General features: G+C 44.9%; 1 protein-coding gene across 1 annotated transcript; it reads right to left on the bottom strand.

Moving 5' to 3' along the window:
• Positions 1-248,428: 248,428 nt before the first annotated feature.
• Positions 248,429-973,614, bottom strand: GUCY1B1 (guanylate cyclase 1 soluble subunit beta 1). The gene is made up of 14 exons (XM_069631323.1): positions 973,483-973,614; positions 972,861-972,934; positions 880,194-880,294; positions 872,972-873,090; positions 852,528-852,725; positions 692,553-692,783; positions 635,185-635,301; positions 620,256-620,389; positions 609,704-609,901; positions 566,666-566,903; positions 398,938-399,078; positions 367,122-367,276; positions 313,802-313,928; positions 248,429-250,222 (listed from the first exon to the last, which is right to left on the bottom strand). The coding sequence occupies exons 1-14, from the start codon at positions 973,483-973,485 to the stop codon at positions 250,199-250,201; spliced, it is 1,860 nt and encodes a 619-aa protein (XP_069487424.1). The 5' UTR covers positions 973,486-973,614; the 3' UTR covers positions 248,429-250,198.
• Between the last annotated feature and the right edge of the window lie 142,622 nt (positions 973,615-1,116,236).

Genomic DNA, 1,116,236 nt, shown 5'->3' with positions numbered 1-1,116,236 from the left:
CTTCAGTCCAGAGAACAACACCCATGTTTCCAATAGACATGCGTGACTCCAAAGCATTAGGCGAAAAGTCTAGAGTTGTAGGTATGTTTTAGTAGGTTTAATAGGCTCCACGCTGTCATAAAGAAGAACCTCCCCAAAATATCAAGCTCAGGTGAAGCAGGACAGTATTGGACAAAATTTAGCAATGCCGAAAGCTTCAGGGCTGTTTGTAGTTCCACGTGCAGGGCCGCGTCGGAGAGAGCAGTACATAGCAGGTGTGCAAATCCAGTTGCGGAACGTGAACCAGAGCCAAAGGCAAATGATTCAGAAATTAAGGAAATCACAGAGATTGGACACCCATGCTTGGCTTGTAAACACTGAAAGATACATACTCAAATTACCCTCAAAATCAGGTGTCAGAACCTATGTTCCTTGAATGACCATGACACTCCTCCCTAATCTTAACATAGCATGCGCTGGTGTTATAACCCCGGACTGTGAATCCAGGGGCAAGATCTGAGGCGGATTTAGCATTTGGATGACAGACAAAACGTGACCAGGTCCTGCCGTCTCCTGGTCGGACACCTTCCCATCTCATGACAGCAGCCACAACACACACGCCCTCCTCCCTCCTCGCTGACAGTCAGGCACATTGGAATAACAAAGAGCTTCTTTAGTGCTCACTCTCAGGGCCCGGCTAAACAATTGTCAGGTCTCGTGGGGGCTCATTTCAATATGATTCCCCCCCCCCTTGCCTACAGTTAGGAAGGGTGGACACACAGTCTGTGGCACCCTTGCGCTGCGTCATTAAAAATGGATACAAAGGAATGCCATTGGATCTCACGGGGTAGGCAGTGAGAGTCCAGCTGAAACACTAAACTGCCACTGAAAATTAGTAACTGTTCTGTCAGCAAGGTGCTAACGCAGATGAAACCAGAGTAAAAGGCAGAGAGGTGTAAACACTGCTGGATGCTATCAAAGGCAACCTGTAACCTGCTGCCAAGCACACATTTAAAGTCTTCGGTTAAGTCAATGGTCTTCAAACTAGGGGGCCCAAAGGATGCCCGGAGGGAGGGGTGGGGGGGGGGGGGTGGCAGACTCTTTAAAAGATTAAGATGGATTTTTTTAAATATAAAAAATGATTCAGGTGGCTGCTTTTAATAGAATAAATGAACAGTAGAAATTCTGCTTATATTTTTAAAGAGCCAGCCCCACCTTCCCTGCCATGCTTTGGGCCCTCCTGGGGGTACGAACAAGGGGTCAAGTCAAGGGTACACGCGGGTGGATGCAGTCCACCCACTTTTTTTCCAAGGGTGCACTCAGTCCCCCACAGTTAAAATGAGAAACATTGAAAGTCTTCTTTGAATGTATGAATGAAAGCAATCTCAGGGGTGGGAGTCGCCAGGTTTGCAGGCTGGACCCTTCACCACTGCGCTATATAACCTGATGAAAAATAACAAACAACTAAGGTGAAATGTCCCATTTCGGTACTGCATGTTCCAGGGAAAACATTAGTATTGGTGATTGGAGTTTAAAACATTCACACCTTTTAACACCTTTTAACGTTTAAAAAACACTACTAGAAGAAAATCTCCTCTCTTGGTTTTGTGTGTGTGTTGATTTTATGAAAGGCAAATGCCATTCGTCCTGTGCAAATAGTGTGGTTATGCAAAGCCAATTTAATGAAATGTGCATATTTCACCTTAATATGCTAATTTCTGGCGACTACACACCCCACTATTTTTGTTGATGAGTCCCCCCACTTTTATTTTTAGGACTTGACCCCTGGGACCAACACCTAGATAGGGGGGGGGGGCGGTCAGAAACAATTACTTTACTGGGGGGGAGGCTTGGCATGAAAAAGTTTGAATTCCACTGAGTTAAGGTGAGAGCAGCCAGGAAAGGGCAGCCTGTAACATGCACACAAAGCAAAGTGCACATGTCATGCCTTGAAAGAAATATGTTGCTGTGTGGTAAGACAGATAAAATGGGCGTGGGCCCCCCTCCCTTATGCTCTTGAACACATACACAGCACAAGAAATTCACAACCCTGTGCGACTGTTAGGCATAAAAGGCACTGATATGTTCTCATTTGTTTGCCAGCTCTGTCCAGCAAAAGATATGCAGAACCCTAATGCATTGACATGATCAGTAGCAACATCGCAGTAAATAACATTACAAGCAGTGACATCAGTCTTGAATACTCTAGGATACCTTTGGTAAAGACATTAAAATACGTTTTCACGTGTAAGCCAAGACAATAATATGCTGTGCAATATATACATTTTCCTTATGGAGTGAAAATGTCTCTTTCGTTTGCACGAAAATAAAAAAGACCAATTGAGAAACACTGCACTGAGAACACTCAGAGCTGTCTTTGTAAATCTTAACTGTCGTGCCCCTGCCACACACAAGTGTGCGCAGAGGCTGACAGGCAGGAGGGATGGGCAGGGTAAGACGGTTATGAGGTGTTTCTGTGCCTGTGTGCAAGCTGTGTGTTTTTAATGGAGAGGGGGCTGGAGAGAAAGTGTCTGTCTGCATGTGTTTTTTTTATATTTGTGAGTTTGTTTGCTGGGGGGTCGGGGAAGAGTGTTTTATTGGTGGGAGTCAGGCGGCGGGTGAGCGAATGTATGTGTGTATTTGTGTCCTTGTTGGTGGTTTGGGTGTTGAAACCCCCTAAAATAGTGATTACTCTGTGTTTTAAAGGCTGCACAGAATCGGCCGAAAAAAGTCAGTATTTATATTATGCAGCCTTCAAAATGAGAAATAATCACATGGAACCAAATATTCACTATTATAAATATACAACTCAATAGTTTATTAAATAATGTTTTTTTTTTCCACAGCAACAGTGACTTATTAACTATTGTCCCATCTCCTGTCCCCATTCATTCTCTGTGCCCATTCACATTGTAACATTTTAACCTCACCTGGATCCGTTCAATCACTTTATCTCCTGTCTTCACCCACTTTCAATCTCTCCCTCACGCTTCTGCCCTCCTTGATTATCCCCTCTTCTATCCCATCAGTGTTAATGTTACCTGCCTCTTCTCTACTCGTTCCCCTGACTATCCTGCCCTTATCCCCCCTCCATTTCCATTCATGGCCCTGGCAGGACCCTGTGGATCTGCTGGAGATATGGAGGTGGTGGGTTGGAGTTAGGGGGTTTTTCAAGTGCCACAAGCAGCACCCACACAAAATGTAATCCCTGGTATGTTTTGAGATTGAAAGGTGAACTCCTTCAAGTTCGTTATGTTCAATGACATTTCAAGTGTGTGGGTTAATAACACTAGTGATATGCACAACATGGTTCTGCATGCTGTAGGAATTATCCTTTGATATCACCTCCTGTAATGTCCGCTCCCATTGCCCATTGCCTTGCACCCTATCATTTCCAACATTAGCTTCAGGCTTGATCTTTCAATATTACCCCACATTTTGATTCAGATGATCTTGTTTTTGAATAGTTTTTCTCGGAGAGACCATTATTTGGTTGTGTTTTGTTGCCTTTGTATCATATAAAGACTGTCTTCCAAATGAAACATTCTTTCAACTTTATTCAGTTTCAATGGAGGGTAGATGTTCTTTAAAATCCCACAGGTCCCTGGTTGGTACCATAACAGTCATACCATGGAACAATGGTGTATGTAAGTGGGTATGGTTAAATTTTGATAGATGGACCGGAGTTCTATGATGAGTTCTCCTCTATCCTCATGCGTGAAGTATCCTACACTTCGCCTAAACTCTAAATACAGAGTGTTCAGAAATCATGGTCTTTCCTCTTGTTCTGTGGAAGGATAAAACTGTAGTCCTGCATAGGGTTATAGATTCTAGTCCATTTTCTGCACAGAAACAGTATAACAAAGAGCCGACCGGTTTCAATGGTATCTGGGCATTTACACCCCTTTCATCAGGGCTAGTACAGCTAGTAGAGAGTGGTCTGCTGTTTTTTAATTTTCATTGCAGCATAGTATGGCTGTTTATTACAAGAACCTGCCTGTTGGGGATTCAAAGCAAGGAGGGGGTGGGAGGGACAAAAGAAGAAGCTCCAGTTAGGAACAATATTGCACAGTTAGATAAATCAATGTTTAACTATTTTTTAACCTATTTTTTAACTGTCAGGGCAGTGTCAACTCTTACCCTCAAAGTGGTATTCCCCCTTTCCAAGGCGGTCCTTCTCTCAGACTGAGTGCCTTCAGTCTTCCTGCCATGGCTGTAAATGTGCAGCCGCATGCGGCGTAACCTAAACAAAAAACATATATGGTTCTTTAGTCTAGGTCACTAAATACATGGCAACATATGTGTCACAAATTCTATAACAATTACAATTCACGTTCGATACAGAACATGTACTAGCTAGGTGGTTCAAAACACATACAAGCAGGTTAGTAATGTAATGAGTAATGAGTGTGTCCCTATACACATGCACAATAACCCTCTGGTATGTAGAAGTCGATAAATTCACCGCTCATCAATGTTAGGAGAATCTACGTTATAAGTAAAGGTCTTACGCAGGGATCGCGCAAGCCAACGAGTATGAAACTGACCTTAGGGATATGTCTCCATCCTATTGTAGTCCGTTTCAACATAGTTCCGTGTTGGCAAAGTTTCGGTAGGTTCTGAAGAGCGATACGCGGGAAATAATTTAAAAAGGCCTATGCGTTGAATCATGTGACTGGTACCAACCAGGGACCTGTGGGATTTTAAAGAACATCTGCCCTCCATAGAAACCGAATAAAGTTGAAAGAATGTTTCATTTGGAAGGCAGTCTTTATATGATACAAAGGCAACAAAACGCACCCAAATAATGGTCTCTCCAAGAAAAATTCTTCAAAAACAAGATCATCTGAATCATAATGTGGGAGTACTATGATTAAGGGAAGATTCGGGTGTTAGACTACCCTTCAGGTCCAACACGTGGACATCTTTCTTCAATATTACCACCACTGACAGCAAATCCTGGCGAAGGGGCCCAGCTATCTCTAGCCAGAGTCAGACCCCCCAACACAGAAAACCCAGTGGTGGCACTTGAACTGCTCTGTGGTACGCTTCCTCGTCCACAAAAACATGGAAAGGGTGCTTTATTGAAGTGTAAACACAGACGTCGGCCTCCTTGAAAACCTAACAAAAGCTTTTTTTGTGTGTGCATACTGCAGGTTGCCACTAACCAGAGCTTCGAAGTACTGTGATGGCTTCACAGGACCCAGGCATGTCTTATGTAGTATTATTTGGCAGGGGCAGACACAAGTGTGAAATGGAGAGTGCTAATGTTCCCTTTCCCTGACACGTCTCCAGCTCACTGGGAAAGGGCAATTAACATACCAAAGCCACTTATTGGGGTATTCTCCAAAGTAAATATCTGCATCACATAAGCCTGAAAAAGTGTAATGCATGCACACCTGCACATTTTATTCAGAAGATGCATGTGTGAATCAATTCTGCATCAAGGTTTTGTCATGGTTTACGAACTCCTTGATTTCAGGAATAAGGGGTGTTTCAAATTAATGTTGGAAACAAGGAAATGGGGTGTTTCATCAAAATGTGGATGAGCATAGGCACGACCTTCAACTGAGAGTGCCACCACCTGGACAGAAAACTGTAAAAAAAAACACAAGAATCATTTGTCCCCAAAGTTCATCATTGTGCAACCATGCCCACTTTAAGCTCTGCCTCAAAGACCCGCCCACCAGGGGCCCTGTGTCATTTTTTACCACTGGGCCCTTTGCCTTAAATCTGTTACTGGGCAAGAGCCAATTCAGCTTGGTTTATTACACACAGCACCTGAGACTGACAACAAGACATACGCATAGTGGGGAGGAGGCGCAACCAGTAAGCAAGGAGCAATCACAAGAAATGCACATGATGGGGAAGTGGGCCTACACATCAGATCCTTCATTACTTTAGTTGCACTGACCAAACTGATATAAAATGTATTAGAAATCTCCTAGCTCGGGGGGGGGGGGGTTGTGTGTGTGTGTGTGTGTGTGTGTGTGTGTGTGTGTATTTGCCTGTTACGAGGATATCTAAGAGGCAGTGTAGTGATAGTGACATTGGAAAAGGTGAAGAATTATCAGCAAGTCCTACCCTGTTTCAGCAAAGTCCAGAACATCAACTACAGAGTGTAAGAAACAGAACAAGGTGGTTGTGCCAAATAGCACACATCACAAGAAGGGCTAGATTAGAGGGAGAGGCTGCTTAGAACCTGCATGCAGTGGCCGTCAGAGGCCCAACCATAATGGGAGCAGCGGCATCGGGAATGGCACTGAGGGTCTCCCTGATGAGTACATGGATGATTGTGGGCAGCGAGCATACAGGTGCTCCTTAACACCTACATATGGAAGTTTGCACAGTGAATAGATTCATGCTGCTGATTACCTCCTCTGGTTGGAGATTTGGGCTGGTGAGTCATGCACCATTCTCTGTTCAGCAGATCCCTGTGAAGGGCAGCAGCTTGTGCCCACCTGCCAGATCTGTGGGAGCATCTGAAGACCAGTGAGGCAGATGCAGATTCACGGTCTGTCTGATGTTTTGCAGATTGGTTGTTAAGTATTTTCAATCAGGCAATACACCCTGGTCTCAGCCTAGTATGCCGCACACATTATTATTATTATGTCTATGGGTTCAATATTCTGAGTGATATACCACTCATATCACACCCCTTCTCAAAATACCCCCAGGTCACAATGGACCAGGAATCAGGCTGGTTGGTAAAGGTAATATTTATTTATTTATTTAAAACTCAAATCAAACATACATTTGAATAGGGAGCAGCAATCACCAATGTGGTGACAATAACAGATAAGAGGGTATGCAAGGCAGTTAAATTCACTCTTTAGCACACCGAAGGAAAACACCAGAGAAACAGAACACTTTTGGTTTGTTTAGAAAGATAGCACTTATGTTAGGATTTTTCCCTGCAACATTCCTCAACTCACAAATAAGCAATTCTAAACAGATGTAAGGAAGAACCAGGTATTCAGGAATAAAGCACAGTAAACAGAATTTAAATACCACCTTCCCTCCCCAAACAAGAGAGAAAAATGGGTTTGCAATCTTACACTTTTAAAATGACATTCGAAAATGGCTTAGCAAAACAATGAAAAATTTGTAAAACTCCTTAATTCAGCATAGATTCCTTTGGGAGCAACATTGGAAAGATGCTAACAATCATGAACTATAGTTTGATCAAAATTAAACACTTTGAATCTTCAGGGAAGTTGGAAAATAATTTAAATTGAAAATCACAAGTGTAAAACTTTACCGAAATGCGGATTCCCGCATAAAAATGACCAAACGTTTTTTAAGAAAAATGGGTGAAAAACACTACTTTTGAGTTAGGTTGGGATGTGGCTATAGGTCTTAGGCATACTCCAGAGTTGAAATGTGGTCTCTAGTTATTAAATTGAGTGAGTTATGCAATGTTGAATGAGAGGCGTTTTTGGAAAATAAAGTTGCGAAAAAGAAAACAGAAATCATTTTTTACCAGGATGGTTTTATTCTATACTAGGGCATTCAGGCTAGGTTACCAGATTGAAACACAGTAAGCTCCAGAGTTGATCTGCAGAACCAACACCAGCACCTCTGTGTCCACCCTGGCAGACTCAGTCCGTTTACCCGAGGGAGGATTTAAGGCTTTGGGATTTCACAAGACAAAATTGTTTAAAAAAGTTACCACTAGCGCAATGAATCAAAGGCAAGGTTTCAAGAATGGTTCTGACAATATTACAAGTTCTTATGGTAAGGATAGGATGGTTTAGAGATTGGGATAGAACAAAACAAGGCAAGGTATGCTATGATTTTCTATGCTTCCCATTAATACTTACAGTCCACTTTAATTTAGGATTTTGGACCGTCAAGGGCTCTGGTCATCACACGGATCTGGTCTAACCAAGGACAACTGGGCAACTCGAGCGGAACAGGATCAGGTGGGCGGTTCTGGTCACTGGACTGGCACCTCAGGGTACTGCACTGGACTGCCTAGTTAGTTTGCAGCAGGCATGCATTTAGTAGTAGCAAGCCAAACTGGATCAAAAATGCTTCCCTTAGGTTTTGAGATTTGTTTAGAATTTGAGGCCTAGCTGAAAAAGGAGTCAGCAATGCTTAGGCCTTGGCTTTGTAATGAAATCAGGAATCGGGAACAAGGATGGAGAATTCAGGAACAGGGAGCCGCACAGAAAATCAGGATGAAGTCAGGAATAGGTGTGTCTGGGTGTTGTGAGGTTCCCTAATTTATCATGTCAAATGACATCACTAAATTATATGGCATGCACAGTCTTACTGTCCACACCCCTAAGGCTAGGATTGGGCAAAAGCACACTCTGTGCCTTGCTTTTCGCTGATTGGATCATAGAAAATGATGTCATGTTTTATGGTGTTACTTTTACACTGTCTGGAAACCTCCCATAGCTAATGGGACCAAAATCTAACTTTCCCACAAATACATATTCATGTAGTTATGATCTCTAAGAAAATCAGATGCACATGTTACATATTTTGTGGGTCACATTTCAATCCAAATCCCAAGTCTGGGAGACCTGGCTTTGCCTTTCTGCTACATTTTGGCAATTTTAACCATGAAAGATTTGGCATAACATTTCCCAATTTTATACATAGATGCACGTTTACCCCTGGAATATGTGTACAAAATGTTATATTTGCTGCATTAATACTTTTCACACAATTAGTTATTCTTCACAACTTCTGTTCCTTATGTAGTAAGAAGCTCTACCAAGTTTTCAAATGAATAGCATAAAATTAGATTTAGAATTCTCAACTTTTCACATGTTTCCTCATTCTTGTGGCAAAGTTAAATATCTTTAAAGTTCAGTTACAAATAGGTTTTTTAAACACCAAGGGCCTCATTACGACCCAGGCGGTAAGTTACCGCCTGGGCCGTGACTTTACCACCATGGCGTAAACTACGTTTACGCCATGGTGGTTGGCGGACTTACCGCCCCATTCCGACCTAGGCGGGGCGGTAAGTCCCCAATCCCCATTTACCCTTCCCCATTCCCATTTTTTCCCCATAGGGCATAATGGGAGTGGGGAAGGCGTTAATTACGCCACCGTAAATTACGGTGGCGTAATTAACTCCATGGTCCCTTAGCGCCATGGATTTTAACACCTGCTAAAAGCAGGTGTTAAAAGCACCATGGCGCTAGGGGACCTCGTAATCAGGCGGTAAGGGTCGGCGCTGTTAACGCTGCCGTAAACCCCTTACCGCCTGAGTTGTAATGAGGCCCCAAATGTCATTGTCAGTTTTATGTTTCCCAAGGGTAAGCAAATGTCAATCCTTTGAAGTAGAATGAGGGGCCTCTTCCTTGAGAGTGAAGCTTCCTGCCCCTCCCACTGGAAGGTTATGGGCCTCATTACACGGACGGCGGTAAGGGTTAACGGTCACCGTTAATGGCAACAGTGACCGTTAACCCTTACCGCCGTACTACGAGGTCCCTTAGCGGGTTGCTGCTTTAACGCCTGCTTTTTGCAGGCGTTAAAAACCAACCCACTAAGGGACCTCGGAGCTAATTACGGCACCGCAAAATTGCGGTGCCGTAATTAGCGCCTTCCCCATTCCCATAGAGCCCTATGGGGCAGAAATGGGAATGGGGAAGGGCAATGGCGGAAGGGGGATTTACCGCCCCACCGACCTTGGAATGGGGCGGTAAATCCCCTTACCGCCAAGGCGATGCCGGTAATTTACTGGCATGGTCCAGGGTGCTAATAGCACCCTGGATCACCGCCTTCCGTGTAATGAGGCCCTAAGTGTCTTAACCTGCTATTGTCTTGGCCTGGGGCAAAGACGAACATCTAATGTGACTTGAAAGGCCCCATTGTCCTGGGGATTCAAAGCCTCCAAGCCAGCAATTAGCCTTTCCTGTGCCAGCAGTTTGAAGTGTCACCCTTTCTCAGGGTCAGCACTGACAGAGCAGGTTTTTTTTTTCTTCTTTTAAATATAGTTTACCAAATCAGACCGGGTACTTAGCTTTGATTTTCACCTTTTAAATCTTTACTTTGCACAGATAGAATTAAAACAGTTTATAAGTGTATCTTTACCATTAACAAATCCTTCTAAAATTCTAAGTAATCAAGCCTTGACACAATAATGTACTTTTTAAATAGGCGATTTTCCCCCTTCAGTCAGGAAAAAGCCCATTTTACCATTTCCTTTAAATTCGGTTTTCCTCTGCAGCAAATATACACTTTGGGCAGCTCCAGTCCTTTCCTTGAGTGCTGTAGTTGTTTGCAGTATGAATACATGTATCAAACATTTGTTTAGAGACTCTCTCTGCAAAGCTGATTCTTGAAACACAGTCCCTGGTTTGCTTTTCAAAGGATACTGTTGCCAGGAGCTGTCATTCAGTGAGGCCCGTTTCCTCTGAGCCACAGGGAATAATCCTGGGCATTGCAGAGCCTTTTTGATCATAGTGGTTTATGGGAAACTAATGGATTTAGTGCCAAACAGCACTTTGAGGGTTGTGTAGAGGAGGTCCCAAATACAGCCCTCACTCAAACCGTCCATTTTGAAGTACCGGAAACGTTCATAGCAAAATATGTGATGTATGATGAGCAAATAAACCAGCCGAGAGCCACAGTGGGGCTCTGCCCAGTGCACATCAGAACAACAATGCCTATTGAAGTACCAGCACCAAGGAAACCTTGGACAGTAAGGTACCCATTGAGAAAACCATATCGACAGAATGACGATTGGCAGAATGTGATGCCTGTAGAAGCCACGAAAGTCCTAAAAAAGGACAAATGGTGACGTCACAGGAACTCAAACTGACTTGCAGATAAAGAAAACGACGATCTGTGATGACGAAAAGAGACAAAACACCATGGATAAGCGACATCCTGAATTGAAGTTAAAAAGAAGATGTCAAATATAAGATGCTTATGCCATGAAAGCGATGAATATATGCAACCAGTTTACACATGTACATATGCTTGGAACTGTAAGAAAGCTTAGAAAATCATGCTGCTTGCTATTCTTAGTAGGAAATTAGATGCGGCAAGTGCCACATATACATAATTTACCTCAAAGGAGCACTTTATACAAGTATATTTCCACTTTGCACAAGAAGCAGAATCAACCAAAAGGTCACCAAAAGGGCAAAAATGAAGAGTTTCATATGTAGCAAAATCAAGGATAGAGCAGCAGAAACGAAACTCAGCAGAGGCTACTCATGCCTGGAGAACCAAGGTCGTATCTGTCAAGATGGACGAACAGTGGCTATAACTCCTTGAAGCAAAGACCAGAATGTAATGCCTTGAAGGGACTAGATAAGAAGCTGAAGGCAGGTGGTGGGTGAAACAAAAATAAGAAAAGGCAAATTCACGGTGTCTGAACCATGTGACTAGCCGAGCTAGCAGAAGAAAGCCTTTCACACGTAAGCATGGAGCCTTATCGTACCCATCTTCCTTAAACTTTCTCAGACCAAGAGGCGGCCTCAAGACCAACTACAAGGCAGTAATTGACACGCAGCCACTAAGGTGATGAATGGCTGTCACATAAATTGGACGAAAGCAGGGGTACAGGTTTACTACCTGCACCTGGCCTCATTATTCTGCATACTAAAGTGAAGTGGAAATGTATGGGTGAGGTGATGCCTACCCAATCACAATGGAGCAAGTAATCTACGGTCCTATAGTTAGTAGAACAAATGGGACGTCATACTTTTAGTGACGTCCACAGTAGATAATTCGAAGGTAGGGCTTAGATGCCCCACCTGACAGTGTTTACCCAATCCCCTTACTCCGTTACCATATACAGATATAGTACCTATAGTAAAGTTACCTTTCCCGAACCAATAGAATAGCATGCTAACTTTTAAGCGTTACACCTCAATGATGACGAGATATTCGTATAAATGCTATGATTTTTATAAAGTTCATTGGACTTGTGAAGCGAGAAGGAAGATCACGCATTTGCTGATGTTTATGAGACTCCCCGTTTTTTGTAGTTGTCATTAAATGGACTCCCTTTGCCAAACCGTCAAGTTGCCGTTATTGATTTGATGTTGGAGTATTTAATCTGCACCCCCATGCATCTCACAGGTGCTGCTATCTTGTCTTAAAGTGCTTCTGGACAAACACTGACTCTATGGGCTGGTTGGGGGTCTCGGAGCACACTTGGTAGCAGAGATCAGATGGTTATCGATTATCAAATAACTAAGACACCCATTGACCGTTGACATAAAGTAACTCTAGGTCTTCGGCATTATCACGCTGAGTAGACCATGAAGCTCCCTGTAGACAGTGGTAGAGTAAAAAATAAAATCTGCAGTACGAGGTCTGAAGGGACCTGTGTTTCCCCACATAACCCTTCCCACTCCTACGGGCAGCTAAGCGGGTGAACAGCGGGAGAAGGTGGTGACGAAAGCGGTGATCCAGAGGATCCAGAGAGGAAACATGCAAACGGTGAGTGAAAAAGACTAGATACTTTGGCAAAAAGTATATACCTTAGAACAAGTAAGGGAAAGGTAACAGAGGGAGAAGGGAAAACAAAATATAGTCAGAAGCAGAGTAGGATGTATATATATATCTATACATATATATAGAAGGAAATAATGACTTAAAGGGTGAATAAAAGTAACAAAGAGAATACCGGGGAGGACACCCGAGAAGAGAGAGGATACCGGGGGAAGGACACCCGAGAAGAGAGAGGATACCGGGGGAAGGACACCCAAGAAGAGAGGATTTGCCTAAATTCCTATGCTTTAATATAGCGACTAGAAGAAACTTGCATCCAGAGTCCCAATTAAAGGGCAACAAATAGGTCACCACAGTGTTTAAAGACGCCTTGTGAAAGGGATGGGTTTAAAATCCATGCCTGCTTAAAATATTAGAGGCAGAGGTCTATGTAACCAGCTGGAGTTTGTCTAGTTTGTTAACGTCTGTCTTATGTGTTGTTTGTTGTGATGTCATGGGACGGAAAGTTTTCTTCAAGGGACTAGCATAAAAAACTGCACGATTGGGTATTTGACATGTTGTAGAAGGTAACCTGGTGATTATTGAGTAAAATAGAAGAGATAACATTTTGAAGAAAAATAAAACGGGATTGGAGTTTGTGACGAATGGTGTTTGCTCATATTGTTGGAACTGTCTAAATAGCGAAAGACCTAACAAGTGTTTTATAAAGAGAAAGTGAACAGATTCAAGCATGGAAGACATGACTCCAATAGTACATCTGTGCAAACAGTTGCCAAAACATGCAAAAAAAAAGTACAGCGCAGAATGGGTTAACAGAACCGCCCACAAAATGTTTATGCCTTGGCCCCAGGGTGGATCCTTATCTAAACCAGTCTTGCAACACATGACAACATATTTGCATGCCACATACAAGGGCACAAGGTTAGATTAACGCCTAGCTAGTCTAGAGTTGTGGAAAATGTATCAACAGGATAAGGAAGAGGATCCACCGGTATATTGGATACTTAATACATGCACAGAGGGGGGTAAGACGCCCTCAGCACCACCCACCCCGTCTGAAATGAGAACAGATGACAGTAAGGGTGAAAGGTTATACCCGCTAAGAGAACTTAAAGCAGCCACAGGGTATAGTAACCCAGCATATGAGCCACCTACGCAAAGTGGCGACGAAAAATCTAGACAAAGATAGCGATAGAGATATCACCTCCAAAGTCCTAAGGGACAAGGAGAGACGCGAGAGGGAAAACCAGACACAAGCAAGTATAACCCTCGACACAGAGAAGGAAGGTAAAATATGGAAAGGGAATGAGGAGAGAACTGATGAGATAGCACACACACAGAACGAATGGACAGGAGGTCAGATGTTATTGAAACTCGATGGTAAAGGCATTGATGACTCGAAACAAAAGGGGAAGCTATATGATGTACAGAGAAGGGAGAACGAGAAAGAAAAGGGATTGAGAGATGAAAAAGTAAGGAACAAAGATTAACAGAGATGAGAACAGTTATATCGTGAAGAGCAAGAATGACAACCCGATAGTAAACAGAGAGTGGCCGATGAGAAAGACAAACAGCAAAGGATAGAGGAAGAACAAAGGATAGGAGAGAAAAGAATAAAGAGATGAAGGGGTGAAGACATCCGAAAGGTAAGTGAACGTAGAGATGCAAAGAAAGAGGAAGAAGATAGGGTCAGAGAAGAAGTGAGGAAGCGCAAGGAATTTGATGATGATGTAGAACATAAGCAAATACAGAGAGCACGCGATCTTGAATATCTAGAAAGGGAGGTCAAAAAGCCTGAGCCACTAATAGACTGGGAAGATGTAGAAGAATTATTTCATAGTACAATTCAGTACCAGGCACGTCTAGGGCAGCTATCACGGATGACTGTGACACCAGAAGCATCAGAGAGACGATCGATAGAATATATGATGAAATGGGGCTAGAACAAGTACCCCAAGGGGAGGGGGAAGACGAGTGCCTGGAGAGCACTCAGCTTTACCACACTGAGGACGTCTCCCGAAGTAGTGGGAATAGGGAACTGTCTCTAGATAGATTGGAAATAAGTAGGAATAAAGATGATGCCAGAAGTTGCACGAGTTGGGCGCAGATAATGTCTGATGCTGAAAGAGTGGAGCAAGAAGAAAAGGAGAGAGAAAGAAGGTGTCGAAAATGAGTCCCAGGAGGGAAGGGGATAAGTTGGTCAGACTCCAGGGAGTCTGCATCAAGGGCATCAGAAACAGCCACACAGTCAGACTGAAGTGAAGAAGTATTTTACGGTCAGAGGGGGGTGTCGCCACCACCCTATATGAGCCGACTAAGGTCATTGCCCGGTAGGCGGCGATGCAGAAATGTTACTCCTACAGTAGACAGGAGAACAATGAGAGAAGAGAGAGAGGGCTATGTGTCTCAGTTTCCATTGCTCGAGAAAGGTGGAGCAAGACCACAGTTTATTCCATGGCCACACATGGATTGGGAAAACCTGAAAAATAAGCTTCCAATGCTTACATCGGGAGCTGGAAAATGGATACACGAGCTAGAAAGAATGACAGGAGGAAACACGCTAGCTATAGGTGATATCAAAGGTCTTTTAATCGGCATACTTGGTGATAGGCTGATGAGGTGTGGACACGGGCAGGTTACCCTGGTGTAACCACAGTCATTACCGCGCATGACGGAGTTCCATCTAACAATCGCAGAGCCGCGGTATGGGAAGCTTTACGATTATTGTATCGGATTCTTCTGACATGGGAGCTATCATGACATGTAAAATGAAGTAGTCGGAAGACCCGTTGATTTACATCCAGAATTGCCAAGACGTGTGGGTACTCGAGATGCGGGAATCTTGGGGGAAATCTATACCCGTGTTCTACCATATATTATGGCAAGGATTACCAGAACCGGTATAGAAACAGCTCAAGAAACTGGTAGGAATCGAGGCCAAGCCATGGTCGGAAATACAGTTGACCATTGCACACTATTGCAGGAAGCTGCAAGAAAATAATCGCAAAGAAGAAGCTGCACGAAAGGGTGAAGAGGCAAAATTAATACAGAAAAAATTGTCAAAGTACGCCCTTGAAGGAGCAATGAGAACTAGCGCAGATGGATCGAGCACTCAACAAGTTAATAATCCACAGCAGAATAATCAGGGCAATACTGGGTTTTACCCCAGGGCAAGAGGATTTAGAGGAAGAGAGTGGCAGAGTAAGCAGGGAGGTTTTCAGAGTAATCAAGGAGGCTTTCTTAACATGCAAAATGTCAACCAGGATATGTCAAATGGGCAAATGATCAGACCACCGCCAATATGTTGGCTGTGTGGGATGACAGGGCATCTAGCGCGCACATGCAGAAATCAAGGCATGATGCATAACGGCCAAGGAACAGGAACAGACATGGTAAATCCACCTGTGTTTTCACAGCATGGAGGAAATGGAGTTGCACAGAATCACACGGTGCAACAACAAACGCTAGGAGCACAGCAAGGCTCGCAACCCCAGAATTCGATGAGCTTGCCGCAAGGACAGTCTCAACAGTCACTGATGCAACTGTCACAGACAGTAAGTACAGGACAAACCATGAACCCTGGAATGAGGAATAACACTGGTGATGGGGGAAGTCCATTCACACAGGGTGGGACAAAATTGTATATGGACTAGGACAGCTCACTGGGAACCCTGATGTGTTAATCCTATCAGTGACACCAGACCCTCACCAGGAACCAAGAGTGGATGTTGTAATAGAGGATAAGGATTATAAGGATAAGGATTATACCTTCCTAGTTGACACGGGAGAAACACGTTCATGTATACGTGAAGGAAATGTTTCTTGTCGGACGATGCTATAAATACTCAGAGATTCACAGGAGCTACTAGTCATGGTCCTTTTGTAAACACACTCCCAGTCTCTGTAGGAGAATGTGATATGAATGTACCGCTATTATATTTGCAACAAACCCCAGTAAACATGTTGGGTCGAGAGCTAATGACTAAATTAAACACGACAATCTCTTTCACTGAGGAGGGCATAGTATGTTCGACTCCAGGAATGCACTATTTGAACGTATGTAAAATGAGTAGAGCATACGCAGGACACACAGCTATGAGGGCTGCACCATTAGAGCCTGAAATATTTGCGTATGGAATACGTGTGCTAATGGCAGGGCTGCCTGGCCTTGCTGAAAAAACCATGAGGACCCCAGATGAATTTCACTTCAGGCCAAAAATACCTATGCACAAATTAAAGGGAGAAGTATTTCCCTTAGTGATACACACAGCCGTGATACGAGGGAAAATAGCTCTGATCGATGGTTGTGATGACGAAGGCCCACAATGGTGCACAGTAATCGCCATTGAAGAAGGGTACAGATTGACCGACGCCACTGATGATGACCTGTTTGACGAGCAAACAGATGAGGGAGAAACAGCAGTTGAAGTGAACCTCACCTTTTGGGTGAGAATGATCAAGAGAGAAGTGCCTCAGAGAATGATGTTAGCACAGAACCGTCCTGAATATTTAGAGAACGACATGGCCCAGGTGCCTGCCTCAGTGTGGACCACAGGCCCTTATGACGTAGGATTATTGAAAGGAGTCGGAGAGGTGAAAAATAAACTGAAGCCAGGAGCAATTCTACCAAGGCACGGCAATACCCCATGTCCAGGGAGGCCGATGAAGGAATTTTTAAGACAATTTCTGCCATGATGGATCAAGGCATCTTAGTGACGTCAGAGTCGTCATGCAATACTGCAGTTTACCCTGTCAAGACATCAAAGGGAGGGTCTTTGAGGCTACTAAAAGGTCTAAGGCCGATAAATGATTTTGTTGAAGCCGAGTTCAGTCTAGACCTGAACCCGGCTACGATCCTACGTAATATACCTGTTGAGATGAAATATTTAACGGTGAATGATTTGAAAAATGCATTTTTCTCAATTCCACTGCACAAAGACTCACAAGATCTGACATCATTAACGTTCAGACAAATGCGTCTGAAAAGCATGAGGTTACCCCAGGGGTACTGTTAGTCTCTTTGTATCTTTAACAGAGTCCTGCAGATGGACCTAAGCAATATTACATTGTAAAGTGTTGTCTTACAATATATGATGACATCTTAATTTGTAGTATGACAGAGTAGAAATGCAGACATGATTCTGTATAGTTACTAACTATACTGGCCGAGAAAGGATATAAGGTTGACAAAGAGTTACAATATTGTCAACAAGAATTGCAATATATAGGTCAGCTAATATCTCACGAGGGGAAAAGAGTTACCCTAGAAAGAGCTGAAGCCATACTGAACACAGTCAAGCTGCACATGGTAAAGCATATGCAGAGTTTCGTAGGCTTTTGCAATTATGTTAGGATATGGGTCTTTGACTACAGCTCATACACCAAGCCTTTGCTTCAGGCCCTAAAGAAGGCACAAGTGACGAAAGAAAAAATTGAATGGTCTGAAATCATGGAGGAGGAATTTGCTGAACTCAAAAAAGCCATTTGCACTGCACCAGTTGTAGGTATTCCCAATTATGCAGAGGAATTCTACCTGTTCTCACACATGAATGGCAGCGTTATGACAGCAGTACTCACACAGAGAACCGCATTGGGGTACAAGCCCCTAGCATATTATAGTGGAATTTTGGACCCAGTAACGAGGGGCCATTTCCCGTGCAAACAAAGTTTAGCTGCCGCAGCGTTCACCATCGATAAGGCTACTACCATTGTAATGGGATGCTCAATGACATTCTACGTAGAGCACTCACTATCTGCTATTCTAGAGAAACCGAAGGGCACACTGACATCTCAGAGAGCTTCTGCCTATGAAGTGATCATATCAAATCCATCGATTAAAATAGTCCGATGCAAAATAGTGAAACCAGCTATGTTCATAGCCGAGCCAGTCACTGAAGGAGAGCCAATACATGACTATGAAAATTATGAAGAATTCTATGATGAGATTCCCAAAGTGAAAGAAAATACATTGGCAGCAGGAAAAAATGTCTTCATTAACAGTTCTTCGAGAATCGATCAAAATGATGTGCAAAGATATACAGGCGTCGCTGTGATGAAGCACACAGCAAATGGAGAATTTCGAGTACTTCGTAATGCACGAATACCAGATCATTATTCAGCACAGGCTGCAGAATTATTAGCATTGATACTCATGATTGAGAATCACGCAGACCAGGAAGTAACGGTGTACAATGACTCTGCATATGTAACATCAACAGTGCATGCAGGCTTAGCGTGCTGGAAAAGGAGGGGCTTCCTCCGAACGGACAGCACGCCAGTGCAGCACGCAGCCTTATTGGACAGGTTGATTCAGGGACTAAAGCTCCCAGTGGGCATTGCCATTGTGAAATGTGCCGCCCACATAAAGGGGACAGATTTTTTCTCACGAGGAAATCAAGCAGCAGACACGGAAGCCAAAGGTATGGCATCCAAGAATGAGACGATCATGAATGTGGAAGTCACTGACACTAATGAAAAAATTATAGTTGCACGGAGTGCACTGGAGATCTACACTGATATGGGATGGACACAGTTAATGGAACTCCAAGGGGAGGCACCACAGGAGGAGAAGAACTTATGGAAATGGCGAGAGTGTTCTTTAAACGCCTCTGAAAGCTCTTGGGGACAAGACAGCACTGGTAAACCAGTAATGCCTATAGCCCTGTTAAAATGAGTGCTGGAGCAGTTACACTATCCAGCACACATGACAAAAGAGAATCCAGCGGCAACGCTTGCTGAAGACTGGTTCATACCGAACTTAGCGGAGCATGTTGCATTTTTTATGTGAACTGTATAATTTGCCAACAGTTCACAGCTGGGCACACACTAAAAGTAATTAGAGGAGTTATCTCAAGGCCAACTGGACCTTTTCAGCACTTGCATGTCGATTACGTTGATATGATTCAAGCATGTAACGGGTACAGGTATTTGTGGTGGTAATTGTTGTGGTGTGTCCATTCTCTAGATGGATAGAAGCAGGTCCATGCACACACCCAGACTCTATCTGTGCGGCCAAATTTCTAGTGAGAGAGGTATTCCCCAGGTGGGGGGTATGTGAAGTAATGAGATCAGATAATGGGACTCCCTTTGTAAAGAAAGTTTTTGAAAATATTAGCTTGTTGCTTGGTATAAAGCATAAATTCTCGTCGGCGTATCATCCGCAAGGTAGCGGTTTCTGTGAGAAGCGCAACGGCTTATTAAAGGAAAGGATAGCAAAGTTGAAGCTTACTCTAAGAAAGGGATGGTCACACTGCCTTCCCTTGGCACTGCATGCACTCAGGAACCAGCCCGGTTCTGACCACCATTTTACGCCATACAAAATAGCCACAGGAAGAAGAATGCGCACTCCCCTGACACCCCGAGACAGAGCTAGATGTGATGCCCAGTCGACAGGAGAAATTTTAGGGTCTGAAATGCAAGAGTACTTGAATTGCATGACATCTTGCCTTACTGTAATTTCAGGCAAGCTGCATCGACGACGAAAAGGGTGCAGGGCAGCACGGAACACCGACGGAGATTCTACTGTCGACACAGCTCAAGGATTACATGTACCATCTATCTTCCCTGGAGATACCATCCTGGTAAAGAAACACATGAGAAAAAAGTGGGATGAGCCAAGGTTTAACGGTCCCTTTACGTGGAAGATGTCACTCTCTCTGCAGTGAAGTTACAAGGAAGAAGAGCTTGGATCTTTTTGGGTGACTTCAAGCCATACATCGGAGAAGACTCCCTGCCTGCACCCAGTGCGAAGAGACTACAGACAACGGGGAAGAACCACAGCACGTGCAGACAAGATCCATGGCGAGGAAGAAGGACGCCTGAGCAGCAGCAAAGCAAGGACAAAGAACTTTTGTTCAATAGTTGTGGCTACATTTTGGACATTCCTCTGAGCAAAAAAAAAGGGGATAAGGACATAAAAACGGACACTCTGTGCATCCTTGTTGCAGGCTTAAGAAGGAAAGTGCATGTGGAAGCCACAAAATAGTCTGTTAACTTTGAACTTTGGACTGAGGCAAACTGAAGCCTTGATTAGAAAAGGATATGTCAGATTTTGATCGAGGACACATAAATTGGAAGAAAATACAGTATCCAGAATCCTTCCACACAGAGACTTTGTTCTGACTCACTCATGGTGTCCCACAGTAGTGACATCACTAAGGACATTTTAAGATATTTTGAGCTAGTGCGTAGGTCATACACGTCAGTGGTGGAGAGGCTCACCAGCATCACTGACTTTCTTCAAGATCCTGAAAAGAAAAAGACTATAAGGAGGCTGCTTACTGTAATTGCCGAACAGTTCCTCCTACTTCTGGAATACAGCGAGGCAAAACCAAATGTCCCAAGCGGAAGAAGAAGCAAACAAACTCATTAACAAGATATTTTTTCGTCTAATTGAAGAGCACCCAACCGTTGTCGGGAGGCACACTGATGTATTAACATTTCTTCAAGATCCGGCAAACACAGAACGATTGAGCATAACTTTAAATGGAATCATAATACAGGTCACTCTCCACACCAACCTAGATCGTAGAAACCACTCATAGTGGGTACCGAACCGTTCCAAACTTCAGCAAGGGCAGGACAAATGTCCCTGTCACCAGAAGATAGCAGATTGGCAAAAAACATCTTCTTTTGCCTTATTGAGGACTTTCCAGAGCTTGTGGGGAGACCTGGCGATGTTGATGTCCTCACGTTCATCAGAGATCAGGCAAAGTATACTCAGCTAAGCATGCTCCTGCATGGTATTGTAGCACAAATTAAACCCTCCAATCTCCATCAGGAGACCGTGAAGCTTTCCGCCGAGGGACAGATCGACAGAGGAACACCAGAAGGTTAATTTTATTTTTTATTTTGACAAGGACACAACATGTCTTCGGGAAGAGGCGTAGACTGGGAACTAATATATTTTGAACATGCACAGAAAAGAGACTTACTGAATCATTGTTTGATTTTGACACTTCCCATAGCTCGACAAGAAAACTGTGTCCGGAAATATTAGACAATCCAGTATTCAGGCAAAGAGGGGCAATTTTGTAGTACCTACAGCCCACAAGCAGAATCCAGAGATAATATTGCTTAGAAGTATTTCTCCACAGATGATCAAGATTGGGAGTCATATCAGAAATCTCATCCTCCACTAGGTGGAGAGACCTCTATCCCTCTGGAAGTAAATGCTGCGGATGGACTTACAAGGGAATAATATATCTATGTATTGTACTTATCATTATTATACTGTCGCTGACAATCAGAACTGTATTTTTTATTGGTGTGCAAAGTGTTCCAACTCCAGTACATCCACCTGATGTTGCATACATGAAACCTACGAAGGCACCCAGACCTTACATAGTCATTCCAGTTCCTAGAAGATCTGATAATGGAATGAGTGAACTTGAGATGGCTGTGATTAGCAATGACACACACAGATACTTGTGGTAACAAACCAATCGAAAAGCTGGAGACAGGGTAGGCAGAGTCAATGACAACCACACGCATGCAAACATTGAATTCACACATGGCAGGCGGTATCCGGTAATAAAATTGTGGCAAAAAATGTCACCGGTAAAAAAAATTGCGGCAAAAATGATGTGGTTTGACCAGGTAAAGGTGTACCCCATTATACCATTTAAGGGTAACAGGGGTTGCGGGGGTGTCCCCTGCTCCCTTAAATGGTATAATGGGTCTGGGGGTCGCGGGGGTGTCCCCCGCATCATTTACATGATTCTGTCAGCAAACACACAGCATTTTTGCTGCAATATTTTGTATTCATGTCCATTTTTGCCACAATTCTAAGACATGGATCCCGCCAGGCATAGTGTCAATATCTGCAGAATCAGAATCCGAAGCACAGGAAAAGAAGAGACTGCCTACCATGAGAAGTTCCACTACAAGTGATGTGAAAAGTCAATAGGATGAAACTGAACTCCTGAAGAGACAAGAGGAGCCGGAGAATAAACCACCAGAGACAACATTGCAAGCACATATGTTCCAGTGAAGGGGACAAGTACAAGCTCTACAATGCAGCCATATACTGGACCAATGCCAGCGTGGATATGGGCTTTTCTAACCAGAAAGAAAAAGATATACGAGGACAAGGAAAGAGCTGCCAGACATTTGTCTACTCAAATGGCACAGATGAGAAGACCCGCACCATGGACCAGGATACCTGAAAATCCTCCAGAAAGAAGGAGCCACACAGATGCATTCAGGGATGGAGTTATTGCACACTACATGAAAACCCTAAGGATCAAGAGTAGCATACACAGCAATGACAGTGAACTAATCGAGTACTTGGACAGCACAGCACATTTGGGAAACAACACCTGTTACCAGCACATTAAAGAAGTGGGAAGACGGAGTTCAGAAGGAGAAGGTTTTGTTTGTGCACTCCTACCCTGTAGCATGGGGAAATCCAAGATCTGCGTAGCTGTAGAAGTTGATGTCCAGTCAGCACACTGTCACTCGCATGTAGCAATGTGTAAGGCCAGAGGTCAATTCATGGGAAGTGATACCTCATTGAAATGGGCAACTGATCCTGGTGAAGATGATTATGTCCAGGACATAAAGACAAGAAAAAGAGCTCATACTAAGGACCATGTGATCAGGTACGAGAAACCTGGAGTGAAAGGAGCTGAAAACAGATGGGAAGTGAACAAGAAGCTAAATGTCCAAGGGAAAACTCAAGAAGAGGCTTGTGGATGGAAGAACACAGGCCAAATGCAAGTCTGGGGAACAGTACTTTCACCCAATGGATGGGAAAAAGGGGTAGTGATTTGCAGAGCATGGATGGGCTCTGGGGCCTGCAAGGACACAATTGAAAATTCACAAAAGATATACAAGCCATTATGGCCAAAGCTTGCAAAACTATCAACAAGGGTAAAAGACAGAGGAGGACCCTTACAGATAGTGTCACTGGAAAGCTCAAAACTATGCTTCAGGAATAATGGCACAAGAAAGATGGGAGAGAATCAAAACGGTGGATGAATTTTTGACGCTCCAGGAATGACGCATGGAACTGCACTAATTATGGACCATTACTGGGCATGCAGATCCAAGGCTTACATCAGACTGCCGAAAAACTGGAGAGGCATATGCACCATAGTGAATATCCACGTTCCAGCTTTAGTGATCCCAAAGAGCAGCTTGAATATTGACAGTTTCCCGAAAGCAGATGCCCACCTGAGAAAGAAGAGATCTGTGGACCTGATAACTCAAATGAAGAGAGAGAATTACTTTTCCGCCAAATCAGAAGAAGCCTTTCATGCAATCCCATATGAAAACAGACTGTTCAGCCTTACCTCATCAGTGTTTGCAACAATTTTCATGCCAAAATTCCAAGTGGGAGCAAATACTAAATGGTTGCAGATAACCAGATGGGAGTTACTGCAGACTATCAACACAACCATAAAAGGATTCAACGCCATAAAGAAAGAGTTACGGGCAGTTCGATTGATGACTCTCCAGAACAGATATGTCCTTGACATGATCACAGCTATGGATGAACGAGTTTGTGCAAAAATTGGAGAATAATGTTGCACATTTATACCTTCTCACAACGAGGAAAATGGAACTCTAACAGAGCCATAGGTATGCTGACGAAGCTACAGAATCAGATGATCCATCAAACGGACGAAGTTGACAATGACAGTTGGTTGGGATCACTGTTTTCATGGGTTCTGCAATGGATGGCAGATGCATTCAAGTTCCTAGGATCCCTTTTATTGATGATATTACTAGGAGTCTGTGTCATTAAAATAATAATCTCTCAATGCCAAAGAACTGAGAAAAAACCTATAGGGATGAAGATCATGATTGATGTCAAGCCAGGTTGGAAACCCAAGGACCTGACTGACGAAGAAATAAGAGACTTTGTGAAGGCCATCAAAGTTCCGATATCCCAAGAAGCACAGAAATGATGTGGGAAGATGGGTTTATTGCAGCCCGAATAGACAGTGTAAAGTAATGACATGGAAGAAGGATGAACAGAGGAAAACAGCAGGAATCCTAAAAGGAGTCATAAAGATATGGACCCTGAAGTTAAATTTCTTCAGACCATCATGTATAGACCCTGAAGATGAAGAAAGATTAGACTCAGACAATGAAGCAAAAGAGAAACAGAAAGAAATGGAGAAAAAAGGGAAAGTGGTCGATGAATCGCCCAGAGTGGGGAGTGTAGAGGAGGTCCCAAATACAGCCCGCACTCCAGCCATCCATTTTGAAGTACCAGGAATGTTCACACCGAAATATGTGACGTTTGATGAGCAAATAAACCAGCAGAGAGCCTCAGTGGGGCTCTGCCCAGTGCCCATCAGAAGAACAATGCCAACAGAAGTACCAGTACCAAGGAAACCTTGGACAGAAAGGTACCCATTGAGAAAACCATATCGACAAGTGAGACAGAATGACAATTGTTAGAACATGATGCCCGAAGAAGCCATGAAAGTCCTAAAAAAGGAGGAATGGTAACGTCACAAGAACTCAAACTGACTTGCAGATAAAGAAAACAACGATCTGTGAATGACGAAAAGAGACAAAACATCATGAATAAGCGACATCCTGATTTGAAGTTAAAAAGACAATGTCAAATATAAGAAGCTTATGCCATGAAAGTGACGAAGATATGCAACCAGTTTACACGTGTACATATGCTTGGAACCGCAAAAAAGCTAAGAAAATTGTGCGGCTTGCTATGCTTAGTAGGAAATTAGATGCAGCAAGTGCCACATATACATAATCTACCTCAAAGGAGCACTTTATATAAGTATATTTCCACTTTTCACAAGAAGAAGAATCAACCAAAAGGTCACCAAAAGGCCACACGCAAAGAGTTTCATATATAGCGAAACCAAGGATAGAGTGGCAGAAACAAAACTCAGCAGAGGCTACTCATGCCTGGAGAACCAAGGTCGTATCTGTCAAGATGGACGAACAGTGGCTTCAACTCATTGACGCAAAGACCAGAATATACTGCTTTGAAGGGAAGAGATAAGAAGCGAAAGGCAGGTGGTGGGTGAAACAAAAATAAGAAGAGGCAAATTCAAGGTGTCTGAACCACGTGACTAGCCGAGCAAGCAGAAGAAAGCCTTTCACACCTACGCATGGAGCCGTATCGTACCCATCCTCCTTAAACTTTCTCAGACCAAGAGATGGACTCAAGACCAACTACAAGGCAGTACTACAAGGCAGTAATTGACACAGAGCCACTAAGGTGATGAATGGCTTTCACATACATTGGAGGAAAGCTGGGGTACAGGCTTACTCCATGCACCTGGCCTCATTATTCTGCATGCTGCTAAAGTGAAGTGGAAAAGTACGGGTGAGGTGATGCCCACCCAATCACGATGGATCAAGTAATCTAGGGTCCTATATTTAGTAGAACCAATGGGACGTCGTACATTTTAGTGACGTCCACACTAGATAATTCAAAGGTAGGGCTTAGATGCCCCATCTGACAGTGTTTACCCAATCCCTTTACTCCATTAACATATACAGATATAGTACCTATAGTAAAGTTACCTTTGCCGAACCAATAGAATTGCATGCCAACTTTTAAGCGTTACAGTTTTCAGTACAAATGCTATGATTTAAGTTTGTTGGAGTTGTAAAGCGAGAATGAAGATCACACATCCGCTGATGTGCATGAGATTCCCCATTTTTTGTACTTGTCATTAAACGGACTCCCTTTGCCAAACCGTTGCGTTGTCATTATTGATTTATTGTTGGAGTATTTAATCTGCACCCCCATCCATCTCACGGGTGCTGCTATCTCGTCTTAAAGTGCTTCTGGGCAAACCCCGAATCTATGGGCGGGTTGGGCGTCTCGGAGCACAGTTGAAAAGATGACATTTAAAAGAGGCATTTTGTTTTTTTTTTATCACAATGATGCAGCCTCTTTCATTTTGCTCCATGTAAAATGTTGCAGAGCACACTGGCACGTTTCCGCCACCCCACCTGAAATCTGTGTTAGTAGGGTGTGCATCAATTTTCTGGTTGTGACACAAACGCAGTTTTATAGATCTTGGCGCGCACAGGAGTCAGCGCAGCCATTTTGGGCTGTTTCTTTCACCATTGCAGTAAAGTGATGTAGTGAGGCACATCTGAGTGGGACAAAATATCCCACAGAATCCTCCCCCCCGACTTCATCTTGACTTCCAGTCGTGCGGGAGTCGGGCAAGTGGTTTTTTATTTTCTTTTTGTGAAAAAGCAGGTTCAGTCAGGTGTAAGTCCTTCACCCATCAGCGAATGATGCGACACGCTCTCCTCGCTGCCTCTGTTTAGGATGTGGAACGATACCCCCATCCTTCTCTCAGGTTTTCTTTTCCGGTGTGGAGCTACACTCTGGATCTCCTTGGGTTTCTCCTTCCGGGTCTGCGAGGTTGTCCTCCTTGGTTGTTAAGTATAATCAGTGCAAATCTATAAGATAGAACACAAACCGGTTATGACAATTTTCCCCTCTACTGTCCTCCAATCGGGATTTCAGCAGTGGGATATACGCATGCATTTAGTAAACATTGACATATTTTTATGCTTCAGGAGTATCCCCCACAGGGTTTTCTATGGACTCCTCTTTTTGCCTCAAAGTGTTCCTGGGGTGTCAACTCTTTAGCTGATTGATGTGGACTCACTTTTTCTCTGTCAATTCACCTTTGGGGATGCAGATTCTGTAGGCGAGGCCTGAGATGGTGACCTCTCCTCCATTTCTGGAAAAGTGAGGCTTACCTAGGGCGAGTACATACCATCGCTGGCATGAAGAAGATCAACCAGAGATGCCAAAGCCTACCACAGAGCCAACATACACAGTACAGATTACTGGAGGCAGTGCCTGTGATAAAAACAAAAGAAGGACTATTTACCTCATCAGGCCAGTCCTGGAGGAGTGCAGAACAAAATGCTGGTTCCGTGTTGAGAGACCCATGGAGAAGAGGATGAGATGCTCTAGAGGAATCACAAGTGTCTCCACTAGGACTGTGGAGCAGGACCTTATTCAGTGTTGGAGAAGGGGAAAACCTGACCAACAAAACTGAAGAAAGAAGAATCCGTGCAGTCGAGGACTACTGCTGCACAGCCGCTGAGAGCACAATGCTTGCCTCAGAAGCAACAGCCAGCTCCCGCTCTACTCTCAGGACAGACCGGAGACTGCAACAACATTTCCAAGAGGTAGGGAAAGTGTTGGACCAGCTGGTGGAACACAGAGGGGGCCAAAGAAAGGAAAGACACACATACCAATACCCCCAGAGACAGAAGGGGATAACAAGATAACTATAAAAGCTGGAAAGAAAGTTAAGACATATTCTATATGGAACAGTACCTGGCAGGAGGGTACACCCAGTCCGTTCAGTTGGTCACTAAGTGAAATAGGGACAGTGGTCCCACAGAAGCAACACACCAGGGTATGCGACCCATGTGAAGTCGGGGAAGCCCTGCCAGAACAGTGTAACAGGGTCTGGGACCCACATAAATTCAGACGAGCCAGATGAAGCACAGATATACGGGGCTGAGAACCAAAACAAGTCGGGGAGGTCCTGAGATAATCTAAAGGGGTCTAGGATCCACACAGAAGATAAACAAATTGCGGAGTGAGTCAGGGAAATCCCAAAACTGTCCAGAGGGTGTCTCGGCACCATATAAGAAAGACAGAGAGGTGCACGAAGCCAAACCAAGGGGTCGAGGATCCAGTGCATGGAAAATAGATATTTTCTGGAACTATACAATCTACAGTCAAGTCTGGCAGGATAGTGAACCAGACTTGTGGCAACAGTTGTGAACTGGAGTTGGAACAGGGAAGAGACTCCCCCCTGATACTTGGAAACCATGTTTTATGTTTTTGCAAATCTACAACCAAGCCTTGCAGAATAGTGAACCATATTTGATGCTGCATTTGTAAGTTGGAGAGAGCAGGGGAAGGGTCTCCCCTGTGACATTTGAGAGATGTGTTTTGTATAAGTTTGGAAGAATAGTTAAAGAGCAATTAGCAGATTATTTAAAGCTAAATTCAATAATCCCTCCTTGTGTTTCCGCCTCAAAAACTGAACAATAGAATCCCTATCCAGGGTGAGAGAAGCCTCCTTCCGGATCAAGAAGATACCCAGTTTTCCTTAGTCTAGAATGTAAAGAACGGAAATAAGTCTGGACACAGAATGATGGACACTTTATTGAACAGGACATCCTGACAGAGTATTTAGTAATTTTGTTGAGGTAGGGCAAACCCTCATAGAAACAGGGCAAAATAGCTTTTCCTTTTCTTTTACTTTTACAAATAAAAGTCTTTGCCAACAAAAATGCCACCACTGTGTCAGACTCGTACTACTGCACCCTTACAAATGCAGCAAAAGAAATGCTTTTCAACACATGTTTTGCTGTGCATTAATGAATCTAAAAACTCCCTTAAGTATAACACAACCAAACTTGGCAAAAATAAGTAGTGAGGATTCTAGGTGCGATAGAGTGTGACAGAACTAAGTGTGATAAATATAAGTGCAACAAAACTATGTTTACCCTAAATACAGTGTTGCACTATAAAAGGACACATGACAGTCATAAATGTGTGGCAGCCATGTCATTACAAGGGGCCTGATATCCTGCTTAAAGAGTTTTCTTTACTTGCGTGTGTGTTTGGGGAGCTGGATTTGCATCTTTACACACACCCCTTCAGTTAGTATATTAACTGATAACCCCTCTTCTTTCCTTCTATCCCAGTCTTCTTTCAGAACCCAAGACATACAAACCCTGTACGAGCTTTCTCCACTTGCTACGTACTCCTTATGCATACAGGTTATAAAAAAACATTCCACTATCCCATAACAATCTACCCAGTGTTCAGTATAGTTTTCAGGAGGTGGACTGAAGAGTGTTCCTGGAGGACCTATCGTGTTATGTACTTCAAACGTAAGGTGTGCAATGTCGCCCTTCCAGGTATCTGTCTGTTTGTGGATATTTCTAGTTAAGAGGCACGGCGAAATCATTGTATGTCTTTGAGTGTACTGACATCATACATGTTGTTTTACCTCCAGCCCCTTTAAAATACCCCGGAGCAAATTGGCATACAAAGAGAACAACGAGCACCCATATTAGGACGGGCACCAATACCTTCATGACATTGCTTAACCATGTGGGCACCCAGGAATAAATGGTAGAATACTAGTATTCTTCGACAACCCAGCTTCATTCTTTTTCCATATTAGTGTGGAGGGTGTACAGTGCATGTAATGCTTCAGTGAGGCTGACATTCTTGGCATCATTTGAAGGCATGAAGTTGCAGAAAATGCTTCCGATCTTGGCACACAAAGCTCCCTCCATGGCTGTTAACTAGTCCAACACATACCTATTCTGCACGTGGTCAATCTAACTGCCCTGTGCCTATCCGTTACAGAATTTAGACCCCTCTCTGTACCATTTTGCATTGGCTGCAGTTTGGATACCTGGTGCAAGAAGAAATGATAGTAATGTCACAGTCTTGGAAAACAAACGAAATGCATTTCATTGATCAGATCTGCAGAGTCTTGAGAAAAACAGATATTGCAGCAACGTCTTTGTAATTTCAAGGAACATTTATCCGTCTTGCGAGACAGAGCTGTCTCACAAATGTGCCCAGTATTTCCAAACATTGAGAAAAGGTAAGAGTTTGGAACTACGAGTGCAGGTGAGTGTAGATTGACTAGGGCACAGGTGCCGGCCCAACCTGGTGGTAGCTGGGTGTTTTAGTCAAGATTGCATGCAGTACCCTGTTGGAGACTGCACCAGACTTGTCCGCCTGGCAATAGTTAACCCACCTTTTGGTATAAGCATGTACTACACAAGTTGGTTGAGTGAGCAGCCAGGCTTATCTCAAGAGGGCTCAATGTGAGCTGTAGGGTTGCAACATAACGTTTCACAGTGACAAGTATCCAAATAAACGCTTAAACTCAAGGTCTCTTGATTAAACCATTATTTATTAATTTAACCGTCAGTTGAATAAGCCTTCTTTAGAAAGGAGCAAATATGTAACACTTAAAATATACTCTCTCGATTTCAATAAATCAGTAGATCCCCATTTGGGATTTGGGTCCTCCAAGAACAGCCAATCACCTTGTGTGCATTCCTGTAACCAAGGGGATTAAGTGCAGGGAGTTTCGGGCACCTCCCTCACTTCCAGCCCTGCCAGACACGCTGGAGCCAGAGGCGGGCTTCACCAGTGAATCCCGCAAAAGACTAAATGAACAAAGGGACCAAACCTGGTTTGACGCAGAGTAAATCTCAAGAAGGACCTTTCCAACGAGAAATGAATAAAGAAGAAAACCGGCCCATTTTGACATAATGGGCAACCCTGGGTGCTTTACTGCAGCTGCAATTGCAAATAGCGGTAGAAACACTCAATGGTAGTAAAAAGTAAACCAGTGCCACCAGCCATTAATTGTAGAAAGGGTAACATAAATATGTTAAATGAGAAACTAGACAAAGGGGATACTAAGTAACCCCTCCAGCACCCTATGGTAAGATAGTGTGTGCCGGGTCTAGAAAGTTACAAATGTAAGTAAAGTCAATTTCACTTCACTATTCTTGTGCCCTAGTGGGTTGTGGGGTCAGCACTTTACCTGCTTTCTTAAGACTGTGCAAATACTTTCCCAGTCTTGATTCTCTGACATATTTCATTTGAGGAAGGTTCTCTTTTTATGCCTTTCTCATTATGCTTAACCCATTTGTATTTTTCCTCGCCTGCTTACTGTGTTGTTTTTTACTTCTCCTTTGGCTATTTTATTTACCCTTGCTGATTGTTTTTGTGTTACTTGTCAAATTGTTTGTATTTATGATGTTTGTATTGTATGCACCCTCATGCCTTCGGGTCTATTGGTGCATGATATAAGTGAAATAAAGTAAAGGAATTAGTAGTCTAACCAAGAGAAGGTATTTAAACCTTTGGGACATCTGGAAAAATTCCCTATGCCACTGCACTGAAGGTGCTGTGTGCCACAATGTAAAAAGATGATGCCTATGGAGTTTGTCAGACTCCAAAACGAAAAGAAACACAGAGTTCAAATCAAATTAAAATACATGAGAGAGTGGGAAAAAGGTCTCACTCTATTCAGGATAAAAATTAAAAGTCCTAAAGTCCAGCAAAAGAGCTGGGTGTCTCTAAGGTAGAAGGGAACTAGCACATTTCTGAGAATTTTCTCTAACACTTGGTATACGCCCCAGTGCGGCAGGCCTAGTAGTGTTCATCAAAGCTGCCGTACCCCCTCAGAGGCTCTGGAGCTCCAACGTTCTTGTGCATCCTTTGTTGGAACCCACGATTGTTCTGCCCTTTGATCTGAAACATAAAGAAGGTCGTATAAGTGCTTCTATGATGACGGGTAGCTTTTTATAATCAGTCCAGGTCAGTGTCTGCACCTTACTTTCCCAAATGCTGAGACATGTTCTATGACCATCTCATCAGCAAAACCCACCAAACTGTCTGCCCTGCACCCTATAGACCCTTCCAACCACTCCTCCTGATAAAAATCTGCTCCTTCTATATCTAAACGTGGTCTTGTTCTGCACCAAGGAAATTGATGTCCTGCACCATTTTTGCAAGAATGTGTGTGCTGTGTGGTAAATGATAGCTCCCCTCTCCTGGCTCCCTGTGTTAATGTAACACAAGATGTTTAGTTTCCTCCTTTTCTGATATTTCCTTTTTCTTGATACAGTTATCTTCATAAACAATATCATTGTTGCCATCATCTACCCAGGTCACATGGCCCTTGTATCTCAGGAACAACCCCCTAACTTTGCACAAAACCAAATGAAACAAACGGTGTGCAGTCTGTACCTGCACTTCCTGTGGCATGAATATTTTGGGTGTGCCAGTCGCATGCGGTTTAAACGAGCAGACATAGCACGTGCGATTTGCCCTCTCTCTTCCCACTCTCACATGTGGTTATATCACATATTATCAGTGTCTTACGAAGTACAGCCTTGGTGCTGCTCAAGAACACATCTGAATTCAATACATCCCTCCTAGTTCTGGTCTCAGACAACTAATATTCGCAACATTGGTGCTAGGTTTGGCCAAACCCCATTCAAAGTTAAACGAACAAGAAAGGAAGAACAAAGAAATGTAATACATATAACTTTATTCCTTCTGATCTTTTCTGTTGTGGGATGGAAAAAAGACAGTCTGGTCTTTGAAAAAGAGAAACAGATATTAGTAAAGTCATCCTAAATTGGATGATACTTCCTTTAGGTCTCCCCATTTTATTCTCCTGGAAGGGGGTGGTTTTTTGTCTCTCTTGACATCGGACAGGTGGTACCATGGTCGAGAGCCAGCAACCTTGACAGCAGTTGGAGTGGCATAAGCCACTGTGAAAAGGGGACAGGAATCGTTGGGCATTCCACCTATGGGTGAAATTCTCTACAAACACTTGATCCCCCAGATATAGTTGGGGCTGCTTCAGCAGTGGTTCATCTACTTCTGGTGTCTGCTCTTCTGCGGCTAGCCGACTTAGACAGGGTATACCTCTTTGGATATGAACTTGAGAGAATTGCTAAACTCGCTAATGTACCCCTGAAATTCTTCTCCCAATATGTGAGCAGAATTACGAGCATCAGAAATAGCATGGGGAGGAGTATGCATCCTCCTATCCTTCACAATCTCATGCTGAGTTTGATGGAGATCGCAATCAGGCTGGTTGCACAAAGCGAAGAGTGCTAAGGGCAAGCAATGCAGCTAGATCTTGCAAAGTGCTTCAGGCAATTTTGCAAGGCGTTCTATTAGTAAACTGTTGAGGCCTTCCACAATACTGTTGATTTGGGAGTAGTAAGCTGAAAGAAATGTGTGTCTTATACTAATAAGGACGTCATTTCTTTAAAGAGGTCATCGAAAACATGTGGCCCATTATCAACCTCTACACCTCACCCCTCAGAAGGAAGGGGCAATACCTCTATGAGTCTGAACAGTAAATCTGCATGCCCTCCACCTTGATAATCCTGAGTTCACGGTTGAAGTGAAATATGTAGAATCTGAAGAAATGGTGGCGGAGCATCCTTTGGAAATTTCTATTGCTGTTAGTAATGCCACAAGTTATGCAGCCTTTGCAGAATAGTCTAGGTTAATCTCGCTTTTTGATATGACCTTAATCTCCCCCTCCTCATAGTATACCTCTGCCATTCCTGTTTGTCTCTTCCAGAATTCTGATCAATTGTTGATGTTCCATCAGGGACATTTTATCCCCCCAATGGGGTCTTTATTCACATGGCTGAGATCAGTGAGTATGTCCTGATATGTGGCGCAATCATGTACATAGTCACCTTCCAGCACTGGCTATGCAAGAAAGGTTGTTGGGTTAACAGTGTGACACCTCACCATATTAATTGAGTGATTCGACAATGTTTATTTATTTATTTATTTGAATTTGTATATCGCACTTACAGCCCAGAGGCATCGAGGTGCTGTTACATGAAATTTGTAGGAAATTTTGATTAAGTGGTTACAGATGACCAAGGTGGTCTCTTAGGTACAGGTACATTAATAGTAAGTGACTTCATTGATGACAGGTGAGGTCAGCAGTTATATACATCAGTACGTTTTGCATAGCAGTCATTATTACATCAATTATAATAGACAATATACAATTAAACAAAAAGCTTGGTTTTGATTGCTCTGCAGAATGCTTGGTGGGACTCGATCATTCTTAGGTGAGTGGGAAGGGCATTCCAGTGGGAGGCGGCCATCATGGGAAAACTAGAGCCCCCGTTGCAGACTTTCCGTGTCTTGGGAGTGACAATCATGTTAGAGTAACCCTTTCTCGAAGGTCTTGTGGAAGTATGACCTCATATTCTGAAACCTGTTGGGTGGTAAGATTGGACTCTGATTTTTCCAGAATAGAAAACTCTGCATGCTCCACATAGAGTGCCACTGGACAGCCCATGGTAATGGTGAAACATTTCTGAATAGCAAACCCCGCTGCCGCAAGTGCTTGCTTGCAGGGAAAATGTCCCTGCATCACTGGGCCTAAGGTACCACTGTAATAGGCCAAAGGTTTGTGCCCCTGTGAGGATTTCAGTCAGAGGACAGCTGTCATCGCCTGACCATTGGAATGTGAGAACTGTTTATTGTAGTCTGGGGTTGCTAAAACAGGTACATTACTGCATGCAATTTGTAACTACTTGAATGAGGCGAGCATTTCATCTGTCTAGATGGTAGGGCGCTTCACCTTTGTTCTTCGTTCAACCACTGTAGGAGGGGCCTGGTCAATGCAGAATATTCAAAGTTCCAAGACTGCAGTAATTGCACAGACCCAAAAACTGTTGCATCTTTTTTACTGTGTCTGGCTGAGGCGTGTTTTGCACAGCTCCTGCCCTTTCTGGAGCCAATCTCCTCCCCTCTGATGAAATGATGTGCCCTAGATACAATATTGCAGATTCTCCTTGTCAATCTTGTACCCTTTGTGCGCCAATAATGTCAAGGGCATCACTGAATCATCTCTACACTGTTCTTCTGTGGTGCTACAAACCAGGAGGTTATCCACATGTTAAATTACTGTGCTCGGTGTTTGCAAATTACCTCAGTTCATCTGCAATAGACTATTAAAGATGCTGAGGGATTTGCAATACCCTTGTGTAAACAAAGTGTGTTGAAATCTATGGGAATCTGCGTGTAGTGGAATGGAAAAGAACACATTTTTTTAAGGTCAATAAGTGTGACGTAAATCTTTCCTGTGGTTAAGCTACATATAGTGGTGCCCGGATTTGGTACCACCAAAAATGCTGCTTCTACATTGTTGTTTAGGGGGCAGATGTCCTGCACCATCCTCCAATGCCCCTCCTTTGCATTTTTCACTGGGTACACAGTTGTGTTGTGTGGGTACTATGATGGTTTAATGATACCCTGTCACTTCAATGCTACAATGCTGTCTTAAATTCCATCATCTGCTTCCCGTGACATGGGGTGCTGTCTGACATGGGGCAGTATTAACCCTGGTTTAAGTTTCATGCCGACGGCCCCTATTCCTTTCGAGAGACCCACATCATGGAGGCCACTGGACCATATCTCTTGGGGAACTTTGTTTAAATCCTCTTGAACGTGTGCTGATAGTGTTGTTTTGAAAAGTACTTTTTGGGGAAACTCTTTGTGCTCTATCACTACCTGACATAGTATACAAATCTGAAACATAATTTCCCCTACGTCATCATCATCTGCAAAAAGCTGTTGGCCAGTCAACTCTGTGAAGCATTATACAGGGTCAATGCATGAAACAGTGTGCCATTCAATGCCATCTTGTATGTTCCCTGCAAGGTCACTTTGGCTGTCCCTGTACTGGCAGCTTGACAGTGTATTGTAATAGAAGTGCCTTGTGCTATTTTCTTGTACAATGGTGGTTGGAATAGAAATGCTGTGCACAGTCGGAAATTGTAATCATTAATTCTGGGATTCCACCCTTACAATGTTTGTATCCAAAAAAGGAATAACTGTGGGTGTAGCGGGAAACCTCGTAAGGTGTTATGGATGCAGAATTCTTGTGTAAGCACAGCTACTCATGAAGAATATACTCGAGGGGTGGATCACACTATGCCCTTTTCGGAAAAAATGAAATGTCAAGTTCAATTTGCTCATAAGGTATCAGCATATATATTAATTGGTGTGTCTCACAGGTACAACAAAGGTGCTACATTGTCTTGTGTCCCTGTGGTAAGGGGTGAGTCTTCAGTGAAAGGAGCCATTACAACATCCCCATAAAATCCCTGAATGTCCATTATTTTCTCCAACAAAGGAAATAGCCCCTCAATAATACAAGACTGGATAGCTCCTATATCAACCAAAAATTAAAATGACCTGTCACATATCTGTACTGCAACCTATGTCTCATCCTCCGGGTTTGTAGTTACCAATAGTGCTGGGCATGTCAGAGCCCTCTGTGAGCTGTGCTTTTGGGGGCTTGGGATGTGTAATGGTGGACTGGTCTATACCTTTGGTAAATCAAGATGACCCTTTACTCCGGAACTTTGGGAATTTCCAACATGAGATGGAGAAATTGTTTGCCCATCATACTCAAGGACAAACTCTGGACAATGTCACTCAGACAAGGGAGTCAAGATCTATTAACCTATATTGCAAACTTTAATCGTCTCATTGCTCAGACCAACTGGCCAGATTAGAAGAGGACTGCACTCTTTTACAGAGGGTTACGTGGAGAACTTAAGGATGTGTTGTCGCAAATGGTGAATCCCCCTGAGAGGCGTGCAGACTTAATAGACCTGACGGTTCAACTCGATCATAGGTTGCAGAATCGGAAAAAGGATCAAGCTAGATCAGAGGGAGGGTCCGTTTACGTACAACCTCGTGAGAATCAGACTAAACCACTTAAAAAGTCTGGGCCAATGCAAATTGGTGGATTATGAAGTCCCCTTACCAAAGCAGAAAGGGAAAAATGAAGACAACAGCAGCTTTGCTTATATTGTGGAAAAGCAGGTCACTTCCTCCGTGACTGCATGGTAAAACCACCCAAGAAAACAGTTGGGGCAACAGACAAAACTGATGAAGAAGAAGAACAGAACTCAGGAAACGCCAATGCCCGGCAAGTGTAGGGGTCCGCTTGTCGAACAAGAAAAAGGAATCCGTACAGACCTCACATCTAGTGCTTTCAGTGCTTTTGGTGAATCACAAGCAACCATCAAAAATACATGCCTTGGAGGCATATATTGATTGTGGAGTTGTGGTTAACTACATTGACCAAGATTTGGCTCTCTGATTAGGCCTTCCTCTCCGACAGAAGCAGAAATTAGAAAATGTCACTGCTGTGGATGGTTCTCAGCTATCATCCGGCCCGATGATACAATACACTGAGAAAGTCAAGCTTCTGTGCAGGACGGGCATCAAGAGGACATTACTTTTGATCTCATTGGTGCTCCTCAGTTCCAGATGATATTGGGAATGCCCTGGCTGAAGACCCACAATCCTAGGATCGACTGGTGAAAATTAGTTCTGACATTTCCTCATGATTGTGCCGACACATGTTACAAAAAAGATGACACCAATCTAAAACCGAAGAAAGGAATCGTGTTGGTCCTCATCAGCTCCTTACCGCTTGAATAACAAGATTACCAGAATGTCTTCAAAAAAGAGCAAGCCAATGTTCTTCCCCCGCACAGACCCTACGATTGTCAAATAGATCTTGTACCCGGATCCCAGATCCCTTGCAGCCGAATTTACGCTCTGACAGAACAGGAAAGTCAGCATCTTAGAATTTACCTGGATCAGTACCTGGCGAACGGTTTCATTCACCCATCCAAGTCACCTGCCTTCTCGCCCTTATTCTTCATGCCTAAAAAGGAAGGGGACTTAAGAACTTGCATCGACTATAGAGGCATCAATCAGATCACAGTAAAAAATCGATATCCTTTACCACTTATACCAGAGCTTCTGGACCAAGTGAAACATGCTCAAATCTACACAAAACTGGATTTAAGAGGAGCATACCATCTTGTAAGAGTAAAAGAGGGAGACGAGTGGAAAACGCCCTTCTGCACGAAGTACGGCCTCTTTGAATACCGGGTCATGCCCTTCCGGCTATTCAATACCCCCGTAGCGTTCCAATTCCAATTCTGAATGATATACTCCGTGAACTACTGGACGTTTGCACGCTTGTTTACATTGATGACATTCTTATCTACTCAAATTCCATGGAAGAACATGTAGGCTATGTCCGGGCAGTCTTAGAGAAGCTTCGACAACACCAATTGTATGCCAAGTTGGAAAAATGTTTTTTCCATGTAACTGAGGTTGAGTTTCTCAGTTTCATGCTCACACCACAAGGCGTACATATGGATACACGAAAGGTGGATGCAATCCTCCAATGGCCATCACCAACATCCAAGAAAGGAGTGCAAAGAGTGCTCGGATTCGTCAACTTTTACCATCAGTTTATACCTGGGTTTTCACAAATTGTACATACAATTACCTCCTTGTTGAAAAAAAATCAAAAGTTCCATTGGTCGACAGAAGCTAAAGAAGCCTTCCAGAAGTTGAAACTAGCATTCACTACAGCACCAGTCCTTCGACACCCACGACCAGAACTACTTTACTTAATTGAGACAGATGCTTAAAGAATAGCCATGTGAGCAGTATTTTCGCAACGAGACCCTGAAACAGGACAACTACAACCCGTTGCATTCTGGTCCCGCAAATTTTCAGCCCCCGAGTTGAACTACGCAATCACAGATAAGGAATTACTGGCGATTAAAGCAGCATTCAAGGCCTGGAGGCATTGGGCCTCATTACGAGAATGGAGGTAATGAAAAAAGGAAGACGGAATGGTAATACCGGCATCGTTAATGGGTCTGGGGCATTACGACCCGACAACCTGCCAATACCGGCACCGCCCGTACCGTGCCCCCTCATACCGGCATGGGCGCGGACAAGCGTCCCTTCGGGAAGTAAATACCAGCATGCTGGTAATAGGAGGACATCACAACCCACGCGGGCATGCAAATACCAGCATCCCGAAGGCGGTAATCAGGGCCTGCACAATGGCGGCCATACAGGCATCACGGACCACCTGTACACAGCGATCAGCAATAAAGCCAACTGCCACAGGTGCACGCAATCACCACAGGGAACTCAATGGAGCCTGGCCCAATATAAAAGGAGTACACCCACACACCACACCCATTCCTAGACCAAAATTATACCACTATCTGTTGCAATCATGGTGCTGGAGGACATGCCTATACTTCTACAACTACAGCAGCAACAGCAACTACAACAACTACAGCAGCAGCAACAGGCAGCATGGAGGAGACACAGGAGGACAAGGAGGGCGAGACAGGCCCAGCAATTACCACCAGTGCAGCCAGTAGTACCTCGTAGGCAGCCACCAATCCCTCGCATCAGACCCAGTCCATTCAATCTAACCCATGACCAGATCCATACCCTGTACCGGTTGGACCGGGACACCATCACCACCATAGTGGACATGATAGGCAATGACATTGCCAGCCTCATAGAAATATGCACTGCCATCCCCCCACTACTAAAGGTGGTGTCTGTGCTCCACTTCCTGGCCACAGGCACCTACCAGCACACAGTGGGGCAGCTGCATGGCATTTTGCAACCACTATTTTCACGCATGCTGAACCAAGTGCTGAATGCCCTCCTGAAGCATGCTAGCACCCACATATCCCTACCACAGACTGCCCAGGAGATAGCTGACACCAAAGTAGGCTTCCATGCACTGGCAGGCATGCCCAATTGTGTTGGTGCCCTGGACTGCACCCATGTGGAATTGGTAGTCCCCCATGCCATAGAGGCGGTGTACCGCAATCGCAAGCAATACCACTCCATCAATGTGCAGATGGGATGTGACAACAGCAAGATCATCACACATTGCTGCGCCCGATTTCCCGGATCAACAGATGATGCCATGGTGCTGCGCGTCTCCATGCTACCCCGTCACATGGAGCAACATGCTGGACCACGTGCCTGGCTGCTTGGTGAGTTGGCTAACTGGCCCATGGCAGTGCTTTGGGGTAGTGATGTGTTGGGATGCATACTCCACCTGGGTGGGAAAGGGTGGATGCATACTCCACCTGGGTGGGAAAATGGGGGGATGCGTACTCCACCTGGGTGGGAAAGGGGGGATGCATACTCCACCTGGGTGGGAAGGGGGGATGCATACTCCACCTGGGTGGGAAAGGCGGGGATGCATACTCCACCTGGGTGGGAAAGGGGGGAATGCATAATCTACCTGGGTGGGAAAGAGGGGGATGCATACTCCACCTGGGTGAGAATTGACAGTGAGTGGAGAATGCACGCAAAGGTAAATACTCCAGACCTGAACCTCCCAACCCCAACATGACACATCACTGGCACACATTTGACCAATTACGCATATCAATGACAACATGTAAGACGCACAACCTGGCCACCATGGGTATGTCAAACAATGCATGACTGAACAGGATTGCAACTGTGCCCTTGTGGCTAGTGTGACCATGCACAGTGCAGTATACACAGCAGAAATGGGAGGCAAAACATAGTCCTACAACCACAGTACATCCGCATCAGCATGAATGATTTCACCCTGCATCATCTGTACAACGCCATTCAGACTAGCACACCATATTGCAGTATACAATGCATCTAAACAATATTCATGCATACCTATAGGGACATGTGCAGGTCGACAGTAAATAGCTGCGGCCATGACTGTGTGTCCTGAAGGTGGCAGCTCAGAGTGACTCACCTAGACCTATCTGTATTCACTTGCAGGTGTTGGAGGATATCCCTTGAAACGGTGGCTACTTACCCCTGTGTGGAACCCGCAGAACAGCCATGAGGAGGAGTACAATCGGGTACATACCCGTACCCGTCTAGTGATTGAGCAGACCTTTGGCCTGTTGAAGGTGCGGTTCTGCTGCCTATGCAGGTCTGGTGGAGCACTCCTCTATGCGCCTGAGAAGGTGGCAAAGATCACCATGGCCTGTGTCATGCTGCACAACATGTGCGTCCGCAGAAATGTACCACTGCCACCTGACATTGACATGCATGCCCCGGGTGAGGATAATTAGGATGAAGATGGAGGGGAAGCTGAACCCCTGCCAATACGTGATGCACAGGATGGTCGTGCAGTACGCCAATCACTGACAAATACTTCTGACCCACAGGGACGTTGATAGATATGTGTCAGTGACACATTGTACACTGTGTCTATGTGGACATGCACACAGGGAATGTGTGGAGTTGGGCACTGTACATCGTCATTAATTAAATGGATACACACAAAATGAGCAATGTCCAGCCATTGAATGTTTTTTAACACAATGGGTGTATTGATAACAAGTGGAGAAAGTGCAAACCCCGAGCCCCCCGGTGAACTCCCTAAACTCCCCAGTTAACTCCCAAAACCCCCCAGTGAACTCCCAAAACCCCCAGTGAACTCCCAAAACCCGACAGTAAACTCCCAAAACCCTGCAGTGAACTCCCAAAACCCCCCAGTAAACTCCCAAAACCCCCCGGTAAACTCCCCCTAATTCACCCGTTCAACACCAACACCATCTGAGCCACTCCCATAGTTCCCCTACACTATTTCCTGGACTTCTTGCTGTCCAGGGGCAGCGTTTCAGAGTGCCTCGCACTACGTCTTGTTAGACGCACAGGGCTGGAGGGTGCTGAGGAAGCAGGTGTGGTGGATGGGATCAAAGCCGTGGGGTTTTCCACAGCTGGTGCAGGTTGTGCCTGCTGCATGTGCAGCAGGATGGAAGTGAGGACCTGTGTGATGGCCCCAAGACTGTCTCTCATCAACAATGCTGAGGCATTGACAGTGGCAGTGTTCGCCTCTATGGTGGCTGTGGTTGCTGCTATGGCCTGGGTTATCCCACGCCTCGTGTCCTGCCCATCGGCCACATATTGCCTGAGCAGGTCCAACATGGACTCATGTCTGGCCTCCACCCTCGCTAGCTGTGCCTCGAGGTTGCTGGTGGGAGGAGCAGTGGTCAAGGGTGCTGTGACCGGGCCTGCAATGGCAGTGCTGTCCTCGTGGAGGCTGCTAAGGTCAGAGTCATGCAGCAGGGGATCCGCACTGCTGCAGGTGGGTGAGGGCTGAATGTGGGGTGGGGGAGTGGGCACTGGGTTTGGGGAGTGTGTACATGGCACATGGGTCAGTACATCCCGGTCCACATCCTCCTCCACTGGGGTAGCAGTGTTGCTCAGTGGGTCAACAGCCTCACCTTCCACTGATGTAGGCAGCTCAGTGTCCACGGTGTCAGGCGCCATGGGTGTTGGTGTGGGCTGCGAGGCTGCCCTGGAGGTAGTGTTGTCAGTGGCCGTTGTCTTTGGCCAGAACGTGGATGCCCTTGCGGTTGGATCCTCGCTGGCATCTTCTCCATCAGTGCCTGGAGGTAGGAGAGATGCAGGGCATCAGTGATGGTGTTACATGCTAGATGCATAATATGGTGCTGTGGAGTATTACATTTATCATGCATTCATGTTTTACAGGTGTGTCACACAGGTTAGTATGAAGGGGGCATTTTGGCGTTTGATGCATGGCATGTCGCATGCCGTTGTGTTGGGGTTTGTGTGATGTATTACATGGGCACGGTCCATGTGTGTTGACTGTGTGTTGGTAATGGGATTGGCACTCAGTGTGCATTTCAGTGTGGCAGGGTTTGGCCCTCCATCTGCACAAATATATGTTCATGTGTGTGGTGAGACATGCATTGCCTTGTCTAGGTTCTCTTCCACATCACTTGTGCTCCATCATGGTTTCCCCTACAGGGATCTGCAGGGTCACTCACCTCCATCTGCAGATGTTGCGACACCCGTCTCCGTCTCCCCAAATCCCTCGATGGACTCCATCTGAATGAATGTGCTTGCAGTCTCCTCCCAGCTTGTCAGTTTGGCAGGTGAGTGGGGACCCCCGTCTGTGGCCATGGCCTCCCTCCTATTGCTGGTCAAGATATTCCGAACCCTGAGGTGGAGGTCACCCACCTCTTTTTGCAGTCTTTCATTGTCCGTGGGGTGGTGCCGACTGCCGACACCTTGAGGGCTACCTCCTCCCAGATTTCTTTTTTGCGCTGCTGCACCTCCCTCTTCAAGTTCTGCAGGTTGATTTCGTCTGCATGTGCTGCAAGCGTGTCTACCAGCATATTAAGTTCTGTGTCTGAGGAATACTTTTTGCGCAGGCGGGAGGTTGTTTTACGGGTAGCCTTCGACATGGTGAAGGGATTGCCACTGGTCTCTCCTGAATGCAACTGGTGGTTTGGGAGGATGGCAATGGATTGTGTTTTTAAAGATGGCCGCCGCAGCATTTCCCATTCCGACGATGTTACTTCCGGGTCCGGTATTACTAGCCCGGTATTAGCATGTTGTTATTACTGGGTCGGTATTAAGGGTTTCCTCCTAGGTGGAGGCGGGATCGGTGGGTCCCGTGATGGTGCTATTGGGGGGTTGGAGGGCCATTAGCGGCATGCCGGCATGGCCATTACCAGAATGGGGGTTCGCGCATGCTCGCGCACTTGTAATCACCCGCTATTAGTGGCGTCATACGAGCACAGACCCGCTAGTACATCTATGCCGGTAATGACCCCGTTTTTACCGCGCTCCTCATAATGAGGCCCATTACCTTCTTGGGGTGAGACATACGGTCACTGTCCTCACGGACCACTGTAACTTGCAATACTTGAAAACCGCCAAAGCACAATCCTCGCGTCAACTTCGTTGGGCTCTCTTTTTCACAGAACAGGATTTTATTATAATTTATAAACCTGGAATACGCAGTGGGAAAGCAGACGCTCTATCACGCATGAGTGAAGAAAAAGAGGCTTTTACTGCATTCGACCCCGTGGCCATGATTCAAACCACAATAGCTGCCACCACGTGTGTGGATGACCAAAGAGCCAGTTTGCAAACGCGATGGATCAATCAACACAAAAGGAATGGCTCTTAAACGTGACCAGTACACCATCAAAGACAATCTACCGTATTTCCAAGGATGATTATATGTCCAAGACCAAGAATTGCAAAAACAAATCATCACAAATTACCACGATTCATTAGTGCAAGGACACCCAGGAATAGCCAAAACTCAGGCTAAGGTAAAACAAAACTACTGATGGCCAACCTGGCAAAAAGACAAAAGACATTGCCCAATTTATTGAAACCTGCGGTGTCTGTACACAACACAAGTCTCAGAAACAGAACCCTGCTGGCTTACTACATCCCCTAACAGTACCGACAGCACCTTGGCATACCCTGTCGATGGACTTCATTACAGATCTTCCACCCTGCAATGGATACAACACCATATTAGTCGTTGTGGATTTATTCTCCAAAATGGCCCATTTCATCCATCTGAAGGGACTCCCAACTGCGTCAACTCTCGCTTCTGTGTTCCTAGTGCAAATTGTTCGATTACATGGATTTCCATCAATATTAGTATCTGATCCCGGAACACAATTTGTTTCTGCCTTTTGGAGGAAGTGTTGTACGATTGCCAAAATCGATCTCCGGTTGTCCACAAGCCATCACCCTCAAACTGATGGCCAAACTGAACGAACCAACCAAACTTTAGAGCAATATCTCAGGTGTATGTTGCAACAGTCCAATGATTCTTGGAAAAATATACTCTAGATAGCTGAGTATGCATACAACAACTCAGTTCACACAAGCACAGGGCAAACTCCATTCTACACTGTATTTGATCCACCCGATACCCTGGAAATGCCAGCCATAAAGAACTTGCATAAAACCATCATTCAGGTTCTTAAGGAGGTGACAGAGCATCTGACCAAGGCTAAGGAAAGCCAAAAACGTTTTGCTGATCGACATCTGAAGGAACCTCCCGCCTACCAGATTGGAGAAAAGGTATGGTTAGCATCCAAATATATTCCCCTGAAGGGACCAAGAGCTTTCCGTCAAGGATACCTGGGCCCCTATTCTGTAAAGTCCATAATCAATCTCTCGCCATGAAATTGGAGTTACCATCTCACATGAAAATTCATCCCCTATTTCATGTCTCTCTCCTCAAACCAATGAAGTCCAATACATGGCTTAGTTCTCCGCCAGAGCCCGAAGTAATAGATGGTGAACCAGAATATTAAGTCAAATCCATCCTAGACTCCAAGGTGGTTTGATCAAAATTGTATTACCTAATTGACTGGAAAGGTTAAGGACCTCAAGACAGAACTTGGGAACACAGTGAACACGTCCATGCTCTGCGTTTAATCAGACAGTTCCATCACAATGATCCTACCAAACCAGGACCGGGAGGAGAACTACCCTTGAGAGGGGCGTTGAGGGGCAGTGCTGTCATGGTCATGAAGTCAGGGGAACAGGCATGCAGGGGTCGCATGCACAGGAGACCTGGGTGGACACTGTTCTGGCGCCTTTGGCACCAGACTCATGAACAAAAGTAAACAAGAACATCCATTTAACACCAAAAAGCTTTTATTATGGACATAGTACTGAATTAACCTTGAACATTCCATCCATTAAGCAGGATGCATTAACCTTGAACATTCCATCCATTAAGCAGCCCCAAGTGTATTTTTGTGTGTGGCTGCTAATGGATTGCCTTCGCACGTGCTCACTCTCTAGGAGTGGCAGGGTGTGGCTGGTAATCCGACCGTAATGGTCGTGCCCACGATCTCAGCTATATAAATTGCCCCGATCCTCAAGACAGATGCTTCGCGTTATTCTGCAGCGTAACGCTCACCATCGCCTGAGGTCAGACTTACCTTTGAACAGCACAGGATCTCCCCAAAATACTCTACTGCCTTCAGAAAAACCATAGGTTGAAGCATGTGTCATTGACAACAGGCTATCAGCCAATCCAGCACAAAAGTACTGAAGAGTACCAATCCCCACAAAAATGTATACTCAAACCTTGGACCATAGGAGCTCTGTGCAGGTGGTTACTCATATACAGGCTGCTGGAATTAGTCAGTCCACAACATAATTAGCACCAACGTAGAATCACAACCTAGTGCAGAGATCCACATTATTTTATCTAGGAAATCAATTCCTGTGCACACTAGTGCTTATTTTGTTCCTTCCAGGAACAATATCCACATTCATCTGCGGTCAGCGATTTGGCCTCCTCAGTGTATTTGGCTCAAAACAGTGTTGTTTCTTCTATCAGTGCGGGGCATAGGGCTATCAAACGTTTGACTGTTTCCAAGTTTCCCTGGATTTTACAGAACCTACATGTTCCATAGTTTATTCCTTGTTCCCCCCTCAGATGGAGATATTCATCTGTTGGGTAAATATTAAGTCTTATCCGAAGACATTTATCCTGATGATATTTACTTGAACATTTTTGAGTGTACTGGGGGATTGTGTTTCACAAACAAATGTAGTGAAACATGTTCAATAGAGATTTATGTTTCCTTCTTCCCTCGAGAGTGTTAATCCAATCAGATCTTTTCAGTTTCTTCTTCACACTCTCCGGAATTTTGATCAAGACATCCATTGACGAATCTAAGTGGTCAAGATATTTGATACATTTTTCCTTCCAGTTATTTAGGGTTATTGAGCCTTTCCCTTGCCTTGTAGGATTTAATATTCTGTAGCCCATTACGGGTTCATCTAATGAGATTTCCCATTGTAGTGCTAATGATTTCCATATCACAATTGAATGTAATGACTGTTGTCCATGCTCTGCTTTGACAGCTAACATTGGAAGGCATTTTGGTAGCGTTAACGTCGTTTTTCTAAAATCTGCCTTCCAATACCTGCCAGATTCTCTGAGACAAATTCAAAACAGCCTCACCTCCAATAGTGAGGATGGGTACTACCATTTGCACGTAAAATTATTGCGACAGAATTGTTGAGAATGTTCCGTAGCACATGAAGTATAGCGCCCTGAGAGGCCAGCATTTTTGCTTTAGCAGATAAATCCATGTGTCACACTTTTTCTGCTACTGACGTATTAAAGATCATACCCAGATATCATATCGAGTCAACTACTTCCCAGCTGCTCACTACCAATTCTCCACTTGAAGGATTTTGCGTTTTCCCGTTTCCATCCTATTGCCATAATCTTTGATTTACTACTGTTTATGACCATGTCATTCGCTTGCATATAGTTTTGCAACTTATCAAGCAGGTGCCGGAGGGCAATCTGAGTTTGGTCCATTAAGACCAAATCGTCGGCATGAGCAACGACTGAGATTTCTTTGTTATTCAGTTTAGGAGGAAATGCAAGCTATAGTTTGCAAAGTGTTGCGGCTAATGGGCAGCCTTACTTGAATCCCCTTTTAACGTCAATATTAGCAGACAGAGTTCCCTCATTGTCCAGCCTTACACATGTTGTCATTTCATTTTTGTGTAGTGCTTTGATGGGGCCTAAGAGCTTTTCTGGGCATTTCCATATACATAGTTTTCTCCACAATTTCTGCAGATTTACCTCATCAAAAGCAGGTTTAAAGTCAATAAAGGCTATATAAAGTTTGCCTTTCGCTCTTATTGTGTCTAGCTTTAACAATGACAGAATGAACAAATGTAAGTTTGTACCCGTGCCTTTTATGTACCCTGGGTCTGTTATTTTTGCACACTCTGCCCATTGTGTAAATCTGACCTGTAACATTGATGCGAACATTTTCCCAGTCACGTCTAGCAGGGCTATTGGCCTGTAATTCGCTGGATCATCTCTTTTTGAAGAATGGTACTATAATGCTCATTGTCCAGGAGGCAGGTAGGATTCCACCTTTCTCAATGTTCTTAAATACAATCGCTATACATTTTGCCCATGCCTCAGGATCAATTTTTAACATTAGGTTAGTAATGCCATCAGGCCCCATGGCAGATGAGTTCTTTAGTTTTCTTATTAAAACTTCAATGTGACCGTCATCTACTTCTAGGTCCTATTGCTGTGTGAGTAAAGCACCTTGGACTGATATTTCGACCACCTTACTGGCGAAGACCTTTGAATTATGTTCTATCCATTTTGCTTCAGAAACACCACAGCTTAAACAACACTGCTGATTTAAGGTGATATTATTTATAGTGGTCCACATGTCTCTTGAGATGGAATTGGCCATAGCTTTGAACATGACTTTGACTTGTTCCTGGTCGCTTAGCTTCCTGAAACTAATCAACCAATTTTTATACTGTTGTTTACTAGATTTTAAGAGTTGCTTTAATGCTGAATAATTAGTGAGGCTAATCGTTTTTTTGAGCTTTGTTAACACCCGTCTAAGACACTTTCTTTGTTCCACCATTACTTTGCTCTATAAATATCTTGGTTTTAGTAGGGGGAGCTTCATCTCAGTCTTCACCACTCTACACGTATTCAGCAGAGGGTCGTAAGATGTATCTGTTGGTCCATTGTTAATCAAATCTGAATAATTGTTTGTGATTGTGAGTATGTATTTTTTCTTTACCTTCAAATGATTTCTGCAATGATTAAGTTCGAGTAGTTGTGGATTAGCTGCCGTTTTTTCCACATGATTTACATACCACATCAATTTCAACAGATTGTGATCAGTGGATTGCTGAGATTTCACATCCAGCCGCTTTGTTTTATATAGGTGTTTCCTAGAGATCCAAATACAGGTGAACCCCGAGACCTGGGGTCCTTGAAGACGAGGTAGCAATACTAAGAGATGGATGGGGATGCAGAACTGCTCATACATCAATAATCAAACCGACTCAGGAAGTTGGCAAAACGTAGTGCTGTTTGATTTGCAATGATCTAAAACAGTACAACGGAGATCAACGGACGTTGCTCAAGAAATCTCAACACATTTTATAAAAAAGCATTCTTATATAGTAGAAATGCGTCATCATTGATGTCACACTAAATGGAAAACTACAAAAACCTACTTGGGGATGTGATAGGCTTACAGGGAACACCTAGGTATGAGTTCCATACTGACAGGGGTTGTGATTGGGTCTCTAACATCAGGTGGACAGCTAAGCCTTCCTCTAGTGCAAGTCATCTTCATCGTCACAAAATACACAATGATTCATTGGTTACACAAACTATAGGGCTCTCTGATACGTGTCCCTCTATAATTGGTTGGCACACTTGTGCCCTTCTGGAATATTGCACTTGCTAGCAGCACGCAAGCTGGTTACCCTAGGTTCTGGGAGGCTTGGCCTGGTCTTGCCTCTCCATCCAATTAGCCCAACATCTATCATCACTCCTGTGGTCTGCCATTCAATTAAGGCTATGAACTGGGCCTTGCAGATGCTCTCTGTGCATGAGAATAAAAGGGAGTGTGGCATGGTCTTATCTTCTGGTTTCGGTGTAGCTGGACCCAAAGTCTATTTTCATCTGACCATGCGACTGGAGACCACATTTATTTTCGAGCTCTTCATTGCATATAATACTATTAAATGATGAACTCTTGACTCCTCCAGTGTTTTTAAATCCCTCCTCAAGCAGAAGTTTGTTTCTTTCTCAAGTTTATGTAGCTTCTTCGCAGACAATCAGGCCGACGGCAGCCTTGACTCTTGGTGCTGGACCAGCCAGCCTTTCCTGAATTCTCCTTCACCATCAGCTATTTTCCAACTGTGCCACACTCAAGCCCTTTTGATTCAGGGGTTTGAAGTCTTGCTAAAGTGCATTGTGGAACATCCAGATTGTATACATTCCCATTTATATACATTGTTGCAACGCTGCAATCTATTCACTATGTAGCCATCCTCAGGATTACTTTGGCTATTTGCATTACAGCATCTGTACATGTGTAAAATGATTTTGCATTTTCTTCAGCGATACTTTGCACAAGCATCTTCATTTCAATCCTGAAATGTTGCTTAACTTTGACACATCATCTTCAGATCTTATAGAATGTCTATGTTCTTTCATTGTTTGTGTATTTTCCGGGTGCGTCAGTTCTGCTTTGCATGACGTCACCAGTCCTCTTTCTTATCCATTTTCACACTTCCCAGGGACTCTGTCCAGAAGACCATAATTTCTTCATGAATGAATATAGGGTTTTCTCAATGGATACTTGTTTTAAGAATTCTTTGCGGTTATCCCACAGGCTCATTTCCGCTGAATTTCTAGCGAGAGGCATCTCGGACCATTCGCCCATCCTCATAACTATGAAAAATGCCCGTCACCACTCAGATAGCACCTGGCGCCTGAATACATATCACCTGCGGCTTCCGGAAATTGCCAAAGAACTAGAGAAAAAGACAACAGAATACTTTGACATAAATGAAGGCTCAGTGGAATGCCCGATCTCGATATGGGAGGCATATAAATCCGTCCTTCAAGGAAAACCCATCTCTGCGGTTTCGGCCTACCGCAAACGACACACCCAAAAGGTCGTGGATGCTGAAAAACGAGTATCGAAGTGCGAAAGAACGACTCCTTACGCTTGGTACCCAAGACACGAAAGAGGCCCTGATAACAGCACAAGAAGCCCTCAGTAATGTAGCCAAGGACAATGCACAGACAGCCCACTGGTTAGTGCGAAGTGAAATCTATGAGAGAGGAGACAAGGCAAACAAAACCCTGGCCTGGTTAGAGAGACGCCAGCAAAGCGAAGGGTACGTGCGAGCCATCAGATTGCCCGACAGGGATCTGCTAACCACAGACTCTGACATAGTAGAAACATTCACCGCCTACTACGAAAAACTCTACACCCCAACCTTTTGGAATCCCACACCTGCTCCTTCTGAATTTCTCGACCGGATCGAGGTTCCGAGACTCTCAGCACAACAAGCAGATCTCCTAGACACTGATCCCACCGAAAACGAAATCCAAGAGGCACTCGCACAACTCCAACCCGGGAAGACCCCAGACCCCAACGGTTTCCCAGCAGAGACCTGGAAATGCCTCGGCAGCACACTAATGGGACACATGCACCGTATGTTCCTCCGAAGCAAAGAGCAGGGCACACTTCCTCAGGACCTTAGAAGAGCGTGCATAGTGGTCATACATAAAGCCAGGAAGCCTCCAGAAGAATGTGCCTCCTACCGCCCCATCTCACTGATCAACGGAGAGGCCAAAGTCCTGGCCCATGCGCTAGCAAACAGACTACTCACCCTGATCAATGTGGATTCATGCCCAACAAATCCACCCACATGAATCCAACTTGCCCTCAATAGGGCCTCGGAAATACTGTGTCCACTGGCTCTCCTGGCGGTCGACTTGGAAAAAGCATTTGACTCTGTGGAGTGGGAGGCCCTGTGGGAAATCATGGCCCGGATGAAATTTGGTCAAAACTTAATCTCCTGGGTAAGACTCCTATACACATCCCAGAGGCAAGAGTGAGGGTGAACGACAAGTCCTCTAAACTATTTCCACTGGGCCGTGGAACCAGACAGGGATGCTCCCTCTCCCCCCTACTATTCTGACTCGCTATCGAGCCACTAGCAATTGAACTCAGAGCAAACAAAAGCTGGTCTGGATTTATCTGGCCTGGGGGAGGAGAAGACCGGCTCTCGCTATATGCAGACCACCTCCTTATATATCTCAGTAATCCTGTCACCTCATGTCCGATTGTGTCCCACACCCTCAAAGAATACCAAAATGTTGCTGGCCTAAAGGTGAACAAGCTCAAAACCATCTACTTCCTGATCCAGGGCGACGATGCTGTGATCTCCGAGACTTTACCCTACCACGTCTGTATCCAAGAGTTCACATACCTTGGCATATGTGGGGAGCACCACACACCGTGGGCAATAATAAGCAGCGCTCAGATACCTGAGGGTAAGTAGCGCTATATAAATGCCAAATTATTATTATTATATGCATTGGCCCGACCCTAGACAGATTCCTCCAACTTAATCTATGAACCGTACTGGATAGACTCATCAAAGATATCCCCCACTGGCAATCACTTCCCCTGACGTTAATGGGCAGGGCAGCTCTGTTTAAAATGATGACACTCCCACGACTTCTATACATTCTACAAAATGCTCCACTCCCCATTCCACATGATTGTTTTGCACTCATAGACAGGAACCTACGTACGCTGCTCTGGGGAGGATAACAACCTAGAATTTGTCTCACTACACTACAACGCTCCGTATGGGAGGGAGGCATTGGCCTACCATGCATATACACATACTAGCAACACAAATAGGGGTGGTGAATGAGTGGATGCATGCCAAGCCCACACTACCACACATCCACATTGAAATAGAGGCCATGCACCCTGTGCCATCCCTGCAAGTCCTATATGCCACTACCAACCAAGTCTTGCAAATATCAAGAATGTCACTCCACACCCATCATGCCTGGAGGGAAGCACACAAACACATTGGCTGGGGGGCAAAACCAACACTAGCCCAACCCAGAAATACGGAGAATGGGCAGTTTCGAGAACTTGGGGAAAAGAGGGATAACCACACTTGCACATGTGATACAGGAAGTACGCCTGCTAGGGTTTAATGCTCTGCATGATAAATTTGGTCTGACACCTATGGATCGTTTCTGACACGCACAGCTGGCTCACGCCATACACACCCAGTTCCCAGACATAACCATTATACCCTCTCACTCCCCCCTAGAGACCAACATCTTCCCGCAATTTATCTCCTCCAAAGTCACCTCCATGCTCTACCAGGCCCTCAACTCTTTCTGAGCTAAAGAACTCACTAAGCTGAAAGAAAGATGGGAAAGGGACTTGGGCAGCCTGGAACAGGAAGATTGGGTGGATGCACTGTTGTTCCCCTGGGAGATAGGTATTGAAGCCAAACTTAGACTTATACAGCTTAGAAAACTCCACCACTCTTATTACTCCCGCACTGCCCAGGCCAGATGGGGATGGACCGGAGATGAGACATGTCTCTGATGCAAACGGGAGACGGGCACATTCTTCCATATGATCTGGGACTGTCAGGTGCTGCAAATCTTCTGGGATGAATGCATCAACACAATCTCCACTATAATAGCTGTGCCAATTCTGAAAGAACCCAAAATGGCACTCTTGGCAATCTGGGGGGAGGTTGACCTTACTAAGCATGAAAAATTGTTCCTAGCAGTGGCACTGGGTGCAGGGAAATGACTAATCACCACAACCTGGGGCTCGGCAGATCCAATAACTTTAAACTGCTGGATCAACGAACTGAGCAGGTGCGCATCTCTGGAGCACCATATCTACAATGCAAGGGGATGCCCCCGAAAATTTGAAAAGATGTGGGGGAAATAGCCGGACGCGTACTGAGAGACATTCCCACACCCCCTCCTAACCCCCTCCCTCCCCCCCTTCTCCACCCCTCCCCTTACCCACAGACATAAAAGTACCCAGTACCACCATCTATTGTCCACATTTCGGATGTATCTATTATACCCCCATGATCTTGTCACCATTTATTGCCAATACGGTCGTGATTCTCTGATAAATGCCTATGTTTGTGATGTTTTGTTGTTAAAACCTAATAAACAGTGTTATAAAAAAAAAAGAATTCTTTGTGATACAGACATCCTCACTGGTACTGCACGTGTTGCAATTTATGGCTATCACTATATAGGCAACATGGGGCAGAGCTTCTGTTAGGGGTATTTGGCTCCTCCTCTACACTCTCTATGACTCCCTTAGGCATCCTGCTGATTTCTCACGTGCTCATCAACACTCCATGTCTTAAGACTGCATTGTCCATTGGGAAAGCAGTAAATCCATCTTCCCACATACTTCTTGTAGTTCTTCGGATACAGGAACGTTTTTCTCTCAGGTGCATGAATACTGGCCTTTACGTAGTCCCTGATTTCTTCATCTGTCAGCTCTTTAGGTTTGAATCCTGAATGGACATCAATCACAATCTTCTTTCCTACTGCTTTCTTAGCAGTCTTCCTGCATTGTGTGATTATTATCCTGACCACACAGAACCTGAACATGATCATCACCAACAGGGCTCCAAGGAACTTGAAAATGTTTGCTATCCATTGTGGAACCCATGAGAAGATCGATGAAAACCAGCTGTCATCTGCAATATCTTCCGCTTCGTCTTCCATCTTGACATGTAGATTTGTCAGCATCGTTATGTCCTCTGTCAAGGTGCCATTCTCGTCATCGTGAGAAGGTATGAACATGCAACATGATTTTCTGATTTTGGCACAAACACCTCCTTTCATAGCTGTAATCATATCCAGGATATATCAGTTCTGAAGAGTCATCAGGCTTAGCTCCTCCTTGATAGCATTGAATCCCTTTATGGTGGTTTTGATCGTCTGCAGAAGCTCCCACCTTGTTATTTGTAACCATTTGGTATTTGCCGTTGTCTGGATCCCAGGCATAAAGATAACAGTATAAACTGAAGCAGTCTGAAAACAATCTGTGTTCATATGGAATAGCATCAAAGGCCACTATGGACTTGGCTGAGAAACAAGGTTCTCTCTTCATTCGATCAAGGTGCTCAGCAGATCTCTTCTTCCTCAGGTGATCAACTGCTTTAGGAAACTCGCCAAAGTTCAGGACACTCTTGGGAATCATCAATGATGGAACATGAACAATCACTATACAACATAGTCATCCCCAGTCTCTGGGCAGCTTCAGGCATGCTCTGGATCCGCAGGCCCAATAGTGATCCATTATCACTACTGTGCCATCTTTCATCCTGGCACATCGAAGATTCGTCCGCACTGTTGATTTTCTCCAACTTTTCTCGTGCCATTATTTCTGATGCATAGCTCTGCACTAGCCAAAGGCACTATCTGCAACGGGCCTCCTTTGTCTTTGTCTTTGTCTTCGACATTTGTCAGAAGCTTTGCAAGCCTCGGCCAGAGATGTTTGAATCCATTTTCCACTTGTTCAATAACTGGCTTGTGATGACCAGTTACTGCCACAGCTCTGCATATGACTATGCCTTCTTCCCATCCATCTGGAGAAAGTACTTTTCCCCAGATTCACATCTAGCCTCTTAACTTGCAACTTCAAACTACTTCATCCATCTTTCCATGGCAGTTGAGTTTCCTGTTTATTTCCCATCAGATTCCAGCTCCCTTCATGCCAGGTTGTTCATATCTTATCACATGATTTCTGGTGTGTGCTGTTTCTCTTGTCTTCAAATCTTGAAAATAATCATCTTCATCTGAGGCCGACCATTCTATCACCCATAACAAGGATGCTGTTTTGACGATGGATCTGACCTCTTGTATAACAGAGTGCAAGGTGAGTTAGGTAATGAGCTGTTTGGGCATCTATTTCAATAGCTATAAATATCTTACACTTACCAAAAGCATAAGGCAGGTGTGCACATACATAGCAATCCTCCTTAGAAGTTACTTGTTATTCCCCAAATGTGCTCTACGGCCTAAATATGCATTTAATTCATAATCATCCTCTCTTGCACTTCTCTTAGGTCTCTTCTTTGGCAAATGATTCCTTACATAATGATCATGGAGTAAATCAAACACAGACCTCCCTTCAAAGGGATGACTGGGGACACGTATCACTGGCATAGGTACCTCCATAGGTGCTGTAGGAGTAGGTACAATCACATAAGGCATTGGCCTTCTTACAGTGTCTAGTTCTGCAAAGGTGACAGGAGTGGGAAGGATTAACAGAACTCCTTCCCTTCTGGAACCATTAAAGTAAACAGTGTGGATCAATAGAAATAGAAACACGTTAATGGGTGCTAAACAGGCTTAGATTATGCACCAATACATTAGGCTCCACCATCAATGTCTCTCCACACGTTGTTGACTCTACTCACTTTCTGGAACTGCAATGTGCTCAGTAGACCCCATTTTTCCCTGTAATTACTTTTAAGGAAGGAAAAACACTTTATTCAGGCAAATTTATCAGGTGTTGAGGAAGCTGCCTGATTTGCTCGATAATCTCCACAAGTAACTGTCTGATTGCTGGACGATTTGTAGGATCCCGCTTGAACACATAAGTGTTAGTGTTGTGCCAAACAAGATAAGGGTGAACTTGAAGCAAATATAAAAAGATCATGACAAGTAGCTTGTGGGCATCACCATTAGACAGGACCATGTGTGCATTCAAGGAGATGCTCAGGTAATTGTCTGATTTTTTCTATAATTCCTGACAAATGTCTAATCACCAGGCCATTTTTAGGATCCTGGACAAAAGTAAACACCTGAGTGCTACTTCTAACAAGAGCAGGGTAAGCTCTGAGTATAAATACAAAGACAGCAAGAAGTAGACTGTGTACATCAACATCTGTCAGCATCATGGGCACCTCCAAAGAGAAACACAGTGAGAAACGAGTCGGGGAACTGCTCCCTCTTCCAGTCGTCAAAAAGGAAGTCTAAATCGGGCATTTTCCGTTTTAGTCTGGCATTCCAAAGTCCAATGTCAACAACCTCCTGTGGCTAAAGAACAGTAACTTTCTCACTCCCTGCTATAATATCTATAAGGAGTGTTCCAAAGGAGCCACAGTCCAAATGTACACTGTCGTCTATCTACTGGATAGTCTTTGCGTCCTTTTTCCTCATCATCGATCGAGTCTGCACATGCTGAACTTCTTCTTGAATTGCTTCCAAATGTGTTGGTGGTGCAACAGTCTATCGTAGATTTTCACATCACCTAGATGTATCCAAACTTGTCTCCCTTGGACTTTAGCTGCTGAGGGGGTAATGTCTTCCACAACAAAAGGGCCACTAAATCTGGGTTTGTGCCACTTTCTTGTGAAGTTTCTTATTAGAACCTTATCTCCAGCAAATAATTTAGGAACACATAACTTCTCAAGTCCTGTTGCTGTATTGTCATCATCTGTGTCCTGAGACCGACACCCCTTCCGCTTGAGTTGATCTGAAATGGCAGAGATAATAGCGGTCATACATATTAATTACTCACGTAACTCATTTCATAACAATTCTGCAGTTGTCTGGGCATCACTCCTAGTCCTCGATGGAGGAGTCTGAGGCATTCTTATTCACCTCCCTGTAACTAGTTGATGGGGTGTGATGTGGTGGTCAGAGCCGGGCTGATTTCTCAATGCATATAATGCAATGGACAGACAATACAGCCACTTCTTCTTTAGTGTCAATTTCAAATTTCCTATTCTCTCTTTGAGCATACCGTTGAGTCTCTCACATATTCCGTTCACTTGCGGGTGATAAGCAGAAGAAAACTTGTGTTTTATGCTATGCAATAAGCTAATCTGTTTGAATACCTCATTTACAAAATGGGGTCGATTATCAGATCTCAACACCTCACATACTCCCCATCTAGGAAATACTTCTTGAACTAACAACTTCACAGTGCAAGTGGCATCAGTATGTGTGCATGAACTGGCTTCAATCCATCTCAAGAACGAGCACACTACCACTATCATATACCTATATCTGTTACAGACCTGCAGCATATAAACACAGTCAATATGTAAATGTTGAAAAGGACCATTTGGTCAAGGAATTACTCTTCTGACTGTTTGCAGTGTGTGCCCAGCAGTCAACCTTTGACATGTGATGCAATTTACTACATAAAACGCGACATGTTCTAACAGGTTTGGTACATTTTGACCGCCTTCCTGGCGAAGACCTCTTGAGTTGGAATTGGCCATAGCTTTTAACATGACTTTACCTTGTTCCTGGTCGTGTAGTTTCCTGAAACTAATAAACCAATTTTTATACTGCTGTTTCTTAGATTTTAAGAGTCACTTTACTGCTGAATCATTAGTGAGGTTAATAGTTTTTTTGAGCTTTGTTAATTCCCACCTAAGACACTTTCTTGTTCCACCACTACTTTGCTGTATAAATATCTTGGTTTTATTAGGGGGAGCTTCATCTCAGTCTTCACCACTCTATACGTCATCAGCAGAGGATCGTAAAATGTATCTGTTGATTCATTGTTAATCAAATCTGAATAATTGTTTGTGTGAGTATGTCTTTTTTCTTTACCTTCAAATGATTTCTGCCACAATTTAGTTCCAGTAGTTGTGGATTAGCTGCCGGTTTTTCCACATAATTCACATACCACATCCAGCCGCTTTGTTTTATATAGGTGATTCCTAGAGATCCAAATACAGTTCAACCACGAGACCTGGGGTCCTTTAAGACCAGGTAGCAATACTAAGAGATGGATGGGGATGCAAAACTTACTCATACATCAATAATCAAACCGACTCAGGAAGTTAGCAAAACTTAGTGCTGTTTTTTATTTGCAATTATCTAAAACATGTAGTACAATGGACAGCAGCGGAGGTCGTACAAGCAATCGCAACACATTTCATAAAAAAGCATTCTTATATAGTAAAAATGTGTCATCATTGACGTCCCACTATGTGGAAAACTACAAAACCTATTTGGGGATGTGATAGGCTTACAGGGAACATCTAGGTATAAGTTCCATACTAACAGGGTTTGTGATTGGGTCTCTAACATCAGGTGGACAACTAAGCCCTCCTCTAGTGCAAGTCATCTTCATCGTCACAAAATACACCACAATGTATTGGTTACACAAACTATAGGGCTTTCTGATACAAGGCCCTCTCCAATTGGTTGGCCCACTTGTAGCTCTCTGGAATATTCCATTTGCTAGCAGCACACAAGCTGGTTACCCCAGGTGCTGGTAGGGTCGGCCTGGTCATGCCTCATTTCCCAATTAGCCCAGAATCTGTCATCACTCCTGCAGTCTGCCAATTAATCAAGGCTTTGAACTTGGCCTTGCCTAATCTCTCTGTGCCTGAGAATAAAAGGGAGTGTGGCATGGTCTTATTTTCTGGTTTCAGTGTAGTTTCACCCAGAGTCTATTTCCATCTGACCATATGACTGGAGACCACATTTTTTAGCTCTTTGTTGCATATACGACTATTTAATGATGAACTCTTGACTCCTCCAGTGTTTTTTCATCCCACCTCAAACAGAATTTTGTTTATTTCTCATGTTCATTTAGCTTCTAGGCAGTCAATCAGGCTCCTGGTGGCATCGACTCTTGGTGCTGGGCCAGCCAGCCTTTCCTGAATTCTCCTTCACCATCAGCTATTTTTCAACTGCGCCACACTCAAGCCCTTTCCATTCACGGGTTTCAAGTCTTGCTAAAGTGCATTGTGGAACATCCAGATTTCATACATTTCTATGTATATAAATTGGTGCATCACCGCAATCTATTCACTACATAGACAGCCTCAGGATTACTTTGTCTGCTTGCATTACAGCATCTACACAAGTGTAAAATGACTGCATTTTCGTCAGGATTACTTTGCACAAGCATCTTCATTTCGATCCCAAAATGTTGCTCAACTTTGACACCTCTTCTTCAGATGTTGTGGAATGTCTATGTTCTTTCGTCATTTGTGTCTTTTCCGGGTGCATCAGTTTTGCTTCGCATGATGTCTCCAGTCTTCTTTCTCATCCATTTTCACACTTCTTCCGGGACTCTGTCCAAAAGACCATCATTTCTTTGTGAATGCATATAGGGTTTCTTCAATGGATACCTTGTTTCAAGAATTCTTTGCGGTACAGGCATCCTCACTGGTACTGCATGTGTCAGAATTACTGGCTCCCAACATATAGGCAACATGGGGCAGAGCTTTTGGTAGGGGTATTCGGCTCCTCCTCTACACAGTCAATCGTTGAATCTTGAAGTCCATTTGACCAGGTCTTTTTCTCTTCATGGATTTGTCCATTGAGCATACGTATATTGCGGGCCTCTGTCATTTGTGCCCATTTCGATTGGTCCTTGTCGAAATCTCCAATCTCTTCAGTGATTGGCTTGCCATTTTTATCCAAGCACCTAATGTTCAGGTCCCCGCAAATAACAATAAGCGGACTATGATACATCTGATGTGCATTATCAATTATTCTGGTACTGCACTCAGGAAATTGATCATCTGGATTTTTAACGGAATCCAATAAACGTTTATAATAAAAATGTGCCTTGGATTGATGACATCATGCACATGATTGTGTAATGTAGTCCACTGTATGTATGAATTTGGATTCCCATTGTTAATCACCTTTAGTTTGCTGTCTTTTTTTATTAATGTCAGAAGCCCAGAATAAAGTCTTCAATTTTTTCCTTTTTCAGCCAGATTTAACAAGGTATTATAGCCTTCGCAGAGTGGCATTGATCGCAGCCATGTCTCTTGCAAGCAAATTATCTGGGCGCCTTCCAGTTGGATGTTTACTTGATGTGTCGATATCACACAGATTCAAAACAACCTCACTCTGCCTCTCATGGTTGTTATTGTCTCTATGGCACCCGATATTATGAATCTTATGCCGGTATTTAATGATTAAATATCCCACATTTTTCATACTTTCCTATGAAGTTTGCACGTAGTTCATATTGTTTGAATTCCTCCGCAATCGACAGGTCGTTATAGTTTAGATTCCGCCCTCTTGTGTTTTTCAATAACTGGGATGGACATTTCAATCGCCAACCGGATTTTAAAACAGTCATCTCTCTGGAGCTTCTTCTACTGCTGTAATTGTTCGAAGACGCCATTAGTTTCCCAATGCAGTTTTTCACTCAGGTCATTCCGCCTTTGACCTGCCACATCAGTCCTAAACTCAATTGGACTGTCTTTGTTCTTTACTGCATTTATTGAAATAATGTCATCATCCTCTTCGTCTTCCAAGCAAACATTTTGCTCCTCAGAACCCAAACCGGCATGAAAAGGGCCCGTGTTGTCATTTTCCACCATGCCATATTGCATGATCGTCTGACCACACGTTAAGGACGGGACCCGCTGAGGGACCTCGCAGTAGGGCGGTAAGGGATTACCGGCACCGGTGCCCTTACCGGTGCCGGTAATCCCTTACCGCCATCCGTGTAATGAGGCCCACTGTCTCCAACAAACTGGACATCCTTGCTCCTGTCATAAGGATCCGCATAAAGTCTGCCCCCAAATGCAACTCTTGATATGACTCAGAGTTGGCCATTTTGAAACGCAAGTACAAAGCTGCAGAGCGGAAGTGTTTAGCATCTAGCTCACCCTCTGACAAAATGGCCTGATGCTACTTCTAAGGCAATACTGCCTCTCCATCTGCTCCAAGAAGAGGGCTCATGTCCAAGCCTGTATCTGTGGAGCCACCGACAACATGGTTGAGCTATTTAAAATCTGCAAGGCATTTGCCAATCCTACTGCCATCTCCTCTTATCCACCCCTCTCCCAGGCCCTCTGCACTGGCCCCCCACTACTCCAAACTTTGGACATACTGTCCTCTCTGTCTTCTGCTCCCTGACTCCACCGCCTGGGACCCTCTCTCACCTCCCTTGGCCCCCCATACTCTCCTCTTTCTCCTCCATTTCACCAGATGAAATCTCTGTAGTCGTCCGCTCTATGAAAGTCTCCTCTAAACAGGTGCCCCCTGCTCCTCCAGAACCATGAAGGACAACAATGTCTCTGTAGCTCTAGCCTTGGCTGACCTCTGCAATGACTCATTTTCCACAGGCTCCTTCCACCAACGCCTCAAGCACTCTCTTCTGCACTCTCTCCTAATAAAGCTGTCTGCTGACCCTTCCTGCCCGGCAAACTATCGCCCTATCAACATCACCCCTTTTGGATTTTGGCCCCTAGGGGTCTCTTACGTCTATGGAAACTAGAAGAGTCACCACACACGATAGATATGCTAGACACGAGGTTGTATTCCCAAAGCTAGGGTTTATTGCAAAGCAAAAGTCTCAGTTGGACAACTCAGTCTCACACCCCGCAACGTGTATCTCTAGACCTCGAGGGATGCAAGAGAGTGAATTACGTACATCAGTTACATATATACAAAATGCATATCAAACAATCAGCTACGACATGTTTAACACCCCCCTTTATTGGGTTTCTTTGAACTTGGTTTGATGATGGACACTTTCGACAACTATGACACCTTCAAATATCTATTCTAGTAACAATTTGCAATTTGTGAGTGTGGATGCATCTTTCAGTTGTTGAATGGAACACAGCGCTTCTGTTCTTGGAAGCGAACTACATACGGGGGAAGAGTTGCATTCCAGACCTTGCTATCTATGAGGTGCTATTCATGTCCTGGGAGCCGACACGCTCTAACAGGGCTCAGCAAAGGGGGGCCGTAAGAAGAGCATAATTCAAGCCTTTAGCTGCTTTATTCTAACATATTCTGCCATATAACGAGACTGGCTGGCAGCTGCGAAATTATTAAATGCCCTGCAGTTCTGCTTCAAGGCTGCATTCGGGAGGGAGCCGGGCATTCTTCCTGACACTGCCTACGTTGTGTTTCAACAAACTTTTTTTATCCTCGCGGCCCTGCTTCTTGTCCTTTCACGTGCAGACAACAATGTTTTACAGTCGAGCAGTGTAAGCAGAAAATGTACTGCGAAGCAATAAGAACAGAAAGCAATGAGCAATGGTTAGGAAACAAAATGGCGATTCTTGTTACATCAAAATGGCTGTTAATTGGCAAACTCGGAAACCTATATTCTGTCATATCGTGCATGAGACGGTTGGCTCACGGCCATCAAAATACGTTTGCAGTCACATATGAGAGGTATCCATTTTTCTAGACTGACAAACCCTCCTTTGGCCGTATGCCAAACGTCTCATCCATTTTTTGTATCCTCCTCTAATGACGATAAGTCTGAAGCCATCAATTCTTTTACTGTTTTCATCTCATTTGTGTCTTGGTCAGCCCGACCATGAGTTTGTTTTCTTTTTGTCATCACATGCATACACCCCTTTGTACATCCCTCAGTTACCTCAGCGCAAACTATTGGTAGGCAGTGTATGCAACAACAGCACGTTATGAATATTCCAAACACCACTAATAATATCGAAATCAACTTCCTTCCCCAAGAACGCAGTATTCCCCAAAACCAAGACTCTATTCCCCAGCTTCCTTCTCCAGTAGGGAGTTCCGAACTGAGGACATGCATTTTCTTTATTGCTTCCAAGATTGTAGGGGAATAGTCATCTACAAATACACAAGACGCTGATCCCACTATTTTGCAAATTCCCCCTCGATCAACCAGGATCACATCAAGAGCCATTCTATTTTGCAGCATCATTAACCTGATTCCTCTTTCTTCCAACGTCATGTTAAATAGTATATCTGTCGTTGTGTTTATGGTATGTTTTAGTATTCTGGACAGCTGCCTTATATTATAGGAGTTCACTATCTGCCCCAAGAATGGAATAAATGATTTTGCTACGTCAGTTGCTATCAAAACACCTTTGCTACTCCTTTTGCCTCTAGATCTGGATAGTCTGGCCATGTCTGCTGTTTCTAAGAGGAACACTCCTGGGAACAGTAGACCTAGGTAACATGTACCTCCCCAGTTTCTGGGCAACCAAGGATATGCTTTCTCTCCGCATTTAAAATAAACTGGATCTCCCACATATACTGGTTCTATTTCCCATTTCAATACCACTGTATTCATGCACCCAGTAAATGTTCCGACTGAAAAGGAGTCTTTCTTTTTTAGACAAAAAGGGACAGTTCTTGGGTTATAATTCACCGGGTAAGAAGGGGGAATTGCATCTTTGTGCCCGTCTGTTCTTACACAAAACGTCATCATAGATGTTTTATCTGGTGGGGACAATCTATCTCGTCTATTTTGTCGTGTTATCTTTCGCATACCTTTCCTCGTAGGCTCTGGGGCCAGTACTTGTGCTTTATGGAATATGGAACAACCCACAGGCTTCATTATTATTTCCTCAAGCTCATTCATGTTGGTTCTGTCTAATTGACCCGTACTGCTCTCATTCCATCTCCCATAGAACATTGCACTTAAAGATGCACTACATGCAGAACTTAATGGTAATGGCTGTACATACCAACCTATTCCTTTCCCAGCATGCTGCGGTAAATGGGCACATACCCAGCAATTTGTTTTCTTCAGAATTGCATGTGTCATGTTCATAATTAATAACAACGTGTTGTTACCAAACCCTTCCCTGTGTCTTTCTTCCATTGGGGACAGGGTATAAGTAATCACCTGAACCGAGCTTTCAGTAGTGGATATATTAACTATTGGTAAAAACATTCCCAATGGGTGTATCGATTCCACATACCATAATACTAGGGCTGTCGTTATTGGTACCACCACACTCATAAAGCACATAATTATTGTCAGGGCCAGCGTACAATTCTTTTTACCATGCGTTTTTCTTAAGCTTACAGTCTTTATAATTGACTCATTCTCAGCAGTGGTGCAGGAGGAGGCTGGAACCGGTCCTGACATGTTTCTCATCGTCCTTCTTCTTCCTTATTACAGTTCGTCGTGGATATCTCTCTTCGTTGCGCTTGCTCTGATGTCAATAAGTTCAACAGAATTTTCACAGTTCAGTTGTGCCAGTCCTTTATAGCCTGGATTTGCTTATTTATTTTTAGGCACGATCACTTGTCCTTTCTCATACTGCTCAGAGGACTTTTGATCAGTTATCTTATTGCCTTAGTACCATGTGCGCCCAGCTTGTCCGCTCTGGTTCCAGACACATATACTTTTTATGATCGCACTGAGGAGCCGCAAGTCTTGAAATGTCCGACTTGCACAATTCTCACGCTTCTCTCCTCTACACCTCTAGTTCCTTCTCCGTCCATGAGCAGAAGCAGAGGTTGATATAAAAGCCAAAGAACTGTGGATCACTTTGTCTTTCGAGGCCGCAAATTGTATCGCCTCACTCCTGGTATTGTGTGATCCGTGAACAGTGCCGGTGCACTTCCAGATTCAGGCTCAAAGTCAGCCTGTGGCATTACTGCAGGTGCTGGTGTGCGCCACGCCAGTGATGCAGATTCGGTCTTTGGCTTGCTGGCAAGTGCTGGTGGGCGCCAAAGGGGTACATGTTTAGTTTCTGCTGGTATTTGCAAGGCAGATTTCGTGTCGCCCAACAGTGATGTCGATTCTGCTGGGCAACGTTGGGGCACTCTTTGCCCTTTCCCCTTTTTATCAATCGTCTCAGGGTTTGTTTCGAGTTTTACTTCTCGCTTGGGCAGATTTGGTGGCGGCTTACTGGCAACAGTGTCTTCCGGTTCTGGGACCGCTGTCCCTTTCCGGTCATCTGGGTCAGGCAAGTCTTTTTGTGAAGTTGGAATCTTTTTGGCATGGGTGGCATGGATCCACGACTTCCGTCCATCCACCCGTATCGCTATCTGCGTTGCCAAGAGTACTTGATAGGGGCCACGCGACCTGGGTGCTAACGATGACTTTCTTTCAAAATTTTTAAGCAGCACCCAGTCTCCTGGCTCCAGCGCGTGCCCCGGACCGGTGTATCTCACTGGTAATGCCTCCTGCACCTGCTGATGAATCAAACGCAATTTCTGCATTAAAAGGCCACAATAAGTACTAAGCACAGGATGTTCTACCTCTCTAAGTCGTTTTGGCTGAGGTGCGCACCAAACATTTGCCGGCCTCCCCATTACGATTTCGTATGGGGAGAGCCCCGTTTTAGCCTGTACAGACGTACGCATGCATAACAGCACTATTGGTAATGCATCCACCCAACTCAACTTGCTTCCTGCACTTATTTTGCTGATTTTTGACTTGAGAATCCCTTGTGCCTCTCCACAAGACCGGCCAAACTTGGATGCCTTGAACCATGGAATCTCTTATCAATCTGAAGACCCGCACATATCTGTAACACCACTGCACCCACAAAATGCGGGCCATTATATGACCATAAGACAAGGGGCAAGCCAAAACGGGAAAAATATTCTTTAAGCATTACTTTTGCCGTGCTCATTGCTGTGCAGTCTTTTAAGGGATATGCCTCCACCCACTTACTGAATGCACAGATCACCACTAAGACATAATTCAAATTTTGGCATCTCTCCATCTCTATGAAATCAAAATGGATCGCCTCAAAAGGCATAGAGGGCGGGCCAAAACTGCCTATTGGAGTCACTGTTCCCTTTCCTACATTGTGTTGTAAACACGTGATACAGTTCTGCGCCAACCTCTCTGCATTCTTCTTTATGTTTACATTCTGCCATACTGTAGATAGGTGCTGTATTATCTTTTTCGCACAGATGTGGGTAGGGCTGTGGGCCATTGTGACCATTGCAGTCACATATGAATTTGGCAACATCCAATTTCTAGTTCCCTTGTCCACCCAACAACCCTCCAGATCTAACTCAGCAGAGCCCTCTGCCCACCCTTGTATTTCCAAGTCCGTAGCTTCGGCCTGCATTTCTGTAACAGTGGCAACTCTATTTTCTATCATACAGGGTACTTCCTCAGTCTGAACCGTCATCATTTTGGTATTTAAATCAGTGGCAGTTTGTTTCGCAATTCTGTCTGCAAACGCGTTTCCCTCTCCTACTTTGCATGGTACCTTTTTGTGTGCATCGCATTTCACTATTGCTAGGCGCTTTGGAAGCGTGAGTGCAGACAGCAATCATACAATCAAAGGGCCATGTTGAATTCTGGCACCATGTTATGTCAAAAACCCCCTCTCAGCCCAGAGTCGACCAAAGTTATGAACCACCCCAAAAGCATACTGACTATCAGTATATATATTCACATTCAAATTTTCAGAAATCTCGCAGGCTCTGGTTAATGCTATTATCTCTGCGGCTTGTGCCGAGTTGTAGGGGATTCTTTTGCTTTCTACAACGCTCTCTAGGATAGCGATAGCATACGCGGCAGTTGTCGTGCCGTCAGGTAATTTAAAACATGAGCCGTCACAAAATAACTCTCCACCTGGCTCTTTCTGTGGGGTATCACTTAAATCAACTCTCCCCTTTGTTTCTTCCTCAGTGACCATTAAGCAATCATGGGAGGGTGATACATTCTCCCCAATTTCTTTTATGGGTAGTGGCATTAATTCTGCAGGATTCAAAGCGCTACACCTCATAATTTGGATATGGGGCGCAAACAAGATAATCTCATATCTTGTCAATCTAGCAGAGGTGAGGTATTGCGTCTGTGTTCTATTTAATAGAACGTCTATGGCATGTGGCACCATCAGAATTAAAGTATGCCCCAATACCATCCCTTCCGTTTGTTTCACTGATGCAGCAGCCGCCGCAACACATCGCAAACATCATGGCAGTGCGCGCGCTACAGGGTCCAGCGCAGAAGAAAAATAGCCGCATGGCCTATTTCTTCCACCTTGTTCCTGTGTCAAAACCGCCAATGCACATCCTTCACTTTCACACACAAACAGTCTAAAAACCTTCTCATAATTCGGCGTACCCAAAACTGGAGCCGAACATAATGCAGTTTTCAATTGATCAAATGCTTTCTGACATTCTTCATCCCACTGTAAAGGCATAACCGCATCCTTTCTAGTCAAATTCACCATCGGTTTCACAATTAACGCAAAATTACCAATCCATTTTCGGCAATATGAAGCCATGCCTATTGTGGCTCTGACTCCTGTCTGTGTCTTTGGAATAGGCATACAAGAAATACTTTCTATGCGTTCTGGCGTTAGCCTTCTCCCTTCTTTTTCGAAAGTAGGTAGCCCAAATAGGCCACCTCCTTTCGATTATATTGAAATTTCTTCAAACTAGCTTTATGGCCATGTGCCGCTAGGTGTGACAGTAGTAATACAGTGCTTTCTTTACAAATCTCCGCTGTGTCAGCAGCTAATAATATATTGTCTATGTATTGCAAGAGTACGCAACCCACTGGTAAGTCTAGCATGTCTAGCTGCTCTTTCAATGCTCTACTGTAGATACTCGGACTTTCCGTGTAACCTTGCAGAATCCGCATGAATGTAAATGATCATCCTCCTAATGTGAAATCGAACAAATATCTGCTGTCCTTGTCCACTGGAATGCTGAAGAACGCATTTTTTAGATCAACTATACTAAAATATTGTGCTGAAACAGATATCATTGTCAATATTGCAGTGACATCTGGCACTAAAGGAAATTGTGGATCTACTACTTTGTTTAACGCGCTCAAATCAATTATAAAACGGTATGGTACTTAAATGCCTCCTTGTTTATAAACTGAAAGAATCGGGCTGTTGCATGTACTGCCTGTAATTTCTTCAATCACCCCTAATTTCACCAAATCTGTAACAATACTCTTCAATCCTTTCTCACCTTCAGCCGAAATTCTGTATTGGGGAATTCGCGGTAGGGTAACACCTTCTTTCAAAATGATCTTTACTGGCTCTATTTTCAAGCATCCTACATCGTTGTCCTGCATTGTCCATATACAGGTTGGCACTTTACTTAGTTCTCCTGGTAAAGTTTCAGACATGAATTCTGACACAGGGGGATCTTGTGGCCAAATCGTTAGGAACACCCCGTCGGGCGTGCAATGTATAACGGAACCTAATTTTTTCAACACATTTTATCCCAACAGGTTCTCCCCACAATTTTCTGTTAAAAGGAAAGGACAATGTTCAGAGAATGGTCCTATAGTAACTGGGACTGGTTGGGACACTGGGTTTATGACTGGTGTACCTACGAACCCTACGGAAACATTCTTTTGCCCTGACAGTGGTATATCCGGAACCAAGTGGTGGTCTATTGAACACTTTTGCGTGCCTGTATCTACAAGAAAGCGGTGCTCCTCATTCCCGACTCTCATTTCTACGTAGGGTCCTCTCTAATTCACAGGAATAGACACTGGTTCCGACCCCTGTCCGGGCTGTCCTATTGGGGAAATAACACATCATCTGATGTGTAATCATTACTGTTACTGTAATACGTGTTTGGCTGTGTATCGAAAACGTTCCCACTCTTCCCTCTATTTCCCCCACTCTGGTTTCCATACTGTTGGTTTTGCTGTCCCTGACTCTGGTTAGGGGCACTTTGGTTTTGGGCTTGGTTTTGATTACCTCCATTATTGTGGTGCTGCTGCATACTATTCCTATTTGGTCCATTCGCTCCTTGGTGTCCTCTATGCTGTCTCCTCTGACCAGACCCATTTCTATTCTGCAGATGCGGACATTGCGCTCGCCAGTGTCCTTCCTCCTTACAATACGCACACTGATTTGGTCCCACTGTTCCCCCATGCATATTCGAATTACTCCTTCCTTGTGCGTTCCCTCTCCCTCTATTGTGTCCTACTAATTGCTACAGTAGTACCTGTGTTTTCAATAGGCATGCTTTCAAGTCTGCCCCCATCTGTTTTAACAACGATAATTCATCCACCATTTCCTTCTGCCTCGGTGATGGTAACTGCTGCCGTTCATTATGTGACCCCTGCATTCCCTTTCGATGTCTCCCGATCCTTACCCCTGTACCCAGGTGTAGTAAACATTTCGGCATAATCATTATCTAATTCATCTTTAAGTTCAAAAAGTCCATATACATGTTCTCTCACTTCTTCATCCCTCTACCTACAGCGTGCTAATGCATTCAAATCTAACAATCGCCGTGACTGGTAATTTCCCAATTAACTGTTACCATTTCTCCAACAAATATTCACCCATATATTTCAACACTACCTGTCTTTCGTTGCTTCTTCGGAATTCATACATCGAAGCCAATGCTGCCATCCCATCATTCCCGTCTATATATATCTCTGCCTGTTGCTGCAATTCCACCTTCCTTTCTTTGCTGATAGCACTGCGAGTTACCCTTGTGCATCCCCGTTGTTCAGTCCCGCCTCTCGCCCCGTGCTTTCAACTTCAACCCCGGGACGAATGGACAATACCGAGTCTGTGTCTAAGGCGGGAGGTGCGGATGGGACAATGGGAACAGGGAGTGTCTGTTGTGGGCCTGGTTGGCTAATAGGAAGTGTTAAGTGCACGGTCTGTGGCTGTGGGAGGGCTTGAGCTACCGGAGGGAGAGTTTGGGCTACAGGCAGGGTTTGGGCACTAGTTACTGACGTGTCTGGCCTCACTTCTGATCTTGGGCCTTGTTTTGTATGGGTCAAAATGTTTTCTATCAATTCATCTGCTATGTGTAATTCTCGTTGTGGGTATGTTTTTTCTATATTCAACTGGTCACACCTACCTGACCTCCTTAGACTCTCAGTCCTCTCCTCCTCTTCTTTCTCTTCCGCTACTTCACCTTTCGATTTATGCCTGCGCGCATGCTTCGCTCTACTTTTAAATCGGAGCATTGCTTCCCTTCTCCAGTCCTTAACGATATCAAATGCTGCAGAACGCGCTTTCTTTCTTATCAACACCCTTTCCAAGTTATCTATTCTCGCTATCTCAAAACTACCATTAATCGACCACTGATGGTCTTGTTGCTTTCTGGTTTGCCTATGCCAAGTCTCGCAGAATATTATCACACCCACTCCATAGTTCACATACATCTCATACGCCGGCGTTCCCCCAGGTGGTGCAATTTGGCTATCTTCCAAAGATTGTCTACCAGAGCGGAAAATCCCCGCTAGGGTGGACAATACCCAAGGCATGTTTCAACCTTCCCCCTGGTTAATCAACCTTACCTAGGGCGTTTGGTTTTGCAAAGTCAACTCTCAACTAATATAAGGATTACTTTGAATCGGGGAATGACTCACCTGATAAATCAATTTGTCCTTTCGGACACAAGTCGTCTGTATACTGATGCACCCAATGAAGTTGTGTCTGCGTTTCTTGGCTTCCGCCTCGTTTTGCGACCCTCGCCTCCTTGTTCTCTAGCCAGGCATGTCGATCAGGGATCAGATGTGTGCAGATCTGCAAAGGAGTCTCTCATCACTTCTACAGGGCGCCCCGAACACCTCTTGATCCCAGCTCGATCGTCCCGTCCTCGCCGTTCTCCGCCTTACTCAATTACAACGTATGCGATGGAACAATTGGGGGAGGGTCCCTATTCGGGCGCCATCTTGAAAGGGGCCCCTAGGGGTCCCTTACGTCTATAGAAACAAGGCGAGTCACCACACACGATAGATACACCAGACACAAGGTTGTATTCCCAAAGCTAGGGTTTATTGCAAAGCAAAAGTCTAAGTTGGCCAACTCGGTCTCACGCCCCGTGACGTGTATCTCTAGACCTCGAGGGACGCAAGAGAGTGAATTACGTACATCAGTTACATATATACAAAATGCATATCAAACAATCAGCTACGACATGTTTAACACCCCCCTTTATTGGGTTTCTTTGAACTTGGTATGATGATGGACACTTTCAACAACTATGACACCTTCAAATATCTATTCTAGTAACAATTTGCAATTTGTGAGTGCGGAGGTATCTTTCAGTTGTTGAACGGAACACAGCGCTTCTGTTCTTGGAAGCGAGCTTCATACGGGGGAAGAGTTGCATTCCAGACCTTGATATCTATGAGGTGCTATTCGTGTCCTGGGAGCCGACACGCTCTAACAGGGCTCAGCAAAGGGGGGCCGTAAGAAGAGCATAATTCAAGCCTTTAGCTGCTTTATTCTAACATATTCTACCATATAATGAGACTGGCTCGCAGCTGCGAAATGATTAAATGCCCTGAAGCTCTGCTTCAAGGCTACATTCGGGAGGAGCCGGGCATTCTTCCTGGCGCTGCCTACGTTGTGTTTCAACAAACTTTTGTTATCCTCGCAGCCCTGTGGCCTTGTCCTTTCACGTGCAGACCACAATGTTTTACAGTCGAGCAGTGTAATCAGAAAATGTACTGCGAAGCAATAAGAACAGAAAGCAATGAGCAATGGTTAGGAAACAAAATGGCGATTCTTGTTACATCCAAATGGCCGTTAATTGGCAAACTCGAAAACCTATATTCTGTCATATCGTGCATGAGACGGTTGGCTCACGGCCATCAAAATACGTTTGCGGTCACATATGAGAGGTATCCATTTTTCTAGACTGACACTTTCTTGGGCAAACTCATGGAGAAACTGTTCATCCCCCAATTGACCCTCTACAGCGAAATGGCCGACTGCCTTCACAATCACAATCCAGTTTTAGAGCTTCCAGAGGTATGGAAACTGTTCCCTTGGACACCCGTCAAGACCTACGCTTTGAAACATTTGTGTATAGGCGTGTTATAAATGCCATATCATATCATATCATATCATACTCTCCTTGATTTCAACTCCTCCTCTATTCTGCCTCTACCAGCTCTGCAAGTCTCATTCTCTGTCATTTTGAACGATGAAGCTTGTGTCCTCGATCTCTCTTCTGCCTTTGACAATGTCAACCACTCCATCCTCATAAACCATCTCCATGATACCCTAGGCATCACAGACAGGGCACTGGCATGCCTTACCTTCTTCCTTTCAAGCAGACCCTACCACTGCAAATGGGTCCTTTTCTGTCCTCCACCACACTCTACCTGTGGCATCCCCAAGGGCACAATTCTATCGCCATGGCTCTTCAACATCTACCTGGCCCGTTTTACCTACTTGATCTCCACTTTCTCACCTCATTTCCAGTGTTATGCAGATGACACACAGCTCTCCTTCAAGCTGCCATCCTCTTCCTCTCCCTCCCTCATATCTGACTGCCTGATTGCTATTCAGCCGTGGTGGTCTGCCAATGATTTCTGCCTTAATGCCAGTAAGACAAAGATTCTACTCATTGGGACACCTGCTCCTTGTTTCCCACCGTCTCCATGACTGACTGCTTGGATCCCATCCCCTCACCCACCTGTGAGGCAAAAAACCTTGTGATCATTGTTGACCCCCTCCCTATGTTTCTCTCCACACATCAGAGACCTCACCAAGAAGCCCAACTTTCAGCTACACCTTCTCAGGGGCATTCTACCTTTCCCCACCTTACCCCAGAAGATCAATGACTCCAGAGCCCTGGTTCTCTCTAGTGTTGACTACTGCAACATCCTCTTACTCAATCTGCCTCATTCCTCCCTTTGCCCCCTCTAACTATTCCAGAATAGGACTGCAAGTCTTATCTTTGGCCTCAAGCCCAGTGACTGCATCTTTCCTGCCCTAAAATCTCTCCACTGGTTCCAGGTGACAGCAAGGATCAAATTCAAGACCCTCTGTATCATCCACATGTCATCTGGGGCCTGTGATCTCTTTACATCCAGCTTTCCCTCCCTAAATACCTCCCAACCAGAGTTTGTATGTCCTATGGCTCCAACGCTCTGCAGGTCAAACATTTCTCCAAGCAGAGAGTGGGAGGTAGATCCCTTTCTGCAGCTAACTCCTCCCTTTGGATTGCCCTTCGTTACCCCTTTTGACTTGAGCCGGATCTTTTAAAGTTTTGGAAATGTCTCTAGACTTTCCTTTTTTCCTCTTCCTTCCCTCTCCCCCTCTCTTGCTAACTCTCCCTCTGCCAAAACGACCCCTACCAGTCCCCCCTGTATCACTTGCCATCACTTTCCCTTGGGCTACCTTTCCCAGAATAGCCCAACATGGTCCACCCTGCCCACTGCACTCAACCTCCTTTTCTCCCTTTTCCCCCTGCACTTGCCTTATTGGCCCCCCAGCACTTCCCTACCCCCTTCCCTGGGGACATCCCACTCCTGCATGTCTCCCTCTGCCCACTCCCCCTTGACCTTACCACCCTCTCAAGCACTTGCACAAGGCCACTATAACCATGTTTTGCTTTTTGTTGTTATTCCCTTATCCCTCCCCCCCCTCCATCTTGTCTTGTGGCGCCTGGAAACACTTGTGTATAGGTGAAATACAAATGTCCAATAAATGAATAAATTCCAGTTTATTTTTGTCCTTATCTTGTTTCACTCTGCAATGGTGCACAATGTGTGTTTGGATCTCGGCCCTTCCTATTGTCTCAATGCCCAACACCTTCACCAATTCTGCCTGTACAGCTTCAGGAAGACCTCTCAACAATATGTGAAAAAATATACAGGGATGTTCCTATCCTATGGTTGTCACGTCTCTAACCGCCACATCTATTGTATCTGCTCCACGTACTGTGCAGGGTCCTCGACTGGTATCATAGTGTGAGCTAAAATGGACTGCATGTCTGATGTGTCTGGGTGCAAGTGCCTTAATACTTTCGGTACCTTTACTTGACAATTATTGAATTTTGCACCACCATTGCTATTGCTGCTCAGTGTTACCCCGTCATATCCTGCTTCTCTCCACAATATATCCACCTATTCTCATAATAAAGAGTCGAACAACCTCTCCATGACCCCCACAGCTTGGGTAGTCCTGACTGTCTCTTTCTCGAGGGTAAACCCCTGCTGTGAGGGACGGCAAGTTGTTCATTAAGTTTTCCTTATCCATATTTGGCCACAGTACATACTTAGGCCCCCCCCCAATTTTTCTGTAATAGGGGAAGCTGTGTCCCCTGCATCTGGGGCTGTGATATCTCCTCTTCCATCTTGCTGCTTGCTGCAGCTATTCTGTTGGGCCGTGTCCTAAGACCACAGCCTCCAAACCTTGTCTTGCCAGAAACCTCTGTCTCTCTTCTGTTACGTTGCACATATGCCATTATCATCTTCTACCTGTTTGTCACCACACACTGAGCTACTACACATGGAGTGACTATCCTCTTCTTCTAGGGTAGGCATGTCTGTGATTGGTTTAAATATGATCTGTCGTCCACTCATCTGGCACTACCGCTGCACATCACCCCTCCTCTTTTGCCCACACTACTTGTACGAGCTCCTCCTCTGCTTCTTTCAACACATCATCTGTCATTGTGTGTTTTCTCACAATGTGCAAAAATATTGGGTTTCTAACTGTATTTGTTATTGTACTCGTGACAGTGTCTGTAGGTGTTTTTCTAATAGCCCCTGCTGGTGTCTTTGTTGACCGACTTTGATCCTCAACTACAGTTGTGTAATGGGGGTTGTTATACCCTGCGGAGGGCTGTAAAAGGAACAGCCTTTAGAGGGAAGGACCAATAAGCAGGCGGGCAGAAGGCACCACAACTTTCGGATTACTGTTTGCATTGTCATCATGGGTATCGTCTTCTTCTGCAAAAATCTTACATAACTCCAATATTTATTGTCATTACGGCAGCTTCTTCCCTTCATGTGTGGACAATAAGTGTGTATATACATGTGCTCTAAAATCCCCTTTTCATGTGGTGTTGTGTACACACCATGTGTGGTACATCAAAATTGTATCCCTATAATGTGGATGTGCTTTACATAAATGGTCTAAGGGGGTCTCCATAATGCTTTAAGCCCCATCCCTCCCTACTAAATATCTGCTGACACTGGTCCAGCAGCATCATACATTCCCAAACCTATACGTCCCAACAATAACCCAGTTTTCAAAAAATCCAATGTGTGTCAACAATAATACAATTGCAAACAAATCCAATGCGTCCCACCAATTAATCAATGTATTTTAAAAAATCCAATTGTGAACTGGTTCTCTCTCTCTTTTTCAATGGCGCTTGCAGTCAGATAGCACAGAGAGTAGAGCGCTCGCTTTGACATCCGTGAAGAGCCTGCCAACGCAGGTTCAAATCCTGGCAGGGCCAAACTCGGCCTTTCATCCTTCTGAGACTGAAAAATGAACACCACACACCGCGGGCAATAATAAGCAGCGCCCAGATGCCTGAGGGCGCGTAGCGCTACATAAATGCAAATTATTATTATCATTAGTGCACTCATCCATCAATCTCTACTCTTCTCACCTACACATCCCTCATCCCAACCAATCTATTTTCATCTCACACCAAAACCTCTAAATACACCACAACAAATCTGAACTATAAACAAAAGGTTACACCTAATACAGCAATGACTTACATCCTTCCTCATACTCCTTCACTCAAGGCGAGGGAATCTATTCCTCCTCATGCCCCCCCATCTGGGACTGAGGGATATCTCCTTAATACATAATTCTATACTGATATGATGTCATCTTTCTCAGAGCATAGGAGGTCCCCTTCAATATCACATTAACACTGCATGCAATACTTCACAGCGCAATATTTCCTCACAGTGGAGAAGTTCCCTTCCAACTTGATCTTCTAACCCATAACAAATCAAAACCTCAAAAACATCTAAAAACGAAACTCTCATACAAACATACACTCACAATACTGCACTTTCATGCAAGAGTGCACTCACATGCTATGGGAACTCAGAGTCCCCTTGATACTGATTCTACTTTCTCAACTACCTGCACCACCTGGATACACACACCTGCCCAATGGATCAAGCAGAAGTTTGGGAAACGTACAAGCATCCTCAATTTGTGCATGCAAGAACTGATCTCTGCAGGACAGCACCATGCTCCCTTGGGGTCTGTTGCAGAGCACCCAGCTGCTTGGGGGTATTGGAGTTCTTGCTGTGGGCTTCCAAAAGTAAAGGTGTACCTCCTGTGAGAGACCTGAAGGTGTCTCACCCGCTAGTCCCTGGGGATCTGTCATCCAGGTGGCCAGGACATGGCCATCGGTTTTCTATCCAGGGCCTGGGGGTGCACTTAGCACCAAGGTTGTAATGAGGCCCTTTGAAAGACAAAGAGATGTGGGCACGGAAGGCCCTGGTGCTAATGTTTGAACTGCACCCTCATGCCAGAGAAGCCACAGACTGTACTAAGCTTGAGTGAGTCATCTTGTCCCATGCCGAACAAGTGGGGAAGGGAGGCCAATGGCATGAATATCCTGACATATCATTTCATAAACACTTTTCTATTGCATAACATTGTTTCCAATACTATTTGTATTTAGAAGTAAGGATTGGCAATAGGTTTATTAGTATAAGCCCTTTTATTTTGACAAGACACCACTAGGACTACGTTATTATTATTTGATGGTCGCATACTGCTCCCATCTTTTGATTTAGGATTACAGAGGCGTTAGTCAAACCTTTTTTGAAGTTCAATAAACTCCCTTGAACTATGGTCGCTTGTGTCTGTCTTACTGTTGAGACCATGCCTTCATTACACTCCCCAAAGTAATCCAAGAAAAATAAAAAAAACTATTATAAATGGAGTGCACACCATGCAAGAAAGAAAACAGGTTTTATTTGAATGTGGCTGGGAGACAGACAGCTGTGTGGAACTGAACTGAAACCATCTTGACATGGCCATTCCAAGCTACAATTTGTATAGCTGCAAACCACAAAATTAGCATAATCTAAAAATGCAAAATGAATTCTAGTTCTAACATTTTGATTGGCTACTCGTCATCAAGCCCCTAAAGAACACTATACATTGCCCAATGTGATAGGGAGTTTCCCTTCTAGTGACCATTAAAAAAAATCCCTCAATCATGACCTCATTTCTTGCAGTGAGCACACAATTATGCTTTTCCATTGATTGCGGGTCGCCATGTTGTAATTGATAAAAAAAGATCTCCCCTAATTGAACAATAGCATTGGAGACAGTTCAGGCTGTAACTTCCCAGTGAGACAGACTAATCATAAAATGAGTGCAAATCAGCACAGTAACGTGGAACAGCACAATGATTGGGTTCCTTGGCTGTCCACACCCTGCACCTGCAGCCTCTGCAACTCCCATCTCAATGCACATTGCCAACTTTGGACATAACCGACTAGTTATCTTCTCATAATGAATAGCTATATTAAAAGAAACATGGCTGAGGCTCCGTGTGTAGAACTTAATGTCTTCCATTTATTCGAATTATTAGGAGCTGTGAGCTATTGTGTATTCATTCACTTATCATCTGGAATGGCAGCTGCTGACTCAAGCCAGGTTTCGGCCCCAGAGCACTTACTCCCTTGTATCAATTAATTGGCCTACTCTTGCATCCTGACCTTGGCTGCTTGGAGCACTTCGACCAGCAACAGAAATATTATTCCATTAAACGATGCTAATTGAAAACTGAGGCCAATAATATACCTAATGAAGCTCAATCTACATCAGCAAAAAATAAATGCAAATTAGACAGCTCTATCTAATAATATATATGTGATTAATGAAATAAGATGCAACAGAAGAAATGCTTTGCTACACGTGTGTTTTGCTGTGCAGTAATGAATCTAAAAACTGCCCCAAAGTATAACGCAACCAAACGCAGCAAAAAATAATTCATGAGGATCCTATGTGCGATAGAGTAAGACAGAATTAAGTGTGATAAAACGAAGTGTGTGAAAACTATGTTTACCCTAAATACAGCGGTGCACTGAAAAATGACACGTGACAGTCAAAAACACGGAGCACCCACGTCATTGCCAGAGGCCTGATAACTGGGTAAAAGAGTGTTCTTAAATTATATATGCACACATGTTTAGGGTGCTGGATTTGCACCTTTACACTCCAGTCTTATCACTCACTATTTTGGTGTCATGGTCCGGGCGTTAATCATTATAATGAACACAATATGCACACATGTTTAGGCTGCTGGATTTGCACCTTTACACTCCAGTCTTACCACTCACTATTTTGGTGTCATGGTCCGGGCGTTAATCATTATAATGAACACAATTTTACTAAGCATCTGATGATTTTGCGGTACTGTATGAAATGGGACGGAACACGGCAGGAGAGTAACATTCAAAAACTCCCAACACAACAACTGATGTTTTGTTTATGCTGTGTGCAATGCAGGGCTTTACAGATGACTCCTCGGTCCTTTTTTGGCAGGAAGTGTATCCCTGCCACAAGTGGGATTGTGGAGTGCATTGCTGTACATAAGAACGTGATGGAATACCAATTCTCCATAAACCAGTTGTTGTCCTGATGAATTGTTAAAAGAAGATGTACAAAAATGAAATATATGTCGGTAGGTTTGTTATATATATAATGATTGAAAGAACATATGTTATTCATTTATCTTTGATATATTTTAATGAATTCATGTATGTATGTTTTAAATAGATGCATTAAAAAAATGTAATTGCAATGTTTAGAGAATAGTTAATATAACATGATTTTTGTGGTGCTTTTTGAAAAATAAATGTACAACCGTTTACTGTGGTAAACATATTTATGGAGCTGGGATGTTGCACATGTCAACCGGTGTTTCTCTGTATGTAATGTTTGATAATGTGTAATCTCCATTCCTCTAAATTCTACTCTTTCTCGTCCCATTACTTACAACCCCACCTGCCCCCCCCAGCCATGATTTATCACGTACCGGTAATATTACACTTAATGCCAGTAAGACTGAGATTCTACTCATCGGCACACCCACTCCCTCCTTCCCTGCAGCTCTCTGGCCGGCCTCTCTTGGCCCTCCTCCCATTCCCACTTGCAAGGCTAAAAACCTTGGGGTCATCTTCGACTCTGCACTCTCCTTCTCCCCTCACATCTCTGACATCTCTAAGAAGTCACACTACCAGCTGCACCTCCTTAGAGGTATTCTTCCTTTCCTCTCCTTCCCCCAGAAGCTCACTGTCTCCAGAGCCCTGGTCCCCTCCAAGCTGGACTACTGTAACAGCCTCTATCTAAATTTTCCTGCCTTCAATCTCCGCTTCTGCAACTTATCCAGAACAGGACTGCGAGACTTGTCCTTGGCCTCAAGCCCAGGGATAGCATCTCTCCAGGACTGAAATCTCTGCACTGACTCCCAGTGGCTGCGAGGATTAATTCAAAACCCTCTGCATTGTACACAAGGCCTTCTGGGGCCGCAATAACTTCAACTCTCTCTTCCTAATTATCTTCCTGCACGAGCTCTTCGCTCATCTTCCTCCAACTCCCTCAGGATCAGTCGCTTCTCCAAGCAACGAGTTGGTGGCAGATCACTCTCTTCGGCAGGAGTCTCTCTCTGGAACATCCTTCCTGCCTCCCTGAAACTCGAGGAGAACCATCTCCGGTTCCAGAAACACCTCAAAACCTTCCTCTTTGCTTCTGCTTTCTCTCCTCCCCTCCCTTGCTGAATTCCCAATTGAAATTGCACTGGTTACCTGGCCACCCTTTTCTGATCTCTGGCCCAGGCCCCGTCAACTGCCCACCTGCACTGCCTCCCTGGCAACCCTTGCACTTGGGGACTGTTTTTTCTCTATCCCTTCAGTCCCCCTTCCAGCACTTATGTCTGCACTTCCTTGCGCTTGCCACCAGCTGGCTGTTTTATGTGTTTTATTTATCTTATTTATTCCACTTCCCATGTACTGCACTTTCCCCTCTCCTTTCCCCTGCACACTTTTCCTTTCCCCCCTTCCCATGCACTTGCGCAATCTGAATGACACCTGGCCTAGTAGGATCGTTGTCTGTCCTCCCTTTGACCCCCCTTGCCTCGTCGCACCTTGAAACACGTGTGTATAGGCGCGTTATAAATGCCATATCATATCATATCATACCGGATATGTGTAAATTGGAGAATCTCTCTAAGAAACAAATGAAAGAGAGAAATGATGTACCCAAGATACATGGTGTGCCCAGAGGTATGCCCACATCCATCAAAGATGTAAGTAATGGTGAGGAGCAAAGCAGGACTTGCAGTTTTGGAGAATGCCTTATAGAACCTAAACATTACAGCAGGTAACCAGCCATATGGAAATCAGTCCTTGTCCTACCACCAATCGGAGACTCAAAAAGAAGCAATATAAAGTGATGAGGGAAAGTTTAGAATAAATCATAAGCACTGGTATTGATCTGTTAAGCTTCCATTTCATTAAGCTGTATCCTGTTTGAACTATTGCAGACTGCGACTAGCCAAATTTTCCTATTACCAAGCGGAGAGTCCTGTCTGAACTCTGGGTCAGCTTCCAGCTGCAAAAAATAAAAGCAACACCAGAAATATTCTGCCCATTGTTGGCATTATCTCTGAGGTACAACTAGATCACATAGAGTGAGCAAGGGAACCAGCTCTGTGTATACACCCTCCGACTTCGGGGGCTCACAATCGCAACCAAATAGTAATGAATGGGGTACTTTGATTAAACCATAATTACTGCCATTGCTCTTGGCAGCTTCAATTTCATTGTTTGTTCTATTTTGTTTGCACCACTCAATAAGGGGCCATCTGTACACACATCAGCCTGAACTAGCAGCCATGCCGAAGAGGGCATGGAAATGACAATGCATTTTAATTTACATGTATACCCAGTACAAGGAAGGAGGGAGTGCATGGATGTTGGGGATTGAGGGAGGTTTCAAGGCACAGGTATTGGGGATTGAGAGAGGTGGGAGGGCATGGATTTCTGCACACTATAAAATCAATCACATTGAAACTCGAACGAATGCAAGGGCAGTGATTTGTGAGTGATTATGAACATTTAATATGTGCCTATGTACAAATGTGTGACGTTAGAACAAATACATGTGTTTAAAATAAATGGTCAATTAGTTCTTGACTCCCAGGATGGCCATCCCTGGCTTCGTCATGCTCACTGGGTGGTGGCACATGATCACCAGCATGTGTCATTGTCCTCTGGGGGAGTCATGTTGACATCCGGGGCAGCGGGGAATTTGCCTGATGCACATGTTGTGCAGCATAGCATAGACTAATAATATTTTCCCTTTCTTCTCAGGCCTATAAAGAAGGATGCCTCTCATCAGATGGGGACACCAGAAACATCCTGATGTATGCCTCATTGTAGGTCCCCTCCTGTGGTGCGTGTGGATTGCTTGTGGGATGTTTCAACCCACTGGTGCAGGCCCTGCAACATTACTCTGCATTGCTGGCAGCAGAAACCTCAGAAATGGCCACTGGAAAGCATGCTGCTCGCTAAAAAATCACCAAAAATTGCACACTAAATATCTGGAAAATAGGCCGCCATCCACTTTTGCCTATCTCAGTGAGCACAGGAGACCACTGCCAAAACCTACCATTGGGATACCCACAAAGTAGCTGTTACGCTCACCTGATTCCCGTAGAGGCGCCGGTCTTGACTGGGCGTATACCGTATCTTCAAAGGTGATGTGTAACACACGGCTGGCTCTTTGGGCTGGACCTCTGTGCACTGTATGTCTGGCTCGAAGGGTAAGATGTCTGCAGATAGAAAATATGGCATTAAGGAACTGGGTTATTGAATGTCTCTCTCTTCTTCCCTTTCTCTTCTCCTGTAGAACCCCAAAGGTTAACGCTCTCACCTTAGGTAAGTGAACGCCGTGCTCTCCATCTGCCTCGGGGCAGGGTGCTGTAACCAGATTCTTCACTGGATAAGGGGAGCAGGCCTCTTGACTTCAGAGGACTGCTGTCCGTCGTTTACTGCACGAACGGTAAGTTTCGAGTAATTATAATGTCTTTAAAGTCTTTAGTAATGATGTCTCTTGTTTTGCAGGGTTCCGGCGATGGCGGATGACGGGCTGAAGTGAGTTGAAAATGGAGCCCGTGTGATGAATAGAAGCGCCTGGAAGCACGTAAGTAAGCGCTTGTTGCCTGCTTCACGATGCGCTCTAACTGTCTTTTTATTTTGCAGGTACAAGTTCGGAGCGGCTGCAGGGTGCCGGAATACCCACTGGGTTAGATGTGGAAAGGAGTAATGGCACGTGAGTATTAAAGTTCCCCAATGTCTTTAAACGCACCTTGTTCTGTCTTTCAGATACGGGATGCAGCGCCGAAGGCCTCCGGAGCGTGCGAAGAGTTGGTAAGCTTTTGTCTTTCAGATGCCGGAATGCAGCGCGAGGCGTTGGTGACAGCCGATGGACCAGGTAAGTGAAGAGCTGTCACTGAAGACCGTAATGCTAACCTGTTCTTTCTTGTCTTTATAGGTGTTGCTGAAGACTGGATTCAGGATGGTAAGCCTTTTCCCTTAGGCCCAGGATCAGATGCAGAAGACACGATGAGCGTTCTGCTGCAGAGGATGCAGAATAACGCAAAGCAAGATTCATCCATCGGGTGTGGTTTAAATAGCCTCCTGTAGTGCTTAGGTGTCTCCTTCCACAGCCACGCCTAGGTAAGAAAAGAGTTCCTGCTTTCCAGAAGAGTTCCAGTGTTCTGAATCTAGGGAGTGGCTCCTGCCCCACCCAACAGGAAAAGTAGTTCCAAACAGAAGAGGATCAGAGGCTCAACTGGCAGGCAAGTAAGCAGCATGGTCTGCTGCAGGTAAGTCCACCCAAGCATTATGAGCCCGGCGCTTCCAGCGCTGGGACTGGGCATATTTATGAGCCTGGTGCCACTGGCGCCAGGACTGGGTCCAAAAGGTCCCAATTGGGACTGGTTGGCCCTCGGAACCTGGGTTATGGATCTGCTTCCAAGGGAGTTGGGAAAACCCTGACCTTTTGGAAGCAGAGATCATGACAGTAGCCTGAAACCACTTGAACAAGCAATGCTGATTGCCAAAAGAAACACAGAGCTGTTTGGAAATCCGTTTGTCTTGGTTGTCAAATTTGCAACAATTATGGCTCACAAACCACCTAAAAGATCCAACCTCCTTGTTGGGTGTTCCACGTCATTCTACTGAAAGAATCCACATAAATACAATGTCATCAAGAATCATATGTTATCAGAAAAAAATCCACTTTTAAAGATACTTGATGGAAAGAAATCTGTCAAAAATTGGTGCAGTACCGTTACTCACCTCCGACAGACGCTGGCGATCTCTAAATCTGACAGGAGAAACTTGTGTTTAAAGTTAAATGTGTCAGGGAAGGGATTTCATCAAATGCCATCCAGAGTGCCACACATTGATTTCATGTGGAAAAAGACTGGAATTAAAGATATGTTTGCTTATTTTAAATTTATAAATGTAATGTTTTCACAAGGAACTATGTTACAATTGACCACAAGGTAACATGATTTAGCTAAAACTTCCAAAAGGCTTTCTTTCCCTGAGAACCTCCCACCTTGTCCATTCCCACCAAAAGGAGAGGATTTCACATTGGTATGTTAATCAGAAGGGGAGGAGATTTCCTCTGCTGCCCTGAGCAAGAAACAATGGGTTCCTTGAACTGAATAGAAAATGCTAATTTGGGTGTGACTGACAACAGCTGCTCTGGCAGGAAGGCAAGCCATGTGACCCTCTGACTCAGCCCAGCTTTGGAGGCAGGCCCGACTGGAAATGTGGATTGAAGTTGAAGTAAATGTATGTTTTAGAAAAATGCTTATAGTAAATTGTACTGAACTGACAAAAATATGAAACTTGTAGGTTGTTAAAATGAAAAACATCACTCACAGTTTAAGACTAATCTGGAATCTGTGCGATGTTCTGAGACTGAACGCTGGAAACTATTCATATTGTAGCCATTGTGTTTATGTTAGGAACATGAAAAATTACAGGAATATGCCCAGATGGAATGTGTATATATGTATAAAAATTGGTGAAGAACTAACATTGAGAAACCTACCAAAAGTGCGAAAAAGTTGTCATTTATGAACTAAAGCTCGCAGGAAGATGAAAGTTGGACAGCATTGTACCTTGAGCAATCTGTCATGTAATTATGTATTATTAACAAGTTGTATATCTTGGAAATATGTTTTTTGGGGAAAATAAATTTCCTAAGTAAAAGCAAAGGGGAGGGATTTCCTTTGGACGATAAACACAGTGTCACTCTGACACATATGACACAATGCACCTGTCTCAAATCAAGAGAGGGGAAATTCTCTGACCTATCAGATCCTTAGAGGGTTGGGCATAGATAATCAGCCTCCCCACCCACTTTGGAAATGGATAAATAGGGACTGCTGAGGACAGACAAAACACACACACTTTCCACTCATCAACTGATTTCTTGGCGAAGCACCCTGCAGGAAGATCCAGGCTCCAGACTTTAGAACCAGACCCAGAATCCAGACTCTAGAACTTTGAAGCAGAAAGGCCCAACCCAAAAGCTGAACTGTTCTCGGCTGGCCTTCAGAATCTTAAGCAACCTGATTTTAACCCCTAAAGTTCCAAGGGGCACCACAAAATCCAACAACCTGGCTGATCTGTTTTGCTGTTCTAGCTAAGAACCTTGTGCTAGAACAAAGATCCAGACCCATAGAGCAGAGCTGTACCCAGAACCAACCCGTCAGATCCAGTCCAAGAGGCCGCGCAGACCAGAGTGCCTTTCTGAGAGCAGAGTCCGGTGCCCTGATCCTGTCCGGTGGCGAGTAAAGTCCAAACCTTTGACCAGATCTTTGACGGGCCCATTCCATTCCAAAGTTGTAAGTATTGAGTGTAGAGCTGTCTATAAACAACCTCTTAGTATTAAGTAACCCAATCCAAGCATTCTAACCTATCCATAACTGCATTATTGAATCTCTTTTGTCTATCCTAAATTCTTCTCCTCCACATAATCCTTGATAATTGTAGTGATAATCATTTTAGCGCTAATATATATTTTCTGGAGAAAGGCAATCGTCTCGTACAGACAGAAAACAATCCGGAGGTGTCTCTGGATAGTTGGCTGGGCTGTCATGTAGTTTGCGGCTCCATAGATTCTTTAATGTTAAGAAATCTTTGTTCTAAATCTTCAACAGCGCATCTTTCATTTTGAAATCTTGACTTTTTGAGAAAAATCGACCTTTATTAAAACCTCTGTAACTGTTGAACCGTACGTCCTAGGAACGAGATTTATGTCATTTTGAAGCTAACATCTACTCATCATAGTTTTTCCGTAATCGCATTTCCCGCATGCGGAAAAGTTGCCGTGATTACGCATTTGGTTTCATTTCACCCCCTGTAAAAAACAGCTATTTCTTGCTTTCAACTTCTGAATTTCGTTTTCCATCTGCTAATCATTCTACAATCATTGCTAGTGTTGACCTGAACCAATCCAAAGCGACTCTCACTAGTCCTGAATCCATTTAGTGAATTAAAATCATTTTTAGCATTTTTCCCATTCAATTCAACCACATTTAAAAGCAATTGACCTGTTTTAAAATCATTACTGTTTCATCTAAGCTTGCTGGGGGGGAATCGGGATTGAAACTGCAATTGTTGATTGTTATTCTTAAAACCTGTGTGCCCGCATTCCATCTCTTCACATTGCTTATTGGGGGAGTGAGTATTAGCAACAGGGAAAAAAGTGATTATATTGTCTTTGGTTGAATTCATATCAAGTTTATTTCTGTGTTGCATTCTTTCATATCACTGCATTTCATTCAACCCATACAAAGTATTCTCTGCTACATTAATCCTTCTATTCCTACTCCTAATTGATTGAAGAGATTGTTGATATTGTAATATTACCCATTGCTGTTCATTGTTCATATTCACAAGTGTGATATTCAGATATTATTCATATTCATAAAAGTGTAATCTATATATTCTTCAAATAAATCTTTTAATTTGCAAAACAAACCTATTTCTTGGTTCAGTGAGACCGGGGGAATTCAAAGAGAGGGGCGTTCTATAAGGGTACATCATCCAGAATTAAACAAACTTTTGACATGAAAATATATAAATAAGGGTTTCCATTAGGCATCCCATACCAGGCATTGGGCCGCATTGCAACCCAGGCGTTAAGGGTTTAACGGCGCCATCGGCGCCGTTAACCCTTAACACCTGATTACCATTTTAACGCCTGCTTTTAGCAGGCGTTAAAATGCAAGGCGCTAACCCGCCTTGGTGCTAATTACGGAACCGTAATTTACGGTGCTGTAATTAGCGCCTTCCCCACTCCCATTATGCCCTACGGGGCAAAAATGGGAATGGGGAAGGGTAAATGGGGAATGGGGATTTACCGCCCCACTCACCTTGTAAAGTAGGGAACTTACCGCCTGGGTCGTAATGAGGCCCATTGACTTATTTGGAGTGCTGGATTGAAATCATTTAAAGATTGGGGGCTCGTGGGCGGGATTTCTGGATTAGATCTACCACTTGTGCAGCTTAATACAGTGTGCTAACTGACAGGATACATAAATCCTGTTGGGCTACTATGCTGCGTTACGCTGTAAAACCACCCCTCAAAAGGGAACGCTCTAAGGAAACGGTCTGTTTTGCAAAATAAAATAAAAAACTTCTGTAAGTCAGGAAGGAAATCAATATCTCCAAAATGGCGACATTGGTAGACATCAAGATAGCTAGAGAACACCTTTTACATAAGTTATTTGTGAGAGGTGAGTGGACTGAGCAGGACCAGAATGTGTTGTTGCAGGCAATCACACAACAGATCACTGCAACAGGGTTAGATAACTGGAGAGATCAGGGTCCCTTACATGTGTCCCTCAGTCAACTATATATGGCCCCTAAGGCCAAGGATGAGAAAAATAAGATTGCCAAGACAGTGGCATATCTATATATTTATGGGAGCCATACAGGACAATATGCTGAAGGCCAAGATCTGGCAAGCAGGTAACTGATGGCATTAGAAAAGGCCCAATCTGATCTGGACTCTTCTGAGCAGAGGCTGCAGAGGAGCCAGGAGACAGAAAATGAAAGCAGGCAGTATATAGTTAAAATTAAAGAGGATATGGGTATCCTGCAACAGGAAAAGGCACACCAGGATACCAGAATTCTGGCCTTGCAGCTAGGACAGTGGGGGGGTACCCATCAAATCCTAGGAGCAAGGAGGAATCAGAAGACTCCTCTGAGCGCCCCAGGACACAGGAGATTAGGCCCCCACATTCTGCCAGCCATTCCCAGGCTCGCAGAATCCGGGAGAACCTAGAAGACCAGACGGGCACCTCTGGGAGCAGTGCCTCTGAGTCAGAGGATGATTGGACCAGGGTGACCCGAACCAAGAAGTCCAATAAGGCAAAAAGGGCCTTGCTTAAGGACCCCTTGGACAGATCAAGGCAATAAGGAGCGTCATCACCCCTTATCATAAGAACGCTAAGTATTCTGTTTGGGAACACTTAGAGCTCTTTGAGCAGATGATGGAAACTTTCCATTTGAAAGATAGCAGTAGCTGCATTCAGTATGTAAAATGGACATTCTCACCAGAATACTCCAGTTTCTTTGCGAGGCTGGAGGACCAAAATTATTCAAGATGGTCCATCTATAGGGCGGCCATCTTGAAGCATTTTTCTGTTCACAGAAATCCCCAAGAGGATCGCAAGGCAGCCTACAACTTGCAATGTGGGGAGGATCAGACCCCACAAGAATTTGTGCAGGAACTAAAGCGTGCCTTTGCGCAGACTACCAGAAGGGTGCGCACGGACAGCAGAGGATTTGTTAATACTTGTTTCCACGCTCTACCAAAGTACATCATGACCCAGCCAGTGAGAGATTTTCATGAGAAAAGATCACTAGACTGGGTCATTGAACAGGCCACCCGGATCTATGAGGTGCAAAAGCCCATAGACAACAAGAATACTCAAGAAAGCCCCAAAACAACCAACCCCCCTGCTGCTGCTAAGATGGCAGAGGTAAAGGTTGCCCCCATTTTGGTGTTGGAGATGGGGGGCCTAAAAACTTGCCTTCACAACAGAATAATCCCAAGCCTAGAAGGCCCTCGGGCCATTCACAGACAGGGAGCCAAGGAGGTAGTCCCACAAATGGGATCCCTCACTCCCCTAACCCCATCCTGGGTTATGTGCGGACTCCTCCAGCCCAAGGGGGGGGGATCCAACCAAGCAGCACCTAACCCAGGGAGCTTCCCTCCTCACTTTCCCCAGGAGGGCAGAAATTCCCCAAATCCCGGGCAGATTTTTTTTCCACAGGTACCCAAAAAACTTTCGACCCCAAAATAACCCATCCTTCTTTCCCCAATTTCCTGAGCCCAGACAACCTAATCTGGGAGAGGGGAGGCCAAGGGTGGAGGGGTACCCAAATCTTCCCAACCCGGGGTACTACCAGAGAAGGAAGAGCTACCATTCCCGGGATCAGCCCAGGGGAGAAATGAGAATCCTGTATCAGCCTGAGCAGGTGTCACAGCTAGAGAGCCAGGTCCAAAACATGTCACAGGATCTGGGTCGCATGCTGAGGGCTCAACAGAACCCTCGGATGGGCATGCCAGCCAGAATGCTTCCAACTCTGGACCTGGTGCTCCAGAACAATGACGGGGGCAGCACCCCAACAACCCACCGGTTCCCAGGGAGGCGAAACAAGGGGAGGGGGGGTGTAAAGCCTTGGAGGAAGCTTCCTTCCCCACTTGTGAAAAGCCCCTGGAAACCCAGGAACTGGAACCAAAATCTCCTGTCCCTGAAAGTCTGCCACCTAAGGAGCAGAGGAGGGGTAGGAGAAACAAAGGACCCAAACAGACCCATTTTGTGGAGGAGGTACTGATCTTCCAATTTGAAGGAGAGGGATCCTCAGAGGATCCTGGGAAAAGGATCTTCTCCTTCAGAGATGGGGGAACTCCTCCCAAGGAAAAATGGGTCCCAAAGGATTCAAATCCAGACTGGGTAGATGTGGGGACTGAGCTAGCACCGCCCATCATCCCATCCCAGAACCAACAACATGAAAATCCCCTGGTTCAAGCCCATCCTGGTGACTGCCTCCAAAAAGGGGGGGGACGGCCCAGAACCGGAACCAGGGGAACTCAAAACATGTCCCATCTCTAGTTGCCACCTTTTTCTTGCAGATTCCCAAGACTCCCCACAGAATTCTGCACAAATCTCTTCTCTCTCAATGTCCGAAACTAAAAAACTCACCCACCAGTTGTCCAAAAATGTACATTATCTGTGCCCCCTTGCGGAGTAGGAGGGAAGATACTATGCGCCGGTACAAATACAGGGGCAGGGTAAAATGTTGGCACTGGTGGACACTGGATCCCAAGCTACCCTTCTATCCAAAAAGGTCTTTGATAAATTGAATTGAAGAAGGGGGGAGAATTATCAAATTCCTCTCACCTTTCTTCCTGGACAACTTCAGAACTTTGACGGGAAGGAAATTCCCGTCGAGGGCACTGCGGATTTGGACATTAAAATTGGGTGACACAAGGTGAAGCACCCGGTCATAGTTGTGACTCCAGAGGGCACCCTTTGTTTACTAGGGAATGACCTGAGAAGGTTGTCATCCCTAATAGACTGTGTAAACAAGGTCCTCTGGACCCAGACTAGCCGACCAATTAAATTGAAACAGAGCATCAACCATGTTAGTTTAAACGGCACATGCCACTTGGTTGAACAAAAATCTGACCAAGTAGAATTTCACTTTCAGAATAACCAAATTCCAGATGTGACAGTAGGACAACAGACTGGTGATGGGGACTCCTCTCTATTTCTGAAAATCAACCTTCCTTCCAGTCTAAGGTGGCATTCCACACTGGAAGGAAACACTCTGAAATTCTTTACCAATCCACAATCAGACATTCCCACTCCTATAGTCCAGAAAGATGAGAAATCAGCTCAGAGCTTGGCTGATATTCAGCAAATTTGAGAGAAGCTGTTCATCCCTGTTCAGTTAAATGAAAGGAAGGACTCTGTTCTCGCCCGAGTGTGTTTGAACAATGATAAGAGCTTCATCAGCGAAGCCATGTTCCGCCAACTCCCAAAAGATCCAGCCATTCCCACAATTAGACAGATAGACAAATGGGAAACGGATTTGGAAACACCCAACTCCAAACATGTCCTGGCAAGCAGGTGTATGCTCAAAATCTCCATAGGCAACAAGAGCATAGTTCATAATTGTTGGGTCGTGCGAGACGTCACTGCGCCTTTTACTTAGGCAGTGACATTCTTAATCGCTTTGCCATTAGTTTGGACCTAATAAACTTCAATGCTTGGTCCCGATTACCGGATAATCCCATGGGCTTTGATGACCGAGAGAAAGCATTTAGGTCAGCTCAATTGCTACCTTATGCAGTTGAAATTCAGATTGGAGAGGATGTCAGCATCCCAGAAAGGACCCGACAATTCTCCCTGGAAGTGAAAGTTAAAAGAGGACAGAAATTGAAAAACCCTGATGCTTATATTCATCTGAATGCTTCTCACCAACAGCAAGAGTTGGGGGTAAATCCAACACCATTAGTCAACATTGAACATGACACCATTCCAATAGAGGTGGATAACAGCGACTTAAAGAGTATCACTCTAGCCGCAGGCACCATTATTGGAATGGCGGTTGATGACCGACATTTTTCCATTGATTTAGGACATGAACTGTTAGGACCAATCCCCAAGAACTGTTTTGACAGTGACAGTGATGATAACACAACACCAGACAGGATCTTCACCCAGCATGGAGGGAACTTCCTGGTGTACACTTCCTGCCCTTATGGTAAGGAAGATGTGACTTGTGACTTCAGGAGGAATGAGGTGATTTTCCAGGTCCATGAGGGCTGCCGTTCCCACCTGAAGCCACCAGTCGAAATCAGCACTTTGACCAGGGACTTCTCCACCCAGCTGGAGGAGGCCTCTGAGATAACAAAACCAGAAGTCTTTCCAGGTTTCAGGCAGATGGTTTAAGAGAGCGTCAACCTAGCTGATGCCTGTGAGACTTTGGAGCAGAAGCAAAAGTTGAAACAAGTTTTCTTGGATTTTCAAGATCTCTTTGCGGTGGACTCATATGACTGTGGTCGCACCGACATCCACACAACAACAATTCCCACAGACCCTGGCATGACTCCAGGGTTTGTGAAGCAATATCGCTTGCCTCTCGCATCAATGGAGTCCCTTCCTGAAATAATGAAGAACCTTGAGTCCCGTAGATAATCCGTCCAGTCCACAGCATCTTCAATAATCCGGTGCTGGGGATATTGAAGCCAAACGGCCAGTGGAGACTCTGTGCCGACCTTAGGGAACTCAACAAATGGGTCCATACTTCCCGATGGCCTTTTCCCTACATTGACCAAGGGCTGGCCCAGATCCAGGGGTCACAGGTATTCACTGCAATAGACCTGACCAATGGATACTGGACTGTACCTGTCAGTAGGGAGGACCAATACAAGCTGGCTTTTACCTTTGGGGTCCAGCAGTACACATGGACCCGGACTCCCTTCGGATACATCAACTCCGGCAATGAGTTCAAAATTTTCCTACATAAGGCCATGCCCGATCTGGGTGAAAGGGGTAACCTGGCTTATGTAGATGATGTCCTCATCAAAAGCTCAAATGTGGATGAACACATAGCGGAGATCCGTTATGTTCTGACACAGTTGAGGGCTGCCGGAGCAAAACTTTCCTTTCAAAAAGCACAGTGGTGTAGAACCCGTGTAAATTTCATGGGGCATGAGATTACTCCTCAGGGTCTCTGTCCCCAGGAAAAGAAAGTGGAAGCACTCCAGAAATTGAAAGACCCCACAACTCTGCGGGAACTAAGGAGCCTCCATGGACTGACTAATTATAGTAGGAAGTTCATTGAGGGCTACGCAGAGATCACCAGACCCCTGATTCATCTTTTGAAGGGGGGGATAAAGTGGGAGTGGGGTCCAGAACAAGCCGAGACAGTAAGACAACTCAAAATAAGCCTCTTACAAGCGCCGTACCTAGCTTACCCTGTTAGAAATAAGGAGTTCTTGGAGACAGGGTTCTCTAATACATGTTTGACTGCAGTATTATACCAAAAGCATGACAAGGTCAATAAAGTAATCTCCTATGCGGGCAAAACTTTATCCTCTGTGGAGGAAAAATTCAACGATTTTCAGAAGGCACTCCTGGCAACAGTGTGGGCATTGAAGAATTACCACCCGTTTATCCAGGGGGAACACATCATAGTGGAGAATCCACACCAGCCTCTGCAATATCTCCAAAGTGACAGAATCCAGGCCGGAAATGTGAGTAATTCCCGAATTACTTCCTGGATTCTGTCAATGCAAGGCTTTCCTGTGGAGGCCAGGTATGGCCAAAACAAGAAGAGTCCCCTAGCGCAAGGTCTTGCTGACTTGCATGATTGTGCCAGAGAAAACTGTCTCGAGGACGAGAGTCTAAAAATCAAGGACAACTTGGAGGCATACGTCAATTCCCCACACAAAGTCTTTGAAGAAGACAAGTGTGAGGGAATGCCCACTGTCTATGTGGATGGATGCTCTTACCATGTTGACAACAACGGGGAAAAATAACTTGTGGCCAGCGTAGGGAATGCATGGGTGAATGAGTACCCAGAACCCTCCACTGGGTACAAGATTGGTCCCCGAAGTAGTCAAGTGGCAGAGTTGTCAAGCCAAGCCATCCTCACTACTGTCCAACATCAAATCCACAAACTGGTCATAATCACTGATTCGGATTATGTACGGAACGGGTTTGTGGAGCACCTGGTTAATTGGAAAACCAGAGGCATGCTATGTGCTAATATAAAAAAAAAGATACTCCCTTCGGATACATCAACTCCGGCAATGAGTTCAAAATTTTCCTACATAAGGCCATGCCCGATCTGGGTGAAAGGGGTAACCTGGCTTATGTAGATGATGTCCTCATCAAAAGCTCAAATGTGGATGAACACATAGCGGAGATCCGTTATGTTCTGACACAGTTGAGGGCTGCCGGAGCAAAACTTTCCTTTCAAAAAGCACAGTGGTATAGAACCCGTGTAAATTTCATGGGGCATGAGATTACTCCTCAGGGTCTCTGTCCCCAGGAAAAGAAAGTGGAAGCACTCCAGAAATTGAAAGACCCCACAACTCTGCGGGAACTAAGGAGCCTCCATGGACTGACTAATTATAGTAGGAAGTTCATTGAGGGCTACGCAGAGATCACCAGACCCCTGATTCATCTTTTGAAGGGGGGGATCAAGTGGGAGTGGGGTCCAGAACAAGCGGAGACAGTAAGACAACTCAAAATAAGCCTCTTACAAGCGCCGTACCTAGCTTACCCTGTTAGAAATAAGGAGTTCTTGGAGACAGGGTTCTCTAATACATGTTTGACTGCAGTATTATACCAAAAGCATGACAAGGTCAATAAAGTAATCTCCTGTGCGGGCAAAACTTTATCCTCTGTGGAGGAAAAATTCAACGATTTTCAGAAGGCACTCCTGGCAACAGTGTGGGCATTGAAGAATTACCACCCGTTTATCCAGGGGGAACACATCATAGTGGAGAATCCACACCAGCCTCTGCAATATCTCCAAAGTGACAGAATCCAGGCCGGAAATGTGAGTAATTCCCGAATTACTTCCTGGATTCTGTGAATGCAAGGCTTTCCTGTGGAGGCCAGGTATGGCCAAAACAAGAAGAGTCCCCTCGCGCAAGGTCTTGCTGACTTGCATGATTGTGCCAGAGAAAACTGTCTCGAGGACGAGAGTCTAAAAATCAAGGACAACTTGGAGGCATACGTCAATTCCCCACACAAAGTCTTTGAAGAAGACAAGTGTGAGGGAATGCCCACTGTCTATGTGGATGGATGCTCTTACCATGTTGACAACAACGGGGAAAAATAACTTGTGGCCAGCGTAGGGAATGCATGGGTGAATGAGTACCCAGAACCCTCCACTGGGTACAAGATTGGTCCCCGAAGTAGTCAAGTGGCAGAGTTGTCAAGCCAAGCCATCCTCACTACTGTCCAACATCAACTCCACAAACTGGTCATAATCACTGATTCGGATTATGTACGGAACGGGTTTGTGGAGCACCTGGTTAATTGGAAAACCAGAGGCATGCTATGTGCTAATAACAAACACTTGAAACATAGAAGTTAATTCAAAATATTGATGATCTGGTCACCTCGAATGAGATGACCATCTACTGGAAAAAGATCAAGGGTCATTCCAAAGAAAAGGGACCAGACAAAACTGGAAATGACTTAGCTGATCAGCTGGCCAAAACCGGGGCCATCCAAGGGGATCGAATTGAGATCAAGTCCCTGTTGGGGGAAATCCAGGTCACTGCTATCACTAGGTCCCAGACAAATGCTCACAATGATCTCTCAATTGCACAATGGAGTAAGGAGACCCCAGATGCTGATTTGATTACGGCTCAGAAAGGGGATCCAATAATTGGAACGATTTATCAGCACATTGAGGACCCTGAGAACTTTACCCTGACGGATACCGATTACATTGGGAAAGAGGACCTCAGAGTGTTGATGAAATGTCCCAAAAATGTCTGCATCCAAGACGGTTTGTTGGTGAGGAAATCCCTAGCTGGCCATGATCAGTGGGTGGTTCCTACCTCATTCCGAAACCTGATGTTAAGTCATGCCTATGATGCGGCCACAGCCGGTCATGGGGGTTTCATACAACACTTGAAATCTTAAGAGAGGTTGTATACTGGCCACACATGGGGCAGGACCTCGACCTCTAGTTGCCACCTTTTTCTTGCAGATTCCCAAGACTCCCCACAGAATTCTGCACAAATCTCTTCTCTCTCAATGTCCGAAACTAAAAAACTCACCCACCAGTTGTCCAAAAATGTACATTATCTGTGCCCCCTTGCGGAGTAGGAGGGAAGATACTATGCGCCGGTACAAATACAGGGGCAGGGTAAAATGTTGGCACTGGTGGACACTGGATCCCAAGCTACCCTTCTATCCAAAAAGGTCTTTGATAAATTGAATTGAAGAAGGGGGGAGAATTATCAAATTCCTCTCACCTTTCTTCCTGGACAACTTCAGAACTTTGACAGGAAGGAAATTCCCGTCGAGGGCACTGCGGATTTGGACATTAAAATTGGGTGACACAAGGTGAAGCACCCGGTCATAGTTGTGACTCCAGAGGGCACCCTTTGTTTACTAGGGAATGACCTGAGAAGGTTGTCACCCCTAATAGACTGTGTAAACAAGGTCCTCTGGACCCAGACTAGCCGACCAATTAAATTGAAACAGAGCATCAACCATGTTAGTTTAAACGGCACATGCCACTTGGTTGAACAAAAATCTGACCAAGTAGAATTTCACTTTCAGAATAACCAAATTCCAGATGTGACAGTAGGATAACAGACTGGTGATGGGGACTCCTCTCTATTTCTGAAAATCAACCTTCCTTCCAGTCTAAGGTGGCATGCCACACTGGAAGGAAACACTCTGAATTCTTTACCAATCCACAATCAGACATTCCCACTCCTATAGTCCAGAAAGATGAGAAATCAGCTCAGAGCTTGGCTGATATTCAGCAAATTTGAGAGAAGTTGTTCATCCCTGTTCAGTTAAATGAAAGGAAGGACTCTGTTCTCGCCCGAGTGTGTTTGAACAATGGTAAGAGCTTCATCAGCGAAGCCATGTTCCGCCAACTCCCAAAAGATCCAGCCATTCCCACAATTAGACAGATAGACAAATGGGAAACGGATTTGGAAACACCCAACTCCAAACATGTCCTGGCAAGCAGGTGTATGCTCAAAATCTCCATAGGCAACAAGAGCATAGTTCATAATTGTTGGGTCGTGCGAGACGTCACTGCGCCTTTTACTTAGGCAGTGACATTCTTAATCGCTTTGCCATTAGTTTGGACCTAATAAACTTCAATGCTTGGTCCCGATTACCGGATAATCCCATGGGCTTTGATGACCGAGAGAAAGCATTTAGGTCAGCTCAATTGCTACCTTATGCAGTTGAAATTCAGATTGGAGAGGATGTCAGCACCCCAGAAAGGACCTGACAATTCTCCCTGAAAGTGAAAGTTAAAAGAGGACAGAAATTGAAAAACCCTGATGCTTATATTCATCTGAATGCTTCTCACCAACAGCAAGGGTTGGGGATAAATCCAACACCATTAGTCAACATTGAACATGACACCATTCCAATAGAGGTGGATAACAGCGACTTAAAGAGTATCACTCTAGCCGCAGGCACCATTATTGGAATGGCGGTTGATGACCGACATTTTTCCATTGATTTAGGCAATGAACTGTTAGGACCAATCCCCAAGAACTGTTTTGACAGTGACAGTGATGACAACACAACACCAGACAGGATCTTCACCCGGCATGGAGGGAACTTCCTGGTGTACACTTCCTGCCCTTATGGTAAGGAAGATGTGACTTGTGATTTCAGGAGGAATGAGGTGATTTTCCAGGTCCATGAGGGCTGCCGTTCCCACCTGAAGCCACCAGTCCAAATCAGCACTTTGACCAGGGACTTCTCCACCCAGCTGGAGGAGGCCTCTGAGATAACAAAACCAGAAGTCTTTCCAGGCTTCAGGCAGATGGTTGAAGAGAGCGTCAACCTAGCTGATGCCTGTGAGACTTTGGAGCAGAAGCAAAAGTTGAAACAAGTTTTCTTGGATTTTCAAGATCTCTTTGCGGTGGACTCATATGACTGTGGTCGCACCGACATCCACACAACAACAATTCCCACAGACCCTGGCATGACTCCAGTGTTTGTGAAGCAATATCGCTTGCCTCTCGCATCAATGGAGTCCCTTCCTGAAATAATGAAGAACCTTGAGTCCCGTAGATAATCCGTCCAGTCCACAGCATCTTCAATAATCCGGTGCTGGGGATATTGAAGCCAAACGGCCAGTGGAGACTCTGTGCCGACCTTAGGGAACTCAACAAATGGGTCCATACTTCCCGATGGCCTTTTCCCTACATTGACCAAGGGCTGGCCCAGATCCAGGGGTCACAGGTATTCACTGCAATAGACCTGACCAATGGATACTGGACTGTACCTGTCAGTAGGGAGGACCAATACAAGCTGGCTTTTACCTTTGGGGTCCAGCAGTACACATGGACCCGGACTCCCTTCGGATACATCAACTCCGGCAATGAGTTCAGAATTTTCCTACATAAGGCCATGCCCGATCTGGGTGAAAGGGGTAACCTGGCTTATGTAGATGATGTACTCATCAAAAGCTCAAATGTGGATGAACACATAGCGGAGATCCGTTATGTTCTGACACAGTTGAGGGCTGCCGGAGCAAAACTTTCCTTTCAAAAAGCACAGTGGTGTAGAACCCGTGTAAATTTCATGGGGCATGAGATTACTCCTCAGGGTCTCTGTCCCCAGGAAAAGAAAGTGGAAGCACTCCAGAAATTGAAAGACCCCACAACTCTGCGGGAACTAAGGAGCCTCCATGGACTGACTAATTATAGTAGGAAGTTCATTGAGGGCTACGCAGAGATCACCAGACCCCTGATTCATCTTTTGAAGGGGGGATCAAGTGGGAGTGGGGTCCAGAACAAGCCGAGACAGTAAGACAACTCAAAATAAGCCTCTTACAAGCGCCGTACCTAGCTTACCCTGTTAGAAATAAGGAGTTCTTGGAGACAGGGTTCTCTAATACATGTTTGACTGCAGTATTATACCAAAAGCATGACAAGGTCAATAAAGTAATCTCCTATGCGGGCAAAACTTTATCCTCTGTGGAGGAAAAATTCAACGATTTTCAGAAGGCACTCCTGGCAACAGTGTGTGCATTGAAGAATTACCACCCGTTTATCCAGGGGGAACACATCATAGTGGAGAATCCACACCAGCCTCTGCAATATCTCCAAAGTGACAGAATCCAGGCCGGAAATGTGAGTAATTCCCAAATTACTTCCTGGATTCTGTCAATGCAAGGCTTTCCTGTGGAGGCCAGGTATGGCCAAAACAAGAAGAGTCCCCTCGCGCAAGGTCTGGCTGACTTGCATGATTGTGCCAGAGAAAACTGTCTCGAGGACGAGAGTCTAAAAATCAAGGACAACTTGGAGGCATACGTCAATTCCCCACACAAAGTCTTTGAAGAAGACAAGTGTGAGGGAATGCCCACTGTCTATGTGGATGGATGCTCTTACCATGTTGACAACAACGGGGAAAAATAATTTGTGGCCAGCGTAGGGAATGCATTGGTGAATGAGTCCCCAGAACCCTCCGCTGGGTACAAGATTGGTCCCCGAAGTAGTCAAGTGGCAGAGTTGACAGGCCAAGCCATCCTCACTACTGTCCAACATCAACTCCACAAACTGGTCATAATCACTGATTGTCACGGCTCGCTCCCTTCGCTCCCGTTCCCGCCACTTGGGGGCATGTTTTGGGGTTTATTCCCTACTGGACATTTCCTCCGAACCTTATGCTGCAGTGTCCTGATGACTTGGGAGCGCTAAAACCTTATTTCCCAAATTACTTCCCTTCCGGATCCATTCCAGGTTTTTGGCAGCCAGCATGCTACTGCTACTTTAATCAAATGACTATGCTTCCCAGAATGCCTGGCTCACTGCTTCACCTCCTCCGTTGCAGGACAAGGCTGGGTGGAGGATAGGCAACGCCAGTGGCTGCAGGTGCAGCAGGCGGCACGCCTGAGGGGTGTGCTCGTTAAGCAGCTTTAAAAGCCTCAGTTTGCTTCAGTCCAGCGCTGGTCATTGTTGCTGTGTTCCTGTTGTGACTGGTCCCTTGTTCCTTGTTCCTAGCTTTTGTGCCTAGTACCTGTTCATTGTTCCTAGCGTTTGTGCCTAGTACCTAGTTCCTGTTCCATTCCCAGCATTTGTGCCGAGTTCCTAGTTCCTGTTCCTTGTTCCTAGCTTTTGTGCCTAGTGCCCAGTTCCTGTTTCTTGTTCCTCTGCCCTGGATTTCAGATTCTTGTGCTTAATTGATTTCTGCTCACTGGATTTCCCTTTCTGTCTTCCTCTGTCTGCAGGCAGTCTGTCTCTGTGCTTTACCCTTTGATGCTGCCCAATTCGCCTGTGTTTTCTGTTTCTTTGTTGCTGTCCTTTGCTACTGAAAAACCTGATGCTTTAGTCTTTCCCTGTATAGATTTAGCTTCCTGCCTCAAGGTTTCCTTTTGTGATATCATTTTCCCTGCTCCTGATCCTTACCTTCTATTGGGATCCATTCCATGTTTTCCATCTCACTTCTGCATTCATTTCCCATGGATTATTAGGTGTGGGTGTTATTGTAACTAGTCCCAGTGTAAATGCCCCTTTTGTTTCCTCACTATTTTATATCACTATTTCTACTCGCCCCTTGACTAGGGTCTTATGTATTTAGTTTCCTCCACCCATTGCTGTTATAGCCTTCAGGGTTCCTGTTTGATCAACTGGGTTCATGAGTTTACTGACATTCAAGTGGTCTTTCCGGTCCTCGTGAGTACAGTTTCTAAGTTCCTTATTCTGTATCATCCAGAGTGTCAGCTCACAGATCCTGTCCTTGCTTGCCCTCTACGTGGGTTTAGCGCTGTCAGTATCTGTAATAGCATAGTGGGTAAGGAGTTTGCCGACTTTCCTTTCAGTCATAAGGAGGTTCTAAGTGCTTACCCCACATTCCTTTTCATATATAGGTATTATTGTTTCTCCTGGGTTTTAGTATACACAAGTCTTGGGTTTTGTATGCACATATTTAGATTCAAAGTTGTACACTGTGAGATTCCGTGCACATTGCCTTCTTCCTTTCTTAACACTGATTCGGATTATGTACGGAACGGGTTCGTGGAGCACCTGGTTAATTGGAAAACCAGAGGCTTGCTATGTGCTAATAACAAACACTTGAAACATGGGAAGTTAATTCAAAATATTGATGATCTGGTCACCTCGAATGAGATGACCATCTACTGGAAAAAGATCAAAGGTCATTCCAAAGAAGAGGGACCAGACATAACTGGAAATGACTTAGCTGATCAGCTGGCCAAAACCGGGGCCATCCAAGGGGATCAAATTGAGATCAAGTCCCTGTTGGGGGAAATCCAGGTCACTGCTATCACTAGGTCCCAGACAAATGCTCACAATGATCTCTCAATTGCACAATGGAGTAAGGAGACCCCAGATGCTGATTTGATTACGGCTCAGAAAGGGGATCCAATAATTGGAACGATTTATCAGCACATTGAGGACCCTGAGAACTTTCCCCTGACGGATACCGATTACATTGGGAAAGAGGACCTCAGAGTGTTGATGAAATGTCCCAAAAATGTCTGCATCCAAGACGGTTTGTTGGTGAGGAAATCCCTAGCTGGCCATGATCAGTGGGTGGTTCCTACCTCATTCTGAAACCTGATGTTAAGTCATGCCCATGATGCGGCCACAGCCGGTCATGGGGGTTTCATACAACACTTGAAATCTTAAGAGAGGTTGTATACTGGCCACACATGGGGCAGGACCTCGACCAATACTTGAAGGGGTGTCTTGTGTGTGCACAATTTCAGCCAATTTCAATCCCTCACACACACCGTGCGCCTCTCGAAAAGAGGGGGATGTGACTGCCATGGTCAGATTTACAAATCGATTTTATCGGGCCCGTGATTCGCTCCTCTAGGGGGAACAAGTACATATTGACCTTGACATGCTTGTTTACTAAATGGGTGGAATGTCTCCCGGTCCCAAACTGCAAGGCAGAAACAGCAGCTGCCCTGATGATCAATCACATCTTTTCGCGTTTTGGACTACCCCAAAGGATCGAGTCAGAGAGAGGTAGCCACTTCACCAGCGAAGTAATGACAAAGATTTGGAAGATACTTGGGGTCAAAGGGAAGCTACATATTGCTTACCGGCTAGCCTCTTGTGGTGCAGTAGGGAGATATAATAAAACAATTGTGAGCATATTAAAAAAGTTTGTGGCAGATTCTGGGCCAAGTTGGGATATTCGATTACCTCTGGTCCTAATGGCCATCAGATCTTCCCCTTCATCTGCAACCAAAATGTCACAGTTTGAGCTGATGACTGGACGCGGGATGGTAGAAAGGAATACAACGTAGGAGACCGGGTTTACTTATACAATTTCCAAAGGAACCAGGCCAAACAGCGAAAGTTTCTGCCTACCTGGACGGGTCCTTTTGAAATTGTAGACAAGATCTCACCAGTCGCCTACAAAATCTGCATCCCCAAAGGCAGTTTGGCAGAGGGGGAAGATAAGTGGGTCCATATTAATCAGCTAAAGTGTTGCCATCCTAGGAGGAGTCTTCTGGAACCCCAGAGGGGAGCCACTCCAGATCCATAAAATTCCACATATAGCCTATAAAATACAATAATAAAAATGGCTCCTGATTTATAAAATGTATATGTCCGCCCCACTACATTAATAGTGGTGGGGAAATGTCTACAAATATGTTTTTGTTTTGTCATCCTAGGAGAGAGAGAGATAAACCATGGAGACTAACCAAGGAGGATTACCCGGGGACTGGGAGGAAAGATCCGAGGGGCCCGGAGTATTGCTCAATACTCACATCAGGACTGGCGAGGAGAACCGAGTGATCCACCCCTGATGGAGGAAAAGATGCTGAACTTTGCCATTGATGGAATCAGAAGAGATGAAACTGACATCCCAGTCTTGCGAATTCCATTGATGGTCGATCAATGCCAATCGCAAGAGGGGGGACTTGTGGGATGTTTCAACCCACTGGTCCAGGCCCTGCAACATTACTGTGCATTGCTGGCAGCAGAAACCTCAGAAATGGCCACTGGAAAGCATGCTGCTCGCCAAAAAATCTCCCAAAATTGCGCAGTAAAAATCAGAAAAATAGGCCGCCATCAACTTTTGCCTATCTCAGTGAGCACCGGAGACCACTGCCAAAATCCACCATTGGGCTACTCACAAAGTAGTCTGAAACCACTTGAAAAAGCAATGCTGATTGCCAAAAGAAACACAGAGCCGTTTTGAAATCTGTTTGTTTTGGTTGTGAAATTTGCAACAATTATGGCTCACAAACCACATAAAAGATCCAACCTCCTTGTTGGGTGTTCCACGTTATTCTACTGCAGGAATCCACATAAATACAATGTCAGCAAGAATCATATGTTATCAAAACACAATCCACTTTTAAAGATACTTGATGGAAATAAATCTGTCAAAAATGGGTGCAGTACTGTTACTCGCCTCCGACAGACGCTGGCGATCTCTAAATCTGACAGGAGAAACTTGTGTTTTCAAAGTTAAATTTGTCAAAGAAGGGATTTCATCAAATGCCATCCAGAGTGCCACACATTGATTTCATGTGGAAAAGACTGGAATTAAAGATATGTTTGCTTATTTTAAATTTATAAATGTAATGTTTTCACAAGGAACTATGTTACAATTGACCATAAGGTAACCTAATTTAGCTAAAAATTCCAAAAGGCTTTTTTTCCCTGAGAACCTCTCACCTTGTCCATTCCCACCAAAAGGAGAGGATTTCGCGTTGGCATGTTAATCAGAAGGGCAGGAGATTTCCTCTGCTGCCCTGAGCAAGAAACAATGGGTTCTTTGAACTGAATAGAAAATGCTAATTCGGGTGTGACTGACAACAGCTGCTCTGGCAGGAAGGCAAGCCATGTGACCCTCTGACACAGCCCAGCTTTGGAGGCGGACCAGACTGGAAATGTGGATTGAAGTTGAAGTAAATGTATGTTTTAGAAAAATGCTTATAGTAAATTGTACTGAACTGACAAAAATATGAAACTTATAGGTTGTTAAAACGAAAAATTTGCTCACAGTTTAAGATTAATCTGGAATCTGTGCGATGTTCTGAGACTGAACCCTGGAAATTATTCATATTGTAGCCATTGCGTTTATGTTAGGAACATGAAACATTACAGGAATATGCCCAGATGGAATGTGTATGCATGTATAAAAATTGGTGCAGAACTATCATTGAGAAACCCACCAAAAGTGCAAAAAAGTTGTCATTTATGAACTAAAGCTCACAGGAAGATGAGAGTTGGACAGCAATGTACCTTGAACAATCTGTCATGTAATTATGTATTATTAACAAGTTGTGCATCATGGAAATATGTTTTGGGGGGAAAATATATTTCCTAAGTAAAAGCAAAGGGGAGGGATTTCCTTTGGACCATAAACACAGTGTCACTCTGACACATATGACACACTGCTCCTGTCTCAAATCAGGAGAGGGGAAATTCTCTGACCTATCAGATCCTTAGAGGGCTGGGCATAGATAATCAGCCTCCCCACCCACTTTGGAAATGGATAAATAGGGACTGCTGAGGACAGTCAAAACACACACACTTTCCACCCATCAACTGATTTCTTGGTGAAGCACCCTGCAGGAAGATCCAAGCTCAAGACTTTAGAACCAGACACAGAATCCAGACTCTAGAACTTTGAAGCAGAAAGGCCCAACCCAAAAGCTGAACTCTTCTCAGCTTGCCTTCAGAATCTTAAGCAACCTGATTTTAACCCCTAAAGTTCCAAGGGGCACCACAAAATCCAACAGCCTGGCTGAGCTGTTTTGCTGTTCTAGCTAAGAATCTCATGCTAGAACCAAGATCCAGACCCATAAAACAGAGCTGTACCCAGAATCAACCCATCAGATCCAGTCCAAGAGGCCGCGCAAACCAGAGTGCCTTGCTGAGAGCAGAGTCCGGTGCCCTGATCCTGTCCGGTGGCGAGTGAAGTCCAAACCTTTGACCAGATCTTTGACGGGCCCATTCCATTCCAAAGCCATACTTGTAAGTATTAAGTGTAGAACTGTCCATAACCAACCTCTTAGTATTAAGTAACCCAAACCAACCATTCTAACCTATCCATAACTGCATTATTGAATCTCTTTTTTCTATTCTAAATTCTTCTCCTCCACATAATCCTTGATCATTGTAGTGATAATCATCTTGGTGCTAATATATATTTTCTGGAGAAAGGCAATTGTCTCGTACAGACAGAAACAATCCAGAGGCGCCTCTGGATAGGTGGCTGGGCTGTCGTGTAGTTTGCGGTTCCATAGACCCTTTAGTGTTAAGAAATCTTTGTTCCAAATCTTCAACAGCGCATCTTTCATTTTGAAATCTTGACTTTTTGAGAAAAATCAACCTTTATTAAAACCTCTGTAACTTTTGAACCGTTCGTCCTAGGAACGAGATTTAAGTGTCACTTTGAAGCTAACATCCTCAGCTTTGAACCGCACTCCTACCCCTCATAGTTTTTCCGTAATCGCATTTCCCGCACGTGGAAAAGTTGCTGCGATTTCGCTTTTGGTTTCATTACACCCCATGTAAAAAACAGCTATTTCTTGCTTTCAACTTCTGAATTTCGTTTTCCATCTGCTAATCATTCTACAATCATTGCTAGTGTTGACCTGAACCAATCCAACGCGACTCTCACTAGTCCTGAATCCATTTAGTGAATTAAAATCATTTCTAGCATTTTTCCCATTCAATTCAACCACATTTAATAGCAACTGACCTGTTTTAAGATCAGTGCTGTTTCCTCAAAGCTTGCTGGGGGGGATTGGAATTAAAACTGTAATTGTTGATTGTTATTCTTAATACCTATGTGCCCTCATTCCATCACTTCATATTGCATATTGGGGGGAGTGAGAAGTAACAACAGGGGAAAAAAGTGATTATACTGTCTTTGGTTGAATTCATATCAAGTTTATTTCTGTGTTGCATTCTTTCATATCACTGCATTTCATTCAACCCATACAAAGTATTCTCTGCTACATTAATCCTTCTATTCCTACTCCTAATTGATTAAAGAGATTGTTGATATTGTAATATTACCCATTGCTGATCATTGTTCATATTCATAAGTGTGATATTCAGATATTATTCATATTCATAAAAGTGTAATCTATATATTGTTCAATTCTTCAAATAAATCTTTTCATTTGCAAAACAAACCTATTTCTTGGTTCGGTGAGACTGGGGGAATTCAAAGAGAGGGGCGTTATATAAGGGTACATCATCCAGAATTAAACACACTTTTGGCAAAAAAATATATTAATAGGGTTTCCATTAGGCATCCCATACTAGGCATTGACTTAGTTGGAGTGCTGGATTGAAATCACTTACATTGCACACAGGTCTCATATACCAGGGCAGCTCTGGCTATCCAGAGTCACCTGCTTGGGCAAGGGGCACAAGTGTCAGCAACAGAAACAGGAGGATGTGTGGCATTTGTTCATGGCATGTTGATCAACAATCTCTATACGAGGTTAGGGCATATTGGTGAACAGCAACTTTGTATATCCCTACATTAATCCCTGTGTCATGTACTACAACTGAACATTGCCAATGTTGCTTTGGTATTCACCCTTTAACACATCACTCAACCACCAGAAGTAACAGTCATATACTTTAGCTGGTTTACCAATGTACATATTGACAGTGGTAGTCCTATGCTCAGCTTTTGTGCATGTGCCTGGAGGTCCATATGGTTCTTATTGTCATTTTGTTTGTGTTAGCCTATCTGCTCTTGGGGAATTGCATTCATGGTTTGCAACTTACATGCCAGTCACTGTCTGTCAGAGTTGTGTTATCATTGTGCAATGGTTAACTGTGTTGTTAACTATGTAGGGCTGGTTTCCCTATGCATTGCAGTACATGCACTTCACTCTTTGTGGATGACTTACCTGCTATTGCGTATGATTTTCTGTCATTCTGCAACATTGTCCTGCAGGGTGGTGGCTCTTGTGTTGGGTGAGAGGGTAGGTCCTGCATGCACATGACTCTGACAGGGCATGCATTGATTTGTCAATGTATTCCCCCCTCAATCTGGACCCATTGCACTTAATGCACATGTATTTAATGTGTGATGGTGCTTGCACTTACCCAGTGTCCATGTACTTTGCTCTCTGTGGTTCTCCATGTCGGCAGGCAGGACCATGGCATTATGGGTGGAACCAGGAAAGTGGGTGCAGCAGTGTGTGCTGGTGAGATCTGCATCACAGGTCACCTGTACAGTTAAGGCATGGTACAGCCTCCAGTTTCGGTAGATCACTTCTGCTGCCTGTGGGGCCTGCAAGGCACCATGCGTGCAGTACAGGTATGCAATAATTTTGGAGAGGTGGGCTTCAGAGTAAAACTGTGCCTTTGTGGCAGTTATCTGTGCTGGGATGGTGGGCAGGGAAATGTGCTGTGATGCATGCCTCCGGAGTGCATGCAGCACCTGGCCAAGCACGATTGAAAAGGTGGGCTGTGATGCATGCCATGCAGCATGCCCACAATGTTCTGGTAGTTGCCTGTATGAAGTAAGTGCAGCACTGACACAAGCATCAGCAGTGGTGATGCAGTGGTTCGGATATTGATGCTGCTCTGGATGTCATCCTGGATCAGGGAGACTAGCTCAGCAATAGTCTCCCTGTTGAGCCGGTAAAGTTTTATGACCTGGAAATCTGTTAATGCCCAAGGTGATGGACTGACCCGGGGAATGGCTGCATCCTTGCATGGTGTCTCCTCCGCCTTTCTGCTGCATGTGGTCTGTGGTATTGTTGTTGCCTATGCACTTCAATGTACAGCAAATACATGTGCAGTCAATAAACAATAATTTGTCGGTTTGGTCATTCTCACAACATGTAAAATAAAATATCATGTCACCCCCTCTTTTACGAGGTATAGCATTCATTATATTGACTCTCTGCTGTACACACGTGCATAACTGGAATATTTACACTTTTGTTTATTATGTTTAACATGTAAGGCAAACTGTAAATGGAGATACTATATATTGGGGAGAGCGTCCTGTTTCTGATTGCTATCACTTTTAGCTAAATGTCAACAATGCCACTTCACCCAGTTGTATGCTATATGTTAAGTATGGCCCTGTAGAGATTACCTAATTTAAATTACATAAAGATGGTTAACAATCATAATGGTTACCTATACGATCCAGTATATATTTCACACAATAATATAGTAGTACATATTGACAAGGACCTTTCCAGTTTCTCATTCAGATTTGTCTCTTGATTATTACCTGACTACACACTTTATTTTATGTGTAAGATTTATCGTCCTTTATAAGTGGCTTCTTTCACATAAGGATGGGATGTCTAACATTCATGACGATGCTCCCCTATGGTCCAGTGAACACTTCAAACATCTCATGAGGTAATACATATTTACAAGGTCAATTGAAATCCTCATTCAGACTTTGTTCGTGACAGCTGCTGCTGAATATAAGTCTTTGTTCTATTTATTCTAAATCGATTTTGTGGCTCCTTCATAATTATTGGCCTTTCCATTTAATTCTCACAATGTCAATCTTCCACCTAATGATCGGCCATAGGTGCATTGGAATTAATTCCTTGTTTGAATGCAACGTATGTGTTCTCTTATCATGATCTTTACTGATCCAACAGTCATGCCTACCTATTATTTACAACCGGGCAACTGTGTCAACATTCTGGATTCTGCAGTATGTGTCGGCTTCCACCATGGATATATACCAATATCTATCTATGTGGTAGGGCTTATGAATTTATGAATTTGTATGCTACACATGAGCCACTGGTAATGCCCCTGCACCTGGGGAAGAACCCACATCTCTAATATGGTACATTGCTTTTGTTCTACTTATGTCCTTGTGTTTGAGAGAACAAGGGACTTTCTGATATTGCTACTTGCTTGATGGAATGGGCCCTTATCTAAACATTTTTGTAGTATTGCTTTTTTGAATAATAATGATAAATAAGAATAGATGTTGACCATATCACACTTTGAGGGAATTGTAGAAGTGTTTTGGATGTGCAGGGCGTTGCTGTTCACTAATGCATTCATGGTAGGGTGATTCTGTGTAGGATGCAACATGTCTCTTGCCTGGATGGAAGAGGAATGTGTACTTTGTCAGCTTGATAGAACATCATATATCACACACAGTTTCTTTGAATGAGATAGCTGACACAAACACTTGGATTTCTTTTAAATTCATTGGCAAACCTTAGGGCACCAGAAAAGGTTTTTGAGGCATGCTTGGATACAATTGCTTGCAAGGTTTTACTGAACATTCAGGCAGTGACATTAGTGGCAGGATGATTCTGTTTGTGGTGCAACTCACTACCTGTATGGAAAGAGGAGGAATTTGTAACCAGGAAAGGCTGGATTGAGAAAACACTCAGACATGACTTATTTGAGTGCAGTAGCTTGCACCAACATATGCATTCTATTAAACCTGTTAGCTCATTTTCCGAGAAGGAGAAAATTAGTGTTTGGGGCATGCTAGTAAAGTGATGTTTGCAGGAACCTGCTGCTCATGCAGACCCTGGCATTAATATCATTGTGATTAAATGTGTGATGCAGCATGCCACATGCATGGACAGAGGAGGAATTTGCATTGCGGCAGCTTGTTCGAACACATGCACACACATGTCGTGGTTGAGTGCTAAAGGTGACACAAGCTTTGGCATTTCTTTTGATTGCATTGGCACATTTAGAGGGAAAGGGAAAAGTGTTTGGGTCATGTTGTGAAAATATTGTTTGCATGCTCTTGCTGATCACTCAAGCAGGGACTTCAGTGGCACTTGATTGGATTGAGGAGGAATTTGTGCTGATGAGGCTTGATTGCATACACACTAACGCATGACTTGGTTGAGCGTAATAACTGGCGAGAGCATTTAAAATCTTTAAAAATGTATTAGGCCCTTTGAGGAAGCAAATACGTGTTTGTGGCATGATGGGAGAATGATTGGTTGTAGGGTTCGCCTAATCACTCAGTCTGCAGAGTTAGTGACAGTGTGAATAGGTGTGTGATTTAAAACATCATCTTCCAGGATGGAGGAATTTGCACTGAGCAGGCTTGATTGAATGCATGCTCACACATGATTTGGTTGAGTGCAAAATGTGACACAAGCCCTAGAATTCCTTTCAAATGTATTAGCACACTATGAAGGAAGTGGAAAATGTGTTGGGCATGCTGAGAAAAATATATATTTGCAGTGTCTTGATGATCACACCGGCATTATGATTGGATGCAGGACCATTGTGTGTGTCTGATGCAGCCCACCACCAGCTTTGATGGAGGAGGGCATTCTCCTGTGATGGATTGATTTAACACACGCTCACTCACAAATTGGTTCAGCCCAGTAGATGACACAAGGGTTTACTTTGTTTTAACTTATTAGAAAACATGGCTAAAAGGGAAAAGTTTGTGTGGCCTGTTTGGAGAAAGTTGTTTGCAGGGTTTTGCTGATTACTCAGGTAGTGGCATTAGGGGCATGGTGATTGAATGTGTGATGAAACACATCACCTGCCAGGACAGTAGCAGAATGTGTGTTAGGCTGGCTTGGCTGAACACACACTCACACATGACTTGGCAGTGCACAATAGCTGATGCAAGCACTTTCAACAGTATCAACACACTTTGAGAGAAAGGGGAAAGTGTTTGGGTGTTGGGGCATGCTAGGAACATTTTCTGTATAGTCTTGCTGATCACTCAAGCAGTGACATTTGTGCCAGTATGAGTGGGTGTGTGAATCAGCACATCAAGTTCCTGGAAAGTTGAGACGTTTCTGCTAGGTCGGATTAATTTAATATGCAGTAACACATGGCTTGGTTTAGCACAAAAGCTGAAACGAATATTTGACTGTCTTTTACATTTTGTAAAGTAATTTGGTATGGAAAGGTGTCTGTGTCATGCTTGGAAAATATTTTTTTGCAGGGTTCACTCAGAATTGGCATTAATGCAACATGATTGTTTCTGTGTGTAATGGAACACATCATCGTCCTGGATGGAGGAGGAATTTGCGCTTAGGCAACTTGATGGAAAACATTCTTAAATACAATTGTAAGGCAAGGGGGAATGTGCTTGGGGAATGCTGGGATTAAAGTGTTTGCAAGATATTGCTGATCACTCAAGCAGTGGCATTAGTGACACCATGATTCTGTGGGTGACCCAACACACCATCTGCCTGGACAGAGGAGGAATTTTCACTGGGGCGGCTTTATGAAACACATACATTTACTTGTGTGCAGTAGCTTACACAAGCACTTACATTTCTTTTATTTTAATTAGAACATTTTAAGGGAGGGAAAGGTGTTTTGGGAATGCTGGGAAAAACTGTTTGCAGGGTCATAGCATTAGGGACAAGGTGATTGATGTGCAATGCAAACCATCACCTGCCTGGACTGAGGATTATTAGCATTTGGTCAGATTCATCGAAGGTGAAATAACATGTGACTTGGTGTAGCACAATTGCTGATACAAGCACTTGAATTGTCAATACATCTATTAGCACATGAGGAATTTGAGCTGGTGAAGCTTGACTGAACAGATACATTATTAGAACATTTTGAGGGTATGGGAAAAGTATTTTGGCTGCGCTAAATTTATTTGCCAGGTCTTTCTTATAACTCCGCCACTGGCATAAGTGGCAAGGTCTTCTGTGTGTGATGCAAGATATTGCTTCGCTGGACAGAGGCAGAATTTGGTTTGCAAAGGTGTGACTGAACAAACGTTTGAACATGACTTGGTTGACGGCAAAAATGACCAGTGCACTTCGGGTCCTTACACATTTGTTAGCACACTTTCAGGTAAATGCAAGTGTTTGGTGCATGCCGAGATGATACATATTTGCGGGGTATTGCTAATCACCCAGTCACTGGTTTTAGTGGCAGTGTGATTTGGGAGGGTGCGATGCAGCACTCCATCTGCATGGATGGAGGGAGAATTTGTGTTGGAGGATCTTGATTGAACATGACTTGATTGAGCACAAGAAATTACAAAGAACTGGGAAATACAAATATATTTTGCAGGAAGCTGGGAACAGCTCCCACATGGAGTCAGGGTGCTCAAACGAAGTCCAGGGGCCAATAGACCTGCCATGGTCACACCAGCAGCAGTGTGAAGAGCAGCAAGGCAGCACACTTGAGGTCTCAGGGCCTGTCCAGGAAACAGACCTGCTGCAGCTTGGAGAACAGGCCCGGTCATAACACAGACTGGCAGAGTCTCTGTAGAATGTCTCTGTGTAAAATGACACACCCATTGTAGAGGAGGTCCAAAGTACAACCCACACTCCAACCGTCCATTTTGAAGTACCAGGAACGTTCACGCGAAAGTATGTGACATATGATGAGCAAATAAACCAGCAGAGAGCCGCAGTGGGGCTCTGTCCAGTACCTATCAGAAGAAAAGCACCAATTGAAGTACAGACACCAAAGAAAACATGGATATTAAGGTACCCATTGAGAAAACCATATCAACAAATGAAACGAAATGAAGATTGTCTGAGTACAGTCCCTGAAGAAGCCAAAAAGGTCTTAATGGAAGACGAATGGTGACCTCACAAGAACCCGGACTGACTCACATATAGAAGATATGACGACCTGAGAATGACTTAAAGAGATGAAACACCATGGACAAGGGACATCATGAACCTAAGATGACAAGGCGATGTCGAATGTAAGAAGCTTATGCTATGAGCATGACAAAGATATTTGACTAGTTTACGCATGTACATATGCTTGGAACCGCAAGAAAGCTAAGAAAATCGTGCGGCTTGCTATGCTTAGTAGTAAGATAGATTGCAGGAAGCTCCACCTATACATATCTACCTCAAAAGAAGAACATTATATAAGTATACTTCCACTATGCACAAGAAGTAGAATCAACCAAAGGTTACTAGAGGGCACACGAGGAGAGCTCATATTTAACAAATCACGAATAAAAGGCAGAAACGAAACTCAGCAGAGGTAAATCGTGCCAAAAAGGTCAAGGTCGTATCAGCTAAAATAGACGAACAGTAGCTACAATTAATGAAGCAAGGAACAGAATATCCTGCTCAGAAAGGTCAGGATAAGAAACCGAAGGCAGAAGGTGGGCAAAACTAAAATCAAAGACACAAATTACATGGAGAAGAAGGTGCCTGAATCACGTGAGAAGAAGTGAGACTTTCACACAGACGCATGGCAGTGGGCCAGGCAAAGATATCAGAACTTTTCCAGACCGGAGATGCAGTCTCGAGGCCAACCACAGTGAAATAATTGACACATGGCCACTAAAGTGATGATTGATTTTGACAATAATTGGAGGAAGGCCGGGGGAGCTGGTGGTCACCCTGCACCTGGCCGACCATTCTGCATGCTGCTAGGCAAAGGGGAAAAGAATGAGTGGGATTGGTGCCAGCCCAATCATAATGGACCAAGTAATCTAGGGTCTTATAGTTAGTAGAACCAATGTGATGTTGTCGTTTTAGTGATGTATACAGTAGCCATTTTGAAGGAAGGGCTTAGATGCCCCACCTGACAGTGTTTACCCAATCTCCTTCTTCCGTTAGCATATACAGATATAGTACCTATATTAAAGTTACCTTCCTAGAACCAATAGAATTGTATGCCAATTTTAAGTGTTAAACGTCAGTGATGACGACTTTTTAGTATAAATGTTGTGAAGCGAGAGGGAAGATCACGCATCTGCTGATATTCATGAAACTCCCCATTTTTTGTACTGTCATTAAATGGTCTCCCTTTGCCAAACCGTTGAGTTGACATTATTGATTGATTGAGTATTAATCTGCATCCCCATCCATCTCACGGGTGCTGCTATTCCATCTTAAAGTGCTATTGGCTAAACCCCAGCTCTATGGGCCGGTTGGGGGTCCTGGTGCACACTTGGTAGCAGAGATAGGATGGTTTTTCGATTATCGATTAGATAAGACACCCATTGACCTTCGACATAAAATAACTCTAGGTCCTCTGCAATATCACAAGTCCTTTGCCATCCGGCTAAGTAGACCGTTAAGCTCCCTGTAGATAGTGGTTAGAATAAAGAGCCAAACCTGCAGGTAAAGGTCTGAAGGGACCTGTGTTTCCCCCACAAAACCCCTTCCCACTTCTACAAGCAGCTGAGCGGGTGAATGGCAGGAGGTGCGGTGACGAAGGCGGTGATCCTGAGCATCCAGAGAGGAAACAAGCGAACGGTGAGTGAAAAAGACTAAATGCTTTGGAAAAAGTGCATGCCATAGAACAAGTAAGGGAAGGTAACAGAGGGAGGCAGGAAAACAAAAATACAGTTAGAAGTAGAGTAGAATGTGTATATATATATATATATAAGGGGAAGGAAATAGTGACTAAAAGGGTGACTAAGTAGTAGAAAAGAATACTGGGGAGGGCACCCAAGAAGAGGAGGATACCAGGAGGATACCTGAGAAGAGAGAAGATACCGGGGGGACACCCTAGAAGAGAGGATACGGCCAAATTCCTACGCTTAATATAGCAGTTAGAAGAAGCCTGCATCCATAGTCCTGAATAAAATAGGAATAAATAGAAAACCACAGCGGTTAAAGACGCTTGTGAAAGGGATGGGCATACACCCCATGTCCCGGTAAAATTTAGGGGCAGAGATCTGTGTAGCCAACTGGAGCTTGTCTAGTGTGTTAATGTTTGTCTTATGTGTTGTTTGTTGTGACATCATAGGATGACATTTTTCCTTCGAGGAACTAGCATAAAAATTACGCAATTGAGTAACTGAGATATTGTAAAATACGAATTGATGTTTGTTGATTGAAAAAGGAGGTATACATTTTTGTGAAACAACGAGATTGGAGCTTGTGACGATTGGTGCTCACTCATATTGTTGAAGTTGTTTAAAAAATGAAAGACATAACAAGTGTTATATATAGAGTAAGTAAACAGGTTCAAACATGGAAGACATGACTCCATTAGTACATATGTGCAAACAGTTGCCAAAACATGCACCTACAATGAAAAAGTACAGTGCAGATGTTTATGTCATGGCCCCAGGGTGGATCGCTATCTAAAACGGTCCTACAGCACATGACGACATATTTTTACGGCACATACACAGGCAAAAAGTTAGACAAATGCCTAGCTAGTTTAGAGCTTTGTAAAATATACCAAGAGGATAAGGAGGAGGCGCCGCCGTTAGATTGGATACTTAACGTATGCACAGAGGGTGGTGAGACGCTTTCTGCGCCACCTGCCCCATCTGAAACAAAAAATGAAGTCGGTAAGGACGAAGGGTTATACCCGCTAAGAGAACTTAAAACAGCTATAGGGTATAGCAACCCGGCATATGAGTCACCTTCGCAAAGTAGTGACAAAAACCCAGACAAAGACAGAGATAGAGATATGACCTCCAAAGTCCTAAGGAACAAGGAGAGATGCGAGAACGAGAGAAAAGACCAGACACAAGCAAGTACATCTCTCGATACAGAGAGAGAGGGCAAACGATGGAAGGAAATGAGGATAGGACTTATGAGCTAGCATTCACACAGAACGAATGGATGGGAGGTCAGATCTTATTGCAACTTGATGGTAAAGGCATTGATGACACAAAGCAAAAAGAGAAACTAGACAATTTACAGAGAAAGGAGAAGGAAAAGGAAAAAGGATTGAGAGACGAAAGAATGAGGAAAATAGATAGGCAGAAACAAGACCAGTTATATCACGAAGAGCAAGAAAGACTACGCGATCATAAGCAAAGAGCAGCTAATGATCAGGACAGACAGGAGCAGCGGAGAATAGAAGAAGAGCAAAGGATACGAGAGAAAAGAATAAAGAGGCAAAAGGATGAGGAAATTCAAAGAGCAAACGAACGTAGAGATGCAAAGAAAGAGGAAGAAGATAAAGTCAGAGAGGAAGCGAGGAAGTGCACAGAATTCGATGATGACGTAGAACATAAGCGAAGACAGAGAGCATGCGACCATGAATATCTGGAAAGGGAGGTTAAACACCTGATCCAGTAGTAGATTGGGAAGACATCAAATAATTATTTCCTGAGTACGATTCAGTACCAGGCACATCTAGGGCAGATATCGAGGATGACTTCGACACCAGAAGCATCGAAGAGACGTTCAATAGAATATATGATGAAATGGGGCTAGAACAAGTACCTCAAGGGGAGGGGGAGGATGAGCGCCTAGAGAGCACTCAGCTTTACGATGCTGAGGATGTCTCCCAAAGTAGTAGAAATAGAGAGCTGTCCCTAGATTGGTTGGAAATCAGTAAGAACAAAGAGGATGCGAGAAGTTGAATGAGTTGGGCACAGACAATGTCAGACAACGAAAGAGAGGAACATGAGGAAAAGGAGGAAGAGAGGAGACGGGAAAAATGATTCTCAGGAGGGAAAGGGATAAGATGGCAAGATCCTAGTGGGTCTGCACTGAGGGCATCAGAGTCAGCCACACAGTCAGACCGACGCAAGGAAGTATCTTATGGTCAGAGGGGGGTGTCTCCACCACCCTATGTGAGTCGACTAAGGACATTGCCAGGTAGGTGGCGATGCGGGAATATTACTCCTGCAATAGACAGAAAAACAATGAGAGAAGAGAGAGAGGGCTATGCGCCCCAATTCCCGTTGCTCGAGAAAGCATTGATTGAGAAAACCTGAAAAATAAGCTTCCAATGCTGACATCAGGGGCCTGAAAATGGATACATGAGTTAGAAAAAATGACAGGAGGGACCACGTTAGCTATAGGGGACATGAAGGGTCTTTTAATCACCATACTTGATGATAGAGCTGACGATGTGGGGACACGGGCAGGTTACCCTGGTGTGACCATAGTTAATACTGCACATGATGGAGCTCCATTTAATAATTGCAGAGCCGTGGTATGGAAAGCATTACAGTTGCTATATCCAGATACTTCTGAAATGGGAGCTCTAATGACACGTAAGATGAAGGAGTCAGAGGACCCTTTGCGTTACATTCAGAATTTCCAAGACACGTGGGTACTTGAGACTCGTGAATCCTGGGGGAAATCTATACCTGTATTTTACAATAAGTTATGCCAAGGGCTGCCAGATCAGGTACAGAAACAGCTCAATAAATTGGTAGGAATTGAGGTTTTCAGAGTAATCAGGTAGGCTTTCAAAACATGCAAAATGGCAATCAAGATATGTCAAATGGGCAAATAATCAAACCACCGTCAATATGTTGGTTTGTGGGATAACAGGGCATCTAGCACGTGTACATGCAGAAGTCAAGGCATGGTGAAAAACGACCAAGGAACAAGAGCAGGTATGGTGAATCCACCTGTGTTTTTACAACAGGGAGGAAATGGAGTTGCACAGAATCTCAAGGTATAACAGCAAATGCCAGGAAAGCAACAAAGCTTGCAACCTCAGAAGTTGATGAGTTTTCCACAAGGACAATCTAAACAGTCACTGATGCAAAGTAGTGACAAAAACCCAGACAAAGACAGAGATAGAGATATGACCTCCAAAGTCCTAAGGAACAAGGAGAGATGCGAGAACGAGAGAAAAGACCAGACACAAGCAAGTACATCTCTCGATACAGAGAGAGAGGGCAAACGATGGAAGGAAATGAGGATAGGACTGATGAGCTAGCATTCACACAGAACAAATGGATGGGAGGTCAGATCTTATTGCAACTTGATGGTAAAGGCATTGATGACACAAAGCAAAAAGAGAAACTAGACAATTTACAGAGAAAGGAGAAGGAAAAGGAAAAAGGATTGAGAGACGAAAGAATGAGGAAAATAGATAGGCAGAAACAAGACCAGTTATATCACGAAGAGCAAGAAAGACTACGCGATCATAAGCAAAGAGCAGCTAAAGATCAGGACAGACAGGAGCAGCGGATAATAGAAGAAGAGCAAAGGATACGAGAGAAAAGAATAAAGAGGCAAAAAGATGAGGAAATTCAAAGAGCAAACGAACGTAGAGATGCAAAGAAAGAGGAAGAAGATAAAGTCAGAGAGGAAGCGAGGAAGCGCACAGAATTCGATGATGACGTAGAACATAAGCAAAGACAGAGAGCATGCGACCTTGAATATCTGGAAAGGGAGGTTAAACACCTGATCCAGTAGTAGATTGGGAAGACATCAAATAATTATTTCCTGAGTACGATTCAGTACCAGGCACATCTAGGGCAGATATCGAGGATGACTTCGACACCAGAAGCATCGAAGAGACGTTCAATAGAATATATGATGAAATGGGGCTAGAACAAGTACCTCAAGGGGAGGGGGAGGATGAGCGCCTAGAGAGCACTCAGCTTTACGATGCTGAGGATGTCTCCCGAAGTAGTAGAAATAGAGAGCTGTCCCTAGATTGGTTGGAAATCAGTAAGAACAAAGAGGATGCGAGAAGTTGAATGAGTTGGGCACAGACAATGTCAGACAACGAAAGAGAGGAACATGAGGAAAAGGAGGAAGAGAGGAGACGGGAAAAATGATTCTCAGGAGGGAAAGGGATAAAATGGCAAGATCCTAGTGGGTCTGCACTGAGGGCATCAGAGTCAGCCACACAGTCAGACCGACGCAAGGAAGTATCTTATGGTCAGAGGGGGGTGCCTCCACCACCCTATGTGAGTCGACTAAGGACATTGCCAGGTAGGTGGCGATGCGGGAATATTACTCCTGCAATAGACAGAAAAACAATGAGAGAAGAGAGAGAGGGCTATGCGCCCCAATTCCCGTTGCTCGAGAAAGCATTGATTGAGAAAAAACCTGAAAAATAAGCTTCCAATGCTGACATCAGGGGCCTGAAAATGGATACATGAGTTAGAAAAAATGACAGGAGGGAACACGTTAGCTATAGGGGACATGAAGGGTCTTTTAATCACCATACTTGATGATAGAGCTGACGATGTGGGGACACGGGCAGGTTACCCTGGTGTGACCATAGTTAATACTGCACATGATGGAGCTCCATTTAATAATTGCAGAGCCGTGGTATGGAAAGCATTACAATTGCTATATCCAGATACTTCTGAAATGGGAGCTCTAATGACACGTAAGATGAAGGAGTCAGAGGACCCTTTGCATTACATTCAGAATTTCCAAGACACGTGGGTACTTGAGACTCGTGAATCCTGGGGGAAATCTATACCTGTATTTTACAATAAGTTATGCCAAGGGCTGCCAGATCAGGTACAGAAACAGCTCAATAAATTGGTAGGAATTGAGGTTTTCAGAGTAATCAGGTAGGCTTTGAAAACATGCAAAATGGCAATCAAGATATGTCAAATGGGCAAATAATCAAACCACCGTCAATATGTTGGTTTGTGGGATAACAGGGCATCTAGCACGTGTACATGCAGAAGTCAAGGCATGCTGAAAAACGACCAAGGAACAAGAGCAGGTATGGTGAATCCACCTGTGTTTTTACAACAGGGAGGAAATGGAGTTGCACAGAATCTCAAGGTATAACAGCAAAAGCCAGGAAAGCAACAAAGCTTGCAACCTCAGAATTTGATGAGTTGTCCACAAGGATAATCTAAACAGTCACTGATGCAACTGTCACATACAGTAAGTATAGGATGGGCTGTGAACTCTGGAAAGAGAGGTAACACTGGTGATGGTGGAAGTCCATTCTCGCAAAATGGGACAAAGTTGTATATGGACTAGGACAGCTCACTGGGAACCCTGATGTGTTCTATCCTATCAGTGACACCATACCCTCACCAGGAAGCAAGGGTGGATGTTGTTATAGGGGATAAAGAATATTCCTTCTTAGTTGAAACAGGAGCAACACGATAGTGTATACGTGAAGGCAAGTTTTCCTTGTCCGGCAATGCTATAAATACTCAGGGCTTCACAGGAGCTACAAGTCGTTTTCCTTTTACAGACGCACTTCCAGTCTCTATAGGAGAATGTGATATTAATGTACCACTATTATATTCAAGACAAACCCCAGTAAATATCTTGGGACGAGATCTAATGGCAAAGTTAAACATGACAATCGCTTTCACAGAGAAAGGCATAGTATTTTCAACCCCTACCGAATGCACTATTTGAACATATGCGAGATGATTAGAGCATAAGCAGGACACACAGCTATGAGTGCTATCCCATTAGAACCAGAAATATTTGCGTATGGAATATGTTTGCTAATGGCAGGGCTGCCAGGCCTTGCAGACAAAATCATGAGGACCCCAGATGAATTTCTCTTTTATTTCCCTTGGTGATATACACAGCCACAATATTAGGGAAAATGGCTTTGATCGATGGTTGTGATGATGAAGGCCGACAATGGTGCACAGTAATCGCCATTAAAGAAGGATACAGATTGACTGACGTCACTGATGAGGATCTGTTTGACGAGCAAGCAGATGGGGAAGAAACAACAGTTGAGGTAAAGCTCACTTTCTGGGTGAAAATGATCGAAAGGGAAGTGACCCAGAGAATGATGTTGGCACAGAACCGTCCTGAATATTTCGAGGACGACATGGCCCAGGGGCCTGTCTCAGTATGGACCACAGGCCCTTCTGACGTAGGCTTATTGAAAGGAGTCGGAGAAGTAAAAATTAAACTGAAACCGGGAGCAATTTTACCAAAAGCACGACAGTATCCCTAGTCTAGGGAGGCAGATGAATGAATTTTCAAGACAATTTCAGCTATGATGGAACAGGGCATCTAAGTGATTTTAGAGTCATCATGCAACACTGCGGTTTATCTGATAAACAAATCAAAGGGAGGGTTTTGGAGACTAATTCAAGATTTACACCTGATAAATGATATTGTAAAGGCTGAGTTCTTTTTAGTCCCTGGCCCGGCTACAATCCTATATAATATACCTGTTGAGGCAAAATATTTCATGGTAATTGAATTGAAAAATGCATTTTCCTCAATCCCATTGCATCGAGACTCACAAGATCTGACGTCATTTACGTTCAGACAGATGCGGCTGAAAATCACGAGGCTACCCTAGGGGTACTGTGAGTCCTGCAGGTGGACCTAAGCAATATTGCATGAGAGAGTGTTGTCTTGCAATATGTGGATGACATCTTAATTTGCAGCACAACAGAGGAAAGATGCGGACACGATTCTATTCAGCTATTGACTATATTGGCTGAAAAAGGATATAAAGTTGACAAAGAAAAGTTACAATATTGACAGCAAGAAGTGCTGTACATAGGCCAGCTGATCTCACATGAGGGGAAAAGGGTTACCCCAGAAAGGGCTGAAGCCATACTGAAAACAGCCAAGCCACACACGATAAAACAGATGCAGAGCTTTTTAGGTCTTTGCAATTATGTCAGGGCATGGCTCTTTGACTAAAGCTCACATACAAAACCCTTTCTGCAGGCCCTAAAGAAGGCACAGTTGACAAAATTAAAAAATGGAATGGTCTGAGACCATGGTAGAAGGGTTTAGTGAACTCAAGAGAGCCATTTGCACAGCACCAGTTTTAGGGATTCCCAATTATGCAGAGGAATTCTACTTGTTCTCACACACGAATGGCAGCGTTATGACGGCAGTGCTCACACAGGGAACCACATTGGGGTACAAGCCCCTGACATATTACAGTGGGAATTTGGACCCAGTTATGAGAGGCCATTTCCCTTGCGAACAAAGTTTAGCTGCTGCAGCATTCACCATAGAGAAGGCCACAACCATTGTGATGGAATGCTCCATGACGTTTCCTATTCTAGAGAAACCAAAGGGCACATTGACATCGCAGAGAGCTTCTGCCTATGAAGTGATCATATCGAATTCATCGATTAAGGTAGTCGGATGCAAGATAGTGAACCCAGCTATGTTCATAGCAGGGCCAGTCAATGAAGGAGAACCGATCCATGACTGTGCAAATTATGAAGAATTCTATGATGAAATTCCAAGAGCGAAAGAAAATTCATTGGCAGAAGGAGAAATTGTCTTCTTTGACAGTTCCTCGCAAATCGATCAAAACGATGGGCAAAGATATGCAGGCGCTGCTGTGATGAAGCACACAGCAAATGGAGAATTTCCAGTACTCATTAGTTCACGATTACCATCTCACTATTCCGCACAAGCTGCAGAATTATTGCCATTGATACTCACGATTGAGAATCACGCAGACCAGAAGTAACGGTGTACAGTAACTCCGCCTATGTGATATCAACAGTACACGCATACTTAGTGCGCTGGAAAAGGAGGGGCTACTTTTGAGGGGATGGCACGCCAGTGCAGCACGCAACCCTATTGCATAGGCTCATTAAGGCACTACAGCTCCCAGTGGGCATAGCGGTCGTGAAATGCACCGCCCACACAAAAGGGACAGATTTTATCTCACGAGGGAATCAAGCAGAAGATGCAGATGCAGAAGCCAAGCATATGCATCCAAGGGCAAGACCATCATGGTTGTGGAAATCACTGATGTGAACGAAAAAATTAATGTTGCACGAAGTGAACCTTAAAGCTAGAATAACATAGTGCAAACCCAGTTAATGGAACTACAAGGAGAGGCACCACAGGAGAAGAATCTCTGGAAGCGGCGAGGGTGTTCTTTAAACCCCTCCGAAGGCTTGTGGCGACAAGACAGCACTGGTAAACCAGTAATGCCTATAGCCCTGTTAAAATTAGCATTGGAACAGTTGCACTATCCAGCGCACATGACAAAAGAGAATCTCGCTGCAAAGCTCGCTGAAGAATGGTTTATACCGAACTTAGCAGAGCACATTGCATTTTTTTATGGTGAACTTTATAATCTGTCAGCAGTTCACGGCTGGGTACACACTAAAGGTAATTAGAGGAGTCATCCCAAGGCCAAATGGACCTTTTCAGCCCTTGCATGTCGATTACGTCGATATGATTCAAGTATGTAACGGGTTCAGGTATCTAATTGTTGTGGTGTGTCCATTCTATAGATGGATAAAAGCAGGTCCATGTACACACACAGACTCTACCTGTGTGACAAAATTTCTAGTGAGAGAGGTATTTCCCAGGTGGGGAGTATGTGAAGTCATGAGATCAGATAATGGGGCTCACTTTGTCAATGAAGTTTTTGAACAGATTGGCTTGTTGCTTGGTATAAAGCACACGTTCTCATTGGCGTATCACCTGCAAGGTAATGAAATATGTGAGCAGCTCAACGGCTTGTTAAATGAAAGGATACTCAAGTTGAAACTTACTCTAAGAAAGGGATGGTTACACTGCCTTCCTTTGGCACTGTATGCACTCAGAAACCAGCCTGGTTCTGACAATCTCCTTACGCTGCACGAAATAGCAATGGGGAGAAGAATGCACACTCCCCTGACACCCTGAGACAGAGCTAGATGTGATGCCCAGCCGACAAGAGAAATCTTAGGGTCTGAAATGCAAAATTACTTGAATTGCATGACATCTTGTCTTACTGTAATTTCAGGCCAGCTGCAACGACGACGAAAAGGGTGCAGGGCAGCACAGAACACAGAAGGAGATACTACTGCAGACACAGCTCAGAGTCTAAGTGTTTCATCAATCTTCACGGGAGACACCGTCCTGTTGAAGAATCACACGAGAAAGAAGTGGGACGAGCCAAGGTTTAACGGTCCCTTTACAGTGGAAGACGTCACTCTCACTGCAGTAAAGCTACAAGGAAGAAGAGCTTTGATCTTTTTGGGTGACATCAAGCCATACATCGGAGAAGGCACCCTGCCTGCACACCAACACACAGAGACTGCAGACGACGGGGAAGAACCACAGCACATACAGACGAGATCCATGACAAGGAAGAAGGATGCATGACCAGCAGCAAAGCAAAGACAAGAAACTTTTGTGCAAAGTTGTGGCTTCCTTTTGGACATTCCTCCAAGCAAAAGAGAGGATAAGGACAAAAAAGGGACACTCTGTGAATCCTAGTTGCAGGGTGAAGAAGAAAAGTGCAGGTATAAGCAACAACATAGTCTGTTGTCTTTGAACTTTGGACTGAGGCACACTGAAGCCTTGACAAGAAAAGAATATGCCAAATTTTAATTGAGGACACATAAAATGGAAGAAAATACAGTATCCAGATTCTTTCAACACAGAGACTTTGTTCAAAATCACTTATGGTGTCACACAGTAGTGACATCACTAAGGACGTGTTAATATATTTTGAGCTAATACTGAGATCATACCCGTCATTGGTGGGGAGACTCACCAGCATCACTGAATTTCTTCAAGATCATGAAAACGAAAAGACAATAAGGAGGCTTCTCACTGTGATTGCTGAGCAGTTCCTCCTGCTTCTGGAATACAGCGAGGAAAAACCAAATGACCCAAGCAGAGGAAGAAGTGAATCGGCTTATCAATGTACTGTTCTTTCGCCTAATTGAAGACTGTCCAGATCTTGTCAGGAGAACCACAGACGTTTTGACATTTCTTCGAGATCCAGCAAACACAGAACTTTTAAGTATAGTCCTGAACGGAATTATCATGCAAGTTGCTCTCCACACACACTGAAATTGCAGAAACTGCTCACAGTGAGTGAAGGCTAAACAGGTCCAACCTTCAGCAAGGGCAGGATAAATGTCCCTGTCACCAGAAGATAGCAGATTGGCAAGTAATGTCTTTTTTCGCCTAATCAAGGATTTCCCAGAACTTGTGGGGAGACCTGCCGGTGTTGACGTCCTCACATTCATCAGAGACCCAGCTAATTTTACACAGATGAGCATGCTGTTGCATGGTATAGTGATGCAAGTTGAACTTTCTAACCATCAACATAACTATCTGAGGAGTTTTTAAACTTTCCACCAAGGGACAGATCGAGAGGACTGCACTTTCGTTATACTGACAGGAACAGCATGTCTTCTGGAGCGAAGCAAATAAAAGGCACTGATTGGGAACTCGTGTACTTTGAACATCCACAGTAAAGAGACGTGTTGAAGTATTACTCGATTTTGACATTTCCTCATAAGTACAAAAAAAACTGTATCCAGAGACAATAGACAATCCATTGTTCAGGCAAAGAGGGACAATTGTTTTAGTACCTGCAACTCACAAGCAGAACCAGCAGAATCCAGAAATAATATTGTCAAAGATTGTATTAAAAGTTAGTATTTTCAACAGATGATCGAGATGGGGATTCAAAGCAGCAACCTTGTCCTCCCTCAGGAGGAGAGAAGCTCCTATTTCTCCAGAACCAAATGCTGTAGATTAAGCTATTTTTTTATTTTTAAATGTTTTTATTGGCATTTGTAATCATACACATAGCAGTAGAGCACGGAGTGTGCTTTATATTATCGATCATGTGTCGTGTTTGCCGAGAGGACAACAGATAACAACAAACTAACAAAAATAACAATAATAACAACTTTGACTGTCCACTCCCATGGAATCGTAACGTGGTCTTTATTCTGCGTGTTTGGCTCGGGACCGGGGCCACCCCTCTTTGTGGCCGTTTCGGGACACAGCGCTTGGAACTTACTCGGGCTCATTGATCTGATCGTAACGATTTACCTGGGATTTGTGTCCTGTTGGGCTGCTCAGGGGGGTTTGAAGTCTGTCGAGAAGATCATGTCTCTCATGAGGGCTTTCCAGGACTCTAGTGTTGTGCTCACATCGTCCCCGCCTCTATTGTTTCCCTCCTCCCAGGCCCTGGTTTCGGCCGTGGTCCATCTTTCCATTTCCCTGATCCAGGGTCCATATCTGGGGCCTGCGGGCGATTTCCAGGCCATCGCTATTGTTCTTTTCACAAGAATGGATGCCATGTCCATAAGCTTCACTAGATGCTTGATTTTACCAACTCTCGGGTGGGTGCCCAGGAGACACTCCTTAGCTGTCCATTCATACCTTTCCAGTCCAGCTCTCCTGCAGGTTTGCTCGGCAGCAAGCCAGAGCTTCTGGGATCTGGGGCTAGCCCAGAACATGTGGATCAAGTCAGCTTGTTCGGAGGAGCACCATGGGCATGTCGAATGGATTTTGTTGTTGAAGGTGGCTATCCTGTGCGGGGTCATGTAGGTCCTATAAAGGACGTTCAGCTGGATCATCCTGAACCTGGCGTTCCGTGACACCTCCTTCGGGTATAGCAGGGCTCTTGCCCATTCTTCCTCCGTGATTTCTGTCCCAATGTCGGTCTCCCACCTCACTTTCAGGCGCGCTCCTCTGGGGTTAACTCGGTCGTTTATCTGGGCGTACAGCCTCGATGTCGGCTTCCAGCCGTCGCTCAAATTATACATCTCCTGTACAAGGGGGTGGGTCTCTGGTTCCTCAGGCCATGTGTTCCATTTGGTCTTGGCTACGTGTCTCACCCTCTGGTAAAATAGGAATTGTCCCGAAGAGAGCCCGTCCTTTAGTTGCAGCGAATCAAAGTCCCTAAAGGCTCCTTCGTCGAACATGTCTCCCCATGTGTAGAGGCCACAAGTCTCCCAGTTCCTCATTACTGGGAGGTCGATGGGGGTCCTGCATATATCTGTCAGCATGGGGATTTCAGGCATGTACGGGTGATGGAGGCCTAGCAGTGTTCTGACCCTGTTCCAGACCCGCCTCCCCAGGATTACTATCATGGGTGGGTCAGGGGGGCCCACCTGCGAGCCCCATATTATCTCCTTAGGGTGCTTAGGCCCGGTCAGTTGGCGAAGGAGGCCAGTCTCAGCAGAGGGTTCACCCGAGAGCCACTTTGTGACATGTGTTAGTTGTGATGCGAGATAGTATCTCTGGAAGACGGGTAGTTGGATGCCGCCCTCGGTGTGGGGGAGCGTGAGGATGTTCAGGGCGAGCCTATGTCTGGACTGACCCCAAAGAAAGTCCCTGACCAGAGATTCCAGTTTCCTGAAGAAGGGAGGGGGGATATAGTGTGTGATGTTGGTGAAGTAGTAGAGGAGTCTTGGGAGTATAATCATTTTGGAGATTGCAGCTCTACCCATCATTGAGAGGGGGAGCTTTGACCAGAATTTAATGGACCTTCGAACTCTGCACATTGCTGCTTCGGTGTTGCGCTCGTGGGTGGCGGCTGGCGTGTGCATGATGGTTAGACCTAGGTAGCAGAAGGCCTCCGGCTGCCACTGGATCCCTATTTCGGGTAGTTCCTCTATGTCTCGTCCTCTAAGTCCCGCAAGGGGGAAGGAGCATGATTTCTGTCTACTAAATTTTATCCCTGAGTATTTGGCAAAATTATCGAGGACATCCAATGCCGTGGGTGCGGTTTCTCGGGGGTTCCTGAGGTATAGAAGGACATTGTCGGCATATAGGGAGATGATGTTGTATGTTCCACCAATGCTGATGCCAGAGTCGAACAATTGCTTCCTGAAATAAATTGCCACTGGTTCCAGGTCCAGGATGTACAACATCGGCGATAGTGGGCACCCTTGCCTGGTTCCTCTTTGGATGGGCCATGCTCCTGATACCACACCACCAGTCTTCACCCGGGCCACCGGGTTGTTGTAGAGCACCTCGACCCACCGGATGAAGTGTTCCCCTAGGCCAAACTCTCTCAGGGTCAAGATCAGCCACTCCCAAAATATCGAATCGAAAGCTTTTACGACGTAAAGTGAGAGTACCGCTAGGTCCTCCTTGCTCTCCTCTGTTTGTGCCATAACATGTTGGAGCCTCCTCAGATTGGCGGTAGTGTTGCGTCCTGGGACGAAGCTGTTCTGGTCTTCATGTATCAGGGACCCTATCACCCTCGAGAGCCTCTTGGCTAATATAGTCGTAAGGATTTTGCCATCGTAATTCAGCATAGCCAAGGGGCGATACGAGTCGCACTCATCGGGTGGTTTGCCTGGTTTGAGCATTGGTATTATGAGAGTCTCTCTCATGCTGCTCGGCAAGGTTCCAGTCTCATATGCCTCCAAATAGACTTCATGTAATATCGGGGTTAGGATCTCCTCGTAAGCCTTATAGAATTCTGGGGTGAGGCCGTCCGTCCCGGGTGTCTTGCTAGTGGAGAGGGACCTGATCGCTTCCGATATGTCTTCTAGTGTGATGGCCTCCTCCAGCCCAGCTCGGTGTTCTTGACTCAGTTTGGGTAGTCCGATCTCGTCCAGGGTGTCTCTAATGTCTTCTTCAGGGATTCGATCATTGTGGGTGTAGAGCCTGGCGTAAAAGCTTGAGAAGACTTCATTTATTGCTTGTTGTGTCCTTTGTGTTGTGCCTCCCTCGTCTTTGATCTCTTTAAGGGCCTGCCTCGGATTCTCCCTCTTACATAACCAAGCAAGTATCCTGCCTGGCTTGTCCGCTTCTTTGTGTGCCCTCAGGGTCCGTGTGGAGAAGTCGAACTTGGACAGCCTCTCCCAGGCTATCCTGCATTCCTCCCTGATGTCCTTCAGTTTGGCCTCCCTGGCAGCGGTTGGAGGCGAAGCATCTTCCAGTTGCCTGATCTCATCCTCCTTGTCCTCCAGCTCCTTCCTCAGTTGCCTCCTGATCCCACCGGCTTCAGCTATTATCTCGCCCCTCGTTACCACCTTCATGGCTTCCCAGAATGTGCTCCACTTTTGGACCGATCCCTTGTTGATCTCTACGTACTCATCCAGTTTCTCTCTTAGGGTTTCCTTGAATGCAGGGTCCGTTAAGGTTTCGGTTGGCATACGCCACATCGGGATAGGGGGCCGCGGGCCTCTTAGGTGGAGCTGTATCAGGAGAGGAGAATGATCAGAAATCGATCTTCCCAGGTAGTTTGCCGACTCAACCAGCAGTATCAATGCGTTGTCAACGAAAATATGGTCTATCCTGGTATGTAAACCGTGGGGGGCTGAGTAGAATGAGTAAGCCCTGTCGATGGGATGCAAGTCTCGCCAGCCGTCAACTAGGTGCAAGTCTGCAACCACATTGCGGAGGGCACGGGAGGCAGGGCCATTGGGGATGGTTGGCGTTAAAAAGAGCTGTCTGTGTCTTCGTTCATCACGCAGTTGAAGTCTCCCCCCCACAAGAAGGCGTCCTCCCTGTGGTGTGCAATTTTGGCGCATATCTGCTTGAGGTGGGAGGGTATGCCATGTTGTGGGAAGTATGAGTTGACTATGCATAGTCGGGGATTTTCCAGCATGCCCCAGACTATCACGTACCTGCCTTCTTCGTCCGTCTCCATCCCCATCTGGTGAAAGGGTGTGTCAGGGCTCACCCACATGTATATGCCGCGTGCGTACTTCGAGTAAGAGGAGCCACTGCCCTGGCCACCCCAATAGTCCGCCAGTTTATTCGCGGTGTCGGATGTGAGGTGCGTTTCCTGCAGGAGGGCAAACGATACCTTCTTCCTTTTCAAGTAGGAGTGTATTCAATTTCTCCGCAGGTAGGATCCCATCCCTCTGACGTTCCATGTGATTATTCTGAAGCGTTCTGCCATTGCTTGACTTTGATCATGGATATGGGAGGCTCCCCGCCCATTTCCTGGGTTGGGCATCCACTGCTAGGTGTCATGCTTCGATTTGCTTGCATGGGGTGGTGGGCTCCAGATTCCGGCCTTTGATCCTCCATGGATTGGAGGACAGTCTTCATGAAGAGTACAGTCATAACAAAAACTGAACGAAAATAACCATAACTGATGCACCCAGCTACTGCCAAGGGGGGGGCAGTGCTCGGGGGCTCTCGTGCTGTCTGTCCCCATCCGGGTTTCTGGCACGAGTAGGTTCGTGCCGGCAGCTAGCCAGCACTGGTCTTCCGTGGGTGCGTGCTGTGTGCTCATGAGCGGGAGGCCGGGTGGGCCCCGTAGTCACTTGATGTTCTCAATGTAGTTTCCTTGGTGGTGATGTACTCTCTTGTGATGGTGTACAGTGCTGGTTCAAGGGTGGTGGTGTTCAGGTGTCGGTCCGTCACCCCTTGTGCATTCGGTTCAGTTCTCATGGGTGGGTTCAGGAGGGACATCCGCCAGGTTATTGTGTTCCAGCCACATGGTGGCTGCGGCTGGGGTTTCCAAAAATATCGCTCGCCCCTTGTGGATCACTTTTAGTCTGGAGGGATACAGCAGCATGTATTTTGGATTTAGTTTTCTCAATCTAGCTTTGATTGGGACAAAAGAGTTCCTTGCTCTCTGCACTGACTGCATGTAATCAGGGTAGATGGTGACTTTTGAATTGTCCCGCTCTATCTCTCCACCCTCTCTTGAGAACTTTAGGATCACTTTGCGGTCCCGGAAATTGAGGACCTTCGCTATGATGGGGCGATGAGAGGAACCCGGAGGGGGTTTCTTCTGGAGCGATCTGTGAGCCCTTTCTATGGCGAAGCCCTGGGAGAGTTTTTCCACCCCAATTTCCTGCTGTATTAGGGATTCGATGTAGGCCGTCGGTCCGTGGTCTCGGCTCCCTCAGGAATACCCAGTATCCTAATATTGTTGCGCCTAGCGCGGCCCTCTGCCTCCTCTGATCTTGCCTCCAAGTAGCTCACCTTTCTCCGAAGGTCCGCTACCTCTGCCTTGAGGTCTTGTGTGTCCTCGGCGATGTCCTTCTGGGTGGTTTCTATGTTGGTGACAAGTTCCGTCAGATTGCGGGCATCTTGTCTTATGAGTTGGATGTCAGCCTTCAACTCACCAATTTTCGTGTCAATAAATGTTCTTAGGGCAGCAATCGCCTCGAGTACCTGGTTGTCCTTGTCGCATTCCCCTGGGCTGGTCTGTGCAGCTGTGCTTTTAGGCGTGGACTGGGCGCTCAGGTGGGGTTTTGGGGTGACAAAAGGATCCATAGTGGCATTCTTGGCCTTGCCCCTTGAGTTAGACTTTGCAGGATCTCTGGTCCCCTTTGTTTGTTGTAAGTGTCTGGTCGGCCTCATTCAGGGTGTGTGGTCGTAGGGCTCTCCCCAGCCCGCTCTCCGTTTGGCCCACGGGGGCACCGTATTGGGGGGGACGCCTCAGCAGATTAATTCGCCTATCGGGTCGACCCTGCTTTGTTTGTTCGGAGGCGAGGGCTGACTCACGGGGGGCGGATAAGCCCTAGTTATGTTCGTCGAGATGAAGCGTCGGGCTGAGCTGGGGGCGTCTTCGGTGTCTCCGGTGCTGGTTCCGGAGCTCGGCCCCCTGCGAGTTGTTGCGGTGGGCCTCGAGTGCCAGAGGACCCGATATCACAGTCCAGGGGGGCCCCCACAGCCTCCCCCCGCTTTGATTCGGAGGGGTGCTGCCGAGGGCGGCGGGTCCCAGCGAGCGGACCCCGGTTTCGGCGGGAGCAGCTCTGAGTGCCGTCCGCCGTGAGCGCTCGGGGCGCAAGGTAGAGAGTCTTGCCGGGAGGGTCCTGGGCCTCCCAGTGATGTTCTGCTGGGCAGCGCTACACGGTTCGGCTGGTCCCGCTGCTTTGTTGGTTTCCCTCGATCAGCAGTGAGCGTGGATGCCTGGCTGGTCCTGGGGAGTGAAGTTTCGCTGGCCCTCCTGCAGGGTTCAGGCTCTCCCGGGCATCGAAGCCGCCATTTTGTGTGCGCCGCTCGGAGAGGGGGGAGCTGGGCCAAAGTGCCGTATCGGGGCTCCTGAGCTCCGATTTTCATCAAGAGCAGCTGCGGAGCATGGGTCCTCGCCTCAGCTTCGGTTGGGTTGTCGGATGGGCAGCACAGCGGGCTTGAAACACCGAATTCAGGATCAGACTACGGGGCTTGGCCATAGCTCGAAAGCTCCGCGTCCTCACTCCATGAGCACCAAGCCACGCCCTCAGATTAACCTATAGGGGTATTATGTACTTATGTATTGCATTCATCATTGTTTTACTGTCACTGGTGATTAGAACTGCATTTTTTATTGATGCACAAAGTGTTCAAATTCCAGTGAACTCACCTAATGGTGCACGCATGAAACCTACAAAGACACACAGACCTTACATAGTTATTCCAGTCCCTAGGAGGTCTGATAGCAGAATGAGTGAACTTAAGATGGATGTGATTAGCAATGACACACACACATTTATGGTGACAAGCAAATTGAAAAGCCGTAAACAGGGTCGGTAGAGTATGAATGAAATAAGGTTACTGACAACCACACGCTTGCAAATGATGAATGTGCACACACCAGGTCCCGTGTCAAGAACCACAGGCCAAAGGTGAAAGGAAGGTTGATTACCAACAATGAGAAGCTCTACGATCAGCGAAGTTAAGAGCCGCATGAAAGAAGCTGATCTCTTGAAGAGACAAAAGGAGTTGGAGAGGAAACCAACAGAAACAACATTGATGAACACCCCGGATACAGCACTGATGGAGACAAAGGCAAGGCCAGAAAAAATCTCACAGGCACAGAAAATAGCAGAATCAACATGGTCGTTCATAACCAGATCCAAGAAAATACAAGAGGACAAAGAAAGAATTGCCAGACTTTTCAACTGGCACAGATGAAGATACCTGCACCATGGATCAGGATACCTGAGAATCCTCCAGCAAGAAGAAGCCATACGGATGCATTCAAGCAAGTAGTTATAGCAAACTACATGAAAACTTAAAAATTAAGAGAAGCATACAAGGAGATGACAGTGAACTGAACGATTACTTGGACAGCACAGCACATTTGGGAAACAACATATGGTACCAGCATAAAATTCTGCTCCAGGATTAATGGCACAAGGAAAATGGGAGAGAATCAGAACTGTGGACGCGTTTTTGATGCTCCAGGAATGATACATGGATCATTATTGGGCATGTGGATCCAAAGCATATATCAGACTGCCGAGAAACTGGGGAGGTATATGCATAATAGTGAATGTCCACATTCCGGCTTTGGGGACTCCAAAAAGTGACCTGAATATTGACAGTTTCCGAAAGCGGATGCTCATCTGAGAAAGAAGAGATCTGTGGAACTGATGAATCGAATTAAGAGAGAGAATACCTTTTCTGCCAAATCTAGAGATGCTTTTGATGCTATCCCTTATGAGCATAGGTTGTTCAGCCAGACCTTATCAGTGTTCACGACAATCTTCATGCCAAGAATTCAGGTAGGACCAAATACTAAATGGTTGCAGATAACCAGATGGGAGTTACTGCACACCATCAACACAACCATAATAGGATTCAATGCAATAAAAGAAGAGTTAAGGTGATCCGACTAATGACTCTCCAGAACAGATTTGTCCTTGACATGATCAAAGCTATGGATGGAGAATCATGTTGCACATTTATACCTTCTCATGATGAAGAAAATGGAACTCTAACACAAGCAATAGGTATGCTGACAAATTACAGAATCAAATGATTGATGAAACTGATGAAGTGGGCGACGACAGCTGGTTTGGATCTCTATTTTCATGGGTTCCACAATGTATGGTTGACGCATTCAAATTCCTAGGAGCCCTGTCAGTGATGATATTGCTCGGATTTTGTGTTATCAAGATAATAATCTCTCAGTGTCAGAAAACTGTGAAAGAAGCTATAGGGATGAAGGTCATGATTGATGTCGAACCAGGATGGAAGCCCAAAGACCTGACTGATGAAGACATAAGAGACTATGTGAAGGCCAGCATTTATGCACCAGAAGGAACAAAGTTTCAATATCCCAGGAAGCATAGAAATTATATGGGAAGATGGATCTAGGATCTATTGCAGCCCAAATGGACAATGTCAACTAATGACGTGGAACAAAGATGAACACGTAAGAAGAGAAGGAAGTTTAAGAGGAGTTATGAAGATATGGAACCCAAAGAGACATTTCTTCAGACCGTCATGCATAGACCCAGAAGGCGAAAAAGAAATGTACGCAGGCAATGAAGTGAAAGTGTATGCAGAGGATCCAAAGAAGAGGGATACAAAGAAAAAAATGAAAGTGGTCGATGAATCGGCCAGAGGGGGGAGTGTAGAGGAGGTCCCAAGTACAGCCCGCACTCCAACCGTCCAATTTGAAGTACCAGGAACTTTCACACCAAAGTATGTGATGCATGATGAGCAAATAAACCAGCCGAGAGCTGCAGTGGGGCTCTGTGCAGTACCTATCAGAAGAACAGCACCTATTGAAGTACCAACACCAAAGAAAACCTGTACAGTAAGGTACCCATTGAGAAAACCATATCAACAAATGAAACGAAATGAAGATTGTCTGAGTACAGTCCCTGAAGAAGCCAAAAAGGTCTTAATGGAAGATGAATGGTGATGTCACAAGAACCTGGGCTGACTCACATATAGAAGATATGATGACCTGAGAATGACTTAAAGAGATGAAACACCATGGCCAATGGACATCATTAACCTAAAATGAAAGGACAATGTCAAATGTAAGAAGCTTATGCTATGAGCAGGACGAAGATAATCAACTAGTTTACGCATGTACATATGCTTGGAACCGCAAGAAAGCTAAGAAATTCATGGGGCTTGCTATGCTTAGTAGTAAGCTAGATTGTGGCAAGCGCCACCTATACATATCTACCTCAAAAGAAGCATGTTATATAAGTATACTACCACTATGCACAAGAAGCAGAATGAACCAAAGGTTAATAGAGGCCACACGAGGAGAGCTCATATTTAACAAGTCAAGAATAAAAGGCAGAAATGAAACTCAGCAGAGGCAAATCGTACCAAAAAAGCGAAGGTAGTATCAGCTAAAATAGACGAACAGTAGCTACAATTAATGAAGCAAGGAATAGAATATCCTGCTCAGAAAGATCAAGATAAGAAACCGAAGGCAGGTGGTGGGCAAAACGAAAATCAAAGACACAAACTACATGGAGAAGAAGGCGATTTCACAGTGTCTGAATCACGTGACCAGCCGAGCGAGAAGAAGTGAGACTTTCACACCTACGCATGGCAGTGGGCAAGGCGAAGATATCAGAACTTTTCCAGACAGGAGATGCAGTCCCGAGGCCAACCACAGTGAAATAATTGACACATGGCCACTAAAGTGATGATTGATTGTAACAATAATTGGGGGAAGGCCAGGGGAGCTGATGGGCACCCTGCAACTGGCCGACCATTCTGTATGCTGCTAGGCAAAGGGGAAACGTATGAGTGGGGTTGGTGCCAACCCAATCATAACAGATTTTGTAATCTAGAGTCCTATAGTTAGTAGAACCAATGGGACATTGTACTTTTACTGACATGTACAGTAGCTATTTTGAAGGAAGGGTTTAGATAGCCCCACCTGACAGTGTTGACCCAATCGCCTTATTCCGTTACCATATACAGATATTCTACCTATATTAAAGTTACCTTCCTAGAACCAATAAAATTGTATGCCAACTTTTAAGTGTTAAACGTCAGTGATGACGGGTTTTTAGTATAAAGTTGTGTTTCTTATGAAGTTCATTGGAGTTATGAAGTGAGAGGGAAGATCATGCATCCGCTGATATTCATGAAACTCCCCGTTTTTGTTACTTGTCATTAAACGGACTCCCTTTGCCAAACCGTTGAGTTGACATTATTGATTTGATGCTTGAGTATTCATCTGCATCCCCATCCATCTCACTGGTGCTGCTATTCCATCTTAAAATGCTATTGGGCAAACCCCAACTCTATGGGCCGGTTGGGGGTCCTATTGCACACTATGACCAGGGGCTTTGGCTAAAGCCAGTCAGATAGCACAGTCCAAGTGGAAGGGTGCTGAGGGGCCACCGGAACAATATGAAAGGGGTAGCTATATGAGATCTACACATAATAACTTGTAAAGAAAGAGCAAAACTGAATATCCCACATTGCAACAACACTCCTAATTCTAAAATGATAAGCAATTCATGAAATCACTCAATGTTTTCTGGGCATGCGAAGTTAAATAAATAAATGCAGGTTCCAGAAAGTGTTCAACTGAAATCTTGCACTTAGTCACAGGTGGGCTCTCTCTTCCAGATGGTGGATGGAGCAACCTGAAACCTTCCTCCATTCTAGGAATAGGAAGAGTAGAAGCAACAATATAAAAACATCTGTTTTACAGGATCTGGCAGTGTGTGGTTTGCCTTCATTCCAACGCAGTCCTATAGTGCATATTTGCTCAGTTGATTCTGTTTAAGGAGTTTACCTGTACCTGTTTATATTCATGTTAGAAAGAGCAAATGTGTGACAGCCCAAAAAATCTGCTACCACAGAGTCTAGGTGCCCACAGACCACTTCCCCTTGTGACCAGTTACCAGCCTTAGTACAAGCCTCTATTTGGGGCGATGTTACACCAGCAGTTGGATTTCTTTTAAATTAAGTAGTGCTCTCTGAGGGAAGTGGAAATGTGCTTAGGGTATGCTGGGAATCGTTTTTTTGCAATGTCTTGGTGATCACCCAGACAGTATCATTAGTGGCAGGGTGATTGGCTGCATGTTGCAGCACACCACAACCCTTGATGAAGGTGGAAACGATGCTTATGTCGCTTGATTAAATGCCTGCTCTCACACAAATTGATACACCAGTGTGTTGTATTATTTGGCAGTGTGTTGTATTATTTGGCTGTGAATGTTTTGAATAATTATTCCTGCGTGCAGAAGTTAAGCCTGACTGCTCTGCTACTTCTACCATATGTGAGTTTGGTCTTTCCTTTCTGGTGACTCACTGTTATACCATTAAGTTACATAGTAACACAGCTCTCACAAGAGAGTTGTGCATTCAACCTCCCTAATAATCCCCTTTATGGAGGGAGGCTGAATGTGCGATGCAGTATTTTTGGGGAATTCATGCTCTCACATGATATGATTGAGCCCAAATGGTGACAGAAGCACTTGAATTACTTTTAAATGCATACAAGTAATTTGAGGGAAGATGAACATTGTTTCTGGAATGCAGGTAAAAAAATGTTGATCACCAAGGAAATACCATAATAGGCAGTGCGTTTAGGTGAGTGACGCGGCACATCACCAGCCTCGATGGAGAAGGAAAGTGCGCACTGGCAGCTTAGTTGAACACACCTCCAGACATGGCTTGCTTTATCTCATCAGCTGACATGAGAAGATACATTTATTGTCATTTATTAGCACATTTTCAAGAAAGGAACAATGAGATTGGGGCTTGCAGGGAAAACATTTTTTTGCAGGATCCTGGCAGTGGCATTAGGGGTAAAGTGATTGGGAGTGTAATGTTACTCACAACTGGCCTAGATGGAAGAGGAATATGTGCAGCAGCTTGATGGAATGGTCACTAACAGGCGACCAGTTGTGCACAATTGCTGTCAATGGGAATGGGAAAAGTGATTGGGGATTGTAATGACACGATGACTCTGGGTGAGGCCATGCACCACCTGTCTGGTTTGAAAAGAAATTTGGGCCGGGCTAGCTTGATTGAACACACACTCACTCACTCGCAACTTGGTTGAGCTCAAAAGTAAACACAATGGACCTCATTACGACATTTGCAGAATGGGTTAACGGGCTCCGCTTATGGAGGCGGACCCGTTAAACCCATTCCGCAAAATTACGAGGTCCCTTCGCGGGACCCGGTAAGGACGCCTGGTAAAACCAGGCATCCTTACCGGGTTCAGCGAGGGGAGCAGGGAGCTAACAACGGGCCGGTCGGAATCGGCCCGTTGTTAGCTCCCGCTCCCATTCCCATTGAGCCCTATGGGGGCTCAAATGGGAATGGGGCAGGTCCGGGCCCGGGTTCCCAGTAGGTGGAATTACTGGGCCCTCCGAACTCGGAATGGCCCGGTAATTCCCCATTCAGGGAACCCAGACCCGGACCCGATTTTGGAGGCAGCCATGGCGCTAATAGGTCAAAAATAAATCGACCAAACTGAATCGACCAAAATATAAACTATAAAAAAGAGGTCAATGTAAAAATATTGATCTGCATATTGCAGAGGCAATATACACGCAGGAGTAGAAGGGCTGAAGTGACTCTTTGGTATTTCCTGAAGTGCAGGGTCTTGAATTCCTTCCTGAACTGCAGGAGCTCTTTATGCCCCTATGGGGCAAAAATGGGAATGGGGAAGGGCAATGGGGGAAGGGGGAATTACTGCCCCGCCAACCTTGGAATAGGGCGGTAATTCCCCTTCCCTCCAAGGCGGTGCCGGTATTTTACCGGCATGGACCAAGGTGCTAATAGCACCTTGGTCCACCGCCTACTGTGTAATGAGGCCCTCAGTGTTTAACCTGTTGCCTGGATGGTGCCAGAGTTTGTAGTGGTGTCGCTTGAGTGAACAGACATCAGTTGGTTGAGTGCAAGAGGTGACATGAACTCTTGAATTTCTTTTAAATTAATTAGCACACTTTCGTGAAAGAGGAAAAGTGTTTGGGGCCTGATGGGAACAATTATTTGTACATTTTAAAACAATTATTTTGGATTTGTTGGTACTTATTTTGACTGCAGGAGCAAGTTTATGGGTAAATATATGATAAATAGATAGAGGGCCTCATTACGAGGCAGGCGCTCACGGAATGAAAGGGGCCGGTATGGGACTGGCCCCCTTCATTCCATCAGGGCCATTTACAAGGTTCCCATCGAGGGACACGATTCGATTGCCTGGTAAAACCAGGCGTCCTTTCCGGGTCCTGCGAGGGGACGAAGGAGGTAACAACGGGACACTCATAATGTGCCCGTTGTTACCTCCATCCCCATTCCCATTGAGCCCTATGGGGGCTCAATGGGAATGGGGAATGGTTCCTGCAAGGAGGACTTACCGGGTCCTCCTATGTCAGAATGACCCGGTAAGTCCCCATAGCAGGAACCCGGTAATGGAGCCCGGTTTGGAGGCAGCCATGGAGATAATAGCTCCATGGCTGCCTCCAAACTCATAATGATGCCCACTGGCTGAAAAGTGTAATATGAGATATACAATCAGGCAGATTAACAGAACTCAGCTCTTGCCCAAAGAAAGAGTAATATTAATTAAAAGAGTCAAACAGTAATATCATAATTTGTTAAAGTATCACAAAGGCGCTATAGAAAATGCCCACAGTCAATTTACGAAAAGCATACTATGTACAACAATGTCCAGAAATTCTGGAAAGAATTCAATACTTATAAAGGTTATGGGAAAAGTGGTACAAATGTGTCATTAGTAAGTGCCCTTTATCTTGATTTCCCAGCAATCTCTGTAGATACATTAGAGGGATTTACACATCTCGTCTCAAGAATCTGCAGGCTCTTGGTCCGGACAGACTGTCCAATGCGGTATTAAAAAGAAAACAGAAGCTGTGGGCCAAGTGGCGCTGCTGCTTGTTTAGCAAGATATATAGTACCGGCATGATCCTTAAATCTTGGAAGAAATCTATTCTAATGCCTGTGTTTCAAAAAGGTGCTTGGAAGTAATCCTAGAAATGATGGACTATTGGCATTAACACATACCAAGTAAAATCTTTGCTAACTTGATATTGAAGGAACTACAGGAATGGGCCAATACAGAAGGTATTTTTGAATTGTTACCAGACTGGTATTTGGAAGGGGGAATCCACTTCACATCATATCCTTATCTTACATATGTATGGGCCCATTGTTAAAATGCTCCCCATTCCCATTGAGCCCTATGGGGGCTCGAATGGGAATGGGGAGGTACCGGGTCTGGGTTCCTTGAATGAGGAATTACCGGGTCCTCCAAGGTTGGAATGGCCCGGTAATTCCTCATTCAAGGAACCCGGACCCAGTACCCAGTAAGGGGGTAGCCATGCCTCTAATAGCGGCATGGTTACCCACTACCTCGTAATGACCCACAATGTCATTGTTTTTGGCCATACTGCAATGGGAATGGCATGTTGTCTGGTAGCATTACAAAAATACTCCAATTTGAATAATCTGAAAGTGAATACCCCAAACACTAAAATAATGTGCTTTGGTAAAACGGGGTCCAAAAAATCAGTATGGCACCTAGTTAAAGGAGAAAATGAAAACAACAGTGTTGGATGATTCACTTGGGGCTACCATAAAGAACAACGCATTAAGGGGTCCGCTTGGCTACATAGAAAAGCAGCAAAAGCTGTGGCATTGATTCTGGTGGCAAAAACATTTCATACCACTTCTGTTGGATATAGTCTCAAACAGATCATCCGGACATATATACAAAGTGTGTTTCGCACAATATTATGTGTCCTTGAAGCCAGCTTGGTGGAACACAGGGTTTGGCTGAACAAGATTGAGGTCAAGATATGAAGAGACATACTGGATCTTCCTCAATGGGTTACTGCCCAAGCTCTGAGCCTATAACTGTGGATTCTTTCATTGTGAACAACATTAGCAAATCAGAGGATTTTCCTTCCTACAATGGACGCGCATGGCGTCCCGTTGTAGGAAGGAAAAATATTTACCATCATGGCTGCCATGGAAAGGGAAGACGGGCTCCATATGGATACCCTCTTCCCATTCCATAGCGCCCATGGGAAAATGAGAGAAAGGTGTGGCTGAGGCAGCGAGGGTCCTTTGCTGGAATTTAGGACCTTTTTGGTTTTTAACCTCCTTAGTGAGTGGGTCTCTATGCCACTCAGTCATGCCTTTTCCTCTAACTAAGATTGTGTGTTCCATATTTTTTAATGGAGTCTGGTAAACTCCATAGGCATCTGCTTTGTATATAGTGACACACAGCACCCTTTGTGCAGTGCCACTGATGGGTCCCTTGTTTAAATACATTTTCTTGTCTGAGCTACAGTACCCAAAGCAGTACGACAACTTTTGTCTTACTTAACTTTTTCCTTTGTGGGTCCAGCACACACCACCTTATGTGGAGTGCTGGCGGTTTCATAGTAACACCTTATCCCACTTCTCATGTAACTTTCTATTACCTAAACAACTTGAATGGCTGATGGCAGTGGTTTCTTTCTACTACCTTTTGTGCCACGTATCTGCAGGCTGATTTCTCAGCTGCAATACAGCATCCACGGACCCTTTCTTCTTTTCTCACCATTTCTCATGTGTTTATTCCTTCTGGGCTTTATTCTCTTGTTTAGATCAGGTTTGAGTCCATTGTGTGTTGTGCCTTTGCCAGGATTCATCCCAAAAGCCCACCCAGGCTTCAGTATGTCTGGGAAGGCTTTTACTGACCCAAGATGGGTGCATATGTTGATAAACATTGCAGGAGCTGCCACACCTGCCAGACCCCTGGCTAAAGTGGTTCCAGTTCCTTTTGAGAGGGTGGAGATTGACATTGTTGGTCTCCTAGACCCTACAACCACCTCAGGAAACCGATCTATATTGGTTGCAGTAGACTATGCTACCAGGTAGCCTAAGGCAATATCCATGAGTACTATTACTGCCCAAGCAGTAGCTAAGGCCCTCCTTGGTATTTTTACCAGAGTAGGTTTTCCTAAGGGAATAATCTGTGACAGGGGGTCACATTCTATGTCCCACTACATGCAGGCCATGTGGAAAAACTGTGGAGTAACTTATACATTCTCAACAGCCTACCACCCCCAAACAAATGGATTGGTGGAGAAGTTTAATCAGACAATGAAGAGCATGATGGGTGCCTTGGAGGAACAACTAAGAAGTGGGACCTTCTACTGCCATGTCTTATTTTTGCTTATAGAGAGGTGCCTCAAGCTTCGAGTGGGTTTCATCCCCTTTGAGATCCTTTATGGCCATCCTATCAGAGGCACCCTGGCCCTGATCAAAGAGGTGTTGGAGAGTCCTCCTTCCCAAAAGCCAGTCTGTGTCAATGACTTTGTGCTAGGCCTCAGAAAGAGGATGGTGCAGATGATGGCTGAAGATTCAGGAAACTTGAAGGCTGGTCAAGCCCTGATCAAGCAATGGTATCACCAGAAAGCTAACATGGTGGAGTTTACTCCAGACCAGCTAGTTCTTGTGATGGTTCCTACAAGGCATGGGGCCTTACAGGACACATGGATTGGACCCTTCAAAGATGTATGCAAACTTGGAGAGGTTCATTATTTAGTGTACTTGGTGAAACCCAAGAAGGCCCCTAGGGTCTTTCACAGTAATCGTTTGAAGGCCTATGTCTCTAGACCAGAACTGGGAGCTTTGCTTCTAGCCTCTAATCAAGAGGAGAAGAAGAGTGAGCCTCTCCCTGAACTCCTCAGGTGACACCCTTCAGATGCAACAATTGAAGGAGTTAAACTCTCTTCAGATCTGACACTGGAGCAACAGGGGGAGTGCACATCTTTGTTGACTCATTTTGACTCCCTGTTTTCTCTGACACCAGGCTTCACCCCTTTGGACCAACATGATATTCTCACTAGTGACAGTCTTCCTGTCAAAAGCTGAGGATACAGAATGTCAGATCAAGTAAGATCTCATAAAAAGGAAGAGGTCAACAAGATGCTTGAACTTGGGGTTATTGAGCCATCTACCAGTCCATGGGCTAGTCCAGTTGTACTAGTGCCAAAAGCAGGAACCAACAGGTTGAGCTTCTGTGTGGATTATAGGGCTCTAAATGCAGTCACAAAGACTGACCACCTCATGTGGAGTGCTGGGGGGTTACATAGTAACTCCTTATTCCACTTGTCATGTAACCTTCTGTTACACTAACTAACTTGAATGGCTGGTGGCCGTTTTTCTTTTTACTTCCTTTTGTGCCATGCTTCTGCCGACTGATTATTCAGCTGCAGTACAGTACCCATGGGAGACCATTTTAACAAAAGGGCCCCTGTCTTCCTTTATTGCCATTTCTCATTTGTTTGTTCCTTCTGGACGTTTAGTCTGTTGTTTAGATCAGGTTTGAGTCTATTATGTGTTTTGCCTTTGGTGGGCTTCAGCCCTGAAGCACGCCCAGTCTCCAGTGTGTTTTGAAAGGCAGGAAGTGAGGAAGGAGCCTGAAAACTTCACTTGCCTTTGATTGTAGGCATGCCTGTCTGAAACCAGTTCCAACTGGGTGGATAGCTGTCCTAGAGGACGACCCCCCTGTGTGATTGACAGCTTAGTGCTGTGAATGAATGGGATTTCGCATAAAAGGTGTGGTTTTTGGGACAACAGACAAAGCCAACCACTGGAACATCACATCTGAATAAGAACATGCAGAGAGATGCCAGCAGCATCTGCCAAGACCGCGAAAGCACCGGTGAAGCCTTGCAGCTGTTTTCCCATCAACAGGGAAGCTCTGCCAAGGATGACTTCCTCCCTTAGGCTGGTGCAACCAACTAGCCTAAATACCTGCTTCATTCTGGGCCAAGCCCTGTGTCGCTGTGACTTTGCTGGAATGCAAATTCCCAATACCCGGGTTACCTGAACCACTGACAGGTGCATCTTCCCGATAAAAATGTGACTAAAACTTTGTGGGCATCTTCAAGGACCTTCAAAAGTAGGAATTCTTTGTCCAGAGTACCCTCACCTATGCCCTGGAGTGTGGAACAAAGGAAATTCCAACCAGCACTGTTCATTCTTCTCTAATGTTGAGATAAAAAGCACCAAAACCACAAAGAGTCGCTGAAATGAGAGAGTGTTGCTGCACAAGCCGGGGAGACATCCTTACTTTCGTCACCATGACCAATGTCCAGGAACAAGGGTCTGCATCACTGCATCAATTCTGAAGTACTGTGGGGCTTTGGGTTTAACCACCTTTAGCCAGATCTAGTGCTACTTAGCTTGAGGAGTGCTCCTTACTATCTTTTTGAATTACTGCAATTGACCTGTGCAGGCCTAACAGGTTGTGCACCTCAGGTAAGCTCACTTGAACTCCTGGATTTTTCTTCAATTAACTACTGGCTTTTCAACTAACCTTTTCAAAGAAGAGTGCCTCAGTACTAGAACTGTCCTATTGACTTTGGCTGTCCTGACTCCCTACAGGCAACCCTTCTGAACCCTACTGGCTTTGGCAGTACTTGTTCCCTTACACATGTTATTGTTTTACACTATTATTGCTGGGATAAAAGACTGCCTACAGCCCTCTTGGAGAAAAGACTATTGTTACATTGCTGCCGTGTTCTATTCTACTCTAACACTTTTTTCTTCCAAACTCAATATTGTATGGTCAAACATAAGTGCTACTACTGACCTTAACTGATGCTACTCTGTGTGCTGGAAATGTTTTAGTACAAAAACAATGTACTTATCTGCGTTATTGCTACTTGAATAACTTGACTCTGAAATGCTGCTTGATGTTGCTGCATAACCTAGTGTGATTCATTTGCATTGTGTGTATAAATAAATAATTTAAATATACATTTTAAAGTGTGTAAGTTGTCTACTTGTCTCTGCTGATTTCACTGTACTGCTCTATAGCTCACAGTACCCCTTCTAAAAGAAGCCTGGCTGCTCAGCCACTCTACCGACTTGTGTAGTAAAGGCCTATGTTAAAAGTTGGGTCACTAATACCAAGCAGATAAGTCTTGTAAAGTTCCACACCATTTGGACTCTAGAATATCTTACCTAACACCTCACAGGGAGAGACTCTCCTCATGGGGATAAGGACACTTGTTCCGTAATGAAACTCCATAAACCTTTTGCTGTTACACCCATGAAGTTCCTAAAGTCTGCCGAGAGTAAGACTGATGGCATTACTGTGTATCACTATAACACTTCCTCCCTTATCACTTTGAAACTTAACACCACTGAAATGATGAAGAACAAGAAGGATTACATATACTTTTCTTAATGTACCGAGAAGAGGTGGCACCAAGAAGACATGAAGATCAGCTCAACCACTAACCAAAGTACTCAGGACAGTTGGCCCCAAGGAGACATGAAGATCAGCCCAGCAGCTAACCAAGGTACTGATAGCAGGTGGCCTCAAGGAGGCATGAAGATTTTCTCAGCCACTAACCAGAGTACTGAGAATAGTTGGCTCCAGAGAGGAATGAATAGCACTCTTACAACAGTAAAGAAGGACTCTAACTTTGCACTGAAGAGGACTCAGCTACCAACAATCAAAGTGAGAAGGGACTTACAGAAGGAGAGAGCACCAGCTGTGAAGCCAGCAGAGCCCTTGAAGTTAAAATCAGGAGTCCTGTTGGTGATACAGAAAAGCTGGTCCTCAGAAGAGAGGACGTAGAAAGGGGAAAGCCCAGGAGAGTCCTGTGAGCTGGCAGGCAGCCGACTCACTCCAGAGCTGGGGAAGCCACAGCGGTGGCATGACCTGTGCAAGGTGGACCGTTCGGTTCAACATCAATGCTGAGACCATAAGCCCCAAGACTACGCAGAATTGCAAAGGTGATAGAGAAGGAAGCTATGAATGAAGAGGAAGTCACACGCGACCCTGGGAGGAACCAGAGACGCATTCCCTGTTCAAATCAGGTAACAGGAATTGTGGGAAACCCAGGTGTGGTCCAGGCAGACCAAATTGCATCAGGAGTAATCTCCCTTGTCACAGTACTGAGAATCAGAAAGTCAAGAACCAAGAGTGCTTCAGGAGTAATGTCTTTCTTCACAGTGGTGATAATCAGAGGGTCAAGAATAAAGAGTGCATCAGGAGTGATTTCCCTCGTCACAGTATTGACCAGAAAGCCAAGAATCAAAAGTGTATCAAGAGTATTTGCCCTTGTCACAGTAAATGAGAATCAGAGAGTAAAGATCCAAGTGTGCATTGCAAGTGATATCCCTCATCACAGTGATAACACCAAGAGAAGCCAAAGAGAGGAAATACACAGCAGTAATCTCCCTTGTCACAGTGATAACATTAGGATAAGCCAAAGAGAGGAAATGCTCAGGAACAATCTCCCTCATCACAATGGTCACACTGAGTGACGCCAAAGAGAGGAAACACTCAGGAGTAATCTCCCTCGTCATAGTAGTAATATTAAGAGAAGCTAAAGAGAGGAAACATCGGGAGTAATCTACCTCATCGCAGTGGTGACACAAGGGGAATCAACAGAGAAGAAGCACTCAGGAGTAGGTTCCCTTATCACAGCAATAATTGGCAAAAATGCCAAAGTCAAGCGTGCAACAAGAGTGATCTTTCTCATCACAGTGGTCACAGTGAAATTAAAAAATGTCAAAAGTGCCTCGGGAATCCTCTCCCTCGTCACAGTGATTACATTTACAGCAGGGCAGAAAAGAACAGACAACCAGATTTGTTTAGAGAGAACTTTCAGTGTCGGAAACGGCCAAGAAGGACCATTTGTGGAACTAGTCTGTAAAACTCAGTTGGAGGAACTAAAGAGACTTTTGAGGACTATTGGTTGGGTCAGGAGAACGGAGTCATTCTCCTGCCCCAGAATCCTTTGTGGAACCAGAAACTGAAGTAAAAGACTGTGAAAAACGGAATCAGTCTGCCAGGAGAAGGGAGCCATTCTCCTGGTACTTTGTTTTTCCATTAAGTACTAAACAACTTGGTAATTTAGTGGTAGAGTTAGCCTAGGTTTTGAGCAGAGGACATACAATTTTCTTTAAACCATCAGCCTGACAACAAGAACCCAAGTTGTATTTACTTTACCCAGGGATAACGCTCCAGAGATAGGGTGAGATTGGTTATTTTATTTACTTATTAATAAAGACGTGTTTATAAAATGACTCCTCACTCCAACTCGACACAGGGCCTGTGAAAGGGGCATTACTATTGTGTTATCTTTATCTAACTATGTGCGGACATTGGGTATCCATTTTATATTACTTGCCTTTCTTGGTGCACATTATGTTTGAGTTTCGGTTGCTGTGGGATGAGGGTACACCATTCATAGGGAGATATTACCTTCCAGCAGAGTGCTTGATAATACTTTTCACATGTTGCTGCCAGATGTGAATGGATGGGGGTGGGCAGGAGAGGAAGGGAAGTTCATCTTGAACACTTCTTCTGAATACATTGCTGGATTTGGGATTCATCAAGAAGTGTAATGTGCTGTAGACTGTTTCTGTTTGAGGCACACTGCATATAGCGTATTACCCAAATTTATCGTTTACAAACGATTGTATGGTAAATCTGGCCAAATTCGGCCAGTGCCATTCGATAGTTTGTAAACGATCAGTTTGGGTAACCACTACTATCATTCAACGCATCTGCCAGCGCAAATTTATGGTGCTTATTTCCTGCTCGCCAAAATCAGAATATATAAAAACACAGTGGATGACTCAAAACCAAAATAATAAACAAACACTAAAAATGGCACAGGTGAAAAGATAATGATTTACTGAATACATTAATAGTGCAGTGGTGCCGATCGAATCCTGGGACCCAGCTGATTGAGGAGTCACCAAGTTGATAAAGCATTTGCAGAGTTGATGATGCTTACACCAGGTTTTAAACATGTTCCCCCATCTATTGGGTTACAACAGGTACATCTTCAACAATGCAGTTAGTATTGTCATGCTGGGTAGTGGGTGACTGAACATTGAAATGCTTCGAAGGACTCCAATGTCACACACCTGTGGCCAAGCCAGTGGATGAAGTTGCAGGTGGTGCTACCCTATCCAATGGCAATTATAACCCTGATATTGAAATGGCAAGCAGAATCTCGAGAGGCTGTGTATGGATATCGTACATGCACTGTTGACAAAACAGTGTCCAAATGTGTGGTTGATATTGTATTGTATTTGGTTATTTATATAGTGCTCTTTCCCCACTTCTATGACCTCAATGTGATTTTTCCTCGGTTGAACGCCCTTGGTGACCATAGTCGGTGTGGTTGGAAATTCTAGGGAGTTTAGCTTAGGAGATGAATGTGTGCGTGTTTGCCGTTCTAAAAGTTAGGTGGCTGGCAAGGCTCGACTAAGCAGCCCAAGAGAGGTCAGACACATGGGTGGGTGCTGTTGAGGGTTAGAGATAGATTGCTTTTGGGAGAGTCTATGTGAGGCCAGCTATATCGGTATCCTTTTGGGCAGTGCTCCCTCTATGCTAGTGGCAGAGGTGTTGAGGTACGTCAGTTGTTTCAGTCTGGACGGCTATGTGCGCACTAGACCGGGTGTGCTTGGCCATAGACATATTCTATTGTCCATGGATGGTTGGCCGTGCCTACGGCCTGTGTCCACGCTAGTGTTGTGAAGATATATGTACCGTAGGCTGCGAGATTGCTGGGCTGGGGCAATATATGTCCAGGTCTAGGATTGAGAGTCCTATACCCATGGGCCTAGATTTCATACTGTAGCACGTATCCGAATATATGAAACAGAGATGGAGGCTACACCTAGATTTGAGAATCCTGTATAGTGGGAGAGAGGCCTATGTTTCACAGTGCAGTTGGTTTAGGTATATGGTAAACAAAGACGGAGGCTAAGCCTAGATCTGAGAATCCTGTACAGTGGGAGAGAGGCCTAGATAGAAAAATGCAGTAGGTTAAATCTTACAGTAAACAAAGGAGGATGCTACACCTATATTTGGGAATCCAGTATAGTGTGCAATAAGTCTAGATCTCAAAGTGGAGTATGTCTCATCATATAATAAACAAGGGAGGAGGCTACACCTAGATTCGAGAATCCTGCATGGCGGGCAGGGAGCACCTAGGCTTCACAGTGCCGTAGGTTTCAGCCTATAGTACAGTATGTTTCCGTAGTGTAACATAAATTGAGGACTCTTGTGCCTAGATATGGGAATACCTTAGCAGTGGGTGATTGCTAGTGTTTAAAGCATCCCTGAGTGAGCGATGCAGGTTAAGAGTAGCACTGAAATTACTTGGGGATGGGCGTGTGCTAGCCTTGGTTACTTATTTCATTGTTAGTCATCTCTCATGTGGGGCAGCGGGCGGGAGCACAGTGAGAATATTGTGAGTGCTGCGAATGAGCCACAGCAAAAGCTGCTGGCTTACATGGAGTGCTTGTCCGGTGGTAGTGTTGTTGTGGGTGGGTTGATGGTGGATCAGGTGTGCCACAACGAAAGCTGCTGGCTTACCTGGAGTACCAGTCGGCTGCAAGTGTTGTTGCACAATTGATGGTGGTGTGTAAGGTGAAACCGCTGTGAGAGCTGCCGGCCCCTGAGTTGTGATTGATGTGGGGGCATTTATTAGTGGTGTATTCATGGGGAGCAGTGGATTAAGAAAGTATGGGAAAGAGCCAGGTTTTCTGTGTTGCTAATGTGTAATGGAACGGAATTCCAGATGATTGGCGTTTGGACGGAGAGGGAGGAACCGCCAAGACTAATGGAGCTGTGGGGTGGGATCACTAGGCAAAATTAAGTGCAAGACCTGAGGTTCCAGGAAGGTTGGTAGGGGACAATTCTGTCTCAGAGGAATTCAGAGCTGGTGTTGTGGACTGCGCAATGGGTGATACACATGGCTTTGAAGGTGATGCGTCGAGCAATAGGGAGCCAATGGAGGACTCTCAGGGTAGGGCTAATGTGTTCTCTGGTGGGCAGGTTGATGAACAGGCGTGCAGTGCTGCATTTTTGATTCTTTGGAGTTTCCTTAGTTGTGATGCTGGGGATCCAAGGTAGAGGCAGTTTGCGTAGTCTAGGCGGGAAATGATGAATTGATGGCCAAGGAACAGTGGGGATAGGTGAGGTGAGGGAAAATCTGCCTGAGGATATGTAGTTGGAAGAAACAGGTTTTGGATAAGTTGCTGGTGTGTTGGGTAAAGGATAAATCTAAGTCAAATTTACATCCAAGTTTTTTAACCATGTTAGAGGGTGCAGGTGCTTGTCCTAGTGATTTAGGGCATGGGATTGGTTGGGGGATGAGTGATGTTTTCCTGCAGACTAGTATTTCAGTTTTCCCAGGGTTGAGGATGAAGTGGTTGGTCGTCATCCAGTGATCAATGTCCGAGAGGCACGATGATAGGTCCGGACTGGCAGAGTCTTCGGAGTAAGGGATTTTGAGGATAATCAGGGTATCGTCCGCATAGTTGTAGCAGGTAAGGTTGTACGAGCAGATGATTGCGAGCATGTGTTGTATGTAGAAATTGAACAATAGCGTTGACATCGACGCTCCTTGGGGGACACCTTTACAAACTGGACGTGATATAGATGTGAACTGGTCAAGATGCATGATTTGCAACTGGTTAGAGATAAAGGAAGAGATCCACGAAAGGGCTGTGCTTATGATTACTAGTGTTTGTAGTCTGACTAACAGAATCGAGTGATCAATGGTATCAAAGGCTACAGAAAGATCTAACAGTATGAGAACCGCACATCGGCTGTTCTTTTTAGGTCGTCGAAGATGCAGACTAGGGAGGATTCTGTTCCCCTTAGTGGTCTGAAACCTGATTGTGCTGGGTCTAGGAGGTTGTTGGCTTGGTGAAGAAGTCTGAGTGACTTCATAACCTTGTGCATGTTGCCATCTCAACATAACATTTTCAGTTAGTCAAATGGAAGTTATCAAAAATCTGATTTTTTTGTGACAAGCTCAAGCTAAAGACTCAACAACATGAATCAGTTCTCGCTGCCATTGAACAAGCAGTTTCAGCTAGCACAATGCCAATATGACTACCTTTCCAAGGTGGATCCTGTGCCCACTGGTGCACTGTCAACAACAGTGGTCTGACTATTTACTTTCCCTGGCAGACTGCTTGGGCTAATGTCTGGCCGCAGTGGCATGAGTTGAGCAGGAAGCCTGATCCCCCACTAGAAATCTAGCCTTTACCTTAGGGGCAGCGTGGCATGGTGGTGCATGCTGCTGGGCTAGGAGTTGGCAGGGGGAGAAATGATGTGCACTCTGCCTTGCTGTGTTTAGCAATTTTGCTGTTTGACTTTCAGTCAGAGGAAATAAATACACATAAACTGCTCAACAATGTCAATGTGCATGACACAGCACAGTTTTTGCAACAGGGCAGCTGGCCCAATTAGTTACTGAAGGAGCATTGGGTTTATTCACTTCTGAGCCTTTCATTGTTATGCAGTTACGTGTTCTTTGTCTCATTTTCATTACTTTTACTTCACTATTCAGTTCAATTCCATCTTTAAATTGATAAGCTCCACCCTTCCTTCTAAAATCTAGCATGCGCGCCCCCTTTTCCCCTTTCCATGTGTGTGTAGCCTCGTTCTCCTCTCCAATCCTGTGCACCCGGCTCCAGTGCTGTGTACTTCCCCACTACTCCCCATGTCTGCACTCTCCATCCTCGGGCCCATTCTTCTCCTTCTACTTCTCCATTGATGAGTTTCATAATTTTTTCTGGATTCCATGCCAGATCTAAATGGCGTCCTCTTTTCGACTCTCTCTCAAGTGCTGAAACCGTCCATCTATTTCATACACCATGTTACCCATTTGTGTGTTCCATCCTTATATGTCTGCCTATCCATCCTGTCCTTCCATCCATCCTTTTCTATTCACAAGCTCCCTCATTCCTCTTCTAGCCAATCCCTCTCAATGGCACATTCCTTCCATCTCAAATAATTTGAGTCCTTGTTGACAAAGAGTTACTAGTGGGTGGGCAAAAGGCAATACTTCATGGATCCTCTCCGACCGCCAGCTGGCTGCCTTATAAAAAAGGCCTTATTACATCTGTTTTTACAAAACATAAATACAACATGTCATGATATTGCACAGGTGTTCTGCCGTGGCTCTGAGCCTGCTGCCTTGTGTGTTTGACACATAAATTGTGTTCTTAGCATTTCATCTTGTACTGTCATCTGTGGTCCATCGCCTATGGGACCGCTTGTGTAGCAGTTTTAAAGGATAGTTCCGGGACTTTTTTTTTATTGTCCCTACGGTTCGGCCATGTGTTTTTAAGCATAAATCGGTAGATCGTAGAAAACTTTCCTATGGACCTTACCCGACTTTTCGTCCATTAACGCACTCGAAATCATCCGCCATTTTGTGATAATCCTATCATTTCCCCCCATCGACCTGGCTCACCTGCTTTTGCGGCACTAAATCAAATCCCCCGCCCCTGAAACAGACTTTATCAAAACATTCATATTCCCCACCTCTCTCCATGACGTGACTGTGCTGCGTAGGCAAACGCGCCCTGGCGTCTTCTACGCGACTCCACACAGAACCCGGAAACCAACACAGATCAGCTCACAACACAGCGCGCCTCAATTCGGAATATGAAACTGTACTTTTAAATCAAACCGCAAGATTGTAAATTTGGTAAAGTACATTTATTGGACATCAAATGTTTAGAGAATATTCAGCGATTTGCATTTTTCTTTGCTCTCGATCCAAAATAGTTCGTCTTGAGGCAGGCGATGTTCGTGTGCAGTACACAGGGTGTTGGTTTACGATAAAATAAGCTCTTCGGTCACACTGATAATCGCATGGCTGTTCCAACAACGAGGCACTATGCCACCACAACGGTCTGTATGTTGCATCTAGCCGTTAGTACCGCGTAAGGGCATACTTGTACTTGGCGATCGTCCCATAAAATGGTCAGGGTGGTAACGTTGTTCACGCGGAGAAGCAACTGGCGGTTGTAGAAGCCATCCGCCGGTGTCTGGTACTCGTGACACATATAATAATGAAGGATGTACCTGTTTTAAAAACATAAAAAATGAAATTAGTCTCACCATCAGATCTTTATTAAAATTATTCATTTTATATATTAGGTCGGGAAATTATTTCATAGCTAGGACAGTGCAACTGGGTATTATACGTCAAGGGGGGGCTGTAGGATACTGAGACAGTCCCCCAGTGCAGGGGTTGACAGGGAGGCAGTGCAGGTGGAGAGTGGAAGGGCCCAGGACCGAGGTCGCAGGCAGTGGACAAGTTGTAGCAGGGGAGAGGGAGAGAGAAAGCAGAAGCAAAGAGGAAGGTTTTGAGGTGCTTCCGTAAAAGGAGATGGTTCTCCTCAAGATAGTGCGCGGTACAAAACAATATGCCACATAGAACGAACAAGTACAACTTAACCCGTCTTTAAAGCTACTGTATAGTAATTAAATTGCGGTATAAACTCATCTAAAGAGTTGCTTACATTATATTTGCATTTTCCATTGTGTCTGTGCGTAGGGCAGCCCCGAAATAACACTCCTTCTATGCCGACGTTATTTCTTCTAATGAACGAACATTAAATGGCTTTCGTTTCTGAAATTATATTAATTATCGTTTACGTTATTGCACCACACCCCCAAAAAGAAGTCTTTCGGGATGGTCCCGGCCTGTCAAGGTCAAATAACAATAGAACCTTATACTGAGTCGTGGGCCATTCCGGCACCCAGCAAAAAATCAAAGCAGCTGACCTTCACTTTGAACGAGCACACATCCCTAGTTAGCAACATTCAGTGTAAGGCCATCTCACAGGACTTGAAATTTACACTCCATCTTTGCATTTTGTCTGCGTGCATTTGCAGCCCCAGAGAACCATAAATACGGAGACATTCTATATTTTTTGAAAAATGATTTATATTACTGTTTGGTTTAATTTAATGCGCAAATGAACAAGGTTGGATAGACACATTGCATGTACACTGAGCAATCACTTTTATTTACACATTACATAGATACACATATTCAATGAACCTGCAACATGAGGAAACTCGAGAGAACAGACAATCAAATTACAATCATTTAAACCGTGATGTGTATTTCTCAATGAGCTCTGCTTTAGGTGGACATGGAACAGAGGCAATGTTGGGTGGCAATGCAGTTGTCCCCTGCACAGGTTCGTTCACAACTCCATGTATGTGCCTATCTAGGACATCAACAATAAGTCTCTCAATGAACTCATATTGCATATCCTGAAACACTGGTTTGATCACCCATTGTTTACTTCTTTTAGTGAAGGCCTTATTGTAGCGAAGCGTCCCTAAAGTTCCGGTCGTCCTACTTTGTTGACGGCCAACATTATGGTTATGTGCCAAGACCGCTAGAAGAGTCCGATTTATCATGCCCTCCATGCCAAAATGCAATCGTTTTGGCCTGTACTTTAGGCACATATTGTGGAACACCTCCAAATCTCCTGTGTGGCAGAATTCCGTGAGTCCCCTCAAATCTCTTGTTATAGTTTTATCAAATACAATCTTTCCAATGGCTTTGTGAGTGGGTGATGAAGGAATCAACCACTTCTTCTTCCGTGCCTCCTCTGTGGACAAATGGCCATGTTCACAATTGTGGAAATGTTGGTTTGTGGTCCAGCGGTGAACGTTGCTACAGTGTAGCATTACTGGCCACCATTTTTCCAGTAGAATTTCCAACGACCCTCCACATGTTTTTGAGCTCCACCAAAGATGGTTGCTGATTGACTTGGACCACTGTGAAATACCTTGCATATCTTTTTTTTTACCTGCAGCCGACATTTTTTTATTGATTGTTTTTGCAAGTTGCCAAACGTCAAATTGGTGATTTATATTTTTGTGTTCTTCTCTCATTGTCTTGGCAATTGAAACGTGTCTGTCCGTGGCTATCAGGTCGATCACCATTCCCCGCGATTGTAGTTCTTGCAATGAAGCTACAAAGCCAACTTTCTCCATGGCCACTGAGGATGTACTTTGTGACACCTGCATGACCACCGAACTCACAATTTTCTTAATTTCCATGTCCTGAAAGTGGTAGGTGCAGTACTTGGTTGAAAATCCTGGGCTGTCGCACTGTCCATCACCGGCTAGCCTGAACCGTTTGCCTGCGAATGTACTATCAATAGACATTTTTTCCATTCTCCAAGCTTCGCTAATGGCTGGAAATAGATAATCGATTTGGTATTTGTAGAACTGAGTTTTCGCAATGAAATGGATTCCCACAAACTGAAAGAAAGACTCTAACTTTTTAAAACTTGAACCACTAAAAAGTGCAGCCGCTGCACAAAGTAGATTGCCTGCTGGCAGTTGCCCCAGCATGGGTTGTGCAGACCATGAGAAAGGATGATATTTTGTACAGGTGGCATGTATTTTAAGGTTAGTGCCTCGAATAGCACGAGTCACATTAATCAATGGCTCCCCACATACTTCCCCACCAACCGAATGCCCACATTTCATCCTAATAATAATATCAATCAAACAACTATCGAATACAATGAATTTGGCCTCTTTCCTTATACTGTCACTCTGCATCCCAGCTGGTTCGGCCTGTAACGTTGAGGACATGTCACTCACATGAAAGGTAGAATCTCTGATATCGTCTTCCGCTATGTTCAGTGATATTGATGGTGTTTCATTGTCGTCCACTTCATTCTCTTCCATTGCAACATCTGTTCCTTCTCCGGCGATGGGTGAATAAAACAATTTCTTCAACTTTCTCGCGGTCTTAGTTTTTGCGGGTGTGGATTCTGTGAATTGATCTTCGACTGCATCCGAACTACCAGGAGGACATTCACTATCAATGTCTGGTGGTGGTATAGCTCCGTTGTCAATCACTTCATATTCTTCCCATTGGCACGATGCATCTCCAGTCTCAAGTCCCTGCCAAAAGGTTTGACAAGCAACATCTCTCGTTCGCTTCACTGTCTGTGTAGATCTAGTTCGTACACCCACTCGCAACTAGAGGACAGATTGGAAAAGGGATGTTCAGTTTAAACACAACTTACAGTATTGAACTATTAACAGTGAAAAACAACATAATATAGTGACCAGGACACTAACCTTCTTTTGCTTTCTTTTCTTTGAAACTTTCTTGCCTCGAACTTCAACATCAGGACGCTGTTGCTCCGACTCATGTGTGCATGTCTCCACTTCTTCTTGCACTGCAACGACTATATTTTCATGATAAGCACATCCATCACGCACTGACGCTCCATCGACTCCCTGAAACATAGAACTTTCATTAGTATGTATAATAATATTGAAAACACAAAATGTGCTTGGGGACCAATACCCACGTACATCTCAATAGCAAAACATGAATGAACGCATTGTGTAGAACATTCAAACGACAATTATTCACGCATTGTTGATCTAGTTAGATGGAACTGTCAAGATCCATACCTCGGGCTCCGCATAGACTTCCATTGATGATATTATTGAAGATGACGCTTCAGCAACTCCCTGAAACACAGTAATTGCATTAGTATGGTTTTCTATTTTGTTAAAAAGAACATAAACTTTGTGCAGGCGTCAACGGCTCATCTAAATAGACCTGCACAAATGATCAGTTGTCTAAAATAAGTAATGGATATCTAAATATGATTCGATTTGCTCGATCGTTGGAAGTGTCACCACCCAGAGATCTGCATCAACTACTAGGGGTGATGTTCTTGTAGAAGAAGCTCCGTCATCTCCCTGAAACATAGTACTTGCGTTAATAAAGAAGGAACTATAGCGGATGTAATCACGTCATATGATTTCGCTTGATCGAACTGTCAGTATCCATACCTCGAAATGCATAAGAACATCAAGGCACGATGTAACTTCGGTGCACACTTCTGCAAGCTGTTGCGCCGACCCGTAACTGCATGCTCCCCCTTCTTCTTGGACTAATGCTCCATCGACTCCCTGAAACATAGGACTTTCATTAGTAATGAACACAATATTGAAAAAAGAAGACACATAGGAGGGCGACAACAGAAGGACATATCAATGGCTAAAAACGAAAGAAACATTGTGTGTAACAATCACGCTACAAGAATGCAAGATCTGATGATCTCCATCGATGGAACTGTCCGGAAACGTACCTCGAGCATCTGAGTGACATCAACGGTTGTCGTCAATGCGTTGGACTCCTCAGCATCTCCCTGAAAGACAGTACTTGCATTATTTTGGATAACAATAATTATAACTGAAAACAAAGACTAGAGGACGAGTACAAGGGTGTACCATTAGGTAAAATAATTACACGATAAATTAAAACTATTGATTTACATGCCTAAAACAAGTCAGTGGCAGAATAGCTAAGTAAGATTACCCGATAGGCGCTTGAAGTGGCTGATGACTGCAATAACGACACGGATGGAGAATCTTCCGCCTTCATATTGAGTGGATACATAAATGGGGAAATTATTGTTAGCTTATGCTACACACTACCGCAAGGCCGAGAGCTAAATCCGTAAACTTGACTCACCAGTGGAGGGATGTGGACGAATAGAGTGGGAATAGCGGTTGAGAGCAATTTTCGCTTCGCTCGCGGTGTGTTCTTCTTTATTAGCAATGATGTGGAGTACATGTCTGAGCTAAAGTGCCTGCTGCAGATGCGGTATCGATCACCCCTCTTGTCAGCAAAGACTTCTAGGACTCTACTTTCAAGCTCAGACGGTGGATATCCGCAATATCGGACCCATTCTCTTATCTGATCTATTGTCTTAGGGAAAACATGCATTATAGTACCTTCAGATTTGTTATGGGTCTTCGAAGGGCAACCGCCAATGGAACAGGCAGGCATTGTGGAAAGTTCTGAAAAGTAAAGATCAACAATTCTCTATGAATACCAATGTGTTAAAAAATTAAATGACACATAAAAGGTTCAATGCAAGGTCCGTTTTGGTTGTTGGAACTATACACGTTATTCACATGCGGATAAGTATTTGAATAACTTTAAAAAAATAGAAAAATAATTTGACTAAACTCAGAACATGTGACTAGTTCCTTGCATGTACTGTCTTGAACGAAAAGAAAACATGGATGCAATTTGATGACTATTAGCAAATAGATATAATTTGAAAAAAATTGGACGCAAAATTATTATGGTACATGGCCTTACCTTGACGAACAAACAGTTAGATGCAGGGATCAGAGTAGTTTCTTGTCGTAGAACAGGGAGCAGTTCACAGGTTGCAAACTGACGAGTTTGCTCGAAGTGGTCAGGGAAGTTCACAGAGAGGAAGAGCAGATAACCAGCACCTTCACGGGTTGACTAGCAAAGCGCAAAGAAGTTCTCATTAGAAATATGAAGTGGGTTATAAAGAATTCGAAACAGGGGTGTGTTTGTGAATGAATGACGTGAATATGTCGTGGCATTATGCGGTTTGCAGGGGGGCGTCCAGCATGAGGGGGATGCTTGGCAGGAGACACGGGGTCTGGAGGTAGACATGGGAACAACAACCCATGCTCTATAGACCACTTTGAAGTGTACATGGTCTTTGGCACCTCTTGGCCTTTATCGCTCCCTGACAGCTCCACTTGCCAGCGCAAGTACCCCGGTGCGAACTGCCTTTGATAGGGCGGGGGGATGGATTGGGGCGGTGGTCGTGCAGACAAGACACAGGAAGACTCGTGAATGGAGACACACTTATGTGGATTGCAGGGGGGCGTCCAGCATGAGGGGGGATGCTTGGCAGGAGACACGGGGTCTGGAGGTAGACATGGGAACAACAACCCATGCTCTATAGACCACTTTGAAGTGTACATGGTCTTTGGCACCTCTTGGCCTTTATCGCTCCCTGACAGCTCCACTTGCCAGCGCAAGTACCCCGGTGCGAACTGCCTTTGATAGGGCGGGGGGGTGGATTGGGGCGGTGGTCGTGCAGACAAGACACAGGAAGACTCGTGAATGGAGACACACTTATGTGGATTGCAGGGGGGCGTTCAGCGTGAGGGGGGATGCTTGGCAGGAGACACGGGGTCTGGAGGTAGACATGGGAACAACAACCCATGCTCTATAGACCACTTTGAAGTGTACATGGTCTTTGGCACCTCTTGGCCTTTATCGCTCCCTGACAGCTCCACTTGCCAGCGCAAGTACCCCGGTGCGAACTGCCTTTGATAGGGCGGGGGGGTGGATTGGGGCGGTGGTCGTGCAGACAAGACACAGGAAGACTTGTGAATGGAGACACACTTATGTGGATTGCAGGGGGGCGTCCAGCGTGAGGGGGGATGCTTGGCAGGAGACACGGGGTCTGGAGGTAGACATGGGAACAACAACCCATGCTCTATAGACCACTTTGAAGTGTACATGGTCTTTGGCACCTCTTGGCCTTTATCGCTCCCTGACAGCTCCACTTGCCAGCGCAAGTACCCCGGTGCGACAACCTCCCAGGAGAATATATGGGTGCAGTTCACCCTGGAGACCCTGGATGCCTAGGCAGTTAGTCAGCAGCAGGCTGGCCTGTGGTGGCTAGGCGGCACGGGCCAGAGGGGGTCATCTCTGTACCCGGTGCCCAAAAGGATGATTTATTATGATCAACCATATTGATTATTTACCTATAACCATGTTTTGTATCAATAAAATCCAACGGCCTTTTATTGCCAACGCTTGAACAAAGTGGTGTGGTAACAACCATTGTTAAAATATATGTTGGGTTTTATTTTAGATCTTAATTTCAATTGAACACAAATAATAAACATTACACATTGTAAAGTTCCGGTTGCAGCACATCCAGGGAAAATCTGCGGTATTGTCCACTGTCGCTGGGGAAATGTTGTCTAATGGCAAGTACCGCACAGGCAGGTATTACTCTCCGAACGCGGTGTCCGAGCCTCCCGTGAAGCCACCAAGTGAAGCAACGATAGGCCACCAGCCTGTACCACCTGTGAAAAAGAAAGATGCAAACTGTATTAAAATGACAAAACTTTCTTATCAATGTCGATTCAGGTAAAAAATGTCATTCTGCTTTGAAAAAAATTCTATCTAGAAAATGCACAATATGGAACCAAGTGGCATCACTGACATCACAACCAGAGTATACTTACTCGTTACTCGGATTACGTGGACGAACAGTGCCGCGAAGTTCGTGCATAAGCACCATCATCATCCTCAACACGGTCCGTGAGAGGCAGGCTTCCCTGAACTCTGGCAACTCGGTGATGCATTGCGGACTTGGCTCGCCTTCCGAAATGTAGGCCAAGCACCCGGAATTTTCACGGCAGCAGCAGTTCTCCTCCTCAGTTGGCATTAGCTCGCACCGATTGCACGTGCACCAGGTGGAGACGCCGTCCATGCGACATGGTCCAGGCTCTTCATCCGTTGACTGGTCCTCCCAACTGCCGTCCGAATCCCCATCGTTTTCGCGTGCTTGCCTTTCCAGTAGTTCCTCCTCGGTGTACTCGGGCTCGTACATATACGGCATTATTGTAGCCATTGTGTGGTAAAGAAAGTAAAATAATTTACAGAGATGGTACAGGTGTTCACAAGGCCTAGAAGCGGCGAAGGTAGCTGACCAGAGCACAGAAACGAGTCACAGAATACTCAAAGTAACACAGAGAGAGTAATGGAATCGAAAATCTGCTGCTGTGTGTTGTGAAACGGTGTGTTTATACTTATTGAGGAAAGAGGCGTCCTGCCATTTCCATGGCGACACTTCATTAGCTGAGGCGCAGCGATTGTTGACACGAGACGTGCTTTGGCGTTGGGAAATGGGCGGTACGAGTCTGCTGATGACAGGCTCAGGGGCGGGGGATTTGATTTAGTGCCACAGAAGCAGGTCAGCCAGGGCGATGCGGCAAGTGATAGGATTATCACAAAATGGCGGCTGATTTCGAGTGCGTTAATGGACGAAAAGTCGGGTAAGGTCCATAGGAAAGTTTTCTACGATCTACCGATTTATGCTTAAAAACACATGGCCGAACCGTAGGGACAATAAAAAAAAAGTCCCGGAACTATCCTTTAACTTTCTTAGGGCAATATGTGGTCCACAAGCAATGACAGAAGTTGAAATGCCTATTGATTAGCATGGGTGCCTTGGTCATTACTGAGATAGCTCAGTGTGTTAAGCACGTGTTGCTGTTAAGATAGATTTCTAAACTCTGACCAGGTGGGCAGATGTTTAGGAGGCCACCCTAGTTTAGTGGAACAGGGGAACCTTCTGGACAAGCCAGACCAATTAAGGTATCTTGGCGATGGTTAAGACTAAGTCTCAGGAGGGGTGATCGTGAGCACATGAGCACATGAGCCACAGATTACTCTTTGACAGGTGTTTATCAAAATTACATATGCATTTATTATAGGCCTTATAATTAAACACAAATAACCACAGTAATAAGAAACAATTACCACACTTGCGTTTCACTTTGCTACATGTATGCAATTGCTTTTAGCCTAATGCACGATGGTGGAAAACACATTCACAACCTGTAAGAGAAGGGGGTTAACACAATTATTGCATTGGGTGATCTTTAGAATCCAAACTCTAACCTAAGAAGTCCAACCCTACGAAGACTTGCATCATGGTGCACTCTCCTAGATTACAACCCAGAGGAGCTGGGACTATGAAATTTGATGGGAGAGGGCCGAGGAACACAAGCGAGCGATTTCCCAATTCTCAAGTGTCAACTCAGATCGGCGGCGCTCCTATGCTATACCCCGCGGTAGAGCTGGCCAGTTCACTGGAAGGCCAAGCAACACTTTTAAGAAGGCTATTTTTGTGGGTAATCATTAGGTGCCGTGAGTAGTTGTTTACACACTCCAAAGGATCAAAGCACCCTTGTGGTCCTTCTAAGATCGATGACAAAAGCAGGGGTCCAACCGAACAGCAGCAGGTTCAGGGTGCCAAACCTTCCAGAGCATCTCTGGTGGTTTAACGGGTCTGCTTCAGCTTTTCAGGATACTTGGCTCCTTCTGTAGTTCATAATGAAATCCAATAGATCATCCTGGAATGGATGCAGAGCCCCTTCTCTTATCCAATATTCATTTCACGCTCAAATCTAGGATAACCAATGGAAGTTCTGCTCTCTTGCAAGAACGCCAAGTGTGGGCCAATCATGGTTCATGGTGGTCTCAGTCATTCAGGCACACCAGACAGCCTGACACCAGTAGTGTGGATTGGGACCAGACAGTCACAATCCTCTTCCTGAGCACTAGCACACGTAACATGCAGGAGCCTGCGAAAGTCATGGTTTTTGAAGGAAGCTGCATGGCCAAATAAGGAAGTCCAGGTTCAGTTCGACCTGCCTGAAACCTAAGGACAAGATGGGCAAAGGACAGAACATAAGACTTTGTGGCACAATCATTTTCGGCACTGGCCACCGTCAGGGTCCAAACGCGGTAAACGCGGTATGGTACAATAAATATAAGAAAAAATACCAGTAAAGTAAACTGCTGCCACCAGTTCATCCTAAGCACACTTGTATAATCACCAAAAAGTGCATTGAGAGTGTAAAGGACCATAAAAATGAAACAACCCCTCTGCACTGTACAGTAAGGTACGTGGCGCACAGATAAAAAGTTACCAAGAAATGGCAACATAGTCAAAGACTAAGGGAAACATAGTTTCCCAGTACTGACAGTCTGACAGATGTGTCAGTTTCCCCATAGCAAAAGAGCAAAAGACCAGGGGAGTACAGCTGAAGGCTGGGCTCCCCTGGTAAAAGTCAGGTTAGGTCAGTCAAACAAAAGAAACATGTTTGGGAGATCCATAATATGTAGGGAAAATTGCACTTAGAGAAATCTTTCCTAACAGTTGCAGAGATCTATGTTCACAACGTAGGTCACAGCACCACATTCCAGCTGACTCACCCTTTCCTCTATCTGAGGTTGTTAAACTTCAGTATATAAATGTTGATCATAGTAGCTGCTACTTTGTTAAAAAACAATGTACCTGCACCCGACAGTGCTAGTTCTAAAAGCTAACATTGCAACACAATGGTGCTTGTATAGAGCTTGCTATCTCCAAAGGAGAGGTTGTAAAGCTTGTACAGCGTATAAACAGCATATTTCCAACCCTACAATGAAAAGCATAAGAGTGATTCATTTCAGGAGGTAAAGTAGCACACTTGAGTGGTATATACTGCCATTGCCTGCACACAGTGATCCTGGACAGATAATCCCACATTTTTGTGTAGTACTCTGCTGTCTTCCATGATAAGTGTTGCAATTTCACATTCTGGTGATATTCGTGAGTCCATTGCATGCTCTTTCTTTTTATTTAGGCCATTGTGGTGTATGTGGCCTTAGGCACGTAAGTGGAGATGAATTGTAACAAGCCTATCAAGGATATTTTCAGGTTTACCTATTGACACAAAACAGTGTTTCTGTTGAGTCTATGTACATATTTAGAAGTATTACATTCTATAAAATTCTCAAGTATTGTCCCGTTGGTTCATCATGTGATTTGTGTATTTTCCAAGTCATCTTCACAAAAGAGTGTGTTATTTACGTTCTTGGAAGTCAAATATTCTTCGATCTTTGTGCCTTGCTGTGACAAGAACTGGGAAATAATACCATTAAGTGGCAACATTGCAGGCTTGTCACACATGCCAGCTACACCAATAAACAAAGTGTTTGCATTTAGGAAATGTTATTCATTTCACAGGGCCTCATCTGTCAAAATTGTGAGACCGCTCATATTTCAAAATGTCAGTTCCTACGAGTGATTTAGATCATCCTCTTCCTTGGGTTCAGAGAGAGCCTCGTTCACAGTTGTCTTTAGTTTGGTTTCAAACATAATAAGTGAGACTGTTTTAATTTGCCCACTCATATGCTTTCTTGGCTCACTGATGGCAACACCACTTGAAAACCATATCCCTCTTTCAATTTCAGTCAATTTCTGGATACAAGCTCGTTCCTGGTAGCTTCTAATATAACCCTTTATGCAGGTTATGCCTTGTGAACTGTCCTCGCTGTTTCCAATCTGTCTTATGTGTACTTGCTTAAGTACGTGAGTATTCTGTGAGGCTGAGCTTTGTTTCTATGCTGGCCCATGGGCCATGAGTACCTATGTGCATGCTTTGCATTCGTCTGCTGATCTGTGACCTGCATTTACACCTTAGCCTATATATCTCACGTGGGGCTGCTTTGGCTAAAACGTTTTCTGCGCCTATGCATGGAACATGGATTGGTATGGATAGTGTTCCTTCCGATATGCCACTTGTTTGTTATTCATGGATGTAGTGGGACAAGGAAATTCAGGGAAGTTTCCACACTTGTTCTGATCACTGGCAAGGCAGCATATCCAGCCCTGGGTTGTGAATGTGACAAAGGGAGGAGGTGAGGTTGTGAACAGAGATTCTTGGAATTCTTTTCTTGAAACTTCTTTCGTTTCGAAAGCAGGAATCGAGGGGAAAATAAGTCTGTGCTCGACCCAATTAACCTCACATTGGGCCCACATTGAGGTACATGTTATATCAAAGGTTCTTATACTGTACACTGTTGCCACCTGCATGGTTTCTTGGTGCTCTGGCAGATCTGTAAAGCAAGGGGTGAGGGGGTTTGATAAGTTAGTGGGACCAAGCGGGAGAAAAGAGCAAGAGAGCTGTGATGTGCTTTTTGGCAGCTTCCGTTCGGTTTACACCGTTCGCTGAGCGTAGGTCTGTTTTTCGGTTGGTAGCTGCCATGTGCTATCGGGCGAGGCTATGTGTGGTTTGTTTCATTGTTGTGGTGTAGTGACGTGCATGTGGTTTGTTGTGCTGTAGAGGCATGTTAGTGTTTAGTTTGGAGTTTGAAAGTTGTATGCAGAAGGATGAGTTTTCGTTTTTAGGATTGGTAGGTGGCAGTGTCCTATCCTACCCCCCTCTGTTTGATTGACTGTGGCACATATTCCTTCCTCTGCCGTACATCCTATTGTGCTACAATTGCCACTCCTATGTTGTGTAGGAGTGTGGGTCCTCAATAGGACTGTTCAGTTGCAGCATCCTGTCTAGCCCCATGTTCCAGTCCTACATGACATAAGAATATAGCAAACAAGGGGGCAGATTACCTACAGTGCACCTGAAACTGGACAATTCACCACATACATTTTTGCACCCCTAAACCAAAATGTTATAAGAGCATTTGCAACGATCGACTCGTTGAAAACAGGCATGCGCACTGATTGACCAGTGAAAAGAAAACATTGTCATCAGTTGATCTGTGCAAACGTCAGCGCCAAGTTGCCAGGCAGAGATGCAACATTGCCCGACAGCACAGCAATTCATGTGACATTGTCCAAGGTCGTCGAACAGCATTGAGAAGAAAATCCACAAGTAGTTTTGACCAAAAATTGTCTTAAAGGTGTAGAGAACCAGCACAGCTTCGACACAGCAGAAACCTTTGCAGCCAAGAACATTCTAGACGCTTGAATTCCTTGATGTCATAAGAATTGGTTGGTTGAAATTAGTGAATGCGACAACATAAACATTGTACATGACAAGCTATGTACACGGCTTGTTTCAATTAACTCTAATTGATGCCATTTTGTATGTTTTAATTCCTTGAGAAACTAATGAGGACTCCCCACAAAGAACATTGTTTGGAGAGAGGGGCGAGAGTACAAACAATAGACACGCTGAGTCCCACGATGTATATTGGAACAAGTGATAACAAGTGACCAAAGGAAGATAGATAGTCATTTGTCCGTTGAAATGGTACATCTATTCAATATACGAATGTTCGTATCGTTTTGCCGGTAGATGTCGCTGTAGACCAAGCACGCCAGTCCTCAAAATGAAAGCCAGCAAAAGCACATTTAGCAGGCGTTTGGTTACCTCTTTCATGTGCCTCAAAATAGCCCTTTTCCAGGCAACAAGACACTGAACTTTAAAAGAAGAGGACGATCAGAAAATGAAGATGAACAGACTACTTTGAGAACATTATTTTTGTGATTTAGATCAAGGATGCAAGTACTTGAAATGAGCACCCTTTGGAGAACATTCAGATGGGTTCAGCTAATTAGGGACGAGGATTCGAAGCGAAGCATCTTCACTGTTGTCTCTCTGGGAGAAGGAGCATTATAGCCCTTGGACGCTGAAAGGTAGCTCAGTCTGCCTGCCACGGTGTCTCCTCCTCACTGAAAACTAATTTAGTATTTGTATTTGTATTTATTTGCAGAACAGGGATGCCACTTTTTGAACAGAAATGATATACAATAACACCTTTACAGATGTGGACGATACAGGAGCATTCCCACAAAGGGTGCATGTACAATAGCTTAAAGATGAGAACAAGTATTGAGCCACTTGTATGATTGTGTAAAAATATATGGACATATACCAGGACAAAACACACAAAAAACAGAAACAAATTGAATATAAGAAAACAGGTGATTTAAAAAGGTAACATTGCACTAAGGGGACAAGTGCTTCAAACTAAAGAGGAGTACTGATTAAATATACACAATTACATAATTAGGTTTCGGTTGAGGCCGTGGTGGGGTCAGGTAGGGAGGACGGGGTAGAGGAACCTCCCGCTTTAGCAAGTAAGAGAAGTTGAAGCCAAGCTTTGGAGAGATTCACTTTTGTGCTGTCTTTGATTGTTATGGGCAGTGGGTTCCAGTGCAGTGGGCCGAGCAGGGGGAAAGAGCAGAAGCAAGAGGAGGTACAGGGAGGGTATGGGACGGTGAGGTTGAGTGCAGAGGAGGATCAGATGGAAAGAAATAGTGAGTAAACTGAGAAGATTCCCCTGCTCTCCTCGGCACCTCCTTTGCCACTCAACTTCTATCGCTTGCTCTCCGCCCCATGCTTGCCTTGGCCCTCAGCACCATCCAGCACGCTGTTATGTTGGCACATCAAATCCCTGTGACTCTACTCAGAAGCATTCTGGTTTTGGAGGGATTGGTGGGGCATGCTACAATATTGCGGGCGCTGCAAACCATAGGACCCATAGGCCTCGGTCATTGCTTTGCTCTGGACCATTAAGTCCAGCACTAGGGCTTAGGACGCTGGAGTGTTGGTAGATCCCTTGCAGGTGAAGCACTGATAGAGGTGAATAATAGCTGGTATAAGCTTGGCCCAGCATGCCCATGTTTCTCTTATTTCTGCTAGTTTTAAATAGAACATGGAACCCTAATTGTTATAAAATGTTCTAATAGCAGTAATACCGTCCATACTTGAGCCATTACTAGTTAGTATGTACCCGGGCCATTTTTAAACTCTCTTGGTAAATAGGGACAGAGCCATTACCATCTGGGAATGTAACCTCATTGCTTAATACATTTATTCTATATTCATGTTTCCAAAGGAAAGAAGCGAAGGATTCTATAATATAATTGTAAACACCTTGGAAAATGTGTATTCCGAGAGAAGAGCTTCTTGCTGGCCTATGTGTGTTTGAATCATTTTAAAGGGACATACGTTTTGACAAGCAGTGCATACGGAAAACATGGCCTTGTAGAGAGAGACATGAATACCACTTTCCCATTGTATGCATCTTCTCTGAATTAAAGGATAGGTGTCAGAGACAGTTTACTTTCTAGGGTCCACTTTTCAATTGACAGTGGTGTTGCACATTCTGTTTGCATCCCTCAGAGTGATAGCGCTAGGAGGCTCTTTCCTATGCCGTTGGACACAGCCTGGGTAGGGAGCTCTGGGATGAATCTGCTTCTATACTCAGGATCAGATTACTAGGATTGTATAACCTACTTCCAATCACTGCACTACATGTTCCTCCCATCGCCCATTATTGACCTTTCAATCTCTTCCCCCATCAAACGGCCAAGTAGGTCTGTTGTTGGTAGGATCGAGATGATACCTTGCTCCTCTCTCCTCTTTCCATTTGTGTTCTAGCATTCACCTGCGCATGGCAATGTGTGGTTCTGGCACTTCTGTCTGTTGGATTGGCATCTCCATGTAACGCTCCTGGTTTGCAAGGAGGGGCATTTAAATACTGCATTTACCGAAGAAGCCTCCACACTGCAAAGGCCCGCTTGAACTCATCTCAAGTCCAGAACACGACAATTCCCCTCCTGCACAATCAATGTACCAGAAACTTAGAACACATGTTTCTGCATAACGAGTGGGTGTGATTCCTTCTTTCCATGATCAGCGTTCATTTCTCTGTCCAAGAGATGGGAAACTAATACCCAAGACTCCAACGCCGAGTCCTTCTACCACTTATGTTCATGCGCCATGACTGAGCCTGACCATTATCCACCTCCAGGTATGCACTACGCTATCCGTCCAGAACATTTCTATCTCTAAAATCTCACTTATCTGGGAATTAATGTGCAGTACTACAGATACACACTACATTCTCCTATCATACGACCTCACAAGCAGAATGATGAGGGTCCACATTCAAGCCACCGATGATGCTGCTCAAGCATGGTAACCAGAACATACTTCACATTAGACCGAGGATGTCTCATAGAACTAAGGCCCCAAAACTCTAAAATAGATTTGGTCATCTGGCATGCACTGGAAGGTACTCAAAAACTACAATTGAGAATAGAGGGTTTTACGACCAATAAGAGCAATCCCTCTGTTTTTACATATAATGGACCCGATACATGGAAATATTGCAGGGAAAATAGGGGATTTGCAAGCAAATCCCCGTTTGTCGATTCAAGGAACCGACTGCACAGGACTTTCATTGGACTTGCGTGGAGTTCACACAGGCTCGGCACAACTCTGCGAGTTGACGAGCGCCTTGCGCGAGACTCCATGCAGAGTGTGGTCTGGGCTTACGCATCGGCAAAAATAGGGGGCGGAACATGCAGAATGATCAAGAACACACGAAAATGTGGGCATGTTGAGGGACAGTATACGGCGACGCAATCGCATGCCCACAGCTGTGCAAATATGATAGTATTCATGGATTTCTACTCAGAATGTTGGGTCACGAAAAAGTACATGCAAATCCGGGAACTCAAACACCACATGATAGCAGGCGTAAACGTCAACGCGCATAGGAACAAATGCCTATAAAGCACGCAACACACACCAAACTAACGTCAACAGCCACAATGAATCCAGCAGTGGTCGGAGCTATCGTGGATGGACACCACAGGAGGAGGGGGAAGCCCAGGGCCTGGATCTTCACAAAACGCACTATGCTTTTTGGGATGCTGGGTGATCAGATCTATGGTAGGCATACCCCCCCCGCCCCCATATAAGCCTAGACCATGTCAGGGATTGGGAAGATGGCCTAATATTACCCACCATTTGCTCCCAAGCCCTTACCCCGCTTGAAAAAGTGCTGACCGCACTCCATTTCATTGCCACTGGGCCCTTCCAGCGGACCAGTGCAGCAGTAGGCAGGATATTACAGACCACCCAATCACACTGTCTGCACAAGGTGCTGTCCTGCATAACAGCATGTGCATGTGTGGCAGGCACATATATATATGCCCCGAGCAGCAGCAGAAATGTAGACAGTCATGCAGGATTTCTATTCAGTGGTACAATTTCCCCATGTACTAGGTTCAATAGACTGCACACATGTAGCGCTACAGCCACCCCGATTGGCAGAGCACATCTACAGGAACAGAAAGGACTGGCATTCCATCAATGTGCAGGGAGTGTGTGATGCAAAGGGAATCATCATGGAAGTCTATGCTAATTTCCTGGGCAATGTTATGCAGATTTGCATGCAGTACCCTCTGGGACCACCCCATACAATTAGGACTACAGGTGTAAGCAAAACCAACCTTTGGTATAACTCTGTACTACACAATTTGTGGTAGCAAGCTGAGCAGCCAGGCTTATCTCAAGAGGGAATGTGAGTAGTAAATGAAGTTACACAGAGGTCTTACAATCCCAGTGGTTCAAGTAGACACTTACACTCACGGTTTCTTGGTAAAAACACTTATTAATTTATTACACAATCATTTAGAAAACATTCACTAGAAGGAGGAAACTTAAAATGTATACACAAATATACTTCAACACAAAACCAATACGTTTCTGAGTAAATTAGGCTACCCTTAAATAGGAGCAAAATGGCATTTGAGGCACTTTAAATAGGAGTACAAAGGCACAAGTTAATAGAATAGATCACAAATACTTTCTTAGGCAGTGCAAATAGTTTTAGTTCACCAGAGGACTCGATTCAGTTGAATAGGCATAGGCCAAAGGCAATGGGCTAGTGTTTTGGATAGGAAAGAGCAGTTCTTGTAGTAAACGGTAAAGTCTTTGCCAATGTTCTCAGAAGTAGTTTGTACGAAAAAGAATTATATGTTGGGTCTCAAGCTGATTAGGCCTGCAAGTTGGGAAAGTTCCACAAACTTTCACCGTGAGGTCTAAGTTCTCTCAATCAGGTTGGCACAGTACCTTAATATGAAGAAAAAGTTGCAGCTGAAGACGTTGGTTCCTGGCAGTTCGTGCAGATCTCACTGTTCCTGAGCCTCAGTTGTGGGGACGAGAGGGAGGACGTCGGGGGACTCCTGCACTGCACGGGATCGTCGAAAAACGCTGACAAAATGGAGTTCCTTCAGTTCCAGTAGTTGTAATTCAAGCACCCAAGCTGGTGTCCCTCTCCCTGGTTAATCCTAACCAATTTCGAGAATGGTTTCCAGGTGGCTTACGAGCTGATTGGTCCCGACAACTTAAAGGAAGAAGTCATCCTTGAAGGGGCTTCTCTGTCGAGATGAACTTGTCAATTCGGACCTGCAGCAGGGCTTCACCGGGCAAACCAACCTTCCAAGAGTTGCAGGCTATCCATTCAATGATGAATCATGGCCTATCCATGCCTACACCAACACCCTGAGAATGTGCCACTGGGAGTACAAAATTGGTTGTGTCCAATAGACATAAAACAACATGCACAAGCAGAGGCCCCAGAAAAGACTTGTAAGTGGGAGTATACCACTACCACTTTTTGAAGTATGTAGTGAAATCATTCTGGAAGCTCAACAACTGTACAACTGGCAAAAATATATGAACAAGTACAAATATGATGCCACAAAAAAATGCATAAACTAAACAACAACCAAATCTTAGCACCTAGCCATTCACAGACACCAAAATCAACAATTCCGTACATTCCTAGAAGCAAACCAAAATCAAATGTGAGTGCCTTCAACACATCCATGCACCCAAACATACATCAACATGTCCCCCCCTGAGTGACATACTACAAATGCATACGCAAGCCACCCATCACCAGTGACACCTTACTCACCCACACCACCTACACTGCCCGCCCCCCGAGTTGCATGCAGTGAATTACCATGTTACACTTTCCCATCATCATGCTGATGGTACCTTCCCAACACATGTATCTGACCACAATCAGCATGACACTGAGAGAACCCCCAAAAGGAGAACACTAAGAGGATGGAAACCCAGGAGCGCCTTTGTGGTATTGTCAATGCCATAATATGCCATCCCCTCATCAACGTGGCAGTGTGACAATGCAGTAAACACTAGCAAGGGACCCGTGGATGCCAAGCCCAAGAAGAAGTGATCCAAAACTCTCACCAAATGTACAGAAGACAGGATCTTGCATAAGGCATCACTTCACAGAGACAGCTGTCAGTCTGCAAGGCAGAGCTTCGATGCAACTGGCATGAAACACACAAGCAGACATAATAAAGCAATGAAAAACAGAGGACAAGGGCAAACACACACAAAAGGGAGAATGCAACAGGAAAGTGTAAGGAAAGGCAGACTTCACCAGTAATGGATTGAATTGGTTGAAATGTGCATTCAACTGAAGTTAGCATTAAAATGCACCCAGCACCTGTCAACATGGCTCATAATAAGTGACGGTGCACACTGCATGGTACATGGTCATCATGTCAATCAACAGAGAATGGACAGTCATGTGTGCCTTGTGTCGGTGGAGTACATTGCATCCCAACAATGTGTAGCAATGCTGGTATGTGTGTGGATTTGTCTTGGGACTGCACCGCCAGGAGGGGAAAAAGTACCAAGATTGCATTGTCTGTGTGGGTAGCAATTACTATCCAAAAATCTCTGTATGGGAAGCCATGTGACAGCCTAGACACTTGTGTAAAGTGCAAGGAAACACTCATCACCACCACCTTAAAGACATGTCACAACACACAAACAGCCGGGGCAGCCACCCTCATGACAACTCACCAACTAAGTCCCTACAGTTATAGCCACCCGCAACTAGGATTCCGCAACCAATGTCACCATGATAATCTGGAAAAAAACAGCATGCATACACAAACCAGCCTAACAAAACCATGTGTCACATGCACCCACAAAGCTGGACCCGTTCACCCCAAAACAAGTTAAATAAATGCGACCCCACACCGTGCCAGACTCCATGCCCCAAAACACAACACAAGTCACACCCTGAGTCCCCTTCCTGAGTTTTCTTCACTTACCTGCACATGCTATCCACCTGGCTTGCATCCACTGCATCCCACCTGTAAATACATTTCCAAATCACAAAGACATGCATTGCAACAACTTCAAGATACTGGCCATCCATGACAGCTCATGTACACAAAAGTAGGCATGCTCCACTCAGTGCACAACGATCACAGTGTTCAAGAAGGAGACAGGACACAGAGTGACGGTTGACAAACAGTAGAGTGGAGTAGAGTGGGAGAGAGTGAGAGAGAGAGACACAGGAAAAAACATTGCAAGAAAAAGACTGTCTGGAGCGGGGATGACGGACATGTCTGACATCAGTGTGTGAGGGCATAGACAATCCACCCTAGTGAAGAAGATGGAGATATGAACACCTTTTTAGGGAGCATCCTGGTCGGAGAACACCAAAGGAACGTAGATGGACAAGAGCCACATGTAGTGGTCCATGAATACAAAAGTGGGTGATGGTGAAGGGACAACTGGTAAAGAATGGGCACATGTGAAAGGTCAATCACCAGCTCTACATCAGAAAAAAACACTGGCAACACCCGTCATGGCATGCAAATCACAAAAAGCCCCATGTACACTACACCCCTGCAAAGAAGGCACTCCAATCATATATCCAGACCCTACACCAATCAACATACACCCAGGTACTACAACACTGCAAATGGACCTACGGACAACATGCAGCTCTTCCCTCACCCCCCAACACACCACAAACCCTGATTGAGACTGTCCCAGGAAGTGTGCATGGATTCCAGGGTGCACTTGCTACTCACTTAGGGAGAATAGATGAAGACAAGCAGTGGGGAGGGGGCGATCATACACATGCATCGGTCCCCTATGTAGGCACGCAATGTTCAATCACTGACAGTGGCAGATAACATGAAGAAGGAATCAAAACCAAAGAACATGGAACACAAACTGGTGCAGATAACCAACACAATCAAACACTGTAACATAAGTCTCAGCAGTGCGCAACACAGAAGCAGTCAGTCACGGGAATACATGCACCTATTTGTCCAATCCAACATGCATCAAGTGTGACAAACATGTCCTATGGAGTCAATGAACACAAAAGGCCAGAATGATTATCCATAGTCTACGTCATGAAGCGCTGTAGCAGAGGATGGTGATACATAAGGATCAATGTGTGTGGCACATGTTGAACTGTAGCAAAACAAAAGAGGTGATGGGTGGAAGGTTTAGAATGAATCTTAACCTCTGGCATCGCTCTGGGCAACCCTCCAGACCATCGTTCTTCACCTGCCAAGCCATAACAAAAGGGGAAAGACCATATGCAAATCAGGCTTGGTCCCACCCCCAAAGGGGTATTCCAGCCGGAACTGCTAGGTCACATCCCTTCTGCACGAGACCACAAGCATCCCCAGACATGTTTCAGCCTTATTGGGCGTCATCAGTGAGGAGTAGCTTGGGTCTCTAGGCCCAGCAGGCACGGGACCCACGTCTGGGCATACCCGTCCCACTCGGGGTGACAATAGCAAAACAAAAAAGGTGATGGCTGGAAGGTTTAGAATGAATCTTAACCTCTGGCCCAGACGTGGGTCCCTTGCTCGCAGCGCTATAGGGAACCAAGCTGCACCTCACTGAGGAAGCCCAACAAGGCCAAAACATGTCTGGGGTTGCTTGTGTTTCCGTGCAGAGGGGACCTGGCCTGGCAGTTCGGGCCGGGCTGCTACCATTGGTGGCAGTACCAGACTAATTTGTATATGGCTGGACCCCTTTTGCAATGGCGCAGACGGGCTAAAAAACGGTGGTGTGGAAGGTTGCCCAGAGCAACCCCAGTGGTACAGATTCATTCAAAACCTTCCACCCATCACTTTTGTGGTCACAGTTTGTCTCACTATGTGAGAGAGGGTATGCCCAGACGTGGGTCCCTTGCTCGCTGTGCCATAGGGAACCAAGCTGCACCTCACTAAGGAGACCCAACAAGGCCGAAACATGTCTGTGGTTGCTTGTGTTTCGGTGCAGAGGGGGCCTGGCAGTTCGGGCTGGGCTGCTACCATTGGTGGCAGTACTAGACTGATTTGCATATGGCTGGACCCCTTTTGCAATGGCGCAGACGGGCTAAAAAACGGTGGTGTGGAAGGTTGCCCAGAGCAACACCAGTGGTACAGATTCATTCAAAACCTTCCACCCATCACTTTTGTGGTCACATGTTGAACAGTGGCATGTCTGCCCAGGTCATGTAAGTGTAGAAGGGAGTGGATTGTGAAGTGGCACATGTCAAAGAGAAGTGTGCACAGGGAGTACCCCCGCAGGGCACGGTAGGAAACATGTGGACAAGGGGAGTGGAAGGGTGTCAGTAAGGATAAATCATCACGGTTGGTTATGCAGATGCACAGTGAATGCATGCCATCAATCGTTATGTACTTCCAGACTGAATGAAACACTGCCAATGGGTATAGTGTGTATAGTGCTATCCATTTACTTCCAATTATGGTGTCACTGATCTAAGTGAATCCACACAAACAATGCACACGCATAGAAGTGTAACTGCACATACACACACATGCATGTGTACAGACACTCATCTGCCCAGACATTCCCCAAGACACAAGGTTAACCCACCAGTATGTCAAGATGTTTACTGCATGCAAATACCATGGTGACCAATAACACTGACACAAAATGCGAGACAGTACACATGCTTACCTGCTGACTGAGCTGGCATGATGTGATTCCCTCATTGCCTCCACCAGGAACTGTGCCTCCAAATGCGTGATAGGAGGGCCAGGGCCTGGCAGAGGGCATGGGGACTAGGGATGTGAAAGTATGCAGGGTGGACCTCCCATGGAGTGCAGTCACTGCATGATTCTGTAGCACTGCAAAAACATGGGACAATGCATTACAACAGCTGTATTTCACCGTATTTCACAATCATGCATACAGCACACATGCGTTAAGATTCTTAAACCAATGTTACCTGCACATGCCCTCCTGTTGCCCACGATGCAACCATGGCAGTTCACATCACTGTGCATGGCTGCTTATCCAGAACTGCCTTCATCATGCCCCTGAGAGTGCAACTGCACATCTCAAAGGAGCTAAAATGAAAAATCAAATTAAATCCACCTTGGAAATGGCAAAACAAAAACACATGCCAACATCCGGGCCAGGGGAAAAGAAAAAACAACAAAAAACTGTCCATTCTGAATCAAGGTGAACAAAAAAAATATAAACTCTGGCCATGGACAACACATACAAAAAATGCCCATCATGGATGGGGGGGAGTCCACCCTGAAGGGGAAAAGGGGTAGGGTGCATGTGTGTGTACCAACATTTGACAAAAAGGAAAAAAAAAACACTCCATGGGATCATGGACCTAATGGCAATGGTGGACCAGGAGGCTGGTATGTGTTGGGACCCCCATCCAGCGGTTGATCTGCAGGAGAACGTGGTGTGGAGCCACACCACTCACTGCCAATGCCCTGTCTTCACTGGCCGCGCCCACCCATGAAACGGTAGAATCCACCAGCACTGTGAGGTTGGTGAGGTCTCCATGAATTTCCTCACGGATGGCTGATGAGTCTGTATCCGCGCTCACCTGTGATACATTGAGTTGGTCAGAGAGTGTCGCCTAAAGGCATCCATTTCCTTATGGATAAGTGTCCTAGTGGCTGAGAGTTCTTCATTTATAGCAGTCCTCATGGTGAACATCTTCCGCCTCAGGGCTTCACTGTGTGCCTGAAGATCAGCCTGTCAGCCCTTAATTTTGGCCTCCATGCGCAGTCTGTGGGAGTGGCGGGGTCATAGACTTATCCATTCCCTTAGATATCTTGTTCAACGCATTCCCATGTTGGAGAGCAGCACGCAACATCCGGTGCTCCCATTCTGTCACCCCAGCCTGCACACATCCCCCATGGTGGCCAGGTGCAAGGGACCATACCTGTTGCTGTGGTGCCCCTTTCGTTGGCTGCAAATCTACAAGCCTCCCTTGGACATCAGCCCCAAGAACTGAAGCCAAATCATGCGATGGTAGCCTTGCAGCCGTAACCACCGCAGATGGGGGGGATAACCACTGACTGGCCTTGGGAAGCAAGCTGCCCTGCCGTAAACTCACAGGCCCCATCTTATCCGCCCACTGGCCATTCACCTTTGCCCTCTTTGAGGTATGCACATCAGGTTCAGCATTAAAGCCAGTTGAGTCTGAAGAGTCTGAAGAGTCTTCAGCATGACTCAGGATGGTCTGGAGCACTACTGGGTTCTCACGGCCTACCACACCTTGTCCCCCACTGGTGGTCTGACACACCATTAATTGTTCCTCCTCCACCTCCTTCTCCTCCACATCTGGTGCATCCTCACCTGCACATGTACAGAGAAAGACATATTGATCCATCTTCAAAGAGATAACAATGCACATATGTTTCAAGGTGCACTCTAACAACAAATGGCAGGTCACACACCCATCAGACAGTCTACATTCACATGCTTTGTTCAGTAAACTACAGATGCATGGCATTTTCTGAGATGTGCCCCCCCCACCCATCATGTCCATGCCAGCAGACGACACATTGACATTCACAGTGGGGTAAACCACAATGAGGGGTATGCAACTGTCGTTTTGCCATACAGACCAGGGGAAATGTAATGCACATGTGACATTGGAATGTTGAATGACATCACATGGCAACAGCCAGCCATCCATATTCACAGGCAACACCACGGTCAACACATGACACACCAATCAGGTTGGGACAGGGAACTGGAGACACTGAGGACCTGCACGAAGGTGGGGAAAGGGTAAAAGCCCATGGGTAGGTACAGCTGCAAGTGGGCCTTCAAGTCAAGGTCTGTGAAGTGCAGAGAGACAGAGATCAGATTGCATGATGTCAACATGGTCCATGGACCCACAAGATGGGGAGGGGAGTGGCCCCATGGAGTGGGGCCAGAGTGTGATAGGGTAAGAGGGAGCAGGCGTCACAATGAGTAGACTCTATGTGTCACTGTAATTGAGGCATTGATGATGCGGTCTGTCGGTGCTTATGTAACTTCACTCTGGCAACTGAACAAGGTGCATTGACAGACAGCTCAGATCTGCATTGTGACAAGGCAACCCATAGGAGCAGGTGACAAATGGAACATGCAACTCTGTATGACATGCCGTGAAAGTTAAACGTTGTTTGCATGCACCTGACAAGTTGTCCAGAGTGACACGCAATAAGAATGTAGCACTCAAGAGTACATGTAGGTGTTTGATGGTGCCCATGTACAGGGGGAGTACCCTGTGAGGGATGTGTACTGTCACACAGACATGTCCCACTAATATCCACCACACGGGCCTTCCCACTATGATGGCCATTTAACATGAATCAGTACTTCACATGACATGCTTTACCCAGGTCTGTCATACAAATGCAGCAAGTTGTGCCAAAACAGAAATGATGTGGGTGATGTATGACTGGCAAAACACAGGATGCACAATGATGGCCATTCACCTGATGTGTCCTCATAAATCTCAAGCCTCCCACGCCTTGCACCTGCTCAAGGAGGATGAATTGGCTCATAACCTCCTCATGCAGTGTCAGCTTCCCCTCCTCTGCTGTACCGCCTCCAGTTGCCATTGCAGAGGCCAGGTTGACACTCATCTTGTGCTTGGTGTGACGGGTGAAATCATTCCAGTGCTTCACAACCTGCTCCGCTGTGTACATCTCCACCCCTAAGGCGTTAATCTGATCCATGACATGGTGCCAATGAACTATACGTTGTGCATGTGTGTGTGCTCCCCGAATACAGGCACATCTCATGATGGTGATCGGTCACGTTGTCAATGAGGATCTGGAGCTCCTCATCAGTGAAGTTCTTCTTCCTCTGTGGGCCAGTGTCCTGTGCCGTGTGTTGGAGTTGAACCTCTTCCTGTTGTGCAGGGCATCCCGTCCTGCCACGAGGGGCACAGGGTGTTGGTGCTGGCCCTGTCTGGCTGGAACCACGTTGGCATCCAGGGGCCGGACCACCTGTGGACTGGGGCCTGCCATGTCCTCCTGGGCTGGGGCATATGTTTCCACACCATGTCCCTGACCCCCTGGTGATGGGGCAGATGTTTCATCACCACGTCCCCGACTGCCCCTTCTCCCTCTTGGGGCCATTCCTCCACTCATATCACAGCTGTAAGGGATGAATGAAAGGCACAACAAGTTATTGTCCTGGGCAAAATAGGTAAGGAAACAGTCTATGTGATGTGCAACATAGATGTGTGCTGCAGCAAGGCTCAAATGTACCCCAAAATGCCCAAAAATACAGTACGCGATATGTAGTGGCACCCGGAAACCCAGAAATTGAATATGCGATACCCAGAAAGCTTACAGCAAATTAAAAAGTGGTAGCCCACACTCAGTGGCACCCTCAAACACAGAAATTGCATATGCGATACTGGTAAGCTTCAGTTAAGTAAAAATAAGTGGTACGCAATACACAGAAGCACCCAGAGACACAAAAATTGCATATGCAATACACCCTATGCCTCAAAAATTTCACAAAAAAAATGTGAGTATGTGCAGAGGCAATCCCCCCAAAGGAAAATGTGTATGCGGTACCTGAAGAAAAGGATTTTTTAGCACTACAAAATGCATACACGAAGGATCGTTACCTTCACGTGCACAACTAGTGACGCGCTACTAATATCACCCAATCATTGAGTAGGTGCACAGCGTCAACACACGCAGGATGTAATTTGCGTGTTAAGGGCCTTTACTCTGCTATCGGCTGCTGCGGATGCAAGACGCACACCACTGTTCCTCCTGCATTCCTGCTGCTACATTTGCCTCCTCTGGCCTCCTCTGGTCTCCTCTGGCCCTGCTTTGCCTCAGTCACTCCTATATTGCTGCTCCTTGCTTGCTCTAAATGTGAGTGACAGGTGGATGCTTGCTGGTTGCATCGAGACTGATGGCATATAGTGTAGCGTAGCTTAATACGAGAGAAAGGTTACCCATGCGTTTAAACTAAACCGCCACTTGTTCTATTACTTACACATTCAAACATGCTCTTTGCTCACATAGCAATCTTATTCATAGGTGTGATGTTATGTTATGTTATATCTGCTATTGATTTAGCTTGTTAAATGAGAATAAGAACCCTGAGAAGATAGGGGGTCATATTAAATGCATTAACATGATAACTCCTGGTATCTCTTTGAGTTTAAGAACTTTACAATTCCTGACTTTATATGTTTAATCATGTTGATGAACACATGTACCTAGGCATACCTGTATTTTAGCGCTGAAACACGGCCTAGGGTGAGTTTTGACATGAGTGACTGATGTCCAGGGGTCTGTTTTCACAGCCTCAAATGAGGTGTAAATAAGAAGCTTGTGGTCATGCCTAATCATAGGCAATCAAGACAGAAACTTCCCTTCCCCCCTTAAGCACTCCCTTGTGCACCCCCTTCTTAAGAAGCCCTCTGCTGATCCTTCCTCTCCGATAAACTATCGCCCAATCTCCATCACTCCTTTCTTGGGCAAACTCCTGGAAAAGCTGGCCATCTCCCAGCTTAATCTACATACTGAATCTGTTGGTTGTCTCCAAGACCATCAGTCTGGCTTCAGAGCAGCCAGAAGCATGGAAACTGTTCTCCTAAACACCCGTGAAGACTTGCTCTCCAATCTTGACTCTAACCTTCCTTCTGTTCTCATTCTCCTTGATCTATCCTCTGCTTTCAACACGGTCAACCACACCATCCTTTCTCACTGATCGACCATCCCATGTCCAACTTCGGTCTTTTCGTTCTTCTATTTCTCTTTCTGCTTGTGGTGTTCCCCAGAGGTCTAACCTTTCTACCTGGCTTTTCAACCACTGTCTGGCACCTCTTGCCCACCACATCTCTCCCTTCTGCTCTAACTTTCAGTGTTATGCGGAAGACACCCTTTGCATCGTCCACATGGCTTTCTGGGTCCCGGGACTGCACTACCTCCAACTTTCTCTTCCTAAGCATCTTCCTTAATGATCCCTTTGCTCATCCACCTCAAACTCTCTGAGGGTCAGAAGCTTCTCCAGACACAGAGTGGGGTGTAGATCTCTTTCCTCTGCTGGGGCCTCCCTCTGGAACAGCCTCCCTACCTCTCTCAAACTTGAGCAGGACCACCTCTGGTTCTGGAATCAACTCAAGACCTCCGCACACTGTTCTCCTGGCCACCCACTGAACTCCGGTCCAGGCTCCTGCATGTCCAGTTGCCCTTGCACTGCCTCTGGGCCTCCCTTGCACTTATGTTCTGTATCTGAAACCTTACAGTCCACTGATTCTCTGCACTTATGAGCCACTTACCAGCAGCACTTGTGAGATACCTGCACTCCCCCCTGGCACTACTCCCACTCCCTCCGCCATGCACTTGTGCAATCTCAATGACACAAGCCCTCGTAAAATCATTGTTTTGTCCTCCCTCTGTCCTCCCTTCGTGTCCTGTCACGCCTATAAACACTTGTGTACAGGCGCGTTATAAATGACTTATGATATCAAATCATATCATAACCTCTTAGGTGCACCGCATGAATTGAATTATCTCACAGTCATATTACACAACTTCATTGAAAGGTGCACAAAAAAGTTGGTAGACTAAGGATGATGCAGGCTGTGAGAGGTTAAATATTTAAATTATCTGTTAAATTAAGTATGTATGTTTTAATGACCTATAATTGGTCTGGCAAGGATTGCGAGTCGGCTTTTCAAATCTCACTCACCTGAATGCATTCTATATTTCCTTTTAATATTTCCAAACAGAGCCATCTTAACCCTTTCTGGGGCCTGGCACACAGCCAGCCTTGGGGGCCCCCTGAAACCCATGTCCTACTCCCACCCCCTTAAAATCCATGTCGCCCGACACCCATGCCCCCACCCAATATGAAACAGATACTCCTCTAAGCTTTAAATGGATTATCTAGTTGTTAATGAAATATAAACATTATACTTCTCTGTGATCTGTTTCCCCAAGAGGATGCTATATTAAGGACATTTCACTTTGTTTTTGTTTCAAATAATATATTAATTTTGAAAGAAAATACATGAAAAGGATTTCAAGCAAGCATTTATTGAACAAAATGAAAACGGCAGGCTGCGCATCTTAGACACTGGACCAGATTTCACCCGACAGGGCTTGTACGGCAGAAAGTCTCTTGAGCCTGGCCTGTTGGTCTGGCGGTCACTGTAGACATGGCTGGTATACAATCACACAATCGTGGACACTGGTCCCACCCCTCCACCCCCTGAAGCCTTCAGCGCCAATAGGCCACACAGCACACCACATAACGTAACGTCAGCAGTGCCCTGGAAAGAAGAGGAGGACTCTGGCAGCTTCGCAGGCTGAAGTTTATAGCACGCAAAACTCAATAAAATCATGTTGAGGTCAGACTAATAGGCTTGCCTCCTAGCTTCTAAGGTCATTTCGGAGCAGGCTTAGAAAGAGTATGCAGCAGACCCTTCCTCGCCTGCTATACCTGCTGCAGACTCTGCCCATGGGCTTGCTAAAAAGGTCTGTCTTTTGTGGTTCAAGTGCTCTGTATTTTGTATGCATGTGGCACCTAACAAAACACAACACAAGTAATGAAGTATGTAAATACATCCAAAGTGTGCCATCACTTTTTCATGGCTTATGAAAGTTGCTTGTATGGTTTTTTTCAACGTTTTTAGGATGTTACTTTTCTCTTGTAGCAAAACAGATATACCCCCCCCCCCCAGTGTAGGCAACAGCTCCAGGGAAGCTAAAATGAACACCCAGCAACTGAAGTGCTGCCTTTACCAAACCTGCATCTTACACTTAGACGCCATTAAAATACTGCTCAAATGAATCGTTCAAACTGATTGGAACAGAAATGGAACATGCAGAATCCCTGCTGTCACCAAATTTGCATTCACCTTCAACACACCACAGCATTTAAACATGCTTCCTCCTTGTGCGTGTTCACCTGACACACTGTAATGTTCACTATGTCTGCCGGAGGAAGAGACGTGTGTGCTCTTGAAAACGAGCAAACAAAAACATGACTTACGCGATAAAGCTTTCATCATTACAAGATAATTAAAGTGATCTTTCCTTCTTTAAGCAGTTTGTAATTTTTCGTCCGGCTAACATACTTGCCAGTGGTATTTTCTGTGAAATGGAAAGTCAGGTGGTGTGGAAGTTACTATCGGCGTTAAGAATTACTGTCATGTTTCCGCTGTGCTAATTCAGCTGAGCTGAAAATACCACTGTGGCATTTGCGACCAGATATTGGCGGGAAAAGGGCCTTTAGCATTTGGAGGCTTATGTTTTTCTGTGTAATGGAAAGTCTAGTGGTTTTTCAGTTACCACTGCTAGTAAACAGTAAACCGGGGTAACCACAGTAGGATTTAAATGCCCCTTTGGTAATTGAGGGAAGTTATACCCAGTGACTAGTCACTATAGCCACAGGGCTGACTCCACCACACTTTTCATAGATTTATATATGCAAATCGTTTTTACCATGCCGCCACATTACGGGTTCTGCTCGCGGGTGCCGCTCTGCATGCCTGGTCAGACCATGCGTGCAGAGCGGCACCCGCGAGCAGAACTGGATGGTAGTAGCGGTACAATTATGGACGGTACCGCTGCTACCATCCTCCCCATTCTCATTGAGCCCTAATGGGAGCTCAAATGGGAATGGGACGTACCGGCTCTGGGTCCCGCGCAAAGGGAATTACCGGGCCTGCCAAGGTATAAACGGCATGGCTACCTCCAACCCCGTAAGGAGGCCCAATATGTCTTTCTGGAATTCTATACAATAATTGCTAGACTCATTAAAGGTTTATTTTAGGCACTCTTCAGGGGGTGAGTCACTGAATTAGTCTGTTCTTAAACACCTCAACTCAGCCTTTCATCCTTCTGAGGTCGATAAATGAGTAGCAGCACAGGGTGGGTGATATTGCATGTATATTTATTCTATATAAAGAGCTTAAGCGTACGTGCTATATAATAACACATCATTTGGCAATGGACGCCGGCTTGCATTCACAGTAATTTAGTAAAATGGCCTCTACACACTGATCCTAATGATACATCTGGCGATCCATTCTTGTATGAAAAGTATATCACATTATAGTGATATAATAAACATATTTTTCGTAGTGTACCTAGGAACAATTCTATGTGATGACACTTCCTGTTTTGTCAAAGGGTGAAAGGTCGCATGTCATCGCTTCCCGCAATATCACTGTGGGGTGGGTTTAAATTACATCACTTCCTGTAATGTCATCAGATGTCAAGGGTCGTGTGATGTCACTTCCGCTACCGCAGGCATTTTGGTGAAAGGACGTCCCTGACTGGCACTAGATGACCACGTGTTGTTGAAATCTGTAAAACCCAGCCCGGTGGGAGTGGGGGCGCGCTAGAGCAGTAGAGCAGTAGAATCAAACTCACTTGCTCAATTACGTTTTTACTTGAACTTTAATTTAAAGTCACCTCACCGGAGGAGCCGTGCGGTACTTGCCTCCTGCTGCAGCCTGGCCAGACCTTCAGGCACGTGTTGGTCTCTCTCACCTCACTCTCCACCAGCCCAACACCACTTACCCAGCCAACAAATTAACATGCGGGAGGCCTGGATGGGACATGCCCCGTTTGCCCCCCACAGAGACGTCCCTGTTTACAACCGCAATTTGTAAATATTCTTGCACACTGGGTGTGTACCTGGAGGTCACTTGCCGCTAGATAGCTCAATGGTGTTATCTCCCTGACACAGAGACCCATCTTGTACCTTCTGCTCAGTGGTATTGCTCAGAAGAGTATCGCTCATACAGAGCTTGGCTTCCTTCCTGTAGGAATGTGTGTTTCTGCAGTTTTCAAACACAGTGAGATAGAAAGAATGCCCCCCTTGGACTTTACAGGTTACAATGTTGCAGGACACGCAACGCATTTTCAGCAAGAAAATACAGAGGGTTGGTGCTCCTGCTGCATAGATATGTGTATGACTGCAACTCCCAACTTCACTTATATATCCCAATAGTTCTAAAAACCTGCAGCCCAGATTTGTGGTTTACCAGAGGTCGCAGGTTCAGTTTACAGCAATACGTGCACCAACTGAAACCATCCGTGTGTAATCTGCTGGTTACAGGGATGCATCCCGCTACGGTTAACTTAAATTGTTAGCCCTTTCAGAGTTCCCTCTCCACCAACTTCTCAACTTTATCGAATTATTATCTTGGCCAAATTGCAACGCCTCTTTTCCCTTCTACGCCACGTTTGGATGAACTCTGAGCAACAGAATGAAGACTGTAAGTAGGAATGTTTAAAAACTTGAAGTTGGGCCTTAACACTTGGGTGGGCATATCAGGACTCAGGAAATAAACCCGCCACCAGACATGGTTTACAATGTAAGTTGTAGGTCATTGAACAAGGAAGGATGTACTGGTTTCTGTTCAGTCTGTACAATTTCGTCAAATTTTGTAACCCTAGTCAGATAAGTTTATCTCTCTATTCTTCTGTTACCTTATCTGTTTAAGTGGGAAGTGATCGGAAACTGTAAAACTGCTCTTACTCAATAAAGCACAATAAAGGATATGTTAATTAATTGTCCCTTTAAAGAAAAAACAGTCTCCAACTGACAAGGAAATGGCTTTGACTGAGCCTTTTTAAATGTTTCAGACTCCAACAGCAGGAGTCATCGAGATTTGAAATTTCGCCGTTATCTCTCAACCACCGCATCCCAGAATGATACCCCTTGTATTTTCCTGGCCTATGGATAATGTATTTCTATTTTCCTATCGCTGATTGGCCTGTGGAGAAAACGGCTGACCCTGTCCACTCTGTCCGTAGCGTGGCACCTGCACCTGAAGCGACAGATATGGCGTGTGTTCTGAATCCACTAGGGGCGGCAGGCAGTAAATGCTGCGTTGCAGAGCTGCCTGGTAAGTAGATTCCCCTTTGCAGCCATGAAGTTATGGGGGGGGGGGCTGTTCATGGACATCGCACCAGCCCTTTGAGGTGCTATGGGACACCAGCACCACAGAGGCCCCGTGCCTTGAGGGATTGCCGGGGACACACCCGGTCTTGGAGGGCAGGGCAAGCCGTACCCGCACATGCAGACACTGGCTGCCTTGCTAACAGGGGGGCTCCTTGGCAACCTGGCCTGCAGGCCCTGCTTACATAGGGTGTGCCTGCAGGCCTTAATGATACACAGACTCAGGTAATTTCATTTCGGAGTCTTCAGCCATTCCCCCGCACGTACCTGCAGGGCTCCCTTTTATTAGCTTGGGCCATGACAGAGTCATGTCCCATCTTAAAAGGGCAATGCACGTGGGAGGGACACATCCCCTTAAAGGGTTAACACACATGGGAGGGTTACTACACATAACTCCTCCTTTTTCATATCAAACAAACAACAGTTGCTACCACATAAATGATTCCCTCTCCCCCGTTACAGAACAACATTACTTGGGTTCCTTCTGAGTCATTGGGACCAACCCCAAAATCGGATGTGCCACTGCCACTTAAATAGCTACTCAGATAGTTACAGACATAATACATACTAGCCTATACTCAACATGCTCAGAGGTTGAGTCGTGGTTGGCGGGCTGCCGGTGGAATGTAGGCAGTTCTACCACTGTTTATAAAACCCTTTATTAACCTGGGGTTCGGAACTGCAACCACTGAAACAACGCCATGGTTGGCTGCTGGCATGATATGCACACCTACTAAATGCGGGATCACAGCTTCACATCACTGTCCTTTACTGAGACCACTTTAAGCATCTAACTACTATGCAGGTTCACAGCATCAAAACGCATGTCCTCTTTGAGCAATCGCAGGAATGCAGGAGACCAGTTCACTTTCCATCAGTATCCGTTCAGGAGTCACTTCTCCGGGTCTGGGTCAATTGATGGTATAGTTCAAGTCCGGCAAAGCCGCACCTTGCGGTTACCAGGGCCCACATCGGCATGGTCCTCTGATGTTGTGTGTAGGGCAGTGAGACACGGATCGCAAGGTGTCCAGGCTGCTCCACGTGATGTTGACAGGGTACAGGGTGACTGGACCTCACTCACCGCCCTTTTCGGCGAGGTTCACTCAGTCAGGCGTGCTGCTCTCTCCCTATGGCACCCAAGGGCGCACAAGCACTCCTGCAGAGTTGCAACTCTTATTTTGCTCCATGTACCGCTTCCTCGTGGTGGGTGTCAGGGCCACATGTGTTTGTTGGTCAGACACCAGTTGTTGGCTGAACTCAGGGGTCCGGCAGGTATCTCCCCCAAGCCCACGTTGGCCTGGTCCTTCAATGGCATGGCATGCCGGGTGACATTAGTGGCAGGCAGTCAGGATGTCATTAGTGGCAGGCAGTCAGGGCCACCAGCTCCCTGATCTTTAGACGGTACAGTGGGGGATGTTAGTGGCATAGTGTTGAGGCCGTTTGTAGGGCAGGCAGGGTGACTTCCGTGGCAGGGTGTCCTGTTTTTGAATGGCACAGTGCAGGGAGATGATTGCTTTTATTCTTGTGGGGCCATGCCTTTCGACTGCTGGTGCAGTGCACAGGTTCTTATCTGGCTGGCAGTGCAGACATTTCCTGGTGTTGCAGGCACATAGTGGGATTCAGCCTCTCATATCACCGGGCAGCGCAGAGTGCCTCTTACCCAGTGCTCGAGGGTCCTCACCTCGTAAAGTCCTGTGCATGCACCATCCTATGCTTGATAACACTGGTGAGATGTGCAGTTCACAGAGCGCAGGATGCCTCGATGCTCATAGCTTGGAACCCTGAGGAGCATAAGGGTGGTAGTAGCACGTTGGAGGCAGCGTGGCCATTGTTGGTGCTGCTGCAAAATTCTGCTCTGTTGATGCATGGCTGTTGGTCGGTGCGCAGAGTACCTCTCATTCAGCTTCCCCTGCATGGAGACATGGAGCACTTTATTATTCGCCCTGGAGGGCTGTCGTTAGAGTGATAGTAGTTGGTCCTTCCCCTTTGCAAACCTTCTGGGAGTACAGGGTGAGCTGTTCCCCACAGCAGGGCTCTTCAGATCCCATGTTGGAGCTTTCCATATTCCACTGCTCCAGACCAGAGCACACTTCCTTCATTTCATCGCCGGGCCCGGTATTTTCATGAGGCTCCTCCGGTGGCGTGGCCCCAGTCAGCAACATGCTGCTGCTGCAGGGACTTTGGCAGCTTGATGTCAGCGTGGATGCCACCTTCCTTCTTCTTTATTATGCTTTGACCGGTTCACCTCTATTTCAACACGGCAGGCTCGGGCTCATGGTGTGGGCTCTGGCGGCACCACAACACAGAACAGTGTTACTGCATGCAGGGGACCCACCTCTTATCCTTCGCTCCTGACCGGAGCATTTAATTTCCTTCACCACTGGGCCTGGGCTAACAGTGGGGGCCTGGCGGTTCTTCCCTCTGCTGTTGGCGGCTGCCGCATGGGCTACAGGCCCGACCTGGAATGTTGCATAGGTGCTTCCTTTTGCTGGTGGCGGATGCCGCAGGGGGGGGCTGCAGGTTGGATCATCCTCTGCAGCATGGCAGGGGCTCCCTCTTCTCTTGCCTCGCGCCTGCGGGTGGGGCAGCACCACTCTCTCTCCTGGCGGGAGGTTCTTTTGTTGCCGCGACTGCGGCTGCACTATTTTTGCTCCCCCCTATGGAGGCGGATGCCGGAGGGGGGGTTTGCTGTCTGACTCCCTCCTCCACAGCACGGCAGGGGCTGCCACCTCTCGCAGCATAGTTCTCTCCCTAGGCTGGAGACGTTACATTTCCTGCGGCTGCGGCCTCTTCATTTCCTCCTGGCTCCTCCTTCTCCTCGCGGCAGTGAATACTGCTTCCCCGTGGCGACCGACTACTCTGCGAGGTGGGCATCTTCACGCACCTCATCGCCAGGTGGTCTGGCCTTACACCGCAACTCGGGCATTGAAGCACAGCCCAAGCCCATGGCTTGCGGTGGGGGCGTGGCGCTCCCCTCCTCTTTTTCCTTTCCCCTCTGGCGGCATATGCCGCAGGGGCTTCAAGGCTCACAGGATCTGCAGGCCAATCCTTCCCTGGCTGCGGCTCTCTGAGAAGAGGGTGCTCGTGCGTCAGCATGGTCCTGTCATCCAGCATTAAATGCCGCTCTTCCTCTCTCTCCCTCCTCTCCTCTCTCCAATACAAATGAGGGGCAGCAGGGAATGTACGTTGCGGGCTCTTCATCTTCTCTCATGTTTCCTTTTTTTGTTGTTGAAAGTTCGATTTCCACATTGCCATTGTTATGTGGGGGGCTGGTCAAGGACATCGTACCAGCCTCCTGAGGTGCTATGGGACACCAGCATACATTTAATTTCTGTATCTTCTGGGATAAAGGGCTGAGATAGGAAATGCACAATTCTACTGTTCAATCACTGTGGAATGGAAATGTTCTGTGTCCATTTTGATCTGGAACGGCTTGATATGGGAGGCTTTTCTTTTGAGAACTTTACCTTGTAATATGGTTCGGCCAGGACAGGCTTTTATCATGGGCACAGGGTGCCTTACAGCAGGGGCAGCTCCAGAGAAACTCCCTGTGCTTATTCAGTGTGATGTGAGCAAGTGGTAAGTGCTCACTCGTGCAGATCCTATCCAATTCCCTTCAGTTTCGAATATTTTGGGTTTATAATCTGGGAGAATCTAGGAGAATGCTAAACAAATCATTAAGGCTGCCTCAAACCCTGGGAGACGGGAGCTTCTGGTGGTGCCATGTGTAAATGGCTGATTTTAATATGGTGCTCAATCAAGCAATTGCCCAGCAGAGTCATTCACATTCTGGTTGCCCCTCTGCAAATGCATGCAACCCTTTCATAAAGCCACCTTGTTGGGACAACCGTACACTTGTGAATGTCATTGGTAACTTAGTGGAATTAAGTCCGTTATAGCTCTTACTCCTCTTCCGGCAATGCTTAGGGATATCACTCCAGCATGAGTGAAAAGCTGACACAGCATTATGGTGATGGGGACAACATTCAGCAGAAAACAAAAGGGGTTGTGCGGGCACCGCTATGTTATTCAGTTTCTTTAATTGTTCAAAAAATTCCTTGTAGGTTGATGGCGAACCTCAGAGACCCACCATACAATACACTGGTAAACAAAAGCAAAGAAAAAGTGTGTTTGATGAAAATGTTCATCAGACCTGGGGTCGCCAATTATTATAGCAAATACTACTGGTGAATGTTATTCCTTCATTCCATCTTAATGAGCAAAAGCAAGAACTCCTTGTGATCAATAATTGTATAGTTTTTTTTACTTAGAGTAAATTTTTGTGAAGAAGTAGAAGACAAGCAAAGCCAATGCATTTCCAAGAGCAATGCATTTCAGACCTTTCCTGTGGTCCTTCTTCAGGACGAATTCGCCCGCAGTAGGATAGTGTCTGATATCTGTACTCTATCTCTTCCTTGTTATACTTGCAGAGATTATGGCGGCATCTGGCCATAGGTTCCTGCTATGTTATCTGGTCAGTGTGACCCGTGGCGGTCCTTTCAGGGTAAATGTGTTGCCGCGGAAGAAAGCCGAGCTTCAAGGACAACATTCAGCAGATCCACCAATGATGACTAACTCTCCGCCACACCAGTGGAAAAGCCCACATAGAGAACGATCAATCATGCTTATGAGTAATTATTGTGGTGTAATGAGAAGAGCTATAGTGCTGTATGCATCACATTGTGCTGACATTACTTTCTTTCCTCTGCTTCCCTATGAGCCATTAATGGTCAACTACTTTTTAAAAAATGATGAGAGGACAATTTGGTAAATCAAGGCAATTGTATTGCATCAATATGGGATTATGATAACCACAGGAGTGGTTTACTGCCACGTTGTACATGAGGATGGAAAACATCAAGCTAAGGTATCCCGTTAATGTAGAGTACATTATGGATGGAGGACGGTCTATAGTTCAGGGCAAAGAGTGAATGTGTAGTCTCTGCCAGATGTGCACCTACAAGGAGTTTGTTTATCTAATCAGTGCATTGTGGGAAGTGCATTATCTAGCAGATATGTGCCTGCAATGAGTTACATAATATTAAAGCAGTGCATGCTGGGTAAGTATTCTCTGCCAGAACTAAACGTACAGTGAGTTTTTGGCAAAGTGAAGGTTCCTATTAATGTACACTAAAGTATGCACATACGGGCCATATCTGGTTTAGGGGGCAGAAAGAGGGTCTGCTCTATGACAGAAAAGCACCTAAAGTGAGAATTCTGCTCTTAACACAGTAAATGCTGCTACATGTAATATCTGCCAGAAAGGCACCTAAGTGAGGTTTATTCTAGTAACACAGTGCATGCTGGGATGTGTAGTCGCTACCAGAAACACACTTACAATGAGTTGTGTGCGAGCAGGGTTTCCTGTCAGTGTAGAGAACAGTATGCACGGGTTGGCCATCTTTGCTTCAGGGGACAGAGCGTAGTCTACGCCAAAAATGCACCTACAGTGATCTTTGTGCTCTTAAGGATGTGTAGGCTCTGTCAAATATATGCATGAGTCAGTTGTGTGCTATAAGCGCATTACATGCTGGGACATGTAGTTTCTGCCAGATATGCATTTTCAGTGGGATTTATTAAAGGCAAGAGTTTCTGTTAATGCGAAGTACAGTGTGCATTGGTGGGGCACTTAGTGCCACTTAGTGAAACTCTGTGTTCAGTGCACAGAGTGAGTGTAGTCTCTGGTTGATACGCTCCTACTTTGAGATGTGTGTGTGTGTGTCTGGCGGAGTGTGCAGGAGTGTTGTTAGTGTTGAGGACTCTGAACTTGCCTGAACTCCCTGCAAGCCAAGTTTGCTGTCCATAGACTTCTTTGTGTGGAGGAAATCGTTTTCCAAGCCTTAAAAACCCTGCCACCGTCGCAGAGCGACGCAGAGTGTGCAGGAGTGTTGTTTTTGTTGCTTGGGGTGCGTGGGGTGCGCCTCGCAGCTTCACCTAAGCGACATGGCAAGCTGTTTCAGGGAAAAAAAGGCGCGCATGCCCAGCTGCACAATTGATTTGCATGGATCTGCCAGCGGCATCGTGATGGGCCTCGGTACTGACCTGGCTTTGCCGACCCCGCTGGAGAAGGGGGAGGTGCCCACCTTCTCACTCAGCGTCAACAACGTTTCTTGGCCGCGGGTGCCGGAGGGATGTTGGGACTCTGTGCGGCCCCATTGGTAGTAGCGCAGAGTCCTGAAAAAGGACCTGTGCCTCTGGCTCCTCTTTAACTTTTGACATTTTTCTTGACTTTACTGCTAGCAGTCCTGTGTTCCCAGTAGCCGAGAAACAACAGGACTTGCTAGAGGGCAGTCCTATGCATGACAGCTGTATTTCTCCTTGCATGGCCGCTGCTGAAGAGCTCATCGTGTGACGATTATGTTGCCCAGCTGCCGGAATAAATGAGAACGTTTTCATATCTGCTTCAAAAGAGACTCAAGATCAAAAAATAGTTCAACCATTACAGACTTTAGCGTTAAGAGCAACACAATGCTCAAATGAGCTACATAATATGAGCTTGTGTGACACAGACTTAGTGGACCGAACACGATATGATTACATATGCAATAGCTCTGTTCCAGCACAAAGAAAAATGCCCGCTGAGGTTGGAAAAAAGGTCAGAGAAGATCGATTTCAAGACAAAGCGTTATTTTACACAGATGATCTTTCTAGCCCTCATACAACTAAGCAACATGTTGATGTAGAATCAGCTGTAAGATTCAGCGCTAAATGGACCATCCCCAATATGCCATCGGACGGCTCTACCAGTAGTACTTCAAGCTTAAATAGACGTAGCTCAATTGCAGCAGTAGATAAAATCTTGAAAGATCTTATTGCAATAAATGCCATAATTGGAAACCAGCAAAGTGTTGAGACTGTTGGCGAAGCCTCAAATGGTGAGAAACCACAAGAAGCTTTATCCTATGCTCATACCACTAGTGGAAAGGATGTTCAACAATTGTCTACTGAGGTGCACTTCAGTGAAAGAAATCAGAAGTTGGCATCCAAACCACTGGCAAAAAGGAAAAGATTGGTGTCGACTACAGACGACTATGTAACGGACTCACAAAAAAGACATGCGGACAAAACTCCAACAGAGCCTCCGAATGCTAATATAGAGGACTCTTACTCAGCTTCTTCAGCTGAAAGCTCCATTTTTGAAGATTCGTCCGCCAAGTACAGAAACACCAGGAAGACTAATTTAGCCACCCAATCGCAACTGAAGTGCAAACGCCCCAACCGAACTTAAAACTTGGCGCAAAATCTTTCTGACATGCTTACCAAAGATCTGAATCCACTGATAATGGCTGCTCTGACCATAGCCATGTCCCCATTCACTAAACTATATGAACAACTGAAGGAGAATATTAAAGATCACACAACATTAATAGCCCTGCTTAACAAAAAAATGGTAATCGTGGAGCAGGAATTCGCTATGAGTAAACAAGCGCGGACAATTGAAAATTCGAGATTGGAAGCAAATGTGAGAGACATGTTAGAACACACCAAAAATAGTGCGATAGACAAGCGTTTGTTTGCCGAAGTAGCCCGGGAAGCAATAGCCTTTTTGAAAATGCAAAAACAGGACCTTGTCATACCTGAGAAGCCGGATACTGTCCCTGTTGTTAGTTACACTGCCTCTTGTGAGCTGGCAGCTGACAAAAACAATACTAACCAAAAGGAAGACGTTCCCCCACGAATCAAAAATGGCATCATAGATAGGAGTAAAATCAATGAGCTGATTGATGTTGAACCATCTACAGATGTAATAACTGAAAGCCAATTACGGAAACAAAGACATAAAACGAAAAACACATGTACAGATGAAAACATGTCTGAAAAAGCTGATCATATTACCTGTGGTGAATGAGAAAATAAGCCGACACAAGCCGCAATAGTGGGAGACCAAGCGTTACTTGTGAGACATGAGAAGCTGGATCAACAAACAACGGAATTTGTATCCAAAAAGATCTGCAGAACCTACATGTACATAAGGGAAAATATACCCTCCACCTCCTCGAATGCAGACGGACTGGTGGGTAATCCAGAGGCCCACCCAAATTAAGTTCTGGTGACAATGATGAGATAGCCGAGCAAAGCTGCTTGTATGAAGATGGCACTCCCATGGAAGCAGGACTGTTTCCAATCTTTAATCCCAAAAAAGCTGAGATGGACAAAAAAGCTCTGTCTGTATCAATCCTGGAGAAGAAACCGAAACATTTGAAAAAGGGAAAAATGCCACAAAGATCGAACGTTCGATGCTTTTTGAGGAACATCAACCTGTGGGAAAGAACAACATTCCGGCGGATGATTGCACACCTTCTGACCTCTTAGATGTATCCACGTACGAAATGAGCGAAGGTGAACAAACTGAAAAGAGTGAGACACACGACTCTGAATTGAATGTAGGACACGGGTCGTTAAATCTTCCAATAAACATAGATTCCAGCCCTTCTGCTGTGGTTGAGCTAGATACAAGAAGCCGAAGATGCGTTATTGTGGAATCCAGAAAGCGCAATGTCTCGTCAATTGAGCCTGCTGTCAAGAGCTCAACCAAGTTCCTCACCTTAGTTGCAAGAAGAGCCTTAATTGAAGCCTCCAATTCTTCAGAAGTGCAAAAGATGGAGTCGTCTGAGAAACAAAGCATTGACCCAAACAAACATGAGAAAGATTGTCAACAAACAACTAAATGTTCACCGTTATCCCGAAAGATAACCTTGATCTATCTAAAGCCAAGCGATGGGAACCCCGGATCCATCAAAAGGCCAGTGCATTAGCCAGTAAAGGCGCTATCTTTCAGTTCTTAAACGCATAAACAGCCGGAAAATTTCCGCTACGGCTGGAGCGAATTGAAAAAGAGAAAGATGGCTTGATCCTAAATAGAAAAATACTCTCATGCTCTTCCATCATATACCACAATTGTGGACGGTTGCCTCTGAAGATATTCAAACAGTTGAATTTGAGGATGAAAAGACAAATGACTGTGTAATACTTCACATAGAATCGAAACATTTTTCGAGACTCTTTAATGAATACCTGCACGCTCCTAAATACAAAGGGGTTCGATATTACTGAAATCAGCGAAAGAAAGTGGCAGGAGCAAACCAAGAGAAGTGATAGCTCCCCTGCGTATAGACCAGTTCAAAGCAAAGATGCTGTTAATTCAGTAAATGAAAACATGTGGACAATGAAGCCAGAAGCACTAAACGGCAGTAACAATAACAGAAGATGGGACTCGGAAAAGGATTTGATCAGAATCACGGTTGCCATGTCGGATCCGCAAAACCGGAATATCCACTATGACTCCAATGATGAGCAAAACTGGACCTGGGTGGCCAAGACCATCAATCGTATGAACATGAGTTGTATTTTCTCATCGAATATGAGAGGATATACGCACCTTTTTGGTGATAAATCTACAGAATTAGGGTTTCATAGATATTCTATGCCTCCAAGAGACGTGGCTCTTGAAGAACCCAATCGCAGATGGATTTGAGACTGCTTTTAATCCGGCAATAAAGGGATTGAAAGGAAGGCCTATGACTGGTCTCTTAACACTTGTCAAAGTCAAAAGTGGTGCACGGATTCTCTTCGATAAAAACATATCGCCCTACACACAAGTAGTTAAGATCCAACTACCGATGCAATTGAGAAACACAGGCAAAATATTGGTGCTGATAAATATATATTGGCAACATGAGGCCACGCGGCAAGACAACTTCATTGATCAGATCTCCGAAATAATAAGTGACATCTATGATAATGATAAAGAAGTGAACATACTGATTTGTGTAGATTTCAATGTAAATTGTTTACAAAAAAATTCTATAAATGCCCAAGAAAACCAGACGGGAAACGAAGCACCAGCAGCAGACGCTTGGCTCCTAGAAATGAAAGTGTGGAATATAAAGATGCTGAATGGAGACACCCCTGGAGACATCCTTGCACACTTTACTTGGCAGTGAAACAACAAAGGTCAATCATTGACTACATGTTCGCAACTGAAAAAGTGAGAAGCGAGGTTGAATCGCTACAAGTTATTGAGATGGAGCAAAGTGACCACTGTATGTTAAAGATCTAGCTGAAGTTACATCAGCGAAAAAGAAGAGAGGTCATCAATCACGAGCATTTGGCTGTTGCACCAGGTCGCAATCGCTTACGGCTCGACATCTCCAACATAAGATCCCTTCTAAAATCGCGTAAGAACAAGCAAGATGTGGAGACAACTGAATATACAGTGCTTCTAGAAGCTTATCGCGAGACATATGTGATGAAGTTAAGTCTGACTTTAACAAAACACATGCGTGGGATAATGAAATAGCAAGTAAGAAAAAAGAGCTAAACAAAGCAATAACAACATGCAAAAAAAATTGTGCAAGATGATCGCGCAAAAATGATAAAACAAGTAAAACAAACTTATAAAAATTGGCTAATAAGTCACAGATCAGTAATGATGCAACGTGATGCTGAACTGATGATGGAAACTCTAGCTAAAAGAAATACAAGTGGATTCTGGAACTATCTGAATGATGTAGCTGTGCCCCAAGGTGCGCCCATAACCAATATGGTGTCTGAGAAAGCATGGGTTGACTACTATACGGAAATATTTTTCATCAAAATACAAATGTCACTAAGCAACCTGACACAGACATTGAGTGGTCAATTGGAATTGAAAAGGAGGACATTCTAAGAAACATCTTGAGACTTAGCATGTCAAGAGCCCCTGGACCAGATGGCCTGACGAATCACCTGTTAAAACAACAACCAGAACTTTGGGCTGACTTTTGCTATGTCCTGTTCGCATCCATTCTGCGAAAGAGAAGAATTCCAACTTCTTGGCGGAGTGCAATCGTTGTCCCAATTTTTAAATAAGGCAATTGAACTCAGCCAAAGAACTATCGACGGATTGCACTCCTTGACGTGGTGGGCAAAATCTTTGCCACCCAGCTTCAATGCCAATTATTAAAGTGGATTCAAGAAGCTGCGAGATTCGACCCACGTCAGGCCAGATTCGTCAAAGGAGTTGGATGTGGTTTAAATGTAACAATCATAAACTTTCTAAAGATGGAAGCGATTCGACAAAATAAGAAAATGTACATAGCTTTTGTCAATTTGTCCAATGCTTTCGACACTATTGATCGAGACCTGCTCTGGGAAAAATTGAGGAAATGGAAATGCCCTGAAAATCTATTACAACCTATTAAAGAACTTCACACAGGTACGGAAATTAAGATCAGACTGGATATTGTCGGAAGTCTCAGCAAACCAATATTGACTAATCATGGTGTAAAACAGGGTTGCCCACTTGCAGCTACCCTGTTCTGCTTCTTTCTTTCAGACATCGGAGAGACACTTGGAGTGATCAATTCCCATCCACCAAAAATCAATGATGAGGCAGTAAATTGGCTGTTGTACACTGATGATATTGCCTTACCGGACCTTACGCCGATTGGCTTGACAAGGAAGTTAGCATCCCTTGAGAGCTACATCACAAAAAAACAAACTAAGAATGAATCCTGCAAAGTCGGAAGTGCTAACTCTTTAAGATCTTACCCAAGCCAAAAAACGAACTAAAAACCGTGAACCGAAATGGAGATTGAATAATGCAGGTTTTAATTGTGTAAAAAAGGTGCAGTATTTAGGGATGTGGATCAACAGCAACATAAATGATGCGCCTTGGGTTCCAAATACAAAGCAACAATGTAAACAACTAGCTTTCCAGGATGCTATCATAAATAACAAATTTGGAAAGTTCTCTTTGCAACTGGTCCTAGCCCACTACAATCAGAAGGCGGTGCCAAAATTAATCTATGGTGCAGGATGTGCCGTAGGAGCACCTGCAAACCTGTGGTCACAACTAGAAAACCAGTATTGGAGGCGCGTTCTACAGTTACAAAAGGGAATACCATCTGCCTGTTTGCGGCATGAATTAAATCTGATATCTATGAACGCGAGAGTTCTCTAGAACATGCTGTCTGTCTACAGAAAGACCATCATGGACAAAGGAACACCTCAGTTTGAAATACTATCTGATCTAAAAAACAGAAAACCAGAGGCATTACTGGTTAAGTGGGTGACTGCCTGGGAAATTCATCTTAAAGAGTTACTTACAGATCTTGAGACATTGAAGAGTAACCCGAATCATGTGAAAAAAACTATGGGAATGAGATTGGTGTTCGACGGTAGATGATGGAAACCGTTATAACCTAATGGGAGATGTAGCAAAAGAGGGAAAACAACTGAAAAACCTCCCTCAATATTTGGTGAAAGCCCCAAATGCGAACTACCGAAAGACTTTTATGAAATTTAGACTTAATCTATTTGATACAAGAGTAAGTAAAACACTGAGGTTCAGAAAAACGCCAGCGATGTTGACCTGCCGTTTTTTGTGGAAACCACCCAGAGACTCTAAAGCACCTCACGTTACATTGTGTAGGCTTGAAATCCTTGAGAACTCTGCATTTGAATCAAGTAGTAAAGCTATACCCTACGTTATGTGGAGAAGAGTTGTGGCTGAAATTTGCTAACCCGACAGAAAAAAAAGTCTATGATCTGATAAACTTCTTGGAAAACCTGGAAGTAATGTTAACAGCATGAAACCAGTTGGATGTTGCCGAAAATGTGAAATAGGATGTATCTTGGTAACAGAAAAAACAAATAATAAACCTCAAGGAAGGTTAATTACGCAGAGAGAATCAGTGGAAATAAAATAAAATCTGGGATAATGGGGGCATGGGATAACCCCAAGGGGTTGTGATTTTCTGATTTCTTGTTGATCTGTTTTCCTTGTTGCGTCCTTTTAATGGCCTTCACTCCATTTTCAAAAAGTTTGTATAAACTAAATGAAATAAATAAAAATAAAATAAAAAAAGATATGCACCCTCAGTGACATTTGTGGTATTAACATAGTGCATGATGGACATGTAATCTCTCCCGGATATGCAGTTCAGTGAGTTTTTTGCAAGGTGACTTGTTATTTTGAAAAACGTATTCAAGGGTGCGCCGTATCTTTCATGGGATACAGGGACAGTGTAGGCTCTGCTAGAAATGCACCTACAGTGAGTTTTGTGTGCAGTGCATGTGGAAAATGTAGTCTCTAGCAGATATGGACCCACATTAGTTTGTGCTGTTAACACAATGCATGCTGGGACGGGGAGTCCATACCAGATATGCGCCCACAGTGAGTTTTGTGCAAGATGAGGGTTCCTATTAATGTAGAGTACAGTATGCATGGGTAGTCCCCCATTGTTCAGCAGTCATTGTAGCTACCCTAGCTTAGTCCTATTTGTTGTCAACTGTTTGTCTGTTTCTTTCTTTTAGGTGTCACTCTCTGCAGCCGTATGCCTCCGCCCCTGTTTGGTTTGTGCAGTACAAATGTAATAAAGTAAAATAAAGTAGTCTGTTTCTGGTCCAGGGCACATGGGGAGTGTAGTCAATGCCATATAGGTGCCTGCAGTGTTTTGTGATCTTAATGCAGTAGATCCTGGGAAATGTAGTCTCTGCCACATATGCCCCTGAATACATGTTGTGCGTTAACGCAGGGCATACTGCGACATGTAGTCTATGCCAGGTATGTCCGCACAGTGAGTTTTGTGCGAGGAAACATAATGTTCAAGTAGAGTACAGTATCCATGGGTGTACTGTGTTCAGGGCGCATATATAGCGTAGTCAAGATAAGATAGGCACCTAAGATCACCTGTGATCTTAATGCAGTGCATGCTGTGACATATAGTCTCTTCCAGACGTCCGCCCACAGTGAGTTTTTTGCTCTTGACAAGTGCCTGCTAGGACATATAGGGCCTTGTTACGAGTTTGGAGGCAGCCATGCCCTTAGTAAGGGCATGGCTGCCTCAAAACTCTAGTCCGGGTTCCCTGAATGGGGAAATACCGGGCCATTCCGAGCTTGGAGGGCCCGGTATTTTCCCATTCAGGGAACCCGGACCATATCCATTCCCATGTGAGCCCCCATAGGCCTCAATGGGAATGGGGACCATGCTAACAACGGGACCGTTAATGAAGGGCCCGTTGTTAGCATGCTGGGCCGCTCGCGGGACCCGCTAAGGACATCTGGTAAAACCAGACGTCCAGAGCGGGTACCGTGAGCCGACCTCGTAATAGGGCGGTAAGGGGTTAACGGCTCCGGCGCCTTTAACGGCGGTTAACCCCTTTCCGCCGACCTCGTAATGAGGCCGATAGTCTCTGCCAGATATGCACCCACAGTGAGTTTTGTGATATTCAGACATTGCTTGTTGGGACATGTAGTATCTGGCTGGTATGCACCTATGTGAGTTTTGTCAGGCACAGGAGAGTTATCCTGTTACCACAGAGTACAGTATGAATGGGTTGTTCAGTGCACAGAGAGAGAGAGAGTGGGGTCCCTTCCAGATTTCACAGTGCATGCTTGGACATGCATTATCTGCCAGATATGCACCGACAGTGAGTTCAGTGTTATTAATGCTGTGCATGTTGGGACATGTAGTCTCCAAAGGCGATGCTCCCACAGTGAGTTGTTTTCTCTTTCTCCCATGTTTACCCAGTAGTTATGGTCAATTCTGTACTGCTGTATTTCATGGAGAATTTGCCCGATGATCCATTGGATGGGGCTGTGGGGCTTTCAGGAGCAGATCTGACACAGGGATGAAGACCAGTGGCCCATAGGAGGCATGGCCGTGGCTGGCCTTGATATGAGGTTCGGTCTGGAACAACTACAGTGTACTCTGGTGGGAAAGTGTGAGCTGCGGTTTGTGGAGAAGAGGAGTAAAGAGAGGATCTCAAAGGTGCGATGAGAGTTACAGTCAACAACCTCCCTAAGATACATCTCGACTACATGAAAATACGGTTTGCTTAAAGGGCCACCCTGTGCGCTACACCATCAAATCTAGACAGTACTTTATTATGTGTGCTTGACATCTATAAATTCTGAACATCCTCCTGAACTCCCCCAGCTCTGAAGCCAGCCACTGCATGTGTCGTGGCTAGGCATGTGACAACACTGGGGGAGGGGGTGCGTCCTGCCCTTAGATTCTCATTGTTTGTGTTTCAATAGAACAAACAATATTGTGTTATGTCATATTTTCCGTACACCCACCTTAATAAAAAAAATGTGTACCATGCACATATTTGCAAGCAAAAACACAATTATTCGTTCAAACTAGACTAAGCCAGCCTTTATTAATTAGCTGTTATTTTGTTTTGTTTTTCTTTTTTTCTTATTTGTTATTGATGAAATTACTGCATTTCATTATTATATTTTTAGAGACAGGGATCTTGGCGGCAAGGCCCATAACTTGACAGTGTGTCGTAGTGTTTGTGTTACACCATCACCTCCCTTGACTTGTCAATATATAATTTATACACAATCTAATCAGAATCACATTTGTAGCAATCTATACACATATAGTTGCAATGCCGGACACAAAAAGGGCGGGCATGTGGTCTGCCGAGGCACCAACTGCTGGGGTTTGGTCCATTCTCAAGTTCTGAAAGAAACCAAAGATGAGGAGAACGCAATCCTAATGCACAGTACAAGAGGACATTTCATAGAAACTGTATACTGTAAAAGGCCATGCTGTAGATGTTATGGCCAATGTTGAGTTAAAAACTATACAGTTACAACTAAGTCCCCCATTCATAAAATGACTAACCCTTCAACCATTACCAATGGTGTTAATGTCATTAACCTCTCTTGATACAGTATGTTTTCCTCTACTGTCCATTACTCTATATCCGAGCACGCTTTTTCCGCACTATCCTTTCAGCGTACATTAGACTCATCATACAGTAACACAAATCAACATTTTCATGATTGCTTTTCATCATTACATGTACATCACCATAAATTCTCACAATTCGCACTTTACTATAGTAATCACCCACACGTCAGGGGGCATACCAGGCCAGTAATGGCCCACCAGCCTGAGCCTAGGCATACACGAGCAAAGTGAGGGCCTCAGAGAGGGATCAGGGCCATTACCTGCCCGGTATGCCGCCCCAGAAAGGTGGTGATAGCTATTCAAAGCCAGGGTCCCCATCCGGGGTTCAAATTAATTGTTTCTTCTTCAAGGGAGCTGGGTTCAATGCATACTGCATAAGCTCAATCTCATGGGAAAAAACAAGATGGCCACCACCATAAAAATAGAAAAAGGGGCAAGTCCCATTTTTATTTCTTTGATTGTGGTCCAACAGGAAGGAGCGGTAGCGCCGGGAGACCCAACAGGTAAGTCGCGTGGTTGGCTGGGAGTTGATGTGAGAGGTAGGAGGAGGGTTGGGTGGGTGGAGATTGGCAAGGGGCCTTGAGGGGGTGCTGTGGCAGCAAACAACATATCAGCATCCACCAAAGAGCCTCTGGTGGCTGGTAAAACACGGGCTTCACACTGGAAGTTCTTACTCACATTTCTATCCACCTGATTGGCTGAGGGCCGTTGCAAGTGCAACTTCTACCTCCCTTCAAGATCCTCCAGCATCACATACAGTATCCATTGCTCAATTTCACCACGCTTTCTTGTCTCATACAAACTGCTTTGAAGTACACAATAGCACTGTACTAAACCCTCACTAAAATCCATGAGATGCTCATCTGAAACACCATGCTGCAGAGCATTTCCATTCAGCATTTGGGTGCATTGCCTGATGCTGCCTGGATGGGAACTTGAGGGATTTAGTAGAAAGATGTCTCGGGAGCATTACTCAGGGGCAACGTGCTTGCCTTGGAAGCTAGACGACAAGAAGCACCACAGGTTTGATCCCCGGGTCCGCGCTTAGAAACCTCTGGGTATTAAGCGCTTTATAAATAACCTATCATAGCATATCAAAGATAAGATACATTGGGCCTCATTACGACCCAGGCGGTAAGGGGGTAACAGTGCCGTAAAAGTTATTGGCGCTGTTAAACCCTTACCGCCTAATTACGAGGTCCCTTTGCGGGTCCCGACCTTAATGGCTGGTTTTACCAGCCGTTAAGGAAGGAACCCGCAAAGGGACTTTCGAGGTAATTATGGTATCGCAATTTGTGGTACCGTAATTACTGCCTTCCCCATTCCCATTGAGACCTATGGGGGCAAAAATGGGAATGGGAAGGGCCAATGGTGAATGGGGAATTACCACCCCGCCAACCTTGGAATGGGGCGGTAATTCCGCCATTCACCATGGCGGAGTTGGTAAAATACCGGCGTGGCAACCATGGCACTAATAGCGCCATGGTTAACGCCAGGGTCGTAATGAGGCCTATTGGGACACCTTATACAAGAAAATACCGTTATTTGTGCAACCATTAGCAACTACCAGTTTAAGCATCCTTCAGAATGTCTGTGATGGGAAGGTTTCCAAAGTACAACTGCACCAGAGCCAACATGCCATCTGTACCTTCAAAGCCCCACTTTGGGGTCGAGTCCAAGACCTCTGTCTCTGATGGTGCCACAGACAAGTCCAGCAAGTGAATGGCTGTTTTTGCAAAGAGAAATGAAAAGCATATTTTATGTTTACCCTGGCATTACAGAGAGAGAGAGAGAGAGAGAGAGAGAGAGAAAGAGAGAGAGAGAGAGAGATCATGTACAGGACAGCCCATTTCAGCAAATGTACCATATTCTATGCAGAGACCTTGTATGTGTTGTTGAACTTGGTTGGCCTCAATGATTCTGATGCCTGTGGTTTCAGAGCTGTGTGTTTGGTGAATGGGGCAACTGAGTTGTGGGTTATCTACCCACATTTCCTTTGGGTCTTACGAATGAACATATTATAGAAACTGCTAGTGTCTTGAAAACAACAGGGAAAGCTTAAAAAAAAAGCTAGAGGGCACAGTTACAACCGTGTTCGTCCTTTTAACCGTTAACAAGGAAACGTCTGGTAGCGCAACAACAACGTTTTTTTAGAAAGGCAGGTATTCAAAGTGCATCTTAAGTATGCAAACAATTGGATCAATTAGAGTGCTCACACTCAAACACAAAAAGGGAAAAGGGGCCACCCGGCTCGGCCTACCTAGCCCTAAGGAAGAAAACCCTGACCCTAGCGAGGGTGCCTGTCCCTGGGTAGCGCGTGGTGTATCGCCTATCTAACAGATATAGAGGAGAGTACTGTCCCTCAGCCTTCTATACTGGTGGCAGTGTCTGTAGGCAGACACGGTTGTCCAAAGGTGAAACAATCTAAAAAATGGTGTTCTCCAGGCGGTGTAGCAGTGTGCAACAAAGTTGTGGATTAGATCTTGTGGCTGCTAGATCTTGAACATGGGTACAACCTGCGAATCAGGTCAACTGTTTACATTCCATCCAAAGTGTACGACTTTAATAGTGCCCGTAGGTCACCGTGGTGGGGGTGCAAAACAGTCCAGCTGGAGAAACCACTGGTGGGTGAAGCAGTAAAACCCAGCCACAGGGCTGGAGGACTAATAATTGGCTCTTATAAAAAATATTTAGCTCACTCGGTGGTGAAGAGTGTGCTACAGTGGAGGATTTTCAGAAAATAAAGTCTCTTTGTTGGTGTAGGAGAGATCAAAGGCGGGTCATGAGAGCCCTCATGACCGAAAGGGGTCGACCGGTTTCAATGGCGTAGGAAATTCGAGCCATCTTCATCAGGACCGTGATTTGGAATGCAAACTAGGTTGCCAAGGTTCAGAAGGGAGCTGAACCAGTAGAGAATTGCTGTTGTCTCCTGTGGAGACAGAAGGGAGGGGAGGGAAAAATGGAAAGAACAATCAAGGAGGGGGAAAAAGCAATCAGTAATAGCTAGCAACAGTAAATGATTGCAGGCATTAGGGTGGTCATGCATTGGGGTGAGCATGTGGGAGCAAAAAATTAGATTGAGTCAATAATTGCAGGAGAGGTGAGGGTGCCTGAGCACCTGTGAGGGATCTCACCGCCACAGGGTTGGGGATAGAGGAAGTGGGGAAATGCAAGGGAACGTCTCGTGGGGTGACTGCTGGGCATCACCGGAGGGTGGAGGGTGATGTGCACACAGGTGGTGGAAAAGTATGCAAACAGGGCAAACTTGGTGAACCCCTGTGAGGTGGAGGGTGTGCAACCAGGGCAAATTCGGTGAAACCCTGTCTGGTGGAAGATTGGGTTGCAGGGAACAAAAGCTCTGGTGCAAGTAGGGTGCCAGGGGGGAGAGAGAGAGAGCCAAAATCCATACCTCTGTGCAGGCGTCCTAAATGGGAGTGTGGGAGGCGGTCAGTGATCCGAGGTTGCTCAAGGCACCGAGTTCAAGTTGGAAAAACAGCAGCTAGGTGCACAGGTCAGTCGTACCTGTGGGAAAGGGCAAACCACAATAAGATGGTGAGATGGGCAGCAGGCTGCATAACAAGGGCTAAATTCTATCAGGCACACGGTGCCAGGGCGTCGGCCGTACCTGTGAAGGGGTGCTGCTTGCCTCCGTCTTGTCCGAGTGCTGTATCGGGGTATACAGCTCCAGACTGGTGATTGTGATGGAGAAAAAGCCCCATCGCCTATAAAGAAGGCGGAAAAAGCGTGCTCGCGCTGGCGTCAGAATGACGCGACTCGCTCCTTGAAAACGCCTTGCGCGTTACAAAAAAAGGAAAAGGGGGCCCGAGCGCCTCTCGACACAGCAGGAGAGCGCGCTCGGGCTGGCTCATTGGACCGCCTCATGCTTCGGAGAAAAAGGAGCCCGAGCGCCTCTCAATACAACAGGAGAGCACGCTCGGGCAGGCAGAGGTCATGCACTGGAGCATGGTCTCCGTCGGTGTTGCAAAGGACAGAGTCCCTTGTGGGCGAGACTGAGTGATGGGAGTAGGAGGGGGTGGGGGGAAAGGGAGGGCCCACAAATGGCACAGTAGCAAGTGATTGGGTATGAAAGAAGAGTAGAAGAGAATGAAATGGAGGAAACAGATCAAATATGTAAAAATGGGAAAAAAATGAAGGAATCAATGGAGAAGCTCGAACAAGGGGGTGAACAAGGGGGTGAAAAAAGACCAAGTACATAGCGGGGCACACGTGGTGCTGAAAAAATATGGATTCAGGACAGCACTGCTAGTTCGTGCCACTGGATTTGTTCATTCAAGCCTTCAGAATAGGTGTTGAGTCTGTAAATCCACATGTGTTCTTTCCTGAATACCAAATTGTGGTAATTGCCGCCTCTACGGGACGGTGTGACTTTCTCAAGGATGGTCCACTTGAACTGATCAGCAGTGTGTCCTTTAGATAAAAAATGGGACACCAAGGGTGCAGTGAGTTTATTCGTTCTTATGCAAGATCTGTGTTCGGTCATGCGGACTCAAACAGGCCTTATGGTCATCCCAATGTACCTCAAGTTGCAGGGGCAAGTTATCATATATATAACGCCCTTGGTGTTACAATTGGTAAAGGTGTTCTGTATCCATGGTGTTTTCCATCCAATCTCTATCTGTGTAGTTCTGGAGGTCTGGGCGCACATGGAGCAGTTGCCACAGGGCGCATGCCCCTTGATAGGTGGAATATTCCAAAGGGTCCCCTGGGTGGGCTCATCCCTGGGTATGCTTGGTATCGGAGTCTTGACGACCTTATCTCTCACGTTGCAACGTCTTTTAAGGGCAAAACGTGGGACGGAGATGTTGGAGGCGCCTGTGTTGAGGATAGGCCAAAGTCTTTTCAGTTCCCGTTTGATTTTGTTGAGAAGAGGGGAAAAACTAAACACAGCTGTGAAGGTGTAAGACTCTCTGGGTTTGTTATGCTGTTGTAGAGTGGTGGAACGTGTGATGTTCCTGGCTCTTTTACAGGTGTCCTTAATAATCCTCCTCGGGTAACCTCTCTCGGCGAGTTGCATTTGGAGTTGTTTGGATTGTCTGGTATAGTCTGGAGTCTGTGTGCACAGCCTTCTATAGCGCAGAAACTGCCCAAAGGGGAGATTATCTCTGAGTGCCTTAGGATGGTAGCATGAGTAGCACAGCAAAGAATTTCTGTCTGTGGTTTTCTTGTAAACGATCGAGGAGAGGTTCCCGCTGGATGCTGAGATGGCAAGGTCGAGGAAATGGGTGTTAAATCTGTGTATCTCCATGGTGAACTTGAGATGGGGATTGAGGGAAAAGCCAGGTGTGGAAAAACTCTACATCATATTCTAAGGCTCTGAATATCACAAAAATGTCATCAATGTATCGCCGCCATATAGTTAATTGGGCGAGATATGGGTTGGTCTCGGGATAGATGTGTTGGCGTTCAAACGAATCCACATACAGATTAGCGAGACTAGGGGCGAAAGTCGCCCCCATTGGAGTTCCTGAGATCTGTTGGTAAAAGGTGTCTTCAAAGAGAAAATAGTTCTTAGTCAATGCTATTTCTGCTAAGGATAGGATGAAGCTGGGTGGAACTCCATGCAGGTCCATAACTGAATGTAGCATTTCGCTAAGCATTTGCAGTGTCTCTTGCTGCGGTATCCGGGTGTAAAGGGACTCTATGTCTATAGTGACTAGCCATTCTGTTTCTGGGTTGTATGTGATCGTGTCTAAAAGAGTCAACATATTGGTAGAATCTTTGACATAGCTGGTCATTTTTGGAACTTGGTCTTTGATAAAGAAATCCACATATTGTGAGAGGGGTTCCAATATAGAGCTAATCCCGGAAACAATGGGGCGCCCTGGTGGAGGTATGAGTCCTTTATGGATTTTGGGAAGAGCATATATGGCCGGGATCCAAGGGTGAGGGGGGACAGAAAAGCAGCTTCACGTGCGCTGATATGTCCCTCAGCTTCAACCTCATAGACGATGGGTGCTATCAGAGCCTGCAAGGATGGAGTAGGGTCTCTGGGTAGAATACAATAGCTATTGGGGTCATTGAGCAGGGTGTTGACCATTGTAATGTACTTGGTGGTATCCATAATGACAATGGCACCTCCCTTGTCAGCTGGTTTAATCATGATATCTGGATTGTTTGCTAAATCTGTCAGAGCGAGTAGTTGAGGTTTAGTACAGTTGTTGTGGATGAATGGAATATTGGATTCGAATTCAGAGATCTTTTTAAGCAAAGCTTGTTAGAAAGTAACTGATTCAGCGGTGTTTGCGCAGTGGGGTGGGAAGTACTGTGATGGAGTACGTAGGCCTGTCACATCTTTATCTTCATAAGTGTGGTTAGCAAAATACTGCTTCAATCGTATCTTGCGCATCAACTGAGTAACTTCGACCCGGGTTTTGAACGGGTCGTAGCGAGCTGTAGGTATGAAGGATAATCCTTTTTGTAGAATCTCTTGTTCAGGTCTGGTGAGAGTATGGGTTGATTGGTTCACGATTAGTGAGGGAGGAGCGATGGTATTGTGCCTTGTCCCCGACTGCGTGTCACCACTGTAGATCGTGGATGGTTCTGCCAACGTGCGCGGTTCTGGTCTCTCCTGCGCTGTCCTAAAAAAGGAACCGCAGGGGGGGTGCCCTGGTTGGAGCTGATGAACTGTACTCTCTTGTTCTGCCATTTGTTGTTGTTAGAGCTATTGCTCGAGTTGCTACTAGAACTGTTCCAGGATCTATTAGAGTTAGATCTTTGAAGATATTGGAACCGGAGTTGTGCAGCGTCACGTCTGGCTTGTTTTGCTTCCTCAGTGAAATACTTCTCTGCTACATAGGGGTAGATTTTCACATGATTGAAGGCTGCGAGGTCTTTCTTCAATTTAATAATCTTTCTATTCAAGGGATTGTCTTTAAACTCTTTCAGTGTGGTTTCTAGGAGAGTGAGTTTAGCTGAATAGGTGTCTAAAGCGATTTTCGTTTTGAGTGCCTCGCTTTTGTCATTCAATTCTTTCAGTAGTTGACCTGTGACTGTTTTGGCAGTGTTAATGATGAGTATAAGCCAATCTCTGGTGCATTTTTTGCCTATAAAAGACCAATCTTTCCTAAATTTGAGATTGTCTAAGAAAATGCACGGTTCAATACGAATGATGAAGCCGTTGGGTGCGGCATGCGCCCTCAGGTACTCAGTCATAAGCGCGCCGTGTAATTCGGTGCGAATGATCTTCTTTTTTAGGATCTCAATGTCATTCCATTCATCATTGTTAGTGATGTTCTGGGGTGTGAGATCTAGTCCGAGGAGAGATGGATTAGCTAGGATGCCGTCAACTAATTCCTCAGCAAAGGCTAGATAGTGGCCATCGGCCATTTGTCAAGGGAAGGGGAAGTGGGGAAGGGAAAGGCAGTGAAGGATGGCGGAAGCAAACACACACTAGAATTCTGTGTACAGGTAGCAGGAGGGAGGAGGAACCTTCCTCTTGCGTAGTTTGAGTCAATCTATCCCAGCAACTGAGAGCAGTTGCACGAAGCAAGTCTTGAAAAAAACAGGGAAAGCTTAAAAAAAAAAGCTAGAGGGCATGGTTACAACCGTGTTCGTCCTTTTAACCGTTAACAAGGAAACGTCTGGTAGCACAACAACAACGTTTTTTTAGGAAGGCAGGTATTCAAAGTGCATCTTAAGTATGCAAACAATTGGATCAATTAGAGTGCTCACACTCAAACAGAAAAAGGGAAAAGGGGCCACCCGGCTCGGCCTACCTAGCCCTAAAGAAGAACACCCTGACCCTAGCGGGGGTGCCTGTCCCTGGGTAGCGCGTGGTGTATCGCCTATCTAACATATATAGAGGAGAGTACTGTCCCTCAGCCTTCTATACTAGTGGCAGTGTCTGTAGGCAGACACGGTTGTCCAAATGTGAAAAAATCTAAAAAATGGGGTTCTCCAGTAGGTGTAGCAGTGTGCAACAAAGTTGTGGATTAGATCTTGTGGCTGCTAGATCTTGAACATGGGTACAACCTGCGAATCAGGTCAACTGTTTACATTCCATCCAAAGTGTACAACTTTAATAGTGCCCGTAGGTCACCGTGGTGGGGGTGCAAAACAGTCCAGCTGGAGAAACCACTGCAACCAAACTTTTCAGAAAGTAACTAAACTGTTGCTCAGATTCTACTGGAAGCCATCATTTGAGCAAAAGTATAAACTAAAACACCAAATACAATTATCAGACAGTACCTTAAGAACCAGGTTATATGGGCTCATGCACTGCCATTATTTCAAGTCTGGGGCTTGAGAGGCTCAAGAGGTGGCCTGGTATTTCACAAAGTCAAAGTGCAATGCTTTGAGTATCTTTTGCTCCTCCATCCCCAGTTTTGCTTTGGTTGCAGGCAACTGCTGCATTTTTAGAAATTAATCATAACTTTCACTCAGAGATTCAGGGGGTGAGCCTAGCAGTACGAGTATGTCCTAATGTAAGCGTAGGAAAGCACCTTTTTGTACATTTTGAAAAACATGGCTGTAAACACGCCTGAGTGGGAAACATTAATCACAGTGGGTTATGTTCGTTCTCAGTAGAAAAGCTCCCAAATGTTTGTAAATGTTAAAAAACCTGGAGTTTAACCCTAAATCACGAACGTTAATCGAGACATGTACCCCTGGCTTCTTATTTATTTTATTCATTTATTGGACATTTGTATGGCACCTATACGCAAGTATTTCCAGGCGCCACAAGACAAGATGGGGGGAATGAACAATCAAAAACAAAAAGCGGTTATATTGGCATTGTGACAATCCTATCATGTAAGTGCTTGAGAAGGTGGTAAGTGCAGGCGGTGTGGGGGGCAGCGGCAGAAGTGCAGGAGTGGAGTTCCCCCCGGGAAGGGGGCAGTGAAGTGCTGGGGGGGCAAGAAGGCGAGTTCAAGGGGAAAATGTAGAAAGGGAGGCCAGAGTGTGTGTGTGCTGGCCAGAGTGGGAGTAAGGTGGGCTAGTACGGGAAAGGGAGCTCAAGGGCAAGTATTGGCAAAGGATGCAGGGGGGACTGGTGGGGGTTGATCTGGCCCCTGTATGACTCTGAAGGGACCAGTCCCCAGTCGTAGTGGCAGAGGGACAGTTAGCACGGGGAGGGGGAGAGGGAAGGAAGAGGAAAAAAGGAAAGTCTTGAGATTTTTAAGAACTTTATAAGATCTGGCTCAAGTCGGAGGGGGGAAAGAAAGCCATTCCAGAGGAAGGATCCAGCTGCAGAGAGGGATCTACCTCCCACTCTCTACTTGGAGAAACATTTGACCTGCAGAGAATTGGAGCTAGAGGACCGAAGACCTCTGGTCGGGATGTATTTAGGGAGGGAAACCTGGGTGTAAAAAGGTCTCAGGCCCCAGATAGCCTTGTGGATGATGTAGAGGGTAATAAATGTGAACCTTGTGGTCACCGGGAGCCAGTGGAGAGATTTAGCTTATTCTTAGCTTGGATAGGCTCAGCTTCACCTCAATGATTATGCCCAACAAGACTAAAACACATGTCTGGGATTGCTAATGGTACTCTATTTAAAAAGAGAACTGCCTAGCATTTTTGTGTTGGAATGGCTTTATGGGTGGAATCAGACTGATTTGCAAATGAATATTTCTCCTCTATAATTGGTGTCCAGTGCCCTTATGCATCCTTGTGGCCCCTGACTTCCCACACCCAATTTCCCCAACTCCTGTCTACCGTCAGCACATGCCTTGGCACACCCTCCGCCCTTGAGGTTCACACTTACACCTAACATGGCTTCAGGCCGTGTGTCACTCAACAATCCAAGAATGTCATGTGTGCCTCACCTATGAGGTCGGGCTCCCCAGCACTTACCTCCTATGCCCTCTTCCTGGCTGCACTTGTACGTTCTGACTACTCACAAGGCATTATAGGTTTGTTCTTTTTTTTCCCTCCACTGCATTAAATATTGTGTTTTGTAATGTGTTTCACTCCCTTCACCCTGTGGGTGCTTTCATACAGTATTTTACTTGCTGTATGAAAGCAGTAGTCATTCTAAGCAATGGTGTTCTGTAAGAATGTATTACTCGCCTTATTGACGATATCAGTAATCAATTTCTGGCATATTGCATGCTTCATTGATTGTTCTTAAAATTGACCATATTGCAATAAATTGCCTGCCCTCTCCTCTCATGGCCCCAATTAGCATTATTTGTAAAAGTATCCCCTGTTATTTGTGCCCTGATAATGAAATGGGACTAAATCATGGTTCAATATTTCGCTCACGTTGGGGGACGCGTTTACAGTGATACATTGGAAAACAACAAGCTTCTGTGATCCAAAACAGTGTATGCTGTAATCAGTAGCAAGGGGAGTTCCACCTGACCTTGTACGACCAATCAAAACCTTTTTCCACAGTTTCGATATTGTACATGGCTCGAACCTGGCATGCTCCTCTCTAAAACCTTTCTAGGTAAAAGCACTTTTAATATTTAAATCTCACTTGACATCCCACTTGTTGCACAAAGCCAGACAGTGACGGGCTGTGTTCACTGTGGATGAACATACTATATGCATTGCACTTTGACACTGTGAGATACCAGCCCACATCTTGATCCTCTCAAGCCCCAGACTTGAAATAATGGTGGTTCATTAGAAGACCAGACTGGATGCCAAAAATTAACTATGTTTCATAAACTACCGCAGAACCTTGCCACTAAAAGTGATAACCCGTGTTTAACACAAAACTTGGACTGAGGTGTCCACATTATGTAATTGCACAATACCCTGTGATCACACTTGCCATTGACTTTGCTGAACTCTCGATGGCAGGCTATTGTGATGCCTGGGTTTGGGAGGTTTGTCTCCATTATTACAGCCGAGTGGGTTGATGTGCAGCTGGAGTACTGATTAATGCCTCACATTAGTTAGTTTTAGTTTATTTATACAGCTCGCCGAACCCTGAGGTAACTGGGCGCCAGAGACTTAAAGCGAGGTCAACAAGTTACATGCATTTGCATACTATACATGCATTTACATACTATACAGGAACAGGACAATAACGATAAGTGTAAGTTATGTTATGTTATGTTATTTTGCATTTATATAGCGCCTTATATACCATTGGTATGGTCTGAAGATGCTGGTAGGTTGAACGCCCTTGGGAACCGAAGTTCAGATCAGTAGAGGGAGTAGGGAGAGTCAAAGGTGCGTGTGAGCACCAGGTGTGTGTGCAGCTCGAGCGTATAATAGCTGCTTCTTAGCGGTAGGTGTGGTGGTTGCGAGGTCAGGAATATGTGTTCGTTCTGGCAGGATTTATCCAGACCGGATGTGGCTGCGTTAGGCCTGAGGAGTACACTGGCTGGGGGTGTGAAACCAGCAGTGTTTACATAGAGTGATGTGGAGTATGTGGCGGTTATTGGTATGAGAACAGTTATACCGAATGGTGTCATAGTATCTCTGTGTTCTAGTTGAGTAGTGGTGTAAAGGAGAGAGTAAGCATATGGTGGGTTATGTGGTCATTCGAACGTTTTCAGCATTCCAAACTATCCTATGTACTTCACAACATCCGTTCCATGCACCCTATCCATTCCATGCACCCATTCTGTTCCCTAGTGACTTCAGAAGGGAAAAAGAAGCTGCTCTACCAACTTGTAAAGACCTACTCAATATTTGGGAAACTAACAAAAGAACGTTTTTCCCCCAAAAAAAAGCCTCACCTTCAAGTGCCCAGGATTGAGAAACAAAATCAGGATCTGGGTAGGGACACAGTTTGGCACTATACGGCCAGAAAATTCTGAGGAACAGTCCCAGCAGTCACTCAGAAGAGCCCTCAAAATTCTTCTAGCCATAAACCTACGACTGACTATCGAGAAGATAAATGCCAGAGCTCGCAGAGGAGGGGCACCCAAGGCCCTATTCAAGGGATGAGCTCTAAGCCTGCACCCTGCAAGAAATGTTTGGCATACAGTCAGGCAGGGCTCAGACAAGATTTTGGAGAATTGCTTAGGCCCTAGAGTAGCAACTAGGAATGTATCTCTCCACTCTGATGAACAATCATGGCGGTGGAGCCCGAAGACCAACACCAAAAGCCACGAGAGAGGCTGACTAGCCCGGTTAAGAATAGCAGGGCTTCGTTTCGCACTAGCAGTGAAATTAATCACCAATACAGAGCGGCCTTCTCCTCCACGCAAACACGGGGAACATACGGAACAAGTTACTTACCTGTAACTGTTGTTCTCCAGCATGGGTCCGGCATGGACTCACATGCCCATGAACACTCCCTGCCACCAGGCCGGGAATCCGCGGCAAAGAAAAAATCAGCACCAGTTTCTCTTCCGATCTGTCCCCCCCAGCAGCAACCAATCACTGGTCTCTGGGCCACACTGCCCCCAGCCAACGACCGCCCCCTCCCCAAGCCCCACCTCCGGCAGCCATCCCCAGACTTGGTAGCACGCAAAGTGGCAGTAGGACCAAGTGAAGAGCCGCAGAGGGGTAGGAGGGAGGGTTCGCATGTGAATCCATGCCAAACCCATGCTGGAGAACAACAGTAACATGTAAGTAACTTGTTCCTTCTCCAGCATGGGTTCTGTTCTGGCATGGATTCACATGGTCATGAATATAAGAATACATAGCAGTACACACATGCACAACCAGCGGGAGGTGGCAGAGGCTCAACATTAAGCATTACATCAAAAACTCAACATTAAGCAATTCTTACCTCCTCACCAGGCTCACCTTAGGCGAACAGGTTGCGCAGCACTGCTTGGCCGACCCTGGACTCCTCCCTGGAATCCCGGTCGACGCAGTAGAATCTTGTGAAGGTGTGCGTCGACCTCCACGTAGCAGCCCTGCAGATGTCCAGCAGGGGCACACCAGACAAGAACGCCGTGGTAGCAGCAATAGCTCTGGTCGAATGGGCTCTTGGACGGCCAGGCAACGGTCGGTTTGCCAATCGATGACAGTGCATGATGCAGCCGGAGAGCCATCTGGAAATGGAAGCCTTCGAGAGAGCCTTCCCTTGGTTCACAGGTCCAAAGTTCACAAACAGCTGTGATGTCTTCCGAAAACTCTTTGTGCGGTCCATGTAGAACTTCAGTGCTCTAGCCACATCCAGCGAGTGCAAAGTCCTCTCGGCCGGTGACAAAAGCGACGGGAAGAAAACAGGTAACACCAAGGGCTTGTTGAGGTGGAAGTCCGATGGCACCTTGGGCATAAAAGAGGGGTCCGTCCTCAGCACCACCCTTGTGTCGTGAAAAGTCAAGTATGGAGGCTTGCAGCATAGGGCCTGGATCTCTCCCACTCGTCGTGCGGCGGTGATGGCCACAAGAAATGCAGTCTTCCACAGCAGGAACTTCAACAGTGCCGAATGCAGGGGCTTTAATGGCGCCCCCATGAGCCTGGTCAGCACCACGTTGAGCTCCCACGCCGGGGCAGGGGCCTTCACCGGCGGGAACGATCGGAACAGTCCCTTCATAAATTCCTTCACCAGGCGATGGGACCACAAGGACGCCCGTCCCGTGGTTCTGGTGTATCAGGAGATCACAGCCAGATGTATCTTGATGGAGGCGTGAGCCAGTCCAGCCTTGGCCAGCGACAGTAGGTACGGCAGCACTTGAGGGGCCGTAATCCGTAGAGGGTTAATCTTCTGTGCATGGCACCAGACAGAGAACCTCTTCCACTTATGTCCGTAGCACTTGAGAGTTGAGGACGGCCTGGCCTTTACAAGGACCTCTCTGCAGTCAGCCGGGATATCGTACCCTCCAAACTCTAGTGCTGCAGGAGCCAGGCCTGCAAGTTCAGCGACTCCGGGTCGTGATGAAGCATGGCGCCTCCTTCTCTGGAGAGAAGATCCGCGTCCGTCGGCAGCTTGACTGGTGGGGACGCTGACAAGTACAGAAGGTCCGGGAACCAGATCTGCCTCGGCCACGCCGGTGCGTCGAGGATCATCCTGAACCGGGACCTCTTGAGCTGGTTGACGAGTCGGAGCAGCAACGGCAACGGAGGGGTTACAGGTTACATGATGGTCGTAGAATTTATACCAGGTGAGGTACAGTACAGGTGAGAACCAGTGATTAGTCAAGCAATTGAGCAATTCTTGTTAGCAAGCCAGGACTTAGTTTTGCCTCTGAAGGTCCAGAACGATGGTTCCATTATGAGGTTGAAGGGTGTGGCGTTCCATTGTTTGGCTGCTAGGACCGGTCAGCTAGAACCAGCTTTTTTTAGGGTGAATTTGGGAATGGTGAGGCAGTGCGAGTACATTGTTCTGGTTGGTATGACTGATAGACGTGTGTTGAAGTTATCTGCCAAGTACTTAGGAGCGTCATTCGACAGGCACTTATGGATGATGACAAGCGATCTGAGGGCGATTCTGTCTCGAACTGGGAGCCAATGGGCATCATGTCTAAAGCTAGGAATGTGGGAATACCGCGGGATGCTCAGTGCAGCTCTGAGGTAATTATTCTGCAGCACCTGGAGTTTGTTCAGGTTGCGCTCCGAGGTGCCTAGGAAGAGGGTGTTGCAATAGTCAATTTTAGAGAGCACTAGCACCCATGCTAAGGTGAAGCAGCTTTTGGGTGAGAGGAATGACTTACAGGCATTGTGAACTTTTTTGTGTAGGCTGTGGATAATGCTGTGGCGTTTACTTGTTTTTTGAGGGAGAGAGTAGAATCAAGATAAACCCCTAAAATGTTGTTTTCTTTGGCCACTTTGATCAAGTTTCCATCAATGTTGATGGAAGCATATCGAGGGTCAAGTTTGTTTAGTCGTGGTTGGGATCCGACGAGAAGAAGCTCAGTTTTCTCGTCATTGAGGCATAAACCGTGTTCAGCCATCCACACCTAGATCTCCAGGTAAAGGTTGTTAATAAGTTTGGAGTCCTTTTCGTAACATCCTGATAGCGTGATGAGAATCTGGGTGTCGTCAGCATAGTTTGTGTATGTGACACTCAGGTTGTCAAGTCGGTCGAACAGGAGCTTTGTGAAGATATTGTATAAGGTTGGCGATATGCACAAACCTTGAGGGACACCAGAGTAAATGGGGATAGGGAGGGCTGATGCTGATGGAGAGAAGACCCTAGTGGTGCGGTTAGAGAGGAAGGATTGTACCCAAGTGGTCGCCTCGCTAGAGAAGGCAGTTGCTGTTCGGCGAGGATCCGGTGGTCGACGAGGTCAAAGGCCGCAGAGAGGTCAAGCAGCAGGAGTATGGCTAGTTTGCCGTTGTCCTTCACCTCGTCCATCTGGATTCTGAGGTCCAGAAGGGCTGTTTCCGTTCTGTGCCTTGTCCTAATGCCCGATTGTCTGAGGCCCAGAAGGTTGTTATCTTCCAAATGTTTCTGGATTTGTAGATAGGCCACTCTGTCTAAGATCTTTAGGATGTAGGAGACAGTGGTGATGGGCCTATAGTTGGTGGGGTTGTTGGGGTATAGGTTATTTATTGTTAGAAAAGGCATGACCCAAGCCTCCTTGAGGCTGTTGGGTACTGAGCTCATTTCGAAGGAGGAATTGATTAAGGCTGTTATGAAGAGGGCCAATTTGTTGGCACCTTCTTGAATGATGGTGGCTGGGCAAAGATCCCCTTGGCACCTGGACGGCTTGAGGCCTTTAATGATGTGTTCTACTTCTTTGGCTGAGACTGGAGTGAAGGAGAAGAAGGGGGCCGGTGAGGGTCTTGTGGGTAGGAGGTGGACGAGAGTTGGCATTTTTAGCCAGACAGTTCATTTTTTTCTCAATTATAGATTGGAGCAGGGCAATTTTGTCAGCGAGAGCTTCTGGGATTTTTTCACAACAATTTGCATCTTTCACACAAGATTCCACAGGGGTAGAAGGTGACTCAAGTTCCCTCAGGATATTGAAAAGCTATTTTGTTCTAGATTTGGCATTGGAGATTCTATTGTCATGGATGAATTGGGCGTGTTTATCCAGGTGGATTCCGTCGCTCATTTGGCATCCGGAAGGATTTTCAATTCAGGTGTGAACCATTTGTTGAGGTGGGCTACCGGTTTAGCTTTGGTGAGTTTAATGGGAGTGATGTCGTCTACTGCTGCTTCAAGTGTTTTGTCACAGAGGTCGACTAGTTTATCAGCATCTAAGTTTGTGAAGTTTACAGGGACAAGGATATTGTGGATTAGTGGGCGAAGGATTTGCAGCGTTATGTTGCGGTTATTCCTGGTGAAGGTTTGCGGGACGGTGGCCAGAGTAGTGTTGGTATGCGCATTTCCTTGGATGGAGAAGGAGATGACGTGGTGGTCGAACCAGGCAGTTGGTACATTTTTAAGGATGGTGGTGGCGCAATTATAGTCAGCCAACCAATCCAAGGTTCTGCCTCTGTTGTGCATTGGGGCTGTGACCCTGTGTTTGAAACCAAGTTGGGAGATTGTATTTTCCAGTGATAGGGCATTTGCGTCATTGGGATCACCGAGGCCTAGGTTGAAGTCCCCTAGCAGGATGATTTGAGAGCCTTAATTTTGGTGTTGTTAGTTAGGAGGTCAGAAATATCTTGCTCGAATGAAGAGATGTGGCCTGGCGGCCTATAGATAAGGTGCATGAGAATTGTTTGTGATGCTGAAAGAGGGATCTTACCTGTCAGGAGTTCAGAGGACTGGATGCTGGCTGATGGGGTAAGTCTGAGGCCTAGGGATGTTTTAGCAATAAAGGCTACTCCACCTCTTTTGCTTGATTCCCTATCATTCCTTATTATTGAGTAGCCATGTGGGATAGCAAGGGAGAGAGCCGGGCCTGCTGCCTGGTGCAGCCAGGTTTCAGTGATAGCCAAGAAGTGTAGGTCGTTGGAAGAGATAAGGTCTGCAATGTCGAGCGCGTGGGCGACCAGAGACTGAGCGTTGATGAGAGCGCCTCTAATAATGGGGCTTTCAGCTATGCTGAGAGGTGCTTTTAAGGTTTTTTCTGTATTGGTGTTTAGACTAGCTGGAGGCCGGTTAGGGGATGAATGGTGAAGGCCTTTTCTGTTGAGTGTCGTACAAAGAAGGAGCCGGGAGCACAGTCTCAGGTTTCTGTCCTTCACTGGGCATGGGTTCCATGGTGTGGGTGGTGAGTCAAATCAGTGATTCCATTCCATAGAGCTAAGCGGAAGGTTAGGCGCGCAAGCCCGTTTAATGTCCTCATGAACCAAAGTAACAGTGTGGGTGTGAGATGGTTGTGGTAGCAGTGGTGGTTGTAGTCTGGGAAGGAAGTAGGATGGTGTGCTAGAGTTTAGTAGTGATAGGATAGTTGCCATAGTTAGAGTGGTTCTGCAGAAGGCTGCCATGAATGCACAGTAAGGTGCAATAGGTGTCTTGGGAGGTGTCGGAGTACTCAGATACAGTGCAGTCTAGTTCACTCCGGAGCACGGTGGCTAGATGGCTTTAGTGCAATGGGCTAGTGGACTGCAGTACAGAATGCTAGTTCACTTGGATTTAATGGGCTGGTCCATCGGGGGCTAGTTCACTTCAGTATAGTTACTCCAATGCACTAGGCAAATTCGCTAGGGGCAGGGTAGGCTAATTAATTAAAGGCGCAGTAGGCTAGTTCAGTACAGTTCACTTTAATGCAGTGGGCAAATTCGCTAAGGCACAGTAGGCTAGTTCAGTTCAGTACAGTTCACTTCAATGCAAGGAGCTATTTTACTAGGAGGCACAGTGGGCTAGTTCAGTTCAGTACAGTTCACTTCAATGCAATGGGCAAATTCGCTAAGACACAGTAGGCTAGTTCAGTTCAGTACAATTCACTTCAATGCAGTGGGCAAATTCGCTAAGGCACAGTAGGCTAATTCACTTCAGTAGGGACAGCCCCTAAAAGTCTAATGCTAGGCTGGTGCCAAGGGTAATTAGGTTTGAGACCAAGGCAGGCATGTTACTGTTAGGTTCAATAAACTGAGAGTAGCACTTAGTAGTGAGGGTCATAATGGATTGGTCATTATAGTGGCCATAAACCAGATCCTAGGCAGTATGCATAATCAGTCCAAGGTAGACAGAGCCGATGTTCAGTGTGGCAATCCTAGACAGAGGCATAAGCGGCGGTAATCAGAAACTTTGAGCTAAGGTACGGTCATTAGTTAAATGCAGTGCCCTAAGCAGTAAACAAGGCACGCAAAGGCCCACAAAATTAATATTCCGTGGACAGTCATAAACACTGTGCAAGAGGCAATCAGGACATATATAAGGCAGTGATCGGTGGCGGACAGGTAGGAAAATACAGTAAATACAGTATACAAGCGGCAGTTGTAAACAGTGTGCTAAGGTAGTCATAGATCATAAGTAGGTATGCGTTGATCCAGGCAATGTAGTGGGCGCTCAGGACAAACGCAGGTAATAAACAAAAGGACAGTCATAGACACTGTGCAAAGGCAATCAGAGGTCGTATGTGATATCTTTGGCAATGTTCAGAGGTGGTCAAGGCAATCAGGCAGAGAAGGGAGTATGCCAGGGGCAGACAGCAGAGAACACATACGTTAGTCAATGGGTGCAGTAAACGTCATATGTAGTCTGCTCATGGGGGGTTGAGACTTAGCATAAATTAGCCATGGTATTAGGTGGGTGAGGGCCCGCCAGAAAGAATAGATGCAAAGTCTTAACAGCAATAAGAGGTAAGCAGGGAAATGTTTTGTGCAGGGTTTCCGGTCCAACGGCATGTTAGGCAAGGACAGGCAAAGACAGGAGTCGGCCTTGTTGTTCGGGCCTTATTGTGGAGGGCCGGCTGATGCCATCCATGGGTGGCCTATGGGAAATGTAGGCACACAGGCCCAATCAGAGCGCACTGCTCTTTCTTTTGGAGGTTGCTTGGCAACCAGATCAACATACACGAGGAGCGGCCATCTTAGAGCCCCGGTTCTCGTGCAGTTTAAACAAGCAGGCAGATATAATCTGGGGCAAGGGTCTCAAAAAGGAACTTGAAATCAGCTTAGGTTGCAGCAATATGGCAAGGCAATATGTGTGTCAAGACCCAGGAGCGGGGTAAACGTTGCGTCGAGGCAGCAACTTCATTACTATTTATGGCAGCGGCCCATCGATCAGCAGGGCATGCTTCTCCAGAAGTTGCCACGAGGTTAGGTGTCGTCAGAGGTGGTGTGGGCTCCTGCCCTTCCACGATAGGGGATGCAGGCAAAGACAGGAGTTGGCCTTGTTGTTTCGGGCCTTATTGTGGAGGGCCGGCTGGCGCAATCTGGCGGCGGCCTATGGAAATGTAGGCACACGGGCCCAATCAGAGCACACTGCTCTTTCTTTTGAAGGTTGCTTGGCAACCAGATCAACATACACGAGGAGCGGCCATTTTAGAGCCATCGAATTTGCTCTTGTGCAGTTTAAACGAGCAGGCAGATATAATCTGGGGCAACGGTCTCAAAAAGGAACTTGAAATCAATTTAGGTTGCAGCAATATGGGTGTCAAGACCCAGGAGCGGGGTAAGCGTTGCATCAAAGCGGCGGCTTCATTACCGTTTATGGCAGCGGCCCATCGATCAGCAGGACATGCTTCTCCAGAAGTTGCAGTGAGGTTAGGTGTCGTCGGAGATGGTGTGGGCTCCTGCCCTTCCACGACGGAGGATGCAGGCAAAGACATTAAATTGTCTGTGGCTGTTAGGCTCACTGGTGGGTGCAGTGCTAGGAGTCCTCCTGTGCTATTCCGAGGTAGAGAAGTGTCAGTGAGGGTGTTTGGGGATTACTGTAATGTCTTCAAATGCCATCATAACCCTCATTCCATAGCCATAGAATGCTAAAACTCTTGCATGATTTCTCCCAACCATACTGTAGGTATTTGGTGGCCATGTGCAGAGGTTGTACGATTCCTGAGCGTTTTCTTTTCCGGGATGTGACAATGCTTCCGCTACAAACACGGGCCACCAGCATATTTTGAACAGCTAATGGTGGACACCCACCATGTCCAGAGGCTGTTCTCGCAGAAATAACACAGACTGCTATCAGAACCCTCTGAGCATCATCACTCGCTCCACAGCACCTGTTGCAGGACACAGTGTAATTAAGTGGGTAGTGAACAGTGGCTACTGTAGTACTGACCTAGATTCTGCAACGTGCGTGTACTCAAAATCCTTACGAAATGCCTGAACAATCTCTTGGAGTCGATTGCCCTCCTGATATGTTTAATTGATGCTCTGCCCATTTTATTATTCATATATTTGTATAAGTATTTGCAATGTGAAAACTCACCCATGAAGCCTGGCTCAAGCTTTACCAAACTACAAAACATTTTAAAAAATCAGTGCTCAAGCTTTACAAAAACCACAAAAAGAAAAAAAAAAGTCACAGCCGTAACAAATGAAGCGTTCTCTTATTACCCACCAACTGCGCCCCCCCCCACCCTCTACATTTCAGCTTGGACACCTTGGCAAGAGTGAAATGTTTCGGGGAGATTAAGGGTGATTCCAGAAAAATTGGGGTTGGGTGTTGGCAGGCTGAATGTTTGTGGTGGTGGGGTTGCTTGCTCATATCCATGCCCTATACAGTGAAACAGTTTGCAAGCATCATATTGCTCTTTGGTACATAAGCAGCAATTGTGTTCTTAGTGTGGGTAGAGACGCAAGCGCCAAATACAGCATAGAGTATATCCCTTCTTTTATAGGACCATGACCGCACAAGCCAAACCCTGTCTTCAACACAGAAGTGAGCATATTGACTACATCTACAGACTATACATACTGTACTGTAGCGTATCCCGATCATATTATTGCTCTGTAAATTATCTAGAAAAGAACTGAAATTTAAAATTCAAGAAATATTACAATGGTGGGTATGGTATGATATGTTAGTTATAACATGCTTAATACACAAAGGTTTCTAAGAGAGGACCGGGGATCGAACCTGTGTTGCTCCATGTAGTCTTGTTTCCAAAGCGAGCACGTTGCCCCTGAGCTATCCTCCCGATGGTGGCATGGCATTGAGTACTGAGAACAGTTGATCTGGGTCACTCAATTTATGAAATGCTTCCTGATTTGATTGGTTAGCGGCACACTTGAACCCTTTCTCCCAAATCTACTGCAGGGTGCCAGGGAGCTTTAACTCAAAGCTGACATCCCCACTGCCATGCAGAGAACTAGGTGTTTAAACGCCTATGCACTTGATAGGACGCCTACGCCACATTCGCCTCCTACTCATACCACCCTTGTGTGCAACTCTTGAAGGCAAGGCTGCTTGGGCACCATTCAATGGCGACGAGCCATCCAGAGGTGCAATGAGAAATAGCATCTAGAAAGTTGGTGTGCAGCCAGCGTCACCGATCAAATGGGGCAAACGGATTGTCATACGAATACGACCTCATAAACACCTCATCACCCTAATAAAACGCAGCTAGCTGAGCACATTCCAGCATAGTTGCTCACATAAGCGTCTTTCAGGCCTAGCGCAGCCAAAGCCCAGTCTGGATGTACACCCACCGGACCGCACACATCCAACTGACTTTTCCAGCACCACACCTAAACCCTAGCACGCAACTACCATCCGACAATCACACCAGCTGTACACTTATCTGGTGCACCCACGCGCCCTACAACACTATTTCTCTCTACTGACCAGAACTACGGTTCCCGAGGGCGCTCAACCTAACAGCGCTTTGAGGTCATACCAATGATATTAGAGCGCTATATAAATGCCAAATAACATAACATAACATAAGAGGTGCCCGATTCTGCTTGTTCAGCACATAAATACAGTGGGATTTTAATAACTCAATGACACCAACTGTAGTGAGTGCATTGCCAGTGTTCACCAAACAAACTGCAGTGCAACGTTCACTGCGCCATTCTTGGCACAGTCCTGCAAAACTATACATAAAACACATTATTACATCACACAAATGCTTTGCACTATAAAAAGCGAAATCTTCTGGCATTCCAAAGCTTGATTTTATGTGGTCCATGTCTGGCAATCCAGCTGTCTGGCAAGGACTGTGAGCGAGATAAAAAAAAATGCACGGCACGTGAGCATCTGGCTGATCTTTGGAAGTTTAAGCCGCGTAATCTTAGTAGACATTAGCTTATTGTGACTGCTCGTATTCTTATGTAAATGCGCTCTGTATCATATAAATTACTCTTTTTCATATGAAATGTGGATAAAAGAAAACTTGACCTTTTGGGGCAACTGTAAAAGGGAAATGCAACAGCTATAAAGAATAGAGTAGAAATCTCATGCTGGCACTGAAAATAAATGAAAAACCGTCCACTAACCAAGATATTATGATAACTTCCCCCTTCACCATTCTTATTTTAATTGAGTGGACTAATGTCGGAACATTTTAAGTGCTATGAATAATGGCTGCCGTCCTTACTCCTGCTGCTTCAGTTCGCTGGGATTTACTGAGCAGCGACTTTAAAAAAAACTGTTTTAGTGTCTTTGAAATGCCTAGTCTTGATATGTAAGACTCGTTTGGAACGGAGCACCAATGTAAGAATAGGATGGGCATGAACACTACCTTATATGAACCCAAAACTCATGGTAGAAGGGAACATCACCTAGGATTTAATTGTTCAAGAGCAAACGAAGTGTAGCCTAAAACACACAGGTGCTCATTCATGTTCAGTGAGCCTTAGGGCCTGATTTATGGCAAAGGGCGGATAGATTCTGCAAAGTCCCCACGCTGATAACAACTTTACGAATTCCTGCGCAGATATGATTCTGCACGCGCTCCGCATTTCATGGCGTGAGGTCCCCCGTAACCCATAACTGCACCCTGACAATATGTGTTGCTTTTCTCGTAAGTAAAGTCGGCCCCCGATAAATCTGCAAGCACACCCCTGTAAATGATGGCTGCACCCCGCTAAACTGCATAAGCGTAACCCTAACTGCGATCACCAGACCAACTGCACGCCTAAATTCACGATCGGACCTTACCTTTGTGAACTGGGTTTGCATCTACATAGTTTAGTTTGCATGTACCATTTTGCCAAGGGTAACTAAAGAGTGTTTATGTTTTATATGTTTGTAACGCGCCGAAGCTCGCAAGCATCAGGGCTCGACAGAGACACAAGGACTGAGAATTCACAGGACAGTACAAGAAGAAAAGTGAAGTAGGCTCAAACGTGAGCGCAGGGTTTGCGAGTGTGTCAATTTATTTAAAGAGCTGGTTTTCAGCTGCTTCCTAAATGTTTGGCTGTTTCTTTCGAGCCTAAGGTTACGAGGTAGTTCATTCCAAAGGGAAATGGCTTTGGTGGGAAACGCTCTACCTAGGCCTGTGCTTTTACTTTGGAGTGGCCTGACTCCAGTAGTCCCTGCTGTTCAGATCTTAGGCTTCGGCTTGGCTCGTACCAGTTAAATTCCTTCTTCAGATATGCCGGGGCTGCTCCGTTTAGGCAGTGGTGAACCAGTGACAGGGATTTAAAGGTGATACGCTCCTTTATTGCTAGCCAGTGAAGGTCATTTCTGTCCTTTGTTATATGGTCACGTTTGGACTTTCCTGCAATGGATCGAACTGCGTTATTTTGAATTATTTGGCATTGCTTTATGCAATTACTGCTGGCACCCAAGAGCAGGGCATTTCCGTAGTCTAGTCGCGACAGAACGTTAGCTCTGGCTATTGTGGTGCTGTTTTTGGTATTTAAGAATGGCCTGTTGCGGCATGGAAGCCTCTGGTAGTATTGGCAATTCCGTTTTAGGTATGAAGTTTGTGCCTCTGCTGCTAGTGAGGATTGCAAGTAAATACCAAGGGGCTGATTCATGGAATTTGTGCGGCGAAAAACGGGGATTTGTGCGCCATTCTGCCCGCAAATCCCCATTTGTTAAACAGGCATTTGGGGGCAGAATGCCGCACAAATCCCCGTTTTTCGCCGCACAAATTCCATGAATCAGCCCCCAAGTGTTTTCACTTCATTTTATACTATGATGGTGGAGTCCTTTATGAGAAAGGAGGAGTAGGCTGGGTCTAGGTTTTTTAGAACTTTGGTTGTACCAAATGTCATGAGTTCTGTTTTGGAGCTATTTAGACACATCCAATGTGATGTCATCCAATTTTCGATAGTATTATAGATGGCTGATAATCTGTTGTTGTCTGGAGTATGGTCCCCACACAATTCCAAGATTAGCTGCGTCTCATCTTGGTGAAATAAATCCCAAGCCGTGAGAGACAGCGAATGTATAGATCCAAAACAAACAACGTGGGGGCAGTGGTGAAAAAGAAACACTGTAATGTTGCTTTCCCTGTAAAGCATGATGGGATGGGGTAGTGTCATTCATGTTAGGGGAACTAGGTAAGAGGCAGAGGTGGATGTATGTGTATTTCCACTGAGTTTGTGCCAGCTGTTGCCAACTTTGTTAAAGCTAGAGAGAGTTCGGAGTCACAGTCAGACACATGCGAGCCAAGTGTATGTCGATAGCGAACCAGGCTGGTGGTTACATTTCCAGATGTTATCTCTAAAAGGCTACTCATGTTGAGGCCCAGCCAGCCAAAGGTCAGTCGGATCACTTTGAGAGATCGGTAATGGCACAGTCAGGCACCTACCAGGGCTGTGCCTCTAGAAGACCAATAGAAAGGGAGCACATGTGTATGTCAGTTGTGTGTTAGGACTAAGGCTTGTGTCAGATATCGTCTTGAGATCGTGTTTCTCTACACTCGGGGATGAAGGGGTCTAGGCAGTTTGTTGATTTGGGGCTTTTAAAGGTCTGATAGGCTGGAATGGATTGAATTTAGCAACACAACATTGCTCTTCGGGGAGGGGCGGTGCAGTGGCAGTCAGATGCCATTGAAGATATACAGTACACAATGTTGTGAGATGCCTTTGTAAAACTCTCTATACATTTGCAATCCTGTGTGATATCTTGATTATAGCTGAAATATAGATATGTGGATAGGTTGTACATCTTTTGTGTTTTCATTGCATTGTTCCATTTTGTTTGCTATATGTATAGTGTTTGCTTTTTACTATAATTGCATTGAGGTTGGCCAGTTGTCAGAAAACAAGGAGAGGCATTTAAGGTGCACCCCTCGTAGTCTTTCAACGCATTGCAGGGTGGGTTGTAGTTCTTGAGCAATCTTTCATAGTGCTTGCAAAGCTGGATTGTATGTAATGACGAGTCTTGCCCTTTTTGCTTCTGAATTCGAGGCAGTTGCTTAGAATCCTCCAACCACCAGAATAGCATTTAGGGCCCTTAGAAAACATGGGTGTGTATCTATATCCTAATACAGTAAGCTTATTTTTTGTTTTGGGGTGTATATTATAGGATGACAGTCACTGGCCTATAGTTAAGCTTATTTTTTGTTTTGGGGTGTATATTATAGGATGACAGTCACTGGCCTATAGTTAAGGTGAGTCAGAAGGTAGCCAACATTTTGAAGTTACTTAGGGATTCATAGGACCCCAGCCCCCAAGTTGTATCCTACATCCCATTCATTTCCCCATGGAGAAACAAGGTCCATTTTTGATGGGGAGGTGAGGAGGCCATCTGGGGTGTGGGGGAGTGTTCCTTCCCCTGACATCCAGGGCGGGAAATTCCTTTGTGTGATTTTTGTCTTTGGCGGGAGTCCCCTGGACTCCCCAGCCAGGCTCCAGTCTGTCTGTGAGAGCAGGAAGTGAGGGAGGAGTCCAGAAACTCCCCAGCCCTTTGTCTTACGCCTTGCTTGAATGGGGACAAATCCCAGTGGGGGGCTGGCTGTCCTGATTGGACAACATGACCGCCCCTTCTTGTAAAATGCGGGGAGAGAATGCAGAGGTTGTGTTGTAATTCCTGATAAATACTGCGAACCTGGAAGCTGAAGACATGTCAACCACTGGAACTTAAATCAAAGAGGAATATGAAGGAAAAACAGCTGAGACGATTTCCAGTGATCAGAGAGTCTGCTGTGTACCCGGATCCTGCTATAGCCCTTCCTTCCAATCAACCTGGTGACTCCGAAAACGACAACCCAACCCAAAGCTTGGTCATACCCACATTGCGAGTTCTGCAGCGGGTCCCACTCTGTATGCCTGGCCAGACCAGAGGTGCAAAGCGGCACCAGCTAGCAGGACAGGATGCTAACAACGGACCTGTCATTAACGTGTCCGTTGTTAGCATCCTCCCCATTCCCATTGAGCCGAATAGGAATTACCGAGCCAGCAAAGGTCAGAATGGACCAGTAATTCCCATTTTGCGGGACCCGGACCCGAGTTTGGGGGTAGCCATGCCACTAAAAACGGCATGGCTACCTCCAAACTCGTAATGAGGCCCATTGTTCTTAACATTTCAGTGTATAGGTTGTAGAGAAGGTTTGACCCTAAGCCAGGATCACCCTTGATAGTTAGGGTGACAGATGGTCCAGACCTGCAGCTCGAGACAGCTTGGTTCTACAGATGATTCCTCATATGGTTTCAATGTCTAAAGAATTATATTCAGAATACCAGAGTGGCACAAACAGGTGTATCTACACCACGTCATCTGGTAGCTTAGCATATATCTTTTGGTATTATGACACCCACTCACTCTCTTGTATTACACACAGATCAGCTTGGGGGTCCGTCTTAAACACAGAGTTCATTAGGTTGCACAATTGGGACGAGTTTGAAATTGCAAGATAAGAGTTTTCTGGCTATCATTTATGCATAATTGGATCTTTCATCTTTTGGTTAAATTCTTGTACTGTTGACAAATCCTCTTCTTCATTATGGAGAAGATTGAGGAATCAGGATTTGTTTTTCACATATTCAGTATCTAAAAATGTGGGGCTCTACCCTTCATATCATGACTATCACAGAGATATAAAGCATTTAGTAGCAAAAGGTGGCAGAACTGCAGCATTTGAGGCTACACTTGCAATTTGATGGCAGCACTTAGGCATGTGAAACTGTACTTTACATAATGATGGCTATACCTGGCATGTGAGTTTATAAAATTATAATATGGCATTACCTGCTCATAGGATGCTGCACTTGGCACATTGTGGCAGCACCTTAGCATTTAAAGCTGCACCTTGTATATAATATCTATTTCTGGCATATGATGGTAGTAACTAGTAATGTGAGGATGTAGTGAAGTATGAGGACAGAGCTAGAGACCCTTACAATAAGTTGCAGAGAATATGAAGGTATCACTCTGATTTAAACACATGATATGTATCCAAAATAACTTCTGTATGCTATAAAATGCATTCATAATTGTATTAATCATTATGCTTATTGTACATTTTTCAAACATCTCCAATGCCACTTCATACAATGTCAGATCATGTGATGTGATGCCACATCCTGTAATAATGTCAGGGCCAAAGGTAATCTGGTGTGAATTCTGTGATGCACTGGGCCATGATGTCACTTCCTCTACAGCTGGCATTTGAGTGAAGTGATGTCAGTGGAGAAGAAATGCCTTTCTTGGCTCGTGATACTGTAGACAAAACAAGATCACATGAAGCGGATTGTCAACTGATACACCATCACATGTACTTGCCATGCCTTCAATGCTACTTTTATTTCTTCTGCAAATCAAGGATGATGTCTGTAATTATTTGAATCTATATTTTGTGGAGTCTTCTAATATTATTTGCCCCTATCCATTCTAGGTAGGATTCTCTGTCCAGGGTTGTTTTCAGAGGTAGAAATGCACTTGCTTACTATAGAGACCACAGGTTCTTACAATCAGTGGTCTTTCGTCTACAGCAGTCCTGATATGTCTCCTGGAATCAGACTCGAGCTATCTTCTAAAGCATTATCATAACCCAGGTTACTTGGGCTCTGTTTGACAATAATTAGCCTGGGGTCTTGAGAGGACATCTCTTTATTTGTATGATAATGGAGTTGCCAGATTGGCTCATAAAGATGCCCATAGCTTGATTGGAGCTAGTGCCATTATTTTGCCAACTCAGAGCCATACCAAGCTAATGTCCTAACTTCTTGCTCATTGGTTATCCATAATCATACTCTACCATGCATTTTTTCATTACACAAAATGCCTCGGGTACATACACATTTATATATAAGTACACACACACACACACACCAACACATATATTTTATAGGGTTGGTGATAGTCATCCTGTAGTTATGGTTAAGTTGCACTACCCATAGAAATTGCACATTTTGGACAGCTTATAACTTCAGTGTCGTTTGACGAATCTGCAGAAAATGTTCCCATAAATATATATAGAACGACTGTTGTGTGTGGTTTTGTAAGGGTGGTAAAGCTATTGGGGGGTTCCCAAAATGCAGAACATCCTGATTGACTCGAATTGGAAAAGATTTCTGTTGCACCTAAATCCTGAACCAGTGGACAGATTTGACTAAACATTGTTGGAGTTGAAGGTAGAGGAGCGAAGAGCTCGAGAGGTGAGGTATTTGCGGAGGGATAGCTGAAGGTATTTTGACCCAGGCCCCAGAAAGCCTTGTGGACAATGCAGAGGGTTTTCCCTCTGCATTGAATAATCCAAATAAACAAGAAAAATAAAAGGAATACAACATACCTGCTAAAAATATGTTGTGTGTATATATAATATTTTTAATAAGTAACTTCTCATAAAAATACATAAAGTTTGTAATAATAATTATGAGAAACAAGTAGTTTTAAAAAATAAAAATAATGATCACAAAACCGGAGTGGCTTTGCTACTATTGTGGACTCAGAGAGAAGAGCTGTGAAAGAGTAAAGAAAAAAACAAATATAAAATAAAAATAGCTTATCTGACTGGGGATATCAGCATCAAAATGTGGTAACCGTTAGAACACAATGATGTCATTGCGCCCCGAAACATAAAAGATGTGAAAACAGTAGGAAGAACAAAAGAAAGAAAATGTCAGAAGGTGGGGGCAATAAGACGAAAGTTAGAAAATGAGAATTGTACGTGAAATAAAAGAGAAAAAAAAAAAGAATTTGGAATAAAAACAGAACATCAACTAGTTTACAATACTAAAGATTGAAATGCAACTAGCAACCCAGGGACCCACAGTAAATCATAAGCTATCTCTGTTCCTCATCATTTAAAAAATTGAACATAATATAAAACAATATTTCACACTCTCTATATGTAGTTTACAAAACCAATAGCAAAAGGTCCAAGCATGATTGTTATAGATAGAGTTTGAGAAATAGGTATTGGTGCACGTAAACATTGAAGCACCATTGAATAATTCAAAATAATAACTGAATAGACATTCATGAACATTTACAGTACTCCTTCATATACATTGTACACTTATACTTCAGTACACACATTAACTGTGCATCGACCATCCTCTTCCCAGTCCCATATTACAGTTGCCACACTCTTCCTCATTACCCTGCATTAGTCTTCCTTATCATAGTATCACATTATACCAGCCTCACTTGTCCTTGTCCCATTTCCTGTGTACTTCGCCTCCCTCTTCATCGTCTCAGTACCCAATTACCCTACATCACTCTTCCTCATCCCAGTATCTCATTTTCCCTGCCTTCCTCTTCCTCCTCCCAGAACCTCAAGCTCATTAACACCTCACTATTCTTTGTCTTAGTCACCTAATACCTTGACTCACTTTTCCTCATACCAGTACCCCACTACAGTACCCTACTCACCTCACTCTTCCTAGTCATAGTACACCAATATTCCGAATTCACTCTTCCTCATCCCAGTTCACCATTTCCCAAATGTACTCTTCCATGTCCAAGACCCCTATTACCACACCCCCACTCTACCTCATCCCAGTTCCCCATTTACCTGAATGTACTCTTCCTTGTCCCAGTACCCCATTATCACTACTGTCCTCTTCTTCATCCCATTACAACATTAATAATTCATGTGTTACTGACCACCTCGATTTTCCTCATCTCAGTCCCCTATTTCCCAAATTCACTCTTCCTCATTGAGACCAACATTACTTTGACCACACTCTTCCTTGTCCCTGTCTTGTCCTCATCACCCCACCTAACTCTTCCTTGGCCCAGTTCCCCATTTTCCCCACCCCTCTCTTCCTCATCCCCATCTACCAATATTGTAAAATGTCTAGATAAAATTGCTTGGAGCCCTAATTTCAGTCGTGGCACTAGCTATAAAGTTATAAAATGGATATTTAAAAAGAATATGTGCAAGTGGGACTGGACTAATAATGATGACCATCTGTATAGTTTGAGTACACGCGTGGACATGGTGTGTGTCTTAAGGCGCAAAGATATATTAAGTGTTGTCTGAGCCAAAGTCTGAGAATGTTTTTGTTTAAACTAAGGACCAACCAGATACCTACATTGATGAAGTTAGGTCCTCGCTTTAATACTCCTCATAAAGAACGTACATGCTGTGTATCTAAGAGTGAGAGTATAATGGAATCCACAAGACATCTGTTTACGGAGTGTCTAAGACTGACACCTACTATTGCAGAGATTCTTGGGTGTTTTGTTAATAGCATTGAGTACATACAAACAGATAATTTTTGGTCCTACTGCCTGAATTCAGAAAGCCTAAAGTTACACTTTGCTTTATACCGACTGTGGAAAATGATTTCGGAAATATGGTTAAGTGTTCCTCTCTGTGTAACTTGGGGGGCTGAGGCTGCAGTATGTGGAGGGTGGGGGGGACACAAGTATGCAACATGTTTTTACCATGGTGATTTTATGTATGTAAACAGCAATTATTTTTCAATTTTTCACTTTTACAGTTCTATTAATTATTTTTTATATTACGATTAATGGAATTGTATAACAAATTATATGAATTCTTGATGCAAGTATATGGATGAATTTTAATGTGTAGTGCCGCCAATATAAGTTTAATTGAAGTGGAGATGATGTACTATCAGGTTGGTTTAGGGTGAGTTTGAAACGTAAAAGAAGATATTAGATGTTGAAATTAGATGTTGAAGTGAAATTTGCAATTATAATTGTTCTATTTTAACAATTTTATCAATTGAATTTTGTATGCAAGAGTTTCTGTGATGAAGTTGTCAATTGATTATGGGATTGTAGCGTATGTATTTCATTTTAATTGATTGATCATTGAAATTTGTAAAAGTTTTATTACTGAATACAAATAACAATATCCCACCTCACTCTTCCTTGTCCCAGTCCCTGGTACCCTAAATTTGTTCTTCATCATCCTATTTCCCAATTTCCCCACCCCTCTTTTACGCTTCTCAGTCTCCCATTACCGCGACTCACTCTTTCTCAACCTATTCCCCTATTTCCCCAATTTACTCTTCATCAACCCAGTCCCAGATTACCACAAACTCACTCTTCCTCATCCCAGTCCCTCATTAACATACACAACTCTTCCGCATAGTTTAAAACGGAGGGCACCATATTGTCAGCAACTTAGCAACAAGCTTCCTGGCAACAAATCGTCCGGCACACACGTGGACAACCCAAGTGAAACTATTGAAGCGGGCTGTAGCCTTTAGGCTTTCGACCACGTTCAGACCAATGGAACATTACTTGATTTTCACAAAAAAATCTCTTTCTTAGGATTTTAAGCATTGATTAGCTTAATATCACACAGTTTGACTCAGCCACACCCCACCCCACTTCTAATCACTCACCCACTCAACCCCACACATACAACCTCCACCTAGTGAGTCACCACCATTTTCCTTCTTGCTATCACTAACCAGGCCCACACATGCCCCCGAGGCAACTCTATTAAGTGAGACATCCATGGGCACTACGCCAATTCTACTTGCCATTTACTCAGTAGGCCCACACACAGGTGTGGACCCAGGCACACAGGACGAGTAGCATGACACTGCCACTCATTGGCAACTTACATTGGAAGCCACTGCAACGCTATATTTCCAATCATGATCTTTTGTTTTCCTTAGATGCACCTAAGCAGGTGATATAACTTATCCAGGGCTACCTGCTCTCCCAGAATCACTACGCAAGAGACACCACAATCCTAGGTGAGCTCGACTTCTTACCCTTATGTCCACCCTATTGAGCCATGCAATCTGACAATATGCACCAAACAACTCATCTAACATTGTTCTCCTTCACCTTCCTTCCCTTGTGCATTCATTTCTCGCCTTATATTTTCTCTCCTCATTATTTTCGCTTGTGATCTAATGTTTACATTTACTGAATATATAATCATTGTCACTTGACAGCAACATTGTGATTCCTTGTCCATATAATTGCCTTACATTATTGCCGGGCATTTTGAACATACTGTATTTAATTATAACGGCCTCACTTTCTGCACTCAATCACCTATCACTTTGCACCTTTCACAATGATGTTTTGATATGATGCTTAATATCTGAACAAAACACTGATTAATGGTTGTAGCCTTGTTAAAGACCTTCAGATGGTTGAAACACGTGTTGGCACCTATGGTGATGAAATAAAAATCCACAATTGTTTCAAAATAAACGTGTGGACTATACCCTTTTTATATTGAACAGTGAACAAAACAAGCACTCATAAGCATGTGTACAAGCACCATTTGTGTAGGAGCCGAACAAAAACCTACACTCTTCCTTGTCCTCATTACCCCATCAAACTCTTCCTTGTCCCAGTTAACGATTTTCCCCACCCCTCTCTTCCTCATCCCCATCTCCCAATATCCCACCTCACCCTTCCTAGTCCCAGTCCCTGGTACCCTACATTCCTCTTCCCACTTCCCGATTTCCCCACTCCTCTTTTCCTCTGCCCAGTCTACCATTCCCCCAACTCACTCTTCCTCATCCTAGTCCCCTATTTCCCAATTTACTCTTCATCAACCCAGTCTCAAATGACCTCGACCTCACTCTTCCTCATCCCAATCACTCATTGCCACATAACTCTTCCTTGCCCCTCATTACCTCACCTCACTCTTCTTCATCCCAGTCTCTCACTACTCCCACCTCACTCTTCCTCATTTCAGTAGCCCATTACCCACACCTCATTCTTCCTTGACACAATCCCTATTTCCCAAAAGTACTTGTCCCAGTCCACCATGTCCCTGATTTATGGTTCCTCATCCCAGTCCTGATTAGCCCACCTCACTCTTCCAATTTCTATCCCCATTACACATAACTCACCTGTCCTTGTGCCATTCCCCCATTACCCCAATGTACTGTTCCCTATCCCAGTCCCCCATTACCTCACCTTAATCGCCCTCATCCCAGTTCCCTTTTACCACACCTCCTCTTCCTCATCCCAGTCTCCTATTACCCAACCTCACTCTTCCTCATCACAGTGTCCCATTTCTCCCATTTTACTCTTCCTCAACCCAGTTCTCCATTACTCCCACCTCACTTTTCCTTGTCCCATTCTCCCATTAGCCCAACTTCCCATTTACTTGTTCCATTCCCCTATTACCCTCACCTCACTCTTCCTCATCGCAGCCCCCATGTGCCCACCTCCTTCTTCCTTGTCTCACACCCATTTCCCTACCCCTTGTATCCTCATCCCAGTCCTCCATTTTGTTTCAAATTACATTCAATGTGCTTTTCCATTTCATGTTGAAACTGTTTTCGTACTTACTGTTTGTGTTTCCTCACAACAATATTTTCTCTGTTGCTAGCTATTCCCCATATGATTATGTTCAAATGTACATTTATATTTTTCACAATCACTGTTTAATTGTTGAAATAATAGCAAGTTGCTCAATTTTATTTAGCTTTTGTATACTTTTTGATTTATCGGCGCTACATTAAGCCGGTATGTATATTTCAGGAATCTCAGACAATTTTCTCTTGCACTAAAAAAATGTAAAAACAATTTGTTGTACACTCTATTTACTTTTCCTTTTCTTTTTTTTCGATTTTTGGCATCATTGAGACCCTGAATACTCACAGGGCTTATGTTACAATATATATATATATATATATATATATATATATATATATATATATATATATATACAGGTACCATAGATCTGTAAAAATATGTGATTACATCACCACTTAAGGCAACATCTAAATAGCATAAGTTGTACTTACAAAGTTAACTAATTTCATACACGTGAACACCTTTTTGTGTACTCTAGCTTGCTCCATTTTTGTTCCCGCGGTTTTGGAGTTCCTCTTTGTCTTCCTGTCTGTAGTTGACCTTGTAGTCTTCTCTCTGTTCTGGGACATTCGAGGGAGTGTAAGCACATCACTATCTTCAACCAGAGCTTAATGAATAGCCCATGTTTTTCGACTTTTGAATCACTTGTGAGGAGACTGCAAATTTGTCAGTTTCAATCTCGTATTTACTGCTGTTTGATGTACTTATACTGCGTGTTCTTGCTCCTCTGACCCTCTAGTGACTTGCTCACTCCATCTTGTATGAGCCTCATCCATTGTCAATTGTCCAATACTTGGCTCTTGCAAATGTTTTCATTTTCTTTAATCTAAGAGAAATATGTATTACACACATGGCTTATCCATCTGCCTCCTTTTGCAGTTATTCCTTAAAATAACACCCTTGATCCCAGGCCAACATAGACTCCTGTTTATTTTGCACATGAAACTGTTTCTTCAACGTCTCCTGATCTGTTTCTGATATATGTGGGTTGAATCTTTACACAAACCGACGTCCATGTTCCTATTACGGCCGTCCTTGCCACGTTATATTTTCCTCCATAGCAAGCTTCTATATGTCTCATCTACCTTGTGTTACGGTGTATTTACACCTATTAGTCAGAAAGTTACTTTATCTTCTTTGTATATGATTACTTTCTCATTACGTACATGTTACTCTTGTCACTTCAGTTATATCATAACTTTCTTAGGTATTTTCATATAATTTCAGTATATTCTCGTATATCTTCTTTATGACATCACTCTGGTCTTGTCTGATTTCACTCAACACTACATGATGTCCACTGGTGCGTGCTGACATCCTTTCACTCTTTCAATACAAGGGTACATTCAATATGGTTGTCTGAGTGCATATAGTCTCTCATACACTCAATGTGGTATAGGGCCAACACATGGGGTCCAACATATAGCTCCTCTCCTGCTGTTCCACTATGTGGCGGTGAGGGGGCAGATGCTAGGGAAAACGCTTCCACCTGCTCCTCTAGACTAGTATGGGGCATGGCAATTACAATCTAGGTTCCGGTCCTGCAGTAATGTAATGCTGATTCTGGAAATTGTTGCACTTCTGGTAAAATGTAGTTTAGATGTTAGACCCCCAAAAGTGCACACATCCATTTCAAGTGTGATCCGACCCACTAGCCCAAACTGAATAAGTCTGAATCAAATAGAACCAAACACCTTCAAGCTACTGATTGGTAAAAGACAGCCCAGCATGGCTTATATGTTTTCTTTTAGATGGCAGAGCTTAGTCATTATTTACAAGGTCCTTTTGACAGAACCTAAGGAACACAGTCCTGGTTGGCAGTGTTACAGCATTGTTGCACCCTGGTGAATGTATCTATTTATTTATTGGATATTTATAATTCGCCTATACAGCAAATGGTGTTTGAAGGCACAATAAGACGAAGGGGGGCAGGGGAACAGGGATGAAGAATAACTAAAAGTTCCTACTAGGCCTTGTGAGCATTCGGATCATGCAAGTGCAGTAACAAAAAGTACAAGGGAGTGCGGGAGCTAGAGGGAAGTGCCGGTCAGAGCGGAGCGTGCTAATGGTATTTATTTATTTATTTTATTTAGCATACATAGAAGCGCCCAACACCCTGAGATATCACAGCGTGCCTCTATTATATTTTGTTCCATAAAGGGCAATTGACAAGTGAAAGGGTGCATTCTTTGGTAGAGCTGCACCCCATGGTACGGGGGCTACATCAAATATGCAGGTATAAATAGGTAAAATGAAACATTAGGATGGGTGCACAAATTGGGAAAGCCTCACCTCATGGAACGGGGGCTATATCAATATGCAGGTACAAATAGGTAAAATGCAACAATAGGATGGGTGCACAAAGTGGGAAAGCCCTGCCTCATGGTGCTGGGAGCTACATGAAATATGCAGGTACAGTAGGTAGAACAGTGCAGGCTGAGAATTGTCAATCTGGTGATTAAAGGAAGGTTAAAATACAAAATACAGTGCTGGGCTGAGAATGTTATTCCAGTGGTTAAAGGTAGGTAAAGAACAGGGTAGGCAACACGAGGAGGCAAGGTGAGATTAAGACAGGTACATTTGCAGACAAAGCATAGCACTAGGATGCAGCGTAGAAGGAGAATGCCACATACATTTCAGATTAGGAACATATAAAGTCTAGTGGTGATAGATGCTGCCAGTTCCGGGAGAGCCGTTCCCATGGGATGGGAGCCAGATCAATGGAGTTGGTCACCGAAGGTAAGGTCCAGGCTAATAGACAGTAGCGGATGCAATGGAGTAAGGAAAGAGGCAGTATTTGGCAGGGATCAAATGCAGATTGCGACAGCCATTGGCAGGAGAGGAATGAATTTCAGAGGCAATAGAGGAGCAAGGGAGTAGCGTGGTTGATGCAAGATATTATGGACCATGGGCAATGACAGAAAATTGCACAGGGAGGCATACAGCATCGTCGTCAGCAGGGGCAGGACAGTTCAATCCAGCAAGAGGTAGGATGGCTACCGAGGAAGAGGGTAATGAAGACATGATGCAAAGGGTCATCCCAAGGAGAGAGTAGGGTCTGCAGAGGACAGCTTGTCCAGCACGGACAGATGCACACAGGAGGTTCGAGGCTGCCTTTGACCATGCCTTAACCACAAACCGGATTCACCTGCCAACTTGTAGAAGGCAGGACAAAACATGGAGGCATCCAATCGGGTAGTGTGGTGGCCGGCACATCCAGCAAATGAAGCTGAGCACCGGCTGGCTGTAGTCTTATAACTACCATAACATAGAACATTGAAGCAATTTCTTTACTAGACAAAAGTGCAAACCCATTAATGTATCGATTATGATTTGACCATGCAGTAAGAAATGTAATATGCTTAACATCTTCACAATAAAAGAGATTACCACTGTATAGTGATCAAAGATGTGTTTTCATGTGTCAGTTTGTTGCTTGTATATTAAAATATTTGATTTGCAGTACTGCTCTTCATTGTTTGCAGGTTGGGCAAATGTCTGATGTGTATCAAATGAACAAGCGACGCAGAACAACATGTATATTTTCCTTGTAAGTGCAAGTCTCTGTAGTATAAAACAAATGAATGAGAAAGGACATATTTTGAAGTTGATTGAGAACGAGCATCCCGTGGAAACCACTGCTCTAATGTTGCTGATAACTACCTCAGTGTGTACAGATTTTATTTATATTTATTTATTTAAGAGTTTGGACGGAGGGGTACAGGCTCAGTTTAGATGGTGATACATGAGAGCTTGCCATAGAGCAGGGGTCTCCAACATGTGGCTCTCCATTTGTTTTGGATAACGACTTCCAGGAACCCTACTATTGACTATAGTGGTTAAAGCTCATGGGCATCATAGTCCAAAAATGTGGGGAGTTAAAGATTTTGAACCACTTCCAAAGAGTGTGATGAGGTGTGGGCAAATAGGTGATCGAAGTCCATCCAGAAGTAGGGTCTGTGAGCCTGTCTGATGTTCCTAAATTACTGTGCCCTTCAGTTTAATTTCGCAGTGAAGTGTCACTTTAAAAGATTCAGCTCTCTGAACCATCCTAAAACTGGACAGTTGCCCTAGGAGTTCCTAAATGGAAGTGTGAAACTAGATGCATCACAGTACAACAAATGTTCAGAATATCTCAAATATTCTCCAATGTCTGGTTTCATTTCAGAAATCTAAATGACTGCTGGGACCTTGAAAGGACTGATACTGTTTTGCTCCATATCGGTTCAAAATGTGCGTTTGACCTCTTGCTCTCTGAAGTGGCCTTATTATCTTTGGGTTACGACCCATACAGAGGTCCTTAACAACAGCCAACATGGTCACAACATGGAGTTGGGGTATCACAAGCTCTTTGGTGAAAGTGCAAAAGTTGGTGTTGAATCATGCAGGAGGTCATATTGTGATGTTAAGCCCAGAGACAGGTCACTGCATGTCTCTGATTGGTCTAGGGCACCAGCCATTTTGGGTCCTGATTTGGTGCAAACGATCATAAAATCCACATTGCCTTGTGGAACACAAGTTGACATACCCATCTTTTCAGGGCTGGGAAGGAACAGCGTCACTTAAAGATATTTTATATAATTACCCTGCAGAAGGTATGGTTAAAGGAGGCATCCCTTATGGATGGCTACTTGACATGTATACAACCAGTTAGACATGGGACAAGGGCTAGGCCTTATGGGGGTCTTGTTACAGCCATCAAGAAGGCTATTGGGGAGGATTGTCATATATACACTCCTCTCACCCAGAAATCTTGGCAGTGGTTCTGTTAAGAATCTCTGAAAACTTTTTCAGAGGAGAGGATCCTTCTTATTATTAATATATACCGGAATCCACATACTTGTGAAATTAATGATTTGGTTGAACACATTACTGAGTTGCTCGATGAATGGTTCAGTAGGGCAAATCCTGTTGAAGTAATTATTATGGGATATTTTAACAATGACTACCATAAGTTACTGGGTGCCTACTCTTATTGTAGCAATGGACAAGATTCAATCTCCAATATTTTTGTTATTAGATGGGTGGATCTCATGAATGTGTGGGAGCTGTGATGTTTGAACGTTGAAGTTGCAGATGATAATACACTGGGTTATACCTGGAAAAGAGGTAATGCAACCGCTACGATAGATGTCATGTTTGTTTACCAGTCACTGTTGGATAGTTGCCAAGGGTTTAATATCATTAAGCTGATCACCGTGATCACCTCCTTTTAGAAGACATCTTTTAGGGGAAAAGGGATATCAACGGAAAAGTCTTGACTACAAAAGTACTGGAGTTCAATGCAGGTAATTGTATTAGTTAGAGGTCTAAGATTGTAGAAAGGTTTAATTCCCAATTAGTAAGTCTTTGTGTAAGTCTCGATAAGCAAGAAAAATTGGATTAAATTTCTCTTCCCTCCTATTCCACCTTCTTCAGAAATACTATTGCCAAGTGTGCGGAAAAACACCAAACTTGAGGCTTTATAGGTCAAGATAAGGAAATGCATACATTTGATAATAAAGTTCAGGAGAAAAAAAGGAGCTAAGAGGTAAACTTCGAGCTCCTAAATAAAACTTGACCTAGAAAATTGGCAAAGAGCAAAGGCACTAAAGCAGGCCTAGAAAACCGGTTAAACGGCACAGAGTAAAGTTCTGCCGATCTGATGGGAAATTAATGCTAAACGTGTTAATAACAATTAATACTAAAGACTTCTAGTCGTTGAAGAATGAGGAGCAGATGTTTCAGGAAAGTAAACAACTAAATCCTATACCTGCCTGAGCGCACTTGGTGTGAACTGTGTGATTTCCAGGTGGATGCAGATGATATTGAATATTTTATTAGAAGGGCTAATCCCTTTAGGACTCCTGATTCAGATGTGTTGTCGAACTAGGTTCTCCGAGGGCTTCCATGGTGGTCGGCCAAATCTCAAAAAATAAATCTCGAAAAAAAAAAGTCGAATTACTCTTTTTTAAATTATATATTTATTTTGGGGTCCGGGATTTAAAAAAATAATTTTAAAAAAGGGGGTCAGGGGGAAGCCCCCCATTTCAAATAAAAAACAGCATTAAAAAAAAATTCGACTTTTTTTTTTCGACCACTATAAACCGGCTTCCATAGTCCTGGAGAACGTCCGCTTTGATTCCTATATTCAAGAAGGGGGATAGGGCACAGCATACAAACTAACACCCTATTGCCCTCTTGGATGTTGGACGTAAGATTTGTTTCTGCAGTTCTCTTGGGGATCTTAATATATGAACTGAGCTCTCAGACAGATGGGAAGTAAATCAATCCAGTTTTTGGAAGGGTCTAGGAACCCAAATTAACACCTTCCTTCTGTTTCTTTTCTTTTATTTATTGGACATTTGTATGGTGCATATACACAAGTGTTTCCAGGCACCACAAGACAAACTTGGGAGGCGGGGCCATGGGAACCACAAAGGTAGAACAGAAAAAAGGGTTAAATTGGCCTTGTGACAATCCTACTGTGCAAGTGCATGACAAGCTGGTAAGTGCAGGAGGGAGGGGTAGGGGGAGAAGTGCAGGAGTGGGGAGCCCCAAGAGTGGGGTGGACAAGTGCTCTTTTACTTCAAATCAGAAAAGCTGGGAAAGGGATCTTTACATAGAGTATAGAAACCTTTACTCAGCTTTTGAAAAATTAAGTAGAGCAATCCTTTGGAGAAAGATGAAGGACTGGAATGCTCATGATAGCATTTTAAAAATCCTGATTTCAATTCACACAAACATGAATGTAAAGGTATGACTAGATATGAGTTGACCTATGTACAAGGCAATAGGTACTAAACATGGCCTTCAACAAGGTCCTGTCCTTGCCAAAGCACTCTTTAACATATAACTGTCAGACCTAGGGGATTTTATGAGAAAGGCAAGGGCTTTTCCCCCTCGCATCGGCACATTTCCTCTCCAATACATGGCATGTGCTGACTTCATAGTCATTTTGTCTGGATGCTCTGGCCGAATATATTCAGAAACAAGAACAAGAGGGATAAGACCAAGTTTAAATGGAAGTTAAATGGGCAGAATATGGAGATTGTGGAGCAATATACCTATCTTTGGTATACAATTTATAATTGTCCACAGTTGGGTACACACTTTGGTAAACTTAACAAGAAATGTGGGGTATTCATTGCCCAAATGAAAAATGATTAATAATAGATATGGCTGCTTTTCCTTTTTGCAAGCATCATACCTGTTCTACTCTACGATGTAGAGCTACTGTTTACCATTAAATAGTCAGAATGGCAAAAATTGGAGGGTTTTTTTTCGGCATAGAGGGCTTGGTCATCCAAAACGCATGGCAGCAGGGATTTTAAGGTACAAACTAGGCCTGCTCTCGCTGTCCTGCATGATGAAATAGAGAGATCACATTGCAAAGGCTAGACAAGGATTGCACTGGCGTCCTGTTGCGTCTAGGATTCAGTTCAGGCTGCTTACTATTACCCATAAATGCATTAGGGGAGAAGGTCCAAGGTACCTAACTGAAACACTCCAAAGAAGAAACAATATTAGAAAACCGAGGTCGAATACCTTAAACCAGTTACAAATCCCAAAATGTAACCTCACCGAGGTTGAAAATGGTGCATTTTTCATGGCAGCTCCCAGGGCTTGGAAATATTCAAGAAAGGAATCAAGACCTTATTGTTTAAATGATGAATATGTTATTGCTGCTGCTCTGGATATCCCAGGATGACCCCTGTCGGTTATTTGTGCATCTCTGGGTTTTATGGTGCGCTGTATATATATAATAAAGTAAAGTCAAAGAACATTATCATTTTTCAGGAAAGTTCTTGACCCTCCCAAAAATCCCTATTCATTGTTTTGAATTGATTATGGAAAAGAAAACCTGTACTCACCTTACTAATTGGGTAAATTAATGTGAAGGTCCCTTGACAAAAATAGATCGTAAAAGTGAGACCCTTGTATTCAAACCCCTTAAAGTGAAAAAACCCTGTGGGACTATGATTAATGTGCAACTAGGGATGCCATACATAAGTATATCCTTTTCATGTACCAGGTGCACCAGGAGAAATGTTTTAACTCAATTGAGGCATATCTCAAGAAATGTCCATGTCCCAATTGGGGGTCTGACTTTCTTAGACTTAGATTCAATCTGCTCCCGATATTGGAAGTTGTGGGTGCTAGGTCCAATATAATAAGATAAGATCGAAAGTGTAGACTTTGTGTGGAGCGGGACAAAATGTCCCAAAATCCTATGTTATAGAAATAAAAATGTTAAGGGATTTCTTCAGGACACAACAATGTATGCAAAGTCACACTTTTGGCATAGGATATTGTGTGGAAATCAAGTCTCCTTATCACTAGCCACTCTGAGATGTATCAACGAAATACTAAATCTTATTGAGGGGAAAATGTTAAAGTAATGTATTCTTATGAATGAATGTGTATCTTTTAATACTCCTAAATGGTTGAATACTTTGTATGATGATATTTTGTATGATGATGTTTTATAATGGATTGTGTGAGTTTTTTAAAACCAAATACACAATTACATAAATAAATAAATACATGAAATCTAAATGTGCCATCATGTTTAGTCTTGCATTGAAGGATAAACATCACCAAGCTTTAATGGGCATTTGGCAAGCTGTGTTTCCTTTACAGTCATTCACGCAGGCCTGCAAGCTCGATATTTGAGTTTATTCCCAGTGCTGGGTAAAACTTAGCTTTCCTTCCACAAAATGATAGTTTGAGGTCAGACAGAGATTACTTTTATGTTTACCAGATGGAGGGAAACATGCTTGAAAGAGAATTCTCATCAGCATGCTTTTGACAGAAATGCACGAGAAGCTGTCCTTCACAAGCAAAATGCGCATGAAATGTACAGGGGTGATTCATAAAAAAACAGTTCCTTTGACAGGGTGTGGGATATAGAATGACGTATACACATAATACTGCATCACTTACCAATTCATCTTTGTGACATGCTGTGGCCATTTTGGAGTTCAGATGTTCGGTAATTTAGGTATATATGAAGTTCGGATATTACCCGTATCTGAAAAATGTCTGTGTGAATCTCTGAACATGTCACAATACGTTATTCATAATCTGTGTGTGTGTGTGTGTGTGTGTTCATTTTAAATTAATTTCCCGTACAAATTGCAAGTTGACATTAAAAAGCAAGTTGTCCTGTAACATTGAGAAAGAGCATAGTATTTCTATGTGTTTGAGTGTTTTGTAGCACAGACATATGCCCAAAGGCATTTTAGCACTTTAGACAGTAATAAATGGTCCAGCAAGAGATCAAAAGAATCTCTGTGCTGTCAAGTTAGAAATATCAGTCTTAAGATAGCCAGTAATAGAAGGCCCAGAGAGAGAGATCGAAAGAATCACTGTCTTAACATTCCTTCTGAAGTTCAATTATTTATTTACCCATCACAGCATAGCAGGGAAGCTTTTCTACAACTTCAGGGCCTATACTGGGAAATGTTTACCCCTTATATTTGCTTTCCTAACGGTGGGGATGATCAGAGAGCAGGTCGACTGAGAACAAAGTTTTCTTGTATGATTGCCACTGCATTAAATCTTGCTACACTCTGAAGTCAGACATTATATTGAACACGGGTGCCCTCTAAAGTTTGATATCTGCTCTAAATCTTGCTTCGCTGTGAAGTGAGAAATTTTCTTGGACCCAGGCGCACACTGAAGTTTGATAGCCACACTCTGAAATGAGACATTGTGATTGCCATCGCTTTAAATCTTTCTGAACCCTTAAGTCAGACATGGTGTGGAACCCAGGTGCCCTATAAAATGTGATATCTGCTTAAAGTCTTGCTGCACTCTGTAGTTAGAAATTGTTCAAACCCACGTGTGCACTGAAGTCTGATATCTGCTTTAAATCTTGCTGCACTCTGAAATTATGTTGAACTCAGGTACCCATTGAAGTTTGATATCTGCTCTAAAACGTGCTGCACTCTGAAATTACTATTTTGAAGAAAAACAATTAGTGTCAAGGATGTATTTGTTTTTTCAGAAACACAAATTAAGAAAGTCAAAGAAAACGATCACCAAACATCAATACATTGCAGAGGTGTTCACAATACTTCATGTTGCCACCTATGCCTAAAAGAACCTTGAACTGAATGTTCTCATAGTGAGGATATACAAATGACTTCACAAAATAAACAATTAGAAGAGAAGAAAAGGAAACACACCGCACCACCTAACTCATATGTAGCAATCGCATCACATTTACTCCAAAAGTAATCAACACACTAGGAAGAAACTACAAAATAAAAAATGACATATACCAGATACATACAGATTTGACCCAGTGTGGGTACAGAGATTACAAAGAAAATTTACTTAGGAACAACAAGCCCAAACCTGTACACAATTTCCAAGCTAAATGAAAGGGTCTTGCTGGTGAGTTATAAAAATGGTAATATCTTACAATAGCATACATTGTACATAATACAGACTAATGACTGTGAAAAACATGCAAATGTTAACTCGAGTTATTGAATTATTCTCATTTATTTGAAATCAACCTATGGGGAAAACCAGAAACATGGATCTTAGTTGCCGCCCCTGTCTGTTTTACAAACACAGTGATATTTAAACACAGCCACAAACGTGGTATACCCAACCCTGTGTCTACCAGTGACATTTAAGAGAGATACAATGTGCTCGCTGTGGGACCCGGTGGACATGCCGGGATGTGAGCATTTCAATGTGAAACCCATTATGTGGGAGGGAAAAGGAGGGAGGGGGAGGCCATGGTGTCGATGAGCAAGGATGGAACGAATAACGCAGAAGTGACAACAAACACGCTGGAAGATAGCTGAGTAGCAAGAGCAGGTTAGTTCTGTCGGGGCGGGGAAAAAGGCAGAGGAAACAACAGTCTTCTGTCGATGTCCAAACCGCTTTTGTGAGGTTTCTATGAGCCAGGGGAAAGAAGTGAGGAAAAAGAAGGAAAAAAGGGAAAAGACCTACATCAGATGTCGGAACATGGCAACAAAACCCCTGCATGGTGCCGTTGCCATGCAAACCCAACCAGGTCACCCGGGTGGGAAAACCCACTTTGAGTGCTAGCAAGACCACAAAGAGCAGCTCCTACCTGGGGATATGGATTCCTGGTGCGCACTTGAAGCCGGTCAAGTCGATTAGAGCTGTGAGACACAAGTGGCATAGTCTGTGGCTTGTGTACTGATGAGCTTAGGCAGGACTGGCTGTGGGCGCGGATCACACATCCTGTGTAATGCATTGACTGCATTGCCAACAGCAAGGAGGGGAACCAGCCCAAGTTTAACTGGGTGCACAAGCTGTGCTTATTCTGAATGGACAGTAGTGCAAATGACTGAATGGTTAAGTCATGCCTTGAAAAAGAGATACAAATAATAATTATGAGGTGGGAATGGAATCAAAATTTAAAACGAAATTGAACGATGTATTGAAATAAAATTCCAATTAAAGTAGACAATTTGAAACTATGAATGAGGTGAAAGTTGAATGAAAGGAATAGAATTGAATGAAAAAAATATGTTAAATTGAATTCAGGAATTAAAGAACCCTAGTCATAGCAAATAGAAATTGAACAACCCTAGTCATGGGCAATTGGAAATCAGCATGCCATGGCCCCGGCTGGTTTAGTTAAGTAAAGCTGACCACTGAACTTCGTCATTAAGGCCATGTGTATGCCTACGGAGACACAAAATTCATTGTTGCTCTAACTTAAAGAGCCGAGCTTGTAATAAAAAATCGCTCCTGTCATGATTCAATTTGTCAATGACCCACCATCTGACCCATTCGTGCGAATGATGCATACCCGAATAATGTGCAACTAAAGGAGCTGTTGCCAAGTTGTTACGTAGCCTTGATCTGTGTTCTGTAATGCATGTGCTAACCGTTTTACATGTCATTCCAACATAGAGAAGGTCACACAGACATTTAAGGATGTAGATGGCATTTTTGGATTAGCAATTTGTGAACTGCCTAAGGTTTCAAATGAAGTCATGGTATGAAAAAGTGGTCGTTTTGATGGAAAACTGGAAAACCACACACAAGCCACAAGGGAAATGACCCCGTTTTGTGTGTCCAAGCAGCCTGCAAACTGTTCTGTACAAGGTTGATGACAGGTGTTACCATACAGGAGTGCGCCAGCGTGTCCCATATATTATTGCCTGTTTTCAGGCAAACAACGGGGGACCAGTGGTACCGGTGGTGTTGACCAAGTTCCAGTGTTTGCGAATCAATTTTTAAGTGGTGGTGTATATTTAGAAAAAGTCATGACTCACACAATGCGGTCCGAGTCTTTGTGCCTGACTTTGGGTACCAAGACGGAATCTCTGTCTGTGTATTTAGCTGGTTTGGCTGATCTCTTTATCAGTTTTCTGGGATACCCTCTTGTTGCCAATTTCTCACCCAATGAGCTCAGAATACTGCACTGACGAACGATTGCGTCGGATGCGTAAAAATTGGCCATATGGTAAATTGTCCCGTAATGATCGCAGATGTTGGCTGGAGATTAATAGCAAAGTGTTGCGATCAGTCTCTTTTTGATATAGAGAGGTGTACATACTACCCCTTTGGTGACAGACTAAAAGGTCTAAAAATGGCAATGATTGTCTGTCACAATGGCTTTCGAAAGATACATTTGAGTTGCGTTGGTTAAGCCATATCAAGAATTCATGTAATCTGTCTTTTGTGTCCTTCCTTATGAAATCAATATCAATATCATCAATGTAACTCCACCATTTCAGGATGTGTGCATCGTTTGGGTTGTTATGAAAAATAAATTGATCTTTGAAATCAATCATATATAGGTTGGCCAGGGTCGGAGCAAAAGCCGCTCCTATGGCGGTACCATATTTCTGAAGGTAAATTTGATTGGAAAATTCAAGGAAATTATGGCATAATGCAATTTGCAGTAATTCCATGAGGAAATACATAGGAATGACATGTGGAGTAGGGTGACCATCTAGCTTGCGTTTAACAATGTTGCATGCCTCATTTTTGGGATGTTGGTATACAGCGCTGCTATATCGAGTGTGACAAAGTAATTGGTAGTGACATTTAGCCTCATTACGAGGCTGGCGGCCGTTCATTCCGGGCCGCCACATTATGAGTATGCTCACAGGTGGTGGTATGCATGTCTGGGCCAGACCAGACGTGCATACTGCCACCTTCGAGCAGACCAGGATGCTAACAACGGACCAGTCATTAACGGGTCCGTTGTTAGCATCCTCCCCATTCCCATTGAGCCCTATTATTATCAAGACTTCTACCTCAGGTAGCCCCATTAACTGGTGTTGAAGGTTGAAGGTGTTGAAGGTTTAGAGTCTCCCCACCAGTGGACCTCTTCGACGAGGGTTATCGTCTGACATGTGGCTGACACTGTCCTAAAAAATTTTGGGGATAGCCACTGGTCATCAGGTGACCACCCTGGTTACTCCAACATTGGCCCTTTCACCAGTGGTAATCGCTTACATTTTTTAGGACAGGGTCAGCCACGTGGCTGACTCCTGGCCTATACTACATAGCCTGCTTTCCATGTCTGTCGTGTTTTCTCCTTCAGTCATCATTGGGAGATTCTGAATAGTTTTTTTTCCAACCATGTAAGGCAACAGCAGTTTGTCACTCATTTTGGGCACATTGGTCTTTAATATGGAGTGTATGTTTATAGGCCTCGTTTGTTGGGGCTCCGGTAAAATGTGCTTTTTTATCTGCGTGACCGGATCACGCTAGCATCTCAAATATGGCTTTTTTTTTGTTTAGCGCCTGTGTACGGAAGCAGTACATTCTATAGAGTTCCATTTTTGGAAGCTATGTGGAGGACGTCTCTCACAAACAGATAATCCTTTGAGGTAAAGAGTGTGTTATGCCCGACATGTTAGTGGCCCTTGGTGCCACGAGTTTCATTTATAAATATGTGTGTGGTGTCGTGGTATCTTGGCAACATATGTTTTTCAGGCATCTGTTTTAAAAATACAAATATTTGATCCATGCCTGTGCCTGTTTTAACTGACAGAGTTATTTTGTTTGTTGGCTCTAGTATGGTGAAAAATTCTTCAAAGATTGGGCACGAGAGGTGAATGTTTTTATATTAAGGGCTGTTCATATGGTGTTATTTGGTCCACGGTAGTGCCTAAAAGGGTGATAAGGAATTGCTCCTTACTTCGCTCTTAGAGGGGTGAGTTTTGGGTCCTTCCCCATACCTTGGGATACCTAAGAGGATGGATTGTGTAGCCTCGAAGCACAACTGAAGTGTGCTGGGGGCGTCCCCCCTTGCTAGGTATGTGTACTATGGAATTATGGCTTCATTCAACTGTAGCACTAAATATGTGTTGTGGAAAGAAAAGTAAGGGGTAGGGTTTTGTCTAAAAGAAAACATCCTCTATTTTTGTGATCCGTCTGTTATGTGTTTTGTGTATTGTGCAGTGGCCAAAGGAGGCCATTTTACTTCAAATAAGCCCTATGACGTAGGACTGCAAAATTAATTTTCCATTGTACGGGCGCTACCATGCGTAGAGAGCAGGTACCATATATTTAAATGTTTTGTGGCTTGACACGCTTTTATCAGATGAAACCGTAATTGTTTGTTGCTGGTATATTTTGATGAATTCATATCTTAACATAATTGTGGTGACTATTTTTCTTCCTATTTTGTTCCCCTTTTGTTTGGAGTTCAGTGTTAAAAACCCAGCTTTTTGTCTCTAACATTGTAGAGAACATCACACCCATGATACAAGAATCAAAAGTTCTACAAAGGATCTTCAGTGGATAGCCCCTGATGAATGTCCTATCAAATTGGTGTTTGGGACAGAAACATGCTCGGCTGATTATTTGTACACAAATTGGACCATTAATAATTTCTTTTTTTGTCCTGTTGTATTAAATAAATGGTTTTATTTGTGTATGAGGTTTATTTTTATTTTTTGGGATTTTTGTATCAATTTTTTCTTTGTGGGTTTTTATATATAACTGTTTTAAATGCATATAATGTTTGATTCTAATATGAATTTGTAATAAAATTGATATTGTGTTTTTATGTACATGCTATTGGATCAATTTTTTCAGGACTAAGATTTGGGAATGAATAGAAGATAGTCACATTGAGTATTTTGTTTGATATGATATGATATGATATGGTATTTGTAACGCGCCTATACACAAGTGTTTCAAGGCGCGACGAGGCAGGGAGGGAGGGAAACAAGGGGAAGACAGACAAACGATCCTACTAGGCCAGGTGTCATTCAGATCGCGCAAGTGCAGAGGTAAGGGGAAAAGGAGAAAGTGCAGGGGGAGGAGGCGGGGGGGAAGTGCAGTACAAGGTAAGTAGCGTAATAAAATAATAAATAATAAATAAAAAGGGCCAGCTGGTGGCAAGTGCAGAACAAGTGCTGAGAAGTGCTGGGAAGGGGGGCTGTAGGGATACAGTGACAGTCCCACAGTGCAGGGGGAGCTAGGGAGGTAGTGAAAGTGGAGAGTGGCTGGGCCCTGGACCGAGGTCGCTGAGAGTGGCCCAGATGCAGGTTTAGTGCAGAATTCAGTGGGGAGTTAAGCAGGTTTAGCAGGGGAGAGGGAGAGAGAAGGCAGAAGCGAAGAGGAAGGTTTTGAGGTACTTCCGGAACCGGAGATGGTTCTCCTCAAGTTTCAGGGAGGCAGGAAGGCTGTTCCAGAGGGAGGCCCCTGCTGCGGAGAGAGATCTACCCCCAGCTCGTTGCTTCGAGAAGCGGCTGACCATGAGGGAGTTGGAGACGGATGAGCGAAGGGCTCGTGAAGGAAGATATTTAGGAAGAGAGAGTTGAAGGTATTTAGGCCCCAGGCCCCAGAAGGCCTTGTGGACAATGCAGAGGGTTTTGAACTTAATCCTCGCAGCCACTGGGAGCCAGTGAAGAGATTTCAGTCCTGGAGAGATACGGTCCCTGGGCTTGAGGCCAAGGACAAGTCTCGCAGTTCTGTTCTGGATAAGTTGCAGAGGGCGGAGAGTGGAGGCAGGCAGATTAAGATAGAGGCTGTTACAGTAGTCCAGCCTTGAGAGAACCAGGGCTCGGGAGACAGTGAGCTTCTGGGGGAAGGAGAGGAAGGGAAGAATACCTCTGAGGAGGTGCAGCTGGTAGTGTGACTTCTTAGAGACGTCAGATATATGAGGAGAGAAGGAGAGTGTGGAGTCGAAGATGACCCCGAGGTTTTTAGCCTTGCAGGTAGGGGCGGGAAGGGGGCCAAGGGAGGCCGGCCAGAGAGCTGCAGGGAAGGAGGGAGTGGGTGTGCCGATGAGTAGAATCTCAGTCTTAAATGTTTCTTTACCTTTCTCTTCTTTCTGCATATATGTAATGAATGGCAACACTTGTTTCAGATTCCACTTTTTTCATTCAATAGTTAGACACTATCTTTTTTTATATGTAACAATTTTCAAGTGAATAGTGCATGAACAGACTACTTAACATGCTCTAACATTCATCATGCCTCTGCCGGACCAACCCATTCATTGTTAAAGTTTGCTCAGTTTTGCATCCTGCCAGATATAACTGCTTGTAGTGTCCAAATGATAATCTTTAAAATGTGCACTTATTCCACCAAAATGCTTGTATGTCACCAAAAAAGATGTTTCCCCAAATAATAAATCACAGAATGGAGATTGATGTTATCAAAATGTTTGCAAAATGAAAAACCCTGAAAAAGCCTTCTCAAATTCTGAAAAAGTACCCTTGGTGTTCTATGAATATTTTTCCTCAGGCAAGTGAGAAATACAAACAAAAGGCTCAACGACTGACCATTCACAAATCCCTCACACACCAACACTGGAAGGCTTGGCAAATAAAGAAGATGAATAGGTCACAAACAGAGGTACGGCATCTGGAAGGTCCAAGAAGTAAAAGCAACATCAAGGCAGTTGGTGGATAGAGGTTGGTTGAAGGGTGGGCAGGGGATGTGGGCCTTCACATTTCAGATGGTTGATTAACTTTGAACTACACATAAAAAAGGGAAGCAACATAAAATATAAACAAAACCCATAGTAATCAAAAGAGTATTTTCCAAAAATTATTTTCATGTTGAAAAGCAGGCATTATGGGATTCGTAATGTTAAGCATAGGACTGCAACGACATGAGTATTATTCAGTGAATATCTTTGGAAAGAAACACTTTTACGAAACAAAGTTAAAAAACAAAACATGTACATCTAGTCAAAGTAATGAAGACTTTTGTACATGCTCGCTTTATTTTGTAATATAAATATTTAACATCCAAGTGGAAAGTGGAGAAAATAATTTATTGTATTTTCTTTGTACACAATGATATATACATATAAATGTGACATTAATAGAGCGTATATATAAAATCAGAAATAGTTTTTACAAATGGCACGACATAGAGTAGAGGTTCCTAAAGAATGGATTTGAAGACATGATGATAAACAGGTCTGCATTATGTGGTCATCTTAAAAATCAAGAACATATGTGTGTCCTTCACAACAAAAGCAAAGGGTTACAAAAGAAAATCAGGACATAAGACATTGAATTGTTTACCATGTCTATATCTACAGTATGTTTCATCTTAAGGTGTCAAACATGAAATTGCCTTGCCTTTGATAAATTGGAAGTGGCGTGGGACCATTTTCAAAAGGTCTTTTTTTATTTTCATGTATAAAAAAGGGATGCATGGTTCGTCTAAAGCAGGCTCGTCCAAATGCAGGCCTCGAGGGCCGGAAATCTGATGGGTGTTTAACATACCCCCCATTATTATTCATGACAAAAAATGTGTATACATTTAGAATCATTGTATGCACATTTATTTCATGAATATAAATATCCAACATGTTTCCAGCCTTCGAGGCATGGAGTTGTACAACACTGGTTTAAAACCAAAAATACAACTCTAGCAAAAGAATACACATGTCCTTATGGTTTACAGACAGGTTTTTATATTACAAAGACATCAATGGAGGATGAAATCCACAACATGTGAACACATGTTTGCCGAGTGTGTTGGACACTGAAATAGTGACCACCAAACGTTTGCCAATAAAATGGTTCACATTTTGTGACAATGAAAAGCCAAACGATACTGAAAGCTTCATAACTATGACATCCCATGGAATGCAGTAGTAACTAATCAGCTCATTTTACGTAAAGTTTGCACTTCACTGTGTACACGAACATAACAATCTATGCTACAGAGTTCAGCACCCTAATGACGTCACAAGCTGAGGCCATAGACTGCCACCACAACTCTAGTGCTAGCTAAAGATGGAGATGGGGATGAGGACAGTGCAGCGATCATACAATTAGAGATTAGTAATATGGCTGCAACTGGACAATGCCGGCTGCCTCCCCTGTCAGTGTCGTGGGAACAGTGCCGATAGACATGAGCATGAAGTATAAGATTCTGATGCTATTTTTATATTTAAGCTTCTAACAAAATACAATGCAATTGATTTGAATGTATCCTTTTGACATGTTTGACTTTCCATAATGTCCATAAAGGAAGCTGTTGTGACTACACAACCCCAGCTATTTTGGCACATTGTTTTACTATGATGGATTTGAGCCGTCAGAGACAGTTGACACATACCATGACCACACTTACATAAACAGAGTAGAACTACACCATCAACAAACCGTCAAGTAAAAATACCTCTGAAGATGGCACTGTGAGTATACAGTTCTTCAAGTTTCAGATGTGGAGTAGGAAACACCATGGATCATTGGGAACATATTGCACATGTGTTGCCCTGAGGCACAAGGTTTACCTGCTAGCAATACGGAATGCATGGGAATATGATACACTATCTTCACAAAGATGAGACCGGCAGTCACAGCAGAAATACAACATGTTCAAAAGCACAGGCAGGAAACAGAAGCAAGTGAGCGAGTCTGTAATCCCCAGACGATGTGTGTGTTGCTAGTGGAAATATGGTCAAAGCAGAACACCCACGCGAAGCTCATCCCTCCGATAATGACCACTTCGGGGAAAGCATGCCACTGGACGGCGATTCTTCCCATTCCCCGGATCTCAGACAGCTTAGAACGACTCTTGCTTTTTCTCCTGGAATTAATGGAAAACAAAAGGTTGAAAAGAAAACGTGTACAGTCATGGCACGCACGTTGCATTTGAAATATAAAGCGACTTCTTACATCACTTCTTTTGATAGCAAATATTTACGAGGTATAGACGTTCACATTTGTTTTCACCATTCCTCGTGTTTCCCTCAAGCAGCAACCCTAAAAACACACTTCTGTAGAAAGTGTTTGACATCAGTGTGACACGCCCTTCCCCTTTCTGTCTTTCCCAGCCAGATTAAATGCTGCACCCGGCCTGATTTCCTTTGGGGTTCGTGAACAGCCACTGTCTGACTCTGCACTCTGTTGAACGTCAGATGCTCCAGTGTGTCCATATTGCAGCATCATCTAGCCATCTTTTCCATCTAGCTCACAAGGAGCCAATCTCACGCGCATGTGTGGGGCTCCGGCTGCGTGTGCCCCATTTAAGTGGATACAAGCAGTACACGGTCCTAGGTTATTTCCTAACTGCCCCCACTCACTCCACCCTGGCAACTACACCCTGCTGGCTCACAATGTGAGGAGAAGGACAGGGTGCAGAGCGTTTGCCGTCCTCTGAACCTAACGGTAAACACCCACTCAAGGTACGTCTATTAAGGAACTCTAGATCTCTTTCTTCCACATCTTACACCCCTGTCTTGGTACCCCTCCCATCTCACTCTCCAATCATCGTAATCCTGCACTAAGCGGAAATTGTCATGCAGCACCTTCCAAACATGGACATCAATAATTGCTTCCCTTTTTTTTGCTTTACATCAATTATCTACAGCGATTCTAGCACAGTCTTAGAAAATGTACTTTAAAAGTGCCAACGAAAATGGGCAACATGCAGAAGTATACAATAGGAAGCCTTTGAGTATAATTGTTTAAAGAATATTTTGATGTGCCTATCTAAGGTAGGTAACATTCTTTAGTCGGAGTTCTTCATTGACATATTAAACTTAAAGATGATATGGTATACATGCAGTTTATAATATATGCAATTTACAGATGCCATATTTAAAATATCGTTAATATTTTGTTAAAGGAATGTAATCGTCGCACCATAAAACAATACAGCTCCAAAAGTTTAAATGTTATTTATTTATTTAGTTGTTTGGATTTATAAGGGCTCTAAAGTACTGTGCAGACTTAAATAAATGGTCAGAAAACGGTAGGAATTATTACAAGCTGATCACACATGGAGTATCAATTTAATTCAGGAAGAGGTAAGACGAAATGCTTTCAGAAGATGCTTTAAGGGAGAAATGGAAAGAAAAAAGCATAAGGGGGGAATGGACAGAAAAAGGGAGATTATTACAGTATTTAGGAGCAAAATACCAAAAAGTAGATTGCACGTAAGGAAGACGGGGAACACTCAGGTAAAAAAAGGAAGATGAAAGTAGTGTATGAATAGTTACATATACAGAGACAAGAGAACATAATTCCGGGGGCAAGTCCAATGATACACTTGATGTAAAGGCAGAGAAAACAAAACTGAAGACTGAAATGACAATGTGAGAATTGGATGTATGCCGACAAAGCAAGTGAAGAACAACAGTATTTGTCGTTTTCATCTGCATAATATTCGACCTGTGCATTCATTTCTTTTCATGCTCTCAAACTTTTAATCACCTCCCTCATCTTTTCTCATCTTGATTACTGCTCAACTCTCTGGTTGGTCTCCCTGCTTCTCATTTTATCCCCCCACTTCGGTCGGTTTATAACTCAGCTATTCACCTTATGTTCTCTTTACCATTTTGCTCTTCCATTACTTCTGCTCTTTGAACCTTTTCATTTCTCTCATTTGACTCATGCCTTCTTTTACAATTCCTTGGTATCGTTTATAAATGTATCCATGGCCTCACTTCATCGTATCTCTTTTCCCTTATTACTTTATACACTCCCTCTCGCACTCTTCACTCTCAATTATTACACCACTTTCAGTTCCAACACTTTCCTGTGCCTCATCTCCCTTTCGCACATTCTCCTTACGAGCTCCAAATCACTGGAACACTCTTCCTCTATCTGTTCGCTCCAATACTTCTCTACATAATTTTCTTACACAGCTGAAAATGTATTTATTGTCTGCCCTCTTAAATAACTGACAGTCTGTTTTTCGATCACTGATTGATGATTTATCTCAAATCATTACCTATTTAATTGCAATTTGACAAAACACTATTTACATTTCAATATATATCAAATATAGCAGGCACCTCAACAAGAAGAGAAGATAATAATAAGAATAATAGTGTTAGCAGCCACAAAGGTAGCAAATGCACACATTCTATGACTATTGAAGAACTGGTACATAAATAACTGCTCTAGAGCAGAAATGTGATGACAGAGAGAAACAGAATATTTGTATCACAACTACGTTACCAGCAGAATTACTATAGCGAGAGAAAGAGACAGAGATAGAGAATCAAGACAAAAATAAATAACTCTGGCACTGCATCCTAAAGCAGGCATATTCATTCAAAATCATGCACTGCTCATGACCAGTGTCAGATTAAACCCTGTTGAAGCCCCTAGGCAGTCGAAATCTTTTGGCTCCCCCTCACAAATGATCTCCTAATACGTTTTTATTTTTCTGCACCTCTTTATTTTGATGCATTGTCATGAGGCCCCTAAAAGCAGTGGGGACCATAGGCCAGTGCCTACTTGGCCTAATGGATAATATGGCACTGCTCATAACAATCCAAATTGTGCTTAAATCTAGCTGTTACTGGCAATGGAAACTAACCATACAATCCCTTTAAACCTTGAATTTTCCAAGCATCTGTGGGACTTATTTCTTATATATTTTAACATTCTGGCTGTGACAGGATGTCATCTAATGAGGGTTTTAACGCCATGGCGTCTTTGAATTCAATTAATAAACTCTGTGCTCAGAGAGACAAAGCTTCACCTCACTGATGAGGCCTAACAAGGCTGAAACACGTGTATGGGGTTGCTTTTGGTACTCTTGTTCAGAGAGGAATTGCCATAGCATTTCAGTGCTGGACTGGCCATGTGGGCAAGACAAAGACTGATATGCAAATGGATATTTCCCATATGTGAAAGGTACAGTGAGCAAAAAGCATGTGCTGCAAACTCTCATCTCAGGACAGGTTATGATGCCTTGTTCTTTCTGGAGAGGAGCGCCTGCTACCTTTTTGAAATATTTGCAAGGAACTTGGTGTTGGTCACCCTGAGTTACCTGGGGGCGACCAGACGTGGACTCCCTGCTCACTGTGCTCAGAGAGGCAAAGCTTCACCTCACTGATGAGGCCCAACAAGGCTGAAACACGTGTATGGGGTTGCTTTTGGTACTCTTGTTCAGAGAGGAATTGCCGTAGCATTTCGGTGCTAGACTGCCCATGTGGGCGGGACAAAGACTGATATGCAAATGGATATTTCCCATCTGTGAAAGGTACAGTGAGCAAAAAGTGTGTGCTGCAAACTCTCATCTCAGAACAGGTTATCATGCCATGTTCTTTCTGGAGAGGAGCGCCTGCTACCTTTTTTGAAATAAACACAATTATGTGGATAATTCTGTTTCTGAAAGGGAGGTCTGCTAACCAGACCCCCTTTCATAAAAGCTTCATGCCAAAAGCATAACCCATGCATCTATATTTGCTACACCAGCCTTCTGAAACTTGCAGCTAATCTCTGAGAATTAGTCAACATGGTTATGGTGTGAACTGCTAAGAACACACAATTGTTAAACCACCATAGTTCAATATCATGAACGTTTCAACTCTGTGAGCCCAGGTCAGCGATGCCACTGCAATGATGCTGTCTTCTTTTGATTCCTCCCAGAGACAGGGTCACACCTCTCCTCAGGGCACAGGATGTATTACAAGGAGATCTCTTGGGAACCCTGTTTCAAAGGAGCACTCACATAAAAAGGTCAGACTCAAACCAGGATGTTACACACCAAAGGGCATGTGAAGTTGGCAGGCTTGTAGAGGGGGATGAGTTAGAGTAATCAGAGAGGGAAGGTGGACCTGAGAAGGGGTTCTACCATGTTGGTTTTCGGTTAAAGTTCTCTTCTTTCCTTTCCCATCCATTTCCTGCAGAACAAGGCACACTGTGTATGATGTAATAGGACAGGGTTCACTTGTTCCAGCAACAGGAACTGTACGCCAGCACAGGCTTGTTTGGAGACAATTTCCTGTGGAATTCTGTCTTTATTAGGAGGGGAACTCCCACTGCTTCCTTGATTCAATTTTGGACAAAAGAAAAACAGCACACTTGTGGACCTTTGCTGGGAATACAGTCCATTCCAAACTCCTATGATATAGAGGTGAAGGCAGAAGGCATCCAAAGCAGAGGAGAGCTCTCTCCCATAAACATTGTCAGGGAACATTGGGAGTGAACTGCGGTGGACCAAGGCCTGTGACTCTGCCAGCTGCACTGGAACCAGACTCCCACTGGGGGTGAAGGATACCCTGTAGGTGCCAGCCATATTTCTTGGACTAGAGTGCATAGCAAGAAGGGACTCTTCTTGAACTAGATCCCCTGGATTGAGTTTCAGATCAACCTGTGTTGTCCAAAGCAGCCTGTAATCGTGTGTTGTTGCTTCAGGCCACCTTCAAGATGCCTAGAATGTGCTTGTCATCTTAGAATCTAAACAAGATCCTTGCTACTGCATTTGGCACTCTTTTGCATCGTTGAACCGCTGCATCCATCTTCAAACCGGTGCAATGCTATCTCACACCAGTAGTGGTCATCACTGGCTCGACTGGAATCCTGGCTCACTGCTCTAGAGGCACCTCACTCACTGCATCATCGACCATCGCTTTGATCCATCAAGACACCATCTAGACCTGACTGTGCCACCAACTCGAACCACTGGAAGTCATTGTGTCACACTTCAGCTTGACCAAGTGGAACAATCATTTTGACCCAACATCGTCTCAACCTGACCAACCCAAATGTGTGTAACCCATCAAACCACATTGTCTCAAATGCGGATTCAAAACACATAGAGCCCTGTCTCTATGCAGACATGCCACTGAATCAGCGTGGCTCCTATCATCACCTGGTTCGACCACTGAAAAGCACCAAGAAGTCTGACTCAACACTTTAAAATATCCCTAGACAAAAATGAGGCACTGGTAAGAGGCCCTTTACCAATGCACCTCTTTCTGAGGCATAAGCCCTCATTCCGAGTTCAGAGGTAAGTACTGTCCCTTACCGGCATGGCGCAAATAGCGTGTCTGAGCTGGCAGCAGCCCACTAAAAGCGTACTATTCCGAGTTCGAAGGCACAAGCTTTGCGCCATGCCAGTAAGGGACCTAGCGCCATGCCGCAAAAGGGCCTGAAAAAACCCCCTACCGGCATGAATCACACCATAGACAACACTTCCGCCATAGTCCAATGCGGCATTAGCGATGACTGTAAATAGTGGTCACCGCTATTTACAGTCACCGTTAAATTGCGGAACCGGAAATAGCGTCATCGCACCGGAACGGGAAGGAGCGCGGCGGCCATCTTTAAAAACACAATCCATTGCCATCCTCACCACACAGGAGCCATGGCACACTGGTGATTGACTGGAAAGTTCCTACGAGCACCCAGGAATGCCTAAAGCACCAAAAAAGGGATCTGCCGGCCTCTGAAAGGAGCGGTTCAGCCAAGATGAGCTTCAAATGCTCGTGGACACCCTACACGAGCATGCTGGGACTGTGTTTAGCAGCAACATGATGAGGGAGGCTGTGCTGCGAAACAAAGAAATCTGGGCACTGGTATGCCAGAAGGTGAGCGCAGTGGGCAACGCCCCCCACACCGTCAAGGATTGCCGCAAAAGGTGTGATGACCTGTGGCTGAGGGTGCGAAACATCCTTTCTGCTAACCGTGCTCAGGCCTTGTAGACCGGAGGTGGACCAGGTTCTCCAATCAAGCTGACACCTTGGGAGGAGACATGAGCGAGCATGATAGGGGCCGAATCCATAAAAGGGGTCGGAGAAATGGAGTGTGGTGCCACGTCATCTACTTATGGAGGTGAGTGTCCAAAGTAAAAACTGAAAAGCCAAATGTGATGAAAGTCACTGCTAACGTCTGGCCAAAGAGTGACACCATGGTCGGCCACACACACACCCCCTGTAAATTATGCCGAAGCAAGTGAGACCCAAGCCAGTGCCTGGTGCAAGGCCGTAACGTACATGACACATACCACTCAAAGCTGCAAATTCCATGAGGCACACAGGGTCCTTGATGTAAACAGTGTGCATGTTAGACAGCACAGTACCTGCCCAACATGAGTGACACCGACAGATGCCTGCATTAACCACCCATTTATGGAATGACCTGCCGTTCCCTACACAAATGCCGATTACCCACAATTGTGTGGATGTGCAATTGTACCAATGTATGTATGTTGGCTATCCAAACATCACTCATGCCGTTCCTCTTTCACCCCCACAGTCAGTGAGCATGACAGTGAGGACCAGGACAGCAACTGTCCCTCCACTTCCAGATGCCAAGGCAGGGGCCGGCATGTCCCAGTGAGGAAGCCACCACTGGTACAAATACCACCAGCACCAGCAAGGCCCGTGGCGGGTGCACCAACCCCACTTCTCCCTGCACTGCCTGCAGACACCTGCCCAACGCCACGGTCGGAGGAGTCCAGTGTGGCTGGGGAGGTGGCAACCACGGCCCCCCTCGAAGTTGAGGACAGGCCCAAAGACATCTGGGGCACTATTGAGGACGAACCTGTGGAAGTAGTCAACACCCCTGCAGATTTCTCTACCCCCCAGGTATCCTTCAGTGACTCTGGTGATAACACACCAGAGCAGTCTGGGCAAGAACAGACTCAGGGACATGGCAGTCCTGTATACAGTCCCGTGGAAGAGGCGCCCGCAGGACATGGCAGCCCGATCCCCAACAGGGCCACTGGTTCAGCCGCAGCAGCACAACGGGGTGACCAGCTCTCTGCCTTGATATTGAAATTTGCGCAGGACAATCGGCAGGCCAGGGAGGAGTGGCGTGCGGACTTGAGGGCACTGGGCCAGACCATAACCGAAAACACTAACTGCCTCTGCGAGGTGCTCGGCCGCATAGCGGATGCTTTGGAGGCTGCTCCTACCCGCCAACAGCCTCAGCATGAGGACACATCATCCACGAGCAACTCCACTCAGACCAGCCCGCTCTGTCAGTCGCTCCGTACGCAGCGCCGACAGCACATGTCTACCCCTGGCTCTGGGAGCGCAGAGTAACTGTACTGGCAGCCTCATCTGGGCTACCTGGACCCTATGGGACTAGTGTGGGGTTGTTATGGTGGGAGGGAGAGGGGGTGAGGGTGTGTGGGGGAGTTGTGGGGGGAGGGGGAATGGGGTGAGGGTGTGTGGGGGAGTTGTGGGGGGAGGTGGGTGAGGGTGGTGGAGGGTTTGTTAGTCACGTTCATATTTTCACTTTGAATACACTGGTTGTGTTACAAAAAAATAACCAGTGTGGACATTCATCATTGCGCATGTGTCATTTATTCTAGCACAGTGCATAGTGTACATGTATCCCCACACCCAGTGCCCTACGTCCTAACATTATGCCACCCTCTGCTGACTTGTGTGTCAGAAATATTGTGTGATCACTGACTGCCACACAGCACGTCCCTCCTGTGCATCGGCACCGTGATGAGGTCCTGCCACTTCTTCCTCCTCCCCTTCCTCATCATCAGGTGGTAGCAGTTCCATGTCAGGGGGCAGGGGCACGTTCCGGCGGATGAACATATTGTGCAGCATTAAACATGCATGGTGATCTTGGCCACCTTCTCATGGCTGTAGAGGAGTGCCCCACCCGACCAACTGAGGCAGCGAAATCATGCCTTCAACAGGCCAAAGGTCTGCTCAATTACCACACGTGTAGGGGTATGGGAACGATTGTAGTCCTCCTCATGCCTGTTCTGTGGGTTTCGGACAGGGGTCAGGAGCCACGGCTTCAAGGGATAGCCACCATCACCTGCATGAGAGGGGAATGAAGGTAAATGTTCGCACATTCATGTTGGACAACTGTACTAGTCTCACATGGGTGCAGGTAATTTGTGCCCACAATCACATGTCCCGGATGCATTGAGCTCATTTCAGGTCCCGCTATGTGTCTTGTGCAATGGACCTATGGTGTGGGTTGCATCTTCAAGATGGTTCATGGTGCGCACTGACATCTTGTTGCACGTGCATCGTATAGGCATACAGCAGTGTTGGAGTAAATTCACTGATGAGTGGTGCATGTGTTGTGGGATGTGGGCTGGTTACCTGTTAGTCATTTAGTGATAGGTGTCGGCCTTACTTCATCACTATGGTATTTGGTTGTCATGTACCGTTTCAGTTGCTTTGGGCCACAGTGTTTGGTGATGTGCACATCGTGCACTGACCTCAACATTCCGACCCAAGTGGAGTATGCACCCCCCCATTCCCACCCAGGTGGAATATGCATCCCCCCCATTCCTACCCGGGTGGAGTATTCAGCCACCCACCTCACAACCCTGATGCACTGCCATGGACCAGTCAGGCAACTCACCAAGCAGCCAGGCACGTCGTCCAGCATTTCGCTCCATGTAGCGTGGTAGCGTTGAGTTCCGCAGGACCAAAGAGTCATGAGTTGATCCGGGATATCTGGCACAGCAATGTGTGAGGATCTTGCTGGCGTTGCATACCATCTGCACATTGATGGAGTGGTATTGCTTGCGTTTGCGATACACCACCTCCATGCCATGCGGGACCACCAACTCCACGTGAGTGCAGTCGAGGGCACCTACACAATTTGGCATGCCTGCCAGTGCATGGAAGGCAACTTTTGTATGGAATATCTCCAGGGGAGTCCGTGGTAGGGATATGTAGTCCCTTGTGTTCTTGAGGAGGTCATCCAGCACTTGGTTCAGTATCCGGGAAAATAAGTATTGTGATAGGCCATGCATGTGCCCCACTGTGTGATAGTAGGTGCCTGTGGCAAGGAAGTGGAGCACAGACACCACCTTCAGTAGAGGGGGGATGGCAGTGCGTATTTCTATGAGGCTGACAATGTCGTTGTGTATCAGGTCCACTATGGTGGTGATGGTTTCCCGGTCAAGCCGGTACAGGGTGTGAATCTGCTCAGGGGTTAGGTTGAATGGACTGGCTCTGATACAAGTGATTGGGGGCTGCCGGGGTGGTAAGGGTGGCTGCACTGGTGGGGCATGCTGGGCCTGTCTCACCCTCCTTCTCCTCCTGGGTCTCCTCTTTGGTGGCGGCTGTTGTTGTTGTTGTGGCATTGCAAGCAGGGCCTCCAGCTCCAGTAATGCTACTACTATTGGTATCATCTTGGTGTGGGAGGGGGTGTGTTGTGTGGGTGTGCTCCTTTTGTACTGGCCCTGACTCCATTGCCTCCACCTGTGTTGATTTTGTACACCTGTGGCACTTGGAAACACTGCTCCGGGTTCTTTACGTCTGGTCGGTGATGCCGGTATTTACACCATGCCGGTATGCACTTTTTTGGCCTTCAGGAGGCCGTTATTTGCATGTCCGCCTCACTTGTGATCATCTCCGGTTTACAGCATGCCGCTAATGCTAACATGGTGTGTCGCGTGCACACGCCCAGACCACTATTGACGGCATTGTACTTTACGATGCCATTAATAGCGGTCTGGTTGGTCAGAATAGCCCGTAACGGTAAGCGATGCCGGTAATGCTTTACCGGCATCGTTTTTCCCTTACCTCCAAATTCGGAATGAGGGCCATAGTCATTTTTAAACCCCCGTGTTCAGCATATTCTTCAAGAACATATCCTTTGAACCTTGGCATTTCTGCAGTTTCTTGCCTGAACACCCCTGCACACATACCCAGAGTGCCATACTACTCAACCGTCTGTATTCTCTGTATTCTTTCTAGAGGGGTAGGTTTTTGTTAAGTGATTTTACTCAGTTGATTGCATATTTAATTGTTCAAGTGAAGTATCTATATTATTATAAAACCTTGATTGGACATTAATTATTTTATTTTGGAGTCTTTGTAATATTGCTGTTTGGGTTGCTGCTGTTATCATCTCATATACCTCCTGAAAGTTTAACCTACCCTCGGCCAACATTACCACAAAAGACCAGGAGGTTTACCTGTCAGGCTGTGTCTTTATGATTGGGATAACTGTTGGTTTAGTAGTGGTGTGGGGCAAGGTGGCCAGTTTAGCCTCTACTCATCCATGTGCTCCTCCAAAGCAGTAGTAATTTTGTCACATTGGCAGGGCCATGAGGTTGGCTGAGATATTTGTTTATCTTGTTTATCTTTTGACAGTGCCCATTAGATGTAGGTTTTTTCCATGACCTGCTCCCCCTCCCCCAAAAGTCACCCCAAGTGGAAAAAAGGCCATGTCTGATAGCAATGGCTGGTGCCAAATTTGTCAAAGGTCATATTAAGCGTGACCTATGGTGCCAATGGCCGGGGTCTGAGACCATACCTAGTGGCGAGATTTCATGAGACATGGTCTTCAGCCATGGCTTGAGCATCTCTGAGATTTCCACATTGGCCACTGGTGATGGCCTATAGGCACTACAAACATTTTTCAGGAATATTGGCATGCCCTCTGCCCAGACCACCTAATGTAGCCACAGTTTATGGACCCTAAAGCCACCCAAGGTAGCCACTGGCCATTGCAGTGGCATGTTTACAAGAGGTTCAACATTCCATTATTTTTATTATTATTATTATTATTATTATTGTATTTATTGAGCACAGACCTAGCGCTGGGAAGCAACAGAGTGCTTTACAAGTCATAGGGGGAAGTATGGAGTGAAGGAAGCAGATTACAAGGGATTACTGCAAGGGGGAGCTGGTGGCAATGGGTGAAGTGGAAGCGTAGCAAGTTGGCAGCAAGGGGTCTACAAGATACCAGGGCAGGAAAGAGGGGCAAGCAGATCAACCAGTCTCATGTTATGTGGTGTGTGCAGGTTATGTGGACCTTGGTGTTAGGGAGGAGACATTGCTTAAAGATGAGAGTCTTGGGCTCCTTAATGAGCTGTGGAAGTGAGGGAGTCTGGTGTTGACTGGGAGAAGGCCCCAGAGTCTCGGGGCATAGATAGAAAATGCCAGTCTTCTGGTTCTTTCCTTCCTGCACCAGTGGACACTAGACCCCCTAATACACTCGTAGCGTACATGCCCTGGGCACCCCCAATTCACATGATGTGGCCACTGGTTATAGCATATGATTTGGGCAAAGTATGTCTGGAGCATGGCTTTTTTCCATGCTATGGTATTCCTCAAGTGACCTATATTGGCAATTCCTCATGACCAAAGAGATACCCAAGATGGCCCCTGGGACCAAGTTGTGGCTAATTCTGTGGCCATTTCCCTGGTCTCATCCAGCATCCCGAATTGACCACTGAGCCTGTTCTCAGGCCTTCCTGTGGCGACACTGAAGGTCTTTGCACCACAAACTGTATCTGGCAGACTCAAGCCATGTCTGAGACCTGGATAAAGCCGAAATACCCAGATGGGCCACAAGATCAAAAATGCATTTTCTTGTTGGTGGCTGTTCTCTCCCCTGGCTAGCTAGTGACCAAGATATTCTGTTCGTGACCCATGGACCACCGAACATCAAAGGCATTTGGTTGGGGAATATTGAACCCTCTGTAGCCACCCCTCCCTACAGTAAGTGTGATCCTATGAAGGTAGCAAGAGGCCCCTTATAGTTGGTGCAGCTCCACCTTGCTAAATGTCCACAGGCCCCAATGGCAAACCTTTAGAAAATGTTAGCGCACTAAAGAACAACTAGATTGACTGTCTTCCATCTAGCCAATCTGGAAGCCCCTTCCTGTGTGTGTAGACCTGTGCCAGGTCCACGGATGCATACACACAAATCAAAATCATTAAAATTGATATGTGGCTCCTCTGACTATTTTTTGCAGCCCTACATATTACTTACAAGATTAATAATAATCTGGTGGCCAATTTTGCAAACCCTTTTCAATTTAATAAATAGCACAGGAACAGTCCCGAAGAGTTGGCTATGTCTCGAAATAGTGGCATCTACAAAAAAAAGGTTATAGGGACTCTCTTGAGAACTATCGCCCAATTTCCCTGATTGACTGTATGGTGAAAATCTATGGTAAAATATTACGATTGGAGTAGTGACAGAAGAAAATAAATTGATAACCGATCTTCAGGTGGTGTTCTGGAAGAACAAAGGGACACTAGAACCATGTTTCAAGTGCATTATTGCACAAATATTGCATACAAAAAAGATGCTTTTATATCTGTTTTATATTTATTTTAAAACACCTTTTGATACGGTTGTGATTGCAAAACTGTGGACTTAGTTATTAAACATTCCTGATTAGTTATGGGCAATTATATAGTTCATATACAAATAACATGGCACGAGAATGGTATAGACAAAGGAGGGAATGTACTGACTATTTTAATGCTTTCAATGGGGTAGGGCAAGGGTGTGTGCTGCCCCATTTGTATTTCTTTCACATGTTAATTTGATAGCAGATGCTTTCCAAGAGTTAGATGTTGATGCAACAAGGATGGGTGACAAGACGATAGGCATCCTGCTATATGGTGCTTATATAAAGGATTCTGGCACAAAGAAGTAACTTGAGGCATTGGCGAGATAATGTAAGGAGTAGGTCATTGCAAGTAAACATAAAAAACAGTCTCTTTGATATGCCATAGAAGTAAGAAATGTAAGGTTCTGCTTTGAGCACACATGTCGATCAATTTACAGTTTGATTACTTAGGCCTGAGGCATTCAGCTAATGGTACATGGTGTAACCAAGCAAAGGGAAGTGGCTGTGTGCTAAAGCAATAGGGTAGTGCATTTATGAGGTATGTTGGGGAGAGAATAGTCATAAAAGCACTTGAAGTATTTAAGGCCCAAACTCAGTCAGCAGTGACCATGGTGAAAGTGGCTTTCTGGTAAATCTGTTAGTCTGCCCAAGAACACCCCCACTATTCCATTGTATTTACAGGTGGGTCTACAACCAATCCAGTATACAGCCTGACTGAGAATGATTCTATCAATATGAATGAAAATAAGTGTATTGATATGAATTGTTCACTTTCTATTTGTGTGCCCCTTTTATTGTAATGTGTTGCCCTCTCCCTCCATGGTGCTTTCCATCTCCCCTATTTACTCCAACTGCTACTGTAGCACCTATCCTACCCCTTTTGAAGTCTGGAAGGAAAAAGTTCAAGAAAGATCTCCTGGTCTCCAACCCAGGTCTGCTGCTCACTGACACCCACATCAACGCTTCTTCCAGACAGACTGTCACAGATATCTTCTTTGTCTCTCCCTCTCCAGACCTATGGATTCTCCACATGGTCTCTGTCCTCTCCCCTTTCACTTTGTTGCCTATCAATGGTGGTACCAGATGGGAAGTACTCTTGGCATGCTTCACATCCTCTAGGTGCAACATTAATGCCTATCAGAATGGCACCGGCATGGCCCAGGGCTCTCAGCCCAACCTCCTCTTTCATGATAGGCATCTTCTTTCACTCATCAACTTCCTCCCTTCTACTGCCACTCCTCCTTCTGCCAACCATCTCGCCCCTTCTCCACCACCATCGGGTGTACCACACCCCTGTACTCCTTCTGGGAAGACCTTCAAAGGTGGCAACCAGCTTCACCTAGCTATCCTCAACTCTCGCTCTGCTGTTAAACACTCCTCTGATATCTGTCACCTTCTTGAAGGCTTTGACTCTGATGTTCTCGCTCTCACTGAGACATGGTTCACTGCCAGCTCTGTCACTGCTTTTGACACATTCCTCCCTGAGGGCTATAAGATCCTCTCTAAGCCCAGGCCTAACTGGTCTGGTGGCGGAGTGGCCTTGATCTTCCCAGAAAGGGTCCATGCTATTATCATTCCCGCTCAGACCAACTCTTCCCTCAAATGTCCCATCTGCAGGCTTGGTGTCCCTCCAACCCTCTTGTTGATTCTTGGCACCATCTACAGGACCCCATGTCAGGTCTCCCTCTTTCCCTCCGAGTGGTATGACCACACCCCCTCTCTTCTTGCTTCCACCTCCAGAGACTTCATTATTCACTTTGACTCTCCTGACTTGGCCAGTGGACTATTCTGCAGCCTCTGTGTCTTTTTTTCCCTCACCATTCATCCCTCCGTTCCAGCACACTCAGACGGACATACCTTGGATGCTCTCATCTCAGCAGACATTTCCAACCATCTCACTACATTTCTCTCCTGGTCTGACCATGCTCTCCTATCCTCTCACCTGGATCTCTTAGGTCCCCTGGCTAAGCCCCTGTCTGCACTGCCAGTCTCCTTCTTCATCATTCGACCGATGAAGCAAGTGTCAGTTGCTGCTTTTTCTGCCACTTTCATTCCCCCTCCTACTCCTGCTAGGACAATCACACTCACTCTACTTGCTAATCTTCACCTCTCTATCATCAACACCCTTGACATCCTTGCCCCTGTCATGAGGATCCACTTGAAGCATGCCCCCAAGCACAACTCCTGGTATGACTCCGACCTAGCCTCTCTGAAACACAAGTGCAGAGTTGCTCAGCGAAAGTGGCAGGCATCAGGCACATCCTCTGACACACTGCCTGCCACCTGCTCCAAAGCCAATACAGACTTGCCATTCTCCATATCCAAGCCTGCATCTCTGGGGCCGATAACAATATGGGCGAACAGTTTAAAATCTGCAAGGAACTCTCCAATCCTACTGCAGTCTCCATTTCTCCCCTGCAATCCTTGACCGATTTCTGAAGTCACTCCTTTGCCACTGGTTCTATCCCGCTACTACTCAAGCACTCCCTTGTGCACCTTGCCTCAAAAAGCCCTTTGCAGACCACTCCTGCTCGGCTAACTACCACCCTATCTCCATTAACCCCTTTTTGAGCAAACTCCTGGTGAAGCTGGTCATCTCCTAACAGATCCAACACACTGAATATGTTGGCTGTCTTTGGGACCACCAGTCTGGCTTCAGAGCAGCCAGAGGCACAGAACCTTTCTACTGAACACCTGTGAAGAATTGCTCTAAAAATCTCAATTCCAACTATCCATCCATTCTCATCCTTTTGGATCTCTCCTCTGCCTTTGACACAGACAATCATGCCACCCTGACAAATTGGCTCTGTGACACTGTGACACTGTGTGCATCACAGGCCTGGCTCTTGACTGGTTGACCTCTCCTTGTTCAACTTGGCCTTTTTCTCGCCTCTATCACACTCTCCACCTGCAGCGTTCCTCAAGGCTCTATCCTCTCGCTGTGGCTCTTCAACATCTACCTTAACCCTCTGGCCCACCTGATCTCCTCCTTATCTCCCCACTCCCTCTCTCATCCCTGACTGTCTGCCTGCTATTCATGTATGGTGTCCTGCCAATTATCTCTGCCTTAATGCCAGTAAGATTGAGATTCTTCTATTTTTGCGTACCTAGCTCCCTCTTTCCCTACTAACAGCTGTCCACCCTCTATGGGTTCCCTCTCCTCACCCTCTTGTAAGGCAAAAACATTGGTGTCATCTTTGACTCCTCTCCTTCCTTCTCCCTTTACATTGAGGACCTTGTCAAGAAGGCCCGCTATCAGCTGCCCCTCCTCAGAGGCATTCTCCCTTTCCTCATCTTCCCCCAGAAACGTAATGTCTCCAGAGCTTGGGTCCTCGCTAGGCTGGACTATGCAACAGCCTCTTCCTCAATCTTCCTTTACCCTCCCTTCGCCCCCTTCAGGTAATCCAGAATAGGACCGCAAGACTTATCCTTGGCCAACTTATCCTTGGCCTCAAGCCGAGGGACCGCATCTCTCCAGCCCTAAAGTCTCCCCACTGGCTCCTGATTGCTGCTAAGATTAAGTTGAATACCCTATGAATCATCCACAAGCCTCTCTGGGTATTGGGACCCCACTACATCCAACTCTCCCTCCCTCAATACCTCCCTGCTAGAGCCCTTCGGAGTTCTAGCTTCAACTCTCTGCTAATCAGATACTTTGCTAAGCAGAGAGTGGGCGATACATCTCACTCCTCCGCAGGAACCTCTCTCTGGAATGGTCTCCCTGTCCCACTCAGGCTTGAGCCGGATCTCCTTAAATTACGGAAGCTCCTCAAGACCCTCCATTTATCTTCCTCCTTCCGTTTCCCCTCCCACGCTGACACCCCTGTCTGCCGCAGTGACTGGCTGTCTGGTCTCCTCTGAGTTCTATCGGGTAGCAGGCCCCCCCTGCCCAGTCCACCCGCCCTCCTTGTACTAAGCATGTGGACCATCACCCCTGCACTCCCTTCCATTTGCCCTCCTGTCCTCCCCCTAGCACTCACCTAGCCCCTGTGGCCTTCTCCCTGCCTAATCCAGCCCACCCCTTTCCCTTACACTCTCTCTTTTTTACCCTGCACTTCACTTCCCACCCTAGCACTTTGCATTTCACGCAAACTGTCACTCCCCCACCATCCGCTCTCCCTCGCATTGCTTGTTACTGTACTTGCCCAATCTGAATGTCACACGATCTAGTAAGACCAGTATTGTTATCTTTCTCCCTTGTCCCCCCTTTTTGTCTTTTGGCACCTTGAAACACTGATTGTTGAATAGATGCCTTACAAATATCCAATAACTAAAAATAAATAAATAATATATATATAGAATAATGCCAGTGTGACATTTAGAAAAGCAGTCATTACAATCTGAGCTGTCACCAAGTCTCTTCATAACCTCGACACAGCCAACAAGTCAATGGTTAACAAGCAATCAGGGTGGTTTTTATAAATGCACAAAATGCAAGGCTTGCAAACATGGGGTATCCCTTAAATACTATGCACATCCACAAACCCAGAGGAAAGTGATTATTACTAAACACATCACCTGTGCAACAACTTATGTGATCTATGTAATCACATGTGCTTGTAACCTCTGGTATATAGGCAGTACGAAGTTAAAAGTGAAACTTCAAATATTACAAAACCTTCGAGCCATCAGAAATAAAGACCCTACTTACCCCCTTGCAAAGCATTTGGAAGAAATGCATAATTGAGACATCTCTTCCTTTAAGTACTTTGGCATAGATAAAATTCTACCACACCCGAGAGGGGGCAATTGAGAACTAAAACTGAGACAAATTGAATGCAAATATATCATTGACTATCAGACAAAAAACCCGGGTGGTCACAATAAGGACGAGGAACTCTACACTTTTGTGGGAAATTAGATCTCTCTCTTTTTTTTTGGGATATAACTGTGTAATATAATATTGATGCTGTGTTTGAAAATATGAGATTATGATACTGTTGCTTAGCTTTTGATACTTTTTAATGCACTTTGTACAAATAACTCTTGTTACATCTTTTTAATATGTAGGGAGCTTTTTAATATGTTTGCACTTTGTTAATCTGTTCCAGGCTTTTTTAACACTTGAAAAATATGATTATTCCCTTCTTGCCTTCCCTGTGATTAACATTTTATATATTTGGAAATTGAGAATATTTTGGATAATCAAATGGTTTGGTATATTGTGAGCACTATGCACATTATTCTGGCAATTGGCTTTTTAATAACATCAATAAGTTATCAATACTGTTGGATAATTGCTGCTATAATGTGCTATGCACTTTACTCAAAGTGCTGGGCACTTTAGCAACATGGGAAATGCAATATGCGCATGATGCACTATGCACTTTACTCAAAGGATAATTGCTGCTTATAATGCACTATGCACTTTACTCAAAATACTAGACACTTTAGCAATATGGGAAGTGCAATATGCGCATGACACACTATGCACTATTCAAAACATTAGAGACTTTGGCAATATGGGAAATGTAATACATGCATGACGTAGGTATAATTGAATGTAGATTACGTTGGGTATTTCCATTTGGCAAAGAGTAGTAACTTATACATGTATAAAAAGTAAAAAGGAAGTTAAATTCCCCCAAAAAAACCAAAAAAGTATACTAGAAAATACACTAGCACCGAGGTGCAATTGTTATGTTTTTATGAATGGCAAGCACCATGCACTTTATAAAAATATCTAGTATTTTTGGGAACATGAATGAACCATTAATGTCAATGATGGGTTGCTGTTGCATTATGAGCACTATTCACTTTATGCAAAGCACCAGACACCTTGATTTTGTCAACATTTCTCATTGTACTTGACTATTCCAAGATGGCACTCAGACAAACAGGAATTATGAACAAGGATTTTGTTTAATGGAAAGCAAAGAAGGACTTTTCTATTTGTAAAGTGTTTAAAAAGAGAAGCCTGTTGTTTATGTCCACAATCTGACGAAGCCCGTAAGGGTGAAATGCGTTGTTGTTTTGTTTTCTCCTGAGATGCTTGTCCACTGCATCTGCTAAAATAAAGGACGTCTGATGGAGATCCTTTTGTTCGCATCCGAGTGATCTTTATTATTGAGGAGAGTGCTGCCAGGAAAGCTGCAATTCGCTTTCATTTTTTCTTTTGTTTGGAGATATTACATGGCCAGGGTAGTGGCCATGTAGTTATGGTTAAGTTGCTGTTTCCATAGGAAGAGCACTTTTTGGGTGGCTTATAACTTCGCTCTCCCTGGACGGATCCTCACCAAACTTTGCAAAAAAAAAGTATTTGGGTCACTCTGAATTCGTTTGCAAAGTTTGGTGAGGATTCGTCCAGGGGGGGCAAAGTTATAGGGGGGGTCCCAAAACTTTTTTTTTTCCCATAGACTGAATGGGAAAGAAATTTTGCTCGTGCCTACAGCCCAAACCGCTGGACGGATTTCCACCAAATTTGGACCAGGAGCAGCGGCTTGGTCCCGAAAGCGTGCTTTTGCAAATTTGGTAAAATCCGGCCAGTAGTTTTTTTTAAAATGACCAAAAAGTAGGTAAAAAAAATTAGTGATATCTGTGTTCGGTTCGCGGACACACTTCCCTGTTCGCTCCGCGGACAGTGTCCTGATTGGCCAATCGTCTTGCGTGATGTTCGCGGACATGCAACGTGTTCACTGATTGGACGGCGTGGAGCGTGAAGCGCGTCAGATTTTTCGGTAGCGCCCGCCATCTTCAATTCGCGGACGTCCGCTGACAGCGCGGTGAAACTTTGTTCGAAATGTGTATTTTGTAGAGTGTGCTGGTGTGTAGGAGTGTTTGGGGAGGTGGGAGTCTATGAGATAGGATAAAAGTTGTGTTTATTATGTGTTAGACGTTCTTTTTGTGTTCGATTTGTTTGCGGACATCACAGGTGTTCTGAAATGTTCTAAATAAACTGACTAGGGGGTGTTCTAAGGACTCAATATGTGTCCGTTTTGTTCGCAAGCAAAGTGAAACTGTTCTAAGAACACTCGAAGTGTCCGGGGAGTGTTCGTAGGGGGTGTCCTGAGGACGCTGTCCGTATTGTTCTCTGTCAAGTTGAATGTGTTCTAAGAACACCCGCGGTGTCCTGAAATGTTAGCAAATAAACAAAATGGGGGTGTTCTGAAGACGTTTTTGAGAACACTCCCGGTGTCCTGAAATGTTCGTAGGGGGTGTCCTGAGGAAGCTGTCCGTATTGTTCTCTGTCAAGTTGAATGTGTTCTAAGAACACCCGCGGTGTCCTGAAATGTTCGCAAATAAACAAAATGGGGGTGTTCTCAAGATGCTTCTAAGAACACTCGCAGTGTCCGGGGAGTGTTCGTAGGGGGTGTCCTGAGGACGCTGTCATTATTGTTCTCTGTCAAGTTGAATGTGTCCTAAGAACACTCGCGGTGTCCTGAAATGTTCGCAAATAAACAAAATGGGGGTGTTCTGAAGACGCTTCTAAGAACACTCGCGGTGTCCGGGGAGTGTACGTAGGGGGTGTCCTGAGGACGCTGTCCGTATTGTTCTCTGTCAAGTTGAATGTGTCCTAAGAACACTCACGGTGTCCTGAAATGTTCGCAAATAAACAAGATGGTGGTGTTCAGAAGACGCTTCTAAGAACACTCCCGGTGTCCTGGAATGTTCGTAGGGGGTGTCCTGAGGACGCTGTCCGTATTGTTCTCTGTCAAGTTGAATGTGTTCTAAGAACACCCGTGGTGTCCTGAAATGTTCGCAAATAAACAAAATGGGGGTGTTCTGAAGATGCTTCTAAGAACACTCGCGGTGTCCGGGGAGTGTTCGTAGGGGGTGTCCTGAGGACGCTGTCCGTATTGTTCTCTGTCAAGTTGAATGTGTCCCAAGAACACTCGCGGTGTCCTGAAATGTTCGCAAATAAACAAGATGGTGGTGTTCTGAAGACGCTTCTAAGAACACTCGCGGTGTCTGGGGAGTGTTCGTAGGGGGTGTCCTGAGGGCGCTGTCCGTATTGTTCTCTGTCAAGTTGAATGTGTCCTAAGAACACTTGCAGTGTCCTGAAATGTTCGCAAATAAACAAGATGGTGGTGTTCTGAAGAAGCTTCTAAGAACACTCCCGGTGTCCTGGAATGTTCGTAGGGGGTGTCCTGAGGACGCTGTCCGTATTGTTCTCTGTCAAGTTGAATGTGTCCTAAGAACACTCGCGGTGTCCTGAAATGTTCGCAAATAAACAAGATGGTGGTGTTCTGAAGACGCTTCTAAGAACACTCGCGGTGTCCGGGGAGTGTTCGTAGGGGGTGTCCTGAGGACGCTGTCCGTATTGTTCTCTGTCAAGTTGAATGTGTTCTAAGAACACCCGCGGTGTCCTGAAATGTTCGCAAATAAACAAAATGGGGGTGTTCTGAAGACGTTTTTGAGAACACTCCCGGTGTCCTGGAATGTTCGTAGGGGGTGTCCTTAGGACGCTGTCTGTATTGTTCGTTGTTAAGTTGAAAGTGTTCTAAGAACTATTGCGTTGTTCTGAAATGTCCGTAGGGGGTGTCCTGAAAACGGTGTCCGTATTGTTCGCTGGCAAGTTCAAAGTGTTCTAAGAACTCTCACATTGTTCGCGGACATTAAAAGTTTCCCATAGATCATAGTTGAAATGTTTGACTCTATGGATGTGATATGCTGCGGTGGTTGTTGCCAGGGCATAGAGTCTTGGGTGCATGGCCATTTGCAAACACCATTTGGCCATGCACCCAAGACTCTATGCCCTGGCAACAACCACCGCAGCATATCACATTCATATTTGCTTATAACTTTGGGTGAAAAACAAATGTATAAGGAACAAAGGTATTAGATACTATGGATGTGATATGCTGCTATGGTTGTCCTTATTATTGTATACTTACTGTTTGGTCTAGTAATGGGAGTCCATGTTTTTCTTCTTCATTTCTGTGATAAAAGAAAATAGCATGTTAGTATTTTGTAATGACTTATTACATTGTATAAGCAATAAACTTTTATTTTTTTTCGACCCTCATATTTAGTAGAGTACAAATCAGAGTACTGTGCAATTTGCTCAGTTTCTGTATTTGTTGCTAAAATCATTGGGTCTGTGGGAGAAAAAAAAATCCATGTTGGATTAAAAAAAAAACCTTTTTCTGTTATGCTACAGTTTATTTGTTTGTTTGTTTTCAGTGTTCACTTGTTGTTTCTGGCTAATGCTTTATACTTTGCTTTGTTGTATTTTTTTTGGAGCAGTAACAGATTCTTCATTTGTTTTGATATTATAAAATTTTGGAGCAGTTAGATACCAATTGGCGTATTCTAACTGTCTATTTTTTTAATATATTTTAGTGGTTTTGATTTATCTATTTGGATATTGTTAAATTTTGGGACAGTTAGATACCAATTGGCGTATTCTAACTGTGTATTTTTTGGCCTAATTTAGTGGTATTCATTTATCTGATTAGTTGTAGAATCTTTGAGCTGTTAGATAGCTTTTGGAGTATTCTAACAGTTTATATTATTTTAACACAAATTTATAATTTTGGGACAGTTAGATACCAATTGGCGTATTCTAACTGTGTATTTTTTGGTCTAATTTAGTGGTATTCATTTATCTAATTAGTTGTTGTAGAATCTTTGAGCAGTTAGATAGCTTTTGGAGTATTCTAACAGTTTATATTTTTTAACACAAATTTACTTAAAGGTTTACATACAGTTTATTTATCAAATTTTGGTTTAAAGAACATCAAATAAGCATTTGTAAGATTTGATGGTAATCTCTGCTTTAGAGTAATGGTACTATCATTACATTCAAACCATCCACATTTCTTTTTTATATATGCAGTGTAGTGCCCTGAATTGGTTGTGGCTCCTGCGTGGTGAAGGTTTTCTTACCAAGTGATATTTGACCATGTGTGAATCCAGTCAGCTTGCAGTTGTTTTTGGTACCATCTGCATTGTAACATAGAAGCATTAGTATTACGTATTTACTATGTGTTTGTATTACTAACGTGGAGCGATTATCTGAATTGCAGGTAGAGCATAATCTACCATGGTTTGCATTTTGTACAAGTTGCTGAAATGGAATGGATTTACAATTTGGTATTGATATATATATGAAGCGTTCATTGGGGATTTCTTCTTGTGTCACATTGTTGCAGAGAGTGCATGTATGTTTCCACATGTATGAAATCTGAAAGATTTCATTTATAGGTATGTTTTTGTTTTCCAGTACTTGTAGTAAGTACATTAGAAATTCTTGTGGATCTTCCTGTGAGTTTATAGTGAATTTCACCATTCCAGCACAGTAGTCCAATTGTCGTCTTATTCCAAAAACACTATACGTGTTGTCAGGATTGTTTGCTGCATTTCTGTGAAGTACTAACATTTGCAAACACAATGGGTCTGTACTGTGTAAGTAAATGTTGTCAACAATTGGTGGTAATTGAAATAGAATATTCATTGCTACATTTGCATAGCAACTTACACCAACTATATTTGAGAATTTAAATGGTCCAGGTAGTTCTGTATCTAACTGCTTTTTTTGGAGTTTGTCTTCCTTCTTTAAAAAAGTACCTGGTTTACTTTCTCTAATTGATTCTTTTTTGTTTGTGGTACTTGATGAAGTATTAGTTTCTTTTACTCTCTTTGGAGGATTTGCAGTGACGTCCTGTTGCATTTCTGTTTGATTTAGTTTTCTTTTACAACGTTTTAGTTTTTGTGGAACAGAATATGTGTTTAGATGGGGAGTGTATAGTGAGCGAAGTCTATTATATTCTAAAATGCAAGGAATATCAGCGTTTACTTTACTTGCATCAAAGTTGATTAGAAATAGACCGTCAAGTGTACGTAAGCGTGATAGTGCTACGCAGCTCATGCCTTCTTTAAAGACTGTGTTACCAATATCTATCATTGCTTTGTCTGGGATAAGACCTTGTGATTTATGAATCGTGACTGTGTATGCAAGAGTTAGAGAAAATTGTTCTCTGCGTACATACATATCTTTGAAGAGAAGGAATCTAGCTGTTGAACGTCCTATCCGTTTTACTTCTGAAAGTTTGTCAAAGAGTATATTGACAAACTGAATTTTGTTGTCACGTGGGTATGTTTGAAAGCCAACAACTGTACCCATTCCTCCATTAACTAGTGCTTGGTCCACGTCAAGGTTACGTTTAAGCATTACTCTGAAATTTAAGGATAATTTTTAACATCTTTTCTAAGCCTGCTGTGTTTGAGATTGATTTTTCTAAATTATTTAGTCTTGTTGTGGCTTGGTCACACATGGGTAGTGTCATACCATGTACATCTAGTTTGTCTGTGGCGCTAATTTCCATTATTGGTTGCATTTCTTTACTTAACACTATTTCATTGAATTTGAGACAGCTTCCAAGAGTTGGCATTAAGGCCATACAATTGACATTTTTGTGGGCTAATTGTTCCATAACATCTGTAGCACATGCATTATTGCCATAAAGTGCATTAATGTGCCGGGTTTTCAATGTTGCTTCTGCTTCTTTAGAAAATATACCAACTCTCAAACTTTTTAAAATATTGGCATAAGTTAGATCTGCAGATTGGCGCATGTTTTCTGTTAATTCTCTGTATTGGAAATGTTGCCAAAGGCTGACATTTCCAATGCTGCCAACAGTTTTACGGCAGAGTTTGTGCCCTAATGTTTTAAAAATAGGTTCACCTTTTACTGGTGTTAATTGAAGCAAATCTCCAAAAACAATAATGTGTTTTCCTGCAAAGAGCTCTTCATAATCTGTTTTGAGTACTTCTTGTAATCTGAGGTGAATCAAAGCTAACATCAGGTTGGAGACCATGCTCACTTCATCTATTAGTAGCATTTTCATTTGTTTCAATACTCTGCGTAATTCCATTGCAGCTTCTGCAGAAAGTTTGTAATAGTCTAATTTGTTCTGGTGTTCTACTGGTAATAGTAGTAATCGGTGTAATGTAACACCACCTATGTTGTAGGCAGCTAAACCTGTGGGGGCAGTGACAACAGCTGACAGTTTGTTGTTTGTCAATTGTTGAAGGAACTTACTAAAGATTTTGATTAGGAATGTTTTGCCAGAACCAGCTTCTCCACTGACGTACAGTAGTATAGGTTTATAATTATGTCAGGAACATTCTTTATTTTCATGTTTTACACCATGTGCAATTTGTTTTGTTACTTCTTGAAAAATGCTACTTTGCTCATTGTTTAGTTTTGATTGTAGTATAGTTAAGTCTTCTTTATCTTCATACTGACACATGGTGTTTTCTACTTCTTTCATGGCTAATTCTGCCTCATTTATTATTAGTGGTTCTCCCAGTGGTTCTTGGCTTCCTGTTACAGAAGGTTGACTACTGTCAGGAGTATCCTTATCTAGTTGGGCTTTGAGTTCTTCTTCATGTTGCTGTTCATTGTGCAACATTGTTTTGTACTGTGTAAAGTTTACATCAGTTATAGTGCTTTCATTTGCTTTGAAAGCATCCTCATATGAGTCATAGTTATCTAGTAATTGTTCTTCTTTTCTCCATGGTTTGAAGAGTTGTAGCAGGGACATGTAATATGCTTCTTTATGTTGAGGAGTCTTCAATGACAATTTGATATGATTAATTACATTTGGTTTAGTGAGTTTAACTAAGCTGCCTTCACAGTCTGTCACTCTATATTTACCTTTTTTTTCATCAGGTTTCATATTATTTTTGTATGTGTAGTTTTGGGCTATTTGGTATAGACACATGTTTTCCAAAGTATTACTTCTGTTTGGGTAGTATGTGTCCAATAAATTGTTTTTTAAAATGTCTTGGCTGCTGGGATCATGTTTGGCTAGTGTTTCTATATCTTCATATGATTTTAGAACTCTTTTTCTAGATTTTGCTGGACCAAGACTTAGCCATACTATATTTTCAGATTTACCATACAATGAAGTACCAGTTAAACGATCAGCTGCTTCATAAGATCCACATTCTCTATGGGTGAGCATTTTTATGCCCAAGCTGTATAATTTCTGAGATACTGTTTTATCTGATGACAGGTCATTCCAGAGGTCTTGGAGCTCTGCCTTTTCTGCTTTAGTTAAGTATGCTGTGACATATCGTGCAACTGCAGTAGAATTGTCTGCAATGTACTGCACATCTATGTTTGCATTCCATAAGTGGGCAATGATTGCATTATAATCATTGATATATTTTTCTTCTTCTTTTCTTTTTGTGTAATATGTATTTTTAGGTGACTTACCTTTAACACTATGTCTAACTGAAGACATGAGGTTGTTTACTTGACCTGTATTTGTAACTGGTCTAGGGAAACCAAATCAGCATTTGGTGTAGTATTTGCCTTTGTTTTTGTATTTGCGACGACAATATTTTCCACATTTGTGTCTTTGAAATTGTAAAATTTGTGCACGAAGATCACTATTTGTGGCTTCTGATGGAATTTCACAAGTGACATATTTTTCAATAAACTGTAAAACAGTGGCATCACTGTCTTGACCAAATTTAGGAGCATCTTTAATCCATAAAAGCATGTGGATATGTGGTGCTCCTCTGGTTTGGTATTCTTTTCTCCAAAAGAAGTGTTGCACTTCTCCAAGGGGAGGAACAGTTTTATTACAAATAAAAGGTAGCATAGCAATGAAGCGATGGTGAAAATATCTTGAAACATTAACAGGATCCAAAGAACAAAGTTCTCCAGGTGTTAGAATATCTATGTTTGTTTTGTTTTTATTTGATATGCGTAGGAAATCATGTAAATCTTCCCATGCATATTCTGCACAACTTAATGTAACAAACCAAGTGGGTGGGCCAAGGTTTCTGATCATACAACGTACATCTCCATGACGTCGAAACCAGTACTCTTTAGTACCACGCATATTTGCTAATAGATTTGTAATATTTGATTGTAAAACCTCATCCTTTTGTTGCACTTTCTCTAATAATTGTGTAGCTGTCATATTTTGAAAGTGTGATCCTGATTTTAATATGTGTGCAACTCCGTAACATAAAGTTGCTAGTTCACTTTCAAAGAGTAGGTGGAATATGTATTTCACATTTTGTCTAAATCTGGGATCTTCAGAATACATCCGTAATGAGCGGTATTCTGAAGCTGATATTTGAATAGGTCTATCATCATACCTTCCTCCTTTGCCAGTAGGAAAGAGTAGAGGAAAAGCACGTGCTTTCATACTTTTTTCCCATATACTGATTGGCGATCCTTTTGTTTGACGCATTTGGTAAGTTTCCAGTACATCTTGTACGGTGTCATTACAGTGCAAAGGATGAATTGTATAATGGTCTAAAGTATTTGATATTGTAGCAGGATCTAGTAGCTCAAATTGACCAGCTTCTTGTGTTTCTTGAATTATTTCAGTTGTATCTTTCAAGTTTTCTTCAATATTAATTTCTTGGTAATATTCATTATTCTCTTTAAGATATTGGAAGGCTTGTCTAACTTTATATAAATCTACCAGCTGTTGCCATATTTTTTTGTCTTTTGTAGGTACTCCATTTTGCTAATATAATTAAATATTGCTGCATTGGACGTTGCACTCCTAGAGTATGCACATTTTCTTTTAGATTTAATGGTAAATAAACTACTTTTCCACAAATGCCTTTTACCAATTCAGAGGGAGGTAATTTTGCTGTTTTTGGTTGAAGGCGTATTATTGCTTGAAATGGGTGTACTGTTTGAATTATGATGCTCTCATATAAATTAAGTTGTTGTAGAGGTTTTGGTACTGGGTATAATTCCAAATTATTTGTGATAGAACGTGAAGGAGTTTGGTTGTTGTCATGTTTTGTTGTGCAATAACTGCAAAGTATTAAGGGCTCAGTTATTTCATATTTGTTTTCTGCTACAAGGTAGAGAGCTAATTCATACCATTTAGAATCTTCATTGTCTTCTATTTTGTATGATAGGTCCACAGTTTTTGTGTTACTTTTATAAAAAATTCTATGGCAACATACACATACATGGTTTGGTACTTCAGCTGATGTACTTTTAAATTTTAGTATTTCTTTTTTGTATGTGTTTAGCAAAAGGTTGCCATGTGTAGATTTGTTGCTTAATTGGTTTAAAGCTATTTCATTCTGTAAATGGCTTTCACTTCCAAAATATTTTTTCTGGATATAGTGAATTTCTTCAAGTAGGTCTTTTGCTGTACCATGTAGAAGGATTTTATTTAACTTTGCTAGTGCTAAAGCAGGACTTTTAGCATAGTACAGTTTATAGGCTAGATTTCTTATAGTTGAATGATGTGTTGATATCCTTTTGATATCATGGAAAGTGGTTTTACAAGTAGGTCCTGTAATGCAGGCCAATGAATGTCCTTGTAGTCCTGTGTACTTGCGCACTGGACAGGTATCTATATTTTGCAGTAATTTAATTTTGATTTTGTCTTTGCTTTTTACATATTTATTGAGGAATTGGCGTAAAGATTTGAAACATTGTTTGGGAATGTTACACATTGACGTGCATGGCCATTTGTACACTAGACGTTCTAATTCAGTTGAATGGAGGGGTAATTCTAAGTTTTCAGGGCATATTTTTGTAAGAAGTACTTCTTGTTCCATTATGGTATTATTCACTTTTTCATAACCTCGACCACTGCTATGTATGGCAATTGTATTAGTTTGCTTTTGTTTGTACGCTTCTTCATTAAAATATGGTTCTGTGCTTGTAGTGTGATGCCATTCACCTCCGCTGATACTTAAGAAGTTCTTTCTGTTGATATTTCGTTTATTGAGAAGTCTTTTTTGTAATTTAGTTATTAGTTTTGTTAGTGGTTTCATTTTGTTTAACAGTAAAATAAATACATTTCTTTTGAGAAAAATTGCACTGTCCATCAATGCTTCTAAGATTAATTTCCTACGATAGGTTTTAAGCTTTGAACCTGATTTCGCTCCTGTTTTTATAGGATTTTGAAGGACTTTTGAACAGTATATTTTGGCTAAAATACTTTTCTTGGTATGCTTACTTTGCACTATATTAAAATTTGAAGAAGTAGTTTTATCTGTACTGATAGCTGATTTTCTGTTAATTGTTTTTTGGTTTGTTTTACATTTTGATAGAGGAAGCGAAGTTGTTGTACTTGAAACTTCTTGTGTTTCACTAAATGATTGTATTAGCTGTTTTGTTTCAACTTTTTTTACAAATTCTGCTAGAGATGGCTGCTTATGTTGGACGCCTTTATTTTCATTTGCTCTACTTTTGCGTTGCTTTCTACGGACTTGACTTTTGGTAGGTTCTTTAGGGTCTGTTGAAAAAAATAAAGAAGATATGGGTTGGGGTGTTCTGGAATGTATGTGTGCTGTGTGCATGAGTGTTTGAGTAAGATGATAAAGATGTATGTAATGGTGTGCGATTGTTCATTGGGAACTAAAACTAGTAGGGATAGGTATTCTTGAATTTATGTGTTACTAAACTGGGGTTCAGATGACAAAAAAAAAGTAAGCTAGTGGTGTGGAAAAGTACAAATAGTAAATCTAATGTATACAATTAAAACAGTTGTTTGTTCTATAATATGAAAATTGTAGTGGTTCAGTTGGGTAATTTGTGTGTCCAAAAATAGAAATTTGTGGGCCATTCTGGCTGTAAATCGCTGTTTAAGACATGGACATTTTTGGACAAAATGGTACAAAATCTCTATTTTTAGAAACCGAAATAGCTCGTATTAATGTTATAGTATATTTGATTAACAATACAAATATTATGGTGATATTTTACTTACTTTTTTTAAAAATAACAGGTAACTTCTTAGTTTTTCTTTCTTCTTCGAATTCGGCTGCTTCTTTTCAGGAAACTGGTCTTCACTGCAATTGTAAAAGCTTCAAATTAGTAACTTTGTTTGTATATAGCACTGTTTTTAATTTAGATATTGATTTTTTTAATTGAAATCCTCAGTGCCTTCTGTAAAACCATTAAACTAATTTATTTACATAAGATACATTGCATCAGTTCAGTACATATGATATGTTCTTAATGAACAAATTGTATTGAATGACTAACTGTAGCAAAAAAAAAATATCTTTACTATGTCTTGTGAAATTTATAATATATTAGTGAATACCACTATTTCTGTAAGTAAACTGTTCTAGGTAATAGCGCCTCAATGTCATGTCTAATTTAAAGTAATTAAGTAAATAAATAAATAAAAACAAAAAATATGAAATTGTATAAGTATTTTTATAAAGGTTTAAACATAGATTGTGTTTGCATGCAATTTTGTTTGAATATATGTAGTCTATATATTTCATTTAAAAAATGTTAGTTTAACATGATTTGAGTGTGTGTGTATAAAGAAAGTAAAAAGTATAAAGGTTTATAAGTGATAGTTGATTTTAGGAAATTGAAAAAAGTACAGTAAATTCATTTTACAGATTTTACAAGGTAAAAGTCTGTTTGAAAATGTGTTCATCTACTATACAGAAAATATGCATACCTGAAGTTTGTGTTAATGCATATGGATATGCATGGAGCTGCAAGTAGAAATCTTGAAGACTTGTACAGTATTTCTGGTAGATGCTGCTTGCCAATGATATGACACTTGTACTCAGAGAGATTCAGAATACATTTGCAGTGCTGATCTATGATGATGCAGTTAGATGTAGAGGTCTTGAATGTGATTGGTGCATGGTCATGTGATTTTTGAGGTACATCCAATGAGGGAATGGCAGAGAGAGTGTAGTGGAAATGGTAGAAGGGCTGTTCATGTTACGATATGTTCGCGGACATGGCGGTTGTTCGCGGACATCGGGAGTTACATTCGGGGATTTTTGGGTTCAGAAGTCATGCAAATGAGAATAAGCACTGAAAGGGATTGGTCAGGAAAGTTTGGTGGGTGTGTTGTGCCAGGAGAGATTTTCTCAGATACTCTTTTTGCTTAGAGAACAAAAGATAGCTATGGCTGTGTGTTTCAGAAAACAGATTGTTTGGATTTTAGGAGATTCGTGGATACATTGTTTGAAGGTGCATGCAGAAAGCTGTGGAGGAGCTGTAGATCTTGGATTCCCACATTTGGAAGTACACTGGCATGGAGTACGTGGAATGAAGTGGTTGGACTTGCTACCTCTCTGTGCTACTTTGGAGACAGAGTAACATCCAGACATAATTATAATTCATTAATTCATTGTGGAGGGAACAGTTTAGGACATGTGACTGGAATTTTTTTGCAATTTGCTATGGAAGAAGGACTTAGGAAGGTTATGGACATGTTTCCTAATTCTCAAGTGATATTTTCATGGATTGCGCAGAGACAAATGTGGCTTCGTTCTTCATTTGGTCCACAAATGGAAAAAGCAAGGCGCAATGTTAATAAGGCTGTTTGTGGCTTTCTAAGAGATTTTGGCATGTCTTCTTTTCACAATGAAAATATTATGTTTTGTAGTACATACATTTTTCGCAGAGATGGAGTCCATCTTACTTATGCTGGCAATCGAATTTTTCTGAGAAATGTACAAAATGCATTGCGACCTTTTTTGGAATTACAACAACGATTTTGAAGTAGATGTTAAGCATTTACAATTTTTGACTTACAAACACCACCCAACGGCTCTTTTCAGAGCCACCACTTCTTTCCAGAGAAAATTACAATGTTTGTGATGGAGTAGCAACCCAATTTTTTTAATGTCCGCGAACTGTCCGCGGACTTCTAAAAAATACTTAAAGAGCCCTGCTTCATTTATTTTCACTTCTATTTTTTAACTGGGAAAGGCGGCTCTGAAAAGAGCCTTATTTTATTTTTTATTTTTGTAATTTTGTATTTTATTTGGTTTTTCAGACACGACACAGTAGGAGATGAGGGTAAAGGGGGGACACCAACCACAGGGATAAGAAAGGGCGAGCTGAGAGAGGAAGATGTAGAGTGGGTTTTATTTGGGTAGTGAGCAGGTCTTCTCGTGCTCTGAGACAATAATCTCAAAAGCACTCCGAAGTCGCTCCCCCCTGCAGAGTACTGTGTCACAGTACATACATACAACTGTGACCCTCGAAAGGTAAGGGTCATCAGCATTCTGTATGGCCAGTGAGGCAGCTTGAGAAAGACGCTGTCCCACAGAGGTGGTCCTTGTGGTGACAGGATCAGAAACAGAGGATGAAGTAGAGGAAATCAACCTGCTACGTTCTTCGCAAGGTACAACCCTGCGAATAGCCCCAGAGTGAAATGACCTCAGGTGTCGCTTCATAGTAGTGGTTCCATAGCTGTAATTACCGTGCTTCCCACGACTGAGTATCATTTTGCACTCATTGCAGGTAACACGGTTCGCACAAGCCTTAGGACCATTCCCATGAATGGTAAATAACCGCCACACCCAAGACTCACGCCTAGTGCGGGTAGTAGGGATTTCCTCTACCTCATTCTCATCATCCTCTTCTTCCTCCTCCGCATCCTCACTCCTGTTCCCCTCTTCAGGCCCTTGGGGAGGTGGTGGTGGTGAAGGGGGTGGGGGTGGTGCTGAAGCAGGTGCAGCACCAAGTGGCAGTTCAGCAGCCAAGGATGCCATGTCGATGATGGTGTAGTCTGCAGGTGGCAGCAAAAATCACTGTGTTCTGAAGAATAACCAGAAACACAAAGGGAATAAGCTCTTGGGCGTGGTCTTTTATAGGGGTGCTTGTGCGCGGTCCGTGGACATGCACACTGTCCACGGACAGATCGAACACAAAAAAAGGATCGGAAAGTTTCAAAAGGTATATAGAAACTCAAGATTGCTATGTGGGACTTGTGCCATGGTGAGATTTTATTGAAAAATATTATGGATTAACTGAAAATGTACTTTTAAATTGTTCGGGGACACGAACAGTGTCCGCATTTCAGGACACACGATGAGCGTGGGCGCCGTCATATGATCCGTTTGCGAACTAGTCCGCGAAGGAAGCGCCTGTCCGCAGGACACCAAGTGCACGGAGATTGGTTAGCGCATGCGCATTAATGTCCTACGGACACTGTTCGGGTTCTGAAGTAATTAAAAGTGCGTCACACGTGAAATGAACATTTCAGGACACCGCGTGTGTTCTTAGAACAGTTTAAACTTGGTAGCGAACAGTAAGGACAGATATAGTGTTCTTCAGGACACGTGTAATTTAGTTTATGTACGAACATTTCAGGACACCAATTGTGTTCGTAGAACAGTTTCAATTGGGTAGCGAACACTACGAACAGGTATAGTGTTCTTCAGGACATCTCCATTTTCGTTTACGTAAGAACATTTCAGGACACCAATAGCGTTCTTAGAACAGTTTGAACTTGCTAGCGAACAGTACTGGACAGGTATAGTGTTCTTTAGGACACTTTAATTTTTGTTTGTTTACGAACAATTCAGGACACCGCGTGTGTTCTTAGTACAGTTTCATGTTGCTAGCGAACACTACGAACAGTTGTACTGTTGTTCAGGACACATCATTTTCGTTTATTTACGAACATTTCAGGACACCAATTGTGTTCTTAGGACAGTTTTAAGTTGATAGCGAACATTACGGACAGATATAGTGTTCTTTAGAACACTTTACTTTTTGTTTCTTTACGAACATTTCAGGACACCACGTGTGTTCTTAGAACAGTTTCAACTTGCTAGCGAACAGTACGAACAGGTGTGGTGTTCTTCAGGACACCTCCATTTTCGTTTATGTACGAACATTTCAGAACACTCGCACTGTCCGCGGAAACTTTTATTGTTTTTTTTTTTAAAAAACGGAAACTATTCACAATACAATATAAAAATTAAACTTTATTTAACATATATTAATAATTTATGACAGAGAAGGTGAGGCAGAAACAGAAACAAAAACAGGAGAATTTGGGGTTTCAACATGATTGGTATTAGGTGAAGAAGGGATGGAAATCTCATCAAAACGTTTTGGATTATGGAGAGGGTTTGTGGATAATTGACTGGGATATGGTGAGGAGGGACAAGTACATGTGGGGCAATGGTACGAGGTTTTTGGTTTGAAACGATTTTCTACAAAAGTTTTTAAATTATTAAAATTAGCCAACAATACATTCATTTTTTCTTCTATATTGTGAAGACTGTTATCCATAACAGGGTTTTCTGAAGTTTTGTTCTATTCTGGTATGCTCTGTACAAAAAAATAATATATATGTTAAATGTATATAAAAAAAATAATAAATAAATGGTTTATATTATAAAGTGTTTACCATTAGTTTCACTATCTTGTGACATTTCTTCATGTGGGAAATTGTCCTCTAGCCATTCCAGAGTACTAGACATTTCTGTGAGAAAAAAAAAAAGATAATATATTTTTTAATCTAATACAGAAAGTTTATAAATATATGAGTAAAATGAAGTACACTTACTATTTCTGGTAAGATAAGTCCTATGTATTCAGTGGGTCTGGTCTTGTTCTCAGTTCTGTTGTGTCTGTGAGGTAATTATGTTGGAAGCCAATTTATCTTCTTGTGGTATATTCCATTTCAGAACATATTGTATTTAAATGAATGGTTAGTGTGTTACATATATGGGTTACATTTCTTATGTATTACTATATATAATGTGTTTGTGTGCTGCTTTTTGAATTTGTTAAATGTTCCTATATTATGATATAACAATCAAACATACCCCATAGCCCCCCACCCCCGCAGTTTTTAGGTAGTGGTACTGTTCTCCGAACATGTCCACGAACATTAAATAAGTTCACGGACATCAAGTTCATAAGAAGAAATCTAGTCAGTTCCATATGACATGTATATAAAGTCAAAGTCATTATTGTTAAGTTGTGCTACTAAAAAACTATGAAATTCAGTAAAAAAAACTTTGTTAAAGGGACGTTATGGTTAAGTTGCGCTACTAAAAACCTATGAAATTCAGTGTCATCAATGACATTTGTGATGTCATCTTTGATGTCCTGGGTGTTAGTCTTAGCAGTGCACGGTGGTGGCGCGAGTTATGGTTGCTTAGCTTACCATAACTGGCGAATTTCAAGTTTTTCGGTTTTACTTGGAACCATAACGTCCCTTTAACAAAGTTTTTTCACTGAATTTCATAGGTTTTTGGTAGCGCAACTTAACCATAACGTCCCTTTAACAAAGTTTTTTTCACTGAATATATATATATATTACATGGCCACGGTAGTGGCCATGTAGTTATGGTTAAGATGGTGTTTCCATAGGAAGAGCACTTTTTGGGTGGCTTATAACTTTGCTCCCCCTGGACAAATCCTCACCAAACTGTGCAAAAAAGTATATGGCCCACTCTGAATTGTTTTTGCAAAGTTTGGTGAGGATTCGTCCGGGGGGGAAAAGTTATAGGGGGGGTCCCAAAACTTTTGTTTTTTCCCATAGACATAATGGGAAAAAACTTTGCTCACGCCTACAGCCCAAACCGCTGGGCGGATTTACACCAAATTTGCGGCAGGAGCGGCGGCTTGGTCCCGAAAGCGTGCTTTGGTTTATTTGGCGTCAATCCGTCCAGTAGTTTTTAAGAAAATGACAAAAATGTAAGTGAAAAAAATTTGTGATATCTGTGTTCGCTTCGCGGACACACTTCCCTGTTCGCTCCGACATCTGACGTGCTCTCTCATTGGATGCGGTGAAAGCGTGCAGAGCGTCTGGCTTCAGAGACGCCCGCCATCTTTGTTCCTCGCATGAGAGGCTTTGTCAGCAGGAGCGGAATCTGCCGCCTGCACATTAAGTCCGCCCGTGTCTGTCTCCTGTTCCTCCCACCCCCGCTCATGCCCTGTGTGTCCTTCTTGTCCCCCCATCCCCACTCATGCTCTGTGTCTCCCCTGTTCTTCCAGCCCCCCGCTCACGCAATCGGCACACGGTGGCCAGCGGAGGGCCGAGGAGCGGGATCTGCCGCCTGCACACGAATGCTGTGTGTCTCTCTCCCTACCCCCCACCCCCCGCTCATGCCTTGTGTGTCTCGCACCCTCCGCCCCACCCCCCGCTCATGCCCCGTGTGTCTCTCTCCCTCCCCCATCCCCGCTCATGCCCCGTGTGTCTCTCCCCCTCCCGCCCACCCCCCGCTCATGCCCCGTGTGTCTCTCCCCCGCCCACCCACACCCCACTCATGCCCCGTGTGTCTCTGTCCCCCCCACCCCTGCTCATGCCCCGTGTGTCTCTCCCTCACCCACCCACCCCCCCGCTCATACCCTGTTTGGCTCTCCCCCTCCCGCCCACTCCCCGCTCATGCCCCGTGTGTCTCTCCCCCTCCCGCCCACCCCCCGCTCATGCCTCGTGTGTCTCTCCCCCTCCCGCCCACCCCCGCTCATGCCCCGTGTGTCTCTCTCCCTCCCGCTCATGCCTCGTGTCTATCCCCCCCTCCCACCCACCCTCCACTCATTCTCCATGTGTCTATCCCTCCCACCACCCACCCCCCCGCTCATGCCCCGTGTGTCTAGCCCTCCCGCCGCCCACCCCCCGCTCATGCCCCGTGCCTCTATCCCTCCCCCGCTCATGCCCCGTGTCTCTATCCCTCCCGCCGCCCACCCCCCGCTCATGCCTCATGTCTCTATCTCTCCCGCCGCCCACCCTCCGCTCATGCCCCGTGTCTCTATCCCTCCCACTGCCCACCCCCTGCTCATGCCTAGTGTCTCTATCCCTCCCGCCGCCCACGCCCCGCTCATACCGGGTGTCTCTATCCCTCCCGCCGCCCACCTCCGCTCATACCCCGTGTGTCTATCCCTCCCGCCGCCCACCCCCCGCTCATGCCCCGTGTGTCTATCCCTCCTGCCGCCCACCCCCCGCTCATGCCCCGTGTGTCTATCCCTCCCGCCGCTCATGCCCCATGTGTCTATCCCTCACGCCGCCCACCCCCGCATCTCTATATCTACCACCGCCCACCCCCTGCTCATGCCCCGTGTGTCTATCCCTCCCGCTGCCCACCCCCCGCTCATGCCCCATGTGTCTCTCACCCTCCCGCCCACCCCCCGCGTTTCTTTCTCCCTCCCACTCATGCCCTGTGTCTCTATCCCTCCCGCCGCCCACCCCCTGCTCATGCCCTGTGTGTCTCTTCCCTCTCCCCCACCTCCCTGACCCCCCGCTCATGCCCAGTGTGTCTATCCCTTATGCCGCCTACCCCCCGCTCATGCCCCGTGTGTCTAAACCCCCCACCCCCGCTCATGCCCCTTGTGTCTCCCCCTCCCCCCACCCCTCTACCCACCGCTCATACCCCATGTGTCTATTCCTCCCGCACACCCCCGCTCATGCCCCGTGTGTCTATCCCTCCCGCCGTCCACCCCCAGCTCATGCCCCGTGTGCCTATCCCTCCCACTGCCCACCCCCGCTCATTCCGTGTCTCTATCCCTCCCCCCGCTCATGCCCCGTGTCTCTATCCCTCCTGCCGCCCACCCCCCGCTCATGCCCCGTGTGTCTCTACCCCCCCACCCCCGCTCATGCCCCTTGTGTCTCCCCCTCCCCCCCACCCCTCTACCCACCGCTCATACCCCATGTGTCTATTCCTCCCGCACACCCCCCGCTCATGCCCCGTGTGTCTATCCCCCCCGCCGTCCTCCCCCAGCTCATGCCCCTTGTGCCTATCCCTCCCGCCGCCCACCCCCGCTCATTCCCTGTGTCTCTATCCCTCCCGCTGCTCATGCCCCGTGTCTCTATCCCTCCCGCCGCCCACCCCCCGCTCATGCCCCATGTGTCTATCCCTCTCGCCGCCCACCCCCGCTCATGCCCCGTGTGTCTGCCGCTCCCACCGCCAACCCCCCGCTCATTCCCCGTGTGTCTATCCCTCACGCCGTTCACCCCCCGCTCATGCCCCATGTGTCTATCCCTCCCGCCCACCCCCCGCTCATGCCCCGTGTGTCTATCCCTCGCGCCGCTCAGCCCCCGCTCATGCCCCGTGTGTCTATCCCTCCCGCCGCCCACCCCTGCTCATGCCCTGTGTCTCTATCCCTCCCCCCGCTCATGCCCTGTGTCTATATCCCTCCCGCCGCCCACCCCCCGCTCATGCCCCATGTCTCTATCCCTCCCGCCGCCCACCCACCGCTCATGCCCCATGTGTCTCTCCCCTCCCCCAACCCCTGCTCATGCCCCGTGTGTCTATCCCTCCTGCCAACCACCCCCGCTCATGCCCCGTGTGTCTATCCCTCCCGCCCACCCACTGCTCATGCCCCGTGTGTCTATCCCTCCCGCCCACCCCCCGCTCATGCCCCGTGTGTCTATCCCTCCCGCCCACCCCCCGCTCATGCCCCGTGTGTCTATCCCTCCTGCCCACCCCCCGCTCATGCCCCATGTGTCTATCCCTCCCACCGCCCACCCCCGCTCATGCCCCGTGTCTCTATCCCTCCCGCCCACCCCTGCTCATGTCCCGTGTGTCTATCCCTCCCACCCACCCCCCGCTCATGCCCCGTGTCTCTATCCCTCCCGCCGCCCACCCCCCGCTCATGCCTGTGTCTCTATCCCTCCCGCCACCCACCCCCCGCTTATGCCCTGTGTCCCTATCCCTCCAGCCACCCACCCCCTGCTCATTCCCTGTGTCTCTATCCCACCCGCTGCCCACCCCCTGCTCATGCCCCGTGTCTCTATCCCTCCCACGTCTCTATCCCTCCCGCCGCCCACCACCCGCTCATGCCCCGTGTGTCTATCCCTCCCGCCGGCCACCCCCCGCTCATGCCCCGTGTGTCTATCTCTCCTGCCGCCCACCCCCCCGCTCATGCCCCGTGTCTATACCTCCCGCTGCCCACCCCCTGCTCATGCCCCGTGTGTCTATCCCTCCCACCGCCCACCCCACCGCTCATGCCCCGTGTGTCTGTCCCTCCTGCCGCCCACCCCCCGCTCATGCCCCGTGTCTCTATCCCTCCCCCCGCTCATGCCCTGTGTCTCTATCCCTCCCGCCGCCCACCCCCTGCTTATTCCCGTGTCTCTATCCCTCCCGCCGCCCACCCCCCGCTCATGCCCCGTGTGTCTATCCCTCCTGCCGCCCACCCCCCGCTCATGCCCCGTGTCTCTATCCCTTCCCCCGTTCATGCCCCGTTAGTCTATCCCTCCTGCCACTCACCCCCCGCTCATGCCCCGTGTCTCTATCCTTCCCGCCGCCCACCCCCCGCTCATGCCCTGTGTCTCTATCCCTCCCGCCGCCCACCCCCCCTCATTCCTGTGTCTCTATCCCTCCCGCCGACCCACCCCCCGCTCATGCCCGTGTCTCTATCCCTCCCGCAGCCCACCACCCGCTCATGCCCCGTGCCTCTATCCCTCCCGCCGTCCACCCTCCGCTCATGCCCCGTGTGTCTATCCCTCCAGCTGCCCACCCCCCGCTCATGCCCCGTGTCTCTATTCCTCCCACCCACCCCCTTCTCATGCCCCGTGTGTCTACCCCTCCCGCCAACCCCCCGCGTCTCTATCCCTCCCACCCCCCCGCTCAAGCCCTGTGTCTCTATCCCTCCCGCTGCCCACCCCGCTCATTCCCCGTGTCTCTATCCCTCCCGCTGCCCACCCCCTGCTCATGCCCCGTGTCTCTATCCCTCCCGCCGCCCACCCCCCGCTCATGCCCCGTGTCTCTATCCCTCCCGCCACCCACCCCCCACTCATGCCCCGTGTCTCTATCCCTACCGCCGCCCACCCCCCGCTCATGCCCTGTGTCTATACCTCCCGCCGCCCACCCCCCTGCTCATGCCCCGTGTGTCTATCCCTCCCACTGCCCACCACCCACTCATGCCCTGTGTGTCTATCCCTCCCGCCGGCCACCCCCCGCTCATGCCCCGTGTGTCTATCCCTCCCGCCGACCACCCCCCGCTCATGCCCCGTGTGTCTATCCCTCCCGCCGCCCACCCCCCGCTTATGCCCCGTGTGTCTATCCCTCCCGCCGCCCACCCCCCGCCGCTCATGCCCCGTGTGTCTATCCCTCCCGCCGGCCACCCCCCGCTCATGCCCCGTGTGTCTATCCCTCCCGCCGCCCACCCCCCGCTCATGCCCCGTGTCTCTATCCCCCCCGCTCATGCCCCGTGTCCCTATCCCTCCCGCTGCCCAACCCCCGTGTCTCTATCCCTCCCGCCGCCCACCCCCCGCTCATGCCCCGTGTCTCTATCCCTCCCGACGCCCACCCCCCGCTCATGCCCCGTGTCTCTATCCCTCCCGTTGCCCCCCCGCTCATGCCCCGTGTCTCTATCCCTCCCCGCCGCCCACCCCCCGCTCATGCCCCATGTCTCTATTCCTCCTGCCGCCCACCCCCGCATCTCTATCCCTAACGCCGCCCACTCCCCGCTCATGCCCCGTGTCTCTATCCCTCCCGCCAGCCACGCCTCGCTCATGCCCCGTGTCTCTATCCCTCCCGCCGCCCACCCCCGCTCATGCCCCGTGTCTCTATCCCTCCCGCCGCCCACCCCCCGCTCATGCCCCGTGTCTGTCTCCTGTTTCCCCCCACCCGCTCATGACCCATGTCTGTCTCCTGTCTCCCCCCACCAGCTCATGCCCTGTGTCTGTTTCCTGGTTCGGGGACGGGATGTTTTGACGCGCCGCACACCAGTGCACATCGCCTGCTGTTTAGGGAAACGTTCAGTGCCTTGCATTGAAAATGCGAGTTTCAACTTCACCCACCACTATTTTAAAATGAAACTGTTCTAGAGCGGTTTCATTTTAAAATAGTGTGGGATGAAGTTGAAACTCGCACTTTCAGTGAACTGCACTGAACGTTTCCCTAAACAGCAGGCGATGTGCACTGGGGTGCGGCTCACAGAGCAGAATTGATCTGCCGGGCCCACAAGGGTGGGGGCTGTGTTGCTCAGAGCAAACTGCTCCGAGCAGCACAGCCCCGACCTTCGCGGGCCCGGCTGTGTACTCTGCGTAGCTGTGGTGCCTGCATGAAGAACTCGCAGGACATTTATGTGCGGCCAGATCGGCGCGGGCTGCCGCGCCGAACCGGCTCCTGTGCTGAACCAGCCGCGCCAAATCGTCCCGCGCCGCACCGGCCGCCCCGAAATGTCCTGCTCCGTGCCCCATGTCTCTCTCCTGTTGCCCCCCCACCCCCTGCTCATGCCCCGTGTCTGTCTCCTGTACCCCCACCCCCCGCTCATGCCCCGTCTCTGTCTCCTATTCCCCCTCACCCCCCCTGCTCATACCCTGTGTCTGTCTCCTGTACCCCCCACCCCCCACTCATGCCCCGTGTCTCTCTCCTGTTGCCCCACCCCCCGCTCATGCCCAGTATCTGTCTCCTTTCTCCCGACCCTCCGCTCTGCCCCGTGTCTGTCTCCTGTTTCCCCCACCCCCCGCTCATGCCCCGTGTCTGTGTCCTGTTCTCCCCACCCCTGCTCATGCCCCGTGTCTCTCTCCTGTTGCCCCACCCCCTGGTCATGCCCCGTGTCTGTCTCCTGTACCCCCCCACCCCCTGCTCATGCCCCGTGTCTTCCTCCTGTTCCCTCCCACCCCCTGCTCATGCCCCGTGTCTTCCTCTTGTCACCCGCTCCTATGATGCCCCTTGTTGACCTCTTGCCCCCCCCACCCCCCGCTCATGCCCCGTGTCTCCCTTCTTCCCCCCACCCCACGCTCATGCCCTGTCTCCCCCCCACTCCTCGCTCATGCCACGTGTCCCTCTTCTCCCCCCCTCGCCACCCCCCGCTCATGCCCCGTGTCTGCACTGTTGGAACAGGGCAGACACAGGGCATGAGCGGGGCTGGGGCCCAACCTTGCCCTACCCCCGCTCATGCCCCGTGTCTCTCCTGTTCACCCCCGCTCATGCTCCGTGTCTGTCTCTCTCCTTTTCCCGCCGCTCATGGCCCGTGTCTCCCCTGTTCACCCCCACCCCCCGCTCATGCCCCGTGTCTCCCTTCTTTCCCGCTCATGCCCCGAGTCTCCCTTCTTTCCACCCCCTGCTCATGCCCCATGTCTCCCTCGTGTTACCCCCCACTCATGCCCCGTGTCTCTCTCCTGGTCTTCCCGACCCCCTGCCGATGCCCTGTTGTGTTCTCTTTATACACCCTGCCTTCCCTTTCCCTGGTGTCCATCTTGGTAAAAGATTTTCCTTCCTACACCGGAATGCCTGCTGCGGTGTCCTGGTTTGGGAAGAAAAATCTTTTTTTTACCACCCCGGGTTCCCACTTTGAGAACCTAGGATGCTAGTGGTCTTCCTCCATTGAAAAGGACGTTATGGTTACGTTGCACTAATAAAAAACTATGAAATTCAGTAAAAAAAAATGTGTTAAAGTGACTTTATGGTTAAGTTGCACTAATAAAAACCTTTGAAATTCAGTAAAAAACTGTGTTAAAGGGACGTTATGGTTAAGTTGCTCTACTAAAAACCTATGAAATTCAGTAAAAAAAACTTTGTTAAAGGGACGTTGTGGTTAAGTTGCGCTACTAAAAACCTATGAAATTCAGTAAAAAACGCTGTTAAAGGGACGTTATGGTTAAGTTGCGCTACTAAAAACCTATGAAATTCAGTGAAAAAACTTTGTTAAAGGGACTTTATGGTTCAAAGTAAAACCGAAAACCCCTGAAATTCGCCAGTTATGGTAAGATAAGCAACCATAACCACCGTGCTCTGCTAACACTAACACCCAGGACATCAAAGATGACATCACAAATGCCATTGATGACATCACTGATGACATCACATGTGCATTTACTTTTCATGAAAACTCTGTACAAGGGATTCTTATAATGCTGACCAAAAACTGTCAAGGATCATTGGGGATAAATATCATGAGCTAATTAGTGCAGTAAGCAATGCATTGATATAAATAGCATTCAATTATGAAGTTCTATCCAGTATAATAAGCTACTCATGCAGAAACATAGGCAGTGTGTGCAGCATACATGATGAAGGTGCAATATTTATAATCTTGCCATGTTGAATAGTGAAATGATAACTGCTTTCTTATTGGAGTTTTGCGTACTGTGAAACATGTAATAAGCAGATAATAAAACCCACTTAATACATAATTATTACAGACAAAACACAAAGAGACAACAACACATACAAATATTAGTATATACAGGGACAGTGAAGTAAACAAAAAAGCAGAAGTAGTAGCAGAAAGAGTTCATAACCTAACTGATTGTCTTTATGCAGAGAAATTATTCCTCTGTTTCAAAGCTGCTACTTACCATATGTATGTGTATCACATGATGTGACTGCACCCTAAGGAAAGGAGAGTGAGTACAATGTATACAAATATGAGCATATAGAGGGAAGGTAGAGTAATAAAAATAAAACTATGAGAAAGTGCTAATAATCCTAATGATTATCTTCATGCACAGAAAGGATTGCTCTCTTTCAAGCCTGTGTCTTCCGCTATGTATATGTTTCATATGATGTGACTTGACCCTAAGTCTACAAATATAGTACCTTTTCAATGTTTACTTCCTGACTGTTACTGAAGAAAACTATGTGGCCTAGATATGTCAGTAAACGGAAAAAAGGGAGAGCCAGACATGTGATCTCATCAGTGATGTCATCAATGACATTTGTGATGTCATCTTTGATGTCCTGGGTGTTAGTGTTAGGAGTGCACGGTGGCGCGAGTTATGGTTGCTTATCTTACCATAACTGCCGAATTTCAGGGGGTTTTATTTTCAACCATAACGTCCCTTTAACAAAGTTTTTTCACTGAATTTCATAGGTTTTTAGTAGCGCAACTTAACCATAATGCCCCTTTAACAAAGTTTTTTTACTGAATATATTATATATATATATATATATATATATATATATATATATATATATATATATATATATATATATATATGTGTGTGTGTGTGTGTGTGTGTGTGTGTGTGTAGGTGTCTGCTCGTTTTGTGTCAATCTGCAACATTGTATTTGAGGGCCAACCGCCCCAATTAATTTGCTATCATCCAGGTAACTTAAAAACACATTGAAAACAAATTAGCAATATATATTCTAAAACACTTTTGTGAAGATTTGTTGGGTGTCTTGTCAGAGCCAAGGGCATGACTTTGTCCATAAGTCATTGGTAAATGGACCCACAAGGTGGCCAAAGTTGACTTTCCCATGCCCAATGTCGAATCCGAGTTGCTGGGAGGGGGTTGAAGATCATGTCCCAGGCAAAATGGTCACTGGACATGGCACACAGCAATTGTCAGTGTACCACAATTCCACAGTGGGTGGCAAACTGTCCTCTGGGATTTGCCACATGTCATTCCCACTTGCCTCTTCGCATGGCTTGTTGGGTCAATGCCATAGTCAAAAGCCATGCCCACTAACCATTGTGACAGGATGGGACCATGAGCTACTTATAGTTGATTAGGGGGGCTGAAGCATGGTCAAAAGGCATTCTTGTGGGACCACATAGTGTGGCTAAAGGTCAGGCACTGACTAAAATGTCAACTGGTAATGTTAGTTGACCATTGCAGTTGTATTTGGAGGTAGAAGGGCATACCCTGGGCCTTGCCCCAGTCAAGTAGCCCACTTAGCATGGCATGGCCTGTGGCCATGAAGATTGAGCACATCAGGAGAGGCAGGATTGAATGGGGCAAAGATGATGGAAAGAGCGATGCTCAGTAGGCTCATTTGGTGGCTACACTGTGTTGGGGGCATGGTTGTAGGCTATGCCCTTGCCAAATTTGCCACTAGTCACGGCTTCAGGCAATGAGATTTGATGATAAATCCTCCCCAAATCAGTAGGGACAACATATTTTTCTTTTACATACGGCATGCATCTTAACCTCTTAAGTGCCAAGGATGAGTATGCTTGTCCTTTTTCCATAGACTTCAATAATAGCCTGGCATTTCAAGTTGACTTCTTTCAGTACTTCTAGCAATTGTCATTTATCTCATAGCTGTTCATACCCTCTAGCACTGTACACAACAAAATCATCATGCAAATCAACTCTGCATTCATCTATCCCAAGAAATAATTTATGGACTAAACAAGTGATGCTTGTGGGGTAGATCAGTTATGCAGTCACTTACCAACAATCTCATGATGCATATCAGTTTTACGTTTCGGACTGGATTTTGTGCTTTCTGCTGCTATGCACCACCTAAGCCTCTGACAGATGTATTTCAACCATTTGATCTGTTTGTTTCTCTATATTAAATGTATGAGGTCTAGGAGGACTGATCTGCATGCTGAACTCCATCCTGCCTTTCACAGATGCTATGGATAAAACGTCGGCAACACTGTAATGTGAACACTGATATGGAGGGGGATAGAAGTCTTTTCACAGAGTGATTGCTACTGAGAACATAGTTGCTTGGATGGAGACAGCTATTCACTCCTTTGAGCAGGACAGGTGAATGTGAAACTACCCTTACAGTAAAAACTAAAGGGACGAGCACAAGAGGACCCATTAGGGGTTTGGTGAACCAGTAAAAAAGTGGTGCTAAATACAATAGCAGTCACATTTACTGCACCACCAAATTCAATGTTTGAAGGTAACGTGGAGGACTCGCCTGCAGCAAAAAGCTGGCGGTAAATCCACCATTTCACCTCTGATAAGTGGCAGACTTACCCTACAGTTTTAATGTTTGTGGTAAATTGACCAAAAATCCACTTGGATTCCCTCCAAAAATTGGGATTTATAGCACCATACCACCACTCGTAATCCAGTGGTGATGCCACAAGACTGAGTGGCAGTGACAGTAAAGGAGCTTGGTGGAAGATCAGCAGATTTAATGCTGATATACCACCAAACTCGTCTCTACAGCAAATAAGGACATTTCCAGCGTCTGGAATCCTGAAAGTCCAATGAAAATATAGCTTGCAGTTTGGCATTCCCTCTGTGGATGTAACAAGCACACTTGTCAGATTTGCCATTCTCTTTTGGGGGTCCAGGAAGATCATCAAATGGGAGCATGTTCTTCAACTCAGTCATACACCACTCAGTAAGTAGACTGGAATGCATCCTACTGAAGTGATCACAATCGAAAAGACAAAAAGATCAGATCTTTGAAAGTCGTAGGAATTTGAACTAATGGTAGCCAGTGCTGCAAGGACCATTGTCATCAGTCCAACACAACTGTTACCTTCAAAGGCCACTACGATTCTGGTATGCCAGATTCATGGTGGAGATAAGAAAGAGGGAGAAGAACAAGTTACTTCTTACCTTGTAACGTTCTTTCGATGGGATGTTCCTCCGACGTATTCCTTATCTTTGATAGATCATCTCCCAGCTTGCTGGCCTCAGAAATGTTTTTTCAGTAGAGGGCGCTGCGCGTCGACGTCCCTCGAGCCGATGTCCCTCGACGGCCTCCGTATAGGCGCTGATGTCATCACGCGTATAAATAGACTCGCGCAGCGTCCGTTGCTCAGTTCCGTTTTGACGTTAACAGTTGTTTTACATGAATTGGTTATTGACCTTGAAGGAGCGTAAGCTGCAACCACACGGGAAGTATTACTGCGGGAATGGATGGGAGGGGCGATAAGGAATACGTCGGAGGAACATCTCATCGAAAGAATGTTACAAGGTAAGAAGTAACTTGTTCTTCGAAGGGATTGTGTCCTCCGACGTATTCCTTATCTTTGATAGACTCCCATAGCAGTGGTGAGAAATTGGAGGTGGGAGTAAAACACCATGTTTCCTTTTAGGAATGAACCGAATGTAATACGGCTTTGCCAAACCTAGTCTCTTGACTAAAGGAGGAATCCAGGTTGTAAAATCTTGTGAGGTATGTGCGGACGACCATGTGGCAGCCGCACATATGTCTCGAACCGGAGCCCCTCTTTGGAGGGCCGAGGAGGCTGCGATACCCCTGGTTGAATGAGCCCTAAGATTTTGAGGAGGCTCTTTCCCAGGTAGTTTGTAACATTCCAGGATGGCCAAAATAATCCATCTGGAAATGGTTTGTTTTGTTATCTGTAGGCCTAATTTGTGCCCTGAGTAACCTACGAACAGTTGGTCTGCTTGCCTAATCCTAGCAAGTCTGCTGAAGTAAAAGCTTAAAGCCCGCTTTGGGTCCAGCCTATGTAGCCTTTCTTCCTCTTTCCCCGGATGGGGAGGCGGATAGAATGAAGGTAAGGTAATTTTCTGAGTGATGTGGAATTCAGAAACCACCTTTGGGAGGAAATTAGGCTTCACCTGTAGGACAACTTTGTCTTTATGAACAATCGTATGAGGGGGTTTACAAGATAGAGCTTGTAATTCGCTCACCCTTCTAGCAGATGTTAAAACCACTAATAAGACAGCTTTAAGGGTAAGAAATCTTAGCGAACAAGAGTGGAGTGGTTCGAAAGGAGTACCCATCAGGAAATTTAAGACTCAATTTAAGTCCCATAAAGGTACCTGGAAAGGTCTTGGAGGGTAGACATTAGTTAATCCCTTTAGAAATTGTATTACTAAGGGTAATTTGAAATACGAAGGCTCCTCTGCAGTGCGCTTGAAGATCGATAGCGCTGTGAGGTAGCCCTTGATAGTGCCAACTTGTAGGCCTGAATTTGCCAAGTAGAGTAGAAAGGATAACACTGTTGGTGTACCACATGAAAAGGGGTCGATATTCTCTTCTCTACACTAGCTGCAAAATTTGTTCCAACGGCAGCGGTATAAAGACTTTGTTGCTGGCCTTCTGGCTGAAAGCAACACTTCCATGACGTCATCAGGGAGGTCCCAATCCCTGTATCTCAACCTTTCAGAAGCCAGGCGTGAAGGTTGAGGGTTCTGATGTCTGGATGGAGAACCTGACCTCCCTTCTGTGAGGGAAGATTCTCCTTGAGTGGAAGACGAATTGGAGGGCAGATGGATACGTTCTCCTGGCCCAGTCTGGGGCAATTAGGATCATGGTTCTCCGGAATCTTCTCAACCTCCTGATCATTTGAGGAATGACAGGGACTTGTGGAAATGCGTACAGGAGTGGAAACTCCCAGTCCACTACGAACGCGTCCCCTAGAGCTCCTCTCGGGGGAAATTCCCTTGAACAAAACAGATTGCACTTTCTGTTGGTACTGGTGGCAAACAGATCCACTTGAGGGGTTCCCCAAAGGGCAAAGATCTCTTGAAGGACTTCCTGAGCTAGTTCCCACTCGTGGGAGACTGTGCACTGCCTGCTCAGAGCGTCCGCCGTCAAGTTCTTCTCTCTGGCTAGGTGAACTGCCGATAGAGAGATTCCTTCTTGAATTGCCCAAAACCAGAGCTACCTTTCCTCTCTGCACAGTGGCAGTGATCCTACGCCTCCTCTTTTGTTGAGGTAGTGCATGGCCACTGTGTTGTCCGTCATTATCAGGACATTTTCCCCCTGTACAGATGGCAGAAAAGCTTTCAGCGCTAGTCTGATTGCTCTCAGCTCTAACAGGTTGATATGTAGTCTGGACTCCGATGGAGACCAACGACCGCTGATGGTCAAGTCATTGGTATGGGCTCCCCACCCCGTGAGTGAGGCATATGTGACTACTGTTATCTCCGGCCATGGTTGCCAAAACAGTTCCCCCTTCAAGATGTTTTTCTGGCAGGCCGCCCAATGAAGGTCTCGAGCCACCTTGTCCGGAATCTGAAGGAGGTCTGTCATTCTCCCTGAGAATTGCGACCACTGAGTTCTCAGTGCCCACTGAAGAGATCTCATTCTTAGGCGAGCCTCTGGCACAAGGAAGATGCAGGATGCCATGAGGTCTAGCAACCTCAAAAAGTCGAAGGCTGGGAGACGTTGGGCATTTTGAAACTTGGTGACCATCTGCAGAATATCTTGAGCCCTCACCTCTGGTGGCGAGGCTTTTCCCAGGGAAGTGTCCAGGACCGCTCCAATTAACTGGTGTCTCTGTGATGGTATCATCTGTGACTTCTTTAAATTGAGGGAGAAGCCCAGTTTGTGAAGGAAGTGGCAAACATAATCTAGCTGGATCTGAGCTTGTTCCAAAGATACAGCTCTGATCAGCCAATCGTCCAGGTAGGGGTAGACATGGATCCCTTCCCTCCTTAGACTTGCAGCCACTACCGACATTAGCTTGGTGAAGACCCTCGGGGCGGAGGTCAGCCCAAATGGCAGAACTCGAAATTGATAATGAGAGCCGCCAATTGCGAACCTCAGGTATTTCCTGTGTTTGAGATGGATTGGCACATGGAAATAAGCATCCTGGAGGTCCAGAGATAACAGCCAGTCCTGGAGCTAGAGGGCCTGAAGGATCTGAGAGAGAGTTACCATCTTGAACTTGTCCTTCCTGAGGAACTTGTTCAATTCTCCTAAATCCAAGATAGGTCTCAGTCCTCCGTCTTTCTTTGGTATGAGAAAGTAGGGGGAGTACCAGCCCTTGTTCCTCTCCGCTACAGGTACCAGTTCTATGGCACCTTTCTCTAGCAGGTCTACAATTTCCTGCAAGAGGAGCGGATCTGGAACTTTCAGAGAGCTGTTCCCCGGTAGATGACTCTGAGGGATGCGTAGAAAAGGCAGGCAGTAACCTTGGGCAACTGTCTCCAACGCCCAAGCATCTGACGTAATAGCCTGCCATTCCGTCAGATGTTGAGTTAACCTGCCCCCTACTGGTGTTTTGTGAAGAGAGTCCTCAGAGCGGTTTGGAGGCGGCTGATGCAGATGCCGAGGGTAAAGAGGCACTTGCTGCTGCTGCAGCTTTTGTATTTTTACCCTGTCCACCTCGGGTGAATTCTTTCTGACCCCTTTGAACGGGCTGTCCTCTGCCTTTTCCGTATGCAGAATAAGAGCGAAAGGACTTACCTCTCCAAGAGGTTCCTGAGGGGCGATATGGTGTCTGACGGATTGCAGCTCATAGGAATTTTGCTGCTGCCTTTGATGTTTTTAGTTTTTCTAAACTGTCATCCGCCTTCTTAACCAAACAAAGAAGAGCCGTCAAAGGGCATATTCAAGAGTCTGCTTTGCACATCTGGAGCAAAACCAGACTTTCGCAACCAAGCAAATCTCCAGGTTGTTGTACTTACCGCCATGGCCCTGCTGATGCTGTCAGCAGAATCGATGCCAGTTTGAAGGGGTTCGCACATAGCGTCTTTACCATCCTTGATGATGTTTAGGAACGCTTCCCTTTCTTCTCCCTCTAGAAGGCAGTCAGCCGCTGATGAAGCACACTCCCAACGTGAGTGGCTGAACCTTGCGAGCGTACAAGTAGCATTGATGGATTTCAACGCCATGCTACATGCGGAAAATACTTTTTTGGCCATAGAGTCATATCTCTTATCATCCCTATCCTGTGGAACAGTAGGATAAGCTGATTTACTACCTGCTGAAGTAGCTGCCTGAACAACCAGACTCTCCGGAGTTGGGTGTTTGGATAAATATTCAGGGTCAGCAGAAGACATCCTATATTTAGCTGATAATTTTTTGTTAACTGCCGGGAATACCTCAGGTGTTTCCCAGTTTGCCAATATTCTCCTTTGTAATGCTGCATGAAATGGCACCACAGGATCCTCCTGTGGACCTTTGACCAAGATGTCTGTGAGGTCGTCTTGCTGAAAAGCAGGTGAGGGTGTGGACCACGTCGGCATCGAAGACGGTGTCGACTCGACTGACCTGTGCGTCGAAGAACCCTTCGATAACGGCGTCGACGCCGCCGATCTATGTGTCGAAGGGATCTTCGACGACGGCGTCGAAGATGCAACTTTGCCTTTACTCGAGGGTTTGTGACGCTCTCGAGTGGCTTCTTTCGCCGGGTACTCCAACTCGCGGATTTTTGATTTTTCGGGTCTTTCACCCAGGGTATCACCCTCAGCAGTCTTCGAGGGGGTCGAGGCCGCTTTCTCAAAGACACTTAGCATCTTTTTCCTGAATTCCTCCCACTCAGCCTGAGAGCTATGTTTTGTGGGGCAGGAGACCCTTTTTGGGGAAACGGAAGAGGACGAAGACAAGGAAGGGGATCTTCGACGTCTCTTTTTTGAATGCTTAGATCTCGAAGAGTGATGGGAACTGCTTCGAGACCTAGAACGAGAATGTCTTTTGTGATGGCGGGGAGACGAATGTCTCGACTCCACCGAGGAAACTTTCGAAGAAGTTTTAACTGCCTACCTCTCTCGAGCTTCCCCTTACGCTCCTTCAAGGCTTTCGCCGTCATGGACATGCAGTCCTTGCACTCCGAACAATGGTGCTCGATTCCCAGGCACCATAAACAGATCCTGTGAGGATCCGTCAACGACATTTTCTTTCCACAGTCTCGACATTTTTTGAAGCCGGAACATGGAGTCGTCGGTTCGGGTGAGGAAGCCATCGAGTACAAGTCGGTATTCACGAGGAATAATTATATATTTGACTGAAGAACTGAGCAACGATATTCCGAGGCCCCACGAAACACGGAAAAACCGAACTGAGAAACAGAGGCTGCGCAAGTCTATTTATACGCGTGGTGATGTCGGTGCCAATACGGAGGCCGTCGAGGGACATCGGCTCGAGGGACGTTGACGCGCAGCGCCCTCTACTGAAAAAATGTTTCCGAGGCCTGCAAGCTGGGAGATGATCTAGCAAAGATAAGGAATACGTCGGAGGACACAATCCCTTCGAAATATACTTTCTTTTCTCAATACATTTACTTGTTTTTTCTCCATGAAGTACATGTTTATCTCAGTTTGTCACTTGTGATCACAAGTCTGTTTTCAGATTCCCCTGGATAATATCATATTAGAGCTGTGCTCCCCAAATCATAGAACAGTGATTGGCAAAATGCAAATGTGCTAGAGCAGATGGCTGCATCTTTAATAGCAGCAGGTTGAGTGTCTGGCAATCCAACATTGCTGAAAATACTGTGGCAATAAGCCCCGAGCCAGCGGGCTATTACCACTTAAGGTAATGCCAACAGGGCCCATAGTTATATGCCCGAGCATAGCGAGGGCCTTAATGAAGGCCCAGGGGCATTACCATTAGGCAGAAATGGCTAGGCCGCGAGGGGCTTATTGCCATAGCATTCCGGGGTTTACTTACCTTTGCTCCTCCACCTCCAACTCTCTCAGTGTCAGTCGCTTCTCCAAGCAACGAGTTGGAGGTAGATCTCTTTCTTCAGCTGCAGCCTCCCTTTGTAACAGCTCCCTGCCTCTCTGAAACTTGAGGAGAACCACCTTCGGTCCAGGAAACACCTTAAAACCTTCCTCTTTGATACTGCCTTCTCTCTTCCTCTCCCCTGCTGATCTATGTCTTTCTCTGCACTGGGCACCTGGCTACCCACAGATATCGGGCCCAGATTCCTGCCCACTCAGCTGCATACCCGTACTGTCCCCTGGCAACCTTTGCACTTAGGTCCCCCTGCAGCCCCCTTACCTGCACTTATTGACACAAATTGTCTGCGCTTAATTCTTGCACTTGCCACCTGTTGGCCGCACTACCTGTTGTTCTTTTGATCCCGTGTTCAGCACTTTCCACTCCTCTCCTGCCCCTTGCACTCTCTCCCTTCCCTCTCCCCTGCACGTGCGTGTTCTTAGTGTCACTGAGCCTAGTAATTTATCATTGTTTTGTCCTCCCTTGTACACCTGCCTTGCCTAGTCACGTCCTGAAACACTAGTGTATGGGCGCGATATGAATAAAATATCATATCATAAAGCCCCGGGATACTAATGGTGTTTTCTTTTTTTTAATCAGCATTTGTTTGTGCCGTTTGAAAAGGCAGCTGCTGCAGTACTCGTTAGTTCTACAGAGACTAGAACACGCGTACTGCTTCATTACTACGGATCAACAGGGTGCCATTTTGGGCCAAGTTGATCCGTAGTAATGAATTGAGAGATAATGTAGTGAGACGGTATGCGGTTTCTTTGCAAGAAATGGTGGCGGATGACGGCTAGTGAGAAAGGTAGGCGACCCGGCGCGAGATGCATGCTGATGCGTGAAAGGGATTACACTGTGGTAAGGCTCGCAATTGAGCCAATCCACATTCAGTGTTTCCCGTAGCATCGGTGCGCCGGGTACTAATTAAGATAATGTGAGCTTCCAGAGGTCAATTGGCATGAAGCAATAATAACTTGGACAATAAAGATGTGCCTCCATTACTAACAAATAGGGAAGTGGCCACTTCAACAGATCTTTACGATGGCCCCTCAAATGACAAAGGTTGCCAATGATGGAAGTGAACTGATTGTAAGACCTAAGGAATTTGCCCCATCTACAACTGTCCTTAATATGAAAACCTGCAATAACTGGTTCTTGAATATTTTTGGTTCTAAAATCAACCCCCCCATTGTAAGACAGCAAGTCAGTCAATTCACCAACTAAGGAATTAACAGAGAATTATTTCAGGGAACATATTGGTCTTAACTAACATAGAGTGAGGAAGAAGGGAGAGAAGGAGGAACGCTCTGGCTCCTCCGTGTATACAGTTGAAAGCCACATGTATTGGAAACTCCTGAGGTATTGATATGGGGCAATCAACTAGGGATGGAAAATAGACTGATTGATATTGATTCCTCCCCAAACATTCACCTATGTAAGGATTATCTATATATGAGGAGTTAGGAAACCAAACTGGAATAGTATGAGGTGAAAGTATCAGATTAGGATTCAAAGACTGGAAATACCAACAAAGGACTGGAAGAATAGGTTCAAGCGAAATATTTGAAAAAACAACACTCATAATTGGGATGCCCCAAATGAAAAAAGGTCATTTTGGGATAGCAACGTCCACTCTCTGGCCCATTGGTACTTCTGGTGTTAGCTATATGCTATTTTTAAAGCAATCACAATATGCATTTATGGTGTTACCACTTTTATGAAGAATTATTTATTTTTTATCCATTTCTTTACAGCTTGAACAGGCAGTTGGCATGGTCATTTTTCATACAAAGGGCACAGCACTGTACTTAAAGTGGCCTTTCATGGTTACAAGTGCATACATTTCCTTTAACTTTTTTGTATTAATATTTTACCCATGTTTGGTGTAAAGGTAACATGTGTTGGTGACACCCAGCCTATCAGCCACTTCCTAACATTTACATCTTGGATGATTATCTGCCATGAGGGCCTAAGTCTTCCAACAGTTCAAAGTCTTGGTACTGTTATATGTGTATTCTGAACCCGTATTGCTGGTCTACTTGAAAGGCTGGAGTGGTGGTCAGTAATTTGCAGAATATCTGTTTCACCTGATATTTTTAAAGGGGTGTATCTTTTCCTGGCCTCCAGTACTCCTTTGAATCACCCACTAACAGTGGTAGAAGTGTACCAAAAATATTAGTGGCACTGTCACCCTAGTTGGGGGAGGGGGATAGTCATGAGGGGAGCAACATGCAACACATTTCTCAAGGGTTGCTGCCATGCTTTTTGACAGCCAATTGAGTTGAAACTGATTTCCGTTTAGCTGTAACTGCTACTCGGTGGTAAAGGGGAGAAGTGTGCATTACCTTCACAAAGAACAGTTCCAGAATAGTGATACTAGTTGCAAAAAGTAATGGAACTATTAAACGTAAAAAATAAAAGTAGTGGAACTTCGCTCCTGACCGTTCGTACTCACTTCGACCACTGCCCACTAACCAAGTCTGGGTAGTGCTCTATGTTCTCACTTTTCTCTTGTGCTTTTAGAAAGTGCAATGCTAATTCTGTTTTTCATAATGGACTTTAAGTTAATTAATGAAAACATATAAAGAAATGATTTTGTGTCTGTATGCCAAACTTTATTTTGCTAACAGCTTTGTAGGGGCACCTGTTCTCCAGGTCTTGGCGTTTGCAGGTGGGATTATCTAGTCTTCTGAACCTAGTGTGCAGACAGTGATTTGGGCCTTCAGGCAATACCAGTGTTACCTGTGGCCAACTAACTTTACATTAGCATTTTCCACGTATCAAGCAAAGATTTGTATATGACTCAATACAGACTCTAGGAGATTGTGAGTTGTGATATTGGATTTTCTTTCCAACTCTTCTTCACCAGAAACTTAAATGCTCACAGGTTAGTCAAATATTACCTCAAAGGGCCAAAACAATACCAGCTACTTGTATTCTTACATGAGATTCATACAGATTCCTCCTCCTTCTAAGCGCAGAGGTTTTTATCCCATATTTTGGTACTTGATTTGTCAACATTAGATGGATAAAAGGTTAAGTCATCTCTGTTGCAAGATCCAAACTTGCAAAGCATATGTGGATAATTCCTTCTATGTAAAAAGTGGACAGTGCAAGAGCACATCATACCTCTATCACATGGACCTATGAATACCTGTAATCATTTGTTTAAGAGTATTATCAAAGTATTCTCCATGCGTGTAGATCAGAGTGTGCAGGACATGGCTTTGAGGAGGCCAGAGCCTGCAAACCCACATTTTGGTACCCAAATATTGCAGGCTCATTGACGCTAGAACAAATCCTAAAGCACAAGTTAAAGGAACTTTGGGGCAATCCAGAAGAAAAATGGTATTCATAACACTGCAATGAGGGGACTCATCTTCCTCTTAATCTAAATTATCTGTGTCCATTTCTTTCTCCCAGTACTAGGAACCCACCCTGTAAGAACACTCCTGACTAGGGGGCCTTCTCACAAAGCTCCCACTTTATAAAGTAGTTTGTCATTTCCCACAATAAATTCTACTTTCAGTTAAGAAGAAAACAACTACTTTTCTTTAGGCTGTAACGGCCTCCAACTCTAACAGCATAGAATAGCTTTTCATTATTCAGTAGATCCCTCTGATTACTACAAACACCCCTTGATGTCCTGCTCTTTAGAAAGCAACTTGGCTTCAAATAAGACAAGGCACTGTAAAGTCTTCAATGTGTCACCTATAGAAGACAAATCCATGAAAACTAAAACAACTTCTGCCCCTGGCACTTCCCTGGACGTTGTAGCACTGAACACACAACACTGCTAGGTATGTGGAGGGCAGGCTTAGCATTTGGGCTGGTAAACGTGGGTTCCCAAACGTGTGACCTGCTTGCTTACATTTTCAGCATAGTTCTGTAGACCTGTATGCATAATACTGCAGGTCTTCATGTTCATGGTCCATCTTCATTCATACTCCAGGCTTTGGAGTGCACATATTACATGGCTGTTTCTAGAATCAGATCTCCCGTGAACAATGAGAAATATTCCTTTAGGCCTCTCACCAGCTTCTTCTCTCTGTTACTCAGTACACCTTTGCAAGCACTCAGGAGCCTCTTCAGTGTCCCTAGCTTGCAAGTTTCTCCAGGCAAGTGTTCCTCTGAGGTTTTCACAAGCTTCTTCGCTTTCTCAAGTAAACCTCCATCAGAGAATTCAGCTGCACATTGCCCTGCCCCTTTCTCCTGCATACCATCCTTGCTCTTCCAACAGCACACCCACATACCAGTTTGAATATGCTCCACCCTTGCTTTTACATCAGAACACACCACCGTTTCACTTGCCCTACACACTCACTTTTCTTTCACCTGCACACCGTCCTGACACTTGTATTTCAGGTGCACTACACCGTGCCCCATCACTAATGCACCATCCTGTATCCGTTTGCTATTAATTCGTCCTGATCCTGCAGACAGTATAATCGGCGCTTCACAGATATGAACGTGTGAACTGTTTTGACGTGTGTGATCTCTCATAATTGACTTCTACTTTCACCCCTTTCTCTCATTTTTGGAGCTGATAATAATATCACTTTTTTGCAACTGCATTCTAAGACATACCTCCTCTTCTAAGGAACATCTCTGACAGTTATTAGCTTGTGATTACACAAATGAACCTGAAAAAGAACCATTAGCGCCCAACCCCCTCACTTCACTACCACTATATCCCCCAGTGTCCACTACTTCTTTTACCGTACGACATAAAATTACTCGAGTATTTAAAAATTCCTTCAGTGATTTTATGAGTGTTCCCTTCGCTCTGGTCTATTATTGGTACTGGGATTTGGAAAATCCTACACATTCCGGATTCTTTCATTTGGCTTGCTTCCTTTTTGTTTGGCTGCCTTGTATTTGCTAATGACTGTTTTCTTGAATCTGACTCTTGTCACAGTGTATTGCATCCATACTATAATAATAATATTTATTGTGATTTAGTTTACATTGAAACTTTACACAAACACATCCATTCATCCATACTTTGGTGGCAAAGTGCTAGGCCTGTGCAATGCACATAAGACTGAGAGACTGGAGTGGTGGGATGGACGCGTATGTGTTAGTTATGTAAGGAAGCTGGATGAGGAGTCAGACGCCACCCCACACAAGCCTGGTAATAAGTGTACAGTATAGGAAGGTTGGCACACACCAACCAGTTCTCTGATGATGGGCACTAGTTTGATTTGAGCTGTTCTTTGTGGTTTTATGCCTGTGGTGTCAAGTAGATGAACGAACCTCACCTGATATGGTGATCAAACACTGACCACTAGGATGGATTCACTTTTATTTAGATGTAAGTGCCCCACATGCTTTTTAAACATCAGCAGACAGCATCTCCTCCACACGTTACAGATAAAAAAACATCCCTTGAGCAGGGTTGGTTCAAATGGTACTGTACAAAGGACCGAATGCCAAAAGTTCGACTCCTAAAAGTATGACCCCCCAATTTTCCGCATATATATATGTGGGGGGGGGGTTAAAATGTATAAAAAATGTATAGGGGTAAGGTGGGGGGCTCCCACCACATATATATTTGCAGAATTTTTTTTTTTTAAATCAAACTTTTGGGAGTTGAACCTTTGGGTTCGGTAAAATCACGCAGATCCGGTTCGAATATCTGTGTAAAATGGTGAAGCACCTGCCGTGAAAGAGAGGTCTGCCAAAGAGAGTTTTAGCTCCCTGCTAGATGTCTTGAAGATCTACATTATAGGGACCTGGCGTCAATCAGCTGCATTGTGATGTGAGTGGAACTGTGAAAGATAGGCACAGATGTGTTGAATGATGCTTTTAAGAGCATGTTTTGTTTCCATACTGCATGGTGCATTCATTTTGTTTAAAATTGTTATCATGCATTGCACTGCTGCTAAATCATCTAATAACCAGGCCACGGATACATAATATTCAGGTAAAGCATTGCTTGTCATCTTGGAAGGTAGCAACTTTATATCCAGCAGCCCACAAATCAGGTAAGCCTTCAGTAGGAGACTCGTGTCCCGGGATGCAAGGAACTGAGACAACAGAGTGCACACCCCCTGGAGGCAACAAGGGGGAACGCAGCAAAAGTCAGATGACCCTTAGATGCAGAATGACCACACAGTGGAGCAGAAAGTCTGAGCAAAAGCAACACACAGTCTACATTCTGCTGCCTGGAAGGCAACAGCTAAACCTGTCTGTTTTCTCAGTGCAGTCACCGAAGATTCATCTCCTTTCCTCCCACTATTAACCTACTTATTTTCACAATTACTCACACATATGCACATTCACCAATCCATTCTCCACTTCCACTGTCATGTCAATCATCTACCTGGACCTGTTATTCATATACCAATTCACTCGGTCACTCTAATCCCTTACTTCACTTCATTAGTTGTTTCTCAATACTTCTGTCTGCAGTTCCTTACTCCTGTTGATGCATTTACTGTCTTCCATACTTCTCCCATCCTGACTCCATTCTTCCATCCTCTTCTTCATTTGTTTTTGACGTCCTCACAATTTTACACCCCCCCTTGTCATCCTGACACCTCCCTCCATGAATCTTTAAGGCCAACCATATTGCATACATTCTGCAAGGCAAATTCGATTGTTGACTTCATCCTCTATTTCCTTCATATATGTATATTATGAGCTTCACCAAACTAAAAATAATTCTGAAACTAGAATGTTTTAAAGTAAATAAAAGGGTCCTCATTTACAGCTCTGGACACAAAGGTTATTAGACTAGATGGGATATTGTGCATGACAATAAAGGTCACAATAAAGGGCTCACCAACATATGTGAATGACACTTATTCTACGGTCCCAACCAGACATTCAAACATGAGTTTAGTCTGAGGATCCATTGCATACATAGCCTCCTCACTCGTCACAATAATGCAGAACTAGTGGTACCAGATGCAGTAGCTGTTTATGATGATGTGACCTCTCAATCACTCATAGAAACGCAATTGAGGTGGAACCCCATTGTATTTCACATAAATGCAAATAACTCTCTGTCACCACTGGCTGGGCTGTATTTCATACAAAAAGAGCAACATGGACCAATAGAGTGAAAGATGACAGGATTCTGATTCAGTTTACAAAATCTTCTCACAAAGTACTGTTTATTTACATAGCACAAGTAATTAATGCTTGCTAATAAATGCTTTATATAGTAAAAAAGAAACTTAACCAATATACAATTTCTCCTATCATACGTCATTCATACTTCACTCATGCATACTATCTTCATACCAACATATATTCACACAGGGATCTTCATTATCCCTAAACAATATAATTACATTTTTTAGTTCAAGTTCAGCACTCTTACATAGTTTCAGATGTGCCCCTAGAATCGTGGATGCATCTATCGATGGCACCACCAGTGCAAATGATGTGAATGTGTATAATACTTTACAGCAATCTCCAACAAGCAGGAGTTTTTCTGAGTTCTCCATGTTTACTACAGCATCATAAAATACGCTTTTGGGATAAATGTTACCAGTGTGCAAAGGCAGTATATGGCTACACCTCAGACAAATTGAAATAGAGGGATCGACTCCACCATCAAGCCGCCACCCGCTGAATACACAGTGGAGATTTAGAGGCTCATCCATCCTATCAAGAGGCAACAGACATTGGCTAGTTGCACTCTGTCCTGAGGAAGGTAGTTTAGAATATTGGGGCAAGGTGGTCTCTGCCCACAGTGGACTACAACCGAAACATGTGTGGACAAGACAAAAAACTCACTGTAACGATCACAGAGGGGCACATCTGAAACTATGTAAGAGTGCTGAACTTGAACAAAAAAATTGAATTATATTGTTTAGGGATAATGAAGATCCCTGCGTGAATATATGTTGGTATGAAGATAGTATGCATGAGTTAAGTATGAATGATGTATGATAGGAGAAATTGTATATTGGTTGAGCAAAATGGGACCACTTGCAGCTTAGGGACATTTAAAGAGATAATACCAGGGTAACAGCTGCCAACAAAAGCAATATAAATTAGTATTAAACAAATAATATTATGAATGCGTATAACTGCCACCGCGTCACCAAGCTTGTAAAACCCCTGACTGTCCTCTAAATAGAGTACTTGGGAACACATATTCGGGTGTCCCCATGAAGGTCAGACCAATAGCAAATATAACAAACATTGCCAAACCAGAAATGTTTTGTCAAATGGAAATCCTTTTGCTGTGCGTGCTGCCTCCCACCCAGGTAAACATATTGGGTAGTTGGCCTGTGAGCCCACACTTACATACTTGCACAAAAACACCTGCCACAGTACAATATTCTCTCACACAGAACATTGACATCACTGGCATCAGTGTGGCAAGCTTCTCTCACTCGCACAGAACAGGTAGCAGCAGCGAACAGGAAGATACATTGTGATGTCAAGGGTTTTGACCCATGTTGAATCCTTAGACTGGGTGGATGTGGGGATGAGCTGTCGCCGCCCATTATTCTATCCCAGAACAAACTAAATCAATAGAGTGGGTGGATGTGGGGATGAGCTATCGCCGCCCACATTCACGCCAGAATCCAGGAGAACTGCACAGTTGGCACAAGACCACTCCAAAGATACAACCTTCTTGTGGGGGGTTACACATCACCACTTTACTGTAAGGATGCCATCAAAACAATGTTAAACAAGGGTCCTATACTATCAAGTAAAATACCACTCTATTGAAATGCAGTAATTCAAGACAGATCCCAAAAATGGATGCAATAACGGTACTCACCACTATCAGAAAGCCGGCATTTTAAAACCACCAGATTTTTGTGTAAAACTGAACAGAGGAACCCAAACCAGGCCAAGGAAAGACTTGCTAAGAGGTGGATACAATGTAAAACTATATTCTGAAATGACTTGAAGGAAGTAATTATTTAATGTATATGTAAAAATTGTAAGTTTGATTTAAACTGGGAACTAAAGTGACATTTAGCTGAATTCTGCCTGACAACTACCCCCGACAGGAGAAATCTGCTCAGCCACTCTTCCCTTGCCTAGCTGCATCCTGCTTCCCCACCAAAAGGTGTTGACACCTCTCTGATTAGATTAGGGGAGGGGCACCTGCAGGAGGTTGCACAAAGCCTTGTCCTGGACTCAGGCAAATGTTATATTTGGGGGCCGTAAAGTGGCTTCCGCTTGAGAGAAGTGGGAGGAGAAGTGCCTCTGGGAGCCACCCGAGCTGGAGGCGGGGGCAGACAGAAGGTTCCCCCATGTGCTTTGGAACCTAAACCACTCCCATCTGGGCCAGAGCATAATTTTAAAAAGATAGATAACTCATAGTGCGGACTTGTCAGAATTATATAAGTAATATCATTATTCTTGTGATTTTTCTGTGCACGTTTTAAGAGGTGTTAGGACCCTGTGGTGTATGCTGGGGGGTTGCTAGTGGAAAATAGGGTCTTACTCCAAATGCCTGCATGTTAAAAATCTGACACTTCATCAATTAATGTCCATACTCCTTGCGCACATGTGTGTAATTTTTGGTAAATGTCCGATATTGGTAAACCAGTCAAAAAGCGCAAAATGTTGTAATTTTTAAATGCAAGCCCCCAGGAAGATCAGAGGCGGACACGCATGGACCATAAGGAATATATAATGTGTACATGTAATGTCAACCACTTGTGTATCTGGGAAATATTTATTAGAATCAAATATAGATTTGTGGGCAAATTGACCAGGGGAGGATCCTCTGACCCAGAACGTAATTGAACTTTCATTTTAAAGCTGGAATTGTAGGCTTTCCAACGGGCCTAGAACCGACTTTCTACTCTTTATAGTGCCTCCGTAATCGCGAGACACGCACTCGCGAAATTTACCGCGATTTGCGATTTGGCCCGATTTCTTCATCTGTAGAAATCAGCAGCTTTTTGCTTCTCTTTGCTAAAATTTGTTTGCAATCTGCTAATTATTCATAGATTATTGTCAAAGTGAGCCTGAACTAATATAAAGTAGCCATCACCTACCCTGAACCTCTATAGGGAATTAAAAGCAATTGTAGCACCTTTTCACTTCCTTGCAAACCACATTAAAGTAATTTGCCTGTGTTTAAAACTCATACCTGTTTTCTCTAAGCTTGCTGGGGGAACTGGAACTGTGTATTGCATTATAGAGTGTGATTTGTTGGGATTCTTGAAGACTGTGTGCTCTTCTTCCATTTCTTGTATTGCATAGGGGGGGAGTGAATTGTCAAAAGAAAAAGTGATCATATTACCTTTTGCTAAAATCATAAGTTATTTCTGTACTGCATTTTATTCCGCCTTGCATTTCCTTGAAACCATCAAGCATTTTCAGCTACCTCATCCTCTATACTACTCCTAAGTAACCAAATCAGTGTACCCCTGTAACATTATCCATTGTTGATCACGGTCATATTCTGAAGTGTGATATCAGTTATCAATTTATTTATAAAGTGTGATAGATATATATTGTTGAATTGTCCAAATAAACCTTTTAAATTTGCAAAACAAACCTACTTCTTGGCTCAGTGGGGCCAGGGGGATTCTAAGAGGGGGGTGTTATACAAGGGTTGTCATCCAGAGTACTGAACTGGACATAAAAATACATCAATAAGGGTTTTCCTCAGCATCCCAGACTAGGCATTGACTTAGCTGTAGTGTTGATTGAATATCGCTTAACAGTGTGGGTATACAGACCAGGCACAGCACAACACAGGCTGTGACGGAAGTCATGGAAGAGTGCACAGTGTTCTCAGACGTAGACTAGTTACACTCTAAATTGGTGTACAACAGACAGCTGCAGTGCAAACTTACTTGAAACATCCTAAAAGGGACAGCATTGAAAGCCTTAGTTTCATGCCACTCACAGGCTCCCCCCTGCTTCGAGGAAACACAGCTTTGACTTGCCACCTGGCATCATCCATACTTTGATAGCACTGTGTAGTCCAGTGCATAGCACCACATGTGTAGCAGGGGTCCCTTTGATGCCTAAGTAGGGTATGCATAGCCGTAGCACACGGTCACCCTGCCTGATTCAGTAGATGTAACCGATCCTTGCCAAAACTAGTGCCAGACGCACCCTACTTCCTGTTGTGACCTGAAGAGTGACTGCCTCTCATTGGATTGTTGCTGCTACTAGGAAGGTGTTCTGTAAGAAGGAAGTGGCAGGGCAGAAGAGGCAGGTCCTAGAGAGTGCAATCCACCTTTTGAGTGGCTGGTGCTGTGACATGTCCAGCAGGAGGCACTTCAGAGTTCGAACACCATCCTCACGCTATAAACTCTTCTACACCAATTTTTGCTCAATTAGTAGGGACTAATGAGCTAAACCGATATGACAGGAATAGGTAGATGGTTGAAGGAATCTCAACAATTGTGGACTATGCCCCTTATTTACAAAGTTTTTTACAATGATGCAATCCCTTTGAAAAACGCTTTGTAAATCAGGCCCTGTGCAGTGGTCGAAGAGGGCGGGAGAGGTTGGGAGCGGTGCTCGCCTACTTTAAAAAAAATGGTTGTACTGTTCCTATACTTTAAAAAGAAAGCTTTCCGGAATGGTTTACTTTTAAAATAAAAGAATAGGATTAAGATTAAACTTGCACTTCATTCCCTTAAACAGCAGGTGTGTTTGTTTGTGGGTTTGGATTGCACGTCAGAGGGGGCATGGCGATGGCGTTTGTGGGGAGCGGGGGCAGGCCAGCCGGAAACAGATTTCCACTAATTCTTTTTGTACACTTAGACCACTGGTCCTGTGTATCATATTTTAAGTTTAATGATTATATTCAAAGAAAATGATATGGACCGCAGTGTGTTCTTAATGATGGTGAAACACAAACAGGTCTATGGTAAGTAGTGTGGGGTTTTATCGCCGTTTCATCATGGAGGTGGAATAACAGGGTGGAGCTATCATCTCTTAGTTCAACAAACTCTTTGCTCTCCTTAAAAACTCATGAAGTGCCTTTTTAAGATTGAAAACAGAGAATCTGTGCTTTTGTACTTTAGTCAAAGCCTTGCGAAATTACACACTGATAACGTGTCTTAAAAAGCGACTTACTTTGCAATTAATATAAGTGATGATGCCCTTATTCACATAACAATATGCATTGGACTGAGCAGTGCTTTCAGTAAATCAGCTTAAATCACTTTCACAATGAGGCTCTCCATACACACTCTTCTTGTGTATATGTAAGCTGAAATGGATGTGGAGCAAAAGCCCCTAACTTAGGTTTCCAGGGGAATCAAGATGGCTGCCAGAATAATGACAATGTGATTAAGGGGCAAATGCAAGTGGCAGCCTGCCAGGGGAGGTGAACTACTAACTTGCATTAGAGACCCAGTCACATCTGATGCCTTTAGAGGTATATCACAATGACTCATAAAACTGAACAGCTTTACAAAGTCATTGATAAATATTTAAAGACTCGAAACTCCGCCGTGAACTGTTCTAGGACACGAACATAATTTTTTTTAACTGTATCAACACTGGAGACACACCATCAGCGACTCTAATCTGATGTCTGGGCTGCAGACACATTAATGTAGCAATGTTTTACACAACGGCTCATTTCTCTCGGGGAACGTTTATTTTTTAAAAGGAAAAAGCTTCCCGTGATTTAGATTGCACTTGTATTCGCGCGCTGCTGCAACGTGGGAATCGCTGCTCCATTAGTCATACCTCAGTTTCCGCACTCTTCCTGGACAGAAACCAAACCTGCATGGGCTCCGTTTTCCCCTTCATGCTCACCGGTCCTCTGTGTTCCAGATGAAACTGAGGATCCGCATTTTCCGGAGTCATGAGACACCTGTGATAGAAAATGAAAAAACAGATATCAAATTTTCTCTTCAACTCTTGGCTAGCATGGTACAAGGAAACTGAACTTAACTCTTTGAAAAATACATACACGGTACCATCAGAAGATGCTTGTGCAGTGTGTTTGTGTAGTTGATGCAGAGGTATTTGGGTTTACATTTCTATTTTTAACAACACAAATTAAATGTCTATAAAAAAAATATCATTGGTGCAACTGCTTGCCCATTTACCGTTGTATGTACAATCTTTCACGTTTATGTATTTTGTAGCCCTTCTCTGTAGCACTTCTCTATGAGTAATTTACACTTGTGTGAAATTATAACTATCTATCTATGATATGACATTTATAACGTGCCTATACACACGTGTTTCAAGGCGCGACGCGGCAAGGGAGGGGGAAACAGAGGGAAGACAGAGACAACGATCCTACTAGGCCAGCGTGCAATTGCAGGGGAAGGGGGAATAGGAAAAGTGCAAGAGTAAGTGCAAGCATCCGGTGTCAAGTGCTGGTGGGGGACTGTAGGGATAAAGAGAACAGTCCCCAAGTGCGGTGGGGGCGGGGGGGTTGCCCGGGAGGAAGTGCATGTGTGTAACTGGCTCGGGACGGAACCTGGGCCAGTGATCCGAGGGAGGCCACCTAACCAGTACAGTTTCAGCCAGGAATTCAGCAGGGGAGAGGAGGAGAGAAAGCAGAAGCAAAGAGGAAGGTTTTGAGGTGCTTCTGGAACAGAAGATGGTTCTCCTCAAGGTTCTATCTATCTAATTCTTCTATTGCGCCACTCGCCCATAGGCCTCAGGGAACTAACATTAGCAAACAATATTATGAGAGGGCAGAAATAGATAACTTCTAGTAGGAAGGTTAAGCATGCAATGATTAACAATGATTAACACGTTATCTGCCCATTGTGGTATTCTCAAGGTAAAATATCGAGACATAGCCAAACATCATGCCTCAACTCCATCTCGGCAGTTGGCGAGTGAAGGGGAAAACAAACTAGAGAAGATAGATAGCCCAGGAATCGACAATAGTCATTGCAGTTAAGGATCTCTATCGATAACGTCCAGGGTCAGCTCGTCCAAAATGTGTGACAAGTCTTAGATCAACCCATATTGGACGGGCCACCAAGCCAGCACAGTAAACACACTAAGGCTGGTTTGAACTGCCATTGGGGAAATGCATTTCCCTTTGTTAGTTCGTACCCCAATGCACATGTCCAAGGGATCATGCAAGGTGCAGGGTGTTTTGCCTCCCAAGCCTTGAATGGCCCATAGGCGATGCAGGCTGTGGTGCTACAGCTCCAAATGTGAGAGAGGGGCTCTTGCACCTGCCTACACATTTAAATCTGCTTGGGCATATACCATGTGGCGAGCCAGCTCGTTTACAAATTTGCAGAAACCAGGAAGCTCTCTCTGCTTCCTGGTTCCTGTTCCTGTTGCAAGGGAGCCGGATTGCCATCATGGGATCCTGTCCTGATGGCGGGGCAGCAGAATCTGGACCACTGCTGCAGGTAAGAAGAAACTGTGTAGGAGAATGTGTCTGTCGCTACGTGAGTAGGAATGAGTGTATGTTTGGGTGTACACATGAATGACAGAGTGTATGTTGTGTGGGTGCACATATGAATGAGAGGGTTATGTCATGGGTGCATTGGTGAAAGAGTTGTGCATGCTGTTAATGTGTATGGGTACGCAAGTGAATGTGTATGTGAGTGTGAGTGAAGGTCTATAAATGCTGAATGAATGTGTTGAAAAATGCATCCCCCCCCACAGGGACCTAAATCAGAGGGCCGCTCACAGCATAGTAATCAGTGAGCAGGCATCTGATAGTGGGCTCCCTACCCCGCACACCCAAATCAGAGGCCCGCTCAGCGTAAGCAAGCCTCTGATTTGGGGATGCCGTGGAAGGGGGTTCATTTTTTACTGGGCATCAATTTTAAGGTAACATGATGTCATGTTTGCTTTAACCATGAGGCACAGTAAAAAAAAAAGATGCCATGCCAGAAAGCATAACCAGAATGGCTGTAGTAATGCAGTCCAGTCTAGCCATGTAACAACACTTATCATGTGTAAAGAGCACAGTTTTCAGTTTCCCGGCGGAATGTACTGGACTCCTTCAAAGGTCTGAGCTCTAAAGAATGGGAGTTCCAGATTTTAGCCGCCATGACGGGAAAGGATCTACCCAGTCTCCTTAATGGCTCATGAGGGGAGACAAGTAGGATGGAAGAAGCGTGCCATGTAGTGATTTGTGAACAAATGAGGGCGCTTTGAATTCCAAACAGGATGCAACAGGAAGCAAGCGGAGGTCTCTATGGCTGTCAGAAATGTAGTCTCTCATGGTTTTCCCCTTTATAATGCGGAAAGCATTATTCTGGACCACTTGTAGAGCCTAGATATTTTTCTCATGGGCCCCGACTAGCAAAGCATTTCCGTAATCAAGTCTGGATAAAATAATTGCCCGAGCCACAGATGAACAGTTATATTCAGACAAGAATGGGCGAATGTTATGCAGAAGCCCAACGTAGTAAGATCCGTTTTTCACGGTCTAATTTAAGTATGCATCCGCACTAAGCAGGGAGTCCAAATAGAAGCCTAGGGTCTTAATACTCTTTGAGAATTGGATGGGACAGCCATTGATATGAAAGGACTGGTATTTAGGGTCAAGCTTGGATCTGGAATGCATGTTGCCAAATATCAAAAGCTCAGTTTTGTCTCTATTAAGACACATCCAGTTGGTGTTCATCCAGGCTTTGATGAGGTCATAGATGGATTGGAGAGAGGCTGCATCATGATGGTAGTTGTAGAGAATGTAAAGTGTCTCGCGGCGGTCGCGCGTGCTCTCGTGTTTACGTTTCGACTGAGAGTCGCGTGACCGCAGCGGGAGACGGCAGTTAGAAGAAACGGAAAGGGGCTTGAAGTGAGAAGGGCGACCGGCGAGCTCCGTTAAATAATAAACCTACTTACCTGTTCCTCAGTGTGGTCTCCCTTCTTCAAGTGGCGACGAGGGGGCACACGGAGCTTGCCGCGGAGCCTAGCGACGGCTCCCTGAATGCGGAACGCGTCGCTCGCAGTAAGGAGAGCAGGTCCGGAGACGGGAAGAGGCCTGTGGAGAGGTGGGGGCCTGAAGAGGGACTGTCTCCGCGGCGCCTCGGAGCGTGGCGCGGCAGGGGGACGCTCTCCCCACTTTCACTCGAGCTGCCATACAAGGAAAGGCTGGTTCCCCTGGTGGGTGCCACCCACTCCCCCTCTCATTGGATAAGAAGGTGAGGAGCAGGGAGAGGGGGGAGGCTGGGGGCACAGCCAGGGAGGAGGTACAGCCGAGAAGAACTCAGAGCCAACAAGAGCCACATTATGAAGAAAGTGTGTCTAGTTCATTGAAGCTGTGCAACTGTGCGCCCCTTGTGGACATTTATGTCATTGCAGTTTTTGCAGGAAGAATGCCTCCCAGAGGACAGTAAAGTAACTGCATAGACTTCACACAATACTGTGTGTCAAAGGAATACTGAAATACAGTGAACTTGTGCTCTTCATACATAAGAGTCGCCTAAAAGGGCAAGTACATGAGACTGGCAAATAGTAGGAGATAAGTATAACAAAAGTGAATAGGATTGGAGATAACGGCACAGTAACGCAAGGGGTGATATTGGTGAATAAGCCACTATTTACAAGAAAATGGCTGCGGCTAGTATGTGTAACGCTCACCTGATTCCCGCAGAGGCGCCGGTCTTGACTGGGTGAATGCCGTATCTTCAAAGGTGATGTGTAACACACGGTTGGCTCTTTGGGCTGGACCTCTGTGCACTGTATGTCTGACTCGAAGAGTAAGATGTCTTAGGTAAGTGAACGCCGAGCTCTCCATCTGCCTCAGGGCAGGGTGCCGTAACTAGTTTCTTCAACGGATAAGGGTGCAGGCCTCTTGACCTCAGAGGACTGCTGTCTGTCGTTAACTGCACGAACGGTAAATTCTGGGCACTTCAAATGTCTTAAAAGTCTTTTGTAATTATATCTCTTGTTTTGCAGGGTTCCGGCGATGGCGGATGGCGGGCTGATGAGAGTTGAGGATCGAACCCGCGTGAGGAATTGAAGCGCCTGGAAGCACGTAAGTAAGCGCCTGTAGCCTGCTTCACGATGCGCACTAACTGTCCCTTTTATCTTGCAGGTACAAGTTCGGAGCTTTAGAGAAGCTGAAGGGTGCTTGAATACCCACTGGATTCGGCGTGGGAAGGAGTAATGGCACGTGAGTAATAAAGTTGCCCAATGTCTTTAAACGCACCTTCTTTTGTCTTTCAGATGCGGGATGCAGCGCCGAAGGCCTCCGGAGCGTGCGAAGAGCTGGTAAGCTTTTGTCTTTCAGATGCCGGAATGCAGTGCGAAGATCTCCGGAGCATGCGAAGAGTAGGTAAGCCTTTGTCTTTCAGATGCCGGAATGCAGCGCGAGGCGTTGGTGACAGCCGATGGACCAGGTAAGAGATGCGCTGCCACTGAAGACCGTAGTGCTAACCTGTTCTTTCTTTGTCTTTACAGGTGCTGCTGAAGACTGGATTCCAGGATGGTAAGCCTTTGTTCCCTTAGGCCCAGGATCAGAAGCAGAAGACACGATGAGCGTTCTGCTGCAGAGAATGCAGAATAACGCAAAGCAAGATTCATCCATCGGGTGTGGTTTAAATAGCCTCCTGTAGTGCTTAGGTGTCTCCTTCCACAGCCTCGCCTAGGTGAGAAAAGAGTTCCTGCTTTCCAGAAGAGTTCCAGTGTTCTGAACCTAGGGAGTGGCTCCTGCCCCACCCAACAGGAAAAGTAGTCCCAAACAGAAGAGGATCAGAGGCTCAACTGGCAGGTAAGTAAGCAGCATGGTCTGCTGCAGGTAAGTCCACCCAAGCATTATGAGCCCGGCGCTTCCAGCGCTGGGACTGGGCATCTTTATGAGCCTGGTGCCACTGGCGCCAGGACAGGGTCCAAAAGGTCCCAATTGGGACTGGCTGGCACTCGGAACCGGGGTTATGGGTCTGCTTCCAAGGGAGTCGGGCAAGTCCTGATCTTTTGGAAGCAGAGATCATGACAGCACCCCCCCCTCAAGGCCCCTCCCAAACCGGGCTTCTCCGGGGGTTTGGGCTTGTTAGGAAATGTTCGATGAAATCTTTTGATTAGACGAGGCGCGTGGACATATTCTGCAGGTTCCCAGGATCTTTCTTGGGGACCGTAGCCTTTCCAGTCAATCAGGTAAAATAGTTTAGATTTGGAGATCTTGGAATCCAGGATGCTTTTGACTTCAAACTCGAGTTCTCCATCAACTAGAATAGGTTTTGGAGATTTAGTTAGTCGGGTTTGAGGTTGCACGGGTTTTAATAGAGAGACGTGGAAGACCGGATGTATCTTCATGTGAGGGGGCAAGTCCATCTTGACCGCTACTGGATTTACTATGGTAGTGATGGAATAGGGACCAAGGTATCTTGGGTTGAATGTGCGTGGTCCTTTTAGAGGTAGATATTTGGTGGATAACCAGACTTGATCTCCTACTTGATATTGGGGGGCTTCCCTTCTTGTATTGTTCTTTAGCCCTTTGAAGGTGAGAAACGGCTTCCTTAAAGGCTTGGGTGATTGTAGAATGCAGGTGGTCTACTGCTGGTGTTCCAAGATCTTGGAGTGGATCCAACTCCGAGGTTCGAGGGTGACTACCGTATAAAAGAAACGGGGTCTTCCTAGTTCCCGAGTGGACAGAGTTATTGTAGGCATATTCGGCTATCCAAAGGATATCTTTTCAAGGTTTTTCAGTTTGTTGGAGCATGCAGCGCAAATACTGTTCCAGAGTTTGATTGGTCCTCTCGGTTTGTCCGTCGGTTTGAGGGTGGTGGCTGGTCGAAAGTCTCACATCAATTTGAGCCGATCAACAGCAACTTCGCCAAAAATGAGAAATAAATTGACTACCTCGATCCGAAATTAGAACTGAAGGAAAACCGTGCAGTCGGACGATGTTTTCGAGAAATTCTCGGGCCAGAGTAGCTGCTATTGGTAAACCTCTGAGTGGAATGAAATGCGCCATCTTGGAGAATAGGTCCACGATTACTAGGATCGTATTGTATCCGGAGCATGGAGGTAGATCGGTGATGAAGTCCATAGAAAGCGTATGCCAAGGGCGAGGTGGGATGTCAATAGGGCGTAAGAGGCCGGCTGGTTTTTCCTTTTGACTCTTGTTTTCGGCGCATACTCCACAGGACATTATAAAGTCTCTGATATCTTTTTTCCAAGACGGCCACCAGAAGTAGCGCTTGATCTTTTCCGAGGTCTTGGTCATACCGGGATGTCCTTCCATTAAAGAATCGTGATAACAAGAGATTACCTTTTTCTGTAAATCTGTGCTGGGCAGGTATAACCGTTCTTGGAAATATAATAGGTTGTCCTTTACCGTAAAGTCCTTTCCCTGCAGATGCCAATTCTGTATGTCTGCTGGAGTTACCAGTAGCCTGGCTTTATCCTTAACTTCCTCTATGGATTGTGTGGCGATTACACCTAGAATTCTTTGTTCGGGAATGATAGGTGCAGGTTTAGGATTGATCAAATGTTCTTCCACCCCGTTCCGAGAAAGGGCATCAGCTTTACCGTTTTTTGTACCAGGCCGATAGGTAATTATGAAGTCAAACTCGGCAAAGAATAGTGCCCAACGGAGTTGCCTAGAGGATTGAGCTTTTGCGGTTTTCAAATATTGCAGGTTTCGGTGATCTGTAATCACAGTAACGGTGTGTCAGGCCCCCAGCAGATAATGCCGCCAAGCCTTAAAGGCGGACTTGATAGCTAGAAGTTCCTTATCAGTAATAGTGTAATTGATTTCAGGAGGCGAGAATTTGCGGGACCAAAATGCCACGGGATGCAACTGATTGGTTACTGGGTCCTTTTGTGATAGAACTGCCCCCATGGCAAGGCTCGAAGCATCAGTTTCAACGATGTAGGGGAGTTCTGGGCGAGGATGTTTTAAGATCGGTGCAGAGATAAATCTAGTCTTCAAATTCTGGAAAGCTTGTTCCGCCTCGGTAGACCATTCAAAACGTTTGTTTTTCTTTAACAAGGCGGTGATGGGCTGGACTATTCGAGAGAATTCGGGGATAAACCTGTGGTAAAAGTTAGCGAAGCCTAACATGCTTTGAACACCTTTTACGGAGGATGGCGATGGCCATTTGAGAATTGCATCGACCTTCTTTGAATCCATACGCACTCCGCTAGGTGATAATATGAATCCCAAGAATTCAACTTCAGTCACGTTGAAAACACATTTTTCCAACTTAGCGAAAAGTTTGTGTTGACGCAATCTCTCGAGGACCATTTTCACGTGTTTCCGATGTTCAGTTTCCGATGAAGAATAAACGAGGATGTCGTCAATGTAAACAACAACACACACATCTATGAGTTCTCTGAGGACATCGTTCATAAAATATTGAAAGGCGGCCGGGGCATTGCAAAGTCCGAAGGGCATGACCTGATATTCAAATAGCCCATACTTGGTGCGGAAGGCCGTCTTCCATTCATCGCCCTCTTTTACTCGTACCAAGTGGTAGGCTCCTCTAAGATCTAGCTTTGTATATATGCATGCTTTTCTGACTTGGTCCAGGAGTTCAGGGATCAAAGGTAACGGATATCTATTCTTAACGGTGATCTGGTTCAGGGCGCGATAATCTATACAAGTTCTAAGGTCCCCTTCCTTTTTTGGAACGAAGAACAAAGCTGAGGAAGCAGGGGACTTGGAAGGACGAATAAACCCATTCGCTAGGTATTGATCCAGGTATTGTCGGAGGTGAAGATTCTCAGGCTCGGTGAGGGCATAATTTCTACTACAAGGAGGAGTAGATCCAGGTATCAGGTCTATCTGGCTGTCATAAGACCTATGAGGAGGTAGAGAGTTAGCCTGATCCTTCCGGAAAACATCTTGGAATTATAGGTATTCAGGAGGTAACTGGGGAGCCTCCGGGGAAATTGCTGCCAGTGCAACACCAGGTCGAGGGTGACAAGTAGAGACACATTCTGGAAACTGAACCGTTCTTGCTCGCCAATCGATCTGAGGATTGTGCTTCTCTAACCAAGGAATTCCTAGAATAATCTGGAACTGAGGGGCCTTGATCACATCGAACACTATCTTCTCATGGTGTCCATCTTGACTTACTAGCGTCACTTCTTGGGTGGTATGCGTTACTGGTCCGGAGGCTATCTCCGTACCATCCACCGTAGTAATGACGTCCTTTACAGCCTTTGGACAAAGAGTCAGATTCATCCTCAAAACCATTTCATGATCCACATAATTGCCGATGGCACCGCTGTCGACGTAAGCTTCAATCGCATGTAATCGATCCGGATGTTCAGGGCTAATGAGGACCATAGGTATCACGAAATGCGAGGTCACGGAACTGGTTTTAACGCTCGGCGAGAGGAACTCTATTCTTGTCGGGCGAGGTCGTTTCCCTGCTCAGAGTTTGTAACCCTGGTAACTGCAGCTCCTACTGCCTTCTTGGCTGGTTTCACCGGACAGTCTCGAAGAAAGTGCCCCGAGTTTCCGCAATAGAGGCATAATTGCAGCTGTTTTCTCCTTTCCCGCTCCTTTTGTGTTAGTGGTCCTTTCAGGCCCCCTATTTGCATGGGTTCCCCGGAGTCTACTCCTTTGGTAGGAGTTGGTGGTTTGGAAAATACTCGAGCATCAAACTTGGAACGATCGGCCTTCCTGTTCTGCAGTCTGTGGTCAATTTGAACGACTAAGTCAATATAGTCCGAACAGTCTTGCGGGGGATTCACTACTTGGGCTAACACATCTTTGAGCTCTCCACTTAGACCTCTATAAAACAGCGTAATCCTTTTGTCCTCAGGCCATCGAGTTTCCACTATCAGTCTGTTGAAAGACGCAATATAAGCTAAGAGGTCTTGATTACCCTGTCGCAATGAAAGGAGCTCATTGTCCAAGGCCTGCCCCTGTGAATGTCTTGCAAACAGTTTTTCCATACTGAGCTGAAAAGCTTGAAAATCATGGAGAACCGGATCATCTTGATTAACTAGAGGGATCGACCAGTCTGCCGCATTGCCACTAAGGTACGAAAGCACGAAAGCTACCTTAGCTTGATCAGTTGGAAAGGCTGCTGGCCGGCATAAAAAGTGCAACCGGCACTGATTAATAAATACTGCAAACCTCTTTGGGTCACCAGAAAATCGTTCGGGCGGAGCCAGAGGTACATTCCCAGGTAGGTTGATCTGCACTGGGTTCGTAGAGGATGTTGAAGGAATATTTGCCCCTGATGCGGGTAACGGAGTTTGTCTGGCTTGTGACTGTAGCAATTGTCTAGCGAGATCGTCTGTTCGCTCCTTGGAAATAATCAGTTCCCTTCTTAGAGCATTCGTTTCCTGACGGGCTGCATGCACTTCTGCTCTTAGTTCCCCAAGTAACTGGGCTAGCTGGTCGGTATCCGAGGTTTCCATAGCGCCTGGGTGGGAGTTTTGCGGTAGGCTTTGCGTTCTGTAACGCTCACCTGATTCCCGCAGAGGCGCCGGTCTTGACTGGGTGAATGCCGCATCTTCAATGGTGATGTGTAACACACGGTTGGCTCTTTGGGCTGGACCTCTGTGCACTGTATGTCTGACTCGAAGAGTAAGATGTCTTAGGTAAGTGAACGCCGAGCTCTCCATCTGCCTCGGGGCAGGGTGCCGTAACCAGTTTCTTCACTGGATAAGGGTGCAGGCCTCTTGACCTCAGAGGACTGCTGTCCGTCGTTAACTGCACGAACGGTAAGTTCTGGGCACTTCAAATGTCTTAAAAGTCTTTTGTAATGATATCTCTTGTTTTGCAGGGTTCCGGCGATGGCGGATGGCGGGCTGATGAGAGTTGAGGATCGAACCCGCGTGAGGAATTGAAGCGCCTGGAAGCACGTAAGTAAGCGCCTGTAGCCTGCTTCACGATGCGCACTAACTGTCCCTTTTATCTTGCAGGTACAAGTTCGGAGCTTTAGAGAAGCTGAAGGGTGCTGGAATACCCACTGGATTCGGCGTGGGAAGGAGTAATGGCACGTGAGTAATAAAGTTGCCCAATGTCTTTAAACACACCTTCTTTTGTCTTTCAGATGCGGGATGCAGCGCCGAAGGCCTCCGGAGCGTGCGAAGAGCTGGTAAGCTTTTGTCTTTCAGATGCCGGAATGCAGTGCGAAGATCTCCGGAGCATGCGAAGAGTAGGTAAGCCTTTGTCTTTCAGATGCCGGAATGCAGCGTGAGGCGTTGGTGACAGCCGATGGACCAGGTAAGAGATGCGCTGCCACTGAAGACCGTAGTGCTAACCTGTTCTTTCTTTGTCTTTACAGGTGCTGCTGAAGACTGGATTCCAGGATGGTAAGCCTTTGTTCCCTTAGGCCCAGGATCAGAAGCAGAAGACACGATGAGCGTTCTGCTGCAGAGAATGCAGAATAACGCAAAGCAAGATTCATCCATCGGGTGTGGTTTAAATAGCTTCCTGTAGTGCTTAGGTGTCTCCTTCCACAGCCTCGCCTAGGTGAGAAAAGAGTTCCTGCTTTCCAGAAGAGTTCCAGTGTTCTGAACCTAGGGAGTGGCTCCTGCCCCACCCAACAGGAAAAGTAGTCCCAAACAGAAGAGGATCAGGGGCTCAACTGGCAGGTAAGTAAGCAGCATGGTCTGCTGCAGGTAAGTCCACCCAAGCATTATGAGCCCGGCGCTTCCAGCGCTGGGACTGGGCATCTTTATGAGCCTGGTGCCACTGGCGCCAGGACAGGGTCCAAAAGGTCCCAATTGGGACTGGCTGGCACTCGGAACCGGGGTTATGGGTCTGCTTCCAAGGGAGTTGGGCAAGTCCTGATCTTTTGGAAGCAGAGATCATGACAGTATGTCACCTCCGCCACCGTTCCTGTCAGAACCTGGTGCTCCACCTATAAGGTGGGATAGGTGGAAGAAGCTGTTTGACACGTACCTGATTGCAATTGGAGGGGATAAGTTTGCAGCAGCGAGAAAAGAGGCGATCCTGCTGCACAATCTGGGAACCGAAGGCAGAAGTGTTTATGATGGATTACCAGATCCTCCACAACAAGGCCAGGGAGAGGTGGACCAGTATTCCATGGCAGAAAAGAAGTTGGAAGTTCATTTCGAAGCCAAGAAAAATATAACATTTGAGAGACACAAGTTCTTCCAAAGAGTACAAGATCCGCAAGAGCCGGTGGAGAACTTCATTGCAGCATTGAGGTCTCTTAGTCATACGTGTGAATTTGGGCTGCTCACTGACTCTCTTATAAGGGACCAATTAGTTCGTTGCACAAATAACATAAAGATACAAGAGAGGTTACTATCTAAAGATGCATCGCTGGAGTCGGCCATAGACATGGCAAGGAGTATGGAACAGACCCATAAATATATGACCACTATGAAGGGAGACAAGTCGGAAGGAGAAGTGGCTGCTGTGAAGGGATTTCGCAAGGCTGGCTTCAATAAGGAAATCAAGTGCTACAAGTGCGGTAGTAACCGTCATATTTCCACAAGTATGTTTTGCCCAGCCAGAAATATCTCGTGTTTAAAATGCAAAAAGAAAGGGCATTTCACGAGAGTTTGTCGTGAATCAGGGACGGTGCAGAGCATTGAAGCAGGTGGAAGAATGTCGGAACAAAGTGAAGATTTAGAAATGGGAAAGAGCAACCAAACAAAGCATGTATTGGAAGTAACAGAGGTCTCAAGCAAGGGAGGTGCACCTACAAATGTATTCATGGTCGATGGAAGGGTGGTGACAATGAAGGTGGACAGTTGCTCACCATGGACATTGATGTCCAAGGCGACATTCCTGAGTTGCATGCAAGGAGACGTGACAAAATTGAAGAAGCACAATATAGAGCCATATGCATATGGAAATGTTAGAATTGGAATTATAGGGATGTTCCAGGCTTCCATCAAGTATAAAGGGAGGAGCTGTGAAGCAGAGATATACGTTACCCAAGAAGGTTCTTCACTTCTGGGATGGGAAGAACAGTGGAAATTGGGAATTAGAATACAGGCGAACGCGGAGAGACCAGTTGATGTAGCTGAACTGAAGGATAAATGGGAAAAGGAGTATCCCATGGTGTTTCAGGAGGAACTAGGGATGTTGAAGGGTTTTGAACATGAAATTAAATTAAAGGCAGGGGCCAGTCCGAAAGTGCACAGGGTGAGACCAGTACCTCATGGATTGAATGAGAAACTCAAAGATGAAGTGGAGTCGTTACTCCAAAGGGGAATAATAGAGAAGAGTGAAAGCTCGGAATGGCTATCGCCGGTAGTAGTAGCAGCTAAGGCCAATGGAGACATTAGGTTATGTGTGGATCTGAGAGATCTGAACAGAAACATATTAGTGGATAGGTATCCCCTACCAATAATAGGTGACCAGCTATCAGTACTGAACAATGCCAAAGTGTTTTCGGTTATTGATCTCTCACAAGCCTATCATCAGATTCCGTTGAAGGAGGATTGTCAACACCTAACAGCATATCACGGTGTTTGGTTCATTTAAATACTTCAGGATGCCATTTGGGCTTGCGTCCGCGGCAGCCGTATTCCAAAGAGTCATAGAGACGGTGTTGAGTGGAGTAAAAAACATTATTGTGTTCCAGGACGATGTGTTGATATATGCTAGTTCTACTGAAGAACATGATGAAGTGTTGAGACAAGTGTTAAGCAGATTGAGTGAGGCAGGGTTGACGGTGAAGAGGAGCAAGTGTAAGATTGTGGTACATAGTGTGGAATATCTGGGACATGAGATAGATGAGCAAGGGGGGAGGCCTAAAAAGAACTTGGTGGAAGCAGTGAGATGCGCACCCGTACCCAAAGATAAAGAGCAGGTGAAATCATTCCTCGGTTTGGCCGAATATTATCATAGGTTTGTAAAGGATTTTGCCAAAGTATCAGTGCCCCTCAGAATGTTACTCAAAAAAGGAGTGAGGTTTGAATGGTCTACGGAATGTGATGTGGCTTTTGAGTGCATTAAGCAAGCAGTGGGTGAAGCGCCATCCATAGGTAGGTTTGACCCTAAGGACAAAACGGTTTTGGTAGTAGTTGCGAGCATGTTGGGACTGGGCGCGACGTTAGTGCAGTACAACAAGGACAATACTGAGAGAGTAATAGCATTTGCGTCTAGGACGCTGAGAGGGGCAGAGAGCAAATATTCAGTCATTGAAAGAGAAACGTTGGCCATGTTTTGGGCAGTAAATCATTTTAAGTTCTTCTTGTGGGGAAGAGGATTTGTGGTCAGGTCGGACCACAAACCCATGGTTCAGATGTTTGAGAGTGGCAGGTGGGCCATGGGTTCTCCAAGAATAAGCAGGTGGGGTCTGGGACTCCAAAACTTTAACTTTGAAGTGAGCTATTTACCAGGGAAGCGGAATGTTGTGGCAGACTGCCTTTCCAGACTGCCTCTTAAGGGTGAACCTATGGAGGACAGAGAGACAGAGGAGGAGTTAGTGGTAGCAGAGGTAAAAAGTGCGGTCAGTAAGGAGGAATGGGCGAAAGAAGAGAATTCTGATAATGACCTCAAGTTAGTCAAAAGTTGGACAGTGATGGGGTGGCCAGAAAGGAAAAATTTGGATTGTAAGTTCAATACTTGGTGGGAAGTAAAAAATGAGTTAAACCTATGTGAGGATAGGTTAAGGAGGAGGAGGTGCATTGTTCCTCCTCATTCCCTTAGGTCGGTACTAGTTGAGCTGGCTCATCAGGGGCATCCTGGAGAAGCGGCTATGAAGAGGAAATTGAGGCAGAATTATTGGTGGCCGGGAATTGACAGGTGTGCGGAAAGGTGTGTCAAGGATTGTATAATTTGCCAAACAAGTGACAAATGCAGAGTGGTGAGAGAGGCTCCGATGATTCCAAATGTGGTACCGGACCAGCCGTGGAGCAAGTTAGCAGTGGACATAATGGGTCCGGTGGCGGGTCTGGGAGATGGTTTAAAGTTTGTGTTTGTCGTAGTAGATTTTCATTCCAAATGTTTTGAGTGGGAAGCTGTAAAGGAGGTCACGGCAAGGGAGCTGATTGGATTCTTGGAAAAGGTTTTTCTTAAGGAGGGGGTGCCGGTTGAAATTGTGTCGGATAATGGGGTGCAATTTGTGTCTGGGGCAATGAAGAAGTTTCTTGCAGGATACAGTATAAAACACACAAGGACTGCTCTGTATAATCCTAAAGCCAATGGACTTGTTGAAAGAGTTAACAGGTACATAAAGGGGGGCCTGCAGTTGGACATGAAGTCGAGGCAACCATGGAGGGAAGTATTAAGGATGCTGACATGGAATTATGTCACTACGCCACATTCTGTGACGGGAGTATCTCCATTTGTTTCGATGAAGGGAAGGGAGCCTGGGACAAGGCTTTGTCCAGGATGGCTAGGAATGGCCAAAGTGGTTAATGTTGACCGGACTCAGATTATGAAACATATTGCATTGAGTCAGGAAAGAAATAAGGAACTGTTTGATGACAGGATGAGGGTGAAAGAACGTGAATGGAAGGTTGGAGAAAAAGTGTATGTCAAAAATCCCAGACTAGTGAACAAGTGTGTGGAAAGTAGATTTCTGGGTCCTAAGAAGATATGTGCAGTAAAAGGTAATGTGGTAGTTCTGGAAGGTGGTGAAGTTTGGTCGAAAGGAAGGTTGGCGAAGGCGGGTGATGAGGAAAGGAGTGAAGGTGAGAAGCAGTTGAGGAAGGTGGAGGAGGATAATACGAGATTGAATGAGAAGGTGAAAGGAGGGGTGCCGGATGAGAACATGGGAAAGACAGGTGGGAAGGTCAGAGAAGATGACATTCAGAGGTCAAAGGTCAAAGAGGATTCTTCACATAGGGCTAGGTCTAAGCCGGTGTGGATGAGGGATTATGAGACTTGACACTGAGGTGCTCACGTCATGTTTAAGGAATATATGATGTAAATGGACACTGAGGGTACTCAGGTCATGCGCAAGCTGTGCATTACTGTTGACTTTCTATTATATTCTGGTTCAGACAAAGTTTCTGATTATTTTTTTAATTGTTGTTAAGTTTTACATTACAGTTATAAGCATTATTGAAAGTATATTTGCCCTGTTTGAGGGGGAAGATGTGTAGAGAATGTAAAGTGTCTCGCGGCGGTCGCGCGTGCTCTCGTGTTTACGTTTCGAATGAGAGTCGTGTGACCGCAGCGGGAGACGGCAGTTAGAAGAAACAGAAAGGGGCTTGAAGTGAGAAGGGCGACCGGCGAGCTCCGTTAAATAATAAACCTACTTACCTGTTCCTCAGTGTGGTCTCCCTTCTTCAGTAGTCTCCTGATAGCTCAATAACCAGTTGGGTGTCATCGGCATAGTAAGAACACGTTATTGTCATGCTACATCACATCATGCCCAGTCCATTGAAACACAGATGTTACAGAGGTCTGTCGAGCAGACTGATGATGAAATATAAAATAGAGAAGTCATTTGCGAAAGACCTATGAAACCTTGACAAAAATTATAGATCTGGTTTCTGTTTAGGCATTGCATTTGCCGAATATTGATCATTAGCCAACCTTTCCCATTGAATACCTGCTATGCTGCCATCCATTGCATTAGTACTCACATGCAAGGCAAGATTGCAAAGCAAAACAAAGCTGGAGGTGGGTGGTAGGAGGGATGTGAGGGGAACACACGAGCGATCGGTAAAGCCTGAAATCCGTTACTTCATTGTGTTCCCATAGTGCTAATGGGGAAAGTAAAACTGCAAGTACTAGAAAGAAAAGAAGAATGCAATGACGAACAACAAATACCTGACATGAGAATACACATGAGCTCCACGTCTCCTCCATGTTAGTGATAGAATTCTACTTTGGTGTTATTGCAGGAGTCTGCAACCTGCAACTCTCCAGAAGCTTTGGACTACAACTTGCAATATCCCTCACCTTGTGCTGTTCTTTTTAGGGCGGATGGAAGATGTAGTTCAAAACATTTGGCGAGACAAAGGTTGCAGACTTATGGCTCAGAGGCAGGGGTTTTCAATCCGAGGCTCTTCAGATGTTGTACTACAGCTCCATGAGCCCTCAGTACTGAATATGCTGTATAGAGCTGAAGGGAGTTGCAGTCCAAAGTATCCAGAGAGACAAAGCATGCAGACCACTGGCAGGCCTACAACAAGCATTTTAGCCAATGGTTTGATCCAGTAACAGTTACGCATTTAGACGTCTCTGATGGTAAACTCCCGGTAGCTGTGCAAATGAACACCATATTAGCATCAGATATTTGCGATATATTTTATGTCTGTTTAAGCTGTTTTTAAATAGTGCTTGATATCAGAAAAGAGTGCATGGACTTCATCCACTAGGCACATCACACTATTTTGCACATTCTGCTTGGTTATCGTGGCACAGGCAAGCACACACACTCATAGAACTACAAACCCCAGCCACACCATTACTGTCCGGATAGAAAGTGTCGCTAGGGCATGCACTCCAGGCATAACAGGCAAACATCAGTGTATACATTCCGATGCTACTGTTGTTAAGCTCCTGGATGCTAAGGTCAGATATTGGCAATCACTTTCATCTGTTTTAACTGACTTTAAAAAGTCCTTGCAATCTAGAAATAGTTTGTGGTCTTCCGGCCACTAGGCATGTTATACACGTTTGCACATTTTGCTTGGTTATCATGTCAATAGTAAGCACACCTTTGTAGAAACACAACCCTGAACGTCACCAGTGGCGCGACGGAGTAAAGCGTCCCTAGGGCGCCCATAGGTATTGTGGGCTAATCTCAGTGTGAAGCGCTGACGCAAAGCCTGTTTTCACCTGTCTTCGCGAGGTATTTATTTATTTAAATTTTTGTAATTTTGTAATTTTGTAATTTTTGTAACGCGCCAACATGCCCGTGGGCCTCAGGGCGCACAAAGAAAAAGAAAAAGACAAAGACAAACAAGCATAAGAGGCAGATGGAGAAGCGAGTCAGGAGATTGTTCCAGGTTAAATAAGTGAGTCTTTACGGCACGTTTGAACGCTGTATAGCTCTGGATCTGCCGTATACCAGCTGGAATATACCTGGAATAGCTGGATCTGCCGTATACCCATGACTGGGGCATGACACACGGATGGCTGGTGTACATTGATTAGGCGCCTCTTTTAACTCTAGGCAACACATAAGGCGCATAAAGCAATGTATTGTTTGTTGCTGTTTCTTTTAAATGGAAAGGCAGTTGGCACAACTCCTGAGTACAGTTAATCATCAATACATATTTAGAGATGGCCAAAGTAGGGATGAATCTTGAGACACCACTGAAACAGCACTGAAGTGTGTCTACTTCAGCTCTAGAGAGTGCATTTGTGGAAAGGGAAGTTGATAGAGATCGGAATGAAATAATGATCAGCGCAAGCATTACAATTCCTATTGTTATGGCACATATGTCAGGAGGTCATGTGGAACCATGGGAGAAATGATTTGTATTTATCCAATTGTTGCTATGACTCAAGGGTCCAAATAGACGATGAATGTTGTTAGGCCAGTTGCAATTTTAAAAACTAGCCCACGCTCTTGGTGATGACAACTTTTCAGTGATTTCCTTGACAGGAAAGGCTTGGGTGAAAAGTACAATACATCATTCCTTCCTCCCTTTACAGACTTAAAATTCAAGAATGCCCACAATGGCAGCAAATAGCTTGTTGGTCACAACTCTCAAATCTTCTTTAATTTCAGAACATTCAAGCCACAGAGGCTTCAGAGATTTCTTAGCACAGAACCAAAGGAGAGATAGATGTGGACAGTCTTCTTCTGGATCCCCAAAGAAGAGGCACATGCCCTCAAATGGCTTTCTCACTCCGAGTCGTGGTTGAGCCAGAAATGTCAAGTCCCAAACTGGCGGGTCCGCAGGAACTTCTGTAACCCCACAGGCTCTATGATGTCTATATTATATTCGCTGCACAGGGAACACTTCACCGATTCCCGGTTGCCACAGAGATACATGTGGTGGGTGGATGGAAATAACCTCAACCTTAAACTCCTTTTCCCCTCCAACCACATCGTAGACATTGATCTCAGACTATTTGCTGCCAGTTTGGGGAGCAGTGACAAATGTTTGGGAGGTGCACGACAGGAATCGCTCTTTCACACCAATTATTTAGCGTTAAAGGCAATCTTTCTGGGGTGTAAGGCCTTTTTGTTTGTGTGCCTTAATGTTGTGTGCTTTGAACTACACAGACAAAAAGAAGGTCATATTTTACATGGACAAGTGGAGAGGAATAAAGTCTGAAATCCTCTGCCCTGTGGCTATCGATATTTGGAACCAGTGCTGGTCCACGGTCTCTGATCATTTCCCCTTCTATCAGGAGATGAAAATGTGCAATCAGATTTCATGAGCAGACAATCTCATGCTTTGCATGAATTGGACTTTCACAGGGTGGTGTTTGAAGCCTGCGAGGCACACCTTGGATTTAATCGCAAATTAATATAACAAAGTGTCCCATATGTGTCATGGCAGGAAGCGGGTTTGAACTTGTAGGATGATACCTTCTCACCTGGCATTGGCCAGAAACCTCACACTCTCGCCTTTACTAAGGTCTTGCACAAGCCTAAGCCATTGATAGGTGAAGCTTAAAGGACGACTCCCTGCCCTCTCCAGTGCTGTTAGTCTCTATTCTCACAGCAGAACGGTCTGGTGCTACACAATTATCAACTTACCCTTGATCCCTCAGGATAAAGTCTGGTCATTTTGAGTTAGCTGAGAGAGATTTGGAAATTAATAAAACTGTAAGAAAGAAATCCACCAGATTACAGTTTAGAAATGTCAGTTAGAAAGCCATGTTTTCAGACCATGAGGTAGCCCTCTATACTGGCCTTGGAACTGTATTTATACCATATAAGGTTAATTCAAAGCCTGCCTGTGCATGGCTCTTTTTGTAAGTGCTGCGGACAATCTAGCACTTTATACCAGAAAGCAACTTCAGTTCTGCTGCCCAAGCCTTGGTTCTCTCCCACTTGCATGGTGGCAATGCCCTTCCAGAAGGCCATCCAGGAAATACCCTGGCACCCCTGAGATGTGTCTTACATGCTGCAGCATCACTCATAAAAGGACTCCACATATTCAACCATATCACCCTGAACATCATTTAACTGCACTGGCTCCTGCTTCAAGCACGTATCATCTTCAAATCCTGTTTCATCATCTACAAGTCTGCCACTGTGCTGTCCCTTAGCTACCTCACTGAGAAACTCAAACCAGAAGACAGGCCTTCTCTGTGTATGGCACCAGAATCTGGAACCGCCTCTGAATCAACACCAAACCCGACCTTCACTTCAATATTTCTGGAAGGAGCTCAAGACCCTTCTCTACAATTAATGGCTCCTCCCTAATACCTAGGTCAACACACCCTCCACTCTCCACCTAATCTGAGACTGGGATCTGCACCCATATATTTACTCCCCTGTTTGCTTGTCGATCCATTGCTGTCAAATTGCCTGTTCTTCCCCTCCCCCATTGTTAGTACCCCACACCTTCGTCAGTCTGTTTCTCTCACTGTGTCCTTCCCCTTACAACTTGTTGGCAAGTTTCCTGCGAAAGGTCAAGCCCTTCTTCCCCCCAGACAGCTTTAGATCCACCATTCAAACACTGGTCCTACCCCACCTGGATAGGGGCAATGCATTCCTCGAAGGCCTCAAATAATCCTCACTTGTGCCCCTGAGAATTGTCCTACACGTGGCTGCACGCTTCATAAAGGGTCTACGCAGATACAACCACATCACACCAGCCCTGCGTCCACTGCACACACAAATCACCTTTAAGTCTTGCTGCATCATCTATAAGGCAGTCGCCCTCATGTCACACAGCTACCTCACGGAGAAACTTAGCATCTCCAGCGGACAGCGCACCACCAGAATCCAGGGCACGTGCAGACTTGAAATATGCCACTTCAAAAAGGAAAGGACCAGAAAACAAGCTGTCTCTACCTGTGCCCCAAGACTATTAAACCTCCTCCTCGTTGGCATCAGATTCGCCCCTGCTCGCCCCTCTCATCCCCGGTACCTGGTACAGCTGTATTCCTCCTCAGTGCCCCTTTGTATACAACCTCCGTTGTATATCTGTTCTGCTGTTACCTTAGAAAAGCTCTCTTTTATGCATTAGTAATGTTGTACACCTCTGTAAAAGGCTCTCTTATGTATCCGTAATGGTGTATACCTCTGTAAAGCACTCTGTTGCTTCTCAAAGCTAGGTCCATGCTAAAAAAAATACAATAATAATAATAATAATAATAATAATAATAATAATAAAGCACTACATTGCTTTCAGAAGCTGTCTGAGCTTAACGATAATAATAATAATACAAATGTTTTTAAATTACATTTTTAATTGATTTTGTGTTTTCAGTACGCATGGTACAAGTACACAGTTTACTATATCCAGGCAGATAAAAACATACAATAGAAAAAAACGATTTAAAATAAAACATACAAACGTGAAGAAAAAGGAAATAAACCTCAAACATTAAAAAGTCTTCTTAAAATCTACACATCACTAGTTAAATCATAACAGCTCTTCGGCCAAAGGTCCTGTCTCCTTGGTTAAAACATTAGATTTTGCCATACATCAAGATCCCCCTGGATCATCATCCCATTAATTTCGGAAAACATTTTCATCAACATTTTAACTAAAGCTATAATAATAGAAAGTTGAGAACACGTCATTAGCCTCTGTCATATGTGATTCGTGAAAACCGCAGAGGTTGAATGGCTAAAAGGCTCAAATGTCTGTATCCTCTGTTATAATAGCAATGGACATTAAAAGACTAGATGCGGTAGAGTGTCTGTATATTCACCGCCTAATCTTCATAGTTGTAATTCCTTTGGAATACCTTGCTTGGGACCAATAACCTCAAAAGTAGGTAGACAATTAAGTCTAAACTTCAGGTACCAGTCACAAAATTTTGCAGATGGAAATGTTACCAAATATGTTCTTTAATCCTTCAGACGGAGATGCAAGAATTACTTTCTTTTAAACAGCTTCAGCCTTCCCAGATCCTGAATATCTGCAAATCTATCCCATCAGTTTACCTTTTCTCTCATAGCTGCATCAGATTCAAGACCAGGTAGATCAAGCACAGAACTAAATGATTCACAACTCTGCTCATATTTGATTAAATATGGATTGGAGTTCTTTGCTAGAAGAACATTCACATGGAATGCAAGACAAGACTTTTCAACTCGCAAAAGTTTATTGAAAAATGAGAGACCCCTTTTAATGTACTGTGACCGCCACAGGACCATAGATCGGGAGGCCGAGAACTTGTTTCAGAATCTATCCTTCTATTGCATCCAAAAATTTCCTATTTTTAAAGTTCATCAACTCACATCAATAGAGCACTATAGCTGAAACCTTCAGTTTAAAAAAACTCAATTAGGGACACAGTGAGAATGCACAGTTTGTTTTTAACAGACTTCAGAAGGGAGAGACAAGACTCAGTCTTCTCTTCCATCTTCATTTTCATTGTCTTTCTAGATGTTTCTTGCTAGATTCTACAAAACCTAATTCATAAAGTGACTCTACGTTCTATATTAATTCATTATTCAGTTTTCAGGTATAACTTATATGTTTCCTGCCTGTATTATAAATCATAATGTAAGATTTGGCAGTAATAATCTGCAACTGATTGGAATTCATGTAAGCCTCATCCCCGGGCCAAAGACGCTGCAATACCACAGGAGTATAGTCCATCAGGATAAGATTGTCAGCATATGCAATATATCCTAAAGTCAAGTCGGGCCACTTGTGAGATTAACCGGCCAAGGCCTTGCTTTACTCCCACAAGTCGGCCAAATACAGATTAAATAAAGTGGGGGCAAGGAAACACCTTTGGTGAACTTCTTTCCTTAGATGGATATCCACAGATAATTAATAATAATAATAATAATAATAATAATAATAATAATAATAATAATAATAATATTTTAATAATAACCCAGTAGGTCCTATGCAAGTTCAACCAATATCAGACAGGGAATGCCTGGCTCCCTTTTGTGTCACTATCTAAACAATGTATCTCTAAGTGCCCCTCCAACAAAAGCCATGCAACAGAGAATAAACAAAGTACTTGTGGGAGCTTTTATTAATGCACAATCTGTCGTGAAAAACATTTCTAGAGTCATGATCTAAAATTGGCTCATGGATCATTCAGTATCGCACTTAAACATCAATGCCCAAAGGATTTATTCTCTTTTACCCAGAATTATATTGGGAATGTGGGTTACGGGGTTGCTATCATATCTACCCTATAATATAAAATCATAAGTGACGATTTTGTGTAACATGTTTATGTAACGATTTTTGTAACACTTTAAATTGGGCTCATCGTATGTCCTACAGACATGGGTCTGGTGTCATTCCGTTCCACATTTAGCTCTCTTTATTGGTATACTGTCCAACTTTTCAATTCTCCAAAGGAGGGGTGCGAATGTAGCAAGCCTTTGGTGGAGTATCCCTACAAATGACCAAGCTGCTGAGTTCAACACGCAGCAGTTGCCAGGTGGGGTGAACCAACTGAGCCTATATGGTGGTAGGGTGCTTAAATATACATAAGCGAAATTAAAAAACAATTTCAAACTCTCCTGATTCTGAAGTCCTTCATAAAATAAACCATTCTTGAAGACCTTAACTTCTTGTTGGAAACTTCCACTGATAATGCCATGGTATGGCCAGATGTGGGTCCAATGCCTGCTGGGCATAGACTACCAAGCTACATCTCACTGGTGATGTCCAATGAGGCTGAAAAATGTCTGGAGTTGCGTGTGGTTTTGTGCAGAAGGAATGTGACCAAGCAGTTTGGGCTGGGCTTTCCCTTTTGGAGTGGGACCAAGCCTGATTTGCATACTGATTTACATTGGTGACCTCTAACTGGCTCAAACTCAACGCCAGCAATATGGAGGTTTTAGTTGTAGGCACGGGCTCCCCTTATCTGTACTGGACCAATGACTTCTGGCCATCCTCCTTGGGCCCATTTCCTACACCTGTTGCATCAATAAGAAACCTGAGTATAAAAATTTGCCGCCTCCTTGACTATGGTGGATGTTAGGAATGATTTCATATTGTAGGTAATTTTCCTTCCATGTGGCAACCCCCAAACTTTTTGCTGTTGTTTTACACCCTGATCTAGACTTTTCCAGAAAAGCGCAGCCTTCCGCTGCACTCCTCTGGGCTTTCGCTCCATTCTTACGGGGAAACTGACATGCCCTTAAGACAGTCAGTACCGGGAAACGTTGTTTTCCGTAGTTATTTTCTCATGTTGCAGCTTTCGCGCAACATGGCACAAGAGTGCACCGTAAATTACATTACCGCGCTCTAGGGTCTCTGGTCATTCTACAGGCCCTAGAAACTCTCGATGGATTTATAACGAACTGTGCAAGTATGTCACGGACGGGAGTGGTGGCAGCAATCATTTCTTTGTGTTTTGAACTCCCTTTTGCCCTGTTAACCGCGCTTCTCGCGTTTGGCCAAAATGGGTGGCCTGGCTTCCAAATGGCCATGCCACAAGGTTCTTTGTCCTGTCCGCTGACCGTCTTGCCCCTTCACCTTCCCCAGGTCGAGCCGACCTGGGACCATCCTTATCTGGGCACGTACTTTCCCGCGAAACACAGAACCTTTTGCGTGCTTCTGCATGCCTTGTGTGTGCCTCCAGAATGTGGGCTGGGATGTCTGGTCCCAATACACATCCTGGGTGCTAGAGAGTCTTGTGTGTCTTGAATGCCTGGGACCACCGTGGCCTGTGATAGGTCCACGTATGGTGTGAGTGTTTTGTGAGCAGATCTCCCATTGGGCCCTCTCCGTTTTGCCGCGAAGGGAACCCTGGATAAGAGGAGGCTGGAAACACCACTACCAGGTCGATCTCCTGAGTTCTCACGAACGACGGATAAAGGAGCCAAGAATCCTACAACTAAGAGGCTGAACCGAGGAATCGCTGGTGACCCGCTGAAGGACTGCCCCTCTGCACTGCTGTCGCCCTGTGAGACCATTCTGCCTCTGATCGAACGAGAAGGCCTGTACTGGTACTTCGACCCTTTGGAATAGTGGCAACAACTATTCTCGGCATCTTCATCATCTCCTGCACGTAAGCCTTCAGAAGCGTCCCTGGGCCATCCAGTGGACTGACCAGCCTACCCAGGAGCCTTGCTCTGTCACCGCCATCAGGTTGCTGTTGTATTCCGAGTCCTTGGCACTCTCACACGATTCGTACACTTGGCATTCCCAGGTCTGAAGTGAGAAGTGTGTATTAGGCTGAAATACACAAGACCACTGTGTTGCCCTGCTGTGGTAACAATCTGTGCGGGTTCACTGCGTTTGGGACATTCTCAACTCTAACTTCTTCTGCCACGGAATCTACACGACGCCGAGACGTCCCCTGCTCATATCTGAACCTGCCAGCACTGAAACTGATGCGGAGAAGCCTGGGTCTGCCTGCATCGGGGACCGGTGAGTAGCAACGCTAGGAACCGGTCACCCTCCTGCAGTAGCCTGTAGCTTTTCCTTGCTGTGTTAAACAGCACGCCTTTTTCGCACTCGCGCTCTGCTTCTGCCCACAAGTGGAGGCCACGCTTGAGTAGCGGAGATCTGTTCGTCTTCATTTGTTCACCGCTCTGAAGTGCCTGATTTCCTTGAAGAGACTCCCCTTGGCCCGTTGGCACCAGCGTGTGCAGGTCCTTTTGAGCACAAGGCTCCACTCTTCGTAGGGCTCGGACTTCCTTCTAGTTAGGTGTCCTCTGAAGGCAAACTGGGTCTAACGATTACTTGCACTGCCTGTTTTCCTCCCCATCTAGGTGGTCTGCATATTTCGTGCTTCTAACTCTTTAGACCCTTCGGTAATTGTATATATATATTGTATTTGATTGTGATGTGTTGGTTTACTTGAGTTTTACCTTGATTCTTTACTATGATCAATGTTACAGAGGCCTTGTAATAAATGTGTCTATATTTTTAATATAACACCTGCCAGGAATAATTTGTAAGCGTCCTTGCTTTGTGTGCTCATTGCGGGCTTTCAGTCACCCTCACCCCTCTTGAGACCTAGTCTTGACCGCCACCATCGCTACCCTGATTGGTCTGGCTTGTCCAGAGGTTACCCTGCTCCAAGAAACTAGGCTGGCCTTCTGAACCTCTGCCCCTCCAGGACAGAGTTCAGAAATCCATCTTAACAAATTGGTGTACAGCGGTGGGATACGACTGAAGGTATCCAGTGTTGCGCACTAGCGAAGGCATTTCAAGTTATTCCTACCAGGACACGTAGTGAATTGTCATAGTATAACTTTTAAAAGGCCATAGTCCTATCTAACAGTATGGAAACAAATACCTTGTTAACTTTAAATGCTTCTAAATCAGAAACATTGAAAAAGATGTGTGCTGAGAGAGGTGTCTCCTCTCAAGGCACCAAATTGGATATGATCCAAAGAATCGTGGCGTGGCAAGAAGCTCAGCTTGCCGCTATAGCTTCCGAGGACTGTGCAGAAGGAGGTGGGGCTGCTCTCACTGGTAGAACTGACAGTTCTGCCGCTGCACTGGTCCACCGCGACCATGAGGACAGGGAGGATGAAATGTCCAATGTTTCCTCTGCCAGTGTCGATGGGGAAGCCATGCTTGAATTCAAGAAACAAGAGCTGCTGTTTAGGCAGAAGGAGCTTGAGTTCAATATGGCCAAACTCCAGGAAGAGCTTGAGTTCAATAGGGTCAAGCTAAAAATCGAACAGGCAGAAAAACAGAAAGACAGGGATCACCAGTTGGAACTGGCCAAGCTTCAAGTTGCCAATGGATCCAAGGGTCCTGGACATGGGTCTGGGGCCTCCTCTCATCCAAGGTTTCCAAAAGATCTGCTCAGTGTGTATGAGGAAATGAATGACATTATGGACTGGCTGAATACGTTTGAGTATGCATGTGAAGTTCAACAAGTTGACAATGCTGATAAAATTGCCTGGTTACTCAGCAGACTGCCCCATTCTGGCTGCAGTGCCATTATGGATATGTCGACGGCTGAGCGAGCAGAGTTTGCAATGTTGAAGCAAACTCTCATTTCAAAGTCTGGAAAGAGTCCCGCCCAATATTTAAAACGATTCCGAGAGTATAAGAAAAAAGAAGGTGGTACGGTATTTTATGTAACCAAATCCTTAAAAAACTTGACTGGCTGGGTCGAAGGTTATAAGGTTTCTACCTTTGAAGGTATGATAAGTCTTGTCATGCTGGAACATATTTTTGCATCTTCTTCCCCTGAGCTTAAGCAGCATTTGGCGGATTCTAAGGAGATAGATCCAAAGAAACTTGCCATTGCAGCAGATTTATGGGTGTCACATCGACTGTCCCATAAGGACAAAACTCATCCTGGTAAGCAGGAGGAAGGGAAAAAGTCCAAAGATAAGGAGGGTGGAGAATCTGATAAAAGGGCCACAAAAAGAAAAATAAGGGTAAGACACAAGAGAACTCACAGGGTAGTGGAGGTCAGCCTTCGAAACAGAACTCTGGTTATAATAAGCTTCCCTATGTAAACAGATCCAATGGATCTTGTTTTGCTTGTGGAGCAACTGACCACGTGAAGGGGGATCCCCGGTGAAAGGTTAAACCTATGGGGGTCCACTCTGCTAATCTGGCCCTCTCCTCCTACGAGGAAGAAGAGATTACAGGAGCATCCTTCTCCTCAGACTCCTTCCCCAGTGGGATAGAAGCTGAGGTGGTTTTAGTTTCCCTGGGTTCCTGGGAGCCTAAAGTCGCAGAGGCTTATGCTAGGATTCCAGATAACACCAAGCACTACTTTAAAGACAGTGTGCTGATCAATGGAGTCGGTACTCCAGCTCTTAGGGATAGTGGGTGCAGTCAAACTGTAGTGGATTCTACCTTGGTAGACTCAGAGGAAGTTGCAAGAGCTACTCTGATGCCCACTAAGTTGGCTGACGGCTCACCTTGCATGTTTCCAGTAATACCTGTAAATCTTACTCTCAATGGTACAGCAGTCAGGATTCCAGTGAGCATTCAGAGGAACGTCCCAGGAAAGGTCTTGTTGGGCAACGATCTCAGAGCTTTAGGGCTCGTAGGAGACACTGCTGACAGACCCTGCACACGGTCTCAAACACAGACAGCATTGGCCAAGACCAATGCACTGCCCCAGCCAAAGGGGAAACCCAAGGCTAAAGGAGTAAAGAAACCAAAGCGAGGGAAAGAAAATATTCCCCCGAACTCACCGACCACTGTGGTGGAGGAAGTTGGTCAATCGCCCGGACCTGACGAGGAGGCAGCGATACCTGAAGTATTTGACCCCAATGACCATCCTGAACTAAAAGACTTGTTAGTAGAAGGTGGTCCTGACAGGGAAGAATTCAGTAAAGGCCAATGTGAGTGCCCATCTCTGGAAGGCCTAAGGAGACAGGCCTGCTCCCAGCTTGAGGGTGAACCTCCTGGGAAGCATCGGATTTATTGGGAAGGTGGACTCCTGTACAGTGAGCCCACAGAGTCTACAGAAGGAGACCATAGGAGGTTGGTGGTTCCCCTTGCTGTAAGACCCTTCCTCCTGCAGCTGGCGCATGAAGTGCCCCTTGCTGGTCACCTTGGTATTAAAAGGACCAAGCAAAGGTTATCCATGCACTTCTACTGGCCCAAGATGGGGGTGCAAGTAGAAAGTCACTGCAGGAGTTGTGCCTCCTGCCAGGTATCTGGTAAGAGTGGCTCAACAATCCAAGCTCCATTGGTACCACTCCCAGTTGTGGGAATACCATTTGAAAGGGTAGGGATCGACATTGTTGGTCCCCTTGACCCGCAAACATCCTCAGGCAATAGGTTTATCCTGGTGCTGGTCGACCATGCTACCAGATATCCTGAGGCCATCCCATTGAAAACTGTAACTACCAAGTCAGTTGCAAAAGCGTTACCTGGCATGTTTACTAGGGTTGGCTTCCCTAAAGAAGTTGTGTCTGACAGAGGCAGCAACTTTATGTCAAAGTATATGCAGGCTATGTGGAAGGAATGTGGGGTCACCAACAAGTTCTCTTCCGCATACCACCCCAGACCAATGGTCTGGTGGAACGGTTCAACAGAACGTTAAAGAGTATGATTGGGGCTCTGGAAGAACCTCAAAGAAGAAAATGGGATCTTCTTTTACCATTCTTACTGTTTGCCTACCGAGAGGTACCACAGGAGAGTGTTGGTTTCAGCCCCTTCGAACCTCTGTTTGGTCACCCTGTGCGGGGACCCTTAGCCATAGTCAAGGAGGGATTGGAGATGCCCACTCCCCCTATTACTACCAACGTAGTCGACTATGTGTTAGGGCTCAGAAAACGGATGGCACTTCTGATGGGTCTGGCTAGTGACATGTTGAAGGCAGGACAAGCGCTGATGAAACATTGGTACGACCAGAAAGCTTCCCTCATCAACTTTACACCTGGTCAGCAAGTCCTGGACATGAATCCCATAAGGCCTAGAGCTTTACAGGACAAATGGTCAGGCCCTTACACAGTGGTGGAGCCTCTGGGTGAGGTCAACTATTTAGTGGACCTTGGAAGGCATGCACAGGATCCAAAAGTGTTCCACGTAAATAGGCTGAAGGCTTTCGTCCCAAGAGTCGAAATCGCAGCACTGCTACTGGCTTCAGATGTTGAGGAAGAGGAGTCTGAACCCCTCCCAAACCTGTACCAAAGCGGTCCTTCAGATAGCTCCTTTGAGGGTGTCCGAGTGGCCCCTCACCTGACTTCTGATCAGCAGGCTGAGGTGAAAAGTTTGCTTAGGCACAGTCCCTGGTTTGACACCTTGGTGCAAACATAACATAGACACAGGAGACAGCGTTCCTACCAAAAGTAGAGGATACAGGATCTCAGACAAAGTACGGTCTTACATTAAGACAGAGGTCAACAAAATGTTAGATCTTGGGGTGATTGAACTCTCTAGTAGTCCTTGGTCCAGCCCTGTGGTTTTGGTTCCAAAAGAAGGCACTTCTGAATTGAGGTTCTGCATGGATTACAGGGCTCTGAATGCTGTCACCAAGACAGATGCACACCCCTTGCCTCGAACAGATGAGCTGGTGGATACCTTGGGTGCCTCCAAGTACCTCAGCACGTTTGACCTCACTGCGGGCTATTGGCCAATAGCCTTAGCAGAACATGCCAAGGAGAAGACAGCGTTTTCCACTCCAGACGGTCTTTACCAATTCAGGGTAATGCCGTTTGGGTTGAAGAATGCACCTGCCACTATCCAGAGGGTGGTGAATCATGCGTTGAATGGGTTGGATGAATTCTGTTTTGCATATCTGGATGATATCGCAGTTTTCAGCGCCACCTGGTAAGACCATGTGAAACACCTCGGGATTGTGCTACAGGCTCTTCAGAAAGCACATTTGACCATAAAGGCTAGTAAATGCCAGATTGGACAAGGCTCAGTGGTTTACCTTGGACATGAAGTAGGTGGAGGAAGGATACAGCCTCTTCCCAGTAAAGTACAAGCAGTACAAGACTGGCCTACCCCCACTACACAGACCCAAGTAAGAGCCTTCTTAGGACTCACGGGGTATTACCGCAACTTCATGGTAGACTATGGCACCATAGCTGCCCCTCTGACTGCCCTCACCACTCCGAAGGAACCCAAGAAGGTAACTTGGACCGACAAGTGTGAGAAGGCCTTCAACGGCTTAAAAGATTCCTTGTGCCAGGCCCGTGTCCTTAGGGCCCCTGATTATCAAAGACCTTTTATTGTGCAGACAGACTCCTCTGACACTGGGATAGGAGCTGTACTATCGCAAGTAGATGCGAAGGGTAAGGAACACCCTATTGGTTTCATTAGTTGCCAGCTTAAGGACAGAGAGCTCAGATGGTCCACAGTACAGAAAGAATGCTTCTCTGTTGTGTGGGCCCTACGGAAGCTGAGGCCCTACCTCTATGGGACCCACTTCACTGTGCAAACTGACCATAAGCCCTTAAAGTGGCTAATGAACATGAAGGGAGAGAATCCAAAGTTGCTTAGGTGGTCCATAAGTCTACAAGGCTTTGACTTCACTATTGAGCATAGGCCAGCTGTCCAAAATAGCAATGCTGATGGGATGTCCAGAATGTTTAACCAACCTGAACCAGAAACTCATCCAGGGGTGGATTAGCTCCCCCTGTCCTTAGTCTGGGAGGGGCGAGTGTTAGGAAAGATTTCATATTGTAGGTAATTTTCCTTCCATGTGGCAACCCCCAAACTTTTTGCTGTTGTTTTACACCCTGATCTAGACTTTGCCAGAGAAGCGCAGCCTTCCGCCGCACTCCTCTGGGCTTTCGCTCCATTCTTACAGGGAAACTGACATGCCCGTAAGACAGTCAGTACCGGGAAACGTTGTTTTCCGTAGTTCTTTTCTCCCGTTGCAGCTTTCGCGTAACATGGCACAAGAGTGCACCGTAACTTACATTACTGCGCTCTTGGGTCTCTAGTCATTCTACAGGCCCTAGAAACTCTCGATGGATTTATAACGAACTGTCCAAGTATGTCACGGACGGGACTGGTGGCAGCGATCGTTTCTTTGTGTTTTGAACTCCCTTTTGCCCTGTTAACCGCGCTTCTCGCGTTTAGCCAAAATGGGTGGCCTGGCTTCCAAAATGGCCATGCCACAAGGTTCTTTGTCCTGTCCGCTGACCGTCTTGCCCCTTCACCTTCCCCAGGTCGAGCCGACCCGGGGCCATCCTTATTTGGGCATGTACTTTCCCGTGAAACACAGATGCTTTCGCGGGCTTCTGCATGCCTTGTGTGTGCCTCCAGGATGGGTGGGCTGGGATGTCTGGTCCCAATACACATCCTGGTTGCCAGAGAGTCTAATGTGTCTTGAATGCCTGGGACCACCGTGGTCCGTGATAGGTCCACGTATGGTGTGAGTGTTTTGTGAGCAGATCTCCCATTCGGTCCTCTCCGTTTTGGCGCGAAGGGAACCCTGGATAAGAGGAGGCTGGAAACACCACTACCAGGTCGATCTCCTGAGTTCTCACGAACAACGGATAAAGGAGCCAACTAAGAGGCTGAACCGAGGAATTGCTGGTGACCCGCTGAAGGACTGCCCCTCTGCACTGCTGTCGCCCTGTGAGACCATTCTGCCTCTGATCGAACGAGAAGGCCTGTACTGGTACTTCGACCGTTTGGAATAGTGGGGACAACTATTCTCGGCATCTTCATCATCTCCTGCACATAAGCCTTCGGAAGCGTCCCTGGGCCATTTAGTGGACTGACCAGCCTACCCAGGAGCCTAGCTCTGTCACTGCCGTCAGGTTGCTGTTGTATTCCGAGTCCTTGGCACTCTCACACGATTCGTACACTTGGCATTCCCAGGTCTGAAGTGAGAAGTGTGCATTAGGCTGAAATACACACAGCCGCTGCATTTCCCTGCTGTGGTAACAATCTGTGCGGGTTCACTGCGTTTGGGACATCCTCAACTCTAACTTCTGCTGCCAAGGAATCTACACGACGCTGAGATGTCCCCTGCTCATATCTGAACCTGCCAGCACAGAAACTGACGCGGAGAAGCCTGGGTCTGCCTGCATCGCAGACCGGTGAGCAGCAACGCTAGGACCGGTCGCCCTCCTGCAGTAGCCTGTAGCTTTTCCTCGCTGTGTTAAACAGCACGCCTTTTTTGCACTCGTGCTCTGCTTCTGCCCACAAGTGGAGGCCGCGCTTGAATAGCGGAGATCTGTTCGTCCTCATTTGTTCACCGCTCTGAACTGCCTGATTTCCTTGAAGAGACTCCCCTTGGCCCATTGGCACCAGCGTGTGCAGGTACTTTTGAACACAAGGCTCCACTCTTCGTAGGGCTCGGACTTCCTTCTAGTTAGGTGTCCTCTGAAGGCGAACTGGGTCTAATGATTATTTGCACTGCCTGATTTCCTTCCCATCTAGGTGGTCTGCATATTTCGTGCTTCTAACTCTTTAGACCCTTCGGTAATTGTATATTTGTTGTATTTGATTGTGATGTGTTGGTTTACCTTGATTCTTTATTATGGTCAATGTTACAGAGGCCTTGTAATAAATGTGTCTATATTTTTAATATATCACCTGCCTGGAGTAATTTGTAAGAGTCCTTGCTTTGTGTGCTCATTGCGGGATTTCAGTCACCCTCTCCCCTCTTGAGACCTAGTCTTGACCGCCGCCATCGCTACCCTGATTGGTCTGGCTTGTCCAGAGGTTACCCTGTTCCAAGAAACTAGGCTGGCCTTCTGAACCTCTGCCCCTCCAGGACAGAGTTCAGAAATCCATCTTAACAGTGGATCAGGTTGCAGCAGTGTGTAAGACCATTCATTTTAAACTTGGGATTCTAAGGAATGTTCTTACTTTTATTCCAACTGCTTCCCAATCACCTGTGGTTGCTGCCCTGGTTTTAAGTGAAGTCAATTACTGCAATTCACTCTATGTAGGTCAGCCCCTGTACTTGCTCAGGCAGCTGCAACATCTTCAAAATGCAGCAGCAAGTTCAGTTCTTGGTCCATCATTTGGTACACAAAAATGTCCCCTCTACTTATACAACTCAATTTGCTACTGGTGGAGGCTAGGATTATGTTTAAATCTATGTGTATGGTCCACCGGCATTGGTGTTGAGTATCTGAAACCACTCTGCTCTTCTCCTAGTTGTCCCATGGCTCAGGCACATTCGCACAGGAGGTCGCACCTTTTCTGTTGTGGCAGCAAAGGCCTGGAATAAACTTCCTCTAGACCTTCGCAAGATTGTTGACCACCTTCTCTTTCAACGGACATTAAAAACTTTGCTATTCTAGAGCTCTCCTCTTCCGCTTGTATTCTACTGTTCTGGTTCTTGCCAGTGGTTTAGATTCATTCGAAACCTTCCACCCATCACTTTTGTGGTCAGCTGGTTCTTCATAGCACCATGATGTCTCCGGGCATGCGTGCACTTTACAAACCCTGCTAACATAACATACTGTCTTTCTCGTTTCTTTAATGACTTGGCAGGCGAAGATCAATAGTCTGGAGGGTTTCCCAGAGCAATACCAGAGGTTACGATTCATTCTGAGCTAACATCATGGACAAGAGAAAACTTCTTGGATAATAGAAAACAGTTTTTGGCTCTTTGACTTCATTTGACGAAATGGGACATAAAATATCGTCTATTGGGCCCAGAAAGAATGTTAATTATCAAAGATAGCAAAACCAAAGACATCTTAACTCCCGAAGATCTCTGAGCAGTTGTACCGCGTCTGGATGTAGAACAATGATCACATCTAAAAAAATTCCTGCAATGAGCAAAGAAGATGCTATTTTTAATCCTCAATTCAGAGAAGATCATGGGAATGGTTTAGATAGATCTTAAATATACAAGTTCCTAAGAACAATAAGCTTTGTTTCTTGACCAGAAAAACATCTGCAGGACAAACCAAAATCTCATATGAACACATAGATAATTTAGAACTACGAACTACAAAAACACTGGAATGCCATATTATGATGTGAGGCTATCCAGCGTATCGAGAGAGAGTAAGATATGAATCACATTGACATGATACATGTGCATCCATTACATTATATCTTCCACCTTTTATTTGCAAAAATGTATAATGGCAAGATTCAACTGGAAATAGTCCCCCCCACGTATCTTCTTAAAATGATTACACTCTAGCTGTGCACAGTGTATCATTCATATATCAGAATAATGTTCATTGGTGGCTGAGGGACGATTCAGTAAGGCTCGCACCTAAAACAGGCTACATAGATTTGTAATGCATATGTTCTGTGTGTTGTGGAACAGTTTATATCAATTGATGTTTTTTTAATGATAATATCTCTTTTATCATAATTGTTCTTATATTGTTGGATTTCTTTCATTTAGGCAGCTGTAACATTTTGTATTACTGAATATCAGTCTTATTCTTCGGGAATGGAACACAGTCTGCATAACCTTACTACACTGGCAAGCTGACTACTTGTATCCTTCTTTCAATATGATTAACTAATGACTGCTTTAACAATGAACTCTCAACATGTGAATGGCCTGAACAATTATATAAAAAGGAAAAAGACTCTTCAATGACTTAAAACCAAATATCTCGACATAGCATTGCCCCAAGAGGCACACCTCATTCTGAAAGAGGCAGATAGATAACAGAGAAAATGGGTAGGAGATGTAATTGATAGTTGTTCACATACTGGAATAATTATTGAGCATCTATACTAATAAGTAAAAAGCTAATATTTAGTATTCTTAAATCATGGAAAGAAGGGGAAGACTGTGTATGCTTGGCTGAAATTAGAATCCGAGAGAAGACTCTCTTTTGCCTGATCCCTTTTTCCACCTACAGGAGATAAAAGTGCTTTTCTTTGAGATCTTAAAATAATTGTTACTGACCTCGGACATGTTCATTATGAGCAGATTGGAATTTAGTCAAGATGGGTTACCATATAAATCAACAGGTTATGATGCATATGATAGTAAAGATAGGAACACTTATAAAATGGAGGATCAGGACTTGCTTGAACTGTGGCTACTAATTCACCTTTTATATAACAAATATACACATACAACATCTTCTCGCGGCACATGGGACATTTTTTCTGTATAGTGCTCATTACAAATAACCAACAAATAAAAGGGCGAGATTAGACTATTTTCTTATTTGCACCCCTGTATTGAATACACTTGTTTCTAATGACATCTTCCAATAAGCCTATCGCACAGTGCCCCATTTATTCTACAAATTATTACAGATATTTTCTGTCACAAAATCAATAAATGCTGTATCAATACAAGTATGTACAGAGAGTCTGTATCTCATTAAGAACTACAAAACAATACTTAAGCATTATTTGAATATGAATAATGCCCCAATCACATGCCTTGGTGTATTAGCTTGTGTGAAGGCATTTGTGAAAGGCCATAAGATAAAGGAATCATCCCAACACAAGAAATGAACTATTGTAAAGCAGGAAAAACTTTAAATAACAAATCAAAGACCTGGCATGATCACATTAGGACCATCTTACTCATACGACTTTGGAGCATAGAATGTAATTAAATTATAATGAATGTAATACATTTGCAAAAAATTTGAATACACATTATTTAGAAGTATTCAAACAAGATATGAACACGGGGAAAAGGCAAGAAGATTAATTGGTTTTCAACTTAAGAAAAACCTAGCATTGCTAAGTGCATCATATTTGAAGAATCCGGACAAGTCTATTATTACTGATCCAGTGAAAACAGGGAACGCCTTTTTAAAGTTTTATGCCAATTTGTCTACATCAGAAATGGTGTATGATGATACAGAAGGAGATAGCTTTCTAGGCTCACTTTCACTTCTGTCAATTTCCCAAACTGAAAGACTGAATTTGCAAATTTAATTTTGGAACAGGAAATACGGCAAACATTTAAAATCATGCCCTCCAGCCAATTTCCAGGTGAGGATAGATTCCTGCTGGAATTTTACAAAATGTGTGTAGACTAGAGCTCTCCTCTATTAGTCAAGGTTTACTCAGAAGCAAAACAAGTAGGATCCTTTTTAGAAGAATTCAATGAAGTATAAATGCAAACCATGTAAAGATATAAACGTATGTTCAAACTTTCTCCCACTATTCCATCTGAATCTGGAGATTAAATTATTTTAAAAAATCTTACACTTACAGAAATATATCCCACTTTGAAGATGTGTATCACAGAAAATATTTGCTGCCAAGAACAGTCGAACAAACATATGAGGAAACTATTACACTTTTTGAAATGAAAGATCACCCTCTACACCCAAAATAGCTCTGTCAGATGCCAAAAAGGCTTTCAACCAAGTTGAATAGGCCTATTTATTTAAAGTCCTGTGAAAATGTTGATTATAGAGCCCTTTTACAGACAAATAAATGTTCTACATCATATCCCTTCTGCTGCAGTGGTGTGCAAAGGTTATACATCCAACTAACTCCCAAGAACAGGGACAAGACAATGATGCGTCCTATCTCCAATTTTATATTAGACTTTCAACCACTATGTACTGTAAATCACAAGAATGAGTAGGTTGACGACATTCAAACACCAATTCAAGTCAATAGAAATCATGTTATATGCTGATGATATAAAGCTAAACTTTCTGACTGCAAAAAGCCTTTACGAGCAGTAAAGGAAACAATAAATAGCTTTTCTCAAATCTTTGGTTATAAAATTAATTGGCTTAAGAGTGAAGCTGTACCTAGTTCTGCCTGTACTATAATGGATATCTTTGGTCATGATGGATACAAAATGGTATGAGATATTCTGGACTGCCATAGGGCAGGACAAAGACTGAAATGTTTTAGATATTTCTCCTCTGTGAAAGATAGTGAGCTAAAGACTCTGGGTAAGTCTCTCGTAACCGAGACTAATGTACGGCAGAGGGACTCCCAGGAGCCCCCTTGTTTTTTGTTCACTTAGAGGAATACATATACCAACTTTGTTATCTGGTCAGTAACCTTTAGGTATTGAGGCAGTTGGCTATGTCTATAGATGGCACTGTTTGCGCTATGCAATCATTGCTACTATGCTAACAAAGTTCATAGCACCTTTGCAGTAAAATAATTGAACTGAGAAGTTCTTACCTACTGTGGCATTTAAGTATAGCTTTGTATTTATTGGATCAATCCCACTGTCAGAATTGGTAAGAGGTATAGGAGGTTGACAAGACACATCCCAAAGATGGGAATACACTTCATCACTAATACTACTCAATATTCCATTTGTTGCCAAATGTGTCCCTTTTTACAAATATATTCAGAGGTTTTGAAGTAGGATTTGTTTATCTTAGGTTTATAAATTACTCATTGGGAGAGGATGAGAAAGACCTTGAGGACATGTTCTTCTCCAATATATGCAGTATTTGTTTTCTTCCCTTGTTTTCTCCATTACATTGTCTCCAGAAAAGGCCCCCCATGTCTCATCAGCACCAACATTTTGCAGATTGTTAGATTTCAGCCTCTTATTTCACTGCCTACTCTTGTAACAATAGCTTGTAATATTTGGTTAGATGATAACATATTCTCAAATTGTATCTCTGGTTTGATCTGGGACAAACTTGGCAGAATATAAGAGTATGGTGGATTCCCACTTTCATTGTTCTGTCATCAGACCATGTCAATGGATGGCATGTATTACTGATTTACTTGTAGTTGAGAAATATGTATTTGCATATCAGAGGATAATTTGAATTCTGCCATAATGTGTGACTCTGCTTCATATCTGCTCTTTAGAGGCACCAAGAGCTTTCTGGAGAAAAGCTTAAACAGATTGTTCAATGTGTAGAGACAAATGCCTGGCATTCTCTTTCCCCTGGTTGCTAGAAATACATATTCACTATTTGGCTCAGGTTAGTGGCATAGCTTGAGTCTACAAATCAGTATGTTGGATTAAATAATTTAAATGTAGACAGTTAAGAAACCTTGATGTAAATAAAGGAATACATGTTAGGTTTTACATGCCCATTAGCGGGAAATGGCACAGACGTGCTCAGCCTTGGGCCCAAGATTTCTGCAGATTTATCCTGCACTTACTTACATGCTGCACCAGCTTATCTGCCTATTTAAAGCTCTGGCAAGTTTAATGTGACCTTGGGGAGGGCACGTGTGGCTGCTTCATGGCCTCACTGCTGAATTTTGTAAACAGTCTCTCTCTCTCTCTCTCTCTCTCGAAAATCTGTGCCATTTATTTCAGTTTGAAGTCATGTGTGGCTTGAAGTGACAATGTAGGGGTGGGTGCATGCAGATCCTCCAGGATCTCATCGCTTCAAAGCTTAGGAAGTGTCATGTGGCATCATGTCTTCTGTTTCTCAGCACCTTCTCATTTTGGATACCCTGGTGGCTTGGTGTCAGCATGAAAAGCTTCTATAGTGTCTTACTACTCGCAAACCATCTGAGAGGAGTCTATCTCCCGTTGATGGATTTTGGTGGCTCACTGTCAGTGTTGTCCAATAAGAAGGGTCTGATGTTCCATTTCTACATAGTCACAGGTGGCATTAGATGTTACGAATAACACTCAAGCAATTAAAACCAGAGGTTCCATTCAACCCATCGCAGCAGAAGAGGAAAGTACCTGTTATTGATTACATGTGCCATTACCACTATAGTAAAGAACAAATTACTTAACTTTTGGTAATGTTCATTCTGATGAATGTTCTTCCCACAGCAAAGGGTAGACAGTATCCCTGTTGAAGGCCCTGTAAGGCGTGATAAGATTACTTGGTGAACTGAAATCCCGTTTCCCATATCGGAAGAGTGGTGGAAGTCCTTTAACAGGGACTTTGTACTGGTGGCTGAGGAGGGCATGGTGGGTGCTGATGAGCACTTCTGTCTTGACACCTAGGATGACACTGCATTTGATTGCCAGAGGGAGCTTGTCCTAGATTCCTCTGTCCATAAGAGGTGAAGAGGAACAATCCCCTACCACTGCCAGTGGGGGCAACAGTTTGTTGCGGTTCAACCCAGAGACTCAGAGATTTGGAAGTCACTTTAGAGGACTGGAACCTCTGGAGCAACTCATCTGCTTAAGCCACAAGCAAGTGGTTGCCATCAACCGCATGTCCAGTAGTTTAGCCTGGAATTCCAGGGTGAAACCTTAGGTCCCCAACCATTAGTACCTTCTCAACACCTTTCCTGTCACCATTGTATAAACCACACAGTCTGATGTATCCAGACCTGCATGGAACATTCGTCAAGAGGCTTCCTTGCCATCCTTGAATACGGCTTAAACGCTCTATCTCCTGCAGAGAGGTGTTATACAGTTCTTAAGACAGAAGAGCAAAGATGATTGAGATGTTGATGACCATCAGACCAAGACTGCCTGAGCTTCTTCCTCTCCTTTTCAGTATTTAATGAAGGGAAAGACGTCCTCTTCAGACTCCCAGTGGCAGCCTGGACTACCAAGCTCTCAGGCGAGGCATTTGAAGACAGGGAAAATGGGTTAGATGAAGATATCCTATGATATATCCTATGTTTCTTTGCCAAACCATTGTCCACAGTCGGCACCAAGGCTGGCTTTGACTACAAATCTAGGACTGAGGCCTCCACTGACAGGTTAAAGGGTAGAAGGATTTCCATCTGTAGACCTTCATCAAGAATGTCCATCAGTTCATATTGCAACTTGGGTTTAAAAGGGGTTTACAACCCGAGGGTGTCAAACACCTTGGCAATCAAGCATTAAATGGAGGCCTAATGTTTTCTTGGAGTAGGTGCAGGAAGCAGTCAAATTCTGGAAAAGTAAACAGACCACTTGTCTCTTGCAAATTAGCAGCAAGATCCAGCATGTCTCCCTCTTGCCCATAAAACTCCTGAGGAAAGTCCTTAATTTCCATACGAGACATAAACGTGCCGATAGGAAGTGGGACACACTATCAGGGAATCTGGGCACCGGACGGCGACTTTGGACTGAGGACCTAGAAGATCAATGTCAGGAGACAGAGCGATGCGGTGCTGAGCCTGAAGGCACAAGGTCGTCGGCTATTGCAAGGTCACTGCCGGCTCATCTGAGAACTATGGCACCTGTTGGAACCAAACCGAAATGGTTGGAACCAAACCGCTGGCAAAAATGTCAATCATCTTGAGCTGGAAGGCCTCCCATTCCTTCCGCATGGAGTATTCGGTGGAGAATGGTACTTGCAATTCAGAGGAGTCCCTGGAGCGGTGTCTCCTCTTCTTTGAGGAGGAACAATAATGTTGTTTTGAACACCCTCCTCTGTGAATGAGACCTTGTGCAATGTTTCCTCTTCTTTTTGTCATTGTGGACCCGGAACCATTCTTCAGTTCAGTGCTTTGTGCCCAGTGACCTTGAATGGGTATGTCTGTCACTGTTGTCCCTGGGTAAAGAGGTAAAGAGTTTCGCCAACCACTCTCTAAGTGCCTTGAAGTGTATCAACAAACATGACTTGCAATCCTATTTGTTGGGTTTCTCCCCTAGCCAGTACATGCACATTCTGCAGGGGTCGGAGATGGATATCTGACGCTTGCAGTAGATGTAGGGTTTGAAACCTGATGCCTTGGACATACTCTGCATTGCACGAAATGGAGAATGTTCTAGCCAAGAAGTGTTCCTGAAGTCAGCAGGATGTATGCAAAAAGGAACTACTAAGGTGCAGCACCTCAATGTTTACTGGCCCCAATGTCATATCTTGTGCAGGACACATAGAGGCGTCATGGAAGCGGAAATGTTTATAAAGAGCAGTTGCGCTGGAAGATAGTTATCAAAGATGAGGAATTCTTGGGAGGATGGAATCTATTAGAAAATTGTGTTAAAGTCTACCACCCGTAGTAATTGCATTGCACTAGTAATCCACGAACAGAGGGACATTCCACCCAATAATGTTAGTTCTGAGTTACTCTTACAAATGAAATCAAAACATAATAAGATAGCACTGATTGAAATGCATGAGCACCAAATAGTCTGGTAATTACAGATGAGTTTTTTTTTTATTATTGCAAAGGCACAATTCCTGTAATTCATTGTGCATGTATACTGGAAGGCAGCCTACTTTACCAGTTACTGCAAAGATTCACAATCCAGTAGCATTGTGTTTAGCTTGTGAAAACTAAAACAGTATATCGATAGCAGAATATTGTTTGCTCTGCCTGATGAAAAAAAACCCTGGCAATAAACAACAACTGCTCCAATAATTAATAACAATCCCACAAAGATTCCCATCTGGCACAGCAGTTTTCTAAGTAGCCTGCTAATGGAAAACTGCAAGAATGTTTTTCTGTGATTAGTGACGATCTTTAGAAGCGTTTTAAGATGCTCCACAACTTCATCAAAAAGAAATGATCACTTAAAACAGGAACTTCAAATATTTTCACAAAGAGTTTCACATGTTTTATGTTTCCTATTTATGTTTCCTATTTCCTATTTCTATCATGAACTATTATATTACATTTCTTTCAATTTAAATCAATACAATATCCATAACCAGAAAAATCAATGAAACATTGCATTCCAGTAGAAATTGTAGTAGTTTTAAATTTAACATATTGTGATGACTGTGCCTGGGAATGTTTGGCCTCTGCCAGATAAAAACGCTGCTAGATAAAAAATACAATCAGAATTGAGAGAAAGAAATTACAGTCATATTCCAGAGTGCTGCCACCAACATTTGACAAAAGCGATCCTTGCCGTTACTTTAACTGACACATAAACCTGAAATTGCTGCTGCAAGAGTACAGCAGAGGTTAGCTCATATAAAACACCATGATATTTAAACTTGTAAATCATATGCAGGATGTTGTTACTGCTTCTCCAAGCCGTGAACCCAAGTGACCTTCTGTTGGTAAAGGCTATTATTTTAGTTCATTTGCAGTGCATTTGCTAACATATATTTGTGGAGCACGTGAAGTGAACGTTAACAGTCTATCTGGGTCTGATCTAAGAGCACTATGTCATCAGCATATCACATTCAATACACCTTGACGTTACCTATTTTGGGAGAAGCATTGTGTGAATCGAGTGAACTGGGCAGGTGTCATTTGGTGACACTTGGGCAGAGAATCCCTCAGCACACCCAGTGCTATTGTTAACATGTGACACTTGTGGTGGGAGAAAGTTATTGTATAGTAGGTGCATTTTGAAGGTATGGGTACAGAATAAGGGACCAGAATCCAAAAATGTTATGTGAAGTGTAATACAAATTACCCATAAAACTTTCAATAAATGTAGAGGACAAAGGCGTTTATGTGTCCTGCACTAATAGCCAAATACAATTAGTAAAAGGTGATTATTAATACTGATAAACATCTACGAGAGTTCAAGAGGATGAAGCTTTGAGAGTAAAGCTTTATTCCACCCAAAATCCTTTATAACTTGCTGGGTGAATGTCTATTAGATTGAGGAAGCCTGACCCTAAGCACCAAGCTGGCTGGTATGGTGATAATATTTTGGAAAGACAGTCTGATAGCCTTATGTGTGTTGCCTCTTTTGCCAAGTCAGAGAGTTTTGAAATGGGATTATTCCCCTATTCCAAAGCCAGTGCAAGATCTTAAATGCTGGCCGTATGTGTTCCCGTCTCCATAACCTACAAATGATGAAAGCAGCACATGTCTGTTTGTTCTGAGTTTACAAGTGTTTTTGTCTGATAATTCAGTGTCTAGGGCATAACAATAGCCCAGTTATATAGTGAAAACTAAAATGACCAAGGTGGTCAAGTGAGACATTGTTAACAGCAGTCAAATTGGTGGAGAGTTGACTTTTTGAAAGAATGTGTCAAGAGAAAATCGGATCAGCATCCATTCTAAAACCTAGGTTGTGCACATTCTCTAAGGGTTGGAGGACAGTGCCTAAAAAAGGCAGTAAGTCAAAATCAAGGGTGGTTGGGGGTGATTTTTCAAGAAGAAGGATTATGACAAAGTCTGTTTTGATGAGAAAATGTTTTGGTTTATCCACCTTTGCACAGAGGCCAGGCAGATCAAAAATAATTGTGATCATTAGTCTTGCAGTTGAATATGAATGTGTACCTGAGGATCAATATTGTACGATTCAATATTGTTGTCCTGGGCTGCATGCAAATTATGAAGACAATAGAGAATTGTGTGGATCCTTGCTATAACCCACATGTGAAGTTTGTTGACCTTGGAAAGTGTGTCAAGCTTGACCTGGTGGATACATTGATCAAGGAAATAGCTTATCCATTCCATAGACTTCTCTCCAATTCTAATAACATTCAACAAATAGTTAGGGCACTCCTTGTGATCAGTGGTATTGAACATATCCGAATGAAGATGGCATTGGATCTGCCTAGGAGCTTTCACATGTTCTCTTTCATGTACATTTTCCATGACCATGGCAATAGGTGAATGACTGACTTTATGGCAGAGCTACATGTACATAAAGAAACCATGTATTATCTACTCAGGAAAATAAAGAAGTTCCCCAGAATTCAGGGCTAGCCTTTTTGCCACTCATCAGTGAGAACATTTAATGTAAGATTCTTCAGAATCTTTTTGTGTGCATTTTTTATTTTCACATTTTTAAGATTATAACTTGTTTATTCATAGATTTTATTTATCTTTAGATTGTACAGTATTTAAGAACTGTCTAAATTCTACTTCACTTGTAGTAAACTGTGTTAGTATGGATTTTTTGTTTGTGTGATTTAATTCATGAATACAACATTTTTAGCACATTCCATACATTCTACATCTATGTCATCAGACACATCAGTTGCAATTATCCATTTTTTCTTAAAAATGAACAGACCACTTTTCTGGTGTTAAAGTTTTAAAGTTTTCCTGCTACTGCCCAGTCCATAAGGAGCCATTTCGACTGGAATAGTTACATAGTCTCACTTTAACTTCAGATTGTGTCTAGTGATCTCTGATCTTGTTTCTTTAAACGTTCATCAAGAAACTTTATACCAGCGATAGTGAATCACATGTTTCGTCCCAATATAAAGTTATCCCATCATGCGTCTACAGACCTCTCTTCAAACTGCGACACATGGCTTTCAAGATGTATCTTTCTTTCCATTATCACTACAATGCATTCCAGTAAAAGATGTTTCAGAGTCTCAAAAATCTACAGACTCCGTTATTGACTCTTCATTTTTCTGTTCTGTTTTTAAATTTGTTTGTTGGGAGCATTCCAGGCTTGGTTTGCATCATTCTTTCTCAGAGATGTTTTGACAGAAATGTCTTTACGTATTGCGGCACCGTATCTCTTTTTCTACACTCGTGTATAACAACCTTGTTAGACCTACAAGCTAGTGTTGCTTCTCTTGCGTGCATCCAATCCAGTCTTTTAAGTTTCTCTTTTACACGAGTTGGATTCTCTATTCGTTCTTGCAATGAGGAGTCTATGGATTCTAGTTGTTTTTCCCACTTGTTTTTCCCGCTCTACTTTCCAAGAGTTTAGTAAAGTTGCTCTCTTTCCCTCAGTGTGAGAAGCAAGCACTTGGTACCCAATTGGAGTACAAGGATTGCAGTCTTAGCTCCTGCGTAGTCACAGCTATTGGGGTACATCTCAGCACTTTTAATATTACTTTCCAAAACTGTGATTCCAATCTTGCCCATATTTTCCAAGAGAGGTTCACTCCTGCTTCCCCTCTCTATGTCAACATTGGAATAACATTTTAAATGTAAAACAGTCGGACATGAATTCATGAGAATTTCCCAAATTTCCTCTTTAGAATAGACCCTTGTGCACTCAGCATTTTCGCTTTGGAAAATAGTTCCTCTTCCCAGGCTTTCTCAGCGATTGATTGGTTCACTCTTATTCCCAGGTAACGTATTTCTTTCACTTTTATGACTGTCTTTTCCAATTTTCCAGATAAACTTTCTCCCATTTGCTTTTGTTGATTCTCCTATCGTTAGGATTTTTGACTTTCCAATGTTTATCTCGAGTTGATTTTGAAGCATATAGGACTGAAGTTTGGAAATAAGCCGTTGCAGACCTACTTGGGTTCGATCTAATAGGACAATGTCATCAGCATAACAGATGATGAAAATGCCCTGGTTGTTTATTTTCAGAGGGAAGCGTCTTACGTGCTTTAAGGCTTCTGGCAGATCGGCGATGTAAAGCTTAAAAAGTGTGGCTGTGAGGGGACAACCTTACTTTACTCCTTTGTTGATTTGAAGCACTCTGGATAAATTGCCTTTGTTGGTAATCCATACTTGAATAGAAGGCTTTTATTGGCTCCAATATCTCGTCCGGCACTTCCATTTCTCTAGTTTCTGCGAAAAATATTCCCTATTTACTCCATCAAAGGTTTGCCTTAAATCAATGAAGGCTAGATGACATTTTTTCTTTGTTTTGATGGTTTTGATTTTTAAGATTGACAGAATAAAGAGATTTAAATCTGGTCCCCTTAGTGAATCCTGTTTGACGAGGATCAATGATTTTATTTATGTCTGCCCACTCTGAAAGCCTTTTTTGCAGCTCTGTTGCAAATATTTTTCCTATTGTGTCCTATTGGCCGATAATTACAAGGGTCGTATCTTTTTCCTTTTTTAAATATTGGGACGGTGATACTTTTGGTCCATGAATCTTGGATTTGTTCAGTGGCTTCGATGTTCTCGACTATTACTTTGATTATTGTGGACCATTGTGCTGGACATTTTGTTAAGTGCATGTTTGTTAGGCCGTCAGGACCCGCTGCTGATGAGTTCTTCAATTTCTTAATCATCTGTTCGATACTTGCCTCATCTTTTGTGATGTTCCATGCGAGGATATAGGTGTTGTCGTCATCTCATGGCTTCCGAAAGCAGCTTTGTAATGTGTTGTCCATCGTGTTACTGATACTCCATTTATTAACTGGCACTGATGATTTAATGTTTGATTGCTGATGATATGCCGCATGTTTCTTGTTGTGGATTGGGCCATAGCACCTAACATTATTTCCCCCTGTCCTTGGTCTCGTAGGTATTGAAATTCATTTTGCCAGTGTTTATATTGCTGGGTCTTATTTTTGATTTGTTTCAGTAGATCCTCGCCCATAAGTGTTTTCTTTAGCTGTAGAATTTCTCTACGTAGTTGTTTCCTTCTGGCTAGCAACTTCTTACTGTATTGATGTTTTACTGTCAGTTGAGTCATTTTGGATCCCACATTTTTGAGTCATATGCAAGGTCTGATTTATCGATTTCGGTTTGGAGACTATATTTATCCAGCAGGTTATGTACGTCTGTTTTGTTCATTCGCAGGCGGTTTCCGCCTGGATTTAGTTCTATGGGGACGGCAGTTCGTATTGCCTCATGCACTTCCTTGTTCATCCAGGCCAGCATTAAAATGTTATGTTCACTTACTTTTTGCAGCATAATCTCCAGGCCCTCGATTTTGTGTTGGAGATTTTTCAATACCCATATATAGTCTAGTATCGAGGTAGCCACTCCATTACACTATGTTGCTTTTGCTGGAATGTCTCCTTTCACGAGTCTGTTCATAACAATTAAGTTATTTTCCTTGGCCATCTGGATCCATCTGGCGGCATCTGAGTTCTCTTGAGTCATGCTGTCTATTAGATCTACACCCTGGCTATTCAAACATTACATTTTTAGGTCTCCACATAGGATGACTCCCAGATCGGGACCTTTATTCCTTTCCTTTCTGATTAGTTTTGCAATTGTTGTCAGCAATGCGTGGGTCTTAATTTTCAGGTGGTTCCAATAAACATTGATTATTAATAGGCGTTGCTTCTGGGACAGCACCTGCTCTTTATTTTCTATCAAGGCCCATTGTGTTGATCGATTAGGATTCCCATAGTTGATAACTGCTGATCCAGTTTCATATAGCATCAACAGACCACCATGAGATCTTCCGTTTGGTCCTTTTTTTGCCGGATTCATATAAACATCATCATTTTCGCATATTGGAAACTCACAGGTCTCTTGGCGACAGACAATTGATGCATCCTTTAAATCTCTGTTTAATGAATTTAGTAAGTGTTGAAAGCCCCTGGTATTCTATGAAACGAGTGTTGCCTTTTTTCCTGTCCATTTATATCTTTGGTTCTTTGATAGCGCTTTTTGACAGGGCACTTGCCATCCATGACCAGTTATCATCGGAATTGGATTTGATTTTCCGAGATGCCCCTTTTTGCTCATGGTCCTGTTCTTTTTTGGAATTTTCGACCGTTATCCTTATAATGTCCCTATTCGTCTGTTTCGCACTATGGCAACATTCTTTTCCATTTTATGTTTGTAGTCTGTTTGGTTTCCTTTTTTTAATGCTTAAGCAGTCTTTTCCATTATGAAGGGGCTATGATCATACACATCGTATCCCAGTTTTCATAATTTACTGGTGTTGCGTAGAATTTTATTTTTGTTTTTCAGTGAGTGTTGCGTAGAATTTTATTTTTGTTTTTCAGTGAGTGCAAGTGTAGTATTACTTGGTCAACACGCTTTTCGTCCACATATTCCACCACTGCAATTTCATCTGACGAGATTCCCTTCAGCGAAAAAACACTGTGAAGTAGGTGGTTCACGTTGTTCCTATTCAAGTTGGTGTCTTCATTCTCTTTTAGGATATTTTCAATCCTAATTCTTGGTTTACAGACTGATGCATCCATGGCGTTTCATTTCTTAATTTCATTTGTTTTTTCAGCTGGTCATTTTGGATTCCAAATAATATTTTGGGGCTTTTTACTTGTTTTTTCCTTGGTTCCTCACTTTGTCTGTTATTAGGGTTAGACATATGTCTTATTTTTCGTTTTTCATCCATCGTTATAAAAAATTGTCATCGTCACCACTTGTATTAACACATTCATCTTCCGTGATCACAATCTCACTATTGTGCTTTGAAGCTTGCCTCTTTGCAATTGTCACTGCTCTTGGGTTCGCCAAGTCCGTATTAGCATCCGTTTCTGCATCTGACTGAGCTTCTTTGATGTTAAAGGAAGCGTCATCTATTAAATCATGCTGCCCTTCCACTTCATCCTCGTCCATGTTTGAATCACTTTTCTCCTTCACCTCGCTTTCACGAGGTGTATTAAAGTTCGCTGTGATGACATTAGTGGCTTTCCCTTTATCTTAATCCACTGTATTTCTTTCAAACATTGTTGGTGGTGATAAGACCTGAATATTTCTTAAAAATGCTCTGGATCCCACTGCCTTGTTCCTTGAGCTCATCTTAATGTTCTTAGGCCTTTTGTTTGCTTCTGAGTGGCCTTCAGGATTGAAACTGTTACTCTGTTGTATCACCGGACATTCCTCATGGCCCGTAGCTTCCAAAACTGGACCTTGGGATGCTTTAAATACTGGGAACAAACTGTCTTTTCCTGCATTTCCCTTGTTCAGTGGTGGCCTTTTCATCAGATTACTATTAAGCTCCATGGGAATGTTTTTATTTGATCCTTTAGTGGAGGTCTTGTAGATTCTTGCAGAGCTTTTGGCCCCTTGATTTTTTTGCAGTGGACTTTAGAACATGTGTTCAGAGCACTAGCTCTTGTTAATCTATTACAAGTGGTTGGAGAAAATAGCTCATAGCCTGTGTTCTCATTGTTTATGTCTTTATGCAAGATTGTCGAACGTGTGACAGCTGGGGCAATCATTTGTTTAGAGGATTGTGATTCCTGACGGCTTTGTGCCCTTTCTCCTACAATGTCACACATTCTCATTTGCTCCCTCTCGTTTGTTTCTATTGTTTTTCTCATCCATTTAATTGCGTCGAGTTTGCTTGAGAAGAGTTCCAAAAATGTTATCTTTGTTTGAATTTGCACAAGCAGGTTTGTGTTATCTTTTACATTTCCGTTAATTGTTTCGTACTTTGTGTACGGTGCAAGGGAAATAGAGAGCGCTGCCATTACATTGTTATGGATCTGAATTCCCGCTGTGATTGATAATTGACTTTTCACTGGTGGTTGACGTGGGGAATCATCTATTCTTTGGTCCTTTCCTTCTGTTAAGTGCTTGTTGTGTGATCTCAGACTCCCAGATGAGACCAACTCCCCCAAGTCACTTGGAGCTTTGCTTGTTGAAGTATGTTTGTTTACCTTTGCTTCGTTGTTCAGCCGTCTCTCATGTTCAAGCCCTGTCGTGTCACATTTACACTCGTCGTTTGTCCTTTGATTTTTTCCCTTGTCTTCTGTAGTATGGTAAATCTGTACTTTTTCTTTTTGTCTCTTCACTTGTTTGGTTAATTGCAAAGGACCAAGTTTGTCCATTCTTTTAAGAAGTTCTTGAAAATTCCCATGAGCACTGGATCCGGCATCATTTTCAGAGCCATCCTGTGTACTTTTAAACAAGCCTAGACCTGTCGTTAAATTGCACCTCCGCGATGAATTCGATTGACCATTCAAAGTTGTGCTGTAATATTTATTTATAGAGTTGTTGTTCCCGGCTTTCATCTTTTTATGAAACTGTCTCACCATTCCAGTTCTCGGATTTCCACAGCTATTGAAACATCGTTAAGGCTTTTGTTTCTGGGTTTCCCTCATTTACCAATCAGCGGGGTCTTTCAACAGTTGGATGGGCCAGGTGTTGTAATTTCCCTCCGCATGGTTGATACTGGTCACTTTTTTGCTTTGTTTGACTTGGTTCCAAATTGCTCCCTTCTTTGACCATTGGCGCATTATATAGCCATATTTCTTCATATTTCTTCATCGCCGTCGTTGATTGATATGTTATCGTTGTCGTCCCATGCCGTCAAACTGATCTGAGCATTTTTTTCTCTATAGTTGCCGCCATTTAGTGAGGAATGTACTCTCGAGTCATTGTTCGTCAAAGGATGAGTGCATTCTTCAGGCATGTGAGGTGCTACACTCTGATGACCTTTATTGTCCTTTATTTCCTGTCTGTAGTTGTTGGTGGCTCCCGATAGATTATTATGTGCGGGTGATTTTTCATTGTTACCTTTTTTCATGCTTGTTCGCTCCTCATTCACACCCCACTCTTCCTACTGAATGTCTGCGCTATTGCTAGGCTGCTTTTTTTAATCTCTAGTTGAACCTTGCCTGACTCAGGGACTACTTCCCTGTTCAGGCTAGAGCTTACTTCCACCACATCTCAACCATCTCCACCTCTACCATCCATCTGGGGGGCTATTTCATGGTAATCCGGTACACCTGTTAGGATCTCGTCTGATGATTCCTCCTCCACAAATGCTAGCTTTCCATGTGAGTCGCATAGCCTTTCTTCTGTGTTTGTGAGTGGGGAAGTTATCAACGAGGAGGACAGTGCGTGGACAGTGACAGGCAGTTTTGTTAGCAATGCTAAGTCACCCTGTAACATTCTAAGCACCTTTAAGCCAGTTGTGTCGTCAATTTCTCCCATTTGTCCACCGACCGTGCTCCTGTCTTGCTCTGTTAATAGAGCAGAGTTTGTGTGCTGTCGTCTATGAGTATCCAATGAGACTCAGCTCTGAATCCATAACGTTCAAACTTCTGGCTTCAGTGTTGATCTTGCTTAACACTAGATTGACTGTTTTTACGTTATGTATTCCATGTGTGTCGTAATTTTTAGGGGGAGATTTGTTGTTGCTGGCTATGGTCAAACATCTCTTATCACAGTCATTCCCCCACATTTTTTTTACTTTTGCAGCAGTATTGTTATTACTCTGCACGCACGCTTCACTCACCGAGCGTGTATATGGCTTCTTCAATATGAGGGCAGAGGTCTGTTTTTTTTGCGCCATCGTCAGATTAGGTTTCCCCCTGGTGTTCAGCCCGATCACAGGCAGTGAAGAGAAGTCCTCCATTACTCCGTTTGGACTCGGACTCTGAGTCAGACTCGAACTCCTGCCTGAACTCACATGCTGTGCTACGCGCCTGTGATGAGATTATGTGGGCGGACTCCAGCAGTTAAAGTGATAGTCTCTGAAAAGGATGCAACACTAGTCTGGGACACAAAATGCTCCTCTCTTGTCAACAGTGGAGTCAGACTGGAATTCCTGCCACAACTCACGTGCAGCGCTATGCGCCTGTGATGAGATTATATGGGCGGACTCTAGCAGTTAAAGTGATAGTCTCTAAAATGCTGCAACACCGGTCCGGCACAGAAAATGCCCCTCTCTCATCAACAATGGAGTCGGACTGGAACTCCTGCCCGAACTCACGCACCAGACTGGATTTGAATTAAGGTGGTTTTGAGTTTTCTAGAGCACTTAGGGAACAGCTAGGGATTCTGGGACTATTTGATTTCAATTCTGCTCTCTTTGGGTATTTAGAAGATTCTCTCCCTCACCTCTACTTGACCAAAGCAGGCAGCAACAACTTTGTTCAACAGGAGTGTTCATGCAACAATGTGGTGTTAAGGCATTTACTTTCCCACCATGGTCATTGTGCACAGGGATTGTAGTCATGCCAAATGGCACAGGTCATAACACAATTGTGGTTCTTAATTTCCCAAATGAATTTGAATGTGTAATTGATTTTCAATATTGTAAACCTCAATGATTTTTGGCTGAGGGCCATGTCATTTTTGTATATTCATTATAAGCAGCAAGCATGTGAACATTAGTATGTGTGTGGTGTATGTGTGTTTGTGTATGTGTGTGAGGTGTTTGTGTGCGCGTGGATGCTCATCATGGCATGCATTAAATGGCCATGTTACTTTGGGCAAGTGAGACACACAGGAATACTGTGTTGGGCCTTATTATTACTCCACAGTGCACCCTTCTCAAGGTTACATTATTATTCTCTTTTGGCATTATCTATTTTTATAACCAGCAATACACATTCCCATGATACAATCTGTGGAAACAATGAAAAACAATGTTTTTTCTCTGCATTGACATATACTTTTGAATGTGAGGAATCTGATTGGGTGATGCCACATTATGAAAATATGTGATGAGTCTTAACACATCTTAACATTGGAATCATCATCGGGGTGTGTTATAGCCTCTCAATCACCATACCTGCTAAGTGCAACTGTACCTTCTGCTCCATTCATAAACAATTGGTAGGCCATAATTACCGTCACAATTAGTTGTTGAAACGGACTGATGTTGAGATGGTCAGACAAAGTTATGGGTTAAAATAGTATTGGCCCTTGTTTCTTGTCACCGTGCACATTGTCCGAACATTGCACAAGAGAAAGGACCAAATGGATTTACTACATGAATGCAATGCATATCTCTGAATTAGATTTGTAAGGTGTGGACCTTGAAGGCAACACAGCAGATTTAACTATTACCTATGTGAGGAATTGGTCAGACAAAAATATAGGCTTTTCCCTCCATTAAGAGAGCCAATCTGTAAATAAGCAAACTAATACTCATCACAGCAGGTCACTAAAAATCACAAATTTGTCATTTTAGAATGGAAAGCCATCAGCTTTAAGTAGGGACATCACTACAATGCATCAAACCCATATCTGCTTCTCACTAAGTGCTCCGACACAATATCACATGGGCATAGCTCAATTCCATTTAGTTATAGAGGTTATAAAATGCAGCCCAGTCACGTGTAGTGGGTAAGGTGCAGCTTTCAGTCCACGAGGACAGTCTATGGTTCATCTACATTAACTCTCTAAATAATCAATTTGAAAACCCTGTACATCACACATGAGACCTTCCAGGGTAGAGGCTTGGAAATCAACATCCCATCTGCACATCCCCCAATACTTATATCCTACAATGTGTCTCTAATAACAGTGCCACAGTCGGTTCAAATGGAAATGCCAAGGGACGTCCTCCTTATCAGTCCTGCCACCCAACCCATGGAACTCTATTTCCAGGAGATTCCGCACCTAGGAAGACAGCATGATGTTTGGGAAGAACTTTAAATACTGACTATTCACCAGAACACAATAAATAAAATAGCACTAATAGACATACTAATCAGTTAAGTCTTCCTGACACAACCCACAATGGACTCAGGACTCCAATAGCTCTGCTAGAACACGTTGGCACTGACATACTCACTCTGAGGCAGGACTCAATTGTGTCTGTCACTCCAACAATTCCTCCAATACTGCCCATTGAGCACATGTCCAAGCTCTGATTAAGACAACCAGACATTTGCTGTTGGTTCAGGTCTCATTCAGGTGCTTTTTGTATCAAACTGATTACCTGAAATCCTCACTGCTACTGCATTCCCATTGTTATTCCCACTTTGCGGCCAGACTCTACTGGATTGGTTTTACCGTCTGTGATGGGGAAAGGACAGAAAAACCTCTGCATAAGCACTCACCTAGGTGCGGTCAAGGAAACCTGGAACAATCGTGAAACACCACTCTTTCCTTTCCTACTATCATCATAAGAACATACCAATGACAGGCAGAACTGCTTAGCATGACAGATATATGATATTCTCAGAACCCACAACCAGAGTCTAACCTGCTGGCCTTTTAGTTCTTCATTTCATTATGTATATGAATACAGAAACACACTGCTGTCTAACACATGTCGCTACCCTTCATCTCCTCCTTGACCCCAGCAGAGCCATGATAGGCCCTTTCTCAATGACTTTGTAACAGTTCTACCCCCTAGAACACATAAAATCTGCATCATTCAAGACAGCATCTCTCCTGGTATAAATGCCCTGGTAGTGAAGCAAGCAGGTTTTCAAAACCTGTGTTCTTACTGCTCGATATTCATATGCTGCAGGTGCCACAAACAGGGACAACCTATAAACAAGCTGACACAAAGGAATTGGGTTTTCAGCCTGCACCCATCACAACCTTAGGATTTCCACATGCTTTGCCAAGTGCCAAGAGCCCAACAAAATGGCAGACGTTGAGTCTGATAAGATTAGTTTACCCTGAATCGCACTATATTTTATTTTCTCTGCTGAAGATCCATTATACCTCTGATATTTCTATAAAGCATTGCATTTGCAGGTAATGTTTTTCATGATGATGAATCCATTTTGAGATATTGCTTTCTGTTAATAGTTTTCTTTCTTACCTGTATGTATATTCTGACACATTAATCCTCCCTTTTTCTCCTGTGGTTTCAGTTCTGCTCGTTAGATTAACAGTGTTACCAAAGAGACAGTAGCGGGGCATTCTTTGGCCAATTACTCCAGTAACAACTTCACCAGTATGAATACCAATTGTTATCTAAAGAATAAATAAACATAATTAAACAAGTGCTCTTTTGTTTCTCAACATCAATCAACAACTAATTTGTTTAGTAACACTAAAGTCATGTTTATAGAATTAATCATCAACCTGTTTTACAGATAGACCAGCTCGACTTTAAACATGTATGAATACACTGCACACTGTGAAGGAATCATGAAGTAAACACAGGCAACAGGTTCAAGCTTGGTTCACAAAAGTGTTATTAACTTATTTGGTTGGGTGGGTTAAGGCCTAACTTGCCCTATGTTAAGGTTAAGATTGCATTTCCCTACCTAAAGAAAACTAAGGAAAGACTGTGTCACGAAGTCCAAATCAAATGTGTGTCTGTGTCCAAAACCTATACTTCCCCTCACAATTAACTGTTTACAATGTGCAGAGGGATGACAGCATCAAAACGAGTAGTGTTCAAAATAAAGTTCAGAGCTTCTTCCAGCTCTTGGCTTGTAATCAGTTACCCCTTCCCCAAGTTCAAAACAGTTCATAAGGCATCAGGGTTCCCTTCCCCAAGATTTCAAATCTTCCAGCTTTTTAACAAATGAAAACAACACCCTGTCCCTTAGACACTTCTCAGCTCTTTAAATATTGGCACTTTTCATTAATTTAGATAGGCTGTTCTGTTTTTGAATTCAGAATCACATAAGAGATTGTTGAAAAACACAAGCTTCTATATGGAGACTTTTAGTGGCTTTTCCTTACAGTGGCCCTCGGTCTAGGCACTGCTGTTGGATCACACGGCCCACCATTTATAGGTTATGCAACCAATGCCCCTTTTTGACTGCTTTCCATCTACAATGTGCCACTGCTTCCATTTGATAGTGAAGCTTGCTTTATTTAGCAGTGTCACACTCTTCTGACACTGTACAGTGGCTTGGTTGGCCACCATTATCTTGTTACACTTTCTTATATCCTTATGGCTCTAGCCAATGCAGGTTTCCTCATACCATGCAGTTCATTGAACTCTTGTGGCTGCTTCCAATGCTCGTTTTCTCATACAGTACAATTCCTTGAATTCTATTGGCTTTAGTCAATACTTAGTTTCTCAGATAATACAGTTTGTAGTATCAGCCAAATTCACCATCTTTCTTTCGCTCCATTCAATATGTGCTCAAAACTTGCTCACACTCTGTTCAGTATTTAAAGGCACTTATAATTGCTTTGTTTCGTTATTCAAAAGTAATTATAATGGTTTTCATTAAATATGGTATGCAAAAGTATTTGTGATTGCTTTGTTTGGAAATCAAAAAGTACTTGTAATTTATACAGGCTGAACTGCCCTCTTGCCGTGCCCGGGCCCCCTTTCTACAGTCGGACTCACCGGTTTCTGCGTATGGCAGTTCTGCGAGTCTCTGCCTGCCACGGGTCAGCTTCTCCAAAACGACAGGCTGCAGGCGGGACAGAGACTTTCTTGCGGGTCCCCTGGCTCTCGTCTGTTTCAGCAGCTCAGCCTGGAACTCTGTCTCACTCTGCGTCCTCCTTCTGTTGCACCAGCTCTGCATTCCTTGTGTACTCCTGCAAACCTCTCTTTTTGCTGGTTGCAGCCGCTCTGACTCGGTCTCCATTTCTGTAAGGCTTCCGCCTTTTAAATTTCCCACCATCCTGATAGTACAAAAAAAGACTAGACCGCTCACTGCTGAAGCGGTAGTGCTGCCTTAATCTTACTGTCCTCCTCATCCCAGCAGCCAGTTGGGGTCTATATATGTGTACGTTGTTAGAATGAAGATGTGTTGCTCTGGTTGGTCTCTTCCTCATATCAGTAGAGTACTGTTGATTCTTGGGGAATGTTTTAGGGGGAAGATAGGGAAAGGGCTAACAATAGCCTATGAAGGCTCGTGGTATGGGGGATGCCATGTTTCACCTAAGGACGTCCTCTCTCCACTCCCCAAGTTCCCTTCACCCAGTTGATTCTCCCTTGCATATCCATCCCCAGGGTCAGGATCCAAAAGCAATGGCCTTTCCCTGGCCACCCGAGAGGAGGATTCAGGGGTAGAAGAAGTGAGAATGCCCTCAGGTTCCTCACAACACTCTAGTAGGGAAGGAAAATAATTGTAATTTCAGAAGATCTTTTGCTGTGTCTCCCCTCTGTTGATGACTAGGTGATATTATGTGAACTTGACATGAATGGGAATAAGCCTGAAGTCTCTTTCCTCGTCATGAGCATCATCTGCTTCAGATATCTCAAATAAAACAAAATGTGGTATGCATCTTTAACCTATTTCCCAGTTGGCTCACAACTACTCAAATGTTCTGAGAAGGTTTACAGGTTTTTATTTTGACTTCTAGTCAGAGCTATGCTACCTCCTACTACCTCCTCTTCCATGCTACTACTTCCTCCTCCACACAACTAACCACTCCACCCCACCTCCTACTTAGAGATCCTCCTTTCACTCACAAAAGCACTTCACATACTCTCCCTATACTTCCTCATGTATCTGCAATCATTACCTTCTCACGTACACTTACAACGCAGTACATTTGCACTGACTAACCAATACCCCACCTTCTCTAAAAATCGCCTCCACATTCCTCTTCTCGATCTTTCTTTCCTCCTGCTGCTCTCTTGCTCTTATACATCCCTCCTCTGACCACACACAAAAACCCCACAACTTCCTGTTTCCTGCTGTCCCTCTTATCCCCTCCCCCTTCTCCCATTAAACTTCTAGCCCTAATCAATATTTCTTTAAGGGAGAGGTCATGTGCAGTAAAGATAACAAATAGTGGTTTAAGCCCTGTCCCTTTTCTCTGAGCAGGTTTGGGACGTAAACTGCCTGAGTTTGTGTTAGGGGTCATTGGTTAAGTCTTCCTTACTGTAATTACAGCTTGTACTGTTTTCTTGGCCCTTCCATTAATTCCCTGGTGGTCTATGGAGTTTGACACCAGCTGCGGGTGTTCATTGACAGATCTGGGGAGCCTGGTGGAGCTTTGCTCATAATTGTTGTAATATTGTGTCCCTCTCTCTACACTAGTTCCTTGTTTAAGGTTGTGGCATGAGGGATGCTGAGGGAGGCTCACCATGGCCTAGGTCAAGATCTCTAGTGCTGTGTGTGACACTGGAGACCACTGTTTGTCTTTCCTTGCATCATGCAAATAGAAAGAAACAACTGAGCCTCTTAGTTTGGTGGCATGGTGTGAGATAAAGGAGTACTGCATAAATACAGGTTGGCAAAAGGGGGGGGGCAGGAAAGTTGGAACCCTCTCAACTGCCACCCTCCCTGGATTTCTTCCTGGTAGGCCTCCTACCCCTGGCTGATAGAGGTTCCCATCCCTTCATGACAAGACCAGGATACTGGTGTTTTCACTCATATGACAACGCAAAGGTTTTACTTTTTCTTTCAGATGCAGTATCCACATTCATCCTATTTCATAGTTTGTGGTGCTTGTTTGATGCTTCATAAAACAAAAGTCAGTAATGATATATAGAAGGCAAAAGCAATGGGGCTTCACCCAGGCTGCTCAGTGAGGCAGCCCAGGGATTTCTTCAACCGGGCTGACCAGCAAGCCAGCCAGGGACTTTCTTCAACTATCCACCATCCAAGGCAGAGCAGACTTTCCTCTCTTAACCTCCTGCGCTGCGCCTGACATGTGCGGCACAGGAGGACTTTTAAAAGGGGGCTGCATCGCTGGCCATCAGGTGGACTTACTGGGGGTACATCTGGGCAGCCTGGTATGGGTCACCCCCTCACACAGCGCAGACTGGGTTGTTCTCCTTCAGCCCGGGCATCCTCACGCATGCTGACCAGGCCCTTTATGATGCATGGGCCTGTCCGGTATGGCAACGGGCGGGCTGACACCCCCCGCTGTCCCAGGTTGCCTCTTTGCTCCTGGTTCACACTTTGGGGACTCCCTCATGCATCACCTCACTCTCCACAGTCGCTGTGCCCTGTAGGGTCTATTGAGGCAGTGCCCCTCGACCCCTCCCCCGGAGGTTATTTCTCTTTTTCTTCTCACCCTCTGCTGCTTCTCTATTTCACTGCTCTCTTTTAACTGTAACTTTCAACTGTAATTTTCCTTTTTTAAATCCTCTTTTGAATAGTTTCTCCCCTGCCCAGCCCATTCTTGGGCAGAGGAGTATTATTTCTTTGTTTTTCTTTCTTTTCTTTATTCAGCATTCCATCCAGCCCCTTGATGGGCCACAAACACAGATCCAGATGAAACACAAACACAGATAAATTAACCAAAACACACAATACATTTAATAAAATACTATTATTTGCCTAGTGTCTTATTTTTATGGTCCCTCTATGGACAAACATGTATCCTCTACTAGCCTCTACTGGGGCCAAGGGCTACAAGCTCCTGAGTGAGAATACCCACATTGAAGATCTTGACCCTTCTCAATCCATTTTTCAGGCTCTTTTCCCGAGATATTCCACATGCTGCTGGTCACCACCACGTTGCTATTTTCTATTCTATTCTATTTCTCTAATACGATAGGTTCATGTCACATTTCCCAACTGACTTATTAGTTTCATATTATACTAGTTCTCAATTTATCTCAACACCAATGAAATGATTAATGGGTACAGCTATGCATTGTACCTTTGTGTTTACCTTTACTTTATGGTATTGCTAGCTTTTTATGCAGGTATCACGAGAAGGAAATCCAAATAATATAAGCAAATAATATTTTGAAAAGGCAAATACTAGACGATTATAAATTCTGAATAGGAATTTTTCAGTATTATCTTAGTTTTCATTACCCATTTAGGCTAAACATCAAATTAATTTGGAACATTTGTAGGATCTTTCAATGAGGCGAAAACTGACTACATTTCCAATGGGTACACTGGCACGTTTTGGTAAAAGAAAACAGCTGTGCTAGGTTTAAATCCTTTATTCATTCTCATCAACTATTATTAAATATATGTCACGTCTTGCTTCAACTGTACCTGATCCCGAAAACATAACGCTTTATCATGAAAAATGTGATACAATTTAGAGCACTACAATTGTTACACTGTAAAAAGAAGATTGTCTGGCATGGTAATAGAATTTACAAACTTGTTTAAAAAAAACATACAAAATCTAAGCTATTTTCCTTTGCGCACCAATTTAGGGTTTGATTGAGAGTTTCGTACATTTATGGGCCTCATTCCCAGTTTGGTAGAGCTGTAAAAATGTGGTTACCATCAATTTTTGGGTGATAAAATCATTTTTACCACTCCTTCAAATCCCAAGTTCCGCATCAAAGTGGAGGATTAACCTCCAGCAGCACGATGGAGACAAATCCTCTACTTTAAAGCCAAAAATGTGGGGAATTACCACAGCAGAATTACTGCTCAAGCTAATTCAGTCAAGCACTGCATGCAGTCCTATGTACTCCTAAAATGGAATCTAACGCCCCCCTACAACCACTTGTAATCCTATTGTATACCCACGAGACCAAGTGGCGGTAACAGTATCCGATTTTGCCTGTAATTCAACACAATTACCACTGAATTATCACCAAACTCGCAATGAGGACCACATTATTTCCACCTGCAGTGTTTATAATTACTGCATGAGGAAATTTGAGTTTCTCCACAACATTAGGAGTCTACTTGCCCTATCAGTAATTAAACATGTAGATTTGTTTAAATAATTAATTTCCATTCCTGTCTTGGGAATGGAAAGGGATATGTTACAGTAGCGTAATACACACCCAACTTTACCTTAACAAAAATATACAGAAAAGTCGTCAATGGCCCACTCTTCTATGCACTGGAGAGCAAATGGTACGAGAATGTGGGCATCTGTGATGACACACATGTTGCTCTCTCTGGGTCTCTCTTCCTATTTTTGCTTTGTAAAGGAATTTAGAGAGCAGGGGTCACCAAACACTTCTGTATAGAGTTACTTCTGATCAATGAAATGTATCCTGAACAACTAACTAAAACAAAGCCGTGCACTCATACCCTTGTAAAGTAAAGGGATCAGATGATGGAATTTGTATTATCTTATGACACAATAACTCATATCAAAGAGCCTGAAATGTTTGATTTTGAATTACACAGCATCTTTTGCCTTACAGGCGGACACGTTGTATATTAACCTTTGGTACAATGAGCTTTGATGGTCCTCGTTTATTCACAATTGATTCAAACAATTGCCAAGACAGTTATGGAAAATGTTGACAGAACAAAATTAAAGTTGTTTTTTTTTACCTATTTAAACCGATGTACAAGTAATCCTGGCATTGATATGTGACGGCTACTTACTGTGATGTGCTTGATGGTATCATCATTCCTTTCCCGATGGTGACCTCATCCCGTGTGGCCAGGGCACAGCAGCCGCTACCAGATCCTGACCTCCTGGGTGGCTATATGAAGGAGGATCACATGGGGAATGCGACCCTTATGAGGGGGGTTATTATGGCATAATCGGGCGAGAACTGGTATCCCCCTTTCTCGTTTGAGAATCCTCTGCTATTCCCTATGCCTCAATAGCATACCTCCACTGACCGACCCAAGAAAAACACTGAAAATATCTGCCCACTTTCTGCACATAGGACATCAAGGACTGACTTGACCTTCAAGATCGCCAAGAACACTGTACCAAAAACCTCATCCAAGTTATCAGAAACAGACTTTTATTTTCCTATTGTAACATTGAAGAAGAGCCGATTAATGCGGTTCAATGGAGACCCGTAGTGCAAACCATGCTCTAGTTGTACAGAAACCTACCTGAAGCCAGGAAATGTAAACTGTCTCAACAGTTGATGAAAAGGTGCTGGCTGGACAATGGTATCTGCCTTGGTGCTGACAGAGGAACTGCAAGGCTTGAGTGGAGTCCGTTGAGTGAAGCAGCTTTTTGGAAAAGCGAGTAAAAGGAGAATGCAGGTGAACGTGTGCATGCCAGAAGACTTTGGAGAGATTCTGGTTTTTTGCCCATAATAAAAGGTAGCCTCCACCAAACCGGAGTACAGAGAGACACAGAGAAGAGAAGTGGGAGCAGCGAAAGGGCCATTATGCTGGAAAACAGATGCAACAAGAAAAGGCAGAACACTGGAAAGGTGCCACTTGATTGCAGCTGGAGACCTGATGTACGCCAATTTTAGCCGATGAGTCCACCCAGGGTTAAGCGGGGACATCGGGGCGTAACGGCAAGCCTGCCAGATGGAAACAGATGCAAGTAAAGCACACCAGAAAGAACGAGAAAGTAAAATTCTCTTAAATTGGCAAAGTGGGATATACTGAAAGGACTATCAAGTTTGTGAGTGCATGCAATACACGTATGAGAGAAACCATGGTAGGATAGTGTACCGGGGGAGTTCAAGACAGAACAATACCATTACAAGAGACTATGAAGTTTGCTAGTCTGTGAAATGTTCACATGAGAAAGCCCTGGAGGGGAGTATACCAGGCAAAATTAAGGTGCAAGAACATATACCTGAGTAAAGCCCTGGCAGGAAAATGTATCAGGCAGATTGAAAGAGCAAGAACACTCCTATATGAAAAAGTACTGGCAGGAGAGTGTACCAGGCAGAGCCCATAAGAAGACATACAGATAAGAGAAGCCCTGGCAAGAGAGTATACCAGGCATAGTCAAATTGAACAGTGTATACTATACAGTACCTGAGAAAGTCCTAAGCAGGATATAATAGGATTGGTGACAACAGTATGAAAGGACATTAACAGGAAGTGCAAACCTGGCATGATAGTACACCAGGGATCCAAGTGAAATACAGACTAGCAGCAACGTTGTTTTGTGTGATGAAGCAAAGAGTCTTGAAAGAATGAAGAGAAATCCATGGGAAGGGAACCACACTCTGGAACAAGGAACTCTATCCTTCTGGATCATTTTTGTGTCAGAGTTTTGCATTTTCTTTTTGAACATTTGTGCACTACTGAAGGCCAAAGACATCTTCCCTTTTCACCTTAGAGTTATTTTAGTGTGACGCGAGGGCCAGAATAGTACTTTGGACACAGGACGATTTGCTTTAGACATCCTGACCTTGGACAGATCCTTAGTTTTTGTTTCAGATAAGGAAACACCTCTTCGAGTATGGACAGAGAGACATTTCCCAAACCCCTTTTATTTTACTAAAAGTCTTTGAGCAATACCATGAATCCACTATGTCCACGTCTCATTCCTGGCTCTTCACATCGCAATTGTATATAACCTGCGATCACAGGCTAACTCTCTACCTGCCCAGAAATCTAAACATCTACAATAATGTGGTTTGTAGTAATATATTTCTTTTATGTGGTATTAGATTTCTAATCCTCATGCTGTCATGAATGATGTAAGTAGTAGCTCTTCTCACCAATCTAAACATTGCTTTTTCACTGTCACATATGCACACACCTTGCTTTAAGGAATACCACTGTTGCTTGAATTACCATGTTTACCTCTCCTTCCCTGTCACTAACAGGGAGCATTTCTTGCCTGGACGTTCCATGCACTTCCTTCACCCGCATGGTATGCTTCGAGATGAGTCAGTCCCGAATGAATATAGAGTAAGAGACAAAGCAATAGGACTGTATGTGCTGGAACCTAAACTGCTCTTATCTTGTTTTTTTCACATTATATTTTGTTAGTGTTGCACTTCTTAAGACAGTTTGAGCTACTCAGTGGCAGGCAGTGAGGTTCCCACAAGCCCATAAGCTAACTGTTTGAGCCACTGCACTAGTGCAGTGGTTCCACTATGGGCATCACGTATGCTAGTGGAGTTTTAAATGATTATCTAGTAATACAGATTTTCAACTTATAATCATTCAGTATTTTTCATATGTGTTATTACCCAAAATACCAAATCAAGAACATAATTAATGAGCTGAAACAAGGAGGACGGTTAAAAAAATAGCCTTTTTACTCTTTATGGCTAACTCAGAATGAGAACCTAACTATAACTCTAATGAAGGCTAGTGGTGATTAGCATTTAGCTACCTAACATGGCACCAATGAAAATGCTTTACTAGGTAAATCTGTGGCAGTGCACATGAAGAGCATATCAACTATATGCAGACCAGTCCTTCAAGTTCAACAAGAGATATTCTGTGCATGGGAAAACGATCTTGAAACACAAGGTAACTAAATACATGAGAGTGAAGATGGAAAAGAAACTCGAGAAACAAGTCCATTGCTATGCTTATTTTGTTCAGAGACAATACAGTGGGATTGAAGCTGGCACAGTAGTAGCAAATCATTATACAATGTGCATGTCAGAGAATTTACAGTTAACTTTGTGATATGTTTAATGAAAATGGTTTCAAAACAATTTGATGATACCACGTTCTGACAACGAAGAGCCAAAAGTGGTTGACAGATGATTTAGAAAAAAATACATTTTTTTAAGTACATAAAAGTATCCTTGTTTATTGTGGAAGTTAAAGGTAAGTGTGCCCAGCTTGTTTCTGTGTAGCTCCTGTGTCAGTTATTTTAGTCTGGAAACTCTGTCAGGGTAATTCATAGAATTTCGCAGAAAAGTGTCGCAAGCGGCTGGCGCAGAGTGTCCGCGTGCGATTGTCTGCGCCAGGCACGTGCGCTAAAACCGATTTCCGCGCACAGCGTATTCATGGATTTTAGGCTCCCAAACCAGCCGTGGCGCAGAGTATCGCAGCGACCCTGCAGCAGCGCCAGTAACGCCCCCAAGAACGCCCTCGCGCAAGGAAAAGCCATCAAAATCGCTAAATCATCGCAAAGGGCTGCGCTAACCCTGGACCAGTTTACAGGGCTGCCAAACAAGGAACGCAAAGCGGGTAACGTGCATATCAGGGGTACGCGTGAAGTTATACACGCGATTAGCCAGGGTACGTGTATTACAGGGGTACGCGGGAAGTTGAACACGCGATTGGCCAGGGTACGTGTATTACAGGGGTACACGGGAAGTTTTACACGCGATTCGGCTGGGTACATGTATCACAGGGGTGCGCGGGAATTCTCACATGCGAATTGGCCAGGTACATGTATTACAGGGGTGCGCGGGAATTATCACACGCAATTTGGCTTGGTACGTGTATTACAGGGGTGCGTGGGAAGTTACACACGCGATTAGGCTGGGTGGGTCCTCACAGGTGTTCCCTGTACACCCTCCACGGCCCCTGCAGGCAGCCCACAAAACAGGGGACTACCCTGCACACCTGCTCATGTCCCCCTGCACCCCCACCCCCCAGCAGTGCAGGGGCACCCTCCACCAGGCCCCCACTCATGTCTCCCACCACCCCCACCCCCCAGCCACCAGGGGCACCCTCCACCAGGCCCCCACTCATGTCTATCACCGCCCCCAGCCCCAGCCACCAGGGGCACCCGCCACCAGGCCCCCACCCATGTATCCCACCACCCCCAACCCCCAGCCACCAGGGGCACCCTCCACCAGGCCCCCACCCATGTCTCCCACCACCCCCACCCCCCAGCCACCAGGGGCACCCTCCACCAGGACCCCACTCATGTCTCCCACCACCCCCACCCCCCAGGGGCACCCTCCACCAGGCCCCCACTCATGTCTCCCACCACCCCCACCCCCCAGCAGTGCAGGGGCACCGTCCACCAGGCCCCCACTCATGTCTCCCACCACCCCCACCCCCCAGCAGTGCAGGGGCACCCTCCACCAGGCCCCCACTCATGTCTCCCACCACCCCCACCCCCCAGCAGTGCAGGGGCACCCTCCACCAGGCCCCCACTCATGTCTCCCACCACCCCCTCCCCCAGCAGTGCAGGGGCAGCCTCCACCAGGCCCCCACCCATGTCTCCCACCACCCCCACCCCCCCAGTCACCAGGGGCACCCTCCACCAGGCCCCCACTCATGTCTCCCAGCGTGCTACGTGTATTTCAGGGGTTCGCGTGAAGTTCCTCACGCGATCGGGCCTGGGGGAGCGGGCTACGTGTATTCCAGGGGTGCGTGAGAAGTTCCACACGCGATTGGCCTGGGCGTGTGTATTTCAGGGGTGCGTGGGAAGTTCCACACGCGAATAGCCTGGGCGCGTGTATTTCAGGGGTGCGCGGGAAGTTCCACACGCGAATAGCCTGGGCGCGTGTATTTCAGGGGTGCGCGGGAAGTTCCACACGCGAATAGCCTGGGCGCGTGTATTTCAGGGGTGCGCGGGAAGTTCCACACGCGAATAGCCTGGGCGCGTGTATTTCAGGGGTGCGCGGGAAGTTTTACACGCGATTTCAGCAGGGTACGTGTATTTCAGGGGTGCGCGGGAAGTTTTACACGCGATTTCAGCAGGGTACGTGTATTTCAGGGGTTCGCGTGAAGTTCCTCACGCGATCGGGCCTGGGGGAGCGGGCTACGTGTATTCCAGGGGTGCGTGAGAAGTTCCACACGCGATTGGCCTGGGCGCGTGTATTTCAGGGGTGCGCGGGAAGTTCCACACGCGATTAGCCAGGGAACGTGTATCACAGGGGTACGCGGGAATTATCACACGCGATTTGGCTGGGTACGTGTATTACAGGGGTACACGGGAAGTTTTACACGCGATTCGGCTGGGTACATGTATCACAGGGGTGCGCGGGAATTCTCACATGCGAATTGGCCAGGTACGTGTATTACAGGGGTGCGCGGGAATTATCACACGCAATTTGGCTTGGTACGTGTATTACAGGGGTGCGTGGGAAGTTACACACGCGATTAGGCTGGGTGGGTCCTCACAGGTGTTCCCTGTACACCCTCCACGGCCCCTGCAGGCAGCCCACAAAACAGGGGACTACCCTGCACACCTGCTCATGTCCCCCTGCACCCCCACCCCCCAGCAGTGCAGGGGCACCCTCCACCAGGCCCCCACTCATGTCTCCCACCACCCCCACCCCCCAGCCACCAGGGGCACCCTCCACCAGGCCCCCACTCATGTCTATCACCGCCCCCAGCCCCAGCCACCAGGGGCACCCGCCACCAGGCCCCCACCCATGTATCCCACCACCCCCAACCCCCAGCCACCAGGGGCACCCTCCACCAGGCCCCCACCCATGTCTCCCACCACCCCCACCCCCCAGCCACCAGGGGCACCCTCCACCAGGACCCCACTCATGTCTCCCACCACCCCCACCCCCCAGCCACCAGGGGCACCCTCCACCAGGCCCCCACTCATGTCTCCCACCACCCCCACCCCCCAGCAGTGCAGGGGCACCGTCCACCAGGCTCCCACTCATGTCTCCCACCACCCCCACCCCCCAGCAGTGCAGGGGCACCCTCCACCAGGCCCCCACTCATGTCTCCCACCACCCCCTCCCCCCAGCAGTGCAGGGGCAGCCTCCACCAGGCCCCCACCCATGTCTCCCACCACCCCCACCCCCCCAGTCACCAGGGGCACCCTCCACCAGGCCCCCACTCATGTCTCCCAGCGTGCTACGTGTATTTCAGGGGTTCGCGTGAAGTTCCTCACGCGATTGGGCCTGGGGGAGCGGGCTACGTGTATTCCAGGGGTGCGTGAGAAGTTCCACACGCGATTGGCCTGGGCGTGTGTATTTCAGGGGTGCGCGGGAAGTTCCACACGCGAATAGCCTGGGCGCGTGTATTTCAGGGGTGCGCGGGAAGTTCCACACGCGAATAGCCTGGGCGCGTGTATTTCAGGGGTGCGCGGGAAGTTCCACACGCGAATAGCCTGGGCGCGTGTATTTCAGGGGTGCGCGGGAAGTTCCACACGCGAATAGCCTGGGCGCGTGTATTTCAGGGGTGCGCGGGAAGTTTTACACGCGATTTCAGCAGGGTACGTGTATTTCAGGGGTGCGTGGGAAGTTTTACACGCGATTTCAGCAGGGTACGTGTATTTCAGGGGTTCGCGTGAAGTTCCTCACGCGATCGGGCCTGGGGGAGCGGGCTACGTGTATTCCAGGGGTGCGTGAGAAGTTCCACACGCGATTGGCCTGGGCGCGTGTATTTCAGGGGTGCGCGGGAAGTTCCACACGCGAATAGCCTGGGCGCGTGTATTTCAGGGGTGCGCGGGAAGTTCCACACGCAAATAGCCTGGGCGCGTGTATTTCAGGGGTGTGCGGGAAGTTCCACACGCGAATAGCCTGGGCGCGTGTATTTCAGGGGTGCGCGGGAAGTTTTACACGCGATTTCAGCAGGGTATGTGTATTTCAGGGGTGCGCGGGAAGTTTTACACGCGATTTCAGCAGGGTACGTGTATTTCAGGGGTTCGCGTGAAGTTCCTCACGCGATCGGACCCTGGGGAGCGGGCTACGTGTATTCCAGGGGTGCGTGAGAAGTTCCACACGCGATTGGCCTGGGCGCGTGTATTTCAGGGGTGCGCGGGAAGTTCCACACGCGAATAGCCTGGGCGCGTGTATTTCAGGGGTGCGCGGGAAGTTCCACACGCGAATAGCCTGGGCGCGTGTATTTCAGGGGTGCGCGGGAAGTTCCACACGCGAATAGCCTGCGCGCGTGTATTTCAGGGGTGCGCGGGAAGTTTTACACGCGATTTTAGCAGGGTACGTGTATTTCAGGGGTGCGCGGGAAGTTTTACACGCGATTTCAGCAGGGTACGTGTATTTCAGGGGTTCGCGTGAAGTTCCTCACGCGATCGGGCCTGGGGGAGCGGGCTACGTGTATTCCAGGGGTGCGTGAGAAGTTCCACACGCGATTGGCCTGGGCGCGTGTATTTCAGGGGTGAGCGGGAAGTTCCACACGCGAATAGCCTGGGCGCATGTATTTCAGGGGTGCACGGGAAGTTCCACACGCGAATAGCCTGGGCGCGTGTATTTCAGGGGTGCGCGGGAAGTTTTACACGCAATTTCAGCAGGGTACGTGTATTTCAGGGGTGCCGGGGAGTCCTACATGTGATTTGACAGTGTGGGTCCTCCCAGGTGTTCCCTGTACACCCTCCACGGCCCCTGCAGGCAGCCCACACCACAGGGGACTACCCTGCATCCCTGGTCATGTCCCGCAGGCAGCCCACCCAACATGGGCATGCCCCCCAGCAAAGGCACATGTCTCCTTGAACTAATGAACACCAACTCATGTCCCCCACCACCCCCACCCCCCAGCACTGTGAGGCACCTGCCAGCAGGCCCCCACCCATGTCCAACTCATGTCCCCCACCACCCACACCCCCCAGCACTGTGGGGCACCTACCAGCAGGCCCCCACCCATGTCCAACTCATGTCCCCCACCACCCCCACCCCTCAGCACTGTGGGGCACCTGCCAGCAGGCCCCCACCCATGTCCAACTCATGTCCCCCACCACCCCACCCCCCAGCACTGTGGGGCACCTGCCAGCAGGCCCCCACCCATGTCCAACTCATGTCCCCCACCACCCCCACCCCCCAGCACTGTGGGGCACCTGCCAGCAGGCCCCCACCCATGTCCAACTCATGTCCCCCACCACTCCCACCCCCCAGCACTGTGGGGCACCTGCCAGCAGGCCCCCACTCATGTCACCCAGCACCCCCACCCCCCAGCACTGTGGGGACACCCTCCACCAGGCCCCCACTCATGTCCCCTATTACCCCCACCCCCCAGCATTGCAGGGGCAGCCTCCACCAGGCCCCCACTCATGTCCAACTCATGTCTCCCAGCACCCCCACCCCCCAGCACTGTGGGGCACCTGCCAGCAGGCCCCCACCCATGTCCCCCACCACCCCCACCCCCCAGCACTGTGGGGCACCTGCCAGCAGGCCCCCACCCATGTCCAACTCATGTCCCCCACCACCCCCACCCCCCAGCACTGTGGGGCACCTGCCAGCAGGCCCCCACCCATGTCCAACTCATGTCCCCCACCACCCCCACCCCCCAGCACTGTGGGGCACCTGCCAGCAGGCCCCCACCCATGTCCCATCCATGCCCCCCCCTGCACCTGGGTCCCAACAATCCCCAATCATGACCGTAATGGCCAGCCTCCCCTGCCAAAAGGCCCAACCAACTATCACATCCACCCACACATCAGAGGCAATTACATGTGACACACCCAATGTAAATAACGCAAATGAACATATGTCTGTCACACACAATCGTTGCAAGTGAATGTTGAAACACCCCACATGTCATGCATGAAAGCAATGAGATGATACTACACATCGAAGGATGAAATGAAAATGTATTAAAAATCAACTAGAATGGAAACGAAATAGAAAAAACCACAAAGCAAAACAACCAAAAGAAGAAGAATGTTGATGAAAAAAAATTCGAAACACAAAGCACAATCCTAAAAAATGGTGTCCAAAGTCACAGTCACAAAAGAAATCCAAGTGTAAATGAAATATAAAACACATTGCTCCATGTGTCCAAAAAAAAATCCTAAAAAATCCATCATCCATCCAAGAACTATATACAAGATGATCCTGGGTCCATGAGCCAAACCAAATTAAACCTAACTATGTCAACTAACTAAAAACTGAACTATATACAAGAAAGTGGCGCATTGTCCAATCGCAACCAAAAAAAAATAACAAAAAATTTAAAGGAAACCTACCACTAACTATATAACTATATACAATGGCAGCGGGCAAGTCCTGCGGCTCACTCTGTGATGTTGCCGGCCAGGGCATCATCGAACTCCATGTCGATGTCCTGGAGGCGGGACTCTGTCCTGGCCCCGAGGTCTCGCAGGGATAACCCCATGTTCACCTCAAACTCCCTGCGAGCTTCCTCGAGGCACTCAGCCCGCCTCAACGCCCGACGCATGGAGAACTCCGCCCTGACCATGGTGAGCAGCTCCTCTTCCGCCCGCTGCCGCTCTGCACCTATCCGCTGGACCAGCTGCTCCCACACGGAAGACACTACCATCCCAGGGTTCTCCTGCCCTCCGGCCGATGCCTGCCCCTCTGATCTTGATGGCCCCGAGCCATGATGCCTCCCACGTCGAGCCTGCTGCTGCCTCCGACGCCACTGCCTCTGCCAGCACGACGGCATCCAGGATGATGGAAACCACCGACGCCGTCGTGCACGTGCCCTGCACGTGCCCTGCCCGATGATGCCGTAACATCCTCCTTCTGCTGGGGTCCAGTTGCTGTGTTGTCCACCCCTGCTGGACCTCTGACTCCCGACTGTGGCAGGGATGGGATCCCCACCGAGCTGGCTGCATTGGTCAGGGCAGGTCCACAGGGGGCCCTGGTGGCATCTGGGCCGTAAGACGGCAAGGAGAACGACTGGCGTATAGTCTCCACAGAGGAGGAGAGGGCCGCCAGATTGGCCGACACATGCAGGAAACCCCCGAACATGGCCGATCCCAATTGGGCCACGTCGGCACGGTGCTCTTCGTGATGACGTGCGTGCTCCTCCTGGGAAGCACGCACGGCATCACGAATCACAGCCGTGCGCATCGCGACCCCAATCAGGACCGTCTCCACACGGCCAGGGGTCCCCTCGTCCGCAGGTGGAGGGGAGTCAGATGACATGGACATCCCCTCTACCTGCGGACGGGCCTGGGACGGGGCATCCCTGCTGGTGCAAGGTGGTGCACCCACAGGTTCAGGGACAGCGACATGCACAGGCCCCTCCACGGTGACCTGTGCTGCCTCCTGCCCCTGCCCCTGGACTGCACCACTTGCACCAGCAGGGATGCCCCCACCAGGCCCCATGTGCGCCTCAGTGGCGGCCTCCTCCTCCTCTGTGGAAACCACCAGCCTGGATGGCTCCTCGCCGTCCACCGCCGTAGCAGGCCCCTGTGGGGGCTCACCCACCCCTTCCACTGCAGCCGTGGGGGCATCCCCACCGCCTTGCTCCACAGCGCCGTCTCCGCCCTCTCCTTCACTAGCCGCTGCGTAGAGGGAGACATAGAACACAAGCATCAGGGTACTGTACAATGGTCCCCTAGACAGGAAGCAATAGCAGATGAGTGCCACTGTCAAAGTACACTTCCATCATGTCACACCACAACACATGTGTCAGTCCAGGCAAAACACACACAGTGACAGTCATGGTGCGTGCCATGGACATTTCAATGCATGTCCAATGGACTCTCGAATCGTACAATGTAATGGGACTCACATGCATCATGGGTCATGCCTATCACATGCACACACTTCACCTCAGTCACATCCATCTGGCCCCGTACACCCCAATCACAGTGCATACAAGGATGACTAGGCTGCATCAGTGAATCTGTACATTGTCACAGACATGTGTCATGCATCCATGGCACTCACAAGTCACAGACACGCAGGTCAGGCACACAGACATGGATACCACATATGTATTTGGCATCAGCACCCATCCCTCGCCCCCACCCATGTCCAGGAACAGAGACTGCCATGCTCTCATGTGTGCAATCTGCACAGGGCTCCCCATGTCGCATTCAAACACATGCAACAACCGTGCGGTTCACACATTACAGGTCGCACATGCATTCCCATGATGTCCCTGCACACATACATGCGTACATGGCCTATGTCACACATGCAGGCAAGTATCAGACAACCAGCAAACTGCAACATGCCCTGTCTCACACAGCAATGCTTGGCCACTTACCGCTCAACTCCAGACAGGTCTCCCTCTCAAGGACCTGGGCGTGGAGCTCTGGGTGTGCGCGTTCCAGGACCCTCAACTGGATGGAACTCATGCGGCCCCGGCCCCCCTCCACGAGGCGCCGGGCCTTCATGAGGGTCCTGGACCTCAAGTCTTCCCAGCGCTTCTTGACCTTCTGGATGGTGCGGGTTGCCACCCCCTCCGCGTTGATGGCAACCACACAGTCGGCCCAGATCCTGTCCCGTCCTTCCTTGTTGGCGCGGGACGATCCGAAGAGGGCATCATACTGCCCCAGGACTTGCTCCACCAGGACACCAACTTCGGTGGCAGTGAAGCTGGTGCCCCTCTGCCCCTCTGGCTGGGGGTTGCCACTGGTGCCAGATGTTGATGTGCCTGACATGGCAACCCCAGGGGCAGGAGTGGGTGGGCAACTGGGTCCTGGGGCTGGGCTGTGGAGCGATGTTATCCGAGTCGGGAGTCTTCTATTCCAGCAGGGGTGGACACAGCAACTGGACACCTGCAGATGGCTGATGTGCAGGCACCAAATGGCAGGGCACGGTGGCAGCAGGCAGGCAGGCAGGCAGCAGCAGATGGCACGTGGGAGGCTGCTCGGGGCACTGGGGGGCAGTAATTCGGCCTTCTGGGCAGGAGCGTGGTCTTCCGTGTGTTTTCGCGTGGCCAGCTTGATACGGAGTGATTTGGCACGTGAAAATCCTGCACGTCAGCGTGAAAATCGAGGAAAGGCCCTTAGCGCGTAAGCGCGTCAGCACGCGTACGCGATTTCATTGGACCAAAGGCCCTTACAGCGTAAGCGCGTCTGTGACGTTTTGCGCACGGGCGTTGCCCTGGCAGGGCTTGGTGATCCCGCGTGCCTTTATGTTCTGTACGTGCTTTTCGTGCGGTGCGTGTTTTCCATCCGTTGGGGTTCACACGCTATTACTTCACAGCGGGTGTTGGCTACGCGTTCTTCTACACACAAGGCAGACGGTGAGTGGTACCCCGCTCCCCCTCACGCGAACCCCTGAAATACACGTAGCCCGCTCCCCCAGGCCCGATCGCGTGAGAAACTTCACGCGAACCCCTGAAATACACGTAGCACGCTCCCCCAGGCCCGATCGCGTGAAAAACTTCACGCGAACCCCTGAAATACACGTAGCCCGCTCCCCCAGGCCCGATCGCGTGAAAAACTTCACGCGAACCCCTGAAATACACGTAGCACGCTCCCCCAGGCCCGATCGCGTGAGAAACTTCACGCGAACTCCTGAAATACACGTAGCCCGCTCCCCCAGGCCCGATCGCGTGAAAAACTTCACGCGAACCCCTGAAATACACGTAGCCCGCTCCCCCAGGCCCGATCGCGTGAGAAACTTCACGCGAACCCCTGAAATACACGTAGCACGCTCCCCCAGGCCCGATCGCGTGAAAAACTTCACGCGAACCCCTGAAATACACGTAGCCCGCTCCCCCAGGCCCGATCACGTGAAAAACTTCACGCGAACCCCTGAGATACACGTAGCACGCTCCCCCAGGCCCGATCGCGTCAGAAACTTCACGCGAACCCCTGTGATACACGTAGCCCGCTCCCCCAGGCCCGATCGCGTGAATAACTTCACGCGAACCCGTGATACACGTACCCTGCTGAAATCGCGTGTGAGACTTCCCGCGCACCCCGGTATACACGCACACGTATTTTTTGTCAGCGGGTGTCCGTGTTTGTGGGTACCCCTTTGCACATCATTTTTCCTGGAGGGCCACAGTATAGGACATTCATCATGGCAGTATATAGGTGCTATTTGTTGGCGCACCTTTTGGCGCACATTTCTTACAGCCGCAGAGACGCTACCGCCTGCTTTCTTGTGGCGGTCGTGTTTGTGCCTGTGCGCTGGTTTGAGCGTGCGCTTTTTTCCCCTATTCGATTCCATGAATACGTGTTGTAGGCGAGCGTGTGGGCGTTCCGCGCACTTGTGCCCTGTACTTCCTCTGTGACGCCCACGTTTTGGCAAGTTGTTCCCCATTCCGAGTGTTACGCCCGTGTTCCGCCTACTTTTGTTGCGTGCGCCGCGCTATGTGCGAATTTCGCTGTGGCCTGTGCGATTTTCACTGTGACCTGGCGCACGCTGTTAGATGGCCTGTGCGCCAACGTGCGCCGCACACTTTTTTATCGCTCATCCGCTGGTTTTCTCGGGCACGGACTTCCATGAATCGACGTGCGCTGCTTTTCGTGCGATTTTCGCACTTGCACTGCGATTTTCGCAATTCCACTGCGATTCGCACGTTTTTGCCCACTTGCGCCGTGCTAATTATTCCATGAATCGGCCTGTGTGTCTCTGTTTAAATTGCAGTGCATAGCGTAAAATGCTGCCTGGAACCGAAGGGGTTACGCTTTCAGTACAGTAGCTACAGCTTTCGATGTCATTCCAGCGGTTTGTTGGCTGGCCTGGTCTACACTGTGAGGGGTTCCTAACAGTAGGTAGCAGCAGGGTATCCCCAGAGACTGGAAAGAAGTAACTGCTTCATGGTAACGGCATGAAAGGCAGTGGACTGGACCAATGAGTGTGAGGACATTTTACAGCAAATTGAGAGCTCGGGCTGCTGAGACTGAGAAAGAGAGTCTGTAAGAGAGGGGAAGGGGACCAGAGAGGGGACAAAGCAGACATAATTCCCACGGGGTGTGTACCGATCAGTGCAAATCCTTATCTCACCCAGCACCCCCACATAATATGGGGACCTACAAACTTAATGACAGGACTCATAAGATGTTATGGCTTTAGACGAAAGCAGCATGTAACCTGATAGCGACTAGTTCAAGTGCTTCACAATGGACGAGGCACACAGCAAGACTTTGGTACCTTTATTTTAGGAATCCGTGACTTGACAGCTTCTGTTATTTGAGTGTAACGTAACTTTAACCAATGCACAGTGATGAAAATCTGACCATAGAGTCTGTATCCTGCGGTCCCCCTGTGCCCCATTAAATAATTTAAATGGTTAGGGTCAGGGTCATACACACATGAGAGCGGTTTAAGGGACTAGTCCGTGTCCCTGATGTAATATACCCACACAATAGTCTCCAGCATATAGAGAGAACATATTTGCATCTGTTTGCCCCTCAAGCATAAGCTGCAGGACTTGGGTTAATTACATATGTGCTGCTCATCCATACTCATATCAGTTAGGTTTAAATTCTGTGATGAAACCATGTCATGGAAATAGGATGCCCTGCAGGAATCCAACTACGTGTGGAAAACAGGCTGCCCCACAAGTCTCCTTCCGTTTGTGGTAATATCTTATCACAAAATCATTCAACTGTTGTTTTGGAGTAAGGCATGATCATCCTAACAGGTTTCACTTAAGAGGCCTAATCTGTCCAATGAACTCCTAAAAACCACCAAAAAGTGCAGGGTAACAGTCCCCATTTTGTGTTAAAGGGGGTAAAGCTTCTAGCCAGAGGCTTTTTTCAGTCTAGATTCATATAAGGGCACCAAGGGCATTCATACCCTCGTGCCATCCTGTCAGCTTTCCATTGCCTTTCGACAAGATTGATTTTAAAAATGTTACAAAAAATGTACTGATGATAGGACTTCTACATAATAGGCATTGGTTAACTTCAAACCAGAGAGCTCATATCTCCTGAATTTCTGGGATTTCGACCAGGTCACAACTTTGTAAACCAATAAAGGTCTTAGAGAAAATAAAAATGAATGAAGATGTACTTTAAAAATAATCTAAAGAGAGTTGACAAACAGACAAAGGGGCTCATTTGGCAAGTTCTCGGGCAGCAAAATAGGTATAACTTGGCGTAAAAGGTGTACAGCATGTTCTGCATTTCTTTTTATACTCCTATTATGCTTGGTGTGCAGAGCAGGCGCATGAAATATACAGGAACAGTTACTCAACATAGTGACTACTGTATACCTAGTCTATAGTACTGTTTCCTCCATCCATGCTTGTGGATATTCAGACCATCGGGATGGGAGCAGAGCTTTTTGTAGCACCATACAAAAAATAATTCTGTCAATTTTTCATGTTTCTGCCTCCCCAAGCCTCGCCTCCGGGCTTTGCCCTTCAGGCCTTTTCGACCAGTCTAGGCCGGGATGTTACTGAGGACATTTTTAGGGGGATGGAGAGAGGGTGTATGGAGGAAAGGGGATGTTTCAATAGCCTCTGATTTGTAGCTGCGAGCAGCACTGTGGCATTAGCCTGTTTGAGCTGTAGTGCTGAGTTGGCAAATACTTTTTCCCCCACAGCTTCTACAGAGCAATACTCCTTGCTTAGCATCTGAGAGGCGGAAGAAGAAGATGAGGTGGCTGCTGGCTTTGCAAATAAGGTGGCTGCCGCTAACATCGATGAGGACTGTTGCGGGCAAGATCAATTATTTTATTGGTAGGAGTCATTGAATGCGGTTTTGACGAAATTATCTTTGCCTCCACTAACACATCCTTCTGAAGGACAATGCCCATCCCATCAGACTTCTTTATGGACTGTGTCCAGCGAGAACTCCTTCCTCTGCAGGAGGGGTCAGGAACCGGAATCTCCAGTAATCCCATAAGGTCCATCAGCATGTTGAGTAAAGCTGTAGCTGATTGTGGTACCTCTTCCTCCTCATCAGTTCTGTCAAGGTGGTTCAAGCGCCGGAGGGAGTGGTGTAGTAGGCTGAGGCTCAACTGGGGGTGGCAGAGGAGGCAGATCAGACAATCCAAGAGGAGTAGGCATTATTTCCCTAAATATGCACTTGAAGTACTCCCTCATTGGTTCGGAATGCATGAGCCTCTGGAACCTCTGAAAGAAAGCCTCCTCTGACTGATGAGGCCCCTGAGGCAGAGTAGGCCTAGACCAAGACTCAGTAGATATTGGTTGCCAAGTCGGCCTGGACATCCACATATCCATGGAATAAAGTGCGGATTAAGTGGTGGCCAAAGACAAACAACATGGTAAAGACATCCACATGGGCGATGACCACTCCACCCTTAGGATGAAGGGATTACCCCTCGGAGGAACTCTCTGAAAAGACCCTGAGGGGTCCTGTCCCAACGACTCACTAGGAGTAGACTTGGGGCACTCCTTTGGCACCAAAGACGCTGTTGAAGCCACAGAGGCTGGAACTTCTGAAGAGGACAGATCCATTTTGGGTTGTGACACCATTAGAAGGTTCTTTGTGGCCTGAACCCTGTTGTGCTTACCCCTTGTACACGGAAGCGCCGCTTGTACTAGATTTAGCCCTCAAAGAGTGATCCTTTGGGATTGCCCAGTGGTTTTAGCTCCATGTGGAACCTCAACGACACCGGAAAATAAGTTTAGCCTCACTGGAGGGAACCTTGGACGGGCCCTAGTAGTTTTAGCCCCCAAGGGGGTGACCTCAGCCTTGCCGGTCTGACTTTTAGCCCTTGTGGAGGGAACCTCAGGGAGACCCCAGTAACATTTGCCCCCAATGGGAGAACCTCGACCATGCCGGTATGTGCTTTAGCCACCTCAGAGCGAGCTCCGGTATCCAAGTAAACCAAGAGGGCCTGGTAGTGGTAGGATATGAACTGCCCCTCTCGAGACCGGGAACCTCTGAGGAAGATTCCCTGGCCCCGTGTGACCTGGAAAGGAAGTCACTTAATGGCCAATGTTTTGTAAAATTCCTGATTGTGCTATGGCGCTGTCTCACGAAAGATCTCATCCTAGCGCTGAAGACGTTGTGTGAGGGCCCGAGCTGAAAGTGTGTCACAGGTGAAGCACACACCCCACCTGTGATCTGGGCCTAGACACTCTAAACAGAACATGTGTGTATCCACTGCCAAACATCTACGTTTGCACAATGCACAGGAAGCAAATCCCTTGAGATCTGGAATAAGCAGGTGATTAGGCCTGTGAAGCCGGAAGCGAACAGAAAGAAATCCTGACAGAATACAAAAAAGGAAGGGGAAAGACAAACCAGCTGGTGCTGAAGCATCCGGCCTGATCATGCAGAGAAAAGGACTGAAGGGCGAGGCCCAGAGGCGGTGCTTGGGGAGTTGGAGCCTCCAATCAAGCATGAGCTGTGATCGGCCACATAGAAAATGGACAGGATTCTTTTTTGGGATGGTGCTACATTGCCAGATGGAAATGCAAAATAAAAATTTTATCTGATTCCTCCAAGTTTAACACTTTTTTGCACTTCATAGTGCAAATGAGGACGCACGTGCATGGACGTGTATACAGATGTATCTCCCCCACGAGATTTAATTTTGATTTAAAAATGAGTTCCACAAATGGCAGTTTCAACTCAATTGCATGCATGTGTTTGCTTAGCAGATGTCAACAAGAAACATTTACTCCTCATGTACAGTTTTTGAAGAGCCTCTGCAGACAAACTACAAGGCTATAAAACATCTTCATGTGTTAGTATTTGTTCTTGACCAACTGCAAAAGCTAACACCTGACTCTAATTATCCTATGGTCGAGAATATATTCCTTTTTCTGAGAAACACCAATGTCGGTATTGAGAAACATCTCTCGTGTCCCTTACTCTAGGTGCTTTTGCCGCTCACCGAAAATTCATGAATGCAGGTCAATCAATCACCACAAGCGTTTTCTCCATGCAGGCAACAGATCAGTTAAGAGAGGCTTTGGGACTAATTCTCAGACAGTTTTCAATGGATTGTGCAATTATAAAACGATTTTGTGAATCAGGCCCTTAGAATTACTATTCTAACATATTTATAGGCAGGTATCTGTAGTAATATAGTATTTGTATGTACAAATGGGGTGTACATCAGTTTGTGATGGAAAAAGAAAAAAAGAAAAAGGTTGATATGAAATTCAGGTAAAACACCTTTTTGAAATGACAAAAAAGGTATTGTATAAGCTACGATCTGTTGCAGAAATACTGAAATATATTTTATGAACATGTTTACTAACGTTTTAACAATACAGAAAAAAGAACTATATAAACTATTTATTTTACAATATTGACAATATTCAAGCAAAAGGCCCTTAGAATTACAGGAAAATCATTATAATTTAAATAAAATGTAACATTAATAAGCACTAGCCTTACCTGGTGCATAATACACAGATCTCTCTCACACTCTACCATTTCTCTCTCACATACACACTCCTTCTAGCGCTCCCTCACACTCTACCTTTCTATTTTTCACACACACTCCTTCTTTAACTCTCTACACTCTTACTCTTATCTCAGCCTCTCTCTCTGTCTCATTATGTGTCTCTGTCTCTGCTTTTCTCTCTCTCTTCATTATGATTATGTTGTAGCCACCATATATACGTTGGCAGGTTATAGGTATCGTTTGATCTACCTAATTAATTCTGTTGTGTAGGCACAAGAGGTTTTGATTTGCATCACATGTTTTTTCATGTTTAGGATTGAGTGAAAATGGACTCCGAGCGTTTTCACCCAATGGCTCTCTTGAATGGCACAATCAAATTGGCTGTCGTTGGTCTCTAACTTTCTCAAAAGTTGACTGCAGCCTACCAACATGAATTCGGTCTTGCTGCTATTTAAAGCCAGGGAGTTGGTGTTCATACAACCCTGAATCATGTTTGATTAATTAGCTGTGTGTCCCTCTCATAGTCACCCGTCAGCTCAAACACCACCTGGGTTTTGTCGGCATAGTTGGTATACTTAATGTCGATGCTGTCCAGGAAGTCAAAGAGTTGGCGAGCGTACAGATTGAACAAAGACGTAGAGAGGCATGCCCCTTGTGGAACTCCACAGTCGACAATTATGGAGGTACCCAAAAACCCTCAGAGGCAACTCTTGTCATCGTTGGTCCCAACAAAGATGCCATCCAGAATAGAGCAGGTTCGGCACAATTTGCAATTTTTTCCAACCTCTGGAGCAGCAAGGTATAATCAACAAGATCAAATGCTGCCGAGCGGTGGAGAAGCATTATTAAGGCCACATTAAAAGAGTCCACAGTGTTGACCAAGTTTGTTCTTAAGTCAAGCAGAGCGGTTTCCGTGCCATGCAGAGAACAGAAATCGGATTGCAGCTTACCTAACAGGCCATATTTGTTCATATGGTTCTGAAGCTGCAAGTATGTTGCCCTTTCCAGAATTTTTCATAAAACCACCGTTTGTAAAAGGGTGGTAGTCACCCACTACCTGAGGGTTCAGTGTTTCCTTCAGGATAGGTATAATGCATACATCTTTAATAACGGGGGGCACCACCAATGAGGCCAGACAGCCAGTGGCATCCTGAATGATGTTGGCTGGGCACACATCACCAATACAAACATAAGACTTCAAACCTTTGACAATATTTGTCAGGTCATCCTCAGATATTTGTTTGAAGCAGAACTCATGAGATAAGTTAGGATGTGAAATCAGGCACTTCAAATTATTGAACACATTGATACCTGTATGAGATTTATTCATGCAGTGTGCTTCAATGGTAGCTCGATGAGAGTTCCCTTTAGTCATGAAGCCATGCTGAATTTCAGTACACTATATGTCGCTTTTTTCTATTGCAGGGTGGGTGATAATTTTACCCTCAACCTCATTGAGAACAGAGAACAGTTATCTTTCGCTTGATTTTGCGGTAAGAATCCTATTTTCAAAAAGATAACTTTTTTGCTTTTACAATTGAGTTTTTATATTTTGCTGCAGCGAACCGATATATAGTAAGATTGTCCCGACAAGGTCATTTGTGCCATGTCGTCTTACACTGCCTTTGTTTCCTTCTACATTCAGTTAGGTACTCAGAGAACCAAGTTTTGCCAAAGGTCTGTTTTTATCTTTTTTTAAATGGTAGGTGCCAGAGTATCTGTAACTGATTAAGTTATTTTTAGAAATTGTTCTACGAGGATACACGTGTCATTGGTCAGGACATGATTTCTTATCAATGGGTTGGCCAGGTCTGCGTGTTGTGGTCAATGCTCATTTTAATTGGAGTATATTCACTATTGTCTAATGTACATAGAGTGCATGTATGCACATGAAAAAAATCAGCATAATAGCGGTACCGCTGCCTTTGCCTTGGAAGCATCTGTTTTATAGATTCAATATGCTGAGGGTATGGCAAGTAGGGCGGCATGATTAGTGGTATCATTGAGCCAAGTTTCAGTTAGACATAAAATATCAAGGTCTTGGCACACAATCAAGTCTACCACCTCTGTGGCGTGTTTAACAATACAACGTGTGTTTTAATAATGTAATTTTTATACGACCTGTTAGGTGAATGCAGAGTAGGATCCCTTTAATCAATATCTTAGGCATGTTCTTGTAAAGGAGTTAAAGTGCTCAAAGTTGGGTCCTCTTGGCCTGGGTGACCATCCTGCATGACTGAAAACGTTTCTACGGTCTGTTCACCATAGGATTGACATAATTCAGGCGTACTTCACCCCAATAGGTGTGTCTCTGAGTCCAGAGTTATGCTGTTAAGTCCTGTATTAGTGACATGGGTGTTCAAAATAGTATTGCATGCCTTGTTAGGTGATGATAAGGATGTATACGGCACCATATAATGCTTCACTATGTGGTTGTGATGAGCATGTGTAAAGGTCATTTTTGCCTCAATGGAGCCAGTTCCTAAGTTGCTCCTAGCCATTTTAATGGTTTCAAAGGGATGCATGGAAAAGAAAATTACTGTGATCAAGAATGTTAATAGTAGGGCTATCACGTACCTTCAGGGGAGGCAGCACTGTAGCACAGTTGGCATCGACCTGCAGAGACTGGCTGGTTGCTCACGCACCGGCGCTCAAACGCCGGCTAAGCAAAAAAAGTTGTCCCTAAGCACTACAAAACTGCTGGAAGATGTAGTTTCTAGATAGAGGGTGCAGTTGAGATAAAATCTTAACTAAAACAACTTCAAGCCTACAAGGTAAAAAAGCAATGCAACGCTTCAGTCTTTATATGTAAAAAGCTCAAGATTTCAATAAAAAATAACTAAAAGTCACCCAAAACTCATTTTGTAAAAGCAGTTCCTACAGTGTTGAAATATGTTAATTTTAGCAGTAGATTAATTTAAAGTGTCAAAGATGAAGGAACAAGCAAACAGTTCCTTTTAAACTGGCACAGACTGGCTAGTTGCTCAAGCAAAAACAGTTGTCTCAACGACTTTCAAAACATCTGGGAGATGTAGTTACTTGATAGAGGCTGCAGTTGAGATGCAATCTTAACTAAAAGCAACTTCAGGCCTACAAGGTGAAAAAAACAATGCTCTGCTTTAGTTCTCTCTCTCTCATTCTCTATCTATCTATCTGGGGGCAGGAGTTGGGTTGTTAGGTGGGCATTTGCTAATGCCAGCAAAGCTTACAGCAGCATGACTGGAGGAAAACCTCAGGTATCATGTAGGGAAGCTGGATGCTGAGTTTCCCCAGAGCTGGGGACTGGTCTGGTATTTGGAGATATATATTATCACGTGCCCTGCAGGAAAGGCACCATTACACTGAGTGTGGATTGTCCTTGGAGGGAGAGGAGTGGAGGAGCCAGAGAGGCTGTACAAGGGGTGTTGGGTTTTAACAGACTTTTCAAGAGGCTGGAGAACTATGTTGCAGGCTCTACAATTGTTTTTATTTCCTTTTTTTTGTTTATTATTAAAAGACTCAACAACACCAACCAAGGATTGATCAGCTAGCACAGTTAAACATTGCCCTGGTGCTCACAGAAGATCATTTTGTTTGATCTGAATGCAGTCCTTTCTTGGTCACCACATGTGGCTTTAATGAAATAACCCAATAAAAGACGGACCAGAGGGGCACTACACAGCATCACTGACAGGGCCTTTCCTTACACTCATGATAGGGAATTCTCACCTCACCTGTCTATAGTTTGTCCTTTTTAGCTTTAAACTCAAAATTCTTTCTTTTTCTTCGTTCTTCCTACAGAACTCATCAGCCCTGAAGAAGGCGGAACATTAAAACTGATCCTTTATCCTTTTGGGACCAGCCTCTGCCGAAACGCTAGAACGTGAGGGGAGTGTTGGGACTTTTTTCCTTTCTACCAACACATCCTTTCGCCTCATTGGAACAGTTTCCCCCACTGCGTTGGCTAAATCTTGAAAACAGACTACATATCTGAACAATAACCCCAGGCCATTTTTGTCCAGATCTTATTTTTTCAGGTTCGCACACTGGGAATATTAAGGATAGACTCCTTGATTAGAGCAGCATAACTAAAGGGTGTGTATCTCGGATAGAATTTTTCCCGAGACCCTGGTAGGACAGACAGACATATCCAAGCCCTACCACTTTGCTGCCCAACTCATCCGGGTTTCCGGTTATATCTTTTCAGCCTTTCAAATTCTAATTTGTTTACATAATTGTTACTCTTTTGACTCCACCGGTTCTTGACCCTAGTGCATTTCCTTCTGTGATTAGATAACAGATCGAAGTTCGGTGTATGTCAACCCGCACAAATTTGCTTTTTATGTTAAAAAAATTACGAAAAAGTATTGTGTGTTGTTGCTTTTTTGCTAGTTCATTGTTGATTGTTCACTTGTCTAAATGCTTGATACACATTATACTATATATTTTTAAAAAAATGTCTGTTATGTGAAAAATGTCTCACGATTGTACATTGCATTAAAAGTATTTATATATATTTTTCTTCTTTCCAATAATTGAATCTAGCATTTATTGCCCGTATATAGAGCTATTCAGGGGAGATCCAGGATTTAAATGACCCCCATTTTAGCTTTCTTTTTTTGGCATAGCGACACTCCCTTTCTTTTTCATGCTTTATAGGGCCTTTCCTTATACCATCTTAACAAATCTTGAAACACCATTTGTTGTATAAGTGCCTTACACATATTCAATGAATAAATAAATAACTATGAATCACCGGCATGATAGAGCGGATTACACATGCCTAAGTCTTGCTACGGAGTTCAGAACTCTGAGGCCCCTTCGATAGAATAACAGGACAGTTGGCATTAGAGCATTAGTGGCTATTGAGTGGTGGTCTGACAGCAGAGAGAATAAAGGGATGGGTCCATGTTATAAAGACCTGGTAAAATATCCTGCAGATTAATAATAGATAAAGACATGAGGACAAAACGATAATAATGTCATATTATTAATAACTTAGACAGTAAAACTAAAGACATTAAAAAAGAAAGTACACATATTTTCCAAATGAATTCATGTTTTCCTACACATGATTTTTGAAAACATTGCCAATCATGTGAACACCTTAGACACCTGCAATGCAGTTTTTATTTTTATTTTTGTAATGGCGATGAGATATTTCGACAATAGAGGGAACTCTACCTACTCCCTCAACCATCCATACCCTCCATAACTGTCTTAATTTTGTTTTTGCACTGCTTTAAAATTTGCTTTAGTAAATGTTTAAATTTGCTTGTTTAAAAATAAAACAGACTATGGATTATGCTTTCTTTATTTTAGCTGGGTTATTTTAATTATTTGTTTATTTTTTCAGAATTCATTTGTATGGAGGTGTTTTACTTTGTTCAGAGAAGATCATTCGTACTTGTTGGGAAAGGGAAGCAGGCAGAGCACAATCTATGATAAATGTACACTTCCCTTCCCTCAGCTATCGAAGCCTTTTATTTACACAGTCATGATAGGTTGTAAGAGAAATAAAGGCACTCCAGTAAACCAGCATTCTGTTGTGGCCTTCTTCTAGGATACTTTAAAGTGGTTCCTTGAAGACTGTAGATCCTGCACCTTCGGTGTGTCTGCCATTTCACTGGTAGTCATGGACTTGTGAGGTTTTCTGGAGAGAAGTTATGACTACATGCTTCAAAATGTTGGGGTTTAAATCCTTGTGGTGGGACAGTTTCTGAAGATACCTGATGTCAGTGGTCAGGGTTGGGACATATTTCTTGATGCAAGATGCTGTGAACGGTGAACAACTAAACTACTATTTCTAATAGAGAGTGTCGAGTATATTTTTATGGGTCTGGGTCTTGTCTGCCCTTCAGCGGAGGCCGCCTGCCCCCAAATATACATGTTTTAAAAGAATTAGGCAGGGACTGTCAGCAGTGTCCACCAGCCCCCAAAGGTAGGCTTCTTGGTCCGGGTGGTGGGGACAATGATCTTTAGGGTAGGGGGTTAGTTTTGGGATCGGGTAGGTAGAGAGTGAATGTTGAATGTGTTGGTGCAAAGCTCTACAAAGTCCACTCACTGCCTTTCCCCACAATACCACTGCTGGGGGCATAAAGGTCCTGCTCCAAACCCCCAGCATCAGTTTGCAAAGGTTGTTCTGTGTCTGTACTGGGCGGGAGCTGAATTCCTTTAACAGTGGCATGGGGTAAAGGAGGCATGCGGGAGTGTAGAGCAGGACAAACAAAAACCTACCTTATGCGAGGTGCTCCTGCGTTGATGGGAGGGAAGAAATGCAGCCTGGAAGGTGTTCCTCTGGACAGAAACACAAACAACCTTGCTGGTTGCATTTTGTTCCTGATGCATGTGCGACAGGGGCCATATTGGATTGAGATATCTCATGCTCGTTGCTTGTGAGCAGCCCAATCCTTTTTTTGTGTTCTCAGACTGCAAATGCGTGCCCCTCTGGCCATGAAGCCGCACCTTCCTCCCAGTAGGATGCACAAAGTTTCAATAACACTGTTATACATAAACAGTCTGCCGAATGCTAAACTTCTTTGGGATATTCCTTCCTTTCTGCAGTCCCGATCTATGGTCAACCTTAATAGATCCACATGAACCCAAATGATCACAAAACATTCCTTTCCCCCATCAACAACCCCATCCATACTGTCTGTGGGATTTTACCTACTTTCTCGTCCTCTTACCTACTCCCCAGTTCTTTTCTACCTCAGACAAAGTTCTTTGATATGCCAGGCGGTGGCACAATACGCCAAATTACATACAATCAAGGCACTCTTAAAATGCCATGTTGGTGAGTTGGTGCAACATAAAAGCCTTATAACATGACATAACATAACTTACCATTGATTTAAACCTTCAGAGGGCAATTTGATTCACAAGGAAGCTATTATTATTAACTCTAGCGTTCTCCTGACCCTAAGTAGACTGGCTACGCCAGAGTTATTAAGTCAATTCTTTGTGACTCAGCCCCTAGAGATATGACATGCGACAAGTCCTGCTTTATAAAACAGCGTTGTTCCATCTGCCAATTGTGTGATAAGCTGTTTGTTAACTGGTTCCTTACTGAGGGTCTGTTATATGCCTGCCTAAGCTTCTCCGTGGAGGAAAAGTTGTACACTAGTCAAAAAAAGCTAAACACATGCAGAGTCCTCAGACAATTCCTGTTCTCATTTTGAAACACACATGGGTTCAATGTCCCTTTGAGCTCCCATCGATGTTTGATCAATGTAATCGAAGTTTACCATGCAAAACATCCACCACTTTCTTGCCCAAGAACTTAAATACAAAGGTATGCACTGACCTGGACAGGTTCTCCCTCCACTTGGACCTGACCTGCTATTTCCAACATGTCCAGCGCCAGGTGGCAGATTGATTGAGCATGATGTGTACACGGCTCTGGAATTCCACTTACAGTCATATATTTGTCTCCAACTGTCTCAACCTGTGAATACAAATGTATATTATTTCAAGACTGTGTTACGCACTTTTGTCATGTTACACAATGAGCAGAAATTGTGTGAATACATTGTAATTTCGTTAAAATACATTTGATTATGTTTTCACATTAATAAAACATGGCAGTTTTAGAGCAGTGCTAATAAAGACTTTACCAGTAGTTTTAAAAAAAAGTACTAATTGCTGTGCGGACTAGTACAGTAGTAATATGACTAAAGCAAGCTGCTTTCATAGCCAACCAGGGATTAATTAGACATTGCATTATTTGCAGAACTAGAAATTAACATGATGAAGAGGAAGTACAGCACGTAATTTTCGTGATATGGTTATGAAAAATGCATTGGTACAACACTTTCACTTAGCATGAAAATGTGAAAAGTTGTGAGAACATTTGACTATGCATTCCAAGGAGATTTGTTGGCAAAATTAGACTTGTAAAAGCATCAGCACACAGACGTTAATCTTCTATATATATATTTGTGAAAGTGTGTTTTATGTTTGGGGTTGGCTCCAGCCCCATCGCAGTTGGTGGGCTGAAATGTTGGCCCACGGTCAGCATACCAGTCTGGGGTGTATTGACGATAGTGAAATTTGACCAACCCCAACCATTCGCCCTGCACAGGGGTTGAGTGGGTCCGGCCCTGTGCTATCAGTATAGGAGATTTCAGGAGATTGCCGATTTTGGGATTTTTCAAAAATAGCAAGTTATGACACAATAAAACATACACAAGGTATAGCAGACCCCCATGTGCATGTCAGCTACAGACACATGCAACGCTGGGTGGTGCTGCTAATGTGTCATAAAATCGGAGTACCCTATTAAAAGGCTGATCATGTAAAATCAAAATAGGAAATCCAGAACCTAAATATTTATGCACACCAATGGAACAGGTGCTAACACAGAATGGTAAAAAGAAGGGACAAGACCACAATTTGAATAAAAAATTAGAGCATGTGATAAATTGAGCACACAAGTATTTAGACTACAGCAGACAGTGCCAGCCACTAATTGTTATACAAAAACATTTTGCCCTAAACTTTACACAACACCTATATCATTGTTTTCTGAACTTTCCAGGCATACTTACAGGCACAAATAAACCACACTGCAACTTCTCGCAAACATATATGTATAGATTAGCCAGCAAGCCCTACCAGCTGAGGAGATAGACCCAATGGAAACAATTGGAACACAGTATTCTGAATGTAAGAGGGGAGTGATCCGAGTTTAAGCCAGTGACTAGAGAACAGAAGTAGTTGGGCAAGAGGAAACTAGAATCTCATTATGAGATGTGTGATGAATAAAGTGAGGGAAAAACAGATTTTGAAAAGGGTAAAAAGCTGAAAGAAAACTGAAGGGTACAGAAGAGAGACAAGTAAAAACAGGATGAAAGATACCAGAGAAATTATTAGCACAGATAGAGAAATGGTTCAAATGAATCAGTGGTAGAAAAAAGGAGGCATGTATATGGGGGAAGAGGACCAAGCATTGAACAAATATTATTGACCTTTTAAAATGACTGTGATGAAAAGGGTTAGACGACACCTAGAATTTAATGCCAATCTTTGCAGACTTTGTCTGCCACACCATACGCTCATTGTGACCAATAGACTGCTGGGACTTGGAGGTGGCCTACCAGTTATAAATGGCCCTCATACCTCAACAATGTGGGTGGTGCATCCCTAAGTTACTAAAGAAATACACCATTGAGTACCACAACACCCCTACTGAATCAATTGTGCATCACATTGGTAATACAATATAAAAAAACAACTCTAACATTATAATTTGTCCAACAATCAGGTCAAATATTATGTTGTCTTTATTACAACATTCCCAAATGGGAATACCGGAACAATATTGCATATAATGTACGAGTATGACATCAGTCCTGGAAAACATTCCAATATGCAAAATTCAAGTATCAATCACTATAATGCACCCTGCAAAGACACTGCTCCACTCTCTGTTTCCTTGCTTATGTTCAGCGATTCTGATCATGCCCTGCTCTTCAGCACATACAAACACAGTACAAATACAAAGATGTTGTAAAATTAAGTTTTCAAATCACCATACTTGGTGCACTTGGACCCCGTCTCCATGTGAACTTCTGTGTAATGGCACGTTTCAGAATGCACTGTGCATGAAGATCGTCTGTCTATTCTCCATTGTCCTCACCCCTAAATGTGCTTGGAAAAAACTGCAGAATCACTGTCAGGCCTGTTTGCTGTGTCTCAACTGTAAATGTACTATATGCACTTACTCTGCCTGTTGAGACTATTATCGTCTGAGAATTTCAAGGGCTCTGAGCGACCGTTTGTTTTTCCCCATGTCCCCACCCTCCTTGAGCACTTTGAAACACTTACCTGTGTATAGGCGCTTTATAAATAAACATGACCATTACCATTAACATTAAAGAGAGAATGAACTCTAAACCAGAAGATAGCAGAGTAATGGAAATTGGTGCCTAAGCAGGGGCAGAAGTGAGCTAAGCATCAAACCCCGGTGAATCCATTGAAGAAGGAGAAAAAGAGGACTAAGAAGACCAATGCACTGATTATATTTGTTTAAAAAAATGGGAGAATACCCACTAGAAAAGGTTCTGGATAAACCCTGAGAGGAAAGGTCTAGGGTGGCTGGTACTGTAGAACCCATAGGGAGGCTGACACAAGAGAATGAAGGCAGTGTAGTTAGTGTGGTAACTACAATTAGGTAATTTCATAAAGCAGGAGTGAACTTAATGTGAGAACTGGAGTCGAAATAAAAGACTAAACATAAGGATCTATGAGTGAAATCATATTGTAGAAATGAAATTACATAAATATTGAACTATACATTACATATTATATTTATCTTGATGTAAATACATAAAGTAAATATAGCATCAGCAATGTTGAATCCCACAACTAGACACTTATGGTGCATGGTTTACCTTGCTTGTATACCTTGACGAAAGCCTTCTTGGCAATCTTGAAAGCCCATCTTTGTGGAACTCATCCTAAAATTTCGGAACGTGTTGCCCCCATCTTAAATCTTTATGTAGTCTTGCACTCAAATAATCATAGTGGTTAACTATTTCCATTGGACAGGTCAAATGGGTAAACTTGTGGCTAGGTAACGTATGTTTCTTTCACAATCATTAGCTTTGACTTAGTCATAGGGCTGCAGCGCATAATGGGCCTGATTTTCAAAGTGTTTTCTCAATGGTACTGTGCCATTATGAAACGCTTTGTAAATATGCCCAATGTGTAAAATAAATGTCAGACGCATTAAATAGTAGGTGCAGTGAATGATCTGTTTTGCCGATACTAAGAACTGTAACATCTGCATTGGAACCGTATGGTTACTGAATTTTGAACAAATATATTGTCCATGCCATTAACCCTTTAATTGCCTTGAGATATATATATGCACTTTGCAATTCCTATAGGAATATATTGAGGTCTTGGCAGTGAAAGCGTTAATGAAATAAATTAAATGAACAGGCAGCACTATGCACAGCAGGCATACGCCTCTCTCCATTAAGGTAGATTTTAACAGGGAACCTGTTTTGCAAAACCTTATTTGTGCAGTACATTTACATATTTTGAAAGCAGGGGCAATGTTAGTGATTTGATTTAAAGGGATGTTAGACTACTTTTAACATGATTTAATTCATTACTTTCAAAGTTCCATTAATACATGTGCTGATGCTTTCATGTAATACTAATCAATGTAGTAATAAACAAAAAATAATAACGCATTATTGATGCAGCAGTGTCTTGACATTATATTTCTTCCCTGCAACGTAAGCTTAAGTATTTTCTCAAGCAAATTAAATTTAATCAATCCATTCATTTCTCTGTGTTTAGTATCTGATTGGCTCCTTTTTTGGATATAGATTTTTCTATTGAGAATTATTTCTGACAATTGGCAATCCGTATGGGAGTGATTTTGGCAGTAGAATTTGGGTTTAGATGTTTTCCCTTATTTAGCTATGTAATTATTGAATAAAGTGCATAATTCTTTTTCAAACTGTTTCAAAATGTTATTATTTTGACAGTAACTTTTAAATTACCTTTTTATTATGTGTTCATAATAATATTTTATGAATATTTTACTTTCAATTTTGTCACATAATTCCATAGGTATGACATTGACTGCAACCAGTACTTTTCAATTATTCACATAAATGGCTATGGATCAATTGAATGGAAAGTAGCAAAGAAGGAATGAACGACAGAATAATTCCTAAGAGAAGGAATACATAGGTAGGTTTAAATGAGCTGAAGAAGGTTTTACAGTAGTTGTGGAAATTAAGGAAATAAATTGGAAAGAGAAGAATAAGACGGTAAAAGGAAGGGAACAGAATAGCAGGAACAGTGTAAGGGAATTGGCGTGATTAGATCAGAACACAATTGAAGGACATACAATTCAGTCAATTACAGGGCAGACTATTGGGGGAAATAAGAGAAGAAATATACCATTTATTTCTGTATCTATATGTCAAGGGGGGTAAGATAACATGTGATTGGTTTCACAACATGAGGAGTGAGCCAATTGAGATAGCAGTAAACAGAGACTGAAGAAAGGTGAAGAATGAGTGAGTAGAATCAAGGTGGGGGTGGACATTACCATGCATATATTATGGAGCAGAATAGGGCAGATTGATGGTGGGTACATTGCCCAGGTCAGCCTAGATGGGGATTAAAGGCCAGAAACGGAAGTGGCAGTGGGAGGTAGATGTTAATGAAAAAAGGATTTTTTTAAACAATTGACACTGTCTTTCATCACTGATGGGGTGTGGAAGGTATGGTTAAAAGAAGACTGGGAAGGATGGACTGCAAGAATAGCAGTGATAAACACAGAGATATTGAATTCAGTGAAACAAGGGACGAGAATATGTCTTCAAATAATTGATAATGCTAAAGACCATGTTAATTACAGTAGGAAATGCAGCAAGGTAATGCATTTTAAGGGTGGAAGAGAAACATTGGATCAACAAAAGAGATTTAGCTGTTAAGCCAACCAAAACGGAGCGATGGATGGTGGGAAGAAGAGATGTCATAGATAACAGGAATGAAAGTCCTAAAAAGCTATAAAAAGAAGACAGTCGTGACTAGAAGGCAGAGGGTAAGTGGCATAGAAAAAGCATGATGTGCCACTATTCCTAGCTTAAGACCAGGGGGTTGTACCATTACTTTGCACTTGGATCAGTGTCTTCAGCTTCAGGAGGAATGCTAGGCTAATAGTGCACAGAAAGGCTTGATAGTAGACTAATATGCGGCAGGGATTATTTGTTTGTGTCAGAATCTAGAAACATGTGTAGTTTTGCCAGGCCATCTGGTACATCTACATCTGGGTAGTTGCTATAACCAAGCAGATAAGTGGGTCAGGTAAGGGATGGCTAATTTCCCAAGAGGGGTTACTCATTGCCCAATGTATAAACTATAAAGAGAGCAAACTGTATTCTCCAATAAGTCTTGCACCTCACAAGGGCATTCTGTAGCTAAATAATTGATATGTTCAATTTGATGCTTTGGGGAGGTTAATCTCAGTGAAAAGAGAGGCTCTGATTCTAGAAGTAAATGGAGCCTAAGGATATATTTGCTTCTGCAAACAAATTGTGTCTGTCAATCACCTGCTCCATCCCTCTCCACAATACAGAGAGTCCATGGAACAAATGATCATGCTTTTTCATTCGGTCAGCATCCTAAGAAAATCCACTTTTAAAAATGTCATCATCTCCCTGTATGCTCACCCTCATAATCTTTTGTCAACCCACTGGTCACTGCAATACTAATCACCTTTTCTTGACGTCTCATTGGACTTTGATAAATTGGCCATGCTAGTCTTCTGAACTCAATCTCATTAAAACACACACACACACATTCATGACTCTGTCCTCACTTGGGTCCACAGCTATTTCACCAATAACTCCCTCTATCTCTTGGTGCAGTCATTCATGCCACACATCCCACTGCCTTCCACTTCTCAATGTGGTTTCCCAGTGCCTTCTCCACTTTCTCTCACCAATATTATCTATGCACTTGGACTGTCACGTTGCATGCCAGTTTTATTTAAGAGTTATTGACCCGGAAGTAACCTGAAGTATACTGTTTACTGTGGAGGACTCTGCTAATTGTGCTGCGCTTCCGACGCAATCCTACCTGTGGTGATTATCATTGTTGCGGTTCAACTGTGGGAGGACGTATTTACAGGCAACACAGACTCTGCCTGACTATCAACTCCCCTGTGATTGGAGCAAGCTTCTGTGTCACTCCTCCTTCTCCACCCCCTCCAGGCTTCAAAATCCGAGTGTGCAGCGCACACCCGGCCCGCACCTAAAAGTAACCTGAAGTACACTGTTTACTGTTAACTGTGAACAGTGACCGGTGAGGGGTCCTTTAATTTATAATTTACTATAAATTGTTTTATATTAATCTAAGTGCAAAGCAACTCCATAATGGTGAAACTCTACTCTCTGCGGCCTAATATGCCGCCGAACATTGAAGCCTTGTCCGACAAACCTTATGATTTCCATACTACCCCTAAGCGGAATATCAATGGCCCCCCAAGTCGTGGGCCTGCCAGGGGTCGATCTCTATCACATACTAGTGACATAAGGATATTTTACGCTGAGAATATGTTGGGAGTGCCTGATGAACTGAACAAAGAGAATTTAATAAGCTGCAAAAATGTTATCAATGATAATAGAGAGGCAATGGTAAGTCCCGAAAAGACTGAACCAGTAATTTCTGTACTGATAGACTTGTGTACTCCATCTGATTCATTACTTGCAGCTTTTTCTGAACAAAGTTTGCTAGGTGATTTTGCTATTCCAACTGCTAACAAATCAGTGATTGAAATTATGGTTCACACTGAGCCAGTGCAACCTAGCGTTATTACAGTTGATGGAGTCCCAGTGGGTGATGACAGTAATAGAAATGGAAATGTAATGCAAACACCACAAAATGATGCAGAACCATTAAATCAAGATGCTCCAGATGAACAAATTTGTGTGGAGACCAATGTAGATCATTTGTACCAATCCCCTGTAATGTTTCCAGAATGCTCTAATGACTCTTCTATTTTATCAATTTCATTCACTCAGCACTCCCCCAAACACTCTGAACGCAGTAAGACAGGATCTCAATACAATCAAGTACCAATTGCTTTGGCCCCAACCAAACTAACTTTGCAAGCTATGAACACGGCTCTTTTCTCGTTAGCTAAATTGTATGAAACACTTGATGCTAGACTATTGGATCAACATTTTTTGCTTAAAGAACTGTTGGAACATAAGAATGTTGTGTGTCATTATGTAGAACCTATATTACCTAAAAATGTAACTCCTCAAAAAACACCTATTGCATCCTCTAGTATTGTAAAGAAAGTGGTCAATAACGTGATTTTCAGCGAGTTAAAACAGCAACAAACTGACATAAGCTCTATACCTATATATGTGAAAAAAGTCAGTTCTGGCTGTGTTAATCACGATAAGAGCATGATTGATACTATTGATCAACAAGATGCAAAACACAATGAAACTAGTTCAGAAGGAGTTGAAACTACAGGGGGGAAAGAAAAAAAAAGATTAATTTGTGTCTTCTTTGGTAAATAGTGAAACATATAATATATTTAGTGTGACAAAAAAAGGGCAAAAACAAATGCCAAACACGCAATTTGAGAATAAAATAACTAAGAACCAGAAACTGACAAAAAATCAAAAAAACAATAATTTGAGGCAATTTATCAAATTGCTCAATACACCTGACAAAAGAACGCAAGAAAAAAGTGCGGCAATAGTACGAAAATACATTGCTATTAATAGAAGCAAACTGAATCCACCTCCTATTCAGTTGGTCCCTAAAGGTGACAAAAATGTAATGCCCGATGAATTGAGCTACGAACCCCTTGATAACTTAGTAACTGAAGTTTGCAAACATGAACAAACCGTGGGCTCCTTAAAGTGTTTTGGTGACAGAATAGGACTCGAACACACAAAAAAACTGGCGTTGCATAAACAACAAGAACTAAGATGCCGCTCAAAAACAGACACAAAGTGCAATGACACCACTCATGTGAGTCTTATTTTGCAATGCTGAGGATGCGATTTTGGGTTATATGACTTGAATCGATCCTCCGTATTGAACATCATGCAAAGTGTGCAACCGCTTCAAGAGACCAAGTCTGATGACTTTGCGCAAATAAAATTCATCAATGACCACGATAGGTCTGTTGTTAAAATTTGGATGTCATCTGCTATTGTTAAATATTCGATCTGGCAAGCGAGAAATTAATTATATCAATTAGGTTTCTTGCTAGATAACCCTTCAGCTGTATCAAATGCAAATAGTAATTTGTTCCCAAATGTAGCTAACACATACCCCTCAAAGCATGTGAACACATATACGAATAATACAGACGGGAAGATACAATTAGCTGAAAGACATTTTGACCCAATGACGATAAAGTGCTTCACAGCAGATGACAACCAGACAAAAACGATAACGACCTTTTCTCAAAGCAAAGTAATGAATCAATGTTAGCTATCCTGTAAAGGAAAAAAAGAGCATTCTTCAGCTTGCCTCCTGGAACACCAGAGGCCATATGCATCTCACGTCCTCTTCTGACTCTGTTTTAGGTTTATATGAAATAATCATGCTGCAAGAAACATGGCTTATTACCCTCCTGGTCTGGGAAAATCACTCTGTAATCCTCGAACCTGCTATTAAATCAGCAAGGGGTCGCCCAAAGGCGGGACTTCTCACTGCTGTAAAGCTAACAAGTGGTTTGACTGCTGAAAAGTCGGCTTCTTATAATAGTTATATGCAACTAGTACGAATTACTTGCAATAGTCATGTTATTGCATATGTTAACATATACTGGAACCATCTAGACATTTCGGTAAATCGTTTTTTGAAAGATCTAACCAAATGTCTGGACAAAATTGACAAAGATCAGCTGGTTCAATCCATTATTATTGCAGGTGATTTGAATATGGATTGCATGAATGACAAAGGGGGGACAATGAAAGAAACTAAGAGAAAATGGAAAGCTTTGGTGCATGAGAGGGGGCTCAATATGTTAAATGGTGCTGTATATCGTGACATCCCTTATAAAACAACATGGCAACAAGGCAATGCTGCCTCAACTATTAACTATATATACACCAATTCTGAGCTCTTCTCCACTGTTTCTTCTTTTGAAGTATTAAAACAGACTAAAAGCGACCACAATCGTATCCATCTCACTTGGACCCTGCCGAGTGAAGTTATTGACAACCCAAGATCTAAGCTTATAACCAACTTAAAAGTGTACACTAAGGGTCACAGTTTCAAATGGTCCTCACAAAATCTTTATGATCTGCTTTCAGCAGTATCCTATCCAAAGGATATTTTAAAGCCGGATTTACAATATTCAGACGGAGACTATGTGGCTACTCTACAATTATTTTAAAAAACGTCAAGAACTTCTAACTTGGACCAGAGATATCACCCACATTCCTATGATGAAGAGATAAACAGTAGAAAAGCCGACTTCAGAAGAGAGATTCGATATATAATAGAACAGAATCCTACTAATAAGGCTTTCATGATATCCAAATGTAAAAACAAATATAAAAATTGGATAAAACAGCGGAGACCGAAAATGTTACTACAAGATGCCCATTCTCTGCTCTACTCTATCGCATCCAAGAATTCTGCTTTAGTATGGGGCCTAATCAAAACCGTTTATGGAACCAAACAATCCATAAAACAAATAAATACAGTTCCAGAGAAAATATGGGTACAATACTACAATTCTTTGTATGCGGAAACCCATTTTTTTTTTTGGAAAGTCAATTTGACTGTAGTCTGGAAGGGATCCAGGATTTGGTTTTTGACAACTTGGACAATGAAATGTATATTAAAAAACTGAGTAAGTCGAAAGCCCCTGGCCCGGATGGTCTTTCTAACATAATGTTAAGGACTAATCCTGAGATCTGGGCCTCTATTCTAGGAGTAATCTTCAACCAAGTCATTAATAGCAAAAGAATTCCAACTTCATGGCAAAAGTCAATCATTGTCCCAATCTACAAGAAAGGGGAAAGATTGAACCCAAAAAATTATAGACCCATTGTGCTTCTTGATGCTCCAGGAAAAATTTTTCCTCGTCTTGTGTTAAGAGATTTTAACAAATGGACCAAAGAAGCAGAACTTAATGATCCATACCAAACAGGCTTTATTGTAGGCGTAGGCACATCGGTGAACTTTCGGGTTCTTGACGCTATTAAACAACATGAATTACAAGTCAATCAACCACTCTATATGGCCTTTATTGATTTCGAGACTGCTTTCGACTCGGTGTCAAGATCCTTATTGTGCAAAAAATTAAAGGAAAATGCGTGCCCAAAGGACTTACTGCATTGGATAATGCAATTTCACATGGGAACATCTATACAAGTGCGCTTGACGATGGACGGTGCGTTATCGAAATCGACTAAGACATTTAAGGGCCTGAAGCAGGGGTGTCTATTGGCATCAACCCTTTTTAATTTCTTCATTGCTGATGTTGTAAAGAAATTCATTAGAGTTCTCTCAGATGCGCCTCGTCTTGGTAACCATCCAATACCATGGATGTTCTATGCTGACGACTCTATTGGCAAAGACAATAAAGGGACTGCAAAATGTACTTAATCATTTGGGGGAATATGTACAAGCAAATGAATCAGAAGATGCAGAAACTTTATATCCCTTAGTAGCAGAATGCCCTACACTGTTGACCATGAGAATAGAATGCTTTAAGAAGCATTTCGAAACATATACTCCTCTTACAGTTGAAAATGTCTGGTATTGAATCTATAATACCCAGATAACAACTAAAAGAATAGCTGTTGTACATTTTTTGAAAGCTCTAAAATTAAAGGAAAGCTTGATAGTGGCGTGATAATATAGATGAAACATAGCTCAGGCAAGTTTGTTAACAATAACCTAACTATGATTTTAGATCTCTAGAAAAGTATAGAGTGTATAAACATAAAGTAGACCAATCACATGCAGTTCTTTTTATTCTTGATCATGATCGCAATGCGTTTTAGAAGATTGTTTTAAGAAATTCTGGATTTTAATTATGTTAAAAATTGTTTATTTTTGTATACAAAGTTGTATTTTATTTCTGCTACATGTATCAAATTTTGACTATGTATGAACTGTAATTAGTTTCTTTTTTTGTTTAAAAATAATTTGTATTGAAAAGTGATTTTTTGACCTATATCAATAAAAAATAAAAAAAAGTTATTGAAACTCCATCAATGTAAAACATATAAAATATGTTTCATTGTATAACAAAGACAGACATTATGTTAAAAACACCAAATACAGAGAGGGAGAGAGAGAGAGAGAGAGACAGAGCGAGAGAGAGAGAGAGAGAGAGCACAGCATACAACATTAACTCTGGGAGCTGATCCATAAAACAGCTGTACACATTGTCTAAATGTAAAGCTACACTTAAGACATTTTGGACAAAGCAGCCCTACTCATCTAAGAATGATCCAAAGACATTCTATTGTGATAATTAATTTCTCTTCATATGCCCTTCGGAAGCCTAAATCATCTTACACTAACCAGTACATAATAGCAACCACTAATTAAAATGTACAGTCACACCAAGACACTGTACTTGGTGAGAAGTATTACCAAATTGATTTAGTAACTTCCACCCTTTCATATGATGGAGCAACAAGGAGTCCCAAGAATACACATATGCTGCACTGTCCTGGTGCACAAAGCTACTGCTTTTCTAACAAGATGCCCTACACCAGAACAAGAAGTCAGGGCACACATCAGAAACTAGTAGTACGGTGCAGGTATGTAACAAGTAAAACCATGCCCCCCTTTTCCAATCTGCTTGTGCAGTGGTCTGAGTAGTAAAACATAAATGAATAGCAAGATAAAAAGACATAGGCCTCATCACGAGTCTGGCGGTAACCCTTAAATGCGGTGGTAGCGCTAATACCGCCGCATTTAAGGGTCCGCCAGATCATGGCTTTGGCGGATTTCACCCGACTCTGAGCTGGTTGGAAATCTGCGGCCAAATTGCCGATTTTCGTCGCGATTACTGCTGGCGGGAAATCCGCCGGCGGTAATAGCGCAAATTTTCCCCATTGGGCCCAATGGGGAATGAGGAATTCCCAGATGGGCCCAATGGGGAATGGGCAATGACCCTTCCGCCAAACCCGTGATCCGGCACTAATAGCGCCGGGGGGTTTGGCGGTAGGGCTATTAACACCGGCTCTAATAGCGCCTGCGTTACCGCCCAACTCGTGATGAGACCCATATACGCAGGCAAGGTCCAGCAGCTCCTCTTTTGTCCAGCTCCCTGTACGATAGCCAGCGGTAATGACCAAAGCCGGAGACACGTGTGAGAATAGCATGTTGACTAATGAAGTTTCTGTCCATTGAATAGCTCACTGGGCCAGCTATCACAAGCCCTCACATGTCTGTCTTTACTGGTTCTACTCAATGGTGCATGATATGCACACAAGTATCAATTTAACGTTAGTCTCTTCTACTATGCTACCTGTGATTTCTTATTGAGATGTTCTTCCGCAAACCTACTCTGACCACTTCTCTGTTGAACTATGGATCGACCTTACTCTTGAGTGCCTCTCCTGGTGGGTCAAACAGTCCTCTCTTATGGAAAATGTTTTGTAGTTGAAATTACGAATCAAATTATACCCTACTTTGATTACAATATTAGATCAATTTCTCGCATGCTTAAAGGCATGGTCCAGTAAAAATGTGTATTGTCCCAACGGGTCGGCCATGTTTTTTTAAGCCTATGTGGCAGGATTTTAGAAAACTTTCCTATGGACCTTACCCGAGTTTTCGTCCATTAAACGCAAGCGAAAACAGGCACCAGGGAACCGCCATTTTGTGATAATCCTATCACTTGCCGCATCGCCCTGGCTGACCTGCTTCTGCGGCACTAAATCAAATCCCCCACCCCTGAGCCTGTCATCAGCAGACTTGTACCGCCCATTTCCTAACGCCAAAGCACGTCTCGTGTCAACAATCGCTGCGCCTCAGCTAATGACGTGTCGCCATGGAAATGGCAGGACGCCTCTTTCCTCAATAAGTATAAACAGACCGTTTCCCAACACACAGCAGCAGATTTTCGATTCCATTCCTCTCTCTGTGTTACTTTGAGTATTCTGTAACTCGTTTCTGTGCTCTGGTCAGCTACCTTCGCTGCTTGTAGCCCGTGTGAACACCTGTACCATCTCTGTAAATTATTTTACTTTGTTTACCACATAATGGCTACAATAATGCCCTACATGTACGAGCCCGAGTATACCGAGGAGGAACTACTGGAAAAGGAAGCACGCGAAAATGATGGGGATTCGGACGGCAGTTGGGAGGACGATTCAACAGATGAAGAGCCTGGGCCTAGTCGCATGGACGGCGTCTCCACCTGGTGCACATGCAATCGGTTCGAGCTAATGCCAACCGAGGACGAGAACTGCTGCTGCCGACAAAACTCGGGATGCCTGGCCTACATTTCGGAAGGCGAGCCACGACTGCAATGCATCACCGAGCTGCCAGACTTCCGGGCAGCCTGCCTCACACAGGCCGTGTTGAGCATAATGATGGTGCTTATGCACGAACTTTGCGCAACTGTTCGTCCTCGTAATCCGAGTAACGAGTAAGTATACTCTGCTTGTCATGCCACTCCTATTTCATGTTCTTCTTCTATATCCAAAATTATATATTCATATCATAGTAACGCATGAAAGTCGTTCAATAGTGTGCATTGTCTAGATAGCATTTGTCCGTGCAGAATGCCATTAGTTACAAGAATTTTCATTGACAACACACGTTTATTAAACTTATCTTGGTCATTTAAAAACAGTTTGTTTCATTCCTTTTCACACGTGGTACAGGCTGGTGGCCTATCGTTCCTTTACATGGTGGCTCCACGGGAGGCTTGGACACCGCGTTCGAAGAGTGATACCCGCCTGTGCCGTTCGTGCCATAAGAGAAACGTTCCCGAGTGACAGCGGTCAGTACAGGGGATTTTCTCTCGCTGTGCTGCAACCTGACCTGTATAATCTTTAAAGTCTTGTATTTTTGTGTCATGAAAATAAGATACAAAATAAAACACCACATATATTTTAACAACGGTTGTTTCGATTTTTTAAATGAATCAAGTGTGTCTCCATTCAAGGATGGACGTCAGACATCTGTGCTCCGAATGGGTGAAGGTCTGGTCGCTGTGAAGCAGGGTGGTCACTATCTATCTAAGCTAACATAACATATTCTCGATAATGCATGCACTAAATAACACTTGTTCAAGGTCTTTCAGTAGGTTATGTCTCTATAAAAGTCACAGATATATCTATACTAACAATTACCATTGGATTATACAGGCCTTAGGGTCTTGACCACTATAATACACCGGTTGAAGTGTGGGTCTGTGCTCACAAGAATCTCCGGTATGTGGCATTTGTTATTGATAAGCAACGATATACTATCAAAGGCAGTTCGCACCCGTGGATGAGCGCTGGCATGTGGGGCTGTCTGGGGCGCGAACGGCCAAGGTGCCAAACAACATGTACACTTCAAAAGGTATCCCACGCCAAGGGGCCATCGGTCACATGGCCTCCTCAGACCCCGTGTCTCCAGCCAGGCCTCCCCTTGAAGCAGGCCGCCCCCCTGCAATCCACATAAGTGTGTCTCCATTCAGCAGTCTTCCTGTGCCTTATCTGCACGCCCCAGGCCCCTCCATCCCACCCACCCTCTATCAAAGGCGGTTCGCACCCGGGGATGAGCGCTGGCATGGGGGGCTGTCACGGGCGCAAACGGCCAAGGAGCCAAAAAGCATGTACACTTCAAAAAGTATCCCACGCCCAGGGGCCATCGCTCACATGGCCTCCTCAGACCCCGTGTCTCCAGCCAGGCCTCTCCTTGAAGCAGGCCGCCCCCCTGCAATCCACATAAGTGTGTATCCATTCAGCAGTCTTCCTGTGCCTTATCTGCATGCCCCAGGTCCATCCATCCCACCCCCTCTATCAAAGGCGGTTCGCACCCGGGGATGAGCGCTGGCATGGGGGGCTGTCACGGGTGCAAACGGCCAAGGTGCCAAACAGCATGTACACTTCAAAACGTATCCCACGCCCAGGGGCCATCGCTCACATGGCCTCCTCAGACCCCGTGTCTCCAGCCAGGCCTCCCCTTGAAGCAGGCCGCCCCCTGCAATCCACATAAGTGTGTCTCCATTCAGCAGTTTTCCTGTGCCTTATCTGCACGCCCCAGGCCCCTCCATCCCACCCACCCTCTATCAAAGGCGGTTCGCGCCAGTGGACACGCGCTGTCAGGGGCGCGAAAGGCCAAGGTGCCAAACTACATGTACACTTCAAAAGGTATCCCACGCCAAGGGGCGATCGGTCACATGGCCTCCTCAGACCCTGTGTCTCCAGCCAGGCCTCCCCTTGAAGCAGGCCGTCCCCCTGCAATCCACATAAGTGTGCTCCATTCAGCAGTCTTCCTGTGCCTTATCTGCATGCCCCAGGCCCCTCCATCCCACCCACCCTCTATCAAAGGCGGTTCGCACCCAGGGATGAGCGCTGGCATGGGGGGCTGTCACGGGCGCAAACGGCCAAGGTGCCAAACAGCATGTACACTTCAAAAGGTATCCCACGCCCAGGGGCCATCGCTCACATGGCCTCCTCAGACCCTGTCTCTCCAGCCAGGCCTCCCCTTCAAGAAGGCCGCCCCCCTAAGACCACGACATACATACGTCATTCATTCACAAACACACCCCTGTTTCTAATACTTTATAAACCACTTGATATGTCTCATGAGAACATGTTTGTGCTTTGCAAGTCAACTCCTGAACGTGCTACCTGGCAACCACTGAGATCTACACTAATCTGCTTGTCGTCGTGCTATCTGTGAACTTCTGTGACCGCTTAGAGCAAACCCATCAGTGTGCTACCTGTGGCCACCCACCTATTCTCCTGCAACATACTGCTCTGCTTGCTGAATCCAACTGTTTGTTGGTCAAGGTAAGGCCATGTATCCTAGTCATATTTCGCAGATTTTTAAATTTCTATCTATTTGTGAGTACAGTACACAATAGTGCTATGTTCATTGGTCTCATTGCTATTGACTTGAGTTTCCATTGCTATGCTATCAATAGATCTATTTATTTTCATCTTTGTCTATTGTCATCGAATTGCATCCTTCGGGGGTCCAGTCTATAATGTAAGCATGTTTCCTTCTCGTGCAAGACAGAACATCCAAGGGACGAGTCACATGTTCAGATTTTAGTCACATCATTTATACATTTCTGCAACTTATGCAAATACTAAGCCACACATAATGAACTGGTATAGTTCCGGGGACCAAAACAAACCTTGCATTGATCATTGTATGATTCATTTACTTTTGTATCAAATCTTTATTCATGAAGATTGTATAATAATGTCGATATTTACTTTTCAGATTTATCAACAATGCCTGCCTGTTCGATTAGCGGTTGCCCTACGAAGACCCATGCGAAATCTGAAGGCGCTACAATGCCTGTATTCCCGAAAACTGTTGATCGAATAAGAGAATGGGTCAGACATTGCAGATATCCGCTGGATGAACTGGAAAGTAGAGTCCAACAAGTCTTACAGGACAAGAGGGGTGATCGATACCGCATCTGCAGCCGACACTTTTCCTTGGACATGTACACAACATCTTGGGTAACAAAGAAGAATAAACGGCGAACGACACGGAAATTGCTCGAAAACGCTATTCCCACTCTATTCGTCCACATTCCGCCACCGGTGAGTCAAGTGTCCGGATTTAGCTTTAGGCCTTGCGGTAGTGTGTAGGTAGCCGAATGGATTAATTGATATTGTAGGTGTTCTATCCCTTGTAATAATTTCGAAATTGATATGAGTGTATAGCTTTTTGAATAATGACATTTATCAATATATTCTTTTTCGATTTCATAACCCACAAACGAAATGTATATATATGGGAACAGGGAACTGTGCTGTATTGAGCATTTTGCAAGTATTCTGTCGCCTTACATGGCTATTTTTAATATTGGCATTTCATTATCAATCATTAATTTACCTTTACAACTTCTTGACTATCCCTTGAATCTGAAGCAAGAACATTCTACATCCTTGACATGGTCGCAGTTATCAACCACTTCTAGCGTGTATCAGGTAATCTTACTAGGCTAATCCGCTACAGACTTCTTTTATGCATGTCAAGTAATAGTTTTATTCTATCGTTTTATTATTTTACCGAATGTTTGGTTAGTGCTTTCCAATTGATATACACCTTAGTTATCTTCCACTGGTGTTTGTTTTCAGTTATAATTAGTGTTATCCATGCTAATGCAAGTACTGTCTTTCAGGGAGATGCTGAAGCGTCCGCCACATCTACAACATTTCTAGATGTTCTTCATCAGCAGGAGGTATGGATACTGACAGCTCCAACGTTTGATTGTTCTACACAATGTTTCATTTGTGGTTAGCGGTTGATATGTACCTGTGCTGTCGACCCCAGGTGTGTGTTATGTTTTCACTATTGTAATCCTCATTAATGCAAGTACTATGTTTCAGGCAGTTGATGGAGCGTCAACCCCTGCACTTGATGCGGATCCTGACATTCAAGTAATTCCAGGGGAAGTGGAAGCGGACCATGCGTATACGAATCGGCGCAACAGCTTTCGGAAGTGCGCACTACATTTGCAACATCCATAGATATTCTTCAGCAACACGAGGTATGGATACTGACAGCTCCATCATGCGTGATCATATAACGTGATTCCATTTGCTATACTTTCTTCCCTATTAACGCAAGTGCTGTGTTTCAGGGAGACGACGGAGCTTCCACTACAATCACAACATCCCATTTAGATGATGCAGATGTAAATAAATCGGAGAAATAACTCAATGAAATGTGATCATATTTAGATTTTCCTTGATTCTTTTAGACAATGCATCATTTGTGGTTATCTCTTTATATGTACCTGTGCGTTCGGCCCCAAGTGTGTGTTATGTTTCCAATATTGAAAACCATACTAATGCAAGTACTGTGTTTCAGGTAGACGACGGAGCTTCCACTACAATCACAACATCCCATTTTGATGATGCAGATGTAAAGGAATCGGAGAAATAAGTCAATGAAATCTGCATATTTATATTTTCCTTGATTGTTTTAGACAATGCATCATTTGTGGTTATCTCTTTATATGTACCTGTGCCGTCGACCCCAAGTGTGTGTTATGTTTCCAATATTGAAAACCATACTAATGCAAGTACTGTGTTTCAGGGAGATGCTGATGCCTCCTCTCCAATACAACCATTCATGGCAGTCCATGCAGAGCCAGAGGTATGGATACTGACAGCTCCATCGAAATAGATCATCACTGGTCGAATACTTGTCATTTGATTGTTGCACACAATGTTCAAATCGTGTTTGGCTTTTGAGATGTACCTGTGTGTTCGTCCTCACGTGTGTTTTATGCTAACAATATTTTGATACATAGTAATGAAAGTACTATGTTTCAGGGAGACGATGGAGCCTCATTCCGTGCTGTCTATACGGATACAGAAAATATAGTCGTTGCAGCGCAAGAGGAAGGGAGGACATGCGGAAACGAATCGGAGCTACAGCGTGCAGATGTTGAAGGTCGAGTCAAAAAAGTTGCAAAGAAAAAAAATCTAAAAAAGGTTAGTTACAAACAGTTAATAACTTCAAAAAAATGTTTGTGCTGGGGACTATTCTATGTTTTTTTCCAGTCAATTGGACTACACTTTATCTTGTGTTTAAACTGAACATCCCTTTTCCAATCTCTCCTCTAGTTACCAGTGGGTGTCAGAACTATACATACACAGACAGTGAAGCGAATGAGAGATGTTGCTTGCCAGACCATGTACACTATGGAGGAACTATTAATTGAGGCGAGGAGTGTTCAGGCTTGAGATGCTCATGTCCAATGGCCAGAACATGAATTAACTGTGTTTGGAGAATACAGCAAAGTTGCATTGGACCATTGCTACAGTGCGACCGCACCACCACAAGAAGATGATATTGAATGTATTGAAGATAGCTCTGAAGTAGTTGCAGATCAATTCACACAATCTACACCCGCCAAAAAATTGCCACCCAAAAACATGTCGACATTGTTGTGTTCTCCCATCAATGTTGAAGTAGCCGATGTCGAAATGACAGAGAATGAACCAGCCGCAGCATCCATAGACGCATCAGAACTTGATAGCAGCGATATTACTTTCCAATGTGTTGAAATCTCTGCAACGTCACAGGCCGAAACAACGTTGACGCAGGATGACAGTCTAATGAAAGAGAGCAAATACATTTTATTCGACAGTTGTTTGATGGAAATTATAAGTATGCTGAAATGTGGGCATTCAGTTAGAGGGAAAGTATGTGGAAAGCCATTGATTAATGTGACTCGTCAAATAAAAGGCAGTAACGTCAAAATAAATGCCGCCTGTCGATTAAATCATAGGTTCTCATGGTCTGCACAAACGATGCTGGGGAAAATGCCAGCAGGCAATCTACTGTGTGCAGCTGCATCACTTTTTAGTGGCTCCAGTTTTAGAAAGTTAGAGGCTTTCTTTCAGTTTGTGGGACTCCATTTCATTTCTAAATCGCTGTACTACATATACCAACGTGATTATCTGTTTCCGGCCATTAGTGATGCTTGGAAAATTGAACAATTGTCTCTAGCAAGTACATTCGAAGGGAAATGTTTCAGGCTAGCCGGCGATGGACAGTGCGACAGCCCTGGATTTTCTGCCAAGTACTGCACCTACCACTTTCAGGACATGGATAGTAAGAAAATAGTGAGTTCGGTGGTCGTGCAGGTAACACAATGTACATCCTCAGTGGCCATGGAGAAACTAGGATTTATAAAATCAGTGGAATATCTACAATCAAGGGGAATGCACATCGACCTCATAGCCACGGACAGACATGTTTCAATTGCCAAGACAATGAGAGAGCAGTTCCCGCTTATTAATCATCCATTTGACGTATGGCATCTTGCTAAATCAATCAGTAAGAAAATCTCGGCTGCAGGAAAAAAAAAGGTTTTGAAAGTATTTTGCAGTGGTCCCAGTCTATCACCAACCATCTGTGGAGGAGCTCAAAAACTTGTGAAGGGTCAGTGGAAATACTACTTGAAAAATGGCGGTCACTGATGCACCACTGTACCAACGTTCACCGCTGGTCAGAAAACCTACATTTCCACCAATGTGAACATGGCCCTTTGTCCCCAGAGGAGGCAAGGAAGAAGAAGTGGTTGATTCCATCTTCACCGACACACAAAGCCATTGAGAAGATTGTTTTCGACAAAACTCTATCAAGAGATTTGAGAGGACTGACAGAATTCTGTCACACAGGAGATTTGGAGGTGTTCACACAATATGTGCCTAAAGTACAGGCCAAAGCGCTTGCATTTTAGCTTTCGGGGCATGAAACATCGCACTCTACTAGCGGTCTTGGCCCATAACAGCAATGTCGGACGTGAACAATCTAGGACTAGGGGTAAAGTAAGGATGCCTCGCTACACTAAGGTGTTTTCAAAATGAAGTAAGCAATGGGTGATCAAACCAGTCTATGATGAAATGCAGTTCGACTTTGTGAAAGGCCTTATTGTTGCTGTGTTAGAGAAGCACAGATATGGAATTTTGGACGTTTCTGTGCAGAGCAGTGATCCATTGCCACCGAACATTGCAACTGTGCCATGTCCACCAGAAGCACAGCTGGTTGTGAAGTACAAATACCGGTTTAAATAATTGCAATACGATTGTCTTTTTGTAAATAAATGTTATTGTACAGTGTACCTGTAACCCTAACCCCTACCTTTACCATCATGGGTGGCGAACAAGCTGGGTGTCATCTTTGAATTCTCCCTATTCACCTCATATATGTGTATGTATATATTTTTCTCATGTCTCATCTCATGTAAATGTAAATTCTGCACACTGTTGCGCACTGTTAACGGAGGGGAGGCTTGCGTATTGCAAATAATAAAACAAACAAACAAACAATAAATCTCACTTTTAACTCAACTCCTGTGGTACTTTATACTTTCCCTGACCTTCCGCCAAAAATTAAATGTCTCCATTTGGGCTGCAAAGCATGCAGACAACGGGGACAAAATTGGGGGCCTTAGAACGCGCCAAGCGGGCCGTGGCATTTGGGAGAGAAGCCAGTTTGCATTTGCACATTGTGGCGCACTACATAGAGTGATTCTAAACCTCAAGTTCTCACAGGTGCCTTTACTATGGGATGTTGCAAATAAAGAATGCGAAGGACAGCGGCTTTGATTTTCAGCTCGCGCCCAGAAGAGGCCCACAAGTCGCACTGGAAGTATAAGGGTCTATTGTTTTTTGACCTTGAGACAGGGAACATGCCGAAAGAACTTCATTTGAAGGGGGTGCGCAATAACGTAAGAGACGATAAGGCATCATTTTAGTTCAGTATACGAAAAATCATTGTCAAGAGCACGGTCCGTTTTACAGACTGCATTACGCAGAGACACAACGGAAATATCAAATATAATGTGAGTAAATCTTTAGACGCTTTTATACCGGAATGAAGAATTAATGAATGGATGCATGAATAAATGAATGAATGAAGAGCTAGGAAAAGCAAGGAAAACTTGTTCGAAGTGGGCACATGGGCATGCAGGTCCACTGGTCTCACCGATCTCGGTCCTTGGCCCAGCCACTTTTCCCTGCACTGCCTACCTGCACTACGGGACTGTCTCTGTATCCTTCAGCCCCTTCTCCCGGCATTTACCTTGCACTTGCCACCAGCTGGCCCTATTATTTATCTTGTATTCTACTAACCATGTACAGCACTTTTACCCCCCTCTCCCCTTCCCCATGCACGAACTGAAAGACACCTGGCCTAGTAGTATCGTTGTCTGTCTGCCCTTGTTCCCCCCTGCTATTTTTTTGTTTTCATAACAGGTATTTGCTCCCCTTCTGCTACTGTCATCGGTTTGAGACACCGGCAGATGGTTTTTTCAACAGACACCTGCAGCTTCGTGTGAACAACTGGAGCACACTGACAATTTTATGGGACGATCGCCAAGGGCCCACATGCCCTTACGCTGTACTAGTGGCTAGAAGCAACATATCAACCTTTACGATGGACTAGTGCCTAGTTGATGGAACAGCCTTGCGGTTCACTGTGCTTCAAAAGTGCTTCTTTTAACGAAAAACAACACCCTGTGTACCATAAAGGAACAGCGCGTGACTCAATATTAACTTAGACGGATTTGCGGATACAGATAAAAGAAAATAAATGGCTGTCGGAGTTCATATGGCAATTGCTGAATATTCTCTAAACATTTAATGTCAAATAAATGTACTTTACCAAATGTACCGTGTTGCTGTTTGATTTTAAAGTACAGTTTCATATTCCGAATTGTGGCACGCTGTGTTGTGAGATGGTCTGTGTTGGTTTCTGGGTTCTGTGTGAAGTCGCGTAGAAGACGACTGGGCGCATTTGCCTACGCAGCACAGAAACGTCACGGAGAGAGGCGAGGAATATGAATGTTTTGATAATGTCAGGCTCAGGGGCGGGGGATTTGATTTAGTGCCGCAGAAGCAGGTCAGCCAGAGCGATGCGGCAAGTGAGAGGATCATCACAAAATGGCGGCTCCCTGGTGCCTGTTTTCGCTTGCGTTTAATGGACAAAAACTTGGGTAAGGTCCATAGGAAAGTTTTCTAAAATCGAGCCACTTAGGCTTAAAAAAACATGGCCGACCCGTAGGGACAATAAAACATTTTACTGGACCATGCCTTTAACCCCTGATAGCCTTTTAAGGGCTTACTTTTGTGAATATGTATTGAGACGGAGGGTGGGCTACTAAAAACTGTCAGATGTGAGCTTACCAACATTGAAAACTCCTTGTGCTTACTAGAAACCAGACATCCCACTTTAGAAGATTGATTACTACTTCATGACATTAGACTGAATTGAAGACAACCAGTCCACTGTTTACAGGGAAACTACATTCTTATAACCTAGTATGCCAAGGAAATAGAGGGAGGATGATAGGCCTGCAATGGCAACAGCCATCAGCAATTCTTGAGGTCAATGGTGTTATTCATACGGATTTCATAATGAGTAGCACCAATGGTGGGGGGCGCAGCCAATCAGATTCCACAGAACACAGCCTGAAATCTCTGATCTTAGTCAGCATTCCAATTTGCTAAGCACTCAATTTGCAGAGCTACCATACCGTAATGTGGCATTAGCACCCGATCTAGCTCGGGCCCCGGCCAATAACACCCGATCCGGCCCACCGGATCGGGGGTCAAGGGCATTAGCACCATGGGTTACCAAAGTGTCAAAATATGAATGTCACAAACAACCTAATATTTCACAAACTATGGTTACATCCTGATAACTTAATGATAATGTGTCAGGATGGGAAATCTTATATGTTGAGCATTATTTTCTGATGTTTCCTAAATACGTAAATGGGAAATTATGGAAGATGTTTAACCTTACAGTGACAGCTGTATGGTTATCACAGCAGTGAGATAGATAAAAATAAAAGGTGAGCAGAGACATAATGGATGTACTAATAATCCATGAACATAATCAGGTAAAAACTTAGTTTTTGTAATATTATTTTGTTTGTGACTTTTGCATTTTAGAAATATCAAATATAAAAATGTTCATGCAGTGAAAAAAACAGAAGGTTTGAAACCATAATGGATTCTAGTACAGAGTGAATACATGTAAAAAACAAAGACACTATAAAAAAAAAAGGTTTAGACCGTTAATTAGCAGTGAACAATACAATTTAACTTTGGTAAAACACACAGGTAGTGAATGGAGGTAATTTAAAGAAAGTGCCAGTTTATAGCACTTGGAATCCATAATCAATGACAAGTTGTTTTCTCTACATGTACTTGTATGTAATTGTGGATGAAATAGAATGAATGATGTTATTTTTTTTTCGCTGATTCTGTTACTTTTGCACTTTGTATTAATCATTGGTTGATTTGGAAACTTGATGTGGGAATTTGAAATATGGAAATTGATTCAATTTTCAGGAAAACGTGAAACCTAAGTCAGCCTTGAAGAAGCTACTGAGGGGCCAGACATATGTATGTGACTCCTTAGCGAAACACGTGTTAGCAGGGATTTTGGGAAAAATATAGATGGACAAAATATATTTATGGAAGAGTAATTTATTGACGGAGTATATGTGATAAGGCAAGAACTCAGACATAATATATACTTACTAACTGTAGCGATTATTAATACAAATCATAAACTGACAAACATTACGAAATCGAAATGCTAATTAAGTGTACTTGGGGAATGACCTGTTGGAGAATTTAAGTTGTGGTTTTGGGCACTTTCAGGTGGGTGCCAAGAAAATCCCAGTGCTGCTGGTTGTGTATTACTGCTAAGGGTGAAGGTGTTAGATTTCATGCTATTAGCATAGGTTGGATCAATTGTGGTACTTTGTATTATTATAAGTTACTTGTTTTTCACTGCACACTTGTTCCGTTGTGGTCACTGAAAATAATTCGATTTAAAACATTTAAAAAAAGCTAGCCCAAACTGAAATTGGATAAGATAGTGGTAGATCTTACAGTTGTTCACAGGCACTGCTTTACTGCCTGCTTGACAACCCAATCATATGTTGCAACTGTGTCCGATTCTCAGTTTCCTGCTTGCATCCATAGAGTCAAGGGAACTAAACTAGGTATACTTCTTCAGGGAGATGAGTTTCTCTTTTATGTACAGAACCCAAATCATTACAAAGGCTGCACCACTTTTCAAAGTATCTGACACAATAACCTGCAAAGGTGTGGCATGTGGATTTTTCCACAGGGCTGTTCACATCTCAGCTGATCTTTTAGCAGACTGTAAGCTACGAGACCACCAACCATGCCAAAGCGTTTGGCTGCACTATCCAGCAATGATAGGTCTATACGAAATGGGTAGATCTGTATCTTTTAAAAAAAAAAAAAAATAAGAAAAACAAGTGTATTTTTCCATTTTCTTGGAAAACACTCATTGGTTAAAAGTGGAGCACACACGCCTGTCGTAGATTTAAATGGCACTGCCAAGACTTCATCTGGGCCATGAGTCTTGTGAGCAACTGTTATGTAAACGTGGATTTGGTTTTCTGATGAATTCCTTAATATACCACTGCTCAACCAGCCGAAACCATCTTCTTTCCCTGCACTTTTGGCATAACCATGAATGGGGTTTATTTATAGTGGGGTGGTGCATTAAATGGAGGCAGAAAGGCAAGGTGTCATGCTTTTACACCTCCATGTATTGCCCTGCACCATTCTGTAGGAGTGACAAGGCAGAGGAGGGTCATGGAGCAGAGTTAAGTTCTTTGTTGTGCTGACCTCCTCTTTCCCGCCAGTGTGTTTTGCTTAATGCCTGCATAAGATTTTCATGCAGGCATCAAACAAATTGATTCCTATGGAATAACCCTGGGTTTTGTAACTGCTCAGAAAGAGGTGTATTCCATAAGAATCCATTAGTATAAGCTACCCGGAAGCTAAATTTGCAGGCAGTCCATACTTGTTCCTTAGACAGCATAAATGTGAGTTCATCTCAATTTTACTCTTTCCGTGTCTCCCCCCCCACCCCGCCTCAAGAGTGTTTACAATTACATACAGGGGACCCGCAATCATGTAAATGCTATCATTGGTGGTTCCCTGCATGTAATCAACTTTAAAAAAAAAAAAAGTAAAAGGGATATGTCTGCCTCCCACATGGCCTATCCTTCCTTTAAAAAAAAAAATCTTTATAAATTTTTAGCAACATTCAACAACATACAACAAATAACAAAGTATCCTTAATACTTGACAGTATCAACTGTGTGCGATATGTCAAATCTGAAGTGTTCACATCTCAAATTGCACAGCTCCCAATGTTTGTGATCCTAACATTCATCTTCTCTTAAGAAGCTTGCCTACTGATTTCACCCACAATTAACACCTATGCTTTACAATCCTGCTAGACCTGCAGGTCGAGTAACTTGCTTTATGTACTGAATCTAAGAAAAAATAACTTGACCCATGAACTTGAGGGGCTAATATTTTTTGTATTAAAAAAGCATGGTGACATATCAAGAAATGTTAACAGCAATGTGTATATGCCTTTTCAAATTTCTCCTCCTCTTGGACACATTGGAACACAATTACCTTTAGACCACAGAGAGTACAAGATCCTGCACGTGTAATGTACCACTGAGCGAGGCTAATACGAGATGTGTCATACATTTGGGTGATAGGCTAAGCGTGGGAAATACATTGTTGGAGGGAGATATGGTTAAGATGCATCTAAAGGCTACGGTTTGAGAGTGTTAGGAAAAATGACCCCCTAGACAATGGACCATCACTCGAGGCCCAGGGTAGGGTTAGAATGAAAGTTAGTGTTTGGACAAATTAAACAGAAAGAGCACTAAATAGTGCAGGATCATATCAGAAAGAAGATGGTTATCTGCAAGCTTATGTAGAATTATATGAATGTCAATGATGTAACCGAATGAGAAAAGTTTGAGGGAGAAAAAAACAAAAGTCATTTGAACGTAAATTACTTTTGGTTTTCTCTGCCAGAACATTTCTGGTAACCCACACCACCTAAACCTCCTACTTACCTTTTGGTGGCACACTTCACTGTGTGCCGCCGACTCCTCTATCCTCTGCAATGCCGGTTCCCTTCACTAATGTGCAAAGGATCCGGCACCAGAGGGAAATTTAAAAAAATATATATATTTTGACTTAGTGGGGGACACGACGGCAACCTCTGAAGCCATTGTAACAAATAAGGGTGCGGGGAACACCCCAGATCCCCTTGTTCTCTACAATGGTAACAAGTGGTAGATGTGTGTGAAATTCACGGCTGTACGCTATTTTCATGCAGCTGAAATTTGAACAAATTTACCATTCTTTTTTAATTTTTTTATTAATTATACGGATACCAAATTATATTCATATCAATAACAGCGCTTTTGTTTATTTAAAGATTTGATCCTTTGTACTCACAATGCTGCCACTCACTACTGATTGGTGTCGTGTTGCACAACAAGGATGGCAGAAGGTTGTATAACATGTAGGAGCATGGCCATTCATGAATATAATTGAGTTGGGAGTCAGCTATCTCCAAGCTAACTATTCTTGAAAGGCAACGGTTTCCATATCTATTTTGACATAGTCATTTGTCTGCTGGGTGTGTTTTGGACACAAAAGCCATGGATACGACAGTCACTGGGCTCCAATGCGGCTGCCCTTTCTCCCAAACCCACTTCTGATGTATCCTGTCAGGAATGTACAGAAATATAGCCCATTTGTCTGAATTATGTGTCTCTGTTGCATTGTCCTTAACATTTCCTCAGATTTCTTACGTTTTCTTACGTTTTCTCTATGGAGGAGTACTTCTAATAAAAGGTTAGCTATACTCTGCTCTGTGTCCACATTCTGTATAATTAACTTGTACCTGTCACATACATATACGTCCTATTGATGTTCACATCTTAAGGCTTATGTAAGATTGATAAGAAATGAATAACACGATCATTTATTTATATTGCGGTCTAAGTGTTTCAGAGCGCGACAAGGCAAGGGAGGGGAACAGGGGAGAACAAAACAACTATCGTTCTAGGCCCAGTGAGATTGAGAACGCGCAAGTGCATGTGAAAGGGGAAAAGTGCATGTAAGGGGGAGAGAGGAAAGTGCTGAGCAGAGGAGAACAGATAAATACTAATAAATACAAATACATAGATAATAGAGGCAATAAACAGTGGTAGTGCAGCAAGCAAAGTGGCAAGTGCTATGTTTAAGGCAGCAGACTGGGTATGTCTGATAAGTGCAAAAAGAGAACACAAGGGGCTGTGGGTGACTGTATGGGTACAGATACAGTCCCCAGTACAAAGGGTGGCCAGGAGGCAGTGCAGGAGGGTGGCAGGAGGAGCAGGTCCCTGAGCCCAGGGGACAGAGGGTGGCCAGGTGTACAGTGCCAAGAGAGAACAGATCAGCAGGGGAGAGGGGGAGCGAAGGCAGAAGCAAAGAGGAAGGTCTTGAGGTGCTTCCGGAACCGGAGATGGTTCTCCTCAAGTTTTAGAGTGGCAGGGAGGCTGTTCCAGAGGGAGGCCCGGCAGAACACAGGGATCTACCGCCAGCTTGTTTCTTTGAAAAACAACTAACCCTGAGGTTAGAGGTAGAGAAGCTAAGAGCTTGAGGGGGGAAGTATTTGCGTAGGGATAGCTGAAGGTATTTGGGACCCAGGCCCCAGAAAGCTTTTGCAGAGGGTTTTGAATTTAATCTTTGCATCCAGTGGGAGCCAATGGAGAGATTTCAGAGCTGGAAAGATACGATCCCAGGGCTTGAGGCCAAGGACAAGTCTCGCAGTTCTGTTCTGGATAAGTTGCAGAGGGCGGAGAGTAGAGGTAGGTAGATTTAGAAAGAGGCTGTTACATTAGTCCAGCCTAGAGAGAACCAGAGCTTGGCAGACAGTGAGCTTCTGGGGGAAGGAAAGGAAAGGGAGAGTACCTCTGAGGAGGTGCAGTAGGAAGTTAGACTTTTTAGAGACATCAGAGATGTGTGCAGAGAAGGAAAGTGTGTAGTCAAAGATGACCCTGAGGTTCTTGGCCTCGCAGGAGTGTGTAGGAGGAGGGCCAAGGGAAGCCGGCCAGAGAGTGAGGGGAAAGGAAGGTGAAGGTGTGCCGATGAGGAGGATCTCCGTCTTGCTGGCATTCAGACAAAGATCATTGGCGGCACAGCAATCATGAATGGCAGTAAGGCAATCAGAGATGAGAGAGGGGGCAGAGGTGGCCGAGGGCAGCCTGAAAATTAGTGTCGTCTGCATAGAGCCCTGGTAATCTGAGCAGAAAATGGCAATGCTGTGGGCGAGAGTTGCCAGGTATTGGTTGAAAAGCCAGTTTAGTTTAGTTTGTTTATTTATAAAGCGCATCCGAACCCTCAGGTAACTGGGCGCATAGTCATGTGTACAGCAAGGTTACATATCGTTGCACAAACATCGTATAACAACAGACAGAGCGTACATTAGTCCAAGCTCTGAGTGCTTACATACAAGAGTAGAATATACCAAGAAAAGAGAGGTATGTACAAAGAATATGGGATGAGGAATAATAGTTACAGTGGTTAATGCGGACCAGGTTACAGGTTGGTCCTGCTGTAGGTAGAGTAAGCATTGCTACAGGTGTAAAGCGGCGGCTAGCAGGTCATGATGGTGTTAATCTGGGTGTTTAGGCTAATAGCCAAGATTTTACCATAGCTCTGAATGGCCAGAATGCGACTTCCGATCTAATTGTAGTGGGGAGGGTGTTCCAACATTGTGCTGCAAGCACTGGAAAACTGGAACCCCCTGCTGTTTTTAGGTTGAAATTCGGGATCTTTAGTTGGTGTAGGTAAGGTGTTCGGGTGGGTCTAGTGGGGCAGCGTCTAGAGAATTTGTCAGAAAGATACCGTGGGGCAGTGTGAGATAGGCACTTGTTTGGTGCTGACCAGTGTTCTTAGTTTAATTCTGTCCCGGATCGGGAGCCAGTGGACTTCTTTTCTAGTCGTAGATATGTGCGCCTTGCGCGGGAGGTTGCGGGCACATCTAAGTGCATTATTTTGCAGGATCTGGAGTCTATTCAAGTTTTTAGTGGAAGTGCCTAAGTAGAGTGTGTTACAATAGTCTAATTTAGACAATATCAGCGCTCTAGAAAGGGTGAGGCAGCTAGAGGTGGAGAGAAAAGGCCTGCAGGCATTGATCAATTTATTGGTGTGTGAGGTAGCTGAGATGGTAGAATTTATTTGTTTCTTTAGTGAAAGGGTAGAATCTAGATATACACCTAATGTTTTAACCTCTTTGGAGACTTTTATGATGTTGCCATCAATAGTAAAGGAGTGGTACCTTTGGTCCAGTTTGTTGAGGCGCGCTTGGGAGCCTACGATAAGCAGTTCTGTCTTATCGTCGTTAAGGCAGAGACTGTGTGTGGCCATCCATGTTTGGATTTCTGAGTAGATATCATTAAGCTTGGCAACATCTTCCTCGTAGCTACCAGTGAGCGTGATGAGGACCTGGGTGTCGTCAGCATAATTAGTGCAGCTGACACCCAGATCGTCAAGACGGTCAAATAGGGGTGAGAGGTTAGACCCCTGGGGAACACCACAGGTAGAGAGGGAGATAGATGATAGGAAGGACCCAAGTTGGACCTGGATGGGTCGATCAAAGAGGAAAGAGGTCAGCCAGGCCAGAGCCTGATCTGTGATACCCAGATTATCGCAGAGATGGTTGAGCAGGATGGTATGGTTGACTGTGTCAAAGGCAGAAGGGAGATTGAGTAAGATGAAGGCAGAGGGAATATTAGAGTCAAGGTTGGAGAGCAGGTCTTCATGGATGTTCAGGAGAGCAGTTTCCATGCTTCTGGCAGCGCTGAAGCCCAACTGGTGGTCATGGAGACAGCCAACAGAATCAGAATGAAGGTTAAGCTGAGAGATGGCCAGCTTTTCCAGGAGTTTGCCCAGAAAGGGAGTAATGGAAATTGGGTGATAGTTAGCTAGACAAGAAGGACCAGCTGTGTGTTTCTTGAGAAGAGGATGCACAAGTGAGTGCTTCAGAGGGGAGGGGAATGATCCTGAGACAAATGAGTGGTTGCAGAAATCGGCAAGGGTGGGAGTGAGGGTGTCAATGTGGTCCTTGATGGTTTGAGAGGAACAGGGATGAACCTGTGTTGATGAGATTTCCATAGATCGAACTTGTCTAGCGACCTCATCAGGGGAGAAAAGATGAAAGGACGAGAAAGAGGGTGGGGGGGTGGATGAAGGAGGGTCAGCAAGCACAGACTGAGAGGGAATAGGAGGAGGGAGGAGAGGGTGGACAGGATGTCCTGGGTTTCTGAGATAAAGTGAGAGGAAAGGGCATTGCAGAGAGCCTGGGAGGCAGGAGGAGGGGTAGCGACTGCAGAAGGGTTGGCAAGCTCCTTGCAGATTTTAAAGAGTTCAGCCAAGTTGTTCGATGCCGCAGAGACATGAGTTTGAATGTTGACTTTCTTCTTGGTGCGGACAGAGAGTGGGTATTGCCTTTGGAGCAGGTGACAAGCCAGTTAGTCAGAGGATGAACAAGAAGCCCTCCATTTCCTCTCAGCCACCCTACACTTACGTTTAAGTGAAGCTAGGTCCGAGTCATACCAGGAATTACACTTGGCTTTGGACTTCAAGTGGATTCTCATGACAGGGGCAAGTACATCAAGAGTATCAGAAATAGAAGAGTAGAGAAGGGACATGGCTGTGTGAGTCAGCCAGAGGAGGAGGGGGGGAGAGAAGGTGGCAGCGAAAGCCTCAACTGACACACGCTTCATGGGCCGGATGTCCGAGAAGGTAGGTGGCAGTGTTGGGGGTAAGCTTGGCTTGGGGAAAGAGAGTGAGATATGAGAGGAGGCAGTGGTGACTCCAGGAGAGAGGAGTGGTCAGAGGAATAGAGAGGGGGAGGCCAGAGGAAATCAAGACATCAAGTGTGTGTCCTGCATATTTTTCTGGGCCAGAGGGGAGGATGGAGAGGGAGAGGGAATCACAGAGGTCATGAAAGAGGAAAGAGGCGGGACAGGGAGAATCGAGGTGGATGTTGAGGTCACCAGAAGGAGGAGTTGAGGGGTTGAGGCCAGGAGGGAGGAGGATAGGTTAGCCCACTTGAAGAGAAAAGAGGTGATTTGACCAGGGTGCCGGTCGAGAGTAGCAACAGTAAGAGAGTGGCTAGGAGAGATTGAGCCACTGTCTAAATATATCCATTTTAGAGCCACTGGGCCTCATCACGACTTTGGCGGTAACCCTTAAATCCGGTGGTAGCGCTATTACCGCCGGATTTAAGGGTCAGCCAAAGCAGGACTTCGGTGGATTTCCCCCCAGCCCTTAGCTGGGGGGAAATCCGCCGAAGATTTGCGCTATTACCGCCGGCGGAAAATCCGCCGGCGGTAAGAGCGCGAATTTTCCCCATTGAGCCCAATGGGGAAAGGGGCATTCCCGAATGGGCTCAATGGGGAATGGGGACTCCCAAGTCCGCCAAAGTCGTGATCCCGCGCTATTAGCGCCGGGGAGTTCGGCGGTAGGGCTAATACCGCCCGCGCTAATAGCGTTACCGCTACCGCCCAAGTCGTGATGAGGCCCACTGTCTAAATATATTGATTCTTTCATTAAACCTTTGGCAATGGCGACACCAACATTCTTATTGGATTCCAGGGACATAATCAATCTGTTGGAGGGCTTGTTGTTTCATACTACCAAACAAATTCTTGTCACACTTGACTCAGTTTTTGTGTCAAGCAGCAGAATTAGTCCTTGCTAATAGTTTCTTTAACTTTAAAGAAACTTTTTTCCTGCAAAGTAAGGGAACAGAGATGGGCTGTACTTTTGCCCCTATTCTGGCCATTATTTGTATGGCCTTGTTCGAAGAAAACAAAGTGTACATGACAGTAACCCATTTGTCAAACAGATCAAGTTATATCGAAGATATATAGATGATATTTTACTGATCTGGGAAGGCAATGCAGACACACTTTGTCTGTTTGTGAATTTGTTAAATTAGCTGGATCCCAATTTACATTTCACTTTCAAATTTTCCATCACGAGAATTTCATTCTTGGATCTCTCTATTTACAATGAATCAGGTCTCCTTCAGTTGGAGTTATTCAGGAAACCAACTGAAAGAAATACCACAGTGCAATTTTCAAGTCAACACCCTAAAAGCCTGTTACGAAACTTCCAATATGGGATGTTCTTACGGCGGAATTGTTCTAACATCATGAATTTCAATAATCATGCAGATGTCATGGAGACTAGGCTTATTGAATGAGGTTATCCTAAAAAACTAGTTAAACATTCCAGAAAGCGAGTACAATACATGAATCGTGAAGCGCTTCTTAGTCCTCAAACCAGGACTGCTGATCAAGACCAACTGGTTTGTGTCTCAACCTTTTGCCAGCACAGCAATGCTATTTAAGCAATCATTTTAAAAAACTGGAGAATTCTGAAGAAAGGAAACATTTGAGACAAAAACGAACTCGTGCAATTCGACTTCCCCCCAAATGTAAATTCATCAGAGACATTAATTTGAATCCAGTCGTAGGGCATTATCCATGCACGTCATGTGTGGCCTGCAAGTATTGGAAGAAAATGACTACCTTTTTGGGTGAAGGAAAAATCTGGGACTTACCCACCTTCACGACCTGTAAAAGCAAAAATGTGGAGTATGCGGTCCAATGTCCTTGCAATATGTGTTATATAGGAAAAACCTCTAGAGAGGTTCATGTTCGTATTAATGGACATCAGCATAAATTTGAACCCGCAATCTGAATGCTCCTATGGTTCTCCACTTTGTGGAGAAAGGCCATATTGTGGAAGAACTATCATGGTTCTGTGTGGAGAAAATTGTAATTAGTAGGCCTGTCCAAATCAGTAACAAGCTGTCATATAAGGAACAACTGTGGATTTTTTTATCTCAAAACATTAGACAAGGGGATCAACACATTGGAACCCTGGAAGTTTAAATCATGGTAATCCCCTTTTTTTCCTTCCTGATTAGCAGCTCCAGTACTCTGTTTACAATACATGACACAGTGTTGGCTTTTGATGTAGCACATGCTTTGCATCAATAAGTAACATCTAGTCTTACTTCAGTTAACCACATGTGCCCTGTTGAACAACAGGACTTTGGCCAACTTTTGTGTTATAGCCTGTTTTGTTATCCCTTCATTCAATTTATACGTATGTATTGCGTATTTTTTCCCTAAAGCATCAATTTATGTGCTTTTTTATTATGAACAACATCTAGAGTGCTCCATTTTTCCCAATTAGCATTTTTCATCTAGGCGCCTTGGGTTTGAACTGCAGTCTTCATTTGGGATGCACTGTGTGCTACAGTTAAAAAATGTGTTTATACATTTTGAAGTACGGGTAATAAACATGGGCCCTTTAAGCCATAGTATGATGTCTTCTTATGGTAACGTCGCCAGACGGAGGTTCGTTAGGCATCTCCAAGGGAGACCACGCACCTACGTCGACACGCAGCTCTTATGTGCACGTTCAGTTAAGGGAAATCCCCAGAAGGACGCTGACTCACGTCCTATGTCAGACGACAGCAGACGGCACCCGGTACAACAGGAACAGAGACCAGCGTTGTGAACAGTAAGCCCTTTTGTGATTAGAAATCGGCCTCACTCACGCGTGACACCTAGGTTAGTTTCTTCGTATATATTCGTTTCGTGGAATGAGTCCCGTGGCTGTTCCTTGTTTGATAATAACTTTTGCCTGTTCATCGGCTAGCCGCAGTCATATTTTCAACTTGGTACAATGATCGAGAACTCGTAATGAGTCTCGGCTGATCTGTGCAGAATATGCGCCTTGGCTTTTGCACTGCTTAAGCACATCAGCAAGCTGTAGGCACATTACCAGCTTGGTATAATGACAACCTATTTGCATCTAAATGCTAGGGGGTACCATTTTACAACTCGGTATTTTTACCTGTGCATATTCACAAATTAACATTATGATATGAATATAGTCAATTGACAATTGTCATTTTGACTTATTTCAGTTTACAAGACAATTGGTAATCATCTTGTAAACTGTGTATATATTGCTTTGTTCCCATACAGACACCCTGAACTATGAAATCCTTGGCTGGACATATACAACGTCCAAGCTTTTCCCTGGCACGCTTGTAGTGCTTTGTTCGTTCCATTATTCGAACATCTATTGGAGGTGAGCTTTCATGATAGCATATTAATGTGCCTCCTTTTAGTTACGACCTTGTTAACTAGCAATTTTTCCTATTGACAGTTCTGGTCAAAATGACAATAAACTCTTTAAATGTTTCTGCAGATTCAAATTCTCCTGAATTCTATTCTAGAGACGCCCATGCCCATGTGTGTTGAGAGCACATGACCCAATTGGTCAGGTTAGTGCAGTGTGATTTCGTTTCCTCCTCTTCTCGACACTACCCATCTTGAGTAATTGTAGGTGTTGGTGCTCTCTGCGTTGGCCTTCGCCTCGGACACAGCTTTCCTTCTTTTTCTGGGTCTTTCCTTTTTTCACTCTGGAACATCAGGAACACCCTGTGATCTACATCTTTGTGGTGTTTCTATTTCAATTTTATCTTTGAATTTTTTGGTAAATAATTGCATGTTGCAAGGATGAATTGGTCAGTTATGGCAAGTGTAATCAAGAGACAGTGGAATAATTTGGTGTAGCTTTTTATATTTTTTTCAGTTCATGTATTGCATCAATTGTTTCTCCTGATGAAGACGTTGTTCCAATTGCTTTCAAAAGTCGAAACCGGTTGAGAAGAATATTCGGGCATGTGATCAGTTATAATTTTTTTGATTAGATCCACCCTGCCAAATAGATCACATTTTTTATAATTATTGTGATCAGACACATTTTATGTGGATGAAATAGCAAAATTATGTAGTGATAATTAGTGAATTTGTACTACATAAATATTGAACCAATTTCATGATTAAAAAAACATTCCTTTTATATGTGGATGAATGATTGTCATTGATGTGAGTTGTAAATGAGTGAATGAGGTTTGATGAATGATGGTATTGTTTTGCATTTTTGGCCTGATTTATTATGCTCTCGTGCAAAACTCATGAAATGTAATGTGTGGAATCATTTATGATATATTCTTTTGTGTATAAATAATGTATCTTAGTAAATAAATGTTGATACCTTTCAAAATTAAAACGTCCTCTGGACAATCTTTCAGAATACTCTGGTACACTAATACCCTGGTCCCGAGCGTGGGGTGTTCCTGCGTCTTTCAGTGTTCATAGGAGAGATTGAGAGCCTGCAGACCAGGCATTTGAAAGAAGTGTAGATCTGAGTGGGAATGACAGTGGCAGGAATCCACTCAGGGAAGATCAGGGCTACACCCCCTCCAGGCCGAGTGGATCTGGGTTTGGATAGGATCTTGTAGCCTTCATGGAGGAGAGTGTCAAAGCTTGTGACAGAGCTGGCCGTGAACCATGTCTCCGTAAAAACAAGGACATCAAGGTCCAGTTCTTCAAGGAGGTGGCAGATAGATGTCAGAGGAGTGTTTGACAGCAAACCGAGAGTTGTGAGTGGCAAGATGAAGAAGGTTGCCAGCCTTAAAAACCTTCCAGGGAGGGGTACAAATCAGAGGTACGCCCTGCGGAGGTGTGGACGGAGACTGAAGAGGGGCAGGGGAGAAGGGAAGAGTGGTCAAGGTAGCCAAGGAATGAGAGGAGGGGACATCCGGAGATGAAAAGAATTTGATGAGGCGAGAGAACCGCCTATCGAAGAGGAGGAGATTGGCCTGAGGACCTTAGACTATGACAGTGCCATTAAGGTAGACATTAAGGATGATGCTGGAGGATTCGAAGGAATCCATGAGGACTTCCCAATGAGTGCCACCATTAATGGGAGAGGAGGATAAAGGACAGAGCACAGAGATCATATGCGGGGTCCATAGGTCCATAGATCCGGCGAAGGAACAACAAAGAGGATGTCGGTGAGGGTCTGTCTGGAAGAGGCACTGGAATAGGTATCAGCAATGGGGAGACCTGGATTGGAGGCCAAGATATCCTTTTTAAACTTCTTCTTTCCATCACGAGTTGCGTGGTATCCTGGCAGTAATACCGCTGGGATACTGCCAAGGCTATAAGCGTTACTGCCAAACCCCATGGCGCTATTAGTGCCAGATCACGGGGTTGGTGGAACAGTAATTGGGAATTTTACTGCACCAAAAATCAGCAAATTCGTGGAGGATTTAAATCCTGACAAACCCGTGATTTGGTGGACCCTTAAATGCGGCAGTAATAGCGTTACGGCCGCATTTAAGGGTTACCACCAAACTCGTGATGAGGCAGTTAGTGTGAAGGAAAGCGCCATGAGCTGGAACAGAGAGGAGGCAGAGGAGACAGAGGGGGGAGTAAGAAAGTGCAACGGTATGGAACAAATTTGACTTTCAAGTTAAATGCAAAAATACAGCCAAGTTTGACTTTCAAGTTAAATGCAAAAATATACCCAATAACATGTGATGCACATTCATGTAAGGAAATTAATATTGCCAAAATCTCACTGTTCCACAAAGGTTCTTGCACCCTACTATACATAAATCTTAAAATATGTATAGTGGGCAGTGCTGGACAACTGACGCAGAGCATCTCAAAGCATTGTCTGCATAAAACTCACATATCCTTTTTGGAATGTATGAAATGGAAGTACTTGGTCCAACTTTCTCAGTACCAAGAGGGGCGTAGAGCAATCTGAGACTGTCAGTGCTGGACTGGGAACCAAAGAGGCTCTGGAAGTAATGTTCAAACTGGCGCCATGTTTCACATTTTCAGCAAGCCCAACATTTTTTCTATGAGAATATTTGGACATAAAATATGTTCCCACACAAAAGACACTCAGGGTGCAGAGGCCTACTGGGAAATCTCCAGGGTTGCTTGTAGGCCAGTCCACTCCTTGAGACAGTGTTTGTGAGGAGCAGTGTAGTGATGGAGCTTATGGGTCAAAGGTCAGTCTATGGCAGTCTTCAGGCCCTTCATAAAGGTGAGACACAGTCTTTTGACAATGGCTTGTGCTTTGTAGTGCGCCTCAAATAATGACTTCAATTTGGTTATAGCTGAGGCTTTTATTGGCATTTAGTGGGCTAGCCGATTTTACATTATTGTCTAGGTTATTTCCCGTTGGTTAGACACTATTGTGAGTAATTATACTATGGAAAACACTGAGAGCAAGTGAAGGAATTTCAAAGTTGCTCCGGTCTCCAAATGCACATGCATAGTCTGAGATTTTCAATTTACTGGGCCTATTACAGGATGTTGCTTTGGCATCAACAGTGCTCTGAGGTGTTAACTCTGTGTTTGGGTACTTGACTTCTAGATAAGGACCTTTCAAGCTTCCCTTCCAGCTGAATCCATCTAGGGTTGAAAGTGCAATTCAGGTATGAGATGGCCCATGATTTTTGCACTGAGTTTTCTGCTTTGGGTATGGTCTGGGCCCATAGTGGGCTAGTCCTGCCGGACTCTTTCAACAACATAACCCCATCTTGAAATGTTTATATCCAGTATTAGATCTCCTCAGCTATTTTTTGGTCTGCTTTGAGCACATGATGATGACATGACCATCTACTAACTCTAAACTGAACCAGCTGAATGTGATTAGTTTCTTTCCTATACATTTGAAAGAGTTGCTGCTGCTCCATATCCTATTGTATATTTCTCTTAAATGAAAGTTACGGATTGCCCTTTAAGCACAGTCGCTTTGTATTGCTACTTTGTGGTTTTAGTACTTAAGCTGTTATTTATTGGATTAGCTTTCCGAACCTTGGTGGAAGGCGTCCCTATTTTATTGACGTTTCGTATTCCAGGGCTGGTATTACACTTGGGAACATGGATTTGGTAATGCTGGTGCTTCTAACGATTATCTTTGTGCTTCTAGTTCTGCTTTTTGAAGGCAGCACACAAAATAGACCAATTAATTTCAGCCAATTTTGTGCAGTCCTCAAAAATAAGAAAAAGCACAAACAGGGGGTTTCACAACCGCCACCTCCCAGGCAAGCCATTCCTCTTGCCTGCCTTCACCCCATGGCCATCCCGTGCTAGCTGGTTTTCTCCTAATTCTGGAGTTTCACCCCCTGAACACCTCTTTCCTCCTTGCTCCCTTGCCCCCCACTGCCTCCCTTCCCCCAAGCAATCTCACTAATTTTCCTAAATAATTTTTTCCCCAGTAAAAATAAAGAGTGATTTTCACTCTCTAATATCGTTGCAATTGATCATACTTTCCTACGGTAATTCTTCTTTGCCTCCACAACACAACATCGAATAAGTTACCCCTGAAGTGCCTTTAGAATTGTTCAGTGACAAATGGGTGTAGAGTTCTGTACCATCATGCTCGAGCCATACTTGCAGCAAGCCTTGGTGAGTCTTGGCCGGTGGGGGTAGTGGGAAATCATTTTGGCCTTTTAGTGTGTGCCCTTTGTGAGAAGAGGTTGATACTCGTGGGAGACAGCAGGATTGACCTCTGGCAAAAACAAGCAGAATTTCTGGCTCCTTCCCCAAATGACTGCTGAATGCCTGACAAATATCTTGAGCTGCCCCCAATGTTATCTGCCTTGAAGGGGACAAACCACAGTAGACCACTGAGAACATCACTTAAACATGTTAGAGTGAGGTTTGTGGCTTCCATCAGCCTACCAATCAACATAGTAAGGATGTTGAAATGGGTTCCTGCAGTCGTCAAATTTCAAGCAGCCCTTTATTTGAACGAAATGTGCTTGCCACCCATAACCCTTAGAATGTAGCTTATGGCAAATGAGTAGACGTTCCAGAGTTCACACTATTCTCTCATCTGCTAACTTGAAAATGCTATTTTGTTGTGCATGAGGTAGAGAAAGAGAGATATGGCGGGGGAGAGAGAGAGTGTGAAAGGGAGAAAAGAAAGTGACAGAGAAAGAGAGAGACAGAGAGAGAGAGGGAGAGGGAAATAGTCACAACGTAGAGCTAGTGAAATGGGACCTAGCTGCAAGAGGCCAGTGGTAGGAGTGCAGTATTGTGGCTTGCATTGCCTTGCAAGACCTTCTCCTTTCTTCCCCCGACCAACCACCTCCCAACTAATATCTGCTACCACCTTACACTAAACACACAAACCCCACAGAAGGTCAACACATGCTTGCCGATTAGCACATCAACACTAATTGAGCCATAACTAAGCTCCCCCTTTAGCCCTATCGCGCTCTCAGCAACCTTGACTACTGTTTCACCAGCGTAACTCAAACATTTTGTATGTCATTGCAAATCCCACCCCTTATAATATATATGTGCTCATTGGCTTTGCAACAGGAACACGCCGAGTTGAGCTGGTCATGACTTCCCATACCCAATGAATTTCAAGGATTTTGTTGCATTAAATCTGGTCATCTTTACTGCACCTTAAGTAAAGTATTTTCAGTGAATTTCAAGGGTTTTGTTATAACAGCATTTTTTCCATGGCCACTAACCATGAGTGGTTAGACTCAATAAGATTCTCCATTAGCATTTTCTGCTATGCTAATGGAAAGAATTGACACTTTTATACTACAGAAAAAAAAGCACAGAAACAATTTTCTGTTCCAAATACTTTTCTCTAGCATACAATAAGGACCATAATCCATGGACTTTCATGACTATCCGCGGTCTCCCTCCGCAGTACGCTTTCCAGGCCAAGTGCACACCATTAGAAAAGACAACTTGTTTACCGTTTTTACTGTTATGTTTGTGACACTCTGCATTGCCTGCTTTTATACAGTCACACATCTATGCATCAATTAGTTCAGAAAACTCTACACATAACCCTATCAACACATTAAAGTTACACACATCAACTGCAACTTACGAATGTTCTAGATGAAGTATCGGAGGAGCACGAATGCTATTCCGAACAGAGGCACCAGCCAAAGGGAGTCACATGACCCCCCCCCGCTCTCTGTTTCAAAAAGCATTTTGCAAGTAGAGAATGGAGTTCCTGGAGCAGAGGGCTATAGCAGGGCAGCATTTAGGGAGGGTTGATTGGTGATATGGTAGTACCTGACCCCAGAAAGCCTTGTCAATGATACAGAAGAACTTGAATTTCATTCTTGCAACCACCAGGAGCCAATGTACACATTTTAGGGCTAGTGTGATACGATCCCTGGGCTTCAGGCCAAGGATACGTTTTGCAGTCCTATTTTACATTAGCGGAAGGGTGCAAATACAACTAATTATTATTATTTATTTAATGTGATACAGTCTATTTAATAAACTTTACACATGTTAATAAGTAAACATCATATATAAAAATTAAACTTCCACAAACAGAATAATAACAATATAGCAAAAATACAACACTGTAATAATAATAACCTATTTACACATATAAATCAATCTCAAAGCTCAAAGCTCCGGTAACAAAAAAGTGCAAAAAAGAGAAGACCAAAAGGCCAGGTCAAAGATAGCAAAAAATTACGGATACTGGTTTTAGATCTGAATATTCAATAATTCTTCTACCTTAATCCAGATATTGAAGAGAGCTATCATTTCTCGCATGCTCTCAGAGTTCATGCAGTGATGCCAGAATAATGACGTTCCGATTGATGCTAGATTATGAGAAAACTTTCCCAGATGACAATGAATTACATCAATCATAGTGCCACATTCTGTCAAAACATGTCTTGCTGACTCTAATACTTTGTTTCTTACACACAACCGACATATGCGTTGTTCCAATGGCAGCTGCTGTCTTCTGCCCGTGACCAACAGAATAGGCAGTTGGCCCATCCTTAATAAAAGGATAAATCGTCGCAGTTTTTTGAGGGGCATAGATTGAGATACCCTTGAGGTTGCAAGAATGAGTACAACCTATATTGTACAAATGCGTAGCTTTTTAACGTACTAAGATGATCGAAATTCTCTAGCCAATCCCACATTTCTACCCTCTTATCAAGTGCATTTTGGACTTGCTTGGTATATGGGCCTGCTCGCCAGGTCCATCCAATGGTAGCAAGAAATTTTGTCATCGTCACAGATGGAGACTGAGGGTTTTGTCTATTACACAATTCTTGGAAGATGGTAAGCAGGAGCGGATTAGCTGTTGTACTGCGCATTTTCAGAAAATGCCCCAATCTCCTTTTCATGACGATAGCCTTCATTGAGGGTAACCCTAGTTCTAGTCGAATAATTGCCATCGGGACTCCCGGGCCCAGGCCAAGTATGCGACGCCAGAACTTACCCTCAATGATTTGAAGCCAACTAAAATCTAATTCTAGGAGTGAATCTAGACCATAGGTCATCATAGGGATAAATACCTGCATATATAATTGACGCGTACCCCAAAGTGTAAATCCTCCTTGTTGATTAGTAAAATTGGCTATTAGGGATGTTACTTGTGCTGCTCGCATCGTACGTGAAAGCTTAAGGGCCACATAGTCCCCATTAGGTTCAAAATCAATACCTAAATAACGGTAGAATGGGGCGTATGAAATCAGGTTGTTGTTTACCATAAGGTTCACACGAGACACTTTTTTGCTAGTAAATCTCAGTACCTTCGTTTTGTCTAGATTAATGGTAAGACCATTAGATTCGGCATACTCCCATAATGCAGTAGCTGATCTACGTAAGCCACTGATGGTATGGTCAAAAATGACCAAATCATCAGCATATGCCATGACGGTACAAGCGGAGTCCCCTATTTTGGGGGGGCAATTACGAATAGAGGATAGAGCAAGCGGGATATCATGCACATAAAGATTGTACACTAGAGGGGCAGTCACACAGCCCTCTTTGACCCCCCTGTTTTGATATACCTTACCAGTCAGATGCCCCTCCTGTTCCAATTTTAACCTGACTGAGGTGTTATGATGCAGTAATCTGAGAAAATATAGTACGTCAGCAGGGCAGCCTAGGGAAGCCAGTTTAGACCATAGGCGTTCTCTGGGTACCATATCAAAAGCTGCTTTAAAGTCAATGTATAGTGCATACAATGGTGGCTCATCCCTTTTGCGAGCTCTTGCTCTTAGTAGGTTCATTACCATCAAGTTATAGCCTGAGGAGTAGCCTTTTCTAAAACCACATTGAAATTTGGATAATATATGGGCCTCCTCTACCCATATCTGAAGGTCCTTAAGCAACAGAGCGGCAAACAATTTGCCTGTCGTGTCTAGCATAGAGAGGAGTCTGTAATTATTCGGGTCAAGACGGTTTCCCTTTTTAAATACCGGGATCAACACGGCAGTTTGCCATGTCTTCGGTATAACTCCTTGGCTCAGAATTTTCTCAAACATAATTGTCAACAATCCCGCCCAAAACTCAGGTTGGGTTTTGATAACTATGTTCGCTAGGCCATTAGGGCCGGGAGCTCTAGAGAATTTTAGAGTTTTTATCTTACAAAGTATTGCTGTGTATGACATGTCAAATGATATACTTGATCTCGGCAGAAGCGATGGCAGACTCTCCTCTTGCTGCATGATAGCATTACGATTCAACAGGAAATTCTCCCATTCCTTTACACCAATAGGATTTGCAAGTTGCCCCTTAGTAGTTTCTCTAGCTTCACGTAGGAGTGCCCAAATGCTACGAGTGTTTTTCGAGCAGATGGTGTGAATCAACTTCTGGTATGCCAGAGTTCTTTCGGTAAGCCGTAGTTTTTTGATATTAGTTCTATATTTATTCTTGCATTTCCTAAGAGCCGCCCTAAGATTTTCTAAGGGTTCCCTCCTTTGATTGATCATACGCAGCTCCCTTCTATGTTCCCTCTTAATGTCTCTAATCTTTTTGTTAAACGGGGGTATCCCACCCTCTAATTTGATCATACTCCGATTAGGGGATAAGGCATGAATATTAGAAAAACGACTGATCCAGGTTTCTATGGTATGGCAAATACAACTAAGGTGGGGGGAGTTAAGGAGGAGGATGTCGCAGTAGTCCAGCCTACATAGGACCAGGGCTTTAGAGGCATTGAGCTTCTCGGGGCAGGTGAGGAAAGGTAGAATGCCTATAAGGAGGTTAAGCTAAAAGTGAACTATGTTTATAAGCTTTAAAATGTAAGGACTAAAGGAGAGAGACAGAATGGAAAGATGACCCCAAGGTGTTGAGCCTCAGAGAATGGTGAAAGTAGAGGGTCCAAAGAGGGCGACCAGGGGGTAGGAGAAAAACAAGGCACAAGTGTCACAATAAGAAAGATCTCTGTCTTACTGGCATTGAGAGAGAGATTGTGAGCCACACACAATGCCTCGATGGCGGTCTAACAATCAGGCCTAAAAAATACAAGGAGAAGAAATTAGTTGGAAGACATTTAAGGAAAGCTGTGTGCCATTAACATAACACTGGAAATGAGAAAAGAAAAAGGACATCAGATGAGCCATTGGGACGAAATAGATATTGAGAGCCACAATCATAGAATAGAACTGTAGGATACTCTTCAGGTAGACAGTGAGGTGGTGGAGTACAAATGGCCCAGTTGCAACTGGGAAGGGTAGTTAGTGAGGAAAACAGGTCAGCCAGTCCGGTGCCCAGTCCATGATGCTAAAGGTATCATGTAATCATTTAATGAGGATACAATGGTTGACCGTGTGAAAGGCGGAGGAGACATCACTGAGCACTATCCTCAATTGTACTACAATCATAAATACCATATACACTTCAATTATATCATTCCACCATATTATAAATACTGTATACACCCCCTACATTACCTATAATTATTATACACATATTACTATAGTGTATGTACCCCCTTCAAATAACAAAACTCGCACTGAAAACCCTCCAATTGAAATGATGTCTACAGACACCAAAATTGATTGCGGACTCAGCGGCACCTACACACCCTTTTTTCACCTATAAAACAGCTCCATATCATCTTTATTCCACTCCCCAGCCCTTTCCAGGCCCTCTTTCGGCCATCAAATAACCCCAAATATGTTCTCCAACTGTTTGTTCACTGCGTTGTCCGCAGTCTACCGCAGTGTCCACGTGCTCGGTGGCACCAGCACCCATTTATTTCACCAATAAAACAGCTCCATATCAACTAAATTCCACCTCCCTACCATTTCCAACCCCTCTTTCGACCACCAAATACCCCAAATGTGTTTTCCAGAGTTTTTCTCTACCGCGCAATCCACAGACACTGACGGTTGTCCGTGGATCCAACATGGCTTCTGTTTAAAAAAATATGACGCACCTCACACTTTTGAGCACCCAATCAGCGGGCGCGTATGATGTCCGTGGGCATCATGCTGTCCCCTGATTGGCCCAGGTGTGTCTGCAGGTCCCAAATCAGGAAGTGAGTCAGCGGACCGGACCCAGAAATTACGAATAATTTTGTACCTACTTTTTGGCAGTTTTAAAAAAAAAACAACTGGACGGATTTACACTAAAATTACAAAAGCACGCTTTTGGGACCAAGCCACCCTCCTGGCACAAATTTAGTGAAAATCTGTCACGGTTTGCGCTGTAGGCGTGAGCTCATTTATTTTTCAATTGCATCTTTGAAGATTTCAACACATTTGGGGATGTCCCCTATAACTTTTCCCCTCCTAGACGAAAACACACCATCCTTCACAGAATCATTCCAAAGGGGCCATATACTTTTTCTCACAAAATTTGGTAAGGATTCTTCTGGGAGGGGGGGCAAAGGTATAAGCCACCCAAATAGTGCTTTTTCTATGAGTTGTGCAACGTAACAAACTTAACCATAACTACAGGGCCACTACTGCACGCCCTGTAATATATGTTGTAACCAAAGAGAAATCTAACTTCTAGAATATTTCCTTGAGAAAAAAAAGGCATGTCTGGAACCTAACAATTTTGACAGTGATTAAAATAATTAACACACATAAAAAGATAATGTAATTAAGGTATTCACTAGACAATTAGGAATAATAGCTATTTATTTTATACATACCTGCCATGATTTAATGGAAAATGTGCCTAATACATCAGTCATAATGATGCCATACATAATTGGTGATGACAGTAAATAACCATTGGAATATGCACAGCCAATCAGACTACATAAAAAGGGGAATCTAAACTGTCATACATTGTAAGCAGACTCCCAGAGTATTAATACCAATGAAAGAGAGCTAGCTGACATTTGATCAAAGTGGGCAGAGGTATGCACAAGGTATTCCTTCAGTAGGTATCAAGCAGTGGAATTCCTCAAAAAGGAGGTGTCAATGGTAGGAGTAAGGCTTGGGAATGTGTCAACTGAGGTCCTGGTGTGAGACATTCTGGCATGTGATTAACTCCCAGTAGCGTCCCTCATCTACTCAGCTGAACACACAGTCATTGACATATTCTTATTCAAATAATGATACATTTTGCAAGACATATCATGTTCTATTACCCATTCTCATATTTTGACAGCATTCTTTTGAGTGAGAAAATGTAGTTTGGGAGTTCATGCTAAAGAATTAATGCTGTATTGTGAACTGGAAACTCCCAGATGCAGGTGAAATACTTAAAATAGGCGTGATTAGGTCTTGCTAAAGTGTACAATACACTACCCAGCAAGGCAGCCTGCCATCATTTGCCAGTCCAGACAACTGTACATAACTTGCGCTCTGCTACGAGAAGTTTCCATCCTTAAGCACCGTTACAGGAGGAGAGAACCTTGGCACACCACAACCCGACACAGGAGGTAGATCCACATCACCCTGAACCAAGGCAACTTACTCTGTCGACATAGAAGTGCTGTGAAATGGCTGTTAAGCGACAAATAAAGTGGCACTTAAAGGAAAACACGAAAAACAGCAAAGAAAGGACAGTAAACATGTACTATTGTAATTCCAAGCAAGCATTCAGAACAATGATGCTATCTTTAATGTAGGTCTGACGTTTTCCATGTAATATTGATGTGCACATATAATCATGGGAAGTTACAACATTAAAATCAATTTTTTGTGAGAATTTAAATAAATGGTTTGTGAAGTCTCACTTCAAATGGAAAGCAACTTCTTATCTTTGTATTTCTCTCTCACATGAAAATTCCATGCTTGAACGCTCAGAATTAATTACTGATAAGGCAGGGCAATGCATCAGCCACAAAGTGACATTTTCTGTATGCTTTTTATTCAGTGTGTTTAGTGTAATTAAGATACAAAGATATAGTGTTCACAGTCAGATGAACTTAAACTAAAAATGCTAAATGAATTATAAATCAACATTTCTTACAGATGCAAATGTGTACAAAACGGATAAGGAGCATAACAGAGGATATCTACTATAGGCAGAGGTTATACAATTAACAGTCCTAAACAAGCACATGTGAGGTCATGGAAATAAAAGGATATTAGATTGTGCACTAGAAGGATAGCCTCGTGGAACAATCCGCAGCCTACAGAGATCTATACAATGCCACCTTTTAATAACAGTGGTGCAGGGGGGAGCGTGGTTAAGTGCCGACGGGCATGATGGCATAACTTGGTAGCTCAGCTCTGACAAAACTTATAATGAGTCTTAAAGAACCAGATTCACATGTGAGGATGCAACGGTAACCCTATCATTGTACAGAAAAGTATTCTGGTGCCTTTCTATGGCCTGGTGAGGATATGGGCAGTTAACACTGTTTGCTGCAACGTTGTTTGAGGTAACGTAACTGGGGAGACAGACTGATAGGTGATGTTCCTATATCTTGCTAAAATGCATATGGGTTGTTTGACCTAAAAAACCTGACCTACTTACCAGACCTACTACCTATTTGACTGAATTATATTGGTCGAATTTCTTTTGACCTACTGCGGAGGGAGACCCCTTGCAAGCCCCCCTAATGTGAGGGGAGACCCCCATGCCTCCTGCGACTTCCCCCCACCTCAACCGATTCCCTTACCCCACCCTACAACTATTTTTAATTAAAATATACCATTTGACCTACCAAATTCAACCAAAAAGATATTGGGCCTCATTACGACCCAGGCGGTAAGGGGTTTACGGCAGCGTAAACAGCGCCGACCCTTACCGCCTGAGTACGAGGTCCCTTAGCGCCATGGAGCTTTTAACACCTGCTTTTAGCAGGTGTTAAAATCCATGGCGCTAAGGGACCATGGAGTTAATTACGCCACCGTAATTTACGGTGGCGTAATTAACGCCTTCCCCACTCCCATTATGCCCTATGGGGCAAAAATGGGAATGGTAAATGGGGATTGGGGACTTACCGCCCCGCCAAGGTCGGAATGGGGCGGTAAATCCGTCAACCACCATGGCGTAAACGTAGTTTACGCCATGGTGGTAAAGTCACGGCCCAAGCGGTAACTTACCGCCTGGGTCGTAATGAGGCCCATTGTCAAATCGGAGTAGGTCAACTTGGCATTAGGTCAACTATACCAATATCACTAAAATCTTGGAACATATGGCAGTCCAATGCCAGTAAGTTTGGATTAGGCATATAGTCGCATATTTAGGGACTTCCTGATGGCCCAGTAGAAGGTCTCAGCTCTCAGCTTGGGAAGCATGTTCCATTGTTTGGCAGCAAAGGTTGGGAAGCTGCCCTCCCCCGCCCCTCTGGCTTTAGCTCTGTTGTAGATAGGTTGTAACAGTTTGCTGCTATGAGTCACTCTGCAGAGTCTGTTGGATTGGTCTCAGGTGATTTTATCCAACCAAAGTTTACTGTGGCAAATATCATCAATATGGCTGCCGCAAAAAATAGCCAAAACAATGAGGCTGCACCTACAAAGGGGAAATAAGTGACTCTTCACCGCCCAAAGGGACGAATATAGACCCAACAATATAATCTTTTCTATTGGAATTGAGGACATTGAAACCTTTTATTGAGAAGAAGTGGGAAAGCAAATAAGTAATGCTGAGGATGTCACAATTAGGGTGAATCTATTTGAATCTGTGGTTAAAACTTTACAGAAACAGTTTGAAAACCTTGAAAGCAGAAACAGCGAAATGATCTGCATATTGTTGGTCTTCCTGAAGGGGTTGAGGGTGAAATGGCAAAATTATTTCTAAGCACCATGATTTCCAAACTACTATATCTCCTGAGCTTGACGATACTGCATATTCAAAGAGCTTATCACATAGGCCCTATCAATGATATGATATGATATGATAGTTAATTTATATAGCACCTATACACAATGGGCCTCATTACACGGATGGCGGAGAACCATGGCGCTATTAGCGCCATGGTTCATGCCGGTAAAATACTGGCACCGCCTTGGCGGAAAGGGGAATTACCGCCCCATTCCGAGGTTGGTGGGGCGGTAATTCCCCCTTCCACCATTGCCCTTCCCCATTCCCATTTTTGCCCCATAGGCTCTATGGGGATGGGGAAGGCGCTAATTACGGTACCGCAAATTGCGGTACCGTAATTAGCTCCCTGGGTACCTTTGCAGGTTGGTTTTTAACGCCTGCAAAAAGCAGGCTTTAAATCCCCCAACCCGCAAAGGGACCTCGTAGTAAGGCGGTAAGGATTTACCGGTACCGGTATTTTACCGGTACCGGTAAATACTTACCGCCATCCGTGTAATGAGGCGCAATATTTTTTTAAGCGCTTCAAGGCAAGGGAGGGAACAAGGGAAAAATACAGTGACATTCTTACAGGCTATGAGCAATAAGAATGTGAAATTAAATATTGTACTAGGCCTGGCAACATTTCAGATAGTGCAAGAGCTAAAACACAAATCAGGGAGGGAGAGGGTGAAGGGGAAGGAAATGGGAACAGACAGGCGACTACCATACAACGCCTGACAACATTTGTCCTTGGAGGGGAGGGGGGCAGGAGAAAAAAACAAGTAGAGGGAGGGGGGAGGACAGAAGAGAGCGAGAGCAGTTGCAGGAGTCAATAATAACACATGATATTGCAAAGGAACAGCAATGCAAGCAAGGATTCAAGATGACGATGGGCAGTGCATGGCATGGCCACCCTGAGTTTGAGATGCAGGGGAATCCAGCATGAGAATAGAAGTCCAGAAGGGTATGTACCCAGAGCCAAATGAGTCCATAAAAGTCCATAAAAGTCAAATTCAAGCATTGGTCACAGGTCAGTGATGGCAAACCAAAATGTATCACGACAAACTCCTGCAAAGGTTAGCTATAGGGGGGGCAGAAGGAAAGGGCTTACAAAGGCAGCCAGAGGGCAGGGGTGGAACACAGCGAACATTACAGGCGCAAGAAGGGGGGGGGCAGCGAACACCAGAGGCAGCAAGAGGGGGTTGGGGACAGAGAACATTGCAGGCAGCAAGAAGGAGCGGGGGTGACAGAGAACATCACAGGAAACAATAGAGGGGTGGGGGCGCAGCGAACATCAAGGGCAGCAAGAGGGGGTGGGAGACAGAGAACATCACAGGAAGCAAGGGGGATTGGTGTGGGATGTATTTACCCATGCATCCGAGCCCTACCTCAAAACTGTGCAGTACTGACATGAAAACATCATGATGGCCAGAGCTTCCCAGAAAATGCACAGGGAAATGCAGGAAGAATAGGCTGCCACCCATTTTTGCCGATGTTATGGGCACAGAAGGACACTGCCTAAAACCACCATTGGACTACCCGCACAGTAGTCTGAAACCATTGGGAATGGCAATGCTGATTGCCAAATGCAACCTAGAATTGTGGGGAATTCACTCTTAAATCCCAAAAATGGGTGCAGTACCAGTACTCACCACTATCCAAAAGCCGGCAATTTAAAACAACACCAGATTTTACTTTTTTGTAGAAAACTGAATAAATGAACCCAAAACATGCCAAAGAAAGACTTACTGAGAGGTGGATACAATGTAAAGTGATATTCTGAAGTGACTTGAAGGTTTATAACAAGACTGGCTGAGCTGTGGATTGCAGCAGTTTAAGTTGCACTGGATTTAAAGACACTAAAATCGAAAATGTTTAGATTAAATGAGTGACCTATGTTTGGTGTCACATGCCTTTGTAACTGTTGAAATGTCATAGTTTTGCACTTAGAATCAGCATTCTAGCTGCATATGTAAAAATGTTTAGTTTTATTTGAATGCAGGAACTGGGGAACAAAAAGTGACATTTTATCTGAAACCTGGCTTAAGGAACTGAATTCTGCCTGGCAACTACCCCCATCAGGAGTGAAACTTGAGTCACAGCTGTGTTCCCAGGCCTAGCTGCCCTTTTGCTGCTCACACTAAGGATATGCCATCTATCTGATAATTGAATTACCTGTGCTCTGCAGGAAAGTGAACAAAGCCCTGTCCTGGCTCAGGCAAAGGTTTTATTGGCAGGAGTCGTAAATGGTCGTAAAAAGTGGCTTCCTCCTGAGGAAAGGGGAGGAGCACTTCCTGTGAGAGCAAGCTGGCTTGGCAGAACTGGATAAACCAGTATTTCTACCTTGTGCTGAGAGGAAACCACACCCCTTTGGAGCCAGAACATAACTCTAAAAAGATGAATAACTCATAGAGCGGACATGTGAACATTTTATAAATGACACCATAATTCTTGTGATTTTTCTGCCCACATTTTAAGAGGTTTTTCGACCCGGTGGTATGTTCAGGGGGGTTTTAGCGGAAAAGTGGATATTACTCTAAATGTATGCATGTTAAAAATCTGAAACTTCATCAGTTAATGTCCATACTCCCTGCGCACATGTATGTAAAGTCGGGTCAATGTCAGAAATTGAAAAATCAGTTAAAAAGTCAATTATGTGCCATTTCTGAATGCAAGCTCTTAGAAACAGCAGATTTGGACAGAGACATGGCTAAATTCAGCCACACCATGTATATGTAATTTCAAGCAACTGTGTAACTGTGAAATATGTCTTTTATTATCAAATATAGAATGTGTGCAATCTGACAGAGGAGTGTCCTATCTGCAAGCCATAAAATGACATCCCTCTGACTCACAGTTCATTCCCCAATCAAATGATAAATGGAAGTTTGACCAATTAGAAGCTGAGAGAGAGGTAGGGTCAGTGATGCTAGAACACACCCACATTCTAAACACATAAAAGCAGACAGACAGGACAGATAGAGACCTTCAATTCCATCTGCAGCGGGACGCTCTGCCGGAAAAATCCATACTTACCTCCATCAAACCTCCAGAGAGCCAAACTAGAGACTTCAATCTATCCAGAACTAGAGGCCCAGACCAGAGAACCAGAGAGAGCTGACCCAGATCACTGTGAAGTGCAGAGACCAGAGGCGAGTTTAAAACCTGACCAGATCCATGGCGAGGCCCATTTCACTCAAGAATATAGTGTGAGTATCTAGAAAACTGTGCAGAACCAATCTCCTAGTTAAAATAATATAATTCAATCCTATTTTAATCTAAGTAGAACTGTCTCCTAACTGTCACCTGTCATTTGCAAAGCTGTCACTTGTCATTTCCTAGTTGCAAGCTGCACGTGTCTTTTTGAACTTTAAAATTTCAAATCTGAAAAACGACCTTTATTTAATCGCTCATATCTCCGCAACCGTTTGTGCTAGAGACTTGCAGTAACTTTCATTTGGAAGATGAGATCCTAGGCTTTCCTAGGACCCCAAAACGATAGAGATAGTCCTTGTGGTTCCTCTGTAATAGCGCTCGGCGCATCCGCGAATTTTGCCGCGATTTGCAAATTTCTTCACATGTAAAAACTGCTGCTGCTTGCCTTCCATTTGCCAGAAATTCGTTTAACCTGCTAACTATCCCTGCATCATTGCTAGTGTGAGCCTGGACTAATATTAACTAGATACCACTCACCCTGAACCTCTGAAAGGGAATTAAAAGCATTTCCAGCATATTTCTCATCCATTGCTAGCACATATCCAAGCATTTTGCCTGTGTTTTCAAAACTCCTATCTGTTTTCTGTAGTGTAAGCTTGCTGGGGTGAACTGAATCACATTTGATTGCATTTCTGAGAACTGTGTGTTTTCCTTCCATTTCCTTGCATTGCATAAAGAGGGGGGGAGTGAATAGCCAGAGAAAAGTGATTACATTGTTTGGTTGAAATCATATTGAGTATTTTCTGTACTGCATTCATTGAATATTGCATCCACCTGAGCTTACATAAAGCATTCTGTACTACCTTCTTCTTTTGTTCCTATTCACCTGTGTGCTATCTTATCCATTTCATCTCAACTCATTAGTGATTATAAAGAAGCGTGCTAGTGCCAGATTCTCCGTTGTTAATATTTATCATATCAGATTAAGTGTGATATTCAATTATTCATTTACTATAAAGGGTGATATATATCTATTGTTTAAATTATCAAATAAACCTTTTAAACTTGCAAAACAGAACTACTTCTTGGCTCAGTGGGGTCAGGGGGATTCCAAGAGAGGGGTGTTATATAGGGGTAGTCATCCAGAACGCATGAACTGGACATAAAGATATATCAATAAGGGTTTTCATTCAGTATTCTAGACTAGGCGTTAACTTAGCTGTAGTGCTGAATTGAATCCTCTTACAAATTGGGGGCTCGAGCCGGACGTTTGGGTTAGAATACCACTTGTGCAGCTTAATACAGTGTGCTAACTGACGGGATACATACATCCAGTCGGATCACCACGCTGCATTACGCTGTAAAGCATTCCTCAAAAGGGACACTCCAAGAAAAGTTCTGTTCTGCAAAAATAAAATACTAACTTCTGTAAGTCAGGACAGAGACCAATCTCTAGAATGACGACCTTAGTAGACATGAAAATGCCAGAGAGCACCTCTTGCATAAGCTATTTGTGAGAGGTGAATGGACCGAACAGGGCCAGGATGCGTGGTTGCAGGCCATCACACAACAGGTCACTGAAACAGGGTCAGATATATATAGAGATCAGGGTCCCTTACATGTGGCCCTGAGTGAGCTATATATGGCTCCTAAAGCCAAAGAGGAACACAATAAGATTGCCAGGATAGCAGCATACCTGTACCTATATATGGGAGACATGCAGGATAGATGTGCTGAAAGCCAAAATCTGGCAAATAGGCAACAGATGGTGTTAGAGAAGGCCCAATCTGACCTGGTCTCTTCTGAGCAGAGGCTGCAGAGGAGCCAGGAGTCAGAAGATGATAGTAGGCAGCACATCATTAAAATAAAGAAGGATATGGATGTGCTGCAACAGGAAAAGGTAGAACAGGATACTAGATTTCTGGCCCTGCAGAAGGAGCACCAAGACAGTTTGGACTCCTTACTGCAGAGCCAGAAAAAGCTGGAGCAACAATTAGACTTTAACAGGGCATGCACGGAGCAGGTAGCCACCCTGCAAAGTCATCTAGATAGAGTGAAGGTAGAGAGCAACAAGCTGATCTTGAAAGACCTGGATACCCAGGCAGAGTTTGATGAGGAGCGCCAAAAAGCTGGTGCCCTTCAACGGCAAAGGGACGACCTGGCGGCACAAATGCAGGCTCTTAGTCAGGAAAGAGACGCCATAGGCCAGGAAGTCTGCCACTTAAAAAAGGAAATTGAAGAAAATCACCTGGCCCTCCAGGGGCTGGGTGATCTCCAAAAAGAAAACCAGAACTTGGTAGAGCACACCAGAAGGGTGGAAGATGCTCTAGCAAGAAAGGAGCAGGCCAATAGGGACATTGCCCAGGAGGTAAACCTCCTGCAGCAAAGACTGGCCCAGTTCTCCAGGACCAACCAGGAAGCACAGAGGGAGAATGAGGCCCTCTGTCAACACCATGATAGGCTCCAGCAACAGGTAGCGATGCAGGAGAAACTGATAGAGTCGAGTAAGGCCTTAACAGAGGAACTGAAGGCACAAATGCAGGCTCTTGCATTGCAACAGGGAGCAGGGGCGGATAGAGATGAGGTTCGCTGGGAAATGGAAACTCCGGAGCATAACCTCAGGAGCCCTAGTACCAGAGGCCCTCATACCTCTCAGTCCCTGGACTCTGCCACCCCCATGTCCCCTGGTGCACATGAGCACAGGGCCACAGGGATGGCAGATTACTATCCAGCTAAAAGTATGGGGCTCATAGGCCAGTACCACTCAGGAATGGAGGGGTGGGCATCCGGGTATGGGCACCCAAGTACAGTACAGTTCAGTGGGGAACCCCAGGAGAGTAGGCCCATTAAGGGCATCCTGAAAACCTCTGCCCAGTTAGGTCAGTGGAGGGGGTACCCATCAAATCCTGGCAGCAAGGAGGAATCTGAAGACTCCTCTGAACTGCGCAGGACACAGGAGACCAGGTCCCCACATTCTGCCAGCCATTCCCAGGCTCGCAGAATCCGGGAAAACCTGGAAGATCAGACGGGAACCTCTGGGAGCAGTGCCTCTGAGTCCGAGGATGAATGGACAAGGGTTACCCGAACCAAAAAGGCCAATAAGGCAAAAAGGGCCTTGCTTAAGGACCCCTTAAAGCAGATTAAGGCGATCAGGAGAGTCATCACGCCTTACCATAAGAACGCTAAGTATTCTGTTTGGGAGCACTTAGAGTTGTTTGAACAAATGATGGAGACTTTCCATTTGAAGGACAGCCAAAGCTGTATTCAATATGTAAAGTGGACATTCTCCCCGGAATACTCCAGTTTCTTTGCGGGCTGGAGGATCAAAATCATTTAAGATGGTCCACATATAAGGCGGCCATCCTGAAACATTTTTCTGTTCACAGAAATCCTCAAGAGGCTCGCAAGGCAGCCTACAATTTGCAATGTGGGGAGGATCAGGCCCCACAAGAATTTGTGCAGGAGTTAAAGCGTGCTTTTGCACAGACCACAAGAAGGGTGCGCACAGATAGTAGAGAGTTCATAAATACGTTTTTCCATGCCTTGCCCAAATACATCATGACCCAGCTCGTGAGGGATTTTCACGAGAAAAGATCCCTAGATTGGGTCATTGAACAGGCTACCCGGATCTATGAGGTGCAGAAACCGGTAGATAGCAAAAGTAATGCCCAGAAAAACCCCAAAGCCAACAGCACCCCTGCTGCTGCCAAGGTGGCAGAGGTAAAGGTCACCCCCGTTTTGGATTTGGAGATGGGGGGGCCTAAAAACCTACCTGCACCTAATAATGCTAGGCCCAGAAGGTCCTCGGGCCAGTCACAGACAGGGAGCCAGGGAGGCAGCCCCACAAATGGGGTCCCTCGCTCTCCTGATTATGTAAGTCCCCGTTACAAGGGAAACAGACCCATCCTGGGTTATGTGTGGACTCCTCCAGCCCCAGGGGGGGATCCAGCCGAGCACCTAACCCAGGGAACTTCCCTCCTAACTTCCCACCAGAGGGCAGAAACTCTCCAAATCCTGGGCAGAACTTTTTCCCCAGGTATCCACCCAACTTTCAGCCCCAAAACCATCCATCCTTCTTTCCCCAATTCCCTGAGCCCAGACCACTGAATCCGGGAGAGGGGAGGCCAAGGGTGGAGGGGTACCCAAATCTTCCCAACCCGGGGTATTACCAGAGGAGGGATAGCTACCCTTCCAGGGATCAGCCCAGGGGAGAAAACAGGGCCCCGTATCAGCCTGAGCGGGTTTCCCAGTTAGAGCGCCAGGTTCAAAACATGGCGCGGGATATGGGTCATATACTGAGGGCGCAGCAGAACCCTCAGATCAGCATGCCGGCGCAGAACGCACCCAACTCTGGACCTGGTGCTCCAGAACAATGACGGGGCAGCACCCCGATAACTCACCGGTTCCCAGGGAGGAGGCACAAGGGGAAGGGGGGTGTAAAGCCTTGGAGGAAGCTTCCTTCCTCACTTGTAAACAGCCCCTGGAAACCCAGGAACCGGAAACAAAATCTCTTGCCCCTGAAAGTCTGCCTCCTAAGGAGCAGAGGGGGGGTAGGAGAAACAAAAGACCCAAACAGACTCAGTTTGAGGAGGAGGTACAGATCTTCCAATTTGAGGGAGAGGGATCCTCAGAGGATCCTGAGAAAAGGATCTTCTCCTTCAGAGAGGGGGGAACTCCTCCCAAAGAAAAATGGGTCCCTAGGAATGCAAATCCAGACTGGGGAGATGTGGAGACTGAGCTACCGCCGCCCACCATCTCATCCCAGAACCAACAGCAAGGAAATCCCCGGGTTCAAACCCATACTGGGGACTGCCTCCAAAAAGGGGGGGGCGGCCCAGAACTGGAACCAGGGGAACCCACAATGGCTCTGATCTCCAGTTGCCAAATTTTTCTTTCACATTCCCAAGACTCTCCACAGATTTCTGCCCAAATCTCTTCGCTAGCAATGTCCAAAACCAGAAAGTTAGCCCACCAGTTGTCCAAAAATGTACATTATCTGTGCCCCCTTGAGGAGAAGGAGGGAAGATATTATGCCCCGGTACAGGTACAGGGGCAGGGTACAATCTCGGCACTGGTGGACACTGGATCTCAAGCTACCCTTCTGTCCAGAAGGGCCTTTGACGAACTGAATGCAGGAAGGGGAGAGAATTACCAAATTCCTCTCACCTCTCTTCCGGGACAACTACAGAACTTTGACGGGAAGGAAATTCCCGTTGAGGGGACTGCAGACTTGGACATTAAAATTGGGCGACATAAGTTGAAACACCCGGTCATAGTTGTGACTCCAGAGGGCACCCCTTGTTTACTAGGGAATGACCTCCTGAGAAGGTTGTCACCCCTAATAGATTGTGTAAACAAGGTCCTCTGGACCCAGACTAGCCGACCCATAAAATTAAAACAGAGTGTCAACCATGTTAGTTTAAACGGCACCTGCCACATGGTTGAACAAAAATCTGACCAAGTAGAATTTCACTTCCAGAATAGCCAAATTCCAGACGTGACAGTAATAGCAGTAGGACAACAGACTGGTGATGGGGGGTCCTCTCTATTTCTGAAAATCAACCTTCCTTCCAGTCTAAAGTGGTATTCCACGCTGGAAGGAAACACTCTGAAATTCTATACCAATCCACAACCTGAAACTCCCACTCCTATAGTCCAGAAAGATGTGAAATCAGCTCAGAGCCTGGCTGATATTCAGCAAATTGGAGAGCAGGTGTTCATCCCTGTTCAGTTAAATGATGGGAAGGACTCTGTTCTCGCTCGAGTGTGTGTGAACAACGGTAAGAGCTTCATCAGCGAAGCCATGTTTCGCCAACTCCCAAAAGATCCAGCCATTCCCACCTTCAAACTGATAGACACATGGGAAATGGACCTGGAAGCACCTAATTCCAAACATCTCCTGCCAAGCAGGTGTATGCTCAAAATCTCCATTGGCAACAAGAGCATAGTCCACAATTGTTGGGTCGTGCGAGACGTCCCTGCCGCCTTTTACTTAGGCAGTGACATTCTCAATCGCTTTGCCATTAGTTTGGACCTAATAAACTTCAAAGCTTGGTCCCGATTAGCGGATAATCCCATGGGCTTTGATGATCCAGAAAAAGCATTTAGGTCAGCTCAATTGCTACCTTATGCAGTTGAAATTCAGATTAAAGAGGAAGTCACCATCCCAGAAAGGACCCGACAATTCTCCCTGGAAGTGAAAGTTAAAAGAGGACATTTGAAAAACCCTGATGCTTACATACATCTAAATGCTTCTCTCCAACAGCAAGGGTTGGGGGTAAACCCAACTCCATTAGTCAACATAGAACATGACACCATTCTAACAGAGGTGGATAACAGCGACTTAAAGAGTATTACTCTAGCCGCAGGCACCATTATTGGAATGGCGGTTGATGACCGACATTTCTCCATTGATCTTGTAAATGAACTGTTAGGACCAATCCCCAAGGACTGTGTTGACAGTGACAGTGAGGACAATACAACACCAGACAGGATTTTTACCCGGCATGGGGGGAACTTCCTGGTGTACACTTCCTGCCCTTATGGTAAGGAAGATGTGACGTGTGACTTCAGGAGGGATGAGGTGATTTTCCAGGTACATGAGGGCTGCCTTTCCCACCTGAAGCCTCCGGTCCAAATCAGCACTCTGACCAGGGACTTCTCCACCCAGCTGGAGGAGGCCGCGGAAATAGCCAAACCAGAAGTCTTTCCAGGCTTCAGGCAGATGGTGGAAGAGAGAGTCAACCTAGCTGATGCCTGTGTGACTCTGGAACAAAAGCAAAAGTTGAAACAAGTTTTCTTGGATTTCCAAGATCTCTTTGCGGTAGACTCATATGACTGTGGTCGCACTGACATCCACACAACAACAATCCCCACGGACCCTGGCATGACTCCTGTGTTTGTGAAGCAATATCGCTTGCCTCTCGCATCAATGGAGTCCCTTACTGAAATAATTAAGAACCTTGAGTCCCGGGGAATAATCCGTCCAGTCCACAGCACCTTCAAAAATCCGGTGCTGGGAATATTGAAGCCAAACGGCCAGTGGAGACTCTGCGCCGACCTTAGGGAGCTCAACAAACGGGTCCATACTTCCCGATGGCCTCTGCCCTACATTGACCAAGGGCTGGCCCAGATTCAGGGGTCACAGGTATTCACTGCAATAGACCTGACCAATGGATACTGGACCGTGCCTGTCAGCAGGGAGGACCAATACAAACTGGCTTTTACCTTTGGGGGCCAGCAGTACACCTGGACCCGGACTCCCTTCGGATACCTCAACTCCGGCAATGAATTCAACATTTTTCTACACAAGGCCATGCCTGACTTGGGTGCAAGGGGTAACCTGGCTTATGTAGATGATGTCCTCATCAAAAGTTCATCTGTGGAGGAACACATAGCGGAGATCCGTTATGTTCTGACACAGTTGAGGGCCGTCGGAGCAAAACTTTCCTTTCAGAAAGCACAGTGGTGTAGAACCCGTGTTAATTTCTTGGGGCATGAGATTACTCCTCAGGGTCTCTGTCCCCAGGAAAAGAAAGTGGAAGCACTTCAGAAACTGAAAGACCCCACAACTCTGCGGGAACTAAGGAGCCTCCTTGGACTGACTAATTACAGCAGAAAGTTCATTGAGGGCTACGCAGAGATCACCAGACCCCTGATTCATCTCCTGAAGGGGGGGGTCAAGTGGGAATGGGGTCCAGAACAAGCCAAGGCGGTAAAACAACTCAAAAGAAGCCTCTCACAAGCGCCTTGCCTAGCTTACCCTGTCAGAAACAAGGAGTTCTTCCTGGAGACGGGGTTCTCTGATACGTGCTTGACGGCAGTATTATACCAAAAGCATGACAAGGTCAATAAAGTAATCTCCTATGCGAGTAAAACTTTATCCTCTGTGGAGGAAAAATTCAACGATTGTGAGAAGGCACTCCTGGCAACGGTGTGGGCATTGAAGAATTACCGCCCGTTTATCCAGGGGGAACACATCATAGTGGAGACTCCACACCAGCCTCTGCAATATCTCCAAAGTGACAGAATCCGGGCCGGAAATGTGAGTAATTCCCGAATTACTTCCTGGATTCTGTCAATGCAAGGCTTTCCTGTGGAGGTCAGATATGGCCAAAACAAGAAGAGTCCACTCGCGCAAGGTCTGGCTGACTTGCATGATTGTGCCAGAGAAAACTGTCTCGGGGACGAAAGTCTAAAAATAAAGGACAACACGGAGGCATACCTTAATTCCCCACACAAAGTCTTTGAAGAGGACAAGTGTGAGGGAATGCCCACTGTCTATGTGGATGGATGCTCTTACCATGTTGACAACAACGGGGAGAAAGAACTGGTGGCTGGCGTAGGGAATGCATGGGTGAATGAGTCCCCAGAACCCTCCGCTGGATACAAAATTGGTCCCCGAAGTAGTCAGGTGGCAGAATTGATGGCTGTGCATCAGGCCATCCTCACTGCTGTCCAGCATCAACTCCGCGAACTGGTCATAATCACAGATTCGGATTATGTACGGAACGGGTTCGTGGAGCACCTGGTTAATTGGAAAACCAGAGGCATGTTATGTGCTAACAACAAACCCTTGAAACATGGGAAGTTGATCCAAAACATTGATGATCTGGTCACATCGAATGGGATGACCATCTACTGGAAAAAGATCAAGGGTCATTCCAAAGTAGAGGGACCAGACAAAACTGGAAATGACTTAGCTGATCAGCTGGCCAAAACCGGGGCCATCCAAGGGGATCTAATTGAGATTGAGTCCCTGTTGGGGGAAATCCAGGTCACTGCTATCACTAGGTCCCAGACAAATGCTCACAACGACCTTTCAATTGCACAATGGAGTAAGGAGACCCCTGATGATGATTTGATTACTGCTCAGAAGGGGGATCCAATTATTGGTAAATTTTACCAGCACCTTGAGGACCCTGAGAACTTTCCCCTGACGGATACCGATTACATTGGGAAAGAGGACCTAAGAGTGTTGATGAAATGTCCAAAAATGTTCCGGATCCAAGACGGGTTGTTGGTAAGGAAATCCAAAGCTGGCCACGATCAGTGGGTGGTTCCTACCTCATTCCGAAGCCTGATGTTAAGTCACGCCCATGATGCGGCCACCGCCGGTCATAGGGGGTTTCACACAACATTGGAAATCTTAAGAGAGGTTGCATACTGGCCACACATGGGGCAGGACCTCGACCAATACTTGAAGGGGTGTCTTGTGTGTGCACAATTTCAGCCATCATCCCTCACGCACCGTGCGCCTCTCCAAAAGACGGGGATGACACTGCCATGGTCAGATTTACAAATCGACTTTGTAGGCCCTGTGATTCGCTCGGCTAGGGGGAATAAGTACATGTTGACTGTGACATGCTTGTTTACCAAGTGGGTGGAATGTCTCCCAGCCCCAAATTGCAAGGCAGAAACTGCAGCTGCCTTGATGATTAACCACATCTTTTCCCGTTTTGGTCTACCTCAAAGGATTGAGTCAGACAGAGGTAGCCACTTCACCAGTGAAGTAATGACAAAGATGTGGGAGATATTGGGGGTCAAGAGAAAGTTGCATATTGCTTATAGACCAGCTTCTTCTGGGGCAGTAGAGAGATATAACCGGACAATTGTGAGCATATTAAAGAAGTTTGTGGCAGATTCTGGGCCAAGTTGGGATATCCGATTACCTCTGGTCCTAATGGCCATCAGATCTACCCCTTCATCTGCAACCAAAATGTCACCATTTGAGTTGATGACTGGGCGCAAGATGGTGCTTCCGCAGCATTTGCTCTACAGGACCCAAGAGCAGACACTGATAAATGCCTCCACTACTCATGAGTATGTGGAGAATTTAAGGAAACACCTCCAACATGCTTTTGCGTATGCTCAGCGGAATCTAGAAAGATCAGCTGATAGCATGAAGACCCATTATGACCTGAAAACTTCCAGGAAGGAATATCAGGTGGGAGACCGGGTCTATCTATACAACTTCCAAAGGAACCAGGCCAAGCAGCGCAAATTTTTGCCTACATGGAAGGGACCCTTTGAGATCGTCGATAAGATCTCCCCTGTGGCCTACAAGATCCGCATCCCCAAAGGCGGTTCGGCAGAGGGAGAAGACAAGTGGGTCCACATAAACCAGTTGAAGTGTTGCCATCCCAGGCACGCTCTGCAACAACTGGAGGAATCCTCTGGAATCCTAGCGGGTACTGTCTCAGACTAATTCAGTTCCAATCATAAAACATACCACATCTAGTCTCTAACATACTGTGATTTGCATGAAACTGTCTCTTAGTTATACTGTTTTTTTTTTTTTTTCAAAATAAGAATGTAATGTTTCGTGATGATGAAATGCATATGCTGCCCCACTATCTCAACGGTGGTGGAAAAATGTCTATGAATAGGTATTGCCGCTCTTCCTTTGTCGTCCTAGGAGAAAGAAAACCTTGAGACGGGCCAAGGAGGACGATCCGGAGACCGGGAGCTGAGACGCAACGGGCTCGGGGTACCGCCCAATATTCCCATCAGGACCGGCGAGGAGAACCGATCGATCCGACCGGATGGAGGAAAAGATGCTGAACTGTGCCATCTATTGGAAGAAGATGAGGAAACATCCCAGATCTTGCGAGTCCCATCAGTGAAACCGAATGGCCATCGCAAGAGGGGGGCTTGTGGGATGTATTTACCCATGCATCCGAGCCCTACCTCAAAACTGTGCAGTACTGACATGAAAACATCATGATGGCCAGAGCTTCCCAGAAAATGCACAGGGAAATGCAGGAAGAATAGGCTGCCACCCATTTTTGCCGATGTTATGGGCACAGAAGGACACTGCCTAAAACCACCATTGGACTACCCGCACAGTAGTCTGAAACCATTGGGAATGGCAATGCTGATTGCCAAATGCAACCTAGAATTGTGGGGAATTCACTCTTAAATCCCAAAAATGGGTGCAGTACCAGTACTCACCACTATCCAAAAGCCGGCAATTTAAAACAACACCAGATTTTACTTTTTTGTAGAAAACTGAATAAATGAACCCAAAACATGCCAAAGAAAGACTTACTGAGAGGTGGATACAATGTAAAGTGATATTCTGAAGTGACTTGAAGGTTTATAACAAGACTGGCTGAGCTGTGGATTGCAGCAGTTTAAGTTGCACTGGATTTAAAGACACTAAAATCGAAAATGTTTAGATTAAATGAGTGACCTATGTTTGGTGTCACATGCCTTTGTAACTGTTGAAATGTCATAGTTTTGCACTTAGAATCAGCATTCTAGCTGCATATGTAAAAAATGTTTAGTTTTATTTGAATGCAGGAACTGGGGAACAAAAAGTGACATTTTATCTGAAACCTGGCTTAAGGAACTGAATTCTGCCTGGCAACTACCCCCATCAGGAGTGAAACTTGAGTCACAGCTGTGTTCCCAGGCCTAGCTGCCCTTTTGCTGCTCACACTAAGGATATGCCATCTATCTGATAATTGAATTACCTGTGCTCTGCAGGAAAGTGAACAAAGCCCTGTCCTGGCTCAGGCAAAGGTTTTATTGGCAGGAGTCGTAAATGGTCGTAAAAAGTGGCTTCCTCCTGAGGAAAGGGGAGGAGCACTGCCTGTGAGAGCAAGCTGGCTTGGCAGAACTGGATAAACCAGTATTTCTACCTTGTGCTGAGAGGAAACCACACCCCTTTGGAGCCAGAACATAACTCTAAAAAGATGAATAACTCATAGAGCGGACATGTGAAAATTTTATAAATGACACCATAATTCTTGTGATTTTTCTGCCCACATTTTAAGAGGTTTTTCGACCCGGTGGTATGTTCAGGGGGGTTTTAGCGGAAAAGTGGATATTACTCTAAATGTATGCATGTTAAAAATCTGAAACTTCATCAGTTAATGTCCATACTCCCTGCGCACATGTATGTAAAGTCGGGTCAATGTCAGAAATTGAAAAATCAGTTAAAAAGTCAATTATGTGCCATTTCTGAATGCAAGCTCTTAGAAACAGCAGATTTGGACAGAGACATGGCTAAATTCAGCCACACCATGTATATGTAATTTCAAGCAACTGTGTAACTGTGAAATATGTCTTTTATTATCAAATATAGAATGTGTGCAATCTGACAGAGGAGTGTCCTATCTGCAAGCCATAAAATGACATCCCTCTGACTCACAGTTCATTCCCCAATCAAATGATAAATGGAAGTTTGACCAATTAGAAGCTGAGAGAGAGGTAGGGTCAGTGATGCTAGAACACACCCACATTCTAAACACATAAAAGCAGACAGACAGGACAGATAGAGACCTTCAATTCCATCTGCAGCGGGACGCTCTGCCGGAAAAATCCATACTTACCTCCATCAAACCTCCAGAGAGCCAAACTAGAGACTTCAATCTATCCAGAACTAGAGGCCCAGACCAGAGAACCAGAGAGAGCTGACCCAGATCACTGTGAAGTGCAGAGACCAGAGGCGAGTTTAAAACCTGACCAGATCCATGGCGAGGCCCATTTCACTCAAGAATATAGTGTGAGTATCTAGAAAACTGTGCAGAACCAATCTCCTAGTTAAAATAATATAATTCAATCCTATTTTAATCTAAGTAGAACTGTCTCCTAACTGTCACCTGTCATTTGCAAAGCTGTCACTTGTCATTTCCTAGTTGCAAGCTGCACATGTCTTTTTGAACTTTAAAATTTCAAATCTGAAAAACGACCTTTATTTAATCGCTCATATCTCTGCAACCGTTTGTGCTAGAGACTTGCAGTAACTTTCATTTGGAAGATGAGATCCTAGGCTTTCCTAGGACCCCAAAACGATAGAGATAGTCCTTGTGGTTCCTCTGTAATAGCGCTCGGCGCATCCGCGAATTTTGCCGCGATTTGCAAATTTCTTCACATGTAAAAACTGCTGCTGCTTGCCTTCCATTTGCCAGAAATTCGTTTAACCTGCTAACTATCCCTGCATCATTGCTAGTGTGAGCCTGGACTAATATTAATTAGATACCACTCACCCTGAACCTCTGAAAGGGAATTAAAAGCATTTCCAGCATATTTCTCATCCATTGCTAGCACATATCCAAGCATTTTGCCTGTGTTTTCAAAACTCCTATCTGTTTTCTGTAGTGTAAGCTTGCTGGGGTGAACTGAATCACATTTGATTGCATTTCTGAGAACTGTGTGTTTTCCTTCCATTTCCTTGCATTGCATAAAGAGGGGGGGAGTGAATAGCCAGAGAAAAGTGATTACATTGTTTGGTTGAAATCATATTGAGTATTTTCTGTACTGCATTCATTGAATATTGCATCCACCTGAGCTTACATAAAGCATTCTGTACTACCTTCTTCTTTTGTTCCTATTCACCTGTGTGCTATCTTATCCATTTCATCTCAACTCATTAGTGATTATAAAGAAGCGTGCTAGTGCCAGATTCTCCGTTGTTAATATTTATCATATCAGATTAAGTGTGATATTCAATTATTCATTTACTATAAAGGGTGATATATATCTATTGTTTAAATTATCAAATAAACCTTTTAAACTTGCAAAACAGAACTACTTCTTGGCTCAGTGGGGTCAGGGGGATTCCAAGAGAGGGGTGTTATATAGGGGTAGTCATCCAGAACGCATGAACTGGACATAAAGATATATCAATAAGGGTTTTCATTCAGTATTCTAGACTAGGCGTTAACTTAGCTGTAGTGCTGAATTGAATCCTCTTACAGTGGGGGCACAGCAAACATCACAGGCAGCAAGACGGGTGTGGGGGGCACAGTGAACTCAATAAATAGAAGCAACTTCTCAGGAACATTGATTTGTACACTACTGGATTATACACATATTCAGATTATATAAAGCAAACTTAAAGTGGTCAAACAACTTCTTTTGAAAGTGCTGCACATTTACATTTCCCAGGATGTTTATAATGCAACTGCATGTAGAAAAAAAAATAATAATTAATAACATTAAGACCTGCTTTAAGACAACTTAATGCTTAATTTGGCATCATTCATCTGGAAATCCTGAAAGTAACCTTGAAAGTTCAAACCTCTACCTTTGGTAACCCTATGTGCTTGCGGCATTTCATTCACACTCACAAGATGGATATAATGGATAACCCAGAAAATAATTTATGGTCACATTCTAGACAACTCACTGCTTTATAAGATTCAGCGGGCCATTGCTTCAGTTTAGACACCAATTAATTTCCTGTTAGCCATGTTTCTTGCTTTGGTCACTGGTTGGAAATCATAAGTGGATTATTTCATGTTGATGATGTTGTCTCTACCTCCTCCTCATGTTACTGTCTTTGTTGTTACCATAGGATGATACTTGTGGAAAATTGAAATGTTCTTCCCGGTTCTAGTACCAGTGTTTACTTAAAACAAAAGAGTATGTTGAAAGTTCTTATTGGTTTTCATCCTCAAAGATATGTTGTTGAATATTGCTTCCTGAAATGGTTTGAATAATCCTATAAAAAGATAAAAGGCTCTAACCTATTTTAATAGGTCCAAAACTTGTATTGCATATATTCAAGAAACGCTCCTATCTGAGATTGAAGCCACTAAATTAAAAAGGTTCTGGGTGGGTGAAATGTTTACAATTGCTGCAGTTGGAAAAAAGAAAGGTGTGATTACCCTTATAAATAAAACTCTTAAATATAAAGTACTCAAATCCAAATCAGATGATTTCAGCAGATGGGTCTTAATCAAAATCCTGAAAGAATATATTGAGTATACAACACTACATGTGTATGGTCCCACCTTACCTGATCCTGATCCTACTTTCTGGTCCAAATTCTCTTCCAAATTGACATCCATAATCTAACTGTTTGTGGTGATTGTAACAAAATTGTTGACCCTTTCTTAGATAGTAAATTTGATGTGAAGTTCAGAGACTCCAAAACACAAATAGTTGGAAGTGTATGGCTTAATTAGTTGACTCATGGCGTATTATTCATCCTACAGACATTGACGATACATTCCATTCCATTCCACATAGATCGTTTTCTAGAATTTATTACAAATTCGTATCCAAATCCCCATTAAGTACACTATTGCATGGTAATTTTGACAGTATTACGTTATCAGAAATGACGCCACTTTATATTAAGTTAGAAATTGCGCAAAAAATTATAGAACTAAAAGAAGGAGATATAATACCTCATTATTGAATGATTAATTATTTGCCCGATTTCTCACAGAAATTCATCATCAAATTTGTCACAGAGAAAAAAAGCGACGACACGTCAATCTTAAATAACTGGGACTGTTAAAAAGCAGTACTAAGAGGCCATGTTATAACCTATGTTGCAAGGAAAAAGAAAACATTGAAACAGGAATCAGAGTAAATTTTAAGACAATTGGAAATCCTAGAAAAACAGTATAAGCTTAATTTGGATCACTCTGTGCTTAATTGTATTATGAAATTAAGGATTCAATATAACAAAATAGCTTCTGAATGTTTCAGTGCTACATTGATGAAATATAACGTTAAAATATATCAATTCTCAAATAAAACAAGTAAATCTCATATGTCCTATCTGAAATTTATAAAAGAAAAAACTACAATTGTGGTGGTTAAAAATTAAGCAGGAGTTTTAACATTTTCAGATAAAGACATATATGAAATTTATTCTAAATTCTACCAAAAATGATATTCCCCAGAAAAAATATATAATAACTGCACTTTTCAGGATTTCTTTAATGATATTTCACATGCTAGCCTTCCCCTTCTTGATCTTAGTTCTCTAGAAAACCCCATTACCAATGATGAAATCCATAGAGAAATCTGAGATTTCAAAAAAGGAAAAGTTCTACGGTTTTCTATGAACCTATATGCCCACTTTTATAACTTACTAGTGCCTAATCTGGATCTGCTGTTTTCCTATTTTACATCACAGGAAAATCTGAGGGATCTTTCTCAGAAGCTATGTTCATTGTTTTTCTAAAACCGAGTAAAGATGTGGAACTTCCTCAAAGTTATAGGCCAACATCCTTAAAAAACTCTGATTGTAAAATGTATGCAAACATTTTAGCTAATGGCCTAATCCCAGTCTTGCCGTAACTAATTAAAAGAGGCCTTGTGGGATATATCAAGGGTAGATTATCTTCCTTCATTCAGTTCTAGACTGTTTTTAGATGTTCTAGATACTGTAAACAAATCTAGTGAAAGGTATGCTGCACATGCATCAGATGCAGAACAAGTTTTTGACAGACCTCCTGGTCACCTCTGTCTCTAACATGGTGGTGCCACATGGAAACAAGATGATGATGATCTCTCATATTGTAATGTATCTGCTTTATATGCTACCATTATCCTTCTCCTCCACTTTCTTTAAATCAATCGTTTCATGGTTGGCAAACTTTGTGTGCAAAAAAAGGTAGAGAATACCCCTACATAAACTTAAAAGGCATATGTCTAGCTGAGGGGTTACATTCTAAACGTCAAGCTGTATCACTCAGCTTTTTTCCTGAAACAAATTCAAGTTTGGTTTACTCTGGAGGTTAATCAAAATCTACCTACATGTTATCTATTAGAAAAAACACTGATATCTCCCTTATCATTAGAAAAGAATTGTTTAATAAAAGGCAGGACTAGATTGATTAAATATATGAGTGTTAAGGTATCAGCTTCTTGTAGCTATTCAAACAATAACTTCCAATTGGAAACATTTTAATCAGATTAATTACAAATTCTGGCAGAATTCTGTATGTAATATCCATAGGCTGGAAACATGTTTAGCCTCCTATGCGGTGCTTGCCATTAATTGCAAATGGAACCTATTTAACTTTTTGTCTAACTCTGCTGCTCTAATTTAATTAATGATCCACATTAACCCGTGTTCCTCTTCCCTTGTAGGTATCTGTGACCCGAATCCTCCTTGAGTGCGTCTGCTGTCCAGTCCAGCCTGTCACCTTAAATATGGTCTTTAAGCTTTATTACATGGCCTGCGGTAGCGGCAATGTAGTTATGGTTCAGTTGCTCAACTCATAAAAAGAGCACTTTTTGGGTGGCATATAACTTTGCCCCCATGGACGAATTCTCACCAAACGTAGAAATACAAGTGTATGGCCCACTCATAATGATTTTGTGAAGTTTGTAGTTGTTTCGTCAAGCAGGGCAAAGTTATAGGGGGGTCCCAAAATGTTTGAAATCCTCATAGACACAATGGAAAAAAATATGCTTGCACCTACAGTCCAAACCGCTTGGCAGATTTTCACCAAACATGCGCGAGAAGCAGTGGCTTGGTCCCAAAAGCATGCTTTTACAAATTTGGTGTAAATCCATCCAGTACCTTCTTAAAAAATTGGCAAAAAGTAGGTAACACAAATTTGTCATATTGCAGTCCATTTCTTGATTCATAGTCCGTGGATGCTGAAAAACATGAGGTGCACCATTATTTTTTAAACAGTTGCCATATTTAATCCATGGACAGCCGCCATTGTTCATGGACAGTCTGGCAATTACATTTGGGGTTATTTTGTGCCTGAAAGAGGGCATGTAAAGGGTGGGTGAGTTGAAAGAAGGTGGTAGGGAGCTGTTATATGTGAATAAAAGCATTGCAGGTGCCACCAAGTCCATGGTTATCTTTCCTGTCCGCGTACTACATTGGGAGTGGGGCGGTTCAGGCTGAGTCTTGTTATTTAAAGGTGTATTTTATGTATTTGCTATATGGTTTAATTCTATTGTGGTGGTTGTAGCCAGTGTAGGTAAATGGGATGCCATTTACGACTGTGTCCGCGGTACTCTGTGGACCCGGACATGTCATCCGGGTCTTTGAAGGATGCCTGGCATGGAAAGTGGACAATTTGGAGATGCAGGGACATGGGCTACCCCACCTGTCTACCACTTGCTGGTAGTAGATACAACACACGTTTAACAGATCATAGCATATGGTCTGTACACAGGAGAGCACCCAATTTGAAGAATGGGTCTAGGAGCACTGGAAGTGTAAACTTTGAACGTAAAACGCCCTAGATTGACCAAAATTGAGTTTCAAACTGTCAGTGGTGAGAGACACCATCTGCGGACATGCCGTATTGTTGCGCGGGCGTGGTAACATGATGATATCTGCGGACATCCGCGGTGGTAGCGGGTGTTGGTGCACACTCATAGAGTGCGAGATGCCGGGCACATGCGCTTGATGTTCACAATCGGGCGTGATGTCCGCGGACCAAAAAAGAGTGTGTCATGCGAGAACAGACATGCCCAGTCAAAGCGTGATGTCCACTGACAACCTATTGCATAAACTGACAGCCTAAACAGACTATTCTTGGAGTTTTGAAAAACAAAAAAAATAAATGTTTCAGCAAATAATATACAAGATATTTATAGCATGCAAAATAAATGGTTGAATTTGGAATTTGTATAAAGTCATCATCGGGGAGGGAGGGAGAGAAGTTTCATGAATCCATTTTTGATTTATATTTTCTGAATTTGATTTGGGATATTGCTGGTGGCAATGGAGACAGCTACAAGTAGGACAGTGATAATGAACATTTCTATTAACATGATTTTTAACATCATTTAGAAGTTTTGAAAGCTATTTGTAAGTTAATCCAATTTTGAAGCCAAGATAATTATTTCATTGTGTACAGGTGGGGATTGGTATTGTCTTTTTCATTGTTGGGATTCTCCATCAGTAATCTGTGGTGTAGTTTCTTCATGTAAAGTATGCACTATAAGAAAAGAAGACATTATTATGTCAATGAGCTCTGCATAAATTATATAATTTATTTATATTTAAAGATGTATTCTTTATCATTAAAGTTTCATCATCGATTATTTCTTCTTTGGGAAAGTTTTCGTCTAGTGACTCAAGTATGTTTGCCATTTCTGTCAAAATAAAAAATCGTGATATTTGCTTATGAGAAATGTTTATATAATGAAAGGTAATAATATAATTGGTTAAGTTGCTCAATTTATAGAAAGAGTACTTTTTTGGCAGTTTATAACTTTGGTGCCGTTCGATGAATGGTCACCAAACTTTGCAGAGAGCTGCACGCTGATGAGATGTTTGAAATTTTGACGTGTATCATAATTTTTTTAGCTGTCACCATATTGGATGAGTGGATCATGGCCTTTGTCCACGGACAGCATGGTGAGGAAAAGAAGTCTGGAATATATATTTTAGGGTTATTTTGTGGATGAAAGAGGACCTAGAAAGGATGGGGGAGTGGAACAAAGTTGATATAGAGCTCTTTTCATAGGTGAAAAGAAGCTGTGCAGGTGCTCGCGTGTCTGTCATGATATTTTCTGTCTGCTGACGTTATTCGTATTGGGTGGGGGGTCTGGGTGAGTATTGTTATTTGAAGGTGTACATACTTATTGGTTTCATTCTATTGTGGTGTTTGTGTCAAGTGGACAAATTCTTGGGGGCCTGGCCCTAGGCCTTGCCTCCAAGATTCTGGTCACTGGCCACATACACTATAGTAATATATGTATAGTCATTTTAGATACTATAGGGGGAGTATATTGTATTTATAATATGGTGTAATGATATAATTGAGGTGTACATGGTATTTATGATTGCAGTACAATTGGAGATAATGGTCAACCATTCTATCCTCATTAAACGGCTCCAATATACATTCAGCATCACGGACCGGTCTCTGGACTGGCTGACCTTTTCCCTCACTAACCGCCCTGCCCAGCTGCAACTGGGCTTTTGATCCTCCACCACCTCACTCTCTACCTGCAGCATTCCCCAGGGTTCTATCCTATCGCCGGGGCTCTTTAATATCTATCTTGTCCCTGTGGCTCACGTGATCTACTCCTTCTCTCATTTCAAGTGTTATGCAGATGACACACAGCTTTCCTTGAAACCTCCCTCTACCACTTTCTCCTCCCCCTCTCTCATCCCAGATAGTCTGATACCATCCAGGCCTGGTGTGCAGCTAATGATATCTGTCTCAATGCCAGTAAGACTGAGACTGAGATCCTTCTTATTGGGACACCTGTCCCCTGTTTCCCTGCTACCACTGACCGCCCTCCTTGGGCTGAGGCCAAAAACCTTGCAATCATCTTTCTACCTTTCCTCACCTTCTCCCAGAAGCTCTTCGTCTCCAGGTCACTGGTCCTCTCTAGGCTGGACTACTGCAACAGCTTCTTCCTTGCCCTCTCCCTTTGTTTCCTACGCCCCGTTCAGCTTATCCAGAATAGGGCTTTACGACTTATACTTGGCCTCAAGCCTTGGGATTTTATCTCTACAGCCCTAGAATCTCTAGACTGGATCCTGGTGGCTGCAAGGATAACATTAAAGACCCTCTGCATAATCCAGAACAAGGGTAAAATGGCTGTTCTGTGCAATGGTGTGCACGTGCCATGTGGGTCTTTTAATGATGCCTGGCCTGGAAAGGGGACTGCAGAGACCATGGATAGTCATGAAGGTCCATGGATTATAGTCCTAATTGTTTGCTAGAGGAAGGTATTTGTGACAGAAAATAGTTTCTGTCTTTATTTCTATTTCTCTAATATACAATTGTCCATTACTTCCATTAGCATAGTAGAACATGCCAATGAAAATGTTGGAGAATCTTAGTTAGTTGAACTACTTTATTGAGAATTCTAAAGTAGATGGAATCTATAAAATTCATTTTTTTTGTTCTTTTTTTTTACTTGGAAAGGTGGCTCCAGTAGGAACCTTTTTTTTGGTGTTTTGGAATGAATAGCTAACAATACAAGACTTACTACACACTTGTGACAGTACAAAAAATACATATGAAGAGCCACAATGCATAGGAATCTGAGGCACTTACAGGGAAACTCCAGTAAGGAGGAAAGAAAGAACATCACTAGAAAATGACAACAGGATTAGAGTTTATTGTCATGTATACAAATGAATTGTGTGTTTGAGTCGTGCTTATTTCCCCATGTATGTGTACCATGAGTTCAGGCAATATCCTAAAGAAAGTACCCTAATAACATAGGGCAAGGTTAACATCTAGATATAAAGCACTGGCGTAACAGGGGCCCCCGCAGCCCCCGTGGTGCGGGGGGCCCCGCCACCCCACCAGCACATGTCCTGGGAGGGGCCCCCACTTGTAGAAAAAACAATTCTTTTTTTTTTCTTTTTGAATTCCCTCTGCATTTATAAAGAAATTATTTCTGTAACATAAATAATCTCTTTAGGAAGTCAGAGTGACTTCAAAAAGAAACTTTTGGCCTCATTACGGGATTGGCGGCAACCGTGCCATTTCTACCAGCAGGTTGCCGCCAGACCCGTAATGATTTACCGGCGCCCGACTTCCTGGTAACACCGGGGGATTACAACCCCGGCGGTCTGGGAAGTCAGGCGCCGGCAAATGGTAAGTCCCCATTTCCATAGAGTCCTAACGGACTCTATGGGAATGGGGACCATAGAAGCACCGGCACCGTTAATAACGGTGCCGGTGCTTCCATGAAAACTATGTGGGTGGGTGCCGTTCTGCCCGGCAGGTCTGACCTGCCAGGCAGGACGGCAACTGCCCCAATATGCCAGCCCGGAAACAACAGTGCGGTGAGCTTACCAGCACTGTTGTTTACAGTCCGGCATAGTTGTAATGAGGCCCAATTTCTTTTTTAAGTGTTAGGGCTCCCCTCAACCCCATAATGGGTGCGTGTGTGATTGTATGTTGAAAGGGTTTACACTTAAATGTATAGGTGGCTGCCTGTGCGAGTGTATGGTGAAAGGGTGCACACTTTAATATACGGGTGGCTGCCTGGGTGTCTGTATGGTGAAAAGGCGCACACTTAAATGTATAGGTGGCTGCCTGTGTGAGTGTATGGTGAAAGGGTGCCTACTTAAATGTATGGGTGGGTGCCTGGGTGTGTGTGCCTGTATGGTGAAAGGGTTCACACATAATTGCATGGGTGGCTGCCTGGGTGTGCCTGTATGGTGAAAGGGTGCACACTTAAATTATGGATGACTGCCTGGGTGTGCCAGTATGGTGAAAGAATGCACACTTAAATGTATGGATGGCTGGGTGTGCGTGTGTGTGTATCTGGTGAATGGTGTGTGTGCTTGTGTTCAGGGGCGCAACAAAACCCACTTTCGGGGGCTAACCCTTCAAATGTTGGGAGGGGTGCCAACTTCATGGGTGGTAGGGGAGGGGCAAACTTATTTGTTTGGGTCATCTCATTTCTTTATGCATTTTTCTTTTTCTTTTTCTAGTGCAGCTTCAATGTTACAAGCAGTTAACTCTCTCCTTTAAGGTTTAAAGCACCCACTTATGGACTGCTGTGAGAATGAGTGGTCTCCTGTTCCCTCTCTACCCTTCCAATCACTCCCCTGGCATGCAAGTATTAAACCCACATCATGATTTCAATTGCATAACAAATTTGGCATTTGAATGCAGGTACTAACAGTGAATTGCTTTATGTTAGTAATTGGTGGGTTCTTGTTAACAGAGAAAGCCAGGTGCCCTTTAACATCTGTGTCCTTTTCTGTTGGCAACTGCTCTGAAGGTCAGCCAGGTCTGGTCAACATAGCTCAACTCAATGGTGTTGCACCAATACTTGTGTTTAATGCCTGGATTACTTATTGGTAATCTTCATTACTCCTAGCCCTATTCTTCCTCGTCCCAGTGTGTATGAGACAGTACTTGTGTATAAGGCACTCTGCCTCATACACAAGTACTGGGACGAGGTAGAGGTACATGGAAGTAATGCTTGAATTAGCGCGCTGTAATCTTCATTACTCCTAGTCCCACTCTTCCTCATCCCAGTACTTACCTATGAGGCAAGGAGCCTCAACCGTAAGCTCTGGGGCAAGGAAGAGGGATGTGGAGGTAAGTCTGGGCCAAGGAGCTGATGTTGGAGGTTGGGGTGGGAGGGAGAGGGGATGTGTGGGGGGGCAGGATTATACGACAAATTATAATGGCTGTCCATGTCCAGGCTGAGCAGGTGTGATATGTGGTATTAGTGGCTAGAGAGGCATTTTGGTGCAGCCAGTCTAGTCATTCCTCAGATTGGTATAACTTTTTTTTAATGGGGCATTTATGATAAAGCAGTCCTGCTAAGTTAATTACCTGGCTACTGCTAGACTGCCATTTGGGTGCTGCCAGTCAGCCGTTTCTTACTGCAGCATTGTATATTTTTCTGGGCATCTGTGATCAAATGATATGATATAAGTCATTTACAACGCACCTGCACACAAGTGTTTCTAGGCACGACAAGACCAGGGATGGAAGATAGAGGGAGGACAAGACAAACGATCTTACTAGGCCATGTGTCATTCAGATCATGCAAGTGCCATAACGAGAAGCGCAAGGGGAAAGGGATGGAGAAGTGCAAGGGAGAGGGAAGGGGAGAAACAGGGCAGCAATGCTCTGAGTAAGTGGTGTCAGGGCAGCACAGCTCTGGGTAGTGCAAGGAGAACAAGGGACTGTAGGGTTACAGTTACAGCCCCTAAGTGCATGGTAGGACCAGAGGCAGTGCAAGGGTGACTGATCAAGAAAGAGTCTCGACTCAGTGAGACTCTGAGGGTAGCCAAGCAACCAGTCGGTATAGCAGACAGGTAGATCAGGTAGGCCAGCAGGGGAGGGAGAGAGAGAAAGCAGAGGAGAAGAGGAAAGTTTTGAGCTGCTTCCAGAACTTCAGGTGGTCTGCTAAAACTTGAGAGGGTAAGGGAGGCTATTACAGAGGGGGGCACCTGTAGAGGAGAGAGATCTACCCCCCACTCTCTTCCTGGAGAAGCGTCTGACCTTTAGAGAGTTGTAGGTAGCTGAGTGAAGGGCTTGAGAAGGAAGATATTTTGGAAGAGAGCGTTGGATCTAGTGCGGGCCACAGGCCCAGAAAGCCTTGTGGACAATGCAAAGGGTCTTGAACTTGATACTTGCAGCAATTGGGAGCCAGTGGAGAGATTTCAGGGCTGGAGAGATACGATCCCAGTGCTGAGGCCAAGGATATGTCTTGCAGTCCTTTTCTGGATTAGTTGCAGGGGCTGGATAGTAGAGGAAGGCAGATTGAGAAAGAGGCTGTTGCTGTGGTCCAGCCTAGAGAGAACCAGGGCTCTGCAGACAGTGAGCTTCTGGTGGAAAGTGAGAAAGTGAAGAATCCCTTTGAGGAGGAGCAGCTGGTAGTGGGACTTCTTGGCAATGTCTGAGATGTGAGGAGAGAAAGAGAGTGGAGTCAAAGATGACACCAGTGTTGTTTGCCTCACAGGAAGGCGAAGGAAGAGGGCCCAAGGTGGGCGGCCAGAGTGAGAGAGGGAAAGCAGGGGCAGAAGTCCAAATGTGAAGGATCTCCATCTTACTGACATTAAGGCAGAGATAGTTGGAGGCACACCAATCCTGAATCGCGGACAGTCGGGAATGAGCGAGAGATGAGAGGAGTATGAGGGGAGCCTGAAGGAAAGCGGAGTGTCATCCGCATAACACTGAAAGTTAGAGGAGAATGTAGAGATCAGGTGGGTCAAAGGGGCCACATAGAAGTTGAAAAACCTGAGTGAGAGGATGGAGCGGGGAGAAAGGGACCAAGTTGGACCTGGGAGGGGCAGTCCAAGAGGAAGGAGGTCAGCCACTCAAGGGCTGGATCCATGATGCCCAGGTTCTCATGGAGTAGATTGATCAGGATTGATCAGGATGGCATGGTTGATCGTGTCGAAAGTACAGGAAAGATCAAGGAGGATGAGGACAGAAGGAATGCTGGAATCAAGGTTAGAGAGCAGAACTTCACAGGTGTTCAGGACAGCAGTTTCCGTGTCTCTGGCACTGAATCCAGACTGACGGCCTTGGAGACAACCAACATATTCCGTGTGGCGAGAAAGCTGGGAGATGGCCAGCTTTTTCAACAGTTTGCCCAGGAAAGGGGTGATGGAGATTGGGCGATAGTTTGCCAGGTAGGCAGGATCGGCAGAAAGCTTCTTGAGGAGTGGGTGCATAAGGGAGTGCTTAACGGGAGAGGGGAAAGAGTGATTACAGAAATCGGGCAAGGCTGGAGCGAGGGTGTCAATATGGTTCATGATGGTTCTGGTGGAGCAGGAGAGCACCTGTTTGGATGACACTTTCATAGATCGGACTTGTCTAGAAACCTCGTCAGGTGTTGTCAGAGAGAAAGAGGAGAAAGGAGGAAGAGAGGTAGAGATGGCCAAAGGGGGGCCGAGAGAGGAAGAGGGAGAGGAAGAGGAGATGGAGGACAGGATTTCCTGAGTTTTAGCGTAGAAGTGAGATGACAGAGCCATACAGAGGGTCTGGGAGGGAACAGGAGATGTAAAGATCTCAACAGGATTGACCAGTTCTTTTCAGATTTCAAAGAGTCTGGCCGTGTTGTTAGAGGCCACAGAGACACAGGCTTGAATGTGTGTTCTATTCTTGACGAGTGTTATTGCTTCGACTGCCATTTTGGTGCAACCAGTCTAGATATATCTAAATGTGGCCTGGCAAGCTTTACTATATTGTTATTACATGTCGACACTGGTCTACCTTGTGCAGCCAGTTGGACTTGTTTTCATTGTGGCATGGCATTTTTAATAGCAAAGCTTTAATGTTCCTGTGCTCTGTTGGTGACTTGCATCTATTGGATTGGTGTTACCCCACAAAACAATTCCAAACACTCTGGTTTTTTAGCCAATTTTTCTCAGACAGTGTGCTGTATGTTATATTAAAACACATATGTATATCTTTCTCCTAGTGCAGTGTGCGGCATATCCGTTCAGCAGCACGTTTGTGCGTATTGCGCAAGTGTGATAATCTAGGCTGGCCCAGAGTGTGGCGCGACCCTTGATTTGTTGCTGAGTTGGGGGACCCCCTTAGCATGTCTCGCAGGGGGGCCCCCACATCTTGTGTTACGCCACTGATATAAAGCACCTTTTCAGTTATACAATTCTTCCTGCCATTGAAGAAAAACAACTGGCCAAGACATGTCAGTGAACAAAAACTAGTGGCCCACATAAGTGATGTCATCAGAGATGTCATCACTGACATGTGTGATGTCATCTTTCATGTCCTGGGTGTTAGTCTTAGCAGTGCATGGTGGTGGCGCGAGTTATGGTTGCTTAGCTTTTTTCACTGAATTTCATAGATTTTTATTAGTGTAACTTTACCATAATGTCCCTTTAACAACGTTTTTGCACTGAATATATACATCATATTGAATATCTATGTTTAGATAGATCTTGGTTATCTCAATACTGATTATTAGTTTTCTACTGCTAGCATTATAATAATCTGTTTAGCATTGGTATCTTGTAAGATGATGAATCGCATTAATGAGATCCTCAAATGAATACAGTTTTGTATATTTATGTATATGTAATTGAAATAAAAACATATTTTTAAACTATAAAAAGATCAGTGGTGCTTTCTAAATGGGGGCTAGAGATACTCAGCCACCAATAGGGAAATCCAGAGGGGAAAGGAAGTAGGCTGAGCACCCTCCAGAAATGGCAAACAACGGACCATTGGGAGGTGCAGGATGGGAATACTGGTTAAACTGACCTTTATTTATTTTCCTCTGGCCCATCAGCTGAAAGCAGACAAAAGAAGAGCCATCCGCTGTGCGATCAAGGGCCATTATCACATTCTCATTTCACACACATACCTCAATCGGAGTAAGTGTGAGGTTATCTCTAAAGGCCCTGTCCTTTGAGTTTTGGCTCTTAGGTGTTGCTGAATCACCACCTAAAAATAGAAACGATTGCATCATTGTACAACTAGGAGGGAAATGGGATCTGTAAAGGGACACACGCATTGTGGATGCTGTTTGGTTATTTACCCACCAACTGACTGCTCATGGGAATGCTAAACCTGTTTGCCATTTACACACACTACCTGCCGCTTCTAGCCCAAAACACATTTTCCTAGGATGTCTTTGAGATAGTTTTATCAAGCAGTAACTTCAAACTTTGGCCTACCAGTGTTTTCTAAATGATCTTCTGGGAGTTAATGGCATAATTGCAGTTTTAAATGCTTTACTGATGCGATAAACATGTCTTAGCCAATTGTGTCCTCTGCCACTTGATTTGTAAGCGCTATGCATGTCCTTGCACTTAAGGCCTGTTAAAAGCAAGCATTGGGAAGGCCAATCGTTTTGGATTGTGCATATGTGTTAGTTAGGCATTTGCCAGACACTGCTATCACATCCACAGTTATACGACTTCCCAGCTGTTACCATGTCATGTCCAGCTTGTACCATTATAGGAGTGACTGGCAAATTCCTATCCCATTGTTACACAAAAGTCAAAAACTTTCTTTGTTGTGCCAAAGCTTGTTTTTTTTTGCTTCAAACACAGTATTCCATCTTTCCTCAAGAAAGAGATGCTTTTTAAGGTGGTTCATGCTAGAAAATCCAGCCACACCTGCCACTACCCTCAATAAAGATTAAACCTGGTGCTCTGACATCCAATGGCAATGCTGCCCACCCAACAACCACAACCCCCATACCCCAGTTTCACTTTAAATAGTTATCTAAAACCAAAGTCCTACAAATATTTAGTAGCCTCAAACCATCAAAATGTAAAGGAGACATTTGCCCAGCACCCCACATCAAAGACTGTGTAGAAACACTTACCCCAGTCATCACTGCCTTCATAAATGCCTTCTTGGCCACAAGCAAAGTACCAGCCTGCCTCTAAACCATTTATAGATCCTGCTATTCTTACAAACTACAGGCAAACCACCACTGTTCCCTTCCTATTAAAAATCCTTGACAGAGCTGCATACTTGCAAGTTCAGAATTTTCTTGAATCCAACCACATTCTAGGTGTGCAGCAGTCAGGCTTCTGCCCTGCCAATAGCACCAAATCAGCCCTACTGGACCTAAAAAATAAGCTTAATGAGATTATCGATGAGGGCAAGTCAGCTCTTCTCCTCCTCCTGGATCTGTCGCAGCATTTGACCTTGTCGACCACAAGATCATATGTCACCACCTCGCGACCTCTGCTCAATGGCTACTGCCTGGATCACATTCTTTCTGGAAGGAAGAGTCATGAGGGTATTCTCTGAGAACACCAATGCCTCTCCATCCCCCATCCCTTGTGGGTTACCCGCAAGGGTCATGCATATCCCCAACACTCTACAACATCTTCACAAGACCACTCTTTGACATCCTGCACTCCCTCTGAACAGCCTATACCTACTATGCTGACGATACCAAATTCATATCCCACTTTCAGGCATCTATACAGATGACTCAAATACCCTCAACAACATGTACTCTCTAATCCAATCCTGGATGGCAGCAAACCATCTATGCCTAAAAGGTGACTAAACTGAAATCTTACTCGTCGGACAACCTAGATCTCTCACAAATTTTAATGAACAATACTCCACATTCCAGATCGACAACATCTCTATCCCCATCTCAGCATCGGTAAACAATCTTGGGGGTCCACCTCGATGCTTCGCTTACCATGGCCCACCAAGTGAAAGCCATTGCCTCTTCAGCAGCCTACTACACTGCTAGACCATTCCTTTCCAAAAACAGTTGCCTAACTATTGCCCGAGCAATCATAGGCTCGAGGATTGATTACTGTAATGTCCTCTTCACAGGCACCTCGTCCAAAATTATCCACAAACTCGATGTCATTCAAAACAATGCCCTCCAAGTAGCCTTGAATATCCCCAAAAGAGAACACATCTCTAAATCAAGAAGAAAAGTCCACTGGCTGCCCATCCAAGACTGCATCACATTCAAGACATTGTCCATCACCTACAAATGCATATCCAACACAGCCCTCCTACCTCTTACAAAAACGAATTAAAGTACACAGAACAAGACCCACAAGGGTACCATATACTGACCGTCTAATCCGTCTGAAAGTTAAACGTTCAAAAGCCGGTGATTCCAACTTCCCCTACCTAGTAGCCAAACAATGGAATTCCCCCCCACCAGCACTCAGAGCACGACAATCTTACTGGGTTTTCCGAAAAGCACTAAAAACGCAGATGTTCTCCTAATCTGTAACATCAAGTGTGTCTGCTCCTTTAATTGAAAAGATTTAATGTCATTCATAATGCAAATTACATGTACCTGTAACAGTGCCTCAATGCCTTTGGGCTGTTTGTGCTCTTCGTAAATGAAATCAATTAAAAAAATATTGAATTTGATTCCGTTTTCTTTTGTGGGTTCGGGATAGACTATTATCAAAACAACTATGCAAAGCCATTTCATTTAAATAGTAAACATGAACAAAACATTCAGTCTTACTTGCAGCATTTAGAATCCTCACACAGGGGCGGCGTCAGTGCCTTTTAACTTTTTCAAATGAAAGGGGCCTCGATCCTCAGCGGTGCCCCCAGCAACTACCCCATGTTGCCAGTCGGCAGTCTTGTAACATAGCATTATATTCATCTCTCTATTTTCCTTCTGGGGCTTAAAATGTGCGCTTTGCAGCACTTGAATTATAAGCTGTGTTTTCTCTTCCCACTGTATACACACAAGTGTTATCACCTCATTGCCTTCTAACACTGGTGCCTACACATCAGACACTTGCTGCCAAAGAATGGTTTAGAGCTATTCAGTGGGCATGTAGTGTTTACGATCCATGCTCGCTGGACATCAAGTGACAATCGATGGCTTTTAATCGTATGTTTGTCAACATTATAATGTATGCACCCCACAGGTGCCTCACACTGCTTTCACTCTAAGCAGGGGGCAACCAGCCATCATGTTGAAATGGGCCCCCACACATCTTCAGCCAGGCTCATACTCATAGGATGGCAACCGTTCATAGATCGAAATTAAACTTTAGTTTACTTGGTTTACAGTCACACATATTTTGCTGAGCCATGTTTTGATTTTTTAGGCATTAAGGGTCCTTTTTTAGGAAATTCCTCTAAAGAAACAAAGTAAAACCATATTCTAGAACTGAAAACCACCAGTTGATGGTTTAATTTTCTTATGGGACTACAACTTGTATTCACATCATCCATATTAATAATCACATTGCTTTAGAAATATTGACCAAGAGAACACAATTTTGTAAAAAAAATGCATGTTAAAGACATTGCAAGCTGCCCATGTGAGATTCTTTAGGAGTCCTGACATCTGGTTGCATACTAGTCTAGTCCTATGTTGTACATTGGCAAAATGAAACTACAAATGTGGTAAATCATTTGAGCTAGAAAAGCCAGATCAAGCCAAACATTCATCTTTTAACTAGGGGACATGAACATGGTAGCTTTTAGCAGGACACCCATTCTTTGTAACCTGTGTTGCTCTTTTACTGAATTAGCAATTCTAATTTTAATCACCTGAGGCCATGCGCTTCCTTCGTTGCCATTATCTATCAACCTACGAGTTATTCACAAATTTATGAGAAATTATATTCTGAATTTAAATAACGCTGATGCTAACAGTCTTGCCACTTCTATTAAGCACATTTCCCTTGGGGATTAAAATCCTGAAAGCACGGCTGTGATTTCTATGCCATCCATTGTGGGCTCAGGGACGTCATTTCACCAAAATGCCAGTGGTAGCGGAAGTGACATCACACCACCCTTGACCTATGATGACAACACAGGAAGTGATTGAAAGAAAAAGGAGACCAAGGCTAACGAGCCTTCGTTGTGGGCCACACACGAGGTCTGGAAAAGATCAGGGGCTAAACTAATGTCGGGACTGGCGGGATTCAGGACTAGCTATAGCTTTTTGGTTGTAGCCCCTGAGCTTCTATCCGGGGTTACAAAAAAAATACCTGGGGCTATAACCCCCTCAGCCCCACCCTAGCAACGCTTCTGCGTACACCCTTTTTACCCACGTGGGGTTAAGTATAGCAAAATAATGACATTCAATTCTTTATAGATTCAAACATTTATAGTGTTTTAATATCACAATAGTTAAAAAAAGTATCCAAAATTTAGTTTAGCAAAATGCAATTATTTGGCCAATGCATTTCGGACTGTGCATCCTTCGTCATGGCCTAGTCTGATAACCTCATTCATCTACACATCATTATCCAATCATATTCCAAAAACCTAAATATACATACATTACATCATCATATTGTTTGTCATGTTTGTCATGTTATTCCATCAAACAGGGTACTCACATAATAACACATATAACACATAAAGAAACAACATATAAAGAAAGAACATGTAAAGAGAAACATGTTAGCTAATTCATTATTCAAGCACAGGTGCAGAGCAGTATTAATATGTATTTATTGCACATAGTTATCTAAACAATGCCCCAAAGAACAAGTTACTTACCAACCAACTGGTGAAGTTCTTTCGACTGGATATTCCTTCAACGTATTCCATATCTTTGACATGTAATGTCCACAGCTGTGCTACTTTGGACATTTTTCAGTAGAGGGCGTCCTGCTTCGAATCCATATCCCTTGAAGGCCTCCGTCGAGGGCGACATCACCGGATGTTATAAATAGGACGCACGGTGCCTGTAGCCTCAGTTTATGTTTTTTCCTCCAGAACGTGTGACCTGCTCGCACACAATGCCTGCTTGACTGCACATAGTCTTGAGGGAACGCAAGCTGCAAAAGCATAGGAAATTCTCCAGAGGGGCAGGCCGGGAGGGCGATGTGGAATAGGTTGGAGGAACATCCAGTCAAAAGAATGTTACCAGTTGGTAAGTAGCTTGTTCTTCGAATGGATTGTGTCCTCCAACATATTCCACATCTTTGACAGACTCCTAAAGCAGTACCAGAAAATGGAGGAGGATCCAATCAGATGGCAGAATAAAGGACCGCTTTACCAAAGGCCATATCTTGACCATGGAGCGTATCCAGGGAGTAATGTTTGACAAAGGTGTGGACAGAAGCCCATGTAGCTGCGTCACAAATATTCCTAATAGGAACTCCCTGCAGCAAGGGCAGTGGAAGTAGCCACGCCCCTAGTGAAGTGAGCCCGCAAACCCTCAGGAAGGTCCTTGCCCGCTAATCTGTAACATTCAGTAATGGTGAGAATAATCCACCTGGACAAGGTCTGTTTGGTAACAGCCTGGCCCAACCGGTGTTCAGCATACCCCACGAAGAGTTGATCATCCACTCTGACCCTGGACATCCTAGAGATATAAAATCTCAGAGCTCTTCCAGGGTCCAACCTATGGAGTCACTCCTCTTCCTTACCAGGATGAGGAGGAGGATAGAAAGCAGGAAGTACCACTTTCTGGCTTAAATGAAACTCAGACACTACCGTAAGTAGAAAGGATGGACGTACCCTTAGTACAACCCTATCCTTGTGGAACACAGTAAAGGGTGGCTTAGATGAAAGTGCCTGCAATTCACTCACTCTGCTAGAGGATGTAACTGCAATCAAGAAAACCGTCTTGAAAGACGACAGTCTCAAAGCACAAGAGTGCAAAGGTTCAAATGGAGCACCCATCAGGAATTTGAAGACCAAATTTAAATCCCACACCGGCACCTGAAACGGGGACGGTGGGAACACATTTGTGAGGCCTTTAAGAAATTGGGAAATCAAAGGAATCTTAAAATAAGAACATTCTTTAGACGCTCGAAGATAGACAGCGCCGCCAGGTAGCTTTTAATGGTACCTACTTGAAGGCCCCTGTAGTTGGTGTCTCTGGACCTACAGGATGCTTACTTTCATGTGCCAATTCATCCAAAGCACAGAAAGTACCTGAGTACTTGAACGTGACCCCGCTCGCGCGAGAGTTGATCCTCTCGGTAGGGAAGACGGCATGGAGGACAGATGGACATCTCTAGAAGGTCCTCGTAACACGCTCTCCTGGCCCAATCCGGAGCAATGAGGATTATGTGGGATCTGAACCTCCTCAACTTCCTTGAGGAATGACGGGGACCTGAGGAAACACATACAGAAGTGGGAATGACCAATCCACGACAAATGCGTCCCCTAAGGCTCCATTCGGAGGAAATTCCCTTGAGCAGAATTTCTCGCACTTCCAGTTGGCACCGGTAGCAAACAGATCAATTTGTGGGGTTCCCCAAAGGGCGAAGATCTCCAGAAGGACTTCCTGAGCCAGCTCCCACAAGTGAGAGAACATGCTCTGCCTGGTCAGAGCGTCCGCCACCGCATTCTCCTCTCCGGTCAGATGAACTGCTGAGAGCGAAATTCCTTGCTGAATTGCCCAGAACCAGATCTGCATTGCCTCTCTGCACAACGGGAGTGACCCTACCCCCCCTTTTTTGTTGAGGTAATGCATGGCCACTGTGTTGTCCGTCATGATCAGGCCACTCTTCCCCCGCACATATGGCAGAAAAGCCTTCAGGGCCAGCCTGATGGCTGTCAGCTCCAACAGGTTAATGTGGAGTTTGGACTCTGATAGAGACTGACGATCGCTGGCTGTCAGACCGTCTGCCTGAGTGCCCCATTCTGTGAGGGAAGCGTCCGTCACCACCCTCACCTCCAGCCAGGGCTGCCAAAATGGCTCCCCCTTCATCATATTCCCTTTGATGGCCCACCACAAAAGATCCTTCGAGACCAAGAGTGGAACCTGAATGGGATCAGACATCTTGCCTGAGTATTGGGACCACTACATCTTGAAGACCCATTGCAGGGATGTCATCTGCAGTCTGGCCTCTGGCACCAGAAAAATGCAGGATGCCATGAGGCCAAGCAACCTTAACAATACAAAAGCCGGAAGACTCTGGGCATGTTGAAATGTGTCCACCATCTGTGTGATGAGCCCTCACTCTGGGAGGCGAACACTTTCCCAAGGACGTGTCCAACACAGCCCAATGTACTGGAGCTGTTCAGAAGGTGTCGGATGCAACTTCTTGAGATTGAGGGAGAAGCCCAGCTTGTGAAGGGAGTGGCAGATGAGACTGAGATGATCCAGAGCTTGCTCGGGAGAACAGGCTCAGATTAGCCAGTCATCCAGGTAGTGGTAGACATGAATCCCCACTCGCCTGAGGTACGCAGCCACCACCACCATTAGCTTGGTGAAGACCCTCGGAGTAGAGGTCAATCTGAATGGCAGGACACAAAATTAAAAGTGCGAGCTGCCAGCCGCAAACCTCAAGTACTTTCTGTGCTTTGGATGAATCGGCACATGAAAGTAAACATCCTGTAGGTCCAGAGACACCAACCAATCTTGAAGTCGAAGGGCTTGAAGGACCTGAGAAAGAGTGACCATCTTGAACTTGTCCTTCCTGAACACCTTTCTCGAGCAGGGTCAAGATTTCCTGCACAAGGAGCGGATCCAGAAGCTTCAAAGAGAGACTCCGCAGTGGATTGATTTGAGGCTGCTTCAGGAAGGGAAGGCAGTAGCCGTGGGCTATTGTCTCCAGAACCCACGCATCCGAAGTAATACCTCGCCATTCTTCGAGATGCTGAGACAGTCTGCCCCCAACCGGCGAACCATGGAACATGGTCTCATAACTGTTTTGGAGAGGCTGTTGCAGTGTCTGAAGGCAAAGAGGCTGCTGCTTGAGCGGCTCTGGCACCTCTATTTCCCTGACTACCACAGGTACTTTTTCGTTGACCACTTTTATTTGGTGGCTCCTCTCGTCCTACCAAAAGAGGAGTAGTAACGAAAGGAACCTCCTCTCCACTGTTGTCCCCTAGGAGGAAAAGTCGGAGGTTGACGCACTGCTGCACTTAAAGATTTAGCAGCAGCTTTTGAGGTCTGCAACCTCTAAAGGCTCTCGTCAGCCTTGCTGCCAAACAAATGAGAGCCATCAAAGGGCATGTTCAGAAGACAGGCCTGTACATCCGGAGCAAAACCCAACTTCTGCAACCACGCAAACCTGTGTATAACGGTGCTCGCAGCCATGGACCGGCTAACACTGTTGGCCGTGTCCAACACCGACTGAAGAGATTCACACATGGCATTCACACAACCCATACCTTTCTTCCCCCTCGGGAATATGCTCAGCCGCTAGAGAGATGCCATTCCACAGAGTGTGTGAAAATCTTGGCAAGGCACAAGTGTAGTTGGCCAACTACAGTGCCATACTCCCCTAGAAAACACCTTGTGTGCCCAACCATTGAAGCGCTTGTCGTACCTATCAGGAGGGATGGTAGGGTACGCAGCCTGCCTCGAGGGGGCTATAGCTGCCTGAACCACCAAACTCTCAGGAATGGGCTGAGTGGATAGGTAGCTGGGGTCGCTACTGGAAGGGCAGTATTTTTTAGTTAATGACTTGTTAACCGCCGGAAGAGACTCTGGGTTGCGCCAAGCAGCTGCCACCCTTTTATGGAAAGTCAAATGATAAGGCAACACTGGGTCAGTGTACGGACCTTGATCCAAAATATCAGTCGTCATCCCGAACAAATGCCTCAGTAGGACTCGACCAACCAAGATACTCAGACACCCTAGCCATCAGTCTCCTATAAGAGGACTCAGCATGAGCCCCAGGCTCAGGCCTGCCAACTTCACCTCAGGAGAAGTGTCTAAGCCACTGGCATCATGCAGTGATTGACGTGAGAACTGACTGTCCCTGGAAAAGATAGGAGCCACATCAGACTCAACAGGGTCAAATTCCAAATCTGACCTCTCCTCATCCTGATAGATATCATCCAGAGGAAGAAAGAACTCCTGCCTAGGGACAGAAGTGAGTCTGGATTCCTTAACAGGCTTCACAGACTAAGATTTAGCATTCCTTGGAGGACCCACAGTACCAGGGACCTCCATTGGCAAATTCCGGTTAAAAGGTTCCGAAGGCGTCGAGGGCGCCGACGGTTTCGGCCCTGATGGCGCCGAGGGCTGGTGCGAAGACAAAGCATCGACCTCCGTATCCGACAGACACCGCGCTGACAGAGTCGATGCCGACCTCGAGCCCTTACCAGATTTCTGCGGTTTCGACGGGGACGAAGACCGAGACCTGGATCCAGCACCTCTCTGGCGATCAACCTGAACCTTGTCCGAACGGGACCTCGACGTTTCCCGATGAGTATCTCGCTGAGGACCCTGGCCAGAAGGAGCACGAGCATCGGACCAAGACCATTCCCTGCCGGCTTCTTCCGACTTCTTCCGAAGGCGCAGACGGAACTGTGCCCTGGGATTGAAAAATCACCAACATCTTCTCCCTGAAGGCCTCCCATTCCTCCGGAGTCGAGGATTTACTGGGACAAGCCACTTTCCTCACAGTGCCATCATCCGACGAGGACTGGTGACACCGCTTCCGGTAGACGAGGAGGACAAGTGGCGGGACTCCTTACGACGAGGAGAGTCACCCCTCGAATTGTCGGTGGACATCCCCTTTGCAGATTTTCAGGACTTACTGGGTTTAGCACCACGACCTACCTGCAACTTTCCCTTACGCTCCCCCAAGGCCTTAGCAGTCAGTGACTGGCATTTCGAACAGTCGCTGGTGTCGTGACTCTCACCCAGGCACCACAAACAAATGCAGTGCGGGTCCGTAATCAACATATTAGACTTACAGTCCTGGCAAGTCTTAAAACCAGACCACAGAGTCGGAGGGGTAGATGAAGATGACCTATTCACGAAGAATGCACAAAGTGCACCGAGTTCTCAAAACAAACACATTTGCATAAAAAACAGAACTGAGGCTACGGGCGCTGTGTGTCCTATTTATAACATCCGGTGACGTCGTCCTCGACGGAGGCCTTCGAGGGATATCGACCTGAGGTCATTGACGCAGGACACCCTCTACTGAAACATTTCCAAAGTAGCACAGCTGTGGACATTACATGTCAAAGATGTGGAATACGTTAGAGGACACAATCCATTTGAATATCTGTGTCTATGTGCCTCTGTATGATTAAATTCAGAGTATTCCATGTAAGTAATTCTGTTACTTCAAATGTACACCCTGTGCATTCATCTTACATAGAAGTGGACATTGTGGTCTCAAGCCGTCAATCTTATTCTACCAGTGTCGTTATTCCAGTACTCTGTGAGGTTAGCATGCTTGATTCAAATAACACAGCTTGTCATGGAACATAACGGTCATCCCATGTATCCACTGCTAGTTATTAACTTTAGCCTGATTCCAAAATAGTCAACCATGCATGAGTGCCTCAATGACCATCAGACCTGTCTAGCGAACGCCGTTTGCTTTTTTCGAGACGCAATGCACTCTGTAACTGATCATGAAAACAACACGATCACTACAATTGTAATGCAGATTAGAAATACCACATTGTTTCAGTTTAAAAATCCCTTTGTTCTCTTCTGCTTACCTTGTTAGATACAGTATGTGGATCTTAAGCACATCCGTGTAACAGCCAAGCACAACTGTCATGCTTGCTCTGAATGTTGAGTTGCTATCTGTTGTCATGGCAATGAAGCCTGACTAGATGGCCGTCGCACTGGGACAGCAGCGGCCATCTTAATACGGTCAAACTCGTAATATCTATAATTACCCTATATAATTTTCTCATCAATATCCTGATATATCTTATTCTCCTCTACATTTCTGTTATAGTAATGTGATTCATCAATTATTAATACACCAGCCTCCTGGTTACTTGTTGATTATATTATTTACCAGTAACATGTGGTTATCGTATGTGAAGCACGTAGATAAACTGCGCATACATATACTGAATGGATAGGACTATCTATTTAAATTATACGAAACACTGGTTCTGCAATTGTGTATTTTATTTAATTGTTACATGTGGTTAACATTTGAAAAGCATGCAGGAATACTATGCATACATATGCTAAATTATACACTGGTTCTGCACTTAATCCTTCCTTCATGGTGGTGAATGTGCATGGATTAAAAGTCTGGCAATGTGAAAAACAGTCATCCTTTAGTTTAGTTAAGTTTAGTTTATTATTTGATATTGCGCTCCAAAACCAGGTGTAGCCGGGCGCAGCAGATACAAGAATACTTAAGCTTGGGTTACATGCACAGGAAACATACAGAACATAAACAGCAATACAAGAGTACAGGGTATAAGAAGGACTGTTATTGAGTAACAGGGCAGTAAGGAGGTAGTAACTCCCGCCTTAGCGGCTCAGCGCTGAGTGTGGGTCGTCATTAGTCCAAAACCAACTTTTCACATTGCGTCTGAATCTGGTGTAGGGTAGATTAGCTCTTAGTGCAGAGGGTAATGCGTTCTAGGCATGGGCAGCTTTAACAGAGAAGCTTACTCCACCCGCTTTGGACAGTCTAAATCTGGGAGTTTCAAGTAGTAGGTGGTTAGAAGCTCTAGTATGGTAAGTAGTAGTTTTTCTGGTCAGTCTAGCCGCAATGTAGGGGGGTGCAGTGTTATTCAGGCCTTTCTAGGTGAGGGATAGTGTCTTGAAGAGGACTCTATCACAAATTTTTAACCACTGGTAGTCTTTCCTGATGTTAGAGATGAGGGCTCTACGGAGTATGTCTAGGGCTGCTCTCAGCGCATTATTCTGGAGTATTTGCAATTTGTTTATGAGTGTTTTACTGGTGCAAGCGTAGAGGGCGTTACAATAGTCTAATTTAGACATTACTAGGGCATTGGCTAGTGTGATACAATTGGTTGTGGAAAGGTAGGGTCTACAGGATCTAATTAGTTTGCAGGTGTAAGCTGTGGACGAGGCAAGGGCATTAGCTTGTTTCTTAAGGGATAAAGTGGAGTCGAGGTAGAAACCTAGTGTTTTAACCTCGGTTGCTACTTTAATTATGTTGCTGTCTTTGTTGAAGGCTCGGTAGTTAGGATTGAGTTTTTTGAGGTTGGAGTCGGAACCCAGGATCAGTATCTCTGTTTTGTCGTCATTCAGGCAGAGGCCGTGGGAGGCCATCCATGCCTGAATTAGGTGGTAGATCTTGTTTACTAGAGCTGAGTCTTCTACAAAGTTGCCAGAAAGTGGTATGAGGATCTGTGTGTCATCCGCATAATTAGTGTAGGTTACCCCCAGTCTGTCAAGTTTGTCGAAGAGTGGCTTAGTGAAGATATTGTACATGGTGGGAGAGACACATGAACCTTGTGGGACGCCACAGGTGATTTGAATTGGGTCCGCTGATGCTAAAGGGGCGAACACTCTCATCGTACGGTTGGCTAGGAAGGATTGTACCCAGTCTATAGCTTCACTTGAGAAGTGGGCGGCAGACGCTAAGTGGTTGCATAACACTGCATGATCCACCAGGTCAAAGGCCGCCGATAGGTCAAGGAGTAGGAGCATAGCTGTTTTACCTTTATCCTTCAGCTCGTCGATTTGTGTCTAAAGGTCAATGAGTGCCATTTCGATACCCATGAAGTGGTCTGAATCCGGATTGGCGAGATCCTAGTAGTTGGTGCGTCTCCAAATAGTTTTGGATCTGGAGGTAGGCTACTCTATCTATGATTTTAAGGAGGAATGGGACCGTAGTGATGGGCCTATAGTTGGTAGGGATAGCTGGGTCAAGGGTCTGTTTTTCAATACCCAGGATTCTTTGAGGTTAGCAGGTACCGTGCTTGTTCTGAAAGACGCGTTCATTAGTTTCGAGATGAAGGGTGCTATGTCTCTTGCTGCGTCCTTAATAACTTGTGCTGGGCAACGGTTGCCTTGACAGTTAGAAGGCTTAAGTGATAAGATCACCTTTTCAGTTTACAAAATGGAGATTTTGGTGAATCTGAAGGGTTTGTGGCTACTTTGGGTAGCTGAGCTAGGTGCATCAGTTAGGTGGGAGGTATGGGTTTTTGTCGGGCTCAGGGCGTTTTTTTCTTAGAAATTTTAGTTTGGAGGGTGACAATTTTATTAGCTAAGGCATTTTGGATGCTAGTACACCAATGTTTGTCCTTGGGGACATTGTCCATAGGAGCAATAGGATTTTCCATTTCCCTGAGAATAGTAGAGTTCTTTCGAGTTGGACTTAGCCTTAGTGATCCTTTCGTTAAATGAATCTTTTTTGGTTTGGATAATTTCCTCCTTGTATTTTTTGGCGTGGTTATCAAGAAGTGTTTTGTTCTCTGCCGTGGGTGTGTGCCTCCAGATGGCTTGGAGTTTACGTTTTTGGGTTCGTAATTCCTTAAGGTGCGGAGAGAACCACGAGTTGAGGTGGGATTCTCGTTTGCTTTTGCGTAGTTTGGTCGGGGCAGAGCGATGGTCATGGTGCTGTTAAATGTCTCAACTAGTACATTAGGGTCAGGATTAATATCATTAGTGTTGAGAGCTGGCAGGAGGAGTGGGAGTAGCTTTTTGGATGTAATTTCTTTTTTACTTCTAGTTGGCATAGGTGGTACTATTTCCTGGTTGTTTGGTTTAGGATGCTCAATGGTTGAAGAGAAGCAGATGAGGTGGTGGTCAGTCCAAGTTTGAGGTAAAATATTAGAGATGGTGATATCACAGTTTCGGTTAGCTAGGACTTTCTGGCAGAGGCCTTGATCAGCTAGTATGGATTGAATGGAATGGGCTTGTTTGTCCTCGTTATCATTGAATCCCCGATTGAAATTTCCTAATAGGAGGAGTTGGGTGGATTCTTTAATGTGGTTGGCAAGGAGGCTAGATAAGTCCTCCTCAAAGTTGCCTAGAAGACCCGGTGGTCTGTGCAACAGTATTATAGTGAGTGTGCTATTATTAGAGATGGGTATTCTGGCCAAGAGGAGTTCGCAAGATGTGATTTCTGGGTGAGGGGTGAGTCTTGCATCTAGCTTGGTTTTAGTGATGATGGCTATGCCCCCTCCCCTGGAATTGGGCCGATCAACTCTTAGTATATTGTAATTGTCAGGTATGACGGTCATGTGTGCAGGACCTGCAGCGTCATGGAGCCACGTCTCAGTAATTGTGAAGAGGTCTAAGTTATCCAAGGCAAGTATATCGGCAATTTCAGAATTATGTGCTATAAGGGACCTTGCGCTGATGAGTGCTCCTGATAGGGTGGGAGTTGTGTTTTTTTCTTTGGTCGGTTTAGGGTTGGGAGTGTAGGGCCTCTTTTTGGTTATAAGGGGAGTCTGTATGTGTTTTATGGTACCATCCTACCATCGGTGCAGGAGAGTCAGAGTTGGGCATAATTGAGGTAGGTGTAGGGCCTGTAGGTCTAGTTCTTTTGTTTTTGATGTCGTAGAGGCGAGGCAGTCTCGCTCTAAGTCGTGAGTTTCTGTCTTGTAGGTTACAGGGTATGGAATTAATCAGGGTCATTGTTATGGCAATGGTTAGGAGAGTCCCGAGCAGGGTACAGAATGTGTATATAAAGGCAATTTTAGTAGTACACATGATGGGCTAAATCCCAAAGGGCAGCAACAAATATCAACAGTCACAGCAATGGCAAAAATGCATAGATCAGGCTACCTAGATTCGACAGTCACAGCAATGGCAAAAATGCATAGATCAGGCTACCTAGATTTGATAGTCACAGCAATGGCAAAAATGCATAGATCAAGGCTACCTAGATTCGACAGTTACAGCAATGGCAAAATGCATAGATCAGGCTACCTGGATTCAACAGTCACAGCAATTGCATAAATGCGTAGATCATGCTACCTGGATTCACCAGTCACAGCAATGGCAAGAATGCATAGATCAGGCTACCTAGATTCGACAGTCCCTAGCAAGATTAGAGTACACTTATGCATAATACTATGTATGATAACTTCCAACCATAGCTAGAGTGCATATAGTGGGGAATACTTGATTAGGTCGAAACCTGGGCTATGTTTGCTTAGGGTAGCGTTGGTGCAAGCATACATGGCAGTGCAAGATGGTGCAGGTATGGTAATAAAGGCTATTGATGATTAGTAGCATTATACCTATGCGAAGTGCAATAACAGTGTATTTGGCAAGTCCATAGGCATCCGTCTAGCCTTAGCACTAGCTAATATGTTCCTCCCATTGGATTCAGCCGCATATGGGACGTGCAGCATGTGGTAGCTTGGACGTTGAAAAAGTTTGCAATAAGCCAGCGAACAGGAATAAGCCAAACGGCAATGAACTTTCTTTCAAGTGACAGCAGCACGTAAGAAATAATGATAGGGGAGTATGCTGTACTTACAAGCGTAAGAGAAGAAATCAGATAAAGGGGTTTGGCCGAGGCCGCGTATAGCCGCGGACAGACGCACACAGGCCCTTCGTTTCGCGGCCCTTAGATGCGAGCGGCCGGCTTCCGCCTCCGGTCAGCTGTAAGCACGGAAGTATTGGCGCGCGGCCAATCAGCTGGACTGGGAGGGGAGGCTGGCTCAGAGGAGCGCATTGGTGATCACGATCACGGCGGCAATCTTCAGATGACTGATAGGGTGTTGGAGATGGAAATACCCTTGCTGTAGATGCATTGTAGCACGATGAGTGGGTAAAAACAATGAAGCTTAGGGTGCCTTACTTCATCTGTTGGTGCCCGCGTGCATCAGCCGGTGGTAAGGCACTTCAGGATACTGCCACGAGGCAGATGGGCTCCTGCCCTGGCCGAGGTGGTTAACGAAATGTCGTACATCTTGTGTTACTAATGCTGCTGAAGACCGTCTATGCAGGGATTTATGTTAAACAGATCAGGTTTCCATTACGATAAAATGCAGGTTCTGCACTTAATCCTTCACTCATGGTGGTGAAATGCTGACCATTTAGGGTATAGTCATTATGCATCTTGTGTTATTGATGCTAATAAAACAAAAGTAATGGCAAGTATTACTGATGCGGACTGAGCAAAGTGTGCATCTTGTATTGCTGATTCTACTAAAGCTTGAAGTGTGACTGCCTATGCAGGGATTATGTTGGAAATCTCAGCTGTCCATTTAGATGAACACAGGTTCTGCACTTAAACCTTCACTCGTGGTGGCAAAATGCTGACCCTATAGGGTATAGTCTTTATGTATCTCTTGTTGTTGATACTGAAGAAAGTAATTACAAATGTTACTGATGCTGTCTGAGAAAAGTGTGCATACGATCCTTGAGGTAGACATTCTATATCTTGTTGTATCTATGTCTGCTAATCACATGTGAGACCTGTGGGCCACCATACTGTCACTGAATGCTTCAGTAATTACTCAAAAAACATTGTCCTCCCTGCTAGATGATTAGTCATCAACCAGTTATACCTGTGCAACTAATATCTTATTATTCAGCTATACCACTTCATGGAGCAACAAACGCATTAACACCAATACACACAGTAGTTATGTATGACAATTAGCCAATATTGTTTTCAGGGGTGCTGACTCCTGAGGGTTGTATGAGATCAATAAGAAAAGAGATGAGTCAAAGCAACCCCTCCCTTCAACGCACAGGTAGTGCAGAAACAACCTACAGTAGGCTAACATGTAGTTCACTTAGCCATTCATGATCAAGCTCACAGATTGAGATACTGTTAATACAAATCTTATTCTAAACAAAGTTGCACATTAAAACGACAAAAGCAACCAATTAAGGTAGAGTTACTACTCAAGTAGTAAGAATTGGGTTTCCCTCCTTATAGGATATTGGGTGGGTGAGTGAAACAGTTGTCAGACTGATCGGCCTCTCTCCCTAGATACATGTGTCGTGAAACCTCCTTAAGTATTTAAGACAGCACCCTACCACCTATATACATATATCTCCTCGTTTCCCTTTTTTAACTTTCCAGTTTCAAAAATGGCAGAAAATAAGACCTTGGGATATAGTGATGACTACGCAACAGCACTTATGAACGCCATCTCTATTATTAATAACAGCGAATTAGAGAATATAGAGGAACAGACGAATGAATGGGACGAAATGTTACAACTACGTAAGAGACTTATAAGAACTGAACTTCACGGAGCAATAATGCTCGAATATCTAAAGAACAAGGCTCTAACACAAGGCCTGACAGTCTCCAACGAACCCCGTCTCTTCCTAGACAATCCAAAATGCATACTCCAATGGAGTTATATAGCAAATCGCTGTGGAAGAGATTGGCTAATACTTATCATAGATACAGCAAAAGAAATGGCACAGAAAATAGAAATCGACCTAACCAAACTAGAAGAAGATTTAAAAAAAAAAATCTCATTGGAAGTAATTAAAAAGAGATTAGAATAAATCGAGAAGGACATGAAAGAGTTTAAACAAAGTTATACTTTGGAAAGGATACAACGTTTGAAAAAAGACCTAGCCAAATACTCCCAAGAAAAAGCCTATCCTTATACCAAAGCAGACTATAAATCAACAGATCAAGAAGGAAACCAATCACAGAACCCTAATAAGAACTGACAAGTTTGCTTTCGAGCTACATCATACAGCTCAAGTAATAGCAATAGCGATCCAGATAACACTGCCTCTGATAGTACCACCCCCCAAAGGGGGCAAAGCAATAATAAGAGAGGACAAGGCAACCAAGGGAATAAATCCAAGAATTTTTTACAACAAAGCCCCAATCGGGGCAACTGGAACAACGACAAACAAGGAGCGGCAATCGCTCCTAGTCATCCTGTCGAAATACAAACTAACTGACCTAGAAGAATCAGTCCTTAACAAACGTTTAGGTTTCGTAATTACCAAAAAACATGACCCGTTTCTCTTTCGCAGTGACTTCCACAAATTTATGAGAAAGATACATCTGAAAGTATTCTTCTCTGATACTTCTAATGAAGTGATTACCACACAAACTAAGAACTATACAGGACTTAAAAATCCCTCACATTTCTGTCCACTTAGCCACTCTTACTCCCCGGAATCTATGATTTTTGAAAAAAATGTCCTCAGAGAAATAAAAAAACTAGAAAAGAAAAACCATCTTCCCTTTCAGAATTTGAGTCGTCCAGAATTGAACGCACTTAATAATCTCTCTAAAAACGAGGATATTATAATAAAAAGAGCTGACAAAGGAGAGGGATAGTCATCCTTCATAAAATAGACTACGTGGAAGAGTGTCTGAGCCAGTTAAATAATACACAATACTACAAAAAACTTTCTGAAAACCCCACTCAAGAACTATTACATCTGATTGAGCTCAAAGCGGAAAAAGCTAAAGTCAGAGGTTGGATTAGCCGTCAGGAATGTGAATTTTTAACCAACACCGATTCCTCTACGCCTACTTTCTATTGCCTACCTAAGATTCATAAGACCTTAATAAAACCTCCGGGAGGACCCATAGTGGCTGATATTAATTCTATCTTAGAATCACTCTCTAAATATGCTGACCATTACCTGAAAAACTATGTCCCCAAAATGGATTCATATCTAAAAGATACTAAAGATGTGATTAAACGCTATGAAAACCTTCCATATTATACCAAAACACAACATCTTATAACATTGGATATCGTCTCTCTATATACCAACATTCCTCAACAACAGACTATAGAAACACTTGAGGAAATACTACTTACAAGGTTAGTTGAGGATCCAGTACCTACTTCCTTTATCCTATGGTGCATAGAAGTTGTACTAACTAAAAACTTTTTTGAATTTCAAGGTCAGTTTTACAAGCAGATAGAAGGTACCGCCATGGGAGCTACCATGGCCCCCAGTGTGTCTAATCTCTATGTCGAGCTCTTTGAGAAGAAACATATCTACTCCAACAATCCGTTCCAAACTAATTTACAATCCTGGGCTAGGTACATTGACGATATTATCGTCATATGGAAAGGAACCGAAGAGGAAGCTAAACATTTTGTAATATGGCTGAACCAACAAAATCGCCATTTACAATTCACCATGACGATTGCAAAAGAAGAAATTAACTTTCTTGACCTAACAATTTATAATCAATCAGGAACCCTCCAAGTACGACCTTACCACAAGACCGCAGGTAGGAACTCACTCCTGCACTACCACAGTCACCATGTCAAACATTTGAAAAATAACCTTCCCTATGGGCAATTTCTGCGACTAAAAAGAAACAGTAGCACAAAAGAATCGTACGAATCAGAAGCTACCATTCTCTCGCAGAAATTGAGAAATCGGGAATACCCTAAAAAACTTACACGTAAAGCAGCCAAAAGAGCATTTAACAACAACCGGGAATCTTTACTTGAAGATAAAGTGACAAAACCTCCAGACGATAGACTAGTCTGCGTAAATACATTTACCAATCTGAGTCTATCCATAACCAATATCATACGTAAACAATGGAAGATTTTTGACCAATCTACTAGCAAACTTCCATGTCCAATCTTCGCCTACAGAAAATATACAACTATCGGTAACAAGGTTAGTAGCAGTAAATTTAGAGGTAAACCACCAGAACCTGAGAATCTCACTACCACATGGGGTTTGAGCCCTATTATCTGCCATTACCCATGTGGACACTGTTCATTATGTAAACTCACAAAAAAGTCTAAAGAAGTGGATATAGGCTTAGCTACACCATGGAAACAGATGCAACTGACGAACTGTAATTCAGAAGATGTCATATATATGACCACATGCCCATGCGGTAAAAACTATATAGGTAAAACTATCCGAAAAGTTAAAACCCGCATGATAGAACAAGAAGTTGCATCAGAAACAAAACTTTAATGGCACCGATGGTTAAACACTATGTAGAATATAACCACTCGAGCGAAGACTTCAAATGGACAGTGCTACTCATGATAAAAGGTAAGGATGCATTAACAAAAAAAAAAATTGCTCTTCGAAAAAGAACAAAGACTCACTTTTCAGACCAAAAGCGATAAAGAGGGGCTCAACGAAGCTATAGAATGGCATAAAATGTAATCTATTGCTGATACGTGTGAAATGGGTTATTTATGTATCAAGTACCTAGCTGCCTGATTCTACCTAAGTGCATCTCACACTTACTTCCCCCTCTTCCTTGTGAAATCTCCCTTTTAGAATGAGTAGACTCAGTATCAAAGCCAGATATTAGTTCCCAACCAACCTGAGCATATATAGAGTTTTCTTTATATTTCTATACTCTATACCTATTTAAACTAAAGGCCAAATATCTACACAACGAGGATCCATAATAGATATTCTTTGAAATGGTCTCAGCCCTCGCGATTTTACATGCATTTTCTCTCCACCTTAAAAAAGGAAGCTGCCACATTGTATAGTCTTGTTTATCAAGAATGATGGGCCGGGCCCACATTCCCTGCTCGTTCGTTCCCAAGCAACCGTAACCGGGTCGCTAGCATTACGAACACTCAAATACAACAGAAAGACAAAAAAAGGACTATCTATTCTATTTAATTTCCCACATCCAAGATGGCGCTAGCTTTCTACACTGAAACCACGCCGCGAGGAAGCTCGGGACCGAGATAGCCGCGTTCCACATACGGAGTCGAACGTTTCTAAGGTAATTACTTCACTCCTCATACCCAAATCTTCTCGCAATTACGAAGTACAAATATACGCGTTTAGACCCATATTAGAAGTGCCTATTTAACATATCGATCTAACGACTGGAGGCTAAAACAGATACCTCCCTATTTCTAGGAATCCACTGATGGACGGTACACCAGCAGACCTAAAATAAGAACTCGCTGAATGTTACAACTACCATTTTCGAGCTCAATAGCACCAGAACATACAGTACTAAGGTGAGCCCTCGTTATCATGCCTAAAACAACAAGTCTAGAGGGATTTATGAAATCGGAGGCTACAAGAATGATTACATTTCTTTCAGACTGAGCCCTCCAAACAAAAAACACGTTCTACATCAGACAATTCTCTTAATCCCTGGTCTACATTCCGTTCACACCTGAGAATTGCTTCCTCACGCAAGGTAAGCAATTATAGATAGCACTACACATGCCAAAGGAGATTAAGCTGGTTCATTCTGACAGCAGTTTTTTCAATTTATGCAAATTAATTTTGCAGATCCAAGTGGACTAATTTAAATACCCACGACGGACCTAGAGGATCAACACCTGCATTTATTACAGGATGACTCCTCATTAAGAATCACTCGCTGCTGACCAGACTGGGTAATTAACAAACCTAGTCTTGTCTGATAAATTTAACTTATCTAAAAGTAATATTAGCATAAAGAGCGTACACTTTTTTATGCTTTCTTGTTATCAACAGCTTCAGCAAGAACAGTCAAGTTTACTACCCAACACGGGCAACAGAAACTACCAATCCAAGAGACGTGCAATAATAGCAACCTCTAATATAGTTGTCCCATTTGTTGTTGTTGTTGTTTTTTAGAATATGACACACCTCCTGAAGAAAGTTCTATGAATGGTTACAAGAACTGAAACATGTCGAGTTTTGCCATCCAGCATTAACACTAGAATGATGAGCTAATAACCTCAATAGAGGTCCCGTGACCAGTGTGATACAGCTACAGCTCCCCACACTCATTACAGAACCACACTTTTGTCAATAAGACGAAAGCCACTAATTTCACTGGCAAAAATTAAAGTGTCTCAACAAAGTTGTTTCTTTTTAAGCAATACACAATTGTTTTACACAAAGTGAATGGGATTTTCCCATCGTTTTTTTAAGCTATTATGTGTGTTTTTTCATTGATATGAATATTAAAAATAGATTGAACTATATGTTTTACAGCGCTAATTTAATGAAGTTCGACTGTAAGCTGTTGATAAACTAACTACCTCTCATGTCCTACAATATAGTATTCCCGATAAAAGGTAGAGTTACTATTCAAGTAGTAAGAATTGGGTTTCCCTCCTTATAGTATATTGGTTCACAACACAGGAACATTAGGTTCTGGAAAAGTGAGGTTAGTAACAGAAAGTGACTGGATGTGCTGCAAAAGATAACAGAAGATTACATCTAGAGGATAGAGAATAATTATAGCAAACAGTTCAAATCCTACTTCTCATTCATTCTGCTGGGCATGAGGGTGTCTAAACGGTTGATCCAGTAAGCTTCTCTCTGTTGTCTCTCTGTTGTCTTCTCTTCTTTGTGTTTAGTTTCTGATCCTGGTTTTCTATCACTTCCAAAACTTGGAATGTTAGCTGTGCAACAATGTGGTTCTTTTAATTGAAATGCCTGGCTACAGAGAATTGTCATTTCTGTTTCTAATACAAGACTTGTGTTTGTTCATACGTATTCTTATCTCGCCCACATAGTAAATGCCACATGGACAACAGATACAGTATACACTGTTCTTTGTGTTGCATTTGGCGAAATGTCTTAAGAGTAATTTTTCTCCTGTACATGGGTGTGATACTACTCCACCTTTAATAACACTGTTACAGTTCCCAACGTTGAGGCAGGGAAATGTGTCTGGATTCTTGTTTTTCACCGACCGTTGTCTTTCATCCCTTGTATTAATTAACAAATCTCGTAAATTACTTGTTCTTTGATATGCAAACACTGGTTTGTCTGTAAACAAATCCTTGGTCCTGTTGTCGTTGGTTAGGAAAGGTCAGTGTTTATTTATGCATCTTTTTATTTGGGAACTTTGTGTTGAAAATGTAGAGACATATACAATGATGGGAGCATCAGGTTTAGGTTTGGTTGCCAAAATGGTATCTCTGGATCCTGTGGATACTTTGTCTGATGCACTTTTTAAATTCTCATCTGGATATCCTTGATCCTGTAACTTTTTATGCAGTCTCTCTAGCTCTTGCTCACTAATGATCCTTTTGAGCCATAGCATTTGACCATAAGGTAAATTCCAGAGGGTATTCTGACGATGGAGGCTCATACGATGCAACAAGTTGTTCCTATCCGTGATGTCATTTGACCCCAATCCAATGTGACATCATGGGAAGCCATGGAACAAGACCTTTTACCCCTTGACAAAACAGGAAGTGGCATCACATAGCGTTGTTTCTAAGTACACGACGAAAAATATGGTTACGATATCACTGTAAAGTTATATACATTTCATACAAGAATGGATCACCATGTGTATCGTTAACATCAGTGGGTATAGGCACATATTACCAAATTACTGTGAATGCAAGCAGATGTCCTAGTCCAAACAATAATGATATGTCCTTATATAGCACTTATGTTTAAGTGCTTCAGATAGAACAAATATACGTTGTTGGAAGATCCGAGACACTGATTTGCACTTCTCCTCTTCCCTCGCCCTGGCACGATCTGAATGACACACGGCCTAGTAAGATTGTTGTTTTTTCCTCCCTCTGTCTACTCTTCCTTGTCTTTTTGTGCCTAGAAACATTTGTGTACAGGCACGTTATAAATTACTTATTATATCATATCATATACATACAATAACAATATCACACAACCTGTGTAGGAACTCATTTATCAATCACAGCAGGATGAAAGGCTGAGTTGAGCTTGCCGGGAGTCGAACCTGCAACCTGCAGATCACCCACACATTGCAGCAGCGAGCACTCAACCCACTGAGCTATCTTCCCGGCTATAGCTATCATAAAACCAGCCAAACCAGATACAAAGTGCCACATGCTGCTGGCCACAGCCCAGTAGCCCCAATAAAAAAATGAGTGGGTTTTTAAAGTTTTTTTTAGGGGTAGCAAGGGAGACCTCAGGGGTCACAGGCGTGACCCCTGGTGTCCCCTAACTTACATCCCTGAACTGTTGGCTTGTGCCCTTGTTGCCGCCCAGCCGTTTACCTTCCAATTAGCTGTAGTTACCCTATCCCTGCACTTCTCCACCTCCCTTCCCCCTTGCACTTCTCTTCGGACTTGCACGACATGAATGTTGCATGGTCTATTAGGATCGCTACTCTCCTCCTTCCTGTTCCCCCCCTTTCGTACTGCATCTCGAAACACTTGTATATAGGCACATTGCAAATGAACAATAAATAAATAGATAAACTTCAAATAATAGAAAATTGTGTCGCTAACATTCTTACTTGAGCTCACCGAGAGATTATGGATCACAATCTCTTACAACCTTACATTGTCAAATTGTGGATGTTCAAATTGAATTAAAGGCAGCCACAATAGTCTTCAAATGCCTCCACTCTCACATTAGCGTTAGCCTCTCAATCTACCCTCAAATCTGCAGAGGGCAAAGCATTTGCATTTCAGGACACCAATATTTGGAATTCCTTTGTCAAATCTCTCTGAACCTCTCCCAGTATGATTCACTTAATTCAACTTCAAATTCACAGAGACATAAAATCAATCACATATAAAACATACACTTAATTTCAGAGTCATGATAATAAAACATAAACAAATTGCAGATTGAAATGTAAGTGTTAGAATATGCACAAATTAAAGGAAGAAACAAATTAGGTTACCATAACACTTCGCATCTAAGTTCGAAACAAACAGATAGATGCCAGTTTTAAAAAACACCTTTGCCTACATGATACACTGCAAAAATCACTGATACATAAAATATGCTCTTACAAACATAGAGCTACTCCCCCATTGTTGCCTGAGCATTGTTTAAAATCAGAGCAAGCCATATACTTCTTAAATCATAATACAAAGGGCAAAGGTATAGGTATGTGGCGTAAATTCACTGTGCCAGCTTAAGTATTTTTGATAGAGCTATCCACGTGGGTTCAGCTTGACTTGTTTGAAACAAAAAACTCCATATTACAATGTAATATATTGATAAGAGCTTTAATTATGTTTTACATGTAATTCCTCAGGTGTAGTACCAAGTCCTCTAAATTGTTTTGTTTCCTCTAATTGGTTATCTTCTCTCTTTGGTTTCTTGGATATATCAGGTGTCCTCTTAATTATCCTCTCTTGGTTGTCCTCTAATAATGTTTTGCATGTGATTCATCAAATTGGTGTCATGTCCTCTAATGTGTTCTCTTTATTTTCCTAGTTTCATAAGGTTAGTACAAAGTCCTCTTAGTTGACCTCTTATCTAGATTCGTAAGGTTATTACAAAGTCCTCTTAGTTGTCCTCAAAACTTGACACTTGTACAACGAACCCCATGCTGTTGTGGCCAGCCCAGTTAGACTAGAACCATACAACAATAGATCAGGTATGAATATAGCATTAACATGCTCACTTGATTGTGGGCTGTAGAGGTAACTTCAGCTTTAGTTGTCCTCTTTCCTAGCTTCATAAGATTAGTACAAAGTCCTCTTAGTTTTCCCCTACACATGTTTTACCACTGGTATCCGGTGGCTCATCAGGGGGAATTATATATTGATCTTATACTTATAGAAGTAGCTAGTATCAATTGTTAGAACATGGTTGCGTCCACAAGGGTTTCTGAGACACATATACCTGGACAGGTGTAGGGATTCTGCTGGTCAGGCATCCACCAGGAGATCCACCAGGATCGGAGTTCAACTTGCACAAAACTGAACAATTGAATCCAGTGAAACTGTACTTTTTAGGGTATTTCACCTGAACAAAAGAATCCCTACACCTGTCAAGGCATATGTGTCTCAGAAACCCTTGTGGACGCAATGATGTAACTAAAAAATGTAACAACCAGAAACCTTTCACCACAGGTTTGAACTATGTCTGCAAGTTTTAGTTTATTTCATAATATAAAGGGCATTTGAATCAAAATGGATAGCAGATTCCTTTTCAGTTAAACAATGAAAACAACTGCTTGTTGACCTATATGATTCCATCATGCTGTGAACTCTGTTAATGGTAACACGTTTAATCTAAACTTTTATTTTATTTGAAATGTTCTTTTTAAATCAGCCATTTTAATAATGGTGACAACAATAGATGGTTGGTAGATTAAGAGTATGTCGTTAACTCACACAGGTCAGATCACAGATTTGCATTTGCAAAGTTCCCAACTACAGTTATTGCAACAAACCAGCTTTCAGAGGATAGTCAATGGGTTACAGATAACGGTTTACTGTTACCTTCACACCCAATTGATGGATAGATCCTAGGAGTTGTGGGATGATTGATTAGCCAAATAGCTCCTTAGAGCGGACCCTAAATCCCTAGGTCTAGCAGCTGGGTGACAGCATCCATGATATGTTTCTTCATACTTGCAAGTGCTAATTAATTTGCTGAACCTTTGAGAATATGAAGGGGATGACTTATCCACCCACCTAGGGCAACACACCTGTGGGCGCAACAATGCCAGAATAATTAATCTACTTGAATTTTTATCCACTGGAGGAAGGAGACACAGCAGACATATAGGCTGGTAGGGCAATGATTGAGTGAGCAATGGTAGTCACAATTCCCTTGACCTCCCACCAGAACACAGCCACTGGTCAACAGGTCCAAAACAGGTGATGGTGATGAAAGTCAGTTTCTTGTTTGCATTTCATGCAGCACTCGAGGCAGCAGGGTCGAACCTGCAAACATTTAATTGAGTATAATATGTATGATGCAGGAACCTAAATTGTATTGCTTGATGCTTGCGATTTAATGAGATGCATGTAGTTTGTAAGCATATTTTAGCCCACTGCTCGTCTTCAATGCTGCTCCCAAGGACTTCCACCCAGCATTCCAAGTCTGTTTTGCAGCTAGATAGGTTGCTGGTCATTGCCACTTCGTAAAGAGTAGTGATGGCCCATCAGCAGAGGCTGCTTTTGATAGAGCACCTAACTCTGAGGTGAATGACAATCTCTCCGAGCAATTCCGGTGAAGTCCCGCTTGGCCGCGACTCTCTGCTCTGGCTGCTTCATTTTGTTGCCTCTGATATACAAAGGCTCTTCTACCTACAACTACAGTCTCCACAAGGCTTTGCTAAATCCAGCTGGGCTTTGCTATAAAACCATGCACGCGTGCGCACCGCGCGTGCGTACCCGAGCAAGTCCCGTGAAGTCCTGCTTGGCCGCGACTCTCTGCTCTGGCTGCTTCGTTTTGTTGCCTTGGATATACAACAGCTCTTCTACCTACAACTACAGTCTCCACAAGGATATCTGCCCTTTTGTGACTTTGCCTCAAGCACTATTAGTGTAAAACTATTAGGAAAGTCTCTGTATTTAACTGTTTTTCTGTATCTTTGTACAGGCTTTGCTCAATCCAGCTGGGCTTTGCTATAAAACCGTGCACACGCGCGCACCACACGCGCGCACCCGAGCAAGTCCTTTGAAGTCCTGCTTGGCCACGCTTTTAGCGCTGTGGCGGCCCGGCGGTTTCTTCAATTCTGGTACTAGCAGTTTCCCACCTGCTAAACTAGCCTTCACTGTTTGTCTCCTGACCCAACAGTATTTCAATTGCTCACTGCAATTTCCTGTTGAGCTCTACTCCATGCATCGCGGCGTCTTCACGCTCCGCACCGGGACGCCTCCCCCTGCTCTCATCCTGGAACATGCTCATTTATCGACGCCCACTGCTCTGGAGAAGTCTAAGAGCTCGCTGCAGTCATGCTCCACACCGCGGTTTTGTACTGCAAAAAAACGTACACTTTCAACTGACAAATCCAAGTCAAATAAGGATATTCATCCTTTATGCAAAGATGCAGCTCTTTGTATACCATCTTCAACTTCCTTTACCAACACTGCTCTGTCATCAAGTTCTTCCGTTGTCTTACCAACATCTCCAACGGCTCCAACAGATGCTTAAAATGCCATAAACTGTTCCTTATTGCCAACCTCTGAGAGCCCTTTGGTCCCTATGTCATCCGTGGCTCCCATTGCTGTTCATGCAGAGAGCCTCAACAAATCAATTACAGATAGTGCTATCTTAAATAATTTGCCAACCGCTCCCATTTCAATTGATGTCAATATTTGTTGCGACCTACAGACATGCCGGTGATTGACTTAGATTTAAACGAGTCATGCTTTTCTGTTCATGACTCCTTTCACAACCTATCCAGGTCTCCTGACCTATTTCTGAACTCTTCCCATGCAAATTCGGCCTTGGCGGTCTCGTATGTTATTCCGACCCCGCGGAAACCATGCAAATCTTCTGTACATCACATCTCAAGAACAACTAATACTGCCTCTCAATTATTGGATATTACACTCATGGCCATGAACTTGGATATACAATCTATGACAAATCTTTTCGACACTTTAGATGCCGAACTATCGTATCAAGCCGCTAAATTAGAGCAAATTATGCTATGGCAAAGTACCTTCAACCCACTTGCCAAACGTAATACCCCTGTTGCCTCCTGTTCAACCACCGGAATGATCTCTGTCGCTTGTCAAACTTCTATGTGTATGCCCGGAGTTAAAGATATTTTTCTTTCCACAGATTCCTTATCGCAAGAAAGTGTTATTCCAACCTTGCCTCAGTTTAATGACATAATTTATGATTGTCCTCTTCTAGTGTCTTCTGCAGAAACAGTGCTCAAAACCCCTATCAATACAGATACTCCTTGCCCAGTTTCCTCCATCACAACTAATAAACCTGCATATACCATCTTTCAAGCAAGCAAATCAAATTCTGATGCCACTAGGCTCCCTTCCAATCAACAACCCAAATCCAAAAATCAGAAAGGAGCCAAAATTCCAACCTCAAAAACTAAACAATTTTTAAAATCAATTGCTCAACCAAAAAAGGCTCTGTCCGCTGCTTTACAAGTAGTCACACGGAAATATGAAAAACTAGCTTGTCACAAAAAGAAACTTACTGCAAACAAACCCAATCTGTTTATTCCTTCCTATCCTCCACTTGATCAATTAGTGGCTGTCGCCTCTTTGGCCTCCATAACAAACAAGGAAGGCCCCCCGATCCTGGGCGACTCATCATCCGCCCCCAATTTAAAGCTGGCTATGTCTGACAAAATTTCCGTTCGATCAAATGAGATTCCTCCTACTGCTTCTGATGACCTTATACAACACAAACCCTCCACTAATCTTTTCGACGAGAAATACGAAAAGCAGTTGACTCTTACATGGCTTTGCAACCAGCTCAACGTCTTCTCGATCCTCCAGTGTTTTCAAAAAAGTCTGACATGCCCTCTGTTGTAGGCCCCTTTAACCGACCCATAAGCCTTGCTATTCTGCCCACAATCGTCCCCTGTAGCCTACCCCCTCCTACTTCCAATGATCCCCACAAGATCTCTGCAAACCAAAAGTCCTCCAATTCTGTAAGTCACCCCAACTCATTCTCTGAGCTGCCCCAGTCACCTTCTTGCTCTTCTGCTCTACCCTCGATTCTTCTTAACAACCCTGCTATCCCCTCTGCACTCACTTCTGAAATTTTACGTCTGATTAACTCTGCTCTCAGAAATTATTGTGAAATCCGTAAACCTCCACAGGCTACATTCCTGTCCAAGGCCTCTTCACTTGTCCATTCCAATAAACATTCTGTCCATTCAGTTAAACGCCCAGCACCTTTTTCTTTGTGGCTCTCTTGCAGACCATTGCCCTTCACGCAGTATGATCCAAACAGGAATTCTGTCTTGGAACTTTTCTCCGACATCCCTGCTCTTGAAGACATTGCTTCCTCCGACATTGAGCTGTTTGAGGTCACACAACAAAATCAGTTATCTTCTGTTGAACTGTGGATCAATTCCAGATTAGTACAAAACCCCATATGGCTTGCCAAATCACAACTCTTTGATTTGGGATTTATTCTTCTAGCAGGCCGCACGCTTTCCACCTCTGCAAATACTGATCTCTCCACTTTGCCCATTACACCTGCTCCTCTTGTCTCTTCCAAATCTAGGCAAACTGCAACTACTTTAATTGCCCCACAATGTGTGTGTAAGTGCTCCAACTCGCAGCATTAACTAGACGGGAACCAACCATCGGTTCCCCTTTCATTACTCAGCTGGAACACTTGTGTGTTCAAGCAGCTAATAAACAACCCTAGCCTGGAACTTAATTGTCATGACGTGATCCTGCTCCAGGAGACATGGCTCACCTTCACTCCACTTTGGGATAATTATGATTTACATCTGAATCCCGCCCTCAAAGCCGCGCGAGTTTGTCCATCTTCAGGCCTCCTCATTGCAGTTAAAAAACAGCCCTATATCTCCTCCGAGCCTTGGATCTCTCCCAATGCTTATTTGCAGATGATTAAACTACACATCGCTGGGACAACATATGCCCTGATTAACGTCTACTGGAACGCGATTGGGATTTCAGATGACAGATTTTTCAAAGATCTAAATGTCTTGATGGATCGCATATCTCTTCACTCTAATGTTTCCAAAATCATACTTGCTGGAGACCTGAACCTACACTGTCTGAAGCCAAATCCCTCGCCCTGTGTGTGTAGACTGGCCATGTGGTCTCACTTTGTCGAAGCACGGAGTCTCCAGATGCTCAATGGCTCCTTCAGAGCTGACATCCCGCCATGTTCTACTTGGCTCAGGGATAAGAGTAATGCAATCATTGACTTCATCTACACCGACTCCTGCCTAATCAACCAGGTTCTTGATTTTCTTGTTTTATTGACAACCTTGAGAGATCATAACATGCTACAAATGACTTGGAGTGTACATTTAGAGCTTACATCGAATGGACAGTATATTTACAGAAACTCCCTCATTGTCAATCCCAGTTGCAATCGTCTTCGCTGGTCGGAGTCTTCCTTGCATCTGTTCAACCATCACTTAACGATTGCTGCTGCCCTAGCCAGTGGGGGTGAATTTGCACAGAGTTTTGCTTACTGTGATCTAATTCAGATGTTTTAATCTGAACCACGCAATCAAACTAAAGCTACTCCAAAACTACACACCTTCGATCCTGACCTAAAAGAACGGAAAATATTATTCCGTCATCAAAAACGTGAAGCCATGCTCCTGCCTGATGGCTCGCAGGGCGTTGCTTTGGCTCTCCTTAAAACCAGATATAAAAACTGGCTTCGCAGCCACAAGGCTTCCTTATAACAACGTGATGGGGTTCAAATGTTGAGTGCTTTGTCCATCAAAAACACTGCTGCAATTTGGTCAGTGATAAACACCACACTGAGAGGACCCCAGGTAATCTTTCAGTCCCAGGGAGTCAGTGAACAGGAGTGGATTTCTTACTACTCCAATCTCTATTCTCTCCCTGCTGATATTAATTCTTCTTTCGATTGCTCTGTCGCTTCTCATTTTTATCTACAATTCGACAAGGATGATATTCTATTCTTCATTCACAAAGCAAGTCGATCTCGAGCACCGGGTCCGGAATGTTTGTCAAACCACCACTTTAAACAACATTCTGATTTGTGGTCTTCAGTGCTGTATACCATTTTCTGTCATGTTGTTCCCTCTCAGTCAATACCACGAACATGCAAGCACTCAATAGTTCTTCCAATTTATAAAAAGGGGGACAGAAGTAAACCAGCAAGCTATCGACCAACAGCATTAATAGATGCCCCAGGCAAGATTTTCTCACACCTTATTCTACGAGATCTCAATAAGTGGTCCCTCTCGGCATACATGTGAAATCCATTTCAATCGGGATTTGTTACAGGTCTTGAGACCCTTCCAAATCAAATTGCCCTGAACCTGCTTAAAGCTTCCTATGCCACTCGGAAACAACCATTATATCTAGCTTTTGTAGATTTCCGAGTGGCATTCAATTCTATTGATCGCTCTCTCATGATTGCAAAACGTGCATGTTACAACTTTCCCCCTTCAACGCTTACACTAATTGAACTACTACATACAGACACGACTACGCAGGTGAGACTCTCAACAGAGGGGCATTTGTCATCTAGCTTTCCAACTTAGCGGGGTCTCAAACAGGGGTGCATCCTGACCTCCATTTTGTTTAATTTGTTTATTCTTGACATGGCAAACACATTCACCTCCATTTTGTCTGGTGTCACCAGATTGGGCCCTCAACGCTTGATATGGCTACTCTATGCTGACGATCTCGTCCTGCTTTCTCAGACCCCCAAGGGCCTTCAAAATCTTCTCGATGGTTTGGCGAGATATGCGTCTGATAACAACTTGGTAATCAATACTGATAAAACTCAAATTCTTGTTTGCAATAGCTCATCCGCTTGTATCAACTTCAAGTGGACTTTACAATCTGTTGATCTCAAGGTTGATTCCCAGTATATATATCTGGGTGTACCCTTCACCAACTTGTCGTCAGATACCTTTCTTGACCATTCTCTGGAATTGAACATGGTCACGCTAATTTCACAAGCCAAGATCCTTATCTATAAGTTTGGCAAGTTTTCATGTAAGCATGTGATGATCTTCTTTCAGCATAAAGTTGTACCAATTCTACTTTATGGCATCGAAGCAAGACTTCCTTGTGATCAGCAATTCTGGGATCGCCTAGAAGGGCGATTCTGGAGACAGGTTTTTAGATTACCAATTTGCTCACCTCTTCCCATTCTATGCCACCCATTCTACGCCAATAATTAGGTTCACTTTCCCTATATGCACATGTCCTTTGGAAAATGGTTTCGTTCTTTTGAAAATGCCTGCTAGGACTCAATACAAATAACATACTGAGCGTGGTTGCCCATTTTCTTCTTGAGTCTGACCATCGTTTTCCTACCAGGTGGAGGCTCCACGTCTTAGATGCCTTATCTGATGCCTCCATTTCATTGGATCTTCTACTTCGAAATCCTCTTCGGGCAAAAAATAAATTGTTTGATCTTGACTGGATCACCAATCGTGCAAAAGGCACATCGCTACATGATTTCAATAAAGCACCTTTTGGCCACAAACAATTACGGCATATGGCCGGCTATCTAGTCAAGTGCCCTGCACCCCATCTTCGGCACACATTTCTTTGATTTAGGCTCAACGTAGTTCTGTAGATTTTGCGTGGATAATCTCTAACAAGAAACCCTCCAACATCTGATTATAGATTGTCCAGCTTTAGAGGAGGTGAGTAGCAAACAGTTCAAAATTGTCATTTCCTTTTTCTGGCCCGAGATTCCAACCTCATATGGCAGATTCTTTTTTACCAACCCGAGGATCGCTGTCAAAATTGACGGAGTTCATTTTTTAGATGCCATTTTAACGGCACAACAAAGCACCTAAAACTCAACCTCAAAGAGGCCCTTCATTCCATTGGCTTCTCGTTGATAATGGTAACTTGCGAACCGCTGGCTTGCAATTGGATTGTCTTCTGTTTTTTTTAAATCGAATGTCCATGCAACCCCAGGGATTATGTATTATATTATCTTTTCCTTATTTATTGTTTGTTTCATGATCCCTTTGTATTCTGCCCGTAAAAGCGGATGAAGTTCATGTCTGTATAAATTGTATAGTCTAATATCAAGCCAATTAATGTAATACTGTGTATTTCTCACTCATTTTGTGTATGAATTTTGCTTTCATTTTGAAAGGTTGATTTTGTTCAGCCTACCAAAATAAAATTAAAAATTAAAAAATGACAATCTCTTGATTTTCTAAAGAAATGTTGAAGCTAGATATGGTTAGATGAGGACATTTTCTCAAGCCAAATTTGCTGCAGTGTTGGAGCAGGTAGATACCAATTGATTGCATGATGCAATATGGAAACCAGGGCATAGGATTCTATATCTGAAATGTTTAACCGCCCGCCCCTCTTGATAGGGTAGAGTGTTTCTCATTTGACTCAAGCTACCCCGCCCCTCCACAAACAAGGCTTGAGGGATTTAAGTTTTGTTAAAAATTGAGCATTTAGGATGATGGGGATATTCATGAATGAGTATAATCATTTAGGGAGTAATATCATTTTGATTAATGCTATTGAGGCCAAGCTAGATATGGGTAAGTTACTCCATATGACTATTTTCATGCAGATCTTATCCAACAGGATCACAGTTAAGCAGGTAGAGCAGACTAGCAGACCAGGCGATATTGATGCCCAGATATTTCACATGATACTGGAACCAGCAAATGTTGTTATAGCTATTGGCTCTCGTCGTGCCCTCCATAAGAGGAAATCATTCTGATGTATTCCAATTAATTTGCAATTCTATGTGTTGAGATCAAATTCACACACTTCCTCAACTATCGTATGCAGAAACTTTTCCGGATTTTTCACAAAGAGTAACAAGACTTTGGCGTATAGGGAAAGCAATATTACCTGGTTAAAGAAACATAATCACTGGTTGGCATGGAATCTACTAAGGATTATGGCTAAGGGGTCAATGGATAAAGCAAATAGGTGATCCATAGATATTTGCAACCCCAACAATATCTATTACTATGTCCGGACCCAGCGGTTCATAGATTTCACCTAATGATCCGTTCAACTCAATTGCCAAATCATGCTACACAGGGGGGCAGGTGGAAATTACCCCCTGTATGCAGATTCTTTGGAATATGTATGATTCGAACAAACAAGGAATCGGTTAAACATATGTTGACAGAATGTCCGCAGCTGGAGCCACTCTACATGACCACTCTGGGAAAATGTGTTTATAATTTAGATGGGGTTACAATATGATATGATAGGTTATTTATAATGTGCTTAATACCCAGATGTTTCTAAGAGTGGGCCCACGGATCGAACCTGTCTTGCTCCATGTCATCTTGTTTCCAAGGGGAGCACGTTGTCCCTGAGCTATCCTCCCGAGCATATGCTGTTAATATGGGGGAGAGAGGACAACCTTGGCGGTTGCCTCTAAATAATGGCAACTTATCTGAGGTGGCCCCATTGCGGTACACGGTTAGCTGGTGCAGTGTATACCAACGCAACCAGCGAAATAAAGTATGCCTCCATGCGCATAAAGGTAAGAACTGTAAACATATATTTGCATTAAGTTGCTGTCAACAAACTCAATGATACTAAACAATTTACAGAGATTTTGAGATGTAGGTCATCAGGACCAAACCCAGATTGATCGTCAATAATCATGTCTGGGAGAAGAGGTAGGATTCTAAATGCCAGTACTTTAGCTAAGAATATATTGTTGAAGTTTAACAATATGGCCTATCGGATCTGCAGTCTTGAAGATTGTTGTTGAATTTAGAGAGGACTATGTTCATGGCTTTGCCAGTTGTTGTGGGGAGTGCTCCTAGTTCCAGAGCGTTATTATATACTGTTAGTTCTCTAGGGGCCAATAGGGCCACGTGTTCTTTATAACATGCATTACTGATGCCGTCGGGCCCTGACGCTTTGCCAGATTGCAGGCCCATTGTTTATGCTGCAATCGCCTCCACCAATAGAGGACTGTTAAGTGAGACAGGCTGTTTTTTACTGACCAAATGAGTGTAGCTTTTTCTGAATATACAGAGATTTTGAGATGTAGGTCATTCAGAACCAAACCTGGATTTATCGCCAATAATCATGTCTGGGAGAAGAGGAACGATTCTAAGTACCAGTACTTTAGCTAAGATTTTTATTGTCATAGTTTAGCATTGACAATGGCCTATTGGATCTGCAGTTTGGAAGATCTTTGTTGATTTTAGAGAGGACAATTATCCTGGTTTTGTCAGTTGGTGGGGGGAGTGTTCCTAGCTCCACAGTTTTATTATATACTTTTAGTTGTTTAGGGAAGTGTATTCTTTATAAAACTCTATACTGATACCACCAGGCATCCGTTGCATTGCCAGATTGCATGTCCAGAATTACTGCTGCAATTTCCTTCACTGATAGAGGACTGTTAAGTAAAACAGGCTGTTCTTCATTGCGCCAAATCAGTGTAGCTCTGCCCAAATAGGCACACTGTTGGGCCATCAGATTTTCAGACTTTGCTGAGTAGAGGGAGGAGTATTAAGATAGGAAGACCCTGTGATATTGGTTGAGATGGGTACCCCCTTGAAGGTAAGGATAGTTTCTACCACAGGGGGTCCCTTGTCTTGCCTGACTGTCTAGACTAACAACCTACAAGGTCTTTTCGATTTATCATTCATCATAGCATCTAGCCATCATAGCATATTCACTTTTATTTTTGTATTTATAATTGGTCATTCATAATACGCCTATAGACAAGTGCTTCAAAGCACAACAAGGCAAGTGAGTGGGGGAACAGGGGAGACAAACGGTAGCAATCTTAGTAGGCCTTGTAACATTCATATCATCCAAGTACAGTAGCAAGAAGTGCTAGGGCGAGGGCAGGTAGGGGGAGAGCAGGTACAGGGCAGAAGGGCCTGTGAGAAGGAGGGTCCCAGGGAAGGCCAGGCGGGGCCAGGTGGGCAGGGCCAGCAGAGGTGAAGAAAGACAGGGGAGGGACTCCACTAGTTAAGTGTGAGGTAGGAGGCTGGAATGGCTCAAGGGCAGCCAGTCAAGTGTATGTTTGAGTGTGTACGGGCAAGTGTAAGATGAGGAGGTGGGTTGGGGACGGTCGTGGGGAGACCAATAGCTGGGGTAGACTGAACGGGGGGGTTTTGTAAGGCCCTGAGGGAAACCAGCCCGCCAGTCTAGGGCAGAGTGGGGAAATTAGCAGGGGTGGGAGAGAGGGAAGGAAGAAGAGAAAAGGAAGGTCTTGAGGAGCTTCTGGAACTTAAGGACATAGCTTGTTTCTTCCACCTTGCAGAGAAATTCTGATCTATGTATGCATGTATATTTCACCTTTTCTGTCAGTGTAGTCATCTTTCGCTTGTATCACTAACTTTATGTAACCAGCGCCGAGATGCCCCCTGGGTTTGGTGCACTATACTATACAAATGACAAAATAAATAATCAAAATAAAGAAGATCTGGCTCAAGTCTGAGAGGGACACAGAGGAGAGGGATCTACCCCCCCCCCACTCTCTGCTTGGAGAAGCATCTGGTCAGCAGAGAGTTAGAGCTAGATGACCAAAGGGCTCTAGCAGGGAGGTATTTTGGGAGAGAGAGTTCGATGTAGCGGGGTCCCAGGCCCCAGAAAGCCTTGTGGATGATGCAGAGAGTTTTGAACTTAATGCTTGCAGCAACCGGGAGCCAGTGGAGAGACTTAAGGGCTGGAGAGATGCAGTCCCTGGGCTTGAGGCCAAGGATAGGTCTGGCAGTCCTATTCTGGATTAGTTGAAGGGGCCGAGGGGAGGAATAAGGCAGATTTAGGAAGAGGCTGTTGCAGTAGTGCAGCCTGGAAAGACCAGAGCTCTGGAGACATCGAGTTTCTGGGGCAATGTGAGGAAAGAGAGAATGCCTCTGAGGAGGTGCAGCTGAAAGTGGGCCTTCCTGGCAAGGTCCGAGATCTGAGGGGAGAAGGAGAGAGAGGAGTTGAAGATGACACCAAGGATTTTGCTTCACCGGAGGGAGAGGGGAGAGGGCCCATGGAGGGTGGACAGAGTGTAGGAGGGAAAGAGGGAGCAGGGGTCCCAATGAGAAGGATCTCTGTCTTACTGGCATTAGGGCAGAGATCATCGGTAGTGCACCATGCCTGAATAGCCGAGAGGCATTCAGGAATGTGCGAGAAAGAGGATTAGCCTGAGGAGGAAAGTTTGAAGGAGATCTGCATGTCACAGGCATAACACTGGAAGTTACGAGAGAAGGTGGAGATCAAATGGGCTAGAGGGGCCAGGTAGATATTGAAGAGGAATACTACACATGAAGAGTGAGATGGTGCAGAGAAAAGGGTCCAGTTGACCCTGGGAAGGTTGGTCTGAGAGGAAGGAGGTCAACCAATCAAGAGCCAGGTCAGTGATGCAAAGGGTGTCACACTATTCGATTTATCAGGGTGGCATGATTGACCGTGTCAAATGCAGAGGAAAGGTCAAGAAGGATCAGCACAGAGGGACAGCTGGAATCGGGATTAGATGCAAGTCTTTGCGGGTGTTCAGAAGAGCATTTTCTGTGCATTTGGCAGCTCTGAAACCAAATTGGTGGTCATGGAGGCAACCAACAGATTCAGTGTGGTGGATAAACTGGGAGATGGCCAGCTTCTCCAAGAGTGGGGTAGAGGAGAGGAGAGGATGCCCTGAGTGTTGGACATGAAGTGAGAGGCCAGAGAAGTAGAGAGAGTCAGGGAGGGGAGGAGAGAGGTAGAGACTGCAATATAGTTGGGGAGTTCCGTGCAGATTTTGAAAAGTTCTGCAGTGCTGTTAGAGGCCACATAGATGTGGGCTTGGATATATACTCTCTTCTTAGAATAGATAGTGAGTCTGCATTGCCTTTGGAGCAGGCAAAAGTCCAGTTTGTCAGAGGATGTGTTCAAAGTCTGCCACTTCGGGTCAGCCGCTCTGCACTTGCATTTCAGAATGGCCAGGTCTGAATCGTAACAGGAATTGCACTTAGAGGTAGGTTTTATGTGGATCCTCATGGCAGGGGCAAGGATGTCCAAAGTGTTTGAAATAGAGACTTGTAGGTTAGTGAGGACTGAGTCAGGGTGAGAGTCAGCAGCAGGAGTAGGGGGTGGGAAGTGAAGGTGGCGGCAAAAGCGGCAACTGAAACTCGCTTCATCAGTTGAATGAAGGAGAAGGTGGCTGGTAGTGCGTGTGGAGGCTTAGCTGGGGGCCCAAGGAGGTCCAGGTGAGATGACAGTGGAGTATGATTACACCAGGAGAGAGGAGTTATGAGTGGGTTGGAAATGGGGAAGTTTGAGGAGATGAGAGCATCCAAGGTGTGTTCGGCAAAGTGTGTTGGACTGGAGGGAAGAATGGAGAACGAAAGAGAGACACAGAGGTCGCATGAATGCCCAACGGCCACATTAGTGGAGTCAAGGTGAATATTGAAATCTCTGGGGAGGAGAAGCATGGAGGAGAAGGTCAGGAGAGAAGAGGAGAGATCATCCGATTCAGAGAGGAAGTGGGAGACCTGGACAGGGGGCTTTTAGATGGTGGCCAGAGTTAAAGGGAGAGGCAAGACATTGAGAAGAAGAGTAGGCCTGAATGGGTATGAGGGTGATGGGGACCCACTCAGGGAAGATCAGGGCCACTCCGTCCCCGGGCTGGTTAGGCCTAGGTTTAGAGTGGATCTTGTAACCCTTGTGGAGGAAGTGTCAAAACTTGTGACAGAGCTGGCAGTGAACCAAGTCTCAGTAAGAGCAAGGACGTCTAGGGTGAGGTATTTAAGTAGATGACAGATGTCAGTGGAGTGTTTGATGGCAGAGCAAGAATTGAGGGTAGCTAAGTGGAGCAAGTTGCCACTTTTGAAGGTCTTTCCGAGGGGGGGTACAGGAGTGTGGTACACCCGTCAGAGATGCAGAGAAGCCAAAGGGAAGATAGACGGAGGAGTGGCAGGAGAGGGGAGGAAGTTGATGAGCAATGGGAGAGACCTATCAAATAGGAGGCAAATTGGGCTGAGATCACTGGGCCATGACAGTGCCATTAAAGTAGACATTTATGATGACCCTTGTGTAACGGAAGTATGCAGGGAGTACCTCCCAACGGTTGCCACCTTTAAAGGGGGAAGAAGAGAAGGTAGAGAGTGCAGAGACCATGTGAGGACTCTCTGTCCACTAATTGATGGAATTTAGTTTGGTATATATGTATGTTTCTAATTATAGCCACTGAGCGGCCAAATACCAGCAAATAGCTATCATTCACATCAATTTCAACATTTATAAACGTATAATCAAAAGTTTGTGAATTAATGTAATTACAAACCTTGAGTATGATGAGTAGCCCGAACTCCACTAGTGTTTACTCCATGAGTGTGGTGGTGCTACATGGGCAGCTTTAGGGAGATGTGTCTCTTCTAACAGAGTATTTGCTTTGTGCTGCTGTAACTAAGTTAGAACTTTCTGTATGTTAATTGGATTATTCAGATATCAAACATTCCAGGTGGTGCATCCAGTATACCCCATAAGCAGCAACTGATACAATCGCCGGTAGCACACCTCAGGCAGTATAGTAATAAGCGCATGTGATCTTGTTTTCTGCTATATGAGTCTTATACTTGGATTAGCACATTCTGTTATTTCACAAAAGATACTGGGCCTCATTCCGAGTACGGCGCTAACCAATGGCGCTATTAACGCCTTGGTTGACGCCGTACCCGGACCGGCAGCGCCTTGGTGGTTGGCGGAATTACCGCCCCATTCCAAGGTTGGCGGGGCGGTAATTCCCCAATCCCCATTTACCCTTCCCCATTCCCATTCCTGCCCCATAGGGCATAATGGGAGTGGGGAAGGCGTCAATTACGCCACCGTAAATTACGGTGGCGTAATTAACATCAAGGTCCCTTAGCGCCATGGTATTTAACGCCTGCTAAAAGCAGGTGTTAAAAGCACCATGGCGCTAAGGGAACTCGGAGTATGGCGGTAAGGGATTACCGCCACCGCTCTCGTTAGCGGTGGCCGCTATCCCTTACCGCCATACTCGGAATGAGGCCCACTGTATATTACATTGTCTGGATTTACCCTCATCCCCTTCTCTATGATCCCCATCAACACTGGCTGCCCCAACTTGCCAGTCGCAACCCAATGATCCCTGAACCAATTAACGTTGAGCATTTTTTGGTTAGAACTCAGCTATCACCGGGGAAAATTGGAGGTGGCTTCAATTGTCCACTAGAAACTTTACTCAATGTAGAGCACCATGAGACAAAGCATAACTGTCCCAGAGTGGGGTTAGTAACAAAGCATTTGCAGTGGTGTACTGCCTCTGTGATGTGGTGTGGGTGCTCATATGTTAGATTTGCAGATGTCTAGCACCTCTGAGGGGGAGCTGAAGAACTGAGTCTTGTTGTTGTATAGAGCGAGATTTGCTGGGTATAGCATGGCATATTGGTTCTTCCTGTCTTTGAGGAATTGGCGGACTTCACTGCAGTATCTTCTTGTGGCGTGTATTGTTGGGCTATAGTCTGGGAACATTAAAAAAAGTGCTGACTGATATTGAAGTTGCTCCTTCTCCCTTGCAACATTAAGGGTCAAGTCTCTCCCCGGTAGTTAAAAACTCTGGCAAGAATCAGCTGTGGTGGTAGGCCAGGTGCTGGTTGCAGGCCAAGTGCTCTGTGGGCCCACTTGATTTGGAAAAAGGCAGAGAACCCCAGATCTCCAAGTATACCGGGAAGATTTTTCTCTAAGAACAGTTGCAGTGGTCAAGTTGGTGTGGATACAGGAAGTCCATATATGGAGACGTTGCTATGTCTGGGCCTGTTTTCAAGTTCATCATTTTGGCTAGCAAACTCTTGAGAACATTTGCAGGACCTTGATGGTGGATTCGAGTTGCTGGAGGCTATCTTCAGTTTTGGATATGCAGTGTTCTGCTTCGTTTACTCTGGAGCGTCATTTTTCGATTTTGGCATTGGTGGTTTCGATTTTGGTTGTGAGATTATGAATTTTGTTATCTTTGGACCCCATAATGTCATGTAGACCACAAAGGGAGGCAGCAATTGAGATGGCGGTGACTGGCTCATCCGAACCCATTGTCTGTCTCAACTGCAGCCCACTGCAGTGGAAACTCTGTACTTTTAACTTACGTAATTATGAGAGTACAATGGCTGAACTGATAAAGGGGTTTACTGAAAAGAATGTGGAAGCCCCTATAGCTATGACTAGGAGGGACCCCCATGGCCATCCATATAAGCATGAGGTTGCCTTGGCTAAAAAGTTATTGTGTGGTAAGATCTGGGATGTTAAGAATCGAGCAATTAAGCTGGACATTAGAACCCTTATGATAAATAAAATCAAGTTAGGGTATAAACACTGGTTAAGGCAATAGTGCGCTTGGGTGCTGCAAAGAGGCACTGAATATACGATGTTCATTAAAAAAAAATAGGAAGGCCAGTGAGTTTTGCGCAGTTATTAATGCTTTAGAGTCTGGTCAGGCTTCCTGTCAGACTAATACAGTGCCGGAGGCCGACTGGTCCTTGCATTTTGAGGCACTGTACTTAGATAATGCCAGTAAAAAAGTGACCTTACAGAGTCACCCTTGGGTGAATACTCAAATTTTGGCTTCGGATGTGAATGTACAGGCTATTTAGGAGGTAATTAAACACATTAGCGACTTGAGGGCCCCTGGTCCAAACTCCCTGTCTAATAAGTTGTTTAAGAGAGATTTGGATACATGGGTGTCCAATTTGTCCATTCTTTTCAAAGACATTGTACCCTGGGGTATTTTGTGGAGAGCTGGTGCACATCCTGCCTGAACCGCCGCCACGATGCAAATAGTGGTTCACTGTTAAGATGGCATGAAGCAACCCACTGCAGGGCATCAGGGCAGAATGTCAAGGCAGGCAGCCTTCCATGGTCGCATGTGCAGGATATTTCAGACTGCACCACACTCTTGCCTCAATGCCATCGGTCTGCCGATCCACTCTCACGAGCTCTGCTTACCACGCCTGCCTCATTTGATTCTCAGCATCCTGACGAGGTGTTGCTGAATCAGTCTCCAACCCCTCAGGCAGGACCGTGTGGAACGCAATGCAAGCACATTTCTGTGACCTCTGACCCATGTGGGCCACTATCTGTCTGCCCCTCAGGCACAGTTATCTCTAACTCTCCGCCTGCTGCAGGAATTTGGGGGTTGATACACCACTGCACTGGCCTCATGTGCTCATCAATAACAGATCAATTTGCAGCATGTTTTCCTTGTACGCCTGAGCTCTCTCAGAGTATGGATATATTTCAGGCTGCTCAACAGCACCCCTATTTTTAATCGAAACTTAATAAACAGAGTTCTCTCTTTTGGTGCCATAATAAAATTAAAATACAACTCTGCATTAAATTACTCTTTAAAAATTAAATAACCTACAGATATAGTCAGATTTTGAGACTTAGTTATCAAATTGCCAAACTGCCAGGCTTTCAGGGAATCATTCAGTGCTGTGATATATGAGTTTGAGAATACTGATACTTCATCTAGTAAGTCAGTAAAAACCAGTTTTTCCAGCATATTTTTAACATGCTTTTACCATTTCCATTAACTATCATGTTCATATCACGCCCAGTACTGGTTGCTTAAAATGATTGAGTCTTTCATACGAGTAAAGTCAGTATATCATTGGCTTCCTACAAATTGCCACACACATACCTTTACAGCCAATTTCTAGAAGAAGCTGGTTGGTCTGTGTTCCAACTAGTTCCAAATGGTAATATGAATATATGTTTTAAAACTTATTTTCAATGGTCTGCAGATTAAATTTCTTCAGGAAGAGCAAATAACTTGAGATTTGAAAACTGCAAGCATTGATAAAAGAGATCCAATGCCCAGGTGATTAGCAAGTGGAAATAATATAAGACTGTGTCACATCAAAAGCCATTCATTCTTTGAAATGTGGGTTTTGGATTTAAAATGTTCGAAAATAAAATGCCCAAATAGTCAAAAACATTCACATACACCATGGCGGCCTCCGTCATAGTAGATATTAAAATTCAAATGACGGTTTTCAACCGAGACGCACGGCAATGCCATGGCATGAAACTGCCAAATCACTAAAATCTCGTTTTCCAAACCACTCCGCTGTACTACACAATGAGAAGTTCCCTAACAATATTTGCTACAATCTGCAGGTTTGTAAGAAGCATGTTATGTGCTTGGCTTTCCATTTTCCAGCTGCACATTGATTCCACATTGGGCTATTGTAAGCTGACAATTGGGCTATTTTTTGACTACTTTTGACAGCAGATCTGTTTTTGTTCTCTTCAGGCTGCCTTTCTACAAACACCCACCCACTCTTTCCACCCCCACCTCCGCTCTCTCTATCCCCACCCATACTCCCACCCTACCTCCATTCTCTCTATACCTGTACACACTACCACCACTCTCTCTACCCCACCCACCCTAACACCACTCTCTCTACTACCACCCACACAAACACCACTTTCTCTACCAAAACCTGGCCACCCTAACCCCACTCTCTCTACACCCAGCCACCCTACCCTCACTCTCTCTACCCCACCCTATCCATTCTCTTTAACCCACCCACCCTACCCCCACTCTAACACCCGCCCTACCCTTCCCCTCTCTACCCCCACCAACACTACCTCACTCTCTCTACCCCCACCCACACCCAACTCTAGCCATACCCCCACTCTCTCTGCCTCCACACACCCACCCTAACCCCCCCTCTCTCTGCCGCCACTCACTCTACCTCCACTCTGTCTACCCCCACTAACCCTACCTCTGCTCTCTCTACCCTACACTGCCTCCCCTCTCTACTCCAAAACCCAAACCCTACCTCTACTTGTTCTTCTCCCACCCACCCATATCCCACTCTCTTTACATTACTATGCTGCGTGTACATCAGGGATTACAATGTGATCATGAACACAATCTTCCAAGGCATTCAATAAAAATGTCTTAAACACTTTTGAGATACTATCAATTAAAGAGAAGGGCCTGTAGTAATACAGCAAATACCTATAATCGTTTTTCGAATATAGGAACCATTTTGCCTTCCTCCAGGTGGATGGGACATAATCTGTGGTATTGATAATATTAAATAAAACAGTTAAAAGAAGGACACAGTCAAAGGTTAATTTTTAAATAAATCAATCGATAGCCTACCAACACCTCGCACTTTCCCACCTTTTCACGATGGGAAAGCTCTCAATTATTCTGTCACATATAAATTCGGTTCATTGTTGAATAAAACATTGTCATTTGGCATTTCAGAAGATACAGTTCTATCATTATCGTATAAATTGCTAGAAATATTCATACAACTCACTATGCGGAATGGTTATATCCAGCTTGTGGATATTGTTTGCTCCTGAACTCATTACCTGAGAGATCAAACACCAGAAACTCGACTGATCCTGTATTATAGATGTTTCCCTTCAAATATTTAATTTCTTCTTCACATTTCTTCCTTATTAATACAATGTTATATTCCACTATCAATCCTGGGATTGCATCACAAGCTGTGTTATCTTTTCCTTTAAGAGCTGACACTTATACTTAATAGCCTGGCATTCATTACCACTACAACTATTAGAATAATACGATCATACATTAATAACTCTAAAGGGTTTGGTGGCATAAGGGATTATGGCTTCACACAGATCTTGATAATAGTTGCTCCGCTACCTTCAGAGGCTGCAAAATATTTTTCCAGGGATGGGATCCCTGCTCGATAGATTAATGGGAGTTGTGTTTGAAGATTCATTAAAAAAAGAAAACTAAGTCCTTTTTATTTCAAACATCTCTTTGAAATGAAATGTTACTACTGTGACAGCCTTCAGTATGAGATGTACAAAGCCTTTTTATGTCTCCAGGTTTTAGCGCTATATAAATAACAAATAACATAACATAACAATAAAATAACATAACTAAAAGATGCGACTTGGAAATGTGCAGCCTGAATGTATATAATTAGCATCATTTGCCAATTGGCAATTATCTTTCTACCTTCCTAACAGAAACATTCATTAAATTAAGTACTACAATGTTTGGTTGCAGTGAAGGGGTGTGGAAAAGGTTAACACCTTCTATCAGCATAGAGGCAACGGTTCTGAGGTCTCCATTTGATGCATAATTTGTGAGTGGGGTAGTGGAGAAGAAACTTTTTTTAGGCATGGGGCTGCTTGCTTAATCCAACGGCTGTCTACCTTCCACACAATGCTTTACTTTTCTACCCTTTGTTCCCACCATGCAGGAAATGTTGGTGCTTTCTGATGCTCCATTTTTGTATTTTGGGGTAGTAGGCCAACTCCCACAGGGCCTAAGCATGACCATATGGTTTATGCTTAAAAGGGCTTGTGAAAAACAAGATAAAGCTGTTTGGAAGAAAGAGCTTTGATTATGCCAACTCGCCAGGCAGATCTGATGGCAACCAAGAAAGCCATTGTCCTTTAAATTAACTTAATGCCCACCTTATGCAATAGCTAAAGGGGAAGGCCCATTAATTAAGAACACACAACATTTAATTCTCAAGAAGGAGCTGGTGCACGCACTGGTGGAAAGGCACGGAAAAGGCTTTTTAGAAATTTCTTGATGACTCAATGAGACTACAATGAAGGTGTCCTTGGAGTGTGCGTGAAGGAAGATATAATAGCCAAGGGAAACTTGCTAGAGTTATGGGCCAGGCTGCTATGCACCAAGTAGAGTACGTTTTGCAGAATTAGTTAAGTTTGGAAGTGAAAACTATTTACTCCATGACCAGTGCACCACAAGGTGAAGCGTTTCCCTTTACTGTTGTAGCAGGAGACGGTAGCCGATACTCAAGCCTCCGCCAAGATGTCTCTGCATTTCTAAGGCTTGGCAATATGGCAAGCTCTAGAGATGGAGGAGCCAGGTCGAATGAGGCTAGCTCATGATGATGGACCTCTGCCTTGTCACTGGACAATATGCTGAATAATGGTGGAAGCTTGATGGGGCGGACTGCAGAAAGAGCCAGGAGTTCTGAGAAATGAAACTTGCCTCGGCCAAGCCAGGGCCACAAGGATCAGTCTGCACCACTGTTCTTTAGTGAATTGTTGAACTCTTGGTATTAGGAGAAATGAGGGAAAGGCTTGCTGGAGCTTGCGCATGCACAGGAATGTGAAGGCCTCCTCCCAGGCTGTCCAGGCGTGGGAACCTGATTGCGAATGCAAGGGACTTCACGTTGTCTTTGGAACGGGTTAGAGGATACTTAGGTGGAATCGGGATAGGAACATCCCATGCCAAATGTCCCACTTCCAGGGGGATTATGCTTCGGAGGACCGGATAGAAGATCTGGTGCCACCCCGTTTTCAAATATAGAACATTGTGGTTGTGCTGTTTGTAAATACATGAACCACTGTCCAAGCAGGTGAAACAGGAAGGACTTCAGAGCCCAGAAAACAGCCCTGAGTCCAGGATGTTTATGTGTAGAGATTTTTTCTCCAAAGACATTGCGATGAGTACGGGTAAAATGGCTCACCCAGCCCTCACACTTCTACAAAACAAAACACAATGCAATCATAAAGGTAAATAAGTGCCAAGTGAAGGCCATATTCTCAACAGTGGTATTAAGGCAGCAGTGACCCAAAGAACACAGTACCACAGTCCAAAATATAAGGAATGTCCAATCAAGGTTCTATAAATATATAAATACTTGAATGAAACACACCAACTGCACGTAGAACAAAAAGTGATTAATATACAAAAACCCACCTCAAAGGAAAAAACAGAGAAAATGCAACAGACTGGAGAAAGTAGCACTCTGAAGAAAGTAGCACTCTGAGTGTAGTGCCAGGGGTGACAGGTAAGGTACTACCGTGAAAAGCATATTGGGTTCAAAACAGGAGCAATCGTGCCCTAATCAGTATCTATGGTTCAGGTGGACAGTGGGAGCAGTTCAGTGTAAACAGTACCTGGAATCAGTCCTTGGTGGGCTGCCACATCAGTCCTCGTGTTGAATGATGATGCAACCTGATCAGACTCAGGTCAGGTATGTAGGATCGTGGAGACCCTGGCAGCAAGCGGGCATCGAGTACGGGCAAATCCGTGTGCTCTGTGCGTTCAAACAGCAGTGATTTAATAATGCAGGTTAGGAAGGTCACAAGAACACTTTGCAGTTGGCCAGGCCAAGTCAGACTTTAGCCACTGGGAGAGGTTGGCAAGTGATGCTTCAGCGGTTGGACTCAGCAGGCAACGGTCATCGAAGTGGTGATCGAAGGTGCCAAATCTCCTTAATTTAGCTGTGAGACCCTCAGCACGTTTTGCTGGACTCACGGATGTTTTGTCTGTTCTTCTGAGTGAGTGGGAACCGGTGCTGGTCCTTTCGTGAAAACTCTGCAGGAGGGTGCCGTTCCACCCAGCAGGTCTGACCTGCGGCCGGTTCCAGAAAGTAAACCCCGGCGGCCTAGAAAGTCAGGCACCAGTAAATTGTAAGTCCCCATTCCGATAGAGTCCATAGGACTCTGAGGGAGTGGGGACCATGGAAGCACTGGCATCAGAGAACTACTAGCGGTGGAATAAAGAACTGTTGAAGAGTGAATCCAATGTTCCTGGTGGCATGGATGGACTGTGTGGTCTAAAACTGCGTCAAGACCAGAGAACCCCTACATGATAACAAGGATGTGTATTCTGTCAGATGAAAGAAACCAACCATTGGTGTGTATCAGACTTGGGGAAGGGAACCCTAAGCTGTAAAGAATTGTTAAAATACGAAACCAAAGCTCCAGGAGACTTCATGTTTAATATTGAACTTGGGGAAAGGCTTTCTGACCTGTACAAAAGTGTGGAACTGTATCGCTTATTGAACATTGGGGAAGAGCACCCTGATCTTTACAAGAGCATGGATCTGTACTGCTTCAAGTCTGAAAGAAGGTAAACTAAACATTGTAATACACATATTGACATTTGGGGAAAAGAAGCTGAAGAATAAGCATCAGCTGGAAAGAGCTCTGAATCTTTACTTTTGGAACACTGTTTAGTTAATGGTCGAGATCCAAACACATATTTTGTATTAGTTGTGAGGGTAAGTATAGGCTTTGGACACAGACAGACCTTTCGGTTGGTATCAGATGCCCTAAAAAGGGCAAGATTCACACCAAGGGAAAGCCTCCTGGAGCCTAAAACCAAAAACACTGCACGAGACAGAATCGCTTGCATCACTACATATAGCACACAATCTTTTGAAATAAAAAAAGCCTTGATGAGTACTGGCCTATGATGTCCACCTGCCTGCCAAATATGGGTAGACCTCTGTTTGCCTTTAAAAGATCAAGGAACTTACAAGACCAACTGGTACATTCTAAATCCAGCAAGAGACCCAATACCAGCCATCGGGTCCTACGTCCAATTGTAGCCCACTTTCCATGTGGTAATTGCCGGGCTTGCAAATTCACAAAGTAAACAACACATTTCCAAATTGACAAAAAACAATGGGACATATGCTCCATGTCCAATTGCAAGACTAACAGAGTGGTATATTGTATTGAATACCCTTGCAGTCTACAATACGTAGGACAGACCATGCGACCTGTACATGTCAGAATTAATGAACACCGCTCCAGTATTAGGTGCAGAAACCACACAGCACTCATAGTGTCCCATTTCCTGGAACTACAACACTAAGCCGATGACCTTAAATGGTGGGTAATTGACATGGTAAGGAACAGCGCCAATCCGCAAAGAACACTATCCTACAAGGAGGCAAGATGGATTTACGGACTCCAGACACTAGACAGAACCAAGGGTCTTAATGAGGAGACACTGTCATATTACTGTTAAGATTTTATGCCCAGCCATTTTAGATGAGCTCAGCCACTTCCAGGAGTCTATCACCGGGTACCCAGACAAAGGATTTCATCATAGAGGCTGACAGGGAATTTTATGTTACAACATCTCATTAAGGAGGAAAGATGGATTTACCGCCTCCATACCGTGGACAGAATCAAGGGTCTCTTTGAAGATATTAAGAGACAACAGCATATTATTTTTACATCAGATGTTCCGCTATCTCCTATACCTGTCCACCAGCATGAGACACAGCCCATAGACCTTATACTGGTCTCACTAACCCATCTGTACTGATGTGCAGAACAAGGGCCTCAATGCACACCTTTCCCTAGCTCGTAACTGCAAGTTTCCACTCCTACAGGCTCTATGAGCCGGCGATATTGTGTTCCATTTGGGACACTGCCTCTAACAGCTGCTAACCTTGCAGTTCCCTTCCTACCTCTATTGCTAAGGGGCATCATTGGCACCCCAACACATACACACATGCGGCCATTGATGCCGCCCTCTGTTTCCCTGGCAACCTGCAGCCTGCACAAAGCCACAGTCGTGCTGCAACTACAGGAGTGAAGATACACCATTGAACCTTCTTAGAACGGTAAACTCCCTAAATGAGGGTGGTTTTCTGTGATGAGTGAGCTTCAATCTTTTCCTTCCCATTACGCTCCCCCGCATCCCTCTACCCTCTTTCCCTTCCTCTGCAGCACAAGCCAGATCCTGCATACTTCATCCTTTGCCAATATGAAGATCGCTTTCTACCGAGTCTGGTGCCCCTGCGCATCCACAGATTCAGCGTCCCAGCAGAATGATGCACCCATAAACCAGTGAGATTCCCCACCCGCTCGCAACGGCCTTTCTGCTGCTTCAAGGTAGGCTATCATCTAGTAGTCAATCAACTAAATATATAAAACCACACAAACAGAGCCTCTTTATCTAAATGAGCATGGGCCCTTTACTGATCTACTCGTGCACTTGCTTTACAATTAGATGGATACGTGCATTTATGGCACACCAGACGCCTAACCTGATGCTCACTGCCAGTTTCATTGGGCAAGAGATATTACTACACAAGGCCGAGATCAACCAGCCAGTCCATCACTGTAAGTGCTATTGAATGTGCCTTTGAATGTTTTTCACTTGTTTCTTCCCTCTGGCTTCAAATCCATGGTGTATGACTTATGCAGCTTTTCCTATATGGCACACAGAGGTGCTCCAACTGTTCTTCCTGCAAGGGCTTATTTCACTATAATGCAACCCAGTGACCATATATAGCTGCATTTCAATACACCTTAGGCCTTGCACTTTGTGTTCTTGTTCGAGTTTTTGTTTTTGCTTTATGCTTTATCCTGCAAATGTCACACAAACATGCAATTTCCCACATGATTACTGGCCCCTACCCCATCTACCACCCTCTGCACAGAGACTGGATTGTATCTATTACTATAGTGTCTAGGGGCAGTACCCACACCATGAGGATCTATGCATGCTAGACCAGTCACTATTTTCCTCATCAAGGATCAATTGGGAGATTCATTATGTTTCTTACTCAGCTCCTTTTCCTTCCACCTCAGGGGTGATCTTCATTCTACATTTACTCTTGGTCCTGAGGAATGCAGCAACAACTCCTATCTGCCGAAACGTAGCTCACCCCTGTGCCACGATTCTCACACTCATGAGTGAAACGCTGACCAAGATTTACATCAGCATTACACGTAGACCCCGAGTTCATTCAACAAAACATTACGACCCACCAAACAGCAACTTTCCAAAATATTTTGTCCACAACTGTTTTATTTTCCCACTTGGACTCTAACTCGCCTAACCATTAGATTCACCTCTCAAGTACACATGAGTGATTGATACAAATGTATTGAGAGAGTTGCTGACTTTGGATTTTAGTGTTACTTGTTTCACTTTTGTGACTGTATATATCATGTATATTTAGAAACTGTTCTTTTAAATGTTATACTTGTTTCAAAGAATAAAATATGTGAAATTGATACAAGTCCGAAATATTCAGCATTGTGTGTTCTTGCTCGTGAAGCTTAGAGAGCCAATACGAGGACATCAGGGACGTGAAGGGCTGGCCGGCTTGGTTGCCCTGGGACTATGTCCAACACAAGCCAAACCCCACCCATTAAAGGACAAGACGCACACATATATAGAAATCATCTGCTACTTGTTGGCATTCCATACCTGGACGGAATTGTGAATATTGGCCTGCGTTGCATCTTGATGGGACTTTGAATGTTGGCATGTCCACACCTTGACGGAATTGTGAATATTGGCCTGCGTTGCATTTTGATAGGACTTTGAATATTAGCATGTCCACACTCGGACAGAATTGTGAATACTAGCATGTCCACACTTAGACGGTATTGTGAATGTTAGCACGTCCACACTCAGACAGAATTGTGAATATTAGCACGTCCACACCTGGACAGAATTGTGAATGTTAGCATGTCCACACTTAGACAGCATTGTGAATGTTAGCATGTCCACAGAACTGTGAATATTAGCAGAAATGTGAATGTTGGCCTGCGTTGCATCTGGATGGGACTTTGAATGTTGGCATGTCCACACTTGGACAGAATTGTGAATGTTGGCATGGCCGCACTCGGACGGAGTTGTAAATGTTGGCCTGCGTTGCATCTGGATGGGACTTTGAATCTTGGCATCTCCACACCTGGACAGAGTTGTGAATATTGGCCTGCGTTACTTCTGGATGGGACTTTGAATGGTAGCATGTCCACACCTAGACAGAGTTGTGAGTATTGAGTGTTGGCATGTCCACACCTGGACGGAATTGTGAATATTAGCATGTCCACACTTAGACAGAATTGTGAATAATGACCTGCGCTGCATCTAGATAGGACCTTGAATGTTAGCATGTCCGCAACTGGACAGAAAGGTGAATGTTGGCATGTCCACACTTAGACAGCATTGTGAATGTTGGGGCAGACTAGAGTACTCAGGGCGGACCCGAGCGTGCAGGGCGGGCCGGAATGCTTGAGTGCATGGAGCGGACCTGAATGTATAGAGCAGACTGGGGTGCATGGAGTGGATAGGAGTGCATGGAACGGACTGGAGGGCATAGAATTGCGTGACGTGTATAGTATGGTCTGGAATGCAGATAACGTTTGAAAGAGCATATAACCCATCATATCACACCATCATGCTTACTCTCTCCTTTACATCACCACTCAACTAGAACACAGGGATACTATGACACCATTCGGTATGACTGTTCTCATATCAACATCTGCCGCTCACTCCACATCATTCTAAGTAAACACTGCTGGTTAAACACCCCACAGCCAGGCGTTCTCCTCAGGCCTAACGCAGCCACATCCGGTCTGGATAAATCCTGCCAGAACCAACACATACTCCTGATCTCTCAACCACCACACCTACCGCTAAGAAGCAGCTTCTACACGAATACCGCACGAGCTGCATACATACCCGGTGCTCACACGCACCTTTTGATTCCCTCCACTCTCTCTACTGATCTGAACTTCGGCTCCCAAGGGCGTTCAACCTACCAGCGCCTTCAGACCATACCAATGGTATATAAGGCGCTATATAAATGCAAAATAACATAACATAACATAGAGGTATGTGTTACTTAGGAACACATATTGCTGGCTCTTTATTGGACAGAGAGCCCATATGAGGACACCACACCAGTTGCTAGGTATACACACCTTCTGGGTGGCCTCTTTCTCAAATAACCACTTCATGAGACAGCATGCAGTGACTACGACCACGGTTATAGCCCATAACCTTTTTCCTGTTGGGACACCTCTTTGTTGTATGTTTGCTAGACCTTTCAGTTGAACATATTAACACAGACTTTCCCTAGTTTCTTTAGGTAGGGTAATCCCACCTTAGCATAGGGCAAGTTAGGCCTTACTCCATCCTGACATTTTTATTAATAAAACGTTTGCTATTCTACAAATCTGTTGTCTGTCTCCTTCCATGATGCTAATCTCACAATATATAAAATAAATAACTTTTTTTAAATGTGGCAAAGAAGTGACAGATGGAAACAGGACTGTCCTTCAAACAGCTAGGCGTTATCATACGTTTGAGCCATGGAATCTGTACAACTATAATTGTAAATTTACATTTATGCACTGAACAGTGCTTCATGGATCACCATCTACCATTAGTGAAGCATGAATGATTACAAGCGCTTGATGCATAAGTTTTTTGAACAAGTATCTCGCAAATGAACATTAGAGCTTGTTACTTTGGCAAATACAAATCAGACTAATCTTCAGAAGCTATCCAATAATCGGAAGATACTCTGACTCTTGATGCTTTAACGTTGGATCTCCCCACTTAGGTTGTAAACTGATTGGCATATGTCAATAGCATATTAATTGTGTAGAAATTGCTCACGGTACTACCATCACTCACAATAAATATTGTGATGATTGTTTATGCAGAACTATATTATATATACTCACAGCCCTCAAGAAGAGAAGCAGTTCTCGAAACACATGTCGGCTCAGTGTACTAGGCTTATTAGATTCACAAATTAATCAATAAAATGGTTGTTACCATACACATATTTTTTGACAGTTAACTCTGCATGATAGACCACTTGTGACATCCAAACAACCACAATAATAGGAGGTTGAGTGCATTAGAAACTTGAATACATGAAGTTAACTATTTTTATATAACTCCAAGAGTGTGTTTCTTTCAGCCTACGTATATTCTAAGTTCTTTGTACTGACCTACAGCAGACATCTCCCTCCTAAGGTAAGCCTCGCTGCTCTGACACACTACCAAAACCTTGAGTGGTACAGGACTATACTAGAAGTTGGAGCACTGTATAACAAGGGGACAGTTTTATAAAGTCCTACCACAGTTGGACTTTATAAAAACTCCCTAACCGTAACCTGGTTTGAATGAAGGCTACACTCTCAAGATGGGCGTAAAAGTGAACCAGTAGTGACCCAAATAAACACAGTATCACACTCCAAAATCAAGGGAATGTCCAATCAAGGTTCTATACAAATATAAATGCTTTAAGTAAACACACTAGCTGCACGTAGAACAAAAAGAAATTACTATACAAAAACCCACCCCAAAGGAAAGCACAGAGAAGATGCAACAGACTGGCGAAAGTAGCACTCAGTGCAGTTCCACGGGTGTTAGGTAAAGTACTACCATGAAAACGATATTGGGTTGAAAACAGGAGCGATCATGACCATACCAGTCTCAAGGGTCCAAGCGGACAGTGGGGGTAGTTCAGTATCAACAATACCTGGATTCAGTCCTTGCTGGGCTGCCAAATCAGTCCCAGTGTCGAATGAGGATGTGACCTGATCAGGCTACGTTCAGGCATGCAGAATCTTGGAGACACTGGCAGCAAGCAGGTTTGTGGTGACAGCGAATGCGGATGCTCTTTGCAGTCGATCAGTGGTGGTTTAATGATGAAAGTCGGGATGGTCCCAAGAATGTTTCGAAGCTGGCCAAGTCAGGCTTTAGTAGCAGGGAAAGGTCGGCGAGAATTGCTACAGTGGTTTGAGTCAGCAGGCGACGGTCGTTGAAGTGATGCTCAAGAGTGCATTGATGTTTGATCAATGAGGCAGCAGTTCTCAGGCTAGATGGTCTGAGCCATGGTTGTAACCCCCGGTTAGAGCCAGCGAGGAACCCTCTGGTGATTCGGGTCGGGTTCCGGCATTGAGAAGTCGCTTCAGGACTAGCAGGTGATGTGAGGCTTTCGCAAAGGACTTAAGGACAGATGCTTCCGTTCTGTGGCTGCTCTACTGGATTTAGGAGATCTGTTGCAGGATGGTTGATCCTGGTCCACAGCACTGGTCTTCACCTCAGGCTTTGTACATTGCAACTGCCCCAAAGGAAGTCCAGATGAGAACTTTCAGAATGGGAACTGAGGGAATTCTGGTGAAGGGGTGTAAAACCCCTTCATTTAAAAGCACATGTCCTCCAGAGGAAGTAGATGCGACAGAAAAGGGAAAGAGAGATAACAAGAAACAAGATTGTGGAAGGCATCTTCCAGTGTCCAGAAAAGTCTTTCCTATCCTACTCCTGCCCTCTTCCCTCCCACTGACAAACAAGACCTTTAGACATGCAGAACCCTGGTGTGAGGCATTTTCTCCTGAACGGGTGTGCTCCTTTGATAACTGGGCCGAGGACAGCTGCCTGATGTGTGGTTGTCTTTGGGGCAGGGTGTTACAGGCCCTTACAAAGAGAATCAAAGAGAGGGTAGGTTCTCTGGGTTTCTGTCCTGCCATGTTTCAATATTGCCCTCTCTTACCCCAACACACACTCCTTCTCACAGCAGAGTTGACTATCAAAAGCCAACACATGTGCAATATTAGTTGGTATGTGGCAGTCATGATCATAAATAGCACCATGCACTATGCCAAAAACAGGCAGAGCTTATTCTTAGAGATTACCCTGCCACCGGCATGGGGTGCTCATGTTCATCATAATTTGAGTACAGGGGGCATATCTTACATGTTGGCCCTGTGTTGCAGTGAATTTGCTGTTGCTACAGCGGTCGAGTGGGTATTTTGTGACCTTTGAATTTGTTCTGGGCCACAAGCAGAGTGGCTGCTGCAGATCAGGCTACTGAGGCAGCAGGGCACAAGTGCACTGTGTTTTTGGCATGGAGTTGCGACAAAGGGGGATCTGGCTAGCAGAGTACCACTATGGAGAAGAAATTACTTCTGTCATTATGTGCACTAACAAACATAAAAAAAAGTCAGGGTTGCACCCTTGCCATATTATAATTCTTCACAGCATGTTGTCACAGTCACGTGGTGAACGAGGATGACAAACGTTGGGTGATGTCCAACCATCAATGTATGGCATTGTAGAATGGATGTGTGAGGAATATTTTGTCGTCCCAATGGTCGGAGATTTGTTGCCAGCTGGCAACCATGAACTTCGGATAGCTCGAATGGGAAGCTGTCAATGCTGTATGAGTGGAATACAAGAGGACATATTTCCCAGATGGGACTTTAGCGTCTGAACTGAGGTGACTTGTAACTGCGAAAATATGTGGAAAGTGAATAGAATGGTATTTAGCCTGTCAATTCATGGGGTGGCAATGAAGGAGATGGTGTATTAACGAGCTATCAGACATAGCATTTTCCGGGAGAGAGTTCTGAAGGATTTGTTATAGTTGATTAAGAAGCCCAAAGAGGGAAGGCAGGATATTGTGCCATCTGGGTGTTTGTGGTGTAGGTACAGGGATCGAGCCCTGACCAACAAGTCATCCAAATACGGGTCAACATGAAAGCCCAACTTCCGGATGTGAGCAGGCACCTGGGCAAAGCATTTTGTGAACATTCCTGAGGCTGACCTGAGACCAAAGGGAAGGACCATCAATGGGTAATGAAGGCCTGCTACAGCACAGGAACCTTTGATGATGGTGATGGATGGGTATGTGGAAAAACAGGTCTCAAAGTCTAGGGACAACATGAAATCCCCTTCAGTAAGTTTAATGAGAATGTGTTCCAACCTGATCATCGGACAGGAGTGGGAGTAAATAAACCTGTTTAGATAGCAGAGGTCTAGTATGGGTCACTAACTGCCTGATTTCTTCCTAACAAGAAAGTAGCCTGAGTAAACACTCTGGTTCCCTGGACATGAAGAACCTTCTCTAATACTCCGTTTTTTTTTTTTAAAGGAGGGAACTTCCTGCTGGAGTGTGAGACGCTGTTGTTCTGCCTTGTTGAAAAGTAAGGGTGTGGGCGGCTGTTAGAGAAATTCAGTGTCTGGCCATGGACTAGCGATGAAAACACCCATTTGTCTTTGCTAATTTGTTTCCCCTGATGGAACAAGGAGAGTCACCTGCCCACTCAGGTGCACTGCAAGGGGCTTTACTATGTTGGAGTCAAGTTTGCTTGCTGAGATAGCCCTTGGCCTGAGCAGACACATGAAGCCGTTGGTTGTCCCTGTTCGAGTGACACCTGATCTTGAAGTGGTCACTCCTATAGGTAGCTCCTATGTAGGATTAGCAGCATTTGGCAGGTTGATAATCACCACCCAATCTTGGGAATTGGCTCTGTTTTGGCTGAAAGAACTGGTACAGTCGATATTGTTGCAAGTGTCCAGGGATGGGGCAGAATAAGTATCTGTCTTAATTGGATGTAGGATATCATCCACGTTCTTGTCAACGAGGTCTTCCCCCTTGAAAGGCATATCTACAATCTTAATCGGGACATCCGGGAAGGAGTTCATGGCTTTAGGCGACATAGCATGACTCAATTCCCATCTGATGGAACCAGTATCGCTGATGCCCACAGCTACACAGATGGCGTGATCTGATGGAGATTCACCTTCAATGAGTAGCATGAAGGCTTGATCATTCTAATTGTTAGAGAAGAAATTGATAATAGGGCCCAATTCGTACTTTAATTCCTGATCATACATGGATAAAACAAAGAGGAAATGAGTGGTCTTGATGGTAGTGGCCGCACTTGAAATATTTTTTTTGCTGAAGGCATCCAGTTGCCTTTTTTCCTTGTCCAGAGGCACAGCACAGGGAGAGGGGGGATTGGTGGATCTCTTTGGAGAAGCAGCAGAAAACAACAGAATCAGGACTGGGTTGGGTGCAGAAACACTTGATGGCATTATAGGTGCCCTATATTTTTGCTTCTCTTTGTGAGGGCCTGTAACACCCTCCCTCCGAGACAACCACACATCTGGCAGCTGTCCTCGGCCCAGGTATCTAAGGAGCACACCCATTCAGAAGGAGAAGCCTCACACCAGGGTTCTGGATGTCTAGAGGTCATTGTTGTCGGAAGGAGGGAAGGGGACAGGATTAGGATAGGCAGAATGGTCCTTTTTAGAAGGTGCTAGGAATACATACTTCATAGTAAACAAGCTGTCTTTGCATATTTCGTCAAGCACCAGAAAAGACCTGACAATCTTTTGGGCCTGTTCCCATCATGATAAAGGACACTCTCCTCCCTCCGTTCTGTTGGGACGAGATAAAAAATTCTAGCCATCTTGGAAATGACAGTATGAAGTGTCCCAATATCATCAGGATGAGAGTTGCTGATTGAGAGCGTCTCCAGTTTGACATCTGTGGGCACAAAATCATCCAAGTTGTCCGGGGATGAGGAGTCAGTAGAGACAGTGTCCAGAGGAGGAACCGCATGAGAGTAAAAGTCTGACAGAGACTCTGTAAGAGGAGGTGCCAATGGAGGAAGGTGATGATGGTGGCAAGGTGGGATAGTGGAGGAGAAATAACGGGAACTTTTGCTTGCATCTCCCACACTAGGATTTGTAGTGTGAACAGGATGTCCATGCCGAAGTAATGAGCAACTGGCACCAATGGGCCAGGCTGTTCTCGTAGTAGCGACAGAGAAGTGGGTTGGGTTCTAGATTGCGAACACTCCTGTGCTGAGTATCTCCCAGGGGTTATTCACACAAGAACAGGTCATTGGGCTGTGTTCATGCTGGTTGAGAGATTCCCAGACCCCCCTTTGTTTTGCATAAATTAACTTTGGGTCTCACCCTAAATTACCAGGGCGATCCAGATGTGGACCCCTTGCTCACTGCTCTTAGAGAGGCACAGCTTCACCTCACTGATGATGCCCAACAAGTCTGCAACACGTGTATGGGGTTGCTGTTGGTACTCTTGTTCAGAGGAGAATTGCCTAGCATTTCGGTGCTGGACTGCCCCTGGGCAGCACAAAGATGGATATGCGGGGAAATTTCTACTCTGTGAAAGGGACAGTGAGCTAAAGACTTGGTAGCGTCTCTCCCAGGGGTTATTCACCCATGAACAGGTCATTGGGCTGTGTTTGTGGTGGTAGAGAGATTCCCCGAAATGCTCTGCTTGCGGGTGCCGGTAGGGCCGCCAGGTCAGACCTGGCGGCCGCAATGGCACCCGCGGGCACAACTTGTAGTTTGCCAGTCCGGGAACTGCGATACTGGCATTCTTATCGGTACCGTAGTTCCCGGACTGGCAAACTTATAATGAGGCCCACTGTCTAGGCTCTGCTGGTCAAGAGAAGTTTGAAGACTTGTCTGATCTCCCAGAGAATGAAGATGATGGCCTTAATGAATATGAGAGAACGGTTAAAAGGATTGGCAAACATTATGAGAAGAAACTCAGTAAAATATTAGAACGCTATAAATTTGGGAAAAAAACACAAGAAGAAAGAGAGAGTGTGGAACAATATATTACAAGTATGAGAAAATTAGCCAGAATGTGTAATTTCAACGAAAAACTGGATGAACAATTAAGGCATCAATTTATGCTGTGGTGCAACAGCACCAAGGTCAGAGAATAATTGGGCCTCATTACAACTCTGGCGGTAACCGTGCCCTTATTAAGGGCATGGCTGCCGCCAAAGTTGCATTTTTTCCAGCACCCGCAAATGAACAAGAAACGGTTCATGCCGAGCTCGGCGGACCCGGTAATTGGCCATTTGCGGGTGCCGGAATCAAGGGCCTCCGAATCCCCATTCTGCCCCATAAGGCTGAATAGGGATGGGGAGGTCGGATGCACCGGCACATACAGAGTTGTGCCGGTGCATCCGATGTGCTCTGCTCACGGGTGCCGTTACACCCGTCAGGAAAAACCTGGCGGGTGAAACGGCACCCACGAGCAGAGCACGTAGTATGGCGGTCTGGGGATCACAGTACCGACATGCTTACCAGTACTGTAGTTCCCGGACCGCCATGCTTATAATGAGGCCCATTGCGTTAATCCCTCATTAGACATAGTTTTGAGAGTTGCAAAAGAAGTAGAGCACACAGAGAATTGTGTCAAAATATTGTAAAATAAAATGAAGGATATGAATATAAAGACTGAAGTCACATCAAAACAAATAAACACACCCAGAATTAATGAATTTCTTCAATTAATGATAATGCTGTCAGGGAAAAGATGACAGCCAAAATACAAAGATCTACATGAAAGATGACAGGAGGGGCAGGTCAGCTTTTTGTACACAGAGAAGTAGTCCTAGGAGGAACAGCCCTGGCAGATGCTTCAGGTGTGACAGTGCAAGTCACTGAGAGGACAATCCGGATTTTCCCACTTTGAAAATGATCTGCCGAATATGCAAAGGAAAGGGGTATCTCTCAAGATGTTGCAAAACAAAAAGGACTTCCACTAACTGGATCCGGAGTGACCACCATGATGTAGAGGGAGAAGAATGTATATCCATGGTGGTGGACCAAGTTGAAGAAGAGATAGACAGCCCCAAAGCCTCAATACTTATGGATGATGCATAGGTATCCATGATGACAGATTCAGGTGCCAAATATACGCTTCTACCACAAAGCGAGTGGAGAAAACCGAAACATGAATTTCTCAATGAAGTTGATATCAACCCCAAGGCTTATGGGGGAGTAAGAATCAAATTGATTGGGTGGTTTTGGGTTATTCTGAGGTTCAAAGACAGAGAGGCTAGAGGAAAAGTCTATGTTACAAAAAAGGGAGTACCTCATTGTTAAGCTGGACACATCATTGCAAGCAGTGACCACGGAGGTGCAGGAGCCCTCTCCTCTGATCCCGACACAGAGACCTCGGATGGGCAGGAACCCTTCCATCGCCAGAACCAGCCTCCACTGTAGAGTGCAGGCTGCATCATCCACGTCATGCAGGTGAGCACGATAGCCCCCCTGTTCCTTCGACAATCACGCCAAATGCACAGCCTCCATTAAACGGCTGTAGCATCACCAGCAGCCACGAGGGCTCAACCTAAAATGGCGGCCTCCCGATAAGCATTGCGGTTGCACAGTAACTGCAATCAGCCTGGATTGATTGGCTGCCTCATGAGATTTCTGCCTGACCCGCCACCGTAAGGCGAGAGCTGGCACACCCCCAAGGGCCGGCGACCATAAGGGCCAACTCCTGTCTGTGCCTGTCTGAGCACAGACGCGCAAAATAGCGCATCCAATCACCGCGGCAAGCCACCCAAACAGTAAGTACACTACCATAAGTGTATCTATCTGCCACGCACTCTTGCAAGCACCCCCAGTGACTTTCACATATAACTTACACACCCATGAATCTCCGCACGAAGCATGCCGCTCTTTCATAAGTTAAACCTGATGATCCCTCCACAGAACTCGATGCATGGCTAATTGAATAGGCTATAACCGCCTCCAAGCCGCTCTAACACTCAATGCAAATAATTCTGTTCTTGCCTGCAATATTGCCTCAGCTGCATTAGCCGAATTCTGTTGTTACAGGACCTTTGTTGCTGCAGCACCTGAAGTGCATCAGCCAAATTATGTTGTTACAGGACCTTTGTTGTTGCAGCACCCCAACTGCATTAGCCATATTCTGTTGTTGCAGCACCCCAAGTGCATTAGCCAAATTATTTTGCTGTAGCAGCCCAACTGCACTAGCCAAATTCTGTTGTTACAGGACCTATGTTGTTGCAGCACCCCAACTGCATTAGCCTAATTCTGTGGTTGCAGCACCCCAACTGCATTAGCCTAAGTCTGTTGTTACAGGACCTTTGTTGTTGTAGCACCCCAACTGCATTGGCCTAAGTTGTTGTTACAGTATCTCAGTTGCACTAGCCCAATTTTGCTGTGGATGCATTATCCCAATTTGTTGTTGTAATAGCTGAGCCCCACTAGTCAACCCTGAGACCAGTCTGCTCACAGTGCAACCCACCCACACAATGCAGATTCCCATAATGTCCATCATGTTCCCATTTTGCTTGATTCCCCAATCCACCCCATGTACAAGAGGCTCCTTCATTAAGGTCAACGAAGGTCTAGCCAAATGGGGCTGCCAGCGCCACCACCCAATCCCATGCCCCACCCCTTTCCTCTTTCCTTCCCTCACTACCACCATGCCCCCTACAAACTGTACAGCTAATTAAAACCTCCTCCAACAATAAAACCAAAGCACCCCCAACCATCTCCAGCACCAGCTATGCCTACACTAAACAGTCCAGACCCAATGAGACAACTATTAAAACCAAACCCGCCTTAGTTATCGACAGACTGAACAGACTAATGGCCAGAACCAAAACCAATACTACCCAAAGAAATACCTCACTTTCCCCAATCACTAATGCACCCACCAGACTAGTTACCTACTCACAAAATTGCCAACATAAAAACCCCCACAAGAACCCGACCAAACCACATACCAATCCCATAACCAAATCTCAATCTTTATTGAAGTTTCCTAACACAGGCAACACACCAGGCAATAATCCAACCATTATATCCACCCTCAAAGGTGCACTCATAAATGCACTTTCCCTGGGAGCGCATGCAATAGAAATCCATTACCTAATAATAGATCGAAAACTGGACATATTAGTAGTCACCAAAACATGGTTACACCCTGCTGCGGGCCCACTCCTGGCAATTGCTATTTCCCTAGGATTCAGTATCCTCAGAATAGACAGGACCAACACCCAAGGAGGCGCAGTCGCCATCATTGCTAGAACATCTTTGCAAATCAGAGCATGCCCACTTGAACAAATCTCGGGATATGAACTCCTATTAGCTAAATACACATCCAACCCCAAAACCACCACCAACCTACTGGTAGTGTATAGATCGCCAAACAAACACTCCCGCCCCAACCTAGACATCCCACTACTTCTAACACCCATCATTAAACCCAACACAAAATCCGTCATCCTTGGTGACATCAACCGAGGATTCAATGATCCCCTAGATCCTGATGCCTCAGCCTTCTACACAGCAATGTCAGATATGAACTTTGCTCAGCTTATAAAGGAACCCACTCACTCCAAAGGTAGAACTCTGGATTGGCTCCTCACCCTGAACTCACAAGTCACCATCGATTCTATCCAACCTGTAGAATGGTGAGATCATTCAATTATCAATTTCACTCGGAAGAACAATAGCACAGACCCTACTCCACTAAAACTCCACATAGCTACGATACCAGAAACATTAAGAAACTCACAGCAGACAATCTGCCCCCCACCTTAATTGCGGCACTAGCAAACACTGCCACAGACACCAATAACCCGAACTACCTAGCAGAGCGCTACCAAGTGTGCCTCATGCAAACCATGTATCTACTCGCCCCCTTAACCACTAAAACTCGTAAACCTACCAAACTCTCATGCTTCTGGTTCAATGAGGATTTAGACTCCCTGAGATGTATAAATAGATCAGTGGAACACATCCGTAGAAAAACTAACACCCTAAATTCAGCGAAAGCCGTTGATGAAGCCAACAAAAAATACAAAGTAGATATATTTACTCATAAAAATGCCTTTAATGTTCGAATCACTAAGGCCACCTCAGACAACAAAGAATTATTCTCTATCCTTAGAGAACTAGAAAAACCTTGCCAAGATGCAGCTCCTACGAACACTAGCAAAGTCTGGTGCACTACTATACAAGAGGCACTAGCAGCTAAAATCACCCTACTACAAAAGAAAATTATTATCAAAAAACACAGCTAGCAGATAGAACTCCACACACCATCTCAGCCAACATACCCCATTCGACTCCAGGCAACGGATTTCACTTCACACATGTCTCAGACACCATAGCCAAACTCAAAGCCTCCAACTGTAAAGAAGATCAGTTTCCATCCCACCTAGTTAAACTATGTTCCCCCACCCTCACACCCATCATCACTGAATTTATCAACGCCTCATTCTCAACTAACACAGTCCCCACCAGTATCAAAAAAGCATGGGTGACCCCGCTGCAAAGAAAAACCACCCTAGACCCATCTATCCCCGCTAATTACCGACCAATCACAACAGTCCCATTTCTTCTAAAAATAATAGATAAAATGGTCTACATCCAATTACAAAATCACCTAGAACAGCACCAACTATTGGGAGACCGACAGTCAGGCTTCTGCCCGAATCACAGTACAGAGACAGCTCTTCTCGACCTGAAAATCCAAATGGATGCCACCAGAGAAGGAGGCAAACTCTGCCTACTAATGCTACTGGACCTATCGGCAGCATTCAATTTGGTTGACCACGACAAACTCTGCAGCTCACTAGCCAATAACCTCAACTTATCCAAGGACGCCACTGACTGGATCAAATTGTTTCTAGCGGACACGACATCAAGAGTCTCCATCGGGAAAGAATCAGCTGACCCAATACCAGTCCCCTTAGGCATCCCGTAAGGCTCCTGCCTATCCCCTAAACTCTATAATGCTTATACCAAGCTACTCTTTGCAGATCTGGATGCCATGGGTGTCATCTACACCAACTTTGCAGATGACACCCAGATCCTCATCCCTTTAACAGGGAACTACGAGCATGACTCCTAGCTCATCAATCAAATCTACTCTCTCATCCAAAACTGGATGGCCAACAATAGCCTTTGTCTCAATGATGACAAAACAGAGTTACTCATTCTAGGCTCACCCTCTAAAATTAATGCTCTTCAGCTTGCCTACAAGTCATTTACCATTGATGATACTACTATCCCAGTACTCAAACAAGTCAAGACGCTCAGAGTCTACCTAGACGCCACTCTAAATATGTCTAAACAGGTCAATTATCTAGCGTCCTCCACCTCCTACACATCCAAACTCATCTCACTAAGTCGCAAATTCCTCTCACCGGAAAACTGCATCACATTAGCAAGAGCACTCATACTCACCAAAATTGACTATTACAACATCCTCCTCCTAGGCGCGTCCAAAACTAACATAAATAAACTCCAACTCATGCAAAATAAAGCCCTCTGAGCGGCTCTAGGCATAAACAAATCTCATCACATTTCTAACATTAGGAGAGATAACCACTGGCTCCCCATTCAAGCAAGGATAATATTCAAAACATCATGCATAAATGCATTGCAAACAAAGCTCCCAAATACCTCATCAACACACTCATGAAGAAATCCCAAACTAGACACTCAGTTCCAATAACAATTCCAATCTAGAAGTACCCCATTATAAAAGAGATAAAGCGGGGAGCAGCAGCTTCAAATTCCTCGCTCCCAAACATTGGAACTCCCTACCAACATCAAAAATGAAAACTCCCACCCACAATTTAAAAAGTTACTGAAAACATGGCTATTCAATCCATACTAGTCCATATTCGAGCTCCAACACAATTTTCTGTTGTATATACGCTGAATGTAATGCTATCTCTGCTTTTGTATTCCTGTCTGTTTTTTAGTGCAAGCTTGTATTGTATTTACCCACTGCCTGCAACTACGGTGTGATACCTCAGGGTCTGGGCGTATAACAAATGAAATAAATAAATAAATAAATAAATAAAATCAACGGAAACTCAAGGTAAAATTAGATCCCAAGGCAGAGGAATCAGTACTCTCTAAAGGAAGTACCAACATGGAAGAGAACATTGTGAAGGAAGTTTTTTGTGATGAAATAGGCTGTCTAGGTGGCTTTGTACACAAGATTAAAAGGAAAAAAAGGACCACCAGCCTGTAGCACAGAAACTGTGCAGTATTTCTATGTCGATGTGAGATATGAAGTGAAGTTAGAACTAAAGAATTTGGGGGGGGGGCGCTGTTGCGCACTGCAATGATGGCCACCTGATCTGTGAGCTCCCACTCCAGTCAGAAATCCTGTGACCATACATCTTTGTCAGAGCCGCCGAATGTGCTACAAACTGCGGTACAGATGGACTAAGTATCCGTCCTTAATGCCTGAAAATCCTGGTGAGCTGCGGTGGAGGGCGGCGAAGTGGTTTGCCCGGTATCCGCTGCGGGTGCGATCCGCCTAGGAGCTCCATGAGGGGGCAACGAGAGGCCGCGGATTTAATCGAGCAGAGGGCCATGAAGGGGCGGGTCCTGTGACTGCGGCCCGCTCCCGACTCGCGCCCGTGGTGGGAGATCGAGATCCGGAAGCTGAGATGGTTGGGGATAGGAGATAGCGCCAGCACTTTCACCGTACGCCTGCCGCCGAACCCCTGGGACACCTCACATCCTGCGGTGCCCCTGCAAGGAACGGCACAATGATGCTGCAGCAGGGGGACACACAGAGACTGGGCTGAGCGGCAACACACTCCGCTATACACGAAGTAAAGAGATCTGAGACGCGGCGGAGGGGGGAAGAGGTCCGATGGGAGGGGCCCTCACCCGCGGCTAAACAGCCGGTTTTATACGGGCTAATGCTCGTGGAAATCCCAGTGAGAGGTGCAGGCCTGGCCCACCCAAAGACGGCTGCGTACCGTGCCTGCCGCCACCCCCGGTTTTCAACAGCGGCGTAAGGGGCCGTATACGGTTGCAAGCACCCTTTGAAAATATAGAACCCTCTCGCCAACTCTACATAGCTGACGGCCAGGGACATTTTGCAACGTACATGGGCACACTGCCGCAGGGATTGAGCTGGCAGTGAACCAGCATACAAGGTTTTTCTCGTGTTCCACGCCCGGCCTACGCATTCCAAACAAAGGAGGTGCGCAGGGACAGTGGGGGTCGGCGGGGTGGAGGGAGGCTGGTGCTCCCGGTGAATCCCAGCCGCTGTACCACGAAGCCGCCCAATAAACTGTTTAGACGGCTATGACTAGGAATATTGCTGCACATCCTGCCAGGAATTGAGCTGGGAGGTCCGAGATACGGTAGAGGGGCGGTGGGAGCCACATGAATGCTGTATAGCCAGCAATAGCCGACACGGTCCCCCCCACCGTCCATATTGCTACTGAAGTACGGGCCGAACCTGCCCAACCCGCTGGATGCACGCGGCCCCTGGCCTACCTAACCTATCCTGAATTGGCTGAACATTGGGGGATACCTGAACAGGTGAAGCATAACACCTAAGGGCACGCCGATCCGGGGGTCGAACAAGCAGTGATCCTACGCTGGTCGTTTGACTGGCTATGGGCACTGGAATTTCTTGAAGGGCCCTCGTAGGGTTATAAAACTACAATCCAACATAAATTCCACGAACTGGCAACTTAATACGTGGGAGATTACAGACCATTAGAGATTTGTGAGCCTCAAGCGCTAAAAACCTGGTACTAAATACCACATTGAAATGCCATAATAGAACCTGAAGCGGGGAACACGGGCAAGCTAGGCCCCCAGAGGCTAGGAAACAAGAGCTATAATAACAGCAAATTACAGGTCAACAACATGGGGGAACCCCAAAAAACAGGGAAAGGGGGCAAGACCCCCAGCAATAAGAAAAAAGGCCCTATGAATGCGTATACTGGTAGCCAAACACAAACCACCACTGCAGAGATGCACATCAACCCCAATGAGACTCTGAATTCAGAGAATGGTACTCAAGAGGATAGGCTAACAACAATTGTACAAAATGGATTCCGGGCAGTGAACATGAAGCTGGAGGACCCATAGGCTGCTTAAAGGCCAGGGTCGAAAAAGAGAGTGCGCGTGTAATGGAAACAGAAAACAGAATAAGCACTAACGAGGATGCGATTGCACACCATAGCTGTGACATCACCCAGCTCAAAGATGCTATGTCCAAAATGCAGAATAAATGTGAAGACCTTGAATCTAGATCAAGACGAAATAACATCTGTGTGGTTGGCGTGGCAGAAACATTCGGAAAAGGCCAAATGGAAAATCAACTCAAACTGCTCCTTAAAACTGTATTGGGCCAGGTGGCATTCTCCGAGCATTTCTTGGTGGAGAGGGCGCACCACACATTGGCTTCAGCCCCTAAGCCAGGTGCCCCACCTCGTACAATAATTGCGAGACTCCTTAATTATAGAGACAGAGACGTAATCCTATGAATGGCTAGGGAGGCTGGAACACTCCAATATGAAGGAAACCGGATACATATATATCCAGACTTTTCTGCCGGGGTTCAAGCAATTAGAAGATCCTACGAACCAGTCAAAAGACTCCTAATAGAACGACAAATACCATACGCTCTGATGTTCCTGGCCAAGATGAGGATTCAACTTGCGGGAAGGGCGCATTTTTTCGAGTCCACAGCTGAAGCCACACAATACATTGAGACTTCCATACCCCTTCCTCCCAGAGTGGGCAGACCGGCACAGAACAATAGACCCAGACCGGAGGATTAAGGTACACCTGTAGCCATAGCACTTTCTATACTACCGCGCCTTCAGGGCCACAGTCCTAATGATTCGATGATCAAGGCAACTCCATCCAATATGATTATTGGAGTTGTGGAGGCGATCTAGAGGTCAGGTGGAGCAATATGGCAACCCCTGGAATGGTCCACGAGTTATTTTGGGCACATCGTCAAGTTGGGGGTGATGATGAGGGTAGAATGGTGGCTAGAGGGTGTGGGAGTTGGGCGGTTTGTAGTGGAAACGAACAAATAAAGATCAATGGTATGAATTGTTTCCACGGGAGGCTGATAAGCCCAATGGAACTACTCAATGAGAAGGGAAGTTCTGGCCACTGGAAGAAGTGGGACCTAGGTTGTAGTTTGATTATGGTTAACTGTTTGTTTAATGTTAAAAATGTGGTCGCATTGAGAATGGCGCTGATCGGTTTGTACCAAAGGCATAACTTTAATGGTCGTGACTCTGGAAAAATCTTTTACTACAAAACACTGGGGATGGGATGAGAATAAAACTGCTTACATGGAATGTTCGGGGACTGAATAACCAGATGAAAGTAAAACAAATTGGTAATCATATTGCTATACATTGCCCTCAGGTCCTGATGCTGCAAGAAACACACACAATGGGAAGAAGCAACATGCATATGATGCCCAAATGGGGGAGTCAACGTTTTTACACTGACTATTCCACTCAGGCCAGAGGGGTAATTACTCTTATCCACCCAAGATTAGAATTCGGACTAGAGGGCCACAAAGTGGATCAGCACAGAAGGTATGTGGTTGTACGGGGCAGGGTCGCTGGACAACAATTACTTTTGGTTAATACATATGGACCCAATATAGACGACCCTGCGTTCTATGTAAATATATACCAGATGATCACTGCCTATGGTATGTCTAATGTGATATGGGGAGGGGACTTTAATGTGTCATTGAACCCCATACTGGACAGATCTTTCAAAGTCACTAGAGTCCCTAGCAAAACAGCCCTCACCCTGAGTGACATTCTCTCACAGCTATCAATGGTAGACGCCTGGTGTGAAATACACCCTAGGAACAGGAGATATACATACTATTCTTTGGTTCACGACTCCGAGACCAGGATTGACTACTGGTTTGTTGCATCGGTCATGTCCACTATGCAGCAGAAATGTGAAATCTTGCCCCACACGTTCTCGGATCACTCCCCAGTGATGTTAGGATTAAAGCTCCGAGATACCCCCTCTCCTGCGAAAAGATGGAGAATGCTGAGTGGGATATTAGGAGACCCTGGGGTGGTGGAAACACTACATGTTGAGATAGCAGAATTTTTCACCAATAATGTGGGAACAGTAAGCAAATACTCCACTGTGTGGGAATCTTTTAAGGTATGGATCAGGGGAGTGCTGCTGTCTAAGTCCGTAGGTATGCTAAAGAGCGTACGTGCAGAATTAACAGACATTGAAAGTAAATTGGATGAATTAGAGGAAAACTACACCCGTATGCAGAATAGGGATGTGCTAGCGGACATGCACATACACCTACAGGAATTCGATATACTGGCCACTAGAGAAGTACACTATGTGGCAGCCCCCATGGGGAGGTACTCTTAAGGGAGGAGATAAATAAAGAATTTGTCAAATTTTATACAAAACTATATTCTAACCAAGATAAAAAATCACCCGTAGATATTAAAACTTATCTTGCGGCTCTTAACCTTCCCAAGCTCCCAGAGGTAGATCACTTAGCGATGGATCAGCCGATATCAGCAGAGGAGGTTAAAGAAGCAATCAAAACATTGTCAACAGGTAAGGCACCAGGGTCAGACGGAATAGGGGCAGAATTTTATAAAGAATTCCGAGAAGAGCTTGTCCCGATGCTTCTGCAGGTGTGGGAGGAATCCCTTGAATGCAATATACTAACCCCATCCATAAGAGAGGCAGTGATCACGGTGCTCCCCAAGCCAAGGCGGCCACCACAGGATGTATATTCCTACAGACTCTTGTCACTTATAAACACAGATGCTAAAATATTCGCAAAAGTAATGGCCAATAGACTTTTGCCGGCGGTTCCCGGGCTAGTTCATCCTGATCAAAATGGGTTTATACCAGAGAGGTCCACAGCCGTGAAACTCCGTAGGCTCTTTGGCCTAAACCCGAAGAGAAGCGCAGCTGCCATATCCCTGGACGCTGAGAAAGCCTTCGAGTCGGTTTCTTGGGTCTACCTCCTCGCGGTACTAGAGGCATTCAGGATGGGTCCTAATTTCATTAGATATGTAAAACTGTTATACACTGAACTGGGAGCTTGTGTGTTGACCAATAGATCCATCTCTGAACTGTTCTTGCTGGACAGGGGCACCAGATAGGGCTGTCCGTTCTCGCCCATGCTATTTGCGCTGCCTATAGAGCCGATGGCAGCTGCAGTGAGACTGAGACATGCTGACAAAGGTATAAACATAAAGGGGTCAACCCAATTGATCTCACTATACGCCGACGACATGTTATTATATATCCGCGAACCAGAGACAAATATAGCACCCATAATGGCGGAAATACAAGACTTTGCAACTTACTCAGGGTACACAGTGAACAGAGCCAAGTCGGAAATATTCCCACTCACACCGGCCACCAAATGCCCCGACATGCTACACAGACTTAAATGGTCGGAACAACACATTAGATACCTTGGGATCCTTGTGTTTAGGGATAGGCACACACTATACTCGTACAATTACGAGGCCACATTGCAGACCATTACTACAAAGCTTCAGATGTGGGGGCGTTTGTCGACATCGCTATATGGCAGGGTAGCTGTCCTTAAAATGATAATTCTACCCAATCTGCTTTATTTTTTTGTTAACATTCCCATATGGCCGGGCAGGGCTTTTTTCACCAAACTCCGATCCATAGTGGTGGCGTTCCTTTGGAATGGGAAAACAGCTAGGCTAAGCTGGGAAAAGATGACCGAATCATACTCCACTGGTGGCATAGTAGCTCCCGATTTTGAGCTTTATTACTATGTTGCTCAAGCACAATTTGCAAAATACTGGTATGATACCACACAAGAGACACCCCACGCATTGATAGAAGAATACACCACACACCCCATGAATATACAATCCGTCATTTTTGATACACAATACAAGGACACATGTGAATACAACCCAGTCAATTGTACGGTTAAAGCAATGGAGGCTATATATAAGAGATTGAAGTTGAAAGCACCCTATAACCCAGAGATACCTCTTTGGAATTACCCGGGCATACCCCCCACACATGACAGTACAATACAGGAATCCTGGGACCCCAATAACGAAATGAAAATAGGGGATATGTTCATCAATGGCAAATTTGCAACCCTAGAGGAACTGTTGAGAGCACTGGGAGGTGGGCCACTTAGGACACTTCAATACTACCGCATGAGGTCTGCATTTCAGAAAAAATGGCTGCTATTCCCTGATGAGCCCCAGCCACACCCATGTGTACAGTTGGTAACCGCTATGGAAGGCTTGGGAATATTCCAGACTGTACACAGCGGTACAGGCCCAAACCCCCACAACTAACCAAATTAAAGAAAAATGGGAGAGGGATTTACAGGTACCCATTGGAGAGGAGAAATGGACTAGATATTGCTCATTGACTAAGAAGGTCTCCCTGATCTCTGGTCTGCGGCTAATCCAATTCAAAATACTGAACAGACTACATTATACGCTGACTAAAATAGCAAAATTTACCCCGGAGGTTTCAGATGCGTGCCCTAAGTGCAATATGCCACAGGCAGGAGACTTGCATATGTATTGGGAATGTCAGGTGGTGGCGGGCTTTTGGAAAGCGGTGGCTGAGATGTTGGAGGAAATAACACAGGTCCCCCCGGACCTGACGCCCCAAAAATATTTATTTGGGGACATAGGCAAATGTTCAGAGAAAACTAGAAGTTGTTTAATGTTGCATGTGTGGTTGCCAAAAAATGTATCCTACTGAAATGGAAACATGCGAGCCCACCCAGTATGAACCAATTTCTTTGTGAACTAACAAATGTAAATTAAACTGAAGAACAATATGTACTGACCCGACCTCCAACCTGCAGACCAAAAGGCATATGGGGCCCATTCAGAGTTCACCTATGTAATATGTCCTCCGATGATGATGAATCCGTGTAATTCAATGTGAATATAACGACCGTAATATGTACATTTCTCGATTGTACAAGGTGCAATGTAAAAAGGTGCTGTGTATCTCTATGTGGCCACTAATAAACAGAGTTTTAAAAAAGAACTAAAGTATTTGGAAGGTCAAGGCATTATAGAAAGCGTGGATGCAGCTTAATGGGTGTTGCCTCTTGTGGTCCTGGGGAAGAAAACTGGGAAACTCAGGATCTGTGTTGACATGAGGGAACTTAATAAATGTATAGTTCTGGAAAGGCATCCACGTCCCACCATACAGGAAATGATATCCACCATCGGTCCAGTGAAATATTTTGCGACTTTCGGCCATGCATCTGCGTATCATCAGGTTAAGCTACATGAAGAATCAAAATATTTGACAACCTTCATTACACCAGAAATATTATTTCAATACAGAAGAATGCCATTTGGTTTGGTCTCCGCTACTTCAGTATTTCAGAAGGTCATGCATAAACTGTTCAATGGAGTCGAAGGAATCCTGTGCTTTCAAGACAACATATTGGGTTATGTAGATAGTGTAAAGCTTCACAATGAAAGACTAAACTATGTTTTCAAGAAACTGCATTCGGCAGGCATGGCTCTAAGTAAAGAAAAGTGCAAGATCAATAGACAAGTAATAGAACATTTGGGTCACATCATTTCGGCTGAAGGTGTACGCCCCAGAAGACAACTTGCAGATGCAATTGAAAACATGCCCAGACCAGTCTCTCATGAGGAAGTTTGAACATTCCTAGGAATGGCAAGAGTAGTACTCAAAATTCATCCGTGATTTTGCTAAACACAGAGCATCTTTGCGTGAACTCACCAAAGGGAAGAGCGGTTTCGTGTGGAACAAAGCATTTGAAGAAGAGTGAATCTATCAAACGAGCGTTGACAAGGGCTCCTGCACTAAAAAAACTTTAGGAGTAACAGGAAGACTATAATAATGATGGATGCCAGAAATGTAGGTCTGGGTGCAGTAGTTACTCAAGGGGACACGATGGTAAAGAATTTCTCATAGTGTTTGGTTCTAGGTTATTGAAAAGGATGGAGAAGTCTTATGCCAACATCGAAAACAAAGGAAGTTTTAGCTATTAAATGGCAGACAAGTTCAGGAATTTTATCTGGGGCATGAATTTCGAATTTTGCACCGATCATAAACCTTTGGTTGAGCTAATAATGTCAAAAGGTTTAGACAGAGTACCAGGTCACATCAGAAGATCGGTCGCCCAACTGCAAGAATATATTTGCACAGTAACATATTTACCTGGTGTATAAATTGTTGCGGCTGAATGTTGGTCCATACTCTCAAATGTGACAGAACTGAATGAAGAAGAAAAGGATTCAGAAGTGGTTTTTGACATAGCTTCGGTACCCGTACCACACAGGGAATGGGAGCAAGCCATGAACAAGGATATCAACCTGAGCAGACTCGGACAAGAATTGGAAGAAGATAATCCTCAAACGAATCGCCATTTTGAAAATTAGTTCTTTTACCATATTGGAATGTGACAGATGATCTGAGTGTCCAAAAGGAAATGGAAATGCATGGTGACAAAATTATTCCCCCATCTGTTGTCTGTCAAATAATTATAAACCTGGGTCATGAAGGTCATCAAGGGATCGTTAAGACCAAACAGAGAATAAGGAGCGATTACTGGTGGCCAGGCTGCGATCTTTAGATCGAAAGGACTGTCAGAGAGTGTATCCTCTGTAACAAAAGTGACAAAGTAGCTTTGGGTTCAAAATATGCCATGGTTATGACTGATATTCCTGAACGCCCATGGGACAAATGGGGAATGGATGTGCTGGGATCTGTATGGAGCAATGGAAGGCAATATTTCTGTTTTGTAATCATAGATTTATTAACCAGGTGGGTGGAGGTGTTGATTAGACCTTGCATCACTACCAAGCCTGTGATTGAATTTTTAGAAGAGATCAGTGAGCTGGAAGGTTGCCCAGCGTAATTGTGACAGATAATGGGTCACAGTTTACATCAAAAGAAATGGAAGACTACTGTCAGAGAAATTCCATTGAGCACAGGAAACGTGATATTTACCATCCCCAAACAAATGGCATTATAGAATGTTTTAACAAAGTTCTTAAGGAGGCTGTTTGGTGGGCTTGGTCTAATGATAGAGACTAGGAGAAAGCTGTGAGGGATGTGATTGTTGCACACAGGGTTACCCCTCACTGCCAACAAGAATTTCTCCCTTTGAGTTTAGTAGAGGCAGAAAAGCAAATAACAAACTTGTGCCATCTTGGATGGGCAGGGACACCTCAACAGGGAACAAATTAGAGAACATGGTTGATAACATCAGGTGCAGTTAGTTAAAAAAACAAAATGGTGCATGATCAGTCTAGTGTTGAAAGAGGCAATGGTCTTCCTGCTGTGGGAGATAGAGTCAGGATTAAACTCCCCCTGCTCTCAGAAATGGGCATTGCAAATGGTCTAAGCCAAATGTAGAGGTGTTTAAACAAGCTGTCAGAGTGGAGGCCGGATGAGTGTGGAACATGAAGAGAGTGTCTTAGGTGAAGAGTATGGATGGTATTGTGAGAGGTAACAGTGACAGTGATGGTGGTGAGGCTGACGATGGTGTGTTAGGATGACGCAGTGTTGAAATTTTATGTCTAGCGACACAGCTGGATGTCTGTGCCAGTCAAGATTGGGGAGAAAAAAAATCACTAATAGAGTTAATATAAAAGAATGCAGAATACACCAATGCGAATATGTTGTGATAGACAATGTGGCAGAGCCCTGCCTTTTTGTATAGAATCATTTCTTTCTGTAATACTAAATGTGTGGATTTTCCCTGATGTATGCTGCACGAGTAGCAGAAACCCTGTTTTTTTTTAACATGCACCATGCATCACAAAAGAGGTGGTGGAACTTTGGAGGACATACGCCCTTACAAATGATTACTACGTTTCTGTGGTAGAGATCCAGCCGCTGTGTTCAGAGCAGAATAGCCTGGTACCGCACAGCAGAATGATACATCTGCCCATTGAAATGGAGGGAGCTTAGAAACTCCTGTAAACGGAGCGGTGTAGTAAAGGACTAAGACACTCTTACATTATACAATTGGAATACTACAAGGAGCAATGGGTGAACATGGCTTTCACACAACACCACTAGTGTATATAATAGAGGGTTTAGTGGCCAATGCAGAAAACAAACAGGTCAATTGCCACTTACGTCTAGTAAACTAGTACAAGAGCTGGATTTACCCATACCTGAGAGGGTGAGAGAGAGTGAGAAAGAGAGATAGAGTGAGAGCAAGAAAAAGAGAGAAAAGGACAGAGAGAGAGCGGGGGGAGAAAAAAAGGAGAGAGAGACAGAGAGAGAGAGAGAGAGAGAGAAGAGAGAGAGAGAGAAAGAGAGAGAGAGAGAGAGAGAGAGAGGGGGGGTTGACTCAGTCAATGTGAGAAGATGAAATGCAACATTTCTGCAAGAGGTCAGTGGTAGGAATGCAGGGAGGGTTGCAGGTTGCTTCACCATACAAGGCCCACTCCCCCATTCCATGACTAAATTAAACCCACATATTGCCTACCACCTTTCACTATACACACAAATCCCCCACAGAGAGTAGTCACAGGCTTGCCACTACCATATCAACATTAATAAAACCATGGCAAAAGTCTCCTCTTTAGCCCTATTGCACCCTTCCACATCAGTGGATAACCAGACCCAAAGCATTGTAGCCTATCAGATCGTGGGCCCCTCCCTATGGATAACATACTCCTAAGTGCCTCAGCTAAACCAAGAAAAAGCATATCACACGTGAATCAGTTACTTCTGATCTCCACCTATCAACATCACGGGTTTCCCATCTGCCTCTCCCACTATCACACTATGGACATCTCTCCTTTTCCTACAGAGTCTTCTGAACCGCAAGGCCACCAAAAGTGGCAGACGGGAGATATAATGACTATGACTTAAGAACCTCTAGGACAATGAGCACAAGTTATTTGCCAGATGTTTTTGCTACAAGTCCTGGACCACCGTTGTCAGGAATTGGAGGCTGTGGAAGCGCTGGAAGCTTTGATCACGCTCCAGTCCTCACCCAAGATGGCCGCCGATCGATCACTCTCCAGTCCTCACCCAAGATGGCCGCCGATCTCACCCAAGATGGCCGCCGACCCTTTATAGGCTGACTCCTCCCACAAACCGACGCGTTGTATCTGTTTACCAGCGCTCGGTTCGTGTGGAGATTCTCTCGTGAAATTCATCCGTTCCGGCTTCCTATTTTCGCCTTCTGTGTGATTCCCTTCTGTATTCCTCAGCCCAAATTCTACTGCACTATACGCGGTATCGGCTTGCTTTGGGCCGAGCCGTGCTTACTTACTCTTGCCTTTATTCTTTGAGCACTTTTGGTCTTTTCAATTCTTGTAGGTACCGGGGGTATATTGCTACCGGTGCCGTTACTCTGTTTTTGCGAGCTAGCCTTGCTCACTGGGACCTTAAGGAGCATTTCTAAACTGGTGAGTGGGTTTCTTTCTATACTTCTTCCTTCTTCCTAAATGGTTCGTCTTCGCGGTCTGCTTTGTATGGGTTCTTTCATTCTTTACCTACTTATCCTTTCTAATACTTTTCTCTGTCATTCTGTTTAGTCTTAACCACTGGTTCTAGTAGCTTCTTATATCTCCTGTTCTATTATTCCACTTCTCCTGGATACACTGAGCATTCATCAGCGGAGGAGTTTGTTCTCAAGTCTATCGGACTTCCTTGCCTGCTGCAAATGGAACTTTCATAATTGGAAGAGAGGAGTTCTAATTGCCACCCAGCAGAACCCAATTGGGAACAGGGTTTTTTCTGCCTTAGTGCTTTTTCCCTGAATCTAGGACTGGCCCCCTGGGGATCCCCGCGGTCAGGGATTATCTCTGCCAAGGTGGCCTCCGGAGGGGACAGACCCTATCTGTACGATAAAAAGGCCCGAGCACCAAAGGACAAGACTCCCACAAGGAAGAGGGATCAGAAGAGATCAGAGGCTACTCTTACAGAACCCATTCCGGAAGAAACAGGTGAGGAGTTGGGGGAGGAAGCTTCGGTATCTGACAGAATACAACGCCCAAGATCCTTCATGGCGTCGCTCGAGCAGTATCAGGAGTTGGTGGCTGCTCTGCAGAACCTTACTATGGAGGTGCAGGCCCTGCGAACAGAGAACGTAGCCCTCCGACAGCAAGTGGTGCTACATCGGGATGATCGCGGGGACCTGCCTACGATGCCCTTTTCCTTTGGCAAATACAACGGACATCCAGGAGATCTGAAGGAATTCCTTGACGCTTGCAGGGTGTATTTCGCCTTCCGACCTCACGCCTTTGAGACAGCCAGATCAAAGGTTGGGTTCATTATAGCCAATCTTACCGGAAATGCTCTTTCATGGGCTACACCCATTGTCACCCGAAACGATCCCCTTCTGAGTGATTATGACCGTTTTACGGAACTTTTCAGTGAAAGGTTTGATAGGCCAGAAATATTCTATTCATCCTTGGAAGCAATCCTAGACATCAAACAAGGAAATACAGACGTCCAAACCTATTTAACTCGCTTCCAGAGGCTAGCAGCCAAGGCAGATTGGCCTGATTCCGCCCAGCAAACCATCTACAGAAGAGGTCTCCAGGACGAGATCAAAGATGAACTAGCCAGAGTAGCCCGTCCTGCATCTTTTCAGGAGCTAGTGACATTGTCCCTTCAGATTGAATCTCGTCTGCAAGAAAGAAGATCTGAGAGAAGAAGAAACCGAAGCTTCTCACAACCTAACCCTACTCCTCCACCTAGAGCCAACCCTGCTATAGATGAGCCTATGCAGATTGGAGCTGCCCGTGGTCCTCTGACGCCAGAAGAAAGAAGAAGGAGGAGAGAGGCAGGTCTATGCATGTACTGTGGCTCTTCGACACATTTGTTGAGAGAATGCACTGAAGTCCCTCCTCGTCGACAGGGAAACTTCCGCCCCCGATCTTTAGCAAGGGAAGTCTCGGGGGAGGTAACAAGCACCCTTGCAGCTACACAAGAGCAGTGAATACCCCGGAAGATAACAGTTTAATGGTGTTCAGAGTGGACCTATGGTTAACAGAAGAAGCTCCCACAGAGGTGTTCGCCATGTTGGATTGTGGAGCAGCGGGAAACTTCATCGACTCCAAGTGGGCTACAGAGCACTTGGTACCCGCCAAAACCAAGATCACCCCGATTCCGGTAGAAGGGGTTGATGGTAGACCCTTGTCTTCCGGACCCATCACATTGGAAACTGTTCCATTAAGGGTGAGGTTAGGTCAACATGAAGAGTTCCTGGTGTTTGATCAGATCCGAGCTGCTCATTTTCCATTGGTATTAGGGATTCCTTGGTTAAGAAGACACAACCCTCACATAGATTGGACTGCAAACCGAGTTTCTTTCAATTCTAAGTTCTGTGAAAAACACTGTATGACCTTGTGTAACGCTCCCCACACCATAGACCGCAGGAGAAGTATCCAGAAGCCAGTCACAGTGGCCTCAGTACCCTTACATTACCAGGACTTTTCAGAGGTATTCATGGACATAATTCCTAGACAACTACCACCCCATAGAACAGAGGATTGCTGTATCGATCTAATACCGGAAGCAGTAGTACCGTTCGGAAGAATGTACCCTTTGTCACTACCGGAAAGGAAGGCGTTAAGAGAGTATCTCGATGCAAATTTGCAGAACGGACTCATTCAAGAATCCAAATCTTCATGTGGGGCCTCCCTTTTCTTCATTCCAAAAAAGGACTCGACAGAACTTCGTCCTTGTATAGACTACAGGGGTCTCAACAAGGTCACTGTCCGGGATAGATATCCCATGCCCTTGATTCGGGACGTCTTGGAGGCTGTACAAGGGGCTGAGTACTTCACGAAGCTTGACCTGAGAGGCGCCTATCACCTCTTGCGAATCAGACAAGGAGACGAGTGGAAGACGGCTTTTCGCACCCCATTCGGGCTCTATGAATATTGTGTGATGCCCTTTGGCCTAGTAAACGCACCAGCCGTCTTCCAAAGGTACATGGACAAGGTTTTCGCTGACATGCTGTTTGTGTCGGTAGTGGTGTACCTGGACGACATCCTGATCTACTCCAAGTCCTTGTCTGAGCACAGATCATTGGTCCGACTAGTTTTACAACGTTTGCAGTCTCACTATCTGCTAGTAAAACCAGAGAAGTGTTCATTTGAATCCAAGAGGGTGTCCTACTTGGGTTTCGTATTGTCCAAGGAAGGCGTTGAAATGGATGCTAATAAGGTAAAGGCCATAAGAAACTGGAAAGATCCTACCAACATCAAGGAACTGCAAGGGTTTCTAGGCTTGGCAAATTTTTATAGGAGGTTCATTCCCAATTATTCCAAAAAAGTACTCCCTCTGACCTCCTTGTTGAAGAAGGGTGTTAGATTTGCTTTTGACGGCGAACCTCGAAAAGCATTCGACTTTTTAAAGGATTGCTTTTCTACAGCACCCATCTTGGTTCAACCAGATCAGACTAAGCCCTTTATTCTGGAAACTGATGCTTCTACGGGGGCAGTAGGGGCAGTATTACTTCAAGAGGCAGAAGACAGCTATGAACATCCGATCGCATACTATTCCAAGACTTTAACTAGTAGTGAGCGAAACTACTCGGTTATCGAAAAGGAACTTTTGGCAATAAAGCTGGCCTGCCAAGAATGGAGACACCTCCTGCAAGGAGCCACACATCCTTTCACTATTCGAACTGACCACCGCAACCTACGGGTCTTACAACAATTGGAATGTTCCAACGCCAGACATGCCAGATGGGCGTATTTTTTCCTACAATACGACTTCATGATGACTTACATACCAGGCACAGAAAACAAGAAGGCAGACGCCTTATCTAGAAGCCTAGGAGATCCATCCGGATCCTATATAGGACATGAACTGGTTTTACCACATCTCACTGTGTTGGCTTCTACGGTTTCGTTTCTTCAAGATCTAATCCCTCATTATCAGACGTGTGCGGAATTTCCGCTATCTACTAAACAGGAAAAGGACGGGTTGTTTTATCATGAAGGAGCCCTCTATATCCCCACAAAAAAGCTGCAAGAACAGATACTTTCTTGGTGTCATGACACCCCCCTGACAGGGCATTCTGGTATTAGGAAGACTTTTGATTTGGTCCGGAGAGGATTCTGGTGGCCTACCCTACGAAGGGATGTAGGTCAGTATGTCTCTACCTGTTCAATATGTGCTTCCAACAAACATCAAACAGGAAAACCTCTGGGGTTATTACACCAACACTCCTTACCGGATCGCCCATGGGAACACTTATCCACTGACTTTATTGTGGATCTGCCTCCTTCATACGGAATGACCACGATCATGGTGACGGTTGATTCCTTTAGCAAGCTGGCACATTTCTCCGCCTTCAAGCAAGTGCCTTCGGCCTCAGAGATGGCTGCAACATTTCTCCAAGACATAGTCCGTCTACATGGTCTACCTAAGACCATAGTTTCGGACAGAGGACCACAATTTACCTCAAAATTTTGGTCTTCCCTCTGCCAGGTTCTCGGGATTCATAAGGCTCTTTCCTCAGGATACCATCCTCAAAGCAACGGCCAAACTGAGAGACTCAATGCCAATCTAGAGCAGTATCTCAGGTGTTTTTGTAGTCCCCAGCAGGAAGAATGGTATCGCTTTCTCCCGCAAGCGGAATTCGCCTACAACAACTCACTTCACACCTCGATCCAGATGAGTCCTTTCTATTGTACCTATGGCTACCATCCTCAACACCTGCCCGGGCTCAGTCCGCCTTCAACCAAGATTCCAACTCTGGATACGATTCTACAGGACTTGCAAGAAGCTCACAAACTCGCTAAGGAGGCACACCAAGCAAGTCAACTTTCACAAAAGAGATGGGCCGACAAAGGTCGGAGAGCCCATCCCAGCTGGAAGGTGGGACAATTAGTCTGGTTATCCACCAGATTCCTACCCAAGTGGGTTCATAGGGGGAAGTTCTCCTCTCGTTTCCTTGGGCCATTTTCCATCATACAACAAATCAATCCAGTTGCTTATAAACTCAGGATGCCAGAATACCTCAGAAGGATACATCCTGTCTTTCATGTCTCCCTTCTCAAAGAACATAAGGAGGATCCTTTCAAGAGACCTGTAATCCGTACACGAGCCCGAGTGAAACCAACACCTGAAGAATACGAGGTGTCTCATCTGGTGGATTCTAAGTACCGCAAAGGGCGGTTGTACTATCTGGTCCATTGGAAGAACTATCCAGTAGCAGAGAGGACGTGGGAACCTGTGGGTCATTTACACGCCCCGCGTCTGGTGCAGAAGTTCCATCAACTCCATCCGGGCAAACCCGGGGGCGCCCCGAGAAAGAGGGGGTATACTGTCAGGAATTGGAGGCTGTGGAAGCGCTGGAAGCTTTGATCACGCTCCAGTCCTCACCCAAGATGGCCGCCGATCGATCACTCTCCAGTCCTCACCCAAGATGGCCGCCGATCTCACCCAAGATGGCCGCCGACCCTTTATAGGCTGACTCCTCCCACAAACCGACGCGTTGTATCTGTTTACCAGCGCTCGGTTCGTGTGGAGATTCTCTCGTGAAATTCATCCGTTCCGGCTTCCTATTTTCGCCTTCTGTGTGATTCCCTTCTGTATTCCTCAGCCCAAATTCTACTGCACTATACGCGGTATCGGCTTGCTTTGGGCCGAGCCGTGCTTACTTACTCTTGCCTTTATTCTTTGAGCACTTTTGGTCTTTTCAATTCTTGTAGGTACCGGGGGTATATTGCTACCGGTGCCGTTACTCTGTTTTTGCGAGCTAGCCTTGCTCACTGGGACCTTAAGGAGCATTTCTAAACTGGTGAGTGGGTTTCTTTCTATACTTCTTCCTTCTTCCTAAATGGTTCGTCTTCGCGGTCTGCTTTGTATGGGTTCTTTCATTCTTTACCTACTTATCCTTTCTAATACTTTTCTCTGTCATTCTGTTTAGTCTTAACCACTGGTTCTAGTAGCTTCTTATATCTCCTGTTCTATTATTCCACTTCTCCTGGATACACTGAGCATTCATCAGCGGAGGAGTTTGTTCTCAAGTCTATCGGACTTCCTTGCCTGCTGCAAATGGAACTTTCATAATTGGAAGAGAGGAGTTCTAATTGCCACCCAGCAGAACCCAATTGGGAACAGGGTTTTTTCTGCCTTAGTGCTTTTTCCCTGAATCTAGGACTGGCCCCCTGGGGATCCCCGCGGTCAGGGATTATCTCTGCCAAGGTGGCCTCCGGAGGGGACAGACCCTATCTGTACGATAAAAAGGCCCGAGCACCAAAGGACAAGACTCCCACAAGGAAGAGGGATCAGAAGAGATCAGAGGCTACTCTTACAGAACCCATTCCGGAAGAAACAGGTGAGGAGTTGGGGGAGGAAGCTTCGGTATCTGACAACCGTCCCTTCAAGGGGTGGCAACCCTGCTAGGGAGAGGATTTAGAGCACGCATCACACATCACACATCCAATATAGAGTATAATGTGGGAGCTGCAACAGGAGCATCACGCAGCCCCAGCTTCCAGCTTATTATGTCACTGATGGATTTGAGTGACGTAATGTTACATGCTGCCATAGTAATTGAAAGAGTAAAAGAATCAATATCTTGATTTACTACTTCAGCCCAAATGCGACACTTTTATGCAAATGTAAGGAGTTTGAAGCATCTAATAAAGCAAATTGAGGTGGAAACAATCAACGCAGAATACAAATGTCACGCCAAAGATGTATTGATCATATGTAGGTTATGGAACTGAGGCATTTATTGGTAATCGTCAGTTAGAACGTTATGCTGCTTTGGTCCTCACTAAATGCCCACTGAGTACCACTCACAGTGTTCAAAGAAATTTGGGATATCTTGAATATAGGAGAAATACATTTGAATAGACCTAGTTTTCAATTTCATATTTATTATTTATTTGTAACTTAGATTTGAGAAAACAGGGGATAATTAAATAGTTACCTCTGTCCTGATGAAGGCCATTAAAGCAAGAACATTTTTCAGCAGCTCATACGTCCGAAAGAACCATACCAGTGGTAAAAGGCACTACACAAATGCCCAATAACATAACATAACATAACATAGCACAACATACCATAACAGTGTAACATACAGACACTGTTAATTAAGTTGAGTAAGAAGGCACACACAAAAATTACATTTAATGTTTTTACACTTTACTCGTGTTATTATGAACATTCAAATATTGTACTGTGTATCATTTTGTATGAATGATATAATGAATGATTTTGATACATGAATTTGTAAAATAAAAAGAAGAATTTTGTCTAGAGATAAGGAGTGGTCCTTGGTCTGTCCAAAATCGCCCTGATCAGTGTGTTGTCTGACATACGTTGAGGTCTGTGTAGATCCGAGAATAGCCAGGTGTCCCCAAATTCTAATTCACTGAGTACCAGGACAGAATTAAAACAATTGTAGACATGTCTGTATGGGTGAGACCACCATGTGTGACAAAAGTGGTTCCATGTGTTAATATCATCGCAAAAATATTGCAATACAAAAATATGCCATATTTTTGCAGCAATATTGAGCCATGGACCCTGCGGGGGACACCCCCGCAATTGCTGCATAATTTTTAAATGTGTGGGGGACAACCCCGCAACCCTAGCTCCCACAAATTATCCACCCCAAAAATATTGTCTATGGCGTGACAGACGACCATATGTACTGCAATATTTTTGGTGGGGATAATATGCAGGGAAAGGCCAGATAATGATTCTAAGAGACTTTGGGCCTAATTTACAAACATGTTTTAACATGGGAAAATCCCATTGAAAACATTTGTGTGTATCAGGCTCTTTTTCTGATCCAGATATACTTTGAAAATGAATCAAGAAAATATTTCAAACAAAGCCTGTGCATTTCCACGAGAAAGAGTAGCTGGATGATCGTTGTGACCTTAATCCTAGATATCTACCCTGTGGATGACCTGGGGGCAGTAGGGCATTGCCAGTGCCACTTCTTATATGCAGTTTCGATTCACAAGGTGGATATGTGAATCTGTTGTGCTTGTTGGGTTGGTGAGGGGTAGCTGGAGACAATGGAAGTTTCAAGGCTTGCTGACGCATTCAACAGGCTTAACAATGAGTGTTATTTGCAGTGTACAATGTCTTGGGTGAGCATATCCGCTCCTGTTTGGTGACAGCAGAAATGCAGATGATTCCTAAACCAAAGATATCAGCTGCAGTTTATCCTGTGAACTGAGCATGGGTTCTAAAGACACAACTAATTCAACTGAGAATGCTGTGTGAGCTGTGACACCTGCTCAGCAAGCAGACTGAAAATTCATATTCAGTTCGTTCCTGGACATTGTGAAGATATGGGACATTTGTTTTATCTGGTTTTATAACTTCGTAATTTGCCCATGGCCTGCCTATTACATGCCATCTTGGAAACACTACATAGAGAGCCCTGCAGCTGAATTGCTCATTACCTTTCACTCGTGAAAGTGAGGGCTAAATCTACTTGGATGAATAGTTACTGAAATACATGCAAAGCAGCTCTTTTTCGAGTGCCTAGAGTATTAAAAATGATGCTAAAGTGAGCCATACATGTGTAACGCCTCTATTAACACATGTTTTAATCTGTGGTATTTTCATTGTTTTTGCAGGCAGAGAGGTGGAACAGAATGAGATATGTGATAGTTCCACGCATTCCTGACCTACCCGCAAACATATTTAGTTTACTTTCGGGATATCCCATTGTTTAAACGCACATTAACTTCAAAGTAATTTACTTCGAATTACTTAAAATGTTGTATATATAGTGTTGAGTTAAGGAGTAAAAATGGTTGGGGAGTGGTTTGGGGTAAGGGTGGTAGTGAAAAGGTAGGTTATGAGGGACCTCCCACTCCCAATATTAAATATGAAGAAAGATTTCAAAGTAATGCCTTTGAAGTAAATTACCTCAAAGTAATTTATTTTGGCAAAAGAACATTGAACCTACCTCAGGGTTATATTTTATACTGCCGTTAAACCAATGGACTCCTATGGAGTTCTATGAAACCGCCAGTTTTTATCATCTGCTAAAAGAAGGCAGATTCTATAGGAATTCATTGTAAATGCTTCTCTCAATCGTTCATTGATTGTGGGAGTCATTTACACTTTTTTCAAAACCCTTTTTTTCACTTCGTGTTTGGAAATAATGAATATTCCATGGAGGGGGCACCATTGTGCTCAAGTCCAAATGTCGTTCCCCTGTGTGCAATTAATAATTAGCGCGTTTCTTTAAGTGAGACAGCATGTTGACTATTGTGGGTTCATCACACAGAACACCTTTTATAGAATACTTTGTATGGATTCAAAGTACTTAGCAGGCACTTTCTCAAGGAATGTACGCATTTGTGCTATAAATTGCTATGCATTTTAGAATAGCAGGTAATATGTCTCCTTCCTGAATAAAATGCTCACACAGGTGTGTTTTGTGTTTCTAATCAGAAACCTTTTACAGGGAACTAGGGTATAGAAAATGTGACATTGCTTACACTTCCATGTAGTCCAACTATGGGATTCCCTGGGAAAGAAGACACCTGCACCTTCACTCAATAAGGTGCCAGCAAAGCCATTAGCACCATCCCTGTAAGACCCCCTCGGATCCCATTGCACAATAAACATGTGTGTTCCCATGAGTTTCTAAAATGCATGATGTTGCCTCATGTGATTCAAGACCTCACAGAAATAGGGATAGCAACAGATGGGTTTCTTGCTACATGTGGGACTTTACAACCAATAGTGGCATACCTTTGACGTTGTGTGATTTGAGGTGCTGACAAAGCATGGTCATATGGTCAAGCCTACATCTTTTCAATGATTCCTATAATGTTTAGAGCAGTGGTCTCCAACCAGTAGATCGTGGGCTACTGGTAGCTCGCCTGAGGCTTCCCAGTAGGTCTTTGATCAGACCCCAAAATGAGCTCTGTTTGTTTATTATGGTGTCTTAAGTCCCTGGGACTTTTCCCCCGCCGCTCCCACTCCCCTTCCAATAAAGTAAACAGTCAAAAGCTGTGAGCACAGTGAAAGGGGCTGCATCTGGGCTTGAAGGGCATGGGCAGCGTCCCAACATGGGGTAACTATCAATAACAAAAGTAAATGGCAAATGTGTGTTTTGGCCATTGTCACCAAGAGGTGCAAATGATGGCGGATTAGAAAGGGCCTGGGTGCATAAAACTGCATGCCATGCGAAACAAAGTTGGGGTTGTGATTGTTTCAGTCTCACTGTGTTTCTTTATATTTATGTCAGCTAGCATTACTTTGCATGCTGGTAATTGTAGACTTTCAATTAGAATGTGGGAAATAAAGTTACAGCTGTAATTGTTTTCTCAGCGCACGTGTGTGCATAGAAAAATAACGATCCGTGCGAGTCCCAGCTTGCAAGAAAAAAGGTACATTTCGCTTTGCACGTTTATGGTAAAACTGTGAATTGTTTTTTATATTTTCAGATATCGAGTTCCAGATTTTAAAGCTCTAGCACCCAAACTGTATTAAAGCTTAGGATGGAATATGGCATGATATGGAGGAGTCCACCTCTATGGATGTCCCAAAACAGGAATTCAAGCGATAACTGCAATTTTACATTTAAGTAAACATAGAAATCTACTAGCTGCACTGCATTCTAATGCTTGTCCACTTACATTTATAAAACTAAACAGGAATGTAAAGTGACATGCCTATCAATACCAGCACTTAAAAAAGCATAATGTGAGATGTTTTACGAAACGATCATTGGAATTAAGTGGGAAATGTGAGCAGTGGTTTGCATATATACATTTTGATATGCATAGGATTAATACAGCGTACACCTAGTTACTAAGTACCAGAGCACTGTACAAAATAGTGTGGTGAATACAGGGAGAGAACATAGAGGCGAGACATGGGATGGGAGAACAATTAACAGGGCTGATCCCCTTTGGCTATGTGAACAAATCGGGAGGTCTATAGAGATCTATGGGGAACCTGTCCACATGTTCAAATTCTAGCAAGGGATTTCCAGCCTTTCGATACTGGGCTGAAATGGTGCAATTGATCAGCACTGTTTTTGCAAAAAATTTAGCAAAACATAAGTAATTATCTAATACATGAACAATTCAAATATGTCAGAGAGTTGCACGTGCAAGCCAAGCATGTCCCATTGGTTTTGAACCAGAATAACATGATTCCTGCAGGGAGAGGCAGTGATCCTGTGAGCTGTTCACTCTGATACTGCCTCCTTCATAAAACGGAGCCGGACGGCATGTTGCCGTCCATTCTGAATAAGTCGCCCCTCGTTACAACCCTACTCTGCTCAAAATGTTAATTTAAAGACTCATATGTTGTCTCATGTGTGCAAGCTACAAGTCACCACTATAAAACTGTTTTGTTCCAGTGTAAAAAGAAAATGTGTATCTTTAATCTACGGTGCTCAAGTTAAAGTGGGAATAAAATAGTAACATTGATAGGAATTTTACACAAATCCACACAAATTATGAAAATATTTTTCCAAGAGGAATTTGTCTGCGATTCTAAAAAGTAGGTAAACTGAATGCTGCAATCCAAATGCTGTTACAGAATTGTCCTTCAAAAGGTGCTAATTATTTGATGAAAAATAAATGCTCTTTTTACAGATGGTGCAGTTGTGAAGGGCACAGTGACTCCTATGGCTGAGTCTGTTGTAAGCAAGTTGAAAAAAAAACTGTCCTGAATGTATGTCTGCCATGGCAGGTCTACAATCACTATGGCTAAAAAGGTATCTGCACTATAAGCCAGTGTGATTGCCTATCTCTGTGAATCTGCCTTTTTCAGATAAAATTCCTAAAATCAAAACTTTGATCCCGTCCGACAGCATCTGAGTGATATTGCTGTTTCAAACTTTACAGCAGATTACTGAACACTGATGGATAGCCTACGGGTTAAGCCTTCACATTGAATGCTTAACAATTTTAGGAAATTGTTTCATCTAATAAAAAATAATAAAATCAACATGTTTTTGAAGTTATTGATGTATTAATATCACAGTAAATACATAAAGCATTCCTTTTTTATATGAAGCACAAATAAACTGCCTTAAACATCTTGGTTGAAATTCTCATACTCATGGATATCACCACCCTAGTAGCTCCCGCCTGTTAGCCATTAACTACAAGTAGTTCTTGCAATGAAAAGGATGGAGTCCCCTTGTTTAGAGCATGGAGTGCATGTCAGTGTGAGCGTTACTTGCACACTCTCTTCTAGTCTGGAAATGCTCTGACAGTTTTTAAAGAAAAATATATGTGTTCTAATCCCCCTAATGGGTGCAGAATAAGGGGTATTGGTTTATCACAAGTAAATGAGTTGAACAATATCAAAGTCATAAGTAAAAGGTACAACAATCTAATCATTAATTAATTAAGCCAAAACAATTGTTCAACAATATTTATTTGTGTGGCTTGTGTGCCTCAAAATTCTGGACAACATCGTTATGAGAAAAGAAATGTGACTACTTCATATCATTTTTTTCTGAAATGCATTGACTCTTCCAGAAAATGACACACATGACAATCATACCTGACCAAATGTATGTAGTAAAAAAATAGAGTAATTGCATGTTAATATATTTGTTATGCCATTGCATGAAAGACACTGACTCAAAGGTGGTAGCATTTTAGAGGAATCGTTTAGCTTATGTTTTACCACATATCGCAGATCCATAATGAGTGCTAAACAGAATGCTACACAAAATGTGCTATGCTGTGTGGGACACAGCAGAAAAGTGTGTGGCTAACAGGTGAGAAAACGTGCAATCTGAAGGTTTGAACATTGTTATAGATCCTGATTAAACATTCAATGTGCATTCACCACCTAAATATGTTTACAGAAATACAGTAAATACTATACCACCTTGGCCCCTCTTTATGCCGTCGTGCATGCTGCAGCACACCTCACCACAGGAATTTAAAACGTCTCCCACATCACCATCACCCTTACTCTCAAGGAGCCGCACCGCATACCCCTTGAAGCCCATCTCGTGTTCTGGAAAGTCAGCACCAGCTACAGAGCAGTCACAACCCAAACACCACTCTACCTGAAATCACATCCTCAGAATGAAGGGAAAAAAAGAACTACAAAAGGGAAACACAATATGAAACAGGCCTATTCCTGCTACACAATCTGGATCCAGAACAACTTTCCAAGGCATGCCAGACTGGCCCCGTCAATCTTAATCTTCTGGAAGGATCTGTAGAGCCTACTCAACAAAGAAGATGAACTCAACCCTACTTCTCCCCATTCAGAGCGTCCCCATCCCCCCTCACCCTACCCATATCAGCTACCTCTGCTACCCTCACGTCCTATCTGTCATCCCCTGGTGTGTACCAGTGCACCATTGCTTGCCATCTAGGGTTGCGCTTTTTAAATCACAACACTACACACATAGATTTCACCGGCACATTGACATAACCTTTGCCACTGGCTGATCTCTGCCAGTCACAAAGGAAATAGGCAGAGATACGTCCATGGTCACGGTAAACCTTGAACTATGTAGATAGATTGGTCATGCTTGGTGTGGTAAGAGCTGGTGCTGCATGGGACATTTCAAAAATGTGCTTAGAAGTCTTACCTTGTAAACATAAGGATTTTTTCGTGAATCGGTCAAAATGTCAAATCTTGTGTATACATCATTCAGAAGATTAACTATTTTCATGGCACCTTCTCCAGAAGCATGCTTGCTACAGAAGGCATTGAACCCCACAATGCCGCTGAAGAGGATGGTCACATTATCATATCGCTTGGCGGCCACAGGGCGCTTGTGCCTCAGCTCATTTGCAACAGAGCGGGGCAGGACAGAGTACAGCAACCTATCAAAAGAAAAAAAAAGAGAGGACTTAGAAACGAAGAGCAGTGCTCACACAAAACGACTGAAAAGTTATGAAACCGTGTTCAGAGGCGCACAGATACATATACTGGATGCTGGTAATAGATCGCGGTTATAATTCTGGAACATCAGCAGCTGCAAAATCATTCCGTAAATATTCATATGCGGGAATGTGTTTCAAAGAAGCAAAATCCACGTTATCTTGACATGGCGGCATGGCGAATGCGCATTCTAGCCTCGAAAGAAATAGCGTATTTGGAGAAAATTGAAAGTAGGCAATGTTCAATGAAACAAAGGTAGGCCAGATGGGACACGGAAGCGTGATTCACGCATTTACGCTGCTTCTCTGTAGAGCTTCCAATCCTCAGTGTTAACCGAGAAAACTGCCACAGCGCTAATCTACCAGCGACGTGTGCACTTAAAACACTGAAACAAGAAACGCGAAGAGCTATTTCAGAATATGTCATACGCGTTTTAGATTACACATGTTAAATGGACTACACATGTAATCATATTTGTATATTGAACAATAAAAAAACTATTAAAATAAAAAATAAAAATGGATTACAAAATACGAACGACGCTGCTCCAAGACAGAAATGTGCACAAGCTTTCCTTCGACGCATCCCAAACAGCAATATAAGTATTCTGTAGGGGAGAATGCTACATTTTTCTGTCATTTATTGACATATTTAGTGGTGGGCATCCAACATTCCATAAAAGGACGAATTGTCACACGTACTATCTCCCACCTTGAGAGAGGCCCACCAAATGATACCAGAATAAATGGCATGGATTCATGTTAAAGCCTTTACCCATCCTCTCTACCATCATGAAGGTAAATATTCCAATGTGCATGCTTGTCAATAAGGGGCACCAAGGCGGCGGCGCCCTATCCATTTTTGGGACCTGCTGGGTGCCAAACGGTATTCAAGTGGTTTCACATAAAAATAAAAACCTTGCATTAGGGAGAATTGTTATTCCCTCATTCCATAATACAGACAAAGGGCCTCATTATAGGTTAGGCGGTACAAAAAAAAAAGGTGGTAACGGAATTGCAGCAACTTTTACCACTCTGCCAAATTAGAAGTCCCAGAAACTGAGCACATAATCCGCTGGCGGAATTAGTACTGGTGAAATTACCGCCGGCAGAATTGCAGCTGAAACCTGGCAGAATTAGCATAGGCAGTAATTCCACTGGAAGGAATTACCATTACCGCCGATGATCTATGCTTGCTCTCATCAACTTGTAAGGTGGTGGCAATTCCGATCGACACCACAGCGGTAACAGTACTTCCTCTGGTGGAATTACCACCATTACTCACTGCCGAACTCCTTATGAGGCCCACAGTCTTTACATTTGCAAATATACTAAAACTGTTAAGATTCTTTGCAATTGCAAAGGCGGGTGGCGTTCCCAATGCCATACAAAGCACTGTCCAGGGAGCAGTGCTGGAGAGATAGTCGCCCATTCACTAATTCATGGACAGGCTGTGAAAAGCGTTCGGAAGACCTGAGCTGACATCACAGGCTTGATCTCTTCCAATGAGCATTAGAACATCTGACGGCTGGAAGAGATGAAGCCTATTTGCCTCTCCCTCTACCTACCTACCTGACCCAGCCAAAGGCCTGATTTCACAAAGAGAAAGGGGCAGAGTGAGGGGAGGGTTGAATGGAGGGCCCTATCCCCTGACCTGCTGCATGAAGGATTTGCTTGTGGTAGCTATTGAGGCAGGTGGGTGAAGATGCCACCCTCTGTTGTGCGAGGTCCAGGTAAGTGTAATTGAAAGGAAATGTATGTATATATATGTATGCTTGTGCGAAAGTGCGTCATGCGTGTATGTTTGTGTCAATGTTCCTAGTGTGTCTATCAGTGTCTGTATAATTGTGCGAATGTGTGTGAGAAAGTTAAATAAACATATGTGTCTGATATAATTTGTCTGCGAAGTTGCAGTGTAAGCGCTGCGTCTTCACAAAGAAAATATTTAAATTCTCTGTTAAGTCGGAGTGCAAACGCTCAGTCTTCACACAGAAATTATTTCATTTTTCTGTGAAGGTGGAGTGCAAGCGCTCAGACTTCACAAAGAAAAGATGTAATTTCTCTGTGAAGCCAGGGGTGCAGGCACTCTAACTCCAGCTCCCTAGTTCCTACCTGCATGGTGACGCATGGAGGGTGGTAGCTAACTTCCACCGCGCAGCAGGAGCCTTCCTTGGGGAGGGCTTGGGAGGCAGGAGGGAGGCGTAGAGGAAGAGGGAGAAGGAAGTCAGAGGTCGGGGCGGGAGAGAGGTACACAGCGGGGCTAGGATGGCAAAGCACAGCACAAAGTAGGCAACAGGCCCAGAGGGGCTTCAATAAGGCAAACGCTCACCTGCTCAGCTCGATGGAAGTGCGAGCAGGGAGCACACGGGCTGTAAGACCCAGGCAGCAGCCACAGAAGTCACGCACCAATCATGGTGGTGTTGCAGGGTGAAAGCAAACGTGCCACCTTAAATACTGGTCCACCTTAAGTCAAGGAGAAAGGACCTGACACAAGGGACAGGGGAGGAAGTTGAGGGGCTACTAGAGCCCGGGAACAGAAGCATGTAGAGGGCAATAAAGGAGGTTGTTTCCTGAGCTGTCTCACGCGTGTCTTTGTGTGAGATGGCCCCCTTGGGGCTTGCGGGCGCAGCGGTGCCTGCTGGCACCATTTGGTGGTCCCAGTGAGGACTAAAACAACTGGCGACGAAGTAATTTGAACCCTACGCTATGCGGCTGATGGAACTAAATTCATGGCACGGTGCACAGTAGATGTCAGAGGGGGCACAGGGAGCCCAAAAATATGGTGCGCAGAGCCCAGCAGTGTGACAGACGAGGAGCGTCCAGCGGAGCGGAGCGGACAGGATAGCAACACGGGAGACGGGGACTACCCTGCTGCATGAGAGGCGCTCTGCAGGAGGAGAGGTGGGTGTGAGGAGCCCAACAGCCCGTACCGCAACCCAGGAGCCGCCCACAAGGAGTGCCCGGCTATGCAGGCCACAGAGGACGTGAGGTGAAGGTGATGTCCCAGCGAAGAGTCGAGTGCGAGAGGAGCCCACGGGACAGGATAAAGTGGTGAGCCCAACTTCGCAGGCTGTAGAGGAGGTGAGGAGCGCTTCCTGCAGCCGCAGGCTGCAGAGCAGAAGCGGTGCAGAGACACTGGTACCGACATGGACAAGAGCCCAGCAGCACGGCACCAGGTGGAACAACCAACATGGTGAGCCCCCATTGAAGACCCGATGCGCGACGCGTGAAGACACCTCAGATGATGTGAGGATAGGAGCAGAGGGAAGGACTCAGAGTGCCCAGCTGAGGAGAAACACACAACGCACTGGGCGAGACAGCCAATCTTGGCAGAGCGCAGTGCGAGACCCAACACTGTGGGCGAGATCGACCCACAAGAGAGAGGACACAGTATTGCAGGGAGGAAGGAGAGGGATTGCAAGAGAGTCCACTGCACACATATGCCAGCGACCAGCGTTACGAGACAGAGGGAGAGACACCAGAATGTCATAAGGAGTAACACTATATGGCTGAGACACATCACAGAACCAGAGAAGCCCGCATCACGAGTGAGGCAGCAACACCTGAGGGAGACAGCACATCAGTGGACACCATTCTTTAGGTGACAGGACTGAAGGAAGCACCCAAACAGGAGAGAGGAGGGACTGCACTGTGCAAGCTAAGACAATGCGAGAGGCAGAGGGGCCCGGAGGAAAACAGGTGCAGAAATAGAAGCACACCAGACAACAAAATCACATGGTACCGGCACGTGCCACAGCCCAGAACGAAGGGGCTCAAAGCGAGAGAACACACAGTCAAAACTGGCACCCTGAAAGCGTGGCGCTGGCACAGGCCACAGCCCAGGGGACCACAGATACACGTGACAGCCCATGCAAACCACCAGCAACAGAGACTACTAGAGACTGCTCATCTGAGTGCCGCCAGTAACGCGAGAATAACTGAGGAGCTGGCGATGGGGAAAGGCGGTCTGGCGACGCCTCCTACTGAGGACTCAAGGACCATCAAGAGATCCTATGCAGAACTAAGAACCCCCTTGGATGGATACTGCTTCGGAGTTAATCCTCTCAGCTGGTCAGCGGCTAGCCCAGTGAAACACACCATAATGAGTGGAGCACGAACGCTTAGTACAGCGTTGTTGTAGAGGAGCTAACACAGGGACGTTTGCCACGAGAGATTCATGGCGCATACAGCATGTAGCAGACCACGGATGGTATAAGGACCAGGATGTAAATGGCCTACTGCGAACCAGGAGCATTGTGCCGGAGGACCACTAAGGGAGAGAAGAAGCAAGGAGGAGACCAGATTGACAGCGGGACCGGAGAACGACAGGATAGCAGTACCAATAAGAGCAGGTGATGAAGGAAGATCTTGATGACCCCGAGACAAAGGCAAATGAGACGGCTTCAAGAGAAGATTGCCCAAGGGGGGGGCAAGGAAAGGCGAGGGGAAGAGGGGGAAGTCCACCCGCAGCGAAAAGGGGGCACTCCGCCCAACAGCAAGAAATGAGAGGAAGGCAATCCGCCCACTTAGACGGCATCCCACTGCACAAGTAGCAGGAAGGCTCAAGAGGCCCACAGCAGAAAATGGAGCCCAGAAAGGAGGGTAGCAGTAAAAGGAGCCCCGAAAAGAGGGCTGCAGAAAAGGGAGCCCAGAAAGGAGGGCAGCAGAGAGCCCAGAAAGGAGGGCAGCAGAGAAAATGGAGCCCAGAAAGGAGGGCAGCAGAAAATGGAGCCCAGAAAGGAGGGCAGCAGAAAAAGGCACCCAGAAAAGAGGGCAGTAGAAAAGGGAGCCCAGAAAGGAGGGTAGCAGAAAATGGAGCCCAGAAAGGAGGGCAGCATAAAAGGGAGCCAAGAAAGAGGGCAGCGGAAAAAGGAGCCCAGAAAGGAGGGCAGCAGGAAAAGGATCCCAAAGGAGGGCAGCAAGAAAAGGAGGGCCACAGGAAAGGAAGCCCAGGTGGAAGGGCCGGAGGACAGAACAGGAAGGAGTAGGTCACCCACAGCAAAAGGAACCCAGAAAAGGGAGCCACTGGAAAGAACAAGACCGCATGCTGAATGACACAAAGGATCGCTCAAATACGCGACTACTACACAGCAATAACATCAGCAGCAGACAAGGAGCACAGTGGAAAAGGAGTGATTGCGCGAACGGAGAGACTCAAGGAGGTGGACATAAGAGCAACGGCTAACAAGACCAAAGCACACAGAGCGACCACCAGAACGCAACACAAGTCGCCGACCCCACAAAGATGTTAAGCAAGGGGGAGGTGTTGCAGGGTGAAAGCGAACGTGCCACCTTAAATACTGGACCACCTTAAGTCAATGAGAAAGGACCTGACACGAGGGACAAGGGAGGAAGAGGAAGGGCTACTAGACCCCGGGAACAGATGCATGTAGAGGGCAATAAAGGACGTTGTTTCCTGAGCTGTCTCCCGCGTGTCTTTGTGTGAGATGGCCCCATTGGGGCTCGCGGGCCCAGCGGTGCTTGCTGGCACCATTTGGTGGTCCAGTGAGGACTACAACAGGTGGGGGAGGGCTTGGGAGGCGGGAGGGAGGCAGAGAAGAAGAGGTAGAAGGAAGTCAGGGGTCGGGGAGGGAGAGAGGTACACAGCGGGGCTAGGATGGCAAAGCACAGCACAAAGTAGGCAACAGGCCCAAAGGGGCTTCAATAATGCAAACGATCACCTGCTCAGCTCGATGTAAGTGCGAGCAGGGAGCACACGGGCCATAAGACCCAGGCAGCAGCCACAGAAGTCACACACCAATCACGGTGGGGGAGGGCCTGAGATGAGGTAGGGAGGCAGAGAGGAAGAGGGAAAAGGAAGTCAGATGTCGGGGAGGGAGAGAGCTACACAGCGGGGCTAGGATGGCAAAGCACAGCACCAAGTAAGCAACAGGCCCAGATGGGCTTCAATAAGGCAAACGCTCACCTGCTCAGCTCGATGGCAGTGCGAGCAGGGAGCACACGGGCCATAAGACCCATGCAGCAGCCACAGAAGTCACGCACCAATCATGGTGAGGGAGGGCTTGGGAGGCAGAGAGGAAGAGGGAGAAGGAAGTCAGGGGTCGGGGAGGTAGAGAGGTACACAGCGGGGCTAGGATGGCAAAGCACAGCACAAAGTAGGCAACAGGCCCATAGGGGCTTCAATATGGCAAACGCTCACCTGCTCAGCTCGATGGAAGTGCAAGCAGGGAGCATACGGGCCGTAAGACCCAGGCCGCAGCCACAGAAGTCACGCACCAATCATGGTGGGGGAGGGCTTGGGAGGCGAGAGGGAGGCAGAGAGGAAGAGGGAGAAGGAAGTCAGGGGTCGGGGAGGTTTAGAGGTACACCGCGGGGCTAGGATGGCAAAGCACGGCACAAAGTAGGCAACAGGCCCATAGGGGCTTCACTAAGGCAAATGATCACCTGCTCAGCTCGAATCAAATGCTCAGCTTGATGAATGTCATTGCTCAGAAGATCGTGGAGGAGTGGAGAATTTTGAGAGTGGGACTAATCGTGGTGTTGAGGACTTAGGTGATCTGTATCAAAGCATTGTCTTAGAACGTTTTTCTGGTTCTAAAATAATACTTTAGATACAGTGTTTGAAATGAGACATTCGTGCTCAAATTGTGGAGAAATATTTTTGACTGGGAGCACAGGATTTTTTCTCTTCGGAAGGAAAGAGCACAGAGAAATGTTGAAAGATTTTTTTAATTTTAATAGAGAAGAGGAGTGTTTGTCTCAATGAACGTATATATTTGGGTTATATATTGACATAAAAACACAACGCTTTTTTTAAGAGCCATCCATAGAGTTCATGAAATATTATTGAAAATGAAAATTCACCCTTTGCCTATCTTTTATAGCCTTGGGTATACCTGTGCCTATAGCCACGGGTACCGTCACATTTTAACCAAATTAACATATTCATTTATGAGTGTTAGAAGTCAAAATTTCACATATCATCATTGTTCTGGCTCCTCACCTCTAGCCTAATGTTATTTAAAGTTTTAAGGCTCTGCACATATGTGTTTTTTGATATGTTGAAATTGCTGTATATGCATGGCTACATGTTTTTTTTAATGCTTGTGGCCAAAGTCTAGCCCTCTCAAGAGCTGCTGTAGCCACTGGTATGGTTAAACAATTTATAGATATATCACACTTTGATAATAAATTAATAATTGATAGCACACTTAGGCATATGAGCAGTAATCAGCAATAAGCAATCCTACAATAGCACAGTTCTGGTGACTTATGACTAGGAACAGGGGAATAAAGTATCAGAGAATGCTTATGGTTTCAATGAATTGCACAGATGAAAAAGAATGCAGCACAGAAATCGACTTGATAGAACTTCACTAAAAGACAATGTAATCACTTTTCTTTGAACATTCACTCCCCCCCTTATGCAATATAAGGAGATGGAAAGGAGAGCACACAGTTCTCAAGAATGCAATCAATACAATACGAAATTCAGTTCCCCCCCCAGCAAGCTTAGAGGAAAAGAGGTCGGAGTTTTAAACACAGGCCCAAAATGCTTTCAATGTGGTTTGCAAGGAAGTGAAAATTATGCTAAAATGCTTTTAATTCCCTCTAGAGGTTCAGGGTGAGTGATAGATACTTTGAATGAGTTCAGGATCACTTTAGCAATGCTCTATGAATGGTTGTCAGGTTGCAAACAAATTTTTGCAACGGAAGGCAAGCAGCTGCAGATTTTTACACGTGAGCTAACCTTTCAATTTGCGGCAAAATGTCAAATCGCGGCAGATTTTTCCGAGTGGGCCGGGCGCGATTACAGAGGAATTACAAGGAGTAATTCCATTTTGGTGTGCGCACAAACTGCGCGGTTTTCATAGATTCTGGCGCACATGTGGGCTTTTTCGGCCATCTTGGATTTCCTAAGCCCACAGCACCAAATGTTGTAGCATAATAGTCCAAACGTGGGTCAGAACACCCAACAAACCCCCCCGCCCGACTGCACTTGGATTGAGTCGAGGGGATGTCGGGTGCTAAGGATGTTGACCCACGTGCTGGGAGGCCCGCATCATCTTCTTCCAATTCCACAGATGACAAAGTTCACCATCCTTTCCTCCATCAGGGGTGGATCAGTCGGTTCTCCTCGCCGGTCCTGATGGGAGTATTGGGCGGTACACTGGGCCCCTCGGATCTTTGCTCCCGGTCACTGGGTCGTTCTCCTTGGTTTCATCTCTCCTAGGACGACAAAGGAAGAGCGGCAATACCTATTCATAGACATTTTTCCCCCACCATTGATATAGTGGGGTGGCATATATATTTTAGAACTCAACAGATATGAACATGCACATTTTTTTAAATTAAGAGACAGGAACACATAAACTTGAGAAACACAGAATTTGATAGGCTATATGTAGGATCTTTTAGGGTTGGAATTGAATTACTCTGGAGCGGTACCCTCTGGGATTGCAGAGGACTCCTCCAGTTGCTGCAAAGTGTGCCTGGGATGGCAACACTTCAACTGGTTTATGTGGACCCACTTGTCTTCCCCCTCTGCCAAACCGCCTTTGGGGATGCGGATCTTGTAGGCCACAGGGGAGATCTTGTCTATAATCTCAAACGGTCCCTTCCATGTAGGCAAACATTTTCGCTGTTTGGCCTGGTTCCTTTGGAAATTGTATAAATAGACCCGGTCCCCCACCTGATATTCCTTCCTCAAAGTTTTCAGGTCATAGTGGGTCTTCATACTCTCAGCTGATCTTTCTAGATTCCGCTGAGCATAGGCAAAAGCATGTTGAAGGTGTTTCCTTAAATTCTCCACTTGTCTTCCCCCTCTGCCAAACTGCCTTTGGGGATGCGGATCTTGTAGGCCACAGGGGAGATCTTGTCTATAATCTCAAACGGTCCCTTCCATGTAGGCAAACATTTTCGCTGTTTGGCCTGGTTCCTTTGGAAATTGTATAAATAGACCCGGTCCCCCACCTGATATTCCTTCCTCGAAGTTTTCAGGTCATAGTGGGTCTTCATACTCTCAGCTGATCTTTCTAGATTCCGCTGAGCATAGGCAAAAGCATGTTGAAGGTGTTTCCTTAAATTCTCCACATACTCATGAGTTTTGGAGGCATTTTGGGTCCTGTAGAGCAAATGCTGCGGAAGCACCATCTTGCGTCCAGTCATCAACTCGAATGGTGACATTTTGGTTGCAGATGAAGGGGTAGATCTGATGGCCATTAGGACCAGAGGTAATCGGATATCCCAACTTGGCCGCAGAATCTGCCACAAACTTCTCTAATATGCTCACAATGGTTCGGTTATATCTCTCTACTGCCCCAGAAGAAGCTGGCCTGTAAGCAATGTGTAGCTTTCTCTTGACCCCCAGTATCTCCCACATCTTTGTCATTACTTCACTGGTGAAGTGGCTACCCCTGTCTGACTCAATCCTTTGAGGTAGACCAAAACGGGAAAAGATGTGGTTAATCATCAGAGCAGCTGCTGTTTCTGCCTTGCAATTTGGGGCTGGGAGACATTCCACCCACTTGGCAAACAAGCATGTAACGGTCAACATGTACTTGTTTCCTCTAGACGAGCGAATCACAGGGCCTACCAAGTCGATTTGCAAATCTGACCATGGCAGTGTCATCCCCCTCTTTTGGAGGGGTGCACGGTGCTTGAGGGATGATGGCTGAAATTGTGCACACAAAAGACACCCCTTCAAGTATTGGTCAAGGTCCTGCCCCATGTGTGGCCAGTATGCAACCTCTCTTAAGATTTCCAGTGTTGTGTGAAACCCCCTATGACCGGCGGTGGCCGCATCATGGGCGTGACTTAACATCAGGCTTCAGAATGTGGTAGGAACCACCCACTGATTGTGGCCAGCTTTGGATTTCCTTACCAGCAAACCGTCTTGGATTCGGGACATTTTTGGATATTTCATCAACACTCTTAGGTCCTCTTTCCCAATGTAATCGGTATCCGTCAGGGGAAAGTTCTCAGGGTCCTCAAGGTGCTGGTAAAATTTACCAATTATTGGATCCCCCTTCTGAGCGGTAATCAAATCAGCATCAGGGGTCTCCTTACTCCATTGTGCAATTGAAAGGTCATTGTGAGCATTTGTCTGGGACCTAGTGATAGCAGTGACCTGGATTTCCCCCAACAGGGACTCAATCTCAATTAGATCCCCTTGGATGGCCCCGGTTTTGGCCAGCTGATCAGCTAAGTCATTTCCAGTTTTGTCTGGTCCCTCTATTTTGGAATGACCTTTGATCTTCTTCCAATAGATGGTCATCCCCTTCGAGGTGACCAGATCATCAATGTTTTGGATCAACTTCCCATGTTTCAAGGGTTTGTTGTTAGCACATAACATGCCTCTGGTTTTCCAATTAACCAGGTGCTCCACGAACCCGTTCCGTACATAATCAGAATAAGTGATTATGACCAGTTCGTGGAGTTGATGCTGGACAGCAGTGAGGATGGCCTGATGCACAGCCATCAATTCTGCCACGTGACTACTTCGTGGACCAATTTTGTATCCAGCGGAGGGTTCTGGGGACTCATTCACCCATGCATTCCCTACGCCGGCCACCAGTTCTTTCTCCCCGTTGTTGTCAACATTGTAAGAGCATTCATCCACATAGACAGTGGGCATTCCCTCACACTTGTCCTCTTCAAAGACTTTGTGTGGGGAATTAAGGTATGCCTCCATGTTGTCCTTGATTTTTAGACTTTCGTCCTCGAGACAGTTTTCTCTGGCACAATCATGCAAGTCATCCAGACCTTGCGCGAGGGGACTCTTCTTGTTTTGGCCATATCGGACCTCCACAGAAAAGCCTTGCATTGACAGAATCCAGGAAGTAATTCGGGAATTACTCCCATTTCCGGCCCGGATTCTATCACTTTGGAGATATTGCAGAGGCTGGTGTGGAGTCTCCACTATGATGTGTTCCCCCTTGATAAACGGGCAGTAATTCTTCAATGCCCACACCGTTGCCAGGAGTGCCTTCTCACAATCGTTGAATTTTTCCTCCACAGAGGATAAAGTTTTGCTTGCATAGGAGATTACTTTATTGACCTTGTTATGCTTTTGGTATAATACTGCCGTCAAGCACATATTAGAGAACCCCATCTCCAGGAAAAACTCCTTGTTTCTGAAAGAGTAAGCTAGGCATGGCGCTTGTGAGAGGCTTCTCTTGAGTTGTTTTACCGCCTCGGCTTGTTCTGGACCCCATTCCCACTTGACCCCCCCTTCAGGAGATGAATCAGGGGTCTGGTGATCTCTGCGTAGCCCTCAATGAACTTTCTGCCGTAATTAGTCAGTCCAAGGAGGCTCCTTAGTTCCCGCAGAGTTGTGGCTCTTTCAGTTTCTGAAGTGCTTCCACTTTCTTTTCCTGGGGACAGAGACCCTGAGGAGTAATCTCATGCCCCAAGAAATTAACACGGGTTCTACACCACTGTGCTTTCTGAAAGGAAAGTTTTGCTCCGGCGGCCCTCAACTGCGTCAGAACATAACGTATCTCCGCTATGTGTTCCTCCACAGATGAACTTTTGATGAGGACATCATCTACATAAGCCAGGTTACCCCTTGCACCCAGGTCGGGCATGGCCTTGTGTAGGAAAATGTTGAATTCATTGCCGGAGTTGAGGTATCCGAAGGGAGTCCGGGTCCATGTGTACTGCTGGCCCCCAAAGGTAAAAGCCAGCTTGTATTGGTCCTCCCTACTGACAGGCACAGTCCAGTATCCATTGGTCAGGTCTATTGCAGTGAATACCTGTGACCCCTGGATCTGGGCCAGCCCTTGGTCAATGTAGGGCAGAGGCCATCGGGAAGTATGGACCCGTTTGTTGAGCTCCCTGAGGTCGGCGCAGAGTCTCCACTGGCCGTTTGGCTTCAATATTCCCAGCACCGGATTATTGAAGGTGCTGTGAACTGGACGGATTATTCCCTGGGACTCAAAGTTCTTAATTATTTCAGTAAGGGACTCCATGGATGCGAGAGGCAAACGATATTGCTTCACAAACACTGGAGTCATGCCAGGGTCCGTGGGGATTGTTGTTGTGTGGATGTCGGTGCAGCTCAGTCATATGAGTCTACCGCAAAGAGATCTTGGAAATCCAAGAAAACTTGTTTCAACTTTTGCTTTTGTTCCAGAGTCACACAGGCATCAGCTAGGTTGACTCTCTCTTCCACCATCTGCCTGAAGCCTGGAAAGACTTCTGGTTTGGCTATCTCAGCTGCCTCCTCCAGCTGGGTGGAGAAGTCCCTGGTCAGAGTGCTGATTTGGACTGGAGGCTTCAGGTGGGAAAGGCAACCCTCATGGACCTGGAAAATCACCTCATCCCTCCTGAAGTCACAAGTCACATCTTCCTTACCATAAGGGCAGGAAGTGTACACCAGGAACCTCCCCCCATGCCGGGTAAACATCCTGTCTGGTGTTGTATTGTCCTCACTGTCACTGTCAAAATAGTCCTTGGGGATTGGTCCTAACAGTTAATTTCCTAAATCGATGGAAAAATGTTGGTCATCAACCGCCATTCCAATAATGGTGCCTGCAGCTAGAGTAATACTCTTTAAGTCGCTGTTATCCACCTCTATTAGAATGGTGTCATGTTCTATGTTGACTAATGGAGTTGGGTTTACCCCCAACCCTTGCTGTTGGAGAGAAGCATTTAGATGTATATAAGCATCAGGGTTTTTCAAATGTTGTCCTCTTTTAACTTTCACTTCCAGGGAGAATTGTCGGGTCCTTTCTGGGATGGTGACTTCCTCTTTGATCTGAATTTCAACTGCATAAGGTAGCAATTGAGCTGACCTAAATGCTTTTTCTAGATCATCAAAGCCCATGGGATTATCCGCTAATCGGGACCAAGCTTTGAGGTTTATTAGGTCCAAACTAATGGCAAAGTGAGAATGTCACTGCCTAAGTAAAAGGCGGCAGTGACGTCTCGCACGACCCAACAATTATGGACTAGGCTCTTGTTGCCAATGGAGATTTTGAGCATACACCTGCTTGGCAGGAGATGTTTGGAATTAGGTGCTTCCAGGTCCATTTCCCATTTGTCTATCAGTTTGAATGTGGGAATGGCTGGATCTTTTGGGAGTTGGCGGAACATGGCTTTGCTGATGAAGCTCTTACCGTTGTTCACACACACTCGAGCGAGAACAGAGTCTTTCCCATCATTTAACTGAACAGGGATGAACAACGGCTCTCCCATTTGCTGAATATCAGCCAGGCTCTGAGCTGATTTCACATCTTTCTGGACAATAGGAGTGGGAGTTTCTGATTGTGGATTGGTAAAGAATTTCAGGGTGTTTCCTTCCAGTGTGGAATACCAGCTTAAACTGGAAGGAAGGTTGATTTTCAGAAATAGAGAGGACCCCCCATCACCAGTCTGTTGTCCTACTGCTATTACTGTCACGTCTGGAATCTGGTTGTTCTGGAAGTGAAATTCTACTTAGTCAGATTTTTGTTCAACCATGTGGCAGGTGCCGTTTAAACTAACATGGTTGACACTCTGTTTTAATTTTATGGGTCGGCTAGTCTGGGTCCAGAGGACCTTGTTTACCCAATCTATTAGGGGTGACAACCTTCTCAGGAGGTCATTCCCTAGTAAACAAGGTGTGCCCTCTGGAGTCACAACTATGACTGGGTGTTTCAACTTGTGTCGCCCAATTTTAATGTCCAAATCTGCCGTCCCCTCGACGGGAATTTCCTTCCCGTCAAAGTTCTGGAGTTGTCCAGGAAGTGAGGTGAGAGGAATTTGGTAATTCCCTCCCCTTCCTGCATTCAGTTCATCAAAGGCCCTTCTGGACAGAAGGGTAGCTTGGGATCCAGTGTCCACCAGTGCCAAAATTGTACCCTGCCCCTGTACTTGTACCGGGGCATAGTATCTTCCCTCCTTCTCCTCAAGGGGGCACAGATAATGCACATTTTTGGACAACTGGTGGGCTAACTTTCTGGTTTTGGACATTGCTAGCGAAGAGATTTGGGCAGAATTCTGTGAAGAGCCTTGGGAATCTGAAAGAAAAAGTTGGCAACTGGAGATCAGAGCCATTGTGGGTTCCCCTGGTTCCGGTTCTGGGCCGCCTCCCCCTTCTTGGAGGCAGTCACCAGGATGGGTTTGAACCAGGGGATTTCGGTATTGTGGGTTCTGGGATGAGATGATGGGCGACGGTAGCTCAGTCTCCATATCTCCCCAGTCTGGATTGGAATCGCTTGGGACCCATTTTTTTTGGGAGGAGTTCCGCCATCTCTGAAGGAGAAGATCCTTTTCCCAGGATCTTCTGAGGATCCCTCTCCCTCAAATTGGAAGACCTGTACCTCCTCCACAAAGTGGGTCTGTTTGGGTCCTTTGTTTCTCCTACACCCCCTCTGCTCCTTGGGAGAAGGCTTTCAGGGGCAGGAGATTTTGTTTCCGGTTCCTGGTTTTCCAGGGGCTGTTTACAAGTTGGGAAGGAAGCTTCCTCCCTAGGAACCGGTGTGTTATCGGGGTGCTGCCCCCGTCATTGTTCTGGAGCACCAGGTCCAGAGTTTGGGGCATTCTGCGGTGGCATGCTCATCTGAGGGTTCTGTTGAGCCCTCAGTATGTGACCCAGATCCCGTGCCATATTTTGGACCTGGCGCTCTAACTGGGAAACCTGCTCAGGCTGATACGGGGCTCTATTTTCTCCCCTGGGCTGATCCCGGGAAGGGTAGCTATCCCTTCTCTGGTAGTACCCCTGGTTGGGAAGATTTTAGTACCCCTCCACCCTTGGCCTCCCCTCTCCCGGATTAGGTTGTCTGGGCTCAGGGAATTGGGGAAAGAAGGATGGATGATTTTGGGGCTGGAAATTGGGCGGATACCTGGGGAAAAAGTTCTGCCCAGGATTTGGAGAATTTCTGCCCTCCTGGGGGAAGTTAGGAGGGAAGTTCCCCGGGTCAGGTGCTTGGCTGGATCCCCCCCTTGGGCTGGAGGAGTCCACACATAACCCAGGATTGGTCGGTTTCCCTTGTAGCGTGGACTTACATAGTCAGGGGAGCGGGGGACCCCATTTGTGGGATTACCTCCTCGACTCCCTGTCTGTGACTGGCCCGAGGGATTTCTGGGCTGTGAATTATTAGGTGCAGGTAGGCTTTTAGGCCCCCCCATCTCCAAATCCAAAACGGGGGTGACCTTTACCTCTGCCACCTTGGCAGCAGCAGGGGTGCTGTTGGTTTTGGGATTTTTCTGGGTATTGCTTTTATTTTCTATGGGCTTCTGCACCTCATAGATCCGGGTAGCCTGTTCAATGACCCAGTCTAAAGATCTTTTCTCATGAAAATCTCTCACGAGCTGGGTCATTATATATTTGGGCAAAGCATGGAAAAATGTATTGACAAATTCTCTGCTGTCTGTGCGACCCTTCTGGTGGTCTGCGCAAAGGCACGTTTCAGTTCTTGCACGAATTCTTGTGGGGCCTGATCCTCCCCACATTGCAAATTGTAGGCTGCCTTGCGAGCCTCTTGAGGATTTCTGTGAACAGAAAAATGTTTCAAGATGGCCGCCTTATAGGTGGACCATCTTAAATGATTTTGGTCCTCCAGCCCCGCAAAGAAACTGGAGTATTCTGGGGAGAATGTCCATTTGACGTACTGGATGCAGCTACTGCTGTCCTTCAAATGGAAAGTCTCCATCATTTGCTCAGAGAGCTCCAAGTGTTCCCATACGGAATACTTGGCGTTCTTATGTTCTTATGGTAAGGCGTGATAACACTCCTTATTGCCTTTATTTGCTTCAATGTGTCCTTAAGCAAGGCCCTTTTTGCCTTATTGGCCTTTTTGGTTCGGGTATCCCTGGTCCATTCATCCTCTGACTCAGAGGCACTGCTCCCAGAGGTTCCTGTCTGATCTTCCAGGTTTTCCCAGATTCTGCGAGCCTGGGAATGGCTGGCAGAATGTGGGGACCAGGTCTCCTGTGTCCTGCGCCGTTCAGAGGAGTCTTCAGATTCGTCCTTGCTGCCAGGATTTGATGGGTACCCCCCCCACTGACCTAACTGGGCAGAAGTTTTCAGGATGCCCTTAATGGGCCTATTCTCCTGGGGTTCCCCACTAAATTGCACTGTGCTTGGGTGCCCATACCCGGATGCCCGCCCATCCATTCCTGGGAGGTACTGGCCTATGAGCCCCATGCTTCTGGCTGGATAGTAATCTGCCATCCCTGTGGCCCGGTGCTCATGTGCCAGGGGACATGGGGGTGGCAGAGTCCACGGACTGAGAGAGATAAAGGCCTCTGGTATTAGGGCTCCTGAGGTTATGCTCAGGAGTCTCCCTCTCCCAGCGAACCTGATCTCTATCCGCCCCTGCTCCCTGTTGCAATGCAAGAGCCTGCGCTTTCAGTTCCTCAGTTAAGGCCTTACTCGACTCTATCAGTCTCTCCTGCATCGCTACCTGTTGTTGGAGCCTATCATTGTGCTGACAGAGAGCCTCATTCTCTCTCTGCGTTTCCTGATTGGTCCTGGAGCACTGGGCCAGTCTTTGCTGCAGGAGGGTTACCTCCTGAGTCCCCTCCCTACTGGCCTGCTCCTGTCTTGCCAGAGCCTCCTCCATCCTCCTGGTGTGCTCTAGCAAGTCCTGGTGTTCTTTTTGGAGGTCACCCAGTCCCTGGTGGGCCAGGTGATTTTCTTCCATTTTTCTTCTTAAGTGGCAGACTTCCTGGCCTAAGGTGTCCCTTTTTTTCTGACCAAGAGCTTGAATTTGTGACGCCGGTCGTCCCTTTGCCTTTGGAAGGTACCAGCTTTCTGGCGCTCCTGATCAAACTCTGCCTGGGTATCCAGGTCTTTCAGGATCAGTTTATTGCTCTCCTCTTTCTCTCTGTCTAGTTGGATTTGCAGGGTGGCTACCTGCTCTGTGCATGCCCTGTTGAAATTGATCTGTTGCTCCAGCTTTTTCTGGCTCTGCAGTAGTGAGTCCAAACTGTCTTGGCGTTCCTTCTGCAAAACCAGAATTCTGGTATCCTGGTCTGTCTTTTACTGTTGCAGTATATCCATGTCCTCTTTTATTTTAATGATATACTGCCTACTATCATTTTCTGACTCCTGGCTCCCCTGCAGGCTCTGCTCAGAAGAGACCAGGTCAGACTGGACCTTCTTTAATGCCATCTGTCGCTTATTCGCCAGATCTTGGCTTTCAGTACATTTATCCTGCATGTCTCCCATATATAGGTACAGGTATGCCGCTATCCTAACCATCTTGTCTTGTTCATCCTTAGCTTTAGGAGCCATGTATAGTTCACTCAGGGCCACATGTAAGGGACCCTGATCTCTCCATGTATCTGACCCTGTTTCAGTGACCTGTTGCGTGATGGCCTGCAACCAGACCATGCTGTCCTGGTGAGTCCACTCACCTCTCACAAATAACTTATGTAAGAAATGCTCTCTGGCTATTTTCATGTCTACTAAGGTTGTCCTTCTAGAGATTGGTCTCTGTCCTGACTTACAGAAGTTTGTATTTTATTTTTGCAAAACAGACCTTTTCCTTAGAGCGTTCCTTTGAGGAGTGCTTTACAGCGTAACACAGCGTGGTGATCCGACCGGATATGTGTATCTGGTCAGCTGGCACGCTGTATTAATCTGCACAAGTGATAGATCTAACCCAAACGTCTGGCTCGAGCCCCCAATTTGTAAGAGATATTCAATTCAACACTACAGCTAAGTCAACGCCTAGTCTGGAATACTGAATGAAAACCCTTATTGATATAACTTTATGTCCAGTTCATGAGTTCTGGATGACTACCCCTGTATAACACCCCTCTCTTAGAATCCCCCTGATCCCACTGAGCCAATAAGTAGGTTTGTTTTGCAAATTTAAAAGATTTATTGGAAAAAAATTAAACAATTTATAGGTATATCACACTTTGATAATAAATTAATAATTGATAGCACACTTAGGCATATGAGCAGTAATCAGCAATAAGCAATCCTACAATAGCACAGTTCTGGTGACTTATGACTAGGAACAGGGGAATAAAGTATCAGAGAATGCTTATGGTTTCAATGAATTGCACAGATGAAAAAGAATGCAGCACAGAAATCGACTTGATAGGACTTCACTAAAAGACAATGTAATCACTTTTCTTTGAAAATTCACTCCCCCCTTATGCAATATAAGGAGATGGAAAGGAGAGCACACAGTTCTCAGGAATGCAATCAATACAATACGAAATTCAGTTCCCACCCAGCAAGCTTAGAGGAAAACAGGTCGGAGTTTTAAACACAGGCCCAAAATGCTTTGAATGTGGTTTGCAAGGAAGTGAAGAATATGCTAAAATGCTTTTAATTCCCTCTAAAGGTTCAGGGTGAGTGATAGATAGTTTGAATGAGTTCAGGATCACTTTAGCAATGCTCTATGAATGGTTGTCAGGTTGCAAACGAATTTTTGCAACGGAAGGCAAGCAGCTGCAGATTTTTACACGTGAGCTAACTTTTCAATTTGCGGCAAAATGTCAAATCGCGGCAGATTTTTCCGAGTGCGCCGGGCGTGATTACAGAGGAATTACAAGGAGTAGCACTATCGGTTTGGGGTCGTACGACAGCCTAGGATCTCAGCTTCCAGATGAAAGTTTCGTTCCTAACCCAAACGGTTCCGGAGTCATGAACGATTTAGTAAAGCTAGATTTTCGGATTTAAAACAACTCAAAATGACAAGTGACAGCGTGCAACTTTGGAATTACATATGACAGCTCGCAGCTTAAGAATGACAGGTGACAGGATCTCTAGGAGACAGTTCTACTCAAGTTAAAATAGCTTGCATTAGATTATTTTAACTAAGAGATTGGGTTCTGCACAATTTTGGCGGATACTCACTCCTAATTATTAGAAGGACGGGGCCTCGTCACGATCTGGTCAGCGGGTTTTCTTCACTCGCCACTGACGGTCTCTGCACACAGCGTCTGGGTCAGCTCTACTCTGCTGGTCTGGTCTGGGTCTCTGGTTCTGATCAGGTCTGTGGGTCCGGATACAGCAGTCTCCGGTTCAGCTGGTCTCTCTCTGGATACAACACTGCTTTCTGGCAAATGGCAAGAGTTCTTGCAAAGAATTCAAACAGCTTGCCTGGCTATGAATAGTTGCAATGATTTGAGGCCTGCTAAAGAGGGATTTAGCTTGTAGTTGACCTCTCTGCTACAAATTCTGAAGTAAAGTCTTGGTCTCTGAAGGTGGATAGATTGAAGTCTCTGTGTTGGCTCTCTGGAGGTTGATGGAGGTAAAGTATGGATTTTCCCGGCAGAGCGTCCCGCAGCAGATGGAATAGAATGTCTATCTGTCCTGACTGTCTGCTTTTATGTGTTTTGAAAGTGGGTGGAGAGGCTAGCTTTCTAGGCCCTACCCCTCTCCACTTGTCATTGGCCACTTCCTCCTCTTCCCCTTGATTGGGGGAATGAAATGAAGTGTCATCATGATGAGGTCTGTTTATGATACAGAGAACCCACCCCTGTCAACTTTACACCCAAATCTATATCTGATCCAAATACATACTTCCCCGATAGACAGTTGTTTGGCATTGCATACACACATCATGCATTTACTGATGGTAGCCCCTGTTCCAATTCTGTCGTTTCTAGGAGCTTGGGTTCAAAAATGGCAACGTATTTCACTTTTTGGTCGGGTTACCAATATTGGATTTGTCCCCGCATTTACACAAATGTTCGCGAATCATGTGGGCATTAGGTGGTGGAGTGTCAGATTCTTAACATACATACATTGAGAGTAATATCCTCTTTTCCGCTAAAAACCCCCCTGAACATACCACCGGGTCCTAACACGTCACCAAATGTGCACAGAAAAATCACAAGAATAATGATATCACTTATAAAATTTTCACAAGTCCGCTCTATGAATGATCCATCTTTTTAGATTTATGTTCTGGCCCCAAAGGGGTGTGGTTTCCCCCAGCACAAGGTTGAATTTCTGGTTTTTCCAGTTCTGCCACGCCAGCTTGCTCTCACAGGCAGTGCTCCTCCCCTTTCCTTCCAGGAGGAAGCCACTTTTACGACCCCCCCAATAAAACATTTGCCTGAGTCAGGACAGGGCTTTGTTCAATTTCCTGCAGAGCCCAGGTAATTCAATCAGAGAAGTGTCATATCCCTTTTGGTGGGAACAGCAAAAGGCAGCTAGGCCTGGGAACACAGCTGTTGTGCAAGTCTCAACTCCTGTCGGGGGTAGCTGGTGGGCAAAATTCCCTCTCTTTTTAAGCCAGGCCTCAGCTAAATGTCTCTTTGGCTGCCAGTTTTCCTGTCCAAATCAAACTTCCAATTTTTACGCATGCAGCTAGAATGCTGATTCTAAGTTTAAAACTATGACATTTAAACAATTGCAACCTATGTGACACCCAAAAGTAGGTCACTCATTTCTTTTAAACATTTAGATTTTTAGTGTCTTTCAGTCCAAATTTACTTAAACTGCTGAAATCCACAGCTCAGCCAGTTTTGCTATGAACATTATTTTAGGCTCATCCTCTTTCCAGATTTTGTATGCCCACAAGACTTTATTCTGTCAAATGTCTGCTGGTGTTCAGTGAGATTGTTGGATATTCTGCAATGTTTGAAATGGGCATTCTGAGCTTGCCTTCAGAGAAACAAAGGGTGATTTTTAAAGTGCTTTCTAGCAAACAGGCACTGCTGTTTTTCTCTTTGGCACCCCATTTCACTCATGGCTCTTCTGACCCAGCACACCAGCACCGGGGGGTGGCAAGTCAGGCGACCATTTTGGTGTGCGCACAAACTGCGCGGTTTTCATAGATTCTGGCGCACATGTGGGCTTTTTCGGCCATCTTGGATTTCCTAAGCCCACAGCACCAAATGTTGTAGCATAATAGTCCAAACGTGGGTCAGAACACCCAACAGGTATACCTGTGCCTATAGCCACGGGTACTGTCACATTTTAACCAAATTAGCATATTCATTTATGAGTGTTAGAAGTCAAAATTTCACATATCATCATTGTTCTGGCTCCTCACCTCTAGTCTAATGTTATTTAAAGTTTTAAGGCTCTGCACATATGTGTTTTTTGATATGTTGAAATTGCTGTATATGCGCGGATACATGTTTTTTTTAATGCTTGTGGCCAAAGTCTAGCCCTCTCAAGAGCTGCTGTAGCCACTGGTATGGTTACATTCAAACATGCAGCTATTACCAGGTCAATGGTACATGGTGTAATTTAGCAAGCCTATGTAGCCTGAGATCTCCTGTGAGAGCTGCGAGTATTATGACACACATTTCTTTGCAGTAATCCTATTATTTTGTGGATGTTACACTACACAATTTTACATGTCTTTCTGATTCCACATCCTCACCTCTACCGTTATATTCAGGTGCACTTAAAAAGCTTTGCAATATGTTTTTTTGAGCATGTAAAACAAATTACCTGTACCCGCGGCTACATGCAGGCATTCATACCCGTGGCTATGATCAGACCAATTGGAAACTGCGTATTTTGCCAGGCCTGAGTAGACCCAGGTATGAATGACTCCATGTAGCCGAGGGTCTTAAGCCATATATTTCTGTGCAATAATCATATTATTCTGTGGAAGAATAACCACACAATTTGACATGTTTTTCTGATTCCATTTCCTCACCTTTACCCTTGTGTAATTTGAACTTTCAAAACTTGGCAAAATGTGATTTTGAGTGTGTGAACAAATTGACACAGGTAGTAGAATTGTGCAGCCATTAATGGGGGATTTAAAAACAAAAATGTTTTTAATGTTAATGCATGTCTGCATGTGACTTTTTTGGGGTACATTGAGTGTAGTATTTCAACATAGTTGAAGTACTTCTTTGATGTGCATATGGCTGGACCCCTTTTGCAATGGCACAGACGGGCTAAACAACTGTGTTATGGAAGGCTGCCCAGAGTAATGCCAGTGGTTCAGATTGATTCGAAACCTTCCACTCATTACTTTTTTGGTTTCAGTTTGATGTTATCAAGGAGTACAGCATGTCCTTCATCAGTTAGGTTTACTCCAGGTGTATACAGGTTGGACATGTAGAGCTGGATATTGTTGTTTGATATCCATAATTGTTTTTGGTCTTCATGAAAGCTGAAACTACCTTATTAACATTTCTCTGTGATTTTATAATTTTGTAATTAAATCTGGTGGTCCACTTACATTTTTGCGAGTGAGTCAGATTAGAGAAGATAATGGTGGTGGGAGGAAAAGGTTCCATGAATTTTTCTAATTCTTGTTTCATCATTAAAGCAAGGGATGCACCTTGTACATTACCCAAATCATTGCCACCGCAATGAATGAGTATTCTGTCTGGGTGCTCTGTGCTTCTCAGACATCAATTTTTGGACAATTCTGGGACAACTGCATTCCTCGCAATCCTTACCATTTTATACTAAAATCAGTCAAACCCAGGTCCAGGCTACTGTTCAGTTTCTCGAAACGGCGCACCCCTGAAGTGCCTCAGAAGAGCCTGCTGGAGTCTGCTGGAGTTTGTTGCCCCTTTTTCCAACGAGAACGCTCCTTTTGCTTCAGTCAACACCGTGTGTTTCACTTATGCAGTTCTAGACTTATACTCTAGCTTTGAGTACTTGTGGACATATCTGGGACTTTGAACTTTGTTTTTTTTCAGTCTTAATCCAAGCATTCACTTAGAATTTTTTTTGCTTTTAAGTGCCTGTGACTGCTGTGAGCTCGCCCCTCCTCCACAGGCTACTTCCTATAATAGGTACGGCTACGTGCCCGTGTGCAGGCGCCCCCAGAAGTGCCTATTGGAGCCTGTTCGGGCTCTGGGCAGCTCGCGGATCACTTTATCTTACTTTGACATGCCGTACGGTAAGCAAGTGTCTGTAATTTAATTTTCTGTTCCTTCGTGCAAGGAGGTGTTTTCATTCATAGCTCTCTGTCTTCACATTTTGCTTTTGCCAACTTGCACCATGTGTACAGTGGCCAGTATAGAGCAAGTGGTTATAAGCCTCTGGCTAGTCACGTTGGAGCACACTTGACAATCATACGTGCTGTTACTTGGGGTACTGCTTAGTCTTAGCGGTGTCCGGCTCCTTTGTGCACCCGACTGAGAACCGCTCTCTCTCTAGGTTGTTTTTAATTGCACCCTGCATTTCTGGCAAGGATTTGTTGTTTGAGTTTGTCTGTGGGCACTTTGATCTTCAAAACTGTGTTAGTGTGATGCTTTTTCTTATGCTTGACTTGTGTTGTTGAAGCCTTGATAAGGATAGAGGTTTGAGGAGTGGGAAACGGCTACTTGACCCCATCATTAAATCAGCCAGCTCCTCTCAGCCACCCCTTTCAAATCTCAATATTCCAGATTCTGCTCTACATGACTCATCGAATGTCACACATGCAGATAATACGGTTTCCAACACTGGAGCTTTGCCGTCTAGCATTCTGTCCTCCAGTTCTCATTGTGCCACACACGTACAGTTCATAGCTCCAGTTCAAGCTTCTATTTGTCCCAACGGGGAGAAACTTTTTTTTCCCTAAAGTAAGTAAATGATGTCATTCTTCCAATACTGGAGGCACCTTTGAACAATGATTCTTCTTTTTCGTGTAACACTCAAGAAGTATTCCATGACCCTATTCCAGACAATTCGATGTTGGCCCCAGTTGTTATGGCCGAGCTCGACCAGCCAGTCGGCCATAACAACTGCTTAGTCGACACTGTATTTACTTAGCAGGAGCTCTGTGGCTTCTTGCACTTATTTGTGGTTCAGCTGCGGTGTCTGGCTCCTTTGTGCCCTCGACAGAGAACCCCTCTCTCTTTAGGTTGTTTCTAATTGCACCCTGCATTTCTGGCAAGGATTTGTTGTTTGTGTTTGTCTGTGGGCACTTCGATCTTGAAACCTGTGTTAATGTAATGCTTTTTCTTACGCTTGACTTGTGTTGTTGAAGCCTTGATATGGATAGAGGTTTGAGGAGGAGGAAACGGCCACTTGACCCCATCATTAAATCAGCCAGCTCCTCTCAACCACCTTTCAAATCTCAATATTCCAGATTCTGTTCTACATGACTCATCTAATGTCACACATGCAAATAATACGGTTTCCAACACTGGAGCGTTGCCGTCTAGCGTTCTGTCCTCCAGTTCTCATTGCGCCACTCACGTACAGTTCATAGCTCCAGTTCAAGCTTCTATTTGTCCCATTGGGGAGAAACTTTTTCTTTCCCTAAAGGAAGTAAATTATGTAATTCTTCCAATACTGGAGGCACCTTCGAACGTATCAAACAATGATTCTTCTTTTTCGTGTAACACTCAAGAAGTATTCATGACCCTATTTCTGACAACTCGATGTTGGCCCCAGTTGTTATGGCCGAGCTCGACCTACGAGTTCGTCTCTCACTAGGTCCATCTACTCATTTGGCAAGATCTTCTGTACACCTTGAACAAGTGCATTTTCATAAATCTGACACGCACCTCAACATGGGACGCCTCTTGCCAGGTATGACTTGCCCGGAAGTGGCTTTAACTCAGCACCTCTGACAGCAAGCTCGCCATCTTTTCATGATCCGGCGGCTTATAGTGATTTAGAACTTCCATATACATCGGAATTTCCACCAGTTCCCAGGGAAACCAATGCTCAATTTGCACATCACCAACGGCCACAAGTAGCCATGCCTTTTTTCCTCGTGAAGATTCTCTGATTGACTTAAATGATCATGATGAACAAAGTTTCCCTACGCACTATTCCATCAGAGAATTGAAAGTGTCAATTTTGGATATTCTTGCCAAACTTAAACTGGAAGGATTCATGTTAGCACAAGAGTCCTTTCACATATATCCTAATACTTGCACAGACAGAGCAGTTTCGGCCCACAAAATGGCACAGGATGTCCAAGGCTCTGGTACTACTACAGCCAATCACAGCACACCAACAAATGATTTCACACACATTTCTAATGGAAACATAAGACCGAACGCAAATGCGGTTCAAGGTAAGGATAGTCATTTGCAGCAATCTGCAGAGCTGCATCACATTGATCTTGTTGAGGTTGCCAAGCTTCAACATGAACAAATCTTCCAAATTGAACATCTGGTGATTGAGGCGAATATTGTGCCTCAATTTATGGCATCTGCACCTTTGTGTCAAATTCCTTGTGGTGCGGCTGAGTCGTCTATTCAGGTATCTCCAGATAGCCCCTTAGCCATCACTGACTTCCTTGAACAACATTTGGATTCAGCACAAGATTTTGCAGTAAACATTGAGCCGCCATTGGATCAGGTAGCTTCCCACAACTCTAAACATTATCTTTCACGCAAAGCTAAAAAAGTACAACTGAGGGCTCAAAAAAGAAGGCATCTTTCTAAAAACACATACAAACACCTCAAATGATTGCTCTAATCCAAAATCTAAAATCATACCCACATCTAAGACCAAGAGTCACAACTTAAATATCTCTCTCGATGATGTGGCTCTTGAACTTAATCAGCTCAACGATGAAAGCAAAAGTTTGCTTCAAATGCAGAGCACAGATGTGAAAGTTCATACTACTCTTGCAGCTGATGCAACTCCACAATCTAGTAACCGACAAGCATTTAGGTCTCGAATTACTCTTGCTCCTCCAGTGACACCTTCTATGCATTTGGGTACGTGCGCAGATTCCAATATACCCCTTATTCAATCTCAATTATCCAACTTCTTTCAGTCAGCTCAAAATAAAAAGTCTACTAACGCTGAGCTGTGCAATGCTGTTATCACATCAAAAACCCCACAGAGTGCGTTCTTTTGCCGCCAACTGTTACACACTCACAGACAGTAACCTCCAACAGCACTGAGCGCAAAACCAATATGCCATCCCTATCCCCTGTTTCTCTCGTTGCTTGTGCTCAAAGTACAGGAGAGAGCTTGGTACATCCTGCAACAATCATCGCCCCCACAGGGGCCTCTTGCTCCAATTCTCATGATGACATAAGTGTGGACGTCCATCTCATGATCCCCAAGAATCTGATTCCTGGTATTTTATCACCTACACCCACATTTGCAGATGTGCTTGCTGAAATGAAACTCATTCTTGGATGGGTTAGTGATGCTACTCTTAATGGGCAAGCACATATCAACCGCTCCTACTTAATGAAAACATTTCTTCACATTCCCTCTTTACGTAATCTCATTTCAGACGATCTGAAGTGGGTAAAGCTTGCAATTCACAACAATCATCGAATGGTATGCAAACTTCATTCACAAATAATTGCAAAATTGCTATGGGATCATCAAAAAGAACTAGCATTACTTAGCCGTGAACTACAGATATTTTTTTCCATGGATGATTCGTGGACATTTCTTGAGTTCATGTCTATCACTAAACAGGGCATGGTCCCCCTGGAGGCAGATGGCTTACTTCCTATGGCATTCTATGCTGAAATGATTGTTCAACTGACTTCCAATGATGGCAAGCATTTGGCAAATTCAAAATTGTCTTCATTTTCAATAGTATTGTGGAACTGCTGCAGTTTTAAAAATGTGTTTGCTTGGTATGGCTTGTTGTCATCCACAAACACACCCTCTTTCATTCTTTCACAAGAAACAATGTGCTTGTCAGACATTGACTTAGATGGCTTGACTTTGTTCACTCATCTTGTCAAACGTGGTTTGCTTGGGCATCCATCCGGCGGCATAGCAATACTGATTCACAACAGCCTGAAAGTTACCTCGACCCTTCACTCTGCTGATGATTCTTGGTCATTGAAATGATCTTTAAGGGCCACATACAATGTTGTCTCTTAATTATTTCATTATATTGGAATGCCAGTGCTACCCGACAGGCAACTATATTGGCAAACATTAACAAGATCATCCTTGTGGGGGACTTTAATAGCACCCTAACTCTATATGATGTTAATTTAACTGAGGTACATAAGAGTGCACATAGTGATCTTTTGCTTGAAAGAGGTTCTGCCTGGTTACAATTCCTGGAGGATTGGGACATACACATTGTCCCCACAGCCTAGAACCAACCGGTATTCACTTAGCAGAGAGGTTCATGTAGTTCAACCATTGACTGCATCGGGGTCTCATGCATGCTGATAGATAGCACCGACCCATTCACCATTTTCAACCCTGGCCTCGGAGATCATATGATTCTAAGCTGCAATATTCACATTCCCATTCACTGCTACAACACACAATCTACTTTGTCATTGGTTGAAACTCACAGACTTGCCCTTTCCATTCGCTGGAATCCTGCTTTATGTAGGCAACTTGCTGCTTTGGTTAGTCGTGACCTTTGGGATGTGAAAGATGTTTGGTCCTTGGGTCTGACCCAAGAGAAGGTGGTAGAGTGGAATATGCATATGATACAACACCATTTGCAAACCCTAGCCTTCACAGTGCAAACCTCCATGGTCCATACACATCTCAATACATTTCTTAAAGCAATAGCAGTACTAAAATGTTAAAAAAAATAGAGAATTCAGACAGCTTAAGTTAACTTTTGTAATGTCAATTTCTTTTGCCTTGTCTGAAAAAAAAGTATTCTTTCCAGATACAAAAGGTAATTGAAAAATATTCAATTTGAATGCTATCTGGAAGGTAACCAAAAATGCATCTCTCATTTATGTAAACGCAAGACCAAAGACATATGGTCCATCATGAGAAATCCAATTGGTACTTCTATCTCCAGTTTTGATTCCGCAATGGCGGGGGAGACTTGGACTGAATTCTTCAAGGCCAAATATCTATTACTGCAGGGTTATTCCCGTTTTGATACTCACATTCTTGCCGAAAGCATTCCTTTTAAATGTCCTTGGTCACTGGAGGATGTGCAATGGGCGATTATCAAACTAAAGTATTCAAAATTGCTAGACCTGATGGGTTACCAGCCTGTGTTTTAAAAGACGATCCCCATTTTTGGCCAAAGATTCTTAAGAAGAGATTTGACATCATCTTTCTAACAAAAGTCATTCCTCCATCTTGGGTTACATCCATAATTATACCCTTACATAAGAAATGTCTCATTTCAGATCCATCCACTTACCTCCCATTGCACTGATCAATGTCTCTGCCAAGGTTTTTGCTATCCTCATTTTAAATTAACTGGAGCAGTATATTGCTAATCATCACATCTTGTCACGGTACCAGCTTGGTTTCCGGAAATCAATTGTCACAACACTCAATACTACCATTTTAGCCCATCTCCTAACATCCTCTCATCATTCCTCTAGTGGTCCCATTTATATGGCATCACTTGACATGTCATCTGCATTTGACAGTGTTATTAGAGGCACACTATGGAACAAAATGCTTGCCTTCGGTATACCTACCCATAAAGTGGGCATCACTGCTCTGCTACACAATCAAACAAACTACAGAGTCTGCATAACCAAGCCGTGTTGCTAACTGATGCAATTTCCACTGAAATTGGAGTCAAACAAGGCTGCAACTTAGCATCAACAGTTTTTAAACTGTATCTTTCTAATGTTGACCAAATTTGAGACACTTCTAACACTTTCCTGGTAAAACTGGGCAGCTTGCGCCTTCAATGGCTTGCATATCCGGATGATGTTATTTTGTTTGATCTGACGCCTTTTGGTTTACAGAACAAACTCACTCTATTTTCTTTATTCTCCAAACAACATAGTTTATCCACTAATCCTCCCAAATCTAAGATTATTGTCTTTGCCAACAGGAAGAAATTGTGCCTCTTTCAATGGTCCATTTATCATAATCCCACAGAGCGCACTCGAGTCATGACCTATCTGGGCTACAATCTCTCTGATGCCAACACCCTTAAGATGTGGCAGAGCTCACTCCCAATCAAAGTTACGCAACTTACATCACAAATAAACTTATTTTGTACAGACATTGTAAATTCTCTCTCATGTCCATAATAGATTTCTACGTCATGAAAATTGAAGCCACAGTACTATATGGATTGGATCTATGTCTATTGGATATCGGCTCTCTTCTAAACAAGGTGCAAGGCACCATTTGGAAAACTGTCCTTGATCTTCCGATGTCATTGCCCAAATCTGTTTTCATTCTTGAGCTTGGCGTTTCCTCCTTAGCTTCCGAATTCTATTGGAGGATGCTTTCCAATTATGGCAGATTGTTACACCCCCAAGCTAACTCGCTTTATGAAGATCTTGCAGCACTGATCTCTAATTCTCATCCAGCATCAATTGCTCACTTTGACAGTTCTGGTACGGCGGCTCTAGTGAAGAAAAGGCATTTTTAAAATGACTGGTCCAACACATCCAATTGTATTGCGGGGTAAGAATCTTTTACAGAATATGTTCCATTCAGGAACCATCAAGATCCACGCCTGCCCTATTTGGTCTGTTTTCCCTGTAACAAGACCAGAAATCTGTACATGAGATTTGGATTGGATCTTTTGCATACCAATGCTCATATCAAAAACTGGAAAACCAAAAAGATTCAATCCTCTGATGGTTCTTGTCGTTTCTGTGCCATGTGCGGTGTACCTGAAACACTAAAACATCTGGTCATATTCTGTAATTTTTATGATCTACAAAGAAAGCAGATGTTGGGCACATTTTTGCATGAGGATTCAATCCCCTCTCGTAACATATTCTGGATACGCTGCATGTGGGGGAATAGTAAGTCTCTAATCTTTTCTCTTACACGTTTCCTACATTTAATCCAGGCAAAACTAATTGAATGTGAAGATTGATCAGGTTGAACACTCTCAAGCATTGTCTTGGTCGACCAAGACTTGCTCATTTTGTAGTCGATAGGCAAGACTAGTTTCTTTTTTGTGATTATGTGTTTTTTGCACAGCTAGGTGCACTTTGATTAATTTTATGTTTCGTTAAAGTAAAATTGGTATGTATTTTGTTTATTTTTATCTGTCTTATCTTTAATTTGGTTTGGATTCCATTATGGATAACTTCAAGCCTGTTTCTTTTAATTTCAGGCTTTTAGCTATAGTTGTGTTTTGGAACATGTTATCAATCAATGATGGTACACTGTTTTCGCGATACAGCAAAATGCCATAAGATGTCTTTTTACACAAATTGTTCTTAGTTTTCATAGGTTCTGTTAAATTGACTATGCCGCTGTATTCCTTTTTATTTGTAATTTGTTTTTATTCCTGATGCTTTTTTTGTATGTTTGTAACAGTGTTTGTACACCAAATACAAAAAAAATAAAATTAAAAAAAAGCCCTCTGTCTCAAATCAGCCACACAGTTTTACACATAGACATGATATCTGTACTTCTTCAAGTAATAGAAAGCAATACATGCAACAATTTAAAACAGACTACTTGAATGCTGTGGTGTAACATGAGTGTTGTAAGGCTATAGTAAGAGAAGGAACAAGAAGGAGTAAAGATGGGTGGTAGGGCCGAGATGAGAGAGGTAGCGGAGGACGTCAGGGTGGGGAATGGAGGAGATAGGATTTTAAAGAGGTGTGGAAAGAAGGATAGGAGGAGAAAGAACAGATAGGGAGAGGGAGACGGTTCCAGTAGAAAGGGGCAAGTAGTTGAAAAGAACGAAAGCGGGATGGGGCACAGGGTGAAGGAGGAGAAGTGAGTAGGAAATGTTTGCCAGAGCAGAGAGGGCGAGAAGGCGTATAGAAAGAAATGAGAGAGGAAAGGTAGGGTGGAGCAAGACCATAGAAGGATTTGAAGATGAGACAGAGGAAATTAAATTTGAGCTGGGAGTCAAAGGGAGCCAACCTAAGGAGGAGAGAGAAGAGGAGATGGACTCATAGGGAGTGAGAAGAAAGAGGGAGCGAATAGCAGTGGTAGATAGGTTTAACGGGGGTAGGGTAAGTGGAGTGGAGTCCAAAAAAGAGGGTGGAGCAGTAGACGAGTCTAAAGAAGACAAGAGAGGTTACTAGAAGTTGGGTGTCATCAGCGTAGAAATGGTGTGAGACACCAAAGGTGGAGATGGCAGGAGGTAGGAAGGAAGTGTAGAGTGAAAAGAGGAAGGGGCCAAGAACAGAGACTTGGGGAACACCATGATTGAGGGGGCAGGTAGGGGAGGTGGTAACGCCCCAGGACACTGCAAAGGTACGTTGGAAAGATAGGAGGAAAGCCAGTTGAGGACCGAGTTTTTGAAGCCAAGGGATGAGAACGAGTTAATGAGTAGAGGGTGACCAGCTTTCAGCCATGGACAGTGGCCACAGCCTTCGGCCATGCTCGCTGTATATTTTCAAACACTAATGGACCCCTAGCCATGGCCTTCAGCCATTGCCAGTGACTCTGGACTTTGGCTACATGCACTGTTTATTTTAAGACACTAACCAGACACTAGCCATGGTCTTCAGCCAAAGCCAGTGGTCACAGCCTTTGGTTGTGCCCACTGTATATTTTAGCTCATTAAGGGGCCACTATCTACTTTAGCTCATAGCCAGAGGCCAAGGTCTTCATCCGTGCCCACTTTATATTGTACAACAGTAACCAGCCACTAGCCATGGCCTTCAGCCATTGTCAGTGACCCTGAACTTTGCGCGTGTCAAGCTGGTCATGACTTCCCACATCCACCGAATTTCAAGTGTTTTGTTTTGTTAAATCTGGTCAACTTAAATGCACCATAATTAAAGTTTTTTGAGTGAATATATGTATGATTAATTATTTTCTCTACTATTTCTGAATAATTACTTTGTTTTATTGTATGCCAAAAGAATCACATAATTAAAATGTTTAAAGTAAATAAACCTGTGATTGAGCCATAACATAACTTGCTTGGTAAAATGCTTGGTAAAAGTAGCATTGCAGTTTTGTTGGAAATTTAACGTTTCTGGCACTGCTGTGTTAACCTGTGTATCTCGTGAAGCTGAAAACATACAAATCCATTGGCTATAATATTAAATACATCCTGATGTTGATTTTTCATTGGTACTTTATCTTCAAATTCTTCAAATTTGATTTCATTTATTAAACATGAAAACCTGTTATAAATTCCAGCAGGTGACCTGCAACCTGGGTCAAGTCAGACGTTTCGGACCAAGGCTTGCATGATAGCTCACCATTGACGACGCTGGCTGGGGCTGAATCGACTAGAAGTAAAAATCATCTGGAGAGCCAACTTTAGGAAATCACACTGAAACATGTTCACCAGTTCTAAATGGGTGATGGACGGGTCTGCTATTTCCACAGAGGCCTGTCTCTGTCCCAGCTAATATATTATGGATGTCAACTGGGATGTCATCATTGTGGTCATAGGCTGCGCAACAGGGGTCACAAAGTTAAGGACGTATTGCATGAAACACATTCAGGCATTATGAAAAATTGTAATGTTTGAAAACAAAACTTGGAATAGGAGAACACAAACCCACATTTGGAAAGTACATGCTCATTTCATGACTGGAATTAAAAAGGGACAATGCTATATAAAAACTAATACCTTTTTCAGTGCAGGTGGAGTGCAGGATTATGAGAACATGTTTTCTAGTTCAGTTTTCAGTGTGCATGGCATTAACACTGCTAACTTCCTTGCCACAACATGTAATATGATGTACCTAACTAAGTTCTTAACTCACTACTCAATTGCCTCCTTAACCCTCAACATAAATTCCACAGTAACCGTAAAAAAAGCTGGTAATTGGAAAAAGAACATGTCTTCACTGCCAAACGGATTTCTGGGACAGGCAATGTTACTGCATATGGTGTTCCATAGGAATTATAAATACAGTTTTTACCATTGTGTTAAAAGGTCAATGTTAAGAATTGACATTTGGTAACGATATAAAAGCCCTGGCTTTTTTATTTTGATTACATTAATAAAATGATGTGGGTAATTCCATCTCCAAAAGGGCTCTCTGGTGATCTGATCCCCCTTTCAAAAGCCCCAGACTAAAAGCAGAGTCTGTACCTGTGCACAGCTGCTGCAGTATTCTGCAGTGCCTGCTCTACCTTTGGCAGAGAGCAGCTTCAGAGGTCACAGGTGCCCATGTGACAGCTGCAGTGACAGCCATGTCTCTGCAGCATAGGGGTTGCCTTTAAGACACGCACCCCTCTACCAAAATTCTATAATGTATAGGTTTACTGTCCTGGTGGCAGATGCATTTTTAAACATAAGCCATACCTGAGTTATGGCATGGTGGATGACATTCGTCATAATTATCGCAGTTGCAGCATTTATATCACACATGTGTTTGCCCTATGAGCCCAGCTCAGCAGTGAAAGGATTATGATTATGTGTATTCACCCCAGAAAGGCTGGACCCTGATGCTGGCAGGACTGTAGTCTTGGTTATTGCCTCTTCACAGCCTCTTCCTGTTTCCAAGTGCCGATGGTCACTTGACCTAGTCACATTAACGCCCTTCTCCCTGAAGAATGAGCAGGGCTAGAGAGTGACCCACAGCCATATAACAGAAGGTCGGAAGATGTTGTGGGCCAGTAGTGCCCAGCAGCCACAATGCTTCAAGAGGAGTGTCCAGGGGCGTACAAGGAGAGAGTTGCAAAGCTCCATGTACTGCTCCATGTCATCCTCCTACTTCCAGTTCCAATGGTCACATGACCAAGTCACGTGGCTGCTCTTATCCAAGGAAGGTTGGCAAGGCCACAGACTGGGCGCAGTGACAGAGGTCCAGAGGATGATGAAGCACATCATTGCAGCAGAGCTTCAGAGGGAGTGCCTTTAAAAGCAGAATAATGTCCAGTAATCAATCTATTTTTGTCACTTTGTTACATCTACACCAGAGCAGCAAATATTCGTTCTAAATGTGCTACCCACAGTATTTAATTTGGGTGCTCATTTGGGGACTAGTTTACCCATTTGCATATAGCTTGTGGCCAGGATGGTTACTTTAATGTTTTAAAAGTAAAACAAAACACCTCATCTCACTCCTTTAATGAGAATGTTATGTGCTTCTGTTTGCCGTGTCATATTCAGTTCTTTTGCTGCAAGGAATGCCTAACCCTGTCCCCTTTGAGTACATTGCTACGACATAGATACCCTCGCTGCTCTGACTACATGAACATTTCAAAAACAGAAACAATAGAAATAGGCACCCGCCATTCCGGAATGGAAACAGCCCAGTCAATTGTGTTGATCTTTTAACATGTGTACATCTGCTCTTACTAGTAACTTCTATTTGATGCGCTTTGTCTCCTTTAGGTAAATATCAGCTTACTGAGAAAAACGAGCCTCAGATCTGAAGCATTGCTGATCAGCGTCCAGTAGTGCAGTATCTTCCTGCTGACCCAAATTTGGCTAAATGACAGTGAATTTACTTATTTAAATGTTAATACTGGCTTGTTCGTAGCCACTTTTATCTGATGCTCTTTGTCTGATGCTTATCAGTTGTGAGTATTGTATTATATCATGATGGCACTGTACCATTCAGTCTTTTTAGCCTATAATCATTCTTTCACACTGGGCAATCAGCATTAAACCATGTCCCAGACAAGCTACAAACTATATATCGATCTATACAGATTTCACCTGGCAATCAGCATCACCTATTGTCAGAAGAGACTATGACACTTCAAAGTTAACTAACATGCCTCATTACATAACAGGCACCTTCACAGTCCCTCCTTTCTGTCTATAGTCTACTATCATGGGATTAATAATGATGAGCATCCACTGCCATGCTAGGATCATTGACATCTGTTATTCTTTATAGCTCTTATCACATGTTTTCAAGTCATGGTTTCCACTATAGTTCATTGGTAGAGCTTCAACCTGCACACCAATCTGTTTTCCCATTGCATCCCCACTGACTCACATATTCCAACATGGTGCCACTATTAGATTAGACTATTTAGTCCTTTAATGTATTTTCGATATATCAGCAATTAATATGGAAACCTCACTCCACGAAACTACTGCCCATTCCTTTTCAACTCTCCTCTATCACTTATCACTAAGGCATCACTATTCTAGCAATTAGCACAATGGGACATCTCTTATATGTGTTCTCTTGCAGCAGCAGACATTTTTGGATAATTCATATTCAACAAAGGTGCCCATAAAATGTCTATTGACTACACGCAGCTTACATACATGGAGAGCTTTCAATCATAAGTGCAAATGCATATTACTATGGTAGGCCTAAATTGATCTATAATACAGGCACCACAATTCTGACCATTGTGAACATACTATATGTATTTATTTGCATACACCGCGCTATTGCATACAGAGTCTTCAACAATTTTCTCAAGAACACCCAGACATGAAAGTGTTAATATATAAGCTTCTCTATTTGTTACTAAAGTTACTAAGGTAAGCCGAAATAAATCAGGGTCCTCAAGCACATCAGGTAGGTTCCAGCAAGTTACTTTAATCAGCTTCAGTAAGTTACATACATTACCATGTCAACAGAGGTAAACCACTGGCTCCCATCATCCAGGCAGGAGATCTCCAACTGACATAGTATGAAACCTTTACTCCAAGTATTCCCTCGCTCACAGCATAACATTCTCTCTGACAAACCAACACTCTCACTTACATCGCCAGGCACCTGCATTTATGCCAAGCACAATACAACACATCTCCCTTCTTTCCAAATCGCACACATCACAACAAAGCACATCACAACCAGGGACGTCATATCACCAAAATGCCAGGGGTAGCAGAAGTGACATCACACGACCCTTGACCCCTGATGACATCACAGGAAGTGATGTCATTTGACCCCACCCCGAAGTGATTTCACGGGAAGCAATGGAACACAACCTTTCACCTATTGACAAAACAGGAAGTGGCATCACATAGCATTGTACACTATGAAAAATATGGTTACGATATCACTATAATGTGATGTACATTTCATACAAGAATGGATCGCCATATGTATCATTAAGATCAGTGTGTCAAGGCCCATATTACCACATTACTGTGAATTCAAGCAGACGTCCATGACCAAATGATAATGATGTTATTATATAGCACTTAGGCTTAAGCGCTTTATATAGAAAAAATATACACCATATATCACCCAACCTTTGTTGGTACTCATTTATCAACCTCAGAAGGATGAAAGGCTGAGTTGAGGCATTTAAGAACTGACTAAATCAGTGACTCATCCCCTGAAGTGTGCCTGAAATAAACCTTTAATGAGTCTAGCAATTATTGTATAGAATTCCAGAAAGACACTTTATTTGGTAGTCCTATTCTTTTTTATTTAGGGTCAGTGCTGAAAGTGTTAGACTTGTGGAAATCCTGTTCTTATTTTTCTTCTAAGGGTCCTGAACAAGAAAGCCTGCCACTCCAGAAGTAAAGAGCCACATGGTGCTGGCATTACCAAAAAAAGAACCCCCCGCCTTTTTTTTTTTTTTAGAGTTCGCCAGGGAGACCTCAGGCGGTTGCAGTTTCGACCTCTGGTGACCCTTAAATGACTCCTGATCACAACACATGTCCTCCCCTCACGAAACATAGACATACTTCACGCACAGATCCACATGAGGAAAACACACGGGGTAACACTAACACAGTGCACCTTTTTTAAGAGGGTTGCATCTCAGAAAACATGGCAGACGGCATCCCCCCTAACTACTCTGACTGTGACCCTCATTACAACCCAGGCGTTAAGGGGTTAACAGCACCGTAAAAGGTGGCGGTGCTGTTAAACCCTTAACGCCTGATTACGAGGTCCCTTTGCGGGTGGCACTTTAACGCCTGCATTTAGCAGGCGTTAAAAAAACAACCCGCAAAGGGACCTTGGTGCTAAGTACGGTGCCGCAATTTGCGGCACCGTACTTAGCGCCTTCCCCATTCCCATTGAGCCCTATGGGGCAAAAATGGGAATGGGGAAGGGCCATGGTGGCATGGGGAATTACCGCCCCGCCAACCTCGGAATGGGGCGGTAATTCCCCATTCCGCCATGGCGAAGTCGGTAAGTTACTGGCATGGACCATGGTGCTATTAGCACCATGGTCCAAAGCCTGGGTCGTAATGAGGGCCAGTGTCTCCACACATCAGCCACTCACACTTGGCGGAAGGCGTCCCCCCCTTTCTGCTCAAACTGCATTTCTTCCATAGTTCAGTCAAACCAAACTCAAGCTAGTCTGCAAACTCACCCATGTCCATATGAAATAGTAACTACCCCTCACACCGGAGGAGGAGTCCCATACCATACCATACACACACACAGGTGAATAGCGCAGTGTCGCTCAAAACCACTGACCACCCCTCACACCAGAGGAGCAATCCCATGCTAAACCATTCTATGATTTTACTCTAAGAACGTGGTGTCCCTCCACTAATAGCATCAGGTGCAAACACACAAAGACACTCTGACACCTCACTCACAGCGTAACACCTCAAACATTTTGTCATATTCCTAAAAGTCCATTAACCTGAAATTTCTCAAGCATATTATACTAGCGCACTTCTCACGTCCCCGACTCACGTTCTATCTAGCTACATACAATACTCAAACTATGACATTTTATATTTTATCACAGCCCTAAAAGTTCATAGCTGAACATAGCTCTTAGCTGAAATTCCTCAAGCATGTTATACCAGCACACTCACTCACATACACCAATCCACTCTGACCACATGTCACTAAAATGCTCAGAACATATCATCATGGGTTAAAAATGTAGCAACCAAAACCTATCCTAAAAGCCCATAGGTGGCTGGCACCTCTAAACTGGGAATCCTAAATAAGAAAAAAAATTATATATATCACCCCGACACTGCAATTGCCAACACACACTTCTACACATAAACTTTTTCATCCAAGCTAACAATTTCAAATGCCCGTTCTCACATGGTGCCGCATGTGCACTTCATAATTTCTTTCACTACTATTAGGTAATATAATTTTCTCATATCATTTTCTCCCCATGTGACAACTTGCTAGCAATGACCGATTCATGCGTAGCCAGTATACCCCTCACCGGGCACCATTCCTTACGCGTATTCCATTCCTCTCGGACTGCGCCGCAAGCGAGCCCACAGTACCTCATGACGATTCACAGTACTGCATGATGATTCACTCCCGCAGGAGCTCCCGGATTCACAATTTCTAATCCCTGTGATAGGAGTTCCACGCACAGACCGCTAAGCATTCCTTCATCCCGGTACAGTTTTGAGCAGTGCTGCCCATTACTTATCCTCATTTTGCCAGACGCGGGCACGGTCACAGCACATTGGTAGGTACTTTGCATTCTAAACCTAATGAACTGTTTGAAGTAGCATGAGCGTATCTCCACACGTCCTGGTCATGACATCACGCCACATACACCTACGCATAGCATGCTGACAGGTTATTTTTTGTTAGCAACCACACCTCCTTCATACTTGTGAATGCGGGCACTACATAGCATGGAGCTTTATCAAATGCTCCAATGTTTGCCAACTCCCCGCACTTCAGGAGCTACGTCATCATTTGAATCAAGGGGACAGACCTTACAGCGCTCCCAGCTGCCAACAAATCTTTCAGTCCGCATTGACAGGTAGGGGAACTTCAGAGATACATGGGGATGTCAGAGATCCCCGCTCCTAGCACCTGTCTCATCCCCAACAGCCACATAGTTCTCCCCTCTGCAGAAACATTTCACCAGTCCTTCTCACCGCAGCACAGCAGACCCTATGCTGCAGCGGCCTCACTGCTGCCTTGTGTCCTACTTCTTAAGCTTTGCCCAGGTTCACAGTCTCTTTCCATTGCCCTGGTCCTCTGTCTCTTTCTCATACCTTGACTGGCTGTTGGGGACCATCCCTTCTTTACTGTCCAACTCCATGCCAGTTATACTAGGGGTCTGTGCCTTTGTGGTCCTCAGCCTCTTTCTCAAACTTTGAGGCTTGTGCCGCAAAATGCCCCTTTGTGCTTCTGCCCAGGGAATTTATTTACACCTGGGCCTTCCAAAGGGGCAGGGCTCCCTCTGCCTTTCTTTCTTTGTCCTCTGCACCCCCCGCAGCAGATGAGTCACCTTAAACTTCTTTTTCTTCCATGTAGGTCCGTCTCTAGGCCTCACACAGAGACCAGCTCATTGCCAGTGAGATAAAGCAGGTTCCTCAAGCACATCAGGTAGGTTCCAGCAAGTTACTTTAATCAGCATTAGTAAGTTACATTAAGATGTCAACAGAGGTAAACCACTAGCTCCCATCACCCAGGCACGAGCTCTCCAACTGACATAATATCAAACCTTTACTCCAAGCATTCCCTCACTCACAGCATAACATTCTCTATGGCACATCAACACTCATTTACATCACCAGGCACCTGCATTCATGCCAAGCACAATACAACACAAGCCGTCACCAGTATTACATCTCTATTTGCACTTATTTTTACAGAAGGTGGAATTTTGAGAGATGCTCACAGCCGGTATATGGCCTGTGTAAAGACTGGAGGGAGGCTCCTGTACTTCTGCCCACTATATGGTTGGGGTAGAGGCACAGAGAATCCCAGCCAAGGGTATATGGTAGAAGGGACGAGCAACCCAAGACTGAGACTCTCAGGAGGTGATGCAGGCTGGTTCTTAAGTACAGTGAGTCCCCAAGCCCCCACAAAGGAATGTCAACACACTTTGTTATGTGCTACCTCAGATGTTTTATATACAATAAGGTTCAGATAGATATGTACATATAAATAACACACTTTGTTCTCGGGCAACATTATTCTAATAATGGCAACAATATATATACTCTATGCGGTACCACACTATACTTCATAAAAAATGCACCGACTGCTGACAGTTTTTAAAAAAGCATGAGAATTACTAAGCAAGGTGTACATTCATAGATCAATGTAGAAAGGCAGGTTAGTTTTGGAACATTGGCAGAACGCATACCTTAAATTAGATATCCAGGTCTGTGTGAGAATCCCCCCACCTGGGCAACCTGTAAAGGAAAAGTTAGGGTGTACTTTATCTTGTCTATTACAGCCAAGTTCATAGGTGTTCACTAACGCTCTCCTTTTCTTTTTATAGGTCCTCCTACCCTAAAGTACCAGAGATGCCAGAGAGGAACAGGTTTGAAGACGACTCTGGGACCCCTGGATGATTCCTGAGGCTGGAAGATGCTCTTCCTTGTCACAATAACCTTGGTCCCTTGGCATGTAAAGTGGCAGAGTTTCTTGGCTTTACTCAATGAGACCCATCATGAATTGACCCCCTTTTAAAGAAGGAGTTGCTGGGATGTTGAGATTAAGAGAAAAGAAGGAACCAAGCAGTGTCGGAAATGCAGCACTTTCGGTCTTCGCTGTGGTCTCTGTTGACAGGTCGTTACTCTGGCTGTGGATGTCCCACAAAGGTAAAAACTGCTGTGGACCTCGACATTACCTGGCTAAAGAATATAAGAACCTTGGATGACTTTCGGTGGTGACAGGTGTAGTGGCAGAAATAGGTGCCGGGTTTCAGGATATTGCGTTTTTCCGACTTTCGTTTCTTTGGTGCTGCAACCACAGAACAGACCTCAGGATGGCTTCTGGTGACCTGGACTTGACCACTGGACTAGACTGCAGCCTTTCAGAACACCACACTACATTCACTCTAGTTTCAGTCACGGATGGACCAGGAATTGGGCCTCATTCTGACTGTGCCGGCACTGCTGTTACTGGACCGGCACAGTACGAATCTGCAGGCGGGTGCCACCCCGCCCCCAGGGTCAGACCTGCGGGACCGAAAGGAGCCCACCCGCAGAGTTTCAGGGAAGCACCAGCACTGTTATTAGAAGTGCTGGTGCTTCTGTGGTCCCCATTCCCATTGAGTCCTATTGGACTCAATGGGAATGGGGATTAACAATTTACGGGCGCCTGACTTTCCGGAATGCCGGGGTTGTAATCCCTTGGTGTTACCGGCAAGCCAGGCACTGGTAAATCTTATAAGTCCAGCGGCAACCCGCCGGTAGCAACAACGGGGTTACCGCTGGACTTGTAATGTGGCCCATTGTGTTACACAACCAAAATCAGACACCGACAACACACAATGTGAGTTGAGCTCACACTCCATTCATACAGGTACCACCCCAAGGGTTAACCCACAACACACAGTCCTTGGGAAGGCTCCAGCCAGTCTGGCAGGAGACAGCCCCAGAACCATATATGGTCCTTCCACTCAACAGCCATTCAGGGAGACAGAGTCAGGGGTTCCAAGGACTTTGGTAAACAAGGGGTAAATGCAATAGAAACCATGCAGCTATTTGTCCAGGAATCCATGGATTCCTATGGCATTGCCTGCGTGTCCCAAAATAGAGGACACTCAGAGTCACTGTCAAGTCAGCATTTAGCTGCCACCAGCCCATACCCTGCTCTGTTGGCAACACACAGATGCCAACAACAAACACAAGGGTAAAAGAGTGTACCCCAATCCATGGGTGCCAGAAGGGTATCACAGGGGTGTTGTTCACCAACAGGTAAGAAGTAAGAGCTGCACTGTCAGGAGTCAGGGCCGAACCCTCATGGCAGAAAACGTACAGAAATTTCCAGCATCATACTCTGTTACATGTTTGCAGCTACTATTAAGTTATTATGCCGGCCAGGATTATCCTTATTTTTCATGTCAAATGCTTAGGTAAAACCATATCTTGGTGTTTATTTACTATTTTTTTACTGATGACATTATGTTATTATACCTAACAAGATTATCTTTATTCATTTGCCTGAAATGCTTGGGTATTTACTTTTCTTTCCACCCTAATTACTTAGCGCCCATTCAATTTAACAATTCTGATAGTTTTAAACGTTGCATTTTATAGTAGTGGAGTGCCATTAGGCATAGTTTTGGCCAGCTACTCTTCCAGCTGGTGCACCACTTATCATTAATGAGTCAAATCTGCTACACATAGCCATGCTTTGGACTTAGCTTACTTGCTTACATCACTAGAATACAGATTGATGCTATTGAGAAATGTATTTTTTGATTAGCCTTCATGTGAACTGTGACCCTTACACGAGCCATACATGTATTTGTATATTTTAATGTTCTTCTATGCTTTTTATTTTCTAACAGGTTTATATTATCAAAATATTGGTTTGTACTGTAGTCTGTGAATGTACCATGTGGATCTCATTGATAACATTATTATATCATTGAAATATATTTTCACGCAAGAACTATCATTTGTTTTTGCTTTTTACTATGCCTATTTATTTTGGCATTCTTTAGTGGCATCTTTAATACAACAACTTCTTTTTTTGTATCAAGAATGTACATTTTATCACATATACCTACAAATCTATCTTTTTGTAAACAATCCCATGTCTTGTATGGCTAGTCCAGATTACACGAACATGGGCTACTTACTTACAACGCAATCATTGCTGACACGGTGCTAATACCTATTGTATACTCTTGCAGCACAAGCATGCATATATCTCATAGTCTTAGGGGGATATCCCTGGGAACCTCTTCACTAAAATCTCAATGCCCTTAATAATTTATACGTAACAACCCAAAATGTTACTGCGGTTTCTAACTTCATAAATGTGCTAAATCTAATTGTAAACTGTAAATCTAATTTTAGTGTGAACGTCCTTAAGATAAGTTAAGAATATGTGTAACATTGTTTCTGAATTATTCCTTAACACAAATATGTCCATTTAACAGATCAAACATTTTTATCCCTGGGTCCCCACTCCGACTGGTTCAAAATGTATCAATGTTAGTAAAATTGCACATATATGCTTTAAGACCGGGCATAAGGTTAATAACAAGTTTACATTAAACATATGGCGCGCTTACTCATCACATGCCCATCCAGCTGTGGACATCATGATCATGTCACGAAAGCTTCATGTTCATTTTAACTCTACAAATCAAACATTTTGCAAGATAGAGTCATGTGTCTGGATGGCTGGTACTATGGTTAATTTCCTATGTGCTTGCATGAGAAACACTACTTAAACACAGATTTTCATTGTGTACTGGTATCAAATGACAGTGGAATGAACTGTTTTTCGGAAGCTTGTGAACACAGCATTCAATCACATAAAATCAGTGTGTTTGGGTCATGTCTTACGTATCAGTCTTCTTCTTTTCTTCTTCAAGTGCTCTGAGTGTATGTTGAAGTCTGTCCGTCAAAATTTCAAGTTCTTGTGTCAACTTGTACTCTTCTCTAAACTGTTCTCCTAAAAGTACCAGATCACGTGTTGCATCATGCAATGGAATGTCACTCAAATAAAGTCCTCTTCTTGTTAAATCGTCCAAGTTCATTACACTGCAATATAATAATATATTGCATTATCACATAAAACTGTATCATTTACAATATGCATCTTTAAAACGTGATGTATTTAAAAATTGTGAGACCTGAGAGAGGAAAAATATACACTCACATTTACACTGATCAAGTACAATTACAATATGAGCGAAACTATTGTAGATAAATAATCACTATAGTAAACATCAGAAATACACAATATGGCATATAAACTACATTTATAAACTGCATCGAAAAAAGAATAAGCTATCACTGAAAAAGCTATATGTAGGTTGAGTGACTAGTTCTTCATTGTTTACATTTAAAGGAAATATACTTTCCAAAATCTTTGGTGGCAGTGTAAAGGATTTTCCTAGAATTGTTAAAGAAAGGATCACTGCTATAAATATCAACCGATACGTGCTAATAAAAATAACAAATTAAGTTTGCAAAATCAGAATATCACATTCCTTATGAGTTTTTAATATAAGCCAAACAAAGGTGAACATTTCACAGGCTGTGACACTGAGCATCTTCAAGCTTCCAGCTTCAACCTTAATACATTTCAGTGTTAATGTCTGAGATATGCAGATGCAGATTGTGTTTATTTTACTTCACCTACAGACCCAGCGATTGGTGGGGCTTACTAAACATTCTAGAACAAATCAAATATTGGAATACAATCATTTATCTGCATTTGGTAACCCCATCCTCCACTCTCAGTCCACGATAAACCCATCGGACCAAGTGGCCACTAAATTATCATCAGATGCAGAATGAGGCAGACTGGGTATTAGGATCAATCCTTGGGGCTTCAGCAGGACCCAATTAATTAACAAATCTGGTAATGAGAAAGAAACCAAAATGGTGAAAGTGTAGCAGGAAAGGGATGATGAGAGACTTGCTATTTTGTATATTTACACGAATCTCAACACCAAGACAGTTAATTAACAGGGGAATGCATATTTCTCAGTGTTCAAATAGAATGAAAAAAAAATACAATAACGCTCTATCAAGAAGAGAGATTGCAGTTGTGTTCGGTACATCTGTTTTTTATTGCTGCCATACTGGTTGTTGTGAAGATAGAAATTTAGTCGCAGGCTGGAAATTATCAGTTGTAGACATATAATTCATTTCTTCGTGTAGATTGTGATGGAACGGCATCTATGAGGGTGAAATAGACTGATGTTTTGGGATTGTTAATAACAAAATGATGCAGGTAATTCTGTTGCTGAAAGCGGGATTTACTAATCGGATCCCACTTTAATAATGCTCCATGACAAGCAAGTAGCTTGCTGTGACCATCTCCTGACATCCCCAGCAGCTACACTGCATTGGTAACAGTGCATATGCAAAGTTCACAAGTGCATTCCAAATATAACTGCATATAATTGTGTACCCCAGCAGCCTGGTCGCAGTAATTGATATCTAAATGTAGCCATGTCTAGTTTTTACATGGTGGCTAATTAAGGTACACAATTAGATAGCTCAAGCATTGCATGCCATATTACTGTCAGCTCGAAGAGAAGTGTCTCATGCATGACAGAGTGTGCTTTAGTTGTCTGTCCAGTGTGTACCCACAATGGCCATGTTCGGTCCAGCACAGGAAGCCACTCTTCAATCCCCCTGAGGTGGGCCGACACCTTCTTCCAGGAAGAAGGAAACTTTCCCAGGGAGGTCTCCTGGGAACTGTTGCTTCAAAGACAGTCCTGTCATGACAATAGACATCTCACACCAGGGTGCTGATTACTGGAGTCCTTTTGAAGGGTACAATGTTATTACAAGGCCAGCATGCTTTTCACAGAGTTTTTTCCAAACAATATGGGGAGGGGCGGGTAAGGGGATACAAGGGGTAGGGTGGTGTGCTGAATAGGGACTAGATATTAGGTAAGTGGGGGTTTTGGGGGAACCCCCAAATATAAAAAATAAATAATTCAATTAGTTTTTTCAGCTGAAAATATTCAGCAATAAACTCTGCAAAAGAAATCTGAGGATGTAAGAATATAGAACCTTTTGAAGTAGGAAGACGGAGGCAAGTTCAGATCCAAGAGGGGTCTCACCTTTTTGGATTTCGCTAGGGCTCCCACACTTCCTGCCTACCACTCCCCACTTTCTTCAGACAAGGCATACTGGGTGTGACATCAGCAGGCAAGGGACACTTGTTACAACAGCAGGATTGGACATTTAACATCAGGCTTGCTGTGGACAAATCTGCTGTAAAATTTTACCCATATAATGATGGGAGTCCCTCCCTTACATAGATTTGTCGTCAGAACACTTTTTAAGAAGAATTCACTGATAAAGCTTGTGGAAAGTATTGTCTTCTCCAAAGTCCTCTGCTAGAGAGGTGTAGACTTATAGTACCTTATGATGTATTCAAGTGTGAAGGTTGGTGCTGAAGAATAAGGCTAAACCACCAAGGGGATCATGGATCCTTGGTTTCTGGTTAAGCAACCATCAGTAGCTATCCCCGGTCTGTCTGCCTGTGATAATGATAAGGGCAGTAAAGAAGCTGATCGGACAGTGGCTTTTCTTTAGTATTCTTAATAACATGGGATGAGGATCACAAATTCCCTTATGAAGGGAATATGACAATTAATCAGTATATATATATGGATACATGTAAACTAAAATATCTTGGAGAAACCAAAAAGAAAAAATGAAAATAATTGGTCTATGAGGCAAAGAGTAGGCACTGCACTGCTTACGTACACCCCATTTCCCCTTACCAGATATAATCTCTGACTTCAGATTTTTAGAAGAGTTTTATGAAGAACAAAGTAAATTATAAACAAGAACCTACGTACTTCTCTGTAAACTTGAATGGATAAGGATGTCATGGATTCTCTGTGGCAGTCACGCCAGAGCAAGGACACGGAATCCAGCGTCTTGTGTCCTTTTGTGCCTGCGAACCAAAAGTAATCTTCTGGACTTCCGGTTCCATTTCTGTGTAATATGCCTGACTTGTCCACGAGCCACCATGTTGGAAACAGGTGCCGGACCAGTCTCCATTCGGGACTCTTCTGGTGGTTTCGGGGAGTGCTGTGACTCTGGCAGGTGGACTTTCAACATGTCAGGTAAGGGCAGGAGGTGCGATTTACGATAAAGGTTTTTGATCCGTGGCTCCCAGTCCTGGCCAGTCCTGGGCCATGCTGGGGAGAAATGGAATGAAGCATGTTCCTAACATAGACAGAATATCAAAGGAAGAGGAACCCTATAATCCCGAACCATCCCAAGAGACTACTTGGGATAGCCAGCTAACTGGCAAGACCTACAGCAACTGAGCCACTGATACCCTGTACCCATCACAATGGAGATGATAGACCCCTGAAAGTGCTCTCTAAAAATCTTCTCGGTTGGAAAGGACAGAATAAATATTATTCCTTCCCCTAGAAATCCCGGACTGGGTAACCTAGTAACCACAGTACCAAGGAAGTGACCCGCGGCCCTCCCTGCATCTCCAAACTGCCTAAATACCAGTTTAGTAACTTTCAACACTGTCCAGGTTGCTGCAAGGGAACGGCCAGAGTCATCTTCACTCTCGACGGCTGCCACATCTTTGTGTTTCACTTAATGCCAACGCTGAACCTATGCCGTCTCCGCATCTGAGAATGGCCAATTCTTCATGCATCCCCACTCGATACTGCCTGCTTGGTTACCTGATTCTTTATGCTCCAAGCTGACACTGCTACATTACCTCAAAACTGTGCTGAGTCTGCTCACTACCGAAGGACAGTCTACTTTTCCAAGGCACTAAGTCTTCCAGTGCAACCTACCCAACATCACCTGCCGTCCCCTGCATTTTCGACATGAATGCCATTGATGCTGCCGCACAGCACCACATTGTTGGAACCCATCTCTCTGGTCTCTGACTCAACCCAAAGGGTTGAGGAAAGCACCCGGACTACTAGTTAAATTCAGAAAGTCCTCCATATGCATTTCATAGTTTACTAGAAGATCTATTTATTTTTTTATAGAACCTTAGTTGGAAACAGTTTTTTTTTTCTTTTTTTAATTTTGGCACCATGCTATTCTTGTTTGGATTCTTTCTATACCAACGTGTATCCTTTATGAAGATTAAGCCTGCCGTTGGCCCAAATTACGGAAAGAGGCAAGGATATACCTTTCGGACTGTGCCCGTTTCATCTTTATGATTGAGAACATTGCTGATGTAGTAGTAGAATGGGTAGGTGCTTTAGACACATCCCATCTGTGTGCTTTTGCAGAGCGGTAGTCACTACATCACACAGATATGATTAATTAACAGGAACATACATTTGTGTATTTATTGATTGTGTGAAAAGCAAGTTGACCCTATTCATATTTGTGATTATTTCATAATAAAATGATTTTTGTAGCAGTTACCTGCTCATAAGCAACATTTACCTATTAGTTATGTGGTGTTTAATATTGTGTCTATTTCATCTATAAAATATTGATCAATCACTGGCAACATGGTTCCCCAATACCAAAATCACCTCATCTCAGTTTTGACCTTTTTGTGCGTGTATGGAGCTTCCAAATTGTCAGTTGCTGCCAATATTGTGTACCAAATATCGGTTCTTGTATCTTTTCTTTTGCAACACCCAACATTTCCATGGCTTGTATGGCATCATTTCTCTCATGGTGGTGTACCTATTGAATGAATACTGAATGCTTCTAGGTAGCCTGAAAACAGGGAATGGATGGTTGGGCAAGGGACCATGTATCAGATTCTGGTGGGAGGAGTTAAAGACTTATCTAAAAGAGAAGATGGGACATTGGTGCCCATGGGCTGATTGGGCAGGTGTACTCGCTGCATCGCCATGGGGCCTACCAAAGACCATAGCTCTTTCTGTGGATGTGTGGCCATGTAAGGGATGTTAGCTCAGCTGATATCTTTCTAACACAGGTCACTTGTTCTTAAACCGTGAGCTTCAACTTTGTGCATCTGTTCTCTATGATGCTACACAACTTTGGTTGGTGAAAGACGCATTCCCATGGATCAACTAATATAAATGTCAGACCAGGCAAGGCAGAACAATGTACTATCTGTCCAGATGTAGTTTAGCTTGCAGTCCATCCTGGTGTCCGAGCATGTCCAGCCAAGTCAGGAAGAGTGGTGGCTTCTTTAAGTAGGAAGAAGGGATGTTATTAGGTTCATCTACACCTGTAAGGATGTTAAATTACCCTCTTTCATTTCTAGTGTTGGATGAGGAGCAAGGTTTTGTTATGGGGCCTGTCCCCAGGCACTGTCAGGGGATGGAGTGTGGATCCAAATCCATTCCCAGAGTGCCTGGGTGCTTGATAGCAGAGACCATCCCAGTCCCTACTTACCTGGTGGTCCTGGTCCTCGGCAGAGAGCAGAGGCCACAGCCAATGTTACTGGATGAAGGCAGCACCGGCCCTTAGATGCTGAGGAAGGAAGGCCAGGCATGGTGGCTGAATGCAACAGCCAGCAGGACGCTGGTGGTGCAGAGCGGTAATCAACTGCCTCTATGTTGCTGGAGGCAGACCCTGGCAAGATGAGGGATGCCGGGTGCAGCGATCTGGCAGAGCCAGCAGTGGAGAGGAGAGCAAGGGAGGCCATGGGAGGCGGCAGGTAGAACATGCCCTCACTGAGAAATGGGCATGCAGCCTCGGTGAGAGGATGCCATGGGAAGGCCGCAAGATAACGCAGCATCTTGCAGATCAGTGGGGGTCGGGCAGGCAGCACCAGCAAGAGTCCACACATGAGGAGACAGAAATCGCTAGCCCACCATGGAATTATAATAGAAAGGCCTCTGCAAAGGTTCTGACAGCAGGGGATCTAAGTCCCCTATAGATAGATGTTGCTTCTCGCTACAGGATTGCAGCGATCTGTGACTCAAAAGGGGGCAGGATTTAACAGTCCTTATGAAGCATCTTTTGCCCTCCCTCGTCACACCCTGTGAGTAAGGTAAGTTTACTGGACAGGGAAATGTGGCCAATCATAGCAAGGGGAGGGTAATTTAATGAGGGGCATGGAGAGATTCAGTGTGGGTTAGTAGGGTGTCGGGAGGTGGAAGGAGGATGACACCAGAGAAGGAGTGCAGAGGTGGTTGGTGGGAGGGGTCTGTGGAGTGGCTGCATGTGTGTTAGAATGAGTGTAGTAATGGTAGAGTAGGTGGTCGATTAGATGTAGTGAAGAGGCAGTAGTAGTTGGAAGGGGAAGCAAGAGTAGCAGTAGCAGCAGCAGAAAGGTAGTACAGGCAACGTTTTTGTAGTGAGTGGCGGTTGTTGTATTTGGGAGTAGAGGGGAGGTTGTTGAAGAAGTAGAGAGATAGTGGTAGTAGCATAGAGGAAGTGGAAGTGGTAGTACTAGAAGTTGAAGAGGAGAGGTGTTAGTTGTGAGAGGTGGTAGTGGAGCAGGTGTAGTGGTAGGAGTGGAGAGTTAGTAGGGCTGAAGACACAAAGTAGTAGTAGAGGAGGAGTGGAGAGAGGCAGCAGTGAGTGGAGTAGTAGTGTGGTACTCAGAGGTAATAGTAGTAGTGAGTGGAGGAGTGGAGGAGTAGAGAAGGAGGAAATGGAGAGGAGGAAAGAGGTAAACATCTAAGGACGGAGGTAGGTGGAGGTAATTATCTGAGGGACAAAATTGAGGTGGGGAGGTGAATGCAGCAAAATACCAGAGTAGGATAGCAAGGTCAAACTGGGCTTACTTGGCAAGCAGTTCTAATGAAGTGACAGTAAGACTCCATTTCCCTAAAATTCCATAGCACACTAAGCAGGGTTAGTAAAGGGTAACCTATACGATTCCTAGGCAGTCAGCTAGATATTGTCTCAGGGAAGACACCTTTAGTATAAGACCAAGCAACAGAGAGTAGGGGTTACCGAGCCCTAGAACTGACCACATTTATGGATGTCTGGGATAGAGTGAGGATACCCCAAGGTAGACAAGGGCATGGGTGACAGTCCAAGTGTCAAACTCCCTTGGATTTTTGGCAAATGCACCAAAGCCCATCAATTTTGTAAATCCCCCAGAAAAACACAATGGGAAGAAAGTTCCATGTCTGCCTGGTTTGTAAAGGTGCCCTGTCACATGGTTCTGCTTCATCTGCTCTTTTGTGCCTCTATCAATGCCAGCTAAGAATTCCTCTTTAAGGAATGACATGTTTGCCGCTCTGCGAGTGTAAGATTCCTTGAGTGTAACACCTTTCTGAGACTGCAGTGTTGTAATGTCTACCTTTGTGTCCACAGTAACCTGATAACCCAATTGTAAGAACATTTTGATATTGCTTTTTACTTTGTGGTGTAGTGTATCTGAGTGTATGGCCCTCATTACGACCCTGGCGGAGAGGGGTTTACGCCAGCGTAATGCATGGCGTACCTCTCCGCCAGATTAGGACTTTCCGTAGCGCCATGGTGATTTTTACGCCCGGATTTTCCGGGCGGAAAAATCCATGGCGCTACGGGTCCTCTCGTTAATTACGTCACCGTAATTTACGATGGCGTAATTAACGCCTTCCCCACTCCCATTATACCCTATGGGGCAAAAATGGGAATGGGGAAGGGTAAATGGGGATTGGGGACTTACCGCCCCGCCAAGGTCGGAATAGGGCGGTAAGTCCGCCAACCCCCATGGCGGAGTTGGCAGCTCTGCGCCATGGTCCATGGTGCAAATTGCACCATGGATCTCCGCCAGGGTCGTAATGAGGGCCTATATCTATTACGGGCTTTAAGTCCAGCATGTTTTAGTCTCCTTTGGAGCATCATAAAGGTTCTTTGCCTCTGTTGTTCTGTTTTTGCGTTATAGTTGAGCTCTTCAAGACTTGAAGGCAATGATATGCACTAGAAGGCACACTAGTTAAAAAGTTCCAAATTACAACTAGTATCCAACAAAGGCTTGCATTCGTGAAAAAACATGGCTGAATGTGTATTTCATATACTGTACATGAGAGGAATGGTATCCACTGATAATATCGGTGACAAAAAAATGATTTTTGAATCGATGCTCATTTGTAGCTGCTCCTTAACCACCATCCAGCACTTTCCCCAAATTTTCTAGGAATGGAATTAGTTTAACCCAAACCTCCCTCATCTATTCTCTCCTCCTTTTCTCCTTCCACACCTATCACACATGACAAGGTCACTAGAGTTGTCTGCTCTATGAAGGTCTCTTCCAAACAGGTCTCCCCCTGTTCTACCAGAATTATTAAAGACAATATCGGCACCCTTGCTCCTGCAGTCGCAGAATACGGCAATCACTCTCTTCCCACTGGGCCTTTCCCCTCTTCCCTCAAGCACTCTCTTGTGCGCCCCCTCCTGAAAAAGCCTTTTGCCGCCCCATCATGTCCAGCTAACTACAGCCCCATCTCTCTCACTCCCTTCCTTGGGAAACCTCTGGAGAAGTTAGTCTTCCCCCAACTGACCCAGCATACTGAGCTTGTTGGTTTCCTGCACAACCATCAATCTGGATTCCCAGCATCCAGAGGCACAGAAACTGCTCTTCTGAACACCCATGAAGAATTCTCGTATCTCTTGACTCCAACTCACCTGCTGTTCTCATTCTACTCAATCACTCCTCTTCGTTTCACATGGTTAACCACTCCATCCTCATAAAAGGGCTCCATGATACCCGTGGTATCTCAGAGCGGGCACTGGACTGACTAACCTCCTTCCTCACTGACCATCCCTCTCAGGTTATCCTGGGTTCTGCTTGCCCACCTCTATCTCCACCTGCGGTGTACCCCAGGGCTCTAGCTTTTCGCCCTGGCTCTTTAACATGTATATGGCTCCTCTTGCTCACCTTATCTACACTTTTTCACCACATTTCCAATGTTAGGCAGATAACACCCAACTTTTCTTCAAACTACCATCTGCATCTCTTCTGACCTCCTCTATCATTCCTGATTGCCTGTCCGCTATCCAGTCTTGGTGTACCTCCAATGACCTCTGTCTCAATCCCAGCAAGACTGAGATTCTTCCTATCAGGACTCCTGTTCCCTCTTTTCTCCTTTCACTCTGGCCACCCTCGATGCGCTCTCCACCCTATTCTTCATCTGTGACCATAAATCTGGGAGTTATCTTTGACTCCTCTGTTTCTTTCATTACTCACATCTTTGGCAAGAAGGTCCATTTCCAACTCTTTCTCCTCAGGGGCATCCTTCCTTTCCTCACTTTCCCCCAGAGGCTCAATGGCTCCAGAGCTCTGGTACTCTCCAAGCTGGACTACTGCAACACAATCTTCCTTAACATACCTTCTTCTTCTATCTGCCCCCCTCCAGCTAATCCAGAATAGGGCTGCAAGATTTATCCTTGGCCTTAAGCCCAGGGACTTTATCACTCCCGCCCTAAAATCTCTCCACTGGCTCCCGTTTGTTGCAAGGATCACATTTAAATCCCTCTGCATCATCCCTAAGTCTGCCTGGGGCCGGGAACCATGCTATCTGCAACTTGCTCTCACCAAATACTCTCCTTCCAGATCCCTCTGATCCTCTGGTTCCAACTCTCTGCTTGTCAAGCACTTCTCTAAGCAGAGAGCGGGTGGCTGTTCCCTTTCCTCAGCTGGCTCCCTCCACTGGAACAGCCTCCCCCTTTCTCTCCGTCTTGAGACAGACCTCTTCAAGTTCTGCAAAAACCTGAAGACGTTCCTCTTCTTCCCCTCCTCCTTCCCTCTCTCCCTCCCATGCTAATCCCCACAGTAGCTGTGAAAGGTGGCCTGGGCCCTTATGTGTCCTTCTGGGTCATGGCATTCTGGCCGATCCCTCGCAGCATCCGCCCTGCCCCTGCACTTGCCTTCGGACCCTACTTGGCCTGTGCTGCCTCACAGGCCTGCACTTATTGCATGGACTGGTGACCCCTCTTCCATCTTGTGGTCACTGCCTGGCACTTGCCTGTTGCCTTCGTAACCGGCTCTTGAATTTACCTGTTGCCTTGCAATGGTCGCCCAATATTTTCACCCCTCTGTGGATCCTCTAGCACCTAGCCCCTTTGCCTATTCATTCTCTCTCTCTGCACTTGCACGTTCCAAATGTTCACAAGGCCTAATAGGACCACTTTTTGTATTTTGCATATTCCATTGTCTTGCTGCTCTTTCCCTTGTTCCTTTCCCTCTTGCCCTGTGAGCACTTTGAAACACAAGTGACTTGATGTAAAAGCGCCTTACAAATGCCCAATAATTTAAATTAAATTAATTAATTAAATGTTTTGGCGTTTTAGGAAATAAGTTAAATAATGGCATGCAGCCACTTCTAATACATTTCTTAGAGAATCATACACGTGAGAATGGTGTGTTTCTCCATGTTGTGAGGTACAGAGTTCCTAGTGATAGCGCCATTCGTAGATGACATTTGGGGGCTGTATGAACCCACCCATGATGGCTTGATACTTGAAATAGGAAAAGGTCCAACGAGAGAAAAATCATGAGGGTCTTTACCTTGGAGAGCACAAAAAGAGAATGTTATCTGCTTCTGGTAAGTAAATCATTTGTCCTTTCAGGCGAAGGCAGCTAATTTCTGTACTTGTCAGCTTATCTTCAGATTCTAACTTCTCCACATCCAACAATCCTTCCTAGATGGAAAACAACAGAATACCTGTCACCAAATATGTGTAACCGTAGCTCAGCCATTCGGTCCAGCAAATCACATAATCATTTCAGCAGAATTGTTATATTTAAGACAAAGAATCAGGAGAGCAATAATACACAATCAATTTCCAAAAACAGCTGAGAAAATGTTACATTACATGACAACAGGGAAAACAATTTCAAGTTGCAGGCTGCTAGCTAGCCATAAAATGTCACTCACCAACTCAATTCTACAAATTCACATATCACACCATTTCTTATTTGCCAAGAGTCAATATTCACTAGCCAATTGTTAGTGGCAAGTGCACATTTTGAGTGATATTGCATTGTTATGAGTGATACAAATTATTTTATTGTCATCCATATAAAGGTGTAATTAGTGTTTTTATATTCCTCAGAAGTGTGTTAACTAAATATGTACTAAATATTCCAGTGAAATTATAATGGGTAAAATGTTGCTTGATTGTCCAGAGGCTTGAATGCAGGCTCAGGACTCTGATCCATGTGCACAGCAATTTCTATGCAGAATGAACTACAGAGTTAATAGGCAGAATAGCAAATTATAAACACAAAATATTCCCTCACTGCAGAGTGTGGGCACATGGAAGGCAGAAAGAACCACTAGACTTCTAAGAGTAAGTGGCCCGTGCTATGACAGCATATAAAAATATAAACTTTATTTGTACTTCATACAAAAACCAGTCTATTTGATAAAAAAAAATATATATGTATATATAGCTACACTGGTAGCCAATATTCAATTATAAAATCAATATGAACCAACTAGATGCCCAACACCACTCCCATTGACACAGTGTAAAACCTTATGCTAATCAAAACCACATGAATAGACATAAAAATTGGATGCATAGAGCGGTGTATCCACCATCAATTGTACACCCGATGTTGTAACCACCAGGAGCAGTATATCCTACACCTGATTTTGAACTGCACTATAAATAACCCAACATGTTTCTATTCTTATTATTGAGAACATACTTCAGGGGTATAACCATTAACAACATCCTTTAGTGATTTCAATGTTTGAGATATGGTGGAGTCTGCAGTGTGTTTGGTAGCTGTAGCCTGACTTGCATTTCCAGCACACTAAAATAAGTGACTCGGAAGCAACAGTCATGTAACTTGTGGAATCATCTGGAGATCCCGTTGATAGATAACAGTTGGCGGAGTACAAAACATCTTAAATGATGTAAAAGTAGTTATTATTTTGTTGATGGGGGCCATCAAAAAGACAAACCCATATGGGGAGACAGTGAAATAGGTCTGTTTATGGGGCCGTGGAGCCTATTAGAGATTCTTATGAAATAGTTATGAAGAGAGTGCCAAATGTGAGGAGAGTATGGATATGCCTCCCAGGTCCCTTTGGTGCTCTAACTAATTTGAACTGTGAGCCAGGATTCAAAACGCTTCACAGTACCTATACCTGGTGAAACACAAAAGAAGACCAGAAGGCTCTATCAGCATACGTTCTGCTTGTTGTCCCGGTCATAAACTATAACTGCATCAATCCTGCACTCTCCTGTGTCGCTTCACTAACCTACAGTGAATCCTGGCATACCTGCTCCAGTCCGCAGACATGTCTATTCATGGGGTTTTGATTAGCATGTGGTTTTACAATGTGTCACTGTGGGTGGTGTTGGGTATCTAGTTGGCTCATATTGATTTTATGATTGAATATTGGCTACCAGTGTAGCTATATATAAATGTTTGTTATCAAATATGCTGGTTTTTGTATGAACTACTAATGAAGTTTATATTTGTATATGTACTCATAGCGCCGGGCACTTACTCGTAGCAGTCTAGTGGTACTTTCTGCATTCCATGTGCCCACACTCTGCAGTGAGGGGATATATTGTGTTTAGATGTTGTATTACCCCCGATATATCCCCCACAGAGCGGGTCCCTCCCTATGGGTTTCTAGAAGCAATAGCAAATTAATCATGCATTTTTGATCATATAATAAGTCAAGACCATATTCTTAGTAAAGCTATGTGATTTACACATAGAAAAAAAGGATATGTAACTGATCCCAGTAAAGAAAACGTTCCCCCAGATTGCAGGGTGCAATATTCAAGTGTGAGATTGTTTGACTCTTCCCACATTCAACTGTAAACAATTCCTAAATGATGGGTATTTTACATTTGAAGTCAGTTTTCTTTTCTTATTGGGCCTTGGTGGGAGAATGTTCCAAGAAAATGTGTCTGTCATGGTGGAAGTGGCCAGAATGACTCCACGTGTATAGACATGTCTAAGGTCATTGCTGCTTGCCACATTGCTGTCATTGCTGCTAGGTGTCTCAGAGGCTGATGTTGCGGCTTCTGAGACTGCTTGGCCTAGAGACTACAGCTGCACTGCACAGATGACGCCCAATGAGGCTGAAACATGTCTGGGGTTGCTCTTTGTCTCATGCAGTAAGGATGTGAACAAGTTGTTCGGGGTGGAGTGCCCCTTTTGAGGAGGGACCCAGACTGCTTTCCATATGGTCTTTCCACTTTCTGTAATGGCTTGACAGGATGAAGAAAGATGGTCTGGAGGCTTGCCTAGAGCAATCGTCAAAGGCTTGGGAAGAATTCTAAACATTCCAGCCATCACCACTTTTGTATTGATGATGTCACCCCGAGTGAGACAGATACGCCCAGACATGGATGCTGAGTCTGCTGGGTCTAGAGGCATAAGCTTCACCTCACTGATGATGCCCAATGAAGCCATAACATGTCTAGGGTTTCTTTTGGACTTGTTCAGCAAGGATGTGACCAAGTAGTTTGGGCTTTACTGCCCCTTTTGGGGTGGAGCCAACATTGATTTGCATATGCAACCCACAAACCATCAGTAGCAGCCAGCCGCAGTGCCCAGATGCGCCAAACGCGGAACAGACTGCCGTCAACTAGCATCAATGGATAAGGTGGGAACCAATTTTCCAAGATATTAATAACCACCCAAAAATTCAGTCCACCACACAGCAGCATCACCAGTGAAATATTGCATTGTGAAACCTAGGCCTATCTCCCACTATACAGGACTCTCAATTCTAGGTGTTTTCCCCGTACCCAATTTGTTATGTGAAACCTAGGTCTCTTTCCCACTATTAAGGATTCTCAATTCTAGATGTATCGCACATTACCTGCATATTATGTTGTGAAACCTACTGTATGGTGAAACCCAGGCCATATCGGATTATTATCAAATGGAACCTACTGTATTGTGAAACCTAGGCCCCTCTCCCACTATACAGGACTCTCAATTCTAGGTGTATCCTCCATATCTGCCTATTGCATTCTGAAACCTACTGTATTGTGAAACATAGTCCTCTTTCCCACTATATAGGACTCTCAATTCTAGGTGTATCCCCCATATCTGTCTCTTGTATTGCAAAACCTACTGTATTGTGAAACTTAGGCCGTCTCCCACAATACAGGATTCTCATTTCTAGGTGTATTGTCCATTATCTGCTTATTATGCTGCATTTCTAGGTCTGTTTCCCCGTATCTAAATTATTTTGTGAAACCTAGGCCTCTCTCCTACTGTACAGGGTTCTCAAATCTAGGTATATCCCCCATATCTGCCTATTATATTGTGAAACCTACTCTACTGCGAAACCTATGCCTCTCTCCCACTATACAGGATTCTCAATTCTAGGTGTATCCACCATTATCTGCCTATTATGCTGTGAAACCTACTGTATGGTGAAACCTAGGCCATTTCTGATTATTATAATATGAAACATACTGTACTGTGAAACCTAGGCCTCTCTCCCACTATACATGACTCTCAATTCTAGGCATGTTTCCCCCGTACCTGTACTACATTGTTTTGTGAAACCTAGGCCTCTCTCCTACTATACAGGGTTCTCAAATCTAGGCATATCCCCCATATCCTCCTATTGTATTGTGAAACCTACTGCATTGTGAAACCTAGGCCCTCTCCCACTATACAGGACTCTCAATTATAAGTGTGTTTCCCCGTACCCAAATTGTTTTGTGAAACCAAGACCTCTCTCCTACAGTACAAGGTTCTCAAATCTAGGTGTATCGCCCATTATCTTCCTATTATATTGTGAAACCTACTGTACTGCGAAACCTAGGCCTCTCGCCCACTATACAGGATTCTCAATTCTAGGTGTATCGCCCATTATCTGCCTATTGTGCTGTGAAACCTACTGTATGGTGAAACTTAGGCATATCTGATTATTATAATATGAAACCTACTGTATTGTTAAACCTAGGCCTCTCTCCCGCTATACAGGACTCTCAATTCTAGGCATGTTTCTCCCCTACCCACATTGTTTTATGAAACCTAGACCTCTCTCCTGCTATACAGGGTTCTCAAATCTAGGCGTTACCACCATATCTACCTATTATAGTGCAAAACGTACTGTACTGCAAAACCTAAGCCCTCTCCCACTATACAGGACTGTGAAACCAAGGCCTCTCTCCCACTATACAGGACTATGAAATCTAGGCCTCTCTCCTATTAGATTGCGAGGCCCTCTCCCACTATAAAGGACTGTGAAACCTAGGCCACTTTCCCACTATGCATGACTATGATACCTAGGCCTCTCTATTGTGAGGCCCTCTCCCACTATACAGGACTGTGAAGCCGAACAACATTGAAGCCAACGTTACATATACCTTACACCAGGTCTGCGGACAAACATCCATGCATAGTAGAATGCAGCTATGGCTATGCTCATCCAGTCTAGCAGCGCATGTAGGCGTCCACACTGAAACACATGACGTACCTCAACACCTCTGCCACTAGCATACAGCAACTGCAAACAAAAAGGAATTTGCTATAGCTGGCCACACATCGACTCTCGCAACAATAGCACTTTACCGCAAACTAACAACGGAGCCCACCCCCGTGTATGAACTTTTTTGGGATGCTTAGCAAGCCACGTAAATCCTAGACTGGCAAAAATGGAAAGAGCGCTATATAAATAACCAAATACCATACAACACAATACCATATAGTATTTTCCTTTTCTGTAATGGCTTAGCAAGCTGAAGAACCGTGGTCTGGAGGGTTGCCCAGGGCAATTGCCAGAGGTTTAAGATTCATTCTAAACCTTCCAGTCACTCACCCCCTTAATTTTGCAGGTGTCTCAGATCTTACAGAGAGCCCACCCAATATTGACTATTATTTCCCCTTGCACCATGGGACACGGACCCAACAAGAAAAAAATAATCCCAACTTGGGAAAACTGCAAATGTAAAAGGAAATGTCTCCACTGCACAAGAGCTTGCTGTGAGTTTCAATTTAAATTCTGTCAAAATGGAGCTTCACTAGACTAGGCAAGTGATACTTGTTTGCTTTTTGACAGATGTATGATCATGTATTGATTTTATTTAAGTCTTTTACTATGCACCAGCATGCAGTAAACAACTTCATAGTGCTAGGAGGGTGGGGGGGGCAGAGAGAAAGAGAGAGATGGAGAGTGTTAGAAAGAGAGAGTGAGAGAAAGAGAGGACACCGAGAAAGGGGGAAGGAGGGTGAGGGCAAAGACCTGGGGGTCCATGTGAGGAATTGGATGTATAATCCCTGACTTTTAATTACACAATAAAGAGATGCATGCAATTCCATTTCAGAAAGGGTGGTCTGCTAACGAGACCCCTCTTGCATAAAGCTCCATGCCAAAAGCACAGGTCACACCTGGATCTTACTGCATCAGTATTCTGATCTGCAGTGCCTGTTCTTTAGTGGCAAAGAGTGGGTTTAAAGGGCACAGAGCCCTTTTGACAGCTTCTGTGACAGCCAAGTGACTTCAGGACAGGAGGTGCATTTACAGTCTTCACCTCCATTCCAAAACCACATAATAATGAGGAATTACTATTTTGGTGTCAGTTTAATCTTGAAACATAAGCCATGCTTGAGTATGGGGGATAGCGGCTGATAATTGACATAAATATTAAAAGCTACATCTGATCGGTATCATACATGTGATCCCAGGGCAGCTGTGTAAGGGCCAGAAAGCCTGTCCCTGCCAGCCAGCAGGATAGGAGACTGGAAGACTGTGCCTCTCTTTTGATAATTTGGGAGGTCAGGTAAAACCTGTCCCCAGCAGGACAGTCCCTCAGCGGGGGCTGTCCTGTGAAACCCGGAATCAAAGGGCACACCCTACACAAAAGGACTAACCTAACACCAGGGTATTGCATACCAAAAGGAATGGGTCAAGGAAGGGGTAGGATTGCTGCAAACAGTGGGTGTCCAGCACAGTTGGGGGAAGATTCCACCATCTTGTTTCTCTATGTATCTCTCCTTTCTCCTGTCTCATGCACTGCCTTTAGCACACAACACTTTGGATATGAAGCAAGGAGACAAAGACCACTTGTCACAAGAACAGGAATTAGACCCCTTAATGCTTGCTTGTTTTCTTACAATCACATGTGCACATTTTCCTATGAAACTGAGAGTCTCCAACCAGGGAAGGACTGGCAACATTTAGCCTGGGGTGCAAGTTTACTTTTCTGGCCCGTAGTCCAATGGGCCAAGCCCACAGCACATTTTCCCCATCTTCAAGAATTCAATACCAACCTCTCTCACTCCAACACATTCTCAAGAACATACAGTAGACATTATTGACATTACTTTCCTTTTATAAAACATATTTTTCAGTTATGTTTGTGTTTTCTTTGAAAATGCTCCTATTTACCAAACATAGCAACATTATTTCATAAGGATAATATAATTGGTGAAATCAGAACGCTGGGATTTGAGCCAGGCTTACAATGTGTTACAGTTTGGAATTTGACAGCAGGCTGCATCTCATCCAAACCCATCCTTCGTTTCAAAACAATGTAATGGGGCGGCAAAGCTTGAGAATTCATTGGTAGAGCAAAGCATGAACTGGCATGGCAAAAGACCCATACCTGACTTCCTGCCTCCCCAGCCCACAACACAAAATCCATACCTGCACACTGTGTACCCACCCCACTACATAGGACATTCCGTTGCCATCCTGCCTCATCACTAGTATGCTTAACATAAATAGTTCCAATTTTTATTATTTATACATAAACACCATAGAGTGTAAACCCATATGAGCAAGACTTTTTCCACATAGTTAAGGAAAAAGCGGCGTGATTTGCTCAGGATCAGATAATGTTGGAAGTGTGCAAGGTGGGGATTTGAGCCCTGTCTTCCTGGTTCCACAGCTTCCAATTCAGAAAGCAGGGGTGACTTCCTCTTCTATTATTCCATTTTCAATATAAGAAACAAAAAATGTTTTCTGTAAAGTTGTTATTCAAATGCTAAACTAGTATACTGTTCAATAAATATAGTTTTCTAAGGACCAATGTATCTACAAGGGGGAATCCTATTATACTTATAATGAAAACGTACTATAATTACAATCTTACAGTGTACACTTGGGTGTGCTTTCAAAGCAGCAAGTCACATGATAAAGCAACTTGAAAAAATATAAGAAGTAGTTATTAAAGCATATGTTCTTAAGGTAAGTATCAATTATTCAGAAACAAGAGAGGGGGTCAAGCCAGTCCCACAATCGGGTGCAGTGGCATGCAAGTCAGACATAGATCTCAGCAACAGTCCCCCAACCTGCTAACCCAACGTTCCAGATGTGTACCCATCTTCTCATTTACCCTTTTATCCTTACCCATCAATCTCCTGTGTCCTTTCCTTGCACCACATTCTCAATGCCACCCTGTTTCTTACAAATAACGTTCAGAACCCTGTTCCCTTTTTGCTCCATCCATTAACTCAATCCTCTTCCCTTACCTTGAAAACTACTCCTTCCCTTGTCACGCATTGCTCAGTCACCAATTCCTTGCCACTCACGCCCTTTAATTGCCCATCACACCAAGCCCATAGCAAGCTCTCACCTCCTTCTATCGCCCTGCTTACAGTTAGACATCAGACCACTGTCAACTGCCAGGCATGACAAGAAGCCATGGTTGGGCTCTTGCTGGTAATTTTGGCTATGGAGTCTGCATTTCAACAATGAAGAGCGAAAGACTGTGAGGGGGTGTGGCTTTTTTGTGCTCCCAAGTTGCACTTTCTAGGAATTTTGATGGATTTTTCAACTCATAGAAGCAGGGGGAGAGAACTACAAGGGGAATACGCCTTAGACATGGTGATGGAAAGGGAGCAAGAGTGGCCTACTATATTTATGTGTGTTTTCAAATAAGGCGGCGTGTGTGTGTTTCAGTACTGTGTATGGGGTAATGTGTTTATTTTTGTGACAGTGCAAAGTATAGGTGGAAGGATGTATCTGTGTTCATGTGACTTTGTATTTATATATCTGAATCCGGTGTTGATTGGCATGCTTGTATTTTGTTGGTCACATAAGAGAAGTGTTCTGGACAAGACAATGAAAAACGATCACAGACTTAGGGGGTCATTCAGAGAAGGTGGAGGTAAAAATTCCAAACTGGCCACAAATGTTTTAAATCATTCTTTTTACTGTAAAGAACTGAAGCACATCTGCTTCCCTTTAATAGAGTGAAAAAGGTTTTTACAAAGGGACATGTTGAGTGGGTAAAAATGTGAGCATCTCTGATTGTCTCATCTCACTATTTTACCCATATAATGCATAAAAAGCCCAGAATTGAGGATCCACCAGGGGGCGCAGAGATGTTCTAACGCTCCTAAGCTCGTCTCCTCTGCAGGGCACTGTTTGCGGGACCTGAGCCCCCCCTGACATCCCCAGAATGAGGAGCTGGCACCACCCCCTTCCCACTGAGTGTGCCGGGCACCCCTGGCCCAAATTTGAGCCCCCGATGTGGAGCCATTCCGGAGATATGAGCCTCAGAGTTTAGAGGGACTGAGGCCCCTCCCCCCTGCGACGCCACGGCTCTGCGAGAATCTACGGCGAGCCGGGGCCAGAGCGAGGCCTGTGGAAGGGCTTGGCTGCCCCGACTGGCGGCTCCCCCCTCTTGGCTCAAGCGGCGATAGAGGCGGGACGCACCCGGGGGCATCCGCAGCGGATCCGGGAACCGGAGGAAGCGCCACGAAAGCACCGCAGAGTTGGTGGCCTGCGCGAGGCCTATAGAACAAGGGGAAGGACGAGCGTGGGGGCCCCCACTGGAGCGAGCGGTGCTTGGGGTGATCGTGTAGGGTGAACAGGACTGCCAGGAACTGGTGTCGGTAGTGTGCGGGAGGCAAGCGAGGCCTCTCACTGGCCTACACACACAGCGCACAGACTCCCACAGGCTGAGTGGCAACTTGGCGCCAAGGAGGGAAGGAGGTGCAGGCCCGGGCTGGACGACCTCCTGGGGATTGAAGGTATCCCGGGTGGAGGCGGGAGTGCGGATGGGGAGAGCCCCTGGTATATTTGGGAGCCATAGAGCGGGCGCATCCTCCAGGGGCCCCAGGTCCGTTCTCGTTCGCTTTCATAACTTCTCCGAGAAAAGCAGGATCCTCGAACTGGCTCGCAAGAAGGGCCCGGTGGAGTGGGAAGGGGCCCAGATCTCGGTGTATCAGGACCTGTCGGCCTTCACCCTTGCAAGACGTCGCCTCTGTTCCCCGTTGACGAAGATGCTCCAGTCCAAGGGGGTCCGATACAGGTGTGGGTACCCATTCTCACTCTCTTTTGAGTTCGAGGGCTACAAGTATGCCCTGATCACTGAGGACGATATCAAGAGAGTGTCGGGCGAACTTTTGGACAATTCAAATACGGAGATGGGGGAGCAGGACCGGGAGCGAACCCCAACAGGCCCAGAGGGAAACAAAGCTCCAAAGGAAAGGCGCAGAGTTCGAGGCCAAAGGAAATTTAGGAGAGTGGCCCCAGCTTCCCCGGAACTTCTGAGAAACTGAAGCGGGCTCCTGGCGCCCGATGAATAAGCTTGCATTTGACTTTGCGAATGAAGGGTGATGTAACTGTTTGTGATTTGCATTGATCCTGGGGGTGGGGGGGGCTCGAGTTGTGGTTTATGAAGAGTTAATGAGCCCGGAGGGGGGAGACAATGGTGGCCTGGCCTGGCGATAGGATGAAGCCATGGATCAACCAGGCGATCAGGTGGGAGGGGGGGGGGTGAAACGTGGGAGTTGCTTTGCTGGGGTTACAGTTATGGCGCGCCAAGTTTTTTTGGTCTTTCTCGCACCCCCGGGGCTGTCTCGAGCCGTATGTGGGTTGCGAAAGCATTGTGGGAGCAACAACGCTTGGTGTTCTAAGAAGGGAGCTATGAGCCTTTACCTGTGCTTTAATGGATGATTCACCCCAATTCTTGACAGTGGGGTCATTGAATGTATGCAGGCTTAACTCGCCTACAAAGAGGTCTCTAATTGTGAGGGAATTTGCGAGGCTGCGGCTTCACTTTCTGTTTGTGCAGGAAACTCATTGGGTTCGGGGAAAGGAGCCTAAGCTCAAGGCCAAAACCATTGATCAGATCTGCACGGCTTCTTCCCAGGCAAAGGAGCGGGGAGTAGCTTTGTTGGTTTCCCCCCGGGCCCATTTTGTGTTTAAAGCCTCAAAAGCAGACCCGGATGGACGGTATCTCATGGTAAAGGGGGAGGTGCGGGGCCGTTTGTTCACATTGGTTTGCATATATGCTCCGAATCAAGCGCAGGACACCTTCTGGGAGGGAATGAAAGGGATAATAATGCCATTTTCTGAGGGCACCCTACTGGTGGGTGGGGATTTTAACATGGTGCTCTGCCCCGAGAGGGATAGGAAGTCTGATAATCCCTGCCCCAACATCCGTCTCCATAAGAAATTGGCGTTGGCCTTCCAGGAAGTGAATGGGGAACTGGGCTTGTGTGACACGTGTATACCCGAGCGGGGCCGGAACCCCGATTACACATACTATTCAAAGCCACATGCTATTTTCTCTCGTATAGACTACATCCTGGTTGACTCCTTGCTGCAGGGAGAGGTCTCAAATTCGGGAGTGGAGATCGCCCCTTGGACGGATCACAATATGGTAAAGATTAGGATTGGCCTTCCCCCTGCCCCGGCAACCGGATCCCGGTGGAGGTGTAATTACCTCCTCCTGCAAGATAAGGAGATACGCCAATCCCTCCCAGCAGCCATAGAAGATTATTTTACTCTCAATGATAACGGGGAGGTTGGTACTATGGGAGTATGGGAGGCATTTAAGGCAACTATTAGAGGCACCCTTATTGGTATAGGGTCTGGGAGAAAAAGGGAGAGGGGTCGTGAGGAGAAATTGTTAAAGGAAAAGATAGAGGCTATCCAACTGGGGGGGAAGTTGAAAACTCAGATGTTCCCTGGGAAATGGGAGGAACTGCAGAGGTTGCGATCTAAGTTGGCGGACCTCCTGGTGGGACAAACGGAAAGGAAGCTCTCTTTTCTGAAACAGAAATACATGGAAAAGGGGGAGAAGGCGGACAAGATATTGGCCTGGAGACTTCGTGAACTTAGAAACAGTAGGAGGGTGAATTCGATTCACACCCTGGAGGGGGACTCGACCGTGAGGGATAGTAAGATATCGGAACAATTCAGGCTATATTATGAAAAATTGTATTGCTCGGAATATACGGGGGATGGGAATGACGTTGATAGCTTCCTGGACTCCCTTCCAATCCCGGGCCTTCTTCCTGACAAAGCTGAGTCTCTCGAGCATCCCATTTCCCCGGACGAATTAATAGATACCATATCCTCTTTAAAGAGCGGCACTGCCCCGGGGGACGATGGTTTTACAGTTAAGTTTTATAAAACCTACAGGTCCACGCTTGCCCCATTCATGGTTAAGATGTTCAATGCTGCGCTTGATCAAGGCACCCTCCCACCCACGATTATGTCTGTTTTAATCGTAGTCCTACCTAAAGAGGGCAAGGACCCCTGCTACTGCCAATCATATCGCCCCATATCCCTCCTTAATACCGATGTTAAAATATTGGCCAAGCTTCGAGTGAATAGACTAGCGAAACTCCTCCCTACCCTAGTACATGGAGATCAAGTGGGCTTCACCCCGGGATGCCAGGGATCAGATAATATAAGAAAAACTCTCGACCTTATGCACGAGGCATTTAGACAGGGGGTGGAGGGGTACCTTCTCTCGCTAGACTCAGAAAAGGCCTTTGACCGTGTCGAGTGGCCTTACATGGGCAGGGTTCTCCGAAAGATGGGTCTGGGAGACAATTTTTGTGGGTGGGTCGCAGCACTATATAATGGCCCCTCAGCGAGAGTACTGGTCAACGGCGGCACTTCAGAGCCCTTTTCCCTTTCTGGAGGCACCCGGCAGGGATGTCCCCTGACGCCCTTATTGTATGCTTTGGCAATGGAGCCCCTGGCCATAGTGGTTAGGAACAACCCGGGAATCACGGGAATACGGTGCAGTGATTGTGACTTTAAACTCTCTTATTTGCAGATGATATTCTGGGCTACCTAACCAACCTTCAAGACTCCCTACCCCGGTTATTTGATCTTGTACACTACTTCGGCTCCTTTTCTGGGCTGAAGATAAACGCGTCCAAATCAAGCATCATGCCCATGGCTCTGGGGGATCGAGACATTGGAGGTGACGCTGATATTCTGGGGGTTAGAATAGAACGGGAGTCCACTAGGTACCTGGGCACCACCATCCCCAGAGATTTATCCCAACTATCCCAGTGCAATTTCCCGGGGATCCTTGCTCAGGTTAGCAGCGACCTCAGACGGTGGGCACCCCTCACGCTCTCCTGGCTTGGGCGCATGGTCACGGTGAAGATGAATATTTTTTGAAGATGAGACCTTTTTTGAGGTGCTTCAGTCCCGTGTCCTCCAATTCATTTGGAACGGTAAGAGGCCGAGAGTTAAAACCTCCACCCTGACCCTCCCAAAGCTTTATGGTGGTTTTGGTCTCCCCGACTTCCGGCTCTATTATAAAGCTGCCCAACTCCGGGTGATGTTGGAGCATATGAGGGATGACATGGGAACATATTGGACTTATGTTGAGGACATTCACACCCACCCGAAAAAAGTTAGAGATCTTTTGTGGTCCCCTCCTAAAGCTCTCCCCTCCCAGCTCAGAACACATCCTACTCTGGCGGCCCTGTGGGCAGTATGGAAGCCCAATAAAGCTAATAAACAACTGTCATCTTGGCCTTCCCCCTTGTCCTCGCTGCCCCCCCATTGACCTGAGCTCAAGGGGCTTCCGAGATACCCAGGCCTGGTCAGGCATGGGCTTGGAGAGGGTCTCTCAGCTCTCACGTGAAGAGGGCTTCATAGAGTATGACAACCTGATCGAGGCACTGGAAGATAGTCCCCCCACGGTCTTCGAATACTTACGCTTGAAGGGGATTTTGACTCACCCTCGGTGGGCCGACCAGCTTAAACGCCCCCTCACCCCTTTTGAAAATATCCTGGCCAAAAGTACAACTCGAAAGGGTTCCTTGTCTAAGCTTTATAGTGTCTTGATAACGGCGGACCTAGAGTGTAGACAACCCTTCAAAAACATATGGGAAGAAAGGCTGGGCATGCCACTGGATGACCACACTTGGAGGGCTGTCTTCAAATTTATCTTTACGGGTTCTCTGTATACCGCTGCCATGGAACATAGCTTCAAAATCCTCCATTCGTGGCACCGCCCCCCGGCCTTGTTGTCCAAGATGTTTAGAGATGTGTCCCCCTCTTGCCCTACGGGTTGTCACCAACGGGGAACCTGGTTTCACATGTGGTGGGGTTGTCCTGTCATGCAGGTTTACTGGTCGGAATTACTCAGCTGGATTAAAGATATCGAGGGTTTTAGCCCGTCCCTACAACCGTTGGAAATTCTACTGGGCACTCCCATGCCGGAGACAGAATCGAATGTTTTTCCCAAGGTCATTGGTGCCATGCAGCGAGCGGGGCCCCTGCCAAGGAGGAATGGCTCTGTAAACCTAGGTCGATTTTTGTATATGAAAAACCTACCGCAATAACAAACGATACTATGACTGATTTTGTACAAGAATGGACAGCAGTTCTTCTCCATGATGATTGTATTTCCATGCGTTTGTAGAATAAATACTGAGCTGCTTTGATATGGTACGCGTTTTTACATCCCCCAAGGACCCGAGATGTTTCCTGTTCAGTTGACTTTCTGTTGGACCCCACTGTCTCAAGTGGTACTTTTAACAATCATGTGGTATGCAAGTGTTCTCCCCTAAGTTTCAATTGTTTGCAACACCTCAAAACTTGTTGATTTATTGAGGGGGTGGGGTGGGAGGGGGGAAATGGGGAAGGGAGTTAATGTAAAAAAGGGAAAATAACACAGACGATTTGATTCAGTTTGATGGTTTTGCTGGTTGGGTCGGCTCTTACGCCCAACCTTATATGTATATTGTCAATAAAAACAAATAAAAAAAAAAAAAGCCCAGAATTTAAAAAAAACAACAGTATTGATATGAGCCACTATTGTACATCATCTTTTTCCCTTCACATTGATGCTGAAAATAAATGTTAAAAAAACCTTTTTACATTACTGCCATCGGAGATGGTATTTCTGCAATTGCCCTGGAGGTATTCCAGAAATATCAGCTCTGCTGGTGGTAAACTTCGAGTAGGCCGAATTTTCAGAAATACCGTCAGCGGAGCTGACAACTTTCGTCAGTGGTATTAAAATATTCTGCCCAATTCTGAATGAACCGATTAGTTTGTAGTCGTCTAATAATTAATAGCTCTCTCTCACCATTCCCAAATCTTTGTTGGGGGTCAGCTTTTCTTTTGATTTTAAATGCAAAGTGATAATTGTTCTTCGTTCAGACGCCAACTTTTCGTAACCCTACACTGACAAACTCTTTCATCACACATACATTTTAAACTGGCAGTCTAGCACTTAATAGGAGAGTTTACACATGCTTGAGGATAATATTTCTTTGTTACCTTGCTCCGTAACACAAAAACGGTGTTGATATGGGAAAGGATTCCATGGAAACTAATGTCAATATGCGGTCGGACCAATGAAAACACGGAGAGCAGGTTACAGTTTCCTGGCATGAGCTGCAGAAATATAGACAGAATACAATCAGTGATACATCACAAACAATTATATAGTAAACACATGTGTGCAGCCCAGTGCAGCCATCACTTTATTTTCACGTGTATTATGATATTACATTAAGTAGTGATCCATTAAGTTCTGTTGTGCATTCAGATTTAATACATGAATCATTTTCCTGACACATGCTCCTTCAAGAACTGCAATGCAATGCATTCAGACGCCAGACACCACACTGAACTGAGACTACCTGCCCCGACCCCAGCATCTTGAAGCCTGAGGCTTCCTACAGCAAACATCTGACCGGGGCTTGGGAGCAGCATAGCATGTTTGCATGCTGCAGAGTAGCTTCACTCTTACTTAAACTGGTAGCTTTACTTAATAACAAGGCAGAGTGCCCAGGCGAATGAGGCCAGCCCCCCTCCCCTCATCATGAGGGTTGTTGGGATGCTTGTTCAGATCCCGCCCCTCCCAAATGATTTAGACTTTGGAAACTATACCAATATGTGGGAAATGCACATTAGCAGGTACAGGGGAAAGAGGGAGTCCTGTGGGTATAGATAAATACTGTGAGGTGTATTCATTCTAGAGAAATACAAGGATTTAAGGTAAACTAAGAACAGCTTTATAGACCTCTAGGTAGAAAACACTGTGCACGTCACACATGACACAAATCCCTGTTCAATTATGAGAAAGATAGAAGTGACACCATATGCGAAGGTAGGCCTTCATCCTCGCAGATCGTGTTGTTAAACACAGAACGAGGCCTCGTTCTCAAGTATTTTATCCCTACCCCAAGCGAGGTAAGGAACATGTACACACACACACAAATGGATCCTGTTAGAGTTTTGCGAAATTAGAAAGGAATGTGAACGGCCTAACATGAGGAGGGCTGCAGCCTGTCGTGAAGCACAAATCTATGGGAGTCAAGACAGAGGTCTTGAGCTGCCAAAACACAAGTTGAGATTTCGGACACCCTCCCCCCCAGTATAATTTATTTATTCATAACACACTTGTAAAGTGCATGGTAGCCCGAAGGCATAATGGCACTACCCAGAAAAGAAAAGCAGAAATTAGAACAAATTTGTCTTTAGAGATTTTGTAAAGGCCAGGTGATCAACCATCCTCTGCATGTCCAGAGAGGGAATTCCACAGGGTGGACCCCACTACCGAAAAGGCACGCCCACTGACCCGAGACAATCTGAAGCAGGGAACCTCCACCAAAAAGTTTTGGCAGAGCGGAGAGAGCGGCAAGGAACATCACACTGAAAATTGGCCTGCAAATAGGCTGCCACAGTCCCACGTAGGGCACGAAAAACCAGACAAAGAGATTTCAACTACACTCTCTTTACCACAGGAATCCAGTGAATAGAGCACAGAACACGTGAGATGTAGGCCCGGCAAGGGGTGTTAGTAGTGTCCCGGGCTGCCAAGTTTTGTAAAACCTGAAGGTGCTGGATCAAATAGGCAGGCTGACCCAGCAGCAGCACATTACCATAATCAAGCGATGATAGCACCGGGGAAGAAACTACCAGAGTCCGGTGCTAGAAGGCAAAAAAGCAGAACATTGTGCAGTACCTTCAGCTTAAGGTGCCCGTATGGCAGATGGAGGTGACCTAGGCGGTCATAGAGAGAGCGGAGGTAATTTTCACCCCAAGATCTTTCATAATTGGCACAGGAATGAGACACGAGCCGAGTGAAGGGGGGTCAAAAGAGGGGGGACCAAGAAATACAAGCATCAGAAGGACCGACCATCAGTATCTCCGTCTTCTCCCCTTTCAGTTTCAGCCAGTCAGAGGACATCCCTTTCCCCATGACCTCCAAGCATGACCTAAGCCTGACAGCCATCTCAGGTACAGCCAGATCTAGGCGGACCAAGATCTGGGTGTCATCAGCAGAGGCATAGCAAAGTGAACCCGTGGGAGGTGATGAGCCTCATCAGTGGCTGCACGTAGATGTTAAACAGGAGAGGCGAGATGGCGGAGCCTTGAGAGAACCCACAAGAAAGTGTAGTGGGAAGGGAACAAAATGGCGTTAAAGAGAGAGATTGCAACCGATCTGAAAGAAAAGAAGACAACCATGCCGGTACCACTCCGGAGAGCTCTGCCCCTGCGAGACGTCTCAGTAGGAACGCATGATCGATGGTATCAATGGCGGCAGAAACATCGAGCAGAATAACTGCCACTGTGCTACCTGAGTCATGTAGTCATACAAGAGCATACACCACAGAGATCAAGAAGCCTTCTTTACTGTGGCCCAACCAAAACCCAGATTGAGACAAGTGAAAGAAAGAGGATTTCTCCAGGAATGTGCTGAAAAGTGGACAAACAAGAGACTCAAGCAATTTCATGAGAAAGGGTAACAAGGAGATGGCCCGGAAATTAGCCAACCTGGCCAGATCCAGGGTGGGCTTTTCCAATAAAGGGAACACCACAGCGTGCTTAAGGGAAGAAGGAATAAAACCAGTATGAAATGAATCATTCACAACTGTAGCTACCTTTACCTAAATATCAGAAACACATCCTAGCACATGCTAGGGAAGGCCTCCATTAATGTGGAAGTACTGTGGGTAGGAGGAGGTTGGGAGGCTGAGATGGTATCACGAATATCAGAGATTTTCTTATGAAAAAAGAAGAGAGTCACAAGATTGTGACGTAGGAACCCCTTCAGAGGGGTTAGAGGAAAGGGAGCAAACCAGTTGAAAAAGCTCCCGGGGTTGGCTTATAGATGTTTCCAATTGTTTGGAATAGAAAACACCCTTACCTTCTCTAATGGCTTTATGATAGAGGCCAGTACTAAGTGTAAAAGTAAGTCTCGCTTATTGAAAGTAGTTGGTGCACCAAGCACGCTCAGCCTCCCGTTGCAAGAGGCGAAGAGCACAAAGATGACCAGTAAACCAAGGTTTAGATTTTTCTCCCCTGATGGTCTGCACTTTAATAAGGGCAATTTGGTCAGCTATGGAAGTAAGGACCTCTTCCATTGTGTTCAGACAGAGGGGGCATCAGCACTGAGGAACTGGAGATGACCTGCAATAGATTCTTTTGGAGCCGCCAGTCAATTACTGACTCAGCCGCTTACCCCCTTCTTGAGGGGCAGTGGCAGTAGCCTGATACCAAGAAAAGGGTATCAGCAGGTGGTCAGACAAACAGATAGGCATTATATAATTAATTAGAATGAAGGGAGAAAAAATAAAATCAAGGGTGTTGCCCCTTGCATGAGTAGGGCCTATTACCAGTTGGGGGAGTCAGCTCCTCCATGTTCCTCATAAATTCCATGACTGCAGCATCAGTTATGTCATTTGATTTAATATTAAAATCTCTCACAATCCAAAAACAGACATAGCGGAGTTGAAGCCCTGCTGCAAGTTCAGCAAAAGCTTCCATAAAGTTGGGATCATTACCTGGCGGTCGATAGACCACTAGAATATAGGCTGTCTATGTGAGGGATAAAGTCAAGCGCACAAATATGGCTTCCATTTTTATGAAAGATACTGCCACACAGCTGATTTCTAAAAATAACAGCCACCCCACACCCCACATGAGCTGCAATTCTATCTAAATGTAAGCTCTTATATCCAGGGGGAAACACATGCCCACTATGGGCCCATAAGACTCACCCAGTTAGGTCTCAGTGATAACAACTGATAACAGGTTTGGAGTCATTAAGTAAGTCATTACATTGGGCAGCACGAGCCCTTAAAGAACGTGCATTCAGTATTAAGCATTGAAGAAACCGAGGAAACACAAACAATGTCCGCTGAATAGTTTAGCCCCTTAAAAACTCTCTGAAAATCGGTGGGAGGGGGCAAGAGCAAGCAGTATATCCTGTGAAGACAGACTGCCTTAGTGCTGACTTTAGATGCACGCCTCTGCCCACCCCTTCCCCAACCGCAGCCCGGACATGCCCAGACAGGCTTGCCTTTTGCTTACCTTCGGCATGCATTAGGCACACCCGCTGCCGCTATGCGTTCCAGCTACACAGTACATAAATACAGGCAAGGAGTCACAAGACCAGCCAAGTGCAGCATGTCAAAAGATAGACAGGAAGAAGTTACTCCTTTCAATAGAGCCGGGCAGGGAATATGGAACCATCTGGTGGAACGGACAGCTAAGAAGGTAACGGACACATGCAGAGAGAAAATTAATACACACAAAGAGGTTTTGGGGAAAGGGAGCAAATAACTAAACCATGCAAACAAAACACATGTAATAAAAAGTTAAGAGCAGGGTTAAAAAACACTCTCTTACAACACGCTACGCACTGCTTACTAGGTGGCCATCCCATGTGAACTACCAGATGCCCATGAACAAAACTCCTAAATCTATCACAAATTAGACTGATTAGTTGGACCTGCAGGAAACCCAGGACTGACCCTCAGGAGGAGAGGCTGATAAGGGAGGAACAGAGGACAATGAGGCCCATGATTTGTACCAGGGAGAGCAAAGAGTGAAGTCACCTCTTACAAGATTGGGAGTGGGAGGCATGGGATGTGAAAAGAGTTGTTTTATTTGCAAGGACCAGACTGACCTAGAAGTTATCATGTTGACGGCCAGGTGCACATCACGTGATTAGGCCTTATGGCTGGGCAGTGCTCTCAGTAAACTAACCAATCACCTAACAGAGTTAATGAGGGTTTTTCCTTCCCCTACAGCTGGTCTTCCGTCGGCGACACAAATGCTTGACAGTTATTGTTGAGTTGTTGTCAATGTTAGTGAGAAAGCAAATTTAAAGTTGTCTTCGCATCCCCCTGGAGTGCGTGGCGGGAAAGGGTGCGCCACCTGAATGCACAACTTAAAGTAAGAGACTCCTGGAGACTTGCGCCAAGTAATATTTTAATTGTCTTTTAACAAACTGCCCTCACAGATGACACGTGTTTTGGCTTATCTGAGCCTTTCTCAAATCTGGGCATAGTAACATAAGATCCATGATTGGCTGCCACTGTGAATTCTTGTGTTCCTATGAAGGGTTCAAACCCCATACAGCATATTAACAGGAATACATTCCTCCGGACATGCTGATCCTGGCTCCGCGAGATGCCGCAATCACCTAACAGCATCCCAAGGTAAAGAGATCAAAACCCACATGTGGAGAAGTTGGAGGCAACGACGATGTGGCCAATCTATTGGGTGTTCATATGTAATAAGTAGCGTGTATATAGGCAGCAGTGAGGGATTAACACTGTATATCACATGCATCATAGATGGGGATTGTTGTAGTTATAACGTGCTGTTTGCTTTAAAGAAGGGAGAGAGCTCTGGGACAGAGGATTTATAATACCCTGTTGCAATTTCCTTTTTGAATACAATAAAGCTCTTATTCTTCTTACGAAAGGGTGCATTAAGCCTTTTTCCTTAGAGGGGTGTAATTTTCTGCCTGGTTGTTGGAGGTTTACCCTACGAAATTGATGACCTCGATGTGATGCCAGACTCCGCCGCAAGGATGCAGGATACCTGGCTGCATATCCGTAGAGGCTGCACCCACATGCAGCAACCAGTCCCCTTACCTTCCACCTTGCAGAGGTTTATATGAGCTGCGTTATCAGAATTCTGTCTGTTCTTTGGAGCTGGGTGCTGCCCCCAGATTGTGCAGGCTGTTGATGGGACCCCATGATGTAGGATTTCGGGAGAGCACATAGATGCTAGTGCACCTTTTTGCAGAGAAAAGCAAGCAGTGTGTGGGAGGGGAGGGAGGAATGGTGTGAGTGTACTGAGCGAGGACTGGGTGGAAGGTGCGGAAGACCAGGTGGTATTGTATATAGGTTGGCTTTGGTTATGATATAGAGGACTGTGGTTATAACGGGGCCCTGCTGATTACTAGGGAAGGAGACAGTGCTCTGTAACGAAAAACAAAGGTATGGTTAGAGGCTTTGTATATTTAGTGGGTCTGGGATCTCTCTGGGAGGTATAGGGAGGGCGTGAGAATGAGAAATTGTTGTATTAGAGGCTCCTCATGGAACTGGGATCACCCCACCTGGTATACAAGAGGTGTGGGAATGGAAAGGCAGTTTTTTATTTTTTATTGTGATTGTACTGTTTTGTTTTATTGTGACGAGTAGAGGCCGAGGGAAGGCCTGATTTTGTTGTGTGAGAGGAGATTTGTGGGTGGTGTGAGGACGTGCGTGCGAGGAGTGTGGCAGGTTGTGAGTGAGAGGAAGGATGGGATACTAGTAGTGGGAGGACAAGGGGGTAATGGGTGAATATAGCCCTGCTAGTTCAGGATGTGGTTACACAAAATATTGTATAAGGGTGGTAGAGGGGCAGCTGCGATTGAGCCATCAACCCCATTGGAATATATGTGTAAGGCTCTTCCCATGTAAGAGAGAAGATCCTCAAATATCACAAAGAATGGCTAGCAGAGATCAAAGGGGAGGTGGCATATAAGCCATGGATAGAACAGGAAACAAATAGTAAGCATATTCTGAGCCATATGTATATGATTTTAGCAGCCACAAAAAGAGGGAAGAAGTTAAAAAACAGAAAGGAAGTTTTAGAGTTGTGGAAAATGGTGGAAGACTTGCAAGATGTTCCTATTGATCCCACTAATATGGTGAACTGGCCACCCAATACCTGCGTCCCAACCACTACCATGCCCACCACCCGAGCGCTGCAGTGCCTCCTGCGCTATTGTCTGCTGCAGAAGCAGGCCAATCCCCTCTGCTAGGGTGTTACCCCGCACATGCTGCATCAGGATACACAAATCCTACTTAAGTCCCGCTGCCTGCTACTGCTCCCCCACCACCCACACCGGCCCAATATCAGAACCTCCCCAACCCTATAGCATGTACAGCTGCAAGAACTAGAGCACAATAAGGAACAGATAGGAATCCACAGAAGGAGTTGAGAGAAGCGTTGAAAAAGGCAGAGGAAGGACTAGCAGGGATGGAGTTGGATGGGGGGATGGGCAGCGGGCACCAATTGGGTCTGAAGAATGCAGAGCAGGAGACATTTTGTTTAGAATTGACAGTACTGTGTTTGAAGATGTGCACATAAAGAGAGAGAGGGAGGAGAGCAAGAGAAGGCAGGCAGCTACTTTGGATTATGGTGCGGTACGGTCTGATGATGACCATGAACAGACGCACCCTGGGGATGAGGAGTTGGTTACGGTGGATGAGCTGGAAGATGAAGAAGAGCCACCCCCAGGAGTTGAGAGTTTGTGGGGACCTCGGTTAAGAAATAGTTAGGGGCGCATGACAGTGGCAAAAAGACTGCTGGTACGGAAGAAGAAAGTGACCAAGACAGTGAGTGCGCAGTTTATTATTGCATAAGGGGCCAGGGAGGGCACAGTACATACCATTCGTCCACATGCAGAAAAAAATCTAATAAAGACGATCTGCCTCTCACCTCTGTAGCAGGCACGTGGGTATATGCCTTTGAAAATCAGATGGCCAGTTCCACCTTAGCTGTGGGAGACCTAAATAGTTTATTTGTTGCTAAACTGGGAGATCAGGCGGATGATATTTGGGTCAAGGCAGAGTAACCAGGGGTGAAGTTAGAAGATGATAGCCCTAATGGGGCACATTTTAATTACTTCAAGCCCCAAGTGTGGGTGGCGCTGTGGCGTACATATCCAGATATGCTGGATCTTCGATCTTCAATCGATAATGCAGCGGACAATGCAGGATGATGAAGATCCCGCTCATTGCGAATACAGGAGACGTGGAGGGTAGAAATGGGAGATTCATGGGACCAGGCGATTCCATTCTTTTATTTTTTAGTGAAAAGGGGACTCCCAAAGGAAGTACAGAAGACTCTTGACAAGATAGTGGGGATCAAAGCTTAGGGGTGGGCGGAAATACAGTCCATTATTGTACATCACTGCAAATGGTTAAAAGAGAAAGAGAAGGAAACGGCTCAGCAGGCACAAATACAAGAAGCAAAACTGGTTTTGGAAGGGGCAGTAATGGCGGGACAGACAGAAGGGCAGGTAGAGCCCAGGTTGGTCCAGGAAGACATACGAGTGGCGCCTGGTAGGGGAGGCGACTACGATTGAAGCAGGAGGGTATAAGAGGGGAAGAGGGGGGTTTTTAGAGCATAGGGAGGACTGGGAGGACGAGATGGATTTGGAGGAATGGGGCCATGGGGAGGAGGAGCGGGACAGTGTTGGACATGTGGGCGGATGGGCCACTTTTCAAGAGAATGCAGAAGTAGACAAGTAGATGCATACCCACAGCAGCGGCTGTAGCCATACCCTTAGGGATGCCTGGCCCCATACCCTCAGCCTTATGTAAAAGCACCATGGCAGTCCCATATGGTGTTCCACTGGCCACAGTCTCGCCTACTCCCCCACCGTCATTTCTGCACCTGCCAGCCCCAGGCTCTGGTGGTGCACCAAATTGCACAGTACATCCGGGGCAGCACCAGAGCCCCGAAGTGCAGAATAGTAATGCACTACACAATGGCACAGTGACGCACTATCAAGGGGCAACTGTTATTGGAGGGAACCCATTTGCTTTTGCAGGAACAGACTAGGAAGGATCTCAGAGAGTCTTAGCATGCCCAGTTCTATTGGTCATTGCCAAACCAGAAGAGGAACCCTTAGTGGGCATGGAGATTGACAATAAACCATTAATTTTCATGGTGGATACAGGTACAATAAAATTGTGTATCAATGATGGAGGATAATAATAGCTGTATTATTCTGTGTGCATAATAGATAATCAGTTGTTTCATATACAAACATATTCAAACCATATGTATTATACAAACTTCAAACATATTAATACCAAAACATTCACTGTTATAAACATATTCATTTCATATGTAACAAGCTGTGACAAATGTTTTTATGTAACATAATCCAAATATCTTCATAGGGGTCAGTTAACTCCCTCTCTGGGTAAGCAAAGAGGGGTGTACCCTATCTATTATGCACACAGAAATTATTATGCAATTTGCTTTTACTATACACAGATAAAAAGAATTGTGTTTGTCGCTTTTTTGAAACAAAAATTACAATGATGTGATTTAATCTACATAATCATTTGCAAAAATTCTGTTGCCTGTTGTGTGCCCGAGTTTGTCCCTCATTACAGTACATGGAACCACTCAGCCCAGTATCTTTCAGTAAAGGCAGCACTTTACCAACTGGGAGCACCTTTAAGTTTCTCTGACTTCTATTGAACCTAATTTGTTGAATGTTTACTAATTATTTTAAACTTGAGTGCACCTCCACACCCACTTCTACCTTATTACAAATTCACTGCCATAGAGCTCTCTGATGTCTTCCACACAAAACTCATATTATAAACATACAAATTGTCACTCATGACACACTTCGTAAGTGTTGATCCCCGACCCACATTGGCTGCTGCCTATATACATGCTAATGATTACATAAACCCATCCTCCAATTGGTTCTGCTGTCTTCTCTCCCATCTTCACCACATGTGGGCACCATCCTTGTCCATCGCGGAATGCTGCAAAGCAATTGGTTAACATCAACTCGCACCACCCTACATTCAGTCCCAACCACGTGAAATGCACATAGTCACACGTTTATTTGATTAGAAAAAGCATAAAGCACGAGCATTGTAAAGAAAATTCTAACTTGCGTGATGGAAGAAAACAAAAAACACAGAGCCTGATTTAAAAAGCATTTTTCAATGGGAAAATCACGTTAAAAATGCTTTGTAAATCGGGCCCACGCAGTCTCTGTGCAGTAGTTAAAGAACTAGCAAAGGATTAAGGAGTGTACTCCTACACTGTATGGCTTTGTGTTAGAATTTCTATCAAGTGGGAGGGCTGCTTGACTCGTTTGACTCTCCCATGGCTCTGATTAATGAAGACATTCATAGTGGGTCTTGTGTATTGAAAAGAGGTTGGAGGGAGTGGTTAAAGGCATATGGAAATTCTAACTGCGATATGAAGGGAGAGAAGAAGAAAAGCATCTGGACTGTTCTAAGTGATTGAGGAAAGTACCCTGCCCGGCTGTATGGTGTATTTTTAAGAAAGAGTGGCTAAAATGGGGAAAAGACTGCTGGGCTACATCCAGGCGAGAATCAGCACACACTGGCAAAGGAAATTGGACTTGAGATAAGTGCAATTAGCCTTCATTGTTAGGTCTATGTGAACAAAGCAGCCCTTTTCTCAACCCAGACATGTTGGCGCCCTCATCATACTCTCCCCACTGTACGGGCATCATTTTTTGCTTTCCTTGGCACAAAGCATAAATCATAATCATGTTGCTCTCCACTTCCCCCTTTATCAGTTCCCGTCCCTGCGAATGGACCTAGTACCCCACTTATCCATCTAATTCACGAAGGATTGAAGGCCCATTTCCCTGCACATCTAGTAGTTCAAATGGGGTGACTGTCATTCTGAGGGACGCTGGTGTCTTAAATCTTGGTTTGTGTTTTGTGTTTGGAAAGTACCCTGCCCGGCTGTATGGTGTATTTTTAAGAAAGAGTGGCTAAAATGGGGAAAAGACTGCTGGGCTACATCCAGGCGAGAATCAGCACACACTGGCAAAGGAAATTGGACTTGAGATAAGTGCAATTAGCCTTCATTGTTAGGTCTATGTGAACAAAGCAGCCCTTTTCTCAACCCAGACATGTTGGCGCCCTCATCATACTCTCCCCACTGTACGGGCATCATTTTTTGCTTTCCTTGGCACAAAGCATAAATCATAATCATGTTGCTCTCCACTTCCCCCTTTATCAGTTCCCGTCCCTGCAAATGGACCTAGTACCCCACTTATCCATCTAATTCACGAAGGATTGAAGGCCCATTTCCCTGCACATCTAGTAGTTCAAATGGGGTGACTGTCATTCTGAGGGACGCTGGTGTCTTAAATCTTGGTTTGTGTTTTGGCATCCCAAGACCTCTGCATTTGCTCCCAGGAATATGACCGTGGTGCAACGGCACAGCCCTGCACTTCTTTGGCGGCACACATTCCTACCGAATTGGTTCAAATGCCTAACTGATGTGGGGGCCTGTGTGTGTTCTTTTCCGCGCCTGGGAATCGGGATGCAATGGTGAAGTGAGGGATGATGCCTTGTTGTTCTGTGTGTCTTGAAGAACACGGCCTGTGAGGATTCAGGCCTACTTGTAACCACAGTATTAGTTTGTGTTTTAACTATTATGTACCTAAACATACTATATTCAACATATGTTAGTTGCCTCACTACCTTTGTGATTTCCCAGTCCTGCCAATTGTCTCCATCCATGAACCCCGCCTACACCGTCCATTGCTCATCTCCATATTTTAATATATTTTTTGCAATTTAAATTGTCGAGGAGGTGGTCTGGACGTGCATCTCAACAAGGTCCCCATTGGCAACACAGAGCGCCTCAGCATATGAAGTTATTCTTTCCAGTCCAGCTGGAGCCCCTCACACACTGTAGGAGCAGTGTCCGCTCCCATCCGGAGAGCCCAGTGCACCCAGGTAAGCCTGCGGGCCCTGTGTGCATTGCCATTCGAAATCAGCTGCTGTATTTACAAGCACGACGGAATGCGCTGCACAGCTACATTTGTTTTATAAAATCATCCGAACCCCTTGATTGCCTTGCAACGTCCATACAGATGGCCTGTGTTGCACCTGAGACATTTATGATCCCCCCTACATTGGGCTTGACGAGGCCTAGGATATGAAAAGATGGCCGCTGCTCTATCCTGCTGAAGCTGCCTCAGTCTTCTTTTCACCAATGCCCGCCTCCGATGCATGATTGGCCTCTACCTCCTCATCTCCACTAACCAGAAGCCGGTAGGCGGTAGCCAGCATTCCGAACCAAGGCACTCGACCTAAGGCGCCTGTCGCAAGCCTGTCCCGAGCCTAACAGAGCCCAGGGCAAGACATTATGCCCATTCTACACCAGAATACGAGCCACACCGCTGCCCAAAACACCTATCCAGTCACCTGGTAAGACTATGCCTACCACCCAATGCTCTACTATGTACTTTGCGACCACCACCCATGCTAAAACCTCACCCTGTGCACCTGATGCTACTGCATAACCCCTTCCAATCCATTTCTTTCACTAGAGGTAGGCAGAGGTACAGAGGTACAGTGGTTCACTTACACTATACCCAACCATCTCGCCTATGCATCTGACTGCCCTTGATCCAATAGAGCCCTGTGTGCCCATTTGAATCTAGCCTAATTATTGCCTGTGAGCCCATTTGAATCTTTCCTAATTGCTGCCTGTGTGCTTATTTAAATCTTGCCTAATGCAGCCCTGTGTGCCTATCTGAATCTATCCTAATTATTGTCTGTGTGCCCATTTGAATCTAGCCCAATAGTTGCCTGTGTGCCCATTTGAATCTTGCCTAATTGCTGCCTGTGTGCCCATTCGAATCTAGCCTAATTATTGCCTGTGTGCCCATTTGAATCTTGCCGAATTGCTGCATGTGTGCCTATTCGAATCTAGCCTAATTATTGCCTGTGTGCCCATTTGAATCTTGCCTAATTGCTGCCTTTGTGCCCATTCAAATATAGCCTAATTATTGTCTGTGTGCCGATTTTTTCCGTGCCTAATTGCTGCCTGTGTGCCTATTTGAATCCAGCCTAATTGTTGCCTGTGTGCCCATTTGAATCTTGCCTAATTGCTTCCTGTGTGCCTATTCAAATTTAGCCTAATTATTGCCTGTGTGCCCATTTAAATCTTGCCTAATTGCTGCCTGTGTGCCTATTCGAATCCAGTCTAATCATTGCCTCTGTGCCCATTTGAATCTTGCCTAATTGCGGCCTGTGTGCCGATTCGAATGTAGCATAATTATTGCCTGTGTGCCCACTTGAATCTTGCCTATGCAGCCCTGTGTGCACATCTGAATTCAGCCAAACTTCTGACCGGTGTGCCCATCTGATCCCAAACCTCTGCAGCTTCTATGCCCAGCACCCAGCAATACTTCCCAGTACTTACCAGCAACAGTTCGTACCAGCCTAGCCGAGTCTACCCACATGCCACTAGCCAGAGAGTACTTTAATTAGAATCTACCTCTCTTTACATCTCTGCACCATGAACATCTCAGTTCACTGCCTGCTACTCTATACATGTTTATTGGTCATTAGCCACAAGAAATTAGGCAGTAACCCATCTATAGCAGTCAAGACAGCTTCACTTAACTCCATCTGTATATCACCTACCACCCCCTTCATTATGGAATGCACACATCCGAGTCCCTCAAGTAGGTTTCAAAGCAACCCTTGCAGTTTACCCTGCAGAAACACCAGACTTAGAGGAAGACTCTCGAGATTGCATGAGCCATTGACTAGAACCATGCCTCCTGCCAACATAAAACTGCCTACCCCGAAGGCATATATCCCTACCATCAAAACCCAGAAGCTACAACCTACAACTATGCCAACCACATTAGAACCCACCCCCTCTACTACAACGCCCCCCCCCATAGGCGGACTAATCAATGCCAGATCCATGACCGCACATGCCACGGATATTCACGACTTGATCTCGGCCGAGGATCTGGACTTTCTCGCCATCACAGAGTCCTGGCTGCATGACAGTGCAGGACCCCTACTTTCCATAGCAATCCCAGATAGTTATACCATACTGAGACAGGACAGAACTAATATGTGTGGTGGCGGCATTGCCATCATCGCTAACACTAGCCTAGGCATGAGAACCACACCTACTATAGTGTCTGACTCCGGTGAAGCGCTCTCCATCAAACTTACTCTAGTTAACTCCCAGACACTGTCCATCCACATTATCTGTAGACCTCCTGGACCCATAGGGACATTTGAGGAGGATATCCATAATGTACTCTATAACAACCTAAAAACGACTTCATAACTACTTGTCCTAGGGGATTTTAACCTGGGCTACTATGACCCCCTAGTCAAAAACGCCACCATCATTGCCAATACTCTGTCCGATCTGGGTTTAACTCAAAAAACGCTCAAACCCACCTATATCAAAGGGAGAACCCTCGGCTGGTTAGCAGACTACAACTGCACCGCTAACATTAAATCCATCGTCTAACAACCCTGGACAGACCACTTCCTTGTGTCCTTCGAACTATCCACTTCCAGACCAGTCTTGCCAGCTCCCATCATGGCCTTGCCTTGTCCTACAAGAAACAAAAAGAGTATCACCAAGGAGAAAGTGATTCCTGCAATCCTACCCACTCTTAACCAACTAGCGTATCAATTAGACCCGGAAACACTCGTCGATGAGTACAACAAAATCATGTTAACCACCCTTGACAACATTGCCCCTCTAAAACTTAGACCGAGTAAGCCCAATGCCCATTTAAATAAATGTTTTACCCCCGAAGTAAAAGATCTACAACTTGTCAAAAGGAGCAATGAAACAGCATGGAGGCTAACCCCCTCTAAAGACCACAAAAATAAACTTATGGAAATCTCCTCCGGTATAAAAAGGACATTTATTTGGCTAAACAAAACTCTTATAACAAGTGTATAGCGAATGCCAAACACAAATATCAGAGAACTATTCATTATCCTCAAGGAACTAGAGTCCCCCATCCCCATCCCGGACATATGCTCTAAAGATAAAACTTGGTGCTCCAATATTCAACAAGCACTCTCTAACAAAATAACGATGCTCCAAAAGAAAATATCCAAGAAAAAAGCCACTCTCAGCCAACCATCCCAGTCCATTAACGTCAACATGGTACTACCTTCAAAGGAACAGGACCCAATTGCACCTTTCATGTTCTTAAAAAGTTCTACTCTCAAGGTTGAGACAGTCATCCTCTCTCTTAAGCCGTCCAACTGCCAGGGCGACCCCTGCCCTGCCCAGCTCATAAAAGACACTGCCAGAGATCTTTCACCATTTATCTCAAAACGTGTCAATTCCTCATTTGCATCAGGCATTGTACCGACCAATTCTTGGGTACCACCTTTGCTTAAGAACCAAACCTTAGACCCACTTATTCCCACAACTACCATCCCATTACAACAGTGCCGTTTTTGCTTAAAATCCTGGACAAAATTGCTTATAACCAGATTCAAAAAATGTTGAAACACCATAAGCTACTAGGAGTATGCCAATCAGGATTCGGGCCACAACACGGCACTGAGACTGATCGACCTAAAGGCACAGATAGATGTCTTACGAGACAAAGGCAAAATGGCTCTCCTCCTGCTGCTGGATCTGTCAGCTGCATTCAACCTCGTGGACCACGGGGTCCTTTGCAGCCACCTAGACTCAGCTGCACACTTCTATAAAGAGGCTATAACTTGGATTCAGTCCTTCCTCAGTGACAGGACTATGAGGGTGTTCTCCCCCTCGGCAGCACCCGACCCGATCCCCATCCTATGTGGAGTCCCGCAGGGTTCTTGTGTCTCCCCTACCCTATACAACATATTGGGCCTCATTACACGGTATGCGGTAACCATGGCGCTATTAGCGCCATGGTTGCCGTCGGTATTTTACCGTGTACGCCTTGGTGGATGGCAGAATTACCGCCCTACTCCAAGGTGAGCGGGGGCGGTAATTCCACATTCACCAAGGCACTTCCCATTTCCAATTTTTGCCCCCATAGGGCTCAATGGGAATGGGGAAGGAGCTAATTACGGTACCGCAAATTGCGGTACCGTAATTAGCACCAAGGTCCCTTTGTGGGCCTGTTCCTTAACGGCTGCTAAAACCAGCCGTTGAGGTCGGGTCAGGCAAAGGGACCTCGTAGTAAGGCGGTAAGGGTTTACCGGTACCGGTGCCCTTACTGGTACCAGTAAACTCTTACCGCATTCTGTGTAATGAGGCCCATTTACTAAGCCCCTTTTTGATGATCTGGACCTTCTTAGTATCACCTACACAAACTATGCAGATGATACCCAGATTCTCCTCCCTCTTTCTGGGGATTACAACAAGGATTTGGCCTTGGTAAATAGGGTGAATATCATCATCCAGGCATGGATGGCAACCTACGGACTATGCCTGAATGATGATAAAACAGAACTTATCATCTTGGGGACTCACTCCAACCTCAAAAAATTAGGCCAAGACTATTCCTCATTCCAGAGTGATGGCAACACCATCAAGGTGTCCAAGGAAGTGAAGACACTTGGCTTCTATCTGGACTCCACCCTCTCATTCGACAAACAGGTGAAGTCCATGGTATCTGCCACTGCTTACACTTGTCAACTCATTAGAGCTGGCAAACACTTTCTATCAAAGAAACAAAGTTGGACGGATATGGCACACTCTATTAGTGTAGGTAATCATGAAATAATTAATGTATTAAGTAGGAAATTGAAAGAAATTAGAGAATAGATGTGAGGTGCAGAGGAGAGATAAGCAACCTTTACACCTAGGTTGCGTAAAGTAATAAGAAACAAAAGAAGTTCCCAATGAAGGAACTCACATTCCCTGCACACTTTCAAATATCTGGATAACCAGACCAACAATTAATTTGCATTTTAAACAGCATTTCTAATAATATCTTTATAAAGAAACCTTTAGTGTAAAAAAAAGCTTGGGGAAGTCAATTATTGAAGAAATCAAAGTTCAGTCAAAGTAGGTCACAAGAACCGAAATTCATGTTTATTCTTGATGTTGAAATTGTGGAAGGCCCAACGTGTTTCGAGTGGTACAACACTCTTCATCAGGGGCAAATCAAACAGTTCTACGCAAAGATATGTACAAAATTTACATTAGAATGATGTTTTCCATTGACAACAATTTTACAAAAACAGCTTGTACAACCAACTTCAAAATAGTATATAGGCTAATTGAATGAGCATCATTGGCGCTAAATATCCTAATTTTGTGGTGAATTGACACCCGAGGGTTAACATTTTCAAACTCAACAGTTACCTTAATGTTACAATTTGTAAAACAAAGTAAGTCAGCATCATGAGCTTACTTAATAGACTGGACTGTGCTTTAAGAATTATTGTAAGGTCATGTGGTGGTTATAACAAAAGTCGACTGAAAAACAGAAAAGGAAATTCTAACCTTGTGAATATATAAGAATATCTTCAAGCGAAGAGATGGTGGATCCAGGAAAGGGATCCCAAGTAATCGACCAAACAGTACTAGATTAGTAATGTCAACGCACTCATATCTGTAGAAAAGGAGTGGATATGAGAGCCTAGTAAATGAGTGCAGTAATCAGGAAAGGCTCGAGAAATAATCAACTTAAAAATACACCTACAATTGATAGCGATCTATCTGGGTAGTGGAAAATCATCTTTAGCCATGGTGTGAAACCCATGGTAACCAGAAAACCAAGAAGGTGGCTTGGAAATACTTAAATTGTAGCCAGTGACTGGGAAATTTGTTCATCAGATATCCACTGTCACTAAAAGGAATCGCAATAGAGAAGTAGAATAGTATCAAGGTCTAGCCGAATTTAAGGTGGTAAAGGGCAACGTAGGAACAAGATTCTGCATAGGGAGTGTTATTTGAGATGAGGAGCTCTTACCTGCGCAACCACAGCACTGCCAACTGGAGACCGGAGTCCAAAGGAAAGCCGACGCCATTGTCAATGCTTTGTGTGTTAATTTTGCGTTAAAAGACGTGACGTCATCACGCAAATGCGTGTGACGCTACGTCTTCAAATTAGATAATTATCGAAAGATGTGCTACAGATAAAAAAATAAAACACAGGGTATCACAATAGTGGAAATATTGTGACTACCATTGGGATTGTGCCGAGTGTAAAAAGGATTGAGGCAGTAAAACAAGAGGTCCGGGATGTTAAACACATGACGTCATCACGCAAACGCGTGCCTGACGTCATGTGTAAACAAACACAGACCGGGCAACTGAATGTCCCTGCAGGGAGAGGTGAAGTATTAAGGCACATGAACCAAATACAAGAAAGCAACATACTGATAGTAGCTTGGATCAGCTTGACAGTGCGAGCGGTGACTGAATAAAGGCAGCCTGTAATAGAGTTTAAAAACCTAAAACTGATCAGAGGAACATGGAAAAATATGAAAGCCGCCTAGAGAAAGTCACCAGTGGAGAAGAGGATAAAGTTGCTTGATGTTATGTGCCACTGCTCATAAAAACCCGCGGGGGGGTTTGGTGGTTCTGGTAGCCCAGTAAATGTTCCAAAAGGTATCAGGCGCACAGAGCGAAGGAGTGATATATAAGAGTAGTGGTGAACTTAAAGTGCAGGACCGGTGTCATAGGTCAAGCAAGGGAACATTATGAAAGTTGTGTACAGAAATGAGTTGACTGGAATTGATTTAGGTCAAAAATTTGGATGCGAAGAGGATAAAAGAATTCATATACCAAGCGTAGCAAAATCTCAGGGTGTGATAATGAACCCTGTTCTGGGTATAATTATTTCTATAATCATGATATATGGGCCAGCCCGCTACACTGCCCATAAATGGTTCACAATTTGGTCATACATCAGGGTATCATAAGACATATGATCAGACAAACTAAACTACATATATAGCCCAATTTAAGAGGCGCAAAGCTGCCAGTGGATTGGTGTACAATCTAATGGTGGCCATGCAGTTATTTCATCAGCTTCATCATTTAACCAAGTGGAATGTGGTTGGGCTAAAGGTGGTAATCAGGATAGTAAAACAAGTAGTGTGGTGACAGCAATTCTACATTTTTAGATAAAAGGACCCAAGTAGTAGTCTTCATTGAGACCCAGAGGGGACATTGCATCAAGTTTGTGGATCCAATATAGTTCTTTTTGTGCAAGTAGTTTAGGTAAATCACCTCCCCTTTGTAGGGGGTGCACTACTTCCAAAATCGCAAATCTCATCTGAGAGATATTGTGATTGTTGTCCCTAAAGTGCCGGAACACCAGTGATTTGAGATTTTTTGTTCTGATCTGAGATTAATGCTCGGTCCATCTTTCCTTGGCTTTTCTACTGGTCTTCCTGACGTAGTATTGGCCACAAGGGCATCTGATGGTATAAAGTACATTGTTGGAATCGCAAGTTGCATAGCTTTTCAAGGGAATCTTCTTGCCATTGTTGGGATGTCTAATGTGATTGCCTTTTATAATGCTTGAGCAGTGTTGGCAATTAAGGCAGGGAAAAGTACCATTTTTTGTCTTGGTAAGTGTCGTCTGGGTCGAAGTTTTAGGTCTCTCAGCTTTTATCAGTGAATCTCTAAAATTCCTTCCTCTTTTATACGCTAGCATAGGAGGAGCTGGAAAAAGGCGGTTAAGATTCGGAACTGATGTAATCAGGTCCCAGTTTTTAGTGATGATCTTTTTGACTTGGAAACTTTGTGCGGAGTATCTCAATGTATAAATCAAGTTGGATTTAGTCTGAGTTGGTTGTTTATTCAATAACCTGTCCCGAGGTTGCAATTCCGTTCTGGTGATGGCTTGTGTCACTATTTGTTCAGGAAAACCTCTTTCCAGAAATCTCGATCTCATAGTATCAAATTCTGTTTGTAGTTTTTCTGTGCTGGAAGTGATCTGTTTGGCTCGTAAAAGTTGACTGTAAGGAAGATTGTTCTTAAGATGTCTTGGGTGGAAACTTGTGAAATGTAAAGAACTATTGACATCGGTTGGTTTCCTATACATTGTTGTTATTAATTCATTGTTTTTCCATTCTACTGTTACATCCAGAAAATTAACATGTGGTCTTCCAAACTCTATTGTGAATTTAATCCGCGGGTTACATTGATTGATGTAATGCCAGAATTCCGTCAATTCCTGTTCTGTACCCTTCCAAATTCCAAAGACATCATCAATGTATCTTGTCCAACAGTATAGTTTGTCTTTCCAATATGGGTGATCCAAAACATTGGTTTTCTCGAAATGGAACATGAAAATGTTCGCATATCAAGGGGCTACAGCTGAGCCCATAGAGGTATCAGAGATCTGTAGGTAGTATTGACCATTGAATCTGAAATAGTTATTGTAAAGTATTAAATTGATCAGTTGAATAGCAAAGGTTTTTTGGATTTGAACTTCATCGTGTCTTAAAAGAAACCATTCCAAGGCAGCTATACCTTCGTCATGGGGGATCGAAGTGTACAGAATACTGACGTCCATGGAGAATATTAAAGGGTCCTGAAAATTGATCTGCAAGTTGTTGATTTGCGGTGTCTAAATAAACCGCCAGAGGTTGAAATATGCTGTCTGAACCGGCGACAATTGACCTGAGGGGGAGATCTTTGGAGTCTTTGTGTATTTTAGGAAGCCCATAAAATACTGGGATGATTGGAGATGTTTTGATCAAAGATTCTTCTGTTTTATCCGATATCCAGTCCATACTACTTGCTTTCTCGACTGTCTGTTTGATAATGATACTTATATCATTAGTAGGGTCATTATCCAATGGAAGATAGGTTTGTCTATCATCAAGTAATTTGAGACAGCCAGTATTGTATAATGTTGTGTCCATGAGTTCTAGAGCACCCCCTTAATCAGCTTGTTTCATAGTGAGGGAATTGTCATCCGCAAGGTCCTTGATTATTTTGAGCTGATGTCTTCGAATGTTTTGTTTAGTTGAAGATTCATATTTAATCTTTCTCAATTCACGTGTAGTTTTTGTTTTGAATAGATTGATCAATGGATTATTGATTTGTGGATGAAACATGCTCTGTTTCTTAATTTCCAAGTAGTCATGTTCTTTTGCTGGTGTTATTTGTCCCAGGTTATCAAAGAAAATTTTTAATTCCATTTTCCGTATTAATTTAAAGAGGTTAATTTCTTCTTCGAATAGATTGGTTGAATTTGTGGCAATAAATGAGGTCCCAAGACTTACAGGGTAATTCATAGAATTTCGCAGAAAAGTGTCGCAAGCGGCTGGCGCAGAGTGTCCGCGTGCGATTGTCTGCGCCAGGCACGTGCGCTAAAACCGATTTCCGCGCACAGCGTATTCATGGATTTTAGGCTCCCAAACCAGCCGTGGCGCAGAGTATCGCAGCGACCCTGCAGCAGCGCCAGTAACGCCCCCAAGAACGCCCTGGCGCAAGGAAAAGCCATCAAAATCGCGAAATCATCGCAAAGGGCTGCGCTAACCCTGGACCAGTTTACAGTGCTGCCAAACAAGGAACGCAAAGCGGGTAACGTGCATATCAGGGGTACGCGTGAAGTTATACACGCGATTAGCAAGGCTGCCAGGGTACGTGTATTTCAGGGGTGCGCGGGAAGTTCAACACGCGATAGTCCAGGGCACGTGTAATACAGGGGTACGTGGGAATTATCACACGCGATTTGGCTGGGTACGTGTATTACAGGGGTACACGGGAAGTTCTACACGCGAATCGGCTGGGTACGTGTATTACAGGGGTGCGCGGGAATGATCACACGCAATTTGGCTTGGTACGTGTATTACAGGGGTGCGTGGTAATGATCAGACGCGATTTGGCTTGGTACGTGTATTACAGGGGTGCGTGGGAAGTTCTACACGCGATTGGCCAGGGTACGTGAATTACAGGGGTACGTGGGAATTATCACACTCGATTTGGCTGGGTACGTGTATTACAGAGGTGCGCGGGAATTCTCACATGCGATTTGGCCAGGTACGTGTATTACAGGGGTGTGCGGGAATTATCACACGCAATTAGGCTGGGTGGGTCCTCACAGGTGTTCCCTGTACACCCTCCACGGCCCCAGCAGGCAGCCCACAAAACAGGGGACTACCCTGCACACCTGCTCATGTCCCCCTGCACCCCCAGCCCCCAGCAGTGCAGGGGCACCCTCCACCAGGCCCCCACTCATGTCTCCCACCACCCCCACCCCCCTGCCACCTTGGGCAGCCCCCACCAGGCCCCCACTCATGTCTCCCACCACCCCCACCCCCCTGCCACCATGGGCAGCCCCCACCAGGCCCCCACTCATGTCTCCCACCACCCCCACCCCCCAGCAGAGCAGGGTCACCCTCCACCAGCCCCCCACTCATGTCTCCCACCACCCCCACCCCCCAGCAGTGCAGGGTCACCCTCCACCAGGCCCCCACTCATGTCCCCCTGCACCCCCACCCCCCTGCCACCATGGGCAGCCCCCACCAGGCCCCCACTCATGTCTCCCACCACCCCCACCCCCCAGCAGTGCAGGGTCACCCTCCACCAGGCCCCCACTCATGTCTCCCACCACCCCCACCCCCCAGCAGTGCAGGGGCACCCTCCACCAGGCCCCCACTCATGTCTCCCACCACCCCCACCCCCCAGCAGTGCAGGGTCAACCTCCACCAGGCCCCCACTCATGTCCCCCTGCACCCCCACCCCCCAACAGTGCAGGGTCACCCTCCACCAGGCCCCCACTCATGTCTCCCACCACCCCCACCCCCCTGCCACCATGGGCAGCCCCCACCAGGCCCCCACTCATGTCTCCCACCACCCCCACCCCCCAGCAGTGCAGGGGCACCCTCCACCAGGCCCCCACTCATGTCTCCCACCACCCCCACCCCCCAGCAGTGCAGGGCCAACCTCCACCAGGCCCCCACTCATGTCCCCCTGCACCCCCACCCCCCAGCAGTGCAGGGTCACCCTCCACCAGGCCCCCACTCATGTCTCCCACCACCCCCACCCCCCTGCCACCATGGGCAGCCCCCACCAGGCCCCCACTCATGTCTCCCACCACCCCCACCCCCCAGCAGTGCAGGGGCACCCTCCACCAGGCCCCCACTCATGTCTCCCACCACCCCCACCCCCCAGCAGTGCAGGGTCAACCTCCACCAGGCCCCCACTCATGTCCCCCTGCACCCCCACCCCCCAGCAGTGCAGGGTCACCCTCCACCAGGCCCCCACTCATGTCTCCCACCACCCCCACCCCCCTGCCACCATGGGCAGCCCCACCAGGCCCCCACTCATGTCTCCCACCACCCCCACCCCCCAGCAGTGCAGGGTCAACCTCCACCAGGCCCCCACTCATGTCCCCCTGCACCCCCACCCCCCAGCAGTGCAGGGTCACCCTCCACCAGGCCCCCACTCATGTCTCCCACCACCCCCACCCCCCTGCCACCATGTGCAGCCCCCACCAGGTCCTCACAATCCCCAATCATGTGCGTAATGGTCAGCCTCCACAGCCAAAAAGCCCTACCAAGTAACCCATTCACCCACATGGAAATGAAAACACGTGTTACACCCCCAATGTTCATGAAGCAAATGAACCCATGTCCGTCACACACAGATTTTCAAATTGAATGGGAAAACACACAACATGACATGCATGAAACCAATGAGATGAAACCACACAGTGAACAATGGAAAAAAAATGTATTGGACAAAAATACGAATGGTAAAGAAAGAAAAATAACTACAATGTAAATGTGAAAAAATAAGCTGCATGTCCGCATAAAAACACAAAAGTAGAAAATCAAATCCATAAAATTTTGTCCAAAGTGAAATGTAAAAACTCTCCATGCAACAAAGAACTATGTACAAAAATAACAAGGGTCCATCATCACAACTGAAATAAGGAAACCTCCTAAAAAACCTACCTAAATATCAACTATATACAAAAAGTGGAGCAGTGTCCGTCGACTCCAAATCATAAGAAAAAACAAAGGAAACCTAAAACTAAAGAACTATATACAAAGGCGGCGGGCAAGTCCAGCGGCTCACTCCGTGGTGTTCCGGGCCAGGGCATCATCGAACTCCTGTTCGATGTCCCGGAGGCGGTCCAGTTCCATGGCCCCGAGGGTCCGCAGGGACGACGCCGTGTCCTCCTCCAACCCCCTGCGGATTGCCTCGAGGCACTCGGCCCGCCTCAGGGCCCTCCGCATGGAGTTCTCCGCCCTGAACATTGTGAGCCGCGCCTCTTCCGCCCGCCGCCGCTCCGCACCTATGGTGTGGCCCAACCGCTGCCACACGGAAGACACTCTCTGTCCTGGGTCCTCCTGCCCTCCGGCCGATGCCTGCCCCTCCGATGTCGAAGGCCCCGAGCCTTCATGGCTCCCACCATGTTGCTGCTGCTGCTCTGCCTCTGCCCGTGCACTGCCTCCTGCTGCCTGCACATCCTCCGCCGGCTGGGGTGCAGTTGTTGATGTGGCCACCCCTGCTGGACGTCCGACTCCCGACTGTGGCAGGGATGCCTCCTCCACCAGCCTGGCCGCACTGTCAGAGGCAGCTCCACAGGGCACCCAGGTGACTGATGGGTGGGAAGATGGCACAGAGGACGACTGGCGCGTAGGGGGTCCATTTGAGGAGGGGGTCGGAACAAGCCCCATCAGACGGAGGAATCCGGTCTGGGTGACCTGTCCCAGCAGGCTGACGTGGTCAACGAGCCATTCGAGATGACCTGCAGTCTCTCCATGAAAAGACTGCAGGTCACCTCGCATGGCCCGTTGACGCAACGCCACACCAGCCAGGACAGGCTCAACCCGGACCTGGATAGCCACGTCCGCAGGCAGAGGAAGGCCAGTTGACGTCAGCTCATCCCCTGCCTGGAAACGGGTCTGGACGTAGGCATCCCTGCTGGTGCAAGATGATGCAGGGACAGGATCGGGGACAGGATTGCACACAGGCACCTCCGCGGCGGCCTGTGCTGCCTCCTGTCCCTGGTCCTGGACTGCACCACTAGCACCAGTGGGATCCCCACCTCCAGGCCCCGTCTCTGGTGCTTGCACGGCCTCCTCCTCCACCAGACCCCCCACCAACCTGGATGACTCCGTGCCATCTTCCCCTGTTGGGCCCTGTGGGGTCCCAGCTGCCCCTTCTGCTGCCGAGGAGTCCAACTCCAACCTCCGCCTCTTGGACCTCCCCCCGGCAGCTGCGGCCTGGGACGCGGCACCGGACTCCTCACTCCCCGACGAGATGACAACACGGGAGGGGAGCCGGGCCTTGCGTCTCCGGCTGGCGGTCGGATCCCCGCCGCTGTGCTCCACAGCACCTTCTCCGCCCTCTTCATCAGTTGACGCTGCAGACAGGGAGAAACAAAACACAGGCATCAGGGCACTGTACAATGGACACATACACACATGACAGTTGCACATGAGTGGCATTGGCAAACCTCAGACATGTCATCACAATCCCCAACACACATGTCATTGCAACTCGCACACATGAGCCATACCACAGCCATATCGCAACTGCCACCACCATCCATACACATACAACAGCATGAGCAGCCAAAGGTGACCCAGACATCACATGCAACACAGGAAGTGCACCACACATGTACACACACCACCACACTTGCATGCATGTCTACACCTCTGCCAAGTGTCGCACTGTTCAGACGGGCATCCATGTCACATCTGCCAATCAGGCTTACACATACCGCAGTCACATGCATCCATGTTGCATCACTGTTGCACCCTTGTCAAATACACACACATGCACATGTACACAGTGCTCATACATGCAGCCCAATACAACATACATGCGTGACATCACGGACATGTCTACTTACATACACATACATACAAACATGTGTGCACGCACAACTGCATTTGCCATGCAAGCCTTCACACACAAGCACCATCCATGTCTCACACATTACAGCCCTCGCATGTGTCAGCCCCACGGCCATGTACACCCCCACCCATACTCGACCCCATACAAACAGATGTGCAACCTGCACAATACCGAATAATCACCACACGCACTGCTCACAATCAGGATGCATGTACACTCACCGCTCGACTCCAGACGGGTCTGCTTCTCCAGGAGCTGGACGTGGAGCGCTGGGGATATGCGTTCCAGGACCCCCATCTGTTCTTCCGACAAGTGGCCCCGGCGCCCCTTGGCATCTGCTGCCTTCAAGAGGCGCCGGGCCTTGTTCAGGGTCCTGGACCTGAAGTCCTCCCAGCGCTTCCTGACATATTGTAAGTCCCGGACTGCCACCCCCTCCGCGTTGATGGCAGTCACGATGTCAGTCCAGATCCGAGTCCGTCCTTCCTTGTCGGCGCGGGAACTTCCGAAGAGGGCATCATACTGCCCCAGGACTTGCTCCACCAGGACACCAACTTCGGTGGCACTGAAGCTGGTGCCCCTCTGCCTCTCTGGCCGGGGGTTGTCAGTGGTCACAGATGGTGTTTGCCCCGACATGACAACCCCAGAGGCAGGAGTGGGTGGGCAACTGGGTCCTGGGGCTGGGCTGTAGAGCGATGGAATTCCAGTCGGGAGTCTTCGGTACCAGCAGGGGTGGTCACAGCAACAGCACCCCTGGCTGATGTGCAGGCAGCAAATGGCAGTGCACGTGGGCAGCAGGCAGTCAGGCAGCAGCAGATGGTAGGTGGGAGCGTGCTCGGGGCTCTGGGGGGTAGTAGTTTGGCCTTCTGGGCAGGAGCGTGGTCTTCCGTGTGCTTACGCGTGGCCAGCTTGGTACGGAGTGATTTGGCACGTGAAAATCCTGCACGTCAGCGTGAAAATCGAGGAAAGGCCCTTAGCGCGTAAGCGCGTCAGCATGCATACGCGATTCTATTGGACCAAAGGCCCTCAGCGCGTAAGCGCGTCTGTGACGTGACCCGCACGGGTGTTTCCCACACAGCACGTGATGACAGAGCACACGTGGAAAGACTGCACGTCAGAGTCTCATCGCGTGTGATTGGTGGAAATGGCCCTACACGCAGAAGTGACAAAGCGTGTAATTGGTGGAAATGGCCCTACACGCAGAAGTGACAAAGCGTGTAATTGGAGGAAACGTCCCTACACGCAGAAGTGACAAAGCGTGTAATTGGTGGAAATGGCCCTAGCGCGTACACGCCGCGTAAGTGACGCTGGACGTGTGGGCCTGTATAAAAGGTACGCGTAGAACACCACTTCCTTGTACGTGCTTTTCGTGGAGAGCGAGTGGGTGAATTCTGTACTTCTTGTCGTTTCACACGCGATTTACTTCACGGCGTTTCAAGTTTGTATTCCCTGTTACCTCTAACAGCTTTTTCTCTTCTTTCGCTTTTACTGGTTTACCTGGGCCTGTTCCCTCAAACAGTGTTCCCTTCTACTGTTGTCCTGTCTCCTCAGACAGCGTACAAATCTTCTTTTGGCGGGGGTGTTGCCAACCAAACGTGCTCCTTTTACACGCTCGTTTACCAGGCAGACGGTGAGTCACGCACGTATCTAACATCTGTGCTTGCCCCGTGTGTAGCCTACCCCTTCAGAGGTCATTCTAGGCTGCGTGTGACACGCATACGTTCATTCTTGTGTTTCTGGGTGCCACAGCGTAGTGCAGGTTTTTCTTTCTGCACACGTGGTCTAGGAGGGGTTGCGTGCACGTCATCTCCCTTTTTTGGGCCTCCTGTGCGTTGTGTGACCCGTCATCTTTCCCCAGGGGTTACATTCAGCCTTGCTAGAGCACTAGGGTACAATTACCATCTGGTACCCAACCCCTTTGACCCCCAATTGCCCAGGACAATAGTCTACATCCACTCCCATACGCACATTAACATCAGTGCCATGGCTGGGAGGCGAGGATTCCGTAAGGGTGGCAAAGGTGGAAGAGCCACAAGTGGTGGCCGTGGTGGATCCGGTAGGGGACGTGGTCGTAACTTGCAGGGTGAGCCTGTCCCCCCATGTGTGGAGGACCAGTCACGGGCACCCAAAAACCCCCCTCTCCCCCCCTCCCATTGAGGCTGATGTGGCTGACACCATCCATGCTCAGCCCTTGTTGGACCAGCCCATTGTGGCACCAGACCTGGCTGACTCCATGGCTGACTTCCAGGTCAGCAGGGCTACGACACGTGCGCTGGTGCACGTTGATGCCATCATGCCACGTGGATCTGGGGCAGCAAGGTCATCTGCTGCACCAAGGAGGCAGGGCGGAGAGGCTGCAGGGGCAGCTGCGGCTCCATCCACCCCAGCCCTCACACACCCAGCCAGGACAGTGTCGGTCCTAGTCCATGCTGCTGACATTCCCCCTGACACCATCACACTAGAGCCAATGCCTGCACCAACTCCCATGCTGAGTGTGCAATCCCACACTACTGATACAGAGTCCACCAGGGCTCCTGCCCCTAGTGTCCAGAGCGGCGCAGGACACTCAGGATCACCACCACCTTCCAAGCGGAAGAGGAAGAGTGCTCGTCCGGCACAGGCTGATGCCCCAGACACGGCTACACAGTCCGGCCCGTCCAGGAAGCCCAGCTTCACGGATGACGAACTGAATGCACTTGTCGAGTATGTGTCCGGACATGACAACGAGATGGTCATTGTTGCAGGATCCAAGACCACACCTGCACAACGCCAGGCACACTGGCAGACCGTTGCGGACATCGTAAGTGCCCTTGGAATCGTGAGGCGCACAGCCAATGATTGCTATAAGCGCTGGAATGACCTAAAGCGCAGGGCAAAGAGTAAGCTGGCCTCAAGTCATGCCGCAACTCTAGTGACTGGAGGTGGGTCTCCAGTAGTAGACATGGAACTCACTCCACATGAGTCAGTCGCTGGGACCTACGTCACGGAGGAACAGATCCAAGGCGTGGGAGATCTGGCTGATTACGAGGCATTGTCCGGTGAGTGCACATGCATGTGTGTGTCATCCATGTGCATGGTGTGTGTGTGAGGGCTTCTGTTTGTGTGCCAGGTGAGAGTGTGTGCGCCTGAGTCGTATGGGTCAGCCATGTGCTTCATGCAATACTTCCTGCGCAGCTGCATTTGGCCATAGCAGTATCCCTTCTGCCAACAGTAGACATCTAGCCCAACTGCACGCCAGTTGCCCTTGAAGTGTCACCTTGCCACGACATATTTGCTTATTTTTCACTGTTCATTCAGTCAGTTTGTTTGCATTCCACCACTTTCACTAGGCATGTCGCTGTCCACTAGTCACATGTCTGACATGGGTATGGTAAAGTGGAGTGACTTTGTTACCTGGATATCATTTGTACACACATGTCCCTGTGCAATTGGACCATTTCAGACTGGCAGCTCCAGGTGAAAAATCTGACCTGTTAGAATTAGAAAAGCAATTACATGCGGGAACTGGACTGAATGAATAGGTGCTGCCCTCCTCTCCATCTTCACTCAATAGCAATGGTACATGCCATCTGTGTGATGGCATGTGTGTTTCACCTGGCAATCACAGGCCAATGTGTGATGCCACTGCCAGGCAGCATGCAGAAAATGTGTTTATCTTCCATCTTGGTGTCATCAGTGTGTGCCATTTGCCTGCACTTCATACGCAGTGAGGGTGCATGCATGGGAGGGTTTTAGTCATGTGGGACATGTGTCAATCAAGTACTGTTTCTCTTGCTTCTCAGCCCTCATTGTGTGCCATGGTGCTAATGCCTGTTTCCATTTCTTTGTTTTCATGTCTTTGCAGGGGAAGGCGCACCTGATACTGCTGGGGTTGTGGAGATGGTGCAGACCCAGGAGGGGTCCGAGGGCCGACCAACCACCAGTGAGGGACGTGGTGTGGTGGTGGGGGAGAACCCACAAGTGCTGCAGGTCGTGCTCTCAAGGGGTGTCTCTGGCTGCACCTCCCCCGAGCTGTACTCAGGTGTTGATTCGGATGAGACCTACGTGCCGTCGCAGGTGAGTGTTCCAGGGAGGGATTCTGTTCTGTCTCACCCACCTGCACCAGGGTCAGAACCCTCCATGGGGATGTCAGTGTTGGCAGCTACGCCTTCGGTGGTTACGGATGCAGGGTCACACTCCGCGACATCTGATCCTGTTCCTGGGCCAGCAGATCAGAGGGGGAATGCAGTCCTGCAGCCTCAGGCAGTGCCGGCACAGCAAGGCGCAGTTCGCCTTGCCCCAGACAGGTGTGGTGCCCGCTGACGTGGTGGCCGTACGCCACCTGGCAATACCGCATGGGAGCAATCCATTTACGGTATGGCAACCCAACAGGCTGCATCATCCGAGATGATGGCTCAGGCCATGGATAGGGTGGCCACTTCCATTGTCCCCCCAGAAAGGCTGATGGAGCGACTAGAGCAGGCAACCGACTCCATCTGCCAGTCACACAGGGAGGACATGTTGGGGTCCAACAGGGACAGGCGGGCGGCACTGGCGACTCTGCAGGAGGCCATCTCCATTGAGTCCCAGGGCCACAGGGAAGCCCTGAGGCAGGAGCTCCTTCACCTCAGGACGACTCTTGTTGAGCTTGAGGCTTCAACACACCAAAGGACAGAACAGCAGCTGGAGCGTCTCACCCGTACGCTCTCAGCTGAGATGCAGGCAACGAGGGCGGAGGTCCGGGCATCCCGTGAGTTGTTGCATGGGGACCTCCGCACACTCATCCTCCAGAACCAGACCTACCACACCCGCATGCTTGCAGCCATGGAGGAGCAGACTAGGGCCTTGCGTGGGCTGCCTCCCATAGTGCAACCACCTCCGGATGCAGCTGCACAGGGTGATAATAGCGACAGCAGTGATACTCCCACAATAGGGTAGCCGTGTGGGCCATGAGCCCATGGAGGTGTTTTATCTTCCCAGGATCCACGCAGGTGGGTTCTGGTGTGCATCCTGTCCTCGGACCTCCTGGGTGACCTCCTCAACCCCCCCGGGCCCAACAATGGCCATTTTTGATTGTTTCTTATTTTTATTTTTATTTTGATTTCTTTTATTCCCAATTTTTTGGGGACGATCTGTTGGCTTCCGTGGTTCCTGTGGGCATACGCTGCATTGTGGCTGGGCACATGCAGGCTTGTAATGTATTTGGTTCAGATGCTTGGGTTTGAGTCACACACACCCCTCCTGCTTCCCGTTTCCATGGGCTTGCAAAGGGTGTGCCCAAGTGACAGTGAATTACACAGTGACGTTGGACTCCCATGAGCTGTGTGGCCAGTCTGTAGTCAATACTGTGTATACATTCCTAGTGCATATTGCTGTTGTGTTGTACACTGCATGTTGCATTGATGTGTAACTCTTCTTCTGTGTCTACCTCCCAATTTGCAGGTCCCTTCCCCATGTCCACACAAGGACCTCTAGTCTGGAGATGGGGTCCATGTTGGCAGCAGTGAACCTGCAACTCTACATGGCGACAACACTGCACAATGGTAGTGGTGGGAGTGCAGGCATTTCCAGGTGGTGAGACTACTAATATGTAACATTTGTGATGTCATGTTAATGGTAGTACGTGCTCAAGTATGTTGTTGGTCCGGCATTGCTGTGAGCATTTCAGGTGTTGCAGGTTTCTAATAGGGACACTGTACATAGTGAGACTGATGTCATGTTGTGGGGATTACTTTGTTTACCTGCAATTAGCATGACATGGCACGGTGTGTCGTGTGGCGGTGCTGGGGTTGGGTTGGCTGACATGGCACTGTCCTCTTGTTGCATTTTGCAAGTGGGTATTCATTTTAGCTGCTTCAATGTGTAACTTCACAAAACTGCATTGGTGGTGTCTGTGTGGGTAGGGATGCACACATTGTGACACTTCCAGGTGAACAATCTCAGGCTGACATGGTATTCCCGGTTCATTCTCCAGACATTCAGGATCAGTGTCAGGTTGAGTCATCATTGATTGTCAGATGGAATGTGCCAGGGCAGTGTGCACTCCACAGGGGTGTGATTTCTATGTGAAGTAATTAGCCACTAGCTGTGTACGGGCTGCCTCCCCCCGTGCCCTTTCCCCTCCCATGCGCAGCGGCTGTGCATGTGGTTGGGGATGTGGGGCCACCACCATGTCCACGGCCAGGCCCCGGCGTGTTGCAACGTTGTGCAGGACACATGCTGCCACTATGATCCTGCACACTACTGGGGGAGCGTATAACAGCTGCCCGCCAGAACGGTCAAGGGAGCGAAAGCATGACTTTAGCACTCCGAATGTGCGCTCCACTATGCCCCTGGTTGTAATGTGGGCTGTGTTATATCTTACCTGGGGTGGCGTGGTGGGGTTCCGAATTGGCGTCATCATGTGTGGGCTGAGAGGGTAGGCACTGTCCCCTGTGGAGGTGGTGATTGGTATCATTGGTGGGGTTGTGACCTTGCTCAGTATCCAACATGCATGCATGTGCAGTGGCATACATACTCACCAAGCAGCCATGTATCGCCATGCCGCCCAGCTTCTAGGTCCCGGCTTAGGGTGGACATTCGGTAAATGAAGCTGTCGTGGGTGGAGCCGGGATAGTTGGCATATACTGAGGTGATGATTCCCTTGGCATTACATGCTACCTGCACGTTGATGGAATGCCAGTGCTTGCGGTTCCTATAGATGTGCTCAGATGCCCTGGGGGGACGTAGAGCCACATGGGTGCAGTCGATGGCACCTAGCACTTTGGGGAATCGTGCCACAGCGTAAAAATCCAGGGCGGCAGCATGCCTTTCTGCAGGTGTTCTGGGCAGGTATATGTGCCTGCGGACTGATGGGCGTGCAGTGATGATGTTCAAGACCTGGTGTAGGCAGCGTGACTGGGTGGCCTGTGACACCCCACCCACTATGGCACTTGTCCGCTGAAATGATCCAGTGGCTAAGAAGTGCAGTACATTGAGGACCTTCTCCAGGGGGCTGAGTGCTTGGGAGCACAGGGTGGGTGATGTGAGGTCATCCTCCCACTCACTCACCAGGTCCAGTATAATGTGTGGTGGAAACCTGTACCTCCCATACACCTGGTCATCAGGCATCCCGAAAAGGCTGGTTCTGGGTGTGAATATTCTGGCCCTGACTATCCTCCTCCTCCTCCTTTGGTAGCCCACTGCCACTGCTGCTAGGAACGGTATGTTCATCCTGGCGTCTGAGCTTGTTATTGTTAAAGTCCGCAAATGTATGCTTTGCGCGTGTTCTAGGCGAGCGTGTGACCCGCGCACCCCTGGAATCCAGTTCCCAGTCCAATAGCGTGTGGAAATTCACACGCACCATGGGATACAGCGTGTGACCCGCGCACCCCTGGAATCCAGTTCCCAGTCCAATAGTGTGTGGAAATTCACACGCACCACGGGATACAGGTTCGCTGACATACTTGCGTGTGTAAGTGCCCGCGCACCCATTAAATACACGTACATAGGCCAATCGCGTGTACGCGCAACTTTTGTCCAATTACACGCGATGACACTCTGACGTGCAGTATTTCCACATGTGCCCCGTCATCACGTGCTGAGTGGGGAACACCCGTGCGGGTCACGTCACAGACGCGCTTACGCGCTGAGGGACTCTGGTCCAATAGAATCGCGTATGCGTGCTGACGCGCTTACGCGCTAAGGGCCTTTCCTCGGATTTCACGCTGACGTGCAGGATTTTCACGTGCCAAATCACTCCGTATCAAGCTGGCCACGCGAAAACACACGGAAGACCACGCTCCTGCCCAGAAGGCCGAGTTACTGCCCCCCAGTGCCCCGAGCAGCCTCCCACGTGCCATCTGCTGCTGCCTGACTGCCTGCCTGCTGCCACCGTGCCCTGCCATTTGGTGCCTGCACATCAGCCATCTGCAGGGGTCCAGTTGCTGTGTCCACCCCTGCTGGAACTGAAGACTCCCGACTGGGATTACATCGCTCCACAGCCCAGCCCCAGGACCCAGTTGCCCACCCACACCTGCCTCTGGGGTTGCCATGTCGGGCACTTCCACATCTGGCACCAGTGGCAACCCCAGGCCAGAGGGGCAGAGGGGCACCAGCTTCACTGTCACCGAAGTTGGTGTCCTGGTGGAGCATGTCCTGGGGCAGTATGATGCCCTCTTTGGATCGTCCCGCGCCAGCAAGGAAGGACGGCAGAGGATCTGGGCCGACTGTGTGGTTGCCATCAACGTGGAGGGGGTGGCAACCCGCGACGTCCTGAAGATCAAGAAGCGCTGGGAGGACTTGAGGTCCAGGACCCTTGTGAAGGCCCGGCGCCTCGTGGAGGGGGTCCGGGGCCGCATGAGTTCCATCCAGATGAGGGTCCTGGAACGTGTACGCCCAGCGCTCCACGCCCAGATCCTTGAGAGGGAGGCCCGTCTGGAGTTGAGCGGTAAGTGTCCAAGCATTACTGTGTGAGACAGGGCATGTTGCGGTGTGCTGGTTATATGATACTTGCCTGTATGTGTGCCATAGGCCATGTATGCATGTATGTGTGCAGGGACATCATGGTAATGCATGTGCGACCAGTGATGTGTGATCCACATGGTTGTTGCATGTGTTGAAATGCCGCATGGGGAGCCCTATGCAGATTTTGAACATGAGAGCATGCCAGTCTCTGTACCTGGACATGGGTGGGGGTGAGGGATGGGTGCTGATGCCAGGTACATATATGGTAGCCATGTCTGTGTGCCTGACCTGCGTGTCTGTGACTTGTGCATGCCATGGATGCATGACACATGTGTGTGACAATGCACAGATTCAGTGAAGCAGCCAAATTACCCTTGTATCCGCTGTGTTTGGGGCCAGATGGATGTGACTGAGGTGAAGTGTGTGCATGTGATAGGCATGAGCCATGATGCATGTGAGTTACATATCACTGAATGTTTCAAGAGTCCATTGGACATGCATGAAATGTCCATGGCATGCACCATGCCTGTTACTGTGTGTGTTTTGCCTGGACTGACCCATGTGTTGTGGAGGGCCATGATGGAAGTGTACTTTGACAGTGGTGCTCATCTGCTATTGCTTCCTGTCTAGGGGACCATTGTACAGTGCCCTGATGCTTGTGTTCTTTGTCTCCCTCTACGCAGCGGCTAGTGAAGAAGAGGGTGGAGACGGCGCTGTGGAGCAAGGCGGCGGGGATGCCCCCACGGCTGCAGCGGAAGGGGTGGGTGAGCCCCCACAGGGGCCTGCTACGGTGGGAGACGGTGAGGAGCCATCCAGGTTGGTGGTTTGCACAGAGGAGGAGGAGGCCGCCACTGGGGCACACATGGGGCCTGGTGGGGGCATCCCTGCTGGTGCAAGTGGTGCAGTCCAGGGCCAGGGGCAGGAGGCAGCACAGGTCACCGTGGAGGGGCCTGTGCATGTCGCTGTCCCTGACCCTGTGAGTGCAGCAAGGATGCCCCGTCCCAGGCCTGTCCGCAGGTAGAGGGGATGTCCATGTCACCTGACTCCCCTCCACCTGCGGACGTGGGAACCCCTGGCCGTGCGGAGAAGGTCCTGATTGGGGTCGCGATGCGCATGGCTGTGATTCATGATGCCGTGCGTGCTTCCCGGGAGGAGCACGCACGTCATCACGAAGTGCACAGTTCCGACGTGGCCCAATTGGGATCGGCCATGTTCGGGGGTTTCCTGCATGTGTTGGCCAATGTGGCGGCCCTCTCCTCCTCTGTGCAGGCTATCCACCAGTCGTTCCCCTTGCCTTCTTCCAGCCCAGATGCCACCAGGGCCCCCTGTGGACCTGCCCCGACCAATGCAGCCAGCTCGGTGGGGATCCCATCCCTGCCACAGTTGGGAGTCGGAGGTCCAGCAGGGGTGGACAACACAGCAACTGGACCCCAGCAGATGGAAGATGTGACAGCATCATCAGGCAGGGCACGTGCACAACGGCGTCGGTGGTTTCCATCAGCCTGGATGCCGTCGTGCTGGCAGAGGCAGTGGCGTCGGAGGCAGCAGCGGGCTCGACGTGGGAGGCATCATGGCTCGGGGCCATCAAGATCAGAGGGGCAGGCATCGGCCGGAGGGCAGGGCAACCCTGGGATGGTGGTGTCTTCCGTGTGGGAGCAGTTGGTCCAGCGGATAGGTGCGGAGCGGCAGCGGGCGGAAGAGGAGCGGCTCGCCATGGTCAGGGCGGAGTTCTCCATGCGTCGGGCGTTGAGGCGGGCTGAGTGCCTCGAGGAAGCTCGCTGGGAGTTTGAGTTGAACATGGGGTTATCCCTGCGAGACCTCGGGGCCAGGACAGAGTCCCGCCTCCAGGACATCGACATGGAGTTCGATGATGCCCTGGCCAGCAACATCAACAAGTGAGCCGCAGGACTTGCCCGCTGCCTTTGTATATAGTTATATAGTTAGTTAGTGTTAGGTTTCCTTTATTTGTTTTTATTATTTTGGACCGCTCGGACAATGGCCACTTTTTTGTATATATTTTTTTCATTAGGTAGTAGTAGGTTTCCTTTATGGTGTTGGGCTCATGGACCCTGGTACATTCCTGTATTTAGTTTGTTTTTTGAAGGAAAATTTTCTTTTTTTCATTATTGTGTTCACCATGTGGTAATGGTTTTTAATTCTTTTGCTTCTACTTGATATTGCTTTGGTCAACATTTGTTTTTTTTATTCCTTTTTCGTTTTTTGATTTTTACTTTTGTTCTCCAACATGGACCATTTATTTTGTTATCCACATAGTTGTATGTTTGATTTGTTTACTTATTTTTAATCTTTAATACATTTTTTATTTTTACTTCCACTTGTCTTATTTTGTCTTTGGTTTCATACATGTCATGATATGGGTTTTGACATTCACTTGCAGCCATTGTGTATGTGTGTGTGACGGACATGTGTTCATTTACATACTTGCCATTGGGGTTGTGTCATGTAATTGCATTCACTATGTGGGTGGATGCAATCCTTGCCTGGGTGTTTGTGCTGGGTATGCTGCCCATTACTGCCATGATTGTGTATCGTCAGGACCTGGGGGCAGGGGGACATGGGTGGGGGCCTGGTGGAGGGTGACCCTGCACTGCTGGGGTGTGGGGGTGGTGGGAGACATGAGTGGGGGCCTGGTGGAGGGTGACCCTGCACTGCTGGGGGGTGGGGGTGGTGGGAGACATGAGTGGGGGCCTGGTGGAGGGTGCCCCTGGTGGCTGGGGTGTGGGGGTGGTGGGAGACATGAGTGGGTGCCTGGTGGAGGGTGCCCCTGGTGGCTGGGGGGTGGGGGTGGTGGGAGACATGAGTGGGGGCCTGGTGGAGGGTGACCCTGCACTGCTGGGGGGTGGGGGTGCAGGGGGACATGAGTGGGGGCCTGGTGGAGGGTGCCCCTGCACTGCTGGGGGGTGGGGGTGGTGGGAGACATGAGTGGGGGCCTGGTGGAGGGTGACCCTGCACTGCTGGGGGGTGGGGGTGGTGGGAGACATGAGTGGGGGCCTGGTGGAGGGTGCCCCTGCACTGCTGGGGTGTGGGGGTGGTGGGAGACATGAGTGGGGGCCTGGTGGAGGGTGCCCCTGGTGGCTGGGGTGTGGGGGTGGTGGGAGACATGAGTGGGGGCCTGGTGGAGGGTGCCCCTGGTGGCTGGGGGGTGGGGGTGGTGGGTGACATGAGTGGGGGCTTGGTGGAGGCTGCCCCTGCACTGCTGGGGTGTGGGGGTGGTGGGAGACATGAGTTGGACATGTGTGGGGGCCTGCTGGCAGGTGCCCCACAGTGCTGGGGGGTGGGGGTGGTGGGTGACATGAGTGGGGGCCTGGTGTAGGCTGCCCCTGCACTGCTGGGGTGTGGGGGTGGTGGGAGACATGAGTTGGACATGGGTGGGGGCCTGCTGGCAGGTGCCCCACAGTGCTGGAGGGTAGGGGTGCAAGGGGACATGAGTTGGTGTTCATTAGTTCAAGGAGACATGTGCCTTTGCTGGGGGGCATGCCCATGTTGGGTGGGCTGCCTGCGGGACATGACCAGGGATGCAGGGTAGTCCCCTGTGGTGTGGGCTGCCTGCAGGGGCCGTGGAGGGTGTACAGGGTACACCTGGGAGGACCCACACTGTCAAATCACATGTGGAACTTCCCGCGCACTCCTGAAATACACGCGCCCAGGCTATTCGCGTGTGGAACTTCCCGCGCACCCCTGAAATACACGCACCCAGGCTATTCGCGTGTGGAACTCCCCGCGCACCCCTGAAATACACGCGCCCAGGCTATTCGCGTGTGGAACTTCCCGCGCACCCCTGAAATACACGCGCCCAGGCTATTCGCGTGTGGAACTTCCCGCGCACCCCTGAAATACACGCACCCAGGCTATTCACGTGTGGAACTCCCCGCGCACCCCTGAAATACACGCGCACCCAGGCTATTCGCGTGTGGAACTTCCTGCGCACCCCTGAAATACACGCGCCCAGGCTATTCGCGTGTGGAACTTCCCGCGCACCCCGGAAATACACGCACCCAGGCTATTCGCGTGTGGAACTCCTCGCGCACCCCTGAAATACACGCGCACCCAGGCTATTCGCGTGTGGAACTTCCCGCGCACCCCTGTAATACACGCGCCCAGGCTATTCGGGTGTGGAACTTCCCGCGCACCCCTCAAATACACGCGCCCAGGCTATTCGCGTGTGGAACTTCCCGCGCACCCCTCAAATACACGTGCCCAGGCTATTCGCGTGTGGAACTTCCCGCGCACCCCTGGAATACACGTAGCCCGCTCCCCCAGGCCCGATCGCCTGAGGAACTTCACGCGAACCCCTGAAATACACGTAGCCCGCTCCCCCAGGCCCGATCGCAAGAATAACTTCAGACGAACCCCTGTGATGCACGTACCCTGCTGAAATCGCGTGTTAGACTTCCCGCGCACCCCGGTATACACGCACACGTATTTTTTGTCAGCGGGTGTCCGTGTTTGTGGGTACCCCTTTGCACGTCATTTTTCCTGGAGGGCCACAGTATGGGACATTCATCATGGCAGTATATAGGTGCTCTTTTGTTGGCGCACCTTTTGGCGCACATTTCTTACAGCCGCAGAGACGCTACCGCCTGCTTTCTTGTGGCGGTCGTGTTTGTGCCTGTGCGCTGGTTTGAGCGTGCGCTTTTTTGCCCTATTCTATTCCATGAATACGTGTTGTAGGCGAGCGTGTGGGCGTTCCGCGCACTTGTGCAATGTACTTCCCCCGTGACGCCCACGTTTTGGCAAGTTGTTCCCCATTCCGAGTGTTACGCCCGTGTTCCGCCTACTTTTGTTGCGTGCGCCGCGCTATGTGCGAATTTCGCTGTGGCCTGTGCGATTTTCGCTGTGACCTGGCGCACGCTGTTAGATGGCCTGTGCGCCAATGTGCGCCGCGCACTTTTTTATCGCACATGCGCTGGTTTTCTCGCGCACGGCCTTCCATGAATCGGCGTGCGCTGCTTTTCGTGCGATTTTCGCAATTGCACTGCGATTTTCGCTATTCCACTGCGATTCGCACGTTTTTGCCCACTTGCGCCGCGCTAATTATTCCATGAATCGGCCTCAAAGTGTGTCAATTTGAGCTTTAGATAGCTGTCTGGAGGAGATATTGATGATCAATGGTGAATCTATTTGTTCTTTTGGCAATGTTTTCTTTTTCCCTCTTCTGGTCGGACGTCTCCTAAAAAAGGTTGTGGAGCAATTGGAGGAATTGATGTATCTGCTACCTGTGGGGTTGGTGTAACACTCCCCGTAGTGGTGGGAGTAGTTGCTGAATTGGTTGCACTTGTTCTTCTTGTTCACCACTTGTGATATCACTGCTCTCGGTGTTGTTATCTGGAGTCGGTTTCTTGGGGCCGCCTGATGGTCCAGATCGAGGTTTGTAGTTGCTATAATATTCCTGCCATGTGTAGACTATTTCTCTGGCATAGTCCAATGTGTCCCTACGGAATTTCCGAATTTTACGCTGTTCGATATCGCGTTTATAGTTCTCTAACTTGGTATTGGTGTCTTCCAAGATTTTATGGAGTTCTGATGCAGATTTAAGTTTAGTAAGTTGTGTAGATACTTCTTCGATTTCTTGATTGATCGTATGAAGAGATTTTGCAAGTTCCTCTATGGTCAGTAGTATGAGATCTAGTGAACATTTGTTCAAGATGGGCTCCCACCTTTTCACAAACTCTTTATTTTCTTTACATAATGTCGGGTGAAGGGACACTCTAAGTCCTCACGGAATTCTTTTAGCCTTATAATACTGCGTTAAAGTGGTGGCATGAAGCTTTTGTGAAATTTCTCTACGGATAAGCCTTTCAAGTCGTTGAATGAGAATTTCAGGATTTTCTCTATTTGTTGCCTCAGTACTGGTTTCTTTCATTAGGCCTAAAATCCTCTCAGTCTCTTCATCAGTAAAGGCTAAGGTTGTAGCTGCTTTATCAGTTAGAGTGTTAATTTTAGAAAATGACATCTCAAGGAAGCCGAGGTGTTCACGTCCAGGGTAAGCCCTTCACAGGGTAACAAAATATGGAAGAAACAAAGTTGGACGGATATGGCACACTCTATTAGTGTAGGTAATCATGTAATGAATTAATGTATTAAGTAGGAAATTGAAAGAAATTAGAGAATAGATGTGAGGTGCAGAGGAGAGATAAGCAACCTTGACACCTAGGTTGCGTAAAGTAATAAGAAACAAAAAAAGTTCCCAATTAAGGAACTCACGTCCCCTGCACACTTTCCAATATCTGGATGACCAGACCAACAATTAATTTGCATTTTAAACAGTATTTCTAATAATATCTTTATAAAGAAACCTTTAGCGTAAAAAAAACTTAGGGAAGTCAATTATTGAAGAAATCAACATTCAGTCAAAGTAGGTCACAAGAACCGAAATTCATGTTTATTCTTGATGTTGAAATTGTGGAAGGCCCAACGCGTTTCGAGTGGTACAACACTCTCATCAGGGGCAAATCAAACAGTTCTAAGCAAAGATATGTACAGAATTTACATTAGAATGATGTTTTCCATTGACAACAATTTTACAAAAACAGCTTGTACAACCAACTTCAAAATAGTATATAGGCTAATTGAATGAGCATCATTGGCGCTAAATATCCTAATTTCGTGGTGAATTGACACCCGAGGGTTAACATTTTCAAACTCAACAGTTACCTTAATGTTACAATTTGCAAAACAAAGTAAGTCAGCATCATGAGCTTACTTAATAGACTGGACTGTGTTTTAAGAATTATTGTAAGGTCATGTGGTGGTTATAACAAAAGTCGACTGAAAAACAGAAAAGGAAATTCTAACCTTGTGAATATATAAGAATATCTTCAAGCGAAGAGATGTTGGATCCAGGAAAGGGATCCCAAGTAATCGACCAAACAGTACTAGATTAGTAATGTCAACGCACTCACATCTGTAGAAAAGGAGTGGGTATGAGAGCCTAGTAAATGAGTGCAGTAATCAGGAAAGGCTCGAGAAATAATCAACTTAAAAATACACCTACAATTGATAGCGATCTATCTGGGTAGTGGAAAATCATCTTTAGCCATGGTGTGAAACCCACGGTAACCAGAAAACCAAGAAGGTGGCTTGGAAATACTTAAATTGTAGCCAGTGACTGGGAAATTTGTTCAGCAGATATCCACTGTCACTAAAAGGAATCGCAATAGAGAAGTAGAATAGTATCAAGGTCTAGCCAAATTTAAGGTGGTAAAGGGCAACGTAGGAACAAGATTCTGCATAGGGAGTGTTATTTGAGGTGAGGAGCTCTTACCTGTGCAACCACAGCACTGCCAACTGGAGACCGGAGCCCAAAGGAAAGCCGACACCATTGTCAATGCTTTGTGTGTTAATATTGCGTTAAAAGGCGTGACGTTATCACGCAAATGCGTGTGACGCTACGTCTTCAAATTAGATAATTATCGGAAGATGTGCTACAGATAAAAAAATAAAACACAGGGTATCACAATAGTGGAAATATTGTGACTACCATTGGGATTGTGCCGAGTGTAAAAAGGATTGAGGCAGTAAAACAAGAGGTCCGGGATGTTAAACACATGACGTCATCACGCAAACGCGTGCCTGACGTCATGTGTAAACAAACACAGGCCGGGCAACTGAATGTCCCTGCAGGGAGAGGTGAAGTATTAAGGCACATGAACCAAATACAAGAAAGCAACATACTGATAATAGCTTGGATCAGCTTGACAGTGCGAGCGGTGACTGAATGAAGGCAGCCTGTAATAGAGTTTAAAAACCTAAGACTGATAAGAGGAACATGGAAAAATATGAAAGCCGCCTAGAGAAAGTCACCAGTGGGGAAGAGGATAAAGTTGCTTGATGTTATGTGCCACTGCTCATAAAAACCTGCGGGGGGGGTTGGTGGTTCTGGTAGCCCAGTAAATGTGCCAAAAGGTATCAGGCGCACAGAGCGAAGGAGTGATATATAAGAGTAGTGGTGAACTTAAAGTGCAGGACCGGTGTCATAGGTCAAGCGAGGGAACATTATGAAAGTTGTGTACAGAAATAAGTTGACTGGAATTGATTTAGGTCAAAAATTTGGATGCGAAGAGGATGAAAGAATTCATATACCAAGCGTAGCAAAATCTCAGGGTGTGATAATTAACCCTGTTCTGGGTATAATTATTTCTATAATCATGATATATGGGCCAGCCCGCTACACTGCCCATAAATGGTTCACAATTTGGTCACACATCAGGGTATCATAAGACATATGATCAGACAAACTAAACTACATATATAGCCCAATTTAAGAGGCGCAAAGCTGCCCATCGGATTGGTGCACAATCTAATGGTGGCCATGCAGTCATTTCATCAGCTTCATCATTTAACCAAGAGGAATGTGGTTGGGCTAAAGGTGGTAATCAGGATAGTAAAACAAATAGTGTGGTGACAGCAATTCTAAATTTTTAGATAAAAGGACCCAAGTAGTAGTCTTCATTGAGCCCCAAAGGGGACATTGCATCAAGTTTGTGGATCCAATATAGTTCTTTTTGTGCAAGTAGTTTAGGCAAATCACCTCCCCTTTGTAGGGGGTGCACTACTTCCAAAATCGCAAATCTCATCTGAGAGATATTGTGATTGTTGTCCCTAAAGTGCCGGAACACCGGTGATTTGAGATTTTTAGTTCAGATCTGTGATTTATGCTCGGTCCATCTTTCCTTGGCTTTTCTACTGGTCTTCCCGACGTATATACTATTTTGAAGTTGGTTGTACAAGCTGTTTTTGTAAAATTGTTGTCAATGGAAAACATCATTCTAATGTAAATTTTGTACATATCTTTCCTTAGAACTGTTTGATTTGCCCCTGATGAAGAGTGTTGTACCACTTGAAATGCGTTGGGCCTTCCACAATTTCAACATCAAGAATAAACATGAATTTCGGTTCTTGTGACCTACTTTGACTGAATGTTGATTTCTTCAATAATTGACTTCCCTAACCTTTTTTTACGCTAACGGTTTCTTTATAAAGATATTATTAGAAATACTGTTTAAAATACAAATTAATTGTTGGTCTGGTCATCCAGATATTGGAAAGTGTGCAGAGGACGTGAGTTCCTTAATTGGGAAGTTTTTTTGTTTCTTATTACTTTACGCAACCTAGGTGTCAAGGTTGCTTAACTCTCCTCTGCACCTCACATCTATTCTCTAATTTCTTTCAATTTTTAATTCATTACATGATTACCTACACTAATAGAGTGTGCCATATCCGTCCAACTTTGTTTCTTCCATATTTTGTTACCCTGTGAAGGGCTTACCCTGGACGTGAACACCTCGGCTTCCTTGAGATGTCATTTTCTAAAATTAACACTCTAACCGATAAAGCAGCTACAACCTTAGCCTTTACTGATGAAGAGACTGAGAGGATTTTAGGCCTAATCAAAGAAACCAGTACTGAGGCAACACATAGAGAAAATCCTGAAATTCTCATTCAACGACTTGAAAGGCTTATCCATAGAGAAATTTCACAAAAGTTTCATGCCACCACTTTAACGCAGTATTATAAGGCTGAAAGAATTCCGCAAGGACTTAGAGTGTACCTTCGCCCGACATTATGTAAAGAAAATAAAGAGTTTGTGAAAAGGTGGGAGCACATCTTGAACAAATGTTCACTAGATCTCATACTACTGACCATAGAGGAACTTGCAAAATCTCTTCATGCGATCAATCAAGGAATTGAAGAAGTATGTACACAACTTACTAAACTTAAATCTGCATCAGAACTCCATAAAATCTTGGAAGACACCAATACCAAGTTAGAGAACTATAAATGCGATATCGAACAGCGGAAAATTTGGAAATTCCGTAGGGACACATTGGACTATGCCAGAGAAATAGTCTACACATGGCAGGAATATTATAGCAACTACAAACCTCGATCTGGACCATCAGGCGGCCCCAAGGAACCGACTCCAGATAACAACACAGAGAGCAGTGATATCACAAGTGGTGAACAAGAAGAACAAGTGCAACCAATTCAGCAACTACTCCCACCACTACGGGGAGTGTTACACCAACCCCACAGGTAGCAGATACATCAATTCCTCCAATTGCTCCACAACCTTTTTTAGGAGACGTCCGACCAGAAGAGGGAAAAAGAAAACATCGCCAAAAGAACAAATAGATTCACCATTGATCATCAATATCTCCTCCAGACAGCTATCTAAAACTCAAATTGACACACTAAGTCTTGGGACCTCATTTATTCCCACAAATTCAACCAATCTATTTGAAGAAGAAATTAACCTCTTTAAATTAATACGGAAAATGGAATTAAAAATTTTCTTTGATAACCTGGGACAAATAACACCAGCAAAAGAACATGACTACTTGGAAATGAAGAAACAGACCACGTTTCATCCACAAATCAATAATCCATTGATTAATCGATTCAAAACAAAAACTACACGTGAATTGAGAAAGATTAAATATGAATCTTCAACTAAACAAAACATTCGAAGACATCAGCTCAAAATAATCAAGGACCTTGCGGATGACAATTCCCTCACTATGAAACAAGCTGATAAAGGGGGTGCTCTAGTACTCATGGACACAACATTATACAATACTGGCTGTCTCAAATTACTTGATGATAGACAAACCTATCTTCCATTGGATAATGACCCTACTAATGATATAAGTATCATTATCAAACAGACAATCGAGAAAGCAAGTAGTATGGACTAGATATCGGATAAAACAGAAGAATCTTTGATCAAAACATCTCCAATCATCCCAGTATTTTATGGGCTTCCTAAAATACACAAAGTCTCCAAAGATCTCCCCCTCAGGCCAATTGTCGCCGGTTCAGACAGCATATTTCAACCTCTGGCGGTTTATTTAGACACCGCATTGCAACCACTGGTACAGAAAATACCTACCTATTTAAAGGACACAACACATTTTTTGCAGAAAATCAACAACTTGCAGATCAATTTTCCGGACCCTTTAATATTCTCCATGGACGTCAGTAGTCTGTACACTTCGATCCGCCATGACGAAGGTATAGCTGCCTTGGAATGGTTTCTTTTAAGACACGATGAAGTTCAAATCCAAAAAACCTTTGCTATTCAACTGATCAATTTAATACTTTACAATAACTATTTCAGATTCAATGGTCAATACTACCTACAGATCTCTGATACCTCTATGGGCTCAGCTGTAGCCCCTTCATATGCAAACATATTCATGTTCCATTTCGAGAAAACCAATGTTTTGGATCACCCATATTGGAAAGACAAACTACACTGTTGGACAAGATACATCGATAATGTCTTTGGAATTTGGAAGGGTACAGAACACGAATTGACGGAATTCTGGCATTAGATCAATCAATGTAACCGGTAACAAGGTAACAAGGTTAGAATTTCCTTTTCTGTTTTTCAGTCCACTTTTATTAAAACCACCACATGACCTTACAATAATTCTTAAAACACAGTCCAGTCTATTAAGTAAGCTCATGATGCTGGCTTACTTTGTTTTGCAAATTGTAACATTAAGGTAACTGTTGAGTTTGAAAATGTTAACCGTTGGGTGTCAATTCACCACGAAATTAGGATATTTAGCACCAATGATGCTCATTCAATTAGCTTATATACTATTTTGAAGTTGGTTGTACAAGCTGTTTGTGTAAAATTGTTGTCAATGGAAAACATCATTCTAATGTAAATTTTGTACATATCTTTCCTTAGAAATGTTTGATTTGCCCCTGATGAAGAGTGTTGTACCACTCGAAACGCGTTGGGCCTTCCACAATTTCAACATCAAGAATAAACATGAATTTCGGTTCTTGTGACCTACTTTGTCTGAATGTTGATTTCTTCAATAATTGACTTCCCTAAGCTTTTTTTACGCTAAAGGTTTCTTTATAAAGATATTATTAGAAATACTGTTTAAAATACAAATTAATTGTTGGTCTGGTCATCCAGATATTGGAAAGTGTGCAGGGGACGTGAGTTCCTTAATTGGGAACTTTTTTTGTTTCTAAAAACTTTCTATCAAACAATAACTGCATTATCTTAGCCAGATCCTTGATCCTATCCCGGCTTGATTAGTGTAATGCACTCTACATTAGTGCCAATAAATCCATTATCCACAGAATACAAATTCTTCAAAACAATGCCCTGCGAGCTGCTCTCAGCATGCCCAAAAGATTGCACAGATCCAATATCAGGCGCCAAGATAACTGGCTGTCCACCCAAAATAAAATCCACCTAAAAACTGCATCACTTGTTCACAAAGCCCTGAACAATGATGCAACTAGTTATTTTACGGACAAATTCCTTAGGAGGAGTTCCACCAGACCAGCAAGATTCTCCAATGTCAATAGCCTCATTATACCTAGATTCAAACTGTCTAAGGTTGGGGGAGGTAGCTTCCATGTCCGAGCAGCTGAACTCTAGAACTCACTTCCCCACCCCCTACGTGAGGAGCAGCCCTTTCTGAAATTCAGATCTAAGTATATCAATTTCCTGAAAGCTGCTGACAACTAGCTTACTACCACTTACTCAGTCTCGTAACCTCCTAGAGTAGATGTGCTAGATACCACCTAGTTGCCGCCCACGCATACATGCTCCCCTCTGACTAGTGATAGATGTCCTGCCAACGCCTATATATATGCCGGCTTCGTCTAGCCTTTAGTTGACTTCCCTGGTCAGTGTATATTTAGCCTGTTTGTAGCCAGCACATAACTGTACATTAGCCGTAATTTTGTATTTAGCCTGTATGTAACCTGTACATAACTGTATATTTATGCCATAACTTTGTAACTTAAGCCTCACATTGTCTGTACTGTTGCGTCAAGCTACCTTTGGGTTTGGTGCGCATTATAAGTGATTAAAACAAACAAACAAACATCAATTCACATTGTCCGGTGCAAGAGAGTAAATCCTGCTAGCTTTTTCACAGAACCCATTACTGAGTCTGATGATGTTCATGACTGTGCCATGTACGAAGTCCCGCATGATGACATACCTAAAGCATGAGATTAAGCCTTAGTTGATCGAGATGTATTCTTTGTTGATGGCCTATTCACTATTGACCAGGAGACAGGCCAGCAACATAGTGGGGTAGCAGTGGTCCAGTTGGTTGATGGACAGTACAAGATTATTATTCAACTGAGACTATGGGGCATTATTCTGCCCAGGCGGCAGAAATGATTGTTGTCATTGCAGAGCTAGAAGCAGGCTGGGATGTTGAGTAACAATTTATTTGTACTTGCCATATGTGAAGACAACCGTGCAATCTGGATTGTCGAGATGGATGAGAAGTGGGTATTTGGAGGGCCGATGTGTCTCCAGTGCATCATGCAGCCCTTTTAGAAAGATTGATTCAAGTTCTCTCACAACCAACAATTACTGCAATCGTTAAGTGTGCCTCCCACACAAACAGATGGGAATTTGTTTCCCCTCAGAAATGAAGCAGCAGACATAGCAGCAAAAGTGGTTGTATTTTAACCAGTGCCAGATATCCATGAACATCCAGCACTTGTCAGTATGCAATTGCACATACAGGTTGCGTATACTGCATACCCATTACTGAAGTTATAGAATTGCAGGCTCAACCACCATAGAGTGAGAAGCTACTGCTGCAGAGGAGGGGGTGTGCAGTCTCCGACAGACTAGTTTGGAGGCAGGTTAGTACAAGGAAAGTAGTGATGGCTCAGGCATTGGGTTTAGTAGCATAGGACCAGTTGCACTACCCCTTAGATGTGTCTAAGCAGCATATTGCTGCTGATATACAGGAGGATTGGTATGTGCCCAATATACAGAAGCTATTGAATGTGTTTACATCATACTCTACTATCTGTCAGATATATAACACTGGGGATACATTGAGGACCCTGTGGGGCACAATGCCCCGCCCAAGTGGTCCGTTTTGAGACCTTCATGTCAATTTTGCGGACATGGGAGAGTGATGCAAAAACCTTTTGTTATTTTACAATTGTTGTGTCCCCCTTTTCCCATTGGATTGAGGCTGGTCCATGTGCACATCCGGATGCCAAATCAGCAGCTACATTTTTGGTAAGAGAAGTGATTCCCCAATGGGAATTAAGTCCCTTAAAAGTGATAACGGCATAACTTCTTAAATGAGCCGTGCAAAGAGATTGCCACTCTTTAGGGATTAAACACAAGATGTGCTCGATTTACCAACCCCAGGCCAACGGTGTTGTTAAGAGGATGAACAGCCTTTTGAAGGCTTAACTATCAAAATTATGCATTACTCTTAAAAAGAATTGGATCCATTGCTTGCCTTTGACCCTTTTCAATTTAAGGACTCACTCCTGCAAGGACCATCACCTCTACCCTCACAAGATAGTGATGGGGAGACACATGCACAAACCTTATCACCTGTGCAGTCCCAGTGCCACATCAATTCTCGGAGATTCATTCAAATTGTACTTGACTAAATTAACAAAATCGATAAAATACCTTTCTTGACAAATAGCGCTATGATGAGCGGAAGACAAAAACAGCGCTGTAGCAGATTCTGCAAGCTCGCCACCACTTCAGCTACACCCAGCTGAAGTGGATGCTGTTTATATGTGTACGTTTATCCACAGTTGGAGTGTGCCACACTATAACAGACCTTAAACGGTAGTGTATGACATTCCATTTGCGGTCAAGGTGAAGGAATTGGGGTGAAGGGTGCATCTCTCCGATGTCAGGAAGGCACCTCATAAATCACCTTCTTCTATGAGTATGCTGTCTGAATGTTTCTTGTAAATTACTATATGAAGAAGGAAATAGCATTTGTGGTTATTTGTTGATCATTGCAGTAGGTTTCTCACACCTGTATCATTAACCTATTGTTCCAATACGTGTGTTGACTTGTATGGTGTAATAGCGATACATTGCTATTTTTGTGTTATTATTTTCATTCTGACAAAAATACTTTTCCCATTGATATTACACGGTTATCTCTCCTTTTTCCAGTACACTGACAGGTCTCACTGTACTAGGTTCTTTTTTTAAATCTTTGCTATGGGTTTATGTTTGGTATATGTTTGTATTTTCCAAGTGAGTTTATATGGTTAGGACATATAAAGGGGAGGAGGTGTAGTATAGGGGGATGTGGAAATAAAGAATTTTCCACAACATCAACTGATGATTTCATAATTACTGTAGTAAATGTCAAGAGAACACCTATACAAGACACAATATTATGGCAATTGAAGTTGCGGCTTAAAAAATCCTAGATGAAGAAAATGAATTTGCTGAATACAAAGGAGTTATTTCCGATACAATGTCTATTGTGCACCATCCAGAATTTGGTAATGTTTGGTACAGCCACATGCGCTCAGTGGGGAAACAGAGGTATAACAGGAGCTGTTATGTCTGTTCCCTCATGCCCCATGCGTCAGAGGTGCCCAAAATGTTAGTACCCTATCCTTAGAAGCCCAGTGCTTGGTTCATCTGGCACTGTGTCGGTTTTGCAGTTTGTTCCAGGGGCACAAGGTACAAGTTGTATTGATGGACAAGGACGAAGAAAAATATGCCAAAGAAGGTAGTGCTCCCCAATGCAAACCATAAACCATAACCCATATTGAGTGTTGTTTGTGTCAAACAGATGGGAAAAGGCAGTGGTGAGATGCGCGGCAGGGGGGTTGTCAGGAATTGGAGAAGAAGTAATATATAATATCAATAAACTGTTTTACAATATGGGCTACATATGTGTCAAAAGTAACATGGATTGAGATACGGGCAGTCTCAGCGAAAGTTCAAGCAACTGCAGAATATGAGTTTTACTTTCAAGGACATTGGACAGTTCCTGTTGGGAATAACATCAAATGCAACAAAACACTGTTCATTCCAGACCTTGCTAAAGGAACAGTAGTTCTTATGTATTTCTATTGTGTACGCGGTCAGCAAGCATACCTGCACCTCCCACCATCTTGGCGAGGCACCTGTGCATTGACTACATTGCACTCAGCCATTCTTACAGTGCCCAAAGCACACCTAACCACTGTACCCAAGCCAGCCATGGGGCAACGGAACGAGGCCTTGACCCAACCCCTGCAGGCAAAACATATGTGCTCACTGAAGATATGAAAGAGTTGGAATTATTTGTCTGAAGATTCGTCCACATTGCTTAAAGCCATTCCAGACAAATATTTTCTTTATACAAAAACAGAAGTGTTTTTTGCCTCTCTTCTGGTTCCAAGGGTTCAAACTACAGCAAAAGCCAAGTCGTTGCAGATCATGGGCTGGCAAATGATCTTGAACAAGGCCTGAATGCTATCAAGAGTGAATTTTGTGTGATCCAGTTTATGACACTCCACAACCGGTACGTTCTGGACTTTCTGATGGTAATGGAGGGGGGGGGGGCATATGTAAAACAATTGAACTCTCTTGCTGTACATACACACCCCCAAATGATGCAGAAAATGGGTCCCTGACACACATTATAGGCGCCCTGCACAAGTTGAAGCCAAGCTTGGATTGTGAAGCAGGGTTACAGGATGGAAATTGGTTGGACACGTTGTTCTCGTGGGTGCCTAAATGGCTCTGAGGAGTTGTGAAGATATTGGTGCTTCTTTTGATGATGTTCTGCACGTGTCAAATGATCCTTCAATGTTGTGCCAAGACTATCCAAAACAGTGCAATCATGATGGGTACAATTTGGGCAGGGATGGCTCTCTTGGATACAAAGGAGAGGGAGGTTGAGATGGAGGACCCGAATAAGCCACGTATGATCAGAATTGAAAGGCCTATAGACCCCTCTGGGACCCCGAACTCGCACCCACGAGAACCAGAAAATTATACACAGCATTGTATTGTATTGTATTGTATTGTATTGTATTGTACAGGTATTTATACAGTGCAGGAAAAGACCAAAAGGCATCAAGGCATCAAGGTGCTGAGGAGAGTGGAGAGGCTTTCGAACAATTGAGTTTTTAGGTGTTTACGGAAGGGAATAAAGTCACAAGTGTTGCAGATCTCTGGGGGTAGAGAATTCCAGAACTTGGAGGCGAGTACCAAAAAAAATCTGCCGCCTGCTTTGGCCCGTCAGAATCTAGGAATGTTCAGCAGTGACTGATCGGCTGAGCAGAGGAGTCTGTTGGGTTAATAAGGTGCAAGTCGGGATTGAAGGAACTCCACTATGGCATTGTGGGTTTCATGTTGGACAAGACATAAACTTTTCAATTTGACTCGGCTCCTAACCGAGAGCCAGTGAAGGTGGTGAAGAATGTCAGAAGAGTGAGCAAGTCTAGCGGCTTACAAGGGAAGGCAAGCTGCTGTGTTTAGGAGGATCTGAAGGTGTTGTAGCAGGGCCTCAGGTTGGCCATTGTAGATACCATTGCAGTAGTCTAGGGAGCCATAATAGAGGCCATCACAATCTTAAATCTAGACACTGCCGGGAGAAACAAAAGAACCTTTTTCAGTATCTTGAGCTTTGTAAAGCCCAACTGGCAGACAGTCGATATTTGAGCTTCTATAGATCCTGAAGACATAACTTTTTTTCCTAGGCTCTTGACTGCTGAGGAGGGTTCAGGGCAAGGTCCGAGGGAGGTAGGCCAATAATCGCAGGTCCAGGGCTGTCCTGCGTAGTTGTATCTGACCAGTTAAATCTCAGTTTGATCTCTATTAAGTTTAAGCCACTTATTGGCCATCCAGACCCCGACTGCAGATAGGCAATCTTTCAATTTCTGGGGTGGGGGTCAGTCGAGGGGACTGTAGGATTGTTTAGTAGGATTGTTTAGCGTGTTTTGGGAAGACAGAGCACAGCACCACTGCACAGGATCAATGTATAGCATGTTTTTGAAGTGCAGCGCCATTGCATGGGCTTGATGCATTGCTATGATGCAATTGTTTCAAGATATGTGTTGCCAGTGCAACCTATGGACATGTAAATGAAGACAGGCTGCACAGGTAAAAAACAAACAATTTTCTCATTTTAAAAGCACATATTTTTCACATTCAAAATGCACACCATTTTATCACCTGAAATTCCTCTATTGCAAGAGACACATTTGAGGATTAATGAACTAACCTCATTAACAAAAAACTAACATCCTAACTCATTAATAAAATAATGTGTTCTCCAGTGCAAAATGGATGGAAAGTCATTTTAAACACGCATCCAGATTTTTTTTTCTTTTTGCTGCTCTGTCCACAGTATTTGCAGGAAGCAAAGACTCGAATAGCAGGAAATCAGTTTTGTTACAGTTGCTTACTGTAAAAGATTTCTATTGTGTGCAGGAGGAGGATAGGACATAGGGATTCTTGTAGAATCTGGGGGAAGGAGAGAGGCAGAAGACTTTTCACACAGCTGGGAGAAAGACCTGGCTGGTGGCTGAGTTCCTGATTGAAAAAGCAGATCCCAGCTGCACTGCTGCAGAGACTGGGAATCCCGGACAATAATCCCCGGTTTGAGTAACGGCAGATGCCTGTTCTCACTGGGGGTGCTTGAAGAGGGAATTGCCACATCCAGAAGTCGACCAGCCGAAGAATTTCACATGCTGAACAGATTAGGTAATACATTGCAAAGTATGGGGGCAGTGTGCGTGAAGGTGAAACTATTCAGTCAGTGTAGAAGAAAGAATTCCAGTGTCTTATCAACAGGTTTAATGTTGCGACTGTTCTCGTCGCCCTCTTCTCATTTTGTTACAGATAATGTTGACTTTGCTATTTCATTTATTTCTGTAAAAAGAGTAAGATCGTGTTTAAATGCAATTTCTATAATACACAAAAATATCTGAAAGCAGACGGGTAGTGTGTTTTATTTTTCTCTTTCCTTTGTAAATTTACCATTACAGTGCTGATGATGTGGGGAGATGTTTAGACAGTGCAATTGTCATTTTTAAGGTAGCTAAAAATAAGACTTGGCTGCAGCTGTGTGCATGATTTCATTCAGTATGAGCAATTATAAATAACTGTGTGTGTTATAGCCTGCTGGAGGTCCATGAGTCAGCAGAAAGAGAGGCCCTGGACATAGTTCACCGATGTAGATAAGTTGGTGATAAATACTGCATGTTAGCTCGCTGCCGTAGATAAGACAGCGAGGACAGCCCATGGTGGCACTCAAATTGAAAATGTGGTGTTCCTGAAATGTAAGCCTGAGGCCTCTCTAGTGATCACACGAACAAACTAAGCAAAAATAAGGGGTTCTGGATATTGGGGCCACATATAAAACAAAGGAATTATGCTCACCAGAAATACCACCAACCACGCATACTAACCGCGCATACCAACAAATGTATACCATCTAAATATGTCTGTGTACTGAAATAATGCATATCCACTGTATTATTATTATACATAACCCAATCTGAATACAAGGAGTGACTGTTGCTAAATTATTTTTTCGGCGGTAAGAAAATACAGCCAGGCCCAAAATCTACACAAAATACCCAACAGGACATTAAGTCAGAAAATAATCTGTGTATCATCAGCATAGGAGAAAAAGTGAACCCCATGACTGGAAGTCAGATTGGCCAGGGCACGCATGTATAGATTAAACAGGAGAGGAGAAATTGCAGATCCTTGTGGGACCCCACAGTCGAGAGCAGTAGGGATGAGGTGAAAGGGGGGAGGGAAACTGATTGAAACCGTTTGGAAAGAAAGGATGAAAACCACTTGAGGAGGATGCCTGAGATTCCAGCCCCTTAGAGAATGTGAAGCAGAGTCAGATAGTCAACAGTATCGAAGGCCGCAGAGAGGTCAAGGAGGATAAGAACACCAACCTCTATACGGTCCTGAAGCAGGGTAATGTCATCCAGAAGAGCCAACATGACAGACTGTTCCCATTCCAGGGCGAAAACTGGCCTGGAAAGGCTGGAGGATGTGGTTGGCTTCCAAAAAGGCAGAGAGCTGAGGGGTAGCAATGGATTCTTACAGTTTCATAATGACAGGATGAAGAGATATTGGATGATAGATCTCGACAGTAGTTGGATCAAGGTGAGCCTTTTGTAATAGAGAGGATATCACAGCGTGTTTAAAGGGTTCTGGAATGTCTCCAATGGAAAAGGAATACTGAAGTGCTGCTGTGAGTCGAGAGGTAAGCTTATGAGAAACAGTTTGGAGAATACAAAGAGGGATTGGGTCACTGGGGGAAGCCGATTTAAGTTTTAACAGAGCAGCTGAGACCATGGTGTCTGTCACTGCAATTAATTTAAAAGCATTGGAGGGAATCTCTTTCGGACTGGAGAAAGGCGTTGGAGGTGTCTGTGGGGATGGACCTTTCTATATGTATCAGATTGCAAATTTTACAGGTTTTTACCTAAAAAAGGAAGCAATGTGGTCACAGGGGGTTTGCATTTGTAGGGTCACCGTGTGGAGGGACAAACAGGAGTTGTTAATTCCTTAGCCACCCGAAACAAGTCTTTAGAGGAGCAGGATGTGGTAAATGCGATCTGCAAAGTGACAGGCTTTTGCCTTTTTTTGGCATCTGATAGGTGGAGCATGCATGCACATAGGCAAGTTTTGCAGAGGATTTGAGGAGTCTGTGCATTGGGTTGACTTAGCAGGTGATAGAGGTTGTATTTACCTCACATGTACCCCGGAGTAGAATGCCAGAGATGCAGTAAGTTTATGCCATGTATGCAGGGTGCGAGTCCTTAAGAATGAAGCCGATAGGAGGAAAGAGAAGGAGGGATTAGTTCATGGAGGATTAACTAAAGGGTGCGCGTTCAGATCCCAGCCCCTCCCAAACTATTTAGACTTCGGAAAATGTACTGATATGTGGGAAATGCACATGAGAGGTTACAGGGGGAATGGGAGTCCTGTGGGTATAGATGAATAGGGCAGGCATGTTCATTGTAGAATCTTACATATATTTATGACAAACTAATAACAGATTCATAGGCCGCTAAGTAGAAACACTATGCGCACACCATACATGACAGGAATACCTGTTCAATTACGAGAAACATAGAAGTGACACCATATATGAAGGGAGGCCTGTATCCTCGCAAGCAATGTTGAACACACAGAACAATGAGGACTTGTGCTTGAATATTTCATCCCCACTCCAAACCAGGTAGGGAACACGTACACACAAACACAAATGTATCCTGTTAGAACTTTACAAAATTAGAAAGGAATGTCTACTGCCTAACATGGGGAGGGCTGCGGCTGGTTGTGAAGGACAAACCCATGAGAGTCAGGGCAGAGGTCTTGAGCTGCCAAAACACAAGTTGAGATGTAGGACACAAGCGCCCCCCAGGATAATGGCCATCACACTTGAATTACCAGATGGTCATAAGCAAAACTCCTAAATCTTTCAAAAATTAGGCTGATTAGTTGGACCTGCAGAAAACCCAGGCCTGCCCCTTGGGAGGATTTTTTTGGCTGATAAGGGGGGAACAGAGGACAACAAGGCCCGTGATTTGTACTAGGGAGAGCAAAGAGTGATGTCAACTCATACAAGATTGTGACTGGGAGGTATGGTGGGAGCGCCTGTTTGTCTGGGATTAGAAAAGAGTTGCTTTATTAGCAAGGACCAGACTGTCTTTGAAGTTATAATGTTGTGGGCCAGGTGCACATAACGAGATTAGACCTTAGGACAGGGCAGTGCTCTCAGTAACCTAACCAATCACCTAACAGCATCCCAAGGTGAAGAGATCGAAACCCACCTGTGGAGAAGTTGGAGGCGAAGAGGATGTGGCCAATGAATTGGGGGTTCATATTTAATCAGTAGCATGTATATAGGTGGCAGCCTATGAGGGTGGGGGATGAACACTGTATATTGCATGTGTCACAGATGACAAATTTGGTAGTTATAACGTGCTGTTTGCTTTGAAGGAGAGTGAGAACTCTGCGGCAGAGGACTTTTTCCTTAAAGGAGTATAATTTTCTGTCTGGTTGTTAGAGGTTTACCCTTCATGGCACAGCCTGTAATTGCATCACCCCATCGGGGGACAGAGGCTGCTTCCACCCATCCTTTCCCCCTTTACCTAGAATACTGTTGATATTCTCTTTTCATTAAGATTTCAATAAACCTAATACATGCACATACCATCCCTTGTTACCTTACCATCATTGACTTGTTCACATATAGCTACGGACGGGAGGCTTGAGAACAATTTTGTCATCACAACCAAACAAGTGCCTTTATTATCTAAACCATCATTATCTGTTTCATTGTGGTTGCTGTTCTACTTTAGCATACATAACTTGGCAAGGTTCAAACAATTCTCATGCTTCATGCCAATTCTTTCCATGTGTAATCACCATGTGCTGCAAGAATCTTCCCTCCTGGATCTTTGATAGGTATTTACGATTTGTACTCCCACACCTCACTACCACCATTCTTCATTCATCAGATATCATTGCTCTCTGTTGTGGCATTTACCAGAGAATTTCTCTTGGTTTAGGGGAGCAACCTTGAAACTTTTAATAAATAATTAATTTCAAACTCATCATGTTTTCCATGCAAATCGTTCACAGTGATATTTTGGGGGCAGATCTGTCTCCACATAAAATATTCAGTTCCGTTTTGGAAATAATGAAATTAGTATTACCAGAAATGTTCATGTCTTGTACAGTCTATCATTACTAATTTCCCTAGAACAATCCTCTCCCAGTTTGGGATTATGACCTAATCACTTGTGCTCAGAAGCTCTGAGTTTCTTAGCATTCCCAGATTATATGGCTGAAACTACCTATCTGTCTTCCTTAGTATAGACATGAGACCAGTCCCCTGCCAATCCCAAATAAGCAATCTCTTTAACTCTATGTTCTGTAAAAGATCTCAAAATAAATAGTTATAACCTAGCACTGATCATCACCTCCTCCTGGTCTGGTCCATACAAATCCTTCCCAATCCTCAGTTAGTTAGTATTCCCCTCCACCCCCCCAAATCTGTTTCCCATTTCCCTATCTGTTCTCATAAAATGTGGACAACTTTAAGTAGCAAACACCAACGCCTAAGTGATTCCCCATTGGAAGCACACCAGATCCTCATTATACGTGCCAGGTTTTATGGCATCTTATGACGGGGCTGGTAATAACATGCAATCTTATGCACAAAGGTAACGGAAGTCCAAAAACTCTAGGGTTATTTGCTTAGTCAGTTACCTCTTTCCTAAATTAATGACACAAGTTCAACTTAGGTTCCATTGTGGAAATTAGTGGGTGCATTAAAAGCAGCACGCAGAAAGTGGCAGCATTGCGATGGAACCAGCAATGCAAGCCACCTGAATGAGACATTAAAAATATGTTGCTAAATTGGAATGCTGCTAGAATGTTGCAACATACCAACTGTGACAGAGCCAGCATTTCTAAAAGGGGTCCAGTTCCATGTGTATCCCAATGAACAAGGTCTTTTTCAGAAAAATGTGCTACAGATCACTCGTGGAAATTTCCAAAAAGAGAATGTTCACCAAGGAGTTCTGTAGATGAAATCGGCACTTCTAAAAAATCCTGCGTAAATCTCATAAAACACAGTGCAAGATACATTGGTGTCTGTAAGAGCAACAAGGACAGACATCTCCACAAGTAATACACAAAGGTAGCAACTAATGGTGCAATCCAATCATAAAAAGCCACTTTCTGTGATAGCATAAATAGCATCCAATTGTGACATAGTGCACTGTGCCAGAATAGCTAGTATGGTTAGCATGAGAATCATGCTTTTTACCTGCGGAAGAACTCGGTAGATGGCATTTCCACACTGAGTAACAACAAGATCCCGATCAAACATGATGTGGAAAGGAAAGGCCTTGCAGAACGTATATGGACTGATCCGAGACTCCTGGGTACCGTTCTCTTCAAACCGGTCCAGATCTTCATAAAAATCTTCTTCCTTTGAATCTTTTTCTTCAATTAAAAACTGAATATGGTCGCATTCTTCATTTCTTTGCTGAACAACCTTTACAAGAAAGTAAATGAAACAAACATTGGTGCCACTAGTCCTAAAATACATGCAGAAAGCTAGATAGTGACACATTAGTGTAGGAACTTGTAACATGTTTGCCTTGATTGTGGTTAAAGGCAGAGAGGTTCAGACACAAGAGGTCACCGTTAGTGCTGTTTTTTGCTTACTACTTTGGCAGAGAATATTCGAGTCACATAGCAGTTACCATGAGTGAGTATAACTTACTGCTGAAGCACTCCTTTAAAGAGAAGAGTAAGTCAGAGTTACCAATGGTCCAATATTTATGAATTGAACTCTCTGGAAGAAATCTTATGAATTAAACTTGCTAAATTATATGTCAAACAGCAATAGATGCTCTATTACGTAAGGAACACAGGTGCAACACTGTGCCAGACACAAGGCAAATATCTCTGCACCCATCACAGTCCAGTGAAAGGTGCAACATGAAGTAAATGTCACTGAATTGGAGAGTGAAGGCTGGCACTTTCTTTATTGGGTTACAGTCCCTCCCCCACGTAATACCACCTGGTGACTATAGCCTAACAAGATCCCCCTGATGATCTGTGGATCTCACCTGGCTCCTTTCAGAAGAATGTTCCTAGGGATGGAACATTATAGCCGAAACTAGTGTTCCACTAGATTTTGCTGGGTGAAAACTGTCTGATGAAGCCTCAGAAAGCAGGTAATCCTTTCTTTGGATGAAAAAGCTGCCCAGCAAATGAGAGTTTGAACATGTGATGTTCTCTAAGGGAGGACCTCTATCAACGAGTTCTATTATAATACAAAATCCACCGTGCAGTGTAAAGAATGTATTCTAGGCCCCAAAATATTTACCCTTAACAAACTAAACTAATTAGTAATTAGACTGGGCTATGGCTAATTAGTTTAGATTGTTAAGGTTAAATATGAGTGTATTAGTACTGAGTAATATTAATTGTTAGTAGCCTAGCCTACACTGCACTGAGCTAACTCCCAACTCATGCCTCACACCAGAACTAAATCACACACCTAGCACGACATTAGCACAATTTTTGCATAGTGCACCTTACCACAATTGAATTCAGGGGCACTGATAAAATTAGTACACAATAGAAATGTGTGTACTAATTATCCCTACATTATGTGTAAAATGACTGCAGCACCCGATGCACTTGATGATTCTGCACCAGGTTTAGCTCTCGTCACTTTATATGATGAATCCGTGGTTCGTGAGTCTGTACGAATGTAAGGAACACCTGTTGGCAAATTATGTAGCTCTGGCCTGACAGGTGAGATATGGTCATTTCAATTAAAAGCCCCAATTGCTCAAATACTGGTATGGTAAGCAATTGGCAGGCGTGATAGCTCCTATCATCCATTTACCAACCAAAACGATTTAATCTGCATATATTACTAATGTACCTTCTTTAACAAAATCGATAAAGAGACCTGGAGTGAACCACAAACATGTTTCACAACACGTTTTCAATAACGGAACATCATGCCCGAACTCACAAACAAAGGGCAGACCTCACAAATAATAAAATATGCTTATTTCCTCAGTCAACTGTTTACAAACATGAATTCATGTTGTACGCATGCATTGGACAACAGTAGTAGATGGGGCCCCTTTTCCTCTTCAAGTACATTTTGACAGGTGGGAATGCCCCTTCATGTCTTTAGTCCGCCCCCTATTGATCGACTTTTGATATGAATTTTAATATAAAAAATGTTGATATAAAAAAGATATCAAAATGTTATCACATGTGTATTTTTAAGGAAGTTTGATATGTTTTGATATGAAAAGGATATCATTTATATCAGTTTGATATAAAGTTTATATTAAAATCATTTTAATATAGAGTTTATATTCAAATGTGTTTAATATGGGAGAGTGAGTGTGTGCTGTTGCTTGGTCAAGTGCATAGTGAGTTGTCAGGAGTTAGCCGGTGTGTGTGAGGTGTCGGTTACACTTTGATGATGCAGGAGTGGGTTGTGGCTGTGATGGTATGATGTCATGATGTTGTATACAGCTGGCCTTTAATAAGACTTTTAATAATGTTATATAAATGTTATATTGTTTCTATTTATAAAAAAAACCCAAAAAATGTGCTATCAAAATTGTGTTTGATATCAAAAATGTTTCCTACATAAAAAAAATGTGTATACAAATTAAAAAAGAAATTGATATCACATTTTTGGTGGATATCAAACATTTTTGATATCAGATTTTGTTAATATTTAAATTATATAGTTTTTTGTATATCAAAATGTAAAAATATATCCCTCCCAGAAAATGTTGATAAAAATTCAAAACAATGTATAGATAATAATGTTAAACATTTTTTATATCAAAATGTTTCGATATCAAAATTATATCAGATGACATACCCAGGCATGCCCTGACACGCAAGCATTGTAAACATATTATGCCAAAACTGTGCTATGTTTTAAAAAAAACTGCTGAGTTGCAGGACTTGTGAATATATAGTTGTCCATGTCACGACTCCTCTAGCATGCGCTGAGTACGTGGCTCCGAAGGTCGTCCCTTTCCATTTCCTCATGATCATGTCTTGCATTTCTTGTATCATTGCTATATCTATCTTTTGCCTTCTCAGGCATGTCATGACCCTGTTCGTTTAATATAGCTGTTCAGCCCCCTTACATTCCAAGTTACTATCTTAAGTTCACCTGTCATTCCCGATTAACTTCCCTTCCTCCCCCGTTCCAACTCCACTTCCCTTGTTTCTTGATGCATATCTGTAGGCCAACACCCTTAAAACAACCCCAATAACTCCCCAGAATCGCCCCCCCCCCCAATAACCCCAACAATAGCCCAGCTCCAAAACTGAATCTCAGGCTTCACCACATCTCCCACTTTTCCCCGGCCCATTGTCAGTACTCGTAGTGCAGCCGGTTGATACCGTACTACCAGTAAGAGTGATTCCTAGCACCACCCAGTCTCCTGAGTGGTGCGATACTCCTGCATTACGCTACCATCAATAGGGCCTAAAACACAATTACGTAACTGTTCAATTGTCTCTATCATCTAAGCATTTATGAGTTCCGTCTCCTCTACTTTGCACGTTAGAATACCCCTCGCCGTTCACTTATCACTCTCGTCCTCCCTCCGGTCAGGCGGCTTGGACGGCATATTCTGCAAGTCCATCCATTTGCTCGCATCTTCTGGGGTTTCAAAGAACAGAGCATTGTCCTTGTGGAGCACCTTCATCTTCGCTGCGTACAATAACATGTACTTGAGGTTAGCCGCTCGTAGTTTTCTTTCCACCCCTCCATGGCAGAGCCTTTGTTTTTGTGAACCCCTGGGTAATCGAACGAACCCCTGTCTCTTGTTGGAACATGTCTTTGATATAGTTAGTCGGGTTCTGGCCCTCCTCCCCTTCCGGTAATCCGACGATTTCCACATTATTTCTGTGGGCCCCGCCTTCTGCTTCCTTCCCTCTGTTCTCTAGGTTTTGCACCTGTTGTTTCAGGACAGAGACCTCCTGGAAGTTGTCCTTGCAGCTGCTTGAGTTGGCCTTCACTTCTTCCTCCAGTGCCCCAGTGCGCTCAGTCAACGTCCTGACATCTTGTCTCAGGAGGTTCATATCTATTTGCATTGCATCAATTTTGAACTCCAGTGACGCTTTCAGTTCAGCTATGGCGACCAATATTTGCTTATCCAACCTCCCATGAGTGTCTTCCTCGCCTGCATCTTGTGGTTGTGTCTTGGCACTTCCTGTCGTCTGAATAGGCCTGGCAAAGGCATCTAGGGACCATTGCTTCCCTTTGCTCTTGCTCGATTTCGATGCCATGTTATTGCCCTTCCTCCAGGACTCTTAGTTTTCCCTGCAGTGACACCAGCTGCCGGCCCAGTGCCCAGTAGGGGGTTCCTGCTACCACCGGTGTGGGAACCTATAGTGTGTCACTCTTACGGTAGGTTACCCCATGCGCACAGGCCATCCTTTATTCCTCGTGTCCGCTGTTCATTAGATATTCAACATGGGGTGCATTGCATATATATCCCTTTTGGCCGTACTCCTCCTTGGCTCTCTTTACTCCACTTCCCCTGTCCAGCAACCACAGGTTGTATTCAGCACATCATTTCCTTGGCCGTGCCTCTTACCCTTTCCTCTTTGTATTATGCCCCCTGCGTCTCCCGCCCTCTGCTCCAGCTTGGGCTGTTGGGATAGTGTCTTATAGTTTATTGAGGCCACTGTATCTTGCCAGCGCCCGTAGCCTGACCCGGTGCATGCTGTTACTTCTCTCTCAAGCACCAGTACCTACCATTAGCTTCTGTCCGCTAGCCCTGCAACATCATTCTGTGCATCAAGTGTCATTGAGGCTTACACTTCCTGGAACCTGAGCCGCTCCTGGCTGCCTGCGGTTCCTCCTGTGCCCCCAATCCTCCTCCAGGGGCTGGGGAGCTTCTGTGCCACAGTAGCGCCCGTTGCGCATCAGGTATCATGCGCTTGTCCGCCCACCACCATTCCTCTTTTGGGGGCCTCCCATGAGGGTGCGCTTCCTGTCGTGTGTGATCATATCTGCTGTCATAGAATCCTCTTCTACTTCAACGAACACATTGCCACCAGAAGCTTACAGGGTCCTCCACATTCTCTCCTGTCTCCGGTGCTCAGTAAATTCTGTTGCAGGCACTTCAGTGTTTCAATCCTGACTTGAGTTGCTACGGGTCCATTATCCACATGTTATGTATCTTCTTGCTCTCTGGGAATTGCTCTGTGTCACAGCAGTACCTCTTGTCTGCCTGGCCACGCCGCTCCCATCCATGAGCTGCCGCCGGCCCCAAGTGTTTATTTCCTCGCTCGTTCACTCCCGTCGATACAATGTGTCCATTGTTCAATCGCGTGGTACGTTCTTACAAGTTAGTTCCAGCGCGTCAGTTTCCCGATGCCTCTCCGCAGCCTGTGCTTTCTCCCGATCCTCTTCATATAAATCAGAGGGAGCTTCGCTTCATATCCCCAGTGCCCCAGTGTGCAGCTTCTTCCTTTGTCACCAGCCAGGCACCATTTTATTTCATAACCCGCCAAACCTCGCCAACTTCATAAGCTTTGTTTGCCTTTCTGTGATGCCATATAACATTGGTCTTTTCACCGCTGTTCGCACCTCATCTTCATACTGCTATTGCTGCAGATTCATGCCTTGCAGCATATTTAGGACTTTGACGGATCTTCTTTGGATCTGCAGGAGCACCCGGGATACATGTCTCAGCCTGTGGTCATGTAGCCATGCCCCCTTTATAGTTTATAATATATAACACAAAGACAAGTGAAGATCTAATCCAGGGCTACAAAAAAACACAGGCAAATGCATGCAACATGCTCAGACACTGCATTCTACCATTCTCCCTGGTGTGCAGAGAACAGTGTTCCAGCAACAAAGTTGCAGCTTGCCTTTATGAAAATGCTGCAGGAGGACAGAGAATTCACAGATTAAGACACACACACAATGCCAGTTATTTTGTTCCTCTGTTTATTACCAATGATATAAAGCCACATCAGAATGATCCAGCCTTGCAATGAAGCCCCGAGTCTATTGTAATCATGTGCAACCATGTGCCTGGTGTGGCTAAACTGTATTTGAATGGCCTCATTCATTGAACAAGTTGTGAAAACCATTTTAAAAGTGTATGTTCTAGAATCTAGCCCTGTGTAATTTTATTTAATGGTGCAAACAGAGCTTTTAAAACAAAATGTGTATTCTTTAGCTACAGGCAGGATAAACTGCCAGCCAGCATTTTTATATTCTTAAGTTAAAGTGCATCTGGAAATGGAAGAACTGTTGCAGGAATCTAACTGATATTGTAAAATAATTTTGTAATGACACAGTGCACACAATATTGTGACAAGCTGTGTGGTTTTTAAACTTTTTACTTGCCGAGCTCTGCCTATGCACACAAGCGACACGAGGCATTGTGAACTGGCACGCAGTACATGTCTGAATCGGCCTCTCTGCGAAGGAAATCAACTTATTTATGACACTGCCCTAAAAAATGCTGCTTTAAACAATGGTGAACATCAGCACATTTTTAGAAGACAAAAAAAGTCATTGACAAACCTAACAGACAGGGCATTTATATAGACACATGGATGATTGCTTGAAGGAGCCACGGTTTTATTTCATAACACATTTGTTATTTTAAAACAAATATTTGTCTTGGTTGGAGAAGTTATTAGACATGTATAAGTATTCAGAAAGTGCATAGCACTTTTGCTTCTAGGAAAACAGTTGTGCACACACACTATAGGCGCTTTGTGTGGTGTGATTTTTAATTGTGGACCCGTGACAAAGCAAATAGGTGTGATGAGCCCTGATTAAAATAACCACAGTGATAACATGAATATGAAACGCTGGCACTTAGGGCCTGAACCTGTATGCACACGCTTACAAGAAAAAGACATTGACAAATTGCTGTAGCCGAGACTCATTCATATATATATATATGCACATTCACTGAAAAAGAACTTTGTTAAAGGGACGTTATGGTTAAGTTGCACTAATAAAACCTATGAAATTCAATGAAAAAATGTTGTTAAAGGGATGTTATGGTTACAAGTAAAACCAAAAAACCTCAGAAATTCGCCAGTTATTGTAAGCTAAGCAACCATAACTTGCACCATCACCGTGCACTGCAAAGACCAACACCCAGGATATTAAAGATGACATCACAAATGTCATTGATGACATCAGATTTGTGGGCCACTTGGTTTTTGTTCACTGACATTTCTAGGCCAGGTGGTTTTGTTCACTAACAGCCAGAATATTAAAATTCAAAAGGTGCTATATATCTAGACGTTAACCTTGTCATATTTTCTCAAAGTACTTTCCTGAGGGTTTGGCCTCAGCTCATGGTGCACATACATGGGGCTATAAGCACGCCTCAAACACACAATTTATGTGTATACATGAAAATAAACTTTAATGTTTTTAACATTTTCTGATGATGCTGTTTCTTTCTTCCTTATTTTAGTTTCCCTGTATCTACCTCTAATTTGTATGCATTGTGGGTCTTCATATGTATTGTTTGTACGAGCACACATGTATATTAAGTCTTGAATTGTTATCTAGTTATTACATGTTTAACATTACTCAAAACTCTGATAAGGTAGCATTCATTATTTTACTATCCAAGATTATAAATAGTGTACTTCAGTGGTGCATGCTGCAGCCATTGCCTATGTTTATGTATGATTAGGTTCCTGTATTAACAACCTATAGACTTGAAAAGGACCTGGGGATTAATTTCAAACAGAGTACAAGACTATTGCCCTCATTCCAACCCAGGTGGTAAATTCCCTACTTTACCACCATGGTGTAAACTATGTTTACACCATGGTGGATGGCGGATTTACCGCCCCATTCCAAGGTGAGTGGGACGGTAAATCCCCAATCCCCATTTACCCTTCCCCATTCCCATTTTTTCCCCATAGGGCATAATGGGGGTGGGGAAGGCGCTAGTTATGGCACCGTAAATTACGGTGCCGTAATTAGCACCAAGGACGCTTAGCGCCTTGGTACTTAACGCCTGCTAAAAGCAGGCGTTAAGGTGGAAATCAGGCATTAAGGGTTAACGCCTGGGTTGGAATGAGGGCCAATGCCCCTTAAACAAAAAAACTATCTTCCCAAAGAAGTCTTGCCACCTCTTCTTGCTACAACCAACACGGTCGTGGACCCCTAAAATGGGGGCTGACCTCAATAAGGGACTGTCAGTATCACACAACCAGGTGGACACACAACACTTTAATTATTTTGCAAATTAAAACACTGAGAGTCAATTTTATAAATATATACTTTCTAAAAGTTTTTTTTATTTTTTTAAATATTAATCAGTAAGTCATATTTAATATACATAATTCATATAATCAATTTGTTATATGCATATCTCACATAAAAAGGATGAAAGACCCACAAATACACCAAAACGAATATAGTGTTATTTGAAAAAATGAATTAATCACCATAATAAACTTTACTACTAAAAACATATAAAAACTTCAGGGCCCTCACCATAGAACTACCTAAAACCAGATAAAAAGGTAAAAAAGTGAACAAACATTCAAAAATGAAAAACCAGTTAAAAATGACCAAAGAAATGACACATAAACTCAGAACTAGCACTCAGTCTCGGTTTAAAAGAAATGTCTTATCGGCAAGCACTTAATCTTCAGTGATTGAATACTGCTGTCATAATTAATATCACAGCAACAACAATCCCAACATGTTTCATTCCCATAAGTTAATCTCAAACATTATATACAGGAAATTCTTCAGGGGAAATCACAGGGTGTCATGAAATGAGCTTGATAGTCATCCGTCTTCCTCTGGGTGCGTACTTCTGACAGTTCCTTACAAGGGTTAAACTGTCTAATCAGACAGTGACCTAAGGAAATAGCACAACTCTTAATATGGGTTGAATTGCATGCTTGTAAATCGTACAACATCTTAGCCAAAATTAATTAATATTCTGACCAGATTTACTGCATTTTCCTACGTAACCTGGATAAAATGTGACAGGTGCAATTCTTTATTATTAGGAACCGGATCAGTTGGGGTATGGAGAGACAGCATCCATTTAGTACACAGTTGCTTGGTCATGACTAATGGCTGTACCAGCATCAACCATATCATCTTTGCTTAAGGCTTAAAAAATAAATAAAACTTGGTTCTGTTTTAGAATAATTGTTTGTTCCTTTCTCAATACAACAATTAAAACTTTGGTTATGAATTCTGACTGGACGCAAATGAATGCAGTACATCTTATGGAGGATGATGTAGGCCAAATGCTTTTAGTCGACGACAAGGTCCCTAAACACAGCCCTCTACCATAAGAATATTGACTTGTAAATTACATTAATATGTTGTTATTATTAACTTGGCATAAGCCTCATTCAAATGACTCATGGTCTTAATAGCTGCATCTACTGAATCAAGGCATTAAACTATACCTAACTTAGCAAAAATGCCTGAACTCCAATTTTTACCTGCAGAAATGTCGCGATACTTCATTTCCTGGTATGGTCCCTTAACGAGCAAAATATCGTGTCAGCCGATGGATCCCCTTTATAATTGTAGGTAATCCTATCCGCTTCTTTAGTGGGAACCCAGATGGCAAACAGGTAGCAGTTTCTTGATTCGATTGGTCTTCGACTCTCGAAGTTCTACGCATGCAAGACGTGATATTTGTTTACTTTCAGTATATGTTGTTCCACTTTGTGCGTAGTGTGGGCTATTCACCACTTTCGTAACTACTGTCACAACTATCGCCCACCCGATTAGGAAATTGCTATGCTGGCTCAGATTCTACAACTCACCTTGATTTTTCTTATTAAATCCTTCCGCGCGTGCTCCCGTGGACTAACGTGCGTTCTACCGTGGCTTCAAACCTGGCCGGTATAATGATTAGTCCTTCTTTTTTCTTACTAACATCAATGGGAAGTGATGTAATTGGGTTTCAACATTCCTTTTAAACACTAGTGCATAAGGAACCGTATACCGAACTGCCACGTTTAGCCATCCATTTTGCAACTAGTGACTGAATGTTGACTGCCACAACGACAATCTTCGTGCTCACTAATTGATTTTCGGTAACGTAGTTATATTATTTAAGGTGAGAAGAATTTCATTTATTCGCCTAAATGTGATGGAACCCGCTACTAGCATAGTACTCACGTTAAACGTGTGCTGCTACTTACTGGTCTAGATAACAACAACCTTGTATCTGAAAAAATACCAAAAACAATTGTTTATTTAAAAAAAGAATTTTACTTAACACTTCTTGATTTCTAAACCAATGTCAAGATACGAACAGGCTGAGTCTTAATTTACTATTTGTTACTATAGCTCGATTTTGTGACACCCTGCTTAAATTCAGTTACACCTGTATTAACAACAACACTCCAATACAATGTTGTTTAGATGAGTTCATTCTTTAATAGATTAAGTAGCTCATGATAGGTCTCCCGATCACCCTTGACATCTTGTTACCAACATTATAAAAACAACCCCTTGCAGGGACTTTTCATAAAAATTCATTTCTCATGTGATGTCATCAGTGATGTCAACAATGACATTTGTGATGTCATCTTTGATGTCCTGAGTGTTAGTCTTAGCAGTGCACAGTGGTGGCACGTGTTATGGTTGCTTAGCTTACCATAACTTGTGAATTTCTGTGGTTTCTCGGTTTTACTTGTAACCATAACGTCCCTTTAACAAAGTTTTTCAGTGAATTTCATAGGTTTTTATCAGTGCAACTTAACCATAATGTCCCTTTAATAAAGTATATTTCAGTGAATATCATGGGTTTTTACCAGTGCATGCTATTTTCCTGCAACTTACTAATATCATACTTACGCCAATATAGCAACATTTGTGTCCAATTTACAAAGTTTCACCTTAAAACTCTGCCACTTCCCACCTTCTAGCATAATTTATAACACTTCTATAAACTTTTTGCAACTCATCCACTGTTTTTGTGTCCGTTGAGGTCCGCTAATGACAGACATCATTGTGGACCTTCCGGACAGTGCCACATGACCATGCACTCGCGTGCGGCATGATGACGTGTCCCTGAACGTGTCTGTGCTTCAACGACAGTTCAGAACTGCATTTTCTACTGAGGAACTTTAAAGCTCAAAATGTACCCTTGCACAGCTCCTACACCTAAACTTACTCATTATCCATTATCAATCTAGTACAAAGCACATACTTGTATGATTATTAGCAAAATTACTATTTATCTTAAAAATGGCATCAGCTATTGTTGCCATCCCTCCTCCCCAAGAGCCACCACCATGAGCTGGAGGACCTAAACAACAAAAAAAACGCATTACTTCCAAAGACAATGAAGACGACCAAGAACATGAGGTAGAGAAAGTGCCTACCTCTAGCACCCAGTGAGAATCATGGGTGTGGCAGTTCTTTACCACTGCTGGGAATGTACCAAAGGCTAAAGCTACCAAAGTGAAATGCACTGAGTGCAACTCAGTCATGTGCCCTCATTACAACCTCGCTGGTAGCCATGCCGCTATTGGTGGCATGGATGCCGCCAAAATAGCGTCAGGGTCCGGGCCCACAGAATGAGTAATTACCAGGCCATTCTGAGTTCGAAGGCCCGGTAATTCCTACATCCAAGGACCCGGACCCGGTCCTTCCCCATAGGGCTGAATGGGAATGGGAGAGAGAGCAAACAACGGGCCATTACGAGTTGGCCGGTTGTTTGCTCCCTCTTCCCCTCGCGGGACCCGGTAAGCACTCCTGGTTTCACCAGGTGTTACTTACCGGGTCCCGCGAGGGGACCTCGTAATGAGGCGGTACGGGGTTAACGGCGCCAGCACCTTTTACGGCGCCGTTAACCCCGTACCGCCGGGGTCGTAATGAGGCCCATGAACTACCTGGACAGTACTCCTACGGGACCACCTCCTGCACCGCCACACCAAATCCAACAACTGCAATGCTCTCAGAAAGATTGTCCCTTTCTTAGCAAGTAGTTGGCTGTCTTCCTCCACCTCATCTTCCCCAACCAATACTGTAACCACAGAGCCTACTTCTGTGGACACATAATCCCACCAGCTACCTTACAAGCAATAAAAAAGGCTGTTGATCCATATCTTTCGAAGAAAACAGTCTTCTGTATATACAGAAACACACCACACTGCAGGGGGAAGCAATTTTGAAGTGCTTTGGAAGCTGTAATCAAGGAGCATGAGAAACACTGCCCCTTACCATAGACGTAACACACGCACAACATCTTCCCCTGCCAACCTGCCTCTCAATATTGGTGCTTGGTGCCTCTTCCCTCATTTCCCTCCCCACCTTACATTGTAACCACTCCTGCAAAAAAGAAAAATACATCAAACAACAACAAAATGAAGGCTCCCTTAGGACTTTTCACAGTTAAAAAATAGAACTAAAAAACAAATCTTATAGACTCCATCTACATTTCTAAGTAAAGTACATAGACTGATTTTCCAACAATTGCAATAGCATTTTGTGTTATGCTAATGGATATAATGTGGCGTTCATCCCCCATTCCAGGGAATGGAACGGGGGATAACAGCCCGGCAGCCCAAGTTATCGGCCCAAGCGAAGCGAGGGTGGATACTGAGGGCTCTGGTCCTTATCTACATCCGAAGTGTTTGCGAACATCACAGGACTGTCCCCGAATGTCTGGACTGTTTGCGGTCTTCAGGGGTGAAAAATTCCCATTTTATGGCTTCTTACTGTGATATCCCATCCCATCCTCATCAACCCTCACCTCCCCAGAGATTGTCTGATAAGTTTGACAAGTGCAATGTTGTGGTTTTTTATATGTTTCTGCCGCTGTGTTTGCAGACACCGGTGGATGTTTGCGAGTCCAACATGGTTGGTGTTTCCAAACATCTGATACACTTCACGCTTTTCACCATCCGATCAGTGGCTGCGTCCAATGTCCGCGGACATCACAGCACCTTCTTGGCCAATCGGATGCCTGTCAGTGAACGGAACAGGGAAATGGGTCCACAAAGCGGAAGCAAATATGAAAAAATAATTTGGAACTACTTTTTGGTTGTTTAAAAAAAATATACGGATTTACACCAAATTTACAAAAGCCCGTTTTGGGATCAAACTTCCGCTCCTGGCGCAAATTTCATCCGTCCAGTGGATTGGGCTGTGAGCAAAATTTGTTCCCTTTATGTATGGATTGAAATAAAAATGTTGGGGACCCTGTGTTTGGTTGTTATATGGGTTTTATATGGTTGTGTGTGAGCATAGGGGGGATTTGGAAAACATGTGAAGGCTGAATTAGAGCGTCAGTTATTTTAAATATCTAAGAGTTGCACTGTGGGTGTATTAATTGTGTGCCAGGAATTGAGAATATAATTGCAACTTTTATAAAATGGCGCTGTGGATCGAAATTTAAATTTTCAGGATCCTGTGTTTAGTTGTTATACATGTTTAATATGTTGATGATGACTATGTTGTTATGTTTTTTACAGAAATGGCTCTTAACAATTGGATGCTGCAACAGGCCGCTTCCGGAGCAACAGCCTGCAGCAGTGGACAACTCGGGGATGTTGGAGTGGGGCAGCCTGTTGTTTCTGGATCAACAAACCTTGGATGTTTTAATGACCCAGAACATAGTCTAATGTTTTTGTTACAGCAGCAAGGTCCGATGGTTTTGGGGGCCCCACCACCACAGATGTCTTTGTTAAATCATCTCTGCTTGGTTCTGGAGTTTTTGTAGCACTGTCTGGAATGTCCAGAGGCCTAACTATTGATCAAAAAGTCTAAAAGGGGCGGGGTGCTTTGTGTTGATCAGCAAATTCTGAATGTTTTGAGAGCACAGGGATGGTTTTGCTTGTCTCTACAGTATCTCTTACGGGCTCTCGGATGGGGCCTGTTTTGCACGGATCAACAGCTTTAGAATGTTTCAAAGACCCATGGATGGGGTCCGATAGTGCTGTTACAGCGGTAACGCCCAATGGAGCTGGGGGGGCATATGCCGCAGAGTTCTTTTGTGAATTCATAAACGGGCCCGCCTGGCTCTCTTGGGATCAAAAAATCATGAATGTTTTAAATTCCCCAAGGATGGGTGGTCCAATGCTTTTGGTGCATCAGCAAGGGCTGATGGATTTGGGGGGGGGCTTCCAACGCTAAGGAGTTGTTTTGAAATTTCATCAGTAGGCATGCCTGGATTACAGCTTGCACCCATTGGTGTTTTTTGCTTGTTTTTGAGTCATCCAGTGGGGCTCAATGAATGTCTGGGGGGTCCAGAAACATGGAGTTGTTCTTTCTGTTTTTGAATCGTCCAGAGGGGCCTGAGGAGTGTCTTGGGAGTGCCGAAACGAGGAGTTCTTTTTTATCTTGTTGTTTTTGATTCATCCAGAGAGGCCCAAGTAATATCTGAGGGGCCTCAAAATGTGGAATTCTTTTTTTTATCTTGTTGTTTTTGATTCATCCAAGCCTGTGAAGTGTCTGGGGGGGTCCCCAAAGCATGGAGTTCTTTTGATTCATTCAGAGGGGCCCAAGTCCCTAAGGAGCAGAGTTGTTCTTTTATTTTTTAAAACATGTGTCTTGACACTGCTAACAAATGCTGACCCAATGTTTTTTACAGGTGTGATCAGTGTTTTTACAGGTGTGATGGGATCCTATATGCTGAATGATGTATTATAACTTCGAAAGCTATGTTGTGTGTGTGATATATACTACATGTGTTTTATACAATTTTTCGAGATGTATACTGCATCATGTTTTTTATTTACAGCTTTTTTATTTACAATTCAGTGTAAAGTTTCCACATAACGCATAAACAGTAAATAGAAATGCACTGATATAGTAATGTTTGTTTGATCAACTTGTATAAGCTTGAAAGGCTAGCCGTTCACAGTGATTTAAACTCGCCATAGAAGCTTGCACATGGATATCTGTACATACTATGCTACTTGCCAGGTATTTGTCAGTATACATACCAGGCTAAAACACCTCTTCATGTGTGTGCTGGCCGGTACCCTCTAGCTGTGGGAAGAGTTACTTTGTAAAAAAACCTTTAGAAAACGCCCACACCGTGGTACCACATGTCCCCCGAAAATATTATTTGGTTTTACAGTTGCTGACAACTTATTTACAACACCCTACAACAGCAGTTTAAACATCTTCGGGTTTGTAGAAGGTGTGCCAGAGAGTCTCAACGACGATCGTTTATTACTTCCGAGCAAGGTGAATATGATTATTGTGGACGATTTGATGACTGAGGGGGGTCAGAATGCCAAGCTAGAAAAAACCTTTACTCAATATTCCCATCACTGCAATCTGTGCATATATCCTTTCGTGCAGAACGTATTTAACAAGGGGAAGAGTAACTGATTGATAACACTAAAGACTAGCTATATAGTGTTATTTAAAAACCCACAGGATAAACAGCAACTAGCCATGCTAGACCGCCAGATGTATGTGACCAAAAAACGTTTTTCATGGAAGCTTTTGAAGATGCGACCAATAAGCCCCACAGATAACTCCTGGTTGATTTAAAAACAACCACTCTAGAGGATTACAGATTGCGCACTGATATACTTCCGCCAGACTTCTCAATTTTTTATATCTCAAGAAAGATATCTAAAACCCAACATTAAGCGCAATATCACGTCAGTACTTGGTCGCGCTTTCACCATGTCAACACGCAAATGGAGAAATATTGCTCTGTTCAAAATGCTTGTATATGCCACCCCTCAACAATGCAAGGCCATTCTAGTGGTGGCCTCCAAGGACTTGGTGACCGCTATTGCAGAGATTGCTCAGAACACTTTAAAAGGACATATCCCCCTAAAACACCATCAAATAAGTGTGTTGAAAAAGAAAAAGAAGGTCATCAAGAAACTGTGCAATAAGCAAATATCGGTACGGGTTAAAAGAAAAGTGGTCTCTCAAACCGGTGGGTTCATAGGATCAATTATTGTCATAGCCCTACTGCTAATCACCAGCTTGCTTTGGGGTAAATAATGGAACACACCCATAAAATGTATCTGGTGAACAAGCATCAGTTAGAAAACCTGACGACTCCCACATCCCCGACGGATTGGGATATACAAAAAGTTGCTACCATGTGCCTCGACTCAGAAATGAAGGATTTTTTAAACAGATCTGATTTATCGGTGCATGATAAATCAGCATTACACTCGAATATTCTACACAGATACTTAAACCATGCCCGACACGGCGATGCAGAGAAAAACATACTAACTTTATACATGCCGTCCAAAGAATCTAGCGGTGCGTGGGAGCCACCGGGGTCAGGTCCGTTTGTGGTTCATGTGGTAAACATTCTTAGCCAACTCTTGCGGAACTATTGCTACATAAGATGTAACTTGCAAAGGATGTGGCCGCATGACCAATAGAGGGGAGTTTCATTTATAAAGGCAGGGTTTCAAGGGGTTCGAACTTGCACAATCTAGTATGAAGTGTTACAAACTGAAACACCACTGCTGCAATAAATGCACCCATCGGCTGGAACGAGTTTATGTAAGCAGTAGCCAATTTAAATATTCTGATTTTGAGGGTAACGTCGACCAGCAACACCTTCTGGAGTAGCTAAATACTGGCATTCCCGCAATTACTTGACAACAACATAGCCCATTAATCACCCCCATAAGCAGTCCCCGCTCACCCAGCCCCGAAAAGGTTTGGAATACCAGTTGACTTATTGATTCTTTATCCGCCTCCGGCATGCATGCCTCTGAAATGTGTAGACCAGGCCAGGGACGCAGCAGGCCCATATGGCTATCTCAATAATGAGATCCCCAATCATTGTTGAATGTATACGTTTCTTTGCCGCTATATTCTGCTATAACCTTTCTTTTCTTTCAATATTAATTATGTCTTTATATTAATCAAAGTTTTCAATTCAAAAACATGACTGAATGTTTATTATGTTATATTATTTAGTATGTGTAATAATTGTTATTGTTATTGTTATTTTGCATTTATATAGCGCCTTATATACCATTGGTATGGTCTGAAGGCGCTGGTAGGTTTAACGCCCTTGGGAACCGAAGTTCAGATCAGTAGAGAGGGTAGAGAGAGTCAAAAGGTGCGTGTGAGCACCGGTTATGTGTGTAGCTTGTGCGGGATCCGTGTGATAGCTGCATCTTAGAGGTAGGTGTGGTGGTCGAGAGATCAGGAGTATGTGTTCGTTCTGGCAGGATTTATCCAGACCGGATGTGGCTGCGTTAGGCCTGAGGAGAACGCCTGGCTGGGGGGTGTGTAACCAGCAGTGTTTACTTAGAATGATGTGGAGTGAGCGGCAGATGTTGGTATGAGAACAGTTATACCGAATGGTGTCATGGGGACTCATTACAACCCTGGCGGTACGGGGTAAACAGCACCGTAAAAGGTGCCAGCGCCGTTTACCCCGTACCGCCTCATTACGAGGTCCCCTCGTGGGACCCAGGAAGCAACGCCTCGTCATACCAGGTGTGCTTACCGGGTCCCGCGAGGGGAAGAGCGAGCAAACAACGGGCCAACTCGTAATGGCCCGTTCTTTGCTCCCTCTCGCATTCTCATTCAGCCCTATGGGGGCTGGAATGGGAATGGGGAAGGACCGGGTGAGGGTCCTTGGAGGGAGGAATTACCGGGCCTTCCGAACTCAGAATGGCCCGGTAATTCCTCATTCTGAGGACCCGGACGCGATTTCGGCGGCAGCCATGCCGCCAATAGCGGCATGGCTACCGCCGAGGTCGTAATGAGGCCAATAGTATCTCTGTGTTCTAGATGAGTGGTGAAGTATGGAGAGAGTAAGCATGGTGGTGAGATATGATGGGTTATATGCTCTTTCAAATGTTCTTTGAATTCCAACCCATACTATATATGACACGTAATTCTATGCGCTCCAGTCCGTTCCATGCACTCCTATCCACTCATGCATCCCAGTCAGCTCCATACACTCTGGTCTGCTCCATGCATTCATGCATTCCTGCTCATCCCGCGAGCTCGAGTTCGTTCCGCGCACTCCAGTCTGCCATGCGTACTCCAGTCAGCTCTACACATGCACTCTTGTCTGTCCTTCGTATGCAGTCTTGTCTGTCCCTCGCATGCCCTCTTGTCTGCCTCACGCATACACACCTGTCTGCCTCAAGTATGCACACCTGTCTGTCCCACGCATGCACACCTGTCTGTCCCAACGCATGCACACCTGTCTGTCCCAACGCATGCACATCTGCCTGCCCCATGCATGCATTCCTGTCTGCCCCATGCTCTATGCATTCGGCAGCTCCACATATTCATCCATTCTACACACTCATCAGTATTGGATGCAATCTGTGCGCGTTCGTTCTACGTACTCGTCCACTCTATGCAACACGTCCGTTCAGTCTGGGCACTTGTTTGCTCCAGGCATTCATCCGCTTTATGCCCTCACATGTACTATGCATTCACCTGTTTTACGCACTCACCCCCTCTACACACTCACCCCCTCTACGCACTCACCCCCTCTACGCACTCACCCCCTCTACGCACTCACCCCCTCTACGCATTCACTCCTCTACACACTCACCCCCTCTACGCACTCATGCCCTCTACGCACTCATCCCTCTATGCGCTCATCCCCTCTACACACTCATCCCCTCTACGCACTCATGTGCTCCCGGCACTCATCATCTTTAAGCACTCGCGCTTATAATGTACAATGCATGTTGATTTATTTAGAAAACTATTTTATTGATACATGTATCACTGTATAGACGATACACATTAACATTTTTTCCACACAGGAAACATTTTGCGATATCTATACACATTAGAAAACATCTTGTTAACAAATCTGGTCACCATTTGGTCATTTTGCATGCAATTGCTCAAATACATTTTCAAAACAGCCGCCAGCGATTTACATTCTGACATTTGGCTGCTAAAGAATATACAGTGCTGACCACAGGTCACGGCTTTAGAATCTTGAACCTGTACAGTAATATAACGTAAATATTTTGCAATGCTTTTTACATAGTCCGTTAAAACTCTGGTGTATATGGGGTATTGCAGGAAATGCGCCAAACTGTCAAACACGGTTCACACTTCTCCCTCCAGCCACAAAGATATCCAGTGTGTTCCAGCCCGGGCTTGAGGATCGGTGTTCACCACCAGGCTAACAGGGTGGTTTCTTAGTAGGCGTTTAGGACATGTATCGCTAACATACACACCATGAAATGTTCTTCGAGCGTGTCTATGTTTTGCAAAAATCCTTTTATCTGTAGAGTATCCATTACATATTAAAAAGTATGTTTCTTTGCGCATTGATCTCAAGAACGCTATCGAAAACACTCCACACTAGCAGGGAATGTGTAGCGGGCAGGTTTCTTTCAAATTTATTTCAGCGCATAGGTTTCCACTCCTCATGAGGTTGAAATGACCCGCTGATGTGTTATCGGGTCTTAGATCAAAGGCTAGCAAGGTATAGCCGAGCACATACTTGTTGCATGTGAATGAAACTGGTACAACACACATGTGCTTTTCAGTGACAGCCACCAACCCCATGTACTTTCTGATTATGTTCTGCAGTCCAAAATGGGGTGCATATGCTTTGGCAGGAATTAGAACACCGTCCTTGTGCAGAGCAGCATAGTTCATGTTACAGTGTTTGAAGTCAAAGGGTTTTTCATCATATGCACCGGTAAGAGATGTTGTTTCAAGAACGACTCGCTCCTCAGGATATGTCACGTTAGACGTCTGCAGCGCCTCTGCATGTGCCAGTCTAATAGTCAGAGATACGCATACACGTTTAATGAATAAACTGACTGATACAATGACTAGTTTGTACTGCTCAGCATCCCCGCTCATGAGGCAAAAAGCATCTGTATTTCTGGATAGTTTCACTTTAAGATCAACACCGTTGATCAATAGTTTATCCTGAAAGAAAAGGTCAGCATGTAGGTGGCCCAGTAAATCAAATACACTACTGGTCCAGAGCTCTGTTGTCAAAATGACCTGCGTTATCGCGGTAAAAAAGCCCTGCCAAGAGCTGCTTATCCTGGACATCATGGCCATAATTTAACAGACCCTCTATGTAGGCCCTGTAGGCGTACATATTATCGCTATGTGTTATCATTCGATCGCCCAACGTCACGTCCACCGGATTAAACATGCTGTGTGTCGGATAAGTGATCGTACCGACACATGCTATAGCTGCTGTGTCGGATTCATCCGCCTTTGTTATTTTACAGGTTAGATGCAGAAGCATATCGTCCAGATACATGTCAGTTGAGCCAGATACAAAACATTCTATTGGGGCTAATGGTGATAGAGCAGCCAAAGGGAAGAACTCAATAAAGAAACTGTTATCAATGCTGGTCTGTGTCGGGGCCACTTTAAAAAGATTAAGTTCTGATTTTACACATTCCCCCAAGGCTCTGTGTAAGAAGGCCATTGTTCTTTAAAAAATATTGCTGCACTTGAGTCGTTTAGAAATAACACGTTTCTTCTTCCTATTCACATGTATGCTTCAGGCTTTTGACCTGCTTTTCCTGGTGGGTTTCGGGGACCTTGCAGCAGAGACGCCGACCTCTTCCTCTTAACGCTCCTACATGGTTTATAAATGAGGTCGGATCCGTCCCGCCCTGGCTTTTTTCTGTTGGGTGAGCCGCTCAGCAATTAATTAATTCAAAACTGCGACTAAAACGACTTTTAAAAATTCCCGCCTAGACCCTCCCCATACATGACGGAAGTTCTGTTAAAATATGTCTCATCGCCGTAACAAACCTGGTTCATGTAATATTCCATATAGGGACGGGGGTCTCCACAGTTCTTTACCACAGCCATTATAATGCTGTTTTATTAATCCTTCAGCCGAAGCGGTCTGAAGTGCAACCACAACCAGATTTTTCCATATTTAAATGATACAATCTGCCCTTGGTCGTCTCTTATCTGTATGTTGATGGTGTAAAAATGTTTTTTACACACAGGAACATAGTCGGGTTTGTTGTCGTGAGTGTTCACAATATCATTATTGTTCCTTTTAATCTCCATGGTTCTAAGTAGTGGAGCGTAGCTATCCCCCACCTGTTGATACTCCACAACATCGCTATAGAGCATTAAGCTATAAAAAAAAACTGTTAATTTCGGTGCAGGTATTATACCATGGTTCATTACTATTACTTCCAATTTGTTGCACAGTTTACAGTATGTTGCACAGTCTCCCCGCTTTTGAAAACCTAACAGACGGATCTGGCCCCTGTAGAAAAACTTTAAGCTGCTGGGGGTCTAGTTGTAGCGTTGTGTCCTCATATTCAGGTATGTTTGATAGAGCCTTGTTGATGACTCTCACAAGTTCTGGTATAAGTTCTGATATATTTGAATAATGGCGCTTGGGAAATCGACCCGGCCAGAGCCTCAGAGGGTTTGTTCGTTTTATAATAAAGGTTGCTTCCCCTTGGGCTAAAGTGTCCCACGAGCGGATCTACTGAACTTCAGTGAGCGCCACCGTCCTCGGCCCCTCCAGATTTATGGGTTTGGCCAGCATCACAGTGAAGTTGGATATTTTGTTCTCTGGAAATGTCTCCCCAGGCAGGAGCACATGAGGTTGCCCCCCCATCCAATTGGGGGGTGCGGGAGGGCCACCAGGAATAAGTGTGCAGGCCCCCAAAGGATGGGGCCTACAGGTTAGGGCCCCCTTTGGGCAGATGGCTGATCATCTGCCCCCAGGGAAGGGGCAAAATGGAAAGAAAATGAAAAAAAATTACAAAAGGGAATTTTGGGTGGGAGTGGGGGGCCACTAGCCACCAGGGATTTATTTTGCAGAAAAGGGGGGTGGCCCTCTCCCCCTCACCCCAAGGGGAAATGGGGGCACCCTTGTAGCCCTACCTGGGGGCAGATATCTGCTCCTAGGAAGGGGCATCTGACCCCAGGGAGGGCTGCATGAGATGCCCCCTCTTATCTGCCCCCAGGGAGGGCTGAATGAGATGCCCCCTGCATTTGGTATGGGGGTGTTAGAGGGTAAGGAACAAGTTACTTACCTGTAACTGTTGTTCTCCAGCATGGGTCTGGCATGGATTCACATGCTCATGAATATTCCCTGTCGTCAGGCTGGGAATCCTCGGTAAAGAAAAAACCAGTATCAGTTTCGTTTCTGATCTGTCTTTCGTAGTAATAACCAATCACTGGTCTCTGCGTCATACTGACCACAGCCAATGACTGCCCTCTACCTAAGCACCGCCTCTGGCAGCCATCTTCAGATTTGGAAGCACGTGAAGTGGCAGTATGACCAAGTGAAGAGCCGCAGAGGGGTAGGCGGGAGGGTTCGCATGTGAATCCATGCCAGACCCATGCTGGAGAACAACAGTTACAGGTAAGTAACTTGTTCCTTCTCCAGCATGGGGTCTGGCATGGATTCACATGCTCATGAATAAAGAATACATAGCAGTACACACATGCACAACCACGGGAGGTGGCAAAGGCTCAACATTAAGCATCACATAAACTCAACATTAAGCATCTTACCTCCTCACCAGGCTCACCTCAGGCGAACAGGTTGCGCAGCACTGCTTGGCCGACCCTGGACTCCTCCCTGGAATCCCGGTCGACGCAGTAGAATTTCGTGAAGGTGTGCGTCGACCTCCACGTAGCAGCCCTGCATATGTCCAGCAGGGGCACACCAGATAGGAATGCCGTGGTAGCTGCAATCGCTCTGGTGGAATGGGCTCTCGGACGGCCAGGCAGCGGTCGGTTTGCCAACCGATGACAGTACATGATACAGCCGGAGAGCCATCTGGAAATGGAAGCCTTCGAGAGAGCCTTCCCCTGATTGACAGGTCCAAAGTTCACAAAGAGTTGTGACGTCTTCCGAAAACACTTCGTGCGGTCTACGTAGAACTTCAGCGCTCTAGCCACATCCAGCGAGTGCAAAGTCCTCTCAGCCGGCGACGAAGGCGACGGGAAGAACACAGGCAACACCAAGGGTTCGTTGAGATGGAAGTCCGACGGCACCTTGGGCATGAAAGAGGGGTGCGTCCTGAGCACTACCCTCGTGTCGTGGAAAGTCAAGTACGGGGCCTTGCAGGAAAGGGCCTGGATCTCTCCCACTCGTCGTGCGGAGGTGATGGCCACAAGAAAAGCTGTTTTCCACGATAGAAACTTCAACGGGGCCGAGTGCAGAGGCTCGAACGGAGGTCCCATGAGCTTGGTCAGCACCATGTTGAGCTCCCACGCCGGGGCCGGAGCCTTCACCGGCGGGAACGATCTGAACAGTCCCTTCATGAACTCTTTCACCAGACGATGAGACCACAAGGACGTCCGCCCCGTGGTTCTGGTGTATCGGGAGATCGCAGCAAGATGAATCTTGATGGACGCGTGTGCCAGACCAGCTTTGGCCAGCGTCAGCAGGTACGGCAGTACTTGGGGAGCCGTAATCCGTAGAGGGTTAATCTTCTGTGCCTGGCACCAGACAGAGAACCTCTTCCATTTGTGTCCGTAGCATTTAAGAGTCGAGGACGCCCTGGCCTTTGCAAGAACCTCTCTGCAATCGGCCGGTATGTCATATCCTCCAAACTCTAGCGCTGCAGGAGCCAGGCCTGCAAGTTCAGCGACTTCGGGTCGTGGTGGAGGATGGCGCCTCCTTCCCTGGAGAGTAGATCCGCGTCCGCCGGCAGCTTGATCGGCGGGGACGCTGACAAGTCCAGAAGGTCCGGGAACCATATCTGCCTCGGCCACGCAGGTGCGACGAGGATCATCCTGCACCGTGACCTCTTGAGCTGGTTGACGAGCCGGATTAGCAGAGGCAAGGGAGGGAACGCGTAGAGGAACAGGCCCTCCCAGGGGAACGAGAAAGCATCGCCCATGCTCCTCGTCTGGGGAAACCTGCTGGCGAACCTCCGGCACTTGGTGTTCGTCGCCGTCGCGAACAGGTCGATCTGGGGTGTGCCCCACCGTCGGAAGAGGCGATCCACCAGATCCTGCCGTAGTTCCCACTCGTGGCACGAGCGCAGCTCCCTGCTGAGTGAGTCGGCGATGGTGTTTTTTATCCCTGCCAGATGAAACGGCACCAGAAAAATCCCTTGGGCGACGGCCCAATGCCACAGGTCCTGCGCCTCCTTGGACAGCGCTGGGGACCTGGTTCCGCCCTGTTTCCTGATGTAAAACATGGTGGTGGTGTTGTCGGTGAAGATCCTCACCACCTTGCCCTTGAGGGACGGAAGGAAGGACCTGAGGGCCCAAAACACTGCACGGAGCTCCAGGACGTTGATATGCAGGGACTTCTCCGTCGGGAGCCAGAGTCCCCTTGCGTGCAGATTTTCGGTGTGCGCTCCCCACCCTTCCAGGGAGGCATCCGTGGTCACAGTCTCCTGGTGGGCTGGGGTCTGGAAGTCCATGCCCGCCGTCAGATGCGCGCGGGTGCCCCACCACCGTATCGCTCGTCGGAAACTCTCGTCGAGCTTGATCCTTTCCTCGAAGCTGCCCGTCGTCTGGATCCAGCGCGCATCCAGGAATTCTTGCAACGGGCGCATCCGGAGCCTGCACATGGGAATGAGGTAGATGCAGGAAGACATCATCCCGAGGAGGGACTTGATGGACCTCACCTTGGCCGCGTCGGCCACCAACATCCGTTGCACCTTGCCCAAGATGGTCCTGGTCCTCTCCTCCGACGGGGAGGCCAGAAGGGACACTGTGTCGAGCCTCGCTCCCAGAAACAGTGCGACTTGCGCGGGCACCAGGTGGGATTTGGCGTAGTTCACGGAGAATCCCAGGTCCGTGAGGAGTTGGACGGTCCTTGCCGTGTGGACCACGGCGAGCTCCCTCGTCTTGGCGCGGATGAGCCAGTCGTCCAGGTAGGGGTAGACGTGAATCCCCTCGCGGCGCAGCTGCGCCGCCACCGGTGCGAGGCACTTGGTGAATACCCTGGGTGCCGACCGTAGTCCGAAGGGAAGGGCTTTGAACTGGTAATGACGCCCTTGGACCACGAATCTGAGGAATTTTCGGTGCCCCTTTAGGATGGGAATGTGGAAGTAGGCATCCTCCAAATCCAACGACGATAGGAAGTCTCCTTCCTCCAGCTGACCCAGGACGTGCTGGAGGGTGACCATCCGGAACTTCTGCGCCTTGATGAACTTGTTCAGACGTCGCAGGTCTAGGATGGGGCGCCATCCTCCCGTCTTCTTCTTCACGAGGAAGTATCGCGAGTAGACTCCGGAGCCCCGAAGCCTCTTTGGGACGAGTTCGATGGCGCCCTTTCTGAGCATCGCCTTTACCTCCAGGAGAAGTTGAGGGACGTGAAGTTCTTTCCTGGCCACGGGGGAGACGCGCGGGCACCTTCTTTGAAACTCGAGCGCGTGGCCCCGGGCCAGGGCGTCCAGCACCCAACGGTCGGTGGAGATGGACTCCCACACGCTGACGAAGCCCGCCAGCCGGCCTCCCACCGGGGTGCTTCGGTGGGGGCCCGACCCCACGGCCGGTTCAATCCTGCTTGGACGCGGCCTTGCCGCCTTGACCTCCTTGGCGACGACGGCGGGGTCCGCTAGACTTGCCTCGTCCTCTGTAGGCCTCTTGCGACGATGAGCGGGCCGCTTGACGGTAGGAAGCGAAACCGCCGCCGGAACCTTTGGAGGCGCCCTTGCCTCCGCCGCTCCGAAAGGGCGTTCGTCGTTGCTGCAGGACTCCAAGGGCCCTGGCCGTCTCAGTATCCGCCTTGATGGCCTGAAGGGAATCGTCCACTGTCTTCCCAAACAGGTTGTTCCCGTCGAAGGGCATGTCCAGGACTCTGGTCTGGACGTCCTGCCGAAAGTCTGTAGCTTTGAGCCATCCACGACGTCGAAGGCAAACGCCGTTGCCCAGCTGGCGGAACCCAGTGTCGGCGATGTCCGTCGCCACGGTGATGGCGTGGTCCGACGCCACCTCACCTTCCTGCAGGATCTCAAGGGCCTCCTCCCTCTTGTCGTCCGGCAGAAAATCCAGCAGGGGAGCTATCTTGTACCAGAGCTCCCTGTCGTAGCGGGCCACGATAGCCAAGGCGTTGGCCGCTTTAATCGTCATCGCTGCCGACGAGATGACTCTACGTCCCATAGCATCCAATTTCTTTCCCTCGCCGTCCGGCGGGGAAGATGATGTGGAGGCCGCACCCCCCCCCGCTTTCTTCCTGGCTGCCGCGGAGACGACGGAGTCCGGGGTAGGCTGCGCCCGGAGGCATAGGGGGGCCGTGTCCGGGACCCGGTACTTTTTCTCGTACCGGTCTCTTCTAGCTGGCGTCGTGGAAGGGTTCTTGAGGAGGGAAAGGCCCTCATCCCAAATGTCATCCAACAGAGGCACTGCGAGGACCGTCTTCCTCTTGGCCACGCGCCGCTGATAAAGGAAACCTTCCTTTTTCTTCTCCTCAGGGCAGAGTTGGAAAAGCTCGGAAGCCCTGGAGATCATGGAGTGGAAAGATCCGATCTCGTCGGGCGGAGAAGCCCTGGTGGGAGGCGACGACGGAAAATCCTCGTCGTATGCCTCGTCGTCCGTACCCGTCGCTGCCGTGTCAGTCCCCGTATCATCCCCTCGGGTGGACGGGGAGGAGGGCTGGACGGGGCGCGACGGTTGAAAAGGAGGTGGTGGATGGATCCTTCTTTTCTTGGTAGGGGGAACACCAGAAGGTCCCGGTTCTGGATCCCCCGACGGGAGAGGTTCCTCCGTCGGTAACGGTAGCCTCGTCCTTATCTCGGAGCATAAGGACTGCATGGCCAACAAAATGGCCGCCGAGTTGTCTTGCGGCGCTGGCAGAGGGGAATCCGACGGGCGAGCAGGGGCCCCGTCGGTATCCTCGACGATGTTGTCATCGTCACCTGCGTCGGGGTCCATTCCGACGGGCTGGCCTTCTTCCACGCCTAGGCCGTGGCTTAAGACCTCGATCAGCTCCTCTTCTGAGGTTAAGGCCGAATCTACGACGACGCCCTGCCCCCCCTTCTTCTTCCCCACGGAGGGTTTCACGGGGGTCCTATCGATGGGCACAAAGGAAGACTCCCTCCGCGGAGGCAGGGAGATTCTGGGCCCTGAGGTCGCCACCACTGGTGTAGCCACCACAGGCTGAGCCAGGGCCGCCGCGACCGTTTCGATAGAGGGCTTGGTCGGATGAATCAAGGCCTTCACCACCTTAGGTGCGCTCACCGCCTTATCCTTGAGGGAGGGGGCACTGCCACGCTCCTCCTCTGCCTTAGAGCTCGACCGGGGCCTCTCCAGGAGCTTCGCCGGGTGCTCGGCCTTCCTCTTACCCGACCCAGAGCGTTGGCTCGTGGTTGATGGTGCCGGGGAGGGTGCGCCCTGCCTGGCGCCCGTAGAGCCCGACCGTTCGGCGCTCCCGGTGCCAGCGGACTCGCGGTGCTTGGCCTTATGTTGGGCCCCTGTCGCCGGGGCGCCCTCAAAGGTCTTAGAAGACCGCTCGGATTTCTTCTTCTTCTCGCCAGACGGGCTCTTACCCTCCAGCCAGTTGGCGAGACGTTGATGGCGGTCCTTCATGGTCCGTTCCGACATGTTGCCGCAAAACGCACAGTCCTTCTCCACGTGCGTCTTGTCCTCATGAAGGCAGTAAAGGCAGAAAGAGTGTTCGTCCTCCTTGAAGACGTTCTGCAGCTGGCATCCAGGGCAGACCCTGAACAGCTTTCCGGGCGTCGAGCTTCCCTTCTCCTGGGCCATCTCCGAGACCGGGCCTGAGAAGCTTCTGGAGTCCTCCGAAGCGTAGCTCGACGAAATCTTCACCCTTGAGGGGCACAGATGAATCCGACACGGGTCCCCGTTGATCGGATGTAGGATCGGTGGAGCTTGAGGCTCTTTTGACCGAAAGAATCGAAGTTTTTTTGTGAAAAAGCGCGAAAAAAGCACTAACGCTCGAGAGCAATAGCACGAGGATCCCAACACATGAACGTGCGGTAAAAATCTGAAGATGGCTGCCAGAGGCGGTGCTTAGGTAGAGGGCAGTCATTGGCTGTGGTCAGTATGACGCAGAGACCAGTGATTGGTTATTACTACGAAAGACAGATCAGAAACGAAACTGATACTGGTTTTTTCTTTACCGAGGATTCCCAGCCTGACGACGGGGAATATTCATGAGCATGTGAATCCATGCCAGACCCCATGCTGGAGAAATCCCATTACATTAGAAAATTACCTAGCAGTTTAGGGTGCCTCTCAGCCCGCCCTAAAGTGTAGTGTACCATTTTCCATTTTTTTCTTTGTTTACAAAATTTGCCTTGGCGCAGAGGGGCACATTGGTGTGCCAATCTGGCCCCAGGGTGCCCAAACCTTACTGCCCCACCCACCGGGGGGCCTGTCCCACACATTTTTGGTGGCCCACTCCCCCATACCCCAAATGGAGGAGGGGTGTACCTCACACAGCCATTTGTAGGAGGCCCTGGGAGGCCTGCATGAGGTGCCCCCGCCACCCATTTGGGGCGAGGGGGGAGGGGGCCATCAAAAATTGTGGGACAGGCTTTTTTCTGTTGGGGGAGCCGCTCAGCAATTAATTAATTCAAAACTGCGACGTAGAAAGGGCATCGCACGACTAAAAAGACTTTTAAAGATACCGCCGAGACCCGCCTCATACATGACGGGAGTTCCGTTAAAATATGTCTGATCGCCGTAACCCATCTGGTTCATGTAATATTCCATATAGGGACGGGGGTCTCCACAGTTCTTTACCACAGCCATTATAATGCTGTTTTATTAATCCTTCAGCCGAAGAGGTCTGAAGTGCAAACACAACCAGATTTTTCCATATTTAAATGATACAATTTGCCCTTGGTCGTCTCTTATCTGTATGTTGATGGTGTAAAAATGGTTTTTACACACAGGAACATAGTCGGGTTTGTTGTCTTGAGTGTTCACAATATCATTATTGTTCCTTTTAATCTGCATGGTTCTAAGTAGCAGGGCGTAGCTACCCCCCCCCCATGTTCATACTCCACAGCATCACTATAGAGCATTAAGCTACAAATAAAAAACCTGTTAATTTCAGTGCAGGTATTATACCATGGTTCATTACTTCCAATTTGTTGCACAGTTCCCAGTATGTTGCACATTCTCCCCGCTTTTGAAAACCTAACAGACGGATCTGGCGCCTGTACAAAATATTTAAGCTGCTGGGGGTCTAGTTGTAGCGTTGTGTCCTCATATTCAGGTTTGTTTGATACAGCCTTGTTGATGACTCTCACAAGTTCTGGTATAAATTCTGATTAGAAAATCAGAAAATTACATTCCATTAGAAAATTACTTGGCGGTTTAGGGTGCCTCTCAGCCCGCCCTAAAGTGTAGTGTACCATTTTCAATTTTTTTCTTTGTTTACAAAATTTGCCTTGCCGCAGAGGGGCCCCAGGGTGCCCAAACCTTACTGCCCCACCCACCGGGGGGCCTGTCCCACACAATTTTGGTGGCCCACTCCCCCATACCTCAAAGGAAGGGGGGGTGTACCTCACGCAGCCGTTTGTAGGAGGCCCAGGGAGGCCTGCATGAGGTGCCACCGCCACCCATTTGGGGTGAGGGGGGAGAGGGCCATCAAAAATTGTGGGACAGGCCCCCCAGTGGGTGGGGCAGTAAGGGTTGGGCACCTTGGGGCCAGATTGGCACACCAATGTGCCTCTGTACACCAAGGCAAGTTTCGTAAACAAAGAAAAAAATGGAAAATGGTGGAACGCATTTTAGGGGTGGGGGGCTGTGGGGCACCCCAAAGGGACGGGGAATTTTCTAATGGGACGGGGTGGTGACCGCGTCTCCCCCACCCACAATGGAGTGAGGGCCATGTCATGCAGCCCTCCCTGGGACCAGATATCTGCTCCTAGGAAGGGACGTCTGAGCTCAGGGAGGAGTGCAGGATAGCCCCCCCTTATCTGCCCCCGGGAAGGGCTACATGAGATGCGCTGTCCCACCAATTGGGGTGGGGTAGAGAGGGGCACCCCCTTTTACATTACAAAATTACCCAGCGGTGTAGGGGGCCCCTCAGCCCCTGCTAAAAGGGCAGCCTGCCATTTTGAATTATTTTCTTTGTTTACTAAACTTGCCTTGGCACAGAGGGGCACATTCGTGTGCCAATCGGGCCCGGGGTGCCCAAACCTTACTGCCCCACCCACTGGGGGGCCTGTCCTACCATTTTTGGGGTCCCTCTCCCCCCGACCCCAAATGGAGGGGTGTGTACCTCACGCACCCGTTTGTAGGAGGCCCAGGGAGGCCTGCATGAGGTTTCCCCGCCACCCATTTGGGGTGAGGGGGGAGAGGGCCCTCAAAAATGGTGGGACAGGCCCCCCAGTGGGTGGGGCGGTAAGGTTTGGGCACCCCGGGGCCAGATTGACACACCAATTTGCCCCTCTGCGCCAAGGGGAGTTGGGTTACCAAAGGAAAAAAGGGAAAATTGTGGAACCCATTTTAGGGGGTGCTGTGGGGCACCCCAAATGGACAGGGAATTTTCTAATGGGATGGGGAATTGAACCCCCCACCCCACACCCGCAATGGAGTGGGTGCCATGTCATGCAGCCCTCCCTGGGACCAGATATATGCTCCTAGGAAAGGACGCCTGAGTCCAGGGAGGAGTGCACGACAGCCCCCCCTTATCTGCCCCCGGGAGGGCTACATGAGACGCACCGCCCGCCAATTGGGTTGGGTTGGGGTGGAGAGGGGCACCCCCCTTTACATTACAAAATTACCCAGCAGTGTAGGGTGCCCTCAGCCCCCCCAAAGTGCAGGCTACCATTTTCAATTGTTTTCTTTGTTTACCAAACTTCGCTTGACGCAGATGGGCACATTAGTGGGCCATCTGAATGATACCTGGCCTAGTAGGATTGTTGTCTGTTCTCCCTTTGTTCCCCCTCCCTTGGCTCGTTACGCCTTGAAACAACTGTGTATAGGTGCATTATAAATGCCATATCATATCAATCTGGCTCCAGGGTGCCTACAACCTACTGCCCAATTCAATGGAAGGCCTGTTTGGGAGGTTTGGTATTTGGCTGGGCTGACACAGATAATTTATGTTTTTCTTCTTCCCTTTACAGGTCTTGTGCTGTTCAAGCTTCTCCCATGTTACGTACGTATGGACTTTTGGTTATTTCAACATTGTATAGTATGTGGAGGGCAGATTGCTACTGGGTGGGTGGGAACTGGGCCTGTAGTGTTGGTGGAGTGAACGGGAGTGGGGGCTCTGGGGAGGTATTGGGGTGGCCAGGGACACACTTGCCGGGTTTGGGCACAAATTGCCCATCAGACCAGCTCAACAGTGTTATTCCCCTTGGAGGGCAGTGTGCCACTAAGCCATCCGTACTAGCTTTTCTTTGTGCCTGGGATTGCCATACGCTCATTGTTCTTATTCACATTTCCTATCAGTGTGCAGTCTAGCCTTCCGTGGTGGTAGATGACTCAGATATGCTAAGTATCTGGTGGAAGGAATCGAAAAGTTTACAGATAGCGGGCAGAAAGTGTGAATGTGTTATTGGTAGGCTAAGTACTGAATGTAATTCTTTTTTGTTTCTTTTGCAGTTGTGGGTAATGGAAAGCTTTTGCTGTCTTACATAAGTACTGCATATGTTACTTTTGTGGATAGCTATGGTAATGTGGGGGTGGATGGTTACTAGGGTGGGAGCATCTGTGGCTACAGTGTCAGTGGTGTGGGTGGGAATGGGTAGTGGGGAGGTCCCGGGGGCAGTGATGGGTGTGCCTTGCATTGAGGAAGGTGGCTGCTTTGCAGAAAATAAAGTTTGCTAAACATAATTTGCAACAATTTTGCAAAAACTTTGTCTGGTAGTAATGCAGACGGTCATTTCTTCTGAGCATGCAATGCACACTTGGTACAGAGCTCATTCTTTTTTTAGCAACGGTCACCGTTTCTGTGGTCCAATTCCAACAGTGGTCCCAGTGAGCCCTACCAGGGTCCCCATTCTTTTGCAGGGGGCAAAGCAGTAACGTAGGGTAGCTAGAGGGGCAGCACAGTCGGGGAGTGATGTCACTGGCCTTGGCCGCCCATCTCCCATGTGGGTGTTTTCTCCCCCAAGTTCAGCAGTAGGTGCAAGGTGGTCCGGCAGTGTCTTGATCCCTTCCTGGAGAGGAAAGCTGTAGCGCTGGCCAGGCAGAGAGATGGGAGTGTTTTGGTTGTGGTTGATATGTGTGCCCTTGGGTGCCTCTTGGCCTTTTTAGTTGAGTGCCCCCAAGCTCACCAGTGGTCCTGGAGCTGTGGCCGAAGTTCTCACAATGAAACTGTCGAAAATTGCATCCATTTGTGGTGAATGGCGCACATTCTGTCATTGTGCCTATATTCAGGGAGCATACAAAGCACACTTGCTGTGGAGTTCTTTTCCTCTGTCAGAATACTTACCCTGCCGAAGTGTAACAGTGCTGCTTGTGCAAGTCACCGTACCACCGTGCAGTGCAATCGGTGGCCCACAGGAGCACAAACCTTCTGTGATGACAATTGCGCCAGCACAACTGTGTCATTGGCACAAGGTGACATACTATGTTCTGCACCTCGTTCCTCCTAAGAAGAATGTACCATTTATGTATCGACCTACTGTTATCTCACATGAGAGGTGCATGTCAGAATGGGGGAAGTGTGTGTCTGGGATTGTTACAAGGGCCATTTGTTGACGCAATCGTTGTGCTATTTGGTAAATTGTAGGTCTGGCCATATTCATGAGGGTTTTCTTGTTTCCATTTCCTAGTGAGGATGAGGGCTGTGTAGATAATTGGATACTCTTTCATCCAAAGGGCTGCACGATTTTTCCGAGGGCCAAACACATCTGGGTCTCAAAGGGATGACCTCCCCGTGCATTAGTTTGGGGTCAGGGGGAAGTGCTTTCACCAGCTCAGAGGAGCCATCAGCGATGTCCAGCCAAAAGGAGATGCACCCCCCCTGACCTTACAGTGGTGCACCTGGGAGGAAATTATTTGGCGTCTGTGGGAGGGGAAGGGATACAGGAGCTGCTCATGGAGTAACTGGAATGGATTGCACAGAGGTTTCCAAACACTGGTGGCTTGGTCCCAGATAATTTCCAGGTTTTTTCTTTGTGCTGGGGGATGCCATAGGCCCACTGGTCTTATTTACATTTCCAATCAGTGTGCAGTCCAGCCTTCCGTGGTGGTAGATGACGGGGAAGTGTCATGTATCTGGTGGAAGGAACTTAAAAATGTACAGATAGCTGCCAGACAGTTTGAATGTGTTATTGGTAGGCAAAGCACTGAATGTAATTTTGTTATGTTTCCTTTGCAGTTGCGGCTACTGAAAAGCTATTGCTGACTTATGTAAGTACTACATATATTACTTGGTAATGTGGGGGTGAAGGGCTACTGTGGTGGGAGGAACTGTGGGTGCTGTGTCAGTGGTATGGGTGGGAAAGGGTAGTGGGGAGGTTCGGGGGCCAGTGATGGGTGTCTTGCATTGAGGAAGGTGGCTGATTTGCAGAAGGAAAGGTTTGCCCGACATAAGTAGCAGCAAACTTTCAAAAATATTTTCGGTAGTTATGCAGATGGTAATTTTTTCTTAGCATGCTATGCACACTTGGTGCAGAGCGCATTCCTTTTACTGCAATCGTCACCATTTCTGTAGTCCAATTCGAGCAGTGGTCCCAGTGAGCCCCACCAGGGTCCCCATCCTTTTGCAAGGGGAAAAGCTGTAATGCAGGGTAGCTAGAGGGGCAGGACTTTGGGGGGGGGGGGGGGAGGTGATGTCATTGGCCTTGGGTGTCCATCTCCCAGGTGGATATTTTGTCCCCCAAATTCAGCAGTCGGTGCAGGGTGCCCCGGCAGTTTCCCCATCCCTTCCTGGAGGGGAAAGCTGTCGTGCTGGCCAAGCAGAGATGTAGGGTGATGGTGGTTGATGTGTGTGACCTTGGCCGCCTCTCTGCCTTGGTAGTCGAGTGCCCCCAAGTTCACCAGTGGTCCTGGAGCTGTGGCCGAAGCACTCACAATCAAAGTGTCTAAAGTTGTATCCATGTGTGATAAATGGGGCACATTCTGTCTGGGTACCTATATTCAGAGAGCGTACAAAGTACACTTGCTGTGGACTTCCTCTGGCAGAGTAGTCACCCTGCCAAAGTATAGTGGTGTAGCATGTGCAAGTCACCTTAGCACCGTTCAGTGCAGTTGGTGGCCCACAGGAGTAGAAACCTTCACTGATTACAATTGCGCCAGCACAACTGTGTTATTGGCACAAGGTGACATACTGTCTTCTTCACCTATTTCCCCTGAAAATAATGTGCCAATTATGTATCGACCTACTATTATCTCACATGACAGGTGCATGTCCGATTGGGTGAAGTGTGTGTCTGGGATTGTTACAAGAGCCATGTGTTGATGCAATCGTTGTGCTAATTGGTAAACTGTATGTCTGGCCATATTCATGGGGGTTTTCCTGTTTCCATTTCCTAGTGAGGATGAGGGTTGTGTGGATTTTCAGCCACTCTTTCATCAAAAGGGCCGCACGACTTGTCCGAGGGCCAACCACATCTGGGTCTGGAAGGGAGGCCCTAGCGGTGCATTGGTTTGGGGTCAGGGGGATGTGCCTTCATCAGCTCCGAGGAGCCATCAGCGATGTTGAGGCAAAATGAGATGTCCCCCCCTGACCTTATAGTGGTGCACCTGGGAGGAATTGATTTGGCGTCTGTGGGACGAAAGGGGGTACAGGAGCAGCTCATGGCAGAACTGGAATGGATCACACAGAGGTTTGCAAACACTGTGGTGGCCTGGTCCCAGATGATTCCCAGGAGGGATTGGAGAACTCCAGGGAATGCAAGGGTTATCAACTCTTCAGTGAGGAAACTCAGTGGGGAGCTTGCCAGACTGACAAAGGGGAATGACAGAATTTGGACTATACACCATGGCTTCATCAAAGGGGAAGTGATGTTTCACAGAGATGGGGTCCACCTTTCAAAAAGAGGCATGGACCTTTTCATTGAAGACATTTTGACCTTTGCCAATACGCCATTGTGCGTGGGGGAGACCAGTAACTGATGGACTAAAAATGTCAGTAAGTATGATGACTGTGAAACTCCCACTTCCTTGCAATTGATTTCTGTGCATGGCATGTCAATGTATTTTGTATATGTCGGTGCTGCTTATTTCTTTGCTACCCATCATCACTTTCATCAACCTAATTCCACTTGCTTGCCCTTGCATTAATTTCGTCCTTGTGACTTTCCCCTTTCCAACACAGAACCCTACGTGAATGTGCAGGTGTTTTGGGCAAAAGTGTGCTAGCAATTGTCTGGAAGTGCCTGCTATGTAATTTTCTTATCTTCCCTGTCTGTGTCTTGATTGCCTCTAGCTTTTCAACTCACCCAATCACTTATATGTTGCATGGTTGCTTCTCACCTCTATTTCCCATCCACCAGCATCCCATGGAGGAGGGGATGGTGCAACGCACGTTGGCTGCTTGTGCATTGGTAGTGTGGGTGCAATCTTCATCCCTACACTTGTATTTGTGTAATGTATAGCGCAAGAGTACATCGTCCGCAGCTTTTTTGTTGTCTTTGTTTTAGGTGCAGGTGTGTTGTAGCTGCCTACCCACTTGTAGGAAAGCAGTCAGCTGGTCCTTAGCATTTCGTGCAAGTGTTTGCAAAATAGTACTACATTTCTTGTAGCGTGTTGAGAGTACGTCATATTGCAGAGGGCTGCTACAGTTTCTGAGCAAAGTCTGGACCTTTTGGCGTACTTGTGTGGTGTAGGTTTGTGGCACTGCATACCGCTAACTGTACTACGTTCCATACTTTGCGAAGCACACATACTTATTGTTTCAGTCTTCATCTGATCTTTGGGCAGTGAAGGGTTCCATAGCGACAGCACTCATGGCTTCTCGTCGATCAATGTCTGCGGAAGAGGTTTTTGCTGCAGTGATGGAGTCTGCCTCGGAGCAAGGCACAGAGGTGGACATGCAATCTGAAACATATAGTGCTTCTGAGGGTCAGCAGGAAAGTGATTGGGGAAGTGAGTTTTCAATGGAAGAAGGATCCGGTGCCACCTCCTCCTCCTCATCATCATCATCATCTGATGACGAAGAGGATGACAGAGTACACGTACCTTTGCATACACTTCCCACACACAGGGGACCTGGAAGGGGGAGGGGACGTGCAGGACGTCCACGCAATGTGCCAGCTCCTGACATGGCTGAAGAGTCACAGTGGGTGCCTCCAGCAATGGCTCAGCCCGTTGTGCCCCCTTTTACTGGTATATCTGGGTGCACAGTGAATACAGATGTGTTTCAGCCTATTGATTTTATCAACCTTTTTGTTGATGATGGGTTCATTGCAGATGTGGTTGAGCAAACCAATTTATACGCTGCACAGTTCTTGAGGTTAAGGTGTCCCACTCTGAAACCCCAGTCCAGACCACATACATGGGTTCCCACAACCGATGTTGAGTCGAGAACATTTTGGGCTCTCATTCTGCTCATGGGATATCGCCGAAGACTACTGTCTCAATGTACTTGTCTACTATAGCGGCACATTCAAGCCCCTTCTTTCCAGCTATAATGAGTAGAAATCGGTTTCAAGCACTGCACTGTATGTTGCATTTCAATGACAACTCGGCAGCATTACCCAGAACTGGGCCAAACTTTGATAGGCTCTTCAAACTCCAGCCATTTCTGGAGCACTTCAGTCAGCAATTTGCAAAGGTGTATGTTCCAAGCCAGAACATATCCATTGATGATTCGTTGGTGTTGTTTAAAGATTGCCTAGTTTTCAGGCAATGCATTCCTAGCAAGAGAGCATGATACGGGATCAAAATGTACATGTTGTGTGAAAGTACCACTGGGTATGTCAGCAGCATGAGAGTCTACACTGGCAAAGACTCCAACCTAAACCCTCCGGGCTGCCCAGCCCATTTAGGGACATGTGAGAAGATAGTTTGGTATCTTCTCACACCATTGCTCAACAAGGGTCACCATTTGTATGTAGACAATTTCTACACTGGAATTCCACTGTTCAAGGAATTGTTGAATGTGGGGACACTGGCATGCGGTACAATCTGCAGTAACCGGAAACGATTCCCTAGACAACTTGTGTGTGAGATGTTGGCCAAGGGAGAATGTATGGCACTTAATTTATACACATCCCTTTAGTCACAGAATTTTACTGCTAATAGTTCATCCCGCCGATTCCGGCTACTTCCACCTAAGGTTTGACATGCAAAGAAACGCCAGTCCTGCTCCCTCTACTCGAGGGGTGCGTTGGGGAAGAACGCAAACACCATTCAGGATCCCTCCACTCAAGGGCTGTCTTTTGAAAATAGTACACACCACTTTGGCTCCCTCCCTTGAGGTCTAGGTGTCATGAAAGTGGTACTTGGACACAAACTGTATGGCGGAGGTGTCTTTCATACCTTGTAACATCCTGCCTTGTTTATTGTTTTACTTTAAGTAATGTTATGTGTGGTGTAAGTGACATGTCTTCTGTAGGAATTAATTGGATATGATTGGTGTGGTAAAGCTAGGTAGAACATGCAGATGTCATTTCTGTGAATGCACTTTCCCAGCACTGCAGAAATGATTGCCATGTTTCAGCATGTGTGTTTTGTGTGGGTACTGTTGAACATGTGAATGTCTGAACAGAGTGGCTGAGGACATACTTGAAGTTGGTGTGGAAGACATCGCCTGTAGGGCAGGTAGCCAAGTGAGCCAATACCAACACAAATTTCATCTTGAAAATTATGGACAAAATCACCACAGGCCAGCTGCAGGCTCATGTGGAAGCTAACAACATCCTGCATGAGCAGAGGTCAGGTTTCCCTGCTGCTCACAGTACGGAAACCACTATGCTAGACCTGCAATCACAAATGCTTTCTATCATGGACAAGGGCAAGACAGGGATACTAATACTCCTGGACCTAAGTGCTGCCTTCGACCTGGTGGATCACCCATTATTACAACAGGTACTGGAGAAAACAGCTGGATGCTCCAAAGCAGCTTTGGCCTGGCTGACATTGTTTCTTACTGATCGAGTGGCCAGAGTTCATTGGGAAGAGAAGTTCTCTACTTCTACCCCTATTAGCGCAGGGGTCCCGCCAAGAGCTAGTATTTCTCCTCTGATTTTTAACCTTTTTATGAAATATCTGTGTGTCCTCTTAGAATTCATCAGCATTTACTTCACTAATTACACCGATGACACACAGTTAGTATTAGAATTGGATGGTGACTACCTAACTGATAAAAATAAGATCACAAATTTGTACAATCTGATCGATAAATGGATGGAAGAAAACTGGATGTGCTTAAACAGCAAAAAAACTGAGTTAATGATCTTCGGTTCCAGTAAGGCAAGGGATAAGCTAGAACCAGAATACGAGGAGTTGGTGGTGAAAGAGTCAAGCATCAAAGTGGTGTCCCATGTAGAAACACTTGGGATGATGATGGAATCTACCCTGGGAGCCGAGCCTCAGACAAAATACCTCCATAAAAATAATGCCTATTTTATTAGACTACTAAGAGCCATTTGTGCGCTTCTCAATGTGAAAAAATGGGGCCACGATAGCTAGGGCCATCATACTGGCACGTCTGGATTACGGAAACTTATTATTGCTTGGAGCATCAAAACAATGTATTAATAAATGCCAAATAATGGAAAATAATGCGGTCTGTGCAGTTAAAAGGTTGCACAAAAGAGACCGATCATGTCATGGAGAGCAGAAGAGCCCTCCATTGGCTCAGGGTTGAGGAGAGAATCCTCTTTAAATCCTTGATGCTGGTGCATAGATGTCTTCCCAGGGCAGCACTATCATATCTCAGGGGCAAGTTCATTTGCTATACCCCCAATAGGGTCCTGACATCCCAAGCCTCAGGAAAGTTAATGATACCAGCGTAAATCGCGCCCAGGGTGCTGGGAAATCCTTTTCGGCACTGGCGGCCCGGCATTGGAACAATCCCCCCGCGACATTGCGACTAGAATCCAACCATACAATATTTAGGAAAAACCTGAAGACATTCCTTTTCAGGTAATGCCTAGATAAAACAGCTCCCCCCCGTTTTTGAAGGTGCGCCCGACTTTGGCTTTGTCTCTCTGCGCCCTGATGCCCGCGGGCTTTCAGCGCACTACAAATACAAAATACAAATACAAATAAAATATGCACTTGCTATCAATGTCCACATAACATTCCAGGCACATAGAGATTGAATAAAGAAACAGTTGCTATGCAATTGCTGACAAATGATGTACAAGGTATTGGTAGAGACACAGTTGCATTGTGAGTAGATGTGCACATGCTATACGTGTGTAGATATGCTCAAGTGTAGATATGCTTGCTCTGGCGCAAGTTATTAGGTAGAAGTGCAACTGCTGAAATGGATGCCTACTGACTGCAGACACAAAAGGGGTACGAATAGCCAGTGATCCGTGGGTGCCTTGTCGTGGCATTACTGCTCACAACAACGATCCTCCTTGTGCTACACAAGGAGGTTCGTCCTTGTGCTAAATCCCACCATGCCTGTGCAATAGCATTGAGACTGGTATGTATGAGAAGTGTGAGGAAAGGTGCATGTGAAATGGCTTACTTACAGTACTTTACTGTTTTCTGAACGCATTAAAGAGAACTTACTGTACAACTTATGTTCCCATTGTCATTCAGGAACGACACGCGCATGAGAGGTCTGCCTCTCATTGGGACACCTGTGGGAATGCAGGAAGGTAGGACATGTGTTGTTGGCAGCCCATTTCGATGGGTGACCAGAGTGAAATTTGCGGGAATTGTTTATTTCCAGCAAATTTCAGATACATTTCCCTCTGCCCACTCACCGAAACACGTCGCTGACAACAGATGTCATACCTTCCTGCTTTCCCACAGGTGTCCCAATGAAAACTCACATGTGTGGGTGCACCAATAGAGCCGCAAAGGGAAAAGGCTAAGCCACTGGTAACCAGAAACGGCTTTGGGGAGATAACCTACAGATTTGGGCCTAGGGTGTCCAAGCCACCAAGGAAAACTGGGAACCCCATGCATTTCTGAAGAGAGGGCACCAGTGGGAATCCACAGAGGTCCAACTTGCGCGAAGTGGACCAGAATTCTTTATCCAGAACCCCTGACAAAGTGAAAAATGTGGGTTTTTTTCGCCACATTTCAGTCTTTGCGGGGGTGTCTTGGTAATAAATTCTGGGCCGATTTGTGCAAATCAAACCTCTGCGTATTCCCATGGGTGTACTCTTTTCGGAAATGTATGGGGTTCCCTGTTTTCATTGGTGGCTTGGACACCCGAGGCTCATATCTGTATGGTGTGCCCGTCTGGAAGAAGTGTGAAATTCAGCTGTCAGAACAGACTTGGGGTTACCTGTGTTTTAGGCTTTCCCCTTGGCGCCAGGTATGTGCTCCCACACATGTGAGGTACCGTTTTCATCGGGACCCCTGTGGGAACATGGGATGGTAGGCCATGTGTTGTTGGCGGCGTGTTTCGATGGGTGAGCCGAGTGAAATGTACGGAAAATGCGTTTTTTTCCCCACATTTCGGACTTTGCGGGGGTGTCTGGGTAATACATTCTGGGGCGATTTGCGCAAATCATACCTCTGTGGATTCCCATGTGTGTCCTCTTTTTGGAAATGCATGGGATTCCCTGTTTTCCTTGGTGGCTTGGACACCCGAGGCCTATATCTGTATGGTGTGCCCGTCTGGAAGAAGTGTGAAATTCAGCTATCAGAACAGACTTGGGGTTACCTGTGTTTTAGGCTTTCCCCTTGGTGCCCAGGTAGGTGTACCCACACATGTGAGGTACTTTTTTCATCGGGACACCTGTGGGAACATGGGACAGTAGGCCATGTGTTGTTGGCGGCGTGTTTCGATGGGTGAGCCGAGTGAAATGTGCGGAAAATGTGTTTTTGTCCCATATTTCGGATTTTGCGGGGGTGTCTGGGTAATAAATTCTGGGCCGATTTGCGCAAATCATACCTCTGCGTATTCCCATGGGTGTCCTCTTTTTGGAAATGCATGGGGTTTCCTGTTTTCATTGGTGGCTTGGACACCTGAGGCTCATATCTGTATGGTGTGCCCGTCTGGACGAAGTGTGAAATTCAGCTGTCAGAACAGACTTGGGGTTACCTGTGTTTTAGGCTTTCCCCTTGGCGCCCAGGTAGGTGCACCCACACATGTACCGTTTTCATCGGGACACCAGTGGGAACGCGGGACAGTAGGCCATGTGTTGTTGGCGGCGTGTTTCGATGGGTGTTCTGAGTGAAATGTGCGGAAAATGGATTTTTCCCCCACATTCGGAATTTGCGGGGGTGTCTGGGTAATAAATTCATGGCCGATTTGCGCAAATCATACCTCTGTGGATTCCCACGGGTGTCCTCTTTTCGGAAATGCATGGGGTTCCCTGTTTTCCTTGTTGGTTTGGACACCCAAGGCCCATATCTGTATGGTGTGCCAGTCTGGATGAAGTGTGAAATTCAGCTATCATAACAGACTTGGGGTTACCTGTGTTTTAGGCCTTCCCCTTGGCGCCCAGTTAGGTGCACCCACACATGTGAGGTACCATTTTCATCGGGACACCTGTGGAAACGCGGGACAGTGGGCCATGTGTTGTTGGTGGTGTGTTGCGATGGGTGAGCCGAGTGAAATGAGCAGAAAATGTGTTTTTTTCCCACATTTCGGATTTTGCAGGGGTGTCTGGGTAATAAATTCTGGGCCGATTTGCGCAAATCATACCTCTGCGTATTCCCATGGGTGTACTCTTTTCGGAAATGCATGGGGTTCCCTGTTTTCATTGATGGCTTAGACACCCAAGGCTCATATCTGTATGGTGTGCCCGTCTGGACGAAGTGTGAAATTCAGCTGTCAGAACAGACTTGGGGTTACCTGTGTTTTAGGCTTTCCCCTTGGCGCCCGGTATGTGCACCCACACATGTGAGGCACCGTTTTCATCGGGACCCCTGTGGGAACATGGGATGGTAGGCCATGTGTTGTTGGCTGCGTGTTTCGATGGGTGAGCCGAGTGAAATGTGCTGAAAATGCGTTTTTTTCCCCACATTTCGGACTTTGCGGGGGTGTCTGGGTAATACATTCTGGGGCGATTTGCGCAAATCATACCTCTGTGGATTCCCATGTGTGTCCTCTTTTTGGAAATGCATGGGGTTCCCTGTTTTCCTTGGTGGCTTGGACACCCGAGGCCTATATCTGTATGGTGTGCCAGTCTGGACGAAGTGTGAAATTCAGCTATCAGAACAGACTTGGGGTTACCTGTGTTATAGGCTTTCCCCTTGGTGCCCAGGTAGGTGCAGCCACGCATGTGAGGTACCATTTTCATCGGGATACCTGTGGGAACGCAGGACGGTAGGCCATGTGTTGTTGGCGGCGTGTTTCGATGGGTGAGCCGAGTGAAATGTGACGAAAATGTGTTTTTTCCCCACATTTTCGGACTTTGCGGGGGTGTCTGGGTAATAAATTCTGGGCCGATATGCGCAAATCATACCTCAGCGAATTCCCACATATGTCCTCTTTTCGGAAATGCATGGAGTTCCCTGTTTTCCTTAGTGGCTTGGACACCCGCGGCCCATATCTGTATGGTGTGCCTGTCTGGACAAAGTGTGAAATTCAGCTGTCATAACAGACTTGGGGTTACCTGTGTTTTAGGCTTTCCCCTTTGCGCCCAGGTAGGTGCACCCACTCATGTGAGGTACCGTTTTCATCGGGACACCTGTGGGAACGCGGTTTGGTAGGCCATGTGTTGTTGGCCATGTGTTTCGATGGGTGAGCCGAGTGAAATGTGCAGAAAATGCGTTTTTTTCCCACATTTCGGAATTTGTGGGGGTGTCTGGGTAATACATTCTGGGCTGATTTGCACAAGTCAGCCCTCTGTGGATTCCCACGAGTGTCCTCTTTTCGGAAATGCATGGGGTTCCCTGTTTTCTTTGGTGGCTTAGACACCCAAGGCCCATATCTGTATGGTGTGCCCGTCTGGAAAAAACATGAAATTCAGATGTCTGAAAAGAATTGGGGTTAGGGGTGCACCCACACATGTGAGGTACCGTTTTCATCGGTATACGTGTGGGAACACCGGAAGGTATAACATTTGTTGTGTTTGTGTGGTTTTCATAACGTTTTGACCCATTTGCTGGTGCCCTTTGTCACACAACCCTTTAATTTCCCAAATCTGCCCTACATTTAGTCACTGCTTTAGGCAACAGACACTTTTGTAACCTGCACAAGTCACCTACCCATGAAAAGGTCTGCCTGCGCACTTTCAAAAAATGTATGCTTGCCGTTCCTAACCACATTGGTTTTCCTGATTTACACATGCTGAGTGCGTCTGTTCAGGCCGTAAGCATAAAACTCTTGTGTACCATGGCTCGGTGTTTGGCTTGTGGTATTGCTTGTTTTGTAAAACACTACAAAAAATGTGTGTTTTCTTAACTGCAAGAGTTGGGGAATGTAGCGGATCATTGCTTTTCTCAAAATTCATAGAAGCCATTGCCGTACCAAGCCAACCATGCCCACCACATACCTTTTTTTGTGGTCATTTCCCCAATCTATGGGCTTTTCCCCTACCTACTTGTTGCCGGACCTATGCAAATCACCCCTTCCTAAACTTGGAATTTTGTCTACGTTTCAGAAATGTATGCCTCTCTGTCCTCCAATTCGGCTTTCCTACCCTTTTCTTCCATTCCGTCCATGCATGTTCTCACAAAACGGTTGATAACCACATAAAAATAAAAAATAAATGTTTCCACTCAACCTGTTCTTGAAAGCCAGGAAATTGGGGAATTCAGCACAGCAAACCATTTGTTCCTAGCTCTTAAAAGGAAAAAAACCACAGGCTTCTTTGTACATCATTTTATTGGCATTTTTTGAAAAAACACAACATTTTCGCCCTTTTTGCTTATTTTGTCTCACCCCCTTAGAGCAACCTAGGATTCCTGGGTGGCGTTACGACCGCCTACATGTGGGAAAAAAGGGGCCAAATCAGGGACGTCATTTAGGGGTCGCCAGAGGTCGCAACTGTGACCTCTGAGGTCTCCCTTGCGACCTCTGTGGTCTCCCTTGGGACCTCTAAAAAAGAAATACTTTTTTTTTTCTTTTTTTTAGTAATGTAATGGGTGAAAGGTCTTGTTCCATCGCTACCCTCGATATCACTTCGGGGTGTGGTCAAATGACATAATTTCCTGTAAAGTCATCAGGGGGACAAGGGTCGCGTGATGTCACTTCCACTACCCCTGGCATTTTGGTGAAATGACGCCCCTGGGCCAAATTTGGCTGAGATATGTCATGTAACAAAACAGTTACAAGGCATTGAATGGCGACATACCGGAATCACCAAAAAAGGCCTTGGCACTGGGGGGACATACCCATGGCAGTTAAAGGGTTAATGCAGGTGTTATTAAGTTCCTTTCATTTAACGATTAGCACAGTGGAAAACCCTGTTCATATTATCTCAAAAATTAATATTTCTGGATTATCTGATCTATTTATTTACCTCTCAATGCATCGATGGGGACTACTTCCATGCCGGGTTTGGCAGCTGCTACCTAGCTAACTCTCATTTCAATCATAAAAGTGATTTATCAAGCATGAACAAAATTCCACCATTATTCATTAGCATAATCACATACCTCAAAGCAAACCATAAATAATCCATGATTACGACAGCGGAATAAATGAATAGTGATCTTCTATATATTACCTCCCTACTTTATTGAACGCTGTGCTAGGATTAAAATTGTGACCTATGCTTAAACTTAATTAGTCTCTCCCTAACCACGTATTATGGAAATATAATAAAAGAGCACTGCTTACGTACATGTTTTGCCAAATTCACTCATGTTACCAGGTTTTATATCACACTTCACAGCCATTTGAATAGTCTTGTGTCGCTTGGGGAATGTATGAAAGTGAGGGGGTAGGACAACACAGCTTGATATGTTGATGCAGGAAGGCCGCAGGAACGCTGAGCGCTTCACGTAGTTCTGCTGGACTTCTGTGTTGGTAGCATAGAGGCATGTGAGCGCAAAGGAAAGCACCATGTGCCCATAGAACTGGGATGAATGTAGCATGTAAGTTGTTTCTATCGGTAGTAGTGTTCTGCATTTTGCTGTCTGTTGGGAGGGTTATTAAATTGACATGTGTTATGTGTGAGTGGACGGCTTCATGTAGTGTGTCCGAGCTTAGAAGCTGTGAAAGTTAGACCGGGGAGAGGGCTCAAAGACAAGTCTGGGCCTGGGCCAGTGCCAGTGCTAGTTTGGGTTCTTTTTGTGTGTTACTGAGAATTGTACTTTAAAATGCAGTACTTTATTTTTTTTTCTCCCTGAGGTCATTTATAACGCGCTTAATACCCCGAGGTTTCTAAGCGCGGAACGGGGATCGAACCTGTGTTGCTCCGTGTCAAAGGCGAGCACGTTGCTGCTGAGCTATCCTGTCGAGATGAAATAATAATAAAACAATGTGTTGGGATAAATAACTGTGAGTCCATTTGCGATTGTCGGCCACTTTCTTATTGGTACTAAGATTATTTGATGTCCCAGTCCGGCCCTAAAATGTATCAATTTAGTGCATACATCCAATATGCCCCTTGGCCAACGTCGCAGTAATGGTCCCATTCAGGTAAGATAACTGTGAAGAGACTTCCTAAGTCACCATAGTGGGCCGATACTTCTGACTGTGGACATTGTGAGGTGACTGATCCTAGATAGGAGAGGAGGAAGTGCGGCAGGAGGGAAAAAGAAATGCAGCAATGGGCTCCAAGTAGAACATTGTTTAGAACGGTGAGCATAGTGCCAGATGAGAGCTTCGAATAGGGATGCTAGACTGGGCATAGGCCAAAGAGGGGTCCTTAATACCAACTGGGTATGCTAAGCGGTCAAGGTGCAGTAGCCATAAGACATTCACTTGAATGACCTTGGGTATAGGGAGCAAATCACTGCAATTCACACTACATTGGGTGTTTGGCAGCAAGCGCACATCACATTCATTATATTGGGCACCAGGAAGCAAACAAAATGGGCATTCATTTGTTTGGATACTTATGAGCAAACACAGTAGGGGCTTGTGGTGTTTAGTCCAATTGGCAAATCATTATTTTTTAATTTGTGATTTTGGTTGTTCGTACCCAACCTTACACAAGACCAATACAAACTAGAATACTAAACATAATAAAAAACAAACACATTTCTACAAATTCTATAGGTGCAATAAAATCAAGGGCAAAAAAAAGAAACAAGAAAGTTATTTTAAAAAAAAGGAGAAATCAGCAGTAATTCAACAAGTGCCCAAAGTGTGCCATAGCTCTATATAAAGCACACGTATCACCATCTGGCTCGAGTCAGACCTGCATGTTGTAATAGCTTGACCACTGAAGTGGCAACTCAATTTTCTTTGCGCATCAGGTTACTTTGCGGTTAGAAATCCATGATTATGCGGAACGCGCAAAGAAAAGTTTGCGCGCAAATAGGCGCAAAGTTGTTTTACGCGCTAAGTACATTGCAGGGACTTTGGGCTTTTTCTATGAATCGGGCCCTATGCCTCAATGTCAGGGAGTTGTGGAGGCCTGTGCGCATATGCTTCTTCTGCTAATAATGTTGCCACAAATTTAACATATGTTGCAGATCATCACTTATTTTAAGCACAATTCAACTGCTTTGTTATAGCATGCATGACAGAGCACTACCACTTATAAGCACTGCAATAAGAGGTCAGAAGCACTCTATTTTATGATATTGAATTTATCGAAGGGGACACAGTAGAAGGGACAATATGGGTACAAGTAGAAGGATGTAACATCAAGCGCACTGTTGGAAGGATATGGGGAAAAGGATAACAGAGGGTTACAGACAAGGGCTTACATGTAATGGAAGAAAAGGCAAACCCTGTCGTGCTTAATGTGTAGATGAATACTTTCTGTGACATTCAATCTTTCTGACATGCTTCGCTTCAGTACCCTGGTGCCTGGGTTTGCATCAGCAACGCCCTCCCATCTTGTCTTGTGCTATGCTCTGCTAGGAATGGGCTGGGGGAATGCAAGGTGAAATATGTCATATCTGCTTCGAGCAGGGAGAGAACCGCTGGCTTTTCTTGCTTTAACAATCATGTTCCCATTGTAGGTGCCTTTTTCTGGTCAGAACGATTGTTTGTTTGTAGCAGAAGATGAGGGGCATCCCACCTCACCCACTCATGGAGGCCATGCTGGGATTATTGGATCCTGCAAGATGGCACCTCTCAGTGGTTGGAGGTCACATCAGGTTTTAATAGGGAAGTGGGCAACAAAGCCAGCTATCATAACATGCCAACATTATTCATTGCAATCGAAGGACAATAGTGCAGTCCTGGTTTTAAGGTTGTATTCTGGGACTTGTAGTCCTGGGGTTATGATGGGAAAGTCCAGGACTACGCGTCCCAGAACGCAAAGTTAAAACAGGACTGGACAATATTCTCCTGAATGGAACGGATAATGATGGCATGTATGTACTATGGACCTGTCAAGATGCCAGTAGATGTCTTCTGCTTTAACTGTTGTTCAGGTTTTGCCATGGCTTTGATTTCCAGGATCGAGCAATCACGTGTCAAGATCTTGAGTGCGGTGATTGAATGACAAAAAATAACACCCTTCAGGTGTTGGAGGCCTATTATTGATTTGCAAGATATGAGTATTATTGTGATGTCTAGCATGGAAATCTTATTTTTTAAAGGTGCATTTCGAATCTTGTGTTCTTACATGTGTTACATGTGGACGTTGCATAGCTGTCATATATCGCTGTAGTCATAAACTACATCAGCGCCCCTTAAGTCACAAGCTACAGTGCATTAAACATGTAGTTATTCTTTATACATAGTTAATATTGATAAGGAACTATTGGCTTTAAAGCCAGCACCTCGACAGTAATAAGCATTCATGGTGGCCTTTTCGTGGCCTGCTCGTTTCCAATAGCTGGTTTCATTATATATGAGTGATTTGTTTTCTGTTTCAGCAGTGTCCTTGCATAGAAACGCCCTTCAGACTTAATGAAGAAAGATCGAAGAATGCAGCGCGAGATAACACGGGGACATACCACCCGAAGCACCTGAGCAAGAACAACCGATTAAAGCACCTGATCAATGCAGACATATCTGCGTCTCTGGCAAAAGCAGAACTCAAGCTGAATACGTCTGGTTTCCCCCTTTGGCACTGAGCTACTGACGTTAAACTGACATGCCTGAGATATCAATCGCCATGGCAACTACAGTTAACATCAAGATAAATCACCCATCGGGTTTCAGGCAGGTATCTGACTGGTTTCCCCTTTTGTGACCGGCAGCACAAACTCAATTTTAGAATTCTATAAAGGATTGTCAACTCCTGAACAACAGGAGAATCGGTGCAATGTTCGGTTATAAAAAAAACGGCTGAACCCAACTGGATGTGTTGTAACTCCAAAGTCTACAGGTTTCCCTAGCATGCCGTTCAGTTGGGTGACAGATAAGGATGTACCTCCTCCAGGGCAAACAGAAATACAGCTTGGCTGTGCATGTCTACTCCAGTATCTGCGAGTCGCTGTCCATTCATGACTTGCCTGAATCCAAGTTGGCCTCATAGAGTGGTTCAACAAACCTTGACAAAGCCAGCAGTTTGTGCTTGTGTCTAGACGTGGGGTAGGCACTTTCCAGGCACTGACATCATGGTACTTCCTGGCATTACGATGGCAGCAGCTCGCAAATGGTGTTAGTACCTGGACATGTTATGTTATGGCATTGCCTGGCAAATGCTTAATGCCTATACGGGAGACAACATTGTTGGATTTAATAACGCATGCTTTTAACATGAATTCAGTACAAGGAACAAATGGAAAAACCCATCCCGCTACAAGTTAAGTGGCTGATGGCTAACTTGGCTAAGACAGTTTGTTTACGCCAGGAGCTCTTTTACAGCCGCAATGAAGTCATTACCTTTAAGAAGAATGCTTAGAAATAACATTTGCCATCTCCTTATAAGCTTAGTTAGATCAAGGAAATCCCCAGGGTTGTGTTTGGGCAGAGAGAGGCATGCAGTGGGTGGGAATAGCCACAAGGTCTAGCATGGACAGGGCCAGTCAATGGTTGGGTAAAAGACAAAAAACAGGATGTGTGTCATTCCTCAAATTACATGCCTTTCCTATATTAAGTCCCTTAAACATACCTGTGGCTTGTAGGCAACACAGAAATAATCTGTATTAGTGGGACAGTGTGGTAAGTATTTGTGATGGCAGTTTCTGTGCCTACATCAAAAATGAGCGGTCAATGTGTGTGCACTGACATTGTGGGCAATGTAAACACACAACATACACAGTGCCTGAAGTAACACACTCACACGTGTTAAATATGGCTTTTGTGCAGGCATGGGAAAGGCATTTGTAATAACTGACTACTGATGGTAGCTGCTGTAAAATGGTGTAAGTACATGGGCATATAATAGCAGTGCCTGGCAAAACTGTTGGTTTTGGCAGTGTTTGTTTTCAAGAGGACTTCAGAGAAGGAAACACATTATAGTGCTTATAAATCTATTGGCTGAAGACAGACCTGGTTAAGATATTGTTATTACACAAGTAGTGCCTTTACAGCTCCAATTAATTCATTTGCTTTCAGAAGACTGCTTTACAAAACACTGGCAGGCACTTTGAGCTCAAGGTTTGATTGTATGGCTTAAAAAACCTTGGTCAAAGAGATCCTTGGAGGATGTGTTTTGGGCGTGGAGGGGCAGGTGGGTGGGAATCAATCAGTGGGTAAATAATTGAACAACAGCTACAAGCTTTGAATTCCTCCTCATATGACATATCTCCCTAGCTGTACTCTAAAGGAACAGTGTCGGATTATAGGTGGCACTAGCACGCCACAAACTGACCACTTGAATTTCAACACCTACAACATATGGGCAGATTCTCACAAATCTAACGCAAGAATGAAATAAGCAAAGGGCAATCATTTTACATGGCATTTTGTTTGTGAAATGCAGATTTCACTTTCTTCACAAAGGAGACCTTCACAGTTTTCGGTGTCTGAGCGCATGCTCCCGATACAAAATGGCGGGAGCATGCTCCATACAGTAAGGTAACACAGGCACACACAATTCCAATGTTGGTGCTTGAAGCTCATTTCACACTGACAGGTCATTATAGTGATAAGAGGCATAATAGTGACATGTGTTAAGAATAGAAAAACATGTCCAGCCTGGTTGGGAGATAGAGATGCAAGTGGAACAGCAGGAGTTTGTAAAAATACTTGGCAAAATAAAAGAAAGCATGACAGGGTCAGAAATAACACTGTAATGCATTCTGAGGTGCCATGGAATGTGTTTATTTTCTGCTCACTTTAAAGCATATCCTAATTCTGAATTCAGTATGCGCTTTACAATGCACCATAGTGCTGCCTTACTGGCGCATTATGGGTCAAACAAGGCATCTGATACACACATTCAGATGTTCTTTTGAAACGGGGTCAACATTTTCAATGCAAGTGATGGGATATGCTAGAACATGTCAAAACTCATGCTAAAAGAAGAGGCTTTAAACTCAGTGGCCATAATTCCGAAAACTTGCTTTCTCCACTTGCAAAACACGCGCATTCTGCAGCGATGCAGAGTCACAGAAGTGAATCTGTCTAGCCAATGGGGTTTCGGTATGCAGATTCCCTCTAAGAACTAGCATGCCACAAGGATTGCAAGAAGGCACGCAAAATGCATATGTATATGGTTCCCTGTTTCACAAAGCAATGCTTTTGATCCTTGCAACTTTCCTCTCTGCCAGATACAGAGGTAAGTTCATGCTTGAACTACATGTTACTATTTACTTTTTTAGAAATACAGATTCTCAAACGAAGGTAGAAATGCAAAAATTGCATCTTCCCTGCCTGCAAAATTGTTCCAATAAACCATGGGAATCGAGCTTTCAAAAGCCCCGACCCACATCAGCACAGAGTTGAATTTGGCAATGCTGCTACTGACCCACAACGTCATTACTCTGCTACCAGAAATGAGGCATGGACAAAAGTGCATCGTTTATGTCTTTTATTTATACAAAGACTTAACTAAGCATAAGAGGCCAGGATATTGGCAAAGTAAAATTCTAACAAGGTCAGGATAGTAAGGATGACTAAAAGTGAACTGCTAAATTTCTGCCACAAGTGTCCATATGTAAGTAAGGATCAGCAGCAATAGGGACTCTAAGAAGTAGTAGCTCCTCCTCGCCTGTCCAATGGAATTCCCAGTAAATAGATTAGGGATTCAGTGTTCAATGCAAAACATAAGTATGTGGCAACAAAAGTGCAAAGTGCAAAACGTGCTCCCAGAGTTCAAGCAAAAAGTGTATTCAACAAATCTTGTCTCCTAAAGGAGGGCATCTTTCCACCATCAAGCATTTTCAAGAGGATTATAGTCGGATTTCTTGCCCCCCATTATGGTTCTTTGTACATCCTTGGCCTCGGACCCTTGGCTGATACAGACTGGTCGCACAGACTGATGTTTTGGGGCTCTGCCAGATGTCTGTGTCCTAGTCCTCGTAGTGGTGGTTCTGCTGGTAGGGGTGAGTTTGAAAATCTCAATTTTCTGTGGTGTTTGCATCTCCCTTGCCAGGGAGCTGGCCTGGTCCTGGGAGGCTTGGCGTGAGAAGCATATCCCTATTTTCACTCACCCCTTTCTAGCTGCTATAGTCTCTCCAGTTCTCTCTATCCTGTCTACCCCCTTGTTCATCTTCTGGCACTCCTTGAAGAGTGGTGAACTCTCCTCTTAGCCTCAGGTGTTCGGATACTTTCCTTCTCTCTGTTAGTTCCCCATCTTCATCTTTTTCTTTATGAAAGCCTCCTGTCTTCTCCTCTCTGCAACTCTCTACATCTATGATATGATATGATTGTTTATTTATATAGCGCCTATACACATCGTGTTTCAAAGCGCTTCAAGGCAAGGGAGGGAACAAGGGAAAATACAACCACATTCTTACAGGCCATGAACAGTAAGGATGTGAAATTAACTATCGTACTCGGCCTGACGTCATTTCAGATAGTGCAAGAACTAAGACATAGATAAGGAAGGGTGGGGGAGAGTGGGAAGGAAATGGAAACAGACAGGCGACTACCATACTAGGCCTGACGACATTTCTGGTAGAGCCGGAGAAAAACAAAAGGTGAGGGAGAGGGGTGCAGAAAGGGAGGGGAGGTACAAAACAAGCGACTATCATACTAGGCCTGACTACATTTCAGATAGTGCTGGAGGGGTGGTGGGGAGGAACAAAACAGTAATGGGAAGGTGGAGGAAACAGACGAGGTTGTTATCATATTAGGGTCAGGGACAATTCTGATAGAGTAAGTGCATAGAAGAAAGTAAGGGGAGGAGATAGGAAAAGGGAGAAGGGAAAGGAGGAGAGAACAGAGAGTAAGCAGTCAAAAAGAGTGGAGAAGCAGGGGTGGAGAGCGAATACAATTGCAGAAGTCAGTAGTAACACATAATGTTGCAAGCCAGGATAAGAGATGAAGATGGGAATAGCATGATTCAGGGCCACCATGAGTACAAGATGCAAAGGAAGTCCAGCATGAGAGTTGAGAAAGAGTGACGCACCGTGAATGAATTGAATGAATGAAGTCCATAAAAGTCAAATCCAGCATTGGCCGGAAGACGATGTTGGTGAAGGAAGGCACCAGGTGGGCGGGGCTTGCTAAGTGGTGAAAAAGAGCAGCAGGCAGGAAGGCACCAGGTGGGCGGGGCTTGGGCCAGGTGACCTAGATCCACTTGCACCTGCTCCCCATCTGCAAAGGAAAAGAAGCTGGAGGGCTCCTTAGGTAGGGAAACAGAGCGGCAAGCAGGAAGGCACCAGGTGGGCGTGGCTTGCTAAGTGGTGAAAAAGAGCGGGAAGCTGGAAGGCACCAGGTGGGCGGGGCTTGCTAAGTGGTGAAAAAGAGCAGCATGCAGGAAGGCCCCAGGTGGGCGGGGCTTAGGCCAGGTGACCTAGATCCACTTGCACCTGCTCCCCATCTGCAAAGGAAAAGAGGCTGGAGGGCTCCTTAAGTAGGGAAACAGAGCGGCAAGCAGGAAGACACCAGGTGGGCGTGGCTTGCTAAGTGGTGAAAAAGCGGGAAGCAGGAAGGCACCAGGTGGGCGGGGCTTGCTAAGTGGTGAAAAAGAGCGGCAGGCAGGAAGGCACCAGGTGGGCGGGGTTTAGGCCAGGTGACCTAGACCCACTTGCTCCTGCTCCCCATCTGCAAAGGAAAAGAGGCTGGAGGGCTCCTTAGGTAGGGAAACAGAGCGGCAAGCAGGAAGGCAGCAGGTGGGCGGGGCTTGCCATACTGGTATGTCCAGCCCTACAGATAAGGTGTGTATCAACACATTTTATTGCCTACAAATAGGCATGTACTCCCAAAAAAGATATATAGGGAGATAAAATACTCCTAACAAAGTAGTGAATAGACACATAGGAGCTTCTTCCCCTTCTTTCACCTACACAACTCCAAGGATATTTTGGACCAGCACAGAATGTAGCGCCACAGGAAGAAACTCCTATTATTCCGGTCTAATATGAAGAGGTGGAATGTATCTTTAAATATTCAGGAATAACTAGGAGCATAGAAATGTTTATTACAAACATATTTCTCTTTACATTTGAAACAGATTTGTACTTGCTTATAAAATACTCCCTAAAAATCATTGTATTCCCTACTTTAATAAATACTCTCTAAAAATCCTTCAATTCTCTACTTTAATAAATAGAGAGTAAAATGTTCTCACTTCAAAATATGAACTGAAGGAATGGGCATTTCCTTTCTTTAATGTAAGTCACTCCTAGGATTTCTCCTTCTACATTCATGTCCTTCAATAATAAACAGTGGTACATCTGCTACCCTCCAAATATTCTCACTGTTGCAAATTTTCTGTCTCTCTTGAGTAATATCTCTTTTTTTCCCTCTCCAGATGTAATCTGTCACTTCTCTCTCTGTGGTGGTACCTGTGCTACTACAAACCTTCTCTTGTTCTCTAAATCACATCCAGGGTTTTCTCAATATGTTCCGAGTATAGCAAACTCCTAGGCTTCAGTCCACTAGCCCTTTTGCTCTTCTCCCAAGCGGCATCCCTTGACTCACTCTCCAAGATGATACCCCTCTCAGTGTATTCCCAATTCTCAACCTCTCAAAGGTTTCTCTTTCTATCTACCAGTCTCCTCAGCCATCTCTCCTTCATTGTCTCCTACCGACCTAACATTGTCCTTTTCTCGTCACCTTCCAATACTGTTTCCCTCTGTTGCAATCACCCTCACCAGTCTATTACAAAACCAACTCTTCCCCTCCAAAGCTTCTCCTGGTTCACTGTCTCTCTGATTTCCAAGGTAGTACCTTCAGTAAGGTGATGCATTTGGAAGGAAACAGAGGTGTTTTTAACATACAACTAAATTACGTATTTAGTTCTTCCTAATTTAGAAGTGCTTTTAACATTAGCTTTATTTTTGGCATGTATATTTGTGTGCTCCCCTATCCCCAAATATCTTGAGTGCCTTGATTGGGTGTGGGTGGGTACCTCTGGATATTAATAGATCTTTCCAGAGCTGGTAACCTATTCAGGCGCAGTAGAAGTAAGAACCTACGAAGGTTCTTAGATGGGCAGATAGTAAGATACCTTTGGGGTCACCCATAGGTATACAACCTTTTGGTAATAAAACTGCAGGAGCTCATTGTAGACAGGTGGTGATATTCTTTCCTGTCCCAAATTTCGATTTTCCTATGCGCCTTCTACGCACCTCTTTGACTAACTCATGCAGGCCTTTACCCCAGTCGGGAGACCAACCAAGCAACTCGAATAGTTCCAGGATGTTTTGCACAAAATCTTGGTCAGTCTTCAAATCAGAGAGAGGGCGGCGGAGGTTGTGTAGGAAATGCAACTCCCGACAGATTTCGGTAAAAAGGTACAGTGCCACCCGTTTCTTAAGTACCATGAATTCCAGGGAGAGAAGGCCCATCTCCATCCTAATAACCTCCATTGGGATGCACTGAGGCAGCCACAAAAACTTCCTCCGGTATCTATCCTCGATTATTTGCAACCAGATGAGGTTGCCTAGGGAAAGGCTTTCCAGCCCATATATTATAGATGGAGCCAGTCTCTGACTATAGAGATGTCTGGCTCCTTCCATGGTAAAAACCCCTGTGCGCACAACAAAGTGGTATATCAGGGAAGTAAATTGGGCTCCTCTCCTATTGTCGGCCTCTTTGCATGATAAATAGCCTTTATTTGCAGAGATCTCAACTCTGAGGTATTTGAACACTGTACATATTCAATCACCTCTCTACGGGGTCTAAGCTCGGGGTGGCAGACTTTCTTGGAGGTAAATAGCACCAACTTGGTATTGCTACTCGGGAGGATAGCTCAGGGGCAACGTGCCCACTTTGGAAGTAAGACAATGTGGATGCAACACAGGTTTGATCCCCGGGTCTACACTTAGAAACCTCTGGGAATTAAGCATGTTATAAATAACCAATTACAATTATACTATTTATGCATAGGCCCTTTTCTTCAGCATATTGCCATAATTTGTCAGCAGCCCACTTTATGCCGGAAAATGAATGATCCAGCACAACCAGATCATCTGCGTGTGCTAGGACTTGACAATGGATTTTACCCAGACGAGGAGGAATACATTTAGCAAGCAGCATTTTATGAGTAAGGTCAGAGATGTACAAGGTAAAAAGAAAATGGGCAACACACAGCCCTGTTTTACCCCTCTTCCTATTTTAATTGTTTAGAAACCATACCGTCAGCATTTAACCTAAGGACCAGCGAGTTCTGCGTGTGACATAGCTTTAAGAAATGAAGTAACCTGGGAGGACAGTTCTTCTGTTCCATTTTAGCTCACAGTAGATCCCTATCTACCAGATCGAAAGTGGTAGAGAAATCAACAAACAATGTATAAAGTCCTGGGGCACACTGCTTATTTTCTCTTGATGTTAGATAGTCCATAACCTGTAGGGTATAGGAAGTTGAATAGCGTGGGTGAAAACCCCCCTAAAATCTATACAGCAGGCCCCGGTGTCTGCCCATAGTTGCAGCTTCTTTAAGATAAGAGATGAGAAGATCTTACCAGCGAAGTCCAGCAATGACAGGAGCCTGTAATTGGACTGATCCAGAGGGGAGACCTTTTTTCAGACTGGAATGAAGATAGAAGTTTGCCAGGACCTAGGGATTCGACCTTCACTTAATATTTTAGTAAACATAATTTTCAGTAAGGCCGCCCAGAACTCAGCATCCTGCTTTATTACTATATTTGAGAGCCCATCAGGGCCGGGGGCCCTCGAAGGTTTTAGCCTTTCAATGCATAATTTGATTTTTGGGCACTCTAATCAAAACAAGTCTCTCCATAGCGTTACAACATCTACGTTTAGTCGATCTAACCTCTTGTCTCATACGTAGCTTTCTATCATGCACCTCTCTATCAGAGTGCTGGGTCTTTCCCATACATTGCACCAAAACGGAATTTGACGGGGCGTGTATACTCGGGAATTCCACAATCCACTGCTCCATTTCCTCTAGTCCCTTACCACGAAAATTAGTAGATGGGCTGTGGTTAAAGGTGGTTCTCACAGCATTCTTAATATTAAGAGAAGACCACACAATACGATTACCAACTTGGTTTCTTTCAAACTTTCCGAGGTTAGTTTTAGTGGTTATTATGTGATTGAACGTTCTAATTTCCACAGTTGCATGATCACTCCATTTATTCCATTCAACACTCAAATAAGCGAACCTTTGGAAGAATTGTGGAGTGACAAAAAGTGATCCAGAGTAGCTTTCTTATTCATCATAAGCCAGGTAAAGTTACCATGGCAATCACCTTTCATTCTTCCATTCAGCATTTTAAGATCCTACCCCTTCATGTAGTCCAACCACAGCTCGCCAGCATAATTGCTGATCTGATGCTTCAAGCTACTGTACTCAGCCACTTTTTTATTCATACTTTTCAAGCCCTCAAGACAAACACAGCGAGTGTTCAAATCACCCCCAATCACTATTTCATCGGCCTCATCCCCAGCTGACCAGCTAACAAGTAACTCATTCAGAGCCCTTTGAATGTCCATCGTCAGCCCCCCGCTAGGTGGATCGTAGACATTAACAATGAACACTGGGCATTCTTGATTATGGGCAGAGAGATCGACTTGCACTGCAAGTAAATTTTCGGTGTTAGTGATTGGAATCCTATGTGAGTTCATACAATGATTTACCTCAAATGGCAAGCCCTTGTAGGGCTTCCCAGTCTCACCACGCTTGGCCTTAATTTGATAGGTGGTGTAACCATCAATTGCTATCTCATCCATCACTCAAGATTCCTGTATCCATCTCATTTACTTCCTACTTGCTCAGCACCAGGATACCTTTGGGTCACAGTTTACGCATTACAAGTTACATACCATACCATACCATACCATACAATGCCCTTCTCTCCCTCACAATCTATACTAGTCTCTCTATAGACTTCACATCTTCCTTCTGTTCCTATTTCATTTACAGTTAACCGGTAGTACTCCTTGACCCCCCCGCCCCGACCAGTTGGTACCCTCCTGCATCACACTTCCACTATTCCTTTCTTTACTCTCTACCCCTCTTCCTAACAGGGTATATCCATTCTCACTCTTCGATACTTCTCTTCACTCACCACACCCCAGTGCCTGCCCCTTCCAGTACTCTAGCATGGTTGTGAACACCTGCTGCCAAGTCTGCGGCCTTGAGGTCTCCAAGGATCTACTTTCCGCCAAGATCTTCTCAGGACTGCTTTCTTCTTCTAGCCAAGCCTTTCCATTTGGGGCTCCCACCATCTGCCTTCCTCCACAAATCTCTTCCCATGGCTGACATCTACAAACCATGCCTCCTGACTTAGGTTCTCACAGTCGCCCTTTCCAGCAGTACTAACATGGTCAGACTGGACTAGATCAGTTTAAAAGGATGGCTTCTACTCCCTTTGGGTGGCTGACCTTAGGGTAATATCCTGCAACTGTATGATGGTGTATCTGCTGCTTTGTGATTAAGCCATGTTCTCTGGGTCAGGCAGACTCTCTGGGGGCTGGCCCAAACTCAAATAAGTCTGATCCACCATTTTGGATGTTATACTGACTTGTTTTAGCAGTGTGTCTTCATCCCACTTCCTTGAGGCTTCCTGCTTCTTTCCAGGGTCCCACCCCTGGGGGGTGGGGGCTGGTTTCTGGCCATGCCTGGGCCGGTTTGGAAGAAAAAAAAACGTGATTTATTTTTTTCCACAATTTATTTTTTCAAAAAGGCTTTCATCCTTCTTAGGTCGATATTTGAGTACCAACACAGGTTGGGTGATATTGTATACATATTTGTTCTATAGAAAAGAGCTTAAGTGTAAGTGCTATACAATAACATATTATCATTTGGCCTTGGACGTCTGCTTGGATTCACAGTTATTTAGTGTACTTAGGAACAATGTTATTTGACGCCACATCCTGTTTTGTCAAGGGGTGAAAGGATGTGTTTCATCGCTTCCCGGGATGTCACTTTGGGGTGGGGTCAAATGACATCCCTTCCGGTGAGGTCATCAAAGGTCAAGGGTCGTGAGGCGAGGGGTGGGCCACTTTTTTGAGGTGAGGGGTGGGTCACTTTATTTTGGGTGACCAGGCCTATTTCTTGTCCCAGTCCGACCCTGCTTCATTCTCTGTGCTTTGGTAAGCCCAGTGTGTGCTTTTCACCTAAGAAAACCCTTTGGTAAGTCTGGGAAATTGTGTGTTACAATTGCTTCTTCTGCCAAGTGTTTTGGATGTTGAAATTGCAAAATTGCATCTCCTGTAATGCTTTCAGGAGTTAGAGAGGAATGTTTGATACATTTTAACTGTGTGTTTGTTTTCTTTCTACCTGTACAGGGAGAAACTAGAGTAATGTGTTGCTGCTGGTGGTGCTGGCTGTCATATTGATTTTCCTTGACAAAACTCTTGGGAAAAACAAAGAAACAAATCAATTGTCAGGATTGCTGCAATGTTTTCACTTTGTTCCCTTAAAGCCAACCTGTATCTTTCTAACCTCAATAGCCGGGGCCTGAATGGATGGGGGCTTCTAGGTCTCTTCAGCATATGGGCTTGTATTTGTATTTATTTTTGATTTATAAGGCACTTTCACAAAAAAGCGCCACACATACAGTGTAAAAAAGTGGTCAATACATGCAATGCATCAAAAATAATTTATCCAAAAGGAATGGAATTATGGCATAGAGGCAAGACAATGGGATTTCGAATATGTAGTGGAACAGTGTTCCAGAACTTAGGGGCCAGAAGATCTAAGGAACGGAAATGGGGCTGGGCGCAAGGGGGCTTAAGAACAGAAAGGAGAAATTGGGATTGAGAGCGGAGAGGACGAGCGAGGATATACATAGAAACCAAGGAGCATAGATAACCGTTGCAAGCCCAGGGGCACATTTAAAAGAAATACAGAGGAAGCCGAAATGAAGACACGCTTCGAAGTACAGCAAATGAAAAGAAACAAGGTCAGAGGAAATGGAAGAGCGAGGGGAAATAGAACAGATGGTACGGACAGCGGTCAGGGGTTTTGACCCATGTTCGAGTTATTATGCTGCAACATTTGGGGCTGTGGGCTCAGAAAATCCAAGATGGCTGAAAAGCCCACATTGCACCAGAATCCAGGAAAACCGCACAGTTTTTGCGCACATCAAAATGGTCGCCTGACCTGCCACCCACCAGTGCGAGCGTGATGGAACAGAAGTGCCATGAGTGAAACTGGTGCCAAGGAAAAACAGCATTGCCTGTTAGCTCCAGAAGCGCTTTGAAATCACCTTTGTTTCCTGAATACAAGCTCAAAATGCATATTTCAAAACTCTACTGCAGAATCTACCTTAATACACTGTTAGCAAGGATCATATGCTATCAAGTAAAATCCCCTTTTTGAAATGTATTAATTCAAGACAGCTCCCAAAAATGGGTGCAGTACCATTGCAAGCCACTGACCGGCGCTGGCGCTCTATAAATCCTGACAGGAGAGATGTCTTGCAGAACTGTGCAGTGAAAAGAAGGTGGTTTTATGTAATTAAAAGTTCAAAAGACTTGCTTTTCCGAGAACCATTAACACCTCAGAGACCCACACAAAAGCCCAGGATATCACATGGCCCTGTTGATTGAGAGGGAGGAGTTTCCCCTGCAGCCTGCAGGACACAACACAATAGACCCTTTCAATTGAATAGAAATGCAGATTAGGGTGTAACTGTCAACAGCTGCCCTGCCAGGAAGAAGAGGCCTGTGATCTCTGACTCATCAAGTTCTGGGGGCGGGCCAGACTGGTATGTGAATTCAATTAAGGGCAAATGTATGTTTGATTAAATTGCTTATACAATCTTGTATTAAGCTCACAGAACTGTACAATTTGGGGGTCCTTAATATGGAAAATGCCCTCACGATTTGAGGCCAAACTCCACTTTGTGCGGTGTTCTGGGACCGAGCCCCACTATTTATTAATATTACAGACACAGGGTTTATGCTAGAGACATAGTAAATTACTGTAATCTGCCCAGAAGGGGGGTGTACCTGTGTGTAAATTTGGGTAAAAGTCCAATATTGGAAAACCAACCAAAACGTGCAAAATATTGTCATTTCTTTACCCAAGCTCTTAGAAACATCAGAGTTGGAACAGAGACCTACCCGAAGTAATATATGATGTGTATATGTAATTTCAACAAACTGTGTATCTGGGAAATATGTGTTTTGGGTCAAATTGATTTTTCTAAGTAGATGCAAAGGGGAGGATCCTCTGACTCATAAAACATACCTCATCACGATGACACTCCATTCCTTCCCCCAATCAAGGGAGAGAGGAGAGCATGGCTAATGATAAGTTGTGAGGGGCAGGCTTAGTTATGCCCACGCACACACCCATTTTCAAAACACATAAAAAGAAACTGCTTTGGACAGGCAAGACACTCACTTTTCATTTTCTTGCGAAGCACTCTGCCGGACCAGACAATATCCAGAAGGACCATCTCCAGAACTTAGAATCCAGACTTCAGAACTTTTTCAGCAGGCCTCACAATCTTTAGCAAATTATTCAAGCAGCCGGGCTGAGCTGTTTGATTCTAGCTAGAACCCTGTGCCAGTACCCAGAAAGCAGAGCTGTATCCAGAACCGGTAGCAGACCCAGAAAGCTGTGCTGTATCCAGAGAGACCAGAACCAGAGAGACCAGACTGCTGTGAAGGGCTGCTAGTAGACCCAGACCAGATTGCTGTGAGCAGAACCAGTACCAGAAACCGCCCGGAGTCCAGTCCAAACCTGACCAGACCTTGACGGCCTATTTCAAATTTATAGTGCAAGTACTCAGCTAGAACTGTGCCAGAACCAATCTCTTAGTCTAAAATAATCTGATTCAAAACATTTGAACCTGTCCAGAACTGCATCACAGGAATCGTGTGTTCATTCTGTAATTTCAAAGCTGTAAAAGTGTCATTTTGTCATTCTGAGGTTTATTTTCATTTCGAAAAACTATCTCCACAAAATCATCCGTATCTTTGGGACCACGTGTGCTAGGAACAAGATTTCATTTTAAAGCTAAGATTCTAAGCTTTCCAACAAGCCTAAACCCGACTTTTCATTATAGTTTTTCCGTAATCACGCTCAACGCACTCGGAAAAAGTGCAGAGATTTGCGATTTGGTCCAATTAGCTCCTGTCAAAATAGCCGCTTTTGCTTGAACTGATAAAATTCGTTTTCAACCTGCTAATCCCTCATTGCGCATCGCGAGTGTGACTTGAACTAATCTTAAATAGCTATCACCTACCCTGAACCTCCTAAAGGGAATTAAAATCATTTTTAGCATATTTTTCCCTTCTTTGCGTACCACATTTAAAAGTACTTTCGCCTGTGTTTAAAACCATCCCTGTTTCTATAAGCTTGCTAGGGGGCAACTGAAATTGGTATTGTATTGTGATAGTATTCCTGAAAACTGTGTGCTTTACTTCCATCTCCTTATATTGCATGGGGGGGGGGGTGAATTGCCACAAGTGGAAAAGTGAACCTATTATCTCTTGTGAAACCCTATCAGTTTATTTCTGTACTGCATTTTCTTTCCATCATTGTTTTTCCTTGAAACCATAAAAGCATTCTGTTACCTTTTCCTTCCTATACCAACTCCTAAGTAATTAAAGCGTACAATTGTAATATTATCCATTGTTGATCACTGTCATATGCTTAAGTGTGATATCAAATATTAATTTATTATAAAAGTGTGATATATATATATTGTTTAATTTTTCCAATAAATCTTTTAAATTGCAAAACAAACCTACTTCTTGGCTCAGTGAGGTCAGGGGGATTCAAAGAGAGGGGTGTTATATAAGGGTTTATCATCCAGAGTATAACTTGTCATAAAAATATATAAATAAGGGCTTCCCTTGGGCGTCCCAGACGAGGCACTGACTTAGTGGGATTGCTGAATTGAAGTCACTTAACACAGCAGAATTAAAGATTGAGAGCAAAGGAGCCAGAAGGGAAGCAGGAAGACTAAAAAGAAGGTATGAACAATAATCCAGACGAGCAAGAACAAGGGAAGTGATCAGTAGTTTGGGAGCATGAAAAGTGAGGAAGGGGTGAACTTTTCTAAAATTGAAAAGTTTACATGAGCAAGATCATGCCATATTACAGATATTAGGCATAAAAGAGAAAGAGGGGTCGAAAGGAATATGTGAGAGCAGAGGAAGAAAAAGGAAGAACAGGGTTAAAGCTAACAGAGGGGGATAAAATGGGGAGGGACAGTAGAGGTTGGAAAAAAGAGATTTTCCATTTTAGTGGTGTTCAAATGAAGTAAAAGAGCATGCATTCATGCTTTAATGGCAGGTCAACAATCTGTACTAGCAGAGTGCAAGGAATCAGAAAAGGAAGAAAAAGTGATGATTAGTTGGGATTCATCTGCAGACAGACCAAAGACCAAAAGACACAATAGCAGAAAGAGAAGGAGTATATAAAGAAAAAATGAGAGGGCCTAGGACTGAGCCTTCCGGCACATGATGGTCAAGTGGAAATGGGAGTGACTTGGATCTACCCCAGGATACAGAAAAAGAGAAAGAAAACAAAGGTGCAATTCCACCATCAGAATGGAAAGGGCACATTGAAATGGTATATTGGCAGACAAAAAGTAGAAACGGTTCTCACATTTAAATATTTGTGGGTGTTGATCTCGACAAAATTACATATTGTAATTGAGGTCAGCTCTCCAGCAGTTGAGAACATCTTTCCAAGGGGTTACCCCATGTTTAAGTCTTTTAAGTTTAGGGCGAGTCAAGAATGTTTCACTGGCAGATCAAAAATGCCTAGTTAGGGTATATTGAGACTGTAGAATTCTGAGGTACTTCGACCTTCCATTATGCAGGCATCTGTGTGTCCCAAAAAGAATGTTCATTTCGATTTGGCTTTGACATGGAGACATTTTAGTACCTTGAGAGATAGAATGAAGGGTACTCTCTTGTAGAGGTTTAATACCTGTGTCCGGGCACCAGTTTTTAATGAGGGGGAGTGTTTACGTCTGGTCTTTAGTGGGGCCTATATACATGTAGTTAATATAGTCTAGGGCTAAAAGGAGAAGTGTCTTGATGAATTCCATCTCTTGAGCAATCTCAGGGTAAGGGATGATTTTCTGCAGTATGTGAAGTTTGAGGTTGGCTGTACAGGAAGTATAAAGCCTAGATTTGATAGTGATTGGCAAGGAATAGCGGAGGTTACGGTGTCTGGCAATTGGAAGGTAGGGTGTGATGTTTAGAGCACCCAAATGTAAGGATTTTGGCATTTGTGTTTTTGAGGTAGATGTTAATTAGGCATACTTACTCCTGCACCACCCAGAGGCAGTTAGGGATTCTGATGTGAAGGATGGTGTTTCTGTTAAGGTTAATATCTATTTGTGCATCAGAGTAGAGCTGGAACCTCTAAGAGAAATGGTTTGGTTAAATACTAGGAGTCTGATGTACGTGGTAAATAACCTGGGTAAAGGGATATTCCTGGGGGAGGTCTAAGTTCATATGGGTGTGCTAGATCTCAACACACTTACTTTAATGCAGGTAGTGTGTTCATTGAAGTACTGATTGTATTCTGAAAGGAGGTTTTCTCATGTTACATGGTAGCTGAGATGAAAACAGAGCATCTGTTTGGGTAGATATGGGTGACTATACTTCTGCCTCTGTTTGTTTAGAGAGTGATGATCTTGAATTCATCTGGTAGTGTGCAACAAGACTAGTGGTAAAATTACCCGTAAACCAATTTCCAGTGATGGCTAGTAGGTTGATTCAGTAGACATCAAGAAAAGGGTGAATAGTGTTAGCATTTTTTACAACTAACCTAGCATTTATGGTGCCAATGATGATGGAGTTTGGATCTTTTAAGGCATTGGTAGGGTTTGGGCTAATACACTGGTTCTACATGCTATGTGCAGGGTTTTTCCTCTTTTTATTCTGGAAAGCTGAGGTGAAGATGCTGCTGGTCCCTCTGAGATGGGGGTGAGGTCCTTAACAAAGGGCTCTAGGCTTGTTTATGGGTTTGTTGTCATTGGCTCTGGACCTTTCATTGGCTGGCTGGATTAGTGGGCCTTTGCATCAGAGTGGGGGCTCAGTATTTGTGGTGAGGGATAGTAGTTTGGAGATGGAAGTAATGAAGGCTATGTAGGAGGGAGTGTGGAGACCATGGTTTACAGGGTGATCTTTCATTCAGCAATTCCTTGGTGTTGAGAAAGATGTCTCTAACTCATTTTATATTATTGGGGGCTCATAGATATCAGTGAAGCGGGTGTTTGTGTTTTCCTCCTGGGGTTTTGGGGTGCCCAGGGCATAGGCAAAGTGCATGAGCTAGGCAAACTAACCATAGACCACACTGGCCACATTGGTGCTCAAAGAAGAGCCTAGACCATAGCAAAAGGTTTCAGGATCTGAATACTGCAAACAAAAGACTGAAGTTGTTGAAGGCAACCCACAAAGGCAGTTCCTTGCAAGGATGGTCTTTTAGCCTCTGCCTATTTCACCCTGTCTATTTTGCCCCCAACACCACTACATGCAGCCCCACTGCCACAATCCCTACTCCATTTATTTACCTTTGATAGACCCTGCTGTCTCTTCCGACTTTGCTTCAGGCTGCTTCCCTCAAAACAGACTTTACACCACACGGTGACCCAGCCTTTTGTCAGGTTTTTGAGGAAGCAGTCTACTAGTCCCCCCGCTGGAGCATGGTGTGAATGTCATGTGCCTATAATGCCATGGGACATATGCTGTGGACACAATGTATGGCTAGGAGGTTCCCGTGGCATGAACAAAGGCCCTGCCCTGGAGACAATGGCCAAACAGCATGGTGGCATGCAATCCCTTTGGAGGCAATGGTGGCTTGGAGGTGCCAACGTGTGGATGCTTTAGGTACCAAAACTGGCAAAACATTTTTTTAACTTCAGTTAAAGATTTTCTGACAACTAGTTACCAAAACCAGCATACTTAGTGTCCTTGTAACCCCCACCCTTGGCCTACCCCCGGCTCACCAAAGTGCAGCCTTATTTTTATAATTGTTCGTTTTGTGCCCATACCACTAAACTTGTAATTTTAACATGTACACAGTCCATTGTGCCCCACCCTGGCAGTGGTCCTTATCAGTGCCTTCCATAGGCCGTTAACCAACCATCTCGAGTAAGGGAAGAGTCTAGGTTCAGAGGTCTTATCCATAGGCCACATGCTTCCCCGACTTCACACTTCACCCGACTGACATCGGAGGGATGTACCACCGTATTTGAATGTCATCGGTTGTTCTTTACAGGGGGTTTCTGGAGAGTGTACTCTCAGGTGGAAATCTGCATAGTATTGAAGGAACGGGGCCTGTAATCCAATGGGCGGCTGCTTTTTGGGAATGTGGAGGCATATCTGGTTTCCCTCTGCTCACATGTACTCATAGTTTCCAACCATTTTACAAATGAGGGGGCGTCCATTTCCCCCAGGTCCTTGCCACCAGGCATCTCGATATGGCTGTGGTCATACCCAGTAGTTTCTTTTCAGTGCCGGACCAATCCGTAATCAGTGCTAGGAGCCAAAGTTTTGGTGAGTAGTGCTGTGTTGTGGACAGCATTTCGGTCATTGCCTCCTCTATCTTCCCCCAGTAGGGTCTGATATACTGGCAGGTCCATGCTACATGGTAAAAGTCTGCAGGCTCTGAGCCACATCATTTACATGAGGGTAGCCTCTCTGGGAAGAACCTGCTCAGTTTGAGGGTGTAATAGTATACTTGGTGTAGGAACTTGTAGTGTATAAGTCTAAACCGGGCATTCAGCGTTAGGGTACAGGTTGGCATGCAGATAGTTTTCCACTGTTCCTCGCTCATTGATGTACCCAATGCGTCTTCCCAGGTCCTTTTATAGGAACGTTCTCTCACCAGCTTCCCTCCCCTGATCAGGTTATAGATAGTGGAGACAGGTTTGTGGTGGATAGCGCGTTAGTCACATATAGTTGCATGGGGTGTTGTATAGGGGTTAGAGGGAAGTCGGACCATTTGGGTTTCAGCAGTTCCCTGAGTCTATATTATAGGAGCAATGTCACAGCATTATGTTCCCCCTTCTGTTTCAGGTCTTCCCATTTAATAAATTGGCCTCTTATTACCATATCCCCCAAGGTCTGGACCCCTAGGGTCTGAAAGTTCTGAAAAGATCTCTCATGTGTAAGTGGTACTCCTACAATTCTATATATTGGGAGGTCGGGGAGGTAGCCAGGTTCTACTCCGAGGAGTCGACCCATTAGATCCCAGGCTTTGCATGTCACAGCTATGGGTTTAACTTCCCTTCGGGCGGGGGGGCACTTCTCTATTTCCCCAGGTCATCCCCATCAGGTTGTGCGGGTTGGTGATCTCCCTGGCCAGGAGGGTATGAGGGGGGATGTCAGTGGGCATTTTCCATGCAGCTATGTGTTGAACCTGAGCCGCGAGATAGTATAGGTACATGTCAAGGTACTCCAGGCTGCCCTGTTCATATGGCCTGGTGAGGGTATCATAAGCTATTCTGGCCTGTCTACCTGCCCATACCAGCTGCATCATAAGGCTCTTGATGCACGACCAAAAGTGTGAGATGGGCCATATAGGTACGTTATTGAAGATGTACATTAGTTTTCACAGGATAACAATCTTAGCTAAAGTAATGCGGGTGGCCTGGGAGACTGGTAGCAGTATCCAGGATTCTACTTTGTTTTCTAGTGTGTCTAGCACCTTCACATAGTTGTCCTTGTACAGGTCATTCACATTTGTTGAAACCATAATGCCTAGATAGCGTATCCCCTGAGGGAACCAGCGAAATTCTCCACCCATATTCCTGTTGTACCGCAGAAATCTGACCATTTCTTGGGTGAGGCAGGGAGTTTAACATAGAGCAGAAAATCATCAGCATATTGCGACACAATAGAGAGATGCAAATTTACTTGGATTCCACAGTGCGCATGCAATTCACGGATATTGCAGGCCACGGGTTCCATTACAAGGGCAAACAGGATTGGACAAAATCGGCTTCCCTGGTGCATGCCATGTGTGAGATAGATATATTACGATACCACCCCATTCATGCATACTGCCGCTCTGGGGCAGTATACAGTAACCTAACCCACTTGGTATATGTGTAACCAAATCCAGAGAGCCGGAGGACCTCCAAGTGGAAGGTCCACTCGATGGAGTCGAAGGTCTTCTGTGCATCGAGGGCCGCAACTGCCATCGATTCTCCAGATTCACATTGTGCATTAGGGTGAATAGCTGTCTCAGGATGTTCTGGGTTCAGCGACCTGGTATAAACCCGCCTTGGTCGGGGAGGATCAATGCTGGGATGTGTGGGAGTATGCGATCCGCTAGTATCTTGGCCAATATTTTATTGCCAGTGTTAATTAATGACTACGGTCTATAAGACGATCGTTCATGGGGGTTCTTTTCCGGCTTCAAGAGTACGGTCACCAGTGCTGATCTAGTGGATTCCGGGAGAGTGCCCAATGACAATGTGCTTTCGTACATTCTCAGGAGGTGGGGGGTTAGAAGGTCTACATAGGCTTTGTAGAATTCAGCGGTTATACCGTCCAGGGCCGCAGGTTTACCCCCGCACCCCAGTGCAATCTCATCCAGATATTGCATAAGTGCATCATGGCCAGAACTGGGACACAAAGCATACAGTAGCTCGTAGTATTTACGGAAAGCCTCATTAATCCCTACATTCCCGTTCTGATCTTTGATCTCTGTTATGGATGTAGTTTGGCATTCCTGTATTATGGCCCAGGCCAGTGTTTTGCTTGGGCGTTCTCCCTCCCCATTCTTGCTGCCACTATTGGATTACAGGGGAACCTCTCCTCTCTACTGGCCAGTTGAAGGAGTTCTTCCCTCTGAACCTGTAGGGTGCTGTGCAGTTCTGGTGTGTTCAGGGCCCCTTTCTCATTCTCACGTTCCCGAATGGATCCGTCTAGTGACCGCATGAGCCTCTCAGTGCCTTCGGCACCCCCTCCTTAGAAATGTAACACACTCTTACATAAACTTTAAACGCTTCCCATTCTGTGTCAGGATCGGGCACTGATCCTACATTTACCTGGAAATAGGTCTGTATGTCCTGTCCGATCTCTGTGCGAAAGGCCACGTCTTCCAGGGCAGTAAGAGTAGACCTAGGGGGTTCGTGAGATTAGTAATGCAGACCAGCACTGGTGAGTGGTCCGATAGAGTCCTGGGAAGTATAGTGTCTTCCGATACCTTCCTGCTAATGGTGGGGTGGCCATAATATAATCTATCCTGGATGAGCTGCCGTGAACCCCCCGAAAAAAAGGTATATTCCCTCCTTAGCCGGTGGGCACCATGCCATATGTCATGTAGCTGATAGCAGTCGGCGATAGCCACCCATGCTTTGACTGCTTGGGGAAGAGACTGCTGTGTGGTTATGGACTTATCCATTTCTAGTGTGAGGGCAATGTTAAAGTCCCCGGGCCATATGATTTCATAACCTGGGAATTTGTAAATATGCTTAGCGCATTGATGAAAGAAGTCTGGGGAGTCTGCATTAGGTGCATAGATGTTTATAAGTATGAATTTTGTGCTGTGCACTTCTCTGGTAGCAAGATGTACCACCCCTCTTCATCCCTAATCTGTTTGTGCATTTTGTACTGTACTGACCCGTGAATATATATAGCTACCCTGCATGAGTGCGTGGTGAAAGAGGAGTCATATCTATGGATTCCCCATCCTGACAGTTTCGGGGGGAGTCCCTTTTGCTAGATATGTCTCCTCTAGGCATAGTTCATAGATCCTGCGATTTCAACAATAATTTGCTATTAAGCAAGATTTTTTCTGATTGGTAACACCCCGTATATTCCAGGAAAGGATTGATAGTGGCCCATCCGTGTTCTTCCCTATGATTGGTGTACAAGTTTTGTGTACTTTATGTCAGCATTGATGCTGATATTAGAGTGATCTATTCATGGTCTGTCGACAGGCATTTGCTGTGTGTGGATATTGTCTTCTGTGTGTAACTGGACTGTATGCTGTGTGTTGTAAGTTATTTCAATCCGGCACACACCTAAGTCAAAGCTCAGCATGTAGTGCACAACTGAAATCCTTATTTATTTTTGTCTAAAAGTTCAATATTCTGAACGATATACCACTCATATCACACCCTTCTCCTGGAACCCCCCCGGTCACACTGAACCAGGAATCAGGCTGGTTTGCAAAGGTAAATATTTATTTATGTATGGAAAATGTAATCACAAAATGTTTTAATAGATAAAAAACAATCTCCAATGGGGTGACAGAACACTGAGTAATATCTTTAGTACACTAGGAATAGGTAATAAGCAAAACAAATGCAGCACAGAAAATAATACTTTTGTGTTGGTTCAGATCAGATAGCACTGTGGTTAGCAATTCCCCCTGCAACACCCCTCTACCCCCCAATAGGCAATGTAAAGAGATAGAAGGAAAGAGCAAGTATTCAGGAATGGTACTACTCAAACAGAATAGCAGTCCCACTTTCCCCCTTTCAAACACAAGAAAAAACGGAATTGACTGTCCAGCTGTCAGGATGTCTTCGAAAAGTGACTTTAGAATTGACTAGGCAAAAACACCAAATGTGGTCAAAAACACTTAAATGGTTATAAATCCCTATGGGAGCCGCTTTGAACAGTTGCACACAAGCACAAGTAATGATTTAGTCCAAAGAAAACATTTGAAATCTTAAAATCCAAGTTTAGAGCTATTTTACTGTAAAATCTTTCAAATCTTTAAATTTGCAGCAAACTTTTCATTGCGCGATATTTGCGATAACGGGAGAATCGCACTGAGTTGCAGTACGGTTTTCGGGTTCTATGGATAGCTATTGATATTGGCTACAAGTAGGACTTTCTAAGAATTTTGTTTCTATCATGAAAACTGAGGGAGTTATGAAGGTTTTAGTAAAGGTCGTTTTGCGAGATAGACGTGAGAATGGAAAATAGGAATGCACTTTCAATTGACAGATAGGTTTTCTTATGCTATATTAAAGACTACCAAAAAGTAGAATGCCACACAGGAAGGTCATTCACGGCCGCTCATAACAGTTCAGGTGTGATACTCTGCTTTCTGTTTGGTTTGGAAGTTATTTTCTTAATCAATCAATAGGAAGTTAGGGTTTAGGAACACATATGAGAGAAGAGTCCACGTAAAGATAGTTCTAACAATACTGGTTCTGAAGGAAAGATAGGACGGGTTGGAGAGAGTGTTCAGACAATGCAATTATACCATGGGCCACAGTTCTTCCTATTTATACTCACTGGATAAGTTTTTAAATGGGACCGTCAGCTCTGGTCAGGATTGCGTCTGGTCTAGGAAAAACAAACATCAAGCACAGGACTGGATCCTCTAGGCCGGTCGCTGGATTGGCATTGGATCTGCTCTCCTAGTCTGTGGGTATTTCGATCAGCTGGATGGCGAGTTCCTCAGGCAAGCCTAGTGGTGGCAAGCCAGAGAATTCCTGGATACTGGTTCAAAATGGCCTTCTCACACCATACAGCGCATTACTGAGTGGGGAGAATAAATTTGAGGATTGGGGCCTTGCTGGAAATCAATAGTCTCTATTGCTGGCAAGAGATTTGGCATCTGGAAGAATATTTAAAGCTGGATGTAGGAAGCTGTATCAGAGTGCTTCTCCGGATTCAGGAAGGTGGCTGGATCAGTGAGTCCCTATCTGGTGTCAGCTGTTTCTATTTATGCCTTAAACATGACATCGCAAAGGGGTTTATGGGCCGGCTTAGCTAAGCTTGCCCCTGTGAAAGGTGATTGGGTCAGAGTCAACTCTCTGCCTTGAGAGGAGGAGAGAAACAGAGTGTCATCTTTATGGTATACTTTTACGGTGTTGTGAATCCACCGCTAGCCACTGGAACAAAAAGTCTAATTTTGGCAAAATACACATATTTACACATGTGCTACCTCTATAAAAATCACATGCACAGATTGCATATTTTACATAGCAGCTATTCCTCAAAACCCCGTAGCTGTGGGATCTTGTCTCCGCTTTCTACAGAATTTTGCCCTGTTCACTATGAACACACTTTTCAATTTATCTGCAAATTTCCACAAGTGTGAATGTTTAACATAGGGGTATGCGTGTACTTTTTCACAATTCTAACAGTAATACATTTTGCGTAAAATCACATATCTTGCCATCCCTGCCCAGAACATGTCACACAGTTCTGCCACCTCTTCACACGTGCAGCCAGAAATTAAATGAACAACTCTGTCATTTTTATATTTTTCACCATTTTGAATAGCAAGTTATAAGTCTTTTAAAATGTGTTCTTTGTTCATTTTCAGCAACAGATGGTCACTTGGCTCTGCCTCTTTTTGTCTCCCTGCATTCCAGTGCATCTCCTTCCTTGGGGGAAGCTCGTTCCAGGAGGGTTTACGACTCTCTTCACACTTTTAGTTTCCTGAGCTGCAGCTTCTCATTGTTCCTCTGCTCTCTCTAGACAGAATTCTGTCCCAACCCTGCAATTAACACCTCTCTGTGAGGTTCTGCTGAGGGCAAGGCATTCCTTCTGGGGAAAAAACCTGCTTTCCCAGTTTTTTTCAACTTCAGCCAAGCTAATTACTTCTTAGACTTAACAAAACCCACATTTGTTGCATTAGATACAAATACATTTCTTTCTTGCCCTTAAAATCTGTGGAATCAAAAACACAACTAAACTCTGTATTCCTTTTTGGCAACAATCCTGTTTATGTTTGTTAATTCCGCAGACCTTTGAGTTTTAGGTCATTATAAAGCTGCCTTAGTACTCCTCTGACAGCTGTCATTCAGGTCGCCCAGGGTACTGCACCCAGATTTTGGCATTTTTTCAGACTTTGTATGTTTCACAATGCTTCATTTGATACATGAAATGTAGCACCAGGCAAGGTTGTGAATGTTGAAAAGGGTTGTGCTATAGGCATTTAGGAGTTTTTGGCAACAAATTAAATGTCATTTGTAGGCCCATTTTTGGGTTTCATTTGCAAAGTGCTGCTTTTCTCTCTGCACTCTGCTGGTCATGGGACCCACCGGCACATTTCTGCAGGGTGTGCTCCATTCCACTCCACATGCACCATGGGTGGCAGGTTGTGCATCCCTCTTTTTGTGTGCTGAAGCACACATTTTTGTGGGGTTTTGTAGGTTTTGGCACGCACAAGGGATTTGCCGCCATTGTTGCTGTTTCTTTCCCCATAACTGGCAGGGTGATGCCGCATAGCATAGCGGAGTGGGTCAATACATCCTACTGTGTGAGCACCCATGTCTCTTTCGTCTACCCCTGTAACTGTTGACTATGGTGTGGACCACCTGCGTCGTTCCCCCAAACCCACCCATACCCTCCCACACCAGAAACAAAAACCTACCGACTCCAATTCTCACCCTTTACCCCGAACTACACATATCAACTTTACTTAACAATACCATAGTGGCCGCAGGTAATGGGCCGCTAAGGGCAGCCACATCGCTCCTCGTGGCCATGGCAGTTTTGTAGCGCTCCTCAAATTTGCTCATCTCCTCTGGAATCAGTGCGATGTCTGAGTTGGGGTCCTGTGACCCTTATCTTTTCCTTGTGACACCATCTCAGGGCCGACGGGGAGAATGTCTCAGTGATCCCCCAGGGTCGGGAAAGTTCATTGCGAAGTGCTCCACTGATTCCGGCGAGGTAAAAAAGGTGGTTGTTCCATTATGCTGCACTCTAAGTTTGGCTGGGTAGAGCACTGCGTATTGTATTTCTTTTTTGACAAAATGTTGTTGACGGCTTGAAATGTCTTACGTTGCTCCTGTACCGTCGGGCTGAAGTCCGGAAACAGCCGAAGTGCTGAGGATCCCCATTGCAAATCCTTCTTCCCTCTGGCCGCTCGGAGCAGGATGTCCCTCTGTCCCTGTATATTTTGCCTATGATCGGGCACTCTGGGGCACCAGAAGGAGGCTTTGCAGCTAGCGATCTGTGAGCTTGTTCCACCATAAACATGGGCGTGAGAGGGGGTTTGTCAAAGATGTCCACTAGCAAAGTTTCCACAAATTTCTCCACATTGTCGATCGGGGTCGACTCAGGATCCCTGAGTATCCGGATGTTGTTCCGCCTCAATCGCCAATCTAGGTCTTCATTCTTGGCAATCACTTTCTTAACCAACTGTTGCAGTTCAGCCACTTCATGTTGCAGGGTGGCCACTTTGTCCTCACCATCTCCTATCCGCTGTTCTGCTTCTGACATGCATCCGCACAGCTTGTCAATTTGTATAGCTGATATGTCCACCTTGCAGGTCAGGGCAAAAATCTTGGCCACTAGGTTGTCAGTGCTGCTCTTCAGGGCCAGTAGTGTCTGATTTAGCGTAGCAACGTCTGTTCCGTTCGGGCAAATTGATCCATTTTGGCATGTTTTTTTGGATTTACAATGGTAGGGCTATCTACTGAGTGTCCTTTTACGGGGGACTTTGTTCATGGGTCTGGTGATGCTGTTCAGTGATTGATCAGGTTGTCTCAACTCTTTGTACCCTTAGTGTTACAGTATCCGCCATTAGGTTATCAAGGTTGAGCCAGGGCACCAAAACTTAATTGTCCTTGTATTGTTTCCGGTTGGTATGCTACACCCCCAGGACAACCTGCTTCCACATGGTGAATGTCTCTTCCTAAATATAAAGGATCACCGCGTGAATTTTGCCTGTGGTGCGGGGTGTTTCCGTTAGTTTGCTTTCAGGCTTGGATGTTGCAGCGTCTTGGTGCTGAAGCGGCAATCACTGGCAGTGCAGATTCTGTTCTCCCCCCAGCACAGCCAGCCTATGATCAAGTCGGCGGGTATGGAAGGAGAGGCCCAAGGCTGCTGCTGTTACTTGTGTTCTCGTGTCTCACAGGTGTTCGACTACCGATCCTGATTTTTTCTATCTCGGCCCTCCCGGCAAGTCAGTTTGTATCCGGAGACTGTTAAGCAATGGTCATGTAGAGGGCCTCGCTACCGGCCTCAGTGGGGGCCTGCAGGGCGATGGCTTCCGGCTGGTTTGTGGCGTCAGCTGATTTTCACTCCGCTGGTCTTGGGGAGGGGTGCCACACTCTCTGTCTATTTTGAGGGGGCCTTCCAAGGGGAGAGTGCAGGGTATCTGCTGCACAAGTGTTAGCTGAGGATGGGGCAGGTGTGCTACCCGAGGAGTTCTCCTGCCCCTCCTATCATTGCTGCTTCACTATCTCAAGATGCTATGCTAGTAGGCTGTCATTTTTGTTGTGGCTCTTATCGTATTCGTGCATCGCTGCTCCTCCACTCAGCCCCACGTGATGCTTGCCTTATGCGGGAGTCATCCGCGGGTGGCAACTGCTCTTCCACCATTTTCAGGATTTTTATTGTGAAGTTCTACTTTGCCCAGAGTGCAGTGCTCAGTTTCCTCTTAGGATCTTGTGCGCATGTTCTTCATACGTTGTAGTGGAGCCTGGAGGTGTTTGCCGCTCCCAGGGGTGGTGTGCCGTCCAAGGTCCCGATCCTCCTCCTATGCCAAGGCACATGTGACAGGACCACGCTCGAGCGCCCGAAGCGCAGCTTTGTACCGGTAAGATGCATTCTGCAATGATGACGGGAGGTCAGAGGTGTTTTTCTGCTCATGTGCCCGGTAGTGTATCTCTTAGACCAGCCCGGGTCCACTGTAATAGGCGGTGATGAGGCTGGGGGATAAAGCGTTAGCAACTGTCAGCGATTACTGTCAGGATGAGTGGTTGTTCCGGCTGCCTCACGGGTCCTTTACCAGTCCTCGGGAGGTAGCTGTGTCCCCTGTCTCTGAGGTGAACGCTCAGTGCCCTGCTACGGTCAGGTGTTACTCCTGCAGCAGTGAGCCTGCCTCCGCCTCAGCCCACTGGCACCGCCGACGGGTCGTGGGCGAAGAAGTATGTCGCACCTCGATTGTTGAAATCGCCTCTTCACAGCAGGCCACAGACCAGGGGTTGGATCCGGGAACCCGGGGACCCAGATGTAGAGGCAGTTCACCAGCAGGTTTCACAGTCTTCGTGCCAAGCGCCGCGTGGCCACCCCTCCCCCAACCGGTCCACTGGGGTCGGGCCATCGCAGCAAAGCGCTCTGCAGCGGTCTTATAGTCGTCGGCCCTTGCAAGCGTATGGTTCGGGGGGGCCCAGTAGGTTCATGCACATGTGGTCAGGTTCCAGAGGGCAAATGAGGTCTCAGAGCTCAGGATAATTATAAGGATAAAGACCCCAACGCTGGAGCTTCTCAGGCGGCGGCCATACTTGTTAGCTGCACAACAGCTCCACAACTGGCACATTTTTAAGGTTTTGGTGTTTGTGATTCAACATCTTTAACCAAATTGTTAGCAATGAAAATTCATATTTCTTCACTGGTACAGCAGATAAAGATATAATGGGTTAGTAGACTCGTGTGTGTGGACAGCATTGCATAAAGCTGGTTAGTTGCCCTTGTTTGCATCTTAATAGGAGCTAATTGCCAAATAAAAAAATGCATGGGAATTTACCCTACATTTGTCAGAAAGTGATTCTTCACCTCTTCCTCGCTTACTAATGAGGCCCAGCAAGTCATAAAGACATGCATAGGGGCCCTCTTGGTACTCCCAATCAGAGAAGAATTCCTGTTTTTTTGAATAGCTGGATTGTCCTTAAAGGTAGGACAATACTGATAATCAAAGGAATACTTCATCTCCGGTATGGCATATAGAGCTAAACAATGACAGTATTGTATGCTAATATTGGCCATAATTCAAAATAACATCTTGTTGTCCAGCAATGGTGGTGTTTAGGAGGAAACCCAAATATAGAGCCAGAGATGTTCCTGCAGATAAGCCAGTCGGCCACCGAACAAATGAAGACATATGTGCGAAAGTCGTGGGAGGAACCCCACCCACAGTCTGTCACCTCCAGTGGACACAATGGATTTGTAGAGATTGTGAGGAATATAATGCAGTCTTCAATTCCCAGTGTTAAGGAGCAGGGAGTCAATTTGTAGCTGGAGGGGCGACAATGGATTGCCATGGTGGTTACCCATTACAGGTCCCATCAGCCTACACAAACAGTTATTGGATATTGTTGTTCATTTCAACTCTCACAGCAGGATCTACCTTAGCCACCATCATATAACTTTGAATTAATAACTTTGCCTCTGTCTGCTAAGTATACAAAGTAGCCAGTGTTGCAATAATAGTCCTGCTTGAAGCAATACCTTCTACTAACTGGCAGGGTTCATGGCATAGAGTAAAATCCATATGCGTTACTCAGTGCAGTCACCACTAAGCCAACTTCTACCGCAATTCCTTGTGGCTTTTTCCTCCTTTTGTTCTTTCTCCATGGCTGCTTTTGTCAGTGGGGTTCAGGAGTAGATTGCAGGCTTTCCACAAAGGCCCACAGGATGTCTGTGCTTCCCCAATATGATTGTTGACTTGGTAACCGACAAACCAAGCTGACGTCTGTGCTTCTCCAATATGATTTTTGACTTGGCCACCAGCAGCCCAAGTTGACGTCCTTTAGCTCTATGGTCTCACTATTTAGTGGATTGGACGCAGTGTTGATTACAGCTTTTACCGTATATGTCTTGCTTTTCGTTTTTCATTTTTAAATATAAATTCCTGTTCACATCCTCTCCAGAACCCAAGATCCTCTTCAGAGGTGTACGAGGGGTTCTGTAAAACTGAACTATTCATGAATGTATTCATTCATACTTGAGCTGCTCTCAGTTGACATAAACCACTTCAGACATCTCAAGCAGCCTCTGCTGTCTTTTACTTGGAGGCAGGGTGTCCAGTGAAAATTACACTTCATCATTTGGCTTCTACTGGATCGATTTGCTGAGTATTTAGGTTTTGTACATCCTTGAACCCAAAATTAAGGCATTTTCAATGTTGATTTTTCTTCATACCTGTCCAATGCCCCATCCTCCCACTCCCTAACTGTACCTCTGCAAACAGCACGCGTTGGGCTCGACCTTCCCCCTCCTTCATTGCACAGCTTTTTGGACTATTTACTCCCTTCTCTATCCCTCATTCTTCATTTCATTTAGAGGTCCCCTGATGCTGTCATAAGGGTGTTTAAAATGGCTCTGTGACATTGTAATCATACAAAAATGTAAAGCAATATTAGCAAGAGCAGGAACTCATACTTGACATTTAGTAGGTAGGCCAGTGGAAGATTGTAGATGTGTTTTTCCCTATGGCGTATTAAGTTTAAATATACTGATTTAGGAAAAAGTTGGTTTAACAGCAGATTTAAAATGTGATTTTGTACAGAGTTGGGTCCATGTACTGTGAGGCACAAATTCAGCAGTACTTCCCGTGAAAAGAACTCCTGTGTCACTCATGACTTCCCAAGAGATCCCTGCATAAACATACCAGTGTTTATCATTTTGGACGTTTTATTGAGTGTGTTTTTTTTGCCCCTTTATGCTGCATGTGTCATTTAATGGCAGAAACTGCAAATGTGGGGTTATGCCTTAGCTCATGTTGACTATGCCAGATATACAATTACATTGTTGAGGATTTTGACAAACGACAGGCAAAAATCATTTGGCTTTGTCAAAGTTTGTATGGTCTGCTCATAGTTCCGGACTGGTTTTATGGATGTGTACATGAGAGTTCTGTTCATCTGCATTAGGGCAAGAATCCCTTTATTTCTATATAACAGGTGCGAATACAGCAGCCTTTATGAAACCAATTCTTATTAATTATTATTTATTTATTGCACCTGGCTCAACAAGAACCTTTTGCACATAGGAAGAGAAAACTGTTATACAGAAAAAGAAAAACTTATTACACTCAACAGTTCAAAATAAAATCCACATATAATAAACCATTTACAGCAAATACAATTCTTATTTCAAACACTCCCAATTCAAAAGAGTCTTGATTAAATTTAACGCTGCAAAGAAAATTGTCAATTTCCAAGAATTTAAATTATAGACACAAAAATAAACTGGGTTAGTGCTCATTTCATCATAAACTTGTTTAAAAAATGAGTCCTTTCTTAGTTATTCTAAAACCGAACATTCCATTATTAAATGCTTTAGACTTTCTAGGTTCTTATTACAGAGCCGACAAGTTCTTTCTGTCCTGCACATGTGTTCTAGCTCCCACTACATTCTTGGTAAATAGATTAAATCTGAACCTTAAAAAATCGAATTTAAAAGCACAAACTGGACGTCTAAAAAGATATGCCGTCAGAGTATTAAAACTTCTAATATAAAAAATAAAATGTTCCCAAATCCACGAAACTGATAAGACCTGACGGTTTTCACACCAATATAGTTCAAACAGTTTGTGCTTCACTTTTTCTGGATTAGTGACCGAATCCTCCCGATTTGCTTGTACCTTCTCCAGCAGGTTGTCACAGTTTTGTATCCAGTTCGTTAATACCACGCCTCTAAGTGTCATAGCTTAATAATGGACTTCTTTGTAAGTCGAGAAGCTAGGAAGATTCAAGATTTTAGAATATATGAACAACTTTAGCCAAGCAATACGAGAATCCAGGGAGACCAGACAAAATGCATCCCGTATGGCACAGATTCATGTACGCTGCAGAAAATTCGTAGTCTTCCACCAAATCACTGCCTCAATTTTATCCCATACCACCTCAGTTTCCATTAGCTGAGCACGATATATACGTTTCGGGACTATTTTTTTATTGTAAATTGACAATGCAGGTCCAATAGAAAATGTCCCACATTTCTTATCCAGTGCACACATTTTGCTCGATATATCATTCACTTACTTCTTCAAGTCAGACGCAAACCGCTGTTTGTTCTTAATCTCCAAAAACATAACCCCCAAATATTTGAACTCATCAACCTGCATCAGTTTTGTTTCATTTAATATAAAGTTAAATTTGTCAGTTTTCCTCACCCTTTGCCGTGGTCTAATTACCATAACTTTTTTTATTTTTTTTTATTATGTGACAGGTCCAACCCTCTAAGGTATGAATTAACCGCCACAATGCTTCTCTGGAGACCAATGGCTGTATGGTCTAAAATAACAATATTGTCTTCATATACCAGATAATTTACAGTAGTTGTTCCAAATCGAGAAGGTTAAGTATTGATATTCTTAAAAGTCAACCATAAATCATGAATATAAAAATTAAACAAAAAAGGTACTAAAACACATCCCTGTCTTAGTCCACAATTAGTCTCAATCCATATACTAAAAAGACCGTTATTGCTGAGTCTAATATGTATACATGTCCCATTATGTATGGCAATTAAAATATCAAGAAAATTATTCGGACAGTTCTTAGATCTTAACTTATCCCAAAGCTTATTTCTAGTCACAGAGTAAAAGCCTGGGATAAGTCTTTAAAGGGCAAAACAGACATGTGCTCTGTGCTCTTAACTGTGCAATTAGTCATCTCTGAATAAAGCAATATCTGTGCTGTCCCCACTCCTTTTTTAAAACCTGCTTGAAATCTATCCATTGTGACCTCTTTAATAGCCCAGTTTTCTAACTTGTTCAGAAGGATTTTAGAAAAATCTTACTTCCTGCATCTATCAAAGAAATTGGGCAGTAATTACAGGGGTTCTGCATGTCCCCCTTTTTAAAAAAATAAGCACAATATGGCAGTCTTACCAAAACAGTTTAAACAGAAAAACAGCCCACAAAGCGGAATTCAATTTAAATGTACAGTTGGATAACCCATCCGGTCAGGGAACTCTAGAATTATTACATTTTGATATTATGCAGAGAATGTTATCCAGGTCAAATTTCAATAAAAAAATTGTATGCCAATTCACTGGGCACAGAGCCAATAACAGGGCCTAAATATAAGGTGGTAAAATGCTCAATCCAGACGGCTGCATCGTTCATAAGTACCTGTGATGCAGATATACCAAGATAGAGAAGAATCTTTAGCAGTGATGACTCTCAGCATATTTTTGGAGTCTTTCTGTATCAAATATGTCCTATGGCCATGCAGTACATTTTTAAATCCCTGTTTTTACTTGTGTGCCTTGACAAAACAATGTTCACTATTCAAATATGTCAAGGGCCTAAGGCTACAATGCAGATATTTCTTCTTAGCCTGATGAGGCCATCATATGCATGGGCAATGGTTGAAACAGTCAGATTCCTTTTAGAAATAGTCCTACCAATAAAGTTATCCAATATCTGTTGGATCTGGCTTGCATAATACAGTGGATTTACCAGATCAGCTTCAGTATTTACCAACCTTTTACCCACGTGTGCATTAACATAATTTCACAGCTTTGGACGGCAAATCAAGCAGCTGTTATTTTCTCTTACTTCCACTAGCAAAGGTTTTTCAAGCCTTCATCCCATGCCAATCTTATAAGCAAATTTTAGTAAAAGCATTTTATGATCACTCACATCAGTATCAACAACACAGTTAGCAAAAGCATCACGTGAAACAAAGACTGATAGTGGATTTCCATAGAGAATTTTACCATGTGAAGTTCGATGGCTAACCTCTCTCAATATTTCCATTTAGGATATATAGATCCCATAATTCCAATTCTTGACAAATTGAAAGCCCCCTCTCAATGTGGGTCACATTAGTTTTTAACCACAGGGTTTGATGGTACCACATAGTATCCAGACACTCACCATTAAAATCACCTGCAATAATAACTTCCACACCATGTTCCACCAACCAATATGACATAATTTCTGAAATTTCAGCTAGAAGAAAAGACAAAGAGGAACTGCTTGCATTAAAATATACATTCATAAGAATCTAGGAATCCATGCTTGCAAGACGTTCCCTTTGATATGTAATCCAGACTGCCAAAATGTCTGAAGATTTGGTCTCTATTTTCTGAGAGCAAAAGCCTACATTTTTCCGAACCACACTCAACAGACCTCCAAAAGGACTGCATCTAGGCCATTTAATTGCCCCGGATATATATATGGTAAAACCATCTATAATCAGGGCTAGCTCCAACCAAGTCTCTTGTAAGCAAATAATTGCAGCTTCCTCATCACCAAAAAATGCAAACTGAGTCGACATCAAGTGTGAGAACCTCTGTGTATTCCAACTAACCAACATTAGATTTGTGTCCTCCCTTCATTGTTCTTTATGCTGCGACAGTAAAATTGCATGCAAAGGTATTTCCAATTGTTCTGAAAGCACAACACAACACATGTCTTGTCCCAAACAAGGGAGGCTGTACAGCCCGTCTTCCCATCTGCAGGTACATTAATCCTAAACGGGAGATGATCTATATACTCATGGTGGCCATCATAAATTATAACTGAGCTAACATCGTTCACCATCTTTCCACCACTTGTTCGCTTACATTCTGATATCTTACTGTGGAGCAGGCTACAGTGCCCCTGAAAGGAGGTCTTACCTTCAGATACCTCATATCCCAAAGATAATAGTAGATTTGCCACCTCTAAAACTGCTATTTTCACCAGATTGGAAGAAAAATGCAGTTGAACCAGCTCAGTTCTAATATCATGTAAAAAGTCTACCTGCCTGATGTCAGAGGAATCATTCTGAGTTTTGGAATCTCCTTAAAGATGGCAAGGATATGCTGTGAGTTAAATGGAAACTGTTCAATATCTCCAAAAACCCTTTCCATACAGAGGATATGTCCACTAACTTTAGTCTGCTTTTGAGTTTGCTCACTAAGCAATGGCCCTGACACAGGACCTTTGCAGTCGCTTGGCAACACATCCGGTGTCTGACTCCTATGTGACTTTCTTCCAAGGGCAGAAAGACCAGAGACTTAGGCGTCACCACAGTAGTAGTCATCTTGACCTGACCAACAGATATGTCCCACCCAAGGAAACCACCACCTATGTTTCGCCCATCCAACTTTCCTGTATCCATTAACTAAGGCCACTTTTTGGTCTCCGCCGGACCCCAAAACATCAACAACCCACCCTGAGCATCCTCACAACCAGCCTTCTGGTTAGTGATAGCCAAGACCAGTTTAATACCCATAGTATCTGATAGCAACTTCTTTGATTTCAACTTTTTCTGAAATATCAAACAGAGGCAAACTAGAATGCTCCACAAAAACGGATGGCAGTTGCAAGTATTTAGCATCTGCAAGAGGTTCAGTGTCATTAGTATTCACCAACTGGAAGCACAGACTCTTATCACGAGTATCATTTGAGCTAGGTACATTTATCATGTGAACAATATAATACGCTTCCTCTTCCCTATCTTCTAATTCTGAGTGAGGATGTACAGTTAAAATACTCAGATTTAGAGATTCATCCGGTGGCACTACTTTATTGCCAACAGGTTTTAAATAATGAGTAATAGCGTGACTCCCCTTTAAAGGGGACTTTCCGTTCTTTATCCCCTTTCTTTTTTTTGGTTAACCACACACTTAGAATTGTTCAGCTTCGACATCAATACATTTGACGTAATCTTATCAGCTGTCATATGTCATTTGAGTCTTCAGAGTGTGATCATCATTCAGACCACCAGACCAAGGCAATGTACCAGATGGTCTCACCACAGCCATGACGAAACCTTCCAGAAAAGATATTTTCGCTGACAATTCTTTCAGAACTTGTTGAACCTCAAGTAGCTCATATTGTATGGTGTCATGCCCTTTATCCATAGAATCCAAAATACGTGTTAGGACCGGGAAGCAAAATAGATGATCTGTTTCTTCATCCAATGTTTTTGCCTGGCCATTGACTGTGTGTGTATCCAAACCACCTATCCTCCGTTTGTCTTCAAGCAGGGCTTGTGTTGACTGGCTATGCCTATTTTTGACCAGTCTTGCCGAACACTCACGAACACTCATCATCTCAACTTCCTTAGGGGAGGACTCCCCCACAAAACAAGTTGGTGTACGATCTAAAAAAACACTCTCCCTCCTATCCCATGCAGGGGTTAATGAGCTGTTAGGGTTTAATGACAGATGTACTCGCTTAGCCAGCTCCGTGGAGACAGTGGGAGCAAGGATGGAGACGTCAATTATAAGTTCTCGATATTCACAGTTATCAAGATTTTGCAAACGTATGTGTTCCGGGGAACAGGAATCCTCTTCCACAAGTAAGGATTTGTTAGCAAGGAGATCACCCATTCCCGCATCATCTGCTGATTTTGACACAGGGCCATAAACTTGTGTGATCTGTATGGTTGGAAATGGTACTTCAGTGCTCAAAGGCCCAACCCCACATACTACCTGGCCAAAAAAGGGCAAAGGGGCCTGTTTGCTCCATGTTTTGATGGTCACTGCAGTTTCACCTAGATTAATAATTTCTTTGTTACCAAAGATCATCTGTACAGCCACAGACTCGCTATCTAATGAGCCTTTTATCGAGGCCTCCTCACGCTCAGACTCTGCCAGCCCAGGTCTACGACGCGGCATATTAGGGCAAGGAGTGTAAGCCATGTCTTCAAAATATACAACAGTCTGTACAATGGCTCGCTGAAATAAATGTTCCAGGTGCTACTAAGGCCCAGAGCAATGTCACACTACGAACATAAACAATACAGAGATGGCAACATTAACAACAGTAGTTCCACCTTTATATGTCTTTTGCAAATCAAAACACTGTTGCCTGGTAATTCAACTACTTTAGAAATGGTAGATCAACATAAAGATGAACGCAAGTATTTCCACTTACTTTCCCGCCGTGTGTACCAGACCATGCCAGCAGAATGATCACAGGGCTTATCCGCAAGACACCGCCACAGCCAGTGTTTTTTTTTTTATTTCTCCCACCTCTGTTCCACACCGGAACACACTACAACACTTCCGGGCACTTTGCAACGCTTCAGGTATGAGCGGGGTTTTTTAAGCCGCAGAGTCGTAAAGCAACAGTAGGCTTGATGCACCAGTTGTGAACAAACAAAGAAATGCAGAGCTCTCATCCGACACTCGGACACAATGCACAAATTTCTATTAATGCCAACAGAGCCAACTAAAGGGAGAGAACAGAGGGACCAATTAAAGAAATTAAGTGCAAAAGCAAAATGTGAGGGCAAAGAGAAGCCCATATACTGTAACCACATTTCTCTTCATGCAAGTCCCCAGATTCACAGAGTGGATTTCAATGCAGGAGGAGTAACTAGCTGTGAGTGCAAGCCACCTGCAGCCCGTCCCTACATGCATACTTAGTATGTTGTATGCTCCAGATGCTCACACAAGTACTGGCCCTGAGGAGCTAACTGAGTGGAAGGTCAAAATCGCCCTTCCACGCAAGTGGGAGTTGGGTTCATATTTGCGTGTGTTTAAAGCAGAGACAATGATTGTTGACTTTAATTGCCAGAGATTGAAAAAAAAGCATCTAACCCAAGTAAGGCAGATTATATGCAGGAATTAGAGAAAGCCTGCATCGAATTCGACTGGAGGTGTGAAAGAATCAGAACACATATGAAAAAATACCTGTGAAATAATATGAGAACACATCAGATGTTAGAGAATGTTCAGTAGGAGACTTGGCTATGTTGGATTGTGTCTCATTCAGAATGTAGCAGTCCGGAAACAAGGGTGCTGGTGAGTTTACCGGCACCCTTGTTTCCTGACTGCCATACTATGGGGGTGCTTGCATGGGCCGTTGCGCCCGGTAGGGTTAGACCTGCCGGGCGCAATTGGCCTTGCAGGCAGACTTTTCACGGAAGCACGGTGCTTCTGAGTCCCCATGGGAATGGGGACTAACTGAATCCCCCGTCTGACTTCCCGCTCCGCCTGGACTTGTAATCTCCCGGTGGCACTGCAAAGTCAGGTGGCGGATTCAGTGTTTCGACGGTGTCGGCAACTCGCCAGTAGCACCGGCGTGTTACCGCCGACCTCGTAATGAGGCCCTTCCCAGGAGCAAGTGATCGGGCCCATACATGATTTCAGATAAGCTTAGTCCTGTTTTGTGAGTCGTAGATGTTTGGGATGGGAAAGGAATTTCAATGGAGGACGTATAACATCTTAAAAAGTCGATTGAGGAAGGGAACAGTTATTTATAAGGGAGGGACAAACGTGATTTGACACATGAGCAAACATTACCATCACCTCTAAACCCCACACAGCAGTGTTCCCAGCTGTGCCCATCAGAAGCAAATATGCTTCGAATAGGTGCATGGAAGCTGGCCTGGCCTGAGAGTTTGAGCACACCGAGTAACTATCCATGAGGTTCACAGGCAATGAATCACCTAGCAGCACAGTTGACCTTGAGCCGTGGGAAGGTCACTCTGCCTTCGTCTGGACCCATGCCAGCTGAATGAGCCGAGAATGCCAAGTCTACCAACATTAATTGGCATGTACATAGCATTCAAAGTGTCCCAACATTAACTGCATGTGCATACCATTTTTAGATGTACAGGAGTTGGTCGGAGCCCACAATGTTCCCCTATGGGAATTCAGGACGAACATGCACGCCGTCGCATTTGGGTATCTTATTTTTCTTCGAGCTCTGTGGTGGGTCTCATTTGATTGCGTACACGTTGCATTTCTGCAAACTTCACACAGCCCAAATTTCATTAAAACAAAATAATGCTAAAATGAATGTGCCGGCAATGTTCAAACACTAGATGTTGCTAAGTTGCATTCATATAATTAGCCGACCCTCTTCAAATACCTGCTGCAATGAAAACGGCACAACAATATCATTCTGTAATTACAAATGTTCCAAAACAAGGGCCACATTCTAGATAACCGCACCCCCTTCGCCCCCTCCTCAGACCCAGACCACCACTGTCATGTCCCCCACTTTTCCCAGAGGGCACACTTATTTCTATTAGAAACATCCTATCATCTCACACCTGTTGTACGCCACTGGACAGGGACAAGATGATTCTCAATAATCTGATGGATGTGGGCCTCGATTTGACGATATGATAGCAACGACACAAAGGGGGTTGGGGATCTTCTGAAGGGTCCAGTCTTATGTTGAGGACTTGTCGCACAGCAGCTTTGTCAGATTTGGTGCACTGTGCACTGCATGAGAGTGTGAGGTCCTATCTCTCGCATGGGCAAGGACACGAGTCCAGATTCCTTACTGTAGCCTGGGAAAGGCTGTCCCTGTTCCATTTAGTGTGGTAGTGCATTCTGGAAATTCACATGAAATACTAACACACCTGATCATAATTATCTAACTGAAAGCCCAGGCCACTAATCATCGTGTCTGGTTTAAAGTGGGGCATCTAGCCACCCTAAATGCCAGGGAATCCTTATGCACAGTGCCATTTGAAGCAGTGCAGACTGCAGAACATGATGACGAGAGGCCTTTAATCCTGGAACACAGCAGGAATCTGCTTTTACAGGAATCTGTCTGGTGTGGCCCTTCCAGAGCTCTCATATTTTCCCATGATTTAGTTGAGTAGTGTGATTCCCATGTTCTCTATAACATTCTGGGGCGTGCAGTCTTACCTATAACATTTTAAATGGAACTCTTATGTCCCATAATGCTTTATCAAAAGTAACCGTCGGTGAACTCATCGGGACATGGCTTGGGAGAGCTGTGCACAGAGGAATGTGGGATAATGTTTCTGAGAGGCGGCTGTGAGAAAACCCAGTACTGTGTCAGGCAGGAACTGCAAGGACATGCTGCTGCAGGGCTATGTGTGGTGCCGTGCATCAGGGACTGCAGAGCCACGCTGCAGCCAGGACCCATGTTGTGCTTGCACGCACCTGTGTCAGTGTTGTGATAGTGCATAGTCTTCCAGCCACATAGGGCCTTTAAGATCATAACAGCATCCTCTCCTCAACAGACACCATGGGAGGCAGTTCAATGGCAGACTTGTGGGCACTACTCTTGCTCCACCTCACCCTACTCTTCACAGTCCATCTTTGAACTGGACTACCGCTTTGCCCTAACTTTGTTCTCTCAAGTTGCCAATTGTTTACAATACACATTCCTCTGAAATGTGATGAGTTCACAAGAAAGCCTGGAAACTATCACCAGACAGCTGAGCAGGATACTTACTGGCTGCACTGGGGGCTATTCACAGCCCCTCAATTTAGATCCCGTAATAATCCAAGAGCAGTCACAAAGATGGGTATTGATGTTTTCATGTAGTTGCATAGACAACTAGAGACAGACCGAGGAATTATGAGATTTAATATGCACATATGTGAATATGTAGGTGTGGTCTAAGCTATGATAGGGCCTGGAGGGGAATACGGATAGTAATGGATATGGAAAATAATACGTTACTGTAGTGTTTTATGGCAATACATATTTGCCAGGGAAAACATATCCACTTCATAAAAGCAAAGTCTCAGTGAGGATGAAACGGAACATGTATTTCTCACTAAGAGGATGGCAAGATATGTTGAATGAATATTATTATGGACGAGTATGCAACATGGACAAGAATGCCATAATAGCATATTGGAGACCAGCAGATGTTATTGAATAAATTAATGGGAGTCAAATTGGGGTGTTCTCTAACAGCGAGACTCCAGTAGTTCCTGGAAGCAGGCCGAGTGAGGAGAGGTGAGAAGAGTGTGATGTATAATGATTTTGACTGATTCTGAGGTTTATTATGTGGCCAGAGAAAGCAAGCATTGCTACAAATGAAGGATTGAAGGAAGTGCTCAATGAGGCGATATAACCCTCAGGGGTGGGCTAACCCTGCCCTGGAGTTAATGGCCTGCTGCCCTAGTTGAGGGCCCAAGCAAAGCGGGGTCCCTTAATCAGGGTGGCGGGCCATTACCAGCTGTGGTTGGCCTGCCTCCGAGGGTTATAGCACCATTAGTACCTGTGTAGTTGATACGCAGGTGCAAAGGGTGTGTTAAACAAAAAAAAAATATGTTTCCCTGTGGCTCAAATGCGTGCTGACCTTCTCTAGTCTGTGGTGTCAGACCTCAATGTAAGATTACATTTTTATTAAACCACATTAATAGCGCCCGTGTGTCATCTATGCAGTGCTACTGCAGCCCACTGTGCCTATTGCTGCCCACTGTGCCTATCTTGATTCTGCCTATTGCAGCCCACGGTGCCTATCTTGAACTTCCCTACTGCAGCCCACGGTGCCTATCTTGAACTTGCCTATTGCAGCCCACAGTGCCTGTTGCAGCCCACTGTGCCTATATTGAACTTGCCTATTGCAGCCCACTGTGCCTGTTGCAGCCCACTGTGCCTATTGCAGCCCACTGTGCCTACTGCAGCCCACTGTGCCTACTGCAGCCCACTGTGCCGATTGCAGCCCACTGTGCCTATCCTGAACCTGCCTATTGTAGCCCACAGTGCCTATCTTGAACTTGCCCATTGCTGCCCACTGTGACTGCCCTGCCTATTCTGGACCAGCCTGCTCTCCCAAATTTGAGCTAGCCCTTTGTGCCCAGCCAACTGTGCCTGACTGTACTCCTGGACCCAGACAGTGTGTTCATGGCATACCTTTACTCAACCACTCTCACCTTGACGGCAACTCACTCCCTACTCCTCCCCAACAACACTACTCCCCTCCCTTCAAATCCACTACCCCAATCACCCCCACCTCAACATCTCACACACACCACAACCATGGGGTATGTCGATTCTAAACAAATCGACCAGCCACACTGCGCCATTAGCCCGGTAGAATGGATCCACCAATTTGCTGCTCCTCCGAAACCCTGTCATCCTTGCTCAGTGAAGGACAGAAACCTGAGACTCGGAGCATGGTTGTTACCCCCCAGATCTCCTATCAAAAAACACCCACTTCATTCTTATCATAAGCAGGCTCAAGCTTTCGTTCTATAAATCTTGTACGACACCCAAAAAGCCCCTATCGGCATAATTGAACACGCCCTGATCAAAGGTGTTCTTGTCAATGCCCGCTCACTGGTCGCCCATGCGCTAGACATCACAGACCTCATATCCGTGAACAATCCCAGACGGCTACTCCATACTAAGGGACAACAGGGACTCAGGCAAAACTTCCCTGGGCCTTAGAATGACCCCTCCTTCCAGCTTCCGGTCCGCTGAACTTCTGTCTGCTAAATTCCAACTTTCTGCCACACAAACAATCCTTATGTACCTCATATACAGACCCCATCTCTTCATTCGAGGAAGAGATATCCAGCCTCTTGACCACTAATACCAAAATAGGCTCACAAATCATCTTACTAGGAGACCTGAGCCTCGGCGATCCTAACTATGCAAATGCACTCTCCCTGGAAAATACCATCTCACAACGAGGGTTCAAGCTTAGGATCGCAGCCCCAACACACAACAAAGGCAGAACCTTGGACTGGTTAGCTGATCACAACTGTTCCACAGCCATCCTTAAAAATGAGCCAATCACATGGTCAGACCATCACGCCAACTCCTACTCCATCCAAGGGAAGTCGCAACTGAACACCCCCCCGCAGCTACTATCCCACAAACCTTCACCAGGAACAACCGCAACATCACCCTGCAGAACCTCTGCCCTTTAATCCACAACATCTTACTACCACTAACTACGCCAACCTAGATGCGGATAAACTTGCTGACCTCTATAATAAAACACTTGAATCTGCAGTAGATCTCATCGCCCCTATCAAACTCACTAAAGCTAAACCAGCAGCTCACCTGAACAAATGGTTCACCCCTGAGCTTAAAATCCTCCGGAACACCAAATGAGCGGCAGAAGCTACCTGGAGAAAAACACCCAACCAGGCCAACAAAACTCTACTCACGATAGCAGCCACCATCTACAAAACCTCTATCTTCAGGGCCAAAAAAGAGACCTATGACCACAGAATTGAGAATGCCAAATCTAAAACAAAAGAGCTCTTTGCCATCCTTAGGGAACTTGAGTCACCCTCCACACCCCCAGAAACCTGTGTGAAAGATGCAGACTGGTGTGAGAGAATCCAAAAAGCATTATCAGACAAAATTGCCATGCTACAATCCAGGATTGAACAGAAAAAGCTCAGCCTAGCAAAAAAAGGAAACCCAACTTCACCACCCACCTCTAAAACTCCAACATGCCCCTCCTTCTCCTTTACCCCGTTGTCCACAAAAGAAGTGGAAAGCATCATCAAAGGCCTCAAGCCCTCCAGATGCCAAGGGGACCCCTGCCCAGCTCCCATTATCCAGGAAGGTGCCAACAACCTGGCCCCTTTCATAACAGCCCTAATCAATGCCTCCTTCAAAACAAGCTGAGTCCCTAGCAGCCTCAAGGAGGCTTGGGTCATGCCCCTTCTAAAAAATCTAACCTAGACCCCAATAACCCAACCAACTACAGGCCAATCACCACCGTCCCCTACATCCTAAAGATCTTAGACAGAGTGGCCTACCTGCAAATCCAGAAGCATCTGGAAGAGAACAACCTCCTGGGCCTTAGACAATCTGGCTTCAGACCAAGGCACGGAACAGAGACAGCCCTCCTGGACTTACAAATCCAGATCGACGAGGCAAAGAATAAGGGCAATTTAGCCATTCTCCTGCTCCTTGACCTCTCGGCAGCCTTTGACCTTGTCGACCATCAGATCCTCACGGAACATCTGACTGCCTCAGCTGCTTTTTCTAACCAGGCGACCGCCTAGGTGTAATCCTTCCTGGCCGACCAAACCACCCGGGTCTTCTCTCCCGGGGCTTCAGCCCATCCCATCCCCATCCTCTGCGGCGTTCCACAAGGCTGGTGCGTCTCGCCGACCTTATACAATATCTTCACAAAGCTATTGTTCGACCGCCTTGATAACCTGGGTGTCACAAACACAAATTATGCTGACGATACCCAGGTTCTCATCACACTATCAGGCTGCTATGAGGACAACTCCACACGGATTATCAACCTCTACCTGGAGATCCAAGCCTGGATGGCAGAACACAGCTTATGCCTCAACTACGAGAAAACTGAGCTCCTTCTTGTCGGCTCCCAACCACGATAAACAAACTGGACCCCCGTTACACATCTATCAACATAGACGGTAACCTAATCACTGTGGCCAAAGAAATTAAAACTCTAGGGGTCTATCTAGATTCTACACTATGGCGCAAAAAACAGGTGAACGCCAGAGCCTCCGCCACAGTTTATAAAAATAAGCTCATCAATGCCTGCAAACACTTCCTCTCATCCTCCAGCTGCATCACACTAGCCAGAGCGCTAGTGCTCTCAGAAATTGACTACTGCAACACTCTCTTTCTCAGCTCCTCAGAACGCAATTTAAACAAACTGCAGGTGCTTCAGAACAATGCCCTCAGAGCCGCTCTGAGTATCCCGCAACACTTGCATATTTCTAGCTTCAGACGAGATGCCCACTGGCTCCCTGTACGAGACAGAATCTCCCTCAGATCCCTTGTCATAGTCCACAAATGCCTCTCCAATGACGCCCCCAAATACCTGGCAGGCAAGTTCTCCAAACACACCTCATCCAGACCAACCAGAATGCTGTACTCACACTGCCTCTCCATCCCCAAATTCTCCCTGAAAAAAGCAGGCAGATCCAGCTTCCCGGTCCTAGCAGCCAAACAATGGAATGCTATACCGCTGAACCTCAGAGCAGAAACTTCCTTCTGGACCTTCACTGCAAAAACAAAGGCCTGGCTCGCCAACAAGAATTCCACCACTGTCTGACACACTTATTAATGGACTCGTTCCTTCGTCGACCACCATGTAACCCGGTCATCTGCACTTATTGTTATTATCATGCTCGTCTACAATCTTGTATGCATATACTCTGTTGTAACCTGCTCTAAGTATCCGGTGCCCAGTTACCTCAGGGTTCAGCGCGGTGTATAAATAAAGAAACTAAACTAAACTAAACTAAGGGGTGCGTCAGGATCGGGGAAGAGCAGGGAAGATGATGGAGGCGCAGACGAGCAGCTTATACCAGAGAATAAAGCCTGCATTACGAGGTTCCTGATTCGTCAGCACGCCTTACCAGGCTGCGTGCTAATGTGAGTTAAAAACTGGTAATGCTGACAGGGAATCTCACTCTTTATCATTGACCACTGGCATGCATTGCAATTGAAAATACAAGGTGAGAGGAAATAGCACATATTTAATGTGAAGCCTAATATACAGAAAAGGAAAATGAAAAAGGAAATTGCCAGAGAAAGGGATGGATTTTTTGAATCCCTCAACGTGGTAGATGCTGAGATGAATTAATTCAGTTGACATACAAGTAGGGAGCAAAAACTAAGAGGTGATGGCGGGAAGGTTTAGAATGAATCCTAACCCCTGACATTGTTCCGGGCAACCCTCCGGACCATCGTTCCTCACCTGCAAAGCCATTACAGAAGGGGAAAGACCATATGGAAATCAGGCTTGGTTGGTCCCATCCCAAAAGCGGCAGTCCAGCCCAAACTGCTAGGCCTTATCCCTTTTGCAGGAGACCACAAGCATCCCCAGACATGTTTTCGTCTTGTTGGGCCTCATTAGTGAGGAGTAGCTTGGCTATCTAGGCCCAGCAGGCACGGGACCCACGTCTGGGCATACCCGTCCCACTTGGGATGACAAAGCAAAAAGACAGAGGGGATGGCTGGAAGATTTGGAATGAATACTAACCTCTGACATTGCTCTGGGAAACCCTCCAGACCATCGTTCCTCACCTGCCTAGCCATTACAGAAGGGGAAACACCATATGCAAATCAGACTTGGTCCCACCCCAAAAGGGGCAGTCCAGCCCGAACTGCTAGGTCACATCTCTTCTGCATGAGACCACAAGCATCCCCAGACATGTTTTGGCCTTGTTGGGTCTCATCAGTGAGGAGTAGCTTGGGTTTCTAGGCCCAGCAGGCGCGGGACCCACCTATGGGCATACCCGTCCCACTCGGGGTGAGAAAGCAAAAAACAAAGAGATGATGGCTGGGAGGTTTAGCATGAATTTTAACCGCTGGCATTGCTCTGGGCAACCCTTCAGACCATCGTTCTTCATTTGCCAAGCCATTACAGAAGGGGAAAAACCATATGCAAATGAGGCTTGTTTGTTTGTTTGTTTGTTTGTTTTATTCACTTTTTATGCGTGCCAGACCCTGGGGTAGCAGGGCGCAGCGATAAGAAAATGCGAAGCTTACATGGTTACAATAATGGCCTGAAATCACAAATAATTACATAATATACAATGTACAAGGAATGGTCAAATTGGTCAAACCCCAAAAGGGGCAGTCCAGCCCGAACTGCTAGGTCACATCCCTTCTGCACGAGATCACAAGCAATGCCAGACATGTTTGGGCCTGGTTGGTCCTCATCAGTGAAGAGTAGCTTGGGTCTCTAGGCCCAGCAGGCAGGGAACACACGTCTGGCCCTACCCGTCCCACTCGGGGTGACAAAGCAAAAACAAAGAGGTGATGGCTAGGAGGTTTAGAATGAATCTAAACCTCTGACATTACTCTGGGCAAACGCACAGACCACCGTTCTTCACCTGTCAAGCCACTGCAGAAGGGCAAAGACTATATGCAAATCAGACTTGGTCCCACCCCAAAAGGGGAAGTCCTGCCAGAACTGCTAGGTTACATCCCTTCTGCACGATACCACAAGCATCCCCAGACATGTTTCGGCATTGTTGGGCCTCATCAGCGAGGAGTTGTTTGGGTCTCAAGACCCAGCAGGCACGGGACACATGTCTGGCCATATCCGTCCCACTCGGGGTGACAAAGCAAAAACAAAGAGGTGATGGTTGGAAGGTTTAAAATTAATTTAAACCTCTGGCATTGCTCTGGGCAACCATCCAGACCACCGTTCTTCACCTGTCAAGCCACTGCAGAAGGGCAAAGACTATATGCAAATCAGACTTGGTCCCACCCCAAAAGGGGAAGTCCTGCCAGAACTGCTAGGTTAAATCCCTTCTGCACGATACCACAAGCATCCCCAAACATGTTTCAGCCTTGTTGGGCCTCATCAGTGATGAGTAGCTTGGGTCTCTAGGCCCAGCAGGCATGGGACCCACATCTGGGCATACCCATCTCACGCAGGGTAACAAAACAAAAGGAAAGAGGTGATGGCTGGAAGGTTTAAAATAAATCATAACCTCTGACATTGCTCTGGGCAACCCTCCAAAACATTGTTCTTCAACTGCCAAGCCATTACAGAAGGGGAACTACCATATGAAAATCAGGCTTGGTCCCACCTCAAAAGGGGCAGTCCAGCCCGAACTGCAAGGTCACATCCCTTCTGCACAAGATCACAAGCATCCCCAGACATGTTTCGGCCTGGTTGGGCCTCATCAGTGAGGAGTAGCTTGGGTCTCTTGGCCCAGCAGGCACGGAGCACACGTCTCGGCATACCCATCACACTCAGGGTGACATACAAAAACTAAGACGTGATGGCTGGAAGGTTTAGAATTAATCTTAATCTCTGGCATTGCTCTGGGAAACCCTCCAGATCATCGTTCTTCACCTGCCAAGCCATTACAGAAGGGGAACGACCATATGCAAATCAGGCTTTGTCCCACCTCAAAAGGGGCCGACCAGCCCGAACAGCTAGATCACATCCCTTCTGCACAAGACCAAAAGCATCCCCATACATGTTTTGGCTTTGTTGGGCGGAATCAGTGGGGAGTAGCTTGGGTCCCTTGGCCCAGCAGGCACGAGACACACGTCTGGGCATATCTCTCCCATTTGGGGTGACAAAGCAAAAATAAAGTGATGGCTGGAAGGTTTAGAATTAATCTTAACCTCTGACATTGCTCTGGGCAACCCTCCAGATCATCGTTCTTCACCTGCCAAGCCATTACAGAAGGGGAATGACCATATGCAAATCAGGGTTGGTACCACCCCAAAAGGGGCAGTCCAGCCCAAACTGCAAGGTCACATCCCTTCTGCACAAGATCACAAGCATCCCCAGACATGTTTCGGCCTGGATGGGCCTCATCATTGAGGAGTAGCTTGGGTCTCTCGGCCTAGCAGGCACGGAACACACGTCTGGGCCTATCCGTCCCATTTGGGGTGAAAAAGCAAAAACAAAGGGGTGATGGCTGAAGGTTTAGAATTAATCTAAACCTCCGGCTTTGCTCTGGCCAACCCTCCAGACCATGATTCTTCACCTGCCAAACCATTAAAGAAGGGGAAAACCATATTCAAATCAGGCTTTGCTCCACACCAAAAGGGGGTGTCCAGTCCAAACTGCTAGGTTAAATCCCTTCTGCAAAAGAACTCAAGCATTCCCAGACATGTTTCAGCCTTGTTGCGCCTCATCAGTGAGGAGTAGCTTGGGTCTCTAGGCCCAGCATGCACTGGACACACATCTGGGCATATCCGTCCCATTCGGGTTGACGAAGCAAAAACAAAGAGGTGATGGTTGGAAGGTTTAGAATTAATCTTAACCTCTGACATTGCTCTGGGCAACCCTCCAGATCATAGTTCTTCACCTGCCAAGCCATTACAGAAGGGGAATGACCATATGCAAATCAGGGTTGGTACCACCCCAAAAGGAGCAGTCCAGCCCGAGCTGCTAGGTCACATCCCTTCTGCACAAGATCACAAGCATCCCCAGCCATGTTTCGGCCTTGTTGGGCCTCATCAATGAGGAGTAGCTTGGGTCTCTAGGCCTAGCAGGCACGGGGCACACGTCTGGCATACCTGTTCCGATCGGAGTGACAAAGCAAAATCAAAGAGGTGATGGCTGGAAGGTTTAGAATGAATCTTAATCTCTGGCATTGCTCTGGGCAACCCTCCAGACCCTCATTCTTCACCTGCAAAACCATTAGAGAAGCGGAAAGACCATACGCAAATCAGGCTTGTTCCCACTCCAAAAGGGGCAGTTGAGCCCGAACTGCTAGGTCACATCCCTTCTGCACAAGACTGCAAGTATCCCAAGACATGTTTCTGCCTTGTTGGGCTTCATCCGTGAGGAGTAGCTTGAGTCTCTAGGCTCAGCAGGCATGGGACACACGTCTGGGCATACCCGTCCCACTCAGGATGACAAAGCAAAAACAAAGAGGTGATAGCTGGAAGGTTTAGAATTCATCTTAACCTCTGACATTGCTCTGGGCAACCCTCCAGACCATCATAATTCACCTGCCAAGCCATTACAGAAGGGGAAATACTCTATGGAAATCAAGCTTGGTCCCATCCCCAAAGGGGCAGTCCAGCCCGAACTGCTAGGTCAAATCCCTAAACATGTTTGGGTTTGTAGGGTCTCTAGGCCCAGCAGGCACAGGACCCATTTCTGGGCATACCCATCCCACTCATGGAGACAAAGCAAACAAAGAGGTGATAGCTGGAAGGTTTAGAATGAATCTTAACCTCTGGCATTGCTCTGGGCAACCCTCCAGACCATTGTTTGTCACCTGCCAAGCCATTACAGAAGGGGAAAGACCATATGCAAATCAAGCTTGGTCCCACCCCAAAAGGGCCAGTCCTGCCCAAACTGCTAGTTTGGATCCCTTCTGCACGAGACCACAAGCATCCCCAGACATTTTTCAGCCTTGTTGGGCCTCATCAGTGAGGAATAGTTGGGGTCTCTAGGCCCAAACGTCACGGGACCCACGTCTGGGCATACCCGTCCCACTCAGGTTGACAAAGAAAAAACAAAGACGTGATGGCTGGAAGGTTTAGAATGAATCTTAACCTCTGGCACTGATCTGGGCAACCCCACAGACCATTGTTCTTCACCTGCCAAGCATTACAGAAGGGGAAAGACCATATGCAAATCAGACTTGGCCTCACCCCAAAACGGGCAGTCCAGCCCGAACTGCTAGGTCACATCCCTTCTGCACAAGACCACAAGCATCCTAAGACATGTTTCGGCCTTTTTGAGCCTCATCAGTGAGGAGTAGCTTGGGTCTCTAGGCCCAGCAGGCACGGGACCCACGTCTGGGCATACCCGTCCCAGTCGGGGTGACAAAGCAAAAAGAAGAAGTTATTGCTGGAAGGTTTAGAATTAATCTTCACCTCTGGCATTACTCTGGACAATGCTCCAGACCATCATTCTTCACCCGCCAAGCCATTACCGAAGGGGAAAGACCATATGCAACACCATCGTTCTTCACCTGCGAAGCCTTTACAGATGGGGGTAGATCATATAACCCATTTTGACACACCACGTATTCATAGATTTGAACATCCATAACCAGCCGTGGCGCAGCGTGGCACTGCGACCCTGCAGCAGCGCCAGTTACATCCCCCAACCCCGCCCCAGGCATCAAAAACATTGCACAAATCCCCTACATGGAGCAAAGGCCAGTGGGCTGCCTGCGGAGCATGGGGAGAGTGGATGGGCAGCCTGCGGGGCATGGTCAGGGTGGATGGGCTGCCTGCGGGGCATGGGGAGGGTGGATGGGCTGCCTGCGGGGCATGGTCAGGGTGGATGGGCTGCCTGCGGGGCATGGTCAGGGTGGATGGGCTGCCTGCGGGGCATTGGGAGGGTGGATGGGCTGCCTGTGGGGCATGGTCAGGGTGGAGCTGCCTGCGGGGCATGAGGAGGGTGTATGGGCTGCCTCTGGGGCATGGTCAGGGAGGATGGGCTGCCTGCGAGTTGCCTCGAGGCACTCAGTGTGCCTCAAAGCCCGGTGCATGGAGTTCTCCGCCCTGACCATTGTGAGTCGTGCCCTCTCTGCCTGCTGCCGCTCCGCATCTATTCGCTGGCCCAACCGATGTCACACAGAAGACACTCTCAATCCTGGGTCCTCCTGCCCGCCGGCTGATGCCTGCCCCCGGGATGTTGATGGCCCGAGCCATGATTGCTCCCACGCTGAGCCTGCTGCTGCCTTCAATGCAACTGCCTCTGGCACCACGACAGCATCCAGGCTGATGGAATTCTCTGGAGTCGCTGTGCACATGCCCTGCTGGTTGATGCCTTCACGTCATCCATTTGCTGGGGTCCAGTTGGTGGGGTGGCCACCCCTGCTAGCCCGCGGACTCCCGCCTGTGGCAGGGATGTGTCCTCTACCAGCCAGGCCGCTGGCTCAGGGGGAGCTCCACAGGGGGCCCAGGTGACACTTGGGTGGGAAGATGGCATGGAGGACGACTGGCGCATAGGGTTCAGTTGAGGAGGGGTTCGCAAGAAGATCCAGCTCACGGAGGAACCCAGTGCCGACGACCTGTCCTAGTAGTGCAACGCGGCTAGACAGGTATTCGAAATGACGTGCATTGTCCTCCCGAGAACCCTGCAGGTCATCCTGAACACCACACCAGCTAGGACAGGCTGAAGCCGGTCACAGATTGCCACATCCGCAGGGAGAGGAAGGCCAGTTGTTGTATGCGCATCCCTCCCTGAAAACGGGCCTGGACGGAGGCATCCCTGCTGGTGCCGGATGATGCCATCACAGGATCGGGGACATGATTATACACAGGCACCTCCGCGGCAGCCTGTGCTGCCTCCTGTCCCTGCCCCTGGACTGCACCGCTAGCACCAGTGGAATCCCCCCTTCCAGGTCCTGTGCGTGGGGCTTCCACGGCCTCCTCCTCAACCAAACCTCCCACCAACCTGGATGACTCCGTGCCATCTCCCTCCGTAGGCCACTGTTGGGGCTCAGCTACCCCTTCTGCTGCCGAGGAGTCCACCTCCAACCTCTGCCTCTTGGACCTTCCCTCGGCAGCTGCGGCCAAGGACGCAGCACCAGACTCCTCACTCCCGGAAGATATCAGTACCTGGGAGGGGAGCAGGGCCTTGCGTCTCAGGCTGGCGGGATCCCCACCGCTGTGCTCCACAGCACCGTCTCCGCCTTCTTCATCAGTCGATGCTGCAGACAGGGTGAGATAGAACACAGGAATCAGGGCACTGTACAATGGTCTGATACACACATGACAGTTGCACATGAGTGGCAGTGTCAAACTTCATAGATGGCATCACACTCCAAAACACTCATATCATTTGAACCCACACACATGCACAAATAAACTGGCATCATGTAATAGGCATCAGCGTCCATACACACGTAACTGCATGAACAACCAAAGGTTGGCCTTATGTCACAAGCAACATGGGGAGTGCCGATAACATGCACACACGCCACCAGACAGACATGCACCTGTACATCTCCAACACCTGTCACAGTCCAATCATCGGCAACTAAATCGCATCTGCCAATCAGGTACCCACATGTCCAGGACACATGCATCCATGGCGTATCACAGTCGCACACATGTCAAACACACGTACGCACATGTACGCCGTGCACGTACATGAAGGTGGAACCATCATCCATGTGTAACACCCCAACCATGGCATAGCATATACACAGAAATGCAAACATGTGCGCATCCCCACATGCAGTTGGGCATGTTGCATTAGAACACATACATCATTGATGTGCATCACACATGACTACACTTACATGCAGCACGGGCATGTCCCTGCACACACACACATCCATACATGGGCCATGTCAGACATATATGTCAAGCTGCACACTCCTGCCACACCTCAACCTGCCATCTGCCTTAAAGGATAGTTCCGGGACTTTTTTTTTATTGTCCCTACGGTTCGGCCATGTGTTTTTAAGCATAACTCGGTAGATCGTAGAAAACTTTCCTATGGACCTTACCCGACTTTTCGTCCATTATCGCACTCGAAATCAGCCGCCATTTTCTGATAATCCTATCATTTCCCCCCATCGACCTGGCTCACCTGCTTTTGCGCACTAAATCAAATCCCCCGCCCCTGAGCCTGACATCAGCAGACGCGTACCGCCCATTTCCCAACGCCAAAGCACGTTTCGTGTCAACAATCGCTGCGCCTCAGCTAATGAAGTGTCGCCATGGAAATGGCAGGACGCCTCTTTCCTCAATAAGTATAAACACACCGTTTCACAACACACAGCAGCAGATTTTCGATTCCATTACTCTCTCTGTGTTACTTTGAGTATTCTGTGACTCGTTTCTGTGCTCTGGTCAGCTACCTTCGCCGCTTCTAGGCCTTGTGAACACCTGTACCATCTCTGTAAATTATTTTACTTTCTTTACCACACAATGGCTACAATAATGCCGTATATGTACGAGCCCGAGTACACCGAGGAAGAACTACTGGAAAGGCAAGCACGCGAAAACGATGGGGATTCGGACGGCAGTCTGGAGGACCAGTCAACGGATGAAGAGCCTGGACCATGTCGCATGGACGGCGTCTCCACCTGGTGCACGTGCAATCGGTGCGAGCTAATGCCAACTGAAGAGGAGAACTGCTGCTGCCGTGAAAATTCCGGGTGCTTGGCCTACATTTCGGAAGGCGAGCCAAGTCCGCAATGCATCACCGAGCTGCCAGAGTTCAGGGAAGCCTGCCTCTCACGGACCGTGTTGAGGATGATGATGGTGCTTATGCACGAACTTCGCGGCACTGTTCGTCCGCGTAATCCGAGTAACGAGTAAGTATACTCTGGTTGTGATGTCAGTGATGCCACTACTATTTCATGGTCGTCTCCCACATATAAAATTACATCTACATATCATTCGAATGCATGTAAATTGGTTCCATATTGTGCATTTTCTAGATAGAATTTTTTTCAAAGCAGAATGACATTTTTTACCTGAATCGACAGTGATAAGAACGTTTTGTCATTTTAATACAGTTTGCATCTTTCTTTTTCACAGGTGGTACAGGCTGGTGGCCTATCGTTGCTTCACTTGGTGGCTTCACGGGAGGCTCGGACACCGCGTTCGGAGAGTAATACCTGCCTGTGCGGTACTTGCCATTAGACAACATTTCCCCAGCGACAGTGGACAATACCGCGGATTTTCCCTGGATGTGCTGCAACCGGAACTTTACAATGTGTAATGTTTATTATTTATGTTCAATTGAAATTAAGATCTAAAATAAAACCCAACATATATTTTAACAATGGTTGTTTTGATTTTTTAAATGAATCTAGTGTGTCTCCATTGAATAGTCTTCCTGTGCCTTGTCTTGTCACACCACATGTCTCCGGCCAGCATCCTCCCTCACGCTGGCCGCCCACCTTCAATCCACATAACCGTTGAACCCATATGCAGCGGGTTGGCATCAAGCCTAGGCATCCAGGGTCTCCAGGGTGAACTGCACCCATATATTCTCCTGGGAGGGTGAGGTATTTATAAACTCACCCCCCTGCCTTCCATGTACTAGATCCTGCAGCCTGCCTCTTACATGCAGTTAGATGGCCTCTCCTTGGTGAGGCCCTGCGGCAAATGAGTCTTGTCTGCACGACCACCGCCCCAATCCACCACCCCGCCCTATCAAAGGCAGTTCGCACCGGGGTACTTGCGCTGGCAAGTGGAGCTGTCAGGGAGCGATAAAGGCCAAGAGGTGCCAAAGACCATGTACACTTCAAAGAGGTCTATAGAGCATGGGTTGTTGTTCCCATGTCTACCTCCAGACCCCGTGTCTCCTGCCAAGCATCCCCCTCACGCTGGACGGCCCACTGCAATCTACATAAGTGTGTCTCCATTCACGAGTCTTCCTGTGTCTTGTCTGCACGACCACCGCCCCAATCCACCCCCCGCCCTATCAAAGGCAGTTCGCACCGGGGTACTTGTGCTGGCAAGTGGAGCTGTCAGGGAGCGATAAAGGCCAAGAGGTGCCAAAGACCATGTACACTTCAAAGTGGTCTATAGAGCATGGGTTGTTGTTCCCATGTCTACCTCCAGACCCCGTGTCTCCTGCCAAGCATCCCCCTCACGCTGGACGGCCCCCTGCAATCCACATAAGTGTGTCTCCATTCACGAGTCTTCCTGTGTCTTGTCTGCACGACCACCGCCCCAATCCACCCCACGCCCTATCAAAGGCAGTTCGCACCGGGGGACTTGTGCTGGCAAGTGGAGCTGTCAGGGAGCGATAAAGGCCAAGAGGTGCCAAAGACCATGTACACTTCAAAGTGGTCTATAGAGCATGGGTTGTTGTTCCCATGTCTACCTCCAGACCCCGTGTCTCCTGCCAAGCATCCCCCCTCACGCTGGACGGCCCCCTGCAAACCGCATAATGCCACGACATATACACGTCATTCATTCACAAACACACCCCTGTTTCGAATTCTTTATAACCCACTTCATATTTCTAATGAGAACTTCTTTGCGCTTTGCTAGTCAACCCGTGAAGGTGCTGGTTATCTGCTCTTCGTCTCTGTGAACTTCCGTGACCACTTCGAGGAAACTCGTCAGTTTGCAACCTGTGAACTGCTCCCTGTTCTACGACAAGAAACTACTCTGATCCCTGCATCTAACTGTTTGTTCGTCAAGGTAAGGCCATGTACCATAATCATTTTGCGTCCAATTTCTTTTCGTTCAAGACAGTACATGCAAGGAACTAGTCACATGTTCTGAGTTTAGTGAAATTATTTTTCTATTTTTTTAAAGTTATTCAAATACTTATCCGCATGTGAATAACGTGTATAGTTCCAAGAACCAAAACGAACCTTGCATTGAACCTTTTATGTGTCATTTAATTTTTTAACACATTGGTATTCACAGAGAATTGTTGATCTTTACTTTTCAGAACTTTCCACAATGCCTGCCTGTTCCATTGGCGGTTGCCCTTCGAAGACCCATAAAAAAACTGAAGGTACTATAATGCATGTTTTCCCTAAGACAATAGATCAGATAAGAGAATGGGTCCGATATTGCGGATATCCACCGTCTGAGCTTGAAAGTAGAGTCCTAGAAGTCTTTGCGGACAAGAGGGGTGATCGATACCGCATCTGCAGCAGGCACTTTAGCTCAGACATGTACTCCACATCATTGCTAATAAAGAAGAACACACCGAGAGCGAGGCAAAAATTGCTCTCAACCGCTATTCCCACTCTATTCGTCCACATCCCTCCACTGGTGAGTCAAGTTTACGTATTTATCTCTCGGCCTTGCGGTAGTGTGTAGCATTAGCTAACAATAATTTCCCCATTTATGTATCCACTCAATATGAAGGCGGAAGATTCTCCATCCGTGTCGTTATTGCAGTCATCAGCCACTTCAAGCGCCTATCGGGTAATCTTACTTGGCTATTCTGCCACTGACTTGTTTTAGGCATGTAAATCAATAGTTTTAATTTATCGTGTAATTATTTTACCTAATGGTAAACCCTTGTACTCGTCCTCTAGTCTTTGTTTTCAGTTATAATTATTGTTATCCAAAATAATGCAAGTACTGTCTTTCAGGGAGATGCTGAGGAGTCCAACGCATTGACGACAACCGTTGATGTCACTCAGATGCTCGAGGTACGTTTCCGGACAGTTCCATCGATGGAGATCATCAGATCTTGCATTCTTGTAGCGTGATTGTTACACACAATGTTTCTTTCATTTTTAGCCATTGATATGTCCTTCTGTCGTCGCCCTCCTATGTGTCTTCTTTTTTCAATATTGTGTTCATTACTAATGAAAGTCCTATGTTTCAGGGAGTCGATGGAGCATTAGTCCAAGAAGAAGGGGGAGCATGCAGTTGCGGGTCGGCGCAACAGCTTGCAGAAGTGTGCACCGCAGTTACATCGTCCCTTGATGTTCTTATGCATTTCGAGGTATGGATACTGACAGTTCGATCAAGCGAAATCATATGACGTGATTACATCCGCTATACTTCCTTCTTTATTAACGCAAGTACTATGTTTCAGGGAGATGACGGAGCTTCTTCTACAAGAACATCACCCCTAGTAGTTGATGCAGATCTCTGGGTGGTGACACTTCCAACGATCGAGCAAATCGAATCATATTTACATATCCATTATTTATTTTAGACAACTGATCATTTGTGCAGGTCTATTTAGATGAGCCGTTGACGCCTGCACAAAGTTTATGTTCTTTTTAACAAAATAGAAAACCATACTAATGCAATTACTGTGTTTCAGGGAGTTACTGAAGCATCATCTTCAATAATATCATCAATGGAAGTCTATGAGGAGCCCGAGGTATGGATCTTGACAGTTCCATCTAACTAGATCAACAATGCGTGAATAATTCTCGTTTGAATGTTCTACACAAAGCGTTCATTCGTGTTTTGCTATTGAGATGTACGTGGGTATTGGTCCCCAAGTACATTTTGTGTTTTCGATATTATTATACATACTAATGAAAGTTCTATGTTTCAGGGAGTCGATGGAGCGTCAGTGCGTGATGGATGTGCTTATCATGAAAATACAGTCGTTGCAGCGCAAGAGGAAGTGGAGACATGCACACACGAGTCAGAGCAACAGCGTCCTGATGTTGAAGTTCGAGGCAAGAAAGTTTCAAAGAAAAGAAAGCAAAAGAAGGTTAGTGTCCTGGTCACTATATTATGTTGTTTTTCACTGTTAATAGTTCAATACTGTAAGTTGTGTTTAAACTGAACATCCCTTTTCCAATCTGTCCTCTAGTTGCGAGTGGGTGTACGAACTAGATCTACACAGACAGTGAAGCGAACGAGAGATGTTGCTTGTCAAACCTTTTGGCAGGGACTTGAGACTGGAGATGCATCGTGCCAATGGGAAGAATATGAAGTGATTGACAACGGAGCTATACCACCACCAGCCATTGATAGTGAATGTCCTCCTGGTAGTTCGGATGCAGTCGGAGATCAATTCACAGAATCCACACCCGCAAAAACTAAGACCGTGAGAAAGTTGAAGAAATTGTTTTATTCACCCATCGCCGGAGAAGGAACAGATGTTGCAATGGAAGAGAATGAAGTGGACGACAATGAAACACCATCAATATCACTGAACATAGCGGAAGACGATATCAGAGATTCTACCTTTCATGTGAGTGACATGTCTTCAACGTTACAGGCCGAACCAGCTGGGATGCAGAGTGACAGTATAAGGAAAGAGGCCAAATTCATTGTATTCGATAGTTGTTTGATTGATATTATTATTCGGATGAAATGTGGGCATTCGGTTGGTGGGGAAGTATGTGGGGAGCCATTGATTAATGTGACTCGTGCAATTCGAGGCACTAACCTTAAAATACATGCCACCTGTACAAAATATCATCCTTTCTCATGGTCTGCACAACCCATGCTGGGGCAACTGCCAGCAGGCAATCTACTTCGTGCAGCGGCTGCACTTTTTAGTGGTTCAAGTTTTAAAAAGTTAGAGTCTTTCTTTCAGTTTGTGGGAATCCATTTCATTGCGAAAACTCAGTTCTACAAATACCAAACCGATTATCTATTTCCAGCCATTAGCGAAGCTTGGAGAATGGAAAAAATGTCTATTGATAGTACATTCGCGGGCAAACGGTTCAGGCTAGCCGGTGATGGACAGTGCGACAGCCCAGGATTTTCAGCCAAGTACTGCACCTACCACTTTCAGGACATGGAAAGTAAGAAAATTGTGAGTTCGGTGGTCGTGCAGGTGTCACAAAGTACATCCTCAGTGGCCATGGAGAAAATTGCTTTGTAGCATCATTGCAAGAACTACAATCGCGGGGAATGGTGATCGACCTGATAGCCACGGACAGACACGTTTCAATTGCCAAGACAATGAGAGAAGAGTACAAAAATATAAATCACCAATTTGACGTTTGGCATCTTGCAAAAACAATCAATAAAAAAATGTCGGCTGCAGGTAAAAAAAAGATATGCAAGGTATTTCACAGTGGTCCAAGTCAATCAGCAACCATCTTTGGTGGAGCTCAAAAACATGTGGAGGGTCGTTGGAAATTCTACTGGAAAAATGGCGGTCAGTAATGCTACACTGTAGCAACGTTCACCGCTGGACCACAAACCAACATTTCCACAATTGTGAACATGGCCATTTGTCCACAGAGGAGGCACGGAAGAAGAAGTGGTTGATTCCTTCATCACCCACTCACAAAGCCATTGAAAAGATTGTATTTGATAAAACTATAACAAGAGATTTGAGGGGACTCACGGAATTCTGCCACACAGGAGATTTGGAGGTGTTCCACAATATGTGCCTAAAGTACAGGCCAAAACGATTGCATTTTGGCATGGAGGGCATGATAAATCGGACTCTTCTAGCGGTCTTGGCACATAACCATAATGTTGGCCGTCAACAAAGTAGGACGACCAGAACTTTAGGGACGCTTCGCTACAATAAGGCCTTCACTAAAAGAAGTAAACAATGGGTGATCAAACCAGTGTTTGAGGATATGCAATATGAGTTTATTGAGAGACTTATTGTTGATGTCCTAGATAGGCACATACATCGAGTTGTGAACGAACCTGTGCAGGGGACAACTGCATTGCCACCCAACATTGCCTCTGTTCCATGTCCACCTAAAGCAGAGCTCAATGAGAAATACACATCACGGTTTAAATGATTGTCATTTTATTGTCTGTTCTCTCGAGTCTCCTCATGTTGCAGGCCCATTGAATATGTGTATCTATGTAATGTGTAAATAAAAGTGATTGCTCAGTGTACATGCAATGTGTCTCTCCACCCTTGCCCCTCCCTTCACCGTGCAGTAGTGCGAACCACCCGGGTGTCACCTGTGACTTTGCTCTCGAGTCTCCTCATGTCGCAGGCCCATTGAATATGTGTAGCTATGTATTGTGTAAATAAAAGTGATTGCTCAGTGTACATGCAATGTGTCTATCCAACCTTGTTCATTTGCGCATTAAATTAAACCAAACAGTAATATAAATCATTTTTCAAAAAATATAGAATGTCTCCGTATTTATGGTTCTCTGGGGCTGCAAAGCACGCAGACAAAATGCAAAGATGGAGTGTAAATTTCAAGTCCTGTGAGATGGCCTTACACTGAATGTAGCTAACTAGGAATGTGTGCTCGTTCAAAGTGAAGGTCAGCTGCTTTGATTTTTTGCTCGGGTGCCAGAATGGCCCACGACTCAGTATAAGGTTCTATTGTTATTTGACCTTGACAGGCCGGGACCATCCCGAAAGACTTCTTTTTGGGGGTGTGGTGCAATAACGTAAGAAACGATAATGAATAAAATTTCAGAAACGATAGCCATTTAATGTTCGTTCATTAGAAGAAATAACGTCGGCATAGAAGGAGTGGTATTTCGGGGCTGCCCTACGCACAGACACAATGGAAAATGCAAATATAATGTAAGTAACTCTTTAGATGAGTTTATACCGCAATTTAATTACTATACAGTAGCTTTAAAGACGGGTTAAGTTGTACTTGTTCGTTCTATGTGGCATATTGTTTTGTACCGCACACTATCTTGAGGAGAACCATCTCCTTTTACGGAAGCACCTCAAAACCTTCCTCTTTGCTTCTGCTTTCTCTCTCCCTCTCCCCTGCTACAACTGGTCCACTGTCTGCGACCTCGGTCCTGGGCCCTTCCACTCTCCACCTGCACTGCCTCCCTGTCAACCCCTGCACTGGGGGACTGTCTCAGTATCCTACAGCCCCCCCTTGACGTATAATACCCAGTTGCACTGTCCTAGCTATGAAATAATTTCCCGACCTAATATATAAAATTAATAATTTTAATAAAGATCTGATGGTGAGACTAATTTCATTTTTTATGTTTTTCAAACAGGTACATCATTCATTATTGTATGTGTCACGAGTACCAGACACCGGCGGATGTCTTTTTTAACCGCCAGCTGCTTCTCCGCGTGAACAACGTTACCACCCTGACCATTTTATGGGACGATCGCCAAGTACAAGTATGCCCTTACGCGGTACTAACGGCTAGATGCAACATACAGACCGCTGTGGTGGCCTAGTGCCTCGTTGTTGGAACAGCCATGCGATTATCAGTGCGACCGAAGAGCTTATTTTATCGTAAACCAACACCCTGTGTACTGCACACGAACATCGCTTGCCTCAAGACGAACTATTTTGGATCGAGAGCAAAGAAAAATGCAAATCGCTGAATATTCTCTAAACATTTGATGTCCAATAAATGTACTTTGCCAAATGTACAATCTTGCCGTTTGCTTTTAAACCACAGTTTCATATTCCGAATTGTGGCGCTGTATTGTGAGATGATCTAAGACCCTGTGTACAGCAAAGGAACATCGCGTGCCTCAAAACGAACTTTTTGGAACGTGAGCAAATAAAAATGAAAATCGCTGAATATTCTCAAAACATTTGATGTCAAATAAATGTACTTTACCAAATTTACAATCTTGCGGTTTGATTTAAAAGTACAGTTTCATATTCCGAATTGTGGCGCGCTGTGTTGTGAGCTAATCTGTGTTGATTTCCGGGTTCTGTGTGGAGTCGCGTAGAAGACGCCTGGGCGCGTTTGCCTACGCAGCACAGTCACGTCACGGATAGAGGCGGGGAATATGAATGTTTTGATAAAGTCTGTTTCAGGGGCGGGGGATTTGATTTAGTGCCGCAAAAGCAGGTGAGCCAGGTCGATGGGGGGAAATGATAGGATTATCAGAAAATGGCGGCTGATTTCGAGTGCAATAATGGACGAAAAGTCGGGTACGGTCCATAGGAAAGTTTTCTACGATCTACCGAGTTATGCTTAAAAACACATGGCCGAACCGTAGGGACAATAAAAAAAAAGTTCCGGAACTATCCTTTAATGTCTCGAAGACTAAGCTCATGCTATTCGGACCCCGTCAGGTACTAACCAAACTGGACCAGGCGTACTCAGGTTTCAGGATTGATGGTAGTGACATAAAAGTTGTACAGAAAGTTAAAACGTTAGGTACCTTCATGGAGAGTAGCTTAGACTGTGAAGCTCACGCTGCTGCCATATCAAAGAGCACCAACTACCATCTTAAAGTGCTCAGACAGGTTGCCCCAATTGTTTCTATTGAAAACCGTACTAAATTGGTGAGAGCTGTTATTCTACCACGCGTGGATTATTGTAATGCTCTCATATGTGGGGCAAGCAAAGCCAACATCCTTGAACTCCAAAAGGTACAAAATAAAGCTATTCGCATCATCTACCAAATGAAATATTCAGAACCAACTACCGCTGCTAGGGAAAAGTTACACTGGCTTCCTGTTGAGGCCCGAATTCGGTTTAAATTACTCTCCATCTGTCATAAATGCGTCTTTGGGACTGCACCAATTTATTTGAAGGATGTTGTAAGTGTTTACGAACCCTAAAGAAGGCTCAGATCAGTGGAAGATCTCTTACTAGTCCAACATCGTGTGAAACGATCCCGTGGGCTGGGCAGAGCGTTTCATATCCAAGGCGCTAAGGCCCGGAATGCACTACCAGCTACATTGCATAAGACCGAGGATTTACTCTCCTTTAGGAAACAGCTGAAGACCTATCTTTTTCACTAGTACCCCTTTCTCTTATGGGTAGCATGCATGTTTCTGTCTCTCGGCGCCTGGATGCCTACGGGCTTTGGCGCGGTATAAGATAAAATAACACAACATAACAAAAAAATAACATTCCACTGTGTGGAATGGGATAGGCCAGACACTCACCGCTTGACTCCCGATGGGTCTGCCTCTCCAGGACCTGGTGGTGAAGCAATGGGTCGATGCATTCCAGGACCCTCATATGCTCGATGGAAAGTTGGACCTGGCGCACCCCTGCATCTGCTGCACGCAAGAGGCGCTGGGCCTTTGTGAGGGTCCTGGATCTGAAGTCCTCCCAGCGCTTCTGGAAGTGTTTCAAGTCGCGGATTGCAACCCCCTCCGCGTTGATGGCAACCACGATGTCCAACCAGGTCCTCTTCCATCCTTAACATTGGATTCTTTTTTTTTATTTTTAGGGGTACCTGAGCATTGCGTGGCCCGTCATTTTTCCCTAGGGGTCACAGACAGCCTTGCAGGAGCACAGGGGTACCAATTCCATCCATTACCCTCCCCCCTTCAAACCCATTACCCAGGACAATTGTTGCGTGCACCTCCCATTGGCTATTTACCATATTTGCCATGGTTAGGAGGCCACCAAAGGGTAAAGGGGGCAAAGTTGGCCGTCCTCCCAGGGGTGTGTGTGGCCGGGCATGTGGGTGTGCAGACCAGGGGGGACAGGGAGGCCAGGGTGGCCAGGGTGGCTACAGATGGGGAAGAGGCAGGGGTGCCCCACTGGGGCAGGATGCCCAGCCACATGCTGGTGGAGATATGCCACCACCCCCTGTGGCTCCTGGAGATGTAGCTGTTGCATCACAATCTGGCGCCCATATGACCCAACAGCAACTTTCATCTGATGTCACGGGCCCACTGGTGGTGGTAGCTGCAGGTCCAGCTGTGGGGACCACCACCCGGGCTCAGGGTCAGGCAGCGCATGTTGCGTTGCGTGATGAGGACTCCCAGGACGATTTCCATCTTGTCAGGAGGTGCGGGTCATGTGTGTCCAGTGTAGCTGTGACTGGGATACACATATCTGGGGCAGTTATGACATCTGCTGCCCCAAGCAGCCAGATGGTGGTAACTGCATGGGCAGATGCAGCCAACATCACCCCGGCAGCGAGTCAGACCCAAGCCAGACATTCGGTCCTCATTCCAACACCCACCCCCTTGATCCATTCCACCAGCGCCACTGCCCCCACTGATCAGGGTCACATTGGCCACTCAGGGTCAGTACCACCGCCCAAAAAGAGGAAGAGTGCTCCTGCGCAAGTGGCTGAGATCCCAGACACGGCTCCGGCCTCCGGCCTCCGCCACGTCTAGGAAGAAGCCTGTCGGCAAGCAGGAACTGGACTTCCTTGTGGACTACGTGTTGGCACACCAACGCGATATGCTTGTGGGACCACAGTGCCATACAACGCCTCCCCAGCGTTGGGTCCACTGGCAGCATGTTGCGGATAGTGTGACAGCCACGGGATTCCAGGTTTGCCGGCTCAGGACTGCTACAAGCGTTGGAATGACCTCCAACGCTATGAAAAACAAAAGCGTGCCTCCAATTATGCCATGTCTCAGCTGACTGGTGGTGGGCCAGCACCAGAGGAGGATGAACTCACTCAGCACGAGGCGATCGCTGCAGAGTTCATCCCGGCAGAACAAATCCATGGAGTGGGAGAGAGGATGGATTATGATGCATCGTTCGGTGAGTATTGATGCGTGTTACTCAATGACATGTGTGTTTGGTGCGTGTGACCCTCCCAGCTACAACTTGGGTCCTTCCTTTCATCAATCTCCCTCTCTACCTGTGGTGTTCACCAGGGGTCTGACATCTCGGCCAGGCTTTTCAAACAGCACCTGGCAGCTCTCGCCTACTGCATTTCCATTTTCTGCTTCAACTTCCAGTGCTGATGACACTCAACTCATTTTCAGGCTGCCCTCAGCCACTTCTTCTCCCTCCCTCATTTCTGATTGCCTAATTGCCATTTGAAATTGGTGTACTGCCAACGATCTCTGTCTAAATGCTAGCAAGACTGACATCCTCCTCATCGGTAAACCTTCACCATCCTTTCCCCTCACTCTCTGGCTGGCCTGCCTTGGCTCTCCTCCTACCCCTATCCGCAAGGCCAACAACCTTGCGGTCACCGTGGACTCCACACATTCCTTCTCCGCACACATTTCTGACATCTCTTGAGATTTTAACTTCTTGCTTAACCTCCTCAGGGGTACTCTGCATTTCCTCTCATCCACCTACAAGCTCACTGTCTATCAAGCTCTGGTTGTCTCAAGGTTGGACTACTGTGACAGCCTCTTTCAAAATTCTACCTGCCTCCACTCTCTGCCCTCTACCAATAATCCAGTACAGGACTGCGACACTTGTCCTTGGCCTTATGCCCTGGGATCCTATCTCTCCAGCTCTGAAATCCCTTCATTGGCTACCAGTGGATGCAAGTATTACATTTTAGTCTCTCTGCATTGTGCACAAGGATTTCTGTCCCTCTGCCAATACCTCCCCTCTCGAGTCATTTGCTCCTCTACCTGACACTCCCTCCGGGTCAGTCGTTTATCGAAGAAACAAGCTTGGGGCAGATCTGTGTCTATGGCTGGGAACAGCCTACCTGCCAAATTGAAACTTGAGGAGAAACATCTCTGCTTCTGGAAACACCTCGAGACCTTCCTATGTGCTCCTGCATTAGCCACTCTTCTCCCCAGCTGAACTGTTTTCTCTCTTGGCACTATGCAACTGGACAGCCTCTGTCCTTTGGGCCCAGGTACCTGCTCACCCTGCCTCCCTGCAGCACTGCCTCCAGGCCTCCCATTGCAATGGGTCCTGTACGTGTACCCATACAGTCCCCCACTCTTCTTCTGCACTTATCAGATTTGCCCTATCCAAATGATCTTGCACTTGCCACTTGCTGGCTGCACTACCACCCTTTGAATACCTATTCTATCATAAGACTTCATTTTCATTCTTTAGTCTCCTCTTTTTGGCACTTTCCACTTCTGCCCCTTCCAACGGACGTTACCCCTTTTTCTCTTCTCCATGCACTTGCATGTTCTCAATGTCACTGTGCCCAGTAAGATAGTTGTTTTCATTTTCTTTTTCCCTTGTTCCCTTCCCTTTGCTTGGATGCGCTCTGAGCCACTTGTGAACGAGGGTAATCTTGATGAGATGTCATGTCATGTCATATATATCCTTCGTCCTTGGTGCAGTGTGTCTCACTCTCACTCTGACTGTGCTGATGGCAGTGGCTCCCCGTGCACAATCATGCTCCATGTGCTTTCCATGACAAGGCGCAAGGCTGAAATGGTGGCTCTGCGTCAAGCACTTGCTGCTCAGGCAGAGGCACACCGTGAGGCCCTGAGGGAGGACACCGATCCCTCCGATCTACTCTGGATGCGCTCATGATGGGAAAGAGTAGGCGGGCAGAAGACAGGATGGAGCGGCTTGAAAGAACCATCTCAACTGAACTCCGTGCAAGCTGGGAGGTGCTACGTTTGTCATGTGAGGCCATGCAGGCAGAACTCTGTCTTACACATCAGTCCTTGCAGGAGGTAGCACGTGTGACACGTGAGGTAATGCATGCAAGCCTACATGTCATTGGCATGCCACTGAGGGGCAAGCCGCGGATAGGCGTGGTCAGGCAACTTTGCCACGTCCACCTTCTGATTTCCATCCAGAGGGTGACAACGACAACCTATCTCCCACATCGGTCAGGCCGTGCAGACGCTGAGCCCATTGAGGTATTTTTTTTTATCTCAACATCTACACATGCTCATGGGTGTCCCCCCACACCCGCCGGTTCGTATGTGGCCATTTTTTATTTCTATTTTTTAATTTTTTTTCCTGCAATTATTTTTTTTTAATGTTGTTTTGTCTATTGTGCATTCATGTGACAGTGTGGTGCTTTGTGGCATTTGAAGGCATCCACTGTGTGTTCCAGCAGGGCCCATTCAGGCTTGTCTTGTGTACGTGTTTTGCTTGGGGTCCTGAAACATATGCTACTCCTGTTTCCCCTTTCCATGGGCTTGCAAGGATGCAAGGATGGCTCGGTGTGACAGCATCTTACACAGGGGCATTGGGCTTCCGTCATATCTTTGGCCAGCCTGCATTCCTACTTGTGTGCACTTGTGTGTACACCCCTAGTGGGTATTTCATATGGATTCTCCAGTGCATGTCTCCACTTCATTTTGGTGCGTATTCTGTTGTCTGTGCATTTCATCATGTTGCTTGTGATTTTTTTATGACTTGACTGTCTATGTTCATGCATTTCCTGCTGTAGGCGGGACCATGCACCCTTTGGCTGTGTAACACACACTAATGGTGGGAGGGGTCCGTGTGCTGACAATGTTGCATTGGGACACTTGGCCTACAGTGATTTTGATATGCCACATCAACGCTGCATGCTGAGTTATCCTTGTGACCACGTGTTTCATTCACCCCCAATTCCTTGCTTCCCCTGCTTTGGCAATCTTGCAGCCCTGCCTGGTGTTTTGTTGTGCCATTTGAAATATGGCTGCATTGCTTTTGACTTGACTGTCCTGTTTGTGGCCTGGCCCTGCTCCCCCTCCCATTGGTTGCACTTGGCCCTTGAGACAATCCGGGCAACCAGGAGGTTGGAGCCAGCCACCACTACCAAAGGCCCACAACGGAGGCCCTGTCTACCCCTGTCCACCACGGTACCCCACCCTTCTGGGTCCCTTGATTGCCCCCCTGTCTCCTCTGCCCCCACCTGTCTCCAGCTGCCCTCTGCCAGATTCCCCCTGTCTCCCTTGCCCCCTGCCAGTCTCCACCTGTCCCCCACCAGTCTCCCTCTGTCTCCCCCCTTCACCGTCACACCCCCTCCCATTCTGCACCCTCTTCTTTCCCTATGTCCCCTGTGTGTGCTTTCTTTCCACCTCTCCACCTTCCTGCCTTTACACCTTGGCCCCCTCCTCCCTTCTCTCCTCCCTCTCTCTCTTCACCACCCTTTCCCCTCTTCCTTGTCCTCTGTCTGTCTTTTTCCAGCACTACCCCAATTGCCGTCAGACATGGTGATACGTAGCCGCTTGTTCTTTGCAGACACTTCCCCCTCTGCCTCCGTCCAGCCACCCCCCACCTTCACCTTTTTGAGTTTTATTTTGGCACTTACTTTTATCATTAGTCCCTCCACCACTGATTACAGCTTGTCTGTTCCCCATTTCCCTTCTGTGTTTCTTCTCCCCTCCCCAGCACTATCTTGATCATTCATCGACCTTCCATTGTTTGTCACTTGTTTTGTTACTCTCCTCACCTATTTCCTCCTCTTCCCTCACCCCCTCCTTATGTGACTCTTACACTGCAACTATTGCGGTCAGGCATAGCAATGTTGATGCTAGTTTTGTTTTCCCACATCCCCTCCCATACTCTACCTTATTGTTACAAGCACTTGTACTATCTACTTTGATTTGTTATTTTTCCCATTCTGGATTGTTTGAAGGACTTGTAGGAATGTACTGTTATTCTCCCTTGTTCCCTCCCTCCTTCAGGCACTTTGATGCACTTTGTGTGTAGGCCGTATACGGATTTACAATCAATCAATCAGTGATTGCTCACTGTCTGCCATTGTCGATGTGGGGTACTCTGTACATGATATGTTCTGCTGGTCAATGGCTGATCCTATGTTGGGTTTGATTTTGAGTTGTCAGGGGATTGGTGTGGTTTCACACACAGGGGGGTATTTGAGTGCAATGTTCACATGTGCTGTGTACAGGACACTGAGTCTCACTTCATTTCACATGCATGTATTCGATGCATGTCCCTACTGACACAAACACTTAGCCAACGCCCCTCCCACCAACTACGGTGACACCATGCACACACGTGCACCGAGATTGCCTTCTCAGGCATGCTGTGTCCCTACAACCCATGTTCACTTCCAATTCATTGATCGTGTACATGCATCACAGGGTACTATTTTGTTGGTTGTACTTATTTTTCATGATGCTCAAGGGGTTTCCCCAACGCAATGCACACTCACTGTGCTGTCCAGTGAGCGGTGGGTTGCAGGGGACACACACCCAGCAAACAGTGTTAGTAATGCCAATTTGCTATTGCCCAATGGTCAGGACAACAGGTATTCTGACTTTTGTTGCTTGTACCACTGGTGGCATGCATTTGTGCCACAGTTTTCAGGGTTTGAGGTTTTGGAAAGTCATTTCTTCAGATTCCATGTCAGATGTGATTGACTGGTGCCTATTTACATTTCTCACGTGGCACTTCATGACTATTGTGTCATGTGTTGTGCATATGGTTTGATGTTTTGCCATTGCATACCATGGCATGGTGTGGCAGACAGGGTTCATGGGGGTTGGGAGGGTTTGGGTGGCATACCAGTACTTTCATGGTCTTTTTTGCAGGGTGGTGGGTGGGATATGCACCTTGCATGTGCTCCTTTTGGTCACACGGGATTGATTGTATTTAAGTAGCTAGGGATGCACACAATGTGGCACTTCCGTGGACACATTCTCAGGGTGGTAAGGTTGTGACAGTTAACTGTCCCTTTCTCATCATCGATTGTGACCTGGTATGTGCCAGGCCTTTGTGCACTCCGCAGGGGTTGGAGTTTAGGTGAAAAATGTGGCCACAAGCTGGGTATGGGCTGCCTTGCCATGTGCCCTTTCCCCACCCATGCGCAGCAGCCGTGCATGTGGTCGGGGATGTAGGTGCACCACCATATCCACCGGTAAAACCCGCCGGGCTGCAAAGTTGTGCAGGACACATGCTGCCACAATGATCCTGCACGCTACTGGGGGAGCATATAGTAGCTGTCTGCCAGAGCGGTCAAGGGAGCGGAAGAGTGACTTGAGCACTCTGAATGTGCGCTCCACTATGGCCCTCATTGCAATATGGGCTACATTGTATCTTACCTCAGGTGGGGTGGTGGGGTTCCGTATTGGCGTCATCATGGAGGTGCTCAGAGGGTAGGCACTGTCCCCTGGTGTGATGCTGGAAATGCATCGGAGGGACAGGGCCTCCGTATCCTTGTCATTTACTGCTTTTTATTGTGTGTTCTGTCGTGTTTTCCACGCAGGAGTTCATGTGAGACTCCTGGCGGTGCAGCTCTCTCTCTTTTGGTTTGGTGAACAGACCCGTGGGATACCCTTATGGCACCCATGGGTGGGGGTACAGCTCTGTGCCCCTAGTGTATGTTTTTGGGCATCTGTAGGAGGCCTGCAGAGCAGGGTATGGGCTGGTGGAAGCTCCATGTTGAATTTGACAGGTGCGCGGAGTATCCTCCATTTTGTGATACCCTGGCCCTGACATTGGAATCAGTTGATTCCTGATGGAAAACAAAATGGCCCCTGCGGCCTCCTGCTTTCCATTACCTATTACCTTGTTTTCCCAAAGTCCTGGGAAGCCCTGACTCTGTCCCTTCCCCCTGACTGGCTGTTGGGTGGAAGTGCCATATATGGTTTTATAGTGAATGCCCGGCCAGACTAGCTGGAGCCTTCCCGGTGATGTATGTTGTGGGTACCTCCTGTGGGTGGGACCTGGGTGAATGGAGTGTGTGACCAATATGCACTTCTTGTTGTGGTTGTCTGGTTTCTGGCATGAGAGACAAAGACTGAGACAGCCCTGCCCGAAACTGACCTGAATGCAGTGTGTAGTGTTGAATGGCTGGGTACTTGTCCCAATCCCCATTCCTTGTTGTGAGTGTCTGAGCGGGAGAAGGATGGCCTGAATGCACTGCGTGCCTGATTGGCTGACTGACTGCATGAATGCCCTTCTGGATGATTGGCTGATGAGTGTGACCTAGCCGTGTGGATGAGAGACCGAATAGTATATCTGGGGACCTCTCACCACTGGAAATTGTTCAGAAGCTGAAGTCCACTACGACGAGTAACTGGAGTAAAGGAAGCTTGACCTTGAAGCCCTGCTGGATGAGAAGAATTGCTGTTGCTCTCCTTCACAATCTGAAAGATGCTGTGTCTCCAAGGACTGACTCAGAGAAGACCTGGTAAGGCGCCCTCTTCCCGAGCTACGAGGGACCATCGTGCACCAGCTGATCTTTGCCAACGCTCCCTGGTAGACAGACCTGCGACAGGCTGCCAACCCTATACGGGGACTGCCGTGGAATCTCAGAGAGAAGCACCCGGACTGTTGTCTGCCACTGTCGACGACCGCGTCGCCGACCGGAGCCGCCGTGCTCCCGTTTGCCTAAGAACTTCAATTGATCATCGGACGGTCTCGTCTGCACCGCCGCCCGCTTTATCCTGCTGGAGAAGGCCCGACCGTCGACACGCCGAGGAGCATCCGCCGGTGGGTTTCCCACCACCTAAAGACCGACGACTTGACGCCCTTGCTGGGCCACAGTTCTTCATCCTCTCTTTGTGGTCCAGAACTATCATCACCGAGGTGTCCCGCACGCCTCTTCCTTGCAGGACGCCAATGGTCCATCGACGAGCACCGCTAAGACCGAAGCTGCCACTTCACCGCCGTAGTTCAACCTGTGCTCCGTCGGACGTTCGATGACCCGTGACTCCTGCCTTAAAGGGAGGGCACTCAAGAAGGGCCGTCGATTCCCCAACACCGAACGCTGAGTTCCTTGATGCCTCTCGACGATCCGTGGCACCGGCTTTAAAGGGAGGTATTTGTAATCACCTATGAGCCATTTGTCGCCATGCTTCCCAGCTTCCAGGGCCGGGCTCAGGGTGGACATTCTGTATATGAAACTGTCATGGGTGGACCCGGGATAGTTTGCATCGACAGAGGTGATGATTCCCTTGGCATTGCATACAACATGCATAATGATGGAATGCCAGTGCTTGAGGTTGCGGTAGATGTTTTCAGTGGCCCTAGATGGACGTAGGGCCACAGGGGTGCAATCTATGGCACTGAGCGCTTTGGGGAAGTGTGCCACCCTGTAGAAGTCCTGGACCATGGCCTGCCTTTCTGCGGGTGTTCTGGGCATGTATATGTGCCTGCGGACTGAGGGGCGCGCAGTGATGATTCCCACCACCTGGTGTAGGCAACGTGACTGCGTGGGCTGTGAGACACCCCCCTATGGCAGTTGTCTGCTGAAATTTATTTATTTATTTTATTTATTTATTTATTTATATTTATATAGCGCACAAGCAGCCCAGGGGCATTGAGGCGCTGTTACTTGCAATAACTTAGTTACATGGTACACATGATAGCGATTGTTGACACATTATGAATAGTACAAGAAATCATACTGTTGTTACAAATATTGCATTTGGTCGTATATTACAACTTATATGATAAGTATTCGTGCTGATGTGTCGGTCCTTATGTCAAGAGGGTAGTTTTCAGTGTTTTGCGGAAGGTGGTGAGGGAGTCCTCACCACGGATAGTGGGAGGTAGGGCATTCCGGTGAGTGGGCGCGAGATAGGGGGAGCTGGATCCACCCGCTTTTACTCTTTTTACTTGTGGCACAGAGAGCATGTTGGTGTACGGTGAACTGGTTGGCCTGGTAGTGGAGACAGGGTGGATCCTTTGAGAGAGGTATGCTGGAGCAGTGAAGTGAATGCACTTGTGGGTCAGTGTTAGGGCTTTGAATACAATCCTTTCCTTTATTGGGAGCCAGTGGGCTAGTTTTCTGGCTTCAGAGATGTGTTCTGGCTTCAGAAATGACCCAGTGGCCAAAAAATGCAGTAGTTTAAGCACCTTCTCCAAGGGGCTCAATGCTTGGGAGCACAGGGTGGGTGATGTGAGTTCATCCTCACACACAGTGACCAGCTCTAGGATGATATGAGGTGGAAACCCAAACCAGCCATAGACCTCCTCATCAGGCATCCCAAAAAGGCTGGTCTTGGGCAAAAAAATGTGGGGCCAGGCTACTCTCCTCCTCCTGCACTGTCCCACGATCACTGCTGCGAGGAATGGGACATTCATCCTAGCTGTATATGCTTGTTTGTTGTTTGCGCGCACTTTTATGCTGCGCGGGGGGGCTTTCACCTGCTTTCGTGTGGCGGATGTATTTGTGCAATTGCGTGTGTTTTGACGTGCGTGGGTTTTCCCTATTCCATTCCATGAATACGTGTTGTTCACTAGCTTGTGGGCGTTGCGTTTGTTTCCCAGCGGTACTTCCCACGTTACGCATACATTTTCACGCATTGTTCCCCATTCCCTGTGCTCCGCCCCTTTTTTAGGTGTGCGCGAGAAGTTGTGCGCTTTCCCTGTTCCTGTCGCGCACGCATTTGGAAAGTGACGTGTAAGGTGAGTGCAGAGTTGGCATACATCCCGGGAAAAACACACGCAGGGCCTTACATGAATCGCACACATGTGAATAGCACACGTGCGCTACCTTTTTCACGCTTGCGCCAGCATGCACCAGAAATCTTTGCGCACAATTATTCCATGAATTACCCTGTAATTTCAAGCATAACCAAAAATCCTTAAATGTATTTGCGGGATGTCTAACATTTCTGTACTCTGTTAAAAGGTTTAATGTCCAAGACAAAATGGTCAAAGATTGTGTACGATTCTAGACGAGATCTATTCGTAATCAAATCCTTTTTATAATTCTTTTTTTAACCTTCATAGGAGTGTATGCCAAATCGCTCAATGAGACGTCATTAGGATCAAGAATATTCCGCGACCCTGTGATCCATTGAGTTAGAGTTATGCAGTCACCTCGAGTAACAGAAGTATTTAGCTGTTCAAATAGAGTGCCCACTGGGCAGAATAGAATACTTCTTAGTAGCTGCACTCTTTGCCTAGAAACTATGGCCTCCAGTGAAACCAGGCCCAAAATGTGTCGGATCACGGCTCACGGAATACTCAGAGGAAAGGATAAAACACATTTCCAAATTATTGATTTCCCTTTCGCCCACAATAACCTCTCCTCCCGTACCTCTGCCCCATAGATCAATCGTGGGACCAATATTTGATTGTACATTTTATTTACTGGTGCAAGAGAAAATTGGCCATATTTTTTGTCAAACACACAAAGTTAGGTTGCAGCCGAAATGGCCTTCAATTCAAAGACCTGATTTGCCAGGATCACTGATTTCTTGGCTTTGAACACTACACCCAAATATTTAAATTCAGCAACCTGCTCCATTCTTTGGCCATCGAAGTACCAGCAGAAATGTGTTCTCCCAGACAAAGGCTTACACCGATCCATAATCAGAACTTTAGATTTTAGAACATTAATGTGCAAGTCAAGATCCTTAAACTTTTTGCCCAACGCAGTCAAGGAACTTTGCAAACCCACTCTGGTATAATCTAATAAGACAACATTGTCTGCATAGAGAAGATACTGCAGTTTAATGGACCCCAATTTCGGTGAATGTGCGACAATAGTACCTAAAGCAGCTACTATTCCCAGGATATACAAGTTGAAAATAAATGTTGCCAGCACAAAGCCCTCTCCAAATCCACATGCCACATAGATCCATTCAGTATAGTTCCCCCTTTGATCCAATCTAACCCTTCAAATGGATGTCTGCATGTAGCTGCTCAAGGGTAGTGACCAAGTATTCAGGCAACCCCAATCCCTTAGCTTGTTCGATAGACGCATGCAATCTACAGAGTCAAATCCCTTTGTAATATCCAAAAAGGCCACATACAGACTATGCTTTGGCTGACTCCCTTGTTTGGTCAACAGGCGGATTAGGAAACAATGAAGGGATGTGCTTGTACCCTTTCAGAAACCTGATTAGGTGGGTAGCCAATTTAACTGACTCTTCCGCCCAGTGTTGCAGACCTCATAGTAAAATTCTTGAAAAGATCTCGTATGAAGCATCCAAATGGGAGATAGGACGGTAATTTGCAGTATCCGCTCTATCTCCCCTTTTGAAAATCACAACTATAGCTTCCTTCCAAGTCGGCAGAAACTGATGGCTCACCAAAACATTTCAGAACAGTTGCAATAGCACCTCTGCCCATATCAGCGGAGCAGAGTTCAGGGTAAGATTCGTCAGCCCATCAGGTCCTGGGGCATTAGACATTTTCGCCCTCTTAATCGGCCACAATATCCCCTAAATATCAATTTCAAAATCCTCCTATGAAGGAGGAGACATCAATGCGACACAGGAAGCCAAGTCGGTGTCCTTCACCACATCCACAGAACCATACAAGCTGTTAAGGTAGACTTCCCATATGGCATCGATATTGGCTGTGCCTGTAAAAATATTTGAGTCTCTTGGCCTCAAAATAGCCTCCAGAAATTTGACAAGTCTCTTGAATTTAAGGTAGATAACATGCACTCTGAATCCTTTTGCAATAGTAAATACCTGTGGCTGTTTAGCCAATCTCTGTTAAATTCCTTATTAATATAGATGCTGCTGGCCCCAGTTTTTGACTTTTCTGATGTGCTGAAGAAAAGAAAAAAAAAGAATTTTCTTTTTCTATGACTCACAGCTAAGTTGTATGTGTGTGTGAGATCGGGACATTTTGACTTTTGGCTTAACATTGTGGGGGGGTGGGATAATAGACTGTACAATAAAGACTGGAAATGTGGTCCAAAAAAGGCAAGGGGCAAACAAACAAAAGCTCCCTCCCGTAAATCTTGTTCTACCTTAATATTACAACGTTCTGCAATTTTGGGGCACCACAAGACAGCGTGGTCTCTGGGTATAACCTCAATAGGGGGCAAAGGCTCCATCATGGTACCCACCCTGTTAATCCCTGCCAAAGAGGTTAGCAACTGCGAGTGGTCACTCCCCTGACTACGTGTCACCTTCAAGGCATGAAAACTGGCTAGCAAATACTCCCAGGTAAACACACAGTCCATAGTTGACGGATGGGTACCGCTAGACCAGGTATATTGTGGTGGAGTATCCCCCTCAATTCTGCCATTTAAAGTTTTGCAGTGACATCAAAGTAAGAGCGTACCAATCTCCCCCTAACTCTGGCGTTCTGAGCATAGCCAAGCAATTCCAGGAATCATCCAGACATTCTCAGTTAATATCACCCATGATTACAACTCCCACTTTTTTTGAAGCACAATAGGGTTCAATACACTTAATTATTGCTGACAGAAAATCCACCAGACCTGTTGAAGCCAGATTGTAGTAAACGTTTAACACAATCAACCACTTCCAGATAAAGTCTGCACAGTCTTACCAAATGATTTTCATGCCCAAAATATCACTACGCCCCAAGAGAAGGGTTTTCACCCTTGACCCCTGAGAAACCCACTAGGCCCTAAGTAAACCACCAAAAGGCCATTTTGTGCTGGCTCATGTAAAACAACAACACCATCCACAACCAGGGTGTTTAGCATGTACCTTTCTTGCAGACAGATTAAATCGTCCTTATCCTAAAACCCACCATTACCACAGAGATGGTGAAACCCACGCATGTTTCAAGAAAGAAATCGACTACCTACATTTCAATTAGAACCCTTTAGTCCCTGTTTATGCTCTTCAAATGGGCCCAATCGTACGATCCTGAGCGCTTTTTCTGAGAAGTCGGCCCTGCAGCAGTGGTACTAGTAGTACCCATTTTAAAGTTAATCAGCAGGGGTTCAGGTGGAATAGAGTTGAGTCCCACACTGGGTAATTCCCTTTGTACATCAGGCAACACGTCTTTGCAGTCTTCAGACAACAGGTAATCCGTATTGCACAAACACTCTGACAAAGCCATCACCAATTTCTTAATTAGGTGTGAATGAAAACTCACTTTTATCATATCCACCAGTCTAAAGTTCACAAAAAATATTCTAGCGATATCTCTTGATGTGAATGAGTGTAGTGAAGGAATTTCTTTAAACAATGGCAGAATATATTGGCTGTTCAGCGGGTATGCCCCATTTACCTTAAACATAAGTTTAAGTGAAAGGTAAGCTAAGTCCTCCCTCAAGTACGTGATGGGCCTCACATGGTTTAAGCGTAAAAAGTCCCTGATCAGCCTCCCCTTTTACTGGGAGCTTAATGGGTAACGGCCTAATTGGGCCTTTTGGGGCCCGAAGAGTTTGGTTTAACAGGCTAGAGGAGACAGCCTGCTTCTTATCTCTAAGCCTCTGTTCTTCCATCGTACAGAAGATGGAAGATACATCCAAGGTAACCTGGGGCATGTGAACTGCCGGGACAAAACTTTGGGTAGTTGTTTTTAACAACAATGGGGCATGAGCCCTTCCTGATGTCGAAGGATAACTGGCTCTCTCACAAATTCCACCTGAGCTCGCACTCAGAACTGCAGATTTGTATGCCGCACCTGAGATCACTTCAGTTTCACACTCTATGAGTCCATTGAGTAGGTGGAAAGCATTTGGAGATTACCCATATTATGAACGACAGTTTTATCTTTAGGTTTTAAAATAAGCTGTAATTAAGCCATTTGGTTTATTATCAGATTTTAACGTTTTAGACCATTTTACATTACTCCTCTTGGAGGATTCTTTCATTCTTTCATAATGACACCAACTTTAGATTTGGAGAGGAGTTAGCCACCCATGGGTCCTCATCCCGCAAGTCCAAATGAATCTGCTGCTCAGGGAACATTTCAATCTGGGCCTTGACAGCCCATAAAAACTTTTGCGGATCTTTATTGTTCTGGCCTAGCAGAACACTTGACGTCTTAGCATCTTTTGCTTTCTTTTTTTTTCTTTTTAGTGCCGTACATCCATCTGGGGGGGCAGAGATACCATTGCCGATACATGCTCGTCATGGCCTCAAGCACCCCAGGTTCAACACCTGTACAAGGCAAGACAATGACCACCGTGGTAGGTTATTTCAACTCCCCAGGTGGCCACAGAGGTTCTAAATCCAGTTGTGGGGAGCTGCAATCTTCTACTGGTATTGTCAGCTCGACAGGTGCCCCCCTAACCACCACTGACTCCGAAAGAGCCATCTGAGAGGATGTAGACAAGTATTCAATAGTACGATATGCCTCCTATGACATTTTGCCCCATTCACATTGCAAATTCCAGATGCCATAATAAAACCCTCAATAAAATTCATTTTAGCAGCCAGGTCTATTAAAATTAAGCAAACTTCACGCAGTTCCTGCAAACTCTAGTCATGACCTCTGTCCATTGTGTCCAAAATCCTGAAGAGTACTGGGAAAGAAAAAGCATCAATTATGGGCTCCTCCTGACATGCACCAAGGGCTGGTCATGGGGGTACTTTGGTGGCAAAAACTGTTTCTCATGACTATACAAAGTGCCAGCAGTCTTTAAAGGAGATGAGGATGGTGAGGAATCGGGCACTGGTTGATTAAAACACCATTGGGCTTCCACTTGATTAGGAGAAAGCCCTGAGCCTTCCCCATGAAAATGAGGCATGAAGTCCACCTTCCCTGTAGATTTATGGAGAACCATCTCCTCCAGGATACCATCAGGAATCCCCGGACTGAGAGGAGCAGCTGTATGGGACAAGCAGACCCGCTTTGATAGCTCCAATGAAACTACCGGAGCCAAAATCGATATATCGGAGTCAAAGTTTGTGTCCGCACAATCCACCAAGTCTTCCGGGTCCTCATGACTCAGACAGCACAACTTCTCATCATGAGCTTCCATAGTGTTACAGTGTGGAGCACTGTTTTGTAACCGGACCTTTCCCCTGACTTTAGTAACAGCACCAAGATTTTTCTCGGGATTGAGAACCCTGGCGTGGTCCCTGTGATATCACGCTCTCTGCTGACACAATAGGTTTCATAGTCCATGAATCGTGGGGACAGTGTGAGGGAAATGCTTGACCAAATTGGGCAAGAAGGGCAGAAAACAGTACTTTTTAGTTGAACCTCAGCTGCTCACACCATGGGCAATCCAGCAACAATGTCCGCCAACCAGCCCTCTACTAATCTGGCTGCACTGGCTTACGGGAACATGGAAACACACAGCGCAAACAGCGCGCTCTGCTTGTAAAAACCTTTATAAAGGCTTCCTCCTGGCATGGAAAGTGAAACAGGTCTGGCTCTGCATGACTCTGTTGGAAAGTTAGACACGGAAACACACAAACCTTAACAACGTAAGACTTAACCACTATCAGACCTTGCTACCATAGGTCATGGCCACTGAGACCTTGCTACCATAGGTCATGGCCACTGAGACCTTGCTAAATGTGAGTTCTCCTAATACAAGATTGTGCCACTATCAGACCTCACCACTGTAAGGTTTGGCAACTGAAGTTAGCCTGCCACGAGTCTCGCTAAAATCAGGTTTTGCAGCCATCAAATTTTGCCAGTCTGGCCACTGTGCAGCAACACCAATGAGATTCAACAATTATGCAGCGGTCGAATGTGTAAAAATTGTTCTTTTATAATGCACTTATTACCAACAACTGCTTTCTAAGAGTGGGATCGGGATTCAAACCGGTGTTACACTGTGTTGTCTTGCTTCCAAGACAAATGTGTTGCACCTGAGCTATCCTTCCTCACCAAAAGAAGTAGTGAAACTATGTTCCCTGCTGGCCTGTTCACGCTCCCCAAGAACCTTATTGCCACGCACTCTCCTATGCGCCATACAAATGCCTAAACAAACGCGCATGAAGTGCAAGTTTCAACTTCTTCCTACACTTTTATTTTAAAACGAAACTATTCCGGAACGGGTTCTTTTTAAAATAAAAGTATAGGAACAGAAAAACTTTATTTAAAAAGTAGAGGAGCGGATTCCAAGATGGCCGCCGGGGCAGAAAGACGCGTCTGAGTCTCGCTCCTGCCGGGCCGCACAGAAGCACCTTACTTAGCACCGATCCGAGGATAAAAAGCACCCCCAACTGCGGCTGACCACCCCCCGGGACACACCGTGGAAGCGGGGGAGAGAATCGCCGCAGGGGAGAGCGCGAGTAGAGGCTGCATCACATCGAGGAGCCACCACTCCCCCACCGAGCACGCAGCGCGCCTTAAGCATACAGCGAGAGGGAGAGGCCGGGACAGGGACCGGTCTGCGGACGGTGGACGGAATACCCAGGCACAACGACACTCACCCGCCGGAAAGGGGATCCAGCAGCAAAGAAAAGAACCCGCCTGAAGTGAAGCGAAGGAGCCGCGGGCGGACCGTGCCTGGCCCGCCCCTCCCCCTCCTAGCAAGCGCACTCTGCGCCGGAGAAAGTACCAGCGACAGGAGCGGAGGATCAGGAGGCCATACCCCGACTACGCAGCGTCTAGGGCCCCGGAGCCGCGGAACAAAACACGCGTAGGAGGAATCGTACGGCCCAAGGACTAAAAACCACAGCGGGTAGCACAACAGGAGAGAGGGGCTGCCCCCCCACCCGCACAGAGGCACCCCCAAAAGACTGATACCCGGCTCTAAGGGGGCATATCCCCATACACCTCAGCCGTTGGCAGATTGACGGGGAAGCCACAGGCATAGGGTCAAGGACTTTTCTCATAGTCCCCCTGACAGCGGTGGGGGCGACGAGGCAAGTGGTATCTGGAGGGTGAAAGGCGAATAAGGAAAAAGGCAATTTCACTCAGAGGGTACAATGTACTGGCACAATCGAACGCCACTGAAAAGAGAGCGGGGGTTCTAATTGCCATGCGGGGGGGAAGGGACGCAACACTAATATATAAGCAGACAGACAGGGAGGGGAGGATGGTGCTCGCCAATGTACGGCTAGAAGGCCCTAGGCTCACCCTGGCATGGATATACGCGCCAAACACGGGTCAAGACGGATTCTTGCGAGATGCGATGGGAAAATTGGAGGGGTTTGCGAAAGGAGAGATCATACTGGGGGGCGATCTCAACATGGCATGGCAACCGCAATTAGATAGAAGCTCAGGGGGACCACTAAACCAAGGGGCCCCATCCAGACATCTCAAACAAAAAATGGATCAAATGGCGTTGTGTGACGCTTGGAGGGAACTGAAGGGTCCAAACAAAGGCTACACATACTATTCACATGTCCATAATACGATGTCGCGAATAGACTATATCTGGGTGTCGGTAGGAATGCTGGGCAAAGTGCAGGGGATGGAACTAGGCCCTATCGCAATATCGGACCATGCCCCACTCTGGCTGGACGTACAGACCCCAGAGAAGGGGGGGGGCTTTGGCGTTGGAGACTCCCACAGGATCTCCTTTTAGACCCGGTGACTAGAGAAGCAATTAGAGACAAGATTGCAGAGTACTTCGAGCAAAATGACACAGGGGAGGTCCCATTGAGTATGGTGTGGGAGGCGTTCAAAGCAGTCACCCAGGGGACACATGATAGCTCTGAAAGCCACCAAGGACAAACAAAGGTATGGATGGGAAAGAGAACTAGAAAATGAACTCACTGAAATACGAGAGGAACTACTAATACACCCTACCAAAAGCCGTAAAAAGCACTGAGACACACACAAGGGCAACTGGAAATGCTCCGCAATAAAAAAGCAGAGACATCCCTCCTCTACCTTAAGCAGAGATACTTTATCAAAGCAAACAAGGCAGATAAATTCCTTGCGAGACTACTCTCCGCAAAACATAAATCATTAACCATATTAAACATTAAAGACGCACAAGGCGAACCCCAAACACGCACTAAGGACATAGGGGAGGTATTCAAGACTTTCTACCAAAAACTATACGCGACCGAGCGCCCAGACAAGGGCAACCAAAACAAATTCCTGCAGTCTCTCCCCATTCCTAAGATTACGGAAGAACAAAAAATAGCTTTGGAAACTCAAATCACGGAAGAAGAGGTGAAGGAAGCAATAGCAGGACTCCCACATAACAAGGCACCAGGCCCAGACGGCTTCACATCCCCCTTCTATAAAAAATATGCAGATATCCTCGCCCCATTCCTAACAAAACTACTAAACACCTTCAAAGAAAGTGGAAATGTAACCCCATCCATGAATGAGGCTAAGGTCCTGGTGTTCCACAAACCAGATAAAGATCCATCCCTCCCGGATTCTTACCGCCCAATAGCACTGATTAATCTAGACTCCAAAATCTACACAAAGATCCTAGCAGCCAGGCTCTCACCGCTTCTACCCTCCCTAATAAACCCAGATCAATCAGGCTTTATTCCTGGTAGGCAAACACACGACAACATATGAAGATTGACACACTTAATAGAAAAAATAGGCATTACACACACGCCAGCCATACTACTCTCACTCGACGCCGAAAAAGCTTTTGACCGGGTGGAATGGTCCATACTTTTCAAAACGCTAGAGCATATGGGGTTTGGAGAACAATACATAAAAATGGTCAAAGCCAACTATAACTCCCCATCAATAAGGATAGCGGTCAACGGAGAAATCTCAGACAGGGTGGAGATTACCAGGGGGACAAAGCAAGGATGCCCATTATCTCCCCTCCTATATGCGATATTCCTAGAACCAATACTAATCAAGATTAGGGAAACCACCCAAATAAAGGGGATAGAGATGGCAGGCAGACAACATAAGGTAATAGCTTATGCAGACGACATGCTCCTAGCCCTGGAGGATCCTGGGAAGTCTTTAACACACACACTACAGGAATTGGAGGCGTTTATGGAGATATCAGGGCTGAAAATCAATAGGAGCAAATCCGAAATACTACTATTGGCAGGGGACAAAGAGGCACTGGATAGGTTGGCTGGCTCATTAGGCCTAAAGCATGCAACAGAAGGAATCAGGTACCTGGGCATTACACTCACGCACAGGGTGGACTTACTGTACAAAGGCAATTACCCCTCTCTACTGGCCAGAGTGAAAAAGGATATGGAGCGATGGTGCCCGCTAAGGATCTCATGGTGGGGTAGAATCCAGTGGGTGAAAATGAATATTCTACCTAAGCTACTGTACCACTTCCACGCCCTCTCGATAACAATTCCAAACTCATTCTTCAAAGCACTGTCAAAGACAATTTCATCATATGTCTGGAATAAGAAGCCCCCAAGAGTCGCAAGATCGATCCTCACGACACATGTCAAAGAGGGGGGAATGTCACTACCACACTTCAGGAAATACTACCAAGCAGCGCAACTGTGGGTCCTGAAAGAATGGCTGGGGGATGACCAACAATCGATCTGGGTAACTCAAGATAGGGCAGTCGCCAGAACCCCGTTGGAAGAGATTCTCTGGAAGCTAAAACAACATAGACATCTGAATCTCCGAATTAGTGAAATCATGAAATCTACACTGAGCGCATGGGATTAACAGACACGGAAGGGCTCCATGACCACTGTGACAGCACCATTCACGCCCATATGTAGGAACCCACAATTCCCACCAGGACAAGAGCCAGGGGCCTGTGAGAAATGGGAAGAGGCAGGCTGTAGAAAAATAGGAGAAATGTTCCTCGACAAAGAAGTACGACCCTTTGCAGACTGCGAAAAGATGTGGAACTTGACAAAGGCGGATAGATACAAGTACGAACAACTCAAACACTGGCTGGCAACGCCAGAGATTACCCAGGCGGCCACAAGGGAGTTAACCCCTTTCGAAAAATACATCGTATCCAACTCAGGAACTAAGAAACTAATCTCCACACTATATTACTTCATCAATACCCAGGACGAAGAAATAAAATGGACTTATATGAAAAGGTGGGAAAGAACATTAGGGGAAGAAATCCCAATACAGCAGTGGCAGAAGCTGTGGACGGGCATTCCCAAACTAACACGAGCGGTGCAGACCAGGGAAATGTGGACAAAAATAGTCACGCAATGGCACTACACTCCGGAGAGGCTTAACATTATGTACCCGGGGACGTCCGACCGTTGGTGGAGAGGCTGCCCAGAACCTGGCACGTGGAGGCATATCTGGTGGGACTGTCAAGGGGTCAAAGGATTCTGGTCGGAATTGATCACAGAAATGAAAAAAAAATTCCCAGAGGCGGATCAACTGGGGGAGAAAGTGTGGCTATGCGGCCTGACAGGGCACCAGTGACCAGTCCAAGAAATACAGCAAGGCACAATGGAGAAGCTTCATGACCCTGCTCATAGTGGCCTGGGCCACCATTGCACAAAACTGGAAAAAACAAGATCCACCACTAATATACACCTAGTTGCAAAAGGTCTGGTCGCAAATGACAATGGAAAAGATCACACTCCACCTACAGGGCTGGAATGGGTCCTTCGTGAAGGAGTGGGGGGGAGTTCTAGAATACCTTCAGTCGGACTATATGGCACAATGGTGCCCGCACAACATTAGAATCACGGACATATTTACCTCATAAACAATCCTGAGAAAAGTAGGAGCATGGAACAAGCCTTCCGGATGGGGGAGTGGGAGAGGGAGGGGGGGATCCAAGGGGATGTTACTTTGTTATACTGTTCTTTGTTACGCTGTAAATCAATAGAAATATGATTAAAAAAAAAAAAAAGTAGAGCACTGCTCCCACTTCGACCAATGCTATAATGACATTTTACCACTATCAGATTTTGTTACTAACAGACTCTACGGCTACAAGACTTCCCCCACTGCAATATCACCATTGTAAATGTTCTACCACTGGAAACCTTAAGTACTAGGAAACTATGCAACTGGGAAAAATCTACCACTCTTACACCCACACTGGAGCCTTAATCATTTTAAATCACTAACCTAATTATGAAAATAACCCTGAAGTCAAACACAAAATGCAAACTGAACCAACAAGCTCTCAACTAAACAACAAAAAGCCACGTACGAGGAAAGACTGACACAAAAGAAGGCACCATAAACGAACAACCCAGTTGGAAGACCAACCATCTCAACTCGCCAGGCCAAGGAACCAACTATTACAAAGAACTATATATTTTACTGTGCCCTGGAAAAGATCCATTTGCCACAACAAGACCAAAATCATTTTTTTTGTCACACTACCCATCAACCTACTATCTGCTCACACAACTAGCGATCCCAAAACACCCCAAACCCATAAGGATGGATTCTGAAAACAAGATGGACAGAAGAACAGTTGAACCAAGTGAATTCAACACACCATTCATCTGAAAAAACCTGATGAGAAATAAAGTCTCACCAACACAATAAGACAGACAACTCTGAAGACCATATAAACCCAAAACACAATCTTCTAGAACTACTCAAAAATAAACGGAAGCAACAAAAGTCTGCCATACCACCTGCATAGCAAAACCCGATGCAGAGTCAACAAGAGAAATTAACGAATATAAGATCAAATTACCAACACGACCTTTAAAGGAAAAATAAGCCAGAGGAAAAAAAGGATTCACTGCAACCTAGTCAATGCCAGATCACTGTCAAAACACTCCACAGAGATATGCACATTTCTCAGTGATGGAAGAATAGACATCCTATTCTTGCCCAAAACATGGTTAACACAAGAATTTAAGGTCTCCTTAAATCACAAACACACCCCTTGCCAAACACTTCAAATTGAAACAAGCAAGCAGAAAAGGAAGAATTAGGACCTCACAAAGACCACCTAGAAATGACAACAGCACCATCACTAAACACCCCAAACTGTGAATCACTCCTCCTTCACTTAGCTTTGGACCACCACACCAACCTTTCGTTCCTACTTGTCTGCAGACCGCCAACATACAACCCTCTTTTCACTGACACACCTGTAGACGCCATTACCAACATTGCCATAAAATATTGTATTGTATTGTACTGTATTCTAGTAGTCATTTATGTAGACCCTTTTCCTTTTTGTATGGCCTCAACATGCTTTGGAGTAAGTACACCTTGAGGGACCAAAGTCCCTCAAGGTGTACTCAAAGTATGGTAAAATCCTAAGTGAAGGATTAATATGCGTGTGTGCATTTGGCCAAGATTAGGAGTTAGGGGGCTGAATAGGCTCCACTAAGCAACCCAGGAGGTCAGGCACGTTGGTGCTGAGGGAGGTCATCACAAAGTGTTAGTGCAGGAGACTCGATATGTACCCAGCTAGACCTGAATTTGTTGTATGTTGTTGCTGTATTCTAGTGGCAGAGGTGTTGAAGCAAGTTTGGAGTTTCAGTGCGAAAAAAGGTTGTGTGACCAGCTTGACCGAATTTGTCAGTCATAGCTGTACTCTAAAGTGTGTGTATGAATAGCCGTGCCTGCGGCAGATGTACACCAAAGTAGTACATTTATACATACCTTGAGCTCAGATGGAGCTTATCTTTGAAGTTGCTGTGTCTGTTCGTCTGTGGCGAAGCAAAGCATGCTACCTTTGTAGATCATTCTGGGCAGGCTATCCACAGATCAGAAACCAAGTGCCATTGACTGGTTATCCTAGAACATCTTCTAGGGGTTGGACAGGCTACCAGAAACTAGGGTAATGGGATTCTCTACGCGCAAAATACTGGTTATCTTTAGAGACTTACTACATGTCTTCCATGCTCTCCATATGTAAACCCAAGGGTATACTAAGTGCAATATCAAGGAATACCTGTCTATGACTGCTCTGCGTTTCAAAGATCAACTTAAGTAGTTATAAGTGCTGGGGAGGGTTATCAGCCTGTATGTTGGAGCAACGAGGGGGGCTCATTTTAATGAGAAATAAATGCGCTAACGGCTATGATTGATAGTGTGCAAAAGTGTGGGGTCTGGTCGAGTTAGCAGGCGGGCCATGTATATGAGAGTATTCCAGTGATTGATGTGTGTGAAGTGACGACCACTTGATGATACTAGGAGATTTCAATATCTGGTTTGATGAAGAAAAAACACTACCAACTCAACTATCAATGATGCATCTACAGCAATTGGTGAAGAGAGCAACCCACTTGGTAAAGAACAAACACCCTAATTGTAATTGTGTGCAAAGTAAACCTGGTTACCACTGACCTGCCAATGCAGATTCACTAGAGTGATCACCTTATAATACACCTTATGAGCCACCCACCAACACGAATACAAGCCAACCTCCTAAAATCTCCCCCAATTCAGAAAAGAAATTGGAAATCCATAAATACAATGGACGCCAAAAGCAGACTGGAGTCAATGAAACCACTGACTACTGTCTTAGAGTTAACCCAAACAGAAGAAAGAACTGAGACAATCTAAAACTGCAAGATGGTTCACACCTCACTTTAGAGCCGGGAAGAAAACAAAGTAGGAAACTGGAACAAGAATGGGGGACAAAACTCTGATCAGCAGAAATAAATCACATATTGACTGATGACAGATAATACTACTACACAAAGCCATAGTCCTTAAAGCAAATGAAACTATACAACACCAAATACATCACAAACTCAGGCTCTCAACACTCAGAATCAACAGTATCAGAAACCTCACAGCCAGAAACAAACCTGTCACTCCCTCAGAGAAATGATGTAATGACCTTGCAAACTATTACAAAAGAAAAATCACAAACATCCAACAAGTCATCAAGAGAATGCCCATGAACACCAACAACACCTCTAACCAGCCTATTCTGGAAACACCCACAAGACTAAACTACTCCTCACCAATCTTGACAGAACAAATTGCCTATTAAATCAAAGCAACAGAGCAGTTTGCCCACCAGTCATATACAAGACTATCCTCTCCCAAAAAATGGTTGCAGAAAACTTCTGGAACCTATTTGACCATGCACTAGCAACAGGAGATGCACAACAAAGTTTCAAATCTGCATACATTAAACCACTTCTCAAATACCCCTCGGGAAACACAGAAGACCTAACCAATGACCAACCGATATCAAACATCCCATACTGTGCAAAAGCTACATATACATAATCCTGTAACATGTAGAAAGAAATGGGATACTAAACTAGGTAAAAGTCAGTTCACACCTTTGAGAGGAATGGAAACAGCACTACTATCCATCTGGGATGACCTAAAAATGATTGCCGACTTGAACATCACATCATCGCTAATACTACCGGAACCTTCAGCAGTCTTTGACACAACTCACCATAAAATCCTCATCAAAAGACTCAGAGAATTAGGAATAAGCAACATGGCTCTACTATGGTTAAAGTCCTTCCTAACAGAAAGAACTGACACAAGCTGGCTAACCCCCTTCAACTAAACACCACGCTCTACAACCTGCTGAGTTACACAAGGCTCATCTTTCTTGCCACTATTCCTCAATATCTACAGGATCACATTCATCAATATCATCAAAATAAATGGACTCACCTGCTACAACTACGCAGGTAACACATACATCTATAAAATCAATTCTACTGGAGAACCAGGCCAGACCCTTGTCTACTTCCTCATAGAAATAAATTAATGGATGAGCACCAACAGTCGTAAACTCGACCCAGACAAACAGAAATCATGACCACGCCCAACAATCCGTCAAACCAACATCACATTGCATGACCTACTGAAATGGGAAAATGACTGTTACATTCCAAAGTAATTTAAAACCTCATAATGTTAATGGACAACAGATTAACCCATGAACCACAAGTCAATCCAGTATTAAATACGTGCTTCTTCCAACTGCACACAATCAAGCAAATATTACCTTTCCTCACCTTCCCGCACAGAAAACTTGTGTCATCTTCCTTGTCATGTCAAGAATAGACTACAGCCACAGAATCAATCTTGGAATGTTGGATTATCTCACCAATTAAAGTACAACACATTCAGAATGCAGCAGCAATACTGCTCCTCAAACTCACTAAAAGAGTACACATCACATCAGCATTGAGAAGCCTACATTGCTTACCAGTCACAAAAAGAATTTTCTTTACACCGCTCTGCATAACATACAGAGCAATCCACGGCCAAGGAGTGGAATTCATACAGGAAAACATTTTCATCTACAAACCAAACTGAAGATTGTGGTTCAGCAGTGACATTTGCCTCAAACCTAAGCAATACTTAAGGTTGAAGTTTGGTGGATCAGCATCCTCCTGCATCTTGGCAAAACTTTGGAACTCACTCCTCACGGAGATATGAACAGGCAAATGCCTAAAATTCAGAAAATTACTAAACCAAGGCTCTTTAACTCACTGAGCTAAAGGGTACAAGTGAAGGGAAACAGTCAAACACAACACAAGGAGAGACACCACAAATCAAAAACAACCGAATGGACTGATATTGGGCTGCCTCAACTAAATATATTAATGCTAACCACTGTACAAGGAGTTGAACCCAGCGAAACCAACATAACTCACACTAAAGTGCACAGACCACTCCCATCACTAACCCTACTAAAATCTTTCAATTTTTCTACAAACTCAACGTCAACCAGCCAACAAAGCACACACAGACCTCTATCACAACACAAACGCAAAATCACTTCAAACTGCACGCACTCTGTAACACCTGACTCAACCCAACACCCTATAGAGAACTAAACCACAAACACGCTAACAACCCCATACACACTTGCACACCAAAGCAACACTAAACCCACATCAACTAAAAGCAAACCCAACACACAGTGACCGACTTTTCTAAACTGATGCTCCTAGCAGCACAGCAAAGCTCTCTTGTGCTCTCCCTCGCCATCCACTAACTAACCCTACCGCACCTTGCTTCCTTTTCAGATCCACCACAACGCCTGGAGACCATGAACATAACATTTGGCCTAATTTAATGTAAAACGATTCCTTGTACATTATTTCACAACAGGTACAATTTGTAGCAAATGCATTTCATGGAGGTGACCACAATTGGATTAATGTGGAAGCAATGGTTGAACAGATGTTTCGAGTACGGGAGAAGATAAATAAAATACCAAAACGCCTGGTCATGAACCCAATGGCTTATAATGTAATAACAACTACAATTACAAGATTGCGGGCAGGAACTTTGCAAGATGCTGTTTCACTGGTTCCATGTGATATAATCGCGGCAAAAATTGCTGTGGTAACAAAATATCGTGGCCAAAATGCCACCGTTTTTGTGCCGCAGTCCATGTGAAACATGCAGGGGACACCCCCGCAACTCCCGGACCTATTATACCATTTAAGGGGAGCGGGGGACAACCCTCCAACCCCCGCTCCCCTTAAATGGTATAATGGGGAACACTTTTACCGGGTCAAACAGCGGCATTTTTGCCGTGATATTTTTTTACTGCGACATTTTTCCCGCAATTATATTACCTGATACCGTTTCACTGAGGCTTCAGGCTTGGGGAAGTGGTACAGGGTTTATTTTGGTCTTTTGATGAACAGATGCATTCTGATATTAAATTGATTCCAACGTCTGAGTTTCTATACCTTGCGGTCCAAGTGGTTATACATACTGCCACTTGATCAGCACAGCCAGTAGCAGTAACTGTGAGATGGTTTATGGTACCCAGAATGACACTTCAACAGCATTGTGGAGATTCTATCCTGCCACTCACCATGTGATGGTGATAGTAAATAGATAGTTGCATGGTGTCAGTTGGAAGAAAGGTTAAGATTTTGTCAACAAGACAACGGGAGAGAATAGTACAGCTGACACATATTTCTATGCAAAAGACCACCACTTTCTGTTGTGCATGTAAATCCTACAGTCTACACTACACGAAATGGTTATGCCAACATTAGCTATACAATAAATTAAAGTTGATCAGTGATTAAACTCCAGCATCAACGTGTGCTGATATAAGGTAATCACATGATATTCTCTATTAGTATGAACCTGAGTCCAACATCGTTTAGTGAACAACCCAAGCGAATGATGGGTACATTTGCTGGGCATATATTTCTGCTGATGCATAAATAAATACTGGCAGGTACAGCATATATGAAGGTGAGGGAGACTCTTATATTGAAGATACAATTGACTTTTGAAAGAGGCTAAAGTTATCATCAGGTAACCTGATGTGGCCAGCAGTTCTTGGTAGTGGTGGCGATTTATGGAGCCCTTGAAGCCACTTCCTTTCCTTAGTATCTTTAAGGTGGCAAATACTTAATTAATTGTAGTGTGTTGCAAAATGATTATAATATGTGCCAAGCTATATATAAAACATTCACTGATGAGAGTTTGTGTGTCTATTAAATTCATTTAGAAATGAAAATAATAGGATAATGTTAAGGAGAATAATTACAGTGAAAATATATATGTGTGGTCATCAGCCAGTGAGTTATAAGTGCCGTGAAAATAAGAGAAGCATAAGACAGGGCAAGTAGGTTGGAGACATGGCTTTGGCAACACTTGTGTTAATGGAGACTATTCATACCTTCTTCTTTGTCCTCACTCCAGGGTACAGCACTCCAGCTCAGCCTGCACCCACTGGTTGTTTGCACGAAGAAGGACTACCTTTGGGACTGGTACAGAATGTGCCACATCTACACCTTGTGTGGACTGCTATCATGTCAGGCCATGGCCTAAGGGAGTAATAGAGGCGATGCACAGGCAGCATACGAACTAGCAGTATGTATTATTTAACAGATGGACACTAAGTCTGGTAGTCCGATCACCACATGGCATATGTGTGTGTATCGATTAGAGCAGCCTCCCATCTTTATTTCTGTACAATAATCTACAATTAAGAGAAGGTTGGCAGAGCCGAGAACCTCTCTGTGCTGCGCCTTAGTCCTAGGGAAGAGTGGTTCCTGTTAAAACGATTCTCTTCCATCTCCAGTGTCAGTTGTTGTTTGGGCAACAGAAGAGAGGTGTGGGGGGATACAATAAATAAAATAAATGACTAAGGGATGAAAATGAAATCTTAGGCCACAGCCTATGACATCATGAACCGGAACTGACATTTGATATCCATTCATTTGTAAATGGCTTTTAGGTAAGATGAGGGCTTCAATTAGCAGCTGGCTGGGACTTGCCCTATTTCCTCTTGGTGGCTTGAGTTTCTCCTATGGCACATTGGGTTTCATCAATGTATATTTGTTACTCAATGTTGCAACCCTTTATGACATCTGCCAGTAGGGTTATGAATATGTCAAACAGCAAGGGTGGGTGGGAGAATCACTTAGACACTCTGCTTTCAAGTGCGTGACATGACAACAGCATAGACCCGAGCTTCATTTCTAATGATGGGAAAACATTATTTAAGTCATATATTTCTTTTTGTATTTCTATTTGGTTATTTATTTTGCGCTAGACACCCAAGGGCATCAGAGCGTTAACAAGACTCCCAAACAGGAAACAGGAAACTGAAGGAGAGACGAAGATAATCAACTACTCAATGCCTGTATCAAACAGGAAGCATGTATGGGCAGAGCCAGCAGCTCGGAACCCTGTTTCCAGTATTTCAAGGAGCATTTTTTGTCCAATTGTGTCGCACACTGAATATGAACTTGTAAAAATAAAGCGGCATTCTGGTTCTTCCACAAGTCTGTCTCTAATGTCCAGGAGGCTGGTTTTAGAGTTTTGCAAGGATATTAAGCCTGTTTGGTGCCTTTCCAAGAAGTGTCATTCTTTGATGCAATTCTTAGTTGGTGTTCTATGGATCCAAAAAGAGTCTAAACCCTTTGTCCAACTTCCGTCTAGGAAGGTGATATGCCAAACCAAAAAAATATGTTACGTAGACTCTGCCATGGTATTTATGTTGCAAAACCCACTCTGTATCAGGATACATAGATGGAGTTTATCCCAATTAATGTCAAGGCAGCATGATATGATATGATATGGCATTTATAACGTGCCTATACGCAAGTGTTTCAAGGCGCATCGAGGCAAGGGAGGGGGAACAGGGGGAAGACAGCCAACGATCTTACTAGGCCAGGTGACATTGAGATTGCGCAAGTGCAGGGGAAGAGGGAAGGAGGAAAGTGCAGAGGGGAAGATGAAGTCCATACTCACCCAACACACACCTTGCGGAATACCTATTTGGTCCAAGTTCTGAAGCTCACTTTGGTTTACTTTGGTTTACCAGGGAAGGGCCTGCATAAGAATGGAGTTAAACGATGCCTCTGAAATAGTTTATTGGATCTCTATGAACAAGAAATTAAATGCATCTGCTAAAAACACATACAACTTAATTCCATGGGAAAACTTTGAAACAATTACTAAGAATTAAGTTAGTAATTTCCCTCAAATATGTTAACATGTAATTTCCGTCATTTCTGTAAGTACAGTTGACATACAATGGTAGGTTTCTTTTTCTTTTGCATCTATGCTCACAGAATAATTTGCCTTGCGGTTCTTTAGAAGTGGGTTACCATTTCAATTATGAGTTCAATCCATAAGCTGAACTTCACGCTTTTTGTAGCAGGAATGGGCAGAAGGTGTATGGAGTGTTTAGAGGGGAGCTGGTGTGGGATACGGGGTTCATCATATTAGGAGCACGACTTAAGCGTTCAATTAAACTCCATGCTCATCACTGCTAGCTGTCAGGGACAATTACAGGCTGGTGAACAGAAAGCCCTGACAGTGATGAATGGTTCGGAAGGAACAGAATTGCCTTTTGTCAAGCAATTTTAAAAGCAAGAAGAAAATCTATAATCTGTGTAATACACTTTCTGTGCACCCAGAATGATTGGATGTGCAACGAAAAAGAAGTTTGCGATACAATATGTTTTCAAAAATTTAATCAAAAACTAATTTTTTAAAGATAAAATATAAGCCTTACTCTTGAAGCATTTCTGGTGCAGAGTACAGTTCGCATCTGATAAAAAGACCTCCATTGCTACTTTATAGTTGTGAAATTGAAGGAATTTATATAACAAATCGCAGACAGTCCTTCTTATTGGTTGACCACTTCATTTGGAATAAACACCATTGGCTAAATTGGTGCTGTAGTCTATACACTGAATCTTCTACAACTGATTCCTACGAATATTGCCAATGATTTATGCACAGAAGCAAAATAGATGCTCAATCAGGTGAAAATGGCGACCGAGCACACACTGAATTAAACATATCTAATTCGAGATCGGATTTGCGCTGACTCCATTGTTCATGTTAAATGCATCTAAAAGGCAGTGAAAAGTTAATGTGAGTTGCAAAAGGAATACCAGTATATAAATGAGCAATTCCTATTCTTCGATGCTGGGCAGAGCTACTTCCAAGCTGTAAGTAGCACCCATTAAGGAACCCCCAGTAGTGACCAGGGTTGATATCCAGTGGTGTGAAATCCCCACAAACGGATTGGGGCGGACAGGTCGTATCAGAACTTATTTCTCCAGCTCTACATTGTAACTTTCTTTTGTTTGTTTGTGTTAAGTTCTGCATCCTAAGCTGGGGCAAGACGGATCACACTGCATTTTTCAACATGGGGTCTGCACTAGAATGCTTTGCTCTGGAGAGGGTATTTTTTTTTTTAGCTCTAGGTAAATCACTATAAGTATGGCAATGTATTTATTTATTTATTTATTGCATTTGTTACACGCCCAAACCCTTAGTTATCACTGTGAGGTTACAGACAGCTTAATAATACATACATTCAATAGGCCATTGTGTCGCAATTATAATTTGTAAATCATAGTAAATTAACAACAAGGTGTAAAAATGAAAAAAACACAGTTATTTACAATGCAAATTAGTAGTACTGTGAAGGTTGTTATTGGTAGAGATTGAATAGCCAGGTTTTTAACAGTTTTTTAAAGCCTGTGAAGGTTTCTTCATTTTAAATGGTGAGCGGTAGGGAGTTCCAGTATTTAGGGGCTAGATATTGGAAGCTACTGCCCCCTGCTCTGGTGTTTTTGTAGTGGGGTATTGCTAGAAGTGAATGGTTGTTAGATCTTAGGGATCTGGTGATTTCTTTTTTGGCAATTGCATGGTTTAGATAGATGGGAGCATTTTTATGGAGGAATTTGAAGGTGATGAACAGCATTTTGAAGATGACTCTAGCTTTGATGGGTAACCAGTGATGTTCTCTTCTTGTTTTGGAAATATGGTCAGATTTTCTTATTCTGAGGGCGTCTTGAAGGGCTTTGTTTTGTATAAGTTGTAATTAATTGAGGTTCGAGATGGAAGTACCAAGTAATAGTACATTAGAATATGGTGCCATCTATGATGATGCCATCTATGATGATGGCCGAGTTGTCTGGATGACGGGAACTTATTTGGTTTGGGGGCCCACAATGAGAATCTCTGTCTTCTCATCGTTGAGGCAGAGGCTTTTTAGTGCCATCCAATTTTGAATTATAGCGTAGATTTTGTTGATAGAGTATCTTGGATGTAGTTCCCTGAAAGTGGGATAAGGATCTAGGTGTCATCTGCAAAGTTGGTGTAGATGACACACATATCGTCCAGCACTGAGAAGAGAAGCTTCGTATATGCGTTATAAAGTGTGGGAGATAGGCAGGAGCCTTGAGGTACACCAATGGAGACTGGTATGGGGTCTGTGGCTTCTTTTCCTATGGAGACTCTGGATGTTTGTTCCGCAAGGAAGGATTTAATCCACAAAGCACCGTCAGTGGAGAAGTTGAGGTCTCTAGCTAGGGTGGAGCAGAGTTTGTTATGATCCACAAAGATCGAACGCTGCAGATAAGTCCAAAAGGAGGAGGATGCAAAGATTTGCTGTGTCTCTGATGTAATCCATTTGGATTTTGAGATCCAGGATGGCTGTTTCCATGCTGTGGTTAGGACAGAAACCAGATTGTCTAGTGCCAAGGAGTTGGTTCTGTTCCAGGTGTGCTTGGACTTGGTTGCATGCTATTTTGTCGAGAATTTTGAGTAGAAACAGGACTGGTATTGGCCGATAATTAGTGGGCACAGTGGGGTTGAGGCTGGTTTCTTTTAGGAGGGGTATAACCCAGACTTCCTTAATACTGGCTGGAACCAATTTAGCCTTAAAGTAGGCAATTACTAAATTAGTTATGATAGGTGTCAGTGTGTGGGCACATGATTTAACTACTTTTGCTGGGACAGAATCTCCTTTGCAGTTAGATGTTTTGAGTTTGGATAATGTGTCAAACACTAGTTCTTGTGAGACACGAGTGAAGTAGAATATGGGGTTGGTGTTCTCGTTAAAGGTTGGTAAGAGATTGTCAGAAGCAGGTTTGTCTGCTAGAAGTTGGTTTTTGGTTGCAATTTTGTTTTGAAGTAGGTTAATCTTGGCAGCTTATGCGTCTTGGATAGTGGTACACCACTCATTGCTGGTGTTGGTGGAGTTTGTGGCTGGGGCTGGATATTCCAATTCTTTTTGAATAGAGAATAATTCTTTGTAGTCAGACACAGTGTTACTGATCCAAGCGTTATAGGCATTAGCTTTATGGGTGATAATAACTTTTTTATAGGTTTTATTTGCCTCCTGGTAGGCTTTTTCGGTCTCTGTTGTGGGATGTTTCCTGAAAGTGTGTTCGAGGGCGTGTTTGGTTCTCCTAAGTGTGACAAGATCATCATTGAACCAGAAGCTTGATCTTTTGCTGGAACGTTTAGTTTTGGTAGTGAGAGGAGCTACGCCGTTGATGGTGGACGTGAAGCAGTTCTGGTAAGCATCAGCTAGTAGGCATGGGTTGTCGTTGGAAATAGACAAGGTATTTTATGCTTTGGATGGCAGGGGCACTACATTTCCAGGTGTGAGTTTATGAGAATTTCTGGTTTCATAAGAATTGGTGGTTTTGGGCTTGGTTTGAGGGAGTTCAGTGGCATTAATGGTGAACATGGTGTTATGGTGGTCTGTCCAGTCTAGAGGAGAAATAGAGTTGATGGAGATGTCCGTGTTGAGCGGGAGGATCCAATCAAGGGTTCTTTCTTTGATGTGGGTAGGAGCATTCACCAGTTGGATAAAACTCATATCCTTCTGGGAAGAGTGTAGTGCTTCTGCTTTAGGGTTAAGGCTATCATTAAATCCTAGATTCAAATCTCCCAGGATGGTGCATTTAGTATTGGGCTTGATGAGAGGGGCTAGTAGTAGCATGATGTCTGTTTCAGGATAAGAAAAACACAGGTTTGGCAGAAAAAGTCACAAAACCACAGCGCTTGTATGAATAAATATTAAGAGTGCACATAGGCTGCAGGTGCCTGAGAGGTGTGGGAGTACTGCCAGGTACAACCCACTATTGTGGAAACAATTAGAGCACGGGCAATTCTCAGTCGCACTGCGCCCAAGAGTGCAATATAGGCATGTGTTGCAAGTAAATGAAGAGAGATGTGGTTATAAGTCCGATGGATTTATTTGCAAAATAGCCTGACACGTGTTTCGAGTCTAAACCGACTCTTCATCCGAGGCTGTAAATGGGACCTAAAATAAATTGAATGAAGGACAGTGCCAGAAAAATCTCTCATGGCTTCGCAATTGCGGTAATTTCAGCACAGCAGGAAAAGCCAAAGTGATGTGAAAGGAAGCTGCTTCCATGCCATGGTGCCAGTTTGGAGAGGTCATTTTTGTGTGTGAGATAGTTGCTACCAGCACAAAGTATGTGGTTCGGGATAATACAGAATGGGAGCATGATGATAGTTAACCACCCTAACATGGTTGTGTGAGACTAGTGTTAATGTAGGATAAGGGGGCTTTACCTAGTTCGGCACTAAGTCTAGGCACATGGGCTGACAGCAATGGCAGGCACAAACAATAGACTGGCCAAAGGCTATTCTGAGCAGCAGGATAGGCAAGTCCGGCAGTAAGTCTAGGCAAATAGGCTAGTTTGACAGTTAGCAATGGCAGGCACAAACAGTAGACTAGGCAAGGGCTATTCTGGGCAGCAAGATAGGCTAGTCCGGCAGTAAGTCTAGGTAAATAGGCTAGTTTGACAGTTAGCAATGGCAGGCACAAACAGTAGACTAGGCAAGGGCTATTCTGGGCAGCAAGATAGGCTAGTCCGTCAGTAAGTCTAGGCAAATAGGCTAGTTTGACAGTTAGCAATGGCAGGCACAAACAGTAGACTAGGCAAGGGCTATTCTGGGCAGCAAGATAGGCTAGTCTGGCAGTACGTCTAGGCAAATAGGCTAGTTTGACAGTTAGCAATGGCAGGCACAAACATGGGACTAAGCAAAGGCTATAATAAATAGCAGAGTAGGCTAGTCCGACATCGGTAGGTGCAACTAGAAGAACATGAGGTCTGGGGCATGGTAATATAGTGATCAGTACCCTAGGGGTCTGGTTTTTGCAATAGTAGTCATTGCGGGCCAAACCTCCTGACCAACATAAGACATGCAGTTTTAGTGACTCAGGGTGTTTAGGTCAAAATACATTGTGGCATTATTGCACTGGTTCAATAGTCAGGGAGCTGAAGGCTAGTTATCGGCAAGTTACATAGGAGAAATACAGTGATTACAGTTGCATCAACACTGCTGTAGAGTATGAATGGCATTTGCAGATATATTGAGCCAGCTAGTCAGGACCGCAAGGGGCAAATGCCGCGGGGCCGGGGGGCACAGGGCTGATGGTGGATCTGGCGGTATAGTGGGTACTGTGAGATTGCACAATGTTCTCACAATGTAGCCGCGGTACTCACATGCTTTGCCAGTGCTGTTGGAGAACTAGTTATCCCTGTGTGGCTCAGACCAGACCGTCATGGGAGGTCGGAATCGGCGAGGCTGCCCGCGATTGCCCCCTGACGCCCAGTGGCAAACAGGGGCAAACAGGGCCTTCGTGTGGCAATGCCTCCCTTGGCGATGCTCCTGTTCACCAGGCGCTGGTGGATGATTCTGTCTTTCTCCACTTGTTCCAGGTTCCCTACACCATTGATGGTTCCATCTATGATAGGCCTCAAAAGCCTAGTTTGTGGCACTAATTTGTGTTTCCCAAATCCTTTATAACAATTCCAGGTTTCAGAAAAAAACATATTATTTACCATCTGGGAACTGTTTGTGGACAAATCATACACTACCACCCAACCTGATGCACTGGGCAGATTGCACCTGTCCCCCAATGGCTTTAAAATGGCCCAAGAAAACCCATCCCCCACACACTCATCGGCCCCATTGTCTCTAAAATGTTCACTCTCTGCAGAGTTGCAAAACTGTTTCATGCTTAATACTCAGCCAATCTAATCCCATTGTGCTGCATAGATCTGTAAAAAGTGGCAGATGCCTCATCGCAACTTTAAACCGTAGGCTCCATCCCATGACAATTGCAACATCAGTTCTAAGGCATCAACTTCCAAGCGCCTTGTTTCATTGGAGAAAAACATTGGGCGCATTCTTTCATACATAACAGTTGAGCTCAAACCAGCTTTGATGAGAGCCCTCAGAGGCTCCGTAATAGTGGCCAGGCAAGGGATGAACCTGCCACAAAAGTTGACCATCCCTAAAAAATAGCATATTTTGGAGTGACTATTCAGTGGCAAAAAGTCACGTATTGCCTCCACCTTTTGCGAATCAGCTGAAATAAAAACCAAACAAACCGAACCTTAGACTGTAAAAAATGCCATTTTTGTTCACAAAGTGTCAACCCTTCCTCTCGTAGGCACATGAATATTACTTCCACCACCTGTAAGTGTTCTTATTCTGTCTTAGTGTAAATGAGCTACATCTCTAAATGGGGTCACCACTCAAAAGTATCCTAAAAAAGGACTACTACTCAAGAAAGGTAAATTACTACAATGTATCACAGGGAAAGGGAGTAGCTCTGCCCTCGTAATACCTCAACACCAGGCCACCAAAGGTATTTGTAGTGACTCAAGATTGGAGATCAATTGCAACCACATACACTGTTATTGCCTACCAACTAGGTTCTACAAATCTCTCAGACAACTATTCGTACAACATACCATAATAACATAATATATTCAAAATATATTCTATTCTTATAAATAGATACATTTTTTTAAAATGCATAGACAAACAGTGCAATACTTTACATGGATCATTAAACTGCATAAGTACAAATAGAAATACTGCTCAATACAACATTTCAAAAACAATTTTTCAATATGCCATAAACTGGCCATAAACTGCATAGTGCATTAAAGTGCAAAACAGTTTTTAGTGCGACAGATTTCAAATGCACTGCATGAGGGAAAAGTGTCTGTGTGTCTCACTATCTCACATATTAAGTCTGACCTCCTCTTACAGTCACTTAATGGCAACATACAGAGTTCACATTGGTGTTAGTCCCACTTTGACACTATGTCTATGCATTCTTAAAAATGTATGTATTTATATGTATACAAATAGTTGTCTGAGAGATTTGTAGAACCTAGTTGGTAGGCAATAACAGTGTATGTGGTTGGAACTGATCTCCAATCTTGAGTCACTACACTGACCTTTGGTGTCCTGGTGTTGAGGTATTATGAGGGCAGGGCTACTCCCGTTCCCTGTGATACATTTTAGGGGAAATGAGCACATCATCACTAACATTGATGACACCCCCGAGCCCAGCCTGAGACCTTTGCCATAGAAGATACTCCAAAGTTCAATTTCTTGTACCTAAACAACCCCATGTGGGTCGCAAATGTGGTGATTGGCCTGAAGTCCTCATGGAGGGGAATCTGGTGATATCCAGACCTCAGGTCTTTGGTTAATGTTGCTGCCCGTTACAAATCCACCAATATGTCATCCAGTGTAAGCATAGGTTGCCTTTCCCTCTTGATAGCCCTTTTTGAGATGAGCATGTCTACACAAATTTGCACCTCTCTTGGCTGTTTAGGTATAGGCACAATGACAATCACAGAGACCTCTGGCATGGGGCTCACCACTCTTTCTATGATGTCCACCTCTTCTATGCATCATAGCAGCTCTTTTACCTTTCTTCCTTAAATGAAATGGTATTCTTCTATGTTGCAGCACTTCTGGCTGAACTGTTTGATCAATATGCAGTCTCACCTCTTGATCTGTGAGGACGTTATACCTTGGAAAATGTTGTTGTATTTGTCATGCAACCTGTTAATGTTGTTCTCATGCACATTGTAAGTGAAGTGTATGAGACCATATATTCAGTTGCATGGCAGCTGAGCAAGGTGTCCTTGGCTTCCGGAATGACATAGAATGTCACTGGAGAAGATACCCTTTCTTGTGGTGCCAGCTTCACCTTTCTGAAATGTACCAAGGACATCATATGCACTGATGCCCCTGTGTCTATCAGCACCGGTGCCTGTGTCGACTGGATGGTTATATTGCATCTCGGTTGTCTTCTCTTGGGATATATACCTAGTGACATGGCCAATATGAAACATATGCCTGCCCTATCCAGTGGATTGTCCCTTTCCTCGACATTTTCTCAGGGTTCTTCCGTGAGTGTCACTATTTTTGCCCCTTTTCTTCTTCTCTGTGAGGAAAGACCATGTTGGGCAGGTGTGGGAGGCCACAGAGCTCTACAGACTTTGTGAAAAATACAGATTTGTCCACATCAGCCGCATTCTCTTGCAATAGCCAGGCCCTTGTGGGCATGTGGAAATGCTCCTCCACAGGATTCACACTGGTAATGAATAGTCCCTTTGGACAACCATTGATTTATTGTAAGTCTCCTTGCTCTGCTTCTAGTACGACCAAACATTTGGATCAATGCCCGGTTGGTCTGAGCTTCTTCCATCTTTAACCCCTTTAGGGCATCTTCCTTTTGTGTGGCAATAGATGATGCCAGTTCTTGTGTCCAACCCATTTCTAGGATGTGAACGAAGGGGAGCCCAGATTCTTTCAGGATCTGTTTCCTGCTTTGGCTGGATGAGCAAATTTGGATAATTTGACATCGTATATCTCTTTCCTCATCCAGGAAATGTCGCAGCTGAATATAATATGCATCAAGGATTCATTGGGCTCTTGGGTCACCTGATGCAGTTGGAAACTTTTGTGGTAAATGATTACCAACAGTGTGAAATAGTTTGTGAGTGTCTCACGGCATGACCCTGTACCTTTAGGAAGCAGCTCCAAAAATATGTTCCCTTCACTCCCTGCATAAACGAGTATCATTGACTTCCTCTTGTCATCATCTTCCATGCCAGCCGCATTAAAACATTGGACCCAAGGACGAGGGGCCCCTGACATATCAAATTATTAAATGGACAGCTGTGAGGCTGGTTATTCTTCACTGTACCACTGTTGTCCCTGGCACGGGTGCCTTCTTCTTGACCTCTGCCTGTCAATGAGGGGACTCCATTGTGGAGGAGCTGCTGTATACATCTGCAGGAGATCCCGCTACCCTACTTCCCCTTCTTGGAGGCATGAGACCAGCCATTGTGCCAGTACTACAGCAAGTGTCTGGGAGAAGATACCCATTAAGAGAACCTTACTGAATGTACACTCAAAGTGACGATAACCTGCGGGAGGAACTCCCTGAAGGAATTTGAGAAGGAGCAAAGAAGAGGAGCTAGAGACATCATAAAAAGTTTTCACAACGTCCCGAGATTCTGGCTGAAGATAATGAATAGATCCTGAAAAAACTAATGACAAAGTAAAGAATCGAGTGGACTCTCAAATATAAAAGAAGAAGATTAAACGTGCACAAAGTGTTGCAGAGAACAATCGTTCAATGAATGTACAGACGCTAAAACGCAAGGTAGATTAAGTCATCATTGAAGCTGGCTATGAGCAGTGAATAGAAAGCATGGGAAGCCGCCATTGCACAGAAACTGGTAATTGGTATCATGAATTAATAAAGTAAGCCAGAAACCATGAAGCTGGAATCGAAACTGTGTTCCAGCAAGAATAATAGACTCATATAGCTGCGTGGTGAGGCTGCCTGGCCTAAAGTCAAGATTCTTGAAGGCAATGTCAGCTATATCCTCTGAAGAAGGACAAGTGTGCAGAGGATGAACCGTCTCACGTTAAGGTGCAAGAAAGAATGCAAATGATGCAAAGCTTAAATTCATTTAGAGCATTTAAAAGCTGTAAAATGGACCAAATTGTGGTCTCCTGTCACGTGAGCCAAGGATGGAAATAGAGTTTGAACTTGGAGTTCCAGACACGATAGAGAGTACCCTCTCTCCAGTGCATTCTCAAAGACAAGGATACTCTGCAAGGCCAAGCATAAAGACAATTTCATGGCAGAAGGCAGGGGCGATGAGAGATGCTGGACTAATTGGGTGGTGAGGTAGTTTCATGCCCTATCTCCTTGCACCTGGGTCTGGGCTTACGTGCTGCTAAATGAACCAAATGTTCCAGACATGCCACATGCGTGCCAACCAATTATATCAGTCCATATAATGAAGAACCTTATAGTTTGACAACCAATGAGAAACTGTGTATCTAGTGTTTCTGAAATTACAGGTTTTTAGAGGTAGGCATAAGTTTTCCACCTGATAACAGACAGCCAATAACAATCTTATCTCCCATAGAAATGTATACTTAGCTGTCTTCCTTAACCAATCCCGACCATCGATAGGTTTTTCACTATTGCCACATAGTATGACGTCACTCTGATGCATTTTGTGTATACAAACCATATTTTGTGTGGAGATCATTGAGAGACTGAGCTTATTTGCATTGATGTCCCTTGTAACCTCCCTGTTTTAGATAATTGTTAATAAAACAGTACTTGCCATCTTCCTGAGTTGTTTTGGTTATTTGGACTCAGAATTAGTCTGGTGTAATCCCACCCATTCCATATGCACATTCTTAAGGGCCATATGCTCAACATCCTCCCCTTCGTCCCACATTGCTTTATATTAGCCTAAGTCCAGCTAGCAGGGCAGTAGCTGAAGGGAAAGATGCATCTCCCAGTTTAGGAGCCAAGGCAGTAGTGGCATGTTCACTGCAAAAGCACCCTCACTTCAGAACAACCATGGTATCAGAGGGAACTATAGCCTCTGGGGCTGCCACGCCAATAGCATTGGAGAAGCATCACAGGAAATGTTTCTGTCCTTTCACCAGAGCACACCAAATGGTGCCAATATGCTGGGACCACACCAAGCGCATTCGCTGTGCTCCTCCGTGCTCTGTTGCCAGTCACCATGCCAGATATTTGGGTGGTGCCAGGCGTTTCCTTCCAGGCATCAAAGAGGTATCACGGCTGCAGCCACAGTAGACGCGTGTGTTGTGCCTGCTGTGCAACAGTGACTATCTGCTGCACCAGTGCACCACATCTCATGTTAGTCACAGGCAATTGTTAACTGGCTATCGCACAGGCTTGGGAATAAAGGAGGCCTCCCTCATGGACAGTGACCAAACACAGATACACTAGTTACCATTCAGAACTGTCCTTCCACAACAAGGGTGGTTCCCTTTTACTTACCCAATGCTGTCTCTTCCGCCAATGCTCGGCCAGATAGACGTCCCTACAAAGACCATCTGGTCTCTGAAGTGGCAAAAATTCACAAAAATTCCAGGGATAGTGGAAGTGAGATTAATTACTTAGTGATATCACAGCAGGAGAAATCACATGATCTTTCCACCCTGATAAGGAGGAATTGATGTTATGTGGGCTGTGCCCTTCATGACATCAAACTTCATTGTCATGAGCAAAAAATTCAATTTCTGTGTAATTTTTAGAATAAAACATCACTTAGCGGACAAATGGACTTTTGTTCCCTACTATATAGTAACTAGAGTGCTGCTGTGATATGCCAGTGATGTAGCCAGTATTTATCAGAGGTACACACAGCAGAGACATTATAGCCCAGAGACACTATTCCATGTGTAAGAACAGCTTAATATGTCCACTTGTTCCTACCCACTTACCTTCTAATCTCTTCTTTAATCTTTTCTCGATTATTCTATTGTTATGTACTCCTATTTGGTCTTCCTGTCTCTCGTTTAGCTACTCTCATCTCTGTATTTAATTCCTCTAATCGTCTACAATACTCTTTACATATTCGCAAATCTATCTCTGCCTCTTTGGCCTCTGTTTGATGGCTAGCTTTCCACTCTCAATTTAAATTCAACATTCTCTGTAAGTATTTAAATACCTTTATGGACTTGCTCCTATCTTACTTCTCTTGTTACCTTTTAAGTACCCTCTCGTACTCTTTGCTCTGAAACCATTTTCTTTTAAGTGTATCTCGCCCTCCATGTGCTTCTTCTCCTTTCCGTTCTTTTTCTTTATTGGCTCCTCTGTACTGGAATGCTCTCCCTCTCTCCCAGGTCTATTCACTCCTATTATATTTATTTGTTTTATTTATTTATTTATTTGGAAGGCAATGAAAGCCCCTGGGCATTGGGGCACCCATAACACTCACACAGCAGGACGGCGGTCAAGGGACAGGACAAAAGGGGAGCATACAATCGGGGGGGAGGGGAAATCACTTGAAAACATATGTATTCAAAGCTTTTCTGAAAGATCCTAGTGCCTATTCTGACCTCAAGGTAATGGGCAAAGTTTTCCAAAAGATTGCTGCCTTAACTGGAAAAGATCTGCCAAGGCCATTAGTATGTCTATGACCAGGGCAGATGATCTGCTTATTTCCACTACAGCGAAGATATCTTAGTGGGCAATATTTTGAAATTGATGATTTTAGATAAGCAGGGGCTGGTCCAGAGATATATTTGAAAACCATGTTTCCTTTCTTAAACAGGATTTGTTCCTTGATGGGAAGCCAGTGAAGGTTATGTTGGTGATTGGAGATGTTAGCATGCCTAGCACAACTTTTCTGATGATATGTACAGCATTGTTTTGCAGAACCTGATATTTTCTTAGGCATGAGTGTGAGGCTCCTATCAATAGGGAGTTACAATAGTCTAACCTCGAGTTGATTGTTGCACGAGCTATGGTGGCACTGTTCTCTTCTGAAATGTATGGACGAATGATTCTGAGAAGGTGCAGCTGGTAATTACAATTTCGGATCAGCTGATTGACATGTGCCTCAGAACGTTCCATGCTGCCCTAAAGACGTTCCTACTGCAACCTTAACTGTATTTAACCTGTATTTTAAGTCTCATTGTACGTAATTTTTTATTGTACTACCCCGTTTCACTTCAATTATACTATTAATTGGTTTTGTACAGTGCCTTGGTGTAAGGCGCTATATAAATTACAAATAAATACCAAATACATGCCAGGGATAGCCGTCAAAGGCAAGGTACAGATTCACATGCTCAGTTGCTGCTATCATATTAGAAATGCAGGTTTAAATGCCCAAACATTGACAGCTTATGCCAGCTAAATTCCATTGTAATTGTATGCAAGGTACAGCGTCACAGGCGTGGGAACTCGAGACTATGCTAGGAGCAGACTCTTATGCACAAGTTCTACCATTGCATGCCTGTTATAGTTGGTTCACTGAATGCCAAGTGCAACCCCAAATGCCTAAATGAGAATATTGGTTTTCCACATAACACTTCATGAAAGATTCTTCCCGCTTCTAAGGCTATACTAGCTGTTATTATCACGCTATTCAGTTTATCGTTCTCAGATTGATGAAGGGCTGAATCAGCCCTATCAACCCTGATCATCATCTGATGCCAGATAAAGCCTCTTTATCTGTATAAAGTCGTCATATGCAGGTTACATCCTCATATGTCCAAGTGCTACCATCATATGGAAAATGCAGACTCAAATACCCAAGCAATTCCATGCATGATCCTCACATGCAATATATCATCTCACTAGCCATTTTATGCCAGATGTGTTCTTATGTGGTAGGTATGGCCATGCTATACACTGTACCGTTTTCTAGGCTTAGGCACAATCAACATATGCCATGTGCAGTCTTAAATGCCACCACAGCACTGGCACGCTAGGTAGTACCACAAAATGCAAAGATATCCTCCCTCAACACTAAGCTGTGAACCTGCATGTGTATTTGAAGCATTATGCAAATTGAGCATAAAAGCACAAATATATAAATACAAAGGAAACTGATGATCAAACAATATTTACTGAGCAGTGATGCTGGGTAAGTGTTTTTTAACCAGTGCCCCCTTCATTTAAACAGTCAATACACCACGGCCTATACTAATACGTATAATTGGTTCTGTATTGATCAATTTGTAAATTATTATTATAGTGCACACATGCATTATTGTTTGAATTGGTGGATTCAACTTGTGCAGATAATCATTCAGGCAAGAAATGATGGAAAAAATAAATGTCCTCGTTTTTGTCGTGATGAGTTGGGCAGGTCTGAAGTTCTGCACATGCAATTCATGCAGCACTGGCAATTAAAGCAACGCTCTGCTAAAGTTAATAATGCCCCGGATTGATGCCTCTGGCACTGCCTGAAATGAAAGGGATAGCAGATCTAGTGCTTGTGGCTGCAAGGGGAATGTTAAGAGGCAACAGATGCCACCCCGTGGCAACCTTTAGCTTGAAGAGAACTCTTCCTACCTTTCTCCTTTTTAATTTTATGACACGTAATAGTGTCTTCTTACTAATGCTAGAATCAAATGTCAAGGTTGAGGAATGAGAACCTCAACTAGCCACTCTTGAGGTTAACAGCCTGACAGCCACCGCAACACCAAAGATTGCACACACCACCAGCTCAATGTTTTATTTAGTGATTTCCTTTGTGTCAGCGCCTTAGAGGGGCGTGTTCACAAGGGTGACATTGCATGATTGATACACCCCCGACTCACCTGTGTGTGATCCGTCATCGTAAAATGGGGCTATGGTGTTCAACACAACTCTGTATCAAGTGTTAAGATCTCAGTATACTTAAGGATGATTTGAAAATCTCCTTGGTGAGGACCTTTCTTTCTCTTGATGCATGACTCATTTCAATTGTAAGGATATGAATGGCTATATAAGCCTGGGTACAATGATTAAAAGCAAGTCAAGCTGGGGGAAAACTGATGGTATGCCATATATAGTAGTGCCACCAGCCACTCAGACTTCCCACATGATGGCTCTCAGGAAGCTGAACTGAGTCCAGGCATCCTTTTATCCTTTTTTGGACTGTCCTTTACCCTGCTAATGATGACAGGTATGACCAGATCCAAAGAAACTGGATATGCTGGAAGGTATGACGTTCAGCTACCTACCTACGGGATCATTGGAGCAGAGGACAGGGCATGTGTTTTCCCTTCTTTTCTCTAATTCAATTTGTAGCTTTGTAAAACAAGAATATGTGATGTAATCTTTGATGTCCTGGGTGTTAGTCTTAGCAGTGCACAGTGGTGGGGCGAGTTATGGTTGCATAGCTTACCATAGCTAGCACATTTTTGGGGTTTTTCGATTTTACTTGTAACCATAACACCCCTTTAACAACGTTTTTAGACTGAATTTCATAGGTTTTTATTAGTGAAACTTAACCATTACATCCCTTTATTCATTTTTCTTTACTGAATTGCATATGTTTTTACCAGTGCACCCTCATTTCAAACAAGCTCATTATACTTATTTTTAATGATTACATCTAAAAATCACACTCACCTCCAATGTAGCAGATCTAGCGTCCGCAAACACTATAATAGTCTGTGAACAGCAGATAGCATCAACAAAACCCAGAAGCACAGGGGACAACAGAACATGCTGTACCCTTCTAATAACAAAAGCATATACATAAATCAAAAATTACTAATATTTACTACACCCAAATATACATATTTATACAATTCAACATTTACAAATGTAAAAATAAATGTTTCATTTAGCACACAATATTATGGAATATACCAACCACAAAGCATAACTGTACACCTCATATTATCAGTTTAGTACAACACTTTATACGCACTGAGATACAGCAACAGCACATTCGTAAATAATCTGTTACCAAATAGTAAGTACACTTTATTTATTTCTCTATTATTACCATTCACTATATAAACATTTCTCATAAGCAAATATCACCATTCTTTATCTTAACAGAAATGGCAAACACACTTGAATGGCTAGAAGAGTATTTTCCGAAAAAAGAAATGAGTGATTATGAAATCTCCAGTGGTAAACAATCTATGTTTCAATGCAAACAAATAATGCAATTTATAGAGAACATTTTGAAATATGAATTCCTTTTTTTGTTATAGTAGAGGCCACATCACTGAGTAATAATGGAGAACCTCAACAACCACAAAGACAATCCCAATCCCCAACTGTACAGAAGGAAATCATGAACTTGTCTTTAAAAACAGATGAATTTAAGAAACTTGAAATTTATGTTAAAAATCATGTCATAAGAAATCTTGATTTTCACTGCTATACTGGTACCTGTCCCCCATACCGTCAACAATCATCTCAATCAAATACAGAAAATATAAATGACAGACAGTTTGATGAAACTTCTCTCCCTCCCTCTCCTGATGAGTTTATAAAACCTCCAAATACTCCTATTTATGTTTACCATTCCGATTCCCCATCCCTTTCTCAAATTCAGTTACTGTTTATAGAATGAACATTTTGTATGTTATTGTTTTGTATAAAATGTATTTTTAATCCACCAATGAAAAGTCTGCAGGCTATATATATGTCCATGTACGCATACACCAGTCACTGTGACATCACCATTTGTAGATATTGCTCCTGGTCCGGATATATTTGTACCGCATGGAGCACTTTTAATTAGTCCATGAATGTACACGCCCGATCGCGGACATCACTGCGCATGCGCCCATCAGCTTTCAGTGCTGTGTTCCGCTGACGTCGCACCGGCAACGCGGATGTCCCTGGACGTCATCATGTAACCACACCCATGTCGCGTAATGATGTGTCTGAGATTAGTGTCCGGACTTCACAGATTTGTTGATATCACATTTCCAGCCAATCTCAGAGGTTTCAAGTTAAAACGTTGCCATTCCCAACCTCCTAGCAACAATCTTAACACTTCTATCAACTATCTACAACTTTTTATGCTGTTTTTTAATCTTTGAGTTTCGCGAATGTCTGACAACATTGCAGACACTCTCGAATGTCAACATATGACTGCGCCCATGCAGCATGATGGGGTGTCCATGATCGGAGTTCGTGCTTCACAGACATTTTAAAACCGCATTTTCGGCCAAGCTAGGAAGTTTGAAGTCAAAGGTTTACCCTTCCAGAGTATCTATTGCCATTTTGCCATTCTTAGTTGATCTCTTAACTTTTCACAACATTCCAAGTTTTATTTTAAACTCCTGAGTTCGCAGACAGGAGAAAAGTCTGCAGATGGTTCCTCTGAAGGGGCCCACCAATTACTTAGAATCGTTCTCAAGCTGGCAGAGAGCCTGAGAGCACCCTGTTTTGGAGAGTTGCAGGAGAGAGATATCCTTCTGAAAATGGCATCTGTCATGGCCATGCCCATCCTTCCTCCCCAGGGACCAGTACCAACACCGCCTAGAGGGCCTTGAAAGGCATTGAAAAAGAGGAGAAGAGGGAGATGAATATGAAGTAGAGGAGGTACCTACCAGAAGCCGCCATAAGGAATTATAGTTGTGGCTGTTTATTATCACCGTAGGAGTTGTATCAAAGGCTTGGGCTGCCCGTGCAGTGGACAACATGAGCAGTAGTCCTTTGGTACTGCCTCTATGCACCACAACACCCAAACATTCCACCCGGGTGCTCTAGGAAATGCTATTCCTTTCCTTCGCATGCCATATAAGAGGCTGTTGATCCTTTCCTTTCTAGGACAACAGGTCTCTGCATGTACTGCAATGCAGCCCTCTGCAGAATGGAGCAGGTTCTAAGTGTCTTTGAGGCAGCTGTCAAGGCGCACAAGGAGCAATGCCCCCTACCTTAGATTTAAGGTCAGGCCCACCATCTTCCTCTGTCCAGTTGTCCCTCCTTATCAGTGGTTGGGGCACCATCCCATCCCTCCCTTCCCTCCCACAAATTACCTCCTTGCCTCTCCCTCCTTGTCTCTCCCTCCAGTAAAAACAAAAACATAAATAAATCAACCAAAAAAAAAGGTTCCATTGGAAGTTGCCTTTCACACTAACTAAAAAACAACGTACTCTTATAGACTGCATCTACTTTACATTTTTCGGTAAAGTAGTTAAACTCAATGAGCTTTTTCAACATTTTATTTAGCATTATGTTCTATGCTAATGGAAATAATGGAGCTTTGTAGACTAGGGATAAAGAAAAAAGGACAGAAATTATTTTCTGTCCCAAATACTTTTCTCAAGCGTACAAAAAATAAACCTAAAGTGTAACGTGCATGGTAAGTATTTCAACCATAATCAAAGCGTTTACACTTCCATACACATTACACCACCTAATACCATAACTTCCTAAAAGCCTTGTATGACTCTATTTAGCCCGCGGACAGTATAATAGTCTGCAGACTTCTCACATATTTAGGAAGGTGATGTAAAACAAAAAAAACAAAAAATGTTCTTTTAAGAGCCAATGGTGGCTCTTAAAAGAACATGTTTAGGTTGATTTGGGTTTACTTACTATACTAAAAAATACTGCACTTATTAGTTTTAATAACTTTTACAAAAACTACTACTAATGTTTATGTGTGTTTTTGGTTTTTATGTACTATAGCTACTAACAAATGATTTACTACATATTTTACATGATTTATTTTTTTCACAAAAACTGTTTTAAGGCATCCTGAACATTGGAAAGAAAAATCAAATTTTCAACATATGTTAAATGTACTCCATCCCTTCGAAAGAAATGTTCAATCCATCACACTTTATACTCTCATTGTAGAACAATGCCATTCCTACACCTTGTAAAAAAGCACATACAACTTTATTAACATTCCGCCTGGCTTTTTCAATTTCTGGACAAAACAAGGTAGGATTATAATACCATACACTCAACCATATTATTCCATCATACTACAAATACTGTATACTCCCCCAAGAGTACCTATAATTACTATACACATGTTAGTATGGCAGTGGCAAGTGTCCAGATTCTTGGAGGCATGGCCTGTAGCCATGCCTCAAGTATCTGGCCACTGGCCAAAACCACAACAATAGAGTTAAACCATATTGTAAATAAGCACAATACACCTTCAAATAACATGACTCACCCTCAACCGCTCTCAATCCCAATACTGTGCGCGGACACATGTCCGTGTCCGCAGCTCATAATATGGCCACGGACAGTCAACTTGACCGCAGACTCGGTGGCACTTGCACAGATGTTTTCACCTATAAAAACTTCTTCATATTAACTTGGTTCCACTGCCCCCCTTCCCAGACAAACTTTCAGTGACAAAATAACCCAAATGTATTTTCCAGTGTTTTTTCACACCACGGTGCCCCATGGGCAAAGGGCGTGGTCCGCAAATCCAACATGGTGGCTGTCTAAAAAAATGTGACGCAGCTCACAATTTTCAACAATAAATCAGCTTACGCTTTTAATAAATGTGAACACCACGCAACCCCCTGATTGGTCCTGGGGTGTCCATGGACATTGAACCAGGAAATTAGTCCACGGATGGACGCAGATATCACTAACTTCTTTTTACCTATGGTTTGGTCTTTTTTTTTTTAAACTACTGGATGGATTTACACCAAATACGCTGACGTTTGGTGCAATTATGTCCAGCGGTTTAGGCTGTCAGTGTGAGCACATTTCTTTTTCCATTATGTCTATGAGGATTTCAGAAGTTTTGGGATCCCCCTATAACGTTGCCCCTCATGGACGAAAATGCACCAAACTTTGCAAAATCATTCCGAGCAGGCCATGAACTGTTTTTGCAATGCTTGGTGAGGATTCGGCGAACAGTGTCAACGTAATATGCTGTCCAAAAACTGCTCTTCCTATGAGTTGAGAAACTTAATGATAACTACACAGTCAGTACCGCAGGTTGTGTAATATAATTTTAAGACAACATTAATGAGTTTAATATCAGTATGAATATGCATGTCCCAGCTGCTATGGGTACATGGAATCGATTTTTAAAGATTAGGAAGACCCTAAGTTATATATTTCTAAACCATTTCAAAACATTAAACATGATCATAAATGCTTTACACTTGCAGCACAGCCATCTGAATTACTTGCATGTTCTACACCATCAGCTATCATCCTTACAGAAGCAAACAATTATGCAGCAAGTTCAGTAGCTGGTGCATAAAAAGAGATGCTGTATTTCGGTTCTAAAGAAGCGCTATAGACTATGTAATCAAGAGAGCTATACTTCAAGGTTCTCTTTCTATTTTGCATGGGATTGTTGTGTGTCAATCATGGTACTGGTAACCTATGGTTGTGGCATTTCACCCACTTTAAGATAATAATAATAATAATGTATTTCTTATATAGTGCTACACACCAGTAGTTCTCAGAATGCTGAAATAACAGAAGACATCCTTATCACACTGAGTGGTACTCAGTTTATTCACCTCAGAAGGATGAAAGTTGGCCCTGCCACGTTGCGATTTGAACCTGCCACAGCAGGCTACACACAGATATCAGGGGCGAGCACTTAGTTCACTGTTTTTTTCCGACTGATGATCTTATCAACCTTTCCATTCCAACTGCGATACAAATAAATACATTATGCTCACAGGAATTATTTGCATGCTGAATTGAAACAGATTAGCCATCACCTCTACCTACTGTTGTGTGGATGAGATTCCTTTGCTTCTTTGAGAATAGTGAGGTTGCACCTATCCACATATGTCATAAGCATTTGCAAAAGCCTTTGGAATAACAGTCACAGTCATGCTGAACTGAGCATTTTCCACAATGAAGAGCCCGCACCCATCAGTCATTGTCAAATGTTTCGAAACGTTAAACATTAAGCAATTAGACCCTTCCATTTCCTGGAGATCAAGTTATCGGCCAGTAGAACTCCTACAAGAAAGGCTTTTATTGCTTTAGCACCCTGGGGCAAATCCCCAGTGTGAAAATATATATTTGTTCAAGTTGGGAAGTTATTTTGTCGTGGGAAAAAAGGGAATGCATAAGAAAATGGCCACTGAGAAGATGAGGGAAAGGAAGCTACCAGTTGTCAGGTCTCCATTTCCCTGGGAGCCATGTTTTGGATGGTGAGTGTAGGCTGGAGAGCGCAGCAGGACACAGGTAAGGGCGTTTGGGGAATGAAGGCATGGGGAGGTTAAACTTTGCTGGGTCTGTTTAGGTGGATGGGCAGGTGGGTTCGAGGAAGAGCTGGGGCAGGGTATACGTGAGGGAGAGGAAATGACAGTGATGGTGTGTGAAGAGCTCAGCTCGCACTGAGCACAACCTAAGATCATTAATTGTAGCCAATGCTTGGACAAGGTCCACGCACATTCTCCGGACGCTGATGTGCTTTTGAGGGTCCATAGTTGCAAAGGACTGACATGCCTACAAGGCTCACGAAAGCTAGGGGCTTACAAGTTCAATTGATAATTCTTCTGGATGGTGTTGCACCAAATTTACAGCATGTAAAAGGTCACCATTAAATGTATGGCATGTTTGGATGAGAAACTAGGCTGGGAGGATTGAACTGCACATCAAACAAATGTATACAATGTCATCATACCATTTTGATTTCTGAAAACTATTGTCTTTCTCTCTGAAGAGTTCACCGGTTCTGCTTATCATTATGTCATGAAAATATTCTGACATCGTTATAGTATTTGTGGACTGTACTTATAAAAAGTACTCTAACAGATTTACCTGACTTTGCAACAAAAATAATATAAAAGGTCCCATGCAAGGATACTGATATACATACACAAAAACATTAGTGGATGTTTAGTTTTTTGTTTTAAAAAATAGTATTCACATGCCTACTCTTCTGTGCAATAACATGAGCAGCGTAGTGTGGATCTGTGTGATTAAGTGCAACAGCTTCTACTTATGTTTAACCCTACCTCAGAACAACAACCATTCCTGCCCCAACCCAAGGCCTAAATTGGGTACCTTCATATCTATTTCCGTGCCATGGATCTGCTGAGCCACGGTTTTGATGATACCGATGACAATATCCTGTAGTCCTTCTCTCTCTGAGTAGTAGTGAAGAATCAGCCCTTTTCCTTTGTCTGCATCGGTGCATCTGAAAGACGGGGCACGCATGCCTGGGTATATAGTGGCAAGGTGGTCATGCAAAGCATCCAGGTTCTGAAAAGACATTCAATCAGTAAATGAAATAATCACATTTCAATATATGAAAACAACTGTTTTCCACCTAAACATCTTAAGTACATATTAGAAAATAATTGCATTGCGACAAACTACAGCACTTACTAGCAAACACACATACACAACGATGATGATGGATTTTGCACCTTTAACTTTACAAACCATTTATAATTAGCAAATTAACTAGGCGCAAATGTCTGAGCAAAAGGAAACGTATGCAATACAGTACAATAAGAGATGAAGAGGCCCCTTTCCCAGGTACTTAAGGGGTGTTCACCCATACCATTTCACTGACTGTCCCTTCCCGTTCTCTGCACTTAACCCTTACCACTATCTATCTGGGGGCAATTTTAAAACTGGGTGCACAATGAATTATGCTCCTTTTCATAAAAGGGTTTTCACAATATTAGACACTAATATGCGCATGATCATTTCATAGAAAAACACCAAAGGGATATGTGTGCAAGAAGATGGCTACAAATTGAGATCATGACCGACAGAGGGTATTAGCCTTGCTATAACACTATGAGATGATGTTTACACCATGGCTGACAGTATGGTTCTGACGCAGAGACTAGTGCAATGCAGACATGCGTAGATCTGTATACATTATTAAGACAGATGTATGCAGGAATACCTACAAGTAAGGATGCAGAATGGAATTGATGAGATTTGCGCATGGACAGTTCTCTAATAAGGCATTCCAATGGTGCCTCGCAGACCACATCCAATAAGTGACAGATTCTAGTCGATAGCACGCAGGGGATCAATCTTCATGGCTGTATGCTGTTGCCCCGCTGCTTAGGGGTAGGGTTACTGTATGTTAAACGTGAGCAAGGTTCACACATCGAAATATATACATATTCAATTCCCAGTCCTTTTTGAAATCTTCAGGATGAAACTTGAAGGGCTGTCCTGGACATTTGCAAATTCATTAAGTCATCAAAGGCAGACAGTAAAAGGAAACTGTGTATTTACTTATTTCTTTATTTATTTTTACATTTATAGAGGGCACTTAACCCTCAGGCATTTCTGGGCGTGTGTGCTTAAGAAATCGGTTACATTGCACACTTAGTCTGTTGTTGTTTGACGTTTCTTACAAAGACACATTGCAAACAAATCCACATAACCTGTCACCTCTTACAAATGTATTGTGAAGTGCTTAAACACTGAGCTTCCTCTGGTGTCATATTTAATGTGCAGATTAACTTGGACATGAAGGGCACAATCCAAAGGTAGATAGTCAGACATTAAGTCAGAAAGTGGGGAACATAACGTATCGAGCACAATGCAACATAAGTAGTACTTTAAATTCTCTTTGGCGTTCAAATGACAACCAACACAGAGGATGGCTATGATAAGCAATAAAGTCTCGTAGATTTGCCTCTATGATAAGTCAAGATGCAGCACTGTAACTAAAGACTAATACTTAGATAATTCCAAGACATGTTTGATCTGCTTTAAAAGAATAAAAATGAAGCTCTTAAGTAGGTCCCATATATATGAATGTTATTCCTTAATTAAAAAAAAAAAAAACAAGAGTAAAAAGGGCATTTCTAATTGCTCTATTAACACCTATATAACATGCTAATTCTCTGGTCACAGATACCAAAGGTTTAGTACTTTATGGTCTCCACCATTTCCATAGTAGCTCTGTAGTGAGAGTATCCTGGATAGAAATCATTGCACCGCAGATATCATAAGCAATGGATAGATACAGCAAAGTGTACACAGATTATTAAGATTTGAATAGGCGAAAGACACTATTTGAGGCTCCATCTTTAGATCTGAATCAACAGGATATCGCACATTGAGAACTACCTTCATTCCAATAGGGCACTTGGTCATGGAGCTGGGCCAGTCGTGAGTGGACTATCAATTGGTATATTGTCGCACCAAAAGTACTTCACATTATCAGGCATTTAACTTTAAACAGTCAAATGTAATTCACTTACATTTGGCTCTTATATAGTTGGATAATTGAACTGCATTGGTATGAATATTCCCATTCAGTCACATGAGGACCTGACTATCACCTGATGTGGCACTAGTGGAAGAGCATTGTCAATGGCTGAACATATAGATTAAACAGTATCAGTGAAAGGGAAACCCCTTGGGAAATGCTGGATGAAAGACAATAGGTGGAAGTGAGCAGTACCCGAGATACCCATGTTGTTGATCCACCAAAGAGGATGACATTGAAGCAATGGCAACAATAACATATATCTATTGAATGCACCCAAAAAGCCAGCCAAACCCCCTGCAACCAGCCAACAATTGATCCTGGGTCTGACATTTCATACAATTGCAACTTGTGCAGAATCTGGCCTGCAGAGCACACAGGACTCGGGCATCTCCTCCCTTATACCAGGACAAAAATAGAAAGAGAGTAAAAAATGGGATAGCCTGGCCTAAACGGATGTGGAAGGAGCAGAAAGCCAGGACACATGGAAAGGCAGGAAGTAGGGACCAAGTTGGGAAAGAGAGAACGAGACCCTATGAATGTGGAAAGTACTATACATGTAGACCTACTGCATCATACAGCTCAGTTAATTCATTGTCTAGATTAGCAGAAGAGAATGACTGCATTTGTATTTATCGCATTGGCTCAACCACCAACACCCATCCCACCAGCTCACACATGATATTCGGTTTTACCCATATGTGTGGGGTGGCAATATTTGTATGCTTCTGAGGCTTGACAATGCAGCATGTGTGCCTAAAAGCTAGTAAACCCTTTACATTGCTGCAAAACATAAGGAATTCCAAGATTGCCTTAATGCCATGCACCTTCACACCTTAGTTGGACACTTGTGCTAAATCATGTGAGTGCATTATTGACAATAGTCCCTCCTTCTGGCAACACAACAACAAATAAAGCCCAAACCACTTTGTTTCAAATAGCATTCCTTCAAAGGATATCAGCTTTCCCCCCACCTAATGATTTTAGAACAATGGACCACACCTTGCTACTCTCACCCCTCCATGAAGGGAAAACTCTCTCCGGCTTACCAGCATTTCAGCCTCACAGGTTCCGACTCTTAGGCGCAATCAACAATGACTGCGGCGACTGCGCATGCGTGAGCCGCGCATGAAGAACTAATTGCCTCGGGCTCCCGGGGGCCGCGGAATATATCCTGTAATTATTCCGTACATCGGAACCACCCGACCCCAAGACCCAGCACCCCGGTGGCGGACGTCCCCAGGCAACAATAGCTGCGGCCTGGGACGAAATCGGTCCCGGAAAGGCGAAGAACGCGACCCCGGAGTCGCTGGTGTGAGACTTGCCGCCATTTCCGCGCGGCTGCACAAGGGGGAACAACTCCCGGTGGAGACGAGCATTGGGGCAACCTCCCCCCGCCGCAGATAGAGGGCCTCAGGCACCATTACCGCTGGGAGACCGGGCCGTCACTCTACAACCAGGCCCCTGGGAGGATAATACTCCTACAGAAGTGCACGCAGTGGGGTGTGCGTGACTGGCGCCGGAGACAGCGCCCCTCTGCGCTTCAATCCACTCAGGAACAGTAAACATTCGAGACGGTGGTCACGGTCCTCACGTGTATGCCCCTACCTGTGTTTCGAGACAGAGTGGGAAAAGATAGACGACCGACGAGCCCACCCCGACTTGGTGCCCTCGGCGATCCCCGCGGGGCATCCGCACGACCCACCCGGGCCTAAACCCTCACATAAAACACCGGCTCGGCCATGGCCAAAGACAAGGTCAAGCGACAAACCCTGCAGAGTAAAATGGACCTTTACACAGTGGAGGCCCCCGCCCGCCAGGAGACACAAAACCAGGAGGAAGCAGGCAACATGGAAGGAACTCAGGACCCCCAACTCTCCCTGAACGACTTAATGAAGGCAATTGGGGACTCGAGAACCTCGCTGGAACTTAAAATAGGAGGTGTCTCCACAGAAGTAGCTCTCCTTCGCCAGGATCTCCGCAACCTGTCGTCCAGGGTCGGAGAAGCGGAACAAAGGGTGTCGGATACAGAAGATAACGTCTGCCAGCTGGAACAACAACTAGCCATAATCGCCCAGAAAGTTAATCAACTTGAATACCGGGCCGAAGACAGTGAGGGCAGAGCACGCCGCAACAACCTCAGGATTCTCGGGATCCCGTAAAAAGAGGAAGGCCCTAGTGTTGAACTTTTCCTAGAGGACTGGCTACCTCATGTCTTTGCCCCCAAGAAATTGTCGAAATTCTTCTCTATCGAGAGAGCACATAGGGTACCCACTGGGAGACCCACCCCAGGAGCCCCGCCTAAAACAACAATCGCACGCCTCCTCAACTACCGGGACCGAGACGCTATCCTGCAGATGGCACGGGCCTCCGGCCCAATCACATACAACGGCTATAGAGTGGGGTTTTTCCCGGACTATACCAAAAAGGTCCAGAAGGCCCGCCAGTCATACGACTCTGTCAAGAAGAAACTTCACTCCTTGCCAATTAAGTTTGCTCTCTTCTTCCCGGCGATACTCAAGGTCCACCACAAGGGCACGACCCATTTATTCCACAATCCCAAAGAAGCATGGGACTGGCTTGAAACACAGATCCTCAATGGGCCCATGGCCTGACGCTCGCCCTCCGGACCGCCTGCGCGCAAACCCGGGCCCGGGCAGCGCTCGCCACCCTTCACCCGGACAGACCCGGAAACCGCATCGCCACAGCATCCCACCCAAAACACCACTGAGAACAGATGAGGTCTGGGCACCACAGAACCGAACTGGCTACGTAACAACACGGAAACTGCATCATTGCGGCCGCCACCGTTCAGGTACCGCAGTCTCCACAAGGGCTACCACCCTAGGTCGGGTCATCCCGATGCAGTTTAAGTTCACCAAGCTATAAGTTCAATGTTTGGGCGACAGGTGCTCCCAGTTGGGGGGGAAGTACAGGGTGGGGGGAGTTTTGGGGAACCGAGGAAACGCAATCACGAGAAAAGAAAGATGGAAACCAACGAGAACAGACAAGGCAAACAAATACTGTTCTGGGCCAGGACCAGAGACACAAGTGTCTACCAGCCTTCAGGCGCTCCAGTGCGAAGCGGCCCCCGGATGTCCCCCCGAGAGGAAAACGACACACGTCCCCGAGGGGAAAAATGCAACAGCCACTAATCCTCCCTGCTACCACACCAAATAGACTCACGCAGACAGGATGAACTCCAACAATCTGACAATACTGTCCTGGAACGTCAATGGCCTCGGCTCTAGCATAAAGCGGAGACTGGTGCTCCAGTACCTAAATCGACACTCCCCGGACATTGCCCTCTTAAACGAAACGCACTTGATAGGCACAAACACCAACTTTTTCAAAAGGTCCAACTACTCGAATGTCTACCATGCCGGATTCACGAAAGAAGCCAGGGGCACAATGATTCTCGTCCACAAGAGAGTCCCTCTCCAGGTTAGGAAGATCAGGGCGGACCCCCGGGGTCACTATGTATTGATGCTAGCGGACATCTGGGGCAAGAAATGGGGCCTGGCAGCAATCTATGCCCCCCCCACGCTGACGAAAGAATTGCTCACCAAGCTTCAGAGCTTGCTCCTGGAGGAGGAGGCTGATGTGTGGGTGCTCGGAGGAGACTTTAACGAAGTAATGGACATCACAGTCGACAGAACCTATAGGCGAGCTGGAACAGGTCCCACCTCCACGCCGCTCGCCATGTTCGCCGAGGCCTCAGGAATGGTGGACGCGTGGCGCACACTTCATGGAGAAGAGGCAGGGTTCTCCTTCTACTCAGGTGTCCACAAATCATTCTCCAGGATCGATGCCTTTGTCCCCCGCAACATTACCCACAGGCTTCTCAACGCTGCATTCCTCGCGAGAGGAATTTCGGACCACTGCCCGCTTCTTTTAACTCTAAAAAAATCCTCCTGTCGCCCGGATCGTAATTGGCGCCTAAATACATACCATCTCCGTCTTCCTGAAATTGCGGAGGAGCTGGAAAAGAGGACAACGGAATACTTCAAAATTAATGAGGGCTCGGTGGATTGCCCAATCTCGATCTGGGAGGCATACAAAACAGTCCTACATGGGGAGGCTTTTTCCACGGTTTCCGCCTACCAACAACGCCAAGTCCAGAAGATCAGGGAAGCAGAAACACGCGTCTTGGAATGTGAGCGACAAATCCTTATACAAAACACCCAAGAAGCAAAGGAAGTGATGCTCACGGCGCAAGACGCCCTCAGTAACCTATCCCTAGACAACGCTCGAACTGCCCACCAATTAGTCCGGAGCCAAATATACGAAGGGGGCGACAAAGCTAACAAGACTCTGGCCTGGTTGGAGAGACGCGAGCAAAGCTGGGGACACGTAAGGACAATCAGATCGCCGGACGGGACATTGTTGACAGAAGACTCGGATATCGTCGAGGTATTCGCCACCTATTATAAAAATCTCTATACTCCCGCAGCACCAATCTGATCTCCTGAATGCGGACATCACTGACACTGAGGTACAAGATGCACTGGCGCAACTCCAACCCGGGAAAACTCTGGGCCCTAATGGGTTCCCAACTGAAACGTGGAAGTGCCTCGGAGGCATGCTACCTGTCCACATGCAACGCATGTTTCTACGCAGCAAGGAAGTAGGAGCCCTTCCCCCAGACCTCAGGAAGGCATGCATAGTTGTCATACATAAGCCTGGGAAACCCCCGGAGGAATGTGCCTCCTATCGTCCGATATCCTTGATCAATGGTGAAGCGAAGGTCCTTGCCAAAACACTCGCTAACAGACTGCTGCAAGTGATCGAGACCCTCGATCACCCGGACCAATGTGGTTTTATGCCCAATAAATCAACTCGGATGAACCTACGCAGAGTCCAATTGGCACTGTCCAGGGCAAAGGAAATACCAGCCCCACTCGCCCTCCTGGCGGTGGACTTCGAAAAAGCTTTTGACTCTGTGGGGTGGGATGCTTTGTGGGAGATCATGGCTAGGATGAATCTGGGGCAGGCATTTATATCCTGGGTAAAACTTTTATATGCATCCCCGGAAGCCACGGTGAGGGTGAACGGCAGGTCCTCCAAACCTTTCCCCCGGGGTCGGGGCACGAGACAGGGATCCCCGCTGTCTCCACTCCTCTTCCTCTTTGCCATCGAGCCGCTAGCGATTGAGCTCAGAGCTAACACCAACTGGACTGGTTTTGCCTGGCCAGGAGGAGAAGACCGTCTTTCGCTTTATGCGGACGACCTGCTCTTATACCTCAGTAACCCGAATATCTCATGCCCGGTGGTCTCCCACATACTCAGGGAATATCAGTACTTTGCAGGCCTGAAGGTTAATGAGGCCAAAACCATCTTCTTCCCGATCCAGTGTGGCGAATCGGCGATCCCGGAGACCTGCCCATATCACGTCTCTATCAGGGAACTCAAATACCTGGGTATACGGCTTGACCCGACGCTTGATGGGTTCCCCCGGCTTAATATACAACCAGTCATAGAGCGGTTCAACAGAGACACCCCCCATTGACAATCTCTTCCCCTATCGCTAATGGGCCAGGCCGCATTATTCAAAATGATGACCCTTCCCAGACTATTGTATGTCCTCCAAAACGCCCCATTCCCCCTCCCCCGAGAAACATTCGCACTCATTGGCCCTCATTACGACCCTGGCGGAATTCGGAAAACGATGGCGGAAATGCAATACCGCCATCGAATAGCGCTCGGTGCGACTATGACCCGTCACCGCAAAGTACGATGCCATTAGCGACACCGTAGTGAACGCCAACGCTAACTGCACCAAGCACGCGCGCGCGCGCCATGCCAAACCGTAAACACCACCATGGCGCAACGGTACGCCAATTCCGACCCCAGCGGACATGTACCTAACGCCATCAAGCATGGCGGAATGCACCATTCCGCCATGGTGAGAAGTACGGCATCGCGAATCAACCGTAAACGGCCCCACTGACTGCCCGTACACCGCTCCCTGCCCACAAAGTACAACTCCCCGTAGGTGCAACGAAGCCACAATGCAACCAGTGAAATGCACAAGTCACCCATGCATGCCAACGAACAAATGGACCTCAAGAGGGGCCAATGGGAGCTGCAGGGCACAGATGGCACGAATACAGACGCCATCCCAATGGACATGACCACAGTCCCCCACCAAGAAACGCACGCAAACACAGGCACCTGTGACCAGCAATATTCCGAAAATCACAACATTCCACCAGTCCACCTGGCTGACCGGCATCTGTCACACAAAACCCAATCCCCCGCCCCTGAGCATGACAACATTCAAACTGTCATATTGGCAGCCCCCATCCCTGACCTCACGGGCTTCGTAGGCAAACGCGCCCAGTACAGGACCACGCAACAAAACTCCGAAGCTGGAACCCAATGCAGATCCCCTCACAATACATCGCTCCCCAAATAGGAATATGCCACATCACTTGCGAAGAAGAACGCTACACGGCCCATATCAGAATAGAATTTTAATGCACATCAATATCACCAAGCCCATACAGCCATCAGGCCATGAACTCCAAAACACATTTCACCATTGTGGGCTGCATCCGCAAGAAATGACCAGCCACTACTCGTGTGACGCCCTGTTCCCTCATGGTACACAGAGCCACATACACGTACGAAAAGGCAACATGGAAGCGCACAGAACCGCAGGGCCGTCCCAATGGGGAGGCACTAGTCCAGCTGAAAGGCCGAAATGTTGCTCCGAGCCACCAGTACTGCGTAAGGGCATGTGGCCCATTGGCGATCGTCCCATAAGATCGTAATGCTGCTCCACTGATTAACACGAAGCAGCAGGTGTCGGGAGTAAAAGCCATCTGCAGGAGTGGCATACAGATGGCAGTGGCAAAAGGGGAGGAGATACCTGTCAACCAAAAGAAAAGAAACAGAATAGAATGGCCATCAGAACTACATTCGAACAACTCACATCAATGATCACACTAGATCCACAGCCATATGCATGCAAGCCCACTCCAAAGGATCATCACCACCCCAAAACCACTTGCGAATCATAACTATCTATATCGAGGTGAAAACACCATCACAAACGAGTGTACCTGTGCATGCGCCTGTGAAAACAGAATCCTTCAGATGGGATTGGTAACGTGCATGGACACAAGTGTCTGAAGGCGCGTCGAGACAGGGAGGGCTCAACAAGGCCAGATAGACGATGGTCCCACTATGGCAGCCCTGCATCACATAGCGCAGGGGGGGCGGACAGATCCCAAGAAGCCCTGTACATGGCAAACACTGTATCAAATCACCTGCCCATGCATCCATTCATCATTCCCTCATCCCGTAATGAAAACGCCTGAATATTTACTCACATAACATTAGAAATATCCATTGAGTCTGTGCGTTATGCAGCCTGCAAAATCCACAGTGCCCCAGCACGTAATTCCAGTCTAGTGAAGTAACATGTATTTGGGAACGTCCTGCCTTATCGTCCACTACGCAATTGCGCATCCCATACTATTCATATCAATCATAGCATTCTCGCCATGGCCCCTGTCCCAAGGACATTGAACAATAGAACGTTATATTTGCAGTCAGACCTGTGGGCATCTCCTCGCCGCTAGCTGAAAACCGAAAGCGCCGCCCTTCGAATTCCTCATTTGCAACATCACGTCGAAGAGGCATCTGTGGCCGTTTGAAAACACTAATTAATCCATCGAGTGCGGCTGTGTGTGAAAATGGCAACTGCCTTCACCCACGAATGGGACGCCCCGCCCGTCGTTGCAACTCGGTACAGTGATGAATGAGGGCCCACCGTTACTCGAGTACTACGTTCCACTGACCCTTCACAACTCTGTTCGCGACTGCACAGATAGTATGTGAAACAATGGGACCACAACAGAATGTACATATCAACCAATGTTACACGGCCATCGGGTAAAAATACAAGATTGCAATAGCAAGATGCCATTCCACGAATTGCAGCGTTGTGCGCGGGACGTGCTCGGCCGAAGGGGAGAGCAGTTTGCACAGGTGGAATGAATCACCACAGGTGGAGGCCATTCAGCCTGGAAACACATAAATTGCACAGCCAGTCTCCTCCCACACCCACTCCGAAATGCTACCGGCAGGACTCGCGATGTTGGCCCTGGGGGACCTGATAGCACTGCAAGTACTCCAACTCCAAGAAGAAGACGAACACCAACTACAACCGGCCGCACGGAGGAGACGCAGGAGGAGGAGGAGGCCAAGGCAGGGCCAGCAAGGGCCGCCAGCACAGCCACTACCACCACGCAGGCAGCCCGCAATCCCACGCCTCCGAGCACATCCGTTCAACCTCACTGATGAGCAGATCCACACCCTCTACCGTCTGGACCGGGACACCATAACCGCCATTGTGGACATGACACAGGCTGACCTTGTCAGCATGATAGATAGCCCAACCGCCATCCCACCCCTACTGAAGGTGGTGTCTGTACTCCACTTCCTGGCCACAGGCACCTACCAGCACACAGTCGGACAGTTGCATGGCATTTCTCAGCCACTGTTCTCACGGACACTATTGCAAGTGCTCGATGCCCTCCTGCAGCACGCAGACGACTACATCTCTCTACCACGCTCGGAGCAGGAAATTACCAACACAAAAGTGGGATTCCATGCACTTGGCGGCATACCGGGTTGCATTGGTGCCATCGACTGCACCCATGTGGAATTGGTCGTCCCACATGCCATGGAGGCCCAGTACCGCAACCGAAAACAATTTCATTCCCTGAATGTACAAATGGTGTGTGACTCCAACAGGATCATTACACATTGTTGTGCCCGATTCCCTGGATCAACCCATGATTCTATGGTCTTGAGGAACTCTACAATACCACGCTACATGGAGCGACACGCAGGGAACAGATCCTGGCTACTCGGTGAGTCTCATTACATGCATGATAATGTGGGGTATGTGATTCGGCAATGACCTGGCAGGAAGGGGGGGGGGTGTGCGTACGTAGCAATGGCATTCCACATCATACGTTTCTCGTCCACATACAGGTGATGCTGGATATCCACTGAAGAGATGGCTCCTCACACCAGTCCGGAACCCACGGGACCAGCATGAGGAGGACTACAACCATGCCCACTCACGTACCCGTGTAGTCATTGAACAGGCATTCGGCCTACTGAAGGGTCGTTTCCGCTGCCTCAGCAGGTCTGGCGGGGCACTCCTGTACCGCCATGAGAAGGTTGCAAAGATGGTGATGGCATGTGTCATGCTCCACAACATGTGCGTACGTAGAAATGTGCCCATGCCCCCTGACGCAGAACTGCAAGCACCTGAAGATGGTCATGATGAGGGTGGGGATGTGGCAGCACCTCAAGGAGTCTGCGAGGCACCGGAGGCCCGTGACATTCGTCAGCATCTCATTGATGCATGCTTCTAGCACTCACGCCTGGTGGCTGATACATGGACACGGGATGCGTGGCACTGTGTGTGTCTGGTACATGCACAATATGGACTGTACGCCTATAATGGCCTAGTACACAAAGATCAATGTCCACACATCTCATTGGTTGATCGTGCACTTTTTATGGCATATGTGATATCATGTTGTACACCCTATCGACCCGCCACCCAAGTGAGCCCAACACACCCCCTCCACCCTCCCACCTCCCCCCCGAACACCAGTGTCCAAAGATGCTCATCGTCCGTGGGCAGTCGCTATTGCAAGCCCCCTCTGCGGGTATCAGGGGCACCCCTGCCTGTGGAGCGCAGGTTCCTCCCAGATCTACGTTGGGGGCTGCCCTGGACGGAACTTGCAACGGATGATGTCTCTGCCTGCTCACGTCCATGCATGTCCCTAAGGGTTTGCGAGAGCTCAGTGAGCACACGGCGCACTGCGGCAAGTTAACCACATACGTCTTTGGACGTCGCATGCAGTTCCCCCCTCAGGCTCTCGGTGCTTCTCTCCATTTGGACTCTCAGGCTCTCGGTGCTACTCTCCATTTGTGCCCTTAGTGTCTCTGTGCCTCTCTCCATTTGTGCCCTAAGTGTCTCAGTTGATGTTTCTATGTCTGCCTTAGTGCCCCCACATTCATCGGCATGGTCCTTGAGGAGCGTGGCCAGTTGCTGCTGTTGCACGATTAACTGGTCGAGGGACTGTTGCCTCTGCTGGGCCATGGCCATTTGCGGGGGTGTCACAGAGGGGCTGTTGTCCTCATGTTGCCCTGCCACAGGGCTTGTGGGGGATGGCCAGTCGTCGTCTTGTGGGTGCCCCTGCGTGGTATCCTCATGTGGTACGGGATGGAACAGACAGGGGGATTGGGACAGGTCATGGATGGATCTGACTTCGACATCCCCGTCTTCTGTGTCGGAGCATGCTGCCATCAATGGGGTGTCACCTATGGTGCTGCTGCCACCGGAGGCAGTGCCTTCTGTGGCATCCGTTGGGGGGACCTGTGGTGGTGGTGTTGTGACCATGCTGGCTGCTGGGGTGCCTGTTGATGTTCCCTCCTGTGTGCTGCCACCTGATTTGTGCTGCTGCCGTGTCTTGATGCGTGCAGCTGAGGTGGAGGGTCTTTGGCCGTCGGTCTTGGCCCTCTTTGCAGGTGTGCTGGTAGGGGTGTCCTGCAGCTCGTCGTTTGGATCGGACCCTGTGGTGGAGTAAAGGAGGGCGAGGGTTATTGGTGGGTCTGTGGGAATTGGAATGGCAATGTATCACATGCATTGGGGTGGTACCTGAGGGTGATTTGGGTCGGGGCCTTGGAGGTGCTTCCATTTGTGTGTGGAGTGAGGGTGCAGTTGTTTGGCAGCCTGCAGTTAGGGTGTGCCTGCTGCACGTGTAGTGCGTGTTTTAGGGGTTTTTAATTATTTATGTATTTATTGTGGGTTTTAACGTGCGCTATCAGGCCAATGTGTGTGGACGTTCTCCTGGACATGTGTTTCTGTTGCACTATGGGGACACATGGTGCTTCGAATGGATGGACTTTGTGGATTTAGCATTGTTTCATTAGGCCCACCTACCTGAATCTTCGGATGTCTGCACTCCTTTCTCCATCCCTCCGACTCCCTCTATGCTCTCCATTCCGATGGTGGAGGCACAGATTTCTTCCCAGGGGGTCAGCTTGATTGGTGATTCCGACCCTCCCCCGGTGGCTGTGGCAATGTTGCGGTTGGCAGAGAGTATGCTGCGGACGCGTATCCGCAGGTCGTCCCATCGCTTGCGGCATTGCTGTGGGGTGCGGGGTGCGGTCCCCACCGCACTTACCCGCTGTGCCACGAGAGCCCATATGGCCTTCTTGTTTGCGAGTGCCGTCCTGGTCATTTGCGTGGAGAAGACGACGGCAGCATTCTCCTGGAGGGTCTCTGTTAGCACGGTGAGTTCCTCACGGGAGAAGTGGACCTGCCGCTTGCGGTCGCACGCTTTCTTCGCTACTTTTCCCATTTTTCTTGGTTTCGCTAGGGTGGATGACGGGTTGGGTTGTGTCTCAGGGTGGTGATTTTAGTGGTTGTGTGGTTTTAGTGGTTTTATAGGTGTACGGCGGGTTGTTTCCCGTTCCGGGCCCGTGTTTTAACTTCCGTTTCCGTATATTTCCGGTCACCGTACTTTACGGTAGGCGCACACTGCGGTGTCCGCTGTGATGGGTGGCGGTATTGCACCTAGGGCGCCGTACGGCGGCGGTGTGGGCCGTTTTGGGGTCATTTCCGCCATCGCGGACTTTGCACTTCCGCCATGCCGTGGTGCTCGTGCCCGATGGGTCGGAATGGGCCGCACTTTGCTCCTTCTTGCAATGGCGGAAACGCTATTTACGCTGTGGCGGTCCGGTCAGTCACTTTCCGCCAGGGTCGTAATGAGGGCCATTGACAAGAACCTCTGCACACTGCTATGGGGCGGGAAACAATCCAGGATAGCCCTTGTTACGCTCCAGAGATCGGTGTGGGAGGGAGGCATCGGTTTACCCTACATATGCACCTATTACCTGGCCACACAGATAGGGGTGGTGAATGACTGGATCCACGCGGATCCCACACTTCCACACACCAGAATAGAACTGGAGACCATGTCCCCGCTAACACCGCTCCAAATCCTCTACGCCACCCACGATCAACTCCCGATGCTGCCCAAAATGACCCACCACATCCGGCGCGCATGGCGGACCGCACACGAACTAATCGGCTGGGAAGAACAGCCAACACTGTTGCAACCCATATGGCACAATGCGCTCCTCCCGGAGCTAGTGAAAATGGGCCCCTTCGGTCACTGGCTGGTAAAAGGAATACACACATTAGCACACGTGATACAAGAGGGCCGCCTCCTGAGCTTCGAGACCATGCGCGAACAATTCTACCTGGCACCCATGGACCGGTTTCGGCATGCGCAACTTTCCCACGCCATCCGCACCCAATTCCCCGACACTACGGTCGTACCTCCCTGTTCTCCCGTCGAGACCAATATCCTTCCACAGCACATCTCCTCTAGGGTCACTTCCACTCTCTATCAGGCCCTTAACTCATTCGGGGCTACACAACTCGACGGGCTAAGGGCAAAGTGGGAAAGGGATCTGGGCCCCCTGGAACCTGAAGATTGGGTGGAGGCGTTAATGTCCCCCAGAGAAATTGGAATGGAATCCAACCTCAGACTAATACAGCTGAGGATCCTCCATCCTTCATACCACTCACGCACTGCAATGGCCAGATGGGGGGGAATAGAAGACGGGACATGTGTCCGCTGCAAAACTGAACCCGCCATCTTCTACCATATGATATGGGACTGTCAGGCGATACAGGCCTTCTGGGTGGCCTGTGTCAACACAATCTCAGCCGCTCTGTCGACACCAATCTCTAGGGACCCCAAGATGATACTCTTGGGCATTGGGGGTGAAGTAGACCTGTCCAAATATGAAAAAATGTTTTGGCAATTGCACTGGGGGCAGACAAGAGACTTATTGCAGCCAATTGGGGATCTGCCGAACCATTGAGCCTGAACCGTTGGAGTAATGAGTTGGACAGGTGCGCAACCTTAGAGCGCCGGATCTATAATGCAAGGGGCTGTCCCCGCAAATTCGAAAAAATATGGGGTAAATGGTTAGACGCTCATTGAGCCCCGCGGTGGGGGTACACCGGTAACGCTGCTAGCATTGTTTGCCTGCCTTGTCCTATTGATGTCTTGCGGTCCTCGGCCTACGGGCCCTGCTGCTATGTATAACTGCCTTCAACGTGTACACTGCTGATTCATGTCTTATTCATGTACGTTTCTCTATGTTATGTTGTTGTTAAAAATTCAATAAACAGAGTTTTAAAAAAAAACAATGACTGCACACCTCTTAATGGAAACTAAGAACTGTAACCACATCTCTCCCAATTACACGGTCTACCTATCCCAACCAGGACAGTTTTCTAAACTACCTACACCGTGCATAAGGGAACTACTGGCCGAACAATGCCCAAACACCAGGGTCTCAAAATACCTGATGCACTCCCCTTGGCGCTAGACAATTGTGAGGCTAGGAACTAAACTGAAATGCAAAGAGGAAACCAGGGAACGTGCCTTCTCTTGCTATGACCAAGGATACTGGAACACCACACAGTTCACCTCTGTTAAACCCAAACCATGTATACAGTGCTCCTTTGTTTCCTAGCTAGGTTTGTGCTCTAGTAACACAAAAACAAATACTGCTATGTGGTCTGTATACAGTTACAAAGGAGTGTGGGAGCCCCTCTACTGAGAACGAACATAGGTGAAATACCCTGTTCTATGGAATTTCTTCCACTCAGGAGGGTCTACAATCACATTTTAGCTCACTGCACCCTTCACAGAGGAGAAATATCCATTTGCATATCAGTCTTTGTCCCACCCACAAGGCCAGTCCAGCACCGAAATGCCAGGCAAATCTCATCTGAACAAGTACCGTCGGCAACCCCAGATACATGTTTTGGCCTAGTCGGGCCTCATCAGTCAGGTGAAGCTGAGCCTCTCTAAGACACAGTGAGCAAGGGGTCAGTGTCTGGATTACCCTGGGTTATTTAGGATTAATCCCCAAGGTTTACAAAGTTACCAAGGAGTGTGGAAGCCCCTCTACTGAGAAGGAACATGGGTCAAATACCCTGTTCTATGGAATTTCTTCCACTCAGGAGGATCTGCAACCACGTTTAAGCTTGTCGGGCTTCATCAGTGAGGTGAAGCTGAGTTTCTCTACAACACAGTAAGCATTCTGCATTCATAATGTTATATTAGTATGGGCTACAGGGACTTATACTGCAAACCTCTCTCTCTCGCTCTGCTTTCTTCCCCCTCTCTCCCTCTCTCTGTCTGTTTCTCTCTCACTTTCTTTTGCTTATGTCATTTGCTGCAATGTTCTGTCTGTCATTAAGTTACTTTATTCATAATAAAAGGCACAAAAGTGATATAGCATTCATACACAAAATAGGACAATCGTAATAATAAAATAAAACACACACAATAACATTGTTAATCCAACCATAATCCAATGAAATCACAATTCCAATCAATAACCTAGATGTGTATATATAATATACAGAGTGCACAATTAGGACTATACTTGTCCTGTTAAAAAAAGCTTGATGTCATAAAATTAAATTAAGATTAAATGACAGGACGACTATGAACATTTTTAAAATTGTACCCCTTCTTTTGAGTGCCTTGACTAAATAGGATGTGAGAGTCCAGCTAATACGGTGGTCTCCTAAATTCATTAGCAACTTCTGTGCAGCATAAATAGTTCTAGTGTTCCATTGGTTCCTTAAAATCACCAGGGTGTTATTCCCAATATGTTTATGAAGTGCACAAAAAAGGCAAAATGCACCAAAACTTAACTTGCATGAGGCCTAACAACTGTTTTCTCCCCTGTTCTGCTGCCCCTGCTGAGTTGCTATCGGCAGCATTCCCACTCTGATGTGAATAAAAACAACTTGACGTTGCTCCCAAAGCACACATATCAAATAGTCTGCAGGCCCATCCCTTGGGGCAACTTGAAAGTTGTACTTTAACTCTTCTTTTTCCTATATGTTTTCCTTTCTCTCTACTTTCAATCTATCAATCACTGGCTTTTTGACCAAAGCCAGAGCATCATTGGTAATGAGGTCCACCTTGGTGAACAAGTTAGCAAAACAAGACATTATAGCACATATCTAAAACACTGTAAACAGAAAATCTGTCATAGATGGAGAGATTCTCCACCACATATGTAAATAATGATGTTGTTAAGCCTGGCTCATCATTAAGCATTATGTTGTCCACATCACCACTGTTTCTGCAGCTATCAAGTCAGGATAATAATTCAAAGCTACTTCTTGATGAGTAGAGTAGAGTAGAGCAGAGTAGAGTAGAGTAGATAGGCATAGGCCTAGGAAGACCAAGCAAGGAACATAAAAAAGATGTTCAAAGGTTTTTATATTACTGTGAGCTACAGAATATCCCCAGATTGGTGAACCATGTAAACATATAGTCCTATTGGGACAGTCTTGAACCTATATACTGCTAGAATCTTACCAAGCATGTTTACGCCTATGTTCTTGGTCAGGATTTGTATTGCTCCATTTGCTTTGGACATTTTGATAACTTGACCTGGGATATGTGCTGCCATTGACAGAGGTAGTCAAATGTAATGCCCAAGTAGACAAGGTTACTGAACTCTCCCCCGGCTATCTTCAGTCCCTTTAATGTACACTTTTTCTTTGCTAAGAGCATATTAGATTTCTTGAGATTTACTTTTAGGTCTTTTCTAATCATATAGTTCTAAAATGTTGTAACCAGGGTTGTCACTGTATCGTCTGCATATCTAAAGATAGGAATGCACTTTTTGCTGATTTTAGGCACATCAGAAGTACATTCCCTTAATTCTTCTAATAGTGAGTTTATATATAAATAAACAATATTGGTGCTAGCATGCAGCCTTGGCGCACCCCATTCTCAACATGAATTACGTCAGTCCATTCACCATTTGGGCCATACCTTACTCTGGCAGTATTGTTCCTGTGCAGCTCTTTCAGAATTGGTAGCAAGCCACCTGGAATGTCCATTCCCCTCAACGTATCCCAGAGTAGTGTCCAATTAAGCAAATCAAAGGCTCTTGATAAGTCAATAAATGCAGCATATCCTTTGGCTGTATGACCAAAAGCATATTTTTGGATGATTGGAGAAGGGATTAGGCCTTAGAATGCCATGACCAGATCCTTTCTAAAACCTACTTGAGAATCATACAGAATGTGATCTTTATTCATTCAGTTAAATTAAGAAGTATAAATTGACCAAACAAATAATAATTTGGCATTTATATAGCGCTACAAACCCTGAGGTATCTGAGCGCTGCTTATTATTACCCATGATGCGTGGTGTTCATTTATCGACCTCGGAAGGATGAAAGGCTGAGTTTGGCCCCACCAGGATTCGTACCTGCGTTAGAAAGCTCTGCACGGATGTCAAAGCCAGCACTCTACTCACTGTGCCACTTTTCCGGCTTGAAATATTTTAGAAGAACATGTCAAAAGGGTAATTGGTCTACACAATTTAGGCAGACATCTGTTTCGCATAATGGTACAATAAACCCTCTCGTCCACACTGATTGAACTATATCAGTTATTAATAGCACATTAAATACAGACATTAGAAATGGAGCCCACGGGTCATGCTCACACTTAAAACCATTCATTGGTGTGATATGTATCCCTGTTGCGTTATGGGACTCATGCCCAATTAAAACTTTCCTTACTTCAGCTATATACTTGATGTTCCCATATATTGCCTCCCCATTGCTTTGCACAATATTTCTTACTCATCATCCTTGGCTGCATTGTGTTGCTTAAAGTTCCTTACCCGCCGTGCCCCTGATACATTCATCCTGATCTTATGACTTTCCCTATACTTTTGCAATATCGTGTGGCAATTTTCCAAAAGGTTTCTGTATCCCCCCTTTTTGATCTCTTCAAAACATCATCATAAACTCTTATTGGAATCATAATTTATGTAGCTGTATGTTTTGCCAGGTACTGGGGGCAATGCATAATATAATGTTTCTTAAATGAACCGCCCAAGAGTTTGTGTTCCTCTATCTGCAGAAACAGGACACTGTCTGCAGTTTGAGTCACTTTCAAAGTGTACTAAGATATTAATGTTGTTTTAATTAAAAGAAATAGACATCTCAATCTTGAGGCATTCTCATGTTCATAAATGTTAAACATCCTTTATTGATTTTCCTATCTCGTTCTTACCTAATAGCCCTCTGGAGAGATCCTACCACATATCTCTGACACTGCTGCTAAACATCTTTCAAAGCATCAGTGAACCACAAGGGCTTGCACGTTGTGAGCATATGCCTGTATTAAATTACCCAAAGAACAGTCAATAGCAACCTTTAGCTCTTTGTGCAGAGGAAACAATGTCTAAAGTAGGGAGGGGTGAACCGGCTCAATAAAGATTTAAGCCTACTGGAACAATGAAGTTGCGGCTTGAAATGGTTCCAAAGTTTCAAATCGGAGCTGCCTGCAATCTAAGCAGCAGTGACGGTGGGTGGCCATGTGATGATGTGTGGTTCTTGGCAGCCGACGTAGTAGCATCACTTTACATTTTCCATGGCAGCGACAAAGGACAGAGCGCACATTAGTTGTGGGGGAGCGGCTGGAGAGCTTGAACAGGCAGAGGCGGACAGTTATGGGGCAGGTAGCACAGCAAGAGCAGTGAGGAAAGCAAAGGCGTATGGAGATGGACAGAGGACTATGAATGTGGACCAATGACGCCAATCAATGCTCTCATTCTGAGTCGTCCCACTGGCTCTAACGTGTGCTCCTACGGCCTATAATTCTTTTTCTCTTTTATTTGGTTTTCCTTTAATACTGACTAACCATTCCATGACAATTCTGATGTAACTGACTTTTCACATATTTCTAGTCTCGACAAGCTTCTTAAAAAGTGATCTGCAAATATTTCCGGGTCACTGGAGGTTTCAGTTGGGTGACTTCAGATTCTCATGTTCGAGGGAACATGCTCAGTGTCTGCACTGAAAATAGTATTCATTCCATTTCGACCATGGGCAGTCACACAATGAAAATAAGATAATCACATTTCTAATATGAGCCGGCCATGCTAAAAATAAAAAATAAAAATTCTGTTTCAAGGGCTGGAGGGTCAGGGTTTGAAATACAAACATAGTACTTGTAATCACACACACCTTAGAAGTATAAATAGAGCCATTTTCAGTGGTATTGCTCATACTTCTCACCATACGCAAACACCTAATTGTTACTAGCATGACAACCAACTTCCAGGGAAATCTTGAAAACAAAAATTCTCACCTGCAAGAATTCCCTGACATTGGAACCAAGGACACGCAGGATTGTGTCGTAACCAGATTCCTGGCAGAAGACGAAAAACATCTTCCCAAACATTTGAAGAATGTCCCCAGCATTAAGATCTGTTGAAAATTGGAAATTCGAATTAGTTAGCTTCCTACTTGCCCCTCAAAATAGCAATATATGTTCAGAGTTTCCTGATTTGCATTTCCTAAATAGCATACAGTTTGTTTTCAAAATGCAGCCTTGATTGTGCATTTCATGTTTTGTAGTGCATAATTTGCAATCATCACATTTGCATGTAAATGTATCACGGCAGTCACTTGAACAGCCTAATAGACTCACCAAAATTGAAATGATAAGCACGTGCGAATCGAAGTCTTGAGAGTCGCAGTGACTGAATGCGGTCTACCATGAACAGTTAATGACACACAGAGAGAAGGGCTTCAGAGGTTATCTGGGAACCCTCATGAGTAGCACCAGGTGGCAGCTGGCTCTTGAGCCCTGGCTTTCTGCAGTGGCGTATTCATGAGCTACCTTTTTGTAGCTTAAAGGAGTATCCTTAGGCAAGGTGATTGCACAGATCACAGCTTTTGCACGAGTATGGGAGGTGGGGTTGAGGCCTCTGTGCACCTCTTCATCAGGCCCCTTTGCAGAAAGACTAAACTGACCCTTCAAATGCTGGTGCGGATCTGAAAAACTGAGACCTCACAGTCAGTTTACGGCAGGTGCCGTAGAATGCTGGACACTCAGAGGAATACTTGTCTGTCCTCTCCTACAGGGGGAAGACCCCATTCTATATGTCTGTCCTGGTTTATTATGGTCATTACATCGAATTATTACCATCGACGGGCCATTCCAACGCAAAAAATGCATCGAAAAAATTGCATCAAATACATTCCTTTTTTTAATGGGGGGGGTCGACCCCAACCCCTCCGTTTATTACCCTTTAAATCCCATTAAAATGAAACTAAACCCTTTACCTTTAAAAAACATGCATTTTATGCTTTTTTTCGATGCAATTTTTTCGATGGAAAGGCATTCAATGGTAATGTTTAATCGAGAAATCTATGGATTCTCTTCAATTTGATTATGCATAAAACAATCATGACCATTAAGCATGTTTTACATGAAACAAGGTTGAAAAAATTCAATCTTTGCAAAATTGCAGAACATTCGGGAAAACACAAAAATACTGACATTCATATATGGTTTACAACATGTAGTACAATAAAGCTAAGGAGCTAGAGGTGCAATTGGCTAAGGAATTGTGCCACAATGCAAAAACACAGTACTGCAATTTGAGCATTCCGTTGCCCTGCGCACCGTGTGCCGGTGTGGCACCAGTGGAATACATTTGTGTGCAATGAGGTGCATACCGTCACCCCATGAATATTAATGAATATTAATAATGGAGATTTACAGCGAGTTCAGGGAGTCATTTTCGGGGAAGTGCATTTACACTCTGCTCCGGCTTTGTTAGGAGACCTGCCATCTTTGTTTCTAGTGGTAGCATTGGGAAACAGGATAAGTAGTCTGCCTTCGTCAAGGAAGGATAGCATTCCAGTGTCTCTAGTATTGAAATAATGGCATGCTCCCTATTTAGGATTTTTGTCATTTCTGCTACCTCTCTTTGATCGTTTGAATGCATTGCCAGCTCTTGTACCACCACCTTCCTTTAATTTCCGAGGATACCAGATGGATCTGAACACCAACTTCCTCTATCGATGGCATCTACCTTGTTAAGGGAGCCAATGTTTGTACCTGGCCTTGTCACTTTTCATTAAATCCAGGAATATGTTCTGAGTGATCAAAACCTGATGATTGTTCCATGGCAACCATAACGTAATCAGTTTATTTTACCTCTGGCCTAGTGCATCAAGTTCATCATGGAGGGAGAAGGTTGGAGTTGAACTATTTAAAGTGGTCGACCTTTTACAAAATGAATATTTTAATGGCACCAGAGCTTGGGTCTATGCAAACGAACTTCTTCGGCCATGCAAACCTACTTCTTCAGACTTGCAGTTTTCCAATATTTGTGCTAAATGTAACCATACCCCCTGAAGCTTTTCACATTTTATGTGCTGGATTTTTAGGTGTTTAAAGCCCCTCAAGTTTTCAATGAAGCAAACATCAAGGTATGGACAGGTTTTTTTAACTTACCCCCATCTTAGTAATATTCAGGAAAATTAGCACTTTCTCCTTTCTTCATAGCCTACTACCAGCACTTTAAATGTTTCTGCATTGGGTTTTAGGTCCTTAGCAGGTATATACTTATAATAACTGTTGATGAATAGTTGCAGGGTCAGTGCTGTTTGCTGTTCGGGCCATAAGCATTGTGCTATATCCATAAGATATTGCCAGGATACTTAGGAATCCTATGCGTGGGCCATCCGTAGTCCCTCCATCAGATGGGTAAATTAGGCCAATAGTGCATATATCACAGAGAGAATGCTGTATTACAGGAACACGTCGGGTGGTCAGGTACTGATCTTGTGGGACTGCTGTCTGCATCCCAAATCTGCCCTCGGCTGCTCACACAATGAAATCACTGTAGAACTTCCTTGAGAGTCACAAGAGGTGCCCTACACTTTCTATTGCAACTCCCAAACCTGTGCACTGCAATCTGAAGTGGAAAATGTGGACTGCAATGTGAAAATTGGGAATCTGCACGTGGCAGTGGCACTGTTGACGTGCATTATCTTTGGGAATGCAAAACTAGGGCATATATTCACACATTGGTCCCCGATTTACAACACGTTTTTTAAATGGGCTTTTCCCTTTGAAAATAACTGTTGTGATTCAGTACAAATGGTGTTTTATATACAGTTTTCTAGCCAAAACGTGTGATAGTAAATTTGCTGGTATGGTATTTTGTAAAGTGTAGGTCTGTCTGAAACCCTGTAAATATCCAATTTAGGCAAGGCATTGATATCCCAGATAATTTATAAGTGCAAGTGCACTGTGAGAGGATAAAAAAAAATGGGTTTCTTATATCACGCTTCATGCCTGACTCCAGCCTCAAAGCGCTGGACAGGGTGTGGGTATTGCTGTGCCCATGACCTATCCTCCCAGCTGATAATAGATGTTACTTCCGTGTGAAGATTTCTAGCACTCAGCTCAAAATCAAATTCCTGATTAAAGGGAACATCACTGCAACCTATTTTAGCAGTGTGCCTTCTCATTAAGCTGAGTCCTCTTGCCAGGAAGTGGGATTTATGGGACCGAATCACACTTTATGCGATCTGCTTCACTTCATTGTTGTAAACAAAGAGATCCAGTCAGGGCGATTCCCATCACATACTCCAGGACTCAAAATCCCACCAGCTGGGTGTCGGGAGATGTCATGGTTCAGACTTTGTGGTACTAGCCCACTTGCCTGCTTTCTTACTTGCTGAAGAGCTGAAGAAAGCCTACCAGAACAATTCCTTTTGTTCAAGAATGATCATGTGTGGGATCCCCTTGTCATGCCTTTGGTTTCATGATATTCTTCACCAGAAACAAAGGGGTCTCGTATGGAGAGAAACACGGAAAGATAAACATGTTACCATAATATGCCCAGGATCCTCCATTGGAATAGGGAATGATTTTTAAACAAATGTAAGACTGAAGAACAGTCAGAGTGGGGCAGAAGTGTGGGTTCTCTTATAAAGTCTCTCTGCAGCCCTCCACAGAAAGGGAAATAAAAACGTTTCTAAAGTAGATTGGGCAGGTCTTCTGACTGAACTCCAGAGCCCCAAGTACACTGCAGAGGATGTGCACGAGTCGCCGCACACTCTTTGGGCAGTCTGCGAATATGACCTTGTTCCCTTAAGACAAGATCAATCATTTGGGCCTGCGAGTACTCATAATGTACTTATAATATGCATAAACTTTGAGGAAAGTATAGGGCAGGTGAATAGATCACAGAGGTTTATAATGTAATGTACTTCTAAGTGTGTGAAGTACCTATCTCAGGCGTGGGCTTCCTGCCAATTTGATGTGTCTTCCTTTGCAACTGTTTAATGGAAAACTCTTGGAATTTGGCAGTTGCACTTAGTACTAAATGTGTTAAACATGTTTTCACTTTGCTTTGTTACACGTAGATATTATGTACGTAGTGAGATAACTATTGAACACACCTGAAGTGCAAACTCTGTTTGAAGAACCTACAACAGGCATAATGTCTCCTTCCTATAGTTAGAAAAGCCAATAGTGATAGATAAAAATGCTTAAACTCACTCTTCTCACCACTATCTATCCACCACAGTGGCAATCAATTGAAACATTTTTAATATAATCTGAAATGGCACAAAGAAGCTTCAATTAATGGGATAGAAACAACCCTTTGCAAAATGGTTAAGAAGAGTGATCTTAACCATTACAAAGCGTCACGCTCTTCTTTCTTCTAAGGGACAAGTGGAGCCATTCACAGCTGCACCTTTTAAAATGACGTTAAGAGGTGATCAATCGGCCGTAATGGCGGCTTTTGGCGAGTTTTACAGTGTCCTATCTTCAACCAATCGGCCATATCAGCGAGCAATAGAACACTATCTAAGCCAGGTGCTCCTGCATAAACTTACACAAATGGACAGGGAGAGGCTAGAGAAGGACATAAGGTCGAGGCAATCCTTAAAAGCCTCCTGGCAAATAAAGCGCCTGGGCCGGACGGATTCCCGGCAAGCTTTTATAAAAAATACAGCCGGAAACTGAGCATAAAGCTTGCAACCCTGTTTAACTTGCTGGGATAAAAGGGAAGCGTGACACAAACAATGCCGGAGGCAAAATTCGTGGTCTTTGAGAAGCCCAACAGGGACCCAACGAGTTGCGGGTCGTATCGGCCCATCGCTCTGTTGAATATTGATGCAAAACTATACACAGGTGTCCTGGCGGTGAGACTAAACCCCCTGCTTCCAACCCTAATCGGGACGGACCAGACACAATTCATCAAAGGGTGCCAGGCGTGGGACAACAACAACGAATAATTCACCTGGTAGAAAAGGTTGCCATCCAGTAGGTACCCTCAGTGCTAATATCACTCGATGCCGAGAAGGCCTTCAACAGGGTGGAATGGCCTTTCTTGCAACCATGGAACAAATAGGAGTGGGCTCTAAATTCCTATGCATGGGCAAGGCAAACTATAAAAAATCCTTTGATGAGCCTCTCCATTAACCCTTCATTGTCCCAAAACATAAATATCACAAGGGGTAGCAGACAAGGATGCCCCATGTCCTCGCTTCTGTATGTTGTATACCTGGATATATTGACTACTATCTGACAAAACACACTCACCCAGGGCATACCATTTGGCGGGGTACACAAAATAGTGGCATTCGCAGATGACACAATGCTGTCTTTGATGGAAGTAGGAATGTCGATTCCTGCCTTAATAGTGTAGCTCACCAAGATGGAAAAGGTAGCGTGTCTAAAAATAAATATGTCAAAATCAGAGCTGCTGAGCCTGGGACTTCCGAGGCTCAAGTAGCCGCATCACCCAATTACTCCCCGTTTACGATTGCTACCAACAGTATAAGATACTTAGGGGTTAACATTGCTGACACGCTGCCCAAACTTTCTGAGGAAAATTATCCCACGCTGCTCAGCTAAATTAAGACAGCTTTGGGGAAATGGTTGCCTCAGTGGATCATGTGGTTGGGTAGGATCGCCACAATAAAGATGGTACCGCTTCCTAGGGTGCTCTACCACTTCCAAGCACTTCCCATCCAAATCCTCTTTCTTCGATGAACTCCACAGGGTAGTGGCTTGCTTTATTTGGCAAAACAACAGCCCAAAATTGCCCTGAAGATGTTGATGGCACCCAAACATAAAGGGGGAGTAGCCCTCCCGAATGTCTCCAAATACTATGAAGTAGCACCACTGAGAGTGGTCTGGGAGTGGCTCACGGGGGACAAAATCAAACCATGGGCAAGAATGGATAAGGCAGTGGTTGACACCCCGTTAGAAGGAATCTTATAGTTACACAGACAGGACAGACCCCAGAACACTAGACTAAGCCAAGTTCTAGCAGTGACCTGCAACATTTGGGATCATCTAGTCGATTGGGGGACTATTTCAATCTGCCCTTCGCCCTTCACACCACTATTTGGAAACCCACAATTCTCCCAGGGGATAGTGGGAGACACGTTCAGTAAGTGGTACAGTGTGGGATGTAAAAAAGTGGGAGACACAGTGATGGGAACAGACATTAGATCATTTGAAGAGTGTAAATAACAGATGGGGTTGATGAAGAAGGATAGGCTGGAGTACGAACAACTGAGGCACTAGCTGACACATCCGAAGATGAAGCGAGCTGCCAATAGGGACATGGCACTGTTTGAGAAGTTTGTCACGACACATACAGGGGTTCGACAGATGGTATCAAAACTATACTCGATCTTAGCAGATTCAGAAACTAGCTAAACTTGGGGTACATGAAGAAGTGAGAATTAACCCTGGGTGGAGAGCGCGATTCCGAGAGACCATTGGGAGAACTTGTGGGGAACCATACCGAATTTAATCAGGTCCATCCAACTTAGGGAAACATGGTAAACGGTAATGGCTCAGTGGCACAATACACCAGAGAAGCTGCATGGGATGTACCTAGATGTCTCACGTGAATGCTGGAGGGGGTGAGCGGGGAGATGCGACTGGAGGCACATATGGTGTGGGATAGCCTGGGCTGAGGGGGTTTTGGACGGACGTGGGGGCCCAGATACAGTTAATGGTCTGATGCCCCGTAACACTTACCCCAAGGGAATTGGTTGTGTGGGCTGTTTGACATGGAAATCTTGCTCCCTTCTAAGCCACAGCGTAAGGTGTTTATCATAATCCTTATAGCAGCCTGGTCCTAGTTGGCTAAATGCTGAAAGCCAAAGGGGCCCCCAACATGTGTGGATTGGCTCCATAAACTGTGGGGAATATTTACAATGGAATTGGTCACTAATAGAGTACAAGGCGAAGCTGCAGAATGTAAGCAAGAATGGGGGCTGGTTCTGGAATTCCTCAATGGTGAATTTATGAAACAATGGTGCCTGCAGAATCTGCGAATACTCAACATAATGTGAAAGAAGCATCGCCACCATGGGATGGCATGGACTCATCAAAACTTGGTGAAAGTAAGAGGTAGTGGGAGGGGAGGAGGGGCGAGGAGTTTGCTTATTGTTACTCCTGTAAAATGGCAGTAAAAACATGTTAAAAAAGGTGATCAATAAAAAAAGTTTGCAAACGTAAAGGAATTGCTACTCACTGAGCACCTTGCTGGCTGCCGCAACCAAATCGTATGTTTTCGAGTCATCGTAAATGATCCTGACCAGAAACTGCCCCTCTTCGTCTAGCTGTGCCTCTCGCCTAGAAGTGGAGAGAAACCGTGCAAGTGAAAACAGAATCACAAACCTTCATTTCATATTAGTTTTTGAGCTCACTGTCAATTATGTTGTTAAAAAACGGTGCAAATGAAAACCAAAGACACAAGACCCCAACATTTCTATTGGAATTCAGATCATGTGACCTGAAAAATGTAATGAAATCTTTGATGAGCCTGAGCAAAAAATATTCATCCGTTCTCCTTCCTCTTGGAAACACTTCCCACACTTCCAATGTTATGCTGATGACACCCAACACTTTTTCAAACTTCCCTCTGAACCTCCTCCTACCTCCTCTACCATTCCTGACTGCCTGTCTGCTATCCAGTCTTGGTGCACCTCTAATGATCTCTGGCTCAATGCCAGCAGGACTGAGATCCTTCTGATTGGGACTCCTGTTCCTTCTTTCCTCCTTTTGCGCTTGCCACCCCTTACCGACCTCTGAAGCCAGCAACCTTGTAGTCATCTTCGACTCCTCTCTCTCTTTCCTTTCTCACATGCTGGACCTTGCCAAGAAGACCCATTTCCAATTCCTCATCCTCAGAGGTACCCTCGCATTCCTAACTTTTCCCCAGAAACTCAATATCTCTAGAGCTCTGGTACTCTGTAGGCTGGACTATTGCAACAGCCTCTTCGTTAATCTACCTTCTTCCTCTCTCCAGCCCCTCTAGCTAATCCAGAATAGGGATGCAAAACTTATCCTTGGCCTCAAGCCTAGGGACCATAACTCTCCTGCCCTAAAATCTCTCCACTGGCTCCCAGTTGCTGCAAGGATCAAATTCATATCCCTCTGCATCATCCATAATACTGTCTGGTGCCTAGGACCGCGCTACCTATTACTTGCTCTCACCAAATACTCTCCCTCCAGATCTCTCAGATCCTCCGGCTCCAACTCTCTGTTTGCCAATCACTTCTCTAAGCCACAAGTAGGTGGCCGATCTCTATCCTCGGCTGGCTCCCTCCTCTCCGTCTTGAGCCAGATCTCCTCAAATTCCACAAGCTCATCAAGACTTTCCTCTTCTCCTCTTCCTCCCTAACCCCACTCTATGTCCCGTGCTAAATTCCACAGTCGCTGAGATTGGTGGCCTGGGCCCTTACATGCCCTTCTGGGTCCTGGCTTTCTGTCCAATCGCCTGCAGCCTTCACCCTCCCCCTGCACTTGCCTGTGTTGTCTCACAAACCTGCACTTATTGTGCTTGTGTGTGACCACTCTCCTACCAAGTGGTCACTACATGGCACTTACCTGTTGCTACTACTGGCTCCCTGGCACTCCCCCCTCTGTTGAACCGCTAGCACTTAACCCTCCCTCTGTCCCTTCTCTCACTCTCTGCACTTGCACATTTTGAATGTTCACAAGTCCTAGTAGGACAGCCTCTGCCTTTGGCTCATCATTGCTATTTTATTCCATTGTCTTGTTTTGTTCCCTTGTTCCCTCCCCTTTGCCCTGTGGGCTCTTTGAAACACAATTTCTTGGTGTATAAGCACTTTCTAAATGCACAATAAATAAAATAAATGTATCATATAGGATGAGAAAACAACACTACACGGACGACCATCAGAGGTACTCAGGGGGAAGGTGCACGCATTAGCGCTGGTAGACGCGTGGAGGGAAATAGAGGGGGACAAGGAGGGCTACACCTTCTACTCGCATGCACATCGGTCACACTCGAGAATCAATTACACCTGGGTCTCCTGATCGCTACTGGGCAATGTGACAGCATGGGTATGGTTGCCATTGCAATTTCAGACCATGCCCCAATAACCATTACTCTAAAAAGGAACCGGTCGCCTTCCGGCCTGTGGAAATGGCGCTACCCGACACCCATCTTTAAAGACGAAACACTAGTACGGGAAATTGCCAAAGAAAATGAGGCTTTCTTTGAGACAAACAAGGTCGGGGACACGGCCCCACAGAGAAGATGGCACGCGTACAAAGAAATGATTAGAGGGAGAATTTTAGCGCTCAAAGCAAGAAGAGAGAGGGAAAGGAGGCTGGAGGAAACCAGGCTAGAAGATAAACTAAAGGAGATAATGGACAAGATGGAAACAGGGCAGACCCTGACGATTAAAAGAGAAAACAGGGCCATACGAGGTCAGTTAGACTTAATACAGACAAGAGCGGCTGAACGCAACTTATTACACCTTAGACAAAAGTACTAAATCAAAGCGAACAAGTCAGACCGCCTGCTGGCCAGGCTACTGAGGAGGGAGGAAATAGATAAAACTATTCTAAAGGTAAAAGTTGCAGGAGGGAAAACCAGAGCTAACAATAAGGACAAAGAAAGCATGTTCGTCCATTTCTACACCAAGCTGTACTGCACAGACAACACATTTCCGATGACCCAGGAAGCTTACATTAATAAGATAGACTTACTGAGAATAAAGGGGGAAGAGAAGAAATACCTGGAGCGGGAGATAACTAGAGACTAAGTTCAGGCAGCAATCAAGTCCCTACCTATACATATGTCCCCTGGACCAGACAGCTTTGTTGCTGAATTCTACAAAACACACAAAGAACTACTCATTCCCTAGCACACAGACCTGTTCAACCAAATAGGCAAGGAAAGGGCCATTTCAAAATCTATTGAAGAAGCAAAAGTGATACTCATCCCCAAAAAAGGCAAGGACCCCACTGAAAGCGGCTCTTACCACCCCATTCCACTGATAAATATTGATGAAAAGATCCACACGAACATCCTGGCGACCAGAATAGATCAGATCCTCCCAAATCTAGTTCAGCCCGACCAATCAGGCTTCATCAAGGGCTGACAGACTGGACACAATGTCAGAAGAATTGTCCACCTGATTGAAAAATCCCACAAGTGAGGAATCCCGGGCCTCCTAATGGCGGATGACGCTGAGAAAGCCTTTGATCTGGTAGAGTGGGGATTCCTCTTTGCAACCATGTCCAAGATGGGTTTTGGGCCCAACTTCCTCAGCAGATTGAGAGCCAACTATAGACAGGCGGAGTTCCGGCTTTCCATCAACGGGCAAATATCACAACCCGTGGCAGTGAGCTGAGGTACGAAGCAGGGGTGCCCTTTGTCCCACTGTCCTCCATGCTGTACACTATACAGCTTGAACCCTTCCTAGAGGCAGTGCGCTCAAATGGCAGGAAAATCAGAGGAGACACACACAAAATTGCAGCGTTAGCTGATGACATGCATTTTACGGTCACCCAACCAGAGAAGTGAACCTATTTGGGGCAGTCGCTGGATTAAAAATAAACCCGGCCAAATCTGAAATCCTCAACCTCACAAGCACAGTCGAGCAGGCCCTCAGGAAGTCCTCCCCTTATAGATGGGTGGAAAACTCCATAACATATCTGGGTATAAAAGTGACTAAATCACTGGGAAGGTTATTTCACGCAAACTATTCACCCTGCTGGAGAAGTTCAAATCTAAATTAGTAGGCTGGGGCCCGCTAGCGATTACCTGAGTGGGACGCATACACATATTAAAAGTGGTGGTGCTGCCACAACTACTTTATCACTTTACAGCACTCCCAATCCACGTGCCGCTGGGCTACTTCAGACCCCTGCGTAGAACCACCATTAAATTAATCTGGAATAACAAACTGCAGCGAGTAGCCGCAAAACGTATGCAAGCCCCATCTACTCGAGTGGGAATGGTGGAACGGAATTCAGGGCCTATTTTATGGCCGTCCAGAAGAGGGTTATTAGAGAATGGCAGAAGGATGACTGGGAGAAGATCTAAAGGACAGAGCAGTTGCAGGGGGAATACTATGGAAAAGCAAGACAGATAGACCTCCGCAAATGTATAGTATCACTATCACATCAGTCATGGGAGATGCATGGGATGAAGGGGTCAAGAGGGCACACATTACCACGTTTCCTTCACCGTACACACTGCTCTTTGACAACCCGCAGTTCACACTGGGCTAGAAAAACACACACATTCGAAGGCTGGCAACAGGGGGGATGCCACACGGTCAGAAATATGTTCTAAGGGGACCAGGTTAAACAGTTCGACCAATGAAAATCAGACTTTACCCTTGGGGAAAATTAAAGATACACCTACGCCCAACTGAAGCACTGGCTACTACATCCCACCATGAAAAAAGCAGGGACCCGTCAGCTAACCCTATTCGAAAAGTACCTAAATAGGGACTGTTGGGTGTCCTAACCCACGTTTGGACTATTATGCTGCAACATTTGGTGCTGTGGGCTTAGGAAATCTAAGATGGCGGAAAAGCCCACATTTGCGCCAGAATCCAGGAGAACCATGCAGTTTGCGCACACCAAAATGGTCCCCTGACCTGCCACCCACCAGTGCAAAGAAAGATGGTTCTGTTCAAAATCCGTTTTTATTAATGTCAAAAATTGCTAAGATCATGGGCCCGAAGCCACCAAACAAAAATCAAACTATGATTGAGTGTTTTACTTTACTTTACTGCAGATCCACATCAATGACATGTCAAGCAAGGATCATATACTATCAAGTAAAATCCTTTCTTTTTTAAATGGAATTAATTCAAGACAGCTGTCAAAAATAGGTGCAGTACCGGCATTGGACACTGACCGGTGCTGGCGCTCTATAAATCCTGACAGGAGAGCTGTCTTGCAGAACTGTGCAGTGAACAGAAGGGGGTTTTATGCAATTAAAAGTTCAAAAGACTTGCTTTTCCTGAGAACCATTAACACCTCAGAGACACACACAACAGCCCAGGATATCACATGGCCATGTTGATTGAGAGGGAGGAGTTTCTTCTGCTGCCTGCAGGACACGACACAATAGACCCTTTCAATTGAATAGAAATGCAGATTAGGGTCTAGCTGGCAACAGCTGCCCTGCCAAGAAGGAGAGGCCTGTGATCTCTGACTCACCAAGCTTCTGGGCGCGGGCCAGACTGGATTGTGGATTCATATTGCAGCAAATATATGTTTAAGTTAAATGCTTCTAAAATCTTGTATTAAGCTCACAGAAATGTACAATTTGGGGGTCCATAATATGGAAAATGCCCTCACGATCTGAGACCAAACTCCACTTTGTGCGGTGTTCTGGGACCAAACCCCGCTATTTATCAATATTGCAGACACTGTGTTTAGGATAGAGACATAGTAATTTCCAGTAATATGCTCAGGGAAGGGGTGCAGGCCTGTGTAAATTTTGAGGAAAAACCAATATGGCGAAAGTCACTAAAAAGCACAAAATGTTGCCATTTTTGAACCCAGGCTCTGAGGGGGATCAGAGTTGGGCGAGAGTGTATCTTAAATTAATCTGTGAAATGTGTATGTAATTTAAACGACGTGTGTATCTGGGAAACCTGTTAGTTATGAAACATTCATTTTCTAAGTAAAAGCAAAGGGGTGTTTCTTCAATAGACTGTAAGACTCTGACTCACTCTGACACACTATCCCTTCTCAAATCAGGTCACAGAGAATCCTTGACCTATCAAATCATGAGAGGGTTGGGCATGCAGAATGAGCCGACCCACCCACTTTCAAAACACATAAAAAGAGACTGCTTGGACAGGCAAGGGATTCATTTTCCATTTTCTTGCGGAGCATTTTGCCGGACCACACAACGTCTAGAAGGAACATCCAGAACTTAGACTACAGATAGACTACAGAACTTAAAGCAAAGGCCTAACCCACAAGCTGAGATCTCTTCTCAGCAGGCCTTCAGAATCCAGCAATCCAACCAAACTATTCTACAGCCGGGCGAGCTGTTGGATTCTTTGGCAAGAACTTTTGCCAGAACCAGTAGCAGACCCAGAAAGAAGTGCCGACAGCACAGACCACAGACCAGACCAGAACCAGAACCAGAGAACCACAGACCAGACCGCTGTGAAGTGCAGAGCAGAGCTGACCCAGAGAGCTGTGACTTCAGAACCACCCGCCCGGAGTCCAGTCCAAACCTGCTGACCAGACCATGACGGCTTATTTCAAATTCATAGTGTGAGTACTCAGCCAGAACTGTGCAAAACCAATCTCTTAGTATAAAATAATCTAATTCAAACTATTTTAACCTATTTAGAACTGCATCATAAGAAATTGTGTGTCCATTCTGCAAAACTGTCATCTGTCATTCTGAGCTTTACTTTTATTTTGAGAATCTACCTCCATTAAATCGTCTGTATCTTTTGAACCGCCTGTTCTAGGAACGGGATTTTCATTTTAACGCCAAGATTCTAAGCTTTCCAACAAGCCTAAAGCCTAAAACCGACTTGCTACTCCTTATAGTTCCTCCGTAATCGCGATTGACGCACTCGGAAAAAAATGCTGCAAATTGACAGTTTGCTTCATTTCAACCACGTGTAAAAATATCTGTCTTTTGCTTCCATTACTGAATCCCGTTTTCAACCTGATAATCATCCCTGAATCATTGGTAGGGCTGACCTGAACTGATTTAAAGTATCTCTCACTCACCCTGAACCTCTAGAGGGAATTAAAAGCATTTTCAGCATATTTTTCACTTCATTGCCACCACATTTAAAAGGATCTTGCCTGCTTTAAAATCATGCCTGTTTTCCTCTAAGCTCGCTGGGGGGAACTGGAAACTTGTATTGCATTTTGTATTCCTGAGAATTGTGTGCTCTCCTTCCATCTCCTTATCTGGCATAGGGGGGGAGGAAATTGTCAAAGAAAAAGTGATCATATTATCTTTTGTTGAAATCATATCAAGTTTATTTCTGTGCTGCATTTTTCCCTCATTGCTTTTCCTTGAAACCATAAAAGTATTTTCTGCTACTTTATCCTTCCTATAATAACTCCTCATTGATTGTAAAGAAGTGTGCTGGTGTCAGATTATCTATTGTTGATCAACATTATATTCATAAGGGTGCTATCAAATATTAATTTATCATAATAGTGTGATATATATATATTGTTTAATTTTTCCAATAAATTGTTTAAATTGCAAAACAAACCTACTTCTTGGCTCAGTGAGATCAGGGGGATTCATAGAGAGGGGTGTTATATTAGGGTTTATCATCCAGAGTATAACTTGTCATAAAAATATATAAATAAGGGCTTCCCTTGGGCGTCCCAGACGAGGCACTGACTTAGTGGGATTGCTGAATTGAAGTCACTTAACAGGACCCAGGTGACAGGCAAGTGATAACTAACATATACAAACACATAAAACTAGGCAAAAACACTCCGCCGAGGCCATACATTAAAAGATGGGAGACCCCCACCGGGTGCACAATAGAGGTAACAGAATCAGCAAAACTATGGGAACACATTCCCAAACTAACGAGATCCCTCCAGATTCATGAAATATGGCTAAAACTAATGTTTGAGTGGCACATACCTCCAACTAGGCTGCACAGAATGTATACGGGGTCCTCCCAGCAGTGCTGGAGGGAATGTGGATCGGAGGGAACATGAAGCCACATCTGGTGGGAATGCCCCAAGATAGATCAGTTTTGGGAGGGCATACTTTAAGCAGTCGAGCAGGTCCTAGAGCTAAAGCTCAAGGGGAAGGAACAGAGGTCTCACAATGATAGGCCTAGACGGCACACTTTAGCAACTCAAATCAAAGTCAGTGCGCAAAATCTATGTGATAATGATGATGGCGGCGGCACTAGTGTTGGCACGCAAATCGAAGGCCAGGGACCCCTGTGGGACCACGAATGTATTTCAGAGATCTGGTACATCGCAGCCATGAAGCGGCTCACCTGCTCCATCCAAGGGGACTAAGAAAGGTTCAGCACGGACAGTTCGGGCCTACGAAGATTCCTGAGGGAAGGATCTTTGGCTACGTGGTGCCCCAGGAGCATGGGCATCTTGGGGATAATTGACCACCCAGGAGAAGGGGAAATTAGAGGTACTCTTGCCATCAAAAGTGCACAAAGATGGACACCAAAGACTGAGTCGGTGTCAGCAATTCCAACCCCGCAGGTATTCAGTTTGAAAAAGGAACTTTGCCCAGATCAGTGGGGCGGGGGAGCCAGAGGGGGACAGAAGGGAGTGGGGGGGAGTGTTCCAGTTGGAATGTCTTAATGTTGAAAACTGCCAATATAATGTTTTGAAAAAAAAAAAAAGAAGAAATCCTTCCATTCTTGCTAAAATAAACCTTTTCTGGCAAATGATGTTTTCTACATCAACATCAATGCAAAATGACAATGACAGATATTAACAAACTAGCCATACCACCCGGCGTTGCCCGGGTCTGTAGCTGATATGCATGTGGCGGTCTGCTATAGCCTTGTGTATGTTATATTGTGTCCTAACTTCCTATTTTTGAAAAATCACTAAATCGACAATCTCGCCGAATAGCCTATACTGATAGCATAGGGCCGGACCCTGCTCCTACCCTGTGCAGGGCAAATGGGTGGGGTTGGTCAAATTTCACTATTGCCAGTACACCCCAAACTGGTATGCCGACCTTGTGTCCTAACTTCCTATTTTTGTAAAAGTTGCAAAATCGTCAATCTCCCAAAATCACCTATACTGATAGAACAGAACCTGCAAATGTGAATAGTGCAGTGTGAATGGGTAGGGTTGGTCAGAATTCAGTATCACCAGTACACCCTAGACTGGTATGCCACCTTGGGTCTCAATTTCAGCCCATCAACTGTTATGGGGCTGAAGCCAACCCCAAACATAAAAACACACTTTCACAAATATATATTTATATAGATAGCTGAACAGTCATTTCTCCATGTTTTTTCTATTTCCCAATTTTCTGACAGTGTTTTTCCTACTAAACCCTTCATATTTGCAACCACAAATCACTCTTGAAGCTACTCACTTCCTGTTAATTAATACAGGGGCGCATCAGCCCAAATCATCTTAAAATTACTTGCTGATAAAACATAACCAATGCACTGGCCTTAAACTAATATGCCTGGAATCTTTTTTTAAATTATAAATAATAATATTCCCTAATTTTCTGAAGAATCTTCTTCCAGCCAATAGTGATTGCTTTTTTATTTTTCTAAAAATCGGTGTTTAATCATTGAGCTGATCAAGTCACTATAATGCAATTATCAGTAATCCTTTGCAACCACTGAGGGGAATTATAGCACGAAAAACAATCATTCCAATTTACTGTGCCAGTTACTGAATGGGCGGAATGGGGCACAAACCTTCCTTGGAATACTGCCAACTCAGAATAGATTGCAAGAACACGTCATGGCAAAGGGTTCAAAGATGGATCAGGTTCCCATTGCACAGGACCACAAGAAAGGGTCATGTCATGGGTTTGTAGTATTCCCTGTAATGGCGAATCCCCTGTTTATCTCTCATCGCTGAGTGTCCTGTTATCAAATGAGTGTTAAGGAAATGTCTCTTCACTGGTAAAGCTGGGGATTGCTGTTCCATTCAGTTTACTTCTTCTGTGTTACCCCCTGCAAAGAACAGCAAGATGCAGTCCTACAAGCCAGTCAATTTTGATGTGCTGGCCCTGCTGGTGTTTTCACTGCCAGGGATGTGTGCCCACTGCTATTTAAGTGTTCCTTGCACTAGGAAAATACAATGTTCATTTGTAGGAATATATTGCTGAGTTGAGATAAGAAGCAGGCACACTGATAGCCTGACCCATACGTTCTTGTACTGTTGACTTTACAACCGCACCTTTTATAAGAACACTACACCATCAGAAAGGTGCCCACCGCTCAAGTGAGCATTTGATCAATGGCTTCCAGTGACCCCATAGATGCATGCAGGTTCTGACTAGAACCTGGGATACGACTTTCATTTCTATGAGATAGTGGTTCTTTTCAATGGGCCAAAACCTGGTCCCAACTCACCTACTGAATAAGTCGAGAATTACCTCCATCCAGGTTCAGCAATTCCTTTCACCAAGTGGATATGATGCCCATTCTGTATTCCCCTATAAGGCTCTTCTTCACTTAAATTGGAATATGATGATATCCTATGCCCCGAGGAGACTGTTTGTTCTCTCTAGATGAAATCATAAGTATATGCAGATTTAGCCTAATTGGTAGCCAATGCATTGTTGTTTTGTCCCCATCTCTGTTGAACACCATTACCGCTGTTTTTTGTTAAGTATCACTACTGTTTACCAACAGATTCAAATATTTATCTACATCCTATATTTTCAGCAGAATTGTTTGCACTTGAGATGCCAAGAACAACTTGCCAATAGGCTGACTTCACAAACATATTGGGATACCATGACTTACTGTAAAATACACATCCGGAAAAAGCAGTGATGATTGACCAATGTTTGAAAGCCAATTGCTAGCACAATGGGTTTTCATGAGGCCAAATCTTTTACTATGGGTCTCATTACGAGTTTGGAGGTAGCCATGCCGTTCTAACCGGCATGGCTGCCCCCAAACCGGTTACCGGGTCCCAAAAATAGGGAAATACCGGGCCATTCTGACGTTGGGGGGCCCGGTAATTCCCTTTCGCGGGACCCGGACCCGGTACATCCCCATTCCCATTTGAGCCCCCATAGGGCTCAATGGGAATGGAGAGGATGCTAACAACGGGCCCGTTAATGACGGGCCCGTTGTTAGCATCCTTGTCTGCTAGCGGGTCCCACTCTGCACGTCTGGTCTGACCAGGCGTGCAGCGCGGTGCCCGCTGCAGACCTCGTTATGTGGCGGCCCAGAATAAACGGTACCGGTCCCTTACCGGAACCGTTCATTCCGTGGCTGCCTTCCTCGTAATGAGGCCCTATGCCTCATTCCAGTGTCAATCTATATGCTGTTCAGTTGATCTCTGATCCCAAAACCGGAATCTTTGTAGGGTCTTTCCATCCTCAGAAGGGGCTTCAACTGGGCTAAGAGCAACACCGAGCTCAGCACATTACCAGCAGAGGCACTCCTTTCAGCTGCTTGAAGCTGCCTACATATGTCAGGGAACTTATAAAAAACATCTAGGGCCTCATTACGAGGCAGGCGGAATGGGTTTAACGGCGCCGGTAAAGGTGGCAGTGTCATTAATCCCATTCCGCTCTATTACGAGGTTCCCTTGCGGGCCCTGCTCTGGACGTCTGGTCAGACCAGACGTCCTTTGCGGGTCCCGCAAGGGAATCAGGGAGCTAACAACGGGCCTGTTATTAACGGGCCCATGGTTAGCTCCCTCCCCATTCCCATTGAGCCCTATGGGGGCTGAAATAGGAATGGGGATGTGTTCCCTGAACGGAGAAATACCGGGTCCTCCAAGGTTGGAATGGCCCGGTATTTCCCCATTCAGGGACCACGGACCCGGACCTGAGTTTGGAGGCAGTCATGCCCTTATTAAGGGCATAGCTACCTCCAAACTCGTAATGAGGCCCCTAGTGTCGATCTACAGGCTGAACAAACTACATCCGAACACAAAATCACCACCTTTGAATAGTCTTTAGATCCTCAGAAGGGGCTTCAACTGGGCTGAGAGCAACAGTGAGCTCTGCTCTGCTCCCGGTCTGCCGTCTGCTGTTCCCGCCTCCCTCTGCCAACCATTGGACTTTCCTTGCAAGCCCTCCTACTTTACTCCTCGTTACTGGGGTGACTTATACCCGGGCAACCCAAGCAAAAGGGCAAACAGCTATGGGCAATCTCCCAGCCTTTATTCCCAGTCTCTTTGCCTGTGAGCCTTTATACCACCTCCTCTTCTGCTCTACCTGGTAATATCTAAAATCCACTTGGTACATTGCCAGCTACCCAGCTACCCCTGACTGCTACTGAACTAAATTACATTCTCTCTTCATCCTCCTCATCCTGCTATATCCTCCTCATGATCTGTCCAAACATGCTATATCCCCCACCTTTCCTTTCACAACATCATCTCCTTACCACTGCCCCTTCTAACAAACCATGCCAGCCAAAAGACTGCTCTACTTCTATCACCTACCCACCCCGCCTCTCCTACTCTGAAACAAAACTGCTCTACTCCCTGCTGCAGCAAATGAACATTATATTTTGGAACACTCAGTCTCTTTCCTTCATCAGTGACAGCTTTCACTCTAGCTCTTCTCCTCTTGAACTCCCTGCTATCACTGTAACCTGGATCTCTTCCTCTGACACTGCTACCCTGGCAGCCCTTCATGACTTTAAACTGTCCTACTCTCACTCTCCTCATGTGACGGTCAAAAGCTGTGGTGTCTGGGACCTATTTTCTTCCCCACCTTAACATTTCTAACCCTCCAATGCTACATCTTCTCCTATCTCCTTTGAATTTACACTCTCAGCTGTTGCTCTTGCTCACTCTACTGACTTCATTTCTAACTATCACACTTCTGGCCCCACTGGACCATTATTTGATGAATTCGGGCAGCTCCTTGTCATATCACTTCATCCTCTTAGGAGACTTTACCCTCCCTTCTCCTAACATTGTAGACACATCTCACCCTCAATATTATCTCATTGGATACTCTATCAACTCTAGTCATAACTTTCCCACTAACTCTGCAGGCAACCCTCTTGACCTCCCGTTCATCTCCAACTCTCTATCTGGAAATAACACTACTGACAAAGGCTAACCCCTCCTGTGCCCCATCACATTCTCTTGCACCTCAGCTCGTCAAACCTATTGCCGCTCTAGGGGCCTTTCACATCACTAATTTCCTCAATCTGTCCTTCAACTTGATTTCCCTTGATTTTCCAAACAGCCATGGTCATCCTTCTCCTGAGAATGCAAGATGCTGATTCAAACCACAGACCAACTTTCAACCTGTGTAATGTCTTCCTCACTACTCTACGATGTTGATGTCCTCCTTTGGGTTCTCATCCAACCCTTTGCAGATGACACTCACATCTTTTACTCCTTTCCTGAACTCTCCACTGACCTATCTGGCCTTATGTTGACCTCCTCCAAAACAGAAGTGCTATAGTTTCCTCTCTTTCTTCTCCTACCCTGCCTATCAAGTTCCCACCTGACACTATATTCCTCTTCAGCTAGAAACATTAGCATTATATATCACACATCACATACATTCTCTATCTTCATCTCTAAAACTGCAATGGTGGCTCGCCTCAACTTCCTAAATGTCAGGAAATTCAGGCACCTCCTTCCCTTCAAAACTGGCAAACATCTCCTAACCACACTCATCTTCTCTAAACTGGACTACTGTGCCAGTATCATCTTTGTGCATTCTGTTCTCTTGACAAAATTATTCACTGCTATCATGACTCTCTTTGAATTCCTTCGCTTCACTCCTACTTCCTCCTAACGCCAGCAGGCTCGCTGGCTAACTATGCAAAACAGGGCGAAATTCATATTTCTCCTGCTAGTGCATAAATCCATCCAGGGTAAGGCACTGCTGTGTGTATCCTTTTCTATCAACCCCTATCAACCACTGTATCATCTCGCCCACCCTGTGCTTCCTCTTTCACTCTTATTGCTCCTCTGACTTGGAACTCCCTCCCCTACGTAATTCGAAACACAGTCCACATCGACATATTCAAATGCCAAATGAAAGCTTCTGAGCTATCCTCTTGAATGACTTCTCCAAACTTACTACTTACACCTTCCCTCACTGCTAACCATGCTCTTTACTCACTTTTCCCTAACAAACTAGCAGTTAATAGTTTGCTATTACTCATGCTCATGCTTAGGTGCCTACCTATCTGCTGACACATACTTGTCCTAGGTTTTTCTACCATATTATTCCCGGGAACTGTCCAATAAACCACTTCTCAAACCTGGTCATCATGCCACTCAAACGCTTCCCATTATTAGAAATTCACGGCCTCCCATTTACCTGCTATATTATGTTTTGTACGCTCCTTTGTGAACAAAATAGCTTATTTCCCTGTATGTATGTAGGTATGAATGTATGCATGCAGGTATGTATGAATGAAAAAAAAACAAATACATACTTATGGGGCTACACCATAGCTTATTTCCCTGTATGTATGTAGATATGTATGTATGTATGTAGGTATGTAGGTATGTATGAATGTATGTATGTATGTATGTATGTATGTATGTATGTATGTATGTATATATGTATGTATGGAAATAAACAAATACATACTTATGGGACTATAACGATCAATGGAGGGGCAGACTAAGCCTATTTACAGATAAGATAGAGTGCATTATTCAGATGCATCATGGGGATTGCACATAGAGGCTCATCTAATATTAAATATTTAGACCTGAGGATGCCGTTTATTGTGAGTGTTATAATCCATCCTGGACAAACTTTCCAGAAATAAAGCTTGAATCACCTGAATTGTGTGTGATGTGTCAAGGATGAACCTTCGAGGATCTTTTTGAAAAGTTCACCCAAAATTCAAAAACATGGCTTAAAACTGAACATATGGTGGGAGCTCCTTTTCAGTCTCTTTTAGCTTTCAGGGAAGTGGTTCATTTCTCTAGGACTTAGGGGAGGAATCATTAAATTGGAGTGCCTTTAGAGTAGTTGTTGGAAGAAGGGTATAGAGAGAGATAGTGAGTGACTGGGACTCATTCAGAGAGTGAGATTTTAGGTGGGTTTTGTTTAAACAGAGCTGTATGACACATTCAGGGATTTGGGGTAGGTGAACAACAGAAGTGACATCACCAGAGATTTGGGGAGATAGGTGCCAAACCAATCATAGACAGTGTCTTGAAACGATTGAGCAAGATATGTGTCATAGCTTCCAACCTGGAAGGGGGAACTTGAGAAGCCAGGAATCCCTCCGGACTAATTGTGGGAAAGACACGCTTACCCGATTTTCCTGGGAGGGTACATCAGTGATTCGAGGAAGTGGGTGACACACCAGTCAGTGTCCATTTCTTGTAGTGAGTGAATGAGACATGTGTGATTTTGCTGTGTGTGAATTAGGGAGGTCAGAATTGCGAATGCTCAATTGACAGTATCATCCAACTCACGTTCCACACCAATCAAGTGTCTCATGGGGTACATGCACCAGTAGAGTAAAATGGGCGGGTGTTGCACCACATGTCAAGGTTTCTACAGGATAATATTTTAGTTGCTAGAAATAAACCCAAGGAACCTTTTGCCAACATTACTAGATTTGCATCAAGTATTACACCCTCAATTGCATGAGCTAACAAATATAATCACTTTTTATGGACAAAATTATTTCCATTCAGGATAAGATCGGACAACTGGCATGCGAGATTGTATTTCATAGCGGTCTAACCACTCTCTCATCTCTTCCCACCTGGACCTCCCATGTGTCCTGATGATGCCTCTTACTGCACTGCCAGTATCCTTCTCTGTAATTTGACTGATGAAGCGTGTCATTCGCTAGATTTGCCTCTTCCTTACTCCCTCCTCCGTCCGTTAATTTGACTCTCCTTCTGACTCTGTTCTAGCTAACCTCCATCTTTCGATCTCTAACACCTTGGACATGTTTGCCTCCGGCACGAGGATCCACATGAAGCCTGCCACCTAATGCAACTCTTGGTATGACTCACTTGGCAGCTTCAAATAGTAAATGCAAAGCTGCAGAGTGGAAGTGGCAGGCATCTAGCTATCCTCTGACAAACTGGCCTGCCGCCTACGCCAAAGGCAATATCTTCTCGCCATCTGCTACAAGAAGAGGATTCATGTCCAAGCCAGCATCTCTGGAGCCACCAAAAGCAAGGCTGAACTCTTTAAAATCTGCAAGGAACATGCCAATCCTACTGCAGTCTCCTCCTGTTCGCCTCCCTCCCAGGGCCTCTGTTCTGCTCTGCAGCTCACTTCTCTTCAAAAACTCTAGACATCCTACCTTCTCTGTCTTCTGCTCCCCCCACACCCTTCATGTTCTTGTTCCCCCCTTGGCCCCTCTCCTCCAATACTCTCCCATTGCATCAGATGAGATCTCTAGAGTTGTCCGCTATATGAAAGTCTCCTCTGAACAGGTTCTCCCATGCTCCCCCAGAAGCATCAAAGGACAACATTGCCTCTCTACCCCCAGCCTTGGTTGACCTCTGCAACCACTCATTTGCCACAGGTTCCTTTCCACAATCCCATAAGCAATCTCTTTGTTTGTTTGTTTATTTTATTTCTATAGCGCTCCAGACCCAGGAGTATAGGGGCGCTTAGTACAAGGTTACAAGGCACAGTACATGGTAATAAACAGTGATGCTAGAGCAATTTAAATAGCAGTTATATACAGGCAGTGGGGGTGATAGCACCCAATCGTGACATAAGTGAGGCATGAACAGTCAATACATTATATAGCAAGGTCTGACTTCAAAGTTGACTATTTGTCAGAAGCCACCCAATGACAAGTTTCCTGAATGACTAGAAGGAATTGGAGGATTTGATGCTCAGTGGCACCCTCTCCTAAAAAAGTTGTCTGCTGACCCTTCTTGCCTGCTAACTATCGCCCTATCTCTTTCACCCTCTTTTTTGGCAAACTCATGGAGAAGTTGGTCATCTCACAACTGACCCTGCACTCTAAGGTGGATGGCTGCCTCTATGACCACCAGTTCGGTTTCAGTGCATCCAGAGGTACGGAAACTGCTCTCCTGAACACCCTACTCCCTAATCTGAACTCAGACATTCCCTCTGTTCTGAACCTCCTTGATCTTTCTTCTGCCTTTGACACTGTCAACCACTCAATCTTCATAAACTGTCTCCATGATACCCTAGGCATCACAGACAGGGCATTGGAGTGGCTTACCTCCATCCTTTCTAACAGACCATCCAAAGTGCAAATGGGACCTTTATTCTCCTCCGCCTCACTCTCCACCTGTGGAATCCCTCAGGGCCCTATCCTACTGCCATGACTCTTCAACATCTACCAGGCCCCTTTGGCCCACCTGAGCTCCACCTACTCCTCTCATTTCCAGTGTTATGCAGATGACACACAGCTCTCCTTCAAGCAGCCATCCTCTACCTCCTCTGCCTCCTCCCTGCTATTCAGAAATTGTGCTCTGCTAATGATTTCTGATTTAATTCCAGTATGACAGTGATCCTTCTCATTGGGATGCCTTCTCCTTGTCCCACCCCCCACTCTCTGGACATACTCCTTGGGTCCCCTCCCTTGACCCACCTGTGAGGCAAAAAACCATGAGATAATCTTTGACTCCTCTCTCTCTTTCTCTCCACATATCACAGACCTTACCAATAAGTCCAACTTTCAACTGCACCTCCTCAGGGGCATTCTACCTTTCCTCACCTTCCCCCAGAAGCTCAATGTCTTTGGATCCCTGGTTCTCTCTAGGCTGGACTACTCCAACAGCCTGTTCCTCAATCTGTATCTTTCCTCCCTTTGCCCCCTTCAACTAATCCAGAATAAGACTGCAAGACTTATCCTTGGCCTCAAGCCCAGAGTCTGCATCTCTCTAGCCCTAAATACTCTCCACTGGCTCCCGTTGTCCGCAAGTATCAAATTCAAGACCCTTTGGGGCCTGGGACTTCTCTACATACAGTTTTCCCTCCCTATATACCTCCCAGCCAGAGGCCTTCAGTCCCTTGGCTCCAACTCTCTGCAGGTCAAAAGTTTCTCCAAGCGGAGAGTGGGCGGTAGATCCCTTTCCTTTGCTGGTTTCTCACTCTGCAAGGGCCTCCCTGCCCCCCTCACACTTGCCCAGATCTTCTTAAGTTTTGGAAACTTCTCAAGACTTTCCTTTTCTCCTCTTCCTTCCCTCTTACCCTTCCTTGCTAACTCTCCTTCTGCCAGTGTGACTGTGGCCTGGTCCCTTCAGAGTCATACTGGGGCCAGACCTCCCCAACCAAACCCCCCGAGAATCCCTTGCCAGCACCTGCCCTCGTGCTCCCTCTCTTGGACCAGCCCAACCTGGTCCTCCATGTCCACTGCACTCAACCTCCTTTCCCCCCTCTTCCCCTGGCACATGCCACCTTGGCCTGCCCAGCACTTGTCAATCCCTTCCCTTGGGGCACCCTTCTCCTGCACATCTCTCTCTACCCCTCCCTGCACTTACCTTTTTGTCATGCACTTGCACATTAGGATTATCTCAAGGCCAAAATACCCATTTTTATTGTTCTTTCTTTATGGTTCCCATGCCCCCCACCCCATGTTGTCTTGTGGCGCCTGGAAACACTTGTGTATAGCGCCATACAAATGCCCAATAAATAAATAAATAAAATAACTCTCAGCATCTGGAGACCCTATTTGATTTTAGCTCACTGTCTTCAGGTCTTATTACTAAGTTACTTTAAAATCTGAAACCTACTAATCATTTCTTTGATGTGGTACCCGCTTGCATTGCCCACACACATGCTTTTTCTTTGGCCCAGCTTTTAACTAGTTTTGTTAATCTCTCTTTGGGCCAAATATCAGTACTGTCATCGTTTACAATTTCTACTGTGACTCGTCTGTAAAAAACATCATCTTTGGACTCTAAAGACCAACAGAATTACCACCCTGTGGCTGGCCTGCCTTGGCCAGCGGACATTTTAGAGAAAGTAGTCACTTTCCAACTACAGAAGCATGTGAAAAAACTGTCCTTGCACAGAGACTGCACTGTGTTTATGTAAATGTTTATGAATTTCCTATGGTTTAACAGTGGGTTATTGGTATTCGTACCGTTCTGTTGCATTCTGCACTTAGATGCAGTTAAGTCTGTGATGAGCACGAAAGAGATTCCCAAAATCAATATCAAATCAAACAATGTGCATGTACTGAGATGGACAGAGGAGTTTGCATTTTAAGTTCCATCCACTATTTTAGCAGCAGAAGTGGGAAGTTTGCAGACCTCAGCAACTAAAAAATCAAGGATGAACAACATGCAGTTCTTGAACAGAAGGAGGAGACTGAAAAGCCCAGTCTCTGTCTCCGTTGCTCCATCCACTGATCAGACACTAATGATAATGAAATGGGTGATGACCAAGAAAAAGATTATGCTCCATCAGAGTCCAGAAAAAAGCATTGCTGTTGGAAAGTAGTAAGACTAAAGAAGATGAAAATGAAACAGAGGAAGATGAGAATGACACAAGAGATGCAAGGGCGACAGTATTAATAGAAGCACACTAACCACCTGGGCAAAGTCTCTCTGAGAAAATGCCCTTGCTGTTGCAGATCAGAAATCACATCATATCATTATGTGGCATCCATATCACCAATAGCAACACTATCGCCAGCACCATCATACCCAAATGGACCCAGCCTGTGTGCTAGTGCACTATGAAAGTAAAAAGTGTGGCTGTAAATCACAGTGAATAAACAAGAACTGAACCTAGCCACTTATACACTGTGATGAAAAGCTGTGTCCTGAAGGGAGACAGGGGCCACCTGGTTTACCACATCTCTGCAGTGCAGTCCCATATGCAGTGGCATGATGTACAGAGACATGGGAATAATTCCCCCTGTCCATACCAATAGACAAGCAGCATACCTGAATCAGTCCACAATATCACCCCTGTAAATACTTCAGCTGTATCTGTGCTCGGATGCGGGACACCATGCTCTACCCCATTGCATTGGAATGATCCTCTATTGCATCAGAGGAGTGCTTTGGAAGCATTTGACCGGTCAAAAATATCACTAGTCCCATGTCAGAGAGGGCATTCTTGAAGCTAACCTGGCTATAATGTTGACAATAGATCTCTTGCCTTACTCATTTGTGAAAAATACTGGATTCTGGTGCCTTATGGGAAATGTCAATGACCAATGGGGAGTTCTCGGACAACATTTTCTCTGTCACAAAGTGGTAGCAGAATTAGAACAACAATGTGATGGGTGCAGTGGGATGATTACCACAGAGGTCCATTGGGCAACATTCCACTGCACCATGGACATGTGGTCCAGAGGTCAGAGCATTGAACACTATGAGGCCTTTCCTTCCCCCAACAGCCTAGAGGCTTTCCGGGTGTAATTCAGTGGGGCAGCAAGTGTATGCAATTTGGAACAATGCAACTTTTTGCTTGCAGGGATTTCATTTCAAGGAAAACGGCACAGGGGAGTTGACAGCTGGGAGAAGGTGGAGGAGGTGGAAGCACAGTGACTAAGGCCTCGAAGTGTTCATTTGGGATTTGTAGAATCAAACAATGGGTCAAAGGGCCTTGTTGCCTTGTGAATTGACAAGTAAATGCACACACCTTGCTTTGCGCATGTCCTTCACCTCATGGTCTCACAAGCTTTATTAATAAGTATGAGCCTGTGAAAGAAATGGTCACTCAGTGATGCATCGTTGCTGTGTCAAAGAAGATCAGCTCCCATTTCAGCTGGTCTTATCATGCCAAGGGTTCTCTCTGATAACTGCAAGTGTACCACAATTTGTCTCAAAACACCCTGAAGAACTCTGTGGCTTCATATTGGCACTCTACCTTGCCAATATTCTAGATCAGAAGTACAATGCCATCAGATTATTGCAACACACAACATTTGTATTTGTATTTATTTTATTTGTATAGCGCAAACCAGGCCCTGAGGCTACCGGGCGCATATCTTAGAAACAATGGTTACATAACAGTATGGCATTACCTAGAACATTTAGGTTATACAATAAACATCGATTACATTGGAGGTTTAGACAGAAATACATAAGGAATAAGATTTTTCAGAGTGTCAATAGATCGTCGGGATTTTCATACTGTCAATTGGTCATCTGAGGTGACTAGCCAAAGTTTAGCTTTGTGTTTGAAAAGGTTCAGGGAGAGCAGGTTTCTGATAGTGAGGGGCACAGAGTTCCACAGTTTGGCTGCCAGAACTGGGAAGCTGGCCCCACAGGCTGTTTTGAGCTTGTATCTAGGGATCAGTAGGCTCTGGCTAAGGGCAGACCTTAGTGAGCGAGGTGGGGTATACTGTGTAAATTGTGATGAGAGATAGATAGGGGCCTGGTTATTCATGCATTTGTAAGTCAGGGCAAGAGATTTTAGTGAAATCCTTTCGGAGACTGACAGCCAATTAAGGTTCCTTCTGGTTTCTGAAATGTGGGCTGATCTGGGGATGTTGAGGGCTGCCCTGATGGCGTTATTTTGTATGATCTGGAGTTTCTCAAGGTTGCGTTGGTTAGTGCCTTGGTACAGTGCATTGCAGTAGTCGAGTTTGGACATGACCAAGGTCCTGGCAAGGTTTGTGCAATTCTGCATAGAGAGAAAAGGGCGACATGCTGTGATCAGCTTGCATGTGTATGCAGATGCGGCAGCGACTGCATTAGTTTGTCTGTGGAAGGAGAGGGTGGAATCGAGGTATATTCCGAGGGTTTTTGTGTCTTTGGAGACTTTTATGGAGTTTCCATCGATGTTAAAGGAACTGAACAAGGGGTTCAACTTATTAAGTTTTTGCTGTGTACCTAGGATGAGGAGCTCTGTCTTGTCGTTAAGACAGAGCTCATGTTGTGCCATCCAGGTTTGAATGACATGGTAAATTTCATTTAAGGATTTTGAGTCTACCGTGTAGTCACCCGTGATAGGGATGAGTATCTGGGTGTCATCGGCATAATTGGTGTAGGTGACACCCAGATAGTCCAGAACATAAAACAGGGGTTTAGTGAATTTAGTGAATACATTTTAGAGGGTGGGGCAAAGGATTTGGTGGTTGACCAAGTCGAAGGCATCAGATAAGTCTAGTAATAGTAACAGGGCTAGTTTGCCTTTGTCTTTTAGGTCCTCAATTTGGGTTTTGAGGTCTAAGAGGGCTGTCTCCATACCATGCTTAGGTCTAAAGCCGGATTGCTAGTACCTAGAAGATTGTTAGTTTCCAGATAGTTCTGTATCTGATGATACGCTGCTCTATCTAGGATTTTTTGCAAAAAAGGGACCGTCGTGATGGGCCTGTAGTTGGTTGGGACCTCAGGATCTAAGGTTGTTTTTTTAGTAGAGGGATGACCCAAGCATCCTTCAAATTGTTCGGGACCACTCCCGATTGAAATGATGAGTTAATAAAGGTGGTGATGAAGGGAGCAAGGTCGATTCCTTAATGATCGGAGCTGGACAAGAGTCCCCTTGGCAATTCGAAGGTTTGAGTTTGCAGATGATATTTTCAACCTCAAGGGTGGTGAGCGGTGTGAAGGTGAAAGGCAGAGGAAAGTCTGGGATGGTTATTTTAGGTGACATGGTTTTGCTTGAGAGGGGAGTGTGGAGAGAGTTTTGTTTAGCATTGATTTTAGATTGCAGAGAGATTATTTTGTTGAGAAGTGCATTTTGTATATTGTTGCACCAGGTGCTGTCTTTAGTGCACAAGTCAGGGGCAGGTGAAGGTCATTCTAATTCTTTGAGAATTTTAAATAATTCTCTTGTGTTAGATTCTGCTTGATATATAAATAGATTATACGTCTCTTTTTTGGCTTGAAGGATGGCTTCCTTGTAGTTAAGTGAGGTGATTAGGAGGGAAGCTTTATTGGTCGTGCTGGGATGACTTTTCCAAAGTGCTTCGGCCTTACGCTTTTCTTTGCACAGAACGTTAAGCTGCGGGGTGAACCAAGAGTTCAGGTGGGATTGTTGTTTGGCTTTGCGAATTTTAAGCGGGGCTATGGTCTCAATGTCTTTGAGCAGTGCGCTGTTAAAAATGTCTACTAAGATGGTGGGGTCCGTGTGCTGCATGGCACAGGTGTTCAAGATAGGGAGGATAAGAGGCAACAGTTTCTCCCTGGTGATGTCCTTTTTGTTTCTGGTGGGTATAGCAGGGGCTGTGGTGGTTTTGGGCTGAGGGTTGGTGGCTGGCATGAGGAAGGTGATGACGTGATGGTCAGACCAGGCGCAAGCAGTGTTGGAACTGACAGTGGTGTTACAGTTAAAGTCAGCTAGCCAGTCGAGCGTTCTACCCTTTTTGTGAGTAGAATCGTGAATACGCTGCTGGAAGCCTTGGTTGGTAAGGGTCATGGCAACTTCAGTGGCCATGTGCTCCTTAGGATTGGATAGGCCAAGGTTGAGGTCACCTAATAGCAAAACCTGGGAGTTAGGCTTTGTGTTGGCTGACAAGGTAGCTGTGACATCGTCAGTGAATAAGCCAAGTGGTCCTGGGGGTCTGTATAAAAGGTGGAGTGTAGCTGTGTTGGTGGGTGAGAGGGATAATTTCACTGACAAGGATTCTGCAGAGCTGAATTGTGCATTGGCTATAGCTCTCATGGTGATCTTGTCACTGTGTATGAAAGCAACTCCTCCTCCTTTGGATAAGTTGGATTGTCGGTCGTTTCTGATAATGGCGTAGCCCTGGGGTAGGGATAAGGCAAGGAGTGGGCCAGAGGCATCATGTAGCCATGTTTCGGTAATGGCTAGGAAGTCAAGGTTTTGGACAGTGATTAGGTCTGCGATATCAAGGGCGTGAGCCGTGAGGGATCTGGCATCGATGAGGGCCCCCTTGAGTGCTGTGGTAGGTGTGGTGGAGGAGGGGTTAGGTAGCGTAGGTAGGTTAGGCTGTGGAAGGGCGATGAGGCTGTGCTGAATGCAAGGTGGTCGGGGCAGTCTAGATCTGAGTCTAATATTCCTATGTTGTACCGTGCAAGGTATATTTGGAGTAGGTTTAGTGGCAAAGTGCTTGAGCCACAGAGCTGGGTCATTAAGGTAAGGATTCGAGGGACGGTCGGGGCATAGGAGCATGGTGGAGGGAAGGGTGGAGTGGGTGGCATGGATGTAGCTGTGGTGTGTCTTAGAAAAGTTGGCGTGGGGAAAACCGAGAGTAAAGGATAAGGATCCTATGATGGCTATATGTGTGAGGTAGAGGCTGGCATAGGGCAGCGACCGCATGTCGTGGCCTGATGGTTCACGAGATAAGTAAGGTGTAGTGCCGAGGGATAACAGTTGAGGTAGCAGTGTAACAACTAGGTACTAAGAGACTAATTGAGCGTTATGCTATGGGGTAACAACTAGATTCGAAATGTGACATTTAGGCTAAAATCAGCAATTCTGCACGGCAGTTAGAATCAGTGCAATGGAGATAATATCTAGCATCGAAATATTACATTGGGCTAAAATCAACAGTTCTAAGAGGCACTTATACTCGGTACAGTAGCATCTACATTTGAAATATTGCATTTAAGCTAAAAGCAGCAGTTTTAAAGGCAATTGTACTTGATACATTGGGGGTAACATCTAGATTCAAATTATTGCATTTAAGATAGAAACAGCAGTTCTAGAAGGCAATTGTACTTGATACATTGGGGGTAACATCTAGATTCGAGTTATTGCATTTAGGCTAAAGCAGTATTTCTAAAAGGCAGCTAGAGTCGATGCCCTGGAGGCAGCATCTATAAATGAGATGTATCATCAACAACTGCGTTTTGGGTCCTGTGAAAGGAATCCAGTTCTAGTTACGCTGTGTTCACGGAGGCGACTGGAAGTAAGAGCCACGGCTCCGAGACGGTTTTTGATCTGTGTCCAAGAAATGAGGCAATGCCGCTAGCTCCATTGGGTCTCATGAGAGTGTTCATGTCGCAATTTAGAGATTGGCTCCATAGTGAAGATTAAAGGTTTCGGAACCAGGAGGGTAACTTGGAGTACCTATTTACGAAAAAATTTTATTCTAGGAGTTTTACTGCTATTGGATGGGACAGTGTCCCTAGCGCTACTTACTATCACTCTTTGAGGTGACTCCTTTGTTGGATTACCTTACCCTTTGACTCAGGATCACATGGTGGTGAAATACATATGCAAAAAGGTTCTCTCCCCTGAAGAAAGTTCTAGCATTTGGAAGCCTGAAGAACTGAAACATGTCGGGATATGTTGTTAATCGACACGTTGTTTAATGTTTAGTGGATGTTAATCGTCATGTGTCTGTGATTTAATGTATAAATTCGTGTGACACACCAAGTCCATTCTTTAAGGACTTATAGGTAGGGGTGATTACTGATCATCTTCATTTAGACAGATGAGTAATGGAATAGACTAAAGGACGTGTACCATTTCTCCTTTGTGTACATTCATTTAGACTACATAAAGTAGCACCAGGTTCTAGTACATAGTTTGGCAGAGGTATGACGGGACTAGCACCTGAATTTAAGATAACAAGTTTGGGGTAGCAAGTATAGTTACACTTATAGCCAGAGTAGGGCAGTATAGTTTGGATAAAGAGGCACAACGCCTGGATATAGTAGGGCATAGGTGGGGTGCATGGCATAGTGGTACTAGGCTATAGTGTGCGCTGAGGATAAGACACAATAGGTGATGAAACACAATAGGCGAGCACAGGTTTACAAGCGCACGTTACACAGGTTGGCGTACAGTTAATGCGATGAGCAAACTGCTGAGCAGCCGAGAAAGATCCGGTATGTGCAAAGGAGGCATACGGACACGTAATGCAACGCACAAGTTAGCAAGTTAGGGTGAGCATGTAGAATGTACACTGGTGCAGCACGCGAATCCGGAGGCGAGAGGAAATAAATGCGGAGGGAATGCCGTGTATACAAGGGTCCTCACCTTGCACACAGGATGATTTAAGGCCGCGTTATGATCAGTCCGCGATGCGAACCATAAGTGGCATGCTCGGGCGGCAGGATTGTCAGCAGGTGATTCAGCAGGTAGGTGAGAATAGGGAGCAGTGCAAGCAGGTTATGGGGCATGGATGTCTTACGAGACTTTAACAATGCAAATCAGTGGCATCAGAGCTCCAGATGAGGCGCATTTAACACAGTATTAGTGGAAGCAGCTGTCTTAAGTTTTCTCAGCACTTCGTCCTTTCGAGGTGGCCACCAAGTGGGTTAACCACGAGAATGCATCCACGAGTGAGGTTTTCCCCTGCGTGTCCCTCCTTGAACTCCACACGGACAGCATGGTGAGGACATGTGCCTTGCCAGGTTGTGCATATGCAGCACAGTTTGTAAGGGACCGGCTACTACAAGTTATACATGAGTTGTTGGATTTAAAGATAACATTGAGTGCCTGCTGGTTTCATTTCGAGTCCCACATTTCAAAGTACAAGTGACTGCTTATCATCAACCTGTCTTATGGGAGGCATACTCACAGAAGCAACACAAGGAGGAGACACTGGAGACAGTGCATCTCTTTCAACAGGTCTAATTGCTCATGTACGTCCCCAGCATGAATTTGATGAAGCTACTCTTTAGATTTGGGAAGGGTTCATATTAAGCCATTACATGACCAAGGGTTTTTCTCAGGGCTCAGCCAAGCTGATCCAAGCAGGCCTGATGAATATACTGAAGAGTACAATGTTCAAGACCCCCAGCAGTGTTATCCACAACATTGGTATGTCTGGACTCCCTAACCCAAAAGTATTCTTTTTTTTTGTTGAAATCTAAGCACACACATGTTACAAAAACTCCAATGTGCTGTCCTCGCTATCGCTTTCATGGTTGGGATAAAACCTTTCATATAGCCAAGCTTAACTAATGGCTCTGCCGGTGATTCTTGACACACCATACTAGTCCTACACACAAATGACTGCCAGTCTGGGTTATTAAGTTACAGACCAAACCATCATTTTTTCAGTTAGTTATTACTATTGGTATATATCCGAGTCCAGTCTCCTTTACTGTGGGAGCAGCAGAAGGAACATTCTCTGCCACCTCAGGGATGAGTACTACATGCAATTACACCAGATAATTATTTATTAGCAGTAATTATATTAAATCTTTATTAGGGTCCTCCAGGTCAGGAAGCAGTTCGACTGTACAAATGCCCTTGGGAATAATTCAGCAGCACCCCTTCACAAGCCGTATACAATGCATGCCTTGGTTTAAGACGAACTTTCTATTCTCCTGCATTCCAGTCGTAATTTGGGAGTCCTTTGCATAACAACTACATTGTCACCTGCTACATGAAATGGCTGTGAGGATCACACATTTCTTTTATTATTGACATAAAAAACTACTCGGTTTTGTCATGTGTGTGGGTTACATTTGTGCTGTGTGTTTCTGATTTCCCCAGGCCACAGGAGAAATCTTGGCAGTTGGTGCCACTGATGCTTTTCTAATATAAATACATTTGGAGTGTGTGCCACAGAACCATTCATACTTACTTGCTTCGGTTTAACAGTTGGGGTGGAGAAATGTGATGATCAACTCATTAGAAATACGGTAGGTAATATAGGCCTTCATAAATTGCTTCCTTCAGTAAATGTTTTGGAAAAAGCTATTTTTAACAGCTCTGCCTCTTTCTGATTTACTAACACCGCCATTTTTTATTACGTCAAGTTACCAATTAATGTGCATAAAAATTTAGGTTGGGCCTTACAACTGCACATAGATATAGTGGTAATTGCCTTAGAGTGGGGCCTCAACTGGCATCGAGCTATAAAAACATTGCTTACTTTAATTTTTTTGCTTATCTTTGACTTCATCAGTCCTACTAGGTCAGGCTGTTAAATTTAGAGGCACCCCACTGTGCTTTAGAATGACACTGTTATGCTTGTCACCATAAACTGTGTGCTGTGCAGCATTAAACAATTGCTAGTACTGTAGGTTATGCCTGTTGCGGTTCATGTTTTATGACCAATTCTATTAAAGGAGAAAATTGATTGGAGGATATGACATCATCTGCTATTACACCAATGCACACATTGCATGATGCTCCAAATTCTTCTCTGAGACTAAATGGGTGTGTACAAACAGAATTCTTATTTTGGGGATTATAGGGCCACTTTTTGGGGCCCCTTGCGTCATTACTTTTCTCCCTGACTTCTTTTGGTTCATTGACTTCTTTGAGGTGGCCAAAGCAATGGCTCCTGAAGTCACTGCCATTACTTCCCTTTATACCGCACTTAATGTGCATGATGTTGGGTCTCCCCTAAAGTGCCCAGTAGCAGAGTGCCTCCCAGGCTCGCCATTTCGGCCCTAGTGTGACTCTGTAAACACGTTTCACAGAGTAGGTTGGTGGCAGCTATAGCTGAGTATTGGCTTCACTAGGGGTGCAGGAGATTTTACTGCATTGGTAGCAAAAGGTACATGTACCTTTTAGATTGCCATTGGGGTACAAATGTGTTTTTTATTTTCAAAAATAACGGTACCGGTAAACCCTTACCGCCTACCGTGTAATGAGGCCCAGTGTCTTGCAAATGACTATCCCCTGCCTACACAAATCCCAAAGTGTTCACCCTGCCACAGCTTCTTTTATTGGCCACCAGCTGTCTGATAAATAAGGAAATGTCCAAAAAGCCTGAAAAAAGCCTGATTAGGAGATTTGGCCGAAAATTCCGAAAGGCTGAAATGTTTGATCAAATCCCCCATTTGGTGGCAAGGGCTGCGGTGGCTGCGGGGTGTCCCCTGCACCCTTGTTCACTATATTGTGAGCAGGGGTTGTGGGGGTGACCCCCGCAGCCGATCCTGTAAAAAGTAAAAAACTTTTTTAAAAAAGGAAAGGACACTGCAGCGCTGGTTCCCGATCGCGGAAGTGAAAGGGAACAGGTGTCGCAGGAACATAGCGAGCTGGCGGCACACAGCGAAGTGTGTCACCACAAGGTAATTAGGGGTGTGGGGATGTCGGTTGGGGCCAAGACAAAAATGTTCAGAGGAGAAAAGATCGAAAGTTATTTTCAGAAAAATAACTTTCTCTCTTTTGTCCCTTGAACATTTCCGCCACGGGCTTCTAACCCCAATCCATAAATAAGTCCCGGTTTGGTTCCTGTCTGCTACGCTTTTACTGAGTGATCCAAATTATGAGCTCTGTTTAAGCTTTCTATTGTATTTATTTCATGTTTAATGATCTCTGAAATCTATCACCAATGGTCTTTCATATCCATGTGGATTTCCTGGAAAACAGTGGTACATGTTAGCCCTGAGAGTTGAACTAGACTTCTTTGCATCTGTGCCTGTTTTTGTGCTTGATGTTGTCTTTTTATCCCTTGCATCCCCATGGCAGCTTCTCCAAAGATCTTGACTGCCTCTGAGTAGGAGAGAGGGCTCCGGCTTACTGACAGGTCTATTGATTTGCCAACAAATTTCTCATGCACAATTATTTACCCTTCCATTAATTCTCCGGATGTGAGTAGAGTGCATAGTGAAACTAATGAAAGTGGCAACAGTCCTCATATTGCCTTCTCCTCACCCTTCTCTTGGTGGGTCCCACTGAGAAAAGGTTGTATTCCTTATGCCTCACTATTATCCTGGTATACTTTGCTCAGTGGTGCTGTTGTTACTATTCCCATATTTCTGTATTTTACGGAAATACAATTTTGAGGGACAGTAATCATGGATGATGACAAGATGTGTATGACAAGATGTGTACCTGGTAGACTTAGAGCATAAACTAAGAATCATGTATATCTGATATAAGATAAAACTAGAATAAATGTTAATCAAAAAGAATCAATACACAAAAATCAAGATCGATCACTGGCAAGAGTGTAGAAGGAGGAGACTGACACGCAGGTGGCATAGTGATTTCTATATACTTTTATTTATTAAGAAAATAAAGAGAAACCCTATCCCTGCCTAATTCTACTTCCCTGCCCCAAATAAGGTGTGAATGGGTCTGTTAGAATGTCTTGTAAAGTAAAAGAGTCCACTGTCATGTGTCAAAATCTCAAATCCGATCCCTTACACTTATAAATAAACTAGAAGGTTGTGTCAATATTATTGGTCCAGTGGAATGACTTCCTTCTCCTGGACTAGGTGGCACCGTTCTGGTTGCAAGTTCTCTACCACAGGGAATGACATTTTCCCCTGGATCCAACACTTCACAGATAAATGATACACTGTATCAGAAGGTTCACTGTTCCTTCACTCCAGGGGGAATGACTTCCTCCCCCTGGATCACTGGTTTGATCCTTCTTGCAGGTTTGACTACCAGGAGAATGGCTCCCTTCTTCTGATGTCTGGCTCTCACTGTTTTTACACACACTGAAAAACAGGGGAATTACTTCCTTCCCCTGGACTTTCTCTCCACTTAGTTTGACATCTCCACAACACCTTTCGTTCACTTAGGTTTCACAGTTCAACAACACCAGGGGGAACTACTCCCTTCCCCTGGCCTCTCTTTTACTAGGTTTCCCAGTTCAACAAAAACAGGGGGAATGGCTACCATTTCCTGGTCTTTCTTTCACTTGGTTTCATGTTTCAACATGAGGGGGAATGACTCCCTTCCTCTGGTCTCTCTTCCACTTGGAGGGTCCCAGAGGAAGCCCCAAGGAAGGTGCCTTCAATTTCACTTTTCTTGTAGGTGCGGGTCCCAGACCCGAGTTTCTCTACTGCTTTGCCCTGGGAGACCTGGTTTACTCTCATGTCAGGTACTGCCACTAGGAAGAGGACTTGGATTTCTCTTCTCTTGTGGGTTTCCTCATATACGTGGCTAATTAATCTTCATCTTTACCCCAGGGGTTCCCTTCTTTCCCCTGCTCTTAGGGGTCTGCACTTTCTATCTCTGGCGTTTAAATCTTTCCTAACTCTGTTGTGACCCTGCAATCCAAGTACCTTCAGGGTCTTTGCCGGCATACTCCGGTCAGTCTCGGTCACTTCCTTCGGCGGTTTCTCTTTTTCTGTGGCTTTCCTTGCCTCCTGATGTACTGTGGTGGCCCGCAAACTCTGGCCCCTCACAGGCTGCGTGTCTGTGCTTGACCATGTGAACTGGCTTCTTCGCGGGTCTGGCCCTCTGCTTCGCTAGCTTCACGGTTGGTCCTTTACCGCCGGATCGTGTAGGAACATCTCTGCCTTCTCGCCAGCATCCCGGTCATGCTCTTCTGTCTTCCGCACCAAACGGCTTCCCAGAGGAGGGCTTGACAAATGCTGTTGTCCTTCTTCACCTTTTATGTTGAATGAGCCAACATAACTAGAGTGCTCATTTGAGTTCTTACTTGTGCTCTTCACTGTACTGCACCTCTTCCTCATCCCAGCACTTGTTTAATAGGTATCCCTTAGATAGTCCCTGCTCTTTCTTGTCTCAGTAGTTGTTAAATCTTCAGATTTAGAAAGACACATGGAAGTGTGGGATTTGGAGTTAGGGTTCATGGGATAAGTAGGTGGACAGGGTGTGAGCCGAGGGTTGGAATGCTACTTTCTCCCGAGATGTACCCCCTTTATCTCCAGAGGGCCCATTATTTGAGCTAGCAAGATTTTCTTTGCAGCGTATTGAAACATTGCAACCTGTGGGATGAAGATGTGTGCAAATGTACTTTAAAGTAGGCAGAGAGCCTGCAACATTTCGTCCTGGCCTATCCATTTCTGTGGCTCACAGCAACACATCCACATTTGAGCCTGTTTCAAATTGAAAGGAATGATGTAAAAATGTCAATGGTGTTTCTGTTGGTGACTTTGATACAGCAATTGCAGGAATGGATAGCTCCTTCCAGCACGGGGCATGGAGAGCTAGGATGAAGATTGAGCACGAACAATAGGACGTTTCAATCGGATTAACTATGGGGGACTAGGAATGGCTGAGACTAGGGGTGTTTCCTAGAGAAATATGCCCCACTAAGATCTGTAGGTGGCAATAGATTGTGAGCAAGAGGGGGGCATGAGAAACTGAAATAGGGCTGTAACTGCTTATTGTGGGCCATCCTCTCTCCATGGTTTTGTTTATTTATTTGTATGTATTTCTCCTCTCCCTTTGTCTGTAGATTGTGACAAACCGTTATAATTCATCACATAAGGATAGCCTTGCTTTCAGCACTTGCACTTCACACAAATTAGAAATTGGCGTGCTTTGCATTCTCTTTTGATCTCTTTTTATGTACTGTTTTAAAGGATGAGTTTTTGTGATTTTGGGAGCAGAAAGTATTCAAATAAAACTTCAACCTAGCAGTATGGGATTTTATTTTTAAATTTATTGAGCATGTGTAAGGCGCTTTATGCAACAAAATTTTGTTTCAAAGTGCCACAAGGCTAAATGGGAAGGGAACAGGGGAAATAGTAACAATGGCAGAAACAGTAATATACAGTTGTGGTCCTACTAAGCCTTGTGGCATTCAGACATGGAAGTGCGTTGAGGAGAAGTGCAGGGGATGGGGATGGAAGGAGGAGCAGGAGAGTGGACAGGTGCTGAAGGAGGGTCCGGAAGGGAAGTGCTAAGGGGAGCCAAGGAGGAGAACCTCAGGCTAAGTGCTGGTACAGGCGACTCTCAGGGGTGGAATGTGGAGCCACCAAGCAGGGGCAGGGCAGTGCTTTGGGGGTGTTGATGGTATTGACTGGGAAGAAGGGATCCTGTGAGCTTCATGTGGATCAGGCCACCGATGATTGCTCTACCATATGTCTGCAGCAGCAGTGTAAACAATAAACTGTTCAGTACGCAATGTGGATAATGCTTGTAGCAGCATTTGTCTTTGTCTTCAACATTTCTAGCACGGGATCCTTACATGGGATCTTTTCAGGGGTTGAGTGGCTGCACCCCATCCCCCATTTATTTTACAGTGAGCACAGTCATGTTTTTCTGCCTCGCTTTTACATTTAAGTATATTTTGATGTTTCTGAGATGGCTTTGTGGCAAGTGTCAGCAACCCTAATATCTGCATGTACATCATTGTTTTTCTGTGGTTCCACAACAAATTAACTTTCACAAAATAAATCTTACACCAAAGACCCTTTTAAAATGTACAGCATTTGTATGGAAATGTACAGTTACAGTAAGTACATAGAGTACCCAGAGTAAGCTTGGTGCTGTGTGCTTTATTTTTCCAACATCTCCTTCTCCTACTCCTTAGGTGGGCTGAGCATTCTCTATAAGGCTGAAAGCTGTCATGCATGCACGGCGCTTTGACAGTGGAAAGAATGCAGGACACAATGTTCAGGAAACCACAAATGTTCTCTATCACCATCTAAACCACTGAAGAGTTTAAGGGGGTCATTTTATTAAAAGTGGTAGTTGCGTGCGGGGGACCACCAACCTTAGCCCTTAAACACTGTTAGACCCATGCATGCAATTATCCTCTTTTAGAAAAACAGAGTCTCATATTAAAGAGCAAACACAAATGTACTCTTTAATTTGTACTCTCCATTTTGTAAAAAATAAAAATGCCACCTGAAAATTACGCTTTGCATTTACATTGGATTCCTAAGAAATCTGCCTACTTTGAGTTTATGCTAAATGCAGGTGAATTGCACAGTACATTCGTTTTATACCTGCATGATAATCCTCTGCAGGCGTAAAAGAGGGTCATTTTACAACAAGTGTAAATTGCATGCTGCAGAGCTCAAATGTTAGGCTTATACAATGTGGAACCCCTCTATGCAAGTTTACTTGTTTACAAAACCAAATGTTAATTGAAGGAGTAAGAACAGGGGAAATTGACTTTCCTTTTTCCATTTTAAGCGACTTTATGCAACAAATGTAAATGCTGCCTGCAAATTACACACTGCAGACAGCCTTTAGCAATGGATTCCTTTGGAATCCAATTACTTTAAGCATGTGGTAAAAGGAGGCAGATTTCATAGGAATCAATTGGTTTGAACACATCATGAAGGCATGAAATGAATTGTACTTTGGAGGTGGAGGAGGAAAGCATGGTGGAAACGTTAATTCTATTTTATACCCTACAAAGGAATTGAAAATGGACCTGGGCAGTAATTAAAGCACAAATGCAACACGCCTTGCTCTTACGCCCTGATTTACCACTGCACCCCATGTAAAATGACCTCAATGGAGGGACTTGCAGAAATCTGAGGTCTTTCCGCTCACTAGCTCCACCCAACAACCGGCCACTGAATACCCACTCCACTGGTCACCCAGCGGGATTAAGTACCTGGGGGTCTAGGTGTCCCTAACTAAAGACACATTGCTAGCGGACAACTACCTGGCCGCAGCAAAGCTAGCCGAGTCCAAAATGGCACGCTGGTGCTCCCTCCCATTGTCACTTGCTGGGAAGCTTTCACTCATCAAGATGGTATTGCTCCCCAAGTTGTTGTACATTCAGTAACAAACCCACCTGGCCAGGGGGGACATACTTTACAAGACTACACAAACTGTGCGCGCAGTTCCTGTGGCACTCTGGTGCGGTGCGCAAAAAATGGTCAGATTTGATGCTCCCATACAAAAGAGGGGGATTTACCGCCCCAGACCCGACGTTATATTGGTTGGCGGCACAGGCTCAATACGCCTCCCATTGGTATCCTGGGTCTCCTTCCCGTCCACATGTCAAGCTGGAGATCCTGGAAGCAGCCAATGTTAATGTAATGACACTAATATTGGACCAGCAGTATGCACCAGACTCACCTATCAACCCAGTCGGAGCCACTGTGCATGCCTGGGGCCGGTTGTTCAGTGCCGCAGCAGAACAGCACCCCTACTAGAAGTGGCTCCCTGTCTGGAGGTTCCCCGGGCTGGAGCCTACACACGACACGGCCCTGGCACGACACTGGGGTGCCTTGGGCTATCAGGCACTAATAGACTTCTATCCTGATGGGCAGTTCATAAACCCACAGACATGGAGGTCGGGCCACTCTTGGTCGGAAGTAGAATTTCTGCAGTACTATAGGCTTTGCGCAGCCTTCCGCGCAGCTTGGCCTGATTTCCCCAATGAGCCCCCGGACTCTCCAGGGATCGCATACATCGCTAATTCAGGTGGAGCCTGTGGCGTTGTTTCTTCATTATACAAACTGTTATTGACAAATGCCCCGACTCGACCCTCCAGGGCGCGCAATGAGTGGGAAGATGAACTGGGCCTAGAGGTTTCTGACCACCTATGGGAGAAAATGGGCTCGCGTACCAACAGTCTCTCCCTCAATTTTCGCTACCGCGCCATGCAATACAAATTGTTGAATAGACTGTACTACACCCCTCTCAGGATCTCTAAATTTGCTCCTCCCATCCAGCAGTCCTGCCCCCGCTGTAAGACGGAGAATGCTGACCATCTACATATGTTCTGGACATGCCTTAAACTGGGAGAATTCTGGGAGAGAATCCTAGGGACTTTATCTGAGATCAGTGACACTGTTATTGAACCTGACCCGATGGGAGTCCTGTTTGGGGTATGGAAAGAAGACGGGGCTAACATATGGCAACATTTTTAAATATAAGTTGCATTGTGGCCAAGAAATGCATACTTCAAAGATGGAAGAGTTCCTCTCCCCCTACATTTCAGAAGTGGTTAAATTTGCTTACTTGGTCTCGTAACTGTGAAGAAGAGTACCTTAACCTGCTTCCTATTCACTCATGCCCCAAGTACATTTGGACTGCATTCAACAGTTACCTTCACAGCCAAGAGGAGAGCACTTTTGTGCGTGGCTCTTCCCTGATCACACAATGAAGCGTTTATACTTTGTGGTGTGTTACGATCTACTGCTCCTCCAGCTGTTACAAAGCTGCTCTTACAGTCACTATATTGCTTCATATGCACACTGAATGTATTCTCGCACTGATGTATGTGTTTGCTGTATGACTCTGCAGACAAAAATGAAAGTTTTTTTTAAAAAAAGGAGGGACTTGCAGGAGGAGGAGTTGGCATGTATGGCGGAAATGCTAAATCAACTTCATGCTCCTATTTCCCTTATTTCAAATGCATCGAAAATCCCCTGGAGTGTAAATTAAGGTTTAACAGCTTACTCCTTGATTTACGTCTTTTACACTCCACCCCTTATAAAATGATTCCCTATTGTGTTTATGGTGGCAGCGTTCCTAACCATTACAAGTGGAAGGTCTTTCTTGGTATTGTCAATAGCTAGATTGAGAGTGTCTTTCATCGGGAATTCATGCCAGGATGTAGTGATGCTAGCAAAAATTTCACTTTTATCTGCACCTTAGTGCACTCATTTCAATTAGGCTTTTAATGTGTGCTCTTACCATCTCTATGTGGTTCACTCTGGGTGATTCTAGAGGAGGGTTCAGTTGATTTCTTATTTCCAAAAAGGCAGCTGATGATGAATTCCTTGGATCAAGGTCCATCACAAACCTCCATCCATGTTTGCCCATTTTCAGGTACGTTATGAGCACAAGGCTACTTATAAACTCCTTAAAGGAGGCTGGATACATTTGATCATTGGTACATTGGTTTGCTTTGAAATGTCTCCCCACACTTATACGCATACCAGGGGTTTGGCCTGTGGTTTGTTTAATGTGTGCCCTTTTAACTGTATGCTATCCTGTTTAAGCACGAACGTGTGGCAGAGTCTTCATTGGTGAAAGAAATGTATCTGGAAGGGCTAATGTGAATCTGCCTCTTTGTCACATCTCTGCCACGTTCTCTCTCCCTCCCTCTCTCTCTTGATATCTCTCTCTCTCTCTCTCTCTCTCTCTCTCTCTCTCTCACTCTCTCGTTCTCTCTCTCTCTCTCTCTCTCTCTCTCTCTCTCTCTGTCACTTGTTCCCTGACTGACCCTCTCATTTTACCTGTGTAGTGCTCCATCTCTCTGAGAAAGACTGCATCCATCTATGCGTTTTTTCCATGTTGCTTAATTTTCTTAAGCTGGATAGTTGTACTAATTTTGGATGCTACTGGGAGTCTGAGGCCTAGAGACTACTGGCTCCTGCTCTCTGTGTTTACCACAGTGGTGTGAGAGGGGTCCGGGCTCGAAAGGCTCCTAAAAATTGATAACCACACAAAATTAAAACAGGGTGTAAAAATATTCCTAACAAAAATAGGAAATAGAGCAGCCTGCCCCCCTGCTTTCTTCCACACAGGTCAATGTATACATATTTTGACCAGTAGTACACATACTGCAACAGGAAGAAGCTACTATTATTACTGCCTGATCTGAAGAGGTCAAAGTGTATCTTTCAATGTACATAAATAACTTGATGCAAAGGAATATTTATTACACAATACTTTGTTTTACAGTTAAAACATGTTATCCGCTTATTTAATACTCTCACTTCACACGAGGTACTGGTTGTACAGGTAATATAAGTGTGATATATTATAAAGTCCACATTTAGACATGGCAGTGTGATGGCGAAAGGAACCCCGATTTCCCATGACCTGCACTCTTCGTTTCTGTCAAGCGTTCTTAAAAGCAACTTTAATTGGATCCTAAACCTCAAATTCAGCCAGGTTTATTTTACATAAATCAACCAGAGCTAGGGAATTCAGCTTGCACCTTTGATGAGATATGACTGTGAAACTTGCAATCAGGAGACTGTCTTGGGAGGAGTATAATTGCCTATCCATAACTATACCGCAAAGGCCCGGAGAGACATTTGGGAATACAAGCAAGATGAAAAGTTTCAAAACACATCAGGTGTTAACACCCCCCCCCCCCGCCCCCTGTACAGGCCTGTGTGATCAAGTAACTCCCATCTGCCAGGACATAGGGGGAATCGGGAGACTGTGGGCCCACTCAATAAGCAATGTGCACTGAGGAGGCTGTGAACGAGTTGTTCCACAATTCTGATTTAATTTGAGGGAGAACAGACCAGTGTTCCCATCCAGTGTGCTAAGTGAGCTTCGCAAAGTACACTACCCAGTAGGGAAAGGGTATGAAGGAACAAAGGAACCCAGCCACTTAGATCAGCAAAAGAAATCCCCTCCACATTCTGAAACCCAGATGGCTACCAATAGATAGAAGAGGATGCTCTCCAGCCTGCCTGTTATTTGGGGAACTGTCGTGGACTGGTTGGAGACAACGAAAAGGAAAAGGTGATAATAATGTACCAGAAGAGGTACCCAACACTGTGGATGCCTTTTTGGTTACAGTCTTCTGATGGCAACCACTGAGTGGATAAATACTGTAGAGGACCCACCTCTGGAGAATCAACCAAGTAAAGCAGCCATAGGTTTACCCCTTCTTTGCTGCAACTGTCAGATTATGGAGGCACCTTTACTCAGTAATTTCTCTTTGAGCATAACCCTTTCTTTCCATAGTGGGGATTATAGAGGCCTATCCAACCTCATGGAAAACAAATTCAACCTCAGCCTTCAGACCATCCCGGATGCTTCATAAAAATGGCTAATTTTGAAAGTAATTTTTCTGACTGTATATATGTATGTAATGTATATAATAGTATTAACAGCGCTCCAACCAGGGCCCGAAGGCATCTAGGCACTAGGTATACCAGTGAGGAAACCCTCAAAAAGACAGAAAAGGAACAGAAAACTCAGGAAATATACGTTTTTAAAGATATGTAGAAGCTAAGCTGGTCAGCCATTTGCCTCTGATGAAATGGGAGAGAGTTCCACATAGACGGTGTGAGGACAGAGAAGGCACATGCTCTGTGAAATCTAGGACCTATAAAAAGTTTCTATACGGCCGAATGAAGCGACCTAGCAGGTACATAAGGGGTCAGTTTAGCTTGAATAGTCTAAACTCAGCTCTTAAACATATATACAATACTGACCCTGTTTTCAGCCATGAAGAAATTATTCACTAACTAATCTTGATGTTATGGGAAATGGCTTTCATCAGAACTAGTCGACCAGTAGTAAAAGTACTTGGTAAAACATTCTTCACCCAAAGACTATCTGTGAACAGATGACAAGGAGAAACTGCCCCATTATGATTAAACCACTAGAATGTGCATACTGGTATGTAAATGTGTAGCAAAGCATAGCATTTATACCTTAGAGGCACAGTCTCCTCACCTCAACACAAATGCAATATGTCAATGACATTTTTCGCTGATAAGAATGAGCACATAGCATGGAGATGAAGTAGTGAGTTGTCACTTCAACTAACAACACCCAAGATAAATACCCAAGATAAATTATTCTATAGAGGTACAGGATTCCAAAACTCTGTACCTCCACATACTTTAATCAATTGGGCATCAAGCTGAAGATCGTTGGAATCAAAATATTGCATCACCATCATATAATCTATTCATTTCAATGGCTTGAGTCGAATGTTTCAATATAAATATGGGTGTGAGACAGGGCTGTGCCTTAGCAGCCCTGTTCATTGAATTATATATAAAAATATATATTCAGTAAAAAAACTTTGTTAAAGGGACGTTATGGTTAAGTTGCGCTACTAAAAACCTATGAAATTCAGTGAAAAAACTTTGTTAAAGGGACGTTATGGTTCAAAGTAAAACCGAAAAACCCCTGAAATTCGGCAGTTATGGTAACATAAGCAACCATAACTCGCGCCACCGTGCACTGCTAACACTAACACCCAGGACATCAAAGATGACATCACAAATGTCATTGATGACATCACTGATGACATCACATGTGCATTTACTTTTCATAAAAACTCTGTACAAGGGATTCTTATAATGCTGACCAAAAACTGTCGAGGATCATTGGGATAAATATCATGAGCTAATTAGTGCATTAAGCAATGCATTGATATAAATAGCATTCTATTATGAAGTTCTATCCAGTATACTAAGCTATTCATGCAGAAACATAGGCAGTGTGTGCAGCATACATGATGAAGGTGCCATATTCATAATCTTGCCATGTTGAATACTGAAATGATAACTGCTTTCTTATTAGAGTTTTGCGTACTGTGAAACATGTAATAAGTAGATAAAACCCACTTAATACATAATTATTACAGACAAAAAACAATGAGACAACAACACATACAAATATGAGTATATACAGGGACAGTGAAGTAAACAAAAAAGCAGAAGTTGTAGCAGAAAGAGTTCATAACCTAACTGATTGTCTTTATACAGAGAAACTATTGCTCTGTTTCAAAGCTGCTACTTACCATATGTATGTGTATCACATGATGTGACTCCACCCAAAGGAAAAGAGAGTGAGTATAATGTATACAAATATGAGCATATACAGGGAAGGTAGAGTAATAAAAATAAAACTATGAGAAAGTGCTGATAACCCTAATGATTATCTTCATGCACAGAAAGGATTGCTCTCTTTGAAGCCTGTGTCTTCCGCTATGTATATGTTTCATATGATGTGACTTGACCCTGTCTACAAATATAGTACCTTTTCAATTTTTACTTCCTGACTGTTACTGAAGAAAACTATGTGGCTTCGATATGTCAGTAAAGGATAAAAAGGAGAGCCAGCCATGTGATGTCATCAGTGATGTCATCAATGACATTTGTGATGTCATATTTGATGTCCTGGGTGTTAGTGTTAGCAGTGCACGGTGGCGCGAGTTATGGGTGCTTATGTTACCATAACTGCCGCAATTTCAGGGGTTTTTCGGTTTTACTTTGAACCATAACGTCCCTTTAACAAAGTTTTTTCACTGAATTTCATAGGTTTTTAGTAGCGCAACTTAACCATAACGTCCCTTTAACAAAGTTTTTTTACTGAATTTCATAGGTTTTTAGTAGCACAACTTAACCATAATATCCCTGGCTTCATATACATGTAACATAGAACATACTAACCCCCTCGTAGTGATTTTCATGTCCGCGGACTACCGCCATGTCCGTGGACATATCGAAAATCTGAGCGTGGTGAAGGTAAATTTAAATAGTGTGCCCCATTTCTCCTTTGAAGTTGGCTCTGAAAAGAGCCGTTTTTTTTTGTTTTTTTACAGATGCTTGACAGACACCTGTTATTTTGTATTTTTTTTCTTGTTTTTTTTTCTTACTTTACTCCTAAAATCTTCACATAACCTTCTCCAAAGCAACCCTTACATTCCAAAATAGCAAGGCATTTCCCGTAAAAGATAAAGAAATGCCATCTTCTTTAAAATTAACAGCATTACTGGCATCAATATTCTCATTATTACAAAAGAACATACCAGCTCTAAGCATGAAGGCACACATGCCTCGGTTGATGACACACCTAGCAATGTTTTGCTGAGGACAAAAAACTGAACTATTGTTCCATATTGCCATAGGCAATAATCCAGAAAAAATTACTTTCGCATTTGGAAGGATCTTCATTACGGCTTGAACCAAGCGTTCCAAATCAGCCAACAAAGTAGGGGCACTGACGTTGCCCAAATGGAAAGCACCATAGTGCAAAACTACCACATGCGGACTGTTCATCGTGGCCATATCCTCACAAACTTGTACAATTCCCTGTACATTGCAATCAGGCACAGTGCTCCACACCACCTCCACTCCTTTCACATCAAAGTTCTTTGCAACATGCCTGCATTGAGCGTACTGTTGTAAACCATGCACAAACCTATCTCCAAGCACCAACACCCTGACTTTCTCTACTTCTGCCATCTTCACCACACACAGTCTCTTTCAACACAAATCCACAACCTCGACATCTGTTTGGCTGATCCGTACAGTCTTCTTTCCATGTTGGATTTCCTGGAAAAACCCGGATGTAGCACGGCCTGTCCACGAACAGCCGCGGTGTCCGCGGACAGCGTCCACTTTACTCTCTGTGGCATTCCCTCATTGCATACAGCTAAGCAATCACACAATACGAATAACGTCCTCAGAACACCCCCATTTTGTGAATTTTCGAACATTTCAGGACAATTATCATTTCATTATTCAACATATTAACATTACAAATATTATACTTTCATCTTGTACTCTGCACACAATGCTATGTTTCTCCATTAGTAGCTCAGAATATTAGATAGAATCCCATAATACAATGCTATTTATATCAATGCATCGTTCAAAGCACTAATAACGGTATGATATTTATTGCAATATCCTTGACACTTTTTTCGCAACATTATAATAAAAATCCCTAGTACACAAATTCCATGAAAAGTACATACACATGTGATGTCATCAGTGATTTCATCAATGACATTTGCAATGTCATCTTTGATGTCCTGGGTGTTAATCTTAGCAGTGCACGGTGGTGGCGCGAGTTATTTTTCATAGCTTACCATAACTTGCGATTTTCAGGGGTCTTTCGGCTGTACTTAGAACCATAACGTCTCTTAAACAAACTTTTTTTAATATCATGCAAACAATATACAAACATGGCGTGCAAAAACCAACTTCTCACAGATGGCTTTACACAGAATGTTGCAAAGTAAGAATTTATGCTCGTTCACAGTGAAGGTCAGCTGCTTCCATTTTTTTCTCAGGCCCCGGAGAGGCTCATGAAGCAGACTATAAGGTTGTATTGTGTTTTGACCTTGACAGACAGAGATTGTGATGAAAGACTTCTCTTGAAGGAGTGTTGCTAAAACATAAGAGAAGATAAAGATGACATTTCTGAAACGAAACCACTTTTATATATTATATCACTATGCGAAAGATCGTTCACACACGCGAAGTCATATTTTGGGACTGCACCACTCGTAGACAATGGAAATTGCAATTGTACTGTAAGTAACCCTTTAGATTATTTTATACCAAATATAATTACAATAGCGTAGCATTAAAGACCGCTCAAGTTGAACTTGTTCGTTGAAAGTGGCATAATGTTTTCTACCGCGCACTATCACCGCCGAATTGATCCCCTGTCGTTTAGAGGGCTCTGAAAAAGGCAGACGACACAGGGTGGGTTAATAGAAATAATTTAACCGGTCTATAGGCGGTCAAGCGCTCTACTCGCTGTGCCACTTCACTGTAGCCTGTCAAGTGGCAGAGCGAGTACAACGCTCGCTTTGACATCCGTGCACAGCTTGCTAACGCAAGTTCGAATCCCGGCAAGGCCAAACTCAGCCTTTCATCCCTTCATGGACGATAAATGAGCACCACACACCGTGGTTAATAATAAGCACCGCTTCGATACCTCACGGTTCTTAGCGCTATATGAATGGGAAAATATTATTATTAACATACTCCGTTGCACTATCTTCAATAGCAAATAGTTTCACGCCCTAATAAATAAAATGATGATTTTTAATGAAGATCGGCTGGTGAGACTAATTTATGTTTTTTAAAACAGGTATGTGGCCCCATTTTGCCTATGTCATGATTTACAGACTCCAACGGATGGGGTCTTCAACTGAGAGGTGCAGGTCCAAATATGCAACTTCATGACCCTCACAATTTTATGGAACAATCGCCAAGGACCAATATGCCCTTACGCAGTACTAGCGGCTACAAACAACATACCAACCAATAGGGTCTTCTAATGGCTCGTTGTTGGAGCAACCTTCCGATTATCAGAGCGACCATTTACTGCTTTTATCATAAACCAACAGCCTATCTACCGCAAAGGAACAATGCGTGGCTCCAAATAAACTTTTCCTGATCGACAGCAGAGACAATAGCAAATCGCTGAATATTCACTAAACATTTCATGTGAAATAAATGTACTTTACCAAATGTACAATCCTGCTGTTTACTTTTAAACCACAGTTTCATATCCCGATTTGTGGCGCACTGAGTTGTAAGCTGATCTAACACCCTCTGTGCTGCAAAGGAACATCGTGTGCCTCAACATGAACTTTTGCGGATCGACAACAAAGACAAATGCAAATTGCTGAATATTCTCTAAACATTTGATGTCAAATAAATGTACTTTACAAAATTTACAATCTTGCTGTTTGCTTTTAAATCACTGCTTCATATTCCGAATTGTGGCGCGCTGTGTTGTGACATAATATGTGTTGTCTTCCGGGTTCTGTGTAAAGTCACTTAGGACTGCAGAGGACTGGGCGCGTTTGATGACGCACCCTGTAACGTCACGGAGAGAGGCGGGGAATATTAATGCTTTGATAATATCAGGCTTAGGGGCGGGAGATATGATTTAGTGTTGCAAAAGCTAGTCAGCCAGGTCAATAGCGCCAGTCATAGGATTATCACATAATGTCGGCGCACACCAGCCGGATTTATCGTTTCTTTAGTGGACAAAAAGTCGGTTGACGCCCATAGGAAATTGTACTATTAGCGGACAAAAGGAGTGGTCTTAAAACACTTTCACCCTGAGAACAAACAATACAAACAACGTTCTCAGAACACCCCCATTTTGTGTAATTGCAACCATTTTGGGACACCGCAAGTGTTCTTAGAACACATTCAACTAGACAGATTACAATACGGACAGCGTCCTGAGGACACCCCCAGTTTGTGTATTTACGAACAATTAAGTACACCGCAAGTGTTCATAGCTCATTTTTACCTTCCTTGCGAACAAAAATGACACATACTCCGTCCTCTAAACACCCCACCATTTAGTTTATTTACAAAATGTCAGATCAGCCGTGTTCTCCGCGGACAAATCGAACGCAACAAAAACATCTAGCACATAAAAAAACAAAACATTGAACCTATCACATACTCTCCCACCCTCCCCAGACACTCTTACACACCAACACATGGCAATACAATTTTTTATCCACGTTTCACCGCGCTGTACGCGGTCGACGGCGAATACAAGATGGTGGGCGGCACAGAAAATCTTACGTGCTCCACGCCCCTCGCCGTCCAATCAGCGAACACGTTGCATGTCCGTGGACATGACGCAAGGCCATGGGCCAATCGGGGTGCTGTCCGCGGAGTGAACGGGGAAGTCTGTCCGCGAAGCGAACACAGATATCACTCATTTTTTTGCCTTACATTTTGGTCATTTTTTTAAAAACTACTGGACGGATTTACACCAAATTTGCAAAAGCACGCTTTCGGGACCAGGCCGCTGCTCCTGCCGCAAATTTGGTGTAAATCCGTCCAGCGGTTCGGGCTGTAGCTGTGCACACATTTTTTTCCCATTCAGTCTATGGGAAAAAAAAAAGTTTTGGAACCCCCCTATAACTTCCCCCCCCCCCCCGGATGAATCCTCACCAAACTTTGCAAAAAAAATTCAGAGTGGGCCATATACTTTTTTTGCAAAGTTTGGTGAGGATTCGTCCAGGGGGAGCGAAGTTATAAGCCGCCCAAAACGTGCTCTTCCTATGGAAACAGCAACTTAACCATAACTACACAGCCACTAATATATATATATATATATATATATATATATATATATATATATATATATATATATATATATATATATATAGAGCCAAATTACCAGTTAATTAACGTCAGCCCCGGGGCATTACCTGACTCGGTAATGCTCCCGAGGTGAGGGGCTTATTGCTATAAGTACCCCAGCCCGCAAGACCGGGGTACTAATAGCATTGTTTTTATGTTCCGAAACGCTGAAGCATTTCAACAAAAAAAGGTTTTAAAAAATGGCCACCGGGAAGGGAAAACAGTCTGTTTTCCCTTTCCATGGCGCCCATCGGGAATGGATGTGCTGTGGACAGAAGTGTTACCAGCGCATTCGCTCCCGAACAAGGACCGGACGTGCTGGGGACAGAAGTGTTCCCAACATGTTTGCTCCCGAAAAAGGGCCAAAAAGAAGGTAACGGGATTAGGAGAGCAGGGAGGGGATTGTTTGGAGGGTGGCGGAGGGAGATGGACAAAACACTTACCTGAATCCCCGGCGGGGGAGGCTGGCAGCCTCCAGCCATGTGGAGGCTCGGAGCAGGGATTGCCCCATTTCGATTCTCCTCATTGGCTGAGGGGCTGCCTCCGCCGGGAACAAAGGAAAGGAATCCCAGACGAGGGATTACCGGTCGGGTAAAGCCCCAGCGAGGGCCAATCAGATTGCATGTAACAATCTGATTGTGCTTCGCCGGGGTATTAATAAGCTTTAACGCCCTAGCAAAATAATTGGGATTGAAGCTAAATATTTACAAAGTTAACGGGGTCTGTCATTTTAAGTCTGTAATAGAAGGCATGACTTTAGAGATGGTTGACGTGTTTGGCTAAATAAGATTTGTGTTGATAGGTCAATCAATTGAAAAGCCCAGCTGGGAAAGAGCACCCTTATCTTAGCATGCACAGGCAAGGCAGTGCTAAATTACTCTAAGCAATATGGGGACAGAGCTATATCTGGCACTGTTGAGGTATATCATGTTCAGGCTGTAGCATCCTCAGAGTACAGATCAGAACTCTGAGTCATTGTTACCTAAAATCATTCGAACAAAAGAGAAAACAAAATGCTAAAGTGATTACTTACCATTCTGGGCAGTGCACCTTCACTAACAACCAAGATGGAAATTGGCTGATGGGGAATAACTTGCATAATCAAATTAAACCCCTAATATATTGGCATAGCTTTGGAATTGCAAATATCTCATGAACTATTGTTGAAGTCATGAAAGATGTTTTGATGTGTAGCTGAGGCTAGCAACTTGCCTTTGTTTCGGTATGTTAAACAAATGCTGATGAAACTGTACTTACATGAACTGTGGTCTAATACTTGTATTTATACTATACATGCAAAATCGCAGTTAAAGAAACATGAAAGGCTTGGTCCAATACTAGAAACTCTGTCCATTTGGTACAGAGCAAGTTTGTCAAGCCAGTATTTAGAGAGTAAGCTCATACTGGGTTTCAAAGAGCCCTTCGAATACTCTGGAGGTGAAGGATCAGTCGCTCATGCTGAAACTAAGGCTAGGGATTCTCCCTATCTAGGCCTATATTCGTAAATGGGGTGAGAACATATTATCAAAATGTTGCTATTGCCAATCTCAAGGTGAAACCATAATGAAGTGTTTGTTTCTATGCACGTTTTCTGCAAAAGATAGAAAGCATTGGATAAAAGCACTATTATACGTGCACAGGGTAACAATTATAATTGAAGCTCTGTCCCTTTGTAAGGTTACAGAATACATGAAAGAAGTTAATGTATTCTCCTCACATTTAGTAACAGTGTTGTAAATTAGAACAAGCCACATTAAGTCATATTTTGACTACTAATTCAATGTGGCCAAGAAAAGATAGGATTATGGACAATGAGTTATCTACAAAACTTTAATGCGGATATTTTACTTAATTGATACTGTACAATAAGTTGTAATACATGTATTTAAGGATAAGATCAATGTATGTCATGTTGTACTAATATATAAGAAGAGACGTAATTATTTAAAATGTTGCATTTTATCTATCAGGATAACATGTTTTATATGTATTATGAGAAATGACATAGTGTTACTTTTATTGTATTGTATTGTATCGTATTGTATTTGGTTATTTATATAGCGCTCTCTCTCCATTTGCTGTAGTCACTGTGCTGGACGTTCTAAGAGTTTTAGATTAGGAGATGCATGTGTGAATTTTCGCCGGTCTAGGACTCAGGTGGCTGGCTAGGCTCACCTAAACAGCCAAAAGGTCAAGCACGTGGGTGGGTGATGTTGGTGGTTTGCGATAAATTGCTATTGTTGAGAGTCGCTGTGCGGCCAGCTATACTGAATTTCTTTTTGTTCGTAGTCGCTGTATGCTAGTGTCCGAGGTGTTGAGGTACATCAGGTATTTCAGTGTGGATGGCTATATGCTCTGCTAGACCTGATGAGCATAGCCATAGCTGCATTCTATGGTGCATGGATGTTTGTCCGTGCCTGAGGCCTGTGTCCACAGACGTGGTGTGAGGTATGTGTACTGTAGGCTTTGAAGTTGTTCGGTTGGAGCGATCTTTGTCCAGTGTGGATGGCGTGGTCTCATTATTCGTGGTCTCTCTGGTGGGAGGGTCTGAGCGGTGTGGGCGGGTGAGTTCATTGCGGTGTGCCACAGCAAAAGCTGCTGGCTTCCCTGGTGTATTTGGTAGGTAGGAGTGTTGTTGAGCATAGGGTGGCAATATGTCAGAGGAGCCGCTGTGAATGCTGCCGGCCTCTGTGTTGTCATTGGTGTAAGGGAATGCTGGGTTCTTCAGCGTGGGTTCGAGAGAAGGGGATACAAGGAGATATTATGGGAAGAGCCAGGATTTTAGGGGCTTTCTAAATTTCAGGTGGTTTTCAGTGTTGCAAATGTGGAGGGATAGGGAGTTCCAAATGACTGTCGCTATGACGGAGAAGGAGGATCCACCCAGCCTGGAGGAGTTGTGAGGTGACACCACTAGGCGAAATGCTGTGTAAGATCTGAGATTCCTTGAGTGCTGGTAGGGAATGATTTTGTCTCGTAGGAATTGCAGTCCAGTGTTGTGGACGGCAAGTGGGTGACGCACATGGCTTTAAACAAATAAAGCTAAGGATGATGATTACTCTGATTTTTCAAAATGCTGTGTAAAGCATGCTTTAGATACTTAAGCACAAGTCATTATAGAGGAATAAAATGGCAAAGAAAAGAAATTAAAAACACCTCCCATAGTCAGATCGTCTAGATCAAATACCTGCATCTCATCTGCTGATCTTAGATATATTCAGCACACCTCTGTTCAAGATATGCGACCAAACAAATGGCATACTCAAAATTGATTAATAATTAGAAAATGTCTTCCTATCGAGCATGATGAACAATCAAAAGTGAGTTTCAGTAAAAGTATCTACAGGGTTTTCCAGTCTGAACAACTACAATGTTCAGCCTGTCTGATCTCTCCCCGACCAAAGCCAAAATAAGCAGAATCAATCACAAGCTCCCACTCATTCTTGGTCATTTTAAATGTGGTAGCTGTGCCACCTCTCCTTTCACAGGCACAATGACAGATTTCAGCAGAATAAAGTCCAATGAAAAAATGTGCACACACATAACTCTTTAAGTGCAAATTTTGGACATGTAATCAGATGCCTTCAAGACCTGATATATTTTGGTAAGACTCACTGACCTGTTAGACAAAGAATATCTGAACACAGATCATGCATTCACAAGTAGGTTGCAGAATACCCTTTGATGGAACACTTTGACAAAGAAAAACGTACAGTTGATGATTTCTTTTGGCTTGAAGAAAAAGTTGAAAGAATGTTAATAGGGCGGGCAATAGCACAAAAAAGACAATCTTTTGTTCAACAACAAGGGATAAGCCATCAAATAAATTGAAGTTCAGGCACTTTTAAATATTTGCATTGAGCTGAACAAGCTGATCATGCAATGATTAATTGATCTAATAATTGTTGATTTAGAATGATTTATTCGTCTTAATTTTTGAGAAATTGGAGTGAGCAGGGACATGATAAGTTGTGACTATAGTCCTACTCTATTCAGAAGGGAATGTCTTTGACAACTCCTATATCGGATTCTCCTCCATGTATACTCTTGATAAGGAAACACTGGTGACAGGTCGTACAGTTTACTTGTTCATAATGTGGAGTCCGGCTGATACTAGTTTTAACACTGCCTTCCATTGTTTATCATGCTCCTCTGGCTGACATGTGTTCTTTAACAATCAATTTCAGATGGTTCTCCACTTTTTTCCTCATATGGATTGACCAGGTATATGTTGATTGGTCTAGCTGTTAAGGGCAATAGTGGATACAGTAAGTGACTTTATTTATGACTTTGTGTCTCCTGTAGGAGACGGGGCTGCATTTATACTCTTGATGTGGGCACACAGAAGACAGGTTGAATGATCTAGTTGTTCAGATCAACTAGCCTTGTCGATATCAGTTTTGATGCCCACATCCAATTCATCATCATGCCAATTGGCAGGCATTTGCTCTTTAATAAATCAGTTTCAATGGCCCTCTATTATTCTCCATATATATTAAGTAAGCTGAAGTATGTTCATTTGTCTAATTAATACAAGTCCTAGAGGATACAGTAAGTGACTGTTTTATGACTTCCTGTCTCCGTTTGGAGACAGTCCTCCATTTATTCTCTTGATATAGCGACACCAGAGACAGATGGAACAGTCTAGTTGTTCACTAGATACGAGTGTTTATGCCCACTTCCAGTAGTTCATCATGCTTGAATGGCAGGTATTTGCTCTTTAATAATCAGTTTTTAGTACACCAATCTTTTTGCTATATATTGATAACAGAGGTTCTTGAAATTTGAAATCATTCTCAGAATAAATCCCTATATATCAACATCATAAAACTTTATTTCGGTGTTTGCCATAACTGTCATCAGCTATAACATACAGATTTCTGTACCACAATTTACAGATGATTTTAAAAGACTCAAAAACATGTTTTATTTTTTTATTTTGGTATAGCCACATGTTAACAGCTTTTCACAAATCAACGAAAAAGAAAACAACATTATACAAATCACATGAACAGAACAGAGAGAAGAGAAGAAAATGGAGGGGAAAAAAACATTACATAAGTCTAATAAAACCTAAAACTTGCAAAACCCTTAAAAAGTCAGTAGTCAGACTTGTTTCATGGCCCGCTATAAGTCTATACCAGAAAGAAGTCGATGCCAGCCAATCCACTTTATCCACGTATCTTCCCAACACCTGTGCCCACTAATCCCCAGTGCCCTTACAGACAATCAACAGATGATGTAATGATTGAACAGTCAGTTCACTGCAGAAAGAGCAAGGAACTACTTTGGGCAGAGTATATCTCGAATCAACTGGATTTCCCCTGTATTAATCAAATTCAGCCAAAAGAATTCTGATCTCCAATTTGAATTTGGAAAGCATGTTAGATAATTTGAAAGAAAGCCCCTCGTTCTATCATAAGGCGATAAGGATCCAAACAAGCTTGAATCACCCATTTGTGTTTTGGTTATATCCAGTACATTCGTGTCATGGCCATCTTAGTACCCGCTGGATTTCCCATTAAATCCTAAAATGTTTCAACATCATGAAAGTAAATTTGCCTAGCCCATCGAAGATATTACTTGAGCTCTCCTTTAGTTCAAAGAACACATCTTCATGCAAAGAATCCACCTGTGGTGTTCCTATACACCTATATAGTGAAAAAATGTTCCCGTCCATATGGATTTTTAACGATTGCAACCCCAATTAATATCTCAGACCAGCCATTGGCAGGCTATTCTGCAAAACCCTCTTCCAAATCTTACCCTCCAATCGAGTCCAGTTTAGTACCTGAGAGTGGAGAAATGTGTCCAAACCATATAACAATGAAGGGATTACCTTTGTTTTACAGTATCTTATTAATGGACACAATGAAAATGTGCAATATGTACTGTAGAACTTTCTCATTTGTGCCATCAACGGAATCAGTTTGAATTCTATATTTGACTCCAGGCTAGTCAATGTATGAGTTGGGTGCAATTTAAGACCCAGGTAGGTCACCTCCTTGACTACGGGCTCTGTTTGCTCCAAAAGTGACAACTTGAAGCTAGGTGGGATCTTTCGCAGACTTTTAAACATAAGGATTTGGGATTTTGCCAGATTTTCCTGAAGATCATTAACCTCAGCATAATCACCTAATACATTCAGTAGGCACTGCAAACCCACTAGTGTATAATCCAATAGGACAACATCATCTGCGTAAGCGATCCAGTTTATTGTTTGCATATCAATGTTAGGGCTGGCTAAAGAATGTTGAGCCAGAGTTTCAGGGAGTTCCGCTAAACAGAGGTCAAAAAGGCACAGGGCAGATTGGCGCTGTTGAGCTAGCTCTAATATGTCCACCTGAATGTGCAGTTCTTCGACAGGACGAATCATTTGTGTGAATATATATGCATTGGTGCAGCGTTTTGATCTACAAAGCTCTGTGCAACTATCTAAGAGACTGCCCAATGCCCAGCCTAACTTTGGTGGCCCTGGAACAGCAACCGCTTAATTATAGCCCACTTTATCTCTGCCACCAGGAGTACCAGCAGCGGCCCGTGACGAACTTCCATAGTGGGCGGCGGCTGTCATACCTGAGGAGCAACGCTGAGGGACCTGGTTGGGCAGAGGAGTGCATCCCGCCTGTGGCGCCTTGTTCTTGCTGGGGCCCCCCTCGGACTACCGGGAACCATCAACATTACATCAACTCCTATGGTGGGGCCGGGCACTGAGAGACTGTCGACACCCCCCCCGATGAGACCAGATCTGTATGAGGTCCCCCCGTCTGCGGTTCGGCACCTCTGGGCTGGGGCTGACGGCGACCAGAGTTCACCTCCCAGCTACATTCTGCTCCTAACTGCCCTCGGCTCAGCTTGTCGGGGCTGCCTCCAGCCCAGCGGTGCCACCATATTGGGGCTGAAGAGTGTGCCCCCGGCCGGAGTCCCTGCGCCTGGGACGTGGGGACTTTCCAGACACCCGGTTCCCAGCGCCACCTATACGAACGCTCATCCGGCCCCACTACCACACGGTTTACTCCAACACTGGGCAGAAGTCACTCTCCAGGACCCGACTCACGGGCGCATCTGAGTTGCTCCCCGTCACGGCCGGGGTTGTGTAAGCAGGCGCAGCAATCCTGTTTCAACCCATAACCCGTCAAAACAACTTATCTTGCCGGAGCAGCCCGCACATATCTACCACCCTCTGGCTTACCGGCATCTGCTTCACCTACCAGAACTGTGCAACCCTTCTGGCTCCAGACCTGATATCCAGGTGGACCCGCTGTGGGCCATCTGGCACCTTGGAACCTCGACCTGCATTCTGTGATCAGTGAGACCTGTGTGGGGCCCTCCTTCTGCTGGCAGGGTGTGGGGGAGATCCTGGAGCCACACAGTGAGGTGACTTGTGGGGTGCAGCACTCTCTCCTCACCGCCAATCAGGGGTTGAAACCCCCCAGCCTGCATTGCCCTATAGACTCACCCAGCGTCTGCATCCACTGCGGCCCCCTGTGGTTCCTGAGAGGGCGCGGCTGCTGAGCTCTGCTCCCTTCGCCATGGGATGGCACTGGTTGTCCCCGCACTGCTGCGCTCCCCCTAATCGGACCCTAGTCTAAAGGGCACTTGCAGGTTTGCTGAGGCATTGGATAAAAACGCCATAGGCTGCCTCATTGATGCTGTGCCGGGCCCGCCTTACTACCTCAACTGTTATCAGACTCCTGTCCTAATACCTGCAGACAAATGCCCCACTCCTTGTACTGTGGATACTGGGGTGCCCCTTGTTTGGCTTTATTCCGGGGTTGACAGCGGCACTGTCCTGCTAGACTAGTCACCAGCGTAGCGCACGCAACCTGTAACCTGGCTGTGATGGACTCACAGCTAGCAGCGGCCACGCACCCAGGCACCAGAGGCCAACAGACTCCTACATTCTGCCATTTGCCACCCCCTGGGGACCTCACTTTTACCCTATCCGCAGCCCGGGACAGCGCACAGGGATCCAAGACATCTTCTTCTGACTCCTGAGACACACTTCACTATCCCGGTTCGGCTGGGGCTTGCCGCCTTCGCGCACTCTGGCCGGACCCCTTTTTTCCTACAACACTGGAAGAGGTGCACTCCCACATTCCATCATTTCACAGAGGACAGCCTAGGCCTCCTTTCCGCCGGGTACACAGCTACTAGAGACGCCTAGCAATACTTCCCATGCCCTTCCACACCGCCCTGTATCCGTGTGCACAACTGTGACAGGGGTTCAGCTGCCATTGGTGGCGGTGTCTGAACACTCATCCTGTTTGCCCAGAGGAGTTACTATCCCCTTTATCGTCACCGGTCAGCCCACGATACGTGGGTGAACATAGTCCACTCTGAGGTGTGATGGATCATCCCTGCTAGACAGGCCACAGACATTGGTGCTCCTGGCGAACTGGCTCGGCTCTGCTGAGTGGGGCATATCATCACCAAGCGGTCTCTGAATCATAGGGCCGTGCCATATCACGCTGGACTGCTAAGACCCCTTTTCATCTACTCTCGACTGCGGCAAACACTGCTACCACACATCCAGGCCATCCGCATTTCTATTGTAATACCTTTGAGGGATGCTATTCTGGACCGCACCTCTCCACTGTAGGATACATCGAATGACCTTACCATTCTGGGCCAGATTGATCACTACTGAACCCTACACAATGCACAGTCTACCTCATCTCAGTGTTGGCGGGATCATGACCAAGGAAGCTAACAAAAAGCAGAGCTCCATCAACATGTTTGCAAAAGCGGGGTCGAAACCGGGGGAGCCCGTGTCTGAACCGGAAACCTCCACGTCGGCGCCTCCCAAGGCTACTGAATCCCAAAAATGATGGATTATATCTGCGAGGGATTTACTGATCTGCATTCCAAACTAGATAATATAAATGAGACTATTTCATTGATCAAAGCCCATATGGAGAAAACTGATAATCAGGTTACGGAGGTGGAGTATAGGGTCGTGGTGACCGAAAATGACATTGTCGCCCTCTGGGTGGAGGTGACGGCCCTCTCCAGACAAGTCCTGGATGTCAGCAAAAAGAATGAGGACCGTGAATCGCGCTCTAGGAGTAATAACCTCTGCATCATCGGGATCCCAGAGGATAAGATTGACGGCCCCATGGAAGACTACATCGAGCATACCCTGCTTATGCTACTGGATTCCCCGAAACTCTCGCTGCAATTCGCTATAGAAAAAGCCCACCGCGCCCTGACAGCAAAGTCCAGACCGGGTGCACCTACTCGCCCCATCATTGCAAGAGTTTTGAACTACTGGAACAGACAGGGATTCTCTTCTTCGTGCGACGAGAGTTAAGGGTGACCTCTTCCTCGGCTCCTCCAGGATCCACCTTTACCCCGACTTCACTGTAACTGTCCAGCAAGAATGTAAGACCTAGCAACCAAGAAGAGGCTGCAAGACCTGGGGGTCAAATACTCAATGCTTTACCCTGCTAAACTCTGGATCGAACACTCAAATCGAGTCTTTTTCTTCATCATCCACGAGGATGCCTCTAAATTCATCCACAAACATTATCTTGGATGATCAATCACGCCTCAGACTCCACAGTAACGTCGTTTGACCCTTGAAGATTGTGAAATAACACTGAATACAGAACTTAATGTGTCTATAACTCGACCTATAGATAGCTGACTCCACCAACTTAATTGATGCCTCGTTTAGTTTCACAAACTTGTTTTCCATAGTTACCATGCATTGTTCTTGCACTATGCACCATATAATGTCTTGTCAAATTCCTGTTTATGAAGCATTGCTGCTCATGGCCAGCGCCCAGCCCCCCAGGCGATGTTGTCACTGTCCTTGGTTTTGTTAGACGTTGTTTTGGGTTTCACCTTTCTAATTGGGGGAGGGGTGGGAGTGGAGGAGGGCTCGGAGGGGTGTTTTGTTAAAAGATGCTTGACATGTGATGGGAGGCTAGAATATCCACACACAACCAGATTGGCTTCTAAAGATCTGGGATCAACACACATTTGGGCTGAGCCCAGGTTCCCAATTTTTGTTTCAATCCTCACTTTTCTCAACATCTCTCACCTTCCCGGATGGCTGAATATAGCGTTCTCTGCATGAGTTGGAATATCAGGGGGTTGGGTAGTCACACCAAAATGCCTAAATTACAGTTATATATTGAACGACACAAAGTTAAATCGCTTTTTTTACAAGAAATGCATGCTTGCGCTGGTGAATGTGAGCGGTTTGCTAAAGCGTGGGATCCCCAATGTTATTATACTGACTACTCTACCCAAATCAGAGGTGTCATGATTTTGAGACATAAGAGTCTAATGTTTTAGCATAAAGTGGTTCATATTGATTCCTTAGATCGCTATGTCTTACTGTTTGTTTGGTACTTTGCTGAACCGAGAGGTTGTGCTACTTAGCGTTTATGGTCCCAATATAGATGACCCGGACTTCTATGAGCATCTTTCATGCCTACTTCTGGAATCCCTCTTGTCCCTATCCTCTGGAGTGGGGACTTCAACATTATCTTAGATGTAGACCTCGATAGATCGGGCTATAGAACCCGCCAGCTCTCCCGAGCAGCTAAAACCATCTTTGAAGTGCAAGCCCAAATTTTAGTATCGGACGCATGGAGGATGATTTACCCTGATTCCCAATCGTATTCCTTCTACTCCTCAGTCCATGATTCCCACTCACGAATTGACAGATGGATCAACTTGGATATACTAATCAGAGCCATTGCACAGATGGCGATCCTTCGCAGAACATTCTCTGACCATTCACTGATAACAATCTCCATTAGCTGGTGTGCAGTCAACTCGGGGGCTCGCTCATGGAGGTTGAAATTTCATTCTCTGTTAGACATTGCCTTTGAGACACAGCTGGGGACTGCCATTGACGAATTCTTTACATTGAACACCGACTCTGTCCGATCGCAGGCTACCCTGTGAAAGTCGTTCAAGGTCTACATCAGGTGCATTGCGATCTCCAAAGAGTCAGGGATTCTTGAAGTAATCAGGGGGGACATCGCAGATAGTGAATCTCGGCTCTCTTCCCTTGAAACCCAGTATGCCTCCTCTCATTCGCCTAACACCCTTTCTAATATAAGCACGGAATAAGATACATTCCGCTCACATGTGGAACAGGATTGGAAGTTTCTAGTTGCCCCCCATTCTGCTCATAGATATGGGGAGGGTGAGCGCCCTGGTCGTGTCTTGGCTAGGCTGCTTTACCAGAAATCTGGTTCACCTCACATCCTGGCCATAGAGAGGCCCGACAGCACCCTGGCCCTATCATCACAAGACATCAATACAGAATTCTGCTTGTTCTATGAAACAATCTATTCCAACGTTGACAGCCTCCCTGTTGCTGATATTGAGACATACTTGGACAGCCTACCGCTCTCCGTCCTCACCACCGAGACCAGGGACAATCTTGACAAATCGATTATGCAGGAGGAAATATCTAAGGCTATTGAAGCCCTGGCCTCTATAAAAAGCCCCTGGATCTGACGGCCTTCCTATAGAATTCTACAAGCGCTATCAAGCCTGCATGGACCCCCACCTGTCTGCCCTATGGGAAGAATCTTGGGTTGTCCCCCCCTTCCCTTCGAGAAGCCATATCTCTGTATTACTTAAACCTGGTAAACCTCTGACAGAATGTGGTTTGTACCGCCATCTGTCCCTCATCAATTGTGATGTTAAGGTGTTGACTCTGAGACTGTCCCCGTACATGCCATTCATTGTACACCCAGTCCAGTCTGGAACATACCAGGGCGATGCACCTCTTTCAATTTACGTCGCGTGTTTAACATTCTAGCATGGATAGACTCGAACATACAAATGGTGGCGGTAGCCCTCAACATGCAAAAGGATTTTGACTCTGTATCCTGGAGCTACCTCTGGCTGGTCCTTGAGAAATGCAACTTCGGACCACATTTCTGGTCGTGGATTAGGCTTCGCTACTCCTCTACAGTTGCCAGGGTCCGCACTGAGGACCGATGCTCAGCCCTTATCCAAATAGCCAGAGGCATGAGACTGGGTTGTCCCTTCTCGCCCTTAATATTTGCTATAGCCATCGAACCCTTTGCAGACAGGATACGCCAAATGCATGCACATAGAGGCGTGAGACTATCCGGCTCCCCTGAGATCATCTCCTTGTATGCTGACAATGCCCTCCTGTTTATCCGCTCTCCTGCACAAAACCTCACCCCTATACTGAACAATGTTGTTCTTTTTGGTAAAATATCATGTCTCAGGGTTAACTGCTCTAAATCTATACTCTTTTCATTAACTGAAGTTACCACTCCCCCTCCCAGACCCTCTAGGATTCATGTGGTCGCAGGCCGAGATCACATATCTCGGAGTGGTGGTTGTGTGCCAATAGTATCTCCTACACACTGCCAAATTTGGGAAATACCTGACCACCCTGGCCCGAAAATGCGCAGGCTGGTCTAAACGACCAATCTCCCTGACTGGTAAGATTGACATCCTTAAAACGATTGTGTTGCCCCAACTCCTCTATAAGTTCCTGAATATCCCTCTATGTCTAGGCCTTGAATTCTTTGAGACACTGACCCATATCGTCAATTCTCTTCCCTGGCATTCTGCCACGGTACGCCTTAAACTAGACACACTGGCTACCCCAATGTCCAGGGGTGGCTTCAATGCACCTAACTTCGAGGGATATTGGATAGTTGCCCAAGCACAGTATGCCACACACTGGTTTATAACTACAGAGCCCCCGCAGCATACTAGACTTGAACGCATAGCGGTCATTGGCCGCGATATCCGCTCTCTACTTCTCCCCTTTCAACATACTGATTTTGGATCCCTAGACCCTGTAGGCTACACCATACTAGCCTTGGCTAAGCTGTCGGAACGTGTTAATACCCCACATCCATTTCACGGCGACCTTCCCATTTGGAACTTCCTCTGGAATTCCCCCAGGTAAACCCTGCAACAACATGCAGCTGGGCTGATGCAGGTCTCGAGACCACCCGTGATGTCTTCAACCAGGGTAATTTCCTTGAATGGCCAGATCTACTGCGAAGGACACCCTCCCATTAGCTCCATTAGCTCCATTATGCGGTTCTCTGCCACACCTTTAAAAATAGATATCCGGACTTCCCCACAATCTTCTCAGATGATCCTTTATTGTCTGAAATCCTAAATACCATGTCTCTTAAGGGGAAGGTCTGCAGATTATATGCCCTTCTTCAGTGTAAGTCCAGACCGCCTTTCGATAAACTCAGACACACTTGGGGTAAGGACCTGGATATTGAAATATCTGACCAACACTGGGACAGCATGTGTGCCCGTATCCACAACATCTCGTTCAACTCTCGTTTCAAACTAATCCAGTTTAAGGAGCTCCACAGATTCCATTATACCCCGATTAGACTGCATTGTATGTTAAAGGACCATCCCCCCAGGTGTCCTAGGTGTGTCTCAGATAACGCTAACTACATGCACATGATGTGGTCCTGTCCACGCCTCTCTAAGTTTTGGGAGGAAGTATGCTCAACTATGTCTGGAATCCTAGAGTGCACTATTACCCCATCCCCATTGACATGTCTTTTTCATGAACTTCCCCGACAGGGGCGTGACTCCAAGAAGCTAGCTGGTCTATGTGTGCTGTTGGCAGTCCGATGTTTCTTACTACTATGGCTCTGCCCTAGGCGCCCCCCCTGCACTCCCAGTGGCTTTGGGCCGTTACCTGGGCCTCGGACACAGAGGAGGTTTGGGTGGGCCAACAACCACTAGTGTCTAGACCTAGAAACATTTGGTGTCCATGGCGATCCTATATCTGTTCCTTGTCGTTTGATAAAGATTATGATTCCAGCGATCTTCCTTACCCAGCCGCAAAACCCAATTGATTCTTGTATCTTAATTGGCACTGTGAAATGTCTATGAATGTTTACTGTACCACCTGTTGGTTCATTACTGCCATGTATAAGCTACTGTCATTCTGAGTATGCTGATCACATATCCTGTCAAATATCTGCAAGTTTCTTGCCTTTTTTTTGTAATGTCAAGCTCAATAAATAAAGTTAAAAAAATAAAGGCACAGGGCAATAATGCACCAATGCTGCACCCCTCTTTCAGTGGCCACTTCGCCAGACAGATCACCCTGAGCGTTCAATCTGACCCTCAGGTTTGTACCCTTGTGCATACTGATTAATAAAACCAATAGATTCTTTGGAAGACCCCCACGGCAAGCTTTGACCACAGTCTCTCCCTGTTGATGTGTTGAAGGCCTTAGAGCGGTCCAACTATGCTCCACAGAATATGGGGCCACCCTTCTTCCCAGATTAGGGAGGTTGATAGTCCTCTCCTAAAACCTATCTGCAGCCTTGATAAAAATCTTCTCCTTCCTTATCCAGTCCTTCAGATCCCTCAATACGGCTGCAGAAAAAATCTTTCCGTCCACTTCCAGTTGGGTGATCAGGCGTTAATTATCAGGATCCCCCCCGGTCGCCCTTGTTATAGATTGGTGCAATCACTGTTGACTTTCAAGAGGTCAGCAGAGATACAGCTTTTAGGATTTCTCCAAAAAGAACCATGAAGATTTTTGGACCACAATGTGACTTTATCTTTTTATATAACATTAGTGAGTCAATTTGGACCTGCTGCTCTTGATGACGAAGATCTCTTAATCAAGTCTGCCAAAAGTCCTCATTCACAGAAAACTTCCAAGTTACCTTTAATTCTTTACTACTACCTGAGGACGTTGGTTGCAAGTAAATAGAGCCAGGTTAGTTACACTAAGTGGAGTCGGCTATCACATTACTTTGCATTTGCGCCTCTGGAATATTCAAGTTTTTTATCAGCGACCAAAAATTGCAGGAGTTATTATTCGATAGTGCACACAGCATTCTCTCCCCGTCCTCTTGTTGGTGCAAATAACTGTGAGCTCAGGACCAATTTATACAGTTATAGGCAAATCTGGTTAATTCTTTGCAGTACTCTGAATGGGTTTTAGCTGAGTATTTTAGACTACGGAAGGCTTTCCTGAGGTCTCTTTTCCAAGACAATGTTTCCTCATCAAAACAATTGGCGTGATATTTACGCCTCAAGGAAGTCACAGGGTCCCAACGGAAAGCCACGTAATTATATGGATTGCACCATTCTAGCCACTCCCGTTCTGTTGAATCAGTCATCACACTTGCCAAATTATTATTCTGGGTATTACCACTGTGCCCACATCTCGCAACTCTATTTTTACCACTACTTACTGTAAAGCTGGAGTCACATTGTGACTCTCCAGCGCAAATGACATAAGTCAGCATGGCGGATACCTTATCGTGATTACAAGAGCCCCCACGTACACCTGGAAAAAAGTGCATTGTGCAAACAAATCCTCAGAGAGAAACAGTTGTTTAACCCAGAGTGCCTCTAGACCAAGCAAAGGCTGGCAGAGTATACCTCTGTACACTTCTCTTCACGATATTAAGGTTCCAGTTTAAGAGAAAAGCCAACCATTTCTCACCATTGTCAGACGACTTCTCACAGGGAGTCTTAACCCTCCACCTTGTGACTCAATACATTGTGAATTTAAGTTGCCTGTTAGAATTTTACCTACTGGGCCATACTCGTTCTTAAATCTCTTAAAGTCCATTAGGTTCGAACTTGCGGGCTTCCAATAAATAGTTATGACTACTATTTCCTCCCTCAGTGCCATACCATGTAATGTTACCAGGGCAGCCAAAAGACCCTGTTTAAAAGTAGGAATCAACACTAAACTAAAACCTACTGAGGCCCTAACAGATATTATGAGCCCCCCAGCAGGCTGACCAATCACTCCCTTTTTGGCCAATTGTTCAACCATTAAAAATCGATCCATTGATCTTTAAACAATCTGTTAACCATGTTTCTTGGAATAATAAGAGGTCATGGCTGCCAAATGCTACTTCCCTCATAGATTTCATTTTGAAGGAGGTGGAGCCCCGTGTATTCCAACCCACGATTCTCATCTCCTGTTTCACTAGAGGCTATCATCCACCCCTTAAACTTCTCAAACACTTGTCCAAATATCTCTGGTAGCATCACCCTCATATTAGAATTGGACTCTGTTGAGAAGTTACCCCCACCCCACGTAGGGTAGGTGAAGAACTTGTTGTTGTAGATGATATAGCCTTGACCCGGGGTGCCTCTTTACAGACTTCTGACCTCTACTCCCTACTCGCTGGATCTTGTTCTCTTGTGGGAATTCCTGCAGGGAGACTTCAAGGCCCAAACTGGTCAGCTCTACAGAAGCTGCCGATAAGGCATATGCACCCAGTCTTGTTTTCAAACCCAGCTCCACAACATAGGTACAGCTCTGATGGGGAAAGCGGACATATTCAATGTCATTCATTGAGAAGAGATATACGTCTGGGATCTTTTTTAGGACTGACAAGATTGAAATCCGATTTAGGGCCTTGAAAACTCTACCTCTTTTGAACTGCTGCATCCAAACCCTGGGTATCACAAATGTTTGTAATGCTACACGAGGGCAACAAATTGAGCCCTAGTTTCAACAAAGGATTGAGTCTGCTGCTGAGCCTCTTCTGGCTCCGACTGATGTAAAAACCCATGGGTACCTCTGTCCTGGGCCCTCTCCAAGATGGACACCAGGGCATCAACTCCTGAAGCTATTTTGGCCACTTTTATGACTGAAGTTGTTGTCGTAGAAGAGCACCCCGCCAGAGAGTTCTTCCCTCGATCTCTTGGAAGAACTCTGCGACAGACCGAAACACCTCGGGCTCCTGTCACCACTAACTGGCACTTTTTGATATTTTTTTACATTTGTATAAAATAGGTTCCCAGGTCACTGGTTTAATGGTTTCACCTGTGGAGTGCCAGGAGAGGTTGTGCAGTCCGGCTGGGCAGAGGTTGAGGAAGCGACCACCTTTTATGGCCATCATCACTATCTATGCACAAATTAGCATTTCTAGGGTCCAAAAGGCTCCGGCATTGAATTTGTCGATCTTTAGTAGCCTCCTTTATACTGTGAGCAGTTTTAACCTACTTTTTCACTGGAAGGGTCAAGGCACGTAGACGATTAGATGTGGCAGAATTCTTTATTTTACGACCACTTTGATTCTTCATTTTCTGCTTCTGTTGCACAACAATTTGAACACTTTCATCATCCTTAGACTTCTTTTTCTTTTTTTGCCTCTTGTGTCCCTTGCCACTAGGCTGTACACTTATGAGCTCTTCTGTGGCCACTTTTTCTGTATTCTCAGTGAGATCGACAACGGGGGCACTACGATTCTCAAAGTCATTAGCTTCCTGTGCCAATCTTCTACATTCCTCCCAGACGGACTCTGGTAGCAGTGTGTCATCCAACTCTGCAAATGAGCCGTCCTAATTAAAAGACTCTTTGCCACTACCTCGCAGCCCTCTGGCTGTTGAATGATATTTACTTGGTTTTGTCTATCCTTGTAGTGTCCTTAATTCTGCCCGACAGAATCAATAATAGTTTTATGCAATTCCTTAATCTCAAGTTCTTGTTTCATTAAATACATCTTTAAGTCTTTGATTGAGTCCACAACCACAGTATTTATTGCTGATTGTAAGCCCCCCTAGAGATGATTCACAGCCTCCATGTCTTTGGATAGTTCCAATAAAATCCCAGAATGCACCTGGGCTTGACATTTCAGTAGTTCAAAGACATTCAATAACAATGTTAAAACAAAATGTAGGCATTACAATGTTGCATCGGAAGTCGATTTAGCATTTCCACAATCATCCGACTATGAATGATCGGCAATCTTGCCTCGCTGAAAATGAGTGGGGGTGGCTGCAGGGGAATTTGACAGCACAGTCTGAACATTCTCTGTTGTATTCCTCAGACTCCTCGGCTGACCCAACAATACACTATTAGTAAACCTCCCTAGCCCCCATACATACCCTACTCCTGGGCTTGTAAGTCATTAACTGAAGGACATTCGGAAAAATCCACATCTCAACTAATCCACCGCCTCCTTATCTTTAGGCAATCGTCTATTTTTCTCCTAATGTTGTTAGCCATTAAAGTGTACTCCAAACCACTTGCCCACACTGCTTTCACACGCTATGAGGCTCGCGGTGGGCTACAGGATTCCAGAGAGCCAATTTGCGGGAGAGAGAGTAAGTCTCTTGTTTGACACTTATTCCCATGAATCTGGGCTGTCGTCACCTGGTTTGCTCTTATGGGCTGCTCAATATCCATATCTTGTCTCAAACTTCCTGTTTCCTGCCACGCTAAAGATTCCAGTTCTGGGGCTCTCAGGTCATCTATGAGAGCTCCACTCCAAAGATAATAAACTTTCTGTGTGCTTTGGGCTTTGCTACCAGTCGGCATCTCCCCTCTATCCTGAGCAAAACTCCACCCAGAGACCAAGGCGTGGACTGCTTTAAAAGGATGTCAAAAGTCTGGTGGACCAAGAGAGGGTAAACAGGCGGAACAGAGGGTGAAATGTGAAGCTGGGAACAGAACATGAAATTGATTTAAATTATCCTTTCTTGTCATGGACACCGCAAACCACCACAGACCAGGCAATCTAGACCAGTCTGCATGAGTACTGGCGTTTTATGTGTGTCTCAATACCAGTGGCTCCTCCTTCACAATAGAAAGCAAAGAGTTGGTGCAGCAATCCAAAGAAGGTCCACATTCACCACAGATCACTCAGTCTCGACCACTCTGCGTGGCACTCTGTGCGAGGACTGGCCTTTTATGTGTGTCTCAATACTCTTTTACCAGTGGCTCCTCCTTCACAATAGAAAGCAAAGAGTTGGTACAGTAATCCAAAGTAAGTCCACAGCCACTGCAGACCACTCAGTCTCGACCACTCTGCACGGTGCTCCTCACGAGGACTGGCCTTTTATGTGTGTCTCAATATTCTCTTACCAATGGCTCCTCCTTCACAGTAGAAAGCAAAGAGTTGGTGCAGCAATCAAATGTAAGTCCACAGCAACCACAGACCACTCAGTCTGGACCACTTGACCACTCAGAAATGATTCATACAAGCATAACAAATATCAGTTAATCTGTTGCTCCAATCTCAGAGAAATAAAGTGCCAGTACCTAGTAATCAAAGGTATGGCAATATCCCCTCAAAATAGGGATGAAGCCACTGGGCAATCACATCAAGAAAAATAAATCAAAGACACAACTTTATTATAAAGTGCAAACATTGCATAATCGTACAAGATTTAGCAATCCAGCATCAATAAACTGTTATAATTTGAAAACACTACTTGAAAACTATGCCCCAAAATACAATCGATTAAAGTGCAAAGTGCTTTATAAGGGGGTAAACCACATTCATGATATGCCCAGAAACCTGTACATAATACTATATGAGCATGTATGCAACAGTTGTCCTTTTCCTATGATCTATTCTTAATATCTAGGAACCACTCCCGGGTCTTTCCCCTATACTAGAATCCACAGGGTTTAAAAAATCATCTAAAAGTCTCTCTTCTAAAACTGTATTCATTCTAACCCTCATGGCTTTACTTAGATGTGTTGTTACCATAGTAATGTTATTTAGTTGGTCAGTGGACTTACACAATCTTTCGGCTTCACATAGAGTTCTTACTTTGGAATCTAAAAGCATTGCTATCAGACTTCTCATTCGAATGGGCCTATATGTCAGACGAAGGAAAATGAATCTTGTAAGATGTCATACTTCTACAAAGAAAATGGGCAAAATTGCATTTTCTTATTGTTCCATCTGTTCAGGTGCATTCCCACTCGTAGGATTCCTATTCTAAGTTTAAGAAAAAGATATGTATATGTTATTGGATATTTTATGTCCAATTAAGTCCTAAAGGCACCTGACGATTTTACTACCAGATATGCTCGACCATTCTCACTGCTAGAGGCTTTCTTCACATACTTCTCTAGACTTTTCATTTTATTGGCCTCCTTAATCATATCGGTTGACTCTTTCACAATCGTTTTAGGCTTGTACCAGACGTCAGAGAGGTCTCAGTAGCCAGCTGTCTGCTTTACGTGTTTAGCCTATTGAAAAGAATTGCAGCGTCTGAGTTTACAATTTCCCTCAATTCCTCTCGATATGGCTGAAATTAGGAGTTGGTCCATAATCTAATCCAATAAAGCAATGGTGCCACAGGAATCCTCTTACATAAGTCAATAAGGTTTAGCTCTAAGTGTATACAGTCATGAGAAACATTGTTTTGGAGCCCTAGAAATCACTTAAAAAAACATTTACCACACTTACTAGTTTCTCTCAGGGACTAAAACCCCACAATCCTGCCCCAGAAAGTGCTCTGGAACTGCTTTTGGTACAGCACCCTTTTCTTTCTGGTCATTCAATTTGCTGCATATATTTCATCTACACCATAAATAGTCCAAATGTTTGACTTTGTCAACTTTTATTCCTTTTAACTGAAGAGCTACTTTTTTAACATGTTGGTTTTTGGGGTGACAAACCATCAATTTAGTTTTTAGACCGTTCATTTCCAGCCCCTTTTTCACAGGAGTTTGCAAACGCTTTTAGCTGCTTTTTCAGGGCACCAGGGGTTTCAGAAATTAAAGTACCATCATCTGCAAATTGTAATATACCAATTTTCTTACCCTTCAGGCTGGGTGCATCTGCCTCTAGTAAGCTAATTGTATTGCCTATATATCATCGAGAATATCTGAATATGGGTGTTTTTGCATTCCCTCTGTTTGCTTTTTGAGTCTTTAGAATTTGACTACAATGATTATACAAGGAGCTAAAGATAGCCTTAAATAAAGGTTAGGAAACTGAGAGTTATTTCCCAAATACAAGTAATGTTACAGGGCAGCCAGAGAAATATTTCAGTGTTTACCCTGTATATATAGTTTAAAATTGAAGTTTGGAATTATTAAAATCAGCACAATTCAATTAAATAAATAGAGCACATAATGGTGATGATATATATTGATTCAAACAATCTTGATCTTGATGCCCCACTGATCAAGATTTTTGGTGGTACATAGTTTTGAAATTATGAGCATCTATAGGATCATTTATCTTAATGGTTGTTGAAGTGACAAATCAGTAATTGTTCTCCTATCCATGTGTTTCATTCCTGTTCTAAAAGTGTATCAACATGTTTCGGGTGAGTAGAGACAGGAACACTGAAAAGGGAATTAAACCCCCTTGTATTTAAGGTATAACTACCTCTCCCCTGCTACTACACTTGTACTTTTAAATAAAGGTATCTAGTATTCGAGTGGGAATGTCATAATGAGGCAGTCTCTGCTTGGTGTGTGTTCATATGCATTGTTTGAGTGAGGAACAGTTGAAGCATACATTATTACGACGGTTGTACTAGTCCTGATGAAAGCAGTTTCCTTTAAAATAAATTGTGATTCATATTTTCAATGCCGAAAAAAGTGTCAACATTGTATATATGTTTAAGACGCAACATTGAACTGATGTACTTTTGATGGTAGATCGTATGAAACAGTGATAGGGTGAAGATAAATAAAAAGACAAACATACACTGGAAATACAAACAGTTTGAGCTTTTGTGTAGGGATGGGAAAGGCACTTGCTAGGCACTGGTGTAGTGGTATTAACTGGCTATTGATGGTAGCATGTGAAAAATGGTGTGAGAATCTGGACATCTAATGGTAGTGCCTGGCAAATGCCTAATACTTATACATAAGCAAAAACGGTTGGCTATGCCAATGCTTGTTTTTAACATGACTTCAGTGAAGGACACCCATAGTACTTATAAATCGAGTGGCAGAAGGCAGACCTCATTAAGACATTTTTATGACACGAGTAGTGCATTTACAACTGCAGTTAAGTCATTAACTCACAGAAGACTGCTTTGAAAAAACACTGGCAGGCACTCTGAGGGCAAAGTTTGATGGTAAGGACTGATTAAAGCAAGGTCAAAGAGTTTCCATTACAAGGTGTTTTTGCTGGGGAGGGGCACAAACTGGATAGGAATGGTCACAGGGATTAGCATGGCCATGAACAGTCAATGGTCGGGAAAATAACAAAACAACAACAACAACCGTTGTGTCCCTCCTCATATGCCATTTCTCCCTATCTGTACTCTAATGCAATAGTTTTAGCTTATAGGTGGCACTGTCACCTGACAGACCAAACTACAAATTCTAACCGTTTCTAATGACAATACTATGCCAACTCAGGGCTTCTCAACACAGCAGATTTATTTTTAAACTGCTTGTTTTTAATCACTTATTTGCTAACCCTACTTTTGGATTATGTATTTATATTTGTGTGGGCATTAAATGGCATTTCATACCCATATGAACATACTGTGATATGCTAATGTGAACATACAAATACATATGTGATATATTTGTCCACTCATGTATGGGGAGGGTGTCTGTACTCTGAAGATGTAAGTAAGGTAGATAGAACAAATAATTAAGCAATAAGCGCGAGCCGTGGGGGCATTACCGAGTCAGGTAATGTCCCGGGGCCCATAGTTACAGGCCCGAGCGAAGCTCGGTAATGCCCCCGCGGCTCTGGGCTTATTGCTATTAGTACCCCGGCCCGCAAGACCGGGGCACTAATAGCACTCTTTTTTGATGTTCGGAAACGCTGCGTCGTTTCCAAACAGGAAAAAAGATGTCAAATAAATGGCCGCCGGGAAAGGGAAGTAGAGTTTGTTTTCCCTTTCCATGTTGGCCATCGGGAGCGGACACGCTGGGGACAGTGCGTTTGCTTCTGAAAAAGGAGAATAAAATAAGGTAAGTGGGGTCGGAAGGGCAGGGAGGGCATTGTTTGCAGGGGGTTGGGGGAGAAAGAAAACACTTAACTGAATCCCTGGCGGGGGAGGATGGCAGCCTCCAGCCGTGTGGAGGCTCGGAGCGGGGATTGCCCAGTTTCGAGCCTCTCATTGGCTGAGGGGCAGCCCAACCGCCCCCGCCAGGGATGAAGATTTGAGGAATTCTGCGTGGGGTATGGACCGGGCGCGAACCAATCAGATTGCGACTAACAATCTGAAAGTCTCTCACCGGGTACTAATAACTGACATATTGGAGAAAGAATTTTCTAAATAGTAAATAAGATATGACTGCTTAAAGTAAGTCATTACATTAATAAGAGGAATGTACCGTTTGATGGTCAGCCATTCATAAAATTCTGTACGCTATGTTTTTTGTTGCTTAATCCAGCTCTTAGGGATGAGTATCAGATACTCTAATATGATAGGATTGTAGGGAAGTCTGACTAATGAGAAAAGATGCAGATCAAGGAACCATTTTAAAAACAATATTTAATCTGCAGCCTGTGCAGAGCAGTGGGACACACACATGCAAACAAAAAGTGCATTGTGTTGCAGCCACTCAAACCTCTAACTGTCATGAACCATGCCCCTGCCCGCTCAGGTATAACAGCTCCCTGGCAGCAGTGGAGCTAAAGCGCTTCACACTGGCCCCAAAGGCCTTAAAACTCCATCAGAAACATACATGGAGTCAGTCCTGGCGCCATTAGCGCCAGGCTCATTATCAGTAAAGTAATATCAGTTTTGGACCTTAATCCAACATGGAGGCCTATTATACAGCTCAGTTCTTTAGAACTAAGCCATGAAGTCTAGTGTTTTTGGTGTGGTTGGGCCTGGAACTACTTGGCCTGGAACTACTTTACCTGGGCTATTTAAACCACACCCAAACAGAAGAACACGCTTTGCGTTATTCTGCACTCCTGCAGCGTAACGCTCACCGTATCCAACTCCTGCTCATCTGATTCTCCGGTGGCCCGATCCTGAAGCCCTAGATCCGGATTCCATTAATAACCTGGAAGAACAAGAACAACATTAGCAAGCAAGAACACTTACCTGTGAAGTAACCAGCCTTGAATCCATCCTGTGCTTCTCTTACCTCGCCCATCTCTGGGTTTCACCGCAACCTGCAAGGGAGAAGGAACAAGGTCAGCATTAACAAAGCACTTACCCGGGCAAACAGCGCTTCAATCGCTCATCACTCCAGAACATCACCGCAACCTGTACAAAAAAGAGAAGAGAACAGAGGTTAGCAATGAATACCAATAAACAGTGCAGCGCTCCGAGTATCAATAATTCAGCGTGGTCTTCGCCATCGGCGCGGCAACTCCAAGATTGCAACCATCCCTGTGAAAACAAAAGAGACATTGTTAGGGAACAACGTAGTGGAGCAAGACGCCAAGAAGACAGAGAAAACGGAGGGAAAGAAAGACACAGAATAAAGACGGAAAAGGCATTATAACTCACCTTGAAGACAGCAAACAGAGTCGGAGTCACAGCCGGTCTGGTCCCGACATAAGGTCACACGGACCAGTGAAGAAACAAGGTCCACGGAACGCCCGCACCAACCACGCGCCCCTGCACAGAGATGCAGGACGGAGAGTTCAACGCACAAAAACCTAAGGTGAGCAATAACCCCAAGGGAGGGGATTTGGACCAGAGGGAGGTGGGAGTCCACCCATCACAGAACCAGTATCTTAACCCTCCATTCTTCTGTTATAGGCGCTACCCGACGTCTGGCACATACCAAGCAGAGAGGGATCCGGGATAGCGCTTAGACTTCAATCCAGTATCGTGTGGCGCCCCCGTGGATACCAGGTGAGTGTAACAGAACACAAAGCCTCAATTAAAACATCCACCTGGGCGTCATGGAAACATCAGAGACTGACCAACTAGCCAAATTACTGGGAGAATTACGGGCCGAGGTGCACTCTGCCTGGCAAGAAACCAACGCCCTTAGGAGGGAGTTGATTGTCACCAAGGACCGCACCGATGAATTAGCCAGACAATTGCTCCAAACACAAACTGAGCAGGCTCCATTGCCAGGAAGTATTCTGTCGGTTCCAGCCACATTCGTCAATCCAGTGCAGGTGGTCCTCCCTGGGACAGTTCCTTTGGCCCCACGGGAACGTTTTACGGGGACCCAAAAAAATATGCAGTATTCATGAACCATTGCCACCTCCATTTTCTTTGTAGACCCAGAGCCTTTCCTAACGATCAGTCGCGGGTTGCCTTCATTCTGTCATATCTGAGTGGCAGTGCCGCGGATTGGTCAATACCGTTAGTAAGCCAGGATGACCCACTCCTGCGGGATTTCAGGGGGTTTCAACAGGAGATGGAGAAGCTGTTCGCCCGACATACCCAGGGCCAAGCTATGGTTAACGAACTTCTGTTCCTCCGCCAAAGTAGCCAAGATTTGTTAACATATATCACCACTTTTAACAGACTTGTCGTTGAAACTGTGTGGCCTGAGGAGAAACGAACAATGTTATTCCATTGAGGATTATGGGGGGAATTGAAAGACGTCCTAGCTCAGGTGGTAAACCCGCCAAAAGACTGTGCAGAGTTCATCAACCTAGTGGTGCAGCAAGACCACAGGCTGCAAGATCGAAGGACAGATCGAGCCAGAACAAAGAATCGGACTGTGTATGTACGCTCAAAGGAGAACAGTCCGCAATTCATCAGAAAACACTTCGGAACCCACGTAAATTGGGGGGGTTACGGAGCCCATTAACCAAGGCCGAAAGAGACAAAAGGAGACAACAGCAATTATGCCTGTACTGCGGGAAATCAGGTCACTTCCTCAGAGAATGTCCCGTAAAACCCCCTAGGAGAACAGTTGGAGATACAGAGAAAGAAGGAGGAGAACAAGAGTCAGAAAACTTCCAGGCCCGACAAGCGTAGAGGTCCATTTGTCGAGTGAAGGAAAAGAGCCACAGACCTCACACTTTGCCCTGCCTGTGATTTTGATCAGTCGCCAACAACCGTCTCGGATGCATGCTGTGGAGGCATACATAGACAGCGGAGCCGTTGGTAACTACATAGACCAAGGCCTGGCAACAAGGATGGGGCATTCCTTCTGTCAGAAAACGACAACTGAGAAGGTCACCACTGTCGACAGCACGCAGATAGCTTCTGGTCCTGTAACTCAACACACAGCAGAATTGACCCTTCTATGCCAAGACGGACATCGGGAAGCCATTGCCTTCGACCTTATCAAGGCCCCTCAGTTTCCAGTGATTCTAGGGATGCTGTGGTTGGTGGCTCATAATCCTAACATCGAGTGGCGAGCCAAGAAATTAGCCTTCTTCAATGAGTGTGCTAATGCGTGCTACCAAGGGGAAATGCCATTGCCTGACCCAGAGACACCTGTCCAAGATAAAGAGGTGTTGGTACTAGGTGTAACAAGTACACTACCAAGCGAATACCACGATTTCCAAGATGTTTTCCAAAAAGAACAGGCTAATACATTACCCCCTCACAGGCCATATGACTGTCAGATCGACCTCATACCTGGTGCACAAATCCTGTGTAGTCAAATTTATGCACTCACCGAACCTGAAAATCTCCACTTGAAATCATATCTGGACGAATACCTGGCAAACGGTTTTATCCGCCCCGGCCAAATCCCCGGCAGTCTCGCCCCTATTCTGCATACCCAAGAAGGAGGGGGACTTGAGAACGTGCATCGACTACCACGCACTAAACCAGGTAACAGTTAAAAAACGTTATCCTCTACCCCTTATCCCAGAACTGCTGGACCAAGTCAAGGATGCCCAAATTTACACCAAATTGGACTTCAGAGGTGCATACCATCTTGTGCGTGTAAAGAAAGGAGACGAATGGAAGACTGCCTTTCGTACTAAGTATGTGCTGTACGAATATCAGGTGATGCCCTTTGGGCTTTGCAGCGCTCCCGCCGCATTCCAGTACTTCATGAACGATGTACTACGGGAATTAATCGAAGTATGTGCCCTAGTTTACATCGACGAAATCTTGGTGTACTCCTCTTCTAAACAGGACCATGTCAGGCACGTTCGCTCTGTCCTTGCAAAACTCCGACAGCACCAGCTATACACCAAACTTGAAAAATGCTCCTTCCATGTCACCAAAGTTGAGTTCCTTGGTTTTGTCCTCACTCCCAGAGGCGTCCAGATGGATATGCACAAAGTAGACGCCATCCTTAGCTGGTCATCACCGTCTTCACTCAAAGGTGTCCAAATTATGCTCGGCTTTGCGAACTTTTATCCGCGATTCATCCCGGGTTTCTCCCAGATTGTGCACCCGATCACTTCTTTATTACGAAAAAACAACATACTGTTCCAATGGACAGACGAGGCAGAGAAGGCCTTCCAGGAACTCAAGAAAAGATTTACCTCAGCTCCGGTGCTACGACACCCCGCCCAGATCTCCCATATGTAATGGAAACAGATGCCTCCAGCATGGCAATGGGGGCTGTTCTTTCCCAAACGGATCCCGAAACAGGCCAGTTACATCCCGAGGGCTTTTGGTCATGAAAATGTACTACACCTGAACTTAACTATGCAATAACAGACAACAAACTCCTAGCTATCAAGGCAGCCTTTAAGGCTTGGCGGCGTTACCTCCTAGGCACCAGACATACCATCACAGTAATCAGTGACCATTGCAGCCTACAATACCTCAGGACGGCAAAGGCTCAATCATCTCGTCAACTCCGATGGGCTTTATTCTTCGCAGAATATGATTACATAATCACGTACCAAACTGGAGTCCAGAACGGAAAAGCCGACACCCTATCCCACATGAGTATTGATGAGAACGCATATTCAACCCCAGACCAGGTGGCCATTATTCCAGGTGACAAACTACTAGGACTTACAACAGCGTTATCTCTGGACGAACTCTAAAAGGAAATTCGGCTCCTAATAAACACCGCCGCTCTACAAGACTGGACCACTCAAGGTGAACATTAAACAACAAAGAAACAACTCCTGTATTTCAGAGGGCATTTATAGCTGTAAGTGATTTCAACCCGGCACTCCACCTAAGTATATGCCTAGCGTGTGATGCACAGCTGGAACCCTTAATGATTTATTTATGTCTATAAGTTCTTTTATTTCTGAATGATGTACCCTTATATCACGCCCATCTCTTTGCATTTCGCCACCCCCAGTCACACTGAACCAGGAAGAAGGCTGTTTTGCAAAGTTAAAATATTTATTTATGGATTTCACAATATATATATAGATCACACTATTTTAATGGTTATACAATGATCACCAATGGGGTGATGTCACACTAACAATCTCTTTAATCAGAAGGAGCAGGGATAGGAAAAATAATACTTTTGTGTGGGTTCAATCAAAATGCAAGGTGATTTCTCTTTCCCCCTGCACACTACTCAATCCCCCAATATGCAACATAAAGAGATGGAAGAAGAGAAAACAGGTTTCAGGAATACAGAATTCAACAATATAGTATCAATCCCACTTTCCCTCAGCAAACACAGAGAAAAACATGAATGATTGCAAACTGATCAACAATGGTTTTAAAGTTGCTTGAATGAAATGGGTAAAACACTGAAAAATGGATTTAATTCACTAAAATGGTTTCATTACTAGTGGGAGCCGCTTGGTATGGTTTCAAACAAACACTAGCAATGATTATTGAATAACTAGCAAGTCGAGAACTTAATTCTGAGGTCGGATGCAATGAACAACTATTTCACACATGATAGATTTGAGCCAAACGAAAAAATGTGCGGCAAACCTTTTCACGCGCGGTAAGCGTGACTGCGGAATAACTATAAGGAGGTGGGTGTATTGGAAAGCTGAGGATGTTAGCTTCAAGTAGACACTTAAATTTCGTTTCTAGCATACACAGTGAAGAAGTTATGAAGGTATTTATGGAGGTCGTTTTTTCAGAAAGAGTCAAAATTTGCAAAAGAAAGATGCGCTTTTTAAAATGACAAACAAGATTTCTTTACACTAGGGGTAGACTAGGAAGCCGCAAACTACACAACAGCGCAGCCACCAGCCCAAGATATCACTGGTTGATTTGGCCTGCCAAGACGCTCGCCTTTCTTCAGAAAATATATTAGCGCAAAGATGATTTTAACACTACTATTACCAAGGGACTATAGGGATGAGAGAAAGAGTTCAGGTAAGACAAAAAGATTTTCACCAATGTAGTTCTGGATATAATAGAATGGGTTTGGATAGGATGAGTTATGGATAATACATATGCTAGGGACAATCCTATGCTATGGATACTCACTACCAATGTTTGGAATGGACCCGTCAGGGATCTGGTCAAAGATTTCCGGACTGGAATTCTGCTAGCACACCGGACTGAACTCAGGGCGCTCTGGTTCTGCAATCAGCAAGGCACTCTGGACACTGCACGGCGGGATTGGACTGGATCTCACGGGATCCAGCGATAATTTTGAGCAAGAAAGCAGCACTGCACAGACAGGCCGTTCTTTTTCCATGCCCCTTAGAGGTCTGGGGTAAAATCTGGATTCTGGATTTTAAAAGACCAAGCTGAGAATGGCTCCGCTTTGGAAGTGGGCCTTTATGCTTTCAAAGTTCTGCAGTCTGGAGTCTGCAATATGGATTTCTCTTGCAAAGTGTTCCGCCAGCAATCGGTTGGTGAGTGAATGTATTTGTCTCCTTCTAGATCCTAAGCTATCTCTATGTATTTTCTAAAAGGGTTGGGTATGCTGAATTCTACTAGGCACACGCCTATGTATTCTATTGGTTAGGGTCTTTCCTCTCCCTTGATTTGAGAAGAAAACAGGGTGTCATCATGACGCTGTGTTTTATGATCCAGGGAGAACCTCCCCTTTGTTTCTGCATATAAAATCTATTTTTCAAACAAGACATTTAGAATTTTACACACTTGATAGTAACGGGATATTGATATCAAAGATTTGGTGGAGCAAGTATTAATCCAAGCCCCGTCACGGTGAGAGCTTGGGTCTAGATTTGGCAATTTTTTGCACTTTTGGTCTGGTACCCAATGTCGGATTTATCCCCAATTTTACACATATGTGCGCATGATATCTGGGCATAATCATGTGAGGTTTCATGTTTCTGGCATCACCACAATTGCTACAAAACCACATATTCTGTAGTCATGTCCCTGAACATAGCACAGAGTTCCGAGTACTTTTAAAACGTGACCCGAATTTTCATATTAACAATGCTGTAATTTTACCATTTTTACAATTTCGCACAGTTCTGTGTCAATCCTTTTCAAAAATATACTTTTCTGTGCTTTCAGAATATACAACACTGTCTGTCCCGCCCCCAAAGGTTTTGGTGGGTCAAGAGCAATCCCTGCCTCTTTCCTCTAGCAGGGGTTTCTGTTGACACTTGCATCTGCATATTATTTTCAGCCAAGGAGTCCTTTGTCTCTCCCAGGAGCAGCAGAGCAAAATCCCCTCCCCTCTTCATTAACACCTGACTGGGAGTTCCTGGGATTTGAGAAGCAGGAGAGATGCCTTTTGTTGAGGCAAACTGTGGAATTTGCTTTGAAGTTCTTTGGCTTGCATCAGATTTACTTTAAAGTCAATTGTTACATTTTTCTTAGTTGAAAAATAAACTTACAATTTTTCAAAACAGGCAAACGGATCTCTAATTCCATTCTTTTTAAACATAGAGATTAAATAGTTGCAACTTATATTGCTTTTGATGACAAGTCACTTAATTCCAACCATTTGATGTTAACTGCACAAGTTTAAGCTTCCAGTGTAATTAAATGACAGCTACAGCTATCAAACAGGCGGCCGACGGTACTGCTCCCATATTTTACAGATTTTCACAGACAGGCACACTTTTTAATGTGGATCTTCTTATGATGGATTCTGCTTCTCCTGACATTGTGTGCTTCTGTTAATTCTTTAAATAAGGTGATGGTAAGACGCAGCAAGGATGTTGGATATTTCCCGATGTTTTGAACCATTATTTTGCAATTTCAGCAGCCAAGGAAAAAAGGATTTCAGAGCACCTTTGGGTTTCTGTAACGCTCACCTGATTCCCACGGAGGCGCAGGTCTGGCTTTGAGTGCTGATGCTTCTTCAATGGTGAAGCGCAGGACTTTGAAGATGGACAGAAAGGGCCCTCTACTCTGGCTTCTCCGGCTTGCAGGAATATTCCCCTGTGCGTGAAAAGGGAGTATTACCTACTGACTGAGTTATGCTCAAGCCTCCCACTCTCTTCCAACCCTCCACGATACCCTTCCACGATTCCCCGTGAAGTCTCACCTTAGGGTCAGGAAGGATGAGCTCTCCATCCTGCTTCTGATGCAGGGGCGCGTTGAAACCCAGTTACTTCACTGGATTGAGGATTGGTGGGAGTTCAGGTAAGCTTGACTATTCAGGTAAGGCTCTGTAAAAGTTCTGTTGCAAGTTCAAAAGTCCAAGCTTAATAATAATGTTCATTGTCTTTTTGCAGCAAGCGCTAATGCTTATGTCTTTTTTCCCCTTAGGGGCCGGGGTTCGGAATGCCGGAGATATGGCTCCGACCTGAAGTGAAACGTGCTTTTCCAGTTCCAGTAAATGGCAGGTTAGTTCTGGATGAGCGCTCGGGAACTGTCTTTGCATACGCTCATTCAATGTCTTTGTCTTTTTTCCCCATAGGGGCCGGGGTCCGGAAAATGCCTGGAAGCGGCAAGACCTGAAATGAAATGGGAATGACCCAGCAGATAAGTCTTATTCCCTTCCTTCTCTCACCTTTTATTTCTTGTCTTTTTCTCTAGGCTCTGGGAAGTGGCTGTGTATCCGGATGATCGCTGCTGAAGATGGAGGAACCCAGGAAAGGTGAGTGAAATGCAGCGCTGCAGCGATCGTAACAAAATGCTTTTAAAAAATAATGTCTTCCCTTTCAGGATCGTCGGTGATGTCTCCGTGGTGCAGATTTAGCTGGTAAGGTCTCTTGTCTCCCTTTGCAGGTGACCCAGGATGCTGACAGGCGTGGCTGAAGTCCAGATGCAGGAGCTGACACAGTGAGCGTCCAGCTGCGAGGAGCAGAACAACGCAAAGCGTGAGTTGCTGATCGGGTGTGGTTTAAATAGCTTTGGAAGAAGTTCACAGTGTGTATCCTTCCACCGATCAGGTATGTATCCTTCCCCGACCACACCTGGGTGGAAAGTAGTCCTACAGGTAAAGTAGTTCCATTCAGGCCTCAAGAGGGCCTGGATGTAGCAGCATGGTCTGCATCAGGCAAGTGCACATTAAAACACTTGAACACTTGTCTAGCTTTATGAGCCTGGCGCCTAAGGCGCCAGGACAGGGGTCCAACATGAGCCTGGGGCCTAAGGCGATAGGACTGCGTCCAAAGGGCCCCAGCTTGGGCCCGCTGGCACTCTCCTGGGGGAAATGATGCCTGCCTCTGGGGTTGCTGGGTCGGACCTGGCTCCTTGGAGGTAGGCATCATGACAGTTTCCTTGTCATAAAGCACTGCCTTTCATGAAGTTTCCATTTTCACTCAGTGAGCAGCCCAATGACAGGTTTCAGCAGTGTGGTCTCCTGTTCCACCACTGACACAGGAAACGTAGATTGGCATCCATCTTTTCTGGTTTCACTGCGCAATGTTCATAGCTTTAGCACGCATAGGGCTTTTTGCAGCCATTTTGCTGGTTCTGGTGCAACCAGCACACAGTGATATCGCAGGGCAGAGCTAGTGGGTCAGTACATCCCACAAGCCCCCCCTCGCGATTTGGTTTTGACCGCCCGTCAAGGGGAAGCTGCGAGATTGGGATGATCAGTTTCTTTTCTTTCTGGTTCAAATGGCAAAATTCATTAGCTTATCCCATCAGTGGTGGATCGACCGGTTCTCCTCGCTGATTCCTGATGAGAGAATGGAGTGATACCCCGGGCCACTTGGATCTTTCCTTCCGGTCCTTGGGTGGTCCTCCTTGGTTTTAGTCTCCATGATTTCCAAGTCTAGGATGACAAAGCAAAAGCATATTTGTAGACATTTCCCCACCACTATTTATGTAGTGGGGCAGATACATACATTTTAACAAATCCGGACAATCCTTTATATTTGCAATTTATTGATTATATAGATGGAATCAATTTTATAGTTGGAATTCTAGGGAACTGGAGTTACCCCCTCTGGGGTTCCAGAAGAATCCTCTAGTTGCTGCAGAGTGTGCCGAGGATGGCAACACTTCAGATGGTTGATATGGACCCACTTATCTTAACCCTCTGCCAAACTGCCTTTGGGGATACAGATTTTTTAGGCGACTGGTGAGATTTTGTCTACAATTTCAAAAGGACACCTCCAGCTAGGCAAAAATGTGAACTGTTTGGCCTGGTTCCTTTGGAAATTGTATAAGAAGACCCGGTCTCCTACATGGTATTCTTTTCTAGTAGTGTTTAAGTCACAATGGGTCTTCATGCTGTCTGCAGATCTTTCTAGATTTTGCTGAGCATAGGCAAAAGCATGTTGAAGGTGTTTTCTTAGATTTTCAACATACTCATGAGTTGTGGAGGCATTGATCAATGTCTGCTCTTGGGTTCGGTAGAGCAGATGCTGGGGAAGCACCATCTTTCGTCCAGTCATCAGCTCAAACGGTGACATTTTAGTTGCAGAAGAAGGGGTAGATTTGATGACCATCAGGACAAGAGGTAATCGAATATCCCAACTTGGCCCAGTATCTGCCACAAACTTTTTTAATATGCTCACAATTGTCTTGTTGTATCTCTCCACTACACCACTAGAGGCTAGCTGGTAGGCAATGTGTAGTTTCCTTTTGACCCCAAGTATCTCCCACATCTTTGTCATTACTTCGCTAGTGAAGTGGCTACCTCGTTCTGACTCAATCCTTTGGGGTAGTCCAAAAGGCGGGAAGATGTGGTTGATCATCATGGCAGCTGCTGTTTCTGCCTTGCAATTTGGGGCTGGGAGACATTCCACCCATTTAGTGAACAAGCATGTCACGGTCAACATGTACTTGTTCCCACTAGAGGAGCGAATCACGGGCCCGATAAAATCGACTTGTAAATCTGCCCATGGCAGTGTCATCCCTCTCTTTTGGAGAGGCGCATGGTGTAAGAGGGATGTTGGCTGAAATTGTGCACACACAAGACACCCCTTCAAGTATTGGTCGAAGTCCTGCCCCCATGTGTGGTCAGTATGCAACCTCTCTTAAGATTTCAAGTGTTGTATGAAACCCCTGATGACCGGCTGTGGCCGCAGCATGGGCGTGAATTAGCATCAGGCTTCGGAATGAGGTAGGGATCACCCACTGATCATGGCCAGCTAGGGATCTCCTCACCAAGAAACCGTCTTGGATTCAGAACATTTTTGGACATTTCATCAACACTCTGAGGCCCTCTTTCCCTATGTAATCGGTATCCGTCAGGGGAAAGTTCTCAGGGTCCCCAATGTGTTGATAAAACTTACCAATTATTGGATCACCTTTTTAAGCCGTAATCAAATCAGCATCTGGGGTCTCCTTACTCCATTGTGCAGTTGAGAGTTCATTGTGAGCATCTGTCTGGGACCTAGTGATAGCAGTGACCTGGATTTCCCCCAACAGGGACTTGATCTCAAGTAGATCCCCTTGGATGGCTCCCGTTTTGGCCAGCTGATCAGCTAGATCATTCCCAGTTTTGTCTGGTCCCTCTACTTTAGAATGACCCTTGATCTTTTTCCAGTAGATGGTCATCCCATGCGAGGTGACCAGATCATCAATATTTTGGATTAATTTCCCATGTTTCAATGGTTTGTTATTCGCACATAGCAAGCCTCTGTTTTTCCAGTTGACCTGGTAATCCACAAACCCGTTCCGTACATAATCCTAGTCTGTGATTATGACCAGTTCGTGGAGTTGGTGTTGGACAGCAGTGCGGATGGCTTGATGCACAGCCATCAACTCTGCCACTTGACTACTTCGGGGACCAATATGGTACCCAGCAGAGGGTTCTGGGGCATCGTTCACCCATGCATTCCCTACGCCAGCCACAAGTTCTTTTTCCCCATTGTTGTCAACGTGGTAGGAACATCCATCCACATAGACAGTGGGCATTCCCTCACACTTGTCTTCTTCAAAGACTTTGTGTGGGGAATTAAGGTATGCCTCCATGTTGTCCTTGATTTTAAGACTTTCGTCCTCGAGACAGTTTTCTCTGGCACAATCATGCAAGTCTGCCAGACCTTTCACGAGGGGACTCTTCTTGTTTTGGCCATATCTGACCTCCACAGGAAAGCCTTGCATTGACAGAATCCAGGAAGTAATTCGGGAATTACTCACATTTCCGGCCCAGATTCTGTCACTTTGGAGATATTGCAGAGACTGGTGTGGAGTCTCCACTATGATGTTTTCCCCCTGGATAAACGGGCGGTAATTCTTCAATCCCCACACCGTTGCCAGGAGTGCCTTCTCACAATCGTTGAATTTTTACTCCACAGAGGATAAAGTTTTACTCGCACAGGAGATTACTTTATTGACCTTGTCATGCTCTTGGTATAATACTGTAGTCAAGCATGTATTTGTGAACCCATCTCCAAGAAGAACTCCTTGTTTTTGACAGGTTAAGCTAGGCAATGCGCTTGTGAGAGGCTTCTTTTGAGTTGTCTTACTTCCTCAGCTTTTTCTGGACCCCACTCCCACTTGACCTTCAAAAGATGGATCAGGGGTCTTGTGATCTCTGCGTAGTCCTCAATGAACTTTCTGCTGTAATTAGTCAGTCCAAGGAGGCTCCTTAGTTCCCGCAGAGTTGTGGGGTCTTTTAATTTCTGAAGTGCTTCCACTTTCTTTTCCTGGGGACAGAGGTTCTGAGGAGTAATCGCATGCCCCAGGAAATTGACACGGATTCTGCACCTCATAAATGCGGGTGGCTTTCTCGATGACCCAGTCTAGTGATCTTTTCTTGTGAAAGTCTCTCACTAGCTGGGTCATGATGTACTTGGGGAGAGCGTGGAAAAAAGTATTCACAAACTCTTTGCTGTCAGTGCGCACCCTTCTGGTGGTCTGCGCAAAGGCACGCTTTAATTCTTGAACAAATTCCTGTGGGGCCTGATCTTCCCCACATTGCAAGTTGTATGCTGCCTTGCGAGACTCCTGAGGATTTCTGTGCACAGAAAAATGCTTCAAGATGGCCGCCCTATAGGTGGACCATCTAGAATGATTCTGGTCCTCCAGCCCCGCAAAGAAGCTGGAGTACTCTGGAGAGAAGGTCCATTTCACATATTGAATACAGCTTTGGCTGTCCTTCAAATGGAAAGTTTCCATAATCTGTTCAAAGAGCTCAAGGTGCACCCAAACTGAATACTTTGCGTTCTTATGATAGGGCGTGATGACGCCCCTTATCGCTTTGATTTGCTTTACGGGATCCTTGAGCAAGGCCCTTCTGACCTTTTTTGCTTTTTTGGTTCGGGTGACCCTGGTCCACTCCTCCTCTGACTCCGAGGCACTGCTACCAGAGGTGCCGTCTGGTCTTCTAGCCTCTCCCGGATTCTGCGAGCCTGGGAATGGCTGGCAGAATGTGGGGGCCTAGTTTCCTGTGTCCTGGGGCACTCAGAGGAGTCTTCTGGTTCCTCCTTACTCCCAGGATTTGATGAGCAACCCCCCCCCACTGTCCTAGCTGGGCAGAGGTTTTCAGGATGCCCTTAGTGGGCCTACTCTCATGCAGTTCCCCACAAAATTTTACAGTACATGGGAACCCATGCCCAGATGCCCGCCCATCCATTCCTGGGAGGTGCTGATCGGTGAGCCCCATATTCCTCATTGGATTGAAGTCTGCCATCCCCATGGCCCTTGGCTCATGTGTGCCAGTGGGCATGGGGGTGGCAGAGTCCAGGGATTGGAAGAGATGAAGGCCTCTGGTACTAGGGTTCCAGAGGTTATGCTCAGTTGTTTCCCTTTCCCAGTGAACCTCATCTCTCTCAGCCCCTGCTCCCTGTTGCCATGCAAGAACCTGAGCTTTCTGTTCCTCTATCAAGGCCTTGCTAGTTTCTATCAATTGCTCTTGCATAGCTATCTGTCTGTGGAGCCTGTCATTTTTCTCACAGAGAGCCGCATTATCTCTCTGTGTTTCCTGTGTCGTTTTAGAGTACTGGGCCAGTTTTTGCTGCAGGAGGGTTACCTCCTGAGTCCTGTCCATACTGGCCTGGTCCTTCCTTGCTAGAGCATCTTCCACCCTCCTGGTGTGCTCTAACAATTTTTCATGGTCTTTTTGGAGGTCACCCAGTCCCTGAAGGGCCAGGTGATTTTCTTCTATCTTCTCTTTTAAATAACAGACTTCCTGGCCTAAGGTGTCCCTTTCCTGAGCAAGAGTATGCCTCTGTGCAGCCAGGTCGTCCCTCTGTCTTTGGAGCACACCAGCTTTCTGGCACTCTTCATCAAAATCTGCCTGGGTATCCAGGTCTTTCAGAATTAGTTTATTATTCTCTTCTTTTTCTTTGTCTAGGCAGCTTTGCAGGGTGACTACCTGCTCTGCGCATGCCCTGTTAAAATGTATTTGCTGTTCCAGCTTTTTCTGGCTCTGCAGTAGAAAGTCCAAACTTTCCTGGTACTCCTTCTGTAAGGCCAGCATTGTTGTGTCCTGTTCTACCTTCTCCTGCTGCAGGATACCCATGTCTTCTTTTATTTTGGTTAGGTACTGCCTAATTTCATTTTCTGATTCCTGGCTCCTTTGAAACCTTTGCTCTACAGAGTCCATATCAGTTTGGGCTTGTTCTAATGCTTGCAGTTGCTTGTTTATCTAAAGTGGCCCATTTCATTCCGCTTAAGGGTCTACCAAATGCATCCAGTCAGGCAAAGGTGTTTTTAGAGCAAATCGTACAATTACATGGTTTCCCCTCCGTCCTGATTTCTGACTGAGGGAGTCAGTTTGTGTCTAACTTCTGGAGAAAGAGTTGTGCAATTGCCCAAATCGATTTTAGTCTGTCCACTAGTCACCATCCCCAAACTTATGGCCAAACAGAGCGGACGAATCAGACACTAGAGCAATACCTACGGTGCATGTTACATCAAGTGGAAGAAAGCTGGAAGGATGTGCTGTGGATAGCCGAATATGCCTACAACAACTCGCTACACACCAGTAACAGACAGAGTCCATTCTATACCGTATATGGAAGGCACCCACGTACTTCCAAATTAGATACCCCCATGGCCTTGGAAATGCCCGCGGTGAAGACTTTATATACGACCATCACAGCAGAACACTTGATCCAAGCCAAAGAAAGACAGGAAAGATTCTCTGATCAACACCGAAGAAAAGCCCCAGACTACCAGGTTGGAGATGAAGTCTGGTTGGCGTCTCGGCACATGCCCATAAGAGGAACTCGAACATTTTGTCCCAGATATCTTGGGCCTTATACCATCAAGGCTATTATAAATCTTGTGGCAGTGAAACTAGCTTTACCACCAAATATGCAGATCCATCCCATATTCCACGTGTCACTCTTAAAACCTGTTCAGCCTGGAACTCGGGTCAAAACACTACCAAATCTGGTACTGGTTAACGGAGAACCCGAATTTGAAGTCAAGGACATCCTAGATTCTAAACTCACCAGCTCCAAGTTATATTACTTAGTGGAATGGAAGGGATACAGCCCTCAGGTCAGGACATGGGAGCCTAGCGAGCACGTCCATGCACCACGCCTGGTAAGACGATTTCATCGGAACCATCCGACTAATCCAGGGCCAGACGCAGTAAATACCTTGATAGAGGCCTTAGGGGGGAGTGCTGTCATGAACCATGCCCCTGACCCCCTCAGGTATAACATCCCCCTGGCAGCAGTGGGGCTAAAGCCCTTCACACTGGCCCCAAGGGCCTTACAACTCCATCAGAAACATACATGGAGTCAGTCCTGGTGCCAGTCTCATTATCAGGAATAAATTAATACCAGTTTTGGACCTTAATCCAACATGGAGGCCTATTACACAGCTCAGTTCTTTAGAACCAAGCCATGCAGTCTAGTGCTTTGGGTGTGGCTGGGCCTGGAACTACTTTACCTGGGCTATTTAAACCACACCCAAACAGCAGAACACGCTTCACGTTATTCTGCACTCCTGCAGTGTAAAACTCACGGTGTCCAGCTCCTGCTCATCTGGTTCTCGGCAGCCCGATACTGAAGCCCTAGATCTGGATTCCATTAATAACCTGGAAGAACAAGAACAACATTAGCAAGCAAGAACACTTACCTGTGAAGTAACCGGCCTTGAATCCATCCTGCGCTTCGCTTACCTCACCCATCTCCAGAGTTCGCGGCAACCTGAAAAGGTAAAGAAACAAGGACAGCATTAATAACAATTCTTACCTGGGCAAGCAGTGAGACCTGGCAGCACCCTGTGCTTCTCTTACCTAGTACATCTCCGGGTTTCACCGCAACCTGCAAGGGAGAAGGAACAAGGTCAGCATTAACAAAGCACTTACCTGGGCAAGCAGCGCTTCAATCGCTCATCACTCCGGAACATCACCGCAACTTGTACAAAGAAGAGAAGAGGACACAGGTTACCAATTAACACCAATAAACAGTGCAGCGCTCCGAGCATCAATAACTCACTGTGGTCTTCGCCATCGGTGCGGCAACTCCGAGATCGCAACCATCCCTGTGAAAACAAAAGAGACATTGTTAGGGAACAGCGTAGTGGAGCAAAATGCCGAGAAGACAGGGAAAACGGAGGGAAAGAAAGAGACAGAATAAAGACGGAAAAGATATTATAACTCACCTGGAAGACAGCAAGCAGAGTCGGAGTCACAGCCGGTCTGGACCCGACATAAGGGCACACGGATCAGTGAAGCAACTAGGTCCACGGAACGCCCGCACCAACCACGCGCCCCTGCACAGAGATGCAGGACAGAGAGTTCAACGTACAAAAACCTAAGGTGAGCAATAACCTCAAGGGAGGGGATTTGGACCAAAGGGAGGTTGGAGTCCACCCATCAGAGAACCAGTATCTTAACCCTCCATTCTCCTGTTATAGGCGCTACCCAATGTCTGGCACATAACCAAGCAGAGAGGGGTCCGGGATAGCGCTTAGACCTCCATCCAGTATCGTGTGGCGCCCTCGTGGATACCAGGTGAGCGTAACACTAACTGACAAGGCCTGAGATGAACATTTAAGGTACCAGAAAATAACCTGCAACTTTTGCTGAAATGGGAAGCTGCTTAACCTGAGGAAAAAGTGAAAGGCAATTGCAAGAAGAGAAAAATTAATATTTTATGCTGCTGTGTTTTGGGGGGAAATGTAATATCAGAGGGGAGGGTGTACATTTTAAAAGCTGAAAGTGTGAAGGGGATCCGATTGAAGGAAGACATAACTGAACTCTTGGCATGTGTATTCTGCTCATGGCACCTCCTCCAAAATGAGATGTGAAAACAGATATTATGCTTTCACACAGAGATGAACTGGTGTGTGGGACCTGAAAGTAAATCCTAAGCCAGCGTTTATGGTAGGGGTGTACCGAACTTCGGCTTCGAGTAAGTATTCGGCCAAATTCCAGCAGAAAAAAAGCTATTCGGCTCCGGACGAATAGTTTCTTGGTATTCGGCTCTTGCCGAATACTTTGAAATTCTCATTTGATTACAATGCAACATGAACTCAGAAAGGCAAATATAGACTTCAGTTTGCAAAACTGAATAGAATTAGACCAGACAAATTGCTATCACACAACTGAAAAATATCTTATATTGTAATCTGCTCTTTAGGGCATGTTTTGTTACAGATTCTTAGACATAAAAGGTGCTCATCTTTTAAACTTAGCCTGCAACAATACAGGAAAATCTTTTCTTTTGGCGAACGTTTATATGCAATGTGCACTTTTTTAAGTTTGAAAAGGCAAACTGAAAGAAATGTTCATAGATACTTTCAGTTCCTGTCATGTCACTCCCCATTGCGTATGTCATAGTCCCCCCTTTTCTTTTTTTAAGGACTTGATTCCTGAGTTTAACATTATCTGATATTTTATCAGGAATGATAAGTTGCATATGTTTGTGTATTGGCGAGAAGGAGTGGCTAGCATAAGTGAAAAGTGAGCAGCTTTTGTTTGGGTGGGGTGAATAGTTGTGAGATGGAGTTCACGCATTTCAGATTTCCTCTTGACTTGTGTCCTGCATGAGCTGACATGAACCATTTTATACATTTCTATGTGAGGTGCAAAGAAGTTTCGAAACTCGACTGCATCGACTTTGCAACTGGATAGAGAATGCAATGCACCTGATTCACAAAGGCAGTCTTTTTGCATTTGTGAAGCCTCCTACTAACTTGCACTGAATATGCAACAATCTTCTGTACATTTTGGTTAAATCTGCTTTATTTCTGGCTTTTATACTTTAAATAAAGATGCTACATTCATTACAAAGAAGAGAAATAAAAAGTATAGAATGCATTTAAAATGATGCTTTTTTTCTATTAATTGTGTTTTTTGAAGTTTGGAGCATGATTTATTAAATAAAGCAACTATTCGGCTTCATATTCGGCCGAATAGTTGACAAACTATTCGGTATTCGGTCGGATATTAAATATGCTATTCAGTACAGCCCTAGTTTATGGGTTTGCTCTGTGTCCGGTGGGATAACAATAATAAATGAATGAGGGTTCTGCAAATCTGTTGTGCTTAATCTTACCTCCCAGGCTTCTCTAGAAATAAGGAATCTTCATAATTGGAAAAATAAAGTTAATCTAACAGACCCGGGAACTGTCTGAGGGGGCAGGACAGAAGTCATGAAACCCACGGGAACTGCAAACTTCATGGCATGTTACCATATCCAGGCCCCTGTTGTAAAAACCTTGCTGCTCTGCATTAACAGCATTAACCGCAGATACCAGGCCGAAAAACCAAAGATGCTATGTGATATTTTGTATATTAAAAAATGCAAGATGGGATTCACTAGTGTGCCCATAATTATTGAACAGTACCTCATAGAAACTTAACACTTTTTTGTGAAACATTCAGTTTGGAATTACCTATTTAGGGCTACCAAAACGATTTTATGCAAATTAGATGAATTTATGTTTTGAGGCATTGAAATGGCGCATGCAAGGGAATTAATTATATATTCTAGATTGCGCAGGCATGAGCCCGTTTCTATGAGATGGGAAAATACTTTGAATATAAATAAAGAAGTTAGAACAATTGAAACATTTATATCTCAGTCATTATTTGTGTGATTATGAGAATTGCATAAATGGATTCATGCCAGAGAGAGAAATGGTCACATAGGTGACATGTACTGTTTCAGAATGGGATACATTTTAATGCAGGAAATCCCTGAGATAATATCACGTTAAAAGGGAGGAAAGCTGGGTTTAGAAGTTACTCCCATCAGACTGCTTCCTTCTTAAATATGCCCAATGACTGTGGAGGGGTATGTCTACTGTGGTGTCACTTTTGGAACACTGTCTAATCACATACATTGACCAATTTGATTGGGGAAATTATACACACCCCAAAAAGGTGGAATTCCTGTTCTATATAATATTCAACACACACACTTGCTGAGGGGAGACACTGACAGACTTACTGGCTCACTCAATGACTTACGGAGAGAAAGAACAATTGATAACAGGAAGGAGAAGGAATAGATTGCTCCCCTTTTGGACCGTTGATGGATTATAAGCAGAGGCTGTAAGTAAGGCCTAGCAGGAGTTAAAGTACCAGGCCTTATTCTGTGGAAGAAATAGCAGACAGGCTGTGGAGGAAAATTGATTCCATCTTGCTGACGTATACCCACCTGTTACTCGAGGGGGAGAGTTGAACTAGTCCTTAAGAGGGTGTCCAACTATCTGTGATAAGGCCAAAAGAAATTCATACGTGAGTATTCTCTCAAGGGGAAACAATTCTGTGGGGAGTGATACTATGAAGGGGACTTAGATTGAATCCTGGCCCTCTTCTGTGTTAGTACTGAGGGGTGGGAATAGATAAAATAATTGTGCATCCCATGAAGTTAGGGAACATTTCAGAAGTGTATGTGCTTCTGGAAAAAATATATATTGATAGATTAGGCCCCATGGTGTGTATACATTGAGATTCAACATGCCCTTTTTTCTGGCTATGACGTCTAGCACAGAAGAACTATTAATATGGATCAAAAAGGTAATCTTACTGTGTGCATACCTAGAAAAAGAAGATAATTGAAGTAATTCCTGGGTATACCATAAATCTGAATATTATTATTATTAATGCAGGGTTTCTCAAGATAAATGGGAGAGGGTGATTCTACGCAGTCCATTTCTCTTGCTGTTTGAGGTGGCTTTTTAAAGAAAGAAAGGTCAATTTTACATGATAATAGAATAGAAACATCAATGAAGGGAACTTTGACAACATACTGCTGAACCTACATTTTCTTTTCTATAAGCCACCTAAACACATTATTGAAATTGAGTCTAAAATGCCGTTGCAATTCTGACATGTCTATCAAGTACAGGGGTATCTATTTTGAATAATGATGAAGTAGCGAGAATTGGACAGGCAGGGATATTTTAAGTGATTTGTTGTTTTCACAAATGAAGATTCTTCCGGGAATCTCATGCATTCAATCCATGGTGCCTGCGTTCTCAGGATAAATTAAATGCATAGATACTTATGGTGTGTGTTACAAAATTATCTAAAACTGAAGTGACTAAACTGAAGTGACTAATGTGTTGATTATTTTGTGTCATTGGCCTTTTATGAAGAAACTATGTTTCTATCTTTATATTGATTCAATTATTTCTAGACCTTCTTTGCAACCCTGTGTGTTTCTTGTCTCTAAAGGGGAGGGAATCAATACTATTAAATTAGGGGTCCTAGATTCATAAAAAGAAGGCTATTAAATAAAGGAGAGTAGTGCATACCTGGTTTGCATATCGGGTGGTTAAAACGGGCCTACAGGATGAAATGATTAAACAGAATATCAAAGAATTCTAATCTCATTTATGCATTCCTCAATAAGGATACGTATATTACAATACTGAAGCAAGATCAAATATAACAGTCAAATTTATGAGGCATGGCCATTCGAATTTTCCATTAGTTCTGCATGCAGTGATAACATATAAGTGAATAGAAAGTATCAACTTGTTTGACTGACAGAACTACTAAGCTTTGTTGAAACACAGCTTCATTTTGCTTTATAAAATCTTATGTGAATCGCTCGACTGCTTGCACATCAGTTCGACAGGTTCTGGATGTGGTATTTTACATCTGTTTTATTCCCCCTTGATTCAGGGACGTCACTTAACCAAATTGCCAGGGGTAGCGGAAGTGCACAATGCGACTCTTGACCTCCCTGACGTCATCATAGGAAGTTATGTCATTTGACCCTGCCCCCAAATGACATCACATGAAGTTATGTCATTTGATCCCACCCCAACATGACATCACAAGAAGGGGTGACACATTTGACATCACAGAAAGTGGCATCGCATAACATCGTCTTTCAGTACACTAACAAAAATATGGTTACAACATTACTCTAATGTGACATACATTTCATACAAGAATGAATCATCACGTGTAGCATTATCTTCAGTGTGTCAAGGCCCACGCTACCAAGGGAAGTGTATGAACTAAGATCCCCTCTTTATGTGGATCCGCCCTGTTATTTCAAAATGACTACAGAGCAAAATCACGTTCCGCAGGGGGCAGGGCGGATAGGCGGGTATACGGATAGGGTCAAAGCCTGGATAGAAGGGGAGAGGGTGAATATTTCTCCACAGAACATGTGGTTGATGGAATACACAATCTTCACAGATTTCTTTATTTATCTTCAGCATTTTCTTCTGATTCGACAAGTTACCTTCAGGGTTACCTCTCAGTAGGATGTGTTATGTTGTGTTGTGATGTACTGTTTGAGGTTGTTAGACTACATTATTCCTTCAAAAAACAGCCAGATGTCTCAGATAGTCAACATCTTCATGTCACGTCTGAAACTATTGCATTAGCATACAGATAGGGAGAAATGGGATATGAGAAGGGCCACACAGCTTGTAGGTTTTGTTTGGTTATTTGCCCACCCTTTGACTGCCCATCGCCATTTTAATCCATATGGTCATTCCCAACCAGTGATGACCTCTCCCAGCCCAAAACCCCTCCTAATGGAAACTCTTTCCCTCGCTTTACTCAAGCCTTATCATCAAACTTTGCACTCAGGGTGCCTGCCACTGTTTTTTTTCGAATTAGTCTTCTGAGGGTTAATGACTTAATTGGAGCTGTAAAACTGCCATAGGTTTAATAACAATGTCTTAACCAGGTCTGCCTTCAGACACTTCATTTATAAGCAATATCAGTGTCCTTCATTGAAGTCCTGTTAAAACCAAGCATTGGCAAAGACAACCATTTAGGCTTGTGTAAAAGTATTAGGCTTTTGCCAGGCACTGCTAGTAGATGACCAGCTCCTTGCACCATCTTGCATCTGCTACCATCAATGGCTAGGTGATACCACTATGAAAGTGCCTGGTTAGTGCCTTTTGCATGCCTACACAAAATCCCAACTGTTGGCATTGCCAATGCTTGTTTTATTTACTCACAGGACTTACTAATGGCCACCTACTCTGGCCAGCAGTAAGGTAAAAGTTATCAAATGGCCCTAAACATGTGTGGGGTAAAAGCAGGTCAATGGTCATAGTTTAATCTCATACTCAATGGACATTGTGGTAATTGCAATTTGTGCCACCTTTCTTTCATGATTATCACAATGGCCTTCATGCCTCTTGTTTTGATTTCATCTGATGATACGCACGTTTCCACCAAAAAAACGCTACTATGAAACACCTCCATTAGGAGTTTAGTGCCGTTTGCACTGCGTTGCACTTCATATATTTTTTCTAAAGCAGGGTTCATGAATTTAAACTCTTACTGAAAATGTGTTTTACATATATGAAGACAGAGGTTTATTTGAAGTGGAACCTCCAGAAAACATCCCATAGCGCTGTGCACCCCCTATATCCTGACTCTCCCCAGGATGCTCTCTGCTGGGTCCTCATCCAGCATTGAACATTCTATTCACACAGTACTCCCTAGATTAATCGAGAGGCGTCTATCACAGTCCTAATCATCCATTTCTGGCTTTGTGTTGTTGTTTAAATGCTGAAGCATAAGTAATAAAGATGGAGGTCGTGAGGACCTTGTCTACCTGCAGTTTATCTTTACTTTAAAGGCTTCTGTTTGCTGGTGAAATTAGTTTATTATTCCCCTCGTGAGAGAATCTGCATTCCAGGCCCGAATGGTTGTCACACAAAACCCCAGGAGCCAAAGTCGTGGTTCAAGACCCACCGCCACCAGGGCCCCACGTTGCACACACGGCCCCTGAACTCTCCAACCACAGGATCGCTGCCATCCACACAGCACCTCGCCTTGCTGGTGCAACGCACCTGACCTTGATGCTCCTGCCTCCCTCAGCGCCTGCAAGCTGTGTAATCCTCCTCTCAGGCAGGGGTGCCAACCGCTGCCACAATCCAACACCTCCAGAGGAGAGCTTGGTTAATCCTTCCAATGGGCATCACTCGGCTCGCCCTCTCCGTACTGAGGAAAACATCTACCCGAGGTGTTCAGAGAGCTGCCATGGGAACATGTTTGCCCTGACCCGTGCTTTCAAGAGCTCTGTAACTTTTCATGGTTGCTAAGCAACCACTGAAAAGTTACAGAACTCTTCAAAGCACAAGACCCAGTGGCACCCGCTGCGGCTGCACAGCCGAGGAAGGCACCATATTGGTCAAAATGGAAGCATCCGTTTTAGTGTCTGTTTTTTTCAATATAGATATGAATTGCACAGGCCAAGCCAGTGGTTGCAAGGAAGACAGCAGTCGCAGCTGCGACCCCTATTGACTGCTAAATAATATCCCTGCCTGGATTCTGTGCAGTGATTGGCCATGGTGTCGCAAGTTGCATGCTGAAGAGCAACGAAAGGCAAATGACTTTCGCTTTATTTTGATCCTGTCTAAGAGATTTGGGACCTCCCACACCACCAACCCACCCTGCACTTTCAGCAGTCTTAGTATGATGGTTCGGTCTGCGGTTCTAGAAGCGCTGTGTCCCTATGCTTTCTGCGAATCTTCGGGTATGGGAACATACCTGAGACAGAACACTGATGACAGGGGAACATGCCCAGGCCCACAGTGAAGCAAGCTGTTTAGCATGCTCACTGCACCTCGATGAGAATCGAGCCGTCATTGTGTTTATTTGTTGCCCAGTGCTTCTTTAGTGGAATGGACTATGGATTTGGCAGAGGGACAATCTCTGTACCCATGTACATTTAAATAAAAACTATAATTAGTAGATCGGGCGACCAAATGTATTTTAGTTTTCACACTGCACGATTGTGGGGTTTTTTTGTTTGCTTTTTACACTTTTCATATTTAATTTTTCAAAACCCATCTCTGTTTTGAAAAAGGTGAAAGAGCACGTTAGGCTGCGCGTGTAGCTCAGACCTTTATGAAGCGCCCCTACTCACTTCATGTAACTATGAATAAATACCCAATCTTCCCTGTGTACACACCAGTAGATCCCGAAAGGAGCACCCTGGCAGGCCCTGCGCCCACATATGCACCTCCGGAGTGTGTTTACAACACTGTCAAAGCCCCAGTCCACAATGTAAACTTGAAAACTGATTTCCTCAGTCCGTTGCCACAAGGCCTGCGATTCAACAAGCTATGAACGTTACTTCATTTGCTGAAAGAATGTAAAACAAAAATGTCCCAGGTTCCTTGCCCCCGCCCCGAACACGCATGCAGCTTGGGAGACTTCGCACGTGGATTTTCTCCTTAAGCGGCTCATGCTTTAATGTTAATGGCAAAGCAGAGAGACCCCACGTCCGCAGGAACCTCGGGAACTTGTGGATATTGTCAATAATTATGCAAACGGCCCTGATCCACTGAAGTGCTTGTCTACACCACGTCTCAGCCCTACAGCACACCCCGGCAACTCACACTTCATGAAACAATAACTAGACGCATTGTGTTGACACGGACAAAACCAACCATATTAAATGAATGGTGCATTCCGGAACCAATTGTTACATCCATTAGCCATATCGATACATCGCAAATCCGAGACCCCATTTTCTTGGCGTCAACAAAGCAGGTTTTGTTCAGAGATAAATGAAAAGCATTGATTGCCAGACCCACTTCCCACTCGTCCCTCGACTCACACCAAATGCACATTGAGCGAACTGGGAATTGGGTCAGCAACAGCCCGGAGCGAAACGGACGTTAACAGTAACAAAGGAACAACAAAAACGCTATATGAATCCCTTTCAAGATTAAAAAAAAAAACAAAACTAAAATGCGTTGTTTTCCAGACGAGTCTTATCTGGAAATGATTCGGTCATTTGCGTTTTCTTGGCAGATAATAAACAGTTTAGGGTGATCGGGGCGATCCACACTCTGCAAACAATGTTTCAGGGACAGTAGGTACAGCGTGTTTTTCGCGTTGAGAGCCTGGGCACAGTTAAAGCCAGAACAATGTGTAACCAGTGTGAGTGCATAGCCCAGTTCACAGGCTCTTAATGCCTCTGCACTGTTTCGGGGGCATTGGGGTGGAGGGGTGTCCACGCATCTCCATCTTCAGACGTCACCGCCGAAGAGACACAGCACCCCCTCCTCGCCCCCCCCCCCCCCCCGCCTGCCAACTTACTTGATATCCTCCCACACCTCAGGACCGTAATTCCTCAACACCAGCAGCTCCAAGGCGTGATTCACGAAGCCATACTGTAAAGAAACAGAGACACGGACCTCATTCCAACGAAAAGGAAAACAAGGCAACGCAGTAAAACGACATTATCACGCACGGTAGGGATTAATATTAATGTGTACAGAGATAGTAACAAAAAAACGCGGAACGCCCTCGAGGAGAAGGGCGCGTACAGCCACTGCGCGATTAACGGGAAAAGCACGCAACGCTAAGGAGACAATTCTCTGTAGGAGACGCGGCACGGTGCGCGCGCGGTACATAAACTGAGCCCACCCTGATGTGCGCTAAATGCTTCTACACAACCGACGGCGCCATTCACAGGAGACGGAATACGTATTCCGTGTGAACACTTAACCGTGTATCTGCGCCTGTCATACTGCATGCATAAGGATGGACGTGCATCTCGGGCCCCATGTATACACTGCACCCCTCGACCCCAACGGACAAGCATGCAAATAGACATGCATAGGGTACCGCGGGTTTTTTTTTCTCCCAATAATACATTGTACACGGCTAGTGTCCATTAGACAACAATGGACGGAAATTACGATGTCCCGCTGCTTACCATTCTGTAAACCCCGTGTTCTCGCAGCTCATTAAAAAAAAGCAAATATCGCCAGTTACTTAGTGACCGATGCAGCTAATGAACATCCGCTACAGACAGTCACGGCCAGACTCAGCCGCCGGTGATTGACGCTCTGAACCGGCCAATCGCAGCTAAGCTCGGGAGCTTTGCTGGGGTCGCCTGCCAAGGCTACCCAATCGGAGATGGAGGAGGAGGCAGCTGATAAAGGGGGGGCTTGAGCTTGAACGTGAAAGCTGGGACTGCAGGGTCTCAGCATGTTTTAGAGAGCCTGGCATTGACGAGTGAGAGGCGCTCTCTGTTTGAGAGCCGCAGGGAGTCCTCAATTGATGCGAAGACCCCACTGCATGTGATAGCGGAGATAATGTCGCGCTTTCTCTATTTAGGATAATGTATGTTTATTTTGCGATTTTTTAAAATTATGTTTGTCCAAGGAATGATGGAGCCGAAAAGGTTCTTCAAGTGGTACACCACGACCCACGTCTACCCTAGAGGCGCACAACGGCACTCAAGGTCGCCTCTCACAGACTCCATGGCTCTCAATGGATTTTCTGAACACCTCTCATGGGTATTCTAGGTAAAACTTGACTTTTGTATGATTGTGTTCATTATTGTTCCCTTCTCTGTTTTTCTCTCTCTTCCTATTATTTTCTAGAGAGAATTGTTGTTTTCAATTGCTTTTAAATCAGAATGGAACATCGTAAGTTGAAGTATGTGTATTTTTTTTTAAATTCAGGATTTTAAACAGTTGGGTGTGATTTCAGCAGTTGTCATAAATAAATTCAAAGACATAATCAGCAAGCAAATGCACTTATTTTTGGATTGCTGTTGGGGCAGGGACACGATCTTCCTCAACCCCTAAGTGCTTTTGGATAAGGGAAAGGCTACTGCAGGTACCAGGGTTGGATTTGCCTTTCGGCCAAATCGTCCCTGGGGAGTGGGGGCCGGTTTCTGGCCAATCCTGGGCTGGCTTGGAAAAAATAAATAAAAAAAATAAATAATCTTTTACATTTTTTTTTCAAAAAGCCTTTCATCCTTCTTAGGTCGATAAATGAGTACCAACACAGGTTGGGTGATATTGTATGCATATGTGTTCTATAAAAAAGAGCTTACGCGTAAGTGCTATACAATAACATATTATCATTTGGCCTTGGACGTCTGCTTGCATTCACAGTAGTTCGAAAATATGGATCTATACACACTGATATTAATGATACATATGGTGATCCATTCTTGTATGAAAGGTATATCACATTAGTGAAATCGTAACAATATTTTTTCCTAGTGTACTTAGGAACAATTCCATTTGATGCCACTTCCTGTTTTGTCAAGGGGTGAAAGGTTGTGTTTCATCGCTTCCCGGGATGTCACTTTGCAGTGGGGTCAAATGTCATCACTTGCAGTGATGTCATCAGAGGTGAAGGGTTGTGAGGAGATGGGTGGGCCACTTTTTTGAGGCAAGTGGTGGGACACGTTTATTTGTCTGACCGGGCTCATTTCTTGTCCCAGCTCGACCCTGGCAGGTACTCTAAGCCCTTAAGGCTTCTGCACGATTATGTTATTGTATGCTTCATAGGCACATAACAAGTGCAGGACTAGTAGCCATCTTGGATAGCAGCATTAAAGTTAGCGCGACAGCACCCCAACAGTAGGCAGTGAACATGAGCTAAATAATAGGTTGCGTCTCAGACACTGATGGGAAAGGCCAGAGCTGCACAGATCCATAAAAGCCTTAATTTTTCCCAAATTTTGCCAATGTTCGCGCACTGAGAGGAATGTGCCCTTCAAGGCCAGGGGAGGAGGGCTGAGATTCTGTGAACATTGCAGTCCCATGAGAAGGAGGGCATTGGCCTCCAGCCCCGACCAGTCCCAATTCTAAATGATAGTACCCAAATGTCTTAGCCGTGCGACCCCTGAATTCCATGGTATCAGCAAGCCCCAGACCACTGATCATAAAGCTGTTAGACCCCCGATCGATCAAGAATGATCAGAAAGCAGGCCTCTTTTGCCTTCACTTCTGGGTCACGTGATTTGTGCTGCGAGGTGCTGGTGGGAATGAAATGATAGAACAGAATGAGGGTAGAAAACCTTGGAGAGGTGCTGGCCTGTATGGAAGCAAGTGAAGTGTGTGTGTTAGTATGGCCTCAGCTTTTGCCCCGCGGGCCCCTGTCTGCTCATACCAGGTGCACTGCTACATAGATAAAGATGTGCTGTTTAGCTTGCAAATAAATTGCCAATTATTTTGCCTGTGACGGATGACAAATGCCACATCTCCCACGTCTAAGAAGATGGAGGGACGTGGCTGGGACCAATGGCCTGGCATCCCCTATGGAGCAGGTGGCCTATGTGTAGGACCTCAACAACCTGCCGTGCATGCTTTCATTGTATGTAATGATGTCACTGATGATGTTTTTACCCTTATAATCTACCACTCTTGCAGATTTTGCCAGAACATTCCGTGGCAGCAGAGTTCTTTGTTGGCTCTTTTTCGCTTTTGTATGGAAATAAGCTTTTAATCCTCGCAAGAGCTTTATTGGGCCTTTCCCCCTAGCGGGTTGTATCTTTTCTGGTGCAAGCATCTAGGGGGACTTTCCTACAGTGCAAGAGTGCTCACAACATTTGTCAGCTATTGCCATCATAGGTTACAGCTCTGCAGGGGTACAAGGAAGTGTAGAGGTTTCTAAAATCCTTCTCAGCCCACACTTCTACTAAACCAGCAGTGATCTGAATCATATAGGTGAAACACCTGTAGCATAAATGGTATACCTCCTTTACATCTTTAAGGTAGCATGAGCCACAGGGAATGTTATCCTCTTCAGAAGGTTGTGAGCCAGGATGGAAGCATTCAAACAATAATAGTAAGCTGCGTACAAAAAAAAGAAAACTCCAATCAAGACTTGAAATGAAGGACAAACACAGGGTTCAAATTTGCCAGAGCTTGGAGCTATTTAGCTCCTGTTTTGTGGGGAATCATGAAATTGAGTGATATTCTCCTAAAGTAATAGAGAATAGGTAGCATCTCGGAAAGAGTGCTAGAGGCACATTCACAAAATCTTCAACCAGAAAACACAGCACTGATAAGACAGTCTCTGAATTCAATTAAAAGGCCCTAGGAATGGTCGCAGTTGATAAGGTCACTTTAACTTGGTGCACGCCCAAGAACATGTTTCAACAAAGTAAAAGTGGACCTTATCAACTGCAACCATTCCTAAGGCCTTTTAATTGAATTCGGAGATTGGCTTATCAGTGCTGTGTATTCGGGTTGAAACATTCTACATATAAGCAGGCCCCATTATTTATTAAAGACATGTAGAACACATAAGAAGGCACAGTCACGTGATTATCAGCAAAAAACAACTCTGTTCCCAGAACACTTAATTTTCCAGATTTGAAGCATAAAAACCAAAGCAACGACCGACCTCCTTAGAAATGTTTGACGTTGATAAAAGTGACATTTGATTGTTCTAAAAACCAAGGAGAGGAACGTGATAAAGTAAATTAATAGAGGTGAACCCAAAGACAAGAACCAAGATTGGCCATAGGTGGCTCGTTCCTTGGCTTCTTCCCGTGAAAAGTTACATCTAAAGTTGCATCTAAAGATGCAGGAAAATAGCCCTTTACCAATGGGGTCCTGGAAACATCAGAGGATGTGTTCACCTCTGAAACAAAGAAGCCTTGGGCCTTGAGAGTTATGACATTCTGTTTATGCAAGAAACTTGGATACAATATAAGCCTATATGTGATGGTTTTATGGTTTCCCAGAATCCAGCCCAAAAAAGGTCTGGCAAGTAGACCTCATTCTGGCATATTGACTTGGTTAAAATTAAGTCATGGGCTAAAGGTGATTGAAGTGAGAAATGCAAACCCACTTGTACAAATGGTAATTTTGATGTGGGAAAGACCTACTTGTAACACTCTTAGGACAATAGTAATATTCAATCTATACTGTAATCCTACCAGGATTAGGGATGAATGTTTTGTCAATTGTCTAACATCTCTAATTGATTATTCCTATAGTTGTTTAAATTATCCCCAAATACTGATCGGTGGAGATGTTAACATAAGGTGTGTAGATAATGAGGGGATGGTGATCCCTGATTCCTCTATGCATTAAAAGGATGCAATATAGGTGTGAGACTTGACTGAGCTGGCCTGTGTTTGCTTGATGGTCAAATGAAGGGTGACATTCCTGGTAGAGCGACGTGGACGCGGAGTGACCAGAAAGCACACCTGGATTACTATTTTATTTCTAGGTGTATTATCAAGTTGATCGACACACTCCTGGTAACACCTATGGAAAACAGTGACCATCATCTCTTAACGTTATGATGGTAGGAAGTACGAAAAAAGTCAACAATTGTATATGGTTGAGACTATACAGACCACTCAGAGAGGGAATATGTTTAGAATATATCCTGGCAAGGTCCCCTCTATCACAGCTAAATATAGAAAACATACAGCTATGAAAATGATGGGTTGGACTACTCTTGGGTATTCATGGATTTTTAGGTGAAATGCCGACAGGGGTTGTGGCATGGGTTCAAAACATTACATTGCTATAATAAGGAACTGATAGAGGTCAGAACAATCTATTGAGCTGGCTTAAGAAGATTGAATCGCCTACAGGAAAGGGATAGAGTAATTCTAAAGAAGAAAACTAAACAATGATATAGGAACTGGTTATTTTCCTTAAAAGCCCAGAGACTACAAGCAGATGCTAAGAAAATGCTAAAAATAATTTGTAAAAATAATACACGTTACCTTACTCAATAACAATGAGACGTCACAACCAGCGATGCGCACCACTTTGGTTTCACAGGACAGCTGGACTTCTCCTTTTTATGCATGACCTGTATTTAATGGCACTCTAAATGAGAGAAAATCTAGTGGGAAATGGTCAATTGACTTTGATAAGGATGACATTGTATTATTAATAAAGAAGTTAAATTCTTCTCGAGCTCTGGGGCCGGATGGCCTTTCAACTAACATACTAAAGCAAAATTCTGACTTGTGGGCAGACCTTTGTGTTTTGCTATTTAATCAGATCTTAATGGCAAGAGAAGGTCCCTCCCCCTGGACAACTGCATTGATCATCCCAGTGTTGAAGATGGGCGATAGAGAAGACCCTAGAAATTATCGGCCAATTGCCCTCTTGAACATTCTGGGCAAGATCTTTGCATTAGTTCTTCTGCATCATGTAATGGTTTGTGTGTCCATGTCAGGTCAGTTTGATGCTAGACAATCTGGTTGTGTAAAGGGTGCTGGCACAAACATTAACCTCTTCCTGCTGAACTTGCTCTAATTAAGACTGATCAGGACAAAAACAAAAATCTACCTGGCGTTCATCGATTTGGAACACGCTTTTTATAGTGTCAGCAGGGAGAGGCTTTGGAATAAATTGCTAATGTCCCCCTGATTTGGTTGAGGCAATAAAGTCATTGTATACGCCTGCAGCGATTTAAGTGAGACTCTAAAGAGATGGCACAATAACGAACTCCAGATTAATGTATAAAAAAACAATGGTTTTAACCACCGCACAAAGCAAGCAAAAATCAAGATTTAAATGGTTTGTGGTTAAAGAAAAGCAGGATTGTCTTGATTCGATTATCTACTTGGGGCTCTCTGTCAATCGCAGTGTGAATGAGAAAGGATGGATGGAGGCATTAAGATTAAAATGTAAAAGACTAGCACCCCAAGCCTTGGTGCTACATAAAAAATATGGCAAGTTTGCAATGTGCCCGATTGTAACCTTTTACAAACAGAAGGTGACACCGATTTTGACCTATGGAGCAGAAGTGGCTTTGAATCTGCCATGGCACTTTTTGGAGGTATAAGAGGGTGACTTTTGGAAAAGGGTACTTCGCCTCCCGAATAGTTTGCTGATGGCATTGATTAGATATGAACTTGGCCTGAAATTGCTCCATTCTACCATTTTATGGAAATCTTTGATCTTATTTTGGAAATGTGTTACCGCAGATAAACTCCCTCCCTTTGAGATCATAATAAATAGGGATAACCAGGGAAGAAAATGGCTTTTAGATAACTGCAAACAGAAATGTAGAGATTGGTTAAGCAATCTAGAATTGTCCGAGGAGGTATTAATGATTAACTGTGAAAAGGTTAAGATAAAATTAATGAATGGAAAAATGTGAACCTAGCTTTGCAAGGTAGCCATACAGTAGCATAGTGCACCATGCCATGATATAGCAAGGACTGAGTTGTGATGAAGCATAAGATTAACAATTATTAACCTCTAACCCACCAATCTCTAATCCCTTCCTAATATTTACAGCTTAGTCCATACCTCAGTCCATAGCTCATTGGTGCAAAACATTGGTGCAGATCAGTGGGACAAATTAGCCCAATTCATGTGTTTGCAAACACAGGCTGTGCAGCGTTGCTTGAAAAATTCAAGAAGTAAAGCTGCTGCTGTAATGAAGATGTGGAATGGGAAAAGCCACGTTGCTCAAAGTAGCTCAATTGTTCATGTTCTGCTGCAGGAAGCCAGCATAGAGAAATGTAACTTTTTGTCGTCCGTTTGCTGCCCTGAATCTCAGTGGAAATGTGACAGGCATAACATGTGTTCTCTGGAAGATTCTAGAGGTTTGTTCAGAGGAGCTGGTGTCTGATTGACATGTGACATCACAGTCAGAGGCAAGCAATTCTTATACTTTCTGTCAGGGAAAACATACATCAAAGGGCAGATCACAGAAAGCCCTGGGAGGATAGCTCAGCGGCAATGTGCTCGCCTTGGAAACAAGACGACACGAAGCACCGCAGGTTTGATCCCCGGGTCAGCACTTAGAAACTTCTGGGGATTAAGGTTGTTATAAATATGCAACTAAGACATATTCCTGCAACAGCCCCTCGATGCACCCGGGCTGTGTGAGCGCTTTAAAAATGCAAAAAATAAATAAAGAAGCCATAAAAAGGGACCGGCAGAGACAGTTGGAAATAAATGTCTCTCCAAGGACCTGCTGCCTTTGCTGATTGAGGGTCTGGTGAGTGGTTTGCTGAGTTTGTCCTGCTGCAGAGGAAGGAGGGTGTGCTGAGAGAGAGAGACAGCCATGCTGAGACCGAGGGGGCACTGAAACTATTCCCTGATGAGTCTCTTGGTGTGAATATTTCAAGCATTCTTTAGAAGAACATAAAGTACAAGTGAGGTGTATGTAACCTTTTACAATTACATGCGTAGATAGCTATTTTCATGTGTTTTTCTTTACCATCCAAGAGGCAGATTTAAAATATATAAACTGAAAGCACAAGGCTATGCTAAAGTGAATGATGCTTTTCAAGGCCATTAGATTGTAGTGTTTTGGATTGCAACGCTAGAAGTGTAATTGAATTCTATTGTGGGTGCAAGGGTTTTATTGTGGGGGAGGCAGTTACTGTGATGTGTGCCCACAGCTTTGTTTTGGCCTGAAGTGTGGAGTCTGCTATCACTGAATAACGGAATATATGAAATGCTGATGTGCGCTTTCACTTTTGTATTGCAGAAAATGTCAAAATGAACATGTCGTTTTGTATTATACATAAACCTGCATTGCTAATAAAGTACCTGAAAATAATTAGATCAGCTTTGGCCTTTATTGTGTGTTCTAGTTACCCATGATGGCATATAGACAACTACAAAGCAATGGGGGTATTTTTACCTCTGCCAACGGTAAAAAAAAGCAAGGTACACCAAAACAATGTGAACTAGGTCAAATCATTAAGAGCTGATTCCCCATGTTACAGTTTCCATGTGACCTGATACGTCTATTCTGAGCTGCTGCCACCAATGAAATACAATACCACCAATACAGGTCGGGAAGTTGTGCCCTAGTGCACACCAGTTCCAGTTTTTGGCTTGCCGTTCATGATCCCAATATAAGAATAACACCAGGTAGTCCTGTGTGTCTGGGGCTCACAAAATACTCCAACCAATCCTACTATGCCTTGTGTCATTGAGATTGTGCAAGTGCAGTAAGAGACGTGCAGGAGAGAGGGGAAGGGGCAGTGCCGGCCGAGGGGGCGGAAGGGTCCATGAGAAGGCGAGTGCCAGGGGAGGCCAGGTTGACAGAGCCATGGGACAGCAGAGCGTGCAGGTTAAGGAAGGTCCACAAGCTAAGTGCGAGGTAAGGGGTTGGAAGGGCTACAAGGAAGCAGGCCCAGCCAGGCTAGTGCAGGGGGAGGTCAGGGGAGACCAAGTGCAGGGGTAGACTGGATTGGGTGTCCTGGTGCTCTGTAAGACTCTGAAGGAATCAGGCAGCTAGTCAAGAAGCTTACAGGGACATTTGCAGGGGAGAGGGAGAGGGAAGGAAGAAGAGAAAAGGAAGGTCTTCAGGAGCTTCTGGAACTTAAGAAGGGCATTTCAGAGGGAGGCACTCACAGCGGAGAGAGATTGGCCCCCCACTTGGAAAAGTGTCTGATCTGCAGAGAGCTAGAGCTAGATGACAGAAGGGCTCCAGCAGGGAGGTATGTAGCAAGAGAGTGAAGTGGGAGAATGGAAGAACAGGCTCCCGCCCTGCCCCTCTCGCGCCTGGCCTAGAGGATCACGGCCTAGACACCCGCCACGAGAGGAGTTTGCCTATCTACCAGACGACCAAATACCCTGGTACAGGAACATACGGATGTGCCCATCTACCTGCCCAGCAGCCCGCCCTGTCCATGCCGACACCTGCGGCACGGATCAACTCGACTAAACCTACACATCGTTAGAGATGCCATGACGACCTAGCCAACGGTCAGCACACCTGTGCGAACATGCACACCGGACACTCCCACACCAATCCACACGAAGAATATATTCAGTGCTATGACATAGGCGACAGACATACTCACGGACGTGCATCTTTATTATTTTCCACATAGGCTCTCAAAATGCAGAAACGCAAGACGCATCATGAACTTATCTAAAAAGGCTTGCTCACGCTTCTTCTAAGAACCATGTACCATAATGAAGAATATAACGGAGACACGATACTGAGGATAGAGCAATATGATACCGTAACCTAAAGCGCTCTGCATCAAACGGTTCCACCTATGCACCAGGCCCAAGTAGGCCGCAAGCAAAAGCTTCCATGAACATTGAATGAGCAAGAACTGGGTTGCTGACCCTGCAGAATGAGCCCGGCGAAAGCACACCGCCAAGGGCACGATGTTGCAATCTCGCACGCTGCAAGCCAACGCCAAGGTCGCACCTGCAAGATAAACCAGGCACACAGTAGGAAAAACAATATTAATTGTGTTGAATTTTGCCTCAAACACGGTCCCACCTCACGTGACAAAGCCAAACCTGACAAGATGCCAAGCCCAGGAGGAAGGAGACGCCTGAATCCCACGTTTCAAGACACAGGCAGATACAATTAAAAGACTCATTGGACATCTGCAGCAGTGGGAGTAGTCAACCTCCCAACATATGAATAAATCCTCACATTGTTTACACCTACCCATATTAAAACATTGTTGCAAATTACAGGTGCACCGCGAGCTGGGAACAGCGATAGTCCCAGACTGGGAGGCTCGCGAGCGGACCAATCAGAACATGGGGCTCCTATCACTGACGCCATTAACATTGACCAATCCTCAGAGGTCTTCATGTAGCAATTTTCATATGTCAAATTGAAGGGACAGCCCAGGTATACCACCTGACTAACCCTCAACCACTAATACCGTTCTCTATATGTATGCTATACTAACCCTACCACTCGAGTAACCAATCCAGAGTGGAGATAGGTTCTTTGCTAAACATTCCAAGTGACGCAAGTAGCGCGTCATACTAAGGTAAAAAGGGCCTGCGAGCCCCACGATTGTGTGTGTGTCAGGACGGACGCGTACGCTCCTTGACCCATCCCTGCCGTTTTGTCTAATAAACAGCAGAGTCACCTTGCTTCTTGCGTGTGTCTCATACTCTATCTCTTTTGGGATATACGGGAGGAGTTGGGGCCTCCCTGCCCGGAGGTCTGCGGACGGCCCGGCCGACCCCGGCAGAATTTCCCCCCGACAAGTTGGAGGCACTGCTGAGATCTGTTTAAGATCTGCTTTTTTTATTTTTAATTTTTTTCCAGGTACTCCCGTTGCGAGGAGGCCCGGCGGCGCGGCCCCCTCTGCCGTTGCCCCCTTCTGAGGACTACAGGACCATCGCGGAACTGCGAGAAGACCGGACAGCGCAATCCGGATATTGGCCTTCGGGAGCCGGTTGAGAAGTATCCTGCCCGCGGTTGGCGAGTGTCCAGACGTGGTCCAGACGAGGGGAGGTGGCGAGCTGCTTGGAGGGGTGCACGCAGTCGAGCGGCCCCGCATCAAGAGAACTTGGTGAGCATGCCACGCACAACAAGCAATGTGAAATTGTGAGGGAGGGGGGAGGAATTAAATGCAGGAGGTGGGAGGTGTTGCACAGGTGCGCGGCGAAGGTTTGACAATTTAGTGTTGGCAATGAAATGAATGGTAGTCGAACGAGTGCGAGAGCAGTCGGCTGCGATGCGAGAGAGGGGGGTGGAGCACGAAAACATCACGTGCGGCCACTCGTAGACACTGATTGGCCTAGGTCGCGAATACGTGTAAGGGTGTGTGTGTGTGTAGTTTCCTACGATTTGGCATTTATTGATCAATGAGTAGATGAGGATCCCTATTGTTCGAGCAAGAAACTCGATAGGTAGATGACGTTTCCCTGTAGGCGGTAGCTAGTTAGTTGCCCAATACGGAAGATAATTGGCTGGTTAAGCCCTCCTGTCGAGGGGCGTATCACACGCGAGGCGACGCAGCGTGCGCAGTCCGATTATATTATTGATTACCTTGTTCCAGGAGTGACAGGAAGACAGCTGTGAGGTTTACGGGGGTAGATTGCAAGTGTATTTTGAACTTAAAGAATATATGAAGAACTTACCAGTAGCTCGAAGAGATCGGTGACGTCACCAGTAGGGCTTTCATAGGATATCCCGAGCACAAGGCAATCTTTCTTTCTGAGAGTGGTGGGGAAGAGAACTGTGGTAAGGGAGTGGAAACGGGGATAAACGGTAATGAATTGATCGAGGAAAGGCGAAACGGGGGACGTGGCTGCGCACGGAGAATGCCGGCCACGGCAAGTGTAGAAGAAGGAGGAGGAGCAAGTGAAAATAGGACGACTGTATAAGAACGTCATAAGGGGTACGCAGCCGCAGGGGGCTACGTGCGCCTCGGCCGCAGGGGGCCGTAAGGGTGTCGTGTAAAGGAAGAAAGACAGAAGAAAATATACAAATGTAAATACTATATTTTTATAATTTTCCTTAGCGGACTATCGCAAGTCCCCAAACTTACGGGGCCAGGTAACGATATAAGGCTGTATATTGTAAACTGCTAGTGAGATAACCGCTACCAAATAGGGGAAGGGTAACAAGCGGAGCGCTACTATGTCATACGGGACAGGATCGGGAGGGTGGGGGAACACCCTCACTACCCCACTACAACACATATGTACCACACTGTCACCCCATAGGGAGAAACTGATCAAGTATAGCATAGAATGGACACAGGGGACGGACAACAAAATGATAACACCATGGCCGCCTAATGGTAGCTTCGATCCATATACCCAACATTCACTATTAAACCATTTGCATAATACATACAAAGGGAAGAAGTTGACAAACCACGTGGAGGTGTTTAACTTATGGAGGATGTTCCAAGGGTCCCGACCAGGACCAAATGGAATGTTCACTGTGGGGGAAATACCGGAAGAAAAAGAGATCAAGGAGGAAGGAGAGGATGGGAAAAAGGGGAGTGAAGACCCAAAGAACACGGGGAACGGACAAGAGGGAGGAGAAAAGAATAATAAATCAAATGAAATAAAAAAGGAACCGAGCAACGATATACCCCTCGTAAAGGTAGTGAAAACAGAGGGAGAGGGGTTGTACCCTTTAAGAGAATTAGGAGAAATAGGAGGAGGACAGTTAAGGGCGGCTGAGGGGTACTCGAACCCGGCATACAGCCCTCCACCATATGTGGCTCATAGGAAGATGCCAGCAGGGGAGGGGAGGACTGGAGAAGAACAAACTGTGGAAATAGGACATGATGAGTGGGTAGCTGCACAGATACTATTAAAATTACGAGGTTCATTAACAGGAGAAGAGAAGGAGGTAGTAAGGAAAACAGACAAGGATAATACCAGGGAGAGTGGAATGAGAGGGGAAGAGCTGTTACGACAAAAGAAAGAGATTTTGGAGGAACGACTAGCAGAGTTAAGGGATGAGCAGAACGAACTGATCAAACAGCTCGAGAGGGAGGAAATAGGGAGAGCGAGGGAAAGGAAAGAAGGTAAGAACGAATTGGAAAAAATAAGGGAACGAACTGAGAAGCAAAGGAGAGAAGCTGAAAGGGTAAAAGCAGCAGCAGAAAGGGTATCAAGAGCAGTGCTGCGAGAGAGGAAAAGGGAAGAAGAAGAGAAAGAAAGAGAAATGGCAATGTGGAAGAAGAGATTACTATCAGAAACGACTAAGAAATACGAAGAACAGAGGGTGATAGAGAGTATATTAGAAAGGGAGAGGGTGAGATGGGAAAGGAAGAAAGAGGATGAAAGGATATTGGAAAAGGTGAGTAGTGAAGTAATGGAGGAATTAACAAGGAAAAGGGAGGAAAATGGTAGGGAGATGGAGGAGAGAAATGAAGGAGAAAGAGAAGATAGGAGAAGGGAGAGTGAAGTAAGGGGGGATGTATATAGAGACACAGAAGTAGCAACAACATCAGCGCAAAGGGGAGCGGTTGGTAAAGGAGAAAAGGGAGAACCGGACCTGATAGACTTAAAAACAGTAACAATCAAGGGAAAAAAGACAGAGTGGGGGCTGCCGTTTATGAGTGACTTTTGTAGTGAGGAAGAAGAAGGAGTGGAGAAGGAAGGAAGAAACAGTGAAAGGGAAAGCCTAGATAAACTATACATCACCCGGACCAACACAGACTCACCATGGATCCGTAGGAGAAAGGATGAACTGGAGAGAAGTGAGGAGGAAGAGCAAGGAATAGCGGAAAGAGAGACACATGAGGCCTCACCGTCCACATCACGCCCTCTCCCACCCCACCCTACATGCTCAACCACCTCACGCTCATTACGTACAATAAAACTTGCGCCCTTCACAGACGAACTGACACCCTATGCATATCGGCTTAGAGACCTCCCTAGACGCAGGCAGGAAGGACGACTACACATGCCCACATTAAATACAGGAAATGATGGAAGAAGGGGACAGGATGGAGAAGAAAGAGTTACGAGCAGGGGAAATACGGACGAAATTGACGATGTAGAAGAGAGGGAAGAAGAGGAAGGGTGTGAGGACTCGATTTTATGGAACACAAAGGGTAAAACGAAAAATAACTTAATGCCACTTCTGGAGAGGGGAGGAGTTAGACCACAATACGTCCCTTGGAAGCATACAGACAAAGAGAATATAAAGTGCAGGCTCCCATCACTAAGTGGAGATGCGGGTAAATGGATATATGAAATGGAAAAACACACCGCAGGACAGAAACTGGCAGTAGGAGATGTAAAGGGCCTTCTAATATCGATATTAGGGGATGCAGCGGATGACATTTGGAAGAGAGGGGGATTCCCTGGGGTAACAATAACAAACACATCGCATGATGGGGCACCATTCGCAAACTGCAGACATGCACTATGGCAGGCATTGAGGGTACAGTGCCCAGACACATCAGACATAGGAGCAATTACCTCACGCAAGATGCGTGAGAACGAAGATCCTGTTGATTATATCCAGGAAATCCAAGAGAAGTGGCGCATGGAAACTAGAGAACAATGGGACAAAACACCAGCAATATTTTATCATATACTAGTACAAGGGCTCCCAGAAGGAGTTCAGAAACAACTGAAGAAAGTAGTGGGAATGGAAGCAAAAGCATGGCCAGAAATACAACTGACAATAGTGCACCATTGCAGGACATGGCAAGGAAAAATGAAACAAAAGGAAGAGGACAGGAAAACGGAAGAGGCTAAACTAGTACAGAAAAAACTTACTAAATACACAATGGAAGGGGCACTAATAACTACGCCTACAACAATGACCCAAAGCCCCACACAAGTAGTGGCCGCACAAGATCCCTCCCAAATACCACCCTCACAGACTATAACACAACAGGTGCCGCCACTCCAACCATACACGACCAACATGGGAGGAGGATACTCAATGCCAGGAGCTGGGTATTATAATTACAACAGGGGAAGAGGAGGAATTATGAGAGGGAGAGGATACGGATATAACACACAACAGCAGGTGGGAGGACTTAGAAATTCCTACCCCACAGGGCAACCAGTATACCAGGATAACACAGGGAGCTTTCCATGGCAGAGTAGGGAACCACCGGTGTGTTGGAGTTGTGGATTATTAGGGCACATGTCACGCACATGTAGAGTAAGACCAGGAACACCATCATGGAGTGAACAGGGACAACCGAGGGCCACACAGGAACAGCAGGGCATACAGCAACAGCAGACGTTGCAACAGGGAAATGAACAGCAACAACTAATAACACAACAACAGCCACAGACATATTCACTGCCACAACAACAGGTAGCGATAACACAACAACCCCAAGCACAACAAACACAACTGGGTAGGGTGACGGTCCTGGGACACAACCCTTACACAGGAAATGGTCAATCGTTGTACCCTCAATAGGACAGCCCACAGACGGCCTTGGTGTGTCCCATCCTGTCAGTAACACCTAATAGTGCGGAGGAACCACGCATAGAGGTAACGATAGGTGACAAAAAATTATCATTCCTTGTTGACACCGGGGCGACCCGGTCTTGCATAAGGGAAGGTAAATTTAAGATGTCAGGCGAAGCCATGAACACCCAAGGATTCTCTGGGGCTAGAGGGTTGGTTCCTTTTACTGATAACATTCCCTTATCTATAGGAGATTATGACATGTCAGTTCCACTTTTATATCATAGTGCCTCACCAGTAAATATACTGGGGAGAGACATAATGAACAGGTTGAATATGACGTTCTCATTTACTGAGGACGGCATAATTTGCTCTACTCCAGGGATTAACATGCTCACAGCACGACAGATTATGCAAGCATACTGCGGACAGACAGCGATTAGGGCGGAGCCAGTAGATGGCGAACTCTTCCAGTACGGGACAGACATGGCATTTGCATGGATGCCAGGGATAGAGGGAAAGATCTGGAGGAGGCTAGCAGCCTATTTGTTCAGACCAGAAACACCAGTCAATGAACCAGAAGGAAAGGTGGTTCCAGTGGACATTGAGAGCATTATAGCAACAGCTGATTACATTGCTGTACATGCCCAAGACAGAGAAGGAAGAGCATGGAGGGCAGTGATAGCACTAGCAGAAGGATGTAGGCTCACCCAGGTGTCAGATGAGGAGCTGTTCTCAGAAGAAAAGGAGGAAGGTGAAATGGTGTTTATGATGAGTGTGGAAATATGGCTAAGAGTGGCGTACAAACAAGTAGCACAGAAAATTGCAATGGCACTTGAGGCACCCACATCCACCCCAGTTCCCTTCTTTAAGGAGGATATGTCAAAGGTACCCACATCATTGTGGACTACTAGCCCTTATGACGTGGGGTGCATAAAAAGTATAGGGGGAGTAAGGATAAAATTGAAAAAAGGTGCAATACTCCCCAGAGTGAAACAGTACCCACTATCAAAAGAGGCAGATGAGGGCATATATGAAACCATAACGGCCCTTATAGATAATGGCATATTGGTCCCCTCAGAATCACCATGTAACACGGCTGTATACCCAGTGCGCAAGGCTAAAGGGGGGTCTTGGCGCTTCATACAGGATCTCAGGCCCTTGAACAACATAGTAGAAGCAGAATACCCCATAGCCGCAAACCCGGCCACAATATTGTGTGGCATTCCAGCGGAAGCATCACGATTTACGGTGATCGACCTTAAAAATGCTTTTTTCTCAATACCATTGCACCCAGACTCACAAGATCTGACAAGCTTCACTTACAGAAACACAAAGTGGAAACACACCAGATTACCACAAGGGTACTGCGAATCACCCTCAATATTCAACAGAGCAATACAGATGGATTTGGGTAACATTGAAGTGGAAAGCACAGTGTTGCAGTATGTCGACGGCATAATAATTTGCAGTACAAACGAAAGAACATGCAGAGAGGACTCATTAAAGATGCTGACAATATTGGCTGAAAAAGGTTACAAGGTAGATATGGAAAAGTTACAGTACTGTCAAGAACAGGTACTTTACATTGGTCAGCTCATATCCCAACATGGAAGAAAGATTGCACCACAAAGGGCACAGGCCATTTCAAACACACCAGTGCCACAAACAGTGAGGGAACTGCAGCAGTTCCTGGGTCTGTGTAACTACTGTAGAGCATGGGTATTTGATTACAGCTCATACATAGGACCCCTGCTTGAGGGGTTAAAGGAAGCTAATAAAGGGGAGAAAAAGTTGGGGTGGACAATGGAAATGAGAGAGGCTTTTGATGAACTGAAAGATGCAATATCAACTGCTCCGGTACTGGCAACCCCAGACTATGAGCGACAATTCTTTATATTTTCACATTGCGACTCAGCAGTAATGAAAGCAGTGTTGGCTCAAAAAACACACATGGGCTACAAACCAGTAGCATTTTACAGTGGCCACTTAGACCCTGTGATGTTAGGTCATTTCCCTTGCGAACAAGGTCTCGCCGCAGCTGCTTTTGCGGTAGAAAAAGCATCAGCAATAACCATGGGGTGCCCAACTACACTGTTTGTGGAACATGCACTATTTGCAATATTGAATAAACCTAAGTCCACCCTAACCACGCAAAGGGCATCAGGTTATGAGATCATTTTATCCAGAGCTGAACTATCAATTGTTAGATGTAGCACGGTCAACCCTGCAAGGTTCCTAGCAGAAGTAATTGAGGAGGGAGATTATGCCCACGACTGTACGCAAATAACTGAAATGTACTCATGTACTAGAAAGGTTGAAGAAAACGCACTAGAGGAAGGTGAGCTCCTGTTCATTGATGGGTCATCAACTATCGACCAAAGGGATGGTATAAGGAGGACTGGGGCAGCAGTGGTAAAAATGATGGAGGTACCGGTGTGTGTGGCAATCAAATGTGTACAATTACCACAGCATTACTCCGCTCAAGCAGCAGAATTAGTTGCACTGATTTTGGCGTTGAAGGAAAGCTTTGACAAACGAGTGACCATATATTCCGACAGCGCATATGTTACGTCCACTGTCCACTCAGGGCTTTCGAAATGGAGAAGAAGAGGGTTTAAGAGAGCTGATGGCACTCCAGTGCAACACGCCCTCCTATTGGCTGAACTAATTGAAGCAATAAATGACCCCCAAGAATTAGCTTTGGTCAAATGTACCGCACACACCAATGGTGAAGACCACATCTCAAAAGGGAATGAAGCAGCAGATGCACATGTGAAGTATGCTGCATACTTTGGTGAGATATGGAACCCCCCAGAGTCACAGAGAGGGAGAGGGAGGGGAATGGCTAAGGAGATGTTGATAAGAGAAGGGTACACCCATCTCCCAGCCACACAGATTATGGAGCTACAAGCGGCTGCACCAATGGCCGAAAAAGAAATATGGGTAAAAAGAGGATGCACAATGTCACCAACCAACACACTATGGCGCCAGGGTGACACTGGAAAGATTGTAATACCACTGGCAATATTGAACACCGCCCTGAGCCAACTACATCACCCAGCCCACACAGGCAAGGAAGTAATTTCAGCACGAATTAGGGAAGACTGGTTCTGCCCCGAGTTAAATTCTCATGTGTCCAATTTTATCAGCAATTGTCTCACATGTCAACAGTTTACGGCCGGTCACACTCTGAAGGTGATAAGAGGTACTATACCCCGGCCAGAGGGACCTTTCCGACATCTCCATATTGACTATGTTGACATGATCAACGTATGTCAAGGAAATAGTTATATGATTGTAGTAGTATGCCCATTCTCGAGGTGGATTGAAGCAGGGCCCTGTTCACACCCAGATGCATTTAGAGCAGCTAAATTCCTAGTGAGGGAGGTCTTCCCCAGGTGGGGAGTGTGCGAGGTACTGAGGTCAGAGAATGGCCCACATTTCGCAAACAAAATGTTCCAGCACATCACATCCTTACTGAACATCAAGCATAAATTTGCATGTGCATAACGGTATATGTGAACGCCTGAATGGCCTATTAAAGGAGGCAATTGCAAAAATACAGCAAACAACAAAGAAGAGTTGGTTGTATTGCCTTCCGCTAGCCCTATTTGAACTAAGGAATAGACCAGGTTCCAACCACCACCTCACCCCTCACGAGGTGGTTACCGGACGTCAAATGCGCCTTCCCCTAACGCCAACATCAAGAGCATTTACTGACCACGAGAGTACTGCAGATGTCCTTGGTGATGAAATGTACCAATATGTGTCTTCTTTGATTACTAGTGTAGCGTTTGTGTCTCAACAGCTCGAGCGCACGCGGGGCGGGTCTAACAGTGATCAACAAGAGGACGTGGATAAAGAATTGGAAAAGGAAAGACTGTGCAAAGTTGCTAAAGGTGACCACGTACTACTTCGCAATTTCAACAGAAAGTGGAACAGTCCACGATTCACTGGCCCCCATCTGGTAGAGGAGGTATCAACGAGAGCAGTAAAACTACAGGACAAACGTGCCTGGAACCACCTACATGACGTAAAGGTCTACAAACTCCAGACCCGCCCCAGCGCCACCGACAGGGCCACTGAAAGAACAACAGCAGCGTCACCAACGAAGGAAGAGACTTCTACCGCAACTAACGGCCTAAGTGTCCCCATACCCTGCCACCCCCCAGATTCCCCAGAGACAACTATTAGAAAAGAAAGGGGTGATCCCCATACCGCCCACCCCATGGTTACACGATCAAAGGGTAAAGAGACTTCCGCCAGTTGAGCCCCAAACCCTCTGCCCATTGACCCCCTACCCACTGTAGTAATAACGGAACTGAAGGACATTGTTTTGCACATATACACATGTAAACACCTGAATGTTCTCTTTCTTTTCTCTCGCACATGCAGGTAAAGTGTATTATTGTGCTGTTAAGAAAGTAGATAACTAACCAATTCACTGCCCAGGAGTAGATGGTACCCTCAGACGATAATTACCTAGGAGAATTGTCACACCAATTTGTATATGAAATAAAACGGCCAACGTACCTGAAAAGAAGGAGGGTACGTGTCTACTACACAGCATTCCTCTTGGCCATAGAACATTCAATGCCCCACCTCCAACCATACTTGCCTGCCCTAAGAGATAGATCGCTTAGATTGGTGTGGGAACAGCTCTTCGCCTGGGCACTGAATGACTACTTGATAGGGAGAGCTTAATAACAATAACTAACCTTAATAACGAGCATATTAAGAATTTTCAGGCGGGCAACTGTAACGTCGCAAGAATAAGCTGCCGGACTGCAGCAAGGTAAGAGCAAAATGCCGGTGAAATTAGCATTTGTAATAAAATTGATAGGGATTTTAATGATCACCGGGTTCTTGGCTGCCTCTGTATGGCAGTACAGCTATGCTATTGATATTATTGCTGTATCCAAACCTAATATACCCCCACCCCCAGCTGCAACAGGTGTTATGTCAGGTGGTACTAGTAAAATCCCACACAAGGAAAATAGAGTTAAACGCAGCACATACTCAGACAATAAAGGCATTGACAACTATGTACAAGATTCAGCACACATCTCAAACAACATATGGTACCAACACATGACCCAAGTAGGCAAACAAACAACAGAAGACAGCTGCTACGTTTGCTCATTGATCCCATACGCCATGAGCGCTTCTCGAACATTTGTTGCCACGGAGATAGATGGAAAAATAGCACGATGTATAATATACCTGGCACTGTTCCAGACGAAAGGAAGATTTCAAGGGACAGTGGTGCATCTGGTGTGGAAAACACGAGATACATATCCATATGAAAACAACTTCCTTAAGACTTATTTGAGTTACCACAAGAGCAGTTTACATGCTGAAGGATTCAAATACATAACAAGTGGTCCTGAAAAAGGAGAAACAAAGAAAGTAACACTGCAATACCTACCATGTGATTGGTACGCTACTGAAGTCCCTGGTAAAAACGGATGTTGGGAAAGACCACTGATGATAATAACAGGGAAGGTGTACATGGACAACAAATGGGACATAGGAGTGGTTGGCAGCAACATGGTAACAAGAGAAAATATTTCAACTATTGATGGACATAACCATAGATGTTGGATGACTTGGATCAAGTACGTACCCATGCTCACGTGGATGGAGAAGGATGAAGACCCAATAACAATACTGCCGCTAATTGCGCCTAAGGTATGCTACCAACATAAAGGAGAGGTGGATATAGGATACAACACCAACTGTGAAAGCGTGATGGAGTTACCTGAGGGGGGAGCAGGAACAGCAGTAGTAATGGACCATTACTGGGCCTGTGGAGACAAGGCGTACCACACACTGCCCCCTTTTTGGAATGGTGTATGCACTATAGTACACGTTAATGTACCAACCCTAGTGGTACCCCAGAAGCATGTGAATATGTCGAATTTCCCCAAGATGGATAAAGGGAACAAAAGGAAGAGGAGATCTGCACAGCCTCGGAAAGGGCCAGAGAACCGACGCAACGGCAACAACACTGTCCTCAACAGAAGGAAAAGACAAGGAGAACCTCTGACAGGAAATTACCTGTGGGGAAGGTCGGAAACAGCACTCACCTCAATTCCGCCGGAACACAGACTATTCAGCAGAGCAGCTATGTTCTTCTCAATAATACATCCTGGACTGCAGGCCTACGCAAACGCAAACGCGAAATGGCTCCAGATAACTAGGTGGGAACTAATGATGACAATTAACTCTACAGCAAATGGATTCAACGCAATAAAAGAGGAATTGCGAGCAGTAAGAATGGTTGCACTACAGAACAGATATGTACTGGACCATCTCACAGCAATGGAAGGAGGAGTTTGCGCAAAGATAGGACAATCATGCTGCACATTCATTCCTGCTAACGATGCTGACAATGGTCCACTCACGGAAGCTGTGTCACAATTGGCCCAGATGCACTCAAAAATGATGGATGAAAGTAAAGGTGTGAAAAAGGATGAGAGCTGGTTTTCAATATTATGGTCATGGATGCCATCTTGGCTGTCAGATGGACTGAAGATTATAGTTGGATGTACTATTTTGGCTGGAGCTGCACTGATCATAATAAGATTTTGGAAGGCCCGGAAGGCACGCACCACAGACGAAATGATCGAAATGGTTGGTATACACCTCTTGATGCCAACAGATGACGACCAACACACAGGCACAATCATAAAAGAGAGAGAGAAGTTGCGCAACTAGATCATTACCAACCACCTGGACCCACCATCTGTGAAGCTCGAAAACCCAAGAAACCCAAGGAGCTACATAGGGAAATGGGTATACTGCACTCCTGAAGGAACCTGTGAATATATGTATTGGTCATTTGAAGACCATGTTAACCACTATGGACATTTGGGAGGAATAACTAAAATATGGAGAGTAAGAGGAGATAAAGAAAAGGATATGTTTGTGGTCGACAAGTCGACCAGAGGGGGGACTGAAGTGGGAGAATGGAAGAACAGGCTCCCGCCCTTCCCCTCTCGCGCCTGGCCTAGAGGACCACGGCCTAGACACCCGCCACGAGAGGAGTTTGCCTATCTACCAGACGACCAAATACCCTGGTACAGGAACATACGGATGTGCCCATCTACCTGCCCAGCAGCCCGCCCTGTCCATGCCGACACCTGCGGCACGGATCAACTCGACTAAACCTACACGTCGTTAGAGATGCCATGACGACCTAGCCAACGGTCAGCACACCTGTGTGAACATGCACACCGGACACTCCCACACCAATCCACACGAAGAATATATTCAGTGCTATGACGTATGCGACAGACATTCTCACGGACGTGCATCTTTATTACTTTCCACATAGGCTCTCAAAATGCAGAAACGCAAGACGCATCATGAACTTATCTAAAAAGGCTTGCTCACGCTCCTTCTAAGAACCATGTACCATAATGAAGAATATAACGGAGACACGATACTGAGGATAGAGCAATATGATACCGTAACCTAAAGCGCTCTGCATCAAACGGTTCCACCTATGCACCAGGCCCAAGTAGGCCGCAAGCAAAAGCTTCCATGAACATTGAATGAGCAAGAACTGGGTTGCTGACCCTGCAGAATAAGCCCGGTGAAAGCACACCGCCAAGGGCACGATGTTGCAATCTCGCACGCTGCAAGCCAACGCCAAGGTCGCACCTGCAAGATAAACCAGGCACACAGTAGGAAAAACAATATTAATTGTGTTGAATTTTGCCTCAAACACGGTCCCACCTCACGTGACAAAGCCAAACCTGACAAGATGCCAAGCCCAGGAGGAAGGAGACGCCTAAATCCCACGTTTCAAGACACAGGCAGATACAATTAAAAGATTCATTGGACATCTGCAGCAGTGGGAGTAGTCGACCTCCCAACATATGAATAAATCCTCACATTGTTTACACCTACCCATATTAAAACATTGTTGCAAATTACAGGTGCACCGCGAGCTGGGAACAGCGATAGTCCCAGACTGGGAGGCTCGCGAGCGGACCAATCAGAACATGGGGCTCCTATCACTGACGCCATTAACATTGACCAATCCTCAGAGGTCTTCATGTAACAATTTTCATGTGTCAAATTGAAGGGACAGCCCAGGTATACCACCTGACTAACCCTCAACCACTAATACCGTTCTCTATATGTATGCTATACTAACCCTACCACTCGAGTAACCAATCCAGAATGGAGATAGGTTTTTTGCTAAACTTTCCAAGTGACGCCAGTAGCGCGTCATACTAAGGTAAAAAGGGCCTGCGAGCCCCACGATTGTGTGTGTGTCAGGACGGATGCGTACGCTCCTTGACCCATCCCTGCCGTTTTGTCTAATAAACAGCAGAGTCACCTTGCTTCTTGCGTGTGTCTCATACTCTATCTCTTTTGGGATATACGGGAGGAGTTGGGGCCTCCCTGCCTGGAGGTCTGTGGACGGCCCGGCCGACCCCGGCAGAATTTCCCCCCGACAAGTGAGTTGGATGTTGAGGGGACCCAGGCCTCAGAAAGCCTTGTGAATGATGCGGAAGATCTTGAATTTGATCGTCATAGAACCCTGAAGCCAGTGGAGAGAATGTAGGGCTGTTGAGATGCAGACTCTGGGTTTGAGGCCAAGGATAAATCTTGTAATCCTATTCTGGATTAGTTGAAGGGGGCTAAGGGAGGAGTTAGGGATATTAAGGAAGAGGCTGTTGCACTAGTCCAGCCTGGAGAGGACCAGAACCGTGGATACATTGAGTTTCTGGGAGAATGTGAGGAAAGGGAATATGCCTCTGAGGAGGTGCAGCTGAAAGTGGGCCTTCTTGGCAAAGTCTGTGATGTGAGAGAGAAGGAGCTAAAGGAGTCGAAGATGACACCAAGGATTTTTTTGCCTCACAGTAGGGTGATGGGAAGGGGACCGGAGGGCAGCTAGAGTGTGGGAGGGAAAGAAGGAGCAGGAGTCCCAATGACAAGGATCTCTGCTTACTGGCATTAATGCAGAAATCATCAGCAGTGCACCATGTCTGAATATCAGACAGGCACTCAGGAATGAGAGAGGAAGAGGAGGATGCAGAGATGGGAAGCTTGAGGGAGATCTGCAAGTCATCCGCTTAACACTGGAAGGTAGGAGAGAAAGTGGAAATCAAAGGGGCTAGGTAGATATTTAAGAGCCAAGGCGAGAGGATAGAGCCTTGAGGGACTCCACGGTTGGACAGTGAGATGGCAGAGAGAAAAGGCCCAGTTAAACCTGGGAAGGTCAGTCTTAGAGGAAGGAAGTCAACCAATCCAGAGCCAGGTCTATGATGCCAAGAGTATCACAGAGCTGATTTATCAGGGTGGCATGATTGACCATATCAAAGGCAGAGGAAAGGTCAAGAAGGATGAGAACAGAAGGAGAGATGGAATCGAGATTAGAGAGCAGGTCTTCACAGGTGTTCAGGAGAGCAGTTCCCATGCCTCTGGCAGCTCTGAAGCCAGACCGGTGGTTGTGGAGACAACCAACAGATGCAGTGTGGTGGATAAGCTGGGATATGGCCAGCTTCTCCAAGAGTTTGCCCAGGAGGGGGGTAATGGAGATCGGGCAGTAGTTTGTCAGACAGGAAGGGTTGGCAGAAGGCTTTTTGAGGAGACGGTGCACAAAGGATTGCTTGAGGAGTGAGCAGAAGGATCCAGTGGCAAAGGAGTGATTGCTGAAATCAGCCAATGATGGAGCAAGAGAGACAATGTTGTCCTTGATAGTTCTGGCGGGGCAGGGGATCACCTGTTTGGATGAGACTTTCATAGAGCGGACTTGTCTAGAAACCTCATCAGGTGTTATGGGAGAAATAGAGGAGAGTGTGAGGGGAGGAGAGAGGGGGCCAAGAAAGGCCTGAGAGCAGGTAAGGGAGAAAGGTGAGAAGTAAAGGAGAGAGAGTACAAGATGTTCTGAGTTTTAGAAATGAAGTGAAAGACAGGAGAAGTGGAGAGTGCCAAGGAAGGCAGAAGAGAGGCGGAGACAGCAGTGGAGTTGGCAAGTTCCTTGCAGATTTTGAAAAGTTCAGCCGTGTTGTTAGTGGCCAGAGATGTGGTCTTGGATATAGGCCCTCTTCTTTGAGCAGTTGGAGAGTCTGTATTGCCTTTGGAGCAGGCGACAGGCCAGTTTGTCAGAGGATTTGTTCGAAACATGCCACTTCCACTCAGCTGCTCTGCACTTGCGTTTTAGAGCGGCCAGGCCGGAGTCATTCCAGAAATTACACTTGAAGGCAAGTTTCATGCGGAGCCTCATGACAGGGTCAAGGATGTCCAGAGTGTAGGAGATGGTGAGTTGAAGGTTCTTAAGGGCTGTGTCAGAGTGCAACTCAGTGGCAGGAGTAGGAGGGGGAATGAAGGTGGTGGCAAAAGCGGCAACAAGCACTTCCGGGTGGGAGTTTAGCTGGGGGACCCAGGAGGCCCAGATGAGAGGACAGGAGAGAATGATCAGACCAGGAGAGAGGAGTGATGAGAGAGTTGGAGATGGAGATTTCTGAAGAGATGAAAGCATCCAAAGTGGGTCCGGTTGAGAACATCGGACCAGAGGAAAGAACGGAGAGGGAAGGAGAGGCACATAAGTTGCAGAAGAGGCCAGAGGCCACATCAGTGCATCAAGGTGAATATCGAAGTCTCAGAGGAGGAGAAGCTTGAAGGAGGAGGCATGGAGAGAAGAGGTGAGATCAGCCCATTCTGAGAGGAAGTGGGAGACCTGGCCCGGGGGCCTGTAGATGGTGGCCAGAGTCAGAGAGAGGCCAGAAAAGAAACCAAGCCTGCAGACAATGCATTCAAAAGAGGAATAGACCTGAGTGGGTATGATAGTGCAGCTACCCACTATGGGAAGATCAGGGCAACTCTGCCCCCGGGCCAGTTCAGCTTGGGCTTTGAGAGGATCTTGTACCCCTCTGAGAGGAGAGTGTCAAAACTCATGACAGAGCTGGAAATTAACCATGTCTTGGTGAGAGTGAGGACATCTAGGTCAATGTCTTCAAGGAGGTGGCAGATGTCAAATGAGTGTTTGACGGCAGAGTGAGAGTTGAGGGTAGCTAAGTGGAGCAGGATGCCACTTTTGAAGGTTTTCCGTGGAGGGGTACAGGACTGTGGTATACCTGTTGAAGGAAGCAGAGGATCCATAGGGGTGGATGAAGCAGGAGAGGGGCGAAGTTGATGAGAGGCAGAAGACGCCTATCAAGAATGAGGAGGTTGGGCTGAGAGCACTGGACCAAGACAGAACCATTTCAGTAGACATTAATGGTGACCCTAGAGGACAGGAAGGATTCAAAGAGTACCACCCAATGGGTGCCACCATTAATGGATGAGGAAGAGAAAGGGGAGAGCACCAAGACCGTAAGGGGAATTCGAAAGGTCCGGCAAAGGAACGACAAAGAGGATGTCAGTGAAAGTCTGCCTAGTAGAAGCGTTGACATAGGTGTCAGTGATGGATAGGCCTGGATTGGAGACTGGGAGATCTTTCTTGATCTTTTTCCTTCCAGACTTCGGCAGAAGGATAGGAAAGGTGATAGAATAGCAATTAGAGAAGATAGGGAAGATTGAGACCACAATTGAGGGAGAGTACAGAGAGAAGGAAGAGGGAAGAGAGGGAGAGAGGTAGGAACTGCAGAGCACAACACCAACTACAACCAACAGCAATGACACAATCTAGAATCAAGTGTCTAGGAAGGGGAAAAAGGCCTAGGTTACATCATAAAGCATAACGCGCAACACCACGAAGCAAGATATCAGGACAGATGGAAGAACCTAGATAGAGGGGAAAAGCCTAATTCTTAACCCAGCAGAAAATTCAAGAACACACAGATTTTCGACTTTCCTAGAAAAGTCTAACTTTTAAAGACAGAAGCAAATGAAAGGACACACAGATTCAACTTTCCTAGAAAAGAGGTAAACGCCAAATTTTTTAAACACAGCAGCAAATGCAAGAACATACAGATTCGACATTCCTAGAAAAGCCTAATTTTTAAAGACAGCAACAAAGGCAAGAACAAACAGATTCAACATTCCAAGAAAAGAGGGAATAGCCTAATGTTTAAACACAGCAGCAAATGCAAGAACACACAGAATCGACTTTCTCAGAAAAGAGGGAAAAGCCTGATTTTTAAACACAGCAGCAAATGCAAGAACACACAGATTTAATTTTCCTAGAAAAGAGCAAAAAAGCCCCAAAGTCTAAATATGACAATTCACTAATGCCAGATAAGGATAAAAAAATACAACTGCCAAGTGCAGCAGACTGCAGAGTTAGATAATAGTAGTAATAAGAGAGGAGGGACAGTTAAATGGGGAGCAGTAATGGCTGATCCCCCTGCCCGCACCTTTCTTACCTTGCTAATCAATGCTGGTTGACAGCTCTTCTGCATGCTTCCACGGCGAACACCGGCTAACACCCTCTGGAGCTGCAACTGTGCGAGCTGTTCTTGGGGCACTTAGCTGCAGGGGCTGCAACGGGCATGAGGGTTGCCCCGGGGGAGACTTAAATGTGAGGCCACAGTTAATCAGGGGCAGTGGGAGGGTGGGAGGAGGTCTGGGAGGAGATGAAGAAGCAAGAGTAAAACTTGACCAAAGCACAGTTCTAATTAAGAATAAAAAGCAAACAATTATGAAGAAAATGGGTTTACAGGGGCAGAAGTACACCACAAACCTGCTGGGGCTCTGAAAAGGAATGGCAGCTGCAGCAATGCTGCTGGAACCAGACTGGAGAGTGAAGAGGCCATAGCCAATAAGGGTCAGAGGGCGTGTGGGAGGAGGGCTTGGACGGGATCAGAAAGCGAGAGGAAAGTGCACTCAAAGCGCATTTCTAATTAAGAATAAACAGCCCCAAAATCACAATGTTGAAGAAAATGGGGTCACATCGGCACAAGTAAACTACTAACCTGCGGGCACTCTGAAAAATGATGGGAAATAAGGAGACATAGGGAACCAGTGCAACTACATTCAAATAAAGTGATTCCTCTTAAGACTAAAAAAACAAGAGAATCTACCGGAGTTGCAAAGTCTTTCAAATATGACATAGTTCCATTGTAGATTTAGTAATGAAACAGGAGTTGAATGCTGTTCCAATGCAGCTTTGTGTATGTTGTTTCAAATGACACCACGGATTCAAGAAATAACTTAAACAGTAGAAATGCAGCTATGTGTGGAACTTTCCTTTCTTAAAATATCTTTAAATGAAAGACCACACAGTACACATTCGGCAATGAAAATCCAAAATGGAGTAGCTTTTGCAAGTGGAAATCAACAACTTTCCCAAAATACACAGGAAGATAGTCAAGAATGTTTAATGACTATCTTCAATTTATTGCTGATAGTAACTGTTAGTGTAGATAGAAATCTGGAAATTAGTTACGAGTGGAACCATAAGTGTCCACAATGCAACAAAGATCCTACTACTCAGGATATTTCAGAAATATTTTTTATAGGTTCCTACCCCTGATCAGAAAAGTGTGAATTTTTCTGATCTTCTAACAAAAGCTTTCCATGACATACAATGCAGTGACTGTGGTTGCAATTTACAGTCTACACTGGAAAGTCTAGTTTTCAATAAGCATCTATTAATTATGTTTCAAAGATACAATGTAGATGGTTGGAAGATTAACACGTCAGCATTACATTTTGTAAATAGTCAAGTTTATATTAGTAAGAACACTTTTAAAATGTGTGCAATTATATTTCATGAGGGAGAATCCATTTACTGTGGAGATTTCACAACATGGGTGCATACAGAAGTAGATTGACATGTCTGCAATGATTCTATAGTCACACACCAAGATAGAATACCAAAGGGTTTAAATAATGCTTGCTTAATGTTGTTAGAACAAAAGTTTTAACACATGTTTAATATTATTTGTGAATTTAAACATGCAAAATAAATTATTGAGATGGAAGAATAGTGTTTCATACAAAGTAGAGGATAGACAGCTACAAGGGTGCAATATAAAATCACTATGAAATAAATGTATAGATAAGATTCTCAACATTACACAAATTAGAAAAAGAGCATTCTGCAATCTTCTACTTCTGTTTTACTGTGTAAAACACTGTATAGTTTAATATATACAAGTGGTGCCTATAAGTACTAGGTTACATAAGTGGTTCCATGTACATTATTTTGAGTGTTAGGGAGTGTATAAGTTCATAACTGTTTACATCTGAAACAAGTAAACAGTAGGATATAGATAAAAAAAAGTAAAGTACAGTGTTAGTAAAAGTAATGGCATCTAACTACTAATAAGAATTTTATGGGAGGATTTAGATATTGTGTCTTACTTCTCATGTGTGTAGGTGGCCAAAATAAGGATGCATCCAAAGTTTTCAAGAAGTCTTGCAATTCAAATAAAAAGGAAAACAGCCTACATTAAGCGTTAGTTTGTTCAATCTGTAAAGTTCTTCTATTTCAAGTAGGGACGTTTTCGCAAAATTCCTGGAATGTGTTCTGTCCTCACACTGTGAACTTTGTTTTTTCTTTTACAGTAGCTTTACAGAAAATTATCATTAACTTCTTATGATATAATATGATTGGTTATTTATAACACGCTTAATACCCAGAGGTTTCCAAGGACCTGGGGATCGAACCTGTGTGGCTCTGTGTCATCTTACTTCCAAGGTGAGCACGTTGCCACTGAGCTATCCTCCTGATGTATGTATGCAGCCAAAAAGAAGACGCACACATATTTGAAAGGAAGTATTTTAATGCCAATTTAGAGATAATTGCTATATTTTAAAATGAACTTTGATCTCATAGAAAAAAAGGGATTCCACACTGCACACAACTTTCTGTGGAAATAGGAGTAATAAATAAAAGTTTGCATTTTTAAAAAAATTCAAAGATGATGTGTAAATTTTGAAATGTCATTATTAACTTCTCATATGTGTAGGTGGCCAAACTGAGGATGCACACAGATTTTACATAAAATATTGAAATGACATTTTTAAGATTCTTAGTGTACCTTGTAGTATGTGTTGATACATTTACACACTGGGACATTTTTATTGTCAACCTATTATTTGAAATAATGGTACGACTATAAAAATATTTACACTCAAAATAATGCTACAATGTTGGCATGTCTTCATACATTTACTTGTAAAATTGAAAGACAAAGTTAGGATATATGTCTTGATTTACTGGTTAAGGCTCCATGAGCTACTCTGCACATTTGACATCATTTGTAATGAACCAATGTTTGTACAGAATTGAAACACATCTTCATTGTATATAGTTGTTTTTATTGATATTATTGCATTTTGTTTTCTGTGAGAGAATGCACTGAAATGACTTTAGAGGTGCATGAACTATTGACCTTGCAGGCAATTCTATTTAGAATGTGCTGATACAAAACCAAGTTCGTAGTTACCTAAATGCTTAGTGTAGTCGTGGCAATCCCAAAGAAATACCAAAAATAGGCTCCTTTTGGAGCTTTTTTCACAGTTAAAAAATCAACAAAAAAATCACAGGACCTTTATCATCCTGCATAGTCCGCAGACACTATAAGAGTCTTCGGACACCTGGAAAATCTGAGGTGTGCAGTGGATTTAAAATCTATTGTTTTTGGTTAAAAAATGGTGGCTCTTAAAAGAACCTTTTTTGAAAAATAAATCAGAGGGTTTTATATACTGAACTAACAAATGTTTTTTTTCTAACTGTCACAAATACTGCTTCTCATTTTTTTCTGTTTTTTCTTTTTATTTACTACAACTACTAAGAAATACTTCACTACATATTTCACGTTTTCACAACAACCGTTTCAATGCATTTTGGATTTTCAAAAGAAAAATCTGTTTTCCGACATCAGTAAAATGCACTCCATCTTGTCGAAAAATATTCATAATATCAAACTTGATATTTTCATTGTGAAAAGATGTCATTTCAACATTTAAAAAAAACACATATAGCTTTGTTTATATTGCGCCTTGCTTTCTTGATTTGTGGACAAAATAAATTAGAATGTTTCCAGATGTGTCTTTGAGCTATCAGAGAAGAAACAATCTTTGAATGTGGAAGCAGTTCCATTAACTTTGCAAATGTATCCTTCATGGCAAAATGTAAGAATATTCCTGTGACAAAGCCCAAACGGTTGCCTCCACAGTGAACTACAATGATGTCCGGATGCTTCAAAGTAATCCTAATCTCGCAAAACAGGAGGAAGTCTGGCCACTTCAATTCTCAAAGCTCCATACCAGGAAACTTCAAATTCTTCAGGTACTCCACACTGCTCACAGTACACCTTCAACCAATGCATCAAAGAATCACCCACAATTTGGTGTAAAGCACTATATAAACTCAATAAACATGAACATAAACAATACAGACACTCTACTTCCTCAAAGCCATAGCCATAGCCATCTTCACTGAACACAACAAAGATAACGCTTGCTACCCAGTTTTCCTGTACACCACAATCACAGTACCTGATTAGGTAATCCCCCGATGTCTGCGGACATTGTGACTGTCCATGGTCACTGCAGTGCCCTTTCCATGCCTGGCATGTTTAAAGGACCCAAATCAAAGCACACCAAAAAAGGAAGGGGGTTCACGTGAATTAAACCATAGAACAGATCAATGGAGTAAACTGCTCACTGTAAAGGAGCTAAATGTGGGGATAGATCAGGTCAAGGGGCATAAAAAGTTATTCAATCAATCTTTAATGAACAGATATTCAGTTGCATTACACATAATAAAAACAGCATAAAAGCATACAATCAATGCTAGTACAGCCCATGAGACATTTAGGAGCTGTACTAGGTACTGGTCGTTGACTATTATGGTCAGATTGGAGACAAGCATTGCTTCTGCTTTAGTATGTATTGATGCAATCCTACTTGTCTGTTTACAATAACAATTGATTGGTTTAATTAGGGGACAACCTCTTTTACCCCGCAGAAAATATTGATTGCTTTGTCCTGCGTGGGTTGGTGCACTCCATATTTCTTTCTCTTTTTTTCTTAAAAAAACTTTTGTATACCTTTCTAATTTTCCTTCTCTTTTTTCTGCCTTAATTTTGGTTATTATAAAAAACTTTTTTGAATACAGATTGGGCACCAATTTGAGATTTAAGCTGTCCTCTGATGCTATGTGTTTTTGAACTACTTTATGCACAGTGTATTCATTCATGGCCACTAAACAAATATGCACTTTAATCGGATATGTTCAGCATTGTTTGTATGTTTTTATGCTGTTTTTATTATGTGTAATGCAATTGAATATGTGTTTATTAAAGATTGATTGAATAACTTTTTATGCCCCTTGACCTGATCTATCACCACATTTAGCTCCTTTACAGTGAGCAGTTTACTCCATTGATCTGTTCTATGGTTTAACTCACGTGAACCCCCTTCCTTTTTTGGTGTGCTTTGCTCTGTTCTTCCCCTGGGTTCATGTTGTTGGGGACGCCTATTCTGGTTTGAAGGACCCAGATGGCATGAGTGATGTCTGCAGATTACCACCTTGTCTGCGGATGGCATAGTCAATTTAAGGATTTGGGGAGGTTTAAACTCAATGTAAATAATTTATTCTGCAATAGTGGCTCCTAAAGGAGCCTCTTTTGGGGGTTTGTTTTAAAACACCTTGTTTTACCTTTTGTGCTTTTATGTACTGTAGTAGCACATCAAAACAATACTCATATGTTTTTTATAACTTCTATCGAAATTGCTTCAATGCTTTTCTATATGTTCTCATTTTTAAATCCTACACCTACTACTAACAAATGCTTTACTATACACTCCACATCTTCCCGTTTCATTTGTTCACACAAACCTTTTCAATGCATTTTGAACATTAAAAAGAAAAATCTGATTGCCAACATCAGTCAAATGCACTCCATTGCTTCGAAAAAAAAGTATTTCATTATCAAAATATGCCATTCCTAAACCATATAGAAAAGCTCATAAACCTTTATTGTCATGCTGCCTAGCCTCTTCCATTTGTGGACAAAACAAGTATGGACATTTACATATTTGCCTTTGATTATTTCAGAAACAATTATCTTGGCAGCAGGAAACAGTTCCATTAGGCTCTTCAACTTATCTTTCATGGCAAACGGCAAAGATACTATAGTCACGTAGCACACACTGTTGCCTCCACAATGCACAATAATAATATCTGGATGTTTAAAGTGAGCCATACTCTCACAGAATGGTAATAAGGTCACCCACTTTAACCCACAAACTGCATACCAGTAAACTTCCACTTCTTCCAACCCAATAGTAGCATATAGGCCACAAATGTAAAGCTTCTATAAATGGATCCAAGAATCTCCCACCATTCTCACACAATGCTCCCTCAATGCCATAGCCATAGCTAACTTCAATTCACACAACAAAGAAAGCACTTGCTACCCTGTCTTCCTGTACACCACAACCACAAAACCTGATTGGCTAATTCCCGATTGTCCACAGTCTCTGCAGTCCGCTTTCCATACCAGGCATCATTAAAGGACCCCGATGACATGTCTGATGTCCGGGGAGCGGACACCATAGTACGAGACATCCCTTCTACACTTTTTACTTGTATGTTTGAAACACTCCCTTATTGGCTGCTTTCAAACAGTCACACATCCATCTACCAATCACATCCAAAAACTCTACATGTAACCCTGTCATCTCACTCTTGAACTTTCAGAGTACATATCTCCTGTTACTCACAGGCGCCTGCATCAGAATCTACTATCAAGTTCTCCACTATTTCTATTTACAGATTCAACAACATCTGCAACTAGCAAGGCATAGTACAGTTATGCTTATATTTTTTAAATTATTTTTTTCAAAACTTTTACAAAATATATATACAGGGTTGCTGCCACTTACCCTGTAATATGCTTCGCAATAAGCATACTCTCTTTTTTAACCACTCTATCAAATGCCATGTATAGCAGTATTCTGCTCCTGCTCATATCGAGTGGCAGTTACTTACATGAACTACCAACATATTAATCTTCCACACACAAAGTGTCACTTACAGATGTTCTACAAATCTTTTACATCTGTTTTTCCTTTCTTTTAGAAAGAAGTTACACACAGTGCTGCTGTAAATGCACATATGCATGTTTTAACTTTCAACAAAATGCTCCTAAAAAGAAACATTTTTAAATGCACAGCATTTTCCATTTTTCATGCCATATGAACATCAGACTTTCCAACCTTTCTCATTACAGTCCACAAAGGGCCACATTCTCTACCTGCCTATGTGTATACTGCCAAAGTATCTATATACAACAATTCACCTTACATATAATGTACGGTTCTTTTCCAACGACTACTATAAGACACCAAACACTGCTTCAACTACTATCTGCCATTGCATTACCACTAGGCCGCAGTTTCCATATATTTTAAAAATTGCACCACAAACACATCACTTCTCTTATTAACATGAACAACACCAAACTAACCTAGATGTGCCTCTTTTTCACAACACATTTGTGCCCTGTTCCTCATAATGTCCCACACAGCACTAATCATCATTTAATTACTCTAACAACATAGTTAACATGCTTTACTACATCACCCATGACACAACTTTCTTAACTCTTTTTCCCAACAACTCCTCCTACCTTAATAAATAACAACCCCTCTTACTAAAAGTACATCACCATTACCACATATACCCACTAACTTTCATTTAAATTACTGGAAAAAAGATTAACGAAGACAGCTACCAAAGAAAGAACATTCTTCACAACCTACAAAGTAACAACATTAACATTGCATGTATATTTCTCTATTTGTAACAATATACTTTCACTATATATTAGCCTAGAGTATTTATTTCTACTCAACAACATTGTATTTCACTCTTACTCATTATATTGCAACATTCACACTCTTTCCATTCCCATCTAAACATTGTTCTGTATTCAATATACTTCCCATTCTTTACTGGTTAGCAACACATCCATCTCTGTTCAACTTCTATACCACAACTTCACTTCCTTACTATTCCATACCCCTATGCACATGAGCTCCTAATTCCAATCCAACAACGTTCAAACTCACTGCATTCCAAAATCACTAACACACATTAGTGCACACGCACACACCTCTTCACCCCTTTTCCATTACACTGACACAAACCTCATAAATATGCACTAAATTACACCATTATAACAACCACTGTTTACCTCAAAACATCAGTGTCCCTACTTATTTAATCACACCACCACTCCTTGACTCGCTAACACAAGCCCATCACACCTTTACAGCCTCTTACTCTTACAACATTCCCAACCGCAACTATAAGTCCACTGCACAATCACACAAGACTCTATTTATCTGTAAAATCACACCCACACACGCATTAAAACACAAACCCTCTTTTTCCAGACAGACAGAACAGAATGCCTTCTAAAAACCAACTCCATAGAAAACAAAGAAAAAATAGAGCAGATAAAAATAAAAAAGCCACAGTAATCCACCTGTAAAACAATGTATAGAAAACATTAAAACAAATTAGCTAGTAACCTCATTCAACAAAACTAAACCAACCCCCAGAAAAAAGTAAGGCCCATCTTGCAAAAATTAAAAGTAAAGAAAGATGTACAAACAACAGTAGAACGACTAATGAACCTAACACTACATCTACCAATGCTAACATAGCCACAGTAAAGCAATCCAAAAAATTAATTTGACAAAGATTGTTCTGCCGTAGAGCTCTTAGCAATCTTATGAAAACAGCTAAAAATTCACGATTGACCGTAAAAGATTACAGCAGAAAACGAATACTGGAAGCTCTAATTGACAATGCATTTCTACTAAAGAGAAAGTGTTTATATTAATTTTAAACTGAATGAAACCACTAACTAAATGAATCAATAAATTACAAGTACTTCCAAACAAGTGCAATATCAATATCGATACCTTTTCAAATTTTTGTGAAGGTGAATGGATTCACACAAGCAGCACAGAACCATATTCCAATGACAGCGCTTATAAACAAGAAAATAAAAATGAATTCCCATAGAAAATAATGGCCATGGGTATGAAATGGTAGGAGACAACATTATGGCACAACACACCCTTATAGAAAAAACTTCCCTAACAAACTTTCAACCAAATGTCACTTTTGCCCAAACCAACCATCCAGTGTACAAATGGACATGCAGCACAATATGTAACATATGCCAACAATCCTTCAAGTCTTTACTCCAATTCCTCAGTCACTATGTGAAGCTAGATGACAAAAGTAGAATAAACACTTTACAAACCATGGACTCCTGCCCAGTGTGCATCCACACTGGACTGCAAAGAAATGTATTAGCCTGCATTTCAAGAACTGCTTGCAAACGTATCTTCCACCACATCAAAATATTAGCAATACACCATTCCACTAAATGAAAGCTTGTGCACAGACTGTACTATGCAAAAAACCCTGCTCTAGAGTTGCTACATTTAAATAACATTCTCCTACTTGGAACAGCCAAAGAACTCCTTAAAGAAATATGGCATACCAAAAGTAAATATGAACTGAAGTTGAACATTTAGTTAATTTAGAAAACATTAGTGAAAACCTCAAAAACACCAATCTCTTTACAAACACATACAAAAAAGAAATAACTATGTTTCAAAACACATCTTATGAAATACTAGACAAGTATGTGTCTGTTGTCACAGAACATTTTATAAAAAGAGCACATAAATAGTAGATATGACCTACAAAATAGAGGACAATGAGGAATCCCAATGGTTCCAATTAGCTTTATATCTAACAATAGAGAATAAATACAAAATAACTGACCTCTCAATAGTTTATACATACTCCAATACAAAACTTGACAATAACCAAATGCCATCACATGCTATCATTAATAAGGTAGAAATATTCCCACTTCCAAAAGCTGTCCAACAACTTAACTTGTATGAGATCACTCTATTCCAAACAGTACACCCATTTCAAGCTATAATAGGCCTTCAACCAAAAACAGCCAAATTGCCTCCATATTAGTTACTACAGGCATATGTGGCAAAGTAGTATATTTGCCATTAGATCCTAAAGAAAATGTAGTAAATTTAAGAGTACAATGGCCGAAAGATAAATCTTTAATTGTACTAGGTAATGGTGTACCAACAAAAGACAAAGATATTTGCCAGCAACTAGTCAACTTAAACACACATTAAACACTTGGAAGGATAGCACAGGGGCAATGTGTTTGCCTTGGAAGCAAAATAGCACAGAGCAATCCTCGGGCCCGTGCTTAGAAACCACAAGCCCTACACTATCTCAAAGGAAACAATCAATACTACAAAGACATAAACATAGAGGAAAACCTGAGAAACCACCCAAATAATTAAAGATTCACCACAAACTGGCCAATTTGAATGTGTAGATCCTGTTACCGCAGCCAACATTTTAGACCAGTATACAATTCACCCACTACACTCCAAAGACACCATATAAGATGCATTAGAAACATATCAAATGCATCAAGCCAAAGGATCCCCAATGGGCATATGGGAGGAAAGTGTAGACGCATGTTCTTTTCCTCTACTCTTTCTAACAGGAAAAGAAGGAAAATATGAAAGATCCACACAAATTACTGCATCAGAATATCGCTCTTTACGGATGTATTCTGAAGACACCAGGTTCAGATAAAATGTAGAATTTGTTTTCCATCTCCTGCTTGAAAGTGAACGAGCAACCCTATGTTACGGAGTTGCACACACATTAAAAACAGGCACTAATATTTTAAACATGTCTGCTACACATCTTCTTCAAAAATTAAAAGACAAACAGCCTCATTACAAGTTACCCGGTAATACACCTGTGATTCCCTGGATATAGTGGCACTGTTTCCAACAGCCGAAACCACGGAATCACCAGCACATCACAAGTATGTGTGCATGCATATTCTGGCATGCCGGTAATGATGCCACTGGCATGCCGGAAATTCCAGTGAAAATCATCCATACCATTATTTCTGGCTCGGAAAATTCTGGTGGCACCGTTTAGGGCATGTATCCCACAGAAACAACGGTGACTGGAACACCGGAACCAGAAACAACATTATTGCAGGAACTGGAAGCTCGCCGGTGGCGATTTAGGAAAACACAATTCACATAAAATCACCCACATCCTGTTGCCATCTGGACCCTGCAACACCGGCATCATATCTGGAGCAGCAATATCTCGGATACCTCATGTCCGCCAGCGTAAACCACACTATACAGAACCTAAATTAACAATGCTCACTGAGACCATTGTGGACAATACTAGGGAGCTGTTTGCAACAGACTACAGGTACACCAGCCAAATTCCGAAGTCAGCCATATGGGAGGAGGTGGCAGAGAAGGCGTAGGTTGCGGGCCCCGCCTGTCATGCTGCAAAATATTGACACAAGCAGTGGAGCAACCTCCGTTTGAGGGTAAGCAATCTGCTCCCAGCGCACAGGAGGGATTGACTGGAACTAGCGGCGGGACGCCTTACTCAATAAAGTTGATGCCCTGGGAGGAGAGATGCAGCACTGTGCTGCATCTGGAAGGCAATGAGGGAGTAGGAGCAGTTGTGGCCGTTGCAGGAGCACATGCAGAGGGTGGTGAGTACAACGTGCAATATCAATAATATAACAGAGGACATGCCAATGTATCACATACCACATAGAGACATGTGCAACTGCACAACAATAGACCACAGACAACCCAAACAGTGACCCACCAATCATGGTCGTCGGCTAAGTATGCACACACATTGCCCACCCAAACACAGAAACACACAACTGACCACATGAGTACCGGTCATGTGCAGGCAATGAATACATGAGGTACCACACATGCATGAGGCACACACTCTCCAAGCCAACATACATGCACCACAATCAAGATGCCCCCATGCCACATACACAAGCATGCATGCATACAGAGTGCCCTGATACACCTGGCACTGGCATGGCTCACTGTTCACTAGTCAGACCAACAACAACAAATGCAATAGTGTGCTTCACACCCCTGAACCTCACTGCCCACCTCTGGTGTCCCTCAGGGCACCATCCAATCCCCATGGCTCAACAACACTTACCTTGCTCCTCTGGCCAACGTGATCACCACCTTTGTACCACACTGCCAGTGTCCTGCTGATGACATACTGCCCACCCTCAGGCCTACATCCTGTACTGCACCCCATCCCCTCCAAACATGAGTGCCTGACTGCATATCATGTGAAGGCAAGTCGCTGAATGCTCACACCAGAGAGAATACAGCCTGCTAGGCCCAAGTCGATCTTGTAAGGATAACAGGCTTTATTCTCACACACATATGAGACCAATAGCAAATAACTCTGCTGCCAAGGACGTTCTGCCAAAAAATAGTACAATAAGAAGGTTATAAGGAAACACATTGTCACTAATTACGTTACACATACAGTAAAAACCTGCACGGCTGGTTGGTGTGTGCCTCTACAGAATCCACCTGCTCCATAGGAAATGCCAGGTCATTAGTTCCAGCCCAGTCTGCCTGTCTTCCATCACGTGGGTGCTGCAGAGATCTATTTCCTCTCATCCACGAAGGTCAAAGAACAAAATTAACTACACTCCTAACACAATGCTACTTCATCATTATACCGTGTACCTGGCAGGCTGTAAGACTGACACAAAGGGGATTCTGGGGCACTCCAACCTCTCCACACACATTTCACTCACTCCCCTTTGTTCCATTCAGCTCCAAGGTCTCCACCCTCATTTTGAACTATCATTTATTCCTCCCAGCACCTCGCAATACAAATCACATGCTTGTAGCTCACAGACATGCAATGTCCATTTTCTTTGAACATCCAAGACTTGTTACTTTAGGGTTGATGGTCGAAGGTCACCTGGTGCCATGGAATTCAGGGATCTTGGGGATTAGTCAGTTATATGGGCTTTAACTCATGGTCGTCTGGGGGTAGGCCAGGTCAGACCTTGGCCAGTGCGAGATAAAATGCACACCAGGCACTGGGCTGTGTTTTGCGGCCTTGTAGGGCACATTCCTTTCAAATAGAAAAATATCTTTGCAACACTGTTAGAACAATGAATGAGCTTTATGGCGGTTGGGGTGGGGGTTGTCCTCATGGGAGCTTGGGCATGGCTGGAAGGTTCCCTCATCTCGCAATTAGGGGCTAGTGCATGAAATGCTGCATTTGCCGCACAGGCCTTGTCTCCTAACTATGAGTACTAAAATCTATACAGAAATGCACTAACATCTACACAAAATGGCAGTCTGGTTCATGTCCTGGGCTATACTATGTGGGTTGGTTATATTGGGGTGGGGTCCTACCGCCATCCCCCCTTCTTCCTGGCCCATCATAGTGCTTTGAATGCAACTCGCCTTACTCTAAAGGTCTTTGGGGGGTGGGACGGGGATGCCCCTTCCCAACATTCCACCCTTTCGTTACTTTTACAGTAACAAACTCCTGCTGTCTCCTCTCTGCTTCCACGTATGGGCATGTTCCATTCATTGGCATCTAAGCCCTGCATAGTGACTGCAAACTATCCCCCCCTATGAGCATATTCCTCAGGTGAGCAAATCATATAGATGCATCCCCCGCCAGGTCCACCCAAACCTCAGTGTAGTTCTCTAAATCCGGGGGTGGTGTAATGATAGCGTGGTGTAGGTGGTCAACTTAATTTCCATACGGGATGGGGAGCATTTGGGATATCAGTCTGTACTTCACTATCTTTTGTCTCGCGTGCTGCTTTTGAAATCCCAGTTGATACCATCGTTCCTGGGCTATTGGGTGTCATGCTGACACAACATCAGAGGCCCAGTTGGCAGGTGCAGAAGATGACAAGGGTGAACAAGATAATGGGCATCAATATCTTCATGATCTTTCCGAGCCAAGACGGGGCCCCATATAAATGCCAAGGTGGCCATGTCACTCTCCTGTACTCCTCCTTCCTTCTTCATGCAAACACCCAGGTCATGGACGTCTGCAATGATGTGGGATAAAAAGGCATTCTATGCATCTTCTGAAGGCACAAATGTGCAACAGGAATCACCACATTTTCTGCAAACCCTGCCTTCCATTGCTGTTAGCATATCCAGCATGTAGCTGTCTTGCATCATCAGAGGTCTCAATGCACGCAACTCAACTTTGATCAAGTTGAACCCATTCTGTGTGTAATAATTTGCGAGCAGGAACAGCTCCTAGAGCACGATTTGCAGCCTTTTGGCATTTGCTGTAGCCTGCACTCCCGGCAACAGTAGGGATATGATAAAGGATTCTGCTGAGCTGAAGAGTCGGCATTCCTCTAGTATTTCAACAAGCAATACAGAGGAGTCTTTGGATATGTAATTCAATCTTTTCTTCCTCTTTAATTGTTGAAACTGTCCTTTCCCTGGCAGAATGCAGAGCCCTTGTGTGGATAATGGGTTCTCTTCTTCTTTCTCGAATACGGGAGAGCCATTTGGTTCCTTGGTAGGCAGTGCTCCCCATTCAGGTTTTCTTCTGGGATTACTAGTAGCGCTGAATGCAGCATAGCTAGTGAACAACAGCCCCTCCATGATGGTGGGAGGTGCAAGTAAGCTTGTTGGTCACAAACCTAGTAGTAATCCATCATAGCTGCCCTTCCCTTCTTCATGTCTGCAGTCAGGGGAGTCTTATAGCTATATTTGTTCAAGCCGACAAAGACTGTACCCTTGCTGTGTAAACACAGTCAATATGCTTCTTCCCTGTGCACTCGCACCAGCTTTTCGAATGTTGCAATCCACGTCAGCTTTGTGATGTGATCTGTCCATATTTGTGCACTGAACTTGTCCACTCACACTATCGCTTCCTTGCCATATGTTACAAGTCCTTCTACCAGGCAAGGTAGCGTGGTGTCCTGCCATTTGTTATGGTATATTTACACCCTTTCACCATACATCCACACACTCAATGTTCTTTGGATTGCTGTTACACTTCACCAGATCTGTGCCCACCATTTGCAGTTGCACATTATGTGCCTGGAACGTTCCTTTTATTTTGCATAGTGCAAGATGAACTAGGCATTGTGCCTCTATAATTGGGACTGCTTGTGGTACTAACACCTTAGGAGCACCTTACGCATGTGGAATGAGTAAACACACTTAACAGCTTCCATTCATAACATTTCTTCCCACGCCACACATGTCAGTATACTAGCTGTTGGTAAACTTGGGTGGTGTATGTCCTCAATCGCATCCAAAAACAGCCCTTGATACGTATCATACTTTTTTCATACTTCCCTTTTCATTATTCTATACACACTCTCAGGGGTGCCAGCTTTAGCGGTGCCATCAAAATTATCATCATATTTTTTAAACGATCCTCAACTTTATGGAAACAAGATTTTCACTATTATCCTCATTACAATTGTGCACATACTCTTGTTGTCGTATTGTTCCTGCTATAATCATAACTAAAACTTATATCAACATTATTGCCACTCCTATATTAATTTTGATTATTACTATTAGCATTCATATTGCTACTAATATATGTAAATCCACTAATATTATTAACATTTATATGTACTGTCCCGGTTAAATATACAGTCCCATTCCCACCCTTTAAAGGACCTACCCCGATAACATACTCTCCCCAATAAAGCCCAAACAATAGCATCAATATCATACATTAACCAGTCATTCCACAGTAATAGGCATAGGCCCATATATTTTCATTTGTGCATCTACACTTCAGATCCCTACTTAACAAACAGTTATTTACATTGATGAGGTTAATTACCTTCTCTCCTGAAATGGAACCAAAAAACACAAAACAATGAAAAGGAGAAACATACAAGACGTACCTTTCCAGAGAGAGAGAGGGAGAGTGCAAGAGAGAGAATGAGAAAGAAAGAAAAAGAGCTCCTGAAAAAAGAAAAATATTGAGCTAGCAGCTGAGCTTCAGCACGTCAACGGAGTCTGACACCGTATGACATGTATGCATATCATTCCTGGCAGGCTTGTGAGGTAGATAGGGTGCAGGTACTACTACTAACTGAAGTGCAGACATGAATCAGGATCTGTCGTCGGGGTTGCGACGTCTGGTGTATCTGGTGTCTCAATTCCGGGAGGTTCAATCTTTCAGGAGACACATTTAATTGCCTGCGTAAATTCTCTTTGCACTCATCACCTAACGCCGCTGCTGTACTATGTGCGTCTGAAGTTCTTCTTGCAGGAGATATGGGGATGTGCATACGCTGAACAGTGACCAGCCTGTGAGTTGACAAATGGTGGTCTTTGCTGGGCTGTGTGCGTAAATTAAAGAGGGTCACACCAAACAGTGTACCCAGTTCTTCTTTAACGTGGTACACGGTTTGGACAGTTTGCTTTTGAGGAGCCCATTGATCCTCTCCACAACGCTGTTGGCTTGTGGGTGGTAAATCAAAAATATCCAGTGCTTAATGCCAAGTAGCGCTGTAATGTGCTGAAACAGTACATTGAAAAAATGTGTGCCATTGTCTGACCTTAGAACCTCGCACACACCCAATCGAGGGAAAACCTTGCACACCAAAAATCTAGCAAGTATCCCGATATTCACAAGCCACTGCGTCCACCCACCTTGAGAAAGGGCAAACCGCAACTATGAAATACCTTGAGCCATTGCAAAACTCAACTATGTTGGCGTATTCTATGTGTAATTCATGAAACAGCCCAGTAGGGTGGGGCAATGTGCCCCATAATGTCCGTAGTGTCATCCCTGTACTGAAAGCTTGACATTTGGTGCAATGTACGACCATTTATGGGATTCTCTCCTGGATGTCTGGGATAAACTAGACCTCTGTATATCTGCTGTGATGTGCTGCTTCTAACTGTGGGATGGATAGTGTAACTGTTCAAATGCTACTGCTAGCAGCTCCTGGGACATTACTGTCTTCCCTGAGTTCTCTTGTCTCCACAATAGATCTGTTGGGGATTGGTTGCATCCTCTCCATAGCCACAACTCCTTTTCCCTTTCTGGTGCCCTTCCCTGTAGCTCTATTATCTGGTAGATAGGCAATGTTGTGTAAGGTATTAGGTTTATGCTTGCTGGTAGAGTGGTCATGATTTGCTCAGCAGGCACTTTATTTGGTAGATACCCTGCCATTTTGGTGCTGAGTCAGCATCTACATTCTACATCGATATTCTGTCTGTCCCGTTAGTGTGGGCAGCACACTTGAGGACCACTAAAACAGATGGCTGGGAAAATGCTTCTATCAGTGTTTCTAGCAGTGCTGCATGATGCAATGGAGACCCATTCACCCTCCGAAACCCCCTCCACTTCCAACAGGACAGACCGGCGTGCACAGCTGTTGTGACGTATGCTGAGTCTGAGTATATTGTGACATGGCACCCTTGGGACTCTCTCAATGATTCAATGAGTGATATGAGTTCTGCCGCTTGTGCAGACTAATGCATGGGAAATCATTTCATAACCACTGTCTCATACTCCCCTTCCTCAAGTCGTACCACCGCTGGCCCTGTATGTCTCTGTTCATCCTCCTGGTCATCTGTGGATGACCCATCAACAAAGAGTACCTCACCCTCCATCAATGCGTAATCTTTTGCTTTGGTGATTTCATCTTATTCCCCCTCGTATATGGCACAGTCATGCACTGTTAGATCTTCAGCAGTGGGAATATCTGTCAGGAAAGTGGCAGGATTCACTGTTTTGCATCTAACCACATGAATATGTGGCTTTGAAATAGTAATCTTGTATGCTGAAGATCTCTGTGTAGTAAGGGTGGATTTTGACCTTTCTAGGATGGCAAATAGAGAATGCTCCACACACAATGTAACTGAGCACCCCATTACAATAGTAGAACTTTATTCGATTGCAAATGCAGCGGCTGCTACAGCTTGATCACATGCAAAATTCCCTTGCATCACTGGAACCAGTGTGCTGCTGTAATAGGCCAATGGCTTATGGCCCATAGCGTTCTAGTGTGTCAACACTGTGGTCATGAGGTGGCCATCTGAATGTGAGAACAAGTAAAATTGCTATGTGTAGTCTGGGGTGGCCAGTGTGGGTGCTGAACTAATGACTTATTTTAGATCATCACGCTGTTTGGTAATTTCTGCAGTCCACTGTAACTTACGATCCTTTGGTTTTTGTGCTTCCCCAAGGGCCTACCAAAGTGGTCTTGGGTATGCAGTGTAATCTATGAACCATGCCCTACAGTAGTTGCACAGCCCCAAAAATGTCTGCATTTCCTTGACTGATGCGGGTCTGGGCAGGGCGTGCACTGACGGAACCCTATCTGGTAGTATTTTATTTACCATTCACTGATATGAACTGTCCCAGATAGAGCACTTACTGTTGGCAGTATTGCAACTTAACCATGTCAACTTCATGCCCAGACGTGGGTCCCTTGCTTGCTGCGCCATAGGGAACCAAGCTGCACCTCACTGAGGAGGCCCAACAAGGCCGAAACATGTCTGGGGTTGCTTGTGCTTCCGTGCAGATGGAACCTGGCATAGCAGATCGGGCTGGGCTGCTACCATTGGTGGCAGTACCTGACTGATTTGCATATGGGTGGACCCCTTTTGCAATGGCGCAGACGGGCTAAACAACGGTGGTGTGGAAGGTTGCCCAGAGCAATGACAGTGGTTCAGATTCATTCAAAACCTTCCAACCATCACTTTTGTGGTCCAACCTTGTACCCCTTACAGGCCAGCAATTCTAAGAGTGTAATGGAATCCCTTCCGCAGTGCTACTCACTGTCACTACACACTAGCAGTACTGAACAAGGTCAAGCCAACGGATGTGAAACTGAGTTCACTTAGGAAAACATGGTTCCAACAAAAATATGAAAGCAGTAACCCAAGGTCAACTCCACTGATCACCCCATACAGACCACAGGAAAGGCTTTAAAAAAAAATACATTTTTATTATTTTAGTCAAATTTCATTTAAGAGAATATTAAATAGTTAGGAATACACACAGGAATAAACATACATAGATATAAACTGCAATGTGTGTTAAAAAAGTGCTGGTCATGGAGGGAGGCAGCAAACAATTCAATGCCAATAAACAATTCAGGGGAAGAATGACAGTAATCCCTCAAATAGCTGTTCAGTTGCCAAGGCCACCTTCTCCATCGGAGAAAAAATAATCTCTCATTCGAGAGGAGCCAGGTCAACTGGACACTGATGAATATAACAATTTGATTCAATTAATACGTTGATTAGTTAATAAAATAAACCTGTCACATACGCAATTGAAAAAAGGAAAAACAAATTGATCCCAAATAGGGCAGTCCAATGGTAAATTAGCACTGCAAAGCCTCACAATTCCAAAGCCATACACTAAAAAATCTGACATAGGATGCTATACACACTAGCAGGTCATCCACATACTGGATAATCTTGCTGAGAACCTGAATGTTCCCTAAATCAGCATGCAGTACTTTATTAAAGATGGTGGCTTCTTTGGGGATACTGCATAGAATTGTCACAGGATTAGGAACAACTGGAAATTCTTTCTGTACCATGTCATTTAGGGGGCACAAGTCCTGAATCATTCTCCAGTTGCCCCCTGTTGATTTCTTGACAGGGTATATTACTGTGTAACATGGAGATGTAGATGGCACGATGATCGCCCTGGTCCAGTAGGGCCTGTATTATATTTCGAAAACCCTCCTCCGCCTCCTTTGATAATGGATATTGTTTTACCCTTTGTAGCACCTCACCTCAGTGTTATACGCACAGGGGTCACGTCTTTCAGTAGTCCCACCGTCTGTGGATTTTAAGTACACAACTGCGGAGGTACGTGTTGGTAGTCTTCATCGAGAAATAGTTGTGGAGTTAGTACTGTCATCAGGGCGCACTGCACCCTTCGGTACTGTACCATTATGTCACAGGGGATACAAATCTCTAATATTATCTCCCCGTTTCTTTCATTGTTTTCAAACAGTTCATCATCCGTCACTTTCTTTAACTGTACTGTTGAATCTATACAGAGTACTGTGTGCCACTCACACCCATCACTGTCTATTCCTAGCACAACAATCTTCTTATCAGATTCCAACAATCCCTGTAGATCCAGCGACAATATTGTTCCCGCCACCACCTCAGGCGACACAACTGGATGAAAGATGACATCTGTGGCCACTCGCCAACATTGCTTGGTGATCTGATGCATCACCTACACTTGTACAGAAATACCAGAAATGAACTTGTCCGGGTCCACGGGAGTCCCGACAACCACCACCTCTCTTGTCATTGTGTGTATTATCAGCATTGCCCTTATTGTGCACATCCCATGCATGGAGTAAACTATACCACAATCCGTAAATTATATTGTCATATTTAACTTGCTGAGCAGGACCCTGCACAGCAAATTAACAGGGGAACCTTCAGAATATAGTAAGGGAGCCTTCACCACCTTCCCTCCCACTTTTATGTCCAGCTCCTCAGTGTATGAAACTGTGGAAATAGCCCCAGAGAATCCCTGTGTGTCAAGATATTCCCCTCCATGATGCATGATTTTGTTGTACCTGAGTCCACCATAAATATGAAATGCTTGTTTCCTATCTCTGCCCCCATCTTCAGGGTGGATGGTCGTTGACGCGACCGGACATGCACGTGCTTTGGCTGTCCTAATCAGGATATATATGTATTCATTACCCCATCACTGCTGGTCCTCAATAGGGGGTGGTGGTCCCGCTTGGTACCCTATGTTGCAGTGGTGAGTGTTTCCCCTGTGTGTCCAATGCTTGGGGCTTCTGGTTATATGTTTGGGGTTGCCCCTGTAAATACCCTTGATTTTGATACCGTTGACCCTGTTGAGGATACCTTGCCCCTCGAGGCACTAGGGGGCACTTGGCCCTGCTGTTGTGACCCATAATTACACCCAGTGCAGACCTGCTCCTGCATTCCCTTGCAAAATGCCCCCACCTCAAACAATTCCAATAATTTGATGGTCTAAACCCACCCCCTCTGGGCCCAAATTCCCCATCCTGCTCCTCAGAAGCCCCCTCTCCCTCACTGCGGTCCTCTTTGTTGCCACTGTAGGCTGTGATACTGTTTCCCCCGCCCGACTGTCCTTGTCCTCCTACCGCCCAGAGCGCAGCTATAGTGCTGCTCATGACCTGTTGGGTGCTCTCTATCCCCTCCACCTGTACTGGCGTTGACACAGGTGCCTGAATGAAAACTTTTGCCAATTTATTTTCTACCAGTTTCACTTCCTCCGTTTGATGACTTTGGGCTGTCTCCCTGTCCCGCTCCTTCTTTCTTTTACAAGGGTGCACTATTATACTTTGTATGTCCGTCCATCCCTTTGCTTCTATACCCACAATCTTATCTAATGCTTTCTGCACTTCCTTTGGCAAATCCCTCTTTATGATAAAATAGAAAAATGGTATTGAACGATCCCACAGTCCTCCCATTTCAGCTCTCCACATCTCTTGTAATTTAAGAATTCATTTAGCTGGGTCCCCATCATCGCCCATTGTACACTGCTTCTGGGACTGTAAATAAGGGGTGTCTGGGAAAGCACACCTGTGCTCTAATTCTGTTGAAGGATGCTCCATCATGTGCATTGTCCCCCAGGGTTATTCCCGGATACCCAGCTTTTACCCACATATCCCCAGCCTGGTCTCCAATTATAGCGAACAACAAGCTCTTCATATCACCCACTGCAAGGCGCTCCCATGCTCGTTGCTATTCAAACTCATATATCCACTTACTCAGCCCTGCTGTGAGCTGTGGGAGAGCCTTGATCAGGTTGTTTTTATCCATCTGGGGCCAAGGCACATACTGTGTCCTCCCTGCCCCCTTATGTATGAGGTGCATCTGCATCTTTGCCGCACTTCCCACACCCTTCTTCATAACTCCCCTTCTCTTTAATAACACCATCCGGCTGGCCCTACTCCTCAACCTGCCCCCTGCCCACAAGCCTTCTGCTTAGGGGGTATTCTCAGCTACCTCTTCACCTCTTCCTTCTTCTTCACCCTGCTGCCCCTCATCAAACATGCCATTGTTGTCCTACCTCTCATCATTTCCCAAAACTATATTCTCCTGTCCAAACAGTGTGCACTCACATGTACTTCCCTCCTTCTCAACACATACACTTCTTATTACTTCATCATCCATCCTGAGCAAGAAATCCCCTGATTTCTATTCTGATCCTTGTTCTGATAGCCTTACATCCTTCACTTCTCTTGAGGATGCCTGCTCTAGCAACCTATCTTCAAACTCTCTCGCGTTGACACCTGTGGATGCCGTTACTTCAGGTGGGTGTGCATATGGGGGTGGTGGAGCAGTAGCCTGCAGCGTTGCTGATGCTGCAGGGGTCTCTGCCACAGTGGGCACATAGGTTGGATTTGTGTACCCGTCTGCGGGACACGCTGTAAAGGGATATAATCCCCCATGCTCTGCTGGCATCCCACCCTCTCCTTCCTCCCTCTGCAACATCCATCTTTCTGCATCTGTATTCCTGCGCTGTCCCCTTGGTCCTCTGTGTCCTCAAACATTTGCCAGAGGTACAAAATGTATTTTCTCTTTTGTAGCTGTTTCCTCGTATACCTAGCTACTAAAAATGTGGACATATGTTCCAGGATGCTCTTTTTGTGGGAGCCCTGCTCTGGCCACAAGTAGGGCATCCCCTTCTCCTGTCTCCGTGATCCACTGCTTATGAAATTTCTCCACCCTGTCACGATACAGTGGCAAGGCCTTATACATATACACTATTGTTGTTCCTCCCCCCATGTTGGTGCTGTCTTTGTCTTACTAACTCTGCAAAATCATGGTAACATGCCACGCACGCTGCTGCTGCTTGTAACAAAAAAGGAATATCAACCCCCACACTTTTCTGTCTCCTTCCGCGCGCACGTACACTACTTCAAAAAACCATCCAATGTGACACTACACCATGGAACACATAATTACTGCCCCTCCTAGGTCCTGTTATTCATCCAATAAAACAAAAATACAATAAAATAAAATAACAAGCTAAAATAACCACAACTACTTGTTCCAGGCCTACTACTTATACAAGACCACTACTTTTATTTCTGTATTCCTTTTTTAGATAATAAATTTTATCCTGGTACCACCTTCCCTCCCATTCCGAGGAGGGGCTCCCCGCCTTACTTTTGCCTTACCTTTGCCTTAGCTTATAATGCCTTACCAAAATAATCTCTTTACAATACAAACACCAGTAGGAAATAACACTAACCACACCCACTTCACATCAACAACTTCGCTCTACATGTGTTAACACCTCTCACACTTCCCCATGCATCAGTCCTCTACTTGTTATCGCTTACAAGAGTCTACTCACATGTGCATGCTCACCCGAACTCCTCCGTCACAGTGTTGAAACACCGGCCTGCACTCTGCTCGGAGCCGCATCCCGCTTCAAAGAGCAGAGAGGACTTCTCTTAAAATGGCTCTTGCTAAACCACTCAGAACACGTGTTCTTTCGGGACCGGTTGCTGTACGTGGTCATGGCTCCTTCTGGAGAAGTGGCCTGGAAGCCTCAGCAAATGCGGGGGCACTGGGATCTAGTCGTAGTCGCCAATTGAAGGCAAGTCCCCGAACGCTCACACTAGAGAGAATACAACTCGCTAGGGAAGAAAGGCCCAAGTCTATCTTTTTAAGGATAACAAGTTTTAATCTCATACAAAGATGAGAGCAACAGCAAAGAACTCTGCTGCCAAGAACGTTCTGCCGAAAAATAGTACAAGTCAAAGTTCATAAGGAAACACATTGGGCCTCATTACGAGATTCACGGTAAAAACCAAACCTTACCTGCATGGAGGCAATAACGCGTCCGGGTACCACTGAAGCCACTAACAGCGGCCGATTACGAGAATGTGTGCACACACGTAGTGCATGCCGGTAACATCTGTACTGGCATGCCATTACTGACCTTAAAACCCCCGTTAGCAGCATCATGCAAAGCGCTGACACCGCCTCCGCCTTCATCCACACCTATATACTGACCCCGGCAATAGCGGGTCCGGCAATACCGGAACCGGAAGTAACGACATTGTGCCGGAACGGGAAATGCAATGGTGTCCATCTTGAAAAACACAATCCATTGCAATCCTCCAGACACAGGACCTGGATCCACAAACCACCACCTACATCTCCGGCACAATGCATAAGGCCATCAAAAAAGGTGCCTCCTGTCAGCTTCTCGGAGGATGAGTTGAATAGGCTGGCAGACACTCTGGCCCAGAATGGTGATATGGTCTTCGCAGCAGACCTCAGGCAACCTGCCCAGATACAAAAAAAGAAATATGTGAGGAAGTGGCCCGAAAGTTCAGTGTGGTGGGCACCACCCCCCGCACTGTCAAAGACATTAAAAAAAGGTGGGATGACCTGCGCCTCCGTGTGCGGAACATCCTATCGGCCAATCAGAGCCAGGGTCCGGCAACAGGCAGCGGGGTCAAGTCCCCCATCAAGCTCACCAGATGGGAGGAAACATGTGCCAGTACGATTGGCATGGAGGCCATTGAGGGAGTCAGAGACATGGATCGTGGTGTACCGTCATCAGCAGATAGAGGTGTGTGTCCACACAAACCACTGGAATCCAAAGCATGATGATGGGCCAAAAATGTGACAGTGACATAAGCCAATGCATGTGCCATCAGACACACATGGACACATCTCTCTAGATACTGTCCCCAGCACTGTCACATCAACATGCATGCAGCATGCCAATGCCATACCTGAGACACACCCCACAAACAGCTAAATGGCATGTGTCACACTGCATGCAGTCCATAACACAGAGGCATGTCACACAGCATACACCACCTTACACATGTGAGAACCTGACATATGCCTGAGTAACCCCCCCATATAGCAAGCAACCTGTATGTCACAACTCCAAGACAGCAAATCATCACTTGCGGACAACTTCACTAATACCAATGTATGCATGATGCATGTACAACCATCACTGATGCCGTGCCTCTCTCGGTCCCCCACAGGCACAGATTCTGACAGCGATTCTGAGGACACAGCGTCACAGCCAAGCACACCATCCAAAAAGGCCAGGGCAGGGATGACGCACTAGGCCATCCACATCTAAGGGCACTGGCAAGCAACAACAGCCACCCAAGGCAATGCCAACACAAAATGTCGAGATAGAGGGGCAACAAAGAACTCCCGCAAAACCAACAGAAGCTAGAGGTGGAATCCACTGATCCTGAGGCAGTGGCAGAAGGGACCCTGTTATGGCAAACAGCTCCGTAGGGGAGGCAGCTGCCACAGCGTACCAGAGTGGAGATGAAGGACAGTGCCAGGCTGAGGAATGTCTCCCTGAGGACAACAACCTGTTCATGGATGTGGTACGCACACCCAGCCCTGGCCAAACCGCCCAGCACACCCCGCAGAGCACTCCCAATAGCACCCCACTGGACCAGTCCAGAGGAGAGGCAATCGAAGGAGCCTGGAGGCCCCCCAGACGACACACCTGCATTTGGCCCCTCGGCAGATGTCCCATCTACCACAACAGGTATCTGGGACGGATAGTGGTGCATGGCCCGAATGGAGGGGCGGCAGCAGTAGCTCACAGGGCTCGTGAAGCTCTATGTTTCTGATGGTGCCTTGACAAGGCAGGAGGCCTGTGAAAACAATGCAGCCATTACAGGGGCCATGGAGTCAAGTACCAGGCGGATTTGCGAGGAGCTGTCAGCAGTGAGGCAGGTCCTGGCCAGGATTGCCCAGGCCTTGGAGGCTCAGCGTCCTGCCCCAACAGTGGAGCATGCGGGCACGGCGTCATCGTCCAGCTCCACCCAGACGAGCCCCCTGCGTAGGTCGGCATGCACCATGCGGCACTCTGACATGCAGCCCCCGGAGGCCGACAGAGGCTGCCAGTAGCAGGGGCAGCCTGCATGTGCGGACTAATTTTGACTCATGTTGCATACACTGACTATGATTGCACACCATGTGGGGGGAGTTGTGGGGGAGAGGGTGTGTGTGGGGAGTTGTGGGTGGAGGGCGAGCGGGAGGGGGTGTGTGCGGGTGTTGTGGGGGAGGGAGTGTGTGGGGGAGCTCTGGGGGAGTGGGAGGGGGGAGAGCGTATGTTGAACATGTTAAAGTAAAGTTTAATTGTCTAGAAAAAACTCATTCGATTTCTCAGACTTCTGCAACTTTCATGCTTTTTAAGGACATCTTTGTGAAGAGAACACAATTTCCATTGTGCTCAGCATATGCAGTTACTTTAAAAAAATCACAAGGGTTGACTTTAGAAGCCACACTTATTGGTATTGGTCATACAGTGTTTAAAGAAGGAATGTCATATGTAGCTCTGTCATATGTGAACAATATTAAAGGTTTATTTTTTAATGAACTTTGATGAAAGAAAAGTGACAGCTGAAATGTCTTGTATTAAAGAATGCAATAGGCTATGTGTACTATATGCTCCTCGTCTGAACCATATACCTGTACCTCCTAAGCACTTAGCCAGGAAACATAAGGGGTCAGTGAAACTACTTTTGAATAAAATCATGCCTCTTAAGGTTAAAAAAACAACAGAATCTACCGGAATGGGAGAGTTGTTCAACTGCGACATACTCTCATTGCAGATTTAGTAATAAAACAGGAGTTGAATGCTATTCTAATGCAGCTTTGTGTATGTTGTTACAAATGACAACATTGATGTAAGAAATATCTGCCACAGCAGACAAGCAGCTATGTGTGGAACTTTTATTTATTAAAATATCTATAGATGAAAACCACACAGTACACATTCGGCAATGTCAATCCGAAATGTAGTATCTGTTGCAAGTGGAAATTAACAATTTTCTCAAAATACACAGGAAGATGGTCAGGAATTTGCAATAGCTATCTTTGAATTAGTAGGTAGGAATTAGTTACGAGTGGAATTATATGTGTCCATAATCTAAGAAAGGTTATACTTTTTTAGGATATTTCTGAAAGATTTCTATGTGTTCTTATCCCTGATCAGAAAAGTGTACATTTTTCTGATCTTCTAACTAAAGATTTCCATGACATGCAATGCAGTGACTGTGATTGTAATTTACAATCAAGACTGCAAAATCTAGTTTTTAATAATTATGTGTTGATTATGTTTCAAAGATACAGTGTGGATGGAAGGAAAATTAACACACCAGTAATTAATTTTGCACATAGTCAAGTTTCTGTTAGTTAGAAAACCTTTAAGATATGTGCAATTATTTTTCATGAGGGGGCATCCATTCACTGTGGACATTTCACAATATGGGTGCGTACAGATGTAGATTGACTTGTTTGTAATGGCTCTATAATCACACATCAGGCTACACTGCCAAAGGGTTTAAAGAATACGTATTTAATGTTGTTAGAACCAATTTTTACAAATATTTGTTTTATATTATTTTTTAATATAAACATGTAACATAAATGTTTGAAATGGAAGAATAGGGTAATACATGTTTTATGTAAAGTAGGAGATGGATTGTTACCAGGATGTATTTTAAAATCAGTATGAAATAAGTGTAGAGATAATATTCTTAAGATTATATAAATTAGAAGATAAAACACCATTCTGCAATCTTCTACTTCTGTTTAATTGTGTAATACAGCATATAGTTTAATATTTAGAAGTGTTCCCTATAGGTGCTAGGTTACAACAATTTTCCCATGTGCATTATTTTGAGTGTTAGGGAGTGTATAAGGTCATGCCTGTTTACATATAAAACAAGCAAACAGCAGGATGTAGATATAAAAACAATAAAGTAAAATGTTTGTAAAAATAAATGATATCTGATTTAAGAGTTTTAAAGAAGGATTTAGATATACTGTGTTTATTTGTTATGATTATAGGTGGTCAAAATAAGGACTTACACATTTTCAAAAAGTATTCCAATTCAAATAAAAAATGAAAACAACTTACTTTAAGTGTTAGTTTGTTCAATAATTGAAGATGTTCTATTTGCAGTGTGGACATTGTAGTCCTAGAGTTTGAACATTTTCTTTTATATGCAATGGTAAATATAATACTTTGCAATGGATGCCCTTTAGTAGCTCCGATGGAGGTAATTTGGCTGATTTTGTTTGAAGGCGTATTATAGCTTGAAATGGGTGCACTGTTTGTATTATACTGCTCTCCTACAGGTTAAGCTATTGGAGAGCTTTTGGAAGTGGGAATATTTCTAAGTTATTAGTGATAGCATGTGATGGCACACTCCTGAGGGGTTAGTTATTTTGTATTTACCTTCCGTGTTAGATATAAAGCTAATTGGAACCATTGGGATTCTTCATTGTCTTCTATCTTGTAAGCTACATCTACTATTTTTGTGCTCTTTTTTACAAAATGTTCTGTGGCAATAGACACGTGTTTGGTCTGGTATTTTAGAAGATGTGTTCACGTTAGAAATGTATAAACATTATGCAGGAAGACAAGGCCCCCACCTGTTGGGAATGTATCAACAACAACTGGAGAGTGGGTGTCTACTAGACTCACTGAGAAAGGTGATAGTGGTAGTGCTGCTGAAGCCGTACAAACCCAGCAATGACTGCTTGTGCTACCGGCCAATATCGTTGATTAAATTAGATAACAACTTTTTTGCAAAGATCTTGGTGTCAAGGTCAGCACCGCTGATGCCGACGATGATTCGGGCTGATCAAGCAGGCTTTATCCCAGGGTGATCCACTTCTTATGGACTCCGGATGATCTTTGGGATGATGGCGGTGGTATCGTCTAAGGACTCTGTGGTGGCGGGCCTGCTAGACGCCACCAAAGTGTTCCATTTGGTAGAGTGTCCGTTCTTGTTTGCTGTGCTGAGACGAATGGGGCTAGGAGCAGGACTGATTGCTGTGGTTCAGCTACCATATACACAACCCGTGGCCAGGGTGAGGGTGAACGTCCAGATGACACCGCAAATGGCACTGGAGAGAGGGACCAGACAAGGATGTCTGATTTCGCCTCAACTATTCGCCTTGGGAATCGAGCCATTCGCAGAACGGATAAGTGAGGTACACATACACCGAGGGGTCCAGCTGTACACACACAGAATAGTAATATCACTATACGTGGACAACATGGTGTTGTTCATCAAAGATCCTGAATCTATTCTGAATCCAGTAATGGAAGATGTCAAGAGTTTTGGGGAAATATCCGGTTTTAAGGTAAATGCCTCTAAATCAGTAAGTTTTCCACTGACAGATACAGTTGAACAATGTCAGGATGGCTGGGGTTTTCAGTGGCACATGACTCAGACCCGCTATCTGGGTGTCAATGTCGCCCGGGATGAAAATCTGGTGCATCCTGATACCTATCTGAAAGTGCTTGGCATGCTAGAGGAATCTCCCCTTAAATATGTATGGACGGGTATCCCTAGTAAACATGACACTGCTCCCCAGATTTCTGTATGTGTTTATGAATGCTCCGATAATGGTGACCCGGGTATACTTTTGAAATGTGAAATTGGCTATTTTGCAGTTTTTGTGGGCAGGAAAACCCCCCAGGGTATCCTGGGACATGTTGGTGGTGGCGATCTCGCCCGGTGGGCTAGCAATTCCTGACCTCGAGGCATACTACTATGTGACGCAGGCAGGGTACTTAAAACACTGGTATGAAACACAAGGGGAAAGGAGACATGTATAGGTAGAAAGGGCAGTAGCAGTGCCGGATCTTCTTAGATCAGTCATTATCACAGCACTGAGTAGAACACACTTAACACAAAATCTGGTGGATGTGACTGGCCAAGCATGGACACATCTTGAACATAAAAAGAAGGGAGAGTTTCTCTATTCCACCAGACTCCCCGTGATTCATGTGCCTGGGATCCCGATCACAGCTGAACCACGCATTGGGGTTCTGATGAAAAGGCTGTGGATGTTGAGTTTCGGTGACCTCTTCCCAGAAGGGAAGTTCGTAACTCTGGAGGAGCTGAAAGGGAAAGGTGCGATGTCAGCTTCAGACGTTTTCATGTACTTTTGTTTATGGGTAAGTCTGACTCAGATATTTGCCATACTCCCGGAACAACCTAGATCTCCCCCATGCTAGACAACCTGTTGCAAGGAGTGTTTTAGGGGTAGAGTGATATCCAGACTCTATGCTATGTATATGAACACTAGGAGTAGCGCTCGGGCCTCACTGAGATCGTGATGGGAAATATCCTTGGGGAGAAAAATCCCAGAAGGGATTCGGACATTGTGTTGCATGGCGATTAAAAAAGGTGCGATTAATGCACGATTCAAACTGATTCACTTCAAATACATTCACCAATTCTACATCACCCCAGCTAAACTAAAGGAATATTACCGGGACACTACAGGGAGATGTAAAAGATGCAACTCCGAACAGGTGGACTTCCTTCACGTAGCCTGGAACTGTCCGGCTGGGCAAGTATATTGGGAGAAGGTATTTGACACAGTGGTGTAGCAGGCCAAACGATACATCCAGACCCACTAATAGGCTTACTAGGCTACACAAAAGATGTCACCAAACACACCAGGAAATTGATCAGTCTGCTACCTATATTGGCTAAATAGCTGATGGCGATGCAATGGGGGGGGCGGGGACAAGGAGCCCAAAACACTCACAATGGAAGTTAGACATTACATATTGTCTGGATATGGAACATGGTTGGGGATTGCTAACTAAAAGTGGTGGCAGTAGCGGCAATATTTGGGATGACTATACAAACGACTTAATCCAACAATCTGAGGACACTAGGGAGAATTTGCCTACAATGTAAGTAGACTGTTAACTGATTTGAATATAGTAATGCACTGTGAAAGTAAAACCTGCAAAGTGACTATGGAATAGTGCTAACACCTTTATACAAGCTCAAGATGGCCGCGGCTCAATGACTGGAACTTTACAGATATTGGTCTCATGTGATGTACTAAATATTTGATGAAATGTTGGTGGTGTATCGGGGGCAAAAGGGTGGGAAGGACATAGTGCTGACCGTTTGTTTTTTGCATTAGTAAATGCCAATAAACAGAATTTGAAAAAAAAATAAATTCTAAGTCACCTTCAGTTCCAAAGTATTTATGCTGGAAGTGTTCTATTTCTTGAATGAGTTCTTTGATATGATATGATATGATATGGAATTTATAACGCACCTATACACAAGTGTTTCAGGGTGAGACGAGGCCAGGGAGGGGAAACAGAGGGAGTACAAAGATAACGATCTTACTGGGCCTAGTGACATTGAGATTGCGCAAGTTCAGGGGAGAGGGGAGGGGAAAAGTGCCAGGGGCAGGGGAGGATGGGCTAGTGCTGTGCAAGGGATCAAAAACAACAATTAGTGCAGCCAGCAGGTGGCAAGAGCGGGTTGTGTGCAGACAGCTGGTGTCCAATAAGTGTAGGTAAGCGGACTGTAGGGTTGCAGATACAGACCCAAGTGTAGGGGTTGCCAGGAGGCAGTGCAGGTGTGCAACTGGGCGGGCAGGTACCTGGGCCCGAGTTCACAGGGTAGCCAGGTGACCAATGCAGTATCAGACAGCAGATCAGTAGGGGAGAGGAAGGAAGAAGGCCAAATCAAAGAGGAAGGTCTTGAGGTGCTTTCAAGACTGGAGATGGTTCTGCTCAAGTTTCAGAAAGGCACAGAAGCTGTTCCAGAGGGAGGCACCAGCCGAAGAAAGAGATCTACCCCAACTCATTGCTTGGAGAAGCGACTGACCCTGAGGGAGTTGGAGCTGGACGAGCAAAAAGCTTGAATAGGAAGATACTTCCAAAGAGAGAGTTGGCAGTATTGCGGTCCCAGGCCCCAGAAGGACTTGTGGACAATGCAGAGGGGTTTGAAGTTGATCCTTGCTGCCACTGGAAGCCAATGGAGAGATTTCAGGGCTGGAGAGGTACGATCTTGGGGCTTGAGGCCAGGGACAAGTCTTGCAGTCCTGTTCTGGATGAATTGTAGAGGGCAGAGGGTAGAGGCAGGAAGATTTAAAAAGAGACTGTTGCAGTAGTCCAGTCTTGAGAGAACCAGAGCTCTGGAGACAGTGAGCCTGTCAGGGAAGGTGAGGAAAGGAATAATGCCTCTGAGGAGGTGCATTTGGTAGTTTGACTTCTTAGAGATGTCATAGATGTAAAGGGAGAAGGAGAGTGTGGAGTCGAAGATGACCCAGAGGTTCTTAGCCTCACAGTTGGGATCAGGAAGTGGGCCATGGGAGGCCAACCAGAGAGTGACAGGAAAGGAAGGTGCAGGTGTGCCAATGAGGAGGATCTCCTTCTTACTGCCATTAAGGCAGAGATCATTGGTGGCACACCACTCCTGGATTGCAGACAATCTGGGATGAGAGAGGGAGAAGAGGTGGCAGAGGGGAGCCTGAAAACGGAATTTGGAGCAGAGAGCAGTGTGCAAGAGGTGCCAGGTATTGGTTGAACAGCCAGGGGAAGGGTTACACAGGCAGAGAGTGAGATAGAGGATAGGAATGAGCCAAGTTCGACCTGGGATGGTCAGTCAGAGAGGAAAAAGGTCAGCCAGACCAAGGCCTGATGAGTGATACCCTGGTTATCATGGAGCCGGTTGAGCAGGATGGCATGGTTGACCGTGTCAAAAGCAGAAGAGAGATCGAGTAAGGTGAGGGCAGAGGGGTGATTAGCAACAAGGTTAGAGAACAGGTCTTCATGGATGTCGAGGAGAGCAGTTTATGTGCTTCTGGCTGCTCTGAAGCCAGACTGATGGTCATGGAGACAACCAACAGATTCAGTGTGAAAATTAAGCTGGGAGATGGGCAGCTTTTCCAAAAGTTTACCTAGGAAAGGAATGATGGAGATTGGGCGATAGTTATCTGAAATGAAGGGTCGGCTGAGTGTTTCTTAAGAAGAGGGTGCACAAGAGAGTGCTTCAGGGGGGAAGGGAAGGTTCCAGTGGCGGAAGAGTGATTGCAGAAGTCGGCCAAGACTGGAGCAAGGTTGTCAATGTGGTCCTGGATTGTTTTGGAAGAACAGGGAAGAACCTGTTTTGATGAGACTTTCATAGATCAGACTTGTCTAGAAACCTTGCCAGGGTTAAACAGAGGAAAGGCAGGGAAGGGGGGAGGAGAGGTGGCCGCAGGGGGGCTGGAGGTAGAGGAGAGAGTAGAGAGAGAAGGAGGAGAGAATGAGAGGGTAGACGGAATGCCCTAGGTTTTAGAGATGGAATGAGAAGCCAGGGCCATACAGAGGGCCTAGGAGTGGACAGGAGAAGTAGAGATTGTAGCAGGATTGGCTAGCTCCTTGCAGATTTTGAAGAGTTCAATGTGAGCTCTGTTCTTAGTCAGGACAGAGAGCTGGTATTGCCTTTGGAGCAGGCATCAGGCCAGTTGGCAGAGGGTGCACAAGATGCCAGCCATTTCCTCCCAGCCACCCTACACTTGCGTTTAAGAGTGAATAGGTCTGAGACGTACCAGGAATTGCACTTGGCTTTGGGCTTCAAGCGGAACCTTATGACAGGGTCAAATGCATCAGAAATATCAGAGATAGAAGAGTGGAGCATGGAGAGGGCTGTGTCAGGATGTGAGTCAGCCAGAAGTGGAGGAGGGGAAGAGAAAGTGGTGGCGAAAGCCTCAACTAACACATGCATCATGGGCCAGATGACCGAGAAGGTGGGTGGCAGTGTGTGGGTTGGCTCGGCCTGAGGGATAGACAGAGAGAGATGAGAGGAGAGGAGAAAGTGATCACTTCAGGAGAGAGAAGTGATGAGAGGGTTAGAGATGGGAAGGTCTGAGGAGATCAGAACATCTAGAGTGCGTCCTGCAGAGTGGGTCGGGTCAGAGGGAAGAATAGAAAGAGAGATAGAGTCGCAGAGGTCACAAAAAAGTCCAGAGGAGGGACATGAAGCAAAGAGGAGGAGGTGAGTGGTTGAGGCCAGGAGGGAGGAGGAGAGGTCTGGCCAATCAGAGAAGAAGGAGGTGGTTTGTCCAGGTGGTCTGTAGATATAGCCACAGTGAGAGAGTGGCCAGGAGAGAGAGAAAACCTGCAAACAAGGCATTTGAAAGAGGAGTAGGCCTGCATAGGAATGATAGAGGCAGGAATCCATTCCGGGAAGTTCAAGGCTACACCACCACAGGAATGGTTGGATCTGGGCATGGAGAGGATCGTGTAGCCATCAGGGAGGAGAGTGTCAAAGCTTGTGACAGAGCTGGCCGTGAACCATGTCTCGGTGAGACCAAGTGTAGGTTATAAGGGCACCTATAATCCCGAAGGTCAACCTGGTAAACAATATATTATTATGCAAAAATTAACCTCAGTAGTGAGGTTGGACAAATACAATTACCAATTAATTTTATTACAGAAAAAAATATTTATTTAAAAAAATACCACAATATTAAAAATCCATACAATTTATAAAGACAAATCACAATTTTGACATCTGGTTCATTGCAACTTTCATAGACATACTCTCACTCACAGAACCCAACGTCAATTTTAAACACAACTAAAGGTCAGCCTTTGCATTGAACCCTTTTTGTATTAGTACACACAGTATTTTTTTTTGTTACACCCATGTCTCCTGGTGGTGTGTATATCTGTACAATAGCAAACCAAGCTTATTAATAACGTCTACATATTTTTCAGTCGGCAAAAAGGGGCTTTCAGTTTTAGCCTGGCGTACTTCAGACCTTCTTCAGGACAACATTTAGATGTCAATTCTTCCTCACACTCATAGCACAATCTGGTGGAAGATGTTCAATATTTACTCTACATGGAACAAGAAACAAACTCGAATTACAGTCCAACCTCTTTTAATCACATATTAGGCATACTTAAATTATGCCAGTAAATCTTTCGTGATTACATATGTGTGCACTCACCTCCAATACTGGTTAGTGGGGGTGGCACAAACTCAGGACCTAATCCAAAATGCTCCAGGGGAAAATTACACAGAGCCTCTAAGAGACATGGGCACAGAGTGAATCTAATGCTCTAGGGTAAACACTGATCCTTATATGGGAAGTGCAACACAACTTACTTATAGTGTTGCATCTGCAACTTGACATAGATGATAGGAACCACCTTCTAAATAGGCGCTAGATCAAATATCCCACTCGTGGGAATGGAGTCAATCACCAATCAATGTCCTCAACAAAGTCTGTGGGTAAATCATGATGTGCCACATATTACTAGTTGTCATGCGATTTCATGGCAATGATAAATCAGAGCCTTTCTCTATTAGGTGTGGGCGCACCGACTCTCCTACTGAGGATCAGTCAGCGCACAACAACCATCTAAGGGCACTCACTGTTGGTGTGGTTGTTTAAAGCACCAAATTTTAACTTCTGCATGTCTAACACGGGTGACGTCTTGTCGCCGGGTCAGGGTGCTTGCCTCGGTCTAGACGCGGTAAACAAATTACTCTCCACCGTGATCTTCACATAAAACATAATATGTGCAACACGTCACCAGATATAGCAACCAACTGTCACGAAAATTGTCATGTCAAGTACGACTCGATTCATGTTATAAATATACATATCTAAGCGTGGACCTCAAAACTAATGAGGCCATATCATTGAAATGTGTTCCTAGAAATACTAAGTAAAGGCACATGCGATCTTGCAATTATATGGTGGCCGTAAAATTCATTCACATCCGTGCCCAGTGATGATATGTTTAAGCACATGTTATCTCGCTTAGAATGTGGGGCAAACCAGGGAATACACACGCGGGCAACCCGCAAGCAGCTCGACCTGTACTCATCCCAGCAACGCTCCACACTCCAGCCTCAAAATGAATACAGGTAATCTACAAGACGCCCTACTTAACAAAACACGTCAACCCATCGCGCAGAAAAGCATGTGTATAGAAATGGGACTAGACCCTTCTATTTACTCTCTCGAACCACATTATATTATTCAACCTGGGAGTTTGTGATACCTTGATAAATGAATGCAATAAATGCCCCGGGAAAACACACCATCTCTAGGTGTTGAAAAAAATGTTTGAAAAAAATGTTTGGAACGTTTTTTCATACTGGTACACCGCATACAATGGGTGCGCATTTCATCGAAACAGCCTCATTCACATATAGTTGCTAATGTTGGGTGGGAGCTATATAACCGCACAACTACCAGTGTGAATTTTTGGGAATGCTCTCGGACCCAGTGTGTCAATGGGGACACATCTACCCACATCTAATCATGGTGTTGATGTATTAGAACAATTTGTTCCACTCAATGGCAATATTAATTCCATGACTGACTGACTCCAGGGAATAAATGGATGGAAAGGGTGCATAGGCACACACGATCACAAGATTGTGACGGACCACACAGGCCGAGGGTGCGAAGCGCGAAGAGGCAAGGATGGAAACGTGTGCAGAGGCACATGTGATCACAACAGTTAGAGGGGCCAAGCAGGCCGAGGACGCAAAGCATGAACAGGCAAGGATGGAAGGGGAAGCAGCGGCAAACATGATCTAAGATTGCGTGGGACCACGTAAAACAGGGACGCGTGAGCGAAGTCAAGGACGGACGTGGTGCGGAGGCACATGCAATCGGAGATTGCGAGGGACCACGCAAGTCGGGGACACGCAGCGCAAGCGAAGTCAAGGATGGAAGTGGAATGGTGGAACACACGATTGAAGATTGTTATGGGCCACGCAAGTCAGGGACGTGTAGTGCAAGCAATGCCAAGGATGAAAGTGGTGTGGAAGCACATGCGATAAGGGGTTGTGAAGGACCACAAGAGTCAAGGATGCACTCACAACAGGTAAGGATGGAAGGGCACAAATGCACACGCGATCAAGGAATGCTAGGGGCCACGCAGTGAGAGGATGTAAGGGGGGACTAGGATGATAGGGGGAGAGGGGAATTCAAGGAGGGTTCTGAGGGAACAGTACAGGTAGGAATCACAAGGGAAAGGGGAGCACCCAAAAAGGAGCAGAGGTACAGGTCGCAGGGGTAGGGGCGACACAGTCAGAGGAGAGGCGCAGACGGAAGCGCTAAGAAGCGCAGAGCAAGTAAAATCTCCCCAACTTCTTACCTGGCAGCAGCAGACAGGAGATTGAATTGCCCGCACTCACTGTCTGCACCGCAGAACCCTTAGTCGCCAAAAACCTGTGTCGTTCAACACTGCTGCCTTATCCTGCCAACACTGCAGCCTTGTTCTGCGACAGCTTTGACTGGTCCAAGTAGGAGAATATTATTTAAATTTTGCAGTTGTAGACCAGGACATTTTGCATATTATAGTTGATGCACAAGATTCCGTATTGTAGAATGGTGTGTCGCTAACATTTTGATGAATTTCCTTGCAGACCAGTGTGGTTGTGCACTGGACAGGAGCCTATGGTTTGTAAAGTTTTCCTTTTACTTTTGTCTTTCACTTTTACATAGTGATTGAGGAATTGTCATAAAGATTTAAAGGATTGTTGGCGGAAATTACACATTGAGCTGCATGTCCATTTGTACACTGGATGGTTTGTTTGGTTGAAAGTTTGTTGGGGATTTGTTTTCTATAAGGGTTTCTTTTGCCATTAGCGTTTTTTCCACCATTTCATACCCTCGACCACTATTGTCTATGGCAATTGTTTTTCTGTTGTTCTTGCTTATAACCTTCTTCATTGAAGTATGGTTCTATGCTGCTTGTGTGAATCCATTCACCATCACAGAAGTTTAAAAACATCTTTATATTGACACTGCACATGTTTAGAAGTACTTTTAATACATTTATTAATTTAGTTAGTGGTGTCATTCTGTTTAAAATCAATATAAACAATTTTCTCTTTAGTACAAAAGTGCTGTCAATTAGAGCTTGCAGGATGACTCTACTGCAATAGTTTTTAAGGGAAGATCGTGACTTTTCAGATGTTGTTATAAGACTGCGAAGAACTCTACAGTGGAACATTTTTTGTAACATTATTTATTTTGATTGCTTCAGTATGACTACGTTAACACTGGTAGATAGAGGATTTGGTTCATAAGTAGGTGTGCCTTTCTTTGTACATAATATTTTACTTTTATGAGGGGCCTTACCTTTTGTTTCTTTGAGTGAGGTTACTAGCTCTTTTGATTTAATGTTTTCTATAACTTGTTTTAAAGGTGGAGCACTATATGGTGTACTTTTAGTTTTATCTGCTCTAGTTTTTCTTTCTTTTCTATGGAGTTGCTGTTTAGTACGTATTTTGTTGTTTCTGTTGGGAAAAGAGAAATGTTGTATTGGAAAGTTGTGCAATGTATATGCATGTATGGTGCATGGGTGTGTGGGTGTGGTTGTAGATATGAATGCTGTTTGATTGTGAGGTGGTATATTAGGTGTGGTTGGGAAGGGTGTGAGAATACAAGTGTACAACAGTGTTTTGAGGAACAGAGTGGGGGTTGAAATGGTGGTGTGTAGATGGGAATAGTAGGAGTGTGAATGGTGGAATATAATGGGCTTCAGTGAAAGAAATGGTGGTTTGAAAAGTGTAGTTTGGGGTACTATATATAGTCGAACTGTGCTGCTATAATTACATACATATACCAGGTTCATTAATGTACTTACTTTGTCGGGTGCAAAGGGTATTTGTTTTTTGGTTGTTGATTTCGCTGTGATGTGTTTCTTTCCAGTAGTTGTAAAAGAAAGTTAGTGGCGATATGTGGTAATGGTGAAGTACTGTTAGGAAGCAATGTTCATATTTACATGGAAGGAGGAGTGGTGGGAAAAATGTTAATAACATTGTCAGAAGGTTAAACATGGCTTTTAGGAGCATTTTCATGAAATTTAAGAAATGTATATGTGCATTTGCAGAAGCTCTGTATCATTTTGTAAGAGAGAGGATACGCTCATGGAAAATATTTTTAGTAAACTTTTAAATGGCAGTTGGTGTGTATAAATTTAGGGGTCGATTCATGGAGCAAACGTGCGCTGAAAATCCCAGCGCAAGCAGGCGCAAGGTGGCGCAAGCGTGAGAAACCCAGTGCACGCGCACGTGTGCGATTCAAGGAAGACGCTGCGCGTGTTTCCCGCTGTCCGTACGCCAAATCCTGCCATGGCACACGCGGGCACACACGGCGTGCGCTACGCGCACAGCAAAAGTGCAGATAGCGTGGCGCACACAACCAAAGTGGGCGGAACAGTGGGCGTAACACGCGGAATGGGGAATAACGCGTGAAAAAGAAGTCATAACTGGGGAAGTACTGCAGGGAACTACACGGAACGCCCACACGCACGCGAACAACCCGTATTCATGGATTCGAATACGGGAAACCCGCGCACGGCAAAAGACGCACACAGACGGCACCGCGTCCACCACACGAAGGCAGGCGGAAGCATCCCCGCGCACATTATAAAAGTGCGCGCAAACAACAAACACGTATATACAGCTACGATGAATTCCCCATTTGTCGCAGCACTGATCGTGGGACACCGCACGAGGAGGAGAATAGCCAGGGCACGCATTTTCACACCACGGACAAGCCTTTTTGGGATGCCTGACGACCAGGTCTACGGCAGGTATAGGTTTCCACCCCATATCATCCTAGACCTGGTCAGGGAGTGGGAAGATGACCTTACATCCCCCACCCTTTGCTCCCAAGCATTGAGCCCCTTGGAGAAGGTGCTCAATGTCCTGCATTTTTTGGCCACTGGGTCATTTCAGCGGACTACTGCCATAGTGGGGGGGTCTCACAGGCCACGCATTCACGCTGCCTACACCAGGTACTGGCAATCATGACAGCGCGCCCCTCAGTCCGCAGGCACATATACATGCCCAGAACACCCGCAGAAAGGCAGGCCGTTGTCCTGGATTTTTTCAGGGTGGCACACTTCCCCAAAGTGCTCGGTGCCATAGATTGCACCCATGTGGCCCTACGTCCACCTAGGTCCACTGAGCACATCTACCGAAACCGCAAGGACTGGCATTCCATCAATGTACAGGTGGTATGCGATGCAAAGGGAATCATCACCTCTGTCTATGCAAACTACCCTGGCTCCACCCATGACAGTTTCATATACAGAATGTCCGCCCTGAGCCGGGCCCTGGAAGCTGAGCAGCATGGCGACACATGGCTCCTAGGTGAGAACAAATGCCCTTGCACATGCATGCATGTCACACACACACACAAATACACAAACCCCAATAATCACAACCATTTACACCTCCCCAGGGGACAGTGCCTACCCTCTGAGCAACCACATGATGACGCCAATCCGGAACCCCACCACACCACCCCAGGTAAGATACAACGCTGCCCATATTGCAACCAGGGCCCTAGTGGAGCGCACATTCAGAGTGCTCAAGTCACGTTTCTGCTCCCTTGACCGCTCTGGCGACAGCTACTCTATGCACCCCCAGTTGTGTGCAGGATCATTGTGGAGCATGTGTCCTGCACAATGTTGCAACACGGCAGGGCGTACTGGTGGACATGGTGGTTCCCCCACATCCCCAACCACAGGCACAGGCGCTGCCCATGGGAGGGGACAGGGCACGTGGCGAGGAAGCCCGGACCCAGCTTGTGGCCACATTTTTCACCTAAACTCCCACCCCTGCGGAGTGCACACAGGCCTGGCACATACCAGGTGACAATCAATGATGACAAAGAGACAGTCAACTGTCACAACCCTACCACCCTGAGATAGTTGCCATGGAAGTGCCACATTGTCTGCATCCCTAGCTACTTAAACACAAGCTATCCTGTGTGACCAAAAGGCACACATATGACATGACATGATATGGCATTTGTAACGTGCCTATACACAAGTATTTCAAGGTGCGATGAGGCAGGGAGGGGGGAACAAGGGAAGACAGACAACGATACTACTAGGCCAGGTGTCATTTAGATTGTGCAAGTGCAGGGGTTGGGGGAAGGGAAAAGTGCAAATGGAAGGGGGGGAGTGCAGTACAGGGTAAGTAGACTAAAAAACAAATAAATAGGCCAGCTGGTGGCAACTGCAAAGGTAAGTGCAGACAAGTGCTGGGAAGGGGGGGGCTGTAGGGATAGAGAGACAGTCCCGCAGTGCAGGGGTTGCCAGGGAGGCAGTGCAAGTGGAGAGTGGCTGGGCCAGGGACCGAGGTCGGTGAGAGTGGCCCAGTTGCAGATCCAGTGCAGTTCCAGTGAAGAATTTTGCAAGGGAGAGGCAGAGAGAAAGCAGAAGCAAAGAGGAAGGTCTTGAGGTGCTTCCGGAGATGGTTCTCCTCAAGTTCCAGTGAGGCAGGAAGGCTGTTCCAGAGGAAGGCCCCTGCCGCGGAGAGAGATCTACCCCCAGCTAGTTGCTTTGAGAAGCGGATGACTCTGACATGCAAGGTGTGAATCACACACACCTGCAAAACAGGCCATGACCATCACTGTTATTTAACTCAGACCCTCCCAAACCACAACATGACATGGCAAGCAATACCCATACACCAACACAGTACCAATAAGGTACACATTGCCATGTCAAAAATGTACAGTGGCATCAGACAATGATGCCTGACATGGAATCAGATGAAATGACTGACCAACAACCTCCCACCCAAAATAAGTAATTTCCAAATGCATTACAAAAGTTGTAGACGTAACATAACAATGAATGCCTGTCTACATGCACATTGTGCATTGCAAAATCAACACTGCAGCTTCTGTGTGCTGTGTCCAACTCCTGCAACACACTGCTCAGCGCACAGCACAGTGAACAGTCATTGTGTGTGATGCACACCCTGAGCATCACATCTAAGCAACAGACCACATCAAAAAGCAAACTAGGCATGTACAGGATCCATAATTGGTCACAGAATATGTGCTGCAGGGACATAGTGGGCACCAGAAGGCAAACAGAGTGTACACGTGGATATGCAAGGGTGGTTGTACATGTAGTGCATCATAGTGCAAGTGTGTGGGTCAGTAAGGACATGCACTCAACATATGCATGTGCAATCAAGTGACCATCAGTGTCCTCTACACAACACATGTGAACATTCACCATGTGTACACCCCAGCATATCAAACCTCAACTATCCCTTCACACCTGAAAGGTAAACATAACACATGAACAGGCATGGATCAGCAGAACACAACAGGTACATAGGATACCACCATTACAATGTCAGGGTTCCCATCACACTGCAGGGCAAGGCAACTAACAACAACAACCCCCCCCCTCACAAATGACCATGACCCACTGAACAACTGCACCTGGGTCATGGAGACTTCAACCCTCAATTTCACCTGGCCACAGGATCACCCTTCCCCTTCGTCACCATCTCCCACCTTGTGTGTAAAAAGGTGCCTGCACCCTCAGAGTCCACCCTCATTTGCAAAATCACAAATTCCAAGCCAGAAAAACGAACCAGAACACCCTCCAGTAGATGACGTGACGTAGCAGTACCTCACAAAGGCCAAGTACTACCACAATGATGTAACAACCAAGGTAGCACAGTAAAACAATGTCACAACAGGATGTGAACCATGTGTGGTACATAACATACAATGAGCCTCATTACGACCCAGGCGGTAATCGTCCGTCATTACCGCCATGGCGTAATGAGCGTTTACGCCGTGGGCCGATGGCGTAAAGAGCGCCACATTACGACCCATCGCGCACGAGCATTACGCCATGGCGGTAATGCAATTAACGCCATGGCGGAAAAGGCCCCTACCGGCATCGTAAAGCAAGCAAGGTGCACTTCCGCCACCGTAAGTAGCGGCCACCGTAATTTGCGGCGGCCGTAAAAAGCAGAACCGGAAATAGCGTCATCGCGCCGGAACGGGAAACAGCCCATCGGCCATCTTTAAAAACACAATCCATTGCCATCCTACCGAACAACATCAGACCCAACCCTGACACCTGTCCCAACCAATCACCCACCCATCCAAGTACCCGAAAATGCCTAAAGCTGTGAAAAAGGCATGTGACCGCCAGCGCCAGGAGAGATTCAGCCGGGAGGAACTCTGCATGCTTGCGGAGACCCTGCAAGACAACGCAGGTGTCGTTTTCTCCCCGGAAATGACCAGGACAGCGATAGGGAAGAAGAAGGCCATCTGGGCCCTGGTGGCTGAGCGCATCAGCGCGGTGGGGACCGTACCCCGCACCCCACAGCAGTGCAGGAAGCGCTGGGATGACCTACGCATACGGGTCAGAGCCGTCATCTCTGCAAACCGCAACCTTGCCCTGGGTACCGGTGGAGGGTCGGAATCCCCCCTAAAACTCCAACTGTGGGAGGAGATCTGTGCAACAACGATTGGCATGGAATCCATTGAAGGCGTCGGAGGGATGGAAAGGGGAGCTCCGACATCAGGCGTTGAAGGTAGGTGCCTCAAACAAGACATGCCATAGTCACTGCAGTCCAATCATGTGTAGCACAAGGTTGCCCTAGAGTGTAAATGCAACACATATCAACACTGCCCATAGCCACATGCGAGCACCACCCTGTATACACTGCTGGCACCCGCATACCTGCATCCACATTCCACACTAAAAGGAGACAACCTGCATGGCACTGCCTGAAATCTGCCTCATCTACTGACCAGAATAATGTCAATCATTGTCATTCCAAAGTCTGCAGACCCATCAATAACGCCCTCCCTCCTTTGCTCCACCACAGGCACAGATTCACACCCAGAGGACCAGGACACCCCTGCGCCGAAGAGAGCCAAGAAGGCCATCAATAACGTCCCTGCACCCTCAACCTCAGCTGCAGTGAGGCAGACCCCACTACAAGCAGGTCCCACTGCAAGCATACCGGACGTCCCACCGGCAAGCACCCCTGTAGGCAGCAGGCCAGCAGCAGCTGCTCCACCTCCACCGACATTGCCTGCCACAGAAGGCACAGGGTCAGCGGCCAGCAGCAACATCGGTGAGACAGCTGCAACAGCTGCATGTTCAGACTCAGACATGGAGCACGAGGTCAGAAGCCCCACTGACCTACTACATTCCCCCTGTTTCTCAGACGCCAGCCCCCATGAGGATCACACACAGGGGCACACAGAGGTAGAGGAGTGGCCTTCCACCCCATGCCCTGTCCACACTCCACAGGAGGGGAGCAGCCCCTCCATCACTCCACCAGCACTGGCCATGGGCCAGCAGGGCCAGCAGTCCCTCGAGGACATCACAGAACGGCAGCATCAACTGTCCAAGATGCTGAATGAGCATGCCGCGGAATGTGTGGGGGCTAGGTCTACCATTGAACAGGCCACGGAGACCCTAAGGGCCGAAGTAGCACAGAGCACTGCCACCCTGAGGGATGCCATGCAGGCCATGTCCAGGGACATCTGTGCTGAACTTGCCGGCTTGCGTCGTGCGCTCACTGAGCTCACCCACACCCTACAGGACGTGCATGCACAGGGGCAGCCAGGGACATCCTCCACTGCCAGTTCTGCACAGAGCAGCCCCGTGCGACGTTCCGGACGTAACCTGCGCTCCACAGCCAGGGGTGCCCTGGGGCCGGGAGAGGGGGCTTGTAACAGCCTGTGGCCACTGTCACAGGCATCTGTTGACACCTACATGGGGTGTGTTGGGGTGTGCAGGGGGGAGGTGGGAGGGGGTGTGTTGGGGTGTGCAGGGGGGAGGTGGGAGGGGGTGTGTTGGGGTGTGCAGGGGGGAGGTGGGAGGGGGTGTGTTGGGGTGTGCAGGGGGGAGGTGGGAGGGGGTGTGTTGGGGTGTGCAGGGGGAGGTGGGATGGGGTGTGTTGGGGTGTGCAGGGGGGAGGTGGGAGGGGGTGTGTTGGGGTGTGCAGGGGGGAGGTGGGAGGGGGTGTGTTGGGGTGTGCAGGGGGGAGGTGGGAGGGGGTGTGTTGGGCTGTGCAGGGGGAGGTGGGAGGTGGTGTGTTGGGGTGTGCAGGGGGGAGGTGGGAGGGGGTGTGACACGACATTTCATAGTTTCAATACACTTTTTTCTTTCAAAAAAAGTAATGTGTGGACATTTTCATTGCGTATGTGTGCTTTATTGGTGTACAGTCCACAGTGTGCATGTCCCAGAGACACACAGTGCCCCAAGTGCAGTCTCCATGTGATAAACACCAGCCGTGTGTGCTAGAAGCAGTGGTCGATGATACTTTGGCGCATTGCACGCCCCTCCTGTGCATCGCCTCCTCCATGGGGTGCCGCCCCATCTGCACCCTCCTCATCCTCATCGTCAGGTGGTTGCAGTTCTGCGTCAGGGGGCAGGGGCACATTCCGTCTGACGCACATATTGTGTAGCATGACACATGCCATGATGATCTTTGCCACCTTCTCATGGCCATACAGGAGTGCCCCACCAGACCTGCTGAGGCTTCGGAACCGTGCCTTCAATAGGCCGAATGTCTGCTCTATGACCACACGAGTACGTGTATGTGCACGGTTGAAGTCCTCCTCGTGCTGGTTCTGCGGGTTCCGGACTGGTGTAAGGAGCCACCTCTTCAGGGGATAGCCTGCATCACCTGTATGTAGGTGAGAATGTATGTGTCAGTCATGTTGTCTGATCAGGAACATGATGTTCCACCATGGCTCGCATCCAACTGTTACTTTGGCTCACTTCTACATGCACTAATTGATTCACACAATGCAACCAGTATATGCTCATGGCTCCCATGGCCTGTTTTGCATGCCATCACCCAATATATGCAGAGGGGTTGTGTGCATTGTGAGTGCCCATCCTCTGTCTCCGTTCTCTGTGTTACTCACAGCCAGGTGGAGTATGCATCACCCCCCTCTCTCAGCCAGGTGGAGTATGCATCACCCCCCCCTCTCAGCCAGGTGGAGTATGCATCACCCCCCCCTCTCAGCCAGGTGGAGTATGCATCATCCCCCCCCTTTCAGCCAGGTGGAGTATGCATCATCCCCCCCCTTTCAGCCAGGTGGAGTATGCATCATCCCCCCCCTTTCTGCCAGGTGGAGTATGCATCATCCCCCCCCCCCCTTTCTGCCAGGTGGAGTATGCATCGGTACGTCATTCACCTGCCCACTTCCATGACATTGGACTCACCGAGTAGCCAGGATCTTGGCCCTGCATGTCGCTCCATGTAGCGTGGTATTGTGGAGTTCCTCAGGACCATAGAATCATGGGTTGATCCGGGGAATCGGGCACAACAATGTGTGATGATCTTGTTGGAGTCACAGACCATTTGCACGTTGATTGAGTGGAACTGTTTCCGGTTGCGGTACGGTACCTCCATGGCACGTGGAACCACCAATTCCACATGGGTGCAGTCGATGGCACCAATGCAACCGGGTATGCCGGCTAGTGCATGGAAACCCACTTTGGTGTTTGCAATCTCCTGTGCAGTCCGTGGTAATGAGATGTGGTCGTCTGTGTGCTTGAGGAGGGCATCGAGCACTTGGATGAGTGTTCGTGAGAATAATGGTTGTGAAATGCCATGCAGGTGCCCCACTGTGTGCTGGTAGGTGCCTGTGGCCAGGAAGTGGAGTACAGACACTACCTTCAGTGGGGGGGGGGTGGCGGTTGGACTTTCTATCATGCTGACGATGTCGTTGTGTGTCATGTCTACGATGGCGGTGATGGTGTCCCGGTCCAAACGGTACAGGGTGTGGATCTGCTCAGCAGTGAGGTTGAATGGATTGGCTCTGATGCGTGGGATTGGGGGCTGCCTGCGTGGTGGCACTGGCTGTGCTGGTGGGGCTTGCTGGGCCTGCCTTGCCCTCCTTCTCCTCCTGCGTCTCCTCTGTGCTGCCTGTTGTTGTTGTTGCTGTTGTAGCACATGCATTGCTATCAGGTCCTCCAGCCCCAACATTGCTAGTCGTATTGGCATCATTGTGGAGTGTGACTGGGTGTGGGAAGGGGTGGGGTGTGCTCTTTTTGTACTTCCCTGAGTCTTTATTGCCTTCACCTGTGCTGTTTCTGTGCACCTGTGGCAGCTGCATTCACTTAACATGGCCCTTTACGGTTGGTTCGCGATGGCGTTATTTGCACCATGGCGGTAAGGTACTTAAAGGGCTGGGTGATGGCGTTAGGTGCATGTCCGCTTGGGTCGGCATTTGCGTACCTTTCCGCCATGGCGCTAAGCACGATGTGGGCGGTCGCGTGCGCGCACCCTTAGCGCAGTTAGCGGCAACGTTAACTACGATGCCGCTAATGGCATCGTAGTGAACGGTCACGGGTCATGATCGGACCTGGCGGAAAACGATGGCGGTAACCATTTACCGCCATCGTTTTTCACTTAGCGCCAGGGTCGTAATGAGGCCCAATGATGCACAATGAATGGATGTGTACTGTCACAGGTCCCGTGTACAGGCGCAGGAGTGTCACGAAACAACCACCCCCACCGTGTCCCGGGTGCCTGCAAGGTCAAACTCACACAGGCCTCTGAGACCCTGGTGGGGAAGGAGGGTCAGGGATATGCAGTCGGGAAAGGTGTTGGCACACTGGATAACTGGAATGAGTGGCAGGAGAGGGGAGGAGGAATGACACATGAAAGTAGGGAATGCACGTAAATGTACTACCTGCATGAACACATACACAATCCGAACTAACTTGGACATCATTGTCATGGCCTTCTGTAGTCCAGGCTTAGGAGTGGCACGAACCAACCACCCCCTCTAGGGTTTTGGCGCCTGCAAGTTTTGGGCTTACACAGGCATCTGCAACCCCAGCGGGGAAAGAGGGTTAGGGAACATTGCTTGGGTAGGTACGGGAAGCAGGAACACCGGGTAGAGGGTTCAGGGTTTAAAATTGGATAGGACTCCGGGTGATTAGGGGAAAACAAACATACCAAATTGAATTACACATTCATCCATGCATTAGTGCACCCCCCAGCAAGCCTATGCAGAGCAGCTTGAAAGAAAAACAACAAGACACTTAGCTCTGGTTTTGAGTGCTGGCCCCCTGCCTGCGCACTCTCAGGTCCGGTTACAGGAGCACTGCAATGCTGCAAAGAGAGCCACAGTTAATAATCTGTATGTGCCCATTACACAAAACACACCACCAAACATGCCCCATAGCAACAAACTACTCTACAAACAGACAATCTGGTGTAGATGCTTCGTACCCATATATAACATTACCCCTGTGATAGGTCATACACAGTCAATGCAGTAAGTCAGCCGCCGGTGGGTGCGTGGCAAATGGAACACCAATGTGTCACAATTCACACAACATGCAATGTTCCCTGGGTAAGCAGACAGACCCATATAGCAAGGCATGACTTCAGAACAAGTCGTGTTCCACCATGACCGAAACAAAGTTGGCAGTGCATGTATCAAAATGTACATGGAAATGAAATGCACTGCACCCGAGTATGTCCCTTGCTGTATGTCCCTGTGAGCTGCCCCTTTCCATGTCTCGGAAGGCTACATGGTTGATACAAGTGCCTCAATGGACCTTGGTGTACCGGAGGGTATGTGCCACTGCCCCTGCAGGTGTCCCAGACAACCTTACAATCAACAGCCATTAGTCGACCAACACATCTGAGCTGCATTGTGTGCTTCAACACCAATATTCGTCCAAGCTCACCCTCAGTGCTGTGACTAAGCCTGCATGTGAAACTCGCCTGGTGCAAGCTTTGCTGTGTTGTGGCCCCCCTGTGCTGCTCACCTTGCCTGGATTTCCTTGGAACACGTCAGCAGTTCTAGGATGTAGGTCTGCAATCCCTGTGCCTCTGCTTGTGCAGACATGTGCATGTGGGCACCAACAAACGTGTCCAGAATTCAGACGTCCAATGGGCCATGTCTGCTGGCAAAGGTGCCCTGGAGGCTCATCCCCCTGCAGAAAGGGCATGAAACACATGATTAATGCTTTAAAGTCATCTGTGTGTGTCCTTTCAGGCATCTCATTACTGGACCATGTCAGAGACTTACATCAGAAATCACACCATCAGCCCGTCTTTCACATCCAAAGTGTGGAACACACTATCTACTGCATGAATTGCAACAAGCACGTGTACAGTAAAGATAAGAAACATACTACACAATGCATAGCAATGAATGTACACATTAATCATGAAACACCCCATCTAGCAAAAGCTGAACAGTGGACAATAACACCGCAATCATCCCCACTAGTGGTGTCAACACAAGTCACACAGCACCAGACATGCCACAGATATGACAGTCCAAAGCCCTTGTGTAATAGGTTTTCACACCGAACCATCCTTGCGAGCCCATGGATAAGGGAGGCAGGAGTGGCATATGTGAGTCAAGGACACCAAGCAGCAAACACATACACAAGACAAGCCTGAAGGGCCCAGCTGGAACAGACAGTGGATGCCTTCAAAAGCCACAAAGCACCGCACCGTCACATGAAAGCACAATAGACAAGCAATTTTAAACTATATTAACTAATTACACTAACTATGAAAAACCTACATTACCTAATTAAACTAACTATCAAACAGAAACTTAACTAACTAAACTAAAAGAAAAATCAAAAATGGCCACATATGACCCGGGGGGAGGGGAGGCACCCAGGAGGGGGGAGGTACAGGGTGCTGCTCAACACCCACATGCGATGATGCTGAGCCAAAAAAAAAACCTCCATGGGCTCAACGCCTGCACAGCCCAACCTATGTGGGAGATAGATGGTCGTCCGAGTCTGGCTCATCCTGGAAAGGAGGATGTGGCACAGTAGCCTGGCCACACCTAGCCGCAGCTTGCCCCTCGTCGGCAGCAAGTCTGCCGGATGGGTGAGCCTGGTTCTGTGTGGCGATGTGACGTAGGTCTGCATGCAGAACCTCACGTGATACATGTGCTTCCTCTTGTAAGGTAGCAAGTGTAAAACAGAGTTCCTCCTGCAAGGCCTGGCTGGACAACCGCTGCACCTCCCGGCAAGCCTGTAGCTCAGCCGAGATGGTACGCTCAAGCTGTGCAAACCTCTCCTCTGCCCGCTGCCTCTGGGACATCATATGGACACCCAGAGTGGATTTGACGGAAGCATACTCCTCCCTCAGGGCATCCATGTGCGCCTCTGCTTGAGCAGCAATTGCTTGACGCAGAGATGACATTTCAGCCTGGAGTGCCCTGTCTGAGGCCGCCATGCCCAGCCTGAGCGAGCGGGCCGTGGACCGTGCCGCCTGCTGCTGGAGAAGCACCTGCCTAGCAGGGGGGAGCACAGATCGGGCCACACGCTCCATGCTCTCAGCAATGTTCTCCATTGCTGCCCCCTGCCGTTCTGAATTGGCAGTCATGTCTTGCTCCCACTCAGTATACTGCGGTTGCGCGCGGCGACCGCGTTGCCGGGCTTGACCCCTGTGGGACCCAAGGACCGGGGGTCCTCGCTGTGTTGGCACCGCCTGCTCGACTACATGCCCCCGTCGACGTGATGTCCCAGGCACATCAGTGAGTGGTGTGGAGGGTGACCCTGCGTCCCGATCCACCACGGGCGGAGGAACCAAGACTGTCTGATCCCTCAGTGCAGGTGTCGCAGACAGAAGAGTGTCCACATCAGAATCACTCACCCCTGACACATGGACTTGATGCTCATCCAACTCAACATGGACGTCAGAGTCGTCATCAAGGCTGGACTCATAGGCAGCCAGAGACAAGATGGACTGTAGCACTTGGGGGTTTTCGTGGCCTAACATCCCACGACCCCCACTTGTGCCGGGTTGATGTAGTGGTAACAACCCTGTGTCTGGCATGACAACACCATCCTCCGCCTCCATTGCGTCATCACCTGAAAAATAGATAGAAAAAAGGTCACTACACATGTCAGAAGCACACAACACACGCACACACCGACAACAAACGCATCAGGCAGACATGTGACACACAACATATAACCTGGCATGCATGCTGGGTCAACTTTGAATTGCTTCTGTGATCAGACCTGTTGAAAGGTGGCAGTTTCCATGGAAGTGGGTCTATGCAGTGCAGAAAATGTGTACGCCACTCACTACCTACATGTACAAGGACTCCATGGTGTGTGCCAGGAAATGTGAAGGCAGTGCAAGGTCAAATTCAGGCATCACGTGCATTGTGCATTCAATGTGTACCAAATCTAGAAACCAAGCACCCCTCCACCGCAGTACAAAAGCAGGGATGCCTAGCATGGTATCAAAAGGCTGACCATACACCTGTGTATTGACAGGCAGTGTTGACTGGCATCAACAGCTTAATGTGATTCAAGTGACAACACTGCAAATATTGATGGGACAGTAAGCAGGACACATGATGAAAACTCTGGAGGCCGCCCACGTGTGAAGAAGACACAACAACAGTTGGACAGCGTCCATTGAACAGACTGAGGCCTGTGAGCCACACAGATTGTCAGACCCTAAACATGTGTGCAACGCAGTACTGAGCCACAGTTGACATGGGAAGGCTGATGAGATGCCATGCAATGTATGTCACCCAGGACTTATATTACAGTGATCATCCAATCATGGACATATAGGGGCATGCGTGCAATGCACATGGAGCATGAATGGGCACTCATGTCCCTGCGGGACATCTGACCTATGCACAGTACAAGTGAGATACCCTGCATCAAGTACTAAGGCTGTACCACACGGTATATGTCTGGCAGATTGTACGCTGGAAGTTAGCATCTACACAAGACGCATGAACAGGAAAGTACACATTGGCAAGATTGAAGCAGACCAGTGCAAAGGTGGAACTGGGGTGCAGAGTGACGGAGGAGGGGCAAGGGAGCATGCCTACATGGAGTCCCCGCATGCAGGCAGAGGAGACATGCACGTCAGTCATGCAATGACATTGTGCCTGGGCTGAGAGGAAGGTCACCCCACGCCACATGCAGAAGGGCCAGTGAGCTTGAACATGGAGCGGAGGGGCATACTTGTAACCAGCATGTCAGTAGGGTGCAATAGTGGTGATGCGGAGAGTCCCCGTGTGCTCCACATGTCCACCATCCAGCAGAGCAGACATGCATCAAGGAAGCATTGCATTACTTACACATCAGAACCATGTACACGTCACACGTCACATGTAGTGGCAATCATGCACAACACATCCTACAAGTGAAACACACACGTCCTCAACAAACATGCATCAACACTCACTGGACTGGGCATCAAAGTCCAGCCTCTCTCCCACTCCTTCGACCAATTCAGGTGGTATGAACTCCGCAACGAGTGCCTCATGCGGAGTGAGCTCTTCCTCCTCTGGTGCAGGCCCACCGCCAGTCACCAGAGTCAAGTTGTAATTAGAGGCATGCTTAGCCTTAGTGCTGCGTTTGATATCATTCCAACGCTTTTTGCACTCTTGCGCCGTGCGCACCTCATGGCCGAATGAACTGACATGTTCCGCAACATGCTTCCAGTGGGTGTCACGTTGGGCAGCCGTAGTCTGACTATTGGAACCCACTAGCATGTCACGGCTGTGGCCACGCATGTAGCCCACGAGGAAGTCCAGTTCCTGCTTGCAGAAAGGCTTCTTCCTCGACGTGCAGGAGGTTGTGGCTGTGTGTGGGGTCCCAGCCTGTGCTGCAGGTGCAACCTTCCTCCTCTTGGACTGTGGCGCAGACCCTGGCTGGCTAATGCTGCCCTGACCAGTATGGCCAATGGGTTCGGTGGATTGAGCCAAGGGAGTGGCAGGTGGAGGGACGACCAAAGGCCTAACTTGTGTCAGTGGCATCTGGGTGCCCTCTAATGGACCCTGCGCAGCAACATCAACTGTGGCAGGGTCATTGACCGCAACTGTCCTGGTTGGCAGACTCACAACCGGGGTGTTGTTGGGTGCATCTGCCCCTGCACTTGCCAAAACCCGGCTTTTCGGGGCAGCAGATGACATAACTGCCCCAGGGACACGTGTCTTGGTCTGAGCAGCCCGGCCTGCCCCTATGGTTTCCCTCCTGGCATGTTGGAAATCTACCAAGGGCTCCTCAAGTGCCAATGCAGCCTGCGCTGGCAGACCCTGAGCCTGGGTGGTTGTGTCCATTGCTGTACCTGCAGCTACCACTACCCTTGGGCCAGTGGCCGTCGATGGAACGGACTGCTGGGTCACACGGGCTCCAGTGCCAGATGCAGAAGCTGCATCCCCCGGAACCACAGGGGGTGGTGGCATGACTGCATCGACACATGGCACAACATTGTGCTCAAGTGGCGCACCCCTGCCTCTTCCCCCTCTGTGGCCGCCCTGGACACCCTGGAGTCCCCCTACTCCCTGGTCACCATGGCCACGTCCCCGACCACGCCCGCCACGAGGAGTACACCCAGCTGAGGCGCCCCTCACCTTTGGTGTCCTCCCAACCATGGCACAGATGTAGTAGTGCCAGCACAGATGGAGTAGTGCCAATGGGAGGTGTACACCACAATTGACCTGGGCAATTGGGGTGAAGGGGGTGGGAAGCAAGATGTTAACAGCCCCCCTGCACCTGCAAGGCTGTATGTGACCCCGGTGATGTAGTGACGGGTCACGCAACGCTCAGGCACCCCAAAACTGCAGTAAAACCGTGCACGCAACCCTGCAGCTTACGTGCATGGATTCAACCTCCCGCAGTACGCGGTGGCACCCAGTAACAGGAATAACGTGTACGCGTGGGACACGCAGGCTACTATGACATCAAAAATGGGTGCGATACACAGGGGCACCCGCAGTGGGAAAAATAGCGTGTGCGACTCACCGTCTGACTAACGCGATGCAGAAAAACATGTAGCCAAAACCCCCGCCAAAAGAAGAGATGCGTCCTTGATAGCTGTGAAGTTGTGATGGCGCGCGAAACAACAGGAAGCAGCAACACACGTTGCTGAGGGAAACGCCCGTGCGTGTCACATCACTTACGCGCATGGGCCCTTTCCTCGGATTACATGCGGACGTGCAGTTTTTCACGCGCGCTGAAACGCCCATGCACGCCTGCGCGCATCACGTCACAGAGGCGCTTGCGCTTGAAGGGCCTTCTGTCCAATGAAATTGCGTGTGCGTGCAGATGCGCTTACGCGCTAAGGGCCTTTCCTCGAATTACACGCTGACATGCAGAATTTTCACGTGCCAAATCACTCCTATCAAGCTGGCCACGCGTAAGCACACGGAAGACCATGCTCCTGCCCAGAAGGCCGAATTACTGCCCCCCAGAGCCCCGAGCACGCTCCCACCTGCCATCTGCTGCTGCCTGACTGCCTGCTGCCCACGTGCCCTGCCATTTGCTGCCTGCACATCAGCCAGGGGTGCTGTTGCTGTGACCACCCCTGCTGGAACCGAAGACTCCCGACTGGGATTCCATCGCTCCACAGCCCAGCCCCAGGACTCAGTTGCCCACCCACTCCTGCCTCTGGGGTTGTCATGTCGGGCACTGCAACATCTGGCACCACTGACAACCCCCGGCCAGAGAGGCAGAGGGGCACCAGCTTCACTGCCACCGAAGTTGGTGTCCTGGTGGAGCAAGTCCTGGGGCAGTATGATGCCCTCTTCGGAAATTCCCGCACCGACAAGGAAGGACGGACTCGGATCTGGACGGACATCGTGACTGCCATCAACGCGGAGGGGGTGGCAGTCCGCGACTTCCAACATGTCAAGAAGCGCTGGGAGGACTTCAGGTCCAGGACCCTCAACAAGGCCCGGCGCCTCTTGAAGGCAGCGGATGCTAAGGGGCGTCGTGGCCACTTGTCGGAAGATCAGATGAGGGTCCTGGAACGCATATCCCCAGCGCTCCATGTCCAGGTCCTTGAGAGGCAGACCCGTCTGGAGTCGAGCGGTAAGTGTACATGCATCATGATTGTAAGCTCTGCGTGTGGTGATGTGCCAGTAGTGTGCAGGTTGCACATCTATTTGTATGGGGCCGAGTATGGGTGCGGGTGTACAGGGCCATGAGGCTAACACATGCGAGGGCTGTCATGTGTGAGACATGGATGGTGCTTGTGTGTGTAGGCTTGCATGCCAAATGCAGTTGTGTGGGCACACATGTTTGGATGAATGTGTATGTAAGTAGGCATGTTCGTGATGTCACGCATGTATGTTGTTTTCAGCTGCATGTATCAGCACTGTGTACATGTGCATGTGTGTGTATTTGACAAGGGTGCAACAGTGATGCAACATGGATGCATGTGACAGCGGGATGTGGAAGCCTGATTGGCAGATGTGACATGGATGCCCATCTGAACACTGCGACAGTTGGCAGAGGTGTACACATGCATGCAAGTGTGGTGGTGTGCGTGCATGTGTAGTGCACTCCCTGTGTTGCATGTGATGTCTGGCTCACCTTTGCCTGCTCATGCTGTTGTATGTTTATGGATGGTGCTGGCAGTTGCAATATGGCTGTGGTATGGCTCATGTGTGGAAGTTGAAATGACATGTGTGTTGGCGATTGTGATGGCATGTCTGAGGTTTTCCAATGCCACTCATGTACAACTGTCATGTGTGTATGTGTCCATTGTACAGTGCCCTGATGCCTGTGTTTTATTTCTCCCTGTCTGCAGCGTCAACTGATGAAGAGGGCGGAGAAGGTGCTGTGGAGCACAGCGGCGGGGATCGCACCGCCAGCCAGAGACGCACGGCCCGGCTCCTCTCCCAGGTTGTGATCTCGTCGGGGAGTGAGGAATCTGGTGCCGCGTCCCAGGCCGCAGCTGCCGGGGGGAGGTCCAAGAGGCGGTGGTTGGAGTTGGACTCCTCGGCAGCAGAAGGGGCATCTGGGACCCCCAGGGCCCAACGGGGGAAGATGGCACGGAGTCATCCAGGTTGGTGGGGGGTTTGGTGGATGAGGAGGCCGTGCAAGCAACAGAGACGGGGTCTGGAGGTGGGGATTCCACTGGTGCTAGTGGTGCAGTGCAGGACCAGGGACAGGAGGCAGCACAGGCCGCCGCGGATGTGCCTGTGTGCAATCCTGTCCCTGATCCTGTCACTGCATCATCTTGCACCAGTAGGGATGCCTACGTCCAGACCCGTTTTCAGGCAGGGGATGAGCTCACGACAACTGGCCTTCCTCTGCCTGCGGACGTGGATATCCGGGTCCGGGTTGAGCCTGTCCTGACTGGTGTGGCGTTGCGTCAACGGGCCATGCAGGGTGACCTGCAGTCTTTTCATGAGGAGACTGCACGTCATCTTGAATGGCTCGTTGACCGCGTCGGCCTACTGGGACAGGTCACCCAGGCCGGATTCCTCCGTTTGATGGGGCTTGCTACGACCCCCTCCTCAACTGAACCCCCTACGTGCCAGTCGTCCTCTGTGCCATCGTCCCACCCATTAGTCACCTGGGTGCCCTTTGGAGCTGCCTCTGATGGTGTGCCAAGGCTGGTGGAGGAGGCATCCCTGCCACAGTCGGGAGTTGGACATCCAGCAGGGGTGGCCACATCAATGACTGCACCCCAGCCAGCGGAGGATGTGCAGGCAGCAGGAGGCAGTGCACGGGCAGAGGCACAGCAGCAGCAACAACGTGGTGGGAGCCACGATGGCTCGGGGCCTTCGACATCGGAGGGGCAGGCATCGGCCGGAGGGCAGGAGGTCCCAGGATGGGAAGTGTCTTCCGTGTGGCAGCGGTTGGGCCACGCCATAGATGCGGAGTGGCAGCGGGCGGAAGAGGCACGGCTCACGATGGTCAGGGCGGAGAACTCCATGCGGAGGGCCCTGAGGCGGGCCGAGTGCCTCGAGGCAATCCGCAGGGGGTTGGAGGTGGACATGTCGACGGCCCTGCGGACCCTCGGGGCCATGGAGGAGTACCGCCTCCGGGACATTGAGCAGGAGTTCGATGATGCCCTGGCCCGGGACATTCAAAAGTGAGCCGTCGGACTAGCCCACTGCCCTCGTAAATAGTTCTGTAGTTAGTGTTAGGTTTCCTTTGGTTTTGCATTTTTTTGGACCTTTTGGACAATGGGCCACATTTTTGTATATAGTTTTTTTTATTAGGTAGTGTTAGTGGATTTACTTTTGTGGACTGTGACTTTGGACACCTTTCCTTTGGATTATGATTTGTGGTTTTGCATTATTTCACAGACATGCTGGTTTTTATTTTTTTAAATTCCCATTTTGTTTGTTTATTTTTGATTCAATTTATCTTGCTTTTAATACATATTTTTGTTCAAACTTCAATGTGTAGTATCATCTCATTGGTTTCATGCATATCATGATATGGGTTTTGAGATTCACTGACACCCATTGGGTGTATGTGAGGGACATGTGTTCATTTCCAAACTTGCAATTGGGGTTGTATCATGTTATTGGCATTTCTAAGTGGGTGGATGCAATACTCGGGTGGGTATTTGGCATTTGGAGGCTGACCATAAGGGCCAGGGATCTAGATTGTGATGACATGTTGGCTGGGGGACATGTGTGGGTGCCTGGTGGGGGTGCAGTGGGACATGAGTTGGGGGCCTGGTGGAGGGTGCCCTGCACTGCTGGGGGGTGGGGGTGCTGGGAGACATGTGTGGGGGCCTGGTGGAGGGTACCCTGCACTGCTGGCGGATGTGGGTGCAGGGGGACATGAGTTGGGGGCCTGGTGGAGGGTACCCTGCACTGTTGGGGGGTGGGGGTGCTGGGAGACATGTGTGGGGGCCTGGTGGAGGGTGCCCTGCACTGATGGGGGTTGGGGGTGCTGGGGGACATGAGTTGGGGGCCTGGTGGAGGGTGCCCTGCACTGCTGGGGGGTGGGGGTGCTGGGGGACATGAGTTGGCCATGAGTGGGGGCCTGCTGGCAGGTGCCCCACAGAGCTGGGGGTGGGGGTGCTGGGAGACATGAGTGGGGGCCTGGTGGAGGGTGCCCCACAGTGCTGGGGGGTGGGGGTGCAGGGGGACATGAGTTGGACATGAGTGGGGGCCTGCTGGCAGGTGCCCCACAGTGCTGGGTGTTGGGGGTGCAGGGGGACATGAGTTGGACATGAGTGGGGGCCTGCTGGCAGGTGCCCCACAGTGCTGGGCGGTGGGGGTGCTGGGAGACATGAGTGGGGGCTTGGTGGAGGGTGCCCCTTGATGCTGGGGGGTGGGGGTGCAGGGGGACATGAGTGGGGCTTGATGGAGGGTGCCCTGCACTGCTGGGGGGTGGGGGTGCTGGGAGACATGTGTGGGGGCCTGGTGAAGGGTGCCCTGCACTACTGGGGGGTGGGGGTGCTGGGGGACATGAGTTGGACATGAGTGGGGGCCTGCTGGCAGGCGCCCCACAGTGCCGGGGGGTGGGGGTGCTGGGAGACATGAGTGGGGGCCTGGTGGAGGGTGCCCCACAGTGCTGGGGGGTGGGGGTGCAGGGGGACATGAGTTGGACATGAGTGGGGGCCTGCTGGCAGGTGCCCCACAGTGCTGGGGGGTGGGTGTGCAGGGGGACACGAGTTGGACATGAGTGGGGGCCTGCTGGCAGGTGCCCCACAGTGCTGGGGGGTGGGGGTGCTGGGAGACATGAGTGGGGGCTTGGTGGAGGGTGCCCCTGGATGCTGGGGGGTGGCGGTGCAGGGGGACATGAGTGGGGGCTTGGTGGAGGGTGCCCCTGGATGCTGGGGGGTGGGGGTGCAGGGGGACATGAGTGGGGGCCTGGTGGAGGGTGCCCCTGGATGCTGGGGGTGGGGGTGCAGGGGGACATGAGTTGGGGGCCTGGTGGAGGGTGCCCTGCACTGCTGGGGGGTGGGGGTGCTGGGAGACATGTGTGGGGCCTGGTGGAGGGTTCCCTGCACTGCTTGGGGGTCGGGGTGCTGGGGGACATGTGTGGGGGCCTGGTGGAGGGTGCCCTGCACTGCTGCGGGGTGGGGGTGCTGGGGGACATGAGTTGGACATGAGTGGGGGCCTGCTGGCAGGTGCCCCACAGTGCTGGGGGGTGGGGGTGCAGGGGGACATGAGTGGGGGCCTGGTGGAGGGTGCCCCACAGTGCTGGGGGTGGGGGTGCAGGGGGACATGAGTTGGACATGAGTGGGGGCCTGCTGGCAGGTGCCCCACAGGCTTGGGGGTGGGGGTGCAGGGGGACATGAGTTGGGGGCTGGTGGAGGGTGCCCTGCACTGGTGGCGGTTCTGGGGGACATGTGTGGGGGCCTGGTGGAGGGTGCCCCTGGATGCTGGGGATGGGGGTGCAAGGGAACATGAGTTGGGGGCCTGGTGGAGGGTGCCCTGCACTGCTGGGGGTGGGGGTGCTGGGGGAAATGAGTGGGGGTGCAGGGTAGTCCCCCATGGTGTGGGCTGCCTACAGGGGGCGTGGAGGTTGTAGAGCGAACACCTGGGAGGACCCACACAGCCAATTCACGTGTAGTACTCCACGGAACCCCTGAAATACACGTACCCTGCTGATATTGCATGTTTAACTTCCCGTGCACCCCGAAATACACATACACAGGACATTCGCGGGTGGAACTTCCCGCGCACCCCTGATATACAAGTACCCTGATGGAATCGCGTGTGTAAATTCCTGTGCACCCTGAAATACACGTACCCAGGACATTTGCATGTGGAACTTCCCGCGCACCCCTGAAATACATGTACCCTGCTGAAATCACGTGTGAAACTTCCTGCGCACCCCGAAATACACGTACACAGGACATTCGCGTGTGGAACTTTCCGCGCACCCCTGAAATACACGTACCCTGCTGAATTCACGTGTGTAACTTCCCGCGCACCCCGAAATACACGTACCCAGGACATTTGCCTGTGGAACTTCCAGTGCACCCCTGGAAAACACGTACCCAGCTGAAATCACGTGTGAAACTTCCCACGCACCCCTGATATACACGTACCCTGATGGAATTGCGTGTGGAACTTCCCGCGCACCCCTGAAATACACGTACCCTGATGGAATTGCGTGTGAAACTTCCCGCACACCCCTGGAATACACGTACCCCGCTTGCTGTGCTGGTACAGGGTTAGCGCAGCCCTTTGCGCTGGATTGGGGATTTTGATGGCTTTTCCCTGCGCAAGGGGCGTTCTTGGGGGGGTAACTGGCGCTCCTGCAGGCTCGCTGCGCCACTGTGTGCCACGGCTGGTTTTGGTGGCTGGAATCCATGAATACGCTGTGCACGGAAATGTATTTTAGCGCACGCAGCTGGCGCAGGGATTCGCACGCGCACACTGTGCGCCAGCTGCGTGCGCCACTTGTGCGCTGAATTCTATGAATTACCCCCTTAATCTGTTAGGAGTATATGCATACTTGTGAACATGATGAATTCTAATCTGTACGTGTTTATGTAGTAATAGAGTTTTTGTTTGCATTATGGAACTTGTAGTTCCACTTTTACCATTGTGCAAGTCACAGAATGTAGAGAAAAAAGTAGGAATGCCTAAGCAGCTGAAGAGTGAATGGGTTATGTTAGGAAGTATACATATACTGTTAATATATTCAACAGGAGTGCCAATTACAAATGGTGCACAAATCTATATTTTTTCTACTTTTACTTTCTTTTATGAAAAAGTAACACAGTGCTGCTGGAGATGCATCTATGCATTTCTTTACTTTTTTGAAAAGGCTTCCAAAATAATATTCTGTAAAGCACAGAATTTGATATGTTTATTTGATATACAGCTCACAGTTTTGAATGTTGAAGTTCAGTCGTGTTTAGTTCTTTGCATTCTGGAACTTCTAGTTTCAGTTTTATGGTGGGCAAAGTCAATTGGAAGTGACTGAATGCAAAGGAAAAAAGATAGAATTAAGAAGCACCTCTACATTGGAATGGGTGGTGTTGGGATGTATGCATATGCTGCCAATGTATTAAACTGTGAGACACTAATTGCCACTTCAAAATGGTGTACACGTCTATTTTATCTGGTTTTCCCTTATTTTATGGAAAAGAGGCATAGTGATGCTGTACATGCACATAAGCATTTGTTTTTACTTTCATCAACATGCTTGTAAAAAGAAACATTTTGAAATGCAGAGTATTCTAATTGATTGCTGCTTCGTGTGAGCAGGTGATGAATGTAGCACTGCATGACATTTGCTAGAGGGGTAAAAAAGAGGTTAGAAAATAGGTTAAAAAAGAGAATATGCTTATTGAGAAGCTTATTACAGGGTAGGTAGCAGGGAACCCTCAATATGTATATTTGTGAAAGAGTTCAAGAAGCATACCGGTACTAATTATTGTTAGATGCAGATCTTGTTGAATCTGAAAATAGAAATGTTGGGCAGTTGCACAGTAGTTTTTGATGCAGATGCCTTTCATTAACAGGAGATATGTATTTTGAGAGTTCAAGTCTACATTTGAAGTGTTGAAATTAGATGATAGGGTTAAGTGTAGAGGTGTGGGATGTGATTGGTGGGTGGATGTGTAGAGAAGGAGCCAAGTACCCCCACCTCAGCACCGCTCCCATGTTGCCTATATGTTGGGAACCAGAATGTGAAATACGTGCAGTGCCAGTGAAGATACCAATACCAAGGAGAATCCTGGAAGCAAGGTTCCAATTGCAAAAGCCATACCAGCATACACAATAGTATGATGGCCATTTGAATGAGATCCCAGAAGAAGTGTGAAAAATGAGCAAAAGAGTAGATTGGTGATGTCATACAAAGCAACACTGACACATCCAGAAGAGATGCAGAGACAAGAGGACATATATATTCTATAAGCATCAAGAAAGTATCAAAGATAAGCAACATTTTGGGATTGAGATGAAGATGTTTATGCTACAGAAAAGATCAAGATATCAAGTTATTTTACACATCTACAGTTGAAAAGAAACAAAATCAGTCAAAGTATTGTTGAGGCTAGCTATGTAGTGAATAGATTGTGGCATGCGCCAACATACACATATATATATAGTGAGTGAACTATGGACAACTCCACTACGCATTTTACCCGAGCTGGACCAGAAAAAGGAAGGCTTTTCCAGTGTGTCGTAGCTGAAAGCAACTGAATTACAGAGGCGAATCAAGAAGTGCGAGGCTGGATCAGTCCCAAGAAACCAAGGCCGCTCTAGGCTGGAATGATCAGACGTGTGAAAGAACAAAACCTCTGTTCAGAAGATGTGCACGAAAACAATGAAGACATCAGAGGTTCATTAAATAGTAGTATTTTAAATGCACCAGAGCTCAAAATCATGGTCTTCAGTCACATGGATGGCTGAAAATGGGCAATTGTGATGAACCACACCTACGTGAGGAGACAGAGCATGCTATGCTCCCTCGTATTCTCCAGAGCAAGGAACATTACCAAGGCCGAGTTCAAAGCCTTAATTGACATGTAGACCACAGAGGTGATGATAGAGGATATGCTAATTGATGGGAAGCTAGGTCAAGACCATCCCACCAGCACCTGGAGCCTGGGTGTTGCTGGCATAGATGGAAAAGTACGGACGGATGTAAGGGTGCCAACCAATTATAGAGGGCCACATAGTAAAGAGCCCTATTGTTTGTGTAACCAATGAGACGGCCTGTATTCATTGATGTTCATAGTGACCTGTTTGAGGGGAGGGCTTAGTTGCCAAATCTGACATTAAAGACCCTATCACTCTCTGAGACAAGTATGGAAGGTATACCTAGATGTTCCCGTAGACCCAATCACTTTCTCCAATAGGTTTTTTAGTTTGCCACGTAGGATGACATCAGCAGCCACGTAAGTTGATGTGAGTAATGATGAGTTTTTGCTATAAAAGTAATGTTTTTTTTATGAAATACAGAGAGATCATGCTGTGCGACGTCCGTTGATGTCCGTTGTACTCCCTGTTTTAGACAATTGCAAATAAAACAGTTTTGTTTCGCCAACTTCCTGAGTTAGTCTGATTATTGATGTTTGAGTATCTTCTGCATCCCCATCCATCTCAAAGCATTGCTATATTATCTTAAAGGAAGGGCTGGGTTGGTAATCCCGGTTCACATGGTAGAAGAGGATGGTTAAAGAACCGGCTTTGGGGTCCCGGTAATATTGGACGTCCTCCGCCATTTAGCTGAAAGGACGTGAAGCTCCCTGTAGATATCAGACATTAGCTTCAAGAATCTTGCAAGTGGAGGTGGGATGGGTCCCTCGGTTTCTACGGAACCCCCCTCCCTCGATTTCTAGAGGAAGCTAAGCGGACGGAAGGATGAAGTGACTGGATGAGGAGGCAACGATCCCGAGAGTCAGAAGTCGAAAACGCGAAAGGTGAGTAAAACTTAGTGAGGTGGCAAAATGCGAATGGGTAGTCAGTAGAGAGAGAGTGATAGGGGAAATAAGTAACAGAGGGTGGTTGGGGTAAACAACTTGAGACGACGAACATCAAGTTAATGGGTGAATAGCTTGTGATGATGAGTGTCGAGTTATTAAGTAACCGACTTGAGACGAGGAGCGTCAAGCAATTAAGAAACTGTGAGACGAGGAGCGTCACAGTTAGACGAAGGAGCGTCACAGTTAGATTAAGCCCAGAGTCCTGCATCATAGCACGTTTTCAGAAGGAGTCGTATCCCGAGTCCTAACAGTAATAGTGGATGACGTACACTAAGGACACATTTAAAGATCGCCTAAAAGGAACGACTCAAACTCTTTAGGAGTATTTTTTAGGGGCAGAGAATAGTCACAAGGTGTGTAGACTGAGATATATGAAGGCCGTCAAGTCTGTTAGTTCGTCTGTTTGTTTTATGTGTTGTATAATATATAAGTGGTGAAGAAATGCTGATAATTTAAGAGACGTGAAAAAGAAAGCACAGAGAATTTAAAATGTATTATTTATTTGTTTAGTCGAATTAATGATGTTTAGTGAAAAAGTTGGGGAAATAGAACGATATATGACAGGTGTGATGCTGCGACAGTTTGTGCATGCTCATAATGTCTTATTTTTCGTAAACATATTTATAAAGCTTAAAACAACGGTGAGTATTGATAGTCAAGTGTGACGCGTCAAAATGGAGGATATTACTCTGCTTATAAATCTATGTAAGCAGTTGCCAAAACATGCACCCAAGATTAAACAGTACAGTGCAGAATGGGTTAAGGGCACGGCAGATAAGATATTCATGCCATGGCCACAAGAGGGATCATTATGAAAAGCAGTTTTACAACACATGATGACATACTTGCACGCAGCATATGCTTAGAAAAAGTAAGAAAAGAGGCTAGCAAGCTTAGAGCTCTGGAAGATGTACCAGGAGGATAGGGAAGAGCCACCTCCTGAAGACTGGATGCTTAACCAGTGCAAAGAGGGGGGTGAGAAACCTTCTGCTCCCCCCACTGTGCCTGAAGTAAATGGCGATAGTACAAAGGATGACAAAGTATACCCATTGAGAGAGCTTAAGGCAGCAATTGGGTACAGCAATCCGGCACATGAGTCGCATGCGCAAAGCAGCGACGAGAGTCCAGAAAAGGCTCCAGAAAGAATTTGTGATTCCTAAAGTCCCACGGAAAAGGAGAGAAGTGATCGACCAAGTACATACCTAGATATAGGGCAGAAGATAAAGAGATGGAAAGGAGAGAAAGATAAGACTGATGAGGTAGCGCTCATACAGAATGAATGGATGGGTGGTCAGATTTTGCTCAAACCTGATGGAAAGAGCATTAAGGAAGTAAGGCAAAGGGAAGATCAAGCCAAACAAGATAAAATAGATAAAGAACAAGAGGAACGATTGAAAGGAGATGAAGCTACAAGAATGGATAGACAAAGAGGGGAACAGCTGTATCAAGATGAGCAGCTAAAAAAGCAGGAAAGGGCAGAGGAACAAAGAAAGTATGATAATAGACGGAAGGTAATTGAAGAACAAGACAAGCTAGAAAGAAAGAGAGAGGAAGAGCAGAAATTAAGAGATAAGAGAATACAAAGACAAAGAGATGAAGAGATACGCAGGGCAAACAAGAGAAGTGAGGTGAAAAGACAGGTAGAGGAAAGGGTAAGAGCAGAGGCAAGAAAGTGAAGAGAACTTGACGAAGAAATATTAAGCAAGAGAAGACAGAGGGTACGCGACATTGATCGCATAGAGAAATAATTAATGGAACCTAATCCAGTAGTAGCATGGGAAGATACAGAAGAATTATTCATGAGCCATGAGCCAATACCAGGTCCGTCTAGAGCAAATCTAGAGGATGAGTTTGAAATGAGAAGCATTGGGGACAAAATCAATAAGCTCTATCATGAGATGAGGAGCAAAAAAGTACCGAAAGGAAAGGGAAAAACTGATCGACTTGAAAGTGCACAGTTGCACGGCAAGGAGGGAAGTTTGTATAACCTTGAGCATAGAGCTTTGTCTTTGGACAGGCTAACTCTGACTAGAGCCAAAAAAGAGGGAAGTCATACAAGTTGGGGACAGGATATGTCAGACGAGCACAGAGATGCCTTCAATGGCGCGGAGGGAGATAACGCATGTGGTCCTGAAGGATGTTCTCCGATGGATAGAGAAGTGAGATGGTCAGATCTAGACCTACCTAATTCTATGAGTTTGGAATCTCTGGTGCGGCTAGATCAACCCAGAGGCCAATCCCATAGTGAGAGGGGAGACTTGCCACCTTATGTGTGCAGTCTAAAGTCCCTACCGGGTAGAAGGCGGTGCAGAATCATTGTCCCTGTTATTGACAGACAGACGATGGGTGATGAATCTGAGTTTGGGATCTCACTGTTTTGTTTACTAGAGAAAGGAGGGGCCTGACCGCAGTATATGCCATGGCCACAAAAGGATAAGGATAATTTAAGGTGTAAACCTCAGAGTTTAACTTCCAGTGCAGGGAAATGGATACATGAGTTAGAGAAAATGACAGGAGGAAACACGTTAGCTATAGCAGACATTAAAGGTCTTCTAGCCACTGATCTTGGGGAGAGAGCAGAAGACATTTGGTCGGGAGCAGGATACTTGAGTGGTACTGCACAGAACACTGCTCATGATGGAGCGCTGTTTAATAACTGTAGACCAGCAGTATGGAAAGCGCAGGAAGGGGAGGATCCTCTTGTTTACATTCTGAATTTTCAAGAGCAGTGGTCTGCGGGAACCGTGGGGGAAATCTATACCTGTAGTCTACCATTTATTATGACAAGGGCTGCCAGATATAGTGCAGAAACAGCTCAGGACACTGGTGGGTATGGAGTCAAAACCCTGGTCAGAAATACAGCTGACCATTGTGCATTACTGCAGACTGCTACAGGAGACGAATCAAAAGAAAGATGATATTAGGAAAGGTGAAGAAGCAAAATTGGTGCAAAAAGAATTGTCAAAATACACCATAGAAGGGTCGATGTTGACTAGCGGAGTAGGGTCGGCTTCACAGCAAGCAGCAAGAATGCCACAGGTGAATAACCAAAGGCAGTTTGATCAATGTAATAATGGATGTGTTTCCAAGGAAGAGGTTTCAAGAATAACCAAGGAGGCTTCCAGAATAATCAGGGACATTCCAGAATGATCGAGGTGGGTTTCATGATACGCATAATGATATTCGGGGCATGCAGGAAGGGCAAATTAGGAGACTCTCTCCTGCATGTTAGACATGTGGAATGACAAGGCACATAGTACGCATGTGCGGAAGTCAAATGTTTGTGCTAAGTGGGCAGTTATCAAGAGCGGGGGACCACTCATCCTCCTGCATATAGTCGTCAAGGTAGGGAGGGTTTACCCAAAATCAGACAGTGCAAAAAGCACAAGCGCCGAGAATGCAACAAGATTTGCAAATACAGCAGACACCGTTCAATCCACCACAAGGGCAATCACAGCATGCACCCATGCAGAAACAGAAGGGCCCAAGCACGTGACAGTTAATGCCTCTTAGGAAAGGGGGTGTCACTGTTGAGGGAGGGAACCCTTTCATGGGCACGGGAATAAGCATGTACCCACAATGGAACAGCTCACTGTGTGACTTGATGTGTTCAGTGCTATCTTTGACTCCCATTCCTCAAGAGGAATCGGGGGGGTGATGTCACTATAGGAGGCAAATCTTTTTCTTTTTTGGTAGACACGGGTGCAACAAGCTCATGTGTACAAGAGAATTTTACATTATCTGGAAATGCCATGAATGCTCAAGGTTTCACAGGAGCTACAAGCAGAGTTCCTTTTACTGAAAAATTGACAATCTCTTTAGGAGAATGAGATATGTCTGTACCATTATTCTATTCAAGGCAGATACCCGTTAATATACTGGGTCGAGATTTAATGACAAAGTTAAACATGACAATTTTGTTTACTGATGAAGGCATAGTGTGTCCAACTCCAGGAATGCATTATGTACATGTAAATGAATTTATCATGGCACTTACAGGGCAAATGGGCATACACGGAATACTGTTAGAATCAGAAGTCTTTCATTATGGGGTGTGCATTTTGGTAACGTGGTTACCTGGCTTATTGGGTAACACTGTGAGGATACCTGATGAGTTTTTATTCAGGCCTATGGATGAAGAGGGGGGACAAGACTGTTCCTTAGACCTACAAGCATCTATAGTGCGAGGAGAATTAGCTATGCTTGATGGAGTTGATAATGAAGGCAGACGATGGAGCACAGTGATTTCTATTGGAGATGGTTATAGATTGACTAACGTCATTGATGAGGATATGTTTAGGGACCACCCGTCAGATGACGAAGTAGGATTTGAAATGAGTATCACTTATCGGGTGAGAGCAATAAGACGTGAGGTTCCCCAGAAAATGATTTTAGCACGGAAGAGAATTTTTTGATGAAGACATGGCGAAAGTGCTGGTTTCATTATGGACAACAGGCCCTTATGGTGCAGGCCTATTGAAGGAGGTTGTAGAAGTTAAGATTAAACTGAAGCCAGGAGCAATTTTGCCTTGAGCACGACAGTATCCCATGTCTCGAGAGGAAGACAAGGGTATTTTTAAGATGATATCCGCCATGATGGATCAAGGCATCTTAGTGACATCAGAGTCACCATGCAATACCGCAGTGTACCCTATCAAACAATCTAACGGGGGTCATGGCATTTAATTCAAGACATGCACCCAATTAATCAGATTGTCGAGGCCGAGTTTCCTCTAGTTTGTAATCCAGCGACAATCTAATGTAGTATTCCTGTTGAGGCGCAATATTTCAATGTGATTGACTTAAAAAATGTGATTTTCTCAATCCCATTGCATAAGGATTCTCAAAAAATTACATCATTTACATTCAGACAGATTAAGTTAAAAAGCACCACATTACCCCAGGGATACTGTGAGTCACCATCGATTTTCAATAGAGTCCTGCAGATGGACTTAAGCAATATTGATTTACAAAGTGTTCATACGTAGATGACATATTAGTCTGTAGCAACTCAGAGAAAAAATGCAAACGTGATTCAGTTCAGCTAATGATTATTCTAGCAGCAAAAAGATATAAAGTTGATAAGGAGAAATTGCAGTATTGCCAAGAAGAGGTGTTATATATAGGTCAGTTAATCTCGCATGAAGGAATGAAAGTTAGACTTGAAAGGGCCGAGGCTATTGTGAAAACAGCAAAGCCACACACAATAAAGCATATGCAAAGGTTTTTGGGGCTATGTAATTATATTAGAGCATGGGTATTGGATTATATTTCATATGTAAGAGCCTTGTAACAAGCTCAGGCAAATAAGGAAAAAAGTGTCTGGACTGAGGAAATGCAGGAAGGGTTTGATGAGTTGAAAAAAGCCACTTGTACAGCTCCTGTTTTAGGGATTCCCAATTATGCTGAGGAATTCTTCTTATTTTTGCACACGAATGGTACAATCATGACAGCAGTACTTACGCATAGAACAACGTTGGGGTACAAGCCTTGAGCATATTACAGTGGGATTCTGGACCCAGTAATGAGGGGTCACTTTCCGTGCGAACAATCTTTGGCAGTCACCACGTTTTCCATTGTGAAACCTGCCAGCATAGTAGTGATGGGGTGTTCCATGATGTTATTTGTTAAACATGCTTTGTTTGCTATTTTGGAAAAACCTAAGGGTACTTTGGCATCTCAAAGGGCTTCTGCCTATGAGGTGGTCATATCAAAACCAGTGATTAAAATAGTCAGATGTAGAATAGTGAACCCTACCATGTTTGTATCTGAACCAATGGCAGAAGACGAGCACGCACATGATTGTTCGAATTATGAGGAATTCTATGATGAGATACCGAGGGTGAATGAAAATGCTTTTGCAGCTAGGGAAATTCTCTTTATTGACAGTTCTTTAAAAACTGAACAAAATGATGGGCAGAGATATACAGGTGCCACTGTGGTAAAGCACAAGGCCAATGGGGAGTTTGAAGTATTGATAAGTGCACGAATACCATCTCACTTTTCAGCACAGGCTGCAGAACTAGTGGCATTGATTGTCACGCTCGAGAAAAATGCAGACCAGGACGGTGTACAGTGACTACCTCTATGTGATGTTGACAGTACATGCAGGGCTAGCATGTTGGAAAAGGAGAGGCTACCTCCGAGCGGATGGCACACCAGTGTAACATGCCGCCTTATTGGACAGACTTATTAAAGCACTGCAGCTCCTAGTAGCCATCACAGTCATTAAGTGAGCAGCACACACTAAAGGAGCAGACTTTGGGGGTAATTCATGGATTATTTGCGCCCAAAAAAATGGATTTGCGCGTCATTCTGCCCGCAAATCCCCATTTGTTAAACAGGGATTTGCGGGCAGAATGGCACACAAATCCTGTTTTTATGGCACAAATAATCCATGGATTACCCCCTTTATATCATGCGGAAATCAAGCTGCAGACGAAGAAGCGAAAATAAGTTGCATGTTCTGAAGTTATAATGAATTTTGATACGACTGAGGTGAATGAGAAAATGGTGGTGATGATGAGTGTGAATAACAGTTTTAACAATTTGTCTAAGTCTCAACTGATGGAAATTCAAGGGGAAGCACCACAGGATGAGAAAGATCTGTGGACATGAAGGGGGTGTTCTTTAACCCCTTTCCGAAGTATTGTGGTGACAGGAAAGCACTGGTAAACCGGTGATGCCTATAGCCTTATTAAGGGTGGTGTTGGAGCAACTGCACTACCCTGCACATGTCACTAGAGAAGGCCTTGCAGCAGCTATTGCAGAGGGCTGGTTCATACTGAACCTGTTAGAACATGTTGCATTTTATGTAGTAAACTTCATCATATGTCAAACGTTATCCCATGACCTAGTGGTCCTTTTCAGCATTTACTTCGTTGATATGCTGCAGATCTGTAATAGATAAAGATATATGACAGTGGTACTATGTCCCTTTTCAAGGTAGATTGAAGCTGGTCCTTGTGAACATCCAGATTCCTCCTGTGCAGTGAAATATTTGGTATGAAAATTGTTTCCTAGAGTGGGAATATGTGAAGTATTAAGATCAGATAATGGCTCTCATTTTGTCCACAAAGTTTCTGAGCAAATAAACTTGTTGCTTAGTATAAAGCACAAGTTCTCATCAGCTTATCACCCGCAAGCAATTGAGATCTGTGAGGGACTCAATGGCTTGCTTAAGGAAAGGATAACTAAATTGAAGCTTACATTGAAAAAAGAATGGTTACATTTCCTGCCCCTTGCATTATATGCATTGAGGAATTAACCGGGCTCTGACCATCATCTTACGCCCCATGAAATAGTGAAAGGGAGGCGAATGAGGACACCCTCACTCCTCTATCGAGAACTAGAAGTGATGCCCAGATGACAGCAGAACTGTTAGGAAATTAGCTGCAGCCCTACTTAATGTGTATGACTACAAGTATCTCTGTCATTTCAGAACAACTCAAGTGGAAGGGCTGTTGGGCTCAGAAAGCAGATGGAGATCCTACAGCAACCAGACCTGAACAATTACGTCTTCCCAAACATTTCCCTAGAGATGAGATCCTCATAAGACACTTCATGAGGAAGTGGCACAAGCCCCTATTCAACAGGCCATCTGCCATAGAAGACGTCACGCCATCAGCTGTCAAGCTCCAAGGAAGATACGCGTGGATATTTCTTGGAGACATAAAGATCTACACCGGAGAGTCCCCTTCACCCCAACCCCAGTTGGAAGCAAGCAACGGAGAAGAAGTTCAGCGCATGCAGACTAGATCGATGACGAGGAAGAAGGATGCAGAGACTGCCCAATAAGACAGATAAAGAATACATTGGACTGTGGTTCTTTCGGGACACTCTTTGAAATTGTTAAACAAGGAGTGAAAGAAATGTTAGTTGTTCTTGAGCCAGAGGAGCTTGCTAAACATTCGACTCAGATACATTTAAGTCTTGATCCAGAAGGAAGAGATGCCTGATTTGGAATTCTTTTTTGATGACTGGAAGAGGGAACAGTTCCCCAATTTCTTTCTCACTGAGTTTGTTTTTGGAGGCACCCATGGTAGTGCCTGATGGCCACATCCACCGGATCATTCACACTGTTTTTCTCTTCATTCTTCATGCATACCCTGTGCTTGTGGGGAGAACTTTTAGCGTTCATCTGTTCCTGCAGGATCCTAAAAATTGTCCAATTTTGAGAAGATTGCTTGCAGCCATAATAGAGCAAGTTCTCCAGCTTCCTGAGTAAAGTTTGGAAAACACAAATGCCCCTATCTGAGGACAATGCTAATAGACTAGTTGAAATGGTCTTTTATTTCCAGATTGAAGAATGGCTGCATCTTGTTGGAAGGCAAACTGACGTTCGTACTTTCCTGAGCGATCCGAGAAATCTAGTCGTGCTTAATCAATTGCTTCATGACATTAAGGAGCAAGTATGTTTATTTTCTGAGAGAATTTAAAGAACAATCCTGGATGAGGCTTTCGAAGGAAGATATTCAGAACTTACTGTCCTTGGTCTTTTATTACTTACTGGAAACACATCATTATTCAGTTTGGTGAAAGGACGACTCCTTTGTGTACATCAAGAATCCTGTTAATCGTCCTGCAATCAGCAAGCTGCTTGAAAAGCTTGTGGAACAGATCCAGATGATGCCAGAGTATTTTATGATGTTGCCCAAATAAAATGTGATTTTCCCTTCCTTAAAAAAGATTGAGAATGGGCAATATCAACAACAACATGGCTAACAATGAGAGGCCACCACGATGAGCAAGGGGCTATTGCTGCATCAAGTGGGCCTATTTGTATGTCATGTATACATGCATCTTATTCATTGTGATCCTTCTCTCACTTGCAGTATGTGCTGTCTATTATGTGGACCCAAATAGGGCAAGGGTCCCTGTGTATCTTCCTATGCAGAAGGACGGTACAGATGTGGCAACTACAAGACAACCAAGGCCTTATGTAATTGTTCCTACACCAGTATCACATGTAAAAACACTGATTTCACTGACTGTTCCTTGGATTCCCCCAGTAGGAAGAAATGATGCTGATATAATTCATGAAATGATTAAGAAAGCTCATAAGACGAGAGAGAGACCTAAAAGAAGTACTAGGGAGGGTGATCATGACTTGAATGATTACCTGGATAGTACAGCATATTTGGGAAACATGTGGTATCATCACATGAAAGAAGTGGGAAGGAGTGGCTCGAAGGAGGAATGCTATGCATGTCCACTCCTGCCTTATAGTATGGGGAAGTCTAAGATCTTCATAGCTATTGAAAGAGATGCCCTACAGTACTTTGTCTATCTCACATTGCATTCTGTCGAACAAGAGGTCAGTTCATGGGTCGAACAGCCATCTAAAATGGGCAAGTGAATGGACAGATCGGGATGAAGATGACTATGTTCAAGACACAAAGACAAAACTAAGAGTGCATACTAAAAATCATGTGATCAGATACAAACAGCCTGAAGTAAAAGGAGCTGGAATCGGATCGGAGGTATGCAGAAAACTTGAGAGTCCAGGGAAATCTGCAGAAGAAATTCGAAGATGGAAGGAAAGAGGACAAATGCAGATTTGGCAGTCAGTACTTTCACCAGATGGCTGGGAAGAAGGTCTGGTAATCTTCAGAGATTGGGTAATAGTTGGTTGTTACATGCCAACTGTTGAAAATGTGGAAAGACTGTGTAAACCATTATGGTCAAAACTTGCAAAACTACTGACATGGGTCGAAGACAAAGGACAGCCTTCACAGTTAGTGCCTTTGGAAAGTGCAAAGCTGTGTTTCAGAAACAACAGTATGAGAAACATTGGAGAGAACCAGAACTGTGGTCGAATCTTTGAGGCACTAGGAATGAGCATTGAAACAGCAGTGGTAATGGACCAGAAAAGGATGTCTAGATGTGAAGAATGATTGGAGAGTGGTCGATAAATCGCCCAGAGGGGGAGTGTAGAGAAGGAGACAAGTACCCCAACTTCAAGCATCCCTCCCATGTTATATGTTGGGAACCATACACAACAGTATGATGGCCATTTGAATGAGATACCAGAAGAAGTGTGAAAAATTTGCAAAAGAGCAGATTGGTGATGTCATACACAGCAAAACTGACACACCCAGAAGAGATCCAAAGCCAAAAGAACATACATATTCTATAGGCATCAAGAAAGTGTCACCTATAAGCAACATTTCGGGATTGAGGTGAATATATTTATGCTACAGAAAAAATGAAGATATCAAGTTATTTTACACGTGTACAGATGCAAAGAAACGCAAGCAGACACAGTATTCTTGAGGCTAGCTATGCAGTGAATAGATTGTGGCATGCGGCAACATTCATTACACGGCCACAGCAGTGGCTGTGTATTTATTTATTATTTATTTATTCACATTTGTTAAGCGCACAGCAGCCCGTGGGCATTGTGGCGCTGGTTACAGTGGATATTCATATCTTAGTTACAGTAGTCACGTAAATACATACAGCATGAGATGGCATTGTAGCTTGTAGCGCATAGGTGCAGATATCATAGTAGTGCGCAAGTATATACAGTGAGCTAGCAGCTAGTTGAAGAGTGTAGTTTTTAGATCTTTTCAGAAGGCCTGAAGAGAGGTTTCTGCTCTGAGGGCTGTGGGTAACATGTTCCAGAGTTTAGGTGCCAGATAGGGGAATCCTAGACCTCCTGCCTTGGCCCTGGTGATTCGTGTAGTTATGGTTAAGTTGCTGTTTCCATAGGAAGAGCACTTTTTGGGCGGCCTATAACTCCGCTCCCCCTGGACGAATCCTCAACAAACTTTGCAAAAAAAAGTATATGGGCCACTCCGAATTTCTTTTGCAAAGTTTGGTGATGTTTGGTCCAGGGGGACAAAAGTTATAGGGGGGGTCCCAAAACGTCTTTTTTTCCCATAGACTGAATGGGGGAAAAACTTTGTGCACGCCTACAGGTCTGTATGTCTAAAAAAATTTGATATCTATGTCCGCTCCGCGGTCACACTTCCCTGTTCGCTCCGCGGACAAGATACCGATTGGCTAGGGGGTGGCGTCATGACCGCGGACACACGACGTCTTCGCCGATTGGTTGCAGCGAGCCGTGATGTGCATCACAATGTGTGGATGCGCCTGACATCTTGGATCCGATGACAGCGCCGTCGCAACCAGAGGCAAAATGCTGTTTCGAAAACTGTTTTGGTCTGCTACAGTGTTTGAGGAGGTCCAGAGAGTAAGAGATGGGTGAAATACTGTGCTTTTTTAGGCGGCAGGTGTTAATGATGTATTCGCCATGCCCGCCTTGTCCGGGATGTTTGTAAGTACTGAAATGAGGGGTCTCATAAGGATAGTACTTCAGTCTGTGCTGTGCGCAACCTGTTCTAAGGACACATGTGGTGTTAGCGAACACTACAATTGAGTAGATGCTGTAGTTCCTATTTTTGTTTGTATGGATGTGCTACTAATTTATACGCCGCCATGGGTGTGATATGCTGCGGTGGTTGTGGCCAGGGCCTAGAGTCTTGGGTGCATGGCCATAGGCCTCAGGCCGTTGGCCATACTCCCAATACACTAGGCCCTGGCCACAACCACCGCAGCATATAGCAGCTATACCTACACCATAGTCTCGCTTATTGATCAGGTGTTTGTGGGGAGGGACTAGAGTCTTGGATGCATGGCCAAAGGCCATGTACACAAGATCACATTTGTACGTAGAGAATTTATAAGGCACTGTAGATGCGATATGCTGTGGTAGTTGTGGACAGTACGTAGAGTCTTGGCTGCACCCGAAAACACAGTTATAAGCACTGCAGTTATAAGCCACTATGGGTTTCATATACTGGAAACCCATGCATTCACAAATATATAGCCATACACCCAAGACTCTAGCCTCCGGCCACACCACTGCACCATATCACAGCCATAGATACACCCGTAGTATCAAACATCAATTTATACGTAGTGGACTTACAAGCAACAATGGGTGCAATATGCTGTGGTGGTCATGGCCAGGATGTAGAGTTTTGGGTGCATGGACTTTTTATAAGCAGTGAAGTTATAAGGCACCATGGTTTTCATATAGTACATTGGAGGTGGGCAGGATTTACATTTTTGGCTGCATGGCTGCAGGCCGTAGGCCGTGCGCCATACTTCTAAAACTCTAGGCCCTGTGCACAACCACCACACCATAGCACAGCAATGCATACACCCGTACTATTGCTTATTGCTCAGATGGTTCTGGGGAGGGTGTACAGTCTTGGGTGCATGGCCGAAGGCCATGCAGCCAAGATCAAACTTATAAGCACTGGAGTTATAAGCCACTGTACACCCATACATTTAAATATCTATGGCCATACCCCAAAAACTCTAGGCCCTGCGCACAACCACTGCAGCATATTACATAGCCACGGTAGTGGCTGTGTACTTATGGTGAAGTTGCTGTTTCCATAGGAAGAGTACTTTTTGGGTGCCTTATAACTCTGCTTCCCCATGGACGAATGCTCACCAAACTTTGTAAGAAACATTTATAGGCCACTCTGAATTTCTTTGGAAAGTTTGGTGATGTTTGGTCCAGGGGGGAAAAGTTATAGGGCATTGTCTAAAACGTCTCTTTTCCCCATAGACTGAATGGGGGAAAAACGTTGTGTCCGTTGACATGTGGCGCTTTCCCTGATTGGTTTTGGAACAGCGTGAAGTACGTCAGCTTTCTTCGGTGCCCCCGCCATCTTTTATTCATGTTTTGGTGTACGCGGAGATCGCAAGTAACACATACAAAATAAGACAGCATTGCACTTGTCACACTTATGAAATACTATTTCAGAAGGTGACCATTAAGGAGGGTGGGATGGGATGTGGCAGCACAAACTGCAAAAGTGGAGTTTTCTTGTCACCAAAGCCATACGGTTAAATGGAAGTTAGTGCTCACTCTGCAACTATCAATTAGTGCATCTGGGATACAATGTTTTTGGAATAATATTTCCATCAGACTGGCGTATTAAGTTTTGAAAACTAAGCCCGCTATCTGCACTGTTTGCTGGAAACAGCGATTCTGGAGGTGTATGGGAGTGGCGGTTCTCATAATTGGATTTCAATACGTTGTTGTAAAGTAGGAATGTATTTGCCTTCTGAGTGAAGGTCACATGAGTTGCTTTTTTGGTTGCACGCTCAATAGGCCCACGCATCCGAGTGAATGTATAAGAGGCAATTGTTTTTTAACCTTGAGCGAAAGGGAAACTTTAGAAGCAATTCAAGGAATGAAAGGTTCGAAAAAAATAGCAATTGATAAGTTTATGTTTTAAAAATGTTTGTAAGGCACATGCAATATCAGTCCACAAAGCTTCTTCGGTGCGAATACGTAGGTGTCTGACTTGGTGAAAAAGAATGGAGGCCGTACATATTATGTAAGTTTACTTTTCACCACCCTACACCGATCCGTGTTTTAATTTTAAATTACTGAAACTCTACTTGTGCCAATATAACTGAAGTATTATCTTTCTGCGCTGTTATATTTTTCCTCTAATAATGGAGAGTGCAGAGTTTCCACGTTTGCATGGTATGACTACACTCACCCTTTTTTAGCGTTAATATTTCTTGTTTGAAACATTATGTTTGCCCACATAGCTTTGTGTATCACTTTGCACGTTCTTTTGGTCTTGTTTGAAATCACGAGATGTAATTATTTTTTTTTACGTGTCCATTCATTTTGCCTTCAAAACTCATTTATCGTCTTCCTGTGTAGTTGCCATTTTTTTTTTTTTTACCTTTCGGCGCATGCAGAATCTTGGCGTCTGTAGCCTGTTACTATATTTACACATGGTCAATAGTAACATTTCACTAAAATGTCATGTTTGACCACTTACATTTGTGTATTACTTTGCACATTCTTTGTGTCTTTTTTGCAATTTTTTGCTACAAGTTGGTTATTGACACGTATTTTCCGTTACGTTTTCCGCCCAGGTACATCTTGCCGTACTGTCCGTGCCATGGTTTCCAGATGCCGAGTGACAGTTTTTTTGGATGCCAAATACAACTGCAACTGCATCCCCATCCATCTCAAAGTATTGCTACCTCGTCTCAAAGGGCTTTGTCGATAATCCCGGTTCAGATGTGTGACTCTTTGAAAACTGCCAATGAGGGAGTGTTGACAACATGGAAGTGGAAAGGGTAGAAGGGCTGTCCCTTCATTACGGGGTCCGCAGATACCACAGTAGTCTGTGGACGACACATGTCACATCCAGGTCTTTCGAGGATGCCTGACATGGAAAGTGTACTGTGGGAAGCAGCCAATCAGGTTGCTAGGTGTGGTCTACAGGAATAGATGGTAGTAGGAGTTTTGTTTGAATTAGTTGTGAGAGCAGTGATAATGGCCATGGCTATGTGTTTGAGAAAGCAGACTGTGTGGATTCTGGGAGACTCTTCAATTCAGTCATTGAGGGTATATGCTGATAATCATGGTATCCTTGCAAATATTGGATTGGCAGGAGTAGAAGTTTCCGGGCATGCAGTTTGTGGCTCAAACTGGGCAAGTTTGGTTTCATTCTGTGAGGGTATGGCTCACTTCAAATGTCCATATATTGGGATTGCCCATTGTGGAGGGGACTGTTTGGGGTTTGTGACTCCAGTGTCTTTACAAGTTGCACTGAAGGACTTTTTTAAAAGCCTAATGCAATTGTTTCCTACTGCTCAGATAATTGTTTCAGAAATATATCAGAGACACACATGCAGATGTCCAACAAACATTTTCACTCCTCAAATTGAACAATAAAGGCTGATTGTCATAAAGGTGTATCTGCTTTTTTGTATGCTGCAGGAATGTCATATTTTGAGAATGATAATATCAATAGCATATATATATATATATATATATATATATATATATATATATATATATATATATATATTATAGGATGATGCTAGTCACCCTATAGTTAGGTGAAACCTATCATCCATCAGCCATTTTTGCTCAAGCTCACAGACCAATACTGCTAACTGGATTTTTCAGCAAATAAGGAACAAGTTGGGCATAAAATGCTCCAAGGAAATCCTTAGTTGGTTTGGCGCCAAATTGTCCACTAGATTTTTTTATATTTGGTAGGGAGCTGGTTGCCAACAGCACCCCAAAAGGTATAAATATATATATATATATATATCTCCCAAGGTGTATTGCTGGACCAAAGGGTTTTATTTCTGAAACTTCATCAGTGAGAGCAAACACTTTGAGATTATTTTTTAAAACAGCCCTAAATTATATAAGGGGTGGCAAAAAGCATCGTTTTGATGATGGGTAGCATGTGAACAGAGTAAGAGAGGAGGATTTGGGGTCTGGTGAGGGTCTAGATTTTTTTTCAATTGTTTCCCAGGCATTGAGATCTAATATTTCATTTTTTGTCAAGCGCCTAAAGAAAACAGTACATGTAAAGATGTCAAGCCCAATATATGCGAGCTGGAGACGATAAGCACTTTAAGCGAATTCAGGAAGCAGTCCCTGTGTTTTTATTATAGGAACTTCCTAAATTAACCTTAAGTGTGTGGGAGGTTGTTAGTAGGTGGGACTTATGGTGGATTGTATGGTTTGGGATGTAGGATTAGTTTAGAATGCTTTAATTTGTGGATTGAAATTAAGAAAAATGTTGTGCCACAGAGACGTGAGTGGTGCCGACACTTTGTTTTCTTTTCCTTTGTTTTGATTGGATAGGCATTTCACGTGATTTAACAATGAAGATCTGGATTATCCAAGCACATCAGCGGTGAATATCACTATCTTCATATAAGACCCGGGTTATTAAATGCATATGTAAAACAGTAATTTGTGACTTAATGGATCAATGGAACATGAAAGGACCATTAAAGAGAGGTAGGCGCTAAGTCACTTTGGAAATTGATACAGTAAAGAGGGAGAAGAACACACACAATTCTTTCACAGATCTTGATTCCCATGCCAAACCTGGGAGCTGTCAATCTATAGATGGTGATTTGTGTCATGTGATTCTTAATATTAATGTATAAACAATATAAATAGATCATATACTAATCAGCAACTTAAGGTTTTTGGATGTGAACAGATATCTCGAGGTTCATGTATAAACCATATAAATAGGTCATAAAGTAAATGGAAATTTAAAGTTAAGGTATTTGAGCAGAGAATGTAAAAGCAGATATTGAAAATGGAAATCCATATGTAGTAGTTTGCATAGAAAATGGCTCATTGAAGTATGTTCAAGTTAAGTAAACAAGAAAGGAGGATAAAAAAGAACTTTAGTTTTACATGGATTGGTATGTTTATACATTTATATCCTAAAGAGGATATTATCATTTATTTCCTTTTAGTGTTTATGTAAATTATGATATCATGATGCCAGCTCCCATTCCTCAGTTCAGTGTCTCTCTTTGCAGCCCTTCTACCTGTTCCCTGCCTTAGCCCCTCTTCCTATCACAGTCGCATTTTCTCATCTCTTTGCTTCCTTCCCTTCCTCATCCTTGTGCCAGTCTCTGCTAATCTTCCTTGTTTGTGCAAATAAACACATAGGGGCCATGACCCTTGAAAAATGACCAATGGCCTTGGTCACAGCACTTGTACAGTGGCCTGAGTGACCACCAAGGGTGTAAAAACCTCCATGGTGACAAACCCATATTGCCAAGATTAAGACCACACATTATACAACAAAACATATTCATCAATTATGATATCAGAAAAACAACCTGGTATACTTCCAATAATCTCTGCCTCAACATTCCTATTGGCACCCCTGCTCCCTCTTTTTCCCCTCACTCTTGTCATCCTCTCTAGGTTCTCCCCATGCTCCTTCTTCTGAAGCCAGAAACCTTGGAGTCATCTTTGACTCCTCTCTCTCCTTCCTAACTCACACCCGGGACATTGCCAAGAAGTCCCACTTTCAACTCTTCCTTCTCAAAGGAATTCTCACTTTTGTCACTTTCCCACAGAGCTCAATGCTACCCGAGCCCTGGTCCTCTTTAGGCTTGACTACTACAATAGCCTTCTCCGGAATCTAACTTCTTCCACTTTACGACCCCTCCAGCTAATACAGATTAGAGCAGTGAGACTTATCCTTCATCTTATACCCAGAGACTGCATCTCTCTTGCCCTTAAAACTCCCCCCTGGCTCCTGGCTTGCAGCACAGATTAAATTCAAATCCCTCTGCATTATCCACAAGGCTGTCTGGGGCCTGGGACCACGCTATTGGCAACTCTCTCTTACTAAATACTCTCCATCTAGACCTCTGGCACCAACTCTTTATGTGTAAAGCTTTTTGCTAAACAGAGGGCCGGAGGCAGATCACTTTCTTCAGCTGGCTCCCTCTTATGGACCCTCTCTCCCTCTTCATCTTTAGCAGGACCTCCTCAAGTTCCGAAAACTCCTCAAGACCTTCCTTTTCACCTCCTCCTTCCCTTCATTCTTCCTCTGCTAATCTCAACGTCGCTGTTATTGGTGGCCAGGGCCCTTATGTTTCCCTCAGGGACCTGGCCTCCCACACCCAATCGCCCAGGCCTCTGCCTACCTCTCAGCACTTGCCTTGGCACACTCCGGCCTCACTTCTGTAGGGTTGCACTTTCCACCCAATAGCACTTACCATACTATGCACCTAATTTGCTGGTCATCTACGAGCACAAACTTTCCAGAACATACCCACACCCTCCATTCCCCCTCTTCTCACTGCACTTGCATGTTCTCAATACTCACAAGGCATAGTAGGTCCGTCTTTATCTTTCACTGCATTGATTGTTTTTTTTTTCTATCATGTTCCCTGTCTGTTGCCCTGTGGGCGCTTTGAAACAGAATTGACTTACTGTATAAGCCACTAGCAAATTCAGAATGCATACATAAATAAATAGAATTACAAGTAGTGGGAGATATAGCACAATAAACCCCTAAGGGACATTATAACAAAATCCTTGAAAAAACGATAGCTGAAGCGACTCTAAGACACCCTGAAATTCTGCAGGTGTTGGAAGCTACATTTAACTATGAGGCCCCATTACACATCCGCTAAGTACACTGATTACATCATACATGATATCAATAATGATATCACATATGACATCAATGATGGCCTCATAAATAACATCACTGGTACAGCAGATCATGCATACAAGTAAGCGAAATAACATTGAAAAGGCATGTTTCTGCATGTAAGTATAGGTTCATTTACCAAGCTTGTTTAGAATTAGCATTTAAAAACGCTGTCAATTTCCAGCCACGGTATTATTATTAATATTATTATTATTATTATTATTATTATTATTATTATTATTAGGGTATTTATTGAACGCAGACCTAGCTTCGGGAAGCACCAAAGTTCTGTACAATTATATGGGGAAGAACACAGTGAGGGAAGCAAAGAAAAAGGGAATGGGATGCTAACAACAGGGGAGGGAGATCATTTGGCAGCAAGGGATCTACAAGCAACCAGGGGAGTGTATTCTTACACAGTAAAGCCACTCAGTATTGAATTTGCTTTTACCATGAGTCGATACTCTAGTACCCTAATCACTCTGTTCTAAAAATACTCCCCTATGCAAAGTAGACATTTGGAGCAGTACAATTATGTCTTTACACCAGCCCAACAAAGATTACAACATACATGAGGAAAGTTTTCCCCAATCAACATATCAACATATCTACATACCAAAAAACAGCTTTCTGTCAGCATAACAAATTGAAAGATAGGCCTAGACAATGTCAAAATGTAAAGGTTAGGACAGATAGCCTGCAAAGATAAAACATTTGAAATCAGTATTTGAGTAGCTAATGCACTAAACTGGCTAAAGTTGTAATTTTTTCAGTCCATGCGTTTGAAACCTACCTTTCATTACATGTTTTGGATTAGGACTCCGGTGATCCCTAACCATTGCCTATGCTGGGTAGGGATAGTGGCTACATGTTTTGAACTAGGACTACGATGATCCCTCACCATTACCAAGGCTTGGTATATTGCAAATTTGTGAGAATGCACTCTGTATCTTTAAATACAGTCACCATGGATGATACTTACCATTAGGTCATTGCAGAGGATGTAAGTGGTGTCATACGTGTCATAAGTGATTTCTCATATGTTCTTTGTGATATGTCATTAGTGTGCTTAGAGGCTATGCAACGGGAGTCTCATAGTTAAGGTGGCGACTTGTGTTGAAACAAGTAGGTCATCTGTACCCTGGTTGGGATTTCAGAATACAAACCCATTATTATGCCTCATTTTTAGGAACACGTGGGTTCTGTTCCTCCTTCCTCATGTCAGATAATGTCTGCAGTGGGACTTGACAGGGACCTGATGAAAGCATTCTGACACAATGCTGCAGCCTATACTCCAAGTCAAAACACCTGACGGTTGATAGCCTAACAACCCCAGAACATTCTGATAGGTAAATCTTGTTTGTTGTATGTTGAATTGTATACAAAGGCCTCCACTTATTTTTGGATACAATCCACATTAACAGCGACCCACCCTCTGACACCACCCTTCCAAAACCTCACCATCTGAAATCAGGCATATCTAAATATCTTCCTCACCATCTTCTTTTGTATTGCTAGAATAGGAAGAGCCAATTGGTAAGAGTTAGCTAGGTTTATACAGTTTACTGGGTTAAGAAAAAAAGAAAACGTGTATACCAAGAAGGAAAGAAGGACCCAGTTAAGTCTATGTAAGATCCAGTGGATAAAACCATCATTAACAAAGCCCCAAAAGGAAACCTGAGAGATACCCATAGACCACCCAACAACTGAACATGGTAGTGATTTTGTGTACCCTGATCTGAGCTACCAATCAATCCTTTGTTTGCTGCACCTCATGTTGAAGTGATTAATTTGCCCTCTGTGAGCCTTATATGCTGCGTGCATATTCAAGGTGTGTTTCCTTCAGGAGAATAATCTCTTTCTCTTGTTCATCCCTACATTTGGCTGTCACTGGTAGTTCAGCTTCTATTTGCCTCACTCGCTCTATTAGCTCATTCCTTTCTTCTCTAGTTCTGGTCAGTTCCTGAGAATTTGACTGTTCCTTTTCTACCTCCATTTCCAACTGATTTACCCTCTGCAATAGGACACTGTTATCCTGATTCTAGAGGTTTTCTCCTGAATCAGCTGTGTCCTTTGTTGTATCAGAGTACTTACCTGCTGATGTATCTGATCAAAGTCATTTTGGGAATCAACCTCTTTGATAATTAATTGACTGTTTCTTTTTTCAACTGCTTTATTTGCAATTGAAGCCCATAATGTCATCCAAAATGACTCTATTAGGAGCAGCTTGGTCATTTACCTTGTGTTGCAGTGTGCTCAGATTTTCTGCACACTCTGTATGTGCATTTTTCAGTTTACAAAACGGTGTTTCACACTCTGCACTCTCTTGCTTCAGTGTTTTCAGCTCACTTTAAGTGGTTGAACATGATCCTGGGCCTGTGACAGGTCTCCAGCCTGATTCATCCTACTACCCTCACTATTTTGCCAACACTCTTCCACTAACAGCAAGTGAAAATATAACTGAGCAGTTAGCTGAGAAATGTGTATCTGTTCATCACAAGCAGATGTGGTCATATAAAATGCCTCAAGTGCGTTGTGAAATATTCCACCTTGAAACCAAATACCATTGCTTTCTGAGGTAACCTCCCGCACTATTCTGGTTTGCCAGTTTCCTGCATCATCCTCAACACATTCCCCTTTAAGAAATAATGTAGCTAGGAGATGGCCCATGGCTTCAGTAGTCATTTTCACAATGGCTTTTTGCACCATAGTAAATCTTTCTTTATGCAGGGGTAGAAATCACCCTGTTCCTGCTTGATTTCCTCACACAAATAAATATTTACACAATCTTAAATTTTCATCTATACACCTCCCTGGAACTCAGGGGTGAAGTCCTCCCTGCAATTGCATCAAAAGGGATTGTCTGTCCCAAAGTACTTGTCTTGGGTCAGAAATAGGCAGTTAAATCATGGCCACAAGCCCCCAATTTGTAATGGTTTATTGAGAAGCCACCCTCAACACGGGGAGTTCTTTCCCTCCCCACTCAAGCGGGTACGCAACAAACTGTTTAATAGATCATTTTCTTTAGCCCTATCTCAGACACATATCATGCCCTTGGATCCTTCCCCCTGAGCTCACAATGAGCCAAGAACCAGGCCGGTGTATGAGAAATATATTGGGATTTATTTGAATAAAAGTAGTAGAAATGAGCCCAAAAATGTCAAACACATCTGTGGCACAACACAATCAACTTCTCTGAGCATAAATAAATCAGAAAAGTGAGTTGAAAAGTACACAATCACAATTGTTCACTTTCTGTAAATTTCACTTCATGAAATAATTACACTGTTCAATTGTGAAAGCAATTACCATGTAGTGTTGTGCGATTTAGATTTTCCTGCAGGCTTAAAAGGTGAGCAGTAGTATTTTAAGATTAGTACAAATACCTATGGCAATTATGATTACGCCCACACTTTTAGGTTAAAATAAGCACAAGGTTATTTAGAAATGTGTTTTTCAGAACCCTCTCACCCTACTTTGGTCTGTGTTGGGGATGTCGGAGAGAAAAATTGGAATGATTTGAAGAATTTTTGATTTCAGACCCTCTTCCACTGAATGGCCTGTGTTGGGGAAGATGGATAAAAAGGTTGGACTGATTTAAGAACAAAGACACTCCTCTTCCTTGAAGAAGTCAGGGTCAGCAGGACAAAAAGGATTACCCAATCAAGTTATAGGCTATAGATTTCAGCGCACACTGGAAAGTGAGCTTTGTTAATTTCAAATTTTAACAAAATTCACCCCGTAATGCCAAAGGGGGAATTAATTAAATTAATATTTTTAGTTAAATAGGAAAAGGATCTACACAGTTCTCCCCCCACCCACCCACTATAAAGCAAAAGGATTTAAGGCAAGCAGACTCCCTCACCCTTTTGGTTTCCCAGGAATCAGCTCTACTTACATAGAAAACCTGTTTAAAGTTCAGGAAATCCAGCCGCATCTCAGGCCATTCTTAAAAGATGGCCTCCCGCTCTCCACCATAGGACCCAGTTAGATTTGAGGCTTTCCTAGAAATAGAACACTCCACCTAGATGTACTGTCTTTCTGTCAGTTCCTCTCTCTGGGTGTCCCCTCCTCCTAGTGCAGCAGTCCCCTTTATATAGCAGTGATAACACCACCAATTTTACAATCTTGGGGAAGTATCTTGTAATAATTCCCGCAACTAGGATTGGAGAGTTACCCTTCTCTCTCCTCCCAAACCCAGCCTCCAAGTCAGGATTGGTTTAGGGGTCTGGAGAAACATATGCCAATTCCCATTTGTAATCACCATTTGTTCTCCTTTCAAATCTTTGGCAAAAAATAGTCATATATCACAATTTCATAATATTACTGTCAATTGCCATAATATACATATTTTCAGATTCAGCGAATCATGGAGAATTAGATAAACCGACCACGAGGTCTGTACCATGTAGCACAGCCATATGGCACATTTCTGCCATCTCCATAAAAAGCATAACAGTTATGAATATGTAAGTTATTACCCATATCCCTAATCTTATTCTCCACCTGCCCACCAACTCTCAAATTTGATACATGATCAGCTCAGCCAGAAAAACATCTTAGATGGCCAAAACAGTTCCATGAGTCACAGGTGGAGGAACTTTATAGCTCCAAAATCACCTGGAAATGTCCTAAAAAATGGTACATACATGAAATCAATCTACCTTATAGTTTCTTGGAAAAGAAGCCTAAATTATAGGAGGCCTTTAAAATTAATTGTGAATCTTCATGTGGGACAAATGGCCCTCCTCCTTCCTTCCGGCCATTTGTTTTCACTGTGTCAGCCTGTACCCAGTGTTTTGTTTTATCAGTCTCTTTGTGTTGGAAGCTTGCTCTTCGAATTTGTTGCCCCCCATTTTCACACATATTAGTCATGCTCCAGCCACAGGGAAATTGTCCTGTAGACAATGCCTTAAGAGCCCGCAGGTCTGGAGAACACTGAATTTCGACACCTTTAGCAGGATACTTAATTGCAGTTGGTAATTAGATGGGAGATGTGATTTCCGTGTGAAATGTGTACACAGCCAGCAAAGGGGTTTGTGTTGCGCTGACATTTTTTCATGAAAACAAAGTGGCTTTTCAAATATCACTGTTGTTTTTTTATGTGAAACGTAATATACATTGTTTTTTTGTCAATCCACACATCATGTCTTTTCCCTGACATTTTTCTGTGAGCAGTGATACATTTCACATTTAAACTGCTTTTATTTGCACACACCTGTGCAAGCCATTTTTGTTTCAGTGTTTAAAAATCTTGTTTTCCAGTTTTCCATGTGAAAGGGAACTTTGATTCCTCCTTCTTTTGTAAATAAAAATGCTGCTTTTCCTTTGGTAATGACAGGTAGGGCCCTTTCAACATGACTCTTTAATTTTACATGAAACCAAAAACAAAGGCCAAGTTTTTGTTTCAGAGTTTAAAATCCTGCAGTTCATGTGAAGGGGACTTCTTTTTGGAGCCTTTGCATGCACCCCACATCTAGCCTCAGGCCCACTCCTGATAAAGATAGCAACCCAGATTCCAAATGACCTTACTATTCCTGGGTGAGAGATTGGAGCCTGGAAGAGAACTACTGGACAAACTTAGAGTGACCTATTTACTGCCTCCCTGCAATCTCTGAGGATAGTGAACACTGTGTGCCCATTTCACCGATAGACGCCTCAATGCGTTTAACCTATGGGAGATAAAGACATCATGGGCAGGTAGAAGTCCAAAACCCAGAATTTCAAGAACAAATGGATGAAATGTGTGATAATGTCTTCTGTCTTACACCCAGTGTGGTAGAGTGGGGCACCCTTGGCGTAGGCATGGGATAGAGGCCCCAAGATGCAACCCATGGAGGCAGTTTACAGATGATCTCCCAAGTGCTCCAAAGCCTCCCAAAGGTGATTGGAACGCACAGCTACTACGAAGGAAACCCCTGATAATTTAGGAGAAAATGGGCCTCATGATAAAGGAAAATGAAGATCCAGCAGCAAATGCAGAAGTCATCCATAACACTTTGGGGAAGAAATATTAAAGAAATCAGATTGAGGCAAACTGTAGAACAAGTTGATGGCAAGTGGTTGACTTTATATTTACTCCAGTCCTCGTTCGCGAATTCATGCTCCTAATGAGACTAAGTGAAGAATGCACATTGGGTTGCCTACACACCTGTATAAAGTACAAACCAGAGCCAAATGCTAATCATACGGCAACTGGAAAAAACAAGCAGAGAGAGCATATGTGCTCAGAGCATGGCTGCTGGACACAGGGAAAGAAACTCATGGCCGATCAAGTGACCCAGATCTCAACTGCATGCTGCAGACATAGTGGGCACAATTTTGTAAGATATGTCTGCAGTGGTATGGTCAAAGGCCGATGTCCTTTGTTAATTCCACACAACACGTGATGCCCGGCAAATCAAGCCATCAAATCTAAAGAGTGCACAGATAGGGAGGAGGTGGAAAGCTTCAGGACATCCAATCACAAACAAGAGCAGTGATGAGGTAGTGGTTTGCTGCTGAATCTTATGAATGCGTCCCTTCCACATAGCGTCTAAAACCAGGATTCTTAATTGAGACACGTTTTCCACATGCAATCATGGACAATCTTTGGGGCCTGCAAGAAACAAAGGGAAGGTGCAACTGACTCTCGCTGCAGTGCACATTGTGACAGCTCCTACTTAAAAAAGGCAGTGATCAGTGCTGCACACCTCACGCCAGCTTTCCTGTAAATCGCCTTCATGCTGTCAGCCATTTAGCTCCAGAATTTTAGTATCGTTGGCCTGCTAATTTAAGTTGAATTTAGGTTTGGTAGGGCTATCTTAAGGGGTTTCTTCCTTGAATGATGCAGGGTACTGGGGGAGAATCAAGGACTGGAAGGCAAATGATGCTGCACACACTAGTGCCTCCCCTATGTTCTGTATGAAGGACTCACAAAAGTTGGTCACTGGTGGCTTGCACCACTGAACTGGCCACAACATCAACAAAAATATAATGGGGTGGGTGCACTTCAAAATTAGGTGCAGTAGATACATTCATTAATGCATAACTATCCTCTAACAAAAGCGTATTGTCTAATGGAACAATAATGTTTAAGTATGTAGCGAGTAGTAACTGTGTTCTCTTCTTGCCGGTGTCATACTCATTGATCAGGGTTTATGTTTAAAAATTGTTACTGGGTACATTATCATTAGTTGACTTGTACTTCGAAGACATATTTCAGTGTTTCTGAGTCTGTCTAATGCACATTCCACGAATCAATCTCTAATACAAATAATTAATCTGATATTATGAATCAGACAAATTATTTGTATTAGAGATTGATCAGTGGAATGCACATTGGACACACTCAGAAGTAGTATTGATGTCATATGTCAGGCTCGAGTGGACTGAAAGTCTGTTGTGGGTAGTCCATGCAACTGAATCAGATGACACAACATTAAGTAGTTGTGCTGTCTAAATAACTGAATAGATCAATTGGTGGTTTGCGCAGAGGAGTATCAGTCCCAAAGTCATGGCTTTCTTTTTTATGTCAGTGTTTGATTAGCACACAAGGTCCGATTCTGATGTGGGTGTTAAGTACCGAAAAGGTCATAAAAAAGTGGCGGACATATACAGTACCATTTTGGTGCCGGTATTGTGGAGGAGTGCCACAGGAAACCTGTCGCGGAGTGCAGGTGTGTATCTTGTCATCAGATTCCAGTAAATAACTAAACATTAGGGAGGAAGGTCGAGAAAGGGAACCCGAGAAGAAGTTGAGGGTGAGGATTGTTGGAGGTGAGAAGGGAGGAAAACTCAGAACAAGCCCAAAGTTGGATGAGAGAGGTACATTCATGTTTGGGAAGTTATACAATTGATTTGAACACAAAGGTAAGCAAAGCCAGTTGGTCCTACCAGTTGGCTCTGTAGGAGGGCAGGTTGTTGTTAGGAATCCTGGCATTTGGTGAGGAGGTTGATAAGATGCAGGAAGAAGTCAACAGGACTCGGACAGCCCACCCATCATTTTCTAACACTTTCACTTCTCACTTCGTTTACACATTCTATAGCAATATCTGTTTGTGTGGAGAGGTATCGATTACCCATGCATGTCTCTCTCAGCTTAGTGTGGTGCCAGATGGAGACCACTGCGCAGAATTAATGCCTGGCCAAAAAGTATATGTTTAAAAATATGCAGCTATGTGAATGAACATACTGGTCATAGAATTTCTGAGTGACTTGCAAACTTTGCAGTAAAACGACACTATGGGCCTCATTACGACCCAGGCGGTAAGGGGTTTACGGCAGCGTAAACAGCGCCGACCCTTACCGCCTGGGTACGAGGTCCCTTAGCGCCATGGCGGATTTAACACCTGCTTTCAGCAGGTGTTAAAATCCATGGCGCTAAGGGACCATGGAGTTAATTACGCCACCGTAATTTACGGTGGCGTAATTAACGCCTTCCCCACTCCCATTATGCCCCATGGGGCAAAAATGGGAATGGGGAAGGGTAAATGGGGATTGGGGACTTACCGCCCCGCCAAGGTCGGAATGGGGCGGTAAGTCCGCCAACCACCATGGCGTAAACGTAGTTTACGCCATGGTGGTAAAGTCACGGCCCAGGCGGTAACTTACCGCCTGGGTCGTAATGAGGCCCTATGTATAATAACAGTCCTGATCCACACAACTATATGTCATGTTTTATGTGTCATGTTTTGCACTATAAAACCATTATGCTGGCGTTGGTTATAGAATAAATGATTGTTATTCTATACACAACACCAGCATAATGATCTTTTAGTGCAACGCCTTGTCTGTATAGTGCTAAATATTGAACCTGCACCGTGTTTTTTGGGTGACAAAGATAGAAGCGAGAAGGTGACCAGGAAGGGCAAAATGTGGAAGGTGATTGAACAAAAGAGAGCCTTAAGTCACTTTAGATAAGGGAAATACCAGAGAAGGGGTGTATGGTAGTGATAACTGGAATGCATGTAAAGTTATAGGGCCTGATTCTCATGTGGGTGTTAAGTACCGATAAGGTCGTTAACAACCTTTTCAGTACTTAAGACCTATTTTGAAGGTGTCGCATTCTTCCGAAGTTGGTATGAATGCGCCACTTTTGGAATATATGTGGCGGCTGCTAGGATGTGTGGGAAACCAACCTAGCAACTGCCACATTCGTTACCTGCCATTTAAGACCAGTATTCTTGTGGCATTCCTCCAAGTTTTAATGTGCGTTAAAGTGTCGCACATATACAGTACCCTTTCGGTGCCGGTATTGTGGAGGAGTGCCACATGAAGCCGGTCGCAGTGGAGGTGCGTGGTCAAAGATCAGTGGTTGGGGGGTAGGATGGGTGGGACACTGGATATTGGTTACATTTACATTTGCATTGAACCCTGTCTCTCATCTGTATACTAGCACTACCTCAAACCTAAAAAAATGTTCTACGAACATACAGCACAAAGAACGTGTTTGTGCTTCAAAATGACATTCTTTAAATGTCCCATTCCATGCTGCAGTACTCTGCTGGACGGAGGGAACCGATCCCTCCTTCTACCAGCGCACTGCAGCATCGAGTCCCTTAAATGGATCGCAATACTGGTTGCATTGATTTGGTGGTCTGAGCTTTCATACTGATAGAGATTGACTGTGGCGAAGAAGGCCAGCACCATTCTATTCTTATTAGAACGTGCAGGTTTCTTGAGCAGCTGCCAGTAAAGAGTTTGCTTTCATGAGAGTGACTGCAAGAATGTAGGGCTTTTTATGTTCTTAAGAATGTGACATGACCCGTCAGGACTGTGAGTGCTCTTTGTATGCTCGTTTTGTGTATCCAACCCGACATGGCTTTCTTGGCACCTGCATTTAATCTGCCATGGTGGAGACACTTTTATAGTCGCTATGCTTTAGTGTGTGAAACAACGTGCCAGAAGATTTTTCAAAATGTTCTGTTTCTGTGCTACATGCAGCTTGCTAAGTCGCTAAAACTTACTATTAAGGTGGTTGGGTCTGAACTCTTATTCTTTTGAAATGGCAGGAAGCTTACTGGGAGATGGGTTTACAGTGGAAACATCCTGTTCTGGTCTTGGTTCCTTACTCTTCAATTTTACATTCCCCAGGGACTTGAGTATAAACAGGAATGGCAACAGTACTGCCAGGCAGCAGTAACACAGACAACCTTGGCAGCCCCTGCCATGCAATTTTCTGTGTTCAGCACATACCTTAGGGATGTTAAAAAGCATTTGGAATGGTGGCTTTCTCAGGAAAAATAAAATACACATTTTCATAACACGTGCACAAACTGCATGAACACGGCATACATCCCTAGAAAACATGGTAGGACATAGGAAAGCATCAATTACTGCCTTAAGCACTGTTTCTTAAAACAGTGTTTGAACAACATGGTATGAAAGATATGAGGGAGGCGGCCCAACTCACGGGTGTATGGAGCTTAGGCGACACTACATTGACTTGTCAGATGCTATTTGCCATTGTGTTTTTTAAACAAAACACAGGCACTTCACAGTTTATGAAAATGCACTCTATAATAAAGCTTTTTTGTCTCTTCCAATAGAAATGAACATCAGTAAACATTATACAATTGCTTCCAAACACGAATGAAATAATTGTGTTTATATAATTAAAGGTGCGCCACATAAAATGAAAGGCAATGAAGGAGAGGATAACTAGAGCAGATACGTTTTGCTAATGCGCTGAAACAATGTATTCGACCATGATGTATTAGTCCTATGTACTAAACTGTATAAGCATAGAAGTAACACAAAAACAGTGGAATAGCTCTAAAATGTGTGTCTTTGTGTGTGTGTGTGTGTGTGTGTGCGCGTGCGTGCGTGCGTGCGTGCGTGCGCGCGTGCGCGTGCACGCTTGAGCGGTGGGGGGCAGGGTAAGGATGGTGTGTGTACAATCCAAGCTCTAACAAGCTTTGTCAATGCCAACAGTTTTGGCTTTTATGTAGGCACATGCAAGGCATCTGCCAGGCACTGATGCTGCCAGTACCTGGGCATATAATAGCAGTGTCTGGCAGATGCCTAATACACACAAGGAAAAACAGTTGCCTTTGCCAATGATTGTTTTAGCAGGACTTCAATGAAGGACACACATATCAAGTGGCTGAAGTCAGACCTGGTTGAAATTTGTATTACACCAGTAGAGCATGTATAGCTCCAATTAATTCATTACCTCTCAGAAGACTGCTTCGAAAAAAACACTTGAAGGCACTTCGAGCACAAAGTTAAATGCTAAGGATCGATGAAGCTAGCTCAAAGAGATCCAAAAGGATGAGTTTTGGGCAGGAAAAGGCAGGAATTGGGTTGGAATAGCGACAGGGATTAGCATGGCCAGAGGCAGCTGATGGGTGGGTAAATAACCAAACAACACCCTTGGGTCCAACCTCATATGCCATTTCCCTCTATCTGTACTCTAATGCAATATATTCAGCTTATAGGTGAAACGCCACTTATTGGCCAAAACAAAAATCAATTGAAAAGGAACCATTACTGTTAGTTATCGGACCAAAACACCCCTGCCATCCACTGATGGTGACCTCGCACATGTCATAAAATCTGACATTACAAGTAATATAAATGATGACATCACTCATTGTATTGTATACAAAACCTTCAATGACATCCTAATTGACATTGCTGATGGATTTCCAAATAATTACATCATTACAGACACATCTTGTAGGTACTGTGCATGGGGTGCAAGATTAAACTAGATTCTCTGTGGAATCTCCCTGCCACAACCAACACCAGACTTGGCCTTCTGCCATGACTTGTGGGTATAGCTTACATGGTATGTCATGTCTCCTTGCTCCTTACAAAGTACGCCATTAGATGCTATGACGATCTCTATGGGTACAGCATACAAGGCATGGCCTTCATCAACACTTTAACTTTATCACTGTACTAAAAGGATTTAGTACAGTGGTAATTGTGCATTACTACTGTGCACATGCCATGCTTTGTAGAAACCTGACAGCTCATGGAAACCTTATTAAGAATGTATGTTTGTAGGCTAAAGGAATGTTCTTAGTGATATGGCAATATAAAAGTAGGCCATGTTTTGAAGATAGGTTTCAGAAAATTTGTCAAATGAAATCTCTGTTTTAGCAATCAAATTGGAGATAATCCGGGAAAAGTTGGTATTTCTCATTACTTTATTGTTTTTTGTTGTTAATTGTTTCTGACAATTTCTGTTGCTTTGTGTGCTCTAGAACCTTCCATTGGATTCCTTTTCCTTGTTATCATTGTGCCAAGAGTCTCTTTTCTATAAAGAAGAAAATATAACTTACTTTCCATGTTATTAAGATATCACTAGAAGGATCATGGGTTTAGCTTCCTTCATGTAACCGTCTGAAATAGTATTATGATTGTGTAATGTATCAAATATTTTTGTGCTTGGAGTTTTTTGTATGCATTTTTAATTCCTTATGCACTTGTTTAGGGCCCCTGGTTTTTAAGAATGTGAATATATCTGTTGGTAATTCCTATATCATAAATACATACATAAATACAATAAACATTGCAATGTCCTCTTCCGAATGCAAACATTAGGATCGCAGACATCTGTGCATACCATTCAAATATAATGCAAAAGTGTGTGGCCAGCACTCTATGTAAACAAAAGAAAGAATTCTAATAACCTACATTTTGTTCCCGTAATCTTTCAGAAGTGTTCAAGAAGAGTAAGTCATCAATATTTTGTTGTCTTTCCTGGAGCAAGCAGTGAGGACATTAAATAAGTAGAACTGACATTCTCAATGCAATGAGGGGAGTGGGATTAGTTGCACCCCAAGTGGGTGGAGACAAATTAAGCTGGATGGTGTATGCAGATGGCTTAGCATTGATAGACCATACCCCGGTGGGGCTCCAATGTCTGCTATCAAAAACAGTGAATATGCTAAAATAAATGGTTTAAAAATTAACCAAAAGATGTTCCAGCTAATCCAGATATCACACCCCAAGACGAATAGAGCCAAATTCTGCTTGCAGATAGCCAACATCAAGATCAAACCCCAAAGGAAGATCATTTGTCTAGGATTTCAATTCTTGGATAAAACATCGCGTGAGGATAGCATAAAACGACTGCTGGCTAAAAGTGATCAGCTGATATTTCAAATGAAAAAGATCTATAGGAAATACTGCAAGTATACAATAAAGCCCTTGCTAAGCTATTATGTGGGTAAAGTAGTACCCAAGATATTATATGGGACAGAAATCAACCATATGAGTCTAAAGATTCCATGGGGTAAAATAGAGGGGCACATATGGAAATGGGCATTACCTCTCCCAATGGTGATCCCAATGCCATCGATCCGTTGTGAACTAGGTCTGTTGTCATTGGAATACTGGTTTCAGGGAAAGTCCTTAGCCTAATGTCAAAAATTGTTTATCCTGTCCAAAAATACACTTTTTGAAGACCTAGCTAAAGAAATACTTACACATGTTTCATCCTTTCTAATTGACCTAGTAAACTATGCAGATATGATTTTGCATGACAGTAGCAAGGATAGAAGAGAAATTAATGAAAATCGAGAAGGGGTCAAAAAACGTGTGAAAGAAATGGATTAGATAAAGACAATTGCCATGGTCAGGAGTTATAAGTTACACTCAACATTTACTTAGAATGAAAAATCATTAGGTCTTCTGCCAAAGTATCTAAACCAATTTCCATGTGCTAGAATAAGGGGTCAGTACCTGCACTTTCGGCTCAATCTTCTGCCTACGGGGGACATTTTGGCCAGCTGAGGAAAACACAGTGGAGAAGATAAAGGTATGTGTCAGTACTGTAGAGACGCAGTTGAACATTTGCATCATCTTATTGTAGAATGTGGGGCACTCAAAGCAATGATAAAACGTTTCCTGTGCAGATTCTTTCCAGTATCAAATGCAGATGTGGCACGAGTAGTGTGGGATAGAGTGAGTGCTGGTAATGAGGTCTTTTTAATTGCTGAGGTTATTAGAATGTTGGATGAGTTTGGTCTCACAATGAAATAATGAAACTGAATTTGTAAATGCTTTCAAATGTTCTTGATTGATGAATTTCACTTAGATTAATAGAATGGTTATTTGTTCTTTTTTAGTAGAATTTGTTATTTTATTGTATTTTAATACAGAAATATTAATTGAATTGATGTATGAATTTTGTAAATATGTTTCTGCGATTGTTTATTTTTGATGTGTAAAAGTTCAGATTTTTGAACAAATGCACATTAAAATTTAAAAAAATGAATGTAGACACAGAAACAAAAATGAAGGGAAGAAAAGATAGCTTGTCTTAGAAGGGCCTCATCAACCATATAAATAGGTCATAAAGTAAATGGAAATTTAAAGTTAAGGTATTTGAGCAGAGAATGTAAAAGCAGATATTGAAAATGGAAATCCATATGTAGTAGTTTGCATAGAAAATGGCTCATTGAAGTATGTTCAAGTTAAGTACACAAGAAAGGAGGATAAAAAAGAACTTTAGTTTTACATGGATTGGTATGTTTATACATTTGTATCTTAAAGAGGATATTATCAATTATTTGCTTTTAATGTTTATGTAAATTATGATATCATGATGCCAGCTCCCATTCCTCAGTTCAGTGTCTCTCTTTGCAGCCCTTCTACCTGTTCCCTGCCTTAGCCCCTCTTCCTATCACAGTCGCATTTTCTCATCTCTTTGCTTCCTTCTCTTCCTCATCCTTGTGCCAGTCTCTGCTAATCTTCCTTGTTTGTGCAAATAAACACATAGGGGCCATGGCCCTTGAAAAATGACCAATGGCCTTGGTCACAGCACTTGTACAGTGGCCTGAGTGACCACCAAGGGTGTAAAAACCTCCATGGTGACAAACCCATATTACCAAGATTAAGACCACACATTATACAACAAAACATATTCATCAATTATGATATCAGAAAAACAACCTGGTATACTTCCAATAATCTCTGCCTCAACATTCCTATTGGCACCCCTGCTCCCTCTTTTTCCCCTCACTCTTGTCATCCTCTCTAGGTTCTCCCCATGCTCCTTCTTCTGAAGCCAGAAACCTTGGAGTCATCTTTGACTCCTCTCTCTGCTTCCTAACTCACACCCGGGACATTGCCAAGAAGTCCCACTTTCAACTCTTCCTTCTCAAAGGAATTCTCACTTTTGTCACTTTCCCCCAGAGCTCAATGCTCCCCGAGCCCTGGTCCTCTTTAGGCTTGACTACTACAATAGTCTTCTCCGGAATCTAACTTCTTCCACTTTACGACCCCTCCAGCTAATACAGATTAGAGCAGTGAGACTTATCCTTCATCTTATACCCAGAGACTGCATCTCTCTTGCCCTTAAAACTCCCCCCTGGCTCCTGGCTTGCAGCACAGATTAAATTCAAATCCCTCTGCATTATCCACAAGGCTGTCTGGGGCCTGGGACCACACTATTGGCAACTCTCTCTTACTAAATACTCTCCATCTAGACCTCTGGCACCAACTCTCTATGTGTAAAGCTTTTTGCTAAACAGAGGGTCGGAGGCAGATCACTTTCTTCAGCTGGCTCCCTCTTATGGACCCTCTCTCCCTCTTTATCTTTAGCAGGACCTCCTCAAGTTCCGAAAACTCCTCAAGACCTTCCTTTTCACCTCCTCTTTCCCTTCATTCTTCCTCTGCTAATCTCAACGTTGCTGTTATTGGTGGCCAGTGCCCTTATGTTTCCCTCAGGGACATGGCCTCCCACACCCAATCGCCCAGGCCTCTGCCTACCTCTCAGCACTTGCCTTGGCACACTCCAGCCTCACTTCTGTAGGGTTGCACTTTCCACCCAATAGCACTTATCATACTATGCACTTAATTTGCTGGTCATCTATGAGCACAAACTTTCCAGAACATACCCACACCCTCCATTCCCCCTCTTCTCACTGCACTTGCATGTTCTCAATACTCACAAGGCATAGTAGGTCCGTCTTTATCTTTCACTGCATTGATTGTTTTTTTTTCTATCATGTTCCCTGTCTGTTGCCCTGTGGGCGCTTTGAAACAGAATTGACTTACTGTATAAGCCACTAGCAAATTCAGAATGCATACATAAATAAATAGAATTACAAGTAGTGGGAGATATAGCACAATAAACCCCTAAGGGACATTATAACAAAATCCTTGAAAACACGATAGCTGAAGCGACTCTAAGACACCCTGAAATTCTGCAGGTGTTGGAAGCCACATTTAACTATGAGGCCCCATTACACATCCGCTAAGTACACTGATTACATCATACATGATATCAATAATGATATCACATATGACATCAATGATGGCCTCATAAATAACATTACTGGTACAGCAGATCATGCATACAAGTAAGCGAAATAACATTGAAAAGGCATGTTTCTGCATGTAAGTATAGGTTCATGTACCAAGCTTGTTTAGAATTAGCATTTAAAAACGCTGTCCATTTCCAGCCACGGTCTTATTATTATTATTAATATTATTATTATTGTTATTATGATTATTATTATGTATTATTATTATTATTATTATTATTATTATTATTAGGGTATTTATTGAACGCAGACCTAGCTTCGGGAAGCACCAAAGTTCTGTACAATTATACGGGGAAGAACACAGTGAGGGAAGCAAAGAAAAAGGGAATGGGATGCTAACAACAGGGGAGGGAGATCATTTGGCAGCAAGGGATCTACAAGCAACCAGGGGAGTGTATTCTTACACAGTAAAGCCACTCAGTATTGAATTTGCTTTTACCATGAGTCGATACTCTAGTACCCTAATCACTCTGTTCTAAAAATACTCCCCTATGCAAAGTAGACATTTGGAGCAGTACAATTATGTCTTTACACCAGCCCAACAAAGATTACAACATACATGAGGAAAGTTTTCCCCAATCAACATATCAACATATCTACATATCAAAAAACAGCTTTCTGGCAGCATAACAAATTGAAAGATAGGCCTAGACAATGTCAAAATGTAAAGGTTAGGACAGATAGCCTGCAAAGATCAAACATTTGAAAACAGTTTTATTTTGCGAGGACATGAGGTTATCAGTATTTGAGTAGCTAATGCACTAAACTGGCTAAAGTTGTAATTTTTTCAGTCCATGCGTTTGAAACCTACATTTCATTACATGTTTTGGATTAGGACTCCGGTGATCCCTAACCATTGCCTATGCTGGGTAGGGATAGTGGCTACATGTTTTGAACTAGGACTACGATGATCCCTCACCATTACCAAGGCTTGGTATATTGCATCTGTGTGAGAATGCACTCTGTATCTTTAAATACAGTCACCATGGATGATACTTACCATTAGGTCATTGCAGAGGATGTAAGTGGTGTCATACGTGTCATAAGCGATTTCTCCTATGTCCTTTGTGATATGTCATTAGTGTGCTTAGAGGCTATGCAAAGGGAGTCTCATAGTTAAGGTGGCGACTTGTGTTGAAACAAGTAGGTCATCTGTACCCTGGTTGGGATTTCAGAATACAAACCCATTATTATGCCTCATTCTTAGGAACACGTGGGTTCTGTTCCTCCTTCCTCATGTCAGATAATATCTGTAGTGGGACTTGACAGGGAGCTGATGAAAGCATTCTGACACAATGCTGCAGCCTATACTCCAAGTCAAAACACCTGACGGTTGATAGCCTAACGACCCCAGAACATTCTGATAGGTAAATCTTGTCTGTTGTCTGTTGAATTGTATACAAAGGCCTCCACTTATTTTTGGATACAATCCACATTAACAGCGACCCACCCTCTGACACCACCCTTCCAAAACCTCACCATCTGAAATCAGGCTTATCTAAATATCTTCCTCACCATCTTCTTTTGTATTGCTAGAAGAGGAAGAGCCAATTGGTAAGAGTTAGTTAGGTTTATACAGTTTACTGGGTTAAGAAAAAAAGAAAACGTGTACACCAAGAAGGACCCAGTTAAGTCTATGTAAGATCCAGTGGATAAAACCATCATTAACAAAGCCCCAAAAGGAAACCTGAGAGATACCCATAGACCACCCAACAACTGAACATGGTAGTGATTTTGTGTACCCTGATCTGAGCTACCAATCAATCCTTTGTTTGCTGCACCTCATGTTGAAGTGATTCATTTGCCCTCTGTGAGCCTTATATGCTGCGTGCATATTCAAGGTGTGTTTCCTTCAGGAGAATAATCTCTTTCTCTTGTTCATCCCTACATTTGGCTGTCACTGGTAGTTCAGCTTCTATTTGCCTCACTCGCTCTATTAGCTCATTCCTTTCTTCTCTAGTTCTGTTCAGTTCCTGAGAATTTGACTGTTCCTTTTCTACCTCCATTTCCAACTGATTTACCCTCTGCAATAGGACACTGTTATCCTGATTCAAGAGGTTTTCTCCTGAATCAGCTGTGTCCTTTGTTGTATCAGAGTACTTACCTGCTGATGTATCTGATCAAAGTCATTTTGGGAATCAACCTCTTTGATAATTAATTGACTGTTTCTTTTTTCAACTGCTTTATTTGCAATTGAAGCCCATAATGTCATCCAAAATGACTCTATTAGGAGCAGCTTGGTCATTTACCTTGTTTTGCAGTGTGCTCAGATTTTCTGCACACTCTGTATGTGCATTTTTCAGTTTACAAAACGATGTTTCACACTCTGCACTCTCTTGCTTCAGTGTTTTCAGCTCACTTTAAGTGGTTGAACATGATCCTGGGCCTGTGACAGGTCTCCAGCCTGATTCATCCTACTACCCTCACTATTTTGCCAACACTCTTCCACTAACAGCAAGTGAAAATATAACTGAGCAGTTAGCTGAGAAATGTGTATCTGTTCATCACAAGCAGATGTGGTCATATAAAATGCCTCAAGTGCGTTGTGAAATATTCCACCTTGAAACCAAATACCATTGCTTACTGAGGTAACCTCCCGCACTATTCTGGTTTGCCAGTTTCCTGCATCATCCTCAACACATTCCCCTTTAAGAAATAATGTAGCTAGGAGATGGCCCATGGCTTCAGTAGTCATTTTCACAATGGCTTTTTGCACCATAGTAAATCTTTCTTTATGCAGGGGTAGAAATCACCCTGTTCCTGCTTGATTTACTCACACAAATAAATATTTACACAATCTTAATTTTTCATCTATACACCTCCCTGGAACTCAGGGGTGAATCCTCCCTGCAATTGCATCAAAAGGGATTGTCTGTCCCAAAGTACTTGTCTTGGGTCAGAAATAGGCAGTTAAATCACGGCCACAAGCCCCCAATTTGTAATGGTTTATTGAGAAGCCACCCTCAACACGGGGAGTTCTTTCCCTCCCCACTCAAGCGGGTACGCAACAAACTGTTTAATAGATCATTTTCTTTAGCCCTATCTCAGACACATATCATGCCCTTGGATCCTTCCCCCTGAGCTCACAATGAGCCAGGAACCAGACCGGTATATGAGAAATATATTGGGATTTATTTGAATAAAAGTAGTAGAAATGAGCCCAAAAATGTCAAACACATCTGTGGCACAACACAATCAACTTCTCTGAGCATAAATAAATCAGAAAAGTGAGTTGAAAAGTACACAATCACAATTGTTCACTTTCTGTAAATTTCACTTTATGAAATAATTACACTGTTCAATTGTGAAAGCAATTACCATGTAGTGTTGTGCGATTTAGATTTTCCTGCAGGCTTAAAAGGTGAGCAGTAGTATTTTAAGATTAGTACAAATACCTATGGCAATGATGATTACGCCCACACATTTAGTTTAAAATAAGCACAAGGTTATTTAGAAATGTGTTTTTCAGAACCCTCTCACCCTACTTTGGTCTGTGTTGGGGATGTCGGAGAGAAAAATTGAAATGATTTGAAGAATTTTTGATTTCAGACCCTCTTCCACTGAATGGCCTGTGTTGGGGAAGATGGATAAAAAGGTTGGACTGATTTAAGAACAAAGACACTCCTCTTCCTTGAAGAAGTCAGGGTCAGCAGGACAAAAAGGATTACCCAATCAAGTTATAGGCTATAGATTTCAGCGCACACTGGAAAGTGAGCTTTGTTAATTTCAAATTTTAACAAAATTCACCCCGTAATGCCAAAGGGGGAATTAATTAAATTAATATTTTTAGTTAAATAGGAAAAGGATCTACACAGTTCTCCCCCCACCCACCCACTATAAAGCAAAAGGATTTAAGGCAAGCAGACTCCCTCACCCTTTTGGTTTCCCAGGAATCAGCTCTACTTACATAGAAAACCTGTTTAAAGTTCAGGAAATCCAGCCGCATCTCAGGCCATTCTTAAAAGATGGCCTCCCGCTCTCCACCATAGGACCCAGTTAGCTTTGAGGCTTTCCTAGAAATAGAACACTCCACCTAGATGTACTGTCTTTCTGTCAGTTCCTCTCTCTGGGTGTCCCCTCCTCCTAGTGCAGCAGTCCCCTTCATATAGCAGTGATAACACCACCAATTTTACAATCTTGGGGAAGTATCTTGTAATAATTCCCGCAACTAGGATTGGAGAGTTACCCTTCTCTCTCCTCCCAAACCCAGCCTCCAAGTCAGGATTGGTTTAGGGGTCTGGAGAAACATATGCCAATTCCCATTTGTAATCACCATTTGTTCTCCTTTCAAATCTTTGGCAAAAAATAGTTATATATCACAATTTCATAATATTACTGTCAATTGCCATAATATACATATTTTCAGATTCAGCGAATCATGGAGAATTAGATAAACCGACCACGAGGTCTGTACCATGTAGCACAGCCATATGGCACATTTCTGCCATCTCCATAAAAAGCATAACAGTTATGAATATGTAAGTTATTACCCATATCCCTAATTTTATTCTCCACCTGCCCACCAACTCTCAAATTTGATACATGATCAGCTCAGCCAGAAAAACATCTTAGATGGCCAAAACAGTTCCATGAGTCACAGGTGGAGGAACTTTATAGCTCCAAAATCACCTGGAAATGTCCTAAAAAATGGTACATACATGAAATCAATCCACCTTATAGTTGCTGAGAAAAGAAGCCTAAATTATAGGAGGCCTTTAAAATTAATTGTGAATCTTCATGTGGGACAAATGGCCCTCCTCCTTCCTTCCGGCCATTTGTTTTCACTATGTCAGCCTGTACCCAGTGTTTTGTTTTATCAGTCTCTTTGTGTTGGAAGCTTGCTCTTCGAATTTGTTGCCCCCCATTTTCACACATATTAGTCATGCTCCAGCCACAGGGAAATTGTCCTGTAGTCAATGCCTTCAGAGCCCGCAGGTCTGGAGAACACTGAATTTCGACACCTTTAGCAGGATACTTAATTGCAGTTGGTAATTAGATGGGAGATGTGATTTCCGTGTGAAATTTGGCCACAGCCAGCAAAGGGGTTTGTGTTGCGCTGACATTTTTTCATGAAAACAAAGTGGCTTTTCAAATATCACTGTTGTTTTTTATGTGAAAGGTAATATACATTGTTTTTTTGTCAATCCACACATCATGTCTCCCTGACATTTTTCTGTGAGCAGTGATACATTTCACATTTAAACTGCTTTTATTTGCACACACCTGTGCAAGCCATTTTTGTTTCAGTGTTTAAAAATCTTGTTTTCCAGTTTTCCATGTGAAAGGGAACTTTGATTCCTCCTTCTTTTGTAAATAAAAATGCTGCTTTTCCTTTGGTAATGACAGATAGGGCCCTTTCAACATGACTCTTTAATTTTACATGAAACCAAAAACAAAGGCCAAGTTTTTGTTTCAGAGTTTAAAATCCTGCAGTTCATGTGAAGGGGACTTCTGTTTGGAGCCTTTGCATGCACCCCACATCTAGCCTCAGGCCCACTCCTGATAAAGATAGCAACCCAGATTCCAAATGACCTTACTATTCCTGGGTGAGAGATTGGAGCCTGGAAGAGAACTACTGGACAAACTTAGAGTGACCTATTTACTGCCTCCCTGCAATCTCTGAGGATAGTGAACACTGTGTGCCCATTGCACCAATAGACGCCTCAATGCGTTCAACCTATGGGAGATAAAGACATCATGGGCAGGTAGAAGTCCAAAACCCAGAATTTCAAGAACAAATGGATGAAATGTGTGATAATGTCTTCTGTCTTACACCCAGTGTGGTAGAGTGGAGCACCCTTGGCGTAGGCATGGGACAGAGGCCCCAAGATACAACCCATGGAGGCAGTTTACAGATGATCTCCCAAGTGCTCCAAAGCCTCCCAAAGGTGATTGGAATGCACAGCTACTACGAAGGAAACCCCTGATAATTTAGGAGAAAATGGGCCTCATGATAAAGGAAAATGAAGATCCAGCAGCAAATACAGAAGTCATCCATAACACTTTGGGGAAGAAATATTAAAGAAATCAGATTGAGGCAAACTGTAGAACAAGTTGATGGCAAGTGGTTGACTTTATATTTACTCCAGTCCTCGTTCGCGAATTCATGCTCCTAATGAGACTAAGTGAAGAATGCACATTGGGTTGCCTACACACCTGTATAAAGTACAAACCAGAGCCAAATTCTAATCATACGGCAACTGGAAAAAACAAGCAGAGAGAGCATATGTGCTCAGAGCATGGCTGCTGGACACAGGGAAAGAAACTCATGGCCGATCAAGTGACCCAGATCTCAACTGCATGCTGCAGACATAGTGGGCACAATTTTGTAAGATATGTCTGCAGTGGTAAGGTCAAAGGCCGATGTCCTTTGTTAATTCCACACGTGATGCCCGGCAAATCAAGCCATCAAATCTAAAGAGTGCACAGATAGGGAGGAGGTGGAAAGCTTCAGGACATCCAATCACAAACAAGAGCAGTGATGAGGTAGTGGTTTGCTGCTGAATCTTATGAATGCGTCCCTTCCACATAGCGTCTAAACCCAGGATTCTTAATTGAGACACGTTTTCCACATGCAATCATGGACAATCTTTGGGGCCTGCAAGAAACAAAGGGAAGGTGCAACTGACTCTCGCTGCAGTGCACATTGTGACAGCTCCTACTTAAAAAAGGCAGTGATCAGTGCTGCACACCTCACGCCAGCTTTCTTGTAAATCGCCTTCATGCTGTCAGCCATTTAGCTCCAGAATGTTAGTATCGTTGGCCTGCTAATTTAAGTTGAATTTAGGTTTGGTAGGGCTATCTTAAGGGGTTTCTTCCTTGAATGATGCAGGGTACTGGGGGAGAATCAAGGACTGGAAGGCAAATGATGCTGCACACACTAGTGCCTCCCCTATGTTCTGTATGAAGGACTCACAAAAGTTGGTCACTGGTGGCTTGCACCACTGAACTGGCCACAACATCAACAAAAATATAATGGGGTGGGTGCACTTCAAAATTAGGTGCAGTAGATACATTCATTAATGCATAACTATCCTCTAACAAAAGCGTATTGTCTAATGGAACAATAATGTTTAAGTATGTAGCGAGTAGTAACTGTGTTCTCTTCTTGCCGGTGTCATACTCATTGATCAGGGTTTATGTTTAAAAATTGTTACTGGGTACATTATCATTAGTTGACTTGTACTTCGAAGACATATTTCAGTGTTTCTGAGTCTGTCCAATGCACATTCCACGAATCAATCTCTAATACAAATAATTAATCTGATATTATGAATCAGACAAATTATTTGTATTAGAGATTGATCAGTGGAATGCACATTGGACACACTCAGAAGTAGTATTGATGTCATATGTCAGGCTCGAGTGGACTGAAAGTCTGTTGTGGGTAGTCCATGCAACTGAATCAGATGACACAACATTAAGTAGTTGTGCTGTCTAAATAACTGAATAGATCAATTGGTGGTTTGCGCAGAGGAGTATCAGTCCCAAAGTCATGGCTTTCTTTAATATGTCAGTGTTTGATTAGCACACAAGGTCCGATTCTGATGTGGGTGTTAAGTACCGAAAAGGTCATAAAAAAGTGGCGGACATATACAGTACCATTTTGGTGCCGGTATTGTGGAGGAGTGCCACAGGAAACCTGTCGCGGAGTGCAGGTGTGTATCTTGTCATCAGATTCCAGTAAATAACTAAACATTAGGGAGGAAGGTCGAGAAAGGGAACCCGAGAAGAAGTTGAGGGTGAGGATTGTTGGAGGTGAGAAGGGAGGAAAACCCAGAACAAGCCCAAAGTTGGATGAGAGAGGTACATTCATGTTTGGGAAGTTATACAATTGATTTGAACACAAAGGTAAGCAAAACCAGTTGGTCCTACCAGTTGGCTCTCTAGGAGGGCAGGTTGTTGTTAGGAATCCTGGCATTTGGTGAGGAGGTTGATAAGATGCAGGAAGAAGTCAACAGGACTCGGACATCCCACCCATCATTTTTTCTAACACTTTCACCACTCACTGCGTTTACACATTCTATAGCAATATCTGTTTGTGTGGAGAGGTATCGATTACCCATGCATGTCTCTCTCAGCTTAGTGTGGTGCCAGATGGAGACCACTGCGCAGAATGAATGCCTGGCCAAAAAGTATATGTTTAAAAATATGCAGCTATGTGAATGAACATACTGGTCATAGAATTTCTGAGTGACTTGCAAACTTTGCAGTAAAACGACACTATGTATAATAACAGTCCTGATCCACACAACTATATGTCATGTTTTATGTGTCATGTTTTGCACTATAAAACCATTATGCTGGCGTTGTTTATAGAATAAATGAGTGTTATTCTATACACAACACCAGCATAATGGTCTTTTAGTGCAACGCCTTGTCTGTATAGTGCTAAATAGTGAACCTGCACTGTGTTTTTTGGGTGACAAAGATAGAAGCGAGAAGGTGACCAGGAAGGGCAAAATGTGGAAGGTGATTGAACAAAAGAGAGCCTTAAGTCACTTTAGATAAGGGAAATACCAGAGAAGGGGTGTATGGTAGTGATAACTGGAATGCATGTAAAGTTATAGGGCCTGATTCTCATGTGGGTGTTAAGTACCGATAAGGTCGTTAACAACCTTTTCAGTACTTAAGACCTATTTTGAAGGTGTCGCGTTCTTCCGAAGTTGGTATGAATGCGCCACTTTTGGAATATATGTGGCGGCTGCTAGGATGTGTGGGAAACCAACCTAGCAACTGCCACATTCGTTACCTGCCATTTAAAACCAGTATTCTTGTGGCATTCCTCCAAGTTTTAATGTGCGTTAAAGTGTCGCACATATACAGTACCCTTTCGGTGCCGGTATTGTGGAGGAGTGCCACATGAAGCCGGTCGCAGTGGAGCTGCGTGGTCAAAGATCAGTGGTTGGGGGGTAGGATGGGTGGGACACTGGATATTGGTTACATTTACATTTGCATTGAACCCTGTCTCTCATCTGTATACTAGCACTACCTCAAACCTAAAAAAATGTTCTACGAACATACAGCACAAAGAACGTGTTTGTGCTTCAAAATGACATTCTTTAAATGTCCCATTCCATGCTGCAGTACTCTGCTGGACGGAGGGAACCGATCCCTCCTTCTACCAGCGCACTGCAGCATCGAGTCCCTTAAATGGATCACAATACTGGTTGCATTGATTTGGTGGTCTGAGCTTTCATACTGATAGAGATTGACTGTGGCGAAGAAGGCCAGCACCATTCTATTCTTATTAGAACGTGCAGGTTTCTTGAGCAGCTGCCAGTAAAGAGTTTGCTTTCATGAGAGTGACTGCAAGAATGTAGGGCTTTTTATGTTCTTAAGAATGTGACATGACCCGTCAGGACTGTGAGTGCTCTTTGTATGCTCGTTTTGTGTATCCAACCCGCCATGGCTTTCTTGGCACCTGCATTTAATCTGCCATGGTGGAGACACTTTTATAGTCGCTATGCTTTAGTGTGTGAAACAACGTGCCAGAAGATTTTTCAAAATGTTCTGTTTCTGTGCTACATGCAGCTTGCTAAATCGCTAAAACTTACTATTAAGGTGGTTGGGTCTGAACTCTTATTCTTTTGAAATGGCAGGAAGCTTACTGGGAGATGGGTTTACAGTGGAAACATCCTGTTCTGGTCTTGGTTCCTTACTCTTCAATTTTACATTCCCCAGGGACTTGAGTATAAACAGGAATGGCAACAGTACTGCCAGGCAGCAGTAACACAGACAACCTTGGCAGCCCCTGCCATGCAATTTTCTGTGTTCAGCACATACCTTAGGGATGTTAAAAAGCATTTGTAATGGTGGCTTTCTCAGGAAAAATAAAATACACATTTTCATAACACGTGCACAAACTGCATGAACACGGCATACATCCCTAGAAAACATGGTAGGACATAGGAAAGCATCAATTACTGCCTTAAGCACTGTTTCTTAAATCAGTGTTTGAACAACATGGTATGAAAGATATGAGGGAGGCGGCCCAACTCACGAGTGTATGGAGCTTAGGCGACACTACATTGACTTGTCAGATGCTATTTGCCATTGTGTTTTTTAAACAAAACACAGGCACTTCACAGTTTATGAAAATGCACTCTATAATAAAGCTTTTTTGTCTCTTCCAATAGAAATTAACATCAGTAAACATTATACAATTGCTTCCAAACACGAATTAAATAATTTTGTTTATATAATTAAAGGTGCGCCACATAAAATGAAAGGCAATGAAGGAGAGGATAACTAGAGCAGATACGTTTTGCCAATGCGCTGAAACAATGTATTCGACCATAATGTATTAGTCCTATGTACTAAACTGTATAAGCATAGAAGTAACACAAAAACAGTGGAATAGCTCTAAAATGTGTATGTCTTTGTGTGTGTGTGTGTGTGTGCGTGCGTGCGCGCGTGCACGCTTGAGCGGTGGGGGGCAGGGTAAGGATGGTGTGTGTACAATCCAAGCTCTAACAAGCTTTGTCAATGCCAACAGTTTTGGCTTTTATGTAGGCATATGCAAGGCATCTGCCAGGCACTGATGCTGCCAGTACCTGGGCATATAATAGCAGTGTCTGGCAGATGCCTAATACACACAAGGAAAAACAGTTGCCTTTGCCAATGATTGTTTTAGCAGGACTTCAATGAAGGACACACATATCAAGTGGCTGAAGTCAGACCTGGTTGAAATTTGTATTACACCAGTAGAGCATTTATAGCTCCAATTAATTCATTACCTCTCAGAAGACTGCTTCGAAAAAAACACTTGAAGGCACTTCGAGCACAAAGTTAAATGCTAAGGATCGATGAAGCTAGCTCAAAGAGATCCAAAAGGATGAGTTTTGGGCAGGAAAAGGCAGGAATTGGGTTGGAATAGCGACAGGGATTAGCATGGCCAGAGGCAGCTGATGGGTGGGTAAATAACCAAACAACACCCTTGGGTCCAACCTCATATGCCATTTCCCTCTATCTGTACTCTAATGCAATATATTCAGCTTATAGGTGAAACGCCACTTATTGGCCAAAACAAAAATCAATTGAAAAGGAACCATTACTGTTAGTTATCGGACCAAAACACCCCTGCCATCCACTGATGGTGACCTCGCACATGTCATAAAATCTGACATTACAAGTAATATAAATGATGACATCACTCATTGTATTGTATACAAAACCTTCAATGACATCCTAATTGACATTGCTGATGGATTTCCAAATAATGACATCATTACAGACACATCTTGTAGGTACTGTGCATGGGGTGCAAGATTAAACTAGATTCTCTGTGGAATCTCCCTGCCACAACCAACACCAGACTTGGCCTTCTGCCATGACTTGTGGGTATAGCTTACATGGTATGTCATGTCTCCTTGCTCCTTACAAAGTACGCCATTAGATGCTATGACGATCTCTATGGGTACAGCATACAAGGCATGGCCTTCATCAACACTTTAACTTTATCACTGTACTAAAAGGATTTAGTACAGTGGTAATTGTGCATTACTACTGTGCACATGCCATGCTTTGTAGAAACCTGACAGCTCATGGAAACCTTATTAAGAATGTATGTTTGTAGGCTAAAGGAATGTTCTTAGTGATATGGCAATATAAAAGTAGGCCATGTTTTGAAGATAGGTTTCAGAAAATTTGTCAAATGAAATCTCTGTTTTAGCAATCAAATTGGAGATAATCCGGGAAAAGTTGGTATTTCTCATTACTTTATTGTTTTTTGTTGTTAATTGTTTCTGACAATTTATGTTGCTTTGTGTGCTCTAGAACCTTCCATTGGATTCCTTTACCTTGTTATCATTGTGCCAAGAGTCTCTTTTCTATAAAGAAGAAAATATAACTTACTTTCCATGTTATTAAGATATCACTAGAAGGATCATGGGTTTAGCTTCCTTCATGTAACCGTTTGAAATAGTATTATGATTGTGTAATGTATCAAATATTTTTGTGCTTGGAGTTTTTTGTATGCATTTTTAATTCCTTATGCACTTGTTTAGGGCCCCTGGTTTTTAAGAATGTGAATATATCTGTTGGTAATTCCTATATCATAAATACATACATAAATACAATAAACATTGCAATGTCCTCTTCCGAATGCAAACATTAGGATCGCAGACATCTGTGCATACCATTCAAATATAATGCAAAAGTGTGTGGCCAGCACTCTATGTAAACAAAAGAAAGAATTCTAATAACCTACATTTTGTTCCCGTAATCTTTCAGAAGTGTTCAAGAAGAGTAAGTCATCAATATTTTGTTGTCTTTCCTGGAGCAAGCAGTGAGGACATTAAATAAGTAGAACTGACATTCTCAATGCAATGAGGGGAGTGGGATTAGTTGCACCCCAAGTGGGTGGAGACAAATTAAGCTGGATGGTGTATGCAGATGGCTTAGCATTGATAGACCATACCCCGGTGGGGCTCCAATGTCTGCTATCAAAAACAGTGAATATGCTAAAATAAATGGTTTAGAAATTAACTAAAAGATGTTCCAGCTAATCCAGATATCACACCCCAAGACGAATAGAGCCAAATTCTGCTTGCAGATAGCCAACATCAAGATCAAACCCCAAAGGAAGATCATTTGTCTAGGATTTCAATTCTTGGATAAAACATCGCGTGAGGATAGCATAAAACGACTGCTGGCTAAAAGTGATCAGCTGATATTTCAAATGAAAAAGATCTATAGGAAATACTGCAAGTATACAATAAAGCCCTTGCTAAGCTATTATGTGGGTAAAGTAGTACCCAAGATATTATATGGGACAGAAATCAACCATATGAGTCTAAAGATTCCATGGGGTAAAATAGAGGGGCACATATGGAAATGGGCATTACCTCTCCCAATGGTGATCCCAATGCCATCGATCCGTTGTGAACTAGGTCTGTTGTCATTGGAATACTGGTTTCAGGGAAAGTCCTTAGCCTAATGTGAAAAATTGTTTATCCTGTCCAAAAATACACTTTTTGAAGACCTAGCTAAAGAAATACTTACACATGTTTCATCCTTTCTAATTGACCTAGTAAACTATGCAGATATGATTTTGCATGACAGTAGCAAGGATAGAAGAGAAATTAATGAAAATCGAGAAGGGGTCAAAAAACGTGTGAAAGAAATGGATTAGATAAAGACAATTGCCATGGTCAGGAGTTATAAGTTACACTCAACATTTACTTAGAATGAAAAATCATTAGGTCTTCTGCCAAAGTATCTAAACCAATTTCCATGTGCTAGAATAAGGGGTCAGTACCTGCACTTTCGGCTCAATCTTCTGCCTACGGGGGACATTTTGGCCAGCTGAGGAAAACACAGTGGAGAAGATAAAGGTATGTGTCAGTACTGTAGAGACGCAGTTGAACATTTGCATCATCTTATTGTAGAATGTGGGGCACTCAAAGCAATGATAAAACGTTTCCTGTGCAGATTCTTTCCAGTATCAAATGCAGATGTGGCACGAGTAGTGTGGGATAGAGTGAGTGCTGGTAATGAGGTCTTTTTAATTGCTGAGGTTATTAGAATGTTGGATGAGTTTGGTCTCGCAATGAAATAATGAAACTGAATTTGTAAATGCTTTCAAATGTTCTTGATTGATGAATTTCACTTAGGTTAATAGAATGGTTATTTGTTCTTTTTTAGTAGAATTTGTTATTTTATTGTATTTTAATACAGAAATATTAATTGAATTGATGTATGAATTTTGTAAATATGTTTCTGCGATTGTTTATTTTTGATGTGTAAAAGTTCAGATTTTTGAACAAATGCACAATAAAATTTAAAAAAATGAATGTAGACACAGAAACAAAAATGAAGGGAAGAAAAGATAGCTTGTCTTAGAAGGGCCTCATCATGAAATATTGACCCTCAAGTGAGGCCATTGTATTATGATAAACATTAAGAAACAGGATTTAAACTATAAATGAAAAACACATAAATAAACGTGCATTTGGCTATGGGAAATTGGCATCACACATACAGCACATCCTAATTTACCTTATAAGAAATCCCACAGACAAAGATGGCCATGGAAAATGGCAAAGAGAGCTTGAACTGAGACCCTATACAATGTCTATGCATGTGCTGCATGATCTTATTGAACTATTTCAAGCCAGAATGTCCTACCCAGAACTACTGAGTCCCAAAAATATTCCAATTTCAGGGACATTTGTGGTGAAAGTTAAAGTTTGTGGCAAGTCTTAAGATTCACTGACACTTTGGCATTTTTCTCGCAATAGTTTACACAACTCTTCAGATTAAATAAGGAGGGTATGATATGGATGGTTATCCAGAGGTTTCTAAGCACGCACCTGGGGATCAAACCTGTGGTGCTCCGTGTCGTCTTGCTTCCAAGGCGAGCACGTTGCCGCTAAGCTATCCTACCGATCATAAAGATTGCCCAGCATATCGGAATCAGGAGCTAGTCTGCTACCTCAGGAGTTGAGTGTAGAACATGTGATGCGGATGAGACCCTCTGAGGTGGCAGCTACTCTTAGTAGATAAAAACAAGGGAAAGACCCTGGTCCTGATTTTATCCCGGTAAATCATCATAAATAGTAAAAAGGCTGTAGTTGCCTCTGTAATACGATTATGTATGGCCTTTCTGGACTTAAAAGCGCCTTTTTCAAACTCTGGCTTTTACGCAGTGCAGCACCATTCAATGATCTGAGCATCTGCCTAGTGTAGTAGGGGCGGTGATAAACTCTAAAACTGACTGGCATTGAGCATGTGGAGAACGAGTCATTGATGAGGGTCGTGATGAAAGGTGCAAGGGGTTCTGCACAATCCTAGTTGACAGTGGCTGGACAGATATCCCCCTGGCAGCGAGAGGGTTTAAGGCCTTTGATAATTTGAATAACCTCCATTTCCGAGACTGCCTTGCAATTAAACAAAGGTAGGTTATGAAGGGGGGCCGGTCACCTGGTTGCAGAGGGCTCTGGAGTGACGTTGCTCAAGTAGTTATTTTTAAAAGGATATTCTTCTGGAGCCTACCAATTTTATGTGGCAGGGCATTTTGGATATTGGAGCACCAAGTAGTGTGCTTGGTGCAGATGGTTGAAGGGGGTGCATAAGATTCAAGATCCCAAAGAGCTTGCGGGAGCTTGATTTAGCATTCGAGATTTTTGTGTTATAGGTGGTGCTTTTTGCTTGGAGTATCATCTGTTTGTATTCCCTTATTTAGGACTGGAAACAGGTTTTGTTAGCTTGAGAGGGGCTATTCCTCCATTTGGTTTCAGCCTCACTTTTTTATAGGCAGAGGGCTTTAAGGTCAGCAGAAAACCAGGCATTGAGATGTGAGGCAGGTTTGGCTTTGTAGCTTGTCAAGCTGTGGGAGGATACAGGTTTTACTTATGCGTGAGAACTCTGTGTTAGAATAGGAGACAGCGGCAGAACCATGGCTGGAAGGAGGTTTGACACTGGCATGGTAAATTAGATAATATTATGATCATTCCAAAGACAGGGCAGATTGTAAGTGACTGCAATGTTGTAGTTCTGGTCAGCTAAACATTCAATAATGTGACCCTTTGGAAAGTGTAGGTCTAAGGATATAATGTTGTGAAAAGTCTAGTGCCTTAAGGTGGCTCTCTATGGGGATACAGCATTTGTGTCAGCCACATCCTTAAAACACAGGTTAAGGTCACCAAGAGGCAAGGTCTTGGATGGGGGTTTGGGGTTAGAGAGATGGTGCAGGATGTTCTCTTCGAAGGAGAGAAGTGGATTTGGTGTACGATAGACCAAGCGTATGGCTATTGTGGAGGTCTGTGAGAGACTTAGCTTGGCGGTCAAAAAGTCTCCTGAAAAGATGGCAGAATAGCAAATGTCTCTGATAGGGAGAGAGTGTCTTGCAATAAGCTGTATCCTCCCAACTCTTGGTTCTACTCTGTCTTTACAGTTGGTGGTATATTTAGGGGGTATTTCTAGGGAAAGGGCTGGGTCAGAAGCACTGTGGAGCCTGTCAGGTGTATTGACCCATGTTCGAGTTAGTATGCTGCAACATTTGGTGGTGTGGACTTAGAAAATCCAAGATGGCCGAAAAGCCCACATTGCGCCAGAATCCAGGAAAACCGCGCAGTTTTGCGCACACAAAAATGGTCACCTGACCTGCCACCCACCAGTGCGAGCATGATGGGCCAGAAGCGCCATGAGTGAAACGTGGTGCCAAAGGAAAAACAGCACTGCCTGTTAGCTCAAAAAGCGCTTTGAAATCACCTTTGTTTCTCTGAATGCAAGCTCAAAATGCATATTTCAAACATTGCAAGATAATTAATACAGGAGACCATTGCCAGACCCTATCCTTTGGCTGCACACAGAGCGAAATCAGTGCAAAGGAATATGGTGCTGTTCAAAATCCGTTTTAATTAATGTCAGAAATTGCTAAAATCATGGGCACAAAATTATTCTACTGCAAAATCCACATCAATACAATGTTAGCAAGGATCATATGCCATCAAGTAAAATCCCCTTTTTGGAAATGCATTAATTCAAGACAGCTGGCAAAAAAATGGTTGCAGTACCGGCGCTTGACACTAACCAGCGCTAGCGATATAAACTCTTACAGGAAACCGGTATTTCAGGAGCTGAAAAGGAACCTAAGCCAGCTGGTACTTCAAAGACTTGCTGGTTAATGAGAATTCTTAACACCTACTGTTCCCGGGCCCTATACTAGAAGGCAGTCTGATTTAATTAAAAGTTGAAGAGGCCTCTGTCCATGGAAAGCTGTCACACCTCAGAACTCCACACCAGAAGGCAGGAAATCACAAGTTTCTGTTAATCAAATGGAGAGTGGCACCCTGGACTGATGCCCTGCTAGCAGGAAGTACCAGACAATGGATGCCTTCAGCTGAATGGGATATGCTGATTTGAGGTGTAATTGTCAACAGTTGCTCTGGGGAAGGCAAGACACATGATATCTGAGTCAAGCCAAGTTCCCGGGGGCGGGGGCAAACAAATGGGTGTACTGAATTGAGAGCAAATGTATGTTTTATTAAATTGCTTATAAAATATTGTATTAAGCTGACAGAAATGTACAATTTGGGGATTCTTAATATGAGAAATGTACCCACAATTTGAGACTAAGATCAACTCTGTGTGATGTTCTGAGACCGAACCCCGTGATTATTAATACTACAGACACTGTGCTTACACTAGAGAATTGAAAACTTATTGTAATGTGCTCAGGGAGGGGTTGCAGGACTGCGTTAAATTTGATGCCGTACCGACCATGGCAAAACCCACTAAAAGCGCAAAATGTTGTCGTTTCTGAACCCAATCTCGCAGGAACATGGGGCTTGAACAGAGACCTGTCTTAATTCATCTGTGATGTGTATATGTATTATGAACCACGTGTGTATCTGGGAAACCTGTTTGTTATGAAAAATTCATTTTCTAAGTAAAAACAAAGGGGCGTTTCTTCAATAGATTGTAAAAGGGTAGCATCACTCTGACTCACAACTCAGTTATCCAGTTAAAGGACAGAAACTCCTCTAGCCTCTCAGGATCCTTAGTGGGTTGGGCATAGAAAGTTAGCCTTCCCACCCATTTCCAAAAGACATAAAAAGAGCCACTGAGACCTAGGTGGAAAATGCGCTTTCCACTTTCTTGCGAAGCACTTTGACGGACGACTTCAAATTTCGGCAATATCCAGAGACCAGAACTTAGAAAACCAGACTCCAGATTCCAGAACTTTGAAGCAGAAGGCCTACTGCCAGCTAAAAGTATTCTCAGCTGGCCTTACAATTTTGCAAACTGATTTACCCCAGACTTCCAAGGGTCATATCAGAATTCAACAGCCGGGCAAGCTGTTTGATTCTGGCTAGAACCAGATCCAGACCCAGAAAGCAGAGCTGCATCTAGAACCACAGACCAGACCGCTGTGCAGTGCCAAGAACTTTTGCCAGAACCAGAGATCCAGACCAACAGAGCAGGGCTGACCCAGATAGCTGTGACTTCAGAACCACCCGCTAGAAGTCCAGTCTAAACCTGTTGACCAGATCTTGACGGCCTATTTCAAATTTATAGTGTGAGTATCCAGCCAGAACTGTGCAGAGCCAATCTCTTAGTCTAAAATAATCTCATGCCATCCATTTCAACCTATTTAGAATGGCATAGAAATCGTGTGTCCATTCTGTGATTTCAAACCTGTGAAAGTGTCATTTGTTATTTGAATCTTACTTTATTTCTGAGAATCTACCTCCACTAAATTGTCCGTATCTTTTGAGCCCAAAACCGACTTTCTATTCCTTTTAGTTTTTCCATAATCGCGATCGACGCACTCGGAAAAAGTGCCGCGAATTGCAATTTGACTCAATTTCTCAACTTGTCAAAAATAGCTGTCCTTTTGCTTGCTACTGCTGAACTCCGTTTTCAACCTGTTAATCATTCATGAATCACGGATAGTGTTGACCTGAACCAATCTTAAGTAGCTATCACCTACCCTGAATCTCCTATAGGGAATGAAAATCATTTTTAGCATATTTTTCAATTCATTGCAAATCATATGTAAAAGTATTTTTGACTGTTTTAAAGCATACCGGTTGCTCTAAGCTTGATAGGGGGGAACTGGAATTTGTATTGCATTTTGTTTGCATTCCTGAAAACTGTGTGCTCTCTTTTCCATCTTTTTATATTGCATAGGGGGGGAGTGAATTGTCACACGGAAAAGTGAACATATTATCTCCTGTTGAAACCATTTCAGTTTATTTCTGTGCTGCATTCTTTCAATCATTGCTTTTCCTTGAAACCATAAAAGTATTCTCTGCTACCTTATCCTTTCTATACTAACTCATAACTGATTGAAAAGAGTGTGCAATTGTAACATTACCCATTGTTGATCAACATTATATTCATAAGTGTGCTATCAAATATTAATTTATTCATAAAAGTGATATATATATATATATATTGTTTAATTTTTCAAATAAATCTTTTAATTTGCAAAACAAACCTACTTCTTGGGTCAGTGAGGTCAGGGGGATTCAAAGAGAGGGGCGTTATACAAGGGTTTATCATCCAGATCTATGAACTTGTCATCAAAATATATAAATAAGGGTTTCCCTTGGGCATCCCAAACTAGGCATTGGCCCTCATTACGACCCTGGCGGAAATCGAAAAACGATGGCGGAAATGCAATACCGCCATCGAATAGCGCTCGGTGCGACTATGACCCGTCACCGCAAAGTACGAAGCCATTAGCGACACCGTAGTGAACGCCAACGCTAACTG

This window comes from Ambystoma mexicanum, chromosome 6q (genome assembly GCF_040938575.1).
Source record: "Ambystoma mexicanum isolate Mex_15411 chromosome 6q, UKY_AmexF1_1, whole genome shotgun sequence".
Taxonomy (NCBI): Eukaryota; Metazoa; Chordata; class Amphibia; order Caudata; family Ambystomatidae; genus Ambystoma; species Ambystoma mexicanum.
This window is presented reverse-complemented; position numbering and strand designations above follow the sequence as displayed.

Bases quoted from the DNA above. Each gene is read 5' to 3' on its own strand.
- GUCY1B1 (XM_069631323.1), bottom strand. The intron at 852,726-872,971 runs GTGAGAATTTTT...ATGTCTTTTCAG, and splicing joins ATGTCAGGGAATTCTTGCAG to AACCTGGATGCTTTGCATGA. The intron at 566,904-609,703 runs GTAAGACATGAC...TTCTTTTGATAG, and splicing joins GAAAAGAAGAAGACTGATAC to GTTGCTGTACTCTGTCCTGC.